Source organism: Podarcis bocagei (assembly GCF_964188305.1).
Source record: "Podarcis bocagei genome assembly, chromosome: 9".
Taxonomy (NCBI): Eukaryota; Metazoa; Chordata; class Lepidosauria; order Squamata; family Lacertidae; genus Podarcis; species Podarcis bocagei.
This window is the reverse complement of record NC_138134.1, coordinates 62,004,085-63,157,517: the sequence shown is the minus strand read 5'-3', so window position 1 is coordinate 63,157,517 and position 1,153,433 is coordinate 62,004,085. Positions and strand designations below refer to the sequence as shown.

At 42.7% G+C, this 1,153,433-nt stretch overlaps 2 protein-coding genes and 2 long non-coding RNA genes across 10 annotated transcripts; 2 read left to right on the top strand and 2 right to left on the bottom strand.

Moving 5' to 3' along the window:
* Positions 1 to 214,549: 214,549 nt before the first annotated feature.
* Positions 214,550 to 1,064,067, top strand: GRID2 (glutamate ionotropic receptor delta type subunit 2). Of its 7 annotated transcripts, XR_014011363.1 has the most exons (18): positions 214,550 to 215,542; positions 391,223 to 391,378; positions 667,654 to 667,938; positions 686,340 to 686,545; positions 750,493 to 750,546; positions 758,146 to 758,319; positions 765,552 to 765,713; positions 773,601 to 773,720; positions 862,269 to 862,370; positions 883,257 to 883,454; positions 900,614 to 900,926; positions 928,417 to 928,555; positions 938,623 to 938,818; positions 964,097 to 964,263; positions 1,052,224 to 1,052,464; positions 1,054,159 to 1,054,213; positions 1,055,697 to 1,055,774; positions 1,061,350 to 1,061,384. XR_014011363.1 is itself a non-coding variant. In XM_081206977.1 (17 exons), the coding sequence occupies exons 1-17, from the start codon at positions 215,455 to 215,457 to the stop codon at positions 1,061,770 to 1,061,772; spliced, it is 3,102 nt and encodes a 1,033-aa protein (XP_081063103.1). In that variant the 5' UTR covers positions 214,550 to 215,454; the 3' UTR covers positions 1,061,773 to 1,064,067. The 7 variants fall into 7 exon arrangements, 4 of the variants coding, with proteins under 4 accessions (XP_081063103.1, XP_081063105.1, XP_081063104.1 ...); XR_014011362.1 differs by lacking the exon at positions 1,055,697 to 1,055,774 and having other exon boundaries at positions 1,054,034 to 1,054,213; positions 1,061,350 to 1,061,399; XR_014011364.1 differs by lacking the exon at positions 1,061,350 to 1,061,384 and having other exon boundaries at positions 1,054,034 to 1,054,213; positions 1,055,697 to 1,055,756.
* Positions 281,364 to 293,694, bottom strand: LOC308594442. Its single transcript, XR_014011483.1, has 3 exons — positions 293,630 to 293,694; positions 291,455 to 291,505; positions 281,364 to 281,492 (listed from the first exon to the last, which is right to left on the bottom strand). It is a non-coding gene; the product is annotated as an uncharacterized lncRNA (long non-coding RNA).
* LOC308594430 lies at positions 975,366 to 981,728 on the bottom strand. Its single transcript, XR_014011472.1, has 3 exons — positions 981,611 to 981,728; positions 978,970 to 979,089; positions 975,366 to 975,513 (listed from the first exon to the last, which is right to left on the bottom strand). It is a non-coding gene; the product is annotated as an uncharacterized lncRNA (long non-coding RNA).
* A 21,469-nt stretch (positions 1,064,068 to 1,085,536) lies between the features above and the next one.
* ATOH1 (atonal bHLH transcription factor 1) lies at positions 1,085,537 to 1,089,147 on the top strand. The gene has a single exon (XM_081208272.1). It carries the CDS (start codon positions 1,085,742 to 1,085,744, stop codon positions 1,086,765 to 1,086,767), a length of 1,026 nt encoding a protein of 341 aa, XP_081064398.1. The 5' UTR covers positions 1,085,537 to 1,085,741; the 3' UTR covers positions 1,086,768 to 1,089,147.
* Positions 1,089,148 to 1,153,433: the final 64,286 nt, after the last annotated feature.

Below are 1,153,433 nucleotides of genomic sequence, written 5' to 3'. Positions count from 1 at the left end.
GACATACTATTTGATGTGGTGAACAGTAACAATGAAACTCAGGCCCCAGGGCAGGTATTAGTTCCAGAACAGACTAAGGAATTTAAGTCTGAGGACAAGGGTGAGAAATCGCCTAGTTCACCCAAGTCTGTAAAGTCAGAATCTTCTAGCTCTAAAAGTTCACCTGTACAGCAAGAGAGACGTGTAAAGTCAGAATCAGAAAGTTCTTCAACTACTAGTGACAAACAGGTGACGACTAGTGATTCTGGGTCAGAGGGGGAAACTGAAGGAACATCACAGGAACTGTTAAGGCGTTCTCAGCGTACCAACAAAGGTAAACCTCCTGAAAGGTACCAAGCTATCAGTGTTTGGGCTGGTTTGGCAAATTGCGAACCTGAAAGTTTTGAGGAGGTTGAGCAATTACCCCAGGAGGAGGCCAGTAGGTGGCGTGAGGCCATGCAAAAGGAGTTGAATTCTATGAAAGAACTGGGTGTGTTTTCCATCACCAAACTGCCAGAAGGTGCCAAGGCAGTAAGTTGTAGGTGGGTGTACAGGATAAAGACAACAGCGATGGGGAAACCAGAGTACAAAGCAAGGCTTGTAGCTCGAGGTTTTACGCAAAGAAAGGGGTTACATTATTCCGAAGTCTATGCACCCACTTCAAGGAGTGAAACCCTACGGGCACTATTAGCAGTTGCTGCTCAGAAAGGGTTCAAAGTGAATCAATTTGATGTCTCTACAGCTTATCTTCATTCAGACTTGGCTGAAGAGCTCTATATGGAGCTACCGCCAGGATTGAAAGTTGGTAAATCAAATCAGGTATGGAAACTACATAAATCTATTTATGGACTCAAGCAATCTGCTCATAATTGGAATGAGTGTTTGAATGACGTTTTGGTAGGCATTGGTTTTAGCAGGAGCAAGGCTGACAATTGCTTATATTTCAGAAATTCAGGAGATGCTCAAGAATCTTTGCTTGTTTATGTAGATGACCTGATTTATACTTCAAAGACACAAGAACAAGTAAAAAAACTAGCCAAAGAGTTAAATAAGCACTTCAAAGTTAAGAATCTTGGTGATGTGAAGGTCTATCTTGGTGTTCAGATAGATAGGACCAAAAATGGCAGTTTTCTACTGAATCAAAAAGGCAAGATATTGCAAATGTTGAAAAAGTTTAACATGACAGAGTGTGCAGGTGTTAGAACACCAATGGAAATGGGTTTTGTAAAAGACAATGAGTTCAAGGATAGTGCTGAATTCAAGCATGCTGAAATTTTTCAGTCAGCACTGGGAAGTTTACTTCATCTTTCGCAATGGAGTAGACCAGATATTGCCTACGCTGTTAACTTACTCAGCAGAGAAGCTTCGAAACCTAGTGTAAATGCATGGAAAGGAATTCAAAGAGTGTTAAGATATTTACAACACACCAAAGATTTTTGCCTTGAATTATCTTCGGAAGGACAAGCACAGATTACTTGTTGGGCAGATAGTGATTGGGCAAATTTAAAGGATAGAAAATCAGTGTCTGGCTGTGTAATAAAATTTGGTAACTCTCTGATTGGGTGGAGATCCAAGAAACAGAACCTGATTACCTTGTCGTCAACAGAAGCTGAGTTCTGTGCCTTATCTGAGTTATGTAGAGATCTAGAATTTTACAAATGCTTGGCACAAGAGATGTATGAAAAGGCCATCACTCCAATCACTGTATGGGGTGATAATCAACCGTGTCTTAAGTTAGCACAAAATGGGCAGTTTAAAGGTCGTACAAAACATTTGGATATCCGCTTTCAAAATGTTTGTCAAACGGTAAAAGCAGGAATTGTTAAATTAAACTACTGTCCCAGTCATGAAAACCAAGCTGATGGTTTTACAAAACCGCTTGGGTTTCAGCGGCATGAAAACTTTTGTGAAGAAATGGGTCTGAAGTAATTTTGTTTTTTGTATTGCCAGCGAGAGGGGGTGTTAGGGTGTGAAACCTAAGACGCTGGCAAGTTAGCAATGTCATGTGACTTTAAGTAGTCAAGCTCGTTAAGTTGTTAAGTTGTTAAGTTGCTCAGTATATAAAGAGTGTTTGTTTTCTCTGTGTGTGGGGCGTGAAGCAAAAATGTCCGAAAGCTCTGGAGGTGTTTCTGTTATCTTTCTGCAATAAACCTGTCTTTGGAAAGACAGGCTTCCCTGTGTCGTTATTTCTTTGCTGCTGAGACTCTGAAGCTTGTACTGCAACAAGAATCTCTGCACTGGACTTAATTAATACTCTGCAAAGAGAGCTGTTGCTGGTGGCACAGCGGAAGCGTTTACTGGACCAGTACACAAACTCTCTTAGATGTTTGTTCCGATTTAGCAGTAAGTCATGGGTTTTCCTGGGGAAAGTAGTGGGACAAAAGAAAAATCTCCAGAACCTGTGCCTAGAAATCACAGGATTAATGGAACTAATTGCGGGACAAAGGGAAGTGTCCTCTGGGTAGCTAATAGCCACCGATTCCTTACCTTCCATGAAACACACAGCACAATCCTATACATGTGTACACAGAATACAGTCCCATTGAGTTTACTGAGACTAATGAATTTATTATGGCAAAAAAATTGGCACAAACATTAATGGACTGGACTTTGTCAGATGAATTATGTGTTAACCCCGTTTTGTTAAAAGCATTTTCTGCCTGCCAAAGTTCTACCTTCACTACTGAAGGTTGAAAAGCAGTGCCTTTCTTTGCATCTGATCACTTTAAACTTTCATACAGGGTACATATAAACAGATAACAGTGATATATGGGTGTTCTGTGTGGTCACTTGGGTATATTATAAGACATTTTAAAGGAGGGGAGTGGAAGGTCAAACAGATTTCTTAAGCTGCATCACAGAATGGTGTGAACAGTATAGGTTCTTTTGAACACTTTGACAACATTACTTCATAATTATTTTCTTTAGAGATTTTTAAAATAAAAGATTTAAGGGTTTTTCAACATGCTTCATTAAGACCACTTCCACAAAAGTAATCTGTGACTGCAGTGTTGCTGTTTTTGAAAAAAACAGCAAGCATCTAAAGTACAGTAAAGTAAAGATAAATTGCTTAAAATTGGCTACCCAAAATGGCTTTACTTTTTTAAAATGGTTTTGCTTTTCTTGATTAACATCACACTTGCCATACCAGTCATGTAAAACTATGCCTGGATTCTCAGGATTGCATAGGATTGCAGCCCTAACATGCAGCGTGGCATGTCTTTGTCCTCTCATTCCATTTTAAAACATTATAGTTCTTAGCTGAATGCTACACAAAAATTAGGAGCTGCTCATTCTATTGACTTTTAGATAGCATGTTCCTGCATGGTCTATTCAGTTCTGCAGTGGGCTAATACTCAGCCAGACTGTTTTCATTTTCAGCATGGCTGTTCTATTGATTTAACTGCGTTTGAGCACTACACACAGCAATGGACTCTCAACTTACTGCTCAGGGGTAGCCAGAAATCTAAGACCTTCAGGATAATACTCTGCAAATACACAATGAAAATATATGACTTTTTGAGAACTCTGAAGTACACTAAGGATTTGAATTGCTAGACAATGACCCACTTTAGATATATAATGCTAGATAATTCTAGTTGTGGTTATTCTACAGACTGAGAAACAAGGATGTGACAGAGGGGACAGAAAGTGCAGACTTGTCCTTCAACCTTACATGATTGCAGTTCTATTAGGGGACAATGCCCAGACAGGACTATTCAGGGTTTGGTTTTTTGTAAACCTCTTTGAAGTTTTCCCCCTACAATCAAGTGGTATATAGATTTCATGAAATAAACAAATGACTATGGCAAATAAAATGCAAATTGCCCAGAGATGGAAAGAAGATAAAGTCACTTCCAGTGAAGAGTGGAAGATTAAATTGATGGATTGTGCCAAAATGGCAAAAATGACCGGAAGAATCAGAAATCAGGAAGGCTGAAATTTCAATAAGGAATGGGGAAATTTTATAATTTATCTTAAAAACCATTGTAAACAGCTAAAATTGTTAGTAGGATTGGAATAACACTTGTAGTTTAAAGGTGATTCTTGGACATAATGGAGAGGTAAAAGATGTGGATTATCATAAAAGATGCAGGAGGAAATTATTAACAATAGGACCCACAAAGGGGAGGAGGGAATTCCAGGAGATTCTTTGGAATCTTGTATTTATGTTGTATGTTGGTTATGTGATTGTAAAACTTTAATCTGAAGAGCAAATAAATAAATTTATAAAAAAAGATGAAGTGCAAATTGCTTAAGGACCCATGGCAGAGGTGGGACTTTAATCAAAGACCAAAAGCCAACATTGCATTTTATAAGGTCTCGAGACCCACTGAAATTTAAGAGACTCTCAAAGATGATAGCCTTGGTCTTATGCATCATGCATTCCACTTCTCTCCTTCCTGTTTGACGCAAGCTGCTCTTCATTATGTAGTTGTGAATGGATGCTTAAATAGGATGACCTGTCTCAAATGGGTATCATGTACCTATCTGCAGATAACTGTACAGTGGTGCCTTGCAAGACGAAAATAATTCGTTCCGCGAGTCTTTTCGTCTTGCGATGTTTTTCGTCTTGCGAAGCACGGTCCGTCGCAACTGCACCTCTTCAAGCAGCTTTAAGAAAAAAGCGCAAGACGTTTTCGTCTTGCAAAGCAAGCCCATAGGGAAATTTGTCTAGCGAAGCAACGCAAAACCGAAAAACCCTTTCGTCTAGTGAGTTTTTCGTCTTGCGAGGCATTCGTCTTGCGGGGCACCACTGTAGTACAGATACACAAATCCACCACCTTCAGTTTCGCATTTTTCTAATATTTAGTTCAGTTCTCCACATTAGTTTGTTGTTGTTTTTGAAGTCCGTACGTAAATTCATTGACACTCCAGTGTGCATTGCTCCTTGTAACATTTTTGTATGAAATTTTGCTTAATATTGACTTTTTCTGCAAGCATTCTTCCCTGTAGAATGCCGCATCATATTATTTTCCCAATCACATGCATTTAATGCCCTTATCCCCCTAATACAGGGATGGCCAACTCCCAAGAGACTGCAATCTACTCAGTTAAAAACTGGCAATGATCTAACCCCTTTTGGGGGTTCAGGTCAAAGTTGTTGTTGAGCTTTTTTTTTAGGAAGGAAAGCCCTGCTTATTGAATTCTTCTTCCGCATCTGAAGAAACAGAAATAAATGAGTTGTTTTAAACTTTTAGTGAAATGATAAACCTCTAATCATGGATTTCTTTCCCTGGCATTATTTTATGGATCATTTAGTTATTATTATTATTAACAGTTGGCATGAACTTGTAAGTAAATGATTATCTGTCAATTATAGTTTATTCATGGTAGGTTTGAGGGGAGAAAACAAAGATGCTATTTCTGGATGTTCAAAAACAAAGTTTCTGTTATGATAATACCTGATTGTCAAGCAGAACTCTGGCATTCATGTATTAAAGGGTGGTTGTTGTCATTTTTCTGTTCTAAATGGGTTTTATTTAGTTATTTTTTCTTTTATCTCAAAATGAAAACTGTTTAATAAAAATTCTGTACTACTTTTGTTTTGCTCTCCTTTCTCTCTTTCAAATAATTGTGATTGCAGAAGCATAGAGTCAATGGATTGAGATCAGAGGCATTGTGTGATGTTTGGTTTTAACTTTCAGCAATAATTAATGAAGGAAAATGAACAATGGACACCGTGGATGATCCCAAAGTCGGCCACTCCAAATGAGGCTGTCCAGCCAGTTGCCCCCCAGACAAAGAAATTCATGAAACATCATAGATAGAACATACAAAAGAATCATCAACAACACAATCTTATCCATGTCTACTCAGAAGTCCCACTGAATTCAATGGGGCTCGGTTCTAGGCAAGTGGGTATAGGATTACATCCTAAGTATAATCAACAAGATACCTCTCTCTCTCTTTGAAATGGCCCTTAATTACTCACAATTGAATGTGTTATCTGACTCCATTTGAAATACTTGTGCCTGCGATGATAACAGGCATATGAAAGTTCTATGCAAGAACTTTACACGTTGTTGTTGTTTAGTCGTTTAGTTGTGTCTGACTCTTCGTGACCCCATGGACCAGAGCACCCCAGGCACTCCTGTCTTCCACTGCCTCCCGCAGTTTGGTCAAACTCATGCTGGTAGCTTCGAGAACACTATCCAACCATCTCATCCTCTGTCGTTCCCTTCTCCTTGTGCCCTCAATCTTTCCCAACATCAGGGTCTTTTCCAGGGAGTCTTCTCTTCTCATGAGGTGGCCAAAGTATTGGAGCCTCAGCTTCAGGATCTGTCCTTCCGCTGAGCACTCAGGGCTGATTTCCTTAAGAATGGATAGGTTTGATCTTCTTGCAGTCCATGGGACTCTCAAGAGTCTCCTCCAGCACCATAATTCAAAAGCATCAATTCTTCAGTGATCAGCCTTCTTTATGGTCCAGCTCTCACTTCCATACATCACTACTGGGAAAACCATAGCTTTAACTATACGGAACTTTGTCGGCAAGGCGATGTCTCTGCTTTTTAAGATGCTGTCTAAGTTTGTCATTGCTTTTCTCCCAAGAAGCAGGCATCTTTTAATTTCGTGACTGCTGTCACCATCTGCAGTGATCATGGAGCCCAAGAAAGTAAAATCTCTCACTGCCTCCATTTCTTCCCCTTCTATTTGCCAGGAGGTGATGGGACCAGTGGCCTTGATCTTCATTTTTTTGATGTTGAGCTTCAGACCATATTTTGCGCTCTCCTCTTTCACCCTCATTAAAAGGTTCTTTAATTCCTCCTCACTTTACACACAGAGAAGGAAAACTGATCCTAAACCTCCAGTGCCTTGTGGCTATACTCATCCATGAGAAAGGCTTTGGGAGTAAAGGCTGAGGAAAAAATTGTGCCTGCTGTCTTGCAGGACATCTTTGGAAGAAGGAAAGGCTAATAACTGAACCCTACACAAATCTGGAGTTGAGCCCCCAAGACGGTTGGATGATACCTTGTATACCACCACTCCTGCAGCCAAGCTGGTGTCCCACATATTGCTCTGCTTTCCTTCAGATCACATCAGCAAGGCCAAGAGTGGGGTCTGGTCATATGGGCAGTGCAGGGCCTTCATACACACTGCCCGGACTTGTGCTTTGGAGAAGTCACTTCAGTACTGCTAATGCAGCGAAAAACAACGTGGGTGACAGCAGTTATGTGTTAGTGGTCTCTGCAGTCACGGCATCTGGTGTGATTCTCCAGCAGTATGACTTCACCCCAGGAGGTGCACTCCATTGTCATTAGAGACAGATGGGTGCCAGTGATGACAAGACCACATGTAAGCCACCATCTCATAAAGCAGTCATAAATCTGCAGGTGTCAACTCAACCTAATTCAACAGGCTTGCCAGACTTGAGATATAGTAGGGGTAGCCAATGTGGTGCCATTCAGATGTTGCTGTGCCTCAACTCACATCAGCCCCAGCTTGCATGATCGGTTGTTGGAAATGATGGGAACTGCCGTCCAACAACAGCTGGAAGGCACCGTATTGATTACCCCGAGAGATTATCTATCCCAATGGTGCATGTATGGAGCTCCACTAAGCAAAGAGCTCCATGTGAGCAGAAGCTGTCCTAGGACTCAGCTATACAGCTGCAAATAAAACATTTTAAGTGTGTTTTAAGTGCAATATACAATGTGACACTAGATGGCGATGGTGAGCCATATGGAAAATTCAATTCAATTCAAAAAACTTTTTCAAAGCGGTGTTTATATGTCTCTAGATTCCACCCTGGTCTTCCTCCTTCAGAACACTGAAGCATATAAAAATGGTTGGGATATTGATTTGTTTTTATGGTTCTCAAGGACAGCACCTTCAATAATCCACCAGTCCTTTTTAATAAAGCAAATATCCAGGCTAGATATTAATCTTCACATTCTGCAGCTGGTAGGCAGCTGTCTAGTAAAGTGACATTTGATTTCAATTAATTGCTATATTTAAGGGAACTTTGGGGAGCCACACTTTTAATATAAAGGGATTTGGGTTGGCTTATTTTCCTCACTTGTTTGTGTTAATCTTCATGGTAGGGTTACAAAACATTGGCTAAGTTTATAAGACAACGTTAATTGGTCTGCCCCCCCTCTCTTTTATTCTCCACTATAAATAACTATGGGTTCATTTACAAGCACTTTCCATCTCTAAGTACTCAATGGAGTGCTGCAAAATGAACCTGCAATTTAAGTGTGAAAATCAGAGCCCACTCAGAAAATAAGGCCTTTAACCTATTGTTATGGTTTCTAATTTAGTTCCCAGTTACACTGTGCTCATTTGAAATGGTTGTGTTGCTGGAAGCACATAAATCATTTGGTCTCACTTGTGAATATTGTTTAAACTAGAGGTGGGAACACGTTTTTCACCCCAAGTGGGTGCATAGGGTGAGAAGCAAAAGCAGGGAGAGCAATGGATGTGGCTCTTATCTTTATACAGTAGAGCACATCCAAACCATGTAGAAATTAGAGGTGTCCTCCCCTCATGTGTCTCCATTCCCCATCCAAGCAGCATTGTATTTCATGCACAGTGTCCAGCTTCATTGAGCAGTACAAAGGACCATCAGAAACCAGGATCAGTAAAAAGTATGGGGTTCTCTTTTAAAGGAGAGTTAAGCCCCACCTTCCCTGGAAGTCTCATGATGACCTGGAGATTTCCAGCGAAAACTGTGAGACCTACAAGCTCTGGATGTCCCCACCATCTGCCCAGGTCTGGCTGTGCAGTTCACACAAGATGTGAGTTATCACAGTTCCAAACTGGCAAAAGCACTTCAGTAGGCAGCTCAATTACTTCTAATGGACTTACGTCACTCGCTTCAAAATGTGGCAATCCAACCATGTGAGGTTTGGTGGCTATTCTGTTGGATGGACAATGGACCACTGCCCTGAAGTCCTGGACTAAGGACACCGCTGTTGGTGGAGGCAAAGTAGCCTTAGAGAAGAATCGGCAAAGGGAAATTGGTAGACGGGAGAAAGGTTAAGCGCCAAAGGGCCTCCAAAGCTACTGTTTTTTTGCATCCATGTGTCTCAAGAGAAATAGGACTTGCAGGGATGAAGTCAAACCACTATGTTAGCAGCACCAAAGTGATCTCCCCAGGGCACAAGCCAGGGCAGTGTGTATAGAGGTCCTAAGCTGCCTGGATGAAACAACCCCATCATGGCCTCACTGATGAGATCCAAAGGAAAGCAGAGCAATACATTTGGCACCAACCTGGCTGCAGGAGTTGCTGGAAGGAGGCATACAAGATGGCATCCAACCGTCTTAGGGTATCCGGTTCCAGATTTGTGTAGGGTTTACTCCTTAGCCTTTTATTTTCCTGAAGATATCCTGCAGGGCAGTGGGGGTTTAGGATCAGAAGGTTGACGAGCCCCATCTGCCCCTTCAAAGCAGCGAGGAGCATGTGAATGGAAGATAAAATAAAAATATAACAAATGCAACGTCAATCAACACAACACAAAAAAGCAAAATCATGAAATACCTGGACGTAGGCTCGTGAGCTGCATTCGAAATCTCAGCACAGATGCAGCTTCCTAGAATTCCACCTCTCACTTGGAAACCAGTTTAACTCTCTCTCTCTTTCTCTCTCATGCTCCAACCTCTCACCTAGGAGCCAATCACTGCTGGGGGAGTTTTGGGGAAACCAGCAAAAAGATCTGTAGTACTGAAACTCCTGCTTCAGTGGGAAGACCACAGTATGACACCAGTCTCCAGGTTACAACCTGACAAGCAAAACTGCAGCTAAAGATTCAGCCATTCCCTCCAACCTGCCATCAGTGGAGCACATGCCCTCAGAGGGGAAGAGGTGGGAAGAGGTGTAGCTCAGTGGTAAAGCATCCCTGGCATCTCCAGGTAGGTCTGGGAATCCTGGAGAGCTGCTTCCAAACCACACTGACCTAAGCTGGACAAATGGCCTGATGCTACAAGTCAGAAGCTTCGTCTGTTCTATAATGTTCATGCCACACAGTTTTCTCAGTACTGGTAATTTTGTCAGTGCTGTTGATTTCATCTGCATAGTCCAGCATCTTACTTCCTCGCGTGAATTACAAATTACAGCATCGTCAGGAGAGAAAGTTAGCAAGCTGGGGACACAGAGGAATATATAACTCTTCCCAGCCCACCCCTCCTCCACACAGACACATCTGTTTTAAAGTTAGTTACCTCTTTTCCCAAGTCGTGCATCTTACAGTCACGCATAGTAATGTCATTTTAACAATAGATGTAAAATTTAATATTACTCTCCTCAAACTGCTTCAGCAAGTGGGCGTCTTTTCTAGAAGGCTCTATAATCACCTTCCTTTTTTGAAGTCTTCTTTTAGCAACTGTAGGACAGTTTGTCTTCTTCCCCATGCACTAGCTGATTTTTTTTTTTGCTTTTTTGCAGTGAAATGTAACTTTCTAAAAAGGCTTCCTGCTGTCCACTGATCCTGTACCAGTTAACAAAGTATAATAATAATAATAATAATAATAATAATAATAATAATAATAATAATAATTTATTTATACTCCACCCATCTGGCTGAGTTTCCCCCGTCACTCTGGGCAGCTTCCAATCAAGTGTTAAAAGCTATACAGCATTAAATATTAAAAACTTCCCTAAACAGGGCTGCCTTCAGATGTCTTTTTTAAAAAAAGATAGCTGTTTATTTCCTTCACATCTGAAGGGAGGGTGTTCCACGGGGCGGGCGCCACTACCGAGAAGGCCCTCTGTCTGGTTCCCTGTAACCTCATTTCTCGCAATGAGGGAACCGCCAGAAGACCCTTGGTGCTGGATCTCAGTGTCCGGGCTGAACGATGGGGGTGAAGACGCTCTTCAGGTATACAGGACCGAGGCCGTTTAGGGCTTTAAAGGTCAGCACCAACACTTTGATTTGTGCTCGGAAACGTACTGGGAGCCAATGCAGATCTCTTAGGACCCGTGTTATGTGGTCCCGGTGGTCACTCCCAGTCACCAATCTAGCTGCCGCATTCTGGATTAATTGCAGTTTCCGGGTCACCTTCAAAGGTAGCCCCACGTAGAACGCACTGCAGTAGTCCAAGCGGGAGATAACTAGAGCATGCACCACTCTGGCAAGACAGTCCGCAGGCAGGTAGGGTCTCAGCCTGCGTACCAGATGGAACTGGTAGACAGCCGCCCTGGACACAGAATTAACCTGCACCTCCATGGACAGCTGTGAGTCTAAAATGACTCCCAGGATGTGCACCTGGTCCTTCAGGGGCACAGTTACCCCATTCAGGACCAGAGAGTCCCCCACCAGGGATGCCACCCTCCAGAAGCATCAGCAGATCTACAAATCTCACAAATGAGGAACCTGTGGCAGGGCCAATGGTCAGAGATGATGGATGCTGCAGTCCTGCAACATCTGGAGGGACACAGATGTTAACACAATTTGCATCTGTCCGGATGCTTTTCCATTGTCCTAAAATGAAACAAGATGCGAGAACATTCTCAGAAAAGTTTGCAGCCTTGACTGCTGTCCAAAGATCAAGGGGGAAAGGAAATGTATGCGTTCCTCAAATCAATTTCTCTAAAGAACCCCGCTAGAGTTTCATAGGATCAGTGAAAGCTCAAGGCAATATGATGCTCAGGACAGCAAACTGTAGTAAAAATAAAAATGAAATAAGGAGCTGTAACCTGAAACTTGGGTTTGTTTTTCCTTGTTTTTATTATTTTGTATTTTTATGCTGTGAACCACCCTGAAATTAAAACTTACTTTACAAAAAACCCCAAACGAAACACCTTTACTTGGAAGTAAGCTTTGTTTCCAGGTAAGGCTGCAGTCCTATGCCTATTTACCGACCTGAACTCAATGGGACTTAACAGCACAATCTTGTACAAGTGTTGTATTTAAAATCACTGCTTTTAAGACAAAGCCAAATGAAAATGAGAACAAGCTCTTACACCTTGAATAGCTGTGTAGCAGCAGAGAAGGAAATTTCTGCAGGTGCAGATTGCAAGACCTGCTAACCTACTGAAATCCCTACATCTCCTGCTGCACAATGACTGAATGTGCAGGAGCCCTGTCCTTGTTTGTATCTGCCCACCTTACATACCTAGGCTTGCCTCCGTTGCCCCTTTTTAAAATAAGTAAGGTGTTCTGCAAAGCTAGCTTTTCAACATGAAAACGACAAGCAAATGCATGATCAGCATCCGTCTCCCAAACGAGAAACATGGCATTTCCAAGTGGCATTTCACATATAAAACTCAACTATATGAAGTGTGATTATTCAGTTAATGACACCAGTCAATATCCCTGCATTGTCGGCATCGTGACTAATTCAGGTGCTTTTCACACAGTATCTGCGTAAAACTTATCAATTTCATTCATTTATTTTATATTAGCTCAACTGAGCTAATTAGCTCAATTGCCAACCTAGCAGTTCAAAAGCACGCAGTGCAAGTAGATAAATAAGTACCACTCCAGATGGAAGGTAAATGGCATATCTGTGCTCTGCTCTGGTTTGCCAGAAGCGGCTTAGTCATGCTGGCCACATGACCCGGAAGCTGTAGGCTGGCTCCCTCAACCAATAAAGCGAGATGAGCGCCACAACCCCAGAGTCGTCCGCAACTGGACCTAAAGGTCAGGGGTCCCTTTACCTTTACCTATTAGCTTAGCTAGCCAAGAGAAATCTTGCCAATGATACAGGTACTTCTTTGAAACTGAGGTTTTTCCCCCACCCCTCCAAATAAAATGATGACCCAGTCAAGATTTGAACATGGATCTCCCCAGTTCTAGTTTGACACTCAGATCTCTTTGCCACTTTCATTCCACAGTCGAGTTGCAGCTAAATACAATCAGATCCTTTTATAAAGTTACACCATTCTCAAGTTTTAGAAATGGAATCTTGGAGTGGCTGTTTTATTCACATGCCTGCTTCAGAAATCAGCTCTCTGCTGAATGCTAAATAAATACGGAGCAATATAAGTGGGGATAGCACCCACGCTTGTCTGTGGACGTTGGACAGTATGCAAATGTCAGTTTCCACATATGCTATTTATATTTCATTCTTTGATGGAAGCAAAAAACAACAACCCCCACACACTACAAAACCTATCAGCTTTTTTCAAATAGCCACCAGTATTCATGTTTTGATTCATAAAGGAGAATGATCTCTTCAAGTTGTGATTACGAAGACTAAAATTCCACTACAATTTCCAAACACACACCCATCCCCCAAGAAGAAAGGACATTAGGGCTTAATACTTCATTTATGTTTCTTATTGGGCCAAGGGGACACAAAAGGCATGTTATCCAAACTCGACTCTCCAATACTAACGTCATAAAATTATTTTTTAAAAAATAAAAATCTTCACAAGTACTGCCTGTCAAACACTCTAAATCAGTGTCATCATTATTGCTAGTGAAAGATGGTTTGGGACAGATTAGAAAACTTCAGCAATTTCTCTAAGACATTAAAGCACTAACAGGATTCGGCAGTCCTAGGGAGAGATGGCCTGAGGGTCGCTATTAGACACATTTCTTTCAAGAAAGCCTGCGAACTGGGAACGTATTCTAAATGCGTAACAGAAGCCCTGGCAGACACGTATGTCTCTGGGCTTAGTTTAGTTGTGTAATGGCTTTTCGTAATGGCATGAGGAGAAAGGGCTATCATCTTTCAGAGAATTACTACAGTTAGTTTCCAGAAGCACCAGCAATTCTTCCGAGCTTTCATCTTTCTCTTAACATAAGCCTTAGATTCCTTGGTGAATTAGTAGCACCGTAATAGAGACTTGAACCTTGGCATAGTAGTCATGGACCCTCCTGTTAGGGCATACCCGGGAGAATACTGAATCTGCAGCCTCAAAGAAAGTCTGTTACTATTTCAGGCATCACAAAAACTAGGTGTGCGAGAGTGCAAGCACTTCCTTGTATTAATTTTAGGAAATAGAAAAGGCTTGGTCTGGGGTCTTCCCCCTATGTACTTGAGGGAAATGTTAAAGATCTTGAACTCATCGTTTGGCAACCTGCTTTTGTTCCTACCAAGTCTCATTGCATGAAGACTTGGAATAGGTAAAAGGTAAAGGACCCCTGGACAGTCAACTCTAGTCAAAGGCAACTATGGGGTTGCAGCGCTCATCTCGCTTTCAGGCCAAGGGAGCCGGCGTTTGTCCACAGACAGCTTTCTGGGTCATGTGGCCAGCAGGACTAAACTGCTTCTGGTGCAATGGAACACTGTGATGAAAGCAAGAGCGCATGGAAACGCCATTTACATTCCCACCACAATGGTACCTATTTATCTACTTGAACTGGTATGCTTTTGAACTGCTAGGTTGGCAGGAGCTGGGACAGAGCAACAGGAGCTCACCCCATCATGGGGATTTGAGCCACCGACCTTCTGATCGGTGAGCCCAAGAGGCTCAGTGGTTTAGACCACAGTGCCACCCGCGGCCATGGGGTGTCATGGATATCTACAACAGTAATAAGTTTCCATCACATGGAAACTTGCTCCCCCAAGCTTTTGGAGATCACATTTAGATGATTTTCATCCTGTAGTGTCCATTTGCATTTTTATTTACATCTCTATTATTTTATTACTTACTTACTATTTTATTGCATCAATATCCCACTTTTTTGTCCAAGGAGCTCAAGGTGGAATACACGAGTCTCCTCTTCCTCATTTAATCCCTACAACAACCCTGAAAGGTAGGCTAGGGTGAGAGGCAGTGATTCATCCAAGGTGACCCAGTGAGCATCATAGACTTGGCCAAGTCAGGATTGGAAATTGCATCTCCCAGGTCATAGTTCACTCTAGTTGACCACTACAGCACACAGGGTTTTATTGCTGCTTTTAAATGTACTTTATAGGTTTTGCAGCTGATATTGTCACTGTCACATGTATCTTTATTTTGACAAAGCCTTGGATTGCTTGGTGAAGTAGGCACCCTGGCACAGAATTAAACCTTAACACTGCAATCATGGCCCGCTCTATTGCAGCAACCTCAGGGGTCTGCCATATGTATATTACTTGGAGAGTACTTGTGATGGAAAGGGTAACAACAGCATCACATTAATAAAGCTGCAAGTAGAACGCAGCTATTGCTAAACGTGTTCCACCTTTTCAAGCTTATATCAAATGAGAAATAAACTAACTCCAGCTACAAAAGCTGAGGCTGTTGAAGAAGCCAAAGACAATCTTGGCTGTGATTCAGGAAGACCTGGGACTCAGCTACATTTGTAAAAAGAACCAAAAACATAAAAAACCCCAAGGTTTTTAATTCATTCTAAACATGCAACACCAGATGGAGCCAGAGAGCAATATATATATGTGTGTGATTTTTACATAGCGCTTTTCTTTTGTTATAGCGATTTAATTTCTGACTTATTTATAGTGTTCTTTCCTATGTGCAAACCCACCCTTGCTCTCTGCCTTGCAGGTCTCCCCCACCCGCATCAGGCCTGGGAGAGTGGGGCCCTGATTGATTCCAGCTACAAAAACTGCTGAAGAAATTCTTAGGCTGGATTATTGTTCAGGGGTTTTCATTGGGGTTTGTTGCTGCTGTTATTAATTTTTGTATTGTTGATATTATATCTTATAATGATTGTGTGGAAATTATGTCAGTTTGGTTGTGTACACTTTAATATGTTTTATTTATTGTTTATGACTTTCGTTATGTTCATAATTATGTAAATCTTGTCATGGTGTAGGCTGCCTTGAGCATGGTTTTAACTATGGGAAGGCAGCATACAAAGAAAATGATGGTGAGGGAGCTCCACGCAATTTGTTTGAAATGCCATTTGCATCTAAGAAATCAGCTTTTATAAGAACTGTGTTTCCACAGTGACCAGGCTTTGATTTATTTTGTCATTATTTTTTTTTTAAAAAATAGAATTATTTTGGGAAACTGGCGGGGGGGGGGGAACTAATTCAAGTATACTTAGAATTAGAAAATGACATCATTTCCTATTGCAGATTTTCTCTTTTTTTAATGCAAGGTAAATGACATTTATATACAACAATTGGAAATGTTTGGAAAATTTGATATTTGCAAATTCCAGTTTGAAATGACCTGATTTGCACTTGTCAAATTCATGTTCTTAATGTTTGATGTTTTCTTATGTTTTTATATGTGTTGAAAGCTGCCCAGAGTGGCTGGGGCAACCCAGCCAGATGGACGGTTTTTAAAAATTAATTAATTAATACTATTATCATCATCATCATCATTATTATTATTGGATTGCAACTTATTGATCCAGTTTTGCTGTCCTTTAAATGGTGCGTCACAGCTTAGAATATATCATACAATCCATAAACATACATTTTGGAAAAGGGCACATTTAAATACATATTGTGTGAGAGGGAAAGTAAACATCTGAATCCAACTGAGAAAATGCACATTTTAATGTGTACTTGCATACATATTTATGTGTGCGCCTGTGTGAATGCATGTGTGTGCATGTTTATATATATATCCCCAAATATTAATGCAGTAGAATTATTGGGGGAAATATGTGAAAGAGAAGCAAACCACAAGCACATAGATTTGTCCATCTCTATTGACAAGACATATTTGCTTTGAAGCTGCAGTTTTATCCAGCAGGGCTCATACCTTTAGAGTGGCACAATATATACGCCCATCTTTCCCTTCCTCTATCATGGCCAATTCCACACAAATTCAGACAGAATAGAACTGACACCTCATCTTCACTAACCCTTTGGCAAGCCTGAGAAAGCTCCGGCAGAACGGCACCAAACTCGCCCTTTTCAACTTTTGTGTTTAAGTTGTGCTTTGTGGGGATTCCTGACTGAAAGCCTTTGATAGCCTAATTCTGACCATTTAATAAGAAAATGCTTTCCTTGGACCCAGCAGGCAAAGCTGGGAAACCCGGCCATCTATCATTCAGAAGGGCCCTCTGTCAGCAACCACAGCCTACGGATTCCACTGCAGTGTGTTCAGTCCTCTTGTGACTTGCATGATAAAGGCTCTATTGCACTTCCTAAACAATATGTAGTTTATCTGAACAAATGTGTTAGCTCTTAACACTGCACTGCCTTTAATCCAGTTTCATATCTTCAGTGAATGTAGGGAACTGGGTATCACTCTGAGCTAGAACACACACTTTTAAGTTCTCTTCAGCGGTGCAATGGGTCAGAGCATCATGCTGTTAACCAGAAGGCTGGTGGTTCAAGTCCGCCCAAGGACGCCTGTGGACAGGATTCCAGCATTGCAAGGGGTTGGACTAGATGACCCTCAAGATCCCTTTCAACTCTACAGTTCTGCGATTCTATGATATGCCACTTGTCCAGGCTATTTTCCCCCCATAGCTCAGGGGGAGAGCATCTGCTTTACATGGCAAAAGTCCTGGGTTCAGTTCCTCGCATCTCCATGTATATCTATGAGAAACTCCCATCTGAAACCCTGAAGAGCCTCAGCCAATCTGTGTAGACAACAGTGGTGTACCAAAGGGGACCACAGGGGCGGTTGCCCTGGGTGCAAAATTGTTAGCGGCACAAAATGTCAACACCCAATGCTGCATCAATACAGCTGTGTGCTTCTGTTGCTGGGCTCAGTTGAAAATGGCTTCTCCATGTGAAACAGGAAGTGACCTTTCCAGACAACAGAATCCAGACAACTCCTTTTCTTATCTCTGTGGCTGCAATTGCCTCCGTGATGCAGAAACCATTAGGCAGTTGAATGCACATGCAGATTCCATCTGTTTCCCTTCCATCTGTGCAGGCCCAGTCACTGGCAACCCACCCTACACCACTGGTAGACAATATGTCACTTCCTACTTTGTGAAGTCAAAAAATAAGGGGGTATCAGATTTGGTTGTAAGTAAGGCAGCTTCTTGGGACGTGGGTGGCACTGTGGGTTAAACCACAGAGCCTAGGACTTGCCGATCAGAAGGTCGGCGGTTCGAATCCCCACAACGGGGTGAGCTCCTGTTGCTCAGTCCCTGCTCCTGCCAACCTAGCAGTCAAAGTGCAAGTAGATAAATAGGTACCGTTCTGGCGGGAAGGTAAACGGCATTTCCGTGCGCTGCTCTGGTTCGCCAGAAGCAGCTTAGTCATGCTGGCCACATGATCCAGAAGCTGCACGCCGGCTCCCTCGGCCAATAAAGCGAGATGAGCGCCGCAACCCCAGAGTCGGTCATGACTAGACCTAATGGTCAGGGGTCCCTTTACCTTTAAGGCAGCTTCTTAGCCCTCTTTTGAATAAATTTAAAACTCCAACAGACAAACCTCTAATTCTCCCCTTTGAAACACCCACCCACACCTGGTCTGAAATGCTCAGAAAGGTTCAGGGAAAATACACGGAGGCTGCAAACTTATACTTGCTTTCCTGGGAGTAAGGCCCAGTGAGCACATTGGGACTTCTGAGTAGACAATGTACATGACTGAACTGTCAGCCTTCCAACATCACAGGCTTGGTTGATGTAATGTGGATGGTGCTGGGCAGGGTGAGAGTTATGGAAACTGAGGTCCTTGAGTACATCTTGAGGAGGCAGAGTAAACTCCAGGATGTAATGCCAGACCCTCCAAGTGTTCCTATTTTCCAGGGATAGCCTGGATTTACAGAAGCCATTCTGGTTTCCATTTTGACCCTGGAATGTCTTGCTTTTCCTAAGGAAGTCCCTATTATTATCGGAGAAATATTGGCAGGCATGGAGTTGTCTGACCCCCAAGTCATCTGAAGGCAGCCCTGTATAGGGAAGGGGTTTTTTATGTTTAATGTTTTATTATGTTTATATGCATATTGGAAGCCGCCCAGAGTGGCTGGGGCAACCCAGCCAGATGGATGGGGTATAAATAGTAAAACAACAACAATTATTATTATTGAATAGATGTCCCTATTTTCATCAGAGAAATGTTGGTGGCTATGCAATACTTGGTTCCCTCTCCTGAACAGAAGACACAATTAACGAGAAGGTAAGCCTGTGGAATTAAGCTCTTGTTAAAAGAAATTGGTAGTCCTTTCAATAAAGCATTATTTGGACTACCAGGGTAGCAGACTGGCAATACAGAGGGTGCTTTTTCTGTATTTATATGTGGGAGATGCTTGCTAATGGCTTCTGAAACCTAAAGCCGCAACTACACAGCACTATTGTAAAAAAACAAAAGAAATCAAAACCTTATTAGCCCTCTATTCTTTCTTCATTAAACTTACTGAGAAAAGGCCTCTTTTTAAAAGTATTTCTTCGGAATCTACACTAAGGCAGTTTGGCATACATTTACCAGGTTCCCATTAGCAAAAAAACAACCCACCCTGATTTCATTCCTCCTCATTAGAGACAGCGAGTTACATTGCAGAATACAGGGAAGGATTAAAGAGTGAAGAGAACTGGAAAGAAATGGAAACTAAAGAAAATTAATGCACTGCTGCAACCGGAGTGATCTAAGAAAAGTCGTTTAAATTGCATTTCCTTACCCATCCTGTCATTTGTTTTTAACTTCACATGACATTTTGAATGGCTAAAGAAAACAAGCAGTAAAATTGGAAAGACAATACAAGGGTTTTTGTGGCAAGCACCAATTAATGGGTTTTAACCACCAATGTCAAACAGCCGTCTGTAGAAAATTGGCACAGCACAAACACAGGGACTGACATCCAACTATGTCATTCTCAAAATAGATCAACGAACTTGAGTTACTTATTAAGTCCATTTATTTCGATGGGGCTACTCTCGAGTATGACTAACATTATAATTTGAGCATAAATTAAGGTTATCAGACGTCCTCGTTTCCCAGGGACAGTCCCTGGATTTACACATCAGTCCCCATACAAAATCCATTGAAGCTGAAAAGTGTCCCTGGATTCATTGAAAAAAATCTGGTAACCTTAGCATAAATACTTAAGTTATTTAATGGTGGTAGTTAGATGGGCAAATCTGTCAATCTGAGTTTCTCTCAGCTTCTTGTTTTTGCCAATCTTATATTCAGTTCTTCACATTTCCTCATCTGTCTGTGGAACTGTTTTTTAAAAAGTCCTCATAAAAGCTCAACTGCATTTTAGTATGAATTTCTCATTAGATGCACATTAGATGTGTTCCCATACATCTGGAATTTCCTGGACTACTGTAGTCAGAAACAGTGTCCAGACAGAAATCGCTGAAATGTTGTATGGCCACCCCTGACAGAAGTCTAGATTTGGGTGAATTTCCTTAAAAATAGCTCAAGATTTTGCAAAAATAAAAAATGCTCAACAGTTGTTGTTGTTTTTTAAAAAAAGCTCAACAACTTTTGTGTCCAGGTTTTCACTTTTTGAAATATGGCAACCCTACCTAGTATTCTCATTTTCCACAAATCTATTTTCCTTACATTATTTTCACAAATATATGTCTTGTAATGCACATTTAATCTATGGAGTATAACATCCATTGATCAGGATACTAAACTGTTGATGCAGCCTAGAATAGCATTAGCTTTTTAAAGCTGCTGCATCACACTGCTGACTCATGTGAAGTTATTTGCCAATAAAGGTTTCAGAATGAGAGAGGCTCATGTTAAGTTTGTGGTTTTGGACCCCTAGATCCTTTTCACATGTACTACTGGCAAGCCAGGTGTCCCCCATCTTGATGCAGCTGGTTCTTCCTGTCTAAGCGCAGAACCTTGCATTTGTTCCTATTGAAATTCATTTCATTAGTTTTGGCTCACTTCACCAATTTGTTAAAGTCATCCTGAATCCCGAGTCTGTCTTCTGCCGCATTAGCATATTGCACTGCATATTGAAATACAAAAGGGACTACAGTATACATTTTAGAAGGAAAAGACTTGCTGTCAATTTAAGTTACAAATATTCTAGCAAGGGAGTTAAGCCACTAATCCAATTTAAAGTCAACTTGAGCCAATGCAACATATCTAAGAGTGACATTTATAGCATTAAAGAACCATTCAATTCGTATCACAAGGTGCACATATGGGAGATTTAAGCGGGGGGCTGTCATGAATAATCCCATTAAGGGGCATTCAAATTATTGACAAAATATAGATTGCGTAGTGTGCGTAAGAATTTCATGTATCAAGTGTGTGAAAGGCAAAAACAGGTTGTATTTGCAGTCAGTTTGTGGGGAATAACCCTCAGGTTAACAAGGGGTACTCTTGTTAAGTCAATTTTAATTGGTTATCAAAGACAGAAGGCAGAGTCCCCTTCCGATTCTCCCTTCTCTGCTCATAAGATGTGGCTTGCATGTTGAGATGCTTTGCGTGTCCAGATTTTGCTGAGCATGTGTGAAGGATTCAAGTATATTCAAAGTGTACATTGTGAGGAGGTACAGTCCCAATCATTAAGAACCCACAGGAACTAGACAGAGGTAGAGAGTTGCCCAAGGATTATTTCATGGTTAGAATTTACCACTTGGCCCACTCACTCTATGGAGGCATGACAGCATTTTTAAAGCCCATGGAAGTTACTGCTGTCATGTTCTCCCACGTCATTTATTTAAGTTATTTTTGAAACTCCCAGTTGTACGTGGAATATGACTCAAAATGAAATCTGACAGCCCTTAAAAATAAATCAAGATCCAATTCATACACAGTGGTGGCACCGTTTTATTAAGGCTTTTTTTTTTTTTTAAGCTGACCCATACTGAAATCCTTTTAACTACAATTTCTTTCTCTTACCAATATTGCTAGAAAAGAGAACGGAGGATGTAATTTAATACCAGAAAGATTTTGGGAAATGCCTCAACCTGAAGAGAGAAGAAAAAAATCTTTTGTAGGGAGGTTAAAATGAGCAAATAGCTGTTGAAGGAGCATAAGGTCAGCTTTCAGTGAGAATCAGAAAAATGCCTCCAACATAAACCGAGTATGTACCAAACCAGCTGGGAAATCAGAGCTATCCACAATAATCAACCAGGATCGCACAGGGGCTCAGCAAACAAAATACTTTTGAATTAAGCCTTGTAACTTCAAGATATATCTCCAGTGCAGCAATAGGCGATAGCTGTGGTGGTCAAAGTAACCACTTTCTTATTTCTTATTTGTATTATTGGCTATTCTCACCTTCAGCTTCATGCATTTGGGAGATGTATGGTGGGGAAGCCAGATCATGTTGGCAGACTCTGCATTAGGCCAGAGATGGGGATGGTTAAGTCCAGTCAAACTTGATTATGGGGAGCAGTGCTCATCTCACTTCAGGCCGTGGTAGCCGGTGTTTGTCCACAGACTGCTTTCTGGGTCATGTGGCCAGCATGACTAAACCACTTCTGGCACAACAGGACACCATGATGAGTGCCAGAGCACATGGAAACCTCATTTACCTTCCCGCTGCAGCAGTACCTATTTATCTCCTACTGCTGGTGTGCTTTTGAATTGGGAGCTGGGATAGATCAAGGGGAGCTTGCCCCATTGCATAGACTCGAACTGCCAACCTTCTGACCAGCAAGCCCAAGAGTGGTTTAGACCACAGCACCACCCTCTCCCTACAGGGATGATAGGCCACCTGGAAATTACACAAAGTCTATAAATTAACAGAGGCCATCTATAAAGTAGTAATTCAGCAACATCAATAGATCACCAAAATCTGGACAGTAGTTCAAAGGAATAAAACATTGAGACTATTCCCCAGTAGTATATTTGATCTAGGGGTGTTAGTAATTTAACATAAGCTTAGCATGAGTCAACAGTGTGATCCAGCAGCAAAAACTGCCCACCCACCAGCGGCAGAGGAAGCCGCTCAGGCGCCTGGGGCGGTGTGCCCAGGGGAGGGGCAAGCCACCTGCACCGCGGGGCCTCTGGGGTCTGCCTGCCTTCTCCCACTTAGCTGTCCTACAGCTGGGGGGAGGCAGCGGGAAGACCATTTGGGCAGCAAGGAGCCTGTACGCGCCTAAGCCACTGTGTCTCTCCCAGGAGAGATGTGTTGCTTGGGCATGCTGCAAGCCCCGCGGTGAGTGCCGCCTGGCATTTTGTCACCCCCCCCCAGGGGTGACACCCGGGTCAGTCCACACCCACCACACCCCCTTCCTCCGCCCCTGCCACTCACCAGGTTCCAAGCAGTTGGAGGGGTTTACAACCCAGCATGCGGCACCGCTATCTCCGAGGCCATGCTGCGTCGGTTTGCTGTTGCTCTGCCCCCTGGGATGACCCAGGGGATGCTGATTTCCCTCCAGAGGCCAGTTTTTGAACTGGTCAACCAGCGTTGGGACAGGGGACAGAGCTTCAGGAGCTGACTGTGCCTGCTAAGGCTTCACTCTGGTCCGCTCCCAGGCCTTAAAGGGGACCCGGAGCCGACAGATATTGACACGCTGAAACATGTGTAGAGGAGGGTAACCAATATGATCAAGGGTCTAGAAACCAAGCCGTATGAGGAATGGTCAAGGGACTTGAATACTTTTAGCCACACAGGAAATATGATTGCCATCTTTAAATATCAAAAGGGCCGTAACATGGAAGATGGAGCACGCTTGTTTTCTCCTTCTTTGGAAGGTAGGGCCTGAACCAATGGCTCCAAGTTACAAGAAAAGAGATTCCAACTAATATCAGGAGGAACATTCTGATAAGAGCTGTTTGACAATGGAATGGACACCCTTGAGAGGTGGTAGCCTCTCTAGTATTGAAGGTTCATCCGTCATGGATGCCTTAGTTGAGATTCCAGCATTGCAAGGGGTTGGAATAAATGACCCTTAGGGTCCACTCCAACCCTAAGATTCTGTAATTCCTCCAAAAGCATCATTTTTATGAGAGCAGGAAGCCTCTAATATTGTAATGAAAAGAATATGTTAGATTCTCAAATTGTATTTTAGCGTACTATGAAAAATCTGTATTACTATTCAATTTTGTACTTCGGTGGACCTGCTTAGTATTTCTGAAAGGTATTATGAAAATAAAAGAAAATGAGGAAAGAAATGCTTTTTTTAAAAAAAAAGTAATAACCCCCGTTTTGCTAAAAATGTGCTATAGTTTTTCAGGTGCTGAATCCACTTTTTGCTTAGCACAAATTAAACATGTCTATCAAATGTGACAGGCCAGCTTGCTGACTCCTGATTAAATGCGACACTTTTTCAATCAGCGACAGTATTCCTTGGAGGGCTAGCATGTCAAGGTCAAGCTCCGAGTCACAGGCTAGTGGCCCAACATGAATTGTTACTGTTGCCTCATAACTTTTGACAGTGAGAAACTACCGGGAAATCTTAGCACCAAGAGCAGCAGCCGACTTGTCATTTTTGCTCCATCCACTGGAGTAGATATAGTCATGGCTGAGGAAGTGACTCTATTGAGTTTGACATTTGTAAAAGTCTGCTTGCCATCAAAACAAGCCTCCAGAAAAGACGGAGATTGCATTAATGCCGCAAGGAAAATTTTGCAAGTAGAAAATCGGCGCAAATATAAACAAAACTAAATCACCAGTAACTATGGATGGTATCTGAGTCAATCATACTGAGCGGGTATGCTCCGGCGTATTTGGAGACCACCCAATATTCTTTTTTAAAAAAGAATCCCAGTTCAGCTAGGAGGTTCCAAGCAACTCTGTCAGCAAGACAACTTCTTCCTGCCAGGGCTGCGGTCAGTGTACTTGGCAGGAGACCCATTGGAAGATAGTGAGGCAGCCTTGACTCATTGACCCCAGTGACTCTTGAGTAGGACTTTACTGGGTGAAGCCCATCCTCATCATTATTGGATTGTAGGCAGTGTTGAGTCCTGCTCGAGAGGAAACCCATTGAAATAGGTGGGTAATAGATGGACAATGAATGGTAATAGTAATAAGAATAATACAGTGGCACCTCGGGTTACATACGCTTCAGGTTACATACGCTTCAGGTTATGTGATTGACATTCCTGTAGTTGTTGTACCAAACAGATAGGTACAGCTAAAATATAAGCTAAAAGGTAAAGGTAAAGGTACCCCTGCCCGTACAGGCCAGTCGTGTCCGACTCTGGGGTTGTGCGCCCATCTCACTTAAGAGGCCGGGGGCCAGCGCTGTCCGAAGACACTTCCGGGTCACATGGCCAGCATGACAAGCTGCATCTGGTGAGCCAGCGCAGCACACGGAAACGCCGTTTACCTTCCCGCTAGTAAGCGGTCCCTATTTATCTACTTGCACCCGGGAGTGCTTTCGAACTGCTAGGTTGGCAGGCACTGGGACCGAACGATGGGAGCGCACCCCGCCGCAGGGATTCGAACCGCCGACCTGACGATCGGCAAGTCCTAGGCGCTGAGGTTTTACCCACAGCACCACCCGCGTCCCAAAAAATATAAGCTATTAGATCCCTATTCAGTATATAAAACCACTAAAAAAAATGTGATACAGTGGTACCTCAGATTACAGATGCTTCAGGTCACAGACTCCGCTAACCCAGAAATAGTGCTTCAGGTTAAGAACTTTGCTGCAGATTGAGAACAGAAATCATGCAGCAGTGGCAACGGGAGGCCCCATTAGCTAAAGTGGTGCTTCAGGTTAAGAACAGTTTCAGGTTAAGTACGGACCTCCGGAACGAATTAAGTACTTAACCCGAGGTACCACTGTAATGGGTAAAGGTAAATGAATATCCAGTGGCGTAGCGTGGGGGGTGCAGGGGGGGCAGCCGCACCGGGCGCAACATCTGGGGGTTAGGGTTAGGGGGCGCAAATCCACGGGTTAGGGGGCGCAAATTACTTGCCTTGCTCCGGGTGCTGACAACCCACGCTACGCCACTGTGAATATCCAAGAGGAGCCCTATTGAAATTGAGGGCTGTGGCTGACTTGGGGGTCACTGGCCTCTAATGAGTCTTCCCTGAGTATGAAAAACCTGCTTATATTAGGTTGTAGCCAGTGTTAATCTTACTCAGTGTAGACTCATTGAATTTGATAGTCATGACTGACCATGACATTGATTTCCAGTGAAGCCAGTTGGGGGTTAGAACAAAGCAAGATGGAGGTCCTCAGCAACCTTCGAATCCAAGTAAGGGGGGGCATCCCAGTGATGCACGCAGTGCCCCAGAATGAAACTCCTGTGTGAGTGGGGATTCCTCTGTATCCCACAGGGGAGCTATAGAAAGAATGTGATTGATCAAGGGAGCCATTGGCTCTAAATGGTTGAAACCCTTTGCTACAAGGACACGAGAGTGACTTGTGAGAGCACTGATTGCCATGTTTCAAGAACTATTTTTGACAAAGTTGTTAAAAGCTTTTTTTAGTTTTGCTCAGTTGAGCTTTTTTTTTTTTTTTGCAAGATCTCAGAAGTTTTTGAAGCAATTTTTCAGGAAATTCACCAAATTCTACGCTTCCAACATGGGTTGTCCTATGCCCAGATTTTCCTGGACATTTCAGTGATTTTCACCCGGACACTGTTTCCAATGGTCAAATCCCCGCTATATCCAGACATATGGCAACCCTAAGCTCAAACCTCTTCACACACAGCTTCTCAGGTAGACTGGAGAAACCACAGGCCCGAGTACTCATTTCTTATCAAGGTAAAGGAAGTGGAAATAGCTAAGCCCAACATAGCTAAGTCTATTGTCTTAATCATACTGCAGAGATTCTATGTCACAGCATTGGGGGAGATTCATAATAATAATGGCTCGTAGGCAACTCCAGCAGCTTGCTACTCAGGGAAGGAATGTAGTTCAGTGGTGGAACACATGCTGTATATACAAAAGGCCCTAGATTTGATCCCTGGGATCTCCCAGTAGGGCTGAGAAAGATTCCTGCCTGAAACCCTGGAGAGCAGCTGCCAGTCAGCATAGGCAATATTGATGTTGATGTGCCAATAGTATGAACTGTAAGTTCCTATGAGTGCTCTGAGAAATGCTACTGAATTAGTGGAGAGGGAACTGAGTTGCTTCTGTCTTTTTTCCACTGCATGGTCTGATGATATAGGAGTGGGGAAATACCACTGGAGCATCAGAACTTCCCAAGAACATCCACAGATCTGGACCTGGTTCCCTACAGACTCTTCAAGCCGATTTCCATGGGAACCTCTTCATTGGTGCTGTATCGTTCTACATAATCAATAGATCACTGCATTCAGCTATTCTGAACACAGAGCCTATATGAACACTGAGAGCAAATGATTTTTCAAAAAGCATGCTTAATGATTATGCTTTTGTAGGAGTAACATAACAAATCATTCACACATTGGTTATTGTGCCGTAGGTAAAAGCGATAGTGGGTACAATACACACTTCAGTTGTTCACGCCTCAGTTGTTGTGTAGGTGTGTGTGATACCATATATTAAAGCTACAACATTTGAAAGGTGGGAATGATTGCTGGAGTTTCTCTCATGCAAAATATTTAAATAAACCAGGCCGTTCTGCTACCAGCATCATCAGACGCTGGTAGCCTTTTCATCTTGCAAGTAGATTTTCATCACCTTGGCAAACCTATTTGCTGTGTCCTGAACGGGTCGGGTTGCAATATGCTCCCTTCCTTGGAAGAACCTTTGCACAGAACCTAGCTTTCCAGCAAGACAAGCAGAATGAAAACAAAAGCCTATACTGCAGGCAGTAATCTATCTGTGAATGTGTAAGACTTTGCGGACTGATGTTAGAAGATCTGTAGGAATAATCCTGACGGGTGAAGAAGCCATTTCAGTGGAGTGGAGAGCATTTTACCCCTGTTATAGATGCTGAATTCTAAACAGTTTAGCCTATAAACTATACATCTGGTTTACTAGGCCAGAATTCAACTTTGAAATAAATGGGGCAAAAAAAGAAGAAGAATGTGTCTGACTCCTGTCCTTGCACTATATAGGGTACAAATAATACGTACCCCAGTGAACTGTGCCAAATTATTTAATAATGCCATCTTCAATATTTAGGGCCAGAGTGAGGCAGCCATCCCAAGCAGCTGATGCTGATGCTGGAGATGTGAGCCAGCAGCAAGGTGCGGAAGGAACTGTATGTGCTCCAAGGCCTGCCGCCCTATGCTATCTAAGGTAGCTTGCTGCCTTCAGGTGTGGTGAGGGATGCTGACCCATTGCCAGTGTTGAACTAAGATTCAACTTCTAGTCCAGCTGAGCTCCATATGTGGTGTGGGGGATGTTTCAAGTGGTGTTAATTATCATTAAAGATCAGGTGGGAGTATTATAAAACAATTATCTTTATTTAAACAAGCTTTCTTTAATTCCCAACTCTCACCGCTCTCTCTGTGCTCATGCAGCCCAAGACTTCTGCATGGAAGTCGTCACTGCTCTTCTCACTTCTAGTACCAGGAGGGGCTTGGAGACAGTGGGGCAGGTGATGGTGGGGATTTGACTGGCTTGCTCCTTGTCTGACTGCTCTGACTCTTTCTCTTCCCTTTGCCTTGGGTCCTGCCTCATGGGTAGCACCAAACTCCATAAATCCCTGGCCCCCTCTCCTGGGTCAGACTCTGCCCCCCTTGTCTCCACCACAGCCCTGCCACTCCCTGCCACCCTTTTGCTTAGTTCCATATACATTGATACAGGGGGTGCCATCTTATCTTCCACCTACAGCAGCAAATATTTCAAACAAATATTTCACGATTTATTATTATACCTGAAGGAGCGTCTCCACCCCCAGTGTGCAGCCCAGACACCGAGGTCCTGCGCTGAGGACCTTTCAGCGGTTCCCTCACTGTGAGGTTACAGGGAACCAAGCAGAGGGCCTTCTTGGTGGTGGTGCCCACCCTGTGCAATGCCCTCCCACCAGAGGTCAAGGAAATAACTACCTGACTTTTAAAAGACATGTGAAGGCAGCCCTGTTTAGGGAAGTTTTTAATGTTTGAAGTTTTATTGTGTTTTTAATATTCTGTTGGGGGCCGCTCAGAGTGGCTGGGGAATCCCAGCCAGATGGGCGGGCTATAAATAATAAATTATAATATTATTAGGGTGGTTCTCAAAGTCATCAGTAAATCACACTGTTCTAAGTTGGAGTTACCGTATTTTTCGCCCCATAGGACGCACCTTTTCCCCTCCAAAAATGAAGGGGAAATGTGTGTGCGTCCTATGGGGCGAATACAGGCTTTTGCTGAAGCCTGTGAGCGATAGGGGTTGGTGCGCACCGACCCCTCTCCCTCTCCAGGCTTCAGAAACCTCGGCGCAGCCCTAGGGAGCCTGGCGTGAAGCTGCACCGGGCTCCCAAAGGTTGCGCAGAGCTGCCTGAGCTCCCAGGCTCCGCGCAACCCCCCAGAGCTTCGTGCTAGGCTCCCGAAGGTTGCGCAAGCTCCCAGAGCGATGCCGAAGCTGCGCTCAGCTTCGGCATTGCTCTGGCTCCTGTTCTGGGGGCTGGGGTCGGGGGAAGCCTGGGTGGGGTGGGGGAATAATATTTTTTCCTTTTATCCCCCCCCCAAATCTAGGTGCGTCCTATGGGCCAGTGCGTCCTATAGGGCGAAAAACACGGTAACTATTAGCAAAAACATTATCTCTACGGATTTGGTTGAGTGTCAGGCCTATTGAGCAGAGTGGCTCATTCCCAGTGGTCTTACTCCATGAAAATCAGCTGTCAAGACTGAAAGTCCCCACCTCCTCAAAGCAGTCTAAGTCCCCTCCTCTCCAGGGCTTTCCCCAAGCAATCGGAGACTGCATCTGTGTGCAACCAACCTCTCTTCTGCCCTTTTCATGCCTCTTCTGGTTCTGGGAGACAAGGTGGGAGGGGAGATTGTCTCAGCAGGAGGGGGGAAACCATGACTCTTCACCAGCCTGACTTCTCTGCCACTTGGCCTCCCTCCGCCACTTCACCTGCTTCAGCTTCTGATTCTGAACTTCCCAGCTCACTAAGCCCTGTTACCGTTTCAGCTTCCGACATCTCCACTTCCCAGTCTCCTCTCTCTTCTCCCTCTGACCACTCATCATTGTCCCACAACCACTCTTCAGGCTCTGAGCCTTCTTTCCTTAGGGGTTCCCCAGCTGGTTGCTCCCACCATTCCTCTGTACCCAACCAGTCCATGACAGGGGAGGGGAGGAGCTCAGCAGACTATGGGAAGTGGGAGAAATCCCAGCAAAACAAGCATTATTCAGGTTTCTTACAAATAGCATCAAACATTGTGACCTTGCACCATTGTTGACCCCTCTAGCTCAGCATTGTCTGACTGACTGGCAGAGACTCTCCAGGGTTACCAGCTATTTTCTTTAACACCCAGTGTGCCAAAACAGGAACTTCTGACATGTCATATTCCAGGAAAATAAGATAGTAACATCCAACCATGGCACCTTGCTTGCCCAGATGTCCACGTAGGAGGGGTCCCATATGTCAACCTTCTAAGGGCCACCAAATCCTGAAGTGACCCTATGTGTAGGTTGGCACCCTTACTGCCCACCCTAGCTAAGTGACAGAATAGAATTTGAAATACTTGAGGCTTCGAAACACCTAAATCTGGCCCTGTGTTTAGCATGAACATTTCCTGTGTTGGAATGACTGTTTCATTCCCCATCCAACCAACCACCGCCCTTTGCAGTGTGCATCCTGCAGAGATTCTTTTATTCCCCCAGATAAATTAGTGGCATTGTTTATCATTGTCTTTTTCATCCGACAGTACATTTTTAAATTTAATAGTCGTTCTTTTATTTTTCCAAGATAATCTTTTAAGAGGATTTTCATGTTTGCAGGACTGACATGAGTTGATTCTCAGTAGAACTTTGATTAATGAGTTTAGTCATGCAGTATTTAGAAAGTAAGATGTTTTCCTACTATATCTTTTACCATTTGACCTGGCAGGGAAGAAAGCAGAGGCACAATTTTACTTAAGTAATCAAAAGAAACTGGCAGTAAATGCCAAAGAACTGATTAGCTGAAGAAAGGCTACCGCCAGTGGTGAAAATAGAAAGCATGTTTCAAGCCGAAGGCAATAATCATTAGTATAGTTATGACAGTGAGGCAAAATTTACAACTCCCGACTGGCAAATGAGTTCGTACTTGGAGTTCTGTAATGTGCTGAGCCAAAATGCCCCCGACTGTGCTACTGAATTCACAGGGAATAAAGTTTAAGAGGATTCTCTGCGTACATGTATGCTGGGGGGGGGGGATGCGGTCTGTGGGCCACATTAGGCATGTCTGGCATCTCAATTTGGCCTCTGAGGCTGTTTTGACCAAGCCAGGCCCACTTAACCTACATCTAATGTCGCAGCACATAGTTAAAGATTTGCCGATACCTTCCAATGTTTTTGTCCCCGAAATCGGGATGTCCGACCCAGTGCTCTGGTGATTGTCAGCAGGGTCACTGTTAGGATATTTCCGTTCCACCTTAAAAGGGAGCAGGCTTTGGGAGGATCAGAGTCTGCGCATGTCCTATTCACAGGATGTTTATGTTCTGATATTCCTTTCGTTTTTGCCAGTTGGACAGAGATGCTGACACAGAACGGTCATGTTTTCTTTTGTTCTGTTAAACGCTAAATAAAGTCTGTAAATATGCTAAATATACTCTTCTGCGGTGCAAGCTTTCACCTGTGTTTCTGCTGATAAACATTGTGCACAAGCCTGGAATGTGGCTAGGAATTTCCAAAGGCTTTGTGCCCCTAACTGTTGGATCTGCGTGACTACGGGAGGCTGATGGACATCCGACACCCGGCTTGGGGGCCATGATGGACGTTATCTCCCTGGCAGTTTCCCAACAACAAGGTTATGGGCCCAGAATTCACGGCACCTACAGGAGAGTAAAGCTGCAACAGACTGCGTTTGAGAGGTATGAAGTGGGAAAAGCGAAAGAAAAGAGGGGCGCTTTTCTGTTTTACCTCGGCAAAGAGTCTTTGATCTCCGGCAAGGCTTAATTGGCTTGGGAGCTGAGCCAAAGAGACTTCGTGATTAATGGCTGCCAAGATAAGGAGTCTCTCAAGTTAAAAAAAGGCTCACGGCTCAAATAAAAGCTGGAATGGAATTTTTCCAAGCTTCTGGAGATGCTCAGTGCCCTAAGTTGGATGGGCAGAATTATGAAACCTGGGCAAAATGGTGTGAGAGTTTGCTGCGTCAGTTTGGGGTGTGGCATGCCGTTTGTGAAGCCCCCCCAGTTCCTCTGACAGAGAGATGGAAATCACATGATTCGAAAGCGATAGACGTAATAGTCTTATCCGTATCTCTTGAGGAAATTAAGACGCTGGCTGGCAACACCACTGCACGTGGGATGTGGAATGCTTTGATGAAAGCTCACAAGGCAAAAATCCCAGCCCAGAGTTTGACTGCATCGGAGGTCCTAGCTGTTTCCCAGAATGCGGGTGATTGCAGGGATGCTGAGGGCACCGGTTGCAAGCTGCAGGGGGAGCTGACCGTCACGTCATCCCAGGCAGCATTCCAGCCTCCAGGGGGAGCCAAGGAGTCGGCAGCTGAGAGCTCTGGTTCTCGTGAGAACCAAGGTCATCGCCTTTGCAGAGGCCGGAAAGGCAAAGGTAAACAGCCGCAGACGTCTGCAGATGGCCAGGAGCAGAGGGAGGGTGAAGAGCCCACGCCAGGGAAAAAGAAAGCGTTGTTTGCTGGCACAGCTTCACCAAAGGCTAAAGGCACGTCTGCTGACCAGAAGCAGGGGGGCAAGCTGCAAAAGCCCACGCCAGTGGAAAGCAAGGTTTTGCTTGCTGGCACAGCTTCACCAAAGGCTAAAGGCATGTCTGCTGACCAGGAGCAGCAGGGGGGCAAGCTGCAAAAGCCCACGCCACTGCAAAACAAGGGTTTGCTTGCTGTAAGGACTGCTCCAACAGCCAAAGGCAGCTTTGTTGTTGATTCAGGCTGTACGCGCCACATCTCGAAGGATCGCCATCTCTTTATCTCCTTCAAGCCTCAGGAAGGTGAGATCCACCTGGCTGATGGAAGGACGTTGCAAATTGCAGGAGAAGGGACTGTGAAACTTGCAAGTCTGCACACTACCATCAGTAATGTACTTTTTGTTCCAGGAGCGGCGAGCAACTTGTTGAGCGTACCACAGCTTACTGGGCGTGGTTTTCAGATTTCCTTCAAGAGGAGCGTCTGTGTCATCAGTAAAGGCAAAGAGGACTATTTGCATGCAAAGTTTATGGATGGTTTGTTCCATATAACTTATGATGACACTGCTGTTGTGAATAATGCTGATTCTTGTTGTGTTGCACAAACTAACAAAGTTCTTCATGCAGGTTGCATTCATGATGCGCATCGAAGATTTGGTCACCTCTCTTGGAAGGCATTGGCCAAGATGCCAGAGGTGGTTGAGGGTTTGAACATCAAACCCTGTAAATTTCACATGAACTGTGTATCTTGTGCAGAGAACAAGGTGAAGGTTGCTCCAAAAGGCAAGGAGTCTAGCAGGCAGGCTTCCAAACCCTACCAGCTAGTGCATGCGGACCTGGTTGGACCACTTGCGCCCTCTATAGGAGGAGCAAGGTACTTCATGATTCTGATTGATTCTTTTTCGAGGTACATTCATGTGTATTTGCTCGAACAGAAATCGCAAGCGTTTCCAAAGTTTAAGGCATTCTGTGCTTGGTTGGAGAATGTGCACGGTAAACGTATTTCTTGTTTTTTTACTGATCGAGGCGGGGAGTTTACTTCTCAGCAGTTTGAAGCTTTCCTGACTGAGAAGGGAATCCAGCATGACATGTCAACGCCCAGATCGCCATGGATGAATGGTCTTGCGGAGAGAGCAAATCAGACATTGCTGCAAGGGATAAAAACCTTGTTGCATGATGCCAATTTCCCTGATAAGTTTTGGGGGGAGGCTCTGGGGAATTTGGTTTACACCGTTAATCGCAGATTGTCATCACCAATTGGCTGTACCCCCTATGAGAAGATGTTTGGCAAGAAACCCAACACCAAACACATGAGAATTTTTGGTTCGGACATGTGGGTACGCACACAACAAACCAACAAGCTTGGGAAGCGTGGGGCACATGGTTTGTTCATGGGGTACGAAAAAGGTGCATACAGGGTATGGATGACTGACTCTAAGTCCATTAAGTTCACAAGGAGTGTTGAGTACAATCCTAAGTGGGGGGAAAATGTGGGAATTTTCCAGAGTTACCCAGAGGAGGATGAAGGTGATGTCAAGCAAGCAGCTAAAGATGAGAAAGCTGCTGCTGATGATGATGAGGATGATGATGATGATGATGATCAGAGTTCGGATTCCAGTTCAGTGGGCGGCGCTGCTGCTGCTGGTGGTGTCAGTGACAGTGATGACACAGCAGACTACAAGAGCGCACAGGCCTCAGTCAGACCATCTGATGCGTCTGACAATGAACTGGAAGAACCACTGTTCACCATTGGTCATTTTTCTCCAAAGAAAGAGGAGATGAGTCCAGAAGACTTGCGTCTAGTACGCAGATCTGAAAGGGCGACCAAGGGCAGACCTCCAAAGAGGTATGCTGATGAGTTTGCTAAGACAGCAACTGCTGTTCTTAGTAGCTCAGAGAAGGTATGGGAACCTTCAAGCTTCAAAGAGGTTCAGGAGTTAACCTCGAAAGATGCTGAGCCTTGGCTTAATGCCATGAAGGCTGAAGTTGATTCCTTGAACAGGAACCAAACTTGGGAACTGGTACCGGTAGTCCCAGGGATGAGACTGGTTGGCAGCAAATGGGTCTTCAAGGCCAAGACAGACCAGAATGGCAAGGTAGTCAGACACAAAGCCAGATTGGTTGCCAGAGGTTTTTCACAGGTACCAGGACAGGATTACCACGAGACCTACTCTCCCACAGTCAAATATGAGAGCATTCGGCTGATGCTCAAGATCGCTGCGGAGGAGAAACTGCATGTTTCCCACCATGACATTAATACAGCTTTTTTGTACGGGATTTTGGGGGAGGAGCTGTACATGCTTCCACCTGATGGGATGGAGATACAGAAGGGAATGGTCTGTAAACTGCGGAAATCCTTATATGGTCTTAAGCAGAGTGCCAGGTGTTGGAACACAAAACTCACTGAGACATTGCTTTCTCTAGGTTTTCACCAGGGCAAAGCTGATCCATGTGTGTTTGTCAAGGAGGAGGGGCAAAACAAACTGTATTGTTTATGTTTTGTTGATGATCTTCTGATGTTTTGGAAGAATCAGGCTTTTTATCAAAGCACCCTAGCTCAGCTGAAGGAGCACTTTGACATGAAGGATCTTGGTGAGGTATCCAACTATCTTTCTCTGCAGGTGGAGAAGGACCAAGCAGGTAATTTTCTGGTACACCAAACACAGAAAATTGCTGATGTGTTAACCAGGTTGAATTTGGTTGATGCAAACCCAGCAGACACACCGATGGTGACAGGTTACCAGGTAGACAGTACTGCTGAAGCGTTTTCTGACACAACGCTGTACAGATGCATTCTAGGCAAGATGAACTTCATTGCCAGATGTTCAAGACCTGACATAGCTGTAAGCTGTAATCTGCTTAGCAGGCACGCCAACAATCCTACGGTTCAGGATTGGAAAGCTCTGAAGCGCATAGCCCGCTATTTGAAAGGGACTATGCACTACAGGCTAAGGTTCACCAGTCAGAAGACTGGAGGTCTTGAAATCTTTGCAGATGCAAGTTTTGGAAGTGACACCACGGATGGTACAAGCACTTCTGGAGTATGCTACATGTACAACCACTGCCTGTTTGACTGGTTGTGCAAAAAGCAAACAACAGTGAGCCTAAGTTCCTGTGAAGCAGAACTCAATGCTCTGTCATTTTCACTCATGGATTGTGAATGGTTGATGCAACTGTTTAAGGACATCAGAGTGTCTGTGAAATGTCCTATACAAGTGTATCAAGACAATAGATCTTGTTTGGCTTTGCTAAACTCGGAGAGTTGCAAGCAGAGAACCAAGTACTTGCAGATTAAGCTACATCGTGCAAGAGAGTGTATTCAGAAAGGACTTATTCAGGTGTCCTACGTGCCAGGAAATGAAATTCCTGCTGATCTGTTGTCGAAGGTTGTTAACAGAGAACAACTTAAGGTTTATGTACAAAGGTTGCAATTGGGTGAACCACAGGTACAACAGGTTACACGGAAAGGGGGAGGATGTTAGGATATTTCCGTTCCACCTTAAAAGGGAGCAGGCTTTGGGAGGATCAGAGTCTGCGCATGTCCTATTCACAGGATGTTTATGTTCTGATATTCCTTTCGTTTTTGCCAGTTGGACAGAGATGCTGACACAGAACGGTCATGTTTTCTTTTGTTCTGTTAAACGCTAAATAAAGTCTGTAAATATGCTAAATATACTCTTCTGCAGTGCAAGCTTTCGCCTGTGTTTCTGCTGATAAACATTGTGCACAAGCCTGGAATGTGGCTAGGAATTTCCAAAGGCTTTGTGCCCCTAACTGTTGGATCTGCGTGACTACGGGAGGCCGATGGACATCCGACACCCGGCTTGGGGGCCATGATGGACGTTATCTCCCTGGCAGTTTCCCAACAGTCACTCCAGAGTGCTGGATGAGAAGACACTTTGGGGAACCCATACCGAGCGTCAAGAGTTCAGCCTACACTCGAGTAGGACCCTGGCAGAGACACATGGCCGACTGGCATGTTCCCTCCCTCCTGGTCGATCGTTCAGGAGTTTCATAAGGTTTCTTCTGCCCGAACATCACAGCGACCAATGTCAACCGACACCGGCACACTTAGGGATCCACAAAGTCTTCGCAACTTGCACGTGACAGACCTCAACAACTCAGCATTTTGGCTAATCTACTTTATTTACATATAAACACACGCGGAGCACTGCAACATGGCTCCCTCTCTTTCTAGCATCAGACAGCAAAGAGGAAAAAAACCAAGGACAATAGTACACGGTACACGGAACACAGTAACACAATATAGTAACACAGATAGTACACAAATAGTACACAAATACAGTAACACAAATAGTACACGGAACACAGTAACACAAACATCCTGTCTCAGTCACTTCCCACTCTGTGGAGTCAAAACATACACCATCATGTGATAGACAACAATCCCATGACTGCAATCATGGATCAGGAATTCTAACACCGAGAATGAGCACCAGACTGGAAGGCCCTCTGGTGCTCAGCAGGATTGTTGGCAGAGCACCTTCTGATTTGGCACAAGGACTCATGCTAGAGCACCAGAACAAAAAATGGGAGATTCCAGAATCCAAACAGAAGCCAGGAATGGCTTTGGTGATCCAGGATGTCCCACTTAAAATGGGACACTTGGAGGTGGGTATGGATTTGTTTCCCCCAAGATGTAGCAATGACCACCAACTCGGATAGATTTAAGACAGGATGAGACAAATTAGATAAGGTTCTCTGTAGCTACTAACCCTTGTGTCTATGTTCTAGCTCTACCGTCAGAGGCATTATGCTGCTTAAAGGCAGGTTGCTGGAAACCAGCCTATAAATTTAATCATATCAAAGCAATTTCCATTTGCTGGGAATGTTCTGCAGCGGCTCCCAGCTTATAGAGTGCTCTCCCCAGGAAGGCTTGCCTGATACCTTCATTACATACTTTAGGGGCCAGGCAAAAATATTCCTCTCCTCCCAGGCCTCTGACTAAAGAAGCTATGGGCTTTTAAACTTTTTTTGGGGGGCGGGCTTTTTTAACATGTTATGCATGTTGGCGTTTTTATATCCTTTAGCACTCTGTGATCCTCAAATGAAGGGCAGTATAGAAATTTAAATTCATATAAATGAATGTTGCTCAGTCCCTGCTCCTGCCAACCTAGCAGTTCGACAGCACGTCAAAGTGGAAGTCGATAAATAGGTACTGCTCTGGCGGGAAGGTAAACGGCGTTTCCGTGCGCTGCTCTGGTTCACCAGAAGCAGCTTAGTCATGCTGGCCACATGACCTGGAAGCTGTATGCAGGCTCCCTTGGCCAATAAAGCGAGATGAGCGCTGCAACCCCAGAGTCGGTCACGACTGGACCTAATGGTCAGGGGTCTCTTTACCTTTTTAAGAAGGGGAGAATGTTCAGGTCCTGTTTTCAGGCTTGTCATAGGCATGTGGGGCAGTAAAAGAAATGGCAGTGCTAAACAGGGTTTCCTCGCCAATCAGTGCCACTAGCAGAATCCAGTGCAAAACATTTTGCAAGTGTGGGCAATCTGCTGTGAAAGAACAGGTATGATGTGTATCAACTGGTACTCGTCACAGCTTCCCACTCTTAGGCACTGTCTCTTCAGGTGTTATTTTGCGGGTGAATTTTATTCCATAATTATAAAATAGAAGATTATAGCTTACAACAATTTTTAAAACATACAATAAAAAAGTAAGAGAAGAATACAGAATATGAATATTAACGGTTGACAGGTGGGAACATCCCAGCCTACCTCTTGTTGGAAGAACATTGAAACACACCAACAGCCATGAATGTGTTTAGGATTAAGTTACCCATTTCATGATAGCCAATCAACCAAAATCAGGAAAATTATGTGGTTTATCGACCAGGCTGGCTGCAATCAGCAGTACATATGTTCGACCTTCTGCAACTGCAGTGCAAAAGTGGAACATCCTATGATTCTAAAATCTCATGTTAAAAGCAAGTTTCTAGCCCCCTGCATCAGAAAAAAAAACTGAGCAGTGCCTCATTAAAATCTCAAGTCTATTAGGGCTGTGGGTTTTAGTGTCTTCCCACATATATGTCTAGCAAAAATTCTGCATATATAGCATGTTTTATTCAGGCTGTAGAACCAGTGCTTCAATAGTGGATATTTTCCCTCATAGACTACACACAAACCCAAATGTTATAAGGGAGCTATCATATGATCCACAGACAGCTTATTCTGAAGTGTCTCAGCCACAGCTTAAGGGGTGCAGTACTGTAGCATTCATGCCTTTAGGATTCGAATGTTCTTGTAAAGCCTATTTACCACAATGGGATTTATTCATAAATAAATCATTTTTCAAGCATGCTTACAAGAAAATGTGTTTAGGATCACAGCCAAACATCATACTAGTATAGAGGGCTTGAAATGTTGGCCTCCTCTGCTTCCCAGAGCCAAGGGGTGATCTTTTATTTTTAATGTAACTAGCAAAGAGACAAGTCAATTTTCCAATATTCAAAAACTGTCTGTTATAGATCATGCAAAATGCTACTTTAACCTCCATTGTAGACTAGCTACTATTACAGTTTCTCAGTGTCAAAGTAAACTGAAGTGATCAGTTAACTACCCTGGCTCTCACCCCAAAACACTCAAGTAGGGTCTCTTACATGGATAAGAAAAGGATGTTTATTCAGGCAAGTAACAGCGCAGGTAACTTCATTTATAAAAATGTTAAGCAACAACAGGCCCAGGACAGAACCCTGCAACACCCCACTTGTCCCTTTTCCCCAGGCATATGATGAAACAATAGTGTGGTCAGTAAACCAGCTACAAAGCCACCTAACAGTTCCCTTGCCTAGTCCACATTTTACCAGCTTTTCTGCAAGAATATCATGGGGGACTTGGTAAAAAGCCTAACTGAAATCAAGATACATTAAACCCTAAGCATTCCTCTGATCCACTAAACTTGTCGCTATAAAGAAATGAGATTTGTCTGGCATTACTTGTTTCTGAGAAGCCCATTGTCCTACCTTGCACCAGTCCAGGATCAATCCACATGTCCAAAGGAAAGCAGTCCTGCAGAGATCCTGGAACACTAAGATGACACAGCACCTCAGCTCTGCTGCCCTTTTATACTTTGCATGCTGATTGAGCAACTGGGCTTGATGAGGCATGTGACCTTCACCTGCTCCAAGCCTACTCCTGCTGAGGAATCACATCTCCTTCCAGAGCTAGCGAGCCCCACCTGGCCAGCTAGTAAGCTGGGCTGTGGGCCCTTGCCTGCCTTAGCCTCCTAGAGCACCCCCACCTGCTACTCTCTACACTTCAGAGCCCACCGTGTTTGTGGAAACAAGGGCTACTCTGGCGATGGGTTGCCCCAGCAGTTTGTCCAAGTTTCAGTTAAGAATAAATGGAAAAAAGAGCTTCTGAAGCACTCCTTGTGGCTGAACTAGAAGATGTTCTTAGCCTCCTGGGAGAGACTGTGCTGATTCTCAAATATCTGAACTATGGTAGAACTTCTGTGGCTCTCCAGATATTGCCAAACTATGGACCATGCTGGCTGGGGCTGATGGGAGCTGACGACCAACAGCATCTGAGCAGCCACCGGTTTTCTACCCCTGGTTTAGGTATTACATCCAAAGCAGCCCCATGTCTGTCTATAGAAGGAAGACAAAGAAAATATGCCCAATGACAGCTTTATCTGTAAATCTGCATCCTTCACATGAGAAAATGCAGTCGAAGATGGACTGTTAGAGCACAGCAGCAGCAACATGACCTCCATGTTCACCTTGCTCACGGATAAACAGTAAGGATCGCCAACAGTTGACCAATATATTTATCAGAGCTAAGCAGAAGGTTACAAAATAGTGGCAATGTTTGGGACTGTCCAAGACTCCTTATCAGGCAAGATGTTGCCCACTAGGCTTGGGGAAGAAGAAATATAAGAATGTAAAAATTAGGCTGGGTAGTGTAGCCTTAAGGTCAGTGTTTAGATTCAGCTCCAAGATCGAGATTTCAGACTGAATTAGTTTCTGCTAGGTGCTACAGACACCAGGTTACACACCTAGGATTCTAGGATAATCATCTGAATGCTGATGCTAATGAGATCAGTTCATAAAACTATTCCAAAATACCTTAAAATGGTAATTTCTAGTCTAAGTCTTAAATATGAAGCAGCACATTATATGTTAACAGATTCAGTTTTAAAATCTCACCGTTCATTTGAGGCAGTTTTATTGGAATTATTTGGTATATTACTGTCAGCCTATTCACCTAAAGATATACCTTTGACAATTACTCTATTGTAATAAAATGCTATGTGTAGGGAATAGCTACAACTTTAGAAGTGCTTTATTGTACTGAGCTACATACCATTTTTATAAGGGAGAGAACAGCCTTTGTGAAAGTTCTATTACGCTTTCAATGAATTCATGGAATAATTCAATGAATAATGTATTGCTAATAGTGACTTGTAAATGGGGAAACATCAGCATTTTTTTATGTTTTACTCACTGTCACTAAGGGGAAAAAAAACATGGTATGCTTTATGGTATTGAATAAACTAAAATACCTAACTCCATCCACTGTTAACCTGAATAAACCCACTTTGCACAATTGTTTCTGTGGGAATGAAACGTGACGTAACCTTCAATATTCTATGTTACACATTAGATTATTACTTGAATATTTCATGAATCAGAAGTTTCTAGTAGAAAAATAAAATACTATTTCAGGTGTTGATTGGATTGCAATGTTTCTGGATTTGCAATCTCTCTTGGCATCAAGCAGTCATATGGCTACATTAAGGCAACTCTTTAGATATGGGTATGGATTCCCATTGGGGCTGATGACTGACACACCCACTCGGGACCATGATTTAAACTTCCCACAATGACCTGCAGCAACACTATGTAGTAATTTTAAAATCACGGCTTGTAGGCTAGCTGCCCATCATTGGCACACGATAAACCCGTGGCCACTGTTTGGGGTAGGCACTGGTGAATTCTCTCATTTCAGTTTCTCTATGTTTCTCATTTTTCCAGTCTTAGAATCAGTTCCCCACATTACCACATCAGTTTGTGTCTTTTTTAAAAAAAACACCCCACAAATTTATCAGCATTTCAGAGTCCGTATCTCTCCTAATATACACATTTTTGCTTGCAAATTTTATTTGCATATTCATCGTTTGTATTTATAAGCACACCCTTAACCAAATGGTCCCAGGGTGGGTTACAAAAATATCACAGTGAAAAGGAGATACAAATCACTTTGATGTCATAAACAGCAGCACAGAGCAGCAGTGCCTAATAGGCATTTCTTTTTCTCTCCCCCCCAAACAATATGCCCTAATGAAATGTGTTTTATGTTATTGTCACAAGTATCTGTACTGTTATGAACACACACACACACACACACACACACACACACACACACACATATATGGTGGAGAGCTGTGTCTCAGAGTTTGGAAATGTGTGAATTTCAAAGGATAGCTGCATTTTGGGTCACACATTTGAAGTGTGAAATAGATCCACATTAAAATGCAAACTGATGTGACTCTCGCCTCCATCCCTGGGAGGCAACAAATATAGGATAAGCTGAAACCCATGGGCATTGCTAGAGAGTAGCGCCAGAGGCCCGGATCACCTACATTAAAAAAAAACCTTTCGTGACCAGGCACATTACAAACCACAGTTCCCGTGAGACCGTAAACATCCACTATCTTAATTTGTCTAGAGGCATCTATACATATAAACGAGCATATGCAAATCCGAATCACCGGCCTCTGCAACTTAGAGTGTGCTGCATCACCTGTTACATCTTCTGAGCAAACAAGCCCAGTGTTTGAGGGGTACCAATTTTGGAAGAACAGGTTTGACAGGGAAGCAGGAACAAATTGATAACTTTCAGAATGATCCAATGGCTCTTGCACCAGGGTAAGTATCACTGAGCTGGGATTTACATGTCAGGAGCTCATCCTACTCTTGAGTAGGACCCTGGCAGAGACACATGCCTGACTGGCATTTTCTCTCCCTCCGGATCGATTGTTCGAGAGCTTCAAAAGCTTTCTTCAGCCCGAACATCACAGCGACCGATGCCAACAGACATTGGCACACTTAGGGATCCGCAGAGTTTGTGCAGTTCGTGTAACAGAACTCAGTAGCTCAGCATTTAGCCAATCTATGTTTATTTACATACAATACACTCGGAGAATTCTGACTTAGCTCCTTCCTCTTTCTCATCAGACAGCAAAGGAGAGAGAACTAAGGACAATAGTCCCACTTCACGGAACACAGTAACACAAATGTCCTGTCTCCATCACTTCCCAATCTGGAGTCAAAACATACACCGCCATGTGCTAGCCAACAATCCGATGACTGCAATCACGGAGCAGGAATCTTAACATTACATGGGTCCAGGATTTACACGGGTGCAAGGGCTACAGGTGCCAATGGAGAAACTCGCACTGATACAGGGTCTAAGCATGCTTTGTGTTCATGTGGCTTTTTTTCTTTCTTTTAACATGGGGTGTCTGATGGGGAATTTATGCATTTAGGGAAAAAACTGTTTCTTTATTTCTATTTAAATTCCTATACTGCCTTTCATTCAAGGATCAGAGGGCAATTTAAAAATTAAAGACACAAAAATGTGTAACATAGTAACAAACGAAAGCAATAACCCCCTTGATTATTCAGGTGGCGCTACATGCACATAGCTCTGTCAATGGACAGAGCAAGAATCACATGCTTTCTTTTTTTAAGCCTGTAATTTACAAAAAAGAAAAAGGACTTTGCATACTTTGCATTAACTATTCCATTTGCTCCCCCAAACAACTTTGTGGGTGGGTGATTACTACTGCAGTGTTACAGATGGCAAACCAAGATCAAGAGAACGTGCATTGCTGAGAGCCAACCAATGAGAGATGGTGATGCAAATATGTCAGCCTTGGAATACATAAGTTCATTCAAACTCCACGATAAGGCAAGACAGGTTTGCATCCCCACAGCAGATGGATTCCTTAATCTGGCCTACATCTTGCAACTGCACTCTTAATGTTAACACATTCCATTTTGAGCGATTCACTTCATTTGTCAAGCTGAGGTTCCGATAGCTTTTAAAATCATTAACGTGTTCATCTCATTTTTATCCTGTCTAAAGTGCATAAAATTCTGCTCAGCCTGTAGTGGAATTATTTCTCCTGCCGCCGCACTCCTAATCAACGCCATCGTCACTGGAAGCATGGCATAAGAAATAGGTTCAGTCTCTTTTTTTGTCACTTAAAAAACACACTTATTAGGTGATCAGACCCATAATAATCTCTCTTATCATTGTCTCCTGAAAAGAAAAGGAAGAGAGAGAAAAACTCCTCTCATGGGCCTGATTTATCCATCACCATGGCAACATCATTGCTGCTCAAAACTCATTTCTTTGTGGCTGGGGCTTCCCACTGCCGCGATCTTTAATGCAACCTGCAGCTATATGGGTCTCCCCATAGTGTTTCCAGCCCCGCAGCTCCAAACAGAGGTTCAGCATTGGTGTGGGGCCTAACCACCCAAATTCAGGTGATCCATATGGCGGCTGTCACCATATATTACTGTTGCGACATGAGGAAGCGAGCTCTGGCTGACACCCGATCACCATGGTAACTTATGGATTAGGGCTTGGGAGCACAGTCACACATTACATTCACAGGAAGACTGTCATGATTTATTACATGAGGAACCTTGTTCTTTTCACATTGCATTGGTGGTAATTCGGAGGGAAACGCATGGCTGAGAGCTCTCGTCGATCTGCAGGGGGAAAGCCGCTGACGCTTGTGATGAGTTAATGTTGTGACTCACTGAGGAGAGAGATGGGGGGGCATTTTGAACAGGTGTATAAAGCACACTGGGATCTAAAGTCAGCACACCTTTGGGCCAGGATGTTTTAGGAGCCATACACTTTTGGGGAGGATGGAGGGTTGAGCTATTATAAATGAGGGAAAGTGTAAATTATATCATGAGAAGAGAAAGATGGTAAGCCTGAGCCAAAATGGTCACTGACTGACCACTCCATTAGAGCTCGTGAACTGGTTTGGGGGCTGTGATTGAACTCTGACCCTGCTTCTGGGAGATGACTTGCTATGGTGACAGATCTCTCTCTCTCTCTCTCTCTCTCTCTCTCTCTCTCTCTCTCTCATTTTTCAGCAAGTTCAGTCAGTGGTTTCTGCGGTGTGGCAACAAGAATAAAGCTCTGCTTTTGAGTTTCACTGCCACATGTAAAACCAAAAATGAAACTGTGGCTTTGCTTTATTTATTTACCTTGGTGGTACCTCGGTTTTCGAATTCCCGAAGAACTTGGAATCTGAACGCTGCAAACCCAGAAATAGGTGTTCCAGTTTTCAAACTTTGCCTCGGAAGCTGAACGTGCTCCTGAGCTTACGTTTTTACTGTTGTGCAGCAAATTTGAGTCCCCCACATAGTAATTAAGGCTTTTTTCCTCCCGTTTAACACTTAAGCAGCAAATTTAAGCCCTCTCCCCCATAGTAATTAAAGGCTTCCATTTCTGATTGCAGTGTTCTGGGGTGATATTTGGTGCTTTTGTTTTTGCTAATTTTTGCGTTTTGTTTGTGTGGCTTTTTCATTTTTGTGTCTGTGGCTTGTTTTTCATTTTATGATTGATTGATTGATTGATTGATTGTGTGACTGCATAAATAGATAGAAGCCCCCCATCCAAACAATGACTATCAACAGTGCAGGTAAGAAAAAAAAATATTTTTAATTTTTATCATCTACAATACCGTCTTTTTTATTTTATAGTACAGTACAGAACATTGATTACTGCTTTCATTGTATGGATCAATGGTCTCGTTAGACAGTAAAATTCATGTTAAATTGCTGTTTCAGGGGTTGTTTTTAAAAGTCTGGAACGGATTGATCCGTTTTGCATTACTTTCTATGGGAAAGTGTGCCTTGATTTTGGAACGCTTTGGTTTTGAAACGGACTTCCAGAACGGATTAAGTTTGAGAACCAAGGTACCACTGTATTGCATTCCCAACTAAACATTAGGAAGAATGTTTTGATGGTAAGAGCTGCTTGACTCCCTTGGAAGTTGGTGGGTGGACTCTCCTTCATTGCAGAGGCTTCATTTAGTACAACAGACCAATACAGTTACTGTTCCGGAAAACAAGTTAATGCAATACTCTTCTGACTTGGGGGGCGGTCAGGCATGGGTTTAAGCAGTTTCCCTCTTGCTCTGCTCCTTTCCCAGGGAAATCCCACTCTTTCCTTTAAATCAGAACAAACAGCAACCATCTGAAAACACAACTGCTGTTTGCGTGCTAAATAGTGTGCTTCCCCAGGAGAAAGCAGCAGCAGGACAACAGGAAATGTGAATAAGCCTTTAAGGATGAAGAATTCACATTTCCTGAAACAATATGTGAACTGAAACACAGCCATTCTTTCAAAATTCACACTTCTTTGAATTTTGCAATGAAGATCACCAAAAAGTAATGTGTACAAGAATGCATATGCTAGGGTAAAGCATGTATAAATATGCATATATTAAAGAATGTAACATACAACATTATGTCAGACAAAGCTGCCTGCAAAAAGTTTGAGAAATCTTCATGAGGATTTCTCATGGGGAGGGTATTACAAAATGGAAATATAGCAAACTAAACATAAGGCAGGGAAAAAGAGAAACTCCCATGCATCAATATCCTGCGACCCTCGGAAGGTTGCACACAAGGGAATGTGCCCCCCACCCATGGGCTGAAAAAGATTTCCCACCCTGGAGTATAGAATGGCAGCCTAAGTTACGCTTTCTTCTTTCCTGTAGAGAAATATCACAATGAAATGGAAGGCAGTGTGGATTCTCCTGCTTCTGTTATTGTTGATTTTAATGAATCCAGGAGTTCACTAGCGGAAATGAAGCAGACTTTAAAACAGATGCACATAAATTTGAGAAGGGTAAATGTGATCTTGATTGCACAATGAGTAAGCTAACATGGCTTTAAGCCGAACAGATTTATTAGACGACATGCTTGCTAACAAAAATATTTCCAAGTCTCATAAAATATCAATGTAATCAAATAATTATTCCTCTTTATTGGAAATGTTAACCTAACAATGTTGTTATCTCCAAGTCTATTTGTCATCCCAGCACAAACATGAGAGCAATAATTAAACGTCTTTATGAGTTTGGTTGAGCACAAAGTCACAGGATAATTCTGAATGATCTATTTATAATTAAGGTTTGTCCTAATTAAATCCTCAATAATATATGCCATTGTCATAATGTTTTATATGTTTGAATCCTGAATTTGAGGTTCTGCTAGAACAAGTGGCTTCTAATAATAATGATAACAATGCAAAGATTAACAAAAGTTATTTCTTTAGCAATGGCTTGGCATTGTGTATTTCTGAAATAAGTTAAGATTGCGTTCTTCAAGTATGTTGCTTTTCAGTGCTGTTATGTTGCTAAATGGGTTTCTAAATTTGAAAATAGAAATGGAGCACTCACTTCATTTGTCACACATTGAGATTTGCACCGGGCAAGAGAGAAGAGTTGGAAGTGCACCACTGTGCAAATTAATTGAAACAAACAATGTAGTTTATTGTACAAATCTCACATATATATGTACAAAATTCACATATACGTACATTAGTAACGGATATGACCTCAGCTATTTTAACACAGCATTTGAACATGGTTTGGCATGGAGTCTACTAGTTTTGAACAGTCACTGTTGATTTTCGGATCCCTGTACCACACTTGAATCAGCACCTGAATGAGCTTCTCCAAAGTCATACAGTCTACAGCACGGAGGCAACTTTTGCATATAGCCCACAAATTCTCAATGGGATTTACAGTATGTCCGGGGAATTCCCTGGCAAATCAAGTACCTGTATTTGCTGCTCTGTCATGAATTTATTCACCACTTTCAATGTGTGACCGGGGGCTAGGTCCTGCTGCAATATCCCAGTACCGTCAGGATACCTCTTTTCCGGCTCTGGAATAACTCTCTTTCATAGAACCTCAATATATTGTGGCGAGAGCATCATTCCTTCTATCTGCTGCAGGCTTCCAACACCATAATGATCAACTGACTTTTCGTGTTTGAGTACAGAATTATGAGTAAGATAAAAAATATGCTTTGTTTCAATTAATTTGCACTAGGGTGTAGGTGTTAAAATACCACCCCAATGCATTTTCTCCTTCATATTTAATTCCTGTTATAAATATAGGTGGTGCAATATGCCACTCAGGGAGGCATTTCCAAGAGCAGAGGCCATGTTGCAAACCAGCTTGTTGTTGTTGTTTAGTCGTTTAGTCGTGTCCGACTCTTCGTGATCCCATGGACTAGAGCACGCCAGGCACTCCTGTCTTCCACTGCCTCCCGCAGTTTGGTCAAACTCATGCTGGTAGCTTCGAGAACACTATCCAACTATCTCGTCCTCTGTCGTCCCCTTCTCCTTGTGCCCTCCATCTTTCCCAACATCAGGGTCTTTTCCAGGGAGTCTTCTCTTCTCATGAGTGGCCAAAGTATTGGAGCCTCAGCTTCAGGATCTGTCCTTCCAGTGAGCTCATTCAGGGCTGATTTCCTTCAGAATGCAGAGGTTTGATCTTCTTGCCGTCCATGGGACTCTCAAGAGTCTCTTCCAACACCATAATTCAAAAGCACTAATTCTTCTGTGATCAGCCTTCTTTATGGTCCAGCTCTCACTTCCATACATCACTACTGGGAAAACCAAAGCTTTAGCTATACGGCCCTTTGTTGGCAAGGTGATGTCTCTGCTTTTTAAGATGCTGTCTAGGTTTGTCATTGTGTTCCTCCCAAGAAGCAGGTGTCTTTTAATTTCGTGACTGCAACTGAACAGCAATAGAAGGTTGCGAAAAAGACGGGGCACAAGGAATTAGTATCATATAGAAACGTGCTATGCTGCTCTCTCCATCAGCCTATGAGATGTTGTAATACCTTTCAGTGTACTAATCCAGGGCTGCGTAACCTCCTCCCTGTGGGCCTAATCAGGCCCACCAAGCCTCCAGATTTGGTCCATCAGGCCATTTTGGCCAAGCCATACCCAGCTGTCTACAGCTAATATCATATATGTCATTTACAGCTAACATTGTATATATGTAATCTTTACCAGAGTAAGCTCCAGCTCGGGGGTAGCTTGGTATGTTGCCTCCTGGTAGCTCCTCTGAATGGATCCAGGAGGCCACCAACAGGTAGCATGTGACTGCCACATTAAATTTGACAGGATCCTCTGGAACAATGCAACTTGGGTGCTCCAAGGCACTGTGAGAATTTTAAAATGGTAGCTTGCAGTGCATGCCAAGGAGGCCCAGGGAAGGCAAGAGTACTTATGGGTTCTGCTGGCACACTAAGGCAATAAATTGATGATTATGATGATGTGCCTAAGGATGCCAGGTGCTAATGATAAGCCTGTTATTGTTAATTCATTCATCGCCTTCTATCAAATTGTCTCAAGGTGATGTCCAATAAAAACAGGGGGAGGGGGGATTAAAAGAGCACACACCAAAACCCCCAGATACATTTAAAACAATACTAAACAAATACTCATGGCAAAGACCAACTGGGAAAGCCTGTCACAATAAAAATGTAATTTAATTGTTTCCGGAAAGTTCAAGTAGTGGGTTCCTGTCATATCTTGACAGGAAAACTAGTCCACAGAACAGGGGCAGACACATTAAAAAGCCCTGCTATGAGTTGTTGTGGAGCAGGTTTCTGATATCTTGATCTCATCCTTGAGGACATAGGAAATATTGGTCCAAGGGAGAAAGTTCTGAGTCACTCACCTAATGCCTGCTGGAGCATTCAGAAGACCAACTGGCTTTCTAAATAGTCAGCTTGAGGTTTATTTATCATGTAATCATCAGTGTTTCTTTTTTTTTTAAAGGCTATGTGATTTGCCCTTGTCAGAATGAATCAAGGAGAATTTCTTCAGTTCACACACAAATCTCCAAAACAATTAAAGACCTTTAAACATGAAAGTATTATTCACTAATGAGAAAAGCTCTGTTAATTTTAACCCTGCTCATGTCATAATAGCATGCTGAATTGTGGTTAATCTTGATTATTTACATGTAAATCATAGGAAATAAAGAAGCAATAAATCTTCTCTAAGGAATTATGGACTAGCAATTATGGAGCACAGGGGGAAGACTAATTAATGAAGTGGTACATCTTTAGAGAAATATAACTACCAGCAGCGTTCCCCCAACTAGTAATTGCATGTATAAATACCACAACCCTCGGCTTGTTAGTCAGTTGTAAAAGACCGTGAGATCTCTCACTAAAAATCAGTTCTATTGTAGGCTATTAGAGGTTAGGAGACTGGTGCAATGATCTGCAAAGCAAGAGAGAGTAACTTCACAATATATTGAAAGAAAAACTGGCATATATATAGAGAGAGAGAGACAGGGAGAGGGACAAGGACTGCCATGTTATGCATAAAGGGTGGGAAATCCATGGCCCTCCAGTTGTCATTGGATTTCAAATCGTTTCTGCTCCAGCCAACATGACCAATAGCTATGGATGATGGGAGCTGGAGTCTCACAACATGGGCCACAGGTTCCCCACCTTTGTGTACACACTTATTTGGGAGTAAGGTCCCCTGATCACAGTGAAGCTTAATTCTGAGTAAGCATGCACTGGGTTGCTCTTGCACTCAACATATGAGGTGGGGGATTTTAAAAATCCAAAGACTCAGTTTTCACTGCTCAAAATCTGAATGTCAAATGTGATTGTTTTTACTCCACATTTTGAAATTTAAGAACTTTCCCAAATTATGTCCTGTGCATTGTTTCCATCTGAGATGATGGACCTTGTGGTCCAGTTGTATCATCTCTGGAGGGAATATATATATTTCTAGAGAAACATGAGGCTGTTTTCCCTGGGGAAAGACAGAGGAGATAGGCTGGGCAGACTGGTCAGCCACTGTGTTATTCAACTGCTACAGTAATAGGAAGTAACATATGACGTTGCCATACTGAACCAGACCATTGGTTGATCTGAGTCACTATTGTCTCCACTGACTAGCAACACTTCTCCAAGACACTAGACAGGGGTCTCTCTCAGACCTACCTGGATGCCTTACCTGGAGGCAAATGCTTGGTGAACCCGCTCTAGGGTTTCTGAACTTTCAGCTGTAATGCTTGATGGATGGAACAGATTTTTGGGACCAGTATATTAGTGTTCCCCGCCCCAAGTCATGTTGCTTACTGCCATTCTAAATAATGGATTGTTGCATATTCAATCTGAAATAGATTTGATGTTGAGATAATGGTGTAGCCAATATGTCAAAATGTATCTCATTCCTTCACAGAAGGGAAAATAAGAAGCCATTTTTCTAATCCCAGCAAGCAGTTTCTTGAAAAATTCAGAAACATTTATCTTTAACAAAAGGAAGAATTCATTGAGGTGTGCAGAAGGGGAAGACATAATTAAACAAAACATTCTGGAATCTATATCTTCAAAAGCAAATTACAATAACTCATTAGAGAGACGTCAGAATGCAGTGGTGGATCAAATAAATGCCAAAGTCTTAAATGATTCTAAGCAGGAATCAATTTCTGACCATGATATGACTCCAGCTAATCAATATATGTAATAAAGAAAAATAAATTAATGCCAAAGAACCAATTAAATTTGTTTTTATTCCCCTCCTAATAAATGAGGCCCTAAGTACATCCACTTTCATATTTACATACATGACCCCCGCCAATATATTCATTTGTGAAAGCCTGCCAGCAACAAATAACATTGTTTAAGGCACCTCTGCTATAACTACAATTTGCTAATCAATCTTTATGTTATTACAGAGTTTTAAAGTCAGTAGTATCTTTGTTCCAGGTGTAATGTAGGTTGTAGATATGCTAGAGGAGTGTTACAGAACTGTATTGTTCCTATGGACTATATCTATGGGGATACACCAGTACCCTGCATATTGTGAAATGTATATGACAGATGGAGAACCTGTAGCCCTCCTCCATCTGGGACGGTCAATGCTAAAGGATGATGGGGTCCAATGACATCTGCAGAGCCACAGAATCCCCAACATCAGGTATATCATTGTCTGTGTACTGGTCCATACTTGTGGACTTAGAGCAATATAGATAATATAGACAATAATTGAGATTTTCCAGATTGCTTTGATCTGATCAAATATTTATTTAATAACCTTTTGGCTCAATTTGGAAGGGCAAACCAAGCTATTTTCTAAGAAAAACTGGGCCTGACTTAATTTTTTGCATGTTAAATTCAGAACACATTGCACTCCCAGTATAGGCCCCAATGCATAGACTGATTACATGAGACCGATTACATGAGACCACCACTTTGTGGAAGCTAAACAGGTCAGTGCCTGCAAGGAAGCTTGCCTGAGAACCACATTACAATGCCTTGTGTTCCATGATGGAACAATACATGAGTGGTGCAGCAATAAAACCGCTAGCACATTTGCAAAGCTAAGCAGGGTCCTGTATGGTTTCAAACTGAATGGGAGACTGCGTGTTGAGATTCCTGCAGTGCAAGAAGTTGAACTAAATGACCTTTGGGAACACTTCCAACTCTACAATTATATGATAATATCATCACTAGGAATGTGATGAGATCCAAATGCTTTCTCCATCCCATCCCCATGCATCCTTGATCAGACTAGTGGGTCATCTACTACAGAATCCTGTTCCCTCAGTGTTTTCTGTCTGATGCTTCTGAGAAACCCACAAGCAAGACCTGAGTACAATAGCACGCTCCTGAAGTTTCCAGCAATGGGTATTCAGAAGCACTACTGCCACAGTTGGAGGCAGAGAATAGGCACAGTAGCTAGTAGCTTTTAATAGTCCCTTTCCCCCATGGATTTGTCTAATCCTCTTTTAAAACCGCCCATCTCTGCCTTGTATCTTCCAATATTCAGCTTAATCAGATGTCAATGAGTTTTAATAATAATAATAATAATAATAATAATAATAATAATAATAATAATAATAAATTTTATTTATATCCTGCCCTCCCCAGCCAAAGTCGGGCTCAGAGCGGCTAACAACAGTAAAACGATAAAACATTCTAAAATCATTTCATTATAAAATTAATTCCAATCAAATTAATGGCAACCATTGGGCTAGAAATTCTGTGAAGATTGCCAAAGGAGGGAGTCAGGCTGTGCCCTGATCAAAGGCCTGGGGGAACAGCTTTGTCTTGCAGGCCCTGCAGAAAGATGTCAAGTCCTGCAGGGCCCTAGTCTCTTGTGACAGAGCGTTCCACCAGACTGGAGCCACAGCGGAAAAGCCCTGGCTCTGGTTGAGGCCAGCCTAACCTCTCTGTGGCCTGGGACCTTCAAGATGTTTTTGTTTGAAGACCATAAGTTCCTCTGTGGGACATACCAGGAGAGGTGGTCCCGTAGGTACGAGGGTCCTAGGCCGTATAGGGCTTTGAAGGTTAAAACCAGCACCTTAAATATGATCCTATACTCCACCGGGAGCCAGTGCAGCTGGTATAGCACCGGGTGAATGTGATCTCGCAGTGAGGACCCCGTAAGGAGTCTCGCCGCGGCATTCTGCACCCGCTAGAGTTTCTGGGTCAGTCTCAGGGGCAGCCCCACGTAGAGCGAGTTACAATAATCCAGTCTGGAGGTGACCATCGCGTGGATCACAGTGGATAGGTCAGGGCAAGTAATAATATTTTAGTAATATGAGAGAGGGAGAAAAGTGTTTCTCTATCCGCTTTCTCCATGCCACGCATAATTTTATAAACTTCTTATCTTGCTCGCTTTAAATTGTGCTATTTGCAATTAATTTAATTCATTTAGACTGCTGTTACATTGCATGGTTTGGGCACAGTCTGTGGATTCGGTCCAATAGGGCAATTAGTGATCACAGAAGATACTTTCCATTATTACCACCTCTTCTGATATTGGTTAGAATTCACAACCATTTCATAGGGCAGACCACATATTGTCTCCAATGAAAGGATGTCTTACACTGCTGTAAATTGTGATCACTGACTTCACACAAATCTCAACATAGTGCCTGCATCTAAGGAATCATGTCTAGGGTCTTAGGAATTCCACTTCCCCTCCTTGCAAATGCCCTCAACCTTGTGTCTCAGAGCTTCGGAGTTTTGCCCTTTAGAAACCTCAAGCAAATGGAGCATAAGGGCATTCAGGACTAAGTGCTCATCAGTGCTTGACATGAACATTCACTTCACTTCCGTGGCATCACAGAGAGATCTGTCATAGTTCAGTGCTGTTTTGAACAATGCAAGAGGCTTATTGTAATTCCATGGATCCTGCTCTTATTTTCTCTTTTTGTATGCTTTTATAAAAAGTGACATTTTACTGAGGCACTTCATAGTTCCTAGGAAACACAAACTTTTCAGCATTGAAAGAGGACAGAAATCAAAATACAACAGAACATTCCTGGGGTGCATACATCAGGTCAGCCAATATTTCAGTCTCGAGCATAGCAGAATCCCAGGGAGTACTGCTCTGTTGCCTTGTGATAGGCTAAGCTGCAACAAAATAATAATTAGTGATGGTGCTGAAATTATTTCCTGCCTTAGAAATATGAATTTGGCCAGCTCATAATGATCATCTCAAATAAGAGGCCTGTATTACAATTCCAAAAGCAGTCTTACCGGCTCTGATTGCAATTTGAGTCAGGGAAAACCTTCAGTCTCCCTTGCTTTGTCCATCGTACCCCCAACACTCCTACCTCTCCCCCCAGGCCTGGATTAAAGCAACTGGATGACCTGGTCTAGGAGACCTTGATAGCAACTGATCATGAAAAACAAAACCTTGTTCTCTTCTTTATCTACTCAATTAAAGTAGAACATTGCTGAAATTTCAGCATCGATAAAAATATTGTTTATAAATTTAATAAGTTTACAAACAGGATTATGGTAGAATCTAAATTGGGCTCACTGTAGACATAGTAATTTTCAAAATTTTAGCAAAATAGCTTAGTTTTCCTGAGCCAGTTCCAAGCCTGGCTGCAGTTCTCCCCACCCCTACTTCTGCTTCAAATAATAATGACGATACCCTGCTTTTCTGTAGAGTTCAAAGTGTTTCAAACGCATTTCCTCATTCAGGCTTAAAACAACTAGTTCCATATTTACGGAAGCCTAGTAAGTAGTGCCTTAAAGTTACCCTATGTGCTCCTGGCAGAGAGGTAATCTGAACCAGAATCTCCTGATTCACAGAATACACTGTTAGCCACTATAGTACACTGCATTGATAAACATTTAGAAGGCCACAGTAAGGTACAAACTTACTCAGCAACTGCAGCAAGCCTGCTGTTTTTCCACTAAAAAAAGAAAGAAAAGAGGATTCTGTATTATTATTTTTTGAGTTATTGTGACAAGGTTTCCATATAAGAGGAAGGCCCTCAAACTTCTGATCAAATTCCAATCAAGTGCAGATGTATTTGTTTTCCTGGCTATGTTATGATTTGGCTACATAAATTACACATGCAGACTGTCTCAAACTGTTTCCCTCTAAGTTTAGGCCTGATATAGGGACTGGGGAGAAATGCAGTTCAGCTTGCATTTAATTTACCAAATTCTCATTTCCCAGAACAATCCATGAACCAAAATATGGCCATCCCTTGAAATCTGCACTTCTCTGAATTCTCCAGTCCAGTAATGTATACAAAAATACATAAACTAGGATAAATTGTCCATAAAATCAATATATTCATTAAATTAATGTACAAAAATGCATTACAGTAAGCCCACAACTGATGCACATTTAACTTGTGTGCATTCAGCTTTACAAGCTTGGCAAAAAATCTAAAAAATTAAAAAGCAGTGGAAAGGGGACGGGCATCCAGGAAAAAAGATTTGTGGCAATCTCACCCGCCATTGAACCCAATGGGTTTTGACTATTTGCAATTTTGGCTTTAGGTGCTATCACCACAATGTAATCCCCATGTAATCCTAACTATGACATATTAGTGAAAAGTGGGATAAATTAACTGATGAATTTTCATGAGAACTTTTGAAGAAATGAATGATTCATGCATTAATGTGGAAATGTGGAGAAGTGAATTTAAGGTTATAAAAAAGAGAAATTGAAATTGACGGATTTGCCCATGGCTATCCTGACACATTAAGGACTATAGTCTGTGAGTCTCCCCCCCCCTCCAAATTAGTAGTCTTTCTGTTTATCTACGTTTTTACCTATTTCTTTAACTTTTCAAAATAAGTGTTCACATAAAAAAGCAAACTTGAATTACAATTAGCTTTCTCAACATTCCCCCATCAGAGTGGCAACATTGTTCTTTTTCCTGCATTGGGTTCCAAATTCATCATGCAGCAAATTTTTAATAACTTGCCTCAGTGAACTTTTGGAGCAGGCTCTTCTATCTGTGAATTTTAGGCTCACAGTACATTGAAGAAGGCATAACGGATGGTTCAAGCTTGGGAATGAAGGCTGAACTCCTCTAAGCAGCCCCAGCAGAGTCGATGCTGCTCAGTGAATATAATCAAAGTCCTGTATTGTTATGACGATGTCAGTATCTTCTGACATATTTCACTTCAAAAGCCCTCCATCACCATTCATCCTGCACAAGCACTGACATCTACTCGTATACACTATTATTCTTCAAACAAAAGAACATAGACTGCAGATATCCAATTGCATAACAGAGTTCAAATAGAGAGAAGCATAGGAATACCTGTAGCTTTCAGTTCTAACAGAACAAAAAGTGGAATGCAGATCCATAGAGTTGGTGCCCCTGAACCATAGCCTGTAAGAAATTATAACAGTTTCTGAATCTAGGCCTGAATGTTGTGGAGAAGTAGGAGGAAGCAAAAGCCTAAAGAATGTCAGAGGCTCTGTTGATCAGGCAAGGACAAAGGCCCAGGCTCCTAGTACAGTGGTGCCTCGCAAGACGAAATTAATCCGTTCCGCGAGTCTCTTCGTCTAGCGGTTTTTTCGTCTTGCGAAGCAACCCTATTAGCGGCTTAGCGGATTAGCGCTATTAGCGGTTTAGCGGTTTAGCGGCTATTAAAGGCTTAGTGGCTTAGTGGCTAAAAGGCTATTAGCGGCTTAGCGGCTTAGAAAAAGGGGGGGGAAGCGAAAAAAATCGCAAGACTCGCAAGACGTTTCCGTCTTGCGAAGCAAGCCCATAGGGAAATTCGTCTTGCGAAGCGCATCGAAAAACGGAAAACCCTTTCGTCTAGCGGGTTTTTCGTCTTGCGAGGCATTCGTCTTGCGGGGCACCACTGTACTTATATCAAACACAGCCATTCCACAGTCTTGATATTACCTGCAAAACACAGCAACTGATATTGTACAACACAGTTCACCCCTATGCAGAAGAGTTGTCTGAATTCATGGCTGGATTATCCCAGGAAGTTTAAAGCTAGGTTCCAACATCATACTACAGAGTTTCCACTTCAAGTCCTGACTCTTGGGATTAAGACTGTTTGAGCCATGGATGCAAGTATATCCCCCTCCCTTCTCCTCCCCCAGTGTGCCCACAAGGAGGAGATGAGAAGCATCTGGTTTCCTGGTTCAAACTAATCATTGTTTCTTGTTACATCCAAACTGGGAACTAGAGTTGGTCTAAACAATGGTTTATTGGAACAGGTCAAGATGAAAAAATCATGGTTTGATCTTGGCTTGCAATCGTAAACTGTAGTTAGTTTAAATCAGGAAGCAGGCGCTTCCAATCTTTACATCATGGTCATGCTGGAGGAGGACAGGGGATAGTGCTCACTCCTAATGTTCATAAAGGATCATTCCCACAGGGTTATTAGGTTTGAACCAGGCCAGAGTAACTGGATTCATTTTGCTGTTCCTACTCCATTATTTCCATTTCTTTCACTACAACCACTGGTCTTAAAGAACAAGGTGTGTATGTTATGGAGTCCTGTAGATGGATGCACATATCTAACTTTGTGAAGTTCCGAAACATTTGGTTTTCATTATGCTGAAGAGACTTCCATTACCTTAATCACCTTGCAGCAGCAAACCAAGACAAAAGGTGTTTCTGTTTTACTGGGAGGCAAAAGCACAGGATGCATGAACTGACGCAGCAACTATGAAGAAGCCTCACATTGGCGATGTTTATCTCCATGCTGCAGGCAAGAGAATATTGATTAATTGATCCGTCATTGTCAAAAATATTCTGTATTCTTCAGTATTATATGCAAGCATACATGCTATGTCAAAACATGCATTAAAATAAACAAGTAAGATCTTCAACAAAATGTTGCCACGTGATGTACTCCTTTTCTGTGCCCTCTTCCAGGCTATGCCATTCCATTATTTCTCCCATCAATCAATCGGCATTTTATGGCCACTGAACACACTCAGCCCTCATTGGGCTATTTGAGGTTTTTATCCTCTTTGGTTTTTATATAAAATACAAATACATACATATGTGTGTGTGGTTTCCCCCCCCGAAAATCTTTGGGTTCCCTGGGCCTTACAACACCTCCCTCTCAATTGAGAGCAATGCCAGTGTAGTTACATAAGCAGCGACACTTGTGCCTGAACGTTTGAAACAGAGGGAACTATTTTAATCACCTCACAAACTTTGCTTTCCAGGATGACACCAAATGTCTGCCTACTGTTCACCGTTCTGTCTCCAACTGCAAGCACCCTGATACCTCTTGGATGCTCACACACAGTGCGTTATGGAGAAAACATGTTGCATCCCTAGCTTCTGGTATACTGCTCTTGAATAGGAAGGCTTCATTTCAGTCAATTGTGGATAAAGCCATTGGTAGACCTAAGCTGTGTAAATTTGTTGAATCCTTTTCACATACTTTGCAGAGGCTCGTGATAAGAGCAGCTAAGGGAACTCATTGGTGGGAACTATAGAGAAAAGTGCTTAAGAAAGGCTGTTTTTGTTTGTTTTCAGTTTAGTGCTGTTTAATTATCTCATTCATAAATGATTTGGAACTGGGATGAACCGTGAGATCCAAATTTGCAAATAATGACAAATAATTCATGCAGGCTCTCTGGGACCCAGGTTACAGGATGGCAGGTGTGATTCAGCGCAGAAATCAGTTAAGGTGCTGCTTTGTCCCAAATTGCAATCAAATCCTGACAGCGAGTGATGTCACTGGAGAAGGATGTCCTACAAATACTTAATCCTTCTTTGTAAATGGTGGGGTAATCTTTTCCTGGCTTTCAAACAGAGCAAAGACATAGCAAGCCTCATTAGACTAAAAGCCGCAAAACATATTTCTACCCAAGCTCTTGGATTAGTGGCTCGATTCATTGTAATAGTGGTGCCCATTAACATGTTTCCAATCCAACAGTCTGGTGCTCAGTTAATTCCGCTGCTGTACAACCTTTTGTACAATGTATGTTCCTTTCACAAAACACTTTGAATATAGAAGTGTGATGGATTTTGTTTCTTCCTTGATTTTATTTTTTTAATGCAAGGCTTATGCATATAATGGTATGGGTGCATGGCTAGCAGACATTGCCTCCTGCATGTTGGTAACGCCTCCACTGGTTGGTACCTGTCGCAGGCAAAATTTAAAGCTGTATGATACCACTTTATACCACAAATAATCCTGGGGACTGCAGTTTTGTTAAGGGTGTTGAGAGTTGTTAGGGGAATAGGTGTCCCCTGACAGCTCTCAGCACTTTTAACAAATGACAGCTCCCAGAATTCCTTGGGGGATGCCATGACTGTTAAAGGTAGTATCACAGTGCTGTAAATATACAGTGTAAATGTGGCTTCTGTGTAGGTTTAAACCATTGTGATTTAAGCTTCAAAATTGAGATGTGGAAAATATGGAAACAACGAGAAGACGCAGGACTGAGATGTGGTACATGCTTCAGGAATCCAGACCGTGGGGACTCCCGAAAAATTAATAATTATAATTTGGTCTTTTTTATTTTAGTTTTTTATTTTAATTGGAGTATTATGATTGGATATATTATTTGGATTTTTTTATTGGAAAATCAATAAAAATGATTTAAAAAAATAAAATAAACCATTGTGATTTTATCTGCTTTAATCGCCTCCACGCTTGGACTGCCTCCATGCATTTCTTTGTCGAAACCCTATTGAAATCCATCCAAGTTGGTATCTGTCAGGGCTGCCACTCAGTCCCAGCTCACATAGGACCACGTTAGCCAGCGTTCAGGTTAAAAGAGTCTTTATTGGATTACAGCTTCCATTTCCAAACTGCAATATGCAGCCCTACTTCTTCTAGGTCAGACCGGCGAAGACCCGTCTGAGTCTCCGCCTCTAGCACACCAGCTTAATACCCTAGCCTTGCTCCACCTCCTGCGCCTTTCCCTCCGTCTCTGGTTCCTTCTGCCCCCCGGGGTCTCCTTTTTCCTACTCTCTTCTGACGCGGACCCCCCTGACCCTTCCGCCTCCTTGCGGCGGGCTTTGGGACCTGGTTCACTCTCTGGGCTGCTTACTGCGCCAGCTTCCGCTACATTTGAACTTGGCGCGCGCGCCCAACTCTCAACCTTCCTCTTGATCGTTTCGTCGCTCCCCGAGGTGGGCGTGACTACTCCTGACTCATGCCCTCCCTCCTTCTGAAAGCCTCCGGAACCCGATATCTGGTCCCCTTTCTCCCCGCTGTTCCCGTCTGGGTACATGGGTCCCGATCTCCAACTGCTGCTCTCTGATTCCTCTCTGGACCCTTCTTCCTGGGGTGTCCCCCTGCTTTCCCCCCTTGCTCTGACTGCTGGCGCTCCCTTCTGGGAATCCTCGGACTCACTGGATAAGCTCGGCGATCTCGGTTCGTCATCCCCACTCATCTTTCCTTCGTATTCCTCCCCCTCGCTCTCTGTCTCCTCCCTTCTCTGCGTCTCTGCTTCTGAACCCCTGACATCCATCCCCCCCTCGAAGCCCCCCTTCCCCCCTCCCCACTTTCAAGGGTGGTTGCAGGGTGCTCCATCATCACAGGAGTGAATGCCGGATACAGTTCGCTCCTCGTTGCTGGCCGCCAACTGAAGACCTCCGAGTCTTCCTCCTCGCGTTCGTCAACGGTGAGCTGCTCCGCCTCCATTTCAGTGCCGCCGTGCTCGAAACCGAGATCCTCCCCGCACACGTCCATGTCAGTCTCTGCGTCGGTCGCTTGACCTGGCATCTCCAGCCACCTCCGGCGCCACTGCTCCTCTGGCCGATCGTCCCACCAATACGAGGTGTCGGACGCCGAACCCTCCGGTGACCCCTCTGGGGAATGTGTGCGCTGTGCGGGCTCCCCGTCCGAGTCGAAGCCATGGAACGTGCTGGAGGAAAGTGTGGGCGTGAACAACCAGTCGTCGAAGAAGCCTGCTGGCATGGGTCTGTGTGGGAAAAGGGCATGAAACTCGTCCTTGAGCAGGGGTTCCTCCAAAGCGTAGTCTGGCACCCAGCTATTAGCACTAGCCCGGGTGCCCTCCCTGGCTAGGAGGTATTCCACTCCGTCTTCCCCCCATCTGGAGTCCAAAATCTCTGTGACTTCGTTGATGGGGTCCTGCTGTGGCAATCTTCCCGCCTCCGACCGCTCCTGAGACGGACTCGGTGCTGTTCCTGGTTCCTGGAACCTGTGAGGTGTCCTGTAGGGAGTGAGCACCGACCTGTGGAACACCGGATGCATCCTGGAACCCTCCGGGAGCACCAGCCTGAAAGCTACTGGGTTGATCTGCGCTTCGACTTGGTATGGACCGAGTTGCTTGTGCCCCAACTTCTTTTTGGCTAACGATCTGGTCGGCACTGCGTGGGCTGCCAACCAGACCCAGTCTCCCACTCGGATCTCTTCGCCAACCCGCCTGTGCTTGTCCGCTTGCACCTTGTATGCGTGCTTCGCTAGCTCCAGCTGCCGTCGGAGTTGATCGTGGACCTCCTGCAACTCAGACGCGAAAGCGTCCGCCGTCTGCGGTTCCCCTTCCCCCACTCTGTCCAGTCCCGGGAAGGTTCTGGAATTCCTCCCATTGTTGGCGAAGAACGGTGTCACCCCTGTGGACACGTGCTTCGTGTTGTTGTAGGCGAACTCGGCGAGCGGCAGGTAATCCACCCACGTCGCAGGCTGTTGATTGGCATAGCATCTCAGGTACTGCTGCATGATGGCATTGACCCTCTCCGCTTGCCCGTTGGTCTGCGGGTGTCTCGCTGATGTCAGGTTGATTTTGACGTTCAGGAAGCCCATCAGCTTCTGCCAGAAATTCGAGATGAACTGGCGACCGCGGTCGGACAGTATAGACCGCGGCAGCCCGTGCACTTTGAACACGTGGTCTATGAACAGTTTGGCTGTTTGTTCTGCCGTGGCCACCTTCGCACACGGTATGAAGTGTGCCATCTTGGTGAACAAGTCCACCACCACTAGTACAGCCGTCTTGCCTCTCGAGCTGGGTAGATCCGTGACAAAGTCCAGGGCCACCCTCTCCCACGGTTCAAACGGTGTTTGCAGCGGTTCGAGCAGTCCCGCCGGTGGTTTGTGCACCGGCTTGGCCCTCTGGCAGGTGTCGCACCTCGCGACGTAGTCCGCGACTTCCCCTCTCAGTCTGGGCCACCAAAAGTCCCTTGCGACTAATTCCACTGTTTTTTCCGTGCCAAAGTGCCCGGCCGTGGGTGCGTCGTGCAACTGCTGCAGTACCTTGGCGCGAAGTTCATCTCCAGGCACGTAGATGGCCCCTTTACGTAAGAGCAAGCCGTCCCGTATCTGGAACTCGTCGCTCTTCACCGTGCCCCTGTGCACCTCTGCCATCTTCGCTTGCGCGAATGAGTCGTCCTGCAACGCCCGCCGCACCGCCTCCAGGTCTACTGTGGCTGAAGCGCACGCCCACGCTGTTGGCGCGAAGATGTGCATGGCTGCCGCTGGCGTCGCCTCTTCGAGGTATTGCGGTTTTCGGGACAGTGCATCCGCCATGATGTTGGTGTCGCCTGGGACGTACTCTATTCGGAAATCGAAGTCAGCAAAGAACTCCGCCCAACGTATCTGCCTCTGGTTCAGGAACTTCGCCGTGCGCCAGTGCTCCAGATTCTTGTGGTCCGTGCAGACCTGCACCGTGTGCTTGGCGCCGATCAGGAAGTGCCTCCATGCTTTGAATGCTGCATGAATGGCAAGCAACTCCCTGTCCCAGATGGTGTAGTTCTGCTCCGACTTGCTGAGCTTTCTGGAGTAGAACGCTCCCGGTCTCCAGACCCCCTGTGGGTCCCTCTGCAGCAGGACAGCTCCCACTGCTCTATCGGACGCGTCTGTCTCTACCCGCATCGGTCTGCTGGGGTCGATATGCAGCAGTTGCTCTTCCGACGCGAAGAGACGCTTGAGTGCCTGAAAGGACTGCTCTGCCTGCTCCGTCCAGATGAATTTCTTTTTCTTGGAGCTTAGCGTGTCCGTAATAGCCGCCGTCTGCATCGCGAACCCTTTGATAAACTTGCGATAGAAGTTGGCGAAGCCGACAAACCGCTGGACCTCCTTCCGGTTGCGCGGGCTCTTCCAATCCAACACCGCTCGCACCTTGGCGCTGTCCATGGCTAGCCCCTTGTCCGACAACTTGTAACCCAAGAAATCCACCTCCGTCGTGTCGAACTGGCACTTCTCCAGTTTGGCGTACAGTCTATGCTGCTGCAACCTCTCCAGCACCTCCCGAACGTCTTGGTCATGCGCTTGCTGCGACTCGGAGAATATCAGGATGTCATCCAGAAAGCAGACGCACTTCTTGTAGAGGAGTCCCGCCAACACATGATGCATGAAAGCTTGAAAACAGTGAGAACCGTTTTGCAATCCAAACGGCATCACTCTGTACTCGTAGGTGCCCAGAGGCGTGAACATGGCTGTCTTCCACTCATCGCCCTCCCTCATGCGGATGAGATTGTACGCCCCTCGCAGGTCCAACTTGGTAAACACGCGTCCCTTGCGCACCGTCGCCAGTAGGTCGTCAATCCTGGGCATGGGGAAATCAGAGGGCTTGGTCATCTTGTTCAAGAGGCGAAAATCCACCACCAGCCTCTTTTGGGGCGTGTCCTTCTTCTTCACAAAGAAAACAGGACTGCCCCCTACTGCCCTGGACTCCCGGATGAAACCGCGCTCCAAATTGTGATCTATGAACTGTTTGAGTTCCTGTAGTTCATCCTCAGACATGGAACACAGCCTCCCCTTCGGTAGCGTCGCCCCTGGTAGGAGGTCAATCTTGCAGTCATATTGCCTGTGCGGTGGTAACTTGTCTGCCTCCTTCTCGCAGAAGACCTCCAGAAAGTCTGCGTATTTGTGGGGGACTGCTTGCAACGTTCCCAACTGCAGTTGTGATTCCTCCTCCTCTCCCTCCTGTCCGGGCAGGATGCAGTGTTCTGCGCAGTAAGAGGAGCCGAAGATCAGCTGTCGCTGGTACCAAGCCAGTGTCGGACTGTGCCTGTCCAGCCAACTCATGCCCAACACAATGGGTGTGTCCGACAGTCGTGTGACGTTAAAACTGATGACTTCCCTGTGGTTGCCAAGGCGCATCACCATTGGCGGCGTTTGCTTCACCACCTGCCCCCCCAGCAACTCTCTGCCATCCACTGTGACGACTTGCAGGGGCAGAGTGGCCGGCAATAGCTGTATAGCGTGCTGCTCCACAAAATCCTGTGCTATAAAGTCTGCGTTGCTTCCAGAATCCACAGAAAGCGGGACTTCGATAGTGACGCCATCGGGCAGCTGGAGAGATGCTGTGAGTTGCACTACTGGTTTGGGTGGGAGGGGGTCTGTGGGTTGCAAGATCGCTGGGGACTGCTTCAGTGATGCGTCTGGCTGGGCCCCAGTGCCTCTGTCTCCAGCCAGACATCGTCGTTTCCCTGCTGGTGTTCGCTGTGTTGCGTGGCCGCTTTCACCGTTGCGGAGGCTGCAGTGTGCTTGGAGCTCCTCTGGGGACACTCTTTCGCCAAGTGTTGAGAGCTGTCGCATATATAACACTTCCTGGTCCCTCTAGGAGGTTTAGTCTTGACTGCCGCCGGTGCAGGGGCTCTGGTAGCTGACTGAGCCCTGGCTCCTCCCACCTCCATAGGTTCCACTCCCCCTCCTGGCGGAGGTGTAGATTGCGCACGCGTAGCGTCCCTGGGAACGAAAGAGAAACTTCTCGCTGCTTCGCGCCCTCCACGTCCTTCGTCTCTGCACCACGGACGTTCTTCCAGCCTCACCCCCACAGTCAGCGCCCTTTGGACCACCTCCTGCGTGCTCCGGGGCCTCTCCCCCCTCGCAATTTCGTCTTTAACAGCACTGCTTAATCCCTCCCAGAAGAGGTCTCTGACTGGGGGCGAATCCCGGTCCCATTCCAAGGCACTGACCAGCGCAAAAAAGTGGGCGTGATACTGGCGTACGCTCGCCCTCCCTTGTTTCAGTCCATGAATCTCCCGTCGGGCAAGATCCACGTCAATGGTAGATAAAAAGCACGCATCCATCGCTTTGATAAAGGCATCTGCATTCTGAAGCGCCGGATCTTTATCCCTCCACAAATTGCGTAGCCACGCTTTAGCATCCCCATGCAAATGGGATAGTATAAACCCCACTTTCTCTTCCTCATCCCTAAAGTCTTTCGCCAGCAGTTGCAGTGCGCACATTACGTCCGCTCGAAAATTGGGGTACTGTTGTAAATTCCCATCGAAGTGAGCCACAAGCCCTCCTGCTCTCCGTGCCAACCCAACCCCCTCCGGTCTGGGTCCTGGCTGCCCATGCTTAACCAATGCTTCAAACCTGGCGTGGAGATCTCTGTAGGCGGCTGCCGCATCCTCCTCCCTTTTCTTGGATGCCTGTACCTCCGCGTTCAATTGGGTCACTGCCTGTTGCAGCGCTGAAATTTTCTCTGCTTCCGTCATCTCTGCCAACCGTTGTGAGCTCGCTCCCAAACACCAATTTCCTCCTCTCGCTGCTTCTGCCTCCGCTGCGAGGTATCAGGTGTCCGAAGCTTAAAAGAGACGGGTCTTACTGTCAGGGCTGCCACTCAGTCCCAGCTCACATAGGACCACGTTAGCCAGCGTTCAGGTTAAAAGAGTCTTTATTGGATTACAGCTTCCATTTCCAAACTGCAATATGCAGCCCTACTTCTTCTAGGTCAGACCGGCGAAGACCCGTCTGAGTCTCCGCCTCTAGCACACCAGCTTAATACCCTAGCCTTGCTCCACCTCCTGCGCCTTTCCCTCCGTCTCTGGGTCCTTCTGCCCCCCGGGGTCTCCTTTTTCCTACTCTCTTCTGACGCGGACCCCCCTGACCCTTCCGCCTCCTTGCGGCGGGCTTTGGGACCTGGTTCACTCTCTGGGCTGCTTACTGCGCCAGCTTCCGCTACATTTGAACTTGGCGCGCGCGCCCAACTCTCAACCTTCCTCTTGATCGTTTCGTCGCTCCCCGAGGTGGGCGTGACTACTCCTGACTCATGCCCTCCCTCCTTCTGAAAGCCTCCGGAACCCGATATCTGGTCCCCTTTCTCCCCGCTGTTCCCGTCTGGGTACATGGGTCCCGATCTCCAACTGCTGCTCTCTGATTCCTCTCTGGACCCTTCTTCCTGGGGTGTCCCCCTGCTTTCCCCCCTTGCTCTGACTGCTGGCGCTCCCTTCTGGGAATCCTCGGACTCACTGGATAAGCTCGGCGATCTCGGTTCGTCATCCCCACTCATCTTTCCTTCGTATTCCTCCCCCTCGCTCTCTGTCTCCTCCCTTCTCTGCGTCTCTGCTTCTGAACCCCTGACAGTATCCATCACTATATCTTATGGGAGCAAAGTTCACTGCTAAACTGTGTGCTGTATGTATAAGAGCTATCCCCCCTCACCCCTCAGTCCTGTACTTTCCAAAATTTAGCAACGTGGGCAAGACAGCAATACATTCAGCCTTCAGACTGACTATGAACAGAAGTGTTTGGGGGTGACAGTGTGGGCAAGGCCTTCTCCATGGCTTCAGTGCACACAGAGTGTGTGCAGGAGACGGGCCCTGTGATTGGTAGGGCCTTGTAGGACTGGGGCGTTCCTGTGTTTGGCCTGGAAGGGCAAGGTGTGGCCGCACAGGTGAGGTGAGGCTTGGCAGAAAACTTGTAGCAACTGGTGGCAAGGGCTGGGAGGGGTAGATAAGGCCAGCATTTCCCTCTGGCTCTTTGCCACGGCAACATGCTGCCCACCTAGCTGTGCTTCGGCTTCCTGACTCCTGGTATCCTGACTCTTGCACCCTTGGCTTCCTGACCGCTGGTTTCCTGACCCTTGGACTCTTGGCTTCCTGACTCCTGGTTTCCTGATTTGTGGACTCTTGGCTTCCTGACCCCTGGACTGCTGACCCTGGACTGCTGATTCCTGCTTCCCAACCTCTACCCCGGTCCCGACGTACCAAGCCGGGACTCCGACTGCCCGTGACACAAGGGTTCATTTCATTAGGCCCTAGTTCAGACGCACTACTGCCTCTGACTCTGGAGGCAAAGCATAGCCATCACGCCTAGTAGAATTTATAGCTTTATCTTCCATTAATTTGTCTAATCCTCTTTTAAAGCCATCCAAGTTGCTTGCCATTGCTGCCTTCTGTGGGAGCGAGTTGCATAGTTAAACAACGAAGACATATTTATATATTTAGTTTGATGGATAGGAATTACAGCCCTAATTCCAGCAGACCATTCTATTCTACAATGCATTATTAGCCTACTTTGATCCCAGTATCAAAATGCTCATGCTCTAGGGTGGCAGACTGGAATTTATCAGCCATCCTTAACTATTAGCTCCAAAATGATATAATATTTGAGTCAATCCCCTGCTATTATTTAATAGGGGAGAAATATCAGCTGTCTATTCATACTTCAGGAATTTTAATAAGTGCCACAGAACAGTTTATTTTATTAGTCCCAACGTGAAGAGAAGTGGCTGCTCTGATGTCAGACCTTCAGATTAATAACAGGCTTTATAAATATGACAGGGTCATACGAATATGCCATCAGAACAAATGAAAGTAATTTATTCTTTGTAATACATTCTTTTTTTACAATTAAAAGGCTGCCAGAGGGCTATCCTTTAACTCATTTATTTTTTTGCAAGGGGAGGAGATGGGATATTCACCACTTTGCATATTTGATGCATATATAATAGTAGATGGGAATACTTATATTTGAATTATTGTTATTATTTCAATGATGTAACTGTATTACAAAGTGGAAATGATGACTGCCCCTTCTTCTGGCATCATACAGTTGCACCCAGAGCAGGGGTAGTCAAAATGGTGCTCTGCAGATGTTGTTGGACTATAGCTACTATCAGCCCCAACCAGTAGTGTCACTGGCCAGTGGAGATAGAAGTTGTAGTCCAACACCTAGAAGACACCAAGTTGTCTACCCCTGATCTAGAAACCCACCAGAGCTTTTGTGTTTTATGTCATGTTCTATGATAGCTTATGCTTCTCTCCATATAAGAAGAGTCACAACACTGGGAGTGGTTTGCATCTTAGTTTTACTTAAGAGTACAGCCAGTGAAATCAATAAGCATGACTAAGTTAGATCCATTAATTTCAGTATGTCTACTGTGAGTAAAGCTTAGCTGAATTATAAATAAATAAATAACACTCTATATAAACTTGCCCACCCAAGAAAATATCTACCACTGATTTATCCTGTCAGGAAAGACCAAGAAATTAGTAGAGTGGAAGCACAAGCTGTTGAGTTTCTCTTCATGGGCTGCCATACAACAGGAAACTGAGATCTCCAGCCTGCTGATCTGCATCTTTTTTTATTAAGTATTTGCATGACTTTGTAGTCCAGTGACAGCACTCACTACCAATGCATGCTTTGTAAGTCTGCCAAAAGTAGTAACTGCTATCTCAATGTGAGCACTGAGTTCCTGTTTGAGTGAAAGATTAAGGGTCACTATGGATTTGAGGTACCAGAGAGTATTAACTACAGTACCTCTAGAGAAAAATTGTTTGTGTAGCATTTTGTCCTATGCCTGTCATTTTCTTAATGCATTGCTAATCATGAAGGAGAAGCGTGTACGCTTCATGGTATAAACTGAAAAAGCAGTTCTTTAACTGATGACCAGACAAGAGATGGGAGAATTGTGGTTACTTTTCTTTCTTTCTTTCTTTCTTTCTTTCTTTCTTTCTTTCTTTCTTTCTTTCTTTCTTTCTTTCTAAAGCAGCTGTGGTCATCCCAGAATTAGAGCAAGAACATAGAGCTGGGGTGTATGTGTGTTAATTATTTGTATTTCTTTCAAAAAACAACCATATATCCCACACTTTGTCAAAAGACCCCAGGCTAACTTACACACACACACACACACACACACACACACACACACACAATAATGGTGCAATGTAACCCAGTTTACTAAAACATCATCCACTTGCCCATAGATTACAATACTGGACAAACCTTAAGATTTAAAGGCTGTTTAAAGATACAGATCTTTAGCTACTCAGGGAGGTATACCCACTGAAATTACTGGAAATAATTAGTGAGGTCCATTGATTTTTAATGAGTATACTCTGAGCAAAGCTTACTAGAATATCACCCAACACTGTTTTGTGGTAGGACTGCCCATATTCTCTGCCATGAAGACAAAGACCTCAAAACACACACACACACAAATAACTATATGGTTGTATACCACTCACTTTTAAGTTTGAAATACATCATATGTATATCATGTGGTCTGCATGTAACACAGAGGAGGAATAGGGTTTCCCTTTATTTCTACACTACACATGAGATGTTGTGGTTGGGCATCTCTTGTACAGATGTGGCAATCACTAAAGATGTCCATATTGATTTTGCAGATGCCTATTATATCCAAAAGAACAGCTTTCATTTTTCTCTTTGGACATTTTTGGGCTTCCATGCTTTACATTGGGAGGTTTGGGGCACACATAAACTTTCCACGTGACAGCTTTATATCCTCCCCCTGAAGGTAAGAAAAAATCTGATTACCAGAGAGCCTTAACCAAGAAAAACAATAACACAGAATACTGTAGAAAGCAAATGATTCTGGGAGCCATAGAGGATTACTTATGAACACAAAGAACCCCAGAGACAGCTTCAAGCCTTGAATTTCCAGATGGAGATTTCGATCTCAGCCATCTCTTGCAACCTTCTAAATTATTGTAGACTGAATTAGTCCACAGTGGTAGCAATATATTTCCTCAGTAAGAGACAGCTCAATGTTGAAGTCGATAGGAGTTCAGCCATTGACTTCAATTGAAACAAGCTCTGCCAAACCTTGAGGCTTTAAAGCCAGATAACTATGAGTTTAGGATGAGTGATTTTCAAGTAAACTAATGGATCAGAAGCAGGGCTTACACAAATTATTTGTTCTGTAACTTAGACAACCGCCCAAGTCCAGCACTTGTGCTGTATGTGAGTGTTGCTTGGCTTGATGAACATTCAGGGATTAATAGTTTGTGTGAAGTGACTGGTTGCTGGATGGAAAAGTTCTCACCCAAACAATATCTTTTTCTGCTTTTAGATTATACCTGCAGGGCAAGGAAAACTCCTGATCAAATTAACAATCATGGTCAATGCAGCAGTCGGTAACATGATGTCATTGTGACTAGGCTATAGATGCAGTACCTTGGATAGCTCCATAACTAGCAACTTGCAGTGTGGAAGGTCAAGGCCAGACTAAGCTCGCACTGAAGCAAATCCTGGCATGTTTCACCTCTCTTGTAATAGGAGGATTGCCTGTACTGAAAACCTTGAACTTCTATGACACTTCAGGACCCTGGTGGGCCCCCAGGCACCTCTGGAGAAATGTTGAGTCATTTCAGTCTCTAGGGCAGATTGCCAGAGAACTCTATTTGACAGCTTGGGGTGAAGGGCTGCTAGGCTTAGCAACTGAGTCAGAAGATGTTGTTAGCCCCCTAGGCTAAGCTAACAAGGCAATGCGCAGCATCTCATCTGCAGAAGGTCCCAGGGTCAATCGCCAGCCTCAACTGATAGACCAATGGTCTGACTCAGTATAACACAGTTTCCTATGTCCCCATGTTCCACTGGTACCCAGGACGAGGTGTCTGCTTTTCTTTGGAGTCCGACTCACTGAGTGTAGAGATGATTGCAAAATGATTCTCCCAAGCCAAAGTCAGATATGGACTTCAGGATCTCATGAAAGGCTGCATCAAATGAGAGAGAACCTCTGTTATTCTTCAGCATGGATCAACATATGGACAGGGAAGAATACCCAGGTTTCTCCCCACACATGTCCACTAGCCCTTGCCCGAGACACCAACAGCCTCTTCACCCTAAAGCACATCCCCTGCCAAGTGGCCGCAGTGTCGGGAACACTTCCTATCCTTTCCTTCCTTCTCCCTTCCCCTGATATGTTGGGTAGCAACCTGCAGGATGCAAAACCCAGGGGAACATGGGAGATGTAATTTCCATACAGCCTCCTGCATTTCTATGTGACAGCTATTAGCAACGATAATTATGCAAAACTCCATGCTCAAAGGCAGCAATCCTTTGAGTACCAGACATTAGGGATAAACAAGAGGACAAGGTATTCATGCCATCATCCCCTGCTAGTATATGTCCGGAGGCATCCAGCTGTCCTACCTGGAAATTAAATGATGGATTCAATGAAACTTGGTCTGATCCAGGAAGATAGTTCTTAGGGTTTAAAGTTAACCTATTGCTGCTTTTTGTGCTGGGCCCATCAGCAGGAGGTACAAATGCCTAGGAGGTGCTTAGGTGTTCCAGATTTTCAAAGGTTTCATGTAGTGTTGGCATAAAAGTTCCATGCATCTAAGAAGCTATTCTTGCTTGTAGCCTGCACTCTGCTATTGATTCACTAATGTAACTGAAAATCCATAATTCTCAGCATGCATCCTTTTTCTGTAAGCAGTGCAGAAAGGTGATTCAGTTAGCAGAATGGCATCAAGTCTTCCAGAATGAAATGGTCCGTCCGAATATTGGAACATCTCCCCACCCCCCAGTGAACTTCTTTCTTTATAAAATGTTTCTGCTGTGTCCGCTGCAAAAGGGCACTCAAAGTGACATTGTGCGTAAAACAATTATGAGAATAAAATAAAGGCAAACAAAACTCAATTATATTAATTAACACAGCTATTAAAAAAAATCAAAATAAAGCCATTAGAGAAAACTACAGCCAACTTCAGGTATGTAATTCTAAACACGTACCTATTGTTAATAAGTATAGGTGCTACAACACTGAAAGCTCAGCTCATCACTGATGCAGATTTTACATTTTATGGGACTTTTAAAAGTGAAAATTCTGCAGATTGAAGCAGTCCAGGAGGTGTGTATGGGGTACGGCAATGAACTTGGTCACAAGCTGTTAAGGGCTTTACATACTAATATTAAAACCTTGAACTTGGCCCAGTAGCACATCAACAGCCATTCCAATCTTTGAGAAGGGGTGTACTATGCTGGTAGGTCCCTTTACTGTCAACAATAATGTTACAGCATTCTGCACAGCCTGCAGTTACTAGATCAGCTGTAAGGAAGCCCCACACAGAGTGCATTGCTATATAATGCTCTGCAATAATCCAGTCTTGAAGTCACCAGTTATGCCTGGACTACTGCGGAGAAGTTATCCCAGTTCAGAAATGACCACAGCCACTGTACCACTGGGCCTCCAAAGACATTATTGATCCAGGAGCAAACTGGTTCATTCAAAGAGGTAAAGACCAATTCCTCAGACACAGGAACAGCTCACAGCAGAGCCTCTGCCATTCCAGGATTTAAATTCCATTTATTCCCCCTCATCCAGCCCACCTCTGCATCCAGCATCAGTCCAGGACCAGCAAAACCTCTTGCAATTCAGATTTATGCAGAAATAGAACCTTCAGCATACTGGTGACACCTTGCCCTGAATTCTACTCGCCACTCCCAATAGCAATTGACTACTGGTATTAAATAGCAGTGGGGGGAAATTAGAGCCCACAGAACCCCAGTGTCCGGGGGGGAGGGAGAGTACTCTCCCAATGCTATTCTTGGGAGTTGGCTGCATAAGTAGGGCTAGAGCCACTGTGACTCAGTGCCGCTGTTACCCATCCCATGGAGCAGGTCCAGTTACCATGGTCAACAGTATCCAAAGCCCCAAAGACATAAGGAAGAAAGAGCAATGCTGCCCTCTCCTTGTCATGTTCTCAATAAAGGTGATTTGTCTAAGCCTGAATCCAGACTGGAATGAGTCTCAGCAGCATCTTGCATTGCCTGCAGTTGAGCCACCGTGCTCCTCTCCACCACATTCCCTAAGAAGGGGTATATGCAACTGGTCTGAATAATAGCCATCCAGCCTGTTTGTCAAAGCCTAGACTCTACAACTTCTCTAGAAAGACTGTTTCATGAAAGAGTGGGTTGTTTTGCAGTGAAGAAGTACCGTAATTTATGCTTTCTCTAATGTGTATGTGCACCACTTAGAAGCTTGAGGAACTGAGTGGTATGTAAGTAGCTAAAGTAAAAATAAATTAAGTGTACGGCTTTGTGTTCAAAGACATGTACACTAGTGTAATGAGTATAACAATCATATTCATTAGAGATTTATGGCATGAATGGAGGAATGAGTATGGGCCTGTTTTTAGGCTGAAGAACACCACTCTAAAATGGAGTCTCCTTAAGATTTGTGGGACTGATAAGGTTGGCAAGCGGAGTGAGGAAGAAGTGCTGAGCTCATGAGACTTGACTTCAAACAGGCCGATAACAAAGGACGGGTGTTGAGAAAGATTGACTAATGAGGATGTAATGAAATACGTAATAAACAACTTTGACAAGGAGCAGATGGCGATGAATCACCAGAGCTGGAATGTCTGACTGAAAGTATATAAAGAAGGGACTTTCCAGTGGAAAGGTGTGCCAGGTTCCCAGCGCTGCAACGCCTGCCACCCATCCTCTTGCCACGGCCTGATCAGCTACTGGTGTAGAGTTGGTGAGTATGATTGAGAATGTGTGTGTTAGGGACTGCAATTTTAATGTGTACAATAAAAATGTTTTGCTCAGTTGCAACTCCCTGGGTCTACTTGTGTTTCTTTCTCCTAAAGAACCAACTAAAAATTTGGATCCAAAAAGAACCTCTTTTTTGTAACACTAATGCAGGGTCCCCAATCACATGGAAGACATTGCATGCACAGATTACACCCAGTGGCTTCTCCTTGCAAACTTCCATGTTATTGCACAGATGTGGGGCGAGGATGGCTGGTGGAATGGCCAATGGCAGGGACAAACTGGCAGGGGCAGCACAGATCTCTTCTGCACACTCTAGTTAGTGGCAGAGCTTGGCATGTCAAATTTCATTGGCTCCCTGCACAATGCCAATATCCAGCACCCCTACCATCTTTTGCCTTCCTTTGGACTTTATAGTTTAATTATATTCATTCATTCATTCATTCCCCACCCACCTGGCTGGGTTTCCCCAGCCACTCTGGGTGCCGTCCAACAGAACATTAAATACAATAACCTATTAAACATTAAAAGCTTCCCTAAACAGGGCTGCCTTCAGATGTCTTCTAAAAGTTTGGTAGTTATTTTTCTCTTTGATATCTGGTGGAAAGGCGTTCCACAGGGTGGGTGCCACTACCGAGAAGGTCCTCTGCCTGGTTCCCTGTAAATTGGCTTCTCGTAGCGAGGGAACTGACAGAAGGCCCTCGATGCTGGACCTCAGTGTCCGGGCAGAACAATGGAGGTAGAGACGCTCCTTCAGGTATACTGGACCGAGGCCATTTAGGGCTTTAAAGGTTAGCACCAGCACTTTGAATTATGATCGGGAACGTAGTTGTGACTCCTGCTGCAGTATCCCAGAAGCTCTGCCCTTGTTGCAACCAAACCAGTCATGCTCCCGTAGATCTGCCTTTGCTCTAGTGCTTGAATGGCAGTGAACGCCCAAATGGGACTTACATTACATTTTAATCCTGCCCTTTCTCCAGCACACACACACTCACAAACCCAACTTAGAGCATCATGCAGAGTTCTCTCCCCTGCTTCCATCATTTTATCCTTCCCACAACCCTGTGAGGTAGATCTGTCTGAGCGAGAGTTCAAAGTCACCCAGTGAGCTTCATGAATGAAACCTGGATGTCTCACTACTCCTCATCTGACACTCCAAGCCCTCCATCTGAACTCCAGAAACAAGCATGTACAGTAATAACGGAGAAAATATACAAATAAATATAACACAAATAAAAATCCACGATCTGTTTTGTATATAACACAAATAAAAATCCACGATCTGTTTTGTATACAAATACTTCCTTCATACATGAATTCTCCTGCTCCAGAGGCCTTAGGATATTAGCACTGCTAAGCTGCAGCTCTTATGAATGCAGTGAATATGCATAGGTATTTTAACTTACACTTTACATATTTATTAAAATATATATTTCAATAAAACACATTATAAAAATAATTGGATACATTTGAGGAAGAGCACCACTATTTATGAAACCTCAAGAGGAAAAGATTAAGCATTTTAATTTCCGAACCGATGAGCAAAAATTCTAAGGGATGTAATGTGATAAATGTTCATGAGACTTTCAGAGCAGATTATTTAGCACATCTATTTATTCATTGATTGGTTTTTTTTTTATAAGATAAAAATGAATCTGTTCTCTGGACCCATTTCGCAAATATGCCTTCATAAAATATGATACACGTGTGTTCTTTTTTAACTTTAAAATGTAGTTCTGCAGATGACTGATTTGCAGAGCATGGCTGAAAGTGGCAAACATTGGAAAACAAGAGCCTTTCTGGATCAGATGAAAGGGCCCACAAGTCAAGAACCAGGGGCCCAGGGGTCACATGCAGGCCTTTGGGATTTCTTCTGTGGCCTCCCATGTGTCTCCCTGCTGCCTCCCTTCCCTCTGTGGATTTTCCTGCACTGTGATGGACACATATGGACACCATAAAGGTAAGGAACGTACCCTCCAGCATTCCTCAGAGTGTTCACTCCCCGCAACGGCTCCTCCTTGACCCCTTCCCCACAGAGCATTTCCATCACCACTACACCAAAAGGACATGGCACACACACCTTCCACTACCCTGAGAAAACCCCTTAATCCCAATTTTATTTTATTTTATTCTTCAGTAGATTCAAAAAAGAAAAAAGACACATCAATACAATAAACCCTATGTCCCTGAGCTCATAATGAAAGAGATGTGGCAGAGCTTAAAATGGCTAATTAACACTTTTAATGTTGTTGTTGTTGTTGTTTAGTCGTGTAGTCGTGTTCAACTCTTCGTGACCCCATGGACCAGAGCACACCAGGCACTCCTGTCTTCCATTGCCTCCCGCAGTTAGGTCAAACTCATGCTGGTAGCTTCGAGAACACTGTCCAACCATCTCATCCTCTGTCGTCCCCTTCTCCTTGTGCCTTCCATCTCTCCCAACATCAGGTTCTTTTCCAGGGAGAATTCTTTTCTCATGAGGTGGCCAAAGTATTGGAGTCTCAGCTTCAGGATCTGTCCTTCCGCTGAGCACTCAGGGCTGATTTCCTTAAGAATGGATAGGTTTGATCTTCTTGCAGTCCATGGGACTCTCAAGAGTCTCCTCCAGCACCATAATTCAAAAGCATCAATTCTTCGGTGATCAGCCTTCTTGATGGTCCAGCTCTCACTTCCATACATCACTACTGGGAAAACCATAGCTTTAGCTATATGGACCTTTGTTGGCAAGGTGATGTCTCTGCTTTTTAAGATGCTGTCTATTGTCATTGCTTTTCTCCCAAGAAGCAGGCGTCTTTTAATTTCATGACCGCTGTCACCATCTGCAGTGATCATGGAGCCCAAGAAAGTAAAATCTCTCACTGCCTCCATTTCTTCCCCTTCTTTAAACACCTTTAATAGATCTACTAAAATACACTTTTGCCTCACATAGCTGCACCTAAGCAAAGGAAGGTTTTTCAGTGACGTCCAATGAAAGTTTTTGACTCACTTCTTTCTGCTGCTCCCGCTGCAGATATGCAGCCTAGCTTTGTCTCTCATGCTTAATGAGACAGGGAGAAAGTCACTTCTAGGTAGGGGATGGGCTCTGTGGACAGAACCAGATAAGGATCCTTCATGGCCTGCATGTTTGGCACTTCCTCTGAAGCTGCTAATTTGCTCATCGCTTGCTGTTTCATTGCAACTGAAGCCAGGTTGTATGATCTCATGCCACACAATATTCAATGGAGACAAGAGGGTAAGAGCAAAGGGGTGTGGGAGGCAAAGGCAAATATGCCGTAGGATGCCAGGCCCCAAGGTTCTGGCACCTAACACTATCTTCACACCCCTCACATGATGGTAATTGCATAGGCAGCAGGGAGAACGAATGAAAGGGGATAAAATTCTGCAAGCATTTAAGAGGAGGTTTCGGCTCTGGTTCATTGCATTTGAGATTTACATTTGTGGACATTTGGCAGCAATTTGTAAACTATTGAAATAATCAGAATGTAAATTGTAACTTGGAATTCTTTGTGCTATTTTATAAGCATAATGGGAGCCCATTACAGCTTAATTTGCTCTCTAATTCAATCTAAATTGTTATGCACATTTCTGCATCCCTCCCTCATCCCTCCCATTGATTTGCCAGCATTTGCGTCCCAGTCCTCAGACCCACCAGCTGTAGCTGCGTAGTTCCCCTGGCTGAAAATGGAAGGAGAGGCGACTAGACCAGCTTTGTCAACCTGGTATCCTCTAGATCAGTGGTTCTCAACCTATGGCTTGCGACCCCTTTGGGAGTCGAACGACCCTTTCACAGGGATTGCCTAAGATCAGAGGTTGGCAAGCTTTTTGGAGGATGGGCTCCTCATCCTCCGACAGCCTCTGCCACTCGCAATGGCAGTCACAGGAGTCGTGCTTAGCAGAGTGGTGATGGCACAGGCGGCAGCAGCATGAGCAACAGCGGCAAACAGCTTGCTCTGATGAGGGACTGCTGGAAATGCGATCGGCCAGCTCAGCCCAGCCCCCTTCCTCCTCTCGGCCATGCGCAGCAGCCGCTCGCCCGGTGGTCAGGGCCTCAGACCAGGACACAAAAGTTGTTGAGCTTTCTTTGGCAAAACTGTTGAGCTTTGTAAAGTTTTGCCCAAATTTGTTGAGCTATGTTTTGGGGGGAAATCGGCAAAAACAACACTGCCGACATGGGTTGCCAGACGTCCAAATTTTTGCCGATTTTCGCCCAGACATTGCTTCCGACTGCAGTATTCCTGTTAAATCTGGGAAAACTTCAGAAAGCATTTCACTTATTTAAATGACCAGTTTGTGGAATTTGGTGTCCATTAGCATAAGTGGATTCAAAAGTGGATAAGGCAAAAAGGCTATCTCCACCTACCACTCATGGTGCTATTTGCAGCCTGCGATGTGCCTCACCATACCAGTTGCTATTGCCTTCATGTCCTGCTTGTGGTCTTCCCAGTAGCACTTGCTTGGTCACTGAGGGAAGCAGGATGTTGTATCCAACTAAGTTTTACTCTGAGTTGACCTGCTGAAGTTACTGAACCTAAGTTAGTCATACCCATCAATTACAGTGGGTATAACATTGGAGACAACTAATAATGTTCAACCTGATGGACCTTTGGGTCCTCTTATGGTAGTGGGATGTGGTTGCGCTGGTCTCACAAGCATCTATTGGATAGTGCTTATGATGTAATTCAAGTCTTCCTTTAAGAAACACAATGTCAAATAAGAGAAAATGCATCATTAAAGAGGACAAAAGAATTTCAAACAGTGAAAATCCAGATGTATGGCAACCCTAGCTAATGTATTTAAATAGATGTCAATTTTAGACATGATTGTTATGATTTAAAATTAATTTTAAAAGAAATACAAGGCATCTCACCAGACTGATGAAGTCTGTGACCAGGTGAGTTGTGTGCTAGCTCAGCCTACTGTTCACAGGTTAACTTCGAAGCTCTCTCTTCTTATGCTTCCAGCTGGTGTTGGACCAGACAGCTCTTCAAATAGCCTTTCAAAATCAAACAGAGAATTGCTTTCTGTAAAATATAACACATGGCCACCTTGTTTTCCTCCCACACCCCTGTCGATTTGCTACATATTACTTCCCAATTATTGCTAAGGAGTGCTCCCTTGCTATAATACTGAAGCGTGGGGGTGCCAATAGAGCCATTTTTAAAAGCTGCAAGTTTGAACGAGGTCATCCTCTCCATAGTTGTGCTATGACACTTTGAGGAACCTTTATACCAATGCCTATATCTTATCTAGCTAGCTATCCATCTATCTCTCTATATCTTTGTCTGCCTGTCTGTCCATTGTTCTTTATATCCTCACACACACACCTTCACCCCTGCTCCTAAAACAGGCAGCCTGCAATTTTATTTGTAAAAATGTGAATGGCTGTGCAATCATATGCATGTTTGTATGAAAGTAAATCTTACTCTGTTCAAACAAGCTTATACCTAAGCAGTGGCAGAGGAAGAGGGCGGGGCGGACCACCCTGGGTGCCATCTCTGAGGGGGGGTGACAAGAAGGCACCCCGCGGGGCTCGTGCCGCCACAGCCACATGTGGAGGATCCCTCCACCGCCACTGCAGCCATGAGCAGAGGATCCCTCCGCCGTCCATATGGTGCACGCATGGCACCACTGTACATAGCAGCGCATGTGCTGTACATAGCGGCACTGCGCATGCGCCACTGGGCAGTTTGCCCCACCCCACTGCAGCTGTGAGCAGAGGATCCCACCGCTGCCGCAAGCAGAGGATCCTGTCACTGCCTGTACGCCGCACATGCGATGGCGCCATACATAAAGGTGCCATACATAGCGGTGCTGCACATGTACCGCCGGGCAGTTTGTCCCGCCCCCGCCCCGCCCCTCAACACCCTGCCTCGGGTACCGGAGAGCCTTCCTTCACCCCTGTATCTAAGGTACATGAAATGAAGGAGTGCTGCAGCATCTAAATCCCATGTGCTCCACAGCAAGCCTGTCCCATTTACTGAAGACAGCTCCCATCCCAAAAGTGACTGCACATGATAAACTAGTAAATATGTATACACGTCACAAGACCATCCCAGAATGGTTGGGACATGCTTAGACTGATAAGACTACATGGGGGCTATCTGTCTCTTTGCCAATTCCACTTCTGAGGGGTGTGCTAAGGGCTAATCTATTCACACCCAGAAAGCCACATGTGTTTGCTTTCAAGCAATTTTCCAGGGGGAGATGAACAGACTCATGATATATTCCCCACCACCACCACCACTCGCTCAAATAAAGCCTCTTTCCCACCCATTCTATCATAGTTTTTAATCCCTGTCTTTCTGACCCCACCCCTCCAGCAGGAAAGAAGAACAGAAAACACCATTGTTGAAGTGTCTGCCTCTCCACAAGCCTGATCCTGCAGTGCTGGCTTCCTAAGGTTAGAAGCAAAAGCTGCTATCTTAACGCACGGCCCCATGTGCATAAGCACATGCGCCTTTCACACATCCTCCAGATCCCTTCAGCTGGAAATGATTGGTTTCCTGTCAGAATACATGGGGAGGATGCATTGTTTACTTTCCAAAGACGACGGCCATTTGACCTTGGGCGATCAGTCCGCCGACAGTTCTGACTGCAAAGCTGACAAAATTAATGCCTCTGGGAGAGCTGAGCTCTAAAATCTAATTGACAGCTGCTTTCTTCTCCCTTCTCCTCCATAAAAAAAAGAAAATAACTCATTTTGAAAACAAACAAACAAATGCAACCCAAAGGATATCAGAGAAACAAGTTTTAATCTAGTCAGAAACTCTAAGTTTATTAATAAGCCATAAAAATGAAAAGACAATCCCCATTGTGTGGAAACACTAAAGAGAAATGTTGGTGGGTGGGGGGTGAGAAAGATGGATCAATAAACAGCACTGCTAATAAAAAGATATGAACTAAAACAAAGGGCGAGAAAATATTTATATCCGTTTCTACACAAGGTATTAAAGGGTAGCCGCATCCTTTGCCTACAAAGTGGGATGGCAGTCTATGGATTGATTCATCAATTCATGAGGGAAAGGAGTGCCACAATGAAGCATCTTCTGTGGGCTACTTGCCTTTTCCAGTACATTTGTACATAGAATGATCATTAGTGTGCTTTGGTTTTCTGTCTTTAGATTTCCCTCTTGGGAGCTCGATCTTGCACACATAAAGTTTACTTACTACCAGATAACGGTAGAAACAAATGGCAGGCAAAGGGGTAAGTGACAACTGGCACACAAACTTGTTTAATGAAGCCCCTCTGGGCCCAACTTTGGCAAAGAGAACAGTATTAGGAGAAGTGGGTGGCTGCTTAACCCTTAACCAGCCATTTTCTCCATTCCAAAGTCTTACAATATCCAAGGAGAGGAGATACCGTATTTTTTGCTCTATAAGACTCACTTTTCCCCTCCTAAAAAGTAAGGGGAAATGTGTGTGCGTCTTATGGAGAGAATGCAGGCTGCGCAGCTATTCCAGAAGCCAGAACAGCAAGAGGGATTGCTGCTTTCGCTGCGCAGGGATCCCTCTTGCTATTCTGGCTTCTGGGATTCAGAATATATATTTTTTTCTTATTTTCCTCCTCCAAAAACTAAGCGTATCTTGTGGTCTTTTGCGTCTTATAGAGCGAAAAATACAGTACATTGCAGGTATTTATTCTGAGCCCCTGTCACCACCCAATCAAATTGACTCTAGCAAAAAAGGTTGGGAGAGATTTAGGGTCATTTCTAGGTCAATTGGAGGCCAGCTTCAGAGAACTGATATATCACTATTGAAAATATCAGGGAGGCCTGAACATTTGGGTTCTCTGGATTTCCTAGATATCAGTCAGAACACATTTTCAGAACTTTCCCAGAGTTATTCTAAGGCTGCAATGCTGTTCAACTCAGGTTAAATCCTATTTAATACACTGGGACTTATTTGCAAGTATATAATACACAGAACTGGGCTGCAGGAATTGCAACCAACAGAGATTTATTTGGTTGTGTGTTGAATGTTATTTTACTTTCTGGACCCCAGTGTGGTTTTGATTTAACATATTCATTCATACACACAGGAAGATCACATCTGACAGGCATTGAAGGCTACAGAGTTGGATGCCCCAGAATTCTTTCTGTGCTGTAAAAGTCACAATCTGATTTAAAAAAAACCCACATGTCAATGGTTACAACAGAATTTAAATTATAACACTATACTTTCATTCATATTTGGAGGTGAACTGGATTTCCTTTATCACAATGTGATGCACGGTAGGTTTAATCTGATGAAACACCAGCAAAATGTCAGTTTCCTCTGAGATAGCAAGGATCATTCAATCACATGGGGGACAGAGAGAGACAGATTGAGATTTTCATCTACAGCTTCTTGGAAGTTGATTTTAATAAGCTTTCTGTTGTCATCCAGAACCTAAATATTTAACTGCTCCTTCTAATATATAATTTAGCTTTGTTTTTAAAGTGTTTTAAGTAATGGACTTTCTGGTTCCTCTCATGATAGCAATTTTAGGTTAAGACCCACTTACACACATATATTATTGAGTGCATGTATACCCCACCTTTCTTCCTTCTTGGAACTCAAGACAGCAAACAGAGAGTTGCTAGGTCTCCCATTCAGCCACTGACCAGACTCAGCTTTACTTAGCACCACCAAGGCATGTGCTTGTGTGTCCTCAGATCATAACCTGGTAGGGATGCCCCAACCTAGAGTAATGTGGTCAGTGGTACAGACATTGCAAGTTGCTCTCACATTGCTCCGAGAACACTGAAAGGGTTCTTTCTATGTAGCTTCACTGATGATCATTTACACTGGGACCAGTCACAGTATGGTAGGGCACATGACAGTGCTGGACAATGCTGGAAGTTTCTACCACAGTTATATAATAATAATAATTTATTATTTATACCCTGCCCATCTGGCTGGGTTTCCCCAGCCACTCTGGGCAGCTTCCAACCAAATATTAAAAACAATACAGCATCAAACATTAAAAACTTCCCTAAACAGGGCCACCTTCAGTTGTCTTTTAAAAGTAAAATAGTTGCTTATTGCCTTGACATCTGCTGGGAGGGCGTTCCACAGGGCAGGCGCCACTACCGAGGAGGCCCCCTGCCTGGTTCCCTGTAACCTCACTTCTCGCAGCAAGGGAAGCTCCAGAAGGCCCTGGGCGCTGGACATCAGTGTCTGGGCTGGACGATGGGGGTGGAGACGTTTATTCAGGTATACTGGACTGAGGCCGTTTAGGGCTTTAAAGGTCAGCACCAACACTTTGAATTGTGCTCGGAAACGTACTGGGAGCCAATAAAGATCTTTTCAGTCACCAGTCTAGCTGCCGCATTCTGGATTAATTGCAGTTTCTGAGTCACCTTCAAAGGTAGCCCCACGTAGAGCGCATTGCAGTAGTCCAAGCGGGAGATAACTAGAGCAAGCACCACTCTGGCAAAGCAGTGGGCAGGTAGGGTCTCAGCTTGCGTACCAGATGGAGCTGGTAGACAGCTGCCCTGGACACAGAATTAACCTGCGCCTCCATGGACAGTTGATGTGGCTCATTGGGAGGGAGGCATCAAGCAGAGTATGCATGTACTGGTCACTGTCATTAACATGGCAGGGCTGGGACATCCCTCAGACCAGCATGGCTGGCACTGTTCAGACCAGTATGACAGAGGCCCTTTACACTCAGGCTAGGTGACAGGAAAGACAAGCCTATCCAGGCTAGAGGCAGAGGTTCAAGTTTATGGAGTCCAAGTTTGGGGTAAAGAGTGCAGAAGCAGTGGAGCTGCATGGGACTGTGCAGAAGCAATGGAGCTGTCCCAGTAGGGTGGCACGCCAACTCACCAAGCTTTTAAAGATGGGGCAAGGTGGGTTTGCTCATGAGACTTTCAGGCTTTGTGAGACTGTGGACCAAGCTCATGGTCTGTTCCCAGTGATGGGAACTGTGCCCTCCACCCCTAGGGGAATAGTTGATACCCTCTCTGGAACCTATTGCTGCACTCTTCTCCCTGCAAGGGAAAAGTGAATGTGTGTGTCCTGCTTCCCCATCCTGAGCTTACCCCATCCTGCCTTTTTGGTGGGCAAGACTGCACTCCTAGAACCATGATTGTTGCTTAATGCCCAGGTTTCCTTAATGGGAAGGAGTACCTATACCTGGCTTCAACTGGTGGATCAACTAAGGCATTAGAGGTGTGTCCCTCACCAACTCTTTTCTCATGCCATTAGATAAGCCATATTTTCCACCCAGCTTTTAGCAGCTAATTGGTTCGGTCATTTTTATGGTGTTTTTAATTATGCTGGTTCTGTAATTTATTATAATTGCTTTAGTGCATTTATTATGTATTCTGTTAACTTATTCTATGCAAAGCACCCCATAACCAATTTTTGGTGGAAAAAGCTGTACATAAATAAATAAATACCCCCCCCCCAAAAAAAAAATACCAATGCTCCATTCAGTGTGCTATGGGCATGGGGTGCAATCACTTTCAATGCCTTCCCTATTCAGTTAATAGGTCCACAAGCAGATTGATCTACAGTGCTAGGATTAAAATGGATTTAGATTTAGACAATTAATCTAGAGAAAGCAGCTTTAATTAAAAGGATCAAGTTTATTTGTCCTTTCTTCTTTCACTCATTATCACAGTCCAAGTCACATTTGAAATATTGTGCTTCAGTTGCCTGGTCCACAAAACAGTTAAGTCAGAACCAAACTACACAATAAATTTATGGTGCATTCCATGGTTGGGTGCCATGGAAGGCTTGAAGGACACACCATCCAGGAACCCCGATGAGAACTTTATTGCCCCTCTCCAGCAAGATCAGAACAGTAATAGAAAGCTCTTGACCTAATCCAGAAACAATGAAATCCAGTTTCGGCTAATGGCTACATCCTACATACAGCGAGATAGCATCCTATGCTCATCAGAGCTCACCTGCAAGGCCTCACTGGAACAGGGAGAAACTATTTCTTTTTTATTGATTTATATTCTGCCTTTCTGCTCAACAAGAGTCCTCACATAAGGGCTCACATAAAAAGCAAAACATACAATATAAAACCTTCTAAACAGTAACATTAAAGGCAACCAATCAACATTAGCAACTATAAAAGGCAGCATAAAACAACTAGTAAAACAACTTTAGAAGGAAAGTAGTAATCAATTTGTCAATGGTTGTGAAGAACCAGTAAAACTGCAAACAGTGGCAGCAAACTAACCCTACAGTACGGAGTGTGGAAGTGGCTTTTGCCTCTCCCCCCCCCCACCTTTTTCCATTTAAAGACAACTTTTCCATTGACCTTTGGTTTTGGTGGCTCCAATCCCAGTCTTCACAAGCCTCCAAATGCCCTTTCACATACCCATGCCCACTGGCAACATATGCATGCCCAGAGAATTTCTTGGCCGTACCAGGGACTCCTCTGGAGATGTCCACTTGTATATATTCCTAAGACCCCTTAATGGTCCAAGGGGTCTAGCTTGCTGGGTGATTGTTTATCTGGTCCAAGACTTGATTCCGTATGTTTTATACTGCTTCTACTGTGTGAGCTGTTCTGAGAATATTTATATGGAAAGGGCAGCATAGACAACGGGCAGCAAAAAAGCAGGGTATGTATATATAGAAGTGTGTTTGGCTATGGTCAGCCAGAAAGCAAAATAACATGACCAAATTCTGCAATAATAAAACTCCTCCACTTCCCCAAATTTGAAACAAAACCTCACTCCTGTATCTCAATAAATTTCTACAAGATCGGCTCAATAAAAATATATCCAATTTCTGCTCTGCAGAGTCTCAGAAGGCCACAAGAGCTGTATATATTTTATTGAATTCTGCCTGAAGCATAGATTTGTAAATGAGAAATTATCTGTTCTTGAAACCCTGCAAGATGGTACCATTTTATCTAGCAAAATATGATGGTCTAGGATGCTCCCCCCTCCCCAGTTGCTGGAATCTGAAGACTAAAAATGGTAGAGATTGCCCTACATGGAGGATCTTAATGGGTAACTAAATGCTGCAGCATACCAATGACAAGCAGTGCAAATGGCTTTTAAGAATGTAGCTTTGCAAGGACGTGGGAGAATATTACTATTTACTATTTTTGCAGCATTAATAGACAAGATTTGGGAACACACATACAAAGAAACTCATATACTACTGTACCATAATCTTGCTTTTCTGTGCTGTTTTCATATGGTAATAACAGAAAAGCTTGTCAGATGATATTGCCATGTTTCGTTTTCAGAATAGCCAAATGGCTGCATTCAGGCTCCTGAAGCTATGCATGAATATCAATGGGAATAATGCTTCATCTATTCCTGGAACAAATAGGTGTTACATATATTTGAAACATACATTGGCTGGAATAGGGATAGGAATACATTCAGCCTGATCTGATTTTAATGTGAATCCACCTAATTTGCACATCCTGAACCAATACGCAAACTGAAACGCTGCCATTCATTGAAATGTGCACTTCTCGAAATTTTGCAATGCAGTTTGCCAATGGGGTGGGGTGGGGTGGCTATATTAAGGGAAAGTGTGTACAAAGTAAATGTGTTTATTAGGAGAAATGTGAGTGAAAACAAATACAAATTTTGTGTGGCTTTTAAAAACAAAAAATTGCAAACTGATGCACCCATAAGATGAACTGAATATTGGGGGATACATAGAAAATGAAAAAAGTTGAAAAGCTGAGGCCAAGATATGATGCTTATCTCATGGCATGCACGATATGTAAATAAACAAGTAAAATTAAAAATAAATAGCATTGGAGCAGTAAGGACAATTGGGACAATGGCATGGGGAGAAATGCCCACTCCATGGTTCCAATCAGCAATGCCTCTACCACATACCTCCTGTCTGCAGTGAGAGAGAAGGTCCCATTAGCACCAGTGGGAATACAGCCAAATGGAAGCCCAAAGTTATTCAGAAGGAGGAAATTAAAAGTAACCCTGCAGTAACTGTGGTTTTGTGGGGAGCATTTGCGTTAGAGATACCTGACCTCTTTGCAAAACTGCAAATCTTGGCTCACAGTCATCATGGCACAACAGGCCTGAAATTACTGTTTGTTGTTATGATTTGTTTAAAATATTTTAGGCACCCTCTTAGTTGGGCACCATTGCTATTGTAATAGAACAAGGGAGATGTTCGTGGTAAGTTCGGAAACCTCTTTTTCTATATTATGCATGTAATAAAATATATTCTTATTAAATATATATCTATAAAAATACAATTAACATAACATAACAACATCTGTGTATCTGAAGAAGTGTGCATGCACACGAAAGCTCATACCAAGAACTAACTTAGTTGGTCTTTAAGGTGCTACTGGAAGGAATTTTTTTTTATTATAACAACATACTTATGGACCCTTGCTTCCTTTTTAATGTGCTGTGTGGAGTAAGAGTACCTGTAATCTCTCCCCCCCCCAGCCTAAGCATCTCAGGTAGAGTAGACTACAAATCCAATAAATAAATAATACATCAAAAAGCAGATTTTTTTTTCATGTGACCTAATGCGATGCAACATTCCACAGCACCCACCCAACTGCTTCATAACTGGGAAAAGCTATACAATAGTACCTTGGGTTAAGTACTGTCAGGGGTACAGGGACAGAGGCACAGGGAAGGCAGGAAATGGAGAGCGATGGAGAGGAATCCCAGGATAGCAAGGAAGAGGATAGCAATGACGCACGGGATTCCATGAGTCTCTCCAGCGAATCAGAGGATTCCCAGAAGGGGGCGCCTGTGGTAAGGGCAAGGGGAGCCCCAGGGGGAAAGTGTCAGGAGCGGGGGGCCAGCAGGGGACCCCAAAGCGGCAGCTGGGAATCAGGGCCAGCCTCCCCACCAGAGCGCAGCGAAGGAGGGGGAGGTTCCAGTGTGTCAGAGGGAGCAGCTCCGGCGACAGAGAAAGGGGAGGGATCAGAGCAAGCCGTTCTCCCGGAAGGGGAGGAGGGCAGTGAGGGGAGTAGCATAACTGTCAAAAGGAAGGTCAGAGGTTGGGCGCGTGCGCCAATTTCAAATGAGGCGCGCGGAAGAACAGGGAGCCCGGAGGAGGAGGAGCCAGGTCCCAAAGCCCGCAGGAGGGGGGAGGAGCAGTCTGGAGACTCCGCTTCAGGAGAAAGCAGGAGGGGAGGAACCCCGGCGGGCAGAAAGACCCTGCGGAAAAGGAAAGAGAGAAAAAGGTGGAGCAGCATTAGCTTATTAAACTGGTGTAGGGGAGGGACCGATTCAGAGGGGACTTCTAACGTCTAAGGCTAAGAGACGCGGGGCTGCGCGCCTCGGTTGTGGAACCAATAATGAACTGCAATAAACATCCTTGTATATAAGAAGAACTTGGTGTTGGTCTTTTGTGAGCTGAGACCTGAGGCAGCCCTGACAAGTACTTAATTCGTTCCAGAGGTCAGTTCTTAACCTGACACTGTTCTTAACCTGAGGCACCACTTTAGCTAATGGGGCCTCCTGCTGCTGTCGCGCCGCCGGAGCACGATTTCTGTTCTCATCCTGAAACAAAGTTCTTAACCTGAGGTACTATTTCTGGGTTAGCAGAGTCTGTAACCTGAAGCATATGTAACCTGAAGCGTATGTAACCTGAAGCGTATGTAACCTGAAGCGTATGTAACCTGAGGTACCACTGTAGATGGAACACAGCAGAGCATAAGAAGAGTTATAGATTGCTACTGCCTATGCTTGCCCCTGTAGCTTTCTCCAAGGGGCTGTAGAACTGAGCCGGCAAGGAAGGGAGAACATATCCAAGTCAGATGATCAGTGGCTCCCTGTGGAAATGTCACTACACCTCCCAGACCAAAACTGCCAGACAGCCACTATCATCAAAGGCATGCCTGTCGACTGATGTTTGTATACTGGAAAAAAAAAAAAAGGCCAAGCACACTTGCAAGCAGGCATACGAGAGAAAATCAAAGAAGTTCAAGGGAAAAGAGATACACAAGGCTGGCTGTTTTGATATCTCTCTTGGAAAGCTTGGAAATGGCCAGAGACAGGACAGTGCTAGCAGCAGCCTTCCAGAACCTGCTCGTATTTTATATATATTCCTAGTTGGCTGTACTATCCTGAAGGCTGGAGGGCGGGGAGCGAGAGTTGACAATTTAAAGTGAGATGATGTAACATGTGCATTGCACATCTGTTCACATGACAGAACTCACACTTGGATGCATTCATGTGAGTCATCTATTGAAAGCAATGCAGCGCAGATCGATAGCTGAGAGACTTTCCTGCCTGAAACCTCAGAGAGCTGCTAGACTAATGTTCTCGGTACAGGACAGCTTTCTATATTCCTATTCTATATTGTAACTAAGTCAAACCCTGCATAATTGAAGTATTCACCTATTCTTCCCTTGTATTTCCTCCCTTCCTTTTTTGTTTCCCTATATCTAATCTAGATAAGCCCCTTGGGGTAGCTTCATGTTATAGCTAATTTTTTTCATGGAAAGCATGGCCTCCATGGGCCTGTCCCTGAATAAGTCTGGCCCAACTCATAGCCGTGGACAAGCCTTAAACCTGGTGTTCACCTCTATGGATGTTGGTGATCTGATACTAAGTAAAAGCGAAACTAAAGAAGTGCCATGGTCAGATTACTTCCTGGTGCAACTGGACTTCTCTGTGACCCTTCCCCTCTGCAGGGAGGTGCGACCGATGCGGATGGTCCACCCCCACCACTTAATGGAACCAAATGGTTTCCAAACAGTGGTAGGGGATGCTTTATCCCATGTTGATGGCTTTTCAGCTGATTCCCTGGTGGCCCGATGGAATGTGGAGTTAACCAGGGATATTGACTGTTTGGCTCCGAAGCGCCCTCTCCGACTGCATAGAGCCCGGACAGCCCCATGGTTTTCCATGGATCTGAGGGCAATGAAACAATTGCTGAGATGGCTAGAGCACCGGTGGCGGATAACTCATTCTGAAGCTGACCGGACACAGGTTAGAGCTACATGTCGAGCCTACCAAGTGGCGATAGCGATGGCGAAGAAGACTTTCTTCACCACCTCTATTCCATCTGCAGAAAACAGCAGCAGGAGACTCTTTCAGGTGGTTCGCAATTTAGTGGAACCACCTGCTCCATCGGGGCCCAGTTAGGGCCACATGATCTCCTGCAATGATTTCGCAAAGTTTCTTGCAGATAAAGTCGCTCAGATTCAGAAAGAGGTAGACTCCACCATGGGAGCAGGGCCAGGGCGGGAGAGTGCTAGAGTCCTATCTAGTCAAGTTGCATGGGATCAATTCCAATCTGTTACCTCCGAGGTTGTGGACAGGCTGCTTGGATGAGTGAAACCAACCATCTGTCTCCTTGATACTTGCCCATCCTGGCTTATAAAAGCTAGCTGGGAAGGGCTGGGTGATGGGCTTTGCAGGGTTGTGAATGCTTCTCTCCATGAGGGAGTCTTCCCAGACCTGCTGAAAGATTAAACCACTTCTTTAAAAACATCTCTAGACCCGGCCAATATGGCCAACTATCACCCAGTCTCAAATATTCCATTCTTGGGCAAGGTGGTTGCTGAACAACTCCAGGCACGTCTGGAAGAAGCAGACCATTTGGATCCCTTCCAGTCGGGATTCAGGCCTCATCATGGGGCTGAAACTGTTGCGCTGGTCGATGATCTCCGGCGGGCTAAGGATAAAGGTGAGAGCTGTTTCCTAGTTCTGCTGGATCTCTCAGTGGCTTTTGATACCATCGACCATAACATCCTTCTGGACTGTCTGGAGCAGTGTTCCCCAACCTTGGGCCTCCAGCTGTTTTTGGATTACAATTCCCATCATCCTTGACCACTGGTCTTGCTAACGAGGGATGATGGGAGTTGTAGTCCATAAACAGCTGGAGGCCCAAGGTTGGGGAACACTGGTCTAGAGGGGCTGGGAGCTGGGGGCACTGTTATACAGTGGTTCTGCTCCTTCCTCCTGGGCCATGTTCAGAATGTGGTGGTAGGGGATGAGTGTCCTGGGCTCTCACTTGTAGGGTGCCTCAGGGTTCTGTCCTCCCCCATGCTTTTCAACATCTACATGCAGCCACTGGGAGAGATCATCAGGGGGTTTAGGTTAGGTGTTCATCAATATGCGGATGATACCCAGGTCTACCTCTCTTTCAAATCAGAACCAGTGAAGGCAGTGAAGGTCCTGTGTGAGTGTCTGGAGGTGGTTGGAGGATGGATGGCGGCTAACAGATTGAGGTTGAATCCTGACAAGACAGAAGTACTGTTTTGGGGGGACAGGAAGTAGGCAGGTGTGGAGGACTCCCTGGTCCTGAATGGGGTAACTGTGCCCCTGAAGGTGCACAGCCTAGGAGCCATTTTGGACTCACAGCTCTCCACGGAGGCACAGGTCATTTCTGTGTCCAGGGCAGCTGTTTACCAGCTCCATCTGGTACGCAGGCTGAGACCCTATCTTCCTGCAGAGTGTCTTACCAGAGTGGTGCATGCTCTAGTTATCTCTCGCTTGGATTACTGCAATGTGCTCTATGTGGGGACTACCTTTGAAGGTGACCCAGAAACTACAACTAATCCAGAATGTGGCAGCTAGACTGGTGACTGGGAGCGGCTGCTGAGACCACATAACACTGGTCTTGAAAGATCTATATTGGCTCCCAGTACGTTTCCGAGCACAATTCAAAGTGTTGGTGCTGACCTTTAAGGCCCAAATGGCCTCAGTCCAGTATACCTGAAGGAGCGTCTCCATCCCCATCGTTCTGTCCGGACACTGAGGTCCAGCACCCAGGGCCTTCTGACGGTTCCCTCACTGCGAGAAGCCAAGTTACAGGGAACCAGGCAGAAGGCCTTCTCAGTAGTGGTACCTGCCCTGCAGAATGCCCTCCCACCAGATGTCAAAGAGAAGAACAACTACCAGACTTTTAGAAGACATCTGAAGGCAGCCCTGTTTAGGGAAGCTTTTAATGTTTAACAGACATTTTAATACTTTGTTGAAAGCCGCCCAGAGTGGCTGGGGAAACCCAGCCAGATGGGCGGGGTATAAATAATAAATTATTATTATTATTATTATTATTATTATTATTATTATTATTATTATTAACATTGCCTCACTGTAATATCATCGTGTACCCTTTTATAACTACAGTTATAAAATAAGAATGAATGATGGTTGCTGTGGGAACTGTAACTCTGATTAAACAAAATGCCGAAGGTTAAAGTTCTTTAAGGTGGTCAGCTCTGAATACTTAACCCTAAATTTGCTTCATTTTTAGTTTCTCTTGGGCATCTAAATGCTTCTATTCTTAGGAATCTGTAGTCCTTGCACATGGGCTTCTATCATACAGTATATAACACGAATGTAATGCAGTCAGTGAGGTCATTGTGATAGATCTTCCTGCTCTAAGATATTATGGTTCTAGAAAGCATGAAAAGAACAAGCCTGCTGTGTCTGCAAGTTAGAATCATCAGTTGTCAAATGCAGCCCCAGAAATGTGTAGATAGGTTTGAGTTGAAATAAAATATCTTGGTGGGTGGGGGAACCAGTAGGATCCCCATTAGCAGAATCTTAATCCTCAGGAACTCCTACTCATCAGAGTTCACTGTGATTTCAAAATATTGTTCCATTGATACAAAATTAAACTGTGTACGTTTTGAGGAACCCTAAATTTCGGAGAAAGACAGGTCATGTGGCTTATTTCATATTACACTTGAACAGAAAGGTCGCAACTTCACCATGCTTGAATCCAAGCAACACAGCAAGATTTGAAGACAGGAAAATTATTCACTCTCCGTAGATCCAATGAGCGAAAAGGCTAGTGGTATTGGCTACACCAAGAGAACGATGGGTCTCAGTCTCATCCCATCCCACCTAGAGAAGAGTCAGGCAAATAATTTTCTCTTTATCTGGGCTTTTGGCACTTAATTTGAATGATAGTATTTTGGCCTCTTAGTGAGGTGGGATCAGTAAGTCGTGATCTGTTTTATCTGTTTATCTGCAATTTTCTATTTTTATTGGATGTTCTTAATTGGTTTTAATGTAGGTAAGTTTGAGTCGTCCTGTAAGAAAAGCAACTAATGAGTATAATAAATAAATAAATCAGCCCATAGTATGTTGAAGTTTCTTCCAAATCAAGTCCATTCTATTTGTCTCATCTTTCCAGGACAACAGGCCCCATCCAGAATTCCATATAATGATGGATGATTCAAGGCAATTTGGAATTGGAATCCAATTCCAAATGGGATTCAACAAAACAAGCTATTTAAAAACAATGTCAGGAAGCATCAGCTTCTCAGCACTGTTCTAAATTTATAACCTCAAGTATAGATTACCATCATTTTCTTTTGCCTGGAACTTTCCTTGAAGTCTACTAAGAACAAAATTAAGCTCTGATACACATTACACTCCCTGTTTTCCCTTCTAGGACCAATTCAAAGTGATCCTTTTAACTTATAAAGTCTTAAACGATTTCCATACCAAAAAGGGGGGTGGGATAGAAAAGAAAAGGGGGGGAAACTGCTTTTTTCCTTTTTCCTTTTTTTCATTTTCTTGTTTTGGCTGAAAAGTGATGCATTGGATTGATAGATCAAATGACACAATAAATTGCTTTCTTTCTCTTTGCCTGGCTTAATTAGTCTATTAAATATTTCAGTAAGAAAGTATCTCATCTGCGGCTTTGTAACTAATTGACAGCAGACTAGAAATTCTCTTTGTAAAGCTTTCTTAAAGAGCAATAAGACTGCTGTGTTTCTTTCAATAAATGTAAGAGGCAGTTTTAAAGTTAGGAGGAGGTGGAACCTGAAATGTGGTGGGAGGCTCACAATACAAAGTTATCCCCACTGAGTCCAACAGGGCGTACCATTTTGTATGTGTGCATAGGATTTTAACTCTAATCATTAAGACTTCTTCTCTGATGCATCACAAGCTAGGTCATGTATCAGGAAGTACAAGCTCCTTCTCCTCTCTCATTTTATTCTCTCTGTAAGCTGTCATGAGACAGACTGAAAAAAGAAGAAAGGAGTATATTTTTAAAGAAATAAATAAACATGCGAGAAAACCATTTCAAAAGCTCTGCTTTCAAAGGTAAGAGAAAAGGGCTTTGGGAAACAGAGTGGCTGGGAAAACCCATTATTATTATTATCTAGAGGTCAATCTGGGATAACACCCCAAAAAAAGGTCCATGCAACTTGTGAAAGGTACTCATTTAAATTTGGTAGGATTCACTGATGAGCCTCCAACTCATTTGCACTTGTTTTGTATAAGAGTTAGACCTCTTATCCCTCCTTTATATGTAAACAGAACAGATATTGGCTTACAATATATGTAAGAATCCCACATGTCTCATTAGTCCCTTGGTATGAAATAGAACCTCCTTGCCTTCAAAGGAACAAGCTCCATACATTTCTGAATAAATCACAGTGGCAACTACAGCTTGTGATTGTAAGATGGCAATTCCTGAGCAATGACTCATGGGGAAATGCAACAGAAATCTTCCTTTAAGGCAGGATTATTTATTACTTATACCGTGCCCATCTAACATGGGTTGCCCCAGCCAATCTGGATGACTTCCAGCAGAATATACAAAAGCGGAACAGAATATCGCACATTAAAAGCTTCCTGATACAGGGCTGCCTTCAGATGTCTATGGAATGTTATAGAAATATCTATCTCCTTGACACCTGATAGGAGGGCATTCTACAGGGTGGGCGCCACTACCGAGAAGGCCCTCTGCCTGGTTCCCTGTAACCTCACTTCTCGCAATGAGGGAACCACCAGAAGGCTTCAGAGCTGGACCTCAGGGTCTGGGCTGAACAATGGGGGTGGGGGTGCTCTTTCAGGTATACAAGGCAGAAGCTGTTAAGGGCTTTAAAGGTCAACAGGAGCGCTTTGAATTGTGCTTGGAAACGTACTAGGAGCCGATGTAGGTCTTTTATCACTGCTGGCTGCTCCGAGTCACCAATCTAGCAGCTGCATTCTGGATTAACTGTAGTTTCCAAGTCACCTTCAACGGTAGCACCACATAGAGCACATTGCAGTAGTCCAAGTGGGAAAGAACCAGAGCATGTACTACTCTGGAGAGACAGTGCACAGAAAGGGACTCAGCCAATGTACCAGATAGAGCTGGTAAACTGCTGCCCTGGACATAGACTGTATAACACAATGCAGTAATGTAACGTAGAGGTTACTACAGCTTAGACAACAGAAGTGATCAATCAAACCAAGGTAAAGATGCACTGGAAACACCCTCATAGAAGATCTGCCTGCTCAGAGAGGGTTCTTCAGTCTTACGGGGGGCTATCAAGGCCACACTACCAGTTTTGTCACAGTGGCACACTGTTTTGGAGCCACTGCTCTCTGACAAATACCTCTCATGTAATGCCTACTCTTGAGGGTATTCTTTGCTAATTTTAATTGCTGCTTTCAATGACTCATGCAGAAACCCCCATTTAGCCGCCACGAAACCATCTCTTTACACATTAACAAGGGAAGGCAAGAATGCAAACCTTAAAGGGCTTCTGGGAGGGAGGGAAAGAAAGAACACACACACACACACACCACACAATGAATATAAAGGGAAGGATAAAATCAAACAAACCACCAGCAAATTGAGAGCAAGTTGGAGAAAGGAGGAGCGCTAGCTGCCAACAATTAGAAGGAATATATTCAACCTCTCACCTCTACCTCACCGCTTTAAAAGCAAGACTGTTAATGAAACAGCAATAATAATGGATACATGGAACACAAGACACAAGTCATTAACTGTATTGGGCTTTGGTGGCACCCAGTGCCGGATTTACGTATAAGCTAAACAAGCTATAGCTTAGGGCCCCACTCTCTTGGGGCCCCCCAAAAATTTCACTATAAAATATACTACTTCTTAATTGTATTTCAGTTCAACAATTACTTTGATAAAATACATATTTTGTCATGTGCAAATGGCTTTAGATACTTATTAGGTCCATAAATTACCATATAGCATATATTCAACACAAAAAAACAGCAACAATTTGTTGTTGACAAAGGACAGCTGGACATATAAAGGGCCCCATTACCTTCAGGAGCTTAAGGCCTCATCAAACCTAAATCTGGCCTTGGTGGCACCATATGGAAACTAATATGCTGGGGGTGGGGAGCGCCTGCATTAAAAGTAAACAGCTTATTAGAGTTGAAACAACAGAAGAGAAGGCAAATGCCAAGCAAGCCAGTGTGGTGTAGGGGTTAAGAGCGGTAGACTCGTAATCTGGTGAACCGGGTTCGCGTCTCCGCTCCTCCACATGCAGCTGCTGGGTGACCTTGGGCCGGTCACACTTCTTTGAAGTCTCTCAGCCCTGCTCACCTCACAGAGTGTTTGTTGTGGGGGAGGAAGGGAAAGGAGATTGTTAGCTGCTTTGAGACTCCTTTCTTCTTCTTTCTTTCCTTCTTCTTCTTCTTCTTCTTCTTCTTCTTCTTCTTCTTCTTCTTCTTCCTCCTCCTCCTCCTCCTCCTCCTCCTCCTCCTCCTCCATGCCTTCTAATGATAGTTATTTCAAAGGCATCCAGCGATGGGGTATGCCAGGGGAAAATGTGTTGACATGATTCTGAGAAATGCCATTCTGGCCTCCCTAAGACTCATGCAAAACTCGTGGTCAGGAAAGCATAATGTACCTTTAAGTCATCCGTTGTGCTGATGATTCAACTTTGGCAGGACATAATGTGGAAGAAGCTCACTTATTTGGCTTGCTATATGCAATGAATAGGCTACTTGCTCAGTCAGTGTCAATACATGTCTTTGTTTTTGTCTACTAAGTCTTGGGGAGCACAATGACTCAGCATTCAGAACTCATAGAAGCAAATGGGGAAGCAGAAAATTCCCAACAGTTTTGACAGTACGCATTTCTGTTGCATAGATGAAAAGTGAAAAAGAACGGGAGGATTGAAGTGGTCAGAAGTTGCTGCAAGGTGAGGCATGGATCTCTCTCTGGGAGCAAGAGTCCATCCAGTTTCTCCCATTCATATTATGGCTGCTTGCCCGAGCCTTCCTAGGGTTTAAGGGTTGCTTACTTTGGTCATATGACAGACATGTTCTCCCTTCAAGTAAAGTTGAATTAACATCTGTCGCATGGGGACACCCTGGAGAGACAGATCATAAGCTTGTTCATCATGGCAGATCTTCTCTGCTACAAACTGCTGCTACTTACCATCTCTGACTTCTCAGATTTCCTCTCCCGCTATGAGAGCTGCAGGTCAAGTTTCCTGCGATGCGTCATCAGGTAGCTTAACTCACTGAAATGGAAGAACACCTGCCTTCTGCTTTCTCCCAAAATGGAACCTCTTGCTTATGGCAAACTTCTCTTTACAGCATTCCAAATGCAACACCTTCAAACTCAGTATTTTATGTACATTAAACTTATAACTTCAACACCCTGTGCTAGAGCATACAAATATATGAGCAGGCCTGCTGGTTCAAGTCATAGGCCATTTAGTTCTGCATTCCTGTCAAACCTGTCAGCAGGGACACCCGCAGTGGAAACAAAACATATCCCCCATGAAATGGTCTAATCCTCTTTTAAAGTCATCTAAATTGGTGGTCATCACTACATCTTGTGGGAAATGAGTGCTATTCTCTATTATGGAAGAGTTGACATTACAGTGGTACCTCTGGTTAAGAACTTAATTCGTTCCGGAGGTCCGTTCTTAACCTGAAACTGTTCTTAACCCGATGTACCACTTTAGCTAATGGGGCCTCCTGCTGCCGCTGCGTGATTTCTGTTCTCATCCTGAAGTAAAGTTCTTAATCCGAGGTACTACTTCCGGGTTAGCAGAGTATGTAACCTGAAGCGTTTGTAACCCAAAGCGTTTGTAACCCAAGGTAGCACTGTAAAGCTAGTGAACATTTTGTGTGGATGTGGGCAATTCTTAAGAATGGCCTTTCAGCAGAAATAGATGGCTAGATTTCATTATCCAAAATCTACTCATGCCCAACTTAAAAACATCCTTCAGCTTGTTTGCTCAAACAAATTATTAATTTGGAAAGGGGGGAAAAACAACCCAACATTTATTGTAACTGGACCAGACGTTTTTAGAAAGGAAAAAAAAAGGCACTTCACAAAACATTTCTTTAGTGGAGAAATGCAATAGGAATCAGAAACAGTGACATTGACAACAGTCTCAGATGTGTTTTCTTCCTGCTTTGGGAATGCTGGAACATGTGGAGGCATAAGGCTTGTGTCACTGGTGAAACATACACTGTTTTAAACCAAGACACGATCCATCTGCTTCAGAAGTGACTGTACGATTATGTGTCTAAATTCACAGACATTCCTTTAGTGTACAGGGATCCATGATGTATTCAAAAACAGCTCAGGATTTCCTTGCATAAAGCAAATAAGGTTACCCCCCTTTTCTTTTACCAGCTCGTTCTCCTAAGCCTTTAGGAACAATTTGACACTAGTAGGTGATGAAGCTCATCTCTGTGCCGTGAGAGTCCAACCAAGTGAAGAAGTGGTAGTGGCACCCGCCCTGTGGAATGCCCTCCCACCAGATGTCAAAGAGAAAAACAACTACCAGACTTTTAGAAGACATCCGAAGGCAGCCTTTTTAGGGAAGCTTTTAATGTTTAATAGGTTATTGTCTTTTAATATTCTGTTGGAAGCTGCCCAGAGTGGCTGGGAAAACCCAGCCAGATGGGCGGGGTATAAATAAATTATTATTATTATTATTATTATTATTATTATTATTATTATTATTATTATTAAGTGGGGTCTTCTGGGAGTCTGCAGCGAAGCTGGTGCTTTGTTACTTGTTCACAAATGATCTGGATTCAGGAGTGAGAATTCAGGTGGCAATGTTTGCAGATGACACCAGCTTATTCAGAGTGGTGGGAACTCTGGAGTAAGAGCAAAGAGTGCCTCCCTTTTAGAAAGAAGTAATAATAATAATGAAAAGTCTAGTAGAGTCTTTCAAAGCCCCTCCTCACCATTTGCTTTTCTCCTTTTGATTTGCAGTCTAGATGTTTAGCAGGGCCCCATGCATGTGTGCTGCTGAGTAATGCCTAAACTCATATTTTACAGTCCAGTGTGTGCCTGTTCAATGATGTAACACTTTTTACCTTATGTTCAGTGCCTAAGGCTGTTGTACTAATCACAGAGCGTTAATCCGGATGAAGGTGACAGCTCACGGCTTTAAAAGTCTTAGGACAGAAAGGTGTAGAGAATGCTAGCAGCAGCAGCAGCAGCAGCTAATGCTTCCTCTCTAGAAATGGAATTTTACCATTTCCCCTCTCAGAGCTGTAAAATAATTTTCTGTTTACTGAACAAACAAATAAAATATAAAATAAATAAAATAAAATAAAAGTAAGTCCCAGGCCCATATAAGATTCAAAGAAAATTCTCAAATCAGGAGGCTGGGATAAAGCAGTTTACAGGAAGAGGGAACACAGCAAGATGAAAATTAGTTACTCAATGCAACCTAGGTAACCCTCCTAGAGTGTGGCAACAACAACAACAACAACAATTTATTATTTATACCCCGTCCATCTGGCTAGGTTTCCTCAGCCTCTCTGGGCAGCTCCCAACAGAATATTAAAAACACAATAAAACATCAAACATTAAAAACTTCCCGATACAGAGCTGCCTTCAGATGTCTTCTAAAAGTCAGATAGTTGTTTATTTCCTTGACATCTGATGGGAGGATGTTCCACAGGGCGGGCACCACTACCAAGAAGGCCCTCTCCCTGGTTCCCTGTAACCTCACTTCTTGCAGTGAGGGAACTGCCAAAAGGCCCTTGGGCTGGACCTCAGTGTCTGGGCTAAATGATGAGGGTGGAGATGCTCCTTCAGGTATACTGGTGATCAGCTACTATTCTGGATCTGTTCTGGGATTTGCCAAGATCTGAAACAGATGCAGAGTATCTGCCTACTTTGAGTCACTAGACCAGGAGTGGGGAACATCTGGCCCTCTGGATGTTGCTGAATTACAACTGCCATCAGCTCCAGCAAGCATGGTCTAAGGACAAGGATGAAAAGAGTTGCAGTTCTGCAACATTTGGAGGGCCGAAAGTTCCCCACACTTGCACTGGGACCCTGGCACATACAGTGCTACATTGGGTTACAAACACCTTGGGTTACAAACACTTCGGGTTACAGTCTCCGCTAACCCAGAAGTAGTACCTTGGGTTAAGAACTTTACGTCAGGATGACAACAGAAATCATGCAGCGGTGGTGCAGCGGCAGTGGGAGGCCCCATTAGCTAAAGTGGTACCTCAGGTTAAGAATGGTTTCAGGTTAAGAACGGACCTCCGGAACAAATTAAGTTTGTAACCAGAGGTACCACTGTACTGATGATGGCCTTGACACAACACAGCTTTTTGAATGAGTTGAGGACTAAATAGCAGAAATCAGGTCCTCACTGCCACTGCTGTATCCCCACATATTTGAATTGTCATATTGTGGGCAGGGGGTGGAGAGAGAGAAAAGGTGCATGTGATTAAATTCCTACCTCTACATACCCTTCAAACTTACAGAAACCCATGAAATGAAAAAGGTACTTAAATGTACTTTTCCCAAGAAACCAGAAGCCTTTCTCTTGGGCATTGTTGGCCAATTGGTGCCAAAGAAAGACAGGACTTTTTTTTATGTATGCTACTACAGCAGCAAGAATTCTCATCACAAAGTATTGGAAGACACAGGATCTACCCACTCTGGAAGAATGGCAGACGAAGGTGATAGACTATATGGGACTGGCTGAAATGACTGGCAGAATCCGAGACCAGGGGAAAGAGACGGCGGAAGAAGATTGGAAGAAATTCAAAATTTATCTTAAGAAATATTGTAAAATTAATGAGTGCTAAAATGTTGAGGTTATAAAAAAAAGGGGACTACAGCTGTAAAAGATTAAGTAAAAGAAAAGAATAAGGGAAAATTAGATAAAATCAAGGGGGGATTTGCTGAAACAAATTTGGAAATTGGGATGCAGAAAGGGGAGGTACGGGGAAGTCGGGGAAGTAAGGTTTAAGAAAAAAGGATTTGAAATTATACATGTTTGTTTATGTGTTTGTTTGTTTGTATTGTGTATTGTTTGTGTTTATATAAATTGTGAAAAACCAATAAAAATTTTATATATAAAAAAACAAACTTACAGAAACCCAATTATGCCTTGTGTTGGGTGATCTTATTGCCAATATGTAGTGCTTTTTTTCTTTAAAAATGTTTAGGGGTACTCTCCTTTTCCTACTCATATTGAAATGCTGCCCTTCAGTGAGGCCCAACTTAGATTCACAAAATGTTTAGGGGTATGCGTACCCCCTGCATCCCCCCAGAAAAAAGCACTGTCAATATGAAGGCACAAAATAAATAATGGAATATTTTCCAGCAATGACAGTTTTGTTGATGAATGGAGGCCCTTTTCAGACAATTTAGAGAAATATTATAGCATGATGAACTCGCAAACAGGATTTGAAATATGAGCAACAGAAGGAAATAGTATTGAAGTAATGCTGTGCAGCAGAGGGGGAGAAGTTAAAACACCATGGAAAATGGGACAGGAAGTTGGAAAAAGATAAATTTATCTATTGAAGTCTATATGTTAAACTTTTGAAAACTTAATAAAAATTTATTTTGGAAAAAACCAAACCAATAATTAGCTAATGCAGTCCTCACAGAGGATTGATATCATTTTCTGTCACCATTTTATTTCATTTTATTTAGGGTCCTGGAAGAGAGAATACCGAAGATCTAGATGAGAAACCGATACTTACCTACTGTTGAACAGGTTGCAATGTCCTTCTCAACCTTCTCAGGTAGCCTGACTAGTTCAAGCCAGAAGGTACAAATGACCAGTTTTTTAAAAGTGAGCATCTTTCAGCAAACTTTTCATAACGGAATGAAACATATATAAATATGCCAAAAGGAACAGATGTTTGGGCTTGCATGTTTCCTTCTTCCTTTGCATCTTTTATAGCTCTTCAGAATATGCAAATGTCTGAGAAACCAACCTGTAGGAGGGCAGTGATTATTCAGGCTTGTTAAACATCTCACTAAAACATTTCTCATAGTAAAATAAATTGTGCAGTGTTAGGAGGAGAGTGGTTCATTTGTAGAAAGATGTGCTACATACCCAAAGCACAACCTCCAATGTTGTCAGTCAATTCTTTAAGTATTAGCCATTTCCCCAATACAGTTGCCCTGATCCAGACTCCTCTGTGTGCTCAAATGTGCATACAGAGTTCCTGCACATGTGGAGAGAGCTGACTCTCAGAATGAAGTGGCCTTCTGCAAAAAGTCTTGAGGTAGACACACTGCTGATAGCAGTAGAAGTTGTGGATAATAGCAACAGTGCTCTGATCAGTGCTGTGGTTTAAATTTCTCATAATGCCCCTGATATAATGCAGGTCCAAGATATTGTGTGAAAACAAAATGGCAGCTCCCAACCCCATCTACCTGGCTCTGACCACAGTGCAGGATTTTTCAGGAAGGGGTTCTGAGGAACTGAAGCAAATAGTAGGGATGAGAAATAATGTTCTAGGCCTAACAGACAAAACAAAAACCAAAAACACCCGACAAATTGCCATGTCTCAATGACACCCGCATGAGAATCCTAGAAATGACAGGCTAGTTAGCTTAATAGCTTTCCCAGGACAACTGGTGGAAAGTATTGTTAAAGATAAAACAACCTAGCAAATGGAAGAACAAGCCTGGCTGAAACCAAACCAACGTTGCTTCTGCAAGGGTAAGCCCTGTGGCTATATGGAAAGACCTCTATCGACATGCTTCAGATTCCAGGCATGTTAATATATCACAAAAGCTACCCTTCCACAACATGGTACAACTCCCATCATCCCTGACCATTGGCCCAGTGGTAGTCCAAAATATCTGGAAGGCAACAGATTCTGTCTGAATCCAACAGCAAGAGTGAGCTAGTCACATTAGATTACATGTCTTCAGATGGGGGTAGGCAGGTGCACACAGAGACAAATCTCAGCTGCCCCCTGACAATACTTAAAGGAAATTTCAAAAACTCTTGCTCTTCTTTTTAACAAAACATATTATCCTTAATAACACATTCTGAAGAGTCGTGTCCCTTCCAGGAAACATCTACTATTGTTCTTTTGATTCAATCTGAGAACACCGTGTGCTCATGAATGTGGAGATACCAGCTCTTTGTGAGTATTTATAGGTTCTCAGAGTCCTCAGACAGGATTATGGGACTGGGAAGCTGAACAACTGGGAAATGTGTATGTATGTCTTAAATCAAACCCATTAGCATTAGCAAGTGGCTTACAGTATTTAGTCATGCTAGAAATGTCTGCCAGTGCAAAGTAAGAAAATTGTCTCAATGAGATTACAAATTAGAATCTTGGGGTCTTGGTAGCAACAGAGGAGAGATTTGTTTAGTTCACACTTCAATGCGAATCTACTTGATTTACATTTTCCAAATCAATACACAAATTCAATACACAAGCTGAAGTGCAGGTGACCCTTCAAAATTCACATGTCCCTGGATTTTGCAATACAGTTATCCAATGAAAACAAAAATGCAGATATTGGGGAAAATGTTACTTCCAGACTCCACTCTATTTTGGTCTAGTCTCTCTTCTTGTTTCAGCCCTTGACACCTTATCCTATGCTGCCCAACCCTCCAGATAAGCTATTTATTGGGTACTGTGGACTGCACGAGACAAGAGGAGATGGGCAAATCTGTGAGTTGTATTCAGTATGGAGCTAAGAATCTTTCCATCAGTGCAAATATTTTTCCTTTCAACATAACTATCTACCCCCTCCACCCTTTGTGTGCTCCCTAAATCTGATCTGAGGTCTTCTCCAACCAATCCAGTGCAGATTTGGGGGCATCATGTGGTGCGCACAATGAGGAGAAGTGGAGAAATCCCTTTGGGCTAGCACTAATCTTTGCACTAGTGCAAAAATGAGTTTCTGAGCATCCAAGTCTCTCTCTCTCTCTCTCTCTCTCTCTCTCTCTCTCTCTGTAATAGGTAAAAAAATTGAGTCCTGGGAACCATGCACAAAAAGAAAATATATTGCTAGGGCTACACAGCACTATAAGAAGTCTGTTCCACAACAGTTCCTAAAGGACTTTGTGAAAGGGGTTGTGCATGCTCTCGTGAAAGCAGATGGATGTTTTCATTTGTTAGTAGACATCCACCTTCAGATCCAGCCCTGTGTATAGAAACCCCTAATATAAATGGATCCCACAGTGTCCAATCAATGATATGAATTCCAACACATTTACAAGTATCCCATGCATTAAGATCAGTAATTATTATAAATGTGATGCTAATTAAACACATGTCTTCAGCAGCAAAAAAACAACAGATTTGTCAAGATGTTTTGAGCAGCCATCTGGTTTCTAATATTAAAACTCTGTCATCTTTGTATAATTAACATTAATATTGTGTGATTGTACTTAAGTCATATGTTTGGTAGTAATGTGAAGAAGCATTGACAAATGCACCAAAAAAACCCCAACCCCACGGATTTTTATAAAAACTGCAGAAATGATAGGAAGTACATCAAGAAAAGATTTCATTAAGAATCTCAGCTTTTGCTTTTTAGTCCTTTAATAATGGGTGGGAAAGGATATATGAATGAGGTTTAATAAAATAGACAGTAAATGAATTCAAAAGTGTATGCCAGTACCTGGATTGGAATGGGTTAAGATAATCAGGTTTCTCCAAAAGTACTTTCAACTGTTGCAGAACAATACAGTGGTAACTCGGGTTAAGTACTTAATTCATTCCAGAGGTCCATTCTTAACCTGAAACTGTTCTTAACCTGAAGCACTACTTTAGCTAATGGGGCATCCTGCTGCCGCCGCGCCACTGGAGCACTAATTCCGTTCTCATCCTGAAGCAAATTTCTTAACCTGAGGTACTATTTCTGGGTTAGCGGCGTCTGTAACCTGAAGCATATGTAACCTGAAGCGTACGTAACCCGAGGTACCACTGTACTCTTGATCACCTACTTGATGAAGGAGGAAATTATTATCAGATGTTAGTTTTCATAACCATTGGGGTCAGAGTGGGCTTCTCCAGGAGTGGTCAGTTCACTGCCACCATGGAACTGGTCACACCTCTGGATGTAAATCCACCTCTGGATGTAGATCAACACCTGAACATCATCACATTCACTTCAGAATCCCTGATTGGCGGGACTGTGACATTTAAAAGCTCTTCTGAAAAAGCAGCAGGTGATCAGGAATCCACTGACTGTGAACAGGCCTAAAAATGCACAAGAGAGTTGCAATAATTGGTTTACAGAAACCCTCCTCCCCCATGGCAACTTTAGCATCCCAAACCAAACCTGATGGAAATTCAGAGCAACGTTTTGAAGATAGACTCTATTGTTGTTCTTTCTTTTTCTCCTCAAACGGGGGAGGTTATAACATTTTTTGGCCCAAGGGCCACCTTCACCCATGGCCACATTCCAGCAGCAGCATAACCATCCTACATGCAGTCTCACACCCCTACACAAACAAGATACACACAGAGAAATAGGGCACAACAAATACACACCGCACACACTGGTGCACAGTCACCTTTACTCAGCTGATCTATGCCGTTCAGCACCCTCCCAGCTCATCAAATGATCAACCTGACAAATGGATAAGAGATGATCTGCACCCTCGCCACTAACCTCTACTCACCCTAGTGCAGTGTCTTCTTCAGCCCTTTTCTTTCTTTTCAGCACCAGTGCCATAAATTAGTTGGGTCTTACAGCTAGAAGAAAATGCTTAAGGGGCTGGTTCAAGCCCCTGGTGTTGAGGATTAGCCACCCCTTTTCTAGAAGCCATAGGCAGCTAATAAATGTATTCCCTTCTGAGATTCATTATCTCTGCATATGGAGGATGGCTTTGGTAAGACTTACAAAAAAGATGGACTATGAAAGCTGTGCCCTTGTTTTGCTTTCCGGTCCTATGCTCAACTATGGTCTGTAACTTCTCCCACCCCAAATATCCAATGGCTTCAGAGGGACTCAAACATCCGTCTCCTACACGACAGGCCAGCAGTCTAGCCACTGCGTCATTGGCTTGCTGATTTATTTATGATGTTTCCATCTCCACCCTTCTCTTCAAGCAGCTCAGGGTAGTATAGAAGGTGATTATCCTATTTTGTCTATCAACTTCATTCTTGACTGATCTCAGCCCTGTATTATTAAAGAAGCATTCCATCTGTAGCAGCACAATGCTTTGAATAGAGATGAACTGAAGTTGTAAAGTTCAGGAGCAACAAGAGTGCTTAGAAAGCTGTTTTGCCTCATGTCATTACAATGATAAATGCCATTCATATAAATCAAGTTTCACTCTAAGAGATGTTAAGATCTGGATTTCAGCTCGGTCCATTAAGTGTAAAAGAAGGTGGGAGGATTCAGAAAGAGAGAATGAGAAGCAAGAGTGATCCTGCCTGAGAAATAATGAGCCCAATAACCTACCCCCCCCAATGGCACTACTGTAAGATACAATAGTAGAAGATATATGGACAAATTTAATCTGCTCAAGAAGCTAGAAAGGCTTCAATAAAAATCTAGGTAACTAAACTATGGCCATGGCGAGTTTCTGCACACTAGGATAACTTGGGCATCTGCATCATCCCACCAAGAGGACAAGATAGTTTGGCCATGCATCCATGGTCAATGTATGATAGAATTTACTTCTTTGTTCCATCTATTTATTAATTGCTAGTTCAAGGTGGAGCCATCACAAAGCAATGCACAGAGAGAAGCAAATTAATAGAAACTCGTGCAGAAACAGGCAAACAGACACATGAAAGATTTGGAATTAGATCACAAGATTCTCTTAAGAAAAGGCAATAGTAATAAACTTAGGTTTAAGGTCCTTTCGGATGCCAGAACTGAAGGGGACAAATGAATATTAACTGGGAGGGGGTTTCACAGCTCTAGTGCCACTACCAAGAGGGCCCTATCTCATGTGCTTGCCAGCTTGACAGATTTCGCAGCTGAGCACACAAGCAGTACTTCAGATACAGACCTTAAATTACAGGTGGGAACATTTGGGTGCAGATGGTTCTTTAGATAATCTGGTCCCAAACTATTTAGGGTCTTAAAGGTTAATACCAGCCCTTTGAACTGGAACTGGAAATGTGTTTTTGATATAGGCTGCTTTCCTTATAGGCTCAGAAAAAGATAGAGAACTGATCATGGTAGATCCACATGTTTCTTTCATGGCCATATCAATATCCATGCAATATCCATAATCTAAAGGCTTGTCCACACTTCTGCTTGTCCCATGCTTTCTAGTGGTTTTACAAACATAGATAAATACATACATAGATAATTTTATTTGCATGCTGTCTTTCCAGTGTTCAAACCATGCTCAAGGAAGCTTACAACATGGGAAAAAAATTACATAATTGCAACATTCTTATTTATCTCCCTTCTTATTTATTCTGGCTCTGGAACCTTTAGCAATCCAAATCCAAGCAGCCACAGACATCAAGGGAGTGGAAATAAAAGGCAGAACCTATAAATTAGGGCTGTTTGCAGATGACCTAATGGTCACAACACCAGACCCCATAAGTACAGCAACCTCCCTAATCAGAGAACTCAACACATTTGCAATGGTCTTGGGCCTACAGGTAAATTTTACAAAGTCAGAAGCTATGTGCTTCAACACCCCTCCTCACACCTAAAAAGAACTCACTAAGGTCACCAAAATAAAATTTTGCCACACCAAGTTCAGATACCATGGGGTACAAATAACCAGAAACCTCAATAAATTGTACCTCCACAACTACAAGCCCCTGTGGTGACAAATTAACAAAGACCTAAAAAGATGGAACAACATGAATTTCACTCTCTCAGACAAAATAACCATGATCAAAATGATCACCCTCCCAAAACTAACCTACCTAATCCAAACGCTCCCAATCTGGATCCCCCTAACCCAACTCCGCAGTTGGCAGAGAAAACTACACTCTTTTATCTTCTCACATAATTGCAACATAACAAAAGCAGTCATAACGAATAAATAAAGCAGAACCCCCCCCCACAATCTTTGCTTTTGCCCTGCCCCTTTCTTCTGTAAAATCCTTTGTCTAGCACTACATATCAGAACAAACAGCAAGAAAACCCAATTGCCGTTTGTTCCAATTCAGCACTAAGCCATGGGGGAAAGCAGCGGGGCAAATGGAAGTGTGGCTCAGCCCTAAGGCTACCATTATAGTTTACCTATTTCCTTTTCTCTTGTGATAGGTTTTTACCATATAAAAGCAAATTATGTTCACTGCTCAGAGACATTACAGCGGCATATCATGTTCCCCACAGAGTATGAATGTTGACTGGTTCATGGCTGAAGTGTGGGTGGAACCTGCAGGAGTTTGTTCTGATCATCCTCAAGTGTCTTCTGTCTCAATAACACAGAGGGTCTGCCTGAGTTCCACACATGGCTGTATTGATTTCATCATCAGATTGTCCTTTAGCCTTGGCTATGAGCAAATACTGAAGTTTACACAGGATGTTGGGTTTTTCACATTGTGAAGCTCAGTGGGGATCTGGTATGCATTGAATAGACAGGCCAGTACCCCACTATTTCAGCGTATCTTTTGTCAATGCCAGGACTGCAGGATTGATCGGATGTCGGTGTACATAGCAAATGTCTCATTAGAACATAGGTTCCCAGCTGGATCCCCTCATGCCCTAATTCAGTGTTTTCTTTGTTATCCCATGAAGGAAAATGTTCTGTGTGATGTTCCATGACAAAACTAGTCCAAACATAACGCCCCCTGCTCGTATTCCTCTTTTTTAAAAACAACAACAACCAACCCAACCACATGCAGGTATGTGAAGTTAATTGACTGGCTGTTCTTCCTCACTCTTTACTCTCTTTGAATTGTTTGAGCTCTCTGTGGTTGCTTTTCTGGACCAACCCATTCTATCTTTCTCTCTCACACACAGACACCCTTTGTGTTCCCCCTTCTATCTCTCTCGTCTGGTCCTGAATTTACTCCTCTGACCCTTGAGTCAAAAGAAAAGCTGCTGGGGAAATAAGAAGAAAGAAGATTGCTGATTTATCTCTTCACCTAAATCCAAACAGGCGAGTCATTAGAGCAACGCAGTGCAGGGACAATAAAATAATAACCTGCTAGGACCATACAATGTATTGGAGGAACTTTTGAGCTAAACAAAATACACACAACTTGTTCTCAAGCTGGTTTCCTTTAAAAAAAATGAAAATGAAGAACTACAAGCAGAAGTATCAAGGATATGGTATCAAGTCCTGTCCGCAGTCAGTTTCATTTTTAAAATGGAGGCATGGAGGAAGCTCTTGTAGATTAATCTGGTTGGGAATTCATGTGGTGCCATAACAGGTAGATTCTCTGGCTATTCTCATATTTCCCTTGTGCAGAAAGTTACACAAGCTGTTGCACAAGCAGAGCAGCATGGGTAACTGTATCAAGTTACCCTAACAGTTTATAGGATGTTCTTCCTCCTTAGACCAAGTTTCATCTTCCAAGATGGTGGGTAGGGGGGATGGTTTTGTTACATTTATGGAATGTCAGATCAACCAGGTGCAATTTTCTAATGAAATTTATGGCATTAATCCTGCAATCTGTGTCAAGGTTTCAACTATAGAGAAGATGTCACAGACAAAATCATATTTTGTCTGGGTGTTTAGGGATTACTTTTTATCCACAATAACCTTTAGAGTGGCAAAGCTGTAAATGATTACCAGTCATATTCGAAAATGAATGAGTCCCTAGTGAGGAAGCAAAGAGGCCAAAGAAGAGGCTATTTCTCATGATCTATCCAGTTTTTTTAAACAAAGAGGATATTTCTCATGATCTGTGCTATTATTATTATTTCTATTTTGAGCCATTTAAAAAGAAAAAAAGGAGAAGAAAAGAAAACATCATTTAAGACTGGGTTGGTAATGTTGTTCAGGAACTATTTGAGCTTGTTAATATTATGCCATATTGGTGCCAAAAGCCATTGTACCAATAAATATTAATTTAACAACTGATGGTGCTGAAAACCAGGGGGGGGGGGTGAAACACACAAAGAAATGCTTAACTTCAGATGACACAGTCACTTCTACAGAAATCCCAATCTTATTAGCAAATTCCCTCCAGCAAGAGAGATTCAACAGGGTTAGGGGCTGCTGTGATCTCCTTAGCCTTATTTGTCAAGGGTTGTTAGGAAGACATATAACTGTGAAAGTGCCTTGTGTCATCATCAGCAGAAGCCCTATGCCTGTCTACTCAGCAGTAAGTTCCACTGAGGCCCCTGAGCCTTCCGCTTGTCCTGCTGTTCCCCCCCAGGGAAAAGCTCCTATTTACCTCTGAATGAAGCAAACGTCCATTGGATTTTCTGTGCGATGACTTTTTGCTCCAATTCAGTGGTAAAGAGAGGATATTCCTGGGGAACTGAACCTAGAAAGAACAGGGGAAGCAGAAAACCTCTTGGCCCCATGCGGAAATGTGGACAGCCCCTTATTCTCAAGTAAGCATGCATAAGATTGCAGCCTAAGCATGACATCGATTAAGGGGAAGGACTTCAGCTCAGTGGTGAAGCATGCAGAAGTTCCCAGATCTAATTCCTGTCAACTCCACTAGGCTGGGAGAGACTCCTGCCTGACACTGTGGGGAGCACCTGCCAGTCAGTGCAGAAGATAATGAACTACATAGACCAATGGTTTGGCTTGGTTTAAGGAAGCTTCCTATATTCAATATTATTTATAATGAACCCAAAGAACAATGTTTCTTTTGTTGGGATGTCCTCCTTCACCCTGTTGCTTCTTACCACAAAGATGGAGCTCTTGACCCACCCCCTCCAGCACCCTTCTTTAAAAATCTGAATCTGACCCACTTTACTGCTCAGAACTCTTGTTAGCTGGCACAAAGTGCCCAAATGAGGTTTCCTGCAGTGAGCATTTTTGTATTCACTGTTACATTTTTCTAAGATACAAAACTAACTGAGCAGGTTCTTGCATTCAAGGTGAATGGCCAAGATTTGGCTGAGCAACTGCACACCTGTCCCACATTTGTTCTCCCTTACCAGCCTTGCCCATGCATGAGTTAATTCACAGAACTATGATTATATAATTCTTCATTGTTTTGGAACGGACTTGACGATTGGCTGTCCCAAGCATCTTCAAAAGGTCCTGCAGGAAACTGTAAAGAGACATGGAGCCTGCCAATGGCCCGTCTAGAAGAAGAAGAGTTTGGATTTGATATCCTGCTTTATCACTACCCTAAGGAGTCTCAAAGCAGCTAACATTCTCCTTTCCATTCCTCGCCCACGACAAACACTCTGTGAGGTGAGTGAGGCTGGGAGACTTCATAGAAGTGTGACTAGCCCAAGGTCACCCAGCAGCTGCATGTAGAGGAGCGGGGACACGAACCCACCAGATTATGAATCCACCGCTCTTAACCACTACACCACACTGGCTCCAGCATCCTGTTTTCACAGTGCCCAAACAGATGCCCGTGGGAAACCGGCAAGCAGGACCCAAGCAGAAGAGCACACTCTTCTCCTGTGGCTTCCAGCAGCTGATATTCAGAAGGATATGTGTGTCCATCCATGGAGAGAGATTGTAGATATGGGATTGGTAGTGGAGATCTGGGTGTACACTCGGCATCACTGCTGCTTACTTCGATGGGGCTGTGGCAGGGCAATGACAGGTCAGGGCTCTGTGGGTATGTGATGGGAGCATGGGATTGGCAGTGAAGGTCTCCACAGCTCTGACATTGCCCAATCCCAGTGCCATCGAGGCAAGCAGCAGCGATGCTGAGAGCAGGAGGGCAGCTCTGCCCCACCAGACATGACACTACTATCATTTGCTGAGAGTTGTTATGAATTCCCTGGGAAGTGGGGTTGTAAGTCTGTGAGGGAAATAGAGGTCTCCTAACAACTCTCAGCATACTTAACAACCTGCAGTTCCCAGGATTCTTTGGAGGTAAGCCATAATTGTTAAAAACTAGTATGATACTGCTTTAAATGTACAGTGCATGAGGCCTAGATTTTTGTGTGGAGTACAGACAAGCTCAAGTTTAGGTATCCCTGATGAAGAGGATTTCCTATAGCAGAGCTTTGTGAATGAGGAAGGCTCATGACTTAGAGCATGGGTACAGACTTTGGCCACCTCATGAGAAGAGAAGACTCCCTGGAAAAGACCCTGATGTTGGGAAAGATGGAGGGCACAAGGAGAAGGGGACGACAGAGGACAAGATGGTTGGATAGTGTTCTCGAAGCTACTAGCATGAGTTTGACCAAACTGCAGGAGGCAGTGGAAGACAGGAGTGCCTGGCGTGCTCTGGTCCATGGGGTCACGAAGAGTCGGACACGACTAAACAGCACATAGGCGCCGACTCCATGGGGTCTGAGGGGGCCCGAGCCCCCTCAAAAATTCGTTTGGGGGGGCTCTGCCCCCCCAATAACCTCAGGCGCCCCTCCAGCAGAGCGCCGCCGCCGATCGCGCGGCTCTGCTCCTCGGCTCAGCCTCCCTCTCGCCTTGACGTCACGGCGCCCAGCTACGGTCTGTCCGCCCCCCCTCTCCACCGACACCACCCCCAAACACACACACTCCTAACGAGCACCCACCTGTCAGCCTCAGTGTGGCTTCTCTGGTTCCTATTATGAATGTGATTTCTGCCTCTCTGTGTATAGAAGGCATCGACAAGGGTGTGTGCCCCCCTTTCTTTCTCTCTCTCTCTCACACACACACCACAGGGAAAGGCGAGTGCTGGGAGGTGGGCGGGGGGGAAGCGGGAGGTGAGGGGAGAGGCGGCAGCAGCAGCAGGGAGTAAGGGAGAATAGCGATATAAAATCAATTGCGGCTGGAGGGTGAGCGAGAGTTTCAGCTGGGCTGTAGGGCGGGCGGTGAGGGGGGGAGAGTGTGAATCTGTGGGGAAGGCGAGAAGGAAGGAGGGAGGGATAGGGGTTGAGATTGAGAGAGGGGGAGGGAGGAGGGGTGGGGGAAGGAAGGAAGGAAGGGTTGGAGGAAAGGAAAGAAATGAATGAAACAGGAAGCAACGAGAAGAAGGAAGGATGGAAAGGGTTGGAGGAAAGGAAGGAAGGAAGGAAGAGAGAGAGGGGTGAGATTGAGGGAGGGGGTGGAAAAGGAAGGAAGGAGGGAGGGAAAGAGAGAGAGGGAAGGAAGAAGGGAAAGAAAGAAAGAGCAGGGAAGGGTTGGAGGAAAGGAAAGGAATGAATGAAACAGGAAGCAATGAGAAGAAAGGAAGGAAGGAAAGGGTTGGAGCAAAGAAAGGAAGAAAGGAAGGAAAAAGGAAGGGAGGGAGGGTAAGATTGAGGGAGGGGGTGGAAAAGGAAGGAAGGAAGGAAGGAAGGAAGGAAAGAGAGGGGGAAAGGAAGGAAATAAGAAGCAATGAGACGAAGGAAGGAAGGAAGGAAGGAAGGAAGGAAGGAAGGAAGGAAGGAAAGAAAATGAATGAAATAAGAAGCAATTAGACGAAGGAAGGAAGGAAGGAAAGAAAAGCAGGGAAGGGTTGCAGGAAAGGAAAGAAAGGAATGAAATAGGAAGGGAGGAAGGAAGGAGCACCGAAGGGTTGGAGGAAAGGAAGAAAATGAATGAAATAAGAAGGAATGAGACGAAGGAAGGAAGGAAGGAAGGAAGGAAGGAAGGAAGGAAGGAAAGAAAGAAAGAAAGAAAGAAAGAAAGAAAGAAAGAGGGGAGCAGTGGAAAGAGGGAGGGAAAAAAACAGGAAGGAAGGAAGGAAGGAGTACTTAGGCTATGTCTCTTGGGACAGGTTAGCTGAGCTCCTGAGCAAGCACCCCGTGCCCCGCCTGCCCTCTTCGCCCCTCAGCCCCGTCTGCCTCCGCCCCCGACTGTATCAGGACCCCCGCCTCCTCCCCACCTGCTCCCTCGCCAGCCAGCCAGCCGCGCGCCCTAGCCAGAGAGCCCCGGCCGTCCCCATCGCGCAATTGGCTGGATCTCCCTTCAGCAGGCCGTGCTCACAACTCGGCCCAGGGACCCCCCAGCAGCGGATCTCCGGCCCAGCTGAAGAATCCGGCAACAAGCCCCCTCCTCCCCAATCGCTCCGCCGAAATACGCTCCAAAACCCCCCAGATAGGCCGCCAGCCGCCAAGTCTCGTGGCGCCCTGAGCGAGGGTCTCTCCCCAACACCGCCACCTCGAACTGCGTTCTCCCGGCTACCCGAGCGAACCAGTGGCAGGACCCCGGTATGGGCCCCCCCAATATTTTTTATAAGTCGGCGCCCCTGAAACAACAACAACAGAACCTGTGGCCCGCTAGGTGTTGTCAACTTCCATCAGCTCCATTAGTCTGGGGTGGTGGCAGCTGCAGTCCAGAAACATCTGGAAGGCCTCAGGATCTGCATCATTGCCTCAGAACAGTGGTTCCCAATTAGCTAAGTACTGCAGAACCCCTGTTTTTCATATGCCAAGCCAGGGACCCCCTACTATTGAAAAAAAATTGATATCTCTATGGTACTTTTTGTTATGTGAATGGTGGCACAGACCCCCTGGCTTGGTTACGCAACAACCTGGGGGTCCATGGACCACCAGTTAGGAACCTCTGCCTTAGAAAACTGCTGCCAGGCAGAATAGACATCATGCAACTAGTTGGACCAATAGCATTAGGCATCTTCATCAGGTCACATCTTGCCTCAGAACTGTTAAGAGTTCCATGTCAATCACTACAGAAACAAAGATTGATTTAAAAAGTTTTAATTAGAAAATAAACCTTGTGATATTAGTAGGGACTTTTTTTAAAAAAACTGGCTTAAGACTAACAGGGTCCTTTTATTACAGCACACTCATTAATAATCCTCTGTGTTAATTTAATTTAATCCTACAAGATGTGCCTGTTACAAGTTTTATTTATTTAGATTTATATCCTGGCCTTTCCTTCCTTCTAAGGTTCTTGACTTCTTTCATAAATATTTCAGTGTTCTGGATACACAAATATACAATGATTAATTAGAAGCCACTCCGTCTTCAGTACACTGGCTTCTAAAAAAAACACACCCTGTGAATTAACACTTCAGCTTTCAGGCAGGCAAGAATAACTGTTCTGAGGGTTTATAGTAACAATTTATTTCAGCATGTGAATTTCATTTGACAAGAGCCAGCAGTATCCAGTGGAAAGAGCATCGGCTGTGATCTGGAGAGAACTCAGTCAAGTGGGGACAGTAGTTTCAAGATGCTATGAATGGACTTGGGGACTGGCTGACAGTAAAGATGTCACTATACACAAGAGTAGATCTCAGTCAAGGCATATGTATGTATCCTCCAAAGCAGACTCCAAAGTGATTTCCATAAAAATGTACATTGGTAATAACTTCTTCTTCTTCTACAACTACTACTACTACTACTACACCACACCACCCATCTGGGCAGCTTATAGCATATATAAAAACATAGTAAAACAAAATAAATAAGACATCAAGAAGATATAATTTAAACATTATAATAATTCCTTAAAATGCATTATCAGCAGTACAAAAAAGAAGCAAGTTGGAAGAAGAAGAAAAATCAGCCTCCAGAGTCTTTTAAGAACAAATGGGCTTTCACCAACCAGCAGAAAGGCACTGACATCACAGTCACTCATGATTCCAAGAGAAAGGAGTTCCACAAAGAAGGTGCTGTTCTGGGTCCCAGTGCAATAAGCAACACTTATTGGCCAAACCACCAGTAGGGCCCTTCAGCTAATCTCTGGACACAGGGTGATTGGTATGGAGAGAGACAGTCCATGGAGCCTCTTGTCTTGCCAGAATTCAAACTACCACTGCATCTAGACACTGGCAGGGGCGGACTTGGGTCTTTCAGATTTCAGCAGTGCCCCGTGTGAGTCCAAAATCTGGCACCCTCCCTCGCCTTCCATTCTACATCACAGCTGTGATGCCCTGCAGCACCCCCTAGGCTCAGTGCCCAGTGTGGTGGAACCAGTGACACTGTCCTATATCCGCTTTTGACACTGCTCCAGGTCCTCCACAGCCGTTTTTGATTCAGTTGCTCCAGAGAAATAGAGTTGGGCATCATCAGTGTACTGATGACTCCTAACTCCAAAACTCCTGATGTTCTCTCCAAATAGTGTTATGCAGGTGTTAATTACCGCTGCATACTGCCCTGTGGGATCCCATTTCTCAAGAGCCAGGGGACTGAGAAGTACTCATCCAATGTTGCCTTACATACTCATCACCCGTAGACAGTCCAGTTTGATACCATGGTTGATGGTATCAAAAGCTGAAATCTAGTAAGAGCAACAGGAACTCCCTCCCCCTGCTATTCCCTCACTCAAAAGAGGTCATCCATCAGATGTCCACCAAAGCAGATTTGCTTTCCAATCCTGGTCTGAACTCAGATTGAAATGGGTATATCAGTGTTTCCCAAACTTGGGTCTCCAGCTGTTTTTGGACTACAATTCCCATCATCCCTGATCACTGGTCCTGCTAGCTAGCGATGATGGGAGTTGTAGTCCAAAAACAGCTGGAGACCCAAGTTTGGGAAACAATGGTATAGATAATCAGTTACCTCCAGGAATGCCTGCAGTTTTGTCACCAAAACCTTCACAAGTACCTTGCCCAAAAAGGGGGCATTTGTTACAGGGAAGTATTTGCTTTTGAGTCCAGGGAGGGTTTTTTCCCCCAGCAGTGGCCAGTCCATAACTTCCTTCAAGGCATCTGGCACCACCCCCTCATCCAAAGGCATGTTCACCAAACCCTGAACCTGCCCAGTTATGCCCCAACAACCCAGGGGGACAAGGGTCATGAGGTTACATCACTGAATGTGTAATCACAAGCACTCTGTCGGCATCATCAAGCTGCAAAAATTAAAGCTGAACCCACGTAACATTACTTGATGTTGTATTGGAAGCATCACTTGGAACTGCATCAATTGTGGCATCCAGGTTGATATAAGAGGAATGACTCTGTCCTGAGGTGTCCAGCAAGTAATTCACAGAGGGTCACTGGGGTGTCCCTAGCTCCATCCAATGATATAGGTGTCAACAGCCTATGAACCATCCTGAAGAAATCTCCTGGACACAATGGAAGCGGCGAATTAGACCCTGGTTTCAGTTCTCGTATTGTTTTGAAAAATGTGAATTAAATAGTTTTGCTGTTAAACGCGACATGAAACAAATTTATCTCCTATCCTTACTCCAGGCTAAACACAGCAATCTACATGTGGGTATGTGTATGAATATGGCTCACCAGCATTGATGAAAACAAAAAGTAGTGCTGTTGCCTTCTGTGCTTCATATCCTATCTTGCAAAGTCCCTCCCCCAATGAAACCACGCTTACTCTATCTTCTTTACAGCTACAAGTCTGAGCTTGTGGTGCTTTGATTACTGGTACTGCTCTCCAATACCCAAAAGCTGCATTTCCCTTTATTGAATTCTGTGCCATCAACTCCTGTTCTCTCTCCTTTAACTTCGCTAAATGATGCCTCTTCTTCCTCTGTCTACTTTAATGTTACACTAAAAGAAACTTACTTGGGTTTCAAATGGAAGTTTTTAGTACGCCTTAAGCTCTCTTTTTCCACACTTTTGAATTTGTACTCAAAATGTTTCCTGAACTCCAGCTTTGGAACTGCTTTCGGCACCCAGCAGGAAGGGAATTAATTCTCATCTCTCGACTCACACAAGAAGGCTGTATTTTACTTTCTTCTAAAACTGGTCTCTGTGAATGCATTCCTACGTGTGTCTGTGTGTGCATGAGAGAGAGAGAGAGAGAGAGAGAGAGAGAGAGAGCTCTCCCTCTCTCACTTCGAATTCTAATGCAGTCCAGAAGTTTTCTAAAGGTCGCATCCAATTTAAAGGTTCTAAAATTAACCAACTTTTAGAAACCTGGAGTCTGGCGCTCCTTAGCATTAGCCTTTTCTGCTTCAGTCCTTCCTCTTCATTTTGAGAACATTTCTTTCCTTCTTCCCTTTAAAGAAAGTGATGTGTCCATCTGGCAGTCTAGCCTGCTCTATAGCTAAGGTTCTACCTAGGTTATGTTTTGAACAATGCGTAATAAAATAGGCCATTAAAAAATCAGACAAAATGAAAATGTGCATGTACAAAAAAGTAAGTCTTAAACTTTAAATCAGGTCACAAAACACACAAATGCGTGCCCACACACACACACACACACAATGAAAACAATTTGAAGAGAAATGCCTCCAAAAATTTATCAGGAATATCTGGCAAGCTTGGGTTTGGGGAAACCCAATGACAGTGCTATTCTCCATCAACACACTCAGTCTTTATAAACTTGGGACATTTAAAACTATACAAAAAGGCACTTTTAGCACTCATTTATCCAGCTTGGAAAGCCTATCAGAGAGAGAAAAGTATCTTCAGTTTTTTTTCCTGAAAGTGGAGATAGTGGGCACCTTGACAGGAGTGCTTTCCCACAGAACAGGGGCAGCCAGCCCACACTAAATAATGACTATAAATAGAAAGCAGACACATCTTATCACAATAGGGAAGACTGCAACTAGATGTGCCTGTTAAGTTTGCTATTCAGGTGACATCTGTTGGTGGGAAAATTCAAGACACTTCTGGCATTTCCTTATCAGAGTTCTTTAACTTCAGACCAATGTTGGACCAGAAGACTTCTTCAAATAGAGGACTCGTGAAGTATGGCATGTGGCCAGCCTGTGAATAACCAAGGAAAGCTGAAATTTTCCATGACGGAAATTCCTCTCCCTGTTTGTATCTTTAGACATGCTGAGCATCACTGCTTCACTCTTGCCTAGGTTCTGTTTTCAGTTGGCTCAACTCCACCTACTGTCAAAATCCAACCAATCATAAGTAAGCAATAAGGCTGCAAGGATCCCAGGATGAAACCTCACAGTGAATCATGATGTTTCTCTTTTGTTTTAACTGCCCACATCAAACACCACTTGAAAAAGGAGGCATAACAGCACACCTTAAACAGACTCCTTAAACAACATAGTGTTTTGTCTCTTTGGCCTCTATAATATGAAGAAGACATTAATAATACAGAAGGCCAGGATAACCCATTTTTCATCTAAGAAGTTGGTTGCTTTATACCCGTTCTGAAAGCTTCCACTAGTATTTAGTGAGTCCAGTGACTCAATATACTCTTCACATTCTACAAAAAACCTAAGGGCAAAAATGCAGGTGCTGTTTAGTTTCTTTTTCCCCTGAGTGTGTTCTTGGATTAGTAAAGGAGTGGCCTGTGGTTTCAAACTGAGGAGAGGTCAGGTGATGGTAGTGGTGGAATTAGCCATTTAACTTTTTGCTTTCTATCTGTTCACTTGAAATATGTGGGCATACACACACAGAGAGACACTTTTCTTTCTGAAAAATAAAACAGTACAGGTCTCCATAGTTCCATGTCTTGTACAGCCCATCAAACTTTAGGTCCTTTGCTTATTCTGATTCAGAAACCACAGAAAGCCACTTCACCCAATAAGAGAAAGCATTGGATATATGTTGTTCTGAAGCAAGAGTCTTCTAGCTTCCTTCTGGAAATAACATCCTAATTACTATAAATTACCAATCTCCTTCCTCCAATACTTCTTGGATTAGGAAGAATGGCTTTCACATATAGCAGAGGTTTTCAACCTTTTTGAGTCCACATCTCCCTTGACCAACTACATTCTTTCTGTGGCACCCCTGTGGAGTTCAGGAGCCCAGTTATGTCACCCCTTCCCTGCAGAGCTGGCAGCTTCTCATCCTTTTTCTGACACCCTTCCTTGTGGAGTGTTCCCTCAACCTCCTCTCCTCTCCCCTCTCCTTGGGAGTCCTCTGGGCAGCCGCTGCTGCCATTCCTGATCTCTGAGCTCCCCCCCCCCGCCTCAAAAAGAGGTGCCTCCTCACACTGCCCCACAGGGGCCTGGGACTTGTCTGTCCTTTCCCAACAGCAAGGGCTGGTGGACTGGCTGGCTAGGCTCCCTCACCCATTTGCTTGTTTACTCAAAGGCTGCCTCAGCTCCTGGCAACCAGCACCCCCTGGCCAGCCCCAGAGGTACCACTCAGCTGTGGAGCTTGTAGACAGGGCTGCTGCCTTGGGGAGGCTGAGATGCAAGAAGGCATGGGGGGGGAGGAGGAAAGAGGCAGGCAAGCCAGTGTTGCTCACAACACCCCTAACCACCATTCAAGGCACCTCAGGGTGCCATGGCACACTAGTGGAAACCACTGGCATATAGTGTTGCTAGCTGACTAGGCTATCATTAGCCACAATGCCTTCTCCCTTTTTTCAATTAAACCACTAGATCAGCCTTTGTAAACCTGTGCTTTCCAGATGTTTTGGAGCACAACTCCCATCAGTCCAGTCACTATGTGCTGGGTAGGGCTGATGGGCATTGTATTTCCAAGGAAACCAAGATCCCTGAAATGTCTTGCTATCGCTCGGCAGAGATTGGGGTGGCCTGTAGCAATATAGACACCTAGCTGAAGTATGTGACACAAATACATTTTGTAGTATCTGTATAATCAGCTTCCTCTATAGAAAAGACTCACAGCTGCATCTTCATCCAGATAGCACAGCTATTGCCCTGCATCCCTACCCTCATTATAATTCCCATGTACCGAGAATATGGAAAGGGAGAGAAGGTTACTCGTTTTTATAGAGCACTGTATCTTTTTGGCAGCAACAAAACCATTTGCACATATTATTGAAATTAGGAAATTAGATCTTAACCTCTAATGTGTTTTTAAACATAGCTAGCATGCAAGTAACCAGCTGGACTGGCTGCAGATCCAAAACAGTGTGGAATAAAAAATGTTTTTAAATCCTTAATTATACCAAGTGTAAAGAGTGATCTTTATGGAAAGGGCAGGCAATATGCAGCCTCTTGTTGCCCTAGGACACTTCTGTGCATCTCATGAAGGTCAGTCTCATCCTGGGAAGTCATAGCTATCTTCTTTTTAAGTAAGAAATAAAGCAAGCAAGGCTCTAGATCTTGTGAATGTGAGAAAATATTCAATTTAATGGTCATAACACTGAAGACAATAAAACAATCAAGGGTGGGTGGGAGAGTGTCCAAACCAGCTTTGTTTGTCATCTTTCATAATTTGGGCAATCAGGATCTCTTAAAGACACATTCATGTTTTTCACATTATAAAAATTATATCACTAGTGCCACATGCTGGAGGAACTGGACATGGAGGAAGCGACTAATTTCCTTGATGAGCACAGATCACCCCATGCATGAGATAAGCCAACAGGCGCAAAGTCAGCCAAGCCAATTGCTATGGTCACAGCCCAGTGCTGACTATATAAGTGATTAAGGCACATCAGCTCAGTGCCAGGTTCTTGTGCTGCGTGTCAGGGTCAGTCAGTGAGTCTTGCAAAGTGAGTCAAAGTCTGTGTTACATTTAAATTGCTGAAGCAGCAGAAATACTTTCTACTTGTATATATCTGCATCTGTATCTGTATCTGCAAAGCCTACAAGCTACCAATGTCCAGAACTGTATTACTGAAGCCTAATCTTCTGCAGCAATAAACAATTTTAGACATGAAGCTGCCTCTGTGTGGTGACTGCAACTGGAGGCAACTTCCATTGTATGTTTATCTCACCTCAGTTTCCCAGCACCGCATCCCTGCCAACTGCATTTTGGGGTCTGCAAACTTGTCCTCCACTTCTAAAATATTACATGTGAATGTTATGCAAATCTTAAGTCATGCCGCAACCACCCCATCCCCAGAACTCCATAGTTCCTCTAACATGGGGTGACTCTCCTGTGGATATGCAGATGTTTGTGGACTTCAACTCCCACAGCACAGCCAATGGTCAGGATGATGGCTGTTGTAGCCACAGGTTAGCCACCCCACTCTGACATGTGCGAAGAGCTTGTATGGGAGACAGCATTGCCATTCACGGAAATGGAGGAGGCTGCTCTACACAACTCTGGTGCCATTTAAGGGAGGGAAATTGGGGGGCTGGTTTCAAACCACATGTGGTCACGTTTCAGATGGGCCTGTCTACGTGGCAGTCTCTACATTCTACATACTTGGCATCTGAATGGTGCACCCCTACTTAATCTGAAACTCCTACCCCAATTTTGGAGGCATGGTTGCAGTGTGTTACAGGGATCCATTTCATAGAATCATAGAATTGGAAGAGCCCTTGAGGGTCATCTAGTCCAACCCCTGCAAGGCAGGAATCTTTTGCCCAACCTGGGGCTTCAACCCATGACCCTGAGATTAAGATTCTCATCATGCTCTACCAACTGAGCTATTTAGATCCCACATCTCCAACCCTAACAAAACCGCATCTCTTTCCAGCATCTTTTTTTTTTTGCAGTGAATTAACTACCCAGACATATTATAGTAGTTAATTCACCACTTATTTTCTCCTTCTTTCCCCCACTCACTTTAAAATCACATTTGAATGCTCCTGGTGTTACTTGCCTTAGGCTGTTGTGACCTCATTGGCTTTTATGCCTCTGAATACCAGTGGTTGGAAGCTGTAGGTGGGCAGAGTATTGTTGCATTCATGTGCGACTTGCTGGCTTCCCAAAGGAATCTGGTTGGCCACTGTGAGAAAAGGATGCTGGACTAGATGGGTCATTGGCCTGATCTAAGAGGCTTGTCCCACCACATCAGTCTTCCCTGTGATGTGTTTGATAGGATAAGGAAAACAGAGGATGGAAGAGAAACTCTTGCAATCTCTCTCTTAAAGGTACAAATCCATATATTGCACAACAGAGACCTCGCAGCTAATTCCCACTTTCCCTAGTGATACATTAGGAAGCTTGTGGGAGACCTTGCTCAACAGCTGTTAAATGAGGGGAGGCAGCTGCTCATTGATGCCTCCGACCCTCGCCTGGAACATGGACTCTTCAATTTAGAAGTCAAGTCCTAGTAGCAGGTTGGGGAGCACCATTTGCACTTACGACTTCAATGCACACCACAAGTGAGCAACCTGCTTCCGAACATTTGTCCCTTAACGCCGTTCTTTTATTACTATGTCTCATCTGAGGAACTCCAAGCCCTTTATTAACAAACATCAATTTAGCCTTACAACTGCTCTGTGAGATCAGCAAATGTTGTTAACTCCATTTCTCTTGACGATAGGAACACATAACTGATGTAAATATTAAAACAAAACAACGCCTACCAGGCACACAAAACAGTACATTGCATATCACATTTTCCTGGTGGATGGAACAAATAGGTTTGGAGGAAGTTTTGCTGCAAATCTTAGTGCACTCCAGTGATGGAATGATAATCCATGGGAGAAATTGATAAAACTAGGAACATGCTGCATAAACATATCCCAGAATTCATTGAAAATAACACTGGGTTATAATTCTAAAGGGGTATAATTAATAAAAGCACCAGCTCCTTGTCCTTGCGTTTAAAATGGCTGTATGCCATTGCGTGTGGAGGTCCCCAAGCCACCCCTCAAAATAATTCACAAATCACACATAATTTTTGTTTAAGGCTTTTAGCATAATTTTGGTCACAACTTTATTAAAATACATAATCTGTGAGTGGTTGCTTAGGCATTGGTTATGACTAGCTGTCCTCCCGCCTGGGACAGAACTGACTTTCCGAACTCCCTCGGAAGCCAGTGAAGGGAAAACAATGTTGGGGATCAGTTGAGCTGAGTGACAGTCCCTCACTGCTCACCCAATCTGCTCCCCAAGGCTTGCCGGCCCTGGTCCCATTTCAGGGATTGGACGAAATCATGGCAAGCCCCAGGATTCCTTTAACGGAATTCCCTTCCACACCACCATTGGAGGGGCAGGCCCAGCCTATCCTGACCCCTCCTCCACCAATTTTTATAACCAATGACTAACCGCAACCTTACAAGTTGTGACGAATTGCTAAGTAGTAGGCAAAAACCAAATGGCACCAGCCAATCAGCCAAATGGACAAAATTCCTACTAGGCCCCTGCCCCAACGGCAGACGACCACATGACAAGCATAGCAAGGTCAACCGGAACACAGGGAGGGCGGGTGGGTGATCCGATGCACTCTGTGAAAGAGAAAGCAAAAGCAGAGTGCCCCCAATATTTAAAGCCTTTGGTCCCACCCACCCAATTTGCAACATGCAATTTGCTCCAGCAACCCGGTCATCCAATCGTTGCTTCAGGCAATAACCATTTAACCTGCCTGGCAACAGAGGGTTGGCCTGGCAGACCCCACCACAACACGTGCTCTCATTTTAGGGAGAACACACTTTATCTTGTTGTTTTCCTGTTATATATATATATATATATATATTTGCTTTCGTAGATTTTCACGGGTACAGGAATGTAGGTTTTGGTGTCTTCGGGTGTCTTCCCGTGTAAGAGTTGGGGTGTCTAGGCGACGTTTCGACGAGGTCTCACTCGTCATCTTCAGGCTGGTGCTTTCGGCTTCTTGTTACTAGAACAGAGCAGGATCTCAGTGTTTGAGTTCCTATAAATACTGTTGAGGGGGTGTGGTGTATAGCCTCCAACGTTCTGGGCAGAGAGGAAGTTCCTAGGTTAATGTGCCTTTTCTTCTTTTGTTCATTAATTACTTGAGGGATATCTTGAGTGATTACTTGAGTGATATTCTGAGTACCACTTAGGAGGGTCATTAGGTGTGGATTAGTTGCTAAAGCTTTCGTGTCTTGACCTCTTGACCTTGTAAAGAGTTTTTCTGAGAAGATGGCTGTACTGCACTTAGTTGTGCTCTGGCTTGGCTTCGTGTATAGGGGCGAGCTGTGGTTTTGTGCCCTGTGCCAGCCAGATCTGTGTAGGGATTGCAGGGGGGTGCAGTATCCGGAGGTGCCACTATGGTTTGGCTACTGGATGGTGTCTGTAATTTATCTGTGGAGAGGGTCTGGGTTTGGGTCTGGTGTGGTTGATTGGAGATGGCGTTCTGTGTGCCTCTGGTTCTGGTGTCGGTTTTTGTGGGGAGGGCTAATTTCCAGATGTCTGGCAGGCGGGACGTGTCGTCACGCTTGTTCATGTTGTGAGGGTGTTTCTCTATCTCGATGGCTTCCATGATTATTCTCTTGTGGTGATGTTCCATGTTAAAGAGCAATTTGGAATCTGCAAAATTAATTTCGTGTCCTGTTTCTTTCATGTGTTGGTAAAGAGAGGAAGTTTTTTCTTCTTTTTTGACGGCATTCTTGTGTTCTGCGATACGTGCATTTATTCGTCTGTTTGTTTGTCCAATGTACGTGGCTGGGCAGACTTTGCAGGGTATTTCATAGACCCCTTGGTTTTCTAACTGGATTTTATCTTTTGGGTTTCTGAGGATATTGGCTATTTTTTGGTTGGTGCAAAAGGCTGTTTTGATATTGTGTTTTCTACAAAGGCTGTTTTGATATTGTGTTTTTCTACAAAAAACCTGATGGCTCCCTAGGACACACTATCTACCGGAAAAAAACACACACCAACCGCTACTTACATGCACAATCACACCACCACCCTGCACAAATAAACTCCGTAGCCAAGACTCTCATCTCCAGAACCAAACGCCTGGCTGACAAAGACCACTTGACAACTGAGTTACAGAATCTCTCAAATGTGTTAATCGCCAACGGATACCAGCAAAACAGGGTTACGAAGCTAATCCAAAAAGAAACACCCCCCAAAAACCAAGACACAGAAGAAAACAATGGCATGGCCCTCCTTCCTTATATCAAGGGCACTACAGATAAAATTAGCAAAATCCTCCATAAACACAATATCAAAACAGCCTTTTGCACCAACCAAAAAATAGCCAATATCCTCAGAAACCCAAAAGATAAAATCCAGTTAGAAAACCAAGGGGTCTATGAAATACCCTGCAAAGTCTGCCCAGCCACGTACATTGGACAAACAAACAGACGAATAAATGCACGTATCGCAGAACACAAGAATGCCGTCAAAAAAGAAGAAAAAACTTCCTCTCTTTACCAACACATGAAAGAAACAGGACACGAAATTAATTTTGCAGATTCCAAATTGCTCTTTAACATGGAACATCACCACAAGAGAATAATCATGGAAGCCATCGAGATAGAGAAACACCCTCACAACATGAACAAGCGTGACGACACGTCCCGCCTGCCAGACATCTGGAAATTAGCCCTCCCCACAAAAACCGACACCAGAACCAGAGGCACACAGAACGCCATCTCCAATCAACCACACCAGACCCAAACCCAGACCCTCTCCACAGATAAATTACAGACACCATCCAGTAGCCAAACCATAGTGGCACCTCCGGATACTGCACCCCCCTGCAATCCCTACACAGATCTGGCTGGCACAGGGCACAAAACCACAGCTCGCCCCTATACACGAAGCCAAGCCAGAGCACAACTAAGTGCAGTACAGCCATCTTCTCAGAAAAACTCTTTACAAGGTCAAGAGGTCAAGACACGAAAGCTTTAGCAACTAATCCACACCTAATGACCCTCCTAAGTGGTACTCAGAATATCACTCAAGTAATCACTCAAGATATCCCTCAAGTAATTAATGAACAAAAGAAGAAAAGGCACATTAACCTAGGAACTTCCTCTCTGCCCAGAACGTTGGAGGCTATACACCACACCCCCTCAACAGTATTTATAGGAACTCAAACACTGAGATCCTGCTCTGTTCTAGTAACAAGAAGCCGAAAGCACCAGCCTGAAGATGACGAGTGAGACCTCGTCGAAACATCGCCTAGACACCCCAACTCTTACACGGGAAGACACCCGAAGACACCAAAACCTACATATATATATATATATATATATATATATATATATATATATATATACACACCTATGAAGTTCAGTCCCTTGCCTCTGTTGTTCCCCACCTTTGAAGCATCTCCAGTTTTGGTTTGCCCAAAACATGCTATGCTCTCACTTCTGTTTATGACACTATGACATGGCTGCTTTTCTGCCATTGAATGCCAAAGACTCCATCAGCAAAAAATAAATAAATATGCATTCAGGTCCAGCAGGAGAGACAGACATGACATAGTGTCATCCATTTTGATCCATAATGGCTGCTCTACTGTGTGCATAAGACATGCCATAACTGCTGGGGATGACATATGTAGGCCTAGCAGTGTCCAGATTAATATCACTGCTGTGAAATTCCCTTTCAAAACTGGCTCAAGTTAACTTTGAACATGGATTTTACCATTGTCAATCGCAAAGGAGGGAAAAGGGAGCGGGGAATGAAATCTCATGCTGGTTATATACCTCCAGTATCAAAGGCAGCATGCCTCTGGGTCCCAGTTATTGGACATCATGAGTGGGAGACAATGCTCATGTCCTCCTTGTGGACTGCAGTGATGGCTACCAGATGAGATGACTTTAAAAGGAAATTTGACCAATTTATGTAGGATAAGGATATCAATGATTCCAAGCTATGCTGGCCAAATCCCATTTTGTACCAGAGGCCAGGCACCTCTAAATAACAGTTACTGAGTGGGAGAGTGTTGTGCACTCATGTTGTGATTGTGGACTTCCCACAGGCATCTAGTTGGCCACTGTGGTAATAGGATGCTGGACATGACAAGCCTTTGGTCTGATCCAGCAGGGCTCTTCTTATGTTCTCAAAAGTGCACACATATGGAAGAATTTATTGGCCCAGCATGTTCAGAAATATATTTCTCTTTAGGAGCACTTAAAAAACACACCATTGTACTCTACGGTACTGTGTAACCATTTTATTGCAAAGCATATATACATTTTTGTGCACCCTTGCAATTCCATCTTCCCACCCCACAACCAAAGATGCTTGCATGCATGTTAGAATTGATGACTTCAATTCTTCCAGTTCTAAAATTCTAGGATTGACTAATTAATTGTTCCAGGTGATTTTTTTACCCTGGGAAAACAGAACACAAGACAAGACAGACCCCAGCAAAGCAATTTTTAGATGCCCCTTCCAGCAAGACAATCCTGTCTATACCTATAATGTTAAATATGGGATATTGTGCAGTTGTTAGTGGAAAGTCACTAGCTGGAGTATAACACCTCCTTTTAGCACTGGCTAAAATGTGCTGGTGGCACTCTTGATGTGTTTGTACAGAAATGTCCTTAGGTGAAATTGTTTTCTTTCCCTAACCTCTGGTTGAAGAAGCGAATGAGTGACTCTCATTTTATACTTCCACACTTTGTGTCATCAGCCGCTGGAAAAAGTATTAAAGGTTAGCTACTTGTTTCTTGGCTTGTGTGCATGAAACATGTAAGCATGATTTAAGGTGACATTGAGCCTTCAACAGAAAGAATTATTGGTGTGAGAAGTTCCATTTTCAACACTCCTCCCTGTTTCTTTATCTGTATACAGACAAGAGTGGTGTGTGGGTGGGGGTGAATTCCTTTTCAGTTATATTATTTCTGATGTGGTGCCGATCCAGCAGTGGTCTTAGTGTAGCAATTCCAGACTTGCATCCTGAAGTTGGGTCCCCACCTTCCACACATTAATCTGGATGCTTAAATTGGGGGTTTGTGCAGACCTCTATAGGAACGTAAGAGGTTGGCTTATACTGAATCAGACCTTGGTCCATCTATCACAGTCTCTCCCAACCCTACCTGGAGATGCTGGGGATTGAACCTGGGACTTTCTGCATGCAAGGCAGGTGCTCTACCACTGGGCTATGGCAGAAGTACCCCTCCACCTACTGCAGTTTCTGGCACCTGGTATTCAGAAGCATGCTGCCTCCAAATTTATGCTTAGACACTACTGGGCATTTTTGGAACCAAGTATTCTATGCTCCTTCATCTCCTTTGGCAAAGCAATTTTTAAGCATGTAAATTGGACTGATTCCCATTCATCTCAGAGTACTGCTAGTCAGTTGGCAACTGTCTTCCCCGTCCTGTGACCTTGGCATCTCTTTTAAATGGATATGATGGGGGACAGAATGGGGGTGGGGGGGCTTTGATATGCAAAGCATGAGATCTAAATGTAGCACGGAGCTACAGTTCCTCCACCAATGCCTCATTTTCGTTTTCAACATGCAAGGCAGCCATCCTGGCACCGGCATAAAATTAGTTTTGCTCAATGGATTCCTTGTCATGCATGCGCACAAAGCTTCATTTGCGTCCAATTTGAATTTTTGTTTTCCTCTGGTGACTCATTTTGGTGCATCTGTGTTTATGCTATAACCTGTGGATAAGGCATGTTTTCCTAGCTGTGAGCTGGCTGAGCTTCTGCTGATAGCTGCCATGTGCTGGATTATTCTTGCATATAACTCTGCTTAGGCTTCCATATCATACTTAGTAACAGAAATCCCACATTTCCCCCCTAAACTGCCCCTTCAGAAACACCCCCAGGGCGAATCCTACTGTTAAACAGAATGATGCGGCTGTCTTAGGTGGCAGGCGCTAGCAGGCAGACAGCAACAGTGAGGTGTTGGAGACCAGAGCTCTGTGTGCGGTGCAGCTGGCTCTACAACTCCTTACATTAGTCTCCTGTCCTCAGGTGTGGTGGAAGATGCTGCCCAGTCATCAAGGCTGAAGTCAGATTCCATTACCAGTCTTGGTGAAAAACCATCTGGTTGGTGGAGTTCATTAGGGTAAGTGAGGTACTGCCCTACTAAGCTCAGGCTGCCGCCAGCCAGCCCCCTGCCTTCTTGCATGCAGTAGTCTAGGGGGTGCAATGCCTGTTAGCTTCTGAGTCTCAGTGTTGTTCTTGTAGAACTCAGCAGGGAGGATGATGGTTGGCCAGTGTGCAAATAGGATGCTGGACTGGACGGACCACTGGCCTGAACCAGCAGGCTCTTCTTATGTTAGGTGGGTTGATGAAAACCTAACACAATCAGCCACAGAGCAGTATGCATACGCAAGGCCAGATTACCTTGAAAAAGCTGAGAGTTTTGAGTGCTTCCCTCCCCCTACTAGAGAATCTTCCTATGTGTTAACTTCCAATTACTTGTAATGCTGAAATGAAATTTCACACACACATTTGAAATTGAGGGTGGAATGGGGAGAGATCACATTCAGTAATGAATGTTTCACTCTGGAAATTCAATTTTAAGGCTACAGTCACATATATCCATTTACCTGCCCACTGAACTCAATGTGGCTCACATCTGAATAGACATGTATGTGATTGGGGTTTTTTGTTTTTGTTTTAAACTTTATGGGGGTATAAAAAGAAAAGAGATGCTGAGACTGTAATTCAATGTGCACTTAAGCGAGGTGATTTTAATTGAATTCAAAAGAACCTATTTCAAGTAAATATTTCACCGGATCATGTTGAAGCATTATAAAGTATCAGACTACCAATTTCAATATTTTTACATATCTTTTTCTAAAATGTCTAAATCCAGCAGCATCTATAATTCACCCTGGGGGAGGTGTAAATTGCTGAGCACTCTGTACAGCATTAAGAAGTTTCAAAACAAAACATAACACAGATCATTGCAGGATTCCTTACCCATAGGCTTCACTTGAGCAACAAGACTTGGTAATTTGGAGAATTTGGGAGAATTTTGCGAGTGTCCTGAATGTTAAGCTTTCAAGAGCTGAAATGGATGGTAGGTAGCAGTCGTTAAGAACGGGATTGTCCTTTAATGTGTGAAATCCCACATAGCAGATGGGCTCTGCTAATGAATTTTAATTGCTCCACAGGAGTCTCTTATTGTGCCACTCTTGGGGTTCAGTCTTCTCTTTAGAGAACCATTTCTCTAATGGTTTCATGCAACTATTATTATGTCAGTAAGTCAACCCTTAGTATCTTTTCTGGGTTTGTTGTTTTGTTGTTTTCCTTTCTTGAATTGCTCTTACGAATGCTGCCAAGCTTTTGCCTTGCCATAACTAGAATAGCTGGCGCAATTCTTAATGTATGCAAGTCAAAATATTGTTACCTTATGCTACCCTGCATTTTTGCAGAACAAAAAGGAGCATTTTGGAAGATCTCTATGTTTTGGGGAGACCCACTAAGGCAACTCTTTTGCAATCATAAAAGGAAGTTCTAAGTAATCATGCAATTTCTTCAAACAGTCTCAAAGTTGTTGCTGATCAGTACCTATTATCAGCTGGGTGACCTATATATATCAAGTGTGAGATCGTATGAGTTATTCCAATGATAATGAACATTTAGTACATCGTCAAAAACCCCCACAAACCCTCCAAAGCTTTGTTTTGTTTACTGAATAAGAAAACCTTTTGGAAATAATCAATAACCCCCCATTGCTACCGCCTGCAGATTTGCCTCTGCTTGAATTATATTTGGGCAACTTATTGTGAGTTTCCTTCACAGAAGGTTGGTGGCGGGGGTGGGGGGGGAAAAAGATAACATTTTTTGAGAATTCTAAATGGGTTTATATTATTTTGGTACATGCACATTCTCACAATGTGCAAACCATAGTGCAGGAGTGGGTAGATGTGTGCACAGCTGTGTGTTGCCTAAACAATTGTGTAAGATTCCTGCTTGTCATGTGTTATGACATTCTGGCCCCTGACTGGTTGCTGGAACATAAAAGAGGAGGAGGCCTCAGCAGCTCTGTTGGCATTGGAGGCAGCAGCAACCAGGATGCTGGCCACGGTCTCACACATCACGTGATAGGCATCTGCTGCCGTGGACCAGATACCTGCTGCATCCATCAGGCAAGGTGTCATCCACCTGCCTTGCCCTGGGACTCCTCATAAGGGAGCTGGTCCTGGAGGAAGAACTGTGAGGGGAGAGACTTCGTCAGGCAAGGCCTCCTTCCACCTGCCTTGCCCCACCCTCTTGTCTTTGCTTATCAATCTGTATTGTATTATTTCATGTACTGTGGCTTGCCATTGTTTTATTGACTATAGTTTAGAAATTATTTATTGTAACTGTTGAGTGGATTTCTGTTTAACTTTTATATGTTATTATTATTATTTAATACTATTCTAATGATGGTTGAATGCTACTTTTTGATGTAGGTTGCCTATTTTAAAGTTATGTTTTATTATTACATTTTTGTATTGCATTAGATTGTTATAAGATGTACATTTTTCGTTTCTTCAACTTGTAAACCGCCTTGAGTATTGTAAGATAGAAAGACGGTATACAAATTAAAAATGATGATGAAATGCTGATAACTTTATTAACCTTACATTTAATCCTTTTTCTATCTTCCAAAGGCATTCTTCTTTCGCATATACTTTATTTTATGTCACCCTGGAAGTATTGCTAAGTCTCCTTGAGACTCTTTTATGCAAGATGATGAGGAAATGAGATTCACAACAAACAACAACAACATTGCAATTTGCCCTTTATTTTCTTACCTCTCCATTCTGTTTCAATTCTAACATTGCTGTATGATAACCACTGTCTGGAATTGCTCCTACACACACACACAGACAGACATACACCCCCCCCCAAAAAAAAACAGGGAGTTCACCACAATCCAAACAGTCTAAAACTACCTCAAAAGTTCAAAAAAACTTGTTCCATGTCTGCACTGATTCTGCATCATGCTTTCTTCTCTCTCTGTACCTTCTCTTTCTTATTTCCCCTCTGTAATTCCCCCCCTTTCTTATAATTTTAAAACTCCATTAAATTGTTTGTAAAAAAAGAAAAGAAATAATTACACAGTATCATGAAAGGTATGGGTCAGGAAAGTCATATGAGCCTATATGGTACCCTAGAAGATAATTAAGTACACATTTGAAGTCAGCATGTTGTCAAAAATGAATAGGGAAATGTATATGTGACCCAAGTTCTGGCAAAAACATAGACACTTTTAAAATTTATTTTCTCCCCTCTCCCTCTCTCTTCTTCTTCCCTCCCCCCCTTTTTTTTGGCCTGGAGGAAAGAGCACATTAAAATATTATAATTTGTTAAATGTAATGAATGAGTAGCTAAAGTGAGTCCTGTGTGTTTTGAAAGAGGATCTTTTGTGCCCTTCTGAAATATGTTTGGAGCTATTTTAGTCTAATCCAAACTGACTTGGAAAGGTTGTGGGGCTTTTACTCATGTTCTCGCAAAGATCTCATTTCCATTTTCTGAAAACATGACTACAGTGTATTTTTCATCAAAAACTCAGCACCTGTGCAGGCAATCCAAAGCCAAAATTGAATCTTTTGAGACTTCCAAGTTATGCCTGACCCACCAATCTATCAGATGGCTTCTTTTCAGGAGGCTCCCATCCCTTCTTTGTGGAAGAAGCTGTATCAACTTAACAGATGTTTTAGACACACTAATGATAATAACGCTTTGTAATGATGATGCTTCTTCCACCCACCAAATGACAATGTATCTTGCAGTTGGATATCATCTTATATCACCCCAAAGAAGTTAAGAATGCTAACCTTTTGTATTCCAACTCTAGAATGGATTAATTTTTAATATGGCACTTGAGACTGTTCCCAAGTATTGCATACTTTCTTTGTGAGCTTTGCTTTCCGGAAAGTCACACTGGATTGCCCAGCAAATACCCCAGTCAAAACCTGCTCATTTTCCTGGAAGCTAAGCAAGCAGGTTTTCAAAAGGTTTTGACCTAATACAGACCTTACTGACTGGCAAGTAGTTTTGTTTTCATTGCAGAAACTTTGCTCTGGGACCAATTAATGTTGGACATATATTGTGTTTGTGGTATGAAATGATACCAACTGATATTTGGCTTAAACTGGCCCTCTGTGGTCACATGTAAGAGGTTTTCACTTCTTGTTTGCTTTAGTATTTCTTACTCATTTTAAAAATGGTTTTCTCATCAGGTTAATTTTATGGCATGTGTGAACCAATGGGAGGCTGAATGACTCAGGAAGTCATACACTTGACCTCGCTGGTGTTGCTATGGTAACCCAGTGCATCTGCCGTTCTTATCTCAGAGCATGCAGGTGTGGGAGATGTGCTCCTCAAGACATGAGACCAAGCACTGTGTCATTGAACCCATTGTTCACATGACACCAACAGTCTCCACCCAACTCAGCTGAAACCTGGTTACTGCCAAATTGACTCAATTCAGTTCAAGATCTGGCCAAATCCAGTGCAGAGCCCTAGCATGACAAACTTCAACAGAAGTCCTTATTTCACTGGCCAGCTGCCTGCAAGGTGGTGTATGACTACAGTGGAAAGGAGCTACTTGGTGGTGGCACCCCAAGTGTGGAATGATCTCAGGAGTCTCACCTAACAGCAACATTGATGTCACATTAGCACCATCCAAGGTCCTTTAAAAAATAATAATAGTCCCTGGCTTTTTCATCCTCCCTGTATTGCTTGTATGCTGCTCGTAAAGGTAAAGGTAAAGATAAGGTAAAGGTAAAGGACCCCTGACAGTTAAACCCAGTCACAGACGACTCTGGGGTTGCAGAGCTCATCTTGCTTTACAGGCCAAGGGAGCCGGCGTTTGTGCACAGGCAGTTTTTCCAGGTCATGTGGCCAGCATGACTGAGCCGCTTCAGGCGCAACGAAACACCGAAACCAGAGCAGAGCACGGAAACCCTGTTTACCTTCCTGCCGAAGCAGTACCTATTTATCTACTTGCGCTTTTTGGCGTGCTTTCAAACTGGTAGGTTGGCAGGAGCTTGGACAGAGCAACGGGAGCGCACCCCATCACGGGGATTCGAACCACTGACCTTCTGATTGGCAAGCCCAAGAGGCTCAGTGGTTTAGACCCCCTGTTTTTAATTCCACCAACTGCTTTCATAGCATCCTTCCATTTTGTTGCATTTCAAGTTTCCTTTTAAAAATTTGTTTTACTGCCATGTTAACTTTTGGTAAGCCACTCTTGGAACCTGTCGAAATGGCAGGGTATACATCAAATGAATAAAAATTGTTTATTTGTTTATTTTTATTTTATGTATCCTGTGCTGCTTCAGCAGCTTCCGAGGTATGAATCATACCAGTGCCTTAAATCCATGAATATTGACTTGCTGTGAAATAGTGTGGAGAATTGTTTCCTCACCTCTCAGGATTTATGCTAGAACAGGTTGTTGGAGCATGGTGGGCTTTTCATTATTATTATTATTATTATTATTATTATTATTATTATTATTATTATTATTATTATTTAGAATACAGGTTTGTGTGTGACAAAGAGACATGCTCCTTCTACTGATATGGGCATGCCAATTTGCAGTGGAAACACAGCAAAGAAAGAGCTCATTGCAGTGCTAAGGTTATTTGAACATCTTTGCTACAAGTGCAGTTGCCTTCACAATTTCACTGTGATTGAAAGTCAATTAATTTTTTTTAATTTAATTCTTTTAAAAGGTCTCATAGAAAGAGCAGGCGCCATTTCTTCACAATCCTTACTCACCCCAAGAAAGAGACTGGGAAGGAAATGTGGGCAGCCTTGGCACCATCCATCAGCTCATCTGGAGGGGGGGCGGGGAATTGCTATTTACAGCAGGCAAAGAATCAAGTGGCAAACCTCTCTGCTAACATTACAAGGTCCAGGGACAAAAGGCAAGGTGCGCTGACTGCCTCAGGTGGCAGAATTCACAGGGGTAGCGGATCCCAATGTAGATCTTTATTCCCCTTTGTTCCTGGCATCAATCTTCACTCCCCCCTTCTTCCCTGCCATTTTGTGGTTCGCCTCAGGTGACAAAATCTTTTAGGCCAGCCCTGCAAAGTCCATTAAAAAAAAATAATCCTGAAGGATGAGACCACTGCTGGCATCTGCATGTGCTTTATATGTGTTTAATATATTTTAACTGTTTTTTAATTTGGAATTTTAAATTGTTGTAACCCATCATGGGAACTGCAGGTGAAGGGCCAGCAATTAATTTATTTTAATTTAATGTAATACTAATGCTAATGCTAATACTAATACAGTGGTACCTCAGGTTAAGAACTTAATTCGTTCTGGAGGTTCGTTCTTAACCTGAAGCACCACTTTAGCTAATGGGGCCTCCCGCTGCTGTCATGCCGTTGCTGAGTGATTTCTGTTCTCATCCTGAAGCAAAGTTCTTAACCCAAGGTACTATTTCTGGGTTAGCGGAGTGTGTAACCTGAAGCGTATGTAACCTGAAGCGTCTGTAACCTGAGGTACCACTGTATGGGACACTTGTTTGATTGCCTAGAACAGATGATTTCCTCCTTCTATCAACTTTTTTTTTTATAAAAAAAAATTTAAATTGAACCAGCATGAATATAGCTGGAAAGTTATATAGCTGCCACTGTGGAGTTTTTGTTTAAAGCAGCGGCTAATTAGGCAACAACACATTTGTGGCTGCAGCCCCAAGATTGGAAATAGCATGCTACCGGATTCTGTGTACAGTGGTACCTTGGGTTAAGAACTTAATTCGTTCTGGAGGTCCGTTCTTAACCTGAAACTGTTCTTAACCTGAGATACCACTTTAGCTAATGGGGCCTCCCGCTGCTGCTGCACCACCGAAGCACGATTTCTGTTCTCATCCTGAAGCAAAGTTCTTAACCAGAGGTACTATTTCTGGGTTAGCGGAGTCTGTAACCTGAAGCATCTGTAACCCAAGGCACCACTGTACTAATACTAATAGTGTAGTTTTGACCTAGGACAGCTGCCCAATGGAAATATCTCAATCATAAAGTTGAACAAGACATATTCTACTTTAACTGTAGTGGCTTTCACCAAAGAATCCTAAGAATTGTAGTTTGGAGAAATGTTGAAATCCTTCCAAAAGAAATACATTTCCCCAGGTTTCCCAAGAAGAGGAAATGATCGTTGATGCCATTTATGTCTGTCGCATAGATCTGCCATTGTTACATTTGATCCCAATAAAATGTTAGATTTATCTCAGGGTGGTTTTTATTTGCCAATTATTGATATCCTCATGAGAGTCTATCCAGCACCTTTTATCTTAATGGTTTTTTGCTGCTTCGCCCCAAGTTGTCATCTCCCCTTTAAGACAGAGAAAGGAAAAGGTGTGGGACTCCCCCCCCCCAAGGCTTTTTATGTGCATAAATGAAGATAAAATAGGTTAGTGTTTCAGGTTAAACTGTGGTATAAAAAATAAAAGGCAGAGAAGTTACGAAGCCGTTGTCAAGTCTTGATTTATTCAACCTGGCGATTTAAATTGACAACCTAATGTTACACTCTCGCTGCATTAACAGCGCCATGCAGGTGTAGGCACAAAAGGCAGGTGCTCATATCCTTTAATTGTGACATTCACTGAAAATTACCCAGGTTTAACAGCAGAAAGGAGGTTTATTTGAGGAGCAATGAAAAAGGAAATTCACCATAAACGGAAGACTGGCAGATGAATGCATTTGGAAGTAGTCATCTCCACCTAAACCCATTCCCGCCTAGCTATTCCCCTTTCATAAGAACATAAGAAGAGCATCCTGGATCAGGCCAGTGGTCCATCTGTTCCTGCATCCTGTTCTCAAAGTGGCCACCCAGATACCTGTGGAAATCCTGCAAGCAGGCGCTCTCCCTTCCTGTGGTTTCTAGCAGCTGGTATTCAGAAGCATCTGAATCTGACTGTGCAGGCAGAGCAATACTCACTATGGCTATTAGCCATTGATAGTCTTTCCCTAAAGCCATCCAGGTTAGTGGTCATCATGGCCTCTTAGGGTAGGGGTAGGGTTTATTTATGTACTGCTTTGCAGCCCAAAGTCCCTCAAAGCAGTGAGTCAAAGGTCTGCTTTAAGGATGAGTAGGTGATTTGAACCCAGGTTTCCCCAACCCTAGTTTGGCACTACAACACAGCCTTTGCCAACCTAGCATCCAGGGCCATCTTTACCCGGGGTGTGTGTGCAAGGGGTGTGGGGCACCCGGGTGCCGAATTCTGGGGGGCACCAAATATATACCTAATCTATACCGGTCCCTCTCAATTGGCGTCAGTGAAAAGCAATGGAGTGAAAGCCCCCGCCCCCTCCTCCGTTGCTCTGTTACTCTGTAGCGTCAAATATTCCCAACGAGTCAGGAAACAAAAGCAGTTATTTCTGCTGTGCTGTTGTTAAAAAGGTCAACAACTTCGGCTTCCCCCCTTCCAGTCGGGATTCAGGCCTCATCATGGGACTGAAACTGCCTTGGTCGCACTGGTTGATGATCTCCGGCGGGCTAGGGACAAAGGTGAGAGCTGTTTCCTAGTTCTGCTGGATCTCTCAGCGGCGTTTGATACCATCGACCATAGCATCCTTCTGGACCGTCTTGAGGGGCTGGGAGCTGGGGGCACTGTCATACAGTGGTTCCGCTCCTTCCTCCTGGGCCGTGTTCAGAAAGTGGTGGTGGGGGATGAGTGTTCAGACCCCTGGGCTCTCACTTGTGGGGTGCCTCAGGGTTCTGTCCTCTCCCCCATGCTTTTCAACATTTACATGCAGCCGCTGGGAGAGATCATCAGGAGGTTTGGGCTGGGTGTTCATCAGTATGCCGATGATACCCAGCTCTACCTCTCTTTTAAATCAGAACCAGTGAAGGCGGTGAAGGTCCTGCGTGAGTGTCTGGAGGCGGTTGGAGGATGGATGGTGGCTAACAGATTGAGGTTGAATCCTGACAAGACAGAAGTACTGTTTTTGGGGGACAGGAGGCGGGCAGGTGTGGAGGATTCCCTGGTCCTGAATGGGGTAACTGTGCCACTGAAGGATCAGGTGCACAGCCTGGGAGTCATTTTGGACTCACAGCTGTCCATGGAGGCACAGGTCAAATCTGTGTCCAGGGCAGCTGTTTACCAGCTCCATCTGGTACGTAGGCTGAGACCCTATCTGCCTGCGGACTGTCTCGCCAGAGTGGTGCATGCTCTGGTTATCTCCCGCTTGGACTACTGCAATGCACTCTACGTGGGGCTACCTTTGAAGGTGACTCGGAAACTACAACTAATCCAGAATGCGGCAGCTAGACTGGTGACTGGGGGCGGCCGCCGAGACCATATAACACCGGTCATGAAATACCTACATTGGCTCCCAGTACGTTTCCGAGCACAATTCAAAGTGTTGGTGCTGACCTTTAAAGCCCTAAACGGCCTCGGTCCAGTATACCTGAAGGAGCGTCTCCACCCCCATCATTCTGCCCGGACACTGAGGTCCAGCGCCGAGGGCCTTCTGGCGGTTCCCTCATTGCGAGAAGCAAAGCTACAGGGAACCAGGCAGAGGGCCTTCTCGGTAGTGGCGCCCGCCCTGTGGAACGCCCTTCCAGCAGATGTCAAAGCGATAAACAACTACCTGAAATTCAGAAGACATCTTAAGGCAGCCCTGTTCAGGGAAGTTTTTAACGTGTGATTTTACTGTATTTTTGGTTTTATGGAAGCCGCCCAGAGTGGCTGGGGAGGCCCAGCCAGATGGGTCGGGTATAAATAATAAATTATTATTATTATTATTATTATTATTATTATTATTATTATTATTATTATTATTATTATTATTATTAAATTTGGGGGTGGCTAAACTAAATTTGGGGGCGCTGGGCGGATATTTGCACCCCAGCATCACATATGCGAAAGATGGCCCTGCTGGCGTCCTCCAGAGATGAACCAGGTTTGCAAAAGCCGATCTGACACTAAACCACACAGCTTTTTTTTTTTTTTGTATTATTACACAGCAACTTGCTATGTAAATGCCACCACTGCAATGCTCATTCTGCACTTAGAAAGGATGATCTGAGATTCTCACAAAACATTGCTGGGGCTTTTTAACGCTATGTGAGGAAAACAGAGCTGAGAAAAAGAACAGAGAAAAAGAACAGCCCCCCCTCCCCAAATCTGGAAAGGCCACCCAAAACCTCTCCTAGCTTCTTGCCCATGGTTTGGAGAGTTGCAAATAGGGGAAAGCCCTGCAGAGGCCATCTCTCCTGGCTATAAAGGTCTATCAGAAACAGCAGGGCTGTTCCTTCATTCTTCTTACTGACCGCAGGAAAGGAGCTGGGAAGCAGAGGCGGGTAGACATAGAGCCTCCTGTCAGCTCATGGGGGGTGGGAGGAATTGCTACTTCCAGCAGGCAAAGAGTCAAGTGACAAGCCTCTGTACTGGCGTGGCAATGGCCATAAAAAATTGATTCCGCAGTTGCTAGATTTTCATTGCAAAGCTCTCTGCCCTCTTTGGCATTGTAAAAGCCACCGTTGTGCAAATGGAATGTGCCTATTGAATGAAAAGTGCCTACCGAACGAGTAGCTAATCTGCTCTCAAACAGCACTTTTCACCGATGCTTAAAAGAGTCATTTTGTCAGACAACCGTTTGTCTCAGGTGCTGCTTCAATGATGGATTCTTTGCTGGTAGTCAGCTACAACCGAACATTGTAAGAACAAGACCTGGTTCACACATAACACCAAACCGTGGTTTTAGTGTTATGTGCGCAAGCCTCAAGGGTTGCAAATTTCCCGCCCCCTCCCTCCTGCTTGGCGCAGCTGCAAGGGCATCCGAAGTGCTAGCTTCTGTTTTCAACTTCCTTGCTATATCCAAAGCCAAAAGGAAACTCAGGGCTCATCCAGGGCAAGCAGAGGTGTGGACAGGGCCGGATTTAGGTTGGATGAGGCCCTAAGCTACTGAAAGTAATGGGGCCCTTTAAATGCCCAGCTGTCCTTTGCCATGCAACCAGTCCATGCAGAATGTAGGCACCCTATATATAGAAATGAGCAAGGGAGCAGGCTAGCAGGCGGGGCCCATTACTTACATCATAGGAGCCTACACAACACAAAACACTGTTGCTGTATGTAGGTTTTATTTTATTTGCTTTTTATCTTATGTTTTGGAAATGTACATCTAGGGTTTTTTTCCCTTTAATTTTTTTGAGGGGCCCCAAGAGAGTGGGACCCTAAACTATAGCTTGTTTAGCTTATATGTAAATCCGGCACTGGGTGTGGAGAATGGGATTTGCAGATACTTGTAAAAAGTGTGGGTCAGATTCACTTAATGTGTCCCAATCAGTAGAACACCTGCAGGAGACCTTCTGCTTGGGCAACAGGGCTTTCCCCCATCAGTCAAAACTGGTGGAGGTGGGCTGGTCTAAATAATCCCTAGAACACTGTGTGGAAGGAGGAGGAGGGGATCAACCTATCCAGTAAACAGCAATGCTTGTGCAGCCCAAACATCTGGAAGGGTTCAAGGTCCAATTCCACTCTATGTTTTATACAGTAGAAGCTGCCCTATTCACATGTTATATAACCTTAGGTACTCTTCCACCCTCTTAATATGTTAAGATAAAAAACGGGGAAATCCAGCTCCTCTTTCAAGTTATTAGGGGCCATAAATTTTAGCTTCAGAATCCACTTTATTTATTTTCTGAGCAAAAGGTTTTTTTCAATTGTAAATCTACATAAATATACCTTTAGAGATAACAGTTAATATGCTCAGAGACAACAGCAATATTTTCTTGAACATGTCAGTGAAACCCTACGGAAGATCAAATGCATGATTGAAGTAAATGTGCTTTGTTCCAATGGTTAATGTGGAAACAACCATTTTCATTGTAACAATTACACCTATTGGCTCAGCTATACAGCTGCAAATAAAACGTTTTGAATGTGTTGTAAAGTGTAATATGCAATTGTGACACTAGATGGCAACTGTGAGCTATAGCAAATTCAGTACATTTTTCAAAACAATTTTAAAAAAAGCATTTTCACAACGTTTTTAACACATGTGTAGATTCCACCTTTGCTTTCCGAATGAGTTCAGAAATAATGTGTTAATTTTGTCATAAATGCATATTTGGGTAAATGAGTTTTCCATTCCTCAACTGTGGAAATCTCTTTTTATCCATTACTTAGCACAAAGAATTCTGGCTCTGCTTATACAACAATTAGTCTATTATTTCTTAGCACAAGGCCATTTCTACCACAAATGGATAGTTCCAATTGCATTTCCAGCAGAGAGGATTGCAAGTACTCATAATTCTGTCTCATTTTGGGAGCAATATATTGCATCTGGGTATCATTTTATAGCACAAAATGTAGAAAGAATGCCACATCTTCAGATATTATTTTCTGAATTTACTTAGTGAAATTTAGAGGTCACTAACTGCCAAGAATACACTCCTCAGTTGCTAAGTCAAGACCGCTAACACAACTAATAAAAAAGTGTACACAATGCCAACTGCAGATTCATACATTCTTCATTCAAACATGGTACAATTAATGCTGACACTATGTGTGATATCTATTTAACTTTATGAAGTCAAATAATGGTATTGATTAAGTCCAGAGTTTTTAGAGGAAAGACTGGAGAAAGACTTCAGTGTAAATAACTTTGAAGGAAGGGTGTAAGGTAAAGGTAAAGGTACCCCTGCCCGTTACGGGCCAGTCTTGCCAGACTCTAGGGTTGTGCGCTCATCTCACTCTATAGGCCGGGAGCCAGCGCTGTCCGCAGACACTTCCGGGTCACGTGGCCAGCGTGACAAGCTGCATCTGGTGAGCCAGCGCAGCACACGGAACGCCGTTTACCTTCCCGCTAGTAAGCGGTTTCTATTTATCTACTTGCACCCGGGGGTGCTTTCGAACTGCTAGGTTGGCAGGCGCTGGGACCGAACAACGGGAGCGCACCCCGCCACGGGGATTCGAACCGCCGACCATGCAATCGGCAAGTCCTAGGCACTGCGGCTTTACCCACAGTGCCACCCGCGTCCCTAAGGAAGGGTGTAGAATACACATAAAGTTGATTACTTATGCTTTATATATTATCACCCAGCAAAGAGGTAAATATTGTTTTGGCATCCACCTAAAATTTGCTATGCTATTACAGTGTGATAATCCTATGCATGTTTACTTGGAAGTGAGTCATTCTGTGTTGTTTTCAATGAGCCTTTGTTGTTGTTGTTTTGTTGTTTAGTCGTGTCCGACTCTTTGTGACCCCATGGACCAGAGCACGCCAGGCACTCCTGTCTTCCACTGCCTCCTGCAGTTTGGTCAAACTCATGCTGGTAGCTTTGAGAACACTATCCAACCATCTCGTCCTCTGTCATGCCCTTCTCCTTGTGCCCTCCATCTTTCCCAACATCAGGGTCTTTTCCAGGGAGTCTTCTCTTCTCATGAGGTGGCCAAAGTATTGGAGCCTCAGCTTCACGATCTGTCCTTCCAGTGAGCACTCAGGGCTGATTTCCTTAAGAATGGATAGGTTTGATCTTCTTGCAGTCCATGGGACTCTCAAGAGTCTCCTCCAGCACCATAATTCAAAAGCATCAATTCTTCGGCGATCAGCCTTCTTTATGGTCCAGCTCTCACTTCCATAAATCACTACTGGGGAAACCATAGCTTTAACTATACTGACCTTTGTCGGCAAGGCGATGTCTCTGCTTTTTAAGATGCTGTCTAGGTTTGTCATTGCTTTTCTCCCAAGAAGCAGGCATCTTTTAATTTCTTACCCCCTTGTAAATTGTTTGAGTTGTTGGGTGTACTGTACATAGATGCTCAATTAAACAGTTAAGGTCACCACAGAAAACAACTGTTTAGCAGAGTTGCCTTTACTATACCAGCACCAACCTACATTACTCTACATAAACACACTATTTACAGATGTTACAAGTAGTCTTCTCTCTCTGAGCCCAGAGAGGGTTCTTTCCTTCAAAGTCCTTGCTGTGTCAAAGTCCTTAGTTCAGTTGCTTGCAAAGTCTTGCAACTGATAGAGTCCTCTGAGTTCTGAAGTCTGGCAATTTTCCAACTCCTTCCTCTGACAATCTTTTCAAAAAGACTTCAGTCATATCCACAGTTCCAAAGATAGCCTTCAACATTTCATGCAATCTCCAAACACAACCCTCACAGTAAGCTGTAACCCGAGCCCTTTTATACACAAAGTTACTTTCGAAATCTGCCCAGTAACACATAAAGTAAGTCACAAGATGCATAGTGGGGTTTGAGCCATCTCTGCTGACTCATGGAGAATTGATGCATTAACTGAATGCCTTCAGGACCTGCTCCAGCTCGACTTTTCCCTACACTAAAAGGGCAATTCTACCATCATTTGCCCTGCAGGAAGGATCTTGATTATATTTTTTTATTAGGAGATGGGGTAGAAATTCTGTTCCCGTTTAAAGTCGAAGCTACCTAGTCTGCACATTTCAAAACAATACAAGAATCCTTTGAAATTTTCACATTTTCAAACTTTGCAACGCAGATCTCTAGCCAGGTTATATGTACAAAATGACATAAATTTGATGAAATGTGCATAAAAATGCATATATGAAAACATGCATTGAATTAGGAAAACTGATTTGCAAACAAGTGCACGTTAGGCAAAATTGCATCCAAAAATGTGTATATTAAGAGAAAGGTGCACTAAAATGCTGACGAATTTTTCATGAGTCTTTTCCTTTTTAAAAAAATAAATAAATACAAAATTGCAATCTTTTATGGAAGTATGGAGAACTGAAAAAGAGAAATTATGAGGAATCAAAACTGACAGATTCACCTGTTGATACATTCTATATATTGATATTACCTGTTATTGTGTAACGGAATGGAAAAATGCATCCAAGTCAACTTGGAAGGACATATCCTGAAAGCTGGGATATAAATAATTGTAATCAATAAGGAAATAATACAAATTTTGCCAGAGCCTTCTGGAAAGAGACTTGCTGCATCTCATTTTCCATTGTGATATGCAAAAGACAGATCAGCACAGGAGGAGATTATTCCTAATTTCAGAAGCACCTCTCTGTAATAAGAGAACATTTGAGAGCTTGATCTGACGATAATCACTGATATCAGTGAAGAGTAAGCCTCTACTGCACTGGAAGGCAAAGGAATGTTCTCTTACTACTTGCATAGATGTGTGTCTGAGTATGTCTTAGTCTAATTTTCCTTTCTGCCCACCTGCCATTGAGCAGCTTAGTTTATTTCGTACACACAATTCAAAGGAAGCAATCATTTCCTAGATGCTGAGATGTGCTGAAGGAAGACATCAAACATTCTGAAGTTTGAACCTTTGATTCCAGGTTGCTCAAAGGCATCAGGCAGCAACTACAGATTTGCTACACATTAGAATAGCCTGGGTTAGGAAATGGGGGTGATTATAAGATAAAGTGCACAAAATTGAAGCCTTCAAGCCAGATCTGTCTCTCAAACTGTATTCAAAAGGACGCCGTGTCACCCTTTCAAGTAAAAGTATTCGGCTATGCTTTTAAAACCATACGCATGGATTCAATTATCATTTATATGGGTATGATTCCTTTCATTCCAAAGAAACAACATGATGCATTGAGGCAACAATGCTCCAAACACCTGCTTGGGGTAGGGTTGGCTGGTCTGGAACATGAAACAGTCCCTGTGCCTTTAAAAGTTTCAGAGATGGAAGATGTTCACCTGATATCAGGTATGAGGTTTCATCACAGTGCTGTAGTAATGGAAGAAGCTACAGCTAATGAAAGCTCTCCTTTTATACAAAGCTTAGTATATTTACAGCACAAACTTACTGTAGTAGGTTTCACCCCAGTTTAACTCTCATAGCTTCCCCCCAAGACTCCAGGGAGTGGTTCTTTGTTGACACTAGTGTGCAATCTCTGCTAAATATTTCTCCTTCTCTCCATAGACTTGGTTCTTTTGGGACAGCCAATGACTTTTAAAGCAGTTGAAGTCTGTAATGTAGACACAGTGTATTAAAGATAGAGGAGCTCTTACAGAGCAGAATATCAATAGGGCAGGGGTGGTACCCAATGTGATGCTCTGCAGATGTTGTTCGACTACAACTCCCATCAGCCCCACCCAGCATAGCCATTGGTTAGGGATGATAGGAATTGTAGTCCAAAACATATGGATGGCACCACATTGGCCACCTGTAACTTATAAGGGATATAACATTATAAACCTGCATTTATTTAGTACCGTGAGTGCCCCACAGAACTACAAATTTATATTTCTTTCTTTATCATTTCATCTTATATGCATATAATATGCATGTACGCACAGGCATACGCAGAGCAAGACTGGTATATGCACACATACAAATTAGGTAATGATAAACAATTAGAAACTATAAAACATGTAACAATAATGTAGACTGTAATGGAATTAGTGAAACAAAAAAGGCCTGGGTGCTTTAATCTAATTGAGATTTTATCCCTGTAATTTTCCTGCTAAAGGAAGTTTTCAGCTTAAAGAAAATTAAAATGCGTGATTACTTTAGAAGCTGATTAAGCTCTTGCATTTGTTCCAAGACAAAGAGAGAGGTTGAGAATGATAAGCTGGTCAGTATCTTGTGTAATAGAAATTGAAGAATAGTCTTGGCAAGAAACAGGATGGTATTTATAAACACTCCAGGGTATTGGGAGCTGAAACAAGTACCCACAGTAGTATAGTTTGAAATTACGTCAGATATTTTCCAAGCATAGGAAGAGAGGAAGTTGTCTTCTACTGAATTAGACATTTTGTCTACTCAGCTCAGCATTCTTGACACTGACAGGCAGCAGCTCCCCAGTGTTTCCCAGTCCTACTTGGGGATGTCAGGAATTGAAGCTGGGACATTTTGCATGCAAAGCAGATGCTCTAGCAGTGTGCTACAACTCTTTCCCAGTGGAAACGTAGAGTAGCAGAGCATAAATAATGTCTGATACTCCATTATGGTTGGCTGCAGGCTGTGCACAGATCTTCAAAGCTGTTGGATTTTGCAGTGCAGTTCTCCAACCAAATTACAAATACATGTGCATAAAAATGCATATGCATATGAAAATAAAATACCAAAATACATTATACTGGCATAAATTGCATAGAAAAATGTGTTTATTGGGAGAAATACCATGCTAAAATGCTTGTTGTCGTGCAGACATTTTTAAAAATTCACAAAATGATGTGCAAATGTGGTATATTGAATAAAGATTGGGAAATTGAGAAACCAAGATAGACAGGTTGATTCACCCTCTGGTGTTTTTTTGTAGCCCAAACAACATCTGTTATACACAAGAGGTATCAGTAGACTGGGGGGGGAGGAGACCCCAATTCATGTAAATGTACCTGTCAGGGGTTTAGGAGCAGAGGCAAGGGCAAGGGAGGAAACAGAGAGCGAAGGGGAGGAGGCAGAAGAAAAGATGAGTGATGACGACGACCCGAGATCTCCGAGTCTTTCCAGTGAATCAGAGGATTCACAGAAAGGAGCACCAGTGGCCAGGGCAAGGGGGGAGTTTAGGGGGGCACCCCAGGAAGATAGAGCCAGAGGGGACTCAGAGGAGAGCAGTTGGAAATCGGGACCAGCGTCACCGCTAGGGAGCAGGGAGGAGGAAGGGAGCCAGGGGGCAAGCGCTGGCAGCTCACGACAGGAGGGAGGGCATGAGTCAGGAGTGGCCACACCTCCATCGGGGAGCGAAGAAACGGTTAAGCGGAAAGTGGAAGGTTGGGCGCGCGCGCCAAGTTCAAATGCAGAGGAAGGCGGCGCAGTAAGCAGCCCGGAAAGGGAGCCAGGTCCTAAAGCCCGGCGCAAGGAGGCAGGAGGGTCCGGGTCAGCGTCAGAAGAATCCCGGAAGGAAGAAACCCCGGGGGGCAGAGGGACCCAGAGGAGAACAGTCAGGCGGAAAAGGTGGAGCAGGGCTAGGATATTAAGTTGGTGCACAAGGGGCGGAGAATCAGACGGAGCTTCGCCGATCTAGCTACTAGACGTAGAGTTGCACGCAGCAGCTTGAGAATGGAAACTGTAACTCAATAAAGACTTTTACTTAATGATCGCTGGCTAGCGTGATCCTCTGTGAGCTAGGATCTTCGAGCAGCTCTGACAGTAAGCTCCGTCTCATCAAGTGTGGGCATCTACAGCCTCGAGGAGGGGAGAGAAGCAGGTGCCTACCAGCGAGCTCACGAACGGCAGCCGACATGACGGCTGAGCAGCAGATAGAGGAACTCAGAAAAGCAGTGTCACAACTGAATGCAGAGGCTCTCGCATCCCGGAAGAGAGAGGAGGAGGCAGCTGCCGCCTGCAGGGATCTCCAAGTCAGGTTAGACGTGCTTACAAAGCAGACACCCAGACAGGAGGGAATTGGGTTGGCGAGACGAACAGGCGGTCTGGTCTCTCACTTCGATGGGAACCTGCAACAGTATCCCAACTTTAGAGCAGATGTACTGTGCGCACTGCAACTGCTGAATAAAGACTTTAGAGATGAGCAAGAGAAGGTGGGATTCATCATGTCCCATTTGCATGGGGATGCTAAAGCATGGCTGCGCAATCTATGGAGAGATAAGAATCCGGCGCTCCAAGATGCGGATGCCTTTATTAAAGCGATGGATGGGTGTTTTTTATCAAGCATTGACGTGGATCTTGCCCGGAAGGAGGTGCATGGACTAAGGCAAGGGAGGGCCAGCGTAAGGCAATATCATGCCCACTTTTTCGCTTTGGTCAGTGCCCTGGAATGGGACAGAGATTCGGCCCCTGTGAGAGACCTCTTTTGGGAGGGGCTGCACAGCTCGATTAAAGATGAAATCGCGAGGGGGGAGAGACCCCGGACCACCCAGGAGGTCATTCAGAGGGCACTGGCAGTGGGGGTGCGGCTGGAAGAACGTCCGTGGAGCAGGGACGAAGGGCGTGGAGGGCGCGAACCAGCCAGGGGCCCCTCCTTCCTTCCCAGAGACACAGCGCGGGCGCAATCCACGCCTCCACCAGGAGGAGGAGCGGAACCTATGGAGGTGGGAGGTGCAAGGGCTCAGTCAGCAACCAGAGCCCTAGCACCGGCAGCAGTGAAAGCGAAGCCTCCTAGAGGGAACAGGAAGTGTTACGTCTGTGAGGAGCCAGGGCACATGGCGAAAGAGTGTCCCCAGAGGCCCCACAAGCTCACTGCAGCCTCAGCAATGGTGACTGCAGCGACGCAGCAAGGTGGACCACAGCAGGGAAACGACGCAGTCTGGCTGGAGGAAGAGGCACTGGGGCCCAGCCAGACGTGTTAGTGACGCAGTCCCCAGAGATTTTACAGCCCGTGAACCCCCTCCCGCCCAAACCAGTAGTGAGGCTCACCGCATCTCTCCAGCTGCCCAATGGAATCACCATGGAAGTGCCAATCACCGTGGACTCGGGCAGCAATGCGGACTTTATAGGGCAGGACTTTGTCGACAAACACGCTATACAGTTGCTGCCGGCCACACTGCCCCTGCAGGTTGTCACGGTGGATGGCAGGGAGCTGCTAGGGGGGCAAGTGGTGAAGCAGACGCCACCGATGGTGATGCGCCTTGGGAATCACAAAGAAGTCATCAGCTTCAATGTCACTCAACTATCGGATACGCCCATTGTATTGGGAATGAGTTGGCTGGACAAGCACAGCCCAACGCTGGCTTGGTACCAGAGGCAGCTGATCTTCGGCTCTTCCTTTTGTGCTAAACACTGCATCGTGCCCCGGCAGGAAGGAGAGGAAGAGGAGTCACAGCTGCTGCTAGGCACGCTGCAAGCGATTCCCCACAAGTACGCAGAATTTTTGGAAGTTTTCTGCGAAAAGGAGGCGGACAGACTACCCCCTCACAGACCATATGACTGCAAAATTGACCTGCTGCCGGGGGCGGCGCTGCCTAAAGGGAAACTGTATTCCATGTCAGAGGACGAACTGCAAGAACTCAAGGAGTTCATAGATCATAATTTGGAGCGCGGTTTCATCCGAGAGTCCAAGGCAGCGGGGGGCAGTCCTGTATTCTTTGTTAAAAAGCGAGACACGCCCCAAAAAAGACTGGTCGTGGACTATCGCATTTTAAACAGTGGGACCAAGCCATCGGACTTCCCCATGCCCCGAATCGACGACCTCCTAGCGAAGGTGCAGAAGGGAAAAGTGTTCACCAAGTTGGACCTGCGAGGGGCGTACAACCTCATTCGCATGCGGGAAGGAGATGAGTGGAAGACGGCCATGTTCACGCCACTGGGGACCTACGAATATAGAGTTATGCCTTTTGGATTGCAAAATGGCTCCCATGTTTTTCAAGCTTTCATGCATCACGTGTTGGCGGGACTTCTCTACAAGACGTGCGTCTGTTTCTTAGATGACATCCTGATCTTTTCGGAATCGCAGCAGGAGCATGACGGGCACGTCAAGGAAGTGCTGAGCAGGCTAAAGCAACATAGGCTCTACGCCAAGCTGGAGAAGTGCCAATTTGACGTGACGGAGGTGGACTTTCTGGGCTACAAGCTGTCTGACAAGGGGCTCGCCATGGACAGCGCCAAGGTTCGAGCGGTGTTGGATTGGAAGAGTCCACGCAACCGGAAGGAGGTCCAACGGTTTGTCGGCTTCGCGAACTTCTATCGCAAGTTTATCAAAGGCTTCGCTATGCAGACAGCGGCCATCACAGACACGCTTAGCTCCAAGAAAAAGAAGTTCGTTTGGACGGAGCAGGCGGAGCAGTCCTTTCAGGCACTCAAGCGTCTCTTCGCGTCGGAAGAGCAGCTGCTTCATGTCAACCCCAGCAGGCCGATGAGGGTGGAGACAGACGCCTCGGACAGAGCCGTGGGGGCGGTCCTGCTGCAGAAGGACCAGCAGGGGGTGTGGCGACCGGGAGCGTTTTACTCCAGGAAGCTCAGCAAGTCCGAGCAGAACTACACCATCTGGGACAGGGAGTTGCTGGCCATTCATGCAGCGTTCAAAGCGTGGAGGCACTTCCTGATCGGCGCCAAGCACACGGTGCAGGTTTGCACGGACCACAAGAATCTGGAGCACTGGCGCACGGCACAGTTCCTAAACCAGAGGCAGATACGTTGGGCTGAGTTCTTTGCGAACTTCGACTTCCGCATAGAGTATGTCCCGGGGGACACTAACATCATGGCGGACGCCCTCTCCCGTAAGCCACAGTATCTGGAGGACGCAACGCCAGCGGCCGCCATGCACATCTTCGCACCAACAGTGTGGGCGTGCGCCGCGGCCACCGTGGACCTGGAGGCGGTGCGACGAGCGTTGCAGGATGACTCCTTCGCGCAAGCAAAGATGGCAGAGGTGCAAAGGGGCAAGGCTGCGGCCGACGGGTTCCAGCTACGAGATGGATTGCTCATCCGTAAAGGGGCCATCTACGTGCCGGGAGACGACCTTCGCGCCAAGGTGCTGCAGCAGCTGCACGACGCGCCCACGGCCGGGCACTTTGGCAAGGAGAAGACGGTGGAATTAGTAGCCAGGGATTTCTGGTGGCCTGGAATGAGAGGGGAGGTCGCAGACTACGTGGCGAGGTGTGAAACCTGCCAGAGGGCCAAGCCAGTGCACAGACCGCCGGCCGGACTGTTGGAACCGCTGCAAACTCCGGTCGAACCTTGGGAAAGGGTGGCTCTGGACTTTGTCACAGATCTGCCCAGCTCGAGAGGCAAGACGGCAGTGCTGGTGGTGGTGGACCTGTTTTCCAAGATGGCACATTTCATTCCGTGTGCGAAGGTGGCCACGGCGGAGCAAACCGCCAAACTGTTCATAGACCACGTGTTCAAGGTTCACGGTCTGCCACGGTCTATTCTGTCCGACCGGGGGCGGCAGTTCAGCTCGAATTTCTGGCAGAAGCTGATGGGCTTCCTGAACGTCAAGATCAACCTGGCGTCGGCGAGACACCCGCAGACCAACGGACAAGCGGAGCGGGTCAATGCCATCATGCAGCAGTACCTGAGATGTTATGCAAATCAACAGCCTGCGACGTGGGTGGATTACCTGCCGCTTGCCGAGTTCGCCTACAACAACACGAAGCACGTGTCCACGGGGGTCACGCCGTTCTTCGCCAACAATGGGAGGCACCCCAGAACCTTCCCGGGACTGGAAAGAATGGGGGAGGGGGAGCCGCAGACAGCAGATGCGTTCGCGTCGGAGCTGCAGGAAGTCCACGATCAGCTGAGGCGCCACCTGGAGCTGGCCAAACACGCATACAAGGTACAAGTGGACAAGCACAGAAGGGTTGGCGAAGAGCTCCACGTGGGAGACTGGGTCTGGTTAGCAGCCCACGCAGTGCCGGCCAGGTCGTTGGCCAAGAAGAAACTAGGGCATAAACGACTGGGGCCCTACCAAGTCGAAGAGCAGGTCAACCCGGTAGCTTTCAGACTGGCACTTCCGGAGGGTTCCAGAATGCATCCGGTGTTCCACAGATCGGTGCTCACTCCCTACAAGGCACCGCACAGGTTCCAGGAACCCGGAACGGCGCCGAGTCCGGTCAGAGACAGAACAGGGCACGCGGGAGTGGCACAGAAGGAGCGCATCAACGAAGTCACGGAGATTTTGGACTCCAGATGGGGGGAAGAGGGGGTAGAATACTTTCTCGCCAAGGAGGGCACCCCGGCCAGTGCGAACAGCTGGGTGCCGGGCTACGCCTTGGACGAACCTCTACTCAAAGACGAGTTTCACGCCCTCTTCCCACATAGACCAATGCCAGCAGACTTTTTCGACGACTGGCTTTTCACGCCCACGCTTTCGGCCAGCACTTTCCGGGGGTTCGACTCGGACGAGGACCCGACACAAGACGTCCGTTCCCCGGAGGGGTCACCCTCGGGATCTGCATCAGAACCCTCGTATTGGTGGGACGATAAACCAGAGGAGCAGTTCCGCAGAAAGTGGCTGGAATGCCCAGGACGAGCAACGCCGCCAGGAGGAAGTGAGGGAGAGACGGACATGGACGTTTTCGGGGACGACCCTGGTTTCGAGCACGGCGGCACAGAGATGGAAGCGGAGGTGACCGTCGTCGACGGGAGCAGGGAGGAAGACCCGGGAGCCTTCAGATGGAGGCCCGCCACGGGAAGTGACCGATATCCGACGTTCGTCCCTTTGCAACAGCAGCACCCAGCTCCAGCACCGGAAGGAGGGGAGGGGGGAATGGGGGGCTTCGAGGGGGGGATGGATGTCAGGGGTTTAGGAGCAGAGGCAAGGGCAAGGGAGGAAACAGAGAGCGAAGGGGAGGAGGCAGAAGAAAAGATGAGTGATGACGACGACCCGAGATCTCCGAGTCTTTCCAGTGAATCAGAGGATTCACAGAAAGGAGCACCAGTGGCCAGGGCAAGGGGGGAGTTTAGGGGGGCACCCCAGGAAGATAGAGCCAGAGGGGACTCAGAGGAGAGCAGTTGGAAATCGGGACCAGCGTCACCGCTAGGGAGCAGGGAGGAGGAAGGGAGCCAGGGGGCAAGCGCTGGCAGCTCACCACAGGAGGGAGGGCATGAGTCAGGAGTGGCCACACCTCCATCGGGGAGCGAAGAAACGGTTAAGCGGAAAGTGGAAGGTTAGGCGCGCGCGCCAAGTTCAAATGCAGAGGAAGGCGGCGCAGTAAGCAGCCTGGAAAGGGAGCCAGGTCCTAAAGCCCGGCGCAAGGAGGCAGGAGGGTCCGGGTCAGCGTCAGAAGAATCCCGGAAGGAAGAAACCCCGGGGGGCAGAGGGACCCAGAGGAGAACAGTCAGGCGGAAAAGGTGGAGCAGGGCTAGGATATTAAGTTGGTGCACAAGGGGCGGAGAATCAGACGGAGCTTCGCCGATCTAGCTACTAGACGTAGAGTTGCACGCAGCAGCTTGAGAATGGAAACTGTAACTCAATAAAGACTTTTACTTAATGATCGCTGGCTAGCGTGATCCTCTGTGAGCTAGGATCTTCGAGCAGCTCTGACAGTACCCAAACAACCTTTAGAAAAATCCTTAAGCTCCCCACAAAAAAGAACCCACTGTTGGGCTGCTGAATGACTACGTATTGTGGCAGTGGTAGGAGGAGGTAGAAAGTCAAAGCAAGAATAGGAAGCACTCCAGCTTCCATCATTTTATTGATGGTCCTACTTGTCATGGCTAATAGTCATTGAGAGACCTCCATGAATGTGTCCATTGGACAACATCCCACCATCATCCTGCAGATAACAGCTGATGACAGCAGAGAGCTTTCTGGCAAAAAAAGGATGCTCTCCAAAGGAGCAATTTCCTCTTCTCACTCCAAAGACAGTGCAGAAAACACCACAAAATTGCTTGAGTTCCTCCTTTCACCATAGGCTGCAGGGGCTCAGCAGTTGCTGATCTCTCCTGCTGTTACACTGGAAACAAAGTGATCACACCTTTCAGCGGCTAGGAAAATATGTGCCAAAGGCAAAGAAAGAGAAGTTCTCCTTTATGCTGCTGATGCCAGTGCTAGGTAAGCAAAATAAACAATATAATGCACGGCTGCTGATGTAGATACAGCAATATCTCATATTCTTGGCAGGCTGGCCAAGTCTCTCCTTCTAGAACGTCTGTCAGATGAAATCCATTTCAGAAGGCTGTGGGCAAACCCTAGCAAGTTTGTCCTAGCTAAATCCAACTGAAATTAATGGGACTTGGGGTTAGGTTAGGTTAGGTTAGGTTAGTGTCTGGGAGCCATGCTACAAACAAAATACAGTACAATTCTGTACTGTAACAAACATCAGGTAGGAAAGGCTTGTGTTTTTGAATTCTCTTTCTTGTTCAACACCCCTCAAGTAGACTAAACAAGAGCATCAGAGAGGTACTTACTACCAGTGGCCAGGCAAATACAATCAAACACATGTGAGAGGAATAGGCATGAATTTATGTGAAAATACTGAAAATAGGTTGCCCTGAGTAAGTTTTCATCCTGTGTCCAGTGTGACAGAGACCACATAAACACTATACATTTAATGTACTCTGGTACCACTTTAAATTGTGATGGCTTCCCCTAAAGAATTCTGAGAGATGTAGTTTAAGGGTGCTGAGAGTTGTTCAGAAACCCCTATCTCCTCTAAGGCCTACATTTCCCAGTGTTCCCTGGGAAGAGGGATTGATAGTTTAACCACTCTGGAAATTATAGCTCTGTGTGCACATATGCACACACGTGTACACACACACACACACACACACACACACACACACACACACACTGCAGCAGAAGGGGACCAGCAGCCTTCACCAACCTGATGCGCACTAGATGTTTTGGATTACAACTCCCATTAGGCAACTGTAGCCCTAAAACATCTGGAGGACACAAGGCTGATAAAGGCTAGCCTACAGGTTGGGGTTTTAAGGCTGCTACTTAAAGCAATAGTTCATTCTGTTTGGAGAGAACCCCTGACAGCCTTCCTTTGCTAGAGTAAGAATGCTAATCAATAGATCATTGACATTAACAAAGGCCTTGTGTCTTGAAGGTTTTCTGTTCTAAAGCAACAACTCAAATAATCCACTAAATGCGTTGAAGAGTAAGAAGTTCCAGGAGATTTGTTGTCAAGCCATTTTACCTGAAACCAATAAATTAGATAACACATTTTTATCGATTCTTAAATGAGGCATACCTAATGCACTCATTTCTCGTGTGCTGTCTAGAAATGCACCATCTACTTTTGCCCCCATATCAGGTAGATCAGAGGTTTCCAAACTGTGTGACACAACACATTAGTGTTTCAGCTGCAGCGGGTAGGTGTGTCACATGATATGTGTCCATATCTCTTATAAGGCGTTAGTTTAACCTCTGGTTTGCTAGTAAAACTGAATTACTGTGTCACAAGATGATGCATGTCTAAAAAGTGTGCCACCAACATGAAACGTTTGGAAAGCACTGAGGTAGACGTTGGCTTCATCCACATCTATACATATATAGCAGAGCTCATTCATTCATACATTCATCGGCTGGTGTTTTTATCTCATTTTTCAGATCATTATTGTCACCCAGAATGATTCACATCAGGAGAGAAAGGGAAGGCAGGAGGGAGTGGGGGGAGAGTGTGTTTGTGTCCTTGCCAATGGGTTTACAATCTATAAAATTGTATTAAAATATTGAGTGAGAGATTAAGGACCCATCAATTTTGGCCTCTCACCGAACAGCAATGATCCAGGCGTTTGTTGCATTTATATTTCTCCCACATAATTTAAAGTTGATTTGTGCAGCAAGTTGCATTTTTTAATATTCCACTTTTCTTCCAAGGGGCAAGAGGTGGTGTACATAGTTCTCACCTTCCCATTTTATTCTAACAACAAGCCTGTGAAGGAGGCTAGGCTCAGAAACAGTGGGTGGCCCAAGATTACCCAGGGAGCTTCATGGTTAAACAGGGATAGGAACACTGGTCTCCTAAGAAGAAGAAGAGTTTGGATTTGATATCCCGCTTTATCATTACCCTAAGGAGTCTCAAAGTGGCTAACATTCTCCTTTCCCTTCCTCCCCCACAACAAACACTCTGTGAGGTGAGTGGGGCTGAGAGACTTCAAAGAAGTGTGACTGGCCCAAGGTCACCCAGCAGCTGCATGTGCAGGAGCGGAGACGTGAACCTGGTTCCCCAGATTACGAGTCTACCACTCTTAACCACTACACCACACTGGCTCTCTAAGCCAACACACTAGTTCCTGCTTTGCTTCCTCTAGGAATCTTGTTGGTCACCTGAGAACAGGATGCTGAACTAGACGGGGATTTTGGCCTGATTCAGCAGGGCTTTTCATATCTTTTCATTTTGTCCTCTTTTTCTTGGTATGTGCTTTATGAGAAAATAAAGGTGGGAGAGAGCAGGAATTTCCAATCAATGTATTATCAGAAGATGTGTGGACATCTAGGGAGGGGCACGGGGAGGAGCCACTAGCAGGGGGAGCCATCCCAGCACCCTTTGTTCAGGGTCCAGTCTGACATAGAGCCAGTACCGATTCAGCTTGGTAGACAAAAATCTGTAAATGGCCACTTTAAAGTCCCTTTTACAACTGAAGCTGCCAAATCACTAAGCAACCATTTGAGCTTGACAGCCTAATGTTATAAACAGAATTTTCAATCATCCTCAAAATTCTAAAATCATTCAAATGAATCTGTCAATTTCCAGAACCCCCTTCTTACAGCAGTATTTCATTTTAAAAGTCCAATTTAATATCCCGGCACTCTTCTGAGAATAATGCCTGCATTTCAGTCAGATGTTCAGGCTTCCATTGTATTTACAACCCAGCCTGCTGGAGGGAGCACACATAATTAGAGAGGCTTCCAGGGCTCTTATCAGCAAAAGAGATCTGAAAGGTGATGAAATTAGATAACCCAGGAAACAGTTTAGACCTTTCTCCAGACAATAGCTGTAATTTATATGACACAGGAGCGATGTGTAAAGCTTTGCTTTGTTAATTCCACATTTACACAGAACACACTTTGATGACTCCCTCCCAGCAGACTGCTTAAAAGCCTGGCCCTGCAAACACAAAGGGTTTTGTTTGTGTCTGGAATTAAATTTGGAAACCACCGCTTGAATAAATGTCACAGCCGTGGATAGACTTTGGAGGTTTGGGGGGTGGGTTGTGTTTTTTCCCCTTATTTCTTTTCTGCTTGGATCATTGTTACTTTGCTGCAGGTTCCTTTTGTTTGTAGTTATGGTAGTAGACTTGGGACAGTTATAAAGGTAAAGGGACCCCTGACCATTAAGTCCAGTCGTGGACGACTCTGGGGTTGCAGCACTCATCTTTCCTTACTGGCTGAGGGAGCTGGCGTTTGTCCTCAGACAGCTTCCAGGTCATGTGGCCAGCATGACTAAGTTGCTTCTGGTGAACCAGAGCAGTGCACGGAAATGCCGTTTACCTTCGAGAACTTTGATGTGCTTTCAAAGTGCTTGGTTGGCAGAAGCAGGGACCTAGCAATGGGAGCTCACCCCGTCGCGGGGATTCGAACTGCCGACCTTCCAATCGGCAAGCCCTAGGCTCTGTGGTTTAAACCACAGCGCCACCCACATTATAGGTAAAGGTAAAGGTAAAGGGACCCCTTACCATTAGGTCCAGTTGTGGCCGACTCTGGGGTTGCGGTGCTCATCTCACTTTATTGGCTGAGGGAGCCAGCGTTTGTCCGCAGACAGCTTCCAGTCATGTGGCCAGCATGACTAAGCTGCTTCTGGTGAACCAGAGCAGCACACAGAAATGCTGTTTACCTTCCCACCGGAGCGGTACCTATTTATCTACTTGCACTTTGATGTGCTTTCGAACTGCTAGGTTGGCAGGAGCAAGGATCAAGCAACGGGAGCTCACCCTGTCATGGGGATTCGAACCGCCAACCTTCTGATCGGCAAGTCCTAGGCTCTGTGGTTTAACCCACAGCGCCACCCACGTCACCCACATTATAGCTGATGTTAATTTAGAAAGTATATATGCAGCAACAAGTCATTTCAGACCCTTGACTGTAGGAAAGGGGGTGGCAGAAATAGACCAGGACACCATGTGAACAGGTAGAAATAAATGTTTGCCCTTGGCATACATGTGAAACCCCAATCTCACATGCAAATCCATAGTAAGCTCTCAAAGAGGGAGGCAGCATTTCTTTTATCTCTGCTCTTAGCGCTGTGGGTCCCACAGTGCTGAGATATGACATAAACCTTTGTTTGCTACCCTTCTAAAAAAACAGGCAGAGACTTTTTGTGCCTGCCTATCTTTCTTCTGCCTGCTGTCTTTGAAAGACGGAGCAGAGGCTTATCTCTGATATTAGCTCTGTAGGTACCACAGTGCTAAGATCAGAGATAAGAGAGCCATCACAGCACTAATACTGAATATAAGACCTCTGATCTTCGCTCTAAGTGCTAAACACTCCACACTGATGTCAGGTGACTGACAGCTGGGCATGATTTGCTCAAAATGGTCTCATGGGCCAAATCCATTAGGCCCACAGGCCCTACTGATGCATTGAGTGTTATGCTATGTTGGATCAAACCAACTGTCTACATTTTTCGACTTTCATTGAGGCATGGCTATGGGAGCTGCCATGATGAGCTCCCATACTTCAAATTTTACCACTAAACCATTGGGCTGCAACCTAACTGTGGGTCACATCAGACAGAAGAAAACCAACAGCTTAGAACAGCCTTTCCATACCGGGTACCATCCAGATATCTTGGACTACGACTCCCAGCTCCAGCCAGCACTGGGAGGGCAACAGGTTGGGAAAGCCTGGTGCAGAAGCCACCAAAACTGACTTTCTAATGCAGGCTTCCTCAGACTCAGCCCTCCAGATGTTTTTGGCCTACAACTCCAATGATCCCTAGCTAGCAGGACCAATGGTCAGGAATGATGGGAATTGTAGTCTCAAAACATCTGGAGGGCCAAGTTTGAGGAAGCCTGTTCTAATGGATGGTTTGAAAATAACCACCATTGTTAAACATTCCACCAATGATGACCTGAAGCAGAAGCTTCATAAGGAGGACTCCAAGACAAGGGCACATTTTACACTGCCAAATGTTCTATCAGCATCATTGGGGGAAAGAAAAGAAGGGAAGTAATTCAATCATATATCCACCAGAGTAAGAGATACAGGAGTAAAACACACACTAATGAGCATTTTCTTGGCAACACAGGAGTCAAAATTGGGGCTTGTGGCAGATGCTTGCAGCAGCTGACCTTTTATTAATGCTGGTCAGTTGCACCATACTTAATTGGCTCCAAGAGGTGGCAATTACTATCTTGCTAGGTTCCAGGTTATAGATTCCCAAACCATTAGGCCAAGAGTAAAAGGGGCTATGGAAAATAAAGAGTGCAAATAATGACTTTTCCTGAGAACATCAGTTGAGAGATTATCGTTATAGAAAGGTGTCATTCATGCACGCCAAAATCTTCCACACAGAGTAGGCCCACTGACTCAGGTACGTGAGAGGGATCAGGCTGGTGGAAGTTGGTACATTGGGGTTAAAGGAGCACTTTTAACTGCTGGCTGAGGACAGCCAGTCATGGGATGGATGAACCTGTCACTGGCTCTGGCTCCACCTACCGCTGGACTCCCTGCCTTTCCAGTGGGTATCAGCCACCACTGTCAAAGACCCATCTAGTCCAGCATCCTATTCCCACCATGCACAACCCAAAAATCCACAAGGAAGACCAGGTGCAACTGTACTCTTCCCTCTTACAATTCCCAGTTACTGATATTCAGAGGCATACTGCCTTTGGCAGTGAAGGTAGAACAGAGCCATCTTGGTTATCAGACAGTGGCAGAAATTTATATGAGTTTGCTGTTGAAAAATCTGTCGCCCTGCTCCTGAACATTGCCTGAGGAACCTCCCAGTGTTATTTCACCGGCTCAGCTCATTAGTTCCTACAGATGGCTGCATTGCATTGTTGGTGCTGCTTCAGGTACAAGATTTTAGAGCATTCAGACTGGTTATGTTTGTACAGAAGTTCTGCAGTCGCACATTACTTCATCTTTTCTACCTTCCATAGTTTAATACTATATATATTCTGTATATGTATCATTTTCTTAAGCCATCCAAAGTAATAATTTCTTTTAACGATCCCTTCATTGAAATATTTAAAGTTCACCTGTAAATGGCACTATAAATTTAAAGCACAGTGCTACATTATCAGGCATTAAATCTAATGTACTGTACAATGTAGCCCACCCTATCTTGTAAACCAAAATCTGTGCTGCTGAATCTGAGCAGGCTGGGTGATGGGTCCTGAGCACCAAGCGATACACTTTAACTTGTATTGTTAAGCTGGTTTAGGAGTTTGCATTTAAAGGTAAGCCAAATTAACGGACATTTCCGAAAACAACACATGCACCGAAACACAGGCTTCCTTCAATATTCACCCTTCTCTGAATTTTGCAATGCAGTTCTCTAGCCATGTACTGGCTGTAAACTGAATAAAAGTGCGTGATATTTGGAGAAGCTGCCTTGCAAAAATGTGCATATTAGGGGAAATTGGAAACAGACACACTTAATTCAAACTAAGTGGTGAATTTTTGCGCTGACTTTCAAAAAAAAAATTAGACTAATTTTAAAATGTGGAGAATTTAAGACTGCAAAATGAAAAACTGAAAGAATCCCACTATACATTTAAAGCACACTTATACCACTTTAAGCAGTCTTGATTTCCCCCAATGACTCCTGGGAACTGCCCTTTGTTAAGTGTGCTGAGAATTGTTAAGGTAAAGGTAAAGGGACCCCTGACCATTAGGTCCAGTTGTGGCCAACTCTGCGGCGCTCATCTCGCTTTATTGGCTGAGGGAGCCAGCGTACAGCTTCCGGGTCATGTAGCCAGCATGACTAAGGCGCTTCTGGCGAACCAGAGCAGCACATGGAAACGCCGTTTACCTTTCCACCGGAAACGTGCTTTCGAACTGCTAGGTTGGCAGGAGCAGGGACCAAGCAATGGGAGCTCACCCCATCATGGAGATTCAAACCACCGACCTTCTGATCGGCAAGTCCTAGGCTCTGTGGTTTAACCCACAGCACCACCCATGAATTGTTAGGATATCCCTATTCCCATCATATAACTACAAATTCCAGAGTAGTTTAACAATCAGTCTCTCTTCCCACAGAACTATGGTAATGGTAGCTCTCTGAGAGGGAGAGAGGACTCAGTTCAGAATCTTTCATATTATTAAGATTATTAAGATATGATGCCACATACAGATAATAACACACCTCTCAAGTGCTCTGACAGGGAGATTCTAAGCTTTAAAAGCACCCAAAACCCAGCTACGTTATCTAGCTCCCATCTTTATGGAGGGAGTCTGTCGCAGAAGCCATGACTATTTAAAGTGGTGTGATACAGTCCTTGCTGGTGTCACATAATGAAAAAGAGATTGTGCTACAAATCACTGTGTGAATCTCACTTCCTCTCTGTGTCTCTGCCTCCACCCCCTCTGGTCATTATGGGGATGAAAATACTGATCAACCTTACCCTACAGGTTTAAATATACATATTAAGTATTTTGAGCACTCTGATGTGCTATATAAATGCTAACATCAAAATCTTATGCCTGTTTACACAAAAGTCCCAGCAACAGGGTTTCAGCCTGAGTTTTGTTACCTCTAGTATTACTATGACTGTGATCTTATGTAGCAACTGTGCTACTTTGTGTGGAGTTTCAGTTGCTACCCATCATTGCCCTCATATGCCAGGAAGCAGTAATGTCAAGGGGAACATCAGTCGGCACTTTGTCACGGGGTGATTACTCCTGTTGAATCCCATGACTGCCAATGAACAGCTGCGAAATATTATGACTTGCTATAGGGTTGATATATCTATTCTACTTCACCCCCCTATGGCAAGTCAGAGATGGACCATGGGCTCAGGAGTAGGGCATCTGTTTTGCATGTAGAAGATCCCAGATCCAATCGCCAACATCTGCAAGCAAGGCTGGAATGATACTTTGCCTGAAATTCCAGAGAGCCACTAACATTCCATGCAGTCAATACTACCCTGGCTGGACTAGTGGTCTGACTCAATTCAAGGCAGCTGCCTATCTTCAGGGTTATTAAGGCATAGGAGTGCTTGCTTACTAAAGTTGCAGCCATATCTTTCTTACTGACTATTCTACAGCTTATCCGACAGGTTCACCCCAATTCCCCAGAGCCAAAATATCAGAGAGCGGAAGGAACCGCACTGCTGTATGTGAAGGGTCACTGGGCAGGACAAACAATGTGTTCAGGGAAAGCACCCCAGATGGCTTGAGCAATAATTAATAGCTATTGTTAATGTTCATAATTACTCACTAAAAATTAAGGACTCCGAGCTGTTTCTTACTGTTCAGGGTAAGGCTAATGGTTGCGAGTCGTTAAGTTGATGGGGCCATGTAAGTGCTGAGACGCAGCGACGTGCCTTCTAACAGAAGCAGCCCTACATTTCTCTTCTTTAAAGCACATCGGTATTTAAAAAATAAATCTCAACTGTCAGGGAATTTCCATTACACCGGACTGAGAATTGAAGGGTTTTTTTATGAGTTCGCTATAATGGATTGTATGTTTCTTAAATTATCACTTTAGTTATTGCAAATACCAAATGCAAAAGGTACTAAGTGACAAAATTACCAATTACGATCATGAAGGTAATTGTTTTCCCTGGAGATCTAAGTCTTCTTTATGGGATTCTGCAACCCAGTTGTGCACTATAGCAGATATGTGTGTATGTGCATGCATTTCCTGCCTCTTCCTTAGTTCTTACCAATAATTCACATTCAGGTCTGGTTCTTTTGTTCTCCTTGAGAACACTGAGCACACCTGTTTCCTTTTCGATCCTAAATTCATGCCAAGTTTTTTCTTTAAAAACAACAACAGTAAGATTCATGGAAATGACTTGCAATGCTTCAGAAATATCCCACTTTTCCTTTAAAGAGGGTATGCTATTCACAGGGCCTTTGGCAAATAAAGTGGGTAAAAGGAACAGATTGCCAGAAGAAAGAGGAAAGAAATTGGTAAAATAAAAGTGTTTTATATCAGCACATTCTGGAATAAATATGGGTATATTTCTGTACTTGTCCTTAAAGCTGTATTTAGGGTGGGCAACCCCACCATGACTACTATTCCTGATTGAACTTGGGCAAATCCCTTGGGGATTTTCCACACATACATTTTATACAGCTCCCAGCCTTTTTTATTTTCTGCAACACTACTTGAAAATTCCCAGTGATATACCACTTTGAAGGGGAGGGGAAACAGGCTGAAGGCTCTTTAAAATATATTGTTCAGACGGACTTCATAATGTTCCTCAGGCAACCATTCTATGAGCTAGGAGAAGGGGAGGTAAAGGCAGAGAGAGAGGGGGAGCTTCCATTCATTGTCTCAGGCTGCAGACCTATACATACTTTTCTAGGAGTAAGTCTTACTGAGCTCAGTGAGACTTATTTCTGAGAAGACATGCATAGGATTGCACTGACCAGGTTGAAGATACCCACAAAAAACTCTGATTAATATTTCATTCATTCGTTTGTTCATTTTCTAATAGATTTTATATATCACTCTCTTGTAAAACATCAGAGTGATGTAAAACATGTAAAGTACTACAAAGCCATCACTAAAGTGATTGGCTACTGAAAGGGCATTTTAAACAATTGCCTAAGGCTGTTGGCATGAAAGATCCTTCAAGAGATGTCTGAAAGTCAAAGGCAAGGATGCCTGCAAAATCTCTGCTGGAAGAGTGTTCCACAACATGGGACCTGTGACTGTAGGAAACTCTCTTATGCTGGTCCAGCTAGCCCAGTGTTGCACACACTGACCCTCACATCGCTGGATCCTCACTGACGGACAGTGGTGGCCCTTCATAGGTTTCTCTGAACTTTGGACAATCCACATTTAGAGTCTGGAAACAATCCTCTTATCCCCCTCCCATTGCCCCTCTTGCCATTTCTATAGGTAAATATATGGGTCTATATTTGTGTAAAGATTTTTATCCCACCAACATGGCTCCATAGAGCTGCCACGGCAGTTTTGACAATTGAATTAAATTAAATCTAAGCAGCACTTTGCTGCCTGCTGGGAAGCACAACACTGTTGGGATACTGCCAGGGAGATAAAGTCCATCATGGCCCCCAAGCCGGCTGCCGGACGATCCATCGACCTCCCGTAGTCACGCAGTATCAGCAATTAGTGACATGAGCTCCAGAAATAGCCCAACATCTAGAGCCAATGCACACTCTCTGTCAGCAGATAATGCACAGCCAGAAGTTGCACTCAGGAGAGCATTATTTACAAGTTTTATTCTGCGTTGATCAGAACAAAGAAAGACATGACTGCCTGCGTCAGTGTCTCCAGCACAGAGAGAAACAAAAGCAATAGCAAACATAAACATCCTGTGAACAGGACATGCGCAGACTCTGACTCACAAACATCCTGCTCCCTTTTAAGGTGGAACGGAAATATCCTAACAAACACAACACCACGTAAACTGCAGCGTTGGTAAGGTGGGCCACCTTACTGTGTTTGGTACAGTGGCTCTCAAGTTATATAGGCTTGTTCTAGAGGAGGGCTACAGATGTGGTCCTCCAGATGTTGTTGAGCTACACTCCTGTCAGACCCAGCCAGTCAGGGATCATGGCAATTGTGGTTCAGGAAGATCTGGAGGGCCACAGGTTCTCATCCCTGTCCTAAAGGAAGCTGCTTGAACTGCACAGACCAGTAAGGAAAAAGTTGATGGGAACATTTTTTGGGGGGGCGGCAGCAAATAAAGTACTTCCCCAAACTAAACATACCCCTGACAGCTCCAGCAGAGTGTCATAACAAATATTTCTCCAGGGCTAAATGTAGCCATTGTCTACAGAGAACCAAATATCAAGCAATTTCCCACAGCAATTCATTGGTCTCTCTTATCTTTAAATGCCAGGTGGCAGAGATTATATTTGCTCATCTCTTTTTTTATTTTTACACTTTCTTCAAAGAGGAGTTGATCTTTTGTTGAAGATCTGATGGAAAACCTGTTCAGCATCTTGCTTTGTATTTTAGCATGGACCCAAGAACACAAAATTGCTACACGGGGGTCTTCCCATTGGTGGTCACTACATTTTGCCTTCTGATAGTAGTAGCCAGACAAGTTCACAAGCTCAGCAGCCCAGTGGTGCTCTTTTTCACATTGTTTGTACAGTGGTACCTCGGGTTACAGACGCTTCAGGTTACAGACTCCAGTAACCCAGAAATAGTACCTCGGATTAAGAACTTTGCTTCAGGATGAGAACAGAAACCGTGCTCCGGCAGCGTGGCAGCAGTGGGAGGCCCCATTAGCTAAAGTGGTACCTCAGGTTGTGAACAGTTTTAGGTTAAGAACGGACCTCCAGAACGAATTAAGTTATTAACCCGAGGTACCACTGTACACAGAATCCAGTAGCATGCTATTTCCAGTCTTGGGGCCGCAGCCACAAACGTGTTGTTGCCTAATTAGCCGCTGCTTTAAACAAAAGCAGCAGCAGCCATATAACTTTCCAGCTATATTCATGCTGGTTCAATTTAATTTTTTTTTTAAAAAAGTTGATAGAAGGAGGAAATCATCTGTTCTAGGCGATCAAACAAGTGTCCCATACAGTGGTACCTTGGTTCTCAAACGCCTTGGTTCCCAAACACTGAAAACCCAGAGGTGTGTGTTCCGGTTTTCAAATGTCTTTTGGAAGCCGAACGTCCAATGCCACAGTCAGCTATTGTTTCCAGGGTGCCTGCACCAATCAGAAGCCGCGCCTTGGTTTTTGAACATTTTGGAAGTCAAACAGACTTCCGGAATGGATTAAGTTCGAGAACCAAGGTACCATTGTATTTGGTGCTTTTGGTTTTGCTATTTATTTTGCATTTTTATTTTTGAGGCTTTTTCAGTTAATTTGTTTTTGTGACTGTGTGGAATCCAGCTGAGCTGATTGATTGATTGATGGATGGATGGATGGATGGATGGATGGATGGATGGACTGACTGATTGTGCGACTGCGGAAATGGATAAAAGTCCCCCCTCCAAACAATGACTATCATCAAAACAAGTAAGATTTTTTTTTTCATCATCTACAATACTGTCTTATTTGTTTTATAGTACAGTACATTGATTATTGCTTTCATTTTACGGATCAGTGGTCTCGTTAGAGCAGTGTTTCCCAAATGTTTTTGGGCAACGGCACACCTGTTAGCCGGAAAAAAATCTCGCGGCACACCACCATTAAAGCCCCGCCCCCGTGACGTCAGCGCGCAGCGTCACGCCGGGAGGGACGCACAGAAATGAAAGTTTTTTCCCTCCCCCTTGCCGGGGTGGGAGGAGGCAGCAGAGCGAGGGCAGCTGAGGCGGCGGCGGCAGCTGAGGCGGCGGCGGCTGCGATAGCGGGCGGAGGAGGAGCCGTCGCCGGGAGTTGCTGCTGCTGCTGTTGCTGCTGCTGCCCGGACATGCCGGCCTCCTCCTCCTCCGCTGTCTCGCGCGCCTCCCTTTTGCGCGCGCTGCCCCGCCGCTCGGCACCACCACCGCGGAGCCGCCCCGGCTCGACGCGGATCCTCGCCGCCGCCGCCGCCTCTCGCCGCCGCCTCTCGCCCGCCTCCCTCCCACGGCACACCAGCCGGTGTCTCACGGCACAGTAGTGTGCCGCGGAACACCGGTTGGGAAACACTGCGTTAGAGAGTAAAATTCATGTTAAATTGCTGTTTTAGAGGTTGTTTTTAAAAGTCTGGAACAGATTAATCCGTTTTGCTTTGCTTTCTATGGGAAAGCGTGCCTTGGTTTTGGAATGCTTTGGTTTTGGAACGGACTTCCGGAACGTATTAAGTTTGAGAACCAAGGTACCACTGTATTACACTGGAATGAAAACAATGCCCCATGTGATGAATGCAATGGGGAAAATAAAACAATGTATTCTTACAGGTCTATGAGGTGGTAAGCACTGCCTTTCTCTCTCTAAAATTTATGTTCTTTAAACTTTTTTAAAATGGCTAATTAAGGGTCATGTCATGACACAACAATGGACATCACTGGATATGTTGCCACCCTTTATGCGCACCCATGCTTCTGTTCCCCCATGATTCACCCATGGCAGGAAATAACTGTATGCAGGACTACCAGTTATGTCATGGGAGCAAGTAGTGGTGTGATCCATGAATATTGCACTGCAAAACTCCCATGGGTTTTCTGGGTTAACGGGGCTGCAAATGGATTTGTATCTGGAAGCAATTAACATGGAAATAAGTGCTGAACTTCCACTAGATTCTACTCGGTTCCCAGAAGCAGCTTTTCCGTTGTATGAGAGAACACATAAAACACGGAAACTATTAGGTAAGGAAATGTTGAGAAAACGGAATAAAGTGCTGTTTGAAAGCAGCCTCATCGTGTCAAGAAAATGTGGTGCAATACACCCAACAAGGAAACACCAGTCTGGAAGGGCAGCAATGTTGGTGCTATTTGTGATTATAACAACATTTTCTTGCACTCCTCTTGTGTAAAAAAAAACCACACACACAGAAAAAACAAAACCTGCCTACTTTTTACCACAATTCCAGAGGAAAGGTATTTCATGCCCTTTCTTCTTGAGATACCATCGCAACTTTAATTACTAGTTTGTCACTGTCCCTCGGGGAGGGGGGAGCATCTCTTGTCATCTTGTCACCAGTTGTGTCCTCTTATCAGTCTTTCCTTGCTTCCTGACCTCCTCCCGAGTATGCCAGATTCATTACAACATCACCACCACATTGCCTATAATTGTTTTTCCCCTTCAGGCTCTACACAACTTGTCTAGATGAGATTTTTGTTTACTCTCCTCCATCAGGGTGGGGGTGGGGATACATCCTGGGCCAAATTCACAGCCATACATAAGCAGGTTGGTTTGGCGGCTGTTCCTCCGCCACACAGACTCTGCACTTACAATGAAGCTATTTTTATGTATATCTCTCAAAACATTTAATCAGCACAAAAACACACCACACCTCCCACTGCAGAAAACAGAAAAGGTTAGTGAAATAAAAGGTGTGAGATCTACAGAGAAAAAAAGAGGAACACTGTTAAGTAAAGGTCAGCAATTTTAAAGGTCATATTAAATAATAATACTGTAAGGGCAAATTTTAACCAACCCTGTTTAACTTTGAATGCACAGGCCAAAGCTCCTTGGTGAGAAGTCTGTAGCTTAGGGAAATATGCGTGAGGGAGTATATCTTGATAGTCTTCAGTGTGTCTTATTTCTCTTCCCCTTAACAGACACTAACCTTTCTATAAGGAAAGCTTCTGCGAGAATACCACCATATAGATACCTCACACTATTGGCTATGAAGGGCAAATGTCAAAGGGTATTCTTTGCACTGAAAATTACAAACGAAACCATGAAATAGAGGGGAATTAATTAAATGCAGTGGTGCCTCGGGTTAAGAACTTAATTTGTTCTGGAGGTCTGTTCTTAACCTGAAACTGTTCTTAACCTGAAGCACCACTTTAGCTAATGGGGCCTCCCGCCGCCGCCGTGCCGCCGCCGCGTGATTTCTGTTCTCATCCTGAAGCAAAGTTCTTAACCTGAGGTACTGTTTCTGGGTTAGCTGATTCTGTTACCTGAAGCATCTGTAACCCGAGGTGCCACTGTATACTCTTATACCTCTTTTTTAAAACCTATTCAGTTTTCTAGTGTAGTACAGTGGGTCCCTCGAGTTACAAACGCCTCAGGTTACAAACTCCGCTAACCTGGAAGAGTTACCTCAAGTTGAGAACTTTGCCCTAGGATGAGAACAGAAATCGTGTGCCGGCAGTGCAGCGGCAGCAAGAGGCCACATTAGCGAAAGCATGCCTCTAGTTAAGAACAGTTTCAGGTTAAGAACGGACTTCCAGAACGAATTAAGTTTGTAACTAGAGATAAGACTGTAGTATTTGATGAACTATCAAAATAGAATCATTGAATTGTAGAGTTGGAAGGGACCCTGAGGGTAATCTAATCCAACACCCCACAATTCAGGAATGACTGTAATTTCACTTCTGTCACTTCTGAATCCTGATAGGAAAAGCCATTTTTTTATACAGTGGTACCTCGGGTTAAGAACTTAATTCGTTCTGGAGGTCTGTTCTTAACCTGAAACTGTTCTTAACCTGAGGTACCACCTTAGCTAATGGGGCCTCCTGCTGCTGCTGCTGCCGCACCACCACCGCACGATTTCTGTTCTCATCTTGAAGCAAAGTTCTTAACCCGAGGTACTATTTCTGGGTTAGTGGAGTCTGTTACCTGAAGCATCTGTAACCTGAGGTACCACTGTATATATAAAAAAATCTATTTTAGTATTTTCATAATAAAACATCCTGTGTGACACTGAAAAGAATACTTCCAAAAATACACAAAACATGGCTATCAACACTTTCAAAAGTAATCCCAGAATGTCCTTCCAGAGAAGATCATGGGATATAGGAGTCATGGGTACACAACCAAAGGTTTGCATGATAATTCCATTATTGTGATATTGTAACCTCTTCTGCACCAAATCCTTTGTATTCTTCTGATTTTTAAAAAACTTTGCAAATCATTAGTGCACTCTTTAAAACTAAAACTTCCTTCTGTTGAGTGTTGCTAATAATACCGGTGGTTTCTGACTAACCTAGTAGCCATCATAATATTGCAATACATAATATCCTTATCCCGGTAGCTTGTATTGGTGCCGATTGTGGCATTAGGAACTATTGTAACTTTGAGCTCAGACACAAAGATGCTCTAGAATAAAAGCTGCCAGACATCCGGAATTTCCTGGACATTGCTGGGATTCAGGAAAATGTCCAGGAAAATCAGGCCGTATGGCTGCTCAAGCCAGATGTGGGTGGTGGCTGCAGCTGCATCGGCAGTGACAGTTCCGTGGCCTCTCCAGTCCTGACTGGACTTTCCCATCTGATGTGGCTTGAGCAGCTGTTGGGGGCTGCTGCCACCACTGGGGAAGGCCGCAGACAGGCCCCAGGAGAGGTCATGGAGCCGCTGAAGCAGCCACCAGCCTTTCAGTTGTTGCCTGGGCCTCCCCCGCAGCAGCAGCAGTAGCAGCAGCCCCAATGGCCACCCATGTCCCCTCTGGTGCGGCTCAAGCAGCCATTGGGGGCCGCCGCTGCTGTTGTGGAAGGGCCAGGCGGGACCAGAGAGGCCGCGAGGTGATGAGCCTCCCTGCCCGGGCCCAATCCCAGGTGTTACCTTGCCAGTGAACACTTGGAGGCTGAGGGCCTGAGACGGGAGAGTCAGCTCCATAGTGGAGCCCACTCCGTGACCCAGAGTCACTCCTGGCACAGCCAAGCAGGAGCCTTATACAAACAGGGTCCCAGCAAGCTGTTGGGATACTGCCAGGGAGACAAAGTCCATCATGGTCCCACGTCGCCTCCGGACGTCCATCGATCTCCCGTAGACACGCAGTATCAGCAATTAGCGACACGAGCTCCAGAAATAGCTTGCCACATTCCAGAGCTTATGCGCACTCTTATCAGCAGATAATGCACAGCGAAAGATGCACGCAGGAGAGCATTATTTATAAGTTTATTCTGTGTTAGTCAGAACAGAGAAAACATGACCGCCTGCTTCAGTGTTGAGGCACCGAGAGAGAAACGAAAGCAACAGAAAAACATAAACTTCCTGTGAACAGGAAATACGCAGACTCTGTGACTCACAAAGCCTGCTCCCTTTTAAGGTGGAACGGAAATATCCTAACACAAGCCACACGGCTGGAGCGGGTGCTGGAAAGGAGTGGGCAGTGCCAGATTTACATATAAGCTAAACAAGCTATAGCTTAGGACCTCACTCTCTTGTGGGTCCCAAAGAAATTTAAAGGGAAAAATACCTGGATGTACATTTCCAAAATGTAAGATAAAAAAGCAAATAAAATTAAACCTACATACAGCAACAGTGTTTTGTGTTGTGTAGGCAACACAAATGGCTTTAGACACCTATTAGGTCCATAAATTACCATATAGTATATATTCAACACAAGAAACAGCAACAATTTGTTGTTGACAAAGGACAACTGGACATATAAAGTGCCCCATTACCTTCAGGAGATTAGGGCTTCATCAAACCTAAATCCGGCCCTGGGAGTGGGGCAACAACAGGAGGAAAAAAACCTCCACTTGGCCTCTGTGTCAAGGGTAGGTCTGTCCGGGAAGACCATTTTCAAAATATGGCAACCCTACTCCAGAGTCTGGGTTCTTTTTAATCTTTAAAAACCAGATGTTGATCTCATGAGTGTGTGTACCATAAGAGGGCCATCAGTTGTGGCCCATGAGGAACAGTAGAGTCGCTGTGACACAAACACATGTGCACACAAATACATGCATGAGTCCTACTTTTAATGGCACCCTGTTTAGTTAAGAGGGTAACATTGTTCTCACGGAACGTTTTCTTTAAATTTAAGGAAGCTGTGTGCCATATACTGGAATCGTCATAGCAGATGGAGACGGGAAAAGAGCAACAGATCTATTGAATTACAAAATTTACATGTGCAATGGCTAGAATTTGAAGGGTAACACAAATTGCAAAAAAATAATAATGAGACTTTCCTGCAATTTAAAAATGCGAGACTAACTCAGCAAAGGTTGCAATTGAGAAAGGTGTTGAGTTCACTGCATAAATTGCTAGCAAAGAAATGTTCACACAGCTGCAGCAATGTTAGAACCCCTCCTTCACAGCTTCTCTTAATTTGAAGACAAGACACAACAACATGTAGCTTGCTCTGAGAAAAAGTAAGAAAGCTCAGCGTAAATGATGCTGTTACTTTTTATTGACACCTTTCATTGGAAATTGTACTACTGTCACAATATATGACTAATCCACAAAATGAAGGCTAACAGCAGGAACTCTTTCTGCCTCCCAAATTAGCAAATTCATTTCCTATCATCCAGTGTTTCAGAGATGAATGTAGGGGCACCCATCTGTGTGCACCCATCACTGCATCAAGGATCACATCCTGAGCCACCCTTCTTAATTATATGATGCTGATGTTTTCAGTACAGAAAATGCCACACTTAGATTTTATCTATATGCTCTGTAAGTGTAATGGAAATGGATTGAGCACATACATTTCCCTCGGAGCTGTCCAATGTCCTTTTCACATTGGGCTTTGCTTTCACTGGATCCCTCCTTTTTCCTCCATGGGCCTCAAATTCCCTCAGAACTTTATATAAGTCTAATGCATGGAGAAGGAGTAGGGCCATTTTTACCACACATGTACACAAACACCACACCACAAGCTCCACCATCCCTGTCTGCAGTGTTTACATATCAATTGTTGGCATTGAGGTCCTAGGTCTCAACATGATCAGGACTTCATGATTGTGTAGAAGCCTACACATGGAGATGTCTAAGTACATGGGCTTCCCCTTTGCAATCAACATGCAGATGTTAGGTCAAGGCCAGCAAGGTGCATGGAATTTGGGACAGGACCAGGAGGTATAGTCCTGCTCCGTGTTACTGTATTCAAAGGACCCTCTAAGATGCTAAATTGCTAACATGTGAACTAGCAGTAATAATACATAAAGCACAACTATATCTGCTTCACTATATGGATAACAAGGTTTTAAGAAAAAAGAGCAATAGAAGAATCCATGAATTTTCTCATCTTGTAACATTTTCCTATGGAAATTGATTGTGCAGTTACCCCCCAAATGTAGGTGGGGAACCTCAAGCCCAGGTCCAAATGTGGCCTCTTAGACCTCTCTGTTTAGCTCCTGGGAATCTCTCCAGTGCACACATCCCACCAACCCTTGTCTATGCCTTCCCCACATACGTTTGCATGGCTGGAATGTGCTCTTGAACTGTAATACTGCCTCTTGCTTGCCTAGATGGAGGATGGAGTGTGTGTGTTGTGTAGAAAACCCAGTATTTTGCATAGCGAGAATGAAGCCTGCAGCACACAGGTAAGAGTTGCAATCACTGCTCCATCCACCTCTGGCCCCCACCTACCCCTGGCATGCAGTGTCTGGAAGGTTTTCCATGTGGAAGCGCAGTCCTTGAACTAAAAACCCTAAACTAAAGGAAAGGAAAACAAATACATTCTCAAAGGCAAATATAGACCTTGTAAGAGGTATGGCTCATTTCATGCTGATGCTGACACTCTCATGCTCAGGAACCTCAGGCCATGAACTAAATGTGATCCAGAGTGGTGTAGTGGTTAAGAGCGGTGGACTCATAATCTGGTGAAGTGGGTTCGCTTCCCCGCTCCTTCATATGCAGCTGCTGGGTGACCTTGGGCTAGCCACACTTCTCTGAAGTCTCTCAGCCTCACAGAGTGTTTCAAGAAAAAGAGTTTGGATTTGATATCCCGCTTTATCTCTACCTTAAGGAGTCTCAAAGCGGCTAACGTTCTCCTTTCCCTTCCTCCCCCACAACAAACACTCTGTGAGGTGAGTGAGGCTGAGAGACTTCAGAGAAGTGTGACTGGCCCAAGGTCACCCAGCAGCTGCATGTAGAGGAGCGGAGACGTGAACCCGCTTCACCAGATTACGAGTCTACCGCTCTTAACCACTACACCACACTGGCTCTCCTGGGGACTTTTTCCAAGCAACACGCCCTTTCTAGCTACACCCCCGGCTGACTCTGCTTTGGAACCTTCTTGGGAGTGTTTTTGCCTGGTTAGAATGTCCCCTTGAATTCTGACAATGCCTCATGTTCACCTGGATGGAGAATGGAGGTGTGTGGGTTGGTGTAGAAACTAGCCTACTGTGCAAATGTTGCATTCATTGCTTACACCCACTTTTGCCTCTGGCTCCGCTCACCAATGGCATGTGGCCCCTGGTAAGCCTACCAGGGAGAGAATGTGGCTCTCAGGCTAGATAAGATTCCCCAGCCACACCACCACCCTTACAACTGATGCCATTGTGTTTCTGTGTAACACTCCTCTATTTTACAGTAGAGTGTATAATATGTTCTGAGCAGGACACTGTTTCTTGTTTGTGCTGCAACACCGAAGTCATGCTGATGGATTAGATTTTTTCAGTTCAAATGAATTTCACATTTAGAGTAAGAGGGCTAATGCTGATATGCTTGACGTTTCCTTTTGTCTTTGATAGGGCAGGATGATCCTATGGTCCCAGTATGCCAGCCAGCTGCTTTGCTAGGGCTAATACCAGCATAGCGTAATCACTCAACAAGAGGCAGAGTCAACAGTAAAATAATAGCTACAGAAACAAATGCAAACATCAAAAAACCAACAGACATGTTCACAGCATCCCTGGAAGAAAAACCATGCCAACCACAACCATAATACCATCTGCTGATAAAGCCCCCGCTTTACCTGTGTATGAAAGGTGTCAATTGCCATACAGCAATGGATGATTGTGTTAGGATATTTCCGTTCCACCTTAAAAGGGAGCAGGATGTTTGTGTCACAGCCTGCGTATTTCCTGTTCACGGGATGTTTCTGTTGTGTCTTTGCTTTCGTTTCTCTCTCTCTGTGCCTGAGACACCGAAGCAGGCAGTCATGTTTTCTTTGTTCTGACCAACGCTAAATAAACTTGTAAATAATGCTCTCCTGCGTGCATCTTTCGCTGTGTGAATTCTGCTGATAGAGCGTGTATCAGCTCTGGAATGTGGTAAGCTATTTCTGGAGCTCGTGTCGCTAATTGCTGATACTGTATCTACGGGAGATCGATGGATCGCAACGGAGACGACGTGGAGTCATGATGGACTTTGTTTCCCTGGCAGTATCCCAAAAGATTGTCCCCCATGACACCATCCTAGGGACACCATCTCCCTGCATACAAGGCAAAACCGGCAGCCTGAAAAAGGAGAGCACCAGCCTCAGGCTTGCACACACTGAATATGCATAAAAAACACAGAGGCTTCCTCCGCAGCAACTAACTCCATAAAATTAAAAGCACATCACATTTGTACTGCTCTCCTTGTGTTGGAGCAAAGCATTGTTCAGGGAAGAAAGCAGCTATGTTTGTACACCCCAAATAATGGAAATTGCATTGCAAGCTCTCAGCAGGCAACACCATGGATAAGAGCAATGCAAAGAGAAATGATGGCAAGATTCCTGGCCAGGATATATATAGGAAAGGATTAGTGAGTGTATTTCCATCCATGTCACTTTTTCACGTGTTCATCTGTATCTTCACTGTCAGTGAAGCCTTTGAATACCAGTTGCTGAGAATCACAAGTTAAGAGAGTGGTGTTGCGTTCAGCTCCTGCTTGTGGACTTCCATAGGCATCTGACTGGCCAGAATGCTGGACTACATGAGAAATTAGGTCTGATCTAGTGCAGCACTTTGTTTGTTCTTAAGACTGTTCTGTCCTGTTCTTGCATTAATCTGCATTTTAAAAAAAATCCATGCAAAACTTTTCACTTAAATAATGTTTTAAAGCATCAATAGTATTTCAAAGTATTGCTTTTTAAAATCCACATAATTGTGGCATTTAAATAGCATATTTAAAGTGTTTTGTGTCAAAATACTGTACACACTTTAGGATGCATATTGGTACTTATTTGAAGCCAAGGACTGTGACAGGACATTTTGGGCAGTACAGAGGTCAATGGATAGCTTAGTGCTGGTTGCACATTAGTCTGAAGGGCGCAGATGAGGTCATTGTATATAAGGATATGCAAAGGTCAAATTTCTTAAGCATCCCTAGGTGTATACTGCCGGGAATGCAGCAGTGGAAGACATGGTCTTCTCCAGGCTCTCCAGTGGGAGAAGATATAGACAGAAAAGAGGCGATCTCATATTAGTTTTCATTGCAATGTTGACATATCCAGTACATGTACTCCTATTTGTAAAACATGTATTTGCAATCCCATACCCACTTACCTAGAAGCAAACCCCAATGAACTCAATGAGGCTTCCTTTTAAGTTGGAATATAAAGAATCATGCTGGTTTCTCAGTTAAAGGTAAAGGTAAAGGGACCCCTGACCATTAGGTCCAGTCATGGCGGACTCTGGGGTTGCGGCGCTCATCTCACTTTATTGGCCGAGGGAGCCGGCGTACAGCTTCCGGGTCATGTGGCCAGCATGACTAAGCCACTTATGGTGAACAAGAGCAGCTCACGGAAAAGCTGTTAACTTTCCCGCCGGAGCGGTACCTATTTATCTGCTTTACCTATTTATCTGCTTTATTTTACATGCTTTCAAACTGCTAGGTTGGCAGGAGCAGGGACCAAGCAATGGTAGCTCACCCCATCATGGGGAGTCAAACCGCCAACCTTCTGATCGGCAAGTCCTAGGCTCTGTAGTTTAACCCACAGCGCCACCCGCGTCCCGGTTTCTCAGTTACTATAAAGTTAATAATATTAATATTAATTTATTTATACCCCACCCACTCTGGGCCGCTTCCAACAAAATATTAAATACAATAAAACATCAGACATTAAAAACTTTATTATAATAATAATAATAATAATAATAATAATAATAATAATAATAATAATAATAATAATTTATTATTACTCAGTCTGAACCTTCAAGATAAGGCTATAAATAAAAATGAATGAATAAATGTGTTCAGAGATGTTGGAAGTCTAACAATAGAAATAGAGGCAACTACCTTTATACAATATGACAGTTTTCTTTAAACATGAGCCTTGTCCTTGAACACTGCGTTGCATAACAGAGAATATTTTTAATTAATAACACTATTTATTAATGCAATATTTTAAATTTAAAACCCTGTGAGTCTTTCATAAGAAACCATTGTACTCAAGTGACTGGATTTTGAACATAGGTGTTATATGATGAGAATGAAAGCTTTGTCACAACTGGCCACATCAGGCCTGTTTAATTTTCAAAGGATGCAGGTGTAACTTATGCCTTGACCTAGTATCACCTGAATGGTCTGGAATGAAGCATCATAAATAGAGATGTAAGGAAGCATTCTTTACATAGTGGGGCGAGAACACGGACTTGTTTGATCTAAGCTGCAGCTCAGATGGAGCGAATGTCGCAGGATTGTGTCTTCTGTGACTTTCAAGTCATAAGTAAGGTGTCAGGAACAGGTCAGTAATAAAGCACCTGGTGTCAGTGAAGTTGACTCTTGATTCAAAGAAACTAAAACAGCCTAGAGATCGCAGCAACTCTTCCCAGTAGGTCTTTCACCAATGAGGACTCCAGTTGTGAGAACTGAAGGTCTCCACCTTCCCACCTCTCTCTAAGATTCCTCCCCAGATCTTTCCCCAGCAACCTGAGGCTCCTTTGCCTAGTCTCTCTTTGCTCCACCTCTTCATTCCTCTGTGTTTGGGAAGACCATGGGAGAGGGGAGCTGGTCACAGCAGCAGGAGGAACTCCCTGGCTTCTTCCACACTCTGCCTCTTGGCTTCCCTCCTCTCCAGCCTCCTCTTATGCCTCCGTTTCTGGACTGCTCTCTGTCAAAGCCTCTTCCTGCTCATTAAACCCTGTTGCCTCTTCAGCTTCTGAACATTCTCCTCTCAGTCAGCTCCCTCTTCTCCCTCTGACCAGTCATTGTTGTCCCACCACCAATGTCCGAGTTCTGAGTCTTCTTACCCTAGGGAGTTCCCCAGCTGGTGCCTCCCACCACTCCTCAGGATCCAGCCAGTCCATGACATAACAGTGGGCAACTCTGTCAACTTCAGTTTGTCTGTTCTTCCACATTTTCACGTCAGTATACTTTAAAAAACAAGTCTTCATAAAAGCTCCTAATATGCAAATTTTATATGCAATTTGCACTAATCTACTCATCACTGCAAAACAATTTCCCATGATATCATTCACTTCTGTATATTGTTTTTACTCATATATGCAGTATCTTTTTCTGTACTTGGCAGGAGAACTGCAATGCAAAATACAGTGAAGGTTGTGTTCCAGTTTGCATGTTGTTTTGGAAAGAAGACATCTGAAGGCAGACCTGTGAAGGTAAATTTTTAATGTTTGATGTCCTACTGTGTTTTAATTTGTTGGAAGCTGCCCAGAGTGGCTGGGGCAACCTAGTCAGATGGGCAGCGTATAAATGATAAAAAATATTATTATTTGTGAATTAGGTAAATTCACCTTGCAATGTGAACTGAATCAAATTTCTTTCCCATCCCTAGTCACATGAGATGCAGACCAGTTTTCCTTCATATGTATTTCATCTATGGTATAATAAGGGAACCAACTGTGCCACCTGCTGATCTCTGGCTATGTTGCCATGCCCTCAGGTGCTGCACACTTTTCCCTTGAGGTCACATGGCTCCCGTCCAGCAAGCCAGCAAACCTCCAACAAATTACTTTACTCACACCCTGTACTATGAGACTGAGGCAAAGGTGCCAAGTGCACTTAGATGGCTGCTCCATTGAAATCTGTAGGCATGCTTCCAGCTATGGAGCACACAGTCCAATGGATAATTATTCAGAGAATAGTTGGACCAATATGCTACTGAAATTTGCCTTTGGATTTCTGAAGTCCCATGATGAACAATCAGATTATGTATGCTGTTCTTCCCTTTTCAGAGCTACATTCTTTTAATGGCAAACTTAAGGAACCACAAGTGATGCTTATGAAGGCTGCATGGTAGATAGAGAGCATGTAAAATGTGTAGGGGTTGGGAAACCACTTGGTCCTTTTGAGTGAAAGCCAACCAAGACACCTTCAACCTTGGGGCTGAATCAAAATGGCCACTCTCTACTACAGCCTTTGCCAACATGGTGCCCTCTAGATGTTTTGGAATCCAACTGCACTTGCAGGGGCTGATGGGAATTGTAGTCCCAAGCATCTGGAAGGCACCAGATTGTCCTCCTGCCATGTCTTACTGCCATGTGGCCTTCGTTATTATTTCACCCAACCTTTATCAACATGAAAAAGAGGCAGTAACCACTGTTGGCTGGGGCCACAGAAAGCACCTGCCTATTTGTCTCTGAGCTTAAAATGATGTTTCCAAGGCTGCTCAGGTTTAGGATTTTCCAGCTGTCTCAGCATGCTCATTGGCATCCCTTCACTGCTGGTTCTACTCCTGCCCCCCGCCAAATGTTAGAAGCACTTTTCTGGTAAAGGCAGTAAGAGGCAAAGAAACCTCTTTTGATTTTTGAGTCTTCCTTTCCAATGCTCAAATAACCTCTCAAAGGGTTATTGCTGCTATTCTGCGAGTGGGATTCAATCACACACTTGCAAATTCAGGCTGCACCACTTGTGCATAAAAAAATAGACTTGTTGCAGTAAAGATAGTGATGGGGAAATTCACCAGATTGTATAACCTCTGCACAAACAAATCTGAATGAATGCTCCATAAGCAGCTTCCGTTCTACAACCTTGTTACAAGCTGTAAACAAATAAGGATGATTGTTCAATAAACAGGATCCCAAAGAATGCTGAAAAGCCCAAGTTGTGTCATTGGGGTAAGGGAGTGGCACATTACTAGGAATTATTGCCTTAATGGCTTTCTCTGTTAGATGTAGTGACTATCCCTTTGCATGGGTTCAGCTTTGCCCTCCACAAAAGAGTAAGGTCCTTCCTGCCCATAATGCTTTGCACTGAACAGACTGCTGGAGTGGGTCATTTGTGTTTAGTATTATAGTGCCAGCTTATTCTTTAGCTGTCTTTTATACAAGTGCCAAGTCAGCTCTTTCTCTGAGCTGGCAAATACCCAACGTCATGAATCAGTCCAGAAAATAAGGGGGAAAATAAGTCACGAAGAAGGGAAAATTCAGACTATAAAATCAAATGCAGGAGGCTCACTAGATAACTTAATACTAAGTTAATGCCATATCCACAGAACTGATACAACAAGAAGTTCTGCATTTTTGCCACTTAATGTAGCTGATTCCAGATGTGAAAGTGTAACACTGCAATTAATTTATTAGCAGTCAGCTCCAAAGGATGCTCCAACAGCAGAATTGATGCAACAAATCCATTTTCTTTGGCGAATGCATCCTCAGATTCCCAATCCCCCCCATTTCCTGAATAATTTTATATCTGTATCTATGCAATAATTACAGAGGTGGTTGCAGTTGGTATAATTCTGATGAGCACCACACCCTGTAACAGCAAACTCAGGTGATGAATACCAACAGAATTGGAACCACGAACCCTGTATGGTGACTTCTGTCAGGAGAGAGACAGGAAAAATAAGTCCCTGTTAATTCTCCTCGACTTCTGAGCGGCTTTTGATGCCATCAGCCATGGTACCCTTTTGGAGCAATTGTCCCAAGTTAGGAGTGGGTGGCACAGCTTTGCACAGAATAATGTCTACCATAGAGTTATGAGATTGTGGATGCCAGACTCCTGTGTTATGAGTTTCAGACTCCCCTGTGTTTCTAAGAGTCTGACACTGAACCTCCGGATTCAGCAAATGTTAAAATATAAGCCAGACCAGTTTCTTGATGAGGGAATTGCCTGCAGAGATGGACCATTAGGAGAACAAAATGAAGATGATGAGCCATTAGGAAAGTGAAAGAGAGGGAGCTCTGTGCCAGATGGCAAATGGGAGGGGCCCCCTCTCAACTCAGAGTTAATTAGAAGACAAAGGCAGAGTTTGAATTAGACTTTTTTGGTTGGTATGCGATCTGAAGGGGAAAGGTTGCAATCTGGTAAAGGCTGCAAGCTAGAGAAAGGGGTGGGGAGCCACGGCTGATGCCTGTTTGAATCCACAGCTGCAGCTATGAGAGAAGCAAGACCCTCTTTGGGTATTAATGCTGTGAACCCCTCCATCATAGGCTCAGGTTGTATGTATGTGTAAATAAATCATATATCATAAAGACACCAGTCTCCGCTGTGCCTCATTCCCAAAAGGAAACACAAAGATGCCTGGGTAGGTAGCTTGCAACAATATTATTGGCACAAGTGCTTCGTTATGTTGTTGACAGCAAAATTAATATCTCTGGCGGTGTTAAATCAAATGATTTCTTCACTATAGCATGGGAATGGTTCAGTGAATGCAGCTCTGTTTTTACAGGTACAATGGGGTAGGCAGGGAAGGTTTTAGTGTGGGATGTTGTATTGTGCTTTTACTATTTTTTGTTGGGACCCACCCAGAGTGGCTGGGGCAACCCAATTAGATGGGCGGCATATACAGTGATACCTCAGGTTACATATGCTTCAGGTTACAGGCTCCGCTAACCCAGAAATAGTGCTTCAGGTTGAGAACTTTGCTTCAGGATGAGAACAGAAATCATGCTCCGGCGGCACGGCAGCAGCAGGAGGCCTCATTAGCTAAAGTGGTGCTTCAGGTTAAGAATAGTTTCAGGTTAAGTACGGACCTCCAGAACGAATTAAGTACTTAACCTGAGCTACCACTGTATATATATATGCTGAATCACACATGAGCATTAATTATCAAAATGCCTGTGGGTCAGAGAGCAAGTCTGTGAAGTGTAAAGAGAATGAATTGGTGCAGGAAAAGTGAACTGGAGGGGAAAAAACATTGAAGCCAAAACAAGTATTGGAAAAGATTCTTGCTGGACAGACCAGCCCCCTAGTCCACAGGCCACCAACGTTGCACCCACAGCTTTTTCCTGCTGAAATCAGATTTGAAAAAGGCATTATACTGTAGCCAATGGAATATGCTGGGGAGTTTGCCCATGACGGTTTCTCCAGTTTGCAAATGTGAGCCGGGGGAAAATATTGAAGATAAAGCAAGCCAAGGATGAGCTGATTTCAGAACTATGTTTCACACAAGACAGAAGGCAGAGATGAACTCAAATGTACTTCTCTCACCCCGCCCATACCACCTGTCCCAGAACACTCGCTAAATCCTTCTGGCAACGAGGGACAAACTAGACAGAGCTAGTGCTGTGCCAAAATCTCTCTTCCAATTTCTCAAAACTTTTCTTCCCCTTCAAGGAAGGCTTCCATTCTGTCTGTCCCACCCATCCCGATTCTATGCATATACAAATATGCACATTAATCTCCTGCACACGAGAGAGACTCCTGTTCCAAAGTCATGCAGAAAAGCATTATGGCCATAGACTCCACCTCCCATCACATACCTGCCAAATATATGGACAGTGCCCCAATTGCCCCATACATTTATAGCACCGCTGATACCACTTTAAACAGTGATGGCTCCCCACAAAGAATTCTGTGAGATGTAGGTTTGTTGAGGTACTGAGAGTTGTTAGAAGGCCCTCTTCCCCTCCTGGAGCTCATACCCTCCAACATTTCCCCAATGAAAATAGGGACGTCCCATTCCTTAATGATAATTTTACTATTTATACCCCCCCCCATCTTGTTGGGTTGCCCCAGTCACTCTGGGCAGCTTCCAACGTATATAAAAACAGAATAAAATATTAAACTTTTTTTAAACTTCTCTATATAGGATTGCCTTCAAACATCTCAGGAGTCAAAAAACTCCATACCCTCCAGCATTTCTCCAGTGAAAATAGGGACATGCTAAGGAAAAGTGGGACATTTTGGGATCAAATGAGAAACCAGGACAGCTTGTCTAAATCAGGGGCATCCCTGGAAAATAGGGACACTTGGAGTGTCTGAGAGCTACAGTTCACAGGCTGCTTTAACAATTAATCTTTCTTCACAAGGAACTCAAATTGTAGCTCTGGGAAGGAAATGGGGGTCTCCTGACAACTCTCAGCACATTAAACAAACTACAGCTCTCATAACTCTTTGGGGAGAGCCATGGCTGTTTAAAGTTGTTTCATAGTGTTTTAAATTTGGCCATGACCATAGCTCATGCCTGTAGTGAGGCTAGCCTCAACAATTCTGTGTCCCTGCTCACATGATCTCTCAACATATGGTGGGTGGTTTGAATTCACTACAACAGAATGCTGAGGAAGTAGACTAGACTATGCCTTTTCAAGCTTCAGAGCATCTTTGAATGCTTTTTCACACACACACACACACACACACACACACACACACACACACACACGAGAAACTCTCCCTGCAAGTACAATCTAGCATGAAGCCGCCAACCTTTTAGGGCCCATAGGCACATTTCAAGCCAGAGAAAATGTTGTGGACAGCACACACACAACAACTAAGTGTACACCACCACCCAGTCTACTGACTATAACATAATGCTTCTTTCAAGCCTACTTCTTTGCCAGGGGCAGCTGGAGTGAACTTACAAGGAAAGCACCTGCAGATGTATGTACATCCATGGGTACCACATTGGCAACCCCAATCTATCACATCAGGCAGAGCCAGTGTGGCATAATGGTTTAAGTGTTGGACTAGGACCTGGGAGAGCAGGAAAAAGAAGGTACTTTTAACCATATGTGGTGGGAATGTAAGAAAGTGAAGGACTTCTGGGAAATGGTTTTTTGTGCGTGTCTTTGGTAAATGAGGCAGAAAGTCGAAAGTCCTTTAGTGAAACAGTAGGTATACATATCGGTAATACCTAGGTATATATATATTTCGTTTTTCTAGCTTGATCAAAATTATTTATTATTTCATAACAGGTAGATAGTTAAGAGCTTAGGCAGTTTCAGAGGCGGATGCCTGGCACCCCCCCAGAATTCGGTGCTCGGGTGCCCCACATCCTTTGCACCCCTGGGTAAAGACGGCCCTGGTGGAGAGGAGGAGGAAGAGGAGCCACCACCAGTGCAACAGAAACATGCGATGTCTCTCTCTCTCACACACACACACCTGTACATAGTACATGTGACATCACACACACTACGTACAGACGTGTAACAGCGCACGTCCACATTGCAGCGGCGGGCACCCACAATCCTGAGGGTGAGATGGCACCCCTGGTAAAGGGAAAGAAAAACTAGATTAAGTCCTCCATATTATAATGGAGTAATGGATTCAAGTGGGTGTTCTGGTTGAGCAAATATAAAACCTTCAGCCGGAAAAGATAAGAATGGCTGGAAATGAACAAGGCATTGCTGGAGTGATTTGATTCATTCAGACAAGTTGCTAAAATGTCTCCAGGGCACCGGATGAGCAGGAGAGAGGATCCTTCACAGGGGTTGGAGGTCAGTATCCCTTGGAGGCAAATTGACCCATAGGAATAAATGAGTGTATCTGTGACCACCCCCTTGCAACTGACAATACTCAACAACACAGACTTTTCCCCAGTCCCATTATGGGAATTTGTGCTGGAACTGCAGCTACATTAATACACCTTTCTTCATTCAACTGGAACACCAGTTGTACACATGCTCAGAGTTTCAGGGAAGCTTTGCTTCCTAGGACTCTCAGATTTGCAATGTCCAATAATTGGAATATTCTGCTGTTACAGTTCACTTTCAAGTGAATAAAACTGGTAAGCTTTTGCTGGTAGAGTATATTACTGCTGATATCATCCATTATTAATATCGAGAATTTACTGTTTACCTGGTGGTAGGGATGGAGGAGAAATTCTCATATATATACACACACATATATATTTTTTTTAATTAGTTTTTGCAAATATTTTAAACATAACATTCAACTTATATATAATGTATAAAACATTTGGCTACAGCAGCCTGAGACTTCCCTCCTACTCGATTAATGGTTTTCCCACTTATTATCTAATGCTGCATTTTGGAATTATAATTATTACTATTAAATCTTAATTGTAAATCAACAATTTTTTAATTATACTTTGCAATAATTGATAAAGTCCACCTTACAAAACTTCTTGCAACTCTACTAGTGAAGTTAGTTGTTTACAGTTGTCTTTGGACAAGAAATTCAGTTCAGTTTGCATTTAAAGCCAAAGCAATCAAATTAGAACTTTCCAAAACAATTTAAACAATTTAAATATAGATATATGGGGAAGTGTGCATTAAAATAAATATGTTAGTGAAAATAGCACTTTGAATCAAGATGGCAGTCTGAACTTTTCAAAACTACACTAATATTTAGGTTTCTTGGAATTCCCAAGCAGTGCCAAGTGTGAGGTTGCTAGCAAGATTGAAATAGAGCACTTTTTCAAACACAACCCAATGAATGGATTGGGCACAAGACAATGAGCTGGTCAATAGGATGAAAGCAATGGAATTTGATAACTCAATTAAATAGATGGGAAAGTGTGACCCTCTACCCATGTTTACTCCATATGATTGACTTGCCTTACTTTCCCCTTATACTGCCTTGTCCCTTACACACCAACCAAATCACTGTGGTCATGTGGAAAAGCCCTCTTGAAATGTCCCACAGTTATGTCATACCCATTTAGCTTCCAAGTACATGAAGACTTTTAGGGGCATCGGTATTTTGGAATGCTGTGCCTATTGGAATCAGACAGGCACCTCCAGTTTGATATTTTGCTGCTTGCTGGAAAGGTTCTTGTTTTGCTTTGCATCCTTAGAGAACTAATTTAATTCAGTGTTGGTCATTTGTTCCGTCTTTCATGATATTATAATGGTGTGATGTTTTAACGACTTTTTAATACCCTGCCATGATATCTTTTATGAGTTGGCAGTTTATAAATATTCTTATAAATAAAATTAAAAATACTTCCCAACTGCAGCCTCAAGCACTTTCTCAGGGTTGTATCCTATATTTGTCTAGCCATCTGTAGCACAACATAACACAATCCATCTATCAGTGCAGATGGAAATGTAGCAAAGCTGTAGATATGCCCACAACCTCTTAAAGCTGGGAACTGTGTGTGTGTGTGTGTGTGTGTGTGTGTGTGTGTGTGTGTGAGAGAGAGAGAGAGAGAGAGAGAGAGAGAGAGAGAGAGATATGTGAAATCATAGTGGGCTATACAAGACTGCATAATTTAGCACTAGGGGCTGAGCCAATTCCCTGGCAAAGCCGTCTCCAGAGTTTCTCTTGTAAGAGTGTGAAGAACACACCATATTCTAGCAACTATGTTCTGTGTTCATTACTAAGCTCAGCTTAGTAATTAAAAATGAACCATGTTGTTATTTTGTGCACACATCTTCATATATATATATATACCAATAAAAATGACCAGCAGTTTTGAAGAATCCTTGACAACAGGGTCAGGGAGCCTGTGACATTCCAGCGGATGTCGAATTACAACCCCCATCGTTCCCAGTCATTGGCCTTGCTATCTGGGCTGAGCCCAACATCTGTAGGGCTTTTTATGAAACCTGGAGGGTTGGGTTGATCTCTTGCAAGATGGCATCTCACCACAGGCTAGGTCTGGATGAACGAAGTATGAGAAGAGGAAAATGTTTAACTGCATAAGGCAATGTTGTGCTATCTAAAGAGCTACTCCACTTACACCCAGTGGAATGTTTGACTGCTGTCCTTTGAGCATTCCACAGACATCCCAAGTCATTTTACAAAGTGCTGTTTAAACCCAGTTTCAAGAAGAAGGTTGCTGGGGACAATAGGGAATTGCTGTTTGAGAAATGCTAGTTACATCTCCCATGGGTGAGTAGGACTAAGCATGTTGTTGTTTGAATCCAGGCCCACAACTGGAACTAGTGCTGTTGTGGAGAGAGAAAATCATTGTCCACTTCCTAGCTAAATTAAAATCCTGTGCTTTTAAATTGAGCGCCAGGAAGAGTTTTGCCTGGGGTGGAATTTCCAGGCACTGTTAAAAGTAGCCACACACTCACAAGACACCAGAGATTGAGGGAGAGAGAGAAAGAAAGAGAGAAAGAGCTTATCAGGTCTACAAAAAAACTCGTTTGGGTTAGGTGTTGGCAATCTTAGCAATTCTGAGTATTTTAATCAATCAATCCATTGATTAATAAGTGAAAGCACCATAGTTAATCAACCAAAAAGCCTTTCAATCTTTGACATTCCTGCTTTTTATGGGGCTCTTAAAAATCATCCTCTAGGTACAGAAATAATGAATCATAAAACAGCTTCATCTATTAATTGTATGTAGTTTCTGGAAGAAGATAAAGGCTAAACACCCACACCAGAGCTTGTGTCCACTCACATGCACATAAACATTCTGTGTAAGAACATTATCTCAGCTCCACTTCTGAAATTACATATATACATATATATAAGTAAGGCTCATTGTCGTAACTATACTGCTTAAGTTAAGGTAGAGTCAAAAGTCAGAGAATTTTGATACTAAAAACATTTGCTTATTTGTTTAAAGTGTTCCTCGTGATGTCATAATGTAGCCAAATCCAATGGCTATGTCAATCCAAATGATTTTATTTACTGACATCATCACATCAGACTTAGTGGCATGACATCATCCCATCCATTTTATTATCCCTGCCTGGGTGAGCTCATCTATGCAATCAATTCAGGAAGTACCAGGAAGCAAAAGCTAGAGAAAGCAATGGTGCTGAACTGTATTGGAAAAAGATGAATAATTCACAAGTGTTTTTCAGCTCCACTGGATTGCTAGTTTCAACTAGAACATCTAAACTGGTGAATAATTGACACAGATACGCAGTGCAGTCTTAGTCATGTTTACTCAGTCCTGATATCTCCATTGACTCCATGCTAGAACACCTGAGCTTCCCATATTTCCATTTGTGTTTGTCTGCAAATGTATATATGCAGCACATGTAAGAACATAAGAGGAGGCCAGTGGCTTATCTAGTCCAGCATGCTGTTCTCCGTGGCCAGCTGGTGCCTGTGAAGTGGAGGTAAAACAATATCCACCAGGGTTAAAGCTTTATCCTTTGTCTAATCCTCTTTTAAAGTTCTCCAAGTTGGTGGCCATCACTGCCTCTTCTGGGAGCAAATTCCACAGTTTAGCAACCCTCTGCAAAAGAAGGCTGATCGCCGAAGAACTGATGCTTTTGAATTATGGTGTTGGAGGAGACTCTTGAGAGTCCCATGGACTGCAAGAAGAACAAACCTATCCATTCTGAAGGAAATCAGCCCTGAGTGCTCACTGGAAGGACAGATCCTGAAGCTGAGGCTCCAATACTTTGGCCACCTCATGAGAAGAGAAGACTCCCTGGAGAAGACCCTGATGTTGGGAAAGATGGAGGGCACAAGGAGAAGGGGGCGACAGAGGACAAGATGGTTGGACAGTGTTCTCGAAGCTACAAGCATGAGTTTGACTAAACTGCGGGAGGCAGTGGAAGACAGGAGTGCTTGGCTGCTCTGGTCCATGGGGTCACGAAGAGTTGGACAAGACTAAACAACAACATGCTGTAACCTTTCTGCATATGTGAGGAGCATGGCCTTTTCTCACTCATCCACGTGAACTTTTGAGAGAATGTCTATTTTCCCTGACCCCAAGTGTGTGGACCGAACACTTCATACCAAAGTAGTCCTATTTCCAATCATAATGATCTAACCCATCCTCCTTCAAATTAAACTGATTTTGGCTATCAATGGGCAGTTGGGAACAGGCATGCCAATTCTAGAGGGGCGGGTGAAGGCACCTCGGCCCCCGTCAATATTTGTTTTATGCGCATCAGGTGCGTGTGATGTCACAAACGCATGTCGCAGGTCCAGTGGGCTGCTCCTCCAGAGCACTCGGCCTCCTGCATCTCACACATGCACAACACACCCAACGTGTGTGATGTTGGGGGCAACCTGATGCCTCTGGTTGCAAGTTTTTTATTCAGCATATTATTGAAAGGGAATTCTCAAAGGGAAATCTGAATATTTCAGTCTAGATATCTTGTTCCCCTTCACTTGGATGGTAGAGACTGAGGCGAGCAAGTGAGTGCTTGCCTACAAGGCACGGAACTTCAAACCATTTTTCTTTAGCTTCTACCTCCCTCTTTCTTTCTTTCTTTTGGGGTGAATTTTGAACTACATTTTCCTGCAACCAAGAACTTGGGCTTCCAGTTGTCTAGATCCACCTCTCTCATGGAACCATCTATACAATTTTCTTCTTCATATTTTTATTAAAGATTTATTGGTTTACAAAAGTATGTGCAATGTCTTTTTTTTCAAGTTACATTTTCTACAGATCAGTTTCAGCACAAAACCTCCGGATAAAAACCTGGCAAACCAAAAGCTTATATCGCCTAACAGACTTCTACAAAAATAACAAACCCTTATCAACACAAGAAATATGAGACAAACTAGGAGACACCATTTTCTTCTTCAGCAGGAGGTTGGACTAGTAATTTCAATTTTATGATTCAAAGTTAAGTGCAAAATTAGTTTGTCCTCAAACCCTCGCCCCTTCCTGCCCAATATTTTCTACTTCTTAATAAAAGCATGTAAACTTTGGTTTCCTTAAATAACCATGTTATTTATATATCTGGGGATAATTTCACACTCAACTGTACTTGAAACTTGTTGAACCTATGCTATTAAAGGGTTTGGACAACTGCTGTGCCAAAATCTGTCCTCCGGTTTTTCGAACATTTTCTTCCCATGAGAAAGAGGTGTCCATTTTCCTGTCTCTTTGTCAATGCACTTTAAAATTTCTTTATAATATTGGCGGGTGCAGGGTTGAGCTTATTTTATTGTTGTAAGGTGGCTATGGGTCTCTCCAGCATTTTGGACAGAATTTACCGTATTTTTCGCTCTATAAGACGCACCAGACCACAAGACGCACCTAGTTTTTGGAGGAGGAAAACAAGAAAAAAAATATTCTGAATCTCAGAAGCCAGAACAGCAAGAGGGATCGCTGCACAGTGAAAGCAGCCATCCTTTTTGCTGTTCTGGCTTCTGGGATAGCTGCGCAGCCTGCATTCGCTCCATAAGACGCACACACATTTCCCCTTACTTTTTAGGAGGGAAAAAGTGAGTCTTATAGAGCAAAAAATACGGTACCTCATGATTCTGGGCAGAATTTACCTCATGATTTCCCTAGAGTCTTAATCAAAGTGTGGGAAGCTAGGGAGGTTGCCTACCAAGCACGTGAGCTTGGTGCAGTCACTATTTTTGATTTCAAATGAAGTCCTGACTTTTTTAAAAAAAGAAAAGAAAATCTGCACCAGTTTCTTTAGGAGTAAAGCAGACTTCACTTTAAACAAAACTGAACGAAAAACAACTGTCAGGCACACAGCAAACAATGTCCAACCCTTTGCAATGCAGGAATCTTTTGCCCAACATGGGGCTCAAACCCAAGACCCTGAGATTAGTCAGTCAGTCAAGTTTATTGCTTATAGCCAAAGGCTGCTGCAATGTATACAATGTCATTCAATAAAATATATATTAAGTAAAGTAAAGGTAAAGGGACCCCTGACTATTAGGTTCAGTCGTGGCCGACTCTGGGGTTGTGGCGCTCATCTCGCTTTATTGGCCGAGGGAGCTGGCGTACAGCTTCCGGGTCATGTGGCCAGCATGACTAAGCCGCTTCTGGCGAACCAGAGCAGCACATGGAAACGCCGTTTACCTTCCCGCCAGAGCAGTACCTATTTATCTATTTGCACTTTGACGTGCGTTCGAATTCTAGGTTGGCAGGAGCGGGGACCGAGCAACAGGAGCTCACCCTGTTGTGGAGATTCGAACCGCCGACCTTCTGATCGGCAAGTCCTAGGCTCTGTGGTTTAACCCACAGTGCCACCCGTGTCCCTAAAATATATGCTAGCTTGATACAAAACTTAAAACATTTGTATTGTCATAACATGACCTAATCTGCACAAAACTATAAGACCCTGAGATTAAGAGTCTCATGTTCTCCCAACCGAACTATCCCAGCAGTGCTTGAAGGCACGATCCCACTCACCCATCAGGTGATGAGGAAGCGGGAATGTGCCTCCAACCCCCAGTTCTCTTTCAAACCTCTGCAGGGGGTGCCTGAAAGCCCTTTGCAAACATCCCTTTGCAAGAATGTTTACAAAAAAAAACCCTGTATGGTATGATTACCAGATTTTTTTTCAATGAATCCGGGGACACTGTGACGTTACCATATGAGAGTGCTTGAGGTGAAATAGTTAAACAGGTTGCCCAGTCAGGACCCAGGGGGTGGAGTCAGTGGGACTATAAAACCAGCTCTGGGAGGGACAAAGGGGAGAGTTTGTTGGGAGTTGGATGGTTGGTTGGAGTGGGAGTGAATTGGGCTAGAGTCTGTGGGTAGGTTGAGTTAGTGTAACGAAATAGGCTGAGTCAGGAACAGTTAGGGGCTAGGCAGACAAGTAAATATCTGAGAGGTGGTTTAGTGAGTGAGAGCAGGTAGCGAAAGTTATAGGACTGGATAGGCACCCCATGAATGTTATTGACTGATACTGTTTGTGAAACCACACCCTTGTTAAACTGCAATAAATAAACAAAAGTTTATGTTTCAATTTAACCCTGACTGGACTCAGTATTGTCCCAGGTAGGGCCTGGGTGGTGGCAGCGAGAAATAAAGTGGTGGCACAGGGATCAATAGACGGTGAAACGTCCAGGGACTCTGTGTGATCGCCACAGACCTTTTTTTTTCTCCTTTTTTTTTTTTTGAAGCTGAGTAGCAACAGGGAGTCAGTAGTGGGGATGGTGAGGCAAAAGACCCTGGGCCCAAGCACACATGCATATTGTATCAAGGTGCAAAGCCCTTCTTTCGCACCCTGTGAAACATAAATGCACAGAGTTTTTTTAAAAAAACTGAGCAACGGCGCGCTGCCTGCCCGTGACTTCTGAACCTTCCCCAATCTCCTTCCCCCTTCCCCCTTTGTTTTGACAGATCAGGGGAGGCTCAGGAATCATGGGCGGGCAGCCGTTGCTCAGGAGGGGCCAGCCTGGTAGTGTAGTTAGCTCTGGCTGGCTTCAGGAGCTGCTGAGGCTGCGGCTGCCACATTTCCCGGGGACAGATTTGCAAATCTGGGGCATTCCGGGGACAGAATTTGTCCAGGGACAGATTCGCAAATCTGGGAACTGTCCCCGGGAAACGGGGACATCTGGTGACCCTACTGTATGGAAGCACCTTATTTGCTTTCAAGTACAGGCAATCAGGGCTTCAAAGGGAAGCATCACCTGATGCCCCCATGTCACGTGGTTGACAGTGGGTGGCCACACTCACCTGTCAACTTAAGCAGAGGTGGGGAGATAATGATCTGGCCCTGCAGCCAGAGAAAGTTCCCTACCTCTGGTCTAAAGGGAATGAGGGAGGGGTTTGGCAAGTGGTAAGTATTGGAGGGGCAGAGTAAGGGGAGGACTGGCTTTGGCTGTAGAGTAGGTGACGTTGGCAAGCAAAACACAGCCAAGTGAGCATGGTGGGAACTCATTTTCTTTCTGATGACTAAAAAAAACAAAACAAAACAAAAAACGAGCAGATAACAGCAAAGGTTGCTAGGTTCATAACAGGGGCAATCAGAATGAGGGCCACTAACTGACTGCTGATTCAGGACTTTAAATTGTGCTTTCATATCAAATTTCCTTTTCTGTGTATACTGAGATGTTTTATTGTTGCTATGGCCATAGGCTAATGCGAATAAAGTTTTATCTATCAAAAAAAGAAAGAAAGAAAGAAAGAAAGAAAGAAAGAAAGAAAGAAAGAAAGAAAGAAAGAAAGAAAATCAGTGAACTATTGTTCAAGCACTGGGCTTGTGTTTTTGTTTGCTTCTTTGTCTTACCACAAAATGCTGATAGATATTGCATTTTGTTTTTCTAATTTTCTTTAATATATATATATATTTAATGCTTTCCCTCTATGTTGCCATGAGAATCCCTTTTGGGGCAGAAGAGAAACTTATGAATTATTAACAGCTCCTAGTTTCAACAGAATTTGTTTCTAAGTACATGCAGTTAGAAATAGGGATGGGGTAGAAATTGAGTTTGGTTTGCAGGTTAATGGAAACCTATCTAATTCACGCTCCCTGAAACTGATAACCTTCCAAATTTGCACTTCTCCAGATTTTTCAATGGTCTTCTCCAACCAAATAATGAGTGTTCAAAAATTCATGTATTGAGGAAAAATAAAAAAATTCCTTCCAGTAGCACCTTAAAGACCAACTAAGAACTAACTTGGTTGGTCTTTAAGGTGCTACTGGAAGGAATTTTTTTATTTTGACTATGGCAGACCAACACGGCTACCTATCTACTACTGGAACCAAGTATTGAGGAAAGTATGCATAAAAATGCAGAAAATAGTGTGTATAGAGGAAAATGCATTATGTTAGGGAAAGTTGCTTGCAAAAATCTGTATGTTACGGGAAATACTGATGAATTTTCATGGGGACTTAAAAAATAATAATCACAAACTGATGCAGAAATGTAGCATACTGAACTCAGCAGTGGGGAATTGAGAAACAGAAAGAAATCAACACTGCCAGACCCATCTATCCATCCCTACTCACAACTGAAGCATTTGCAAACACATACATTCCACCAAGCATCTATTAGTGCACTCACTGTCTCCCACACACAAACCCCCAAACAAACTGCTGCCTTTTAGTACCTCTCAGTAACAGGTAAGTGGTATTAAACTGCACCATTCCAAAATATGGCATGGTATATGTCTGTGGGATTTAGGTTTGGGAAAGTTGGCAGCTTTAGACATATGTCATTTTTAGTGCCGTGCTTTCAAGTACTATTGAAGTGTATGGTTATAAACACACATCAGATCCGTAACATTTTAAGGGACTAAAGCTGTGGTTCTTAAAGTCTCAGACAGGTATCCCTGTGGAGGTTCAGGCAGTTAGCCAATGATCTTACAGTTTCTTTCCTAACCCCTCCTGAATTGGTATTTCATCAGAAAGTTTATTCCACTGATCAAAGAGCACAAAGTGATGTGCACGACCCTCTACCACCTGGTTTTACAAACAGAGCTTCTGTGGCTGAGAACAGATGCCTGTGGTTTAGAAATCCAACAGGCAACATTTGCTGCATTTCTGTGCAGTAAAACAAAAACAAAAAGCACATGCATTAGTGCAACTATTTCTTTATTGCCTGATAGGGTTAGTATCTATTTATGCTGCATTCACCTTTATTGGGCGTCGTTTCCCATGCACCCCCACACCAGCACCAGCAAATCTCTTTTATTAAGATCAAGCAATGGCACTGAAATAAGTACAGGGTAGAGGATGGATTTAATGACAGAAAGAACCGCAACAAGGGAAGTGCACCACAAAATTCAAAGAGAAATAATACAGGAGGATCTAACTGAACAATGATGAACTAGTTAAATGATGGCATCTATTAGGAAGGGTCAGGGCCAGCCCTACTATTAGGCAAGGGGGACATCCTGCCTCAGGTGGCAAGTGCTGGAAGTTGGGGAGTTGCAGTGAGTCGATGGAGGACTGAGATGTAAAAGCCAGGAAGCCTTCCCTGTGCCTCCTAAACCAGGCTTCCTTCAGGAAGAGGTACCCTCATTGCCAATATTGCAGTATGATTTAACTGATAGTCTGGTCAACTTTTGTACATGCAGTGGACAGGAGCTTTGCCTCAAGTTTGCCTTGGGCTGTCCCTGGGAAGAATGGAACCAGTGGTGGTTGGTCCAATGGAGCCAGTGTGGTGTAGTGGTTAAGAGCAGTAGACTCGTAATCTGGTGAACTGGGTTCGCGTCCCCGCTCCTCCACATGCAGCTGCTGGGTGACCTTGGGCTAGTCACACTTCTTTGAAGTCTCTTAGCCCCACTCACCTCACAGAGTGTTTGTTGTGGGGGAGGAAGGGAAAGGAGAATGTTAGCCACTTTGAGACTCCTTTGGGTAGTGATAAAGCGGGATATCAAATCCAAATTCCTCCTCCTCCTCTTCTTCTTCTAATGTGGCACTACCTCACCAACCTCTGTCTTCCTCAGCCAAGCCCCAACTTTCTCCCTTCTTACTAATATTCAGTCCAGCGGATGGCCCTGGCTGCCAGGTTTTCCTCCTTCTTGGTCTCAGTGTTGCCTTTGTAGTGTTCAGCAAGGTGGAGGATGGGAACAAATACAGAATGAGTTGGCTGTGCCAGGCATTAGCTCTGGGGCCACCTGTTGTTGACATCTCTGCCTTCCATCCTAACAGCTCCAATGGGTACCAACTACCACTGAATGCATCATAAAGCCCTCAACTGCAGGGGGCCAGATGACCTTAAGAACCACCTGCACACATACCAAGCTTGTCCAAGCTCAAGATTGGTTCCTCTGACCCACCTTTGCAATGGGCTTCAGGAAAGAGGCATGGCTCAGTGACAGATGGTCCCAGGTTCAATTCCTAGCATCTCAGCTCAAAGCGACTAGATAGCATAAGTTGAGAAAGATCTCTGCCAGAGACCCTGGAGGTCCACTTTGTTAGACACCAATATAGATGTTCAATCTGACCTGGTATTGTCAAGTACTACCTTGTCAATATGGCACCATAACTGTAGTATTTGCTCCTCAGACAGTTATGCCCTGCTCTCTCTTTGTCTGTTTGTAGGCTATCTCTGAAAATAGTTTTCATGTTGCAATCTCATCCTTACTTTCTTGAGCGTAAATCCTACTGAACTCCATGGATCTTACTTTTGCATAGACACATAATGTATGATTTTACTACTGTTTTAAGTAACTCCTGTTTTTTGTGTAGTGTAATAGATTGTTTCATTGATTTTTATATGGTTTCTCTGGTTTTGAGTTTTCAGAGCTGCTTTGCATATTCAGAATGACCTGGAATGTGTGGCTCTTTCATTTGCTGTATCCATTTACTCACAGCAAAAATAATATCCAATTTCCAAAAGCAGTAGTTGAGGAATTCCCATTGCAAAAAGAGGTTCATGTACGCTCACATCAGAGAAATGTGTGAATCCTCATTTCAGAAGCTACAGCAGATGGTAGCTCCCTCTTCCTGTGCTTTTATTGTCCGCATTTTCTGCAAGTAGGATATCAGATGTTTTAAACTCGCCAAAAGGTGAAAAACCATAACACAAGCTATGATCTGCAGCAGCCAGGGTGAGGTTAAAGAAAATAATCACCGGGTTTTGGTAAAGGAAAAGGGGTGTGTGTGTGTGTGTGTGTGTGTGTGTGTGTGTGTGTGTGTGAGAGAGAGAGAGAGAGAGAGAGAGAGAGAGAGAGAGATCAAGCATATTTCCATCACCTCACACATTTGCAGTAAACCACTTAGAGCTTTTGACAATTAAGGGGTATATGCTGTAAATTCTGTTAAAATAATGAATAAGTAAAAAAAAAAATTGCTTAAGAGTTTAAAAGTCAAAACCTGTTTCTGGTGGAGAAATGAGCACCTTATCTTTAATTACACATACAGTGGTACCTCGGGTTACAAACGCTTCAGGTTGCAGACTCTGCTAACCCAGAAATAGTACCTTGAGTTGAGAACTTTGCTTCAGGATGAGAACAGAAATCACACAGCAGCGGTGCAGCAGCGGTGGGAGGCTCCATTAGCTAAAGTGGTACCTCAGGTTAAGAACAGTTTCAGGTTAAGAACAGACCTCCAGAACGAATTAAGTCCTTAATCCGAAGTACCACTGTATGTCTAAAAAGTTCCATAAATAAATAAATTTATTTTAACCCTACTAGAAATAATTGAGAGAACAGTTAGATATATATTCTCCCTGAGCATGCTGTCAGTTTTGCCAGTTCTTTCTTAATTTATGACAGGAATACCATGGTTATAAGGTAAATGTCAGGTATAATGATGCTCTGTCTGCTATGGGTGGAAACCACTGGAAGAAAGAACTTATGTTTAATGCATCAAAGCCAGAAATTTCAAGCAGGTTATCCCAGCTACATCCATTGTATTTTTAACAATTGGGCTCACCCTTCTGAAATGGAAAACCTTGTAACATGCTAATAATAAAGATCATTGCAGCCAACGTTAGTTAAGGACACAATTACACTAAGAGGCAAGGGGAATAAGCCAGAGCAAGTAAAAGACACATTTCTACTGAGAGGAAAGGAATAACCTAGAGCTGGTTCCTGATGCTGTGATGGAAGGGCTCAAAAGCAGGTATGTCTAAATCCCTTGGAATATTGAACACATTACCCTTATTGGCATGAATCAAATTAATGGTTCCTTCACACATACATGCTGCTGGCCACACTTTCATCCTCCTCTTCCTCCAAATCACTTAAGATGGTGTACACAGTTCCACCCTCTTTATCCTCACAACAACTCTAAGAGGTAGGTTAAGTTGAGGGTGGGATAAGATCACCCATTAAGCTTTGTGGCCTAGAAGCAATTTGAAATACATTTTCCCATCATCTAAGGCAGGCATGGCCAAACCTGGCCCTCCAGCTGTTTTGGGACTACAACTCCCATCATCCCTAGCTAACAGTGGTCAGGGATGATGGGAACTGTAGTCCCAAAACAGCTGGAGGGCCAAGTTTGGCCATGCTTGATAAGGCCTGTGCTCTAACCATTATACCACACTAGCTGAGATTTCATAACTGCTGCTTCAAAAGTAGACTAGCATGTGTGAATGACCTGTCACATTTCAAATAACGTACAACCAGTGCTATTTTTCTAGAAAAAAGAGTGGTGTCAGAACTCACCACGAACACTTCCCTTGTTCTCTTATAATGGCAATGGTACCCACCTGAGAGGTGCTGGGACTGAGTTCCAGCTGGAAAAGATGCCCTGTGTACAACATATGGAACTTTCAAATCATCACAAATGCAATGCTTCTTGACTGTGTCTGTTCTTATTTTTCAGTGCCATGTCATCAAGTGTTGACTATTCAAGTAGTGGCACGTATGTGAGAACCTGCTCAAAATTACAACCAGGTTTAGATTTTGCCTAAAAAGACAACCCATTGGAATTTATTTCCCTATAGGTCAGGGATGGGGAAACTGTGCTCTTACGGTAATTTTGTCGCTGGACTAGAACTTCCATCATCCTTTGCCATTGGCATGCTAGTTGGGGCTGATGGCAGTTGGAGCCCAGCAATATTTGAAGGGACACATTAAGTAATAATGAGAGCCAGTGTGGTGTAGTGGTTAAGAGCAGTGGACTTGTAATCTGGTGAACCGGGTTCGCATCTCTGCTCCTCCACATGCAGCTGCTGGGTGACCTTGGGCTAGTCACACTTCTCTGAAGTCTCTCAGCCCCACTCACCTCACAGAGTGTTTGTTGTGGGGGAGGAAGAGAAAGGAGAATGTTAGCCGCTTTGAGACTCCTTTGGGTAGTGCTAAAGCGGGATATCAAATCCAAACTCTTCTTCTTCTTCTTCTAATACAACACAAATAGGTGGGTGTACTTCATTTTAAAGAGATGAGCACTATCCTTCTACAGTAACAGATTACAACCTGCATGTGTCCCTTTAAGACAACCAGATCTCACCCTCCCTGTCCCTTTAAATATTACTGGGCAGCTGCTGAACATTCTGCCCCATTTATACACCTGTTTCCTTAGTTACCCTGAGGACTTCCAGCTTCCATCAGCTACTCCTTTTTACAGCATCTTGATGGACAGCCACTCACAGGTAATCAGGCTTACAGCTAGTCACTTCTGCACAGCAAGTTGCATTCATGAAGACACAAGAGCAGGCTACGGCATTTTCTTTGGTCAGTTGGCAATCCCGTCCAGTTTCTGTCTGCTTTAGCAAATAGAACTTGGCTTTACCCTTTGGTAGACAGAGGAAGGGATAGGCAAAGAAATGGCAGGGAGTGCAGTGGCCTCTCCAGCTACCTCTGAACACCGATGGACAAGCAGGGTATGGGGTTGGCACTGTGGCACAAACAGGCAGTGTTTACTTCGCAGCTCGAGTCACAAAAATGCTGGCCCATTCGCAGTTGTATTTACATCTGCCCCACCGACTTCCCAGCACCAGAAAAGAAAGGTCTCTGTAACATTCTCCCTACACACAACACGCATGGAGTGAGCACAAGCAAAATGAGAAAATGTAAGGAATATTGCCTCTGAGCATAGGGTAAGCACACAGTCCACTCGCACGTACACCCCAAATCTGAAAACAGAGATTAGATTACTGCAACTCACTCTGCCTGGGGCTGCCCTTGAAAACAGTTCCAACCTCAACTGGTACAGCATGCCCTTGCTTGATTACTGGCATGAATAAGCCACTATAAACACAACCACACAGCTTTTAAAACAACACCACTGGCTCCCAGTTTGTTTTTTATGCCCAATTCAAGGTACACCAATGGTCTGAGTTCCCAACTGGGTGGAAAACTGCACCACAGCATTCAGAGAAGTACACTTTTCAAATGCTAGCAGGGTTTTGGTGTTGGTAGTCATTCTGCAAAGAAACAGTAAAGATGTTTGTACCTTTAAGAACTGTTTCTGTGAGCTCTGGGCAGATTGGGTACAGCTGGTCATGACTACAAAAGGAGGAAAAGTTGCAAACCAATCAAATTTGCCTCCTGCCTCCAAAATCCCACATTCTTTTTCTTTCCCAAAACAAAGCTGGAGCAGTTGCCCCCCCCCCTGCACCATGGGCAGGTGGTAGTGGATTGGTGCATTTTGCAAAAATAAAGAATACAGTTCTTTATATGCATATAAAAAGCCACACTAAGTAAGAGCAAGCAGTTGCTCCTTTGGCAGGCTTACAAAAAGAGGGGAGAAATGCTGATTCATATATAATCAGACAAATGATTTCGTCTTAACTCTGAAGAGGGTCAGAAACTCCATATCTGCTATAAGTCTCCATAGGAAAATAAACAGGGGAGGTGACATCCCTCCCCCCCCCCCTTTTAAAAGTATTGTGCAGTGGGGTGGCAGACACCCATAATGTTATAAGTTGTCGCCACTAGGGGGAGCTGCATGGTAGCATCCAAGCTCTCAATGCCGCTGGAAAACCTCTGCAGTTTTCGTTCTCTTCCCCTGCCAGTTTATTCTCACTTTTATCACACACATGGCAGGCAGAAAAATGTGAGTAGGAGGGGTAGGAGAGGAGTTTACCACCTATGCATAGTTAATGTTTCCATACCGCACACGGCATACTCTGTTACTATGTATATATGCCATGGATAACAGGAGTTGTTTTCTTAAGGCTCCAGCACACTCGTTGCATTGAAATGTTAGGATCTGTTTGCTGGCAGGTGGGGAGAGCTCTTGTCCTAGTGGCAAAGTGTGCACAACGGTGCTACGGAGAGTGAAGAGTCATTAAGTGTGAGGGGAGCCATTTGCCTTCTGAGGGCAACAGGGGGAAGATGAATTTCAGGTTGTTGTGGCTGTTGCTGGTAAGATGGCTGACTGCAGTTATATTGAAATAAACAGTTGCTTAAAATAAACAGTTAATAAGCAGCAGTGTCTGCTAAGAACAGGTGTCGCCCCTCGACCCCAACTTGCTGGATTGGAACAACTTGCCGGTTCAGGCCAAAGCACACACAAACCATTTAAAACAACTTGCAATCATAAAAATAAAAGGTAAAGGTACCCCTGCCCATACGGGCCAGTCTTGACAGACTCCAGGGTTGTGCGCTCATCTCACTCTAGAGGCCGGGAGCCAGCAGTGAGTCCTAAAACATGCACCTCAAGTGTCAAAAGCCAGGGTAAAGTCTTCAGTATTCTCTAGAAGTTACAACTAATTCAGAATGCAGCAGCTAGACTGGGACTGGTGACTGGGGGCGGCCGCCGAGACCACATAACACCAGTCTTCAAAGACCTACATTGGCTCCCAGTATGTTTCCGAGCACAATTCAAATTGTTGGTGTTGACCTTTAAAGCCCTAAACAGCCTCGGCCCAGTATACCTGAAGGAGCGTCTCCACGCCGAGGGCCTTCTGGCGGTTCCCTCATTGTGAGAAGCAAAGCTACAGGGAACCAGGCAGAGGGCCTTTTCGGTAGTGGCGCCCGCCCTGTGGAACGCCCTCCCATCAGATGTCAAAGAGAAGAACAACTACCTGACATTTAGAAGACATTTTAAGGCAGCCCTGTTTAGGGAAGTTTTTAATGTGTGACATCTTAGTGTATTTTTGGTCTTTGTGGAAGCTGCCCGGAGTGGCTGGGGAAACCCAGCCAGATGGGCGGGGTACAAATAATAAATTATTATTATTATTATAGAAGCAGTAAAATGAAGGTGTCAGATGCATGCCACCATTCCTGTTCCACCCAGATTCTGAGGGCTCAGGAACTACCAAGAAGGTCCCCTCTGCTGATCTCAGCACCCAAGAGAGTGAAGGAGGCCATCTTTCAGACATTTATCCAGCATCCTGATCTTACAGTGGCCAACCAGATACCTGCCCACATGCAGGACCTAGCACAACAGCACTACATCCCTCCTGCAGTTTCCAGCAACTGGTACTCAGAAGCATACCAACTCTGGCAGTGGAGGTAAGACCTAGCCATTGAACCATTTTGAAGTAAAGGGTTTCCGGCTGTGGTGCCCACATATGTAAGAAATGAAAACAGTAAGAAGATACCCCCCCCCCCAGCATTCAGGGGTCGACATGAGGACCACTGGAGTCTTCCTTCCCTGTTCCATTCCTCAGGTCACTGACCACTGGGGTCTTCCTTCCCTGTTCCATTCCTCAGGTCACTGACCACTGGAGTCTTCCTTCCCTGTTCCATTCCTCAGGTCACTGACCACTGGGGTCTTCCTTCCCTGTTCCATTCCTCAGGTGCCATGCAATAAGATGCACCCTCCCCTTGTGCTTTGACACTGTCACTTGGTCCTGATATCCACCATGTTGGAGAGTGAAAATAGGCAGCAGGGAACTTGCTGTACTTATGCCCTTTGCCAGATCTTAAGTCTGCAGTCCCAAACAATTACTATTCAGTAGGACTTTATTGTAATTATACCTGGATTTTGCTGTTAGAGAGCAAACCTGTGCGAGTCTGCGCAGTACTAAGTGTCACTGAATTCAGTGGTACTTATTTGCAAGTAAGTGTGTAAAGGAATGTAGCCTTAGGGCAGTAAAGGTAAAGGGACCCCTGACCATTAGGTCCAGTCATGACCGACTTTGTGGTTGCGGAGCTCATCTCGCTTTATTGGCCGAGGGAGCCGGCGTACAGCTTCCGGGTCATGTGGCAGCATGACTAAGCTGCTTCTGGTGAACCTGAGCAGCGCACAGAAACGTCGTTCACCTTCCTGCCGGAGTGGTACCTATTTATCTACTTGCACTTTGAAGTGCTTTTGAACTGCCAGGTTGGCAGGAGCAGGGACCGAGCAACAGGAGCTCACCCCGTTGCGGGGATTCGAACCACTGACCTTCTGATTGGCAAGTCCTAGGCTCTGTGGTTTAACCCACAGCGCCACCTGCGTCCTTCCTTGGAGCAGTAGCTCCCCCTAAATATAGGATTATACCTTTCATGTCCTCTCTGCTACCAAAAAGCAGAGCTCACAATAACACGTCCACCAGAAGTTAGTTTGCAAAGTATTTCTTAGCTGTGACCCCACCGAGGGGACTGCATTGCCACTAGGCCAGAAGAACATTCTGGCCTCTTGAAAGCTGGACAAGTAAGCAGCCTGCTCTAAACAGAGCTCTAAACACTAGCACTGAAAGGAAAGCAAAATCCATCACAGCAGTAATCTCCCTAATTTACTCTGATAACACCGATTGCTTTAAGCACAGACTGTACTTCATAACCTCTTTTCAAGTCCTGGTTAGCAAATCTGAAGGACACAGACTCTCAAGTTAGGTATGCAGGCTTGGTAAAGTAAAAATCTGAATGGTTCTTGTTGTGCATCAGACACAAAGTTTTCAACAGAGTAAATACCTCCAAGGGTTGCCATGTATCACCTTTTCTATGTGATAACACTTACAGCCTGTCAGTCTATATTCCAAACTGACAGCAAATCCTTTTGCTGCAATTCCAGTTTTGGATTTACTTGCAGAAACATCAAAGGAGTGCATAGCTCTCTGTTCACACACATGTTTAGGACATTGGGGAACAGATAAGAGGGAAGTCTGATAACAAAAAGTGATATTTAGTATTTCCTCTCTTCAATACATTTTGCTAGAGAACACACCCCTGAAAGTAATATTCCTTCCACCCACTGTTGTCAAACAGAAACTACATGATTTACCAAATGTTTGTCATGAGCTAGCAGGACACCAAGGAAGGGGAAGTAGATCCTGGTGAGGGGTGCAGCCATGAATGGTACACACCAGGACAAGCAAAGATGAGGTGGGAGATGTTGGGGACTTAGGGGGTACTCACAGGACATCAGAGAATATTGCAGGGGCAGCAGACAGTTTACAGGAGCCACAGGAAGGAGCCACATCACCAGAAGAAGAGGTGCCCCTGGACGTGGAAGACTCTGAGGCATCAGAACAGCAGGAAGTGCACTCCAGGCAGGCAAAGGAACACAGCAGAGCTCACTAGTGAACCAGGTGGAGATCATGGGGCTTGTTAGGTCTGGGAGGAGGTTTGTGGCCACTCAGCTGGCTTAAGCTCAGGGCAGGTGAGAACCACAAGCTTCGTCAAGTGGAGAGGCACAGCTGGAGCAAGCTAAGGTGCAGCAATCAAGATTGGGAAGGATAAAGGGGAAACAAGGCAGAAACTTTGAGTTTGCTCAACTTTCTCTGTTGGTGGACCATGGCTTGGCTGCTTTGGGAATGCCACTGGACTGTGACTTTTGGACTGATCCCAGGTGTTCTGACCCAGGATCTTCTGCTGATGTGTGAACCTGACCTTGCAGATGAACTTCACACCTTGCTTGTTGTATTATAAAAGGACTGTCTGACTACTCTCCAGCGTTGACCTTGGGACTGTGGGCACTATCAGGACTTGTCACTGGGTACCCTGGGATTCAGAAAAATGCTGTTGGTGCCCAGAATACTTATAAATAATAAAATAAAATAATAAAAAATAAGTATCTTGTAAAGGAGCATAGAGCTGTATTATGCCATAGGAAGGGACATAGCTTGATGACAGAACACATCTTTTGCATGCAAAAAATCTGAGGTTCAGTTTCCACCATTGCCTTGGGAGGGTTGGGTTCCTGCCTAAAGCCCTGAAGAGGTACTGCCAGTCAGTGCAGTAAACAGTACTGAGCTGGATGGACTGCTGGTCTCTCCAGAATGTTAAGCAGACATCTTTCACCTTATTATTATTATTATTAATTATTATTATTATTATTATTATTATTATTATTATTATTATTATTATTATTTCACCTGCCAAGGATTGAACCTAGGACTTTGTGCATGCAAAGCTTGTTATCTACCATTGAGTTAGTCCTTCCCATCCGTCTCTGCCTTCAAACATCTAGCAGTACCAACCTTACTGCCCCACCTGATTCAGGACTGCATTTACCCATTTCTTGCTGTAAATAAAACCATGCTGTTTTTATTTGCACTGCTATTTTTACTTTTAGCCAATTGTATCTCAAGGACTTGCTGTGTGTAACAATGCTTTAAATGAATTTATATGTAGGAAAGTGTATGTGCCAACAGTTAAATGTACCATTCAGTAATTCTTGCTGTCAAATATAAAATACATATTAAAACTCTCCCTCCTTCCAGTTGAGCTGTAATAAAAACCACCCACAACACCTTTAAAAGGTGTTTCATGCTGGTTGCATATCGTGCTAAGCCAAACCATGGCTTAGTGTGAAAACACAGGCATGCAGGCTCAATGAGAGGAGATTGCGACCACTTTGCTTTTCCCCAGTCATTCTACTCCTGCACTGTGCTGAGCTAAGCCATGGTTTGCTTCAGCATGTCATCCAAACCTGGTCTCCTCCTAACCTTGTGGGTAGCATGAGTGCACCACTGGAGTCAATCTAGTGCTCACACAATGAACCTCACACTTCCACAACTTTGCCCCTGCCCTATCCCCTCAACACTATGCAATGCAATCTGAGTACAGATTTCAGAAAAGTACAAAGCTTAACTGAAAAATTTAGCAGTAGACTTGGTTCAACAATTAATGGAGAAATACCAAGAAAACTCTTGAGTCCCTGATATATATATGTTTGGTTGGTTCTCTGTGATATCTCCCCTGCCCTCCTCCCCAACAAAGTTGAGAATGTTATTCTGTGCAGGGAAAACTGGCACTCAGTTGATGGGAACCCACCATTCTTGGCTTGTTCTGCACAGAGCTGCTTCATTTGCACATTGTCTTCCATTCTTGACATTAGGAGTCCAAGGAGGTTATGGGGAAGTCATTTTACAAATTTCCACATTGTCAGCATCGCTGATCCTTCCTCCAGCATGACAAACCAGACTTGCTTTGCAGTTGACTGTATATCTAAGGATCTACAGACCCCCTTTTCTGTTGCGGCCATCAAAAGGCGAGAGGAAAACTAGCAAAATTATGACTAATTTCCCCCCAGCCATATCTATCCACTTACAAAATGATGCTCAAGGACTCCTAAGAAGAGGGGGCTGTGGTGAAAAATGGAAACAAGACACATTAAAAGTCCAAAAATAGCAGCCAATCTCTAGCAATAATAGGTGGGTCTTTCTGGCAGCTCTCCCGAGTTTAGATGGCATCAATAACAATTTGGGTATGACTGTTCTGCATTAATGATGGATGGGCTCTCTGCTTTTAGGGCTGATCGGTTCTTTGTGATCCCACCCTCCAATGCAAGAATACTGAGCTATTAAAAAGGGTGGGGGGGACTGGGGAGTACATTTTGAATTGAACACAGTAAAGGAAATGCTCTCTCTCTCTCTTTTTTGGTCACCTTATAACGCCAAAATTCATTGCTACAGAAGGTCACTGAGTTAAATGCTGTGGTTGGAGTTTTTCAAAGGCTATGTTCATGACCGTTAACAAGATTTGCAACTGTGCATGCTAAATAAAAATAAGAATGAATCTCTAACTTCTCAGGTGACCTACTGGGATTCATTCCCAATGTGGCAACAAGGTGCTATTGTGTGTGCACATTACAAAGAGAGGTGATAGAGTGTAATGGTGTGAATGTTAAGCAGCAAGACAGGAAGTCTTCAGTTCAACTTTCAGCTCAGCCCACCATCTGTGATATGGTGATAATAATACCTGCCGTCTCTATAGGGCAATTGTACGGATTACCAAGATAATGTATGTGGAGTGCTCGGAATGCTTTAATGCACTATAGGAATGCTGCTTTCAGTATTATTATGTTAAATCTGTCTGCCAGAAGCAGGTAGTCACAGCAATTGAACCAAAGTCCCATCTCTAAAATGAAGCAATCCCGTCTTTCAGTTATGAGCAGGAAAAAATGGAGCTGCCTCCTCACTGGATCAGAACAAAGGGCCACCAAATTCTGGATGCAATAATGACCCTAAGTGTTGTGTTTGTGCATGTGTGTGTGTGCACACGCACTAGGAGCCAATTCTCCAAGCTACATAGCACTTGGCCAAAGCGGAAGCTGTACAAAGACTATGTGAGTTGGGATGCTAGCAGCAGAGCCCTGAATTTTCTTGATCCTTCGAGTAACATGATCCAAGAGGGAAGAGGGACATCATATAAAAAGAGGACTTGCCATGTGTTCTTCAGCTACAATGAGAACCTGGTTTCACAACTGAAATGGCAGATATGCAAAAGTGAATGTTGACTCAGCAGAAAGGCTTAATCCTCTTCACTTCTAGGTTTTTGAAATGGGAGGAGACTGTGTCCCTTCTTTGGGAGTCCTGCACCAAGTGAGATGATTGTCTGCTTCCTCTCCTCAGTAGTGGGGTGTGTGGGGCATAGCAGGCCTGTTCTCAACACTTCATTCTGATCTTCATAGGAATGGAGAAAGAGGAAAGCATCAGGTTTCAAGGTAGCGAAGAAGCAACCCTCCTTTGATCAGAGGCAACTAACTACAGTACAAGGTTTCAATGGAAGGGATAAATTTTTTTTTAAAAGATATTTTATTAAAGTTTCCAAATTATAACAAGACAAATGAAAAAATAAAGAAAAAAACATAGAAAATAAAAACAGTTAAAAACACATTAATTTTCATAACATATCTTCATACACTTATTTCCCCAGACCTCCTCATCCCTCCCTTTTTTGTATTCCAGTTCAATTTGTTAGTTCAGCAAATCCTTACCATCAAGTTTTTACCCTATTCTAATCTTTCATTACATTACCTTACTCTATTCTCCTCATTGTCTTATAAAAAACCTTAACCTAAATCTTATTTTTAATAACTTCTCTTAACCGTTATATTCTTTCCTAATCCCTTAAACTTTTATACCAGAGCCAAGCAATTTCATTTCATGCATCCTTCTAATATTCATCAATTATATAAAACAATGGAAGGGATAAATAGTAAAGATTTTTCTATCAAGGAGGAAGAAGTAAACCTCCTTTGATACTCGACATGTGGCTGCAGGGCATTTCTCCAGCTGGAGGAAGCACAAATAGTGGGTTGGCAAGAGGGTGGAGCAAGGATTCCAGAAGAGCATAAGGCGAGCCCTGCTGGGTCAGACCAGATCTTGTCCAGCATCCTGTTCTCAACCAGCTTCCTAGGGGAAGACCATAAGCAGGAACTGGGTGCAACAGCACACTCCCCACATTCACAGCAACTGGTATTCAGAGAAATACCACTGTTGATAGTGGAGACATGCTGATACATATGCCTGTGCTCACCCCACTCCAGTTGCAAAGCTAGGAGGAAGCCGCAGTAAATTCCCATTTTATATTATGTCTGCCTCCACCCCACAAAAAACAATCCCATGCCCGTCACACTCCCCTAGTCTGACTTAGAAATGTATTGAAGACCTCTGTGCCTCCAGGACAACTGATCGCTCCAGGTGCTTGCCACTTCTTAAGCAGAGTACAGTGGAAACAGCCTATTTCTATTCTTCATCTCCAGTGTAATATATACAGTCGATTTGCGCCTCATCCTCCTCCATACAGTTCTTCAATTACAAGCACTTCCACAACAGAAAACTCCTCATCCTACTGGAACAATAACATATGTTTAAATTAACCCTCATTTATGGAAATGTTAATGTTTACACTAAAAGTTCCACATTACACAGTTATGTTCCAGTGTGCTAATTGCCTCCTAACACGGGAGCCGACAGAAGGTTATAAATGAGAGTTTTATTGCTATGTTCAATTCCTCAGTAACTACAGAAACCAAAGCTCCTCAGATCAAACAAAGCAAGCATTGTGCCACACAAAATACAGAAGTGAGGTGGCTCCCTTGGCTAGCTGCTGCTCCTTTGGGGCAAGCTCTTGAGCCTGCATGGAGTCGCTGCTGTCTTCCATGAGAGGACATCCCTGCAATGGGCCATGGTTCAATTTCATAAGATGGAACCTAGATAGGACTAAAGGTTGGCATTGCTAGAAAGAAACTACCCTCACATCTAAATCCTTTTGATTTGCTAAGCTGAAGGAGATCACAGAATGGCTTGTTCCAAAGAGCAGGGCATTGTTGCTATTATTGGAGGGGAAGCAGGCTGCATCTAAGGTACAGGTTGCAGTTCACGGCTTCCTCAATGCTTTGTGCTGAGTTTATCAACACAGACAGCACAAAAAGTGGCAAAACCACATTACTGGCAGCTCCCAGGCTCTGATTTATGGAGCTGAAATAAGCAACTCTTTCACTTGCTTACGGTAATGTATGAGTTTTTTTTATAAATACTATTCTGCTTGCAGGTGAAGCTTAGATGGGATGCTGTCAAAAGAGCAATCCTGCCCCTAGTCCTCCACCCCACAAATAATGTTTTGCAAAGGAAAAGCATGTTGTGTATTGCCTTCCCACTGCTGCTGCACTCACAGTGGTCTGTTTTAGCTGCTGCCAAAGACTGGAACAGTTTGGGTCAGATTGAACTATGTGGTGCCCTCTAGATGTTGTTAAACTAGAACTCAAATCATCCTCTGCCAACATCTGGAGGATGCTACATTTGTTACTGATGAACTAGAATGACATAGTGATAGTCCTGGGCAAATGTAGGTGCCTGGCACTGGATAGACATCAGAGATGAAGCTGGTTGTGTGCAACATATACCTGCTAAGTAATCCCTCTTTCCAAGCACCACCCACCTAATTCCAGAGAGCAAAGAGACTCAAGGAATGGTCTCTAAAGAAAATCCTTTTTGCATTGCTTCTAGTGGGAAGGTTCAGTCCTCTAGGTATCCAGGTCCTAAGCTGTTCAAGCCTTTAAAGGCAATCACCTGCACTTTGAATTGTGCCTGAAATGCTCATATCCAATGCCAGTTTCCATGGGGAGTCAGCCATGCTAGAAGCTCACTGAAAAGCTTGACTTGCGTATTTCGTCTGCCATAGTACATTGTTTCCCCCCTAAAATGCACCATTTGGTAGTCTACCCATAGGGTACAGTCAGCCCTGAAGTTTCCTAACTTCTACTTTGTGAAGCAGCTCTAAAGTGGGAGAACATTAAGCAGATATGTGAATGAGTTCTTAAAGCATATTCACCTTCTGGACAAAAATGGTATTTTATATGAGTAATGGTGTTTCCCCAAATAATTGTGGGAATGTTCATTGTGGCAGGAGAGGATATATTGTTTATTAATATCCTTCCTAACTTGTGCTAGCAAGTTCCTTTACTTAGCAGAGTGTATTCCCGTTTACACAGCAAAAAACTAGTTGCAAACTCGTGTGAGTTTCTTAAGACAATATGCAATTCAAGCTGGCTTGTCGAGACTGAAATGTGTTCTAATATTTTCCTCGTAAGACCCCTTGAATCCCTCAAAAAAGAATAAAGACACCACAGTCTTATTCATAAGCAATAAAGTTTACTCATGATCAGGCAGAGCACTGTGTGATCCCTGAAGGCAGGCTTTATGCTTAAAGTTACAAATGTATAAAAACAGGTTTACCCCATAAGGGAGATGACCTGAGGGACTGCTTGGCTGGCAGCCAGCAACTTCCAGGAAGTTTGCAGGATGAAAGGAAAATGAAAAAGAGGGAGAGTGGCAGCATGCCTTGGTCTTTTACCAGGTTTGGAAAGGTCACACCCACCCACTAGTCATATGCAAGGAAGGATGCTCCAGACCAGGAGGAACAGGAAGTTTAAGCTGGCTGGACCAAACATTCTCTTGCATGTCCACTCTAGGAAAACAAGGAATGTTGTACTTGACTACTCTCAGTGGATTACATCCCACAAGAATAATGAGAATGGTAAACTGGTGAAAGTGCTAAGGAAACACTGTTAGATGTCCCAACACATACATACACACATACATTCCCCAGGATTCCTTGTGAAACAGGCATGATGTGCTGGTCCGGGATGTGCACGGGAGGTTACCGTGAGGCGTGGTCAGAGTCTGGTCCTGGGTCGAGGGTCTGGAGACTGTCCACCAAGGACTAAGCGGGGTCCAAAGCGAGGAGCCGGGCAAGGTCGGGAACTCTGGAAGAACATGGCTGGGTGCTGGCAGAAACAGGTTTCCAACGATGTTGCTCCCACAACCTGGGACCGGGCTGACTGGCCTTTATCTTCTCTGAGTCCAGGGGCGGTCCCGGCCCACAGGAGACCCGCCTCTCCTGGCCTTAAGGCGAGCACTTCTCCTGAGAGAACCCAGTTCCCTCCGCCTCTCTGCCCTGAGCCTCTGCAGCTCAGGAGAGGCTGGAGGGTTACTGGACCCAGGGGGAGGCTCACCTTCCCCTGACAGGGCTGGGAGAGGCGCACCTGTAGACAATGGGTCCTCAATCACCTCCGGAGCCAGAGTGGATTCATCTGGTGTCTGCTCCTGAGGATCTGGCACAGGTGCAGGCGCTTCAGATTCAAGCCCCTGCCCCAGCTCAGCCGGCCTGGAGGCGGGGACTCCTGTGCAGGCTGGGACTCCTCCGGTTCAGCCTCTGAATCAGATTCCCAGGCCATCACACATGACTGAAATCAGTGAAAGTCTGAGGTGAGTACCAATATGAGTTCTGGATATAGCCACATATAAAAATATACAATAAATCATTTTGAAAGGTTTCACACTGCTTGAAAAAGATATGATGTCATTACACTGAGCCTCTTGGGCTTGCCAATCAGAAGGTCAGCAGTTCGAATCCCTGCGATGGAGTGAGCTCCCGTTGCTCTGTCCCAGTTCCTGCCAACCTAGCAATTTGAAAGCACGCCAGTGCAAGTAGATAAACAGGTACTGCTGTGGTGGGAAGGTAAATGGCATTTCTGTGCACTCTGGTTTCTGTCACAGTGTTCCTTTGTGCCAGAAGCAGTTAAGTCACCCTAGCCACATCACCCGGAAAGCTGTTTGCGGACAAATACTGGCTCACTCGGCCTGAAAGCGAGAGGAGCGCTGCAACCTCCTTGACTGGACGTAACCGTCCAGGGGTCCTTTACCTTTTTTTTACCTAGCATACCTTCCTTTCTCTCTAGGGAGCATAAGGCAGTATGCATGGTTCTCTTTCCTCCTATTTTATCCCCACAACAACCCTGTTGGGGTTAGGGACAGCGACTGGCTCAGGTCACCTAGCTCCTATTTGCAGATTTGAACCTGGGTCTATTCAGTTCTTGCACAGAGCTTTAACAGCTTCACCATTATTGGCTGTCTCTGTTTGCTTTTTAGACATGGAGCATTTTCTATGACAGGGGGAATTCCATCCAGCGGATAATTTTGTGAAAGACGTCCTTTAGTAATGTCTAATCTAGTATGGATTTATCTGGCACTTTAAACCAGCCAGAGGACACAGCTTGCTTTTAGATAAGGCATCAAAGCTCTTAGCATTAAAGTGAGAATTAAAAAGTTATCAGAGTTGACTAAAAGGGTTTCATCACATTTTGTACTCCACCTGCTGTGCATTGTACATAGTTAAAAGAGTACTTCTCCTACATACTCCCCCAAGAACCAAATTAGCATGTTATGTGAACTCTTTTATTTTGTGGAGAAGTCATAATGACTCCAGACAAAAAAAGTTTCTTGGGTATTTATATTTAGTAAAGTTATTGCCCAGTGGATTTTCCTCCTATATACATAAAATGGTAAGGCTGCTCTCATGCTGCAGTTCACATGGCTACCAGTTGGGGGCCATGCCAATTCCAGCATGATGACAAAATGGCAGGTAGGTAGAGCAAGCAGGTGGCCCAAGCAAGTTGTTAAATGAAGGTGGGGAAGCGCCTGAGAGCAATTGGTCAAAGTGCTCTCTGAAGCATCTCTCCCCTCTTTCAGAAGAGGCTGGGGGCAAGCTGTGATGGGAGAGGGTGGGGTGAGCTATGAGGGGATAGGTGATGAGTGGGGTGAGATATAAAAGAAGGAGGTGGTCGGGCTTTTTAGACATTCTTTAGCATTTCTGTGGGTGTGAGATTTTGGTGTGTGCTGGCTGAGAGTGCGGTGGTCCCCTCACCCTTGTTTCCAGTATAAATGTTTCTCTAAAACTGTGCAGCCTCCCCAGCTGCCTGCACTTCCTGGTCTGAGAAAATCTCATGGGAAGAGCTAGCTACCTTATGATGTGTCTTCTGTGCTTTAACAGAAGTGCAAGCACCTGCAATGGTTGCAGAGCACAGACCGCTGGTGAGATGGTTTGTAGAATGAAAGGCGAACACTCCTGGACACCACAAAAGTAAAGTAAGCACACACACAGAGAGAGAGACTAGCATTCCACTATGGCTTGTATTTTTAATATAGGACATCATGTATAATTGCTACTTTTAGTTTTGCTAGGTGTAGTGTTCCAAAGCATGGTCTGAGGGCACACAGCGTAGAAGAAAGGATAAAATGGACCAAATAATTATTAATCTGAAATGTTTAAATACATAATAATGATTCATTATTAAAATAAAGAACTTCTGCCAACATTATTTCCATCTGACTTGAGGTGATTTTAAGGATTTGTCTCAGAAACATGCTCTTCCTGTGCCAGCCAACCCCGCGGTCAACTCAAAGTGTGTGTGTGTGTGTGTGTGTGTGTGTGTGTGTGTGTGTGTGTATGGGCAAAGGGTAGGTAAGACTGTGATTTAAACAAGTAACCATTTTCCATTGGAAAATTCAGGTCACATCTGCAGTAAATTTGGTGGTCTTAGCTAAGTGCCTGCCAAAACTATAATTCTACCATAAAGGTCTCTGAATAAGGAGAGATCAAGGAAAGGACACTGGAAAAACAGGTGCCTGCATGGCACTGGAATGAACTGCACTGCCGTTGTTTGCAAATGTGCTATTTACCCAATCTGTTCAAGGCTTTGTGTGCTGAATTTCTGCTTTGAACAAGGCACTGCCCCTACCAACCATAGCCAGTTCCTACCTGCTTACCAAGGGGTGGTACTGGCTGTCCACTTCTTCCTCAGTAGCCTCAGGGTTCATAGGCTCATAGAATTGTGGGGCTGGAAGGGACCATGAGGGTTGCCTAGTCTAACCCCCTGTAATGCAGGAGTAATCTTTCGCCCAATGTGGGGTTCGAATCCCTGACTCTGAGATTAAGAGTCTCATGCTTTACTCACTAAGCTATCCCAGCAGCTCATCAGGGAAATGGATGGAGGCATAGCTAGAACTAGTTGGCGCTGACTGTCGTTGGCTCTGGTTCCACCTACCATGGGCCTCCTGCTTTCTGCCGTTCCAGTCTCAATGAGAACCAGCCATCACTGGCTTTGGAATGACGAAGCATGCAGAGATCCAGGGTGGCTTCCAGCATTAAAAGTTTTCCTACATAACTCTGTCCAGTTGTTCAGACAAATGAATGCTTATATTAACATGGAGGGAGATAGCTGGGCCACACAAACTGGATCCTCCCCTGCTGCCAGCCCATCCTCCAGGCTGTCCATCAGTTGAGGACAGAGGGGAAGTTTGCCAAACTCATACAAGCTGCCCCCATGAGTTGGAACCCTGAGTGCACCATAAGCAGTCCTTCGTGTTCTTTAGTCCTCCCAATGTACCGACAGGAGTGATGCTACATCATGAATCTATATTTCTCCCCTCTAAGAAGGCAGATGACCTCAGCACACTGCACTGTTCCCATTGTGGCATTTTACAGGTTGAAGAATGGGGAGGGTTGCTTGTTGCAGAAAAGCTCATCCCACATTAAAAAGTGAAGTTTAACTTTTGCCACCTCATCTTAACCATCTCCTAACCCCCACTGAGGGATGTGGGGGGCACTGTGGGTTAAATCACAGAGCCTAGGGCTTCCCAATCAGAAGGTCACTGGTTCGAATCCCTGCGACGGGGTGAGCTCCCGTTGCTCGGTCCCCGCTCCTGCCAACCTAGCAGTTCGAAAGCACGAAGTGCAAGTAGATAAACAGGTACCGCTCTGGCGGGAAGGTAAACAGTGTTTCTGTGCACTGCTCTGGTTCGCCAGAAGCGGCTTAGTCATGCTGACCACATGACCTGGAAGATGTATGCCGGCTCCCTTGGCCAATAAAGCGAAATGAGCACCGCAACCCCAGAGTTGGCCACGACTGGACCTAATGGTCAGGGGTCCCTTTACCTTTACCCCCCCACTGAAGATTACTAAGATTTGGTCTCATCACTTCCCTTCAAGATGTACAGGTCTATGTGTGAAGGATTCCTTAAGGTCCAGAATCCAGAATGATAAATTAGTTCCTGCACATTTTATACAGATCTGTGCCCTTCCCTCCCAGATACATATGTACATTAGATATTGGCTTCTGACACCATGCTGTTGAAACTTATAGGGTATACCAAACTGAAATAAAAACAAGAGCTTTATTAGAATCATAGAATCATAGAATCATAGAGTTGGAAGAGACCACAAGGGCCATCGAGTCCAACCCCCTGCCAAGCAGGAAACACCATCAGAGCACTCCTGACATATGGTTGTCAAGCCTCTGCTTAAAGACCTCCAAAGAAGGAGACTCCACCACACTCCTTGGCAGCAAATTCCACTGTCAAACAGCTCTTACTGTCAGGAAGTTCTTCCTAATGTTTAGGTGGAATCTTCTTTCTTGTAGTTTGGATCCATTGCTCCGTGTCCGCTTCTCTGGAGCAGCAGAAAACAACCTTTCTCCCTCCTCTATGTGACATCCTTTTATATATTTGAACATGGCTATCATATCGCCCCTTAACCTCCTCTTCTCCAGGCTAAACATGCCCAGCTCCCTTAGCCGTTCCTCATAAGGCATCGTTTCCAGGCCTTTGACCATTTTGGTTGCCCTCCTCTGGACACGTTCCAGTTTGTCAATGTCCTTCTTGAATTGTGGTGCCCAGAACTGGACACAGTACTCCAGGTGAGGTCTGACCAGAGCAGAATACAGTGGCACTATTACTTCCCTTGATCTAGATGCTATACTCCTATTGATGCAGCCCAGAATTGCATTGGCTTTTTTAGCTGCTGCGTCACACTGTTGGCTCATGTCAAGTTTGTGGTCAACCAAGACTCCTAGATCCTTTTCACATGTACTGCTCTCAAGCCAGGTGTCCCCCATCTTGTATTTGTGCCTCTCATTTTTTTTGCCCAAGTGCAATACTTTACATTTCTCCCTGTTAAAATTCATCTTGTTTGTTTTTGCCCAGTTCTCTAATCTGTCAAGGTCGTTTTGAAGTGTGATCCTGTCCTCTGGGGTGTTAGCCACCCCTCCCAGTTTGGTGTCATCTGCAAATTTGATCAGGATGCCCTTGAGTCCATCATCCAAGTCGTTGATAAAGATGTTGAATAAGACCGTGCCCAAGACAGAACCCTGTGGCACCCCACTAGTCACTCTTCTATTACCTCTCTTGAAGAACAAGAAACTCCGCCCAGCTACAACTAAGTCTTGTGCCACCTAGTGACTAAGCCATGTAATGACACTGTCCCCATAGGGACTGCTGACATATGGGGGGAATTGTGTTTCTCCCCCTCTTCCCTGCTTTGGAGTCTAAACTAGAAAAGTAGCTTAACTAATACCCTTCCATGTCAGACAAACAGCAGCCAGGCTACCAATTTATGATGGAAAAACCACTGCTTTCCTCCTTTCCCAGAATCACACGACCCCCTTCCTCCCTGGAGTAATTTCCCAGCTTTGAGATTTCAATTGTGAACAAAACCTCATCAAAAACGTCGATAATTAAGCGCATATTAATAGCACGCTGGAGCCTTATTTTTATTCTCCTCCCTTCGGAATCAGCTGTCCTGGATACTTCCCCCTCCTTCCCACCCCGCTCCGGCTCCGCATCTTGAAGCCCTGCCCCTGATTCACTTTCCAAAGACTCCCAACTTGAGCTCTGCGGTGGAAGTTGCAAGGTTAAACGTGTCGAGAGGCGGAAGCCAACGCGCTCTAAACTAGGGCCAAAGAAATGCCCAGGTTCCTTCAGCCCAACCCAAAGAACCCCCCACTTCGGTGCCCTCTCGCCTTCGGACTGAAGTGACCCCCCCCACCTGAAATATGCTTTTCACACCCATTGAAGATCCCTCTCACCGGCCCCCTACCACAGACCAGCTTAGCAGGCGGCGCTGAAGCTGTTTTATCGTTGCTTCTCCCTCATACACCAGATAGGGGGAGAAAGTGGTTGTTAGGAAGCCTGCCTCTCGGTTCTTCCCCTCTATTCCTCCTCTCTGGCTGATAGCACTCTCCTCTCTCTCTCTCCTAGGTGATCCATTTCTAAGCAACGTGCTAGCTAGCGGCGGAGCTGCCAACAGCTAGGGGACTCTCTCTCTCTGCATCCCACCAACCAAGCAAGCTCCTAACCGCCTCCTCGGCTGCTGCTGCTTCTACTGCAGAAGACCATCTTCACAAGTCCCGGGGCTGCCGCTGTTTGGCTTCCTGGCTGCATCCAGCTCTCCGCGGAACTGCTATCTCGGGTGACCACGTTGGAGAGCCGTTTTCGCAGCGGTCGCTCTCTTCACTCCCCGCACCAACCAGCTGCAGGGGGGAAGCAAAAAAAGCGATCAGTTGCTTCTCCCCCTCCCCACCCCCTTTCTTTTGGTGGAGCAGGAAGAAGATCGAGATCTAGTTCTGCATTCGCAGCTGCATTGCCTTGAAGTTCACTTTGGGTGGTTTTGGTTTTTTTAAAAAAAAATCATCGTCATCATTATTATTTTTTGGAGGGAAGCTTGGAGACGAAGAGCGCTCTCCCTCGCCACACACACACACTTTGCAAGGATCTAGTCCCTCGCCTGGGAGATTGGAAAGAAAAGCTGCAGTTATTATATATATTTTAAAATTGTTTTATTCCCCCTCCCTCCTTCTCTCTCGAGCACCGGCTGGCTGGCTGTGGGGGGCACTGGAAGGGTCCGTCGGTTTGCCGGTTGCAAGTTGCCCCACTGGAGTGGCGGTGGGGACCTGGCCTTGCGGATCGCTCCGGAGGAAAACAAGCCTATATATTTAAAAGATATACCGTTGAAACATAACAATAAAAAGGCTGAGGATGGTGTGATCGACACAGGGACACGCCGAACTGCTTCCCGATTGACATCTCTGGCGGCGGCGGTGATGTGCTGGATGGATTTGCTGCAGCAACTCCCCACAACTCTGGTGATGCCCGGCCGCCCCCCGAAGTGACGCGGGGCTCGTTGCGAGAGGCTCCCCAACCAGCCTGGGATCGGCTCCCTCTTGCAGCTTTTTCCTTTCCTCCTTAATTTTTTTTTTCCTTGGAGGATCCAACCGGGATTTATAGGCTCCTCAAACTCTCGTCTCTCTTTTCTTGGGCTTCCTTCGTCCTTGTCGCTGGTGTGATCGCTAGCCTCCTGCCCCCCCTCCTTACTACTACCCCCCGTTTCCCGAACCAACCACTCCTCCCCGCTTGCCCGAAGCGCAGGAGATGGAAGTTTTCCCCCTCGCTTTGCTCGTGTCCGTGTGCTGGACCGGAACCTGGGAAGCGGCGCTGGCAGATTCGATCATCCACATCGGTAAGGCGCGCCGGAGCTGCGACTGCAGCGGGCTTACTTCGCAGCCTTTCCCCGCTTTCCTCGCCAGCTTCCTCCCGCCTCCAGCTGCCCCGGGCAGTATTTCTCTCTCTCCCCCGCTTCCTCTTACTGAACGAAATTATAACCGCCCCCATAATCGGCTACGTTTCGTTTGCTGCATGGGTTTTCTAGATTCGAGCGCGAATATCTGTGTTGGGGAGTTTGCGGGGGGGGGGGGTTATTTTCCAGTCCCCTCTACAAATGAAGGTAAACAACCAGAGTTTGCTTTTTGCATAGTGTGTGTGTGTGTGCAGCTAGCTCGTTCTCTCGAGCAGAAATCCCTCGCCCCAGGCTTCCCGCCGCTGCTAGCGGGGAAAGCCTGAAACGCCCCCCCCCCCAATATGTATTATAAAGCTTGCAAACCTGCACCGCGCACACACGCACACTGGCCCCACGTTGCAACACAACGTACGTCCGCCCCCTTCCCCTCCCCCCCCCGTACGGAGGAACAGGTGGTTTGGCAACGTGCGCTCTTCCATTTGGCCAAGCAGATCTTCGCGAAAGGGGAGGGGACTGAGCGCCGTGGGGCTCAACCTCCCTCCAAACGGGCGGGAGGCAGGAATAGCGTCCAGTGTCTCTCTCTCTCTCCCCCCCCCCCCCCAGCCAGGAAGCCCGCGACGCGGGAGGATCGTGGGCTCTGTAAAGGTTTATACGTTGACAGGGCCTCCCGTGCGCGCCCCATGGCCACCCTCTCCAGTGCTGGATGGATGGTGGTGTCCCCTCTTCCCTTTTAGGAGGGGGGGGGGAGGAAAAAGGCAGCGGGAGAGCCAGCCCCGCTTCGCGTGCCTCTTCTCCAGCGAAGAGATGAAGCACGGCACGGGTTAAAGGAGCCGCGGCTTTTCCCTTTACCCGCGCTCCCCCGAAGCTGCTTTTGGGCCCCACCTATTGGCAGCCGCGTTGATGGCCACACGGGGACTCGAGCGCGCGAGGAGGATGAGGGGCATCGCGGTGCTTCTGATTCACAGAGCTCTTTCTGCAGGGTCCGGGAGAGCAAGCCTGAAGCTCACATTTGCCAACCACTGGAGGGGGTGGGGGGAGAGAGAGAGGGAGGCACAGGAAATAACTCCATCCCTCGCTGGTTCAGAATCCTTGCAAAAAAAGAAAAAGAGAAAAATCATCTGGCTAGGGCTTTCCCCCATCACCATCAAACCGAGAGCATCCTCCAACTCTCTATCCCCATTCCCCTGCTTAAAATTTTTAAAATGCATCCGTGGGGGGTGTTTTGCTTAGGAAAAAAATAAAATTAAAATGTGTTGGAGAGGAGGAAGGAGTCTCTCTGTGCGCGCGCGCGCGTTTGCTGGACTGCTTTGTAAGCAGCGCACGCAGGCAGAGAGAGCATGGAACGAGCGGGCTGCTTTGGCTCGCAAGAAGATAAGCGATCCAAACGTACTGGGGGTGGGGGAAGCCTCAGAGTCCCCCTGCTGGCTGGATGCGGAGCAGGGGGACAGAGAGCAGGCGCGCTCCTTTCAGGTACCAGCAGAGTCGAAAGTCTTGTCTCTCTTCGCTCACACTCCTCCCTCTCTCCCCCGCGCTCCAAAATGTGCACATCCTGTGCTAGAAAGGTACAAATAGAGATCGTTCCCTGCTGTTCTGGGGCTAATGCCAAGCAGTACCCCACCCCCAATAAATAAATAAAAACCACACAACTTGGTGTCTACCGGGGCTTCGTCGTTTGAGAGATGCTCGTTTGTAAACATGTCTGCCAGCCCTTGATTGTAATGCGATGTTTGAGGGAAGAGGATCAAGGTTGAGAAATCCCTGCTTTTGTGTGTGTGTGTGTGTGAGAGAGAGAGAGAGAGAGAGAGAGAGAGAGAGAGACCTCGCCCTATAGGATTTGGGCAGATTCTGGAGTGTAAGTTCGCTTAGAGTTTCTAAGGCAAGAGACCTCTGTAGGAGTCCTTGCTTGAGTCTCTGAAAGGAGGGATTGAAGGTTAGCAGCGTCAGACATCCTTTAGAAAAGAGGCAGAGAATGGTTTGTTCATTGCGTTTAAAAAGAGAAAAAAGTAAATAATTTACTTGAAATGGTGGCTTGGGGGACAAGGGTTTGGGCTTTGTTACAACCAGGTGAAGTTGCAGCCTTCTCTGCCTATGGTGAAAGGTTTTGGAGCCGTTCTTGTGTTCCAGAACAATTATTTTCACCAGTGAATAGTTGGGTTGGGAGGTGTGCTGGGGGGAGAGACTCCCAGAGCAAAGACCCGTTTCTTTCTTCTTTGAGCAAACAGTTCCATGCACTGTTGCACTGTGGTTTTGCATCAAACAGCCCCTTCTCCCCGCCTCTCTTCACATTAATTGCTATTTATGTTTGCTGGATGCCCACTTTAATTATTTATCGCTGGCAAATACAGCACTGTGTAATTTATTTTTATTCCCCCCCCCCTTCTCTCTCTGGCTTTCTTGTAAGTGCCATTGGTGGTTACAAGCAGCAACAAAAGTACATTTGCTTAGAAAGGGGAGGGGGGAATCCAAAGTGGCTTCTCAGACAATTAATTTCACTTGGAAAGACAATTAGTACATTTGACAAGGGGATTAGCTTTTTTTATGGATGGCTTTATGTTGCCATGAAGCTGGCAAATTGATAATTGTCATCCAGAGCTCTCAATCTTTCTCTCCACCCCCTCCCTTCAATTTCCTGCAGGGTATGGAAAATAAGTAGCCAGGAAACAAACAACAATTTCATGTTAAATTGGGTCAGCAGCTAAATGCAGCAATTCTTCCAAAAGTATAGAATTCATCGCTAGTTTCCAGGTCTGAAAATCTTGTGTGCTATGACTCTCGTGTATTATGACCCCCACCCCTTGCACAAACTCCTATCTTACAGAAGAAGCAAGAAAGAGGAACTCTTTTTGTTCATTTTAAATTTCGGGAGAGGGTTTACAGAGAGGGTGAAAATCAATGTTAGAATCACAGTGTTTCCAAATGAGGGTTTGCAAAGACAATGAGGGAAATGAAAGTTAAATATTCCCTTGGGGGAAAAATATTGAAGCAGCAGGTATAACAGATGTTCTGAATTCAACGAGGAAAAGACTGATGATTCCTCAATGTAATCACACTTCTAAAGTGTGCAAAAAAATAATAATTCAGTGTACCATACAGAGAAAAGTGTGTGTGTGTGTGTGTGTGTGAGAGAGAGAGAGAGAGAGAGAGAGAGAGAGAGAGGGTGAAAGTAACTGGGAATTCTCCAATATAAATGTAACTTGCATGTATTTCTCATTCATTTACCCAACTATGTATTTGTATTTATACAGTTATCATGTAGGTTACCTGTTTAGAATAGGTATCTATGATAACAAACTCATCTTTTTGCCAGCCACCAGAATGGAAGCTAAGAGTTAGCTTTGGTAGTAACAGAATATAGATGCTATCTCCCCACCCCTCGCAAACCATACTCCTCTAATTAATATAATTATTCTGGTTATATTGAAGGGAATCCATGTTGCAGGCTCTGTGTTTCTGAGCATTGAGAGGGTTTGTATAGTTGTGTTTCTGCTGACTTGAACATTACAGAGGGGAGCAGGCAGTTCAGGAGGACTACATTAAGCATGCTTATAAAAATGCTAAAAACAATCACCTCCACTGGAGGTTTTTGGGTTTTTTGTGTTTTTTTGTTTGAAGCATGCACACTGAGGAAGAAGGGGTTCACTCTCTCATTTCTGACATTCTGAAACTATGCAGTTCTGCATTATGCTGCTTCCTTGAGCCTATGCATTGATTGAATAATTTCATCAGACTCACATTACTTGATTGCTTAGAAGTTTCCTAATGATCTGTATGCTGTAGGAAGAACTCAAAAGCCGTGAGCGGAATGGCAATGATATTGTGTTTTATGAGGCTATTCAAAAAGTCGCTCTGATTTATGCAGCTCAAAAGCTCTGAAGTCTTTGAGATTAGCCACGCTGCCTGCTATTTTCTTCGTACATTGCTTGTCCTATACTCTTCACTCCCTAAACACAACAGGAGTTGAGAACACTGCTTTAATTAAGCAGGGATTAGCTGGCATTTCCACCCAAGTGCACAATTTATGTATGGCTCATAGCGGGTCTCATGTTCTAGTATATTTAGTGATATGTGAGTGTCCGTTGATTTGACCTCTAAGTCCTCCAATGAGAAGTGTGTGTGTGTGTGTTTCCATATGGGTGAAAAAAGATGAATGCGTTTTCCAGGATAAACATTTTTTTCTTCAGATCAGCAAGTGCTGCAATGGCATGACCTCCACTCAACTGAAAGGGAGATTGTGTGTGAATCTTCTACAAGCCCCATTCCAACAAATGGAGGATACACAGTGGTGGTACATTGTGGGTTGCATTATCTGCCTCTAAACTTCTCATTAGCGTTGTTTGCCTGTAAGATTTACAGCACTCGTCCTGTGCACCTTTACTCCGAGCAAGGTCCCATTGAGATCAATGAGATTTGCTCACAATTGTGTAAAGGATTGCAGAGTTATTACTAAAATACTAGCACATTACTGTACTAGCATAACATTTCAATGCTGTGCATTACTACTAAAATCCCAGGAAAACTAGGATGGCCTTCTCCAACAGAAGTCGTACTAGATGAATATAATTTCTTTCTTGGTGGACAAAGTCCCCAATGATATTCTGATGGAGAAGCTGGTAAAACATGGTCTGGATGAGGTCACTGTTAAGTGGATTGTTTGTTTGTTTGTTTGTTTGTTTGTTTGTTTGTTTGTAACTAGATTTGTAGCTGGTTGACTGACTCACAGCCAAACTAGGACAACTTACTTTCCAAGCCTTACAATTCTGATCTTTGGCTACATTACTATTTACATGCAGTACACATTTCTTGATCCCAAGATGCCCTGGCTAATAGGTAACATGTCTCTTTGGGTCCCAGAAAAAGCAATTTGTGGTCGACTCTAATCATCCTCTGTTCTATTTATGTAATTTGGATTTGCTAGCCCACTTGGTTTGAGGGATCAAGTACATTACTACCCATTTCCTTGCACATGCTTTGTACCTTTAAGTCTTGTTACAAGAGGTTTTCCCTGCAAAGGGAGACAGTCAATGCACAATTTACAGCATAAAGACCCATTTAAGTGAATGACTGATACCTTTGCTGGAAGCCAGTAATTTGCAGGGCTGAACCTGCCATGTAACAAGTTGATGTGACCAGCTTCAGGGAGCATCATGTGGTGTGGGATAGATGAAGGCAGGAATTTATGTCTAGATGGTGCTGCAAGACTTCTTAAAGTGTTGTCCTTAGAATGGGAGGTGGGTATTTGGACTTTGCTTCAAGCAGCAAGAATGTATTGTGCACTGCAGGTAACTGGACTCACATTACTCTTCTTGAAGGTGCTCAGAGTTTAGTGTATCAATAAATCCTCACCAGTTACCTCTATTTTAAATACGTAACATTGCCCATTGAGGGTCCTGGCCTCAGAGTCTGAAGCTGGAACCTAGCCTAGTGAGCTACCATGGACAGCGTAAAACAAGTCATCTGAGTGCTTGTTCAGTACTGAAGGTAATAAAGGCACTCAACATTGAGAGCTGGTGTGGTATAGTGGTTAGAATGTCAGTCTCGGACCTGGGAGACCATGGTTCGAATCACCATTCAGCCATGAAGATCACTGAGTGACCTTGGGCTAATCACTCACTCTCAGCCTAACCTACCTCACAAGGTTGCTGTGAGAATGAAACAGGGATGAGAACGATACATGCACTTAAAAACTGCTTGGAGGAACAGTGGGGCATAAATTAAATAGAAGTCTTTGGATTGGCAAGGCCTGGCACAAATACTAGAAAACTGCCCATTTATTAGTTGTGTTTACACCTCACATTTCTTCCAAGGTAGCACGTGTGGTTTGTCTCCCTCCATTTTGCCCTCAGGACTGTCAAGTGATGGAGGCTAAGCTGAGAGATTGTGACTGGCTAGGTGGAAATTTGACATTACATTCTCTCCAGTTCTGAAACAACACTAGCTTCCAAAGCACTTTGTCTTCTTGATCGCCAGCTTCCAACCTGTGAGCCTGGTAATCCTTCAGGTTACACCATGGCCCTCATGTGGCCCCCTGACATTTCCTTGGTTTCAGTAATGGCTTGTAGACAATCCTTCGGTTGCTATTCTCCCTTATCTTCCACATATTCCTAAGTGATACTGGAAATAGCAACATGCTGAAGAGAGATTTGTCATGTTAATAGTTATTTGAGAGCTAATGGCTGTTGAAGGGAGAACCTGTTGCATTTTATTTGGAGCAGAAACAATAGGTTTCAGTCCGTTCTCAGTTAAATTTATTTCCATGATATTATGCACTACATGACTACGGAACATATGTATAATTTGTTTAAAAAATGGAATAAGCAGACCTGGTTCTCTATAGTGCCATTCTTTGTTCATCATTCCACATCATTGCTCTTTTTGTGATGCTGATAAGTTGTCTTACAGTAGCAAGCCAATCCAATGTCAGCATTAGCTGAAAGATAATCTATTAATTTAATTACAGCCATAACAGAGTGTGCAATTACTCTTCTAGAACAGCTAGAATGGAGTGATTCAGATGTATATTTACAGTATTAACCCAAATTTCTTAAATGACCTTCTAGTGCCAACTTGGAAAGTGGTGTGTGAAAAGACAGGAGATGGTGATGTAAATTAACCAACTTTTTCTTACTCCTTTCATTGCTGAGTGGCTACACTTCTCTGGATGGTTATGAAGTAACCTTGCAAACCCATGGATGTTGTGTAGTGGTAAGAGTGTTGGATTAGGGCAAGGGTCAGCAAACTTTTTCAGCAGGCGGCCTGTCCACTGTCCCTCAGACCTTGTGGGGGGCCAGACTATATTGGGGGGGGGGGAATGAATGAATTCCTATGCCCCACAAATAACCCAGAGATGCATTTTAAATAAAAGGACACATTCTACTCATGTAAAAACATGCTGATTTCCAGACTGTCCGTGGGCTGGATTTAGAAGGTGATTGTGCTGGATCTGGCCCCCAGGCCTTAGTTTGTCTACCCATGGATTAGGTTCTGGGAGACCAACATTCAAGTCCCCACTGCAATTTCAAGTGATAATATGCATGTGTGGATGGACAGATCTAACACCATGGATAGATCTTCCATAACATAGCATTTGAAATACAATGCTTCTCAATGGAGACAATTTGCACATGTAGCTGCCATCGAGAAAATAAGTGGTCTGCACATATGTGTGAACAAAGTCTGGAACTATCTAAATTCTCAGGCACTGACATGATTATGGCATTGCTCTTAATAAAAAGCAAAGAGATGGACGCTTATGAGAGCTAGTGAACCTGGCCACGTGGTTGGCAATGATTGCACTTCTATTTAAATGTCACAGAAGGACCAAAATAGCATCTGAGCCTGGTAGACAAATATAGCTGCAGGCTGTGCCTTTTAGATGATGGATATCAGGAGAGAAACCCCATCATTGTAGTAATGTTCTGCAGTTTTGTCAGGATGAAAATTAGAGAAGTTGAATCCATCTTGTTTATCTTGTCTGAAGTAATAACTAGCTGAAGATGGGCCAATTCATATAAACCAAAACAAACGAACAAAATCTTCACATAACATGCCCTGGGTGTCCTTGGGGGATGCTTTTCGCATAGGGAATGTCATGTGTGACCTGGGCAATTAATCAGTGCAGCCATAGCTTTCTGGTGGTGATTTCTGCAATTGTGACAGCATCTTTTCCAGCTGTGACTATCACAAGAAAGTCTTCTGAGTAGGTGCAGTCAGAACTGTAGATTGCCCAGGTTACAAATATAACATTCTTCATAAGAATATGTTCCTGTGGATAGTTGGGGTAAATGCGTACATATCTTAAATGGTCTTGTGTATCAGTATGTCTGAGATATCAGTGAGGGCAGTTCATTGCTTTGCATTGCTGTTCGAGTTGAGCAGATGTTTTCTCCTTTTTCCATCCTTCTCCATGCATGAGTTCCTTTAATATTTTTGAGGAAGTAACTTGTCAAAGATCCTGGAATTGGTGCAGCTGCATACCAGGGTCTGTGCAGCTGAAGAGATTCTATCTAAGCTCTTGATTTGCAATGCCAGGGTATTTTGTGCTCTGTCCTGCCAAGAAGTGGCTTTCAGACCTTCTACCATTGAATCATTTCCATATCATCTTGTTTGTTAGGAGCCCCAACACATTTTCCAGAGAATTGCAATGTATTGCCAAGGATTCTGCATCATGCTGCATCTAGGACCTCACTGTTGTCTCATCTGAGCTAACAGGATGGCTTAGAACACACCCTGCATTCTCACATGCAGTGGCTGCATACAATAAGGAAGATCAGTAATTAGGGGTCTGCCATGTTTCAGGGACGCGGGTGGCGTTGTGGGTTAAACCACAGAGCCTAGGACTTGCCGATCAGAAGGTTGGCGGTTCAAATCCCTGCGACGGGGTGAGCTTCCGTTGCTCGGTCCCTGCTCCTGCCAACCTAGCAGTTCGAAAGTACATCAAAGTGCAAGTAGATAAATAGGTACCGCTCTGGTGGGAAGGTAAACGGCGTCTCCGTGCGCTGCTCTGGTTCACCAGAAGCAGCTTAGTCATGCTGGCCACATGACACAGAAGCAGCTTAGTCATGTTGGCCACATAGCTGTACGCCGGCTCCCTCAGCCAATAAAGCGTGATGAGCGCCGCAACCCCAGAGTCGGCCATGACTGGACCTAATGGTCAGGGGTCCCTTTACCTTTATGTTTCAGGGATGTTTGCCACTATTACTGATCAAGAACGCTTAATTTGTTTCAGAGAACTGCCAAGTTTGCTCTAAACCAGCGTTTTCCAACTTGGTTCCCTCCAAATGTTGTTGGACTCAAACTCTCAAAGACCCAGCCAGCATGGCACATTGGTCAGGAATGATGGGAGCTGTAGTCCAAAAAGATCTGGAGGGAACCAGATTGGGAGAGGCTGCTTTGGACCATAACTGGAAGAGGAGGAAGCAGTCTTGGGGAGCAAAGACCCTAATGGGTGTGGTGCTACTCATACCCTCCACTTCCATCACAGCACCTGTGCACAACATAGAGTTCTCTCGTGTTTCCCATGTAAACATGCTGGGTATTAGTGTACAGGATCGATGTGGCTCTCAGGTGTCCTTGCACCTTGCATATATTTATGCTGCGGTGCCCCTAACCTCATTGTGAAATGGAAACTGAAGATCCACAAGATATGGTAAACTTTCAAACAGCCAGTGATTAAAAGGACTTGACTAGACTGGAAAGCTTGAATATAGACTGGTTCTTGTTATTCTTATCACATGACTACTCCAGGTATGTGTGAACAGGAAAGCTTCTGCTGTATAGCTTTACATTTACTTTGCTATAGGTTAGATTTTGCTGGATTAGCTATGCGGCAAAAGCACTCCATATCCCAAAAGGCCAACATTTGCGGTTTCAACAAAGATAACATAGCAAATTATTATATTTATATGTGATGCTCAAATTATATTTCAGGGCTGTACTAGGGTGGTAAACACAGTGGTTTCAGCAGTTGTTGTCTGATTGGAATGAGATCTGTGAGAGCAAGGTTAAATTTAAAGTAGGTTTCCTGAGCACACAATGGACTGAGAATTAGAGATGGAGGGAGGAGGAAGATGAAAGGCAAAAAGTTTCTTGAAAGTTGTGCTAGGTTTATCTGACAAGCCATGCTTAAAAAAGAAATTGAAAAGAAAGATGAGGGAGGAAATGAAAGGAGAGGGAGAGAAAAAAAAGATATCAAAAGCAAAAAGTCCCCAGTAGGCAATAAGCTGAAGCTTGCGCTGGGGTATTGTATGGTATTTCTGCTACAGTGGAAAAGATTTAAATCAGAAATCTTACACATAGTATTTAGTAGAAAAATGCTGTGTGCATTTTACCAAGTTAGGCAACACATATAAGATAAATGATAATTATTCCTAATTATTATATATTCCTCGCTCATGAATAAATCAGTCGTGATTAATAAAGCCTGGATTTGAAATGGACTGATAATTCTGAATTTTTATCAGGCAGACTAAACATAACTTAAAGGATCCAACATTTCTTTTTGCTCCCTGCTCTTATTTTACTTCATTGGCCGTTCCTAGGGCTGTCCAGCTTCCCTCAGCCTGGTCAGGAAATAGTCATAGGCTGTGTAGCAAAATTCTCCCAGAACTCCACTGCTAAAGTTAAACATCCCCCCTTTACATCTACCAACCACCCAAGTTGTACATGATGTTGGGATATGAAAAGAAAGATTCCCTCTTCAGGCATTGGCAAACGTGTAGGTTGGGAATGTGTGAAGAGTCAAGGATATCCGCATGAATCCCACCCCTTAATGTTCCCATAATGTGAAGTCACTCTCAGACCACAGGCAAAAAAATTAGGCAGAGCAATGAATGCAGCTCATTGTCCAATTGATTATATTCCACCCATGCAAAACTCAGATGTTTCTGCATGCACAAACATGCACACCTGTCCATCCATACAACGGGCATTGAGGATAAGGCTATCAATGGCCACTAGCTATGATGGCTATGCTCTGCCTTGATGGTTGGCATCAGCAGTAGGTCTGGTTTAACTCGCACAAGTGGGGAGAGCACTTTTGCACTTAGTTCCTACTTTGGTTTTCCCAAACCAAACAGTAGCTGGCCATTGTGAGAGCAGAATGCCACTGGCATCATCAAGCAGGCTCTTTTTATGTTTTTACATTCTCTGCCAATCTCTGCCAAGCAGCTACATGAGGTTCCAGGTGCTTACGGTATACTGGATTGAGTTTCCTTTGGGAAGATTGAGGCTCAGCAGAGGCTAGTGTCTTTAAGAAATATGGTTTATGAGCACATATTTACACCTGGAAGTCTGAAGTAGATGAGGTGCAGAACATTATACCCCAAGAGTGTCTCTTTTTGCCCCTCTCACGGCTTCAGCAAGGTTGGGTCCAAAGTAGCAGTCAGGCATGGCTCCTAGTCTTTTAGTGCAGCTTCCTCCAGCCAGCACCAAGATGGTTTTGCTTTGTCCTCCTTCTCTTTCCCAGCACACCTTTAGCCTCCAAACCCCAAGCCTCCTGTGAACTTTTCCTGGCACCTTCCACACACCCCTTACCTTGGCGCCCTCTGTTTTGCACAGACCTGAGCACCTTCCTTGATGTATAGATAGATGCCCGGGCATTGTTTCATAATGACATATATTTAACCAGCCTGGCCAGGCTAGTTTGCATAGTCTAAACCCAGTAATTTCCTTTAGCGCAGTTCAGGAGAACTACTGTGGCCTGTATCCTTTCTCTTCAATATCCCAAATATTAGCTAGATTCTGACATTTATTGATTTCTTGGGTTTAGTGAGGTCTCTACCCCCCCCCCCTGCAAACTTTTAACAATAGCAAGTGTTTTAGACAATATTGAGGCAACCAGTGTTGCTGTAGGAAGTAACCATGCCAACTAGGTGATTCAAGCGATAGGCGGTTGCAAACATTGTTGCTGACAATGGCAACCTGGTATATTGCCTAGCTAAGATATGAATAGGGATGCCACAAAGATCGTTGATTCCTCCATTCCCTGTATGAAGCCTGAAAACTTGCTGGTGTGAATAAGTGCATGGATAGCAAACATTTTCATTGCATTTGTGAAAAATAAAAGCAAGAGGCTTAACAGTACAAGCTGTTGTGAAATAGAGCAACTGAATATGCCATGCATAACAGTGATTCCGTTCTGCATTAGAGTGCTTAGGAATATTGTGATTTCAAATGGGGAATGATGTGCAATTAGGTCAATTGCATATGTGAGGCATATAAACGGTTCATAAATGATTCCAATCACCCTGATTTTTAATTATGTGAGCAGTTGAGTCTCTGCTCAAACATAGCACAGAACTAAGTGTCAGTTCAGATGCTGACAATTTCTAGAAGAGATGCTGCCAGTTTTTGAACTGTACCAGTTGCAGCTGCTCATGTGTTGGCTTTGTCATTGCAGATGGCCCACACTAATGGATTGGACCTCCATAATCCACTGCCCAGGCTTGGGCCCAAGGGAGGTCACTTTGGTGCTGCTAGCACAGTGGTTTGAGGCGTATTCGGCTGTCTCTCAAGACAGATGGATGCCAAAAGTCTAGCAACCTGCCCAATGCTCAGAGTGGGGCAAGGAGGGCAACCCCACTCCCTATTAATCACGCTGTGCCATTTTCATGTGTGTGCATAATTTCCATTGTTAAAGTGTGTGTTCAAGATTATGTGTATCTGCCACTGTGCTTGGAGGACAGTGCTGGAGGACAATGCACCAATGAATTGATGTGGAAAAGGATGTTCTCTGTGGTGGCACCTATATGATGGAACAGTCTCCGCTTAGAGAGTCACTGGGCACCTTCTGCAATGTGTTTCTGCCAGTAGTCGGAGACATTATTGTTTGCCAAGGCATTTCTGGACTCCACCAATCGCTTTTTGTTATTTATCCTTGGTCTACTGAATCATGCATAATAAATATGCAATTTTGGGAACTTTCATTATTTTGCATTGCTGTACACTGCTTTGACATATTTTGTAAAAAGTGGTATCAAGGTAAAGGTAAAGGGACCCCTGACCATTCGGTCCAGTTAATAATAATAATAATAATAATAATAATAATAATAATAATAATAATAATAATTTATTATTTATACCCCGCCCATCTGGCTGGGCCTCCCCAGCCACTCTGGGCGGCTTCCATAAAAACCAAAAATACAATAAAATATCACACGTTAAAAACTTTCCTGAACAGGGCTGCCTTAAGATGTCTCCTGAATGTCAGGTAGTTGTTTATCGCTTTGACATCTGCTGGAAGGGCGTTCCACAGGGCGGGCGCCACTACCGAGAAGGCCCTCTGCCTGGTTCCCTGTAGCTTTGCTTCTCGCAATGAGGGAACCGCCAGAAGGCCCTCGGCGTTGGGCCTCAGCGTCCGGGCAGAATGATGGGGGTGGAGACGCTCCTTCAGGTATACTGGACTGAGGCCGTTTAGGGCTTTAAAGGTCAGCACCAACACTTTGAATTGTGCTCGGAAACGTACTGGGAGCCAATGCAGGTCTTTCAAGACCGGTGTTATATGGTCTCGGCGGCCGCTCCCAGTCACCAGTCTAGCTGCCGCATTCTGGATTAGTTGTAGTTTCCGAGTCACCTTCAAAGGTAGCCCCACGTAGAGTGCATTGCAGTAGTCCAAGCGGGAGATAACCAGAGCATGCACCACTCTGGCGAGACAGTCCGCAGGCAGATAGGGTCTCAGCCTACGTACCAGATGGAGCTGGTAAACAGCTGCCCTGGACACAGATTTGACCTGTGCCTCCATGGACAGCTGTGAGTCCAAAATGACTCCCAGGCTGCGCACCTGGTCCTTCAGGGGCACAGTTACCCCATTCAGGACCAGGGAATCCTCCACACCTGCCCGCCTCCTGTCCCCCAAAAACAGTACTTCTGTCTTGTCAGGATTCAACCTCAATCTGTTAGCCGCCATCCATCCTCCAACCGCCTCCAGACACTCACACAGGACCTTCACCGCCTTCACTGGTTCTGATTTAAAAGAGAGGTAGAGCTGGGTATCATCCGCATACTGATGAACACCCAGCCCAAACCTCCTGATGATCTCTCCCAGCGGCCGCATGTAGATGTTGAAAAGCATGGGGGAGAGGACAGAACCCTGAGGCACCCCACAAGTGAGACCCCAGGGGTCTGAACACTCATCCCCCCCACCACTTTCTGAACACGGCCCAGGAGGAAGGAGCGGAACCACTGTATAATAGTGCCCCCCCAGTTGTGGACGACTCTGGGGTTGCGACGCTCATCCCTCTTTACTGGCCAAGGGAGCCAGCGTACAGCTTCCTGGTCATGTGGCCAGCATGACTAAGCCACTTCTGGTGAACCAGAGCAGTGCATGGAAATGCCGTTTACCTTCCCGCCAGAGCGGTACCTATTTATCTACTTGCACTTTGATGTGCTTTCGAACTGCTAGGTTGGCAGGAGCAGGGACCGAGCAATGGGAGCTCACCCCGTCGCGGGGATTTGAACCGCCGACCTTCTGATCGGCAAGCCCTAGGCTCTGTGGTTTAGACCACAGTGCCCCCACCCCCCTAAAAAGTGGTATAAAACTCTTTAAATAATTATTCTCATCATCATCCAAGCATGTGTGCTGATAGATGCAGACTTTATCTAATGTTCACTTCTTTGTCTATGTTTTTGGAGACAACATGATTGCAGAAACTAGGTAACTCATGTGTGCCTGCATATGCCTAGGTCTCACATGGCATTAAAGGCACAGTAGGTCAGCCCTTAGAGACTACCCTCAAAGGAGACAAAAATGGCACAGCAAATCCTTTAATGGGGAGCATGGTGGGGTCAAAAGCATTTCCAGAAGCATCGGATCAGAGCTATTTATCAGAATGGGAGGTCACTGACTTTTGAAAGCAATGCACATCCACCTTTTTGGGAGGGGGGTGTCATTGCCTTTAAAAATCACATCTGCATGAAATCTGCTAGGAAGAGGTGTGAATGTATTTCATAATGTAAAGAATGAAGCAGGAAGACAATGCCATAATTTTTGCAATATTATAGAAAGCAAAGCTGTGAAGGAGCTGGAAACAAAAGAGGAAAAGTCACTCTGGTCATTAAATTAGCAGTTGCTGCTCTCTCTTTCCCCCCTCCCCCACAAAAAAAATATTTTTGCATGTTGTTAAGCCTGCCAACTGTTCCTAAGGCTGCAATTAATTGGCTCTTTGTATTGAGGAGAGTGCAACTGTTTTTAGAAAATACTAGGTTCATAGTCTCCTATCAATGCCACAAAGCAGAAAGGCAGCTTCGTGCTTTGTGAACGGTGCTGAGAATGCCGGGATTGTTCACGGTGGTAGCTTTGTATTCCAAGTGCGTTATGGAAATTGACAGTTTGTAAACTTGCGAGCTGTTAAAATAGCTCCTGCAACCTCTCCACTTTTCCTAATTTGGTTTTCAGAAAGTGCTCCCTTCCCTTCCTCTCATCACCTCCGGCATCTGCAATGAAGGAGAAAATATATGCTGTTTAGAGCTAATCCCTTTATGGTTTTTTCAGACAGCCCCACATATTACTGATGTTGCAAAGACTACTTTAGCCAAAGAGAGGCAGACCCACCATGATCTTTTGCTCTTGTTGTTTGATGTCATGCGCTACAGGGAAAAAACGCCCGATAAGTGCATTCTGAAGGGGTGTTCTCTTATCAGTCTGCTACTTATGCTTCCTGAGACCTTGGTTCAGCTGTTCTGGAACACAGGGAAGCACCATCTTTGATGGTTAATTGCTTGCAGATCTTAACGCGGCTGTTCTCAGCTTGCTCCCTCTGGTAAACACAGGCCTGCTGGATCACCATAGGCTACAATTTCTCCCGGTAGTGGATTGTTCAGTAATTGCATGAAGATAGGGAAAGAAAGTACAACCTGAAGTCATAGAAGTGCCAAGGAAACTGATGATGTGAAGGAAATGAAAGCTGTTGGCAAAACTAATAGAGAGGGTAACAGATACAGAACTGAGGGGTCTACTTTCTAAACCCGTCGCTGTCTTTTATAGGCAGTTTTCCATCTGTGTCAAATTTGTCTCTTGAATAGATCCTTTAACCACGGGGAGGGTGTTATCCATTCAAATGCTTCACTTTGGCTCAAGGGAACTGGCTTACTGGAGGACCCAAGTGACGATTGTTGCTTCCTCCCCGCTTCCTGGCTGCCTTCAGCCATCTCTCTCATGGATCCTGTTCTCATATCCGAGGGCTCTGGCAAGGCAGGAGTGCCTCTTGAATCCCCACAATATTTATATACAATCATACCTTGGGTTGCGAACGCTGCGGGTTGTGTGTTTTTGGGTTACGGACGTGCCGAACCCGGAAGTTCAGGAATGGATTACTTCCCGGTTTCGGTGTCCGCTCATGTGCAGAAGCGCTAAATCATGCTTTGCGCATGTGCAGAAGCACCGAATTGCATCACGCGTGTGCGCAGACGCGGCGCTGCAGGTTGCGAACGCTGCGGGTTGCGAATGTGCCTCCTGCACGGATCATGTTCGCAACCCGAGGTTCCGCAGTACATGTGTTAAGGCTTCCAAGATGGATCCCAAATGGAGGAGGGGGTCTGTTGCACAAATATTTTCCTCACTTTTGAAAAGTGATCATCTTTTGTCATGAGAACATACATGTCATCCTTTTTTGGTGTGTGAAAAATATGCATGCAGTGTGGGCACATTCTGTGGATTTTTGTATGGTTTTAATGTAATTTTTTTTCTTCTTGGTGTTTTTAAAACGTTGTAAGTCATTTACAGAGTCTTTACGTGGCAATAAGCGAAGGTATTAAATCGATTAAACAATGATGTTGAGGATGGTGACATGCATTAGCTTGGTTTAACTCCTCAGTTTCAATCAGACACCATTTATAACATACACTGGATGTGCTAGGATCAGTCAGTCATTTTATTTGTATGCCGCCTTTCCAAAGTTAAAGCCATGCCCAAGGCGGATTGCAACATATAAAAAAAAATACATAACTACAAAAATAACAAAAGCAGTCATAAACAATAAACAGCATCAAAAAGTACTCGAACAGATTGAACAATTTCCACATAAATCATAAGATCCCAGATGAAGATACAAAAAAATTAATGGCAACAACCATCTCCCAACAAAGCCCCCTAAACAACGCCCCAGCCCAAGATTCTGTTCAGGAGCCTCAGCTTTCAATACTTTCAACAGTCACGGCCTTCCCCAAAGAATTATGGGTGCTGAGAATTGTTAGGAGACCCCTATTGCCCTCACAGCTACAGTTCTTAGAGTTCTGTGTGAAAAGGGGTTGACTGTTAAACCACACTCAGAACTGTAGCTTTGTAACAACTCTCAGCACACTTAACCAGCTCCCTGCATTCTTGGGGGGATGCAATGACTTTAAAGAGGTGTCATAGTGCTTTAAATATATGGTGTGAATGTGTCTTCAGTCTTATATTTGGACTGTAGTTTATGTGTATGTGTGTGTCAATAACATCCACAGAATTGCAAGCAAATATTGAGGTTACTGTAGTTGTTAGCTGCAAGCGTGTTAATTTCTTGGCAGATGTGCACGTTGGCACCAGTTTACCAGTAGTTTCTCCCACCCCCCCCTGTGCCTACTGCTGTCTTCCAAAATGGAGCTATTAATGTGATTTTAATCAACTGAGCTAGCATGACAGATTTATAATTGATCAAGGGTCAGTAAGCAGGTTTTGAAGATGGAAGAGCAGCAATTGTGAAGGACACTGAAGGTTAACTCATCCCCCCCCACCCGCTAATTTTACACATACCTCATTGAAACATACATGGTGGTAAATTGGAAAAACAATGACTTGAAGGTTATTTTCAGTTCTTTTTGGTAGTTCTGTGTTGCGAACCACATTTTCTCTTAGATCCTGAGAAAATCCTTAGCTGTGTGGGTTTTAAAAACTCGCTTCAGCGGTCCCTAATCCTCTTGGTGGATTTTTAAGAATTTTCTTTGAAATTGTGTTTGTTGGACTTCTTTATTTATTGGCTTACAGTTATTGTAATATTTTGTGCTTGTGTGAGCTCCAGAAAGTTATTTATACATTAAAGAAGCCCACTATGATAAATAAAATAGCAGACATCTGTACTGGAGTGTTTAGGTTTTAAAAAATAATATTGAGGCCTGAACAGTTCCTTTTTAGCTTAAATAGCTCAGCTGCTATGAAATTAAGTATGGCTCAGGAGCTTCTGCACATCACATCAATAGGACTTTGATACCCAACTGTCCTTTGCTACCAGCAAGTAGAAAAATTGGTCAGTTTCATGGAGGAGAGGTCTATCAATTGCTGCTTAAATGAAACCTCCAGATAAAGAGACAGTGTATACATGAGTACCGAATGCTGAGGACAAATGAAAGAGGATGACCATCACCATCAGGGCAGTAGGAACGGTCATAGCTTAGTGGCAGAGCATCTGCTTTGCATGCCTAAGGTTGCAGGATCAATCCCAAGCATCTTCCCATGGAACCTTGGAGAACTGTTTCCAACCACTGTTGACAGTGGACCCCTGATGGACCCCTGGTCTGACTTAGGGCAGCTTTCTATGTTCCTGGCCTGTGTTCCCTTAAATTTCCCAAGATGAGGATGGGATGCTGGAGTAGTTAGACCTGTGGCATAGTTAGACCCCTCATGTGCTTCTCCTTTGATGAAATCTCTCATTGGACTGCAATAATGACTCTTGCTTGTCTAGATGGAGGATGGAGAAAAATGTGTGCCTTCCTGTCTATGCGTAGAAACGCCTGGCTTCTCTGTGGCTGGAATGTAGTTCATTGTTCTGTGCATTTTGGCACCACTGGCATGTGGCTGTTCATGAGGGGATGTGGCCCCAGGCTAAAGAAAGGATCCCCATTCTGGCTGTATGTCTATTGACTGGGAATATTTCTTGCCTTCACCCTGAAAGAGTGGATGTTGTCTTACTCCCCCTTCACAATTGAGATCTGAAAAAAGTAACCCTCTTCAGATTTCTGGGAAACTGCGAGATGTGAGCAGGGCATGTCTTGCTCTTTGAGTCTCTGTGTACATGCTTAATTGTTTTGCTTTATCGAACACTGCTACATTTTGACTGGCTTAGTCCTTCAGAACATATGGGCCCATTTTGTGCAGGAAATAGCTGTCATTGGACATGTCGCTATGGTGGAAACTGCAGAATTGTGTTCTCTGCCTTTGATCTCACTTAAGGGTAAAAAAAATAAAGCCTTTAAAAACCAATACCAAATTAAAGCTCATGGCTGAGAAAGGATAAATGGAGGCCTGTTTTTATGGTGACCTGACCCAGACAGTTTATGTGCTATGCCGTTTGCAGCATGCCACCATCTCTTTGAAGTATTTCATCTATTTAAATGTTGATGTTTTGCCGCTAGCATAATTGGGTGAAGCGATGGTTTAGCAGAAGTGCTGACGAAAAGGTCTTCTGCAAAATGGAATTGCAGATATTGAAAGGGAGGGCGGAAACCCTTTCAGAAATCATGTAATTGCTGAACATTTGACATTACTCCGTCTCACTTTCTGTCCCCTCTACAGATGCATTACTGTCAGGGACTCTTCCAGGATGGTGATGCCTGGCTGAAAGGGTTCAATGGCTAGCTAGCCCTGTCTGTCTGTCTGTCTCTCCTCTCCTTCCTCAAGGGAAAAAAGGACTTACTTTAGAGAAGAGAGTAGCAAGCGGGTGAGGGCCACAGTGCACAAAGGAAAGACCAGATGGCTTGTAATTTCATCATCCCTGAGAAGGAACATCATCCCCCATCAGAGGAGAGGTCTCCTATGTACCCTGGGATCCTCCATCACCTGCTACCCTATCATCTCCAGTATCTGAGTACCATTCTTATGAGTACCTGCTTGGTCACCTGAGAAGTCTTACCCAATAGGGCACTTCTTATGTTCCCTTCCCCAAGGTGTGACTATTTTCTGCTTGTGGGAGGTGAGGATATAAATGTGAAAAGGCTGGTGTTAGCAAAATGTATGACACTGCTTGAAGCGAGCTGTGTCCACCTCAGTTCTGCTCACTGCCATTCATTCAAGCAGGGATAATAGGGTTTGCCCCACCATACCACTTTAAGAGGCTTCCCCTCCAAAATCCCCTCCAAAATCCCAGGAACTGTAGTGTGTTAATGGTGCTGGGTAATGTCAAGAGACCCCAGTTCCCCTCACAATTGCCAGAGTGGTTAAACAATCCCTTTCCCCAGGTAATTCTTCCTTTGTGTCCCCCTCCAGTTCCCAGCTTGCCCACAAAATTACTTCCGGGGGGGTGGTATTTTATTCCACTGAAACTGAACATTCAATAGGTCTGTCTTCTGAGTAAACATAACTATGTCTACTCTGAAGTAAACCCTTTGAATCCAGTGGATCTTACTCCCAAGTAAGTGCAGTTAGTATTGCAGCCTAGATATTGTGTCCATTTCCGAAAATTATTTGGGAACTGTGCTGGGAAGAAAGCAGTCAGTGGAAGAAACGAGCACTTGAGGGAGTGTCGTAGGAAGAAGGGATTAAGGTTTAAGAGTTAGGTTGTCTGGCTGGTTGGAAGTTGTTTGGAAGCCATTAAGTGGTGTGTGCCTTTCAGCATTTCAATTCATCATCCAGGAGGGACTCAGAAGGCTTTAGAAAAATGGTTCAAATGCATTTTGCCACAATAAAAGAGGCAACTTAGCCTCACTGTGTACATTCATACATTTTGGAACATTGCGCATGTGGCTTCATATTAACCTAATTCTCGCAGCAATTCAGCAGTAGCCGAGTAGAATCTCAACTTGTTAAGGGAGGAGGGAGAAGGAAAAAGAAGTACCATTTCAGGAATTATTTGGTTCAACACGTTTTGCTTGATTAGGCTTTCTATCCTGCCATATCCAAGGCTTAGCTTGGGTTATAGCAACCCATATCCAAGGCATTGCTTGGGTTATAACTTGCCTCTTCCTGCGGCAACCAGATTCCGTAAGAACATTAAAACCACCTTTCTGGATCTTACGAAAGGTTCCTGTAGTCCAGTGTATAGGGCTTCCTCTGCCGATACCAGCATCTTGAACCCAGCCCAGTAGCTAATTGCCAACCACTGCAATTCTTCCAGCAGCGGCATAATATCGGTCCTCAAATGGAATATCGCCATGATATTATGCCGCTGCTGGAAGAATTGCAGTGGTTGGCAATTAGCTACTGGGCTGGGTTCAAGATGCTGGTATCGGCAGAGGAAGCCCTATACAGCTTGGGACCAATATACACAAAATGTTGTCTCATCCTCTGCATACCCAACCAATCACTGCATTCTGCAAGAGAGAGCATCCTACAGATACCATCCTATCTGTGGAATTGGGACTGTAGTGTGGCAGCACCTACACTTTGGAACTCCCTCCTGTTGCATATCAGACAGGTGCCTTCTCTATTCTTGATTGCAGAATAGATTAGACTCTCTACAGAGAGGGTTAAGTGGATGGCCTGGGGTGAGGAGTTGTGGAAAAATGCACAGTAAGCACACTAAATGCTATATCAGTTTGTGTCTCTCAGCTACTTGGGCAGGCATGTACAATAGAGTCGGTTACAGTGGTAATAATAATAATAATAATAATAATAATAATAATAATAATAATAATAATAATAATTATTATTATTATTATTATTATTTGTACCCCACCCATCTGGCTGGGTTTCCCCAGCCACTCTGGGCAGCTTCCATAGAAACCAAAAATACAGTAAAATATCACGGATTAAAAACTTCCCTGAACAGGGCTGCCTTCAGATGTCTTCTAAATGTCAGGTAGTTATTTATCGCTTCGACATCTGATGGGAGGGCGTTCCACAGGGCGGGCGCCACTACCGAGAAGACCCTCTGCCTGGTTCCCTGTAGCTTTGCTTCTCGCAATGAGGGAACCGCCAGAAGGCCCTCGGCGCTGGACCTCAGCGTCTGGGCAGAACGATGGGGGTGGAGACGCTCCTTCAGGTATACTGGGCCGAGGCCGTTTAGGGCTTTAAAGGTCAACACCAGCATTTTGAATTGTGCTCAGAAACGTACTGGGAGCCAATGTAGGTGTTATGTGGTCTCGGCGGCCGCCCCCAGTCACCAGTCTAGCTGCCGCATTCTGGATTAGTTGTAGTTTCCGAGTCACCTTCAAAGGTAGCCCCACGTAGAGCGCATTGCAGTAGTCCAAGCGGGAGATAACCAGAGCATGCACCACTCTGGCGAGACAGTCCGCGGGCAGGTAGGGTCTCAGCCTGCGTACCAGGTGGAGTTGGTAGACAGCTGCCCTGGATACAGAATTGACCTGCGCCTCCATGGACAGCTGTGAGTCCAAAATGACTCCCAGGCTGCGCACCTGGTCCTTCAGGTGCACAGTTACCCTATTCAGGACCAGGGAGTACTCCACACCAGCCCGCCCCCTGTCCCCCAAAAACAGTACTTCTGTCTTGTCAGGATTCAACTTCAATCCATTAGCCGCCATCCATCCTCCAACCGCCTCCAGGCACTCACACAGGACCTTCACCGCCTTCACTGGTTCTGATTTGAAAGAGTGGTAGAGCTGGGTATCATCTGCATATTGATGGACACCCAGTCCAAACCCCCTGATGATCTCTCCCAGCGGCTTCATATAGATGTTAAAAAGCATGGGGGAGAGGACGGAACCCTGAGGCACCCCACAAGTGAGGGCCCAGGGGTCTGAACACTCATCCCCCACCACCACTTTCTGAACACTGCCCAGGAGGAAGGAGCGAAACCACTGTATAACAGTGCCCCCAGCTCCCAGCCCCTCAAGACGGTCCAGAAGGATGTTAAGTGTCTTCTTCTCTCCTTCTTAACAGATTGCCCCAGAGTGAGCCATGTGTAGCTGGTGGAGAGTGGACAGCATTGTCCTCTCCACTGTCCTGATTAAACATGTACCATGCAGTTTCAAAATTGCCTTTGGTATTTGTGCTCCTTAGTGCTCTAAGATGTTTTGTTTGTTTCTCCATAAGAGCTATGTTCCATTGTCTATCCCACCATGTCTCTACTGTTAAGTTAGTAGCTGTTTTCCAGTATTGCAATAAAAGTATTTCTAGCTACAGACATGAAAAAAATAGTAGGTCCCTAAACAGTTAATTCTTGTGGTCATCTAAAAGCCAGTTTAAGAAAGCTAGCCTTGAAATCAGGTTGTATTACCTTCCATGTAATAGTAGAACCTTCTTCAAATGCCATTTTCCAATACCATAGCACAGGCTGGCATTCCCACCACACATGGAAATGTGAACCTAACAGTTGACATCCTCGAAACAAAATAAAAAAAATTCCTTCCAGTAGCACCTTAGAGACCAACTAAGTTATTGGTTATTGTTATTGGTATGAGCTTTCGTGTGCATGCATACTTCTGGGCACCCGCATGGCCCCACAGTATGCCAACATCTTCATGGCAGATTTAGAACAACGAACCTCTCTTGTACCTGTGATACAGTGACGATATTTTTATTATCTGGACACATGGTCAACAGACCCTAGATACCTCCCACCAGATGTTCAATGACTTTCACCCCACCATCAACCTAACAATGAACCAATCTATGCAAGAAATACATTTTTTGGACACTGGTGTATCTGAAGACATGTGCATGCACACGAAATCTCATACCAATAACTAAGTTGGTCTCTAAGGTGCTACTGGAAGGAATTTTTTTATTTTGTTTCGACTATGGCAGACCAACATGGCTACCTACCTGTAACTAGTTGACATCCTCTCCAACATAAATGACTTGCACGAGAGCTTAATCTGTGGCATTTTGTGGGTGTGTGACGTCATCTCTGAATTGTTTTAAAACTATCTTCTCTCGTTTTAGCTGGCACTGACTTAAAAGGTCCCCAGGTTTGCCAGGCTGCTTAATCTTAAAGTCATTGGGTGCAGCTGACAGGGAAATTCTCCTACGCATTTGCTAGGACAGTTGCCAGGCGGGTCGTGCCATTTGGCTACTTGTGCTTTATACTGGGTACTCCGCTGGAATACTTCTCTGCAGCTCTTTAGATCTTGGAGAACATGAGGTGTAGCTGAGCATTATTCATGTTTTAGTATCTAAGTTATCTGCTCTTGGTTGAAGACGAGGAAGTTCTCGGGCTGGAAACTGGAGGTGATTTATGTGACTGGCTGGTATCCCCAGTAAGCAGGCGATGTAGAAGAGGGCCCAACACGACAGTGACGGATGTAACAAAGTCGCTGAAAAGAATGAACAGGTACAGGATTCTTTTTTCGTTGCAGTAACTAAAAAATGTATGACACCTTCATCCATTATTAAGCTAAAATTCATTTTCTCCAGTCAGAGGAGAGTTAATATACCTTCAATGATCAGTGTTTCTTTTTTAGTAACTTTAGTAAGTTGAAAAAATATGTGTCACCCACGGTGGCTACTAGCCATGAGGGCTGTGCTTTGCCTCCATGCCTGGAGGCAGCAATCCTTCTGAATTCTGGAAGCCACAGGAGAGGAGAGTTCTGTTGTGTTTTTGTCATGCTAGCAGGTTTCCCATAGGCATCTGGTTGGCCATTGTGATAACAGGATGCCAGACTGAATGGGCCATGGACCTGATCTAGCAGGCTTTTCTTATGTTCTTTGTGGCAAAGAAGGAGAAAAAAGCAGAACTATTGGAGCAACTGTATAGCTAGCATTTGGTCAGAAGTAGCATGTGATGGCCTGGGAATCGGATTCAGAGGCTGAACCTGAGGATTCCCAGCCTGCACAGGATTCCCTGCCTCCAGAACCAGCTGAGCTGGGGCTGGGGCCTGAGCCTGAAGGGTCCTCACCTGTGCTGGATCCTCAGGTGCAGGCACCAGCTGAGTCTGCTCTGGCTCCTGAGGGGATGGAGGACCCATTGCCTGCAGGTGCTCCACCCCCTCAGCCCCGTCAGAGGAAGCTGAGGTTGCTTCTGGGTCTGGTAACCCACAGCCTCTCCTGAGCTGCAGAGGCTCAGGGCAGAGAGGCAGAGGGAACTAAGTTCCCGCAGGAGGAGTGCTCACCCGAGGCCAGGAGAGGCGAGTCACCAGTGGACCGGGGCCGCCCTATGCCTCGGGGCAGGTAAAAGCCAGCCAGCCCCAGTCCCAAGTTGTGGGAGCAACATTGTTGGTAGCCTGTTCCTGCCTGCACCCTGTCCTGCTGTTCTGCCGGAGCTCCTAACCTCACCCAGCTCCCTGCCTTGGACCCAGCTTCAGCTTTGTCGGCCTGCCTTCATAATGTATCCTCAACCTCGGACTGGACTCGGACCTCACCTCTCGGTTAGCCCCCGGGACCAGCACATAGCATTTTATTTTATGCATTGCATTTTAACATGCTGGGCACCACCATATGAGAGGACGGTCAACATAATAATAAAATGATGACGTTGCTGCAGTGGTAACAATTTAATCTGGCCCTCATCTGTGTCTTAGCCGTTCACAAGGTCATAATATTCTTTGCTTCCACTGCTAATGTCCTTGGTTATTTCCCCCCTCCCGCCCAAAAGTTTTAAGACTATCCGAAAACCAATCTCCTTTCAAAGTTTTCTGACTAAGAAACTTGCTGCTCGTGCAGTTTCCATCCTGGTGAACTCTGGACTCTGAATGTCAATATTCAATTGAAGTGGAGGAAGCTGTGTCAGGTAGTGGAAGAAAACAGATTTGGATGTGAACACCCATTAACAAAATCCCTTGAGAATAAGAGGGAAAACGGGTAGAATACCATCTGGGCTCTCATTTCAACAATAGGATGTCTTCAGTTTCTCCTTCTAAAAGTAGGTTTTGGCCTTGGCAGTACTTTGGACTGAAATTAGGCTGGGTTTTTATGGTTGTTTTTTTGCAAACTTTGCAGCCCCACCAGAAGAAGTGAGACACAGGACAGTGTAGGTTGGATAAGATGGGGAATCAGATGATGTAAAATTTTGCATAGTGTGGAGATCATGCATAGGTGACCCTGCCCCCCAATAGTAGAACCTAAGGTTATCTCATGAAGGTGAACGGTGGGAGATTCTGGACAGAGAAGAGGAAGTACATAGTATGGAATTTGCACATAGTATGGAATTTGCTATCACAAGGTGTATTTTTGCCCACCAAATCAGATGGCTTTATAGGTGACAAGGCAAATCCATGAATGCTCAGATTATCAATGGCTACTAGTCATGATGGCAATATTACCTCCTAGATCAGTGACCTATGAATAGATCAGTGACCTATGAATAGATCAGTGACCTATGAGAGCCAGTGTGGTGTAGTGGTTAAGAGCAGTGGACTCGTAATCTGGTGAACCTGGTTCGATTCCCCGCTCCTCCACATGCAGCTGCTGGGTGATCTTGGGCTAATCACACTTCTCTGAAGTCTCTCGGTCTCACTCCCCTCACAGAGTGTTTGTTGTGGGGGAGGAAGGGAAAAGGAGATTGTTAGCCGCTTTGAGACTCCTTAGGGTAGTGATAAAGCGGGATATCAAATCCAAACTCTTCTTCTATTAATACCAGTCACTGGTGAGCAGCAGTGGGAGAGAGTTATTGGCTGGTCATTATGGGATTAGATAGATCTAATGCAACAAGGACCTCCTAAGGTGTGTCTGTGACTTGCAGTACAGCGTGAGCTGGAGGACATGCAAATTTGTCCAGTTTCCTCACCCCAATCCTTGCTGCACTACGAGCTTCAGGCACAAAACTGCCTGCAAAGGAGTAGAAGCAGAATGTGCACACTTCACCCTTGTCCAAAGCCTACCCAGTCCCTGATGAAAGAGGGTCTAGTATTGCAAACCCCCAAAGAGACTGCAAAGTTAGCCTGGGGATTTGGTGACTGGAAGGTGTCTGAAAATATACTACTCATAGCGGATTGTGTATTTGAATGTGATAAAGTGTTCTCTGCAGCAAATTTTCTCATAGCAGAGAGAGAAAAAACTAGTGTAGAAATATTATCCCTGATATGGTGTGGTCCTATCAGCCCAAGGACTGATAGCCAGTGTGGTGTAGTGTAGTCCATTCAGTCCCATTTCCATGCAGGTTTACCACATGAATTCCTTTTAAAAAATTTAAACCTACAAAGTAGAAGGGGAAAGCACTTATGAGATGGGTGGTTATGAGGAGGCCTGAGGGCTGCCTCTCTGTCTCTCTAAAAAAGTAATATTAGCAGCCAAAGGGTTGTTAGCTAATGTGTGGGGCTCCTGGCGCCACACATGTTAAGATCTATGCAGTAAGTCCCAGTGGAAAAAATGGACCTTGATGTCACACAGATGTTCTCTGGGGAATCTTATAGATTTCCCATTCAGTTGTTCCTCAGAGCCTTAGGGGGAACTGCACATAAAACATACATAAAATACATTTCATGTTGGCTACCCTGGTATACAGCAACTTCTGTAAATACTCTGTAGTTCATCCTCACCAAGTGTTTGAGAAACTCACGAAGAATTGAACCACATAAGGAGAGTCACGAACCCTCACATTAAAGGAGCTTGTCGAAACGTTCTTATGCTCTCTTTGGTAGGGGGGAAAAGTACCCATGAAATTGGTTATGTGAGCTTTCCCTTAGATCTCTGGTGATATAGAGTGATGATGGGGGGAAAACTTGTGAGAGCATTTTGTGTTCATCCCCAAAAGCTAGATACAGAATACTCCCTTCTAGACCATCTACTGTAAATAACGGTTCAGTATTTTATTTCTGAACATAAAAAGAGCGGAGTGGAAGTTTATTATAGAAAGATGTCAGCTTGATACCTAAGGGAATACGGAGGCTGCAAGAAGATATTTATTATTTTCTGTAAAAAGAGGGATTTCGGCAGATGAGTTTATGTAAACCTTGTCAGTTTGCTGTGAGCCACATTGATTGGTACGAAACCTATCATAAAGCAGGAAGATTCATTAATGCAAGCTGTTGCACAGCACGAAGGAGTCCACCTACTGTATGTTTTGAAATTACTTACTTGTGAATAAATACCATATGGGCTGTGATTCTAGTTTCAGTCCACTGCTGTCAAAAATGATATGCAAAATTATCTGGTCAATGCTTGGAGATATCTAGATGAAAACTTGCCATGATTCTCAGAACTACGGGCACTACACATATCCAGTTTTCTCACTCCTAGAACACACACACTTGCTTTTAAAGATGAGACCAGCAGACCTGTTAATATCATAAGACAATAAAGAGAGTCCTACTGCATCACGCCAAGGGTCTGTTGAGTCCATTGTGCTGTTTCCAACAGTGGTGAGCCAAATGTTTCTGGGAAGCCCAAAACATCTGTTCATTACCTCTCCACCCCATTCACGAACCATTGTTCTGAAAAACTACAACCTTTTGGATATGGAGGTTTGACTTAGCATCCATTAATAGATCTGACCCATAAATTTGTGTCATCCTATTTTAAAATAGCATGGGATCTCTTGAGGACCCGTGGGGAGCGGCATCCAGAGCCAATGGTATCAGCACTTTTAAATGCTCTAAGAAATAGTTTAAATAGACAGCCTAGCATTATGATAGAGGGATGCAAAGCTTTTCTCTATCCACTTTTTCACATTGCATGTAATTTTGCGCACCCTTTTTCATGTCCCCTCTTAGCTTTTTTTCCTCCTAAACCAAATACTTCCTAATTCATTTATATTTCCCTTTTCCTTCAGAAAGTTTAGATTCTCAAACCACTACCATCACCATCCAGGTCCACACTTGTTTAACTTTTGTTATGCTGCAATCTTATGTGGTTTCAGAGCATTCATTGCACCCTGGGAAGGCATTGTGAGACTGTTATGGAATATGTGGTTGTCTGCAGTCCTGATTTTCTGATTTTTCTCAAGCAGGGAGAAGAGAATTCATTAGTGAGGGTGAGAACTCTCTCTCTCTTCCTTTCCCCATAAAGTTTGAGAAAACTGTTATGCTGATTAATTTCATGGAGTCTGTTAAGCTCTGATGAATCAATTCCAGCCTTTTCTATTATTCTCAGAGAGTGTGTGTGTGAGAGAGCACTAATTTGCAGTGATTGTGCACCATAATGAATCTTTTTTAAAAACGGTGTTAGAAGCCTATGGATGTAATGCTACTAATGGATTTAACGGGATGGTGCATTGTCTACATGCTGAAATTAAGAAGGAGCAGGTACAGTAGTCTTTGCTTGCTCCCACACCCCCTACCCCCCCTTTTAGCTCATTAACTTTCCCTTGCAGAGTGCTGCTGCATACATTTCAAAACACCCCTTGAATAGCTCCCAAGCAGGAGATTTATTCCCTCTTTTCCAGAGCATTTTGCAAATTACAATTAAAAAAATCACAAATCGCATAGCACTGTATATTTGATACTATGAAGAGCATTATGCAATTGGTAGCAGGAGAATTGTGGAAGAGAACTAGTATTCAGTAAAAATGTGGGGAAACTCAGAACTCAGATAAGAAAATCATAATAATAATTTCTGTTTGAAGAAAGATGTGTGATGTGCCATGGGATCAGAGTGACTTTAGTTTGTTTTAGTGTGAATTTGGCAACTTTTGGTGCTTGGACTGTATTCAAGGCCATGCACTGTCCATGGAACAACTAGAGCTAATTGTATTGTTGTTGTGATTATTTATTAAATTTGTATACCACCCTATACCCGCAGGTCTCAGAGTGGTTACAACATAAAATCACAATATAAAAACACAAAATGCACAATAAAAACAAAACCAATCAAATAACCCTACCCCCCAGCAGCCAAAGGCCTGGTTAAAGAGGAATGTTTTCCTCTGGTGCCTAAAGGTGTTTAATGAAGGCACCAGACGAACCTCCCTGGGGAGAGAATTCCGCAAATGGGGAGCCACTGCAGGAAAGTCCCGTTCTCATGTTGCCACCCTCCGGACCTCTTCTGGAGGAGGCACACAAAGAAAGGCCTCAGAAGATGATCTCAGGGTCTGGGGTAGCTTCATATGGAAAGACGTGGCCAGTGAGGTAATGGTATATCTGTCACTGGACCAACCACAAGGGCTGGCACCGCCCCTTCTGCCTCCAACCATCTCACGTTGAGCAGGAGGGTCTGAAGGGAGACTGTAAATATGTTTGGCTGAAGATAGTTACAGGCCTCTTCACAACCAGGAGCCCTGGGTGGATAAGAAAAATAAATCTCTTAAGGAAAAAGAAGGGTTTGTGCTCTCCAATATTACCAGTTCCTGCTGGGTTTAATGTGGTTATTTCACAAGTCATTACTTTTCCTCCAGCATTCTTCTTTGACATTGGAAAAAAAAACCCCAAAACAACCCAACACCATGTTGAGCCATGATCCTACTAAAGACTTGGAGGCTACACGGTATATAGATTCTCTGGCAATTGGCACATGCTGACTAGGGCTGTGGCCCACTTTCACAGATCTCCTGGGTGCCAAATCCCCACCAGGATGTAGGAGCTACAGGTCTCTGCTAGATGTCATCATTTTCCTTCTCAGTACCATGGTAAATTGTTAAGAAGCTTCCAGCTTAAGGATTTCTATATATCACCTGTGTCTCTACATCACAACAGGAAGGTATCTCAGGCTGCAATTGTATACACACTTACGTTAAGCTGTCAGTAGGGGTTATTTCTGGGTAAACTTCTATAGGACTGCACTGACAGCTACCTTTAAGTCTTTTGTGGCAAAATGCAATAAATAAAATTAAATAGGTACTCTGATTTAGGGTTACCAAAGCTATTTGGTGTGATGGTAGGTCTGACTTCCATGCATGTTTGTGATAAGAACAGAGATGACCCATTGCTCCTTCCCCAAAAATGTGGTTTGTCCTGTGATTCAGCCTGCTAATCACATGGATCCATTTGTGTGAATACATCATAAGCAATTGATTGTGGCACAAGTTGACCTAGGCTTCATCATCAGACACATTGAAATGCATGGAAAGGAAAAGGTTTCAGAGGAGGGGACTTTGACCTTTGGGGCCCAATGGCACATTTTGAAATTTAAGGATCTCATGGGCACACTAAACAACTCGTTTCACAGAAGAAAAGCAGTTGGTGCTCAGAACTTACCTAAACAGACAGAATACCACCAGAAACAAATAAAACACAGACAGAAAGTACCAGGCAACACCCCCTAAAGCAAACCAGCCCCGTCAAAAATTAAATGGGTGGAGGCAGGGGGCCTTGCTGGGTGCTAAGAGGGGTGCCTGAGGATGTCATGATATCCACAGACACCATGTTGGAAACCCCCATTTTAGGTCAGTGTTTTAAACAGTTGGCATCTTTGAACAATTTTGTTTTATATGTATGTTTGTATACTTTTGGTGCAACTCAGGGTGGGGAACCACTTACAGGACTCCATTAGCCCCAACCAGCTTGGCTAATGGTAAGGGGTGATGTGAGTTTTGGTCCAACAACACCTAGAGGGACACAGGTTTCCCATCCCTGGCATAAAGCCTACCTGCATGTCCTCTCGAATGAAAGTTTTTAAAAAGAGAGAAAAATATTTGCGGCAGTTGTTTGGAACATGGCTGACCATGCCACTGAAACAAAAACTGAACAGTGGATCACCATGCAAAATTGCAATCTGCTTTTGAAAATCCCTTCGAATTTCAAAAGCAGTTTGCCATATGGTATATGGGGCAGCTGTTCAAGAAACGGAAGCCACTTAACACGCTTTGGACATGCTGAACGAGTTACACCATCCCTTGGACTGAGGCCAAAACTCTGATACACACCCCATAAGGCTCCCTCCCCTTCTTAAATACTACTGTCATGCAAATAGAAGAGCGTTCTTAGAGTGAAATCTCTTTCCAGTCCAATAGAGCAAATAGACCATGGCAGAGATAAAGTGTGAGCAGAGGGTTGGAAGCCAGACATGCAAATTCTAATCTTGGCAGCCAATGCTGATGCCCTGTATTCTCCTGGGCATGTGTCTTAATCTTCCTGCTTTGTTTTATACATGTATAATAACAGGGATAATGCTCAGCTTCCTCTGAGTTTTGCTGAGGTTAATGAGCTGATGTATGTAAATTCCTTTGAAGCTTTGGCATGCAAACGATAAGCAAAGAAGTGGTGTCTTTTGGAATGTGACTGGGAAAAGATGGATGACCGTGCAGCGTAGACATGGGGGAGGAAGGAAAAGTCCAAGCAAAGGGAGAAAAGAAGCAGAGCACAGGCAAGTCACGCAGAAGAAAGATGTCCCCCTTTATCTTCCCTATCCGTGACTTCTGCTTGGCCTCCTCATCTATCAAGTTACTTTCTGTCTCAAAGAAGTAAGAACTGCTTCCCTGGAGTTGGTATGATGCTAAGCTGGGAAGCCTCTAATTAGAAGTCTAATCTCAAGCACAGATGAAGTGGGTGGTAGAAGGCAAGCTCTCCAACCTCTCTGTAGAATAGGGATAATATAGAACTACCTTGATAGGTTATTGCCAGGATTACTGAGGTTATGCACATGAATGATTTGAACAGTCTACAGGCATTATGTTAGCATTTTGGCGAAGGCTGTAGCTCAGTGGAAGAGTATTTGCATTTGCATGCAGAAGGCCCCAGGTTTAATCTATGACATATTCATGTAGAACTGAAACTTTCCCCTGACTGAAACACTGCAGAGCAGCTGCCAGCTAGTCTCAACACTACCAAGCTAGATGGGTGAATGGTCTGATTTGGCTTCTAATGCCCTTTCTTATTGTTACATTTGTTTGTTTGTTTGTTTATTGCTCACCCTTCATCAAATCGTCCCAGGGTCAATTATTTGAAATGAAGGCAGACCTGTTTTAGGTGTGATTGATAGGTGTGCGATTGCGCACACGCGCACAGGGCTGAACCCGGAAGTGACCCAGAAACGTCATCAAAGACATCACTTAAGGAGCAGGATAGGATGGGAGTGAAAGCCAGGGTGGGGCAGAATGAGACAAGGGCAGAATGGGGTGTTTCAATTGCATTCCATTTCACGCAAGTGCACAATGATGCAGAATGCAACCCGGCTGAAAATCAGGTGTTGCCTGTATCACAATACAAAGGCAATAGACATTGAAACAATTAACCCAGAATCACAAAACTAAACAGAATCACAGGTTTGGATGAGGCCAATCCTGCTTGTCTTTAGATGCCTTTTGAAAACTTACTTATTTACCCTGGCTCTTAGCTTTTGATCAAGGAATCGTAGAAACTTAGAGTTGGAGGGAACTCTGAGGATCATCTAGTCCAACTGCCTGCAATGCAAAAATATGCAGCCGTCCCATACGGGCGATCGAACCTGCAACCTTGGCGTTATCGGCACCCTGCTCTTAACCATGCGGAAGTATCTTTCTCCCTCTCTGAAGTGAATATGATTTCGAAGTTTCATTACTGTTGCTGGTTTTAGATTGCTTTTAAAATTATCTTCATATTCTTATATGCCACCCTGGGATTTTGAAGGTGGGGGGACCCCAGCTAAAAGTGCTATAAACAAACAAACAGACAGACAGACAGTGGGGTATCATGGGAGGGAAAACATCCACTCTCCCCAAAGCCTGGGTAGAGAGATGCATCTTGCATGAACTGACACTGAAAACTATACAAGAACTGTGCAAGATCCTTCTTAATCAGCATATAACCCACTCCTTCAACGATGAATTTACTTGACATCCCTCTCTGCCAGTGCTATACCTTGTACTTGCCTATGCTTGCCCAGTGTCTCCTTTGATTCTTTTTAGTTACTTAGAGAGCCAGCACAGACCCCTTCCTGCATTCTATTCTGTCTGCATAATATATATTTTTCAGTGAAGCCCCCTAGGCAGGATTTTCTCCTCCTTTTCATGTTGTACTGTGCCTGGCATATTGCTGCTAAGAAAACATGGCACAGCCATCCTAGGAATATGCAACTTTAAGAATGAAGATGTGTGATTTTGTTGGAATGTCTAAAAGCTCCATGCTTGTAGAAAGGTCGCATGTCAAGGAGGAGGAGTCTAGCCAGCTAAGTCTGTAACCTGCTACTTTTGTATGTGCGCAGAGTTTCTCCACACGGGAGAGCACTGAAATCATACTGTGCTCCCCATTTTGCATTCCAAATTAGTAGGATCCCAGAATTGTTGTACTATGTGATATATCCTGAAATATGCAGCTCAGCTCTTACATTCCAGAATCATTTTATGCAAATAGTTACAACTGTTTCTCAGTAGTATAGTTGTTTCTCCGTCTTCTCATGGTCACAGCTATATTGAAAGAGTAGTACATGCAACAGGATGCTGTCAAATTTTATGCAGTTCAGTTTTGGCAGTGAATGCAGTGAGACAGAACATGTGTGGCAAATATATGAGACACCAACAGAACATGTTTTATATGAATTTAGCTGGGAGCAGAAAGATTACCAAATCAATCTATACTTGTGTCTATTTCACTGGGTTTATTGCAGTGTGAACCCACATGTACTGGGAAGTCAAGGCCCATTGATTATATGTTGGTGGCAGACGTCAGCATTCAATATACAATTTACATTATTTTCTTCCTGTATGTTTGTGAAATCTGGATTGCTTAAAGCAACCCTGATTTGGGGAATCAGGTTGGGTTTTTTTGGTGTTTGTTTTTGCTGCTTCACGTGCAGGAGATTATTTCGGCTAGCTGAACGAACCAAAGGAGCAATTAATAATGTAAAAAGAAAATCACCAACATCAAACCTCAATTTGTTAAATACAGAGAGTTCTATTTGTCACCTGATGACCCAATCATTCCTCTGATGACCTAATCTCATGTTTTACTGGTCATCTTCCTTAACATATGAAGATGGAATATGTCCCCAGAAGTATAATTTTGACTGTTGGGGTGTGTGCGTGCTCAATTACAGATTTCTTAATGCAGGTAGGTAGCCGTGTTGGTCTGATGCAGTCAATATATATAAATATAAATATAAATATAAATATAAATATAAATATAAATATAAATATAAATATAAATATAAATATAAATATAAATATAAATATAAATATAAATATATGGCCAATAGCACCTTAGAGACCAACTAAGTTTGTTCTTGGTATAAGCTTTCGTGTGCATGCACACTTCTTCAGATATACTGAAGATACACAGTGTATCTGAAAAAGTATGCATGCACATGAAAGCTTATACCAAGACTTCTTGATGGATTACAGTGATTTCAGAGGCGAAGGGATTATTTGTGAAGTTTTAGGACAGAAGCCTGCTCAGCTGCAGAGATGCTTTCAGCGCACCTTTATAAGCAAAGATTTTACACTTCCCCTTACCTAAGCTTGCTAATGGGGTACAATTGGGAGAATTGCAAGCAGTTCTGAGTACTTGCTGAAACCATTGAAATTTTGCAAATATTTGAAAAAAATGCTTGCAAAAACCTGATAATTTTTTTACAGCTGATGTATTCACACATCTCTACTTCAGCGGAATCGCAGGATAACCATTGCACTTGAACTATCTTGTGGGGACTTTTAGGATCTGCTTCATCCATTCAATCAATGGGACAAAAGTTAGTTTCCCATTGATTTCATGGGGAAGGAGGGATGAATGCAAAATTAGACTTATTTTACATTTAAAGGTGAACCTATCTAATTTACACTTCCAGAAACAATATGCAAAACACAGACGTCATTTGACATTCACAGCTCTCCAAGTAATGTAGTCCTTCAAGTAATGAGTACAAAAATTAATATACTGGGGTATACTGGTCCTAGGGATGGTGGGGAAAAAGAGAAATGGAGGGAAACCAAAACTGACAGATTCACCCATCCCTAAAGGCAACTAAAGTGTGACAAACGTGGTGTGGACCCAACCCATTATTAGCATTCATTCTGCTTAATGGTGGTGTATTCCTGCAGCACCACACCATTTAATGTTGCTTAATCAGGTATTAAATTACTGTGAAATTTGGAGCAGTGGTTCTATTTGTACACACTGAGGAAGCCTTTGTATCAAAGCTAACCAGGAAGAGAATGGGAACAAATCATATCAGTCCTTGTAGCTCTTGGCTTTTAATTCACTTAAACCATGAATTTCTGATTTTCCTTTTGAACTGAACAGAAAATCTTTCTGTTGACCTAAACTGATTTGGATTAATCCCTTAATTAGGAGGAGTGCTTTAGGAAATCTATGCTGTACCTCCATGTTCTCACAAAACAGTCTTCTCGGTAGCTGCACCTTTAGAGAAGATTTTGTAGCGGCTTTGGCTATCTCTGCTGTAGCAGTTGCAGAAAGGTGATTTTTGGGGTGTCTTCTCAGGGCCCCGGGCAGCTGCTGTCTGTGTTCTGTGGGGAAAGTGTGGCTAAACTCAGCCTCCTCATCCATTGGGCCCCGCATGCCTCTGTGACATTCCATTACATCATATTCGTACGAGGTATGCCTTCTAATCCAAGCAGTATTCACGGGCTTATTATGTTACTGGGTTAAAACTGAGACAAACTGCAGACTCTCCCATTTTATTTTTTAAGAACATCTAGCTTACAATTGTACAGTTGGAAGGGACCACAAGGGTCATCTAGTCCAACCCACTGCAATGCACAACGTGAGGCTTGAACCCACAGCCCTGAGTTTAAGAATCTCATGCTCCACTGGCTGAGCTCTTTCTCTCTCTGGGTTCTGTGTAATGCGAATGCTGATGCATCCACAATATTGCAAATATTGATTGATCCTCATAAAAGGTGTTAACTTACTATCATTTGTGAATTTTGTTCTAATGCCTTTTTATTATTGTTGTCAGAATACCTGCTGGTGCATTGGGAAAGAATCAACCTCCCCTCCATGTGCTGCATTCCCAATCCTGCTTGGAACCCTCATGGCTGATTTTCAGAGGCTAAAAAATGTGCACAGATGCACATTGAATACTCGCGTGCCTTATGTTTGGCATTCAGACTTTATTTTTAAAAAAGAATATGATTTTACACAAATTCTTTAGGTTAATATCTTAAAGAAGAATTATGTCTTTAGGAAAAAAAGGGAAATTAAAAACCCCTCTTTTCCTTGGTCAGTTCCCTGCCCCCCTTTGACATATATGCTGCATATGCATTGTACAGGAATGCATTCATTTGATGTGCTTAATTATCTCATGGGTCTACAGTGACTTCTAAGCTTTCCCTAGTGCATAACTACAAAGTTCCTAGTACCACACAAATAATAATCCCAGGCTTATTAGTTTTACAGTAATACTTGCAGTAAGCAAACTTGTCAAACAGGTAAAAGGAATGACCTAATTATATGAAAAACTAATAGGATGGATGCTGCCATTGAGAAAATATCGATCTTTCTATGTGATTTAAACTATCCCTTAATTCACCAGGATCAGCAGTTCAAGACAAAGGTATATATGAACCTGTCCCAATACAAAGAACAGACCATTTTGGTATGGAGTAGCAAGGCTTTATTCCAACAAACCAATTCCCAGGTTGTGATCAAATTAATTCAGTTGATGTAATTTGGTCTTCTATGGCCTTCCACTTGATGTATATGCGACGGTGTCATTTCTGCATCTCAATTACTTATTGGAAAACTGGAGGCACCCATGCATGACCAATAATTGTTATTGATAGAACACATCAATATGTGATTTTCCTTAGCACAATTTAGACGTTTGTAAAAAAATAAAATGTGTCAAGGAAGAAGTGGGGCCACACATATTAGCCCCACTTCCCAACATCCTTACCCCTACCTGACTTCATCCCCAGAGTTTTACATCAAGGGGAGCCAACGTGGCATCTTCCATAAGTTGTTGGGTTACACATCAACCTGAGTTAGTTTGGCCAATGGTTCAGTGATGATAACAGCAACACCTGGAGAGCACTATGTTAGCTGGCCCTGCTTCACACATTGGGTAGAACAGGCTTTCTCAACCTCGGCCCTCCAACTGTTTTTGGCCTACAACTCCCATGAACCCTAGCTAGCAGGACCAGTGGTCAGGGATGATGGGAATTATAGTCTCAAAACATCTGGAGGGGCGAGGTTGAGGAAGCCTGGGGTAGAAAGTCTGAAGGGGAATTATTTGTGCATTCTGCTGAATATGCTTAGATTCATGCTGCAATTGGGGGTGCTGATTGCACAGGATTTCTGATCACAGGGAAGCTTCTAAATACATCCAGCAGAATTAGCATTCCTCTTCAGATCTTCCCACTCAGCATGGGAAGGTTGAAGTGGAGCTGGCAAGGCCAGTGCACTTGAGGACAATTGTGGTGAACACTGCACATGCAGCCCTGTACGTGCACAGATCTGCTCTGCACATCATTTGGATTTGTTGACAAGGACAACAGAACAAAGGACATTTACCTAATGCAGAAGTTTCACTTTGCAAATGAGACCAGGTAATTTAGAACTCCCGATTTTGGGAGAGAGAAATTGGATAAGCAGAATTTCAGAAGCATCCCAACTTTATATTGCCTGCCTGCACTCGAAGTGCCTGATTAATCAGAGGACTCTGCTAGACTGGTAAAGAAAAAGTGATTTATATGTGTTGCATATGCGATATAACATTGTGTCACCAGATGGCGATGTGGTGTCCCGTTTTTCTCTACTTGTTTTCCCTGTTTAAGTTTACAATGCTTTAAACTGAAACGCATCTTTGATGTGTCTAGATCCAGCCAGAAAGTATCATTCAGGTATGGTTACAGGTATGGGAGAAAGTGCCTCTAAGCATGTGCAGGTTGTCACTGCATTTCAGAAGACTATAATATGAGGTGACAATTTAGTGCTTTAAATCCCAGGCACATGGAGGCTGCTTCATGCCACACCATTTTACCAAAATATTCATGCAACCAACAAAAACTGTTCCGCTAGGATGGTGAAAATCTGCACGGCAAGCTTCCATTCACAGAACATCATCTACAAATGCACTATATGAAGCTTGTTGGCCATATTAAAAACAGATGTTGGATGAGGACCATAGGTCTGATCCAACAGGGCTCTGCTGAGGTTCTTAACTTTAGAAGCTTAATTACGGTACATTGAGTAAGAGGAGCGCAGTATTGTCTACAATGACTGGCCATGGCTATCCAGAGTTGCGGACAGGTGTCTCTCTCCACCCTGTCTGGATATGTCAGGGATTTAACATGGAATCTTTTGCACATATATGCTTTGGAATTGATAGAAACATCTGCATGTATGAACTGGGCATTACTGTCTTGAAATTGCACTGAGATACATTGAAAAAATGGAACATTGGTGGTTTGGGATAATGAAAGATAAGACTGTTCTTCCATGACTGAATGTGAGACAGAAGTGTCTATAGACTTTGGAGTCGTTTCCCTCCCCCGCCTGTATTTATTAAAATGATTGCTTTGAGTCAATGACATTACATTGCCTCCCGAGACAGGTGAAGGTGCTTCCCTTTTAAAAGGAAGCCAAACATTTTCTAGAAGGGGGTATCCATGGAAACAGCTGAGCACATTTGTAAAGAAAGCCATGTGGGACAGGACAGAGGCCAGCAGGAGCATTCATGGCAACAGCAGACATGGTGGGGGAGAGAGAAAGGGGGTCATGGGAGGAATGAGAATGGCAAAGGAAAGAGATGTTGCTTGCCAGAATTCCAATCGGCCATTTTTCAAAGGATATATTTTGGACATGATTCAACTTGATGGGCTGCATTACAAAAGGAAAAGAACTTTCCCCACAAGGCACATTCTGTACCTCCAGTGTGTCACTTTATTTCTGAAAGGACAGATTATTTCTTAATGGCTACTCCAAGTCAAAAGTAATTCTACTAGGACGCTTGTAGTCATTAATTTTTGTGTTGCAAGCCGTGTACATCTTCCAATTGCAGAACTTTAACTGCCGACTTCCTTCTAGAAATAGAAATATATATGCAGTGTATGTATGCATGGGTGGGTGTCAGGGAACCCACACACCCAATTGCCCAACACAATATTTTTTTTTGGGGGGGGGGGAATTCTCCTACCATGTCAGCAGCTGAATACAAAGAACTGTGGGAGTGGATCCAGACCCAGTTCCTTGAGATACTATTCACATAGTGGTGCCCTCCAGATATATTGGATTACAGCTCCTGTCAGTCCCAGACAGCTTGGACAATTGTAGAAGAGTTTGGATTTGATATCCCGCTTTATCACTACCCGAAGGAGTCTCAAAGTGGCTAATATTCTCCTTTCCCTTCCTCCCTCACAACAAACACTTTGTGAGGTAAGTGGGGCTGAGAGACTTCAGAGAAGTGTGACTAGCCCAAGGTCACCCAGCAGCTGCATGTGGAGGAGCGGAGACACGAACCCAGTTCACCAGATTACGAGTCCACCGCTCTTAACCACTACACCACACTGGCTCTGTAAATTGTAATTTACAGGATGTTAATTGTAGTGCAGTAGCATCTGGATGGCACCATGTTGGCTACTTTTGGTGTGAACAATATTAAGCTAGAGGGGCAAAATGGCCTGACTCAGTATAAGGAAGGGATGGAAGAGAGTTTCGAATCCCCGCAATGGGGTGAGCTCCTGTTGCTATGTCCCAGCTCCTGCCAACCTAGCAGTTCGAAAGCACGTCAAAGTGCAAATAGATAAATAGGTACCGCTCTGGCGGGAAGGTAAATTGTGTTTCTGTGCGCTGCTCTTGTTCGCCAGAATCAGCTTAGTCATGCTGGCCACATGACCTGGAAAATCTGTCTGCTGACAAACGTCGGCTCCCTCAGCCCGTAAAGCGAGATGAGCACCACAACCCCAGAGTTGTTCGTGACTGGACTTAACTGTCAGGGTTCCTTTACACACACACACACACACACGAGAAAATGGGGCAAAATAGACCTATGATTGAGCACATGCTAAAGTGACATAGACAGAACCTTCCATCCATAGTAAAAAGCACCTTTCTATGATATTTATCCATCCACCCATCCGTCTATCTGGTCTTAGTACAGGGACTTTCCATCTATCAAATGTGCCCCAGACCAATTGCTTTAAAGCAAACACTATCTTACAGTTCCTAGCAATAAAGTGCCTGCATTTCTTTTTCCACTGGTGTTATACTAGACATTCATTACTAAACCTCAAAAACAACAAACATACTGCTAAATGGATATGCACATTCATAAGACTAAGAATAAATGTTTATTTTCATACTGTCTAAAAAATACATTGTTTGGGGGAACAAACAGTAATATTATATATATCGCCTAGAAAACGGCAAAGTGGTTTTGGAGACTGCATATTAGATGAAGGAAAAATGACACCTTATTACAATGTGAGAAGTCATTGCCTTGAGTTTTGCAGAGACTCCTTAGGGTTCGCATTGCAGCTTCGGATGTTAAAAAAAGCTAAAACAAAAGCTGCTAAGGCTTACATAAGCTATTTGAAAGCATACACAAAGCTTATTTGGGGGCATTATTAATGCAGTCTCCATTTAAATGTGTTTTGTTCAGCTGATCATCAAATTTGTGAATGCCTCCAAAGACAGTGCCTCGAGTTATAAATAAGAAACAGTGTTGTGCTTTCTTTTCCTGCATTTGTTTTCATGTGCCTGTTGGTTTCCCCAAACAATATTTTGCTCATTTCTGCCTGACCCCAAAGTAGGCACGTGTGTGTGCATGTGGGGAGGGTTGCATGTGCTTGGGGAAGAGGCAAGACATGGATGAAGTGTATGGGTGCGTGTTGTCTCCATACACAGGGCCAAAAAAGTCTATAATGCCCATCCTTAACCCTCGTTGGCAATTCATTTTGGCAGTTACCTTCTCACTCATTAGGTAGTGTGGGTGTAACTCTAGAGTGTAGGCTCTAATAGAAAATTATTTGCCTGTTGACTAGATTGTCAAAGGACACAGGTTTCCCCCCACTAAACTAAGTCTCAGGAGAGAAGGATTAGTTTTTATCCTGGACATTGGCAAACAAATGGGTTGGTTACAATGACAACTATCCAATTTGCATTTCTTTAACCAGCATACAAACAGAATCAATAGCAACTATCAAGATTCACACTTCCCTGAATTTTGCAATGCTCTTATCCACCAAAACCTTGTATACAAAATAAATATATTAGGGGAAATAACATGCAAAAGTGCATTATATTAGGTGAAAGTGCTTGTACATGTATTATCTTCACACAATACTGACACATTTTCATGAGGATTTTTTTTATAAAAACAACAACCAACCAATCATAAACTGCTGTGAAAGGAATTTCCACATCCAACATTCAATAATTTGTTTTTTTTGGGGAGGGAGGCATTTATATAAATCCCCTGGGCAAGACACAAATTTTAAAATAATAAAATAGACTGCTGTAATCCAAAGCTAAAACAATCATTACAATAACAGACCCACACAGAAGTCAGCATAAAAACAGTATAAACCATCACGAGACAGAAACAGAACAATAAAATCAGCACTAATGGCCAGCCCAGGAGCAACAAAATAGTTCAGAGAATGAAGAATAATTAATGCAATTTTTTAAAAGGCCTGGTAAATTAAAAAGGCCATCTTCTGGCATCTAAAAGATTCCAACATAGGTGCCAAGTGAGTCTCTCTGAGGAGAATATTCCCCCACTCAGAAGACCCTTTCCCTGGTCACCACCTGCCACTTCTCACTCTGGATGAATCTGAAGAAGGACCTTTGCTGAAGTTCTTAAGGTCGGGCAGCCATATATGAAAAGAGGTGATCCTTCAGGTACGCTATTCCTAAGCCATTTAGAGCTTTGAAGGAGGGAGAGGCAACCTGTTCTTATAATCTCTGACCGTGCACCATGCCAACTGGAGCGAATGGGAGTTGGAATCCAACAACCTCTAGAGGGCCACAGGTTTCCAAACCCTACTTGGAAAGTTAATAATACCAGCACTTTGAACTGGTATTCCAGAAATAGCCTGGAAGACAATCTTTATCTGGTTGGCTGGAGTCAGAACAACCTGGAGAAATTGGGCCTTCAGTATGCTCCACCAAGACTGCTCCCAAGCCCTTATTTGAAAATGGTGTCCAAAATGAGAATATCTCTGCAGGTAGCCAGTTTTTGGCTTGTGAGATTGTGGGGAGTAATTCCAGTTTCAAAAACTTCTGCATTTTCTCTGAGATAATGAAAAGAAACTAATCCTGGACTGGCAACGATATGTATGCTAAAACTGAAATGTTTTCTGGCAACTGTACTGCTCTGTTTTGTTTTGTTTTAACGGAGTAAATGAAAAGAGAACCTTAAGCATTTATCTTTGCACTACTTAACACAGTTCTACATTTATGAGCTCCCAAATCAGGGAGTCCCAAACTAACCCACTTGGAGAATCACTTTTCCCCTTGAAAGAGAGGGGGGAATCATTAACTTTTCTGCTTAACTGAGCACAGGAAAGACTTTCCCTCTGATGCTGTGCTGCACAATTCCCCATATTTTCCTACAAGCAACAGTCTTATTATTAGATGCCTCCGTATATTTTTCTAGCAAGAAAGTTAATAAAAACTCACTGTTTTTTAAAAAATATTTTTTACAGAGTCCATGTCTTCCTGTAGCTCATAAATCAAAGCTGCTCCAGATACTTTGGATCTCATCTCTCTTTTCAGTGCTTTTGAATTACTGAATAGTAATTTCCTTCCTTACTTCTTTTTTTGTTTTGGTTGCACACTCATGAAATGTGTGTCTCAGTGATATCTAATAGCTTTTGGGCAAAGTGAGTGATCTGCTACATCCCAGAAATATTGCTTGACAATGCATGCAAGAAAATCCAGATAAGCTATTCCAAGTCAGATCTTCCTTCTTTAATGGAGAGGCACTCCATCCTTTTTCTAATGTTTGAAATCTTGGCATCTCTGCTAGATGTCAAGCAGGCTTCTAGAGTTTCTCTGTCCAAGGGCCTAGGGCTATTGCTAAGTGTCATGAGGCATGCTTGTTACCTTGCCACATCCCTAAGGTGGAATCTACACACATAAAAAATGCTGTGGGAATGTTTTTTAAAAAACAAAGTTTTGAAAAATATATTGAATTTTCCATAGCTCACCATTGCCATCTAGTGTCACACTTGTATATTGCGCTTTACAAAACACTTAAAACGTTTTATTTGCAGTTGTATAGCTGAGTCCCAAGAAGCCCTTAAAATCAGGGAGAAGCTTCATTTTGACTTTTGGCTGTGGGTCAGGTCCTGATTGGCCAGTATATCATTGTATATGTACCACTGTATCACACTGAATCAAGAGAACTAAGGAGCAGAGAATTGTTGAAACAGCTTATTAAATATTGGGAACTCCATGGAGCTCACTCCCAGGTAAGTGTGAATAGGTTTCCAGCCTAAAAAGAGTTAGAAGAAACAAAATGGAGGCACAGAGAATAAGTAATCTACTGAAGTAGTTTGGAGGCAGAAGGAGAGAAACATAGTGATCATTTGGAAAGAGGTAGGGACCCAAATACAGTGGTACCTCGGGTTAAGTACTTAATTCGTTCCGGAGATCCGTACTTAACCTGAAACTGTTCTTAACCTGAAGCACCACTTTAGCTAATGGGGCCTCCTGCTGCTGCCATGCTGCTGGAGCACGATTTCTGTTCTCATCCTGAAGCAAAGTTCTTAATCTGAAGCACTATTTCTGGGTTAGCGGCGTCTGTAACCTGAAGCGTATGTAACCTAAAGCGTACATAACCCGAGGTACCACTGTAAGTTTTAAAAAAGAATTTTGGAAACAGTTGCATGCTTATAGCCAGAAGAGGGAGAGGGAGATAAAGCGCAGCATCACTTACTTAAAATTGAGAGGGAACTGGATCAGAGGACAACTGAGAAAATGACGGGAAAAAGCAAAACTAATTTGTTACAGTGGAAGAAGTAGACATAGTATTACAATCATGTGGTAGTAATGATGGAGAGACAACAGAATTCTTACCCAAAATATATAGACCAAAGGCATCTGAAGAACTTGTGGAAAGAATGGTCAAAGAAGGAGGTTGAAAAAGAGAATTAAAATAGCAGGCAGATGTGGCCAAGAGAAGAAGAACAGAGAAAAGATTTTAAAATGAAAAAGACCAGGTGGAGGAAAACATGAATGTATAATTAGCAAAACCAGGCATAGTGAGATTTACCACAGGTCTTGTCAGTGGCTCTGACACAAGTATGAAAATAGTGTCAGAAAGAGGAGAACCGCAATGAATATTTTTGACACTTCAATGTGGCTTTGAGTAGCAGCTGCTGGCATTTTTGAATAGAGAGAGCACTGTTGTGCTCAGGCCCTGTCTGCAGGGTTACTCATAGGCATCTGGCTGGCAGCTGTGAGAACAGAACGTTTGACTTGATGGGCCTTTGATCTGACCCTGTAGGGTTCTCCTTATGTTCTTAGAACCAAGGCTAAGACGGAATGGGAAGAAGAAAATCAAATTGGGGGTCTAGGTATATAAAGTATCTGAAAGTAGATGTGGCCTAAAATAACAACAACAACAACAACAACAAAATAACAACAACAACAACAACAACAATATATTAATAATCTATATTGCTTTATATTTTTATGATTTTTTAAAGCAGTTTATAACCCACATTAAAACATCAAATAAAAGAATACAGAAGGAAACATTACTGCAGAAAGTGAAATATAAAGGATATTTTCAAAGCAGCATTTATTAACAGGAAACTAAAACACTATCTTAAAGATTTCAAAAGAAAACATTATGAAGGTGGTCAGCTACAGAATGCACATTTAACACAGCAAAATGAACCCCAAAAAATTATCTTAAAACATTTCAAAAGGAATCATTGCTAAAGGGAAATCTAAAATGCACATTTCAAACAGCATAATTAACAAGAGAATAAAATATTACCACAAGCATAGAACATATTGGCTGCCGTTGCTGCCAATCCTTCCAATGGTGGTTCATGGTGAGTGGTAGCTGTGAAAGCTCAGGCTCTATGACCTGGGCCTTTGCTAAGAGACAGCCAAGATGGTCTCTGGCCTCTTCAGCATCCTCAGCTTTTGTAGCTTGAGCCAGTCAGGGCCCTGCCCTCCCAGGCCAGGTGATAAAGGGCAGGGAGCAGGTTTTACAGGACTACAGAATATGGTCTCATAAAATTATATGTCTCTTCCCTTGCCACTTGCTATATTATACTCACTAATACTTCTTCTCACTCTCATTTCCATGGCACTGACCCATTGTCCTCCCCAGGACAGGAAATCTGTGCTCCTCTAAAGCTAGCGGAAGGAGAAGGGGCAAGAACGCAGAGATCACATGCACTTCTCTGCACTTTATTTCTCTTGTTATCACCAGTTTGGTGGCTCATACATGTGTGCCAAATATATTCATTTCCAGTTTATGTCTGAATATGCTCTGAAAATAAATGGAAATTATTTTGGGAAGTGCATAACAGTATGAAGATAATGAAGTCATCAGGATTTTGTCAGGGGGGGGGGAGAAATGATTCACAAGTTAAATATATGCCTGTATGTGTTTAAAATACTTCTGATTACTTGTGTTACAAACTGAAAGTGAACGTTGAATAGAAGTAAATATAGTACATCAGTATGTGTTTGAGAGATAGTCTGCATGCACAAACTGCAAGAATAATATTTTTGTCTCCTTTAAAAATACTGTGGTGACTGTCAGATGTTATACTAAAACAATTACCCTTAAGACTGTGTACTGGCAGCTTCTGAATAGTTTTTTAATAGATAACACATCACAGAATCATAGAGTTAGAAGGGACCTCCAAAGGTCATCTAACCCTCTGCAATGCAGGAATCTCAACTAAAGCATCCATGACAGACGGCCATCCAACCTCTGCTTAAAAACCTCCAGTGAAGGAGAGTCCACAACCTTCCAAGGGAGGCCATTCCACTGTTGAACAACCCTTACTTCCAGATGTTTAGTTGGAATCTACTTTTTTGTAACTTGAAGCCATTAGTATGTGTCCTATCCTCCAGAGCAGGAGAAGCCCATATTATGTTGTGAACTGCCCTCAGATCTACGGATGAAGGACAGTATGCAAATTAAATAAATAATAATAAAAAGATTATTTTTTGTGTATTAAGATTTCTGAGGTCAAAGAGAACTATGAACCATAAGGTTTCCATTCTTGTCATAACAGTTCATAGATGAGCCCCATGTTCCTGTGGACAGGTAAACTATACAAACTATTTTGTAGCGTTCCTCAAGGAATTCTTCAAATTGTTGTGTCCCGCCCACAGCTTTCTAATTCTATACATCCAGAAAGAGGAAACTGAATCCCTTTTGGAATTTTGTATCTACCATACTCTTTGTCAGAGCCACAAGGCAGCATTGTATTAAGAGTCTTTACAGCATTTGGATAGTATTTCTTGGGTTAGCAAAGATTTGATGAGATTATAGGAGTGGTGTAGCATAAAATGATATTTAAGTTGCACAGAAATACTGATATTGCAATGAACATACTAAAATAGTCATGGATAAAGAATACAGTACAGCAGATTTGACTAAAATCTTGGGGGTTTCAGAAGGGATAGGCTGAGCAGCTAATTTTATCTTGTTTTGGTGTCTTTGGCACTCAGTCATAGGTGTATTGCTTCCTGTTTCATCGTACTGTGTGTGTCACAGCATCTTGTCCCATCTTATTGCATACTGGGATGCCACTGTATGCATTTGTGCACACTTTTTACACAAAATACACACCTATATGTAAAATAATACTTTCCAATGCTGTCCTCAATAAAATGTACATTTTGTATGCATCTTCTTCTGCTAACCACCCCCTTCCTAATTCTGTGTACTCTTTTAGCACCAAAAATGCATTGCAAAATTCAGAGAGGCTTGTGATCCAAATGGGAGTTCTGTTTCAATCTGACAACAAATGTGTGGGCTTTGGATGAGATCAATCTGCTGTGAAACTTGTACTAAATGAATTCTTCTACCTTCCCTAAGATTTCAGGAAGGCTATTGGAATATTCAGGATAATATTCAAAGTTGGTGGATCCATGGTGCTTGAGCCACAATTACTATTGTCCCAAATTTGTTTTTTTTTTTTAAAAAAATCATATTTATTAAAGTTTCCAAAAATATAGAAATACAAAGAAAAAAGAAAAAGAAAAAAATATACTTAGAACCTTACTTTCATTGCCTACTTTCTGGGACTCCCCCCTCCCCCTCCCAACTGTATTCCCCTTTCATTAATTTGGTTCTACAAGCTCTCACTCCCAGTTTGAAACTTAGTTTGTTTAACCCACTATCCAAATTGAATTGTACAAATCTTACCACCATCCCACATCATTAACAAAAAGAAAAAAGATTTTCCCCAAGATCCACCCCAAATCCTTCCACGAATTCCCTTTTTTAAACACGTCCAATCAAAATAAAATGACATACGTAAGTTATATAAAGAAATAGAAAATAAAAGATATAAAAAGATTCAAAAGATGGTTACACAGCCTTTGGATTCCAAATCTCTCCCCCCCCTTCCCCGGTTTGAATTCCCCATGTCCATCAGTCTATATGTTATCAGCCTGGAGATCTCATGTCATGGCCGAATTTCTCCCCAATTCCATCTTGCCGGTTTTCTTCTAATTTATTAATTTTAATAATATTTAACTTCAAACGTCCAATCTAACAGAGGCCTTTAGTTTCCTTGATCTTTACCACTCCTCCCATTGTTCTTTCCGTGTCGTAGTCAGTCCTTTGTTCTTCTTATTCCTCACTTTCTCATGTTTCTTGTCCTGTTCAGCTGCTAAAACGTTCTAATTCAGAAATCTGGTATCTCTACAGAGGTTTGTTGTTCAGGAACAAAAACTTATGTCCAGTCCCTTCCTTTCTTCAATAGAGAATTCTATTGTCTCCTTTAATGTAAACACCTCTGTAGACAAAATACTATTTCAGTTTTGCAGCTTTCCCAGAAGATAACGCGAATCCAGGAGTATTTTTCCACTTACGACCGTTCTTGTAATGTCCCGAAACCCCTCTAGGGGGATTGTAATAACTTTGTATCCTCTAATCCAAAAGTCAAATTGTTGTTCCTTATTTTCCGACAGTTTATATCCATATTGTAGCAAATTGTAACAAAATTAGCCAGCAAAGTCCTCATAACAAAGTCCTCTTTATATTCTCCAGCTTTGACAGCTACTTTGACAGCTGTCAAAGTCTCCGTCTCTCTTCACCAGGCTCTGCGAATCGCCCCGGTTCCCAGAGGGGGGGGTTGCATTTTTCTTCTCACCCTCCACTCTTCTCCTCCAGCACAGTTCTTATAATTTCCCATCGTGGAATTAATGATTTTTATCAAGAGTATACTTCTCTTTCGACCTTGGTTACCCAGTCCTTGTTTTAGAATGTTTACAATAGGGGGGGATTGACTTCCTTTTTAGATCACCCCCGCTCGTGCCAAATCCGAAAAAAATTCCTTTTTTTTCTCCTTTTGAACCCGGTTTCCCAATTACTCACGGGTTGTTGTTAATAGTCCGAATTTCCAATGGAAGAAGTCAGCGCTCTCCGTCGAATGGCATGCGGCTGCGCTCGGCAGGGAAAGCAGAGGACTCAAAGCACCACGCCACTCCCCGGCACCCGATCCGAAGCCTTTAAAAAGGCTCCTTCGCGAGTCGGGAGGGCGCTAATGGTGCCAGCCGAGTCACCCATGTCCACGGGCTCCGTGCCCGTGGTTTTTAAGGGTCCCCGCGTCGCCGGCGCGGTAGGACCCAGCCCCTGCCGAGCAGACTCCCTCCGGAGCTCGGAGGGAGTCCGCCATTCGGCGATGGCGCCAACCCGGAAGTCCACTATTGTCCCAAATTTGATCTCTGAGCAAAACAGTATGGCTTGGTGGCAGAATAACTTTGTATGCAGAACTTGACAGGTTCAGTCCCCAGCAGTAGGGATGGGAAAGAGTCAAAACCCTGGAAAGCTGGTGTTAGTTTTGGTAGACAGTATTGAATGAGAGGGACCAGTGATTTGCCTCAGTTCAAGGCAGCTTCCTATATATGCTTATGTGTCTCTGTTAATATTTTATAAAAGGAGTGATGGTGTATTGGCAGCAAACTCCCCAATGCAATTTCCAAAAGCTCTTTGGGCAAGGTAAGCTGCCATGCACCACAAATCCATGCTTGTGGTGACTTCTTATTTTGGACAAAGTAGACCTACTTACGCCTGTGACACTATTGGCAGATCGGGTCCTCCCTTAAAGAGGACATGTGTTGCGGTGAGACCTGCCTGGCAACCAAACCCTGTGTTGTGGGTGGGTATGATTGGATAGCCACAACACCTAATTGGTAGGTCCCTTGATGCAGGGTTTAATCAGGCCAATGGGATGCAGACTAAATGGATCAAGGGACCTATATATACACCTATGCACGTGAGCTTCCTCTTTCGGCTCGTGCATTGGAACACCTGCCCACCTCTCCCTATTTTTAGGGCTTGTGCGCTTGACCTTGCTATGTCATCGTGTGTCGTCTGTCGTTGGGACAGGGGTGTGGCAGGAATTTCCCCCACTTGGCTGATTGGTTGGTGCCATTTGGGTTTCGCCTGCCGCGCAGCAAATCATCACAACTTGTAAGGTTGCTGATAGGCTCTGGTTCAGGTGATAGGGATGGGAGAACGCTCTCGCCATCACTATGTGAAGGGTATTCCGTTAAAGGAATCGAGGGACTTGATGGTTTGGTCAACCCCTGAGAGGGGGCTCAGGTGATAGGGATGGGAGAACGCTCTCGCCATCCCTATGTGAAGGGTATTCCGTTAAAGGAATCCAGGGACTTGATGGTTTGGTCAACCCCTGAGAGGGGGTTGTGCCCGTGCCTGAGTCCATGGGGGCATTTGGGTGGCAGAGATAGCCTGTTCCTGGCTTTCTGCCCAACCAGGTGTTCGCCCTAGGCTGACCTATGCTGGTGCCCTGGGTCAGTGCTACCTGCAACGGTGCAGGGAGCTAGTCAAACCAGAGCCTATGCAAGCACTCGCTTGCTGTAATCAACAAAGTTGTGGCCTAAATTCTGGCAAAAACCAAACCAAAATTTGAGTCTTGTCTGAATTTATTTACGGGGAAGGTTTAAAGGTCTGAACACACAAGTGCCACTTCATGTGACAATTTCAATTGTGCACATACTGTACACATGACAGAATACAAGTTGTCTAAATTTAAGAACTCTGGCATTAATAGGCATCTTACTTTCATTGCTAAGCTAAACTGTAGCTCAGTTAAAGCCACAGGTATAGTTGGTGATATTCAGGTAACCTATACAGGGATTGGGCCCTAGTTTCCCACTCATTTGAATGGCTGTGGCAATGGAAAGTTAAGCCTTCTGGAATCTTAACAAAGATAAATTGCTCACTGTCACTGGGCATGCATAATTGCACATAAGTTCTCTGCACTTGTTGAAGAGACAACACATTTTATCCAACACTGTTCATGACTTATTAGCCTAGTGTTTTATCGCTTTGCATTGCTGACAATGAATGATACTGCATGCACTCAAACACTGTCTTCATTCATGGGATGAATACTAACAAAACATTAAAAAGTGCTGCCATAATGCACCTGAGTAATTTATTGGTTTCTTGATTGATAGATTCATTTTGGAAAGTATTGTAGTGCCACATTAGATCATTAGTATTCCTTCTTTGGACACCGCTGATGATAAAATTCGGACTCAGAATGTGTTGAAGTTGTCAGGAGTATGCCGAGTTAAAGGATCAAAACCGCAGGTAGCATTAGCTATAATATTTTTCATTACCATTTTAACACACTTGGATGGAGACAATGCTATTATCCAGGTAACCAGAACATTTAAATTTTGGGAGAGTTTTAAATGTGCGCTGAATGACCCTTTTGCTGCCTCTGTTGCCAGGTAAGATGGAGCAGAACAGGCATTATTCAAGAGGCATTAAGTTAAATAGAACAGTCATGTACGGAATGGGCCACTTTACTCTTTGCTGTTTCAAAATGAGCACACAAACTCATGCAGGCAATGCTGTTTACTTCTTTAGCTAGAGAAACTTCTTGAGCATGATCAAAGTCAGTGTTTCAAAGATTTGTTTTCTAGAGGGCTACATTTCTCCAGAAACTACATTTGCCCTTGCATTTTGTTTATTTCCTTGTTTACCCTTCACCCTTTTGAGCTATTCATCTTTTTGGGGGACTTGTTTGGAGTAAAGCTTCGTTAGATGGACATTGACTTGTTCATTTGTCTCCAAGTAAGTAAAAGTACACTGTGTATACAGATACATACTCAATAAGTTGCTCTTAAGTTGTTCCTCCATTCTTGTAAGGCGGCTTTTGCTGAGTTCCTCCTTCATCCTGTAGCCTCCACCATCCTTAATGGCTCCCCAAACACAGGAGCAAGTGGGGGTCGGCTGCAGGGGCTGCAATGGAAATGGGTACCACTTTCTATTCATGGAAAGAATGTTAGAATGCAAACTGTAGTTTTAGAGGGTTGCATGTGCTAGTGGTCTCCCACCAGATTGCCCTGTTTATGGGTTATGTCCATTGTCACAGGAACACAGAAAGCTACTATATACTGAGACGGACCATTGGTCCATATAGTTCATGATAGGCAAAACTGACTGACCTGCTCTCTAGGGTTTCAGCAGGGGACATTCCTAGCCCTGTTGCAGGCAATTCATGTGCTGTACCACTCACTGACCTATGGTGCCATGCGTTCAGTATCTACATTGCAAGAAAGTTCAAAGAAAACATTTTTATACATGAATTTGAATCTTTGCTTTGTCTTTTCTGTCCAGCTTTTTCTTAAGCTTGAAGATACAGAAGTTTATTGCCTTCATTTGCATGGATGTCCACAGATCATATAGTAACTAAGACTGATTAACTAATTGGAACTGTATCGTATTGAAGATTTGCTTTAAATAATAGAAGTAATTTCATCCTCCCATATTTTATTCAGCAACTTGTCTTCAAACTGAAGATTTAAACTTGAAAGATTCATTAATGCCTTCTATAATTATATAAGCTCTCAAAAATTTGTTTTGACTTGATATAATTATCATTTGCATATACTAATTGAAATAAATTTGCTTGTGTAAATCAGAATACCTCTTTGCATATAACCAACTTTTAATAGCCATGTAATTTTGTGAAATTCCATCATCCTCTTAAACTAGATCTTATGCTCTAATTTGTCAGTGCCTAACATGCAAAGTAGGCATATACTTACTATATCTCTTGAAGGTTTCACTTAATTTTAATTACCAGACTTCCTTTCAAGTCACAGAAGTGGGAGGCACCCATTGCCTTTCACTTTGGGCTCACAGAATCATACTTTACGAACGATTACCTAATAAACATGCTACTACTGGAAAAGGCCCTGGCATTATTTAATTACTTAAGAAGGCGAGCTAAAAACACTGTTGCACAGCAGAATCAGCTGGACTTTTATTTGCTTTTTACAAAGCAGCATCCCACAGAGTGTGAGTTAGAGCAATAAGGAGCTGTAAATCCAGTCGGCTCTATGAGCCATGAACTTCTTAACCAACTGGACATTCTCATTAAAAACTTAAAGTTTTATGAGCTGGATAATAACTATTTTGTAAAAGTCGGTAAAATATGGATGCCCGCTCTAAAAATCAGATTGTGTGTGTTTGTAGCTGGCCAGGTATCTTCTTACATATTATACAGTTGCATCTGATTTGATTAGTTGCATCGGAAGTCAAGGTTGGTACAAAGGTTTTTGCTGCCCTAGGTAAATTAAATGCTTTCCACGTATTTTATTGTACATTGAGCATCATAACACAATGGTACATTAAATTAATAAGAATTAACCAGGATATGGTGTACTTGTTTTCAATTCTAGCATAATATGATGTACTTGTTTTCTATTTCAGCATGATGTACTTGTTTTCCATTTTAGTTCATAGGAAGGAGCTTTTGATTCTTTCTCCCCACTCAGTGAACCTTGAATCTTTGTTCTAAAGAGAGTTGAGTGTCCAATCTGCAGTCCATCTTCTAAGGGTTGTCTCTAAAGAGCATATCTTTCTGTTTTGCTTCCTCCCTTGTACTGGCAACTTCCAGATTGGATTGCTGCAATGCTTTCTATGTGGGGCTACCCTTGAAATTGGTTGGGAGGCTGCAGCTGGTGCAGAACATGGTGGCTAGCTTGCTTGTGGGTTTTTTTGTATTGACTGCCATTTTGCTGCAGGGCCACGTTCAAGGTTGTGGTACTAACATATGGGGCCCTATACAGCTCAGACCCAAGTTATTTAAGAGATCGCTTTAACCTTTATATATCTAGTAGGTCACTGTGGTTTACAGGAGAGCTTCTCCTTCAAGTTCGGAAGATCTCAGGAGCCCACTCCACAGTAACTCAAAGCAGGGATTTTAGTATGGCAGTCCAGCATTCTGTTGAGATATGACAGGTGCTCATTATCTGCATTTTCCAAAAACAAACAAAACAAAACAAATGAAGACATTTTTGTTCTAAGCATTCCCAGCTGGATGAATAATCACTGCTGTGGGTGTCTGTTTTGTTCTTGGTTTTTGTTTAAATTTGCTATTTTCTCTGTTGCCTTAAACTGTTTTTCAGCCATTTTTATAGCATTATATACATCATATTGAGATGTGTGTGGAAGGTGATAAATCAATACATAATGCTGTGGCTATGTATGCCATGAGTGGCCACTGCAGACCCAAAAGATGCAGTTGTGTTAATTACAATGCAGGACACATCATCCAGCAGACAAGCTGCTCTACCGCCTCTCTGCCCTTCCATCAAACTTGTAGGTGCAAGATGTTTTCCTCCAACACATTTAATTAGCTGTACCAGGTATCCCTGGAATTTCGGCTTCCCCTGAAGTTGCCTTGTTTGTTTGTCTCCAGAGTTAGGCCAGCCTCACTGAAAGCCATCAAGTTACCAGGTTCTTACCACAGGTAAGGTCCATAGATGCTGGTTATTGACCATAACAATAAGTTTTGATTTGATAGGGCCTGCAACATACACAGTGCTTGGAAATGGTGTTGAAAGTTCAGCTTGGAGAAGCACCTGGATGAATAAAAATGATGCCTTGTTTCCTGGTTATAAATCCCTTGGCAATTCTTTTTCAACTCTGTGCTATTTTTATGGGCTTGTTGGACATTTTTGGCAGCATTGTTAATTAAGCAGACGTTATCCCTGATTAATGTAGTGTGAGCTACTCCTGAAGTACTATAAATAATATGATGATTAATTGCTATATCTGAATTCTGTCGTTCTTTAAATACTTTATAGTGGGACTGGACTGCTTGGATGAGATGTCCCATTCTCATTATGTTCATCAAGTGCAGAGAACTCTCTCTGCCTCTTAAAAGGTTTATTTCCCTTGAGAGAGACCATAGGCAGAGTTCAATTGGAAGCATTTTCTTCCTCCTGACTTGGAGTATATTAAAAACTGAGTGGGGCATCCTTTTGAAGCTGCACTTTGGGAGAAGCTATCTGTAAATTATTACGACGGTTATTGAAACAGGGAACTAATGTTAAGTTTTGACTACTATGTGAGTGAGAAGGGATTCCCCCTGTACCTTTTCTCCTTTTTTCATCAATGATTTTATGGCAAAGGCTGGCTCAAAGTAGACCTTCAGTTCCTATAGCTGTTACCTTTTTCAGTTAATTCATTATATTTTACCGTGAAGCTGTGACAAGGGGAAGAGGTTGAGAGTGCCAGTATCTGAAGGCAAAGTTTCGTGTCGAGCACCACTTTAACAATGGGAGTGCAAACAATTACTCCACACACATAGGCGATGTTTCCAAGACTAACGTTGTGTTTTGATTCCTGCCCTGAATGAGGACAATTATCCTTGCACCTTCAAGACTCCAAGCATGGGGTAGGCGTAGTGGAAGTATAGAAGACCCTTGTCACAGTTCCTTCACAGTTCCTGATAGTCCAGGAGTAGTACGACTGATGGTAAATGGAGTATGCAGATTTGTTCCACCACCTGAATTGGACCTGTTCCTTGCTCATGGATCCATTCAGTTTGAACATAGTCAGGTAGGCATAGGTGTGACTGAATGGGCAGGAAAGTATTTCAGTATGTTTGAGGTGGAGCTTCAGCCCTACAGAAGTTGTGGAATCTGGGAAATAAGGAGCTAGGAACAGGAAGAGAGAGGAGACAGTAGGGGAACATGAATAGAAGAAGGCATCCTATATGCTAAAGATGTCTCTTAGAAAAACCCTTGAAAGATCTGGATTTGCCCTTCTCTTATGCAGCAGCTAGCACCCTCATCTTATATAAGGCAGTGCTATGGGAGATAGTGAGGTTTGGTATGGAAGCTGACTGCTGCAGAAGCAGACATAGAGTGCTAGGGAAGATCAAACAGTTTTGCACCCAGCTAGCAGCTGCATATTGCATGTGGAAAGTAGAAATATCACCCAGGCAATTCCTATGTAGCAACTGAATTTGAAAAATCCATACTGTAGGTGTCTCCTGGGTGGTTTGCAGACTTCCATATGCATACACAGTTTCCGACAGCAGCATCAAGCTTGTGGCTAGAGGTGAAATGTTTTCGCATTGAGCTCTGTACTTGAGGGACTGCTGTATCTGTCTGGTGGCTATAAATGATCTCAAGGAAAGATCCCAATATAAAGTAATCCATATTTATCTGACAGCTGCCTTGGCTGTACAGCCCAGGCTCACAAGATTACTACAAAATGAAGCCACAGTAGCCCCTCTGAAGGCCCATTCTGTGAGTTACACAGCTGCATGAAGATACCGTTTTGAAAGCCTGAGTACAGGTTGCAGGCAAAATTAAAGAACTGAGCTGCTGAATTACATTTGCTTCCTATAAATCGACTATGTTGCTTCATTCATCAAAGGGGCAATATTGTGCTTTCCACAGGGAGACTCGTAGTTTAGGCATGGACAGAGAGTGGGGACATTAATTTAGGAGCAAGATTGCTTTTTATCAGTCAAAGTTATATCTTAATCCATTGTTCCACTAAGAAAAGAAAATTAATATATTTCCATAATTGGATGGGGTAACTCAAGATGTCTGGTGAAAATTAATTGCTGGTGAGCTCTCTTTTATTGGGGATAATATTTCTTCTCTTTATGAGCACAGTTGCATGTTTGCGGATATCTGTGCTACACTCACTGATAACGAAGAAACCGAATCCTAACACATTTATGGATGCAAAAGAAATAAAAATAAAAACATAGCTTTTCTCAGAAGATAACAATCTTGGCGTCAAAAATACAAAAATCCTGTAGTGTGAATGTCAATTAAATTGGCATTTGTAAGGAACATATGAAAGATCCGGTCGAAGTTAAGAGTGTTTTGAAGCCATTCCAATGTACTGGTGATGACCTGAAAGCCCATAACAGTTTTGAACCAGGCTATCTGAAGGACCACCTCTTGAATGCAGCTGCCCACGTGGAAAACACAAGCACATAAGAAGAGCTCTGTCTATCTAGTCCATCATTTTTTTCTCACAGGGGTCAACAAGAAGCCCATGAGAAGCCAACATGAAAGACATGAGAGCACAATAGCAGTCTTCTGCTCAAGATCCCCAGGAACTGGTTTTCAAAGCCAGGCTTCTTCTCATCATGGAGATAGCATATAGCCCTTGTGCCTAGTAGCCATTAAGCCATTGATGGAGTTATCCTCTGTGAATTTGTCTAATCTCCTTTAAAAGGCTGTACAAGCTAGTGTGTGATGGCCTGGGAAACCGATTCAGAGGCTGAACCGGAGGAATCCCAGCCTGCACAGGAGTCCCCACCTCCAGGGCCAGCTGAACTGGGGCAGGGCCTTGATTCTGAAGCGCCTGCACCTGTGCCGGATCCTCAGGAGCAGGCACCAGGTGAATCCACTCTGGCTCCAGAGGTGGTTGAGGACTCAGTGCCTACAGGTGAGTCTCCCCCTGGGTCCAGTAACCCTTCAGCCTCTCCTGAACTGCAGAGGCTCAGGGCAGAGAGGCGAAGGGAACTGGTTTCTCCCAGGAGGAGTGCTCGCCTTAAGGCCAGGAGAGGCGGGTCTCCTGGGGGCCGGGGCCGCCCCTGGCCTCAGAGAAGATAAAGGCCAGTCAGCCCGGTCCCAGGTTGTGGGAGCAACGTCGTTGATGAGCTGTTTCGGTCAGCATCCAGTCCTGTTTTCCCCAGTGTTCCTGTCCCCGCCCGGCTTCCTGCTTCTGACTTCACCTCGCTCCTTGTGAACTGTTTCCAGCCCAGTGACCCAGGACCGGACTTTGACTACGCCAACGGTAACCTTCCCTCCGGGACCAACACATAGTGGCTATTGCCACATTTTGTGGAAGTAAATTCCATAGTTTTTCTATGTGTTGGGCAAAGAAGTACTTCCTAAGATCGCCAACAGAGGATCTCCTGTGGGCCCAAAAGGAACCCCCCCCCCAACCAGCAACACATCCATTTGGAACCAGGATGAGGGCCATTTCAGTAGCCATGCCAGGCTTTGGGGAAGCTCACCTTGGAACCTCATTGATGGCTTTTTCATCACACTAAGAAGGTTTCTTGATAGTGCTTAGTTTTCCTGGAAACCGCTTTAAAGGTTTTTATTAGATATTTACTGATTTAGGTTTATACCTGCCTTATTTACCAATTGTGCTTTTACCTCTTTTTTTAACTTATGCAGTTTTTAATGGCATTGTTTCCTTTTGTTATTTTCACACTGGTTTAAATTGTTTGGCATTAGCTGACCTAAAGTCTTTTAGGGGAATAGTTAGGGTAGGGACACATTCAAATTGCAGTGTTGCTTTTCTGTGCTATACACAGCCTTGTTATATTTCTTATGAGAGCATGGTTTATAAGTATTAAAATAAAATAAATACATTGAAAACACCCTACCATTTAGGTGTAGAACAGGCATAGGCAAACTCGGCCCTCCAGATGTTTTGGAACTACAACTCCCATCATCCCTAGCTAACAGGACCAGTGGTCCTGATGGGAGTTGTAGTCCCAAAACATCTGGAGGGCCGAGTTTGCCTATGCTTGGTGTAGAACTTTCAACTTTTTAAAAGTACTGAGCTTGGACTGGATCATACTCACAGATTGGAAGGGAGTGGTGGTCAATGACAGCAGGTAATAGAAGGTAGCTGTAATGAGTGAACCTGCAACACTTTCCACACAAGGACACACACATCTTGGGTGACTTTTAACATGTAATTGCTGATCAGTACTTGAAGTGGGCTTATTAAATTAAATTGAACCAATGGGTTCAAATTACAAAAAAAGGGGATTTTGACTAAGCATTAGGAAGAACTTTTGGATGGTAAGAGATGTTTGACAGTGGAATGGACTCCTTCAGGAGGTGGTAGATGCTCCTTCACTGGAGGTTTTTAAACAGAGGTTGGATGGCCAATTTAGCTGTGATTTCTGCATCACAAAGGGTTAAACTAGATGATACAAAGCTGGCCCACACATGAGGCAGGGTGAAGCACCCACTTCAGGCAGCGGAAGCACAAGAGGAAGCACTCTGCCCGCCCCACTGCTGCTGCTGCTATCAGAACACCCCACTGTTGTCAGCGAAAGGGAGGCGTTCCAGTGTGCAGCATTCCCACTCATCTTCTCCACCTCTGGGCAGAGAAACAGAGCAGCATGCCTCAGCTCCTGCTGGCGGAAGTGACGAGGAGCAGAAAGGGGACACAGAAGACGCAGGGGGCAGGAGGTGGCAATTCCTGTTTCACCTCAGGTGACAAACGGAATGGGCTGCCCCTGAGATGCTCCTTGGGTTCCCATCCAACTGTACAATACTATGATTCTAAGTTACGGTGCTGACTTACGGAATACTCTGTGTGCACACACATGTACACATAAGAGTAGGCAGCTCCTGCTCAACCAGTAAAGAAAATGTACAATTGCTGTCATTCAGCAGTTCATCTGGGGGTGAGTAGCTATACTCTTCCCTCCTCCATTTCAAGACATACAGTTCTTAGAAGAGAGGGGAGGCACGCAGCCATGTATCAGATCGCCCAGTTGTCAGCAGGAAGACATATAGTTTAATTCATGTTCTGCAGCTCTATCTTTTGGAAGCGGCGGGCTTCTTTTGTAATAATTCTTTCCCATAGGGATCACGAGAACAACAGGGGGAGCAGGGAATAATCCTAAGGGACATGCACCAAAAACTATTTCATTACGTCGAGAAAATGCTCCACAATGCCAATGTTTTTAAAAACCAGACTTCTCAAAGGGAATCTTCTTGATATAACCTTCTTGAAATTTAGAAATCAAGGTCAAATTACAATTGAAATAGAGCTGGAAATAAAACTTTATTGAAATAGCTTTTGGAAAGGTGAGACTTTACGGGAGGCTTTTTAAAAGAATATAAATTATGGATCCCTGGGGGTGTAAAAGTTCTGGTGAGACTCTTCCAGGCCATGATCCACATAAAGTTAGCTGGAACAGATGAGTAAAGTGGATATTCACTGACAAACTCAAGAGCTATTTTTCATCTTTCTTCACCGTTAGTTTTGCAGGCATGCTTTGTACATGTTGCTCCCTGAGTGATCATCAAAAATAAGTTTATATCACATAACATGAACTAAACTGAAACCCAACTTTGCAACTTTTGTCATAATAATAATAAAAAATCACCTAAAAATCCATTTCATTGTAAACCTAATTATACATTAGAAATAAACCTACTTCTAAATAAAGCGCTTCGCACACAAAAAAAATACTTCATCAGAACTTATTTATATAATAAATACTGTGAGTTCTTTTCTTACATGAGGCAAGTTCTTTTGAGGCTATGTATTTTAATACTGAGCTTGTGGATATTAATGTGGTCTGATGATCAAGTTGGTAAACTGATGATGGTTATTTGGAGTTCTTATCTCAGGTTTGTTATCCCATGTTCATGTGATTATCTTTTATCTTCTTTAGTCCTGATCCCCAGAGCAATGATACTATGAAGAAAACTGCAGTGTGTTTTCACATGCCATCTATTTCTTACGAATGCTCCCCATGTAGTTGAGAGCCTGCAGGTTCCCAAATCTTCTGTTTAAACACGCCTGTTCATAATTGGAAGGCTACAGTATTAAGTGCTGCAAATCAAATACAGGTCCATGTTATCACTTGATGCCAACAATGTTTTCCAGTGCAGTCATGCATAAAGTGTTGAATAATCAAGCAATGGAATATCAAGGGATGAGCATGGATGTATGAACCCACCCTCCCACTCAATAAAGTAAATGCTAGCTACTACCAATTGAAATGGCATCTTTCTTATAACATGTGAGGTACACTGATATTTACTGTAAGATTGGAAAGAATGGGTGATATCCACTCCAATCATTCATTAGCGCAAGGATTTTTGCTTGTGCTGTCAGGTAAATATGACTGTCATAAGATTTCCAAAGCTAGTACTCTATTATAAATGTTTTGAAAAGGCACTGGAAGCACACATGGTTTGTTTCCTCTAACAGGGAGAGAGGAAAGCCTACTTGCTGCACACGCTGACATCCATTGTTGGACCAGGGTCAAAATGTCTTGCTCCAAACTTTTCTAAGCCCTGCATCATTTATCCGTTCAATAAATTTTTCATCTCTTGCTCACCTGTGATTAACACTATCATGTAAGCTAAAGGAAAATTTCATGCCCTGAACTCAGTGCCAAATCCTTAATACAGAAAAGGGAACTTGACTTTGATATTCAGTGTTTCCTGTGAGAATAACTCACAGTGACAGTGTGAGGAGAAGAGAACTGCAAAGTGGCAAAGGCAGTTGAAAATGTGCAAGGGGAAATCATCCTTGTTCCTTTAACTTCTCCTGTTTAACTGTACATTACTGAGGTCTGGTAAAATCTCTTAATTAAGATGTAAGGATATTCACTGGAATCTCTATGCATGCATTATTAGTTATTTGTTCTAATAACTTTTGTGGGGAGGAGTTTGGCTGTGCTTGCTAGCCCTCTCCTCATGATTCTGTGTGGAAGGGCAAAGAATGCCCACTTTTGATACAGGAGATCTTTCATTTGCAATAGTGAGGAGCTGGAATTCTTGGCCAGGATCCGGCAATTCATGCACTCCAATCCTTAACAAGTTGCTCTTCCTCCTTGATGCAATCTAACTGATACTGCAAACCGCTGGTACTGTTGTTACAATCGTGTTTGTTTGTTCTGTGCATCTGATCATCACTACTACAGTTATTTTAATAGTTAAGATGATATGAAACTTTAATGTACTCATTTAGGTGAACATTTACCACAAAACAACAGTAGAACCAGGGAAGCCTTCCCTGATTCTCCAGAGTCATTTAAAATCTAAACTAGCATTCTGCTGAAGTACCTGGAACTCTTTTAATTACAGTTTCCAAGTATTCTACTTGAAACTTTCTGTATGCAAAGTATGTGTTATCCGACTGAGCAAGAGCCCCTCCTCTAATTACAATTAGGACCACCAATTGCAGGGAGAGGAGGTTTAATCCTTCTTTCCCCAGCCACGATCCTGATACCTGGGTAACTCTTGTCTGGTATCAGTGGGAGATTTTCAGCCTAAGGCCATTAACCTTCCTTCCCCAACCATGCACACAAGTGCCAGTGAAAATCAGGTGCTCTGTGCCTGACATGGTTGCTAACTATGCAATCAAAGTAACATCTAGTTTAATCAACAGCATGGGAAGGCAAACTAAGGCCCGGGAGCTGGAGCCAGCTCAATTGTCTTCTAAATCCGGCCAGCGGATGATCCGGGAATCAACATGTTTTTACCTGAGCAGAATGTGTGCTTTTATTTAAAATGCATCTCTGGGTTATTTGTGGGGCATAGGAATTCCTTCATAATTTTTTTAGAAAAATATAGTCCGGCCCCCCACAAGGTCTGTGGGACAGTGGACCGGCCTCCTGCTGAAAATGTTTCCTGACCCTTGATCAATAGGATCTAAAGTGACTCACAACCAGACATAATACATTCTGGCCAATTGGTGAAAAGTACACATGCAAATAATTTATTTAGGGTAATGTAATATGCTCCTAAGTACTAGTGTCCATGTTTGTTTGTGTGTGTTTAGACACTTAATGTGCTGTCTTGATCTGAGTCTTTTAAACAGACGCTTACAATTAAGCTATATAGTCTTTAATAATCCTTTAATTTATAATAGCCATTATTCCTCATGATTATTTATATATTCTTCCTAACGTGCAATAATAAATTCTATTAAGCTGTGCACATGTATGATTAAGCTTCAGTGAATCATAAAGGTCTGTGGTTACATTTACCAGTTGTATTTTGCATTTCTAATGCATACTTAAGTTACTTTATATTTAGGTTAATTACAATTTTTAGCAAAGGAGATGACTCATAATAGTTGAGAAAAAAGGGACATCTGGTGTAGAACAATTGCATTAGATATGCAGTTTGGTATGTTGAGGGGGGAATCAGCATTTTAATTGTTAAATCTAATTATATTTTTTTCTAAAAATGCTATCATTTTAAAATAAATATGGATAATGCTCAGTGAATAATCTTTTTTAAAAAAAATTCACTGAAGGGTACGAACATATACTTTCAGGAATATCTACTGTATAATATTTATTTATTTATTTATTTATTTATTCATTCATTCATTCATTTGCCAGTCAGTAACAATGTTCTCTGGGCGGCTGACAGTATCAATAACTCTCTTCGCATTTAAGGGAGCTACACAAGAGTTCAGCTATGAACATGGCTCTGTCAATTTTGAGAAGCAATAACAACAGTTATTGTTATTAATGTTGCTAATGAGTTTCTATATCAAATCAGTTTTCAAACTGACTTCGAACCCTGGTTTAAAATCCTAGTTATTATGGTATCCCTGCTCAATGAGCTGATTCACACAGCTTGCAGCAACTTTGCTCCGCCCTGATCCATTGTTGTTGTTTGCTGCTGCACTGTGCTGAGCTAAAATTAGGTTCAGCATGATGTCCACACTGCGACTTGTGATGAAGCTCTCTCCTCAATAACCACAAGCTACAGGAAAGAACATACCATGCCTAGAGGCCATGGTTAGTGAGGGGAGAGACCCAGTGATGGGAAAAACCCAAAGCGCCTGCAGACTCCTCACTGACAGCTGGCATGTGCGTGCTGTCTCATTAAACCAAGCTTTGGTTCAGTATGTCTTGCTCTAACTAGTGTTAGAGCAGATCTATTTTTTAACCATGGTTAAGGCCGACAAAGAAGGGAAAGGGGAATTCGTGATGGAGAGGAAAGCAAACGCCTGTTTGAACCAGCTGCCTTGAGTCAGGTTAAAGATGCAATCCTACGGTCTCCAGGAGGGAACAGCAGGACCCATAGGATATTATGGAGCTCCCTTCTTGGTGGAAAAGCGGGATATAGATAAATATTAAGTTATATAATTGATCCATCCAGCTCAGTATTATCTGCACTATGGTTAGTCAATGTTGTGCCTTCCAGTTGTTCTTGGACTACAGCTCCCATCTTCCTTGTTCATTGACCAACTTGGCTTGGACTGTTGAAAGTTGTAGGCCAGCAAGGGACCAGGTTGCTGGGAGAGTGATGTTTTGCACATGTCTTGCTTGTAGGTAATTGGTTGGCTACAGTGAGAACAGGGCTAGAAAGGCCTTTGGTCTGATCCAGTAAAAAGGCTCTTACAATGTGCTTACATTGACTTTCATTGGCTCTCCAGGGTTTCAGCCCTGGAGATGCCAGGGGTTGAATTTGGGACCTTCTGCATAGAAAGTATGTGCTCTGCCACTGAGTTATGGCCTCTTCACATACAAAAAAGAAGAAGCTAGAGCAACTCTCCTCCACAGCAGGGTTTGTAATGGAGATAAATCTGTACCCTAAGCAGGACTCCACCTTCTCTTCCACAGAGTTTGTCTGGGCTATGAAGCTGGGACCCTTTGCAACGCACCCCTAGCAAGAGTGATATTTCCCAGCCAACAAACCAAGTATGGAAATTGTTCACACTATGACCTTTCTGACAAGGAACCTCCGTGCCAATGCTACCAGCCACCAGTTGAATGTTCACAGGACATCCATTTAATGACTGCCTTTCAGGTGTTGTGGCATCCACAGGAAAAATTGCTTCTGTGTGCCAGTATTTTCCATATTCTTATCACACGGAGGCTGGATTGCAGTACGTAATCATACTGAATCCCTTTGCACTGAAGCATCTTTGAAGTGGCCAGTATTGCTACAATATCTTTGCATTCATTAAGCACATTGTCAGCAGGACAGAATAAAAGTGCTGTAAATTGGGGAAACAAGGTGATGCCTTGACCCCAATGAAGTTGACAGAACTGGTTATAGCTGGGCTTTCTTTCATGGTAACAGTATGAGGGTACGAATGAAAGAAAGAATGAAAGCATCATCTCATTCCGCAGCTATTTCTAATTTTAAAAATGACTTTCTCCTCTGAAAGCTGAATTACCAGGGATAGTAGGGATATTATTGCAATCTAATGCAGGAAACTGATCATCCATCACATTTAAATTATAACTTGAGCCAAAATTATATTTTATATTGGAACGAGGATTTTTCCCCCTGCCTCTGCTGATGTTCAGCTCCAACTAAGTTTTTATGCACACAAGAATGGAGGGAAATGCCTGGAATTGAATTTCCATAATGAAAAGGAAGCTAAATGGATTTTCAGAGGGGGCTGGGAGAAAAGAATTTCATGTGAATTTCTAAGGTTAATTTTTTATAGAAAGAGAAGGATCAAAAGCGGATTTTATGCTGGATTAATACATTACCAGAGATAACGGAAACTACTTCTGAATGGCAAGGTTCCACGTTACTCACAGTAATGTCTGCAGCGAGGAAATATGAGGCTCGGATAAATTGGGTCATTTCATCTCGCATCAGCATTACACACCTGTTTTAGGGTAACAACCTTTTTATTATTTATTTCCCACTGCTTAATATTCAGAACTTCTAAGTGGTATACATAAAATGTTAAAAACAACAACAATACGAAGAGCAATTAAACTTAATAAAGATGCCCGAAGTATGGAAGTCTGTTGTGCACCTGAAGTTCAGCAGAGAGGAGGCCTGTCAGATTTCAGTCAGAAGGGCTATCCACAGGATTGGGCCTGTACAATACTGAATGTACAGTGGTACCTCAGGTTAAGAACTTAATTCGTTCTGGAGGTCCGTACTTAACCTGAAACTGTTCTTAACCTGAAGCACCACTCTAGCTAATGGGGCCTTCTGCTGCTGCCGCGCCACTGGAGCCCGATTTCTGTTCTCATCCTGATGCAAAGTTCTCAACCTGAAGCACTATTTCTGGGTTAGAGGAGTCTTTAACCTGAAGCGTATGTAACCTGAAGCGTATGTAACCTGAGGTACCACTGTACAGTGGTTGCTACAAGGTGTGCCTCTGATCCATAGGATGGGGCAGTAACAGCAGCTCTCCTGAATATCACATAGATCAGGCAAGAATATAAAGAATCAGCTGTCCCTTAAAGTATCCTAGACCCGAGTTGTAAAGGGCCTTGTAATTTAACACAAGAACTTTGAACCTGGCCCAGGAACATAATAGGGTGTGAAGTAACAATTGAATAGCTATCTCCTTTAAATGTTTCTTCAAAAAAACATCTGGAGCTTTTCAGGATGCAGACACATGCCTGCTGAGTTTATGCAAGGATGGCTTCGCTATGTTACAGTGATCCAAATGGGTGGTTTCCAGATACTGGATGACTGGAGCAGGGCTATCTCTATTCAGGTATGGTCATACAGTAGTTGGCATTTCCCGTGAAGCTGATAAAAAATACACACTTACTGTTTTAGTTGTGAAGCATGTACACTTCTGGCAATGTGCGCTTGCTTTTGTGCTCCTTTAATTCCTATAACAGACTGTAGACCACCATTTTTCTGTGCTCCTCTCCGAAGGAAAATGACTGCCTTGAACTTTGTGCTGTTTAGAGAAGAGGGAAGAATGCAAAATGATACTATATTTGTTATAAAGTAATAATAATAATAATAATAATGAATAGCCAAATGTGGTTGTGAACTCTTGTTGTATTAAGACTTCATTCTCTGTATATGTTTCAGCCTAGCAAAAGTAGTAGTGTGTTAGGAAGAGGCTTAGTGCCACTAAAACTCTGATTAAATTATGCAGGCTATTTCATATTCAATATGAGACTCTAGGTATTTCTGTATTAATCGAGCTGGACATGACCTAAAAATGTCTTTGTCCTAGATTCCCTTGTCTGGGAAATGTTGGTGACTTGTTTATGTGATCAAAGCTGGAAAAAGCAACTCTATATATATATATATATATGATATATATGTGATTATATATATATATATATATATATATATATATATATATATATGTAGTTGTTGTTTTTTTTTTTTTGTGTGTGTGTGCATGCACTGTTTAAACATGTTTATATACTATGTTTAAAATTAAAACTGAATAGCTATTGCTGTCCAAATGCCTGCAAGTCGGTAAGTGGAATTTCTGCATTCAGAATGTTGACTACATTAAATACACAGTGAACATGATTTGAGCAAAAATGCAAAGGACGCGTCCAGATGGGTGTTTTATTGTGGGATGGGTGCTCCTCAGGCAAGCAAATCTTTCACAGCATCCACATATCATTTGACATTAGGGCTGGGCGATGTATGGTTTCCAACGTCATAATATATCACCAGCTAAACATTGCGATATACCAATATATCTTGATGTCTGAAATAAGGATGGACACAAACACACACGTGCACATACAGAAGGGGAGGAGGGAGACATAGACACAAGGAACACAAGGAACACACACAGAGATTGAGAGAGAGAGAAAAGGGGAGAAGGGAGAAAGATGCTTAAACAATAGGGGAAGATTATTATTTTTTATTAACTCAGAAGGAAATAACCCGTTTATTTTCCATGGGACTAGTGGCGGCTTCCAAGTGAGCCCAAGCTGAGGGTAGCAGCTATTCAAAAGGCAGGGCTGGGCAGTAACGGTGTGGGGGAGCTTTTGGAAGGCGAGGCAGAAAGAGCTTCCTGCTGTTGGGAGGGCCCTGGAGCAGTTTGGGTGTTAGGAGGTGTGCAGGCACTGCTGAGAGCCAGATTAAGGTTTGATGAGGCCCTAAACTACTGAAGGTAACGGGGCCCTTTATATGTCCAGCTGTCCTTTCTCAACAATAAGTTGTCGCTGTTTTTTTCTGTTGAGTATATGCTATATGGTAATTTATGGACCTAATAGGTATCTAAAGCTATTTGCACAAAGCAAAATATTTATTTTATCATAGGCACCCTATATATAGAAATGAGCAAACCAGTGATATTTTAGGGAGAAGTCTAGCAGGCGGGGCCCATTACTTACATCATAGGAGCCTGCACAACACAAAATACTGTTGCTGTATGTAGATTTTATTTTATTTGTTTTTTTATCTTATATTTTGGAAATGTACATCCAGTTTTGTTTTCCCTTTAAAAAATTTGGGGGGGCCCAAGGGAGTGGGGCCCTAAGCTATAGCTTGTTTAGCTTATAGGTAAATCCTGCACTGACCCTGCTGATGAAGAGAGCCCAAAGGAGGAGAAAGGAAGGGGGAAAGGAGCTCTCAGCTCAAAGGCTGGAGCCTGCACTTCAGACAAGCTCATGGTGTCTATATTACAGAGGAAAGAGGTTTAGAAAGTGGTTATCATACTTCCCACTTTTACTGCAATATATTGTGCAAATATTGTCTTCCAGGTGACCTGTTTATTTCAAGTATGCAGTTGAATCTGGAGGCACCATTTAATAACATTTGGAGGCACAGGCCTTAAAACATGCTGTCTTTGAAATCTGCTTTAAAACTCAATCTCCAGCACTAGTCAGTGTAAGGTAAAGGTAAAGGTACCCCTGCCCGTACGGGCCAGTCGTTTCCAACTCTAGGGTTGTGCGCCCATCTCACTTAAGAGGCCGGGGGCCAGCGCTGTCCGGAGACACTTCCGGGTCACGTGGTCAGCGTGACGAAGCTGCTCTGGCGAGCCTGCACCAGCGCAGCACACGGAAACACCATTTACCTTCCCGCTATAAAGCGGTACCTATTTATCTACTTGCACTTAGGGGTGCTTTCGAACTGCTAGGTGGGCAGGAGCTGGGACCGAAAGACGGGAGCTCACCCTGCCGCGGGGATTCGAACCGCCGACCATGCGATCAGGAAGCCCTAGGCACTGAGGTTTTACCCACAGCGCCACCCGCGTCCCCGTGTAAGGTAGTTACGCCAAAAAACGAATTGTAAAAGGTGATCTGGGATAGAGTGAGTAGTGTACTGGAAAGCAACTGTGGTCACACTGAGTCACACGTGAAGCTCAGTGGGTGACCTAAGACCAATCACTTTCTCTCGGCCTAACGTATATCACAGGGTTATGATTGCTATAAAATGGGGAGAGAGGGAATATGCTGCCTTGAGCTCCTTTGTGGAAAGGTGGGATATAAATGAAATAATGAACAAAGCGCAACCATGCAGCATTTCAATTACAGACCTCTGTGTCACCACTGAGAATTTCACTGATGTAATCAAGTATAACTGTTTTCTTATGACCAATCACCAATCTCAGTCACTGTCCGTATTTCTGTGTGCTTGGGTTCACTTTTTCACACTTGAATAAACAGCTCTTACTCACAGTTCATTGTACACATGCCCTGAAGGGGTGGGAGAAAGGATAACTGTATGCCAGAGGCATGCCAACTTTTCTCTAAGAGTAAATGATACAGCTGTGTTATGCATTATGCCTTTTAAACTAGGGCTTTCTGGCACATGACATCACTTGCTAGGGAAAGCTGCTTGAAAGAGGATGCCAAGGAGGAGTAAATATAGGCTTGCATCCATAAACCTAACTCCTCTGAAAAGAGCAACAGGTATACATATGCCCACTGATTTATGGCATGCATACCTTGTCAGACACTGCAATGTAGGAACATGCAATGTCAAGAGATAACATGGAGATACTTACTGAACTATTTGGATTATGCACAAAAACACATTTGATTAAGGGGAGGATACAGTAGCAAATGCACCAGTATGGAAGGGAAGTTCCATAACTTTAGAATAAAATAACGAGTGAGAGAGAGAGGGTTCCTTGGAAGTAAGTTCAGGGCTTTTTTCAGCTGGAACTTGCTGGTACTGAGTTCCAGCCCCCTCTGAGCTGGATGCTATTGCCATTCTAAGACAACGAGGGAGGTGTTCATAGTGAGTTCTGACACCCCTTTTTCCAGAAAAATAGCACTGTGTAAGTCCCATTGATTTCAAATACTTTCAAGTATTTACCTACTTGCTTGCTTCCTATATTTATATCCTGTCCTTTTTCCCCCCAAGGAGCTCAATGAATCATACATGGTTCTCTTCCCTCAATTTTGACTCCACAGCATCTCTGTGAGCAAGGTTAGCTTGAGAGACAGTGACTGCCCCAAGGTCACCCAGTGAGCTTCATTGCTGAGTAGGGATTCCAGTCCTGATCTCCCAGGTCCTAAGAACTATGCTGCTCTGGCTCTCTCAGTCAGTGTGCTGAGGACTGTAGTTTCTGTTTCCTTTCTCAAGATGCAAATGGAAACAAGGGTTACCCCAAAAGGATTGCCACCATATTTCAACCCAGAAATTCAGCGATGAAATTTGCAGCAGAATCAGGAGACAAAGCAGCAAGTGGCTTTCTCCACCTCACCACAATCACTCTAGGTCTTTTGACCCCTTTTCCACACTTCACTTGGAATAGTTAGGAGGATGGCAAATATCCCACACTGCATGAATGGGATGGACAGAAGGAAAAGGCTGATGGAAAGTAAGGGTAGATGAGAGAAGCAGCCCTACTTCCTCTTCTGATTCAGCAGGTATATAAAGGAGAAAGAGTTCTGGCTTGGATCCTGAAAATTCTAATCCTAATTGGAGGATGGGAAAGGCAAGATCTCTCCTTTCTATGGAGAATGTAAGTGTGCAACCAATGCCTTTGACAGGGTGGCCAGATATGAACAAGAACACAGCTTCTCTACCTTCCATTGTGTGAAAGAAATGTTGACATGAACAGCTTTTCTAAAGTATCCATGACAATTTCTCACCATTGCACTGCTGGAGAACCATTAAGTCCAGGATTCTATTGTATTTGATCCCTTTCTCCTATAGTGTGCTGGCCCAACTTCCTTCCTTTGCATTGCAACTTTGTTTGATGTGGCACTAAATCCAGTTTGTGGGGCTACAGCAGAACCAGATGTTGGTTTTGAACTGTTAGAAGCATCAGGATTAGGGTTCCATAGGGGAAGAGGTGCAAAGATAGCCAGTCACAGCTAAGGATTCTGGCCACATAGGTTAACAGTTCATATGGTGAAACCAGGTTCTATTGGAGATTCAAGGGACTGGGGTTTGGAGAAGGGAGATAAAAATATGGCAGCATCAGATGACACTAGGTAGGAGGGACAGAAATGGAACTTTAAATGCATAAGCATATACTGTATATACTCAAGTATAAGCTAACCCGAATATAAGCCGAGGCACCTAATTTTATCACAAAAAACTGGGAAAACTTATTAACTCGAGTATAAGCTGGTTCACCACACCACAAACCTGGTGGTGGTGGCAGCGGCGGAGGAAGAACAAGCAGCCCGAAATGGCTGCTTTTGGGCTGCTCGTTCCTCCACCGCCGGCGACAGTGGCAAAGGCATTGGAGGAGGTGGAAGGAGCAGCCCGAAAGGACCCTCACTCGAGTATAAGCCAAGGGGGGCTTTTTCAGCATAAAAAATGTGCTGAAAAAGTCGGCTTATAATTGAGTACCGTATTTTTCGCCCCATAAGACGCACCGGCCCATAAGACGCACCTAGATTTTAGGGGGGGAAATGAAGGAAAAAATTTTTATTTCCCCCCCCCAGGTGCGCTGCGCTACACCAGGAGCTTGGGGCGTGCGGAGCTCAGCGCGCCCCAAGCTTCTGCGTGCCGGCAAGGTCTCCGCTAGCGTGGGAGAGCCGGCGCCTCTCCCAGGGCTAGCGGACCCCTGCGCTAATCCAGAAGCTTGGGGCGTGCTGAGGTCAGCGCGCCCCAAGCTTCTGCATGCCGGCAAGCAGTCCGCTGCCGCCCCAAGCCTTGCGCACCCGGCGGGACCTCCTGCCGGGTGCAGGAGGCTTGGGGCGGCAGCGGACTGCTTGCCGGCATGCAGAAGCTTGGGGCGCGCTGACCTCAGCACGCCCCAAGCTTCTAGGTGCGCGCAAGCAGTCCGCTGCCGCCCCAAGCCTTGCGCACCCAGCGGGACCTCCTGCCGGGTGCGGGAGGCTTGGGGCAGCAGCGGACTGCTTGCCGGCATGCAGAAGCTTGGGGCGCGCTGACCTCAGCACGCCCCAAGCTTCTAGGTGCGCGCAAGCAGTCCGCTGCCGCCCCAAGCCTTGCGCACCCGGCGGGACCTCCTGCCGGGTGCGGGAGGCTTGGGGCGGCAGCGGACTGCTTGCCGGCATGCAGAAGCTTGGGGCGCGCTGACCTCAGCACGCCCCAAGCTTCTAGGTGCGCGCAAGCAGTCCGCTGCCGCCCCAAGCCTTGCGCACCCTGCCTTCAGGGCGCCCGACGCTCCGAGAAGCAGGCTGCTATCCGCAGCCTAGGCAGCCCTGTGGGACCTATCCGCAGCCTAGGCAGCCCTGTGGGACCTCCCACAGGGCTGCCTGGGCTGCGGAATGGTTCCCGAAGCGTCGGGCGCTCTGCCTTCAGGGCGCCCGACGCTCCGAGAAGCAGGCTGCTATCCGCAGCCTAGGCAACCCTGTGTGACCTCCCACAGGGCTGCCTGGGCGGCGGATATCTTCCTGAAGCCTGGAGAGCGAGAGGGGTCGGTGCGCACCGACCCCTCTCGCTCTTCAAGCTTCAGCGAAAGCCTGCATTCGCCCCATAAGACGCACCCAGATTTTCCCTTCATTTTTGGAGGGGAAAAAGTGCGTCTTATGGGGCGAAAAATACGGTATATACGTTTTATCTTTTGTCCACTTTCTAAGTGAAAGAATGATTTTATAATTTCCTGCCATCTGGTTAATACTGAAGAAACAAATGCTTTTCTTGAGAACAAATTATGCCATTATAGTTAATTGTTGATAAAGTCGGAGTAGGGTCAGCCCTTATTAATAGTATTGCATTAGAAAGCACATTCATATTTTTGTTGGTCTGAAAACCTGACCCAATTTGACTGGCATTTTGAAACGCCATTTTCATAATTTGATTGTGCTGTGCCCTTTGTCAGTCACAATCAATCCATGCTGTCTCTTACACACACATGAGTAATATATATATAGACATACACACACACATATACACACGTCTATATAAATACCATATTTTTCCATGTATAAGACTAAGGTTTTCCCCTAAAATATAATGTCAAAAATTAGGGGGCATCTTATACATGGGGGCGTCTTATAGATGGAAAAATACGGTATATAGACAATTGCAGGGCCTGGAGATTGTCAGGCCGTATGCCCATAGCAGTGACCAGAGAAGGAATGACTGCTAGGAGGAGAGCAAAGAGAAGAAACGTCTTGGTGCATCTGCAACAGCATAACTGGACACCTTCATCTGCCTCAGCTGCAACAAACCACGACTCTCCTGTATTCATCTCTACAGCCACAGCAGGCACTGTAACCTTCCAACAGTTTTATTTCACTCGCAAAGGCACATTCCTCCATTGTCTCCCAAGACAGACGGATGCCAACAACATATATTTAAATAAACCCCATGTGTCCATTATTATTTTTCTGACTTTGGTGTTTAGGGAGTAGAATATTTGGGTGTCTGCTATTTTGGAAGCTGTTATTAAAATTATCTTTCCAGTTTTATCACTGCAGATGCTCTTGGCAGCTGCAGAAAATTGATTTTGTTTGCTGCTGACAAACAAATGAGGCAACTGGGCATGGAGTGCATGCTTTGCAGAGAGAGACATCTGATGGGTCTGCACATTGAACATCATGGTTTCAGTGAGGTTTGGGGACCAATGATCACCTCCAAAGCAAATATATTTGCCTGATATTCCTTTTTGCATAACTTGTTTTCATGGCTAGCATTGACATATATACTCACTCTAGGCCAAAACATTTTCCGCTTGGCACATGGACTTCTTGGTTCACAGAATCATAGAATCTTAGAGTTGGAAAGGACCCAACGCCTTGCAATGCAGTAATCTCAGCTAAAGCATCCATGACAGATGGCCATCCAACCATGGTTCGCTTAAATGTTAGGTACAGGTCAGGTTTGAACAGGCTTGGTGTGAACTGGACAGTTATTGTAGGCAAAGGCACTCCATATAAACTGGCCACCCAAATGGCCTCACAAAGGAAGCCAATTTTATAGTTAATATGAGCCCTCTTCACATATTATATGCCCTGTCCCCAAATATATGAAGAGCATAGGCTTCCACATCATTTGGAATGGAGTTGGACAGATGAGTGAAAATATAATAATGCAATATAATACTGTATGATATGATACTATACAATTAAGCTCTGAGCAAGGGCTTTCCTGTGGGCTTATTTTTCTGTCCGGTCTTACTCCTTCATCAGTTGGCTCTGTAGGGATTACCTGGTGGCAGCAACATAGTGTGTAGAAGTACTATGAGCAGTGCTGGGCACCTGGGTCAAGCTGCCATTTTAATTTCCCACAGTATCTCTGACATTGCATTGCTCCAGGGAATGAGAAGCCTATTGCATATGTTCATCCTTCTGATGGTGGGAATATTTACAGAGTAGGGCCTCAACTGTTGATCAACTAGTCCATCTAAAGTGTACAGTATGGAAGACAAGGGAGTTGAATGTGGGGTGTGTGTGTGTGTGTGTTTGTATTTTGCAGGTGAATGCCTTGACCCTAGAGATTTTTTATTTGCTCACCACTGGTACATGGCCCTCGGTCATTTTCTGCTGAGGAAATGTGGCCCTTGGGTGAAGAAACATTCTGGACCCGATATATAGAACATCTGAACTATGCATTTGGTTCACACATGTACCGTATTTTTTGCTCTATAACACGCACCCGACCATAACACGCACATAGTTTTTAGAGGAGGAAAATCCGTAGGCATGCCACCCGTAGGCATTCCCTCCATAACACACACAGACATTTCCCCTTACTTTCTAGGAGGAAAAAAGTGAGTGTTATGGTGCAAAAAATACTGTATTTGGTACACATCACTGATACGTGTGAATGAGTTATCACAGATCACCCAATTTCACAGCCATGCTTCAGATATTACTCATATGAAGTTGCATAGATCCCCTGCCACCCTCACATTTGTATGAACATCTTATATGGTTTCTACATGTGAAGGCTCCTTTGGGTCTCTGAATCTGGGACTCAGAAAAGCCTTTATGCCTAGAAGTCTCTCCACCTTGGATATAAATGGAATTGTACAGATGAGTCTGGGAGGAGCCATAGGTCTTTGGTAGTCATTTCTACTGCCCCTTCTTAGAGCATCACATGCAGGAAGTTACAGATGCAATGCTTTTCACTGGGGTCAATTCACACATTTTGATGAGAGGCATAAGGTGCACAGTATTAAAATAATGTACATGAATGTGGAACTCTGCCTAAATATGCTGGAGTTTGAGCATCCCAAATGAGAAGCATTTGTTAAATTCTATGGAAATGTGCGGTGACCCTTTCAAATAATGGGATATATGCCCATCCTACTCTAGAGCATGCCAGATAAGTTTGCTTCACACTGGATATTGGGTTTTTTTTCCATTTATGAATAATTTCTCATTGACTGGAACCTCAACATTTCATTTCACCGGTAAATCGCAAATTGCCTTGCAAACATATTGTTAACACACACACTTGACACGGTGGGGCTAAACACATTATGCAGAACTAACCACAATAAAATACAAGGGAAGAAGAGCAAAACAAAACAAGAGACTTGACCCACTTTTCAGCAGAAAATACTGTCTCTGCTAATTATGAGAATTTGTAAAGGCCTTGAGATCCACGTACCTGAACTAAGCCCAAGTGTGTGATTCTCTGAGAAAAGATCTAGAAGCATGAAACTGGCTTTGGGAAGCTTAGCTATGTTCTCTGGGGTATTGTGTCCATTTTCAATTTCAGTGGGCTGTGTAATTATCCCACAGAACTAGGGAAATTACCACAGCACAGGCAGTACCTCAGTGCAGAAAAACAGCAGGAAACAGAGACTTCCATTGCCCAGTCTATTTCCTTGTTCTTTTTCTTTTCACAACCAGGGTTGGCTGTACCATTAGGTAAAGCTTCAGAATGGGGATGGAGAAGCCATCTTGTTCTTCACCTCAGGCAGCAAAATATTTCGGGCCAGTCCTGTTCATGAGTAGGGATGCTGGGAAGCTTTCATATTAGAGAAGATCCTAGTTATGTCTCCATGTTGCTAGAGGGACAACCCTCCACAAGCAACCAGCTACACAGTACACAAGGGAGGTGGGAAAATCTGATGGGCATCTCAGATGCCACTGACTGGTACCTTCCATTCCAAATAGCAGCTGAGGGGGCCACCTGTGTGCGATGATTTCATTCCCGCAGGCGTTCTGCAACAGTGATACATGCATACAATGTGAAGTGGTTCTACGGCTGAATCTAAACGGCCCTCTTCTTTCTGCTCATTTGGGGGTGGCGAAATGGGTGGAATCGGAGTTGGAAGGGTCATCTAGTCCAACTCTCTGAAAAATGGAAGAATAGCCGTTGCAATGCAGGAATAAAAAGCAAAATGTCGAAGAAGGGCACTCTTACCACCTTTGAGGGGGGAACCGTGCTCTGTCTCTGAGGGGAGAAATTTTCACAAGGGCAGTCAAGCTCCTTTAAAAAAAGGGGGTGAGACTAAGTTAGTCTTTCTGCATATGTTTGAAATGGAGTCAAATGGAGTCTGCTGAAACCTGAATGCTGTTCGTGTGAGGTGTACTTTCCTTACACAGTATTACTCACATTGCTCCCTGAAGCCACGCAAAAATCCTTCCCCTCAGCATCACCGTCAGGCTGAAAGGTAGGAAAGGATATTTGATTTCTCAGGATAAATGTAAAAGAAACACCCATGTTTTTGTTTCTTTGTGGATTCCTACTTGCTTTTTGACTGAGGTCTTTAAACAGGCTGACAAAATTTATAAACGGTTGAAATTTTAATGTTGAAAACCTTGAAATCATTAGCTGTGTGGGCATGTGGTGGTTTTGAAGTATTCTTAAATGTTTTTAAATGTTCTGGATGTTTTGAGTTGTTTTAAAGATATATTTTTAAAAGTTATTTTTACTTTTAATTGTGCAGTTTGGTTACCTGTTTGACACCCTGGGCTCATTTGGGAGGAACAGTGGCTTATACATTTAATAAATGGAATAAATAATAAGTTAATGCCATACATCGAAAAGAAAACCAGTAATCTGGAACAGGAAACTGATACTGTCTTTGTGTACCTCTGTCTCTCTTCTTGATTCCTTCCCTTCCCACAGTAGTTACCCACTCTATATTGTACAGCAGACATCAAATATTACTTTTATGTGCTAAAAATATTAGTTGACTTTAATGTACAAAAATCTTGTGTGAAAGTGTTCCTTGTGCTGCAAAATTAAACATTTCAGCTGGTGCCTGTTAGCTGGATTCAACCATTTTACCTCACATTTTGCCGCAGAAAGCTATATTTTTATAGAGCCAGTGTGGTGTAGTGGTTAGAGTGTCAGACCAAGACTTGGGAGACCAGGGTTCAATTCCCCACAAGCTCACAGGGCAACCTTGGGCAAGTCACTGCCTCTCAGCCTAGCCCTACCTCACAGGGCTGTTGTGGGGATGACATGAGGAAAGGCAGAACCATGTTTGCCACCTTGAGCGCCTTGGAGATAAAAGTGGGATAGAAATGCAGAAAATATTAATAAACAAATATAATAATAGCTAAGATGGATGATCTGATGAGTATTTTTATGGGTTGCCCAGATTCTCATCTTTTAATTTGTGGTGGTTTTTGCCGGGATTGGGGCTGGTTTTGTAAGGGAGTATTGATTAGGGGAAGACTCAAGAAAGACCCAGAAGAACCTTGTTGTAAAATAAATTAAGGTGGTCAAATGTTGCATTTCATTATATATAAACATCAGTTAGTACACCTAACTGAAAGTGCTCTAGCCTCCGTGTGTACAGTGGTACTTAATTCGTTCTGGAGGTCAGTACTTAACCTGAAACTGTTCTTAACCTGAAGCACCACTTTAGCTGATGGGGCCTCCTGCTGTTGCTGCGCCGCTGGAACACGATTTCTGTTCTCATCCTGAAGCAAAGTTCTTAACCCGAGGTACTATTTCTGGGCTAGCGGAGTCTGTAACCTGAAGCGTATGTAACCTGAAGCATATGTAACCCGAGGTACCACTGTATAGGCCTAATCTATCAGGGAATAACTGACCCCGTGAAGTTATGATCTGTTTAGTAACTGCAGTACCTGTTTAGACAAATCTGCAGTACCCGTCATGAACGGGGAGGGTGGGGTACAAATAAAATTATTATTATTATTATTATTATTATTATTATTATTATTATTATTATTATTATTATTATTATTATTATTCCAAAGCAGCCTTTCCACTGCAAAGCATGCTCAGGGCAGCACACCACTTTAAAAAGTTTATATAATTTGCTAACAGTTGCAAGGCATGGCAAGTTTTAGTTATAAACAACAGGCTAATGAAAATATAACATTGTTCATAAAAAGCAATAAAATTGAACCATCTACTGATCATTTATAATAAGGTCTAACAGTAAAAACAGAAGAATCCCCTAAAACAGCAAAAATAATGCATCTCCAGAACTAAATCTTGACTTCAGCAACAATTTCTAAATGATGATCTCTAGACTCTAAATATCCTCAACAGTAGCAGCCTTTGCAGTGGGAGTCAATCAAGGCCCTGTCCTCCCAGGCCAGATGGAAAGAGGCCAAACCAAGCAAGGAGCAGGTTTTGCAGGGCTCACAGCAAGTTGGGTCAGCAGAAATCCCAGGCCATCCTACTGCATCTTATTCTGAAAGTCCTAGCTTCTCCCCAAAATCAAAGGGCCACTTTGCATGTACATTTGCCAATGTCTTCCCAGCGGTCTGTGCTATATTGCTCGCATCTCTCTGCGTATAAAAATACCTGAAAACCAGACTGCATGGTTAAAAGGCCTTACATATACTAAGACCCTTGTGGGAGCAATGATGAAAACAGAAACAGTCACTTTCATAAAAAGGGGGGGGGTCTAATCTGGGAGGCGCCAATGGGTTGCCTGCCAGGTAGTGCTGGACTACAGCTCCCATCATCCCTGCTAATTAGCCAGGCTGGCTGGGGCTGGTGGGAATTGGAGTCCAACAACAGCAGACGGTTACCAGGTTGGCTACTACTGGTCTAACCTTTGGCCTAACAATTTTATTTGAAAGTGTATTTCATGTAATCTTTTGTAAGTCTCTTTGACAGCTCCTCAGAGCTATAACCTGGGAAATAAGTATTTGGAATAAATAAATAAAGAAGAATACCCTCCACTTTTTATCCAATTCTCAGTGTTGCAAGTTACAAATAAAGGTAAGCATAATGTTCTAACCCAGTGGCAAATTCTATTCTTGTTAAAATAGTGCTATTTTCCTATATTCTCCACCACTGGTTACCAAGTTCTGTAGACAGTCATTTCAGATTAACCAGGCTCTTTACTACACTGTTGCTCTGACATAAATAACATCATCAAGCTTTAGAAATTTATTTTTCCTATTATATTTCCACAACTTCAAGCATTATACTTCATTACATTCCATTACTTCTGCCAGTCAGTGTGTCATTTGTTGAGGCACAGCGGGTGGGAAGAGAGAAGAAATATCTTTGAAATGCTATGTGCAAGCTTCATTATATATACCAAGGTCAGGTAAATAATAACAAAAATTGCTACATGGAAGATCCTTCATTTGTGCTCTCTGAAGAGCTTGTTATCTTTTTCTGTGCATATGAACCACATCATTTACATATTGCTGCACTGTTTGGTGGGACATATTTTACTGCATTGTTACTGTGTCTAGTCACTGCTGGTATCCATCATTCATTTAATTTGCTGCATTAAATATGGAGGTTTGTAATGAAAGCATCGTGTTCTGCAATGTTATTACATTTTTAACCTGGAATGGGATCTACTGTTAACAGCACAAGCCTGGAGCTGCAGAGCAGGGACAACAAAATGCTCTCCCTTCCCGATTACTCATTTGACTCATGGCCTTACATAGATTATTTCAAATTATTGTTGACCTGTTAATCTTCTGTCTGGAACTGGGATGAATTTTATGTTCCTTGTGGGATGGAGCTCCTAAACTAGAAGAACTAGGCCTACATAGGCCAGAAATCAAATTCTTTGAAATACACCAGCCCCAAGTGCCTAGGGTACAAGCAGAAATCCAGAAAAAGTCTGGGGTTTCAGTCAGCAAAATAGTCCCCAACTTTTCCCTAAGTAGTTCAAGATGGCATACACACTCCTGCCCCCCTCTACTTTTCCTTACAACAATTATAAATACTGTAACCAAATAATAAATAAATTTACACATTGGAAGGCCCACATTTGGGTGGATATGTGAAATAAAGCTGGGTCCCTCTTCACACATGCTCACATACTCCACTTTCTTCAAGTATTAGGTCTTGTGTGTCTGTGGAACACCATTCAATGTCATGTAGGATCACCTCTGATCCCCTGCCTTTTGTATTATTTTTACTGCCTTTCCCTTCCAGATTTGCTCAGATGTTCGTCACTGAAAGTAGTAATATATATCAACTTGAGCTTATTCTTATTTTGTTCTGTGAACTGCCCTGAGACCTCTGGGTATAGGGTGGTATATGAATTCAATAAAATACAATAAAATAAATAAAAATAGTGCAGTGATGCAGCTTCACATAGAAGGAGAATATGTACAGATGTATCTGAAGCATAAAGCAAGTTTCTTCCTTACTGTTTGAGTGAACTTCTCATTCAGAGTTAAGGAACAGAATGTATTTTGGGAAAGTTGGCACTCAGGCATGCTTGCCATCTTTTTGAGGGAGGTTGATACTAAGTGAATCTGGAACAGGATGGAGTGAACTTTCAATGAGGTAGAGGACTCCAAGTGGCCATATCTTCTGGGAGCCAAGGATGATCATATAACACTGTGCTGCTGGAAAATGTAGGAAACTCTGGCGATGTGTTAGAATCAGGAAGGCAGAAAACGAATGATTTCCCAAGCAAACTGTAAGCTCACAGTTTTACTCTAGCAGCTTAGCTAGGCAGATTACTTCTTCAAAAAATTACCATAAACTGGCTTTTAGAAGATTTATCTGTCAAAGGGATACAAGGGCACTTGTATCCTTAACTGCTATCACAACCCTTGACACCAGAATCTTTCTCTCCCCTTCTCTCTAGTTTCACGACATTTTAACAAATATGTGCCCACAGAGAAACTTATAACATACACCAGGATGGTGTAGATAGCATGGTACCGTCCAGATGTTATTGGGTTCCAGCTCCCATCGGTCCTGGCCAGCATAACCAATGATCAGAGATAATGGGAGCTGCAATATAACAACATCTGTAGAACATCATATTGGAGATCCCTGCTTTATCCAATTTCTAATAGGTCCTCACTTCTAAATATATTTTCCTCTTCAAGTTTCTATTTTGTTACTTGCCCAAGATGTGTAATTATCAGGAAATTGCTCCACCTTTAGATATATTTTTATTCTTACCAAAAGAGAGTCATAGAGAAATTGTGGTAAAACCATGAAATATCACCAAGTATTTATCTGGAGAATAATTGGCCTGGAGTTCCCTCACCTCCCCAATTTTAGATAAAATAAAATTTGAAAGTGTTCTCAGAAGGGCTGGCATTGTTTTTTTGTGGAGGGGATAAGGAAGAGTTTCTAAAATGGAAGCAACTTTTTCAGGGGAATGAGATATTAAATGCATGAATCTCTCCTGAAAAATCCATTCAGACTTTGCCTACAGTCATTCATATATTCGTGTATTTTTCTATATGTACCGTGGTACCTTGGGTTAAGAACTCAATTCATTGTGGAGGTCCGTTCTTAACCTGAAGCTGTTCTTAACCTGAAACACCACTTTAGCTAATGGGGCCTCCTCCTGCTGTCGCACCGCCAGAGCACGATTTCTGTTCTCATCCTGAAGCAAAGTTCTTAACCCGAGGTACTATTTCTGGGTTAGCAGAGTCTGTAACCTGAAGCATCTGTAACCTGAAGCGTATGTAACCTGAGATACCACTGTACAGTGGTGCCTCGCAAGACGAAATTAATCCGTTCCGCGAGTCTCTTCGTCTTGTGGTCTTTTTGTCTTGCAAAGCACGGCTGTTAGCGGCTGAGCGGCTATTAGCGGCTATTAACGGCTTAGCAGCTATTAACGGCTTAGCGGCTTTAAGAAAAAGGAAACAAACTCGCAAGAACTCGCAAGACGTTTTGTCTTGCGAAGCAAGCCCATAGGGAAATTCGTCTTGCGGAACGACTCAAAAAACGGAAAACTCTTTTGTCTTGCGTGTTTTTCGTCTTGCGAGGCATTCGTCTTGCGAGGTACCACTGTATCTCTATAGAAAAAAGGTGCATTATCAGATTTGGGGCATAAACTGAGGCTGTGTGTGTGTGAGAGAGAAAAAGAAACAGTGTATTTCTGGATCTTGGTTGTGTGTGTGAGGTGTTGAATGGTTAAATATTTGCTACACTGAACCATCACAAAAATATCACATTTTCACTGTTTCAAAAGGCTTCTGACAGAGACTCTTTCTTTTTACATACACTTCAGAAGTCAAGTACAAGCCTTTGCTTAAGAGAACTTCCATGCTGTGCCGATGTCCTAGCTGCAGGTCAGCATAACACAAGTGATAAAGGGATATAGGAGTACTTATATGGGTTCTTAAAGGATTGTGGCTTTAAATAGGTTCCCAACTCTGGAATTAATGCAGAATACTCAGATAAAAGGTTGTCTACAATAGCTTCACTTCAAAGTCCATATGAATAAACTGATAGTGTGAAGATAAAATGCCTTCCCAAGGAAAATTTGTGGTGCTGAGTAAGCAACAACAACAACAAGTCACTGACAATTAACAACCGATGGGTGAGATTCCTTCTTCTCTTTAGACCTCCTTGTTTTACTATACTACAACTATATTGTAGCTGTGCTCCAAGCCTCAAAACCCATCCCCCATGGAAATAAAGACACAGTAGAGACAGAATTTAGTTGAAAGCAAATTTTTGGCCACAACTTTATTAAATACACAAGTGTGACTGGTATTGGCTTAGGCATTGGTATCAAAACTATAACTGGCTCCTGCCCACCCTGCAGGAAGCCTGGAAGGGTAAACAACCAGCAGTGGGTGCTCAATCAATGTATATTGACTGGTGTTCACCCCTGGAGTTCCCGGGGGTCCTGGCATGTCCCTAGCCACTCCCTGCTCGAAGCAAGAGAGGGTCCCCACGTTGCGCTGCTGAATAAATACCCCCAACCTTGCTATGCTGCTGATTGGCTAAAAGCCAGTGGCATAACTGTGGCACCACTGGCTGGAGCGGGGCAAGCCCCACCCACAAGCCGATTGGGGAAGAGTTCCAGGGCCGTGCACAACAGGGACCCTCTGTTAAGAGGATCCAACTTACATTATTCTGGAATTGCAGTTAAGAGTTCTGTGAACATGTAGGGAGCAGTGGGGATGAACATGGCAGCTTCTCCCTCCCTCTGACGTGCCTCTCCAGTCACACTTTAACTGATGGAGGGGAAAGGTAATTTTCTAGGGCTCTAAAACAGTTGAAGAGCCACCATGAGTACAGCAGGTTCCTTGCTTCAGAAGCTGGCTCCCATAATAGACTGGCTCAAAATTAGACAAAACAGTAGGTGGTTCACTGTACATCATATTGGTCATAGGATGTTTTTTACACAATTTGTTTTGGATAGTCACCAGTATCACCACAGATGGTTTCATTATGCTAGCTCTGTTTTTATTAACACACTATAGAGTACAAAGAGTATTGCAAGGGAACTGCCAGCCAGGATAATTAGAAATCTTAGTGGATAAGCCTGTTGAATATTATGTGCTGACTTTCATTAATCACTGGTACACACTAAGCATATCTATTATCTTATTTAGTCCTCTTGCTACATGTAATTTTCTTTTATGTCCCCATCTCTATCACAAAGAGACTCTTCAAAACCACTGACACATTGTCTTGCCCCATTGGCACATGTCAATGGTGCACTGGCACATGTCAAATGGCGCACATGGTGCATTTAGACAAGAAAGATACATTTAACTCACATATTTTTTCGTATGATAACTCAATAGCTAGGGGTGATTATAATTGTTTAGAGACCCTTTAGCTAATACCTTCATATATAAACACTGGGCAACATTTCTGTTTTGTGGATATAAGTGGGACTTTATATAAAAACATAATTATCTCATGTGAACCACAAATATAAATTGTAGAAGGTATGTTTTAATAGGGTTAAGAAAAATGGCCACAAGCATAGTTCATAATGACATTTTGAACTCTTTAAATAGGACAGTCTGCATTAGCCTAATTGAATTCTAAGGGGAAAAAATAGTTAATTGATATTTGTGTGCTGTGCTGAAGCCATTCTACTTACATTTGACATGTCATTCTGGGTTGTCATGGTTGTAAATTATGTGTGAATAGAACAAATAATGAGTTTGGGTAATGCTAATCCAGAGGTCAACCCAATTTATTACTGGTTTGTCATAATGCAAGAGCTTTTAACATTTTTGCAAATGTGGTAATAAACCCCCTTCCACAGAAGAGCAAACTTCATTAGTTACTTACCAATCTTGTTGTGAAAAGCACAATCAAAGGCACACATTGTGGAAAACAGCATTGTTAGCTTTTAACAATAGCTTTTAGTACGATAATTACAAATTAGCAGTTAGTGTATTGTTTTCTGTTGTTTGTGTAGGAGCTTGCTACAAGGTGAGGTAATGAAAAATAAAACTTTATTTCCAGTGAGTCCTGGGAGCCTGCACAGAGTTAGTAACTAAGTCCTCTATCTGGAGCACAACTCACTGCTCTCCAGAAGCTGACCTCCTGGATCATAGCTACTTCTCTTAAAGGGGCCACTTGCCAGATGTTTAGTTGATAATGCATAAGGTATAGTGGGTAATAAATATATTGCAGTCACTTTAAAAGCTCATGCCAAACAATTTTTTGCAATGCCTCTACAATATTTTAGAGAAGTTGAGATACCATTTTACATAAGTAAGCACCTAAACTAAACCTACAGCATCATCATGCCGCTATTCTAGTGCATACTGTACTGTTTGTAAGAATTCAAATTTACAGTGTACTCTTCAGGTCTCTCTATTCAGCCCTCTGAACTCTGCTTAGGCCACAACTCACATTGGTTCTGCTCAGCACCCTCTGCAGGTTCTTTTGCCTGGCTGGGACGTGTCCTTGTGATAATACTGCTTGCTTGCTTGCTTGCTTGCTTGCTTGGATGGAGGGATGGAGAGTTTTGTGTGTATAGAAAATATATGGTGTGTGGTGGAATGTAACCTACTGTACAGAGGTAAGAACCACACTTATTCCTGTGCCTGCTTTTGATTCTGGCCTTCGCCTGAGCATTCTGGGGGTGGGTAGGAAAAAAAACAGAGCTGTGGGGTTTTCTTTTTTTACAACCATCAGTACAGACCAATTGAGTGTCACGCTCACTCTTTCAGTGTAGCACAAGACAGAGATTTACTGTGGAATGATGTTCATGATAAAATACAGCTTGCAAACTGAAGCTGACATGATATTCATGAGTAACAACTTAAGAAATAAAACGAGTAAGGCACTGAACCACACCAGGAAAAAAAATGCCTAGATTTTAGGGACAGTTTTTTAGTTGTTTGGAATAGCCTGCATTGGCTGTCAAACACATCCCAAGAAACAGTTTAACATCACCTTCCTCATCTGCGAGAAAGGCTTATTTTGAAGAAGGAAACCCCAGGTGGTAAATCGGGTAGCTGAAAAATTAAGTTTTCCCTAAGCGCAGTCTCAAAACTTGAATTTCATCCCAATGGAGTAACTGGCTAATATGTCAGTAAATGGCAGATTGGCCTTCTCTGCCCCCCTCTTTTAATGTGATTACCAGGCATTCTCTATCAATTGATTTGAACCTGTCTGTTCTGTAAAATTACACACAACTCATCCAGAAAAAAAAATCTTATTGGTGTGCCTGTGCTTGAGAACAGATTCTGAACGGTGGTTCTGATGGTTGTCAGAAGCAAATGAATAAGAGTCATTAGACAAAGTGCCATACAGGTCCTGAAAAAAATCTTATATAACTGATGCAGACCCTTTCATTTTAGAACCCAGATAGCAGGTCATCATTCTTTCCAATCTTCTCAAGACTTATTGTCATAATTCTGTAAGGCTCTACTATTAGGTGATGCTTGGTACTTTTTCATCAAAATATAGTACTCAGATCAGGGAGAGTGTGATCCAGTTGCCAAGGATGATGGGAGTTCATAGAATCATAGAACTGTAGAGTTGGAAAGGATCATGTAGTCCAAACCACTGCAGTGTAGGAACCTTTTGCCGAATGTGGGGATTGAACCCGTGACTGAAATTAAGAGTCTCATCTTCTGCTGACTGAGCTATGCTGGAGGGCTATCAACGTGTCAAGGGCCATTGTTCATTTTTTTTCTGGGTTAGAGTATTGGTGTAGGACTGAAAAGAAGGTTCAAGATCCCAACCTGCAGTCACTCTTTTTCAGCCATACTTAACTCACAAAGTTGTGAAGATAAATTGGTGGGAAGGGACAGAGTTATGTATTCTACTCTGAACTGCTTGGTGGAAGATTGGAATGCAATTACAATAGCAAGAAGGACCTGAAACCCATTATCCTGAAGAAGAAAAAAAGCACCCAAAATCCAATGCATTGCTTTACTCTGGCTATATAGATGACATCTATTGTTTTGAAACATTCCATTTCTTTGAAGGCTGAATATTGGCCTACCAGTATCTAGTGGAAGTACTAAGAATCCAGTCTCCTTTGCCCAGATAATCATATGGGACAAGACCTCCATGGATTTCAATGTAGGCACTGAACATTTATTTCACCAACCCCAATTATCCAAATCCAATTGGCTGGAATACTGTTGGCTCCAGATTGCAGGAACTGGACATGTTTAGCCTGGAGGAAAGGAAAGGAAAGGGTGGTGGTAGAGGAGAAAAATTGCTGACAGTTTTTAAATATTTAAAAGACAGGGAAAGAGATGGAACAGCTGCTCATCCTATCCACTGAGGACAGAGCATGAAAACAAAGGGTTTAAACTACTGGAACAGAAACTGTTGTTAAGTATTAGGGAACTCTTCTCTCTAAGAGTAATTCAGCAGTACAATAAGTTCCTTTGGGAAATGGCACCAACAATATCTGGAGAACTCTAAGCGAGACAAGTGGAGCCTGTGTACACTGCCCCATGTACACCATTCTGTATAGCTACCACAGCATGTAGTAATGCCTGACCTAGAAGGTCTTGATTGACATTGCCATGACTAGCACTATTCTTCCACTGGGGATGATGTAGTCTTAGTCCTTTTCTCATATAGGAAAAGGAAGCTCCGATGCTTATGCCATGGGCAAGGTTTTGGGGCTCTAATGCAAGCAACAGGGTAACATGGGAAGCTTTACCAAGTCAGACCATTAGTATTGTTCTAGTTACAGATAGGTAGCCGTGTTGGTCTGCCATAGTCAAAATAAAAAAGTTCCTTCCAGTAGCACCTTGGTCTTTAAGGTGCTACTGGAAGGAACTTTTTTATTTTGACATTAGTATTGTGTACTTTACACTGACTGGCAGTAGTTCTTCTGGGTTTCAGGCAGGGGTCTCTCCTAGCCTTGTTTAGAGGTTGAAGGTAGGATCTCCTACATGCAAAAAAAGATGCTTTAAAGAGATGTGGTTTAAGGGAGGTCAGTGATGGTGAGCACTCAAAGGTGATGTAATTCAGAAACTAAACAGGAGCATTCATTTTTTAAATTTTGTTTTGCGGGAGCTGCAAAGTTATCTTGCACGATATTCCGAATGCTGTGAACATTTTTGCGGCACTGCAGTTTACAAAACACACCACTCTCTCATGCTAGAGACTGCCCATCTTGGTCTTCTTCATCCTCAAAGGGTGAACTTTGCACTTCAGTCATTTGTCATTCAATCTAGCTTGGCAATATGTTCTGTAGGACAGTAATTTGGTAGATTCCAAACTGCTGCAGCAAGCTGTTGTTTTCAGGCTGCTGGTGAAAAATCGTTTGTATTTCCTTTTCTACCCGAAATCTGCATTTCCTATCAAATGTGCATGCTTTGTTTGTTTGTTTGTTTACTGCAAAAACATTGCTCAGTTCTAGGACAGGTCATCTGCCATTCTTCCTAGTTACTAATGATCTAAATCCTGCCTGTGGAAAAAGCAGATTTACAGCACTGCAACTTTCAGTCATATTTTAAAAGAGTGAATTTTGTCTCTCATGGTAATTTTTAAATGTATAATTCATACAATTTAAGTCACATAATAGGTGCTGTACAGACAGTCTCCTCCTCAGTTGCACTGATGGCATGTGAAATTCAAAGGAAATGAGACTAAAGGGAAGAAAATCTGTGAAAGGATCTCCTTACAGTCATCCCTTCAGAGCACAGGGAGAGAGTAAGCCCTCTTCTGCACGTGTTAGGGTTGGGAGAAAAAATTGATTCACTTTGCATTTCAAAGTGAACCTGCTGACCAGTTCTTTTCACCATTGCGTCTAGGAATCTGCACTTTTATCGTCATGTCCACACCACAATAGCAGAGACCTAGGAAATATAGTTTTGTCAAGAGACTAGGGATCTCTAACGAAGAATGCTCAGCATTGCACAGAACTTCTGGGGTTCTTGGTGAAAGCCTTTATCGCTTAAACTGTGCAGTGTACTGTACTACTGACAAGGTCCCTCCCAGACTATACACAGCTTGAATAATTATGTTAGTGCTAATATGGCCTACAATACTGTAGTGGTTTCATAAACCCATTATTCCTACACACCTTTCCTTGCAGAAGTATAGGAGCAGATAAGGTCATAAATGGAGAATCTATTATGGTGGAACTGCCAGATCCTGTTCTGAGCTCTGGTGGTCTTGTGCTAGGCAACCTGGAAGGTGGTATGTTTGTTTGGGTGTGTGCGTGCATTTGTGGCTTGAACAAAAAGAAGTAAGACAGTTCCAGTCATGGTACAATTTTCCTACCGTGCAGCAAGCATGTCAAGACAATGGGAGGGTTTTGGATCTAGCAGATCCATAGTCTTCCCTGTTCCTCCATGACACCCTGCTAAAATGCCCTCCTTTTGTCCCCTGTGTTGTCTGAGCAGTAAGGAGCAACAGTGGTGGTGCTCTCAAAGGTATCTAGGAGGATGCTTCCATGAGGCACTTTCCACATCCAGGCAGGAAGATCTGCAAAATGTGTCCACTGGGATGCCCTGACAGTGACCATAAGAGAGCACTCACAAAGAACAATTTCTAGGCAAATCCCCACTTATCTCTACTGTCCTGCAAAGAAGTCATGACACTAGCCCAACTTCATTAACCCTGGCTATTTTGCTTCATCTTACCCATCCACAAATACCACAGACCTTTGTCTTAGCTAGTCCCACCAGAATTAAACAGATCTGAATAACTACACCCTTTCACTCCTGATTAAGCACAAGGTAAATATATAATGTCGCCTTTGACCCACACCACTAATCTTTTAGATCTATGTGTGCAGTGAATTATTTCACTTTGACTTTTAATTTCCATTTTGGGCATGGGATGGTTGTTGGGGCTAGAGCCATCTCCCTGTTTGCATAGAGATTTTAATGTACATAGCAATTTCTGTATCTCCACAGCTCCAATTTATTGAGATACAACTCGCCAAAGAATTTCTAGAAGAGTCCAGTAAAATTTAACCATCTGTGTGATTCTTGCTCTTCATCCAGTGTTGGGACTGTTCTCCTCAGTCTTTATGTGTGAAGCTTTGGCAGAGAACATGTCGTCTGTGCAGCAGATGTGCTGAAGAATTAAATTACTGAATCCTGCTATTCATAATTAACTCTACAAAGATGTTTTAGGTCATACTGAGGGACTTGTCAGTTTAATCTGGAGACCTCCCAGATATGTTTGGTGTAATCATATTAATCTGTCACCAAATTTGGCACTGTCATATCTAGAAGATTTTAAAAACCACATGTCGTATGAAAATTTGGTTGTATTAGATGGGTTGATGTAGACGCAGCTGGCTCAGTCTCTTAACTACAGTTAAAAATTGGAAACAGCCTGGGGGGATTGTGTTCTCTTTCCCTGTGTCCCTTTTTGCTGAAAAAAATGTATTTATTTTTTATTATATATATTATTATAGCACTGCTCAATCATCTCCCAAGGGCAGTATACGTGTGTGTGTGTGTGTGTGTGAATATTTTTAAAGAAAAGAAGATATAAATAAAATGATAAAACAAACTACAAGGGCAACAAGACCTAAATAATAATCAGGCAAGAATAAAACAGTAAAGGATGTAAAAAGCTTGGGGAAATTAAAAAAAAGGGAGTAGGGAAGAACTGTGTTGCAGGAGCTGATCTGTCCTTGCTGCCTGGACACTCTCCAGTTCTGCTCCTGGATCTGAACCTGTGGGGAATAATAAATCTAGGGAGAGAAAGACAGCTAGACTGACACTGATGAGTGAGGAGGGTAACACCATCAAGCCCTCTTTTAAAAATACTGTAGATAAATAAATGGCGTACCATTACTTAGAAGAACTTCTGTTAGTCTTAAACTTCACCTTAGATGGCAGGAAAAACTTGCAGAAGGGCCTACTTTGTAGAACTTAATGTATTGGCAGCTACTGTGGAGATAGGGCCAGAGTCTTATTAAGGACCACCTCCCATAGCCAAGGGTAAGGGCTACATTGCACCTATAGGCTTATCAGTCCATGGCTTAACCAGGGTTTGAATCAGGTTAGCCAACCCTACTGAAATAGGAATCTGGTGATCCATGTTGTTGTTGTTTAGTTGTGTCCAATTCTTCATGATCCCATGGATCAGAGCACGCCAGGCACTCCTCTGTCTTCCGCTGCCTCCTGCAGTTTGGTCAAACTCATGTTGGTAGCTTCGAGAACACTGTCCAACCATCTCGTCCTCTGGTGTCTCCTTCTCCTTGTGCCCTCAATCTTTCCCAACATCAGGGCCTTTTCCAGGGAGTCTTCTCTTCTCATGGGGTGGCCAAAGTATTGGAGCCTCAGCTTCAGGATCTGTCCTTCCAGTGAGCACTCAGGGCTGATTTCCTTAAGAATGGATAGGTTTGATCTTCTTGCAGTCCATAGGACTCTCAAAAGTCTCCTCCAGCACCATAATTCAAAAGCATCAATTCTTCGGTGATCAGCTTTCTTTATGGTCAAGCTTTCACTTCTGTACATTACTACTGGAAAACCATAGCTTTAACTATATGGACCTTTGTCAACAAGGTGATGTCTCTGCTTTTTAAGATGCTGTCTAGCCTTACTTGCTGGTTAGCCTTACGTGTAGTTAATGTTAGTGCTGATACATGTATCTTTTAACTGCAGTTAAATTGGAGGCAAGAAGACCCCTAGCAGTAATTTTGCAGTTAGGAGACCTAATGCGGCACAGAATTATGGTAGAACAGTTGGAACTAAATAAAGGCAGCTTGATATGTTGAACTTTATGTATTTCTTTTAACGTTCTCATGCAAAACTTAGCTTTTTCTTCCAGTCTCTAAAGCTCCTGGCACCCTCAAAAAGGCTCTCTCAAGAGTTGGGGGAGGGCTTTTGAGCAGCTTGGGTCATGGTATATCAGTGTGGGAATCTTGCATTAGCAGAGCTCAATGTGCCAAAGATTCCTTTAACCAATTTGAGACAATTTCCTCCTCCCACCTCAGCTCCATAGGTCACAAACCACATGCTTCCAGGGGGACCGAATCCTTATGGACAGACTTTTTCTGGTTACAAAGGGGGAGAAGGGGGAGGAAAAAGATTGGTTGTGTGAGCTGTCTTATCTTGCAAACCCCTGGGTACGACCCATACAATTTAAAAATAGGTGTCATTGGAATGTCCCTATTTTCATGTGGATTGTTGGAGGGTATCCATATACCGTATTTTTCGCCCTATAGGATGCAATTTTTCCCCTCCAAAAATGAAGGGGAAATCTGTGTGCGTCCTATGGGGCAAATGCAGGCTTTCGCTGAAGCTTGGAGAGCGAGAGGGGTCGGTGCGCACCGACCCCTCTCACTCTCCAGGCTTCAGGAAGCTATCCACAAGCCTGGGGAGCCCTGCGGGAGTTCCCGCAGGGCTCCCTAGGCTGCGGATAGCAGCCTGCTGCCCGGGGCGCACTGAAGCAGAGCACCCCGCGCTTCGGGCAGATATCCACAGCCTTTTTACTTGTTTTTCTCCTCTAAAAACTACGGTAGGTGCGTTTTTAAAAGCTTGGGCTTCCCCCGCCCCAGCCCCGCAGCTGGGGGGGGATATTTTTTTTCTTTATTCCCCCCCCCAAAAAAAACACCACTAGGTGCGTCCTATGGGCCGGTGCATCCTATAGGGCGGAAAAAATGGTACCTTTTGGTTACCTTGATGCCTTTGCCAGGACTCTGACTGTCATAGAAAAGTTTACTGCTTAATCTGGACTCATTTTCTTAGACCTTCACAAGTAAAAGGCTAGAGATTTTTCTTTTTTTTTGGTAGAAGCTGAAACATTGGTGACTCCAAAACAGCTCTGAGAGAGCCAAGCCCCCACAAGCTCACTGGGATACTGAAGTGGAGATTTTATTCCATGGAGCTACGGGAAAGGACTGTGACAGCTGTTTAAGGATCACATTCTCTTAAATGGCAGTTAAGAGACCAGCCTCTTTGCATACTTTGTTGCAAAAGATAAAAGGGGAGGTGAGAAAGGCTTTTTCTCAGTTCTCTAAATGTATAAAGCATTTCAAGAAATCAAAAAGAGAAAAAGAAAAAGAAAAAAGTCCAGTCCAATTGCTTTCATTCCCCATAATTCTTTAAAACAAATTGCCTCTGAAACAAAGTTTCTGTGCTTGATGAGGCTGATATATTAAACTGCAAAGCCTAGACTCAGAATAAATCTGCTAGAAATGCTGACACAAATTTAAACAGTCTTTGTCAGATTGAAATACAGCACTTTTGTTTCCACGAAGCTCCTTTTTAACTAGTGGTGGTGCCTGCATTTATTTTTTATATCAAGTGTGTATGGTCAATTATAAAGACCCTTCTAATCTGTCTTGCTCTGTAAGCGTCTGAACACAGGAGAGGGGAAGGGACCATGAAAGAACTTTGAATAATATGCTGTTGAATATGAAAAGCTGGAGAGGGTTATTTGTTTAACGCTGAAGAGTTGATAAGACTAAACAAAGTCTACTTCCCCACATTGCTTTTCTGGCACAGAAATCAATCTACGCATTGGCAAAGTAGCTCCTGAAGCATATCTTAGGACCATTAAGATAATGTTGGGAATTATTAATTAATGTGGGTGGTGGGGGGGCTATAGAACTGAAGATGTGCTAGCACTTGGCTGATTGACCATTTGGTTTAATTACAACTGGGGTAGAATTTTCAAGAATATTTTGTTTTGTTTTGTTTCACATTCGTAAATCTGCTTTTTTTCCTTTCCTATCCTGCCTTTTCCAACCACCCATGCACATTTTTTATTCTTACAACAACTCTGTGATGTAGGTTAGGCTAAAAATTAGTGACTGGTCCATGACCACTAAGTGAGTTGTATGGCTATATGGAAATTTGAATGTAGGTCCCCACCATTATATAAGTCCCCCATGGGGACTATTTTGCACTTGCTCTCTTAAATATACAGTTGTATTTGCTGATATTCACAAACCATTGTTGCACTTATATATCCCTATGTTGCTTACTTCACAACTGAATTTTTTAAAGTTAATTCTTAATGAGGGGGCCATCTGCTTCCCAACCTTAATTGGGTGGTATTGCTATATAATAATAATTTATATTAAGTTTTGTACTCCTGATAACAGGTCTGGCATTGCCTGTCTATCTACCAGAATATGTGAAACAATTTCCGGATGATTGTTTAGCAAAAGAACTAATAGAGATAATATAGGCCACTTTTTATTCAGTCACCATTTTTTAACATTTTTAAAAATGCAGACAGCCACCATTAATTACAATTATGAATTGCTATGCTGCCAATTTTTCATCCCCAGGACATTGAACTGATTAACTATGCAGAGAACTTTGTTTACACCAGGGTGGGTGGCCTGTGGCTTTCCAGATGTAGTTGGGCTACAATTTCCACCATCCCTGACAAATGGCCATAGTGGCTGATGCTTTTTGGAACTGGTAGGGCAGAAGGCAGGAAGACTGACAGTAAATGGAACCAGAGCCAATGATGGCTGGAGCCAGCCAATTCTAGCCCCCCCCCCCATGCACCTCCCTGCTGCAAGACCAGCACTGAGACCAAGGAGGAGGAAACTTGATGAATGCCACTCCCTAGTGTGGTTGTACAAAAGGCGGCAGGGCAGGTGAGGGCAATTGTTGATGGCAGTAAGAGTTCCCCCCCTCCCCATTTACAGGTTATTTCATACTGAATAAAATTAATCCAGGGGAAATTTCCAAAATTGGAGAAGTTTTGCAAAAGTTTGCTTTCTTTACCTTGATAATAGGTTGATCTAATCACTGTACTAGGTTCTTTTATTTATTTTTAGATTTATAAACCACTTCATAAACAAAATCTTCTAAAGTGGTGTACAATATGATAAAATACAAAAGGTTGTGCACTCAATAAACTAAACTCAAAATCATTTCTATATTCTTAGTAACATGCGTGCACTTGAAACCTAGGCTGCAGTGTAAACATCTGTTTAAACATGCATTTTCTCCAACGAATGATTGGGTGCTCAAAGCTATGCCTCTCTTCCAGCACCTGCTGTGCTTGTGATATTTATAAATTGCCACTAGGTGACTCAATAGTGCTGGTTATAGGGTTAGTGGGTATGTTCATAGCAGGGACAGCCCCCTAGAATAGAGCTTGTCCTTTCATACTCTATGGTAGGGAGCGATAAGCTATTCCTGTTCTAGAGGAAGAGACGGCATTTACTTTACACAAACAAGCAAATACTAATGGAAGCCAAAGCAGATTGCCCACATGAGAGGGCTCTTGGTAAAGAAAGACTGTAGTAATTGTTATGGGAGTCATTTTTTAAAAATAAATTCTGCATGAGCTATAGTACAATTACCTGGGATAAAGATATAAGGTGGAAACCCTATGAGGCTCTTAGATCAAGTTTACTGGCATAATTTGAAGCATAATTCCTTCTATTGACTTTGTTTCATAACTATGTGAGCTAAAATATATAAAGGCATGTACTCAAGTGAAAGTGTTGCCGTGAACCATATTACAGTGGTACTTCAGGTTAAGAACTTAATTTGTTCCAGAGGTCTGTTCTTAACCTGAAACTATTCTTAACCTGAAGCACCACTTTAGCTAATGGGGCCTCCTGCTGCCGCTGCGCCACCGGAGCACGATTTCTGTTCTCACTCTGAAGCAAAGTTCTTAACCCGAGGTACTATTTCTGGGTTAGCAGAGTCTGTAACCTGAAGCGAATGTAATCTGAAGCATATGTAATCCAAGGTACCACTGTACCTAGGTTTACTACAAGATGTTATTTTTTCTTTTTAAATAGCCCACGAAATCCAATATGGGCATTCTTACCTCCAAATAATTAACTCGGTATGGAAAGGGAGCAGGAACACACACAAAACCCTTGACAACAGATCCCCTGCTGGTCCTGCTCCCATGTTCTCCATGCATTGGGGCACATCTGCAGAGGGCAAATCTACTGAAGTGCATAGATTGATTGTTCATGGGTCTAGCTCATAAGCACAACCTAAGCAGATTCAGTGGGGTTCTTTTCTGCAGATGTGCTTCAAACACATGGACACCATGGGGATGAGGCTGGCAGGGGACATGGCAGTGGAAGTGGGGCAACTATACCGTACCCCACTCTCTTTCCACATGATGTTTATCACCAAAGGGTGTGTGCACAAGGATGCCTGGACAGGTCCACAAGCAGACTTGAATTCAAAGGGCAGTTGGCTAAAACTTGTCCCCAATACCTTTGACAAGTCCTGGGACTGCTGACATCAAATAATATTTATTTCCACTATTGTTGTTGTTTAGTCATTTAGTCATGTCCGACTCTTCATGACCCCATGGACCAGAGCACACAAGGCACTCCTGTCTTTCACTGCCTCCCACAGTTTGGTCAAACTCATGCTGGTAGCTTCGAGAACACTGTCCAACCATCTCGTCCTCTGTTGTCTCCTTCTCCTTATGCCCTCAATCTTTCCCAACACCAGGGCCTTTTCCAAGGAGTCTTCTCTTCTCATGAGGTGAGAAGCAATCCATCTTGTCCACAATTTGCAATGTTTGAAATAAAAATAACATTCTAGGCAATACATTCATCTTAATAACAGCAATTCGGCCTAACAAGGAAAGCTTCAAATTTGACCATGTTTCTAGATCTTTTTTTACTTCTGTCCAGCATTTCTCATAGTTATCTTTAAATAGAATCACATGCTTAGATGTCATATTAATCCCCAAGTATTTCACCTTCTTAACCACAGTTAATCCTGTTTCATTCTGGAACCTCTCCCTTTCAATAACTGTTAAATTTTTCTCCAATACCTTAGTTTTTTGTTTGTTCAGCTTAAATCCTGCGACTTGACCAAATTCTTGAATCAATTCTAAAACCCTTTTCGTACTAGTGTCTGGCTCTTGTAAAGTAAGTACCAAGTCATCTGCAAAAGCCCTCAATTTGTACTGTTTAGCTCTGACCTGTACCCCTTTAACCAGCTGGTCCCTTCTAATCATATTTAGCAAAACCTCCAGGACCGATATGAAAAGTAATGGGGAAATTGGGCACCCCTGTTGTGTCCCTTTTTCTATCTTTTCCAGGGAGTCTTCTCTTCTCATGAGGTGGCCAAAGTATTGGAGACTCAGCTTCAGGATCTGTCCTTCCAGTGAGCACTCAGGGCTGATTTCCTTCAGAATGGATAGGTTTGATCTTCTTGCATTTCCACTATAGCCATTGCCATATTGAAGAGCTTTCAGTGACAATGGGCCTTTATGGTAGCTCCCAGAAGATAGTCACTGTGACTATTGTTATCATTACCACATACAGTAGTGGCTCAATTAGAAAAGCAGTTTAAGTTGATGTTGCAACGAAATACTAAGCATCCCTCAAATCTTTCCTAAAACACAAACAAACAAACAAACAAACAAACAAAACACCCCTGAAAAAATAATAATGGAAGAGTTTTCACTCAGCTCTAGAAAGAAAAAAGATAAAAGCAACCCATCCCCCTCTTATCTGGTCCAATGGCAGCATAGGGAAGCAATTCCATAACATGACAGTGCAAAGCATTAAGGTTGGCTCTTGAATCATTTCCCAAGACAAATAAGTAATTAAAAATCTAACTACCAAGCCAACTAGAATATTCATTTGGCTTTTATCCCCTGTAGAGAATAAAGTCTTAAGATGCTTGAATTACTACAGTTGTGGAAGCTTCTAAAGCATTTCATCCTACAAGGATATTGCTCACAGAGACATGCTATCTGATTCCTGCTCCCCTCTGAATGGTCCTGTGAACCAGTTTTGGCTGCATGGTCGTCTCATTTTCTTCCTATACAGATGTGTTCGTACACAACAAAGAAAGAGATTTTGTGGCCTTAAAAGTGGGGTGGAAAACATGTCAAATTTTGAAATGTACATGCCTTTGCTCTGTAACCAGCTGTTCTGCACAAATTCACCAAATGCTTCCAACATGCTTCATAAGCCCTTTTCAGGTGTTTGGCACCTGTGGGCATCAAACATGTGTACAGGCTTCTGAGAAAGTACCTGGTGAGACCCACCTGCTTGAAGCCAACACAGTTGCCCCCTCACCAAGATGTGATTTGAATTCATCTGAAAGGTGCCAATGTGCATGCAGATGTAAGCATTTTTTCTTTCTTCCCAGGGCCTGCTTCCCTATGGAGAGGCTCCCATGCACATACTGCTATATGTCTGTAGGCCCCATTCAGATTGGTCCTGCTCACCCATAAGATGGGGGCATGGTGGGCATTGGCATCCAGGGAATGGGGCTAAGCCATCCATATTCTCATAAGTCCGCTCATGAGCACTGAATGACTGAACACTGCTGTGGTCTTTCAAAATAAATGTGAGGGCCCATAATAATAATGTTATTATTTATATGTGTGGAGAGCAGAAACAATTGAGCCCTGAGCCCACATGATGGCAAAAGGAAGAACTATAACGACAGGTCAGTGGCTCCTCTCTTTGTGTGAAAAAAGCAAACTTGCACCATTTGTGTAGTTATACTTGTATACCTTTAAGAAAGCAGAGCTTTTGAAAGGCTGGCAGTTGCAGGAGATAGAACATAGATATGATAGATACCATTGTAGCCTACAGTGTAGCTCACAGAGTTTAGGGTTTATAAAGATGGCTACAAATTTACTTACAGAAAACTTAAACCAAAGCACTAGCAAATGTGAGAGGGGTTGCATTACTAGGAGATTTTGGCACATTAGTGCATGATTTACACGATTATTTTTACCAGCTCAGCATCACTGCTCTATTAAGAGGGATAAGAGAGCTTATTCCAGAAGTGTAGCAGTGCTATAGTTTCCTTGGGTTTTATTACATATTTGTTCAATATATCAATTTTATTTTAAAATTTTGCACAGCAATACTAGCACAATCATGTAACATTTGTGCAGATTCAGGGTGGGAAACAATCATCAATATATCACAATGCAGCATTCGCAGTCCCCCCCCCCTATGGTGAGGCTTTCACACCATTCAATTTATTCAGCTAATTAACTTGACACTTTAACTGATCAGTAAAATAACTGTATTAAAAGCACACACCAAGAACTACAAAACAGTCTGAGGCTCGTTTCTCCCACAAACTACCACATCTTAGAGCAAGTCCTTATCTCTACTTCTGCAGTTTGGTCTAAAGATAAGAAAAATGATTTAAAGCACAAGGCTGGCCCACTATACCATTATTTGATTGATTCTTGTATACATATTTTGTTTTATCCTTCTGAGTGAATAGTAGCAGCTTACTGGCTCAGGCATTAGAGTATCACTCATTAAAATACTGTAGTCTTCTCCAGTTACAAGTGTAGCTGTTTTGGGACATCCATATAAACATCTATCATGACAATCTATGCAAGCGTTCTCCTCAGTAAGTCCCATTAAGTTACATGAGACTTATCCCCAGGCAATTGTGTATAGGAATGCAGCCTTGGGTTTTAAGATTTGGACTCTACTACTTATAATTTGGAATTGGTGATTATACTCAAAGTTTACCCTGTAAATAGGAATTGTGTCATTGACATTCACACTTGATCACAGCAGCAACATTGTTAGTAGGTTAAACCTAGACCTGCAGCAATGTGATAAAGTATATTGGCCAAGTGTTTTCTTCTTTTTCTTCTTGTCATGAATTAGAGGTGGATGACCTACCTTGTTTCATGAAAATATAGACTGACTATTAAATGCAATTTGTGGGGTGCTGTTTTAAAGAATGTAACTGTCTAAGTGATATCACTTCCATTGATCAACCTAATCACATGACGGGGGTGTTTTCAGGGGTCCGTGTGAAACAACTAGGCTTAGCTTTCTCCTCCCTAAGCACTGTGGCTCTCCCATCAAAAATGTCCCATGCCACAATTAAGTTTTTATTAGAGCTTTGTTAATGTCATGATTGATCCCTGATGTCAGAGGCTGCAGAGGTATTAGCTAAGAAGTCAGACCAGATTCAGGACTCAACATGCTGCTGGAGCATGCTGTTCCACAGAACAACCTCCCATTGAACCAGGCTTTTAGAGCTAGGGCCCTCAAAGGCATCTGAGGTTGAGAAACCGAGGGCTTCCCATGGTATCTTGCCAGCACACACCAGGCAAGAGGCTACAGAGCATAGGAGAAGTGCCTGTATTCAGGCCCTTCAATATCTAGGTTCTCCACAAGTAGGTTGAGTCCGGGGAAGGTAGCGAGGGCCAGAGACGTTAGAACAGTGTTTCCCAAACTTGGGTCTTCAGCTGTTTTTGAACTACAACCCCCATCATTCCTAGCTAGCAAGACCAGTAGTCAGGAATGATGGGAATTGTAGTCCAAAAATAGCTGGAGACCCAAGTTTGGAAAACACTGCTTTCCAAGGTTTAGTTTGGATTCAACTTGTTTCAGCAAGTTGTTCACTTGGAGCCATCCATGGTGCTGCTACTTCTCACCTGCCTTGCTCCATGGAATCCTCTATCAGATCAGAATAGGACAGTTAAGCCTAAATGCAGGGATTTCGGGAGGTCAGTCTACTTTTAGAGTACAGCTGAGGAGGAAATGATGAAGTTCTCAGGAAGATCAATACCCTCTAGGAATTAGCCTTCATTATTATTTTTTCAACCCCAATTGAAGTGGTGGGTGTGAGTGGTATGTGTAGTATGCATACTGTTTGTATGTTGGCAGCCACACCCTTTTTTGTCTTGGCTATGGGCACCATTGGCAGGTGTCCACCCTCTAGACCAAGAAGGAATGTAGTCCTTGGACTGAAAATAAAGTTATCTACCCTTGACTTAAAGCAGGCTCTGTGAGAAAGTCCCTACTAGTCTGAATTAGACAAAGCACATGATACTGGGCTGGCACTTATCAATGCTCTGATTCAATAGAAGGCAACTAAGTATTTTAGTTCGAATATCAGATTTCCACATGTTGTCCTCAAGACAAATTCCAGCATGAATTCCATAGAGAATTTTACATCTAAGTGTTAATTCTTCTATTCCTTCTTCCCCGCCCCATCATTTTTAATCTGCCTTCAGCTGGATATCAGATAGACTGTAAATTCTTCTGCAGTGGCCAGCACCTTCTTTATTAATAGATGTGGAACCGAGGAAAGTACACGGGAAGGGAGATAACAAAAAAAAGGAGCATGTCAATCCTGTAGCAATGACAGAGCTGGAGTGACCAGATCTTAATGAGAGGACTATTTTTAGACTATGATCTAGTCTTGAACTGATTAATCAAAAACATTATGCTGAATTGCCTTTTCAGCCAAGTACTATGTATATTAGGATGCCTCTGAAATACAGCAGTGACCCGAGACAGCTCTGAATCTGTGGTATGCTAATTGATATAGCAGACCCTTCATTATGGTTTCTCTTTTCACTTATTTCATTTTGTTTGTCTTATACTCTCCATACAAGTGCACTTCTAGCTTCTCTCTCTCTCTCTGTGCGGTTATAACAGTGTTTGTTCTTTCTTATCACTCTAATGGAAGGCTTCCTTCCCACAAAACAGGAAGTTTAAGTGCCCGATAAGTAGTACTAGCAAAAGGAGACTGGATAAAATCCAATTAAGCTATGTCTTGGAAGCACTTATAATGTATTACCATAAACACTTGGCTTAGGCTGCTAGTATTTTAGAAAGTAGGCTCACTATTAGCCGACTTTCCTGCTAATATTTGCCATTGACTCTCTCATGTGTTTTCTTCACCCTTTGCCTCATGACTAGGGCCTTGTTATAACCGCCTGGGGACATAGTGGTCCCTTTAATAGCTTGAAAATAATGATCTGAAGGCACTGCCATGCATAGGTGTTTGATGTTCAGTACATGACAGAAAGTGCTAGGGAAGCATCACTTGCCAGTGCATGTTGGAAAGCCAAACTTTGCATAGTGGTGGACATACATGCCCATTTTGCCCTCAAGGTGAAGATTATTCTCAGGTAGCCACTACAAAAACACATCATTGTCTGAAAAGTCCCTTCTTCTGCCCTGCTTTGCAATGTTGTCCCTAAGCAATAGCAGTGCCTACTGAATTTGCACATGTATTCACAACACCATTTTGGAAAATGGCAGAGAAATGTATGTATATGGTATGGTTTTTAAAAACAGTTGTATAAAAATGGATCTGGAGCCAGCACCAGTGCAAGAGAATAAATCAAAGTTTGCCTGGATGCATTTCTGCTTTCCTTTACAGAGGAGCATTGAGGTCACATGTACACATAAACTGTGGCACAGTAGAGTAGGGGTGAGTGGTGGAGATAGGCTAGCCCAGGCATCCCCAACCTGTGGCCCTGCAGATGTTTTGGCCTACAACTCCCATGAACCCTGGCTAACAGGACCAGTGGTCAGGGATGAAGGGAACTGTAGCCCAAAACATCTGGAGGGCCGAAGGTTGGGGATGCCTGGGTTAGCACTATTCAAGCTCTAGTGCAGGCTTCCTCAAACTCGGCCCTCCAGATGTTTGGAGACTACAATTCCCATCATTCCTGACTACTGGTCCTGCTAGCTAGGGATCATGGGAGTTGTAGGCCAAAAACATCTGGAGGGCCAAGGTTGAGGAAGCCTGTTCTAGTGGTTGGATGGTGATTGGACAGCAGCTGCCCATGTTTAGAATTTCAGACTTATCTTTTCCAATCATGCTTGACATTTGGATTAGGCTGACTGTTTCAATGGGGCACACTCACAGTGTGTATAGAATAGCAGTCTAAATCTTTAATGCTTTCTGCCATACCCTCAGTGAAACTGGAGCATTTGCACTTGAAGAGGGAGATGAAAAATGTGTTTGCTTTTATTTTCCAGGAAGAGTGTCAATTAATAACATACATCTTTGTCAAGTTGACAGTGGGAAGACGCAAGGAGAATGTGCTGAGAAAATAAATCCCCTTTTCAGTTTAGGAAATTCGTAATCAATCTGATGCTTTAATGTAGTATATTTACTACCCATTTCCTTTATCCTATCATGAAGGGCCAAATATTTTGAGATTCCATGCTGCACTAAAGGCCTATGGATGACGGGAATAATGATAATTATTATTAAAACAGAAGACTTTAAAAAATAAATATACAAATCTATACACCCTGTATAGGCAGTAGGCGCTAGTAGGGTTTGTAGACTAAAAGGCAGGAAGCTTTTAATAGTTTGAGAAATGTTGGATTAAACCAAAATGTAGCCTATCCAAGAATATACCAGCTAGTTTGTAGCCCATTTGCCACTAAATAGCTTTGTGTACAAGAAAGCATCCCGTTTTTATTGGCAATCATGCTACATGACCACTTGCCATCTTAGCAGATTGACAGCTATAAAAAGAAAACCCATTGGAACATTACGGCACTATTTGTGCACCTGTGGCGTGTTCTTAGCATTACATGATTAACATCTAATGATAAGTACTACCCAGAGAGAACCGGAATTGTTTAAAAAAAATGCAACAAAAAAGCCATAATATTTTATGATTGACCTAACCTCACCTCCAAATAGTTGAGGTCTTCCAAGAACTTGAGTAGTTGGTGTCAAAAGAGTAACTCTGATAATCATGTGAGGCTAGCTGAAGAGTGCAATAAATCTAAGGTTGGTTGGTCTGATCAATTGAAGGGCCAGCCAAAAGTTTAGCGGCTGTATCACCATCTGGTAGAATATTGCAGAATATGTTATGACTTTGAGCTTCCTGGCTGTGTGCTTTGGCTTTAGCTCCATTACATAATGGTGTAACATTAAGGTAATGTTGTGAACCAGTGGGCGGCGAAATCGTGCCACAATATTGTGCAGGCTTTTTATAGTCTACCTGCTGATTGCTCCACATTAATGCAGCGATTCTGCCAATAGGAGTACACACCAATTTCCTGTTCAGGTTGGAATGGAATAGTGCATTCTGCCAGACTTGAAAGCAAGCAGTTTCAAAGCTCCAGCTATTTTTTTTATTAAATAATGCAAAAAAGAAAGAATATAAGTTTCATAGTAGCTTTGGAGTCATGATAAGGATTCTGTGTTGTTCTGATGCATGACTGTGCACTTCTTATAGGGTTGGTAGAGGAAATTAGGTGACATTGTCAGTCCTTGTATTTGGTTCCCACCATTGTCAGCATCAAGATACTGCATAGACATATGACCCAGCTATCCCCACTTACCAGGGCAAGTCCATATTTATTTATTTAAGACTATTTCTGTACTGAAAAGACCTGGAAAAGACCCTGATGTTGGGAAAGATGGAGGTCAGAAGGAGAAGGGGACGACAGAGAACAAGATGGTTGGGCAGTGTTCTCGAAGCTACCAACATGAGTTTGACCAAACTTTGGGAGACAGTGGAAGACAGGAGTGCCTGGCATGCTCTGGTCCATGGGGTCACGAAGAGTCGGACACAACTAAACGACTAAACAACAACATTTCTGTACTGCTTAATATATAAAATATATCTAAGCAGTGTACAGAAAATAAAAAACACTATTACAGAAATAAACAATTAAATCATCAAACTACTAAAAACATCAGTAAAAAGTACATAAGTGCAAGAAAGTGTTATAATTTACAGAAGGCAGCATCCAGTTTTAACTATCTGGAAAAGCCTGGGTGGGAGAAAGTGTGTCTTCACTGTCAAATGCTGACTGAAGCAGGTAGTCAAAGGTAATTATAAAGGCAGCATCGTATTATGATGTATAAACCACTTGTAGTTGCTCAGGTAAGCAGATACAGAAAAAGCAAAGAATCTAGAACCTTTTATAGCTGGGCATAAAATGAAGCAGAGATGGGCAAGAGACAACTTCCTGTGTACATCACCCAATTCCTTTTGGAATTCTGAATAAGTGTGCATGCACACAAAAGCTTATACCCAGAAGAAACTTAGTTGGTCTCTAAGGTGCTACTGGACATTTTTTTATTTTTAAAAATTTATTTTGACTGTGTCAGACCAACACGGCCACCTACCTGAATCCCAATTCTGTTTGGGTCAAAGAGGCAAGGAGTATTAAATCAGAAGGTATAATCTCTGTATTGTCTCTCTCCTAAATTGGGTGTACATATATGAACATTTGAAGCTCTCTTATCCCAAGTAGCTCCTTATTGTCTCTACTGACTGGCAATAGCTCTCCAGGGTTTCAGCCAGGTGTCTTTCCTAGACTTGCCTTGATACTCTTGAAGAAATTGATTTCTATGATTTCCAGTGCAAACTGATCTGATCCTTACTTCCTTTGCTAATGTGTGGATTGGAACATATCGGTAATTATACTTCAGAGTTCACACATCTGAATGTTGTGATGCAGTTCTCAGCTGAAACAAAGGATCAAAATGCCTCGAGAGATGCATATTTTAGGATAAAATACATTTAGAAATGTGAACTTGCAGTCAAATGCTCTTGAAGACTGAGAACAATGTGGAAAAAGCCCCCTGCGTGATTATAGAAATAAGGAATGGTCAAATAAAACAAGATAGTGAGTTATACCAGCGACTGACTGATCGAGAGAGGAGGTTGTCAATATCAGGATTGGAAAATTGTGTAGTAATAAAGAAGAAAGCAGAAAGATAAAGGGTGGACATTTAGCTCTTGAAACACGGAAAGTCCCGTTAAAATCAATTAATTCGGATTATATAATTGGCTATATTGTTTTTTGTTTTTGAATGTGGAAAGATTTGGTTTGATTTGTCATTAATATGAATGGTTTTTTAAAAATTTGGAAAATGAATAAAAATTATTTCCAAAAAAAAAGAAAAAAAGAAATGTGAACTTGAAGATAAAATTGTATTTAAATCCAATTTTTCATGCAATTTTTTCTTTTGTAAAAACTTGCGGATTAATGTGGAAATGGGATGGAATGGATTTATGAATAATATGACCAACAATGCACTGATGTATCCATTCCTACCTGAACATAGAAATCTGCTTCATACCAAGTCAGACAATTGGTCCACCCAGCTAAGTATTGTCTCTACTGACTGGTAGTGGTTTTCCAGGGTTTCAGAAAGGAGTCTTTTTCCAGCCCTACCTAGAGACCCTTATCTGCTGCCTTGGGGAGCATCTTTGGGAAAAGAAAAGGCTAAGGAGTAAATCCCACACAAATTCAGAGTAGAGTCCCTAAGACAGTTGGATAGTGTCTTGTACACCCCTCCCTCTTCCAGCTACTCCTGCAGCCAAGCTGATGCCAAATGTATTGCTCTGTTTTCCTGAGAGGAGGCTGAGAGTGGGGTCTTGTCATCTGGATAGCCTAGGACCACCATACATACTGCCTAGGCTTGCACCCTAAAGAGATCACTTTGGTGCTGCTAACATACCAAAAATAATGCAGGAGGCAGCAGTTATGAGTTACCAGTCTCTGCAGCCATAGCAGGTGCTGTAATTCTCCAGCAGTTTGATTTCACCCCGGGGGGCGCATTCCATTGTCTATCAAGGCAAATGGATGTCAACAATCTGGAGATCCTGGGTATTGAACTGGGGACCCTCTGCGTGCAAAGCATGCACTTTCCAGCTGAACTATGACTCCCTGTATTTCACTTCTACTTCTTGGAAAGCCATTGCTCCTAACTGGGGATTGGGGATGCCTTGATAATATTCAGTTGGTGAGATGTCGTTCCTCAGGGTTTATCTGCAGGGTTCCTCAGACCTGCAGGGTGTCCGAAAGCTAAATATTTGCCAGGGCTGGAAGATGGGCATACATACACTATGTGTCTAGTGTGCATACATGTAAAGGCACACACATGAATACTGAGGCTTCATGCAGTACATAACTTGCCATTCACACCTGACTACGGCTAATTTTGTATAGCAGATTGTAGAGGACAACTGTGCTTTTCTAGCATATCTTTAACTGAAAGTACAAACATCATTTTGGGTTTTAAAACTGCAGGAAAGGCTGTTGAGGAGTAATGAATACAATCTAGAACAGATGGAGAAGAGTTTTAATGGGCGGCACCCAGACACTGATCCTTGGTATTTTAATAGAGGTGCTAAAAGCTTGTAAATATTTTCATCTGAGACATGTTGGTTGCCATTAGAAAAGGTTGCAATATGGTGCATTGTAATGAAATTAACTCTCATAATAATTTTAAAGCCAATTCAAATGGATAACTGTTAGAATGGGTTCTTTTTATATTGATTAAGAGAGATATCTTCTCCTTACTCAGAAGTAAGTCCCACTGGGTTTGCTGGAGCTTACTCTGAGACAGAGATGTAAGGATTAGTGGTGTGCATCAACTCTATTTGGACCCCAAATAATGAAGTGAATCTCTAGTCAGTTCTCACCGTTAACAAGCTATGTCAAGGTGGATTCAAGTACAGATGCCTCTTGCCCCATTCCCTTCCACCCATGAAGTTAAATGTATGGTGGCCCCTTTACCTTTTTGAGAAACAAAGTCAAGCTGACTGGGGAAACCCCAGAGTTTGGGATTGGGGGTGGAGAGAAGAGAGAAGAGGTGTGATGATCTCTCATTTTGACAGACAGGTCTAGATTTTAACCACAGTGAATTATTTCCCCTGTGCACCTCAATGACAATGATTTACAGGAGGAATAAGCAGAGATTATTCACATGGGTTGTCATTTTCCTACAAGCTGTGAGAGCAGGGTGAAATGGCAGAATTAGACTATTAAGGGAACCTGCTTCTTCCCTGGTAATTATTTTTCCTAAGAAATGATTAAAAAGCATAGTTCTATTTCTTCATGGAAGCTAATTCCAAAAAAAGGAGTGGCTTGGCAAGACAAACATGACTTTTCCTGTTTTTTATAGCGAAGGTAAAATCACGCAGCACAGTAACCACTGGATGCAAAAAAGTATTTTTTTCTATGTATAAAGGTTCCCTGCACCAAAACTCATGGATGTATCTGTCTGAAATACGCATTTGAGAAGTTTTGTTGCCTACACATTTCATCCACATGTGAAAATAGAAAAAAAGCTATAGCCATTTTTAGATTTCCCCATTGCATTTAGTGGGGACAGATTTGGACCCAAATCACAAATCAATTCGCAACAACAGAGTGGATGGAAAACAGATGGGGCTGTTTCCATGTACTATAGATACAGAGCTAATTGTGTGGTCACTGCATATTCCTAGTGGGGACCTATTCAAGTACAGTGGTACCTCGGGTTAAGTACTTAATTCGTTCCGGAGGTCCCTTCTTAACCTGAAACTCTTCTTAATATGAAGCATCACTTTAGCTAATGGGGCCTCCTGCTGCTGCCACGCCACTGGAGCACAATTTCTGTTCTCATCCTGAAGCATAGTTCTTAACCTGAAGCATTATTTCTGGGTTAGCGGAGTCTGTAACCTGAAGTGTATGTAACCTGAGGTACCACTGTATTTTCTTTCACCATATTTTCCCTCCCCTCAGATTCTGGAAACTGTTGTTTACCCCTCACAGAAATAAAGTTTCTATCACCCTTAACAAACTACAGTTCCCAGGATTCTTTGTGGGGGTAAGTGTGTTCTAAATGTATGATGAGTGCAGAACCCTTGTTACTGTTACACAACTGTCATGCTCTGAAATGCCCCTGCCCCAGATTGAGACTTGATTGTATTCTTGAGGCAACTGTATTTCAGTGACGGTTTCTGTCTATTACCTTGTGTCTGTGCAATGGCACGTGTAATTTTTTAGGAGACATTTTCTACTTGGAGATAATACCAAGAGAACACAATGGAAAGAGGTACTAAGTGTGGCCTTATAGCAAAGCCCGTGGTGCCAGTCATATGAATAATATCAAAGGAAAGGTTTGCATATTCTGGCATACATGTTTTTAACCTCAAGCAAATTTCTACATTCAATCCCAGGAATTTAGACTTGCTTAATTTAGAGATGTTAGCCAGCCCAGAAGGTAGATAGGTTTGTTACATGGAAAAGGAGTGAAAGGGTTAAACGGTCTAGCCAATTAGAGAGAGTAAGAGAGACAGAGGGTGGCACTGTGGGATAAACCACAGAGCCTAGGGCTTACCGATCAGAAGGTCGGCGGTTCAAATCCCTGTGACAGGATGAGCTCCTGTTGTTTGGTCCCTGCTCCTGCCAACTTAGCAGTTCGAAAGCATGTCAAAGTGCAAGTAGATAAATAGGTACTACTCTGGCGGCATTTCCGGGCGCTGCTGTGGTTTACCAGAAGCAGCTTAGTCATGGTGGTCACATGACCCAGAAGCTGTACGCCGGCTCCCACGGCCAGTAAAGCGAGATGAACACTGCAATCCCAGAGTCGTCTGTGACTGGACCTAATGGTCAGGGGTCCCTTTACCCTTTAAGAGAGACAGATGCCAAGATGTGAAATATCAAGGTGATAATTTTAAAAGAATCACTTAGAAGAGGAACAAGAAAGAGGTAACAATAATATGTGATTGAACAGGAGACTATATAGGGAGCTGGGTGGAAAATAAGGAGATCCAGACAAAAAAGAAATTAGGGGTCTGAAAATAAGCAAGTGTTTCCTCCAAGAATAGATATGTCTAGTAAATGAGATTGTGGTATTCCAATAGCAAACATGTTAGCCAAGTGTGGACATATCAGAAGGCTTCAGGGAACCCCAACATCTGCAAACATGCAAAAAAAGGGGCGGAGGAGGACTTGAAAAGGCTTAGAAATGGAAGGGGTGTGGAAGAATAGAAACAGAAACAAAAAAACCCAGTAGGGCTGAGCATATTCAGTGGGAATGCTAACTGACTGTTGTTATGGTGCCTGGAGAGTAAAAAGGAGGCAGCAAATGGAATGGAATATCCTGAAGAGGAGCACTCTACATGGTAATGTCTTGTTGCAAGTGTCACTTACAGTACATATTTATAAAGAATCTGTCGCCTGTGTCTAATATCTTCCTCCAAATGCCAGTTATCTTGACAAAGTTTCATTATTGCTAAAGTGTTTATACATTACCTGAGAAACAACTAACAGGAATGGGGGGCATATTAGTTTATATTTATCTGCAAAACCCATTTAGCAGATCTTGTTACCTGTTCAACGCTTGTTCCCAAATGGCATGCAGCAGTTATCCAGACCGAATCATAGAATAATATAATTTCATCTGAATGGGACTAGAGAATGACATAGCAAACTTAATCAGAAATAAGGATGAATGAGACTGTATTCACAGTATTATATTTCTATCCAGTTATACTGTGAATTCTAATAACAAAGAGTTTTGGATAATATGATCTGAGTGATGTGGATTTCTACAGTACTTCAGTGGGTAAAATAATAATATCGATAAAGATAAAAGGAATGAGTAAACTGTGGTGCCTCAATACAGCAAGGCATATTTGAAGGAAATATTAAACTTTGCTTGTTGCAGAAGCATTTGGTTGTATCTTGGCTAAAAGCAGCTCATAATTCAGATAAACATAACCTTTTCTGTGATTTCCCAAGGCAGCCAGCCTTTTAACACCTAGTTCTATGCATTTTGCTCATAAAGTGGGCTAGGCTTATCTGCCAATTATGGGTTCTCAACATTTCTATATCAATTTGCTTTTTTTAACTTTCGTTGCACACATGGGATTGTTACGCGTCACATGTCTGTTTACATTCCAGCACAGTTTGCTGGTGTAAGTGGAACTTCCACTGTATTGCTTTTTGTTTTGACTCTCTCTCTGAGAAGACGGCAAGGAGAGATGACATGTTTCTTTGTTCTGATTTAGGTAAAATAAATCCATAGTTTTAGTATGTAACCACAGCCTCAGCCTCTTTTGTTTGTGTGGCTTACACTGCTACGTATAGTGTGCTCAAGTCTGGGAGGCCTGAGCCACTGATTTATGCTGGAGCCAGAGGTCGATGGATCTTCGCAGTGGCACGGCATGTCGACCCAGGATGCCGACAGGTTGTTCATAGCCTTTGCAAATGCTTCATGTTGCCTAGAAAGAGCAAGGTGGTTCGTTTCTAACATTATTAAGTTCAGACCTAGAAAGCGCCCCTGTGTCTTTAAGACTGGTATAGAAGGATCTGTTCTAGCAGGTGTGGCAACTCCTTGCCTCTGTAGGGAGGTCTGTTAGGACCAAGACACACCTGGCAAACATTACTTTCATTTCTTTGTGCAATTCTGAAAGAGATAGGAATTCATCCAGCTGCTATTTGCTTCTGCATCAACGCTGTAAAAAAAGAAAAGAAAAAAAGACAACTGGGTTTGTTTTGCTTCTATGCCCTCAGAATCCTATTTTTTTGTGATGTGTTTCTCTTGGGTAAGTAACCTTTGACCCAACTGTTTTCAAAAGTCTATGAAAACCTTTTGAAAGTTAGGTTCCAGTCCTTGTAGTTGCTGAAAAAAGGCTTGAGAAAACAGTGGTTGGGACAGGACTGTTAGGAAATTTCCAAGGTATTATAATAACTGAAGCACTCTTTTTTTTCTTTTAATGTTTTCAGTGGACTAGTGGTGTGTGTAACGGCTACACTTCCCTTATCTGGGCTCATCCAGCATGCTGTCTGTGCTGCTGTTTCTTCTAAGAAGCTGTGAGGAAAAAGCTACCGTACTTCTAGTACCCTCTAGATACCTCAATTCCACTTTCCTAGTCAACATTGCACAGTCTGGCACTGTAACTGTGTCTTGTTTTTTGTTTTGTTTTTTATCACCTCACATCAGTTTTGAAAAAAAAGATGAGAATACATTATTATTAAATTTCAATACATTGGCAACAGCACTGTCTGGATTTCCTTTTAAAATGGAGCAAGCCCAAAGGGTGACAGAGGGTGGAAAGCAAGTGTGAAAGCAACATGGCTGCAGCTTTTCTTGGCATGGCAGAAAATTCTTACAAACGTCTTTATCTGCTAAACTTCCATTTGTGTCAGGATGCTGTTGAAGCCAAAGGCACAGAACCAGTTAGAGTGAAGCTGATGACACTTTTGCTGAGATCAGTACAGTGGTACCTCTGGTTACGAACTTAATTCGTTCCGGAGGTCCGTTCTTAACCTGAAACCCTTCTTAACCTGAGGTACCACTTTAGCTAATGGAGCCTCCCACTGCGCCACTGCCACACGATTTCTGTTCTCATCCTGAGGTAAAGTTCTTAACCCAAGGTACTACTTCCGGGTTAGCGGAGTTTGTAACCCGAGGTATCACTGTATATGTTCTTCATGACCTGAGAGGTATGAAGTGTAAAATGTTCCCCCCCCCAAAAAAAGTTTTATGGTTTGGCATACTTCATACTTCATTTTATGGTTTGGCATACTTCATACTCTTAAAGGCAAAGGAATAGGGCTAGTAAAATGTAGGTGATATGGTTAATTCTCATGTGAAAAGATGAAAATGGCCCAGTTTAGACATAACACTAATCCAAACCATGGTTTAGCATGAACAAGCAAATGTGTGGGTTCTCAAAGCAAATATCAAAGCCACAGTGCTCCTCAACCAGTCCTGCTGCTGCCATGGTTTGGCTTGACATTATATACTAAACTGGTCTCCCGATTTCTTTGGCTGATGTCTATGAGGAGGTCAGTCTAATGATATGCTAGGCTAGGTTATTACATCTCTTTTGTTGTAGACATTACTGATTTGCAAGAAATGAAGGAATAGAACTCGTAAAAGAGAGTGTCTTCTACTGTTCTACTGGCCCAGTATGCATAACCACAGACCTCCCTCCTCTTTGAGGCTTGCTGAAGCCTGAATAAATTGGCAGCCAGGAAAGAGTTAAACTGATTGTAATTTACAAATTTTCCTATTTATGTGCATGAATTTAAGGACTAAACAAGCTAGAAATGTGAAAATATACATGCTGGCAAAGGAAATATTTGGAGGCTTGTGACAGTTTTGTCTAAATGTATGTGAACTTGTACCAGGAAACCTTTTTGTTGGACTTGAATATACAAAATGAGAGCAGCATGCAATTATATAACTTTTTGACACTTTGGAGAGGCTAATGACTTGGGTGGGAGTATGGCTTAAATGTATTTCAGAATGAGATTTTCATATGACTGCCTCAAATATTTATCCAGAGTTAATCCTGTAATTGGCAGTGGATCTCTGCTTCCAGTCCGCTGGCGGGTGGGAAATCTTTAAGAACATAAGAGCCCTGCTGGATCAAAGCCTATCTGACCAGCATCCTGTTACCCACAGAATCAAACCAGATGCCTATGGGAAGCCCACAAGTAGGACATGAATGCAATAGATCTCTTCTGGTAGTAAATTTCATAATGCAGTGCTTGACGAATTCATTATTTTTGTTTGTCCCAAATCTTCTGCCAATTTGGTATTATTACATAACCCTGAAAGAATACCAACAATCATATTTCAGTTATGTGTGATTATATATATTTATGCTTCTAATATAAAAAAAATGTTCAGATGTTGTAAACCTTCACTATACGAGAGCTGCTCCATTTCCACAGTTGTTTTGGTTGCCCTTTCCTGCACCTTTCCCAGCTCAACAATATCCTTGTTGAGCCGCAGCCACCAAACTATACACAGTAGTTCAAGTGTGGTCACACCATAGATTATTAAGTGTTATCACAGGTTAGTCATAACAAATGGTTCCAAATGTGGGCTTTATTGTAATTTATTTAAATCAGTTTCTCAGAAGAGCCTTTTCAGCTTGCCCTAATTACTCATGAGCTTTCACTGGTCACCTAGCATGGGTTTTTAAGAGAACAAGAAATGTAGCCATTGTAACTTCTTGTTTTTCTTTCAAAATAATAATAATATTTTTTTCTTTGTGGTTAGGAAGAGTATGAACTATTGGCCCTCTTAGGATTTAAGAAATAATGGTTCTCTTCCTAATTTAGCAGCTGCAAGTCTTTCAGTATTTCACAGATGGAAACAGGGGCAAGTGTACTTGGAATACCCCCTTTTCATGGAAAAGCATCATTACCCGAACATGCTATCACATAGGTCAATGGCGTTTTTGTGCACTCTGGCACTTGCTATAGTGTCCCATTGCACCAGAAGCAGTTTAGTCATGCTGGCCACATGACCTGGAAGGCTGTCTGTGGACAAATGCTGGCTCCCTCATCCTGAAGCGAGATGAGTGCCACATCATAGTCAAGTTTGACTGGACTTAACTATCCAGGGGTCCTTTACCTTTACCTTTATTGTAGAAGCTTCTTGTCAGCTTGCTACATGCTATATTAATTTGCTCAGCCCTGTAACACATTGTCATGTTAAAAAGGAACCTTAACCAGCTTCAGTCTCCAAAATGGCAGGCTCTGTTCTAAACTATGCCTTGGTGGCCATGCATACATGTGTATATCTACAAATAGACCAGGGTCAAGATCAAGATGGCAGGAGGAAGGGTTTGAAACCTGAAGAATGACTTTTTCTCCTCCTCAAAGTAAATCCCTTGGGATGGAGAGATTGGAGACGATAAACTCCCCTGAGTTTCTCCAGGTGGACGTACCACAAACTTAAGAGTTATGCTGCTTATAGTCTTGTACTAATCCACTGGAGCGATGAGGTTTAGGAGCAGTGATTTCCTGCTTAGCAGACATAATTTGAGAGAAGGATTGCTGATGTTAACTGTTTATAAAAATAACTAACTCAATGTGTACAAGTTATTAGCTAGCCAAGGATGCATCAGAGTTGGTTTCTGAGATATAATCTTGCTTTTATTATAACGTAACAGCTTGTAAAATAACCTCACCATCATTTCTATATGGCACCCCAGATTTTTCCTTCTGGAGAGGCCAAAGACACTGAAAGTTTTCTTCTAATTGCATTTTTCAATTTCTCAGCAGCCTTGCAAATCAACTAGTGCCAAATACGAGATAAATGATGTTGGGCAAGCTATGGGAGACAATTACCCAAATGTTGTATCCCTCCAAAGCTCAGCTTAATTTCCATTTAGAATTGCCTCCAAATGCTCTCTCTTTCTTCTGGTTAGCACTGAAAAGGGTAGGGTGAAATATTTGGAGATGGAATCAAGTTAGCATTGGGAATCCATGAAGTAGCTGTTACGGTGTTTCTGCTGCTGTAACATATTTGTGGATAGATAATGTGAGACATCTCCAATCAAGTGTATGCCCGCCTGCCAACATAAAATGGGGGAACAAAAGATTAGCACAGAATTGTTAGGATATGTTGGCTTCATGTAGGTTGTTCTGTTGCATTATTCAGGTTTTGTGCTTTTATAGTGATGGGCTTTTGATCTAGCTATTAAATTTAATCTTCTGAAAAGTAATTTGGAGCAGGAAAGAACTTAGCTCTAAGAAATTCTTGATTCTAAACATGCCCAGGAAATGCAGAAATTTGGTTTTAGGTTTGTAAATCAGCATACCTGTGATAAGATAGGAAAACATTATTTGCATCTTGGGGTATGGCCAACATGTGTTAGTATTTTAACTATTTATTTTAAACTATTATTTTTCTTAGTGTTAATGCTGCTGTTTTATCTTTTTTGTAAACCACTTTGTGGTTGTTTTTTTACAATCAAGCATATTATAAATTTTATGAAATAAAATTTGCACAGTTTTAATAGGAACAGTTGAAAAAGCATAGAGAACATTTGACAATTCTGGCTTTCATTTAAAACAAATAGACAAACAAAAACTATTTTCCAGTGAAGATAGGCTAGAGAAATCACATGTGAACAGTATGTATTGAAAAGAACATTAAAAAGTACATTAAAAAGAACATTATGAAGCACAGATGGATAAATATGTCATTTTTTATTCTGTTTCTAATTTCTCCAGTTTTTAGTTCAGTTCACTTGATTTAGAGATACATTTGTGCATAGAAATTTGTATACATTTTTTGTAAGCTTTTTTTCTAATATACACATTTTTGCCTAATACATGTATTTTTGCTAGGAATTGTTGCCTAATAGAATGTACTTTTGTGCACTATTTTTATATAATGCACAGTTTTGTGCCGATTCCTTTGTTGGAGATATTGCACAATTCAGAGTTGTGAGACTTTCAAAGGTGAGTTGCGTTTTGGTTTGTGAAGTGCACATTTGGTGAGTTTGCATTGAAATGCAGACCAAGCAAATTCTTCCTATCCCTAATAAGTACCCTGCTGGATCAGCACAGAGGTCTTTCTAGCCTACCATTTCAATCCCACAGTGGCTAAGAGGAGGCCCCTCGGAAGCCAAGTTATGCAATATATAGAAATGTATGCAGAGTTAGCTAACTAACCTCACAAAGTTATTCAGAGGGGAAAGAAAGTATACACATCACTTTGAGATCCTTCGAGGAGAGGGGAGAGATAAAAGTAAAAATAAAATAAAATTAAATAATTGCTACTGGTGATTGAATTCAGCTTTTGCTTTTTGACCAGAATTTACACAATGTTGGTGCAAAATCTGATTTTCTTAGTTCAGCCCTGGAGAATTACCGGTAAGTGTTTTCAATGAGAAAGCTAGCAACCACTGTTTAGATGTGATTTTGTCCACAGATTTTAAATAATAATGAGATAATAAGATAGGATGCTGTACTAATGGTTTCCTAACCAGTCACTCAAACTAAGATCCAAGTGTGTTAATCCATGAGATATAGTCTGTTGCTTAGAGACTTTCAGAGACATTAGAGACCAAAGTAAAACTCCCCCTGGGGAACAGCTAAAAGGTATGCTGTTGGTTCCTGAGCAAGTACTCCATCAATCAATGTCGCCTGCTTCAGCAGAGGGCAGATAAAGTGCCTTGTATCTGCAAAAGTGCCACAGATTATTGAGGGTAAAACCAGGGCTCAGTGCAATTTCATCTGTTTTTAAATATAGCACTTTCCAACTGGTTAGTTAAATGGAAGAAGCCAAATGAATAAAAGCTACAAAGCTGCTGGGAGTCCAGTACTAAGAAACACATCTAATCTGAGGATTTTGAAGCATTTGAGGTTAAGTAAAACTGACTTTCAGAACAGCCTTATCTATGCAAACCCCTTGCCATACCTTTCTACAGCATTTGAGTTTGCCGTTCTGTATGTGGCTCATTAGTGAACTTTGAAACCATCAGAATGTGAAAGCCGGATGCAATTATTTGTTCAGTCCTGGGGTTTTCTAGAAAATGTTGCAAGTGTAAAGCAGACATTTCGTAACTGGAGGTCTGAGAAGATGCTAAATAGAAGTCAAACTGCCTCTTGGTGAAGAGTTGGTATGGTGTTGTTGGAATCTGTCTGTCTTGGGAGACCATTGAAGAGTGCACCTTTTGGGGGGGGGGGTAAAGTCAAACTGTTGAGAATTACAATGTCTTCTGTGGCTATAGAGACTGATTTAGGAAACACAGAATGATAGAATTGTAGAGTTGAAAGGGACCCCAAGGGTCATCTAGTCCAAATCCTTGCAATGAAGGAATCTCAACTAAAGCATCCATGACAAATGTCCATGCAACTTCTGTTTAAAAATCTCCAGTGAAGGAGAGTCCACAACCTTCCAAGGGACTCTGTTCCATAGTCAAACAGCTCTTACTATCAGAAGGTTCTTCTGATCTCCTCTCTTGTAACTTGGATCCATTGGGATCCATCCAGAGCAGGAGAAAAGAAGCTTACTCCATCCTCCATGTGACAGCCCTTTAGATACGGTATTTGAAGATGTCTATCATATCTCCTCTCAGTCTCCTGTTTTCCAGGCTAAACATACCCAGCTCCTTCAAGCACTCCTCATAAGGCTTAGTTTCCCGACCCTTGATCATCTTGGTTGCCCTCCTCTGCACATGTTCCAGCATGTTAAAACCCTTCTTAAATTGGTGCCTGGAACTGGACACAATGTTCCAGGTGTTATCTGACCAAGGCAGAATAGAGTGATACTATTCCTTCCCTCGATCTGGACACTATACTTCTGTTGATGCAGCCTAGAATAGCATTACCTTTTTTTGCTGCTGATTCACACTATTGACTCATGTTAAGTTTGTGGTCCACTAAGACCCCAGGATCCTTTTTACATGTATGACTGGTAAGCTAGCATTTTTGTGTGAATCTTGCCTAATGTGTGTGTATGTGTGTGCGTATGCAGTTTTGCCTATTACACACATTTTTTGCAAAGCAAATCTCCCTAATATAATGCAATTTTTTGCATTTGAATGTGCATTTATATGCACAGTATACCATAGTATATGATTTTTGTGGACATAACTGGAGAAGTACATTGCAAAATACAGAGAAACTTGAATTTCAAAAACTGGATGTGTTTATGTTCATGTATTGTTTTGAAAAGCGAATTAGATAAGCTAATCAAAATTCTTCTCCCTACCTTGTGCGTAGAGGTTTGCCATTGGGAATAGCCGGAATGAGGCAAAATGAAGGCAGCTTGATGGTCTAGGACATTAATAGGCAATGTGGCATCCTCCAAGTGTTGACTCCAACTCCAAGCCTCCCTGACCATTGGCCATGCTGACTAGGGCTGATGAGAGTTTGAACCCAATAACTCCAGGAGGGCACTGTTTCAGGCTTTGTTAACTATTGTTAAGACTGTTAAGAAAAGAATTTTATTTAAACAAGCTTGCTTTAAACTCCTAACTCTCTCTGATCCTCCTACTCTGTCTCTAGACTGTTTGTGCTAACAGAGGTGCCAAGTTGCACCCAACATTGGAGGAAAGTGTCTAGCATGTGTGATGTTGCATGCACCGCTCTCCCCACAAGCCAATTTGGCTGTCATCCCCCATCCACTTTCTTACCTTTGTCCAGTGCTGCCACCGCGAAGCTAAGGCCACCTGGATGAGGCTGCCTCCTCCCCTTCTGTGAGGCCCACCAAGGCACGTTGGCGTGTTCCTTTGAGATCACCAACACACCTCCCTAGAAGGTGTCCTGGTAATTTCCAAAGGGGTGCGCCAGAGAAAAGGCCCCCTCAGCAGCGCAAACACCCCCCTGGAGTCGGTGTGCCTTGTGCTGAGACACTTCCTGGTAGCTGTTTCCTTAAACTTTGCCTTCCTTCTATGTCTCTTAAGTCTCTCTCCCTGACCCACTTACGTAGTAGTTTCACAAAAATTGATAGAGGCGCCATATTGGCTGCCTGTGCTGTGGCTCCTCTCGCTGGGAATATTCTGCTTTGTAGAAGTGCCTGGTTTTTACCTCCACATATTTGCTTCTACAGGCAAAGCTTGAATATACAGTGGTACCTCGGGTTACATACGCTTCAGGTTACATATGCTTCAGGTTAGAAGAAGAAGAAGAAGAAGAAGAAGAAGAAGAAGAAGAAGAAGAAGAAGAAGAGGAGGAGGAGGAGGAGGAGTTTGGATTTGATATCCCGCCTTTCACTCCCTTTAAGGAGTCTCAAAGCGGCTAACAATCTCCTTTCCCTTCCTCCCCCACAACAAACACTCTGTGAGGTGAGTGGGGCTGAGAGACTTCAGAGAAGTGTGACTGGCCCAAGGTCACCCAGCAGCTGCATGTGGAGGAGCGGAGATGCAAACCCGGTTCCCCAGATTATGAGACTACGGCTCTTAACCACTACACCACACTGGCTCTCACAGACTCCGCTAACCCAGAAATAGTGCTTCAGGTTAAGAACTTTGCTTCAGGATGAGAACAGAAATCATGCTCCGGCGGCGTGGCGGCAGCAGGAGGCCCCATTAGCTAAAGTTGTCTTCAGGTTAAGAACAGTTTCAGGTTAAGAACGGACCTCCGGAACGAATTAAGTACTTAACCTGAGGTACCATTGTATTGTGCTTCAGACCACTGTAATAAAGTGAATATTGCAGTAAAGAGAGTCACAATTTATTTATTTTTTGGTTTCCCAGTGCATATAAAAGTTGTGTTTACACTATACTGTAGTCTATTAACCCCAGCTCCAACCCTAGCTAGCTCCACCATAATGGCTAAAAGAGGGGTGATGGCAGCATCAGCCATGGTAGGGGGCTTCCTTCCCCTGGGAGCAACCTGCCTGCCTGCAACTGCACATGCCTCTTCTTAAAGAGCAATAGCTGTGAAGTGCAATAAAGCAAAGCGCAATAAAGTGAGATGTGCCTGCATATTTGTCATTGTATCTGTTTGTATATGAGGTCCCCCCATACTATTTGCTTTTGAGTCTTTTGTGTTATTTCATCCAAAGAATAGCAAACCCGGTTAGTACGGCTCTGGATTCTATCACTGCTTGGGGCAATTGGGGAGTTTACAACTATATCTTTGAAATCTATTGTGTTGGAGCCCTTCAGCAACAGATACTAAAATATTTTTAGGATCATTTCTAAGGATAAAGGGTGTTAAATACCAAGTATGCAGCAAATAAAGATAGAATTACCTAAGGCCAAAATAGAGCAGATTAATATGAAATATATAACACAATACTGTAGCAGTTGCCATTAGCAACCACCATAACACTGCAGTGCGCATTCACTTACAACTCTGATTTCTGGACCTTCATAGCATAGCAGAACATTCACATTTTCAGCTAGCTAGCTTTTCTCTTTCACAGCCTAATCAGTGCCTCAAGGTGATTGTGTCTTTTTCTTAGCCGAGCATTTCTTTGTTTTAGTTTTTATTGAATTATTGACTTGGTAGGTAGGAAAGTTGGAAGCCAAAACAAGAGGCCATGGTTGCCTGTTCAAGAGCAAGAGGAAAAACATAGAACTGCCACCTGCAATTTAATCTCTCATTGTACAGGAGCAGGCTTATGAATCTTTTCTCTCTCTCCCCACCCCACACACTTACTGCTGAAATCTGAAATGGTAGCCTTGATTCCCCCTGCTTTTCTTTGAAGTTTTCCATGATGCACCCTGGAAAAATGAATCAAAATCCGGTTGGGTACACAGATTAGTTATGTGATTCTGTGGATTATCACTAAGTCCAAAGGTTGTCCTGTCATTTGTGATAGCATTTGGGATAGACCCATGGTTGTCACATTAGATAAATATAGATCAAAAATATCTTTTTCAATGGGCTGAGAGAGAAACTTTCAAGATTTGCTTTGGGGGGAAAGCAGAACCGAAGGAATTTGTCTGGGTTTTGCAGTGAGGAATCCAGTTTCATGTGTTCTTGAATAGAGGCTTTCTTTTTTTAAAGCCTGGTAAACATTTTAAAAGGGTTGGGATGAATAGAGCTCCATTTCTGATCATGTTACAAGTGTATCTTTTCCTTGTCCAGTGCTCAAGTCCCATTCTGGATAGGCCATTTGGGACTCATAGGAGGAAGTCTGGATACCACAGATGTATACCATAGCGTTAAACATGGCTTCTGCCAGCCTCCCCCAACCTGGTGTCTTCCAGATAGAGTCATGGAATCATAGAATTGTAAAGTTGGAAGGTACACCAAGGGTCATCTAGTCCAGCCCCCTGCAATGCAGGAATTTCAGCTAATGCATCAATGACTAGTGGATATCTAACCTCTGATTAAAAACCTCCATGACGGAGATTCCACCACCTTCTGAGGGAGTCTGTTCTATACCCCCTAACATTCCTTGGATGAAAATAGAGACATTCTATTCTACATCAGTATCACTGCTTCAGAATTTCCTCCTGGTTGAGTACAAAAGTTATTAGAGCCAGTGTAGTGTAGTGGTTAAGAGCGGTAGTCTCGTAATCTGGGGAACCGGGTTCGTGTCTCTGCTCCTCCACATGCAGCTGCTGGGTGACCTTGGGCTACTCACACTTCTTTGAAGTCTCTCAGCCCCACTCTCCTCACAGAGTGTTTGTTGTGGGGGAGGAAGGGAAAAGGAGTTTCTTAGCCGCTTTGAGACTCCTTCGGGTAGCGATAAAGCGGGATATCAAATCCAAACTCTTCTTCTTCTAGAGGAAACACACAAAACTATAGCATTCCAAGCACAGAAATCTTTGAATTTATATATTGCATTTAGGAAAACTGGAGGGAAAAAGCAAACCCCAAATCAATAAATACAACTAACTATATGTGTTTGTTTGTGTGGAGACTGTGTGATGTCATCATGCATTTATGAGTATTTTGGAAGCATGATTGTTCCAGCTGTGCAGGTGTATGATATGGGGTATCCCAGTGTTTATTTTGAGGTCCAGGGACATAGAAACTTTTGAGTTCGGGGATACACAAACTTCCCCTTTATAGATGGATCAGCTGCTGGTTTTAAATTCCAACTCCTCTGAGCCCCAACCAGCCAAAGCATCAGGGGGAGACTGGGTTGGGGAACGTTGGTTTCAGCAACAGCTGATAAATTCCAGTTTGATTAAAATGAAGGGCAGGACTATAGCACATGCCTTGCCTTTAACATATTTCTGATTCCAGAATGACAGCTCCAAGTGGGATTGAGAAAGAACCTTGTTTCTTACTCAGCTGGGCCCCTACTGGCAGTTAGTATGCAGCACTGCAACATATAGACCAATATTCAGCATAAAGAAGGTTTTAATTTCCCACAGAAAGCATTAATATAGACTTGTATATACTTAAAAACTGGACTGGTGGAAATCAGTAACTGGACTGTGAAAGAAGGAGGTCAAGGAAGAAAGAAATTACAGTGTTATGGATTATAGAAACTAAGAAGAAGAAGAAGAGTTTGGATTTGATATCCTGCCTTTCACTCCCCTTCAGGAGTCTCAAAGCGGCTAACATTCTCCTTTCCCTTCCTCCCCCACAACAAACACTGTGAGGTGAGTGGGGCTGAGAGACTCAAAGAAGTGTGACTGGCCCAAGGTCACCCAGCAGCTGCATGTGGAGGAGCGGAGACGCGAACCCGGTTCCCCAGATTACGAGACTACCGCTCGTAACCACTACACCACACTGGCTCTCAACATAGGCATCCAAGATACTAAAACAGTTGAAGCATTAAATGAATATTTCCAGATATATTTACAAGAGAGAACATTTCTGAGTATGTATCCTAAATCAGGATCACTGAGGTGAAGGCGAAAGAAAGAAAGAAAGAAAGAAAGAAAGAAAGAAAGAAAGAAAGAAAGAAGGAAAGTGGTAGAACAACTTCAAGCCAGCAAGCCTTCAGGATTAAGGAAATTTGGGGATGTGTTGGCAGGCAAAGAAAATTGAGCAGTTATGACAGCTTAGTTTGGTCAAGAGCCCAAAAGAGCAACAGTGCAGAGCTATTTTGGAAGAAAAAAACACATGCATAAACCCAATCGAGAAAACTTAATGCCTATCAAATTAATATTTGTGAAACACATAAGCCCAAATACATTTTAGGTTCTTGCGTAAATGCTCTTGACTTCTTTCAAACAGGTAAGGGCAAGGTTTATAATGCCAGGAGCTGTGTGGATGAGAGCCTGTTTGCAAAGCTTTGCAGAAGATTTATTAAAAGGAATAAAAAGCTCCCGATAGTATGTACGTGACTTAAAAGTCAATCCAGTAAATTATAAGGCCAAATACAGACACTGCAAAATGTATGAGAGCGATTGTGATCATCAGGGTGAAAAACCTTCCTGAGTTCCATTACTAAGCCAAGCAGGATCCACCAGGCATTAAACCACATCCAGGCCACACATCAGCTGCCTTGCAAATGAAGTCGTATCAGCTTGACTATAAGCAGAGGCAAGGAGGAAATGAGATGTGCTATTGCAAGTGCCTGTTAGGTGACAAGGAACCATTTCATAAAACAACCCAGATACCTCTGAGTGTCCTCCAGGTGACCTATTTGTTGAGCATTCATCCTGACTTGCTTGCATGAAGCTTAAGTGGAAGTTAGACTATGTCCAGTCTTTACTGAACATTTGTTCTTATTTGTTTACAGGGCAGTTATATACCAATGATCATTCAGTCTGATTTGTTGTGGGGTGTTTATACATTGCATTTCATTGCTTCATTCCTAACCTCAAAAAGCCCATTTTCTTTTTTTAAAGTGGATTTGCTGTACTAGGGTGACAAAGCACTTAGATCCACTTCTGCTGCAGAAACCCAAATATCTGATATGTGCTTGAATCCCTCCTGCAAAATAATAAGTCTGAAGGCCAAGTCAAGCAGGTGAGCCACAGAGCAGCCATATACTTTCTCCTTCCTCCACAATACTTAGTAAGACAAAGTGAATGGCTTTTGAAATATAAACTTACACAGAGGTACACAGTTTCTCAAAGTGGTTTATAAGTGCTGTAAGTTCCTCCAACTTTGCTACTGGCAGCCAACGAAGTGGAACACAGTGGAAGAAACCTGCAATGTTGTGGTCGGAATGATGGGACCTGTAGCCCAACAACTTCTGGAAGGTGTTTCACGAGTTCCCTCCAGATGTGCTCTTTATAGTATGGAAAACATTTAAATTTTACTTTTATTTCTATGCCTCTGAGGACAAATGTTGCATCTGTAATTTTATTAATTTATAAATGAAGTAATTTCAGCAAAAAGAAAAAAAATACAAACTTGATAAATATAACTGTAATGATAATCCACTGATGAACAAACCAAACTTCTATAATAGGTTAATGTATATGTTACAGGCCAGTCCCAAAATGTGGACATATCTGGATGTGCCTGAACAAATCTAGGAAAATCCACATCTTTGAGCATGTGTACATGCAGTGACCGGAAAAAACTAAATTTTTGATTGGCCTGAGGTAAATTTCCACGTTCCCAAATAAGCAGTTCTAGAACTGCCTGGTCAAATCCCTAAATATGTTGTGACAGCCATATTCTTTTCCGAGTTTTCTGTGATTTTTTGGGTTGCATCTATACTTGCCCAGGGGGTATCCAGATGTGCCCAAGGTTCAGGATTCATCTGTAACAAAGATGGCCTTTGAATCTTGCCACAGTGCATCTGTGTATATCCACTTGCAATTCTTATTTGGCTGAGATCCAAAGAGCTGCTTTGCTTCTATATATAGGATGTGTGTCAGCCGAGTAGAATTGGGATTTTTTCCCCTTGAAGTGACTCTCCTTACCATATGAATAGCTGTTGACTATCTGTGCTCCATGTCAAAAGCAGTTTGACATGTATACCTGAAGGAGAGTCTCCACCCCCATTGTTCTGCCTGGACACTGAGGTCCAGCACTGAGGGCCTTCTACCGGTTCCCTCATTGTGAGAAGCAAAGTTACAGGGAACCAGGCAGAGGGCCTTCTTGGTAGTGGCACCCACCCTGTAGAACGCCTTCCATCAGATGTCCAAGAAATAAACAACTACAGTGGTACCTCGGGTTACAGATGATTTGTGTTACGGACACTTCAGGTTACAGACTCCGCTAACCCAGAAATATTACCTCGGGTTAAGAACTTTGCTTCAGGATGAGAACAGAAATTGTGCAGCAGTGGCAGCTGGAGGCCCCCTTAGCTAAAGTGGTACCTCAGGTTAAGGACAGTTTCAGGTTAAGAACGGACCTCCAGAACGAATTATGTTCTTAACCCAAGGTACCACTGTATCTGATTTTTAGAAGACATCTGAAGGCAGCCCTGTTTAGGGAAGTTTTTAATATTTGATAAATTATTGTATTTTAATCTTTTGTTGGAAGCCGCCCAGAGTGCCTGGTGAAACCCAGCCAGATGGGCGGGGTATAAATAAATTATTACTGTTGTTGTTGTTTATTTATGGCAGAGTGGGGTGGTGTTTTAAGGTGGTGGTGTGGAGTCTGAAGCCCCTTTGGGCTCCTGGAACTAGTTTCACCGTTCTTTAGACCTTAGCCAAACAATTTACAAACAAGTGGGTTCCTATACTAAAGATAAATGACAGTATGCAATAAAGTGTTTCTGTTGCAAGGATTTTCACTTACACAACGTAACTTCTTCTTCCTTCTCCTTTCCCCCTTGCCACCCCCAAATCTGCCCTAGAGAGTTGCGGGGGAGATTTAGAGGGCATGCAGATTTAGGGGGCATGATGGGGTGTTCATGGAGATACAGGGAGGGAGAGGCTTTGTTGTGGACACAAAGTACTGCTGGTGCTGCTGCTTGCGTGAGTGTTGGGAGGACCGCTCCCTTTCTGCCAACTCCATCTGGCCTAGGGGGCGGGGCCTGCACTCATCGCCACAGCATAAGAGGCCTGGGAGAGGCCTCCGGGACACGACTGCTGGTGCTGCTGCTCGCGTGAGTGTTGGGAGGACCGCTCCCTTTCTGCCAACTCCATCCGGCCTAGGGGGCGGGGCCTGCACTCATCGCCACAGCATAAGAGGCCTGGGAGAGGCCTCCGGGACACGACTGCTGTTGCTGCTTCGTGAGTGCTGGGAGGACCGCTCCCTCTCCTGCCAACTCCATCTGGCCTAGGGGGCGGGGCCTGCACTCATCGCCACAGCATAAGAGGCCTGGGAGAGGCCTCCGGGACACGACTGCTGGTGCTGCTGCTTGCGTGAGTGTTGGGAGGACCGCTCCCTTTCTGCCAACTCCATCTGGCCTAGGGGGCGGGGCCTGCACTCATCGCCACAGCATAAGAGGTCTGGGAGAGGCCTCCGGGACACGACTGCTGTTGCTGCTTCGTGAGTGCTGGGAGGACCGCTCCCTCTCCTGCCAACTCCATCCGGCCTAGGGGGCGGGGCCTGCACTCATCGCCACAGCATAAGAGGTCTGGGAGAGGCCTCCGGGACACGACTGCTGTTGCTGCTTCGTGAGTGTTGGGAGGACCGCTCCCTCTCCTGCCAACTCCATCTGGCCTAGGGGGCGGGGCCTGCACTCATCGCCACAGCATAAGAGGCCTGAGAGAGGCCTCCGGGACACGACTGCTGTTGCTGCTTTGTGAGTGCCGGGAAGACCGCTCCCTCTCCTGCCAACTCCATCCGGCCTAGGGGGCAGGGCCTGCACTACCATCACAGTTTAGAGGACAGAGCAGCTACCGGCAGCAATGGACAAAATAGTTTTAAATGTTTTAATTGCTTTAATTTGCAGCACCTTAAATGGGGGTTGTTGTTTTTTATAATATTATATTATTTCATTATCTGCTGCAAATGTTAAAGATGTTTTTATATATTTTAAGGTGTTTTAAAGGTGCTTTTATTGTTTACTTTGTTGTACCACCGTGAATGGTGGTTTTTATTTATGTATTTTTGTTTGTTCCATTTTGTTTTTTTTTGTTTTTTGGGGGGGTTGGACACTGAGTGGGGCGGGGATTGGTTTTGTTTGGGTATAATTGTTTTGGTTGTTTTGTTTTCTATTTGTAAATGGAGGTTAGTATGAGGCTTGGGATTGCGACCGTGGAGGGGCGAGGGAGGTATGGTGGTGGGGGCAGATGTTATAGGCGAAGGGGATCGAGATATGGATATGCTCGTACCCCTTCCAATCTGCGCCCCATCCCGAGAGACGAGGGTAGGGTGAGCAAGGATTACTCACCTCCTTCACTGGTGTTGTGCAATGCCAGGTCTATAGGCAACAAAACTGCTACCCTGCGAGATTTCTTTATCTCGCAGGGAGTTGACCTGGCTTGTGTGACGGAGACCTGGGTGCGCGAAGGGGTAACTGTTACCTTACGAGAGATGGCGCCCCCGGGTTTCTCCGTCCTCCACCAGTCACGGACTGTGGGCCGGGGGGGAGGGGTGGCAGTATTAATCCGGGAAGATTGTTCTTTCAGGGCTCTACCATCGCCATCGATCCCCGGCATTGAATGTGTTGGCCTAGTGTGGGGCTCCGAGGAGAGCTTGGCTGTCTGGCTGGTGTACCGGCCACCTAGCGCACCAGCAGCCACCCTGTCAGGCCTGCTGGAGGCGGTGGCCGGCTGGGCCTTGGAGTTCCCTAACCTATTGGTATTGGGAGACTTCAACTTCCACGCTGATGCCACTCCCTCCTCACAGGCTCTGGACCTGGTGTCTTCCATGGCGACACTAGGGCTCTCCCAGTTTGTATCGGGCCCCACACATCAAGCAGGCCACACGCTGGATTTGATCTTTGGCGCCGGTATAGATGTGATCATGTCTCCTTCGATGAAGGTGCCATGGTCTGATCACTACGCTCTGAAAGCCAGGATTGACTTTCCACCCCCACCCTGCTTAGGTGGCGAGCCGATTTGGGCTCGCCCGCGGAGGCTGATGGACCCAGATAGATTCCGTCAAGCCTTGCGGGACCATGCTCCCCCTGGCGACTCATTGACTGAGCTTGTTGAGGGCTGGAATACCCAGCTCCTGGCAGCCATCGATGAGATCGCACCTAAGCGCCCTCTGCGACCCCGCAGAAACCGGGCTCCCTGGTTTACCGAGGAGCTTCGGAAAATGAAGCGGGACCTCAGACGGCTAGAGCGAGTATGGCGGGGTGCCCGTGACGGAGCCTCAAGAACATCTTATAGGGTTTTTATGAAAACCTATGAGATGGCAGTGAAGGCTGTCTTACTTCTCGGCCTCCATTGCATCCGCTAGCTCTCGCCCGGCGCAATTATTTAGTATAATTCGGTCTTTAACGTCCCTTGAAGGACAGCCAAATTTAAATAACAATCTGACACACAGCTGTGAGGCATTTGCGAGCTTTTTTGCGGAGAAGGTCCTGTTGCTCCGCCATGACCTCCCTGCCAATTTGGATACAATAAAGGAACTGGAGGCCCCTCGACTGTCCTCGGGTCCAGTATTGGACCACTTTGACCGGATATCTCCAGCCGATGTGGACAGATTCCTCCAAGCTGGAAAGCCCACCACCTGTCCTCTGGACCCGTGCCCGTCATGGCTGATTAGAGCGTGTCCAGACGAGGTGCGGGGCCCCCTGGGGGATATCATCAATTTGTCCCTTGGCACCGGGATATTCCCAGGGGAACTGAAGGAGGCGGTGGTGCGTCCGCTCTTAAAGAAAACATCATTAGATCCCTCAGATCTATCCAATTACCGCCCGGTCTCGAATCTTCCATTCCTGGGTAAGGTGATTGAGAGAGCGGTTGCTGAACAGCTTGGTAGGTTTCTGGATGAAACATCTGCTCTGGACCCATTCCAGTCCGGCTTCCGCGCTGGTCATGGGACCGAGACGGCTCTGGTCGCCCTAACAGATGATCTCCGCAGACAGCTGGATCGAGGCGGGTCGGGGCTGCTGATTCTTCTAGATCTGTCAGCAGCCTTTGACATGGTCGATCACGAACTCCTGGACCACCGCCTTGCCGACGTGGGGATCCAGGGCACAGTCCTTCAATGGCTGCGCTCGTTTCTCTCTGGTCGGGGACAGAGGGTGGCGCTTGGGGGGGAATTGTCATCACGCCACTCCTTGGTGTGTGGAGTGCCTCAGGGTGCAATTCTCTCCCCGATGCTTTTTAACATCTTTATGCGCCCCCTCGCCCAGCTTGTCCGGAGTTTTGGGCTGGGTTGCCATCAGTATGCTGATGACACCCAACTCTATCTGTTGATGGATGGCCATCCTGACTCGGCCCCAGACACACTGACCAGATGTCTGGAAGCTGTGGCTGGATGGTTACGTGGGAGCCGGTTGAAGTTAAATCCTTCGAAGACAGAGGTCCTCTGGCTGGGGCGGGACGATATGGGATCGAGGGGGCAACTCCCATCTCTTGCGGGGGTGCAATTAGTGCCAGCACCGTCCGTTAAGAGTTTGGGTGTAATCTTCGATACCTCCCTCTCTATGGAGTCGCAGATTACAGCTATAACAAAGGCGGCATTTTTTCATCTCCGCCAAGCTAAGCAGTTGGCCCCTTATCTCTCTCGTCCTGACCTAGCCACTGTGATCCATGCGACGGTCACCTCCAGACTGGATTATTGTAACTCGCTCTACGTGGGGCTGCCCTTGAGACTGACCCAGAAACTCCAGCGGGTGCAGAATGCCGCGGCGAGACTCCTTATGGGGTCTTCGCTGCGAGAGCACATTCATCCGGTATTATACCAGCTGCACTGGCTCCCGGTGGAGTACAGGATCAGGTTTAAGGTGCTGGTTTTAACCTTTAAAGCCCTATACGGCCTAGGACCCTCGTACCTACGGGACCGCCTCTCCTGGTATGCCCCACAGAGAAACCTACGGTCTGCAAATAATAACATCCTCAAGGTCCCAGGCCTCAGAGAGGTTAGGCTGGCCTCAACTAGAGCCAGGGCCTTCTCGGCTGCAGCTCCAAACTGGTGGAATGCTCTGTCAAAAGAGACTAGGGCCCTGCGGGACCTGACATCTTTCCGCAGGGCCTGCAAGACAGAGTTGTTCCGCCAGGCCTTTGGTCAGGGCGCAGCCTGACTCCCTCCTCTGGCAACCTGCACATAATTCTACTTAATTGGTTGCCATCAATTTGATTTAATTAATTTTTATAATGAAATATTTTTAGATTGTGTGATTATTTGATTGATTATTTTATTGTTGTTAGCCGCCCTGAGCCCGGCTTTGGCTGGGGAGGGCGGGATATAAATAAAATTTATTATTATTATTATTATTACTTGCACTAGCAGATACCACCCCTCAAAAATTTGAGGGTCTTCAGCTCATTTGAGGACCACATGAGTTCAATCCCTGCCATCTGCAGTTCAATACTGGGTAAGAAGATGAGAGAACCCATTGAACAGACAGTCCTGAATTATTCCAGAGATCTCTCTCCCAATGCTGCTACCCAGTATTGAACTGCAGGTGGCAGGGATTGAACCCGGAACCTGCTACAGGCATTGCAGGGGGTTGGACTAGATGACCCTTGTGATCACTTCCAACTCAACCATTCTATGATTCTGTGAAATGACGTGGTCCTCATTTGAACTAAATAATGTTTTATAATCTGATTAGGTGTAAATCAGTTTCAGATGCTTAACCTGATAATTATGCCTTCCTCCCATGCCCACGACTAGATCTAATGGTCGGGGCACCTTACCTTTACCTTATTTAGCTTTCAGTTTTTCGAAATGTACTCATTGAGCACCTTTACAAAGCAAGCAGCTGTGCATGGAGAAGGATTGAGAGGCACAAGAATGTGAAGAGGGGGAAAATATGCATGTGTAAACAATAGCCTTTGGGATAGGATGGGGCAGAGAAGCCTCTTGCAAAATCAAAGCAAGACCTTCAGCCCTTGATTGCTTTATATGTCAAGGAATTGTCACCCAAATCCATTCATGTGCATTGGAAGTATTGCATATAATATATGCAATTGTTTCTTTTAGCAGCCAAGTGTAATATGCTCTGTGTATCTTTTTGTTTTTAGGTGTGACTAGTGGTAACTATAAATCTCTGTTTCTATCATAATAAAGTTGAACACTTTGTGCTATCAGACAGGGAGCAACAACCTTTTGTTCCTCTGCCTTGACATTTCCAGTGCACTTCAATGTCGCTGCGAGTTACATTGCAATTATAATGTAATGACAGAATGTTAAGATGATGAAATATAGCAAAGCTTCATAAGTCAGCATAATATTTTGTTCACAGATGAACACATCTTATTCTCTTCTTGTATAATTACATAGAATGTGAGAAGCTTCCTCATTTAACATTAAGTCCCTTTGAGCCAGGAAATATGGGCTTGATACAGTGTCTTGATCCTTCTGTTTTCTCTGGTTGTCCTCCAGGAGGTATATTTTAATGGTTGTGAGAAATTAGGCTTTGGAAAACATATGTTTTCTCTATAGTTAAATAAACTACAGAGTGGTGTTTGCAGAAGGATTTTCTGCAGGCAAAAAACCATTTTAAAATCCACAATGCCAGTTGCTGGCTGCAGCACACATGAGGGCACTGGGCCCTAAACCGGTGTCACCAAACACCAGTGGATGCAATTGCAATTTTGAAAAACTGTTGTGGGTGCCAGACACAAATGGCTGCCATATCTAAGTGAGCAGAAAGAGACAGGACCACTGAATGGTGCACCCACCTCCATAAAGGGAAAGTGGGCTCCTGTATCGACCCTGCTATGCTTTGTCATAGAGTACACCTCTTTGCACATGTCCTCCATTGGCAGGGAGAATGGGTGTCTAATTCTGCCATCCATTGAAACATGGGCATACATGGGGGAGGGGTTCCATGCAGGAGAGGCCGAGCCAGCATAAAAAGGAATTGAGCAATCATAATAACCATAATAATTTATTTATACCCTACCCATCTGGCTGGACCTCCCCAGCCACTCTGGGCGGCTTCCAACAAAATATTAAAAATACATTAAAAGTAGTAAGATCAAGCAGTCTCTTGTGCATTGTTAATTACTGAGCGGACACTTACTGAGACCTTGTCACAGGCATCATTGGAGGTACTGGCAGGCGTAGCAGTGCCCATGGGTACAAGCAGTGCTGGCAGCCTTTGGCCTAGTATGCCCTAGGTTGGGAATCAGTTTATTTAATGGATTTCCATGCAAGTCCAGTGTTTGAAACCCCCATTGTTCCAGGCCATTTTGCGACAGGTAATTTCATTAGCACGTGCAGTTTCAGAGCTCTGGGTGCAGTACTGCGCCTAAGATTTCAGATTAAAACTGCAGCGGAGGGGAGGTACTTTTCCTGTTTTTTTCACTGTATGAAATTGGCTTCAGTGCATGCACTGAACTGAAGAACCTCTTAGAATTTCCAAAATTATTTAAAAGTTCCCCCACTCTTTTCTGAACAAACAGGAGCACCATGTGTTTATATGCATGTTGGAAGGAAACAAAATCCAACAGGTATACATGCAGTGGTACCTTGGTTTAAGAACAGCTTAGTTTATGAACAGTTTGGATTAAGAATGCTGCAAACCCGGAAGTAGGTGTTTTGGTTTGTGAACTTTGCCTTGGAAGCAGAAAATGTTCCTCTTCCCGTTGAGTGTGTTCCATTTGTAAATTGAGTCCCCCACTGCTATGGGAAAGCACGCCTTGGTTTAAGAATGCTTTGGTTTAAGAATGGGTTTCCGGAACAGATTAAGTTTGTAAACCAAGGTACTCACTTTCGAGGTGAATTAAAACTCATGTGGGGAGGAATGATTGTAGGAAAGTCATTGTAATCTACCTGGTTCAATTTCTGATGCAGAAATTGTAGTTTCTCTGATGCAAAAAGTATCCCTGATCCAATTCTGTCCCATTTAATTTCTTTTTGGTATGTGTGTGCAAGATTTATTGGCTTCTGGATTTGCAAATCCTTGAGTGTCTTTTTAACAAAATAGACGCAAGAAATTCAACCTCTAACACCTCCTGCAAAGAGCAGTGATGTAACCAACAAGTTATCCCTCATCTCTGCAGAAGGTGAAAATAAACTCCATTAATCTGGAGGTGAAGCTGACAGGATACTTTAAAAACCAATGTTAATTTCACCACTGCAGTAAGGGGGTAGGCTGCATTAGTGGGAAGAAACCTTAATGATTTCAACCTTGCCTCTTGCAGGCTTTCAACTGGGACTAGATAACGCACCGTTAGTGATGAACCAGTACGTGCAACAAATGAGGGCATACGTAAATTAATGTGTTTCCCCCCTGAAATTGTGCTTCAGAAATTATCCATAGATTTTGAAAATACATTGAGACATACCACAGAGGTTTCACAGATAATAAAGGGGCAACTTCCATCAGCCCAGCCTGCATGGCCAAAGGCAAGGGATGATGGGAATTATAGTTCACCAACATGTGGAGGGCCACAGGTTTCCCATCACTCTGGTAAACCCCCTCTTAAATTATTCTAGAAATTCTGAAGGGACAGTATATTTATTATTGATTTCAGCATTTATATGCTGCATTTCAGGGCCAACACTGTCAATGCAGCTTCCAACATATTAAAAATATAGCATTCATAATAAAATCAAATTACAAATGAAATATATTATACCAGCAGCAGTTAGAATAGTCTAAAACAATATACATACATACAAAACAAAGGACAATAACTTGAAATATTAAAGATAGCAGATACATGTGGAAACTTTATTTCATTGACATGTTAAAAGGGTAAAGGGACCCCTGACCATTAGGTCCAGTCGTGACCGACTATGGGTTGTGTGCTCATCTCGCTGTATAGGCCGAGGGAGCCGGCGTTTGTCCTTAGACATCTTCCGGGTCATGTGGCCAGCATAACTAAGCCACTTCTGGCGAACCAGAGCAGCACACGGAAACGTCGTTTACCTTCCCGCCAGAGCGGCCCCTATTTATCTACTTGCACTTTGACGTGCTTTCGAACTGCTAGGTTGGCAGGAGCTGGGACCGAGCAATGGGAGCTCACCCCGTTGCGGGGATTCAAACCGCCGACCTTCTGATCGGCAAATCCTAGACTCCGTGGTTTAACCCACAGCCTGTCATTGACATGTTACATAAATGCAAAATATAAACTGTAGGAAGATGTCATGTTATAATATAATCTGAAAGTCCTAAGTCCGCTATTACTCAATTTTTGAATTTTATAGAGGAATATGTTGGTGGCTGGCCATTTTTTGTGTAGGTTAGAGCTGTTTTCCCCAGCTTCTGAATGTTTTTGACTACAAAACCAATAGCCATACTAGCTGGGGCCATTGGAAGTAGTCCAAAACATCTGGCAGATACCAGTTGGGGAAGACTAGTTTGGAGACTTCCAATCCAAGATTTTTGAGTTACAGCATGGCGGAAGGAGGCATACAGCAGAGATTTCAGATGGGCAGTTGTTGCTCATAAGAATGAAGATTTATTGGGTGACATTCATAGTGCAAAGAGAAATGCAATTTATGGTTCCAAACTGGTTGTATGTCTACCTTGCTCATGGACTTTCATTCTTTTAGAGTTACAGCTTTGCCCTTTGCAGCATGTATCAAAGAGGAGGCATGGCCTCATGAGCTAGAGGATGGTGCTCATTGTAAGGAGACTCCATGTGCCAGATTGAAGTTTTCTGTGAGTTGCTCAGTATGTGGCACTAACTGAAAAGCTTAATCTCTGAAAAATGCTCAGAGCATTTTTTTGCAGCAAGCCAATCTTGCTGAATCATGAGAACCATGTTGCTGGTGTCATGCTTTTTTCAGTCTTGCCATCCTAGGATTTAACTAATATGGGGGAATTAATTTTGATCATTGTGTGTGCCTAGTGTGAGGTACTAAAATGATTAATTCTGGTAGAACTGTGTACCTAGTAACCATTTTCAATACTATCCGTTTTTCAGTGTGATCCATTTTTAATGTGGTGCCACCGGATACATTTCTGTCAGTATTGCAAAGTTATGTCTACCTCTCATTTAGATCACAACCAGTGAAGGTCTGCAGCCTAGGAGTCATTTTGGACTCACAGCTGTCCATGGAGTCACAGGTTAATTCTGTGTCCACGGTGGCTGTCTACTAGGTCCATCTGGTACACTGGCTGAGACCCTACCTGCCTGTGCACTGTCTCACCAAAGTGGTACATGCACTGGTTATCTCCTGCTTGGACTACTGAAATGCGCTCCACGTGGGGCTACCTTTGAAGGTGACTTGGAAACTACAGCTAATCCAGAATGTGGCAGCTAAATTGATGACTGGGAGCAGCTGCTGAGACAATATAACACTGATTCTGAAAGACTCCTAGTATGTTTCTGAGCACAATTCAAAGTGTTGGTGTTGACCTTTAAAGCTGTAAATGGCCTTGGCCCTGTATACCTGAAGGAACATCTCCACACCTCATCATTCAGCCAGATCCCTTTGGGATCCTGCAAGTTGCACAATAGCACTCTGCCTCAGTGGTGTAGCTAAGGGGGGCGGGGAGCGGGTGTACTGGGCGGGACAGTCATTGGGGGCAGCATGGCCAGTGGTAGAGGGCGATTGGAGCCAGAGGGCAGGGTTGAATGACATGAGTGCTCCCTTTCTGTCTCACTCAACAACTTTTTGAGATCTCCCTTAAAAAAGCACCCTTCCTGGGTGTTACCATGGTTCCCTATACCACTGCTCTGCCTACCTATGATTCCCAGCAGCTGGTCTTCAGAGGCATAATGAATCTGACACTGGAGGTAGAACATAGCCATCATACTTAGCAGCCATTCACAGCCTTGCCATCCATGAATTGTTCTAGTCTTCTTTTAAGGTCATCCAAGTGGGTGGCCATCTTTGCCTCCTGCCTTCCCTTGCTTAACTATGCACTGTGTGAAAAAGTACTTTCTTTTATCTTTCCTGGGTCTTGCAGGATTCAGCTTAATTGGATAGCCAAAGTCCTATGTTATGAGGGAGGCAGAAAAACTTTTCCTGTATCTGCTTTCTCGATGCTGTGTATAGTTTTATCAACTTTTGTCACGGAGAGAGTCTGCTGTTCAACAACCAGGGTTGGCTTCCAGTGTTCTGGAATGTGAATAGAAGTTAAACTTTTCTTTTTTAAACAGGTTAAAATAAGGGAAAGGTATGAGTTAGAAATTTACCTTAGTTTGCTCTTCATTTTTGGCACTGGCTCTTAATTATTCATAAGTCGTGGTAGCTTTTTCTCAGCCTTTTTCATGTTCCTGTTTTCTATTTTTGAAACCTGGCACGTTGCTTGGTAACTGTGTGAGACAGTGTAAATAAATTATGTAGCTTTTTATCTGTTTCCACTTCTCTTGTGAAGATTGCTTCTCCACCCTGCCCCCTATTAAATAGGTACAGTGATATTATAGAAGACAGGGACAAGGTCATTTGTTGGAAAGGCAAGATAGTGTATTAGTTTAATAAGTGTGCAAGGAGGCATTCTCAGTATCACATTTCCTCTGATTTCTTCCTCAAAACTTGTTTTAGGACTGCTTTTGTCCTCACAGTCAAGGACTTGGGAGTAGGATTTGATACCCCTCTGTTGCTGGCACTTCAGTAAAATAAATAAATAACTGGTCCTCCTTCTGAATCACATCTGATTCAGCTTACCCTCAATGCTACCTCGTTATGCCTCCCAAGGAAGGAGAATCTGTGCCCATCCAGTTGTTCCTGCACTCCAACTGCCTATTATTCCTGACTATTGGCTATGATAGCTGAGTCTGAGAAGAGCTGAAGTCCAGCAACATCTGGGGCAGGAATCCCGAAAATCGGCCCTCCAAATGTTTTGGGACTACCGTTCCCATCATCCCTGACCACTGGTCCTGTTAGCTAGGGATGATGGGAGTTGTAGTCCCAAAACATCTGGAGGGCCGAGTTTGGGTATGCCTGATCTGGGGCATGGGAGCGCAGTTTATCCATCCCTGACATCCCCAGAGGACTACTTTGGGGAAAACTAGCACGATGAGGAATAGACAAAAGACTTTTGTGGCTAATAACTAAACTGCATGATGGATCGGCCGCTAGGGTGAGAATCACTCCGGCAGGCGACCTCTCAAATCCACTAACCATCAATAGAGGTGTTTGTCAAGGATGGATCCTTGCTCCGACCCTTTTTAATCTATTTATAAGCGATATGAGGGCGCCTCTGATAGATTCTCAGGAAACGATCCAGGCCCCCCGTCTTGCCCAATATCGTTGCCCCCTTCTACTCTACGCAGACGACGCAGTGATCCTATCTTTTTCAAGAGTTGGCCTTAGGAGGGCCTTAAAAATTTTTGATGCTTACTGCAAATCAAATTTTCTTACAATTAATCATGCAAAGTCCAAAGTCCTAATTTTCACCAAGAGTCGAAAAACCTATAATTGGAGAATAGACGGGAAAGCCATAGACCAAGTTTTTAAATTTCAATACTTGGGAGTCCTTCTCCAACACAACATGGGCTGGAAGGTCCATCTTGCATATGTATTAAATAGAGCTAAATCCCTTTCCTTTGCGCTACTGCGTTTTTTCTTTTCAGATGGGGCTTTCCATCAGTGTTAAAAGTTTTCAAGGCAAAGGTGATTGCAACAATAGCATATGCAATCCCAATATGGGGGTCCTTTGTTAATCTAACCCAATTGGAGGTAATCCAAAACCAACTGCTAAGAAGGTTGCTAAAATTACCCAGGTGTGTAGGCAATACTGCTATACGACTCGAACTAAATGTGACATCTCTAGAAACCACACTATGGAAATGCATCCTCTGTTACTGGTTGGCATTATGGCATAAACTCCCAAATCTCCACTTGATACAGTGTCTCTGGAGAGATGACTTCCCTAGCCCTTGGGCAAAAATAATACATGGGAAACTTGTGTCCTTAGGACTATCTCCATCTGAACTACTAAAATTGGATTTAATTTCTGCCAAGAGAATTATAACTCACAAATTAGAGGAGATTGATTTACAATTTAATATTGTGACAGGTGGTGGCACCTGTTCGCCGATAAACCTTGGCTTAACACCACCAACGAAACTTCCATCTTATTTAACTACCTTATCTGTGGTGATGCACAGGTATGCCTTTATAAAGGCTAGATTCAATGTTTTCCCATCAAATGTGTTGGGTAACAGACTCTCCAACGGATAGATCTCACTCCTCTGTGACTGTAAAAGTGGATCTATAGAATCGTTATATCATATAATCTTCTGTTGTCCATTACATTCGGCTTCACGGTCCAAGTTTCTGGCCCCATATTTATCGAGAATTGCTGACAGACCTCAGGAAGCCCAAATAATATACTTATTAAACGACGAAGACTCAAGTAGATCCCTTGCAGTCGCTAGATACCTGATTAATGTCTTATTTCATAAGAGGAGAAATGGATCACTGTATGACTCTGACAGCTTAGCCAAACTTAAGAACCATCAATAAGTGCCAGAACTAAGACGCATATCCCCCAAAATCCGAGGGATTTGAATTGCGGTTGACATAGAGGGAGCTTATTGTATATAGTGTTTACTTAATTGAAGTAAAATTGGTTTTATATGGGTGTTTTAACTTGGAACTGTTTAAATTGTTTGTTTATGGATAAATCTTGATGTATTGTTTTAGATATGGGCCAATGGCCGTAATAAATCAAATCAATCAATCATATCCATCCCTGAGATTGATGTTGGGTTCACCTTTACAGTGGTATCTCAGGTTACATATGCTTCAGGCTACATACGCTTCAAGTTACAGACTCTGCTAACCCAGAAATAGTACCTCAGGTTAAGAACTCTGCTTCAGGATGAGAACAGAAATCATGCTCCGGCGGCGCAGCAGCAGTGGGAGGCCCCATTAGCTAAAGCGGTGCTTCAGGTTAAGAACAGTTTCAGGTTAAGTACGGACCTCCGGAACGAATTAAGTATTTAACCTGAGGTACCACTGTATTGGCTTTTAAACAGGCCTTGAATGCCTCCTTTTTCCAGTCTGCTTTTAGCTGAGTTGGATGAAGTTTTCTTATTTAATTATTTAAACTGCAGCTGATTTCCTTTTTTTAAAAAAATTATGTAGTTCTGTGCTGAGGGCTGTACAATGTTTTTAGGCTGCTGTTTTACTTTCTAGTTGGTAAGTGTAATTAAATGGCTTTGGACGGCTTTAAAAGAGGTTTGGACAAATTCACAGAGGAGAAAGCTATCAGTGGCTACTGGTCATGATGACTGAGCTCTGCCTCCACAGCTGGAGGAAGTATGTTTCTGAATCCCAGTTGCTGAAAACCATAGAAGAGCAGAGGTTTCTTGCGCTCAGGTCCTGCTTAGCGCTTTCCCCAGGCTTCTTCAACCTCGGTCCTCCGGATGTTTTGAGACTACAATTCCCATCATCCCTGACCACTGGTCCTGCTAGCTAGGGATCATGGGAGTTGTAGGCCAAGGTTGAGGAAGCCCGGGTTTCCCATAGGCTTATTGGTGGCCACTGAGACAACAGGATGCTGGACTAGATAGACTAGAAGAAGGATCTTCTTATGCTTTTATGGTTTATTCATATATGTGAGGTTCTTTTGAAGGATTCTGACTGAAAGGGCAACACAGAACTATTTGAAATAAATGGCTCCTCTCAGTGGACACCTTTCCCATTTTTGTTGTTGTTGTTTAGTCGTTTAGTCGTGTCCGACTCTTCGTGACCCCATGGACCAGAGCACGCCAGGCACTTCTGTCTTCCACCGCCTCCTGCAGTTTGGTCAGACTCATGTTTGTAGCTTCGAGAACACTGTCCAACCATCTCGTCCTCTGTCATCCCCTTCTCCCTGTGCCCTCCATCTTTCCCAACATCAGGGTCTTTTCCAGGGAGTCTTCTCTTCTCATGAGGTGGCCAAAGTATTGGAGTCTCAGCTTCACATTTTAATTTTTCCCATTTTAATTTTCTTAAAATGATTAAAAAATTAGAAAATTGTGGTTCATCAGTGATTCATAGTGGTTTGCAACAAGAAATTGACAATAAAATAGTACAGTACAATTTTTTTCCCATCTCTCCCCCCCCCCCACTTCAAGCTTTTCCCAAATCACAAGAAAGGACCAAAGTAGGTTAAATGATTGACAGTGCAATTCTAACCGTGTCTACTCAGAATTAAGTTGCACTGTTCAATGGGGCTTACTTCTAGGTAAGTAGGGTTAGGACTCTGCAGGCCGAGTCCATTGCCTGGGATTTATTTTAGGACAGAGGCAGTGTCACTCCTGTTGTTAGGCAGAGTAAGCCATTTTCATTTATTGGTCCCCTCCCCGCACTTTGGAAACAGCCCAGGAGACTTCAATTCATGGGTGGGCTAGACATTCATTCATTCATTTAGAAATAAATAAATATTAATTTATTTTTAGGATTTGTACCCTTCCTTTACAAGCAAATGCCCTCGAGGCAGCTTTCAACAATCGGTAAAGGAATTAATAACACACACTCAAACAGCAACAGCAAGAATAAAAAGAGCAGAAGCATCAGACTAGTGTTCATGCAATACATGGCAGAATTGTGCTGTTGCCCATAGAGTCTGCTGAAGCACAATGTATTGTTTCTTGGTCTCTATTTTAGGTTTTTCAGCACATAAGGTTGGGAGGAAGTGTAAGCAAAGTCCCAACCAAAGTCAGATGACAGCTGCTATGCTTTTCTCTTGTCATCAAGACCTAATAGGTATTTTTAGTCTCATTAGATATTCTTAGTGACTTTTAAAGTGCCACATCAGTCATGATGATTACAAATTGTCAGAATGAAATGCACTAATATACTGTTTTAAATTTCCAAATCATTTTTAGAACCTGAATGACCTTTACATGATCAAATATATGCTTTCTAGATTTTCATGTGCGAGCTAACATGTAGGTCAAACTCTGGGATTAATGAAAGAAACAAATATCCATCTTTTGGAGGCATGCAGCTGGCAACCTGACATTTCCTTGACCTCTTTTTGAATACAGATGATGGGGCTGTGAACTCTTGTCAACTCAGAACCATTCTTTCTGCAAAGCTCCTTGCAAATTTCTGTTAGGACAATAACACAGAAGCAAATGTTAAACGCATTCTCCCCAAATGCCTAGTTCCTAACCCAGAACACCTGCCCCATGCACTGGTATTTTTAAAAAAGTGCACAATAAGTTGAACTATGGGTTGGATAGTAAGGTCTAATAAGTGGGGTACTTTTTTATCTACCTGTATTTCATGATCATCATCATCAAACCTTTATTGGCATCACTTACAAACATTCAGAATAAATAGTCCAATGCGATCTTGTTGCCATTTCAACAGTACAGTCATTTGCCAAAGGGAAGAAGAGGCGAGCAATCTATTTCACCTCTGTGGGACTCCAGCAAGGGAAGGGTCCTGTAGCGTACTTCGGCGGCAGAAAATCAAATAGAGGAACTTGGCTACTGTCTTGGTGAGCTCCTGGTCTCTCCCCTGTAATAAGAAGCGTATAACCCCTGTCTCTTATTTCCATGTTGGGATACATAGGTGGTCTAAGAATTGTTGGCGGAGATCATCATATATTTTACAATTAAGGGCCATGTGAGCTAGAGTTTCCACCAGGTGGGCATCACATGGGCAGATCTTATCTCCTTCTGCCATACCCGCAAACCTACCCGAAAGAATGTTAGAAGGATTACAATTGAACCTAGCCAGTGAAAAAGCCCTTCTTTATTGCGGGTTAAACAAAAATTGTAAATAATTAAGGTTAAATTCCTGCACCCATGAGAGTCAAAAATAAAGAGGGGAACATGTTTTTCCCCTCAGCTGAGATTAGTTCCTGGCTGTCTATGTCCCACAGTCTAGTTTTTAACATGGCCTTGGCGACTGGAAAAGCCACAGCACCCAGGAGATCCTCTGAAAGCCCAAGTTGCTGTAACTTTGTGCAAAACAGTTGTAGCCCTGGGGAAGGGAAGGGGTCTGACAGAACTTTGTTAAGTAAAGTATCTTTGTCTGCTGCAAAACAAATGTTTAGCCAGTATAAAAGAAAACTCATTCAGGCAACTGTCTCTAGCTTATGCTGACCTCCTTCCAGACTCAAGGCTGTGTAAGGTACACAGCGTGGGACAGCAAAAATCTTAAACAGAAAGGGTGCCTGCAGTTGTTCCTCTGACTGAGTAAACCCTGACATCCAGATTGAAATTCCATAGAGCAGTTGGGCTTTAACTTTAGCATTAAAAACCGTGAGGGCAGAAGGGATGTGCTGGTTACCTCTTGTTGCAAAAGAGTGCAATATGGCCTTCATAGACAGCTTGCTGGTGTTTACCGCGAGGACCACCAGAACCTGTGGTGGAAAGTGATACCCAAATAGTTGAATTCGAATACCTGCTGGATGTGTTTCCCACCAAAAAACCCAACTATATATCTTATGAGAACTCCCGAAGACCATTATTTTGCTTTTATCGAAGTTCATGCTCATTTTCATTTTAGACAAATAGTCAACACAGGCATTTAGCAAACGCTTTAAGCCAATTCTAGTCCGTGAGAGCAGAATCATATCATCTGCATATAGAAGAATGAAAATTTTTGATGCATTGAGTTTTGGGCTGTGAGCATCCACCAGTTTTAGTAATGGGGTGAGGTCATTTAAGAAGAGATTAAAAAGAGAGGGAGCAAGAACACAGCCCTGTTTCACACCTCGATTTATAACAACAGGGTCTGACACCTCGTCCACTGGGTTTATTCTTATATGACAGGTATTATTTGAGTAAAGCTTTTTAATCAGGTAAAGTAACCTAGGATCTAAGCCCAATGACTCCAGTTTGGACCATAACAGCCCCCTGTCGACTGAGTCAAAAGCAGCCTTAAGATCTAAAAAGGCCACATATAGGCCTTCTTTGTGGCACCTATATTTCTTCTAGATTCCTTCTAGATGGTAGAATAAGCTTGCATATTAAATGACTGCTGTTAAAAGAAATAAAAGGGAGGGGAGAACAGTTCCAATAAAAAAAAAGGAACTGCCATAATGTTCCATATGAGATGGTCAGCCAATCTGAGTGGGGGAGTGTTTTGGAGAAGAAGGAAAATAAGAATCACTGCATGCTTTGAACCATTAGAAAATTGTTAGGGGACCTATATAACATGAAGCTCCATCAGATTTAAGATGTAGCTGTGTCAGAGTGAACATCATTTCTAACGCTAAGAGCTTTTTGAGGTCCCAAGGCACATTGGAATTTTCCATTGCAATAATTGTGGCAGGTTTACAACAGGAGAAGTTGGTGTGTTAATAGTAAAAGGAAGCACACCAAATTTAAAAAGCAAGCTCTGTAGAGAAAGATGCTTTGTGTTGTGCTTCCTCACACATTGTGTGTATTATCCGTCACCCAAACCCTCAATTTCTGATTATCTGTGTTGAGGCTTTTGTGAACCACTTGCTTCTGAAACCATAACCCACATTTCTTCAAAAGCATGACTGATACTTGTTTTGTATCTTTGCTTTTGCAGAGGGTGTGTGTAGGGGGCTCACCTCATATATTAAATAATGAGACTTTTGAAATAAGTTGTGTTATTAATGTTAATAAGCATTTCACTTCTGAGAAAAGAGTTGCCACCACTGAATTAAAGTATTCCTCCTCCAGCGAAACATTCTAGACATTTCAAGGGAAGCCAAAAGTCTACATAAGATCCAACCTCACAGGAAAACAAGTTACAGAGAGTGATCTTTCCTTGCAGAAAGCCTACGTGAGTATGGCAGATTCCTTGCATCAAACAGTTGCCCTCTGCTGCATGGATGGTGGCAAAAATGTCCACAGGCAGGCAGAATAACTCCCTCCTTACTTGGAAACTGCATGGGGTCAATCTTCTCTCTCAAAGTGGCTTTTGTTTGTTGTTTGCACAGGCAGAGATGATGATCAGGGTATGGTTGTACTTGTATGCATTTTCATGTAACATTTAGTAAGCTCCAAACTTGTTTGTTTGTTTCATAAATTTTATATACTGCTCAAAGCTCTCAAAGCGGTTTACAAAAGACCTATCTAAACACAATGCTAATGTGTATTCTTCCAGGAAACTAAGCCATAAAGTTGTTTCTCAGTCCTTCTTTTGGTTTGTGACCTTTTACTCTCCCCACTCCCATCTTGGGGTATGGAACTTTGGGAGGAAGAATTGAGCAGGCAGCTTTTAGAGCAGCCCATAAGTTCCTAATATGAGCCAGCAAAACATTTTAAAGATGGTTCTGGTAGATAAAAGTACAGCTATGGGTGAAAAAAACACTGGTTAAGTGAAATTCCCTGCTGCTTCATTACCTCCATCTTGCAAATTTTTGTGCTAAATGCAAGCACCTAGGGATTAAATTAAACTTCAGATATTCACCCTAGTTTGCTAAGTGGATCTTGAGTTGGCTGTTGGGGAAGCTACATGCAAGCATCCGAATAGAACTGGGTTGAAGAGTTCAGTCCTACATTTAAATACAGTGCATTTGACTGTTGACTCCTTTGAATCTAATTTCTGACAACCCTGTATGCCTTTCTGGAATGTAGACGTAAAAACAGAGTGACTGCTTGCTTTTCAAAGTTTCATTGTATGAGACATGAACCCCTTGAGTGATCCACATAGACATAAATATTCAAGGACCAAGCTGGTTTTGTTCCTTGCCATTCATGTGAATGTAAAGTGAAAGTGTGCTCCTCCAAACGTGGATCTCCCTGGGGGCTGCATGGTGCAATGATGCAACACAAGGCAGATGGAAATCCAGGCTAGCTATTAAAAAAGGAAAGAATTATATGGTGTTAAAAGGGGGCTGTTTAACCTAGAACCTATCACTGTGACAGTGTAGCCAGTAACAAGGATGAATACGTGGAAATATAATGCATGATGATGATGATAATGTTGACCTATGAAACTGACTAGGTAACTTCTGCATTGTGATCCATTATGATCATCGCAGTATGCTCAATAGGTGGACTTTGGACCATTTGCTATTTCCATCTAATCCATCTTTGCACCGTAAAGACTGCATTATAATCAGCTATGAATCAACACAACTGCCTCCTGAACAATATCCCTTGTGATTTTTTTTTTAAGGTGCAAGTGATGTATTTTCATTAATTGCTTCACAGATCTGGGCTGGGCAAAGAAGCGATTCAGTTAATCGCATTGTAAACTTCATACAGGGAAATCCCATTGGCGGAAAACAGGACTCCGCAGCACCATCTGGTGTCACAGTGTTATGACGCATATAAAGTGCTTTATCTCGGGAATGTAGCCGAGTCCCTGGTTTGTTTCATGCTGATACTAAGTGGAATAGAAGTATATGTAAAGGTAAAGGTAAAGGGACCCCTTACCATTAGGTCCAGTCATGACCGACTCTGGGGTTGCGGCGCTCATCTCGCTTTATTGGCTGAGGGAGCCGGAGTACAGCTTCCGGGTCATGTGGCCAGCATGACTAAGCCGCTTCTGGTGAACCAGAGCAGCGCACGGAAACGCCGTTTACCTTCCCGCCGGAGCGGTACCTATTTATCTACTTGCACTTTGACATGCTTTTGAACTGCTAGGTTGGCAGGAGCTGGGACAGAGCAACGGGAGCTCTCCCTGTCGCGGGGATTTGAACCGCCGACCTTCTGATCGGCAAGTCCTAGGCTCTGTGGTTTAACCCACAGCACCACCCACGTCCCTAGAAGTATATGTACAAGGTCACAAAATATCTGTAGAGGAGGCACGAGAGTCATTTTTATCCCTGGCATTTCCAGTAAGTAAGGATCAGGTAGCAAGTGACAGAAAAAGACTTGTGCCTTTGACCCTAGAGAACTGCCAGCTAGGGTAGTAAGTACAGGATGATGGTGATAATAGCAGTGTAGGCAGCTTTGATGATTGCTTTATTAGATACAGGCACTATGGGAAGAGTGGTGGTTCAGTGGTGGAGCTTGCAGAAATTTCCTATCATCTCCAGGTAGGGCTGGGAATGCCCCTTGTCTTGAAAAATTGCAGGGCCACCAGCAGTCAGTGTAGACAATACTGAGTTAGATGGAACAGTGATCTGACTCTGGTTTCCTTATGACTTGTCTCTCATGTGACCTGTTACATGTGAGATTGATGAATGGGACTGGCAACTCACTTTACAGCTATTGTTTGCATAGGTAAAAAAATCTCAGAGTATATTTCTTTGCCCTACACTCTTGTCCTGATGTTTTTAATCATTTGTCATAGGTCAATCACTATGTGATTGCAATGATATCTAAACTCATGGCAAGTACATTGCCATGACCGACAAGTTCTGTTATCCATTGGTCAAAGCAAAACAACGAAAGGCTGTCAAGAGTCTTCCAGTTTTTACTTTTATAGCTCTGATTCCAAGATCTCCTTTTATTGTAAACCTCAGCTGCTGCTTCCTGAACAGAACCAATAGACGTTTTAATCTCCTCATCTCTCTCACTCCAGATTGGTGTGAACAGCAGCAGAAACTTTGTCACATAAAAAAAAAATTAGAAACACATGCGTAAGGAAAGGCCTCTTCCAAAATCTCTGTTATTTGCATAGGGAGATGAGTTCAGGAGAGCTTTGCCTGTACTGTGGTTCGTGAGGAGGACAGTCAATGTGTCTCGGTGTGAATCAGATTGTAGGCATTTTGTTCTTTGTTTGATTCACAATGGGCTTTGAGGGGGCTCTCATGGAATTGTTTACTCAACTATCCACTCAACAGCTGAAACACATAGTACAGACAGTTCATTTCTTGTGAAACTGAAGATTTACACAACCTTTTCAGAGATCCCCATGGCCAGCATGGCATTAGCATTCTTTTTCCTTAATTGTTTGCAGAAAAATGTATAGCATAAGTGCTCATTCAACAAACGGTATGTACGTGAGAATGAGTTTAGGGGAACGGCGTGTCTGCTTCCCTGTTCTCAACTAATGATTAATATTGCCAGAGCTGACAGTGAAGAGTTTTAATTTGGGTTCTGTGCATTCATCACACATAGCAGCATGTGCACAACCCACTGCTGTGTGTGAGTATTGGTGGATTATGGCTTGTAATTTCGAGAATATTTACAGCAATGTTTTCCAATAATTTTGACAGCCACCGACAGATTGGTGTTAGTTGAAACAGAATAATGGTAGCCTTGGGCAAAGCATCCATCTTCGCATCTAATGGGTTCTTTGTGATTTATGCGGCTATTGTAAATAATGGGTCAGGAATTAAGCACACTGAGGCTATCGTGTCTAATGTGTTACCTAATTATGTAGTAACATTCAAGAAAATTATTTGCACTAAAGATCATTTCCACCTCAATCCTCTTAATTTCCTTTTCCTTAAAATTTAAAACTTCATGGGTAAGCACTATTGAATTACCCCTGGTATGTTGGTGGCTTTTCAGCTTTCGTGCTCTCTCCAAATTGATGCATGAGAACAAGCCTTTCAACATTTCCCTCCCCTGTGACCCACTGATCCCACCCAATTAAGACAGATAGATATTATCTATCATAGTGGAGGATTATTTCCTTGGATCGCTTATTGTGTCAATTATGACCCATTCCCCTTCTCCGTGCTAATGGTGTAAGGAAAGGAAAATGAGAGTTGGCTGTTGCTTGTATTGTTAAAGTGACTACTCTCTCCCCCGCCCTCTATTCCTCCCCTCTCCCTCCCTCTCCCTCTCCCTCCCTCTCCCTCTCTCTTTTATGGAAGTTTCCACCTTCAGATGTATGTCCTGGCTTTATTAGCAATTACAGAGGTAGCATGATGAGAAAAAAAGCACACACAAAAAACAACTTACCATGGCAGTTGGCTAAACTTTTTCTGTTAAATTTATGATGGCCCAGATGAAGATAGTTTTGAGAGGAAGTAACACACATGAAGATAGTTTTGAGAGGAAGTAACACACACGATGGTTGGATAGTGTTCTTGAAGCTACCAGCATGAGTTTGACCAAACTGCGGGAGGCAGTGGAAGACAGAAGTGCCTGGCGTGCTCTGGTCCAGGGGGTCACGAAGAGTCAGACACGACTAAACAATAACACACATGCACGTTAGTTATTCGTCATTACAGTACTAGCTAATTGTGGCAGGTGCATTAAACAAAATTATTTTACAGCCCCACTAGGTATGTTGATAAACTATTACTTGAGCTCAACATAAGGCTATGCAAGGCACTCTAGATTTTGTTTGGGGTCCAATTCAGCAATTCTAATCAGGCCCTGATCCAACCCAAACTGTTTTGGTCCACAGACCTAACAGGGGGTCTTGCACAACCACTAAATAAAATTTTGGGTTTTATACTGTAATTAAACATGCAGTCAGTGGCACAAGGAGTGGAGGAAGGAGATGATGCTGATGAGAATCTCTGCCAGCATCATCTCTTTCGCCTCTCCTCACTGCCCCCCTTGCTCCATGTGCAACCAGCTCGATTAAGTTCAAGTTGTGCAGCCTTAGATCAATCAATAGCCTCATCCCAGTTGTGCCCAGAAAGAACTGACACTGTTACATCAAATTGATCTATGGGACCAAAATGGGACTCATGTACTCTGGATTTAACTCGAGGTCTCCTATAGCAGGAATAAATCAAGCATGGAAATTGTGCATAAAAACCATGAAATGTGCCACAAATGCAATGCAGAAATGCAAATTGAGGTGGGTGCTGAAGATACACCTTGTCTAGGGTGTCATTTGGTTTTAGGGCCAGACTCCTATCATACATATTCTGTGACTTCTGCACAATGATCTCCAAAATTAGTTAACCTGTCAACAGTTTCTTACATTTGATTAAACATTTAAGCTCTGAGTGATGATTTTACCTAGTCCACCTGTCTTGAAGTGTGGATTTAATTGACTGGTGCAATTAATCACTTTAATTACAAATTTGCATTGTGATTAATAAGTAAAGTTGATAGCAATTATAGTTTTGAAATTTGGACAGCCCTAATGGTGCACGGTCTTCAAAGTGCTGGTTAGTCTGGTAAGTCCTGTCAGGGTCAGCCTGGTTAGACACAGTACTACACCAGACATCTTTGGATTATGTTTTGGGCTCCAAGGGCTCCAATAGGAAGCTGTTCGCCTCCTTTAAAAAGGGAACCTTGATGAGGTTTTGCAGTTAATATGTTTATTTAAATGTAGGCTGAAGTCCTAAACACACATACTGGGCAGTAAGCCCTATTGAACACAGTGGGTCTTACATCTGAGTAAAGAGGCACAGGATTGCACTATTAGATCAGTTAGTAACTTCAAAGCCAAATAGATAATTAACAATCATTAGGTGGCTGGCAGCCCTTCTTAATCAAAAAGACTGTAGTTTTGTAGCTTAAATTCTTCAGCAGGATATGTGTTAGATTTCCCTGATTCATTGGACTGGTGGCCAGTGTTTCTTGCTCTTTACATTCTGTTTTTATTTGTAAAGATACGTGCCCACAACAGCCCAGTTCACTGGAAAATAAGTGGTATTTTCTTCATTTATAAAGGATTGAAGGAGATGAGAAACAGAGATGGCATGAAGAAGCTGGTGTTATCTTAAGAGGGTGTATGCTCGCTTTCATAGCAGAATGATTAGTGGAGTGGATAAAGCTACTTGTTCTGGATAAAGTTACACTCCCTTTGAAGGAGCAGTGGCTTAGCTTGGGAATACTCTTGGATCCAGCATTCTCAGTGGAGACAGAAGTGACCTCAATGGCATGAAATGCCTTCTACCAGCTTTGGCTAGGAGCCCAGCTGTGATCCTATTAGTGGGGTCAACTTTTTTCTCTCTCCACTACTGATCAGATTTTTGCAAGCCTGGAATAATAATAAGCATCCAAGCATGCTGCACAACCAGTTCTGTTTCTGAAACAAACATTGTGGTGGTGGTGGATGGAATATACACTCAATTAAAATAATTATGGGCAGTTCTGATAATGATGGTTTTGCCATGTGCCCTTTTAAGAAGGATATATATCAGTGTTGGAAAGATGATTGGCTAAAAAGAGACTAATTTGACAGTTTCTGTAAATGTTTTAATTTGATCTTCAGAGTTTACCTTGCAGTATTTATGTGACCAAAAAATTACACCGAATGACCTATTCCAGTATGTGGTAATATGAAAATGCATCAAGCATAATTGCTGAGTAGCAAGCCTGGCGTGTTGCAAATGCACTGTATTAGCTCCTCTGGTGCTATTGCACCATGTTGACTTCACCCTTCCTAAGTTAGCCACACCATTCCCTTGCTTCTGCTGCTTCCTCCTTCCCTTCTGGGTCATTATTTTTGTTTCCTCCTATTGAAAGTATAGGAGTCCTGCCTGCTAATGGATTAGGTTGCGTCATAAACCCACTCACCTGGCAGTAAGTGCCATTGAATTGTACAGGACTCACTTCTAAGTTTAAAAAGAACACACAACAACAACAATAGCCCAGAAGCAGTGATACGAATACTGTCATGTTGTGGAGCAGGGGTGGTGGAACTCAGGTGCAATGGCCAAATTCAGCTCTCCAGGCCACACACTCTCCCTAGGCTCTAAATAGCCTTGCCCTCAGTTGCCTTCTGGTGCTTTTGCCTGGCCGGAATGCAAGGACTAAAAAAATTCCCCCACTTTTATTGTGCAGAAACCACAAAGGCTACCTGATAATAGGCCAAAAACAAAACAAACAAAAAATAATAAATGACAAATTGTGAAGAAGGGTTTGATGCAAGCTCACCGTAACTGTCTGTGTAGTTGATCCTCAGTCTAAGTCTGTCCTTCACATATCAGTGCAGTGCTAAATAAACTTCACGGACTGCTCACTGTGCTACTTAATTTCAGCTGTGATACTAGCTGGCCCAGCCCATGAGTATAGCTGTCTTGTTCATAGCATGTCATCCTCAGTAATAGATAGAGTTTGACAGATTTGTACAAAGAACATCAAGAAAACTGATGTTTAACAACCTGGTATACGCTCACTGTGTTGCTGGGAACAGCGCATAAAGAAACACGTTGAAGAAAAATAGCAATGTCAACAAAGTTCAGTTTTTACCTGGCTAGGAATAGGAATTTGCCCAGCTTCTACGGCTCAGCCATAGCCACGTTGCTTGTCATGTCCTGAAAAGTTTTATTTGGTTAATACGTTTATATCTCACCTGTCTTCCATCATGGAATTCAAAGCAGCTTACTCAGGGTTCCTAGAAGATTTCCCACACATGTACTGACCAGACCTAGACATGCATAGGTCCTGCCATGTGGCTGTATGGCGGGCATCCCCAAACTCCGCCCTCCAGAAGTTTTGGGACTACAACTCCCATCATCCCCAGCTAACAGGACCAGTGGTCAGGGATGACAAGAACCGTAGTTCTAAAACATCTGGAGGGCCGAGTTTGAAGATGCCTGCTGTATGGCATGCCTTTGGCCCATCCCCTGGAACAGTGGGATTCATCTAGTCCTGCATCTTGTTCTCAATTTTGCCTGCCCTTTTCTGAACCTTTCCCAATTAGATTATTCAGGACAGATAAAGTACTTCTTTACCCAGTGCATAGTTAAGCTATGGAACTCTCTTTCACCGGAGGCAGTGATGACTACCAACTTAGATGTCTTTTAAAGAGGATGAGACAAATTCCTCACCATGGTCCCTTCTTATGTTCTTTCATTCTATACAATATCCTTCTTGAGCTTTGGCTGTATTCCAAGTGGTATAACATCATAGATTTATGTAAGAATATTAATATAATGATATCTAGAACTTGCTTTTTTAACAGCAGTCCCACAATGGCATGATGTTTCATTGAGCTATCCACCATGACCTCAACATTTCTTTCTTGGTCAGTTATCACCAGTTCAGACCTCATATATGTGAAACTGGCATATTTATTGTTCCAGTGCACATCACTTTACATTTGCTTCGCTTGAATCAAATTTGCCATTTCAAAGTCAAATTGGAAATGTCCCTTTTGAGCTCCTCACAGTATATTTTATTATTAATAATAATTTATTAGCCATTCTTCACTCCAAGGTTCTGGGGGTGGGGGCGATCACAACAATTTAAAATACAACATTGTTAAAATCAGACTACAATCATAACAACAAGGTGGGTCCCAAAATATAGATAGACTCATGAGAATCTAGGTGGATTTTTGGAAGTACCTGTGAGCAGGACTTTTCAAGGTGAAATTTGGTGACAGGTTTTGTAATAGCAAGTTGTAAGCTAGGCAATGCTAATTGGATTAGAAATGGTCTGTTGTTGCTGGAGGCGCCCAATCTGTGTCAACCAGTTGGAGACAAAGTTGGTAAAAAAAGAAAAAGAAAAAAGCAAGGACATACAAGGAAAGTAGATTGAGAGGTATCTTTCTCACCTCTTGAGAGAAGAGCATAATGACATCTTGGCACCCACCTAGTGCTCCATTAGGCTTTTGACTTCGTGCATCATTGAAAGAAACAAAGAAAAATTAAAGGGGCAAGTCCTAATTCTGTTCTGCAGGCATAGATAATGCAATCTTGCACTGAAGTAGTGATAGGCAAAACTCTGTTGTGTAGTTTTATGCCTATTTGGTGTTCCTTGTAAAACAAACATACTGCATATTAATATAAAAATATACAAATTGTGTTTATACACAATGCAATGTTTGCAGTTGCAGGATTTTCTACTGATAAATTGCTCATTGCTCTGCATTTTAAAACTACCTTCCATTGCCATTTGGTTATTCGTTGAAACAGGTTTTGTTGTGCTACTTGCATTCTGACAAACAAAACGGGAAGTCATTTCAGAATGGAACATCATTGAAATAGAGAAACTTCTCCCAAATTATCTTTGTTGTTTAGTTGTGTCCGACTCTTTGTGACTCCATGGACCAGAGCACGCCAGGCACTTCTGTCTTCCACTGCCTCCTGCAGTTTGGTCAAACTCATGCTGGTAGCTTCGCGAACACTGTCCAACCATTTCGTCCTCTGTTGTCCCCTTCTCCTTGTGCCCTCAATCCTTGTGCCCAATTTATCCACCTAGATGTAAATCATGAATTACATTCTCAAGATTTGTATGCTAGTTATTTAAAGATACTATATATACAGTAAACATTTTGAGAGCAGAAGCTTGGGAGAACATATGGAATTTAATCCAATACTGAGTGTTCATAGCGGATGGGCAGTGAATTGTGTAATTGTGTCCTAAACCTTCTGTCAGTGCAAAAGAATGAGTCATCATCATTTCTCATGTCTGTTTGACTGAGGGAAATGGTATCGTTCAGACTGCCATGAGGTCAAAGCCTATTCATTCAGGCAAATGGAACTCCACTTGTCAGCTTTCCAGGTGCTCTGGATTAGCATACAAGTTTGTTTTTTTTAAGTTGGATTGCCTTCTGTGATTTTTAAAAAATCATTTATTTCTGTTTAAGCAGTATCCAATTTTTAACCATTGACTCACAACAGTATGAAGGTTTGGCTGTGGAAGGCTGTGCTGTCCCTAGGACATTTGTTTAATTGTTTATTTTATTAATGCCCAACCCTCCTAGTATGAAGACACTACTCAAGGACAGCTTACAACATACAGAACACTGAATATAAAGCCAGGAGTGGCTTGGCTACTGTAGAGGAGCCACAGTAGTAGGTTTCCGCCAGCAGTGTTGCTGCCACTTAACAGGAGCAGTGACAGCAAGGGCAGGGTTGTGTGGTTGCACCCTTGGAACCAACCTGATGCACCTGCACAGCCTCTGCTTACCCGACTTCTTCCTTTGCAATATGGGGCAGTGAAGCTGCTGTTGGGAGCCTCTTGGTGGGACTTAGTCCCAGAAGGTGAGCCACTCCTGTATAAAACAATAGCAAAATCGAGATAGGTTCAACAATTTAAAAAACCTGTTTTTTTAAAAAATATAAATATCTCTGCCTTGTAATGTAGAAGCCTGCTGGAATACAAAAGGTGTTCAGTAAAAAAAAATAGTGATGGTGGGTAGACAACTGTCCTTCTCAGGGTAATGTCTTCCATAATCTGAGAGCAACCACTGAGATGGTACTCTCTCTTTCTCTCTTGCCCCACCTACCTGTGCTTCTACCCTAGAACTTTGAGCTGTTAGTTGGCAGAAAAGCAGATTGTCAACCTGATTTCCAATCCCTGCTGGATGAGGCTATTCCCCCCCCCCCCAACACACCACACACATATGCAGATGTATGCACACACATCCATGATCCCACACTGCATGAGCTCCTTTCCATATGGTACCATTGCACACCTCTAAGGTGTATGTGTAAATTAAGCAATTGTATGGATGGGTCAAGTACATAGGTCATTTTCACCGGATTAGCAACATCTCTTAGTGGGGTGTTGACCATGGAGGAAAGATACCGGTAACAGTCAGAATACTTAATTTTAACATACTCTCTACTTGTGACCATCACAGATATATGGTGGAAATGTGCCCTTAAATGAGCCCTTGTTAGCTTGTTTCATAGCTCTTTGCATGTTTATTTTTTCTGTAGGTAAACAAACTTTACAAAATGGATTGGCTTATCACCTTTTAAAAAAACACTTGTAGTTCAACATGCAATTGACTTCTCTATTGTTCTATATCATGTGTAGATGCCTGTCTTCTCTCATAAAGCCAAGGGATTAAAGAGTAGTGTGATACACTCAGGGTCATTGATAGTAGAATGGATCCTGTGGCCTTTCCTCTTCTTAGCAGCTGCAGGACTTCGTCATCCCTTGCTTTGATAGTTGCTCCCTTTTGGGTTGTGCAGTTTTGTCTTCGTTCAAGCTGGTATAAGCCAAAATGCTGGTAACTTATCTTTTACTGCCATTTGATTCCAGTAGCAGTGACCTAGATGGAGATGAGAACTCTTTAGCTGTTTCTTTTACAGAGCCACTCCGCAGCTATGAAGTGGCAAGTTACTTGGGAGATTAAACCTGTGGCTTTCCCTGCAGGCAAATGTGAAAAGAATCTGATCTCAGTCAGCTTGGATTTTCCCTGTGTGTTTAAGCTCAGGCCTGTTTGTTTTAAGAAAAGGGGGGGGGGGTGAGGAGAACAAAGCTCCCTGTGGTACAGAACTGATTTAGTTTACCATCGTCTTTGCTTCATTGCATTGGTACATGAACTATGAAGGTCCTCCATGCTTTTGAAACCCACATGCATTTGCTCAGGCCTAAGATTAGGGGGAGAAAAGGGAAGTTACAACACATACCATGTGCTTCCTACTGTGCACAATGCCAAGGCCAGATTAAGGCCATCTGTTTCAGAGGGCACCCCCATGTTCTAGGCCCACCGTCAAAATACACACATAAACATGTGCCAATTATTATAGCACAGTATTCTGTTACTGTCATGTCCTATTAGGTGATCTCTTTTCCATCATTACTCATGTGCACAAGAAGCACAAGAGATTCCATACTTTCCACTGAGAGCCTGCTGGCAGGCATGCCAGATCCTTCTAAATTTGCCATCCCTTAAAACAAAAATCTTTCTTTCCTTCCTCCCTCCCTGTCCCATTTTTCAGTCATATAGGCTTCCCTTAAGCAGTCATCCATGTGGTCATGGACATCAGGGGCAGGACCAGGGAAACCATGTGATGTCACGAATAATATCCACCTGCACTGTTGTTGTACATACCATAGTTTTCTTTGACTGTGTGTGCAAAATTAAAGTGTGTGTGAGAGGTTGGAAGTGCAATGGGAGCCTGCTAGAGGCCACCATGGGCTTAATATGGTTCTGGGTCCATCATGACGTTTCTCTGCCTCTGTAGAAGGAATAGAGACCAGTGCTCTTCAGGGTTACTTTCAATTGCCAAACAATTTCCACCATCACCACTTGTATGGAAGCTTCTCCTGCCCCCTTCCCATCTAGTATTTTCTGTTTGTATCTACCCCTTATAGCAGGTGATGTGCTTCCTTCTATCCCCCACATCTTTCCTTCTCTCAATCCTGTATTTGCTATCACAAGTTTAGATGCCATTCAATTAGATGGCTCTAAAGGGAGATTGGGACGCGGGTGGCGCTGTGGGTTAAACCACAGAGCCTAGGACTTGCCGATCAGAAGGTCGGCGGTTCGAATCCCCGCGACGGGGTGAGCTCCTGTTGCTTGGTCTCTGCTCCTGCCAACCTAGCAGTTCGAAAGCAAAGTGCAAGTAGATAAATAGGTACCGCTCCAGTGGGAAGGTAAACGACGTTTCCGTGCGCTGCTCTGGTTCGCCAGAAGCGGCTTAGTCCTGCTGGCCACATGACCCGGAAGCTGTAAGCCGGCTCCCTCGGCCAATAAAGCGAGATGAGCGCCGCAACCACAGAGTCGGTCACGACTGGACCTAATGGTCAGGGGCCCCTTTACCTTTACCTTTAAAGGGAGATTGGACAAATTTATGGTGAAAGCTGCTGCAAGCTTAAGCCCAGCACTCTTTACTCAACTCCTGCCTATAGCATGCTTTTGGGGACAGTAAGCACATTGGGTACTTCTACAGTTCCTGAATCAGAACAGTGGAATGGGGTATGTATCTAGTAAGCCAGCTGCTGTAGTGGGATTTCTTTCTCCCTCCTTCTCTTCTGCTAAAGCGTGTTCTCCTTCATGGAGAGCACGTGTTGCGGTGGGGTCTGCTGAGCCACCCCTCTGTTACCAGGCAGGGTCTCTAAAGATGGCCTGGGGCAGTGATTGGTTCACTGGGTTGCTGGGGTAAAAGTTATGTTGCAATTTTGGTGGGAGGGGTAAAATGTTTAAATACTCTGCACGCAGCCTGGAGCTTTCTCTTTGCTGCGTGCAATGGATCACTCGCCCACCCGCCCTTGAGTAAGGGGTTGTTGCATTGACCTTGCTATGCCTGTCATGGGGTCGTCTGCTGTTGGGGCAGGGGCCTGGTAGGAATTTTGTCCATCTGGCTGATTGGCTGGGCCATTTGGTTTTTGCCTACTGCGTAGCAAATCGTCACAACTTGTAAGGTTGCGGTTAGGCATTGGTTATAAATTGGTGGAGGAGGGGTTAGGATAGGCTGGGCCTGCCCCTCCATGGTTGCTGCGGAAAGGGAATTCCGTTAAAGGAATCCTGGGGCTTGCCATCTTTTCGTCCAATCCCTGGAATGGGACTAGGGCCGGCAAGCCTTCGGGGAGCATGCGGATGAGAATTGAGGGTCTGTGACTCAGCTCCATTTCTCCCCGACTTGTTTTCCTGCACTGTCTTTTGGTGGTGCCCGGAAGTCAGTTCTGTCCCCAGGCGGGGGGACAGATAGTCTTAACCAATGCCTAAACAACCACTCACGGTTTTGTATTTAAATAAAGTTGTGGCCAAAATTATGCCAAAAACCTTAAACAAAAATTAAATGTGCATTGTGAGTTATTTGGGGGGTGGCTTGGGGACCTCGACACGCAACTACTGTAATTTGTGATGTTTAGCTGAAAAGGGAGCATGTTATGATGACTTAATGGTGGTGTTTGTATGGAATATAAGGTCATTTGCTGTTCTAGGTTATCTTGTCAGGAATATTATTTACAGGGGATAGTACAGCTGCTGCATTCAGCACAGGTAGGACTCATTTAGCTTTGGGCAGCACAATTCAGTGTGGCCAACTTGGAAAGTATTTAGAGAAGTTGAAAGTATTTAGAGACGCCTATGACAATGAGTTTGTTCCATTGCTCTTTCTAGCCTACTGTTGCATTTTCTGACTTGTATTAGTTCTCCAGACTTTGGGCCAGAAGACTTTCCCATCCCTGCCCTGCTACTCAAAATCTTTTTAAACTGTAAATTCTGAGGATTGAAAGGGGGACTTTTATTGTGTGTGCTATAAAGCTGAGTTGCTGTCTCTAAGTTCTCCAGAAGTGACTGCTGTGGCAAAGCATATGCGGAAAGGCTGGAAAGAACCCTATAGGATTTATAGTGAGTCGTATCCAGTGACTATTTGCCTTAATGAAATGCCTTAAAAGAATCCTGTACAAGCTGGGACACCGGATTTCTGTGAATCCCCCGCTTCCCACTGCAGTCCTCTTTACTTTATTACACTCTGTTCTGGAGAATCCCCCAACCAAAACCAGCCATACTTGCATAAATGGAAATATTTCTGCTAAAGCAATGCAATCATTGAATACAGTATACACACATATATATCCAATTTTACTGTGTTCTACCCTCTATGTGTACTTAATCAAATTAGAACACAATGTCATTTCAGAATCATTGATATGATTTAATGTTCAGATTGCACAGCACTGTGTTGCAGTTTGCCTGGAATAGGCTCGAAACAAGTGAAGCACAGTAATTCCACTAATAGCAGTAGCAGTGAAGAATTATTAAAACCTGTTACACAGAATGCAGCACCATACACTTAACTGGACTGTTGATTCATTCAGCTGTTTCTTTTTGAGTCATTTTAATGGTGGGTGGGTGTGCGTTCAATCTACATTTGTAAAGACAAAATGCAGTGGAATGGTGGTAGAATTTGTGTGGTCTGTTTTTTAGAGTGGGCCAGTCAGATTTGCCATTCCCAAACTTGCTTGCTGGTTGGGCCACACAATTTGTAATCATATTATGCTCTGGATTTTATAATGCAGTTTTGATGAACAAAATATGCACAAACATGCATATTTTACAGATGAATACATTGAGGAATGTATATTTTATTTTGATATTTTACATTAAAATGTGGATTTTTTAATTAAAAATCTGCATAAAACAAGGTGGAGCTGAAGTTGGAACAGATCTGTGACTGATATATGCCATATGCGGTTGTGAGGTTACCAAATAAGTTAAATTATTGGAAAAAATATTTTGGAAATTACAGTTTTAAGAAGCCTCTTGATTTCAGCTCTGAAACGCAGCTAAGGATTTTATTTATAAGCTCACAAAATAGGGAGGTCTTTGTGTCTGAATCCAGGAAATTAGAATTATCGAAATCTTACAGCTGCACACTCTGTTGTGGCAATTTGGTTGAGTTCTCTGCTGTTAATCCATGGGGTCTGTATTAACAAGGGCTTTCAGCTACTTCAAAAGCAAGACCATTTTGAAATGACTGCTGTGCTTTCGGTCACATTGCAAGGAGTGGAATATGAAATGTATTGTTGTTATATTTCTAAAGTACTGTACGCAAGTCGAGGGATGAAATCCAAGCCAGCACTTTTCAGGGCACATTTCCAGTTCTGAATGTGAAATAGCACCTTTGGACTTTGAAATGGTTTCTTCTGTTCCTTTCTAAAACAGAATTCCTGCAAAGGACAGCAGGACTTCCAGCTTAGTTACTGAATTCAGTTTGATAGGAAGACTTTGCCAATGGACCTGAATTTTTAAAAAAAGAGATGGAGGAAGGAACATTAAATTTGTTGACAGCGTGTCTGCCCGTTGCAATCCAAGACAATACAATGCATGTTAAGCATGACTGGGTCTATTCATTCACCCATCAGCAGTTGGCATGTTTACCCTGCAACAGCGTCAGAGCTACAGGAAACGGCTCTTATATGAGCACAATATACAGAGAAATTTTCCTTGACCCCAAATCCCCCTTGGCTGATCATCTGAAGGCCTTGAGGGGAGTTGGCAGTTTTCACAGAACTGCCAACTAATTAAGAAGAGTCAAATCATCATCAGCATTATTTATTTTTTTTTGGGGGGGGGAGGGAGATGCAATACTGATTCCCTGTTGCTGTAAACAAATGCTCCATGAGACACTAATGCATGTAGAACATTTGTGCAGCCCTGAATGTAGCTGCCTCCTTGCTGCATTGTACCAGTGCATATAGTACAACATTGTGTGCAGCTGTTTTGAATGCTGTGGTGTTGCTCCAGATCAGTTCTACCGTAATAGTCCTGCCAAATATGATGGCTGATCATCAGCTACTATTTGGTCCCATGCACACACTCTCTCCTGCTGAAATGCTGCCCAAGGCAGAGATTTGCTTTGTTAAGTATGACCTCAGACTTCTCATTTAATCACCTGCCAAGCCCTTTAATTTGGCGACTAATGTGCTTGAAAATGAAACATAAAATGAAAAGCGAAACCCCAATTACTTGACACTTGAGTCGGGCACTCGAGCCTCTCATTGGCATTGTGATGCGAAGTGAGAGCATGTTGACTTCTTAGCTTGTCTGGAGAATGCCTGCATCGCCACCGTAATGCTTCTGGAAATTATAGAAAATCAGAGACATTTTGATATTTAAAAATATAAAAATAAATAAAAATGTTGTGGTTTTTTTGTTTTTTGTTTTGGTAATGTGCCTGCCACATCTCCCTTCATCGCAGTCCCAGCTGCTTCTCCCAGCTGCTCAGTCCCACTCTGACCCCTCCTTGCAATGCTTGCCATTGAAAAGTAAATACATTCTATACAAATAGCTATTTACTGTTATGTTAATGGTCTAATTTAAAACTGATGAAAGCGCAGGGATTCCAAATGAGGGCTGCCAGTACCAGCCTTGCAATCATTAAGTCATTCCTTTGAAACCACAGCGCTGGCTCACTTTGAAGGCATTTCTCCAGTTTTTAGATCATGTCATTCTTTTAAGATTCAGGTTTGGATATCTTCAGCAATTCCCTGAAGCCCCCCTGATACCATATCAATTTGCTCTAAAGATGTGGATTGAGTGGAGTGGAGTGGGGGCAGGCATTAATTCAGACCAGATCAACTTGAAATTCTTCCACAAACTGAGCTATTAAACATGCATATACCTGATCATTTTTACAGGGATCTTACTACAAAAGTAAGCTATCCCTTTAAATGCACTGGCTGCTTGTTCATACAAACAATTCCTATTGTGTTGATGTAATGTTCTTTTAAATGAAGGGAAAAAAATCTGCATTTTTGTACAGCACTCCTGGCTATTTGGTTTACTACTTGTGGGTACATCTCTATCACATACACTTGCATGCATGCATGCCTCCATGTCCACATGCACATACACATCAGATTATAGGGAATAATATATTGGGGAATATATTATAGGGAATAAAATATTGGGGGTGGGGCAGGTAAGCCCCGTCCTACAAAACTGATCACAAGAAGTGCACACACACACACACTATTTGAATGGCAATGCCCATCAACTCTGGAAGGCCTGCCCCCCTCAAATATTTTATTAGCGGGGCCAAGGGCCCTAGGAGTTGGCTCTTATGCCTGTAGGAGAAAAGAGGATGCCTTTAGCAGCACAATCCTATGCTTAATTACTTGGAAAGTCTTGATGGGTTTAGAACTGCAACCTAGGACCTTTACATGCAGAAGATCTCGGGTTCAATCCCTGGCAAGTCTTGAGAATGTTCCATGCCTAAAATTCCAGAGAGCCACTGGCATTCACTGTGCAAAATACTGAGCTAGAAACACCCATGCTTCAGCTTTGTATGAGACAAGTTTCCTAGGTTCCTATGTTTGTTCAGGCATTCAAATAAAGGATGTGTGATGGCATAAGAATGAAGTGGGTGTTGAGTGCAAGTGCCATCCATCTCTGCCTCCAACATTCCTATTGGAGGCACATGCTTCCTTATCACAGGGAGGCCTCTGAGCACATTCACATGTGCTTTCTGTTTAGAATGTGTTTAGAAGCCCTATCCAGTCTCCATTAGTAGAATGCTCTCTTCTCACAGGTTTGTCAGGCGCCATCTTTTTTTGTCATTTTGGTGCCAAGTGAAGACATAGGTGTTTACTCAGGTTTTATAGGTGCTTAATGAATGGCTCTGGACCATAAAGAAGGCTGATCGCTGAAGAATTGATGCTTTTGAATTGTGGTGCTGGAGGAGACTGTTGAGAGTCCCATGGACTGCAAGAAGAACAAACCTATCCATTCTTAAGGAAATCAGCCCTGAGTGCTCACTGGAAGGACAGATCCTGAAGCTGAGGCTCCAATACTTTGGCCACCTCATGAGAAGAGAAGACTCCCTGGAAAAGACCCTGATGTTGGGAAAGATGGAGGGCACAAGGAGAAGGGGACGACAGAGGATGAGATGGTTGGCTAGTGTTCTTGAAGCTACCAGCATGAGTTTGACCAAACTGCGGGAGGCAGTGGAAGACAGACGTGCCTGGCGTGCTCTGGTCCATGGGGTCACGAAGAGTCGGACACGACTAAACGACTAAACAATAAAATGAATGAATGTTTTAGCCTTCTTCTCTGTTTTTGCTGTTATTTATTTATTTAGTTGCATGCCACCCTCCTTCTTGTACATATTGAATAAATTTACTAGGGCTGTGCACTGGATTTGGCTAAAGCCCGAATCCTAAACTGAATTGGGCCAATTCAGGGGATCTGAGCTTTGACCAAATTAGGTAGAGACAGTCTTGGGTTGGGAGCAGTCCAGGTCTGTTGAGGTGAGGCAGCAGTGGGAAAGGAGGAGAAAGACCAGTTTGTCTGCCACAGATGGGGACTTGCAGCAGGGCGCCCTTGTGTGCAAGCCTGCCTCTTTTTATGGATGAACTGAGAATCCTTGGTAACTGGTAGCTATTTCAAAGCAAGCAACAACAACAAAAATCAAAACCAAGCCAAATGGCCTTAGATGTGTGAAAAAATATTTACAGCTGAGCAGGATTCTTTATCTCATTACTGTGGTTGTCACAAAGAAACAATGTCAGGCTCAGAAGCGGCAGCCGAAGCTTCAGATAAGAGAAATCTGTAAGGAAGATTGTTCTTATACTCACAGCCTAGCCACACTTCCTTGGGAATTAGCCCTAATAGTTCTGATGGTTGTGTGCTAACCTTTATTTCCTTAGTCTGCCCATATACAGTGGTACCTCAGGTTACATACGCTTCAGGTTACATACGCTTCAGGTTACAGACTCCGCTAACCCAGAAATAGTGCTTCAGGTTAAGAACTTTGCTTCAGGATGAGAACAGAAATCATGCTCCGGCGGCGCAGCAGCAGCAGGAGGCCCCATTAGCTAAAGTGGTGTTTCAAGTTAAGAACAGTTTCAGGTGAAGTACGGACTTCTGGAATGAATTAAGTACTTAATCCAAGGTACCACTGTACAAATTTGACACCCCACCCACGTTTTGTTTTATTCTTCCCAGCTTTTAATGCAATTAGGCAGAAAAAGCCACTGTCACCACCAGTATGCTTTTCTTTCTTTCTAAACTTAAGATCACTTCAGGGAAAAAAGCAAACAAGCATGGAAATAGAGTGCCTTCAACTTATTCCCAGATGCATCTGGCTGGCCGGAAGATGCAGGTCTGGACGGGACTTTGTTGTTTGTCAACAGTGGGTCTTTTCGTTGTTCTTGTTTTCTCCTGATGTTCTTATATGGACATGTATTATTTGGACAAAATTATACCTTATACAACACATGGGGTTGGCCTTAAAACAATGGCCCTTTGCAAGTTTCCCCACCCTGGTTACATGTAGCAATCAACCTCATTGGTTGTTCCAAGAGTCGGTGAGATAATACACTGATCATGCATTTCATTGCCTATGGTGTTTTAAATCCTAAGATGTCAACTTACGGAGGGTCATTGAAAGTTTTATCCCCCTACCCTCAGAAGGGAGGAATTTTTTTTATCCCCTTACCCCATCTCTCATGTTTCAACAGACTCTCCATAGAGACATTTTTGGTGGCTGCAGAATTGGAATAAGGTATAATAAACTGAAATACTGCAAAGTTATCATGGTAGAATCCAATCCACTATGTCTAGTTTTGCCCTTTGACTGCAATCTTAAGTGTACACATGTGGAGAAAAGAAAACTCACCAGTTTGCTTTATATGTGAATAAACACAGGGCTTGGAAGTCTGGTTTGGAATGGGAAGTATCTGTTTGTTTGTTTTTTTACTATACTCTTTCTTCCCACAAGCAGCACAAAGCATCCTTAACTATGAAGTTAAGTGAGAGAATTTGCACTAGAAATGCAGAATTTAGTGGTCTAAACAACAGCAACAAAATCATTATTCTAGGGCCAGGGTAGGGAACTTATGGCTTGCCATATGTTTGTGGACTATAACTCCTATGATCCCTTATTATTGGTCATGTTGACTGGGATGATGGACGTTCAACAGTATTTGGAGGGCTACAGGTTCCCCAGTCCTTTTTCTAGGGTAAGACTATTGGAAGTAATGCTGTGCTGAAAACAGACACAAGGCAGTAAGAATGCTAGTTGTAATTACATAAGTCGCACAGCAACAACCCCACTGGGTCCCAAATCCCTTGATCAAAACTTTCAGGAATGTTTTTATTCAGCACTTTGTAAAGCTTTGTGTTGCAGAAGGATGTATTTATGGCCAGCTGATAGGCTGTCTGTCAGTCCTTGTGACAGTGTGTAAAACACACAAAGCATTCAATCTACCTGGTGGTGCGCACATGTAGCCCATATCATTTCAAAAGATTGTGTCGCTGCTCACCCTAGTAATAGGGTTGTCAAATTTGCAGATGACACAACCGTGATTGGGCTCATCTCTGAAAGGGAGGGTGAAACGGACTATAGAGATGAGGTGGAGCGGCTGACAGAGTGGTGCAGAGCTAACAACTTGCTCATAAATACAAGGAAGACAAAGGAGCTTGTGGTGGACTTCAGGAGACAGAAGAGCAATGTCCAGCCACTTTTGATTGATGGGGTCTGTGTGGAGAGGGTAACAACGTTCAGATTTTTGGGCATTGAATTACAAGAGGATCTGTCCTGGAGTGTCAACACAAGGGGGCTTGTGAAGAAGGCGCAGCAGAGACTGTACTTTTTGAGAATTCTAAGGAAAAACCATCTTCCGCAGAAACTGCTGCTTGCCTTCTATCACTGTGCCATTGAGAGCGTGCTCACTTATGGCTTATGTGTGTGGTACGGAAGCTGTACTACCCGGGACAGGTTGGGGTTGTGCAGAGTTGTTAAGGCAGCAGAGAGCATTGTTGGCTGCCCACTCTCCACCTTAGAGCAGATTTATGCCACAAGGTGCCATAGGAAGGCACTGGACATAGTAAAAGATCCATCGCATCCTGGTCACTGTCTCTTCGAGCTCCTGCCGTCGGGACGGAGATACAGGACGATGAAGACAAGAACAAGCCGTCTTAAGAACAGCTTCTTCCCCAGAGCGATCTCGGCCCTGAATGGGAAGCCTGGACTTTGAAAGTCATCTAATCTTCCTTGCTGTTTTATACTGTATTGTTTTAATTAGTGTTTTTATAGTTGATTTGATTTTGTGTGGAGTGCCCTACCTGGGTGGATGGAGCAGCCAAGTAATTTCGTTGTCCCCGAGAGGGGGCAATGACAATAAAGATATTATTATTATTATTATTATTATTATTATTATTATTATTATTATTATTAAGATCTACGATAGAAGCTTGACTCAGGTTGTGCCCCACTGATTCTACCCTTTGTATTGTGCTGCACATTCAACTTGATGACCAACATACTCCATATTTATGGCCAGCGGGGGGCTGAATTAATTTTGTTCCCCCACCTGCCCTCTAGATGCATATGTATGAGAAGCAGACAAAATATCCTCATAATTAGTTATAGCAGATTTGGCAGGCAGGTTGGTTTTTTCCACATCAGACAGTCAAACTGATGCAGTTTGGTTCTTGGATGTGACTAGTTATGTTTAATGAAGCAGGAAAGGGACATTACCCTCCTCCCTCTATAGGGAGAAGTCAGTGCTTCTATTTGGTATGACAGGCAGCATGTGATAGTGAAGGAAGTCTGCTAAATGCCCTAAGGTTGTTTGCAAGAAAACATTGGTTCCTGTTACTTTAAACCTGGTGCATTACCTAAAATTAATTTCCAGCCTTGCTGATATAAAGGCTGCCATGTTTTCCCTTCTGCTCTTTATTGCATATGGGACCCATATAATCTGAAAAGTGCTAGTGACAGAACTGAATTATGAACAACTCTGTTGTTCTCAAAGAAGTTCAATTGTACTTTGGGTGGTGGGACTTCAGAGGTGTTTTTCTATGCTAATCTTATACCTGGGTCTTGCCCTGACATGTCTGCTTATGCTAATCTTGTACCAAGGACTTGTCTGGACATGTTTGCCAAGGTTGAACTAGTGTAACCCCTGTCTACCCCTCCCCTTTTGTGACATGTCAGTGATGTATCAATGATGCTGTACGAATTGTATTCTGGGATATGGTGGGAAAGTTTTAAAAGTGAATGTTGCCCCATGCTCGGGGTTCTTACTGCTGTTTGAACCTGTTGTGCTGCAATAAAGGATCTAAGACTACTGACTGCTGTTTTGCTCCAGATTACTTGGCTGGAATTTCCATCTTTTACTGACCGCATGGACCCATGGGGGACTTGTACCCCGACGAGCTGGGCTGTCTCTCAGCCCAGAATTTTCTTTAACGGTTTGTTTGTTTGTTTAAAGAATCTTGTCCAGAAAACCCTCCTCAGGGTTTCCACTGGGCCTATGGCATGATGCCATGGATGGGATCCCACCTGGCCCCAACCTAGACCCCCTGCCCTTGTATTACTCACAATCACCATCATGTATTTTGTTTGCTTATCTATCACTTGTATGCCAAAATGCAAAATGACCACTGCAGCCACTGCAGTCAGTCAGTCACTTACTTCGTCTTGGGCAGGATGTATATTCTGGGCAGGTGGTACCAGCCTTTATGTGCAGTAAGTCCCCCCCCCCCCCAGCCAAGCAGCCTTGTACCCTGTATTGCTTGAGAGTTAGAAGAAACCCCAAAAAATCATTGTAGTTTTGAAATAAGTGGTTAAAATCAGTGCAGTTCTGAAAGTTTCAGTCCATTATATTGAGTCACAGCTGCATCCAGTTCTTTCCAGATATAGACAGAAATCTGCTCCTGGATCTCAGGAACCGTCACGCAAAATTTAGTTGTACTATCTTAAAGATGTCCCAATGCTTGGAAAGCAGCCAACTTTTCAAAATATATAGTAGATACAACATTGGTAGTTTGTTTCTTTAAAAATGCATTGCTTCAGAGCTCCTTACGTGTGAAGTAGTTCATAAACTGAATAAATATTATTATACGCCACCCCTGTCTCTACAGCAGTGCGAGATTCCAGGGGTCCAGGTGCTTACTGATGGCCTGTGTTTCCTTTGGGAATGAGGCACAGTGTTGTCTTTATGGTATATGGTTAATTTACACATATATACAACCTGATGGAGAGAGTGCAGAGCATACACATCCAATAGGGTTCTGTTCCTCCCATTGCTGCAGCCTCAGATTCCAAGAGACCACAAACATCATGTCTGACCCTCTCTGCAGCAGAGAACAGACTGCCTTGCTTGATGGCTTTCATTGATGGGTTAATGACTGGCTATCATCTTCATTTGTCCTCCTAAAGACCCATTCTCAGTGAGCCCAGGGATTTCCATATTTGGCACAGTTTAGTGAAACCTTGATTAAATCTAACTTTTACTGAACCCAATAATTATGAGTGACTTGCACCCACAAACTCTGGCACCCAGAACCTATAACAATGTAAACGCTGTAGTGGACTTGTTTCAGGGCCGAAGTAGACAGGACTTTAATGTGGGTTTGCATTTAGCATGCAGCTTTATTTTAATGTGTGCATGGGTTTGTGTGATATCAGGATTGCAGCAGATGTAGAGGGAGAATTCAAAACCCTTTCATCCCCTGCTGCATTCCAGAGGAAAATAACCAAATAACCACTCTTAAACTGTTGTTTACATTGTGAGGAAATCCCTTGCTGGTGCCAAACAAACTAGTCTGGCTCTCAGGGCTGATTCCAGTGTCACTCCAGCTCAGCTTAAATTACTTGCAGTTTTTATTTTTTATGGAAAGGGAGTTGCGTGTCACTTTACATGTACCTTTTCTTTCTTTTTTATACCTTTTTAAATTTTCTTGTTACAAAATTGTACATACATAAATCATAAAGCATGGCATGATGTGATTAACAAAAGTGGGTCACTAGACATGTACAGACTTCTGAAAAGCAAACTGGGGAGGCACTACAACTATAAGAACACAACACTCCCATGCCACCAAATCAGGCTGTATTGGTGCAAGTTGGCAGTTGCATACAGTCAAAACTGACCATTGTTCTAGCTGAAGTCTGGGCTGAAGACTGAAGAACAGGAATCCTTGACCTGGAAGTACAAATTATGAAGCAATAAAAGCAACATGTAGCTGTTACAGAAAACCAATGTAACTGTCAATAGGGATATATTGATAAACTTTAGAAACTGGCTAGAGCTTAAATCTTGCCTGTTATATGTTGCCATGTTCAGAGACTCTGTCTCTACCCCCACCACACATGTGCATGGAGCCAGTCTGACACTTTTGCCATTTTACACCTGCACAGCACCAAGCACTTGCTCCTTGATCCTCTTCCTCTTGTAAGAGCCAGTGACACGTAGGCTCAGAAACTGGGAGGATAGCAGTGCCCCATCTATGCCACTGCATGGGCCACTGCTGTGGGTCAGTAGGTGTGAATTAAGCTGGTTTGGTTTAAGAATTGGAGCAACCCATCTTCTCCATTGCCAGCCCAAAATCAATCAGATCCATTGCTGAGTTCAAAATTTGGGCTCTTCCTCTTCCAAATGTAATATTCTTCCCTCTTTATTCTCTTAAAAGAATCTGGAAATTATTCTGTCTCTGTGCCTGACAGCAGGAGCTGTTCAGGATTGGTATTATTCACTTCATCAGTCCTGTGCCAGTTAACTATGTGCATTTTCTCTCTCTGTCACATTTGATTAAAACTGGAATTATGAGCACATATGGTAAGCAAGCCCTCATATTATTTATAGGTCTTTGAGGCTGTTATTTCTCCCTCAAATTATATTAGAAGCTAAATCCCTAGGCTTACTGCCCTCAGGCAATGTGTATTTTTCTGTATAAACCATTTATTGCATTATGAGAGAACTAAAGACAGTAATTAATCAAGATGGACAAGTATGGCCCAATCCCATGGCAGAGATCAGTGTGCACATCACTCTTCGGAATTGGGACCCATAAGTGTGACTGTAATGTTCCTAATTTTGTTATATGCTGTATTCAGTAATAAAAAATACAAATAAAGAAACCCAATAAGATGAAAAAAATTAAAATCATGCCAGTTGTCTGCAATAATAACAATCAAAATATCAAACAGTCAATAATTAATCAGATAGCAAAATAAAGTGGTGGTATCCACTCTGCTGATGGAAGGTAGAAGGAGGGAGGGAGACAGATAGTTTTGACCAGTTCCTCCTTCCCTTGCATTCTCCACAATCTTCTTCACCATGTCTCCCAACCTTCCAGAGCAAATTGTTTTAGAGGCCTACAGGAGTGAAGAGGAACTGGCAACAACTGCTTCTCTCCACATTCCAAGCATTGGATACCACCCAACGAATGAAAAAAATGATATTTAGAAACCCTAATTATTATATGAAGTCCAAGAAAAATAAATAAATAGGATGCTGCTTCGTTCTGAGTCACACCACGTTTCCAGCCACACCTACAAAATACATATTTTGTTATGTGCAAATGGCTTTAGATACCTATTAGGTCCATAAATTACCATATAGCATATATTCAACACAAAAAACAACAACAATTGACTGTTGACAAAGGACAGCTGGACATATAAAGGGCCCCATTACCTGCAGTAGTTTAGGGCCTCATCAAACCTAAATCTGGCCCTGGATTTGTGGAAGGTTCCTCCTCAATCTGGATATTTGGCGTTAATCAAGAGGTGCTCCTGAAGCATCATATGCAAATGGGCTGCAATCAATCAGCTGCTGAAAGTACTGGGACTGGTTTTCTGAAAGTATTTGGTTTTCTGAAGTTTGAGAATCCCTATAATAGTCATGAAAGGAAAGGGGGAGGAGGTGCTACTGGATATTTTTTAATTTTTTTATATATTCCGACTGTGTCAGACCAACATGGCTACCTTCCTGAATCTAGAATCCAGGATTTCAGACAGGGTTCTCTCCCACCCCAGGAAGATGCTGGGGATTGAACCAGGTAAAGCCTCCTGCAGGTGAAGCTGATGCTCTGCCACTGAGCTATGGACCCTTAAAAATCTTAATTATTGGTCATAAGCAAAAAAAATCTGAACGTTCATTGGAAAATGTTCACTTAAATGGAAAGGAACCTTTGGCTCTGGTCTTTTGTACCCAAAAGTGGTTCCTGTACGAGGAGTGCGAGGAGGCTTCCTTTCAAATTCATGGAGGGTATCAGAATCCTGTATCAGGCACAATGTGTCTCTGAATACCAGTTTCCGGGGTTCGTGAGTGAGAGAGTGTTATTGTGCTCATGTGCTGCTTGCTGATCCAAGAGGGCCCATTTTACATACTTAGGTTGAAGGCTCACTTTTTACTCTTCTATTTATTAAAGTTCAAATATAACTCTTATCCTGCCCACCCTGCTATTTATAACATTCATTATTGTCAACATTTAAATTTCTCAAAAATAATGGAGTTTTTTTATATATATATACGGGTTGCATTTTCATGACGGCGTCTAACATTCCCTATTTTTTTCCTATTGGGCTGTGGGTGTGGGTGCACTTTTTTGCTTGAGGTGGTTGCTAACAACTGTCTAATGAAATATGATTATGTATCAGCTTTCCCCTCGGTTATAAAGCATCTATAAGTAGGTTACTAATGACCATTATAAGGGCACTTTTTAGTGTGTTCCACTGCAGGGACATTAATAACACTCAGCAGATTTATTGCCATTGCAGTAACTTTCTTTCCGGGGCATTAATAATCATATGACAATAATACCTACCAAACCACCCATTTTTAACAATGAAGGTCCAATTGGGCTGTAATGGATACAGTGGGAAACTGAGGGGCTAGTAATAATCAACAGGTCACTGGCTTATATAATGAATATGTTGCTATTATAGCTCCCCCAAAACTGTTATTTTGACAGCAAAATAACATTAAGAACCTTTATGCGGAATGGCAGGGTGCAGAAAATCTAACTTTATTCTTATGCTATAGAAAAGAGTGCTGTGTTCTTGAGGTTTATATTTATTGGTATTTTACCTCTATATCAAAGTCAGCAGGGATGGGGAGGGTACATATTAGTGTTGCTCCATCAAGTACTATGCAAGCTAACTGAGTAATTCTCAAAGGGGTTGTGTTTAGTGTTGGGCTATAATTTTTTGCTGATTTGGGAAGTGACAAAAAGACTTGAGAAAAATATATTGGGTGATATTCAAGACTAGTCCTACTCAGAGTAGGCCTGTTGAACCTAATGAACATGGCCAGAGATGCCAGGTTGCCTCCCAAAATTGAGGAGACCTGGTGTGCAGTGTGTGTGTATGACGTCATGTGTGTGACATCGCGTCCTCTGGAGGAGACCAAGCATTTTGGCAGAGTCAGGCGCTGAAGCTGCAATGCACATGATGTATGCCAGGCCCTGTCAACACAAATATCAAGGGGGCTGAAGACACATCAGCCCCTTATCGTTGGTGTGCCTGAACATAGCTAATATTAATCATTGTGGGCGTTATAGCATTGTAGTCCAAATCATGTTGTTGCTTTTTAATCTTTGCAACTGAAATGCATTGAATCTGTATCTGCAAAATTGTGTGTGTGTATGTGGGAGAGAAAGAGAGAGAGGTACGCATGTCTCAAACAGTTTGTGTATAAACAGAAGAATTTGGCATTAATCCAGCCTATGAAGGCTTTGGAGGTTCTGTTTCTTCTGCAAATATGAGCACAACTCTCACTGACAGTAATGTGTATCCTCAATGCAATAAGTGAATTAAGGGGAAAGCCTACTTGTCAGTAATACTACAGGAAAAAAAGATTTCTTACTACTTTTTGAAATAATGCAGTCAGTTCAAATAGTGCTGTTCAGTGTCATTGAAGATAGCAGCGTTCTGAAATCCCCTTCTACCTCCCTACATTTTAAGACTGTAATTTTTGTTGTCTTACAAATAATGAGTCTGACAGGCGGCAAGAGCTGATGCTGCAGGTACTGTATGCAAATCCATTCAGGTGAGCTTCTTCCATTACAAGCTGAGTCTTTATTTTCTTTGTCAACATGTCAAGCCACCTTAATACTGCTGAGGCAGGATAGCAGACTCGATAAAAAAGTGTAATAGAGTAAAACATTCTCTTGTAGTCAAATAATTTATAACAATGGGCTTTAGGAACTGACATGCTTGTGATTGGCTTGCAGTAAGATTGGGGGAAAATGAAATAATAAAAAAAAGCCATTTGGCTTCATCAGCAGAAGCAGAAGATTTTATATGCTTAGATGATAAGAGCATCTCTTTTTCCTTCTGCCATGTTTTAAATAGAATTGCCTACAGAATTCTGTCATAGAAAAAAAGCAAATAAATTCAGCTGCATTCAGACACATTTTTGCTAATCCTCCAGATCTTGAGGACTGGGTATGGGTATTGGATTAAGTGTCCTTTTCTTCCCTCTGTCACATGGCTTAATATAACACTTCTTGGATTAATCAAACCATAGTTTGTTCTCATGTCTGAACAGGCGAGCAATGGTGTGAGCGAGCCCTCCAAACCAGTATGTACTAGTAAATTCTTGTAGCAGTAAAAATTGAAGTTCAGTAGTTTCATTGTAACATCCTCACATAGCCATCCCCCCAGTGAAATTGCAAAAATCCAGGTAACTGTTTTGGCCTATTACTTTCAATACTATACAGTCGTACCTTGGAAGTCGAGCAGAATCCATTCCAGAAGTCCGTTCGACTTCCAAAATGTTCGAAAACCAAAGCCAATCGGAAGCCGCAGAAGGCCCGTCGGACGTTTGGCTTCCAAAAGAACGTTTGAAAACCGGAGCAGTCACTTCTGGGTTTCGATCGTTTGGGAGCCAAAACGTTTGAGAACTAGGCTGTTTGACATCCAATATATGACTGTATTTGTATTGTCATAATGATGATGGCCATGAAATGCACATACTCAAGGAAGCAGGAACAGAAGGTGAGAGAAGGGAAGCAGAGGCAGATAGACAGGAGTGTGGACACAGAGTAGGGCAACATGTGCAAGAGTGGCAGCAGGGGTAGGGTGAGCGAGAGCAGAGTGGGAGCAGTGTGGAGAGCAAGGACTGGGTGAGCTGTGCCACATTTATTTAAATATTTAATCCCCAAAACTGATCTGCATAGGGGGAGCAAGGCCTAACTAAACCATGTAGGAGCCAACCTTGCCAAGGGCCAGGGGTCTCTCATCTTTCAGCTCCACCCTGAGAGCCAGTGTGGTGTAGTGGTTAAGAGCGATAGACTCGTAATCTAGGGAACTGGGATCGATTTCCCACTCCTCCACATGCAGCTGCTGGGTGACCTTGGGCCAGTCACACTTCTTTGAAGTCTCTCAGCCCCACTCACCTCACAGAGTGTTTGTTGTGGGGGAGGAGGGGAAAGGAGAATGTTAGCCGCTTTGAGACTCCTTCGGGTAGTGATAAAGCGGGATATCAAATCCAAACTCTTCTTCTTCCAGGTGAGTAGGGAGGTCTTCTTGCTCCACCACTTCCTGGGGCCCCACAACTGAAGACACCAGGAGAAAGGCAGGCTTCAATAGCCCATGCATCAGCCCCACCCTCTCCCCACTGTCATTGTCACATGTGTCTGGTTGCTTGCCAAGCCCCTCCACTGGGAAAATGGTATAGTGGTAAATGTCATGGGCTATTGCAAGCTGCATTAATAACCATATTGTAAAACTCCACCCCCAGGTCTCAGTCATGGGCAGGCATGATGCAGACTCTTGTCAGCAATCAGAAGAGGAAGAAAGAATACCAATAAAGTTTGAATTAACCAGGTTGAAAGTTAATATATACTCAAGGTCCAAAATGGCATTTATTCCAATGATCTAACCTTATTTTAGAAACATTAAACATTCAAGCTTCAGCTTAAATAAAATAGTTTAATTTCACAGATGGGTAAGATGATGCCTTGATGACATTTCTGTAGTCACAGAAACAGTTCATGAATAACTAGGGAACTCTTGTGTTTGTTTTTCTGTCCTGTAACTGAGCCCGCCACGCAAGCATACCTTGTAGCAATATTGGGTCTCATGTATAGGATAATAATGCAATATCAGCAGTTTGGAAACGCAGTGTAATTGGATTCACACACTGGAACGAACTAACAATGTCACTGGGGACAAGGAGCAATCATATTAAGCAATGTTCATTAGAACATAAAATGACTGTGGTTTTTGTTTAAATTATCGAATACTTGTGATATAGTAGAAGAGCTGGTGCTTAGTTGAGATACTCAAGTCTATATTAATCCATTTTGGATTACTCTTGTTTACATGTGCATACAAGAATATTTTCCCATGATATTTGCTTATCCCCCCCTTTTTTTTTTGCAATGCACTCCCTCAGTCTCTGTGATTCTTCCCAACAGAATTTGTTATTTGTAGCTTATTTATTTACTTAAGAACATTTAAAACCCACTTAACTTTAATGGAAAAAAATCCAAGTGGCATACAAAACTCAATAGATAAAAAACATATACAAACGTTAATCCCCACATCTTTATAACAATGGATAAAATGCAAATCAACATTTACAAATATAGGTCCCAGCTTCAAGCAAATTCAGAGGTCACAGCATGGACCAGTTGAAATAAATAAAACAGCAAAATAAATTTCAGCAAAATGGAAATGTTTATACATTATAGAATATAATTTTGTATTTCTGCAAACCATTTATTTACTTATGGAATTGTTTATAAAAATGTTTATATACTGTTGTATCATAAAAATATATTACAGCGGTTTACAACAATATAAAAACATTAAAGCAAACATGCACGTGGCAGGTGCAGTTTTGACTACACAGAACACATTCCCCACACTTGGGGAATAATTATATATATGTACTTTTTATTCATAAGGCATGGTGCAGAACCTTTCGCACTCCCAGTGTTATTAACAAAGTTTGTAGACCACTTGATTGTAAGAAAACCTATACAGTTTACAAAAATATAAAATTGAACATTAAAATTATTGTTAAAACAGTTTAAACATGTAATTAAAGGGATTCAAAAGATGATTAAAATCAACAGTAGCTAGAAAGATAATACAATTAACTCCTACATGTTCGGATAGGCTTGCCTGAACAAAAGCCCTTTAAGCAGGCACTGAAAAGAATACAGCAAAGATTCCTGCCTGGTGTCCTTAGGCAGGAAGTTCCAAAGTGTAGGTGGTCCCACACTGAAAGCAGTTTCTTACAAAAGCAAGATGAATATTGACACCTATAACAGTGTCAGTTTTGCAGATATAAATGGTTGAGAGGGCATATATGGGGTAAGGTGATCCTGCAAGTAAACTGGTTCCAAGCTGTTAAGGACTACGGTATATACTAATAGTAATACCTTGAACTTGACCTGTTAGTTGTTAAACTCCAACTCAAATCAGCCCCAGACAGCATGGCCAATGACCAAGGATAATAGGTTTTGGAGCCCAACAACATCTGGAAAGCCACAGGTTGCCCACCCATCAACTTTTCTCTTTTTTGTCATCTGTCAGGTGGGATTTAAGCAGCAATACTCTATTTTTGCCCAGTGGAAAAGTCCTTCATTAACAACCTTTTTATCAGTGTATGTTGGTCTGTGTTGGCGTGATGAGCATCAGATCTAAGCTCCAAAATACCACTTGGTTCAATGTTCTGGAGCTGAGTCCGTTTAGAAGTGTGAAACACCAAAACCATTTTACCAGGGCTAAGATTAAATGGCTCTCACCTCTAAATAGTGCTTACCAATTGTCTCCACTGGAGACCACTTTTCACAACAGCTGCTGCCAGGAGCCCACAATGCCTTCAAGAAGTTAAGTGAAGCTACTCTGTATGTAAATAACGCTCTGGCAAAATGACAGAGGAATTAAGAAGGAAGGGAGAAAAATGTGCGTGTTTCAGCTGAGATTTGCAAGGAAATGACAGGTCATTGAGATGGAGAGGTATGAAACAGCTGCTCCAGATGGCAGGAGATGCAGAGAAGAAAACTCCTGGGTCAAAGTGGACAAAGTTTTTGTGCAGGGAGCCTGCTGGCACTGAATGAATAGAGCTGGCAGGAAAATTGATGGTGGAGGATACGGAAAGGAGACCATGATAAATTAAGGCAATGAGGTTTTGTTCTTTTTCTAAAACACAGGATGTGTCTGAGAACACATTGCTCTAGGATGTCCTCATAACGTGTTTTGACTGGTGTGTGGAGGACTTACGTTATAATGCAATATCTGTTATATTGTGATGATTAATGCAAGGAAGTAGGAATGTGATTGTCTCTCAGCAATCTGCATTCTGATGTAGAACAGGAGTTTTCACATTTTCCCCACCTTCAGGGCATTGTCCGCTAAGAAAGCCATGGAACCTCTGCTCCTTTAAGAGCAGGGGTAGCTAAACCCTTTTCCAGATTTGGTTGGACATCAACCCCTGTCTTCCTTGTCCATTGACTATGCCGGTATTTGGAGTCCAATAGCACTTGGACAGCCCCAACTATCCAAGTTGTGCATCAAAGTTGTGAACTGGGCTACAAATGCCATTAAATATGAGACATTCCAAAGGGTCTGCTTACACTCACATTGTATCTGTACGTTGCAGAAGATCAGAAGTCAAAGTGTGAATTGTCCTTCAGAGAAACATGTCTTCTGTTCTTGGTTCTTTGGGGTTTCATTGAGGAAACCCCCCAAAAACTTCAAAAAACTCCAACTTTCCCTAGATTACAGTAGGGATTTTTAGTGGTGGCCAGATGCAAAGGAATGAATCACTCCCTATTTTTTTGTAGTTATGTAGAAGGATTTTCTATAGGTTAAACTTTCCTTGGTCCTGTTCCTATCAAGGTTTCTGCTTCGGTACATGGGCTATGTTGTTCTCTGTATCTGGCCACGCTATGGTTCATCATAAAGTGAAATATACTCTGTTGGTTTCAGTGAAATTTGGTAAGGAGTCTTAGGGTCAACCATTGTGATGACAGATTTAGGATCAAAAACATAATGCTGCAACTTTCAAGACGGGTAACACTACTGTACATGGACCTCAGCATTGTACCAGCAGAGCAATGTAGTTCAAGGCTACTATGCTAGCTGCACTCATTGTAATTAAATGTGGTATAATGGTGGATCGCATGTCCACCATCCCCAAAGCAAGGAATTCAGGATCATGATAGGCAGTTACAGTACAACTTAGATGCAGCATAGCAGGTTGGACTTGTAGGATGCTGCTGTAGCTATGCTGTCATTAACCACACTCCCACCTGTTGTTGATCTTGCCAGCTGCTGTATCTTTTATTGCAAATTTATGTTCCCTAATTGTCATTTGCAGGAGCCATCCTAGCTCGCCAATCTGTTATAGTTTGTAAGGTTATTACCTCCGTCTCCTGGCTGCATTCCATTTTGGATTACTTATACCATGCCTACCATAATTTCTGCAAATCATTTTTTGTTGTTGTATGGTCAGACATCCTCCTTATTTTGCCCTAAAGTAGATTGAACCCTTGCCAAGCATCGTTAACAAATTTCTTGGCTTGCTCATAAACAGGTGGCTGTGCTGAACTGCAAACTAAATTCATGCCTTTGAATTATCAGCAAAACGTGTCTTCATGCATTGCATCCTGAATCTCTGCACCGTTCATATGCAGTACTGCTCTTAATTATTCACATGCCTTCTTTCTAGGGGCAATATTTGATGAATCTGCAAAAAAGGATGAGGAGGTATTTCGCATGGCAGTTTCTGATCTCAACCAGAATGATGAAATCCTACAGACGGAGAAAATCACAATTTCTGTGAATTTTGTGGATGGCAACAACCCATTCCAGGCAGTTCAAGAAGGTAGGCTTTCTGATGGTGGAATATTTTACAGCTTGTGTTTTGGTATAGATACATACTTCTGGATTGTGGTCTCCTTAATCATCTGCATTCAAGCCAAACATGTACATTGTTGACTGATGAACTTTTATTTATTTATAAAATAGCAGAGCATGGGAATTGGCTTTGGTTTCGCGATGGCAGGTTGTGAACTGGCCAATGGTTGGATTCCATGCAGCAGGTCAAACTGATAAGGTGTTTCTTGTTGACTAGCGTTAAAATTGTGATGACTGACCTGGAATAGCAAATCTTGTTTTCATTCATGTTAATCAATTAGGGAATGTAGAGGAATATGACAGAATTAGTTCTCTTAGTCTATAGAAATTGGCTTGGTCTTATTGTGAGAAAAAAGATTCCTTTCCCATGTTCTCTTAACATTTATATTGGTCAAATGTTAGCATATATTGATTACCTAAAATATGAATGTAGGACTTACTAAAATGAATGTTTATTTGTACATGTTTTTATATTTTTGTTAGAAGATGTGAAGTTTTAGCTAGTGCTTGAATTACAGAGGGAGGGAGGCAAAGAAGGTTTGTCCCCTTATGTCTTATGATGGTTTTGCTAGCCATTGTTTTAGGAGGTGGTGGGTGTGCTAGTGGGATGCAGGATTGGAACGTACTGCAGACACAGGGTCTCATTAATTCAGTATTTCAGTCACTGGTTTATAATGGATAGACTGATAACTATCCTTCACAAGGGGCAATAGCTAAGGCTGTGATCCATTATGTGGATCATAGTATCTAGCACCCAGGTATTGCTTGAGAGTATCCACCTTTTATAGTTGGTGGAATGTGTTTCCATTAATACATTCAGTATAAGTGTTATTTGCTGTACTTCTGCTTTTGTATGGGCGTGCTCATAGGATGTTTTGCAGATAACACTGGTGGATCACTTTGAAAATCAGTCTACCTGTTCTCAAGTAATTGTTATTAATGTTGTGCTTTGTAGCAATGATTGCTTTCTTATTTCAGCCAGTGGTTTGTATCCAATGCTAGTTGTGCTTGGAGTAGACCCATTGAAGTTAATGCACATTACTAATTTAGGGTAATTAATTTCAATAGGTCTACTCTGAGTAGGATTTAGTAGGCTACAGCCAATACGTTTTATTCACCAACTGATGTTTTGTGAGAAGAGCTCCTTCAAAAACAGCAGTACTGTATGTTTCAAGACTTATTTTCAACAAAATAGGCATATCAGGCAAATGCACTTAAACAGTTCTTCCTAGTAACATTTTTGTTGTTGAGCTTGTATCTTTGTACAGTTATCAGTGGCTGATTATGATTATCATTGCTTTCTTTTGACATCCATTGTTGGTAAGTGTGACAATTTGCCAATTATAGCAAGACTGAAATTGGTACTACATTTGGTTTTCTCAGAATATTGGATTTAGGTTCTTAGGGACCATTATTACATGCTTGAATTATTGTGTTTAAGCATGTATTTCTATGAAAAGGAAGTAGGGGTTAGCTTTGTGACTGGAAGCTGGATAGCTTGTACTTCTCTTTGGATGTTTCTTAGGATTTAAAATTGGAATTCAATAAGCTGTTAAGGAAAGGAAATGTTTGATGGGGTGAAGTCAGACATACCAGCATGCATGGGTGGGAAAACTCCAGTTATTATATTAAGATTGCATTTAAGAAAGTATTTAGTAATACTGAAGCTATTGGGTTCTCTCACTGAGGGGAGCTGATCCAATCTTCTGCTGAAAGCTTCCTAAATCTTACTAAGTTTCTTAAACTGTAATGCCTTTTAATGAGTATTTAGATATCCTTCTTAATCCCCATTGTAGTTGCCTTCTGAATTTCAAAAAGGTGGCACTCTTTCAGATTTGGTTTAGGAGAAGAGAGATTTCAGTAAATATTTCAAACAAGGATTTCACACAGCACAAGACAAACACCTGTTCTTGGGTGTAATCCAGATTAAATGGTGAAATGTGCATTTCCCTGCACACCCAGGAGTGAGATCTCAAGAGACAAGAACCAATATTGGTAAACCAATATGAAACTCACCTACTGCACGCATATTCAAGTTGCATAGACAAAAGGATAAAGACCCTCTGGATCTTTACCTGAGCAAGCCTACCCAGGTTAGATGCCCAGTACCCATCCTTAAACTGATGTGAACCTTTCATTGCTAGCTCATCATGGTGAGTTAAAGGGCACCTGTTTGCCCATCCCACCCAGCTGTTCAGTGTTTGGAAGCATGTGCCCCCAGATTCCAAGGGAATTATACCAATGCAATACTCTTGAACTTGTCAGAAATGTTACCAATGTTGGTTAAATATCTGAGAGTGCCTCAGAGGTGAATGCTCACATTTACTGCCTAGTGACACAGGCAAATATCAAATCACTCAGCTTTGCAGGGGCCGAACAAACTCAACACCAGGGGTAAAGCTCTGGCCATACAAGATTCTGAACGAAGTCACGTAGGTGCAGCCATCATTCTGTTTGTGGAGTTGGGGAACATCTGGAATCTGAAGATTTAGACAGCAGGGACTTTTGTCATGCAAGATCACAGCCCAATATTAGGCCACTTCAGATAAAGCCCTCACTCATTAAAAAGTACCGTATGTGTTGGGGGGAGGCATGCAGAGTAGCCTCACTACTGAGACATATGCTGACCACGTGTTTGGGGTGTGACTACTGATGTACAGGCAAGCCTGCAATGAATAACGATTCCCTTTGCACATATATTCTTTTGCGTTTCACACAGCAACTGAACAGATGGCAAGGGTGGTACTGGTGGGTCAATCCCCTCCACCCAATGTATGAGGGACCTTGGTTTGTATACCTTTTAAAGAGCTTTTGTTGGGGCAAGGAGTTTCATGTTTTCATGACCTTACAGATGCTGAGTTCATACATGAAGCTCAACACATGTGCCTTAAACTAATACCTATGAAGTAGTGGAAATGCAGTGGGACTAAAAGCTTTTAACATACAGTGGGGTGTTTTAACCACATAATATTAGACAAGAAGCCAAAAAATGCTGCAAAAGGGGTGCTGGTAGAACCCACTGCCTGTTGCGGTGTAGTGGTTAAGAGTGGTAGTCTTGTAATCTGGTGAACCGGGTTCGCATCTCCGCTCCTCCACATGCAGCTGCTGGGTGACCTTGGGCTAGTCAGACTTCTTTGAAGTCTCTTAGCCTCACTCACCTCACAGAGTGTTTGTTGTGGGGGAGGAAGGGAAAGGAGAATGTTAGCTGCTTTGAGACTCCGTAGGGTATTGATAAAGTGGGATATCAAATCCAAACTTCTCCTCCTCCTCCTCCTCTTCTTCTTCTCCTCAGTACACATGGTTGCTGGTTGCCATAATAGTTGTTACCAAGCTCAGCTTCTGCCAACAGCAGCAACAAAAAAAGGTTAACCGCATATGCTTCCATAAAAAAGTACTGCTGAAATTCTGTGCAATTCTAATTAATTCCAGTGGGATCTGCAAATGAGATATTGATGGCTTCTACAACATTTCTTACTTTGATAGCAGAAATAAGAACCTTATACCTAATTATAAACTAGTCCTAAGTCACTCGGTATGAAATTTTGTAGGTAAGTGTAATTGTATTTCTCAGACTCCTGTCTCTCTATTTTATCAAGTGGTCATCCTTTTCAATCTCCTTGTATAAATTATTATGGTACCCTGAGGCTTCGTCCATATAGATCTCAGGGTAACTGGCGAATACTTCTCATTTGATTTATGAAACTTCACTTACAAAGGTGAGTCATATTTTTTCCTCCCCAAGACTGGGGAAGAGATATCTTGTAAGTAAGACTAGATGTGGCCTCAGGAGACAACTGCATATATTATAAAGTGATGAAATATAAGATTCAATTGGATTTAATAATAAAAGAATTCCCTTCATAAAATATTATGGAGAAGTCCTGAAGTTAACATGGGTCTGCAGAAGCTGACCCACATGTTCCAAAAATCCACTGATTTTTTTTTTAAAGCTGTTACTTAGGTCTATTAGAAATAGGTGCTGCTGGCAGGAAGATAAAATGTGTTTCTATGCGCTCTGGCTTCCACCACAGTGTTCCGTTGCACCAGAAGCGATTTAGTCATGCTGGACACATGATGTGGAAAACTGTCTATGGACAAACACTGGCTCCCTTGGCCTGAAAAGTGAGATGAGCGCTGCAGCCCCATAGTTCCCCTGACTGGACTTAACTTTCCAGGGTCCTTTATCTTTTTACCTATTAGAATGGATTTCTCTGGTTATGATAGACATAACTATACAAATTCTTTCCCCATAGAAGAACCCAACTTGGAAACACATACAGAACCCACAATCAAACCTTAGGCATACATACATAATTTTATTTTATGTCACCTTTCCACAGTTCCACAGTTCAAACCATGCTCAAGGCAGCTTATGACATGAAAAAATGTATAGCTACAACCTAACAAAAGTAGTCATAAACAATAAATAAAGCATTGAAAAATATACAACCCAACAGAACAGTTTCCACGTAAATCACAACAAAATATAAAAGAAAGATACAAAAAACCAACATCATCAACAACTCCTCAAACAACCCCCCCCAACAACCCCCCTGAGCCCAAGAGTGTGTTCCGCAGTCTCACCTTTTGTATTTTGAATCAGCAAGGAGATGGGGAAAGGCCTGTAAAACAGGCAGCAGGTCTTCTAGGACTGACAGCCAAGGCATGTTTACTTGGAAGTAAGCCACATTTCCCTTAATTACCTAATAAGTCATTTGCTATACCCATGGTTTCTGTTTATTCTGCAGAAATTGTCATTTAGGTTTTCCTAGGAGGAAAGAGGGAGATAGACAGAAACTGATAAATAATCAAATTTCACCTTTTCTGGAACATAGGACCTGCCTCAGCTTGCATCAGACTATTTGTTTGTGTCGCCCAGTATTGTTTCTTGTAATTGGACACAGATCTCCAGGGTTTTCACATCATCAGTTATCTACAGAATGGAAACAATGTAAAACTTTAAAACAATGTAAAAAGTAATTAATTGTGTACCATTGTGGACTTAAAGCCAACAGCAATGATGTGAATTAATACCAATTAAATTTACTTAACTAATTTCCATTCCTGACCACAGAGGAACAGAAATGTCTGCTTCCTTTTTCTATTTCCATTGGAAGTCAACCACACAAAACTGAAGGCAACCCAACAATTTTTCAGGGACCAGTTCCAGCAAACCAAGGATATGGAACCAAGAAAAAGCAGCGTACTTTCTCTTTCCACCTTTGTGAATGTCAGAGGTGATTTGAAGAAGATCTTAAGCCACCCAAGTGGATGCCAGTCTCTTCACAACAGTGTTATTGGTTGTCCCTTTGGTGACAGCACTCCCCCTTCACCCCCGAATCTGGGCTGTCATATATCATTGTCCGTCTTGTTTCTTGCTTCACAGCATCAGTCATGGAGCATCTCTGCAAGGCTTAGTACTGCCTGAGGCATTGCTTACACCTGGATAGCTGTTTGTTCCATTCAGTGGGTTCAGCAAAGAGGCACCCTCTTCGACAGCCTTTGCAAACTCTGGCTTTCAAATCCTTCAGAGTTTCAGCTCTGTCAGCTTGAAGCTCTGATCTCATAAATTGGACTTGCCACACTTGCCTTCTTTGAGCCTTTCAAGGATGCGTCCTGACAGTAAATTTCAGTGCGAGAGTTTTCTGTCATTTATATTGTTGACTTTGAAAAAGTCCTTTTATTTCTGTCTTTATGATGTGCTCCTAAAGAGTTTGGCAAACAAGTATCAGCTTTTTTGATAAATGCATTCAAATACTTGCATAAATAGTTTCCTAAATCTTGGAGAGGTCTTGCAAACACATTTGTATAGGGGCCTTGTTCTTCTCCTTCTCACTCCTTAGCAGGCCTGATCCACACCTCTAAAGGGGGGTGGTGAGTAATCACAGGTGGCAGCAGGCCCTTGCCACTGCCATTCATTTGCTTGTCCACTTGAATGACTGAGAAAGCGGTGATGGTGATAAGGAACAATCCCTCTCTTTAGCAGAAGGGGGACCTGTAACCCTCCAGATATTCTTAGACTTCAACTCCCATCATCTCTCAGCACTGACCAGACTAGTTGCTGTTGGGAGTTGGAGTCCAACAATATCTGTAGGACCACAGGTTCCTCCATCCCTTCTGTTGATGGTATAGCCCCCTCTCAGATTAGAACAAAATGGCAGGTGAGCAAGTTTGGTTGGCTGCTCTCGCCATTCTGCACTTGCCTGTTTGCTTAGGCCTGCAAGCAAATGGTAACTGTACCACCTGCCACCTGAATCTCAGTCTCTGTCAATCAGGTTCTTAACACCCCCCCCCCCCCCGCAAAAAAGCATTTCCACCTCTAAAGTCCTATTAAAGTAACACATAAACAAGACACATAATAGAATTCATAACTGTATTATCTATTCATTAAGATGGACTACATATCAGATCACAGCTGGCTTAGGGTGAAACTGGAGCTGAGTGACAATGGGCTATGGGCTCATGCCCCTAAGGGGCTACCAAGAACTGCTGACCTGAGTCCTCTGTGGTGAGCTGTGTCACGACAGCTTTTTAGTGAAGAACCTTCTGACCTGATTCAGTCCAGGCTGACAGTTGCCTCCTTCTGGTCAAGAAGGAATATAAAAGGGCACTTGGTCTCCGTGAAATTTTGCTTGAACAACAAGGTCGATCTGAACCCTAGCAAGTCTTGCCTTTCTGGTCTTGCTATTCAGTACTGAGTCCTGGCTTGTTCTCCTTCTGGTTTGCCCTCTGATCCTGATAGCTTTTCAATATGGACTCCTAATTCCTTGGTCGTATTTTACAGCCCAGCCCTGATGGTTGTCACACTGACACCATACATTTAATGCACATAAGAGTGCCGGGAATTGCTGCAGTTCCCAGGATTGCTTGAGGGTGTGGATGTGACAGTGACACTGTATTTGGATTCATCTGGAAATCCATGATGTGCTTCTGTTGGAATGCTTTGGATATAGTCAGTTTAATCAAAGTATTTCACAACAAACCAATATGCCAAAACCAATGACCAAGGCCCCTCATACTCATTCTGCAATTTCCTCTGTGTCTCACCTTGCTATAAATAATTGCAAATGTCTTATGCTTGGCAAGTGTGAAGAATAGTGCTGGCCCTATTATAATTTGAGCAGATACTGACTGCATCCTCTGTCAAGTTGGTGTTAAAACACACACACACACACAAAAAGTTGCCTTGGCTAGGGAAGAATAGAAGGCAGTGAGCCATAGCAAAAATATTTTATTTTGGGCACAGAGTAGCAGAGGTTTGATGGGAAGAGGGATATGTGAAGGTTACAGCTGGGATTTCATTGAAGGAAAGTTTTATGTAAAGAAATTATGGCCTGGTGGATACAGCTCCTCCAGTTGTTTGGGCGCTTGAAGTGATGTGATAAGGTTGTCCTTTCCAGTTTTTCTGATTGCCACAGAATCCAGTTCAAAATCCACACAATTCAAAGGCTTGGATTCCATGCCCCCCCCCAATGCTTTTTGAAGCACTGTTTATTAACTGGGGCATGTTCAGGTTGATATTAAACCTTTAAGAGCCAGTGTGGTGCAGTGGTTAAGAGCGGTAGATTCGTAATTTGGTGAACCGGGTTCACGTCTCCGCTCCTCCACATGCAGCTGCTGGGTGACCTTGGGCTAGTCACACTTCTCTGAAGTCTCTCAGCCCCACTCACCTCACAGAATGTTTGTTGTGGGGGAGGAAGGGAAAGAGGAGATTGTTAGCCACTTTGAGACTCCTTCGGGTAGTGATAAAGCAGGATATGAAATCCAAACTACTACTACTACTACTACTACTACTACTCTTCTTCTTCTTCTTCTTCTTCTTCTTCTTCTTCTTCTTCTTCTTCTTCTTCTTCTTCTTCTTCTTCTTCTAGCAGGCATGTCCAACAGGTAGATCACAATCTACTGGTAGATCACGAGGTGTTTCTGGTAGATCCTGGTAGATCTTTGGCCCCTCAGTGATCTCCTCCCCCCCAAAAAAAAACGAAAAAGGCTCAACAACTCTGACTCCCCCAAAAAAGCTCCACAACTTTGGCTTTCCCAAAAAAGGTCAACTACTGTGTTTCATCCAACGACAATGGGTAGATCACTGCCACTGTGAGTAGATCGCCGTCTATTGGGAGTTGGACGTCCCTGCTTTATAGTATCACAGTTCTTCACTGCCTTTCAGTTTCCTTTCAAGTCCACTTTCTCATTCCATAATAAAATGATCTGATGTAAAGTGTTATGTTCATATTTAAACTCAAGGGTGAGGGAATGAAATCAGTTTTGCATTTTGAAACATAAAGCAGCCAGGGTAGGTGAGGATGCGAGAAAGAAATACAGACACATTGTATATTGGCTAATATTTCCTCTGTAGCATGATAACTGGTTATTTTGTTTTATGTCTTAAGTGAATTCTGAGCCAGATAGACCCTCTTTTCACCTACTTATTATTCACACATAATTGCCTCAAACCACAATTTGTGATCTGGAAAGAAAAAAGGGTTCTATGTTTCAGTCTACTATGGGTGCAAAATGGATATCAAACAGAAAATGGCATATTCTGAAACTTACTTAGATAGCTTCGAGCGGTTATTCAGAATAATGTCCCCTGTGAGGCCATTGCTGCACCTGTAGGCTCCCTGTTGCATCTGTACCCCATGGTGGATTTACGTAGTGGTTGCAGCCGTGCTCCATCAATCAGTGTTGTGCTGCTGCCATTTAAAAATTCTCAGAACACCCATTCCTCTAGAGCATTGTGGGAAATGAAAATGGTGGCCCATGATTTTCCACATTGCCCCACAGCAATGCTGTGTTGGGTGTTTTAAGATACTGTGAAAAAAATTTTAATGGTGGCTTGTGATGCAACCCATCCTGCCATCCTGCTGGAGCATTGGAACTTCAACAACCAGGTTCCCACCTCCCCCAGTTTTTCTGGGTTTGTCTTCTTGGATCTACTCCAGGCATGTTCTGATAATTTCACCCACCATATGAAGGACATTTGGCAATATATATATATAAAAGGTAGGTGTTGGCTTTTGTCGGTGAAAAACATTTTAAAACATTCTTGTTTACTTTTGATGGCTGTTCCAGGCAACCCTGAAATCCTTGTTTGAGAGAATGTTGTTAACTGTTTTTTGAATGCTTTAAAAAACCATCATTTTTTAAAAAAGTGTTTTATTTTTATTATTATTGATGTGTTTGTTGCCTTTGAGTCCTTTGGGAGGGAGGGAGGGAGGAATATAAATTGAAATAATAATAATATACTTAAAATATTTCTCTTATGAGTCATATTTGGTGTCTTTGGTAGAATCTCAGGAACACAAAAAGGTGAAGCAAATAAATACTACTCATAATGGACCCGTTTTTCTTCCTTGCTCTCTTCTCATTCCTTCCTTCCCTTCCTCTAACCCCTTAGTTATTTGACTTGTACCCAGTCATGTAAGGTCCCAAAGCTTCCATCTCTCCCTAAAGGAAGATCTAACTGTAGAACTTTACAATATGCTTAAGTCTCATGCCATCACTGGGCTTAAATTGCTTAACTGTGTATTCGATTGTGCCCAAAATCTATTTTCTTTCTGGACTAAAGATATAATGCTTATTAAAAAATTATGCAAGTGCAAATGCTTGTGACGTGTTCAAAATCCTAATTAGTCAAATTAAAAATATAAACTGATCAGTAGGTTTAGATAACTGTTTTCTCCCACCCTGTCTCAATGCAGTTCCATAGGGCACTTCATACTTTGCCCTGTCTAAAATTCTTGGTGGACTGCAATTGCAACCCATTGTTTTGTTTTCAGTGCTGTTTGGTGAGCAGCTGATACTGTTGAAGTCCTAGGACATGGGCATTGTGTGACTAGCACCCCATAAACATTACTCCAGTCGGATCAGTCAGTTGGGTGAACTGTGAAGCAGGTTATTAGCTTTTGAAATGGACTTGAGTTAGAACTGATTGAAGATGATTCAATCTTGGTATGGGATTACAATGTTCTGTTTCTAATGAATGTGATTCTTGATGCCCTTCTATGTGAACAGCTATAGATTCTGGTTAATTGCATTTTCTATTGTTTTGGAAAAAAAATCTAATCCAGGTTGTTTCATCTTTAACTTTTTTTTAACAATTCATCATCTGACATAGCCAACAATTTCCTTTGATAAATTCAAAGCAGTATTATTTTACTTTTCTTTTAAGAAAGCTACATGAATTCAGACCCATCTAAATCATTTCTGTAGTGTGCTGATGGCCACAGACTTTTGCACAGATCTAGAAAAGAAATATTTAAGTGAATGAGTAATGTGGGTTCCCTGATCTCCAAAATTAGTCACCTTGCACTAACACTTTAGTCACCTTGCACTAACTGGTAATCAGTTAAGCTTTGCACAGATTATACACATTGAAATTAATAGACCTAATTTAACCATGTTAATTTCAGTTACAGGTAGGTAGCTCTGTTGGTCTGCCATAGTAAAAAAAAAAAAAAAAATCCTTCCAGTAGCACCTTAGAGACCTACTAAGTTTGTTATTGGTATGTGCTTTCGTGTATCTGAAGAAGTGTGCATACCTGAAGTGTGGTATCTGAAGAGATGCTCATGCACATGAAAGCTCATACCAATAACAAACTTAGTTGGTCTCTAAGGTGCCACTGGAAGGAATGTTAATTTCAGTGGGTCTGCTCTGAGTAAAACTTAGTTGAATACCACCCATAGCCCAAGATCCCTACCTCCCCTCCCCTCGCCCAAAAGAAAAATTGTCTCTGGTAGTCAGAGTGAAGTATTATGTGGGGGCAAATAGCAAGCCCATTATGATTTGTACCTCATTGGTACGAGCTGTGTAATAAGTCTGTTTCCTTGCAATCCACATAGTTTCTGGCAGGCTGATCATTTAGCTTTAATAAATGAACTTTATCTACATCTTTTGCTTATCCAGTTTCATTTCATTTACTCCTGGTAACCCCATATCAAAGTGATGATTAAACTGATATTCCCTGTTATTAATCATTCTGATGGTCCACATTGTGTATTTCAACATTCATTTAGTTAAATGAATTAATATTACAAACAATAAATGAAGACTGCAGTCCTATGAATCCTTTGCTGTAAATAAGCAGTGCCATTGTATTCATAAACATGAATCGGATTGATTACACTACATAAACAGGAAGGCCTTTCATTGGGAAGACCGTTCATTGCCTACAGACAGCCACCCAGTCTTAAACAACTCCTCACCCACAATAATACAACAGTCAGACTTAACATGGACACTGGTACCAGAGCCTGCAATAAACCCAGAGGCCAACTTTGCTGCTGCATACACCCGGACAACACCATTACTGGCCCAACAACATCAAACATACCATCTCAGGACTATTTAATTGCTCATCTTCTAACATTCTGTATGCCATCAAATGCCAACAGTACCCTCCAGCCCTCTAAATAGGCCAAACAGGCCAAACCCTACACCAAAGGATAAATGGACATAAATCTGATATCAGTCATCACAAGACAGAGAAACCAGTAGGAGAACAGTTCAATCTCCAAGGACATTCTATACAAGATCTCAAAGTAGCTGTCTTATTACAAAAGAATTTAAGAAATAGACTGGGAAGAGAAGTTGCTGAATTGCAACTTATTACCAAACTTAAAACCATGGAGAGACCTGGTCTGAATGGATACATTGGATTCTTATCTCAATATACATGATAAAGCTATTTTTAGCCATCTCACCCCTTGCTTTTTCCTGTCAGACCAATTGCAGTCGTTAACAGTCATCAACAGGTTTACCACACCTATAAGCCAGTCACCCATTCTCACCACCCTTCTGAGTAATACCCCTCCCCACCCTCTCACTATATATAAGGTTCTGGTGACTTCTGTTTCAGTGTATCTGAAGAAGTGTGCATGCACACAAAAGCTCATACCAAGAACAAACTTGTTATTGCTGTTTAGTCATGTCCGACTCTTCGTGACCCCATGGACCAGAGCACGCCAGGCACTTCTGTCTTCCACTGCCTCCCGGAGTTTGGTCAAACTCATGCTGGTAGCTTCGAGAACACTGTCCAACCATCTCGTCCTCTGCTGTCCCCTTCTCCTTGTGCCCTCCATCTTTCCCAACATCAGGGTCTTTTCCAGGGAGTCTTCCCTTCTCATGAGGTGGCCAGAGTATTGGAGCCTCAGCTTCACGATCTGTCCTTCCAGTGAGCACTCAGGGCTGATTTCCTTAAGAATGGATACGTTTGATCTTCTTGCAGCCCATGGGAGTCTCAAGAGTCTCCTCCAGCATCATAATTCAAAAATAACAAACTTAGTTGGTCTCTAAGGTGCTACTGGAAGGAATTTTATTTTACTTTGTTTCGACTACGGCAGACCAACATGGCCACCTACCTGCAATAAGAGCATGAGAAGATCCTGCTGGATCAGACCTATGGCCCATCCAGATGCCTTTGGGAAGTCCCCCTAGCAGGATCCAAGCAGAAGAGCACTATCCCCTCCTGTGCTTTTCAGCAACTGGTATTGAGCATTGCTGCCTCCAACCACATGCCTAGGATCAGATTGCTTATATCTATTTCAGTATGACACCTTCATGGATGTATACATAAGGTATCTTTCATACTTACTATTTTGCAATTCATTCACCTTTCCTGTTCTGTTTCTTTCTGATATGGAATATCTTCGACAACCAATATTTTGCCAGCCTTTTGCAATAGTATTGTCCTAAGTCAAAATTCCACTAAAAGTACCAGAGGTCTAATGAAAATTAGAGCCTTTTTGTAATTTTGATCACAACAAATACTATTACTAATGCCGCCTACCTATGTGGTCAGATGTGAAGTGCATGTTGCAGACAACAGCAGCGTGATGTGGCTTAATTCTGTGAATGAGGGGATAATAAACCATAACTCTTCAGAGACAAAGCCCAGAGTGAATTATGAAGGTCATTTCCTTAGGTGTTGAAATTAATTGCATTTTAGCCAGGCTTTCTTTATACAGCACCTTACCAAGAATTTTTTTATTAAATATCAATTTATGAAAGACTTCTCTGAACAAAAGGGAGTAGTTAACAAGGACAAATTTGCAAGACAGGCAAGTGCCTTATTAGAAGACTAATCATATCTTAAAGAACATAACCTGTTGCATTTTAAGGAAACTCCTGCTATTGAATTGCCATTTTAATTGTATAGCTAAATGTCAGTGTGATCTCAGCCCAGGTGATTATTCATCCCTCTGAAGCAATCTTTGATGATTATTATCATATTAAACTAAATGCAGTGGCTTTAAATCCTAATTCTTATAAGATGAACAGGGGGCCTGGACCTTAAGTGTCCACAAGAAATTTCTGCCAGAAAAAGGGGGGATTTTTAATCTCATGCCATCTCCCATACTGCTCCAGAGATTTATCTTAAAACAGATTGTGGGAGTGGGGGAGACAGGTTGCTGCAGATGAAAGGGAGATAGGCTGAAGTTACTCCCCCCTGCTTTTTATGGGAATATCCTATGAACAGAACTCAACTCAGCTCCTAGCAAAAGCCTAGTTAGCACCTAAGCTGTGGCATCTGTGGAGACACAATCAGTTTGTATGGTTATCCATCTTCAGCAACATTTCCATGTTCTGCGTGATGCACTATTAGTGAAAAGTTTCAGTTTCATGCCTTGGCATCATATAAAGCCAAATCAGAGTGGAGGCAATTCTTCTTGCCCTCACTCTGGAGCTTTGTACAGAAAAAAAGAGAGGGATCATCATTCAGTTTCCAGTCCATATCACTTATGTATGTATTTGTTCACTTATAAGTCAATTCTAATCTGTTTCTGCATTAATATGTGCTGCTTCTTTAAACAGCAGTACACATTTAAATATGTATTTTTAACACATTCTCCAAAAATGCACATTTCTAAATGAATTGTAATACTTTTTAAAAGCTGAGAACTGTGTAACAACATTTCTAGAAGTTTGAAACCTAATGGATGAGTTCTGATATGCACATTAGTCTGGGAGCTGCAGATCAGGTCAGTTCATATTGAAGTTCGTAAAGAATAAGTGTTTCAAGTTCCGTACAAAAGACACTGGTGCCTGCCAGCAATTGGGAGCATGAACTTGACGTCTTCTACCTGAATCATGAAACAAAGTGTTGGCAATTGACAGTTTTGTGGAACTTGACACACACCTAACAAGAACCTCCACTTTCTGCTTGGAACTTTCAGTTCCGCTCTAATAATGATACAAAGTTCTTAATTAGCTATTTCTTGCCTCATATACATTATTTCAGTAATCTTTTCTTATAGCTATGTAAAGTAGATCAATATTACAGCCCACACTTTATAACTTGGTGGGTGGAGGCCTGATGGCTTAAAACCACCTATTGGTTTTAGATGTCATTATAAACCATGGTTTACCATGATGTAAGTGAGCCTCTGTGAACCTTCGGCTTGTATTGCTCTCTCGTTCCTGCTCCTCGTTTGGTGCAACCGCAGGGAGGAGTTCAGAAGCTTCTAAAGTTTTTAATTAATTGCAGGTTGTTTCATCTGAATCTGTCATACTGTGGTTAATCTTAACTATGCTTTTAAACAAGCCAAATTAAAACTAAAATTGGCTTGTTTCCAAAAATCAGTTAAGATAAACCACAGGTTCTGTGGTTGATCAAGCAACAGAAACATCTCCCATTTTCAGGTGTGTCAGGGAAAAGTGTGTGAACATGAAAACCTGGTGATCACTGCAGTTCATTCCCATCATGCTATACTAGGCTTCCTCAACCTTGGCCCTCCAGATGTTTTTAGACTACAATTCCCAGCATCCATGATCACTGGTCCTGCTAGCTAGGGATCATGGGAGTTGTAGGCCAAAAACATCTGGAGGGCCAAGGTTGAGGAAGCCTGCACTATACCATGGTTCATTGTGATGTTTAACCACAATTAGCAAGTTCATGGATTGGATAAAAATTAAATCAGTAACTTCTTGGACAGTTGCGCAGTATCTGTTTTGCTGTTATGGTGCTTACTTGGTTATAGGTAAGTTGGCTTTGTTATAGTTAAACAAAGGTACAGGTGTTGAGTTTACTGCAAGTGTAAGAATTCTTCTGTCAAAGTATTTTGCATGAATTTAGTTTAAAGATGGTTAACTTTGAACTTTGTCCATGGAGAAATCAAAAGTGTTTTATTTCTCTGGGTTACCCAGAATTTATAACTCCAGAAGGTTCGGAAATGCTTATGGAGTGAAAAATCCAAGAAGTGTCCCATAGGGAAAGGAAGGGAAATATTTTTATCTAAATCAAAAGTTAACACCTTCTGTGAGCTGACCTTTTAAGCACCTCTTCTAAGCATATGTCAAACCATTCACAGTCTAGAACATTTTGTGTAATGACAGGAGGTCAACCACATGCTACTTCTGTGGAAGGCAAAGTTATCGTAGGGCACTCATTTTAACTTGCCCTTGCCTGCCATGGCAAGATTTAAATCTTCATTAATCACCATCTAAAGGCTAATTACCACAGCGAACACAGCAGCCCATTAAACACTCTTACTGTAGCATGCAGTTCAGCAACGCAGTCTGAGAGCACAGCATTTAAGCATGCAAAATGTATAATTTAGTTTTCAGTTTGGTAAATTTTACCAATTCAATCACATTGATAATGACTTTTTAAAAACAGCAGCAGCAAACGTTTAATTTCTGAAAGCAGTAGGAATAGTCCCTTGGTGACAATGTAATCCTTGTGGTCATTGCCACATAAGATTTGTATGCATATTTTCAGATATTATTAAGGCATTCTTAGACAACCCTCCTTCTTTCACTTAATGTGGTTTACAGCCAGATCCAATGCAGAATAAGAGGAAAGTAGTGGTTAAGAGCGGTAGACTCATAATCTGGTGAACCGGGTTTGTGTCTCTGCTCCTCCGCATGCAGTTGCTGGGTGACCTTGGGCTAGTCACACTTCTTTGAAGTCTCTCTTTTTTTCCCCAAGTGAATTTTTATTGTTTTCCTTACATATTCTTTTCCAACAAATTGTAATAGCACCATACATTCCCTTTGACTCTGCCGAGTCGCGACCCCCCTCCCTCCCCGCAACTGGTATATTTATCCTCTTTCCATCGCGCACATCATTCTCATATTAGTACTATTATACATTGGAGGTATTATGTCAATCCTGCTAGTGTCTTGACCTCTTTACAATTCTTCTTTAAATATTCAATAAATTTACTCCAGTTATTTTGGTATCTTTGATCTCCCTGGTCCCGGATCCTCCCTGACAGTTTGGCAAGTTCTGCATATTCTGTCAGCTTCTCCTGCCACTCCTGAATAGTTGGTATATCTTGTACTTTCCATCTTTGGGCCAGAAGGGTTCTCGCGGCAGCTGTAGCATACATGAACAAATTTTGATCTTCCATTTTAATTTCTGTTCCTATTAAGCCTAATAGACACGCTTCCAGTCTTTTGGGGAAAGTATATCTAAATATTTTTTTGAGTTCATTATAAATTGATTCCCAATTTTTTTTTACCTTATCGCAGGTCCACCACATATGAAAATAGTCCCCATATGCCTTTTTACATTTCCAACATTTTCTTTCTTTTTTCCTATACATTTTAGCTAATTTTACTGGTGTCAAATGCCATCTATACATTTTTAGCAAGTTTTCCTTTAGAGCCATGCATCCTGTAAATCTCAAACCCTCCGTCCATAATCTTTTCCACGCATCCAATTCAATGTTATGCCCAATATCAATTGCCCATTTTATCATTGATTCCTTTACTTCTTCGTATTTTGTATACCATTCTAGCAATAAACTATACATTCTTGATAAAATTTTATCTTTACAGTCTATTAACTCGATTTGGAATTTCATTTTTTTATCTTCGAACCCATTTCTCTTTTTGTCTTCCTTTAATAAGTCACTGATCTGATGGTATTGCAGCCACCCTGTTAACATCTTTTCAATTTGGTCATATGGTTTGAGCTTTATCCCTTGGACTGTTTTCCTAGTAATATCCTCATATGTTACTCTTTCCCCTTCCATGTTTACTTTTTTTGTTGTCAGCACCTCAATTGGTGATATCCACCACAGTGTCTTTCTTTCCAGGAGGTTTTTATTCTGATCCCATACTTCATATAAAGATTTCCTAATCACATGGTTTAGAAAACCTTTATATACCTTTACTTTGTTGTACCATAGGTATGAATGCCAACCCACTGCCTGTTGTGGTATAGTGGTTAAGAGCAGTAGTCTCGTAATCTGATGAACCGGGTTCGCATCTCTGCTCCTTCACATGCAGCTGGGCTAGTCACACTTCTTTGAAGTCTCTCAGCCCCACTCACCTCACAGAGTGTTTGTTGTGGGGGAGGAAGGGAAAGGAGAATGTTAGCCGCTTTGAGACTCCTTCGGGTAGTGATAAAGCGCGATATCAAATCCAAACTCCTCCTCCTCCTCCTCCTCCTTCATTGAGTTACATGAAGCTGCAATCCTATGTACGCATAGTTAGTATTAAGTTCCATTGAACATTTTTTTATTTACTGTATATGCCACCTTTCAGCCTGGAAAGCCCACAAGATGGCTCACAAAGAATAAACATGCAAATGCAAACAGTACAGATGATAAAAATTCAAAACAAAACCTTAACATTTTAAAACAAAACACATCGTTTTTTTCTGCCACAAAGGCAAAGACCATTCCTCACAATCACATTTAGTTCTCCTTGCCCTCTGCAACATCTGTTCAGGCTTAACACCTGAGACCAGCCAAAAATCTGTTTGGATAGGATGGAGGAGAGGAAGGTGGGGGAACTCGAGAAAACACCTAGTGGCTATCACAATATAAAGGAATTTACTTCTTTATGGATGTGATCTTAAGGATTTTTTTCTAAGAAATGAGTCCTGTCGTACTCAGCACAACTTATTTCTGTATGGAGATGCTTAGAATCAGGCTGTAAATGTGGTAGCAGGCTACTGTGGTTTCAGAGTCAGATTTGAATTTGGGGGGAAATTGGAAACTTTGTTCCATTGGTTTTCATAATTCCTCCTCTGCATGCAGGACCTTGTGAACCTCCAACTAATCTAGAGAGTTGGGGGAAATTTCCAGAATAGCATGGACAGTTGTGAGTCTTCATTGGATCGCAGTCCTTTCTGTGAATGGAAAGACCCCTTCTGTTATCGGGGAAGATAAGAGAAACTGAATAATGATTCCATATCAATGCCCCCCCATCTTATTCCACACTGAACTTATTTTTAAGAAACAAGGTTATGCTCATATGAGCTTGACTGTGGTTAAGGCTAGCAGGGTAAGGTCAGGTGAAGTTTTCATCTGAGAAGGAAAAGTTTGGCGGAGGTACAAGACAGTCTCAGTCTGCTCCCAATCTCTTAATCATGGTTTATACGTGCATATGCTGGACCACTATTTTAGCAATTGGTGGAGCTCTTACATAACCATATTCACAGCTGGTAAACTACAAGTCACCACAAAGAAAATAATCTCAAATATTATAGTGACAGTTTGCTTTCAGATGATACAAGTAGCTGCCATCTTTGCTTTTGGATTATTTTCACTGTTACCAACATTTCCCCTCCTCTGTGTTTTATGACTTCATACCATAAGAGACCTTGAGCTATGCCTTCCCATTTCTTTCTGTATATATGATTCCTTGACCCACAGCAATCTGAAGACTGCAAATACATTTTTAAGGATTTATTGGGCAGCCTTGTCTGTGTCACAAAGGAAAAGTAGTACTCATATTTCAAGCAACAAAACACCTTTACCTCCCACCAGATGATCTTTGGGTCAATAAGACATTCTTTAGATAGGTTTCTGGACCTTCAGTGTAGACAGAACACTATCAAGAGCCTCTCATGACAAAATGTGATGTATTGGACTGCGGCAGAGTAGTGTGAGATAAGATAATAAAATACTTTATTTTGCCAAAGCTATTTGTGAAATAAGACAATAGAGCATTGCAAATATGGATCTGCTTTCTTAAAAAGCAGGGGTGTGGAACCTGGGCCCCTTCAGATGTTACTGGACTTTAATTCCCATCAGCCCCAACCAGCAGGGCCAATTCAGGTCAGTGGGGCCATGCTCTGAGCACACACACCCTTATCACAACACAACATGCAAAACAATGCCACTGTTGTTACCATTCCATAAGTGCCAGTGGCACAGGCAGCAAGGCTCTTTCTACTGCCATCCCTGAGCATTCTTTTATGGGGAAATGGGACTCATTATGCTGCTCACAATCACTGATTTGCTGTATGGCCATTACAAAGGAAAGGGGGAGACATCTCCTGGGCAAGAGGCCTGCACTGAGCACAGTTTTCCTAAGACAAGTGCTAAAGATCCACCCATGAGAGCTATGATAGGGAGAGCCAACAAAGAGAACAATGGCCACACGCTGGTAGTGGCAATCTTCTGTGGCTCATGGAAGAGGCAGTTTTAGGAGAGCATGGCCAGATGGGTTGCACTGAGTGTGGAGCTTCAGAGGCACTGCAACCATGGGGTAGAATAGAAGGTGAGAGGTGTGTGTATGCACCAAATTTTGGGATCGCACAGGGCACTGCTGAAATTTGAGACCCTAAGGTCCGCCACTGCTCAGTGGCAGGGGAAGTGGGGAAAATAGTTCATCTTTTGCATCCCTGCCAAAACAGTGAACTAAGAGGCCAGAAGACCTTCGTGACATGATTGCACATTGCAAGCTTCCTAAAAACTCATGCACAGTGGCTGATATGAAGCAGGCACATCATGGGGCATTTGTCCTCCTGCCCTAGGTTCAACACCTAGTTGAAGCTTTTAATGTTTAATAGACTATTGTATTTTAATATTATGTTGAAAGCCACCCAGAGTGGCTGGGGAAACCCAACCAGATGAGCGGGGTAAAAATAAATTATTATTATTATTATTGTAGATGGCAGGAACACAGGAACTGCAGAAAAAAGTCTCATTCACTGGAAGGGATCTTGTTTTACATGCAGGGGAGAATCCAGGGTACAATTAGAAACTCTCAGCCGCAGATAAGCAGAAATTTTCAAAATGACTTTAACAGATTGGAGAACTCGGCAAAAACAAACAAACAAAACAAAACAAAAGGATTAGAATAGGGACAAATGTAGGGTTCTACAGTTATCAGGAATAACCAGTTGCATACTGGGGGGACATTTGGATTATGAATAGTACACGTGAAAAGGATCTAGGGGTCTTAGTTGACCACAAGCTTAACATGGGTCAACAGTGTGATGCAGAAGTAAAAAGAAGAAGCCAAAAGCCAATGCTATTCTAGGTTGCATCAACAGAAGTCCTGCTCAAGGGAAATAATAGTTATGCTTTATTCTGCCTTGGTCAGACAACACCTGGAGTACCTTGCCCAGTTCTGGGCACCACAATTTAAGAAGGATATTGACAAGGACTCTCCTTCCTTGGAGGTTTTTAAGCAGACCACCTGTCTACCTATCATGTATGATCTAGCTGAGATTCCTTCATTGCAAGGGGTTGCACTAGATGACCCGTGGGGTCCCTTCCAACAGTACAATTCTATTATTCTGTGTCCAACTCATTTCCTTTGGCAGCCCATGTGACAAACTCCTCTTGCTATTTGCTCAATAGGCCGGTCCTGCTGGGTAGCATCCTATCAGATCTCATCAGACTGCTCCCTCTTACCATTTCCCCCTCACCTGTATGTGGAGTTTATGTTCTGTTAGTGGTTTGCTGTGATTGGGTGCTGATTTACACTATATCTAGTGCTCTAGGCATGGAGAGGTAGTTTTTAGTATAGAAGCCAGTAAGAGAATTGAAGCTCATATGTAGTTTGGATAGTGTTATATGCAGTTAGTTCTCATTAACTCTCAGCTGAATAAAGTAACTGTATTTCACTGCACTTTGAGTAGAGCAAAATTGAAAGTAAAGAGAGCTTGATTCCTTTTTAACTGGGAGCCTTTGACTGTGGATGAGCTTCAAAAATTGCTTTCTTGCTTTAGAAGCTGTTCAGCAGATATTGTTCATTGCCTGGCAGCTTGCTAAGGCAAATGTGGTATGGCAAATATTTTAAGCTATTAAGCCTAAGGATGTTCCAACCCTTCTAAAGCTAAATAAATGTACAAGTAGCAGGTGCTTTTAAGCCTAGGGGTATTCCAGGTCATCTTAATCCCAATAAACCTAAAAGTTGGAATGTTCCACCTCATTCCAAGTTATGTACTAGTCCATTTATCCTATATACTACAGTGGTACCTCAGGTTACATACGCTTCAGGTTACATACGCTTCAGGTTACAGACTCTGCTAACCCAGAAATAGTGCTTCAGGTTAAGAACTTTGCTTCAGGATGAGAACAGAAATCAGGCTCCGGCAGCGCCGCGGCAGCAGGAGGCCCCATTAGCTAAAGTGTTGCTTCAGGTTAAGAACAGTTTCAGGTTAAGTACGGACCTCCGGAACGAATTAAGTACTTAACCTGAGGTACCACTGTAATAGCAAACTCATTATCCAAATGTGGTTCCTTTTGTAGCCACAACTTTATCATTCAGATACAAGAAGAGAGGTTTTGGGAAATCTCAAGGTTTCCAGAAGTACATAAAGTATTAAGGGAAAGTTTGGGGGGGCTCACAAACAGCCCCTCTCAATGGGCATGAAATCTGACATGGGTGAGAATGGAAAATGGAGGTGAGGGATGGAATGGAGTTTTCTGAAAGAGGGCATGGCTGGCTGGCTGCATCTCTGATACAGCGCTCCGATCTATAACAGTTTGTTGTAGGGTTCTACTTGTTTATTTATTTACTAATTTTATATACTTCTTTTGCCTTTAAAAAAAATCAGAGCTGTTGGCAATCAAATGAAAACACTGGTGCTGTTTGGTAACTTTTCAAAGAATCTCTCAAGTGCTGAACATAAAGCAACCAACCCACCTATGAAAATGGATTCTCCCCTTCCTTAAATGGAGAAACCAGCCTTGTAATTGAGAGAATATAACATAGTAAAGAAGGCTGATTAGGAGAAAAAAAGGTTAGTTAAAGTTATGGGACTGTCTTTCCATACATATTTAAAGCTGTAACTGTTAAGAGTTTGGTGTCCCTTTTGTTGAAAGCCACTGTGGAATAGCAGAAGGGCAAATGTAAAAAGTTCAAGGTGGGTTTATGTTTTTACCCACTGGAATATATTGAGGTGGAGTAAACAAGAGTGTAGACGTTTATTGACTGTAGTACAATAAAAGTACTTATAAGTCATTCTTCACTGCAGTGTCTTCAGATGCTGAATATTAATGCAGGCAGCTTATCGCTTGGGAAGGAATTTAGGATGTAATTCAGATACACTGTTACCGCTACTCAATAGTTCTGCTAGTTTTGTGAAAGGTTCCTCTTTCTCCTGCTGGGAAGGTTTCTCCTGGCTATATTTTGATATTTGCGGGGCTCATGTTCTAAGTCTTGTACAACAGCAAACCATTATGGCTCCTGGAGATCGGATGAACAACTGTGTGATATGAAAGGAGGTTAATGGCATTTCCGTTTAGTGCCTGGAATAAAAGAAAGTGTTGTTTCCTGTTTTCATTCCTCCTTGTGGCCTGTGAATCTCTGGGGAAATATCCACAGAAGTTTACAAAGTGGCTAAGAGAAAGAAATATCCACTGCCTTAGTTACAACCTTTGGCCAGAAGATTGCCCCTGCAATTTTTCACTTCCTTGACTTCACATGCATGCTGCAAAGTGGGAAGGAGTGATGTCTTTAATTCAGGGGCATTTCACACACATTATTTTCTGTACAAAGATAGAAAAAGAAAGATTCTTAACCCAAAGCACAACAGACATGGGCCTTAAGGAAACAATTCTTCAATCACAAATGTAGCATTTCATACAGATAAACTACAAACTGAACTTAAATGCCTAGCAATGGTCCACAAGCAATATATAACAATAATGCACATAATAATACAATGATATAATATGTGCATATAATTTCCCGCCCTAAAAACCAGAAGTGTTTCAGCCAATGCTTTTCTTCTAGAATATATAGCCTGTGCAACCAATCCACATTTGGAAACATAGGGAGAAAATAAGCTGCTGTATACCAAGTCAGACCATTGGTCTATCTAGCTCATTATTGTATGTATATTAACTGGCAGTGGTTCTCCAGAGTTTCAGATAGCGCATCTCCCAGTCCTACCTGGAGATGCTTAGGATTGAACTTGGGGTCTTAATGCATGCAAAACAGATGCCCTGTCATTGAGCTACAGCCCCTTCCCATTTGCAGAACCATGCTAGAATAAATACAATGCCTGAGTTCTGTGGTTACAAGTTACCACAGAAGAGGATCACACCCCTACAAATATCGCTGATAGGCATTTGAAACCATATGTTGACAATATTAACAGAGGGGGATGCTAACCCCATGTTGAATAGATATTACTGAAGCCAAACTTGTGGATAAACATTAAATATCCTAGTGTGGGAGCTTCAATAACCTAGCAAAATATCTGCCCACACATTGACAGGAGGGTTCCAAAAGGCTTCACTCCTTACCATAGGATGAGTTGATTCTAGTTTCTACAATGGTTTATATATTTTTTACATTTATACCCTAATTTCCTCCAAAGAACTCAAGGTTGTGTACATGGTTCAAGCCTTCCAGTGATTTTTTCTCATATTCCAGCTTCTATATGTTTCTAACTGGGTTTTTAAAACCCAGATTATTTGCTACTATATCTGTTCTGGATAGATTTATTTTTATTAGGAAGGCTATATTTTTAAGTTAGGTTTCATACATACCTAAAGGTTTCCATGGAGAAAATGTTTTAGATACAAAATCACAGAAGCTTGCATTTTCTTCTACCACCCAACTCCCCACTTTCACACAAAATTACATGGGAGGTGATCAAGGAATTGAAAGGTGAAAACATTTTTTTTAAACCTTACAGAATTAGGCCACACCATTTTTAACTGCATCAAAGCATCAAGTATGTAAGGCTCCTTAATTCTGTATGAATTATTGTTTAGTTAAAGGTCATGAATCGTAGCCTGCCATCCAGCTAATGGCAAGTAGCCAGTAAACCACTTAAAGAAAATTCCTGCTCGGCTGTGCAGAGTGTAATAGAGTGTAAGTACTTGAATGAAAGGCTTAGCCAGCCATGTATATAGTCTATGCTTGTGTACTGACTGTGGGAAGGCAGAGGGTTGCAAACCTGATTTGTCACCTCCAGATTGCCGGTGTTTTGCTGGAGGGATTCAAGTGCATACCAGAAATTTAGGTTTGTAGAATTAAAGTGGATTAAAGTGCTCTATCACCCTTGTGCAGCAATTTTGTTAAAAAAAATCAGTACTTTCAAGGTTAGAAAAATGATGAGGAAATGCACCAAAAGGTGTGATATGGAGGAATGATTTATAAGAAGATGAATGCAGGATGAATGCTTATTGTCATATAAGCCCTCCACAAACAAACCAGAACAAATGCTTAACGAAGCCCAGACATAGTCTAACCTCCACATAGGTTTTGTGCAGCAAGACCTGCTGTGTTTACTAACAGGTCATCTGGGGCCCTAAGTACTGGACACAGTCCCTGCTTTTTCTTGGTGTTTATGAAGTTTCAATGCAATATTAGCATAGGAGCAACGCATCAATACTGATACATCAAAGAGTGACATACTAGTTGCAGAAGTGTTAATGATGTTTCCAGTGAAACATCTCATCGCCTGTCTCTTATTATTTGGTTCCAGGTCAAGTGGGTGAGGGACACTTACACATTGTCAAAAGGAAAACAAAACAAAACTTAGAACCAGGCAGAGAGCCTTCTCAGTAGTAGCACTCACCCTGTGGAACACCCTCCCATCAGATGTTAAGGAGATGAGTAACTATATAACCTTTGGAAGACCTCTGAAGGCAGCCCTGCATAGGGAAGCTTTTTAATGTGTAATATTTTACTATGCTTTTATATATGTTGGAAGCTGCTCAGGGTGGCTGGGGAAACCCAGTCAGATGGGTGGGGTACAACAACAACAACAACTTATTTAATTGACTAGTTACCAAAAAAGAGGGGCAAACAGGAGGGAGATAGAGACAGATAAACACACACACACACACACACACACACACAGAGAGAGAGAGAGAGAGAGAGAGAGAGAGAGAGAGAGAGAGAACATCTCAGCATAGTGGGAAGGACTGTGACCAGGTTTCCTGTATGCCAACTCAGTCTGCTGTTCAGGTATTAACATTTGATGACCAGCTTCAAAGCCATCTTTAGATTTTACTTGGACAAAACAGCCCTTCAGATGAAGGACTATTCTTTGGAAAATAGGTCACATGGCCCTCTCAAAGACAAAAAAGAAGGGAGGGGGGGCAGACATCCAAAGCTTCCCAATGAACTTCTTGGTGGTGGTGCCAAGACTTTGGAACCCACTCCTCGTAGAGATTTTCCAGTCGCTTTCTCCCAGCTTTAAATTAAAGCTAACTTTTAATTGGCGCCTGCAGTTTTGGATAAGTTCTCACAGAAGGTTTAGTGCTGTTTCATCTTGTAGATAATTTTTAATTTTTTTAAAAAAAATTGAATCTTACTGTTCTGTCTTACTACGTTGAACCATTTTCTATTGTAATACATCTTGGGTTATAATTGTATTAATATGGTAAATGAAATGAAACAAGGAATATGTACAAAAGCACTTTGGCACAGCAGCTCTTCATTCTGTGGGCATAAATCCTTGTCACATATGTTGGCTTCATATGTTGGCTTGTTTACATGTAACACTGAGACACCAGTGCCAGCCAACACCCCTGTGTTATCTAAAGAGGGATTTTTTTTGGAGGTCTCCATTGTGGGGTTGCAATGTTTGAAAACCATTTGGCAAAGCAAGGAGGGCATCAGAGGCTGCTGGTTTTGGATGTAATGAAAGGGGAGCAGATTGCTGGCCCTGCTTAAACACTTTCTGAAAAATGTGCCTAACAGGCACAAACCACCTATTTCTGAGTCAGTCAGTACTTTCGTCCCCACAATGCAAACAGATGGAAAGGGCAAGATGTGGGAAAACACATCTTGAGTAGGATGTGTTTTCCTACTCAAGTAGGAAACTTGAGTAGGAGACTGCAGGGTAGCTGAAGCTGGGTACAGATGATGATGATTAATACCCCACCCATCTGGCTGGGTTTCCCCCAGCCACTCTGGGCAGCTCCCAACAGAATATTTAAAACACGATAAAACATAAAACATTAAAAACTTTCCTAAACAGGAAAGCTGCCTTGTTTATTTCCTTGACATCTGATCACTTAGTCTGGTCTGTCTTGGGTGAAAACGACAGAGACTTGAATTAGATAAGGCATTCCAGGCTCCAAAGATCCGCTTTAATGTGCAGAGAGTGTTAGTTGTAAGGAGCTCTTGGTCCCGGACGTGCTCACTTGTAGGTTTCAGTCACACTGTCCAGAAACAGGTTCATCTGTTTCCTCATTCTGCTGTTTGTGAGAACTAGGCACTTTGTCATATTGCGGTTCCAACAGCAGGTCTCTGATGACCTGCCAGATTTGGCACAGCAGCCAGCTTTGGGGGAGAATCTCAGCTGCTGAATATACATCTCTCCCCAGGGGTGTGTGATACAAAGCTCTTGCAGGGGGGAAAAATTTGTCTGAAGGTTCAGCTCTAGCCTTTGGCCCTACTGAGCCTCCTTGTAGCTTGTGAAGGTGTGAGAAGGGAAAAGAAATACCTGACAGAATGCATGCATACATGTATGAGTGTGCTGAAGTAATTTCTGATATAGGAATATTTTGAAAAGACCTAGGAGGGAGTTGAATGTAGGGATTGGAAACAAATCAAATTCAGTTTGCATTTGAAGGGAAACTTAACTCATTTGCAGTTCCTGAAAGAATAGAAGAACCAATAACACAGCCATCCTTCAAAATCCACACTTCTCCAGATTTTGCAGTGTGGCTTTCCAGCCAAGTAATGTGTACAAGAATGCATGTAAATGCATGCATTACTGAAAATAACATGGAAAAATATATTAAGGGAACCACTTTGCAAAACTGTATGCAAAAATCTTTATACTACTGTAGTAGAGATTTGAACTGCAAGGCTGATAAACTCTCAAATCTGCAATTGCATGAAAGGTTTTGCCATACGGTACAATGTAACTGTGTTTACATTGGAATAATTCTTTATTAACAAGCAAAGTGTCTAAGAGTTTATCTCAATTGGGAGGAGGGACTCAAAATGCTATTAAAGCAGAATGTATTTAATTTAACCATTGTTCCATGTGCCACTCAAAGCACATAATGGAATAAACTTAAACTTTCAGAGTGAAGGGCAAACCCTCTGGAGCATTTGTGTGCATTTTTTTTTAACCAGAGCAACCTGCAAAGCAGCAGGAGGACTTTAGAGTTCATATCGACCACAGCAAAATAGGCAGACGGTGTGATGTGTTTTGTAAGTAGTTGGTTTGGCACTGATGCGAGCCTGTTAAGAAAGACTTTCCTGCCGTGAATCTTTTGAAAGAATCTTTGGAATTGCTGATATGCTTGATAAAAGGATAAGCAGAATCTATTTTATTGGTATAATTGCCCACAGGCCCATTTCACACCTTTCACAGGGCAGCCCCAGGACTGCTGCTGAGCGGGACCAATCCCAGCTCCCTAATGGTCTGTATGCTATACAATGAGCCAAAGTTACTCCCTATGAAAGGGAGAGGGAAATTCTGCTATTGGGAGGTGAGAGGATTTTTTTTAGGAGGGGTGTGTGAAAAGATTTGGACTTACTGAAATGTGGTAGTGTGCACCCCCCACCACCACCACTGTGATTAAATTTTGCAAAAAATAAAAAAATGCCTAGTCAAGCTATCTGCTGAAGATGGACCAGAATGCCATTTGAAACATTCCCATGGGAATTTGGGCAAATAACCAGCATTAACTGTGCCAGGGTCAGGAGATTCCAGTGTGCCTTGTGCCCACTCCAAGCAGGCACATGCAAAACTTTTATATGCCAGGTTTGAGAGCAGGAGAATTAAAGCCCCTTCATTTAAGTAACTTTACCCAAACCTTCCCCCAATTCTCTCATTGAAAACTTCATGGAATTTCTCCTGCCCTCTTTCGATTTTCAAGGCTGGTTTCTCTTGCCACCCTGTTGCCTAAAAAAACATCACCCTGACTGCTTAAATCATCTTAGGAGTACGGCTGAAAATGTAGTGTGCAAATACCTCCAAAAGTGGCTTCAAAGCATAAAAGGGTACATCATCTGCACTATTTTCCAGCACACTCACCTCTGTGTGCATGCTGTGGAGAAAGAGGACAGAGATCAGGTTTTCAATCAGTCTCATCATACTAGGACTTGAGGTCAGTCTAATAAAATTGATCAGTAGAAGCTTCAGGACAGGCAAGAGACAGTCTTATTTCAAACAACATAGATGGCTTGGCATAGAGGATGCCAGATATTAGCCATGATAATAAAATGGAACCTCTAGCTTCATAATCCATTTGAATATTAGTTGCTGGGGAGCAAAAATGAGAGGGGATTATTGCCTTCTAAACCTACTTTTTACCTTTCCAGTGGTGTGCAGTTACCTACTGTGAGTGGCAGGATGCTGCGCTTGATTGGACTTTGATCTGATCCAGCAGAACTTTTTTTATGTGCATGAGCAACTTGGCCTCAAAATGCAGCTAGCAACCATACATAAGCACAAGTTGGTATTTCCCCAGCAAAGGAAGGTGGGAGACAGAAATCATTCACTGATGTGTGTTATTAGTGCTGTGATATCTCTGATAGATTCAAGAAGCTCAATGAAATGGCAGTTTCTTCAGAGTGATCCAGATACCAGTCTCACAGCTTGGGCATGTTAATTTGGACCACCAGTGGAAAAACATGTTGTCTAAAGAAGAAAAACAACAGACTGTGAAGACCAACACTGCCCCCACCCCCATGATATCCACTCTGTTTTTGTGGGGGGAGTTTGCCTTGCCATCTCCTTGAAAGAAATTCCCAACTTCCCATCATATCAGTAAATGTTCCAAATCTCAGTTCAGAATCTATACATACTGGATGTGATCCTTAGGGCATGCAAGTTGACTGTGATGAGTATGATGAATACTGTACCTGATCATCTCTGATACAGAACAGCCCTCTTCCACACCTTTCCTCATATTCAGTGAAGTTATCATTGTACCATGATGGGAAGGAGGGTCAGAAGAGAAAGAGCAGAGGAAGAGCCATGTTGGGCTGGTTGACCTTGCTCCTTGATTCCGCTGCCAAAAGTCCAGGAGTCGGCAAAGCAAAAAGGAGTGCCGGCCTACCAGAGCTCTCTTCCTAGGGATCAAGACTCCTTTGTGTGGGCAGCTCTACATAGACAGGAGCACATTGAAAGGGTAGTTCCTGTCACAAAGGCCTTGCTTTATAAAGAGTTCTCACTTGTATAGATTTTCAGTGAGTGACAGATTGTCCCATAATATTTCACCTAGCCTTGTCACTTTTGAAGCCGTTTTCTTTTCCCTGGAGCCTCTCTTACTTAACCAAAAGGAAAGGGCAGCGTTGGCTGAATCTGATAGGCAAGCACAGGCCCATGCAGTTTATTTCCAGTTGCAATAAAGTCCTAGAGTGCAATTTTGGCAAAAGCGTTTGACAAAACAGCCTGTTCCAGGCACTGTCAGCCACCAGCTCCCAGTATCATGGACTGTCATGACTGTGCAATGTTGTTGTGTTGTATTTTTTATTTTATTTTTAAAAAAACTGTTTAAGGCCCCACACTATGCACCATGATCTGTTTGTCCCTGACATTTATAGTTACTTGTATTTTCCCCCTGCCTGGTAGGTAAGGAGGGGAATGGTAGCTTGGGGATAGTTAACAAAGAGTTAACTATTGTGCTTCTAAAACAGAATGATCCATCACTCACTCCACATATTAATCAATAGTGCTTAATTGCATGGCATCACATTTGCAGTAGAAAGCTCAGGGGTACCTTTTTTTTCTTTGAGGGGTTTATATTCCTCCATATTGGTATTCTACAAGGCGAGAGGTTTCATTTTTTATTCAACTCTTACACTTGGCAGCTTTTACCGTTATGCCTATTAACTTTTATAGATGTCATACATTTTTATGTTAATCCTTCCACACTGTGTATGGTGAGAAGTCTGATCTCTGTTCATCAAACTGGTGTACAATAAAAAAGTATTGCACACCTTCAAAATAGTTAAAAGGGCTCCTTTTTTCTTGTTTGACAATAATTTATTTGCTTGCTTCCTTAAATAATAAAAATCAATTTACAAATGAATTACAGCTAGCATTACATTCATAAAGGAGAGGCATAGTAGTCATGGAAGACTTCAGCTACCCCAATATCTGTTGGAACTCAAATTCTGCCAAGTATGTAAAGTCCAACAAATTCCTCAGTTGCATCATTGACAATTTAATTTCCCAGAAGGTGGAAGAAGCAGCAAGGGGATCATCTATCTTGGACCAGATCCTCACTAACAGAGAGGAAATGATAAATGAAGTGGAAGGCTGGGAGCCTTGGAAGGAAGTGATAATGTCCTTGGATTTCATGATACAAAGGCAAGGACAAGCGGAGTGTAGTCAGACATGCTCTTTGGACTTTAAGAAGGCTGATTTCAAAAAGCTTAAGGAACTACTGGATGTGAGAAACCATGGTGAGAAATACTCAAAGAGAAGTGAGTCGAAGATGGATGGGAGTTTCTTAAAGGTGAAATATTGAAGGCACAAATGCAGGCAGTTCCAACGAAAAAGAAAAGTGGGAGGCAGTGTGGCGGCGTAAGGTGCTTATGGATGAGCTGACTTTTACGAAGAGCTTGTATAAGAAATGGAAGAAAGGGGAAATCGCAAAAGTATATATGATGGAGAAGTGGGCCAAAGCTCAGAATGAGTTCAGGTTTACAAGAAAGGTTAAAAATAATAATAAAGGGGAGTGAAGGAGCTTCCTTGGATCTAGGTGGAAAAGAGAATTAGAGCTGGGTGTCTTCAACATGCTGATGACACCAAACCTTCCCAACACCACCTTCTGTGTCCACTCCTCCAGAAATGAAAAGAGCAGCTGTAAAACATTCTAAGGAAATGTTAATTGCAAAACGATAATGTCAGGGCTGCCTCAGGTCTCAGCTCACAAAAGACCAACGCCAGGTTCTTCTTATATACAAGGATGTTTATTGCAGTTCATTATTGCTTTCACAACCGAGGCGCGCAGCCCCGCGTCTCTTAGCCTAGACGTTTTAAGTCCCCTCTGAATCGGTCCCGCCCCTACACCAGCTTAAGAGGCTTGTGCTAGTCCACCTCTTCCTGTCTTTCCTTTTCCGCAGGGTCTTTCTGCCCCCCTGGGTCCCTTCTCTCCTGCTCTCTCCTGAAGCGGATTCCTCAGATGCCTGTTCCCCCCTCCTTCGTGCTTTGGGGCCAGGCTCCTCCTCCGGGCTCTCTCCATTTCCGCGCGCCTCCACATTTGAACTTGGCGCGCGTTCGCTACCCCTGACCTTCCTCTTGACACTTACACTACTCCCTGTACTACTCTCCGCCTCTTCCGGCAGGACGTTCTGCCCCGATCTCCTTCCCCTGTCTCCTTCCTGCTCTGCTCCGTGTGTCACACTGGGAACTCCACTCTCTTCACTTCGTTCCTGCTGGGAAGCCGGCCCCGATCTCCCACTCCCACTCGGGGTTTCCCTGCTGCTTCCCTGCCCCTGGCATGTCCCCCCTGTGAACCCCCTTGGCCTGACTAGGGGCGCCCCCTTCTGGGAATCCTCCGATTCACTTGAGAGACTCATGGAAGACCTCAAGTCATTGTCCTCCTCTTCCTCACAGTCCTGGGATTCTTCCCCATCGCTCTCCGTCTCCCCCCTCACCTGTGCCTCTGTCCCTGAACCCCTGACAGATAATAAAAGAAAACAGCAACAGAAGTAGCAAAACAATTTCTTTTAGGTATTGTTGGAAATGATATAAAAAGGAAAGACTGTAAGTTGTTTTTGTATGCAGTAACAGCAGCAAGAATATTATTGGCCCAAAAATGGAAGCAAGAACAATTACCAACATTAGAAGAATGGAGGATGAAATTGACGGACTACGCAGAATTAGACAAGCTAACAGGAAGGATCCGAGACCGGTGAGACCAGAGGTTTACCGAAGACTGGACTAAATTTACTGAGTATCTGAAAAGTATTTGCGATGATCAAATTACGTTTGTAGGACTACAAGAAGCTCTGTGAGGAGTAATTTAAGAAATATTGTAAAAATGGAAAGGAAGAAATGATTTGTTAGAAAATGTAAAGGCAATATTAAGTTAAGAATTGCAGGAGAAATAATTAAGACGGAAGGCTATCAGAGATGCTGAAGGAAGTCCAAATAAGGATATATGTATAATAATTTGTGTGGTATGTCTTAAAATTTTTGTATGCTAAAATTAATAAACAATATTACGGGAAAAGAAGTAGCAAAATAAAACATGGTGTATGCAAAACCTAAAGCAACAGTGGGTCAAAATCAAATAGCAGTTCTGATCGACCATGGCCACAATAATCTGTTGTGTGTGTGCATACATGGATACACACACACACACACACACACACGGCAGAACAGGTATTTCTTTTTTTGCACTGTATTAGTGGCTTCCTTTGTGTTCCTATAATGTCCAGCTGAGAATTTCTCAGAGAACCAGCTGAAGCCCCATTACATCTGGCAGAGTAAGATGCTTGATTACAGGCAATGAGTCCATAGCACTAATTAATGTTCACAACCTCTAGTTAGAGAGGGAAGGTGGTGGAGCGTAGCTGGCTATTTCCAGGTTTGTTTCTATTGTATGTTCTCAGCCAGAGTTCTGGCTTACTGACAGAAGGAAATGAAGTGAAATGGATCAAAAAGAGGGCTGGCTGCTTTAGTCTTCTGTAAACAGCTTACAGTGAGATTTTTTTTTAAAAAAGTAGTTGTTTGTTAACGATCAAATAGAAATGGAGGCTGAAATGTGGTTTGAAAAGAAGACGTGTACCTCAGGGAGCAAGAAGGACAGGGGAGGATTATTTCCCCTGGGAAACTTTGCCTCCAACTTCAGTAATAAAACATGGTCTGTACACGGCCCTCTTCTGTCTGACTCTATTTTTCCCCAGAAGAGATGTAAGACAGTGTTTCTGAATCTTTAAATTATGCTTGCATTTATATATTTATTGGATAAAATGTGCACATCTGAACATTGTCATTTGGGTTGCCATTTGTCCTAGTTTACAAAAGACAATCCTCTAGAATTTGAAGCGCTGTCAGATTACAGTCCCCTGTTAACTGAGTCCTCTATTTGATGTCCAAATGAAGTCAGGTTTAAAGATAAGGAGTCATAAGAAGGGAGATTGGAAGAGAGCTTGAAGTTGCCCGTCATCAGGTAGTAGCTGGACAGCAGAAGAAGCAGGTGTACAGATCACCTCACCACAGTCATCCCCACTATTGTGAAATATTCTGTATTTTTTAGCTAAATCACAGTAATGATCTCTGAATTTGCATCTAAATAAATCAGCAGGTGTAAAATTTATGCAAATATGTTTTATCCTTTAGGCATAACACTGGATGAATGGGCACTGTAGCTGCATTTCAAGAGGCCGTGGGCACTTAGAAATTACAAAGATGCATAAGAGAATAAGTGATTGGCAAAGCAAAAGAAGCCAAAATCAGCTCCCACGTACGCAGGTGAATGCAATCCCTTCCAGGTGCTTGTGGCCTCTCTGTTACCTCCTGCTACCAGTAACACCCTTTGGTACCACCACCTACTTGACTAAAATATAATAGAGGTGTGGGAGGAAGGGTACCCTGCTGCCCATAAGGACACAGAAAGAGGATGTACCATCAACATTTTGGAGTGGAAGGATCTATTAGCCTCCTTCCAGATTTATCACCTCATTCTGTTGCATGTGTAGACTAGACCAGAGTGGCAAATCCCCAGGAATTACTAAGACTGTTGTCTCTTGTGCTTTAGTGGTAATGAACATTTTCTTTTTCTTCTTTCAGTTATAGTTAAAGCATTTGATGATTTGGATACTTTATTTATCTAAATGTCTTGCTTAACTGAATTAAGAATAATTTTCTGTATGTGTACTTCTGTTGATTCATTGTACTTTTGCTATTGGCCATAGCATGACCAAAGAACTGCAACTGAGTACAACTGTGATACCTTTTAAGACATAAATTGATATGCAGTTCATCCAGCTGCTCAAAATATAGTAGAATTTCAGAGGCACCGGCTACAGAAAAACCAACCAATCTACTAAAAGCCCCTTATAATCTCATTCACTTATTACGGAGCTGCTGTGCACAAATGCAGGAGGTTATGTGATGGTGTTATTCATGAGGTCATCTTGCTTTTGGCAGGGCAAGAGCTCTCTCTCTCCCTTTGTAGCTTTGGAGCTGATGGGAAAAGAGGAAGGGATGCTGGGAAACTTGTAAGAGGTGGTTTGAGGTCAGCTGCTTATAGCAGCAGAAGAGGGAGTGCAGGAGAAGTAAATTAAAAACATCCCCATTCCTGAGAGGTTCATATCTAATGGGATTTACTGCAATGTAACCTAACACCATAAGCAGCAAATGAAGCCATTGACAAAGAAACAGGAATCCAAACTGGCTATGAGCCTGTTGAAATGGACATTTTGGAGGGTCTGGCTTAATACAGTAAGAACGAATTGGAGTTTGCTTGATTTGGCACCCTTGCACAAACAACCATCACGTAAGGAGAGGTGGTCCTAGCCCCAAAATTGCCCACATCCTCACAGGTGTACACATATTGGAGGGGACCCTACATGCCTAGAACAGGCTCCCATCTACAGATGTGCCCCAACCAAGGCATGGGCAATGTAGTTTGGGCCAGGAGGCATGGCCCTGTTCTCTCCCTCATATGATATGCACCTTAGATGCAGATGAATCTAGAGATGCTTGAGGAATTTGATCTTTGCTGATTCCTATATGTCACAGCTCCTGAGTTCAGCAGCAGTCAAGACTCTCAAGTTTAGGAGATAGGTCAGATGCAGTTCTCTGAGCTTGCTATGGCTTATCAGGAAATTACTAATGGACATTAGTGCTCCCTCTCCAAGAACCTCCCTTGTCTGTAGAGCAAGAGCCCAGACTCTCACAGGTATCTTCCACTGAATCTGAGGAACCAAATGCTTCCCATAAAACATTACCAGTCTACCAGTGCAGGATGCTATGGAATAGAGCAGGAGTGCTCACTTTCATGAGAGAAGCTTAGTCCTTTCAAAATCTAAAGTTAGCCACAAGGGAGCAGAGCCTAGGAGAGGACATCTGGGGGCAGAGGCGTAAAAAAAAGCTCAGTCTGTGTAGACCTTTCTCAGGGCAAGTTGTTCATTTGCACTACCTTGATCCTGCAGCCTCTTACTTGCCTCACTGCTGGCATGACACTATGGGAATTATTATTTTGCACCCCTCAGACTAATTGCAGATTAGATATTAGCTGTCTACCTGATTCTACATTCTCAAAAATGTTATGATAGAGATCTCCAAAGTTTAGGCTACTGCTGACTCAACAATTGTCCTGCTCATTTGCAGGACCATTCTGTCTCTCCCCGCCTCCATGAAAATGTGGGGCAGTTTCTACTGTTTCAGGGGAGGAATTCTCCCAAAGCTTTTGGTGTGATGATGTTTAGTGCAGAAACAGAATGAAGAGGAATGATGGGTCAAAACTTGTGAAAGCAGCCCAGACTGGAAACTGACATATTCTTCCATCACTGTGTGCATATTTAGTTAGCTCAGGAATGCTTCTTTCCTCTTAGGTAAAACAACATAAAAATCTTAACCTGTACAGCAACGATATTCAGTAGGTTAAAAAAAGACTTTGAAACCGTTCTAGCTAGCTAGTGTTTTTGCTTCACCTGCCCATGGGGAATGATTTACCTTCCAGAGTCAGCTTAGGTAGCAGTGGGAAATGACACGCAGGCAGTATTATGGAAAAATCTGTGTGCGCAGAACTTTAGAAATTTCAAAAGATTCCGTTTAATAGAAGTAGCATTTCTGGCAGGCTGAAACTGACTTGCCTGAATACATTTCTAAAGCAACTTGCTTGCCTTTCTAACAGCAACAGCGACAACAAAAACTCATTTCCTTTCTTCTTAGGCCAAGCAGTTGTTGCTAATGTAGTTGGCAAACAGGTCCGTTATCTCAAAGTGCTGACTCCTGTGCTGTTACTTGCTGGGCTGCGAAGTAATTTCCGTCAACAACTCGTCTGTGGGAAATAGTATGGGCTGCTTCATATAATCTTTGGGAGTGATGGGGCCTGCCTACTTAGGATTTAGTCTTTCATTTTATTCTATTTTTTGGCAGACTGGAAGAAATCAGGTGACTGGCAGATGGTATTACAAGAGCCAAGTAAATTTGTTAGCTCTCCTTTTCCTCAAATCAAGGCCAATTGATTAGCATGGCAGCTTTGCAGCCTTTTTATTGGGCAAGCGTCAGCAAATCGGGCTATGGGGCTTGTCCTCTTTCCCATCCTCTAACTGGGTAATAACTCCCAAGAGTCTTGACTCCAAACAGCCCATGTCTGAATTACTGCTGCAATTTTAACCTGTGTGTGCAACTAAATCATTCTAAAAAACGAAAAGTAAGAAGATATTGAGCAGCTTAAGTATTTATGGCCCCCAGTTAAACCGATGCTGGACACTGGGCAAAATAACCTATTTCTACAGGTAGTTGGATTCATACATCACTATTCAAGTATGCGAACACGTTGTAAACTAATGGCACCAAGCTACGCATGGCTGCAGCCATATTGGCAGTATGTATTCCCCACCTTTTTTATTTATTCTGAAGAACATATAGCTCAGGGGGAACATAGGTGACTGTCTTATAACAGATTGGGCTGGTTGTCTGTCTAGGCCAGTGTTCTTTGCTCTGACTGGCAGCAGCTCTCCTGGGTCTCTTGTAGATATCTAATCTTTTTTGTTGCCTGTGAACCTGGGACATTCAATAAGTAAAGTATATACTCTATGGCTAGCAGTAGTTCCTACCATTGACACAATTGGTCCTAAGCGCCCTTCTAACCCCTATTCTTCAAGGCTAGTAAAACCCAGTAGAAGGGGATTGACTGGATAGTTTCTGGGAGTGTTTAATGCCCACCACCTTGAAAGAGAGAGCGGTGGGCCCCTCTTGAAAAAACCTTCCCTGGCTCACCATGGATAGGTTGGATAGCTCTCTTGGTTAGAACATGGTGCTGATAACACCAAGGTTGCAGGTTCAATCCCCATATGGGACAGCTGCATATTCCTGCGTTGCAGGAGGTTGGACTAGATGATCCAACTCTACAATTCTATGATTCTATGGATCTAGAGGGTTTAGAGAACTTAGAACCCAGTCTCTAATATGTGTCTCCTGTGTAAGGTGATTGAGAGGGTGATGGCCAGACAGCTGCAGATATACCTGAAGGAAGCAGATTATCTAGATCTATTCCAATCTGGCTTCAAGCTCAATTTGGAAACGGAAAAGCTTCAGTCACCTTGATTTAGGATATCTATTGGGAGAGACACAAGGGGCATGCAACCCTGTTGGTTCTCCTTAACCTTTCAGCAGCTTTTGACACCGTTGCTTCTCATACCTATGCCACATTGAGTGTCATGGCATATTTTACAGTGCAATCATGTATATGTCAGCTCAGCAATAAGTTACAAGGTTTTCAATGAAGCTTCTAGGTTAGTGTGCATATTTTCAAAATCTTTATCTTATCCTTATAGCAGCCACGTAAGCTGATTGTATCAGTAGACTCATCCTGACTATTAGAATTCAGGTTTAGAGGGCATGACTCACCAATGGTCTACACACCGTTTTTAGATTTGGATCTTCAATCATTTTGTTTGCTCTGACTTCTGTTGTCCTCTTCCTTATTATTGCTTTTTCATTCAGCTTTCACAGTGTTTTGTCCACATAAAGAATAACAGTTAGAGTAGCACCGAAACAGAAAACAGTTAGAAGAAGAATGTTAGGGCAGTTAGATTCATGTTGTTATTTACATGAACATGGATTTAATTGCCATGTTTAGGTGCACATGAATCTAACTGCCCTAACATTCACCTGTGGCAATTAAAAAGTCCTTATTTGCTTGCTAAGAGCAGTTGTAACTAGATTACTGTTCTTTACCCATTTTCCGAAAACCATTTTTATTAAGTTTTCAGGGCAAGAAGATGAACTTTAGTCAGTGGGAAAAGCTTATTCAAAACCTTTAGATGGAGTCATTAAAAATATCTCTATGGGGATTTTTCTTTATTGAGCAGTAAGCAAGAATTTTAAAGAAAGTCAAAATAAGGGAAGGGCTGATTATTCATCCTTTGATTGAGGTGGATTATTGCAGTGTCCCAGTTCTCCTAAAGCACCTAGGAAAAATAAAGCAATAATTTAATCATTAGGACAGGGACTCAAAGTTCATTATGATGATAATTCATTTCTGACAGGCATGCTGTGAGTTATTGAACTTGAGAAGTTTTAAGTCCATGGATGCAATTGCAAGAATCACCTCCTGGGCAAGTCCTACTGCAAGATGGAGGAGTTACACTTATGTCCAAAGTCTGTTTTTCTGTGCAAGCAAACAAGCACTTATTTGTAGCAGCGGGACTGGTAAGTGAGACAGAGCCATAATAACACCCTGCAAGCTGATAATCAAACCATTTCATCATGTTGTAATTGAGTCCATGCAGACTTATTACTGCATTCGTCAGTTCATTTATATATATATATATATATATATATATATATATATATATATATATATATATATATTAAACACGAGGATTCATTTTGAGTGCAATTCTGTAACTTTACAAATAAGGGTCATCATCGTCATCTTCACTGACACCCCCCCCCCGAGGTCAAGCTGCTATTTGAAAAAGAGAAGTAGCAGCTGCTGCCAGTTTGATCCTAGAATGCCTTAGAGCAAGGGCAGCCAGAGGGGTGAGTGCAAAGCTTGGTTCAGTTTGCATTTTAATTCAAAACTTTTTATTTTTAAATTTTTTATTATTATTTATTGTTTGTATACTACTCTTCATCCAAAGAACACAGGGCAGTTTACAACATCAAAATACAAAATGAGGGCACAAAATGCATAATAAAAACAAGAACAAGAACAATCTAACAACCTCCCTCCCACTAACACATTTAAAAGAACATAGAATGTTAATCATCCAAAGGCCTGGTTAAAGAGAAACGTTTTTGCCTGGCGCCTAAAGATATGAAATCGATACTTAATGCATCCTTCCTGAAACAATATGGGAACTGAAATGCAGCTATTTTAAATTCACGCTTATCTGAATTTTGTGATGTTGTACATCCAGATAATGTGTACAGAAATGTGTGTATTAAGTGAAGTACATAAAAACAACATAGAAAAATGCATTATATTAGGGGAAATTACTTGAAAAATGTGTATGTTAGGCAAAATTGCATCTATGTGTATAGTCTGGAAAATGCAGAGTAAAATGCTGATAAATACTGGGAAGAAGATTAATTGTTAAACCACTCTGGGAATTGTAGGTCAGTAAGGAGAATAGGGGTCTCCTAACAGCTCTCAGCACCCTTAACAAACTGTAGTTCCCTAGATTCTTTGGGGGTAAGCCATGACTCTTAAACTGGTATTAAAGCACTTTAAATGTATGGTGTGGATGTGCCCTAGGAAAGATTTTGCAGTAGCTCCTTCTAGTCATTCATGTTTGATGAAATGAATGCACAACATTGGGAACATGATGTTGGCAGGCACTGTCTCTTACCTACACGCATTCATTAGAATCTGTAGACAGCCCTCACTATGTGCAGTTAGCATGAGTAAAATTTGGGTGCCAATCCCATGAAAATTTTAATTTAATATAAACTAAAGGTCTTTGGTGCCATCTTGTAGCTAAACGTGGTGGCCCTCCCATCAACCTCGTTTGCTGAATACACACAGCTTAGATTCTTAAAAGCTCTTTGGAGGTTTCCATGTTCATAGTTCAAACGGGTAAGCAGATCACTTTCTGGACTGTGAAGAAAATTCCTGTCACTGTGTAAAATTGTATCATTATGATATTATGGAGTTAAGGTCACTGAGGGAGAAAAGCATTGCCACACTCCATTTATTGAAATAGCCCTCACTGGTACAGAAGTCACAAAATGAGAACCACAAGGGTATGCTCTTTAGCACCATGACTGCATGAATTCTAAGTCAGTAACACTTTGGCTCTTGAATGCTAATGGGCCAAACTGATCATGATATGAAATATATGTAATGCGGGGTTTGGGGGAGGAGGGAATGGGGCAGAGTTTTAAAGTGCAAATTGCATCAATAGAGAAGGGTTGCGTCTGACAGCAGGCAGAGAGGGGAAAATGTAATCCTTTCATTTCTGAAGGAAATATGTCTTCTGCTATTGGCTTTTGGAAGGAAATCTTCCACGGGCATCACTATAAGACTTTCTCCCAATGCAAATGATAGCACTTTGCAAGTAAGGGTTTTCTCTGTTGCAAGAGAGGAAAGAAGAGTTAGACTCCCTTTCTCTCCCTAGAATCATAGAATCATAGAGTTGGAAGAGACCACAAGGGCCATCGAGTCCAACCCCCTGCCAAGCAGGAAACACCATCAGAGCACTCCTGACATATGGTTGTCAAGCCTCTGCTTAAGGACCTCCAAAGAAGGAGACTCCACCACACTCCTTGGCAGCAAATTCCACTGTCGAACAGCTCTTACTGTCAGGAAGTTCTTCCTAATGTTTAGGTGGAATCTTTTTTCTTGTATTTTGGATCCATTGCTCCGTGTCCGCTTCTCTGGAGCAGCAGAAAACAACCTTTCTCCCTCCTCTATGTGACATCCTTTTATATATTTGAACATGGCTATCATATCACCCCTTAACCTCCTCTTCTCCAGGCTAATCTCCCTCCAGGCTAATCTCTCTCCAGGCTAATCTCCCTGTTATTCTCTTATTAATTATTAGTGCTTTTCTTCTAGGAAAAAAAGGTGCCAGAACTCATTATGAAATTGTTACAGTAAGGGTCACACTTTTAACCAGTGCTTTTCTTCTAGAAAAAGGGTGCTGCCACTGTGTACCTTTGAGTACCCTCAGAAAAAAGCACTGCTGGTTGTTATTATCATTATCATTACCAGGGGCAGAGGAAGGGGGTGCGGTGGGTGCAGGCCTCCCCAGGTGTTCCACTGAGGGCGGCACTCACCGCAGGGCCTGCAGAGCACCCGAGTCCTGGGAGAGACATGGTGGCTTGGGCACATGCAGGCTCCACATTGCCCAAATGGTCCACCCGCTGCCCCCCCCCCCAGCTGTAGGGTGGCTGAGTGGGAGGAGGCAGGCAGGCTCTGGAGGCCCCACGATGCGCCCACCCCTATGGGCGGCTCGTCCAAGGCTCCCAAGCGGCTTCCTCCGCTGCTGATCATTACCATTTAACCATTTTGAAATAACTTCTTAAACGTTGAATTTCCCTTGCTATACTTGAAACTATGTCATTACAGCATTTAGCAAGGCATTGCGATCCCTTCTGATTTGTTCTTCTAGTAAGTCACTCCAGAGGTTCATGGGAGGACAAACTTTTTTTTCCTGTTGAGGTTCACATTCCATAATCTCTTGAGGCCCACATATGGCAGGAAGAGTGAAAGCCAGTGGTGGGTGGAGTAGAATTAAAATGGTCAGGATCTCTCTTTTCCCCTCTCTCCCACCACCTAGAAATACAAATCCTGCCGTTTCCAGCAACTAGTTTGTTCATAAGTTCTGGAGTTATGAGAGAGGGAGAATTTTTTTCTTTTCTTTATCCGCTTTCTTCATACCATGCATAATTTTACACATACACCACCTCTTGCTTGCCTTTTCTCTAAAGTCCCAAATGTTTTATCTCTTTCTGAATACCTCCTTCTAGTATGGTTCAGTTTAGTGCACTGTCCGAGCCTTGAACCGCTTCCTCATCTCTTTCTTCTGTGTATGGAGGCCAAAGCTTTTGGCACAATAAAAAGTAAAAATTCACCCTTATATCCTTTCCAGTTCATTAACAGAGGAAATAATGGCATTTAAGTGAAGTACTTATCATTATGTTAAAAGTCACTGTTTTGTTACTAGATCATAACATATAATAGAAGGTCAATATCCACAGTGTTGAGCAGAATCTGTGCTAATGGAGTAACATAATTAAAATTAATTGAGTATGATTCCACCTATTAAATGCATTAAGATTGATGTGAGTTATTTTCCCTGGCTGCTTTTTGTTAAGGTCCTGCATTGCTCAGAATGCCACCTCCTCTTGCTCTGTTATTGATAGACAAAAACCAGATTAGGATAGAATTGTTCAAAGGATTAAGGGAGTAAATGGATTTAACCACATCATCAAAGTCTCTTGTTGAACACAAGCTGGTTTTTACAAATGCCCTCCTTTCTCCCATATACTGATGATGGGTAGTTCATGATAAGGTCTCTTTTAGATGTTCCCCACAGTGGCACACCTGGAGAACCCCAGGGTCCCCATTCCTGCTGTATGAGTTGGGTTCGCAACAGGTGTATAATAAAGCTGTGATGAAGCCACTGAAAATACTTTTTAACATCTTCTCCCCATGCTAGTCAAGTAGCTGGAGATCTTGCTGAGTTTTCTACTGAAAGGCCAATGAATCATTAGTGCCACAGGAGAGAGTTTTAATAGCCTTTGATTAATCTGTAATCTTACCACCGCTGCAATATCTTTGGTAATGGAATTTTCAATTAGATTGTTATTTGAAACACAATTCATTTTACCTTTCTTTTAAAACAAAAAAGTGCTCTGTGCACAGTTATTTTGTCATTAGGTAATGTTTGGTTCAGAGATAGCAGAAGCCTCAGAATTAACACCTTTTTTCAGTGTTGGCAAAATGCAACTTTTCCCTTTACCCACCACTTATGTCTTGCTAAGCAAACAGAACTATCACCACTGTTGCTAAGATTACGGTAGCTTTTCCCTTACTCAGATACACATTCTCAGTCCCTCCCTTAAGCAGCCTCAGGCAGAACAAAGTCAATGCCTTTCAATGGCAGGTTTGCATCCTTATAGCTGCTTACTCTATTTATCCCAAAGCCTAGCTGGAGGGCTTATCCACACAGCTGAACATGTATATAATGAACAGATATAATGCATTACCAGTAACAATAATATAGTCTTAGTGTGTTTTGAAACAGGGCAAGTGTTAAGGAAGATCTAGGTGTCAAGATAGTGTGCCATGTCTTGCACAGAATTCTAAAAAAATGTGGAGTTGTAATATTTCATTACTATTAATGATAATAATACTCCAGCCATCTGGCTGTGTTTAAATTTCTAGGCTGCCTTTCTGCTATACACAACACTCAAGTCCCCCCCTTTTTCTTTTTCTTTTTTTGCAAAGAAGCTAGTTTGGCACCAGCTTGGCTATAGGAGTTGCCGGAAGGAGGTGTATAAGGCACTATCCAACCATCTTAGGGACTCCATTCCAGATTTATGTAGTGTTTATTCTTTAGCCTTTTCTTCTCCTGAAAGGTAGCAGAGATTTAGGATCACGGCTTTCCTTCTCTTAGATGGGCCGCCTTCCCAGGTTGACGAGCCCCATCTGCCCATATATTAATACTGCATATTGATATAAACAATAACAAACAGAATTCATCAGATATGTGTATTAAGATCAGCCTTGCTTTTGAGAAATGTTTGTGAATGACTTTCAGGTAGGAAAATTTATTAGGATATCACTTTCTTAAAGAGGCGCTGATCTCTCTCTACATAATTATATGCGTTGGCAGTTGCCCTTAATGCACATGGTTTTCACTGCGATTTTCACCACCATATTAACCAGTTGTGCATGGTTATTCTTTCCATGCCTTCCTTAGTTGGTTATATTAATACTTGAAGAATGCTCAGAGTGTGGATCAGTTAAGAACTTAGCTCAGCAAGGTATTTAAAATCATGTCAAAAGTCCTTATGTAGATTTACAGACTACAGTGGTACCTCGGGTTAAGAACTTAATTCATTCTGGAGGTCCGTTCTTAACCTGAAACTGTTCTTAACCTGAGGTACCACTTTAGCTAATGGGGCCTCCTGCTGCTGCCGTGCTGCCACCGCATGATTTCTGTTCTCATCCTGAAGCAAAGTTCTTAACCTGAGGTACTATTTCTGGGTTAGTGGGATCTGTAACCTCAAGTGCCTGTAATCCGAGATACCACTGTATTAAATAACATCCAGTCATGGAAATAAGGCCAAATAATCAGGCTCTTGAAGTCAGTGGCAAATTTTCTATTAATAGTTCTGAGCTGGTTTTTGCTGGTAGTATTATTTAAATAAGGAGGGGAAAGGGGGTAAAGAGAGAAAAACAATAAAAGAGTACAACAAAAACAACACAGCTGTGATCAGTATGATCCAAATTGACATCAACCAAGAAATTATCATCTGTGCTTTTTCTTTAAGTGTCTGTCTAACTTTACCAGGGTGGAATCACAATATGGATGAGGGAAATCAAGTTAATACAGAGAGAAGAGTTCTGCCTCGTGGGAAAGAGTTCAAAAGTTAAATATTTAGCTGCTGGGGGAGAGAGACTGAGAGATGGCCTAATTATTTTTTTCATGTATATATAATGGTATGTTTAGTGCAAAGATATAAAGCATGACCTGTTCTTTATTCTATTTATATGGTACAGACAAATAATTTGTGGTCATAACTGGAAGCAACAGAATGAAAAGACATAGAGGATGTTCAGCTGCTTACCCAAGCAGTGAGATTCTTGATATCATGGGAAAATGTGCACCCACTATTTCCTGTACCAAGCAAACACTATAGATGTGCTTTGCTACAGTGCAATGACATTGCAATGGCATAGCAGTACAGAAGCCCCCCAGCTAAATCCTTGGCATCTCCAGTGAAAAGGATTTTGCCTAGCAAAACCATGCAAAGCCGGAATATACAATACTACATTAGAAACTTCCATTAAAAGCTTCCCTTCAGATGTCTACAAAAGGTCATATAATTGACATCTGATGGGAGAGCATTCCATGGGGTAGGCACAACTACCAAGAAGGCCCTCTACCTAGTTCCTTGTAACTTCCATTCTCACATTGGGGGAACTGCCAGAAGGCCCTCGGAGCTGGAACTCAGTGTCTGGGCTGAACGATGGGGATGGAGATGCTCCTTCAGGTATACAGTGCTGAGGCCATTTAGAGCTTTAAAGATCAGTATCAACACTTGTACTCGGAAATTGTTTCCATGGACTGGGAGCCGATGTAAATCCTTTAGGACAGGTGTTATATGGACCTGACAGCTGCTCCCAGTCACCAATTGAGCTACTGCATTCTGGATTAGTTGTAGCTTCTGAGTCACTTTCAAAGGTAGCCCCAGGTAGAGCACATTGCAGAAGTCCAAATGGGTGATAGCCAGAGCATGTACCACTCTGGCGAGACAGTGCGCGGGCAGGTAGCAGATGGAGCTGGTAGGCAGCTGCTCTGGACACAGAATTAAGTGGCACCTCCATGGACAGGTTTGAGTACAAACTGACCCTCAGGCTGCACACCTGGTCCTTTAAGGACCCAGGATACCTGCCCACCCCCTGTCCCCCAGAAATAGTACTTCTGTTTTGCCTCAATCTGTTGACCACTATCCATCCTCCAACTGCTTCCAGGCACTCACACAAGTGTTGTTGTTTTTCTTTGTAGTAGTTGGTGGTATATTTTCTTCACTTTTTGGGTTATCTGTAATGGTTGAACCTATGTTAGGGTGTAAGATTGATTTTACAGTTTGATTGCCTCATATTGTTCTTCACTTTTAATTATTTTGTTTTTCATCTTTTGAACTGTCTAGTTTACCTTTATTTGTATGTGTCTTTGCAACATTTGTGTAACTGGGACTGTGTAACAGTGACTGAAACTTTCTTAAGTATTAATATTCTATCAGTGCACTATTTTTCTTATCTTCTGACGTGGCATTATCATAAAATCTCAGGCCCATTTTTATACTGTTGTTCTTGCAGTCGTTTCCATGCAGTTGTTCTTGCACCCATAGATGTGTCCACACTGGTCATAGAATATCTAAATGCTTCCTTCCTATGGTTTCTAGGATGACAGAGTTAGCAAACAGGCTAACTTCACATTTGTAGGAACTAGCCCTTTGGCTCAGTAAAACTCCCTTGCATCAGTGAGCCATTGCCAGCACAAACTCATTCTGCTATGGAGTGTGGCTCAATACAACATGTCCCAGTGGAAGAGGAAAACGAAAAAGCAAGTAAATTTTAGTGGCCTTTGTTGTTTACTTATGAATGGTTAGTTTCTAACTCATTTCAAGTGTGGGCTCTTCTTCAGGGGAAAAGGCTAATGAAAGTGATCATAATATAATACAATAAACTTAAAGGAGGAGAAAGTGCTGATTTATAGGAAACATGTAAAGATTCATGTTGGGATACTGACAGACAAAAGTGCACTAAATTGCAATGGCACCACTGGTTTGATTGTACCCTGCTAGCATATTTGCCCTATGTAGGAACAGACTGGCAAAAGTATGTATATATTAGGGGTGTGCAGCAACCGCAAGATTTGCCTTGAGTATGATTCTGTACCATATGGAAGCAGCCTGATCTATTTCAGATCCGCTCTGTGTCATTCTGATTTGAGTCATTATTCACGTCCAGATCTAATTTGTTAAATTCAAAGCACCGTTTCACCCTCATTGACTATTAATGGGTAATCTAAAAACAGCTACAATTTATTTTATTTTCTCAAACCTGCCAAATTTCGGGCAGATCCATCCCAGGGTTTTCATGAAGGGAACCTTTGAATTTTTGTAGTTGTTTTCTTAAGAACAAGTATATTTAAACAAATTTATTTTGTGCCCAAATTTGAAACAAATTGAAGGCATGGTAGTCACTTATCAGGAGATGAAGCCTGCTAAATATTAGAAAGATGGGTGCAGTATTTTTCCTTCAAAGGTAGACTTTACCATGTTGGGGTGGAAGAATTGAATGTGCCATCATTTTAAAAACTGGGGACATGATGGAAAAGAAACCTGCTAAAGTTTTCTTTAAAAAAAAAAGGTCCAAGAGCTATTGTAGTAGAAGATGTTACTATATTTATAAAAACAAACAAACTGCAAGTCTTTTTTAACATTTTATTGCTGTCCTCTCCCATTGTGGAAATATTCTCCCATAAAGGAAAATATAATTTTTAATTGTTTGTTAAGGGAAAAGACAGTTAGGAATGAAGCAGGCCAACCCACTGACTACTTATGTCCAACTCTTATAGCCAAAACTTGGATATGAAAACCCAGCCAAAGAATAACTCTGTTTATTAATTTATTTACTTGTTAATGGCACGCTCCATTAACATTAGATCATGACTCAAAGTACCATGATTCGCTTCATTATTTGGTTTACACACAGAGCCCATTCTGTTTACTCTCCTTGCCACACAGGCCGTTCCCATTGCCATGCAGTTTTATTGAAGTGAATGGAAAGCCTGTGCTCACAGTGGAGCCTAATGAGTGGAATGGAGCTTTAGACCAGGCTGTGTGTGCACCACGAACACATTGTTGGAATCACAATAGAGCAAAGTCGATGTGGCTACATAGAATCATAGAATTCTAGAGTTGGAAGGGGCAACAAGGGTCATCTAGTCCAACCCCCTGCAATGCAGGAATATTTCTCCCAATGCAGGGCTCGAAACCACAACCTTGAGATTCAGAGTTTCATGTACATAATCTTATATGTATGCCACCTTTCCACAGTTCAAAACATTATCAATGTGGCTTACAACATGAAAAAATACATAACTATAACATAACAAAAGTAGTCATAAACAATAAATAAAACATTTGAAAATACACAACTAAGTAGAACAATTTCCCCATACATCACAATATATAAAATAAAGATACAAAACAACAACAGCAACAACAACAACCGCTCTCCAACAAAACATCCTAAACACCCTAGCCCCTCTCATCATCTCTCATCATCCCCATTTGGCATGGTCAACAGATAGGGATTATGGGATTTTTAGACTGACAGTATATGGAGGGCATCATGTAGACTAGCTTTGCATGATGGTATTTTATAAGGCTAGGCCCCTCCCTTTCCAAAAATGTTATTGCCCTTTGGTGACAGGTAAAAAAGTAAGGGGTAAATCTGCAAACCCTTGGCCACTTCATAAATATTATTTTGGGAGGAGTTAATTTGAACAGCTCTAGTATTGACTAGCTTTAAATAAATACCCTGTGCATTAGACTAATTCTTTTTCACAGACCGTAGCAATACTTAATTTGAATTGTTACAAATATACACACTCTTTACCCTCTGTTTCACAGGAAGTTTATTTTGATCCTTTAATGGCCTCTCAGTTGCATGTGAAAGGCCATTTGTCTCTACTCTTCTTTTAAAAAAAGGAGGGGGGGGGGAAGAAAACCGACTAAATAATGAAGCTACCGTACTTACATGAATGGGAATGGGGATCAGATCAAAAAAGGGAAGCACCAAGAGAGCTAACAGCAGAGGCTAGGAATATAAATTGATTCTTTCCTCTGGACTTTTAATTAGAAATGTGTAACTTTGAGGAGGTTAAATTTACTTCTCAGAAATGATTCATCTGTCGAAAGTACACTTTCATGTTTTTTCTCTAATGGTTTGTAACAGCTAAATGCCATCTCCAGCTTAGTTTTCAATAATTCCTGTCTCTCCCCTCCCAGTAGCTGAAGTTCTCCAAAGCCTTATCTTATTTGTTTGTCAGCAGAATTGATTTTGTTCCTTCTTGGGCTTTGTTAATCCTAGCAGACTTGGATCTGTTCTTGGGGAAGGGGTGCAGATGGGAAATGCAGATCTAGATGGTGACAGGCCACGGTCCTGAGGTGTGCGCATACATTTGATTTGCTCCATAGCTGACCTTGGCAACAGCTGCAATATTTGTACAGATCCGTAAGGCTTTGAGCAGTTTACAAATTTAGGAACTTGGACAATATGAATAATTGGCCTATGGGATGCCAATTACAATCACAAGGGTTTCATCATACTTTAATGCTGCACAGTGGCCCTCTGTATGCTTTTGGTCATGGTTATCCATGACCATGGACCATGCTGGCTGTGGATGGATGAGTGTTAGAATACACCAACTTCTGAAGAGTCACAGGTTTCCATCCCTTGTTCTGTTGACAAAGCAAATGGTCTGCAATGCTGTTGAGAAGGGCTAAAGACATGCTTGCCAATGACCTCTATTGTACACCCCCCCAATGACCCCTGATGTAGATCAATAAACACACAACATCCATAATAATAGTGGATTTTCCACCTAGTTCTATGTAGTTGTTTGTGCATAATGCATGTGTTTGAATTGCATGGATTGTGTTTTGTCTTTTACTAGGGAATTTGTTTTTTGTAAAAAGAGATGAGCTTTATACATTATTGACTTAAGATCATCCTGTTGGTGATACTTCTCATATCAACCAAGTTACATCTTTTTGATCACAGCAATTGCGCCAGACACACTGGGAACTGCTGCCATGTTATATTTAGGATACAGAACCTTTGAGCATGTTCTGCTTACTGTCCATCGATGGGATCCAGAGTTTCTGTTGATAGAACTTTGTTCACAGAAAGCTTCCATTGGAGGAAAGGGGCTGATTTTTAGTCAGCGCCTCATTCCTTCATGCAACCTCCTTAAAAACTGTTCCATGGAGTAGGTGGGCCATCTGCAACAGTGTGGGAGGTGATGGATGGGGTGAAAAGAGCAAATGAGTGAGAATCGTCTAGCCACCTCCATCACTGAGCACATCTTCTGGATCCCCATTGCTTTCATTAACTATACAGAAGGGAAACTCTGAATCCAATCCTGTATCTGGGACCTTTTGGACCCATTTTTACTGTGTATCACTCAATCCATGATTTAGTAGTGCTGAACTAAATAACATTTCATGTTATAATTACTGTCCTCCAGTCTTTAAAAACTAGACTGAAAATGTGAACACACTGATGTGTGTTTGAGGCAAATTTCTGCATTTTAATTTCTTAATTACAATACAGAGATGAGTTATTAGTATAATAGCAAACTATCCATCTTAGCTAGCTGGAGGGAATTTCATTTCTGTTTAACTTCTAACATTTGTCAAGTTTCAAGTGGCTAAGAATTAAATTGGGCCCTTGGAGATAACACTTCCCTACCAGTGTTACACTGAGCATGACACTAGCATCCAGGGGTTGCATTTGGAACTACATGATTGGCATGAGTAAAAATCAAGCTAAAAAATATTTCACATTTTCAAAACATGAGGGTTTCTCTTTGCTTATAGGCATTCCTTTTGCTTCTCATTAGAAATTAAAATTGCAACTCAATGCATCAGTATGCTATACTGATACTGCCTAATATTATCAAGTGTCAGGTCTTGCAGAAATCAAAAGAATATTTTGGCCTACGTTGCCTTGACAACACATCTTGGTTTTGGCCTCTATTGTCAACTTGACTTCTTTGGTTCATGAAATTTAATTAAGCTATTTTTATGTCTTGAGTTGCATTTGTTGGGGGCTGCCTTGTAGCTAGAACTGTATGTAAATTAAATAATTGATTTCTAGATGCCTTTGTCTAATGATCTGAACTAGATGTTGAGAGACAAAAGGTTGTTACCTTCTAATGGGTTGGCCTTCCACTGTTTCCTGCGAGCGTAGCTCTTCTCCAGTTGAGATGTTCTTGCTATTTATTTGGCTTCTCAGGCAAACTGATCCTATAGATTGGATACTTGGGCATAAAGATGTAAACTGTTTAAAGAGGGTACGCTGTGGACACTCTTGAGAAAATAACAATTGTTGCCCTCCAACTTAAAATAAGTTGTTAAAAAAGAATTGCCCAAAACTAAGATGTGAAAACCACAATGGAGAAATGTCACAGAGTCTCATACAACTTCGTTAAGCTTCTCTTGCAATTCCTCAAACATGTTGCCTCAGCAGGAACTTTAATAATTGCCTCAATATTTAAGGGTTTTTTTAAAAAAAGTGGAAATTGTTGGCAATCTAAGTGTGCACGAACTGTCCCCACTTTAAAAAGTCTCCTTTATACTCTTTTATTATTATTTTATAATTTCCAAGTACTTGATTTTTTCCATCTAAAAGACAGTTTCTAAAGTAGCTTGCATTTTATTTAAAAAACCCAGCCCGGGACGTATATAAAACATCAACAGTAAAATAGCAATGATAAAGAAACATATGGTTACAAAATGACAATATCAGTCAGCTGTAAAGGTATCTTCAAATGACTTAGCTTCCCACAAAATGCTCTTTAAAAAAAACAACCATACAGAAAATCTTCAATAATGCAGCAATTTAACAAAAACACTTGTATCAAAAGTAACAAAGAAAGTTCAAACATGCCAATTACAGGTGTGCATCCTATTCAAATTTCTACAAAATAAGATTGATTTGAATCTTTTGAACCTATTATGTGCTCTTTCTCTAGCTCCAAGGAAATTAACAAAAGAGAGCCATTTTTTTTAAAGTCTCCAAATACCAAAGGGTTCAAAATTATTTAATCTGTGATTATGTTTTGTACATTACCAGTAACTCCCATATTTTATTAAACCATTTTTGTATAGCTCAGATTTTGACAGATTTGCAATTCATTATGAGAAATATTTTGGCAACCATTATTAGATGCACAGTCAAATCTTTCTAAATACGTAGGATAATACTGATCTTGGGACTTCTCCATGAAATGTGTTTCCCTTGATGTCCGATTGACAGAGCTGAAACTTAGGGTATTGACCTCCGAATTTGCAGCCGAGTCGGAATAGGGTAAGAAAGAAAAATAAGAAACAACTCCAAGGGGCTGTGGGAGCTTCGCCCCCCCCCCAATAGAATATTTGAGAGGGCTGGGGCCCCACAAAGTAAATGGGCATTCCCATTTAACTGGTGTTTACACACTGTGTCATGTGATTGAATATGTGGTGTGGGCCTTACCTGGGCCCCCACAATATTTTATTCAAGTTGGCACCCCTGGAAAAAGGGAAATAACGTGGATTTGGTTAGGTATCCAAGATGATAAATGACAGAGGATGGTTAGCTGTGTTGTTTTAACTTCTAAGTGAGGAACAGTCAGAGCTGAGGATGATCTTAAATTGTCACTGTTGCATCTTGTCTGACTAGGCACATATCAGAAGCAGGATGAGGAACTGAAGCTGCTGTGACTATTTTATTTTTAAGCTTCCTGCCTTTTGCATGAACTTCCAAAGGAGTCCTAGCTCACAAACAATCAGCAACTCCCCAAACCTATAGGTGGGATTTTCAGACAACAACTGGACCAATGTATACACAATCAACTTGCAGATGGCAGTAATGACCCTGATTTCTATATGCATTCACCTTTTGTGCTCTCATTAGTGCACCAAATATTAATATTCATCAATGATAAGCATGCTAACTTGATTGGCCAAGGAATTTCTCCTCCTCTAGTACATTTCTGTTACTTGTAAATGACACATATTGTTTGCCAATTGCCCACTTATTTTCTAGTTTCCATTTTGTTGACCACAGATCCAGCTCAAAGCAGTTGAAAGGTGAAATATTTATTTTACTCATAACATTTCATTATAAGTGTTAATCTGCTTCACTTCATAGAGTTTGGTATATTTGTTTTGACTTCAGCCTGCCCAGCCCTGCCATCTTCCTGTTTTACATGTGGAAATTATTAGATGTAAGCAAGATCAAGTAACACTTCATATCTGGAATATTGTTCTTTAGTGTAAGAAAAAAGGATAAGCTTTGAATGTGGTGGTGCTCTGGACAACACTGTATGTGCTTTACATTTTTTAAATGTTGACTTGCATGTGCAAAATAACAAATATAAATGAATACCAAGTTAATATTGCAATATTTAAAGAGTCTCAAAATGCACATGCAAAGTTCTCTCCTGTGGATTGCTGTACCTTTGTAGTAGATGTCTGTCATCACTCAGAAAACTGACGTTGCACTGATAAATTCTGGCAGGCCTACAGGTGTGCACAGCTTAGAGGTATTTCCAGGTCACAGCTGGTATCCAGTCTGTTTCCAAGATAAAATTAAATCAGAGGAAAGTCTGAGTACTCACAGGTATTATTCTGCTGATATTCAGACCAAGTGTCCATTAACTAGTAAAATAAATTGGGGATGTGGGGGGTGTCCCTGTAAAAACATAAGCAAGGGAATGCATATCTTAATAGTGCAGTTTGTTAACATCACTTGTGCCTTTGTTAATTATCTGATACATTGTGTAAACACATCTATACACTGTGAGTAAATGGACTTAGTTTAGTTCTGAAGGACTGCAAAGATCATCCTCTTATTACATTAACTGAGAAATCCTGTACACCGATTATGATGGTATTGTTGATGTTGGTGAAGTGATATGGCACCACTAGACTGGCAGAATGGTCATCATATTATATACTCATTCAACCTGGGAAGGGAAGGGAAACACATAACATCATACCATATTTGATGCCAATATCTTAAGAGGTGTCTGAGTGCATAGAGAACAGATGGGTGGATAGAAAAATGACATTTGAAGAGGAAGAGGAAGAGGAAGAGGAAGAAGATTTTAAGCACTGCTTGATCTAAAGCTTATATGCAACCAGTACAATTAAGTCTTGTTTTCTGTCACACCGGGGATCCTGGTTAATTCTTGTCCATGTAACTATAGCTGTCTACCCTACAAACTCATTGAGGTGATGCTTTTGTTGCTAGGATCTAAAAGACATTATTAGGGCTTGCCAGTTGCATTATAGGAACAAGTTGGATGTAGTTGCCAGGGAAGAGGACTTTTGCAACAAAAACCATTGATTTCTTTCTTTTAGTGGAAGAAGCTATTAGGCAAATTAGAACCGAATCATATGTTATGGGGCTACCTAAGAGTACTTTAAATGGAAAACTCTGTCAGTCATGTGGTGTACAACTGGAAGCTGCCTTATACTATGTCACACTGTTATTCTGTCTAGCTCAGTATTGCCTCCTCTGACTGACTGGTAGAAGTTTCCCCAAGATGCCTCCTTGTGCTACCTGGATATGCCAAGGCTTGAACCTGGGATTTTCTGCTTGCAGTGCAGATTCTCTATGGTCCTTCCCATAAATCTTATTCACACTTACTTTGTGGTAAGTTCTGTTTCATTGGGAGCGAGTCCCATTGTACTCAGTGTAACATATTTTCAGTACTAACCCTCTTAATTCAAGTTAGTATTTCCCCTTAGTCCTCATCCTCTACTTCAGCTATGACTAAATATGTGTGCCTAACTTGAATATGGATTCTAGATTCAGGTAGGTAGCTGTGTTGGTCTGACGCAGTCAAAATAAATTAAAAAATTGTCCAGTAGCACCTTAGAGACCAACTAAGTTTGTTCTGGGTATAAGCTTTCATGTGCATGTGTATCTGAAGAAGTATGCATGTACACGAAAGCTTATACCCAGAACAAACTTAGTTGGTCTCTAAGGTGCTACTGGACAATTTTTTTAACATGGATTGTTCCTGTTTATTCTCAACTTCACTTCCCTCCCTTTTGTTCCCTTCCTTGTCTCCCCTTATAAAAAGGTAAAGGGACGCCTGACCATTAGGTCCAGTTGCAGATGACTTTGGGGTTGTGGCGCTCATCTCGTTTTATTGGCCGAGGGAGCCGGCGTACAGCTTCCGGGTCATGTGGCCAGCATGACTAAGCCGCTTCTGGAGAACCAGAGCAGCGCACGGAAATGCTGTTTACCTTCCCGCCAGAGCGGTACCTAATTATCTACTTGTACTTTGATGTGCTTTCGAACTGCTAGGTTGGCAGGAGCAGGGACCGAGCAACGGAAGCTCACCCCGTCGTGGGGATTCGAACCACTGACCTTTTGATCAGCATGCCCTAGGCTCTGCGTCTCCCCTTAAACAAGATGGTAAACTCCTTGGGAACAAGAGCTTTTCCTCTTTTTGCTAGTGTGCCATGGTGATGCTATATTAAAAATCAAGAAAGAAACCAAATAAATTAATATTTTTGTCCAAGGACCTCAGGGCACCTTAATTATTTCTCACCACACAATCTTGTGAGGCGGGGCAGGCTGACAGATCAGCGACTCTTCAAGGGCATCTAGTGAGCGCCATGTAAACCTTCAAAAAATAATTTTCTGCTTCCTTGAAATTCCTCCGGCGTTTCTAGTGGCACAAACCTCCACATTCTCTTGAAATGTTGTTTTAGACCAAATTCTGTGTCAACTCTGCTGCTTGGTATTTGGCTTAGCTGCACTATTAATTCAGTGCTTAACATTCAAGACTGGCTCATTAGTGCAAGATGCTGTACTGGCAATGTGGGCATCAGCTTCCCACACTCTGGTGTGTTTGTATAGAAGCATATGGCACAATGGGACTCACAGTAATCACTATATTCTTCCCCTTTAAAACAAGGGCACTGTTACATGCCAATGTATTGGATGTAAATGGTGATAATTTTTGACTAATTGACTTGCGTGAGAAAAATACAAACTGGACCCCTGGTGTCCCATCTGGTCCTGTAAGGAATAAAAATGGATGTCCCACCATGCTGCTGGATTATTCCGTGAATTGTTCTGCATATCGTATGCTGCCAAAGCAATATAATTTAGCAACCTGTCATTAAAATCTACATATCTAACTGTGACATTCAGTGTATTTAAACCTCCATTTAAAAAGTCTTGCAATTTATTTTTCATTTAGTCCATTAAATAAAATAGTAATAATGTGCTTTCAGCTGAAGGTTACAGAAGGAAAATTGCTGGTACTTTTAAAATATATTCCTAAGTTTGCTGTACCATCTATTGCATTTCAAAAGCCATTTAGCCTTTGGAATGTACACTTAAAAGTAAAATTATTGCTTAATTTCTTTTTTTTCCCCTTAATTTTTTTCTGTAGAAACCTTTTTGAATGTTCAGAATCTTTACAGCTAAATAAAAAAGTTATACACTTTACTAATGCCATAGTGGTGTGTAAATTCTATGCTCAGCACATTCTTATTGATAGCTGCCCTTAACTGTGGGCTGTGGAAGGCTTGTTTATATCTGCAGCCTTTGGGGAGACCTTAGCAAGTGACAAAAAAGGATTACGAGAGAGATGAGTTATCTTCTAAGCACTGCTTGATCCTTTGAGTGCAGTGTCGGTTCTTCAGTTCTTATGATAGCATGTCCTGAGGTGTTATGCACCTAAGTGAATTCTCCCATTCCCCCCGCACCTGCCTTATCCAATGTGCTACTATGAACGTGGCAGAATGTGCAGATGTGGTACTTTTTCCAGTAAAGTATGTGTTGCTGGCCTTTTGCATGAACTTTAAAAGACTAGATTACACAAGGAACAATTCCACCATTTGTAATTTCCCAGGAATTTGCAGGGAATTATTCCAATGGAACAATTTCCAAAGGGGAAATTCAGATGATAAATTCTTACCCAAGCAAGGTGAGAGCTTAGCAATCAGTGAGGCCAATATATTTCACTTCTGGCTACCAGCTGCATATAGCAAGCAGAAAGTGCATGTATGTGGAAACTTGCAAATCACCAACTATGACACACACACACACATGCTTCCAACAAAAAAGGCTAGGCAGCTCCCACCACCGAGGACATTATTTTCTCATACATTGCATGTGGCACTGAGAACATTCCTTTCCAATGTAAGCACAATTTTTCAGCCAACTTTATCCAAACAAAGATCTCAAATGAATACAAGAAGTTGTACTTTCAGGCTGGATCTGTTCATGTCTCTGAGTTCAGCTTCTACATGGAGGGAGAGAACAAGAAAAAACAGTGGGTGCTTCAAACCCAATGCACCCCTTTAGGTTAGGCATTTTGTTTTTAACAACTATGAGAAGAAAATTCTCACCTTCCTGCCTTTGTATTTCTGATGACTATTCATTTATTATTAGTATTTATTTTCCTAAATTTGCATCCTTAATGTTTTTTTGCAGCATGGAAACCAAGGTAGGTTGCATACATGTGGTTCCTAGGCAGTTCCCCATCCAAATACATATCTGCTTAGCTTCAGGAAGGTGGTGGCCTCATGTGTCTTCAGACCACACACTCTGGGACTACATATGTAAAGGAGGATGTGGCCCCTGTGCTCCTAATAGTTTAAAGAAAGAGAATTTTGGTAGATGCACCTTTTCATGCAAGGCTAAGAAAAGAGTGTGTGCTGGATTCTCCCTTTTACATAGCCATTAATGTCTCAAGGGAAGCATTATTCCTTGTATTAGGTCACCCTATTGCTGTCAACATCTTTCTCTTAAAAGTAACATGAAAGGGCAATAGCAAAAATGTCGGTGACATGGCCATTGTTGTGAGTTCATCAAGGAGTATGCCATCAGTGAAATGAAAAGCAACCATGCAGGCCTTCCTAATTATGGTAAATCTGTCTAGGATCAAATGCTTTGTGGAACGTGTTGCTCAGACACACATGATTCATTTAAGGGAATGCAGCATTATTTTTTAAAATTCTTAACAAGTGCACTTAGCAGCAAAATGCAAAGTATCACAAATCCATTGAAGTAATTTCTATCAAATATTCTCAGTATCAAGCAAAAAGAGGAGGAAAAAACCCATCTGCCAGACTAGCACACTCCCCCTGGGATGTATAAGTCATGCTGTGCTTACTGCATCATCCCCCATTAATAATGTTTCTGAATGTGCAGTCATGCCCCTGTTGCCCTCACACAACCCCTCAGCTTTCTTTGAGTTATCACAGGTGGAAACTCAGGGCAGCCTAGGCTCAAAGTATGCAAGCAAGAATTGAATCTCTTCTGCTCCCTTAGCTCTGCAGGGCTTGGGATGGGGTAGAAAACATTAAAAGGTACTTTTCACCGCAAAGTGAGCAGCTATGAGTCAATGTACACAGGGAGCAGCTCTCCTGAGTAAAATTTCACCAGTTTCATTCTTTTCAGGGTGATCCAGGGCTTTAAACACTCCATAAACCAGCACACTCTCCAACTTCCCCCTCCCTTTGTGTTTGAAAATGGTACAGTTTCCTTTTGATTTTATTTTTAAAGATACAGCAGCAGGAGAAAGGAACAGGAAAGTGACTGGTACAGAATCACAGACAGGGTCTGGGGAGAGAAGCATCAGTCAGAATATTGGAAATCTTGCTGGAGTTGAGAAAGTTGCAGATTTGATTCTGAGATTTTGGGATTTGTGACATGTCTAGATAAAAGGTAATTACCCCACCAGTGATTTCATTGGGGTTTTTTATGAACATCAGGAAACTTTAGCAGCAAGTTCTATGCAAACTGACAATGCTAAAAATGATACTTTGCAGACTCTGAAGTTTTACATGAATGTATTTGATAAAGGGACATTGGAAGCTCCCTTATACACAATCAGGTCATTGGTCCATCTACCTCTGTATTGCCTATAGTGATTGACTGCAGCTCTCCAGGATTTCAGATGGGTCTTTCTTAGTCCTACTTGGAAATGCTGGGAATTGAACCTGCAACATGCTCTACTGCTGAGCTGCAGACCTGGCTTGGATGGGCACTATGCACTGTGGCTGCTGTGCAGAGTAGTAGTAATATGGAGTCTATTTTAAGTAGTGTCCAAGTGGGTTGTTGTATTATGCAGGCTGGCTTTCCATGTGGGTAAGAGATCCCAGAGGGAAGCATTTTAACAAACAATTTAAAGGTGGGACAATTTAGTTGTTTGATGCAATGTGCAATATTACAGTGAGGCCTCAACTTACACAGGGGTTAGGTTCCTGGGGGTTGTGCGGAAAGCCAAAATCGTGCACCAGAACTGCCCCCACCACCTGAGATCTCGTGACATTGGGGCTCTTCTCTTGTGAGAAGATCTTGCTGAAGCTTCCCAGAGCCCGGTAAGCAGGGTAGAAAGATGTCAGTGGTGGGAAAATCCTTCACAGAAGGATAAATAGATTTTAAGTCCTCTGCCTTGCTTTTTGGGCTCTAAAGGCTCTTGTGAGCCTTCTCTTCTCCTTGACCACTTTCTACTTAATTATTTATTTACTGGTGATCCTCGTGAAGCTGCAATAGTATAAGTAAAATCTGTGTAAGTTTCAGTCCTACTGTATTGAGGTGACTGATATTCTGCTGCATCATCTACTGTAGAATCCTTCATGTAAATACTTTACCAGAGATCCCCAGCCCCAGCCCCCAGCAACGAAAAGAACATAAAACTGGAGACGTATCCACACTGCTTCACTTTTTGATTTCCCTGTGCTTGATTACTAGCACAAATAAAAATCACGGTGTTTGAGTTGATACGATGGGATGTGAAAGTTTTATATGCATGGTTAAAGAGGTCTTGCTTGACATCTGGTTTTGTATTTACCGATGCTGCAATCCTATGCGTGCCTCAGAATAAGCTCCATTGAACACAGTGGGACTTACTTCAGACTAAATATATGGAGAATGATCCTATAAAATGTGGGTGGAGAACCAGATGTTGATACATTACAACTCCCATCATTCCTACCCATTAGTCATGTTGGCTGGGGCTGATGGTAGTAGGAGTCCAGCAACATTTTTTAAAAATTTTGTAGTCCACTTAGAAGCATGCTTGGGCATTATATAAACAAATAAGTAACAAAAACAGCAACTGGAGGGCCACAGGTTCCCTAACCCTGCTATAACACCAGATTCAGCCACACTATGATTCTCACTTGGTTTTTGAGATGGTAAAGTCATCACAATGTGATGACTTTATCATTTTGGCATGGCCAACTCTTTTTTGAAAAAATTAGTGTACACGTGGTCCAGTCTGGCACTGTATAGATGTTCAGTGGAAACTCTCCTGCTGCAAAGGAGGCCTTCCATCCAGGTTTCATCTTCAGTAAGTAGAACATGGCACAGTAAGCTTACTGGATATATGCAAATCTTCTCTAAGCCATCATCCCAATTAACTAAAGATTGCTAAGTGTTAGATGGTTGAGCAACTGTCACTGGCATCTATTGGATAGTTCTCATGAAGTCACTGATGACAGGGAACATGTTTCTCCTAACCTTTCCATTTCACTTGGCACACTGTGGGTGCACTGTCAGAATCTGGGTAGTGGAACCACTATGCAGTGAGGAAGAAGAAATAAGGGAGGCCTTAACTCAGTTGAAAAATATATGTTTTGCATGCAGATGTATCCAGGTTCAGTCCCTGGCACCCCCAGAATAGGACTAGGAAGGAATTTCTTCTCAGACAGTGGAGTAATGGTCTGACTTGGTACAAGACAATTTTCTAGGTTTCTAGGGAAGAAAGACATAGGCAAATGCCACACTCCCTCTTCAGGCATTTTGGACACAAGCTCCTAAGGAAGGCACAAAAGTAGAGTGGGGCTGTGAGGAAGCACTTTTGTTGAACCACTCCAGAATAATAGAACACCTCTGGAACGTCTGTGCATTTACTTCTTCAGTGCAAGGTTTTTGTATCCATGGAGGCTCCTGCTCATGAGAACTCTGGAAGATCAGGATTCCCTTTTGTGTGGGGATACACAAGGCTCTCTGCTACACTATGTCATTCTAAACACATGAGGGAGCCAGATGATCTTGTGACTTGGGCTATCCCAGTCTCTTCCCTTTTCAGGTGATAATACTTGACAAGGCCAACATTGTGTTGACTAGGTGATACTGAAAATGAGAAACTGACCAGTCCAGCTACAGTCTGTAATGAGTCTTATACCATAGAGAAGTCAGAAGATTTACTTGATGATGACACAGCATAAAAGGATACAGGCCTCAAGGAAATCTTTAGAGAAGATGAACTGGAAAGTAGGGTCATGTAGGTGCTGAGAAATGTTGAGGAAATGCTGAGCTCACTGTTACAGTATAGTCAAGCTTTGTATATAACTGTGTGGCAGAGTGGAGATAAGAGAGTCTGAGACCACCCAGAATTCCAACTGCAGAATTACAATGTGACTTGCCATCAATTACTGAGAACACAGTGTGTTCCTTGTTTTGTCCAATTACAACAAGACAATGTTATTGCATTTTGGCAGGACCCAAAGTAGTTCATTCTGTTGTTCGTGAATTATACATGGCCTCCACATAAATGTTTCCACTCTGGTGATGGTGCTATTGCAAACTCAGCAAGTGGAAGCATTTTATTTATTTTAATGAGAACTTCTTGCATGAAGAGCACATGGTTGCTTTTACACACACACACACACACACACACACACACACACACACACAGCTCATTTACTGGAGTGAGGCTGATGAAGTTGGTGCAAATGTGTGAACATCTTCCTAGTTCTAATTATACCTCATGTTGACTTGTAGAGATGGTGACATTTCCAAGAGACTTCAGCAACAAGCGGAAATGGTCATCAGTAGTGCAAAGGTCTGTGCGGTGAGATATAGATTAGTTTACATAGTCAATAGTCAGAATAATACACTCTCTGTTCTCCCTTTATAAGCACACCATTCACGCCCTGTCAGGCACATACATAATAAACCTATTCCTTGCTCCGAGGACTTCCTTGCCTATAAATATTCTTATTGCTCTCTTTCATAAATCTCTCTGTCTCAGAGAGATTTGGTTAGGCTAATATTTATTTTACTGAGTTAGTAGGTATCATAGGAATTGTTTTATTTTATTTTCTCTTTTTTGCTTTCTCCTTTCACAGTGCTTTGTATAAATGAAACATAAGTAGTGGCAAGAGTGAAAGGGAAATAATCTGTAGAGGATGCCAGCTGTTTAATTTATCCAGCTCATAGAAATGGATATCTTAATTGCCTCAGGCCCTCCATTTTTTTTTAACAGAGTCTTTAAAAACAGTTTGCCAGACAAAACTGAATTTATGGTGATGGGTTTCTTTCAAAGTATACAGTACACAGTACAATCTTTTTTTTGAATCTATAGCATGTTTTATTTTGGCATATCTATATCTATCTATTTATTTATTTCTCTGTCTATCATCTATCTATCATCATGAGTGCCTTTTATTGTTTTTGATGTAAGCCACTTTGGGTGCCTCCATGTTAGATGGGGAAAGCAGGGCATGCATAAATAAATAATAATATTTAGATTTGCAGCTGTGGAAATGCTGTTTACTCAGAGCTTTGCTGGAACTAGGCTAGATTTAGAAAACAGGCAGCTCCTAGCCTCTGTAATAATCTGCTCCCACAGTGGCTTCTATGCTACTGTTGTGTCTTCACAATGTCATATGGTGGAGTTTTCCATGGATGGTGAGATGCTTGCTACAGTTTGGTCAATATGATAGGGTATAGCTCTTGGAAATCTATCAACTAGGTTCAAGATACTTTGTGGACAAAATAGCACATGTTTGCTCTGACCTGGACGCTATTGTTGTTTTAGAATCAGAATCAGTTTCCATTAGGATTTTAATGGGATAGTAAAGCACAGAATAACTTTGGCTAGATGGTTTCTTCAAGTCTTTGAAAAGTGAATGCAGAAAAGTGAAATACGTCAATCGGGAGTGCTATCATTGGCCACTGGTTATGGTGATTATATATATGCTGCTTCCATGATAAGAGTCAATATATCACTAAATTCTAGTTGCTGGGAGACAACAGTGGAAGAGGGTTGTTGCTTTCATGTCTAGCTTGTCAACTTCTCAAGCAGGGGTCTGCATACTTTTTCAGCAGGGGGCCAGTCCACTGTCCCTCAGACCTTGTGGGGGGCCGGACTATATTTTGAAGAAGAAAAATGAACTAATTCCTATGCCCCACAAATAACCCAGAGATGCATTTTAAATAAAAGGATACATTGTAATCATGTAAAAACACGCTGTCTACGGGCTGGATTTAGAAGGCGATTGGGCCAGATCCGGCCCCCGGGCCTTAGTTTGCCTACCCATGTTCTCAAGAGAGCTTGGGAAACAAGATGCTGAGCTATGTTGGCCTTTGGTATGATTCAACGGGACTTTTGTTATGTTCTAATGTTGCTGAGTATATGCAAATTTTTGAGCTTCACAGGGGCCAGGAATCATCACCATCTTGTTCTTCACCCTAACATCCCAGGGCAAGTTACAATAATTAAAACACAATTCAAAAAAACAGTTTAAAACAACTTATGATCACAGAAATAAGGTGGGTCCTAAATATAAACATCCCAGGTGCCAAAACCCAGCATTAATAGGTGTGTCTTTAGCATTCACTGGAAACTGTATAATGAAGATACTGGACACACCTCTGTGGGGATGGAGTCCCACAACTTTGGGGCTGCCACAAAGAATACCCTCTCCCAGGCTACCCCCTACACAATCCTTTGAAGGTGGTGGAACAACCAAGAGCCCCCCCTCTGCCATTCTTAACACCCAATAGGGTCTGTAGGGAAGGAAATGATATTTCAGGTAAGCTAGCAAGGGAACAAACCCAATGTGATAACAATTTGTGTGGCATTTTAAGGTGCTTTGTTATAAACTCCTAATTTAAATATTAATCATTTCTAAAATTCCAGAGGAAGATCTAGCTGTGATTAGCGATTTATTACCTTTTATTAAAATTGTTATGCTGCTGCAGTGGTATTATTATCATGAAGTTGCATTTTTATTGCTGTCTTAGTTTCAGAAGCAGATAGTTGCGAAATCCAACTGTGATATTGATTACCATTCTATTAAAGTGTTATGGTTTCATAATTATAGCCAAGTACAATTGCTATTATGTTTCCACAGATGCCTTGCAAACAAAATGATTCTACATGAACATTACTATTTGAAATACTATTGGGAATGACCTAGTGGGTGGACGGGTGGGATTCTGAAGGGAAATTGCAGAGTTGCCTTCCCTACCCTTCCATCATGTTTTTTAAAATATAAATGAAAACTTAAGAGCACTCATTTACGCTAATTGCTGGTTTTTACTACATGACATAATACAGAAATGCCTGGTTTTCACTGCAAACTTACAGGTTCTCAATATTGATTTATTTTTTAAAAAAAGTTCAGCCAAAGGGGGTGGGGAACAATGGGCAAACCTGCAGTCTTCCTTCCTCTATTGCCTCACTTCTTATTTTGCTGTGCTCCCTTGTTATGTTGCCTCATCCATTGAATCACCAAGTTTGGAGCAGAGTAGCCTACCATTTCCTTGGTATGGAATTCCAGACCCACCAAGTGTCCCTATTTTCTAGGAACGTCCCTGATTTAGAGAAGCTGTTCTGGTTTCTGATTTGATCCTGGAATGTCCCACTTTTCCTTAGGATGTCCCTATTTCCATTGGAGAAATGCTGGAGGGTATGGTAGGATGTCCCTATTTTCACTGGAGAAATGGTGAAGTTTATGGAGTTATTCAACCCCCAAACCATCTGAAGGCATAGGGAAGGTTTTGTTTTTTAAATGTCTAATATTTTGTTAAGTTTTTATATATTTTAGAAGCTGCCCAGAGTGGCTGGGACAACCCAGTAAGATGTGTGGGGTATAAATGGCAAAATTATCATTAAGGAATGGTGTGTCCCTATTTTCATAGGAGAAATGTTGGAGGGTGTGGAGTTCTTTGAAAACATGTTCAGGTGAAAGGATAAATAAACTTGCTCCCAATGCCACCCTGCCTGTCCTTTCTTGCTGATCACTACTGGAAGGATGGTCTCTCTGAAACACTGATGGTTTTCATGTGAAAGAGTTAGTAAGAAGTGAACAGGCCATTACTTCTCTCTCTCTCTCCCCCCCCCCTTTACCCCTGTACTAGGACTGCGATGGAAGAGCCAAATCTTTCCCTATTGCTTATTTAAGAAATCCTTCTCTTGTCTACATCTCTAAAGAAGTCACATACCTTCCTAAAGACCCAAGGTGGTGCTTCTCCTTAGATATTCCCACTTGATAGGAAAACACCTGTTTTACCATTTTGTTGGATTACTGTCAAGTGTTGATAAGCATTTCCTTTCTGTGTACATGATGAACCTCAGGTGTCCCAAAGAGAGCTGGGGTTTTTTCTCTGGTTGTTTCTCTTCTTCCCCTTTGATACCCTCTGCTGAATCTCCTTTTACAGAATTCTGTGGTGACACACGTTGTTTGCATGCCAACTGGAGATACACTGCTTTTAAGATACTGGACCCAACTTAGCCAGGTCAGCTAAAGAATACGGCGGTTGGGTCCAGAAAAATGTGTGCATCATGGGACTGATGTGAGCTGCTGCTGAATGATGTGAACTGTGGCAAGACTGGTGAGGAGTATGGGGTGAGGTTGGACAACCAGGCAGAGGCAACCTTCTGACGTTTCATGATCTTGCAGACAGTTATTCCTTTTCCAAACACAGAAAACGTCTCCCCACAGTGTGTAATTTACACTAGAATGCAGGGAAACTGGCATGAGCCACACAATGGAGGGACTAAAGATGCTGCCCTTTTTAAATATCTGTGGCCCTTCATAGCCATAGAACTTGAAGATAGGATATGCTTCCACACAGTGGAGTCCCCACCCAAGTTTCTAGTGCACTAGTAGTTTATAACATGCCTGCCTGATGAAACAATCTAATAACTATATTAGTAAGAAACCATAAGAAATATCTTCATATGCATTTATTCACGCCACTTTGCTACAGATTTTCTTCTAAAAGGTAATGGTTTTTTGTTTGTTTGTTTTTTAACGATCACATTAGAATACACGTAAGGCTGCCGATTTAGACATACTTTCTTACACTTATTTCCAAATAAAGATGTGTAGGATCACTACATGAGCCCCTAATTGCTACAATTTCTGAAAGCTTTTTCTGGAATCACGTAAAACTTCCTTGTCGCCTTTGGTGGACTATTTCACTGCTCAAGTTACCAGGGCAACTAGTTCACTTACCATTTGTAGACCCTTTCATAGAATGTTTCTGAAAACCACAGAAGTCATGATTTGGCTTAAATTGCAGGGAGCCAGGTGGTGGACTTGGTGGATTTCATTGAGGGCCTGTCAATCTCCCTGTCACCCGCCCCATTTTTAGCACTGAATGGTTTTCTGGAAAGCCATAAGAAATACATTGGCCTTCTTTCTTTTTTTGGTTTCACTTCTAAAGGACACAGAGGATCAGCTTACTTGAGTACAAATTTGTTATTCCAGACCCTTACAGGAGAGCCTAAATTATTCAGAAGCTTACATTCTCCATTTATCAAAAGTTGCAAAGAGAAAAGTGAGAGTGAATAATGCATCATGCAAAAAACCAAGTACAGGAATTATCCACATTTTCCTTTGCATTGAATTTTGGTGCAACTGTGTCATGCTAGTGGACAAAATGCAACAGTTCAGCTTCGAGTATACTTCATGTTCTAGCTTAATTGCTAAGCATTTTGCATTAATTTGCCAGCATTCCCCTAAAATGTTTTATTCCCTACAAAAATAGGTAATATGTTTTAGTGCTGTTAGAGAAGGCTTTTAAGTAAAAGTATGAGTGAACCTGATATGGCAGCATATTTTGGGGGGATGCTGATTTAAACCATCATGCTTCATAATCTCCTCATACAAATTACTGTAATTATAATGGTTCACAATGCAAAATACTTTCCACTCTAAAAGTGTAATGTCTTTTTGCTGATACTAATCATATGGTGTGTGTACATAAATTATGAATCTATTAATTAGTTTGTCAATATCTATGTAGTAATTTTGCTATTTCTTTTCCCCTGTAGATTATTACTTTTCAACTAGGAGATTCTGTTTCACACACAGTTTTCCCACACTATGTTTACTGAAAATGGGGAGGCCAGAGTCTAATTGGAAAGTAGGGACAATAGGGATGTGTCGACAGAAGTAAACGAGCTGTGTTTCTTTCTTCCTATCCCTGCTCCCTGACCACTTCCCATAGCCCTTTCCATTCCCTGATATCTTGAATTACCAGACATGGTAATTTGTGATACATAGGATGAGAGTTGGTGACAGTTGATTGAAGCTGAAGTGTTGGCTTCCATATACATTCATTAGGGTATCAATCCTCTTACATGGTGGAATGGGTGCTTACAGTAACATGCAACAAAGATGCATTGGGTGTGGATTACCTTGTGCGGCCCCCGCCTTTGTGATTGGAAATAATTGATAGAGGGACAGTTGTTGTTAAATTTGTATTCCACCCTCCACCATAGTTCTCAGCCAGATGGGTGGGGTATAAATAATAAATTATTATTATTATTATTATTATTATTATTATTAGGTGGTTCACAACATAAAAACCACAAGATACATAATAAAAATAAGAACATCAAAGTTATAATGATCCGTTACAACAATGGATGATAGAAAGTCAAACCTGCTTTGTCTTTTTAATAATACACCTTTTCAAGTATTTGATTGTGCACTGATTCTACTAAAAGAATCAGTTGTTACTGGGGTGTGAGAATGGAGGGGAGAGAGTTGAATAACAAGGTAAAAACCACACTATTTCCTTTGCAGTTCAAGAGTAAAACTCAGCATTACAAACACTGTGCTATTATCTAGTAACCGGATGATCCTGTTAAAGCATCTCCTGCATCTATGAAAAGCCACCTGTTAGAAACATTCTTTTGAAGACTAAGATATAAGAAGCTGAAGGCATCCATTCCATTCCTGGTAGTGCAGGACTATGTGATGGGAGTCCAGGGCTCCATTCAGCGGAATGTGCAGGAGGATTCCCTAAACCCAGCAGGGCTTGCAGGTAATAATATATGTTACAGTTACAGAGCCCCTCTCCCGGTAAGATCATTAAGTCCAAATTACCTGACTTCATTATTTCTTCCATTCTCAGAGATAAACAGTACTTCATGGGAACTGTTCTCTTGCATTGCCATTCGTTTGCAATAGGGCTAACCCGACCCGCAGTATTTGCTTCAACTTTGTGAATTTATTCATTTATTACATTTGTTTATTTTGCTGGCTCTTATCTCTCATGACTCCTGCCATCTACTGTTACAGGGGAAACTTCATTAATGAGTTCAGTTTCACACAGAGAAGAACTTCATCAAGTGAAACACAGGGGACCTGTAAACTCTTCCTGTATGCAACCGTATGAGTATTATTTAGTTACATAGCTGCTCAATACATTCCTAAGTTTGGTCCCCTGTTGTGTAGGATGCATGATAGATCCGAGCACCTCCCTTTTATCACTTTCCTGTAAACTTTCCAGATTTTGGCAGAAGTAGACTCATGATAGGGAGGGTTCCTTCGGGGTTTTCCATGATGCCTAAGTATAATACTGCAACAGCAGCATCCCATTCACACACCCAAACCCGCCACAAATGTTGTTTCCTGGTAGGGATGGGGAAGAATTTTGCTTCTGTTCATATTTAAAGTTGAAGCTAATTAATTCACGTTTCCTGAAAAAGTACACAAACTGAAACAAAGCCACCCTTCAGAACTTGCACTTCTCTGAATTTTGCAAGGCGGTTCTCCAGCTAAGTAATCTGTACAAAAATGCACACACTAGGGTAAAGTGTGCATAAAATGTATAGATTAGTAAAAATAAAATGCAATAATGCTTTCCATTAGGGAAAGCTGCTTTGCAAAAAAGAATATATTAAGCAAATTTGTATACACAAAAAATTGTGCATTAGGAAAAATCCACAGTAAAATGCTTTTAATGTTCATGAGGCCTCTTTTTGTTAACTTGCAAACTGGTATGGAAATGTGGAGAACTGAGCATACCAGTGGAAAAATGAGAAACTAAAATTGACAGATTACCCTTCCCTTCCTAGGTATTAATCTTCCCCCACTGCTTCTGCTTCCAGATGGACAAGTGGAGTTGGATGGTTCCTTGGTATCAAGCCCATTCTGAGCTGGGCACAATCTGTATTTGGCTCAAGAATTCTGAATTGAGGGAGTCTGTTTCTAACCCCCTGCCCATCAAATTAGGCCCTTGAAAAAATCTTCAAATGTCCAGCCTTCTTAGCAACTGAAAACCCGTGGTTGTATAGTTTGATCACTGATTGCAAAATCCTGTGTGTATGTTTCATTTTTTTTTAAAAGCATATTATTGAAAGAACTTAAAGCCTGCACTGTCTCTGGGAAACAGAAGATGGACTATATGCTGTGGTACCTCAAACTTATTTGATAATCGGCCTGTATTTTAAATATACTGTATTATGTGCATGCACAAAAATCTAGAATATGTAATGGTAAATTAATTGAGCTTAGTAAATGTATAGCTCTAAACATGATCAATCTAAAACATAATTAAAATAGTGTTGGTGGTGGTCTGAGCTAAGCTTTCTGGGAATGACAGATTATGTTAGTAAATTTTGCAGTAATCCTTGTTTTAATGAGTGCAGGACTGATTAAATCCTTCTTTCCTCATTTGGATAGCAACTGGGGAATCTTTCAGCTGAAGTTCATGTATAGTGTGTTGGCAGAAAACCATTCACCAGCAAGTAGGGTAAATAAATGACTTCAGTTCCGTAACTAAACTAAATCAGGAGGCATTGGCTTGTATGGTGTTTTTATTTTTTAGAGTGCAGTTGCAGAAATAGAATACAACTGCACTTCATTTGTTTTAGCAGAAACAATGAGGCAATTGCATTCTTGAGCCATATTTTCTCATCTGAGCCTATGTCCCATTTCCATGAAATGTTGCTACTGAGAATTTGTGTTGTCATGTAGCTTCAGATTTGTTCCAGCATATATCATTTGGGCTTGTGATAAATATGAAGTACTTAGCAAAATGAAAGAAACCAGACAAGAAAGTGCCAACTGAACAGTAAGGCAGAAAAGTTGTATGATATACATTTTGAATCTGCATTGGCAGCTTTAAGTAGTATGATCTGCCTTAGGTCCAGCGGCGGAGGAAGCCCAGGGGTGCCGTGAGCAGCCCATAAGGGCAGGATGCCCCGCAGGGCCTCTGGAGTCTGCCTGCCTCCTCCTGCTCAGCCACCCTACAGCTGGGGGGGGGGGAGGCAGCGGGCAGACATTTTGGGCAGCATGGAGCCTGCGTGCGCCCAAGCTACTGCGTCTCTCCCAGGAGAGACATGTGGCTCGGGCGCGCTGCAGGCCCCGCGGTGAGTGCCGCCTAGCATTTTGTCACCTCCCAGTGGTGACACCCAGGGCAGCCTGCACCCACTGCACCCTCCTTCCTCCGCCCCTGCTTAGGTCACACCCACACCATACATTTAAAGCCTTCTTATTCCACTTTAGCAGTAATGACTTCCTCCAAGGAATCCAGGGAACTATAGTTTACCCCCTATAGAACTACAATTATCTGGCTTTCTTGCTTGCTTTGTCTGCATCCTTGCCCCAGATTCGGAGGCAGTGGGGGCGGCAGAATAGAATGTCCCTGTTTCCATCTGAGGAATGTTGGAGGGTATGGACAGTGAGGGTGGGTGTGGTTTGGCTTGCCTTATTACTTTATTACATAACTGGAGATTCTTTCTCTTCCCCCTGCCCCCACACGGCCTTTTCAGTTACAGTTTTCCCAAAACCTTGTAGCAAATGCAATGAGGGTTCTGCTCAAGAAGAACTTGTTGCTGAAGCAAGGCTTTGGATGGAACAGGAAGCTCTCTCATACTGTGGAATAGCCCCAAACTGGTTTTTAAAAGCACAGATAACAAATATATACTTGAGATCATTTTGATCTGACCACCTGACAATTTAGCTACACTTTGTAACTCCCTTCCTATTGGCATCCGTCAGGTGCCTTTACTGTGCTCTTTTCAGCACCTGCTAAAAACATTTTTGTTTAGACAAAAATGTAGAATGGTGATGTGTGCTTTAATCTTTTTTGTTTGTTTTTTGCTGCTTTTATTTTATTTTTAATATTTTAAATAGTTCCTTTTAACTGTTTTTTTTTTACTGACAATATTATTGTTTCGTTGTAAAGCATTTCAAGTTTTTTTTTAAAAAAAACCAATCAAGCTGTGTATAAATTTTAGGAGATAAATAAAATAAGGGCTTTCAGTTCCTCACCAGCACTCCATGTTATTTTGCTATGTTTAGAAGCCTGTTTGTGTAAACTTGCTGTGTGATTATCAGCAGTCTGTAGAATACCAATCACTCCTGTCTTGAGTAAGAATGCTTAACACAGGGATGCAAACATAGTGACAAACAGGAACTGTTCAGGCATTAGTGGAACTGACTATGTGCACACAGTCCTTAGAATGTCTAACATGCCTTCAGCTTCTCATTGGCAAAGGGAAGTCAAATAGAACAGTGTTTCCCAACCACTGTTCCGCGGCACACTAGTGTGCCGCGAGATGTTGCCTGGTGTGCCGCGAGATGTTGCCTGGAGGGAGGCGGGCGAGTCGGGCAGCGAGAGGCGGGGCGGCGGCGGCGAGGAGAGGCCGCCCAGCGCGGGGCTCTCGCCGTCTGCCTGCCTGGCTGCCTGCGAGCTCGGTGGGCAGCGCCTCCGTCCACAGCGCCCGCCTCGCGGCTCTCATTCCCTGCCAAAGCTCACCCAGCCAAGCCGCGCTCTCCTTCCTGCCTCGCTTTGCTGCCTCCTCCCCCCCCCACCCCCAAAGCTTGGAGGTTCCCCGGCAAGGGGGAGGGGAAAAATTGAAACTTACACTTTCGTGCGTCCCTCCCGGCGTGACGCTGCGCGCTGACGTCACGGGGCTGTAATGGTGGTGTGCCTCGAGATTTTTTTCATCAGACAAGTGTGCCTTTGCCCAAAAAGGTTGGGAAACACTGAAATAGAACAACAGCAGGCATTCTGAGTTTGCTTTAGCAATTCAAAGTACTTCAGAAATCAGGGAGGAGGCTGTACTGACTGGGTTTTAGGGATTCTGCACAGCTCCAAAAGGATCATGGCGCAAGTGGATTTTTAACTCCTAAATTGAGGGCAGCCGGGCAGCCTTGTTCTATATACCTTCGTCACAATTCACAACATACTATGTATCATTTCTCTGTGGGATGGCTGGTGCCTTTTTTCCCCCTTGGCCGACGCTGAAACTACTTCTTTTCTGCTCACTTTTGCAATGAGAGCAGATAACATGTTGGCTGTGTCAAGGTCAGTTGTAAAATAAATTGCTGAGATGCAATTGCGGTTGATAGTTTTATCACTGGGACCTGTTAGCGTCAAAAGTGAGCTGAACCAACCTTTTGTCTTCTTTCCTTTATGGTACAAGTTGAAAGAATGTTAAAGGGGTGTGTGTATTTATTTATTTTCTTTTTTCTTTCTTCAAAAAGCAGAAATACTGACTGGGTATCCTGGATCTTCTTTAGCCTTCTAGTACATATGTATTTAAAATACAGAACTAGAAATGCAACTTATGCAAGCAGTTCTCAATGGAATTAAATATTTAAAAACCCTGAAGCTACTTATAATGTTGCAGAGTAAGAAAATAGATAAGAAAGGGGGAGAAGTGTTAAGCATGCAAATTTGGGGCCCACATAATAGGAGTTAGCTGGGAACTAGATTTCTCTCTCTCTCTTCATATTGTGTTTAATCTGGTAAAACAGTACCAGAAATGTTGGATTGTACGAGTGCACAATTGACAAGCAATAGAGGTGAATAGAGTAGCTGCTTATGACAATACATTATCAGAGAAAATAAATTCCTTCCCCCAAATAAATATTTTTTTTCATTAGGAAATGGCTTTATTAAGTGTTGATATTTATATTTTTGCCTTCCTCCAAATTGGTCAGGGCAGTATGCCTGGTTCTTCACTCCCCTCCCCCTCAAATTTGTCCTCATAACAGCCCTATGAGGCAGTTCCGGTTGAGTGAGAGTGACTGACCAAGGTTACCCAGTGAGAGCTTCATGACGGAGTAGTGTTTTGAACTTGTACCTGAGTCTCTCTTAGTTTGCTGTGCTGAACAAAGTCAGGAGCAGCAGAATTAACAGGCATATATGCAGAGTATTTTTTCACCTAGTCCAATGGTTGAGTCAGTGCTGAGGGTTTCAATTGTTTGTGGGCCTGCCTGCTATGAAGAAATTGGAAGAATATTGCTGCCCATCTATCACAATCTCATTGCATGATTTCCTTCCTTATTTCTGGTATAGTTTTGATGACTAAATCAACATTTTCTTTTTGGGGAAAAGGTCATCATTTTTATATAACAGCCCCCTAAACCAGGTTTCTGTCTGCTACCAAATCCAGCACAACCTTTTTGTTCTTAATTTCAAACCCTACATGACCCCCCTACATATTTCCATAACCACCTTCTCCACTGCACCCCATTCCCTGTCTTTCACCTTTGCTTCTTCAGCTATGCTATCCTGTTCAATTCCTCCAGGTCTTCTGCACCCTTTAACATCTCCATATTTTCTACTTAACTCTCTATGTTCCTGGAACTGCCTCTTGTGACAACCACATGGTGCCACCTTTCTCCCTCTCAAGCCCGTCATGTTCTGTAAATTCTTCAGCTCAACCTCTTTTCCTTTTACTCTCCTACTGAAATTAATCTTAAGGATGTGTAAGCAGACCCATTTCTATTGTGAGGCAGCTGCCTTAAGTGGCAAAAGATGAGGAGTATGGAGCGGGCAGATCTGTAATTGTGAAATGGCTTCCCTTAAATCCACTAATCTTGCCTGCTAGGTGCAGTCCCATTTCCAGTGTTCAACTAAGATTCAACTGCCAATGTGATCTGATAGGGAATGGAGGAGAGGTGTCATCTCATCTTCCACCCCATGAAGCAAAAATGTCTTGAGCCAGCTCTGTGTGAAACTGAGCTAAAAACATATTGCCTCCCTGTGTTGCCTCCTACTTTCATAACAATTCACTGTGTGAAGAGATAAGCAGTCCCTTCCTGTGTACGTTTGTGAGAAAGTAAATCCCACTGTGCTCAATGTGTCTTATTGCAAAAGAACTGTGTTTGAGATTTCAACCTACATAAATTTAAAGTAAATAATTAGTGCAGTGGATGAAAATGGATTGCTAACCAGAAAGTATTTGATTCAGATCTCATGTATTCTACAGTCTCAGTAGCCCAGTTCAAACATCATGATCCTGACCTGTTAAACTATAGCTTATCCAACTGGAAATGAGTCACATGCCTGTGTACTCTCTCCTCACTCCTTTCCCCTTGCATGCCCAACTTCAGCAAAACTACATTGGTTTCTTAAATTATGGTTTCCATGATGTCTGAATAAGAAACTATGGTTTAAGTTGTGCCCTCCAAAGCAGAATATGACGCCGGAATCAGATCCTGGTTTCACATAATGGTTTGTTGTAGGGTCTTTAAGCAACAGCTTCCTGCTTTAGAGATCTCTAGAAGGAGCAATCAGATGAGAGAGATCGTGGACAAATGACTCACTCACAGGTCAGAGTCATCACATCTGAAATGGATCACTCTCTCATCTTCTACTTTACATCTGCAGTATGGAAATAATAATACTGACAGGATTGTTGTAAACATTACTTAAGTGATGATTCAATTTGTTAAATTTACTCCTTCCATTGCCAAAGGAGCTCAGGGTAATATATATATGAATGCCTTTGAACACTCCAAATTATAATGTAAAGCTTAAGTGTTCTTGTTTATTGCTTCACATACCACTGTGACTATCTAATCCATGTTGTTTTCCCATTTTCTGTTATCAGTAATAATGAAAAGAAATCCATCCTGCCTGTACAGTATTTACCAACATAAGGTGTGGCATTGTCCTCCCACTTCTTTTGGACCATTTCTGAAAAACTTTGTACTTTCTTCTATGGAGAATGACTTTTCTGCAATAAAGCAATAGTGACCAGATTCTTAAGCGTACAGAGATTCATTACTATCATTTGAATGCATTAGGAATATAAAGTATTTATTTTCTGTAATCTAGTCAACAAATATCAGACTTAAATATTATTATCTCCCTTCAACATTATTGCAATTCAGGTTTAGGTGGGAAGTTCTGCTTTTAATGCAGACTGCACCCTCCCCTTCCACCATTCCTGCAGCTATAGTGATAGTGGGTTAAAACAATGTGTCTGATAGCTGGCTTTGTGGGGTGGGAGGGCCATAGCTCAGTGGTAGAGCATCTGCTTTGCATGCAGAAGGGTCCATGTTCAATCATCAGCACCATCACATAGGGCTGGGAGAAACCCATCTGAAATCTTGGACAGTTGCTACCAGGGTACTGAGCTAGATGAACTAATGATAAGACTCAGCATTAGGCAACTTTCTAGATAATGAGAATCCATGCTATTAGGCAACCCTCATTTTGGACACGACTGATATGTGCACCATTGCTTACACCCGTACAGCACAAAATCCAGAAGTGACCCAGAAATGTCAATGACAAAAGATGTCACTGAAAGGGCGGAGCAGGGGTGGAAAGGGGTGTTTCAATTTCAGGTGGTTTCACGCAAGCGTGCAATGACCTGGAACGCAACCCCCATTCAAATTGGGGGTTGCCTGTATACTGTTGTTCTTGTTTGGTGAATTGTTGCATTTAAAACAAAGAAGAAAGCCTTTTTATCTTTATTTTTGGAAAGGGAAGGGGGGAAGGAAACTTCAAAACCTTCAAGTAATAAGCCAGAGCTTCTGGCTGTTTATTGTTCCCCAGGGTACCCTTGCCGCTGTTCTGCAAAGATTCATTGTTTTAGCTTGGACAGAGAACATCTAATGAGGCTGAAAGGTGGTGATGCTCAGGACCTCAGCTGCTTACATCTTACCCTCAATTGGAGGTTTTCTATGTGCCCTGTTGCCATTACATCCTGCCCTCCTCAAAGTTGTGCTGACCTTACCTTAGAGAAGCAAAGTAACATTTCGCTTAACATCACTCTTAATTTTGTGGTTCCAAAGTCATGAAAGATAACACAATATTTTTTGACTTTTGGAAATAATTTTATATCTCAGATGACCCAATTGTAGAGATGGGAGATTCAATTAAGGGGGAAAGAAATTGATAGTCTCCCCCTTCAGGGCATTTCTGCTTCTCTTGTCCTGAACTTTCAGGCTGACTTTTTAGTATGTCTTAAAAATCATCTGTTAGTGATATAGAGTTAGCCCTTGTGATAAAAATGCAAAAACATCCATTTGTGTTTCCTCTTATGACTGAAGTCTAATAGTTCTTTTATATCCCTTATTTCCAAAATGGTCAGATTATACATGGGGAAGAATTGGACAAAAAGATTGTGGTTGCTTAACTAGGCTTCTACTGCACTAACATACTTCAGAAATACCATAGCAATCAGTAGAAACTGTGCACTATATATAATGCACTAAATCATCAGGCTTTTTAGCATTACATTTAATTTGCACTAATCAGTATGAGGCAGGTGGGGTGTTAATTTCACATGGTATTTTGCAGTAATTATGAGTTTAGAGTAGGTAGATGATGGTAACGTGAATTGAATCACCGTATATCTTCCCATCTGCTTATTTAAAATGAACACTGTGTGTCTTCAACTAACTGTGCTGATTGTACACCAAAAGACAAGCACTCCAAAGTTGAAGCCCCATTTTCACACAGCCATAGTTATTCTCTACTTCAGCGCAGTGCAGGGAATCACATTCCTAGATCTCACACTCCATTCAGCTGCATATTAAAGTCTGAATAGACATGATAGACCAGCCTGTGTAGAAAGTGGGAGTATCATTTCTTTTCCTTTTCCTGATAAGGGACATGCAACTGAGGGGAGTGAAATCATCTGTACTCTCCATTCTTACTTCATTGGGCCCCCAGACTTATAGTGGGCATGCATCCTAATTTATAGAAGATAGTCTTCTATTTGAAGGGTTGCCAGAGGAGAGTTCTCTATTTGAGGGTTTGCCATCCCATCAACTGCTGATATCTCTCACACCAGGGATTATCTTTGTGAGAAAGTCATGTCCAAGCATGCAGTATTATGTTTTCTATGGGAATTTCACCAATGACCCCGGCACCTGAATTTCTCACATGGTTGATTCAGAGGTGTTCTTGCACCTGTAGAAGATTGGAGGTGTCCCCCCGACAATTAATTTTTTTTATTCCCTCTTACTAAGGTAGCCTCCATAGGCTTTCAGAGGACCCCCCCCCCACAACCTTCAGCAGAGGATTTTCAAATGGTCCATACAGATGCAGAAGGTAGAAGCTGAGAATATCCTACGCTGTGAGGAGAGTTCCACTCTCACATCTTCAGTGTCAAATCTATGTACATCTATTATAAATCGATATAGATTTCAGGATAACACCATTGATATACAATCGATGTTTACACGAGCTAAGGACCTGAATAAAAATATCATAAATATGTTGGGCAGAAGCCAACCATAATTAAAAGTACATCTACATTGTACTATGTTGTAGTGCAAGACATAACAAATGAGGGGATATAAAACTCTGTGGTTACAGAGCAATGCAGAAATGGGACACCGGTGTAAATGAAAACAAGACCAATCAATAGAAAGTGAACTTAGAAAGATGCACATGTAGCAAAAAGAAAGAAAGAAAAGAAAAAAGTACACTTATTATCTTTGATGGTTGCAGTCCTAGTTTCTTTCCCATCTTATGCTATCTATTATTTAAGACTATCCATTTCCCTAGTGTAGGGGAATTAGTAGAGGAAAAAATAATGCATCTGGTATAGTAAAAGTAAATAAATAATAAGAATTGTTGTGGCTCTGATATTTAGTCTGCTGAGAAGTCCAGTCCTCTTCCCCCTGCCCCCTGGAGGGTGGGTAAAGTGGGCAGGGTACATCTTAGGAATTACCAATCACTGCTAATGAGTGCCCAAGGCCCTGGTGGAGGAACAGGGGTGCGGAGGGAGTGGGTCGCCCCTGGCACCACTATTCCAGTAAGGTGACATCGCGGCACCCCCCGACACATGCCACGCACCCCCCCCACGTGCCGGGTGCCACGCCCCCAGAACACACGCCACACCCCATAGGGGGCGCCAGCCACACCCCCACCTGCCCTCTGCCCCTGGAAGCAGAGTATGCAGCTTCACCACTGGCCAAAGGAATTATTTTTTTTTTAAGCTGATGTAAAATAAAAACCTGCCTGTATTTGTCGCATTCTCTAGGCCAGCAATGTCCAGTGAAACTCACCCCAACCTCATAAATTATCCCCTCACCAGTGATTGCATGCTATAATAAATTGCCGCTATGTAGAGCTTGATTTGCTTTATTGTATTGTATGTTGCTTTTCAGCCAAATATAACACAAAGCGGCTTAAAAACAAGAAATAACAATAACATAATAAAACATCACAGATAAAGCATATAAAATAATTAAGAAGTAATCAGTGCCACTATACATCTGCCGGTACACTACAAAGAGGTCCAAAATGCACCAAAAAGGTGGCAAAACTCCGTTTCGGTGAGTTCCGTCTGAAAAAAAGCCCTGGCTACAACACTCAAAAATCAGAGTGAAGCTGCATGAAGGTATAGCAGAATATATTTCATGCACAGGGGCCCTTTGGCGGGCATAGCCCCTGACCATAGAGACTAGATTGCTGGTACAGAAGTGCTGCCTTGTAAACATCTGGCACAGGTGCCTCCTCTGACGCCCAAGGTGGACTGGTGGAAGCCTCGCGGTTTTACGATATATCATCTAAAGCTCCTACTTATAACCAAGACATTTGCCAGTACAGTATTGTTGTTGGGAATCAAGCTTGATCTCCGGTTGACCTCCCTGTCTGCATTCCCCGGCAGGATACAGGCTAGGTCGCGATAGGCGATCCTTCTCAGCGTGAGAAGAACACCCCCCCTCTTTCCTGCCCCCCCAGGCAGGGGAAAGAGATAGACAGAAACGTATTTACATGCCTTTATTTCTGTCTTTGCAGCGTTACAGAAAAACGTGACTGCTCTCTTCAAACTCCAACAGCCGAGAGACAAACTCCTCCTGTACTTCCTGTACAGCTCATATTACACTCTGAGCTAATTCCAGTGCTTTGCACTGTGAATAGACTGTCCCTCTGTTTCCCACGGAACAGTCCCAGCATTCCCATTATGTTTTGCTTTCAAGCAACCAGCTCGCGGCCGCATTGCTTCTATATCGTAACAATTGTTACATACTCCTCTTGGTAACTTCCATTGGGGCAGCTCAGCTATTGTTACATACAGTGTTGTTACATACTCCTCTTGGTAACATCCATTGGGGCAGCTCAGCTAGCCCCACCCCTTTTCTGTATTACATCAGCAGTGTGCATATATAGCAGGCACAGGGTGGGACGAACGGACGTGGATATAGAATAGAATCTCCCTATTTTTATCGGAGGATTGTTGAAGGGTATGACATTGTCATTAAGAAAAATATACCCTAAGAAAAGCTGTTTGGCACAATGGATCAGAAATATCTTTTTGAAGATGTTTGCCTGGGAAACAGCAGCAAAGTATTATTTCCTAATAATTTTTGCTCTTTTCGAGCGTTTATTCTCTCATTTACATAAGTTGACCTAACTTTTTGGCACTAGGCAAGTAACATAAACATGATGGTTTACACGACAAGCTGTTGATAATTAATAAACAGAAGGTGGAGAAGGTGCTAATGAAGGGATGGACGAGACATGTGCTTGGTCCACATTTTGAAGTAAACTAGCTTAATTTGCCATTTTCATGTGGCTCAAAACCAACTATCAGGTGGAGTTCATGCTTCCCTGAATTTTGGTGCAGTTATTATTTTAACAATCCACATAAAATGTGAATTTTACCGAGGGAAATGTGTACAAAAATGTGTATTTTATGGAAAGAGAAATTCTAAATAAAACATGTACAATTTAAGCATGGAACAAACTTAGGAGCCACTGCAAAACTGACATGGAATTGAAATAGGCTGATCTGCCCATCTCTAATAAAAGGTTACCCTGTGAATTTTTATTTTAAGCATTAAAATGGAAATCCAAATGCATTTGTGGGTATAATGGTATATCTCAAGAATCTTGAGTGCTTTTGAGTTAGCATTGTACTGTATATCACAGTGAAAATTGGTTTCGTATAGATTCAGCCAAATGGTCCTAAGAGCTTCAGTGGCTTTTCCAGAAGTACAGTGTGTTTTTCTTTCTTTCTTTCCCAGTGACTCATTTTTCAGATTTGTTGAAGACCCATCCTATAATTTATAGAATTTATTTAATTGCTGAAATAAAAGTGTCTCTGCTAATGCATATTTTCCATTTCCTTCAAAGCGCATTTCCCCTCACACTTAATAGTTACTGTTATCTCAGCAGGCAAACCACTTTGTCTTCCAAAGGAAGCATTCCCCCTAATAAAAGCCTAAAAGAATTTTGAAGACACCAGGCTGGCAGGGCTAGAAGTTAGTCGCACAACCAACTGTTCATGGGAGAGTTGCAGTGCAGGATGCACCTCTGAGGAAACCTTCTTGGATAAGGTACCATGGCTAATCACCAGTTTGGAAAACCTTTGGGTGATAAATGAAATGGTGAGGGGTGTGCAAATGACTGCAGAGTTTGCTAATCAGTACCAGTCCTACCATTAGGCAGAGTGAAGCTTCCACCTCAGGTGGCAGATGCTGGGCCTTAGGATAGAAGGGGTGGCAGCCAAGGAGAGCACTGAGTGAACAGTGGCAAGGTGTTGGAGCAGGGTGTTTGTCACATGTCTTGCCCAGTGATCCCTGATCTGCTGCTATCAGGTATTGTAGAGGAGTTACATTGAGGACCTTCTTGACTTGGAGTTGGAGTGTGAGGCTGTAGGCATTCCTTATCCTTCCCTTCAGGCAGCAAAATCTCTTGAGCTAACTGGTTGCTAGTAAGCAGGACTGCAACCATTTTAAAGTTGACATATTTTTTTCATTGACTAAAAAGAATCCCCAATTAATTGGTCACCAAATTAAACGTACAGTGCCCTCTTACCATTGGGACCTCCATTCTTAAAGCCCATGAACAATAGAGCCTTGTAGGTCTCACTTGGAAGGTCATTTCATACCTATGGCATTGCAATTAAGTTCCAGACTAGAACATTATACGGTACAACACACCAAGAGTGTTTTGTTCTTGTTGTTTAACAGAAGAAATATTGGGGTTGGTGGGTTGAGGTATGGCATTTTCTTATAAAAGTGTGTTCTTTTAACATCCATCAAGTAGCAAGAATGCTGGGATTTCTACAGTTCTAAAACTAAAGCCAATATCTATAGTTGCATTTGATAATTCTTACTCTAATCCTTTTTTGCTTTTTGCTCCCTGACTGGACTGGTGGTAAAACAGGCTGAAGTCTTAAGTGTATATGAAAATAGCAGGTTTCCATACAAGTTTTCCACAAAATAAAGTTATCTAAATATTCCCTGCAGGCAAAAGGGGAAAAAAATGCTCCTATCACTGATGTGAGTTTATTACCACCCTCACCCTTTCTGGCATTAACTTTATTCCAGCCTGAATCCTCCATATAAAGATGTTGTAAGCTACCAATGCTATATGACAACAGCCTTTCTTGGCAAGAAAATGGAGAGCATGGAGATAAATTTTTGCAACTCCAGAAAGTCATTTCATAGAACAAGGTCAGAGTCATCAACACAAATGATCTGAGGAAGTTCAGGCATTTTTTTATTAATGGACATGCTGTGCTTGTGCATTATTGTTATTACAAATGTATGCTATTAAAACAACAAAAAACACAGGTGGAAATAGCCATTGATCTCACATAAGAGTAATGCCTGGAACTGAAGGATTTCGACTACAGTCTGCAGGAGGAGCACTCAGTTTACAATTTATCCACTTTCCATTTGTAAATCTTCATGGCAGCAAGGTGAGCTGTGACCTCAGTGCATGATGCTATTATAGTTCCTTCACAGGGCCAAACGGGACACATATTTCCTCTGGGTGCAAATACCAAGCAAAGTCAGGGGGGATTCATACTGGGAAAGCAGTGGGGGCAAATGGTAACGCCCTTCTCCTCCATGCCAGGGGCACAGTCAAGCTTGCCCTCATCCTCATGCCAAGGGCAAACATACACCATGTCTAGTTTGGCTGACAGATTCACTAATGGTGATGCTGATGATTGTGTCCACTGCTGCAATGGTGCTATAACTATATGTGACTTCTTGTTTTTTCTTATTTAAGGGTGGGTCAGGTCCCTGCCCAAAGGAGTGTTCAATCAAAATGCTGTCATGAGAGGAAGTGAAGTGGTAAAAGTAACAGTGAGCAACGAAAGTGGGCAAATGCAATTAGAAGGCTCATATTATCCCGCATCATGTTATCACATGAACACACAAATCCCCACTTGTGCTCCCCAGCATACTGCCTGCAATACGGAACTTAATATATAGCCAATGCTTCATGAATTTGTCTAATCCTCTTTTAAAGCCATCCAACTTGGTGGCTACCATTACATCTTGTTGCAGTGACTTCCATTGTTTAACTATGTGATGAACTGCATAAGAAGAAGACTAAATAAGAACATCAGGCTAATGGCCCATCTAGTCCATATGCCCATGGAAAGCAGTTCCTGAGCACAACAGCACTATCCCTACATGATTCCCAGAGGCATACTATCCCTGAAATGGAGGTAGAACACAGCCATTGTAACTAGTAGCCACTGGCAGCTTTATTTTACGCCCACTCTAGGGAAGAGAAGGTGTGGTAAAATCCTTATTGCTAATTGACAATGTGATACACGTTTGCTTCCCAAACACATTAAAACCAAAGGCTAATCTTACTCAGTACAGTGGTACCTCGGGTTACATACGCTTCAGGTTACATACACTTCAGGTTACAGACTCCGCTAACCCAGAAATAGTGCTTCAGGTTAAGAACTTTGCTTCAGGATAAGAACAGAAATCGTGCTCTGGCGGCGTGGCGGCAGCAGGAGGCCCCATTAGCTAAAGTGGTGCTTCAGGTTAAGAACAGTTTCAGGTTAAGAACGGACCTCCGGAACAAATTAAGTACTTAACCTGAGGTACCACTGTATATAGTTTTCCACAGCGATCATTCAGAACTCACAGGCAGGTCATTTCATGAAGGCAAAAGTAGCCTTCACCTACTGTTGCTCCCAAGCAACTGGTCCTCAGCGGCATGCTGCTTTTGAACATGATGGTCCCATAAAGCTGTGGTGACCAATAACCATTGATGCACTTACCCTTCATTAAACATATGGAGGGCACCATGTTGGCAAACTTGAGTCTACCCCTAGTGGCAGGAACACCCCACAGTCTAAGAAAATAGATCTGAATACTAGTTGCTTAGGATCAGAAGTGGGAGAGTGCTATCGCACTCAGGTCCTGCACATGGGCTTTGTAGAGGCACAGTTTCCCAGTGTGACTAATGCAGGACTAATTGGGTGTTTGGTTTGACCCACCAAGGCTCTTCTTGGGCTCTTAGCTTGCTCTCATTTCTTCTAATGAGATGCTAGTTATTTAGCATGGGGTTCTTCTCTCTGCAAAGCATTTGCCTAGCATTTGAATGTGTGCCACAGAGCTACAACCACAACAGGTAGTTATGGGCCCTCCTTGGCAAGCTGAATGGCCACCTTTCCAGCCATTGTGTTTCCTTGTTTCCTTGTCAGTATGTAACAATGAGGACAGGATCTCCCCACCTAGTCTCTTTGCAAGAAAGTTAAAACCATGTTTTAAGTGCCACTTTTCACCAGCTGAGAAAATAACCCTATTTATTAGTTGAACATGAAAAAGGTTAATGTGATCTGTGAGTACAATTTTCTTACAGTATTATGCACTTTTGCATTGCTCTGCACTTGCCAAACCGATCAATTCTACATGACACAATCTAATTAAATGAGATGTCGGCCAGAGCTGCAGTAAATATGTTTTGAACTAGACTGGCACTGATATCTAATGTATTGCAGTTCTGTAGTAGTTTGGATCTCTTGGGAGGGGATTACCTTTATTGCCTCTGTATAGCTCGATGCAGAATACAGATGACCAGCAAATAATGAGCTGTCCTCACGTTAGCTACTAAGTTCAGTTAATATCCTGCAAGACGAGCTGCTGATTTCAGCACAATTGCTTAAAGAGGCAAAATTGCTTGACAAACAGTGGTAGAACTGAGCTCATAATCCTTAATTATTCTAATTAGGTCAGGGGTTCTCAAATATGGATGCAATAAGTCTTCCTAAGTAATGAGGGTGGGGAGAGAAGTATGTGAACCACACTTAACAAAGGACAGGCAACCTGGCCTAACCTCGAGGATACTCATCCTGCATTCAGTGGAAGGCAGAACAAAGGAAAAGTAAGGAAGTGAGAATGTGGAAATGACTGGCCTCTTTCATGATGGCCACTTACACATCACTAAAAAAGAGGAGAGAGAAAAGTACACATATAAAATGTGTACATGCTAATGTATAGGTCCAGATGCAAATTCAAATTATATCAATTATTTATGAAGAGAAATGCATATCACCATATTTAGGCAAACGCTGACCAGATTATTTGTCTGCTTTCCAGGCTCTAACCCTTGACAGGCAACTTTTCTTCCTTCCTAAGTCTTCTTTCTCTTTGCTGGACATGGTCAAACAGCCCTTCAAGCAGAGGACGCTTATCATGGCTGCTATGCATGTATTTATCTTAGATAAAGTGTATGGCAAAAAACACCCAACCCCATAAGCTGTTTGGTTTGGAGGCATGTGAGGCAGTCAGTTTGTTGAAGCTAAACAGGTCTGGGTCTCAGGGATGCGTAACCTTCCAGAAACCACATGTATACTGCCTTGGATTCCATGATGAAAGAAAAGTGAGATACAAATATTAGGAAATACATCAATACAAAATTTCTCTCTAGATGTCCCTGAGTAAATTTCAGGGGGAACAGGGGGAGGGGGAGGAGGAAAACCCTGTTACACAAACAGAAGCTTCAGTTGATGGCATTCATTAGGTGAATCCCACCTAAAATAAACAACCTGCTCCTTTTATGTTTAAATCAAAACAAAAGGGTTATTCAACTGAGCAGTTCAGCACAGTTTTGTCAAAGAATATGGATACCTCTAAAAGACTTAGATAGGAAAGGCTTTTGGGAAAGCCAATCTTCTGGTTTCTATATCAACCATTTCTTCCTACTTGGTCCACCATTCACTTTTGAAAACAATGTAATTACATATATAAAAGTCATGGAGATGTTTAACTCCAGAAATTGTAAATGCAAATTTCTGTTCTTAAGTATAATTAATAATATAAAATGGGGTAACATATCACATGTTTCTCTTGGCTGTTATTGAAATCTCTTGTTGCAGAGATTATACTGGGCACGAGAAAAGGAGTGTATGTGTCACGAGAGATCTAAAAATCCGGCACTCTTGTTGCACCTACATGGGAGGAAAGTATTTATTGTTCTCAGGATAGCCTCATGGGACCACTTCACATTTTTCTTTAGTGAAAAATATAATTCCAGCAAAGGTGAAATGCCTTTTATGTGTGGCTGTGTCACCACAAAGATCTCTTCTGAACTATACAGGATGTACGTATAGGGTCTAAAAATGCAAGGCTCTTGCATTATTCAAATAATATTTCTTTCAGCTTGTTCCAGGGCCATGGAGTATGGACATGATGTCCTGGTGTGCCAATCCTCCCGTGGCCTTGCACGGTGCCAAGATCTCACTCACAGACATTAAAGGCTTTCTCGGTCATGAAAATTTGTTACATTCCTTGGAGAAAAGAGGGAGTAGGGATAGGGCTGCCAAGTGATTAGAGTTCTTTGAATCAATTAACTGTATTGCTTTTAATCAATGGATGAATTAACAGAATAAAAAAAACCACAGTGCCTCAACACAGGTGCTCAGTGGAGGCCATTTGATTGTGGTTAGTGGTTCTCAGTCTTAACTAAGTAGCATAGATGCATAATTTGCTGTTGGGGACAAACACTTTAACAGCATTGTCTGCATAAAGAGGTACACATTGATTGTTTACAAAGGCTGCCACTGATACTGAATACCCTTTTGCAGGGTGCAACCCTGATTAAATTATTAATCAAAGATTCAGAGTGCAGGTGTTAATCAGTTCATCACACTGATTAATGCTTTCTGCCTAGAGAGTAAGAAACAACGTGGTTTTTAAAGTGCTTTCTTGTCCTGCCAGCCAATTGAGATGAAGACATGGAAATTTGTGCAAAGGGTCCACTTATATAATGGGGAGTGTGAAGGAGATTCTGACCTCGAAACTTTCATTCCCTCACATCTGACACTGTTATCACCTCAGCGGCCTCCATTCTTTTTCATTGACTGCATGGCACAGCGACTCATGCACAGCTTTCCTTCCAAAATGTAGTAAAATCTTGTCACTTCTCTGTGAGCCATATCTGCCCATTGTACAAAGTGTCATCTGCTTATGGCAGTAGCTGACAGAAAACATAAACACTTTGCTGATTGTGGTCTGGATTTCATCTCTGTGTGATCCGAGTCATATACTTTTGCAGGAAATCTCCTTTGACTAAGGATGAATGAAAGCTGAACTGCTTAAAGAAAACACACCTTTATTTGAAGGGTTGTCTGGAACATGTAGGATTTAAAGATTTTTTGAAATAATAATAAAAAAACATAATAAGGTGCACCAGCAACCTCGAAGTCTTCCCCACTATGCATTGCATTTCTATTTAAATTATAGCAATTATTTGTCCCTGTGTGTATGCAAATCTACATCCTCTTTTTGCTGACGTCTTTCTTCTCTTTTGACAAGGTGTAGGTGGCCACTCTATCAGATAGGCAGGTTGACTCCAGAAATTGTTGAAGCACAATGAACAAGCAGGGTTGTCTGTGTGGTATGGTGAGTTAATGAATGTGCATCTGAGTTTCTTCAAATCACATTTTGATTGACATTGAGAAACTGCATCCAGACAACAACCTAAAATAGGCAGGGCTTGCACACTGGAAAGTGTTGGCAAGATTATACCCAGAGACATGTAACAATCAATCCCTCTTCCCGTTGTAACTCAGGCGTGGGGATAGGGCTCTACTAACAACTCTTGGCACCCTTATCTACTTACAGCTCCCAGAATTCTTTGGTGGGCAATCATGCCTGTTTAAAGTGGTACCATAGTGCTTTAAATGTATGGTGTCGATACTGCGATGGTTGAACTGTACCACCTATCTCTGCTGACAAGTGTCATCAACCATGTGAAGGGAAAGTGTGTAGAATTAAATTTCCTTGTGTTGGAGGTGTGCATTAGTCCTCTATGTGATTGGCTGTTTGACCAAAAACCTGTATTTAATTCTAAGCAGAACTGTGCCCCCCCCCCCCGGATATGGATAAAAAGGTTATTGTAGCTGCTGCATTAGGATAATTAATTTTTTAAAAGAAGAAAATAAATGTTCAATTCCCTTGAATATTAAATGAAAATCTAGTAATCTGTGCTGAATTGATGAAACTGTTGTGGTTGGTTAATTGAACCAGTCACGCGTTTCTTGTAAAATCAATATTGATGTGCCTTTATACTGTTATTTCCCAAGTTACTTTGATTTGACTCATTTGTGCATAGGAGTAAAATGAATATTAATTTTTAAGCAATGTTCAGTTAATGAGGTAATTGATATGACTGAAACTGTTTGCTTCTTTTCACATGTTCAGAAAGAAGGGTGTGAGAGATCCCTAAATTAGTGCACAGTAAAATCAACAGCTGTTTTATATTGCTTATGAGAACATCTATATGGCACCTATTGGCCCCTAAACAGTCACAAAGTAATGTCTACTTGCTTGGGTTTTTAACCAGGAAGGGAGAATTTGAGGATGTAAGTCACATCAGACTCCTTATTCCTTTGCCCTTTCTGCAATTCTACAAGCTCCTTCTGTTACCTCATCAGTTCAAACCAGTTGGGGTTATTTTTCTTAGGAACATAAGCAAAACTTAGCATGAATGGGATTTCCTGAGGAGGAACACGGTGGAAGGAAGTGTTCTGCCATGGAAACAGAACCAGAAGCTGCTGGACTCCAGTTCTTCTTTTCTAGTCACCTAAAGAAATATTATTGAGGATGACAATGATAGCAAAATAAATAAATAAAATGATACAGGTTCATTTGGCAAGAATGTGCCTTCATGTATTCACAAACACACATTCCTGATACCCCTGTCCCCTCTTCCATGAGGGTGAACTTTGGAAGAAGGGAGCTGTCTGTGTTCCTAGGATTCTAAATTGTGCAGGGTGCCTCCATGCATATTGGAAGCTCCCTCCTTCAGAGGTTTGAGCTCCAACTTATGGAGGGCAACAAGGATAACAAAGGGTACATAGCTTAGTTTGCTTTCCCCACTCATGTGCTGGCTTTATTGTAAATTGCAACTCTAGAAGCAGATATGAGATGGCAAACAAATTGGCTGTGTGTGAATAAGTGTAGAGTGGATTGCATGGAATGTGTACGTAGAGTATGCCATTCATTCCTTACATGTTTTTTTCCACCAGCCTTCAACCTTGTACAAAACAGTCCAATCAAAAGTACATTCTGCATGGCATCAAAAACAAACAAGCAAACAGACAAACCATAAAATCACGAAAAATGCTCTTAACAAAATACAAATTCCTGCAGCAGATTCATAAGGTCACATCCCCAAATGCCTGTCAGAGAATATGAATCTTCAGTAGATGCCTGAAAGCTGTCAGTGAGTTGGAGGCGCATATCTCCAGTGGTATGTACCGGTAGTTCCACAATGGAGGTGCTGTGACTGAGAAGGGCATGTGTTGCATGCTTGTACCAGAAGCCACAATTGTAGGCTTGACTGTGAGCAAAGCCTTTGCTGCATATTTCAAAGCTCAGGCTAGCAGATATTCAGAAGGACAATTACTCCAATTGTTGTCAGTGAGGCAATTTAATCCATTTATCTGTGATCTACTAAGCATGCTTGAGGAATTATATCTCTGCACATTCTGATATAAATTGACCCGATATAGACCTCCAAGACTAATATGCAAGTGGGAACTTACGTTATCTGCCAGGTTCCACACTTCGTGAATGCAGTGGCACAGTTAATATCTCACAATGCATTTTAAAATGTGTACTTGGAAAAATGTATGTAGGAATGCTGTTTGAAAATGCATATTGAATATGAATTTAAATCCAAATTCGAATACAGAGGTTTGCAGATTAAAGTGGAAATAGTAAATGCTGAACTATATTACATGCAAAAGTGATATGGAGAAGAAATAGGCTGATGGGGGCACTTTTGTATAGAGCTGAACAGTACACTGAAAAAGTTCCAAAAAACTCTTTCAAAGGGTACGAATCCCTGAGGTTTAGTCAGCTGCTGGTGGTTGTGTGATAAGGATAAGATAGATAAGATTTGTGCCACTCTTAAATATAGACCAGAAGCCATTTTAGTTCAGGTTCTTTGGGAGACAAAAAGCAATTGAGGTGAAAAGCAGCAGCATTTTTATCTCATGAAAAACAGAACAGGAAATGTCAACTCAGATAGTGTCTGTGGAATCAAGCAAGTTATATGTAGTTAAAGTCAATCAATCCAGTTTATTTCCACAGCTATCTTGCTTCTTAGATGTGGGATGGCTGAGGTTCTTTCTGTAGTGGGTTACTTTCGTGTGTGCGGGTTCTTCTTGGGGTAGAGTAGTGGACCAACCTTATCAGAAGCTTGTGAACTTGTGGATCAAAATCCAGTTCCCTGTTGTATTACACACTTTGAAGTCTGCAATGCACTTTCAGTGTGCAAAAAATTGTGTAGAAAAATAAATTACATATTATGTTGAAAATGAATTTCAGCTATGCTGAAAATGTCTACAAAGTGCCTAAAATTTAAATGCTGACTTTTTGTACATTCTTTTAAAAAACCTACACAAGATGGGACAGAATGTTGAGCACCAGTGAAGCTGAAACAGGACAGAATTAAACTACTAGGGCCATTCTTAGTTACAAAGAGGTTCCTGTTTCTTCACGCTTTGAGAGGAACATAAAAAATTTCCCAGGCTTTCCTTGAATTTTAATACCCAAAGGTCATTTATAAATGTGCATGCTGGTCTTTTTCCAGGTACAATGCTGTGGAAATTTTAAATGCATGAAGTACTGAGTGTGAATGTTCACAGCTGGATTGTTTAACCTTCCAGCATCTCAATCCTTAAATCACATACATCATTTGTGCTAGCCTTTGCTTTATCTGCATTCCCCATAGGCACAGAAGTCCCTCAAGTATAAAGAGCCTAAGCTGAATTATTAGTGGGCTATTGGAAACAGAACGCAGGCATCTTTTGGAATACTGAATCTGAGTGAAGAGCTTATTTGGCAACAATATGACATGTTTTCTGAAAAAGGCTTGTACACATTTGTAACAAAATTTGGCATACATAAGAAAGGGTATGGCAGGAAACATTTCAACTCCCTGCATAGGCACAATTTGGATGATGTACAAAAAAAAAAGTACCAAAGAGAAAGAAAGAGAAAGAGAAAGGGAGAGAGAGATGAAAGACTTCATGAAAAAAACAGATGGATTTATGAGCTCAAATTGCTAATTATCATATCACTTCATTTCTAACAACAAGCTGTAGGTATCAGTGGGGAACCACATTTGTATTATGACAAATAACTAATACAGTAGAACTCAGGGCGACTTCCAAAATAAATAGGTAGAACCCCAATGGCTTTCATTAGTGGTGTAAGAATAGAAAGCACTTCCTTCCGTGCTTGCAAGATCATTCCAAGGCCATCCTCTGAAACTTGTAACCAACACTGGCAACTACATTTGATCGTTACTAAGGACTTCCTTCAGTACATCCATTTGTTTTTTGTTTTTTTATAAAATATTTTATTAAGTTTTCAAGTACAAAGTAAGAAATGTACACACAAGATCCCTTCACCAAAGAAATAACAAACAAGAAAACCAAAACAATTACACCAACAAACAATATAGAAAAGAAGAAATAAAAAAGAAATAAAAAAAACCCAACCATTCAAAACATTTTTTATATGACTAACTGGACTTCCTCACATCTCCCTTACCCTGCGTTCTTTATAATAAGAATATCAGCAAATTATTACCTTGTTTCTTACCTTATTTTGTACTTTTCAGATGTTATACTTCTAAATTTAAAGTAGTTTTTATCAATTACTTGTACCTTAAATTAAACATAATATTACTTTAAATTTCGACCTTTTCTTACTTATAACTTAATTTTCTATTTCACAAAATCTAATTGCTGGAGCCAAAGTTTTCTGGATCGTGCAAGTTCTTAACATTCATATAACTTATATTGTTTTTGTAAATAGTCCTTAAATTTTTTCCAGTCCTCTTCCATTGCTTCTTCTCCCAAATCTCGGATTCTGCCAGTCATTTCAGCCAGTTCCATATAGTCCATCAGTTGCGTCTGCCACTCTTTCAGTGTGGGCAAATCTTGTGTCTTCCAGTGCTTTGCAATAAGTATTCTTGCTGCTGTAGTCGCATACATAAAAAAAGTTCTGTCCTTCTTTAACACTTTCTGGCCGACAATGCCCAAGAGGAAGGCCTCTGGTTTCTTAACAAAGGTATATTTAAATACCTTTTTTAACTCATTGTAGATCATTTCCCAGAAGGCCCTCACTTTTGGACAAGTCCACCAGAGGTGAAAGAATGTCCCTTCAGCCTCCTTACATTTCCAACATTTATTATCAGACAGGTGATATATTTTTGCAAGCTTGACTGGGGTCATGTACCACCTATATATCATTTTCATAATATTTTCCTTCAGGGCATTCATTACATGCCGTGAATTTCATTCCGGTGCCTTCAGTACATCCATTTGGGCTCATCTCAACAATAAGGCTCTTTCAAATACATATCCAGCCCCTCAGTCTAATGCACTGAATGGTTTAAAAGAGTAGACAAATTCATGAATGATAAGTTATCAGTGGCTACTAACTCTCAAGTTTCAGATTGTTCCTGGCATAATGTAATTTAGATAGATAGATGATGGACAGATAGAGTCCTGTTATCAGGCTATGTGGCAGAGTTGTCTGCATCATCCTAGCTAGGCTAGAAAACAGCATAATGGGGAAACAGAGAGAAGAAATTCATATGAGGACAACTTGGGGTGGTCTGGGGATAGGAAATTTTAAGCTGCTGCTCATACAAGTTAGATTTGAAACTTGAAGAGCAACACACTACTAAATGTTCCAATTTCCTAACAGTAAGCATCAATTTTTTAATTAATAATAAGTGTTCACATTTTGTGCCCTTCAGTATGACAAATATGAGAAACTGAATGCATTAGTATTTCCTGGACCAGAGCACTACAATAACATATAAATTCAACACCAGGCCCTGGAAAGAGAATGAGCCCATCATTGTTGAGCATGAGCAATGACATCATTGGCAAGGCCCAGAATCAAACATTTTACTGGCCTTACACTTTCCAAGTTGATTAGATGTTAGAGATGCATCAGTGGAATTTTAATATAGACAACCTTTCCATTGAGTCTCGGCTTAAATATACTTACTACATTTTGATGAAGTGAATATTACTAGCTTTGCCTCTGCCTCTGCCGTGTGTGTGTGTGTGTGTGTGTGTGCGTGTGTGTGTGCGTGCGCAGTCATTTGCACACCCAAGGACTATTGCTATATGTCATATTAGTCACTGTTATCTTTCTTTAATTTATCAGAGGGAATTATGTTTCCTTTCCTCTGTTTTTAGGTGTAAGAAGTATGCACAAAGAGATATATATATATATAACTAAGGTTGAAATCTTATTCCTACTTCCTGTTGTGCTTTGGTTGGGTCGGTGTGTCAATTGAAAAGAGCGCTTTAGTTGGCAGTTGGCACTGGGCTCTGAGGCATGCTCAATGTCATCAACCATTTGCCTGTGTCATGAGCCCTGTAGAGACATCATTTCAGGTCTGGTCAGAGCGGGAGGAGAAATGGGGAAACGGTGTTGAGTTGGTTGATGGGGAGGGACCAAGCAATACTGAGACTGATGTTCTCAATAGAGGGGCTGAGTAGTTTGCTTGGATGGATTCCAACCTTGCTTGGTCCAGACATTCTAGCAGAGGAGGGAGAGCCATCTAAAACAGCCCCTACCCTGCTTTCTACTGGGAAGGTGCCTGCACCTGGATCAGATAGCGAGCTGACTAGGCAGACCCACCTCCATCTTCAAGGACATGCTGTTGCATGCACTGGCATTAGCAGACCCAGCCTACTTGAAGGAGTGCCCACTTCCTTGCCCAGTCCCACCATTCAGGATCTGAAATGCACAAATGACTGTGCCTGCCCCACACTTCAGAAGGAAGGCAAAGGAGTGTGTTGATACAACATCTTATTGTGCACCTAGCCATGTAACTTTAGAGGTTATTAAGACACGTCATAAAGGCCCACCAAATGACCATATAATTCCCAGGCTCAGCAGTTCTCCTCATCACACACAGATGCTGAGTAAGTTTTTCCATGTCTGCAATATGTACAACTTTTTGAGCCATTATTGTTTGTGAAATTTGAACCATCTTTCCATCCCCAGGCTATAACAAGGCAGACGGCCAGTAGAAGATAACAGAAGTAGTTTTAAAGTTACTGAGGAGTTGTTCCATTTAAATATAGAGGGGAGGCACAAAGCCAGATCTGGCTGGACTAAGGTACCAATATGTTGCTAATTCCCCCCATAACTCAATTTATGCACACTTTGACTAGTGTCTTCATTCTGGAGTGTGAAGAGGCAAGTTAATGTCAAGTTATGATATTCTACAGTTGTGACACTCATTCTTTGGGAGCTGGCTTGCATGGCATCAGTAATTTATACTGGTTTATATGTTCAGAGCATACCTTCCTGTTGATATTGGATCTGCTATCTCCTACCCATGGATGCTGAGATCAAAACAAGTTACCAATGCATTAATGCTGGGGAGAAATATGGAGGTTGTAGAGGGTTTCCCTTTTTCAAATATTCTACAGCTAGTTCTTTCAAGGCAATATGATCAGTTACAAAAGGAAGAAACCCCATTTATTGTTGGGACAGGAATCAAAGTACTCTTGAAACTAAAGGAAAACGTACAAGAGATTGAGTTTTTGGTTCACATTTGTTTTATTGTACTGGATAGGAAAACCTGGCATGCCAACAACAATTTAAGTAGATGCCCTGCAGATGCAGAGAGATCCTTGAGAGAAGCAAAGAGATCTAGGCATTTATCTCTTTATATCAGAGCAACCTGTCAGTCTCAATTATAGCTGTGAAGATTTTCACTGATATTGAGCAAACAAGCACAGAGATCAACCAAAGCATAAAGACATTTTTATGAAAATGACACCAATTAATGCCATATCCAGCCTGCACTTATGACAGCACACAACTGAGAAGGTTTTATGAGATTCATCTGGTATTAATCATTTAATTTTATCGCAAACTATTTATAAGTCTTGTGCTGACACTATTTATAACTATTATTTAAAGGAATATAGTTGATTTATGAATTTCAGGCAAAAACTTTACATGCCAGAATCCAGCCGATGGACCTCCCTCATAACTGAGTGATAATTTGATTCCCCAGTCATGAAATTTAGTGACACTATTCACTATTCAATTAGACAAGGAGTATATCATAAACAGTACCTTTGTGGTCAGTGATCTATCTATCTATCTATCTATCTATCTATCTATCTATCTATCATCTATCTATCTCTATCATCTATCCATCTATCATCCATCTATATCTAAATAGACACTGTCTTGGGTTTCTCTACAATCAACATTGAAACGTGGGAATTACCATGAATTTTAGTTTTGCAGGCGTTATCACTGTATAGTGCCAGACTTTAGGAAGTCCTAGACTGCCAATATCTGATTATAGACCACTTGTAGCTGATTCATCCACTTCAATACCTGGCATTGGTGCGGGTTTTGTACAACGGTAATTGTAGTACAGTACAGGAGAATCCGAACGAAGCTTTTGTCAGTTACCCCAAAATCATCATTAGTTTGCTGTGATTCAGTGTCTCGCCTTCATATTATTACTTATACTTATTTACTGCTACAGTTTCTTAATTATTTCTCATTAACCATTCCCATTTTGCTGTGGCCTGGTTTTGTTAACATATAATATATTCCTTTCCTTATCTGGGGATGAATTAATCCTATTGTCAGTAGTAATTCTTAGCAGTTCGTAAAATAAAATAAAACAGCTTTACCGTCACAAGATCAAATAATAACAAAATAATAAAATATGAACTATGTATAGATAAAAAGTGTGTATTGATAAACTTATTCAGTTTATCAGTCAGTATAAATCAGGGGTAGGAAACCTGCAGCACTCCATATGTTTCTTGACCAGGAGAGCTTGATCACAGCAGTTCAGGCATTGCCTTGTTTGAGCATTTAACCTACCACAGGAGGGTTCTAAGAGGGGCTACAAAATGAGGCTATTTTGATGTTGCATGGTTTCTGTGTTTTATAAATAAAAATAGTGTGCTGCATAGCACATAACTCTATCTTATCATCATCCCCTTCATAGAATCTATATTATTATGATTTCTGCAAAAGTGTACTGAACTGTCAGGGTTTCTTTATATTTAGTCCCCAGGCTGAAAACACTTCCCCACTCCTGAGCCTTGACTACTAATTGGTCCATCGGTTCCAGGTTCTCATCTTCTGGCTCACCTCAGACTGCCGTCCATGCCCATGCCCTGGTGAGATGCAAATAAACTGAAGAACCTGAAAGCTGTGATGCAAGCAAACTGCAGGTTCCGGTTCCAGAGTTTATTTCAGAAATTATTATTCTCCTCATTAACTCAATATTCAAGAGGGAGTGGGATCTAGGTCATGAATTGGAGGAAAGTTGCTTATCCCTAGAATTTATCCTATGCAGGTCAGTATCTTTTAGAATATTTATTAAGGGAGTGTATCAGTTCCTATCTTTTAGCTGTCTTCCCTGCTCTTTTTTCCCACATAAACCTCATTATCTTGAATAGCAATTCCAGTCCCTTTATCAGCTATCTTAATCAAAACGCATCCCCTGCAAAGCTAAATGCTGGGAAAACAATAGAAAGATGGAATTTATTGATACAGTTTGGGGCTTTTAAAGAAGAGCTTTAACATTTAATTTCACTTTTATAATCCTAATACAGCAATAAGGAGAGAAAATAATGTCTTTTGCCATATCAAGGATTGCATTCCCCTCCTTTCTGCTGTTTGTTCCTCCCCACAGTTCTCTCATGTCCTTTGTTCTCTGTCTCTATTGTTATTTTCAGCCAACAGCATGTCACATTTGTTCCCTTTGCATTTCATACTTGTAATTCGCTGTGCAAAGCCTGCTCCTTGACATCTGTGGAGCTTTCCCCCCTTCTTCTGTTGCATTTTATCCCATTCTTAGAAGATGCCATGATATTGATACTATTCTTATTTATGTGGCTCATCAAAATATATTGTTTGGGAATATAGCCCCCTCCAAAGATCTCTTGGGGTTGTTACTCCATGTTAATTGCACAAAATGGCCTGCAGCACCCACCTGTGTTTTGATAAAGCATGGTGGACTTTACAACTGAGATAGGAATGTCTGCCCACACTCCTGTAGCCCACCCCTGCCATTAAGAACCTAAGAAAGGCCTATCTTGTCTGATATTCTGTTCTCATGAACATTAGAATAGGTGCCAGAAAATTACTTTTGCTGGCCAGCCAATAGTTCTGTGCTGGTCTGTTTTTTTGTTTTGCTTTTTAGTGAGCTTGGGAATTGTTTCAGTCTACTTTTCCATGCCAAATGGAAAGGAAGGCTCACCATGGCTTACAGTATTGAAAATCAGTACAAAATGTACAATGAAATCATCTTAAGGGAGTGAGAGCTAAGCAAAGGGGAAAGTTGCATTACCATACTACAATACGTGTTTGTGTGCGGGGTGGGGAATGGCACAGAAGGGATGCTTGTCTTTATTTATTTTAGAAGTTGCTGAATCAGTTCTCTGTCAAAATCCGCCATCCAATTTCTTGAAACTTTTCTTTCCCTGAGAAGGAGGTTTCCGTATTCTGCCTTATTCTTCAGGGCACTTCAGATTTTTTTTATTCTAAAATTAATAATTTAGAACTATCATTTTGTTTGGTGCAAAGCTGAGCATACTCTGTTGCTGTGAGGTGGCTGTGAGGGCATTTTTCTTTCCATGACACATTTCTGCAGTGCTTTGCAGTCCCCCTAGCTGCCTGCACTTCCTGATCTGAAAAAGGCCAATGGGAGGATTTATCTCCTGGTATCTACCCTTGAGCTTTAACTGAAGCATGGAAGCTTGAGAGGCTGGCTACTGAGCACCTGAGATCTGAACATATGAACAATGAAGGAAAGAACAGTCATAAATAACTTTTGGCCAACAGGGAAGTAAGGTAAATTCCACAAAACCCCTGTACCCTATTCATCAGATTTTCACCAAGTTTTTCTTTTCCCTTTGATAGTTTTCAAATGCGATTTCTTATCTCATTAATTACTGGAGAACACTTGCAAAAAAATGTAAAGGGTGATAGAAAACCATCAGAAATAAGGCAAGGAGAATTTCTCAAGGGTTAAGGAATTCCACATTCTGGATGGTGCTTCAAAAGTAGCATATGGAAATCCCTGCCGCAAGAAAGTATCTTTACCACAACTTTGATTGTTTTCTGCCATGTAAAAACAGGGTTTTTTGTTTAATAGGCATTCAGCTTGCCTTCTGCTTGATTTCTCCATCACCACCATATTGCAGTGTGTTCAATAAGTTGTTTTTTTCTTATTGTCTTTCTGTTCTTTCTATGCCAGCCATGTTTCCCCATGACAATGTATTTATCAGACGCAGGCACATGAACAAAATCAGGAAGGATGCCAGTACAGCACCTGCATGTCCTCTTTCTCATTAATTTCACAAAGTGGGCAAGTGGTTTGCAGTTAGCACATAAAGATAACTAATGTCTATTTACTGTGGGTAAAAATCATATTGGAAATTTCATAGAAAGGCTGGATTTTAATAGTGTGGCTTTGTAGGTTATTCTGTGAACAAATGAAACTGGAGACACTATGTTCTTTACTAGGGAGCTTTGATAGTTGTTGTTTCCCTATCTCATTTTCACCCACAATAAGTAATTGCCTGGCCTTCAGACACCTCACTAGAATGAATATCTGTTTAAAGAGAACAACAACAAACTTTGAGCTTTTGACAGAGCTCAGAAGAATCAAAAGACAAATGCATAAAAAGCCCTTGCTTTCCCCTACTGGTTGGACAGTACAGTAATGGGAATTGTGAATAGGGTCATTTGATAGATAGCCTAAAAAAACAAGTGTTTGATCAAGCACATATAATATATGGTTCCCATTTGCTAAGGCAATGCTATGCCTACATTAAACCATCTTGGTTGGGCTGTGACAGATTCCACTGGAGATACTTTGGTGGGTTCCACTTCTGGTGTCTTCTACCTACCTAGATTCATTTATCATGTCCACTACTTTACTGCATTAATGAATTGGCCTGAACAATTCAAACACACACACACACACACACACACACACACACACACACTGTATTTCAAATAACAAAGAAATCTCATTCAATCATCTACTGTCTTTCCCTTGGGAAAGTAGGATCCACTAACTGGGCTAATGTAATTCCATTGTTGTGCTCCTTAGCATTTGAGACATAGGAAACTAATGAGTGCTTCCCTTCCCACAGCCAGAGGGATAGATTCCATCAGATTTATCTACTGGCAGGATTGGGCTGATTTTCAAATGTATGATAGCTTGTTGTTGTTGTTTTAAAAAAGAATGCCTGTACTACATACAACCTTTTGATCCCATCTTTTCAGTGCTGCATGATTTGCACTGCCTAACTATTAGTTTCTGGGGTAACTTCAAGTTGCTGGTATTAAACTTTTATAGTCTGTTGTTACTTATGATATTGGTAACTCAACGACTGCCTTCTTCTGCATTTTCTACCCTGCATGCTCCAATCACCACCTGAGTTTCTGCTCCAGAGCCTGCAAGATTTATCAGGCCTCTTTAATGTGTTCTTTAAGGTGCCTGTTGAAGGCATGGCTTTTTAATAAGACTTTTAGCTGATTGTAAGTATTTTTTTGCAATCGTTGGATTTTGTTGATTTGTGTTTTATTGCATTGGAATGCTTTCTATTGTTTGGAACGCTTTATATTATATTATAATGTAATAATAATGCCTTGCATTTCCCTGGGCAATTAGGTGAGGAAGAAATTTGTAAATGTGAAGTGAAGGGCTGAATGCTTCTGATGTCACAAATGCAAGAATAAGTCAAGCCAATGGCCCACTTAGTCCAAGATGGTCTATTCTAATTGAAAGCAGTACAGTGAATCTGGGAGAGGATTCCTCCTTCCTCTTTTATAGCAATGCTATTCAACAGCTTTTTAACTGGAGAAAGCAAGCACAGTGCCAGCGATCTTTTCATGTAAAGTGTGTGTGCTCTGCCACTAACCTATGGCCAAAAACTTTAGGGGAAAGGAAGTATGAATACAGCTTTGCATAAGTAACCCGTGTGTCCTAATAAATGCTAGAGACAGAACCTAACATCTGAAAGCTTTCATTATTTTCACATGTAATGTGACCATTCCAATGCATACTCGTGACATTGCTTGTTGTAGTAGACTGACTTTTATGCTTGGGTGTGATGTACCCAATTTGACAGCTGTCATTTATTCCTCATGGGACTGTTTGCAGGGTTGTGCCCTCTTGCCTTTTTTCCCTTAGGATCCTTTAAAGTAACCTGGTTTTGAATCTGATCTTTGAACACTTTTGAGTTTCTTATCATCTGTACTACCCCTTCCAAAGTGAGGTAGTACACTCCAAAGATGGGGAACAAGCTGTCATAGGTAGCGGCTGGACTTGGACCTATGTTGTTGTTCCAGCATCTCAGTACATCAACAAGCTTTGCTCTCCCTTCAGCTCTCTCTCTCTCTCTCTCTCTCTCTCTCTCTCTCTCTCTCTTTAATTAAATATTTTATTAGTTTACAAAAACACATGCCTTGTCTATTTTTAAGTTGTACAGTCTTTTCTACAGATCAGTTACATTTGTTATGAGACATTAGTGTTGAGTACGGAATAAGGTCAGGAAGAAGAGGTGGGAAGAGGGGCAGGGTGGTGAAATTTATAATTTTTTGCAGTGTATGTGTGGGGTTTCATTTCAGTATCAACTAGATATGTTCTCTTTCTATTCGTGTGTTATGTTTCCTTGTTAGTGAGAGAGGTTGGGGCCCCAGGGTATGGTTGGTTCTCTGTGGTTGGTTGCAATGGGGTTTGTTTGCCTTCGTGAGTGCGGCGCGGGGGAGAGCTTGTTAGGTCAAGTAAGTCAGATTGATTCATATGCTGTTGGTGGGTTCTTGCTGTTGTCTTGTTGGGTTGTGTATGTGATAAAGGGGAGCTATACTGGGGTGAAGGCATCCTCTTCTATTTGTCCCCGTGTCAGTTTCAGTTTTTAGGCCTACACCGTCTAAAAGTCTTCTACAAAAACAACAAAACCATACCAACACAATAAATACAAGACAAACTAGGGGACACCCAAATACCCTGGCTAACACACCACCAATTACACACCTTCTTAAACAACCCAGCAGTAAAATCAGCAGCCACTAGGCCCCTAACTACCTTCGAAAACCTTGAACTCTCTTTCTGAAGTCTCCATTGATTGATTGGGCATGATTCTGGCACAAGTTGTAGGTATCTTGTGTTCCATCTAAATGTGCCACTTTTACATCATAGGATCGTGCTGCCAAACACTGTCCCTGTACCATTGCCCCTGGTTCTGTCCATCCTACTACTAACACCATGTTTAATGAATGCCAGAATCTGCAGTAGAATAACTCTTTTATTTTCTAAATGTGACTGTACACCAGACCTAATTAACTCACTAATCTTACTTGTGCTTCATCCAAAGTCCTAGTCCTTGTTTTGCTTTCCATGACATATCATATATGCCTGTTCAGGATTGCATTTCACCATAGATGTAACCTGAGGTCTTGTTGTACTAAGCATGATCTAACCTCTGCATGTTAGACACAATTTCAATTGCATCCTAAGACTATGGCCCTCATCACCCATTCCCTTGCTGGGATAGCTCAGTCAGTAATGCATGAGACTGTTAATCTCAGGGTCATGGGTTTGATCTCCATATTAGGTAAAGGATTCCTGCATTTCAGGGTGCTGGACTAGATGGCCCTCATGGGCCCTTTTAATTATATGAGTCTATGTGAGAGGGGAGTGGGATTATGCTTATAGACCATGTCCCTAGCCTTCATGTCCCGAGCTTAAAGCATTATGCACATAAGGCCTCTTTTCATCCATTCAGCTGAACACTTGTGGGTTTTGTGTGTGACCTGCAGACACACTAATATCAAGGGAAAGTCTGTGGACATAGTCATAGAATAGAATCATAGAGTTGGAATAGACCACAAGGGCCATCGAGTCCAACCCCCTGCCAAGCAGTTGTACTCCCCTATCCATGCTTTCAGTGAAAATAATGAATTACAACTTGCATACTGGTCATTTTATCATGTTCAGCAACGTTCTCCTTTATCTTCTTTATTTATTGCTTAACATCTAGCCTGATCAGCACAACATTTGATAAAAACATCCTCACTTCTTTGTGTCACAATTCTAACAAAGATATCATGCACTTTTCTTTATGGATATTCTCAGTGTAGTTCTCTTTTCAGATCACACACAAACACAGCCTTACCCATTATCATTGCCAGGTGTAGAAGGGAAATACTACATTTGCTTAGCTGTGAGTTGCTGTGGGGCTGAGGTTGCAAGGAGGGGGATAATGAAGTTATGAGGAAGCATCATGGCACAAAGAGAGGAAGCAGTATCATTGCTGATATGGGTGTCTGGTTTTTTCAGTTTCAGTTTGCAACAAGTGCATGATTAAAACTGGATTAAGAAGCTGCAATTGGGAATTGAACTGTACTGGGACTGAAACTTGTAGGATCTCAGAAATAACAAAACATTATCAGAGTTTATATTATTGTTCAGGAGATGAAATGCTCATCTCCTGCCAAATCGTTCCATTTTATTTTTTAGAGGTTGCAAAGTTATTAAAACAATATTAGAGAAACAGTTTCTTCCCCACATAAAGTCTTGTTCAGCCATGGTTTTATCCACTGTTGTGAGATTTAAAAAAAACAAAACAATGTTGCAAATGTATTCTTGGATGACTTGACAAAGAATTACTTGCTGTGTTATTCCAAAGACAGCTGAAATGAATCTCAGAATAATGCTTTTGACTACAGGAGGGCAGCTGCAATTATTCATTTCTCTGCTCATGGGAAACACCATTGATTAAATTTAAAAGCCAGTTAACTGCAGTGAGGTTCAGTCTCCTTTTTCTCCCTTTCTTCCTGCATTCAATAGGTGTGTATCAGGACATCTTGACACCAAGCTTGTGTGTGTATGTGTGCATGAAGGCATCTCAAAGAGGGATGGATCTCTGTGAATATTGACTTTGTACATTTTCTCATTTTACCAACTTTATATTCAGTTCGCTCTATTTCCCATCAGTCTGTGAATTTTCCTTTATCTGGATGAAAATTCATATCCATTTCCCCCAAAAAATTCTCCCCATTTATGCATTTTGTACATAAATTTGTCCAGTACATGCATTTCTGCAAACTATTTAACCTAATAAAATGTTGGTTTGTACAGTATATGATTTTACTAATAGGTGCAATTTTGTGTGCGCGACTGTTGGCTGGAGAACTGCATCCCAAAATTTCAGAGGTTTGGGTTGCCTTATTAGCTGAGGATATGTGAATTAGGTAAGTTCACAACATGTGAACCAGACAAATCTCCCTCTCCTAGTTACAAGTTCAGTTACATTCCTTGGCGTTCCAGTTCCAACAAAGAAAGTTATGTATTTATTGGAAATATTTATATGACCCACCTTTCATTGGTACTGATATATCAGTAGGGTTCAGAACACACACACACACAAAACCTTCATTGTATTATACCCTATCAAACAAATAAAACTGGTAAAGCCAGGAATCATTCTTTATAAATTATTATATGAACAGCTCTTACCCACACCTCCTAGACTAAAGTCTGAATTGGAATGCCACCATCCTGTGGATTTTGCACTTCTCTAAATTTTGCAATGCATTTTTTTGTAACAAACAAACAAACAAATATCAGAATGCATATTTTAGGATGAAATATGTCCAGAAATTTGTGCTTACATAAATCATAGAGTTGGAAGGAAACCTGAGGATCATCTAGTCCAGAGCTTTTCAAACTGTTTGTCGCGACACGGTAGTGTGTCTGCTGCAGTGTGTAGGTGTGTTGTGTGAACGCTCCCTGCACTTCTCCCGGGGCTTGAAGGGGGGTAGTTTAACCTCCAGTTTGTTAGTAAAACTGAATTCCTGTGTCACAAGATGCTGTATGTCTAAAAAGTGTGTCACCAACATGAAAAGTTTGGAAAGCTCTGATCTAGTCCAACCCCCTGCAATGCAGAATAGCCAGGTGTCCCATATGAGGATCAAACCTGCAACTTTGGTATTAATAGCAGCACACTATAACCAACTAAGCTATTCCGTCAGTGGCTTTGAGATAAAGTATCTGTGCTTTGAGATAAATTAGAAACATTTATGATAAAACCCCCCTAAAACAATAGCTTTAAATGGAAACCTTTTTGTGCTAGTTACACTTTTAATGTGGAAGCAGACAAAATGCATTTATGAATGAAATTGACAAGAACTAGAAATAGAATGATCTGTCTATTCCTTCATTCATACCTTTGCCAAACAGTCTGGCAGGCATAAGAATAGAAGGACAGTTGGCTTTTAGATCTGCCCTGCTGGGATGTTGTGAGAGAATGTTGTAATCCAGTATGAACTGCTGTTGGCTCCCCAGTCTTTCCTGCAGAACATGAAGGATGAATGAGAAGAAGCTGGAACAATCTTCTGAAGTGGGGCAGAGGAGCATGATTGGCTCATTTAGCCATAAGAATTTGGATTACCTGAAACCTGTAGTGATAAAAAGGCTCCCAAGGGCATAGATATCTCTCAAGAGTTATAAGCAGGTTGGATTTTTCCTTTCCTTTGTACAGTAAAGTGTTATATATAAAAAGGGGAAATAGTTGATAACCAAACCTCATATGGGCAACACAAGACTAATACACTAGTAATGATATCTCTTTATTCTTTCTGCATCTTTGCTTCATTTCACTGATGGAGACGAGGGCAAATTTTCACATTGGCATTTTCCTGATTTAAGGACATTTAGGAGAGGCATAAAAGAGATGTAAATTAGGCTAATGCCGTTAACACACTGTACTAACAAAATGGGCTGAAAGCCTAGAAAGTCAGGACAGTTTTGAGAAGCAATGGCTTATAAAACAAAAGGATGTTAACAGCTCTTTAAGGATGTGTTCATAATTTGGTTGGAGTGATGCTTTCCATTTCTTACTCCAGACACAGGATTTAAGAACTGTCAAAACACACTATGACTACAAGGTATATGAGAGAAATGTTTAATTTCCACCTACTTTATCATGGCCAGAAGCAATAGCTGAAAATGTTTTCACTGGAACACTATTCTGGTTACAGAAATAGCACGCATTTAGATTGAGATTGCATCTCCTCACTCCCACACTGCTCTGACTCTGAGGACACAGGATAAATATTTTCCATCTAATAAGTGGCACACATTATTTCTTTCTTTGGACATGTAATTTACCGCATTCAGCCTTTTCATCTGAGATGCAAACCCAACATGCAGACAAAGACGAGGGGGGGGGGGTATTGAATACGTTCCTTCATTGATATCTGGAACAGAGCTCTCTTCTCTCTCCCTTTTATTTGTACCAGAGTTAACACGGCTATGTGCACTTTTGAGGGTTTGTTTACACTGCAACTAGCCAGCACACACACACACACACACACACACACACACACACACTCCTTTACATGGAGGGGGAGGGTTCCTACTGCTTTTGTATCTGATGACCTACACCTAAATCTCCTGCTGGATTATGAGCACAGCTTCTACATAGCTAAGAGCTATTTTCTGTCTAAAGATAAACTGGTCCAGGGTTGAATTGCTACTTTCTACTATATTGTTGACAAAGATTTTATTGTTTAGGGTTAGTAATCCTAATTCATATAATGAGAGCTGTGTGATTTGCCATGAAATATGTGGCAAATTCCTTTGAAGACAGAAGAAAAGCAAAAGGGAATTGTGTAGAAAATACAGTTGCATAGTTCTCTATTTTAGGGATAGGCAACTGGCAGCAAACATAATCCCATAGACACCCTCTCCACAATGCATCTCAGGTTTTCTACCTTGAAGAAGAGAGACAAGCAAACTTCTTTTTTTAATCTCCCACATCTATGTTGGGAACAGCAACAAAAGGTATATCAGAATTCTCCCCTTCAGTGTCTCATCATACCCTCTTATATTGATTCACATTTGGCTGTGAGCATCTTAAATACTGTTATGAGTTTGTGGGTGCAAAATGTCCTTAATCCTGGATACAACAAGTGTTAGAATTTAATCAATGCTTGGGGTGTTAAATTGGGTGCCAGACCTCTCTACTCCAGAGATCCAGCAAATGTTAAAATCTAATCAAAGCTAATTAAGACAGGGTAGCTGATTACCTGGATGATGGGCCCTTAAGAGAACAAAGGATCAAGGGGGGGTTGTATATGCGTGGGGGACCCTCCCTCAACAGATAGCCAGAGTTTAGAAAGTTTAGGAAGTATGATGTGACAGAGAAGCAAAGCAGCAAGCTGGGCAGCCAGCTTGTGGTTTCAGTTTAATAGTTTTGGTTTTGATCTTTAAAACCCCTCACGGTTTAGTACTAAAAGAATAGCTTAGTACCAAAAGAATAGCTTGTCTACGCATGTACCTGTCTATATACTGATATCTTCAACAGAGATCTGACTATAGGGAAAAGAACTGACTCAATAATGGCATCCTAAGTGTTGAATGCTTTCCATAGAGGTGAAATGTAAAGGTAAAGGAACCCAGGATGGTTAAGTCCAGTCAAAGGCGACTATGGGGTTGCAGCGCTCATCTCACTTTCAGGCCGAGGGAGCCGTTGTTTGTCCACAGAAAGCTTTCCGGGTCATGTGGCCAGCATGACTAATCCGCTTCTTGTGCAATGGAACACCGTGACAGAAACCAGAGTTCACGGAAACACCATTTACCTTCCTGCCACAGCAGTACCTATTTATCTACTTGCACTGGTGTGCTTTCGAACTGCTATGTTGGCAGAAGCTGGAACAGAGCAACAGGAGCTCACCCCATTGCAGGGATTCGAACCACTGACCTTCTGATCAGCAAGCCCAAGAGGCTCAGTAGTTTAGACCACAGCGCCACCCATGTCCACATATCTTTGCAGTGCCGGGCAAATACATTTTTATTTTATCCCAGGGTTTTTAATCCTCTATGTTGCATTCATATGTTTTTCATTTCATTTTCTTCCTTGAAAAGCCCAAGAACTCACAGTAGCCAGTTATGTTTTATAAATGTAAAATACTGAAGTACATCAAGAGCTGAGAGCATGCAGGCACTGATCTCTTAATTAGGAAAGATGACTGCTCACTTAATTTCTACCATTTTACTCACAGAGGGGAAAAATACATAAGTTTGTGGAGAGGCTGGGAAGAACACTGGGGCATTTTAAACTGGAAACTCCTTGGATTAATGAACAGGCCTGTCAGTGTCAGGCATGTAATTACTGTGCATGTCCCATGTGCATAACGAAATGTTAAAGCTATCAATAGCAGCCACAGCACAGGTTCCCACCCTCTATTTAGTAATGCCTGGTGAAGCGTAATGGGTATGTGTGTTTCCAAATATTATGCGATAACCATAAAAAATTGGCTAAAGTGTATTTACAATCAGAAGGGGAGGGGAGGGACATAAGGGATGAAGAGGCAGAGCAACCACACTTTATTTCCTGCAGCAGTGCCCCTTCTCTTGGGAAGTAGAATATGTAATGCAAGAGAGCATGGAAGGAAACTGCATCTGGCCAGGGCTGACCCAATACATTTTGTTTCCTGAGGACAAGAAGGTGCTTTCATCTCTTCGGTGTACAAAAGGCAACCAGACAGGCGGATGTGTCTTAGTGACAGCACATTATCCTCCACTGAGACCAACGGGTTACTTTAGGAAGGCTAGCATGGCAGGTTGCATGGTACACACAGTTCTGCCTTCCAGTGTCTCAGCACTGCTGCCTGCCTCCTAGCATCTGTCACCTGAGGTGGATGGCTCACTCTGTCTAATGAAACGCTGGGCTATGGAAATACCAGTGGTCTAGCAGAGGCTTTATACCCTGCCCAGAAAAGGCAAAATTTCTTTTAACTCCTAAAATACAGTCAATCAGAGCTTCAAACCTACATCAAGGCAATGAAGGAAACTAGCTCGTAGCTGTTCCCATCTCTGTAGGCAGTAATGGCTGTCCACAATAGGAATATATAGGAATGAAGAAAGAAGCTTTGAACTTGCTAGAAAAGGGAGAGAGATAACAGAGAGTCTCGGGAATAGGGAACAACATCAGAGGAAAGTTGTTCTACAGCAAAAACAAGAATGGGTCTTGTAATAACTTGAAGTATATCCCAAAATTAAAACGGCATAAGCTTTCATGGACTAAAGTCTGCCTTTCCAGATGCAAGACTCTTTGCCAGCAAAAGCTTATGCCAGGGACCGGTTTCCAATGGTTGTCCAGATGTTGCTGGACTAAAGCTTCCATCATCCCTGACCATTGACCATGCTGCCTAGGGTTGACAGGAGTTAGGACTCTGACAACATATGGGCAGCCACAGATCCCTTAAACTTCTTGCTCTACAGTAATGGAATCCTGCATAACTGATTTCTGCATTGATTCTAGCTGGACTAGATGACCCTTGAGGTCCCTTCTAGCTCTATGATTTTGTTGTTGTTTAGTCGTTTAGTCGTGTCTGACTCTTTGTGACCCCATCTTGTTCTCTGTCGTCCCCTTCTCCTTGTGCAATGTTTTGGGAACAGCAAGAGAAAGGGATAAGATAAAACGGTAGTGGTTTAGCAAGTAACATATCCAAAGAACAAAAAGAACAAAGTGGAGAACACAGAAAGCTCCCAAGCAGGTGTATGCTGTATGTACATGGGGAATAAGTACATGTGCTGACCTTACCCACGACAAGCTACATGCAAAATTCACACAACGTCTTGCTCGTAACTTGTTTCCATGTATTATTATTTCATAAAGCAGTCTTTATGCATAAATAGAAGTGGAGGAACCCAGCATACATTTTGATGAGAAGAGCATCTGTGGCATAAGGCATGATTGGTTTCCCTAGAGCTTTCACTTGTAATGATACATAGGATTTATTGGGCAGAAAGGCAATTGAACATTAAAGATTTAAAGTAAAGATTAAATCAAGAAAGAAGAGAAATATGATTTTGAACAAATCCAGCCAGATGCTGGAAGGATTTAGTCAATTTTTACCAGAAGATGAGGTCACAGAGGTGGTGGAAAGTACAGCACTGTACTCTTTGTATTTAACAATTTACGTGTCAGATTGTGGATGTATTATGTAAACATTTCAGATACACGATTTAAAGCAATAAGTGCAGGTTTCAATGCTGGAAGTAGATCTCGGGAGAAAATTAGAACACATTGTTTCCAGTAAATTATTTGGAACTTTCACTCAGCAACAGGAGAGGTTGTATTTTCACTGAAGTATTTCATAGTAGCTAAAGCCAAGAGATGGGTTATCAGTGGCCCTCTAGATGTTACTGGATTGCAGCACTCTCAATTTCAGCCAACATGGTCAATGAAAAGTGATGGTGGGAGGTGAAGTCCAACAACATTTGAAGTGCCACAGGTTTCTCATCGCTTAACCAAGGCATTAACCCATAAACTAGAAAGTCCTTCATTCAACTCTTAACTTCTGTCATGAACTCAGTAAATGACCTTAAGTCTCTATTCTCATCTGTGATATGGGCACAAAATTGACTTACCTTACAATGTTATCATAAGCATTGGTGAAAAAAAATCTGTCAAGTGCTTTAAACAATTTACAGCAGAAATGCTAAGTCTTATCTTGGTTGCATTCATGGGATGCACATTATATTGCCATATCTTATTTACATATTCCTTAATTCTTAGCCTGCCTTTCAAAGCGCATTGTCCTCGTAAGGCAGTTTATAGAAAAGAGAAGAAATTCAAACAGCCATATTGAACATTGGCAAATAAATAACAGCAGTTTACCATTTCAGTGTGCTTGAGAACCAGCAACAGCTGAAACTTTTTTTAAAGCATAGCAACCATTATCAGAACACAGATGGAAATAAAAAGTCTTCGTTCAAAAACCAACAGTGACAAGGAAGTGCATAGTTCTGCAGAGAGTGGTTCCAAAGGTTTGGGGCAACCACTGAAAAAGATCTGACGCTAGTATCCACCAATTTATGCATTCTTACATAGCGGCCATATACGCTGATCTTAGCACACATGCAGGCTCATGGAGGTGCAGACAGTTCCTCAGTTAACATGGTCCCAAAGTGTTCAGAGTTTTAAAGGGCAAAACCAGCACCTTCACTTGGGGACTATGCACTCTGAGCATCCAAACATCCATTATGTTTGGTGCAATTTCTCCTATTATAATGCAGTGGATGTGGGAGAAGGCTATACTTTCCTGTACTCCCCTACACAATCCTTGGAGGATCAGATTCATGTTCGCTAAAGGGCATCTTGCCCAGTTGTGTTGGAGCTACCTAAGCTACCGGTAGTCTGTTGCCTTCATAAGTGGTGGAGGATGCTGCATCAACCCCAATGCAATTCCAAGTGCTAGCCCAGTCTGATAGTGTATGTGAAATGGGGTGGGCATTTATTTTCTTGTCCCTTCCCTCAAATAGCTGGCTCTGAAGATAAAATTACCATATTTTCCGGCGTATAAGACGACTGGGCGTATAAGATGACCCCGAACAGTTAAAATATAGAGTTTGGGATATACTCGCCGTATAAGACTACCCCTCTTCCAACGCACACCAAATAATTTTTTTTTAAAAAAACAGTCTCCAGTTCGGCTCGGAAATCCGCTCCACTTCCCAGTGGCTGGGGGTGGGGGGCCTGGTTGGGTCCATTTAAACAGAGGAGCGAGCCGGAGGGCTTCCTCTATCGCTAGGACGTCACTGAACTTCGCTTGGTTATTGCTTTTGTCGGACCTGCTGAAGCATTTTGGGGGGATTTTTTACTGCTTTTGTTGAGCCGCTCTCGTGGAATTTGCTTGGGATGTGGAACAGCTGACAGGCGCCATTTCAACCCAGGATGGCTGGAAAAAAGCCTTTATCAGACGCCCCAATCAATTGGCAGTGGGTGAGTCTATTGCTGTGTGTGGGGAACAGGGCATTTGAGGGGAGTGCTACCTCAATTGCTGCTCTTGCTTTACAACTTTGCCGCCCTCGTGGCAAAAAAGCTTCCGGGTTTCTCCGTTCCCGGCCACCTCCCCCTCTCAGCTTCCTCTGCCTGAACTGCTCCCTTCGTCATTGCCCTCGCGGCTTGATAATCAGCTTCCCCCCCCCCAGCCGTTTTCTACCTTTGCTTGCCCCTTCGGCTGTGCCAGGGTCTGCTGCGCTTAATGCTGTTTTTGGTTCCGTGCCTTTGTTGTGAGCCTTCCCTTTTCTTTTACTGCAGGGGCTGCTTGGGCTGAGGCAGCAGCCATGTGTCTAGTTGCTGGGGCAATGCGAGGCCGCCATTTTGGACCACGTGGTCTACTACCGGGAGTGGTTAGGGTCGTTCTGTTGCTGGTGATTGGGGGGGGGGGGCTTCTGGGGCCAATTTTCAAGCGTACTTCTGCTTCATCTAGAGAGCTTGGTGTCCTCTGATTTAATTTGCTGTTGTTTTGTCCTTTGGTGGGGAGTTGCTGCAGGAGCTGCTGCTGTAGCTGGCGTATAAGACGACCCCCAACTTTTGAGAAGATTCCCCTGGGTTAAAAAGTAGTCTTATACGCCAGAAAATACAGTATTTTTATTTGCCCTGGCTTTCAAAAAGATGCCTATATGGCTAGTTTCTCTCTGAGCCATCCTGGGAGTTCTTCTGAAATGAGGGTGGTTTCATAAATTGCTTGAATAAATAATAAATAACTGATTATACACCAGCAACCGTACCTATATCTCTATGGCTGTTCAGCAGTAATGAATTTTTTTTTTTGCTCTTGAAGGCTTGCAAAAGCCTAGCTCTCATCATTCTGTGAAATAGTTATAAAAACTTTCTTTAGTTTGGGCTGAATTTAAGTAGACAAAAATTGGGTTACTATTGTAGGCAGGCTATGTAGTTTCAGGGTTTTCAATTTGGCTGGGATTTTGTGGGATTAGATTTAGACACTTTATAATGTATACAAATTGTTATTTTTAAAATGTCTGAGCTCCTGTCCTTAGATTAGGCGTATTAAGAATTCTGAATAATCTGAGTATTTGGCCCCTCTTTACTCATCATCCTTGGTCACACAGAGCAGGTTTGAAATTGCAGCATGGGCAGGTCACATGGGGAGATGCATCAGTGATGTTCTCTTCAATTAGGGAACCTGTCAATTTTGGTTTCTCTTAGTTTCTAAAAGCTTTTAAGATTTCCCAATCTAAAATTCAGTCTTGTGTATTTCCACATCAAATTGCACTTTTTTTAAAAAAAAGTCCTGGTGAAAATTCATAGCATTTGTATGTTTGTATTTCTCATAATATACATATTGTGCATGTAATTTTGACTAATATATAGATATTTGCAAAACAATTTCATGCCAGCTGGGATTGATGGGAGTTTGTAGTCCAAACTTCTGCAGGAAACCAATTTGGGGAAAGGCTGCTTTAGATGGTATAAGGGGTGATATCATCAGCTATATGAGTGATATCTCACACTTCCAAAAAAAGAAAAGTGTATGGTGTATTCTACAACGTCTGTACCATCCTAGATTTTGCATGTTATGAAATGCTGCTTGTTTAGTAAACGGCCAGAGAACAGGGGCAATCTTGTTTCCAACTGACAGCGTTGGATGTAGGGTGGTGCAGACCGTTCCCCACAGAGTGCTGAGGCAAGGGGGCACAAAATTGAGAAGATCCGTATTTGAGAAGATCCAATTGGGGTGCCAAATTTTGGCCTCACACAAGGCTCCATATTCCACAATATTACTAAAGTCTGCCCCTGCTATTGATCTTGTGTATGATGCTACTGGAGCCTTTTCAGGAGGATCAAAATCCTTTAAATAAATGTTACAAATGATCACAGAAAGGTTAAAGTTTGTTATTTTTATTTATTTAATTATTTGTCAGCCACTTTATCTTGCCCAGGGCAACCCAAAGCAACTTACAACCAAACAAATAAAGATTACCAAGATACACGCGATTTGTCAATAAAGAAATATATTAAAACAATTATGGGTGTTCCAAGTGTGAATTCTGGATTTTTCCTTTTTTAAAAAAAAGGTTTGGCCCTTGGTGGCCTGCTTTTTTATGATTAAAAACGGGCTGCTTTCAAAATGAGCATTTCACTTCTGTCTTTGCAGTTATTTCCACCTCCTTCTTATTTTTGAATTGTTTGCTTTGATTTGTTTCATTTTTAATGTCCCATCAGCAGAAGACAGCTAAAGAAAGAGGCCTCATAAAATATGCACTGTAAGAAGCCAATGCATATTGCTTCCTGATTCATATTTTGAATATATGTCTCTAGTTCACCCTCATTATGTCTTTCTACAGCTTGTACATCCTCTGTCTTTCTACACAGCCCCTTTTTTCAACTTTTTAATGGCACGCCTTAAAATAACGTCTAGAGCTGAAGTTGCTATACATAGTTATATATCGATAAGCCCTACTTAACAAGGCTGGCCCTACTGTTAGACATAGTGAACCAGTTGTCTCAGATGACAGATACTCAGGTGCAGTGAACCTTGGTGAGGTTCTTGGAGGACAGAGACACATGTGTCAAGTGGTCTGCCCTGTACTCCCCTAATCTAGGCTGCTGTCCTCAGTAGCAATGCAGGGCAGTGCCAGTTTTATCAGCTTCTGTGCATGGAATTTGGAAGTAGGAATGAGAAGGACACCATATTGCCCTTTACTTTGGTCAGCAAAATGTCCTGGGCTAGCCCTGCTATTCAGTAAGAGTTAAAGCCAGGTCCACAATAGAGCTGATGTCAGTTGTGCCCTTACCTGCTTCAATACAAGCAGATGAGGCATGGGCAGACTTGTACAAGTGCAAGCAAAGCACTCTCCCGGTCTGCTCTGGCAAAGCGATGCACCTCTGTTCTCATGAAGCCCTCCCTGTCTATCATAGCCAGGAACAGGAGCCTGTATATATGCAAGGTTCTGTCTCACAGCCCATTTGTCTTGGTCAGTAAAGAGTGATAAGTGATGCTCAGCCTGTTGCCAGGTCTGCTAAGTTAATGCTATATAATTATATTGGGTGGAACTGATACACTTTTGTGGTGCAGATAAGCTCCAGGCCTCTTCTCTCTGGACATGGCGTGCCAGAGATGAAATTAGAAGGAAACTAAGAAGGAAGGGATGAGAATTCAGAATGAAGCTAATCAATAGTATCAAATATATTTCTCCCCTCAAAAAAGCCTTACAACACCTGCATGTTGCAGATAAAGAGGTTAAAGAAGATAAAAATGCAAAGCTAATGGTAAAGTTGTTGCCCAAGGTTATACTACCTGAGGTGAGCAGAACCGCAAAGAGGATTCCAGCAGACCTTGTTTTAAATATCTTCCTCCGATAAAATACTTCCCTTGGCTTTTTGAAATCCCCTTCCATCCTCCTTGTTATCCCAGGAAGCCTTTCATGGGTTTCTTTCAATGAGCCTTTAAGTAACCAGGAGTGCCTTGTTTCTTAAGCACAACAAGATAACTGGTGTTTCTGTGTAAGATGCTGTACCTCATGACAAAGCTCTTTCAGGACTGTACCACTTGAGATGGCATGTGGGGGTGACTAATGTTTGAATGTGTCAAAAACTTCCTGCCTGTAAGATGCTATGTGTCTTTAAAAGAGGTTCTCTGCAGTTGTGTGGGGGTGATCTACTTCTTATGCCACCAGTGATCTGTTTCTATGCCAAGCCTGGTAGAATGAATGCTGCCGAGATTGTAATGTGCAGATGTTGTCTGTCCACAGTGATCCCTGCTCTAGAATCCTTCTGGATAAGGGGGTAAAGGGACTCCTGACCATTAGGTCCAGTCGTGGCCGACTCTGGGGTTGTGGCGCTCATCTTTCTTTACTGGCCGAGGGAGCCAGTGTACAGCTTCTGGGTCATGTGGCCAGCATGACTAAGCCACTACTGGCGAACCAGAGCAGCGCACGGAAACACTGTTTACCTTACCGCTGGAGCAGTACCTATTTATCTACTTGCACTTGACGTGCTTTCGAACTTCTAGGTTGGCAGGAGCAGGGACCGAGCAACGGGAGCTCACCCCGTCGTGGGGATTTGAACCGCCGACCTTCTGATCAGCAAGTCCTAGGCTCTGTGGTTTAACCCACAGCGCCACTCGCATCCATCCTTCTGGATAGATGACTGTAATTCATTATCCAGGGGCTATACTTGAAGACAACTCAGATGCTTCAAATAATGGAGAATTCAGCTGCCAGAATTTTGACTAGTGTAGCCAGATTTGTTCACATTACACAAATCTGAAAAGAACTGCATTGCTTGCCTGTTTGTCTCCAGTCCAGATTCATGGAGCTGGTGATTAACTTTAAAGCTCTAAAAATCTTGAGGCCCAAATATATACAGTAAAAGCTCTTCCCAAACCAGCCCACATGTTTTAAGATCTTCCACTGAGGCCCTAAACCAAAGGGTTTTCTTATTGGAAGTGTGTTATATATAATCACACAGGAAAATATTTTTGCAAGCATGGTCTTGGATTTTGAATGCTCTCCCATAAAAGGTATACCTGGCACCAGCTTTACACTTTTTGGTGCCCGGTGAAAACTTTTTTTTGTTTTTGTTTACTTAGGCATTCTAAATTATATAAATTCATCAGACTGTTTTGTAATTTTTATTTACCATACTCCATTTTATTTTACTTGCTAATTGTATGTACAGTCGAAGACCATTTTCTGCGGGGCTTCCATCCCCAGACTCCACATATGTTGGCAGAGTGCATATAAGTGTGCCCCACCCCATTCTGCCCCATTCTGCCTGGCCCCTATTCCACCCTTCTCGTGGCATTTTGGTGACATTTTTGGTCACTTCTGAGTTCAGCACTGTGCACACATGCGCAATCACACAGCATTCAGACATATGTTAATTAGTCATTGCCTGGTATTTTTTAGTGTACCTTATTTATAATGGCCTGGATTGAACTGACCCAGTAGTACTATTGGAGGCGAGCAGAAGGCTCCTGCTAGCACAATGGAGTTTCTCTCCTCCCTGCTATGTTCCTCTTCCTAATCCACTCTGGAGGTTCAGGAGAACGCTCCCCCCCCACCCCGAACAGCTAGAGTGGGGAGGAGCGGGGGCATCATTTCATCTGGTTAGCAGAAATGCTTGCACTGACAAAATGATCAAAAGAGTGTGATGTTGAATTCCTCCCAATATTTAATTGTATTTATATTAGGTTTTAATTAATGTATTATTTATACTGCTGTGCATCACCCCAAAATCTGCCTGGACAGACAGCAGTATAGAATGCTTTGAGTTAATAAATAACAATACTTCATTTTAACATTTAAACATTCACAGAAGTACAGTGAATGGAGTGCAGTGTCATATACCTCAACAACTGTAAAACACACTACAAGTAAAATGAAAAAATGGCCATTTACAACTTCTTAGTCCTGCATTGCATTGCTTCTGCCTAGACATATGATTAAATGGAAAAGTTAAGTAAAAGAGCTGCAAAGTATGCATTTACAAAAGCTGTAGGCAGAATTCTCTTCTCACTTTCCTGCCCTTGAACAATGGCTTTTCATGGACAATTGTTGAGCTTGTCTGCCTGCTTGCAATAAGGATGGAACTGGGTGTTCTGTTACTCCTTTAAAGTGACCAGTTGCTCATTGTTATTAAAGATCCCAGCTACGTGATCATTTTACGTTCTGATTCATGAAGCAAAGGAGAATACGGTACCCATCACCCATTCCATGCAAAGAAGCTAGTTCAGGAGTGGCTGTTTGGCGCACTTAACAATGTCCTTCAACATCTCACCATGGTTTTCTCCCCCCCACCAGCATTTGTTGTCCAAGGTGCTTGTTTCACTGCCTTATTGTAGAGCTAGCTGTGCCTGGTTGCGTATGTTTTAATCTGTATCGCACTGCATCATGCCTTTTGTAGTATTGAAACTGCATAAATGATTTTGTTCTTGGCATGCATTTCTCCCTCAACATGAGTGAAGATGGCATGGTATGAAAAAGGTTAAAATATAGCAAAAATACAGATGGTTTGGCACAAAATGTTGTACTATCACAAGGATACACAGTACTCATTCATGTCAGCATGACTTACAAGCAGATTGGTTTGAAACATGACAGATTTTGGAATAGTTGCCAGAATATTTGTTTCAGGATGTGGAAGTTCTAGCAGGGCCAGGAAAGTCTTCTTGCCTGTACCATAAAAAGCTTAGTGGAAAGGAGAAGAAACAGCACGACTCCTTTCTATTATCCAGTAGAGCAAGGGATTAAAAATACCTATTTAAACATGCATGCTATCTATGGCTGGGTAAGATTAAATGGAATGTAGCAAAATCTTCTAGTTGACTGTGGGTTGCATGATGCAAACTCTGGTAGCCAACATGGTGCTACCCAGATTTTTTGGACAGCAATTCTCATCAATACTAGCCAGCATAGACAGTGGTCAGGGATGATGGGTAATACTGTATAGTACACAACAATTGGCTAGCACCCCAAGCATACTGTGACAATGGGTTGGATCCAGAGTTCATTCATACCAGTTGGAGCATCTGCTGAGGGGTATTCCACTAAGAGAATATCTTCTCTGAGAACATCTCCTCTGATGGAGTAGAGAGGTGGGGAGAGAGATTACTTTTGGCATTTCCTCTTTCCCTGCAGCTCCAACACCACCTTCCACACTATTAGAGAGCCCTCTGTCTCTCCAGAACAATGTGAGAGGTGGGGCTGCTGGGGGAATCAGGGAACTGGCAACAGTCACCTTTAATCTTCCTCAGCCAGCAGAATCCCTCCACTAGATCAAAACCTTCTGTGGGCGGAATGAGACTTCCGATATGTGGAAGGTGAAGTCTGGATCAACCCCATTTGTTGTTGTGCTGTGCAGATCTCTCATTTCCCCTAAGGCTGCTACCAACCAGAGTAAAGCAGGTGCCTCCATGTCAGTCTTCAAGGATTCAAGAGCAAGTGCCTTTACAGCAGCTTATTTAGGATATGCAAAAGCATTTGTGCCAATGGCATGCACAACCCATATTTCCTTTCTTTTTAAACAACACATATCAGATCCTGAGATAATGAGCTGTACTGTTTTGAAAATCTGTAGTTTTCCTTGCCTTTGAAGAAACTCATTGGCTTCTGCAACCTTTTAAACATGACTATGATCCATCACCATATGGACCTTCATTTCAGAGCAATGGATCTGCTTTTCATTGATTACTTAGAGAGGAAAACATAATTGGCATTCTGCTCCAGCAAACAGTACAACAATCTGCTTGGTGCCTTTTGTTCTTATTATTCAATTGTAGGACAGAGATGGTTATTTCCCCCTCTGCTTAATAGAGCTGGGGCAACAAAAGCATTGCCATATTGTGCATGGTTACGTTTATCGATGCTCAGATGATGTGGGTTCCTCCTCATGCTCGTTCCCATCCACTTTGGCAAGGAACGCCGAGGAAACAAACTTGCTCATGTTGCAGACAGCTGAGAGGGACATTAACGATTTCCCATAATTTCTTTTGTTCCTTTTTATTTTGTATCTTCCCAGGCACTTTTGTAGTTGGCCACTAATCACAGCTATGATCAAAGGCATCACAGTTTAATGGCTCAAGATCAATTTAACTAAATAGATACCTTCTGGTGAGAGAGTCTCTATCTCAGTGAGGATTGTGGTGTGTGTGTGTGTGTTTTGTTTGTTACTTAATTGGGACCCGTTCACTGGAATGTTGTCTCACACAAGTCTGATTGCAGAGGCTTGATTTTTAGCAGTGTTGTTCCTTTTACACTGAGCCAGGAAAAATATGATGTGTTGCCTGGCCTTTTTATTTAGCATATAAGCAGTGCCACTGATTGCAAGCTGTTAATTTAATCAAGTAGGACTCAGATAGAAACATAGGGAGCTGCTTTATAATGAGTCAGACCAGTGGTCCATATAACTCAGTATTGTCTGCACTGATTGGCATCACCTAGCCCTACCCAGCTATGCCTTCTGCAGGCAAAATAGATGCTCTACCATTGGGCTAGCTCCTCTAACTCTTTACAAAGTTCAAACAATATGTAGCCCTAATCCAGTTTTAAATGTTTTTGCATATTTTTAATTGTTCCACCATCCATCCTTGAGGCAATTTGGGTAATATTAAGAAAGCTGCTTTCATTTGTCTTACTGCATCCCTTTATGTTTGCCCTTTAACTTCCTCTTTGGGGCACTTAGCAAAGGACGTGGAAGGAAATTAAACCTGTCTGTGTTTTCTCTAACGGTGGATTTCTGTACTATCACAGGTGCTAAAGGGACTCCAAACAGCTAAGCAATTTGCTTCTATTTAGTTAGGAGAGAAATATTTATTTAATATGTGATAAAGTATTAAAATGAAGGAGAGTATGCAACAGCTCTGTCCCTGGACAAAATAATAATAATAAAAATCTCCAGCTCCATTTGATCTTCTTGGCTCTTCTTGGTGAATATTTATGAGGAAAATTAAGGCTGACTAGCCTTTATATAGAATGCTTGCAAGAAAGTACACAATGACAGTAGGTCAAACTTCAAGACGGTGGAATTAAATGTAATAGTTGTGGTATTGCACTTGTGATGTGGTGTTTCTAGTTTGTACAGGGTGAGAAAAAGAGGTCCAATTGTGTTCTAATGAAAAGCGCACAGCAGGGCCTAGTATCCCCCACCCCGAACACTCTTTTTGTGGACTGCACATTAGAAAATCAATACGTGGCACTAAACAGGATGGGTTGTTCCTGGGGCAGGGCAGAAATAAAATGCGGATTTTTTTTTATTACATTTAGTGTGAAGTCAGAGAAAGGGAGGGGGCTTAAAATATGCAAATAGCACACAGTAGACAGAATAAGGATTTGTTTGTTTTAAACTAACTCAAAGAACGAAGCCTTTCTGCATGAACATGCTTGACAACCCATAATTAATGTCTGTGAAGTGCTGAAAGTAGGGTTGAAGAAAATTCATTAATATTTTTAGGTTCACCAGCAGCAATAACAGGCTTTTGCCTCTTCCAGTCTTCCCTGCAACTAAGTATTGCATTGTTAGAATAAAGGGGAGACAAAACCACCATTGATGGGGCGGGGTCACCCTTTCAGCTACCCAGAATAATTCTCCATTTTTTTTCTAATAGAAAAAGAAATCCATGGGACGGACAATCAGGAAAGTAATGATCATTTCCTGTAATTGCATTGTTTAGCATGAAGTTAGAAGTTCAGGTTACCCTTTGAAGACACATATACTTATAATTTGTAAACTATTCCATGGAGCAAAACAGAGTTGTTAAAACATGTTATATTGACTAAGGATCTGTCCTGATTTCATGATGGCACCTTTCCTAGATCTGAAAGATATCTAAGACAGTCAGATCCATATTCTAAACTACTGCAACTTTAAATGTCCTTTTAAATTTATCTGAAGTCATCTGTCTGTGGAAAATGTTGCTTCAGTGAGACCATTCTCTGCTTCCCGAGATGGATATGGAGAGGGCCTGCCAGTTCCCACAGCACATAAAGTTGTCATTTGATGAGCACCCTGCACAGTATCCTTTGCTATCATCAGCCAGTAGAAGTCCATAATCAAGTGATTGTGGGCAGAATGCAGTTGCACTGATGAAGAGCTTGCCATCTTCCCACAGGCATGTGGGCAGCCACTGTGAAAATAGGAGGCTGGACTAAATGGGCTAGTGGCCTGATCGAGCAGCCTTGTCTTATGTTCTGAACTGCAAAACATTAAATTATCAAATGGGGTGGGAGTGTTTTCTAGGAATCCAAGGCAAATGATTAAAGGAGAAGCAGATACAGTGGTACCTCTGGTTATGAACTTAATTCGTTCCGGAGGTCCGTTCTTAACCTGAAACTGTTCTTAACCTGAGGTACCACTTTAGCTAATGGGGCCTCCTACTGCTGCCGCGCCACTGCAGCACGATTTCTGTTCTCATCCTGGGGCAAAGTTCTTAACCCGAGGTTAATTCAACTTCTGGGTTAGCAGAGTTTGTAATCCGAAGTGTTTGTAACCTGAGGTATTTGTAACCTGAGGAACCACTGTATAGCATCCAGTTTTCCTTCCTCTTTTTGGAGACCAAAGTAGCTTCCCCTTCTCTGTCAAAGTCCACTTAAGGTGTAATGATTAGAGTGGCGGACTATGACCTGGGAGGCCAGGGTTCTAATCTCCACTCAGCTTTCTAATAAAAAACATTCACATCAAGAATCTATAGCTATTTTCCCCCTCTGAAAAACCAACAAACCACCCTCCTGGTAATACTCTTGTACAGACAAATGAGCATTTTGTGGAGCAACTAGGCAGTTCAGGGCAGACATTATAGAATTATTGTATCTTGTCACAAACTTGCTTCAAGTACTGTGAAGATCACAGGCACAACTTTAGCCAGCTAATAGCTTGCAAAGAAGACCAGGTCAACTGTTGCATGCACAATGATCTTGTGCACTCCTTCCTGGCTTCCAGTCAGATCTTGATTCAAGCAGTTGCTTATATGTACTTTCCTTTCCTCCTGCGTAGTCACATGAGAAGTAGTACCATGTCGCTAGCTGAGCCCTACCTGGTGGCTCTGAAATTATCATGTTGGTTGTGATCATGTTGCTTGTACTTTTGTAGCCATGAGGGGTGTTGAGAGAGTGTCTGGGATCCAGCTGGGAACCCTGGGAACTGTCGTGGACTCCTTTAGTACTGTGTCTCGAATGATGGACTTGGCTCAGCAGGAAGAGGGAGTTGCTCTTGATGATGACTTTCACTGGGACTTCCTGTTCCTCATGCTTCTTCTCCACCTCCAAAGAGATTTCCGGTTCAAGCTGAGGACATGGCTGGATCCTGACACTTGGATATGCATCTATCAAACAATATAGTTGACTATGTCTTAGTAAACTCTTACCTTAGACAAGATCCTATACAGAGCAACACATATAAACCCAGCATATTCCTCATTCATTCATCACTGTTTTCATCTGGATGACTTGATTGTGTTTTTGTTTTCATTGTTGCTACTGCTTGATTTGTCATGCCCAGCTGTGAAACTTCTAATATCCCCAACTAAATTGTTTGCAAGTGTGTTGATCAAACAACAGAGCAGAGTAAATATCTTTGTTCTTCAGCAGCATGAAACATTTTCTGAATAATACCTGAAGTCTCGTCAAAAACACACCAACTTGTGTTACTGCACTCGTAAATCAAACCAAGGAACCTCATTAGAATGAGTGAAAGAACATAAGAACAGCTCTTCAAAGGAGCATCAGGAAAGTCTAAATATACACATGCTTGCTTCAAAGGCTCCCAGTTTAACAGCTATTGGATGTCCAGAAATACCACTAGATCTAAGTGATGTCAGGAAAATATTTGAAAGCACAGACTATGAGAACTGAGAGCTTTCTGTCAAGTGGATCACAGCCCAAGTATGCCCTGCATATTTATGAATAATCTAGGCACTGGAGGGGTGGATATGAAAGAGAAAGAAATAAGACAATGACCCCTGAAATTTTGAAGGTGAACTGATTTGTTGCAACTTGAGCTTTCGTAGGCAAGAGGGTGAAGCAGATTTTAGAAATATAAATACACCTAAGATGCAGTATGTATATTACATGCATCTAGACTGTGGGCTGGTTTCCACATGACCCTGTCATGTCTTGCATGCAATGGAATGAAAGTGGGAGTTTGGAGATGGTACTCTGGTATTCAGATAGGTTATTTAATGATAGCTAGAAGGCTGATCGTCGAAGAATTGATGCTTTTGAATTATGGTGCTGGAGGAGACTCTTGAGAGTCCCATGGACTGCAAGAAGATCAAACCTATCCATTCTTAAGGAAATCAGTCCTGAGTGCTCACTGGAAGGACAGATCGTGAAGCTGAGGCTCCAATACTTTGGCCACCTCATGAGAAGAGAAGACTCCCTGGAAAAGACCCTGATGTTGGGAAAGACTGCGGGCACAAGGAGAAGGGGACAACAGAGGACGAGATGGTTGGATAGTGTCTTTGAAGCTGCCAGCATGAGTTTGACCAAACTGCGGGAGGCAGTGAAAGACAGAAGTGCCTGGCGTGCTCTGGTCCATGGGGTCACAAAGAGTCAGACACGACTAAACGACTAAACAACAACAACAACAATGTTCACAGGCCTTGTTCTAAATCTGCCTCTGGCAAATTATTTGTGAGATGTTGACCACTTGCAGGGCCATGGGTTTACCTGGTGAGATGTACACATGACAACAAAAATCTAACACTGATTTCATGTGCACTTCATCCTCTCCTGCTGAGTTTGTGGCACCCTTTCTTTCTTTTTTTAGTAAGTCTGGATATTTTTATGGGGGCTTTTTCTGCTACCACCTCATCTTCCACTCATATGTGAATCAATCTGCAAAAAGTGGTGTAAAGAAAATAAGCAGCAAGTCAGTAAACACCAGACTCAAGCTGATAAATACAGCTCCCGGTCCCTTAACACTTTGCAAGATGTATGCAAATACAATATTATTCATTACTCTTCCACAGGCCCCCATCTTCCTATGGTGTCAGTGATTAATTTGCTTCCATTCACTTCCTTGCTGTGATAGTTCAGTCCCGCAGCTAAGTTTAAATATTAGGCAAACTTTGCAGGTAAAAAAAATCAGGGCAAGAGCTATGCATTTCCAGCCTGGGCTTCCAAATGACGGACTGCATGACTTTGTGTACATTTCCTCAGTTTGCTACTGTAGCAGCTGCATAACTCACCTTATGGGCTAGGGACATTCTCTCCAAGTTCTGAGTAATTATGCAGATGTTGCTGTCAGGAGCCTGTCTTGCTTGCCGGGTTTTTTTTTGTTTTTGTTTTTTAATGTCTGAAGACATGCAGTAAACATCATATGCTCCTTCACAAGCTGCCTATGCAACCACTGGAATGATGGAGTCTGTATAGCTATATTCATTTTTGTGTGCATGGGATGTTGGGAACATACATCTAACCTTTGATTCTGAATGAAATATATCGCATGTTGAAGTATGCCTGTTGTTTATTCCACCACCTTATATATCAGTTATATTCAGTCCTGGGGGTATTTGTTTTGTTTTTATTCCTATTTTCTCACTCCACTGACTGAAAGTGTCTTTTGTACAAGAGGCAGCAAGCAATGCATACAACAAGTTCATATTGTTGTTTTCTAGCTCTAGGCACACTAAGAAAATAATGAAAGTCATGGTAAGAATCATTCCTCAGGTTTGTGGGGAAGGCTGTAGGTCAGAGGTACAGATTTGTATGCAGAAGACATCAGGGTCAACCCCCAGCATCCCCAGGGAGGGATGGAAGTTAAAACAGTCTGAAATCCTGGAAAGCTGCTGCCAGTCAGCATGGCCAAATATGTGCTACATGGACCAGTAGTATGACTCTATATAAGGCAACTCCCCATGTTCTTATGGTTTATTAAGTTATTATTATTAACCCGTACATTGTGGTTGCTCCCAGACTTTGGAACCCCCTTTCTGGAGAAGTTAGACTTTTCTCTCATTTCTGTGTGCCATTTTGAACTTTTTCTATTGCTTATTTCATGGCATTAGTAAAGTTGTCGTGTGTGTGTATATATATACTTCACAGACCTGTTCAATAAAAACATCACAGCACCAGTCTTTTCCTTAAAAGCAAGCAGCCCTAATAGAGAAGGAAGTTCCAAAAGGCTGACTGTGGCAAGCTGCTGATTCTGTAATAGTTGGCATAGCTTGATATAAAAAGAGACCTTCATTGTAACCTGTTTTTATGTTGCTATACATCTTTATCTTAAACATGTCCTGGAACTTTGAATTGGCACACACCATTACACTAGGATAGTCAGAATCAATTGATGGGTGAAAAAAAGCATATTGTTTGAAATGATTCCCAAGTGTGTTTATTTGCATATGTGTGGAACAGGATATGTACAGCCCATTGAAACTGCGATGCTTTCAGCAACAAAAACAGTTATTCCTCCATCGTAACACCTGTTTGTCATAACTATCGAGTTGGATCAGGAAGAAGATCACCCCACTTTTAGATTCTTATGTCTTTGTAAATATATGCAGCTATTCTGAGCTTCATTTAGAAATGAATGGGATTATGCTGCTAAGTCAAAGCACATCACACACCTTTGGGGGGCACTTAACCTTGTTCTAAAAGAGGTGGGCGAATTAATGTCTGTTTCCTTGGAGATGTCATGTGAGGGCCATTCATTAAGTTCTACAACACAAGGTTAGAATCCTGCCATAGCACAATGCAAAGGCAGCATTGGAACTTGTCACTTAAAAAACAACCCAAAGAAAAGCTGAAACATAACTTGTTATTAATATTGCCCCCAGGAGGCTGCTTACATCTGAAAACTTGCTTAAAAGGTCATCACTCAGGAGCCTGTGCTTTTTCTTCAATTTAGAGCTGCACCTGCTGTTCGCATAATAATTTCCCTTCTATGTATGGAGTGCTGTTTTGTTTTGTTTTTCTATAAGGAGAGGCAGACGGAAGACAAAAACCTATTACTCGTTTAAATCTTTAAGAATATTATTCTGTTGTGGTGTTTATAGACTCAGGCAGAATTGTAACGTTCAAGATACTCATCTGAAGCAAACACATAATTATTAAGTCTTGTTGGAATCAGCAACTAGATCCAGGTAGCTAGAATGCATTTTGGGGGGGTTAATAATTGCTCTATTGTTTTTATTTTCTTTTTATGCAATATTTAAAATCCACCTCAATCCAGAGGATTCACCAAGGTGCAGATCACTGCTCTCAAGTATAGCAATACATTTTAAGAGCACCTGTTTTTATTGCTTTAGAACAGTGTTTCCCAACCTTTTTGGGCAAAGGCACACTTGTCTGATGAAAAAAATCTCGAGGCACACCACCATTACAGCCCCGTGACGTCAGCGCGCAGCGTCACGCCGGGAGGGACGCACGAAAGTGTAAGTTTCAATTTTTCCCCTCCCCCTTGCCGGGGAACCTCCAAGCTTTGGGGGTGGGGGGGGGAGGAGGCAGCAAAGCGAGGCAGGAAGGAGAGCGCGGCTTGGCTGGGTGAGCTTTGGCAGGGAATGAGAGCCGCGAGGCGGGCGCTGTGGACGGAGGCGCTGCCCACCGAGCTCGCAGGCAGCCAGGCAGGCAGACGGCGAGAGCCCCGCGCTGGGCGGCCTCTCCTCGCCGCCGCCGCCCCGCCTCTCGCTGCCCGACTCGCCCGCCTCCCTCCAGGCAACATCTCGCGGCACACCAGGCAACATCTCGCGGCACACTAGTGTGCCGCGGAACAGTGGTTGGGAAACACTGCTTTAGAAAATGGTATTCATCGTAACCATCATCAACAACAGTGTTGGCAACAAGGACAATTACCTACCCCTCCTACCTTTCAAAACAAAGGGGCATCTTGGGTGTAGCGAAGGTCAATGGAGCACAATTGTTGAGTATGTCCTCTGCATGTAGAAGGTGGGGCTGAAATAAATGTTACCTGCTCAGAATGCTAAATTTCAAATGAGGGAGGAGGGAAATAGGCAAAAGTTGGCAAGCCCCTTCAGTTTTCGGCGGGGGGGGGGGGCGAAATCTGGACTGGGGAAATGAAACTCATCAACCATGAAATGCTGCTAGTTTGTTGGATGCCATTATTATTATTATTAGTCCAATAACCCTCATACATGACCAGCACTGTGGTCCTATCTGCAGTATACATGTAAAGCTGTATTATACCACAACAACTTTGCACATAGGCTATGTAAAGAATGAGAGTTTACTACCCCCTTTAAACCTTCCCATGCTCTCTCTCCCCACCTCTCTCCTAACCTTATGCTGTCTATACCATTGGTGTCTCACATAGAATATAACTGATCTGTAGAAGGGATTCTGAGAACAGAAAACAGAGACACTATATGTACTTTTGTAACCCAAGAACATCTTCAATAAAAACAATTTTTAAGGGTTCTTTTTAAGTTTTTTTTTTAATTTTTAAGAGTGCTGAGAGTTGGTAGGAGCTACAATTCTCTGAATTCACAGGGAAGAGGGATTGATTCTGAAACCACTCTGGGAGTTGTATGTTTGCGAGAGGAATAGGGTTCTCCTATGTCTCCTTCACAAACTACAGTTCTCAGGAGTCTTTGGGGGAAGCTATAATATTGCTATTAAATGTATGGGGCAGATGGGGCCCATGTGATAATGTAGGGTTGCTCTGATGGGGACTTCTGGACTTTTGAAAAAATGGTGACGGAGCCAGTGCTTGGTTCGCCACATTATTATGTAGCATCATTCTACCAGGTTTCTAGGGGCAAATGATGGCTACTAGGAGAATTGACCCATGGGTTGTTCACCCCCCATACACAGTATTTCCCATTCACCTGAAAGTCCTCCAAATGGCTCACTTTGACCACCTGAAAATGGGGTGATGATTTCAACCCAGTCTTACCATCTTTAGTTTCCAGAATCTCCAAGTAAAAGTATTTAAAGTTACCACAACCAAAGGACCAATGGCCGCAGCAGAATTTTTCTTTACCACACATCAGCACTTGGCACAGAAAATAAACACCCCGCCAGATAGTTACAAAGTACTCTTAATCTCCCCAAGAAGAAAACCTTCAGGTACACTGCAGCTATATGCATCCTATGACAGGACCTCAAATGAAACAGGGCCTCTATTCATCTGGCAGGAGGTCACTTTCAAGTTCTCAGGTTGTTTGGAAAACCGTTAATCTTAGGTTATGATATTTAATGAATAAGTTAATTGTAGTACAGAATATTTAATGATTAACACACGCTATATGTTGAACTAGTTTTAAAATGTGTTATTTAATTCTTTGGATTTCACATTTATACACTTTCTTTATAATATTATTGATCTAATATTTAATAATTCTATCCCATGCCCAATAGTACCAAACAGCAAACATTCCCTGCTAATTATCAATTTAGCATTCTACAATATTTAATACTGTTCCAGTTGAGTTTATAGCGGTGCAAAAACTTGATTATACTTCTTTGGATTGACATAAATGTAAGCTTTGATATATGCATATTTCATGATTAATAACTGATTGATATCATTCATATAATTTCAATTATTATAAGCCCAAAGGGAATTTTTTGATTTAGGAATATCATCTCCAAAGAAGATGAAAAGGATGCTAATAGGGCAAATATTTAATATGACAGATTTTGATGGCATTTACTGTGCTGGCAAAAAGAGAGAGTGTTAGATTAGTTTTGCAGAATGCTACAAAATCTGAATTGAGGTTAATACACAGTGTACACTTTTCTTATGTAAGGTACAATTGTTCTGATCCATGCATGGAAGCAGGTACCTTCAGCTTCATAAATAAGGCTACACATGTATGAAATTGTTTTGCCCGACATTAAATATCTTGGCAGGGGGTGGGGGGACACACACCTGTTTTGCCAACAGTACATGTGAAAATGATCTAGGAGCCTTAGTAGAACACAAGCTTAACATGACACAACAGTGTGACGCAACAGCAGCAAAAAAAGCTAATGTTCTGCATCAACTGAAGTATTGTACTCAATGGAAGTACTAGTACCACTCTTTTCTGCCTTGGTAAGACCACACCTAAAGTATTTTGTTCAGTTCTGGGCACCACAATTTAAGAAAGGTATTGACAAGCTGGAACGTGCACAAAGGAGGGCAACCAAGATGATCAAGGGTCTAGAAACCAATCCTTATGAGGAACAGTTGAGGGAGTTGGGTAGGTTTAGCCTAGAAAAGAGGAGACTGAGAGGAAACATAATAGCCATTTTCAAATGTGCAAAAGATTCCTGCATTGCAGGGGGTCGGACTAGATGACCCTCGTGGCCCCTTCCAACTCTATGATTCAATGAAATACCAAGTTCCGGTGAGTTGTGGCTGAAAATAAAAAGCCCTGACTAGAACTATGGGACATCCAATGAAACTGAATGTTCAGACATGCTCTCTGTGAAAAAGTACTTTCTTTTGTCTGTCTTGAATGTTCCAAATTCATGGAGGATAAGGTTTGACTTGAAGTTTGGCCAAATTCATGGAGAATAAAGCTATATCAATGGCTTCTAGCTGCAATGGCTGTGTATTACTTCTGTTGATGGAGCAGTATGCCTTTGAAAAACTGCAGGTGAGGAAACGGTTGTGTTAAGGTCCCCCTTTCAGATATTGGCATCTAGTTGTCTACCAAAAGAACAGGGTGCTGAAGTAGATTATCCTTTGGCCTGGTACTGCAGGGCTCTTATGTTATATTTGGTTTCATCACAATGCTATGTGATGATGTCAGAGTGAAGGCAGTGCTCCCTTCCTCATTCTAGAGATTTCTGGAGGTAAATGATACACACCAGTTACCAGGACATTCACAAACACCCAGCCCCCACTCATTTTGAAGGATAAAGTTCCTAGGATGCTTTTCAACTTAGTCTTAGTTAGTGAAACTTTTTATTTCATTTTAATTACGTAACTTTTTGTAGTATTCTGCGGAATGAATTGCATGTGCCCTATAAATTGTATATTCCCCTTACATTTCACAGAATGTTACAAAATTGGAATTAAAATCTAGTGCACAGTTTTATTGTGTATTTATCTTATTCTAAAGTTAATTGTCAGGTAATTTTAAAAACCTTCCTGGTAAACAATGTATCAATAGCAATCCATCTGAGTGACAACTGATCTGAGAAAAAATCTTGCACTTTGGCTGTGATTACTTATATTGTGGAAATTGATGCCATTTGGGGGTTGTGATATAGTATTGACATGCTTTGCAGACAGCTTGATTCACAGGCTGAGCCATCGCTTTTCATCTCTGCTTTGCTTACTGTCCTTGGTTATATACCTGTTCTGACCTTGATTGTATACATGAACTTTGTGTAACTTTTACCCATCCCCCCCTCCCAAAAAAGAGGCCTTGTCAGTGTTTAAAACCATGGCTTGTCTTTCACTTCTTCAAAAAAGGTCCCTTGAAACATTCTAGTGGGGATGACATGGCTACCCCCATTGTGGCCATTTTTCTCTATAGTTTCAGCAAAAACATTTGAAAAGACATAAAGGACATCACAACAACATATACCTTAGTTTTAAGGGAACATAGTCAAACCTTAATCAGATTTCATTTGCCTGCTATGCTCCTCTACCCATCTTTCAGATTTAATTTCTTTTATCTTTGAGACCTTTGAAGATGTTTTTCTTCTTCTTTAGGTGAAGAAAATAATTTCCACATTAAAGTATTGATAAATTACTTCCCACCATGCAAATCGTGCCATGGCTTATACAGATCCTCGTTACTTTGAGAAAGCACTGCTGCACCAGAAGCTCTGTCCAGTGTGCTGAAATGACCACCTATAGAATAGTGAAGGATTACACAGCAGAGCGGTCCCCATATGTTTGTTATTAGTGCCAGAATAAATACTTGCCTGTGTATTATATATGCTTCATCACAAATGTGGAGGGGAGAAATCATTTTAATTGCTGTAACTGTGGCAGATGTGAAATCTAGTGCATCCTTCAGGAACTAGATTCGTCCCGGAATTGTGTCTTTCAACTGAGTGAGAAGCATATCTTAAATCAGGTTATCATTTGCCATTCAGATAATTAGCCTTTGAGTAAGAAGTTCTATGGCCACCTGACTCTTAGACTTCATATCCAACTTTTCAGAAGCTGACACCATATAAAACATACTAATTAAGGGCTTTTTTTTTTTTAGCAAAAAGGGAGGAAATGAAACTTGTGATCAGTTTATTACATTGACAGCTGAATATCTGTAGTGACTTGTAAACAAATATATTTTTGAAGATTCTGCTCTGCTTGCTTCCACACCAGTGCAGTGCATTTAAAGGAGTCATGGGACAGAGAACGAGAAGTGTGCGGAGGAAGGAGACCTTATCAATTACCCCATCCTTAGCTTATCCTGTGAGAGTACAATCCACTTTGTCCAAGATACTCAGTGTCAGTTGCACAACTGTCACTCAGACATCTAGCTGATTCCAGGAAAAGTGAGCAAGAAGGGCCCGCCATTTCATCGGTTAAATCCAAAGGGGTAAGCTTCTGCTAAATGATTGAAACTGTGCTTACCATTCCCAATGATGCTGTGAGTGACAGAAGTAGATCCAACACCAGGTTTGATTGTCTCTTCTGCCCCCCCCCCCGTACCTTCTTTGTGGCACCCCCATGACCCTACCCAGGATGTATATGAGGTGATTCAATTCCACCCCTGTGAGCTTCTGTGGATGTCTTGTGCCATTTCCCCTGTGGTGGTCCGGTTCCCCTAACCCTCCTCCATGCCATAGCTGTCTGATTGCCCATATTCTGCCACAAGCCTTATGGCATTTCCCTCCCCAGCAAGCTTATCAGGTTGTATGAAGGGAAGGCAACAGCAGGGAGATGACACTACAGGGCCACCCAGCCTGGCACATCTCATTTCATTTATGAATGAATGACTCACATCCCACTCATACTTCCAAGGCATTGAAAGGACATTTATTTAAAAGCAGCAAGAACAGTGCAAGAACAACAGAGTGTATGTTTAAGAACAACACAGAATGAACACCTAAGGCAGAGACCTTTTCATCTGGCTAGAAAAGCTTGTTGAAACAAACAAAGAAACAAAAAAGTCTTCAGTTGTTTCTGGATAGAATAGATAGTGGTATGCGCCGTATCTCGGCAGGAATACAATTCCATAGAACAGAAGCAGACACACCGAAAGCCCTGCTCCAAGTTACTGTGGAGCAAGTTTTTGATATAATGGGGGCTTTAAAGAGTCAGTCTCCTGCAGAACACTGTGACCTACTGGGTATATAAGGGATAAAGTGGCTTCTCAAATAAACTGTTCCAAAGCTGTACAAGGTATTATATTGTAGTAGCAAAACTTGGTAGCAGATTGGCAACTAGCACAAATCCTGCAAACAAGGTGTTATAGGCTGGTGGAAACTTGCCCCCACAAGCAAGCAAGCCATCTTGTTCTGCACCAGCTGCAGCCTCTGGACTAACCTCAAGGGTACTGGCACGTAGTGCGCATTGTAGTAACTCAACCCTGAGGTTACCTGTGCATGAACAACAGTGGTCAAGCTATCCCAGCCAAGGAATGGCCTGACTGGCAAAAGGTACTCTGTTTTGGCCAGCATTACATTTCTCCCTACCTTTAAGGATATGGCATCACTGAAAAGTGATTTACCCAAATGTCTCTGAGTTTCACTGTAGTGACCAGGGGCATTGGGATGAGATGGCAGCTGCTGCAATTGCTTGGGCCATCATTTACACTTCAGTGCTAGCCTGAGACCTGTAGGCCTCAGCATAAGGGGTTTTGAATCTAGGTTGGGGTAGAGGATTCATGTTCATGTAACCACTGCAAAGTAAAACATAGCTAAGCAAGCTGTCCATTTTCCTCAGATCAGGAAAGCAGTGATTGAATGAGAATTATTGTTTCACTAATGAAACAGCTCAGATTAGGAACATATCTGGAAACTGGAAGATCCCTTGCTTCCTGGCTGACAGTCAGACTCTGATTCAAGCAGGCATTTTCATGCCCTTACCTTTCTCCCATGTAGCTTTATCAGCAGCTAGCTTGGCACTTGGTGGTGGCTTTGGCATTCCTGCCGAACACATAGAATCACTGAATCATAGACTTGGAAGGTACCCCAAGGATCATCTAGTCCAATGCAGAAATCTCAACTAAAGCATCCATGACAAGTGGCCATCTAATTGCTGCTTTTAAGAAAGCCAATGAAGAAAAGTCTGTCACCTTCTGAGATGTTCCACTGTCAAACAGCTCTTACAATCATAAATTTCTTCCTGAAGTTTAGTTGGGATCTCCTTTCTTGTAACTTGTATCCATTGGTTTGGGCCCTACCCTCCAGAGCAGGAAAAAACAAGCTTGCTTCATCTTCCATGTTGACAACCCTTTAGATATTTGAAGATGGCTATCAAAACTCCTCTCAGTGTCCTCTTTTCCAGGCTATCTAACTCCCTCAACCATTCCAGTAACAAATATCATTTCTAAATGTTGCTCTAAAGCAATGGTGAGTAACCTATGACCCTCCCGATATTGTTTCATGTATCAGCTCCAGCCAGCATGGTCAACAGCCAGGGTGATGGGAGTTCCAGTTCATCAATTTCTAGAGGATAAGCCACCCCTGCTCTAAAGGGAAAGACTTCAGCAAAAACAATTTCAAGAATGGAGTTGTAACTTGCGATGATGTTTCCATGGCTGTCTATGAAATAACAGCTTGGTGAGGTATTTTGATTTGGAACCAAGTGAGTCCAACTTTCTAAAATATAGATATCAACAAGACTTGCATTTCCTTGATTAATATGGGGAATCGTATGCTGGAGAAGGATGCTTCCTGCTGTGCGTGACTTTAGCTAAACATAGCTCTATTCTAAATCTGGCACGTGAAGTCTAGTTTTGTAATAGATCCAGATGATAGCAGGGCTAGCAATATTCCATACAGTAGAGGGGATAGAGGAAGCACTTTTTTACACAAGTTTTTTTTTTATAGTAGAAGTGTAGCTGAAACCAGCATGGAGTAGAGGTTGATTTAAAAAAATAAAATAAAATAAAAATTAAATGTTATTTAGGATGCAGGTAGCTATTTTATTTGGCATTTCTTTATTTTCCTTTTTTGGGCAGTGAGTCTAAGCTTGCCTATTTCTTCTGCATTAATTGTGTCACAATTTGTTAACTCTAGTAAATGGAAGTTTGACTAATGTAACAGTAGCATTTGCAGATTAAACCTGAAGTTTGCTGCGATGCATTCTTGGTGGTTCATTAATATTCTGAGCATGGTTGCCTAATCCAAACCCCAAATGAAAACTGACAGGTCTTCACATGGTGTTTCTCAAGAAATTGTCGTTTACCGAACACGGTTGGCCACAAAAAAATCAGGTTATTTAGTTCTTGTTTCTTTTCTTTCATACTGGAACTGAGGTCTGCTGATACAATGCTGGAGAACTGGAAAATGTAATTTTCAAAATTAAAATTTAGACACAAGTGGAGAAGGAATAACTTTATGAACCAGCAGCTTAGGAACATCAGCGAGAGAGAAAATGTACTTACTATTTATTCTGATTTTGATGAAGCCATCTGTCTGTGTCAGAGTACAAGGTACAATCTAAAATTTGACAGAGGGGGCACAACAGAGAAAGTAGGAAAAGTTGAAGGAGAGCAAATATTGAGAAGGTTGTAGCTCAGTAGTAGAGCATCTGCTTTGCATGCAGAAGGTCCCTGGCTCAACCCTCAGCAATTCCAGGTAAAGCTGATGTAGACTGCTAACTGAAGTCCTGGAGAGCTGTTTCCAGGCAGTGTAGAAAATACTGACCTCGATAGACCAATGGTTTGAATCAGCATAAGTTAGCTTCCTGTGTTCCTAGGAAGGTGGCATCATGCAGCTGTTTTAGGAAGTAGTTCCAAGCATAACGGGCAGCAAGGAAGGAATGGCAGAGAAGCAGGAGATCTTGGGATGCTCAAGAGTGATGGAACTGAAAAAGTGAAGGTCACAGGGTGTGAGGTAGCAGGGTATATAAGAGCAGTAAAAAAGTGGGGTAGTTGTTGAGAGGCTTTGAAAATAAGAACAATGAGCTTGTGCTCATAAAAACTCTTTGCATGTATTTTAAAGAGAGGCATCTCCTGATCAGAGTGGCAAAAGGGATGGGTGGAGGTTCGCAGCAGAGCGTTGCATAGATGTGAGAGGATGAAGGTGAGATAACAGAAGAAGACTATTCATTCATTCATTCATTCAAAGCTTCCTCCCTCTCCTAAAAAAAAAGAAAATAAATTTAAAGTGGTTTGAAGCAATGAAATATACAGTGGTACCTTGGTCTACGAACTTAATCCATTCCGGAAGTCTGTTCTTAAACCAAAACCATTCTTAAACTGAGGTGCACTTTCCCCAATGAGGTCTCCCACCGCCGGTGCCCTTCCAGCGTTTGGATTCCGTTCTTAGACCGAGGTAAAGTTCTCAAACCAAGACACTGTTTTCAGTTTTGCAGAGTTTGTAAACCAAATTGTTCTTAAACTGGACTGTTCTTAAACCAAGGTACCACTGTAAATACAATAAGACAAAATCCACAAAACCCACAAAATCCAGTGAACCATTAAGCACAACCAGAAAATATCAACATCATAACAACCAAAATCATGTGGTGATCGAGACAAGATGTGACAAAAGCACCAGTAGTTATAATTGTTTATGCAAATATGCATAGCCTGCAGCTTCTTCATTAGGGGGCTATGATTGGGCTACAGCTTCTTCTGGAGTGTATGCTCTGAAGCAAGTCCAGCTTTGCCTATTCATAGGGTGTGAAGTGGCTCTTAGAGCAGTGGTGATAATGTTCAGTGCATCCACCATCATTCTGACAGCTGTCCAATTAGATTTTTAAAAGGGGCCAATCCATTCACTCAGAATAATGACAGATCATAATCTTATTATATGACCCCCCCAAGGCTGACCTGTCACATGCAAACAAGAAATATTCCCAGACCATATATGGAATTATCAAAGTGATGAATCACTTATTGCTTGCAAGGAAACGTTTTCAACAGGGCTTTAAAAAATCCTTTTGAAAGCATACCAAGCACCACATCCTTTCCTCCCTTTCCAGCTGTGTTGTGCTTTACCTATGGAACAAGGCAGCAGGAAATCAAGCATAGTTGGCTACTGAGGGAGTAGGAAGAAGAATCCCTGTTAATTGATTTTCATATAAAATGACAACTGTGAGGATTAAAAAGTTGGTGAACTACCACACTGCACTTATTACCATCAATGAAGTGAGAGAGATGGTACTATTATTTCCAATGGAGCGGCCTTCATCTGTCCTCTTGATTCATTTCCTGTTGCTGTTGTGTTTTATTTTTTAAAAGGGCATGAATGGGTCCAACCACAAATGCAATGGGGAAGTATCTCACTGAAATTAATGAGCCTTAAACATGTCCAACAATGTTATCTCTTTGGAGCGGGGAGCCTGTTCAACAAGGAGTCCTACAAAATGAACACATCTTTTTACCCCAGATATAATCAATTTTTTCCAAACTTTGTTTAGGGAGGATAAAGTATTTCAGAGGTAAAGTGGGCTAATGCGTGGGCTACAGAATGATGTAAGTAATTGGAAATAACGGGGTGGGGAGGAAAAAGTTCATTCTGCTTATTTTAATGCAAAGCAGCATGCAAGTGATAGATCTGAAGTGAAGCAGGAGTGTGTGTCCTGATCATTGGCGTCATGAAAAAATACAATCCTGCATCATACAGCAGTAACCCTTGAGCTTATAAGGGCACAGCTGCCATAGAATGGAGGATGCTACCATTTTCATTATCAAGCTAGCAGATTGAAAAGGTGAAAATCGATGTATCTTCATCTGTAGAGGTTTGATTTGACCGATCTTTTAGCTAGTTTAGTTGCCTAGGAAACATCTACAAATTGTGCTGTGGTATCAATGTATATATAGTATGGGTTTGGGGGAAGAGAGGAAGGCATGGACGAGCTCTGTTGTGTGTTTTAAAATTGCCTGAGGCTGCAGGGAACAAATGAACTTGTTGCTCTGGAAGCAATTTTTGAATTACAAAATTCCACACATTTTAAAAATCAGATATGCCAATGTCCACTTTCAAAAACATTCCGCTTATTTCTGAAAACTCAGTGCACAGAGATGCATCTTACCAGTGCAGTGGCCATCAGTTGAGGTGAAGGAGCAAGCTTGAATTTTTATTAACCTGAAGCTTATTGTGTGTCAGAAAGAAGAAAACCTCAGGTAAAGTGAATCCATACGTTCTGAAGCATGAGTTACCATCCCATTTAATGGAATATTGAATATTTAACTCAAATAGCTTAGCCCTTTGTCTTGTAAGTCTTGAGAATAATAACCATCTCAAGTGGCAGAAGCACAATTTATCAGTGTAAAGTCACTCAGGGTGAAAAGGCTATTGATTCTTTCTTATCTACAATTAATGGAATGCTTGTTCAGAGGGTTAAATGAAGACGGACAGAATTACATATGCGCTAGACCGGTCCATTCATTGTGATCTCATTCACATGCCCAGAAGTGAATGTGAATAAGGAAATTCTGGTTGGTGAATAATGATTGATTATAGAACTGCAGTGAGCTTGATAATGAGAAGGCAGAGGCTGGGTAATGTTGGCAATTAAATACACTAATGAGAGAGCCCATCCGCCATATGGTGAGATGTGGCAGTTGCCTCAGGGTAGCAGGCTCTGGAAAGCTGGGAGGGGTGCCAGATCCAGCCTCCATGAGCCCAATGTTCTCTATCCATGCTCTAACCCTTAACAAATTGCAATTCCGGGGGAGGGGGATACCGTTTTCTGATTTGCCTCAAGCAGCAGAGTGTCTTGGGCCAGCCCTAAGGAAGTCCAATTATGTATTATTGGGAGATGAGCAGTTCAGTCTAAATTTGGAATCTTCTAGGTGGCAGGGACCTGTCTATGCTGCCATGTAACTTGGTGAGGTGCTACATGAAACTGCCTTGCACAGAATCAGACCAGAACAGTATTGCCTAATCTTGAGTCACATCCACACTAACATTTAAAGCACTCTTATACCAACCTAACAGGCATGGAGAATCCTGGGAACTATAATTTCTTTAGTGTGGATGAGATGGTAGGTCTATGAGGTTAGTTGCACCCTTAACAAGCTACAGTTCCCAGGAATCTTTGGGATACACCACAACTGTTAAAGTGGTATAGGAGTGTTGTATAAATAATAAAAATATTAGTTATTATTAATAAATAATTATTATTATTATTATTATTATTATTATTATTATTATTATTATTATTATGTCATGAACTGAATGGCAGTAACTTCCCAGGCTCAGACAGAGTCATCCCCCCATTACTTACTAGTTGAACTTTTAACCTGAGAAGCTGGAGATTTTATCTGGGACCTTCTGTATGTAAAGTTACAGGCAAGATCCCATATACACAGTGTTAGGTTCCGAGGCACCACACGCATCAATGAGGTACACTGGGGAAACCAGTGGCGGGGAGTTCCAAGGGTGGAACTGAAACAACAGGGGACTGTTATATGTATAACAACTGTTTGTTTTCTTCTCTGGATCGTGTTTTGCCCATTGATGCTTTTCGGGGAGGATGTAAGCAAAAAGCAGCAATGCAAAAGCCAGCTGCAGGTGGCTGGAATGCAAAACAGGATGTTGATGTCTGGAACTGTACTATTGGGAAAAAGGGGCAGTCTATTCTCTGTACTGAGCACCGGATGTTAGCTCAGAGTGTCATCTGACCTGTACTGGAAGTACAGGGGTGGAGTTGTGACTCTACTGCTGGAGACTGGAGAGTGCAGACACGTTTCTCTGTACTGCTGGAATGACAGGAATAAAGACATGTAAATAGACTCCTGTCTGTCTCTTTTCCCCTCCCTGGGGGAAAGCAGGGAGGGAGGGAGGAGGGTGTGTTCTTCTCACGTTTGAGGAGGATCGCCGGTTTGTGGCCTTGCCTGTATCCTGCCGGGAGACGCAGACGGGAAGGTCAACAAGGATCCCAGCCGGTTGCCTGGAGTGAGGCCAGTTACCTCTGACTGCGGCTGAGATACTGACAGTCCCATCCCCTGCCCTAATTCACTCCACTCCTTTCTGTGACTTTTTGGGTTGGGCGCGAAGCACGTGTGCACAATCGCACACATATTGCATATGCATAAACAGGGGCAGAGGTTGCCTGTGTATACTCTAGCTCTGAGCTATTGTCCTAAGAAACAATGTATATTGATATCGTGTAGAAGTAGTAGTTGTGGTAAATTATTATTGCTGTTGCTATTTAAATTATAAACTGCTTACTTGCCCAAACAGCATCTAAGCAGTAAATCACTGATAATAATAATTGCTTGCAATGTAAATTCATTAACGTGCATGCCAATTAATTTCCTAAATGTTTGGATACTCAAAAGCTGTAAAGGAATAGTAAATGAATGAACTGGAATGTAAATAGTAAATGAATTTTCATAACTAGATGTTTTACATATCCCAGATCCTGGTTATGAATTTTGTATTTTTCTGATGTATATAGTATATGTTGAACTTAATTTACTGTATATTATCATGGATAATTTCCCCCCATCCCCCCTCCTTTGGGGAAACTTAGATCACCACAAACAATAGTTCAACTGGAAATATCGATGTGGTACACAGCTGATCATGCTTCCTTTAAAAAAAACAACAACAACTGATCTTTTGGGACTATCTAATTGCCCAAGGAGCTACACAATATGGAATATTTTGTACAGTCTTTCTGCCAGCATAGGGAGCAACTCATCATGGTTACACTGCATTAAATATCCATAACCATTCATTCAGGAACATTTCTGAGACTAAACTGTTGGCCTTTGACCAAATCCATTGTAAAGTTATTGTTTAGGTAGTAGAAGCATAAGATGGCTATTACCATTGTCATTTTTCTCTAAGGAGCACATATTTTCTCTTTAGAGCTTTTGCTCTGTTTTGTGGACACTGAAATTATGATTTCATTGCTATCTTTCACAGAAGTAAGCATTGATTTGCTTTTCAACATCTCAGAAAGCTGTATACTTACTACATTTCAGTTTCTCTAGAATTACAAAATACTGATTTATTGATTTGAAAGAAGTGGTTTCCATTCCCCACCCCCCAAAAGGAAACTGTTCAGTGCAATGTGATTTATATTCAGATCTATTTCATAGCATCCCTCCCCACTTTTAAAATGAGTGCTGTCCTTGCAGTTTAAAAACTACAGTATTCTATTTTTATAGTGACTGTTGCACTGCTTTTCAGCATCAAAGATCTTCCCAAAACAGTTTACATTTAAAAAAACCACATGAAACAATAATGTAACTTTATTAACTTAAAATGAAATCCTAACCCCTCTTACTCAGGAGTAAGCCCTATTGGACTAAGTAGACATGACTGGGATTGCACTGTTAGAGAGCAATCCTAATGGGAGGGGGAATGAATTAGGATATAACTTAATGGCAAAATGATCAAATTCACCCTTTTGAAATCAATTTGAGAACTGAAACACAGTCATCCTTTGAAACTGGGGCTTATCTGAATGCTGCAATGCAATTCTCCAATCAATATTTACAAATATATCTGTCTATCTATTAGGGGAAAGTGTGCATAAAATTAATACATTTTATGAATACAAAACTTTGAAATGGTGTTTCCTGCTTGGCAGGGGGTTGGACTCGATGGCCCTTGTGGTCTCTTCCAACTCTATGATTCTATGAAATGTAGTATATGATCTGGGGAATTCTTTACCCTTGAACAAATGGCACAATGTGTGATCAATAGCTGCCACCACAACTACTTATTTATTTAATTAATTAAACCTGCCTTTTTGCCTCAGACCCCAAGGTGGCATACTTGCTCACCTTTCCTCTCGCCTTTTTTGGATTTGATATCCTGCTTTATCACTACCCGAAGGAGTCTCAAAGCGGCTAACATTCTCCTTTCCCTTCCTCCCCCACAACAAACACTCTGTGAGGTGAGTGGGGCTGAGAGACTTCAGAGAAGTGTGACTAGCCCAAGGTCACCCAGCAACTGCGTGTGGAGGAGCAGAGACGCAAACCCGGTTCCCCAGATTACGAGTCTACCGCTCTTAACCACTACACCACACTGGCTCTCCTTGCAATGGCCTAGCCCTAGTGAGGTAGGTTAGGATGGCAGGTAGTGACTGGCTCAAAGTCATATGGAGAGTCTGAGAGTTGAAGCAGGGATCTAAAATTGGGGCTCACCAGTCCTAGTCTGATACTTTAGTCACTGCACCACATGATGGTGACAATAACTCCAAAGTTTTTTTGTTTAATGAATGAAAAAAAAATCCCATTTCCAAAAAGATGGTTCTTCTTCGTGTCCAAATCAAACTTTTGGACCAAGCATATTTTATTTGTTATTATGATTATTTCTGAAATAATAGAACATAGTCTGCATCCTGCTCCTAAAGCCACATGCTGTTTAAAATTTAACATTTGATTTTAATCCTTGTGCACTTCATATATTCTTTATAAATCTAAGAAAACATAATAGCTAAATATAAATATATAATTAAGCATCTTGACATTGCTGCCACTTAATCACTCCTGAGGAGTTAGGAATCAGATTCTAATTATACTCCACCCCCAGTTTTTAGTTAGCTTTTGAATGCCTAAAATTGCATGTTATTTACAAGCCAATCTTTTGAAATTTCATAAATAACGTGAATAAATACATAATGTATTTTTTGTTACCTTTTGATATTGAAAGTCTTCAATGCGTTTAAGCTTCTGGGGCATGTCACAAAGTGTTCTGAGGGTGGGTCTCTTTTTTCTGCACTTTTTAGAACGTTAAATACCACAATCTTGTTCAGATAATTTATAATCAGTTCTCATGTATGAGTTTCTTTCTTGGTACTCACTTTCTGCAATTCCTAATTCAAATTACTGCATTTAAAATGTGGGTAGTAAATGGCTCAGAAAGAGATGTTTTATGATTTTTTCTTTCCCTTCATTTCATTTTAAATTCTTGTGAAATCATCTACTAATGTTATGAATAATTTCCTAAAAGAATTGTCATAAATAGGGTTGTCAAAAACATCTTAGTATGCACCCTGAGAAAAGTGTCTGGCACGCTATTCTATTCATTTTACTTAGGCTATTTATATATAGAGAGAGAGGAATGTAAAAAATCCAGGTCAGGTAATGTAATTCACAGACCCTTCGTTAATTATGCTTTCTTTAGAGATCAATGTCTGTGTCACTTTAAATGAAACATTTGGGTAATAAAGTGAGCTACTCCAAGACATGGAAAAATAATTACTTTTTTATTTTGTTAAAGTGTTACAACAATGCATTCTAAATTTCTTAATCTGGCAGATTAACAGTATTAGATTAATACCTGGTTACAGTAATTGGATATCAGTAACAGCACCATTAGCAGATAGATCCCATTAACTTGCTTACGGAGCTGTCTTGCATGGCTAATCCAATTTGGAGCTTAGCATTAATTGTAGTCATGCCAAGATGAATGGGTATTGGGAGCAGGACCTTTCCAGACGGAAGGAAGGTACGGTTCAGTGGTGCTGTAGCCATTTAGTTCTTCTTGTAAATTTTGCCATTTATGACCTGATCCTGGCGATATAGAGAAAGAAGGAGATGAATGGAGGGCTCTGAGTTCCAGTGATATTTCCAACTAACTACTAATCTTCCCCAGGGTGTAATAAAAGTTGAGTCAGGGATCATAAATAAGTATGGGTGAGAAGGAAGCCTACTGCCTACAGACATAACTAGGGGACACTTATACTTCCCCTTGTAAGTTTATGAACTTTGCCTAAAGAACCAAAGCATTTGAAAATGGGATTTATTTTTCTTGGGGGTGGGAGTAGGGATTGGGAACTGATCACTGTCTGCTTAGGTAGTGTTGAGAGGATTTTCCCCATTCTGTTTCTTCCTTTTTCTGCAGCTTTGTTCTGAGCTACATGTCTGAATTTCGGTTTAACCAGGATAATTAATTCCAGAATTGAAGCATGCTCAGTTTGATGCTTTTGTATCTTTGCCCCACCACTATGTTACTGCATACTATGTTATAGCACCCATTGATTGAACCACAGCAAAAGGAAAAGGAAAACCTTTATGTCTGATTTTTATGAGGTCTTTTACTTACGTACATATGTACTCCTGAGCACTGAGGAGACATTATCCTCTTGCAGCCCCTGCCACCATCTTCTAGCCTGTTCTGGGTGCTTCACCATGTTTTTTGATGGCATTGCCTTGACATCTGCTGGGAGGGCGTTCCACAGGGTGGGCGCCACTACCGAGAAGGCACTCTGCCTGGTTCTCTGTAACCTCACTTCTTGCAGCGAGTAACCACTAGAAGGCCCTCGGCGTTGGACCTCAGTGTCCGGGCTAGACAGTGGTGGTGGAGACACTCCTCCAGGTATACAGGACCAAGGCCGTTGAGGGCTTTAAAGGTCAGCACCAATACTTTGAATTGTGCTCGGAAACGTACTGGGAGCCAATGAAGAGCTTTCAGGACCAGTGTTATATGATCTCAGCGGCCACTCCCAGTCACCAGTCTAGCTGCCGCATTCTGGATTAATTGCAGTTTCTGAGTCACCTTCAATGGTAGCCCCACGTAGAGCGCATTGCAGTAGTCCAAGCAGGAGATAATTAGAGCATGCACCACTCTGGCAAGACAGTCTGCAGGCAGATAGGGTCTCAGCCTGTGTACCAGATGGAGCTAGTAGACAGCTGCCCTGGACACAGAATTAACCTGTGCCTCCATGGATAGCTGTGAGTCCAAAATGACTCCCAGGCTGCGCACCTGGTCATTCAGGGGCACAGTTCAGGACCAGGGAGTCCTCCACACTAGCCCGCCCCCTGTCCCCCAAGAACAGTACTTCTGTCTTGTCAGGATCCAACCTCAATCCGTTAGCCACCATCCATCCTCCAACCGCCTCCAGACACTCACACAGGACCTTCACCACCTTCACTGGTTCTGATTTAAAAGAGAGGTGGAGCTGGGTATCATCTGCATATTGATATATGCAGTTTGGGGGCAAGCTGAGAAACGGTGGCTGTCTTTCTACCTGCCCAACCTCAATGCTGCTGCTACCTGCTCTGGAGACAAGGCTCCTGTGGGGCTCTCTGAAGTGTTTGCCCCATCCTGAAGTGCTTGCTCCGAGCAAGGGGTGAAGCATTCTAGGCAAGCTGGCTGTAAATATTTAACGAATTTCAAGCAGAATTTCTAGCTGCTGCAGCAAAGCAATGGCAGAGGCACTCTCCTGGGCCACTTCACCTGAGTGCCTTGCTCTGCAGAAGGACCGTTTTCCTCAGAGTAAGGCATAGACTGGTAGTGCTGCCACTGCTAAGGCTGAGACAAAACATTTTGTCCAGGCTTCTGCTATGGGATTTGTTAATTAACAAGAGTGTGTGAGGAAGAGCTAACCATCAGTTTCAGTCCCTGGGTCCCTAGTACTATGAGAGAAGAGAGCAAAACTTTTCCCTACCCACTTTCCCCACATAATGAATAAATAAAATAAGTTGAGTAGATTTATTTTCTTGGAACAGCATACGATAATAGTTTTCAGGTTTCATGCTGCCCATAGGTCTTTTTGAAAAATAAATAATTAATAAATACATTCTCAAAATGCCAAGCTAGGTCTTATATAAGCTTATCTTTCCCACACTGCATTGGTCAACATTAGCTATTTTTCCAAGGGCTCACATGTGTCTTCTCCTCACACGTGCCTGTTGCCTCCCAGCCACTGATCACATTATCTGAGTGAAATGGAAGTGGAATTTAGATGCTTAAAATATGTAACTACTAAATATCTCCATTCATCTTCTCAAGCAATCAGGCTTTATCTCTTTTGCAGCAGACACTACGATATTCTTGGAATTGTATAGCAAACTGGAATGCCACAGATAAGCTTTAATAAAAGATGAACAGTTGAAAAATGGTTTTATTATACAATGTTTATTTGTGAACTGTAGTCTTTCTTACTTGCAACAGGAAGAGAATTTAGAAAAAAGTGGCACTGAATTATATACAACTCCAGTTGCCACTGAACATTTCTATTAATTCTCCTGTACTAAAAAGAAATATTAATTCAACAAAAGTGGGTAGTTCATCCTTTGTAACACACTATAAGGTAGATAAGGCTTTTGCTATGAGAGCAAAAACACCGTATTTACTCAAGCCAAAGTGCCATAGAATCCAGTGCGCACCTCAATTTTCAGAACCTTGAAACCAAAAAAAGTATTTGCTGGAGAATGTAAATGTGCCATTAAATCTAATGCACACCTTAATTTTCATAATGCAATTTGGCCGAAAAAGGTGAGCAATTGATTTGAGTGAATGCAATAGTTTACAAATATGCAAAAGTAACTCCTGGAGCTGATTCAAATGTTTGGTATCCATGCAGTACGATCCCTACTTGTTCTAGCCAGAAAGATACTATGTTCAATGGTACTGAAAGCCCCTGAGATGTCCAGGAGAACCAATAGAGTTGTGTTTCCAATATATATTTCCCAGAGTATGTCATGAGAGACACCAAGGCTGTATCCTTTCCAAAACCAAGCAGGAAGCCAGATTAAAATAGGTCCACATGATCATTCATCTATGACAGCTTTTAGGGAGGCACTTTCTCAAGCTTTTTGAGAGTCCAGCACAGAATGTCTGCAGGATCACCCCAAGCCACATACATGTTAGCACACTCAAATAATTTTAATAAAGCAGGATTTACCTTTGCAGAAGCCATGCAGATCCTTCTTTAACAAGACTTGTCCTTCTGTATACTTTTCTTTATATTGCTATCCATGACCAAGCATTCAAGGCACAGCTATCTGGGACTTCTACACAGTTGTACTTTTCTACAGTGACCAGAATGCACGCTGCCTATGTGAGAGTGATTGAAGTCACACATTGCTACACTTTCTCCTTTGGAAGTGGCCTGATTTAATTACCCATCTCAAGATCACCACGAACATTTTAACCATCAGGGGGTGATAGCAAGTCATCAGTATGAAACTACTATTGGTGCTGGGTATTGCCACCCACAATGATTCAGGGAAGGCGTTTGCCCTACACAGTTGTACACATAAGCATGTCAGACAGAAGGCTGGGATGGAACCCTTTTCTAATTTTCTGTCTTCAGTGCATGTCTTTATATTTCTTTTTTTTAGTACGAAATCATGTGACCTGTTCAGTTACAGCTGGAAGTAGTTCGGTTCAGGCACAGGTTTTTCTACTAATTTACTATTTGTGTGAGAACAGCCCTTCAGTCTTGGAGTGGAAAGGGGGGGAAGCTTAATAAATGTATGGCATAGGTCCAGTTCATGCTTAACTCCTTTTAAAGATTTTAGTGTGTAGGGCTCAGGATGTTGTCTCTACACCATCTAATTGAGCAAGTCCTGAGGAAGAAATTCTTTGGGAGTTGATTATACTGTGAGGTTGCTTTGTGCTCCTTGATTTCTTGCTGAGGAAGAAGACAACATTTTAATGGAACTCCTAAATGTCAGTAAAATTGAATGCCACCTGCAATAGAGAATTCCCTGCCAGACTTTCTGAATGTAAAATGACAGATCGTATCAAAACTAACCTTTTTCTAAAGAGGGTGTATGTGTGTGAAGTGTATGTTCTGTAACCTGCTAAAATGAGCTGCATCAAAATGGAACGGAACAAAACTGGCACTCAGTTGAAACACATTAGCAGCCTTTCCCACCTGTCCATTTTCATTATCCACGCCAAAGTTCCTGAAATATATCTAGTCTGACAGTAAACAAACTGACTTATCTGTCTATTGGGGGGGGGGATATGGGTACTGTAATTCCTTCCCAGCAATGAAAGTTTTGCAGCTTTCAATAGGGAAGAACTATACAGTATATTGTTTGAAATGGTACTGGGCTGATGGCCCCTGGGGCAGCCATCTTCCCCCCGCCTCTTCAGAATGCCCCTGAGATGATGCTATGTGTTCATAAAATAGAGCTATTCCCCATGGACATTCTGTCCCCAGGAATGTGCAAGGTGACTCAGAACAGCTAATCTGCTGCTCAAAGCAATGGCAAAAGGTCCCCCCCCCTTGTAAAAGAAGGAAAATGCCATTTTGAAAGCCATTGAGCACCTCCTTTTAAGGTAAGGCAGCTTCCTGAAAGGTCTTAGAATTTTACTTCCTCCTCCCCCCCCCAAAAAAAATCCCTGTATACCCCTCCATTTTCACCAGTGATGGATGCTCCTACAAGTGGAAAGGTGATATTCAACACCTGTTTAGTTTAAGTCATGTATTAAACCTAATATTGTAATTTTTATATAAGAACATAAAAAGAGCCCTGTTGGATCAGGCCCATCTAGTCCTGCATTCTCTTCGCAGGACCTCAAGGCAGTTGTGATTTACAAGTGTAGTTTTTATCAATTCTATTCATTGAGATTATAAAGAGTTGGTCCCCCTTCCATTATGTCATGTGCTTGACGTCCCTGTGGACAAAATTACAGAATAAAGAACTTGAAGATGGACATCATTCCATGGAAATATTGTGCAATTTTCAAATCATGTATGGGGCATTATCTCCTTTACCGTTATATAATATTTGCCATTTTACCTTTTCAAATGGTTTACAATGTTTTACATATTATCTTATTTAAGTTGTTCTTTCCTTGGGCACCTGATGATGCCAGCATGGGGAGGAGCAATGTCTTTTGACCTAGACATGTGGTTTTTTCCGTACAAGTCTTGCTGAAGCAGCATGAGATCTAGCCACATTAAAACCACCTATCATGATTGACTTTAATCAAGTAGTATCTTAATCCTCAGAGGTAAGTCCCATGTGTTCAAAGGCACTTACTCCCTGAGTGAGTGTAAGATGCAAACCATAGCAGTACATACACAATGCTAGTTGGGGGGACGGACAAAAACCAATAAGGATAAACCTTGCTGTTTCTCAGTCTCAAAACTCTGCATGCCAGTGTTTTAATCTGATAAATTTATAGAGTTTTTGAATTGCATTGGGCAAAATTCTATTGATTGGTTGAACTCACTTCAGAACATCTCTTGACAAGTGAATGTTATAGCTGAAAAAAACTCTTAGTAAATGTACGGTAATTAAACTTTCACACACTATTACAATGTGGTCCCTGCCATGTTTGACCCTAATAACAACCTTCTACTGTAGCAAGCATTATCCCACAAATATGCCAGTGAGAAATAAGTCTTTTTTATTAATTATTATTATTATCATTTATAGGGCCCTTCATCACAAGATCCTAGGGCAGTTCACAGAATAAAATACAAGGTAAAAACACAAGTACAGTCATACCTCATGTTACGGACACTTCAGGTTACTTGTTTTCGGGTTATGGACTGCGGGAAACCCGGCAGTACCGGAACAGGTTACTTCCAAGTTTCGCCGCATGCGCAGAAGCGCTAAATTGTGCTTTGTGCATGCGCAGAAGCGCCAAATCACGCCGGCGCAGATGCAGAGCTTCAGGATGTGGACGCTGTGCATTGCGGACGTGCCTCCGTCATGGATTACGTCCGCAGCCCGAGGTTCCACTGTAAACAATTAAAACAAAAACAGCAAAACCATAACCCCCTCCCCACAGATACATTTAAAAGGCTGTACAATATTAATCCACCAAAGGCCTAGTTGAAGAGGAACGTTTTCACCTGGCACATGCAAATATATTATGAAGGCACCAGACAAGCCTCCCTGGGGAGAGCATTCCACAAACGGGGAGCCAAGTCAAAACAGCCAAATCAAATGTGCTGTTTTGCCTCATCCAGGGTAATAGTTTGAAAACCATGTCCCATCTGTCATGGACACTCAACCCAAGGTCTTGGGTGGAGTCCAAGACCAGGAGATACTTGGTTAAATGGGCCAACTTTTAATTCAAAGAGTTCCGAATTGCTGCAAACAATTAACATCAGTTACCAAGACATATTCCAAACTGCTACCCTAGATTAATCCATTCAGTTCCTCCACTATAGTTGTTGCCTTCAAGTTTTTAGAAGGATCCCTGCTGTATCAGCTGTTGGTCTTTTGGGAGAAGATGCTTTCAATAGTCACATTCTGAAGCTTTTTACTGGAGGAGCAACCAAGTGTAGCCTATTATGATTTTACGATTATGAGTTGTGAGATATATTTATATGGCCAGAGAATTTGAAACTAATCCGAAAAAGAACCGTTTTATTCTAAATATCCTATCGTGAAAGTACATGTCTCTGTATTTTGTAGAAGTTCCTGATCACTGTTAAGAATAATATATAAGTGGTATTGTTCCTTCCTATGCTTCCACTTGATGGATGACAGATTGAAGACCATTCTGTTCCTTTGAAGGTTTTATCCAGGCAATACTTACAGTCTATAATAGACTGTGTCTCTAAGGGACTATGAGTTGTTAAGAATCAACATCTAGCAACAGCTGCCTCAGAAATATGGAAATCATGAGGTGTAATAGATATTGATATTTGTTTTTTCCCTGTATTAATTCATCATTCGTGTCTTTTTCTTTTCTATGTGCAATGTAATGTCTTTGGAAATCCTGTAGGGTGGGGGTGTTATTCATAAAAAGTAAGATTCATGCAAAACAGAATGTTGGTGGTCTATATTGTGGTTCACACAACATAAAAGCAGCTCCAAAGCAACAGTGCACAATTTCCCAAAATGCTGCTGTTTACTTATTTGCAAGTAAGCTCCATTGTGTATCTATTTGCATATATAATTATTCCGTTTATGAATGCAGTTCGGCAATATGTCATAAAATCAAGGCCTCGCTCTGTTTTCTTACATCAGCCCAAGGGTTTCTAGGGAACATAAAAAGCCATCTGGCGACCATTGATTGGTAAAAGGTCAAATCAAGTGTCTAGCACTTAAATGGGCTTTGGCTAAAACATTTGCAGTGTTGCAAGTGTAATATCTATATTCTTGGTGGCAGAGGAGAATTCAATTCTTTTATGCCTTTCCCCAGGTAGCCCTTTAGATTGATGGAGGCTCATTTGCAGCTCATCAATATTTCTGCTCAGTCTGCAGTAAGCTTTGATTACTTAGATAAGTAGCAAACAAGATGCAGACAGAAATGTCATTTTCTAAGCCAAGCCAGGTGTGTTTCATGCAAATTTTAACTGAAAACTATTACTTTCCAGTCCATACGGTAGTCTACATTAATCTTAAAGGCTAGCATTAAAACTGTGCTCCAAGGGGACCATTAGGAACAGTCCCAAAAATGTGAACTTAAAGAGAGATACCAAACTTGGAAGTTGAGGAAGATGGTACACCAGCAAGCAACAAAATTAAAAGTTCTTTCCCCCCACTTCTACACTATATCTTCACTAGACCTGGACAACTAATATGAATGTAAGCTCCTCACCCCCTAAACCAATGCAGTTCTATGAATGGAACAAAATACAAAATTTTACAATAATGAAAAGGAAATGAGATTTTGATATTGCTGATTCTTACATTTTGGCTGCAGTCTGGGTAAAAGGTTTTGTGAGGAGGTGCTCAAACTCTGAAAATGATGAGTTGGATCCAGCCTTAGTCATGCTTAAAGAAGTGGCTTAGTCATTCTTAGATATGGCCTTTCTGATTTCAGTGGGTCTAGAGCCAACCTTGTGCTTCATACAAGACATTGCATGGGCAGGTGATGGGGCTGCCTCTTAGCTCCAGTCAGCTGAGGGTTGCTGAAAGCAATCTGCTTTGAAGGTATGCTGTCAGCACCAAGCAGGAAGAACTGATTACTGGTTGAACTGAGCCAGAGGTATAGAACTTGCTTTCAAGAGCCACGGTTGCAAGAACTGGGTTTGAAATAAAGGGTCACTTGTCCTATATTATCCAGCATGAATATGTTCTACTGTGCCTACTGAAGTGCCTAGACCAGGCACCCCCAACCTGCGGCCCTCCAGATGTTTTGGCCTACAACTCCCATGATCCCTAGCTAACAGGACCAGTGGTCAGGGATGATGGGAATTGTAGTCCAAAACATCTGGAGGGCCGTAGGTTGGGGATGCCTGGCCTAGACTGTATATAGAAAAACAATATAAGTTAACAAATGGCCCCACACTGTGGGAGAGCAGAAAGGGGCCATAACTCAGTGCTAGGTTGGACATGTTTTTCATGCAGAAGACCACAGGCTCAGTCCCTGGCACAATGAATTAAAAGGATCTAAGGCAGCAGATCCCTATCACAAATCATGGAGAGCTGCTGACAGTCTGAGAAGGTGGCAATGGGCTAGATTAGGTTTTCCCAACTTTGTGCCCTCCAACTGTTTTGGCCTACAACTGCCATGCTACCTGACCATTGGTAATGCCAGCTGTGGGGGAGGCTAGGGCTGACTTGGCATAGGTAACTTCATAAAATGGTCCTCTGTGTGACCAACGCTGACCAATGGAGTCTTGGCATTGCCAATGAAATAGTAAAATTTTTCATCACAGAAGAATCACAAAGGGTTTGCATGAAGCAAAATAATTAATGTTGCAGTGTTGTGTAGTGGTTAAGAGCGGTAGACTCGTAATCTGGTGAACCGGGTTCGCGTCTCCACATGCAGCTGCTGGGTGACCTTGGGCTAGTCACATTTCTTTGAAGTCTCTCAGCCCCACTCACCTCACAGAGTGTTTGTTGTGGGGGAGGAAGGGAAAGGAGAATGTTAGCCACTTTGAGACTCCTTAGGGTAGTGATAAAGCGGGATATCAAATCCAAACAACAACTCCTCCTCCTCCTCCTCCTATTCTTCTTCTTCTGAATACAGGGTTGAGTGAAGTGCCTGAAGAATCCACAGGGGCTATTTCTGCAGAAATAAAATCCACTTTCCCCCCAAACCACTGCAGCTGCCTTTGGAAATCTCTGCAGGCCTTTGGGGTTTTGCAGGCTCACTAGGCCTGCAGTGAGCATGAAAGTTTCACAGCTTATATGTACATAAAACACACACACACTATCTGTTTTGAAATGATTTACTGGGGGCACTGATGCTTCAATGGCAACACCTTATCAAAAGCTGCACAGTGGTCACATTGCAGTCGGTTGTGGAAAATCTCATTCTCTTAACAGGCAATATTGTATGCCCTCTCTGAACGGGCATTTCACTGATTTCACTAGGAATGTTCTTTTCAGGGCTTCTGTAGTGCTAACTCTTATTGTCCATCACCACCACCACCACCACCACCCCTTACAAGGTGGGACTGAATTTGCTCTGTTGCCTGATGAGAATTCCCCCCCCCCTTCTCTGTAGGTAAATAAAGGAATGATTGATCGTCTCTGTGATGCAATGCAGGTCTTTATAAAACATGGAAACAGGACAGACATAGTTCTGTCTGCATATAGAATTGAATTGGGTTGGACCATAATGGCTCCATCCATCCCTAATGACACTTCAGTCCAATCCAGAGAAGGCTTTAAGCTGAATGAAGTTCAAGTGTGACCCTGCCAGGTTCTTGAAGATGCTATAGCCTTATATGTTTGCGCTGTTCCTCTTTCCCTTTGCTGCAGCTGCACCTGACAGGGGGAGGAGAAGGCGAGTGAGTGGCAAACTCTCAGTCCATTTTAATATTGTTACTATCACTGTTTATTAAATTTGTATACCACATTTCATCTTAAGAACCCAGGGCGGTTCACAACAGGGGGGAAAATGCCCAATAAGAATACCAAATATATATTTTCCCTATCGCCTTGAAAGTCTTGAAAGCCCAGTGCAAGAAAGCACACCCATCCAGTACCAAGCACCACCAGCCAGTGGACCAATTTCTGTGGAGAACACACAAAGAAACACTTGCCAGTTGATTTAGCTGTACCAAGTAATCTGACACCATGGTATCTGGAGGACCATGTGTCTTGTGCTAGCGCATATCAGTGCTGTGCCAAAAACAAAACAAAAAAACCCCCATACAGTGGTACCTCGGGTTACAGATGCTTCAGGTTACAGATGCTTCAGGATGAGGACAGAAATTGGGCGGCGGCAGTGCAGTGGCAGCAGGAGGCCCCATTAGCTAAAGTGGTACCTCAGGTTAAGAACAGTTTCAGGTTAAGAACGGACCTCCAGAACGAATTAAGTTCTTAACCCGAGGTCCCGCTGTATTTTTTAAAAAATTCTCTAGCAATTAATTAGCACATAGGGGAAAATGATGACTTTCTCATGGGTGGGCTGCAGGGTTGGGGACATACTTATCTTAGGCTGAGGGGGGTTCGTGAATGCCTTTTCTTCCATTCTGCAAACGATCTCACACTCCTCAGCCATCCCAGCTGCCCATGCCTCAATTAAACCCTCTGGGGAAGTCATCATGAAGTCATGCTTGCCATGGGGCTGTTTCAGGTCAGGGAGCACAGGCAGTCAGGGAGGTTGCAGCATGCTGAACCACTGGCAGAAGAAGAGGAGTGTGGGGAAGCGCACTACCCCCGGCAAAGCGATCCCGGTGGGGTGCCATCGTGGCTGCTCCCCTGCACTGGGCGCCATGTCCTCTGGATGCGCGCCACGCCCCTGCGGGCGGCACATCATGCCCCCAGGACGCACACCAGCCCTGCCCCTGCCTGCTCTCTGCCACAGTACTGAACAAATGTGTGCTAACAAGAGAAGCACACACACCATCCCTCACCACAGTTCATGGAAGAAGAAATATCAAAACCCTGCACTTACCAAAACCCTAAAGAAATTTTCAAGTCCCTGAGAATGAAGCAGAAAAAAGGAAGCCTCTCTCACAGAAGAAGAAAAACTTCAAGAAACTAGATGACAATTTTTGTCACAGCATTAGTTCACAAAGCGATACCTTTAGTACAGACGGTTCTCTGGGAAACTTTATCACTGATTCTCTTTTTTTACTGTGCATTCATTTTAGCGATACCTTTAGTACAGACGGTTCTCTGGGAAACTTTATCACTGATTCTCAGCAGGTGGCTACCAGGAAAAGGGCCTTGCCAGTTATGGTGCCCTGAGGCTTAAGGAGGCTTGCCTGGCACTCAGATGCAATTTTGGTGTCAGATGGTTCCTTCGCCCGCCCCTGGCTTTTTAATCTAATCTGTTTTATATCTGTTGCTGCTTTTATGCTACTCACTTAGATTAATATTTTAAATTGATTTAGGGTACTTATATACCACTTACTATTTAGAATTAATATTATTTTTATTCCATTCCTGCTGTGTTTTTGTTTTTTTGCCAGTTGCCTTGGAAACCTTATTGAAGACAACAGTAGGAATCCCCAAAATGAAAACATAAATATGAAACTGAGCGCTCTTTGTCCCTTCAGACTATTTCTAGAAACACACCACAAAGCCTTGTTTTTCTCTAGGCCCATTTTTGCTAGAATTTACTCCTAAGCAGGCTGTTGTCAAAGATTCCATGGCAGCCTCTGTCAAAACTGTTGCTGCATACCTCATCCTTGTGTTAAATTGTTTTGAGGTAAACCTGTCACCCTGGAGTCATTTTGGATAATCATTACCATATTGTATTTTCTGAGAGCACTTGGCTACATGGGTGTACTCCTAGAAGGCAATACAGCTGTAATGGAATTATTAGCCAGGTTCCCATTGTTAAACAATTATCAATTCTCTGCATGCTGTACAAAACAAGAATGAAATCCAGCTGGGTGAAGCCCACACACTCTCTCATCAAACCCTGCAGTCATCACCTGCCTGACTCTTACTACCTGATCCTCTCTTTTACATAATTATGCCATTGCCAAACTGACGATGTTTCACTTGCAGGCAATTAGAAAATTAATTCAACATGAATTCAGTATTCTTTCTGTGTGTGCATGCATGTTTCATTTTCATTAAAAAGACAACCCATCAATGGATGGAAGAGTATTAATGAAGGAAAGAATTTCACCACTAAAAAGAAGACGACAGTTGAAAAACCACTTTTTGTGTACTTTTTTGGTGGATTGTTTTTAGGTTAAAGAATATCATAGGCACAAAAGACAGAAATGTAGTTCAGGATCATAGGTTGTATTCAACTATGTTATACCCAGAGTATACCCATTGAAATTAATGAACCTAAGCTAGTCATGTCCATTCATTTAAATTGGTCTACTCTTAGTAGGAGTGGCATTTTGGACTCACAGCTGTCCATGGAGATGCAAGTCAATTCTGTGTCCATGGCAGCTGTCTACCAGCTCAATCTGGTATGCCGTCTGAGACCCTACCTGCCCACAGACTGTCAAGCCAGGTTGGTACATGCTCTGGTTATCTCCTGCTTTGACTACTGAAATGTGCTCTATGTGCTCTAGTCACCTTTGAGGGTGACTCGGAAACTACAACTAATACAGAATGCAGCAGCTAGACTGGCGACTGGGAGCCAGCCACCGGGACCATATAACACCAGTCCTAAAGGATCTTCACTGGATCCCAGTATGTTTGTGAGCACAATTCAGAGGGTTGGTTGCTGACCTTTAAAGCCCTAAGCAGCCTCAGCCCAGTATACCTAAAGGAGCATCTCCACCCCCATTGCTCAGCATGGACACTGAGGTTCTCCTCTGAGGGTCTTTTGGTGGTTCCCTCACTGTGAGAAGTGAAGTTACAGGAAAGCAGGCAGAGGGTCTTCTCAGCAGTAGTGCCCTCCCTGTGGCATACCCTCCCATCAGATGTCAAGGAGACAAAGAACTATACAACTTTTAGATGACATCTGAAGGCAACCTTGTATGGGGAAGTTTTTAATGTTTGGCATTTTACTGTGTTTTTATATCCACTGTAAAGCCCCCAAAATGGCTGGGGAAACCCAGCCAGATGGTCAGGATATAGATAATAAAATTATTATTATTATTATTATTATTATTATTATTATTACTACTACTACTACTACTACTACTACTACTACTACTACTACATTGGCTAAAACCTTATGCATTTAAATCCCCCCCTTCCTCCAAGAGGAGAGCCAGTGCAGTGTAGTGGTTAAGAGCAGTAGACTCGTAATCTGGGGAACTGGGTTCATGTCTCCGCTCCTCCACATGCAGCTGCTGGGTGACCTTGGGCTAGCCACACTTCTTTGAAGTCTCTAAGCCTCACTCACCTCACAGGGTGTTTGTTGTGGGGGAGGAAGGGAAAGGAGAATGTTAGCTGCTTTGAGACTCCTTCGGTTAGTGATAAAGTGGGATATCAAATCCAAACTCTTCTTCTTCTTCTTCAAGAAGTTCAGAGCAACATTCAAAAGCTGATTTCATTGTTTTTCCAACCAACTGTGGGAAGAAAGAGAGGCAGCAGCCAGGTCTCCCTTTGTTCTGCCTGGGATACAGCTCTTTCCACAATGAACTGGACAATGCTTCCTCTACCTAAAGCTGTAAGGACCAACAGTGGTCCATGGACATTTTGGGAGCTGTATTGGAATCCTCCACCCTAAATTATGTAGAGAACCCACCTGGGTAGAGCAAGCTTTCCCTGCTTCAGATGTTTCTCCTGCAACGTTTGGATGTCAGTGGAGCCAAGGGATTCAAAAGAGGGAGATTCAACCGGGGGATTCAATCGACAGTGAGAGCTCATAAGCATGATCCTGTTCCCCTCCATGTGAGACTAGTCATATGGGGGTACCCCCGAGGCTCCGTGCCCAGTGTGACCAAACCAGTTACACTACCCTAAATCCACCTCTGCTATCATGTTCTTGTAACATTTAAAACCAAATTCTGCCAGTAAAGCTTTTTAAAAAACATGTACAGTATTGTGTTAAATAAGATTTATTTCTACACAAGGGTCAGACTGGAAGCTTTCTGTTGGTGCTATATCTAACAGTAGTGAATTCAGCTTCTCAGGAAGCCATAATGGGACGAGCAAGAATTGTTTCCTAACAGATATTATTCCAGACAATAAGGGAATGTAAGCCAATATGGACAAGGCTTTGTTTGTTTCAGATTTAGCTTTGCTCCACTGAAAATAACTGGCATTCCATGTGGTTGCAGGATGTGTGTGTGTGAGAGAGAGATTGTTAAGATCACTGTATACATGGGTGGAATGTTTCTTAATGTTTAGTCATTTAGTTGTGTCCGACTCTTCGTGACCCCATGGACCAGAGCACACCAGGCACTCCTGTCTTCCACTGTCTCTCGCAGGTTGGTCAAACTCATGCTTGTAGCTTCGAGAACACTGTCCAACCATCTCGTCCTCTGTCGTCCCCTTCTCCTTGTGCCCTCAATTTTTCCCAACGTCAGGGTCTTTTCCAGGGAATCTTCTCTTCTCATGAGGTAGCCAAAGTATTAGAGCCTCAGCTTCACGATCTGTCCTTCCAGTGAGCACTCAGGGCTGATTTCCTTAAGAATGAATAGGTTTGATCTTCTTGCAGTGCTTGGGACTCTCAAGAGTCTCCTCCAGCACCATAATTCAAAAGCATCAATTCTTCGGCGATCAGCCTTCTTTATGGTCCAGCTCTCGCTTCCATACATCATTAGTGGGAAAACCATTGCTTTAACTATACGGACCTTCGTCGGCAAGGTGATGTCTCTGCTTATTAAGATGCTGTCTAGGTTTGTCATTGCTTTTCTCCCAAGAAGCAAGCGTCTTTTAATTTCGTGACTGCTGGGACCGTCTGCAGTGATCATGGAACCCAAGAAAGTAAAATCTCTCACTGCCTCCATTTCTTCCCCTTCTATTTGCCAGGAGGTGATCTATTTGCCAGTGGCCTTGATCTTAGTTTTTTTGATGTTGAGCTTCAGACCATATTTTGCACTCTCCTCTTTCACCCTCATTAAGAGGTTCTTTAATTCCTCCTCACTTTCTGCCATCAAGTTTGTGTCATCAGCATATCTGAGGTTGTTGATATTTCTTCCAGCAATCTTAATTCTGGCTTGGGATTCATCCAGTCAAGCCTTTTGCATGATGAATTCTGCATATAAGTTAAATAAGCAGGGAGACAATATACAGCCTTGTCATACTCCTTTCCCAATTTTGAACCAATCAGTTGTTCCATATCCAGTTCTAACTGTAGCTTTGTGGCGAAAGGGCTTGAATAACTCAGAGAAGCTATGAGCTCTGCCGTGCAGGGCCACCCAAGATGGACAGGTCATAGTGGAGAGTTTTGACTAAACGTGACCCACCTAGAGCAGGAACTGGCAAGCCACTCCAGTATCCCTGCCAGGAAAACTCCATGTTTCTTATATCCAAAAGCAAATATGAAAGAAGTTTTCTGATTTTTAGAGTTCATTTTAACTGTTTCTATCCTTATTGTACACTGTTTAGACACTGTAGTGTTAAGATATATATAAGTTGTCAAAATAAGAATAAAATAAAACTGTAATCCTCTAAAAAGGCACTGTGAAAACAGAATGCTGGACTACATAGGCCTTTGGTCTTATCCAGCAGGATTTTATGTCAGCTGTTATTGGATTTCTGTCTGATTGTTTTGCTAACCCAAAGAGACAATAACATTGTGGACTTGTTAAGACAGTGTATTTTGAATTTAGACTTTCATGTATTGTAGGCAGAGATCAATATTCCAAAATTGTATCAATTCTACCTGTCACTGGATGTTGGCCACCATAAGGTAAATGTAAAGGTAAAGGGACCCCTGATTGTTAAGTCCAGTTGCGGGGGACTCTGGGGTTGCAACACTCATCTCGCTTTATTGGCTGAGGGAGTCGACGTACAGCTTCCGGGTCATGTGGCCAGCATGACTAAGCCACTTCTGGCAAACCAGAGCAGCGCACAGAAACGCTGTTTACCTTCCTGCTGGAGTGGTACCTATTTATCTACTTGCACTTTGACGTGCTTTTGAACTGCTAGGTTGGCAGAAGCTGGGATCAAGCAATGGGAGCTCACCCTGTCGCGGGGATTCGAACCACCGACCTCCTGATTGGCAAGCCCAAGAGGCTCAGTGGTTTAGACCACAGCGCCACCTGCATCCCTGCTGGCCACCATAGATAACAAAATTTGCATGTACAAAGTAAAGAGTACTGTACATAATCATTTTTGTAAGACTGAATTTTGCTGTGCTGCCTCTGTAGTTACATTAGGGTGGTTCAGAAGAATTTCCCTGGAGAAGCAGTGTTGTTTGTGGACAGCCTATGTTGGAAAACCTGAAATATATGGTATTTCAGTGTAATCTGTATAGTTGCCCTAGGCAGAAATTCATAGCAAAGTGGATAGGAAAGGATATAGTGGCATTTTTGCTGACAAATCTACTATCTACCAGGTTTCTAGTTGTGGTTTTATCTCTTTAGAAGGAACGAGCTGATTCCCATGATTGACTGCCAGCATGATTTAGAGTAATGAAGGAATATGAAGAGCACAAGATAGTAGTCTTGAGTTAAATTATAAATGGGAAGGATCCTGTTATAGCCATTTCTGTAATGGTTATTAACATTTTTTTAATTATTATTGTTAAAGATATTGGATACATTTTGAATAGTGTAATGGATTATGCTGTTAGTTTAGATATGATTCAATAATATTTTCAGCAGTGTCACACTTTTATTGAACTGTTGACTGGCAATTACTTTTGGCTGAGGGGAAATGACTCACCTGGTGGGTTGGAGTCACAGTGCTAGCTTCCTGGCAGTGGGGTCGCTGGTTCTTGCCAGGAGATAGGGAGGTAAGGTAAAGTGATGTGGCTGGAGTAGTATGGGCAAGATTGCTGCTGCTTATCGGGAGAAAGACAGGCAGTGCAGAGGTCAGCATAGCAGAATCTTTTCCCCAACTAATGCCCAATCTACATCTACTTTCCTCTATTTCTGTGGCCCTTTAGCCAACATAATCAGAGTTGTGGTCCAAAATAGCTAGAAGGCCAGATGTTCCCCATGCCACATGTAGTTCAAGCTTATTACAGTAAGCACTTGCTATGTTCTCCTGAAGAATCTTTAAATCTTCTTTTACCTGCACTAAACACATTTTGTGTTATTTCCAGTTTTTTTCATAGGATTTAGCTGGTAAACCATGCATTTGTGTGTGTATGTGTGTGTGTGTGTGCTAAATCCTTTCCTGTCTTCTTAAATGCCATATTGAATTTTGGGAGCTTTCTATGGCCCCTGTCTCAGCATCCTTATAATAGTTCCATCCATTTTTTTCTGCCAAAGTAAATTTAATACACTAATACAAAGCTGTTGTTAAAAGAGAGCTCAGATAGGAGTTTTGAACCAAACGTAGCTGCACAGTTGTCCAGTTCTGCTACCTTACTTTCCCTTAGAATGAATGGGTGCTTAGCTCTAGTGAACCAGCTAAAGCCTTGGGATAGCATAGGCTTACAGATCAAAAGCATTCTAGGATATGATAATGTCATGTTACAGATATACAGCATGTCTTAATACAATGTTCCTGTCTAACATCCATCATTATGTCACTGCTTCCAAAATGAGTTTCTGACAAGCAGAATACATAGGAGCTTTGGCTGATAATGGCATTGCTAATTTATAGCTATCTAGGATGTTTGTAATAACAGCAACACAATTTCATCCTAGTCCCTTTCTGGATATTTTGCCAGTGATATATATCACCTTGAAGCAGCATAAGATATATAAATCATTATCCATAATACCTGTGTTATGTGAATGTATTGCATTCTTACTAGATGGAAGAGACTAGTGCCTGGACTTCAGATATTTCTGATAAGACAGATATACAGATTCATGTTTGGATGAACTTTGCAAAATCTGGTTTGAAAACAGATCCATTTTAGGAAACCCTACAATATAACCAGTGTATTAAAACTGAAATGGTCTGGACAACTGGGAACACTTTTGTTTTTATAGATCACAAGTAACAGTTTTTATAGTCATGACATTTGTGACAAGGAAATTAATTCTGTAAAGTTCTTGAATTCAGTGCATGATAGACACGGTTCACAGTAGTTTCCTATTAAACCCCCAATGAATGAATGAATGAATTCTGTATTTCAACTGGAAAACCTGCATGACTGCAGCAGTGCTCTTACACTGTGTGCATTAATGTAGAGCAGGTGTAGCCAATGTAGATATTGTTGGACTCCTACTCCCATCATTCCTAGCCAGCATAGTCAATGGTCGAGGCTGATGATCCACCAACATTTGGAGGCCACCAGAATGGGGCACTTATATAATAGCTTGCCAGCACATTTAAAGTGCTATGTTTCCATTAGTATGAAAGGAAAGGTAATGTTGAACTTACAGGTCTCTTTCACTTTCTTACATATATGCATATGATAAATCCTATAAAATTGTGAAATATAGAAGAATGCAATGTCTACCTCCAGGTGGGTGATGCTGTCAAGAACATGGTCTGGCTTGAATCATTTCTAGAGAGGCTGTTATAGCCCAATTCATTTCTACTGTATAATTTGATGAAGGCAGCCATATATCTGAATCTGCTTTGCTGGTCCACAGATGCCCATATGATTAGCTAATGCCAAACTTAAAAGGACATTTCATAGAATTAATTATGGTTAATTCTTCAACTGTAACTAGAAGCATATGATACACGTGGTGGCATAATATACACTGGTTAAAGGCAAATGGTTTACTTCTCTATCTTCCGTTTTATAGCCCGGACATGAAAAATAGTTAAATTAAAAAAAGAAAGCTATGTTCATTGTCTAAAATTTCAGCTGTAAAGTAGGAGATGGGTATCCAAATGCTCATTCTATTTACATGTTTGTTTGGTTTCTTTTAAGTGAGGAAGGGATAGCATGCAACCCCAAGGCTAGCCAATTAAAAGAATTCTTGCCACAGACCAGCCTTTGCTACAGTCATATGGAATTTTGTGGTTAGCACCAGACAGAAAAAAATTGATTTGAAAATTGTGCAGGCAAAGCCATCTTAACTTGCGGCATTGACACTGGTTGCCCCATAGCTAACCCTTGATTTGAATCCTTCCTCTCTGTAAGCTCCTGTGGTTCACCCTGTTTCTCCTTTGCATGAAATTCCTTTCAGTGCTTTTTAAATCTTGTATTTTACTCCTGAGTTGGATCAATATGTTTTCCTTTGAGACCCTTTCCTGTTGCAGGCTGTTAACCAACGATGAACTAAACAGCAGTTCTGTGGTTGTAGGAGATAAAGTATTTCTAGATCTAGAAAGCTGTCTGGTGCACAGCAGAAAACTGGAGACTGGGTTAGCTAAATGTAATCCTTGAAGAACGGAGGTGAAACTCATACTAATGGGGAAGGTCAACTCTAGTTCTTCATGTAAGGCCTTGTTAACATGATGAATGACAGCCAAGGTTGCTTCAGAGGCTGTTGATTAAGGATAGTTATAGTTAATCAATAGCACTTGTACTTATATGTAGGGAATCTTATGCCATCAGTCAGCCTTGGAGTCTTGCTTCAAAGTGCCTTCAGCTTATCATGGTCTTCACCCAGCCCCACATCACCACAAAAAATTACCATTCTGGTTGGGATCCTAAGATAATTTATTGTAAGGAAGTTAAGAAATAAACTTTCTCTTCCCATTCCTGCCAGTCTCTGGGCTCACTGAGAGACTCTCTAGTCTAGATGGTTAGAACCCCCCTCCCCTAAACAATACCAGGTGGTTTGTTGTGAAGTAGCCAGGGGTGGTATGTGTACTTCTCTTTCCTTTAAGTATTTCTCCATCACTCTGCAGCCTCCCTGGCTGCCTTTACTTCCCAGTCCAAAGAAGCCCCTTAGGAGGTGTTACCTCATGATATTTTCCTCTAGGCTTTAACTGAAGCTTGAGCACATGGGAAGACTGCAGAGCGCAGACCATTGATGAGATGATTTGTTGAATGAAAGAAGGATATGCACCAACATCCCTCAGTCACACCAAAGTGAGTTAAGCACAATTAAAAATCCTGTACCCCACCCATAATAATTCCACCAAGATTTTCCTTTCTCTTCAATAATTTTTGAATGCAATTTCTTTCCCTATTAATTGATGGAGAATGGTGATGTGGGTGGGAAAATTGGTGTGTGTGTGTGTGTGTATCATTATAAAACTATTTGAAATGGTGGCCAAGTTTCGTTTTGTTTGTTGGGAGAAGCAGGGGCAGGGAAAACAACAACACTATGCCACCTTTCCTTTAACGGCAAGATGGACATTGTTAAAATGTCCCTGAAGATATGGGAGATGTTTCTTCCCTGCTGGAGCCAGGGGGAGTTGGTCAGATTAAAGGGTAGTGACATGCCCAAAGCAGTTCAGTAAAGTTCATGGCTGAACAGGGACAGGACTGGCCCTGCCATTAGGTAGAGTGAGGTGTCTGCCTCAGGCCACTGTTTGGGGTGTCATGAAAGGGCAGAAAATGGTTAGTTACTTAATTTATTATTATTGTATTTTTATTACCAGTAGGATGGGGAGATGCTCTTGTAGGACTTTCTGCCTCGGGTGCCAAAATATATTGATCAGGTCTGGGTATTATTATACACCTTCACTGGGGTGGTGAGTAGTATTTGCTGATCAGCCTCAGACAGCAAAATGTATTGGGCCCAGCCATGAACAGGGATTTGCAAATCCATTCCAGTCCTTCTACAAAATTCCATGTAGACCATCTGATTTTGGCTTTTTTCTAGCCTCTGATTAATTCCTTTATCATGAAAACAAAGCAGAAATTGAAACAATATATGAAATGGTGCTCTCATAGGTGATCTTTTTATTTGCTTTGTTTCAGTTCCTGAGTTGGTTATGTTGTTTTTCTATAATCGTGCCTTGCATTTCACCATTACATCACTGCTAATGCTTTTTTAAATAAATAAATAAATAAATAAATTATATGAATATTTGAATATTTGAAGTCAGTACAAATGAAATGGGGGGGGGGGTAATCAGTCACATCAAAACATCTCCCATTTACATTAAAAAAGTTTTTAGCTCACATGATCACAGAAGTACAAGACAATTCAGAATTAGGGATGTTGCTAGGACTTGTTTTCACAAAATGGTGACCTGTAAATCACAATGGAGAAGTAACAAAATGACTGTCATGAACTAAAAAGTAAACAAAGAATAAAATGTATGAGAAACCATAGAGGGAGAATAAAAACACATGTGTTTTTTTAAAGGAAAAAAAATAGAACTAAGCGAAAATGTAACCATACAATTCTAAATGCTATTTTTGGCTGAAAAGGGGTGATGATGAATGTTGCTAAACATGCTTTGGAAAACTCTTATCTGAGAAATTTCAGCTCATGTAATGTTGACTGAAACTCTTTGTTGTTAGTTCATATTGGTGGACAAAGGAATTAGTTTTCTAAGAGAGGAGGACATGAAGGGGAAAGACCAAGCCCATTGCTTCCTTCATCCACCAATATGAGCTAACTACAATATTCAACTGTTGAAACTGTATCCACAGTTGCTTCCCAATTTTTTGCCCTATTCTTAAGTGGCAAAAGTGTGCAAATAGTATGCCAGATACGTTTCCAGGGAGGATTGAAAGTCTCCAACAATTCAGGAGAACAAAAGAAATAATCTTCTTCATCATCAGAAATCCTTTTTTCTGGAAAACTTTGGCTCAGCTCTAAAATAAATTCTTCCTACAGATACAAACAGAAGGCAGCCTCAACATGACTGTGGGTTTATGTGTCAACACAGATGCTCTTCTAAACTTCATTTGTAATCTACTTTTCAAACTACTGAGAGTGTGGTTAGGGTACTATAAACTAGTATATATAAACTAGTAAATTAGAGATATAATTAAAAATAATTAAACATTTCTATACCCATGCAATCCTGCATCCACCACTATCTGAAAGAAATTCAGGAGGGCAAATGTGTAATGTTTATTTCCATTCCCATTTCTGTTGCTTTTTTTCTGTTTGATCATTGCTATGCATAACAGAACTGGCAGTATGAAATCTGTAAGCTAAATACATCTGATTTATGCTGTGCAATCATCTAAAAAGTTTATTCTTGGTTAAGCAAAGATCCATGTTTACTTAGCAATGTCAATATAGCTCATTTCACGCCGAGAGGAAATCAATCATCTGACACCATATATTTGAGAAATGCTGAATATCCATTGTCACCTGGCCTTCATAAAAAGTTCGGGGAAAGGGCTGCAGCTCAGTTGTAGAGAATCTGCTTTGAATTCAGAAGGTCCAGGTTTCGATCCCCAGCATCTCCAGGTACGCCAGACTGCATTTTATTGGCTCTTACCTTAAATTATCATAAGCTAAGGAGAAGGATCAGAGGGGGAGTGCTTTGTTAAAAAAAGAAAAACAGCTCATGAAGGAGTGAGAGATGGATATGGCAGGCTGCATTGAGAGGGAAAGAGAAGAATATTTAATTGCTTAATCAATTGTAGTCTGATGCAATTCTAACTGTGTAGGTTGAAATCCAATGCAGCACGTGGTTTCCACTTGCTCAATGGAACCTCTTCTTCCTCTCCTTCCCTATGTAACTCCATAAAGCTCCAAAATCTGCTCCAAATTGCTGGTGGATATTCTGCAGCAGATTTGAGGGGTGTGGGATTGCTGAAAGTGGGGATGGGACCAGAAGTCCAATTATGCAATCAGATTTCCATTGCACTTGCAGGGGTTCCAGTTTGTTCTCAAGCTTAGCACATTGGATGTATTGGACACCACATGTCCTCTCGTTTTTGCGTATTCGATAGGTATTGAGGCAAGTCTGTATTGTGGTTTTCAGTGAGGTAACAGCCTGGCTACTCCACTGCCATTTGCATGATGGCACATTTGTTCCATGCCCTAAGCATAGAGGAAGACTAAAGTGGGCTTCATTCATTGGGGAGATGGTCAAGTAAGGGCATCATATCACATTTGTAGCCATGGGAAGGCAGGCAGATGCTCCTGTGATGGACAGCAGAGCCAGACCAGAGCCAGAGTGGGGAGGAACAGCACTTTGGGGGGAAGAATAAAAGGAGCAGTTTCTGAGGGAGAGCGTTAGATAAGGCTGGATTTAAGATGAGAGGTGGGGCTGGATTTGAAAAAAAGGGTTAGGATTTGATTTGAGATATTAGATAGGTTTCAGGTTGGGAGATAGGGAGAACTGGTCCTCAGTTCAGTTAAACAGCCACACTGAGGAGACTATCCATAGCAAGAGAACAGAGCCTCGCAGCTTGGATAGGGAGATTGTGTTGAGGGTCTGGGGAAGATATACAGACAGGAGTGTCCTGAGAGGGCTGTGAATGAACCGGGAGATGTTGATTTTGTGGGAGTACAGGCTACCTGGGTGTCAGTATAGCCAGGAGGGAAGAGTTCTTCTAGGTACTGAAGACCAGTAAAACCCAGTAAAAGTCTGTTATACTATTTACAATACCTCAGGTGTTGGATTGTTAAGAGAGTGGGTAACTGAGGAGAAGTGCCCCTCATTCATGAACCAAAGTTTTAACTGTGAAGGAAGTGGTATGGTGTTGAAAGTATTTAATTGTAATGTCTAAGTGACAAAAACTAAGTTGAGCATTTTACCATCTATTCAGGAAACCTGAATATTTATCTACCTGAAGTGTACCAACTGATTTTTAGTAACTGAAGTTTAAGAAGAGTTGTGCCTATAGAATTGTCTTTAAGTCTGAGAAATCTTATAGTTAGTTAAAGTAAATAAGTTAGCTTCTACCTGAAAGAACTCATTTCCTTATCCGCTTAGTCTCATAAACTTATTTTTGTTTAATAAAACTTTTGTTTGTTTGATCAAACTCCTGCCTCAGACTCACACAAGTCCCTCACTAGATAATCTGTGGTAAATTGTAGAAATTTGTGTAATTGCTGTACCGTGAGGTGGGTGCACTATATTTAATTGGGGGCAGTTCGTAGAAGTGGATCCACCGCATTATTAATGGGTGGTATTAATCGGGCGGATTCGCTACATTGCTCCCTTTATAAGGAAAGCACTAGGAGTCCTCTTCCCCAGTTACTTGGCAGCAACCTATGCTGTGAGCAGTGAAGGAGTAGCCAATTGCCTTTGGGCTATGTGTTATGATTGGGGGTAACCCTTATTAGTCTTACACAGTTATTCACTTACTCTGCATCATTCATATTTGTGGTGTGTGTGAATGATTTGGCTCTAATTGGCCTTATCTTACTTTCACAATTTGGTAATTAGGGCGGGCTGGGAATTATTATGGATAGCGGGTAAGCATCTTGAGGCACACTTGGGTGAAGGACATCTGACCAATCACTTCAGAATGTTTGATTAGAGATTATTGGGGCCTGAAGCAACAGTCTTGCTGAATGCTGAACAGTGGGGAAAGGGTGAGGAAGCAAGGGTCCCTTCAACTCATCTTCATGGTGAGTGGGCAAACAGAATGCCACTTAAATTGCGCCGAGGGTTGAGAAAGGTGATATTGCCTGTGATAAGATATAATGACATTTGCATAAACTTTATCCTCTGCGCAGTGCTTTTTTTCCTTAAAAAATGTTTAGGGGTACTCACATTTTGACTCAAGAAAATTACCATTTTATAGTTCAAATAAGGAAAAATAAATACAGTAAATGGACAAAAGTACAAAAATTCACAAAATGTTTCAGGGTATACGTCCCCCTGTGCCCCCCCAAAAAGCACTGCCTCTATGCAAATTACAAGCCCACATGTATTTGTTATTTACAGATCTTTAATAAAAATTGTGATCTTTACATTTCTCATGAATCTTCACTTGAGGGCGTGTGTGAACAATAGGTGGCCATTGCAATTTCTCCATCATAGTGTAAACATTGTAATACATCATTAGAATGTTATGTAAAATTGAATTGAATTTAGGTGCACATACTGTGTACTAGATAACACTCATAATGCAAATAGAAAAAACAAAACACATCCGTAAAAATAAAGAAACCAAAACCTCTGTTAGTTTGGATCTGGGAAATAAATAGGTTTTCATGACAGGAAGAGGCCTAGAATTTATCCAAAATATTTTATTATTTCATTTACTTTATTCATATAAAAAACAAGTCAGTTAAGCTAATGCTCCACTGTTGACACACTGGAGCACTTAGCCATCTAGTATGTTTGGTTAATTCCTTAATAGTTATCTTTTGTGTTCAGTACTCTTTGATTCACAGCTTAGGAAAAAGTATCTTTCATTTTTTATCTCCCTCATGTGCAAGGTTATTTGTTTTGATTTCCATGTCATCTCTTCTCTAGAGATCAGAGCTTGGGGAAAACAATTTCAAAATCTCATCACAATAAAACAACAAACCAATTAAAGTTGTACAATATTAAAAAAAAGAAAAGCTGATTAAGAATGCATTAATCCTGACTGATAAAGGTGAACTTAAACAAGAAGAAAACCATGATTCTAGAAAATGTTTAGGGTTAAGAACATAAGAAGAGCCTGTTGGATCAGACCAATGATCAGACCATCTAGTCCAACATCCTGTTGATGTCAGGAAAAAGCAGCAATGCGAGAGCGAGCTGCAGGTGTCTGGAATGCAAAACAGGATGTTGATGTTTGGGACTGTACCATGGGAACAAAGGGGCAGTCTATTCACTGTACTGAGCACCGGATGTTAGCTCAGAGTGTCATCTGACCTGTACTGGAAGTACAGGGGTGGAGTTTCTCTCTCTACTGTTGGAGTCTGATGAGTACAGACACGTTTCTCTGTACTGCTGCAAGGACAGAAATAAAGACATGTAAATAGATTTCTGTCTGTCTCTTTCCCCTCCCTGGGGGAGGCAGGGAGGAGGGAGGAGTGGTGTGTCCCTCTCACGCTGAGCGGGATCGCCGATAGTGACCTTGCCTGTATCCTGCCGGGAGACGCAGACGGGGAGGTCAACAAGGCTCTTAAGCCGGGTGCCTGGAGAGTGGCCAGTTCCTCTGACTGAGGCTTAAGAATCCGACAGTTCCCACAGTGGGCAACTGGATGGTTGTTGGAAATCTGCAAGCAGGAACAGCACTCTCCTCTCCTGTGGCGTCCAACAACTGCAGAGGCAGAGAACAGCCACCATGGCTAGTAGCCACTGATAGCTTCTACCTCTGTAAATTTGTCTTATCCTCTTTTAAAACCATCAAAGCTGATGGACATCACTTCCTCCTGTGGGAGCAAATTTCATAATGGTTGGGTTCTTACAAATGCCAAAAGCTGCAAGTCCCTTGACACTATTTTTAGCATCTACATCTCCACACTCATTGTGAATGTTGGGGGGGTGGGAGGTACTCCAATAAGAGACATGACAGCTACAACAGCATCACACAATTTCCCCACTCATTACAACCTCCCAGTTTGCCTTCCCTATTTGTTAATAGGAACATGTGATTTGGGATAATTGGGGAAAAAAATTATTGAATCAGTCTTTTCTTGTTGGTTTCACTTTAAAATGTGCTCACCCTGAAGTCCACTGAGTTGTATCAAACAAGTTCTACTCAGAGTAGACCCATTGAAATTATTGGAGTGAAGATCATCATGTGCTTCTATGCCGAGTAGAACTTAGTCAGATACAACTCATTCGGACTGAGTCTGTGATTTTATTGAAATCCACATGGGATATTCACACTTGAATTTCAAATACACATTCTTAAAGGTATTTCCTCCCTCAAAACACACAGTTTAAATGTATTTTGATACAAATAAACTTCTGAAAATCATGTCACAACATTCTAAGAAATGTGAAATCCTGTAGGTAGTTCTGCACCACACTTTAGCAGATCAGGTGTGGATCAGGTTGGTGTAAAGGTAAAGGTAAAGGGACCCCTGACTATCAGGTCCAGTCATGCCCAACTCTGGGGTTGCAGCACTCATCTCGCTTTATTGGCTGAGGGAGCCGGCGTACAGCTTCCAGGTCATGTGGCCGGCATGACTAAATCGCTTCTGGTAAACCAGAGCAGCGCACGGAAGCACCGTTTACCTTCCCGCCGTAGTGGTACCTATTTATCTACTTGCACTTTGACTTGATTTCAAACTGTCAGGTTGGCAGGAGCAGGGACCGAGCATCGGGAGCTCACCCCATCGCAGGGATTCAAACCGCCAACCTTCTGATCGGCAAGTCCTAGGCTCTGTGCTTTAACCCACAGTGCCACCCACGTCCCTTCAGGTCGGTGTGGAGGTGTGGATTAGGTCAGTTTTAATCCCTGATGGACAGGAAACTAGAAGTCAGGGAGAAGGCTTCTATGGCAGTGCCTCCAGTCTGAAGTGGTGCAGTCCTGACACAGGTTTATCACCTCAGTGATAAACTGGAGGCACCACCATGGAAGCCTTCTCCCTGACTTCTAGTTTCCTGTCCATAGGGGATTAAAGAAAGGGAGGGGTGCATTCAAGTCTTCACCTACAGCAGAGATGGAGAACCTATGGCTAGCCAAGACTGATTGGAGTTGGATTGTAGCAACATCTGGAGAGCTAAAGGTTTGCCACCCGTGCACTAGGGAAAATCCTATGAAAGCATATCTCAGGAACCCTGCTAGGGAGATATATATATAAAAACATGTACATAAATCAAGTAGCTGCCAGGACCTTGATGCAATAGTCAGGGTTTCTTGAGAATTTTGCCTCTGCTAACAGGACTTTCTGGCAAGCAACCCATTTTTCCTGTCCTTTTTTCAAAGTTACTTTCCCAAAGGAGTAATTTTTGGCAAGGGATGGACAGATCAGCCTATTTCTGTCCCATTTCAGCCTTGTATGTGTTTCCCACCACCACCCCATTTTTGTTGTTGTTTCTCTCTCTCTCTCTCTCTCTCACACACACACACACACATCTAAACTAAACTGTACACACTTTCCCCCCACACTTTCCCCTGAAATAGACATTTTACACCATAGCTCCCATCACCTGCGATTCTTGACCATGCTGGCTGGGGCTGGTGATAGTTGTGTTTCAACACAGGATGCTGCCTTATACTGAGTCAGACTGTTGGGTCCGTCTAGCTCAGCTGCATCTACAGTGACTGGCAATGGCTCTCCAAGGTTTCAGGCAGGGAGTCTCTTCCAGGCCTACTTGGAGATACCAGGGATTGAACCTTCTACATGTAAGGCAGATGCTCTAATGCTGAGTGGCATCCCTTCCCCAACAACATTTGATGGGTCACAGATTCCCCATCACTTCCCAAAGTAGCTCAGTGAAAACGAGGTCCTACATTCAGTGCAATATATGTACTGTAGCTTATAGTTTCTGTGTGGCTGGGACATTTATAGGAAGAGGAATCTTTCTATTCCCTAATCTTTTTAACCTTAGTCCCTTGTTGGGAAAACACATTGTCTTGGGAATCTGAGGCATGCGGGCCAGGAAAAGACAGAGCAAGCTTCTTTTTTTAAAGGAAGAGAGATGCAACCGTGTCCTACTCCAGCATGAAGTCACGCTTCCCTCAGCTGCACTCATTTCATTTTAGCCTGGAGAAAGGAAAAGTGGCATGACAGAACCTTGGCGCCTTTCTGAGCAGCTACTGCAGCAGACGCCCCCTGCAGAATTTAAAGTCATTCATCATCTCTTCCCACCCAAATCCTCCACCTCTCAGGGTGGAGAAAACACACTGCATGCCTTATTAAAACACATTTTCCCCATATTAGCCTGGCCTTACAGCCATGGGGTGTTCTGTGCTTCCTTGTGTGACGACAGAAATGGTACTAATTTCTAATGTAATGTGTTTTGTTGGGCCATCAGTTTACTTTTTCGGTGTGCTGGAAATTTGCAAGTTAAAATAAGGTGGAGTACATTATTTGCATATACAGAGAGTGAAGTGTTTTGCTATAAGGGATTTGTTGTTGTATAAGTTTTGGTTTTTATAAACCCTCACAGTGCATACTCAGAGTGAATAGTAATGTGCTGAGTGTCAACTTGATGGTATGTATTGCTTCTTGCTTTTCAGAACTCTTCAGAGCAGCTCATTGCTATATTCATTTGCACATTTATTGGAAGGATTCAGGATATAATTTACAATTCTTCTCCAAAATTGAGATAGACGTACTCATTTCCTTCATTGGGTATTATTTGGTTTCTCTAAAGTTCCACTATGTGTACAGACATAAGACTGTCAAATGCATGATGCATTGCAACATATCCATATACAATAATTACTGCTTAAACAATTTAAAACTTCAAAACCATGCTGCAGTGAAGATGCAAAATCTTCCAGGGCTTGTCAGCAAACAATTGTTAAGTAGCAATGGTAGCAGAAGAGCCTACAATTGTAAGGTCAGATGGGAAGTAGTTAAACATGCTGTATAGTAAGATTTACCTGGGGAGATTGTACACCCACTGTGTGGTGGTGTCAAAATTTTTGTTTTAGATGAGGTGGAAGACAGTATAGCTTTGAGAGCACAACAGTGCACACATACCTTCCAAGTAGATATATATTCAACATGATTACATCTCTCTGAAGTAATATTATCATTATAATCATCATTATTACTGTTGTTGGTATTGTTTCTATTTATATAAAGGGACTTCAAGGCAGTTTGCAACTGTATACAAATATTTGAACGCCATTTAAAAATTGAGAGAGAAACAGTTACATAAGTGGGGTATCAATACTGGATTAGCACTCTTAAAATGCTGGTGGAATACAAATGCTTTGGCTGCCTACCTGAAAACAATCAAAGTTGATTTTCTCTCAACAGAGAGTTCCACTACTAGGGTGATGGCACCAAAAAGCCCCTGTATCTCCCTTGGCAGTGGAACAGAGAGCCCACACTTCAGATGATGCATATATTCAGCAGATACTGCTACTGCTACTGCTACTGCTACTGCTACTGCTACACCATCAATGTACAAAGTCCTTTACAGATAAATATAGCACAGCACAGGGAGAGGAAGAAGCCAATGTAGTTACGCACATTTATGATTTATTTTGGTTTTAGATGAATATACTAAGGTTTTGTACAATTCATTTCCATGGAAGTGGCTTTTGATGAGTGTTTTAAAAGAAAGAGAAAGATGACACTGTGCAGATGTACCAGGAAATAAAAAGAAGCATAGTATTATTATTATTATTATTATTATTATTATTATTATTATTATTATTAATACAGTCAGAGTTGTTTTAGGGACTGCTGGGTAGATACAAGACAGATGTGTGTTCAGTCCATTGATCTTCCAACATTATCTGTTAATATAGACGTATTTTACAGGAAATGGAGAATTTATTTGCAATCAAAGCACAAAACTGGGGTTCATGTTAAAGTCATTTAATTGTCTTTTTTGAAGATCCACCTTATGTTATGGGAGCTGCAGCACCAGCACAGAAACAGTATTTGAAATGAGACTGTACAGGGTCACCCTGGTCTTCTTGAGCCTTTTAACATTGAGTTAGTGCTAGGAAGTGGCCGTCTGTCTACAAGCAGGAAGAAAATAAGTAATGACATTAGTAGTGTTGCTTTGAACCTCCAGCTGAGTAGGAGGCCTCGGAGGGCAGAAGGTGACATAATAGTTTCAGATATGTGCGAATGAACTGAAAGAGGGCGAGAGAAAGCAGCCCTCCAGCAAACCAGTCCAGTATTGCCTTGTAAAATGAATTCTTATTTAGAAGAATAGATTCCTTTATCTGAAAACTCAGAATGAAATGTAGACATATCTAAGGGGCAAACGGACTGATGGGTGCATTGTGGCTTTGTTTCTTTTTGAAAAGACTAACTATAGAAACCACCACTATTGTTTGAGTGGACATCACAGAGGCAGTGACTTATTTGTTATTTACATCTTACAATTAATAGGTACCAAAGCCAACAGCAATAATAGTATATTAGTAGAAGTATATTAGTAGAAGGGCTGTAGTTCTGTGGAAAGGCATCTGCTTTGCCTGCAGGAAGTCCCAGGTCCAATCCCAAGTATCCCCAGGTAGGGCTGGGAAAGACTCCCTGTTTGAAACTCTGGCGGTCTCTGCCAGATACTATAGGCTACACTGAGCTAGATAGATCAATGGTCTAATTCAGTATAAGGCAGCTTCCTGTGTTTCAAGGGTATTACTATGTGCTTCCCACTTTCTCAAGTACTAAGAAAGACTATGCCACCTACCACCAGTTTGGGGAAGGCTTTCTATATCAATAACAAAACATGTTTCAAGGCAACACAGGGAGTGCTACCCATGTTAGAAGCAAAATCAAAAGGATTCCAATCCAGTCAGGCTATGACAAGACAAGCCTATGTGTTTGTCAAGCCATTCCCATGTTCTGATGACACTGAGGAATTGGACCTTGAGGTATTGCAGTCCTGAGCCATATAGGACTTTAAACATCAAAACTAGCACTTTGAATTGAGCCCAGCAACTAATTGGTACTTAAAGCAGTCGAACACGTATTTGTGTAATACGACCAGGTCTTCTGATACCCATCAATAATCTGATCACATAATTCTGCACTAGCTGTAGTTTGCAAATTGTCTTCAAAGGCAGCCCCACATAAACTGCACCACAATAATCTAACCTAGAAGTTACCTGAGCATAGGCAACTTGGAGCTATGATATTTCCATCCACATAGGGTTGTGGCTGGGCCACCAGCTGACGCTGAATGTTTAACTATAGGAAAATGTTAAGTGGGGTTATCCAGAGACTAGGAGTATGATGTCATCAATATGCAGATGACACACAGCTATACTTATCTTTTACATCTTTAGGCATGACAGTGGATGTGCTAGATCAGTGTCTAGCTTTGGTAATCAACTGAATGAGATCCAATAAACTGATACTCAAACTGAAGCATTATTAGTGGGCAGTTCCTTAGTCCAGTTCAGCCTGTTCTGGAAGGTGTTGCACTCAGGCAAAGGAACAGGTACACAGGTTGGGAATACTTCTGGAACCACTTTTGTCACTGGTGGCACAGAATGCTTTCCAACATTCATGGGGATAATATAAGCACCTGTGAAACCCCATATTGCAGATTCCATGGGGCTGATTAGCATCCTCTAGCACCACCCTTTGGAGACAGACATCCAAATAAGACTGGAACTATCTCAACACAGTACTACCTGGTCCTAATGCAGACAGCTGTTCCTGGATGGTATCAAAAGCTGCTGAGAAATCAAGGAGAATCAACAGCATCACACTTCCCTTGTTTCTCTCTGGACAGAGGTCATAGTTTGGGATGACCAAGGCCAGGGGTCAGCAACCTTTTTCAGCCATGGGCTGGTCCACTGTCCCTCAGACCATGTGATGGGCCAGACTATATTTTTTTTTGGGGGGGGGGATGAACGAATTCCTATGCCCCACAAATAACCCAGAGGTGCATTTTAAATAAAAGGACACATTCTACTCATGTAAAAACACGCTGATTCCCGGACCGTCCATGGGCCGGATATAGAAAGCAATTGGGCCACATCCGGCCCACAGGCCTTAGGTTGCCTACCCCTGACCAAGGCAGTTTCTGTGCCAAAACCAGGCCAAAACCACAATTCAGATATACTGTATCTAGAAAATCAGTCGCATCTGATTTTGTTGCATGTCATGGGAGTGCCACTTCAAGGGCCAGATCCCGCACTCTTCTGCTTGTGATGCAGAGTCCATATAGAACAGATGCACATCTGTAATAGTTAGAGCATGCAGCAATTATAATGTAACAATCATTATTTCATTTGAGTGCATTGCAAATGTTTCTGTATTGACCCCAGCCCTAGAAAATTTGCAGATATAGGCATGCCAAAGGTCTCCCCTGCTATCTCCTTAGAGTCCCTGCCCCCAGTCATCAGGTTAAATGTACTGAGTTCCAAACAGAATCATGCACCCTCTTGTACATTCACATACAATAGTACCTTGGAAGTCGAACGCCTTGGCTCCCGAACAAATTGGCTCCCGAATGATCAAAACCCAGAAGTGAGCGTTCCTGTTTTTGAACATTATTTTGGAAGCCGAACGTCTGACGGGGCTTCTGAGTCTTCTGTGCTTTGGTTTCTGAACATTTTGGAAGTCGAACGGACTTCCGGAATGGATTCCGTTTGACTTCCAAGGTACGACTACTTGTTTGATTAAATGATTTTGTTCTTCCTTCCTTTGCAATGTGAAATGTCTAATTTATCATATCAGATCCATGCTTTAGTTAAATACTTAAACAGTAATCTTAATGCTATAAATGCAAGTGTGAAAGTATTGTTCCTTTTTCAGTTGTTTCTTTGCTATGACTATGCAGTTATATGGAGTATACTGGTATATTCATCTCAGCTTCTGAATAAAGGGACACAGGGGAAGGTCTGAGCCCGACTCATAAATCTTTTGCACTTTCTCTTTCACCAGGATAGCATTTTCCTTGAACTGATCAATATCTTTGTGATTTTCTGTGGGAGATTCAAGTTAGCTTTAAAAGATACCTCATTGTCAGGGTCATAAAATATAGACTTCATTCCCTTCTCTCACCCACCGTGCAGGAGCAAAGTGAATTGAGATCTTGCTTTAAATGATTTTCAGATCATCGCTCAAAGATTATCACATCAACGATTTCTTCGAATTTACAGAGATAAACATTTTATAACTCTTGGCTGTAAAGCTACTACCTTTCTCCCCCTTCCCCCTAGTTTCCTTTAGGCTGTGATAAGGAAACAGAGACAGTGTTTGTTTTAATTTTATCATACAGTCAGATTTACAGAAAAATAACAGTGTTCTATGTGTGGTAGTTTTCTGCCTAAGGAGTCACATTTATATGCTTTTTATGACAGTGTTGTGATGTTGCGGTTTTGCTTCTCATCCATTTTTAATACATTCTGAGTCAGATCTCTGCTTTCCTCTCTCTATGATATGATAACCTATGGCAGATGTCTGACTCAAGCCGTAAATAGTATGTTTGAGTGGTTAACCCTTAAATTTTCAGCCACTGGGCTTAGGACCCAGTCGTAAATTATACTAGAATGCAGATATTGTAGGATCACTTCTTGTAGGAAAATAAGGAAGAGACGTCAAGATCATTATTGTATGCTGTAAGTACAAGTACAAGGGTAGCCAGTACAGTCCCCTACAGATGTTGTAGGCTTAGTCATGCTGGCCACATGACCCGGAAGCTGTACGCTGGCTCCCTCGGCCAATAAAGTGAGATGAGCGCCACAACCCCAGTCTCGTCTGCGACTGGACCTAATGGTCAGGGGTCCCTTTACCTTTACAGATGTTGTAGAATTCTAACTCCCAATCTTTACTGCATATTGACCATACTGTTGGTATTAAAGGGTTAAGAAGCTCTAATTGAGACGCTCTAATCACTGAGCAGCTGAAGGTCGTTAGGCTTCCAGGAATGTGAGTTTGTATAAATAGTCAACTCACTCCTGTGTTTGCCCCTTCCCCCTTCCCCCTTTCTTTTCGTTTGGGACGTGTTTGCTGAAATGTGTGATTCTTCACCAGGGTTTTTTGTTTTTGTGTAAATAAACCTTTTATTTGAGTTCCAAACTGCTTGCTCCAAGATTCCTTTATTGAAAAGATGCTGACTCTCCAGCCCTTCTTGAGCCGCTGTGCGAAAAGCTCTGCTGTAATGGGACATTGTGGCATCGGAAGCGCACTGGACATTTGCTAACCATTAAACTAATTAAAGTTTAATGGGACAGGTTATGGTTGTTTGTACGTCAAGAAGGAGATAAGGAGTGCAGTTCAGAGTGATTTATGCAAGGACTGGAGCGAAGACAGAAGCGGTTGCCGACAACGAAAGCCTTCAAAGCAGCTTGAGTCCTGCAACGTGCCTAGGAAAAGTTTTAAAGAGGCACTGCGCAGTTTGTACTCGCTGGAAGACGCCTTATTCCTCGAGGAGCCACCTCAGCAGCTGGGAGACGGTCTACAGGTCTGTGAGTATCGTTCCTAAGCCCCAGGGAGGATGGCAGAGTCCCAGGAAAGTTTTACTGTCCCCTTTACGCGACTCAATGGGAAAAATTGGCAAGATTGGAAGGCTAGAGTAAGGGTTTGGTTGCAAGCAAAAGAGTTGTGGAGTTGTACTGAAGCACCGCCTTTACAGGCAGCTGCAGACGCGTCTGCAGAAGACAAAGCAGCAGCGGCAGTTTCTCAGACACGCGACAGGAAAGCCCAAGGTCTACTAGTTTTGGCAGTGGGACCAGAGCAAATGCCTTATGTTTCTGAGTTAAAGAACACGCATGAGGTCTGGACGGTTCTGCAGCGGTTAAATTCCAGAAACACTGCAGGGGCCAAGATCCATGCTACAAGATGTTTGTTTGATTTACGTCTCCAACCGGGAGCGTGTGTGAAAGAACATATTGCCAAAATGGTGTCTGCCTTTAATCAACTAAGACAGCTGGGCATTCCTTTCTCTATGGAGCAGCAGTCATACATTTTGTTGTCTTCTCTTGATAAAAGCTATGAGACTCTAGCTTTAACTTTGGAAGCTATGCCTTCAACTGAATTAACCCTTGAATACATTTCTTCTCGACTTGCTGATGAACAGGATAAAAGGCAAAGAGAAAGAGGTTTGTCTTCAAAGGGGAGTTATGCTGTGCCTAAGAGTGGGGATGCTGAGTTTGAGAACACAGTAAATGCTTTCGCAGCTAGACACTGTTTTCGCTGTGGTTCCTCTTCCCATTTAATCAGGAATTGTACACGTGAACCTGGTCAAGACAGCACCAAGGCCGTTACACCTAGTTACCAGACAAGGAGTTCCAGGGGACGTCGAAGAAGAGGAGGAGGTCGTGGCTACTCCCACAGCACACAGCACATGGCTTCAGCAATGGCGTTGATGCCAAGGCAGCAATCTACGCTGGTTGATCGACAGTGGTGCATCTCACCACCTGGTGGCGCCATCTAGTGTCCGTTTGCAGAATTGCAGACATTTGCAAACCCTTAAAGTTGTGACAATGGCAGATTCAACTAAACGTTCCTTAGAGACTGTAGGCACAGTGTTTTTGAAGTGTTTGCAAACAGAAATTGATGCCTACGTGTTAAAGGGAATGAAGGGGTGTATTTTGTCTGTGTCAGAACTTGATAGAAATGGGTTTAAAACTGTGTTTGAAAATGGGGTTTGCACTATTTCAAAGAATAACGTATCTCTTTTGCAGGTGGAATGCAGAAATGGGTTATATTATTTTGAGACAAGTCCAGATGAAGTTGAACAGGTTCATGCTGGTTGTGTGAACTCGCCTACCCATAATTCTTGTGTTCATTTATGGCATCGCCGTTTGGGACATATTAATTTTCAGTATGTTAAAAGACAACCTGAATTATCAGAAGGGTGCAAATTGAACAAATGTACTAAGTATTTGGATTGTACTGCATGCAAAAGGGCGAAGGTTCATAGATGCAGCTATCCCAGTTCAAATAGGAAATCTGACAAAGTATTCCAACTTGTGCATATGGACCTATGTGGCCCAATGCCTGTTGCTAGCATGGGAGGTTCGAGGTATGCACTGTGTCTCTCAGATGACAAAACAAAGGTTACATGGTTTTTTCCTCTCAAAACAAAAGCAGAAGCTGCAGAAACAGTTAAAAATTGGGTTCATGCAGTAGAACTTGAATTCGGTACTAGAGTTCTTGCTTTTCAGACAGACAGAGGGTCAGAATTTACCGGGTCTGTGTTGCAGAATTTCTTTAAGAAAAAGGGAATTAAGCATCGTCTGTCTACACCTTATTCCCCCCAAGAGGGAGGCGTGGCCGAACGTAAAAACAGGGTTCTGCAAGAGTTGGCAAACTCTATGTTGTTTGATGCTAAACTTCCTCAAAGTTACTGGGCGGAAGCCTGGCAGACGGCTACTCATGTTCTGAACCGAGTATATAATTCGGTAATTGATACTACGCCATATTTTGCTTTATATGGGAAGAAGCCCAAAGTTAATTACTTTCGGGTGTTTGGATCTCAAGCCTATGTACTTATCCCAAAAGCGTTAAGGAAGAAGGGAAGTCCAAGGGCTAGGAAACTCATCTTTTGTGGGTACGAACCACATGCCAAATCTTGGAGGTTTGTGAACCCAGATGGGGATACTACAAGAGTGGTCCTCAGTAGGAGCGCTGAATTTTGTGAGCAATCCGGATGGACTCACTTACATGCTAACCCTGACATTTTGAGAGATGATTTAGGCATTTATGCTGAGAAAGAAAGTCCAGAGGGTGATGAGCCAGAAGGGGATGGTGCACATGGTTCAGATGCAGATTCTGACCAGGCACAAGGTTCTTCTCCTAAGGTAGAAAAGCCAGAATCTAAAAGTGTTCCAACATCGCCAGTCATTAGGCCTAGCAGACAGCAAAAGCGAAGCAGGTCGCCTGCAACACCAAGCCCAAGGGAGGTATCTAAACGGAGGTCTTTATCCCTAGAGGCACGTCCAGACATAAAGTCTGAGACAGATTCTGACAGCCAACGGTCAGAGGGGGCACAAGAGGAGCAATTGCGCAGGTCAAAACGTGCCACAAAGGGCAAGCCGCCAGAGCGGTTTAAGGTGACAAGTGTATACATAAATATGGCACAGTGTGAGCCAGATAGCTATGTAGAGGTACAACAGCTTCCAAACTCAGAAGCCGCAAAGTGGCAGGAAGCAATGGAAAAAGAGATGGCTTCAATGAAGTCTCTCGGTGTGTTTACAAGTACAGAGCTTCCAAAAGGGCAACAAGCTGTAGGTTGTCGATGGGTATATCGTTTAAAGCCCACAACTACTGAGGAGTTGCAATATAAAGCCCGACTAGTTGCAAAAGGGTTTTCACAACGCAAAGAAGTTCACTATTCTCAAATCTATGCCCCTACTTCAAGATCGGAGTCATTAAGAATGCTTTTAGCCTCTTCAGCTAAGAAGGGAAATAAGCTGTTTCATTTTGATGTCAATGTGGCTTATTTAAATGCAGACTTACAGGAGGAAGTCTATATGACGCCACCACCAGGTTTTGAAGGAGACAAGCCAAACCAGGTCTGGCGCTTACACAAATCCATTTATGGGTTGAAACAGTCCGCCCGTAATTGGAATTCCTGCTTAAACGATGCTCTAGAGAGCATGGGGTTCAGAAAGAGCGCAGCAGATGCGTGTCTTTATCTAAAAGGCTCGGGATGTGAACAAGAAGCAGTCTTGATATTTGTTGACGATTTATTATACAGTGGAAAGGACGATAAACTTGCACAACAATTTGCCACAAAGCTTGGAGAAAGGTTTCAGATAAAATCACTAGGCAATGTATCTGTTTATCTAGGAGTTAAAATTCAGCAAGATGAAGATGGGAACTATTGGCTCAGCCAAGAAGCTAAGATCCAGCAGTTGCTGGAAAGGTTTAAAATGGACAACTGTGCTGGTGTTAAAACCCCAATGGAGTTAAGTTACACAAAGGATGCTCAAGCCGAGCAACAGGCAGAGTTCAGTAATCCCGGGGTTTACCAGTCAGCGATAGGCAGTCTACTCCACATTGCACAGTGGACTCGGCCCGATATAACATATGCTGTCAACATGCTGTGTAGACAAGCTGAAAAACCATCAATGCATGCTTGGCAAGGAGTAAAAAGAGTTTTAAGGTATCTCCAAACTACCAAAAGGTTTCGCTTAAAACTATCAGCAGAGGGCAGCACACAACTTGAATGTTGGGCTGACAGCAGTTGGGCAGATGCTGGACCAGATAGAAAATCAGTGTCAGGAATGGCGATAAAATTTGGAAATGCACTAATTGGTTGGAGATCAAGAAAACAATCACTTATAGCTTTAAGTTCAACTGAATCTGAGTTCAATGCATTATCAGATGTATGTAGAGAACTGGAATTTTATAAACAGCTGGTACAAGAATTGTTTGGAGAATGTTCCCTACCTATCAGAGTGTGGGAAGACAATCAACCTTGTATTAAACTAGCTAAATCGGGTCAATTCAAGGCACACACAAAACATTTGGATATCCGTTATCAAAATGTATGCCAAAGTGTAAAACAAGGTTTAATTGAACTAAAGTATTGTCCAAGCCAAGAAAATCTCGCAGACGGTTTTACAAAAGCTTTGAGTCCGCAATCTCATAAATGTTTCTGTTCAGGTTTAAATTTGAATTAAGGTTGGTACAGCTCAGTGTTACGAGCGAGAGGGGGTGTTGGTATTAAAGGGTTAAGAAGCTCTAATCGAGACGCTCTAATCACTGAGCAGCTGAAGGTCGTTAGGCTTCCAGGAATGTGAGTTTGTATAAATAGTCAACTCACTCCTGTGTTTGCCCCTTCCCCCTTCCCCCTTTCTTTTCGTTTGGGATGTGTTTGCTGAAATGTGTGATTCTTCACCAGGGTTTTTTGTTTTTGTGTAAATAAACCTTTTATTTGAGTTCCAAACCGCTTGCTCCAAGATTCCTTTATTGAAAAGATGCTGACTCTCCAGCCCTTCTTGAGCCGCTGTGCGAAAAGCTCTGCTGTAATGGGACATTGTGGCATCGGAAGCGCACTGGACATTTGCTAACCATTAAACTAATTAAAGTTTAATGGGACACATACTAGCAGTGGCTTATGGGAATTGTAGTCCAACAACTTCTGGAGGCCATGAATTTGGCTACTGTTGCATAAGTGAATATAAAGTGAACTTGGAAAGACCAGAAAGAAATGGGCAGCAGTACATGAAGTGGCTAATCCAGGTCCATTAACTATAATATATTATTAACAGCATTTTGTGAGGTAAGTGCCAGCTCCAGGCTTCAGAGTGGGCCCTTGTGGAAGATGCAGAAGCATCCAGATGAAGAGCACAAGGCAAGAAAAAAGAAGCTGCTCCTTCTTAATCTTAATCAGTGCTTCTATGCTCAGAGGTGAAAAGCCAGAGACAGCAAAGGTGAAGAGTAGGAGGAGCAGGAGTAGGAAACCCTAGGGAGACAACAGTGTACCCCACATAGTGCAGTGGGCTTCCATGGGTGCCCATCGATGCTGACCCCTGATACTGGTTTTTCCAAGTCATCCTGAAAATACAAAAAAAAAAAAATAATGGAGAGAGAAGACTTGTCCTCAGGAGTGTGATCTTTATTTCTCTGGGGTTTTTCCTAAACTTTGCATAATCAACCAAGGGTGAGTTCAAATCATAGGGCTTGACACTTTTTAAATACTTATATTTTGCTGAAAATGTTCAGTGAGGAAATAAAGTGAAAAGGACAAAAATACTTGAAATTGTGATACAATGCAAAATATAGGTATGTAAGTAATATAATTATTCCAACAAATGTAAGCTTATTAACAAGTTATCATTTGTATAAATGCATTCCAAATATCATTTTATTTATCCATACACAATCTGTATCTATAAGCTGTGTCTATTCATGTGCTGCAAGAGTTGTCATATATTCTATCCATTGATCAAGGGGGTGGGCATGATATTACATTTCCAATGAATCAGTATTAGTCTTTTGGCAGAAGTTAGGGCATGAAGAGCCGACCTACACTGACCCACTGTGAAACCCCACATAGTTGGTACATAGTTTAAAATAATATTATCATCTGAGAAGTTTATTTTTTTCTCCCAAAGTAGTATTTATACACTAGATGCATTACTGGACACTTGATGTGACCATGTGGAGTCATATGGCATGCTCTTTTGAATGCAGCCACAGTTTTTCTGTGATTTGTGGAAGCATCATAGCAATTTCCACTACTACATGGAGGTGTGTGCTTGTCACATGGAACAGACACAGCACATTGTTGAATATACAGGCAGCCAGTGCATATCTGTAAATTCGCATTAGTTCCCCACTCCCGAGCAAGCAGCATGCAGAAGCAGACAGCAACAAAAAGATGTGTGTCCCCTTTACTGGCTGCTGTTCAACTCCAGATGTATTCTGTCTTTGCACTCTCTCTACCTCTCTCACATACACACACAGGCAGAACACTGCTCTCATTCTATTTACTACAGAAAGACAAGGGCAATATCACAGCGCTTTCACCAGACTATAGTATGGCCACACCTGGAATACTGTATATAGTTATGATCATCACACCTGAAAAAGGATATTCTAGAACTGGAGAAGGTGAATAATATGGTAAGTAGTGTTAGTGGTAATAGTTTATGTGATTTTATGATTCTCCTAGTGTCAGAAAGGCGGTGTTAATTCATGCACCAGGCATGTGACTTACCAGATATTTAACGCCCACAGGCCTGCAATATAATTGGAGTTAGAATACACAAAAGCATGGCAGCTGATTTCACAACATATCCAGATCCTGGTTTGTGTGTAAATCTATTTTCACAGCATGACAATTATGCTTTAGTCATTTTTGAAACCAGCATGTTTAATGGACAGAAAATGCCTAACTGCATATTTGTTTGTAGAAGTTTTGTTCCCCAGTGCATTTTCTTGTTGCTACCATTATGTTGCCACTACTGTTGTTAACATCTTATTGCTGCAATTACACTTATTTTTAAAAGCAGATGCATTAACCTTTCCTTATTGCAAACAGCCTTCAAAGAACAACCTAAGCTGATCCCTACCACAAAATGTACACTGACTTTTAAAAATAGAATATATGAAGGAAAGGAGTCCTTAAAAATGTTTCTGTCTTTATTTTTCTCCTGTTTGAATTCATTTTCATTACTTTACATTTGTACCTGTCCTTTCTTCAAGTGTCAGGTTGGTGTATGGAACACCAGCCTGGTTTTTAAAGATGTTTTGCATGCCAAGATCCCGTGACCCACAGTTCCCTAGTGATTAATAAATACACGGGCACAAGTATTTAGGTTTATGGGTTCAAATAGATCACAACTTTATTGGTTACAGATGTGAGTGGTTTGGCTTAGGCATTAGGTGAAGCCAGGCTATATTTTGACTCCCGCCCATCTTCAGGGAGTCCATCTAAGGGGTAAACCACCAATAGGGGGAGCCCTATGACTAACATCAAATAGGGGCACCCCAAGGGGTCTCTGTTGGCGTCATGGCCCTAGCCTTCGTCCAGCGACCGAACAGGATCCACACACCCCAGATCCCTTTAATAGGATATCCTTAATGAGGAGAGGCAGACAGAGGCTGCAGTCTCCCCTCTAGCCAAACGAAAGCTTTCCCAATGCCTAACATCACAAAGTTGTGATGATTGCTGCAAGGTAGGCGAAAACCAAATGGCTGGTGCCAATTTGCCAAGTGGGAAAAAATCCTACCTGGCCTCAGCAACATGGTGGCTGATATTTGTCCATAGCAAGGTCGTGTCATAGCAAAGCATAAAAAGAGGGTGGGTGGGTGGGTGGGTTGGAAGATCTGGCAAAAGGGCGAGAGAGGAGAGCCCCCTGTAGCCACCGACGCTGATTGGCAGAGGGGTCACATTGGGAGTGGCCCCGTCCAGCACCAGGGACACGATCGGAATGGCACGAGAGGTTGTCAACTCCCCACTCCCATGCCAGATAACCGCAGGGGCCCAGATGCCTGGCTGCAACACCACCCACCGAAAAAGGTGAGCGGACATACAACTCCCCTGACAATATGAAATGAATGGCCTGTGGGTGATATCCAGTGCTGCACGCTGTTCTTGCCTATGGCCCCCAGATCTGGAGCAGATTTGGGAGGTGTAGGGGGAGTAGCACGGGAGGAGAGGAAGAGGAAATCCTGTTGCATAAATGAAAATTTGTTCCACATACAGATGGACACAATCAGCCTACAGGTTGGTCTCAAATGTTTGCTTTTGATAGGGTGAAAACTCATCTGGGTGGGGAAAAGAGAGACTTAGAGTCTTCTCAGTGGCTGTACCCAGCTGAAGAATCGCCTTACTTTGCAAAGTGTGGTTTGCAGCCCCAGTAAACATTCCATTATAAAAATATTTTAATTCTGGCAGGATCTTATGCTACAAAGCAGGCAATATATCTAGTTTGTTTTTTAACCAGTTGACCCTGTCTCTTCTTTTGTAATTGCTTTATGGATTGTAGTGCTCTATAAGTTGTAAACTATCGTGGAGTGGTGTCTTCACCCTAGAAAGGCAGGACATAAATGTTTTAATTAGCAGAAGATAAAGCCAAATTTGGACTTGGAGATTGTTCCACAGGTCCAAGAGTTGAACAAGACAGTTTTGATGATACCAATGACATTTTTTGAGAGAGATCCAGAATGATTAAAATTGCAAATATAAATGAATGGGACTTCTGCAGAACTTCCTGCCTCATATATTCTTTTATTTTGATATTTTACATTAGTCTTTCACACTAAAGAGCAGTTAGGTCTGGATGTGCCAGCAAATATGTATTTAAGAGAAGCTGTACTAACTGATACAGTAGAACATCACAGGGCTGGTGACGGTGGCACAGGAGATCCTTTGATGAAACTGGGTGCGCATTTCAGAACTTTAAAGGTACAGCAGTTTCCAAGAAGATACTAACTTCTAAATCACGTGGGTTCCCATGTCATTGAAAGCCGTGGGCAGGAATGGGGTTGGCATTTTGGCTTGTTCCTAATAAGCAGTAAGAAGCTAAGCTTGTGATAAACACTCTGAAGAAAGCTTCCTCGGATTAGCACTCATTCTTATCTGATTTATAAATGAAACCTTTTGATTCCTTGAAACTGACTCTCCTGAAAATATCCATGGCATATATTACCATTTATAATTTCTGGCAGGACTTTCCTCCCCTTTGTATGAAGAAAGAATAAATTACAAGAAGAAGTTTTAAAAAACAAATACAAAAATAAATAAATATAAAAAAACCCTTAAAAACAACAACAACAGACCACATCCTGGATTAACTAGGGTAACCTCAAAAATTACATTTCCACCCACGCCCTTTGATGAGAAACAAGACACGAAGTGTTAGGGCTATAATTGCAACTACTTTATTAAAATGTCATTAAAGGATCTGCAAATGGGTAAAACTGCTCTTGTAACAGGGTCAGATCCTAGACATAGTAACCTATAACCAAATCACTGAAGTTTGGGATAAGTTCTCTTGACTCTGGGCCTAGAGCAGTTAGTTCCCTACTCCTAGCCCTTCCTTGCTAGCACATGCTAAGGGAATTTTAGCCTCCCCGGCCATGAAGCCTTGAGTGGTTCAGCAGGCTGGTCCTTAAGCAGGGCTCTTGTCTCTGCCTTCCAGCCACAATGCATTGATGGGCAGGTATGAGGAAGCACTATGTTTATTCCTAAAGTCCCAGGGTGGAGGCCCTTTCGTTAGCCTTGAAATTACCGGTATGTAAATGATTTCATCAAAGGAGAAAAATGAAAAGGAAGTTTGGTTCTTGACATTTGTTTCTTTTTTTATTTGCTCTTCCCTTGTTACATATTTTTCTTTCTATTATCTGTATCTCTAACATTCTTTCCATGCTGGGTTGTTGCTTTAAAGAAATTACATCTTTCTTTTTAAAAAAACAACAACTCTTTTTTCTCTGAGGCTATTAACTGCATTCCTGAATTTAAGCATAGCTCATGAGTTATACGGAAAAAGTAATTGCTTCAGGATTCTAGCAGCTTTTTCCTATTTACTAAGCGCACAAAAAATGATTTCATTGTGTAGTTCACCCACTCCATCAATACCAAAAATACTAGTAACATTTAACAAAGAATGAATCCAATTGAACACATTCTCAATACAATGGAGCAGCCAGTTTTGTTTTGTTTTGTATTGTTTTGGTGTGTGTGTGTGTGTGTGTGTGTGTGTGTGTGTGTGTGTGTGTGTGTGTGTGTTTCAGAGACATATCTATCCATGCATACCAAACTGGTCCAAGTTTGAGGCATAGAAGAGTAACTTGAACTGATGATAGACAGCTAGTTATTATCTAGCAATGGTATGATATTCATTTACTTATTTAAAAGCATTTCTAACCCCCTTAATAAAAAGGTAAAGGACCCCTGGACGGTTAAGTCCAGACGAAATCAACTTTGGGGTGTGGTGCTCCCCTGAACTTTCAGGCCAAGGGAGCCGGCATTTGTCCGCAGACAGCTTTCCGGGTCATGTGACCAGCATGACTAAACCGCTTCTGGTGCAACGGGACACCATATGGAAACACCATTTACCTTCCCGCTGCAGCGGTACCTATTTATCTACTCCCGCTGGTATCCTCTCAAACTGCTAGGCTGGCAGGAACTGGGACAAAGCAGCAGGAACTCACTCCGTCTTGCAGATTCGAACTGCCAACATTACGATCAGCAAGCCCAAGAGACTCTGTGGTTTAGACCCCCTTAATATTTAAACATCTAAAGGTAAAGGTAAAGGGACCCCTGACTGTTGGGTCCAGTCACGGATGACTCTGGCATTATGGCGTTCAACTCGCTTTACTGGCTGAGGGAGCCGAAGTACAGCTTCCGGGTCATGTGGCCAGCATGACTTAGCCACTTCTGGTGAACCAGAGCAGCACACGGAAACTCCATTTACCTTCCCACTGGAGCGGTACCTACTTATCTACTTGTACTTTGACATGCTTTCAAACTGCTAGGTTGGCAGGAGCAGGGACTGAGCAACAGGAGCTCACCCCGTGTTGGGGATTCGAACCGCCGACCTTCTGATCAACAAGCCCTAGAAATCTTTTTAGAGGTGAATTCTCTGTGTGTCCTTGCAGGGTGCTAGCTAATTGAAAGTGAAGTGTATTTTAGGTCTTCATTTGGATCGCTCAGCTAGGGGATCTGTCAATATCAGTTTCTCTCTCCCACCCCACAATGTTAACCTTAGTTCACTTTTCTACGGCAATTTGCTTTAAAATAGACATAAATATTATCATGAAAATTTGTCTGCATTTCAGTGTCAGTTTCTGCAAATGCACACTTTTTTGTATGCGGTTTTGACTTACATATAAATTGTTGCAATCAATTTCCCCAATATAATGCATTTTTGTAAGAACTTTTCACCAATATGTGTGTTGTATGCACATTTCCACTTCATACATGCATTTTTGTGTATACACTATTTTGGTGGAGACCTGCCCTGGGACAGTCCTGGAATTATGAAAGCCCTCCCAGCTTCTGATTTCATCCTGGAATGTCCCTATTTTCACTGCCAGTGCTGTCACCGCTGAGCTCACGGTGACAGTGGTGGCTGCACAGGAGCATGTATTTACCTCTCCAGGGCTGCTACTGCCAGGCATCTTGCTTGTGCAGCTCATAGCAGCTGTTGGAGAGCAGATGTGGGGAGGGAGAGCCTGCCACTATTGAGGCCCAGCTTTGCTTGATGCACCAGCTCAGAGGTACAGAGTGGAGTGGCAAGGGGTGTGGATTTTTCTTTTCTGCATTGTGTGTCTGTCTCTAATCTTCCCCTTTTCAAAAAATAAATAAATACAGTGGTACCTCGCGTTAAGAACTTAATTCGTTCTGGAGGTCCGTTCTTAATCTGAAACTGTTCTTAACCTGAAGCACCACTTTAGCTAATGGGGCCTCCTGCTGCCGCCGCGCCACCGGAGCATGATTTCTGTTCTCATCCTGAAGGAAAGTTCTTAACCCGAGGTACTATTTCTGGGTTAGCAGAGTATGTCTCCTGAAGCATCTGTAACCCAGGGTACCACTGTATTGCTATGTGCTTTTCTTCTTGTAAATCTACCAAAGAATCAAATCAAATCAGGATTAAAAGGTTTTCTCAGGATAGTGGACGGTGTGTGTGCTGTGTCCTGTTGGTATAGTGGCTGTGGGACTTGCCCTTCTTCTGATAGGAAATGCTCTGTGAGGGATGACAAAAAATGAGGGTTGAAGAGAGTCCATTAGCGGGGGAGTGAGAAATTTCCCTGTTTTCATTTAAGGAATGTTGGAGGGTAAAATTTGTGTTTTGGTTTGCATATTGGAGAAGTGCTAATTAGGTAGCTTTCCATAAACACAAAACAAAATCAAAAATTTCCCTTATTTCTAAGCTCAGGTCATTACTCTGTTTCTATTTCTATCACTAACTGGGTGCGGAGTACAGAGTAAAGGCCATCCAGTTTTTCACTGTCCCATTTTCCAAAATGATTAAATACATCCCCCTTGAAAGAAAAGTGGGGGGGGGGGGACAATGTGTACAGAATTGAATAATAAAATCCAAAACAGTGAGTCTGCCAGGACTAAACACATTTATCACCATAGCTAAAGACTTGCTAAACACACTGCAAACCTTGGGATAGATTTAATAAGATTACATGACCTCTTCGAAACTGCAGCATTATGGGTAACTTTATGCAAAATGACAAATGCCCTGGATAAAGAGTGTTATAATTATGATTACTCCCTCTCCCTCTTTCTGAAGCAATTTAAATCTTTGGTAGGTCAACCGGGTTAATTTGCAAAGACCAAAAGTAACAGTTCTGGACATGCAGTGGTCAGTATAAAATGGAAGATAAAAGCCGTTAAACTGCAGATTTCGGTGATCAGTACAGATGGTGCTGAAAGGTCCTCTCTGCTTCCCAAAGGTCAAAGAATGCTGGTGTTACAATTAACTATGTTCCAGCATGGTGAGCACTTAGAGCTAATGTGCCTCTGCTGTGATAGGAGAGGGTTTTTGTTTTGTTTTTTAAAACAAACAAACACAAAACCTTAAAAAATAATTGCTGAAGTGATGATACAGTTCAGCTCTGACAGATTCTTTCATGATAAGCTCATTGACCTTTCATTCATAAGCCCAATGCCCTCTGGTACAGGCCTTGTGCACACACTTCATTTCCAGGCCCTCTAGCTTCCTGGCTTTATAGGTAGAGGATCGATAGCCCAATCTGAAACATGTCTGCTAGGAGGTTTCTTGGTTTTTAGTGGGATTTATTTCTTAGGTCACTTCCAGATGACCTGTTTACAGGGCGCAAGTCTTACTTAGTTAGCACAAAGTTCATGGGGGGAGTTTATACAATGTCTGCTGTTTATTGAGAAGTAATTCAATTTGTTTGTGGGGAGTTTATACCACATCACATTGTTATCCTGCACTTTCCAGTATATGTTCCCATCACTTTCCTTACCTCAAAAAATCTGGGTTTTGTTAGGTGAGGGTGGGGGTGGTGTTGCACAATACTGAGGCATCTAATCATAGCCTGCATTTTTATCAAGGCTTATAGTTTGATTAGGGTCTGTATTTTAAAATGAGCTTAAAGATTTTCAAATGTTTTATGCCAAGCAGAAGACCAGCTGCCTAAGTACTTTGGCAAGATGTTTATCCTCCTGGACAAGGGGCCCCCCTGATTTATAGCAGAAAACAATTCTCAAAGTCGTAAAAAGGGAATTACAGGCTGAGACCAAGGTTACACTGACCCTACATAATTAATAGTTGGTAAATAGTAAAATAAAACCATGTGCCTTAAACTTGAGCCATATCTTCCTAAGGTTAAAGGCCAAGAGCAAATGGAAAAGAAAACAACTGGCTGAGAAGGGAAGTGTAAATAGAAGAAGAGGCTTTTATTTTGAGGCTGTAAACTAGTCCTTCCTCTTACTTTGAGAAGGTTTATTCTTCTAAAAAGCTATCTATGATAATGTATGAAATATACTGGCTTAAATGTAATTATGCAAAGGATCTAGAAAGAAAGAAATGTTAAATTCTTATTTCATAGAGTCATATTGCTGTAGGAGACCAGGGGGGCAGATGAGCCCAACCCCCTGCCAGACAGGAGACGCCATCGAGCACTCCTGATATATGGTTGTCAGGCCTTTGTTTAAAGACCTCCAAAAAGGAGATATTTCATTGATGATGCATGGGAATGTGAACCCAAGATCCCTGACATCTGTCTAAGATAAAAATTTAAAACTATTAACCATCTGTTTTGGAGGGCAATAGGGCAAGGAGGGCAAGAGGTGAGCTGGTAATTAAGGTTCCTTGTTGAGACAAATGTAAGATATATGACTACTTATTTGTCATTTATAGATAGAAGAATATATAGCTTTTTGTATCCCATAAAAGGCAATAGGAAATGGGTGTATCTTTTAGGATTGGTTATAGCAATCAGCCAATAGGAAATTCAACCAGGCTGATTGGACAGAGGCAGCCAAAGGAGGGGCAAGGGGGCTGGACTGAGGGAATATAAGTGCTGGCCATAATGACAGGAGACCAGGCCAGAGCTTGGTAACCATATGCCACTGTGCCTCTCATTTATTTGTCTGACAAATAAATTATTATTTTAATTTCTCTATTGCTGCGTTGAATATTTCATTCCAGCTAAGCGTTAACCACAAGCAGGGTGCTACAATACCAAATACACTTCAATTGTACGGTCTGAATTTGCCAATATATGACTGAATCCCACTTGCAAAACAATGACAGATTGAAGGAGTCTTAGTCTGTAAGCTTGGGTGGTTGCCTCAATAATATATGCTGGTTTTCTAGAAATAAGGGGTGCCTTTCCTGCTCCTTTTAGTCACAGTTCAGCTATTATGCTGTACACCTCTCTGGGAGTTTTTTGTTTGTTTGTTTGTTTGGTTGGTTGATTTGTTTTTCAGTAAATCATGATATAAATAAATAAACTCAAACCTAGTTCCCCAAAATCAACCTTTTTATTTCTTCCAATATACATAAAAATGTAAGGCTGTTGTCATGCTGCAGTTCGTGTGGCGATCTGTAGGTGGCCATGCCAACTCTAGCATGATAAATGGCAGGCAGGTGAGCGTGCTAGCTGTGCTGGTGTCAGGTAGCTTAGACAAGCTATTTAATAGAGGCACATCATAGAGTGGTCCAGTAATCTGTTCTCTGAAATGCCCCCCTCTGTTAAGCATAACTGCTTAACAGAGGGGGGAGAGACACTTCACAGAGCAAGCCACTTTGTAAACCACCTCCCCCTCCCCCTCCCTTAAAAGGGATTGGGGATTCAGGCAAGCTGAATCACATTCAGGGAAGGGCGGTTGGCAAAGGGGTTGGTGAGTAGGCAGGTTTGGAAACCAGAGCAAGAAGGGGCAGCAGCCTCTAGTATTTAATAAATTTTGCTAGCCACATTTCAAAACAAAATACTTTCCCAAGGCAGCCTACAATAACTGATTAAATCACTAAAATAATCATGATAATATACTACAGAATCATCTGTAAACAAAATTAAAACATCTATTTCATTAAGTCGTAACAGGCATAGATGAAAACAGGCCACTAAGGTGAAAACAGCACCTAATTCACCTCTTGAGTAAAAGCAACTTGAAAGATAAATGTTTTAAGGCCTGCCAAAATGACAATGAGGGAGCCAACTACAGTCCCAAAAAGAGCTTATTTCACAATTGTGGGGCCACCATTAGAAAGGCCCTGACTCTTGGTGCTTGCCAACATAACTTCCTGCCCTATAAGTCACATGGGAAGATTTTCTGCCTTCATTATGCAAATCATGGATATTCAATGTGGTACCCTCCAGCTGTTGTTGGTCTCCAACTAATTAAAACGTAATTTGTGGTACATGCTCTCAATATATTTTCCCTGTACTTTAAATTATTCATGCTTTGCTTTTGAATCTGATTCTAAATGAACTTACCTTTTAACAAAGTGAATTTCTCCCTTGCCATCCCTAGTGTGTAACAGAGAATGACTAGAACTTTGAGTCAAATCCCTTGACCTTCAAGCTTCGTAACTGATGAATCAACTGGCACAAACCATAATTGCTAGATATATATTTTTTGAATTATCTTACAAGAAAGGGACATTATGAAGCTCAATGCTCCATTAACTATGTATGTGTGTTATGATTTAGCGCATACTCCTATCCCGAAGTCTCAGTGCACATATTCACACACTTACATTTTGAAATTAGAGTCATGCAGGTGATGCGACAAACCTTTCTGGCTGAGACTCTGGATGGTCACTGCCAGTCAGAGTTCAGAGAATACTGGACCCAACTGAATATAGTGTGACCCAAGAATGGTGAGTCTATGACTCTCCAGATGTTTTTGGGATTCCAACTCCCATCAGCCCCAGCCAGAATACCTAGTGGTTAGGGATGATGGAAGTTGGGGTCTTGACAACATGTGGAGAGCCACAAGTTCATCATCTCTGGTTCACACACTGTTAGAAGATGATGAACACATGAATTAGGATCTGTGCATTGGTAACTGGAGGTTCTGCTCAATCCCTGGCAGCTTTTAGGAGTGCTCAGGAGGACACTAGAGGACAAACTCTAGCCCAAGCTTGATCGTTATTGTAAAGGTTATTGGCTACCCACTCAGGAGTGTGGGTCAAGGATACAGCAATAGCAATTCTAACCATCCAGGTGTCTGAAACAAGTGTCACCGCAGGTGCACAAATCACCTCCAGCTGTGTGTCCATGTGCAACCAGCTTACACTTCAGTTCCTCCACATAATTGCTGGCATGCAACTGACTGAGGAGGACAGGCCATGGTTCCCTGCATGGAAGGGGAAATGACTGCAGGAACTGGCCCTGAGGCACAAAGTGATGAAATGTCAAGAGACAAGAACGATGGCCCAGCAGCAGAGTGCCAGCGATCTGGCAGCAGGCATGAATAAAGATAACCAAAGCTTAAACTTTCAAGTTTTCAGACCGTACTTCTGTGCTTTGGAAAACTAATCATGTACTTTGTCAGACTCATCCGATGTAACATCTGAGAGATTTAAAATGAGACTTCTGCCAGCTAGGAAGCGTGCAGTTCCTTAGCTCTGTCTCGCCAGGTGGTCTGGGCCTCCCCCCTCCCAACAACTTCACTTTCCGCTGGATCGCCGCAGGTGTTTGGAGTCTTTCTACCTTGCTTGAGCTGATTATCGGAGCAGTGAAACATCAGGAGTGAATGAAATAAATCATAGGCAACAGAAAGAAGCCTTTCTGCTTGCAAGAACAATATGAATAGCGGTGGAGTTCTATTTGCAAATGATAGATTAGCAGATAATGATAGAATTACTTTGTTTTATGGCTGCTTTTGAACAGGAGAACAATCAGAACACCAAAGGTTAGAATGACAAACAGCATTAACTTGTTTTAGTTATTATGTGCAAAAAGAGGTTATGAAAAATAGAGCTAATCAAATCTGCAGCTTTTGTGCATGTGCAGCTTTTGACTTCATTACCACACCTGCCTATGCATAGTACATCTTTTACTCTATCAAAAAACTGATGGTTATATTTTTTTAAAAAAAATAATCATTGCAGTCTTATTATGCATTGGTGGTTATTTATGCCTACTTATCTGCGTTAACCGTCCTGTATATAGCCTTGCGACCGAGCATTAGACCTTCCTTTGTGATTTCATTACACATGAATTGATTGTAGAACTGCTGGATTCTGTTGGGGTTTTTTAAGTGCTAATGGTTCATTCCCCACCACCCAAATGATTAACAAGCTGAAAAATCCTATCCTTTATTAAACCTTGGTTATCCAAAACTCCTGACTTAATTCTTAGTTGTGAATAATGTATGTAAGTAATAGGGCAACAATTCCAGTAGCTCCATTGATTCTTCATGTGGGTGAGAACTCATCCAGTACCCTGTTCTGAATGCATTGTTTTACTCTGCATGATGGGATACTGTCAAGGGCTTTCCAGTTTGGAATAGTAGTACTGGGGCAAGCATAGGAACCCCACTAATTGTATGCAAGACTGAAGGTGCAAGCACTGCTCTGTTTTTTGTTTTTGTTTTAATTCAAGTATGTATACAGATATTTTAGTACTGTGCTGAAAATTTAGTGTAGATCTGTTCGTGTGTGATCATGGGAAGAGAAAATTGCACTGAAACTTTCATGGATAGGTGGTTTTTTTTGTCAAGTTCACTCTATTTTGGAAGTGGCTGTGTGTGTCTGTGTGTATCCTTTCTTTCATTCTACAAGTCATTTCATCAGTGAGCAACACTCTGCAGCCTTCCAACACTTCCATTAAAACCCAGTGGAAGATATCATTGACTCTTCCAGTGGGGCTTTTATGAAATCAGGAAGTTCAGGCCAATGGGGAGACTGCAGAGTTCTGGAGAGATGTTTACTAGAAAGAAAAATACACACACACACAATTTTCTCCTCCCAGTGAAAAACTAAGCTCAAAACTCCTGGACTGGTGCCTGGTCTTCGTAGTGGGCTGGATGAGGGCCAATTAATTGATTCTGAACCTGGGTAAGATGGAGACACTGTGGGTGGGCAGTTTCCAAATCTGGATATTTAGTCAACTGCCTGCTTTGGATGGGGTTGTCCTCCCCCTGAAAGAGCAGGTTTGTAGTCCAAGTATGCTTTTCTATATGTATAATTTTGTTTAAACTCTGTGTGTGTGTGTGCGTGCGCGCGCACACACACAATATTGTAAATCACTTTGGGATGCTTTATGGGCATGATTCATAAATGAAATAAATAGTAGTAGTAAATAAACCACACTTTGCTTATTCTGTTTTTTTATTCCCTTTTCAATCAGTGCTAGGCCTTATATAAAATATTGACAGCATAATTGCTGGTTAGAATGTTTAAAATGTAACATTTTGTGCTTATGAGAAGGTGAGTTATGTATTACTTTGTTTTAAAATGTATTTACATGGCATTGGCCCTGGAAGCTGTTACCATATTTCACTCCCATTGCTCAACCCACTTGAGGAAATGGTATATTACCAATTATACAACAAGCAGCTGAACAACCTCACCCAAGATTTTAGCCTTTAGTAGTAGGATTCTAATCTGGGCTTAGATGCTAAGGTCTAGATCAAGTGGTGGAACATACAGCTATTTTTTTGTCACCTCTTGACTGTATTGATTGTGTTTTTAAAAGGCACTGCTATTAAATTAACTAACTGCAATATAAAGGCTTGAAACACTAGCATTAATGTTTGATTGCACTTTGTAACCTTGCCAATTATGCTTAATTTGCAATGGATGGTCGGAACAATCATTATATTAAACTGCTCCCCTCTGTTTTGTTTTCCAGCTTAGAAATATGGCACACAAAAGACCAAATGATTTTGTATCATCTAATCCCATCTCATCCCTGCACTAAGGATCTTGGGATAATGTGCATCCTCTGCCCCCTTTATCCTTCCCCAAATCTGTGAAACAGGTTAGATTGCAAGATAGTGAATACATGTCGGAAGCTGCCAGGAGTAGAAGAGAGAACCCACAGTACCATGCACAGGTGCTGCAGGTTGAACCATCTCTTCCAGCCAAGAATGGGAAACTCATGATCCTTCTGGTATTGCTGGACATCCAACTATCCATCAGACTTAGCCAGCTTAGCCAGTGTTTAGTCAGGATGCTAGGTGGAGTTCAACAACATCTGGAGCACCACAGGTTTCTCCTTCTTGCCCACAAAAAATGATTTCTTCCCCTGCATTGAAATATTTCCATCTACCCAAGCTGCCAATTGGTGCTTCTCAACAGGAGATATCATGATAAAGACTCCCTATTCAGGTTGTCTGGGATTTCTCCTATTTATTGGCTCTCAGCTTGCTCTCTCATTCTGATCCTCAGCTTGTTCTCTGATTCTGACTTGAGCCCCTTGCTCTTGCTCTTATCCTCCACTGCTGAATCTGCCTTGACTCCTTGCTCTGATTTCCTGGCTCCCAGCTCTCACTCACTGACTGCCAACATTTCTGACATTAGTCCACACCTTAACATTGTAGGAACTGTGGCAGTGATCAAAAGAACTGCTTGAGTCTTACCCTTACACCCATCCACCATGAACAGTAGACCTCCCTCAAGCCATATTAGAAATGGCTTTTGAAATTTCTCCTTCATTCCAAAAAATGGGAGTTGGTTGCCATGCAGTAGGTGATGGAGGAGGGGATTGCTCTTCTTTGAGAAACGCGATCCAAAGGATGTGGAAACAGCTGTGCAACTCTTCAGCTCTAATGTTCTCCAAGACCCAGATCCTACATGCTTGGACTACATGGTTAGGATTCAAATGAGCCTAACTGAGCTATAATCCTGCACCCAAGTCTGTACTCAGTTAGGTAGCCGTGTTGGTCTGACGCAGTTGAAATAAATAAAACATTGTCCAGTAGCACCTTAGAGACCAACTAAGTTTGTTCTGGGTATAAGCTTTCGTGTGCATGCATACTGGTATCTGAAGAAGTGTGCATGCACACAAAAGCTTATACCCAGAACAAACTTAGTTGGTCTATAAGGTGCTACTGGACAATTTTATTTATTTATTTCCAAGTCTGTACTGTAGAGATGCTAAGTGAAAGCTATCTTCATTTGCTTCCCAGATTTCATTGCCCAACCCCTGTTCCCTCTCACACCCGTCTTTTATTTTATGTCTTTGTGAAGCAAGCTTTTGGAACGCTGCATTTTATCTCTCTGGTGCTGCATCAGTTATGCAATGTCAGTATCTTCTAGCTCCCAGTGGAGCTCTCCTTTCCCTGCCCCCAACACCCCTACACTGCTAAGAAAAGCAAGTGAGTAGCCCCCTTTTGATACTGCAGTCTGTTATATCTTACTTTCCTTCCATCCTCCCTAGAGGTTTAAAAACATTATATCTTTACCTTTTTCGCCATGACTTGTCACCAGCTCTTGCTGCTGCACACCAGCCTCCTGTAGACAGAAATTGTGGAGCCCATGTGGCTGGCCTGCCTTGGCTTTTCTGAAAAGCTTGTTTAACAATGGCATGACTTTAATACAATTTCTAGCAGTGATAGATGTTTTGAAAAATACATCTGTGGCTTGCTCAGGTGTCTGGCTATTTGTCTCGGTACATAAGCATCACCTCTCTTTTCCTTCTTTGTACTAGGAAGATAAATCTTGACCTTTTCCATTTCCTTGGGAAGATGGGCATTTTACATTTCAGTTATGAATTCATATCTGAATTCTTCTTTCTTTTTCTTTTTTTAAGATCTCCACTTTTTATTGCTTATACTTCTAGTCCTCCATTCAATGAATGGTCCTAGGGTGGCTTACCAAAATATATAATGAATATAAATGTAGTTTGCATTAAAATAATAAAAGGAAACCACAGGACAGCCAATAACAAGGTAACAAAACAGGAGGAGAGAACAAAAGTGTGCAGCAATGCAAGGGTTGTACCCAACATAGTTGGCCCCTTAGTGCAAGGATGTCTCCCTGCACAATAGGGTGCCCTGTGGGCACCCTTCAATCTACTCAGGAGGGTTGGGGGAACTCCCAGAACAGATGGGGGGAGAGGGAGAGAGGAAGTCCCATTGCACAGATAGATGCCCTTGCACTAATGGGACTTCATTGGATATAATATAAAGAAACACATTTTACTATAATGCGTACAATGAATATTTCTTCAAGAAAATGGGTTCAAAATCTTTTAAGGGGAAAAAAATGTTCCATATTTATCTCTAGGTTTTATTTAAAGCTATACAGGATGCAAAGTGGTATAGCGATTCCTCAGTTCCACTCAGCCCACTGTGACAGGCCAAATGTCCTTCTAGAAATTAAAAACAGACAAACAAAGCATGGTCTTTGGCAAGTTCAGCAAAATAAGCAGTACTCAGAAATCTCCTGGACATTAAAGCCATGCCCCATGTGTAAGGCAGTCTAGTTGGCGAAAGTAGTTCCTGTGTGTCAGTGGCAGCTGCTGACATTCAATAAATCAGCCCATTAAAATTATTGTTCTGATTTATTGCCCTGCCAAAAGGCAGTCAGTCTACTGGTGTAGAGATGGGCTGAAGTCCTCCTTCCTTGACCGGCTGTTCCAGGCTGAGGGAGTGGAACAGAAATGGGTGCTTGGAATATTGCAGTGCTATAGGATTGACTGCTATACATGGCAGAGTAACTAGGGTGTGCCATGGGCTATACTTTACATTCTCTGCCTTCTATTTGAAGATGTTCTCTTTTTAAGGGACGTCCTGTCCACATCTGGTTTCAAGTTATTGAGCCATCAGAAGGGAGAGGAAGCACGGCCTTGAAGTTGTCCATCAACAGTAAGCACCTTGACCAGCAGACTGAGCAGGCAGCACATGTAGGTCACCTGCTCACAGTCTATAATACAATGTATTATATTTCTGTTCAAATAATTGCAGTCATTTCCAAATTTGCATCTACAGTGGTACCTCGGGTTAAGAACTTAATTCTTTCTGGAGGTCCATTCTTAACCTGAAACTGTTCTTAACCTGAGGTACCACTTTAGCTAATGGGACCTCCTGCTGCCACCACGCAATTTCTGTTCTCATCCTGAAGCAAAGTTCTTAACCTGAAGTACTATTTCTGGGTTAGCAGAGTCTGTAACCTAAAGCATCTGTAACCCAAGGTACCACTGTAAAAATATAAATCAACACAGGGAAACTTTGTGCAAATCTATGTCCTTTCCTCCCCTTTCTTTTGGTGACATGTAAGTGGCCACCATAAGAGTAACACAAAACTGTACTGGGAAGGATGTCTGGCAACATGTAGACCTCTAGTTTTCTGCAAGTTGCAGAAATTCTAGAAGGCTTCCCTCCTTTCTCTGGCCAAGGACAGAGGGGAGGAAGGAAGTACTCCTGTTACACTCAGCTTTAGAAAAGGTACAAGTCCTGCTGCCTGATGCACATCCCAGTGGCCTCCTTAGGCAGCTAATTTGGGGTGTCATGAAAGGGCAGAATATTTTTACTGCCAGGAATGAGGAGAGGCACTTGTGGAATATTACTCTGCAAGTACTGAAATAATTTGCCTGGCTTTGTATATTATGTGCCTTGACATTATGCATACCCCCACACACCCCGCCAGAGTGGCTGTGGCAACCTCGTCAGATGGGCAGCATATAAATAATAAAATAACTGTCGTTTTCGTTGTTGTTGTTGTCGTCGTTGTCAGGGGGTGGGGGGTGGCCAAAAATCAATATTGTGGATTTCAGTATCTATGAATTTAACCTGTTCCATATTACATTCTGTAATTAGTTGGCATAGTCTCAAGCCTAAAGCTTTCCTCCAGTATGAACTTTCATCTTCTTTGGCCTTATTGATAGATTATAACTATGCAGTGGTATAGTGGTAAATGTTGACGTATGAGAGCTCATAGCCACACCTTCAGAGTCCATAGCCATTTCCCTAAGGGGAGCCCCAAAATGCAGGCAGTTGTATTAATCCATATATTTCCAGCCTATGTGGCCGTTCTTCACACCCCTCTCTTGGTACCCTCAGACCCTCAGAGCCCCAATGCTCTCTGGCATTAACTGAGGGGCTCCTGATGAGTCTCTTATTCCTGAATAAGAAGTTTAGGGCTCAATCGTAGGGTTTGTTTGCACATTTATATGACACAAATCCTTGGTATTCACCATAAAGATGTTACAGTTGTTACACTTTTAGCATTTGGAGGGAAAGGTGCCGGTACTGCGTAGCCTTGCGTACCCCCAGAAAAAGAACCCTCATTTTATACTCTCTTTTAATCCCGTTCCCCAAGGTAGGGACTTAGCTCAAATTCCAGGTTTTCAAGTCCCTCTTTCTGTTATACTACAAGCCACTCTTGAGTTCTGAATGCTCTTTGAAGTTGCTGTTTGCCTCTACTGGGCTGAGCTAGCCTTCTCCTGTCTGGTCTCCTTCTATGTGCTACCAAAAAGGAAAGCCTGTGTACCAGTCTGCTGTCAGTGTTCGGTTGCCGACCCTGAACAGCTTGTATTTACTTCTGGTCCACTTAATTTCAATGCAAAATGAAAGCCAGCAGCTCCTACCTAATATGATTTCTCAGAGAGCAAGTGGTACATAGTATAATTCCCATTTTATTAGTGTTAGCGGGCTTGCAAAGGGGTTTGCATGTTGGGCTTTGGCTGGGAGGATCTGGAATTGCATCCCTGATCAGCCATCATCATTATTTACTTAATAAAAATATTTACGGGTAGCATAGCATTTTTTAAAAAGGTAAGCAGTGTGCAATAAAAGGCATACAATGCAGACAACCAAAATAAAAGTGCATAAAATATTGCTCAAATAGATAGATAGATAGATAGATTTATTGTCATTACACTAGTGCAACATTGCACAAGTGCAACGAAATTGGATGCCATCCCTTAAAAACAACAAAAACAAAACAACAACAACAATCAAACAAACCACCTTCCAACCACACCCACCCCCACCCCCAAAAACTCCCAGATCTCACTATCGAGTTACAGCATTCAAAAAGGCCACAGCTCTTGGATAGAAACTGTTTTTCAGTCTATTTGTCCTTGACTTGATGTTTCTATACCTCCTGCCAGAAGGCAGTAGTGCAAACAGACTGTATCCCGGGTGAGATGGATCCTGCAGGATGTTGTTTGCTTTCCTAAGGCAACGGGAACCGTACAGTTCTTCCAAAGGTGGGAGAGGGTGACCAATAATCCTTTGGGCTGTGGTTATGACCTTCTGGAGCACCTTCCTCTCCCTAGCTGTACAACTGGAGAACCAAGCACAAATACAGTATGTAAGTATGCTCTCTATGGAGCCTCGGTAGAAGGACACCAGCAGTCTCTCACTCAGATTGTTCTTTTTTAAAAGTCTGAGGAAATAAATTCTCTGCTGGGCCTTCTTCACCAGAGCAGTGGTATTTGCGCTCCAAGTCATGCCCTGATCCATAGTCACTCCCAAAAACCTGAATTCTGCCACCCTCTCCACCCGTTCCCCGTTGATATACAAGGGCTGAATGTCCGCCTTTTTTTTCCTGTAATCCACCACCAATTCCTTGGTCTTAGCCGTATTAAGAGCCAGATTGTTCTCTCCACACCAAACACAGAGCCGCTCCACCTCGTCCCGATAGGCGGACTCATCCCCTCCTGAAATGAGCCCCACCACCGTAGTGTCATCAGCAAACTTGATGATTTTGTTGCTGGAGTAGATGGCTGTACAGTCATACGTATAGAGAGCATAGAGCAGGGGACTCAACACGCAACCCTGTGGTGAGCCGGTGTTAAGGCTAAGGGCTGTGGACACATGTGACCCTACTCTAACCCTCTGAGAACGTTTTGACAAAAAATCCAAAACCCAGAGACAGGTGGAGTTGGGGAGTCCAATCGTCTCTAGCTTGGACACCAGTCTATGGGGGAGGATAGTGTTAAAAGCAGAGCTAAAATCCACAAACAGCAGCCTCACATAATTCCCCAGCTGCTCCAGATGGGACAGAGCAGCATGGAGAGTGGTGGTGATAGCGTCTTCTGTGGATCTATTTGCCCTGTATGCAAACTGGTAGTTGTCAAAAGTTGATGGAAGACAAGAAATAATATGACGGCGCACCAGTTTCTCAAAACACTTCATGATGATTGGAGTCAGTGCAACTGGTCTGTAGTCATTCAAACTACTGATTGTGGATTTTTTAGGCAGAGGGACAATAGTTGACGACTTCAGGCAGGGTGGGACAATAGACTGGTGTAAGGACTTGTTGAAGATCTTAGTAAATGTCACAGTGTCCGGTAGGGTACAACAAAAATGCATGATCAACTGCTCTAGGAAGACAGTGCCAGAGTAATGTCTATTTTGATAGGGAAAACAATGTTTTGGAGTAAGAAATTTGTCATATAAACATAAGAGGGTGTAAAGGAATACTGTACAATGGAATGTACAGGTAGGTACAGGTGTTTTCGGGTAGGAAACACCCACTAGTTGATAAATTGGTTTGAGATGCCTGTTCTATGCTTATGCATTCTGCCATATTCGAACAGGATATCGATGTACAAGAATGCCAAGAGCAATTTAAGTCTAGAATTAAGGACAGAAGTTTGACCAGTGCAAGCCACCTTTTGAATGAAAAGAGACTGCACAGCAGAATTAATTTAATTAATAATACCTTTATTGTCATTGTACAGCCTGTGCACAATGAAATTAAATGAGCCTCTCTCCTCCCCCCATCCAAACACTCAGTTTTGTTGCACTCTGTGTGCTTATCGAACAACACACAACCTCGCAAGTCAATTTCGCTGTGTTATTTTCCGTTCAACAGCATAACAGTCCATGGTTGGGAGATGGAATCCAATGCTTTTGGCATCGATTGAGATATCTAAATAGACCTGCGGTTATGTAAACATGTACACAGTCATTTAATTCATTTAATGATACCAACTCCCCAGCTACATTTTTTTTTAATGAACTAAGTACTTGATTATCAACTTGGGAGTTGGTATCATTAAGGGGATTAAGTGTTTGTGGCCATGTTTGTATAACTATACTGCCATGAGTTTGTTCATAACTCTTCCTGTGCAGTGCAAAGGCATTGGACACAATCCACTAAGCACTGCTGGTGTTCATCCCCCATTCATTTCAAGGAGGGTGTTGCGTTGGGTTTCTGCTTTTTCAGCTCTGGACTGTAATTTGCTCCCAGTTAACTTGCACATCAGCCTCCTGTCTGGCATTAGTTCTGTGCATTTTTGCTCATACCAGAAGTCCTGGGATACAGCATACAATTGAAAAATGGTCCTCTGGTAAGTTATCCAATAAAGGTTTTTTCAAGAAATGTCACATATCAATAAAGGGCAAAGATCACCTGAATTCTGTGCCAGGTCCTTCTATCATGTTATATTTACTGTCAGAGATTTAGTTCCCCAAGACAGCAGCTCTTTCAAAACACTCCTGATAAAAATAAATAGCACTCAAAATTAGCATTGGCTTGGATTTCATATTCTACCGCAGTCCACCATGGGACAATGGATCAGCTCAGAATTTGTCGCCATAGTCTTCAGTAGATCGAGAAAGCAAGAAGCCTAACTTGCTAGGCAATTCTTGAGACTCAAAACTTCATGAGAGGCTGATTTGCAGTTGCTTGTTGATAGGCTGGGGCAAGAGACACCCCCCCTTTCTCATCTATCAAACTCTGCTTTATTTTATGCATATTAATAGAAAATTACGTTGTTGTTGTTTTAAATATATATATATATATAGATACCACTTCATATTTACAATAAGAAAAATGACTTCTTCCATGTTGACCAATATTCAGCTTTTTCTTCCTACTTGCCTCCAATGAGGTGCTGACTCTGCCTGCCATTTGCCCTGGTTCCACCTACTATTGTCCTCCCTTGTCTTCCGTTCTACCAGTCCCAATGGGCCACTACTGGGCTACTACCAGCCACTACTTCAGGGCATGGTGAGGTTGCTAGGAATAAACAGTAGGTCCACTGGTGGAATGTGTGGCAAACCATTCAGTAGTAATTCTCTCCAATCACTCTAGGATTCATATTCCTTCTTCCTCTTGATTAAGAGCCATGCTGCTTAAAATGTTCAGCAATTATAAATTGGAACTTACAAGCACTGAGTAATTTATGTGGAAGTAATGACTTAAATAGCTCTTCATTACATTGCAATCAGATCTGTGATGCTTCTGTTGATTCAGCATATCTGTTCTCAGCATGCTAGGCTAATGCCCTCTGGAGGTGTGCATTGATGTCAGTGCAGTGGTGCAACTCAGCTGATGGTTGGTGAACTGAAAACATGTTTACTCAGAATGAAGATCCACCCTCCTGGTATATACCCAATGAAGAAAAAAAGAGAGTGTTTGAAACCAACTCTATGTACAGTTTTGAAGAGGAATCCCATGATGACTTGTGTCAGTCAACCACATTGGCAACCTGTCAGAATCCTGATGGCTGCATGTAATTAGCATAGAAGAAACACATCTCTAATCCAGCTGGACAGAAATCCAGAACTGAAGTTGAGAGCTCACTGCTGTGAAATATTTTTGGAGTACCCTCTCTTCCACAACAAGAACAACATTGCACAACATATTTGTACACCTCCCTGGAGCATATAGGTGACTTTACCATTTTGTTTTCTGAAAATATGTCTAGTTGCAGTTCTGAAAAAGTGATAGTTTTTCCTAATTCACTGAGGTTCACTAAAAACCAAGACTATGGATGTGTCATTTAAAAAGGGGTGGGGATTCATAACCCACTCTTCACTGTTAAGTCTCAGAGGAGAAATTACATGTTGCAAGATTCCCAAATAGTAGATCAGAGGCAATTAATTTCATTCAGCAGAGTTTTACTGCTACTGAAGGCAAATTAGCATAATGGTCACAAATCTAATACATTCAGGATTGGCACTGTCCATAAGAAATCCAGTTGCAGCAGACTTTAACTTACAATAACTTACAATAAGATTAAAACCTCAACAATAAGCAGACTATGTACAGAACACCACACCAGAAGGAAGAGAGATAGAAAGTGAAATTTGGGCTCCTTTGGGCCTTTTATTTTAGTCAGCATGACCTTGAGTGAAAGAGATAACAGAACCAGTTCAAACCAGCTATTCAGCTTCTCTGAAGGAATAGCCAAAACATCAGGAACCTTCTACCTGTTTCTAGGCAGAATAGAAGCTTTCACGTCAGCTAGAAACTTCCAACTTGCACCAGCTTGTAGCACACAGAGAAGCTTCCAGAATCCTCTTGAATCAATTAGAATAGGAAACATCAATACTTTCTGTACCAAGAAATACAAACTGCCAGTATCTTCACCAAAGTCACAGAGTTAACAACTCATCCAGCCAAAAGATCCTTTCTGTTCTCTATTTAGACATCAGATGCCCAGCTTATCCCAGCTGGAACTGCTCTCTGACCGTCTTGCTTGTCTGATGGATGTTTCCATCCTTTGGCCTGGGATTAGTGTTTCCTGCTTCACTTTTCACCATTCAGTAGATCAGTTTAGAAGCTGCTGGCTTCTTGCCTAAACCTTGCAGGTCTCACTCCTTGAGGCAATTTTCATGCATTGTTCGGACCACAGCATAACCATTGCCCAAAGAGCATACATTGTGGGCTTGGAGCATAACAGCACTATGGGCATTTAGATATCCCTTAGTGACTATCTGCTGATTTAGTTGCTGCATTTGGGAAACTGTTTGGGGAATACATAGTGCAATCATATTTTTGAGATTTACTCTTTAATGATAGGTGTTAGGAAGCTGATATTAGCTTCAGCTCCATTCTAATCAAATATTGCCGTAAGCTTTCCTTTAGCTGCAGGTGACCAGCCAGCTGGTTTTATTCTGGGCTTCATAAGACTAGGCCACACACCTCTTTTACTTGTTTTACTGCTGATTCGGTAATTTTATTGCTGACTGCTGTTTTACTGATGGTTTTATTGTTTTAAATGTTTATTTGTTTTAGGCCTACCTGCATTTTAGTGGTCTTATATTGCAAGACACCACAGGGGACTGGCATTGGCCATAAAATCAGGATAAAAATAAAGTAATTGGTCCATCTAGTCCATCACTTTGTCTCCAGCAGAGAAGAGGCAGGTGCCCATGAGAAATTCACAAGGTTTTGTGATACTGATAGGTATGGCTCCCAATGCAGATAATCAGAGCTCTATAGCCCATGAATGTGATTGTTCCATTTTTAGGTACTGTGGCTAGTAGTTACCAATGTACCTATCCTCCATGAAGAGACCTAATTCTTTTACCTGAAGATATCAAAGCTAATCTTACAGCATTGAATCGCACAACAGGGAGTTGTCAGAAGCTTCCAAACACCACCCCACAGAACTGCAGACTTGCAATGAAGTGTCAGGGAACTGCAAGCAGATACCGCTTGTGTCAAATCAGTGAACTGATGGTTGCAGCTTTTCTAACTGAACCTTGATTGAACAACACGGTCTAATGGAGCTCCAATGCATCTCTGCTCTTGTTCTTCTGACCCTGGCTTGTTTGTTGGCCCAACCATTTCTGGTTGCTTTCTGGTTGCTCTTTGATCTGGGCTCCTGGTAGCTGAACCGACTCACTCCAGGCTGCTGCCCACCATGCAGTTCTAAAAGAAGCATAGGTACCAGGGGCCTGGAGCCCAGATCAAGGGGGCCAGGTCCCTTTGTCCCCCCCCCCGGCTCCTCCTGTCATTGTTAATCTGGAGGCAACAGAAGTAGGTCATCAACTGGGGGAATGTCCTGTACAGGCTAGTCTCCAGGATTCCGCATTCCTCTCTTCCCTTATATCAGAAGTATAATGGCTAAGCTTTTACATATCCCTCACAGTACACATTTTATATGCATTTCCCCCCTAAATTATGCAGCTTTGTGTGTTTTCCATGTATTTCCTCTAAAATAGGCATTTTGTATATATTTCTTCATAAAATACAGATTGTTGAATCAAAACTGCATCATAAAATGTGCACAATCAAATATTTCGCTGAATTCCAGTCTGTGTATTACTCTAGGATCTGTCAGTTACTTTGGTTTGCTTCAAATGTTGATAGAATAAACTTCTTCATCCCTATTGCTGACTAGGGCTCCAGAATATTTAATGGGTCTGCTACAAATTTGACACAAGCAGAGATGTGAAGCCTGTGCCTGAATGTAAGCAACTACATATTTTTTGTTGGAGGCAGAATACCAGAGTCAAACAAGTAAATCTCAAGGAGACTTGTTTTTTGCCTTCAGGTGTTCCTTGCTAAATTTACATTCTTGGATTTTGCTGTTCTATTTTGTTCTCTTCCATATTATCCACCCCACCCCCACTTCCCACTTTTGAAAGTGAAAGGAAGTTTCATACTTAAAAACTTCTAAGTGAAAAATTGTGGTAAGAATTTATTCAGGTTATTTTTAAACCTGTAACTGAATTATAAATGCATGACAATATTAAAATTAATATGGTATGAGCTTTGAAATTTCTGCCTAGGGTCAGGCTTCAGGGTATAGAAAAAACTACATCGTCAGTTCTAATTGAGCCCCAGCAGAGCCAAATTGGGAAGAAAAAAATAAAATGTGTGTTTCTAAAAGATCCTAAAGTATAATTTAAATTAATTGGAGACCATATTTGAACATTTATGCTGGCTTTTTTATAAGCCTTTTATGGTTGATTTCTCCCCTCCCCAGTTCATTTGGAAATTACCCGTAATTTCTCTTTGATCAGGATTTAGTGAAAATACCGGTACTTCCTCACTGTATACATTATACGAGAGATGTAGCTACCTTTCAAACTTGCAAATTGTTTGCAAATGGCCACCTTAAAATCCAAAATCTGCTTCCAGAAATGTGGTTTTATTTATTTGAAATCAGGAGTCTATTACATAGGAGGAAGGGAGAGAGAATCACATTTTATATGACATATTTAGCAAAAGGGGTAGTTTTTCAGCTCAGTCCTATGCATGCTTACTCAGAAGTAAGTTTTTCTGTGTTCAGTGGAGCTTATTGCCAGATGAATGTGCATAAGATGGCAGCCCTATCAATCAAAATATTGATTTTTCTCCTTAAATATTGATTGAATATTAGTTTTTCTTAAAAACACCAAAGCTTTGATCCAGCATTAGCCCCTAGCAACTAATCACATGCAAGAACTAAGAGGCCCTCAGGTAATACCATCTGTATCAAAAGACACATTAATAAATGAATGTGCCATGATTTGCCATGTAGATGCAGAGGTGTGTGGCTCTCCCAAGGCTTTATAAGGGCATAGATATTCTCTGCCAATCAACACTGCTGTTATACGGCACTTCCAGTTGGATGTTCATTGTGTAAATGGTGCTGCTTATGTAAAACACCAGCCTGTCCTTTTTTCATATTTAATCAGGATTACCTCTCAATGCAGGAAATAACAAAAGGTAAAAACAATATGTTACTACTGGTGCGTACACTTGTTAGGACATTTTTGGAGGGACGGGTGGTCTGTTACCTGTGTAACAGGTGGATGGCCTCAAACAAAATAAAAGTAGCATGCCCATCTCCCCTACATGCTGAAGGCACATCAACATTTCAACAACCCAGTTCAAAGGAACTATTCTCTCTCAAGATCTCTACACAGAACCTGTGAGGGATTATCTTGGAGGCTATAGTTGTAGTATAATTAATACAGAGGTCTAGCACAAGACCTCTTTATCACTCTTGGGAAAGTCTTTTAATTAAAATAATGGAAAAAGCTATGCCTCCCCAACCCCCAACTCCATGATACATGATAACTAAAGCTTTGAGGGGTGGTGGGAATAGTAGTACAAAATATCTGGAAGCACTAGGTTACATAATTGAATAGTACAGGTGATTCGTCTTGTCTTGGTTGGTTCTCTCTGCAGTGATATTTACGTCATTTGGTGACCTGCACCACAATTCGGAAGTCATAGATATCGTAGATGAAGTGGTAGAGAGTAAGAGAGTGTAATATTGCAGGCTTAGTCTGGATCGAAGCCACAGTGTCCACAAAGGAGGGACAAATAATACTAATAATCCTGATTTTACTATGCCCTGTTGTGGTTTGAATTAGCTTTGACTACCTCAGAAAGAGACTACCTCAGAATGAGTAGTTTTGACTACTCTTTAACTGTAAAACTATGGATAAACACGCAAGACCATCCACTGGCCTGCTGCAGACAGAAACAACAAGCAAGCCTAATGATCAAGAAGGTTGCTGTATAAAATCTACAAAAGAAGAAAACTTCAAAATGAGACATAGTTGCTTTCTTCCATATATCCAGGCACAATCTGCTGAGCCTATCCCCCTTCCCGTCTATTTGCTCTCTGAAAGCTTATACATAATGATGGTGATAGAATATCAGGCTTAGATCTTGCATCAAATCTCTGGTAATGAAACTCATTGTTAGTATCCTCTAGGCATTGCCCACCTTATGTTTGCTTTTGGTGCATGCCAGGTCAGTTCAGATCAAAATTCACAAAGATCAAATTTCCTAAACGTCTCTACCCCACAAGTAGGGAGGGGCATGTTTTCCAACCTTGAACTTCAGAAAGGATAGTATAAAATAGGATTTAAAAAGAATATCCCATTTATCAAAATGCAAGCAACTATTCTTATCTGCTGCACAAGCAACCTTGATTCTGTAATTTTGAGAGCTCATGTTGTTCAGTAGCTGGAGTGGGTTTGTCTACGACTCAAGAGACCCAGGTTAAAATCTTAATTCAGCCGCAAACTTTACTATGTAAGCCTGGGCCTCTCATTGTCAGCCTAACCTACTTTGTAGCGTTGTTGTGAAAGAGGGAAAGTACCATTGCCCCACCTTGATTTCTAGAGGAAAAGATGTTTTAGCAGTGTAAGATTTTTTTTAAAAAAAAAATCTTTACAGGGAAGTATAAGGCTGTAATTGCAATGTATGCTTAGAAACTAACAATGTTGGTTTCTGTAAATAGAGTGCATCAATGCAAACTAATTTAAATTGATTTGGATAAATTATAGGCTTAGAGAGTCATAAGTGTAAGACGATGAACATAAGCTGAAACAATCATTATGCATGCTAAGACCAGAGGAGGTGGGGTGGGAAGGGGCTGAACGAGGCAAGATAACAATATGCTGAAAGGCTGATAGTAGATAATAATAATAATAAAATAGTCTGCACAGTTCATTGCATGACAGCAGAAAAAAGCAATTTTTAGTGTTGGATTGCGACTAAAGAAGTCCAAATGTAATTATTATTATTTTTTAAAAAAAATATTCTGTCAGATATGAAAGAAATAATAATATCATATTTTGGATTCAAACGTGCCATTCTGGTGACCTTGTTAAAAGAAGGACATTGCTGGGATTAAATTGCAGCAGAGACAGCTAATTCACAGTCTGAATGATATGAAAGATTAGCTAAATTTGAACAATCAAGCCTGAGGGGGATATAGAATAAAAAGGATGTCATTAAGGTGTATGAGAGGAATAGCTTGATGTAACTATGCTATTATTAGAGATAGGGAAGTTAAACAAGACACTCCTCAGTATCTGTGGGAGTGGAGGTGGGAGGAAACTTCCCCAAGGTGCTCTTGTATATTTGGTGAAGTTGGTGGTGGAAGGAAACACATCCCATCATTTTCAGTCAGTGGTAAGCAAACAGGGTAAATCGATTAGGTTTTGCAAAAGCTTAAGCTACACAGAAACAGAGTTTCCATAATAATAGTTAAAGTACTAATGATGTCCTGGGAGTTTCAACAAACACTGCATACTTAAAGGTGTACTTAAAGGAGCCTGGCTGCAAACAATCGGAGCATGCATTCAGTACAACCTTCTTTAATTCCCTCTTTGTCTGGAACAAATTGTAGCGCAACAAATGGCTTGGGTTAGAGCTGCCACCAAATAATGTCCAAAAGACAATTTTGAGATATGGTTGGTTTTTTTGGGGGGTGGGGTGGGGGTCAATTAATCAGGAGCATCCAAGAAATGCTGTGAAAAGTGTGAAGAGTTTCACTGAGACTAGCAAACATTGTCATTGTGTACTGCCTATAGAAAATCTTAGAGTTTTAGGGTTGCCATACGTCCAGGAAATCCCAGACATGTCCTCTTTGGGGGGACCAACAGGCTCATCTGGGGGGATTTTCGCATTATAAAGGAAATATCTGGAGGTGGTGGTGGTTGGTTTTATTTATTGGTTTTGGAGGGGCTTGGCCACAGGTAGCTTGGGCGCAGACGACTTTCCCTTAGCTTGGGCTGGCAGCAGCTCGGTCTGTCCTCTTTTTTGCTTTTCAAGATATGGCAATCCTAGTTCAATGGGACCTGGTAAGTTATGTAGTACAATCTCCTGCTTGATGCAGGAAATCCAAGCCCCAGCATCTCCAACATTGGGCTGTGCAGACTGTACTTGAAGACCTCCAGCAAAGGGGAGCCCATTAGCTCTAAAGGAACCACAAAGAATGTTAGTGCAATTTGTGGATCCTGCTCTATTTTGAGTGTCCTCTATCTCTTACCTGTACTTGATATCTTGTCGTTGGGAGTCTGTAGTTGATGAACATCGCACACTGGTCAAACATGATACTAGAGTTGCTGTGGCATTCCCCATCACTGCAGCCATTTTAGTATACCAGCTCTCCTTGTCTGTGTTGACTCAAACTGCCTTACCTCATGGTAAGCCAGAAGTGAACAACCAAGATCCAGCATTTGGTGGGACACATCGAAAGCTTAGCTTGGTGTGGTGTACCAAAAATTGAATCTGTTGTAAAGCAAGGAAATCACACGATGCATTCCCCATTGCTAAAGCTGCTGGAGGACAACACAGTAAAGACTCTTCCTGTGGTAAAAATGGGCTGAGGTTGTTTATCATTTAAATGTGCCCATTGGTCTTATGATTTAGAAGCATCAGGTATGTGCAGTGCTAGTGTGTGAACTCTTTGTGCAGCTGGGTCAGTCCCCATGAAAAGCAGCATATGAATGCCATTTTATGCCTGTATTATGTGAGGACTTTTTCCAGCTGACTCAACATAGAGGGCACAGGGTAACTGGCCCATAGTATTTCATGCCATTAAATCAACATTGGGAAAGTCACCCTATATATCTGGTGTTTGTTGTCCTAATTGATTTTCCTATTTCAGTAAATACGCTGCATGTCTGCCAGGTGACTCAGTATTATGTCTGCCAGGTGACTCAGTATTATGATCGGAGAAAGTGGAATTGAAAAGTCTTGAGTAAAAGCCTCCTTGGGACACTGAAGTCTCGGCTATGGCAACCAGCAGCAGGCTTAATCCCACTGAATTCTGAAAACAAGTCATCTAATTAACCAGTGGGAAGTGATGTTTGCATTGCATATTTGACCATGTATGAAATAATAGCTGGCTTGTAAATCTTTCTGACTAGCGTGTGGTGGAACCTAACAGAGTATGTCCATGTGGGATAATCCTGATTTCTATGTTCAACGTTTTAAGGCTAATTTAGACAAATTCATCAAAGATACAACCAGTGCTTATGTTGTTGTTGTGATTTTCTAATGTCATAATGGTCTATAATAAACAATGAATGTCATACCAGTGTAATTTTTGAAGGACCTGCAGTAGCATACTAAACCGTGAGCCAATATGGTAGTCTTCACACAGTATGGTAGACTTCACACAGTCACTCCTCCATGGGTATTCTCCATCTGTGGTGACTACGTATAGTGTGTCACTGTAGGGTGAAAAGAAGGCTCCAAAAGGCATTGTGTAATTTGCTGTTTCCTTAGCATCAACCTTGAAATGCTGGAAATGATAAACATTCCTCCAGTGCTCTGCGGCCTCCCAGGCTGGCCCTACTGGAGGAGTTACTTCATTAGGTCCCCCCTTGAATTTTAATTGAAGCGCAGTCACCCGGAAATGCTACAGAGTACAGACCATCTGGTAAGATGATTTGAAGAATGAAAGGAGACTCACAGACACCAGAGCTGGCCCACCCATGAGGTGGGGCGAAATAATTGGTTCAGGTGGCAGAAACACAAGAGGCAGCACTTTCCCTGCCCCATTGCTTCGCTGCACAGTATTGCTGCTTGATTTCCCCCTCTCCTTGGGCATAGAAGATGAGCACCAAGGGCTTGCAGAACACTCCCCCCTTTGTTGAGTTCAGTGAACACAGAAGTGGTGGGGGGGGCAGGGCGGCCATGGTGGGGGGAGGTGGCACATTTCTTTTTGCCTCAGGTGTTGAAACAGGATGGGCTACCCCTGACAAACACCCACTGATCTCCCCAAAAGTTAAGTATGCATGACTCCCCTGCATGCATGAGAATTTCATCGACATATTTTCCCAGTGAAAATTCTCAAATGCAGTTTATTTTTTCATAAACTAATGGAGAATGGTTGTTGGGGGAGGGGAAAAACATTTTTGGCACAACATTAGCTGGGCTTCCTCTCAGCTGTCAACTCACTCAGATGTCAACTCGCTTAAACATAGTGTTATGAGTCTGTGGGTGTTAGACCTTTCTAACCTCTGGACCCAGGAAATGTTAAAATATAAGCCAAGCTAGCTTCCTGATGAGGTAATTGCCTGGGTGATGGGTCATTAATGGAACAAACAATCTAGAAGCTTATGCAAGACAGCCCCCTCCCTCAACAGATAAAGCCAGAGTTTGGAGAGTTTTGGGGTGTGATGTGAACTAGAAGGAAAGCAGCAAGCAGGGGAGAGATCCATGATGGATCTCTGCTTGAAGCCAACACCGTGACTATGGGAGAAACAAGATCTTTTGGGGTGTTGATACTGTGAACCCATCCATCTTAGCCTCAGGTTTTATATGTGTGTAAATGAACCATATGTCATAAAAACACCACAGTCTCTGCTGTGCCTCGTCCTCAAAAGGAAACATGAACCTTGGATAAGCACCTGGAACCCCTAGAATCTTTCGTCGGTCAGAGATTGGGGTGGCATGCAACAATTCTTAAATCCACTAACTTAAATCCACAAACAGGGTTCTCAACATTTTTTTGCTGCATGTGTGTCTGTATAGTGTGCTGGATTTGTGCAACTCCTCCTCAGGGGAAATCTCTGTGTGTGTGCCTTCCCCTTTTTCAGAAAGTGTGGCTGTGCATCTTCTAGGAGTAATAAAACTCCTGTCTACTTCAATTGAAGATTGCTTTCTATACAAAGCCCACTAGCTTGGTGTGTGGCACATTAGATAAAATAATCAACGCGCTCAGATCTGAGAATTAAATGTTGCATTTGTTTTAGCTAGAGTGGCCTCGTATATGTATACATCCTCCTAGTGATTGTTCTGTTTAGTACATTAGTAAAGATTTCTCTTTTGCATATTAATTTTATTGTGAGTACCAAGTAGTATTGAATTGCATTTATGGACCAAAATGACTTGAGAGAATCAGTTTGTTCACTTAATAAATAAAAGACTATGTGTGAGTAATAGAGAGTAAGCATGACATGTAGGAGAGTGCTGGTTGGAATAAATTATGCTCTACATTGCTGAATAGGTTTCTGTCCTTTCTCTCATTTTATATTAGAAAAATACACAGCTTCTTTGGTCTTTGTGGCTATGAACATGCACATCATCAGTCTTTGTAATTTCTATACAAAGACTGAAGTGCTCAAAGCAGCAGCAGGAATAACAGTTCTGGGAACAAATATATATGCCTTTGATGACCAACTCAACCCACAGACTGTTGTCTAGGAGCCCTTAGTCTTAAATGGGGCAGTCTTGGAGGGGGAATCAAAACGTTTGTCACCTCTAAATCTTTGGAACAGTAGGGCTATATTTTGGGGTCAAAGTTCTCACTCCCTTTCTCATTCATTACTAGGTTCCACTCAAGTTTAGCATATTATTTGTGAGCATATTTTTCCTGGAAGTAAGTAACACAAAAAATAGTGCTACACTTGCATTATTTTTTATTGAAGTGGCTTTTACATTATGTGAAAGCTCAAATCTGATGTGGAAATATGATGTGGTTCAAATATGATGTGGTTAGGGACACTTTGAGGAAATGGAATAAACTGCTGTGTGAATGCAGCCAGCGTTACCATGTGAGGAGGAGCTATGGGAGCAAACATTCTCACTCTGCCTCCTTCCATTGTTGTTTTGCTACCTTTCTGGAAAGCAGTGAACCTTTTCTATCCATGGAAGCTTCCTGTGTAATTTTGAATACTTGGGGACCCTCCAGGGAGTAGACAAATTTGGGATGCACCAAAAATGAAGGAAGCTGGGATGGCTGGCTAAAAGAGGGTGGGGAAACCAAAAAGGAGCCACTTTTTTATTTCTGTTTCTGGCATTTAAGTGATGCAGACTGAAAGAGAAAAAAGCTGGAAGAGCAGGAAAAGAATGTTGGTACCCAGCGTGTTGCAACATTACCCAAGACTTGAGAGTCAAGAGACTTTGAAGGGAATTGGGAGGGTCGCTCTACTGCTTTTGTCTCCTGGGATAAGAAAGGCCTCTTGTGCCTGAGTAAAGACACAGGGCAACAACAGCTGCCACTTTGAGAAAATATTGGAATACACCTATGAGAGATGAAGTGTGAAAGAAATCTGCAACAGTTCTATTTGTATTTCCTACGATTTATTTATTCATGATTCAGCGTAGGCTGGTATATGAGGGCAAATTAGGAACTGTCCCACCAATCTCAGTCTCCCCCCCAGCCAGCCCAAACCTGCCTGTCTTCTTATTTACAACCAGCTGAGTGGGTGGCACTGCCAGTCAGCTTCTTCTCCCTTAGCCTCAACATTGCCCTTGCGTGTCGAGACCCCCATCCACCCCCTCGTTGGAAATAACTCACACAAGGACACAGATATTAGGTTTATGTTATTGGGCAAATTTTGGCCACAACTTTATTGAATTACAGAATGTGAGCGGTATTGGCTTAGGCATTGATTGGACCTAAGGTAACTATATCTGACTCCTGCCCATTGTGCAGGAAGTCCAGGAAGGGTAAACCACCAGTAGGGGGAGCCCTGTCCATGCGAACCAACTCAAGCTCCCCCTAGTGTTGCTGTCGGGGTTGTGTCAAGGCACTAGCCTGCAGCCGGGCTTCGGACTAGATCAACACCCCCGGATTCCTTTAACGGAATACCCTTAAGCATGGAGGGGCAAGTGATGGCCACACACAAGGTCAAACAATACCTAACAAAGCTAGAATTGGATGACTCTGTCTGTCATTGGCTCTGGCTCAGCCTATCTACTATTGGTGGCCCTGTCTTCCGTCCCTACTAATTTTAGTTGCTTTTATAGAAAGCTTATTATAATTTATGTAGATTGAGTCAAGCTTATATTTTTCAGCACTATATGAACTCTTGCACAGCTCTTGTGTGAGCATTTGCAGAAGACCGCACTATTTATTCCACTATAGTTATTTAATTCCAATCCATTATCGAGCTATGATCCTCACCAACCATTCATCTAGCACAGATATGGAATACTTTGTTCATTGTCAATAGCAGGCCGTGTGTCTGTGTGTGAGACAACTGCCAACAGCAGATGTTTGGAATAATCCGAACTTCATTAAGGCTTCTAGTCTCTATAGGACCTAACCAGAGGCTTTTATGATAATAATAAAAACTCATTTCAAAAATGCACCTTCGCTGCTCCATTGCCTCAAACCTTTCTAGCAAAAGGGCAGCAAAATACCTTTGCTAGCGGTTGGATTATCTAAGTGAAGCAAAACTAAGTACAATGGAAAAAGGAGTATGTAACTGTCTTCCATCACATTGTCATCATGGAAGTGCTTTTTTTTTTTTTAATTAGCTAGTGGCAGGTATTGAAGCCTGTATGCACACAGGATATGTTCCAAAGAAGGGGCAAACATGTTTTTGCTTTTGTTGCAGCAGTCCCCACTATTTGCGACTGAATAACTAGCCATTTCCTGCCCTTTAATGGCATTAAAAATCTGTTGCCTGTGTCAGCCTCCTCACTGTGGCTAATGGTGGGGTAGCCCCTATCAGTTGGTATAATTGCTTTTTTAGAGCAAAGTTTAAAGCAAGTTTGGTAGCCCTTTTGTAAAAAATAAATCAATCAATCAAAACTGAAACTGAAACCACAGTTGTAGCTAATACTGGATTACACCATCATGAAACCTGTGTGCTCTGTACAGCTTTGCTGGCTTCTAGACGTCTTCTGAAAGTAGGTTAAGCCCCTAGATCCTATCTTCAAAACAAATTAATTGCCCAAGCTACAGATGGCTGAATTATAGTCTATAATGAAAGTTGCCGTCATTTGTGTTCCCCTGGGATAATACAGATGACAAAAGGACACATAAAAACGAGGCAGCTGAATGAACTTCCAAAGAATAGAAAATTGAGTCCAGGGTCTATGCTCAAAAGGTACTTCAAAAAACTGAAAGAGGAACCCTTTTCCTTTGACAAAGCTGTGTCAGATTAAACAATGTTTTCCCCATCTAAAGCTAGTTTGCTTTCTTGATTTCAGGAGAGGAGTTCTGCAAACTAGCAAATGAGTGTATGGTTCCCAACCAACAATTTAATCAACCAACAGTTTAACCAATCAGTAAGCTAAAGCCATCTAGCAGTTGTGGTATATTGTGGAAGAGGAGTCAGGGACTCTGAGTGTATTTAATTATTGCTTTATATGGAAAGTATTTGGATGCAATGGTAATGTGCAATTATGTTCAAAATAAACAAAAAGAGCTCTCTTGCTTCTCTGTTTCTCCTTAGGAATGGATGGAGTTCTAATAACACGGAAGGCATGTCTTTGTTGTAGTTTACTTTGCCTGGAAAGGGGTATGTGGTTGTTCAGTACTCAAAATATGGGAGAAAATAGGAAGCCTTAATGAAATATAAAAGCCACACCCCCATGACTACCTTCAATTATAGCAATATTATGTCCCTTCCAAAAACAACAGGCTGTCTTAACAGTACAGTCTCCTCTTGTTTCTGTAATAGGTTGGTTTTGCACTTGTTCTGCACTTGTTAGCTGTTCCTGTTAATTTTGCACAATGCAAAAATAGCAAAATAAAACATAACAAACACCAGTAATACTAATATTCTGGCCCGATGGGGAAGGTCACAATGAGCCAATCATTTTGACCTACACTATGGACTACACTATGGGACATGGGTGGCACTGTGGGTTAAACCACAGAGCCTAGGACTTGCCGATCAGAAGGTCGGTGGTTCGAATCCCCGCAATGGGGTGAGCTCCCATTGCTTGGTCCCTGCTCCTGCCAACCTAGCAGTTCGAAAGCATGTCAAAGTGCAAGTAGATAAATAGGTACCACTCCGGCGGGAAGGTAAACGGCATTTCCGTGCGCTGCTCTGGTTTGCCAGAAGTGACTTAGATGACTAAGTCACATGACCTGGAAGCTGTATGCTGGCTCCCTCAGCCAATAAAGTGAGATGAGCGGCGCAACCCCAGAGTCGTCCGCAACTGGACCTAATGGTCAGGGGTCCCTTTACCCTTTTATGGACTACACACAGTGATGAATTTGTTTTTTAGTTTTGTTCTTTGAATAGTTGACCTGGGTTTTGGCCCCCAAATTGAAAGACCCCAGGATGCTTACATAATTTCACAAATAATAATACAGTGACAATTACAGGAAACATAATACCTTAAGGAGATATCCTAAATGCTCTCCATCCTCACTCTCTTTCATTCCCTAGCATCATCATCATCATCATCATCATTATTGAAAATACAGTGGTGCCTCGCAAGACGAAATTAATTCGTTCAACGAATTTTTTCGTCTAGTGAATTTTTCGTCTTGCGAAGCACGGTTTCCCATAGGAATGCATTGAAAATCAATTAATGCGTTCCTATGGTCAAAAATAGTCCAAACAAAGCCAAATTTGGTACAACAAGAGTTTATTAAGTGCTCTTTAAAGTCACACATACTGTAAAGAGCATTTCAAAATTCAAACCCAGAATTTTTTTAAAAAAACAGCAGAGTGGCCTAATGGTCACAGAAAATCATAAAAATGCAGGAAAAAAACCACAAGCTTCCAGATTCTTGCAAACCCCTCCCCAACTGTTCCCTCAGCCACCCAGCACACAGAAATTCAAATCCAGAATTTTTTTAAAAAAACAGCAGAGTGGCCCAATGGTCACAGAAAATCATAAAAATGCAGAAAAAAACCACAAGCTTCCAGATTCTTGCAAACCCCTCCCCAACACCAAGTCCTTGAATTCCAAACACCCCAACCCAAATCCAACCCCCCCCCAAAAAAAAGTTTTAAAAGCTTAACTTACCAAATGGCTGCAAAAGAAGTTTTGGAAAAGCTTCAAAAATCACCAAAGTCTTTAAAAACCTCAAAAAAGGCTACTATGTACACTGCGTTCTATGAGTTGCTCCTTGAAGTCAAGTCGCAACTGTATTAATGGTGTTAAGAAAAAGGAAACAAACTTGCAAGACGTTTTCGTCTTGCAAAGCAAGCCCATAGGGAAATTCATCTTGCGAAGCAGCTCAAAAACGGGAAACCCTTTCGTCTAGCGAGTTTTCCGTCTTGCGAGGCACCACTGTAGTGGGGACTGCAAATTCTGGAAGGGGCAGGGAGAAGAGGGAGATTAATGATCCGACAGTTGGTAGGGAAGGAAGTCTTTAAAAAACAGTGGAAATGGTTGTCTTTACATAGAACAAAATCTTTCTCTGAATCTAATAACTGAACTTGATTGACTAATCCTTTCTAGTCAGTCACAAACTCAAAATCAGTCTTTACACCTGCTGTTCTGGAACATTGCCGGGTGGGGAAGCAAAGGTGGAGACCGAAATTTAATGAATTTAGTTGAAGGTTGGGATATAATAGTATCCCTTAGAGTGGTGAATGGCATGGTTTAGTGGGAAGACACTATTAACAAAGAAATTCCAATGCAAATTTCTGTTACCATATATCTTATATGGCTGCTTTTTTGTATATATTTTAATTTTTTTGTATATGGATGTTTTAATATGGTCTATATCTGTATTGCCTAATAAAGATTTGGAGAAAGAAAGAAAGAAAGAAAGAAAGAAAGAAAGAAAGAAAGAAAGAAAGAAAGAAAATTTCATAATGTATTGTTGTGGGTCTTTGGGGAAATAAAACTTACTTACTTCGCCAAAACTTCATGAGGATTTTCATTGGAGTTTCTTCCTGATAAATAGTGCCATTCATCACTCCAAGAGATACTATTGACCAAACTCAGCCACCCTTGCAGTTACTTCCGGGTTAATGTCAGACAGATAGAATCTGATATTTTCATTGTGCTATGAGGTTAGACTACCCAAAAAGGGGGATAGTGTGTGTTTGCGTAGCTGGTTGTACAATGGACAGTAGAAAAGGATATATTCTACAGAGTCCTGCACATTCAAAGAACATCCGGAATGTCTATCATTTCTGGAGATGTTTAAATATCTGCCCTTGACAAAAGCTGAGGGGAAATGTTCAGTCGGGCTAACATAATGGCCCTGTGTTGGACTGGGAAAATAAAGCAAAAAGAAGAAATGAAGGGAGAGTGTTGATTCCTGATGTGAGGTTCTCTCGGCCACATATACCAGTGTGAATTTGGTTAGCTTCAGTGCTCTGCTGTGCAGAGAAAGCACTAAAGATAAATTGATGAATTCAGATTGTTGTGTGCCACATTTCAAAGATTTGTGTTCAGCTTGGCTTGATGCTAGAAGAGCACCTTTGAGGATGGCTGCAGGAGTAAATAATTAAAATTATGAAATTGGCTTGAAACTCTCTTAATTGTGGTTTGGGTAATTTGGTTGCAGTTGACTAATTGGAGCTCCTACTCATTTGGGAGCTTCTCTCCTCTTCCTCTTGGCCATATCTCTGCATTCTCATTCAGTGGGAGCAACTGTATCATGCTTGGGAAGAGCATATCAAATACAAATCTCAATTTATTTCCTTTTGACATTCCATAATATAATGTAGACCAATGCCTACATGATCCATGAGAGAGAGAGAGAGAGAGAGAGAGAGAGAGAGAGAGAGAGAGAGAGATGGCAAGAGAATCAGAGAGAGCATTAATTACACATTTTGAAAATGCCTAGCATGCTGAAGGCCATTATTCTCTAGAGGTATAATTATGCTAGCTATGGGCATTTCATAAAATACATTCATTAAAATTGACTGGAGATCTGGTATTCATACCCATTTTCAAGACTGTGAAAGAATTCAAGTAAAATCATTTGTCTGCTCATACACTACTAGTGATAAATACAGAACACTGGGAGTACTTCTGAAATCCCTAAAAGTATATTAAAACGCAGGGGAGAAATATTTAATGTGTAAAATTACCAGAGGGATTTCTGTTGCTATTTCTCTTTCCATAGTGCACATGAAACCAGTCAGATTTCAATTTGGCCAGGAAATTCTCACTAGCAATCTATTATTCAGGATGCATATTGCTAGGGGGAAAATGATTATTTAGATCTGAAACCAATTTTTATATCTTAAATACTGGATTTCCATTGAAAATTGTCTGCCTGGAGTTACCTGGCTCAAACTGCACTTCCATAGTTGACCACTTTATTCACCTAGGCAGCAGTGCATGATTTTTTATTATTCCAGTTTGTTTTTATTGTATCATATCTAACAATGCACTTACTAGCAATTACTAGGTTTGTGTGTAAGCTGGGAAAGCCAGTTATAGCTCTCATTCTAAGCATATAGTTAGCATAGGTTACCATAGGTTACGAGATTAATATAATGTGGTTGCAAACGCTAACATAACATTGGGTGTTTGTACTTTGAGTGCCTAGGAAAAGCATTGCTGCACAGACTTAGAACAAGATTTTCTATGCAAGGTATGAAACATCAAGTTGATTAGAGCCTACCCATCACTGGCTTGCTTGTCTGCATTGCTAGACAGGGATTGCAGATATAGGGGGCTGTGATGATCAAGCATGTATTTCAACCTGCTTGACTAGCAACAGTGGAGCATGTTAACAGCTGCTATATCAATGCAATGTATCAACAGCCCCATTGCCATAGGCCTGCACAGCTTGTAATCCACCATGCTGGACATACGGGCCAGCCATGTGCTGTGGTTTGATACAAGCTCGATAAATTTCCTGGAAACAAAACCAAAGGGATTGCAATTGTCACGGCACTTGGGTGGTGGGATGTGTTTCTTTATAGGAAGTTTGAATTGGGCAGGGGATGGACCAGGTGTGCATGCCTGTTATCATGTTGCAATGCTATGGTTGTTGATGTTTCCCACCCATGTTATTTAGGATAAACTTGAACCAGGTTGGTTGGTTGGTTGGTTGGTTTTGCTTTTTTAAAGACACTAAAATAACTCTCCTGGTCTGTGCAAGAGGCATTTTGTGCTTGCTGAACATCCAAGTGATTTTTCTCTAGATTAACTAATCACCCATCTTGGGCCTTTCATTACAATCAGCTGCACTGAGCTTCATTCAGCTCGTTTCCTTCTCGGTCTCATAATTAACTGTTTTATAAATTATGTATGGTAGAAAGGGAGCTAGGAGGGTTTTTTGTGTTTTTTTTAGTTTGAGCTCTCAGAGAGTTACAAATTAGTGGATAGAGGCAAGAGAGGGGAGAAAGCCTATTCACACACTTAGTGTTATTGATGTTAGAATCATATGGGAATTGAGGTCATGACACTCTCTGCTGGAGCTTAGCTTGTATAGTAACACTGATAGGTCTAAAGACTTTACATCCTGGCTGTGTGTGTGATAACATTCCCAACCTTCAAGTATGATGAACACTGACTGTACTTAAACCCATTCTTTCCCCCCTCTCCTTTTGAAAACCTACTCTTTCCTTTTCTTTGAACCAGTGACCCAAAGAATGGTATTTATAAAAAGGAACAAAATAAGGCAATCAGGAAATCAGCAGCATTGGGATACCTTTCCATGTAATCTTCCCCTACCTGATCTCCATGGCAGTCCAAGTTCAGTAAGTGTCAGGAATGAATTATTGTTCTGCAAAATGAATTATCCATTGGTATCTTAAATCATGGCATTTTTTATGACGGCTACTGACCCATTCTCTCCCTGGTTCTGTGCTACTGCAGTCACACTAGTAAGGTGGATGAGAAGTCCAGAGAAGGAGTGAATGGGTGAGCTGCAACTGCTTCGTCTCTGCTGCACTGGGGGATCTAATGGTGCCTTGTGTTGCAAAAGGAGAACCCTATCCTTATGTTCTTTGTCCATAGCTTAGTAGCAGAATATGTGCTTTATATGGGAAATGCCCCATGCTGCCCCCAGCATCTCCACCAGAAAACTTGTAGAGATGTTAGAAAGCTTCTACAGTGCAGGATACATGGTCCAATGATCTGATCTGCTTTGGCTTAATAGATAGTGTGTTGGGCTGGGCTTCCCTAAATTTCCATGGAACAGCTGACATATTTATTTATTCTAGGTTGTGTGTATCCTGACACACTCACAGTTGCATCAATAACCCTTTTCTAGCATTCTGAAACTATAGCAGGTGCATTCCAGTCCCTGGAGCCTTCCCACGTTGACTAGGAAACTCTGAAGGAACATTGCAAGCCTGTTCAGCTGAACACCCAGTACTCTGTGATCAGAAATCCTAAATAATCAGAATCCTCAGTCCTAGGGAGGATTGTAAGCACTTCCGACCTTTCTACTCAAACACAGGAAAATCAGAAGTGGAGGGGGTGGGTTGGCATGAACACAGTTTTAACAGTGAGTGACTGTAAGTGACTGTGGAGGCCAATTCTGGATCCACATGTCCTTCCACAGTAGGGATATAGGCTTCTGGGTGGGAGTTTCTCTTTTTCATCATGAGTTCAAGCGTTGTATCCAAGTGTGAAAAAATAATGTTTTCTATGTCAACTTTTGCCAAACTGATGGTCTCCAGATATTTTGTACTACAGTTTCCCATCATCTGTAATCAAGACAGCCATTCTGGCTGTGACTGATGGGAGTCGTAGTCCGAAATGTCCAAATGGTGTCAGGTTAGTGCAGGCTGATTTAGATGGTAATGAAGTTTTCCAGAATACCAGCTGCTGTTTGAATTGATTGCATTCTCTTCCACCAACATAAAAAAGATAAAACAACTTGGACAAAATTCCTCTAATAAAATGTGGTGTGTTTCACAAGGGTTTTGGAAACTTTGCCACCTTATCCTCTTGATTTGACAGTTTTGTCTGTCCAAATAAGGCTTACATAACCGTATGCTTTTCCAGGGCTTCCAAATGGTTATTGTAGCACATAACTGAGACCTTGCAAAATGTCCCAGGGAAAACAGAAACTGTGTGGCAAGCAAAGCTTTTGCTAGTCCCTTGGGTCTTTATTTCCTTGATGGTTCTTTCTTTCTTTCTTTTCTCTCTCTCTCTCTCTCTCTCTCTCTCTCTCTTCCTTCCTTCCTTCCTTCCTTCCTTCCTTCCTTCCTTCCTTCCTTCCTTCCTTCCTTTCCTTACTCAGCCATTGGGATGCACACCTTGGTCTATGTGACTTGGATTTGTTCATCACCAAGTCCTTTACATGTGGTTTCCACAATAATGCGCAGCTCTTTTTAAAATCTGCATAAAACTGTGTACAGTGGTGCCTCGCAAGACGAAATTAATTCGTTCCGCAAGTCTCTTCGTCTTGCGGTTTTTTCGTCTTGCGATGCACGGTTTCCCATAGGAATGCATTGAAAATCAATTAATGCGTTCCTAGGGAAACCGCCTTCAGACCAGGTCCGGGGACAGTCTGTCCCCCGACCTCTTCTGAAGGCTGGGGGGGGACAAGGGCTTTTCTTCCCACCCCCAGCATTTTAAAAAACCCTGGGACAGCGGAGGACTTCTCCGCTGTCCGGGCGATCTTAAAATGCTGGCGGGCGGCATTTTAAAATCGCCCCGGGACAGCGGAGGACTTCTCCGCTGTCCGGGGCGATTTAAAAGCCCCTGGGAAGGCAGGCAGGGGGGACAAAGACTTTCGCCCCCCGCCCGCCTTCAGAAGGTGTTCCCGCCCCCCCGCCCGGCTTCGCAGCAGCGCTACGAAGCCCGGCGGCTGGGGCAGGTGTTCCCCCCCCCCGCCCGGCTTCGCAGCAGCGCTACGAAGCCCGGCGGCTGGGGCAGGTGTTCCCCCCCCCGCCCGGCTTCGCAGCAGCGCTACGAAGCCAGGCGGCTGGGGCAGGTGTCCCCCCCCCCGCCCGGCTTCGCAGCAGCGCTACGAAGCCAGGCGGCTGGGGCAGGTGTTCCCCCCCCCGCCCGGCTTCGCAGCAGCGCTACGAAGCCCGGCGGCTGGGGCAGGTGTTCCCCCCCCCGCCCGGCTTCGCAGCAGCGCTACGAAGCCCGGCGGCTGGGGCAGGTGTCCCCCCCCCCGCCCGGCTTCGCAGCAGCGCTACGAAGCCCGGCGGCTGGGGCAGGTGTCCCCCCCCCGCCCGGCTTCGCAGCAGCGCTACGAAGCCCGGCGGCTGGGGCAGGTGTCCCGGGGAGATTTTAAAATGCTGGGGGTCGGGAGCGAAGCGTTCGCTGCCGACCCCCAGCATTTTAAAATCTCCCCCTGTCCCGGTGAGTTTTTAAAATGCTGGGGGTCGGGAGCGAAGCGTTCGCTGCCGACCCCCAGCATTTTAAAATCTCACCGGGACAGGGGGAGATTTTAAAATGCTGGGGGTCGGCAGCGAACGCTTCGCTCCCGCCCGCCAGCATTTTAAGATCGCCCGGGGCAGGCGGGGGGAAGGCAGGCGGGGGGGGGGAGCAAAGACTTTTGCCCTCCGCCGGCCTTCAGAAGAGGTCCTCTTCTGAAGGCCGGCTGTGGGCGAAAGTCTTTGCTCCCGACCGCCAGCATTTCCCTATGGGCTTTCGTCTTGTGATGCAAGCCCATAGGGAAATTCGTCTTGCGAAGCGCCTCCAAAACAGAAAACCCTTTCGTCTTGCGGGTTTTCCGTCTTGCGAGGCATTCGTCTTGCGGGGTACCACTGTATTTCCTAATGTATTCTTGAACATATTTTGTCACAAAACACACATTTCTATATGTATTTTCTCTCAAAGTACATGGTAGTATCCAGCTAATGCAGCCCATCAATTCAAGGGTTTATACTTATGCTATGGGGTTTGGCTGTTAAATCTCCTGCAAGAGGGACTCAGGTGGTTTGCCAGACCTGATTGAACCATGTGCCTTGCAATTCAACAGTACTCCCAGTCCCTCACATTAGAATCATTTGTATGTGCCTATAATTACAAACAACAAAAAAGCTCTAACATGGAGTCATTTCCCCCATGAAAAGTGAACATAAGGCCACTTATCTGTTTAGGGGGGGGACTGTAACCCAGGTGAAAGCTTTGAATTCAGTCATATATAATCATGTTCTTCATCTGAAGTGCATGTTTATGTACTTTACTAAATCTTGGCCTTGTTCAGCTGAATAGAGCCAAAGACTGATTTAGGAACACTTGAAATTCATACAGAATATTAAAAGTTCTGGATATGCTAAAATTATTCACAGGTGTTTTTGCTTAAAAGGAGATGTGACTGGAATTCAACATGTAGTTTAGCTTACTATATTTTGGTTTCTAAAATGTGTGACAGCTTGTGTGAACTATGTTTAATGGGGTATATTAATCTTTCCCCAAATTTCTGGTTTTCTTCCATTTTGTGGGGCAAGAATTGCCAATTTTAGGAGGAGCCAAGCCCCCCACCTCCACTAATCTTCCATTTGCAATTGCCCCTGGAATCACCGTTATTTCCATCCTTATTCAAAGCACCTGAAGTTCAAGAGGGGGCCCATGGAGCCTTTGAAATAAGATGTAGACCCTTTCTGCCAAACAGGTTTCTGCTGAGAAGATGAACTTAAGAAATAGACCTCAGCACAGGGCTAGCAGCTGGGTCCAAACTCTGTATTTGTCAGTTGCCACTATGGTGCTAAAGGTAAAGGGACGTGGGTGGCACGGTGGTCTAAACCATTGAACTTCTTGGGCTTACCAATCAGAAGGTCTGCGGTTTGAATCCCGCAGAGGGGTGAGTTCCTGTTGCTCTGTTCCAGCTTCTGCCAACCTAGCAGTTTGAGAGCACACCAGTGCAAGTACTGCTGCAACGGGAAGGTAAACGGTGTTTCCGTGCACTCTTGTTTCCATCACAGTGTTCTATTACGCCAGAAGTGGTTTGGTCATGCTGACCACATGACCTAGAAAGCTGCTGTGGACAAACGCTGGCTCCCTCAGCCTGAAGTGAGATGAGCGCCGCACCTCATGGACTTTGACTGGACTTAATCATCCAGGGGTCCTTTACTATGGGGCTGAACAAACTAGGCCTCCCAAATTTGTTGCTATGTGTGCAAGTGGTGGATTCAGGTGGGAGCATTCTAGAAATTTGTGGGAGGGAATTTTCTTAAAGGGTTTGTGAGGGTGGCGGGACAGTGATAGATTTAAAAAACACAAAATTGATGCTTAATTGCTGCATCTTGAGAAGTACAAATGCCAGGCAATCAAAGAGGGAGTTATAGTAAAGGTAAAGGAATGCTTTGCCTTTGAGGAATAACTTAAAACCAGCTGACAAATCTGGTGGCATGGGAAGGAGCATCATGGAATAACCACAAGATATAGAAAACTAGATAATTCTGGTACAATGTCTTTAGAGCGTTGGGGAGAGAAATCACTGCTTAGTGGTGGAAAACATGTCGAAAGTCCCAGGTTCAATCCTTGTTATTTCAAATAAAAAGGAACAGGTAATAGGTGATATGGAAAGCCTTTCTTTGCCTGAGGCCCTGGATAGCTAACTGCCACTCCAGGTAAACAATACTGAGCTAGACGGATGAACTGTATGACCTGGAATAAGGCAGCTTCTAAGGTTCCTGGTGCAAATACAACTGTCAAGTATGCTTCATATATTGGAAGGACCTAAGTCATTATCTTGGTTCCCCAGAGTCATGATTTGCAATGAAGTTAGCACTCTGAAACTCTCCTGCAGTAGCCCAGGCAGAGGCCTATCTGTATGCTGGAATAAATTCAACAGGCCAGTTACAGGTGATGTACTATTGCATCTCAATTGCTGATTGACCCATTATGTATTTGATTGCATTCCCAATCTGACTTTGAATAGGTTACCTGTGTGAAACATTTTCTTTTCTGCATTACCATTCTCCTGAGGATCTTTGGGGTCGGTATCGGTTCTATGCTAAATGGTAAATCAGCTACTGCTGCTATCAAAAAATTGAATCTATTTTAGTCAAGTGGGTCTCTGTTAAACTGTAAGATAATATTTATAAGTCTTGGGATTCTTATACGTTGTGCCTATTCAAAGGTTTTCCCCAAGGATTAGCCAAGTGTAAATGGAAATTCAAATTGCAGAAATTAATCTTTCCACCAAGGCACCCATATTACAACAGAAACATTTGTGCGATGGGGTGAATGTTGTAATGCCACTTTTTATTTCAGGGCGATATTTCAAGAGTAGAAATTATCATTTTTTTGAATTATAACTTTTAGATGTTCAGATTCTCAAATGATGCCATTTATGTACTAAAAAGTATTAAAATTAATGAAAATAGCTGTATCCTACTGTAGCCAAGAACTATGGGCCACATCATTAAGTACTTTTTCATTTACAGATTATCTTCATAGAATCATAGAGTTGGAATAGACCACAGGGGCCATCGAGTCCGACCCCCTTTCAAGGCCAAAGCTTAGGTAGTGACTGGGGAGAAATTTGATTCAGTTCACATTTAAAGGTTAGGCTGCACAATTTGCATTTTCTGAAACAGGACAAAAACTGAAACATAGTCATCTTTCAAAATTCACACTTCTCAGAATTTTGCAATGCAGTTTTCCAGTAAAGTAGAATGTATCTACAAGGGTAAAGTCTGCATAAAAATGCATGTATTCATGAAAAGTAACATACAAAACACATTATTATATTGGGGAACACTGGCTTGCAATGATGTGTATGTTATTTATTTTATTTCATAAAATTTATACACCACTCAATTGCCAAAAAAAAAAAAAAAACTCCATCAGTTTACAAAAGATATATTAGACAAAATTGCACACAGAAATGTGTATGTTATTTGAAGATGGCTATCATATCTCTTCTCAGTTTCATCTTTTTTAGGCTAAACATGCTCAGCTCACCATTCCTCATAAGGCTTGGGTCTGTCCTGTCTGTGTGAAAATATACCCAGTGATGATTCTCGGTGCTTTCTATGATGATGATGCATTTATTGAGTGCTTTAGAGTACTTAAACCACTTCAAGAAAGCTAAGGGTCAAAAGCAGCCCAGGGGAGAAATTAGACCCTGCCTCTTATGCTGCCTTCACTAATCACACAAAAAAGATAGCTGCAGCAGAAATTAGGATACTTGATTATAAAAATCATATGCTGAAAAAACAACTTGATAAACTGTAATAAATCTGTATCTAATGGATTCTGCAGTACATAACCAATCATTACAATGTTAAAACCCTAAATATTAGTTCCCACATATTTGAAAGATCTCTTCCTTCCATAATAATAATTATACCTTGCATATGGGGTTCTGAAGCGCAGAGAAAATAGCTTGCCTGGGGACCTAACAAAACCGATGTTTGAACTATTGACTTCCTAATTCACAGTTCAGGTTCATAGCCACTGGCTCATGTTTTCAATCCAGGCTTACGCCTGTTTTCTGTACCTGAGATAGCACCATGTTATTGTGCAGCAAATCTGAAGTCAAAAGAATAAGGGAAAACATAACCAGATATAAAAAAAGAATAATAATGAAAGCAAAGAGAAGAAATGCCACAACCCAGAAAAATCTAGCTGCAGTAAAACAAAACCAGCAGGTGGACACACGCAAGAGAAAATCCATAAATGAAATGCAGTACTCAGACAGGGGGAGATTAATAAGAAGCTGTGACTACTTAAGCAGGCAAAGAAAAACAGCAAAGGTACCAGGAGTGCAAATTGTCTATTTTCATCTTGAAGTGGGCGAGGATTGTTGTTTTAGGTGCAGGAGAAGTGGGTGTGAAAGCACACAGAAAAGAATCGGGAATTTATTTTGAATTTGAATCTTGATGCTTCTTTGACCTTTGGGTGTGGGTGGAGATGCACTGAGAGATCAGAAACAGAGAAAGTGTGCAGCTGCATTACCTAAGAGGTGATGGCTTTGTCTACATTTGCACTGGGCAGGGACGTGAAGTATCTATGAGGTTCTCAACCTATTATACTGACTTCTGGTGATGAGGGGCCTATTTTATACAGCCAATTTGTGTGTGTGTGTGTGTGTGTGTGTGTGTGTGTGTGTGTGTGCATGGCTTTTGAAGAGTTCTTTGCCTTCATCATATTTGTGTATGCCCATAGTGAAAATGTTATAGAGCAAGGAAGGAAGGAAAGAAACCTACAGTAAGGCAAAAGCATCAAAGGTACTTTTCTTCATTATATGGTATGCAAAAGTATTTTGTTGGGGGGGGGGAATGGAGCTTTTGACTTATTCCAGTTCTGTAATTTCACTGAATATGGTGCACGCATTCGGGGCACAATCATGTTCGTTCAACCCCCTCTTTATACCCATTTTGAAAAGTATATGGAATGTACAGCATTTGTAAGACCTTTCACAGACTGCTTATGTACCAAAATTGTTCTAAAGTCTTTTTAAATTCTTGCTTGTTGTTAGCCGCCCTAGACTAACAGACTCCTAGACTCCTTTGTGAGGAAAGTTGGGATATTAAATAAGTAGGTAAGTAAGTAAGACAGACAGACAGACAGACAGACAGACAGACAGACATTTCATTATCATGGATATATCCCAAGCATCCACAACAGTGACTACAGGAGGAATAACCACTGGGAGGAGTGCAGAGAGAAGAAATGCCATCGTGCACCTTTAGCATGTCTCTCCCATCTCAGTCTCTACAGCCACAGTAGGTGCTTTCACTCTAGAACAGTTTGACTTTACCCCTGAAGGCACACTGTTCCATTGTCTCTTAAGACAGACTGATGCCAACAACAACAGAAACTTGGATAGCTCTCAAAATCTCTTTTCAAAGGGAGCAAAATTAAGATTTTCTAAGAGTAGACTTATTGAAAGTGATGGACCTAATTTAGTCATGTTCATTCAGTTTAATGGGTCTACTCTGATTAAAACTTAGATGCAAACTGTTTCCGGCCCCCTTTTTTTAGTTCTGCTGCTGTTCTAAAACTCATAACAGTTGAATGTTTCCTGCAGGAGATTTGAAGCCAAGACAGTGAAGGCCACTCATCCATTCATTCTTTAAAAACAGATGGATGTATATATGAGCTCAAGAATACTGCAGAACAATTCCTTGAAAAATATAGTAACAATAAAAATAAATGTTACATACCCCAGGCTTTCCATGGCATAATTGCTACCTTAATTCAGAGAAATAATCTTCCAATTAAAATGTTAGTACAGGTTAGTTAATCCACAGCAGGGTAGTAGCTATCATGCCTGAGGGCTTTTACCTCCTTGCTTCAGATTCTTTGCTGAAAGGAGAAAGCAATCAAGCTTTACAATTTTTGGTATCTGAAAATGAGGCATAGAAAAGGATGCACTTTCTCCATCATTAATCAACAGCCAAGCACAAAAAAATGAAACCATCTTAACAGGAGGCCTTGCTTAACTTGAAGGATGACATTTCATGTGGGAGTCTGGAGTTTACAGAGTACTGCCATGGAACACCTCCCCAAATGTACATCCATAATGAGGACTGCTGAGATCAAGTAATCAGAGCAACCTGCTCACCCAGAGCCTTAGGCTAGCCTACGGAACATTTAATGTGGAAGCCAACGCATACCTAATAGAAGGGAAGATTTTACTGGAAGTGTATGATTAATGTTCCTGAGGCATGTATGTCTTACTGCAATAAGAAATGTCGAATGCCAAACAACTCTGAAATGAATGGCGCTGCCATCCTCTAGAGGCTATACTGGGGGATGTTGTTTACATGTGAATATTTATATATCATCTCTTGCTTCTGGTAAGCTAGTCTTCCCCCTCCTTGCATTCATTCTGCCTCAATTTCACATTGTATAGCTTACCGGAGGGTGGTAGTGGTGGTGGTGGTTTTTGGCTCTTAGATAAACAAGCTGCTGTTTATGTAGATTCTCAAGTACGGCTTTCAATAAATCTAACAGCCACTAACAGGTCATTATGATCCAAATCAGAATGTGTCCTGGGAATAAAATAGCAGTTTGGAAATTAGCAATATGACAAAGGCAAAACTAATGTAACATTTCCCAGATGATAAGCCCGAAAAGGGACTCATAGGAGTATCAAGAGTGTCGCACAGCCGTAAATTAATCAAGCAGAGTCTTCTTCATAAACAGAATGAAACTTTAATGAAGAAAATAAACTTGTTCAGAAACAGCATAGTTAAATAACATACACAGAGTGCTCATAACAGCTTTCTTAGTCTTCACAGAGGCACAGCTCTTAGTTACTGATTAACTGGAGTCCTGGAGCCACTCTGTCTGCAACAACACACTCACATACTGAGCTGAGACTCAGACTCTGAAGACAGACTGAGGCCCAGAGAGATGGCTGGTTACATTTATAGGGAACCCAAGATAAGTCACGAATCACAGTGACGTGGCAGTTTACTGCTAACAGTTACAGCTAGCAGGCTTGAAATGATTGTGTAGGCCTTGCCTTACTGCTTCCGTTCTTAAGAACTTTTGTCTCATGAAAAAGAGTTGGTCACTGGCCATCAGGACTTGCTCCAGGGATGGGAAATCTATGGTCTTTTAGTTGCTGCTGGACTACAACTCACATCATCCCTGTTCATTGGTGATGCTGGCTGGGGCTGATGGTAATTGAAGACCAGTGCAGGTTCCCTTCTGTTCTGTTGCATCTGTATAGGTAGACCCATCATGCTGTATAGGGCCAGGTACTCTGGCTGCCTGATTCTAGTCTCTCAGCAGACTTATGGGTAATCCTAACTGCAACTGGGTAGCAGCAGGGGGCCACAGTAAGACGTAGGTACCACCACATAATATAGAATTGTAGAGTTGGAAGGGACCCCAAGAGTCATCTAGTCCAATCCCCTGCAATACAGAAATCTCAACCAAAACATCCATGACAGATGACTATCCAACCTCCAATGAAGGAGAGAAATCACCTTCCAAGGGAGTCCGTTCCACAGATGAATAGCTCGTACTTTCAGAAAGTTGTTCCTGGTGTTTACTCAGAAATTCCTTTCTTGTAACTTGAAGTTATTGGTTTGGGTCCTACCTTCCAGAGCTGGAGAAAACAAGCTTGCTCCATATGACAACCCTTAATATACAGTATTTAAAGATGGATATCAGATTGGATCTCAGTCTCCTCTTTTCTGGGCTAAACTCAACTGTCCCTCATAAGGCTTGCTTTCCAGACCCTTGATCATAAGGTGGTTTGAAATAGAGGGGTGTCCAAGGTATGTCCCTTTGTCCAACATCTGTTGCGTATTGAATACTTTTAAAGTTTGAGAATCACAAACTTGTGTGCAACCTGTATGTGCCTGCTTCATATTGTTACAAATTTGGGGTACTAAGAGTCTTTTAGTGAATAGTAGAAATAGTAGAAGAAACCAGAACTATTGTCGCTTTCAGACGCTCCTTGTCCTTGGAAACAGTAAGGGAAGAGACAAAGACCTCCCTCTAGGATGGTCTTTTCCATCTCTGTGCATTTCTGCAACTTTTTCCCCATCTCCTCCTGACAATGACTGCCTGGACCCTTCCTCTTCCCCTGGCTTCTGCCTCACAGAACCCCACAAACTGCTGCCCCCTTCCCTGAGTCATTCTCCTACCCCCACCTCCTCTTGGAGTACACCCCTTGGACTCTTGCCTGCCCCTGACATGGTCTAGATGGGCCATTGGCCTGATTCAACATGGTTTTCCTTCTGTTCTTATGCATTAGATTGACAGTATCCTTTCACTTTGTGAAGCCAGCCACATTTTCCTGCTTCTTCCCTTCCCTTCTTCCTCCCTTTCACATAACTCACGAAGGCAGTGATATTTTAGTGATGTGTGTGTTTCCAATGATCTTGGTTACATGTATAGACAGAGCCAAAGACTGATGGTACTGTTTATTCCTAAAGTACTATCTTGCTTGTCATAGAGATTATTCTTAATGTAGCATAAAGCAAATGTTTGTATGGAGAAAATTCACTGTGAATTTGAAACCCAGCTGCACTGGCTGAAATAAATCCTTGCAGATTTATTCTCTAACAGGATTATTGGACACCATGGTAGGATCTATCAATGAAAATCTGTCCATGTGATGAGGTAAAAAAATCCAGCTTTCCATGAAATGTTCTAAGTGATTTGTAAATAATTGTATTTGCTTTTTATGCTTTCATTCTCCCTTCAGTATCTTGCTGAGCACACACACAATATTGTGGTTCAAATGTGTTTATGCACAGAGGAACTTTATCATAGGATTGTAGTCAACTAAGTTTTGCACATAGTACACCCATTGAATTGAATGAACATGACTAAGTTAGCCCCATTAATTTCAATAGGTCTGCTCTGGTTCTTGTGGTGCCATCATTCTAATTTCTGCAGTGCAGTGCATTGCTGGGAATTAAAATGGCAGCTCCATTGGAGTTCCCCTACCCAAAGCTGGTGCCACCGCCAAGTAAGCCCACAGTGGTTTGTAGTCCGCTTGTTTAAGACTGGAGTCCTCCAGAGGCAATTTTGTTGAGGAACCTCTCAACGAAACCTGGAGCCAACTCCAATAACCACTGTTTATCAAAGAACAAGGTGAGGGCAAGGTGAGGCTACTAAGGACAGCATTTTCTCATTAGCCTTGTCAGTTGACCAAGATTTTGCAACCCAGGTTCTCCTCATCTTCAGTTAGTCTTGATCTCTTTTCACATCAATTTGTTTTTCCACATTCAGTTGTACCAGAGGAGCGGCTGCATGGATTTCACTTCTGATTGATTTTTTGCTTTGGGCTACCTATTTGGAGTGAGCCTTTATTGTTTGGCTATTCAGCTGGCCAAGAGCAGCATCGCCTACCCTATTTTTCATGCAGCTTCCGTAAGTATTTTAAATATCACTCTTAGCAACATCCTTTTGTATAAGCCGGCTGCTTGTGAGTCCCTATTTGGATCCATGTTTCCATTAGAGGAGAAAATTCTGACAAATGCCACAGTGGTATTGCCAGAGGGAGAAGTCTGCTTAGTGCCTTGAAATATGAGATGGGCTAATATTGAGGAAAAGAAATGAATTAGAGAAACTGATTTAGAAAGAAAATAAAAGTATACCTCCCTGCTCAGAAGTAAATCAGGCAGGATAGGGCAAAGCAGAAGCATGTTTTATTCATAGAGCAAGCTGCTATTTCACACCAATGCAAATAAAAAAAAAGCAGATGTGAACTAACAGCTGCTCTCAGACATATTGCTGCATATTGCAGGCAGCTCAGGAAGAGCAGCTGGAGGAATGTGCACAACATTTTCAGCTGTAAATCAAATACCCAACGAGTAAAGCATTTAGCCCTGTATGTGCAGCAACATTAGTGTTTACGACAGGGGAACTTTTGTTGCGTGTCACGAAAGGAAATTATGTCAGTCCCTTAAATGAGATATAGTGATTTCAGGTGCCATGAAGTTGGAACTCAATCCTGCAATCGCAACTCTATATGCAAAATAGATCTATGTACACTCTGTGGGATCACTTTTTGTGTGTGTGGAGAGGAAGGAAGCTGAATCATCCCCCACATAGCCAACATAATGTAAAGAATCAGAAAAGAGAGTTTCTAAACAATAACAACTTTGGTTAAGAGTCAGGAATTATAGGAGTTGTACTCCAAAACATCTCCAGGGCACTACATTGGCTGCCTCTGGTTTACAACAATTTCCTAAGTATATGATGTTGCTTTTTTCAGCTGGTTTTTTTAATGGAGTTTTGATATTTTATTGTTACTGTTTCAACTGGTCTTTTCACTTGGTCTGCTGTTTGATCACTGTGATTTTTGAACCTATTGTATTTTATTATTTCTGTTTGTGAGCTGCCTTTCTGTTATATTATATACAAATGTTTATGTTGTGTCTTCCTTAAAGTTAGCAAGTGATAGACAGGCCATTGAGTGCATTCCTGCTAGGTTCACATATATTTGCATAGAGAATGAGTCATCCCAGTGAATGAATGGTTAGTACAGTAGCCAGCAAGTGTAGCTAGATGTGAAGCTATTAGTCTAGCAAGTGCTAGCAGATAAAATTTAATCAGTGTAATTCTGAAATGTACACTGGGGATTTAATGAATAAATTATTGTGCTGTTTTGCTGTTAGCAACCTTGCAAGGTACATGAGCATTGCCACGATCTCATAAATATGGAGCAATGTCTTTGAATGGTGATCTGCTTCATGTTAGGCCATAGTAGCATTTACATCTGGGATGATGACATATAAAAGAGATGCAAATGAGCGTATTGGCACTCTTGTAAAATATAGCAAGGTTCACCAGTGAGAATGCCATTACAAGTATTTATCATGCATAACTACACATATTTTATAGCATTTGTCCAGACATTTTCATAGTGAGAGAAAAAATTCAAAAAGCTTTTAATGTAGTTCTCCATTGTTGAAAGTTTTTTTTTCCTTTTTATGTAAAATAATGGGAATCGCGATTGCAATTTTCTCTGCTATTTCTCTTCAGGGATATAAATGACAAGCATATAGCTAAATTTTGTGAAAAAAAACAGTAACATTCTGCAGCTTTACTACAGTAAAGGTGTTGTTTTCTGATTTCATACTGCAGAGGTGAAGAGTTTTAACTGGCAACCTCCCATAAAGACATGCCTTGTGAATCTACAAATTCTGGGTGGTATTCAGCTCAGCTTTACTCAGAGTAGGCATATTTAAATGGATGGACCTAACTTAGAATAACTGAGTAAAACTGAGTTGAATACCACCTTCCATCTCTTCCTGATATACACATATTTGTTAGCATTCTGATATTTTTGTTTCTTAGATTATTGTAGACTTCCATCCTGTTCTCAAGTTGATCATGGATTCTTATCAGGAAGATAAACGTTTCTGTGACATCATTGATAACACAACCATAGCAGGGGTGGACCACTTGTGGCCTTCCAGATGGTGCTGGAATACAACTCCCATCATCCCTGACCATTGACCATGCCAGCTGATGCTGATGGGAGTTGGAGTCCAACAACATCTGGAGAATCAAATGTTTCCCACCCCAATCCAAAAGGAATCAAAATAAATGTGTATTGTAACTCTTTGTTTTATCACTGACTCCTAAAGATGAATGTTAAATTGTTTTAGCTTTTAAATATGCTCTAGTTGCATTATATATGCCTATAGTCTATTTTTATTTAGTTTTTATTTCTGCATGGAGTTTCTAATACTTTTGCCAAAGGTGCCCCAGGTTACCAACAATAGCAATCAAATCAACCTAAAACCAGTCAACACAACAGTAATAGATGTAATAGAACTTCTTAGGCAGGAAACTGTAGCCCACTTACCTGGAAGTAAGTCCCATTCAATTTAATGTGATCTGCTTTTGGGTAGACATGGTTAGGGATGCACTGGAACCCACCATAAATTTTATTTATTATACAGAATGTGATAGGATTGTGACAGGAACATTTTTAAAACATCAAAAGTTCAGAATTAAAAATAAAAACAGAAAGAGCAGTAATACTATTGCTCCAAGCCTGTAGTCCCATTTAAAACATAAAACCCTTGTTTACACTCCTCTTGGTTGGTGGCTGCCATTTTGTTTTCCCAGAATGCCCTGGGTTTATGCAATATAATGTAATAACATTCTAGGAGATTCTGGGAAAGCTAAAATGGTAGCACTGAGCTAGTAACAACACCAGCAAATTTCAAAATTCGCCCTACCTCAGCTGGAAGCTACAGCAGCTGGCATAATCTTGATTGTATATGTTTCTGCATCCCCATTTTCCATTACCAGTTAATAGAGGTCAACTTGACTAACTTCTGGGCTGCTCTGTGGATTGCACCATTTTGCCTTATTATTTGCACATTGTCCCTTGTAGAATAAGGAATTGGTCTTTTCAACAACAGCAGCAACAAATTGTTACTTGCAGTAAAAACAGTATCTTGTGAAAATAGTGCAGATTGTGTTATTATCTGAAAATAAGGCTGCAATGTGCAAATGCTTTTTATATTAGACACTATTATTTCCTATATATACAAACTTTAAATAAAGAAGCTGACTGTGATGGTGTTTAAGATAGCTATAAAATTGGGCCCTTTGGCAAAAAGAGCATAAAAAAGGTTTAGTCCTTATAAAGAACAAGCCTGTCTTTGAATCAGTCTTATAAAAAGTTGGAGGAGTGCATTTTTCATGTCCATTTAACTATATAAAGAGGGACTCCCCCCTCCCCCGCTTCTATTTTTGCTCGCTTCCACACTACGCTGTAGTTTTCCCTGGAAGTTTAAACCAGGTCAATTGTGTTTTTAGGATACTCAAGGACACTACAGTCATTCCCACTGATTTAAGTGAGCTTGTTAATAATCTAATAAAGATATTATTTAACTGACCTGGAAAAAGATTTGCACTTTCAACTGTTGCCTCAAGAAAAGAACATGAAACAAGATAATCTATATAATTACATTTGGGTCCCATGGCCCCATCAAACGGGAAACATGGGGAACTGCCTTATTCCAAATCAGACCATTCACCCATCTACTCGCCAACATTAACCAGCAGCAGCTCTTTGCTTCAGAATTTCAGACATGAATTTTCCCCAGTCCTGCTGGGGGGTGCCAGAAACTGAACCTGTGATCTTCTGAATGCAGGTGATATGCTGCATCACTGAACTACATCTCTTTGCCACCCCAGCATTTGTAATCTCAGGAACTGGTTACTAAGATTGCCACCTGCCTATCAGTGGTACCAAATACTCAGAACTTAGAAAGCTGCCTTTTACCATAGCAGACCATTGGTCCAGCTAGTTCAATCACAGGCTGGCAGCAGCTCTCCAGTTTTTCCCCCCAGCCCTATCTGGTAAGATTGAACCCGAGACCTTCTGCATTCAAAGCATATGCTCTACCATTAAGTTTTGACCCCCCTCCCTGAAATAAAACACATTTCCTAATCAGGATCACTGTAATAGTGTGCCACTAATATGAAATGCGGCTAGGAACATAGCAAGATGGCTTATATTGAGTCTGACCATGGGTTCATCAAAGGATCTCAGGGCAGTTCAAGCTCAGTGTTCTTCCACCTTGAATCCCAAGATGTTGTTGAACTACAATTCCCATCATCCTCAGCTTGCTTAGCCCATGGTCAGGGATGATTGGAGTTGTAGCCCAAGAACATTTGCGGACTGAAGTTTTAAGAACCCTGATCTAGCTCAGCATTGTCAACACTTACTGATAATGACTCTCTGGGTTTTCAGGCAGAAATCCTTCAGAGTCCTACATAGATATTTCAAGGATCAGCCCTGGAACTTTTTGTATGCAAGGCATATGTTCTGCTTTTGAGCTTAGTCCTTCCCCCTAAAGCTAGCTCATTCACCTTGCCCACCTGGAAAGCAGGCAATTTAGTGTGTGAGTGTGTGTGTTTGGGGGAACTATATGGGGAGATCTACTGTATATGACGGGTTACTGTCATTCTCCAACTGAGGGTGCTTCATTGCAGCACAGCTAGCTATTTTAAAACTGACCTACAGGTGAGGCAGCTTGCATTGACATTTTGGAAGCAGCAGTAACAGTACACTCCTATGCACATCTGTTCAGAAGCAAGTCTGAACAGTGGGAGTTACTGTCAATTTTGTGTGTGTGGGAGATAGAGAGATTTCAGCCTAAAAGAGTTCTACACTGTTCTTCTGAGTCCTTTAGCACATGTATAGGAGCTGACTGGCTTGGAACAACAACTAGACCCAACTGTGGTCAGGGTAGTGTTTGTGGTCTGATGAGGCATGTGTTTATTTGTTCCCCACTGTAGTTTTATATCTTTTTCAGAGATCTGTACATGTCTGTTGTATGGAATTGATATTTGCAATTATTTTGATAGTTATGATTAGTGTTTTCACAAATTGACCTTAGTCTAGGGGTTCCCAAACTTTGGTCTGTGAGTTTCATTCAGGTGGTCCATGATTTGTCTATGGATTTGTGGTTGAAAACAGGTTCTGGCACACCCATCACATTGGATAATCTTAATGATTCTAATTATAAGTTTATTGCTTCTTTTATTATGTTGTATTTTACTCTATATCAATTTGGATTCTGTAGAATACAATTAAAAAAGAAATCAGAGAAGCAATAAGAATATAAGAAAAATTATACAACAACTAGCATGCAATAGGCAGAAAAATCATGAAGTGGTCCACCAAGACCCCCAGCAATTTTCAAGAGGTCTGTGGCAGGAAAATTTGGGAACTATTGTCTTAGACCAACTCCCAAGAGACTGCGATCTACTCACAGTATAAAAAGACCAGCTGTGATCTACCCATTGTCATTGCCAGGACTTGTTGAGCTTTTTTAGGGGAGGATTGACCAAAGTTGTTGAGCTTTATTTGGAGAAAGTTGGCCAAAGTTCTTCAGCCTTTATGGGGGGAGCAGCCACAAAATTAAAAGATGCCTGCTTCTTGGGAGAAAAGCAATGACAAACCTAGACAGCATAATAAAAAGCAGAGACATCACCTTGCCAACAAAGGTCCGTATAGTAAAAGCTATGGTTTTCCCAGTAGTGATGTATGGAAGTAAGAGCTGGATCATAAAGAAGGCTGATCGCCGAAGAACTGATGCTTTTGAATTATGGTGCTGGAGGAGACTCTTGAGAGTCCCATGGACTGCAAGAAGATCAAACCTATCCATTCTGAAGGAAATCAGCCCTGAGTGCTCACTGGAGGGACAGATCCTGAAGCTGAGGCTCTAATACTTTGGCCACCTCATGAGAAAAGAAGACTCCCTGGAGTTGGGAAAGATGGAGGGCACAAGGAGAAGGGGACGACAGAGGATGAGATGGTTGGATAGTGTTCTCGAAGCTACCAGCATGAGTTTAACCAAACTGCGGGAGGCAGTGGAAGACAGGAGTGCCTGGCGTGCTCTGGTCCATGGGGTCACAAAGAGTTGGACACAACTAAACGACTAAACAACAACATAAGGAACACTAAGACAAAGACTCTCCTCCTGGAAGAGAGGGGAGTGGTTGTGGGCGGGAGCCGAGCTCCGCCTCAAGCAGGGGGTGTTAGCCCCCTGCCTCCCACTCACCTGGCTGGCACCCACGCCCACCAGCAGGCACCCAACCAGGTGCCTCCGAGGGGGCGTGTACAGCAGCCTAAATTGCTGCGGCGCCAGCTCCCCCGGCCTCACTCTTCGTCGCCCCGTCGCGAGTTACCCACCCTCCACTCCCTTAGAGCTCAGGGTCTCAGTTTTCTTTGGCCTTGCTATGGACCTTAGGTTGGTTGCCCTGGTTGTCGGGGGGGGGGGGCTGGTAGGAATTTTTCCATTTGGCATTAGGCTTTTTGGTTTTTTCGCCTACCTCCTAGCAATCGTCACAACTTTTGTGGTATTGGTGGGTAGGTTAGGCACTGGAATAATGTGTTGTGGTGTGTCGAAGGGCTAGGTGTGGCCATCGCCTACGCCTTCAATTTTTGGGTATTCCATTAACGGAATCCGGCGGTCGTGTATTCTCTCCGATGCCTGCGTGGCGGGAGGCCATGGCACGACCCTCGGTGACATCAGGGGAGAGCTTATAATTGGATTAGCATCAACAGGCTCCACCTACTGGTGAATAAACCCCCCTGTATTAGACTCACCCCTCTCTGAGGGGGTGGAGTCAGCTGACGTAATCCAATGCCTAAGCCAATATCTTTTCACTTGCTGTAATCAATAAAGTTGTGGCCTTTTCTTGCCCATTAACCTTATATCACGTGTCCTTGTGTATTCATTCCACTTTGCGGGGATTGGGTCCTCGAACCACAATCACTAAACTTGATCAACCTGTTGAACATGCCTGTCTTAGACCAATGATTAAGTTTTGAGCACTTGGATCCCTTATTTATTATAGATACCTATTGTAACTGTGGGTAAATTGGACAACACTTTAGATAGCATAAAATATACTTTGTTACATGACATCATTCTTTTTAGTTTTAAAAACAGACAAATTCCTACATTTTACCTTACTGCCAGTAAAGGTAAAGGTAAAGGTGGTCTTTCTGCAAGAGCATTTCTATATAGAGAAGAATTGGCTTCACTGTATACTGAGTAAGTTACAGCTGTTTATCCCCACTTCCTTTACGCAGAGGAACCCATTGGGAGCTGCTGCATATCAATTGCCTGTCACTTGCCTCCACCATGGATTAAACAAGGTCCAGCTGCTCAGCCCCCTTCACCTCAAAGATCCTCAATGGGCCAGCTACCTTGTGACCCCAGGGGAAACAAAAAAATGAGGGCAAGTAATGATCCTGCATAATCCTGGCATTGTGTTATTTCTGAATCTATGTGCAAGTATTTTTGGATGTGGTTGCATTATTCAAATCTCTTGTAAGGTACTTTGAGAGTCTCTTGGGTCTAGAAAAGCACGATTCAAGTGCTTATAAATTCAAAATTGAATATATGATTCAAACAATGGCTTGACGAGTATGGAAATTACAGCTGAAAGTATTTAAACTTGGAATGCCATCATTTAAACAAATGATATTCAGCTTAATTTAAACATTTATACTGCTTATTTCTCATCTTAGAAGAATTTCCTATAGTTCCATATAGTCCAGAAATGGCTACCACAAAATTGCAAGCTTTACTGTATGCCGTTACTTTTAAGAAGCTGTTCCAAGCAGAAGATTGTTGCTGCTAATGTCCATTTTTTTGAAGCAATTATGCTTTGAATCTATTTTACTGAGTTGCATTCCTATTAGAAAGTTCATAAAATGTCATTATGCAAATGCTGGTGCAGTATAATAATGGAAATGCAGAGAAGTACTTTAGCAGGAGCTTTATTCAGACATCGCCTGAGTGAAGAGGCAACACAAGCACAAATCAGCTGCTTAGCTGTGCCTTCAGCCACACACACCATCATCACAGAACTCATGACCACTTCCTATGACTTTGGGCATAGCTTCTGCAGTGGCAAGCCTTTTAAGCTTGTGAGATCCTGCAGTCCTTTCAACATGCTTTCCTTTTTTAGATGAGAAATACCTTCAAGAGAGGTGGTTTACTTCTGACTTTCTGCCGATTGTGCTCTGGTGTTTCCATACCTAGTGATGTGAGGTGGAAAACTTTATGAAGAATTTAATGGCAGTGAATAGGGATTGAGGGTAGGATGACATGGATTGAGGCCCCTGAGCCAAATCTGATAGCCTCTGACTTTTAGGCCTAAGCCATTTCAGACTTTGGAACTCCCTCCTTGTGCTGGCAGGTGAAGACTTTTGTGTTCTAACGTTCTACGAAAATTTGGGAACTGGCTGGTTTGAGTGAAAGGGCTGGTGCCATGCTGTTTATATTGTAATTATTGGTATGGTTTTAACAGATTTTATATATGTATGTAGTTTCGATTCTTTCAGTATTTAAAGGTTTTCTATTTATTGTTTTTTCTATGTTTTTACCATTTCTTTTTTATCTGTAAACCATATTAAGGCCTGCCAGAGAAAAAGGCAGAGTATAAATAAATATAACAATAATAGATTGTTTTATAAGGTGCAAATTGGAGTCTGAAGCAAATATTGTGACTGCTGTGCACCTCTAATAATTATAGTGCTTTAATAGCAAGAACAATCAATACATAGAATGGAATGACATCCATGAATTAATGATCAATAGGTTTGGGATAATTGTTTATACCTTGAGTTTTGAACAAACTGATTACTTTTTGTATTGATCAGCTTTTTTATTTTGAAATTGCCTTAGTAGTAAATAATGTGAAGGTGGATGTGAAGGAGGGAGACAGTGCTCCTGAAGGTAGGAGCCTATCAATTGATGAAGATGATCATCCAAATGTCATAGACCAAATGGAGCAAACAGCACGCAGACCTAGTGGTGGGAGGAAAAAATCCTTAAATAAGAGACATGGGGGAATGATTAATGGACTTCAATGTCTGTACACTAATGCGCAAAGCATGGGAAATAAACAAGATGAGCTTGAGCTCTTGGTACAGCAAACTAAATATGACATAATAGGCATCACTGAAACCTGGTGGGATAAGTCCCACGATTGGAATGTAATAATGGGGGGATACAATCTATTTCAGAGAAACAGACCAGACAAGAAAGGAGGAGGAGTGGTGTTATATGTCAGGGATGTGTATACCTGTGAAGAGATCCAAGATTTAGAACATCAAAGCCAAAGTGAGAGCATTTGGGTCAAAATTAAGGGAGAGAAGAATAACAGGGACCTCATTGTGGGAGTTTACTATAGATCCCCAAGCCAAACGGAGGACATAGATGATGCCTTCCTGGAACAGATGGCCAAGCATGCAAAAGGAAGGGAGATAGTAGTAATGGGGGACTTCAATTACCCAGATATTTGTTGGATGTCAAACTCAGCCAAGAGTATAAGGTCAAACAGATTCCTCACTGGCCTTGCAGACAACTTCATTGTCCAGAAAGTGGGAGAAGCAACAAGAGGAACAGCCATTTTAGATCTGGTCCTAACCAATGTTGATGACCTGGTTAGTGGGGTAGAAGTGGAAGGATCATTAGGCGCGAGTGATCATGCTCTTCTGAAGTTTACTATACAGCGGAAAGGAGCAGCCAAGCATACTAGGACTCAATTTCTTGACTTTAAGAAAGCCGACTTCATAAAACTTAGGGAAGTGCTGGGTGAGATCCCATGGACAGTAATACTAAAAGGAAAGGGAGTTCATGATGGCTGGGAGTTTGTTAAGAGGGAGATACTAAAAGCACAACGTCAGGCAATACCAATGAGAGGGAAACATGGAAGGTGCCTAAAGAAGCCAGGGTGGCTATCTAAAGAACTTTTAACTGAGTTAAGATTAAAAAAGGATGTGTACAAAAAATGGAAAAGGGGGGAAACCACCAAAGAGGAATTCAAACAAATAGCCAGCACGTGTAGACACAAAGTCAGAAAAGTTAAAGCACAGAATGAACTCAGGCTTGCTAGAGAGGTTAAAAGCAACAAAAAAGGCTTCTATGGGTATGTTCGTAGTAAAAGGAAGAGCAAAGAAACAGTGGGGTCACTCAGAGGAGAAGATGGTGAAATGCAAACAGGGGACACAGAAAGGGCTGAACTCCTCAATGCCTTCTTTGCCTCAGTCTTCTCCGATAAGGAAAACAATGCCCGACCTGAAGAATTTGGAGCAAATGATTCAGCAAAGGAAACACAGCCCAGAATAACTAAGGAGATAGTACAAGAATACTTGGCCAGTTTAGATGTATTCAAGTCTCCAGGGCCAGATGAACTGCATCCAAGAGTATTAAAAGAACTGGCAGATGTGATCTCAGAACCACTGGCAGTCATCTTTGAGAATTCCTGGAGAACAGGCGAAGTCCCGGCAGACTGGAGGAGGGCAAATGTTGTCCCTATTTTCAAAAAGGGGGAAAGAGAGGACCCAAATAATTACCGCCCAGTCAGTCTGACATCAATACCAGGGAAGATTCTGGAGCAGATCATTAAGCAAACAGTCTGTGCGCACCTAGAAAGGAATGCTGTGATCACCAATAGTCAGCATGGATTTCTGAAAAATAAGTCATGTCAGACTAACCTGATCTCGTTTTTTGACAGAATTACAAGCCTGGTAGATGAAGGGAACGCAGTGGATGTAGCCTACCTTGATTTCAGCAAGGCATTTGACAAGGTGCCCCATGATATTCTTGTAAAGAAACTGGTAAAATGTGGTCTTGACTATGCTACCACTCAGTGGATTTGTAACTGGATGACTGACCGAACCCAAAGAGTGCTCATCAATGGTTCCTCTTCATCCTGGAGAAGAGTGACTAGTGGGGTGCCACAGGGTTCTGTCTTGGGCCCGGTCTTATTCAACATCTTTATCAACGACTTGGATGATGGACTCAAGGGCATCCTGATCAAATTTGCAGATGACACCAAACTGGGAGGGGTGGCTAACACCCCAGAGGACAGGATCACACTTCAAAACGACCTTGACAGATTAGAGAACTGGGCAAAAACAAACAAGATGAATTTTAACAGGGAGAAATGTAAAGTATTGCACTTGGGCAAAAAAAATGAGAGGCACAAATACAAGATGGGGGACACCTGGCTTGAGAGCAGTACATGTGAAAAGGATCTAGGAGTCTTGGTTGACCACAAACTTGACATGAGCCAACAGTGTGACGCGGCAGCTAAAAAAGCCAATGCAATTCTGGGCTGCATCAATAGGAGTATAGCATCTAGATCAAGGGAAGTAATAGTGCCACTGTATTCTGCTCTGGTCAGACCTCACCTGGAGTACTGTGTCCAGTTCTGGGCACCACAGTTCAAGAAGGACACTGACAAACTGGAACGTGTCCAGAGGAGGGCAACCAAAATGGTCAAAGGCCTGGAAATGATGCCTTATGAGGAACGGCTAAGGGAGCTGGGCATGTTTAGCCTGGAGAAGAGGAGGTTAAGGGGTGATATGATAGCCATGTTCAAATATATAAAAGGATGTCACATAGAGGAGGGAGAAAGGTTGTTTTCTGCTGCTCCAGAGAAGCGGACACGGAGCAATGGATCCAAACTACAAGAAAGAAGATTCCACCTAAACATTAGGAAGAACTTCCTGACAGTAAGAGCTGTTCGACAGTGGAATTTGCTGCCAAGGAGTGTGGTGGAGTCTCCTACTTTGGAGGTCTTTAAGCAGAGGCTTGACAACCATATGTCAGGAGTGCTCTGATGGTGTTTCCTGCTTGGCAGGGGGTTGGACTCGATGGCCCTTGTGGTCTCTTCCAACTCTAGGATTCTATGATTCTATGATTCTATTCTAATCATATAATTTTAAAAATTAAAATTTAGAAGAGGAAAAGGAGCCGAAGGCTTTCTGAGGGTGGCAGTGCTGGAATAGTGACTAGTAGAATAGTGAATGAAGGTCAAAGACAGGGGTGTAATTACATATAAGATCTGCGAGATAAAGACAGCAGGGCTATGGAGGGCTCTTGAGATCTGGACAACTAGGGATTTAAGGAAGGACATCACATGATCAGAGCAATGACAGCAGTGAATGGTTTTGGCAGCAGCAGAATTATACTGCTAATGTGTACGAGGAGAGGAGTGCTTGGGACATACTGAGTTTGAGATGAAAACAAATTACCTAAGCAGAAATACTAGGGAGTCAGGTGGATGTGAAGGATTAAAGGGAGAGGGGTCCATTCAGAGTTGGAGCTGGGTATCATCTGTATCTAGTTGGTATTGAAAGTCATGGGTTTTTATGAGCTCACCCATGGGTAGTGGGAGACCCCAGCACAGAGAGGGAAAGCAGATGAAGAGTATTATCTTATAAAAATATTGAATGAATGTTTGAACAGGTAGGAACAGCCCTATCCGAGAACTGTATTGAAGACAGCAGAGAGATCAAGAAGTACAAATTGAGTAGAGGCCTTACATACAGACCAAACCTCTTTGCAATTTAATATTCAGGCCATAGCGTGCATCAGTTGGAACCATAAAGGAACTTGACTAAACAAGAATTACAAACCTGAGAGTTGTATAATTAATATATGTTGGCCAATCTACTTGTTCTGTTCATCTAATCAGAATGTGACTGTTCACTTCATCTTAGTTCAGGCTCATGACGAAGAATTTTTAATACTATTGCAACAGTCACCCAACCATTAAATAAAACTTCATGAAATTCTAGTGTCTCTCCTTTTTATTTAATTAAAAGTGTGGAGGAGCATTGATTGAAAGGTCTTTTATCCTCTTATTGCTTAAAAAAATATATCTTTACCTCAGTCCTTTTATACTCTTCCTTAATCATGAATGCAAATGGCATTCAAACAGTAATCAACAGCTGTCTAGGGGAGCTCTTAGCTTTGTTTCCATGGGAACACTCAAGTCAGCCCTTGACCAGAAAAGGAATAACACCTATCCCCTCTTTTATCCCCCTCATCAATTTCAAAACCAATATTTGTCCCCATGGATGTATATTAAGTAGCACAAAATAATCCCCCCATATCAGTGCCAATTAGAGTGTTGTTTGTGTACAAGCTCAGTCTTTATCAAACACCGCAGGTGAGCTAATCTTCCACTGTACTTCTGAAGAAGAGGAGTTTTGCCACTATCCACTATTTGTGTAGCCTGTATTTTAAACAGATGCATGGTAAAGATGTGCAAAACTCTTGAGGAAAACTATAAGGCTACCTATTCTGTATTCCATCCTAAATAATGGCTTGATATGGATAGATCTACAATGTCAAATGATGCACTCTCATTATTTATTGCATTCTCAGACTTAGGGCTCAACCGGACTTCATTTTGTGCTGTGTTTCTAGGCACAGGTCTGGGCTTTAAAGCTGCATGTCTGAGTAGAGGTGTTTTTGTCCCGGCACTTTCCTCAGAAAAACCTGTGCTTTATCACTGAATTGGAGCAAACAACAGTCAGGTTTTCTGTGGATTGACATTTGCCCCAATTCAGTGGCAAAACACAGGGATTCTTGGGGAAAGCTCTGGGACAGAAATTTTTTTTTGCTTGGACATAGAGCTTTACTGGATGTTGCACTGCATAATGGATTCTAGTGTACTGCAGCTTCTGTTTTTCTGATTCAGAGGTGGATTCTGAAGTAATCTTTCATAACTGTGAACTGGTTTTCTTTGTTGGGATATAGGATAGAAACTGAGAATATTAATTGCTGCGGTATTGGGAAACATCTAAACACCAAAACCTTGCTAGATTCACATGTAGTGGGGCATGTTGTTTTTTGAATATTCAAATAAAAACTCACATCTTGGACTAATCTGTGGTTGGAATATAGCTAGCAATCAGATTTTGCCTTTAGCTGACTATTGTGATGCAGTTCTTAGCAGTTTAAGCAGACCAAAATGCATTTAAAAATACACATTTTGTGAGAAGATATGTTTAGACTTCTGTATTTTGAACAAAGACGTCTTTCCCATAGGGCTTAGTGGTGCATTGCGCCAAGGCGCTGGCTTCTCAGGGGCACCCCAGTGAGTGGGGGAACTGCACAGCTTTGCTGGCAGCCTCCCCTTTCCCTGCACGCCCGCCAGCTGTGCCCCGCCAACTATATGGCTGGCGGGTGTGCAGCTTCCCTTCCAAGCCACTGCGGGGATTGCTCTCCTGCAATGGCAAGTGTGCAGCTTCACCCCCCCCCCCAATGTCCGTGGTAATTTGGGGGCGCTGGGCAGATAGTTGCACCCCAGCAGTGCATCTGCTAAAGACTGCCCTGATTTTGAAAGAAAATATGTTTACAAGTAGTATTGCATGTAAATTATAATGAGAAGTGCATTTTCTTTGAGCTGCAGACTGAGGCAAAAGTGGGATAGAATGGGTGTATGCATGCATGAGGACGTGTGAAAGTGATACCAGCCAAAAGTATACTGAATCTTCCATCACTCCATACAGTGGGTATGGGTATGATGGTTTTTATGTGATTTACTGTATTTTTAGAATATTGTAATTTAAACTCATATAACCACAGCATTCAGTTTTCATTTCAAGTACCGGTAGGTTTTTCTTAATAAAGCAATAGTTTCCCCTACAGGTTATGATTTAGTTTCAACCTGTCCATTCTCAAGAAAATTATTCATGCCCAGTATTCTCTCAATGTTGGGCTTATGCCCTTCTCTGCTAAACTGTTCACCCAACCCTTGAAGGTCAACTGCTTCCCACTGCCCAATCCTCTTGCCAATGAATTTTGTCTCCCTGGACAGGTAGTGGGGAGCATGACTGTGATGGGGTGGCTGATGTGTTGGGATGTGAAGTTCAGCCTCCCCATGTGTGTTGTCCCCCAAATGCCTCTCAGATTGTGCAGTCCTGTGCAAGTGTTGTCAACAGGGGAATGTAAACAAATGAGGGGGCAATGGGGTTGACCAAACCAGCTCTGCCTCGTGACTCACCTTTTCTGTAGTAGGGAACCTTTTGCATCTGTGAAGGCTTCCTATCTCATTTTAGAACCCTAATTTTCCATGCAAAGGGAGCCTCCATGGATGGAAAAAAGCTCCCTGGTCCATACAATCACCTTCCACTAGTTGAAAGATGACAAATGCAGCGATGTAGATGGAGCTAACATGTTTATACCCACTCTCCTACATTTATTTTTCTTTCAGTAAAACCGGCATAGGCTCCACCAAGCCACCATCAGCTCAAGCCATGCATACTGACACACAGCCCCAACCATCATTCATCCACCCATCCACACATGGCCCTCAGGATCTTGCTATTGCCAGAGTCATTATGACTGACTTGAGAGTCTTTCTTTTTTTAATCTGTTGTGTTGATTCATTGATCAACAGAAGATGGCAGAAGGAAATGTAAATTGATTGGCAGCTTCTGATTATAATGATAATGAACTTTAATATACTGGAAATCCTAGAAACGTAATTTAATTTAAAATGATAACAAAGTGAGAGCAGAAATATGCAAAAATCAGGAAGTTAGACAAACACTTCTCATAACTGAAATTAAAATCTGCAGAGTCTATTAGTTTTTGATAGGAGCATGCACTCCTGCAATTTATGTTTCTGGTTACTAAATTAAAACTTTGCTCCAACTCCCAACTTCACAGAAAGTGAGGACTGCTGCGGCAAGGAGCAGGACCTTTACATCAATTGTACTGAAGCTTGTGGAAAGAGATATCAATTTCCACTTCTTTACTGGCACTTTACCAGTAGTTGTGTCCAAAACATTTTGATTTGTGTGAAGCATTTGGCCTTTGGTTCAACTGGCTAGTGTTGTTTATGCTTTACTGAAGCTTCTTTGATTGGCTTTCACTGGAAAGATTCCTAATAAATTTATTTAATAGATAAATGGGGTCTGAAGACCTAACACAGTGAAACATAAAAACATAAGAAGAGCCTTCTGCATCAGGCCATCTCTTCCAGCATCCTGTTCTCACAGCAGCCAACCATAAGCCTGTTGGGAAATCTGCAAGCAAGACCTGAGTATAAGAGCACGGTAAATCTCAGTGTTTTAATCGTGCAACTGTTGAAAGCAACAGGGCAATGATGTAAATGATTTGGCATCTTGGGTGGAAAGGAAGTAGCCGACTTTGTTCTGCCCTGCCCCAGTAATGGCCATTTGGAGGTCCTACACTTGCTACCACCAGAAGGAACACAGGTGGAGATAGCTTTCCACCTGTCAAACTCTCTGCATGAACAACACTGCCACCCTTCTCAGACAGGCAAAGGCTGGTGGAGGTCAGTGGATAGATTTGCCACCTTTTCCCTAACCCACTCCAACCACAAAAAACGATGGCAGCCATTTTGCTGTTTCTTATGACACTTATTTTTGCATTTTGACAGAGTTGGTGTGTCTGCTATGAAAAGGAGGGGGGAATCAAACATAAGCTTAAGGAGATTTTCTTCTTAACACTATATTGAGGCAATTATCCTATTTCAAAAATGTGGGAAATAGCAGATGTGGAATGCTTATTTTTAAAGTTTTAATCCCCCCGTATCTTTCACATCGTTTTGTTCTAAATAGGTATATTCACTCTAAATTTCTGGGTTTCTGGGGAAATGAATAGCTTTAACAGATCCTAAATTTGAAAGCTTTGACTAATTACTGTTCTTATTAACAAGCTCTCCATTGACATCTGTGAGCCACTGGCAAAAACCAATCTGGATGATTCCCATACATGATACTTCTCTCCACTCTACAGTTGGCATATGCTAGTAAATACTAGTATTGGAACAGCTTGACTTTAAATCATCTTAGATTGATTGGCGTTTGTGCAAGTCAACAACAACTCTTATTTTTGCTATTTTTAACAAGGAGAGGACAGCACAATTATCACCAACCTCAACCAATTAAAGTGTTTTTGTGCCTGTGCTCTTTCCTAGTTCCCCTCCTTCTAAATACTGCCCTATATGTTTTAAAACTGAACTAGCTGCAAAAAAGTTTGTAAGGAAGATGCCCATGATCTACAGATGGTTACAACTTGATCCCTTGCAGTTGGTAAAGAACTGCATATTGGTACATTTTTTTGCTTTACTGCACAGAGTTAATGCTGCATAAAACAGGGAACCAGCCTGGTACAGTGGTACCTCAGGTTAAGTACTTAATTCGTTCCGGAGGTCCATACTTAACCTGAAACTGTTCTTAACCTGAAGCACCACTTTAGCTAATGGGGCCACCTGCTGCCGCTGTGCCGCTGGAGCACGATTTCTGTTCTCATCTTGAAGCAAAGTTCTTAACCTGAAGCACTATTTCTGGGTTAGCAGAGTCTGTAACCTGAAGCATATGTAACCTGAGGTACCACTGTATAGTGGTTAGCATCAGACTGGGATGCAGGTTTCAAATCCCCACTCAGCCATGAAGCTCATTATGTGACCTTGTGCCAGTCACTGTTTGTTTATTATTATTCATTACTTGCATTTGTAGTTTGCCCTTTTCTCCATGAAGCTCAAGGAGGTTCTCCCCGTCCTCATTTAATCCCCACAACAACCCTGTGAGGTAGGTTAGGTTAAGAGGTAGTGACTGCCAAAGGTTACTCAGTGAGCTTCATTGACTGAGTGGGGATTTGAACCCTAGTCTCCCAGGTCCTAGTCCAAAACGCTAACCATGACACCACATTGGCTCTCAGGCTAACTGATGTCACAGGGTTATTGTGAGGATAAAATGGAGAAGGGGAGAACCACATACATAGTTCTTCAGGATGAGAACTGCATGGCGGCGGCTCGGCGGCAGCGGGAGACCCCATTAGCTAAAGTGGTACCTCAGGTTAAGAACAGTTTCAGGTTAAGAATGGACCTCCAGAACGAATTAAGTTCTTAACCCGAGGTACCACTGTATTAATAATGTTACAATTTTGGATCAGCACAAGTTTAACAGAGGTAATATACTAAAGGCCTCAGTTTGCTTGGCCAAATAATTTGCAAAGGGCTCTGCTCCCAACCTCTAAAATTCTGACTTATCCATCACTCTGTCCTGTAGCATAATGTTGCCTGCACACAACCCTTAGAACTAGAAACTTGCTATTGGGTTTAAATGTAAGCAGAAGTTCTTGAAACTCTGACTTCCCTACCACATTATCTGCTGTTTCTGCAGGGTTGCAGCCTATGCAGCACAATCCAGACCCCTCGCGCAGGGAGAAGCCTTGTGAAGTATTTATCTTTTACAAAATATAAAAGGGATAGGAGCTTTGTTCCTATATGACATTAGACAGACAGTAGTGGAGGCCTTTATTTGTTGTCTGCTGAAAGATATCTGATAGGGAAACTCCTGTGTAATCTCTGGTTTATGATATCAGCTGGCTGCTTGTGTTGTTTGTGAATGAGATGCATTCTGAACCATCAATGCAAATGATATTCTTCATCTTTTTGTGTTCTCCATGGACGAACAAGAAACCTGATTGTGGTTGCTGTAACCTGATTGCCAGGTCTTTGCCAACACGCTGAGAACACGAGGCCATTGCATGTCTATTATACTGTGCCACAAGCATGCCTGGTATGGAATGAAGACAAATAACCTGCTCTTTATTGTTTCCTTATGTCTGTATCTTCCAACCCATCTTGAAATGCTTCTTTTGTGCATTGGCTTACCAGCTTCTCTGTGCCATTCACTGGCAGTCCCCTGAGAAAACATTTAATTAAGCAGTAAGATGCAACAGAGTTTGTGTTCAACCTGTGGATAATCACAATGGAATGATGTATAGCAGAACTTCAAAGTTCATTTTCTTTTCTTTTGCATGTGCTTTCAATAAAGCATATTTAAGACTTGGAAACAGGTACAGTGGAATGAAGAAAGGCCATAAACACTTTCCCTTGCCTTATTAGTAGAATAGAAATTCTGCTAGTATAATTCTACTGCCCAACCTTTCCAGATATTTTGGACTACAGTCCCAGGCAACATGACCAAACTTCATGGATGGTGGAAGTTGTAGTCCAAACCATCTGGAGGGCACTAAGTTGGGGGAACTTTCCCCTGTTCAAGGGGTCATTCCTCATTTTACAAGGTACTATGTGAATCTTGAGCACTTGTCTTCATGTGTCAGAGGTAGAAATTCTGGTGGTGCAAATGTACCCTTAAGTTGACTCAATGGCACCTGTTTAAATGAAACTTAGCTTTATAATGCATTCATTTTTTACCTTTAAAAAGAGCCTTCTTTCCTTCAAGGAGCTCAAGGCGGAATACATGCCCCACCATCACCAAAACAACCTTGTGAAGTAGGGTACGCTGAAAGACAGTGACTGGTCCAAAGGCACCCAGTAAGCTTCATGGATCTGGACCCAGGTCTCCCCTGTCTCATTATACTACACCTTAGCATTTCGAAAGTGTTCTGTGTTTGTTTGTTTTTTAAGAAGATATTTATTAAGAGTTTTTAAGGTATAACAAAAAAGGTGAAAAAAACCAAAAACATACAAAATAAAAATAGTTAAAAACACATTAATTTTCCATAACATAACTTCCTTACACTTATTTGCCCGGACCTCCTCATACCTCCCTTCTTTGTATTCCAGTTCAATTTGTTAGTTCAGCAAATCCTTACCATTAAACTTTTACCCATTTGTAGAACCCTTTTTTTCATAACTCTTAAAGCATTACAGCTGGAAACCACTTAGTTTCTTTCCAACATCCTTCTAACATTCATTAATTTTACAATATTTCTGTAAATAGCCTTTAAATTTCTTCCAGTCTTCTTTCACCGACTCTTCTCCCTGATCTCGGATTCTGCCAGTCATTTCTGCCAATTCCATTCATTTCGAAAGTGTTCTAGCAAGCGCTGCCTCTTTCTCCGCTTTGGGAACATTCTTCCCTGCTCATGCAGCATGCGCCAACACTGTGGTGGTAAAACTGTGTTTTCAAGTAATTCTGAATCGCTGCTAAAGCTCCACCACAACCAAGGGAAGGGATCGTCTCTCTTGCTGTTGCTAGAGCTGTAGCAGCAGTCACGGAGTAAATGGGAAAATGTAAATGAAGCCTGCCTGATAGGAAGGTGATTGGAGGTTAGGAAAGGGTGTGCAACCTGGTTCCACCTTCATTGAATATGTTCCATTGAGGCAAACACACTGGCTTATTCTGAGCCAAACTGAAGAGGATTGTCTTGGGGGTAGGGGCTACCTATCACTATGTATAATGTATAATTTGACCTCGAGGACCTAAATTTGCAGTTAATTTAAAGAAGAAAAGTATAAGTCTGCTAAGCCTAGCTAATAAACCCCAGACGTGTGGCTGGATAATGACAGCGTAAGAGGGGTTAATAAATAATTTCTCATGAGTATTTCTTTAATTTTCTAAAGCCATCTTTTTAGAAAATTAATCAAGTAAAAACCACAACAAATTTGTGATTCAGACTACATCCGAAGTGTCACCATAGGGTTGGGTGTGCGGAGGATGTTTTCATATTGTTGAAAAGGGCAGGTTTTCTTTTTCATCTTTTTTGTGGGATGAAAGTAATAAACAAAGCCTTATGGGATTCAGAGGAAAACCTAATTTGTTCGTGAAATGATTACAATGCTGTGTGCTCCCCCCTTCTCAAAAGGAGGCTGTATAAAGCTCTTCCACTCAATAATCTATGTGACTTTGAAGATTCGAAAAGGCATTAGTGGGACATGCAGCAAAACACTGCAGGATACTCCATTTCACCACCCCCCCATTCCCTTTTAGCAGTGGCAGGGAACTTTTTTCAGACCAAGGGACACACTCCCTCGGTGTATCTGAAGAAGTGTGCATGCACACGAAAGCTCATACCAAGAACTAACTTAGTTGGTCTTTAAGGTGCTACTGGAAGGAATTTTTTTATTTTGACTATGGCAGACCAACACGGCTACCTATCTACTACTCCCTCGTGAGTAAGCTTCTGGCGATTCTGGGGATTGAACACCAGGGGCAGGGTCAAAAGTGGGTTGGAGCAACATGTATGATTCTGACCTTTGTACCATAGGCTACATTCCAGCGATACAAACACCGGAGCTTTCAGCTCTCAGCACACATCTCCATCCTCCATCCGACTTAAGTCGGAAAGAAGTGTCATCATGGAGGATTAAGCTGTCCCTAGCTACAAACTACGATAACTACATTCTGTGTCCACTGTCAGTATGTCTCTGAATACTAGTTGCTGGGAATCACATGTATTTTTAGGTGCTTGTTTCCTAATACTTGTAGTGTTCAACATGATAATTTCATAGTAATGAAAGCTGATGCAAGAGTGTTAGATGGGCCAATTGTCTGACTCAGTATAAGGGAGCTTCCTATGTTTCTCTGGTAAAATTATCCCTGTATGATAGATGGCTGAAAGAAATAATAGCTTACCTACTGCTACATAATGAATTCATAGCTGAGGTGAGATCCAAATCAAGGGCTTGAGTTCATGCACTTAGCCACTGTATACACAGCTGCCAACATTTGTATGTTTGCTGCCATACTGGGATCCCAGAATGACATGGTAGTCTTGCAGACATTCTTGAAGGTAGGATAGGCTGAAAGCGTGTGAGTACCCAAGATTAGCCAGTGAGTTCCCTTGCAGAATGAGAATTTAAATTGAGTTTCCCCAATGACAATCCATTAGCCACCCCAGCACATAGAATATAGGTCTTCTGTTCATTCTTATGCTGTAGTCTTTGGGCTCTTATTCAGAGAGCAAAACAGCCAGGGGGTAGGCTATTATGGACCACCTCTTGCTCTATTGAAATCTCTCCTTCACTTCTCTGGTGTAGTAGAGAAAGAGGGATGGCATGTATTGTCAGACGACAGAGAGTATCATTGGACCTGTTGATTGGTTTCTATTTTGCTTCCATAGTAACTTGGCCTATGAAAATTACAAATGGGGATGGGAGGGGGGGACTGTGAGAGGGAGAGAGCATTGGGAAATACACTCCCAACAGAGCTATTGGATATATGTGCAGAAAGTGTCCGATATTTTAGGATGACATTCATATTCACAAGCAGGTGACATGAGCAGCTCAGAGAGGGAGAGAAAGAGAAGGGAAATCAAATGAAAAGTGGCTTTTTTGCATGCCAGCAGCATTCTGCACTGCTTTTATAATGAATCGAGATAACGAGACTTGTGGAAATTGAAGAATTTCTGTGTATGTATTATAGCATGTACGTGAAGTTTGCCACTGTGTAATCTGTTGGCTCAGCAACAGCGAGTGGTTAGAATGCAAGTGTGACGGGTGTATTCCTATTGATAATGAATATCTGCAGCTCTTAAGGCCTAAATCTCTCCTTTCACACACTGCACTCAAAGGGGTGTTAAGACTGAGTGGCCACCCATATCAATGCAAACAGTGTGCAGTACATTACCTTCATTTTTTATAGCAGGCAGCAGCAAAAATAGTGTCAAGTGATTTACACAGGCTTGCAAATAATTACTTGCCTATTGAATTAAGAAATGCCTCCAGACAACCAGAATAGAAAGCAGGGCATTCTACTGCCTGAAATGAAGAACAAATGTATCTCCTTTCAAATTCCATGTACAGGAGCCAGATTGGCTGTTGATTCTTACATAAACACTGGCTCCATCCACCACACCTAAGGTCACTGGCTAGTTAAAGGAGGTATTGTAGTGAAACAGCTCTGTTCTCCAAATCCTTGAAGACACTTGCTGCGCTCTGGCATTCTTTAATGGTAGAGCTAAGCTTATGCAGACTTGCAATTGTTTGAATCCATTTATTTCCTTTTTGCCAGTAATATGATGAACATGATTAGCATAGGTATGTGGAAGAATGTGGGCCTTTAGTTTTTGTGAACACATCATAAATCATAATCTCAAGCCTGATCCATAGCCAAATCTACCTTGAAGAAGGCAATCAGCGGGCCAACTAATCTAAGAAACTTCCCTTGTGTCTTCATTCCACCATGATAAATGTCACCTGAGATAGATAGATTGATCTACTGATCAATCGATTGATCGATAGATAGATTGATATTCATTTATATTCATTACAACAATTATTTAACCATACGTTTAACATTTTCAATTTTGACTCCCTTCCCCCTCTTTCTGTTGTTCCTTACATTTATTTTCATCCTTTCCTGCATACTCCCAATTGTCTTAACTTATTCTTTTAATTGGGACGCAGGTGGCGCTGTGGGTTAAACCACAGAGACAAGGACTTGCCTATCAGAAGGTTGGCGGTTCGAATCCCCGCGACGGGGTGAGCTCCTGTTGCTTGGTCCTGCTCCTGCCAACCTAGCAGTTCGAAAGCACATCAAAGTGCAAGTAGATAAATAGGTACCGCTCTGGCGGGAAGGTAAACGGCGTTTCCGTGTGCTGCTCTGGTTCGCCAGAAGCGGCTTAGTCATGCTGGCCACATGACCCGGAAGCTGTCTGTGGACAAACGCCGGCTCCCTCGGCTAATAAAGCGAGATGAGCGCTGCAACCCCAGAGTCGGTCACGACTGGACCTTTACCTATTCTTTTAATCATCTATTCTCATATATATATCACACACACACACACACACACACACACACCAATGTCTTAATCTGTTTACAGTTTGTTTGTAGATATTCAATAAACCACTTCCATTCCTTTCTAAAAAGTTTGTTGTCTTGATTTCTTATTCTTCTGGTAAGTTTCGCCTTTTCTGCATACTCCATTAGTTTCTGTATCCAACCTTCTTTTGTCGGGACCTCTTCATCCTTCCACTTTGGGCAAATAACATTATTGCAGCTGAAGTCGCATACATAAATAAATTTCTATACCTTTTGGATAGTTCTAATCCTATAATTGAAGGCAGGAGTGCCTGGCATGCTCTGGTCCATGGGGTCACGAAGAGTCGGGCACGACTAAATGACTAAACAACAACAATCCTATAATTCCCACGAGAAAAGCTTCTGGTTTTTTTATGAATGTTATCTTAAACATCTTTTTCAATTCATTATATATCATTTCTCAGTTTAACCTTATGACAAGAGCAAAACATGTGAAAAAGGTGCCTTCTTTCTCTTTACATTTCCAACACTTATTTGACTTACATTTTTGCCAATCTACTAGATGTTAGGTGCCATCTATATAGCATTTTCATATAATTTTCTCTTAAACCATAACATGTTGTAAATTTTATATCCTTATTCCATAATCGTTCCCATGCTTCCATTTCTATATTTGTCCCATATTCTATACAAATTTTTCCTAATTATATATTTTTTTATATAAAATTTTTTTATTGGTTTTACAACATTTTTATAAACAATACAAACAAATAAAAAGACAAAACAAACATGTATAAATTCATCTCCTTCGTTTCTCTGACTCCCCCAAACCTCCCCTTTCTACATCCCAATTCCAAAAAAAGTTTCAGCAAGTCAAGTCCTAAATTAAATTTTTATCAAATTTAGTTCCTTATTTGTTCTTTTCTTTTACTTAGTCTTTTGTCGCTGTAATCTCCTTTTCTTACTGAGAACCTCAACATTTTAGCATTCATTAATTTTATAATATTTCTTAAGATAAGTTTTGAATTTCTTCCAGTCTTCCTCCGCCGTCCCTTTCCCCTGTTCACGGATTCTGTCGGTCATTTCAGCCAATGTCATATAGTCTATTACCTTCATCTGCCATTCTTCCAAGGTGGGTAGATCTTGGGTCTTCCAATGCTTTGCGACGAGTATTCTTGCTGCTGTAGTAGCGTACATAAAAAAATTTCTATCTTTCTTCGACACCAATTGGTTACTAATGCCCAAGAGGAAGGCCTCTGGTTTCTTAGGGAAGGTACATTTTAGCACCTTTTTCATTTCATTATATATCATTTCCCAGAAAGCCTTAATCTTCGGGCACGTCCACCAAAGGTGGTAGAAAGTACCTTCAGTTTCCTTACACTTCCAGCACTTATTATCAGTCATATGGTAAATTTTTGCTAGCTTGACTGGGGTTATGTACCACCTGTAAATCATTTTCATAATATTTTCCTTTAAGGCATTACATGCCGTAAATTTTATGCCGGTGTTCCACAACCATTCCCAGTCAGCAAACATAATGTTATGACCAATATCCTGTGCCCACTTAATCATGGCCGATTTAACTGTTTCATCTTGTGTATTCCACTTAAGCAACAAGTTATACATTCTTGACAAATTCTTAACATTGGGTTCTAACAGTTCAGTTTCTAGTTTTGATTTCTCCACCTGGAAGCCACTTTTCCTGTCCTGTTTGTATATCTCCATTATTTGAAAATAATGGAGCCAATCTCGTACTTTTGTTTTTAATTTCTCGTGACTCTGTAATTTCAGTTTATCTCCATCTTGTTCCAAAATTTCCCAATACTTTGGCCATTTGACCTCCATATTAAGTTTTTTCACCGCTTTAGCCTCCAAAGGTTAGAACCATCTAGGGGTTTTGTTTCCCAGCAAATCCTTATATCTAATCCAAACATTATATAGTGCTTTTCTAACAATATGATTTTTGAAGGCCCTATGCACTTTAACTTTGTCATACCACAAATATGCATGCCATCCAAATACATTATTAAAACCTTCTAGGTCCAAGATATCTGTATTCTCGAGGAGCATCCACTCTTTCATCCAGCAGAACGCTGCTGCTTCATAGTACAATTTTAAGTCCGGCAGGGCAAATCCCCCTCTTTCTTTAGCATCCGTTAGTATCTTAAATTTTATTCTGGGATTTTTGCCCTGCCAGACAAATTTTGAGATATCTTTCTGCCACCTCTTGAAACAGTCCATCTTGTCAATAATTTGCAATGTTTGAAATAAAAATAACATTCTAGGCAATACATTCATTTTTATAGCTGCAATTCGGCCCAACATTGAGAGCTTCAGGTTTGACCAAATGTCCAAGTCCTTTTTAACCTCTAACCAACATTTCTCATAATTATCTTTAAACAAATTCAAATTCTTTGATGTCATGTAAACCCCTAAATATTTCACCTTCTTAACCACCATCAAACCTGTTTCGGTTTGGAACTTCTCCTTTTCCATGTCTGATAAGTTTTTTTTCCAAAAGCTTGGTCTTTTGTTTATTCAGCTTAAACCCAGCCACTTTTTTTCCTAATTATATGGTTTGTAAAACCTGTATGTACTTTTACCTTTTCATACCATAAATAAGCGTGCCAACCAAAAATATTATCATGACCCAAATCTAAAATATGTGGATTCTTCAATAGCAACCATTCCTTCAACCAGCACAGACAAGATGCTTCATAATATAATCTTTTATCTGGCAGGGAGAAACCTCCTCTCTCTTTGGTGTCTATCAGTATTTTATTTTTTATTCTCAGTTTTTTCCATTGCCATTCACTGGGTGGTCTTGCCACAAAACATCATGAGCCATTTGTTTCAGGTACCAGATTCTCAAAGAACCTCATTTCCTTGTCTCTGACCTCTTTTTCTGTGTGTCATTAAAAATAACAAGCAGAGGAAAAGAGTTATTTTGACTTCTTGCTTCAAATGTGAAAAGGCTAAAACTGAAATAGCCTTTATCGCCTGCTCTCAAAACAGCACTGGTCATTATATGCCTTACTCTACTTCTTCAATGAACATAAGGTTTGGATGTTTTGTCAAGCCCTCTGATGAACACTACACAGAATCGTTTCAGAAAAATCTAAAGGCTTGAGAAAACTTTTGTTGTTTTCATGACAACTAAGCAATAGCACTGAAGTTTGTATTATGGGAAGGAGCCATATATAGAACGAAGATAGTTGTTATACACAGGTTGCGGGTGCACCCAGAGTAGGGTTTTATTATAAGTTCTCCCCCTCTAAGCAGATCCTGCCAAGAGGCATAACATTCAGCTGGAATCTTGTCAGTGACCCTACCTGTCAAGAAAGATTACACAAGACTAAAGGGTCCTTGTTGCCTGTTATCAAAGAGGGGTTCATAACTAGAAATCAGATGACACATAACCCTTCTGAATATATCCCCTCCTTGTCCTTGAAGGGTACAGGATGGTGTCTATGTGATTTTCTCATTCCCATAATCCCTTGGAATGGTTCCTACTTCCACCCTGCTATTTCTACAGCTGAATTGGCCATGCATCCTAAAAATTAGCAAAGGTGGAAGGCACCCTTGGGAAGCCTAGGTTAGACAGCAAAAGTTACCACCAGGATTGGTACTTCTGGGTGAGTACCGAAAGCAGAGCTCTGTGGGAAGATTTTATTTCCATTGTTGTTTTTCTGAGGCTAGGAGCTTGAAGATTAATAAGCGTGCTAGCATGTTTCTTATTCTGCTTTAAAAACAAAAACAACCAAAACCCAGACGGTGCAGATATTCTGAAGTCTCATTTACACAGTGCATTAACTTGGTGGATTTCTGTGTAAGCACTTGGCCCTTTGTGACAAACTGTTCAATGATACCCAGACTCCTTCTGCTGACTGTTTTATATTGCAGAGCTAGGCAGCTTCATGACATTTTGGGAAAAGTCAAGGAAGTGGGTGGGGGAGACTGCACTGCCTGTGCTTTTCCTGACCTAAGTTGCTCGTATTAAAACATAAAGTAATCTCATTAAAAGGTTCCAGTTGGCACCAAACAAGCTCTGCGCCATTCTTCATTCAGAAAAACAACACAATTTAGCCACAAACTCAAGTAGGCTATTTTCAAATTCTAATGCTGCCTGTTCCATCTCTATACAACTGCTGGGTGGTGTTTTGTAGTTCAAGGTGGGAGGGTTAACCAGAGGCCCTCCAAAAGTTGTTGAACTTTTAAATAAACTTTCATGCCACAACTGCCTGGAGATAAAGGTAAAGGGACCCCTGACCATTAGGTCCAGTCGTGGCCAACTCTGGGGTTGCAGCGCTCATCTCACTTTATTGGCCAAGGGAGCCGGCGTACAGCTTCCGGGTCATGTGGCCAGCATGACTAAGCGGCTTCTGGCGAACCAGAGCAGCGCATGGAAACGCCATTTACCTTCCCGCTGGAGTGCTACCTATTTATCTACTTGCACTTTGACGGGCTTTCGAACTGCTAGGTTGGCAGGAGCAGGGGCCGAGCAACGGGAGCTCACCCTGTTGCGGGGATTCGAACCGCCGAGCTTCTGATCGGCAAGCCCTAGGCTCTGTCGTTTAACCCACAGTGCCACCTGCGTCTATAGGGCTGGCTTAATCTGTTGCTTTCAGTTTCTAATTTTTTAAATCTTAAATTCAGTTCTGCAAGTGATTTGCTGCCATTATTATCATTATTATTATTTCTTCTTTCCTGGTTTATCTTTTAAGAAAAATACCCTCAAAGCAGTTTACACCTACATTAAAACATCAAACAATCCAGAACAAAACATTACAGAAGAAAGTCAAATATAAACTATACATTCAAAGCAACATAATTAACAGGAAACTAAAATATTACCTTAAAGATTCAAAATAAAATATTACAAAGGAAGCCAACCACAGAATGTACATTTAATGCAGCAACATTAACAAAAATGTATCTTAAACATTTAAAAAGAAAACATTAGTAAATGAAGTAAAATAGAAAATGCACATTTAAAACAGTGTAATTAATATTTTATGTCCTTGCTATCATAAGCATAGAAAACACATGTTCCTGTTGCTGCCAATTCTGCCAACAGTGCTTCATGGTGGATTAGAGACAACCAAGATTCTCATGAAAATTCATCATACATTTTTGTGTGAATTCCTCAATAAACACATTTCTGACTAGCATACACATTTTTGCATGCAGTTGTCCTTATTATAATGTATTTTTGTATCTTAGTTTCACTAATGTATGTATTTTAATACACATTCTCCTAATATTTTCATTTCTGTGCACATTGTTTGACTGGAGAACAAAATTGCAAAATTTGGATCAAGATGAATTTTGGAGGATAATTGTGCTTTCATTCGTCTATTGGCTCAAAAAGTGTAAATTGGATAGTTTCGAAGAAGAAGAAGAAGAAGAAGAAGAAGAAGAAGAAGAAGAAGAAGAAGAAGAAGAATTTCTTCCCTATCCCCACGTGTTGTTCAAGTAGCTACCACCACTTCTATCCTTGTTAACCTTCACTCTGGTCAGCAGAGAACCCTAGAGCTGTGGAACCCATTAATTGGGCAAGGTAACACACCATCCCGCACCATCTCCACAAGATAGTGATCTGCTTACGTTCCTCAGTTATAGCAGGTGGGCTATCAGTTTTATGATACATAATGGCAGAATGGTACTTAAAAAACCCAATTGAAGATTAACTAGACCATGGGAAACTGTTTGAGCATAAACTAATTACTCACATAGGCAGTTATCACCTGCAAATGCAGTAGTGTTGGATGGTCACTGGTGGGGGACAAAAGATGGCAGTAGCCATATCAGACGCTGATGGTGTCTGTGGCCAAGTGGACTGTGATTGACAAAGTTGCAGTGTGGGGCTCTGGTTGTGTACTCAGTAGGGTAAGCAGAATTGCTCTCATAGAATAGGATGGGGGTGTGGAACTGAGGACATGGTATGTCTCAAAGAAACAGGCTCCAGCAGAGCAGATCTTCTTGACAGAATCCATTTTACAACATCCCCAGCTAGCATGGCTAATAGATGATGGAAGATATAGCCCCAAGTAACTGGAGTCATATGTTCCTCACCTTTGATTTGATTTATTTACAGAATTGGCCATGTCTTACATACTGTACTGCTTTATCTATTTCTCTGGTCTTCATCTTGCCTATCCTTAGTTCAGACTAGGGAAATATACTCCAGTTTATTTACCATGGATTGAAAGACTCTTCATATATTTTAGGTAGCAATCCTGCAGACATTTATCTAGCTGTAAGTCTCACTGAACTCAGTGGGCTATACTTCTGAATATACACAGATAGGATTGCACTGTTAAGTCACTTCTGGATGGCTAACAGGATTTTTGAGAATGCTGAGAACAGATTCCCCACCTTTAGTATAAGCAGAAATTATTTAAATGGGTAAAACATAGTGTGTAATCTATGCTAATAACTGAGGAAATGTGATGGGGTTTGGGAGGTATTCCAGATTGTGAGTATGTGGTGAGGATACTGATGGAGCATTGCTGAGACTGGGCCACAACTTGGTTGCAGAGCAGGTGCATTGATGCAAAAAGTTTCGGGTTCAATCTTTTATTTGCTTAGTGTGCAAAGTCAGGGTAGCAACCTGTTATATTTCTAGCTAGCACCAATTGCAACATCTGTGCTTGACAAATAATTAATAGCAACAGTTATTTGGCTCCTGGGAGTTTCTTGAAGTAGCTGGGCTCTTAATGGATCTTGCATTCTAGCACTCCCGCTGAATTACAAGACTATTCACACCCTTCTATCCTCTGCAGTTAATGTGCTTTCTCCCTGCCGTCTTTTTATCTTTACACAAAACTCTTTTAATGTGCAGTGTCTCCCTCCGTCCACGTACATTAGTTTAAAGGCAGTCTATGGATTTAGTGTTGCTTTATTGTTCCTTCTCTCCTTCTTTCCTCATGTACCATCGAAAAGGCAGGGATGACCTTTCTCACATTGTCTCTTTAGATGTTTATCTCTGAATAGTGCTGCCTGCTCAAAGAGAACTCTAAGGCAGATCTCCCCCGTGAGGGGCCTCTAAACAGCTGCCTGCTACACCCCCCTCCCCAATCTTCTTTCTGGATTGTGTTTTGATAATACAGCTCCTTTCTCTTTCTGGCACATCTCTCCAGCACCTCTGCCTTAATGGGGTAGCACTAGAGACTACCTGTTGAAATATGGACAGGCAGGCTAGAGAATGCAACTGGTAAATTCTAGCAGGTGTGCTGCAGCTGAGTACCTGTGTAACATTTATTGCTAAGATATAAATTAGCAATGCTTGGCTCCCTTTAAATCACATCTCACTAGTTTCTCTTAAATACTTATCATTTTAAAGTTATCATCTGTATTTCTGATATGGTGGGCTTTTCAATAAACGCAGATGAGAGTTGTGTAGCTAAAATGCATTTAATGGCTTGGTGTGTCATTAGGAATGGTTTGGCCTTTGGGAGGAAGAGATCAGTCTATTTCTAAGCCACGTGTTCTGTGTATCTGTTCAGTCATAGGTGTGTCCCATCCCATGCTGAGTAATTCATTTCGTAAAGCACAAAATACATTTACACAATACACATTTCCTCCCTATTATGCACAGTTTTGTATGCATTAGGGACTTTATGGCAGGTAAGAAATCAGTACCACCACCATTTTTATTATTAATGTTGACCAAAAAGTGTGCCACAAAATTACAAGGGGGACACAGCCTGAAAGATAATTGCACTTCAATCTATGTAATCATCTAGGAAGATGACATTCAGGTCACTTTAACATATGGACTAAACTAATGGCCCCGCAGCCATATTTGGCCTTACATAGCAAAGCTTCCTTTACTTCTCTGTCCTCCAGTTACACATGTTACTCATTCAACTGATCCAACGAACAATGATTGTGCTCGTCTTCTAAATTGCTGTTGCAAATCTATAATGGCTTCCAATTCCAGTTTGGTGAGCCAGGCATATAAGGCAGCCAAGATGAGGCTGGTGACTGGGGTATAAGCTGCTGATGTGAAAAATGTAGTCTCTCCACCCCCAAATCAAGGAAAGTTGATTCTACTTGCCTTCATTGTTCTGAGATGAGATTTAGAGAAAGGAGCATTTGAAATGGCTCTCAGTAGGTGAACCATTGCACTTTCACCCAACACAGTCTATTTCTTTACCGCCCGCTCAGCTTTAAGACAACACCTATACTGCCCATGTGTCTAAAAGAGGGGAAATGAGAAGGAAAGAATAACCCCAAAAAGTTTAATGCTACTATTGGGAATTATCATTTTTTATGTGTAGTGGTATTTGCCTTACAAAACACTGCTAGACCAGAAAGTAGCTAATCTGCTTCACATTTAGGCTTGCAAAGCCTCTCCCCCCCCCCCACACACCATTCGCCAGAATGTAGGTACAGGCTGAGAAAACTTAAAATAACTGGCAAGGTATTGTTATATTGCTGTAAAATTTGAATATTGTTAAAGTCATTTTTAAACATTTTTATTCATCAGGTGAATACTTTTTCATAGTTTGGGATATCTGAGGTGACTTTCTTTCAAAACCATTGTGCATTTTGTCCATGAAAAGCCTAATGCAAAGTAAATTCCTTTCCCCTAAACACACATGAATTTGTCCAAGGCACAAATATAATCTACTTGGAAATTATGCATGGATTCAACAATGACCTTATCTGACAGAGCAAGGGGTGAAAGCAAAACCTCTCTCACAGCTTTATCTACATAAGGCCTTCTGAACACCCCAGAGCTGTAGCTAAGAGGATCAAGCATTCCTTGCATTTAAAAGGGGGGAAATGAATTCTGATCAGCCTTAAATTTCACTTCTAGAGCCTGCTCTAGAAGTGAAATTTAAGTCTGATTAGAATAGTGAACCTGTGGTTCTCCAGGTGTTCTTGGACTCCAACTCCCATGAGCCCCAGCCAGCATGGCCAATGGTTATGGAAAATGAGAGTTGGAGTCCATCTGGAGGGCCACAGGTTCACCATCTCAGAGATAAACATGTTAGATGATCTCAGGCAGTAGGGCTAGAAAACGAAACCTTGTAATTCTGCTACCAGTTAAGACTTGGTAGAACTAGTCTAGATGAATAGGGCATTGGTGTAAGGCATTGCTATTGCTTCATATTCTTTCCTCCCACCTTTTGACAGTTTCATAGTAACTCAAACAATACCTTGCTGAGGCAGACTACAATCCACAGCCCAATACACCCAGCAAAGTCATTCTATCATTTCCAGAATAAGGATATCATGGCCCAACTCACTACGCTGACAACATTTATGGGGAGCACCATGAAGGAACCTGGCAAGAGGTGTCTGAATGCTGTTGTGAGATGGCTCTCCACAAGTTAGCACTGCTTTGTGAAGGATACATATCTTATATGGGAAGCATACAGCTTTTGTGTGTGCACATTGTAATGTGAGAAGAATGTGTCTGTGTTTGCTGCCATCTATGTCAATGGGTGGAAATAGATTGGCAGTGTGTTTAGGCTGCAAAATAGATGTTTGTTCCCATTAATGAGAGAGAGGAGTTTGTGGTGATAGCTGTATGTAAAGACCCTTGGTTGGGGGCAGTGGCGTAGCGTGGGGGGTGCAGGGGGGCCGGCTGCACTGGGCGCAACATCTGGGGGTTAGGGTTAGGGAGCGCAAATCCACGGGTTAGGGGGCGCAAATTACTTGCCTTGCCCCGGGTGCTGACAACCCACGCTACGCCACTGGTTGGGAGCATTTGAAAGTGAAAGCTAGGGATGTAGAAAGCAATTTTATCACATTTAGATGGGAGCAGATGGGGCGGGCAATTTTTTTAATATGGTATTGGAATATTATTTTATCAGCAATCTTGATCCCATTGTGTATCAGATTGTGATAACAGTACGCCTCTTCCAAAATGAGACAAGATTCTAATATTCAAATGTCAGTTTTAAAGTTGATCAGGACCACTAGCCTAATTTTAATGTTAGCAGACTTCACATAATGCTGACTTCTGCCATGTCACTCTAAATTTAACTAGCTGCATTTTGAAGTTTCCATTGTGTAAGTGCATCACCTTTTCTTAAATTATGCCTCATCAAGCAAAATTAATCTACTGTTATGCACCTGGTAAAAAGGCATTGCCTTTATGAGTTTGGATGCAGATTCTTCCTGCTGAATGATGGCATCTAGCAGTGACTTTTAAAGGCCTGCCACTGGAGTCATGTTCTAAGCACAATGTGCTTTAAATAACTTCAATCACTGTACGTTATATTGGCCTTACATAAACAACACAGGCACATTGTTTTTAAAACTAGCTGAATCCTAAGGGTTGTCAGTGTTGGGTGGAAAGTTGTAAGTTGGCAGGATTTCTAAAGTCACGAAACAAATTTTCAAGCTGCTTTCAGATCTTCAGATTCAAATCCCCCAAAGTAATGTGCACAGCTATATTGTTCACAAGAACCTTCCTTTTTTCTTAGCCAAAATATCCCAGGCATCATTGATGAACATGATCAGCCACTTTTGAATTGTTACCTTTTCTCACGTCAAGCATCTCCGTCCCTTGTACTCAGTCACTTTTTGATTTTCTTCTAGGGCCAACTGCACAGAGATGGCATAACCAATTTCCCACAAATACACTATGCTAAAAGCATGTCACAGCACTGAGGCCAGTTCAGGTGTAGGTGGGTGAGGATCAAAATAGATGTCACCACAGGTAGTCTGAAGTTCAAGCAATGGATCGGGGAAGTGCAGGTGAAGGGCCAGAGGCACTGAATGCACACTCAGGGCCAGGTAGAAGATGTAGCTGCAAGGCAGGAATAAAGACTCAAAGGTCCAGGTGTGAGGTCAAATGCTGTAACAGCTCATAATCTGAGGCTAAAGTCCAGAAACAGCTGCAGGCGAGTAGGCAGTGTCCTTACACTGAAAACAAGTTGCTAGGACCCTGAATGCAAATTTTTTTTATAGATCCTGGTTAGCTTGGAAAGTCAGCTGACAGTATTCAAACTGCATAGTCTCCTGATCTTTTTTAAGATGGAACTGCAGCCTAGAGATTGCTCTTTCCCCAGTTGCTTAGCCCTGGGGTAGCCAATATGGTACCAGCCAGATATTGTAGACTGCCACTCCCATCAGGCCCAGCTAGCAAGGTCAGTTGACAGGAATGATGAAAGCTGTAGGCCAAACAATCTGCATGGCGCAATGCTGTCTGTCCATGGTTTAGTTTGCCTGACCTCCAGAGAACCCACTGTGTTGGTGGTGCAGGAGGTAAGGTAATGAGAAAGGTAAATTACTTTACAGAAAAGCTTATAATTGCTTATTATAGAAACAGCTTCCCACTGATTACTCCAAGCTTGTTTTATGTTTGTGTTTGAGGGAACAGATGATTGCAATAGGGAAACAGAATGCTGACCAGTGTGTTCCCAAATGATGCTGTAAAGGTAAAGGTAAAGGGACCCCTGACCATTAGGTCCAGTCGCGAACAACTCTGGGGTTGCAACGCTCATCTCACTTTATTGACCGAGGGAGCCGGCGTACAGCTTCCGGGTCATGTGGCCAGCATGACTAAGCCGCTTCTGGTGAGCCAGAGCAGCGCACGGAAACGCTGTTTACCTTCTCGCTGGAGTGGTACCTATTTATCTACTTGCACTTTGAAGTGCTTTCAAACTGCTAGGTTGGCAGGAGCTGGGAACGAGCAATCGGAGCTCACCCCATCGCGGGGATTTGAACCGCCGACCTTCTGATCGGCAAGCCCAAGGCTCAGTGGCTTAGACCACAATGCCACCCTCTCCCTTTTGCCATACAGGTGCTATAAACTATCAGTGTGTTGTGTTCATTGACCCCTGAACACAACGCTACAGACCACCAGCTACAGACCACCCCATCTTTTATACTCCCCATTGAATCACTTTACAAGTGATTCAATCATAGACTGAGCCAAAGAGTGAAAATGTCAAACAGGCCAATTCTCTTTGGGTTGCATCCGGACTTCAGTGTTTCCTTCCCACTGAAGTCAGTGAGGTTTACATCATAAGTTCAGATTGATATCAGTGGGACCCAACTGAGTCTGAATCCATCCTGTTTTCATGTTCCACAATTAGACCTCATCCATCTCTGAACTTCAAATATGATTGGTTATCTAAGGTGTTATTGTTGTTAATAATAATCTATGCTTCGCTCCCACCCATTTTCAATGCTAAATACCAGTTGAACAGAGTCATATGGGTATCAGCAAATATGGACTGTGCCAGGTAAGATGGTCTTGCTAATCCTGCAGTGTTCCATTGGACACAATGGTGCCCTGAACCAGTACGCTGGCATCCAAAAAATCTGTCTAGAAATGTTTTCCCCAAAAGCTCCAGAATGGACCTCTGTCTTTCACAATGCCAAAAAAAAAAAAAGTGTATCCAAATAACATATAGAAATCTTGGACTGTTTTACATTTAGACGGATTTGTTTCTGGATAGAGAAGTAAAGTAAAAATGCTCTGAGTTGTTTGATTCCCCCTTATCTTTTTCAGCCAGAGGTTATTAAAGACCATCATTAGTGTAACCTAATGTACCAAGGAATTTTGCATACATGTGCCTTGCTTCATGGGGGCTCATAGATCTGAAGGATTTGTTTATGATGGGCATAAATTATTCTCCCTGTCCAGGATAAATAAGATTGATATAAGTGCACCTGAGACAATAATGTGACTACCAGTGTGCTTTCCTTCTGTTCATGAATAGATCAAGAAAGAGGTGAAATAAATTCATGCAGAAGTTTAGCCAATAGCATGTGAAGTTACTAAAGGATGCTAGGCACCATTATTTAACTCTTGGCATATTCACACACACAAAAATGAGATGAACATGATATTTAGATAATACTAGCACCAATTATCATTTTAGAATTCATTTTTGCATATGCACCCTGCAAATTCATCTGCAGTGGTTTTTAGATAGTGTTTCAATAAACCATGGGGTTTCTCATAAGCCTATCAATACCGCTACACATTAAAAATGATAGTAAGACTAACAATGGCTTATAAGAGAGCTTGTTGAGAGACTGCCTTTTGTAAAACAGGACATATGCTTACTCTAAAACACATGTCAATTTACTCCAGCACCCTACTTCCTATAACAACCAAACATATGCCTAGAGAAGCCCACAAGTCCTTTTGTTGCTCCGCTGTAATTTCAACATGGGGTTTTGATATTGCCAACATAGCTTGTAGACATTAATAGATTTATCCACCATGATCTTGCATAATTCTCTTTTGAAAGTCAACTAAGCTAATTGTTATCGTCTATTATTATTATTATTATTATTATTATTATTATTATTATTATTAAAATTCTATACCGCCCTTCATCTGAAGATCACAGGCCGGTTTTCATTATAAAAACCCAAAAATGTGAACCACAATAACAAACAGAAACAATCACACACACCAGTTTAAAAGGCCATAGATTGACTAATTAGCCAAAGGCCTGGGGGAAGAGGAATGTTTTTGCGTGGTGCCTAAATATATGTAACGAAGGCACCACACAAGTATCCCTGGGAAGAACTTTCCACAAGCAAAGAATCACTGCAGAAAAGGCCCCTTGTTGTGTTGCCAGTCTTTGTATCTCTTGTGGAGGAGGCACATGGACAAGCGTCTCAGATATGATCGCAGGTTCTGGGTTGGTTCATATGGGGAGAGGTATAACCTGTGGCAGCAAGTGCCAAATATTAATTATGCACTGCATGAAGAAGCACTTCCTTTTGTTTGTCCTAAATCTCTTTCTTTCAGTTTCATTGGATGATCCCAAGTTCTTGGGTAGAGAAAAATGCCTCTGTATCCACTTTCTCCACACTGTGCAAAATTCAAAAAACGTCTTAGTTGTAATTCCTCCCCCACTAAAAACCTCCAATATTGTATGTTTTCCTCATAGAGAAGATGCTGCAGTCCACAGATCATTTTGTTTGTCTCTAGACAGTTTCTTTTGCCTTTGGTGGCTTGTAGATCAGGCTCTTAAATTCACTGTCCATAAACTCTTCTCTGCAAATAGGACATTCAGGTTTCTTCTCGTAACCACAACTGCAGTAAAATTGCTTTCGAATGTATCATTTCATACAGCACCATTTCAAAATGAATTATTTTGTTTTGCTGATGTCAAACTAATGTGGGTTGATCATATTGGCAGTGCATTCAATATAGACTTTGATGTGCAACTTTAAGACAGGATACTTTAAATTTAGTTGCAAAGGGGGAAGATGGTTCTGAAGTCCAATTTTTTTGTTACTCAAATGACACAGTTCAAAGCCATATAGATGGCTATCTTAAATGGGAGCAGATGGAGGGAAATCAAGGTAATTGGCATTGGTTTCTTTTTTTCCCTTTTTTTTTTTTTTTTTTTTTTGAATGGCTAGAATAGGAATTTAGTTCAGACTGGCTTGAAAATGAATTATAAATGTCCTGGTGGATGTTCATGCAAAATTCTCATCTGCTGATGCTGTGAATATATAAGTTGTGTTCACTGCCTTTTTATTTTATTTTAATTTTTTAGGTGGTTTTGAGAAAATTGATTGATGGAGTGTGGTTGGATGCAAACCTATCAAGACAGTCATGTTAGAATCATAGTTATTTTGGGGGGAGTTGGAAGAAACCACGAGAGTCATCTAGTCCAACCCCCTGCAATTCAGGAATCTTTGCCCAACATGGAACATAACATGGCAGTTATTTTGTATGCCTCAATGATAAGGCTGCAATCCTGTACACACTTACCTAGAAGTACGTCCCATTAAATACAGGAGTCCTGTTAAATACAGTGGTGCCTTGGGTTAAGGACTTAATTCGTTCCGGAGGTCTGTTCTTAACCTGAAACTGTTCTTAACCTGAGACATCACTTTAGCTAATGGAGCCTCCTGCTGCCGCCGCGCCGCCAGAGCACGATTTCTGTTCTCATCCTGAAGCAAAGTTCTTAACCTGGGGTACTATTTCTGGGTTAGCGGAGTCTGTAACCTGAAGCATATGTAACCCGAGGTATCACTGTACTGATATGAGACTTACTTCCCTAGGTGACTCATATACAGTACCTGAAAAACCACCTGCTCTATTCACCTGATTGGACAGGCATAATAGATGCCCTTTTTAGAGTACCACAGTTCTCCATGATGTGGTGATTTGTGAGAGGACCTTCTCAGTATTGGCACCCCACCTCTAAGTTGTGAGAAATGCCAATATTGTTGCAGTTTTGATGCTAGCTAAAAACATGTCTATTCTGCCAAGCATTTGGCTAAACTGATGCACCTCGTTTGTCTGAGGCAGTTATGTTAGCATATTGCCTGGTTGTTGTTTTTTTGCATTGAATTGTATTTAAATGAAATATTATGTCATTGTATTTTAATGTTGTTTCTTTTGCTGGGGTTATGTGAACAAAGTAGCGTGGGTTGTAAATAATTTAAATAAAAAACAAAAACAAAATATATAATAAAGAGACCACAAGGTTAGGTTATAAAGCAGATAGTCTTATTATATTTAAAAAAACCACCCAAACCAGGGCTTTATAATATCAAATACTCAGTCTCCTCTGATCTATTTCTAGATCCAGGGTGTGTGTGTGTGTGTGTGTGTGTGTGTGTGTGTAAAATCTGGGATATGGCTGTTCCCAGATGGATTGGCAACCTAGATAATACAAGATTCTCCCCATGAGAATGAGATGGAGGGGATAAATATAAAGAGACTAAAAAGTATAGCCTGCTTCATCTTTTTTGTTTTGTTTTCATTGTCGCGAAGAAGAAATGTAGCCTAGATGTTGAATAATTAACAAGAGCAAGTTAGTGTTAATCAGTTGCTGTAATAAAAATGCAAAATGTAAGAGGGAAGAAAATGAGACACTGTGGTAAATGCCCTGTTCTGGCTTATTTGGGAAAGTGCAATGTTTAGAGTTTGGTGCAATGCCTGTGAATGTGTGTACATGCAGTTATGTGTATATTATTAGAAGTGAAGATGACACTCTTCCCCACCACCACACACAGACCAACAAAGATTGTAGCAAACTGATACCAAAGCAAAACACGGAGGCAAGTTTTTCTGAATAGGAAGATTTTGGCATTCAAGGAAATCGTTACATACATAGTTTCAATTCTGTATTGTTTTCCATACTTGGTTTCAATCAGACTCCATGATTTCATATAAGGCCTTGTCCATATCTGCTAAGATGTCCTGTGCATGTAGCTTGAGTTCCTTGAGCCACCCAACCAATTTATGGGTCATTAGCACAGAGATAGCCAACATGGTGCCCTCCCACTGTTGTTCAACTCTGACTCCAATCAGCCTCAGCCAGCATGGTTAATGCTGGGAGGGATGATGGAAGTTGTAGTCCAACATCAAATGGAGGGTTTCACTTTGGCTACACTGGGAGAAATAACAGGGATATTTTGAGTGGTGTTCAGCTGCGTTTTACTCACAGTAGACCCAATTAAATTAAAAGCCCTAACTAGTTATGTTCACTAAGTTTTAAAATGTCTATTATATTGTGCTTGTAGAAGCCAGTGTAAAGACAATGAGGCATTTCCCGCTGTCCTCCCCCCAACACCTGCCACAAATCCAGCCCATATGTTGAGCCCACACGTTGTCATCACAGAGACAGAACTCAACTAAATGGACCAATGATTTGACAAACTATAAGAAAGCATCATTTGTTCAGATATATTTACCCATGGTGAACAAACAGCCTATACTCCCAAGACAGGCATAGGCAAACTCGGCCTTCCATATTTTTTGGGACTACAGCTCCCATCATCCCTAACTAACAGGACCAGTGGTCAGGGATGATGGGAGTTGTAGTTTGCCTATGCCAGCTCCAGGACATTCCACTTTTAATGCACCTAATGTGCTAGGACTCATTGAACCCCTGGCATAGAAAACTAGTTGCAGGCTTACGCTCCACCTCAGAACAAGTCCTTCCAGGTACAGTATTTGCATACCAACAGCACCTGCTAAAGTTTCTCAAAAATGAGTAATGACATCAAAATATATGCTTGGCCAAAGCAGATATATACATGAAAGCAACAGCTTAAAGTGGCAGTTCATTAGATGTTTAGTTGGCCATACTGAATCTTGAAGCATAGGTCAGCTGCCCATGTTGATGGCCAAGCATAAATTGGGCATGGAAAACCTTGGCTACTGTGTAATTACTTTGAGAAAGTTGCAGTGCTTCCTCACTCGGACTTCTAACTCCATTAGAAAGCCAACATAAACACTTCACCCTCTGCTTATTTCTCACAGGGGTAATGCGTCAAAATTATGGGCTTAATCATTATTAATTCCTTTGATATTTATCAATTGCACTAGCATTAATCATGATAAACACCTCTGGTATTAATGTGGATGTCATTAGTATAGCACTTCAAGTTTTTCTACTGCTGCTCAGCCTTCATTAACTGGACCATTAGTTACAAGGTGTTACCTTTTGCGTAAACAACTCCATGTTTCCTGTGGTGTGTGTGTGTGCATGTGTGTGTGTGTGTGCACGGCATGTGTGTGTGTTTGTATGTGTATTTTAAGCCTTGCAGTTTTTCATGACCTTTATATGATGCAGTAGGGTGGATTGGATATATCACACATATACTGTGAGTTCTCATGGTATCCATGTGAGAGCAATGAGTGAAATTGCTATGCTGAATCTGGAGCAGCTTCTCATGTCAATCTACCACTTGATCGCCATTTTAATGTTTGACATGTGGTTAGTGAAAATATATAGCACCAAATCAATCTCAGAGTGGCCTCAGGGAGAGAGATTACAAGACTCATTCCAGCCACATGGAAATGTTCTTAGTAGAACATTAAAGAGGCAACGAAGGCTTAAGCTGGTGATTTGTTTGGAATGATAGAGGAGTGGTATGAGGAATCATACTACTCCTTTAACATTGCTGAAGTTGTTTTATAGTGAGTGTAGCCATTGGTCCATGGAGTATACTGTTCATTTGCCTGCTTTGAATGGCAGTGGCTCTCTAGACTCTCAAGCAGAGCTTAACTGGAAATGCCCACAACTGAACCTGGAGCTGTCACTTAACTGTGTAACACATGAATTCTCATCCATGCAGGTGGAATACATTGTCATACATAAAGCAGAATCTTGCGACCTCTTGGGATAAGAGGTTTACTTTGATTTATTTTTTTCCATGAGACTAGTGTCCAGTTAATTAGATCAATGTTGTGTTTTCCTTGATTGGGAAATAAGCATATGGGGGGGGGTGAGAGTGGAGAAGCCAAAACTCCACAAAATGCAAAAAGTATAGTCTGTGGCATTTCCATATACAACTCAAATGTATGCAAGACCATTCACAACAGCAAGGGCAATAGAGGGAGAGGAAACTCTGGTCCTGATTGAGGCTGAACCTAATGGAATGGTACCTTTCACATCAACATGAAAATGTCATGGGAGATTGAACTGCTCTCCTTGTTCTTTATGTAGCTGATAAAGTGGCTCTAGTATCCAAAGGCTTTTACCTCAATAAATTGGTTAGGCTTTAGGGCAAGGATGGGAAACCTCCTCCAGTTTGAAGGCCACATTTCCTCATGGGTCACTTCCTGGCAGCCCCCTGTCAATGGAATGCAGGACCAGAGCCAAAAGTGGGCAGAAGAACAGATATGACAGCAGCCAGGCAAAAGCATTTGAGAGAGCAAAGTTGGACTGGGAAGGGTTGCAGCTTAGTAATTAGACATGGCTTGGGTACAATCTTGAGGGCCCTGTAGAGAGGCTTGGAGTGCTGCATTTTGCTCCCAAATCCTGACATTCACCACCCATGCCTTAAGGCAGGCATGGCCAAACTTGTTTTGGGACTACAACTCCCACCATGCCTAGCTAACAGGACCAATGGTCAGGGATGATGGGAATTGTATTCCCAAAACATCTGGAGGGCCAAGTTTGGCCATGCCTGCCTTAAGGTATCACAAGACTGTCTCCCCCCCCCCCCAATTTCCTGTAATGGCAACACTGAATTGTATAATACAGTCTTCCACCTTTACCGTAATACCACCTCTGCAATTCTCAGGATGTCTGAATTATAGAGCAATTTAACTGGCTACTTCATGGCGTCCCACTTAAATGGGCTTATATACCTCTGGCCTGTGAACTGCCCTCTACAGAAGATGAAGGTCTAGATCAAGCACCCTGTCTCTCATTTCCTTTACTGCACCAAAGGAATTCAGCGTTTGGCTCTTTCTGGACAAATATGCATACATAATCTTCCTTTGAAAGCTGACAGCTACTCTGAGCCATTATGCCTTCAAAATCTCTCTGCATGTAATGCAGATATCCTACTCCCAGAGCTTGCATGTTGGACTTTGAGAGGTATTTATCTCCCCAGGAACTCTGTTTAATTTAATATTGGATTCTGTTGCTAATGTCTGTAAGAGTCCTCAGAAGGCTATATTTATAGATGTAGCTCCTTCACTGGCTGTGTCCTGCTTCCAGGCCGTGAGGGATGGGCAGTCATATAGCTCTCATTAACAGTAATATGTTTGGCAGTTTGGAATGAATGGACAAGGCTCATGGCTTTTATGGCACCATGCAGACTCTTGGAATGGGCTGTTTTTAGAGGAGACAAGATTATTGAATTTATGGCAACTCTCTAGCCTCTTCTCACTTGACTGAAGATGTTGCGCGAAGGCCTTCCTTATATATATTTTCAGCAGGATAATTTTTTTTTTTTTAAAAAAGTTGTTTTCTCTGCGTGTACTGGAGCTCTCCTTCTCAACTTGAATATCATTGTTCTTTCTTGCAGGCTGTGATCTCATGAACCATGGCATCCTGGCTCTTGTCAGCTCCATTGGCTGTACGTCAGCAGGATCCCTCCAGTCCTTGGCAGATGCTATGCACATCCCTCACCTCTTCATACAGCGGTCAACAGCTGGGACTCCAAGGAGTGGCTGTGGGACCACCAGGAGCAACAGGAATGATGACTACACACTCTTTGTACGCCCACCTGTCTACATCAATGATGTTATCTTGAGGGTGGTCACAGAATATGCCTGGCAGAAGTTCATCATTTTCTATGATAGCGAGTACGGTAAGTGTTTACTCTGTGTCTCTCTTTGTGTATGTAAGGGGTAATTGTTATCATCAAATCTGTGTAATACTATTAAACGCAATTGCATTAAGATCCTTAAAATCTTCCACTAGATTACATCCCTCTCTAAGCATTTTATGACAGCATTAGCATTTCACATAATCCTTAGAATTAAAAATGTAAAAAAACAAAAACCCACAGCCCTTTGCATTTTCTGAAAGCCATCAACTTTTATGGCTTTCCTTGATAATTCCTTTGATAAGTGCCAAATGGAGTAGCTAAGGGTATTTTTTTTTTTCATATGTGATGCTAAGAAAGCATTTTGGGTGCCTTTTATTTGATTTTCTAACTTAGAAAAATAGCCATCCTGTGTGAATGATTCTGCCTTTGTTTTGGAATATCTACATATTTTGCCCATATGGGTTTATTGTACTCCATCTTCACTGTCTCCATAGCTCAGCCTGTGTTTTGTCTTGAGGTAAGCTTGCAACCAGCTGTAACAGAGATAAATATTCACTTTTTTAGTTTTAACACCTGTATTTCAAAATATAATGATTACATTGAAAAAAATAAGAAGAGCATTCCCCCACTCTTATATCATGTCACGTATGAATGTTGTTCAGACAGGAACAGTCTGCAAGAAAAAATGAATCAACATCCCAGCCAAACCAGGTTATTTTTTAACTTTCCTCTTTAGAGCCAATTTAAAATAAAGTTGACAAAAGTACAAAATGACCCAACTTTCATCTAGCTCCCATCTTTGCAGTATTTATGAAGTGTCTTTGTGTCAGTATGAGGAAATTGACTGTAAAATGTCAATTTAGATGGCAGTATATGTGATGTAAAAGGGATACAGGTGGCGCTGTGGGTTAAACCACAGAGCCTAGGACTTGCCAATCAGAAGGTTGGTAGTTTGAATCCCTGTGATGGTGTGAGCTCCCGTTGCTCGGTCCCTGCTCCTCCCAACCTAGCAGTTTGAAAGCATGTCAAAGTGCAAGTAGATAAATAGGTACCACTCTGGTGGGAAGGTAAATGGCATTTCCGTGCACTGCTCTGGTTTGCCAGAAGCAGCTTAGTCATGCTGGCCACATGACCCAGAAGCTGTACACCGGCTCCCTCGGCCAATAAAGCGAAATGAGCACCGCAACCCCAGAGTCAGTCACGACTGGACCTAATGGACAGGGGTCCCTTTACCCTTTACCTTTATATATGATGTAGTCGGAGATGGGGACTTGTGGCCTTCCAGATGTTATTGGACTACAACATTCATCATCCCCAGCAAGGCTGGCAAATGGTCATAGATGATGGGAGTTGTAGATGAGCAACATCTGGAGAGCAGCAGGTTTGCTGTAGTTGGTTATCTTCAAACTTTGTATTGCTTGAAGCTGGGCAGCAAATCTGCTTCTTGTTATCAATTTGGTGGCTCTTCTAGCATTATCTGATTCCATTAAAAAGATGGAAGAAGAAGATAAAATATAGAAAGGAGCAGGATCCTGCTGTTTTGCTACTTTATATTGTAATTTTAAGCTGGTATAAACTTTGAGAACCATTAAAATTCCTGGTCATGATATTATGTCAGGATACATCAGTCAAGCATGCTGTTCTGTCCTGGCTGCAATTGGTTTTTTATTTTGTTTTTATAATTGTAACTATTTCATCTGTTTTTTATATTTGGACAGTGTATTGTTCTAACCTGACCTGGGTCCTTATGATGAAGGGTGGTTAAGAAATCTTTTGAATAAAATTAATAGGGAGGTAGGAACTGTACATGTGGTTCACTGATTACTTCATACTTAAATTAATACATGTAGGATGTCAGTATATATAAGCAAATCATTGGTGTCACATAGCTAAGCAACAGAGCTCACATATTTTCATCACAAGAATCCAATATTGCTCAACCAATCTACACCGACTCTATCATTTGAAAGGTCTGAGTGGTAGGAATGCTTTGTTTAACAAGACTTACATACCAAGATGGAGTGATGGTAACATTCGAAAGAAATACCTAAAGTAGAAAAAAACACATTCTTGTTCAACTTCTGACATAAGATAAAATAGTCACGTGGAGTCCCCTTGCCACCTATACAACCCATCAATGTCATTCCAGCCAAGCCTGGCTGGATACTGGTCTCCCAGGAGCCTGTCAGTGCCTCTACTCATATTGCTAGGAAGAGAGCCACAGTGAATTCATTGTGAAATGCTTCCCTTCTGAAGATTAAAGCTTGTGGTACTGAAGCTCATTCAGATAATGGAAATAACGATAACAAGTATTATTGAGAATGGACCCTGAGTGTTTTACTGAATAAGGCACAGCTGCCAAGGAGTGTGGTGGAGTCTCCTTCTTTGGAGGTCTTTAAGCAGAGGTTTGACAACCATATGTCAGGAGTGCTCTGATGGTGTTTCCTGCTTGGCAGGGGGTTGGACTCAATGGCCCTTGTGGTCTCTTCCAACTCTATGATTCTATGATTCTATGATTCTAACTCATCAAATGCATAGCTACAATACAGCTCAGGTTACCTCAGGTTACCTCAGGTTACATACGCTTCAGGTTACATACGCTTCAGGTTAAAGACTCCGCTAACCCAGAAATAGTGCTTCAGGTTAAGAAATTTGTTTCAGGATGAGAACAGAAATCCAGCGACATGGCAGCAGCAGGAGGCCCCATTAGCTAAAGTGGTGCTTCAGGTTAAGAAGAGTTTCAGGTTAAGTACGGACCTCCAGAACGAATTAAGTACCTAACCCGAGGTACCACTGTATGTGCACATTGACCCCTGTTGATCTCACTGAACCTCAATTCCAGGTTAAAATAACATTAGGAAGGGACTGTTTGCACAGATTATATTGTAATGGGACTTATTTTTATTTTATTTATATCCCACCTTTCCTCCCAGAAGCCCAAGGTGGCATACTTGGTTCTCCTGTCCAGCTTTCCCCCTCAAAACAACCTTGTAAGATAGGTTAGACTGAAATACAGCAACTGGCCCAAAATCACCCAGTGTGTTTTATGCCTGAGTGGTGAGTTGAACCCTAGACTTCCAGGGACATCATTGGGAAAAGAAAAGGCTAAGGAGTAAACCCTACGCATATCTGGAGTGGAGTCCCCAAAACGGTTGGATGGCGTCTTGTACACCTCTGTCTGGCAATACCTGCAGCCAAGCTGGTTCCAAATGAATTGCTCTGCTTTCCTTTTAGACCACGTCAGCGATGCCAATAGGGGGGGGGGGTCTTGTCATCTGGGCAGTGCAGGGCCTTCATACACACTGCCCAGGCTTGCACCTTGGAGAGATCACTGTGGTGCTACTAATACAGCAAAAACAATGCTGGAGGCAGGAGTTATGAGCTACCAGTCTCTGCAGCAACAGCAGGAACTGTGATTCTCTGGCAGTTTGACTTCAACCCCAGTGGTGCACACCATTGTCTTTTGAGGCAAGTGGTTGCCTACAACAATTTGTTAGTTGAGAGCCAGTGTGGTGTAGTGGTTAAGAGCGATAGACTTGTAATCTGGGGAACCGGGTTCACGTCCCCGCTCCTCCACATGCAGCTGCTGGGTGACCTTGGGCTAGTCACACTTCTCTGAAGTCTCTCAGCCCCACTCACCTCACAGAGTGTTTGTTGTGGGGGAGGAAGGGAAAGGAGAATGTTAGTCGCTTTGAGACTCCTTCGGGTAGTGATAAAGCGGGATATCAAACCCAAACTCTTCTTCTAATACAGGGCAGTTTCTATGTGTCTTACAATCATGTTTACAAACACACACTACTCTTTTTAAAAAAATACGCACACCAATGGCTATCAAAATTTAACAACAAATCGATACCTAAAACAACAGCAGCTGTAACAGAAAGCAAGCAAACAAAAAACTTATCAGCAGCCCTCAGAGACACTGCTATAAAGCCTTAACACAGCTGGATCATATTGGGGGAGGGAATTCTTTTCCTGGCACCAAAAAGATGGCAGTGTTTTGTTTTTAAAGTGAACATTGTTAGACTGAATTACATATTGGTAATAAGAAGACTTGTGTTTACATTTCCTTTATTAGAAATAATGCACCTTCTTTGCTCACGTTATTTAATTTCTCAGTTTTAAAGAAAATACTTAGCTGGCATTACTGAAATTATTCCCAGCAATATTCTTGCTGCATGAGGAAAATAAGCTTTTTGGTGTTTACAGTGAATCTCACTACAATAAAACTGGGCTTGCATCCAGAATAAATATTATGCTCATCCAAATACCTCACATTATACAAAGGTACTGCATTCATTTGCATATCCATTTATCAATGTCATAGGTTTTAAGTTCAATACACTGGAATTGCATTTGACTTTTATCTTGTCTATCAGTGATTGCCTTTCATTAGAGAAGTGATGGGGCCTAATTTATATTTGGAATTATGTATTTCTGCAGTGCAAAGTGTTATTTGCATTCTGTTCTGCTTTGTAAAATAGCAAAAAGTCTGTCTGAATGCAACTGGACCTATTCATTTGATTTATTAAGGGGGCAAAAGAGAACAGTTCTTATTATTTCTGGTTGATAGAAGACTCCAGTCTACTTAAAATTATCTTGCCAGCAAAGAAAATAGAAGCCTTCGAAAGATGCTATTATTTCCATATAAGTCCTAATTAGCTGGCTGAAAGGGAAATGATTCTGAAAGCTCACTTCAGATCCACATATAAGCAATATCGTCCATTGACAGTGCATTTCAAATGAAACGTTAAATTGTGATGAGTATGGGAAACAAATAAAAACATTTGCCTAATAGAAATTGGAGCATCCATTCTAAATAAGTTAGCATAATAGGATAGGGGTCATCATCATATTGGTGGGAAATGTTTAACACATCTAACTTTTCAACAAATGTTTCCAATATAGTCAGCTTCTGTGTCACACATTAGAACAACACTCCCACCAGATAGTGATGGACTCCAACTCCCATCAGTCCCAGTCAGCATGACCAATGGAAAAGGATGATGAGAGTTGTAGCCCAACAACTTCTGGAGGGCACCGATTTGAGAATGGATTTGCTAGCGGCGAACATCACGTTAAAATATAAGGCTTTGCAGACAGAAGCTAGCTTTGTTCTCAGCGTGTCTCGCTTGTGATAGGATTCAGATGGGTGAAAACCTTCCCTTAACTCCAGACACCAATTGATTGGTTCATTTGGTTTTTATTTGTATGCCACTTTTCCACAGAGAGCGGTGCTCAAAGTGGCTTACAACAAACATTGACTTATCAAAATACAAAGCACAGTGATGGGGGTGAGAAGTTAAATAGGGTGAAATTCAAATAGGGCATGTAGGGCTGCTGGAAAACAAGCCTTAACGGGAGGGGCTGGCAGCTCTCCCAGGCTCTCGAGCTTGTTTACTGGTGACCTCCCTGGCTGCAATCCCCGCAAGTCCAGGGTAGATCTCGATAGGCGACATTTCCCAGCGTGGAAAATGCACACCCCTCCCTCCTTGCTTCCCTAGCAGGGAAAGAAGATACAGTGGTGCCTCGCAAGACGAAAATAATCCGTTCCACGAGTCTCTTCGTCTTGTGGTTTTTTCGTCTTGCGAAGCAAGCCCATTAGCGGCTTAGCGGATTAGCGCTATTAGCGGCTTAGCGGGCTTAGCGGATCAGCTGATAAGCGGCTTAGCGGCTTAGCGGATCAGCTGATAAGCGGCTTAGCGGATCAGCTGTTAAGCGGCTTAGCGGATCAGCTGATAAGCAGCTTAGCGGATCAGCTGTTAAGCGGCTTAGCGGCTTAGGATCAGCTGATAAGCGGCTTAGCGGCTTGGGAAAAAAGGGGGGGAGGAAAAAAACCCAGCAGGAACTCGCAAGACATTTTCGTCTTGCGAAGCAAGCCCATAGGAAATTCGTTTTGCGAAGCACCTCCAAAACGGAAAACCCTTTCGTCTAGTGGGTTTTCCGTCTTGCGAGGCATTCGTCTTGCGGGGCACCACTGTAGTCAGAAATCTATTTACATCTCTTTATTTCTGACTTTACAGCACTACAGAAAACATGTCCGATCAGTTCAGACTCCGTCTAGCAAGTCACTCAAACTTCCTTTACAAACGCAACAGGAAGGTCTCATATTACACACAGAGCAAATTCCGGTGAATCGCCCTGTGAACTGACTGTAACATTCTTTCCCACAGTCAGCCACATCATGTGATGTAAACATCGAGCTGGCAGTTTGCAGCTGCGTTGCTCTCATATCGTAACAAGGTTCACTTTCTAAAACCCTGGAGAACCAACCATTGCCAGTTAGTGCATGCAGTTCTGAGCTAGATAGACCAATGATCTGTCACAGCACAAGGCAACCTCCTAAATAAAAGAAAACCCCTTTCTATTTCTTCATAATCATTCTTTTTCTGGAGTGTTTACTTTTAAGCCTGCAAAGCCCTCGGCTGAATTGCCATTCAGCCTCTGAAGCTAACTTTTTTTAAATGAAGATTCTCCACAAATATGATTTTGATGAGTGCACATGCATGCATACACACACTTACACATTTCCATTAGTTTCTGTGTCAAATGGCAGTTTGGTAATTCAGCAACCTCCAAATTTTATTACTAGGATTTCACTTCTAACAGTTTGATAATAGTGTCAAAAAAAAATGCTTTCACCCATATAAAGACATGTTCTTTAACATACCCTTAAGGGCTCGTTTTAAATGCAACAGCTACTCTAAGCAATCTGAGATCCTTTAAAACTGCAATTACTTTCCACACACACAGGGGAGTATAAAGAATGTTAATTATTTTAACTAATCCTTAAAAGAATGATTATAGCACAGCAACCCAGGAAACAACAATATTTTCTGTGACCAATGATTAAAAAATAAAATGATAGAAAAATATTGGTGGTGTGCATATGCAAACATCAAGATATGCGAAAAGGGGTTTAAAAAAATTCTCCAAAGTAGGGAACCTGCGGCCTTGCAGATGTTGTTGAATAACCAACACTGCCTGCCAGTATGTCCAATAATCAGAGTTGCAATCCAGCAATATTTGGAATGCCACAGGTTCCCCATTTATGCATCACATAATCTCAGCTCAGTTCCCTGAATGATGAGACGTTCCAGGGATGCATCCAAGTTTGTATCCAAGTTTGGTTTTCCTTGCCATAAAATGTTTGGTTTAAACCTTGAAATCAAGACCAGTTGATTCCCACCCACCCAGCCCCTTCTCCATGCAGCACATACACACAGAGCCCTAAATTCAGAGATTTCAAACTCTCCAGCAAAATACTTCAGACATCTGCCAACATTTAAATCTCTTACAAAACATATAAGAACAATTGTAAAATGTATCTAAAATAATGTAAGATCTGAAAATGCAGCTCTCTTTAGAATCCATGGCAGCAAAGATTTATTAATACACTTCAATCAACACAAAGCAAATCCACTGGGGCGGGGGAATAATTTACTACTTGGTAATCTGTTTTGGGCCACAGTGAGTAGAATCCATCTTATTCCTGTGCTGCAGATTTTTTCCTGAACACATTTTTTTTAAGGAAGACTGACTTTTTGGTATTTTTCTCTAACAGACTGCTTGCTTTCTGATTATGCTTGGCAAGAACACAGTTGAATTTGTGCCCTTTGCCAGGGGAGTGAATTCATCATGAAGAAACCAATCAATCATATAAAAAAAGCCTTAATTGTGGGGTTTGTGCCATTTTACTGTCTATGCATTCCACAGGCCTCAGATTCAAAGACAGCCATTATCACGGTTTGAAAACATTTATTTTTAATGTTTTATTGGTGCTAAGACAGGCAAAAGTGATCCATGCATTTGTCAAAAGGTGAAAGAGATAAAATATTTTCCAACACAACCTATTTTGTCTCATTTCTCATTTTCTGTTACATCGGCTATGTATTATTTTAAATTCTCCTGCCATTTTCCATGCAACATCAAGGGTAGAAAAACTGTGTTCGTCTGCAGTTTTGCTCCTTTATCCTCTTGCCTTCTCTCTTTGCTTCCGGCTTTGCATTCATAAGGTCCCGTGTTTTATCTCTGGCTTGGAAAGGCCACTATCAGTCAGTGTAGACAATACTGAGCTGCAGTAGATGGACCAACTGCATCCTTTGTTCCTCTCTGAATGCCTGCATTTGGAGACCAGCAATAACTGCTGAATTTCCTTGTTTAGGAGTCTAATTTGCAGGGTAAAAGTTCAGGAAGATTCCCCCTACTAATAAGAGCACCTTGTTGCTTGATGCTTCTGCAGCCTTCCCCAGCCTGATGGCCTCCAAATGTCAATTTGTAACACTTGTACAACTTCTAAACAGCTGTTCAAAAATCACTGGCTGCATGGTTTATCATTATAGGAATGAAACTAGGTGAGCCACAGGCTCATGTGCTCTATTCTCTCCTAGCATGGGATCAGAAGTGTCAAATCCCATTTTTTACTAACCACAGTTTGTCTGAACCTGGACAAACTGTGGTTAGCTTTTACTTGATTGAAGCAAGCCAACTTCAAACAATGGTGAACATAACATATGAAGAGCCCTGTTGGTTAGGATATGAAGATCCATCCAAACCAGGGTTCCCCACAGTGGCGAGTAGGAAGCCCAAAAGCAGGATGTAGCGACCAGAGAGAAGAGACGGTGGAAGAAGATTGGAAGAAGTTTAAAGAATATTTGAAAAAATGTGTTAATATTTAATTCTTAGAATAGCTTTGGAAGTTGATATAGGCTGTAGGGTTAGAAGTAAAAAATCGTGTATTTTAAAATATTGTAGTGTTATTTGTAAATGATAAAATGTGAAGATTTTTATGGTAAAAGTAAGTGTGATAAAAAATGGTTAAAAATTATGATATATGAAACTGCTAAAGATGAGGTAAAATGAAAATCAGATAGGGAGGACTTGGGGAAGCTCACCTAACAATGTTTAGAAAAAATAAGAATAAGACAAGAATTTGTTTGTATTTCTGTTTGTATTGTTTATTTGTGTTATAAAATGAATAAAAAAAATGGGGGAAAAAGCAAGATGTAGATCAGGCATACCCAAGCTCGGCCCTCCAGCTGTTTTGGGACTACAATTCCCATCATCCCTGACCACTGGTTCTGTTAGCTAGGGGATGATGGGAGTTGTAGTCCCAAAACATCTGGAGGGCCGAGTTTGGGGATGTCTGATGTAGATGCAAGAAGCCTTCCCTGTTGATGTGCCATACCAACTGGGAAACAAAGGCATATTGCCTCTATACCTGGAAGTTCATATAGCCATCATATTTCAGATGGCATGTCACAATCATGTTTTTGAATGGATTCTGCTGTTGTACGTCAAAGGCTCTCTGTTATTCTCCATGTAACTTATTCTCCACCTGCAAGCTTGCCCTCCGGGTGATCCAAGTTAAAACAATATAAAACAAATAAACAAGATAGTCTAAAGATGGGAGGATGAGCTGGCCAGTAGTGGAATTGACAAGGAGATTTGGTATCATACACATCTTTAAAAGGTGAAACACAATTTTAATAAAAATCCATAAAGATATCCCATGGCCCTTAATCGTTTGCAAATACTTATAATTTTCCAGGGGCTGTTTGTGGCTGTTTGATGACTGTAATATTCTCTAGGCTGTCTCCAGACTATCTTAAAGCTGTTTATTACTCATTTGGCTTCTTGCCAAGTTCCAACATACTCATTTACTTCACTCTGCCTCCATAAACATATAATTAATACAGTTTATCACTGAACTATTTCCTTGCATTAATTCATATTATTCCACCAAAAAAAATATAGCAAGATGCATATGCATTTTGCATTTTATTTGTTGCTGCTTTGACCTCTGTCACTGTCTTGCATTGTCTTTGGAAAGTGTTTGTTTCTTTTGAAAGAGATGGCTGATCACAGCCAGACTCAGGTTTGGGAGAGCCCTTGGCAAACTCCCCTGCAAAGTTGGCTTCTTTCTGACATGGGTTGACTAGCAATGCTATGATCACCCCTGAATGGAATGATGCGTCCTAAGCCTGCTGTTAATGTCTAGAATGACATTCTAGTCTGGATTCAACATGGTGTTGCCATTGGGTCTGCTAGAATACCATTGATAAACTATGGTTTGTTAGGATGACAATGAGTTCAAATGAGCATTTGAGTCTTGCATTCCTCTCAAGTATGCTTTCTTTAAACAAGCTATGGTTTGAGGTCGGCTTGTTTTCACTAACCACAGTTTAGAGTAACCAAAGCTTGTAGGGTTCAGACAAACTATGGCTATATCAACAATTGAAGCAAAAGCTTCTAAAGGGGTTGCCCTTGCAGTTGTGCCAGAGGGCAAAAGCGGGTTGGGAGATTTTGAAGATTGCCTAGGCTTGTTCTCATCACAGTCTTTGCAAATTGTTGCAGATTCCCACTTGCTTTTATTCAGTTTTATTCAATTTTGCTCCATCTGTAAAGGATATACTGAAGGAGCATCTCCACCCCCATCGTTCTACCTGGACACTGAGGTCCAGTGCTGAGGGCCTTCTGGCGGTTCCCTCACTGTGAGAAGCCAAGTTACAGGGAACCAGGGAGAGGGCCTTCTGGGTAGTGGCACCCGCCCTGTGGAACACCCTCCCACCGGATGTCAAAGAGAACAACAACTACCAGACTTTTAGAAGACATCTGAAGGCAGCCCTGTTTAGGGAAGCTTTTAATGTTTGATGCATTACTGTATTTTAATATTTTGTTGGAAGCTGCCCAGAGTGGCTGGGGAAGCCCAGCCTAATGGTGGGGTATAAATAATTTTATTATTATTATTATTATTATTATTATTATTATTATTATTATTATTATTATTTATTATTATTTTCAGCAATAACAGAAGCCCATAGGAGGCTTACAAGCAGTATCAGTCAGTGGGGCAGGGCAGCGGCACTTACCTGACCTGTCACCAGAAGCACTGTGGCTTGCTAGAAGCTAGAGGGGCAAGGCAGCAGTGATGAGATCAGCATGGTGCAAGCACACTGGTGGAGCCAATCTGGTGTTCTTGCCAGTGCATTTGTATCATGTTGGCATTACCAGTGCCTCACCCCTCTCCTTCCTGGCGAGCTAAAGTATTTTTAATGGGCTTTGTTGTTGTTGTGCTTATACTGCTGTACACTGTCCCGATATAAAAACTTCTATAAATTAGCTGAAGTGAGACCAGTGATGGGAGGTCAGGTAGGCAACACCACCCCATAGTTGTCTGTTGTTTGCAACGAAGAATACTTATAAAGTAAACTTGAGTTTTGTTTCTCAAATTGTATTGCATTCTGATCAGGAAGTTCAAGTGTGTCTTCAAGAGCTAGTGGAATGGCAATACAAATGAGGCATCTCATATTTCAGCAGGGAGGAAATTCCACTGATGCCACCTTCCTTTGCTCAATATACAGTGGTACCTCGGGTTACATACGCTTCAGGTTACATACGCTTCAGGTTACAGACTCTGCTAACCCAGAAATATTACCTCGGGTTAAGAACTTTGCTTCAGGATGAGAACAGAAATCGTGCGGCGATGGCACAGCGGCAGCAGGAGGCCCCATTGGCTAAAGTGGTGCTTCAGGTTAAGAACAGTTTCAGGTTAAGATCAGACCTCCAGAACAAATTAAGTTCTTAACCTGAGGTACCACTGTATATGTAACATGAATCTGACCCCGCAAAGCAAGGAGTGAGAAAGTGTATGTCATATATACAATGAAAACTTTTAGCCATTCCCAAAGACAGCTGGTTAACACAGCGCTGTTAAAATGAATGAACTTGTGTCGGGAGAATTTCTCTGAATCTCTAAGAGTTAAAACCATAAGCAGTAGAAGGTTTTATGGGTTGAATCGACAGTGTTAAAGCTCCACCAATAAAATCTCCCAAGATAAACTAACATTTAAGCACCATACTAAATAAACCCCATTATAAGCCAGCTTTCCCAGGATATAATGCAGAAGATGGTAGCACCATTTCAGAAGAGCTCAAACACATATGGTCTTCTACCAATGCTGCTTTTTGATGACCACATTCAAAATACTTAAGAGTTTGTGAATGTCTATGTGCGTGTTCGGAAGACCTTTGAATGTGTCTGTGTATCCTGCTCTGATTTAGCACCTGGCACCATTTGAAACAGCTCACAGAAATAAAATAAATGTCCATCTGTCTTCTACTAGTAAGGAAGCTAGCTGTTTGAATAAAACAGAAGATGTCAGAGAGTACGTAGTATGTATCCATTGCAGAGTCAAGGGAAATAATTAGCATGAATTTTTTTCAGTGCTGTGTGTGCTCCTTGAGAACTTAAGAAAAGCCCTGCTTGATCAGACCAAAGGCCCATCTAAGTAGCATCCTGTTTTCACAGTGGTAATTAGATCTCTATGGGAAGCCCTGAAGTAGGCCTGAGTGCAACAGTGTTCTCCTTACTTGTGTTCCATCCAATATGTACCATATTTTGGCATATTTGGCATAAAGATATGCCCATGACTGGAAGTTAAGTCAATCTGCCCTTACATAGAATGTGACTATGAATTTGGTATGTGCAAGAAGTAGTGTGTGTGCAGTTGGGACTAAAGATAGCTGCTTTTAGAATATCTCCAGAGACCCAATTCTACCTACAATAGTTTATGTGAGACTTGGTGAGTCTCTGGTGCCTTCAATCTGAAAGTCTGGGACTCCTCTCATCATAAGATATCCTGGCAATATCAAAGTGCATTGCCCTCTTAATCAGCTGTTATTCTTAGATGGAGATGGACAATCTAGGTTTTTTCACCTAGACCCTGTTTACTTAGCTATATTTCTGTTGGTAATGTGTCCAGGGAATCTCCTTCGCTGTCTCTTGCTGTTGCCTCAAAGGTAAATAAATTCTGCTCTGGTAATCAAGTTGCTGCTACTGTTCCTTCCTCTCCCATCCCAGCCTGTCTGAGAATATGCTGGCAGAAGAAGCAGAGGCATCCATCAGCCCCATCTATCACTGGCTGATTCCGTTTCCAGTCAAATTTCCAATCAAACTGGGGCAGGGTGGAGTGGTGTGGTGATTGGGTCTGGCTGACACCAGCTCCTAGCAACAACATTAGATCACCCACATGTGGGTGAACTAAGGTTCAACTTAATCAGGACTCAGGCAGATTGTTCCACCTCCACTGTGTTCTACCTGCACTGTCAGAGGAAGTATGCCCTTTGAATGTCAGTTGTTGGGAATCACAAGTGAGGAGAGGGCAGGTTCCTTTGGTAATGTGTGCTGGGAATCTCCTTCGCTGTCTCTTGCTATTGCCTCAAAGGTCACATCTGGTTGGTCACTGTGAGAACAAGATGCTGGTCAAGATGGGGCATTGGCCTGATATAGCAGGCTCTCCCCTTGTTCTTTTTGGGACCCACTCTGTGGTTTGGTTTCATAGAAGTTTCCTCCAGTGGACACATTTTCAAGTGACTTCCCCTCCACCCTTATGGCAAGAGGCGACCATTTTTGCTCATTATTTTAGCATTTTGTAGTTCTTCATAAAAGTGAGATCCACTTTGGATCACTGCAGCTGAAGGAAGCAATTATTGTTACATTTCATTCTTTTTTTTTAACATACACAGTGCCTAGAGAAATTATTTTATTGGGTGCCTCATAAATATAACGAGTAAATAAAATAAATATACAATTCACAATAAAATTAAATTATGAAACATAATTGCTACTCTGCATGCTGTGGCTGGGAATGGGCCCTCGGTGGCTTGCAGCTGGTGATCAAATTTATAAGTAAACATTCTCATGGAAATATGCACAGCAAGGTCTCCATATTATCTACGGAATTTCTCTGAATCTATTTGAACTATGCCTCCTCAATGTGCAGTTCGGTTCCAGAACGAAGGATCCCTGCTACTGCAGCTATTGCTGTTCAAAGAAGGATGACTGCAGTAGGCTCATAAAGCACTGTTGATAAGAATTTGGACAGCATCATTTGTTAATGCAACAGCTTTCCTCATCAGCAGTGGAAACAAAGGAGTCTTTTGCGTAAATCACCCAGGGAAAATTTTGAAGTGTGTTTCCCTTTAACTGAGTTACATGATATTTTCAGGAGTAGTATGAGAAGGAAAAATATGTCTTATGGTATATAAGGACATTTTCTAAAATGTATACTTTGATGACGGATACTTGAATTACACATGCTCAGTGCGTAACTATGGATTTTCTGTTACTTACAGTTTTTTTGTTTTGTAGTTTCCCATTAGGTTTAGAAAAACCTGAGGAGATTGTGGCTGTGTTTTGTCATCCTTATCAGGGAGCATAGTCCTCCCCAGCCTTTCCTCCAAAGCTGGTCAAGTTCATTGTGAATGTAGACTTATCCATTTGGGAATCATGTACTCATTTTTCTTAAGTTTGGATGAACACATTGCAAGCTCATGGTTGCTCATTTGCTGTCACTGGTGATAGATTGGAAGAAGCCCCAGCTTCCCCTTTGGATGGCTTAGACTTTAAACAGAAAAAGAGCCATATGGAAAAAAGTGATTGATGACTGCCAACACTGTTGCAGTGCAAACACAAGGCCACAATTCACCACAAGATTATCCAGTGCTTGCACATTTAAATAAACTCTTCTTGCACAGCTCTCATTTATTTCAGTGCAGTTTGCATCATAGAATTTTCCAGCAGGTGTGTCCTAGGTTAATTATTATTGGTATCATGACCAGTGATTGATTAGTCCTCCCCTCAACCTTCATAAGTTGCCTCAGAATTAAACACAGAGATTTTCTCCAAAATTCAGAAATAGCTCAAGTTTCTTTTTATGAGTCCATTTGACTCTGGAAGCTAGATTGACATTGTAGCAGCCCTTGGAAAAATTACGACTCCCACGGGCCACTGGGAACTGTCTCTCTTCCATTGGATTGAGTGCTGTTCAGCTGGGCTGCACCAATATTTAATAGGCAGGGGAAAGGAATTTGGAGGACTCGGTGAAGTGGGTGAATGCAAGAATGAGTGGACATTGGGGAATTACCCTGAGCCACAGAATAATTAGGGGACTTGTAAAGCTCATCTGAAAGCCAAAGCAAGATTTACAAGCCCTTTTAGTTTATACTCACGTCACAGTTAGGTAAGCTTCATTGACGTGTCAAGCTAAGCTTTTTCAAACATGTGTGAGACTTTTAATCTCAGAGTTAGTCTCAGGGTCATGGGTTTGAGCCCCACATTGGGCGAAATATTTCTGCACTGCAAGGGGTTGGACTAGGTGACTCTCATTGTCCATTCCAGCTCTATGATTCTATGTCAGGGCTAAATTTTTGGAAGCAAGCGAATGGAACAGCTGGTGGCTCATCAAAGATCAAAGCAGTTTCTAAGCAGTTTGGCATAGGCAGGATGACAAATTACTTAGACAAAGGAGTGAAACTGGATCCAAAAGTTATATAAGACCAGATCAGACCCTATTTGGCTCCTTTGGTCACCTGATCTATTAGGTTGAAAGCAGCAGTTCACCCTTTTTCATACACTGGACATCAAGAATGGTTATAGAGAGGTGCTTCAGCACCTTGGACAGATCCCAAGGAAAAGAGAACTTGTCCCAACAAATATCCAAATCTGTCTGAAACCATATATTGGAATCTGCCCAGCTATATTTCCTAGACATAACCCATTTCTGAGCAGTAAAGAATGTTAAAAGGACTTTTCTGTGGGGCTAAGCACCCACATACTTTTGTCCGTTCTCCCTTGGTGTGTGGATTTTGGGGGAGCATATGACTTCAGGCGGGTGTTGTCTTGGGGGTCCCACCTTGGGGACCGCCAGTTCAATGAGTTACTGGACTGGGCTATAGCTTGGGGTAAGGACTCAGAGCTGGCAGCTCTTCATCTTGCAACATTGACTGGGCTGATTACTCTGCCTCCTTTCTTTTTGTGTTGGTATCCTGATTACTCTTCATGACTAGGATCATGACAGATAGGACTTAATCCTCCTCTTCTCCTAGTAGCATCAGAGAGACGCATAGGCACCAATTATAGGGGGCCCTGGGGCACTTTACATAAATTATTGTAATTCTTAAAATTGTTGTGTTAGAGGAGGTGATAAATATCATACCTATATCACAGATGTGAAGCTAAGATTAAGGCTACCAAGTAAATTCATGGCAGAGGTGAGTTTACACTCACCTCTGTCTGTAACTCTGCCTCTCAGCTACCGTGCTGCACCAATTCTCTTAAACATATTTAATTTACACTGAGTTGCAGCCCTTGAACTTGCTTTTTTGGGGGAGGGGAGGGACATAAATTCTCCATTTGGGATATAGCTACCTAGATCATCATATACCACCTGGAGGTATTAGATAATCACAGTATTTTTACCTGAAAAGTTCTTCCAATATTTCTGATAACTCCTCAGGAGTGCAAGAATAGCCATGTACAGCTATATATTTCAAGGGTTAAAGCAGGAGCATATATTTTTTATGGTGCACTTAAAATCAGGCACATTTGTAGCAGTTCAGATAATTGTGTTGCTTCTTAAATTGGCCTTGAAGTGCCAAAAAGGCCTCTAACAGCACTGATTAGACTGAATTTAATTTCCCTGATTTAGACATTAAATAGGAGCTGCAATTAAGCATCACTATCTTTTGGAAGTATATTTTTAGAATGAGCATGCACTTTAGCAGCATTAAACCATTCTTCAATGTTTTGCACTACTTCAAACTTCCTGAAGTATCTGTGGCTAAATACAGCAATTACATCCCTTGATTCCTAAAGAAAAGTCCACTCTTTCTCTTAGGCTTTAGTTCTTTATATTTTATTTTAACTCAGATATGCAGGTTGCAGAAAATCCATAATTTTCTAAACCCAGCAAGTGGAGTTCAACATTAAGCTCTTCCTATCATTCCATCTGTGGAAGCATTGCCGCTTGCCACATGGAACAATCCCCCTTTTCACCCCCCTGGATGCTGTTCTGTGGGTTCACTGAACCAATGTTGGGGTGTACAGGGGTATAAGGGGAGGTGAAACCCTGATACACAAGCAGGAGTCCTTGTGAGGGCTTCTGCTGATGGGGCTGGTTAGGTGAATCCCACCCATCGTTTTCAAACTTTCCATCTTCAAGGAACCTTATCCAGATCCATTTGTCTTTGGAGGAATTTCAAATTGTGTTCTGGGCAAGTGGTTGCCAGTGTGGTTTATCTATGAGGGTGGCCACAGTACTCACTAAGAAAATATAGCTGTGCCCATGGATTGGTGACTCCTGTTCTAAGGTGTTTACTTCATGCAAGATACTAACCATAATTATGAGGTTTCTCTGTAACCTCATGTCAATTCACCTCCTTCCTGGAGCGCTGGATTGTGTAGATTTGGGGAGGGTATGGGGAGCATGCACAGTTACCTACCGTATTTTTCGCTCTATAAGATGCACCAGACGACAAGACCCACCTAGTTTTTGGAAGAGGAAAACAAGAAAAAAAATATTGTGAATCTCAGAAGCGCAGTCCCTCTTGCTGTTCTGGCTTCTGGGATAGCTGCGCAGCCTGTATTCATTCCATAAGACATATACACATTTCCCCTTACTTTTTAGGAGGGAAAAAGTGTGTCTTATAGAGCAAAAAATACGGTATTTTAATTCAACCCTTGGATGTTTCTGCCCTTTCCCTCCAAGACATTCCTTAGCCCGACGGCTTATGAGGGGTCAACAGACATTGGAGACCCTTTTCCTACTTCTGGAAGTCTTTCCCCCAGAGGCAAGGTCTCTTGGGCAGAAGCTTGCTTTAGATAGCATACTTTCTTTTCTTCTCTCATAGTTAACATATACAGTGGTACCTCGGGTTACATACGCTTCAGGTTACAGACTCTGCTAACCCAGAAATAGTGCTTCAGGTTAAGAACTTTGCTTCAGGATGAGAACAGAAATCGGGCTCCGACGGCACGGCGGCAGCAGGAGGCCCCATTAGCTAAAGGGGTTCTTCAGGTTAAGAACAGTTTCAGGTTAAGAATGGACCTACGGAACGAATTAAGTACTTAACCCGAGATACCACTGTATGCAATTGTTGCTAACTTTTCATCTGAATAAAGTATAGTCTTTTTATTTTAATGGCAGGTGTGTTTTTGTTATAATGAGATTTATAGGCTCAATCCAAATGAAATGAAACCACTTGTAGGTTATTGTTTTTTTAAAAAATAACTTATTGCCCTCTTCTCTGCAGGAGTCACTTAATGAGAAATAGTTTTCAGAGCTCCATAGGGTTAGTCAGAATCTGGAACAATACGATGGGCAAAAGAGGACGGCAACCAGGGATAATTAAATACCCTTTAAAAATGGTTCTTTTCAAAATGAACCAGTGCCTAAAAATTCCTTCACACAAATTAGCACTTTAGGACATGTCACAAGCATAGCTAAGGAACGGTTCCAATGAATATTAAGTTAATGTGGCCTTCAGGGGGTGGTTGCTTGACATGAGGCAGAATACCTTTTTTCCCAGATAAGCCAAAATCGGTTTTGTCGTCTTTCTATATGCTAATTAGCATTTTGATGGGCTTTTGATGTTCCCAGATATCCGAGGAATACAAGAGTTTTTGGACAAAGTATCTCAGCAGGGAATGGATGTAGCACTGCAGAAAGTAGAGAACAACATCAATAAAATGATCACAGGGCTCTTTGCCACCTTGCGGATTGAAGAGCTGAACCGCTACCGGGATACACTGAGACGAGCCATTCTGGTAATGAACCCATCCACAGCCAAGTCTTTCATTGCAGAGGTAAGTGTAAGCACCAGTTGACTTCTATCTTCACCTTTCTTTCTGGAATTATGTTTTGTTTTGATCAATGGCTTCTGTTCTTAGTTTTTGTTTTTGTTTCAAGAAATCTCTTTACACTTTATACTCTCCCCTATATTTTTATTTAGATTTTTTAGCCCTCCATTTTTGGACAGTTTTCCCCAAAGTGGCATTCAGTTGATTGAGTGGCATTAATTAAAAGAGAGTACCATCAGCCTTACAAGACACACAGTATGGAGCAAGGGATAGGGTAGATGAGAGAAAGATAGGGAGGAAGGGAGAGAGATATCTGATCTTTAAGGGTAGAACTAAGTTGTGAGGTATAAGCAGTGCTCCCCCCCCCTGAAAAATAGGTGCCGGTGCACCTGTTGTTTGTAACAACAACAAAAAAGATGTTGGTACTGTGTACCCTGAGTACCCAATGAAAAAGCACTGGGTATAAGTGTGTATTTATATCAAGTTGGGGGCCAGGTGATCTACCTCTGAGCTACAGTGGCAGAACAGCTGCTTTACATGCACAAGTCCCAGCATCTCCAGATAAGGCTGGGAATGTTTCTTGTCTGAAACACTGGAGAGCTGTTGCAAGTCAATGAGGACAATACTGGACTTGATGGACCAGTGATCTGACTTAGCTTCCTATGTTCCTTGCTGATGTTCTTGGATGGGTAGCAGTTAGTAGCTCTTTTTTCTCTGGTCTGCAGGTAGTGTTAGAGTGTTCTCCCCTGATAGAAGCACAGAAACATAGAACTATAGAGTTGGATGGGACTCAAGCATACCTGACAGATGGCCACCCAACATTTCAAGACCCATGTTCTCCTGTGGCAAGAAATCAGAGTGTGCCACCTTCAGTTCTTCAGTCTCTGGCAACTTTCCCCCATTTTCCCCATTTATTATCTAATTCATAATAAGCATAGATTTTTTAAAAGCAACAGTTCTAACACAACACATTATTTTGATGGAGTTTGTGTATGTTGTCATCCACAGGAGAATTTCCTTGTACTCTTAGGAGTAAAATATCCAGAAACTGTAAAATAATTTGCTTCAAAACTCATTAGCATTTATGGTTATTGTTTGGCTAATTACCTGCCTGACTGATTTATTCCTTTACGTTTATTTCACTATTTTTAATTGATTGGCATGTTTCTTTTTTAAATATCCTGGTAAGCTGATATTTTTAAAAAGTGTCCCCTTGAGAGTATGTGTCCACAGTCATCATTGTTTAATGAACCAGGGAGGGGGAGAAACACTAACCCTAGCCTTTTTAATTAGGAATAAAGTATTATGACTGCTGCACCTAACTCCCTCCATCGTTCTTGATGAGTGCGGTCCCATACTGAAAGCTACCTACTGAGGGCCAAAATAGCATTAATGAATCATTAAGGCATTATACATACCAGCATGATGTTCACCAAATGGTGAGGATGTTTGAATTATGCGCTATGGCCCAGTTTGCCACTGTGAGTTTAGAATTTTTGAACATACAAATAAGGATAGGATGACTGCAGTGTCACAACAGCCCTGAACTAGGGTTGTAATATGTCTGGGATTTCCTGGACATATCTGGCATACTGCAGTCGGCAGCAGTGTCCGGGTGGAAATTGGCAAAAAAAAAAAAAAATGTCCGGGGAAATCCAGACATATGCTAGCCCTTGTCAGCAGTGCCGATTTTCCATAGAAAAATCTCAAAAAATGCATTTTTTGACAATTTTTTTGGCAACAACTTTGCCCACCCAAAATTGAAGGAATAATAGTTGCATCTTGGGAAGCAGTATGCAAGCTAGTGAAAGGGGGACAGAGCAGAATGGGGGCCAGCAGTTTGAATCCAATGTAGCAGCCATGGGAGAAACAGGACCTGCTTGGAGTGTAACCCTAGGAGCCCTTCTATCATAGGCTCAGGTTGTATATATGTGTACATATATGTCATAAACGATATGTCATAAACACAGCACAGTCACTGCTGTGCCACATTTCCGAAGCAAACACAAACCCGGAGAAAGTGCCTGGATCCCCAGATCTTGCACTACTATGGAGATTGGACTGTTGTGTAATAATATACTGATGTGCTAGTATATAAAGATATGTGATTCAACTTCTTTTTGTTGTTGTTTTAGAAGTAGAACATTATAAATTGTGTGCATTACATTTTATTATGTGTTATTAGTATTCTATGCAGATAGTTTGTTATTCTAACTACATGAAATATGCCAAACACAATGGAAAATGTAAATACTATAATCCTGCAAAGCATTCTAAATTGTCCCTGATATATGCACGTACACACTACTCCACAAACAAAATGCAAATGTACACTGAAAAATCCATAATTTGGAATGAATTAAGAAAAACTCATTTACCCCGTTTCTGCTTTCACCTGACTGGTTGCTTTTTTTAAAAAAAAAAATCATTCCACCTGAATATTTTACAAGTATATTTATTAAGCAGTTATTCATCTTTGAAGCTTCCGAGAGACTTTGTTTAAATTCTTTAATCTACAGACTGCGGGATCACAGAAAGATAGACACTGAACATTTCAATATTTTGCAAGTTCAAAAGGTGAATGAAACAAAGTGAGAAAACTGTGCATTGTTAATAGTGGCAATGCCAAACCCAGTTATATATCACTTCAATTTCTCTGCTTTGGTACTTAAGAACAAATGAGATTGCCAAGACAAAGGGTAATGCAGTAGAAATCAGCATTCTCACAAATGCGCTGTACAGTTTTTTGTTTTGATCTCAAGCAAGGGGCAAGAGGAGCAGTTTGCATTGGGTCATTTTGGAATCCAGCAATTGTGCTTGCACAAAATATATGCATACCCTCCCAAATGTAACAGATTAAAATGAAGGCACTTGCATATTTATCTCATCTCCATCACCACATTAAGAATCACTGAGTTACTCCACTTATCACACATTGCTAAAGGCTCTTTTCTGCAGTGAATGCTACATTCATTTACTGTGAAGTCGCCTGTCTTGTCATAGCTTGCAAAGCACTGTGCATCAGTAAACTGACCCTAGCAGGTCTGGTGTCAGCACAAGGTTTAGTCCGGCAATTATCTGGAACCTAGCAGGGCCCACCACCACAAATGCTAACCTCCACTGGGCCAGGTAATCACTTTTAAAAAATGCTCCAGTGCTTAGAGGAAGACTGGTAGGTGGCCAAAGCAGGGCTCTGCCTTGTTGATGGCTTCTTTGATGGGTCATGACTTGGTTTGCTTAGTAACTCAGCCATTCAGGCTGGCCTGGACATGGAAAGACTGGTTTGGCCTGTATTTTACTATGCTCAACCCAGTGCCTGGCACCCAGGAATTAGAAGGGGAGTTTTTGCATATGTTGGAAGCCTCCCAAAGTAGTTGGGGCAACCCAGTCAAATGGGCGGGGTACAAATAATAAAATCATTGTTATTATAAGCACCCCACAAACTTATAACAATATTTTACAGCTATTGCATTGGAAGGAAGACCAAACACACTATAATTCCTCCTTCTCTTATAACACAGATTAAAACAAAAAGGCACCTTCTTAACAATTGAGCTCATTTTTTATTTTTACCCTTTCTATTGCAATGCACCCAGAGTGGTGTTGATGACACCTCTGGAAGTGCTTGGCTCAGTTCCCTGCTTATCACACACGGATTGTGCAGTCAGGTTTTAATTGTTTTGATTCTAAAGGTTACCGTCTGCCAGATCCAACAGATGGACAGAATGGGGGTCCAGCAATAAGTCCAGCAGAGGCTTGGAAAATCAGTAACCATAGAGGACTTCCGGTCGGTGCCAGCGCTTAATGGCGGTCCTACCTCCGAGCTCCGGAGAAGGACTGCTCCGCAAGTTCGGGTCTTGCCCGCTACGGCGAGCGGGGGACCCCTAAAATCTCAGGCGCTGAAGCCTGAGAACAAGGAGATTCGGTGGGCACCTTTGCGCCTCCCGGTACTGTGAAAGAGCCTTTTTAAAGGCTCCGGAGCGGCATCGGGAGTGAGCGCGGTGCTGAGAGTCGCTACCCAGCCTGCGGAGTGAAGCCGCGTCGCCATAAGCGGAGAGCGCCGATTCCTTCCTGAAAAGAAAATTTGGACTGAATTCCCGTGAGTAAGAGCAGAAAAGAATTGGGACCCTTTAAAGTTTAAAAATTGGGCTGAAAGCGGGGAGGTTAAAATCAAGGAAGTCTGCCTCCCCCCGACTGCATGAAAGCGAAAGCAACGGAACTTTAAATCTGCATCCGTTAAAACTTTGTTTTTATTTAATTAAACCGGACATTTGGACCTTAGATCTCCCCTCTAGCTAGCAGGGCAGAGGGGAGGTGAAAGAGACTTTGATAACTGCATGAACGATCTAGAAGGAAAATCCTCCGCTGCCTCAGTCATTTAAGAGCATGAAACGGTCTGCCTTTTAGGACAATAGGACACTGAACTGACTTTCTCCTGTAAAAGTTACACTGAGATACAAAGTCTATATATTGTTTGGCTACAGTACATCAGACTAAGATGAAACAGTATCTATTGGAAAACAGTGGCAATCTGTAGCTATAAGCTCCCAGCTATATTTGTTTTAACTGTGTCAATTTCTCTACATCTTTGGATATTCTCCTTTGTCTCTGTATTTGGACATCTCAATTTTGGCCATTTTGATTTGCTCCCCCTAGAGGGTAAGGTAAAGGTTGGCACGGCCTAAGACAGTGGAATTTTCCAACGGGGAACAGCTCCCGTGGGAAACGACCTTGACATGAGTGGCTCACAAGAAGAGATAGTCACAAGAGCCAAGACCAAGCAACAACAACAACAACAGCTGCAGCAGCAACAGACAAAGAAAAGAGGCTCAATCTCAGGCGTAACTGCCGGATTTGCAGGAACAGCAGGACAAGAAAAAGGGACAGCTGTTTCTATGGAAGCTGTGACAGAAGCCCTGCTTAAAATAAACCAATCTCTGGAGTCTCTGACAAAACAGACTTCAGAAAATACACAAAAATTAACAGAAATATCAGTAAGACTAAACCAGAATACAGAATCTATAAATAAATTGGTAGAGGAAAACTCTACCACGCGTAAAATTGCCGAAGAAGCGAAAGCTATTGCTGGAGAGACACAAGAGAATTTAGAGCCGATTGCTAAGAAGGTTTATGAGCATGACGCAACTCTGGCCTTGTGGGAATTACAGAGAAAAGAGAGAAATTTGAAATTAAGACTGATCCCAGAGAATGAAAGAGACAACCTTGTGGAATACCTGACACGGGAGTTTGTTGACTGCTGGGATCTGGAGCAAGACGAATTTAAAATTACAACAGCTTTTAGACTGGGTAAAAAGCAGGACAGAAAGACCCCGAGAGACTGCCTGATTACATTTAGATCTAAGAAGGAAAGAGACAAAATATTAGGACTACATTTTGAAAAGGCCTTGCAAATTGGAAACTCAGCCGTACAGATCTTCAAAGACATCCCAAAATATATTTTGGATTTAAGAAACTTCTACAAGGACTTAGCTCTTCTGTTAAAGAAAAACTCCATCCGCTTCAGGTGGGAATTCCCACAAGGGCTGTCTTTTGATTACAACGGAAAGAAGGTCAAAATAAAGACAATTCAAGACAAAGACAAATTTTTGGGAAGATACCAGGAGGACCTGCAGAAGGGGACTGTAAACCCAATTGCAGAACAAAGGAGAGTATTAGATATTTTGAATCTTTCGCTTGGACAAAAACCACCACCATCAGAAGAAGAGCAACAACTTGGAGCTGTTGGAGGAGTCTCAGAAAAATAACAAGATGGCGCTGCAATTCCTTAGCTGGAATTGTAATGGGCTCAATGGGCCTTTGAGGAGAAGACAAGTATTTCACATTTTGAACAGAGAACAACTGGATTTGATATGTCTACAAGAAACCCACATAACCAGAGCTCACAGGAGATTACTTACAAATAAAAGACTAGGACAAGAATTTATCTCATCAGATAAAGTAAAAAAAAGAGGAGTTGTGATATATGTGAAAGAGAAATGGACTCCAAAAATGATGTTTAAAGATGAACAAGGGAGATATCTGGCAGTAGAGATACAAGTACAAGGAGAAAAACTTTTAGTTGTTGGAATCTATGCACCAAATGAAGGCAAATCTGACTTCTTTAAGAGACTTCATGAAACCCTGACGGACTATTTGGATTATAATATGATAATCATGGGAGACATGAATGGTGTGGTCTCCACTAACATGGACAAGGCACAAAGACTAACAGTTACTAAGGAAGGGAGACTTCCTAGGACCTTTTTTGAAATGACGGAAAACATGGACTTGATAGACATATGGAGAACAAGGAACCCTCTGGAGAGAGAGGGAACCTTTTTCTCCCAAGCAATGATGACCTGGACCAGAATCGACCAAATTTGGATTACTAGTGGTATGGCTCCATTGATTAAGAAGGTGGAAATCTGCCCAAAAACTTGCTCCGACCATAACGCCGTGAAGATGGAGATGAAACTTACAACAACTGGTCAATTTAGATGGAGAATGAATGACACCCTCTTTCGAGATAAGGAGATCCTTATGAAGGCCCAAAAAACTTTAAAAGACTATTTTGAAATAAATTTGAGGGCCGATGTGGAGAAAAGAGTGATCTGGGACGCAAGTAAAGCGGTGATGCGAGGTTTCTTGATTCAACAAAACTCAATAAAGAGGAAAAAACAAAATGAGAAAAAAGAAAAGATTTTGGAAAAGATAAAGGAAGGAGAGAAAAAATTAAGAACAAAACCAAAGTCCCAGGAGATTTTAAGAGAGATTAAGTTATATCAAACACAATATATGGAATTGATGAACCAAGAGATTGAATGGAAGATAAAGCGAATGAAACAAAAGACATTCGAATCAGCAAATAAATGTGGCAAACTTCTGGCATGGCAACTGAAGAAAAGGCAGAAATTAAATACAGTTACAAGCCTAGAAGTGGATGGGAAAAATATATCTAAACCCAATGAAATCAGAAATTGCTTTTTGAGTTATTTCAAAAAACTTTATACTCAAGGCCCGCGAAACGAAGAAGATATAGATAAAATCCTTGATAAATATGGATTACAAAAAATCTCTCATCAAAGTAAGATGGATCTGAACCAGAGAATAACAGAACAAGAGATAGAGGCTGCCATTCAGAATATGCAACTGGGCAAATCTCCAGGACCAGATGGACTGACTTCCAGATACTACAAATCGCTGAAGGAATGGTTGATTCAACCACTAAAAGAAGTTTGCAATGAGATCCTTGAGGGAAAAAAGGCACCTGAATCGTGGAAAGAAGCATATATTTCACTCATACCAAAGACAGAGACTGAAAAGACCCAATTGAAGAACTACCGCCCAATATCACTACTTAATGTGGATTACAAAATTTTTGCAGACATTCTGGCAAAAAGATTTAAAAAAGTGCTGATGGAGAAGATTCATAAGGACCAAGCAGGCTTTCTCCCAAAAAGACACCTAGCAGACAATGTAAGGAATATAATAGATATTTTGGAAAAGCTAGAGGTGAATATAAACACTAAAGCAGTATTGATTTTTGTGGACGCGGAGAAAGCCTTTGACAATATTTCTTGGAGTTTTATGATAAAGAATCTTCATGGGATGGGGGTAGGCCAAGGTTTTGAGAATGGTATGGCGGCAATATACTCTGAACAAAAAGCTAAGTTGATTGTAAATAATGTAATAACTGAGGAACTTAAGATAGAAAAAGGAACACGACAGGGGTGCCCAATTTCCCCATTACTCTTCATTTCAGTTCTGGAGGTGTTGCTGAATATGATTAGAAATGACCAGCAGGTTAAGGGAGTGCAGGTCGGAGCTAAACAGTATAAGTTAAGAGCATTTGCAGATGACCTAGTATTGACTTTGCAAGAGCCAAACACTAGTACGAAAAGGGTCTTAGAAATAATCCAACTGTTTGGCCAGGTGGCTGGATTTAAGTTGAAAAAAAAAAAACCAAAGTTCTAGGAAAAAACTTAACAGATATGGAAAAAGAGGAATTCCAAGAGGAGACAGGGTTGATGGTGGTCAAGAAGGTTAAATACCTAGGGGTTTATTTGACATCCAAAAATGTGAATTTGTATAAGGATAACTATGAAAAATGTTGGTCAGAGATTAAAAAAGATCTAGAAATATGGTCAAATTTGAAATTGTCAATGTTAGGCCGAATTGCAGTGATTAAAATGAATGTATTGCCTAGAATGTTATTTTTGTTCCAGACCTTGCAGATTCTGGATAAGATGGAATGTTTCAAGAGGTGGCAGAAAGATATTTCGAAATTTGTCTGGCAGGGCAAAAAGCCCAGAATCAAATTTAAAATATTGACAGATGCTAAAGAAAGAGGGGGTTTTGCCCTGCCGGACTTGAAATTGTACTATGAGGCAGCAGCATTTTGCTGGCTGAAAGAATGGATGCTCCTCGAAAACACAGACATCTTAGATCTGGAAGGCTTCAACAATGCTTTTGGTTGGCATGCATATCTATGGTATGACAAAATCAATAGTGCCTTTAAAAATCATATTGTTAGAAAAGCATTGTTTAATGTTTGGATAAGATATAAAGATCTGTTGGAAAACAAAACCCCTAGATGGGTGTCACCAGTGGAGGCCAAGGCAGTGAAGAAACTCAATATGGAGGTCAGATGGCCGAAGTATTGGGAAATTTTGGAACAGGATGGAGATAAGTTCAAATTACAAAGTCATGAGAAATTGAAACATAAGGTACAAAATTGGTTTCAATATCATCAAATAATGGAATTTTTCAAACAGGATAGGAAAATTGGCTTCCAGATGGAAAAATCAAAACTAGAAACTGAATTGTTAGAACCCAGTACTAAGAATTTATCTAGAATGTATAACTTGTTGCTGAAATGGAATACACAGGATGAAACAGTCAAATCAGCTATGATTAAGTGGGCACAGGATGTTGGTCATAACATTATGTCAGCTGACTGGGAATGGTTATGGAACACCGGTATCAAATTTACGGCATGTAATGCCTTAAAGGAAAATATTATGAAAATGGTATACAGGTGGTACATGACCCCAGTCAAGCTGGCAAAAATTTATCATTTGCCCGATAACAAATGTTGGAAATGTAAAGAGACTGAAGGTACCTTCTACCACCTTTGGTGGACATGCCCGAAGATTAAGGCTTTCTGGGAAATGATCTATAATGAAATGAAAAAGGTACTTAAATGTACCTTTCCTAAAAAACCAGAGGCCTTTCTCCTGGGCATTGTCGGCCAATTGGTGTCAAAGAGGGATAGAACTTTCTTTATGTACGCTACAACAGCAGCAAGAATACTTATCGCGAAGTATTGGAAGACACAAGATCTACCCACTCTGGAAGAATGGCAGATGAAAGTGATGGACTATATGACATTGGCCGAGATGACAGGCAGAATCCGCGATCAACGAATAGAGACGGTGGAAGAAGAATGGAGAAAATTTAAAAGCTATCTTAAGGACTACTATAAACTTAATGAATGTTAAAGTGTTCTGGTTTTCAGAAACAAAGGGATACAGTGATACAAGGTCAGAATATAGAGAGGACTACGATGACAGAGGCGGAGAGTAACAATAGGGAGTTGCTATAAAATTATGGACACTGGGATGCAGAAAGGGGGGGTATGGGGAAGTCCGAGAAAAGAGGTTTATGAAAATAGGTGATGAAACTATACATGTATGTTTGTTCTTTTAAGTGTTTGTTTGTTGTTTAAAACTTTGTAAAACCAATAAAAAATTTTATAAAAAAAAATAAAAAAAAGGAAAATCAGTAACCATAGATCTCAGAGCAGAGGCCAAGGAAAACAGGAAGAAGGATGTAAGAGAGCCGAATGGAAGCAAGATGTAATGCAGAGCAATGTGGAACATTGCTTGGCTTCTCTTCTCAGCCTTCTAGTATAGCCCACACCAGGACTGAAAACTCCTGAAAAACTTTTGCTTAAAAACATATTGTGCAGTCCAATTACTGTGCCATTCTGAAAACCATGCATCTCCAACAGACTGCTTGTCAGCAATAACTTCCTTTGATGATCCCATATGTTGCATTTTAAATACATGAAGATGGTGGGTGGCCATTGATCTCAGTTACAAGTCAAAAATGTCACTGGAATTCACAGGGCACGCTGCCTCTGACAGTGGAGCCACTACATCGCCATCAGAACTAGTAGCCACTGATAGCTTTATCTGCTATTAATTTATCAAATCCTCTTTTAAAGCCATCCAAATTGGTGCTTCAGGTTAAGAACTTTGCTTCAGGATGAGAACAGAAATCGTGCTCCGGCGGTTCAGCAACAGCAGGAGCCCCCATTAGCTAAAGTGGTGCTTCAGGTTAAGAACAGTTTCAGGTTAAGAATGGACCTCCGGAATGAATTAAGTACTTAACCTGAGGTACCACTGTAGATATATAATTCTAAGCACATATGCTTAGGCTTGCACTGGACAGCTTACTCTAAGTCTAAAGCAATTCCCATTATGTCCTGTAGGGCTTTACTCTTTATGAAGTATAAATGAGAGAGAAACATATATGTCTGTGTTTATGTGTGTATGCAGAAGAGGTAGAGGAGCAGGGAAGAACGGGATTCTCTCTCTCTCTCTCTCTCTCTCTCTCTCTCTCTCTCTCTCTCTTCCCTACCTCCCTCCCGTTTGTGTGTTTGTACATGTGCACACCTTGCCACCTTCCATAGGCCCCTACTTGAATTCATATATTTTTCACATTGATTGTGCTGTGTTCTGCAAAGAAAATTAAACAACCCCAAACACTCACTGAATTAGTGGGATTGCAGCCACACTGGTTTTAAGAAGGCTGAAATCAGATGTTTCCTGCTCACCATTCCACTTCGTTTTTACTTCTCTTTCCTTCCTTAAATCTATTGACATGTTCATCGGGGAAGGATTGAGTTTTCTCATTAACAACACTTACACAACCTTTATACATGTTCTGCTGTACTTCTTTGACAAAGAGTGCTACCCTTTTCAGCAGTGTTCGAAACTCCCATTGTTCTAGGTGCATTTTCCGCCAGGGAATTTCATTAGTGCGCGCAGTTTCTGAGCTCTGGGCTCAGTACTGCGCCTATGATTTCAGATTAAAACTGCAGAGTGGAAGGAAAGGAGAACCTTTTTCTGCCTCCCCAGAACCAGCTACTCTGAAGACTGGAGAAGAGACCCTCTTAAGAATATTATGGAGGTGGGCAGGAGAAGGACTAGACCATGTGAAAGATGAACTTAATATTTTAGCTAAAGTTCATTCATTTTCAGCTTTGTATTCTTGTTATAAAAAAGCATGCCCAGGCATTCTGTTGTTGCGCCCAGAACCTTGGTTTAAGGTGCTATTTAGCACCTAGCTTTCATTTCTCAGTTTCTAACACTGCTTTTCAGAGTCTATTGGCAGCACCAGTAACTTCTTCCAGTATAAGTAATCCAGCGCAATATGCCCTATTATATATTATCTTTGCTAGTAATAAATGAATGTTTTTTATTGGCTGGGTTTTGTGCCTCTGTAAGGAAGTATCCACTCTACTGTCTTCACAAAATCTGCAATTGAGCTTAAGGCTTAAAAGGATCACTTCGCAATATCTTTCAAATTCTTCCTTTAACCACCACACTGAACATGTTGGCACTCCTTGCTTTAAGGAAGCAGGAAAAATCCTCTGTCAAACACTTTCCTATCTGTTGAAAAAATTCTCCTGATCATGGATTTGTATTCTGATCTGTATTTCTTCTTCTGCTCCTTGTATAGTCCAGGCTAAATTCATTGCTGATAAATTGGTTGTTAAGGGCACAGCAGTAGTGATTTGTCACCTTTATGAACCTGCAAGAAAAAACCAAGGACAATTCCCAAATGGTGTGCTGGGCGTTCAGTAAATAATCCCCATGAGCCTAAAACACTGACCTGCACATAAAGCAGAAATAAACTTCGGATTTGAGTCCACCTACCAAGGTGCTATTGTTACAGCAAGCAGTGGATGAGCCTGTCTGGAGAGAGTGTTCCAGAAGTTTCTGAAAGAGGTCCTTCACTGAGGATCTTAATTTACGGGTTGGTCCACATGAAGGCATACGGTTCTTGAATTACCTTGGTCCCAAGCCACAAAGGGCTTTAAAAAATAAAAACAGCACTTTCAATTGAGCCCATAAGCCGATTCAGAGCCACAAATGTAATATGATCAAAATATCCAATCCCAGTTATCTAACAGTTGCACTCTGCACTTACTTCAATTTTCAAACCATCTTCAAAGGCATCTCCAAGTCACATACATTATAGTAGCCTAACTTGGAAATTATCAGAGCATGGCTAATTTAGGACAGGCTAACTCGGTCCTGGTAAGATTTCAGCTTTCACACCAGCCTAATTGTAAATGGCACTTTGTGCCGCGGAAGACATAGCAACACAAATGGAGCAAGGAGTTCCATTAGCCTCAGGCAGCATGGACAGTGATCAAGGATTGTGGGATTTGTAATTCAACAGCATCTGGAGCCACCCCAGTTTTGGAGAGAGTGAAACTTCATCCAGCACAGGATGAACATCACTCCCTTGGGCAGGTGAGCCACCTGTCCACAGTACTTCCATATTGTCTGTATTGAGCTTCACTTTACTGCCCTTCATCAACCCTGATTTATCATGCCTACCACTTCACCTCAATTGGATGAAAAATAGTGTTAGGTGCCATCCATGTGTCAATGTCAACTCAGTCCAAATCTCTGGATTACTTCACCTTAGTGGTTTCGTGTAGATGTAAAATAGTGTGGAGAACAGGGACAAAACAGACCCTATATAATAAATGTCAAAGAAATGTACACAATACCACAAGAATCCTGCTGGATCAAACCCAAGCCTGTCTCATTCAGCATCCTATTCCCCACCAGATGCCTATGGGAAGCTCACTTGAAGGCCATGAGTCAGCACCAGATTTTGGGTAGTGCAGGTGGTTCTGCCACAGAGGACAGCAAGCCGAGGTGCCACAAAATTGAGAAGATCCATAACTGAGAAGATCCATTTTGGGGCACCAAATATTGGCCTTGCATAGGGCACCATATTACAAAATGTTACCAAAGTCCACCCCTGCATGAGTATAGGCTTGCCATACATCAGAAAAAATCCTGATATGTTATGTTTTGGGGGTGTGAAATGGCAAAATGGCGTCAGGAGGAAGTTCCAAAAGCTTAAAATCACTGTTTGGGTTTGTTCCCAATTTTTTTTGTTCCCTAACAATTTTAGAGTCTTCCTTTTTGAAATATGACAACCCAACCATGAGTACAACTATCTCACTTGATTGTTTCTCAGCTATTGCTATTCAGAGGCATTTTGCATCAAATACTGGAGGTAAAATATATAACTATTGTGACTATTAGCATTGATCACTGTATCCTCCATGAATTTATTTAATCCATTTGTAAAATTAAATTGCTGGGCATGTTCAGAAACACGTGTTGCCAACTAACAGAAGCCCACATTCCGTCCAGCTTCCCCCCACACCCTCTTTTTGGAGCTTCTTTTCATTACAACAATTACAGCTCCTGTCCTAAAGCTAAACAAAACAATTAAGTACAGAGACAAGATGTTTGCTTGTAATCCATCACTGGATAAACATCTGGCTAGACATGTTCTTCTGTGCAATATTCTTCTACTTCTGAGATGATTCTGTCCTAGGCCAATCCATGCATTTCATTGCTGCAGTAGAATGGAAAAAGCTTTTTCCATAGATGATGCCAATATTACTTGAAGGCTTAACAGCATTCGCTTGGGAAGGACCTACCTTGTTTGTCGTACCCATGTGGTTCTTTTATCCCTGCTTTATTGGCACAATGTGGGAAACAGCAGTGAGAACTGCCTTGGCAACATATTAATTGAGTTCTAGATTATAATCCTCTTTTGTTCTTTGGTTCTCCATTATTTCTTCCATTGTCCGTAACATCAACACTGTAATGTTTCCTGAAAATCCCCTGGATTAACGTGGAAACTAATGATTCGTCTGTGGGGGAAATGGCAAGAATTAGTTGGGGTGCCCCCCCAACTAATCTGAGAACTGAGAACAATTAATTGAATCTCAGAGCTTTCCGCCTATTTCCTTAGAAGGTTGGCATGTTTAAATTTATTTGTTTAAATGATGCATAGTCAACCCTTCATCAGTGCTGATACTAGATGCATGCATGCATACAAGAGTGCAATATAAAATTGTCTTTTGCAAGTTATCAGTAAAAGAAAAACCAGTTCTCAAAAACATGTGCAAAGACAAATTAAGCCTGCTAAACACAGAAGGCTAAAACAGCCACTCATTAAAAAGCTTAAAAGCCTGGGTAAATATGTGGGCCATCATATGGTGTCAGAATGACAACAATGTCAATACCTGACATACCTGAAGAGGAATGACATTCTACAGAGAGGGTACCTCCACAGAGCCTCCCCTAACAGGTGAATGAGAAGTGCTCTCTCCTCCTATCTTAAAACTTGAGAACACTGATATGGGAGAGGTGCTTCTTCATTTATTCATGTGTGACTGCGGGAAAGACCCTATTAGGATGCCACCCTCCCCACTCCAGATAATCCATAGGAGGTAGCTTTTGATCACCTTCCAATTTTGCCCACACAGGTTCTTTTTCCATGTCTTCATAGGAACTAACCATTCCATCAGTTCCAAAAGACTCTGTGGGGTCAGAATCAGAGGAGAGGCTGAAGGCCACCCAACCTTCCCCACAGAGGTCATCCATGCATTGGGGGGGGGTACTACTCTAAACTAATTTGTGTTCCTAATCACTAACAAATGTTGACTCATTTTATTTCTGAAGTGATTGATCTAGAGCTGTAGTACCATTTAGATGCTTCCTTTGGCAGAACTAAACAAGAGAAACAAGAAAGCATTGATTCTTAGAATCATAGAATCATAGATTCATTTTATAATTCTCAGTATTGGCAAAACATGGAGGGCGTCATCAGGCCACAATTCCCAGGGATATCCACAAGCTCAAAATCCATTGAAAATTGTGTGAGCTGCACTAGAGAGGGGTGGGATGTTGTGATACATCATTCATCCATTTTCAAAAATATGCCTGACTACAGCTTTTTAATACCACTGCTTTTGAGGTGACTTCCAGTGGGAGTTTTAAATAGCTGTTTAAAATCTGTTGGGGCCAAAGTACATTTAATACCAGATATGAGTGACTGATCTCTTTACTTATTTATTATTTTACAAAATACAACTGCCAGGGCAGGTGTGCGGGCACTCCTTTGATCAGTGAAGTAGCAGCCCTTTTCCAAACCATTTCCCCAATCTTAATTCATGTCTGCAATTTCATGTTGTTTAACAAACCAGAAAATATATGCACCAATATATGATGCATGAATTTGCTCTCAAAGAGCCAACATCAGATTGTGGGACAGTTTAGAGCGGGAATTGTGAACAAGTGGCACTCCAGGTATTGCTGGATTCCAACTCCCATCATCTCTAACCATTGGCCATGCCGGCTGGGCCTGATGGAGGGCACCATGTTTGCTACCCATGATTTAGATGATGAAAATGTGTATGTGTGGGATGTTTAAATCCAGCCACCACACTGATTCCTGATTCAGATAACAGCCCTATTCCCTGCAGATACATTTAGGTTGTTGTTGTTTTGTTTTTTAAATAGAAATAATTCACATATATCCTAGTGCAGCTTCTAGTTTAGAAATTAGCCACTACTGCTCACTGTGTGAGAGGTTCATGCTATCTAAAAGATCTGGATCCTTTTGAAAGTTGCATGCAAATGAAGCATTTAAAATGGACTGGTGGGGACACCTGTGGCTTAATTTGCTTTTGAAGCAAATTTGCTTTTGAAGTGCAAGCTGCAGTATTTAGGGGAGGTTGTTAAGCCTAGTGACTTCCAACTCTGTATATATTAGCTCATGCACTAACCACAATCTTTGGTTCACACCCAAATTCATTTCTTTGAAAAACAGCCCACCTTGGTCTGAGGTGCTGCGCACACTGCCTGATTTCACTTGGTATCCATTGAAGCCCACTTCATTTCCACCAATTAATGCTTGGGAAATTTTAAAATGGCCTTAACTCCGCTGCTTTTAACAGAAGTGGATGAAATTTGTAAGCATACTATCTCTTTGAAAGATAATAAAATTGGACAAATGACAGGCGAATGATCCAGGGGCTTTTGAGCTGGGTTCTTTCTTTCTTTCTTTCTTTCTTTCTTTCTTTCTTTCTTTCTTTCTTTCTTTCTTTCTTTCTCTCTCTCTCTCTCTCTTATTTATTTACTTATAAATAAAAGGAAACATCCATAACTTTAAATATATATATATTGGGGCAGATTTGGATAAAATCTGCAGGCAAGGCTCTCTCTGAGGGCATGAATCCTGTCAAATTTCAGAAGGATAGGTTTTCCTACAAGGACAGCCATTAAAGGGTGTGTTTTCTTTAATGAATCACTTAAGTATCCCCTTGTGTTTTGTGGGCAATAGGTCTGAAAATTGGTCTGGGTAAGAAACCTGCCAAATTGTTGGGAAATAGGTCTAAGAACTTTTGCTTCAGGTACTCTTAAAAGTTGATTTTGTTGTTGGATGAACTAAAATGGATTTGCTTTTTGAGTAAAATCATTCCAGTTGATTATATGTTTCAGTCACAAAAAAAGCTCCCCCTCTGCTCTTTTTCGCCATGCTGGTGTTTCCTTTCCTTCCCAATCATCCCACCCTGGTGTTATAACATTATAGTAAGCTTAGGGGCATTACTTTTGCTTTCTGCAGTCACTTATCTGCAGCATTAAAAAAATAAAATAAAAATGTGTGGATCACTATGGCACCACAAAGTGCTTCAGGAACCCAGCTTCAACTTACTCCTATAAACTTACTCCTGCTTTACCTCTGAAAAGCCAGAAATCCCTCTAAGGCACCCTGTTTCACCTGAGAATTTCTTCACATCCAACACACACCCCAATACCTACTTTTAATTCATGTTAGTAGTGTCACACTCTATTGAGGGTGTGATCTGACATTACTCCACATGAGTTTCTCTAAACAAAATTGTCAAGAAGTTAAAGCATTATGACAGGACAATGAAACCTCAAACTGAAATTGAAAAATGTTCAATGCTTTTTTTAAAAAAAGAAAGAAACATAAGGAAACAACCCAAATTCAAGTTTTGTCCAGTTACAATCAGTACGTTGATGAAAGCAACAAGTTCCAATTTAAGCCCAGACTTTCAAAAATAATGTAGTTGGCATTTTGGAGATGCTCAAAGGAATGAAAGCCTTTCATGTGTGACCTCCTTAGTACAAAGTTCATGTTTGAAATGCCCAGATATGTATGAACAAAGAAAGATAATGTATCCCAAGAGTCCATCCAGCTTTCACAACAAGATTTCTCCCTTAAATAAACACTATAGGGCTGACATTTGAAGTAGTGGAAGGTGGGCGTGTCTTAGGTGCAATGGGTTATTGAATACAGAAACACAACTGGTTAAAGCACACAGTGTTGTCCAAAAAGAGTTGAACGGAATTTTAAAACCATGAAATATTGTAAGCAGCTGCAGGGACAAAGAGTGAAGAAGGTTGGGAAGCTGAGGATCACTCAGGTTTTCCATTCTGTCAGCTTGGGTGATATCTGGGTGCCAAACCAACCCGGCATTATTTGCTTCTGTGGCTGGACTGGAGGGCTAAAGCTGGCAGTTCTTCTCTGGCTTGGATTTTCATTCCACCTGAAGAAGAATTTAGGTGTTATGCTTTCCTGTCCATTAAAGTGGGCTTTAACAACAGCCCCTGTGGTTTTTTTCCAAGCTTGGCTTGCAAAAATTTCCTGGCTTCTCTAGAGACCATAGCAAACATGAGCTAGTTAATACATACAGTAGAATTAAGTGCTAAAGCTTAGCATGGTCTGTAACAGATGGCAAGCTGCTGTAAGGTGGGGATGGGGGAGAAAAACAACAACTCTTCACACATATTAAAACTGTGCACTTGGGAGAAAACCAAGCATAACTCTATTCCCTGGCATACTTCTTTATGTTCATGGGGAGTTGTTTGGTGTTTTTCTCCCTTTGTGGTAGGAGAACTTGACCTCCTGCTTGTAACCTGAAATGGTACAGTCCAAGGAAAGCTTTAGCATTTGATCCTGTTGATAGTATGAACTGGCTTTCAGAGGATAAGCAGAACTAAGGATTACAAGCAGTTCTACAGGGGAGGCTTCAATACTATGAACCCTTCATTCCAAATCCATTTCACAACAGTGTTGACCAGAAAGAGAGAAGAATGAAATCTGGAGAGCACCTGGGGTGTAAAACCAATTACCCAGCACAACCTCTGGTCACACCTGAAAAGCATGAATGGAGTTACTGTAAAACATCCTGCTCGCCTCTGCCACTTCCCACAGAGGAGCAAACAGCACCTCACTGATGAAGCATATCAAGGACTGCTAAAATATCCAAAACTCAGCATGGACACCTCACAGCTATCCATTTTCAGGTGGAGCTCATCGGGCAAAAGTAATTGCATTCCTCATGCAGGACCTGGTGAAAGGCAAACCAACAGAGAGTTGAGAACTTAAAGGAGTCTCTGTGTTACCAGAGTGATTTAAACACACACACACACACACACCAAGTTATTTACTGGTGTAGGCCAAAAATAAGAAATAGTTTGTCGGGACCATTCTGAATTCTGGTTTAAGTCTTCTGAATACTCTCCCACTCTTTGCCTTCCGTTATATAAGCAATTCCAACACGGTGAACTGGTAGTGTGGGTGGGTTAATATTTTGTTAGTGGGATCGGGCAGCACGTTCCAGTATGAACAGGGAAATTCCATCGTTGTAATGTCATAACTTTTAAACCACTCATGTAGCCACAGTAGAGAGCAAGACCCACTGAGCACAGTGAAGTTTCTTATGAGTATACATGCGTATTATTCTTCTGCCCATGACTAGTTTAACTCTTTTAATTTCAGAAGAACTTATTTTGGTGCAAAGACCTCAGCTATTGTAGCTTCTGTAGACAATGTCTTTTAAGTGCAGCAGAAATAATAAAGGACAATTATCATTATTAGACAAGTTAATAACAGAAGAACAATAGTATCTCTTGCAGGGTCTAGCTCAGGCTGACAAGTGGGATAGAATCTGAATAACACCAGCAGCAAACAAACACTGCTAAATAACTAAGATCCTCTTTGGAGTTATCTGGAGCCTTCATTTGTTGTTGTCAAATTTCTCTCTATTTCCCTTTGTTCCAACAAGACTAGATTTTGTTAGAATATTTTCAGCCTGAACTTGTAGCATCTTTTCATTTGCTCTGAATCGCTGAGCCTCACTTGAAAACAGAGACCAAAGCTCTTCTGAAATGTTATTTAATGTTATTTCTTTTCAGTGATTTTCTTTTAAGCCCTATAGGCAGTGGAAGTAACTATTAACCTAATAAATCTATTTTAATTTTTTTTTAAATTAGAAAAATACACTATTGTGTTTTGTTTTAAAAACAACTGTGGTGTAAAATAAACTGTGTGAGTCAATTATTATAATCATTTTCACCCGAGACTAATTTCTGAAAATTGAGGAAATGGCCAATGATGACATTACACACATGGTTGCAACTTGGAGATAAGGCAACTATGACTTCTCCCATCCATTTTCACCAGTATTTTTCTCCAACTGCTTGCCTAGTTTGCCCTAAGAAACAAGATATACCACACATCTTGGGAAGGGAGGATGGAGAAAAGGACTGGAGAGAAAAGGTGGGGAATGCCTCATCTCTTGACTCAGCAGCAGTTTTAAAGCTAATGGAAATCTCCTGGTAGCAATCTGGCAATCTGTCCTGTTCTAGCAAGCCTTGAGTTGTGTAGCTAGATTCCCAAGCACACCCATGAGACTGTGCTAAGGTCTAACAAAGCAACAGCAGGTTGCTGCCTGGCAGAATCAGAGAAGAGTAGGAGTTGAATGGAAGGGAGTTGCTGCAACAACAGCAGCCAGGCAGCAACTATATTGTTTTACAACTGCCCCTACTGCCTCACTCCTTTCTGGATCATCAGCAGATGAATTTGCCATAATACACATCAGCCACTGCGTCCTTGTCTCAATTAGAGCTCAGATATAGGAGGCCTTAGTCTGTGCCTTCTAAACTAGGCTTCAGCACTGGTTCATTGTTGACTCTGTTACTAGTGATTTAGGAGAGCCTGGTGTCTGGAGCTGGGCTAGTTATCCAGTCAAGGGGCATTGGTTTCCCGAATTTTGCAGAATCACAGAAATCTGGGGTGGCAGGCTCTCAGTATACTTCTAAATATGTCAGACTCAGCCCAACTTGTTCCTAATATGTGTTAAGGTGCCAGTGTGGTTCTCTTCCTCCTATGAAATCCCATCTTACTCTAGGTCCAGATGCAGAATGGTCCTGACCTCCAGAGAATATCTTGGTAAAGATCTCAATATTCTGATGTGTTATGTTGCTCCTGACATATCCAAGCATGTCTACACTACAAACCTATATGAGTTTTGTGTTGCCACATTAACACCATGTTTTCCCCAAAGAGAGTTGTAGTTTGATGGAGTGCTGATTCCCCCCCCCTTAGGCACCCCTAGCCCCTCTTGCCCTTTTAGTACTGTAGATGCAAAGTCATTTTCCTCTGTTGTCAGCCTTGACAATGTAATTTGTGGACCTGCTTGATGTGCTTGATTGACTTCTATGCTCCCCTAAGTGAGCAGGGGTTGATACTGGCCCGCCTTTTCACCTGCCCTCATGAGGCAGCATAGTAGTGTAGCACAAAGGATAGGCACTTAGTTAAGTAGTCCAAAAATCCTGCAAGGGGCGAAGCTTTCATAGTTTGCCATGGTAGCTGCTTTCTTCTTTTCAGCTACGCCTACATCATTGTTGTTTGGCACATGGCACTCTAAGACACAGGGACCTGGGTAGCTGGCAGACAGCATTAACCCTGTGGAGAAGTGACTTGGGGGACAGATGTGGTAGAAGAAAAATCTTCTACCTATTTCTCCTATGAAGTTATGCTCTTTTGAATCTTTGATAATCTGCAAATTATTTAGAAAATTTGTGAAGGGCAGAAGACTGCCATCTAACTGATTCACCTTGGAAGATGACAGTAGTATGTATTACATTTTTCACTAAGGGAACAGAGATTGTGTTATCACATGATACAGATGGTGTCACAGAGGAGATGTCTGTTAGAACTCAGAGCTGAAGCTAGATTGCTTTAACATATCTTCTAATGTAAGACAGCTTGTCACAGTTTCTGATTTTGCAACAAACCAAAGTACTATGTGTGTGTGCAGGTGTGCACACAGGAACGTGCAGGCGTGCTGTCATTCATCTGAAATCAATGACTTGGCCTATATTTTATCATCATCTCAACACAAAGGTTATAAAATTACTATATCCAGGGCATCCATCTGTATGTTCAGTAACAATGGAGTACTTACAAGTGCTATCATTGTGAGTCACTTCCATAATAGAAAAGCTCTTCCTTAATTTCAGTAAGGAAGCAGAAAGAAAGATTAACATATCAAGCAGGTATTACTTGTCAGAGTGAAGGAGCGAATGGTGGAATTCAATTCTGCAATACAGAATGGCACTGCCTGGAAGGAATGCTTCCCCCTGCTAATGCATAAAAAAAGCTGTACCCACTCTACTGATTTATGCAAACTTCCCCAACCTGGTCCCACCCCCACCCCCGTCGTTCTGATCTACAATATGCATCAGCTCCGGCCAGTGTGGCGAATAGTAAGAGATAATGGGAGTTGTAGCCCCAAATGTCTGAAGGGCACCAGGTTGGGTAAAGCTAATGGGATGGATTATGTTCAGCATTTATAGCAATATATTTTTCAGATGCAGGATGATAACAAAGGCAGCTGGAAACCTCACACAATGAACCGTGTGGGTATGTTTAACAGTGATGCTGATGTTACCACAATAACAATAATGTTTTCTGCTTAACAGCATGATCCCCCTGATTAGATAGTTTGTAGAAGACTGCAGCCTACAAAGATAGAAAATCTGAAGGGGGGAAAACCCAGATCCAGACTTTATATGAACAAAGAACAGCTTCTGAGTTGGCTGTTCGACTATTGAGCAATAGCAGCCTTGAAAACTCTTTGAACAGGAAAGGAGGTGCCATTAATCAGTCTAAAAGCTTATCATCTTGTTGATTGCCAAAATCCCTGTTCTCATCTGCTGTCTTCTAATGGTTAAGAGGCCAGTTGTGTCTTGCTCCACATGCATGTGTATCACACCATTTCACGCAATTTGTTAAATTCATTCACAGATATAGGAAATGTGTGAACCGCTTCCATTGGCAATCTGAATATATCGCCGTGTTAGTTTTCCGATGCTTCATGCGTAAAGGTAAAGGGACCCCTGACCATTAGGTCCAGTCGTTGCCGACTCTGGGGTTGCGGCGCTCATCTCGCTTTATTGGCAGAGGGAGCCTGCATACAGCTTCTGGGTCATGTGGCCAGCATGACTAAGCCGCTTCTGGCGAACCGAAGCAGCACACGGAAACGCTGTTTACCTTCCTGCCGGAGTGGTACCTATTTATCTACTTGCACTTTGACGTGCTTTCGAACTGCTAGGTTGGCAGGAGCAGGGACCTAGCAACAGGAACTCACCCCGTCGCAGGGATTCGAACCGCTGACCTTCTGATCGGCAAGTCCTAGGTTCTGTGGTTTAACCCACAGTGCCACCCACGTCCCAGTAAATACTTAATGTTGCAGTAATGGAGTGATGAGCATGTGTGAACAACACAGCCTTTACAGTAAATGGCAAACATGTATTTTGTCATAAAAGGTCCTTTTGACAAACACACAAACATGCACATACACAGAGCTACTATTGAAGGGAAAGATTAATCAGCACAGTACCTTGATTTTGGCTGTTTGATGTATATTTAAGAGAGTTTTCCAAGTGAAACCACATCTTTTTTCATGTGCAGTGGATTTTAGGTCCTCTTATGGCCTGGTAACTTTGGAATTCCCTTTCACAAAAGGCATTGATGGCTACCATCTTGGATGGCTTTAAAAGAGATTTGGACAAATTCATGGAGAATAAGGCTATCAGTGGCTACTAACCAGAGGTGCTGGGTTGTCCCCAAGATTGGGGAAGCTGGCATGCATGACATCACACAAATCTTCCAATGCCATGCAGGCCAGTGTGACCTTGCGCCAGGCATCTCCTGACACCATGCAGGCTGGTTCAACCTTCTGAAATGTTGTGCTGGGCCCCTTCAACGTGGCGGGGGGGCTGGCCCCCCTTCAAAAAAATGGTAAGGGGTCTTAAAGAACCTCCGCTCCCTAACGTTGGCACATCTGCTTCAAACCCTGATGGCTGTTTCTATCTCCACTGTCGAAGGCAATATGCTTCTGAATATCAGTTACTGGGAAGCACATTAGGGGAGAGTGTTGTTACTCTGGGGCTTCCCAGAGGAATGTGGTTGCCCGCTGTGAGGACAGGGTGCTGGACTAGATGGGCCATTGGCCTGATTCAGCTGGCTCTTATGCAGGGGCGTAGCTAGCTGCTCTGGCCCACAGAGCGGCCGGGGCGGAGCAAGCTGCCCACGGAGTCTGCTTGGCGGACGCAAGCCACACGCTGCTCTTTTGAGCAGCGTGGGCGCCCCAAGCCATCACGTCATTCCCAGGAGAGACACGTGGCTCGGGTGTGCTGCAGGCCAGGCCCCGCTGTAAGTGCCGTGCCGTGCCGCCGCCATCCCCCCCCCCCGGTGGTGTGCCATTTTGTCACCCCCTCAGAGATGACATCCGGGGTGGACCAAACCCCCTGCACCCCCCTTCCTACGCCCTTGCTCTTATGTTTTGAACTGGTTGAACAAACATCCCACATCCCACATAATGTATAGCTCTAGCCTAAGTATCAAGGTGCTCCATAAGTTTCCCCCTCCAGTACCCGATAGTCATTTGCTTTAAGAAGCCAATGTGTTTTCCGCTCTTCTCACTGCACTGAGATTGACTTGCGCTGATGGGCCTAAGCTGTTTGCAAAGTGTGGGAGGAAGAAAGAAAGGCAGTACCTATTCAGAAAAGCTTAGGATGAATCTAAATCAGTTCCAAAGCTTCAGAGAACACAAGCCATGCCCTATAGTTTAAGCCTTGAAAAAATTATAAAGTAGGTAAATTGGATTTTTATGGAAATTTCAGCAAAAGGCTTATATTCCCGAGCACCAATATAATATCTGAATCGTAGTAGAATCCACAAGAGATTTGCTGACTTTAAAAATTCAACACCTTTTTATGCCATTGAGCAAAAAACTAATTTACGTTTTTTTAATCTGTATCGCATAAATAACAAAATTAGATTTTACCCTCTATTGAGTGGCACTACCCTACATTGGCAAAGATGAAGTCACTAGAGAAACATGCCACAGTTGCTGTTCTTCAAGGTAAAGAACCAGCTTTTACAGGCATTGTGCTAAACGGAGATGTTAGAAGCTGGGTAAATGTTGGAAGAAAATACGTAAATATCAGGGATATCTCCTACTCTGAAATGGTTACAGTATTGAACTATGCTACAATCTACACAGTCCATTCTGGACCAGACCAGGGATGCCTCAAGCATCAGAGCCCCTGATCACAAGCAAGGTGAGCAGAACTCATGTTTGCCCCAATCCTGTGAATGACTGTGCTTCCCACTTTGGACAAAAGATGAAGAAAATTATCTCCAAGTGAATGAAGGGGAAAGACCTAGGCTGAAACACCATTGGGTAATGCAATATCCTTTTCTTCCCTGTGCCAGAAATGGATTGGAATCTAATTCCCAGCGTTCCCAGTTGGAAGGAAATGACAGGGCACCATTCCCACTGATGAAGAATGCCCTCAGGTGTCTTCTGTCTCTTTGGGGACAGCACATACAACACCACATATTTCTCCTGGGGATGCTGGTCCTTGTAATCCCAATCTACCCGTATTTTTCGCTCTATAACACGCACCCGACCATAACACACACACAGTTTTTAGAGGAGGAAAACAAGAAAAAAAATATTCTAAATGAAACAGTGGATGTATGATTTTTGTGGTTCATGCTGTGGCCACAGACATGCGATCTGACGGTGAGTTTGAGGTAGCCCAATGCAAAAGTCCTGAGGATCCATGTGGATCCATGCTTTGTAACCACGTTTTTGCACCACTGCGGCCCCAGGCAACAGTGGGTGCGTGATTTTTTTGGTTCAAGCTGTAGCCATGGACATGCTATGTGATCTGATGGTGAAGGGACAAGGAACACGCGTGGGGTGGGTGGAGAAGGATGCTGTTAATAATGCAGAAGAGGGGTATAAGAGGAGAAGCAAGCAGGCTCTGCTTCTCTCCCTCCTCCCCAGCTCGCTGAAAAACTTTGCTGCTATTTAGCCAGCTGAGTGGGGAGGAGAGAGGGACAGAGAGCCTGCTTGCTTTAAAGGAGCCAACCAGACACGAGCCACTTACACTCGTGTAAGCGGCTCCTCTCCTCTCCCGCTTTGCTCCTTTAAAGCAAGCAGGCTCTCTGTCCCTATCTCCTCCCCACTCAGCGGCTCTTCTCCCGCTTTGCTGTTTCAAAGCGAGCCACGGAGGAGGGAAGGAAGGGGAACCATGGATCCTCTGCTCACGACTGCAGCAGATCCCCCCGCCACCCGTAGGCATTCCCTCCATAACACACACAGACATTTCCCCTTACTTTCTAGGAGGAAAAAAGTGAGTGTTATGGTGCAAAAAATACGGTAATCCTTGGTTTGAAAGGCCCTTCAGGGGAATCTGGGGAAATGCAGGTGGAAGGTGGAAGTGGCAGCTGCAAATACTTCTCAAGCTCCTTCAAGGGAGTTGCAAGCATGCTCTTGGAAAGGCGCCTGCTTTTAAGGTTACACACAAGGAGGGAAAGCCCTACTGGATTAGAACCAAAACCAACCCTGTCCAGCATTCTGTTCTCACAGTGACCAGTCACATGTCTTGGAGGACTCCACAAGTAGGATGTGAGTAAAACTACACTCTGCCTAGTAACTAGCATTCAGAGGTATATGCTGCCTTTGTCATAGGAGCTAATATAGCCATCATAACTAGCAGCCATTAATCCAGCAGCAGTATTAGCAGTGGTAGTAATAGCAAGTACAGTGGTACCTTGGGTTAAGAACTTAATTCTTTCTGGAGGTCCGTTCTTAACCTGAAACTGTTCTTAACCTGAGGTACCACTTTAGCTAATGGGGCCTCCTGCTGCCACCGTGCCACCGGAGCACGATTTCTGTTCTCATCCTGAAGCAAAGTTCTTAACCTAAGGTACTATTTCTGGGTTAGTGGAGTCTGTAACCTGAAGCGTCTGTAATCTGTGGTACTACTGTACTATTCTCTAAGAAAGTACATTTTTGTCAACTTTCAGGGGTAAGAGCACTGAATTCTAGTAATGTCCAGGAGGGGCATTAGAATTTGTAAGACAAAGCAGCAGAGACTGCTTATGCTCTGTTTTTCTTTTTAAAAACTTGAAACAGCTTATTTTCCTTTTACCCTAAATGTAATGTTCCTTAGTCATGCCAGAGTGATTCCAAGCAGACACGATCCCAGTACAGTCGTACCTTGGAAGTCGAACAGAATCCGTTCCTCAAGTCCGCTCAACTTCCAAAACGTTTGAAAGTCAAAGCGAAGCTCCTGCAGCCATTTGGAAGCCCCAGAAGCCACGTTGGATGTCTGGCTTCCAAAAATAGTTCGCAAACCAGAACACTTACTTCCGGGTTTGCGGTGTTCAGGTGCCAAAATATTTGAGAACTAAGCTGTTTGAAAACCAAGGTACAACTGTGCACTAAAATTGCTGGGCAAGTTGCCATTAACTTTTAAAAGGCTGTAGACTGCTCCTGTAGTGGTTTCACACACTACACAGCAACAAACCCAGGTTTCCCACTAAGTGTGCACTCAGTGGAAAAATGTATCTAAATCCTGACTTTATGATGAGGTTCACTGTATGATGTGCATGTTTTCAAATACCTGTTTGCCACTTGTACACATTAAATTTGTATGTTTAATTTTAGAAATCTTAGGTATACACTAGGGGGGAAAAATGCATGAGGGGGCCCTAGCACTGTCAAAGAAAAAAGACTATCCTTCAGTCTTGGTTCAGCTCTCTAATAGATATAAACGAAGTGCCTTTTATTTTTTGAAAATTGCAGAAACATTTCCTTTGCACACAAATGCAAATCAAACACAAAGTCAAAAGAATAAAAGTGTCAGAAAACCTGGAGAGAAACTACTATTAAATGTTCTGAAGCAACTACCAGTATGGCAAGGGCACCTGCTGAATTGTAAATATCAAAGTTTATCTCGTAAAACTCGGCAAATTCCTGGTCAAGTTAAATTCTTCACGTTTTTGCACAACATACCATTCGACTACAGCTTTAATAACCTCTCTTAAAAAATACAACTGTGAAAGGAACGTTTTGCCCTCCTGCCATAAGTAGGAAATTTAGGAGGTACAGCTCAGGCACTTAGCTGCACATAATGCGCTTATCCGCAAGGCAATCTTCCTTTCCTTAGGAGTCTGCATACTTAAAAAACTTACATACATCGTAAAAAACCTGGCAATCTTCAACTGCTTCTGCTTCTGCTTCCTTAACATCGTAGTCTGAATCACCAAACACAATTTCAAAATGCTTTTCATACTTAAAATAAAAATCCTAGTTCAGGAATAATGAGACATTTACCTATTGAATCCCTCCTGAGTCAAGTGGGGTCTTTGTTTCCATGTTTATTTTTGGTCAAGACTTGTTAAGAGTATTGATTCAAGCCAGCATCTTTCCAAGTCTTACATCTTTTCCCCTTAACTGAAATAAGTTACCAGTTCTAAATATGTTCATGTTGTGAATATTGGCAGTTATGCCATAGAGGGGGATGTTGAGAGCCTTTTTAATGCTTTCAAAATGGTTCAGAACTGGCAAATCAAAGAAAAGCTGTGTTAATACGACCTGAGCCCTGCAAAGGTTTTTCCGGTTCCTTCAATTGATATGTAAACTTTCACTTTTCTCATCTCTAAACCTTCTGGTCACGTGCTCCTGTCCTCAGCCCATTGTCTGTCATAGAGATGACCAAAATTAACAGATTCATCATTCTCATCTTAAGACCCACTCATACCTGGAACAAGCCCTGGTTCCAGGATTCTCTGAGAAAGAGGAGATACAGTCAGAAACATTGCTGTTGGTATGTCTACTGATCTTTCTGCGGTCATAGCAGCAGCTGCAGTTGGGCGTGCCCCACTCCCACCAGTAAATATATTCTTTGCCAACTGGAACACACCTCTGCCCCATCCGAGCCCCTCTATCGTCAGTGGATCTGAGATTTAAGTCACTCTGTAACTGAAGCCTGCAGACTAGACATGTCCACAAACATAGCCTTATTCAAGCATTCCCCTGAACCTGTGAATGTTGAAAAGGTGGTTGAGGCACCACCCACATCCCCAGGAATGCAGATTCCTCTTTAGACTGTTGTGTGTGTAGCTCAAAGACCTGCAGAGGCTGGACATGCTTGCAAACCTCCCAGCAATTGGAAACCCAGATAAGGCAGAGGTTTCTAAGCCTGTTCAGTAGAACATCCATAGAAACCTTCTGCATACCTGTCATGGTATTGACAGAGAATGAAGAGAGGAGAAGAGACAGGCAGAGGAAGGGGGGCAGGAAGTAGCGGTGGAGGAAAGAAGGGAAAGCCAGGAGGGGGGACAGCTCACAGATGTTGGACCAGAGCCTCAACACCACACAGGAACTTCTGGCACAGACAGTGAGACAATGCCTGTTCCGTCTGCCAAGGAAAGGAGAGTGTTAAAGAGGAGGGGACAGAGACATCACATGAAAATTCCACGCCTTTTCTGTTGGAGAAGGGGCGGGCATAAGGCACTCCCAGAATCTGAGCCGGAGGATTCGGATGCATGATTGCAACGTGCTGCTTGTACATATGTAAAATAAAGACTGTATATATGTATATAGTGAGCAGAAGCATTTCTTGCGGAGAGCATTCACAAGCCATCACAATACCTAACCTGTGCAGGTCTAAATGGCAGTGATGTTGGGGTGGGTCCTGGATGTACTACCTGCCCACGACTCCATTTTTAGCCCTTGTTTGTTCAGTCAAATGACCAAACAGGGTTCTTATCCTGTCCTTTTACTGTTTCCTCTTTCAATCTCCTTATCCAGAAATTGAACATCTACAGTCCCCATCACTGCAAGCCCACAAACAAATTGTATGTCATTTTTGTTTTTAGTCTAGCAGCCATTGCTGCCCTTTCTTTCTTCCTTATAATATTTTGTAGATGGACCTCAATTCCAGTTGCCTTGCAAGTAGGTTATGTGTAAGTTTTATATTATGCCAAGAACCTTAGGAACAGTTTCAGGAGCCCTAGAAAGGCTTTCAATTTTCATAACCCATAAGTGGGTCTTTCCTTCCCACCCATTTGTTTAAGTGCTTTAGCAAAGCACTTCCCAGCTTCCTTTTGTTGCCTTTATTGTAGGTCCTAGGAGTGGTTGAAGAAGTGCTTGAGAATGTGGGAGCCTCTTTGCAGAATTACTTTTTAATGGCCAGTTTCCTTCTACTGCTAAAACACACAGGCTCTGAATTTTTATTTTTCTATTTTTTTGCTTCAACTGATAAATTGTGAAGTGTTAAAATTGTATCAAAAAGTAATTAAAGGCAAACAACTTTTCACATAAGAGGAAAGAAAACACTTGAAGGTTCAATTTGCCTTCACTGTTTTGAGAACAAACCACTCAATTAAAATATGCAGCAACTTTTTCTTCAACAGGTGAAACGTGAAACATGACTGGTTTCACTACAAGCATCACACCTTTCCCTTCCCTAATCCACATTAGGGTGATTTTTTAAATTAAGCAAATCCTGATCTCCTGATAGTCAGTCCCCACTTGACATCCATCATACTGTTTCCCTCACAATACAGGAAGCTGACACAGTGCCTGTTGCATTGTGGGAGAAAGAAAATGGTGTGTCAGAGAGCAGACAGTTGGCAATGCATCTGCAAGCCCATTTTGAACATGTGTGTGGTGGAGGCGGCAGTGTCTGTTGCCTGTAGGAAAAGAGAGATAGAAAATTTAAAGGGAGCTCTTGGGGCACTTCACAGCAAAAACAGTTTTCAAACATGACTTGGCAGCTTCAGAGGAGTGCAGAATCCTGAATGTAACTGTGTTCTGATATGCACCTTAGAGACCAAATAATGTTGGTTCTCTGATATACCAGGGTTCTGAAATGACTGGGAGCTGCATGCTAACAATTTCGTAGAGGAGGATGGCAACAGAGTTGGTGGGGCAAGCACAATCCCCTTTACTTCCTCCTTCACGCAATGTTAACCACATGGAGAAGCAAATGTATGCAGAAAGTTTATGTATCTTTTGAATTGGAGCCTTGGACAGTTCTTTGCTTCCTCCAAAATGAGGCATGCTGTTATTCTGTTGGATTACCGACGTCAGTTTTAATTAAAAATAGGAGTTAAGTAAAAATGCTAACTGCTTTGTTACTCTCGGAAAGGTTTTAATTTATACCGCACTATATTATCAAATTGAAATGAAGGCTATGTGTGCTAGTGTTTTAATTTGACAGTAAAATCCTTGCACAAAAGCCCTGGTATTCAAACTTCCAGCCCACAGGGCATCCTTTCCACTTTGATTTCCTGCCAAGGAACCTATTTGCATTTGCCACAGAATCCCTGTGAATGGCATAGGGCCCTGAGGAATATTTTATGGTGTGTGCCCAGTATGTGTAGAGTTGAGACCAGGCCTGTTGGGTCTACTTCTTGCTCCACAAATGTGCACTCTGGGGTGTGACCAAAAAGGAGCCTCAAGGCCAAACCTGGATGTGGCATTGTGAATAGCAGTCATGGGGGATGTTTCTGACTGACACCATGGTGGGACAAAGGGTTAAAGTCTCCCTCACTCCCCACCATGGTCCTGTTCTGGCTTAAATCTCCCCATAAATCACCAAAGCAATGCCAACTACATGAAACTAACATGCCCAGTTTGAACCTAATTTAATATTTGGAGGGAATTCATCCTGCCACTGATCCTTTTTTATACCTGTAACCAAAATACATGAAGTGACACTATCAAATTCTTGCATTTTCTATCTGAGAAGGGTAATATCTCAGTGCTGGAGCATCTGCTTTTCATGCAGAATTTTCTAATTCCCAGCATCTTTGTGTAGGGGTGGGAATGTTCCCAGTCTGAAACCCTGGAGAACCACTGCCGATCAACTATACCAGTGTTTCCCAAACTTGGGTCTCCATCTGTTTTTGGACTACAGTTCCCATCATCCCTGACTACTGGTCCTGCTAGCTAGAGATGATGGGAGCTGTAGTCCAACAACTACAGCTGGAGACCCAAGTTTAGGAAACACTGGCTTGGACAATACTGAGCTAGATGGCCTCATGGTCTGACTCCATATAAGGCAGGTTCCCATGTTCCTATGCTCCAATCCATTGGTTTCTCTTTGTACCATGCAGAGAAATGCCACGATTTGTCGTGGTATTAATTGCTTCTGCTAAACCTTACCAGGTAGACAAGAGGGGATCACCACAACATCCTATCTCTTAGTGTCTACTAAGTCCCTAAGTAAAGGCCTAACAAAGTCTCTTTCAGGCATCTTGGCTGCTTTTACTGCCTTCTCACTGAGGAACATCTGATAAAATTCCATGGAGCCTCAGAGGTCCCAGGAAAACAATTTTAAAAACAGCACAATAAGGGATTTATTTCAGGAAAGGAGCGTGGAGGAAAGGATTAAATAATGGCAGATGAATCCAACAAGTAACAAACAACTTGTGCTAAAATCTCTGTGTCTTGCTGTGCTTCCCAAACACCCCTACAGTGCTGCTACCATTAATGGCCACAAACGTGAAAGGTGTGCACTCAATTTATTTTACATGCTTTAAGGTGATTTATTGGAACCATTTCCCATGCTAAAGTTAAAAAAAACAACCTGCAGCAATCAATGACTGCACTAAAGAGATTGCTTCTTGCCTTTGAGTTCACATCTGAGTGCAGATCTCAATCTTGTGTTAAATCTCGAATCCTAAACTCATCGAAAGTAATTTATGGGGCTTTTATAAGCATCATCCTCTCCCACTCCAGCATTTTTAATGTTCCTGTTGCAGAGTTCCCAGGTTTGAAAGTTTTGTATATTTTAGCTCTGTGTTTTTCAGGCTGGTATAACAGGGAATTTCTGATTAGGCTGCCAAGAAAGTTCCACTATTCAGGTAATTATGTTGGATTACTGAAGCATGGACTTTCAAGGTCACATCAGCTGATGGTAGAACATACATGCCTGGAACAAGGGATATGGAGACAGGATTGACTGCAAAGTTTCTGTGGTCTATGGCAATTGCCTCCTTTCAGCCATTAATAATGCCCCACATAGGTTCACACAAAAGGTGATATCCATCATTAGTCACATGCAGAATCATAGAATTGTAGTGTTGGAAGGGATCCCAGGGGTCATCTAAATCCATCCGCTGCAGTGCAGAAATCACAGCTAAAATATCCATGACAGGTGGCCATCTAACCTCTGTTTAAAAACCTCCAATGAAGGAGAGTCGGCCACCTTCTGAGGCACTGCGTTCCATTTTTCAATAGCTCTTACTGTCAGAAAGTTGAAATCAATGGTCTCAAGTGACAAAACTCTAGTAATTTCAGTTGCATCTGCTTTAAGGTTGGCTATCAGCCCCCAAGTTTCTATGCAATTGCAGGGTGTGCAAGAACAACCCAATCACACACATTATAACATGCTTTTTTCCTCACTGAAACAACTCCCTCAGCTCTGCTGAGGTAAATACTGTTGTAAAATGGAACAGACTGCCTTGAGATGTGGTGGACTCTCCTTCTCCGAAGGTATCAAGAAAGGGCTGGATCTGTATCAATCAGGGATGCCACAGCTGCATCCTTCACTGCAGATCTTGCATTGAACAGGATCAGATTACCTCTAAAATCCTGTTCTACTCTGTGATTTGATTGATTTGATGTGATTTGATTTGATTATTTAATTTCTATACCACTTAATATGTTTAAAATATATCGAAGTGGTGTACAAAAAAGAAGCAACAACAGCAAATTAAGCAAAATATTACAACAATACAGTTGCATATAAAAATGTTACATTACTACAAAGTTACTGTCAGGGGCTCAGGAACAGAGGTACAGGGGAGAGAGGAAATGGAGAGCGAAGTGGAAGAATCTGAGGGCAGCGTAGGGGAGTATGACAGTGACCCGAGAGATTCCATGAGCTTCTCCAGCGAATCAGAAGATTCCCAGAAGGAGGCGCCGATGGTCAGGGCGAGGGGGGTCCCAGGGGGGACACACCAGAAACAAGGGGCCAGCGGGGACTCCCAAAGCAGCAGCAGGAGATCAGGACCAGCTTCCCCACCAGAGCGTAGTGGGGGGGAAGAGTCCCATGTGTCAGGGCCAGCGTCTCCTCCAGCAGGGAGAGAAGAGGAGTCAGGGCTGACCACGCCTCTATCGGAGAGTGGGGGAACGGAGGGGAGGTCAGGTCCAGCTAGCCTCCCCGAAGGGGGAAGCAGTGACAGGAGCAGTGTAACGGTCAGGAGGAAGGTTGCTGGCTGGGCGCGCGCGCCAAGTTCGAATGTACAGGCGTGTGGGACAGCAGAAAACCTGGATTGGGAACCAGGTCCTAAAGCCCGCCGGAGGCAGGGGGAAGACTCAGGGGACTCAGCATCAGAAGAGTCTAGGAAGGGCGAGACCCCAGCTGACAGGCGGAGCCAGAGGAGGAAAGAGCAAAGGAAGAGGTGGAGCAAGGCTAGAGTCTTAAACTGGTGCCTGGGGGGAGGAGATTCAGACGGAGCTTCGGCGGTCTAGAGTTTCAGACGTAGAGCTGCACGCTGCGGCTGTGAAAGCGAAACTGAACTTCAATAAAGACTTTTGTATATAACAACGAACTGGCGTTGGTCCTTTGTGAGCTGGGACCTCGGGCAGCTCTGACAGTTACACACACACACATACACACAGGTTCTCATCCAGGGTCGGTCCAAAGAGTAGACGTCACCCTAGTTTCTCACTCTAGACTTCCATCTGTACTGGAATGGAAGTGTTATTATTCGTAGTAGTAGTAGTAGTGGTGGTGGTGGTGGTGGTAGTATTTTATTAAATTTGTATACCAGCCTTCATCCAAAGATCACAGGGCAGTTCAAAACATTAAAATACAAAATGAGAACACAAATGACAACAAAAATAAACCAATGACACCCCCACCCACCCACAAACACATTTAAAAGGCCATAGAATGTTTAATCAGCCAAAGGCCTGGTTATAGAGAAACATTTTTTTTAGCATGGTGCCTAAATATATGAAAGGAAGGTGCCAGGGAAGGCTCCCTGCTTTTGGATCCTTTTATTCTGTTCCCCCCCCCCCTATAATTTGTTTTCTGCCCTGGGCTCCTTTGGGAGGAAAGGTAGGATATAAATTTAATAAATAATAGCAGCAACAACAGAATTCATCAAGTCATGCAATATATGAAAAAACAAAAGCCTTCAAAGCAGAATGTATGTGTTCACCAAACATTCTTGCTGTAACTATGCTTTCCTACTGAAAGTGAGTGACTATGGTCCTCCTGCCACATTTGTAAGTGTTAAGAAAATTTGCAAATGCTTGAAAGATTTCTACAGCAAATGTCTTTGGTGTAAAAAAAAACCCTCTCCCCATCTGTCTTTTCATGGCTAGAATATCTCCAGCAGCTGGCCTGCTAATTGTGATGAAAACTGGTACAACATTTGCAACCACTTTTTTCTACATACATTCTGGGTAGCATCCAATGGGAACTTCAGTGTATAAGCTCTGCTGACCTGCACATGAGATGATCTTCTGTATATTGGTTGCGTTTCAGCGTGTCTCATTTTTGAGACGTTGTGAATCCACTCTATACAACAGAAAAAGAACAGAGTGCTCTCACAATGATAGCCTCCTCCCATTTTAAAACGAGCATTTATCCATAAGAAAAAAGCATAAAGACTGAAACAAACCATTTCTATATTCCTACATCCCTAATTGGGAAAAGGGTGGCGCTGTGGGTTAAACCACAGAGTCTAGGACTTGCTGATCCGGCGGGCTAGGGACAAAGGTGAGAGCTGTTTCCTAGTTCTGCTGGATCTCTCAGCGGCGTTTGATACCATCGACCATAACATCCTTCTGGACCGTCTTGAGGGGCTGGGAGCTGGGGGTACTGTCATACAGTGGTTCCGCTCCTTCCTCCTGGGCCGTGTTCAGAAAGGGGTGGTGGGAGATGAGTGTTCAGACCCCTGTGGGGTGCCTCAGGGTTCTGTCCTCCCCCCCATGCTTTTCAACATCTACATGCAGCCGCTGGGAGAGATCATCAGGGGGGTTGGGCTGGGTGTTCATCAGTATGCGGATGATACCCAGCTCTACCTCTCTTTCAAATCAGAACCAGTGAAGGCGGTGACGGTCCTGTGTGAGTGTCTGGAGGCGGTTGGAGGATGGATGGCGGCAAACAGATTGAGATTGAATCCTGACAAGACAGAAGTACTGTTTCTGGGGGACAGGAGGCGGGCAGGTGTGGAGGATTCCCTGGTCCTGAATGGGGTAACTGTGCCTCTGAAGGACCAGGTGCGCATCCTGGGAGTCATTTTGGACTCACAGCTGTCCATGGAGGCACAGGTTAAATCCGTGTCCAGGGCAGCTGTGTACCAGCTCCATCTGGTACGTAGGCTGAGACCCTATCTGCTCGCGGATTGCCTCGCCAGAGTGGTGCATGCTCTGGTTATCTCCCACTTGGACTACTGCAATGCGCTCTACGTGGGGCTACCTTTGAAGGTGACCCGGAAACTAAAACTAATCCAGAATGCAGCAGCCAGACTGGTGACTGGGAGTGGCCGCCGAGACCATATAACACCGGTCTTGAAAGACCTACATTGGCTCCCAGTACGTTTCCGAGCACAATTCAAAGTGTTGGTGCTGACCTTTAAAGCCCTAAACAGCCTCGGTCCAGTATACCTGAAGGAGCGTCTCCACCTCCATTGTTCTACCTGGACACTGAGGTCCAGCACCGAGGGCCTTCTGGCGGTTCCCTCACTGCGAGAAGCCAAGTTACAGGGAACCAGGCAGAGGGCCTTCTCTGTGGAACGCCCTCCCACCAGATGTCAAAGAGAACAACAACTACCAGACTTTTAGAAGACATCTGAAGGCAGCCCTGTTTAGGGAAGCTTTTAATGTTTGATGTATCACCGTATTTTAATATTCTTTTGGAAGCCGCCCAGAGTGGCTGGGGAAACCCAGCCAGATGGGCGGGGTATAAATAATAAATTATTATTATTATTACTGATCAGAAGGTTGGTGGTTCAAATCCCTGCGACGGGGTGAGCTCCCATTGCTCGATCCCTGTTCCTGTCAACCTAGCAATTTGAAAGCATGTCAAAGTGCAAGTAGATAAATAGGTACCACTCCAGTGAGAAGGTAAACGGCGTTTCCGTGCACTGCTCTGGTTTGCCAGAAGCGGCTTAGTCATGCTGGCCACATGACCCGGAAGCTGTACGCCGGCTCCCTCAGCCAATAAAGCGAGATGAGCGCCGCAACCCCAGAGTTGGCCACGACTGGACCTAATGGTCAGGGGTCCCTTTACCTTTACCTTACACCCCTAATTGCATGTAATATTTAATTCAAAACAAAGAGCATAGCCCAACCAAAGTTATGCTACTTTCACTCTCATTAATTCCTATAGGAGAGAGATAATTATATGACCCTATCTCACAGTACTTAATTCAGTGTATTTATATTTAAGGCTGTGCCAAATTTCTCCATCATCATTAATGTGGAATGACTCACTTCCTCTTCTAAAGTGGTTCTGTGTTGTTGTTTTTCTTCCATAGCCTGATATTTCAGTTTCACAATAACAGCTTTCATAGCTTTAGAAAATGGAAAGGTCTTGAATATATAATTAGTGTGAAAAATTGTTCACATCCTCTAACTCTGCAGCTGCAGTCAGGTCAACAGTGGTGCAGAAAGTAAGGCCAAACCGCTGATTGATGACCCTTTGTGCCTGACATCCTATGAGCCCAACTAGATTGGTGTCACCAATAATGTGCAACTTTTTTAATAAAAAAGAGCCCTCTGGCTTAAGGTGTTGGAGCATCAGGACACAAATAGCTTTGTCTTACTTGTATTTATGAAATATACTTGGAGTCAAGTGTGGATTTCATGCTCTTTATTCAGCTCATAGTAGTGAGGAATGAAAGTTCCCCCAAAATATCTGCTTTATATTTACACAATGCTTTATTTGCACAATGGGCCGCAGGTGATTGGCTAATTCCAGGATTCTCCTGTAGGCCAATCAAGTTGCGGATTCACTTCCACCTGCAGCTGGATTGGGTGGCTCCTGCAGACCAGTCATACTGCTGCATTGTTCTAGGACCAATCAGACTGCTGCATTTTGGATTCTATACAACTCAGTACATAACACCTTAGGACTAGCAGAACATAGTAACTCGGTTGGGTTGTCTGTTCTTGTCATATAGAGTTGGATCCAGACTTGCATAAGTGGAAGTCTACTTACACAGTAGGGTTTTCCCTCCCCTCACTCCTCACCATAGCTGTCAACTTTCCCCTTTTTTAAAGGGAAATTCCCTTATTCCGAATAGGATTCCTCACAAGAAAAGGTAAAAGTTGACAGCTATGCTCCTCACTACAACCTCATTGTGCCCCTGAAAAACTACTCCTATGCTGTTTGGCCAACTCTTGACTCAACCCAGAATTCACAGCAATCAATGACAGTTTTATTAAGGTGGTCGATTCCATAGTTCTGATTTTTTAACATAATAACAGCCTGGTTAGCCTTCATGGTGAGTGTATATGTGCAGGACATTGTTGCACATTCTGGAGAAAGATTTATGGGGGGAGTAGTGGAGATATGCTGGATTCATAGTGCATTTGATGATGAGCTAGACGAGGGGTAGCCCGTGTGGTGCCATTCAAATGTTGGAGTATAACTCCTATCATAAGAACTTAAGAAAAGCCTGCTGGATCAGGACAATGGCCCATCTAATCCAGAATCCTGTTCTCACCATGACCAACCAGAGGCCCCTGGTAAGCCTGCAAGCCTGCACAGGAGCACCATGCTGACTGGGCTCGATAGAGATTGTAGTCAAATAAACTGTGGACATTGGCTATCCTTGATCTAGATCAATGCCAGTTCTAAACTGGAACCTTCACCAACCTCACATCTCTCACACAATGAGTCTCAGACTCAGAGACAAGAATGACAATGCTGCAAAAACAGTTGCAGTAGGAATGGTGGGACAGGAACCCCACCACATGCCTCTGGATCTAGTGATAATAACAGTGTAGAGGTAAACAATACAACTATTCTGTTCTTGCATTCTGTCGGTGTTGCCACCAAGGGCCAAAAACAATGGATGTTGGAATTCCCTGTCGGACTTGCTTTCGACAGAACGACTCCTCCGGTCGAGCCTTCTAAATCTCCTCCGACGATGATTAATGACCTGAGCCTTTGATAAGGCTCCAAGCACGTTCCCCATTACGCAGAGTATACAGCAGAATGCGGAAGGACGAGATAGTATGAGCTACATGGCTAAAGAGTTTTATTCCTAATTACGCAGACAGAAAAGAAAATACATCCTCTCCCTGTGAGAGCAGAGAGCAACTGGAACACAAAGGAACAGGAAACCAGTAACATCACATCCGTCTCCTGTCTTCCGTGAGACTTCCAACAGTCTGGAATGTGTGGAATGCAAAACAGAGTCTTGTGACTCCAAAGCACTGCACAGCGGCAACACACAGAAACCTAACATTCCCCAGGGTTCTAAATTTTTGGAAGAGATCAAAATTGACAGATGTGTTGTGGTGTGCAGGTCTGATATGTTTATTCAGTAGTCTGACAAGAAACTGCAAGTCTATACATACTAGGGGAAATGTGTATAAGGTTTCATGCAGAGTATAAAACAACAACAGTAACAACAAAAGCCAAACATATGCGTAAATAGGGTCACCCAAACTTAAGACTTGAAAAATGAGTGGAATTGTGATTGACAGATTTGTCCATCCTTAATCACATTCACGCTTGGTAGTTTTAGAAGTGCTGCGGTATGGAATGGAAATATGATGTAAATATATATAATAAATCTATAGTTTTACAAGAACGAAAAACTATAGCTATTCATCTAAAAGCATGTTATGTGTGAAGAGGCCCTCCTTTGGAAAGAGTTAAATTTTTATACTATGATTATGATTTTCCAACCAGGGCAAGGCAATAAAAAAATCAACTGAAGCATATTGCCCCATTTTCTTAATCCATGAATATATATGTATAGTATAAAACTCAATATAATCACTGGCTTTTACACAAATAGAGATTTAAAAGGATTTGTATCTCCTAAACTCCAAACAATACAAAAGCACTGAATATTATCCAACACAATAAGGAATTCAATAAGTACTTGGCAATTGTGGAACTTGATTGGGGAACGGCCTTTGATCATTTGCAGTGGTGTTTTCTGAACTCAGTACAGAAACAAATAGGCTTTGGGTCTGGATTAGAACTGGCAACAGATCCTTGAGATATAGCATAAGCTATACATGTATATTCAGAAGTAACTTCCACTGAATTCAGAGGTCCTTACTTACTTGGAGTTGCAGCCATAGGAATCCAAAAGCACGGATTTTAATGAATGGCATTCCCTTGGTTTGAATTTAGAAGTGTGGGAGAACCAAACGGACTTCCCACCCCCATCCTCTTTGTTTCCAAAAAGACCAAAAAAATGGGGCGGCATAAGCTTTCAATCAGTTCCTCAGTGACACAGTCTTATTTACTGGAGGAACAATTAAGATCTTCAATTCCTATTAAAGTGTATAGGAGACTCTTAGGATTCAAAGTAAATTATGTGCTGACTATTTTGGCAAGGATACCAAATTTAAATAGGCCCACTTATGAGATATGTGTACCATTGGTACAAATTAGGATGTGCAAGAAAATAAATGTTTCATTCGTCAATTCACTTTATGGCATGTTTTTATTAAAATCACATGCATTTTGCATTTCATTCTGTTTAATTTATCAGTCTCATTCATTTTAGAATCCCATTTATTTTAAGGGAAGATCCAGTCACCCATCTGATACCTGTAACTCTGCTTTTTATAAGTCAGGCTTGCTACTTGTGCTCAAGTGTACCAGACTTGGCAAATTTCAGACACAAGAGGAAAAAGTGCCCCTCTTTTACAAGCAATGGCAAAATGCACATCAGACCCAATAGCCTAAATAGCTTTCATTGGGAGACCCACGTGGTCTTTCTAGATATTCTACTGTTGTCCCCTACCCACAAGGAACTTTGAGCTCAGCATTGTGGTTGGAAAAGTAAAATACAAATATTGAATCAAATAAAATAAAAAATCAAACCGGATCTGCAAAATTTCAGACAGGCAGGAGAAACGTACACATTTTATAAACATATCAGATACAGTTTTATTTCTAAGTGAGCTAACAGAACTCTCAAGCAAATATAAAAAGCTAAAATAGCCATGTTGGTCCATAACAAAATTTATAGTTGGGCAATAGGCATAGCAGATGAGCAACCAAGGAGGCAGAAATGGGTGCTTGGTTTCAGCAGCATCCTTTGGCACCAGGCACGCACAACAAAGGAGCAGGCTAAAAACTCAGACTTAGCATATGAAGAAAGGAGTGAGATGGGAAGAAAATTCATTGCATTCTTTTTTTTAAAAGGGCTTGTGTAACCGTCACCCAAACAGCTCTCCAAGACCTACCACAATAAATAGTGTGCAGTGGGGTGGGGGGTTGAGAGAATAAAGATCAGTCCTAACATGATAATTACAAAGAAGATGGGTGCATGTGATAGGAGGCAAGAACAGATTTAAATGTTAAATGGCACTGTGTAACAGGTACCCAAACAAACCTTGTCATGCTAAAAGCTCTGCCAGATCAGGCCAAAGGCTCACCTAATCCAGTATCCTGTTATCACAGTGGCCACGCAGGTGTGCATGGGAAGCTCTCAAGCCTAACCTAAGTGCAGTGGCTCTAGAATAGATCAACACCATCAAGGGATTGGAGTCCTCCTTGCACGCTGTTGTGTTGAACTATCTAACTCTCTGTGTGTAATTGTCAGGGGTTCAGAAGCAGAGACGCAGAGAAGGGAGGAGACAGAGAGCGAGGGGGAGGAATACGAAGGAAAGATGAGTGGGGATGACGAACCGAGATCGCCGAGCTTATCCAGTGAGTCCGAGGATTCCCAGAAGGGAGCGCCAGCAGTCAGAGCAAGGGGGGAAAGCAGGGGGACACCCCAGGAAGAAGGGTCCAGAGAGGAATCAGAGAGCAGCAGTTGGAGATCGGGACCCACGTACCCAGACGGGAACAGCGGGGAGAAAGGGGACCAGATATCGGGTTCCGGAGGCTTTCAGAAGGAGGGAGGGCATGAGTCAGGAGTAGTCACGCCCACCTCGGGGAGCGACGAAACGATCAAGAGGAAGGTTGAGAGTTGGGCGCGCGCGCCAAGTTCAAATGTAGCGGAAGCTGGCGCAGTAAGCATCCCAGAGAGTGAACCAGGTCCCAAAGCCCGCCGCAAGGAGGCGGAAGGGTCAGGGGGGTCCGCGTCAGAAGAGAGTAGGAAAAAGGAGACCCCGGGGGGCAGAAGGACCCAGAGACGGAGGGAAAGGCGCAGGAGGTGGAGCAAGGCTAGGGTATTAAGCTGGTGTGCTAGAGGCGGAGACTCAGACGGGTCTTCGCCGGTCTGACCTAGAAGAAGTAGGGCTGCATATTGCAGTTTGGAAATGGAAGCTGTAATCCAATAAAGACTCTTTTAACCTGAACGCTGGCTAACGTGGTCCTATGTGAGCTGGGACTGAGTGGCAGCCCTGACAGTAAGACCCGTCTCCTTTAAGCTTCGGACACCTGATACCTCGCAGCGGAGGCAGAAGCAGCGAGAGGAGGAAATTGGTGTTTGGGAGCGAGCTCACAACGGTTGGCAGAGATGACGGAAGCAGAGAAAATTTCAGCGCTGCAACAGGCAGTGACCCAATTGAACGCGGAGGTACAGGCATCCAAGAAAAGGGAGGAGGATGCGGCAGCCGCCTACAGAGATCTCCACGCCAGGTTTGAAGCATTGGTTAAGCATGGGCAGCCAGGACCCAGACCGGAGGGGGTTGGGTTGGCACGGAGAGCAGGAGGGCTTGTGGCTCACTTCGATGGGAATTTACAACAGTACCCCAATTTTCGAGCAGACGTAATGTGCGCACTGCAACTGCTGGCGAAAGACTTTAGGGATGAGGAAGAGAAAGTGGGGTTTATACTATCCCATTTGCATGGGGATGCTAAAGCGTGGCTACGCAATTTGTGGAGGGATAAAGATCCGGCGCTTCAGAATGCAGATGCCTTTATCAAAGCGATGGATGCGTGCTTTTTATCTACCATTGACGTGGATCTTGCCCGACGGGAGATTCATGGACTGAAACAAGGGAGGGCGAGCGTACGCCAGTATCACGCCCGCTTTTTTGCGCTGGTCAGTGCCTTGGAATGGGACCGGGATTCGCCCCCAGTCAGAGACCTCTTCTGGGAGGGATTAAGCAGTGCTGTTAAAGACAAAATTGGATGGGGGGAGAGGCCACGGAGCACGCAGGAGGTGGTCCAAAGGGCGCTGACTGTGGGGGTGAGGCTGGAAGAACGTCCGTGGTGCAGAGACGAAGGACGTGGAGGGCGCGAAGCAGCGAGAAGTTTCTCTTTCGTTCCCAGGGACGCTACGCGTGCGCAATCTACACCTCCGCCAGGAGGGGGAGTGGAACCTATGGAGGTGGGAGGAGCCAGGGCTCAGTCAGCTACCAGAGCCCCTGCACCGGCGGCAGTCAAGACTAAACCTCCTAGAGGGACCAGGAAGTGTTATATATGCGACAGCTCTCAACACTTGGCGAAAGAGTGTCCCCAGAGGAGCTCCAAGCACACTGCAGCCTCCGCAACGGTGAAAGCGGCCACGCAACACAGCGAACACCAGCAGGGAAACGACGATGTCTGGCTGGAGACAGAGGCACTGGGGCCCAGCCAGACGCATCACTGAAACAGTCCCCAGCGATCTTGCAACCCACAGACCCCCTCCCACCCAAACCAGTAGTGCAACTCACAGCATCTCTCCAGCTGCCCGATGGCGTCACTATCGAAGTCCCGCTTTCTGTGGATTCTGGAAGCAACGCAGACTTTATAGCACAGGATTTTGTGGAGCAGCACGCTATACAGCTATTGCCGGCCACTCTGCCCCTGCAAGTCGTCACAGTGGATGGCAGAGAGTTGCTGGGGGGGCAGGTGGTGAAGCAAACGCCGCCAATGGTGATGCGCCTTGGCAACCACAGGGAAGTCATCAGTTTTAACGTCACACGACTGTCGGACACACCCATTGTGTTGGGCATGAGTTGGCTGGACAGGCACAGTCCGACACTGGCTTGGTACCAGCGACAGCTGATCTTCGGCTCCTCTTACTGCGCAGAACACTGCATCCTGCCCGGACAGGAGGGAGAGGAGGAGGAATCACAACTGCAGTTGGGAACGTTGCAAGCAGTCCCCCACAAATACGCAGACTTTCTGGAGGTCTTCTGCGAGAAGGAGGCAGACAAGTTACCACCGCACAGGCAATATGACTGCAAGATTGACCTCCTACCAGGGGCGACGCTACCGAAGGGGAGGCTGTATTCCATGTCTGAGGATGAACTACAGGAACTCAAACAGTTCATAGATCACAATTTGGAGCGCGGTTTCATCCGGGAGTCCAGGGCAGTAGGGGGCAGTCCTGTTTTCTTTGTAAAGAAGAAGGACACGCCCCAAAAGAGGCTGGTGGTGGATTTTCGCCTCTTGAACAAGATGACCAAGCCCTCTGATTTCCCCATGCCCAGGATTGACGACCTACTGGCGACGGTGCGCAAGGGACGCGTGTTTACCAAGTTGGACCTGCGAGGGGCGTACAATCTCATCCGCATGAGGGAGGGCGATGAGTGGAAGACAGCCATGTTCACGCCTCTGGGCACCTACGAGTACAGAGTGATGCCGTTTGGATTGCAAAACGGTTCTCACTGTTTTCAAGCTTTCATGCATCATGTGTTGGCGGGACTCCTCTACAAGAAGTGCGTCTGCTTTCTGGATGACATCCTGATATTCTCCGAGTCGCAGCAAGCGCATGACCAAGACGTTCGGGAGGTGCTGGAGAGGTTGCAGCAGCATAGACTGTACGCCAAACTGGAGAAGTGCCAGTTCGACACGACGGAGGTGGATTTCTTGGGTTACAAGTTGTCGGACAAGGGGCTAGCCATGGACAGCGCCAAGGTGCGAGCGGTGTTGGATTGGAAGAGCCCGCGCAACCGGAAGGAGGTCCAGCGGTTTGTCGGCTTCGCCAACTTCTATCGCAAGTTTATCAAAGGGTTCGCGATGCAGACGGCGGCTATTACGGACACGCTAAGCTCCAAGAAAAAGAAATTCATCTGGACGGAGCAGGCAGAGCAGTCCTTTCAGGCACTCAAGCGTCTCTTCGCGTCGGAAGAGCAACTGCTGCATATCGACCCCAGCAGACCGATGCGGGTAGAGACAGACGCGTCCGATAGAGCAGTGGGAGCTGTCCTGCTGCAGAGGGACCCACAGGGGGTCTGGAGACCGGGAGCGTTCTACTCCAGAAAGCTCAGCAAGTCGGAGCAGAACTACACCATCTGGGACAGGGAGTTGCTTGCCATTCATGCAGCATTCAAAGCATGGAGGCACTTCCTGATCGGCGCCAAGCACACGGTGCAGGTCTGCACGGACCACAAGAATCTGGAGCACTGGCGCACGGCGAAGTTCCTGAACCAGAGGCAGATACGTTGGGCGGAGTTCTTTGCTGACTTCGATTTCCGAATAGAGTACGTCCCAGGCGACACCAACATCATGGCGGATGCACTGTCCCGAAAACCGCAATACCTCGAAGAGGCGACGCCAGCGGCAGCCATGCACATCTTCGCGCCAACAGCGTGGGCGTGCGCTGCAGCCACAGTAGACCTGGAGGCGGTGCGGCGGGCGTTGCAGGATGACTCATTCGCGCAGGCGAAGATGGCCGAGGTGCACAAGGGCACGGCGAAGGGCGACGAGTTCCAGATACGGGACGGCTTGCTCTTACGTAAAGGGGCCATCTACGTGCCTGGAGATGAACTTCGCGCCAAGGTACTGCAGCAGTTGCACGACGCACCCACGGCCGGGCACTTTGGCACGGAAAAAACGGTGGAATTAGTCGCAAGGGACTTTTGGTGGCCCAGACTGAGAGGGGAAGTCGCGGACTACGTCGCGAGGTGCGACACCTGCCAGAGGGCCAAGCCGGTGCACAAACCACCGGCGGGACTGCTCGAACCGCTGCAAACGCCGTTTGAACCGTGGGAGAGGGTGGCCCTGGACTTTGTCACGGATCTACCCAGCTCGAGAGGCAAGACGGCTGTACTAGTGGTGGTGGACTTGTTCACCAAGATGGCACACTTCATACCGTGTGCGAAGGTGGCCACGGCAGAACAAACAGCCAAACTGTTCATAGATCACGTGTTCAAAGTGCACGGGCTGCCGCGGTCTATACTGTCCGACCGCGGTCGCCAGTTCATCTCGAATTTCTGGCAGAAGCTGATGGGCTTCCTGAACGTCAAAATCAACCTGACATCAGCGAGACACCCGCAGACCAACGGGCAAGCGGAGAGGGTCAATGCCATCATGCAGCAGTACCTGAGATGCTATGCCAATCAACAGCCTGCGACGTGGGTGGATTACCTGCCGCTCGCCGAGTTCGCCTACAACAACACGAAGCACGTGTCCACAGGGGTGACACCGTTCTTCGCCAACAATGGGAGGAATCCCAGAACCTTCCCGGGACTGGACAGAGTGGGGGAAGGGGAACCGCAGACGGCGGACGCTTTCGCGTCTGAGTTGCAGGAGGTCCACGATCAACTCCGACGGCAGCTGGAGCTAGCGAAGCACGCATACAAGGTGCAAGCGGACAAGCACAGGCGGGTTGGCGAAGAGATCCGAGCGGGAGACTGGGTCTGGTTGGCAGCCCACGCAGTGCCGACCAGATCGTTAGCCAAAAAGAAGTTGGGGCACAAGCAACTCGGTCCATACCAAGTCGAAGCGCAGATCAACCCAGTAGCTTTCAGGCTGGTGCTCCCGGAGGGTTCCAGGATGCATCCGGTGTTCCACAGGTCGGTGCTCACTCCCTACAGGACACCTCACAGGTTCCAGGAACCAGGAACAGCACCGAGTCCGTCTCAGGAGCGGTCGGAGGCGGGAAGATTGCCACAGCAGGACCCCATCAACGAAGTCACGGAGATTTTGGACTCCAGATGGGGGGAAGACGGAGTGGAATACCTCCTAGCCAGGGAGGGCACCCGGGCTAGTGCTAATAGCTGGGTGCCAGACTACGCTTTGGAGGAACCCCTGCTCAAGGACGAGTTTCATGCCCTTTTCCCACACAGACCCATGCCAGCAGGCTTCTTCGACGACTGGTTGTTCACGCCCACACTTTCCTCCAGCACGTTCCATGGCTTCGACTCGGACGGGGAGCCCGCACAGCGCACACATTCCCCAGAGGGGTCACCGGAGGGTTCGGCGTCCGACACCTCGTATTGGTGGGACGATCGGCCAGAGGAGCAGTGGCGCCGGAGGTGGCTGGAGATGCCAGGTCAAGCGACCGACGCAGAGACTGACATGGACGTGTGGGAGGATCTCGGTTTCGAGCACGGCGGCACTGAAATGGAGGCGGAGCAGCTCACCGTTGACGAACGCGAGGAGGAAGACTCGGAGGTCTTCAGTTGGCGGCCAGCAACGAGGAGCGAACTGTATCCGGCATTCACTCCTGTGATGATGGAGCACCCTGCAACCACCCTTGAAAGTGGGGAGGGGGGAAGGGGGGGCTTCGAGGGGGGATGGATGTCAGGGGTTCAGAAGCAGAGACGCAGAGAAGGGAGGAGACAGAGAGCGAGGGGGAGGAATACGAAGGAAAGATGAGTGGGGATGACGAACCGAGATCGCCGAGCTTATCCAGTGAGTCCGAGGATTCCCAGAAGGGAGCGCCAGCAGTCAGAGCAAGGGGGGAAAGCAGGGGGACACCCCAGGAAGAAGGGTCCAGAGAGGAATCAGAGAGCAGCAGTTGGAGATCGGGACCCACGTACCCAGACGGGAACAGCGGGGAGAAAGGGGACCAGATATCGGGTTCCGGAGGCTTTCAGAAGGAGGGAGGGCATGAGTCAGGAGTAGTCACGCCCACCTCGGGGAGCAACGAAACGATCAAGAGGAAGGTTGAGAGTTGGGCGCGCGCGCCAAGTTCAAATGTAGCGGAAGCTGGCGCAGTAAGCATCCCAGAGAGTGAACCAGGTCCCAAAGCCCGCCGCAAGGAGGCGGAAGGGTCAGGGGGGTCCGCGTCAGAAGAGAGTAGGAAAAAGGAGACCCCGGGGGGCAGAAGGACCCAGAGACGGAGGGAAAGGCGCAGGAGGTGGAGCAAGGCTAGGGTATTAAGCTGGTGTGCTAGAGGCGGAGACTCAGACGGGTCTTCGCCGGTCTGACCTAGAAGAAGTAGGGCTGCATATTGCAGTTTGGAAATGGAAGCTGTAATCCAATAAAGACTCTTTTAACCTGAACGCTGGCTAACGTGGTCCTATGTGAGCTGGGACTGAGTGGCAGCCCTGACAGTAATCTTGAACACTGTTAATTGTGAGCAGCAGTCGGGAGACCAGGGTTAAATCCTCACTCAGCCATGGCCCGTTTGGGCCAGTCACTATCTCGTAACCCAACCTACCTCACAGGGATGTTGTAAGGATAAAATGAAGAGAAGCATGTGTGCCACTAGAGTTCCTTGGAGGAAGGTGGGAAAGAAATGTAACAAAATAACAACAATAAATTAGATGAGTCTCTGTAACATTTGCTGCTACTGAAGGCACTCGCCCTGCTCTTCAGCTGAGATAATTGGTGCAAAATGATGGTGTTCGTGTGTATGTATGTATGTATGTATGTATGTTTACTGCACATGTTGCCTTATTATCCTGCCTCAGATCAGCCTACCACAAACAACATTGGAAAAAAGTATGTATAAAAGCCAATAATAAAATCCACAGACCAGCACATAAGCTCTAAAAAATTCTCTAAATTGACCCTTCCCAGGACCAGATCCTGATCCTTATGTATGACTGTAAAGAGTATTTCTTCTTTTAGTCAATTTTTATATACAACGTTCACATTATAATGATGGAGTATCCCTAAGCTCACATCAACCACTGCTATGTGGTAGTTTTTTTACCTGCAATTTCCATGCATTTAAAAAAGGAAAATAATGTCCATTTATTGTTATAGATACCCAGCACTTCTGATTTGCAAACAAGTAAGATTCTACTGCTTTCCAAAGAAATAGGTTGAAGTTGGTTTTATGACAATAGAAGTTCAAGAATAAAAAGCAGTTTAATGGAGTATTAACAGGCTACAGGCTCAAAAATTGGCCAGCCCCACTCAAAATCCAGGAGCTGAAATCCAATTTCTTTTCTAAGCACTACTTAAAAACGTGTGCTTTAAATAGTGCAATGCTAACTGTGAAAGCTACTCAACTGACCTTTGTTCCTGCTGCTGCTGTTGGCATCAATACTGTGCAAAGCATAATTTGTAGTGAAACTATACCTCTAAAGATACTTGCTTTCAGAAAGACTGTTGGATCGTGCCTTGATCAAAATGTCTGGCTTCCTGTGTGGTGAACCTGGGAAGTGTTTCATTATTATAGAATCATAGAAATTCTAGCTTGTCGATATGCTTCTTAAATTGTGGTGCCCAGTAATGCATATTAGGTCATATTTGCTATCCTGTATTCAGAGCTCAAATTTGTCTTGCTTTTTTCTCATACTCTGTGCATTACTATTTAGTCAACTGAAACCTCAAGTCATTACCTCCAGCTGCTTCCTTCTTGTAGTTTTCCTCCCATTTAGCAGGTTTCTGTAGCACCAAGTCATGTTCCTTTGCAACTTTTGTGTCTGGATTTTCACTTTTTGAAATATGGCAGCCCTAGTAGCTACATGAATCAGAAGGAGGGGGTTGTGATCATTGAGTTTTATAAGACTTGGCAAATTCTCTGTTGCATCATGAATCTTTGCAACTGGAAGGCAGCACACATCCTGGGACATCCTGTTACCTCCACACACTGCTACTTCTATCCCACTCAATACACTGTACCTTCCACAGCCACCTCAGTGTATTCTGAGGTCTGCAACTGTTTCCCTTGCTCCTCTGGCCCCAAATCTGTATATGAATCAGAAGGAGGGGGTTGTGATCATTGAGTTTTATAAGACTTGGGGGGGGGGGGACATGGAATCCATTTTGCAGCTCCAGTGACATTGCATAGCTGCTGATAGTCCTGCTTCTGTGTGTTACATTTCTCCAGGGATTCATCTCCTGAAATGGGTGATCTTCCTCCTCCCTATGGGCACCCCACCTGCATCACTGTTCCAGAACAATCTACTCTGCTCTTTCGAGAAATTCCTCATCTTGCCCAGTAGCTCAAAGTTGGGAAAGTTGGGCATCAAGTTGCTGTACCTTCTCTTCCAGCAAGGCTTGCACTCGCTGCAGGTGTTCTGCACATTCTCAGGCAGGAAGACAAACATGGCAAAGGCGTTACATGTCACTGCAGCAGCTCCCTCACCATCCATGTCTCTTGGTCCTATGTACACCATGGGACAGCACTCTGGGCTTTCCCCTCAAAATGCCCTCACAAATATCCCTGTCTACAAGTCCTAGTCACAAGCTCCCAGAGGCTGCAATCAGCTAAATAGAATTGCTGCTAGCCGCTAACACCTCCCACAACTCACTTTCTTGTTCTGCCTGGCTTCCTCTTGGCAGTAGCCCCTTCCCCTCAGACAGGGCCGGATTTAGGTTTGATGAGGCCCTAATCTACTACAGTGGTACCTTGGGTTACATACGTAATTCATTCTGGAGGTCCGTTCTTAACCTGAAACTGTTCTTAACCTGAAGCACCACTTTAACTAATGGGGCCTCCTTCTGCCACCACGCCACTGCTGCCCAATTTCTGTTCTCATCCTGAAGCAAAGTTCTTAATCCGAGGTACTATTTCTGGGTTGGCAGAGTCTGTAACCTGAAGCGTCTGTAACCCGAGGTACCACTGTAAAGGTAATGGGGTCCTTTATATGTCCAGCTGTCCTTTGTCAACAACAAATTGTTGCTGCTTTTTTGTGTTAAATATATGCTCTATGGTAATTTATGGACCAAATAGGTATCTAAAGACATTTGCACATAACAGGAGGGGCCCATTACTTACATCATAGGAGCCTACACAACACAAAACACTGTTGCTGTAGGTAGGTTTTATTTTATTTGGTTTTTTATCTTATATTTTAGAAATGCACATCCAGTTTTTTCCCTTTAATTTTTTTGGGGGCCCCCAAGAGAGTGATGCCCTAAGCTATAGCTTGTTTAGCTTATATGTAAATCTGGCACTGCCCTCATATCATGTGCTCTAGCCATACCCACAGACAGACTCACAATCAAGACTCCAAGCAGCTCAGATAAGCAACCAGCCTTAATCCAAAAGACACAAGCCCACTCTCTTCAGTCTCCTCCACCAATCCCTCACAAACACCCCTGTTTACAAGTTCCAGTCATGAGCTCTGAGAGGCTGCAATCCGCAGTGTCAAGCTTTGCTTTATGGAGGATTTCATATGATCCCATCACCAACAGAATGAACACATTTAACCTCTTAACTTCATCTTAATAAATATATAGCACTTTGAGCTCGTCCTTCAACCAATTTTACAACTGCACAATAAAGGCTCAACTTCAAGTGACTGGATTGTACTGTCTCAAAGCTGTGGTGGTGCATTCAGTGCCTGAAATGCAATCAGGCATGCTTTATATAGTGCACTTGTTGATATTTGGAGTGAAGGTTGAAACTGCATTATGTGCTTCTGTGCAGGTAGAGTAACTAAATGATTAAGGCACTCAGCTGCATCCACAAACTCCAGGATGACCTTAGGTGCAAAGTACTTTGTAAAGATAGCATGTTTGCTGGTGCATCAAGCAGAATACTCTCTTCCTAGTGCTGTTTTCAGTGTTTGTTTTGGGGATATGATTGGGTGGGGGGAAAAGGTCAAGTAGCATTATGCTATAGGTCTGCAAGGCAGATACTGGTATAGGGCAGGTACCAGACTTCGGGGATCCTGGGCAGAGTACTACTGTTCCCCTTTGTAAGCATGGGAGACCTATCAGAATGATCCGCTTCTGGAGACTGATAGATTGTAGGATTTTCTGTCTGTAGGATTTTCTGTTTGTTGAGAATGGTGCTGCTGTTGAAATCATCATTGCTCTGTGGAATGCAGAGAAGACTTGGACAGTAGACAAGATCACTCGCAAGAGAAGACTTGAACCATTGACAAGGTTACTCCCAAGTGCCCTCTCCTGAGCTGAGCCATTCTGGCTCTTTGGTATGCATTTGAGTTGAGGGCAATGAGGCAGGATAGGAGATGGCTAGAATGCTTGGAAATCCTGTGACAAGTCCAACGGAGCACACACACAAGTTCTTTATAATTGAGTCTATTCTCTGGGAATGAGAAGAAACAATTCTTCCTCTCTGGGCTTGCCCATACAGTGGACCCTCTAGTTACATACCGCTCTGGATACATAACGTTCGGGTTACGAACACGGCAAACCCAAAAGTGTATACTTCTCGGTTTCGCCGCGCATGCATGCGCAGAAGTACTCAATCACGCCACGTGCATGCACAGAAGCAGCACCTCTGCCTACAGACTTTTCGGGTTGTAGGCGGACCCCCGGAACGAATTTAATTCATATCCGGAGGATGCACTGTACTTGTCTCTTGCATAGAAAGCATGGGTCAGAACAGTTTTCTGCTTCTCCTGCACTTTCTAGGCATAAGTCTGAGTGGTTTTGCCTTTGCCCCACCATTTTTTCCTGGAAAATCTGCTCCTTAGTGATAAATTGGAGCAAGCAGAGGTGTGGATAAGCCCTCTGTTGTGCCCTCTCAGTGACAACCAGCAGCGCTTTTCCTTTTTTAAGTTTTTATCTATAATTTTCATTTATGACAAATAAACATTTCAAACAGTAAAAAAGTCATCATTACATGTTAAACCTCGACTCCCCTCTCCCTCTTTCTGAGGTTCCTTAAATTTACTCTCTTTCCCCCTGCATTTCCCAGTTAAATCTATTTATACTTTTCTCCAGTCTAGACAAAGACCTGATTAGTTTCTGCAATTTGGCTGCATCACTTGCCCCAAATAATGCCCAACTTTTAGCCATTTCCCCCCAAAAGGTACCACATTCTATCTGAAAGGAAATGGATTAGTAAAAATAAAAATGAAATGAAAAACATATTGCTGCTATATATAGTAAGAGAAGACAAGCCATTAGGAAGCAGTTATTATTTTGAAAAAGCCTATTTTTTTGGTATATTAAATGTAGCTAAGTACGGTTAAAAAAAAAGCTGTTACTATTATATATTGTAAGAGAAGACAAATCATTATAGATCAGATATTACTTTGAAGAAGCCTAATTTTATGTTTTTCTAAATGTAGTTTCTCTCTCGCTTTCTCTCTTTTTTATTTTTATTTCAAAGCATTTCTAACTATAACTGCTGCCCCCGCCCCCAAATAAGTGTTTACTCTGCCAAGAACCGTATTGAAACCTTTGGAGAAATGTAAGAACAGATACACAGCTAAGTTCCAATCCACATGCTAGTCTAAGAGATGCTGGTCACTTCAGTTTGCATTAGAATCTGCAGGTGCTGAATACCACAAGCATACCTTCTGAAAACATTTGTTCATATATTTAAAGGTTTCTATATCACTTTTCACAAATATGTGCCAAAGATGTATACCACTATTTAGTAAAACTTTACAAAACTGCTTAAGAAATAGACATATTGTTGCGTGCCATTCCAATCTCTGAGCAGTGCAAGCTTCTAGGGGTTCCAGGTGTTTACTCGAGGTTCATGTTTCCTTTTGGAAATGAGGTATAGCAGAGACTGTGGTGTCTTTATGATATGTGGCTTATTTACTCATATATACAACTTGAGCATATGATCACACCAGTGGGCATGGGGAGCTGGATCCAAATCTATATCTCACTCATATCCACTCACTTATTAATCAACTGATGCTACAATGACATCAGGTGCCCTGTTTTCCCATACAACTCTCTCTCTCTCTCTCTCTCTCTCTCTCTCTCTCTCTCTCTCTCTCTGTGTGTGTGTGTGTGTACATACTGTATGTGCCATTAGGCAACAGAGATTAATGATGCACCCAGCCTCCTGCCTGTGGTGACAATAGCTTTATGAGCTTTGGCTTCTGGTGTGCTTTATTAATCTGTAACTGATTTCTCCACTGAGAAGCTCAAGGGCTAGGGGCAAAGACAAAGGACAGGTCCTGCTGTGGCCCCAGCAGGAATCCACTGCAGAGATAGACTGATAACATGGCAGCAGTTTAATAGAATAGCAGCTGGGGGTGGGGGAGAGACTGAGACACACTCTGAGAATTCAGGCACAGGCCCTGCAGGGAACTGGATGTGTCTCTTCCAGCTCTTAACTTTGCATCAAACAATGCATTTTCTTTGTCTTTCCCTCCTGCTTCTTTCCTCTCTCCAAATCAGCTAACACAGCCTTCATCTTTAAGACGCATTCCCTGCTGTTCTCATGCACATTGTCTTTTCCTCCTGCCTTTCAGAGCCCCAGGTGTAGATCTACTTGCTTCTTTTGCCCCTGGGAGATGGGCGAACTTGTGGAGTTGCCTTGTCTTATGATTTGCTAGAGTATGACAGTTGGGATTCTTCTGTCTTATTTTGCCTGTGCTCAGATCTGTTTGACTCGCAGTGATCACATCATTGAACTGATGTCTGGGTCTCATTACTGGCAACTCTTCTATCTGCAGGGAGAGAGGAAGTGCGGGTACATCCAAGTACAGAGCACTGACAATAACCAGCTCCATTGGTCCATGAGATAACATGGATGCCAGTGGTGTTTGATAGCAGTTCTGGATCAAAGGCGTTTAGTGTGCTTCCAGTTGGAAAGGTGGAGCTGGGTTTGTGAGCAGATAGGCACTCACTGTAGCATAGATAGTGGATGTTTAGATAAAGCTATTTCAGCGTTTTTGATCCCAAGGAAACCCACAGAGAGACGCAAATGAGGCGGTCCTGTGACAGTTTGTGTCTCTGCCAGGCAATACTAGCTCTGTGAGTTTATGTGAAGCCTTCAGGTGGTTTTTACTATGCTGAAAACAATTGAAATCACCTCAGAAAGTAAGGGGAGATTGTTCATCCAAACAAGGTTCCAGATCATGTCACACGTTGCTGTAAAGGGCGGGGGGAGAGTATCAGTTGTCATTGTATGCCTCATAGCGTTGTCACAGTTTTGCAATCTGGCCTGTATAAGCACTGCTGTGTTCAATATTTCTGGCATGACAAAAGGATTACATTGCATTTCAGAGGCTTACATTTTTTTAACAGGTTGCTCAGCTGCATGCAGCGAAGTTCTGTTGAACTAGGGTTTGGCAGTTTGGATAGCTTGGGAACAGGGCAAGGGTCACACGTGCAATAGATTGCGATGTAACATTGTTTTACGTACCGTATTTATCTTGGAATGTCAATAGAATCCTCCATGAATGGATCTGAGGATCTGCATAAATGTGAGAATCTGGGATACTAAAAGATGAGCGTGATGTCCCAGAGATTTGCAAAATCTAGACTTAGAAGTCATAGAATCATATAATTGTAGAGTTGAAAGGGACTGGAAGACTCACAGCATCTAATCCCCTGCAATGCAAAAGTCAAAGAAATAGAGTTCAAAAGCAAGATCCTGGAATAATATTAAAGCATTTCAATCTACACATATTTCAGGTTCACCATGAAGGAATTAGAGTCACCTCAGGTTATGGCCAGGAATGGGTCTGTCTACAGTTGTAACTTACTATGTCTTGTAACACACCCACACCCACCTTAGTACACTCCTTGGAGCCTACTAACCAGGATGAGAGACTGGTGACAGTAGGATGTACAACTGGAAAACACTGGCCTGCAAGCGCTGCAGTTGGAGAATAGCCTTTACCAAAGGTGTCATGGGCTTTGAAGACACTCAAACTCAGGACACAAGGGAGAAACGTGCTAAAATGAAGGCATGCTTGGCAAATCCACACCGTAACCAGCTCTCGCCCTGGAATCAATTTCCCCATTCTGGAAGGATGTGTGGATCCAGAATTGGCCTCCACAGTCACTTATGGACTCATTGTTAAAACCGTGTTTATGGGAGACAATCTTACTCGGCTCTGAGTGATCACCAAAGCAGAAGAAGAAGATGGACTTTACTATCCAAGTGAGAAAAGGGAATATGAATTCTTTCTCTGGAAATAATAATTTGATAGAGAGATCAAACTCTTCTGAATGTTTCCTGATTGTCAGATGGGAAAGGGGCGCTTAGACAAAACACCCACCAAGCAGTGCTTCTTTTCTAGAAAAATAGGTGTCAGTACTCACCATGAAGTTGTTACAGTAAATGCCATGCTTTTTAACAACAACAAAATGATGTGCCGGTACTGCGTACCCTTGAATACCCCAGGAGGAAACCACTGCCACCAAGTATACACAGTTCTCTTCCGGCGTATCTGAATTGATGTGGAACGTGACTAAGGAAGAACGATTCTAAAATAAATATAATGTAGATCGGATAAAATATATCATTGACACCAATTTTGGATAGTTCAGGGGAGCAAGCTTGCCCATTTCACAATATTTTGCTCTATTTACCTCCATTTTCACAGCCCTTCTTAGCGGTTTTTCTTTGCTGTCTATGTGATCCAGCCAATCAAAGGGTCATGCAGCAAGCAGAATGAAATGTGATGTGTGATGTCATTTCAAAGCCAAATCGAAAGGAAGGCAATGCCTACTGTTCTCACTCTGAATAGTCAAACGTGTCTGATCCATTTTGCACACACAAACCAATTACCCTGCAAGCAGCAAAGGCACATTTCATGGGGGATACATTTCTCACGCATCACCTTCTATTTTGTCTCAACCCAGTGGAAGGATAAATAAAGCAATGTTTAAGAGACTTAAGGTCAGTAAATGTACTTTTAGCACTTCACCATCACTTAAGTGTTGCCAAGCGGCAGTTGACCATAAATCTATCTGCACAATGGGAGAACACTTTGAGGAAGACTATGGCTCAGTGATAGAGCATATGCTTTTAAGGTAAAAGATCCCATTCTAAAACACTGGTTTCTCCAAGTAGGGCTGGGAAAGGCTCCTTCCTGATACGCTGGAGAGCTGCTGATAATCAGTGTAAGCATCACTGCGTTAGATGGATAAATGGTCAGACTCAATGAAAGGCAGCACCTTACATTCCTAACATTCAAAATTTACAAAGGCTGCCTAAGTGTTTGTTTGTTATTTCAACCTTTTCTAAGCTGCATTTTCTGCCCAAGTGGCACTCAAAGTAAAAATGTGTATTTACACAGCTAGCTGTTCCCTTGGGCTTTGTTGTAGTCCTGGTATTGCAGGCATTTGGTAAAAGCGCTAACTTTGACATACCCTAAAGAGACCTGGGAAAATAGAGCGGAACCACTAGGAGTGACAGCAAAGTGTACAACTTACTTTTTGTATTATTCTGCTAAATTGCTAGGTCTTCATTGCCGCGTAGCGATTTCAAATGCTTGGAGGATTTTATTTATTTATTTACATGTTTTTTCGTTACAAACGAGAGCAGCTTGTAAACTGGCAGCATTGCTGGCTTGTTTGCTTCGGATTGTCTTACATTTAGCCTGTTTGAAGGCTTGAGAGTGAATGACAGAAGAAAACACTGATAAATTGTTAGGCTCTCCCAAACATTCAGAAGTTTTGGAGTTCCTGCCAATGACAGATGGTTTCTCTTCGCTCATCCCTTGTCTTCTTGACAGCATTTTCCTGCACTCTGCAGAATCTCTCCCCGATGTGCATTCTGTGGAAAAATAATAATCTGCTTCCCTGCTCCATCCACTTTTGTGCTCCTTGGTTGAGTGGTGTCCATATCTGATGGAGTGTGAAGTCGTCTTCACAAAGCAGTGTGCCAACCTGGTGTATCCAGTGATTAATCAAAAGCATCACTACTTCCTGGGCTTTTGTTTTTAAGAAATAATGATTTCCATTTCAAATCTGCCATATATTTGGGGTCCTGGTCACAAACAAGTTGGCAGAGGGTTGGCAGGTAAAACCTAACCCACTGGCTTGTGGCTAAGTTGCATTATTATTATTATTATTATTATTATTATTATTATTATTATTATTATTATCTGTCGCTTTTTTTACCGAAGTAACTCAAAGCGACTTACAATATATAAACAAATACATACATTAAAACCAGTGTGAAAGAAAACAAATATAAATATAAAAGACAATCCTAATCTGAAAAGGCAGTATTAAAACACCCCACCCACTCAAGAAGGCAACAAATAATTAAAAGCCAAAGGCCGGGCAAATGCTATTCCTCCACACTCCACACAAACACACACACAGAGAGAGAGAGAGAGAGAGAGAGAGAGAGAGAGAGAGAGAGGGAGGATGGAGAAAGATAAAGCACAGTCTGTTTAACCCAGGCCTCTTCAGCCTCGGCCTTCCAGATGATTTGAGACTACAATTCCCATCATCCCTGACCACTGGTCCTGCTAGCTAGGGATCATGGGAGTTGTAGGCCAAAAACATCTGGAGGGCTGAGGTTGAGGAAGCCTGGTTTAACCTCAACAGTAGAGAGATGAACAGGAGAAAAGGGATCTGATAATGTTTCCTAAAAAAATAAACAGTTCAGATTTTACTTGCTCAAGAGAAATGAGTGCCATAGTTCCCACATGTGTGCATATGCATGCACATGCACATTTCCTTAATGCTGTATTTAGTTCACTGGTGGTGCAACTCAAGAGCCTTGGAGTGACATTGGAACAAAAATATCTGCCTTAATCCAGAACCTTTTCAGTTCAGAGATATTTTCTTCACCACCTTTTTCTGTGGTTCTGATGCTGGCTAATTCTGATTCCAATTTTACAAAGGACATTTGGAGACAAAGAAGTCACTATTTCTTAATAATTTATTTCCTGCAGTTGTGTCCCACTTTTCCTCCAAGGAGCTCAAAAACCACGAAACAACCCTGTGAAGTAGGTTAGGTTGTGAGGCAGTGGCTGTCCCAATGTTGCCTAATGTTGCCCAGTGAGCTTCATAGCTGAGCGGAGAGTTGAACCCTGATGTCCAAGGCCTTAACCCTAAATTCTAACCATTACTCCACACTGGCTTTCATTTTGCTTGAGGCCTTCCAACAAATTCATGGCTGTGCAGGGACTAGTCTCCTAGATCCCTGTCTACTGGACCATCCCAGCTGTTAGAAAAGTAGCAGCAACAGTTGCTCACACGCTCAGCTGGAACAAGTCGCAATCACCCGCCCAACATACCTGCTGCACGCTTGATAAATAATCAGTGTGAGACTGTTAATTTATCAGTTTTGCTCATTACAGGCATGCTCTAAATAATTTCCATCCCTTTATGCAATTAAAAACCAAACCTGAAATCCACAGTAGATCTTCACCTTGGAGGTGCCAATCAGATGTTTGGTAATTAAGTGGATGATTTATTTTTCCTTGCTGCAGAGATTCCAAGCTACTCCTGCTTAGTTTGATATGTCTTAAGGCCTTTTGTTTTAGTTTGAAAGCAAGATGTTTAAGCATGTCTGAAAACTCTTCAGATTTCCATATGGATTTGTGGAAAGGGCTTGCCAGGGGTTAACGTTGCTTCACTTCATATTCTGGGGAAAAGGTTTAGGTCTTATAAGCTTTTCCAGCCCTCATTAGGAATGCATTCTATAGTTTAGCTCCATGGTGTATGTGTTATTTTCCCTGTTCAGCTCAAGATGTGACTTGCATAAACAGCACCATCACAGGATTTTTGTCTCATATGGAAATTTCCAATCTGTCCCTCCTTTTTATATGTGCAGAGCACTACTTACTGTCACGAAGCCAACGATGTAGACAAATGAATTCCAAACATGCACAACCATCTGAGGTGCAGGCCATTAAACTGCTGGATGCCTTTATATGCCCTCTACCAAATGGATTTCTCCATGCTTTGTGTCACAAAAGCTTTTTATTATTGCTCCCCATTGCCTTATGAAGCCGTACGGATCATATAGAAGTGGAGAGAGGGCGGGGGGAGTGGTGACCGCAACTACTTTTGACTCTGGCTCCACCTACATTGGCTCTGGCTCCTGAATGGACCCCCCCCCCACTGCCCTTCATAGGGAAAAAAGAACCAGTGAAAAATTGCCAAACATTCCCACCCACCTTTAAAAAGTGCAACTGCATGGCCTGCCAAGGATCATTTTGTGCCCATTTTGGATTACCATTGGGGTGGAAATGCTAAAGAAAAGAACTCAGGGCTTTGGGATCTGTTCATGCAGTGCAAAATTCAGGAACAATTTGGGCAAAGAGCAGTGGTGTTGGTTATTTTATGTGTACCAGTTGATGGGGGAACGATTCAAAATGGTGCTAAGAAGCTTTCTTCTTGATGCACTTTTATTGAAGATTTGATATGTAAATTTGTATGTTGACAATAGAAGAGTATGCATTTCTTTGGGTTTTTGAAAGGTGGGGTGGTTCTAAGCGTTTGGGAGGATATTTTATGCTAGTGATGCTTTGCGGACCTGCTGGAAATCAGATCTCTATAATAGCTCCCTGCTGCAAAGCTTAATTATATTAAACCTGTTAGATAAAATCCCTGCTCAGCTATGGAACTCACTGAGTGACAATGAGTCTACCATATTTATGTCTAAGCTAGTCCTTATAGTTGTTTTGCAACTCTTGGTTTACCAGAGTAAAGGCAAATTACATATGTAACAAATCCAGTAACCTTACTATTTATTTTATTTACGGTATATCTTGCTGTTCTCTCGGTGCAGGACCCAAAGCGGCTCACTGCATAAATCAAAGCAAAGACAACTAAAAAGACGCAATGAATATTAAACACAATTAAATAAGTAACCCCATTAAATTAAAAACAGCACCTAAAATGCTTAAAACCATTTCAAAGTACACACAAACAGTACAGCATCCACACTCAGAAGACTCTGCCCCAACAGCTAGTAGTGAAAAAGGTCTTTGCCTGCTCACAAAAGGAAATCAGGCAGGGGAAGGGAGTTCCACAATATAGGAACAGCCACTGGCAAGGCCCTCTCTTGTATCATGACCAAACATGTCTGTGAAGGTGGCAGGACTGAGAGAAAGGCCTTCCCAGAAAATCATAAAGCTCAGGCATGCTTATAGAGAGAGAGAGACAGTCATTCAGATAGCCTGGACCCAAGCCATAGAGGGCTTTATAGGTCACCAGCAGGAGTTTGAATTGTGCCTGGAAATGAACTGGTAGGCACTAAAGCCTTTTTCTGCTCTCCCTGTAACTAGCTCTGGTCAGCAATGTGGCCACAGCATCTAAAGGCAGCCCCTTGATGTCACAGTCCAGGTTACAGGCAGTCGGAGTCCAGGCTTGGTACGTCGGGACCGGGGTAGAGGTCAAGAAGCAGGAGTCAGCAGTCCAGGGTTAGCAGTCCAGGGGTCAGGAAGCCAAGGGTACAAGTGTCAGGATACCAGGAGTCAGGTAGCCGAAGCACAGCTAGGTGCGTAACGTGTTGCTGTGGCAAAGAGCCAGAGGGAAATGCTGGTCTTATATACCCCTCCTGGCCCTTGCCACCAGGTGCTACGAGTCTTCTGTCAAGCCTCACCTGTGCGGCTGCGCCTTGCCCTTCCAGGCCAAACTCAGGAAGGCCCCAGTCCTGCGAGGCCCTACTAGTCACAGGGCCTGGCTCCTGCATGCACTCCTGACACTTGTAGAGCACATTATGATAATCCAAATGGGATATAACTAATTTACGGGATGCAAGTAACTATGTTTACCCCTCTCCCGTCCCAAAGCTGACTATAGTCATACATTGGGTTAAATATGCTTTGGGATGAATATTTTCGGGTTGTACTCTGCGGCGACCCAGAAGTAACGGAGCAAGTTACTTCTGGGTTTCACCGCTCGTGCATGCACAGACGCTCAAAATGATGTCATGCCCATGCTCGGAAGCGGCGAATCGCGGGACACACGGACGCGGTTGCGTTCACTTCAGGATGTGAACGGGGCTCTGGAACGGATCCCATTCACATCCAGAGGTACCACTGTACCTTTAAAAAGAGGTAGGCAGCATGCATAAGCACCCTTACTAGTAGGAAGTGCATCTCATTTAAATAACTGTGTACTTTATTTCTGAGTAGTTGTGTCTTAAGATTCCACTGCCGTTTAGGAAGCCATCTCCCAGCCTCGTTCTCCTCTCATCCATCTGCTCTCAGACTTCTAGTGCTGTTTTTAACTGGAACAACAAGCCAAAATCCACAGATTCTAATTTCTTGAAGACCATGTTGCACTTTTTAAAGTAGGGAAAAGTTTTGCAGTTCATCACTAGCTCTTCTCTCTAATATTAGGATGTGTATTAAAACGACGTTTTTAAACTTCTCGTTTAAGAGGGGAGAAGGATTGGCATTATATATAGAAAAGACTTATCCCCTGATTGTGGAACATGTCAGATACCAGACAGGCAGTGAAAGAACACAAATGGGTGGATCCTAGAGAAATCTGCTTTGTTGATGATGGAGACAAAGAGAGTGGAGCAGGAGAGAGCCAAGAAACTAGCCATGGAACCTGAACAGTGTCTGCCAGTCAGAGAAGAAAGTACTGGGTGAAATGAACAACTGATCTTGTATAAGCCAACATTATATGTGCCTTGTTTCTAAATGATGGTGAGACTTGAAAGAGCCTGTAATTTAGTCTGGTAACCTGTCAGTACATAGTAAGAACATAAGAAGAGTCTGCTGGATCAGACCAATGGCCCGTCTAGTCCAGCATCCTGTTCACATAGGTGCCACTTAGATGCCTGTGGGAAGCAGGACCCAAACACAAGAGTCCTCTCCTTTCCTGTGGTTTCCAGCAACTGGTATTCAGAAACATTACTGCCTCTGACCATGAAGGAAGAGCATTGTGCCTCCTCCATGAATGCGTCTAATCTTTTAAAGCCATCCAGGTTGATATCCAGTTGATATCCATCCAGGTTGAGAGCCAGTGTGGTGTAGTGGTTAAGAGCGATAGACTTGTAATCTGGTGAACCGGGTTCGCGTCTCCGCTCCTCCACATGCAGCTGCTGGGTGACCTTGGACTAGTCACACTTCTTTGAAGTTTCTCAGCCTCACTCACCTCACAGAGTGTTGTGGGGGAGGAAGGAAAAGGAGAATGTTAGCCGCTTTGAGACTCCTTTGGGTAGTGATAAAGCGGGATATCAAATCCAAACTCTTAATATCCATCACTGCCTCCTGTGGGAGTAAATTCCATAGTATCTTCTTTTCTCTCTTCTGTAGTAGTGATCATAAGCTGAATGGATGTAAGAGAACTTGGCAGAGTCTCTAATACTGATGGGAACTCTGAACCTCCTCTTTGGGTTTTGCTCGTAGCAGTCAATCAATCAATCAATCAATCAATCAATCAATACCATGAGGAAAATCCGCTCACCTGTTTCATGCCATGCAAATGACTCATGAGAGTTTAGTGAAGTTGATTTCTTTGTTTCTCTAGTGACTATTCATTATCATAATCCCATTTGCTCTCCTGCCTCCTTGATGATGTTGTGGTAGACTAACTCAGTGAAGAATCCTGCAAGCTCAGGGGAAAGACAAGGGCATGGAAGAACATTAGGCCATGAATTTAAAAGGGACACCTTGTCCAAGAAATATATAAATAAATACAGAAAGACTGCTCTACTGACAGATACCATGCATCCATTTTTGCAAACCTAAAAAAATAAAATAAAGCCACATGAAAATTTGCGCTGGAGCTGTATGCACTTTTTATTAAAGAACGCATGGTGTACACATTTTGCATGTTTGCTTGCATTTAAATGCATTTCCTCCCAAAATAAGCTTTTGTGTGCATATTTAAAACTGAAACTGTGTTGCAAAATTCTGAGAAGTGTGTCATCCAATAGCTGTTTCCACACAGAAATCCAGGGCCAGCATATAAAAGTAGGTCAGTTCATTTTAAATTATGGACCAAATTAATCTCACCTCCATCACTAGATTTGTGTGTATGAGGAAGGGAGGGAATGAGAGAGGGAGGAAATGGAAGCACTAAAGAAAAATACTGTAACATTTTTCTGCACCAGACAATGCTGACAAAAATGTGACCAGAACAAATTATCTACAGGCAGCTTCTGTAACCTTAAGAATTATTTAAGCTAGGGCCAGGTTTGAAGGTGCCCTTGGCAAAGTACCTTCCTCCCTTCCTTATTTATTTATTTCATTTTTTAAAAAGTATTATTTTAGCCCCTACCTTTTGTCAGTGGGCCCCTTGGGATAACAGTGGAGCCAAATACACAGAACCAGATTTCCTCGTGCTTGATCTAAGGGAGAATGAACAAAGTACGGCGAGTGAGTACGCTCCCACAGTGGTGCTTAAAAAGCTATGCTAGCTGGGGCTGATGGGAGTTGTAGTCCAAAACATCTGAGGAGCACCAGATTAGGGGAAGCCTGGTTTAAATAGATAGAGGAGACTGTCTGAAGCATGAAACTCTTGCTGTTTTCCTGCTTGCCATCCAGTATTAAAGCTTTAACCATTTGGCCGTTTAAAGAAAGAAAGATTTTGAATGCAAAGGGGCCCATTGTTCTCCGTGGTGCTGGAAATGCACTATAATCCCACATTTGATTAGCAGTGCCTGAAAACAACCAAAATGCTTTGGCAACATTTTGCTCAAATAATCTCTCCCTCCCTCCCTCTCAGCTGAATAGTCAAGGTCTTTTCAGACCCGATGCCTTTATCATTATTTATTTACCGCTCCCCTCCCCCTCCTGCCCCGGCTTGGTCATTTGTGGGAAGCATCTATTTAATAGTCATTGGCTTTCATGTAGAAAAGATGACTGATGGCTGGTTTGTTTTCTATTTCAGGTCGTGGAAGCCAATTTGGTTGCTTTTGACTGTCACTGGATCATTATAAATGAGGTAACTGTCAGCTGAACGTGAATCCTGTTTTTATCCATACTGAGAGCTGGCCTTGACATTGCCAACAAGGAGCAATGTAACAGGAGCAGAGTTCAAGTGTGCTGGTGGGTGGGAATTGTGGTGGTGGTTTTTTATAAAAAAAAAGTAAGGCAGAAATAGAATTGAAAAGACTGCGGAGCTGAATAACATAAATGAAAAGCACTTCCCTGCTGAGTATGTTTAGTTTCTCTCCCCACCCCTACTTCTTTTAGCTGCAGTTCCTATTTTGGGGGATGTTTTAAAATAAAAAAACAACAAATAACAAACCATCCAAAAACCAAAGGCAATCTTCCCTTTGTCTAATGAATCTTTTCAGTGGTGTTTGCTTGTTCTCCTCAACTATCCTTAATTACGTTAAGTGGCTCAGTGCAAGCTGGAGAAAGATATACCTAATGAATTCCCATAAATTTTAGTGGAACTTAGATAAAAGCCTACATCTAGTCAAGGAGGGAGAATTATTTTGAGCCTGCAGGCCAACTTTCCCTGGCCTTGGTAAGCCAGAGTTGTATTTCTAGTGCCCAAAAAACATCTACTCTTATCACTGTTTTGATGTGCATGCCTGGCTCACAAATGATCTAGCATGGGACTGGCTCCTATCAGTCGCATCATACAAGCAGACACCTTTGCCCAAACAAGGAGAAAGTGACTAGGCCTCCACCTCCAAAACTAACCCAGGCCAATGAGTATCTCCCTCTCTTCATTTGGGGAGACAATGGTTGCATTCAGGTGTCACACCAAATCACGGTTTATGAAGTCAAACCAGTGTTTTGTTTTGCGGTCTGAATCTATGTCAACTCACAAACTTTGACTTGAGAGGGAATGTCAAACCAGGATAACAAGACATGATTTGAAGCTGGTTCACCTGCCACAGTTTGCCATTGCATCTGAATTCAGAAACCACTGGCAAGCCACATCTGGAGGCTGTTTGGTCCACCGTAAGAGGCTGCTGCCGTACGGAGCAGCATTTCTCTCCTCTTCACTCCAGCACAGGAGTGGAGAGAGGAGAAATGCTGCTCATTGACTTTCCTCAGAAGGATCCTTGGAAGAGTAAAAAATAAATAAATCAGTGCTTCCTACTCCTCCACACTCCAGTGCCTCCAGCGCTGCAATGGGGTGAGGAAGGACTGCTGCCTCTGACTCTTTCTACTCAGCTGCTGGTTCTGAAAGCTGAAATGCCTTTAACTGCTCTGTATGACTTCCTCAGCTGAAACATTTGCAGCTGTTAGAGCCAGCAACAGTGGAGGAAGCCAACAGTGGTCAAAGCGCTGTCAATGTAGAAGTAAAACTAAAACAATTTTGGGTGAGTTCTTTTAAGAAACAGCTCATAAATGAGCAAAGTTAAGAAGAGGCTACCAACCCAAGACTTGCAGTATTGCAGCAGGGCAACCTACCCACCCAATTAAAATAGCCAGATAAAAAGGTATCTTTTGGAGGAGTCTTTAGGGGCCACATAAAAGCTTTTGGGGAGCTGTACACACTCCATGGTCTGCAGATTAGCCACCCTTGGCTTAGCAGCACATCCGAACTGGCTCACTATGTACTTGTTTGCAAATGCCATAGTGTGCAGTGCAGTTGCTTTCCACATATTTATTTATGTATTTTAAAATCCACTTAGAATGCATAGAAACCACTCAAATTTCCTTTAAAAATCATTTCGTCACTGGCATAGACTATAATATAGAAAATCCTATTCAGTTAGGTTGTTCTAGTATGGTGGAGCATTCACTTGTTGTTTTTTAATTAGTAATTTATTATGTCCACGTTACATGATTTTAATTAAGTGAGGCGGCAATTGGTCCCCAGTGTAAAGTGAATAGCACCTACTCTACCTGTATCTTCCACATCATGTATTGTTTAGAGAAATCATGTGCATATTCCTTGATCTGTTTTTGATTGCCACAGACATCTGCTTTGATGTTTAATTATTAGATTGTCTTAATTGCATCACACTACAATAAATTATCTTAATCAGGGTCTATCTGCTTGTTTCGTTCTTAATTTATATTTCAGCAGGAAATCTGAGCTTTAAAGCAGCCCCCTTCTTTATGATGAGATCATGATTTTAAGCTGCCTATGAGAATAAGGAGTGCAAAATCTAGAAACTGGTTTCTACAACTGCAGATTTCAAATCCTGCAATTGGACAATTTTTCAGCTGTAATGCAATTTGTGCAAATTCATCGGGCTGTTGTTGTTCGTTCTCCTGCATATTTTTCCCATTTATTTAAAACATTTCTATGCTATATTTCATCTGAAATGATAAGTTTAAAAATCTACAAGGCAAATATACATTTTTTTAAAAAATAAAAACCTTAAACTGCAAATTAGAAACACGCCAGCAAGTTAAAAGGTAATTTAAAGGAAAGTCATGTAGGTGCCAGACAACAGCCTAAAAGAACCCATCCCTTTACATTTTTATACTGAAGATCTGGGAAAGAAACTCACTGAATTTCATGGGGAAATGCACTGCAAAGTGATAAGATCTGTAAGAATTTCAGGCAGCGGGGAATAGCTAAGAATTGTGCTAAATAATGAAGTCTAATCTTAGGCTTTTGAAAAGTCTCCCCTAGGCAGCCTCTTCTACAGTAGAATCTGAAATATTGCTTCCATTGGATTCCCAATAATGCCACCAAGGCAAACATAACTTGGTGTATAACAGTAAAGCCCGGAAGCAGAGCTCAACACGCTCTGAAGCTCTGAATTGTCATAATGGGCACATAACTTAGATGAGGTTAGCCTAAGGATGGAAAACTCAATCACTGGATGCGTTTTCCAGATTGGAGGGACCTGAATGTACCTATAGGGCTGGGGGAGTTATGTTGTTGCTGTTTTCTGTATGTTGTGGATTTATACTGTGATATTCAAATGAATGGTGGTATATAAATTTAATAAATAATAAGGAGCATGTTCTCTTTGAAGCACTGATCTCTGACACATAGACACACTCATTCTAATCATATATCTTCTAGAGCTGAGTATTAACAATGAGTAAGATTCTTGTTGGGCAGGGCTGTGGGAAGCCTTTTTTTAAAGAAGGAAGGAGGGATTAAGTGTGGGAGAGGAGGCAACACTCAGGTCTAACAAACAGGAACAGCTCACAGCACTGGTTTCTTGACCAGCTGAGGTGCAGGCCACCAGGTCCAATTTTTTATGTTGTCAGTGATGCCTCCATCTGCCAGTATATTTTCCCATCTAGCCTCTAATGGTCAAAGCATCAAAAATCTCCTGCGGTTGGCATGGATTCAAAAAATCAAGCAACCAAATCAGTTTATCTGTTCCCAAATAAGAGGGAAATTTTAAAGCAGGGAACCCAGAAAAGATGGCCTTACTTCACACTCTGCCCAGATTAACTTCGGGTCCTTTGTGCAAAAGGGCTGTAACTCAGGGGTGGAGCATCTGCTCTGTATGCAGAAGGTTCCAGGTTCAATCCCAGAAATCTCCAGGTAGGTCTGGGAGAGACCCCTTTCTGAAACCCTGGAAGTCACTGCCACTGAGTGTAGACCATTCTGAGTTAGACGGACCAATGGTCTGACTCAGTAGAAGGCTGCTCCCTTCGTTCTTTCCTCTGTCTCCTTCCTGTTTCCAACCACCAACCTTGGGGTTCCTGTGTAAAATTTGTTTTCAAACATTACCTATTCAGTTTTATCTCTGCAAGGTGCATAGGCCAGAAATATAAGACTTGTAGAGTTTCAATAAAACTTCACAGAGCACAGTAGGGACCCTTGGGGCTGAATCTTGCCCATCACACATTTCACATCGCAAGAGACTCTTTTTTTAAAGTAAAACTAAGATTCCCACACATTTGGTGATTTATCAGGTCTAGTTAGAAACTCTGAAGCAGCAATTTTAATGAGAGCTTTTAAACCACAAAAAAGCATTTGATACCACACATTGCCCACTCTTGTTCTATATACTATGAACTTCAGTGCTTTTGTTTGCTCACTTTGAGATGTGAGAATATGTGGAAAATCTTTACTTGACCTGCTATTTTAAGTAATGCAGTGATTCAGTGCTCAGAACTGCAGTATACTGGAAAATAAGGTGCAGCAGTGATTTTTTATTTATTTCTTTAAAAATGTTTCTTTTGTATTAAAGTCTTTGTGTATGCAATTGCTCTGTTTCTTAGCAAGCAATCTTTCACTTTCTAATCCAGATCAATGGAATAGAGAATAGGTTTTTTTGCCCTGCTTACTGGATCTCAAAATGTGTTTTTATTATTAATAGTATTTTAAGTTTTAGACAAGCTCTTGAGTAACAGAAATATGGAGAAATGATTTAGTTCCACCTCTTCAGTGTTCCCTTTCTCCAAAGATTAGTTGCCCCAAGACAGTTTGATGGTACTGGTGAGTAGACCTCCAGGACTGGGAAAGATTAATCATTGATCACAGGGATGTGGAATCATTTTCACCTGAAAGCTATATTACCCAAGTGAAAAGCTGTCAGGGGTCAAATATCAGCACTGGGGCCAGATCTGCATACAAATGTATCTTAACTCTAAGGCTGGAGGAGAAATTCACATCTAAAGGTATACTTACTAACTCACTTTCCACAACAAAACCCAAACTGAAACACAAACCACTCTTCAAAACTTGCATTTCTCTGAATTTTGCAATGCAGTTGTCCAGCCAAATAATGAGTAGAATAATGCATATACTGTACTGAAATAAACCCCACTGGTTTCACATGTACAGTAATGGGATCTGAACCATGAGTTGTCAACCATGAGAACAGAATGCTGGGCTGATTAAACCTTTGGTTTAATCCATCAGGGCTCTTCTTATATTCTTAAGATGTTTTCTCAGTCCTGATTGTCAATCATCTCCACCAAAACCCAGCTTGTTCTTCTTACATCTCTCTGGATCAAAGCTCAGAAGTGATCCCACCCAATCACAATCACACAGTGAGCAGAATGAGGTCACAGAACCAATCATATTTGATTAAACAATGACATAACTGAGAGCGAGCAACTCAGTAGAACCTTTTCATAAGTAGTGCCCCACCCCAAGTGACCTTTTTTTCAGAACTGAAAAAAATGTTTGGGAAAATTAGTAGTATTTTCAGTGGATCTCTTGTCTTAGAGCAGTTGTGTATGTAGAAAGCAACCTAAGAGATTTATTGGCTTATTTTCTTGTATATAGTAACAATTGTTTCTTCACTTCTCACGAATCCTTAAAGAAAACCATGGACAAATCAGAAAAGGTTGCTATAAAAATTCATTAAAGGTGTAAATAAAACAAAAACCATTCAACATAATTTATACTCTACAACGGCACAGTTGTGAATCTGTTCTGTGCTGGGCTTATAATGCCTCACTACAGTGGCAATGCATATATTGCCAATACCACCTTAAGCCTTCTTTTCACTGAATTTTAGTCTCAAGATAGTTCGTAAAATGTACGATGTGTCTTAGGGCCAGCAACTGCCAGAAAGAAAAGGAAGAAAATAAAAAACTGTGAATTCTAATTAAAATGCACAAAAGTGCTGAATACTGAAGAAACAATGCTCTGTGCTTTTGGGGAGAGACATGATAAATGTTTGCACAGCTAAAAGTTAGAAATTCATAGAAAATAGAACTTGGCAGTGGAGCATAGTCATGTGAATATGAAGTTTTGCAGAATGACAGCTTCTCAGTTACTGCAAAGGCAAGCATCCTAGTTCAATCATATTGTACTGCATATCATGGGGCTTTTGTGCATGCAGGACAGCTGTCCCAGACATGACCATTTCTGGACTGGGAAAGCTTGGCCACAGTAGTTCTTGGAATTGTAACTTCTGGATTGGAATTAGTGCAATGTGCTGTATGTGGGGCTCCCTTGTGTTTCAAGTATATGATACATGCACTTGATCTAGAAGCTGTTGTTAGTGCAGAATGCTGACAGGTGTGAGACTCCATCAGCATGTAACACTTCTGCTTAGAGACCGGCACTGGTTGCCTATTTGCTACCAGGCCAAGTTCAAGGTGTTACTGTTACTATAGAAATCCCTTAACGGTGTGGGATCAGTTGGTTTGCATGATCACTTTATTCCATATATGCCCACTCGATAGCTTTGATCTGCAGAACTGGGGGAGGGTTGGAGGAGTGGAAAGGAAGGAATACAATGTAAAGAAGAAGGAGAATGGATCCACTGCTTATCTGCATGCACAAGGTTTTGAACATGTGCAAACTAGGATGATGCAGATGAAGCAGGAAGGCTATTATCCACCTCTGATCTCAGCACTCATGGGATATTTGCTTCTGCACTCATAGCGAAATGGTTATCTGCTTCTTAACACAGGTGCCAAAGGCTACCTGCCATTTATCTCTGTGTCTCTTTTCTGCACCTTCACATGCAGAGCTACTCAGGTGCGTACTGCTTAGTGTGTGAGCATTTCTGGATCATCCTGAGATGTGTAACAAAACAACACAATAATGATTGATTTGCAGTGTGCTTAACCAACTTCCCTCCAGTTGAATTTTTTAAAAAAGTCTTTTAAACCAATGGTGTTATTAAGGTTCTTTAAAACTTCTATCTCTAATTGTATTGCAAGTTTTTAAAGAATTGTTTGCATTTTGCAGCAGATAGCAACTTTTCTTCTCTCTCGTAACTAGTGAAATGATACAGACTACATGATAAGATGGCTTCGTAAGCTGAGAGAAGCCATTATCTATGGTACATTAAGGATTAATCGACCAGAAATGCAGGATATTACACTGGACACAGCTGATGCCAGGTGTTATTTTGTTTGCAGAAAAATCTATATTTCATAAAGAACATAAATAACAGATGGCTTCAAAAATCTATGACAGGCTATGAAGAAGAATATAATAGGTTTAGTGTAGTCAAGAAGATTGATGTTTAAAATTCATGGCTCTCAGCATTTTATTTGTTGAACCATTAAAGAAATAAAATAGAAATAGCAGTGCACCTGACCTAGTTGTTCTGGAAATTTTAAGCGTAGTCATATGTATAACGTATAGCATCACTTAACTTTATGTAGCTTTTCAGAATGTACCATGAACTCGATGCCGGGGCAGTTATATGAAGAACTAATAAATAATGAACAAGCGCTACAACAGTAATAACAACAATATTAATTATTACCAGTGCTTTCCCCCCCTTAAAAAATGTTTAGGGGTACTCTCATTTTGACTCAAGAAAATCACCATTTTATAGTTCAAATCAGGGAAAATAAATACAGTAAATGGACAAAAGTACAAAGATTCACAAAATGCGTACCCCCAGGGGGGAAAAGCATGTTACAATCCATGTTATTTTCAGTGTGGTGTAATGATTAGGGTTTCAGACTAAGACTTGGGAGACCAGGCTTCACACCCCCACTCAACCATGAAGCTCAGTTGGTTCCTTAAGGCTCGTCACTATCTCTCAAGCCAGCCTACTTCACACAGTTTTTTGTGATGGTAAAATGAGGAGTGAGAGAACCATGCATGTCACCTTGAGCTCCTTGGAGAATAAGGTAGTATTTAAATGTAAGAAATAAAATAAAATTACACACACAGATACACTTTATAAAGTTGCGATGCCTTACATTTTGGATGTATTTCCTGTGCCCTATCTTGCAGGAGATCAATGATGCAGATGTGCAGGAACTGGTGAGGAAGTCCATCGGGAGGTTAACGATTATTCGTCAGAGCTTCCCTGTGCCACATAACATCAGCCAGCGTTGCTTTCGTGGGAACCACCGAATATCTTCATCACTGTGTGATCCTAAAGACCCTTTCTCCCAAAATATGGAGGTACTCTCAAATCTTATAAGTTTGGTGCCCAGCAAGCTCTTTTGACCATCCCATTAAAAAAAAAAAAAGTGTTGGCTTTTCCCCTTTGCTGGTGGTGTTTGTCTACATAATAGTGATTGAGGGTTTGTGCATTTTTTTTAGAGGAAGCTCTGAGCATCAACAGTATTTCTTCTGTGAATTTGATATTATTTCTCATATTTCCAAATGTGCCCCCAAGCCCCTAGAGGTTTTTGAATTGTGACATTTTAGGTTTGTATTCTTTTAGGCTTTATAGGACACACACACACACGAGAGAGAGAGAGAGAGAGAGAGAGAGAGAGAGAGAGAGAGAGAGAGAGAGAACACATTTGTGGTCCATGATACAAATAGACCTACACAGTCTGTTTCTGAAGATCACCACTTTTTAAAGGAACTGCTTATCTCCTCATTGATTACAAAGATCTTACCTCAAGCCAGACTTTTTAAGCATAGTTCTAATGTTGGGCTTTTCCATTTGAATTTTCTCAGCGTCTCTGCTTGCAGATGAGGGAATGTTCTATAGCTGTCATTGAATGAATGAATATATACTTGATCATGACCACAGGCAATCACAGAGGGTTTTTTTAAAAAAAAAAAATCTAATCAATAATGATCAAGTCTGAATCAACTGATTCTCTCCCCCCCCCAGTCACTTATGCCATTGTTTTAAAAAATGGTATTTTTTGGTTGTTGCTCTGTTCTTAATGCTGCTTATATTTTGTCTTGCAACTGTGTTAATGCTCTCTTCTCGTGGTTATCAGACCATAAGTTATTTTGAAGAATTGCTTTTAAAAACCAGAACATAAATATCTAAAATAAATAATAAAATAATTTAAGCAGGAAAATAAAATTGAATGATGTTGAGTCAGGTGATCCTCAGGTTATGACACCTATCTTTGCTATATATTAGGGTAGGGAACAGGATATAGCTTTACAGGCCAACTTTGACAGGAGGCTGGGGCCACCACCTGTCAATCACTTGCCTTATTTTTTTTGGATTTCAGACACACATATATGACAGCCTTGTATGTTAGGTCACCTCTAGAAGTTATAGGCTACAACTTCCATCAACCTGTCATTGACCATGCCAGCTGCGACTGATAGGAATTGTAGCCCACAACTTCTAGAGAGTGTCATATGACTATCCTTGCATTGGGTACATCATTTCACCCAGAATCAGAAAACAGATAGGATAAAAATCTTTTTTTTTTAAAAAAATAAAATAATAATTTTTATTAACCGGCCAATCAAATCAAATCAAATCACATCACATAAATTCCAAATTACAAAGCCGAATTTTAAATTTTGTTGAGGGGACCCATATTTCAAGATCCGAAGGGGAATTCTGATCCTCTTCTTGCTACTGTGTTAATGTCCAAATCAGTCCAAACAAAGTTCATAATTCTATCCAGTCTTATCTTGCTGTTTCCACATCACATCTTGTTCATATATTTTCTCTTTTTTCTTTATGATCTCTTCTGATAGTCTCCTTAAGCTGATAAGCACCAATAATAAACCTGTGTGAATTTTTCTGTTCTTCCAATCCTCAAATCGAGATGGTTTCCATATATCATCGCCTTCATAGATAACAGCGCTCTTTCCATCATTAATTACAGAACTGTCGTTCTTAAGTCCCACTGAGGAGTTTCACCCATAATATAAAAACAGCTCTATTTCTCCTCTCAGACTTAAGTCCTCCGACAGAACTTCCCAATATGGCGACGGTATTTTTAACTGCGTCATTCCAAAGCCCTTATACATTCCACGCTCTTCTTAAAACATGCTTTGGTTCGAAAGTTTATCTCCACACAGCCTTAAATCCACAGCTTAAGTCCTTAAAACAACATTTCTGACTTGTGGGGGGGGGAATTCTTGTTTAATCACATAACAGATAGGATAAAAAACATTTAAGATGGAAAGTTCTGCCAATAGGTACAAGCTAAGTCTGTCCCTGGGAACTAAATATAACCAACAATACAGTATGTAATGCATAAGAACTTGTGACTGAAGGCCACAAATTCACAGCATATTCCTGACAAGCATTTTAGCATATTTCCCATGCATATTTTTCACCAGTTTCATTGCTTGAAATCAAAGGGATTGGAAGAGCCTCTTGAACAGCAGAGGATATTAAATCAGTTAAATGTCTCAAAAATTTGGTGAGATTTTTTTATGACTATGCCATGAAGAAAAATATGTATTAGGAAACTAATCCATGTCTGCCTGCATGTTAATCTCTTTAATCCTGTTTTTGATTATCCTCTTTGCCAGATCTGCAGGGCTAGCTTTCATTTCATCAGTGTTCAGTTCATATTTGACACAACCCCATCACAGTTCTTTGCCCAACTGCTCTACACCCCTGTTGACATTTGTTACAGAGAATATTTCTTTGGTGGCTTTTGACTGGTCATTAGCTGCACTTTCAGTCAGTAGGAGTCAGGAGCTCCATGTAATCAAGATTTGAGAATGTTGGCACCAGCATAGCTGTAAGAACACAGTGTGTAGTGTGTAGTTGTGTCCTCTAATTTGATGGGTTACACTAGGCCCCTTTTATCCCTATACAAGAATTGCAGGAGGGGGGAAATCTTCCTATCATTTTTCTTAAAAATGCTGGCATATACAAGCTTCTTCCTCTGAATCATGCAAAGCTTATCACAGCATTTATTTTGAAAGCTTTGAAGCTTGCCATTTCCAAATGGCCTCTTCAGGGTAGGTATCTGTGCAAAACTGGGTACGGTGGTACCTTGGGTTAAGAACTTAATTCATTCTGGAGGTCCGTTCTTAACCCGAAACCGTTCTTAACCTGAGGCGTGCTTTCGCTAATGGGGCCTCCCGCTGCTGCCACCACACGACTTCTGCTCGCATCCCAGGGCAAAATTCGCAACCAGAAACATCTACTTCTGGGTGAAGCACTCATAAGGAGGACAGTACGTAACCTGAGGTTCCACTGTACATAAATGTTCAATTCTTAATCTGTGATCTATCTATTGCTAACCTTTTATGAAGTCTGGACCTTCTGGCTAGCCTTGATTTCAACTTTAATAAAATTTAGGGAGAGGTGTTCTCTTCAGACTCACAATTCCATACCACACCAAACACAGCTAACAATCAGCAATTAAAGGTGAGACATACTAGAAACCTTGTAAATCTCACTTGAGACTCTTAATTCTCTTTTCAAATGAGCTAACCATTGATTCCCATTCTATAATTCAAATCCCCTGCCTTTTGAGGTAAGGGACTCTGACAAGATAGCAGGTATTTCTGGTAAATGTTCTTCCCATGTTCTTCTAGATCAGCCTTCCCCAACCTGCTGCCCTCCAGATGCTGTTTGACTATAACTCCTGTCAATCACTTAAATGTTTTACTACAGTCAAGTGGTATTTACACTGAATAAATACAACAAATAAATCCTAGACACTGTGTGCAATGATGGCAGTTGCAGAGCAACATCTGGGGGAGCACCAGTATGGAGAAAACTGTCGTGAACTGATACTTTCAGACCAGACATGTTAAAGGTGATTACACAGTGTAAACATTTCAACAAAACAATTTTACTCTGATCGTCCAGTCAGTTTTAAGAACCAGCAAGGCCATGAGGTAGACCTTATCGCTTTCCTGCAGCACACTAACCAGACAGACCCTGGGGTGAGGCATGCGTATCCTATGTGGGTTATAGCAGCAATGGAAGTCTCTCCACCAGAGGTGGATTTAGGGCAGTGCAAGTGGTGTCGTTACACCGGGTGTGCAGCTGAGGAGAGCATCTTCTGGTTTTGGGAAGGAGGTATAAGCACTCTGATGGGGTTCTAGAGCCCTCCTTCCTCCTTCCCAAATCTAGGCAAGTGCTTACCAGGCCTTGCGAAGGAGATTGGGGGAATCTAGGACCCTACCAGAGCCTTGCGCCTCCTTCCCAAAGCACGGCTTAAAATGGTGCAATGAGGGCTGGGAGGAGGGCATCAAATGGCCTCACACAGGGCAGCATATTACCAATGTCTGCCCCTACCTCCACTTCTCATGTGCCAGAAGAACATTGTATACCCTAAGCTATCAATTTGTAGGTCCTGAGTGGGATATAGACTCAGTTAAACTTGTGAGTTCATTTTAATTTCTGTTTTCCTTTGTGAATTATTGCATGTTTGAGTCTGATGATTTTTAAAACATCATGGTAAAGCATTTGATTTCAAGAAACCAAGTGGTCATAACTACACGGACTATAAATGTGCACTATTATTTAGGCTGCTTGGAACTGGCTCTCCATATTCCTAGTGTGCTACCTTACTGCCTGTCACTAATCATTTTCTGTCCCACATGGTTTCCTCCAGTCCTTGCCCAGGGTGCCTCTGGCCTGCAGTCAGGGTGGGTCAGTATTTTTCAAATCAAAATAAGTACAGTAACTCTGTACCTGTACTTCATACCACATCTACTTCCTTCCATTCTTTGCTGCTCGCTGTGCCATTCCCCCCTCTCCTCCAGATTATGCTTCGTGAGCACCCTAAGACTGACCATATACATGCTTCTCCTTCCTCCTGAATTTCCCCAAAAATCAAATATTAAAAACTTTATAGTTTTGGTTCTTAGCAAGGTCGTTATTGGTCATGCCATCATTCCCCTCCTGTCCTCATTCCTCCTCAACAAAACACTGCGGCTACTGAGAAATGTGCATTAAATCAGTGCCTTCAGTTGAATTATACAGGCATTAAGAAACCTGTTTTGATTAGGCATGAGAGCAATAAATATATGAAGCAATCTTTCAATAATCACCATATAGCGTGTTCTGGGGTTACCGTGATTAACAGAGCGTTCTTCTGAGGTCACAGGAAAAGAGTTTGGAGATGCAGAAATTAACTTGGATATGAATTATTGGTGACTGAAAATGCCATAAGTACTCACCTGAACTATTGGTAAAGGCTTAAAATATCTGTTTAATGTCTGCTGATCACTGTTCTCTAGAGTCCTATTAACAGTTGATAGATGCACTGCAAAATTGCTCCTAAATTAACAGGTATATACATCAATACAAACTGTGATGGTGTTTCAGTATTCCTCTTATACAAAGTTAAGACACTGCATTTAAAAGGAAAAGGGGGAAAAAGTCAATTTGTTTGGAAATGATGGTGATGGAAGCTGATGTCATTTATATGCCAAGCACAGTCTTATTGCCTTTATGTGTCAATTAGAGCCTTATTGTCTTTGCTTCCTGGAAGTTTTAAACATTTTTTCAAGCCCTGATTTAAGGGATTTATTGCCAAGCCTTTCAAAGACAGATGCCAAAGCTAATTCATAACAAAGCAGGTATTTCAATTGCTCAGGCCATATTTATGACCTTCCCAGCGACAGGTGAGAGGAGCATATGTTAAAAGAGGAAAAATTTCAAATAAATTAAATTGTCAGCTTTAAAATTAATTAAATTATTGCTTTAACCAAAGGATTGCTAATTTTTCCATCTTCAAATAATAGTACTACAAAGTGGCCATTAAAGTGAGGGTAAAGATAGACAATTGGCAGCTGAGAGGCAGTTGCATTATAGACTTGATTTTACTTGTGTGAATCCCTAGCACAAAGAGCCAGTCTTTAGGCTGTACCATGGCAGATGAACTGGTAGAATTCATTTATTATTTTACTTACTAGTTTTAATTTTTTTAACTTACTATATTTATAGCCCACCTTTCTTCAAAGGAACTTAAGACACAATAGATAATTATCCCCCTCCATTTTATCCTCATTGCAACCCTGTGAGGTATTTTAGGCTGACAAATAATGACTGTCCCAAGGTCAGCAAATGAGCTTCAGTGGTGAATAGGGAGTTGAACCTTGGGCTCTCTGGTCCAAGTCTAACACTCTTAAGTACTTACAAAGATATGACTTAGACACCATTTGCACTACATATTTAATGTAGCATCACACTACTTTAAGCAGTCATGACTTCCCCTCAAGAATCCTGGAGGCGCTAGTTGGTTAAGGGAGAACCCTATTCCCCTCACAGAGCTACAATTTGCAGAATGGTTTAATGATCAATCTCTCTTCCCATGGAACTCTGGGAATTCTGTTTTTGTGAGGGGAACAGCATTACCCTAACAACTCTCAGTATCCTTAACCAACTACAGTACCCAGGAATAAGGGAATATGAAATAAAGAGTGGTGTGGTGCCAACATTTCCTCCCACTCCCCCCCCCCCGACCACCCTCCATCAATTAATAAGAAAAGAAATTGCATTTGAAAATTATCATAGGAGAGAGAATATTTTGATGAGATTCACATGGGTGAATCTGGCTTTTGCTGTGCTTACCTCACTTTTGAGGAGGCTCAAGAGCAGGGACGCGGACTTATAAAAAATATTGGGGGGGGGGGCCGGGAAAGCTCATGAATAATAAATAAGCTCATGAATATGCAAATAAAGTGGCGCCGCCTCCTCGTGAGCGATTAGGGGAGAGCGTGCTGCGCCTATTAATCAGCTCCGAAGGAAATTAGGTGGAGCTTTTGCTCGGGAGGGAGGGCAGGAGGCATGCAGCCCGACCCTGTGCATTTTGGGCTGGGGGAGGGGCGGCGATGGCGCTCTGCTGGAGGGGCGCCGGAGATTATTGGGGGGGCGGAGCCCCCCAAACGAATTTTTGAGGGGGCTCGGGCCCCCTCAAGCCCCATGGAGTCGGCACCTATGCTCAAGAGCACTTGTGTCTCTTCTTTCATTTGCTCTCTGCAGCCTTCCCAGGTGCCCACCCTTCAATTAAAGCCCAGGGGAAGACTCTTCCAATGAGACTTTTCCAGATTAGGAAGTACAGGCAATGGAGGAGACTGCAGAATGCTGGAAAAATGTTTACTGTAAGGAAAAACACACCACTCTCAACCACCTAATAACAGCAAGCACAAAATTCAACCCTCTCAGAAATTCTAAAGTACCATGGGTATGAAGAAGAAGAACTGAGACCTCTTTCACAAGGGAAGAACACTTAAGAGAAATCAGGAGACAGTTTATGGCACAGCATTAAACTAGAGGATTTCCAACAGTGGATTGGAACATGTTTATGCTGAAAAATGCAAGCTGAATTAACTCATATGCAGCCTCCTAGACTCAGTCAATTTCCAAGCTGTGAGGCTGCGTTTAAGCTACTGACTGCCTGAGTGGTGACAGCTGGGACAAGCCACAGATGAATTCTGCCTGCATGTGTGTGCTAGCTGCTCACAATTCATTTGTTAATAATAATAATAAATCTCTTTGACAGATTACCAACCTCTACATATATGATACTGTGCTTTTGCTGGCGAACGCTTTCCACAAGAAGCTGGAGGATCGGAAGTGGCACAGCATGGCTAGCTTGACGTGCATTAGGAAGAACTCAAAACCATGGCAAGGAGGGAGATCCATGTTGGATACCATCAAGAAGGTACTTCAGATCCTGCCCTTCTTTGCCTTAAAAAAAAATTGTTTTTCCTATTCGTTGCTATCACATTTTGGTAAACTGTGTCTTCTTCCCCCTCCAACAACTTTGTTCATACAGACAGGGAGAGCTTAATTCATAACTCTTGACACATCCGCTTCTGGGCTTCTAGTGGGTTCATGTTGTTCCCTAAATTGTTGATTTGTTTTTTTTAAAACCACATTCTGTTTGTTGCTCTTCCCTACATTTTGCAGCACTCTGCAGCCTGGTTTTGGAATATGGGTGTGTCACATCAAGGATCTGTCCTCCACATGGTATCTAAAGCAAGACATCTTCCAAGCCCTCTTTCCCCCTCAAGAGCTTTGATTCTTTCGTGGATTCTCAAGACCATGATTTTCACTAAGCGCTCACAGAGATTATGTGGAAACTTGATTTCCATCAAGTGCTGGCCCTCCTTGTGAATGGGTGTTCCAAGACCTATATCCTGGGGAAAGTATTTGCCTATGGGGCGTTTATTACTACATGAATAGCAGAAGCAGCTGGTTGTCCACATCAGCCATATGGTTGTGGACTTGTTAGGCCTGCAGAGATTTTAAAGCACAGAAATGCTTGTGTTATTTTTTGAGAGGCAGGAACCAACAAGTCATTATGACATGCAAGATAATAGTGTTTTATTCCAGGTTAATCAATTTGACTTTCACTAATCCCACCTCCACCAGTAAACAAGCACTGAAATGGTGGGCAGATCTCTCGCCTTTTTTCTAGACAGATACCCATCCTAATCAGAACCACATAACAATTTTGCATACAGGAGCTGCTTCAGATACTTAGAAATGTGTTTCGAACTCTATCTACTTTTATGGTGAAGAAACTTTCTTCGGTCACATCCATAGCACACCTTTAAAGCATACGGCTTTCCCCCAAGAATCCTGGGACCTTTAGTTCACCCCCCCCCACCTATAATTCACAGCATTCTTAGTAAACTACAGTTCCCAAGAGCCATGTGCTTTAGGTGTGCCTTAAGGATGCTGGAGCAGCGGTCACCATTGTTGTTGAATTACAATCGCATGTTGTTGAATTACAACTCCTGTCATCGCTGACCATTGGCCATGTGGGCAGGAGCTGACTAGGTTTTGTCCAGCAACAACTGAAGGCACCACCCTGGCTATCCTTGGCATGGGGTGCCCTTAAATTGACACCAAGTCTGTGCTCTTTGGTAACACTAGGCAGGGGGACAGTCTGAGAGAGCATGTCTAAGAAAGGAATGAGTTGAGAGGGAAAGTCTCAGCAGGACTCTTTTCAAGCAAGGTGTCAGACTGGGAGGAGCCATCAGGACTGGGACTGTCTTGCTGCTTGGTAGCAAGGACAACCTCTGACTCCTCTCTGTCTGAGTCTGTGCTCACACTGTGACTCTCAGCCTCTAACTCTGTGCTGGAAGGCCCTCCTTCTTCTGACCCCCCCCCCTTGATCGCTGACACTTCCTGCTTCTAATGCCTCCCAGCTCGACCCTTCCCCAGGTTGCTCTTCAGTGTCCCACCACCATGATCCAGGGTCTAAGACATCATCTTCTGTGTCCTCCCTGGGGTCTCTTGGGCAAGTGGCACCCACCACCCTTCCTCATCCAGCCCATGCCTGACACTTGTGTGGATACATCTAAAAGCCTGGGAGTAAAAGGAGGTAGCTATTGGCTACATCAGGGATAACCATGGGGGTCAACTAACCGGCCCCCGAGCCACCCCCAAACCGAGCCACCTGCTCAGCGAGTCCCCGCGTGCTACACTAAACTGGCACAGCGCAGCATGGGGACTCACTTCTGTTGCACCGGAAATCGCATCTCCGCAGATGCAGATGCTGGAAATCGGGGGCGCGCACACTCATGTTTGCACGCAATCCGGCCTACAGAGGCATCTCTGCTGGAGTGAACTGGCCCAGGCAAGGTAAACCTTGCCGACCCCTGGGCTACATTCTGTCTGTTTTAAATGCTTTCTTTCTTTCTTTCTTTCTTTCTTTCTGTCAGTGCAACATCAACCCACTTGCACGCATGATAATTTTGCACTCCAGAGTTTATGAAATCCTTTGCCCTGTCAGCCTGGCTAACATTTCCAGTTTGTCTCCTGCTATGTTCTGCCATTTTAAAAAAGGATAATTAATAAAACAAACAAACAAACAAACTCCTCCTTTCACCTTGCAGCAGTCACTCAGAGTAATGATTAATTTGTCTGAGGCAATTCTCCCTTGCCACGCAAAGAGAAATAGCTAGCCAGATACGATGTGAAAGCAGCACCAAATAAGGGCCAGACAAAATGAAAACAACAACACCTTTTTGTATCTGAAGGATGTAGTGAAATCTCTTCAGAACAATTCAAAAGGTATGGAGATTTCAGAACTTACACATTTACATTGCTTTCATTTCCCTTCAGACATATTTAAAATGTGTGTTGTTTTTTTAAGGGCAGGATCTAGAAACCAGCCACAGAATCACAATTTTATAATATGGGATTACAAGTATGAGCTGCAGTATATACCTGACAAAACTACAGAGATATTATTTGACTCATCTCAGACTTGCACTTGATTGTTCTCACAGTATGAAACTTTTTCTATGGTCTACACCAGGCACCCCCAACCTGCGGCCCTCCAGATGTTTTGGCCTACAACTCCCATGATCCCTAGCTAACAGGACCAGTGGTCAGGGATGATGGGAATCGTAGTCCAAAACATCTGGAGGGTCGAAGGTTGGGGGTGCCTGGTCTACACTGACAATTAAAAAAACACATAATTATAAATACCATGAGAAGTCAACAATGCATATAGTTATTTCATACTCCTTTCCCTTGATCATATTATGATTTGTGGGCTGATTCTCATTGGGTAGTAGCAGGTTGATCCTACCTGTCCTCAGTTGGCAAATTTTGAGGTGCCGTTACAACTACGAAGCGTCAATTATTTTGTCTATAATTATGTTTTATCTTTGTTTAATATTACATTTATATCCCACCTTTCCTTCAAGGAGTTCAAAGGGATGTACATTTCTTTCCCCCCCCCCATCTCTGTTTTACCATCACAACAATTCCTGTGAGGTCGGTCAGGCTTGAGAGACTGAGTGGCCCAAGGTCACCAAGTGAGCTTCCTGACTGAGTGGGGAGTTGAATCCTGTTTCTCCCTCCAACCCCCTTGCTGCACTGACTGTCTTTTAACAAACCTGAGGTTTCTATTTGGATTGTCTGTCCCAAACACCAAAATGCCTTAGGGTATCTATGACGGTAGCCCCTAAGCAAGTGCATTTGGAACAGCAGGCTCTTGATGCATTTGTTCTTTGCGGATTTCAAAATGAACTTACCTGCTCTGCGTCTCTTAGTGTAATCTGTACATAGCTTTCTTTTGGACTTCACACTTCTCTGAATTTTGCAATGTACTTGGCTCAAACAAAAAGTATTAAAATGTATTTAAAATATGCATATTTTTAGATAAATGTTTTTGAAGTGTGTCTTTTGAGAGAAGTACATTTAGAAATGCATTCAAATATATGCATTCAAATACACACACACATCTTAAAAAGCAGAGACATCACCTTGCCAACAAAGGTCCGTATAGTTAAAGCTATGGTTTTCCCAGTAGTGATGTATGGAAGTGGGAGCTGGACCATCAAGAAGGCTGATTGCCAAAGAATTGATGCTTTTGAATTATGGTGCTGGAGGAGACTCTTCAGAGTCCCATGGACTGCAAGAAGATCAGACCTATCCATTCTGAAGGAAATCAGCCCTGAGTGCTCACTGGAAGGACAGATCCTGAAGCTGAGGCTCCAATACTTTGGCCACCTCATGAGAAGAGAAGACTCCCTGGAAAATATCCTGATGCTGGGAAAGATGGAGGGCACAAGGAGAAGGGGATGACAGAGGACGAGATGGTTGGACAGTGTTCTCGAAGCTACCAAAATGAGTTTGACCAAACTGCGGGAGGCAGTGGAAGACAGGAGTGCCTGGCGTGCTCTGGTCCATGGGGTCACGAAGATTCAGACACGACTAAACGACTAAACAACAACAACACAAACACACACACACTTATTTAAATGCAGGTTTTCATGCAGATTTTTTAAAATTAAATTAATGTGAAGAGGGGATAGAACAGACTTATGAATGAATGCACGTGAGTGACATGGACCAGAAATGGACTGATCTATCTCTACTTTGAACCAGAACACTTCAATTACCACCTTCTTCCCCATGCCCCAGGATGCCTATTCTTTTTAAAAGAATCTCTTATTCCTCTCCTAAGACAAATTTCCCCACTTGCCTTTCCACAGGAAAAAGTGCTCAGGTGATTAACAGTTTTGTAGTTCTGGAAGGTAACTAGGTCTCACCACACAAATATTAAAAGCACAGATGCTTTCCCCACCCTTAGTATCTGGCAAGGCTCTCCCATTCTTTGGCACCTCCAGTCACTCTTGGCAGACCATCTGTCTATTGAAGGATTTCAGATTTCTTTTAAGCCATTGTATTCGCTACTCCCAGAGAAGCAAAATAATAGCCACACACTTTTATACTTCTCTTTTTCTGTGCCCAGAACACAGGTTACATCAAGCAGAATTCAATTAGGACGAGAAATAAATTGATTTTTTCATAAGGGCAGCATAATCCAAATAAGTCCCCCAACTGACAATATTAGATATGAAATTTGCAGAATATTATATATTGTTCTAATGTGTGTGTGAATCACTTCAAAGAGCTGAGCTGGGGGGAGAGAGATCTACCTGGGGGGATTTTGTCTCTGAAATAAGCTGCAGCAAAATTGTGCTTGATAGATAAAAGTGGCTCTTAAGGTTAGCTCTCCAAGTGTATAAAACTCCAGGTGGCAGCAGTAACGATTCACACATGTTCTTGGCTAGATTCTGGGCTGAGCTTTGGTTGTGGCTCCTTAGTGGGAATAATCAATTTCTAATTTCTTTTCTGGTTTCAAACTATTACCTCTGGGCTTTTGGTTTTTAATGCTTCTCCTTCAATTTTTAGCTTGTGGAAACCCACAGAGTCTGAACCGCATAAACAATAGCAATTGGGCTTTCTAGAGGTTCAGACATAGCTCTTGTTAATGGTGCTGTGGCTAATTTTCCCTCGGCATTTGACAGATAAAGAGTTTACAGTTTAGACATGACCTTTTTGCCTCTTTGTAAAGCACAGCACATAATGTGTGACTCCAGCTGCTAAATCTTTGTTGTGGTTCTGTGTCCTGCCCCCCTCCCCTCTCCATCTTCCAGAGCATCAATCAGGCTACTCAAAATGTGGCTCTTCGCTTGTAGATAAAGAGGTCATCCATTTTCAGTATTAATATAATATTACTGCTTGGTTAAAGGAAGCTACAATTTTCCAAGCAGTTAACTTGTATTAGAGAGTAAGGTGTGATCCAGAATCATTAAAATAGATGGCAGTGCACTGTGTGGACCGTACACTGGGATACTGAGATACTTCATTGACCACATTGCCACATTATCCCTTCTAATTAGCTGATTATGATTCAGTAATTGCAGTTCTACAATTTGATTTATGCAATATAAGGAATCATTGATTTTGATTATCACATTTGGGGTTCTTGGTTTCAAGGGGTTTTGTGATCTGTAAGCCGTGGCTTCTTCATACAGTCAGAGGTACTGAAGCTCACTGTTTCGAATACTGCCAAATTCAGTCCTGGGGTATGGTTGCCACCCATCCCTGTAATAATGTGATCGTCCTTTTTTTGAAGAAAAGTGCACCATGTCCCATTTGGACTTTAAATGGAATGCTTTTTTCACATATTCACGTATATATGCTTTTCTCCTCCCTTGCATGTGATAAATTATTGGAAACATTTTCTATCACTGCAAGCTATTACAAATTCCCATTGTGTGGCTTTTTTCTCCCATGAATAAAGCTGCTTGTGGAAATGGCCAATGCAAATTACATCATCTTTAAATTCGATATGAGCCCAGCAAAATTAGTAAAAGTAATGTTGGTCACAACAACACATGCACATCCAAATATTGTCAGGAACCATAATAAATGCTACAGCATTCTTTTTATATATAAAATTGGAATCCATCAAGATATTTCTTCCTTTTGGGGGCAAAACAACTCTTTCCATTACTCAAACCTCTGACAATTTCCCCATTAGTCAGTAAAGACACTTCAAGAATACGCGAACAGGCTCGTAATATGAAATAATGGCAGTGCTAGAAAAATATCAATTTCCATTTGTAATCTATGTAAATTATTAAAGTAAGGCTGATAGCAACAATACAAGCTAAAGAAAAATGATGCTGCAGTATTGCATTGGGCTGTGTCCCCCACCCCCCCAGGCCTTCCCAGTCACATTTGTTTAGGTTACTGACAAAAAGCAAGTTTTCATGTGCCCTGTGGAAAGGGGAATCACAGAGGCTGTATTCCTAGTGCCTCATGCATCATCCATGGCTCTGACAGCTACATTCTGATTTCAGACTCCTTATTGTCAGTGATGGAGAGTGATGATTTATGAAGCAGAAAAGCCAAGACTTGATTTTTCTGCTAGCCGATTAGGCTTTGGCTTAGAAAAATTGTGTTTTGGGTTGTAGATGCGGCAAATTTGATATGGAAGACACCGATAGAGAATAAATACACAATGCAGTCATTTTGTTTTTGCAGTTTCTATCTTGAGCATGTCTACTTTTCTAAGAGATGGTGAGAGGTTTGGGGAAGGTTAGGGAGAAAATGAGCTGAGGAGGGCAAAAATTCTAACCTTGCGTTTCTGTTCAGTGTCTTATCAAAGTCTGTACTGTGCGATCCTTTCTATACTGCGCTGAAGACATTTAAAGATGTGACAGATCTGATTGATTCAAAAGCGTGTATTACAAACCTCTGGAAACCATCTTTCTTCAAAACGCAGAAGTGTCTGCAAGTTTATATCCACTGGCATGTCTAAGTTCTCTACATGTGGAGAGCTAGTGCACCAGGGAGAAGGGCTCTAGCCTAGTCTTGTCTGTGATGTACTAGTTTTCTATATGTGTGGGGAAGCATTCGAGCATGTGATATCAGCATTCTCAAATGATACAGTCAGTTAAAGCTTCAACAGTTGGTTCTGCCATGTTTGATATAACAGAATGAGTCCTGGGAGGTCTGCATGGACAGGTTTAAGCCTGGGGTTTGGAGTGGAATCGGTTCGACTGAATTCAGGTTTCAAAGTGGTCTTGCCTGAGCCACACTGATCAGGCCCAGGTGCAGATTGGAATCTACAGTCCAAGATTCTACGAAGATGTGGTTTGATAGCAGTGCCTTCCTTTTCCTTTCTAGTTTTTAATGAAGACAGGCCCAGCTGCCTGGAGGAATGGCTAATTTGAAGGCATTGTTTCGGACTGACTAAGCTACTGTTTGCATTACTGGTTCTGTTGGCATTAGCAATGAGAAGAAAGATCTACCAGAAAATGTCACGCCCTAATTCTGCCAAATCTGATTTTCCACTTAGAAACATTTGCATTGCCCAGTGTAAAGATTGTGAGGCTGTGCCCCAAACCATGCTTACCTGGGAATAAACCCCACTGGATTCAATAGGAATGACTTATGGGCAGATATGGTTAGGATTTGCAAAGTGCTTTGCTTTCCTCTAGCAACCTTGGCCTTTGTAAAACCTGGCATTATCTGAGCTGCTACTTTTACAAATGAATTAATAGTAGGTTTTAATTTTGCTAAATATGACTAATAATATCTTACTCCAATTCTGAGCTTTAAAAAGTTCATGCATACATAAAGGGAGGAGCAACAATATTGTGAACCGGGTGGCTAAATTTTGCCATTTTAAACTTTTTCACATTTGCAATCACTGCAAACCTATATTTTGCAGAAATTAATACATGGCTATATCTGAATTTATTCTCATCCTTTTTTGTGCACCCAGGGAGGAGTGAACGGCTTAACAGGAGAACTGGAATTTGCAGAAAATGGTGGGAATCCTAATGTCCTTTTTGAAATCTTGGGTACCAACTATGGAGAAGAACTTAGCAGAGGCATCCGCAAGGTGAGAACAGATTTCCTAATTCTTACTTGTCTGTGTGGTTTCTTTTTGTGTTGAAAAAGTTTAATATTCCTTAAAGAAGAATGTGTAACCTACTATTAATTCAATTTAGCACTAAGGAGATCGTTCTGTCAACACTTCTGCTTCCAAGAAAGAATGATTCCCACCCTGTACAGTTCTGGAGGGTTCTCTTAACCCATTCAAGCAGATTTGTTGAGGGCACCGGGGCAGAGGGAGGAAAAGAGGGGGAGAAGACCCACTGCATTAGTGGGACTCGTTGCACTGACTTTTGCTACTGCAAAAACGTTGTTGAATCCAGCCCCCCCCCCCCGCTGCCATGTAAGTGATAATGCAGGTGATATTGTGTACAAGTGTACAAGTGATACTGTACGGATGGAGATATAGATATATATTACTTTCTGATTTTCAAATAGCATTTTGGAGTTATTTGACTAAAGCTGGGGTGGGGGGAACCTGTGGCTCTTTAGGTGCAATTCTTGTCATCCCTGGCCATTGGCCTTGCTGGCTGGGACAGATGGGTTGTAATCCCAGAATATCTTGGGGAGGGGGCTACAAAAGGGTCTGATTTGATGTTAGGCACTTAGCTTCACTGAAAGCAAAATGTTGTGGTGAATTCAAAGGTGCCCACTTAAGCAAAACATCCAAGGGATTTCAAGGGAATCAAAAAGGGTATTAGTAAGCTTACCAAAATGTCTCAGGGCATCTCCACACATTCCTAGGTCAGCTTCACCCATGCAATAAGGTTGCTGTTCTATAACAGCATTTTCAACCCAGTCTGTTCTGCATTGAAATACATGCAGCAATATCTTGGTGGTTTGCTTGTGATGAGATACTTATATTTTTAGAAGTTGACAATCACAAAAAAAAATCCTCTCAAAATTATGTACAGTGGTACCTCGGGTTACAGACACTTCAGGTTACAGATGCTTCAGGTTACAGACTCCACTAACCCAGAAATAGTGCCTCAGGTTAAGAACTTTGCTTCAGGATGAGAACAGAAATCATGTGGCGGCAGCGGGAGGCCCCATTAGCTAAAGTTGTACTTCAGGTTAAGAACAGTTTCAGGTTAAGAACAGACCTCCAGAATGAATTAAGTTCTTAACCCGAGGTACCACTGTATTCTAGTATGACAGCCTCCCATTTTCTTATGATAGCATTTCTAGAAATGACTCTAATAGAATGGACGTTAGAGGAATGATTTAACAGGAGCCTGAAATTTAGGCTTACCCCTGCCCAAAGACACACATTGCTTCAATCCTGAAAGGAACAACTTAGCTTTACATTTTTCTTCCAAGTTTTTCTATTATACTACAAAGGACAAACAGAATGTACCTTAAGGTTAGTTAAGATGGTATGAAAGATTATAGAGGGGAAACTCCTGTTGAGATGATATTAGTGTTTTCATCTTTAGCAGCTGTTTTTCCAGAGTGATCTGAGGTAGTGCAGAATGTCTAGACACACATTATCTTCCTAGGTCAAAGAAAGACTGATTACATGTTCTTTCTTGGAGCCATCCCTATCCAGCAAGCCAAAGCTAGTAATAGCCAAGCTGAAAAATGATTATTAAAAACAGTGGGATTTCTTTGCATGATGTGCAACAGTGTCGTTTCTCATTCAAGTGTGGTCACACTACATGTTTTATTTTTGGAATACATAGAAATGGGAATGTGGCCTGAGGTGATGGCAAAGTCAATAGAACTCTGCTGTACATCATTAATCTATTTTCATGCCATGGCAGGGGGAAAATAGAGAAAAAGAGGGGGAAAGTGCTGAAAGAGAAATATCCCCGCAGCCTTGAAATACTACTTCTTGTTGTTTCTCTGTAGGTCCAACTGCTGACTTTTAAAATTAATTTTGGTCACATCACATTTTGTGGCATCTTTTTGTTTTTAGCCCTTTTAAAAAGGAAAACAAAATGTAGATAAAGCTCTGGCTCAGAGGTCTCTGTGCACTGCCTTCTCTTAACAAACAAATCCGGAAAAGTCAAGTTGCTATAGTTGTTTGTTGTATTTTAAATGTCACCAGTTGAAAATAAGAGGACTCTTTGGCATGTTATCTAGAAGCAGTGAAAGAAGTGGCATAAGTGACTCATGCTTTCTTTTCCTTTCCTCTTGGGTTTATTTGCATGCCATAGTTCAGTGGTAAAATAACTGCTTTGCAGGTAGGGCTGGGAGAAACCCTTGTGAAATCCCGGAAAGCTGCTGTCAGTCAGTGTAGTCATTACTGAACTCAGTGGACCAGTGGTGTAATCTTCCTGTGTTGCAGCATTCCAGTTTGGGACCTGTGCACTTTCCTAATGTAAGGGCACAGAAGCATGGGAAGAGGAAGTCTGAATCCCTGCATACCTCATACATGAAGTTTCTGCAGAACTTCCAAAGCAGCCCTTGCAAATGGGGCTGGGGGTGTATGTGTTATCTTTCGAGAGTGTGGGTAAGGCTAATAGCATTTGTACCCTTTATGAGTTTACATCCTCTGATATGATAAATTAGGGTCTTCCTAGAAATTGGCATGGAAATAATAAATTACAGCTGAAGACAAATTTAAAGCAAAGTTGGTGTTACCTTTTTTGCTCTTTTATGTATTAATATAATTGTTTGAGTTTCAACAAACTCACGATTTCCTATTATATATGCAGTCATTTAGAAACAATGCAAAAATTATGAGACTTCTCATATTTAATGAAACCACGTCAATACACATTTATCATTTGGAATTACTACTACTACTACTACTGTTGTTGTATTATTATTATTATTATTATTATTATTATTATTATTATTATTATTATTATTATTTTATTTATACCCTGCCCATATAGCTAGGTTTCCCCAGCCACTCTGGGTGGCTCCCAACAGAGGACTAAAAACAGAATAAAACTTCAAACATTAAAACTTCCCTAAATGATTTCTTTAGCATCATTAGATATTAATGACCACAGATAAACTTCTATGTCTTCCAAGATATCAGATATAATATATGTTGTAAATTAGTTAGCAGTCATATGATAGCTGGAATCTCACCACTGCTGTAACCTCTCCATCATCTGCCTCTACCAATTATTTCAGTCTTATGTGGGAGTTGAAGAGGTCAAATAACACTGCAACAGATTCTTGAAGAGAGCAAGTTCTTCCATTAGAGGAAGGATGTTGTTTTTTTCCTTTAGAGGAAAGGATGAAAGACCCCACACACAAATAGAAAGCTGGTACTTTCTGAAATGCTCATAACAATATCCTTACCCCATAACACCACATTTTTCAACATTCCTTTGGATGTAATTGTCATCACATGTTTATTACTGTCACTTTATACTCCTAGTTTATTAATTTATTACTTGAAACAGAAGTCACTGAGTGATGAGCAAGCACCTGTAAATTGGCCTCCACATGCCTGAAAAAAATGCACCTTATGTTTCAAAGCACAAATTCATCTTGGACAACATTGTTTAGTCAATGCTTTGAGGTTCTTAATCACAATTGTCAGTTTTCATATTTTAGAAGCAGTGTATACTCCATTGCTTAAAGTCTGATATATAGTGTCATGGGGATAAGGAAAGATTTTTGGACGTAATAATAAAATACACCAGTACACAAATTCATATAGCTGTACACTAAACACAGACAGACATTTTACAAGAAATATAGCTATATATATAAATTAAGAGTGTGTGTTTTTATATGTTAGAAGCCACGCTCTTATGATTTTGTACCTATACTTCTGAGCATATATCTATCACTTTTATTTAAACTTTTTATATATTTATTTACATTTTTTGTGAAATCTGTTCTATAGTCTTGTTCATCCACCAGTGGATTAGATCACTATCATTTTTACTTTATATAATGTGGAATCTGTGCTGAAAAATAGTATCTTTCCCAAGGCAGAGTCCTTACCTAAGATGCAGTCAGTCACAGTAGTGTTTGTGCCATGTTTGGGGGACATCTCAGCTTAATACCACATTGTGGATCTTACAGAACTGGTCTGTATCATTTTCTGCAGCTGTCATTACAAAAGTAAGCGAAATAACCAGTATCATATCCCATATTCTCTGACATTCTTTCCCCCAACAAATCAATGATGCAGAGTGGCATATATTTCCATGTTGCATTCTCTTCCTGTGACAGGCAGAATCATTTACTCTCAGCTCATTGTGCATTTCCTGTACCCACATTCCACATAAGTGGCTGAAGACAGAATCAGGCCTTCTAGTGCCACACATGATATATAGTTCTCCCGAAGGATAAGCATCAAAAAAGCATTAGTTTAGGGGTAGAGTACAGAACCATTCCATTTGTCTTATTGTTTTTATTATCAAATATCAACCATTTTTCTTGAGAGCCAATTCCCACATCCACTTGGGGAAGGCGTATGGTGAAATGGCCATGTATCGGTTTCTGGGGGGGATTTTGATGTGGAAAACAAAATCGTGAGACTTCTCAAACACATGCTGAGATTGCAAACCAGTGCCAAATGAAGGCATGATCATGTCCACATCCTATTGTTCCCAAGGCACTCAGTGTGTCGTGCAGGAGCTATGAAACACATCATCCTCTACTATCATTCTAACCAGGCTTCCCACAGGTAGCAGATGGTTCCTACACAATAGGCTGCCTATGGCAGGTACTTGGAATGCAAGGAGCTCATCATTGCCAGTTCATGGCTCAGCCTTTGCCAAATGGCTTTTGCGTGTTTCAGCATGAGCTGCAGAGGGATTCTGACTCGCCTTTTCGATATATAATGGTGAGAGTTTATGCAGTAACGAATGCTTGAATGGAGAATGCCATAGTGTTTTGACATCTGTTTGGTTGGCATTTGACATTTGGTTGGTATGTATTTTTTGACATTTACTTTTTGGAGTGGCGTGCTCTCACCCACCCAGTTCCGTACTACTGAAATACAAACTATTATGCCTCTAAATAACAAGACTAACAAGACCCACAAACAAAGGAACAACGGCAACAAAGCGGGTGACCCTCAGGAGTAACCCTTTTGTATGCTAGCGGCGCTGCAGAAAATAAAACAAGAGGAAAGGGAGATAAAATAAATGTACCGGGAGAGGAGGGGGAGAAACCATTCATGTTTCTTTCAGCATTCCTACTCTTGTAAACTAGATGTTGCATGGATGTGTCCAAGCTGCAGTCTCCCATTACACTGTGTGTGTGTGTGTGTGTGTGTGTGTGTGTGTGTGTGTGATTTGCTAGGAAAACGCTAATCACTATCAGTGCTAAACTGGGGGAGGGTTTTGCCCTAACTTCAATAATATCCTCAAATACAGCATTTTACCTTTTCAAGGGGGGGGGGGGAGTGGCATCCATATGGGAAAATTAAAGGAGTGCATCACTAAGGTAGGGACTAATCATGCTCCTTGCCCTTGGTGACATGAAGAGTCAAGACTGATTCAATGTGGATAGCCCTACCCTTTCATTTGCCTAGCCCCACCCCAGGTTCTGCTCCGTGGTCATGTCAGAATGTAGAGAACTACCTTCTTAAACTGTTGTGCATCAGTACGTAAAACACATCCTTTCTTAAGCACTCTTTGGAATAGAGTGCATTATTGCTTATCATATGAATTACTGTAATAATGGGGTGAATGGGCTTGGAAGTCATGAAGTTCCGTGGGGATTTTAATCTAGATTTCCCACATGAGATGTAGGGAAAGAACGCAACTAAAGGGTGCGAAATATGGCTACTATCATGCTTCAAGGGGGAAAAACCGTCTCCGAAAGACACAGTTCAGTGCTCTATGTAAGAACTACTGAGTACTTGACAAGTTAATGACAAAATATATCTTTTTGCTCAACTCTTTGGGAGTGGATGATAAAAAGGATGGTTATGTGTCTCTTCCTCCCTTCCCCCCATTGTCATTGCTTCTCAGTAACAGGGTTTTTTAAATTTATGAGTTTTAATTGTGTTTTAAAATGAACAGCAATAACTGAATACCAAAATAAGGCAATAAAAATCCAAAATCCAATGTTTCTCAAAATCTACTATAGTATAAAATCAGCAGCAGAAGATAAAACGAATACAGCAAAGTTCACCACAGCACCAGAGATTCACAGACATTGAAACTCCAAAACGTACCAAGAAATGTCCAAGGTCAAGCAACAGAGGTAATCTTAGGGTTCATAGCAATTTATGGGAATACTGCAAGAATGTCCTTGTAGCTATTTAAGGACATAAACCTCACGGTTTGAGAACCATGGACCTATTATTTCCACTCTTGCTTGACCTTGCTTGCCAATCCTTAAAAGACATGTTCTGCCATTGTTCTTTGTGTAAAGACTTTTGGATCAGGGATTACGTTGTTGAATGAACTAAAGTGGCTTTGAGATTATTACGCTCCTTGCTGATTGAGGGCACTTCATTAAGCCCTGTTAAAGTGCTTTAGTGCTGTAATTGATTGGTAGTCAATTCTCCTACTGTACAAATGGAAGTGAGTTATATAAAAAAAAGCTTTTAGGAACAAGCAGTAAACACTCATGAAGAAAGGGGAAAGTGGTACTGTTTACTCTTTCAACAGAATCAAAGCGTTGGTGATTAAACAAGGGGAATATTGTCACTATTTTTGGAGACATATGGCACTCAGCAGGTGCCACATTGGCTGGTCTTTGATCACAGTAACCTCATTGCTGAACTTGGATACAACAAATTTTATTAACATGTCTTCATATATGTCTTCTATCAGCAAAAGAGCTTTACTTTTGTGAATACAGAAATGCATACTTTATATGACATCCATACATATTAAATTATGAGCCTGTCTCGTATAACAAAACAAAATATTGATTCTAATGCTTTCAGGTTGTTAATATTATTATTATAACAATTTGTTTGCCACACTTCATCTGTAGATCTCAGAGTGCTTCACAACATAAAAATACAAGATAAAAAACACAAAATGCATAATATAAACAAGAACAAGAACAAACCAGTAAGTCCCCCATACCCCCACTACCTCTCAGAAACACATTTAAAAGGGTACAGGGTGATAATCAGCCAAAGGCCTGGTTGAAGAGGAATGTTTTCTCCTGGCATACACTCAGCTGGATTGTACATTACCTTGCCCTGATTTGGCCCAATCATATGGAAGTGATTGATTGGCACCTACTTTCCTGACCCACCCAGTGTGCCAGTCCCACCTCTGATAGCTTAGAATGGGGTCTTACTGTTCAGTTATGGTCTCTATGTATTTGATCCACACACACACCCATGTTATTTGAACATTTCAGCACAGTGTGGTGACCCAGCATAGATATGCAGTGATAATAATCCACGGCATATGGTCTCTCAGTCTCCTCCATGCAAGTGAGTTGGATTGTGGGAAGATATCATTTAATACAGGGCCATGGTTTTTGTGTGACGCCTACTGAACTGACTGATGGAGTGTACCATTTGACTGTTGTCATATTTGCATTTGTTCCAGAGGGAAATCTGGTACAGAACTGGAAATGTTTATTATTGGAGACAGAACAGATACCATCTGCAAATAATAGGAGGATTGCTAAATTTACAATAATCGAGAGCCTGAGAGTTGGTAGTGGAATGTATATTGACTCATTTATGTGGGCACTGATGTTAGCTGGATTTTCATGGCATCTCTTCTTCAGATAAAGAGTGAATGAAGAACACACTTACCCATCTTCCCAGTGGAAAGTAAGACACTCAACTGTCATTGTCAGAGCATGTGTGACAATTTGGTGAGTGATATTGGAATGAAGTCAAATTAAGTGTAAGGAGCCAGCATTTCATTTCTATCACAGTACTTTAAGTCAGTTGATTTTAATCTGACTGGAAAACTGAGGTTTGTGAATAGAATGACAGTACAGTATGAGACGTGGGGGACATTTCACATGAACTGGGAGTCAAATATGCACTAATGCTTTTCTGTCTGTGGTTGGTGATATGTAGACTTCATTTGTGCAGCAATACTCTAGCGTGCAACACACAGACTTAATCATGTCACCGGATATATCATATAAATTAATATTTAAGACTTCTCTCAAAGAGTGGTAGCTGTCCTGGCTGATGCTGGATAAAGTACCTGGACTCAATTTTCATTTTCTGCTACGAACTGCAATGTTCAAATTATTGCAATACATAAGCAAGGTAAAGGTCACTGGTGCAGAAAGCAAAGATGTTGATCCAACGATTGGCAGGCCCTTGGGCTCCCGTTATAAAGGTGTGGGGTGGTATAATTTCAGTGGGGTAAGTGGGATGCATCACTGGCTGAGCAAGTACAGTGGTGCCCCGCAAGACGAATGCCTCGCAAGACGGAAAACTCGCTAGACGAAAGAGTTTTCCGTTTTGGAGGTGCTTCGCAAAACGAATTTCCCATGGTCTTGCTTCGCAAGACGACAATGTCTTGCGAGTTCCTGCTGGTTTTTTTCCCTCCCCCCCTTTTTCTAAGCTGCTAAGCCGCTTATCAGCTGATCCGATCAGCAGATAAGCCGCTAAAAGCAGCTAAAAGCCGCTAATAGCGCTAATCCGCTAATCCGTCAATGGGCTTGCTTCGCAAGACGAAAAAACCGCTAGACGAAGAGAATCACAGAACGGATTCTTTTCGTCTTGCGAGGCGCCACTGTAAGTGGGAACTACTCATGGTGGGCTGGGCATGAGTGGCATGTTCACATCAGCGCTGGTGTATCTGTGTCTTGGGTGATGGAAGAGTTGACAGCATCGGCTTGGAATCAGACTGGGTAATGGCTGTCTCCTTGATGGGCGGAGGCTTGTTGGCAAAAGCTGGCGGAGGCAAAGGATCCAGTGTAGGTGATTAGTGGAGCCTCCGGTAATTATCCGGTAACAGGATAATAATAATAATAATAATAATAATAATAATAATAATAATAATAATAATAATAATAAATAAATAAACAAACAAATAAATAATTTTTTATTTATATCCCACCCTCCCCAGCTGAAGCCGGGCTCAGGGCGGCTAACAACAATAAAATAATACAACATTCTAAAAGCATGTCATTATAAAATTAATTCAAATCAAATTAATGGCTACTATTGGGCTAGAGTTCTGTGAAGATTGCCAGAGGAGGGAGTCAGGCTGTGCCCTGGCCAAAGGCCTGGTGGAACAGCTCTGTCTTGCAGGCCCTGAGGAAAGATGTCAAGTCCCGCGGGGCCCTAGTCTCTTGTGACAGAGAGTTCCACCAGATTGGAACCACAGCCGAAAAAGCCCTGGCTCTGGTTATGAAGCGTTCGGCAACAGTCCTGTGTCTCAGTGACATATCTGCTCATATGAGTACACAAACAGCACAGTAAACAAAAGCTTGGCTGCGGAAGTACAGTGGTACCTCAGGTTACAGATGCTTCAGGTTACAGACTCCACTAACCCAGAAATAATACCTCGGGATAAGAACTTTGCTTCAGGAGGAGAACAGAAATTGCACGGCGGCAGCAGCAGGCTCCATTAGCTAAAGTGGTACCTCAGGTTAAGAACAGTTTCAGGTTATGAACGTACCTCCAGAATGAATTAAGTTCTTAACCCGAGGTATCACTGTATGCAGGATCGCTTTTTTTATTGCTTTATATCAACTCAAAGCAAATCATAATAAAGAAAATAACAATAGTGCGAGGAGCAGCTCACACAAACATCCTGTCTGTCCAGGAGACAGAACAAAAAGCCACAAAACATAAAAATAAAAATAAAAATAAAATTTTATTTATACCCTGCCCTCCCTGGCCAGAGGTGGGCTCAGGGTGGCTAACACCAGTAAAATTGCAGTAAAAACATAATAGGGGGAAAAAACCCAATTTAAAATACAGGTTAAAATGCAATTTAAAATGCAGCACATAGGATGGAAGTTCAGTGTCTAAGCTTCCATTCTCACACTTCCAGAGGAATGGAATGTAAACAGTGTGGATCACAAGATCCAACAGCAACGGAGAATGAAAAATACTAACAGTGATGCCAGAGCTTGGAGTTGAAACCATGGGTGAGATAGGCATGGGGCAGTGGGGTGACATCCCTCTGGTTCCCTCCATGGGATCAGACTCCTCACCCTCAACGTCTCTCGGGGCTTTGGCATAGCTCACTGTGACCCACCAGAAGTGTCAGATGGCACCTTCTGAGTTCCTTAAACCCCTTGTCCTGATCCAACCAGACCCTCCAGAACTCGTGGCTATACATCCAACACCCCCAGAAATGCCAGGACCTTGGTAGGCCATTTTGATTTTCCCATAGTATCCCTGTGTTTCTCCAGGGAATTATGGGAAATTAAAATGGCTGTCTCCTACTGCTTCCATCAGGTAAGTCCCCAGCATAGGGCACCTTCGTCAAACATGCCTCTGCCCCTGCTTTGTTGCAGAAGTTCTGGCTGCTGTTTTCTTTCTGAAGAATGGCGAACCAAAGGAGGTAGGAATCCAAAATGGTTGACATGACACCATTTACTGGATAGGGTGGCAATTAAGCCTTCCATCTGTTCAAGTGTTTACCTTTCTAAGATAGATCAACATGTGGGATGGGAATGTATGGATGCAGCATGCTCTAAATCTGCACCATCGGGGTCCTATATCTTGAAGGGAGCCTATAGGTATATGGCAGGCTTCCTCTACAGACTTGCAACTTGTGGAGAGCAATGTGGACAGTGATGCTGGGGGTGGAGTTAGCACACTCATCTACACATCCCCCCCTCCCTCGTATGTTGATTTAATCCAGAAGGTGCATGGCTCAGTAGGGCTTAAGCTTTTGAATTATAGAGAATGCTTTTTCATGCAAGACTAGTAGCTAAATCTAGTCCATCCTGAACCACAGTTCATGACAACTTAAATGTTTTCATTCCTTTTCTGGCTGAGGCATTTGGGAGTTGCAGTCCGGGGGAAAAAAGCAAATTTAAAAGCCAAAAGGAACCATTGGGGCAATAGATTTTCTCCAGGTATCATTATATTAAATACATTAACCTGTATGCTGACTGAACTATGTCTTTTAGAAGGGCTCCAGCCTTGAACTGAAGGCTGCCAAGTGATGGAAAATCTCCTCATCCTCTTAGCAATATTTTCCCCAGGCTTGCTGTGATTAATCCACTTTCAAGAATCACCCCAGTAAATCTTACTTCTTCATCTGTGCTCTTTCATCTGCTAACTCCGCTTTTGATAATATTGATATATATAATCTCTATGGCCCCTTTTCAAATTCTTTTTAGCGTGTTTTCCACCTTTGTCCTCCACCACAATCCATTCCTCCTGCTCCCTTGTATTTTCATACTTCCACATATATATATCACTGATAGTTAACTCTGCAGCCTTTCTTGCTGTCACTGCCTTCTCTTTCTTTGAGATGCTCAAGATAAAAGGCATCTTTGCCACTCCCCAGCTTCCGTGATTTCACTAGGCAAATGCTCATACATTTCTCTGTTTTATAAAAGCTGAATTAGGGGGTGAGCAAGTGGCAGCCCTTAAGTGAAATGCCCCACCAAACGCCAATCTAGCAGGCCATTTGGAGAAGTTGTCGTTTTGTCTGCGGTTCAGTACCCCCACATCCTGGCCAAAGTGCCCATCCAGGAAATTTAGCTGGCCAGGAATACAGACATTTGCTTTGGAGGGAAGAAAACTGAAGGTTGAACTAGATGTGATCTTGCACGTGGCATGAACCTCATCATCCAGCCTTTACATGCAATCTTTTTGGTGATAGCAACACAGGATAATTTCATGTCCTGATCCCCACCCTGAGAAAGTTGGAATATCAAAGCAGAAATTTAAGAGGGAATTCAGGCATGGATTCAGATTCAGAAACATGTAGAAATGACTGCTTGCAAGCTTACTGAGGAGCACCTGGGAAGATAAGGAGCTTATACTGAGTTAGATCATTGGTCCATCTAATTCAATATTTCCTACACTGACTGGCAACAGCAATCCAGGATTTCAGGAAGGAAATCCCAGCCCTGCCTGGAGATGCAGAGCATTGAACCAGGGAAAGCAGATGTTCTTATCTCAGAGCTACAACCCTTCCCAATACTACACATCTGCAGAAAGACAGCCAATTGTAGCTTTCAGCCCTATGCTCTGAACTACTGTAACCTCCTGTCTGGATTTCAAAGTGGTGGTGGCTGCATGTAATATGAGGCCTAACTTGTGGTGATAGAACCTCTCCATACAAATAAAATTACTTACATTCTTCCTAATCAAGCTCCCTTTAGAATGCCTTCATTTTGTGTATGATTGGTGACCCACAGGTCACAATGAGTACCTAGAGCAGAGCTTTCCAAATTGTGTGTCATGACACGTTAGTGTTTTGGCTGCAGTGTGTAGCTGTATCACGCAAATGCTCCCTGCGCTCCTCCTGAGGCTGCAAAGGGGTTAGTTATGTCATGAATTCTACTCATATTGATCTGCAGCAGATTCCAACGTATAGTTAGCAAAGTTAAAACTTAAACACGTTGCAGGATTCCCAAAAGATAGACCAGAGGCAATTAACATTTCATCCAGCAAAGCTTTGCTGCTACTAAAGGCAAATGAGTGTAATGGTCGCAAACCCAATACATTCAGGATTGGCACTGTCCATAAGAAATCCAGTTGCAGCAGACTTAACTTAAACTTACAGTAACTTACAATAAGACTAAAACCTCAACACTAAGTAGGCTATGTGCAGAACACCACACCAGAAGGAAGAGAGATAGAAAGTGAAACTCATGCTCCTTCTGGCCTTTTATTATAGTCAGCATGACACTGAGAGAAAGAAATAACAGAACCAGTTTAAGCCAGCTATACTCAGCTTCTTTTGAAAGACTGACCCAAACATCATGAACCTTCTGCTTGTTTGTAGGTGGAATAGAAACTTACTGGTATGTGTCAGCTAAAAACTTCCGGTTGGCACCAGTTTGTTTCACACAGAGAAGCTTCCAGAACACTCTTGAATTAATTAGAATAGGAAAGCATATACTTTCTGTACCAAGAAATGCAAACTGACAAGTTAAACCTCTGATTTGCTAATAAAACTGAATTACTGTGTTGCAAAATGATGCATGTCTAAAAATGAAATGTCACCATTTGAAAAGCTTGGAAAGCTCTGACCTAGAGAGCCTTAAAAAGTGATGTTCAAGTGTGTTTATTAATGTCAGATCCTGTGTCTGGGTTGTACCACTTTAGGCACCAGGTGAGGGTACATGTGGTTTAATAACCCTTCACAAAACCATTCCTTCCATAAAGAAAACTAGCATGTCAGGTGAAGGGTCCTAGGCTAGCCTTCTCCCAATAATAATAATAATAAATAATAATAATAATAATTAATTTATACCCCAGGTACTCTGGGTGGCTTCCAGCATATATAAAAACACAATAAAATACCAGGCATTAAAAACTTCCCAATACAGGGCTGCCTTCAGATGTCTGAGCATAATGTCTACAAACATAAAACTTACCCCCTTTTTAAGGGAGCACACCACCCTGTGTGGCCCCCCAAAAAACTGCATGAAGTGGTACAGCCCAGAGAGAGGAAGAACTAGGGTTGATTTTTGCTCATTAACTCATCTGCAACACATTTATAGTTCAGTTGGTTAGAGCATCGTGCTAATATCATCAAGATTGCAGGTTTAATCCCCATATGGGACAGCTGCATATTTCTATATTGCAGGGGGTTGGACTAGATGACCCTCGGCGTCCCTTCCAACTCTACCATTCTGTGGTCCTATGGAATAACACATTTATCCAATGTTAATTGCCCGAGGCCATTTCGGATAAGTGATGATCTACATGACCTTACAGAATTACTCCCTTATGTATATTGTCAGCTAGTCCCTGGTCCTTTACTCTGCAGCACAGAGGTACCTTGCAGTTGGAAAAAAACAATAATTTATTAATTGAATTATATACCCACTCCCCCTCTCTCTCACTCACGGGATTTTTGTTGGCGAATGACCCCAAGTAAAAGAGTTTCTCATCCGCCCCCCCAACCTGCAAGTCCCAAGGATACTCAGGCTCCCCATTTTCTAATATTTATATTTTAACAATGTACATATAACATTTAGCAAAAGAGGTGGGCCCCACAAAATAAAATACCTTAACTGTCAAGGGCCACAGGGAAGAGGTGTGTTTTCAGCACAGCAGAGAAGCTATGCAGTGAAGATGCAAAGTGCATCTCTGTGGAGAGGGAGTTCCACAATTTAGGATCTGCCACAGAGAAAATCATCCCCCAAGCCACTATTCACTTCTGCGGGTGACGCAGAACTACCAGGATAGCACTGCCTGCAGATCTTATCACCTGAATTTTCTGGAATCCTGCATAGACTAGCTAGTTAGACTAACCCTCCTCCTCAAGATTATGCATGGAGACAGGGTGAAAAAATACTTATGCAGCCTCAAAAAAACAAAAAACAAAACCCAGCACATTTCAATACTTGCATTTATTCAAATCACATTCCTAAGGTATGTTAAAAGCAAAGCCATGAAAAAAACACACTTTATGGTGCCATTGATCTTACAGGGCTGAACAGTAGCCTTAAATCTCTGTTGTGTATAGGTACTCCTATTGGGCCATAAATATTTTATATACATACATTTCTCACTGCTTGAATGCAAGTTGGAAAACCACACCACACAAACATATGTCCCGGAACAAAATTAGAAACATAATGGAAACATAATGCAGGAGTAAGAACCTTTTGCTGACACTGTATCAGAGGATTTGTGTTTACTTTATTGATGTTTTCATTTTCCCTGATGTAAATTCCTTGGAAGAAATGATTTGCCCCAGTAAGTAGCATATTGGAAAGCAAACAGCCTCTAATGACTAATGGGCTGAATGACAGTCTAGACACTGGCAAGCAGGAGAATTTCAAAATAACCTGTGCGGGTTCAAAAACAACAACACCTAGTTGCAAAAGCTAAGCTCAGGAGATATACAACGTGCTGCCTTCTCTCCCGCCACTTTTTATTGTACTAATTGCCTTTTTGTTAATATAGGAAGCTGCCTTATACTGAATCAGACCCTTGGTCCTTCTACCCTGACTTGCAGCAGATTTCCAGGGTTTCAGGCAGGGACTATTCTATAAATATTCAATAAGCACAATCAAAAATAAGAAAACCTCTAGGACTTTTTTTATTCCTCTCCCTTTACACTCGAATTCAAGGTCACCCACTTAAACTGATTGACTATAAATTCATGACTGAAAGTACTTCTTCACACCATGCATACTTAATTTGTGGAACTCACTGCCACAAGTAGTGATGATGGTTGTTGGTTTAGATAGCTTCAAACAAATTTCTGATTTAACATAGGAAGCAGTCTTATCCTGAGTCAACCCACTGGTTCATCTAGGTCAGTACTGTCTACACTGACTGGTAGCTGTTCTCCAGAGTTTCAGATGGGAGTCCTGCCCAGCCCCACCTAGGGATGTCAGGAATTGAACTTGGGATCTTTTGCATGCAAAGCATGTGCTCTTCCAAAATAGGTCCTCCATTAGCTATAAGCGGGTGGCGCTGTGGTCTAAACCACAGAGCCTCTTGGGCTTGCCAGTCAGAAGGTCAGCGGTTTGAATCCCCGAGACAGGGTGAGCTCCCATTGTTCGGTCCCAGCTCCTGCCCACCTAGCAGTTCAAAAGCACATCAAAATGCAAGTAGATAAATAGGTACCTCTCCAGCGGGAAGGTAAATGGTGTTTCCGTGTGCTGTTCTGGTTCGTCAGAAGCGGCTTAGTCATGCTGGCCACATGACCTGGAAGCTGTACGCCGGCTCCCTCGGCCAGTAAAGCAAGATGAGTGCTGCAACCCCAGAGTCGTTCGCGACTGGACCTAATGGTCAGGGTTACCTTTACCTTTATGATGTCTAAATGCAACTTCTAAGTTCAGAGGCAGTAGTATGCCATTCAACACTAGTTGCTAGAAGCAACAATCAATAGGGAAAGGCTTTTGCTTTTACGATCCTCTTGCAGGTGAGAAACGATATCATGAACTGGATGGATCTTTGGTATGTTCTTCTGAAGCTTTTAGCTTCGAAATGATTAAGGAATGGGATAAAATACTTGTGTTTTCAATACTGGTGTTATATAACAATGGTTATGCTACGTATTTGGGAAAGGTGATATCTTAGTAGTAGAGCACATACTTTGCATGCAGAAAGTTCCCGTTCAATCCTTGGCATCTGCAGTTTATTGTGGGCAACGTGCTTGAACTTTACAGAGCTGCAGCAAGTCATTGCAGACAACACTGAACTAGATGGTCTGACCAGATAAAAGACAACTTCCTATTTATACTATTCAACACTTTTCCAAAGTGCAGAAAATACTAAAAATAACAGTAGCCCTGGCAACAAATATGGAACCTTACCAGAGCAGAGGAGCATGGAATTTGCAGTTCCTTCTGCCTCACAACTTGAATCGGAAAACTGGCTGGGTGATGGAGGGAATCAACCCAATTGTGACTGGAATTGTGAAGGGATCTGACTTGCAATGGAGCACAGCTTTGAAAACGGGGGAAGAGGGAATTAGTACTGTATTCCTAACTTCCCCAGTAGAACTTCACTTCTATCATTCCTTAGACAGTTGGTCTGTCTCTAACAGCACAAAACATTGGGGCTAGTATAGGGTTATAGTGATGTGTCAAGATGCTTTTGAGGTAAGGATAAATATTGGCCTAACCAAGTTGCCAATTGATTAGGATAAAGCAGCACACATTTACAGAAACGTAAATTCATTTATTGTGGTAGCTCTACTCTGAAAATGACTTGGGTAATGTAAAGTCCATTATTCACAAAATGAAACTTTTCTTGCTATGCAATGGAAGTCATAATACTAGTCTCATGTTCCTTGATGTCCCATGAGTGACAGACAGAAACAGAAAAAGAAGCATAGAGGCATTTTCAAGGCAATCCATTCTATGAGAAATCCCACTAGTCTCTCAAGACTGAACAAAAGTCCTCTGTTCTCCCAGGGATGCTCAAAGCATTTGTATGCATGCACTCTACTTCACACAGTCTGCTGGAGACTTATCGGGCACTGAACAACATAGAGAGCGGATGCTCAGGTAGGAAGATATTCACCATGTCTATTCTCCAGGTGATGATATAAATGGGGCAGTCAAAACCAAGCAGAGGCCAAGGTTACCTGCAGTCAAGCAAGCAGATCTAAGGATTGCTCACCTAATGCTATGCCTCACAGCACTCAGCATGTTCATTCAGAAATAGATGCATAACCAGAGGAATCAATATATAAATAAATGCATGGATCTTCCCACAGTGTTTCAATAAGCTGCCTCTTCCCTTTATCTGTCATCCTTCCTTCTGAGCCCTTGGATTTGGAGCAGGAATGGGGGGGGCACTGGAGGATGAGGGCTAGGAAGGGGAAGGTGGGTGAGACTATGCAGCATAGCTCACTTGAGGAAGCCTTCCTCTGCCTCCAGATGTGTACAGATGTGAGACCCATGGGATGCCCCTTCTCAGCCTGTGAAGAGCAATGAGGCTCAGAGGTGCAGCCCACTTTGACAGAACAGAAGTGTTCTGTGGAGGTGGCATACACAGAGATTTCTCCCAGAAAGAGGCAGAGAGAAGGGAGGAGGCTCACTCCCTTTGGATAAGTCAGCCTTTCTCAACCTGTGGGTCCCCAGATGTTGTTGAACTACAACTCCCATCACCCCTAGCTAGCAAGGCCAAAGCTCAGGGATGATGGGAGTTGTAGTCCAACAACTTCTGGGGACCCACAGGTTGAGAACCACAGGGATAAGTACTTTCATCCAGGCCAGGAGTGATTGCAGGAATAGGGTTTCTTGTGAGTAAGATGTCATAAACAGGCAGCACTACGGGGAGGAGGAAGAGGATCACAGTGATGGCTGTGGCTGGGAGTGGGACACACCGGGGCAAGTTGGGGTTTGGGAAGGAGAGGTTGGTGTAGAAACTACTCACAGAGTGACAGAGGATGACAAGTGGATCCTGGGCAGTGCATGGGAACCAGAGCCAGAGGGGCCTCTGTCTCCACTAACACAGCGGGCTCTGGGGTGTAGGGAGCAGTGGGTAGGGCAGGCTTGGAGCAGGTGGGGTTCACTTGCCTCATCAATCCCAGATGCTGCAGTTAGCATGCAGAGTATAAAAGGGCAGCAGAGCTGAGTTGCTGTGTCATCTCAACTGCCCACGTTGATGGATTTCAACTTGGGTGTTCCAGGATCTCTGCAGGACTTTGGATATGCAATTGACACTGAACGGGGGAGTTGACATACTGACTTGCTGCCAGGTAGGCCAGGGGTTCAGGATATAACTGATCCTTCCTCCCCTGCTTAAAAGCTTGGTAGGGAGGTGGGGATAGCTGTTGGAGCAACATCACAGCTCCCATGCAACCTTGAAATTCTTGCTATTAATATTGGACTATTAATCTTCTTTCTCAGTATGGATTATTAATAATAATAATAAAGTTTATTTGTACCCCGCCCATCTGACTGGGTTTCCCCAGCAACTCTGGGTGGCTTCCAGCATATTATAAAAAACATAGTAAAACATTAAACCTTAAAAAGCTTCCCTCTACAGGGTTGCCTTCAGATGTTTCCTAAATGTTATATAATTATTCATCTCCTTAACATCTGATGGAAGAGCATGCCACAGGGTGGGTGCCACTACCAAGAAGGCCCTCTGCCTGGTTTTATTGTTGCTATTCATGATTGTAAGAGTACCCAGCCTAAGACTTTCTTAGCTGCTATGTGGTTAGACTGCCAGAATAAAAGCTTACTTCTTTATTTACATGGAAAAGCCTTTGTTGTCTGGTTTGGGGTGGGAGACATGACTTTATCTATTACCTAAACTGAGGATGGGGAACCATTGGCTCTCCAGGTGTTGGACAGATTCCAGCTCCCAGCACCCCCAGCCAGCATGGCCAATAGTCAGGGTTTGTTGAACAGGTTTATATTCTGCCCTTCAGCAAAGCTTCAAGGGAGCTTACAACTTTTAAAAAATAATAAAAACATGCTGCTATTAAATATATTTTATTAAGAAGTGTGGGAGAATTAAAATGTCTGTCAAAATGAAAACCATGCTGAATTAGAGCACCGCCACTAAAAAAAATTCTTTATAGTTTTCACCCGCTTTATTTTTGATCAAAGATGGGAAACAATCCCTCATGCACAACTTTTTACAGGCCATATGCCAGTGGTAGGTGAGCTCAGAAGCAAAAAGTGGGCAGGTAAAGGTAGGTCCATTAGGTCCATTAGGTCCATTAGGTCCAGTCGTGGCCAACTCTGGAGTTGCGGCACTCATCTCACTTTATTAGCCGAGGGAACCGGCATACAGCTTCCGAGTCATGTGGCCAGCATGACTAAGCCGCTTCTGGCGAACCAGAGCAGCGCACAGAAACGCCATTTACCTTCCCGCCGGAGCAGTGCCTATTTATCTACTTGCACTTTGATGTGCTTTCGAACTGCTAGGTTGGCAGGAGCTGGGACAGAGCAACGGGAGCTCCCCCCGTCGTGGGGCTTCAAGCTGCCCACCTTCTGATCGGCAAGTCCTAGGCTCTGTGGTTTAACCCACAGAGCTACCCGCATCCCGTGTTGTTCTTACCTTTATATGAAAGGCAACATTCTACCCACCTAAACTCAGAGTCTTACACTTCCACACACATCTCTCCATTGTTTACCCAGGCAAGCAAGAGATATTATCACTGTTCAAGGTCACATTCCAATCAGGCAAAAGCACTTAAGGATAGTGTGGGGCAGCACTGCTGAGGAGCATGGCTTTGGGATAGTCCCAAGGGCCAGACAGAGGAGTCTGGAGAGAGACATTGGGTCCCCAGCCTTAGATTTGCCCACCTCTGGGGGAAACAATACAGTTTGAGACCCGCCAGTCTGGCATGTCGTCTCTTCTCCAACCATTATTAAAGCCACAGTAATTTCTTTTTCAGACATCCCAAGAGAACAATTCAAAGGGAATGAGCCTATGAATTTACTTTGCTTGACCACCAGCAAATTTCACGACGACCTAAACATTAAATTAGATTTGCATATTATTTATAATTAAAAGACATAAAGATTTTCAGAAGCAGCATGCTTATCATCTACTCTCTTGAAGGCTGATAATTGCTGATGATTTTCCAGATTTGCATGGTACTTATCTTTGCTCCAGCGCAGGAGGGAGGGGGAGGGAAAAGGTGTGAAGCGAGACCCAGAAAAGGAAGCTGATAAAAGCAGAATGGAACCAGCCTGATTTATGTTTTCAAACCAATGGGTAGCAGCCGCTGCTTTATAACTAACAGGCTCTTGACCTGAAGGGAGATGTCAGTTCTCCTGAGGCTGAAAATAACATAACTCCCATAAATCTTTCATGAACAATTTTTGGAGGCTCTCAAATTGAGCCTGACTGATCTAAGCATTGCACTGATGTCTATAGGCTAAAAAAAATAAAATAGATGCCAGTTTCCTGAAACTGGTAGTCTGAAATAAGCCCTGTAGGACTCAAATTCTTTAAAACAAAACAAAGATGCAGTTGTATAGTCTGAGTTTGGCACTTTAAATCACATTAAATCTCTCCCATGTACCCATAACATGTACCCATAACCATTACATGTGAACTGAATCAATTTTCTCCCCATCTCTAACTATTACCTATAGTTAGAGCCGGAAGGCAGGGTGGGAGAAAAGTTTAATAGTTTCTCAGATTAACATGTGGTGCTGGCCTAGGAGGCTCATGGACAACAATTTGACTCATTCACTGTGGCTTATTGATATGTGGGGCTTCCTTGCTGGTTTTCCTTTTGCCAAAATAGGGTAATGATTGCCTGACACCTCCAAGATTGTCAGCTGAAAAACCTACCAAGAGTTGTAGTCCTGACCGTTATGCCATATCTGTCTTGCATCTTGTGTGGACCATATTCCATAAACTGGTACAGGTGAACCCCTTCATGTGTTGATAGCGAATGATAGCAAGAAGAGTTGTGGGTTTATGCCTGCATGTGCATACAAACATGCACACAAAAGGCTCCAGTGAAGAAACAACATGAGTTTTGCAACCCGTTAAGTTAAACAAGATGGCTCCAGAGTCCAGACTTACTCAACCTTTGTAGGCTGAAGCACAATTTGTATGACATTGCATGTAAAATGATGGCATGGCAGCCAATCTCATAGTCAACATCTGGAGGGTTTCTTTGTGCTACCTTTTCTAATCTCTAATCTGTGTCCAGTCTTGAAGGTAAAATAATACTGTATGCCCTATGTTAGAGACGTCCAACTCTCAATAGACTGCAGTCTACTCACAGTATAAAAAAACTGGAAGTGATCTAACCATTGTCGTTGGATGGACCAGAGTTGTTGAGCTATTTTTTAGGAAGCCACAGTTGTTGTTTTCCCCTGGGGGGGGCAATTTCATTGAGGATCTACCAGGATCTACCAGGAACACACCACAATCTGCCAGTACATCGCGATCTACCTATTGGACATGCCTGCCTGTGAACATGCCTGTAAACCAAGGGACATGCCTGTAAACCAAGGGAGGGCACTGGGTTTATGTAAGTTTATTAGTAACAATGCTGTGTCTGCACCGGCTGCTTTTGTGTTTATCTGATGAGGATGATAATGTAAGCAATTGCCTGTGGGCCCTCATGCCTCAGAACAGTCACATAGGCGCCGACTCCATGGGGCTTGAGGGGGCCCGAGCCCCCTCAAAAATTCGTTTGGGGGGGCTCCGCCCCCCCAATAATCTCCGGCGCCCCTCCAGCAGAGCGCCATCGCCGCCGCTCCCCCAGCCCAAAATGCACAGGGTTGGGCTGCATGCCTCCTGCCCTCCCTCCCGAGCAAAAGCTCCACCCAATTTCCTTCGGAGCTGATTAATAGGCGCAGCACGCTCTCCCCTGTTCGCTCACGAGGAGGCGGCGCCACTTTATTTGCATATTCATGAGCTTATTTATTATTCATGAGCTTTCCCGGGCCCCCCCAATATTTTTTATAAGTCCGCGTCCCTGAACAGTCACCACAGCATTTCTAGTCTTCACATGATGTTGTTTCACTGTCTAACTATAGGTCTTTCAACACTTTCATCACCTTCATGGCTTCGTTTGCAGCTCTCCACTGTATTAACATCCTTCATGGAATGTGGTTCCCAAAACAGTGTAGAACTATATAGGATGGCTTATGAATACTGAAGATCCCGAAGGGATTTCATGTGCAATTGTTAATTTCCACTTGAAATCCAAAACCACCAAAGTTGCAGCAACTTTCAGAATATGCGTGCTAGTTCCACAGTGGGAGAAAAGTAATGATTGGATGCAGTGGCGTAGCGTGGGTTGTCAGCACCCGGGGCAAGGCAAGTAATTTGCGCCCCCTAACCCATGGATTTTAGTAGGGGCAGAGAGCTGCTAGTGCGAGCGCGCGCCCCTCCAGATGTTGCACCCGGTGCAGCTGGCCCCCCCTGCACCCCACGCTACGCCACTGATTGGATGCTCAAGGCAATGCTCAGTTCAACCAGTGGTGAATAACAATGTACACTGAATGTGCAGCAATTTTCAGATCTCTGTTAGGCTGCTGAAAGAGAGCCTGAGCTTTTCAATGGGATATATAATGCTCAATGAAGTCAACCGCAGATAATGATAAATGTGTAATGTTCACCCATGACTCATAACTTCATTGTTGAAATCTCATGCCCACCTTTCCACAGAAGTGGCCTGAACACCAATGAGTTGGAAAGTGGAAATACCCACAAAAACAGAGCTTCACACATCCCAGGTTATAGTGTGCTTTGTGTATTCCTGCGCCTGTTATTGCTGTTGTGGTTTGTGAGCTGTTGCATCGCCATCTAGTGGCTAACTTTGCCAAAACAAAACATGATCTCATTTTTAACAGCATTTTCTATCCCACAAGTTATGATTATATCAGCTTGGTGTTGCTGATTTACTTCAGGCAATTCTAAAGAAAGACAACATGTATATAGTGGAGGCAATATACTAGTAGAAATGTTGGTGCAGGCTTGCCAGTTTCTGGAGAATTTGCTTTAAAGCAGAAATTAACCTTCACTTAATACCCTGAATTTATTTTCTCTGAGTGATACAGAATATTACATGTGTGGCATGAACCTGCAACACATGCACTTGTTAGTAGTTTAGTTCTCCAAACTGAGGAGAGACCCGTAAAGACAAGAGCTGTGAAATTTAAGCCGAAATCCTACACGCACTTATGTGGGAGTAAAGTTCCATTGAACTTCTGTCTTTCTCGACATGCATAAGATGTATAAAATATATAAAGATGTAGAGAATGTGCTTGTCTTTAAGGTACCAGAAGACTCCATGCAACACATAACTGTTCCTCTGGATCAGTTTGGATTACTCTTAAAACCAGGACGTTGTTTTTATTGTCATACAGCTGGTTCACCCACCCCGGGGTGAGCACTCCTCAACTTCCCTCAGATATGTGTTCATGTGTAGAGTGTTGCATCTGATATAGGCAGCGGCAATTGGTGAATTCCTACTTCACCAATTTCAGTTATCTATGGATGAGCACACCCAGAGACAGTCTGCACCAATAATGGCTTGTGTCATGAGATGGGGCCACAGAACCGCCTTCTCAACAACAGCATCACTGCAACTTTCCAGGACAGGGCTGGGAAGGAGTAGCAGTGAGACTGGGGTTGTTGTGTGAGTGCCCTGGCAAAGCCAGCACTCCCACTAGTGCAGAAGCATAGACCAGGCTTCCTCAATCTTCGGCCCTCCAGCTGTTTTGAAACTACAGTTCCCATCATCCCTGACCACTGGACCTGCTAGCTAGGGATCATGGGAGTTGTAGACCAAAAACATCTGGAGGGCTGAGGTTGAGGAAGCCTGGCATAGACCCATCCTCCCCTAGACCTGCTCACGAGGGTTAGGAGAACTTCCAGTACAGTGCATGGGGGAAGAGAGGGAAGATTGTTCTGTTAGGCAAGCAGAAATGTTTGCCGTGATGGAACATTACATCCAAACCGTCTTGAATTCCCTTCTTCCTACTGTGGACTTTTCTTACTGAAAAGGTTGTGAGGTTTTGTTTTGTTTTCTAAAGGAGCAGGGCTTGCAGTAGTTTGCTGAAGTGGTACAGTGCATTCTATCACCTCCTCAGGAGAAATATATTTTTAAAAATTAAAAAATTATCCAGTAGAGCCTTAGAGACCAACTAAGCTTGTTCTTGGTATGAGCTTTCGTGTGCATGCACACTTCTTCAGGTACCAAATGAAAGCTCATACCAAGAACAAACAGTTGGTCTCTAAGGTGCTACTGGACTCTCTCTCTCTCTCTCTCTCTCTCTCTCTCTCTATATATATATATATATATATACAGTGGTACCTCGGGTTACATATGCTTCAGGTTACATACGCTTCAGGTTACAGACTCTGCTAACCCAGAAATATTACCTCGGGTTAAGAACTCTGCTTCAGGATGAGAACAGAAATTGTGCTCCGGCGGCGCGGCAGCAGCAGGAGGCCCCATTAGCTAAAGTGGTGCTTCAGGTTAAGAACAGTTTCAGGTTAAGAACGGACCTCCGGAACGAATTAAGTACTTAACCCGAGGTACCACTGTATATATATAATCTGCCTACCTGAATCTCCTCAGGAGGACTCTACCATCTCTTCCCAAATTTATTTTACTAACATAGGCAACTCCAGCAGGGATGTTGAAAAATTCTGAAAAAAGTGGAAATGTCCCTTTTCTTTCCCATGTTTGGAACAGAAATCAATCCAGCGAATATGATTAGCAGTGCCTTTTTGCCCCAGAGGGTACTCAAAGGTACGCAGTGTTGGCACCTCTTTTTTTAATTGTTAAAAAGTGTAGCACTTACTGTAACAACTTTATGGTTAGTACCAGCACCTATTTTTCTGGGGGCAAAGCACTGATGAAATGAGAATTTGCTGTTGTTGCTTTTAATCTCCAAGTGATATCTAAGTGATTACGTAAACACACACACACACACACACACACACACAACCTGCACTGCCTTTCCTTTGCATTGAAATCAATGGGTGGAATGGCGTCATGACAGCAGAAATTACGTTAACGATGTAATTATGTTAGTTACATAATTTTGCCACAGCAGGCAGCAAGATACATAATGTAGCTTTTGGCAGAAGACAAACTGCAGTGGAATAGAAACAGTGTTTCATATGACATACACAAGGCGGACTGGAAAACAAAGCCCTTTTACATTCCTAAACTCCTGCTGAGTTACATTTTCTAAAGTTTCCAAGCCCACTTTGAATTTTCTACTCTGTATCTTGTATTCACTGGAAACACTGAAATTAGACGTTTTCAGTTGAGCATTATCTTGCTTTTGCAGATTATGTTGCTCTTTGTTTTCTGTTTTCCTTGTGATCTGTATCCTGCCTGAGCCTCTTTTTTCCCCTTGCTGCTTATTTGTGAGAAGCTTTCTTTTACCCTTTCTTTCCTTCCCTTTTCTTAGCAGTAATAGCATCATGAGGTCTGAATTTATAATGGATGAAGGTCATTCTTTATAAGAATTCTCTCAGTTTCTCAGTAGTTTAGCCTATCAATCTGTACGGAGGTTCAGAAAATGTCACCTTGCAAAACCGTATGGCGCGCTTTGGCAGGAAATTAGAAGGAGCAAAAACAATTCAAGCAGCAGGTCAAAAGATGGTTATTAATTTTCCGTTTCTGTCTTTGTTGACAGGTAGAACAATTGTATCTTTTTTACGCACAGCGGAAAGAATAGAAACATTTCTTGAAATACAATATGCTTGGTGCAGTTGCCTTTTGTACCCAGTAGCACAGCATCTTGTGGTAGCATTAATCATTATTTTGTGAGAAAAGATGTCTATAAATGTGGTGCAGAAACAGGGGAAAAGATTCAGAGGAATGGGAAAGCTCAAGTTGAAGGAGCGACCGCTAGGGCTCCTAGACCTCTGCTCCCATCATCTCTGACCATAGAAACATAGGCAGCTTTTGTATACAGTCAACCCCTTGGTCCATCTGACTCAATATTGTCTACAACAGCCTTTCTCAACCTGTGGGTCCCCAGATGTTGTTGAACTACAACTCCCATCACCCCTAGCTAGCAAGGCCAGAGCTCAGGGATGATGGGAGTTGTAGTCCAACATCTGGGGACCCACAAGTTGAGAACCACTGGTCTACAATGTCTTGCAGCAGCACCCTAAGGTTTCATATAGGGGTATCTGCTAGTCTTACCTGAAGGTACCAGGGATTAAACCTGGGATCTGCTTACTGCATGCAGAGCAGTTGCTCTGCTGCTGAGCTAAGGCTGTGACCATTAGCCATGCTGGCCGGGGGGGGGTTATGGGAGCCTTGGTCTAGCAACATCTAGAGGGCCACAGGTTCCCCATCCCTGCTAAGAGAAAAGAGGCCAGAAAGAGATGGCTTCAGGTCAGCTGCACTTCTCCTTGGCTATGCTAGAGATTCAATTGCATGCAATGGACCTCAGTCAAGAAACCCACAAGAATAGCTTGCATCTGTACGGTGCATTGATAGGTTAGAGCTGTTGATTAATTGTGAGAGTAATCAGAAAAGATGTTTTATTTTATTATTTATGCCCTGCCCTTTGACTGAGTTGTTCCAGCCACTCTGGGCAGCTTCCAGCATAAATAAAAACATAATAAATCATGAAACATTTTAAAACTTTACCTATATGGGGCTGACTTCAGATTTCCCCCCCTAAGGGTTGTATAGTTACATATCTCCTTGGTTTGGGGGGTTGCATTAACTACATACCCTGCAACATTTCTCCAATGAAAATAGGGACGTCCTAAGGGAAAGCAGGGCATTCCGAGATCAAATCAGAAGCTGGGATGAATTCTGTAAATCCAGGACTGTCCCTGGAAAACAGGGACATTTTGGAGGCCTGGTCTCATTGAGTTAATATAGTCCCATATTCTTTAGCATAAGCATGCACACTGGATGTGCTATCGGTGACTACTACAGTGGTACCTCGAGTTACAAACACCTCAGGTTACAAATGCTTCAGGTTACAAACTCCACTAACCTGGAAGAGTTACCTCAAGTTGAGAACTTTGCCCCAAGATGAGAACAGAAATCGTGTTCTGGCAGTGCAGCAGCAGCAAGAGTGAAAGCATGCCTCTAGTTAAGAACAGTTTCAGGTTAAGAATGGACCTCCAGAACAAATTAAGTTTGTAAGTAGAGGTACCACAGTATTTATGATGCCTATGCTTTACATCCACCATCAGACACCATATGCCTCCGATTACCAGTTGCTGCAAACTGCAGGAGGAGAGAATGCTGTTGTGCTCAGGTCCTGCTTGCAGACATCCAACAGGCCTCCAATGAGCCACACTAAGAGCAGGACGGTGAATGAGATGGCTCTTTGGCCTGATTCAACAGGAGAGCCAGTGTGGTGTAGTGGTTAAGAGCGGTAGTCTCGTAATCTGGGGAACCGGGTTCGCGTCTCCGCTCCTCCACATGCAGCTGCTGGGTGACCTTGGGCTAGTCACACTTCTCTGAAGTCTCTCAGCCTCACTCACCTCACAGAGTGTTTGTTGTGGGGGAGGAAGGGAAAGGAGGATGTTAGCCACTTTGAGACTCCTTCGGGTAGTGATAAAGTGGTATATCAAATCCAAACTCTTCTTCACTTCTTATGTCCTCAGGGTCTTCCCTGCCCCCATTTTATCTTCACAACATTTCTCAACAACCGTGTGAGGGAGCTGAGGTTATAAGAGAGTGACTTCCTCAGGCCCAGTTCCATAGCAGACCAGGAATTGTAATGCAGTCTCTACATTGCAGAGTCTGCATCACTCTACCCCCCCCCCCCATGAGACGCACATCTGTGGGAGCTTGGGAAAGGGCCTTATGAAAGAGATGCCTGGCTTTGGTTGTGAGTCGATGAGGCCAATTATGGTCATTTCAATGCCCCAAGGTGCTACATTTCATATTCCTGATTTGTTTTTCCCACACTGTGCTACTTCCCTGTGTGTACTGTTCTGTTTTTGCCCTTCATGTGTGAATAATAGGATATTTGTTGGATTCAGAGGTGTGTTTCCCCCTGTGGGAAATTGGATTGATTTTTCTATTGGGCTAGATGAATTATTCTCTATGATATATCCCTTTCGCCGCTGTATGTTGTCTTTTATCTTCCTTCAGTGCAGATATAATGGATTCTTTGCTGTGATGTGTTCAAAATGTAGGTGCTTTACAAAAATCCATGCTGAAATATTATGTTTTCCTTCTGTGCAAGAAAATTTGTAGAAAACTGGGAGAAGCTGCATCAGAATATATGTAAATGTTCATACATGAATATTTCTGTCCCATGGAAACCTAGTGGTACTGTCAGAGAGGTAGTAATCTGTGTGTTCAAGGATATATTTCAGGCAGACAAAAAATAGTTGGCAGGGGAAGGGGCAAGGAACCAGGTGGAGATCCAAGGGGGCTTAAAGTTCTACAGGAAATATAATAAACTAGGAGTCTACAACCTTCTTGCCTCCAAAGGCCATGTGATGGTGGAGAGTGAGTTGGTGGGCAGTGAGCTGTTTTAATTTGTTGGCAAGTGCCCAGAGTGGCTGGGGCAACCCAGTCAGATTGGTGGCATATATGTAATAAATGATGGTGATGATGAAAAAAGTAGTAAGCAGGTTCAGTGGCAGGTGGTACCTGGGCTCCCCACCATTTCTCCCCATCTCTCTGAGGAGGGATGGGGAAATCCAATTGAGAACCTCCTTCCCCCAGCTGTTCCCAGCACTTACGAACTTGGCATCAGGGAGGCAGTCAATGAGACCCCAGCAATATTGTTGTGTGTCCCAGCTTCTGATTGGATCCTGGAATGTCCCTTTTCTTTGGCCTGGCACTCCGGTGTGAGTCAGCTGGCCAGCACCAGAGCACTGGACCAAAAGACACTTGGCTTTTGGTTTTGCACGCTCAGGACCAAAAAACGAGTGTCCGGATTTTGATCAGTGGGCGGTTGGAAGGTATACATATACCAAATGTAGAAAGAAGGGCTGGTAATACAGTAGAGGTGGAAAGTGAGCTAAAACCACCACTACATGTGTTTTTCGTATAAATCCTGCTAATTGTGAACAGGTAATATTGTTTAGATAAGAATTGCTTCGCTCAGTGGCCCTGATGAAATGGTTCTCCCCCTCTCCACAACCCCGCCCCCCAGCACCTTTTCTGGCACAGAGCAAATTCTTGCAGGGAAAGAAGGAAGCTTATGAGGAATCCTGACTGGAGTGGGTGTTTGACTGATTCAGCAGGAGCCAAACATGATGCCAAAAGACACCTGAGAGGAAACGATGTAAATTCATTGGTTTCTCACTGAGAATTCTGGGGTGTGTAGTCTCAGTCCTGGTGGGAAATGATGCTTTACCAGGGACTTAGAGAACCCATTTATACCGCATTCCCTTGCCCCAAAGTAGGGTTTTTTTGTGGTGGGGGTCTTGAGTACCCCTATGCAAGCACTCCTCTTTGAATGCTTCCAGAACTTCTAGCTGTAACCATCTTTCAGATGTCTCCCTTTTCACTCACACTGCTTCCTTGCAGCACTATCCTGTACAGTTTCTGCATAACACAATGATACATCTTGGGACATGCATGCATGGTGGGATCCTGTGCTTAGCTGTGATATTCAGATACATATCACAGCTGCATGGGTTCATACCATAAAGAAACAGCTCCTGCATGGTGTGTGGGTTGGGTGGTTTATGTCCTTTTAAAAAACATTCTGCAAAATACAGTGGTACCTCTGATTATGTACTTAATTCGTTCAGGAGGTCCGTTCTTCATCTGAAACTGTTCTTAACTTGAGGTACCATTTTTGCTAAGGGGGCCTCCCGCTGCCACTGTGCCGCCGCCGTGCGATTTCTGTTCTCATCCTGAGGTAAAGTTCTTAACCTGAGGTACTGTAACCCAAAGTGTTTGTACCCCGAGGTGTTTGTAACTCAAGGTACCACTGTACAGTATCTACTAAAATGTTTGGGGGGTGCCCATTTTTGTTCTACTCCTTTCTCAAATGCTATATGCTATTTATCTTTTAATATTTTATTGGGTTTTTCACTTGATCAGGAGGCTATGTCAGAGGTTGTGCTTGCAAAACGGTGTCAGGCTTTGCAGGCATCTCGACACAATAAATGGCCTTGCTGTGCTTGCCCAAACAAGTAATTTATTTTGTTAATTTTTTTATTTGTTTTTCTGAATTTCATTGTTATTTTATGGGCCATTTAAACGCTCGTGGTTATTGAATGAATTCTTTTCTCCAGTTGATTCTTGTAATGCAAGAATGTGATGCCCTTTTGCGGGGTTTGTGTGGGGGGGGGGGAGTAAAATTATGCTGTGTCTCTCAGAGAGGCGATCTGATTGCATTTCCTTTTACAAGGGCTGTCTTCAGGCTGCCTCTATTGATTCACATTAGGGATGCATTGTGCTTACTAGAGATTCCCAGCATGAACTCGCGAACATATCACAGCCCCCCAATCAATCCTATTCTTGTCCTACTGGTGCACTTTAATTTCTAGACAACTTAACACCTGATACAGAGCTATACATTTTTTTAATAAGTGCTTGAGCTGGCTGAATCTTGTAGAATTTATCGGCTTCTGCTTTTTTAATAACAAATTGGAAGTGAAAATGAGCAGTTGTGTACACTTCTTTACATAGAGACTAGATAGTCTTAATTACCATAGTGAAGGACAGCCTTTGTACATAGTGGAAAGACTCGGATAATAATATTCTGCGTGGAACAATTTTTAAAAGTAATTTAAACATTAAAGTGCAGCAGCATACATTTGCAGTACTGGGTACGCATAAAACAACACATACTTTAACACAAGCACACTTCTAATTTAAAGAAAGAGGAGTTCTAAACTGAAAAGAGGAAATAGCGCTGAAGATAGCTGCAAAGATTACCTTCATTACATAAAGGTAGCTAAAGCACTCCTGAAACTGTATGTGTGTGCAGGTGATAAAAGAACCGGGATCCAGGACTTGAGCTCAGGAGTCTTGTCTCAGATGTGATTTTACATCTATATTAGTAAAACAGGATGATGGGCATAAACCCTTTGCCAGACCTTAGGTGTGAAGCCCAGCAGTGGGATGCAAGGAGAAGTTGCTTGGAGACAGTAGAGAAGATCTTCAGAGAGTATTGTGGGTGCTCAGGGAGATATGAGCAATGCTAAAACCTGATCTTATATAGGCTTGTTGTAGGAGATTAAAAGTCTGTCCGGGTATGCTGGGATGATGATCAGATGAGGTCAAAATAAGGGGCTGAAAGGGGATTGCGTAAAATTGTGTGCTTGGGCATGTGGGAATGTTGTGGGTGGCAGGAGAGGATATATTGTTCAATAATATCCTTCCTAACTTGCACTGGGGACACAGGTGGTGTTGTGGGTTAAACCACAGAGCCTAGGACTTGCCGATCAGAAGGTCGGTGGCTCGAATCCCTGCGATGGAGTGAGCTCCCGTTGCTCTGTCCCTGCTCCTGTCAACCTAGCAGTTCAAAAGCACGTCAAAGTGCAAGTAGATAAATAGGTACCTCTCCGGCGGGAAGGTAAATGGCGTTTCCGTGTGTTGCTCTGGTTCGCCAGAAGCGGCTTAGTCATGCTGGCCACATGTCCCGGAAGCTGGACTCTGGCTCCCTCAGCCAGTAAAGCGAGATGAGCGCCGCAACCCCAGAGTCAGTCACGACTGGACCTAATGGTCAGGGGTCCCTTTACCTTTACATTTAACTTGCACTAGCAAGTTTCTTCACTTAGCAGAATGCATTCCCCTTCTTAGGCAGCAGAAAGCTGGTTGCAAACCCATGTGAGTTTAAGACATTAAGCAATTCAATCTGGCTTGTCCAAATTCAGATATGTTCTAATATTCCTGGTAAGAGCCCTTTGGAATCCCTCCTAAAAGAATAAAGGCAACACAGTCTTATTCATAAGTAACAAAAAGTAGTTTTATTCACGATCAGGCAGAGCACAGTGTGATCCCTGAAGGCAGGCTTTAGGCTTAAAGTTACAAATATGTACAAAGAGGTTTACCCCATATGGGAGATAACCTGGGGAACTGCTGTGGCAGCCAGCGGTCCAGTCCAGGTGATGCAGGAAGCAGGCAGGATGAACAGGAAGATTGAAAAGAGGAAGGTAGCAACTTGACTTGGCCTTTTACCAGGTCTGGAAACATCATGCCCACCTACTAGTCACGTACAAGGAAGGATGCTCCAGCCAGGAGGAACAGGAAGTTTCGACTGCCTGGACCAAACATTGCCTTGCATGTCCACTCTAAAAGGAATGTTGTAGTTGACTGCTCCCAGTGGATTACATCCCACAGGACGTAGGAGAGGGGTTTCAGGGTAGAAGACCCCTGTAATGTAATTGTAATGGAGAGAGTTCTAGTAAGAGATAAATTGGGCATGTAAATAAACTAGGATGACTCATCCAATTTTTTCCCCTTGTGGATGGTCCTCCTGAATGGATTTACCTATCAAGAATAACTATGACAAGTGGCTTCCTGGTGAGTCATGCTGCCTTGCCTGCAGAAGCTATTGTTCTATCTGATTTGCATCTGCATTTCTATAGAATTTCTGATCAATGGAGGAAGCTTTTCTCTGGAGCTTGATGCAGAGACTTTTGGATGCAAAAACCTATCTCTGCTGACCTTTTGTTTGCCAGTCAGTTTACCTTCATTACAGCAGTCTAGCTCCCTGGTGAGTCAGTCAATGAACTTTCAAGATTCTCGTGACCTTGCTTTATTTCTGAATCACCCTGAAGTGTGTTCATCATCACTAGACTTGACTCCTGATGTAGCAAGGGAGAAAGCTCATTGGGCTGTTTCTGGGTTCAGGCTCAAGGAAGAAAGGGCAAAGAGATGGGCAAACCCCCCTTCACTTTCATCAGGTTGACTCAGAAATAAGCCAAGTAATCCTGAATTAAGCCCCTTTCACCACCACCCACAAATCTCCTTGTTCACCCACCTGCCCCTGATACTACTCTCCTCCACCCCTTCCCTCCTACCAGACTATGTTGTGGAAGACTGACTCCACCTGTCATGAGCAGTAGAACCTAAGAAGGCCTATCTAATCCAGTATCCTGTTCTCACAGTGGCTAACCAGATGCCTATGGGGAGTCCATAAGCAGGACCTGGATGCAATGACACACTTTCCACTTGTGATTTCTAGCAACTGGTGTTCAGCTGCATACTGCCTCCAGCAGTGGAGGAACACATTGGAGAACATAGCCATTGTAGCAAGCAGTGATGGCAAGCTTCAGGAAGAGAAAAAGGAAAGAAAAGAAGGGAGGTCATTTCCCTCTCCCAACTCCTCCTTCGGTGTCTGGTATGTGAGGCTATAAATAGTTAATAGCTAATTTCCTTGTGAACTGCAAAGGGTTTTTTTCTCCACCCACCCTCCACTCCTTTTCCAGCATAAGTGACAAAAACAAAACTCAGGTCAATATAACCTCTACATCGTGACTTCTTTCTGTTCCTTTGATTAACCACAAGGAAGGTTTCACACTTTTTCTATATTTTGGTACATTTTTACCAGCTGCGGTTGGATGACGAATTAATCATTCTGTTTTTAGAACAAAGGGCTTCAAATCTGGGATGTGTATTAATAAATGAGACTTTGACAGACACTATTATTATATTTCTTCCTCACCATCAATTTGGATGGTGCGGCTTAGGAGTCAGCTACACATCTCCACATTCCGGGTGGCAAAGGACGGCAGAGAAGCCTCCATTATGTTGTCAGGAGTGATGGGCTCTGTAGTTCTGATTTCTCCCGGTACACTTTGTTCATTCAGGAACGATTGAGGGTGGAATGGGGGCTTATTGTGCCAGTATTAAAGCTTGTTACTTTAAATCAATAAACACAGTTTTTTAAAAAGAGGGAACAAAGCTACAGATGCTGGTGTATTGGGCGGTGATGGAGATCTTCCCTACGTGCTTGAAAACTTTTGTTGTGTTTCTTGGAACACAGTGGTGCTTTATGAAATAGTTGCCTCACCGCTGTCTGTTTTTCTGTTCTTGTCTCAAAGTTAAATTTAAGAAAGCGGAGTGTGGAAGAGAGATGTGGAAAGTTGACCTAGGAACTATCCATTTATTTCATTTATATCCCACCTTTCCTCAAAGGAGCTCATGGTGGCATATATACTCCCCTCTTCCTCATTTTATGCTCACCTGGTCCAAGATTACCCAAGTGAGCTTGGTAGATTAGCGGGAATTTCAACCTTGGTCTCCTAGGTCCTAGTCCATCTGTCTAACCCAGGCATGTCCAAAGTCTGTTTTGGGGGCCTAATTTGGCCCGCTAGTCAGTTCAATCCAACCCTGTGGTAGTTTATTTCCTGGGGTAAAATCCTAAAAAAACCTCAACTTCAATCCTAAAAAAGGTCAACAATTTTGGTCGGCCCTCCCAGCCCTTCACTTCATCAAATCTGGCCCTCTTTGAAAAATGTTTGGACACCACTGGTAACCACTTTACCACTCTGGCTCTCAAGCCAAATATTAGAGGGAAATTCTGAATTCATGGAACTTATTTTCAAACCATGGCAATTGAAAATTTTGTACCGCCTCAATAAGTACTCAGTAAGTACTCGGTAAGTAAGGCAGAGATGAAAATATTGATGGGGGACAGAGTCACCAGTGTATAGTGACCAGGATATATCTGTTTATAGTTTCTTTAGTTCTTACTTCTAGATTACTGTTTTCAGAAGTCAGTACACTAGTATTTCCCCCCAACAAAATAATATCTCTTGACAGTGTTTTGGGGCATCTCATTTTCCCCATCAATCCAGCAAAGATTGATCCACATTTTCTATTGCATGTACAAAAGCCTGCTCTGTCAAATCACATGAATGCATCAGCCCAGCTTGCTTATATGGAAGAAGGATATTCAGTCCTATATCTATAATTGCCAACTTATTGTCTCCAGTTGTGGGAGGGAAAATATTGTTGAGGCACTCTGTTTTTACCTCTTGCTGATCCTCTGTTCTGTGGCAGGGAAGGAAATTCCTAAGTCTATTGCTCATGTGCAGTTCCTACATTGATGCGCTCCTTCACAATTGGAGGATTTGGATCACTTAGTATTGCACTGATGTTTAATTGCAGAAAATAAACTTTTATGTTAATAGCCACAAGTTCAAAAAGGTTTATTTTGAACTGTTTCAGTACAGTTGGAAGGTAAACTCCAAGATCCAAGTGGTCGCACCATAGAGTTGTATAATGGCAGTTTTATTTTCAGTTTCTTTCCTAATTATTTCCAGCATGGAATTCACCTTTTTTGCAGCTGGTTCTGTGAAATCCAAAATAGATTGTAGTGAAATATGACTACTTGTTTCTTTTTAAGTTGATCCTGGATCAGATCACTTCAGATCAAAGAGTTCTCTCCACAGATGCTCAGTTCTTAAGCAAAACACTCTCATGTGGAACTTTTTTGTGTAGCACAGAAATAAACAAGCAGAGTGAACCCTAGTACAAATATCTATTTAATATGCCAAACTGTATTTTAGGACTACTAATGGCTTCAGCAACGGATGACAAAAACATGATGGGAACTTTTAAAAATAAGCGAAAACTGCTTTGGGATGATGATGAAGGGAAGAGGAGTGAGAATAGTTATCCAAAACTTTGCTCTTTTTGCATTGGTAGAAAAATGCCATTCTTCAAAGAAATAAAGAGGACTATGAGAACTTTAATTGCAGAAAATACAATTCCTAGTTTTGGCAGCACGTAAGGAAATTTGTAGAGGTTTTCAGTGTAGAAATTAATTATGTTCCCTACCTCCAATTATGAATTGTGGCATAATATTATAGGGAATATAACTGTGACTCTGAAGTGCAACCTGGCTTTGGTCTGTCTTTACTGGAACTTTAATGAGAATCAATATATTGTCCACAATTTAAAAAAAGGGAGCTGAGCATCCAGAAGCTCACTTAATTCTGTTGGGTTGTTTGAATTGCAAAATAAAAATGATAACAAAAACAAGAATATAGCTAATAATTGACAATCCAGATTTGAATAAAGTTGTAGCTGATGAAGTAGCAATCTGTACAGTGGTACCTCGGGTTAAGAACTTAATTCATTCTGGAGGTCTGTTCTTAACCTGAAACTGTTCTTAATCTGAAGCACCACTTTAGCTAATGGGGCCTCCTGCTGCCGCTGTGCCGCCGCTGCATGATTTCTGTTCTCATCCTGAAGCAAAGTTCTTAACCTGAGGTAATATTTCTGGGTTAGAAGAGTCTGTAACCTGAAGTGAATGTAACCCAAGGTACCACTGTATTACAGGCTAGAATACGTGTACAGGGGGGCAGCCAAAATAATAAAGGGTATGGAAACCAAGCCTTATGAGGAATGCTTGAGGGTGTTGGGCATGTTTAGCCTGAAGAAGAGGAGACAAAGAGGAGATATGATCTCCATCTTCAAATACTTGAAGGGATGTCACATGGAAGGTGGAACAAGATTGTTTGCGTGTTGAGTCCCACATGCCACCCCCACCAAAAAACTCACACATCACACATCAATTTTTGTTTAAGGTTTTTGGCAATAATTTTGGCCACAACTTTATTGAATACAAAAAATGTGAGTGGTTGCTTAGGCATTGGTTATGACTATCTGTCCATGCCCAGGGACAGAACTGACTTCCGGATTCCAGCGGTAGCCAGTGTGGGAAACAAGTACAGTGGTGCCCCGCAAGACGAAATTAATTCGTTCCGCAAGTTTTGTCGTCTAGCGAATTTTTCATCTTGCGAATCACGAAATCCCATAGGAATGCATTGAAAATCAATTAATGCGTTACTATGGTCAAAAAAAGTCCAAACAAAGCCAAATTTGGTACAACAACAGTTTATTAACTGCTCTTTAAAGTCACACATACTGTAAAGAGCAGTTCAAAAATTGAAGGGAAAATAAATTAACTTTATAAACAAAACATGTCTTTGTTTTTAGACAAAGGAAACAAAGCCGCGAGACGTTTTCGTCTTGCGAAGCAAGCCCGTAGGGAAATTCGTCTTGCGAGGCAAATCAAAAACAGAAAAACCTTTCGTCTAGCGAGTTTTTTGTCTTGCGAGGCATTCGTCTTGCGAGGTACCACTGTATTGGGGAGAAGATGAAGCTGGGCCTCAGTCCCTCACTTCTCACCCTCATGTTCCAGTGGGGCTTGCACGGCCCAAGTCCGATTCCAGGGACAAGGACGAAAAGAATGGCAAGCCCCTGGATTCCTTTAACGGAATTCCCATTTCCGCACCACCATTGGAGGGGTAGGCACTTACCCCTCCACCAGCCAATTTTAACCAATGCCTAACCGCCAACCTTACAAGTTGTGACGATTTGCTACGCAGTAGGCAAAAACCAAATGGCACAGCCAATCAGCCAAGTGGCAAAATTCCTACCAGGCCCCCGCAGCAAGGCGGACGACCCCGTGACAGGCATAGCAAGGTCAAGCGATCAACCCCCCCCACTTTTAAGGGAGGGTGGGCGGGTGATCCGGTGCAAAAAGGCCAAGAGGACGCCCAGCAATGGCGACCTGTATTTAAAGGCTCCAAACCCCTCCTCCGAATTGGCAACATACAAAACTCCCCAGTAACCCAGTTAACCACTTAAGGCCTGGGTTATCCAACTTGCCCAATCACACCAGGGTGGCCTGTATTCCCCAATAATAATAATAATAATAATTTATTATTTGTACCCCGCCCATCTGGCTGGGTTTCCCCAGCCACTCTGGGCGGCTTCCACAGAAACCAAAAAACACTAAAATATCATACATTAAAAGCTTCCCTGAATAGGGCCGCCTTAAGATGTCTTCTGAATGTCAGGTAGTTGTCCATCACCTTGACATCCGATGGGAGGGCATTCCACAGGGCGGGCGCCACCACCGAAAAGGCCCTCTGTCTGGTTCCCTGTAGCTTCGCTTCTCGCAATGAGGGAACTGCCAGAAGGCCCTCGGCGCTGGACCTCAGTGTCCGGGCAGAACGATGGGGGTGGAGACGCTCCTTCAGGTATACTGGGCCGAAGCCGTTTAGGGCTTTAAAGGTCAACACCAGCACTTTGAATTGTGCTCGGAAACATACTGGGAGCCAATGTAGGTCTTTCAAGACCGGTGTTATGTGGTCTCGGCGGCCGCCCCCAGTCACCAGTCTAGCTGCCGCATTCTGGATTAGCTGTAGTTTCCGAGTCACCTTCAAAGGTAGCCCCACGTAGAGCGCATTGCAGTAGTCCAAGCGGGAGATAACTAGAGCATGCACCACTCTGGCCAGACAGTCCGCGGGCAGGTAGGGTCTCAGCCTGCGTACCAGGTGGAGTTGGTAGACAGCTGCCCTGGATACAGAATTGACCTGCGCCTCCATGGACAGCTGTGAGTCCAAAATGACTCCCAGGCTACGCACCTGGTCCTTCAGGGGCACAGTTACCCTATTCAGGACCAGGGAGTCCTCCACACCAGCCCGCCCCCTGTCCCCCAAAAACAGTACTTCTGTCTTGTCAGGATTCAACTTCAATCCATTAGCCGCCATCCATCCTCCAACCGCCTCCAGGCACTCACACAGGACCTTCACCGCCTTCACTGGTTCTGATTTGAAAGAAAGGTAGAGCTGGGTATCATCTGCATATTGATGGACACCCAGTCCAAACCCCCTGATGATCTCTCCCAGCGGCTTCATATAGATGTTAAAAAGCATGGGGGAGAGGACGGAACCCTGAGGCACCCCACAAGTGAGGGCCCAAGGGTCTGAACACTCATCCCCCACCACCACTTTCTGAACACGGCCCAGGAGGAAGGAGCGAAACCACTGTATAACAGTGCCCCCAGCTCCCAACCCCTCTAGACGGTCCAGAAGGATGTTATGGTCGATTGTATCAAAGGCCGCTGAGAGATCCAGCAGAACTAGGAAGCAACTCTCACCTTTGTCCCTAGCCCGCCGGAGATCATCAACCAGTGCGACCAAGGCAGTTTCAGTCCCATGATGAGGCCTGAACCCTGATTGGAAGGGATCCAAATGGTCCGCATCCTCCAGGCGTGCCTGGAGTTGTTCAGCAACCACACGCTCAATCACCTTGCCCAAGAATGGAAGATTTGAGACTGGGCGATAGTTGGCCATACTGGCCGGGTCTAAAGATGGTTTTTTAAGAAGCGGTTTAATGACCGCCTCTTTCAGCGGATCTGGGAATGTTCCCTCACAGAGGGAAGCATTCACCACCCCGCAGAGCCCATCACCCAGCCCTTCCCGGCTTGCTTTTATTAGCCAGGATGGGCAAGGATCAAGGAGACAGGTGGTTGGTTTCACGCGTCCAAGCAGCCTGTCCACATCCTCGGGGGTAACGGATTGAAATTGATTCCATGCAACTTGACCAGACAGGGCTCTAGCACTCTCCCGCCCCGGCCCTGCTCCCACGGTGGTGTCTAGCTCCTTCCGAATATGAGTGATTTTATCTGCAAAAAACTTTGCAAAATCGTTGCAGGAGATCTTGGGGTCTTTACAAGGCCCCGGTGGTAAAGGTGGTTCCGTTAAATTGCGGACCACCTGAAAGAGTCTCCTGCTACTATTTTCTGCAGATGCAATAGAGGCAGTGAAGAAAGTCTTCTTCGCCGTCGCTACCGCCACTTGGTAGGCTCGACGTTGAGCTCTAACCTGTGTCCGGTCAGATTCGGAGTGAGTTTTCTGCCACCGACGCTCTAGCCGTCTCAGCGATTGTTTCATCGCCCTCAGCTCCGAAGAAAACCACGGGGCTGTCCGGGCTCCATGCAATCGGAGAGGGCGCTTCGGAGCCAGACAGTCGATAGCCCTGGTTAACTCCGCATTCCAGCGGGCCACCAGGGAATCAGCTGAAAGGCCATCAACATGGGATAAAGCATCCCCTACCACTCTCTGGAAACCATTTGGATCCATTAAGTGGCGGGGGCGGACCATCCGAATTGGTCCCACCTCCCTGCAGAGGGGAAGGGTCGCGGAGAAGTCCAGTTGCACCCAACCGCAACACATGCTCTCATTTAGGGAGAACATGCTTTTCTGTTCCTCCAGAGGATAGAATCCAAAGGAATGGATTCAAATTACAAGAAAGGAGATTCTGACTATACAGTAGGAAGAACTTTCCAACAGTGGAACTGACTACTTCAGAATGTGGTGGTTTTTCCTTCATTCCTGCATCAAATGGGCTTGGATTATATGCCCTTGGGACTCTTCCAACCCAACAGTTCTGTGATTCTATTCGATAAGAAACAATCTGCATCAAAGCAAAGACAAAGACTCTTCCTTTATGCAGTGTTAATGAAGGATTTAATTCATACTTATTCACAAAACTGGAGGAGACACAGTTCAGCCATTGCCATTAACTTCCCCACCCATGTTTCTGCATCTTAATGAAAACCTTGTTAATATTTAAAAGTGCATTTAGAACCCCTAGTGTACAGTGACAACTGTGTAGTTTTTAAAAAGCCAGCAATGTTTTATTAAGCACTGCTGTTGGGATGAAAGGGTAGATGTCAAGCTAATAAATGCCAGTGACAAAGTGCTTCGAATTTGCAACTTAATAGAACTTGTGTGTTGTAGTTTGTTAATGCAAGAAGCAAACAGGCAGACCAAAGGGGGAAACACCACACCACAAACAGCAGGGGTGCAGCAGCTGGAAGCAGGCCCTGTAAACAAACAGTTTGCTTGCTTGCTTGGTGTTTGTTTTTTTAGAAAACAGCATTCATTTCTTGGGTTACCTTTACTGGTTAATGGGTAGTTTCATATTATTGATGTAGGTATAAGAATATAAAATATCTAAGAAAATGCCCCAGGTCCTAAAATTCATTGTTCAACTGTTCATTCCTCCAGAACAGATTTTGATGGGGCACTGTTGGGGTGGGGAGATGCAGAGGGAGGGAGATAAGCCAAAATTGCTCCCCATCTCCTTTGTGTGGCGGGGGGGGGGGGAGAGCATCCTTCTGGAGCAGCAGCAGCTTTAGGAGAGCCAATTGAATTCTGCCCCAAATCATTCATTTGTTTTGATTGTGAATCCCTTGGCAGATTTTACAAGTTCAATTTCTCTTTCACATGAAAAGAAGTTTCCAATCCTTAATAAATGTCAATAGTGATTCTTCCAGGGCTTCGACTCTTGCACTGGGCAAGCTTTCTCCAGCCTGGGGGCACCCCATCTCTCTTGGTGCTCAATCTCAGTCAGCTCAGCCCTATCAGGTAGCTCTGCATGTTGTCCTGTTGCTTGAGGTGGGACTAGGCGGGCCTCAAGTTGCTGCTCCTTCTCTTCCAGCAAGACATCCAGCTTGCACTTGCTACAAATGTACTGCTGCTTGCAGAATGACAAACATGGTACAGGTGTTACAGGTCACTGCAGCAGCTCCCTCACTCTCCATGTCTCTGGTCCTATGCACACCAAGAGACAGAATGCTAGACCTCCCTCTCAAACTCCCCCACTAAATGCCCTCTCAAATGACCATTTGTGAGCTTTGGTCGCGAGCTCCCAGGATCTGCACCGAGCTAAGTTTGACTGCTGCTGGTTGATGGGACACTAAAAACCTTGCATGACTTTTTGTAGAGCTGAGGGTCCCATGGATACCACTCAATTTATCCTATGTCAGACGTAGAAAGCACCTTTAAGATAAACAGTGTTTTTCTTTAAATAACAACAACAAATACAACCATTATGTTAGTATTTTCAGTTAAATTAGCACTGTTCCATATAGCAATCAACACATATTTAAGTGTTACCACTGAAACTGCTCAGGCTCGTCAAATGAACATTATGTTGTTGTTTAGTCGTTTAGTCGTGTCCGACTCTTCATGACCCCATGGACCAGAGCACGCCAGGCACTTCTGTCATCCACTGCCTCCCACAGTTTGATCAAACTTATGCTGGTAGCTTCGAGAACACCATCCAACCATCTCATCCTCTGTCGTCCCCTTCTCCTTGTGCCCTCCATCTTTCCCAACATCAGGGTCTTTTCCAGGGAGTCTTCTCTTCTCATGAGGTGGCCAAAGTATTGAAGCCTCAGCTTCATGATCTGTCCTTCCACTGAGCACTCAGGGCTGATTTTCTTCAGAATGGATAGGTTTGATCTTCTTGCAATCCATGGGACTCTCAAGAGTCTCCTCCAGCACCATAATTCAAAAGCATCAATTCTGCGGCGATCAGCCTTCTTTATGGTCCAGCTCTCACTTCCATACATCACTACTGGGAAAACCATGGCTTTTACTATACGGACCTTTGTTGTCAAGGTGATGTCTCTGCTTTTTAAGATGTTGTCTAGGTTTGCCATCACCTTTCTCCCAAGGAGCAGGTGTCTTTTAATTTCGTGACTGCTGTCACCATCTGCAGTGATCATGGAGCCCAAGAAAGTAAAATCTCTCACTGCCTCCATTTCTTCCCCTTCTATTTGCCAGGAGGTGATGGGACCAGTGGCCATGATCTTCGTTTTTTTGATGTTGAGCTTCAGACCATATTTTGCGCTCTCCTCTTTCACCCTCATTAAAAGGTTCTTTAATTCCTCCTCACTTTCTGCCATCAAGGTTGTGTCATCTGCATATCTGAGGTTGTTGATATTTCTTCCGGTGATCTTAATTCCGGCTTGGGATTCATCCAGCCCAGCCTTTCGCATGATGAATTCTGCATATAAGTTAAATAAGCAGGGAGACAATATACAGCCTTGCTGTACTCCTTTCCCAATTTTGAACCAATCAGTTGTTCCATATCCAGTTCTAACTGTAGCTTCTTGTCCCACATAGAGATTTCTCAGGAGACAGATGAGGTGATCAGGCACTCCCATTTCTTTAAGAACTTGCCATAGTTTGCTGTGGTCGACACAGTCAAAGGCTTTTGCATAGTCAATGAAGCAGAAGTCGATGTAGATGAACATTATATAAATATAATGTGGAAGTAGATGAACATTATATAAATATGTAATAAAATCAGTGTCATATCGGTTGGGAATGTCCATGCTTCCATGCAATCAAGCTGCCTCTGTCCCTCACACCACCTTTTTGCATCTCATGGTTACAAAATATTATCTTAATCTTTGCTGATATCAGCAATATTTTCCCTAGTCACCTTTTCTCCCGTGCTAATCAACATGTTTAACATTCCTTGTAAAAAATAATTCTGCAGAGTGCATGTAGTAGGGAATAATTAGAATAATTAGAAAAATTAGAATAATTCTAATAATTAGAAAGGGTCTTAAGCTCAGTGGAGGAGCATCTTTTTGCATATCAAAGGTCTCTGGTTCAACCCTCATAATCTCCAGGTAGGACTGGGGAAAACCCTGGTCTGATACCCTAGGCAGCCTTGTCCACTATGTGCAGACAATACTGAGCTAAATGGACCAATGATCTGACTCAATATAAGGCAGCTTCTTGTGTCCTTAGGGAGAGGCAACTGCAGCTAAGGAGATCAGTTCCACAATGATGTTATTCATTGATGCATCCTGTCTGCTTTCTTCTATGAGAGCTAAGGTTTTATTTTTTTTCTGTTCCTAAAAAAAGATTCTTTGTTGGCCTTCAATGGAGCCTAATTCTTCTCTGTGAGCTGTGCCATGTGTTGCTTTCAACATCAGAGACCTCCTAGGACCCAATAGAAACGGAGAATGGTAACAGGCTGATGGATCCACATTTAGTTTTATGGGTAGAAACACTGAAATCTATGGGAGTTCCATTCATTTCAGTGGATCTGCTCTAAATATAAGTGGAACTAACCTAGTATTTTTTAGTTTTGGCAGAAAATTAAGGTGTGCCTACAAAATGGGGACTAATGCTATCTAATGATATTTCTGGTGTTCATTTTAAGTTCAGAGCTGAGTCATTGGCTGGCTAATAAATAAATATCGTTATACTTTTGTTGTTTTGTTTTTTTGTATTCTGCTGCATTCAGTTGTTCTCATTTGCTTATGTTAATTATTTCATATTGTTAGCTGTTATGGGTTGTCATTACAGAAGACAGGCAGGGATATTATAATAATAATTGTGGTTGGGAGGATTTACCAGGGTTGGCCTCAGATGTAAGAGGGGAGCAAGTTAAAGCCCTCACTATCTTTCTCCTCTCTCTCCAAGCTCTCTGCCACTGCCAGCTCTTCTTCTGTGGCCAGTGCCTGGATGCCTTATGAGCAGCGTGCTATGGGCAAGTCAAGAACCCCGTTCCCTGGTTTGGAGATAGGAGATCTCCAAGTGTCCCCATCATAACAACAACAGAGTCCTGCTTCCTTGTCATCTTACAAGGGAGGCCATGTACTCTGCCTCACAGAGGACAATCTCATACCTTCCAAGACAACACAACCCAAAACTGGGGCACCATCTCCCGGATCCGAAATCCCACTTGAGTCACATGACCCATGTGTGATCATGGACCAAAAAATGCCTTTTTCAGGCATGGCTCCCAAAACTCCTTTTACTGTGCAAGGTTGCAGACCCCTAAACCCCAGAAACCATCCCAACCATTGGCGTTCATCCTGTTTCTTGGCAGGCCATGAGGGTCATCTCCTGCGTGATCATCAGCATAGATTGGAATGTTGGCTCACACCCCTGGCAAGAAAAACATGAAATCCTGCCAGTTATTTTGGATACAAGCAGTCCTTACTGGAGGCAATCTCAAAGCTGCTTTGGAAGGCATTCCTCATGCTTCCTCTTCTCATGTTTCTGGGTCATGTCCATAACTCCTGTGGGTGGTGTGTGTGTGTGTGTGTGTGTGTGTGTGCGCACACACACACGCAAATTGTATCCCCATGTGCTGAGAATAAAACAACCTGGCTGATCGTTGGAGGGCCCACTTTTATGATCCTTGGTGTAATCACCTTTTCTGTTTGGGCAGCTAATATCCCTTCCTAAATAGAGATTAGGGGCTTAATACCTGTGCAAACCGAAGATGAATGATCCATTGAGCACCCTTAACTTTTCTGGATCAGGTTATATCTCGTTAATTGCCTGGGAGAAGTTGCTCAATCTGATGTTTCACACCACAATGACTTTCCAATATGTACTCTCTTATCTCATCTTAAATCATTTTCCCCTTCCTCACTTTCCCCCTCTCTTAGTAATTTTAGTTTATTAACACAACTCTTTTTCCACCTTCTGTAATAGCAGGAATCAATCAGAAGCAGCAGTTTTCACTTCCACCATATCAGAGTCTATTATCAGGCAATCATTTTTGGTATTAATAGTAAGCTCTCAGACAACAATTTATGTGATAGAATGTGCTGATTCTGCACTGCAGGCTTGCATACATTTAGGTTTTCCGTCCCTTCAGCTCAACCAAAAACCAAGTTGGGAAAAACCTGATTTAAAAATCAGTATCTAATGCTTATTCATTTGATTCCCTGGTGTTTATGCTTTGATGACGTTGCCTAGTATTTGTTTTGATAGTCTATTCCCCTTACCCTTCACAGCTAGATGTGAATAGTTATTGATTTCAACCTCTGTTTCTACTGGGGTGATGTTCTGACATTTGTTAAAAATACAGTTCCATGCAAGAGAAAGTAAGTGAAGATTTGATGGGGAACTCTGTGTAGCATTTAAAAATCTGTTTATCACTTACATATTTGAAACTTTTTTTTTATTCTGCCTCTCTGAACAAAAGGCTAACTTAAAAGTGGCTAACAACTTTTTCAAAAAATCAAAGATTTTAGAAAGCAAAAAACCACCTATTTTTATTTATTTATGGAACAATTTCTTAATCACCTTTTGTCCTAATTAAGAGCCGCTCGAGGTGATGTACAAAACCAAATAATAAAAGCAAGTTTAAAGAGTAAGGCAGCAATCCTAACCCCACCTACATGGGAGTAAGCCCCATTGAATTAAATAGGCCTTACTTCTGAATAGACATGGTTAGGATTGCATTGTAATTCATAAAGGATGAACAAATCTATCAACTTCCAGTTCCTCATTCCCACCCCCTAACATTCCCAACATTGTAATTATTCATCCAACAGTTTGGGGTGGGTTGGTCTATAAAATTTAATTAATTAGTGTAATAAGTTAGTTACCGTAATTTTAACTAAATAATGGTTGGAGGCAGTAGTGTCTCTGAATATTAGTTGCTGGAAACTGCAGGAGGGGGAAATTATCTTGTGCTCAGGTCCTGCTTGCAGATTTCCCTCAGGCATTTGGTTGGCCACTGTGTGAATAGGACATGGGTAGGCAAACTAAGGTCCGGGGGCCGGATCCGGCTCAATCTCCTTCGAAATCCAGCCCACGGACGATCCAGGAATCAGCATGTTTTTACATGAGTAGAATGTGTCCTTTTATTTACAATGCATCTCTGGGTTTTTGTGGGGCAAAGGAATTCGTTCATATTTTTTTTCCAAAATATAGTCCGGCCCCCCACAAGGTCTGAGGGACAGTGGACTGGCCCCCTGCTGAAAAAGTTTGCTGATCCCTGGAATAGGATGCTGGACCTATTGGGCCCCCAGAGGCCTATTTTTACATTCTTAATAAAGAAGAAGCTATTCATATTATTTCATCCCCACTTCTATGCCACTACCTGTCCTTGCTTTTCCCCACCTCAGTCTCTGCTCAAGTTTTAAAAGTCTCATTTGTCTGACAGTCTTAATATCATGCAAATAGTAATTCATAATTATCTATGTGCTTCTCCATCCCCAGTAATGTTGGGCGGGGGGTGGGGGGAAGGCAATAGTGTTGATGTGGATATTCACTGTATAAATAAAATAAAATACATAGCTGTCAATAAGGGAATAGCTAAATAACTCTTGCTTTTAATATCCTCCTACAGACGTCTGAGGCACTGTCGTTTAAGCTGGTGTCTCGCATGTTCAGAACAGTTAATTTCCTAAAAGAAATAACAGTTATATAGGAACTAGCTCCTCTTCTACAAGCCTGTTATTAAAATGCTGCAGAATCTATGTGTCTTGCAACACTATGCCTGATACGTTGATCATGGTATAAAGATGCCAAGCTTCTCTGTTAAGTGAAGTGAAAATCTCTCTCTCTCTCTCTCTCTCTCTCTCTCTCTCTCTCTCTCTCTCTCTGTGTGTGTGTGTGTGTGTAGTCCCATGGTAGACAATAGTGTTTGCTTTAAGGGTGAGTAAGAAAGCCCTTCCATTTTTGTTGCCCCATCTGCAGGCTGTGAAAGTAGGGTTCCCATTTGGGTTATATTTTAGGGGGAAGAACTCTCAGACTTTCAATTAGGCTGTTTTCTGGGACCAACAACAGCGTGCCCCTTTTCTATTTTCATTGCATAGGGGCATTGACACTCATCTGCACCTTCTTCCTTGCATTTCTATAAATATTTATTTATATAGTACTCTCTCCGAATTCAGATATAGATATATAGTGGTTTACAGTTTAACTTAAAGCCTCAAATAGAATCTTGTGGAATACCAAAATGCAACTTTACAAGTGAAGGTCAAATGCAAAGCACACATTAATGCTGCACGATTAGCAGGAAAACAAAACATTCTATTAGTTTTAAAAATACAGATAAAAATCAAACATAAAAAAAATACAATAAAAGTTCACAAAACAGAATCATTAGCAACTGAATAAGATTGCTAAAATGGAAACTTCCACACTTCCCTCATCCCTGCAGTAACCTTTACCAAATACATTACAGTGATACCTCGGGTTACAGGTGCTTCAGGTTACAGACTCCGCTAACCCAGAAATAGTACCTTGGGTTAAGAACTTTGCTTCAGGATGAGAACAGAAATTGCACAGAAATTGCACAGTGGCTGTGCGGCGGCAGCAGGAGGCCCCATTAGCTAAAGTGGTGCTTCAGGTTAAGAACAGTTTCAGGTTAAGAACGGACCTCCAGAACAAATTAAGTTCTTAACCCGAGGTACCACTGTATTAGAAATCTTCCACGTACAAACCTCACTCACTAGCATTCCCACCAACCCTACAAATAACACAGTGAATCTCCAGCCAACCATTTCTTGCAAAGAATTTTATCCTCGTAACACGTCTGTGGTGTAGCTTAGGCTGAGAGGTGCTGATTGGCCCCAAGTCACTCAGTGAGCTTCACAGCTGAGTGCGAATTTGAAGCTGCACGTCCTCAGTCGTAGCATAGCACTCTAACCACTACACCATACTCCCTCCCTTATGAGTGATGAATCAGAAAAAGTGCTTTATTGGTTCAACATACCAGCTGCCTTTGTGTAAGCTACAGTACAATCCACAGTGCACATGTTTATGTCCATCACTGCGGGGGGCGGGGCGGAATGCTTGTACTGTTTTGCATTGGCAGAAAAATTAAAATGGGAGTGAGGAGGGAGAGGGAGAGATGGTAGGAGGCTCGTCATCCTCTTCTTATTCTGCAATTAGACAGAAAGGGCATCAGCAGGCAGTACTCTTGAATGCCAAGCTGCGCCATTTGGCTTTCACACAACAGTCTGGGTCTCTCCACTGTAGTGGCGTGCTGTCGATATAGTGCTGGTTTTTTCCTTGACAACCCAACATTGAAACGGATTTTTATCACATTCCCTTAGGCTCCACAAAGACATTTGCCCAGATCATAATTGCATTATTTTATTTCCCCCTCCCTGGATGCAAACATGTTAAGCCATCATCTCTCAGGGCACTGATAATACAGATGGGGAGATTCCCCCCTCCAGGTCAGTGATCTGAGTGCAATCCAGGTGACTGTCATCACCGACTTAGACACTTGCTGACCCTTGTGAGATCTGGAGGTGGTCTTAATGCTTTTATTTGTCTCCTGGAATGTTTTGTATTTGAATAAGTTTGGGGCTCTGACACAGTATAAATAGTCTGTATGGCTATATTTTCTGGAACAGCTTTGCCTGAATATCAATGAGCAGTGAGACTTTGCTTCTTGACCTATTGCAATGCTTAAGAATGATTTTGCTTGCGTAGGAATATCTTGGTGCTTTCTGGTAGAAATGTGTGCATTAAAGCATCATGGATGCATGCTGCTCACATCATGTTTCACCTAGCTCTAGTACAGGAGGGATTTGTGGGCCAGGTATATGCTAATTCTACATACACAGATGCCAGCAACAAGGTTTAATACAGCTCTGGCCAGGTGGAATTGCTTATAGTTTTGATTTTTAAAACACTTGTCTAGTGTCTCATTTAAACTGACTTCTAAATCACTTGCAAATATGTGGATCTATGTCTTCAGTCAAATCATGACTTTGTTCAACCAGAACCTTTAAAATTGGGGTAGATTTTGATGGGTAGAAAGCCTTGACGTCTGCCTAAGGAAAAATAAGAATATAGGACAGGAATGAGGATGAGGAGCCTGTGGTCCTCCAGCTGCTGTTGGACTAAAGCTCCCATTGCCTCTGATCATTGGTCATGATGGCTGGGACAGATCACTACTGGATTCCAACAGCACCTGGAATGCCACAGGTTTCACCAGCCCTAACATATGGCCTGACAAATCATAGCAAAGGTATACAGTCATTGTTGTTTAGTCGTTTAGTCGTGTCCGACTCTTCGTGACCCCATGGACCAGAGCACGCCAGGCACTCCTGTCTTCCACTGCCTCCTGCAGTTTGGTCAGGCTCATGTTTGTGGCTTCGAGAACACTGTCCAACCATCTCGTCCTCTGTCGTCCCCTTCTCCTTGTGCCCTCCATCTTTCCCAACATCAGGGTCTTTTCCAGGGAGTCTTCTCTTCACATGAGGTGGCCAAAGTACTGGAGCCTCAACTTCACGATCTGTCCTTCCAATGAGCACTCAGGGCTGATTTCCTTAAGAATGGATACAGTCATACCTTGGGTTAAATGTGCTTCAGGTCGAGCATTTTCAGGTTTCCGTGTCGACCCAAAAGTAACACAGTGTGTTACTTCCGGGTTTCGCCACTCACGCATGTGCAGACACTCAAAATGACGTCATGCACATGCACAGAAGCGGTGAATCATGACCCGCTCACACGCATACGTGGGTTGCGTTCGCTTCAGGATGCGAACGGGGCTCCGGAATGGATCTCATTCGCATCCAGAGGTACCACTATATCTGGATCATCTTCCCACAGTGGCCAACCAGATGCCTTTAGGGAGCTCACAAGTAGAACAAGACATATTGCAGTGTTTGGGACATTTTAGTTTAGAGGAAAAGTGAGTAAGAGGGGACATGAAATTATGCATGGCATGGGGAAAGTGGCTAGAGAAAAGTTTACCACTAGAACTCATGGACTTCCAACGAAGCTGAATGCTGGTAGATTCAGGACAGATTTTTTTTTAAAAAGTGTGTATTCATGCAGCACATAGTTAAACTATGGAACTTGCTCCCATGGGAGGCAGTGATGGCCACCAACCTGGAGATCTTTTGATGAGGATTGGGGAAATTCATGGGTGACAGTACTATCGATGGCTACTAGCCATGATGCTCTACCTCCACAGTTGCAGGAAGTAATGCTTCTAAAAATCAGGTGCTGGAAACCACAGGGGGAGAGAGTACTCTTGTCTTGAATCCTATTTGTAGGTTTCCCACAGAGATCTGGTTGGTGTTAGAATATTCTGTTCCAGCTTAAAAGGAACAGACATGATTGTTGTGTGTCACATGCCTGTTTACACTCCAGCACAGCACAGCTTGCTGGGAACTTCCGTATAGCTTATCCTTATTTGCTTGGACATGAAGGGGAGCAGACATATTTTTCCTTCGTCCTGATGCTGAATAAAATGCCTGTAAATACGCTTTACACAGCCTCTATCTGCCACTTCTGTCGCGTGTTATTCAAACTGCTGATTAGAGCGTGCTCAAGCTTCTGAAGCGTTCTGAAGCTGTGGGTCACTGTTTCATGCCGTGCCAAGGACCGGAGATCGCCCGGCTACCGGCCGGTGGGCTGGAGCCAGCTGAGGGCCTACAAATTGCCCCCGTTTCCTTGGCCGCATCTCAATAGTTGGCCAGCGTGAGAACAGGATGCTTGACTAGATTGGCCATTGGCCTGATCCAGCAGGCTCTTATGGCCAGTGGTGTAGCATGAGTTGCCAGTGCCCAGGGCTGCGCAGGAGGGTGGGGAGGTCAGACACGGACTCTGAGCATAGGACTTGGCTACACATGAATAGGTCTTTGCCTGAGAAATTGGCACACCTTGAAATCAGGAGCTCACTCACTCGCTCAGGCTCTCCCATGGACATAGGTTTCCCGTTTCCATGACATAATCATCAGGATTGAGAGAGACTCTTGTCCTATAAACTTTAATAAACTAATTACGCAACCCGGGATTTATTTGATACTTACCAAAAGGGTGAAGGGAAGTCAAAGGCTAAGTAGAGCCTAATGTTTATATTATTTTTTTGTATGATTGTACACTTACTTTTTGTATAGCATGAAAATAGGATGAATAATTTATCTTAAAATGTTTATTTTTGTATTTGTTTGTCCTTTTTTCTTTTTTCTTTTACAAATTCTGAATAAAAATTTACTTGCAAAAAAAGAGAGAGAGACTCTTGTCCTAGTTGTCAATGGCCTGCTGTTCTACATATACTTTGTCTTTCTCAACTATCACTTCAGAGACAAATGGGTAAGACATTATTAATTTCTCTTTCCAACTGAAACAAACCTCCCTATTTGCATTAATAAAATCCATTTCCCCTCTCAATTACTCAGATGCTGATTAACAAACAGCAACTTAATTCCTTAGTCTTGACAGTTTTCTAGACTGGGCTCTGAATTCATTTCACCTCGATGCATGAGCAAATCTCATATGTAAATATTTAATTTACTTAGTTACAGTGCAACCCAAAACATTTCTACTCAGGAGTAAAACCTATTGATTTCAGTGGGGTTTACTCACAAGTATGTGGGGTTAGGCTTGCTGTCTAAGCTAATTATATATGTGCTGAGTTGTTATATGCTGGCAGCAATCTGAGGCAGACATTTTCCCCCAGTCGCCAATGATTTCTGTTTAACTGGAGATACTGGGAAATTAATCAGGGGTTTTATTGCATGTAAAGTGTGTTCTCTGTCCACAACTTTTTGTAAGGCTATCGATACAACATTGCATTTGCGTCTTGAGGCCCCAAGCCAGCCCCCCATGAAATAACTACACACAGACACAGAATCAAGGTTGATGGGTAGCAGTAGGCCACAACTTTATTGATTGCAAATTAAATATGAGTGGTATTGGCATAGGCATTGGCTGAAGACTATAACAGACTACTGCTCCAGTTGACAGAGTCTATGTAAGTAAACCCATCGGGGCAGCAACGTTGGGGGTTTGCCCGACAGAAGCTTACCGCAAGGTTCCTGTGATCCTGGCATGGCCTTAGCCAATCAAGCGGACTTCAGATGAGATCCGGGACCTCCAGATTCCTTTAACGGAATACCTTTGATCATTGAGGGGCAGGTGATGGCCACACCTCCCCTCCACACACAAAATTAAGCCAATGCCTAACCGCCAAACCTGGAAAGTTGTGACGATTGCTAAGGGGCTATGCAAAATCCAAGTGGCCAGTGCCTATTTGCCAAATGGATAAAAATTCCTACCCGGCCCCTGTCCCAAGACAGGCGACTTACGCAAAGTCCAAAGCAAGGCCGAGAACCTACACTAAGGGTAGGAGGGTGGGTGTTCAGCAGTGCCAATTAATTGCCTAGGGCATTCTTGCGCTGGTGCTTAACCACTCCCACCCCTTTCCTGATTGGCTGTGACCCATGATGCCTATTTAGAGAAATGAAGCTTAGAACCTAGAAATGAAACCTACTTAGTCAGGGGTGTGTCCCGGGGCCCAGTCGCAAGAAGGACCGCCTTCTGAGCACAATCCCATATGTGAACCTATCTGTAAACCTTAAAAAATGGTTAGATTGATTTTTTTTAATGAGAAAAATACTTTGAGAAGGATGCGGTTAATCATCTTTGAAGATCACACAGAAACCTTCTAGGGAATTCATTATGGTAAATTAAATATTTAATATTTTATAATTATTTCTTGAAACACAGATCATCTGGGATATAACATGCAATGATAGATCATAATCTTTCACAGGAGAATATACTGGAGTCGTGCCAAACAAGAAAAAGCCATAAAAGGGGAAATCTTAAGAAAATTCCCTCTGGCTCCCAGTGACATATAGGGCATTTTAGTATCAAGGACAACTACAGAAGATAACAGCCAGTTAGTTTGTACAGTGGTACCTCGGGTTAAGAACTTAATTCATTCCGGAGGTCCATACTTAACCTGAAACTGTTCTTAACCTGAAGCACCACTTTAGCTAATGGGGCCTCCTGCTGCCGCACTGCCGGAGCACGATTTCTGTTCTCATCCTGAAGCAAAGTTCTTAACCTGAGGTACTATTTCTGGGTTAGCAGAGTCTGTAACCTGAAGCGTATGTAACCTGAAGCATATGTAACCTGAGGTACCACTGTAATGCGATACATATTTGGGTAGTTTTGCCCTGCTATATGCTTAACATAATGTAAGTGTACATAATTTATGTAAAAGTCTCATTGTTAATCCAGTTAAACAGTATGGTCAGTCTGACTGGTTAGAATGGCCAGCAGATGGATTGTATGATATACCTCTCTTGCCATAGAAAGTTGCCATAGATTTAGGGACCATTCCAGCCTGGAAGTCTGTTTCTGGACAGTTAACATTGATCAACAGAAGCCACAGTCTTCCTTAACTACTATGAGAGCTAGCAGGGAAGCAGTTGAAGAAGGAGCAATAAGGGTTTTCTCTTGTGTGTTTGTGTTTCGATCCATCTTTTAGATTTAGAGGAGCTAGTCTCAAACGTTTGTTGGGGGAGACCTAGGTTTTTTTGTGGGGGGAGTTATTTGTACTTTCTTCACGCTTTTTATGATGGAGGACCGCTGTAGCCACCCCCAACGACACATTCTCAAGATGGAGGGGGAGGGAACAGCTGCTGTCGCCTGTGGTTCCTGCGCAATGTTTGCCATCTTGCCAAAGGTTGCAGGCAGCTTTACCTGCAGCAATTGCATGTTGATTGCCCTCTTAAAAGACAAAGTCCAGCAACTGGAGGAACGTGTAGCTACGCTCCAAAGAATTAGAGAGCTGGAGCTCTTCTTGGAAGCAACAGACCACACCGTCTCCATCAAGGAGGAGACAGGGGACTCCCCTGAGAAGGAGGCTAGTTCACCAACACAGGAGCCAGATATATGGAGAAACATGACTCAAAGAAGTAGGAGGCCCAGGGTTCGTTCTGATTGTTTAGAAATACACAATCGCTTTGAGGTCCTCTCCCCTAGCATGGAAGACGAAGAGCAGACTCCATTTGAGGATCTCTCCCTCATTTCAGTCAATCAGGTAAATGAAGATGAGCAGCAAAGTCAGTCCTCAGGGAATGTGCAGGCGACCTTGGAACAGACAGCTCATGGAAGAACCCCAACCAAACCTAAGAGGAGGCGTGTAGTGGTGATAGGGGATTCCCTACTGAGGGGAACAGAAGCAGTGATTTGTGGGCCTGACAAGATGTCTCGGGAAGTGTGCTGTCTCCCCGGGGCTAAGATCCAAGATGTAACTGAACGACTGCAAGGAATCATAAAACCCACTGACAAATACCCCTTGCTCTTGGTTCATGTGGGAACCAATGACACTGCAAGCAATAGCCTCCAGAAGATCAAAAGAGACTACGAGGCTCTCGGCAGGAAGTTGAAGCAACTAAATGCACAAATTGTCATCTCATCTCTCCTCCCAGTTGAACGACGTGGCCCAGGGAGAGAGGGGAAAATAGTGGAAGTGAACAGCTGGCTTCACAGGTGGTGTAAGCAGGAACGGTTTGGATTCTTAGTTCACGGACTGCAGTTTCTTGAAGATGGACTTCTGGCAAGTGATGGGCTGCACCTCACAACGGTTGGGAGAAATGTTTTTGCCAAAAATCTCAGAAACCTCATCAGGAGGGCTTTAAACTGACTAATGTGGGGGAGGGAGACAGTGCTCCTGAAGGTAGGAGCCTATCAATTGATGAAGATGATCATCCAAATGTCATATACCAAATGGAGCAAACAGCACGCAGACCTAGTGGTAGGAGGAAAAAATCCTTAAATAAGGGACACGGGGGAATGATTAATGGACTTCAATGTCTGTACACTAATGCGCAAAGCATGGGAGATAAACAAGATGAGCTTGAGCTCTTGGTACAGCAAACTAAATATGACATAATAGGCATCACTGAAACCTGGTGGGATAAGTCCCACGATTGGAATGTAATAATGGGGGGATACAATCTATTTCAGAGAAACAGACCAGACAAGAAAGGAGGAGGAGTGGTGTTATATGTCAGGGATGTGTATACCTGTGAAGAGATCCAAGATTTAGAACCTCAAAGCCAAAGTGAGAGCATTTGGGTCAAAATTAAGGGGGAGAAGAATAACAGGGACCTCATTGTGGGAGTTTACTATAGATCCCCAAGCCAAACGGAGGACATAGATGATGCCTTCCTGGAACAGATGGCCAAGCACGCAAAAGGAAGGGAGATAGTAGTAATGGGGGACTTCAATTACCCGGATATTTGTTGGATGTCAAACTCAGCCAAGAGCATAAGGTCAAACAGATTCCTCACTGGCCTTGCAGACAACTTCATTGTCCAGAAAGTGGGAGAAGCAACAAGAGGAACAGCCATTTTAGATCTGGTCCTAACCAATGTTGATGATCTGGTTAGTGGGGTAGAAGTGGAAGGATCATTAGGCGCGAGTGATCATGCTCTTCTGAAGTTTACTATACAGCGGAAAGGAGCAGCCAAGCATACTAGGACTCAATTTCTTGACTTTAAGAAAGCCGACTTCATAAAACTTAGGGAAGTGCTGGGTGAGATCCCATGGACAGTAATACTAAAAGGAAAGGGAGTTCATGATGGCTGGGAGTTTGTTAAGAGGGAGATAGTAAAAGCACAACGTCAGGCAATACCAATGAGACAGAAACATGGAAGGTGCCTAAAGAAGCCAGGGTGGCTATCTAAAGAACTTTTAACTGAGTTACGATTAAAAAAGGATGTGTACAAAAAATGGAAAAGGGGGGAAACCACCAAAGAGGAATTCAAAAAAATAGCCAGCACGTGTAGACACAAAGTCAGAAAAGCTAAAGCACAGAATGAACTCAGGCTTGCTAGAGAGGTTAAAAGCAACAAAAAAGGCTTCTATGGGTATGTTCGTAGCAAAAGGAAGAACAAAGAAACAGTGGGGTCACTCAGAGGAGAAGATGGTGAAATGCAAACAGGGGACACAGAAAGGGCTGAACTCCTCAATGCCTTCTTTGCCTCAGTCTTCTCCAATAAGGAAAACAATGCCCGACCTGAAGAATTTGGAGCAAATGATTCAACAAAGGAAACACAGCCCAGAATAACTAAGGAGATAGTACAAGAATACTTGGCCAGTTTAGATGTATTCAAGTCTCCAGGGCCAGATGAACTGCATCCAAGAGTATTAAAAGAACTGGCCGATGTGATCTCAGAACCACTGGCAGTCATCTTTGAGAATTCCTGGAGAACAGGCGAAGTCCCGGCAGACTGGAGGAGGGCAAATGTTGTCCCTATTTTCAAAAAGGGGAAAAGAGAGGACCCAAATAATTACCGCCCAGTCAGTCTGACATCAATACCAGGGAAGATTCTGGAGCAGATCATTAAGCAAACAGTCTGTGTGCACCTAGAAAGGAATGCTGTGATCACCAATAGTCAGCATGGATTTCTGAAAAATAAGTCATGTCAGACTAACCTGATCTCGTTTTTTGACAGAATTACAAACCTGGTAGATGAAGGGAAGGCAGTGGATGTAGCCTACCTTGATTTCAGCAAGGCATTTGACAAGGTGCCCCATGATATTCTTGTAAAGAAGCTGGTAAAATGCGGTCTTGACTATGCTACCACTCAGTGGATTTGTAACTGGCTGACTGACCGAACCCAAAGTGTGCTCATCAATGGTTCCTCTTCATCCTGGAGAAGAGTGACTAGTGGGGTGCCACAGGGTTCTGTCTTGGGCCCGGTCTTATTCAACATCTTTATCAACGACTTGGATGATGGACTCAAGGGCATCCTGATCAAATTTGCAGATGACACCAAACTGGGAGGGGTGGCTAACACCCCAGAGGACAGGATCACACTTCAAAACGACCTTGACAGATTAGAGAACTGGGCCAAAACAAACAAGATGAATTTTAACAGGGAGAAATGTAAAGTATTGCACTTGGGCAAAAAAAATGAGAGGCACAAATACAAGATGGGGGACACCTGGCTTGAGAGCAGTACATGTGAAAAGGATCTAGGAGTCTTGGTTGACCACAAACTTGACATGAGCCAACAGTGTGACGCGGCAGCTAAAAAAGCCAATGCAATTCTGGGCTGCATCAATAGGAGTATAGCATCTAGATCAAGGGAAGTAATAGTGCCACTGTATTCTGCTCTGGTCAGACCTCACCTGGAGTACTGTGTCCAGTTCTGGGCACCACAATTCAAGAAGGACACTGACAAACTGGAACGTGTCCAGAGGAGGGCAACCAAAATGGTCAAAGGCCTGGAAACGATGCCTTATGAGGAACGGCTAAGGGAGCTGGGCATGTTTAGCCTGGAGAAGAGGAGGTTAAGGGGTGATATGATAGCCATGTTCAAATATATAAAAGGATGTCACATAGAGGAGGGAGGAAGGTTGTTTTCTGCTGCTCCAGAGAAGCGGACACGGAGCAATGGATCCAAACTACAAGAAAGAAGATTCCACCTAAACATGAGGAAGAACTTCCTGACAGTACGAGCTGTTCGACAGTGGAATTTGCTGCCAAGGAGTGTGGTGGAGTCTCCTACTTTGGAGGTCTTTAAGCAGAGGCTTGACAACCATATGTCAGGAGTGCTCTGATGGTGTTTCCTGCTTGGCAGGGGGTTGGACTCGATGGCCCTTGTGGTCTCTTCCAACTCTATGATTCTATGATTCTATGATTCTACACTGGACCTGGTCTAAATGCAACAGTTAACCATGGTTTAGTATTATATGCAGAAACCTGAGACCTGTGGGTTCTTTCACCCCTTCTTATCCTCTGTCATGCTTTCTGTTTTCAGTTACTCACAGTTTAGCATTACATTCACACTTTAAACTTTGGTTAATCGTTAACTATGGGTTAGGGAAACATGCCAACTTTATAAGCAGTTTTGAAGTTGACCTGTTTCAATAAACTATACTTAAAAGCCAGTTACCGTTTGTCTATGGTTAGACATAACAATAAACTATAGAAGCAGAAAGACATAACAATAAACAATTACATAAACAATAACATAAACAATAACAATAAACTATACAATTACATAAACAATAACAATAAACTATAGAAGCAATAAACTAAATAGAAGCAGAAGCTCCTGAGACTTGTAAACACAAGACTATATCATAGTCTACTGCTGCATCCAAACAAGGCCTTTGTTAACTTCCCACTTGGTGCAACATGGTTAGCTGAATTATATAAATTCCTACCTGCAATTGGTTGGTTGGCATCTGTCTGACCTGGGAGACAATGGAAGAGTGAGTCTTTGCAGGTGAAGTCAAACCGTTGGAGAGTTACAGCGCCTGCTGTGGCTGTAGAGACTGATACAGGAGAGACATGTTTCGTTGTAGGAGGGGGAGATGAGGGTGTCTGTTTCTCCCTTGCCATATATTTACAAGCAGAACACTGATCTCACTATTCAGTTTTGTTTTGCAGACTGGCTGTTAGGTATTTGGTAGCTGGGATGGACGCGGGTGGCACTGTGGGTTAAACCACAGAGCCTAGGACTTGCCGATCAGAAGGTCAGCGGTTCGAATCCCCACGACAGGGTGAGCTCCTGTTGCTCGGTCCCTGCTCCTGCCAACCTAGCAGTTCAAAAGCACGTCAAAGTGCAAGTAAATAAATAGGTACCGCTCCGGTGGGAAGGTAAACAGCGTTTCCGTGCGCTGCTCTGGTTCACCAGAAGCGGCTTAGTCATGCTGGCCGCATGACCCGGAAGCTGTCTGTGGACAAATGCCGGCTCCCTTGGCCAATAAAGCGAGATGAGTGCCGTAACCCCAGAGTCGGTCACGACTGGACCTAATGGTCAGGGGTCCCTTTACCTTTTTACTAGCCACCAAACATCATGGGCCATTAAAGACTTGGGTAAGCAATCATCTTCTAGCCTCCAGTGCCAATTGAGGAAGTGTTTTCTAACAAACGAAACAAAGGATTAGTGATGGTTGTTCCTTCTTGTCACACAAAAGTGTTCCTGTGTTGTAGCATGTGGGAACTGTGCCACTGGACATGTTTGCATGATCAAATCCTTGTTTAATAACCTAGGATATGTATAGTACCATGCATTCTCATGCCAACATGGTTTAAAGTTGACTTATGGCTCCTGACTTGTTTTAGAAGCAACAGGGAACTATGCTTAACCACAACTTGTTGTCTCACTCTCATGAAGGAAGAAGTGAAAGCAACTGTGTGGGTGCGTGGAGCTCCTGGAAAACATGGTTTATTAAGCCATGATTTGAGCTTGTAAAGCAGGTCAGCACCACAAGTTTAATTATACAGACAGTGACTTGCCCTGCTGTCATTCTTTTCCATCACATGGAAAGGTGAAGGATCCATCTAAAACAGCATCGGATAACTGTATTTAATGCACTGTATGAGCATATCTATGCTTGTCACTCTTCCCCTCTCAAGCACCCCATAAAGTTATTCCCTTAGGAACATACAGTAAATGCCCAGACACTGTGTCCCACATCCTATGTATATCAACAGCAACACTCAAATCAATCTTAATAAATCTGGTTTGCCTCCATCATTTTATCAATGGCCTTTCAGTATTTTTTTTTAATATTATCAATTCTTGAGGTACACCTGAGTATTTCACTACTTAATATCCATCCAGGCATCTTGGGGCTTCAGATGGCCACAGAGATTTAGCTCAATTGCATTTGCTTTACCAGCTTTTTATTATCGTATAGATGACATTAAATGCACAGTTCTCACTAACAGCAAGGGGAATTAAAATTCAAATTCCTTGTGTACAAACTATGGGGGAGAAAATCTGTTCTTATATTAACTCTACAAGCCAATTAACAACCAGTGTTAATAAGACTCCATCTGCCCTATCTGCCAGTTTTTTGTATCTCCACATATAATTATCCAACTGTCTTTCTTTATATTTTGAAAAGAACCAACAAGTGTAAATGCTCAATTAATTCTGCTGTGTTGAGAATGGGAGAAATAAAGCCAACATCAACTGCAATCATTAAGTAATCCTACCCCTTACTTATGCTTATCACAAGAGCATGTAATACTCAATTTCTTTGTGGAAATGTTCATATGAGGAAATATGGATGCTGAAATAACCCACTAAGTTTGATTTCCTACAGAGCCGTAGATAACGGAGGGGCGTATGCAGAAGTTTTAAACCAATTGCACTGGTTGCCAATACATTTCCAGGTCCAATTCAAGGTGCTCACATTAGAGTTTAAAGCCCTGAACCACTCAAATACCTGAAAGATGGCCTCTTTACCTACAGACCTCCTTGGATGTTAAGATCAACAGAGGGGGCCCCTCTTGTTTGTTCTGCTGTCCTCAGAAGCTCATGGGGTAGTGGTCTAGGAGAGGGACTTCTTCCCCACAGAGGTGCATCTTTGATCTTCAGCATACAGCCTTCAGTGAATGCTGAAGATACTCCTCTTTGCCCTCTTTCATACCTGAGATATATACCGTATTTTTTGCACCATAACACTCACTTTTTTTCCTCCTAGAAAGTAAGGGGGAATGTCTGTGCGTGTTATGGAGGAAATGCCTACGGGTGGCATGCTTACGGATTTTCCTCCTCTAAAAACTACGTGCATGTTATGGTCGGGTGCGTGTTATAGAGCGAAAAATACGGTATTTTTAGAACTCTATTTTTTTTAAAAAAATATTGCAAGTTGTTTAAACTGCTTTTAATATTGTGTTTTAATTGTTGTAACCTGCCCTGTCACCTTAGGGTGAAGGGCAGGTAATTATAATTATAATAAAAAGACTAAAAAATTAGAAGCTTAAAACATTCCAAGGTAGGTTGGATCTAATATCCAGGGCTTCCAGATGAATGGAAGTCCTTTCTTGTTATCTTAGTTGCCAACATGTTACTTTCAACTGCCTATATTTTTAAGCAGCTCATTATTTTCCTGGGGTTTTCAAAGGGACAGAATAGTGGGACCAAGGTGAGGAGAAGCCTTAGCATGCTGATAATGGTAAGGTTCCACATCAGGTTTAAAAGAGCCCATACAAAGGTCAACAAAAACGAAAGAGATGATGACAACTAATGAAAGAAACAGGCATTCCACCTCAAACTAATTGGCTTGGAAAACAGCATGAAAACACGCACAAAGGAAAGAGAAAGAAAATAGTATTGCATTTTCAGCTGTTACACTATCCATGTGGTTTGTTTGAAGTGAATAAGCAAAGACCTGGTAGAAGCCCATTTAGTGTCGTAAGAGTGCATGCATATATCTCATAGCAAAATAGCTGCTGCTCACCTCAACGCATCACCCCCAGAGTCCATTGTCGTAGTGTAATACACTGTACGTACTTAAACATTTGTTCCTGTTTGTGACTGTGTGGTATTGCTCTGTCCTGTGGGTCCATACACAAACTGGGGCGTGGGATTAACTGATGCCCTGAAGGACCCAGTTGCAGGGATTCCCCTCCCCAAAATGCACAAACCCTCCAGGGTTATCCATTCTAGTACTTTATTATAGAGATATATCAAGAAACTTACATACAGCAACATACCCTTCGACATTTTTCTGATGAAAATAGGGACGTCCAATTCCATAATAATGGTAATAATGTTGTTATTTATACACCACCCATTAAACATTTAAAAACATCCCTATAGAGGGCTGCCTTCAAATATCTTCTAAAGGTCTGACTGTTACTTATTTCCTTGGCTCAGGGGTCACATAACTCCATACCCTCCAAATTCCTCCAATGGAAATAGGGACATCCTAAGGGAAAGCGGGACATTCTGGGATCAAATCAGAAACCAGGATGGATTCTGCAAATTCGGGACTGTCCTTGGAGGGTCTTGGAGAGTCTACAGCAATGTAATGTAGGATTCCTTGCTGCTACACCACAGGATGTGTGCCAAAGTGGCAAGAACCATGGCTTTGTCCTGTAAGGGGCTAATATGTTAAGCATTACTTACACAAAAAGCAAGCTACGTAAGCTGGCAACAATAGCCCAATTAATCACCTCTGGCTTAGAGACCTCTTTCCGACTCTCATCCATCTCTCAGATGAAGGAGCAGCTGACAGGCAGGCAGGCATGAGAAGCCTCCTGTCTCCCAACTAACTGAACCAAAACTAAGGCTTCAAAGCAAGCAGATAAACATATATGAGCTCATTCTCACAGTACATACCGATTAGTCCTGGGGTTATCTTGACTACCAAGATAGCATTTGTAGGCCTTCAGGGACATTTGCACCATTTGGTTTTACACAGGTATACTATGCTTGCTCTAGACATGTGTCTCTGTACAGTGTGAAACCTAATTTTCTGTGTACAGAAAGCAAACCCTTCTGGAGCATGAATGATGGGGGAAGATTACTCTAGTACTAGGGAACCTCTTCCCCCTGCAAACCTGGCTGCATTATTTTGTTGGAGAAAAGGCTACTGTCAGACCAGTAGAGCTAGAAATCAGCGTGTTTTTATCAAATAGATACGAACACAGCTTGGGTGATGCTAGGGAGCTTTGGTTTACCTGCTGGAGTGTCCTCATAATCCCGTGGGAGGGGTAGCAGAGACTGAACCAGGGACAGAAAAAAAGTTACTGAAAGTTCTCCAAAGAGTGAGGGATATATGAGGTGGCAGGGAGCCAAAGGCAGCTGTGTGGTAATGCTGTAGTGTTTGGGGGATAAAGAAGAGAAAGCACTGGAAGCTGGGAAACTGACAAGAGAAAGGGGGGAGTTAAAGTGAAAAGGAGAGAGATTGATTATACCTATCCTTCCGTTATTATCTGTCAGCAGCACATCAGAGAAAGGGGAAGTAGGTTAAGGCAGGAAGAGGAAGCCTTTTTCATCCCATGGCAGAGCTTTTACCTGGGAAAGACTATGGAATTGTGCAGTGCAGATACAGGCTCTGGGTGTTCCTCAATTGCATGTGTTTGCCAGCCAGCCAGATTTCTCTTGAAGTCGCATTGACTTTGTGGACCCAAGGCCAGTTTTAATCTTGGAAAACAAAAAGCAGGGTAGCGCTGAAAATGGAATTTCAGTGGAGAGCAATGACCTGCACTCTTTTAAATAGAAAGAGACTTGACTCTGGCCAAGCATGTTTTGGTGCTAATTGGAAGAAGCACAAGGACTCAGCCTTTTCAATGAACAATTGATAACTGGAGGATTGATAACTCATACCCTGCACTAGGATATGAGAAAACAGGTTCTCCTTCATGGAGAGCACATGTTGCGGTGGGGGCAACCATGACATCCCCTGTTGCTGGGCGGGTTAGTATGGATGGCCACGAAATTGATTGGGCACCTCCAATTGTTGCTGGGGAGAATTTAATGTTTCAAAATTGTTTGGTTGATGGGGATGCTATTTATTCCCTGTGCACAGCGTTGAGCTTCCTCTTTTCGCTGCTCACATCGGATTACCCGCCCACCCTCCCTATGTTGTTGTTGTTGTTTAGTCGTTTAGTCATGTCCGACTCTTCGTGACCCTGTGGACCAGAGCACGCCAGGCACTCCTGTCTTCCACTGCCTCCCGCAGTTTAGTCAAACTCATGCTGGTAGCTTCGAGAACACTATCCAACAATCTCGTCCTCTGTCGTCCCCTTCTCCTTGTACCCTCCATCTTTCCCAACATCAGGGTCTATATTTAGGGTTTATTCGTGCTGACCTTGCTATGCCTGTCATGGGGCCGTCTGCTTTGGAGCAGGGGCCTGGTAGGAATTTTTACCATTTGGCTGCTTGACTGGTGCCATTTGGTTTTTTGCCTACTGTGTAGCAAATCGTCACAACTTGTAAGGTTGCGGTTAGGCATTGGTTAATTTTGGTTGGTGGAGGGGATGTGGTTGGCTGTGCCTGCCCCTCCAATGCTGCTGCTGCAAGGGTATTCCGGTAAAGGAATCCAGGGGCTTGCCATGCTCTTGTCCGAACCCCTGGCAAGGGGCTAGGGCCACACAAGAGCCTCTGGGAGCATTTGGGGAGAGGTGAGAGCCTGGCGCTCAGCTCTGTTCTCTCCCCAAAAATGTTTACCCTTACTGACTTCCACAGGCTTGCAGTTGTCAGTTCTGTTCCTACTTCTATGTGGGAACAGATAGTCGCTAACCAATGCCTAAGCAACCACTCACATACTGTAATTCAATAAAGTTGTGGCCAAAATTATGCCAAAAACCAAAACAAAAATGTTGTGTGAACTGTGTCTTTATTTGGGGGTGTTCTGGGGGGGCCTTGACCTTGGGCTTGCGCATGTCAAAGAGCTCCTTAGGATAAGACAAATTGAGCTAGGATGCTCACTTGTTCATAGCACATCAATGTCCTACAAATACACTCAGATCTAGATGGGCAGCTAACCGTCACATACAAATTGCATATATACAAATCAGTACATAAAAGGAGACACTTAAAAAACACCTTAAGCACAAGCAGCATAAAATCAATAAAAAGCAGCATAAAACCTGGAAGAAAAAAGAATGATGCAAAAAAATTTAAGAGCACCAAAAATATTTGTCTTTTGCAAGGTAAAAGGTCTGGGAGAATAGAAAAATGCAGGCATGATGCAAATCGTTGGCTAACATAATCTGGAGGGTCACATGCCTGAGTCTTTGCCCATTGCCTGCAGAAGGTCTTTGTCCAGCAAAACCACTTCTGCAAGTACTTTTCTTTTTTTTCCTTCCATGTTCATATTGGAAAGGCTTTTTTCTTATTAGAAATCAAAGAACAGAAAACAGCTTTTCCGTTGCTATGGTGACAACAATTCCTGAATAGCCCAAATGGACTAAATGTAGACAACCTGTCAGTAGGAAACCATCCATCCAATCATTCCACTGAAAATGAACATACTTTCAGAAATTGTGATCAATAAACACATTACCCCCACTAAATGATTATTTCAGTCAGAGATTTGGATTGCTATTCAAAGGAAAAATGAAGAGTGTTAAGTTCTTAGACGTGCTTGGCCGTGCTTTGAATGGGAGTCTATACAGTTGAATAAAGAGAAAGTTGGAAACAATTCAGATATATGTACATTTCCTTCTTAGAACATGTGAAACACTGATTTTAAACAGCTATGTAGATTTCATTCAGCAAGGATGGGGAACTGCTCTTATTGGACTCCAACTCACATCACTCCCAGCCAGCAGTAGCCAGCAGTCAGGGATAAGGGGAGTTATAGTCTAGCCACATCTGGACTACATCTGCAGCCCAATAACATTTCTGGTATGGTGTGGCCAGATTCAAAAGAGGGTGAGGTGCCTGTCCCTTTGTGTAGAAGCACAGTTCTCAGGTAAGCTACATTGGCTGAAATTCCCACTATGATCCCTACCCTCTTTTCTGTGTATGTTGCCACACTGTGTTGGAGAGCTTTGCAAGCAGGGATGTGCACAGAAATATAGTATCCTGCCACATGTGTTTCCTTTTTTTTTTTTTAATGCATTTTTATTGAAGTTATACACAAAAAACAGATATATATGAAAATACAGAGAAAAAATTACAAAGAAAAAAAAGAAAAAAAAACCACACATCCGAAAAAAGAAAGACACACAATCTGAACTTCCCTCCATCCTTTTGATAAGTATCAAATATCTCCTTCCATTACGTATTTGATTTTCAATCTATAGCCTTAAATTCACTCGCTGGTCGTATTGTTCTAACCCCGTCAATTCACTTTAAGCATTTATTCCAATATATTTCCAAAATTTACTCCAATTTTTCAGAAATTTCTGTTCATCCTGATCTCTTATTTTACCTGTTAGTTTGTCAAGCTCAGCATGGTTTACCATTCTAATCTGCCAGTCCTTTATGTTGGGAATGGTTTCCACTTTCCAATATTGTGCCAACATAATTCTCGCTGCTGTGGTGGCGTAGAGGAATATCGTCCTATCTTCCTTTTTAATTTCTTTATCCATCATTCCCAACAGGAAGGCTTCAGGCCTCTTGGGAAAGGTATACTTAAATATTTTTTTAAGTTCATTATAAATTAATTCCCAAAAGCCTTTCACCTTTTTACATGTCCACCATAAATGATATAGGTCACCCTCCACCTCGCCACATTTCCAGCATCTCTTATCCTTTAATCTATACATTTTGGCCAATTTCACAGGGGTGTGGTACCATCTATATAGCATCTTCCAGATATTTTCTCTCAATGCCATACATGCTGTGAACTTTATGTTACAATTCCAAACTTCTATCCACCTTTCAAAATCAATGTTATAACCAAAGTCAATTGCCCATTTAATCATTGCCTCCTTCACCTCCTCATCTTTTGTGTACCACTCTAGTAATATATCATAAATTCTGGACAGGGTTTTATTTTTGCCTTCTATTACTTCTATACTAAATTTTGATTTTTTATCATCAAAACCCGCCTTCCTCTTATCCTCTTTTAACAAATCGTTCACCTGGTGGTATTGCAGCCAACCAGTGAATAAATTTTTTATTTCTTCATAAGGTCTGAGTTTGGGCCCTTGGTCAGTTTTTCTTAACATTTCTTCATAGGTGGCGTTTATCTCCTCCATATTTATTTTCTTAATCGTTAAGGCCTCTATTGGTGAAATCCACCATGGGGTCTTTCTTTCGAGGAGGTTTTTGTTCCTTTCCCATGCTTGATATAATGGTCCCCTAAAAATATGATCTAAGAAACTCTTGTGAACTTTCACTTTCCCATACCAAAGGTACGAATGCCATCCGTACCAATTATTAAAGCCTTCCAGGTCCAGTAGCTCTCTATTCTCCAGTTTTATCCAATCTTTTACCCAATATATACAAGCCGCTTCATAGTATAAACTTAGGTCCGGGAGAGAAAAACCCCCTCTTTCTTTTTTGTCTATCAAAATTTTCATTTTTATCCGTGGCCTTTTCCCCTGCCAAATATACTTTGCCAAGGCTCTCTGCCACTCTTTACATTGTTTTAGGCCTTTAAGTATGGGGATGGTTTGGAATAAAAATAACATTCTAGGCAGAATGTTCATTTTAACAACAGCTATCCTCCCCAAAAAGGAGAGTTTCATCCTCCCCCAAATTTCCATGTCTTTCTTTATACTCCTCCAGGTGGCATCGTAATTATCCTTGTATAAATTTATGTTCTTAGCTGTAACCCAGATCCCAAGATATTTCACTTTCTTAGCTACCACAATTTTGGTCTTTCTTTCTAGATCTATCACTTCTTCCTTTGTTAAATTTTTAACTAACATTTTGGTTTTGTTTTTATTTACCTTAAGTCCTGCCACGGCTCCAAATTCGTCAATTTTTTGTAAAGCTTCTTTTACGCTGTTTTTTGGGTCTTCTAAGGTTAGTACAATGTCATCTGCGAAGGCCTTGATTTTGTATTCCCTCTTTCCTACCCTGACTCCTGTGACTTCTGTTGCCCCCCTCAGTCTCTCGTTTAGTATTTCTAATACTGTTATAAACAATAGAGGGGACAGGGGGCAGCCTTGTCTAGTTCCTTTATATATACTAAAATATTCTGTTGTGGTGTTGTTTATTACCAATTTTGCCTTCTGTTCCTTATATATAGCTTCTATGCCTTTTCTAAATTTCTCTCCCATTCCCATCATTTCCAAACTTTTCTTCAAGAAATCCCACGAGATGTTATCAAACGCTTTCTCAGCATCTATGAATACCAAGGCCGCTTGTCTATCTATACTCATATCCAAATATTCAATAATGTCTATCAAGTTCCTTACATTGTCCCTTAGTTGTCTCCCTGGGAGGAAGCCCGTTTGATCTTTATGTATTCTGTTGTTCAAAACCTTTTTTAGTCTTTCTGCCATTATATCTGCAAATAGCTTGTAATCATTATTTAGTAGTGAAATTGGCCTATAGTTTTTCACTTCCAAAGTATCTGCCTCTTTTTTGGGAATCAAAGTAATATATGCTTCCTTCCAGGTATTCGGGATCCTTCCTTCCTTTAATATATTATTCATCACTTCGCCTAACACTGGGGATATTTGGTTACTTAGTGTTTTATAATATTTGGCTGAGAGCCCATCTGGGCCTGGCACTTTCCCGTTTTTCATCTTTTTAATTGCCTTCTTTATCTCTTCTTGGGTAATTTCCTGGTCTAATATCTCTTTTTCTTCTTTTGGGATTTGTTTTAAATGATGTTCTTGCAAAAACTGCTCTATTTCTTGTTTTGTTTCCTTTCCTCTTTTATATAAGTCCTTATAATATTTTTGAAATATCTTCCTTATTTCTTTTGGCTCTTCCACAATCCTTTCTCCTTCCCTTATCTTACTAATCGTATTTTGTTTTCTTCTTTCTCTTATTTGCCACGCCAAATATTTGCCTATCTTGTTTGCGGATTCAAATGTCCTCTGGTTCATCATTTTAATTTTCCATTCTACCTCTTGATCAATTATTGTAGAAAGTTTAGCTTGTAATATCTTTATATTCTGTTTTGCGATCTCCTCACTGGGGTTGATGGTTAATTTTTTTTCATTTTCCATAATCTGTGTTAGGATCTGTTCCTTCTTTAACTCTTTTTCTTTTCTTACTTGGCTGTTTTTCTGTATTAAAAAGCCCCTCATAACTGCCTTTCCTGCGTCCCACACCGTCTCTATAGCAGTTTCCCCGTTTAGATTCCATTTAAGGTAATCTTCTATTGTCTCTATTGCCTTATTTACAATCTTCTGATCATTAAATAGAAATTCATTCATTCTCCATCTAGTTGTTTTAATATCCTTGCCTTTCAGCTCACTGTAAACCGCATTATGATCAGATATAATTCTTGGGAGAATTTCTGATTTAATTAAATTCTGGGTTAATTCCTTCGAGATCCAAATGCTATCTATTCGCCCCCAGCTCTGATTTGGGTTTGAGAAAAAAGTGTATTGTTTTGTAGTGGGGTTTTTGAGTCTCCATGCATCAATTAATCCCAGATTATTTACCATGTCAAAAAAAGATCGCGGTAATTTACCTTCCTTCTTTTCTTGTTTTTTTGTTAGCTTATCTAAATTTGGAGACACCACCCCATTAAAGTCACCCATTAAAATCATTTTTTGATCCATCCATTCCATCAATTTATCTCTTAATTCAGAATAGAAAGCAGATTTTTTATCGTTTGGAGCATATATTCCAACAACAATTATTTTTTCTCCCTGAAACACCATCTGAACAATGATTACTCTCCCTTGATCATCTTTATATAATAGTTGTGGCTCATATTTTTCCTTAATATATAGTACCACCCCTCTTTTCTTCACTCTATCTGATGTCACAAAGTCTGCTCCCAGTCTCTTATTACATAATAGTCTCTTATGCTTATTTATTATATGCGTCTCTTGGAGGCATATTAAGTCATAATTCTTTTTCAATAATACATGTGTAATCTGGTTCCTTTTGTTTTTATTGTTCAGTCCATTCACATTCCAGTTTAGTATTTTTAACGTCATCTGTTCTGTAATATAAGTTAACTTATCAAACCTATGCGCAATCTACTGTTCTTTGTCTCCTTTCTCTAGTTCTTCTCCTTCTCCTTTTGAGCTCTTCTCTCTTTCTTCTTCTTCACTCCCCCCATTTTCTTCCCCCTGCTGGTTCCCCACCTCCTCCTCTCCCATCATTTTCCCCAGATCCTTCTCATATCTCCTTGCGAATTTTTGTAGTTCTGAGATGGTAGACAGTTTGAACTTTTTTTCTTTGAAATAGAATGAAATGCCTTCCGGAAACTCCCATCTGTACAGGATCCCATTTTTCTTCAATTGATTTGTTAATTTTTTATATGGGTCCCTCCTTCGAAGAAATCTCGAAGGAATCTCTTTATAAATAATAATTGGGTTTCCTCCAATATATAACCTTTTAACATAATTCTGTTTCAAAATTTCATTTCTTATCTCCAATGAATTAAACATGGCTATTACATCTCCTGGCAATTTTTTCCCTCTGGCTTTTGCCGATTTTATTCTTATTCGGAATATGTTTACCAGACCATGGTTTATCTCTTCTTCTTTTCTATCTAACCATATTGCCAGCTCTTTCACCACTTTAGCTCGGATATTCTCATTTAAGTCCTCTGCTATTCCTCTAAATTTTAAGTTAGATTGATTCTGGCGCATCTGTGTCATAGCCATGTTGTCCAACAACTCTTCCTGTGTTGCTCCTATCTCTTTAACTTCTAGTCTAATCCTGTCCATCTCTTTCTTACTGTCTTTCGCGTCCTTTTGCACCCTCTTCACTGAATCCTCCAAACCCTTAGTTCTTACCGAGAGATCCTTAACCTTTCCTGTCAATTCTCCCACCACTTCCCCCAGTTTCTTATCTAGGGTATCTTGAACATGTGTTTCCTGAAACACACAAAGTTTTGCATTTATTTATATATCACTGCATAATCTTTTCCACAGGTCTCTCTGTGACCTTGAATAGCAAGCAATCCCTTAACAAGAATGCCAATGCAAGCACATCATGATTTTACCGTATTTTTCCGCCTATAAGACATCCCCATGTACAAGACGCCCCTATTTTGGGGGACTCACAAATCGCCAATCCACCCTTGGCACTATCAGTGTATAGGACGCCCCCTAATTTTTGACATTGTTTTTAGTGGGGTAAACCTAGTCTTATACACTGAAAAATACAGTACTTTCTTAATATGTATGCTTAGAACTGTAGCCTAAGTGAACTTATGTGAAAGTCAATTATTCTAGCCTTCACATTTTAGTGTCCTCCATCAGAGTTGACTCAAGGGTTTTGAAGGGCAAGCTGTCTAAGGCTGCAATCCTAACTCCACTTACCTAGGAGTATGCCTTACTTTTGAATAGGCATGGCTAGGATTGGACTGTGAGGTTTCCTTTCACGTCATTTTGCCTCTAGAACAGCTGGACAAATATATATATTTGTCAGAATATATCAGAATATCACTCAAGAAATCACTCAAGATATCCCTCAAGTAATTAATGAACAAAAGAAGAAAAGACACACTAACCTGGAACTTCCTCTCTGCCCAGAACGTTGGAGGCTATACACCACACCCCCTCAACAGTATTTATAGGAACTCAAACACTGAGATCCTGCTCTGTTCCAGTAACAAGAAGCCGAAAGCACCAGCCTGAAGATGACGAGTGAGACCTCGTCGAAACGTCGCCTAGACACCCCAACTCTTACACGGGAAGACACCCGAAGACACCAAAACCTGCATTCCTGTACCCGTGAAAATCTACGAAAGCATATATATATATATATATATGCAGGTTTTGGTGTTTTCGGGTATCTTCCCGTGTAAGAGTTGGGGTGTCTAGGCGACGTTTCGACGAGGTCTCACTCGTCATCTTCAGGCTGGTGCTTTCGGCTTCTTGTTACTAGAACAGAGCAGGATCTCAGTGTTTGAGTTCCTATAAATACTGTTGAGGGGGTGTGGTGTATAGCCTCCAACGTTCTGGGCAGAGAGGAAGTTCCCAGGTTATTGTGCCTTTTCTTCTTTTGTTCATTAATTACTTGAGGGATATCTTGAGTGATTTCTTGAGTGATATTCTGAGTACCACTTAGGAGGGTCATTAGGTGTGGATTAGTTGCTAAAGCTTTCGTGTCTTGACCTCTTGAGCTTGTGAAGAGTTTTTCTGAGTTTTTCTGAGAAGAGTTTTTCTGAGAAGATGGCTGTACTGCACTTAGTTGTGCTCTGGCTTGGCTTCGTGTATAGGGGCGAGCTGTGGTTTTGTGCCCTGTGCCAGCCAGATCTGTGTAGGGATTGCAGGGGGGTGCAGCATCCGGAGGTGCCACTATGGTTTGGCTACTGGATGGTGTCTGTAATTTATCTGTGGAGAGGGTCTGGGTTTGGGTCTGGTGTGGTTGATTGGAGATGGCGTTCTGTGTGCCTCTGGTTCTGGTGTCGGTTTTTGTGGGGAGGGCTAATTTCCAGATGTCTGGCAGGCGGGACGTGTCGTCACGCTTGTTCATGTTGTGAGGGTGTTTCTCTATCTCGATGGCTTCCATGATTATTCTCTTGTGGTGATGTTCCATGTTAAAGAGCAATTTGGAATCTGCAAAATTAATTTCGTGTCCTGTTTCTTTCATGTGTTGGTAAAGAGAGGAAGTTTTTTCTTCTTTTTTGACGGCATTCTTGTGTTCTGCGATACGTGCATTTATTCGTCTGTTTGTTTGTCCAATGTACGTGGCTGGGCAGACTTTGCAGGGTATTTCATAGACCCCTTGGTTTTCTAACTGGATTTTATCTTTTGGGTTTCTGAGGATATTGGCTATTTTTTGGTTGGTGCAAAAGGCTGTTTTGATATTGTGTTTATGGAGGATTTTGCTAATTTTATCTGTGGTGCCCTTGATATAAGGAAGGAGGGCCATGCCATTGTTTTCTTCTGTGTCTTGGTTTTTGGGGGGTGTTTCTTTTTGGATTAGCTTCGTAACCCTGTTTTGCTGGTATCCGTTGGCGATTAACACATTTGAGAGATTCTGTAACTCAGTTGTCAAGTGGTCTTCGTCAGCCAGGCGTTTGGTTCTGGAGATGAGAGTCTTGGCTACGGAGTTTATTTGTGCAGGGTGGTGGTGTGATTGTGCATGTAAGTAGCGGTTGGTGTGTGTTTTTTTCGGTAGATAGTGTGTCCTAGGGAGCCATCAGGTTTTTTGTAGATTAGGACGTCAAGGAAGGGAAGTTGGTTGTTGGCTTCTATTTCCATAGTGAATTGTATTTTGGGGTGTAGGCTGTTGAGATGTGTGAGGAAGCTATCTAGTTTTTCCTTCCCGTGTGGCCAAATTACAAAGGTGTCGTCAACATATCTGAGCCAAAGTTTGGGTTTGTGTTCTGACTTGTCTAAAGCATTGGTTTCAAAGTGTTCCATGTACAGATTTGCGATGACCGGTGAGAGGGGTGATCCCATAGGTGCTCCTTCTATCTGTTTGTATCTTTGTCCATTGTGCAGTACAGCCATCTTCTCAGAAAAACTCTTCTCAGAAAAACTCAGAAAAACTCTTCACAAGCTCAAGAGGTCAAGACACGAAAGCTTTAGCAACTAATCCACACCTAATGACCCTCCTAAGTGGTACTCAGAATATCACTCAAGAAATCACTCAAGATATCCCTCAAGTAATTAATGAACAAAAGAAGAAAAGGCACAATAACCTGGGAACTTCCTCTCTGCCCAGAACGTTGGAGGCTATACACCACACCCCCTCAACAGTATTTATAGGAACTCAAACACTGAGATCCTGCTCTGTTCTAGTAACAAGAAGCCGAAAGCACCAGCCTGAAGATGACGAGTGAGACCTCGTCGAAACGTCGCCTAGACACCCCAACTCTTACACGGGAAGATACCCGAAAACACCAAAACCTGCATTCCTGTACCCGTGAAAATCTACGAAAGCATATATATATATATATATATATATATATATATATATATATATATATATATATATATATTCAGAATACTGTTGTTGGCATCTGTTGGTCTTGGGAGACAATGGAGAAGTGTGTCTTGGGGTGAAGCCAAAGTGTTTGAGGGTTGCAGCACCTGCTGTGGCTGTAGAGACCGATACAGGAGAGGCGTGTCTTGTTGCAGCTGGGGCAAATGAAGGCATCCGGTTCTGCTGATGCAGATGCAGCACAGAGTTTCTTCTTTCTGTTCCTCCCAGCAGTCATTTCTCTTTGGGTCATTGGTGTGGGTATATGACCTGACGGACTATCTCCGGGCACTGCAGTTGTCCGCAAGGGATTCCTACAAGCCGCAGCTGATGTTGCCAGCCTTCATGTCACATTTGCAGACATCTTTGTAATGCAGAATTGGTTGGCCAATGGGTATGGTGCTTGAAGCCAGCTCCCCTTGGAGTATGTCCTTGGACATCCTGCCATCTCCCATTCTGTGGATATGGCCGAGCCAGCATAGATGTCCCTGAGACAGCAGTGCTAACACCCTGGGAATGTGGGCTTGGGAGAGCACATCTTTCTTTGAAATTCTGCCATATGATGAAGATAAAGGTAAAGGGACCCCTGACCATTAGGTCCAGTTGTGGCTGACTCTGGGGTTGTGATGCTCATCTCGCTTTATTGGCCGAGAGAGCCGGCGTACAGCTTCCGGGTCATGTGGCCAGCATGACTAAACCACTTCTGGCGAACCAGAGCAGCACATGGAAACTGCGTTTACCTTCCAGCTGGAGCGGTACCTATTTATCTACTTGCACTTTGATGTGCTTTCAAACTGCTAGGTTGGCAGGAGCAGGGACCAAGCAATGGGAGCTTACCCTGTTGCGGGGATTTGAACCGCCAACCTTCTGATCGGCAAGCCCAAGGCTCTGTGGTTTAATCCACAGCGCTTGAAGATACACAGTGATAAATACATAGATAACTGTCCACCACCCAAACGTGCTTAGAAGTCTCTTTCAGTCCATCCCAGACAACATGAAAATGTCAGGAGTGGTGCAGGTGCACTCAGATCGTGTGGGGACTAGGCAAGCAGAAGTGCCCGCATCTCCTTACACACCTTTTCCCTTGTGTGTTCAAGAGGGCTTTTGTGTAATAGAAGTAGCAATTGGGGGGGGGGTATTTGATTTCGTTTTCATTTAAATGCAAAGTTACTCAGTTCACACTTTCCAAAACAATACGCAAACTGAAACACACCTGCCATTCCAAATTTGAAATTCTCTGAATTTTTCAGTGCAATTCTACATCCATGCAGTGTGTAGAAGAATGGATAAAGTGTCCATAGAAATGTTTTTTAAAATCACATAAGTTGTTTTGGAACATTGCTTTGGAAAAATGTGTATATTGGGCAAAATTGCATACAAACATGTGTATAATAAGACAAATTTGAATTTAAGATTTGAAGAATGAGAGACAAAGAGAAACTGAAATTGACAGATTTGCCCATCTCTGGCTAGCAGTGAAGATGGTGGCAGCTGGGGATTAATGGTACACTAGGAATTAAGTTAGTTTGTGGTTAGCGGTAGGGCTGCAGCCAACACCCAGGCCACCCCACCAGGCAACTGGCTGGTCATATAAAAATAACACACATTTATGTGCCACAGTCTAGTTAAAAAAGGCTTCTGGCTACTTCTTGACTGCCTGAACTAATCTATTTTTCTACTCTCTGATAGTTTTTATCTTTTTCTTTCTAAAAAGTGTCTAAATTCAGATGAGGTTTTATATCTAGGTTTAGTTACACAGAAAAGAAAGAAAGAAGACCACAATGCAACACAGAAGCCTCCGATTTTCCAAAACACTGAAGAGGAGATAAATTTAATGTTATTTCCTTGGCATGAACATTCAATCAGTAGCTCTGTACTCTTCACTGTGCCAAATGATATTTGTGGGGTGGTGGAATGTGGAACGGCACTTTTTTATTACCCAACAAGTACCATATTGCAGGCTCTTCAGGGATTCACCTAATAAGACCCGATAAATATTAATATCTTGGCTACAATTAGCTGGCAGATGCCGATCATCTAATCAATCAGAAGCCACTTCACAAAGCCCAAGGTACAGGAATTATAGGCCTTCATCAATATGATTTATGCACTGGAATATTCCCAGAAATTCCTGTGCTGTGCAGTCTTCTCCAGAGAACAAAAGAATTTTATTTTTATTTTTTATCTCTGAGGTTCAGTTCACAGTAATATAAATGCTAAAAAAAAGTAAAGCCATAATCCAGCTGTTTTGTTCTGCAGCCTTATGAATTCTATCCCTCTGTGAGGGGAAATGCAACAAAGCAAGTTTATAATTTATACAGGCTTCAGCAGTATAATCTGTTTGATGGATAGAAGATCAGCTTACTGGAAAATATGGAAACAAGAGTTTTTCAAAGTGTCTTTGAAAAAACACTTAGGGGGTCGCAGTTCCCTTCCAGGATTTAAACTTTGGACAAGAGACTGATAATAGTACTCCAGGCTGCTTTGCCTATAAGTCTTCTATCGGTCTCATTTTAAAAATGTTTAAGCTCTCACCTGCACAAACTAATCTCTGCTCCTGTAGCAAGTTAGCTATCTAGGGGGATGTCCATGTTCAGAGCAGGCTCCTTTTTGAACGCTGGAGACAAATAATGGGAAGGGGTTTCATGTCTTGATCAGGAACTTCTCAAAGGCATCTACATCCCGCACGATGCCTAGGTATAGCTCCAGGTGGGAACCCACTACCTCTAGTTGCCAGCTGCCATTGCTGAGCACACTTATTCATTGTTCTTAAATCCAACTCCATGGCCTTTTGAATTATTGCCTGTCAAACAGGTGCAAAGGTCTATGGAGAATAGAAAGCCAAGGCAGTCTAGCCATACCTGAAAAGGAAGGCAATATCAACATATTCGCATGATTACCACACACACAAGTGTTTTAATAGACTGAGGCATCAGATCACCCAAGGTAGAAGGTGGATCAAGGGAAGTTCAAGGCATAAGGGCTGGGAACAGTACATGGCAGTATGGATAAAAGGTAAAAGGGAGGTCTTGGGGGGGGGGTCTGGGCTGGAAGCATTGTTATTGGCATTCTTCAGGGGTCAAGATGCCAGCTGGCTAGCCCCCAGCTGGATCATGCCCTTCCAACCGTGACGATCCCCCGATCTCTGGCATGACGTAAATCAGCGACTCAGACTTCAAAAGCCTGAGCACGCTATATTAGCAGAGCATACTGCGCAAACAGAACAAGCGTGAGGCTTGTTGAAACATACTAACAGCTAAAGATTTATTAAGCATAAATCAGGACAAAGAAAACATGTTGTCTCCCTTTCTTCTCCTCAGAGAGACAGTGAAAAGCAAAAGCTATACACACAACGGAAGTTCCCAGCAAGCTGTGCTGGAATGTAAACAGACATGTGACATGCAACAGTTCCATGTCTCCAACTAAAGGTGGAATGGGATTTTCCAACAAACATTGCACGTGGATTGTTCTGTAGGTGGAAGCACAATGTTCCTGATTGGTGTGTGAAGCAAGCTGTCTTTAAGATAGTTAAGCATTAAGAAGGATTTGCCGTGAAATGTGGAATATAAGTAATTTGAATCAATCGACCAGAGTATAGAAATCTGCCTTATACTGAGCCTGATGGGTGGTCTAATTTGGTATTGTCTATCCTGAGTGGCAGCTGCATTCAGGCAGGGTTTCAGATAGGGTACTCTCCCAGCTCTATCTGGAGATGGTAGGAATTGAACCTGGGACCTGCATGCAAAGCAGATACTCTAGCACTCTAGAGTAATGGATGGGCAGACATTTGGTCTGATCAACCCAAGGAGTTGTTCAGAACTAAGGCTGTGATTGCTCAACCACCAGATGTGAGACCATAAACCATGGAAGCTCTAATTTAGAACAGGTCATGTGATGCCACATGTTTGCAAAGCCAACCCATTTTATGAAATGGTTTGTTTTCTACTACCCTTCTACCCTTCTACACTACCCTTAAAAATAGATGGTGACATTTTCAGTATCAGCTTTGAGTTAGAAAGAAGTGGTTGCCTCTTTGTTGGGCTCATCTTCAAATTGATTTTCCAATGTTAAATTAGTGCTTATCTGCACCAGATTAGACCTGCAGTTCTTAGTTTTGGTTCAACATCTGTCAGATATTATTGTGTATTAGAAGTGCAATGGCAGTGCAGGCAAAATGAATAATAGATAGGGACTGTCAACACAGTTAATGAAAGCATCTCAAGCAAAAGTGTTTAAATCAGGACTAATGTTAGCAGGCTAATTGCTTTTGCTTATGCTTTATATAAGGAATGTATTCTCTGTCATGTAGCAGGATTCCCAGGTGTTATCTCCCCCACCCCACTTAGATACTTATTGCTTATCTCAATAATGTTAATCTTTTAGAACAGATGGTTGGCCCTTTAAGAAACTAAAGTTAGGGGTCTGGGAGAGGTAGACTGGAGGTCAGAGGCTTAAAAAGGCCCAGCTAGCTCTCAGCCTTCGTTGGAGCAAGCTGCTCACTTGGATTTCTCTGTAGGGCTACAACCTCTGACCTTGTCACCCTCATCAGACCTGAGCACAGCAGCTTTGGAGATGTGCTATTCAGGGGCATTGTGGAAAATTCCAAAGGTGGTTTCCAGTTGCTCAGTGCTGCCACCACCAGATAAAACAGAGTTGCCTAACAGAAGAGCCATAGGTAACGTGAATCAGGAGGAGATCCACTTGAGAGTGGAAGCCCTTCCATTTGGGCAAATGGGGCACTGTCCCACCAGCCTCTGCCATTAAGCCAGCTCCCCCCTGCCCTGCCAGGTGGTGGCAGTGCCTGTCAGCGTCCTCTTCCCTAGGTCTCACTGTTGCCCCATCAGAGCTGACATTGGTGACAAGACTAGAATTAGTTGGTTCTGCTTGTCATGGGCTCTGGCTCAGCCTATCTGTTGGTCTCACTGCCTGCCATTCCTCCAGTTGCCAGGGGGCCACTACAGTTCTGGACCTGGCATGGGATGTACCTGTTGTAGACGACATATAAAAACTAGAAAATGCTCCCCTGGCTGTTTGTTCAATTATCCACTGAACAGCTCCAGCAGGTAGTACAGGCTTTTCCTATGGCATGAATAAATAAAGATTTCCAGGTGCTAGCATGCAAATGTATCATTTTACATGACAGAGTGACAAAACATGCTCTGTGAATGGGCTCTGTAATGAAAAATAAATTATCCTAAAGTCTGGGGCGCCATTTGGTCCAAGCCCAGGGTGCCCCCCTCCCATGAAGTCAAGAGAATACTTACTTTTACCACTAGATGTTTTTAGGGATATAATGATGAAATAAAGCTTTCATCAGTTATCAGAAGTCTGGGAAGCACTGCATTAATATAAATCCAGTGACATATAAATACTAATCCAGATCTGATTAGAGAATATAATGTTCCAAGCAACATGTTTCCTTTCTCTTAAAAGAGAGATTTATAGCACAGCTATAATTTAATCTCAAGGATAAATTGCTAACTTGTTTTTGTGGCAAACCTCAGTGTCATTACTGCAGTGATTTTTCTCCATAATCAAAATGTATTTTACCGATTCAGCTGTTCTGCAGGCTGACAAGAGTTTTCTACTTGTTCATCCCATCATTTAAGGGAATGGCTTACTCTCCCCACCCCCACCCCAGTGCAAGGATTCTTTGTTAGTTGTTTTTATAAAGCTGTCTTGATGCTTACAATGTCCTATCTGCCATTTAGATGATTACAGAAGGTAGGCTTTGGTGACAAGCTTACAGATTGTAATGAAAACCATCACCTTTATTGCATTCAGACCAAAGCCTGTAATGGCTCCAGAATGATTGCCTTAAGATGCTTGCGTGTGTAAACCAAACAAGGCTCCTCCTCCTATCCTTTCAAAACATTCTTTAGTCCACTTGAACAGTAAATAATGTAATAGGAAGAGTAGTGTCATCAGGGATAGTACTTAATGGCAGAAAGCCAGGCTTCATTCAGCAGAGAACATCTCACCTGCAGCCTCAAACTAGGGTTTAAAAATAATCATAAAAATGAGTAGAGTGCTGTTAAACAGGCAGCACCAATGGGGACCCAATGACTCTATGGTGCCAAAAGATTCACAGAACACAGGAACAATTGTTGCACATTACTTTGTGTGTCCGTGGGGCGGGGTGGGGGAGCTGTAGGGTAATTAAATCCATAATTGTTTGACTGCACCACAGAATGCATAAGTGCAAAGTGAATGTGCTCTTGGGTATAACACTAACCCACAAATTATGAAATAATCTGATCCATCAAAACTGAGTGTAGCTAAGCACTGGTGAGTACCTACCAGCCCAAAATGAAGCTTTTGCTGGTTCACAGACTGCTTCATGTGGCATGTTTAGAAATGGTAGGCAATCACCCCTCAAAGACACACATGCCCAATCATCACCAATTTTTCTACTTCTCATGCCTCTAGATAGGCATTTTATGGTGATGGTGTCTAAGTGTTCATATGTGATAGTGGTGTCGAATTCTGCTTTGGGGGCTGAAATACCCAACTGTGCCTATAGCCCTGTTCTGCATTGACTTTGCATTGCACAGCTGTGACTTTGCATTGCACAGCTGCAGGGAATGGCTTGGTGAGTTCAAGGGTGCACTCAAAGTTCAGACAGTGATAGGTCCAACAAGCCTGGCCAGTGCTCCATGTGAATGCATGAAGCGGTGAGGGAGATTCCCCTGCTGGAACCACTAGAGCAGGCCTAGGCAAACTTGACCCTCCAGATGTTTTGGGACTACAACTCCCATCATGCGTAGCTAACAGGACCAGTGGTCAGGGATGATGGGAATTGTAGTCTCAAAACATCTGGAGGGCCGAGTTTGCCTATGCCTGCACTAGAGGATCACCATGTCAAATGACTCCACTCCCTGACTTGTGTTTGTGTGTAAGTTCCTCCACACAATTGGAAGCCCTTTGCAATCAGGGCTCAGAATCGCTTACACACCCTCAGCTTTGCATGCTTAGGTTCCCCTCCAAACCTGCTACTGAGTGCACGGAGATAAGGAGAACAGAGTCAAGGGCACATTGACACTGTGAATGATTTCTGAAGAGGGCTTTGGCTGACAGGTTTTTGTGGAAAGGGTTCCTTGAAGGCAGAAAGCTTGAAAAGCGGCTTTCTAACTGATTGACAAGATTTACATGCATTTCTTGTCCTCTAAGAAAGGTTTGATTAGGCTGGATACATACATTTGCAATTGCAAGTGAAATGGTTAATAGCCTATGTCAAGAGCCTATGGGACCATGTAAACAAATACTACTGTGGAGGCTTTGAGCTAGACCACAGCTATACACTTCCAGCAGGATCACACTATATAATATCCAGCTTTTACTACTAGTATGGAGAGCATTTAGATTACAGCGAAACTGCACAGAAACACTAAAATATTGGTGGAAATGTATGCCTGAGTTTTGTTTTGAAGCCAGGGGTATGTTTATGAAATGATACACCTCTTCCTCCTTGAACATTTTAGCAACATTTTGCAAGCCCTGAAACAGTGTCACTCATTTCCATTAGCGCCCTCATTGTTTTCCATATCCTCATTCCTGCCTGTGACTTTTTGCACTCTGGGTGCCATCAAAGCCCGGCTCATCTCTCATGGACGAGCCAGGATGCATCAAGATTAAAAAGAGAGGGGGAGAAAAAGCCCAAACCATAAATCTACATTTTCTAGGAGAAGCCTGTCTTACTGGTATTAGACAATATGGCTGGCAATAGCCAGTGATTTGCAGCTTCTATAGTACACGTAGGTTAGCCAGATGCCCCATATTTTGAGGGCCATCCTTCATTTTAAAGGGGTTATTTCATATCACAGAACATCATGGTGCTGTGGAATGGATGAGCATTTCAGTGCCTTAGAAACAGAGCCATTTTAGATGTGATGATTGCGGCCGGGAGACTAGGAAGTGCAATTGTCATGTACGTGATCCTTTTGCAGGGTGGAGTTGTGCAAGTTGCTTGTGCATCTTGTCCCTCTCTGTTTTCACCACACTTCCATGGATCTCACACTCCTCTGTACTAACATTTTAATTCTAACCTTGCTGACTTTCAGATAAGTTCCATTGATTTCAGCAGAATTTCTTTCCAATACATAGATGACTGCAGCTCAAAACTCTACAGTGCCCCTTCCTTTGTGAACTGGAAACGCAAATGTTCATCTCTTGAGTCTGGACACTTAAGAGCTGCTGGAAGGTGGTCTTCCAGCTTCAAATTCAAGATGTGGAGTAGGGTGCCATAACTTGGAGTAATGTAAAATGTAGATAGTACTTTCTTCAGTTGTGGAGTGTCATGCTGCTATGAAGTGCCTGCCACATACTGACTCAGACTGGTGAACCAACAGTCCTAGTAACATCAACCCACACTGCTGCTCCTCTCAAGAGTTGTATTTTGCAAGTCTAATTGAGAAGAGTTTTATCCCCAAGCAACAGGCAAAGCAGAAGTGCATGATACATCTAATCTGTGGTGAGATCCACTGACCTCATATGCCTTCTGGACCTGATAGATCTCACCATAGCTGTGAAGGGCAAGAACTCACTTTGCATATTCTGTCAGAAGCAAGGACGGGATTTTCTGAAAATCTTGATTTTGAGTTAATCCACATGGATTTTAAAAAAATCCCTGTTTAGCTTCTAGATCTTGACAAAAAATGAATCATTTCTTTTTACTGGTTCCACTAAAAAGACAAACAATTCTTGCATATTTATATACATTACTCTTAAGTATAAAACTATATGCAACTCTTGATCTTTCAACCTGAGCCTCCTGCTTTCATTACTCTATTATTTTAAATGGGATTATTTTTCTGTGTATTTTAATTGTGGGTGTCCATTTTAATGTTTTAATAGGATAGTTTTAATTGTGTGTTTTAATTCTGGATGTTTATATTTTAATGCTTGTGCAATTTTATACTTGTAAACTGCTTAGACACCTATTTAAGCATTAAGCAGCATATAGATTAAATAATACTAATACTATAAATATCATATCATATCATATCATATATCATATCATATTGTAATAGAATACAGTCCAGCTTTCCTAAATTGAATGGCATATAAACACAAACTTTTTAATGGAAAGGACAGTGCACAAGTGTCTTGACATAAGAGCACACTCAATGAAAGAGATGATCTGATGTGGGCAAAGTAGAATTGGTCTGGAACCATTAAATTATGTGTACAAATCTATTTAAAAGGGGTTTCTCCACCCTAATAAGAAGTAACGAAACTACTGCTGAGAGATGTGCAAACTGGCTCTGAGATCTTTTAAGTGGAGACCTAATTCAGAAGTCCAAATCTGGTTTGTCCTTTCCTGATGAACATATCCCCTTACCTCAGTTTTGCACAGAAAAAGGATTCTGCTAGGGGTCTGTCAATTGCTGCTCCCCCCCCCCATGTGAGACATAATGATCATATTACAAACAAGCACAAAGGGGAACGATGTATGTTTTAAAATTGATCCCCAAATGCAGTCAGCCTTTGCTTTTCCTTTGTCATCACAGGGGCTATAAAAGGAACCCTTTGGCTGTGAAGTACAGATGCAGTGGCTCCATTTGAAGTTATTTGTCTTATTGCTTTAAGTGCATTTGGCAGTAATTTCTGCCTTTCCTTTTTCAATGAATGGTGGACCGCTTTTCCCTCATTGCCTTCTCAAACCATTTTTAAGGCACATCACCATTTACAGCTGTTGAATAAGCTCCCAGCATGGTGGTTTTTTTAAGTGTTTTTCTTTTCTTTTATTGCAAATAGTGGAAAGGAACGCAGACACCCTCCGCCTTTTCCTACCTACCTACCTACCATCTGTCTGTCTGTCTGTCTGTCTATCTATCTATCTATCTATCTATCTATCTATCTATCTATCTATCTCTATCATCTATCTATCTGTCTGTCTGTCTGTCTGTCTGTCTGTCTATCTATCCATTACTGTCTTCTGGGTGCACCTTTTCTTTTCTCGTGTATATCTGAAACACCTATACAAAAAGCAGCTTCAGAGACATTTTCATGGGGACTCCGGCAAGGAAAGAAAGAGTTAAAGTCCCCCTCCCCACCCTAAACAGTCCTGCGGGTGCTCAAGCTCCCCTCTGAGTGCTCTAAAAATGTGCTTTGCTGATTAGATTCATACAATTATTTTGGCCCTTAAGTGGAGAGTTTTAGATGTAGAGACAAAAAGGCAGAAATGTACTAATGACTTTCCTGTTCATGGACCCAAAACAGAAAGAAAGAGGGAAAAGAGTTCTACCCTATACATAATAGAGGTCTAGGTACATGGGACGTGGGTGGCACTGTGGTCTAAACCACCGAGCCTAGGTCTTGCCGATCAGAAGGTTGGCGGTTTGAATCCCTGCAACGGAGTGAGCTCCCGTTGTTCAGTCCCAGCTCCTGCCCACCTAGCAGTTTGAAAGCACGCCAAAGTGCAAGTAGATAAATAGGTACCGCTCCAGCGGGTGTTTCCGTGAGCTGCTCTGGTTTGCCCAGAAGCGGCATAGTCATGTTGGCCACATGACCTGGGAGCTGTCCGTAGACAAACGCCGGCTCCCTCGTCCAACCCCAGAGTTGTCCGCGACTGGACCGCGACTGGTCAGGGGTACCTTTACTTTTACCTTTTAGGTATGAATAGCTTTTATTTCTGTAGGGGCAGGATTGGGGCAAGCTGGACAACCTCAGGAGTGGGACCATGAAGCCGCATGGAGGGGACTAACAGAATACAGCCGTAGCAGGAAGGCAGCCTCTACTGATAGACTGTGTGCTTGGCGATTGTGTGCTGCAAGGGGTGTGAGAGCAGGCTCTTAGTGGTGAAGGAAATATATTCTGCACATGTTCACAGTCACACCCTTCCTGTTTAATCAAAGGGTGTCAAGGACTCATAAAATGGACCTTGGGTCCTGTTGTTATTACTTGGCCCCACCTTTCCCAGGGAGTCCAAGACAGTGCTCATTGTTTTGTGCCCTGCTCATTGTATTTCCACAACAACCCCTTAAGGTAGTTACTAAGACTTCAGTGCTGATATTGACAACTAGTTCAGGGACTGAGTCCACACTCAAATTAAGCCATGCTGTTTATATTAACAGATTTGATAGCTACACTTCTACTAGGCTGAGTTGTTTAAATCATAATCAATAAATGCTTTGATTTAATTAACATGATTAATTGTCATGTACCCCCAGGGAGTTGAAGGTCTGGTGGGGAATCAATGTGATATTTTGTGTGGTGTACAGCCTCACATTTGTTTTAGGCGTGATTGTGCCATGTAAACTGGAGGATTAAATTGAAAACTAAAAGAAGATAATTGAAAAGCAAAATGTACCTTTAAAACAGGGAAATTAGATGCAGGCTAAACTTTTGTTGCCTTAGCTCAATAGTATCATTTAACCAAAAAAAGAAAAGAAAAAGGCGCTGTTAAAATAGACTAAGCTGAAAAGTTAATTATATAAAAAGTACACATTAATGAACATAATTAAAAATGGACTTTTGCTGACCTCCGAAGGGAACAAAGGCTCATTGCAAACTTCACAGGGTTTTACATTTGGCAAGAGCAGTACAGTATCTGTGGTAATTAGACTTTCAACACGTTTGGCTATGCTAATTGGATCTAAGTTCTAATTAGTTTCTTTATGTAACTAAGAATGACACAGTGCTGAATGAATTTAATGTGCTTTTACAGCTCAACCTGGCTGTTGGCATCAGTTTCCATCCCTCTTTTCATTCAGAAGGCTTGCCTTTATTTCATCTGTAAGATGGCTGTGATTAATTTTTACAAGGAAATGCATCTATGGATGTTTTGCGTCTGAACTTTTGACTGGCCTTTGGATATTTGTGTGGATTAGCAAGTGAGTAGTCCACACCATTATGTCAATCACAGAACATGGGAAGCTTGCCTGAGGGCCAAACTAGTTGCTGTGCTAAGGCTGTGACTCATAGTGGCCATAAAGGGCAATCATGTGTCATCAACCCCCCTACACAGTGTCCCAACATCACTTTCTCTTCTTTCATGAATAACTAGAACCTGAGGACATCCAATGAAGCTGAATATTAGAAGATGGTGGGCTGGGGAAAATGAAAGAACGAACAGAGCACAGTTAAACTATGGAGTTCGCTTCCACAAGACGTAGCGATAGCCACTGACATGGATAGCTTTATAATGATTCTGGACACATTCATGATGGATAAGGCTAAAAGCCTCAATGACTATGTTCTACCTTTGCTGTCAGAGGCAGTGTTCCTTAGAAAGGCAGTTGCTGGGAATCGCAAATTGGGGGAGAGCTGTTGTACGTAGGTCCTGCTTCTTGGCTTTTCATGGGCATCTGGTTTGCCACCGTGAGAACAGAATTCTGGACTAGATGGGCTTTTGAATTGATACAACAGGGCCCTTCTCATACAAATTCAGATGGTCAGTGCTGACAACACTGGAGCCAAAAAAGGCACTAAACTGGACAAGACACACACTATTAACAATCATATGAATAGTGTTTTTAAAGAGCAGAAAGGTGGCATTGACACCCCACCAAGTTGAATTGGAGTCTTGGCAGGGGTGGAGGGACTTTAAGCCTTCCCTCTCTGTAGTGGTTCCCATGTGGATCTGAAACCCTGTGCCTGCTATTTGCTTCGAAAGAAAAGCATTTGGTGGTGCTAATCATAGGTTCCCCCTGATGTAGACAGGTAATGTTGTTGGACTACGGTTCCCATGATCCTTGACCTTTGGATATGCTGGCTGGGCCTGATGGAGTTGGAAATCCAACAACATCTTAGGATTCTACTTCAAAAAAATGTCAAAGGAGATCCCACAGGTCTGATGTCTGCCCCCCCCCCCCAATCTATAGAACCATTTTAAAACCAGATTTTATGGCATGGCTTTATTCATTGAACTTTGGGGATCATGCTGTTTCTGAGTGTTGACAATTTCTTGGCGTCAGCTCCCCAGCACATATAACAGAACAACACTTACAAGCTGTGACCTGCCAAGCTCAGCACAGCCCACCAGCCATGCATTGTGGCCTTATTTTTAAGTCTCTCTCTAGGCTGGTTCACACAGCCATGCACATCATTTTATTTTTCTACATTTCCATACCTGCCAACATTTCTCCTATGAAAATAGGAATGTCCTATTCCATGATAATAATTTTATTATTTATGCCCTGCCCATCTTACTGGGTTGCCCCAGACACTCTGGGTGGCTTCCAACATACATAAAAACATCATAAACCATTAAACATTAAAAACCTACCCTATGCAGGGCTGCCTACAGATGTATCAGAGCAAACAACAATCTTCTTAAAACGCAAATTGACATTTGCTCCAATTGCAAAAAGCAGCTTCTCGCAGAGGCAAAACAACAACACCCCACATTCAGAGCTTTTAAGTGCAGCCCTGTGCCTGGAAAGAGCAGGGCAAAAGATAAATGTGGATAAACTCTAATTCTTCAATCTTCTTTTGGAATTTTGTACCTGGCATCTTGTGGGTCTGTCAAACGCCAGACCTCTTGATTAATGACTAAATTGTTTGAGTATACCCTTGAACTTCTTTTAGAGGGCCAGGAAAAAACTTCCTAATTCAGACTCCTATCAATGGAGCTGATTAGAGCTCTAGGCCATTCCTGTGCACCTCATTTGTCCTTCTAATCCCACTTTGAAAGCTTTCTTAGCTCTTGTAGATTATAGACTGACTTCTCCATGCACTCATTTCCTTCAAAGGTTGCTGAAAAGTACCCTACTGTTGCAAACACTGGATAAAGGGGTTTGGCTGCATCTTGTGTTCTGCTAGCCAAGGATGATTAAAATGCAGTTCCATGCATTTCATATACCCTAGTGTCGAAGGCACCTTATATAGAATAAAAATTACATTATTAATACATATGATTTCTTCTGATGATCCTAAGCCAATTAGGAACTCTCCATTAACTTCAGGGAGAGGCTGAACAAGAGCCTGAAAGTGACCTATCTGCAAGAAAACATTAATTTTATTCTTTTAGCAACAAGCCAGCAGTGGATAGCATTTCCCAAAGGATGCTGGAGAAATGGCTTCAACAGAATGGTGAATTCAGTTTAAAGGGATGCGCACTACTCTTTTCTAGAAAAGTTGTTGCTAGAGCAAATGTCAAAGAGTATCTCTGAAAAACGATCTACAAGGGTAGCACTGAAATTCCTCATAGTCTCAACTTTCATACTGAGAAGCCTGGTGGGAAACATTTGGCTCATGGGCCATAACTTCGCCATCCCTATTTTAATGTTCCTCATTGGCTTCAGAGTCCACACTAAATCTCATCTCTGTTATGTGTTTTACTGTTGGTCCCTTACAATATTGACTGATGCTGAGAATAGATAGATAGATAGATAGATAGATAGATAGATAGATAGATAGATGATAGATAGATAGATAGATAGATAGATAGATAGATAGATAGATAGATAGATAGATAGATAGATGATAGATAGATACACACACCTACCTGGATATATCTATGTATGAATCAGTTTTATCCCAGCTTTTACAGAGTCCAAAGAGGCTTTCAAAATAAGCCACAAAATACAATGAAACAATCAGGACAACAACAAGACAGCTAAATACTTGTAAGTAAAAACAACTGTAAACAGCAGTAAAAGACACCAAAAACTTCAGGAAAAAATCAATCAATTTACTCATTCAGAGCTATTAAATTATTTTTTGTTTAACAAACACAACTCAGCTAACATTGCAGTGAAAAGGCCCGCTAGTATTCAGTTTGGCCTCTCAAGGACAAAAGAATTCATAAAAGTATTTAGGCTGTGGTGGAAGAAGTGGTAAGATGGGCAGTGATTTCAAGATTATAGCTGAAGCCAGGGAATAGGTTCTCTCCATTCTGCCAACCTAACATGGCATTAGGATAATTAAGAAATTCTCTAGCGATCAAAGTTATCCAACCTGTTGCTCTACAGACGTTGTAAATTATGACTCCCACCAGCCCCAAGCAGCATAAATAACAGTCAAGGATAAATAAATAACCCAAATCTATGCTGGGAGATGCAGTCTACAATATCTGGAGGACACCATGTTGTCTTTGTCCTCTGTAAATAATTTTTAGACAGGTTCATATAGGAGAAGTACCGGTAATCTTTTCAGTATCCTTTTCTGCTTCACTGATGATAGGAGATGGTTTTTTTGTGTATATAATAACCAAAGCATATTCTCTTTTAATCATGGATGGAAAACTTGTTGAACTACCCTTCCCATCATTCTTGACCATTTGTCATGCCGGCTAGGGTTGATGGAAGTTGGAGTCCAGCTACACTTCAAGGGCGATAGGTTTCCCCATCCCTACTTTAAATAGAAATAACTGCTCATATTTCATGATCAACAGAGTGACACATCTTTTTCTGTGTTTCAGCTGGGCTGCTGGAATCCTGTCACTGGTCTCAACGGCTCATTAACAGACAGAAGGCTGGAGAATAACATGCGTGGGGTGGTCCTACGTGTAGTGACAGTGCTGGTAAGCAGAATCTGATTTTCCTCTTGAAATAAAAAACATAAAAATATATATACTTTCTTTTGGCTCTTCACTTACAGTCCGTTGGCTACTATTTAGAAGAAAAAGCAAAGCAACAAAACTATGACGTTATTCAACAATTTGAGCAAAATAATGTGAAACTTTTCTACTGACTATTGTACCATCAGGCTTATATTTGTCAATTTTTGCCACCCCACAAAATAATTATTTTACCAATAGAGTTAAATTTCAGCATGGAATTAAATGCATTGTTCTGCTTCTTCCATCACCATGTGCTAAGTTATGTGAGCCATGTGCATTAGTTGGAAAGGGCAAAACAAAGTGGGCCCGTTAGCTCAAGCTCTAAATGATGCATAAGAGGCAGTCATCCACCAATTACTGCAGCAAATTGATTGCCGTTTCACACAAATTACTGCACTCAGAAAATATTAAAGATAATCTTAGGGTGAATTACATTAGTTCAGTAAAACAATCGCTACACTCTTGTCAGCCATATTTTGCTTTTGCTTTCTGAGTATTCTGCGTCGTATGCCAGGCACAAAGCAAGGCGTGAAAAAGATTACGATGATTAACAATGATTTGAACAGTTAAAATTTACTATAAGTGCTATACACAGATTAAGAAGACGACAATCCCTGCCCACATACTTACAGTCTGGCAAAGCAATTCAAACCACCTTTGTGGTTTGTGGCTGGGAGGAGGGGATGGATTAGGCAGAGGTGCCCCTCCACACAGCTCTGCTAGAATGCAGCTAGCCACCACCTATGGAGTGATGCCTCTTCCACCTGTTGAACAGTGGGATCTGTGCAAGTGGCAGGCAGTGGAGAGTACCAGAATGGGGCTTACTGGCACAGGGCTGAGCTGCCGTTGGAGCCATTGCCTTCATTTAGCAGCATGATGACAACTCGGCCATACTGAGTCATGTCATTAATCCATCTAATTTAACATTGTCTACTTCGACTGCCAGTAGTTCTCCAGAGTGGAAAATGACAGAGGCCTTTTGCATCTCTACTGAGATGCCAGTGATTGAACCTGAGACCCTCTGCATGCAAAATGTGTGTTCTACCACTTACCTATGGTCCCTTATCTGGCACTGACAGATCACCATTTTTAGAAGACTGACAGAAACTTACTTTGGATGTTATCTGAAGTTCTTTTTAGTGGATCTTTGTTGCAGTTTGCATGTTGTTGTTGTTGTTGTCATCTTCATTTTTGATATTGCACCATCTAATCCCCCAAGTCAGGAGGATTCTCAGCTGCTGTGAATGAGTTCCAGTTTTAATTGTCTGCAGATTCTCCTTCAACCAGAATTAGTAGTGACACAGCAAACAGGTCACAGGGAAACAGTTTCTGACCCACAGGACTCTCAGTTCGAGACCCACAGCAGCAACCCCTTCTTCTTTTCAATGCTTTCTATTTTGTAAACAAGACTCGTACCTTTTCCACTAGACTAAACTAAGTTGGAGTGAGCAACTGCAAAGTGACAAGGCTGTATTATTTGTAGTTTGTGTGTTCCAGCTAATTTGATGTTCACCAAAGTAGCATCACAGTAGCAGAAGCTGGTCTTTGTACTTTGCTTGCTACAGTTTCGAAATGGATTGAACATAATATCCCTGCAATGAAAATGCTCAGTGAATGTTCCCTATCAAACATAATTCAAATTAGTTTCTCGTTGTATTTTCCCCTGCTTCTATAATTTCATCTCTATTTTATCATTTCAGTTAGCTGGCCAGCATGCGTTCTTCTGGCAAACAACTATATTATGAAGATCTGGTGACTTTGATACTTATGTGCATAGGAAAAAGAAATGCACCATTACCCACCCCAATATAGGCTCATATGATCTGAGAGAGAGAGAGATTTAAAGTTCAGGATTTCACACATGACAGATTGGTTATTCCACCTCCATCCTCACACCTGCTGGTGTTCACCCCGCAACAATTTTTGTTTAGAAAACAATGAAAACACATTTCACCTGAATAAAAAATCTATATTTAATATGTGCCCATATGCATGTTCAGTTGTACAACATTATAAAATAAGAAAGCCTGGATTCAGATACCCAGTTCTTTCAACCACCTGGTCTACTGTCCCAATCCCTAGGGCCATCATTTTATAGAACTGTAGAAGTGGAAGAGATTCCAAGGATCATCTAATCTAACAGCCTGCAGTGCAGGAATCTCAGCTAAAGCATCCATGACAGATGGCCATCCAACCTCTGCTTAAAAGCCTCTAGAGAAGGAGTGTCTATCAACTTCTAAGGAAGGACATTCCACTGTCAAACATTCTTCCTGATGCTTAATTGGAATCTCCTTTCTTATACCTTGAATCTACTGGTTAGGGTCCTACCCTCTAGAGCAGCAAAAAACAAGTTTGCTCTGTCTTCCATGTGACAGTCCTTCAGATATTTAAAGAGGACTATCATGTCACCTCTCAATCTCATCTTATCCAGGCTAAACATACCCAACTCCCTCAACCATTCCTCATAAGGCTTGATTTCCAGACCCTTGGTCCTCTTGGTCACCCTTCTCTGAACATGTTCCAGTTTGTCAATATCCTTCTTAAACTGTGGTGCCCAGAACTGGACACAGTACTCCAAGTATGATCTGACCAAGGCAGAATAGAGTGGTACAATATTTCCCTTGATCTGGAAACTAGACTTTGATTGATGCAACCTAGAATAGCATTAGCTTAATTTGCTGCTGTATCATACTGTTGATGCATGTTAAACTTGTGGTCTACTAAGATCCCTAGATCTTTTTCACACATACTACTGGCAAGGCATGTGCCCCCTATCTTATATTTGTGCAGCTAGCTACAATTATTCCTACCTAAGTGTAGAACCTTACATTTGTCTCTATTCAAATTCATTTTGTTAGTTTGGACCTAGTTCTCCAAAGGTTTTTTTGAATCACTATTCTGTATTAGCTACCCCTCCCAGTTATTTGATGAGCATCCCCTCAATTTCTTCACCCAAGTCCAGCATTAGGGCAGTCTTAGAAGGATAATGGGTCTACATTACCCATTTGCTGTGCCAGCAAGAACTTCCTGCTGGAGGAACAGGGTGTGCCTTCCTCTGCACACTTGAAGATTTTAAGTTCAAGTCCTGCTACATGGACTTAATGCCTTTTACCAAGCATGAAATACCACTCTAACTTCCTTAGTCCTTCCCCAACTGTTCCTGTATGTGGATCTGGGGTGTCACTCCTCCGAAAGCAGGAGTATGGCTTCTGTTCTATAATACCCAAATTATTTAGGACAGTGGCGTGAATGCTGTAAAGAAAAGGAAGATAACACTAGGTGAATCTCTCCACTTTAGTGTGTTATCATCTACTTGTGTGCCCACAAAGTTAAGGTGGACTGATAGTATTGCTCTTTCAGCTCTGATGAACTTTGATGACATTACACATTTAGGGCTCAGCAAAAAACAAAACTCGGGTTCTGCTTTCATGATTATGGCTTACTCATCGCGTTGCAATTGTGTGGGATGGAACCTTTATTCAACCTAAGAATAAAAATGCACTTGTCTCTCAACAGATCTAGGCTGGCTTAGGAAGAGAGCATTAGTAGGCACTGGTTGCTAATTTTAGCCTACTGTACCTTTTGTTGTCTCAAATCTTTTAGTTGTCATGATGGATAATGAAGGAGGTAATGAGAAAATGTTATATAAAGTAGGAGGGAAATTTTTTAGTGTATACCATTAATTGGGAACAGTAGTTTGTTATGGGTACTTGGAATTTAGCTCTGTGAGGGGTTTCCTAACAATTCTCAGCATCCATTGACAAATGACAGTTCCCCAAGATTATTTGGGGGAAGTGACAATAGCTAAAATGATATGAGACTGTTTAAAATATATGGTGTGCATGTGACCCAAGTCAGTACATAGATTGTCAGCTTTCTTGCAAGAAGCAGATAGAACTGAGCCAAAACCATGAATCCAATTTTGATTTTGTGTGTGTGTTCACTGACACCCTTGAAAGTATTGCTATTTTCCCTACTCACTCTCTCTCTCTCTCTCTATATATATATATGGGACACTCAAACAGCTTGATTTAGCCAGCAATCTTCCTTCCTCTCTCTCCTCACTCTTTCACTTTGAAGCATAAAGGAGAGGGCTCTCATTCTGGCAAAAGTCTAGTTCTCCGTAGGAATATAGGAAGCTGCCTTCTACTGACTCAGATCATTTATCCATCTAGCTCAGTATTGTCTACACAGGAGGCAGCAGTTCTTCTGGGTTTCAAGCAGAGTGTTCTATCCCACCCTACCTGGAGATGTGGGGAATTGAACCTGGAACCTTCTACCTTGCAAAAGAGATGATCTCTCACTGAGCTACAGCCTTTCCTTGACTTCCTTGAATTTGTAGTCCAGAAGCACCTGGAGGGCCATGCCCTTGAGCTGTGCTGCTCTGGTCACCTTGTGGGAAATTAAAATGACTGTATGTTTCTGCCACAGCCAAGTAAGGCCATGTCTGGGAGCCCAAACATATAGGAGTGATTCCTCTAGAGGCTCCTTTGCCAAAGGCATGCTCAGTCCTTTTGCTGACCCTGAGCATGAATGCCCAGTGGCATAGCATAATAGACAAAATATGGCACATTACAGATTACATGCAAAATCTTAAAGATAGATGGGACATTATAGCTGGAATTTCCATTCCTTACAACTGTAAAATGTGTTTGATAGGGCCACCAGGGGCCAGGGTGAAATTGCTTCAGGTCTATAACTGGCCTAGAGGCAGCCAATTGTCTATACCTGCTTTTGACTGGACTTAACCATCCAGAGGTCCTTTACCTTTACCTTACTACCTGCTTTAAAGAACTGGTGTTCTTTCCAGAACTTAATGTCAACCACTCTACTGACAATTATGTTCTGTTTTCACAGTAATGACATTTCAGTTCTGCCCGCCCTCCTGAAGCCTGTTTATATCATGTTGGTATATTTTCTATTGACGTGCAGCAAATGATCCTATATCCTAGCACACAATCATGAATTCTAACACACATTGCCTATTTCTCTTTGAAAGGAAATATTCATCATAAAGCAAGGGAGGCTCATACAGCCAACCGTAAGAAAGGGGAGATGAAGTATGCAAATATATTCAGATGGCCAATAATGGCGCAGGGTACCATCACACTTGTCTTTTTCTCCAGTATTGATACCATTTGCTTACTCATTTATTTCAAAGCTTTGGTTTTTTTTAAAAAAATAGTATTTCATTTATTTTCTCCAAAAAAAAAAAAAAAAGGCTATTGGGAGGATTCATTAAAAAACAAAAACAGCTCGCTTGTACTCTTTTATATTGTGAATCTTTCCCCATCCCTGCTTCATATGAAGTGCTGGGTTGCTTCAGATTTGCATGGTCTCTTCTATTTATTTTTATAGTGGCAGTCCACCAGTGGGTTTTTACATTTAAAGTAAGTGATCAGTTGACTAATGAATCATCTAGCACTTGCTGGTTCCTGAGACTCTTGCACAGAATGCACTGCTCCAGGAAAGCACTTTGTATGAAAAGTACCTGGTTGGATCAATGCATTGCACATGCACTTCTTTCTGGATCAATCCATTCTTTGCAATTATCCACCAAGTGTCATTTGGAATACTGGAAGTTAGCCTATGTTCTGCTATTAGATCATTGTCTACAGCAGCAGTTCTCAACCTGTGGGTCTCCAGATGTTGTTGGACTACAACTCCCATCATCCGTGAGCTCTGGCCTTGCTAGCTAGGGGTGATGGGAGTTGTAGTTCAACAACATCTGGGGACACATAGGTTGAGAAAGGCTGCCCACATCTTTTTCTTTAAACAAATTGGTGATTTCAGAGAAAGAAGAGGGACTGTGAAGAGGGGTGTACAATATCTGTCCCTATCAGGGGTTGATTGGTGAGTGCTAGAAAAGATAAGAGTCCGGGAATCCAGCCATATTTACAATATTTATTGGTTTCTTGCTGCTATTTACACGGAGCTCTGAGAGTACATCTGCATCATGGAGTGTCAGTTGCAGAGACTGCCGATTTTTTTCTCTTTCTTCCAGCATAGCCACTTCCGGAACCCTCCCCCTTTCCTTCCTCTGTTACGAGAATGGCTGGGCCCCGGAAGCTGCTCCCCCCTCTCCGATTCATTGCTTCCTGACAACCCTTCATCACCCTCCTCCTCCGAGGAAGTACAACTGCTAACTATCGGAGGCTTATCTCTATAGGTCCCCATTCTCTCCCCCTTCTCTGCCTCCAATTCCCTGACAGTCCCCCACCCACTCTCTGTTTCTATTCACTCTTCTCACTAAACAGATCCTAGTCTCCTCTTCCTTCCATCTTGCTTTCTGTGGGACCAATATGGTGCAGTGATTTGGGGAGATTGGACATTTGTACAATAAAACATCTAATCTTGCTTACAAACCCTGTTCAGTGGGATGGCCTTGAACAAGGCATGATCTCACTACCTTTTTCACCTAATAGGCCTGTTGTGTTTATGTGTGTGTTGCATGTGTGTTGTGATTATTCAAAAACAAAGTCCAATTAGGTGCCACTGTGAATTCTCACATTTGTTTCTTGCTACTCTTGTCTCTCCTTCTCTTCCTTCTATTTTAATGTAGTAGTAAGATCCTCGGGACAGATACGGGTCATACTGTTGTTCTGTAAAGTACCATTATGTTCAGGCTGTGAGTGCTGCTATTTATGTTGTCTAAATGGCATCACCCACACAAAAGAAAAAGGGTATCAGCTGGCCCAGTGGACCTCCCCCACCCCCCGGGTTTTGCAGAACTACCAATACAAAATTTTAAGGAAAAACTCTTAGTAGGGAACGCCCCAAGCAGAAATAAATAGGGCACAGTTTCTTCAATTGCCAAAGAATATGGATAGGAAGGTGGATGGAAAGGTGGGAGAGGTGAATTGTGTTGCAGGTCCCATTTCTACAGAAATGATAGTAATGTTCATAACAACAACCAGTACTACCACCACCACCACTACTACTACTACTATTTGGCAAAGCATACAATCAACACATGTTGGAAAAAAGCCTATTTTTGAAATAATTGATGGTTACATTAGGATTTGTTGGGAATCTTTATCTGACAGAAACTGGGTGATGGCAAGGCAACAGAACTTTCTGTTTTGCTTTCTGCTGTTCTCTCTGCTTCACATCTCAGTCAGAAGAAAGGAGAGCAGAACAGCTGTCTCCTAGCAAAAACCTATGAAGAAAAACTGAAATGCTAGTAATTTACAGCCTCCCTGATAAATGGGCTCATTTTATTGTTGGATGAATAAAATCATCATGAAGATTGATGCATGACAGAAGCACTTGGCTATTTGCTATTCTTTCTAGCCACACCAGGCCTTGGATTGGAACCTGTCACTAAAAATGAAATATGCTTTATGAGATTCCTGGGAGGCAGTCATTTTTAATTTAAAACAGATAACATGCAGTAAGTAATATGGGTTTTGAAATTGTTGGCACTTCTAAAAAAATCCTCAGGTAATCCTGTATCTAAACAGATCTAATTGCTTTCAGTGTAGCAGCTAACTGCGGTTAAAAACTTTTTCTAAGGCCATTTTATAGGTTGACAAGGCATTCATGGTTGAATGAATATTCTAATCTTAATCTTATGGAGCACAATCGGTCAGGGAGTTCTAGTTCATACTGGTGCCCAGTGCATGAATTACAGAGGGACAGAGGTGGGGGCTACCTTTTTCCAAGTGCTTAAAAGTAAGTTATTCATTCCTACATTAGAAAGAAAATTGTTTTAGACTGTCAGGATTCCAGAGTCCTGTAGTCACCAAGAACTCAGCTAGATTTGTGAAGAAAAATGTTTTATATGTGTTGTATGTATATGCATTAAAACACTGACACCAGATGTCGATGTGGAGTTCCATTCTTGCCAGTGTGATTTCTCATACAAAGTTTACAATGCTTATTTGATGTGTCTAGATCCAGCCCAGGACACAGAGTCAGAGGTCACAGTGCTGCCGTATAAGGAACCAGGCTAGATTTCTGGCTCCTTGGTGATCAAGAGACCACTGAGGCTGGCATGTAGCAGCCCAGTGAACCAGATGTCACATCTCCAGGACTCACAGGTGCCCTCATAGGCATATTTCTGTTGGTTTGAGGGACCAAGTTCTCCTACAGTCCATTAACAGACGGAGTGCATCTAGAATGCAGGAGAAGTACCCACTATCAGGCCAGATGGTCCACCCTTTAAGAGGCTATAGTTCTCCATGGGGGGGGGGTCTTGGGAGAGATGGGCTAGAGATAGTAGAACATAGGATGGGAGGACTGGAGACCGGGGCTCAAAAGACCTCAGTTCACTTCCAAGCCTTGTCAGAACAAGTTGTGCACTAGGAGCTCTCCGTGGTGCTGAGACAGCCTTGCCATAGGACCAGAAGAGGACACAGACAATGTTTGCCTGGAAAAAGCGTGGGTCCAGAAAGATTAATTTGAGGTGTGGAGTGTTCGACCGAGCTACTCCTCCGGTTGAGTCCTCTGACGGTGATTCACAACCTGAGCCTTTGATGAGGCTCCAGGCATGTTATGCAGAGTATCCAGCAGCAGAAGGATGAGAAATATGAGCTACATTGCAAAGAGTTTTATTTCTAACTACGCAGACAGAAAAGAAATATACATCCGCTCTCTGTGAGAGCAGAGAAGCAACTGGATACAAAGAAACAGGAAACTAGTAATATCAACATCCATCTTCCGTCTCCTGTGAGACTTCCAACAGTCTGGAATCTCTTTGCAATGTAAACAGAGTCTTGTGACTCCAAGCACTGCACAGTGACAAGTAACAGAAACCTATCATGGAGACCATTATTACGGAAACAATAAAGCTAAATATAATGTGACTGAAAGCTGAGAGAGACAATGGCATATAGTTGGAAAAAATATTTTGGGAGAGCACTTACCCTGGGAGTAACTGCTATTCCAGAATATGCACAAGAATCATGCAACTGTCAAGTTTCAGCCTCCGAAGCGTGGAGAGGAGGATCCCAAAGCAGCAACAGTATCTGGGCTGTGGTAATGGGATCTTAGTGGCGAAATCAGGCATAGTGGAGCATCTTTGACCTTCAACTTCTTTTTTCAAAAGCTTCCTCTAGGATAGGTTCCATTAGCAGAGAACTGGGAATGAAAAGCTTGGTTGTCACCAACCGCTGCAATCATCAAATCCCTTTGAGATGTTTGCAGAAAGAGAGATTTTCTCTTATCTTTGGGGATCCTGTACTTGATCCTTGTTCCTGATCCTGAAGCAGAGATTGCTTAAAGTAGCCTTCACCAACCTGGTGCCCTCCGTATGTTTTGGAGTACAATCCCCTTTACTGCTAGACAGCACGGCCATAGTTCAAAAACATACAGAGGACAGCAGTCTCATGGAAAAAGTGCAGTGATGGTAGATAGCCCAATGAGCCAGTGGTCTGCATAAACTTTTCTTTGAGTCTGAAATTCACTGGGACCTGAGAGCCAAGCCAGTAATAAGAAAACTAGGTCCTGAAATACAGTTATCATTCTCATTTACTCTACTCCTTCCTTGTCTAGACATAGCCTTAATATCCACCGTTTCTTAATGGTCTTTCTTGGCCAGCTGCTTATGGGGGAAGATGCTTCATTGTGTGTGTTTGTGTTTTCCCTTTAGCCTATTATCTGTTCAGACTTTTTAAAAAAATCATCTTATTGTTAGCAGTAGAGCTTCTGTAACTAGAATATTAAATGTTTCAATTAAATTTTAGCCATTGATTCCCAACATCAAGGTAATGCATTTTGCTGTTCAATTAAAAATAACAAGCTGCTATGCCATTCTTTGCCCAAGTGTAAACGATGGAACAGTGGTCAATAAAGCAATCAAGAAAATGAAGTATTGGTGCCTCCATATTCTTTCTGAAAGCTTGTGGGGAATAAAGTCCAGAATGATTAACACTGAAACTTGGGGAGCTAAAACTTTGGAGAAGTCAAAGAAGGTAACAAGGGCATGTAAGCTTGAAATTGGCATTTGAACAGTGGTTTGCAGATACTCTGACTTTTCTAAGTACCTCCTTTTTACTGAATGTCTGCTCCTTGTCACCAGAGAGGAAGAAGGGGTGGCAGCTCATCATTCAGTTCTCTGAGCTCACCAACATCCACCATTTTTGAAAAGGGCAAAAATTAATAAATCTTAAAATCAATATGTATTCTTGCAGCTTGTGGGTTTATTTAAAACTTTTTAAATATTAGTTTGAGGCTGCGTTTAGAGCACCACTGGGACAGAGTGCAATTAGAGTGCTCAGAATTCTCCTCTGCTTGTCTTAGGCAAGCAAGGATGGGGAACCTTTCATCCTCTTGATGTTGTTGGGCTCCAGCTGCCACCAGCTCTACCCAGCATGGCCAATGCTTATGGCTGATGGGACTTAGAAAGTATACTTGGAGAGAAGGAACACTTAGGCTGCATTTGGACATCACACTATGGTTCGGAATGCTGAAAATGAGCCTGGTCAAACCTTGGCTCGTGCGCTCTCCATTCCCCTCTCTGCCTCTAGTGTGGCTGTAAGAAAATGTTTGGAAGCTTTCACATCCATTTTAGATTAAACACATTTTGCCACGTAATCTGGGTAATTAAACTGTGGTTAAAGTTAAATATGGTATGCTTGAAATGGGTCGATTCAAACCATAAATTGTGGGGCTGCTTTTTAAAAAACAAACAAACCATGGTTAACATTAACCACAACTTAAGCCTCGGATGACACTCTTGAACAATTGTTTACTGAAAATAAGGCAACAGTTTCCATTCTCACAGGCATGGCATAAGGAGGAAAGGGCAAGCAAGAGCACAATACTTGTCACACTAAACTGTGATTTAGCATGATGGCATACAATCATTGTGGGCTGTTTGATATCTGGTCCACTGGAGTAGCAGAATGAGATCCTCAAGTGAAGTGTCCCATTTAAGACCTGCACTGAGAGATACCATTTGTGAATTGTAGTAGATAGGTAGCCGTGTTGGTCTGCCATAGTCAAAATAAAAAAATTCCTTCCAGTAGCACCTTAAAGACCAACTAAGTTAGTTCTTGGTATGAGCTTTCGTGTGCATGCACACTTCTTCAGATACACTGAAACAGAAGTTGCCAGATCCTTCTATATAGTGAGAAGGTGGGGAGGGGTGTTACTCAGAAGGGTGGTGGGAATGGGAGATAGGCAGATAGCTGAGAGAGCCTCTTGACGACTCTTAACGACTGTAATAGGTCTTACAGGAAAAGGCAAGGGGTGGGAAGGTGAGAAATGGTTTAGTTATGTATAGTGAGATAAGAATCCAATGTCTTTGTTCAGCCCAGGTCTTTTCATGGTTTTAAGTTTGGTAATGAGTTGTAATTCAGCAGCTTCTCTTTCCAGTCTATTTCTGAAATTCCTTTGTAGTAAAACAGCTACTTTGAGATCTTGTATAGAATGTCCTGGGAGATTGAAGTGTTCTCCTACTGGTTTCTCTGTTCTGTGATTCTTGATGTCAGATTTATGTCCGTTTATTCTTTGGCGTAAGGTTTGGCCTGTTTGTCCAATATAGAGAGCTGAAGGACACTGTTGGCATTTGATGGCATACACAATGTTAGACGATGAGCAATTAAATAGTCCCGAGATGGTATGTGTGATGTTGTTGGGGCCAGTAATGGTGTTGTCCGGGTGTATGTGGCAGCAAAGTTGGCATCTGGGTTTATTGCAGGCTCTGGTGCCAGTGTCTGTGTTAAGTCTGGTTGTAGTATTATTGTGGGTTAGGAGTTGTTTAAGATTGGGTGGCTGTCTGTAGGCAATGAAAGGTCTTCCTCCCAGAGCTTGAGAAAGAGAACTGTCATTGTCCAGGAGAGGTTGTAGATCTCTGATGATGCGTTGTACTGTTTTAACTTGGGAGCTGTATGTGATGACTAGAGGTGTTCTGTTATTTTCTTTTTTGGGTCTGTCTTGCAGCAAGTTCTCTCTGGGTATCAGTCTGGCTCTGTTGATCTGTTGTCTAACTTCATCTGCTGGGTATTTTAGTTCTGAGAAGGTTTGCTGTAGAACTAAAATACCCAGCAGATGGAAATGTCAGGGTGAATAGAAAAGTCTTCATCATATTCCAGAAATATAGAACAGAAACCACATGCTTTGTTTCCAAAAGGAGGCTGTTCCACATGGTGGGTTCCATCACATCAGTGGAAGACAGTGTGGTGGGCTGCGCTGTGCTGTTCACCTGACCTCCCTCCAGCTGAGTTGCTGCTGCAGATCAGGATGGACAAGGGAGAGGAACGAGACTGTGCTGAGGCTGGCATGGTGCAAATGTGTGGCAGAGCCAGTACAGTGCTCCTGCTGCTATATTTGTACCATGCTGACCTCATCCGTCCTCCTCCACCCTGGTATGCAGCAACAACACAGCCAGAGGGAGGTCAGGTGAGTGGTGCAGCTCCACCATGCTTTCAGCTACTGCATTACCCAAAAGCTATCCTTTTTCCTTTAAACTGGAAATACCAGGGACTAAACCCTGGGACTTTCTGCATTCAAAACATGTGCTGTACTAATGAGCTCTATCCCTTTTGTGCTCCTCCATTGTGCTTTTTAGAACAATGATGTTAGAAACAATGGCACCCTTGGATGCTGGGGAAATTAGGAAACCTGACTTGAGAGGAAAGTAGTGAAAGGAGCTCAAGGACAACTTTGCTTACAGAAAAGAAGTTTGTTTGCAGATTGATATGCCAATCTTCAGCACAAGCTCTCGAATAAATCAAAGCAAAATCAAAACATGAACAATACAGTCACAAACATAAATGAATGCAGCAGAGCAACAAACATACATTAAAAGCTAGCAAAAATAAAATAAAAGTAACAGATTAAAGCCAGCTAGTTGATGTGGCAAAAGACCTGGGCAAATAGAATGGACTTTTCTTAGTGCTGGAAGGACATTACAGCCCCAACCTTCCTGGGAATGTATTTCATATACATAGTGCTATTTTTTCTAGAAAAGAGGTGCTGGAACCCACCGTAAATGCCTTTCTTGTTCTCTTAGAATGGCAATGGCACCCACCTGAGTGGGGCTGGAACTGTGTTCTGGCTGGAAAAAAGCCCTGCATATATGTACAGGGTGAGACATCTAAGAAGTCAACACCCACATAACTGAGGAGACTTGGAATAGAGCTCAGAAGCTCTTAGCATTAGCCCCCTTCCCTGCCCCATGCTGCTTTGCTCAGTGCTGCTCTGCTAGAGCATCTTGTCTTACAACAGCACATCAAGCACAATGTCAGCCTGGTGGGTGAGAAGAGGTTAAAGCAAGGTTTTCTGAGGTGCTGGATTAAGACCAGCATTACCAGAATGGAAACAGTGCCCCCTTCCATACACACACAATATGTGAATTAGCATTAAGAGAGCTCTTTATTTTGATCAGCAAATGTCTTATGAAACTCTCTTTCCTGAGGCCCTTCCTCTTCATCTCCAGATATATCTTGCAGGGAACAGAGAAGGTGATAACGCCTCTGATTCCTCAGCAGGGAGCCGGTGAACGACAATCAGCAGAAATCACATCTGCACATTCCCTATAATTTGATGAGAGTGTTTGTGAAACCATTTAGCAAACTCATGTTACCCTAACTGAACTCATGCCCTGAGTAATGAAGTGTCAGTATATTCTTGGGTCTCATAAAAGGCCAAAGGGGGGGAAATCCCTCCTCAACTGTCGCTTTGAGTTCTCTTTTCTTTTCCAGCTGTGCGGTCTCACTAGCCATCTCCAGATAGGTTCACTTTTTATTCTGACCATCATCAAACATTAGCTAGAAATAAAATAATTGCCCTTTTATCTCCAGGAGAAAGATGAAAAAGATTTTTGGGTTTCGATCTGCATCTGTTATTTGTTGAAATATACCCCTGGGGATTAACAATTACATCGGATTGCAAATTGTCATAAAGACAGTTTCCATGGTTTCTTTTTTTTTGACATTTAAATTTTTATTAAGTTTTCCACAAAAAGAAACACACTCAACATCTCCGTTTACATATCACATTATTTGTCTTGTTTGGACCTCCCACAACTTTTCTGGCAATCATTCGTAGTTTAAACCTTATCCACACATTCCTTTATAACAATATTTCCATTATATTTTATGTTTTTAGTCTTCTTTACCTTCTGGTGATATTCCCTATTATTCACAAAGCTGTTTTAAAACATACTAGCGTTGTACCTTCCTCACATATGTTTTCCAAATACTCCGTAAATTTTCCCCAGTCCTTTAAGAATCTATGATCTTTCTGATACCTAATTTTCCCCGTTAATTTATCCAGTTCTGCGTACTCAATTAGTTTTGCCCTCCATTCTTCCAGGTTCGGGACCTCTTCCTGTTTCCACCTTTGAGCTATCAGTGTCCTTGCTGCGGTAATCGCATATTGGAACAATTTGCAGTCTCCCTTACTTATATCCCTTCTTGTTATCCCCAGCAGGAAGGTTTCTGGTTTTTTACCAAAGCTATATTTTAGCATTTTCTTTAATTCCTTATATATCATCTCCCAAAACCCCCTTACTTTTCTACAATCCCACCACATATGCATAAATGTGCCTTCTTTCTCCCTGCATCTCCAGCACTTGTTGCAAGTCTTATACATTTTTGATAATTTTGTTGGTGTCATATACCACCTATAGACCATCTTCATTGTATTCTCTCTTAATGTGACACATGCGGTAAACTTCAAATTTTCATTCCAAATTTTTTGCCAATCATCCAAATCTATATTATAACCTAGATCTTTAGCCCACTGAATCATAACTCCCTTCACCTCCTCATCCATTGTATGCCATTCCAGCAAAATTTTGTACATTTTAGAGATTATTTTACAGTCGTTGTTTACAATTTCTGTTTGAAATTTTGAGTCTTTTTCTTTATACCCTTTTTCTTTCTCTTCCTTTTTAAACATTTCGTTTACTTGGCGGTAGTGTAACCAATCGTAGACAAATTCTTTTACTTGTTCATATGGTTTAATCTTCCACTTATCCCCTTCCTTCCTCACCAGATCAGCATAGGTGGCCCAATCGCTTCTCATATTAATTTTCTTAACTCCCATAGCCTCTAACGGGGATCGCCAATGTGGGACCCCTGTTTCCAATATATTTTTGTATCTGTCCCAAACTTCCAGTAACGATTTGCGAAAGATGTGGTTTTCAAATGAGCTGTATCCTTTCTTCCTTTCTTTCCAAAGATGCGCATGCCATCCGGACCTGGCATCGAATCCTTCCAAATCTAGGAGCTTTGTATTCTTTAATTTAATCCATTCTTTTAGCCAGCAGAGGCAAGCTGCTTCGTAATATAGCTTTAGGTCCGGCAGGGCGAAGCCTCCCCTTTCTTTTACATCTGTCAGTAATTTGTGCTTGATTCTCGGCTTTTTGCCCTGCCAGATATATCTAGAGATCATTCTCTGCCATTCTTTAAAAATCGTTACTCCTTTCAAAATTGGTAGCATCTGGAAAAGAAACAACATCTTCGGTAAAACTGACATCTTGATCATTGAGATTCTTCCCCAGAAAGACAATTTAAGCCTATTCCATGTTTCCAGATCCTTCTTAATTCCCTTCCACACCGAAACATAGTTATTTTGGTACAGATCAATATTCTTTGGCGTAAGCCATAATCCCAAGTATTTCACTTTTTTGGCGATTTCTATTCCCGTTTTTTGTTGCAGACGGTCCATCTCTATTTTTTCCATATTTTTAGCCAAGATTTTGGTTTTCTTCCTATTAATTATAAAGCCGGCCACCTCTCCAAATTTTTCAATTTCCTCCAGTATCTCTGTTGCAGTTTCCAGCGGTTCCTCCGCCATCAAGACTAGATCGTCGGCAAAGGCTTTAACTTTATATTGGTTTTGGCCCACTGTCACCCCCTTTATACTTTCTTTCTTTCTAATTGAAACCAATAAGACAGTTTCCATGGTTTCAGTGAGAAGCTAAAATCTCCCGGCTGAGATTTCCAGAGGGGTGGCCGCATTTGCCTGTTGCAGCAAAACCGAGCAAGACTCTTGTGGCAACTTGAAGACTTAACACATTTATTATTGCCATAGGAGTCCTGCTTCCTCAAATGCATGAAGTTTTATTCCCAGGGAAGTGGCAGTAAGCAGTGAGGTCAGATGGAAAGACAGTGCAAAGAAACTAACAAATAAAGGTTCTGACAGATAGATGTATGTATGCAAAATAAGCCTAGTGGTATTAACTCTTCATAACAGAAGTATGTTTTCGTAATCATCAAACATGTTTGACATGTTAATTAAAACCTGTAGTCCAGTTGAGAAGTATTTTCTAGTAGCCCAGTTACTAGGGGCCTCCATTGACAAAATCAAGATGTAATTCTTTCAGTAATTACCGAAGGATAAGAAAGTACTGTTTATGTATGCAACGACAGCAGCAAGAATGTTATTTGCCCAGGGATGGAAAGAGCCCCATCAAAAGAAGAATGGATAATGAAGATGGTGGACTATGCGGAGAAGGCAAGGCTGACCGGGAAGATCAGGCAACAAGAGGTTAACAAATTTAATAGAGAATGGCATAACTTTATAGAATATATTAAAGAACACTGTAAAATTATAAAAATGTTAGGATTTAAAACAACAAGGGATAAAAATGTAGTATAATAATTTGGATAAATGCAATTAGATGCAGTTAAAAAAGGAAGATGAATTTTGGAAGCCAAGTGGTGGAAAGTCCAGGGGTTCAGGGAACCCCATAGGTACTGATATGGACTATGGTTTAATGTAAACAAGTGTGTGTGTATGTAAAAATTCGATTTTTACTTTTTGAAACTTTAAAATATTTTTTAAAAAAGACAAAATCAAGATGCAAAGCTTTTCCCAGGGTAAAACACTGCAGTGATGCCTCAGTCACTTGCCTGAGGCTTTATCCCTGCCACCTTGTTACCTTTTAAAATTCAAGCACCATAGTAGGGGATGAATCATGTGCATCTAGCCCACCAGAGGTTACCCCGTCCCAGCCAGGTATTTATTACTGGCTCCATGTCCAGGTGTCGGTGCTGCTGGAGGCCTGCCAAAGACAAGACCTTAACAGGGAGAAAGGGGACTACTTGGGGGGGAAACATGGTCTGGCACTGAGTTATGTCCCCCTCCATCAACTCATCATTATCACCAGCTCAAGATTCATTGGTGAGTTGAATGCTGATAGAAGTTCTCCACAAAAGTCATGTGGCTTACAAGAACTAGTCATAGTCCAAAGGCTGAAAAAGTCCAAGTATAGCTATTGTTTTCATGCTCAGTAAAAATATTAATATCTTGCAATGTTTGTGAGGTCAGTTAGAATCATGAAATTGTAGAGTAGGAATGGACCCCAAGGGTCCTCTGATCCAACCCTTTGCAATGCATGAATCTCAACTAAAGCATCCCAGAGACATGGCCATCCAACCTCTGCTTAAAAACCTCCAGCTGAGGAGGGTCCACCACCTTCTGAGGGAGTCCCTTCCACTGTAAAACAGCTCTTACTGCCAGAAAGTTTTCCCTTATGTTTAGATGGAATCTCCTTTCTTGTAACTTGAATCCATTGGTTCAGGTCCTACTCTGAAGCAGGAGAAAACTACAGTGGTACCTTGGGTTACAGATGCTTCAGGTTAAAGGCTCCGCTAACCCAGAAATAGTACCTCGGGTTAAGAACTTTGCTTCAGGGTGAGAACAGAAATCATGCTCCGGGGGCACAGCAGCAGTGGGAGGCCCCATTAGCTAAAGTGGTGCTTCAGGTTAAGAACAGTTTCAGGTTAAGAACGGACCTCCGGAACGAATTAAATACTTAACCCGAGGTACCACTGTAGCTTGTTCCATCTTCCATGTGACACCCCTATAGATATTTGAAGATGGCTCTCATATCTCCTATCAGTCTCCTCGTTTCCGGGCTAAACTTACCCAACTCCTTCAACCATTCCATAAAGCTTGGTTTCCAGATCCTCTATCATCTTGGGAACCCTCCTATGCACACAAACCAGCTTGGAATATCCTCCTTAAACGGTGGTACCCAGAACTGGACACAGTACTCCAGGTGTGGTCTGACCAGGGCAGAACAAAGTGGTTCTATGATTTCCATTAATCTCAACACTATACTTCCATTGATGCAGCCCAATGGTCTACTAAGACCCCTAGACCCTTTTCACATGTACTGCTGGCAAGCTATGTGTCTACCTTATGTCAGTGCAGCTGGTTATTTCTGCCTAATTGTAGTACTTGTTAGTTTTGGCCCAGTTCTCCAATCTGTTAAAATAATCTTGAATCCTGATTCTGTCTTCTGTGGCATTAGCTACCCTTCCCAGTTTGGTGTTATCTGCAAATTTGATGAGTCTTGCACCAATTCCTTAATCCAAGTTGTTATTAAAGATGTTGAACAATGGACCCAGTACAGAACCCTGTGGCACCCCATTTGTCACGTTTTTCCAGAATGATGATGAACCATTAGTGAGCACTCCTTAGGCTTGGTCAGTCAACCAGCTACAAATCCACCTATCCAGCCCACATTTTACCAGCTTGTCCATAAGATATCATAAGATATCATAAGATATCATGGAGGACTTTGTCAAAAGCCTTTCTGAAATCAAATTCCTGTTGTCTGTGTCTCACACAATGGAAACCAGTCTGAACTTCCTTACTTGCCAGCTGTTGCACATTCATTAATGAAATCTTAGAATCTAATACAAAGCTGCTTGCATGCTTCAAACTGTCTTATAAATCTGATGAACAATTAGCATGCACTTTTGACTAACAAAATTCTAATTCTGAATTATGAGCCACTATTACCTAATAAACCTGACAACTGATGTGAATAAATCCATCCTAATATATGAAACATTGTCTCTTAAACCACTCATTTTCCCCTTCCAAAGAGATCCAGGAAACACTGCATAATATATTTGGACTGATAAACTACAAAGATGTGTGTGTGTGTAAGATCTCATTTACTCTAGCTGATCAGATTTATTGCATTGGGAATCTGACACCTTAATGGCTATCACTAATTTATTATTTGCTTTTCTTTAATAAGCACACAGGTTTTCAGTGGCGTAATATTTCTGATATTCTTATTTTTGTATGTGGCAGGGAGTAGTCACTGAGGAAAACTGAAATGATTCTCCATTTTCATTTCTAATAACCTATTTTGAGATCATGTTTCATGCGATTATAATAAAACTATGTTGGATGACTATTTAATGTGATCCTTTTGTTGAATAATGTCTACTTTTGGCTGCTGCAGATTGATAGAAGTTTCTTGTTTTAAACCATTGTTGTTATTTTATTTAATTTATGAATTGCTTCCTATGAACTTCTCAAAGCAATTCCACATTACAATAAAATCATATTTAATGAAATTGCTTGTATTAAAACAGTTCAAACAATTTTCAAAAGTTACACATATAAGAGCAGCTGAAACAATTGCAAACATCTAAACAATTTTGAATCCAATAAAAGTATGGGCTGGGATAAAAATCTCCTCTTAAAAGACTTGTTAAAATAGGAAAGTTTGCAACAGTCATTACAAAGACAGTGTAAATTGTGTCTGTCCAAAGGTTAGTTGCCACCACAGGGAAGGCCTGATCATGACACCATGCAGAATGACTGAATAGAATTGTACCTGCAGGATGCCTTGTCCTGCAGAATGCAGTAGTTAGTTGGGTGTATAAAGGAGGAGAAAATATTTTATTTGATAGTTTTTTATTCATTTATCCTAAGCATATGTACAAACTGACACAGAACCATACAAACAATAACAAAACCATACACAGAGCATATTCAATATAAAAACAAATCATAGAGGCTATTATTATTATTATTTAAATTTGTTAGTTGCTTTATCTTGCCCAGGGAAACCCAAAATGACTTAAAACCAAGCAGCCAAACACACAGACAATAAACCATGCATAAAAAGGCAAAGGTAAAGGACCCCTGACCGTTAAGTCCAGTCACAGGCGACTCTGGGGTTGTGGCGCTCATCTCGCTTTACAAGCCGAGGGAGCCGGCGTTTGTCCGCAGTCATGTGGTCAGTGTGAGTAAGCCGCTACTGGTGAACTTTAATAAGCTGAGAGTGCCAATGGAACATGTTGGCTTTGTTGTTACAAACTCCTTGTCCTCATTGTCAGGCTGCATCAAATGAAATGGATCCCATTGTGATGCAGCAAGCATCACATATCATGTTCCATCTTTCATGATACTGCAGCAGTTCATCATGCATGCAATCTATCATAATAATAATAATGATGATGATGATGATGATGATGATGATGATGATAACGATAATAATAATTTATTATTTATACCCCACCCATCTGGCTGGGCCTCCCCAGCCACTCTGGGCGGCTTCCATAAAACCAAAAATACAGTAAAATCACACGTTAAAAACTTCCCTTGTACATGGCAGTACAAGAAAGGTAGGCATGGTCCGATAGAATTTGAACCACTTCCCTGAACTTTGGGGACTAAAACCTAACTTTTAAACATGAAAAATGAATTTTTTAAAGTGCAAAATGCTATGCATACATGGTTCAAAGTTTTTATTCCTTTCCACAGCCAGTCTGGGTGGCAGCTTTCAACGTACAGCTTAGGAACTGAAGTTGAGACATAACAACTTGCCAAAGGCCAGCTAAAGGCAATCTTGAAAGATGGTTTGCCACAAGTAGCTGGATTATCTGCTGTGTTTTTAGCAGGGATCCTCATGATGCTGCTGATAGAAAGTTTGATAGCAATTTGACACTGCCCTGGTTTGAGTGACAAGTGTGGAAGGCTGTTCTGCTATGGAAAGTGGTGCAGTGCTGTAACAATAATTCATAGAATCATAGAAATAACAGAAAACAAGTTTTTGAAAATGTTTCTTTCCATTGCAGTCAGTGCAAAAAGTCATTACATTGCTACAACTTCAGATTCCTCTCTTTCTTCCCTGTTTAGGAGGAGCCATTTGTGATGGTGTCAGAAAATGTTTTGGGGAAACCAAAGAAATACCAGGGCTTTTCCATCGATGTCTTAGAATCCTTATCCACATATCTTGGCTTCACGTATGAAATTTATGTTGCTCCAGATCACAAGTATGGGCGCCCCCTGGAGAATGGGACCTGGAACGGTTTGATAGGGGAACTAGTATTTAAGGTAAGGATGTAGGTAATTATTGCCTTAAAATATATAAGAGACAAATATCTACCTTTTATCTTTGTGTAGTTCCTTCTCATTTACACACCTTGCATTTTGTACTTGTTTTGTTTGCTTGTTTATTAAAAAATACTTGTATAGCACAATTTTATTTTTTAAAAAATCAAAGCTCTTTACAACTATTATATATACGCAATAAGAAAAAACCTCATAAAAATCTAAAACAGATCACTAGCTAACGATTACAGCAGATGTTTATCTTAATTGTCTGCATGAGCCTGGTCATAAAGAAAGGTTTTCAGAAGACTTTAAAGGATAAAACAGAAGAAGCTGCTAAATCTCTACTGGAAGGGCTGGGCCAATGATGCTAAAGGTTCAGTTTTGTGTCTGTGGGCATTTCCATAATTCCTTTTCCCCAGGGAAATGCAGAGAAAAAAAGTAGCTGGGGAATCTAATCCAATGCCAAAAAACTAATACATGTCTAAATTTGAGCTCCCCTCTCCCCAGGCTCCTTTAACAAAGTCTGTGTTAACACAGCATCCACTTGTGGTGCAATCAGATTTGAGAATTTCACTAGGGTTAGTGATGCACCAAACCTCAAACATGTGCTTGTGAGGGTAATTGAGCCCTCTTTGCCCTCACTTGCACCAAGAAGGCAAAGAGAAAGAGCATCAGCAAAAGGAAGCAAGGGCTGCACTTCTAGTATCACTGGTTAATTTGTCAAAACGAGCTATAAGCAAGCAGGGCAAACCATTCTGGGGAGAAAAATATGGCATGAGCTTTAATGGCTAGCACATTACATAAATAATGCAGAGCACTTAGAGAAAAGTATTGATAGCTATGAATAATAACTGAGGTATACGATCAACGGAAAATGTTTTATTGATGCACAATAACATTTACGTTGTGTAGATGTGTGAATTGGGCACATACAGTCTAATCTGTAATTAATAAGCCGTCCATTTCTAATTAATTCTGCATTAAATGTTTACCACAACAAATAAATTAAAGGAAATAAGCATAATATATTCACTGTTCATTTCACATTTGATCCTCGGCATATTTCTCTCCCCTGGACTGAATCTATGCAGAACTCAAGGTTCAACATAAAGCTTGTCATTTCAGGTAATGGAAACTTACCTTGAGGAAGATGGCTTAGGAATCAGCTGTGTCAGAGATGGGGGTACATGTGGAAGTGCCACTTTGAGCATGCCTCAAATATTTCATAGAAGCTTCTCAGAACTTTAGCTACAGTGTCATAGTTATATCATTTTTAAGGGGGGTGTTGTGTGATTCAGTAGGCTGTGATTTCATGGTCAAGTGAAGAAAATATGTTGAAGCTGTCTGCTCACAACAAATGACCTTCTATGTATGTGGGGGGGGGTGTTAGAGGAGGGATAGTTCCTCTGGTAGGGGATATGTTGTGCTATTTCTTGGGTAGCTTTTCCACCTTTGGTCCCCACCCTGCACTCAACTATCACCTGTGGCTCCTAGAAGCTGTCAACGTGTGACAGCAGACATACCCCGGGAATGGCTTAGACTGGCTGAGTAAACCAGGTGAGGGTAGCTGCTGGGTCTCAAACCTTCAGTGAGTTAGGGTCATCCCCTGAATGGGAAGAGAAACTTCAGCAGATTGAGCTGGAAAGACCAGTAGTGGGTCCAATGGTCAAGAAGGTGGTTTCTTCACATGCTGTAGAAGGAAGTGAGGGGCAGATGGGTCTCATAAACTTGGGAATGTAGCCCATCTAGAAGAAGGAAAACTTTAGGCCTAAACTTAGTGTGACGCGGCAGCTAAAAAAGCCAATGCAATTCTGGGCTGCATCAATAGGAGTATAGCATCTAGATCTAGGGAAGTAATAGTGCCACTGTATTCTGCTCTGGTCAGACCTCACCTGGAGTACTGTGTCCAGTTCTGGGCACCACAGTTCAAGAAGGACACTGACAAACTGGAACGTGTCCAGAGGAGGGCAACCAAAATGGTCAAAGGCCTGGAAACGATGCCTTATGAGGAACGGCTAAGGGAGCTGGGCATGTTTAGCCTGGAGAAGAGGAGGTTAAGGGGTGATATGATAGCCATGTTCAAATATATAAAAGGATGTCACATAGAGGAGGGAGAAAGGTTGTTTTCTGCTGCTCCAGAGAAGCGGACACGGAGCAATGGATCCAAACTACAAGAAAGAAGATTCCACCTAAACATTAGGAAGAACTTCCTGACAGTAAGAGCTGTTCGACAGTGGAATTTGCTGCCAAGGAGTGTGGTGGAGTCTCCTCTTTTGGAGGTCTTTAAGCAGAGGCTTGACAACCATATGTCAGGAGTGCTCTGATGGTGTTTCCTGCTTGGCAGGGGGTTGGACTCGATGGCCCTTGTGGTCTCTTCCAACTCTATGATTCTATGATTCTAACTTCCACTGCTTTGTGGAATATCTTTGGGAGAAGAAAAAGCTAAAGACTAATTCCTACACAGATCCAGAGTGGAGTCCCCAAGATGGTTGGATGGCGCCTTGTATGCCTCCTTCCGGCAACTCCTACAGCCAAACTGGTGCCAAATGCATTGCTCTGCTTTCCTTTGGACCACATCAGTAAGGCCAAGAGGACGTCTTGCCTGGGCAGTCCAGGATCTCTATACACACTGCCTGCCCAGGTGTGCACCCTGGGGAGGTAACTTCACTGCTGCTAATGCAGCGGTTTGATTTCACCCCCCGAGACTCACTCCACTGTCTCTTGAGACAGATGGGTGCCCATAACAATGCTCACAGATGTCCATGTGTTGGCCTCGTTCACTTGGCGGAGTAAGCCAAACTATGGCATACTGGAACTGTGCAGATGTGCTGGCTCTCAGGAGAAGCTTGTACCTGCTTTGCTCCTTCCTTGTCCTTTTAGTTCAGTGTGGTGTGGGAATTAAGCCAAGGTTTGGCTCAGTATGTCATCCAGTCCCAAGTTCATGATTAAGCTCTCTCCTCCTTAACCAAGATCTGTAGCCGAAAACAAACCTTGGGTGCAGCTTGTGCTTTAGGAAGATCAAGCTAAACCGTGAAGCCAGGTTCAGATGGCATGCTAAGCCAAACCTTGACTTAGTTGCCATGCTGCATTGACTGAGCTAAAAGCCAGTGACCCAAATAGTCCAGCATCCTGTACTCACAGTGGCCTGAGCACCGGAACACTCTCCTCTCTTGATATTAAGGGAGACAGGTGATCATCACCAGGGAAGGCGTTCCTCAAATGAGGAGCCACCACCAAGTAAGCCTTCTCACCACTCAGTGTATCATTAAATTAAATAACAATTAACTGGTGCTAAAGACAAGAGAGTCCATTGTGTTCATATCATCAGTTCCGCATTGCCCGGCATTGTCTGGCAATGCAAACCAAATCCTAGCCAGGGTGGGGAAGAATGGAGAGGTGGGGCCACCACATCTGCAGCCCTGTAACCAACATTAGCTGTGGTTCTGGCACAGCAGTCAGGCTCGGACCAGAAGCACTTCCGTCCGCACATTCAGTGCATGAAATAAGTAGCTCCATGCTGGTGGAGTGATGCTGGCAGAGCACCTCAGCCCAATCCACCACTGCCCCTACTGTCAGTCCAACATGATTGCAGCTTAACACAGCAGCCAGTTCAACCAATTCTGAGCTGATGTTCCGTCACGCATTGCTTTCTGGGGTGGTGTCTTTGAGCTTGCATGGATCATGGCATTTGAGGATACGCTGAGTCATCAAATTATGCCTGCACACAAATGGTGTGGAAAATAGTAGCATTTGCACAACAGGCTGCTGAGAGCACCTCGCTGAGGGGGCGTGTCAGATTTCAAAGGTGCCACTGCAGGAGCCATACTTCAGGAGGTGGCAGTTGCCATGGCAAGTACAAATTTTCTGCATGAAAATAGAGCAGGGCTTGATGTGTTGCACCTGTGTGGCATTTTCTCCAAGATGTGTGAGAACTCCCACCTTCTAGAGTTCCCAGCGAAACTGAGATGATGCTCCTCTTGTTTATTTAGCCTTATGGTGCAAAGCATTTATCAGTCTGTTGGCCTGTTAAAATTCATCACATTTTCATCATAATTCAGTGATGAATAAGCAACTAAATCAGATATTTTAAAACAGAGCTCTGGCCAACTGGAGGTTTTTTCATATAGATAAATATCATAAATGTTTACAATTGCAGTGCAACTCTTGTAGTGCTAAATTTTTAAACTTGAGCTGGGTTGAGGGTTTTTCCCCAACATGCTATTTGCATGCATTAATGTTATATCGGACAGACCTCTGTTATTCACATTTACCCTCTGAGATGTCAAAACGAATTTCACTTCCCCCACGTCCTGGATTGCAAACACAAGATGGAACTGGGGCTAAAGGTTGCAACATTATGGAATAACAAGGATCTGCAGGGAGCAGGCACCCCTAACTTGAGAAAGAACTGGGAGAACCTCCCATTGTTTGACCATTTGAGCCTTTGTAACTCAGGATCCAGATCAGTAAGCAAAAGATTCTGTGGCTGCTCATATTCAAGATGAGTTGGAGGGTTATCTGTGAGCTGCACTCCTCCAATATCAGCCAGTGTTCAGAGGAATTAAACCTCCAGGGCTCAAAGCAGTAGCTATAAGTGAGGTATGGAGGTGTTGCTTATCTGGCTTTCCTTTTTTTTAAAAAAAAAAAATATGATATTTATTACTTTTTCAACATTTTCAACACAACACTACAAACAAAAAAGAAAAGAGAAAAAACAATACAAATACAATACAAAAACGCTACATGGACTAACAAAACAAAGCAAAAACCAACAAAAACAATTTTAAAACACCTCAAACATTTTCAATATCTTATATTTCATTCACTTATTTACAGCAACCTCCTCACACCTCCCTTTTTGTATTCCACTTCTATTAATTGTTTCAGCAATTCCTTTCCATCTTACTCTGTTTTCTATCCTATAATCATCTTAACACATTCTTGCCTTATTTTTCCTTTAATTTTCTCTTAATCTATTTATACTTAATTCCTTATGACATTTCTACTAAAGCCATATAACTTCATTCCAACATTTTTCTAACATTCCTTAATTTTACAATATTTCTATAAATAGTCTTTAAACTTTTTCCAATCTTCTTCCACCGACTCTTCTCCTTGGTCTCGGATCTTGCCAGTCATTTCCGCCAATTCCATATAGTCCATCAACTTCGTCTGCCATTGTCCAACACTTCAGTGTTTTCAAGAAGCAGCCATTCTCTCAACCAGCAAAAAGCAGATGGTTCACAACGAAATTTAAAGGTCTGGCAGGGCAGGTCCACCTCCTTCTTTGGCATCCATCAATATCTTAAGTTTTACTCGAGGCTTCCTGCCCTGCCAAACAACTCTAAAAACATCCCTCTGCCACCTCCTGAAACAATCCATCCCATCCAAAGCTTGCAATGTTTGAAACAAAAGCAACATCCCCAGCAACACAGCAGCCCTCATCTCCACCACAGTAACTCGGCCCAACAGTAACAACTTCTGATTTGTCCATATTTCCAAATCCCCCTTCTCTTCAATCCAACATCCTTCACAGTTATCCTTAAACAGATTCACATTTTTGGCGGTCATACTAACCCCCAAATACCTCTCTTTCTCAACCGATGTTAGTCCTGTCGCCTCCTGAAACTCTGTCAAGCTTTCCTTTTCCAGTTCAGATAGGGCTCTGGTCCTCAATTTCATCTGTTCTTCTTTAAGTTCAATCATATCGAATGTCAGCTTATGTTCATCAGTTTGTATGGATGGGACTCTCCTCTCCAGTTGTATTGCTTTAAATTCAGCAGCAAGGGTTTTTCCCCTGACTTCATCTGCAGTTTGCGGTATCAGAGTAGATTCCTGTGTCAGTTTCTGGGTGGTTTCTGAATTGGTATTCACCTTTTGTCCCAAGTTATTTAAACTTTCTACGATTAAGTCAATTTCAATATTTGCAGCATCCATTTTCACATTTATCACATCTGTTTTCTTGTGAAGTTGTTCCAGCGAATCGTTTATTTTCCATAATGCAGCCACTAAGGCCTCCTCTGTCGACATCCCGACTGTTTTTTCCTTTCCGTTTGCCATAACACTTAAGAGATTCAAGGTCAATTCCAAAGTCTCACACTTTTTTATCTTGCAGCTGGAAATTCCCCTAGCGCAGCTCCTGTAAAGTAACCAATTTCAAAAGCTTCCACTAGGGGAAAACAGTTTCTATTTGTATCGGTCAGTATGTCCTCTTTTAAACACAGTTTCAATAATCCAAAGTTAGTTTCAATTTTCAGTTACTTTCCTCCTTTTTTTTTTTTTTTTTGAAAACAACCGGAGACAGTAGAAACAATGTATTCTCTTGTTTAGCTTCCTGTCAATGAACGTTCTAAACGCTGTCAATGGATGTTCCAAAAAACATCAATCCTGCTAGCAGCCTGTTTCCAGGGTCAGAGCGGCGGTATTTAAACTCTCTTAACTCTCTCCTACAGGCATATTCAGTCCACCACTCCCCCCCTTCTCCTGTCTCCAAAAAGGGGGGGGTTTAGTTCTTTACCGATGGAAATTTAGTTTTTTACAAAAGGCTTTCCAAGACTTTAGCTTGCAGCCTCCTTGCTTCAGTTTATCTACAAAAGGGGGAGGCGGACTTCCTGTATTGAACCTCCCCGTTTCGATGCCAGATTAAACGTTTAAAAATCCAGTTCTTCCCAATTCAGCTCTACTCACGGGTAATTACTTTAGAGTCAAATTATCCACAGGAAAAAGTCTGGGCTCTCCGACAACAGCTATGCGGCTTCGCTCCGTGGAAGAAGCAGACGATTCGAAGCACCGCGCCACTCACCCCACGTCGGTCCGGATCCCCGAAACTGGGTTTTCCCGCAAGTAGGGGAGGCGCAAAAGGTGCCCGCCGAATCCCACGTTCACAGGTTTCTCCCGTCTGTTATTTTTACGGGTCTCCGCCTTCGCCGTGGCGGTACAGCCCCAAATTCCCACAAGGCAAATTCCTCCCGATCAGAGGAATTCAGCCATTGCCGGAGGCACCAACCTGGAAGTTCACGCTTATCTGCCTTTCCAATGACAGGGTCATTGCAGAAAGCCAGTGTGGTGTAGTGGTTAAGAGCGGTGGACTCATAATCTGGTGAACCGGGTTTGCATCTCCGCTCCTCCACTTGCAGCTGCTGGGTGACCTTGGGCTAGTCACACTTCTTTGAAGTCTCTCAGCCCCACTCACCTCACAGAGTGTTTGTTGTGGGGGAGGAAGGGAAAGGAGAATGTTAGCTGCTTTGAGACTCCTTCGGGTAGTGATAAAGCGGGATATCAAATCCAAACTCTTCTACTTCTTCTTCTACCAAGAGGGGAAGGGTCAAGGCAGAAGAGGGAGGTCTCAGTCTCAGAGGCAGAGCCAATCAAGATACTCCCCCTGCCAGTGGCGTAGCATGGGTTGTCAGCACCAGGGGCAAGGCAAGTAATTTGTGCCCCCTAACCCATGGATTTTAGCACTCGAGTCTCTTCCACTAGATTAGTTAAAGAAACCCTTACCCCCTAAGCACATGTATTGTTTGTTATGAAAATACTGATGTCATTAAAGCAAAATGCATCTAAAAGAAAATTACTTTCTTGCCTTGCTGCACTTTTAGCACCCCTTCATTGTATAACCATTTCTTTACTCTTAACATAATGTTTATTCACCTTCATAACTATTGCCTTACTCTTTCAGCAAAAAAATAAATAAATTAAAGGTTGCTAGACCCACTGGCTTACATCAACTTATGTTGAGCTGGAGCAGCTACATATGGATCGAAATCTGTCTCGTCACTGTTGAACCAACCAAACTTCAATCCATCTGGTCAGCTCAACATGCAGAATGACCAGCGTGCTCCCTTTCAATACAGAGAGACCAGTGTGCCCCCTTTCAATGCAGAGAGACTTACCTGCAGCGGCGACTTCTACTCAGTTCCCGGCGTCTCCTCGAGTCCTCCCGCCTCCTGCTCGGCAGCTCAGCCAATTGCATGCGTTCGCTTTTCGGCCAATGAGGAAGTGGATCCCACTTCCTGATTGGCTAGGAGAAGGACCCGCGTGACAATAGCGAGTTTTTTGCAAAATCTGTTACAGCGCTGAGAGAGAGTGAGTGAGCCAGGTAGGGGCAGAGAGCTGCGAGTGCGAGCGCCCCGCCCCCAGATGTTGTGCCCCGTACAGCCGGGGCCCCCTGCACCCCCACTCTACGCCACTACCCCCTGCTCTGCTTGCACTGTGCCCACCTACCCATTGCCTCAGCCTCCACCTCTCAGTAACCAGCAGCAACCTTAGCATTTTTCTCAAGTTGCAGGTGCCTGCATGAAAGAATCAGGTCAAGGTAACTCACTGCAGATGCTTGTTATTTAAGGACATCACGTAAACTCACTATATGCAGACCTACTTTTGTTAAAATTTGTCACACATATTGAGCAGGTTTTTCCCCATGCCACCTTCAATGTGAGGGGAACTGCTACATGTTTGTAATTTCCACTTTCTAGCCAGTACGTGCAGCAATCTCCCAGTTAAGATCTGGTGTTCCTGTTGCTGAGTGAAGTTTCCGCTGCAGTGGCCCATGACAAGGCCTTCTTGGTGGTGGTGCCCCCATGATGGAATTCCCTCCCTCAGGCAGCTTGGCTTAGCACCTCATTGGTTAGTTTTGGTGGCATTGTGAAGATTTGTGGTTTTATGAAAGCATTAGGAAGTAACTGGATTGGCCAGGCCCTGTTGTACCTCTATTGTTGTTGCAACTCTTGTTAGGTTTTTTAGTGATTTTGATGTTTAATACTGATGCTGTGTTTTTTTATTATTATAGTTGGTTGTATTTTATATGTGGGCACAATATTTGCTGTGTAACTATTGTTCATCACTCTGATATCTTCTCTTGAAGATCAGCCAATAAATCTGATAAATACTAATAATAGTAATGGTGATGATGATGTGGTCCACATATTTTAAAAACTATGCTATCTCTAATTCTTGTTAATTTTCAAGCTAGAAAGTGATCCCTTGCAGTCTATGTTAATAAATTAACTTTATCTTTGATTAATGTTGCATTAAATTTGTTAAGCAAATTGGATGATACGATATGCTAAAAACTGATACTGGGTGATGTTTTCACAGTCACTATAAGAGGCTTGTATGCCCCACTTTATATGTTTATACTTCGAACTGGCACCTTTGCATCTAAATATTGACACAATTGCACATATTTTATCTTCTTTTTTCCCATGGATCACTTAGCAAACCTTGGCTTGTACAAACTGCTGTTTCTCTGATTAATTTTGACAGGATAATGATAGGCATTTTCACATTTCTTCCTTTCCAATTTTGAGCTAATTTGACTTTATTTGCATATCATTAGAAATGCTTCCCTTCAGGAGCTCAGTGATGCCATGGACCACCACTGGAATGATTGGCACAAGTTCTGGGCAGTCACAACATGGTCACCGGGGTGCCACCCCTATCAGAAATCAGGCTAGTTCACCTGGACAGTGATGACTGCTCTCACCTTGACTGTGAAGAGAGACTCACATTTCGCTACTGTTTATTTTCTAACAAATGAAACCTTGTTTTACTCTGTGAACTAATAATGTAAGTGACAAGCAATTAATGTCATTTTGGAAGTGAGCCTCAATACTGGGAAAGTGCTTCTACAAAAACATAAATTGAATATTCATAAATGGATAGTTGCAATTGTTCTACAGCAACCTTCCCCCAACCTAGTGCCCTCCAGATGTTTTGGCCTACAATCCCCATCACCCCTGGAAATTGGCTGTGCTGGTTCGGGCTGATGGGAGTTGTAGTCCAAAAACCTAGAGGGCACCAGGTTGGGATACTCTGTTCTACATCATATTTTTAAATCCATAACATGCTTGAACTCATGTTCTGTTCTCACATATGATAGATTCAGACAATTGCTTTTCAACCAGTAGGAGTTCAGTGTGGCCTTATTCCTGCCTCAATGAAATGTTATGGCAGAGATTAAAAAAGCAGGGGGAGGTATGGTTTGGGCTCCAAAGCAATGCAAGTGCCAATCTCACTTTTTGTTGTCCAGATCACATGGTTGTGCAGATCATATGATTATTTCCTATTGGAATGCCATCCTTCTATTAGCATAGCATAGAACAGTATAGAATAGGAAGCAGCCTTATACAGTGGTGCCCCGCAAGACGAATGCCTCGCAAGACGGAAAACCCGCTAGACGAAAGGGTTTTCCGTTTTTGAGCTGCTTCGCAAGACGAATTTCCCTATGGGCTTGCTTCGCAAGACGAAAACGTCTTGCGAGTGTTCCGATTTTCCCCCGCTTTCCCCCCTTTTTCTAAGCCGCTAAGCCGCTAATAGCGTTTTAGCCGCTAAGCCGCTAAGCCTTTAATAGCCGCTAATCCGCTAAACCGCTAATAGCGCTAATCCGCTAAACCGCTAATAGCGCTAAGCCGCTAAGCCGCTAATAGGGTTGCTTCGCAAGACGAAAAAACCACTAAACGAAGAGACTCGCGGAACGGATTATTTTCGTCTTGCGAGGCACCACTGTACTGAATCCATCTACCTCAGTATTGTCTACACTGACTGGCAGCAGCTCTCCAGAGTTTTTAGTTAGGAGTCTCTCCCAGCCTTATCTGGAGATGCTGGGGATTGAACCTGGACCTTCTCAACTCTCGTGCTAAGCTACATCCCTTTGCCAAATTAGATCTGCAGCAAGGGAGTGGCTAGGTCAGTGGTTGCCACTTGATTACAACACCATAGTGCCATGGTGGTACAACCATCTCAAAAAGTTGAGATTTTTGTTTTGTGAAGGGGCTTTCAGGAACTAAACTACAGGAGAAACTGGTGATTTTCAGGTTTTAGTTCCTGTGAAATCAAGTAGAACTAGGATATCTGAGGGAACCCAATTAATGAAGGTCTCTACTGACTGTTTTAGGGACGCGGGTGGCACTGTGGGTTAAACCACAGAGCCTAGGACTTGCCAATCAGAAGGTTGGCGGTTCGAATCCCCGTGACAGGGTGAGCTCCCGTTGCTCGGTCCCTTTTCCTGCCAACCTAGTAATTCAAAAGCACATAAAAGTGCAAGTAGATAAGTAGGTGGGAAGGTAAACGGCGTTTCCATGTGCTGCTCTGGTTTTCCAGAAGCGGCTTAGTCATGCTGGCCACATGACCTGGAAGCTGTATGCCGGCTCCCTCGGCCAATAAAGCGAGATGAGCACCACAACCCCAGAGTCAGCCACGACTGGACCTAATGGTCAGGGTTCCCTTTACCTTTACTGACTGTTTATTGGACAAAGTATAGTTTTGCAACTTGTCTAGTGAATTGTGGCACTAAAGGCCATTGTTCATTCCTTTATGGCATTTTGTTGCCGGGTAGAGATGTATTTGTTTTTGAGAGAATTTCCAATGGGTTGATCTGGGTTGAGCTGACAGACAGGATATGTATTGCATTTTAAAGTTTTTTGCAGTGCTGCTTCTGATCTGCTGTCTTGTTATAGCTTGGGTTTTCTAAAAATAAATTTTATTTTTGTGCCCCATTTTGATCTCCATGATGATGAATAATAATATTACATATCCTCCAAAATTTCTCAGATGAAAATAGGGATATCCCATTCTACATCAGGAAGCTTCTCCCATGTTTTAACTGGCCAAACATGTAGATGTCATATATACATCTACATCAAGCCAATTACAACCTCTCCACCAATCCTACTTCTCAGGACTGTTGTAAAGGGGAAAAAAAATGTGTGAGGGAAGGCATTGTGTACAATACCTTCCACAGATAAACAGAATGAAATAAAATTTTAGCTGTAAGCTGCCTCGAGTCCCTGTCAGGGGAAAAGGTGGGCTATCAATGGAAACTGTGAGAATGCTATTGAACTCAATGGGTCTTACTTCTGAGTAAAAATGCTTGGGCCTGCAGCGTAAGGCTGCCCAGTCTTTACCCAGTTAACTGGGAATACTGTGGGACTTACTTCTGAGTAGACAATGTAAAGCTCCTTTTACAATAAAGGAATCAACACTCCCTGTGTTTCATAAGAGAAGAATTTAAAGTGGATTGGTGACCTTTCCTTCAAAATTATAGGAAGGACTTCATATGCCAGCATCACTATTCTCTTCATTTAGTGCAGGTATTTTATTATCACAATAGGTTTTTGCACCTATGCAAACACACACAGAGACCACTTCTAATTGTTCTCTGAGACATGGAGGAGAGGAATAAGGAAAACAGGGACAGCTTCTGTAATTCTAGGTCTGTCCCTGAAAAATAGGCACACTTGGAGGGTATGAATTACATTGTTAATTTTATTTATGTTCTTACATGTATAGTTCACCTTTCTTTTGTCAGGGATTTTCAGAATGGTGTGCATGTGGTTCTCAGGCACTCACCTAAGTACAGATCAGAGCCAGGCCAATCAGATTCAGCAAGGTGGTAGCCTCATACATCTTTCCCAAAGCCTATTGGAAATTATGTATATTGTCCAGAAAATGTGCACAGTGCCCTCTTCCTGGAAGGATTATTTGCACATTCTCCATTAGGCCTGGTGAATATGCACAGTGGTCAGTTGTTATGCACATTAACCACTCAACTTAAATTCCCACATATATAGTGAGGCACTTTGATTTTTCTAAAATGAAATCATGGTATATGCAAATGTTTTTATAAATACATGTCAGTCTTCAAGCTGCGGCTTCGAGATTGAATGTTTAAATATTCCTTGTACATGAACAAGTACCATATTCAGACTCACCTTCTCCCTGATATGCTAGGTTAATGTACCAGTATATGTAGTATTTTTCTCATGATAGAAAAATGTTGGTCCCCTCAAGCCGATATGTCCAGGAAAACCTTTAGTGATCAATGGGCCTGAATATATAGAACAGTCAAAGGGGATCCATTCCTCTTTCCTACACAGACCATTCTGTGAGACTTTAGATGCTGGATACATTTCACTTTACAGAGTGGCAAGGAGGATACATTGCCAACATTAGACAGAGATGAAAGAAAATCCCCAATGTTCAATACAGTTGTATGTTGATTGATCAGATCCAACCATTCACGCATTCTTCCTGCCCCCACCTCCACTCTGCTCAGCTTCCAATAAAGGGCCTCACACAGCTTCAATCACAGGCAAAGCTCATTACTTCAAACGAGTAAAAGCTTTTTGAGCATTTAAATATTCTTTTTCATATTTCAAAAAAGGACAGTCAGTCACTTATTCAGTATTTAATTTCCTTAAAAGAAAAAAAAAACACAACACATTAACGTGACTGCCTTAAACACCATCTTTGGCTTTTGCTGCAATTATAATGGCACATGTGAAAAGAAAGTTAAAATAACACCTACTGAAGTTGTGACTGCTGTCTCTTGAGATGTGCTGAGCAGTAAGCTGGTTAGATCAAGGGATGTATTAATAGCCTTCTTCATATCTTAAATGGGTCTGGAAGGAACAAAGGCAGCGTGGTTGTTATGTATAGGACAGGTAGCCATATGGTATAGTAACTTCATTTTCAGGTGCTATTTAACATCTGCCAGGGATGTCGGGAGATGTTCATTTTTCTGAAGTTACTTTGCAACCAGAACATCCGCAAGACAAAGGAAAACCAACAGTATATTGTACTCTTTTGTAATAAATTTGTAATCAAAGTTCTGATTCACTTCAGACAGGATGTGTGGTTCTTTGGATTAAAAAAGGCAGTTCTCCAATTGCAGGCATGCATCAGAGAGCTCTGTTAAAAAAGGAAACTGTAGTTGTGCTAAGCCAGTAATCAGCAGTAAGAGGAGGTATTGCATTCAGGTTCAGCGTAAAATAGTTGTGGAATTAGTGGTGCCTCAGAACAGGGGTAGAAGTCCAGCACTCCATGCAGCAGTAGGGTCTCATACGCTGCAGAGATGGCTTACAAGTGAAGTATTATGCATACTAAAATTGGGAGTGTGTGTGTGAGTGTGATATAACTTAAGTCATCATTGTCGGCATCTGCATCTATCACGAAAGACAATGGAGGTGAAGTCAAACCTCTGTTCCAGTGGCACTGAAGTGGCCTCCCCAGGGCACAAGCCTGGGCAGAGTTTGGAGGTCCAGGGCTGCCCAGATGACAAGAGCCCCCTCTTGGCCTCGCTGATGTGGTCCAAAGGAAAGCAGAACAATACGTTTGGCACCAGCTTGGTTGCAGGAGTTACTGGAAGGAGGCGTACAAGGCACCTCCCAACCATCTTAGGCACTCCTCTCTGGATTTGTGTATGGTTTACTCCAGGCTTCCTCAACCTCGGCCCTCCAGATGTTTTGAGACTACAGTTCTCATCATTCCTGACCACTGGTCCTGCTAGCTAGGGATCATGGGAGTTGTAGGCTGAGGCTGAGGAAGCCTGGTTTACTCCTTAGCCTTTTCTTTTCCTGAAGATATCCTGCAAGGCATTAGAGGTTTAGGATCAGAGTTTTCCTTCTCCTAGATGGGCTTCCTTCCCAGCTGCCCCTCACTTTCCTATGCAGCATGTGCAGAAATTGCCTTCTTGACAGTTGGGCCCACTATTGGTTGAGTCCACTCAATCAGCCAGAGCAATCTGCAGGGGAAGTTCCTAACTTGCCAAGGGTTTGAGACCCATCATCAATATGCCTCTGAATACCAGCTAGATTTTCAGAGTGAGCAATGTCTTTCAGTGTGAGAAGTCTGCCTGGCTGTTGCTTTCTTACCCTAATTTGCTATCTTAAACTTGACACCTGCCCGACCTTAGGCTCATCCACACCCCTGCTTCTCCAATGTATATAGTAGATTCCCCAAACCCTTTTCTGGTGCAGGAGCTTTGGAGCAAGCTGATCCAGTTCAGAAAATGTTGGTGCTGCGGCTGTTTTCACAGCTATTTTTATGTTGGTGCTATTGATTTGTGTTTATTGATCTGGTTTTACGTGTTTTGAATTTTGGTTTCTACTTTTATTATTGAGAACTGCCTTGATGATCTGTGTTGGGTTGAAGGGCAGGAAAGGAGTTCTCTGAAGAAACAGAAGTATAACAAACAACACAACAAAAGGCCTATTGGCATCGTCCATCCACAGTTAAGCACTCTTTTATCACAAATATGTTATTTCACATCAATAGGAGTTTAACACAAAATCTGATAGTACAATAAGGGAGATGAGAACAGTGTTGTTATCTTCTAATTTGGCGATAAAACAAAAATAACCCCCCTCCACTATTCCCCACATCTATTCCTTTAACCAGTCAACATTTCCCAGTAGAATGCATTTAGTTTTCAAAAAAAGGCAGAGTTTTGACATAATGAGAAAATATTAAATTAAAAAGGTCTTTTTTGTGCATGGGTGAAACCTCAGCAAAAGAGTAACATTCAATTAGAAAACAACTCTAGAAAAGGCTGCCAAATTGCGTTAAATTTATCTGATCTCTCTGTCTTACAGTACATGATTCATTTTTTTAATGGAGAAGTCTTAAAGGTCTTCAACCCAATTTTCGATTAGAGGCAAAGGACATGATTACCAGAACTGTAACATAATATGCTTTGCTACAAATGATGCTCTGGCAGTGCAGAGTATAGTAGATTTTTGGAGCTTCCAGATTTCAAGGATGTGTCCCAGAAAAAAGATGTTTAAATGAGAGTTCTGACTTGAAGGACAGGAGTACGTTATTTCTGTCGATGGTATCTTTCTAAAAGGACACAATAGTAGGGCCTTTCCAAATTATACGGATGAGAGTCTCTTGTGAGCCATCATTTCTGCACCACTTATTTTTCAAAATTCTTATATACAAAAGGCTTTTTTGAAGGCCAGTGAATTTCAAGTACAATTTTTTGCTGAATGAGCCTAAGACAACAGATGATATGGTTAATGATTTAATGGCATCCTTCCATTGTTGCATTCTGAATCATGAACCCAATTAGCCCTTAGGTAGTTCATGTTAGGTTTATGGCTATCAGAGACGATCTTATATAAGACATCAAACTCAGTCTAAGAAAAAATGCAAAGCCTTTAAAAGTTTTAGGATTAATTGTTCAGAGGTACCAGTAGTTAGAGCAGCAAACAAACTTATAGAACAATCACAAATGCATTTGATTGAATCAATATTCTGCTCAGTCAGGAAGTGCATAGACTTGGATACAAAACTACAAAAGGGGTTAAAATCATAACTAAAATCATAGCTAAAATTCCAAAAATCAGCCCACTTTTCCCACTGGAGTTGTTTTGTAGAAATGCCACATTAAGTATTTTTCATAAAGATTGCTGTATTTTTCCATGTATAAGACTAGGTTTTTTAACCAAAAAATTAGGTTTAAAATTGGGGCTCATCTTATACACGGGTAGTGCTGAGGGGTGTTTTCTAAATTTGGAGTCCCCCAAAATAGGGGGCATCTTATACACGGAAAAATACGGTAGTTTTGGTAGTTATGTTCTCTCTCACAAACTCACTTTAAATTGTAAATTATTTCTTCAGTATCTCAAAAGGCTATGGCAGCTTGGGCAACATGCAAATGTATTTAAATAAAAGGGAACAGGTGAATCAGTTAAGGCTGCGATCCTAAGCACTAGTGAGTGAGTCCTGTTGAGCAGAGTGGAATTCATTTCTAAGTTGACAGCACAAGACCTTAATTTGACAGAAGTCCTCATCTACTCACAAGGGTTTCCAGTTTGCTTCAGTAGTGACACTAGTGTCCATAAGAAAGACCAAGATAAACATCCAAAAGCAGTTATTTCCCACCCGTCACTTACATTTGAAATATCTGCTTCTTTTTGAACTTTCAGAAATAACCTGATGCCAATAGGCAAAAGAACAATATCCCCCAACTCTCTCCCCCCTCTCTCCTATCCTCTCTCCTTTCCCCCAACTGCAAGATGTCTATGACAAAAATGTCTCTCACAAAATGCAAACAAACTGTGAAAACAACTATGAATTGAAGGTGGAGACAACAGATGTACCTTTCCCTGTTTATCTGTTTGCTTTGTAACACAAAAAACCTCAATAAAACCTAATTTTAAAAAAAGCTTATAGCCAAGTTTGTATCTATTCTGCTCTCTCCCCTTAGCAGAGTTGCTATTTGGATGGATGTATAAGGAATATATTTAAAATAAACAAATCTGGGCAACTGTTTTGCTGAGATAGGGTTGAAGGCTATAAATCAAATGACGGTTTTGAAATTTTTCTATTGCTCATGAAAATGAATGTTCTCCTCTCTCTCACTCTTTCTCCCTCAGAGAGCTGATATAGGCATTTCCGCATTAACCATCACACCAGATCGGGAAAATGTGGTCGATTTTACCACCCGTTACATGGACTATTCAGTGGGTGTGCTGCTTCAGAAGGCTGAAAAGACAATGGACATGTTTGCCTGCTTAGCACCATTTGACCTCTCCCTCTGGGCTTGTATAGCTGGCACTGTATTGCTGGTCGGACTTTTGGTCTACCTTTTAAATTGGCTCAATCCACCACGTCTGCAAATGGGATCAATGACTTCAACGACTCTCTACAACTCTATGTGGTTTGTTTATGGATCCTTCGTGCAGCAAGGTAAGGGGGGGAAATATTACCTTAGCAAATGACAGGGAGGCCAGCTCTTATTATAGGGATACAGGACCTGTGTGACCCTCCAGATGCTGTTGGACTCCAATTACCATCAGTTCCAGCCAACATGGCCAATGGTCAGGGATGATGGGAGTTGTAGTGCAACATCTGGAGGGCTACACATTCCCCAAACCTGGCTATGTGGCAGAGAACATGCTTTTCATGAGTACATGTATGTGCCATTTATTAAGCTCCTAAAAGAGACTGTGCCTTTTAAAGAGTTTGTTTAAAAGAAGTAAAAAGGAAAAAAGAAGACTGCCTACAGGCTTCTATTCTGGGAAGAGACATGACCCATTTTCTTTTAGCTATGCCATGTTTTATGATTTATGTGTGTACAATTTTGTAACAAGGAAAAAAACCGAAGGGCTGTCCGATGGAAAAGGGAGCCAGTTTGTTTTCTTCTGCTCCAGAGGGTAGGAGCTGAACCAATGGGTTCCAAAGAAAAGAAAGGAGATTCTGATGAAACATGAGGAATAGCTTTCTGACACTAAGAACTGTTTGACAGTGGAATGATGCACTCTCCTTCCTTGGAAGTTTTTAAGCAGAGGTTGGATGGCAACCGGTCAGGAATTATTTGGTTGTGATTCCTTCATTGTAGCGGGTTGGACTAGATGGCCCTTGGAGTCCCCTGCAATTCTATGAATCTATGACTCATGATGAAAGTAGATTGGGAAAGAATGAACGGAATAAGAAAACAGTGTAAAAAATGATTGAGTAAAGAGATGAATCCTGAAATGAGGGTGAGAAAGGATAAGCTTAATGAGCAGCTAAGGAAAATGTATCTAAGCAAGATAGATGTGGCAGAGAAATAAGATTAGAGGCAGACAAGCAGAGAAACTGTGGTGGTAGAGAGTGTAAAAGAATAGAAACCTGGCAGTGTCAGGTGATGAACTTGAGGGCAAATGCGTATCCTGAAGTCAATCACATAAAGCCAATCACATAGGCTAAAGGTCAGGGATAATAATAATAATAATTTATTTGTACCCCACCCATCTGGCTGGGTCTCCCCAGCCACTCTGGGCAGCTTCCAACAAAGATTAAAAAGACATTAAAATTTCACACATTAAAAACTTCCCTGAACAGGGCTGCCTTCAGATGTCTTCTAAATGTCAGGTAGTTGTTTATCTCTTTGACATCTGATGGGAGGGTTTTCCACAGGGCAGGCACCACTACCAAGAAGGCCCTCTGCCTGGTTCCCTGTAACCTCACTTCTCACAGCAATGGAACCTCCTGAAGGCCCTCGGCACTGAACCTCAGCGTCCGGGTAGCATGATGGGGGCGGAGACGCTCCTTCAGGTATACTGGGCCGAGGCATGTGCCTGGATTGAAGTAAAAAGAAACATATTCAGGGCTTTAGCGCAACCACTGCTACTTGATTGGTCCTCCAGTGTCATCTGACTTCCCAGAATGGGAGAATGACAGGCTATGTTATTCATTTCTGAGCTAAATTGCCTGCTCTTCTTTCCCCTGGCTAGCACTCCAACAGAACAGAGAGGAGGGAGCCAGCAACTGGTTCATGGGTTCTAGTTTCAGGCTTCTGGCAACTGGAAAGCAATGAGAACTTTTCACCTTTCACCTTTTTTTGGATGCTTCTTTAAAGGACTCCATCCACTTATCTCTGTTCCCCCAAACTTCTACTCTGTGAACAGGATGGGCATGCGTCCCAACAATTCAACTCCTTTTCAAGTCTCCTGCTTCTCTCAGTTTTCCTCACCAAGCCCACAGTTCCCCCTCAGGATTTCTGCTTTATCTCAGCACGCTGAGAGAAGGGGCATGGCCACCAGAACGACCTGCTTCATTGCTGCAGCTTCCTACACAGACTTCCTCCTCATACCTATATGCATTTATCTCCTTCTGCATGGTTAAAATCATGCTTTCCCAGGAGCATGCAGTTGAATACATAAAGACACGCACACAGCTTAAGCTGGACAAGCAAAGAAGCATGGAAGAGGCAACCCTATTCCCCCACCCAGTGTAGTGTGTGAACATCTGTCTATGGGCCCTTCCAGACAGGTGATTCTGCCCATGGGCCCTTCCAGACAGGTTTGTTCTACAACATGTCATTGACATAATAATAGTGCATTAGTCATGGATTTATACTGGATTGTCCACACATAATTCTACTTACTTAGTTATTCTGTCAGGCTTCACAAATTGCCATTTGGAGTGGCACACTTGTGCTATAGCGCAACAAGAGCAGGACAACAACAACTGGATGTTTGTGGTAGGAGAGGTTACAGGATTTCAGCAGGAAGCTACAGGACTGTGAACATAGCAGCATGTCCACCCAAAGACCTTTGAAGCTGCAGAACGTATTGAAAAGGGGATCTTGTATAACCACCCCAATACCATCATGAGCACAAATAAGCACAAAAGCACAACAGGAAAGGACACGAATGGGGAGATTCGGTGGGCTCCTTGGGGACGGTGGACTAGAAATTAAATAAATAATGTGATCAATAATTATTACAGTACCCATCATTGCAATGGGCAGATATGAAACATCAGTAAAGTTTGTTTCAAGCCTGTAGGACTTCCAGTTTATTAAATAACAGTGTAAGAGTAACAGAACACTTCCCCCTCTGCAACTTCGAAACAGTCTCTGTTTCTGTCGGTAGTTTATTCAGTGCATAAAGCAAATACTGTATTCTGGGGCACAGTCGGAGAGAAACCTCTCTGACCTCAGCTTCAGCAGTGCCCTTGGGTCCTGTGGCTGACTTCGCTGACATGCTGCCTGCCCCGTTGGCTCGTTTCGCTTCCGCTCCGTTTGTCTTAGACCTACCAACTCTTCCCTGACCTTCTTGGCTACGTTCCCCATTCCCTCCAGCTTTCAAATCTACCTATATTATTCCCCAGTGTAATCTATCCTCTCCATTTTCTGAGTCAGCCTTCCGACCCATGCTCATTCACATATTCCAAATGGGTCACAGACTGTTGACTCAGCATTGGTGCTCACGTCTGGTGCCAGATTCTTTGGGTTTTGTTTCTTTATGTCTTGGCTGAGGACTTATTGGGTGCAGTGCCATGAATCAGACCAGGGCAACAGGAAGTTTCGAGCTCTGAAAACAGGTAACGCAAAATTAGGACAATACAACTGACTGAGCAACTGGAGCAATAGCCTGTAGCTTGCGTTATTTCCTGCTGTGTTTCATGAGTTAGTGCAGGCATTGCCACACCAGAGATATACCGTGCTTGCTAATTCATATGGCATCTGTTGTACAAGCAACTGACTGAGACTGCAACATAAATTTAGGTGAGATTCCAGGCATTAAAGAGGCTTGATTCTGTTGGCTTTGGCATTACTGTGTGCTAAACTTTAGAAATGGCTTTGCTTTGTACCCTCCCGGTCCTTCAGTTGCAGTTGGTATCTGCCTGTCTTGGGAGACAATGGAAGAGTACTTCTTTGGGGGTAAAGTCAACTCTCACTGGAGAGTTACAATGCCTGCTGTGGCTGTGGAGACTGATACTAGAGAGACATGTTTTATTGCAGGTGGAGCACATGAAGGTGTCTGGTTTTGCTGTTACAGGCGCACTTATCTCTGTGTTCCTCCCAGTGATCATTCCTTCTCTGGTCACTGCTATGAATGCACAACCTGACTGTCTGTCTCCAGACACTGCAATCATCTGCAAGAGGTTCCCATATGACACATTTAATGTTGCCAGCCTTCATTTCACATTTGCAGATACCTTTGTCATGTAGAGTTGGTCTGCCTACAGGCCTAGTGCCTGAAGCCCGATCCCCTGAGAGCACATCCATGGAGATCCTGCCATCTTCCATTCTGTGTACATGATCAAGCCAGCGTAGATGCCGCTGAGACAGAAGTGTGAACATGCTGGGAATGTGGCGTTGGGAGAGCACACCTTTTTTTGAGACTCTGTCCTCTTTCCTGGCAATGCAGGCCTAGGTGGCAGAGCTTAGGAAGTGGTGGTTTCTCTGCCGTGGACTCTACTCAAGGTTTCTCTGTCCATAATATAGAATAATCTTCATCCCCATCCAATCTCCTTGCAGCTTTCAACAGAAAGAAAGTGGGGAAGTTGCTTGGTTATGCAGTTAATATGGTGCCTGCAGTCTGTTTCCCTCTTCTAGAACAGGAAGAGTTCTAGAGCTCTGAGTAATATAATTTGTCCCCCCCCCAGCAAAATATAGAAAGCTCAAATCAGTGGTAAAAGCCACAGTGTAAGTTTTTGTAAATTCCTGAATTTCTAAACATGAATCTTCCTCAAACACAGCAGCAGTAGCTAATTGCTAAAGGCTATGTATATACCCTCCAACATTCCTCAGATGGAAATAGGGACATTTCTCATCCCTCCCCCAAATGACCCTCCTTGATCCCCTTCTCTGCCCCCCGCAGAGCATTTCCTATCAGAAGAAGGGTGAGTGTCACCAGCACAAATGCCCCCCGCCATCCTGAGAAAACCCCTTAATATTGATTTGATTTTATATTATTCTTTGGCAGATTGACAAAAGAAACACACACGCCAATAAATAAATTTTAGAAAGGGACAAGATTAGATGCGGGCACATAAAGCACTTTTAAAAAAAGATCAAGACCTCTTGAATTTCACTCCACTTCAATCCCCCTTTCTTCCCACTCAAGGTGGCCCTGCCCTCTGCCTGCCCCTCAGGGCCAGCGCATCGCACAGTGCGGGGCCTCCGCAGCAGTGGCAACAGCAGCCTCTCCTCCTCCTCTGTTCTCCAGCAGCTGCCACAAGTTGCCCAAGGGAGGAGGCCGGCAGCAGTGGCCATGCAGAGGCAATGGGATGCTCTCTTGCAGCTGCAGCAGCTGCCATTACTTTTGCTTGCGACAATCCTCCTTCCTGAGCTCAGCACTGGCAGGGGAAATCATCAACATCATCATTTATTTGTATGGAGCCTTTCCACAGTTAAAAAACAATGCTCAAGGCTGCTTACAGCATAACAAGATTTACATAATTACAAAAGTCATAAACAATAAATAAACCACATCAAAAAAATACACAACCAAATTGGAAACAATTTCCACATAAATCAAAATTTAAAACTAAGTTTACAGCATTAATATCACAGTTTAAAATTATATAGGTAAAAAATAGCAGCAATGTAAACAAAAAAACCAAACAAAATGGAGCCCTCTCTGCCCAGCAGCGGCGGCGGCAGCAGTCCTTTATAGAGCCCATCAGGCCCCGCCCAGGGCCAGGTGTTGAGTGGCAGGACTGGGGCCCTCAGGCGCTGAGCAGGGGAGTCATTCCTGGATCAAACTGGTAGTCAGTGTGGCTTTTGTAATTCCGGGACTGTCCCTGGAAAATTGGGACACTTGGAGGGTATGTATTAAGAATATAAAAGATTAAAGAGCATCTTTTCAAAAAATATATAGCAGATTTTCTTAAATTCCCACTTTTCTTCCATCATGGAATCCAAGATGGCATGACTGTAGTTTCCAACTGCACAAAAAGTTATGGTTAATTTTGTTTGTTTGTTTCCTTGCCCTTTTTTGACTACATGCTGCTCATGGTAGCTAATGACAATTAAAACCAACCATAAAGTACCATTTTTTGTTTTGTTTTTTTAAAATCAACATAATAAAAGCAGAGACGAGCAGCAGTAGCCAATACAGGCTCATTAGATGTACATCTGATAAAACAAATGCCTGTTTAAACAGGACGGTTGTATTTTTTTGTAAGGTTATGGTTTTGGGGTGGCAAAACATCAGAAAAGAGATGTGAGGTTCTACAGTTTGTGAATGTCCTTTCTGGATTTCTTTTGGAAAAGTTGCATAGAATTCAGCTAGATGCCACCAGCATGACTGCACCACAGCAATGGTTTATACCAGGCTTCCTCAACCTTGGCCCTCCAGATGTTTTTGGCCTACAACTCCCTAGCTAGCAGGACCATTGGTCAGGGATTATGGGATTTGTAGTCTCAAGACATTCGGAGGGCCGAGGTTGAGGAAGCCTGGTTTATACTGTAGTTTGCAACCAAAACTCATATTTACAAACAATTAGGTTTAGCTCAGTCTGTACATTTGGGAACAAGTTTTATTGACCTAAAGGAAGGCCTCCTTCTTCATCATCCTCCATTATGGTGTTTTTTATTTTTGTTTTAACAAGAGAGAGTCTAAAGAGGCATATCTCCTTCAAGCAGGACAAGTTTTAATTTGGTTGAAAAGAAAAGAGCAAAGAATTAAATGGACTTGATATCAAAATACATGAATGTGCAGAATGACTGAATAATAGAGACACTGGAGGCCTGGGAATTCTAGAGCTACAGCTCAGGAGATTCATTTATAATGTCATCCAGCATTTCACATTCAATTTGAATGTAACAAAAACTATGTTAGCAGAAGCTCTATTGTTTACTAACCCCAGTGAATACAGGAGAGAGAGAGAAAGCCGAAAGTAATTCCCAATGACAGATTAACTGGCTACAGTGCTAAGTCTGGCTTCTATATTCACTTCTCATCTGCTTTCCAGGCTGCAAAAAAAGTATGTGGGTCTATTTATTTTAGAAAAGCAAATCTGCTGCCGTTAATTGTGATTGGCAGATCCTAAGCAAGGCAATATGGGACATTTTAAATATTGTCACGTTCACTTAAGAAGGCTCTCTCGTTAGCTGATTTAAAACATGACAAGGTAGTCATTCGTGTTATCAAAAAAAAAGGACAGGCACTGCAACTTCTGTGTCCTGCATTGAAAGGAACAAAGCAGCACGACCCGGAGGCTACTGGTTCTTTGCTGCCTTTGAATTCTTTGTTTTGGGCCGCCAAACATGTCCTGGCCTTGCATCATCCTTATTTTGTATTGACTAAAGGTTCAGAACTGCACGCAGGCTTATTTCTTCCAGCCTTGGCAAAGATGAAAGTAGAAAATAGCGCTTTTGGAATAAAAATATACATGTTAGGATTTAGCAAACAGGGCATGCTGTTTAGATTGGAACAGGAAAGATGTTATTTTCACCTGCTACTTTTTATATTTTGCTCCATCCCATGTGCTGATCATTACACAGCAGCTGTTGAGTTCATGTGTGGGTTTTTTAGAACTAGGATTTTTTTTTGGACCTTTAAGACGGTGTTTATGTTTGTGCTTTTGGAGAGAAGCTCTCAGAGTTGGCCAGGCTTCAGTCTGATTCAAAGGTGAAGTAGGCAGGGCCAAAGTAATATGGCTTACAGGAAGAAGCTGAGCAAAATGTTATGTCAGTTGCTGGCTGGATCTTATTTATAGCATCTTTGAGTTTCCTTTCCAGCAATACACAAAACTTGAATTAGAACAGCTACATCCAAATATAAACAAGGGAGACTTGATTAACAGGAAAATACTGTCAAAGCATCCAGGGAACGATTTTCATCATTAGTAGAAGAACTTTAATTATGATAGCAGGACAGCAAAGTGCATGTTGAATGAATTCACAAGGCAGTTCCATCTGGATTTCTACTGTAAGATCTGTTAAAAAATGCAATTGCCAAACGAAGAGAAAACTAGAAAATCCACAGCATTCGTAATGGATGTTGTGACTCTCTTACAACACATGGGTGGGGGACCTCAGGCCAAGGGGCTAAATATGACCCTCCAAGCCCCTCCCCACAGGACTCTCCTTGGGCCAGACTCCCTCCCCAGCCACACACCCCATTGGCTCTGCCTGGCTAGAATTTGTCCTTGAACTCAGATCGTACTTCTGGCTTCCATGAATGAAGGATAGAGAAGAGGTTGTGTGTGTAGAAACCAGCCCACTGTAGAAAGTTAAACTTTGCATTTGTTGCTCCAGCCACCTTTGTCTCTGGCTTCACCTACCTTTGGAATGTGGCCCTCAGAAGGTTGCATAGTAGATAATATGGCCCTTGGAGTGAAAAAATTCCCCACTCCGGGTTCAAAACGAGCAAACTTCTCTGTGACTAACAGCTGCTCCCTTCACATTTTGAAAAGTAAAGGTCAGCCCCAGAGATCACAGTAGTGGCCTTATGAGATGGACTTTTCTATACATCTCATTCCTAAATTGTCACTTTTGAAACAGGATTAAAAGAGAAGCCTGCCTTCCATTGATGTGTGGACCCTGCATTCTTATCTTTTTTTAAAGGCTTTGCCCTTCCAGAAAGAGTGACTGTGCGTTTAATCCATAACCATGTAATTGCACTGAATTTTCTTCCTTCATAGATATTACCTGTCACTAGGACTGTACTTAGACATGAGTGAGGAGGGGCAGAGCAAAATAATACATGAGGTGTGTGTGTGTGTGTGTGTGTGTGTGTGTGTGTGTATGCAACTGTGTGTGTGGTTATGTGTATTTCAGATTAGGCATATGCATGAAATTCATGTTTTTTGACACTGCTTACAAAATACAACAGAATCCACTATTTTGTGCCTTCACTGGAGTGAGTATACATTAAGCGAGATTCAGAGAGCATTCACAGCATTACAGTGTCCTGGACCATCCTTTCCTGAAATTTACAAAAAAAAAAAAAAAAATTGCTGGGGGGGGGGAATTCAAAAACTTTTTACATAATTGTAAATCCTGCCTTGTTAGCTTCATATTTTCATGATTATGGTAATTAGGTGTTACTGGTCTCTTGTCCCCTGCTCCCTTCCTTCTGTTAAACTGAGTGCCTTAGATTTTCATGAGGGAAGCTGGGGGTGTTCTTTGTCTGGCAGGACAGAGTGTAATCCTAAACAATGGCTCAGTCATTAGCTCAGCTTAACAAACAATGAAGCCTAAGTACAAGTCTGTTGTCTCTGGCAATTGGCATATTTTCTCAGTTGAGCGCTGGGTTTTGTCTCCTCAGCATCAGCATGAATATCATCTGAAAGCCGTGCAGGAAAGCAAAGTTAGTACCAAAATATTGTAAGCATCACAAAGTATTGTGAAACGCTAACAAGCAGCAAGCAGTGTAAAATTTGATTCCCACAGGTGATCGATCCATGTGATGAACGTTCCTCTTCAGGCAGGCCTTTGGCTGATTGACATCCAATGCTGCCCTTTTGTGTTGTGGGAGGGGGATTATTGGTTTGTTTTTGTTCTTATTTTTATTAGGTGGTTTGTGTTTCTTATATTGTAATTCCATGGTGTGAACTGCTCTGAGATCTATGGATGAAGGGTTGTACAAATTTCAGCAGCAGCAACAACAACAACAAAGAAAGGGGTGTTTCTGTTTAAAGGTTACACATAGATGCACTTACATTGTGCACATTCACACTGTAGCACATGCAACACATGTATCATACGTCTGAAATCAGACACCGTAAGTAAAATTACGTAAACCAAAATGTGGTACATATTAGTTACATGGCCGGAATTCATGTTATGAAACACACATCAAAGTTTTCAAAAACAATTACAAAATCTAATGCAGGCAAAGGGCACAGGGGTGAGAGGGCATCAACATTTTGAAAGAGAAAGAGCTGTGAAGGAGGATGGGCTCAATAATTCGTGAAAAATGAACAAAGTGAAATGGCATTTCAAATTGCATCCTACTTCAAACATATGTTCTTTAGTAAAATTGCAAGCTGAGAAAAAGAGAACATTCAGGTGGTTATCCAATTTAACTAATATGAAACATTTAGAAAACCGAGAATCCAGAAATTTACCACTGAGGAAATCAGGAACATCTAAAACCATAAGGACAAAGGGCAGTGCTAACAAGGATTAGACAAAGAACCCCCTCGTCCAGTTGTCATAGGAACCAACCAGTTGACTCTGGGAAGCACAAGAGTAGAAGGTGAAGTCAATAGCCATCTCTTACCGGTCACATCCACATTTTGTAGTTTGTTAGAGGTGCTGGGAATTGTAGCTCTGTGAGTGGTAAACTACTTCCTAGGATTCTCTGGAGAGAACCGGGTTGGTGAACGCTAATTTAAGCTATAAAGCCCCAGACACTTTAGCCTTTCTTCACAGTAAAGATCCTTTTATCCTTTGATCATTTTGTACCACTTTACCAGCTCTATTACATCATTTTGGGACTGGAGAGAACAGCAATGTCTTTTGAGTAGGAACAGCGATTTCTTATATTTTTCTCTCTCCTTAGGCAGAGAAAGGCTTCTTGTTGAGCTCAAGGTATATTACAATGTACTGTGTTGATATGAAACGGCAAGACGGAAGCCCTTGCCTGCCCTTGGGATTGGGAGTCTAGTATTACAGTTAATTAGGGGTCAATCAGGTATTCATAATGTAGAGCCTTTCTGCCAGGCACGCAAATTCATGACACCCATCTCTATCACCCGGACTATTTAATTACCACATTGATTTGCCACAGGGCATGACCAAGGGTCGCAGACAAATCTGGATAGATTGCAACAAAATTCCATTATTACTTTGGGGCTAAGCTTCAACTTGTCTATACGTATTGCTCTTGACCCCCAGGTACCGAGAAAATAAGTATTTGAGGACAAAGCTTCAACAAACACTTCCATGAAAATAGCTCATCTCAGACTGTAATGTGACTTGAAACCCTGTCTCATTCTTCACTGTGCTGCAGAACACAACGTTGGATGTGAGGCTGCCAGCTGAAGGGTCTGGCAGCTCAGTTGCTGTTGTCCTCTCTAGCTCTACCCTAAATACTGGCAAAGGAAAAGCTAAAAGCCCCCTAATGCATTCCCTAATGGAGTTGAAGCTTTCAGTGGGGAGTTGGCAAAAAGGGATGGAAAGGAGATGGAAACACCCATGAGAGCACATCAGAGGGTGTCTGTACTTTCAGTACTACTGGTACTGAAGACCCCCCAGTAAAAACAAGTCAGTCATATCAGAAATCTTTCCTTCACCTACAAAGCTGGTGACAACTAGGCATATTCTATGGCAGGGGTAGCCAATGTGGTACCTTTCAGATGCTGTAAACTGCAGCTCCCATCATGGAGGAATAAGCTAGACCAGTGTTTCCCAACCTTTTTTGGGCAAAGGCACACTTGTTTCATGAAAAAAATCTCGAGGCACACCACCATTACAGCCCCGTGACGTCAGCGCGCAGCGTCACGCCGGGAGGGACGCACGAAAGTGTAAGTTTCAATTTTTCCCCCTCCCCCTTGCCTTCCTTCTGTGCCAACCGCCAAAAAGCCAAGAATCGCGGGACCGCCGGCGGAGGGGGGGAGGGTGAGCGGAGGCAGCGGCGAGCCCCGTTCCTCCCCATCCGCCCCATTTTGTGCAAGGAGCGCGAACAGGTGTGAGAAGGGGGTCAAACCTGCGGGTCGGCGCCGGGGAACCTCCAAGCTTTGGGGGTGGGGGGAGAGGAGGCAGCAAAGCGAGGCAGGAAGGAGAGCGCGGCTTGGCTGGGTGAGCTTTGGCAGGGGCAGGGAATGAGAGCCGCGAGGCGGGCACTGCGGACGGAGGCGCTGCCCGCCAAGCTCGCAGGCAGCCAGGCAGGCAGACGGCGAGAGCCCCGCGCTGGGCGGCCTCTCCTCGCCGCCGCCACCCCGCCTCTCGCCGCCCGACTCGCCCGCCTCCCTCCGGGGACGGCGCCCCAATTGAAAATTTGACTTAAAAAAAATAAAAATCTTTCGAATTTTTTAATTTTTCCCACGGCACACCAGGCAACATCTCGCGGCACACTAGTGTGCCGCGGAACAGTGGTTGAAAAACACTGAGCTAGACCTAAATGACATAATATGCATCCCAGATTAATTGAAAATGTACCATAAAAGCATCCCAGGATGCTTTCCTGACCAGGGAGGCTGGGGTTCCTTGGCACACAAATCAAATCAGCATAGAAATTCCCTGAAGGTGGGAAGTTTGAAATCCACTGCCTTTTAATTGAAAATTATTGTAGCAAGGGACTAGGGTGATGTGGCGCCCTGTGTGAGGCCAAAATTTGACACCCTCTCCAGCCTTTGCCTGCACGTACCTCCTTCCCGAAGTCAGGCAAGTGCTTCCCAGGCTTTGAGAAGGCACCCTCCTTAGCTCTGCACCAAGTCCAGGCGAACCGCAGGCGCTGCCCTAAAACTGCCTCTGCAAGTGACTTAGAGAGGGTTTAAGGACAATTACTCAGAACTGCATGGCGCTCTCTCTCTCTTCTACTTGCCATGTGAAAGAATGATGCTTTTGCTGTTGCAGAAGGCAGCTCTGTGCACATTTTAAAAGATAAAAAAGTGTACAGAAAGGGGATGTTAAGATATTGCATGTTTGACCATGAGCTGTAACGTTGACCCTAGGATGCACAAAGCAGAACTGATGTTTTATTGAAGAAATTGACATATTTTGTTTTGCTTGATTGCTTGCTAACAGGCAAAGATGGGCACCTGATGTGTCCCTAGAGCAGGGCTGGGGAACCGCTAGAGGTGCTCTGAAGAAGAAGAAAAAAGGCTTTTCTGTTTAACTGTCATATGGCACTAAAGGCAGCTAAGGATAAAATACTATTAGTAGTAGTAGTTTCAGTATTATCATTATCATTATTAATTTATATACCACTCTTTATGAAAAGATCCCCGAGTGGTCTTCAGCATTAAGAACACACTTTACAGAACATAAAAATAAAGACATAATAAGAAGTATACCAATAGACAGCATGATAATAAAATAATCATAATAACAGTGTCCCTCCTGCAACCAGCATTAACAGGCCAGATTATTTAATGGCCATAGGCCTTGGGTATATGTTAAATTACAGTCAAAACTTTGAAAAAAAGGGGAGGTTGGTAAAGGTTCAGGGAAACCCTCTTTCTGGCCCTCAAGGGCATAGCTGGATGATGTTTGCAGGCTAGTAAATTGTTTTTATATACAGTAGTTGCGGTGATGTTTCACCGACTCATTTTTTATGTTTTGACCGCTTGTTTGTGTTTTACTGCTAGCTGCCTTGGGACCTTTTGATGGAAAGACGGGATACAATTTTTGATGGATATGCAAATATAGACATGTTCCTTCCCAGAACACTGTACAGATGAAAGCTAGGCAAAATGGTTAATGAAATGCCTCCTGGAACAAAGTCCTGGTGTTATATTGGGGTGGAGATGTCTTCTCAGTGCACAAGGTTCTGGGCAGGTGATTCTGCCTTTCATACTAGGATTGAGTGTCTGGCTGCTTCCCTTCTCCCCCATGGTTTGCAAGAGAACTTAGTGGTACTCTTACAATACCTACTTTGTATCAATCCCTAGAAGCACTCCAGGTAGGGCTGTGGAACTCCTGCATGAAATGCTGCAGAGTGCTGCTGCCAGTCAGCGTAAACAGCACTGAGTTTGAGTGACTAGTGATCTGACTCAGTTTAAGGCAGCTCCCTCTTCTCCCAAGGAAATGGATCCTATAGTAGCCATTCCTGAAACTACCTATCTATCACCCAGAGAAGTAGGCAGCTACATGCATGAAACAATGGAATGGCATATTCCGTGTTTTGGGTGGAAGAATCACTAGATCTTGAATGACTGGTCACATTTAGAACTTAATGGCTCCCGGTGAAATTTCTAGAAGTTCAATGTTAAAGGAATCGATCTGGCTGCTCTGTCTTCAAATTCCATTACATAAGAGCAGTGTGTTATTCAGCATGAGACTGATTCTGGGTGATTATAGCCTTCCCCCCGTTGCTTAAAGCCATTCATTGTTCAGTCTTGTTCCTTATATTTACCACCCAAGACTTGTAATAATCTCCAAAAACGCACTGCCTGGAGTGTACAGTAGCTTAATAAATTGCTCTGTCTTACTTATATTTCTCTTGGCGTATCCCTGCTGGTGGGAAGCGATAATCCTGCAACAACGTTCTTTTCTGTTGACATTTATTCTTAATTAACCGTGCACCAATCTCTGTAGGTTTGTAATTTTCCAGAAGAAAATGTGCGTGACCAAAAATGTTTTGAATAGGAGTCACCCACCGTTACATCTTCACAAAGTATGCTACCTAGCTTGTTGTTGTTTTGCATGGCTGGGAATGGGCAGCCGTAGAATGGCTCAGATTATGAACCACAGGCCTTAAATCCACAAAAATAGCATTTATTGGCCATTCTGTAAAACAGGGGTGTGGAACCGGTGGTCATCCAGATGTTGGTGCAAAACAACCCCCATCACCCTTGAACTAATTGCTATGCCGGCAAGAGCTGATGGGAGTTAAAGTCCAAATGACACCCGAAGGAACACAGATTCCGCCATCATTCTGCAATGCAGCCTATAACACACACATGCAACTGGAGCAATGGACAGCTCTGTTTCTCTCAAGAAAATCTATTCACGTTATTTGTTAAAACCCATTTAAAGGAAGAAACCCTATCAAGATACAATTTACTTTGAGGTTTGGGCTACACTAGTGTACAGATGGCTTACCTTTCCAGTGGTTGAAAAGTGACCATTTAGAGTACTTTAAACATTGATGTGGGGGCAATCTTAGTATCCAAAGAGTAGATAATGACTCTTCATGTCCTATTCAAACTATTTTTCAGAAAGAAAGAAAAAAGAACAGGTCATTCAACTTTGGCTGAGACTTAGTTCTATGCTGTTTTGTTTTGTTTTCATTGATGCATTTGTTGTCATGGCAGACAAGGTGAAGCAACTGCCTCAGGCAGCAGGATCCACCCAGGCAGCAGATCCCAATGCCGACTTTTCTTCCATCCTTGTTCTTGTTGTAGATATTCCCTCCCCCCTCTTCCCTGGCAGAAAGGGAAGCACAATTTTGGGGTCCACCTCAGGTGCCAAAATGTATTGGGCTAGCTCTGTTGGTTGTCATACATATTTGGATTATATTATATTATATTATATTATATTATATTATATTATATTATATTATATTATAATTAATGTTGGAGGGGGAATGAATCCTCCATTGTATAGGTATCTTCTTATTAATTAATCATTCTTGTTGTTTATTTGTTTGTGACTTGGTTATTTTACTCAAACTACCTTTCAGACATTTTTTTTTCTGAACCAGGTTTTGAAATTGAGTCAATGGCAAACTGGACTCAAACAATTGGTCCATCCATATTAGTATATCTGTTACGTGTAGTAATGGGGCTTCAAGGTTTCAGAACCTCCCCCATTCCTGCTTATGTTCTTTAAGTGAAGAAGCTATGGACTCTACTCAGACCCTTCTGCATGCAAAGGATGTACTGTTCTACTGATGTAGGGCCCTTCCCTGTGAGTTTGTGATGATTGCAAATAATTCTCTGAATGGTTATGTAAATTCTGCCTATATGTAGATCTCTAAATATAGCTGATTACCATTCAGACACAAGTTATGGGTAGTGTCAGTATTCATTTTGTGTTTTAACTAAAGAGAGGAAATACACAAGGTGCATTTACATGCAGTCCTGTTAATCTGTAAAGGTAAAGGACCCCTGACAGTTAAGTCCAGTCGTGAACGACTCTGGGGTTGCGGCACTCATCTCGCTTTACTGGCCGAGGGTGCCGGCGTTTGTCTGCAGAGTTTTTCTGGGTTATGTGGCCAGCATGACTAAGCCGCTTCTGGTGAAACCAGAGAAGCACAGAAGCACCGTTTACTTTCCCGCCAGAGCAGTACCTATTTATCTACTTGCATTTTTTCGCGTGCTTTCGAACTGCTAAGTTGGCAGGAGCTGGGACCGAACAACGGGAGCTCACCCCATCGTGGGGATTTGAACCGCCAACCTTCTGATCGGCAAGCCCAAGAGGCTCAGTGGTTTAGACTGCAGCACCACCCGCATCCCACTTCCTGTTCATCTGTACTTGGAAGTAAATCCTATTGTGTGAAATGGATCTTGTTCCCTAATAAGTGCTTTTGGGACTGCAGCCTTGGAGAATATTTCCTCAACCAAATTACTATTATAATACCAGGTTTTTAAATATATCACATGGCACCAGCTACTCTTACGTTTAGGTTGTGTATTATTATCATGACATGCAATATGTTTAAATTGCAACACAGACTGACATCCAATGATGTCCACCCACTTCCACAATGGAAATCTGTTTGTGCAATCTGTTTCTCCTCTCTGTGGTCCCTGAGTGTCCACAGAATCTGCTCCAGGGGTCCCTCAATCCTCCAGAAAAGCTTTGGGGGGAGGGGACAGTGCAGGGAAAGAGGTGCGGAAGGAACACTGGGTGTTCTGCAAGTCAGCTAATTTGCCATTTTTGCATAATTTAATAAATGAAGATAAATCACTTCAGAGTAACCTCTGTGCTAGTTTGCCTTTGAGATTTTCAGATTATGTAGAGCTTCAGCAGGACCAAGCATTTTATTTTTGTGACACATAAATATGTATCTGCCAACACATATGCAAATAAACCTTCTTTCATAGAAAGCAACACATTCATGCTGAGCCACAAAATCTGAATAAAAGAACAACTCTCATTGCATGCAAAATATTAACTTGTTTCCCAAAAACTTTGTTGATGTATAGGGAGCACAAGTGTGACAACTAGTTAATTAGATTACCGCCATTTGTTGTCAGCCATCTTCAATTCCCACTGATAATACGATTTATACTGGACATGTGTGGGCGCAGAAAAAGAATCACATCCACTGGCCCTGGCCCTGATCTCTGCACTTTCATTCAAACATCAGGCTAGAGCAGATGTCTATACAAACTGCAGGCAAGTAAGCACTATATGTGAGATCTGTACCCCATATTTTGCAAATACTGAGCCTACTTTTGGAGAACATGTATGCACCTATGGCCTGCTCATAAGTGTGGACAAATGCATAGAGACCAGGTGGGACCATCAAACATGATCCTGATTCCCTCCTATGTGTTTATTGTGTTTATGCTTAAGAGAGCTACTGTAACAATTTTTCATCCGTAAGAAATTTGTCCATATGTTGCATCTGTGTTGGGAAGATATAAATACAGCATTGCTAATGCATTATGCTAACATTGCTTTAATCAGGTTATTATTAAAGGACTGTTTGATCTTTAAGGATGTTGATTTAATGGGAATTAATTTAATGATTGAATACTGTTTGTGCAGTGTTATCACCGGTAGCGATGCAGAAAATTGGAATCTCAGCTCAGTTAGAAAGAGGTTAGACTTTCCTGTTATCACAGTGGATCCTGATGCTTATGGAGTGAACTTGTTAGACCTCTATTTTATGATTTCAATATATATTTAAATGCATTGGTTTTATCTAAAAGTCACCGAGTATAGGAAGTTGGGTAACTGTTTTTATTATTACGCTGTTCTCATTTTATTTCGTTTTATTCTACTCTTTTTAATCAGTGACCTGAGTTCCTGTCTAAACTAGACTTATGAAAGCTCCTGAATTTTCTATTCTCTCTCCCTAGACACTCACAGAAAAAAAACACTCTTTTTTCTCTCTCTACATTCCTCTCCCCACCCCTGCTAATCAGGCACAGAATAAAGGGAAAGAATGTTTCATATGAAGGTTTGTAAGGCTGAGTGAAAGATAGCTGCCTAAAGAGATCAGCAGCTGGCTAAGCTCATTTGTACTGGATATTATAAAAGAAATATTCTTTCACACATTCTGCTCATGCCTTAAAAGCTCATTCATGTAGCTTGATCAGTTTTGAATTAACAGCAGAGCATGTTGTGGAAATCCAGCGCTGCAAACTCGCAAATATTATGCATATCCCAACATTTGCAGGCCCAGGTCCCATTTAAATTGTTACAATGGCTGATATCATGAGGTTAATTTGACCTATACAAAAATATCTACAACCAAAAAGTAGTTTTCAACATGATAAAACTTGTGACATCTAGCCATTTAAGCTTATACACTTTGGCGCATAAATATGCAAGGAGGCCCAATCTTCTAACAAAGAAGCCTGAGAAGAAATCCCACATAGAGTGAGACCTTGTCCAATGCACTTTGGCAGAGAGATTAATTTCCAAATGCAGGAGGCATTCGATTAGCATTTTCAGTGCAACTTGGCAGGGTGGTCCAGAGTATGATGGTACAAAGTAGCTAACAGCACAATGCTAACCATGTTTACTCAGAACTCAAATTTTGTTGAATGCATTGGGATTTACTTCCAGGTAAATTAGGTTAGGATTGCAGCCTGTATGCTGGGCTACTCTCATCTGTAGCCTAATGCCACAAAAAGAACAGATGACCTATCATCCATCAAACTAAAGGTGCAACACCTGCTTTTCACTGGAAGCTCCACCTCCTTCGAGGTTGTTTTAGGTTTCCTCACAAAGGGCAGATTTGGGGTGTTGCCCTTAAACATGATTTCCAAGCACTGTAAAAATAATAATTAGATTCTGAATCTTTACAAGGTACCCAGTCCTTCCAAGCTCCACGCTGTATAAACTCACTTTTAAAATTTCCCTATTGTGTTGAGTCATTTTGAGGTGGTCCTCAATCTGCTTTATCCTCTATAAATTTGTCTAATCTTCTTTTAAAGCCAAGTTGGTGGCCATCACTACATCTGGTGACAGCAAATTCTGCAGTTTAACTATGCATTTTGTGAAGACATACTTCCTTTTGTCTTCCCCGACCCTTCCAACATTTGGCTTCATTGTATGGCCCTGAGTTATAGAATTATGGGAAAGGAAAGAAACGTATTTTATCTTTCTACTTTCACCATACCATGCATATTTTAGACACTTTCATCATGTATCCCCTTTTCTCTAAACTAAAAAGCCCCAAATGTTTCCTGATAGGCGAGTAGCTCCAACCCATTGAGGTTTAGTTCAATAATACATTCTCTAAACACATCAATATGCATCTTTATTTAGTAATCCCCACATAACAGCTTTGGATCTAGTTTACTGTGTTACAGAAAAACACTCTTGGGTGATCACTAAGCTACTTGCAGTGAGAGTTGGGATCAATGCAAAGACAGCTAAGAAGGATGTCAGAAGTTGAGGTAGATTTCTTGGTGTTGTTTTTAGCAAATTCGCAGTTCCTTATTATCTGGCACTTCATTTATACAAATAAAGGAGTTAAGTGCACCGTGCAACATCTACAGAGAAACCTTGTGACTGGGATTAGTATACAGACAAATTCATACAAATGAAAATTTTGCTTCAAGTACTGAGAAAATGTTTCCCCAGATTAATCTAATAAAAGCCACATGGAACCACAGATGGGGGAGCATTTAGTCTGGAAGCACCATAGCTCAGTGGTAAAGCATCTGCTTTGTATGCAGGATCCAAGTTCAATCCCCAGTATCTCTAGGTAGGGTTGTGAGAGAACCCTGCCTAAAATCTCCCTATCCTTAAACTGCCTGTCCTTTTATACACATAATGTACAAATCACACATTGTACACACATGATTTGTGTGGTGTCATACATGCGTACTCCCAGAGCAGGGCTGAATTTAGATTTGATGAGGCCTGAAGCTACTGGAGGTAATGGGGCCCTTTATATGTCCTGCTGTCCTTTGCCAACAACGAATTGCCACTGTTTTTGCATTGAATATATGCTATATGGTAATTTATGGACCTAATAAGTATCTAAAGCCACTTTATTTGTTTTTTATCTTATATTTTGGAAATGTACATCCAGGTTTTTTTTCCTTTAAATTTTTTTGGGGCCCCCAAGAGAGTGGGACCCTAAGCTATAGCTTGTTTAGCTTATACATAAATCCAGCACTGTCCCAGGGGCAGTCCAGGGTGTCTATAATGTAAAAAAAAATGTTATTATGGGCTAAGTCTTGGATAGTTTGAAAGTACTAATATGACTTGTTTGCTCCAGAAGGATTTTTCTGCAGTTCACCTCCCTCTGAAGGCTGCATTGCATTGCACTATGCCATTGACTAATGAGTGGGACTGTCTTACATTACAGGATTGGATTGCCCTTAAGGTTTCTTTTTGTGGTTATTTGATGTCACTATGTACATTCTCCAGGAACACTCGGAAAGATGTTACCAATAGTATGTCAGCTGCAGAGACAATGATTTCTCAGAGTTTGGCAGATAGTTCACATTTTGTGGATACTCAACCATTTCACATATAAGATTTGCACACATGATTGCTAAGGTCACGCTGCAGGCTACTGCAGAAATCAAGGGATTTTACTCAAAAGTGAATAATTAACAGGTGTAGGAACTAGACTCAGATGAGAAAAGTACTAATTAATATTACTTCTATTATTGCAGGAGAATGCAACAAGCCATCTTTTGCTCCCCTAATCTTCCTCCTCCCCTTCCTTTTTACTAATGTTCATCCATGATGAAAAACGAAATGTCAGCCCCTGAGGCTCATTATCTGTTGTTGTTTTTAAAGCATGCAAAGATCAAGCTGGGGGGGGGTTTAAAAAAAAAAGAACTGCAACACTTGTCTACATTCTGTAAATTTGTTTCAGTGTAGATTGTCCTACAGAAATAATTGGTGTTCTCATTATCTTCCTGCTAGTAACATGAACAGAAACGAAAATTGGGTGGGTTGGTGAAAACTGCAATATTCTGCAGCCTAAGTGGAGAAAATGTTAAAGGATAATACTAATAAGAAACAAATGTGGAATTTTCAAGGCATATATTTCTCCACCAAATTGCTAGTTAGATAAATGGACTTACAGGACTCTGTTTCAGGAATGGAATCTTGCAAGTTTTCTTAGGAAATAATAGTCCTGCCTTGCAAAACTGAATAAAAAGTAGACTTTGAGAGGGCAGGGCAGTTGAACAGATGGATCAGAGTGGAATACCCAACCACATATTACCCATCCATCCTCTTGGTAGCTTCATGACCATGAGGGACTTCAAAAGTCAGGGCTGAATTCAACTAGAGAAAGCCAACTCAAAGGCTCCTGGTAGCCCAGGGAAGAAGACCTTTCATTGCCTACAGACAGCCACCCAATCTTAAACAACTCCTAACCCACAATAATACTACAACCAGACTTAACAAGGACACTGGCACCAGAGCCTGCAATAAACCCAGATGCCAACTTTGCTGCCACATACACCCGGACAACACCATTACTGGCCCCAACAACATCACACATACCATCTCGGGACTATTTAATTGCTCATCGTCTAACATTGTGTATGCCATCAAATGCGAACAGTGTCCTTCAGCTCTCTATATTGGACAAACAGGCCAAACCTTACGCCAAAGAATAAACGGACATAAATCTGACATCAAGAATCACAAAACAGAGAAACCAGTAGGAGAACACTTCAATCTCCCAGGACATTCTATACAAGATCTCAAAGTAGCTGTTTTACTACAAAGGAATTTCAGAAATAGACTGGAAAGAGAAGCTGCTGAATTGCAACTCATTACCAAACTCAAAACCATGGAGAGACCTGGTCTGAACAGAGACATTGGATTCTTATCTCATTATACATGACTAAGCCATTTCTCACCTTCTCGCCCCTTGCCTTTTCCTGTAAGACCTATTGCAGTCGTTAAGAGTCGTCAACAGGCTCATCTCAGCTATCTGCCAATCTCCCATTCCCACCACCCTTCTGAGTAATACCCCTCCCCACCTTCTCACTATATAGAAGGATCTGGCAACTTCTGTTTCAGTGTATCTGAAGAAGTGTGCATGCACACGAAAGCTCATACCAAGAACTAACTTAGTTGGCCTTTAAGGTGCTACTGGAAGGATTTTTTTTATTTTGACTCCTGGTAGCCCAGTGCGACTTTCCATCCTCTCCTCCCCATGTGTCTGCTGCACCTCTCCCAAATCTGTTCTGGGTCAGGAGAACCCAAGGAAAAGTCATGGGAAGGGGGGCCATCCCATCTGGCAAAATAGCAGATAGAGCACTGGACTGGGGAGACCTTGGGAAAGGGACCATATCTCAGTGGGAGAACTCATGCTTTGTGTTTAGTAAGTCCCATGTTCAACCTTTGGCAACCAAGCAGGTTATGGAGAGGAGGGACCCTCTTTGTCTGAGAAATGGGAAGCAACAGTCAGAGTAAATTATAGTGGACTATAAGGGCAAGTTGTCTGACCTAGTATAAGGCAGCTTCCTGTTTTCCTAAAGCTCCACTTACCCATGAAACTCACTAGGTGGTTTTGGGACAGTTACTGTATCTCAGGCTACCTATTGCTATTTATTGGAAGAACAGCACATTGGAAAGATAACAAGTGAAGGGAAAAAACTGATAGAAGCCTGGAAACAGGCTCATGTTAGGGCAGGAATGGGGTCATCTGTGAGGAGTCGGAATCCAACAACATCTGGAAGCCACAGGTTGGCCACCTCTGGTATCTCCATGCTGCTTGAGCTCAGGCTTTCTTTCCCAGGAATCTTGTAGAGGACAGTAATGACTACCTCACATCTGCTTCATGTCAGAAACTGGAATTCAAGATTTCCATAGCTTTTAACATACTATGGCTCAGTTTTCCTACATTGGGATAAAGGATTGTTAAGCAGACACCCCCCTATGGCTTATTATCATTCTGTTTAGCTGGTCCTGATTATACCTTAGCTTTGGACTGATTAAAAAAAGAAATATCATGATCAAATCAGTTTTTGGCCTTGTTTACAGATTCTGGCATTTCATCTCCTTTGGAAAGCAAATTAATATCACAAATGACATCTTACTGAAGCAAGATGGCTGCATTCTAGCTCAATAGTTTGAAAGGCCAACAGTAATTAAGAGTTTAGAAGTAAACACCTGTTAGGTGTTATTAGGGCATTCTGACCTAATAACTTCCATCGGGCTGACGCAACTAGCAAACTACTCCTGAAAAGTGAGAAGGATGAACAAATGAAGCTGCTTCATCCTATCAGACCATGGATTCCTTGAGTATGACACTGTCTGCTCCTGAACATGGATGACCTGAACCTTGTAGTCCATGTCTTGGTAGCCTTGATACTGGATTACTGCAATGCACCCTTTGTGGGGCTGCTTGTGGGCCTGGTTGGGAAGCTCCAGCAGGTGCAGAATGTGGCAGCCAGACTGCTGATGGGGACATATAGCTGGCAACCTGTGACATCATTGTTCAAACATCTGCACTGGCTGCCCATTTGTTACCAAGCTGAGTTCAAGGCTCTTGCATTAACTGCCCAACTTAGTCCCAGAATATTTTAGGGACTGTCTGAAATCTTATATCCCAACTGCTGAGTTGTTGAGGCTCATTTGACATTGACGCAACATCAAGCCATGAGTATCATTGGCCCAACCCAGTGGAGTGCTCTTTCAAGAGATCTTTCCTAGCCCTGTTGCATGAGATAATTTTAACTAAAGATAGGAGGGATTAAACTGAGGACCTCTTCCATGCAAAACATATGCTCTGTGTCTGATATAAAAAACTCCTCTCACTGGGTCTGGTATTACTTGTGAATATTCCACTTGATTAAAATCTTAGCCTGGCGTAACCTCAGCTTGAATCTTTCCGTAGAATTTCATCTGTTTCATTTTCCTGCTTATCCCAGGCTAATACTATTTGCCTTCCTTATCTCTAGTTCCAAAATTAAGAATAAATCAAATTATATTAGAAACATATATGACAACTCTGGGGGGGGGGAAGAATTATTATTTTTTCTTTCAGTTATGTTAGTTGTTTCAGTGAGATATGCGTATTTATTTATTTGTGCACTAATTGAATATTTGGCAGGAGCAAAGGGATATATAAAGGCTGTCTTCTGGGTCCTGTTTCCCACCACACCTGATCTAAATTAGACAGGTAATAATCAGAGAAGCTTCTCTGGTTTTTGTGCCAGTTTTATGGAATGTTCTCCTTGGTGACCTTGCTTGGTATCAACACTGATAACTGTTTGGTGCCAGCTGAGAGCTTTTCAAAAAAGAGTTATTTGCCCAGGTATTCAACATGTGTTATCTCTGGAATGAAATTATGATTTTACCTGTTCTGCTGGGTTGTATTGATCTATATGAGTATTCCTTTGCTGTTACTGTGTTTTGCAAAGGTGTTTTATTGTTTTAATATATGCGCTGACCAGAGAGTCTTGTATTGATGGGTGGTGTAGGAATTTACGAACCAAATAAACACCACAACGCCCACTTTGGTTTCCTGGGGAAGTTTTTTTTAAAATATATATTCTATTAAGGATTTTCTTGTTTTACAGAAGTGTAGTGCCTCGTATTATTATTTTTTTCATGTAACATTTTTACAAATCAGTTTCATTTGTTGAGGCATTAGGGGGAGAAGAAAAGAAAAAAGAAAGGGGGGTGGAGAGAGGGAAGATGGATAGGGGTGGGGTCGGGTGGCGGTGTTTCTATTATGTTTAATGTATGTAGAGTTTGGTGTCAGCGTTGCTTGTGTTGTTCACTTGTGTTCCTTTGGTGGTGAGAGAGGTTGGGGTTGGCCTAGGGTGTGATTGTTTGCTTGTGATTAGCTGTGGTGATCTTTGTTTTCGTGTGTGAGTGAGGTGGGTGGGTGTTTCGGATCAGGTTAGCCATATTGATTTGTATGCTGTTGGTGGATTATTGTCATTGTCCTGTTGGGCTGTGTATGTGGTAAAGGGGAGCCATACCGGGGTGAAGGCGTCTTCTTCTGTTTGTCCCCGTGTCAGTTTCAGTTTATTAGTTAATTTTTCTAGTAGGGCTGTTTCCCATACTATTTGGTACCATTGGTCCATGCTTACTCCTGACAGGTCTCTCCAGTGTCTGGTTATGGTTTCCTGGGGAAGTTAAAGATCTGCAACACACTCACTGTTTGTATGAGTAGGCACTACCTTCCAAAGAAAGACATCTGCATCATAATGCCCAAGGGCATTAGCAAACTGAAAACTCTGGGGCTAGTTCCAGACCAAAGCATGTTTGGAGCAGGCCTATTGAAAACAATGAGACATAATTTAATCATCCCTAGTTTAGGTCCCATTGATTCTGATGGGTTGACTCTAAGTAAGACCAAGACTGCAGCAAATCTATACACAGTAGATACCTGAGATTAAGTCCCATTGAAGCCAAAGGGTCTGAGTAGGACTGCATTATAAGTCTGGAGCCAACACATATCTACACTTAGCTTGTGTGGGACAGAAAACCTACAATGATAGAGCCAGCTCTTCCCCCTTCCTTTCCTTGAATGAATTCCTTACAGGAGAACTTCATCTATGAATGAAAGACATGAGGTTGACTTTCAGTTGTTCCTCTTCTTCCTGCAAATTCACCTCAATTAAAAACAGTGGGAAATGGCACTTAGTTTTATTCATGAGTTTGAAAAATGAGAACACAAATGTTCTTGAGAAATTGCAGGTTTCCCCTTCACCACCCCGCCTGTTTCAATTTAATTCACAGCAAACTACAGAGATTGACACTGGAAGGTTAAAGGGACAATCAGTCCTATTGGGCTCATTTAGTCTGCCTGTCTAAAAAGTTCCATTTGATTGTAATTTGGTTTTTGATTGAAACCATCCAAAAAGCATTACCTTAAAAACCCTGTAAAATGAAAATAACCCATTAAAATATTTCATTTATAGCTATGACATGAGGTTTCTACAAGTTACACTTAAACATTTCATCTTCCCAAAGTCTTAATATTGAATTAGCATCTCTAGATAGAATTAGGAGATTCTAATTTCTGATAATGATACAGTTTCAGAAGTAGGTGGAAATGTATTTCTGGCTACATGAGAGACCAACATTGATCTTATTTACTTAGAGGGTTTTATTTTTAAAGACAAAAGTTCCAGACAACGTTTATAATTAACTCAGATTTCCCCACATTTTATTTCTAAAGAAAGAACAAGCACCTTGGCTCTCTCTGAACTTTTCTAAAGGGCAATTCCATCTTTTTCTCAGTGTACTCCTACCTGATAAAACAGTTATCAAGAGTTTGATAATTGCTAGCTTTAGAAATTCAGAATAATGATAGAACGGGGTGGGGGCATGCTTGATATGGGTGTAAAACCCAGTGATTAATTTATAAATAGTGAGGCCTTTCATGTTAGACACATCCTTTGGTTTGTAAGCATCAGGAAAAACCACTGCAGCTATCCTTCTGACATTTGGAAGGAATCCGCTCCTCAGAAGAACCTCCCAAGCGTGCACAGTTCATCCGGTTCTAGCAAAAACATAAAAAGTTATGAAAAATCACCTTTACTTTTTTAATAAATAAAATCAGACTTCAAAGTGCCTAGCCCAAACACTTTTCTATAGATAAACCATAAGTATTATTATTATTATTATTATTATTATTATTATTATTATTATTATTACTATTACTATTACTATTATCTTGACTGTATTTGATTAAATTTGCAGGCATGCTTGCCCATTCTAAAGAGATGAAGCCTGTAAATTTTCAGCAGCTTTCTTGCAAGGGCAGCTTTACAGTCCTGATGTGGTAAAAAAAAAAGGATTCACTTAAGCTCCTTTGGATTGGGGCACTTCAGAGAGATCCTGCTTTCGCTCTGAAAAGCCCTGAATCGCTCTGAAGTTCCCCACTTCAGTTCAGGGTTCGTCCAATGCAGTGGCGTGCGGTGAAATAGGGGAACAGTTAGAGCCAGAGGCACCATCTTGCGAGGGTGATTGGTGGGGAGACGTTGTGTATGTGACGTTGCGACATCCTGATGTCACAGGAGGGAGCATCATGCCTCCCTCTCCAAGCAGGGCAGAAGCTTCCTGGACTTTGGGAAGGAGGCTCCAGGCTTTAATACTTTAATGCTCTAATTTACAGGGAACATTTAGGAGACTAGCCTAGTCCCCCTAGTCCAGGGATGTACAATTGGTTGAACGAGGAGTGTCCCTGTTTGATCGCGGGACACCCGGATAGCCTCCCCCTCCCAAACAACTTTGCCTGATCCCTCCCAAAAAAAAAGCTCAACAATTTGGTCAATCCAATGGGTAGATCACTGCCAATTTCTTTTACAGTGGGAGTAGATCGCAGTGTCTTGGAAGTTGGACGTTGCTGCCCTAGTCCACTGACAACCTGCCACTGATCCAATGCATACCAATAATGTTCCCAAGCACTGTAAGAGTTTAATTAAGGTCATTGATTAAGATCATATATATGAGGTAGAAATGTTTCAAGTGTTTAAATAGGCTGCTTTTGTTCAGAGTTCACAAAATCTCCTTTTCTCATCTATAGCTATCTATCTAATATATATCTATATTTCACACATATATATACTGCTGAATGAACTCATTGTAGAACTCAGTTGTGCGGACAAACCCTCTCCCTTTATGCTTTTAATGGTCTTCACTTTGCAGGCCTCAATTACAGTCTCCAACCTAGTGCATTTTACTCTAGTGAATAATCCTATTGGTACCAGTGGAGCTGTGATCTTAGAATAAGGAAGTTTGGGACCAGTTTACTTGAAGGATCACCTTGCCCCACATGTGCCCTCTCCACTGCTTTGATCTGCAGAACCAGCTTTTTAGAAGTGCCACATAATGCTTGTTCCACACTTGTGAGGAATCTATCTTTTACTGTGGAAGCCCCTATTCTTTGGAACTCCCTGTCAATTAATATGAGGCTGGTGCCTTCAACATACTGTTTGTGACATCTGCTAAAAAATAATAAAAAAGATTGTTTAGGCAAGCCTGTAGAGATACATAATTTTATTATGCATATCTATATTTTGATCATTTTTGTGTCTGCTAATTGCTGTCAGTTGCTGTCTGTTAATTTCATATCGTTAATAAATATTTTGTTCTATGTTAACGTTAACCACTTATAAGGTTTTTTTTAAACTAAAAGGTATATAAAACTTGCTGAATAAATAAAATGACAAGGAAGCTGCAATTAAGTCTTCTTGCTCTCAATTTCCTACTCCACAGGAGGAGAGGTTCCCTATACAACACTGGCAACTCGGATGATGATGGGTGCCTGGTGGCTCTTTGCCTTGATTGTCATCTCGTCCTACACAGCAAACCTAGCGGCCTTTCTTACCATCACTCGTATTGAGAACTCCATCCAGTAAGTTACTGCAAGTTCCAAAAGGGAGTGGGAAGGGATTATATGTCCCCCAGTATTGCAATTATCCATAATACAGCAAGGCATATTTTGGGGTAAATGCAGCAATGCCCCACCAGCCTCATCCTGGCCTCACCCATCCCTCACCTGTCTGCATTCCTACTTGTCAGTTTCCTCCTTGGTCCCAATTTCCCACTGTGGAACTCAGCAGGGAGGAGGATGGGGGCAAAACTAGCCTATCGTTGGCTGTGGCTGCATCTGTCATTTGCTCTGGCTCCACCTACTGTTGGTCTCCCTACATACCACCCTACCAGTCGCTATGGACACAACCCACCCACTGTGTACATCTCCTCCAGTACTTTTCCTAACAATGTTCATGTTTTTTACTTCCCCACCCAATCAAGGCTACCATTTCATTTTCATGTTCTTCCCTGTGTACCAGTCATTGCGCCCTAGTAAAACCATCCCCCCCAGTTATTTATATCCTGTTTTTAACACTAGCTCCTAAAGCAGATTACATACAAATAGGACGATAAAAATGCACTAAAGCAAATAAAATATAGCAGCCGTGCAACCGATTAAAAACAGGTGGTCTATAAAAACTGCACAATCAGTTAAGAAATGCCGGAGGGGAGGGAGAGACCTCAACACCTGTCTAAAAATTGGGAGGCTAACACATCACATCATCCCAGGCAATGAATTCCACAGCTTATGTGCCACCACTGAGAAAGTGTGGCTCTTTTTACCAGGGCTGGCTCAAGACATTTTGGTGCCTGAGGTCAACCAAAAAATGTCCCTCCCTGCCGGGGACGAAGGGATGAGTGAAGCTCTATGTCACGAACAGGTGGGGAATAAAGATTGACATTGGGAACTGCTGTCCCTGTGGACTTTGCCATCTGAAGTGGTTGCCTCACCTGGCCCCATGGGTGGGTTGGCCCTGCCTTTTACCCACAAATTCAGTATCTGCGAAAACAGGCTGGAGCACAAGACCTCCAATGATGGTCTTAAGGCTTGGGTTCTTTTTAAAAAACAAATAAATAAATACCTTGTTCTTTTTCCATTTCAGCACAATCACTCAAAGGTTGAGTGTTACCCACAGTCCAAAATTTATGTGTAGGGATGCAAGCTTGGATTACCTGCTTATTCTTAAGGGGTTGGCCCAGCCTAACTATTTGATATTATCCTGGAGTCTCAAAGTTTTACTTCTGTTAGGGTCTTGGCATTTATTAGGTCAATAGAAAACAACAGAAATATTTTTTTTAAAAAAACTTTCAGTTTAGTTCCCCCCCCAACCCAATATTAAATACAACATGGTGGCTGTTGATGAATTTCAGCTGTACTTATTGGTTGGTTTCCATCAGTCACTTTCCAATAGTGGTTATTGGTCACCTTCAAATTCCAACTATTCATTATTTTCAGTTGTGGATATTCATTATTTTGAATGGTGGCTATTCATTACTTTCACAGATGCTGCACCAGTGACCCCAAAGCTAGACTATAGCTTTTCACCCTGATGTGCTAGCTTTTTAAAAAGAAATGGGGGGGGGGTATTCAAAAGTGGAGTTCCCAACCATCGATCTTGCATGGTACATTCTGTGGTACAACCTCAGGGTTCTACCAGGATTCTGTTTGGCTGGGGCAACCAGTCAGATGCGTGGGGTACAAATAATAAAATTATTATTATTATTATTATTATTATTATTATTATTATTATTATTATTATTATTACCACCACCACCTCTTTTGCACCTCTTTCTGCTGCAAGTGAAGCCTCAGGCAGAGAAATGAGTAGAGATGAAAGGGAGCAAAGAGGAAGAGTAGAAATGCCCCCACACCCTCAAGTGGAAGAGCTCTATGTGCCTATATTGGTACACACCTAGAGCCCATTCTGATTCATTCCAAAGATGCAGTCAGCAAGTGAATGCCACTGCTGAGTGGTGGAATTGGGAACTACAATCTGCCCTCATGCATTCTTCTGACACAGGGGCGTGTCAACTGAGCACCCTAAGAGGTAAAAAGAGAGAGTATAATACTTGCATTCCCTATAAAATAATAATGATAATGATAATGACAGAATAACCTATAGTATAAAAACGTGCTGTGGTACACATGTATGAAGAATGATACTGCAGTTTCTTTTCCATTTCATTTTCTCATGCCATAATTGAGATCAAACTGAGAATCCCTCATAAGGAAGGCTGAGGAAGGCAATCTACAGTGTTGCTGTTGGAGAGGGCCATTGATGCTTAAATCCAATAAATGTTTCTTTTCAAAGAAAGGGAGAACGCTGTGTTTTCTCCAGTTTGCCAGGTTATGTGGTGTTGGTGTTGTTTGGAGTGGGATTAACCTGATCCATCCAGACCTACCTATAAACAACTGAGATAACACCAGTGGTACTTTCCAATATGCCTGCCTTTGCAGAGCATCAGAGCATTTGCTTTCCTCTGCCCTGTCTCCTTTATTCCTTATAACAAGAGAGAGAGAGAGAGAGAGAGAGAGAGAGAGAGAGAGAGAGAGAGAGAGCTAGAGCTCCATGGGCAAAGCTTTATCTGAATTAGAGCAATAAATAAGTGTGTGCTTCAGAATAAGCAATAAGATGTTTGGCCTCATTATTTAGTGACTAATTGTTCCTGCACAGACAGCTTACAAGACAGTTCTAATAGCAGCCTCATGCTCAGCAGACATGTTGCTGTTTGCTGTGTGGAATCATAAAAATCTGTTTTCTAGTTTGCAACTCCTGTGTAATCAATACCTTCCAATTCTGAAAAGAGTGTTGCTGAGGAATTGCAAAATGTCAGGGCCGAAATTAGTTGTTTTTCATTGTTGTGGTTTTTCGTGGGGGTTTGGGGGGGTGTTTAAAAAAAAGCTAAATATGGGGAGTTGATAAAACCCAGTGTTCTGATCCTGGCTACCGCAACACAAAACTGTGGTTGGCACCATTAGACATAAACTGACTTAGTGATCAGTCAGACTGTCCTTGGAACTGTAATTTTGGGGAAGTGAAGAGGGGGTTAAGGGGGCTTAACCATTTATATACTGCTTAATAGCATAGTTGCTAAGTAGTGTGCAATAATAATACAAGTGCCTTTTACTGCTGGGACTAGGTGTGCTCTTTTCAGTGTTCCCAATCCCAACACAAGGTTTGCCTTCTGCTTGAGCTGACCTATTGGAAATTCTGGATTTGTGTTGACAAAATAGCATAGTCAGTAAGGTTCACAATGAAAGCTGGGGATAGGAATGCAAGTACAGGTGCTGTGGTCATGCTATTTGTCCATATCCTAGTATTTCTACTCTGGCCATCAACAGCTCTGTAGAGCAACCATAGCCAACATGGTGCCCTCCAGATGTTGTAGGACTATAACTTCCATCAGCCCAAAGTAGCATAGCTTTGGGTCAGGTATGATGGGAGTTGTAGTCATCTGGATCCCTTTAACTGGAGAGTCTGGGGTTGAACATGGGACATTCTGCAGGTAAAGGATGTGTTCTCCCATTGAATCATAGAATCATAGAATCATAGAGTTGGAAGAGACCACAAGGGCCATCGAGTCCAACCCCCTGCCAAGCAGGAAACACCATCAGAGTACTCCTGACATATGGTTGTCAAGCCTCTGCTTAAAGACCTCCAAAGAAGGAGACTCCACCACACTCCTTGGCAGCAAATTCCACTGTCGAACAGCTCTTACTGTCAGGAAGTTCTTCCTATTGAGCTACTGTCTTCCCTCTAAATGGAGTTTGTTGGAGGATTTTCTCCTCTGTATCGTAACCTTTCTCTTTATAATCATACTTCCTTTAACTCATTCTCTTATTGTCTCTCTATCAAGCTGTTGGGAAAGGAAACTCATTTATGGCACTGCGTTGGTCTGCCTTTTGAGAGACGAAAGAATAACTCCTAGAGTTTTAAGATGTGCAGGGAAAATATTTTTCCCCACTGCTGTTTCCCAACAGACTGTTCTACAGCATCTGTTGCACCTATCATTTATACTAACAGCAATACATGTAGGGGAAATTGCTGCGCTGGCTGTTATGTTGGGGAATTATATAGCCACACTGAGTCCTGTAAGCAACTGATTAAAATTTGCAAGGTGTTCTCATTAGAAACCGGGGACTTAGGAACTGCTTCCTCCTACCCCATTCCCATAATGCGCACAGCAAGTACCCTGACAATTGCAGGATATTACAATATACGATGTGATGTTGCGGAGAGCGCTGTCAGGAGATGCAGAAGGTTATTAAGAGAAGTGGTGGCAACTTGAAATTAGAAATGGCGGTGTCTTACATTTTTACAGCAACCTTAATCACATTGTTTCAAAGCTTTGACAAACTGAAACATTAAACCTCATTTATAGGAACACAAATGTGCACAGTGCTGTCTGGAACACTGACAGCATCAAGGGAGGGGGGCAGGGACAGCTCAAGACATTTTGCTGCCAAAAGCAAAGAACAAGATGGTACCTCTTCACATTCCACATACAGAAGCCAGCTAGTGGGAATGGGAAGGTATACTTCAGCACAACTGACACCAGCAGGCTAGATTTGGCAGCTGTGGTGCACACAGCTCTTAACATCTTGGCACTGCTTCCTGACCCTCAGTAGCTGCCACTTGAGGCAGCTGCCTCACTCTGTCAAAGGATAGGGTCTGTCCTGAAGAGGGAGAGCTAACAAATCTAGTTTCTAGTGATACTAGTCAATCAGAAACACCATCACAACGTCCAGCATGCACATGTACATAATGACCCTATCTGTTGGAATGCCCTGATCCAGCACAGCATTATTAAATGCCTACATCAGAATTCAGCTGACCATTTTTCCTTCAGCAACGTAAGAAGAGTCAAAGGCCCATCCAATCCAGTATTCTGGTTTGTTCACATGGTGTTCACAAAGTGGCCAAGCTGTTGTCAAGCAGAACACCACAGCACTTCCACCAATCATGTTCTTCAGCAAGCAGTATTCAGAGGCATAATGTAATCCATGGCAATTGTGACTAGTAGTCATTGGTAGTCATTGATAGCCTTATCTATCATGCATTTGTCTAATGCTCATTTAAAGACACCCAAGATGGTATCCAATACTATGTCTTGTGGATATGTCTTATCCATAGTTGTACTATGTTATGTGTGGAGAAGTACTTTCTTTTGTCTGTCATGAATCTGCCAATCTTTATGCATAATCTATTCATCTCTTATCATGTCCCTTCCCCTTACCATTTTTTTATTAACTAAAAAGCCCCAAATGTTGTAACATTTCCTCACAGAAGAATCTGCCCTAGAATACAATGTTTATGTTATGTTTGCATCCAGCACTTAAGCTAACGTACATGAAAATGTTCCGTTTTATATATGCAACAACACTTTGACAAACATTCATCTGAGAGCGAGTGCTTGGTCAAAGGTTACTCTGTGGGTTTTGTGGCTGAGCAGGGAAATGAAACCACTGTCTGTCCACTGCATCCTGTCAGCTCTTTTAGTCTTATGTTCTTTTTCAAAAGCTGTGGATGGGGGGGGGGGGGAGATGCATCCCCTTCTGCACACAGATCAGGCATGTGTATATCAGTGGAAAACAGTCCTATTATATTACTCAACCATTGCCATGGAGCCAGCCAGCAATAAATCACAATTAATAAAGTTAATTCTTTATTAGAAGAAACAAGGCCTGCTCAAGGGTGCCAGGCCTAATGAGCACAGCAGCTCTTCTCAGTAGGTCATGCTCCTATGAGGCAGCTGTGGAGCCTGAAAACCCCCATCTTCCCACAGCTGCCTAAATCGGCTAAGGGAGCTGGGCATGTTTAGCCTGGAGAAGAGGAGGTTAAGGGGTGATATGATAGCCATGTTCAAATATATAAAAGGATGTCACATAGAGGAGGGAGAAAGGTTGTTTTCTGCTGCTCCAGAGAAGCGGACACGGAGCAATGGATCCAAACTACAAGAAAGAAGATTCCACCTAAACATTAGGAAGAACTTCCTGACAGTAAGAGCTGTTCGACAGTGGAATTTGCTGCCAAGGAGTGTGGTGGAGTCTCCTTCTTTGGAGGTCTTTAAGCAGAGGCTTGACAACCATATGTCAGGAGTGCTCTGATGGTGTTTCCTGCTTGGCAGGGGGTTGGACTCGATGGCCCTTGTGGTCTCTTCCAACTCTATGATTCTATGATTCTATAATCCTCCTCCCCCTGGTCATTCTCAAGCAGTCTGAAACTATACCGACGTGCCTGTCTCTGCTTCTCCCTCTTCACACCTCTTCTGGTCCTGGGAGACATAGGGTGAGGGGAGTTGGTCACAGCAGGAGGGATAGATACCTTGGCTTCTTCACTAGACTGACTCATCTCTGCCTCTTGGCCTCCCTCTTCTCCTGCTTCCACCTCTGCTCTCTGCTCCCCCTGCTCACTAAACCCCGTTACCTCTTCAGTTTCCAATACCTCCTTCTCCCAGGCTTTTCCCTCTTCTCTCTCTGATCACTCATCGTTGTCTCACCACCAATCCCTGGGCCTTCATCCCTTGGGGGTTCCCCAGCTGAGGCCTCCCACCATTCCTCTGTTCCATTGTATACTTATCAGACCAGCAGATTGTACCCGAAGACCTTATGTCCTTTGAAACTAATGGCATTCTATAAGTTTGCGTTAACATTTTCCAACATGCTACATGGGCATTAGTAATTTGCTGTTAGCTTTTCAAAAGACTGCACACATCTAGCCCCTTTATCTGTCCTTAAGTGTCATCACTTAGATTTGTGCACTTGCATGAAGCTAATTTGTGCCAGCAAAGCCTTAATGGCTCCTAGGTGTTAGATTGCAGCAGACCTTCAGAAGTCTAATGAATGTCATTAAAAAAATAAAGGCATGGTTAAGTGGTCCACAAGGATGGGTAAATAGAGGGAAATATGTCAGGTCTGCAGACTTTCAGGGACCATCAGGAAACTGATTTGAAACCATTGGTATTTCAGAGCCGTATACTTAAGGATTCTAATTTGCATATGTCCATATAGAAAACAAACCAACAGGGTTGTGTAGAAAACACACTGAGAGCAAGATGAAGAAGTTAGAGGACTGCCACAACAACAAAAAGTTGAGAAAGCTCCAGTTCATTAAAATCAAGTCTTTCTATGAAAAATACAATACAAGTCAGAACCCCATTTTGTTGAATATGGGGGTCTAAATAATAAAGAATTCATCAAAACAATGGGGTTTTTTCTCCTGCATTTCTGAAGGAAGTTTAGCCCTGGATTAGGCAAATGCATACCTTGCAAAGGGGTGATGAATTTTGGTTGTAGTAACAGCTTTTCTCCACCGTGGGTAGACACTGTGCCCAAAATGCCTCACTTTGAGGAAGGACCTGCTTGACCCTTCCTCAAAGTCAAGAAAGGAGGAGGAGATGGAAGGGATAACAGAGATCCTTGCTTCACAGGGTAGGTGAACACAGGAGGACTGGTTACCAATAGTGAACTGACTGCATAGAAAGCTACAGGGCCTGCCCACCACGAGGCAAGGTGAGGCAACAGCCTTGGGCGACAGGATCTACAGAGGCAGCAGAGCCCAATATAGATATTTGTTACCTTGCCTTTTCCCGATGTCGATCTTCACTTCCCCCTTCTTCCCTGTTGGGGAGAGGGCACTCCATTTTGTGGTTCACCTCAGGTGCCAAAATGTCTTGGACAGACCCTGACCCTATGGGTACATGAAGTGGTTCTGTTCCTACTTTCTCTTGGATGCCTGGAGGTCTGGGAGCAGGGGCAATAGATGCTATCTCCACTCTTCTTCTGAATTCTGGATGTTTCCTCAAAAGGTCTTGGGTCTCTGTCACATGAATTCTAGTTTATGCTTTCCTGGTGCAGTACTTTCCGTCAAACTACTATCCAAATATCACATTGCAGAAGTCTCATTTCTTTGTCATTTTTAATATACACAGTTCTTGATGTAGCACCCAGCTTCACAAACAGCAGCATTCAGTAAATGTCTTTCTCCTCCATACTTACTGAGTTGCAAAACCATTCTTTTCCACCATTACAGATAATACATAACAGCTAGGTTGTGTAAAATGTGTTCTCATATAGACCATTCTGCCTATAAAAATGCAATTCCTGGAAAGGAAGGCAATCTTTTCACGAGACATAACATTGTCATTTACCTCTATTTACAATAGTCTTCTTCAAGTGTTTCCAGAGTGAAGTGGCAACCCTAGTACAAGCAGGGCTTTGAGGCTGTGCATTGAGTTTTTAGCCCCTCAGTTTCCACGACTTTTCCCAGCCCATCACGGGATAAGGATGACTTTTGTATGCATGAAGGCTCCCTGCATACTTGAGAACCGTGGCCTAAAGATTCAGCCCTCAGTAACAAGGAAACCCTTTGTTTCATCCTGAAACAGATGCACATTCGTACTATCAAGCAATGAGTCAGGTAAACTTCAGCTTAGAGCCAAAGCATCCCTACCATGCATAGAGGCCATTGTGGGTAGGGCAATGGCATGCATATAACCTGGGCAGGGTGATCACTCAGTGGCAGAGTACATGCACTGCATGCAGAAGGTCCCCAGATCCATCCCTGGTGTTACCAGGCAGGACTCTGGAAACCTGCTGCCAGTCGGTGCAAACAATACTGAACTAGATGGACCAATGGCCTAACTCAGTGTAAGGCAGCTTCCTACGTGCTATGGGTGTGCATCAATCTTTCATGCACTCCTGCAACCAGCCAGAACCATGGGAATATTGAAATCTCAGAATACAGTGTAATCACAATACTTCAAAAAAAAATTTAACAATAGTTTAGTTTCCTAAGACCTTCGACGGGTGGCCAGGGTGCTACTTTCGTGTTTTAGGATTTTACTATGCAGTAAAGTCCTAAAGCATGTGCTTGGTCTGTGATGGTGACTGTTTTGGCAGAGATGTTTATCCACACCTGAGGAGAAAGGCCTTGCCGCCAGTTTGGCAAGTATGGGTGAAATTCAAAAAAATGAGAAAATTATTGTTGTTATTTTTTGATGCTATTTTATATTTTACTTTGCATTCTGTTGCTGCAGCTACCTTAAGCACAATTTGGTAAAAGCTGCAAAACATAAGAAATAAATAATTTGTCTTAGCTCTGGTTCTGTGCTTTGATATTTTACACACACACACATTTTTATGATTGTTAAGTTTTAAAAGAACTTAATCAGGAACTTTTAGCTCTCCCCAGGCCAGACTCCCTCCCCAGCCACACACAGCTATTGGCTTCATGTCCTGCTTGAATGTGTCTTTTAATTCTGATCATACCTCTTGCTTCCCTGAATGGAGGATAGAGTTGAAAGTAGCCTATTGTGCAAGACTGAAATTTAAATTTGTTGCTCCACCCACTTTTGTCTTTGGCATGTGGCCCTTGGAAGTTTTCCCTAAAGGGAATGTGGCCCCACTGGCGGAGGAAGAGGAGGAAGAGGGGGAGCGCACAGTCCCTGGCAGCATGATCCCGGTGGGGTGCCACGCCCCCAGGACACACGCCAGCCCCGCCCCCACTTGCTCTCCGCCCCCCAGGGCCAGAGCATGAAGCTCTTCCACTGTGTGGCCCTCAGTCTGAAAAAGGTTTCCCACCCCTGTTTTAAACCATTTATTGTTGATTAATCATTATTGTTATTATTAGTTATTAAATTTGTATACCGCCTTTCATCTGAAGATCGCTGGGCAGTCCACAACATAAAGATAAAAATGAGAGCACAAACGTACATAATAAAACCAAAACAATGCTTGTGAACCACCTTGGGGAATCTATGAATCCCAGTGGTGGGATATAAATGAAATAAATTACCCCATAAAAAACCTGCTTCCTCCCCTCCTTGTTTTGACCTTTAAAATAAAGCTTGCTAACACTGCTCTGGTTTGTGCAGGTCTTTCTTGTTTTAAAAATCCATTATCTTTCCTTCCCTCTCCTTTCCCCTCTATAGCTTCCCTTGTGGTTTAAACTATAAAGGTAATTCTCTTAGCCTTGCTTTGACTTTTAAGAATAAAACAAAAATGACTTGACAGCTGTCTCATCATACATGTTGCCCTTTGCTTGCCTGTAGCATGAAAATGTGGAGTCATGTCTCTTGTGTTTCTTATCTTTACCAACACTTAAGGTCTCTCCAGGATCTCTCCAGGCAGACTGATATTCCTTATGGCACCGTCCTGGACTCCGCGGTCTATGAGCACGTTCGGGTGAAAGGGATGAATCCGTTCGAGAAGAACAACATGTATTCGAAACTGTGGCAGATGATTAACCGAAGTAACGGGTCAGAGAATAACGTGCAAGAATCCCAAGCAGGCATTCAAAAGGTAAGGGCAGCGGCCGGCCTTTTTCCTTGACAAATGGAAACTCTCTTCCTGCTTGATACTTTTGCAAAGGGTGTTTAGCTTCTGCTGTCTGTAGAATGGGAACATAAAAAACAATGATCGTGTACCGATTCTGGCAGGCAGTTCATATAGTCTGTTCCTACCTAACAAAGGAAATTGAGCGCTTCATTTCCTTCATTATTATTTTTGAAATGGAAAGTTTAAAAACCTCATTCTTCTCTCAAAGAGTAAAACACTTCCCCTTTTTAGTGTGCATATATTTACTTATCTGTTTTGCTCCACAAATAAAGAAGAAAAAGGTCATTCACCATAGGATAAGAACCAGTGGTTTTTCCTCAGAGAAGCAGATTCTTCTTACTCAGTAGGAAGAACAATGTTGTAATATTGCAGCTGGGTGTTGTGCTTTGTAACCTGGAAGGGAACAAATGAGATGGATAATATCAAAATATCTGGCTCTGCTCCAGAGCTTTTGGACAAAGGCCTTTGGGTACAACCTAGCAAAAGTCAATCATCCTTAAGTCATGCTAAAAACCCTCATATTTCAGGTTGCAATGGTGACTCCATTTCCCTGAGAGTAAGTTCCATTGAATTTGATAGGACTTACCTCTGAGAAGAACAAGATTACAATATGGCTGTTGGATGCTTGATTTATAATACTTTAAATAATACTCTGGATTATGTTTTATAGCTAAAATATGAGTATTTGTCTATTCAGCTCAAAACCCATCCTGTTCCCTAATTTGGTTATAGGTTTCTGCAGTTCTGTCAAAACCCACAGATTTCCCCCTCCCCCAATGCTATTGACTTCTTTCCATATTGAAATTCATGTCCTAGAATATTTGATTCATTCTTGATGTTACGAGATTTGATAGAAGTTCAGAAAGGAGAAGCTGGAAACAGAGGAGAAGGAAAAGAGAGGCTGCTCTGAAGCCCTAGCCTTCCATGGATCTCTTGATAACAAAAGAACAGCAAGAGGCAGAGGAGGACTTTCTAGTATCTTTAAAGGAGTCACAGCCCTGTTCGTTATTAATATAGCCCCATCAGCCAAGGTCCACCAGAGACTCAACCATAAAACAGAGGAAAGGGAGAAGAGTACCAAAACACACTAGCAAGACATGTCATGGAATACGTTTGATGTCAACATTTTTAAAGGATGGGAAAGAAAAAGACAGAGTGTAACTGACCAGGGGGAAAGTAGTGTTTGGTAGAGATGTTTCTGTATAAGTTTGCAGGTCTTCTTGTAATATTCCTGATGGAATGGGGGAGAACATGGTCGATTCCCCCCCCCCCCTTCTGGGGATCCAGTGCAATGGAATGGTTAGGTTATGACCTGGGAGACCAGAGTTTGAATCTGCACTCAGCCATGAAGCTCATGGGCACCCTTCAAGCAGTCACTGTCTCTCGATGTTACCTGCCTCATAGGGTTGTTGTGAGAATAAAATGGAGAAGGGGGAACCGTGTACACCGCCTTGAGGAAAGGTGAGATATAAATGTGATAAATATAAATGGGTTTCTGAAAAGAAATAGGAGCCATTGAACATCAAGCAAGGATATGCACTGACTGTTATCCTTTAGCTAAGACAAAGAACCAGCGTACCATGGTAGCAGGTACAGGAATCCTTTCCCTGTTACGTGTGATCAAGTTGCACGTGACCATATATGTCATACCCAGAAAAGACAGGGAAGAGCTGGCAAGTCCTTGTGGCTCGCAAAGAGGCCTTCCCTGCAGTCCAAAGAAGACTTCCCTGCAGTGCAATCGGTGAGGGCAGAGGAAGCCTCAAAGAATCCTTAGGCACAGTGAGACTTTGCTCAGGCTGCTCAGCCTTCCCGGCTAACAGCTGACCCACAGGGTAGCGCAAGCGCCACAGCCACTTTCTCATGCATCTGCCAGCTTCCAGCCAGCCCCAGAGCTACAAATCCAGATATTTTGGTCTGGATTGGGGAGAGAGCAGGAGAGAGAGCTGCGACTGGGAAAAAATGGGCATTGAGAGGCTTTTTAGAGGATACTCCCCTCTTACCTGAATTTCGCTTATGCACACAGGGTCCCAGAACGTAACCCCTGCATATGTGGGGGGCTATTTGTAATTCTAAGTTATTCTAAGTTACTCTTATATGGTTTCCTGAAGACATGGCATTTGGCTATCTTTACCTAAGTTGATTCATTTTGCTTAGCTATGCTTTCTAAGATTAACAAGTGACAACACCAGAGAGCCAAGATTAAGCCTACCTAGGGTGGCCATATGTCCTGCATTACAGAGGACATTCCCCTGTTTGTCAGAGGAAAGCCATGTATTTGAAGCACTCCATTCTCTGAAGGGCTTTCCAGTTCAGCTCTGGTTAAAGAGAAAGAATCATTAGAAGTTGGAGCAGGAGGGCTTTGAAGTAGCCCATCAACAGCTGGCACCTGAACACTAGACTGAGCAGATCGTGGCCACAGTCTAACAACAACAACAACAACACATTACTTATACACCACCCATCTGTCTGGGTTGAGATGCCATGCATTTCTATCTAAAGTATGCTAATATTTTAAAATTTGCATGTATGCATCTAAAGTAGACCATGCAAATTTCATGCAAATCTCTGTGCCCTTTCTGTCCTCTTTTTTGTTGGCGCACAGCTGGCTACTCTAAACATAGCTGTCAGAACTAGTGGAGGGGGTAGTCTGCTGCATCATAACAGCCCCTGAGACACCCTCCAAGGGATCGTGGGATTGTGCCTTAAATTAGTTAATTGAAATCAACAAGACTTAAGTTAATCACAATTAACCTTTCACGCTGATTTCAATGAAACCTAATTCTGAATAACTTAGCCTGGATCCACCCCTCTGTTGTTGCTATTATCATTCTTTGCTGTGCCTTTTGACATCCATCTGTTCCAAATGCCCTTGACCCCATTATATGCCTCTATATAGGGTACAGATGTACAGTGGCCCAGTTTACAGATTTTGGATTTTTACCTCAGTCATTCTGCTGTTAAAAAATCCTTTTCCCAACTGCAGAGGGGGAAGAGGAATCATTATGTGCTTGAATAATACCGCAGTGCATTTAACTCGGTATACAAAATATTTAGCCAGTAGGAAAACTGTGAATTACTGTCAAGTGAAATAAAGCTCTTGGATTCTGCAATAAAAGAAGCTTGTCTTTGTCTCTCAAACCCACGGCATTAATATTCAGACTTCTATGCAGATACAACAAACTACAGCAGAATTGTTTAGCCCTGGGCTTTTCTTTCCCTGCTTTTTCTTATTTTTATTTTATTTATTTGCTGTCGGATTATTCTTTGGCTCTGTTAGTTAACCTGCTTGCATTGACAGGAGAGGGCATCAGTTAAATAACACCACCAATGCTGCTCTGATACAGCTGCCCTGCTAAGGTGTCTCAAAATTGTCTCCCGTAGAGCTTAATTTGATGGATCTCTGTTTTATTTTTTGTTGTTTTTCCAATGCTAATGTAACAATGGAATGGTGTGATGGAAATTGTCACAAAACTATACATATGAGAACATATTGACTCTCAAAAGGCCAAAGTCATTGGGGCAGCCTTCCCCAACCTGGTGCCCTCCATGTTTTACACTACAACTCCCATTATCCCTGACTCGTGACCAAACTTGTTGGGGTGATGGAAGTTGTAATCCACAACATCAGGTTTACAGTGTTAAACAAAATCATCACCAAGAAGTTGGATTGGACTTGTTGGCATCTGTCTGTCTTAAGAGACAATGGAGTGCTCCTTCAGGGGTGAATTCAAACCACTGAAGAATGACAGCATCTGCTATGGCTGCAGACACCCGTAACTCGTAACTGCTGCTTCCCATGTTGTTTTTGCAACATTAGGAGCACCAAAGTGACCTCTCTGGAGTGCAGGTCTGGGCAGTGTGTATGGAGGTCCTGGGCTGTGCAGATGCCAAGACCCCCCCTCTGGCACAGAGCCAATTCGTTTGTTACCCATGCTCAGGCCATTACCTCACCAAGAAGCTGGCCCTGGCTATTCCAGCAATTGAATCCTTATCAGATCCAGAAATTAGAAGGGACTCAGGCATGCAGCCTAACCACACACACCCCAACTCACAACAGTATATTTGCAAGCTTGTATGTATTACAAAGAAACATATTTTTAAAGGCCATTTCCATTGTTAGACAGCAAAAGAGCTTTGATAAACACACTGTGAAAAGACTTGGGTTGTGACCCATTTGCAAATTATCTACTTCTGTCCAGTCTGGGATTTTAAGGAGCAAGGACCGTTGAACAACTCTGGGTTGAATGACTGTGGGTGGATTTTCTTCAGCTGCTTTGTAGCAGATAGTTAACCTGCTTTCAGAATAATACCTGAGCCTGACTCACCCATGAAAGCTTGATAGCAATGGCAGGGACGATGCCTAATCCCCTGTCAGCTTTCCCAGTAGTCACATTTAGTATCTTACAACCTGTCAACACATCAGGGGGTGTCTTGGAAAAGCTGATGCCTAAAAGCCTTGTTGCAAATAGTGTTCAGTTTGTTATCAACCAGCTAGAAGAATAGCCAGCTTGTGTGTGTGTGGGGGGGGGGGAGTTATAATCCTCACTGTTTATTTTATTTTTTACATCTAGAGTATTCTTTCGGAAGAAAATACTTTCAAATCCTCTACATAATCTTGTTGGTCTCTAGTAATTTTCAACCTAACCAGCAATGCTGTCTTATTTCTCTCCATATTTTATCATTTGCAAAATATGTATATTGCTCCTTCAAATGAAATTCTAACTAAATTGTAAAAGTTAAAAAAGTTTGCAGATACTGTATCTTTTTTTTTATTTTGCATATCTGTCTGGCTGCATCAAAAGGAGCAGTGAGAGAGCTAGGCGAAGCTTCCTTCAGCAGCCAGATGCTATTAAAAATATTGTTTATTTCCCTCTTCTCTTCTCTTCCTGCCCCTTTCCCCTTTTGTATCATGCCTTGTAAACCATTAGCAACATAGAAAGCTGCCATACATATCAAATCATTGTTCCATCTAACTTAGTACAGTGGTACCTCAGGTTACAGACGCTTCAGGTTACAGACTCTGCTAACCCAGAAATAGTACCTATAGTACCTCGGGTTAAAAACTTTGCTTCAGGATGAGAACAGAAATCGCGCGCTGGCGGTGTGGCGGCAGCGGGAGGCCCCATTAGCTAAAATGGTACCTCAGGTTAAGAACAGTTTCAGGTTAAGAACGGACCTCCAGAATGAATTAAGTTAAGAGCCAGTGTGGCGTAGTGGTTAAGTGTGGTAGACTCGTAATCTGATGAACTGGGTTCGTGTCTCCGCTCCTCCACATGCAGCTGCTGGGTGAACTTGGGCTAGTCACACTTCTCTGAAGTCTCTCAGCCCCACTCACCTCACAGAGTGTTTGTTGTGGGGGAGGAAGGGAAAGGAGAATGTTAGCTGCTTTGAGACTCCTTTGAGCAGTGATAAAGCGGGATATCAAATCCAAACTACTACTACTACTACTCTTCTCCTTCTCCTCCTCCTCCTCCTCCTCCTCCTCCTCCTCCTCCTCCTCCTCCTCCTTCTTCTTCTTCTTCTTCTTCAGTTCTTAACCTGAGGTACCACTGTATTGTCTAGACTGACTGGCAGTGGCTCTCCAAGGTTTCAAGCAGGATTCTCTCTCAGCCGAACTTGACTATGCTGGTGACTGAACCTGGGACTTTTTGCATGCAAAACAAATGCTGTAGTAAACTACAGTCTTTAGCCCGCTTCAGACTAATGTGAGTCACCTTGAGTGACATTTAAAGGATGTAGAGATGCTCTATTCAGACATTCAAGCAACAAGGGAAGTAGGAATGTGCATCCTGCATGCACCACCCAAATCCCCCTCCCCCCTGTAAGTGGGAAGGTCTGAAGTGAGCTTCTAAATATGTTTGGATGGATGCACTTTGAAGACTCTGCCTGTAATCAGGATCCTGATTGCACAGAGGCTTCAAGCTGAATTAGTCCAAAAGCACTTAGAAGCTCCCTTCAGAGCATCCCTCACAGTGATGTCCTGTGGAGATGGGGTGTTTGAGGGCAAGGTTTGTACACACAACCCCACTCCAGGAGCTCATTTTGAATGTCAGAAGAGAAAGGGAAGGATGAATGGATGGATGGATCTGGACAGACAGGAGGTTACTGACCACTGTTTCATTCCCCTTTGGTTGCTGCTTCAACTCCTCAGAATGTTTTTCATTTTTCTTCCTTGCTTATACTGTCTTCAGCCTCTTCTGCACTTACTGCCTTTTCACCTTGTTGACTGTAGAGGCCCATGTAGTTTGCTCATCACAGGGGTAGCTTTGGAGTGCTGTCTTCGTAAATCCCGCAGAGTCACCAAAATCAAAGAGATTAAATGGCACTGAGAGCCAAAGAGGTCAAGGACTGTGAAGACCTAAAGAACAGGAATGGTGCAGATAAAAACAGCATTTTAGATGTAACTATTGGTGTGAGTTTAGGGGGTCAGCATCAGTGAAACCCTGGGCCCTTTCCTAAAACTTGTGATCCTGTATCTGCAAAGGTAGGATGTAGAAGAGGTAGCCTGCCAAACAAGGGAATGGCTTGGGCTGGCTAGTTAAGTACCACAATTTAGCATATGAAAAGAAGGTGCTCTTTGCCATAGAAACAAATGGGTGAGCCTTCCCCCCAACCCCCTCACCTGGATGGTACTCAGGAGAACAATAGCTTTTTCTAGGAAGCTGGAAGCTAGAGACAGAAACATGTCTTCTTGTATACTGGATCCCTGTGACTAATGGAGGAGAAATACTTGGGGGTGGGGTGGGGGGGGTAATGCTGTTATCCCTTCCGTCCTTTGCTTAGGTTGTATATAAGTGTAAATAAAACCATATATCCTAAAGCACCACAGACTTCCCTGACCTCCTTTCCAAGGAAACTGAGCTCTGTGTAGGCACAGGCACCCCTGGAATTTCTAACCACTTGGAGTTGAATTTATCCCCACTTGGAGTTTGGGGTGGCGCATAAGAATATACTTGTGACATCTGTTCAGCATCAGTGCATGCTATGAGAACGGTGTTTTTCAACAAACATGAAATGTGGCTTATTGTTTTGACTCTCCTCTAGACATCCATATTCAAGTGTTTGGCATCTTTCAGAATTCGATCATGGAGTGTTGAACCATTTTTTCTCCTCTCATCACTTCCACCCTAGTAAATGACTGTTAATAGCAATTATGGATGTGAATGTGATAACTTGAAATTTTACTATGTGGTGGCTGTTTCGGAAGAGCACCACATTATGCTAAAACAATAGGTGAAAGCACCATTTTATTATGATGTTCAAAAGTGATTGCAGAAAATGGGTTTTTCCACTTCTAATGAGTGAGGTCTGTTGTCACAAGAGATAGTTTTGAAGTGTTTTATGAACAGTGAACGCCTTTGTTATTTGTATGTTGGAAAATAGCCCTGCGATGCAAAGAGTTATCAGAGTGATGAAAATATCCCTATGAACAGAAAACAAAACTACTGTATTCGCATTCACCCAGAGGAAAAAGACACACTTAAATATAGGGAGAAATGAAAGGGATCTATATTGGTGTCACAAGCGAAATTAGGGCATGTGCTATCTAAAGGTGGGCCAGTTTTAAAAATACCACTTCCACCCCTTGAATTTGAGATGCTGCCAAATGGCAAGAGAGATGAGAGGGGAGAAGAGCACTCCCAAGGCTACTGCTGTGTGCAGCCATTTAATGACGGTGCAGTTTTATGCGATGATGTCAGGGGTGCCGCTGACATTCCCGCTAGGATGACCTTGATGAGAAAAGAAGCATATTTCAGTAAGAGCTTGTTGGGTGAGTGGCAATAACAGCATACATTCCAGGAATGGTGCCAGCTTTAGAAAGGTTATGTTTTTGCTTTAGAAATTCAGGAACGGCTGTTTAAAAATGTAAGCGATACTGTATGCACATTTCCACAATACCCCAATGGATTGCAGAGATTTTCTGACACTTTTTAAAAAAACAACACACACCCCACCAAATCCCAGTACTAAAAGGCTAACAAATAAAGGCCAAACTTGACATGATGAAACACACATTACCTGAGGATGCAAGTTTGTTGTGGGTTTGGGGTTACTGTTAATAGTACACATGGGAGCACAGTTTTCTTCATCCTGTAGTGTATGCAGAAGGGCAGTTGACCATTTCCTCTGGATGAAATTCTCACCCTGCCGAAGCTACTATTAATCCTGGAGGTGGCAGGGGCCAAGAAAGCCCACATTTCTTCCGGTCAAAGTTTTGCTTATGGGGCTAATCACTGTTCCGAGGTGGGAATTCATAGAGGAAATGGCAGGGGAGGAAAGAGTTAATCTCCACCACCACCCCTTCCATGTGCACCATGTTCCTTAAGAAAATCAAGGACTTCTGTGTCTACTATTAACAGTACAGAGAAAAACAAAGGCGACTGCATTTAGCAGCATGTTTAGTGCTTGCCAAGGTTTGCCATGAGCTATGCAAGGGCAACATGATCCAACACAGAGTTAAGGGACTTGACAATACAAGCTGCAGTTCTGCAGCTGTAGCTAACTACTGTAAATCTAACCTTATGAGCTGCATGGGTGGAAGAGCTCTTTGGAACCATATGCAAATCTCTCTGGGCTACCTGGAGGCAGAAAACATAACAAAACCCTCCCGCAGGGAATCAATTTGCCATTGTGCACCAGTTAGCCATTTATTAGTCTGTTTGTCTCAGACTAACCCCACCCCCTACAAAATTTAGATTTGGGCAATATAGTAGAGAGAGGAAAGGGTGGATATTATGTCAAACAGTTTGGCAGTGACAAGTGCATCAGAAAGGATGCAACTGTCTGCTTTGATGTGCAGCCCCTTGCTGGAAAACGATGCCTTACAGTGAAATCCTGTGCATATATCTACTGAACAGAAGGTAGGGTCGGCCCATGACATTCTGCTGCATGAAGGCCTTCTTTGCAGTGGCACCCCAGTTATGAAATCCTCTTGCTTGAAAAGTGCAAGTGGTGCCAGCACTGTTGACATTTGGGAACCAAGTAAAAACCCACCTGTTTGCACCCTGTTCTTTTCAGGCTGCCACTACTAGTTTCTGCTGTGGTACCAAGTTTGCTAGCTACCTAAGATGTTGTAGGGTTGATCATGCAGTTGATTCTTCTGTTGATCTTAGGTTTATTTTTATCTCTTTTGCTGTCTGGAGTTGCTTTAATTGAGTTAATTGTAGCCTGCCCAGAGATTGTACAATAAAGAGCAGGATAAAAATACTACACATAAACAAATAAATAGACACAGACCACCAAATGCTGCCCTACCTACCACTCATAGTGCACCCACCTGCTGCTTCTGCATGTGATCCTGCTCCTTCTACAGCTTTTGTCACAGTGGTGGCAGTGTGAATGCTGCTGCAAGGGAGATCTTGCCCCCAAACTCCTCACTTGAAGGAAGGACTCTCCCTGTGGCGTAGGGTCCTTGGAACAAAGCACTGGGATGAGAGGCAAGATGATATTATTTATTTATTCATTCATACATACATACATACATACCCCGCTGTAATGGGTATGAGTTACTCGTGCGTAAACTGGTGCCTTTCTCGGTTAATTTGCCTTGTTAAAACTTTCTGACTGCACAGCCCCTTCTCATGGTGGCTGCCTCAGTCACTGGCAGAATCCGTCAGTGGGCGTTTCTTGAACCTCTTCCAACATAAAAGTTGTTTGACACCCAGTCTCCTCCTCCTCTCACTGCGCGGGAGTCTTCTGCGCAGGGAAGGCGTGGGTAGCGGAGGACCTGGGCTCTCCTCACTGATGTCCAGTGAAGAGTCCTGGAGCCCTCTCTCCACTTCCCCCCCGTCTGCCTCCCTTTATCCCTGGTGTTGCGCTGATTGGCTTCCCCCTCTACTGAGCTGTTTCTCCCCCTGCTGCTGGGTCCTTCGCCAGCACCATCTGGGAGCCTCCCCTTCGCCTCTCGCTCCGATGTCAGTTCCCTGACACCCGCCCATCTGGCTGGGCTTCCCCAGCCACTCTGGGTGGCTTCCAACAAAATATTAAAATACAGTAATGCATCAAACATTAAAAGCTTCCCTAAACAGGGCTGCCTTCAGATGTCTTCTAAAAGTCTGATACAGTGGTTCCTGGGGTTACATACGCTTCAGGTTACAGACTCCGCTAACCCAGAAATAGTGCTTCAGGTTAAGAACTTTGCTTCAGGATGAGAACAGAAATCGTGCTCCGGTGGCGTAGCGGCAGCAGGAGGCCCCATTAGCTAAAGTGGTGCTTCAGGTTAAGAACAGTTTCAGGTTAAGAACAGACCTCCGGAGCAAATTAAGTACTTAACCCGAGGTACCACTGTAGTTGTTTTTCTGTTTGACATCTGGTGGGAGGGCGTTCCACAGGGTGGGTGCCAAGAAGGCCCTCTGCCTGGTTCCCTGTAACTTGGCTTCTCGCAGTGAGGGAACCACCAGAAGGCCCTCGGCGCTGGACCTTAGTGTCCAGGCAGAATGATGGGGGAGGAGACGCTCCTTCAGGTATACTGGACCAAGGCTGTTTAGCTCCATAGTGCCTTAGGAGTGATGCCATCCTCTTTCCTGCAACTGCAAAATCATCAACATCATTGAATCAAGGAATTAATAGAGTTGAACAATTCTTACTGTCAGAAAATTCTTCCTGATGTTTAGTCGGAATCTCCTTTCCTTGTACTTTGATTGGAGCAGCAGAAAGCAAGCTTGCTCCATCTTCCATGTGACAGCCCTTCAGATATTTGAAGAGAGCTATCATATCACTTCTCAGTCTTCTCTTCAGGCTAACCATCATCACAACAACAGCAGCAGTAACAAAACACTTTTGTTCAACTTTGAACAGTTTTGTTAAACTTTGCCACAGTGACAAAGCAGCAGCAGTGCTCCCCGGCAGCAGTCATTGGCAGGCGTTCCTAGGTCCCACACTCTCTTAGGGTGGGCAGGCAGATAGCTGCTGCAAGGGATGGACTGGTCCATGGGTTTGCAGGCAGCCCACATGATGGCAGCATGCAGGTAGAAGAACGTCAGCTGTCATTCCTACCAATCTGCCACCTGAGCCAAAGAGCTCACATTGGCTTGTGGAAGAACCAGTCTTTATGGAGGATAAGGCTATCAATTGCTACTAGTCACAATAGCTATCTCTACCCCCTACTGTGGGAGACATTATGTCTATGAAGCGCAAGAGTGGAGAGTGTTGTGCTCAAGCTCTGCTTGTGGGTGTCCCATGAGCATATGTTTGGCCATTGTGAGGACAGAGGGGCCCCTGGCCTGATCCAGCAAGAATTCCAATGAATTCAATGGGACTTCCTCAAGTGTGTGCTTATAGTGTTGCAATCTTCCTATTGCAAAGCATGGTGCTGCTTCTTCACATAGCCTTCTTCATTCCAATTCACTGCATGAAGCAATAATTTCATGCTGCAATGTGGGCCGTTTAAATCGAGAATTCTGCCATTGATAAACATGTCCTAACAGAAATTTCTGCCAGGGATGATAGAAGCCATTTTATTTCCATGACCACTTGAGCTATCCCTTGAAAGCAGGTTTCACTGAGATGCTCTTTATAACCACTGCTGAACCACAGCAGTAATGAAATTTAATGCTGAGTTACCAGTGAAAAGTGTGAAAGCTACTGTGGTCCATTTCTGCCATAAATCTGCTGCTAAATGCTAAGCCCCACCACCCCACCACACAGAAGTGTCATCATATTGCGCTTACATTATAAGAGTGTAGCTAAGGAATAGAAAGATGCTTTTTGTGACTGGGTAGCATGATAATTGCTGAACTGGAGAACAGACGTTACATGCCTCTGATACCAGTTGCTGTAAATTACAGGAAGGGAGAGTGCTGTTGCCCTCCTGTCCACCTTGTAGACTTCCCACAGGCATCTGGTCAGCCATTGTGAGAACAGACTGTTGGACTGCCTGGGTCATTGGCCTGATCCAGCAGGCCCCTCTTCTGTTCTTAAAAGTTAGAGGATGCTATTGCAATTGCTCAGATAGTCATACTGTCTTCCTAATTCAACCAGAAGTTCTATACTAGTTGGTTGTATTATGAGTTTGTGGCTGCCAGATTCCCCTAAATTCCTGGGTCCAGTAGCTGTTAGAATTTAATCGAGGTTTGGTGAGTTAAACAGTATGCCAGACTCCTAATCCCTGAACTCACCTTCCTGTATTCAGAAAACTGCCTGGGAGATGAGCCATTTTTTAAAAAAGGAATGTGATGGCCCATTAAGAACTCCTAGGAGATGGGGCTTTGTGCCAGATGGCAAGGGGGTGGGGCTTCTCCTCCAGTTTCTACAGTGTTAGCTAGGAGACAAAACTAGAGTTTACTTCCCTCCAGACTGGAGAGAGGGTCAGGTTTGGCAACCCTAGTGAGGTGTTACTTCCTTCTGATTATATGTGACCTTTCTATCCTGCACATTTAGCTCCCTGGCCCAGAGTTCCATTGTTAAAAGTAGTATTTCTTTTAAGGCTGATGAGTAATGCCAATGTTCACTCCAGTTTTCATTTTGACTATGTATGTACGGCAGGACACTGAGTAACAGTGTTGGACAGGATGTCCTTGTGACTGCTATTAGAGGCAGGCCTGTTGCCATTCATTTTAAGCTGATGAAAAATTTGAAGGCACATTGAAGGCACAGTGGAACCATAAACTTTTGAGAAACAGCAGGTCTAAATGCAAGGATTCTGGCATGTTGTCACTTGACCTTGTTTATTAAACAGTTGTATTAAATTTATTTGGACCATGATCCATACACACACACTCCTAGAGATCAATAGAGGTCTTCCCTCTGTTTGACCAGTCTTTTAAAGCCTGGAGTAATTTGCAAACCATGACTCAACAGAAGAGAAGGTGGGGCAGATTACTAAGTAGGAGTAAACCTTTGGCCCCCTGTTGTAAGTAAAGGCCAGTCTGCAGTTATCAGCATGTGCATGGCTGATGATGGGGGGGGGGGAGCAGGCCCCTAAACCATCCTGTGGAATGTGGTCCCAACATATTTAATACTTTTACTAAAGAAATTGCAATAGATTGCATGGATTTCTACTTCAAAAATGTGGTGGCTTTATAAATCAATTTCCTTCTAATAGTTGATATATAGTGGGGGGAATGTCTGAAAAAGTGTGTCTGAGAGTATCTTATCTGGGCTGCAATCACACTTTATTTCCTTCACAGCCTGCAGAAGAAGGAGGTCGAGATTAACATCAGGCCTTTCTCAGCTTGATGCCAAAGCATTGGTGGGAGGGAATAGTTTATTGCTTCTTCAGCTTCTACTTTCCTACTACGGGATGGTTGATTGGTGTATGTAAGTTCCTCCCTATCCCCCCAGGAATGCTTTTTAATCAAAGCAAACATACTGTGTGTATTCTATGGAGTATAGCATGGAGTGGCACATAAATAACTGGCAATATATCAAGAAGACTACAAAATACAATGCATCCATAATACAAGCAACAGATAAGCCTCTGTATAATACAAGCCTCTGTACTGCTACCAAGGGGCTTTGGCCTGGACATAAATTAGTGGGCCTGGGCTGTTCACGACTGTGTCCGTAAGATGGAATGTCTTTGCAGTTGTATTTGTAAGTATGTTGTACACATGAATAAAAATAATGCACAGCGCCACAGTTTTCTCATATACACACAGTCTCTCATACTTATATGAGGCCAGAAGCCAGATTGCTAGTGGGAAGCTATGTGTTGCTTGTGTGGGGAAAGCCCCCTCCACATTGCACCAGGGGGGCTGGGAAGGATTCTGTTAAGATACAGGCAACAGGGCAGGTTCTAGGCCAGAGACCTGTGTGAGCAGGAGCACTGGCTGTATAAGCAGGATGTGAGCTAAGAGCTTTCCTTATGGATATGCAACAGTAACTAGGCTCCTGCTGCCTCACTTACTTGTGGGGCTTTAGAGGGCTCTGATCTCCTTTGGAGAAGGTGCCATTGCTGGTATCCAGTTCTAGAGCAGCGCTGATTGAAGGGAGGCCTCAGGCTGCCAAATGGCTCAGGATCCATTGTCCACTCTGCCTTTGAAGTGTGGAGATAACTATGAAGGATCCTGAGATGATGTGTATGTGGGGTCCCCCAGTGTCAGTCTCGGTGGGTATGGTGTCTTGATTATGGCAACCACAACCTGCAGGTTAGACTAACGTAATGTACGTTATTCTTGGTAACATCTGATATCTGAGTATCCAAGACAAGTGAGGGGAACCTCAGGACCAGAGGCAGCAAATACAGCCTTCCAGGCCTTTCTGTCTCGCTCTTGGAAGTCTCCCACACCACATTCCTCATTGGTCTTGCTTTGCTCTCCAACAGTTTTTGCCTGGCTGGAATTCTGTCCTTGAACCCTGATAATGTTCTTGCTTGTCTGGATAGAAGATAGAGAAGGATGTGTTGAGTGTGCGCAGAAACCAGCCTACTGTACAAAGGTTAAACATTTGCATTCAGCGCTCCACCCACTTTTGCTTCCAGCTACACCCACCACAGCCTTTGGAACTTTACCCAGAAAAAAGGAGACCCTGAGGCTGAAAAGTTTTCCCACCTTCATCTAGGATCACAGCTGAAATGCCAAAAGATTTATGTGAGAGTGAATGTGCCCCATAAAGGAAAAAAGAACTTGATGAACAGTTCCACCTTCTTCTGAACATGCCACACTACCGTCCATTGCTTACATCTGTTCTGGTTTCTGTTTCCTAAATCAAACAAGTTCATTGAGATGGAAGTTATAGAACTGAGCAGACTAGCAAGTCTTTTCCCAACTGAAATCAAGTGTCAGCAGGTAGGATGGCATTATACCTTCACATGCACCAAAAAGGGAATTGGGCCATAAGAATTTTTACGCGTGGCCTTTCTTCTTGAGTGAGCTGTAAGGCAAAACTGGGGACCTATTGGGACATAAAATATGGCAAAACATATATAAGAACAAATAAAAGCGCTTACAGAAAAGATGTATGGCACAGCCTGCCAAAATGAAGAACATAGATCACATAATGGATATAAAATGTGTCACATGGTGTAATAAACATCTGCTTGGATATAAATTTCGCCAGGTTTGATAGATAAAGCATGCTGAAATTGGTATAGAGCAGGCGTCATGTAACTGATGGCATAATACAATACATTCTGATCCCAACATCCATCACTAAGGGTATGTTTGATAGAAGAAGGCTCAATTCCAGGAAGCCATATTATCTATTGTTGAGATACTTGTTTTGCCTCTGGTTTACAGCCAGAGATAGAAACAGACATTCCAACGCAGCATCTTAACGACTGGTTTTGAGATATCTCCATACAGACACCGTGATACCAAAGGCCTCACAAAGCTATCAGATTTAAGCCACTGTGCACTGAAAAGGACAGGACAGAGGAAGCTGCCTTATACTAAGCCAGACCCTGGGTCCACCTAGCCACATTGACCGGCTGTGGATCACCAAAGTTTCAGGCAGGGGACTATCCTAGCCCTAGCTGGAGAAGCCAGGAATTGAACTTGGTATCTTTTGCATGCAAAGCAGATGCTCGGTCAGTGATCCACAGCCTTTTTGTCAATAGTTGCTTTCTAGGATCAGGGTCTGGGAGATGCTTACTGAACTGGGGAACAGGTCTTGGCCTGTACAGGTGACATCTGGTTCCCAACGAGTTATTTCAGTCATGCCCTATTGCCACCTCACAACAATACCATATTATAGTTATTGAGTGCTCTGGCCATAGGAAGAGGTCACACAATGTGCTAGGAACATAGGAAGCTGCCTTTTACCATATCAGATCCATTGGTCCATCTAACTCAATATTGTCTGCACTGACCAGCAGTGGCTCTCTAAGGTTTAAGACAGAGGACATTCACAGCCTTACCTGAAGGTGCCAAGAATTAAACCAGGGACTTTTTGCATGCAAAGCGGATCTACAGGTAAGCCTGGGAATGCCCTTTGCCTGAAACCCTGGAGAGTCTGAATGTCACAGGTTTAATCTCTGGTATCTCCTGTTGAAAGGATCAGGCAGCAGGCAGTCAGAAAGACCTCTGTCTGAGAGCTTGGAGAGCTACTGCCAGGTAGAGCAGATAATATTTACTGAGCTAGATGGACAAATAGTTGAAGTGGTCTCATTTGGAAGGAACAGCCTAGCTCCATCACTGGCTAGCAGACCAGCAGCTTCGGGGAGACTGGACCTTAACCTCCTTGCAAGAATATGCATGTGTGGAATGTTTATCAAAATTCTATTTCTGTGAGGTTTGGGAGCTTTTTTTATTTAGTGCATTTAAAAGAAAACACACGAGCCACTTAGCTACAGAGAGATATAGGGGGACATAAATCTAATAAACAGAATAAATAAAATGTTAAGCTCTAGTGTAGAAGCCATCAGAAGTTCCTATGAAATTGCAACCCACTGCCCTGATAGCTTGAGTCCTCCTTCTGAAGGCCAGAAAAACAGGCAGCAGAAGTGAGCAGTGAGGAGGCACCACTGGCTTCCTATCAGCAGTGTTGCTGCACGTACTGAGAGGAGGGAAGCAGTGGGAAGTCCCCCCCACACACACACCTGGTAAGCACAACAATGGCACTGCTGGAAGACCAGGTGTGCAATGACATCCCTGCCTACCAGCCACTGCTGAAAGACTGAGGTTTGAATAGCTGCCTGAGGTTTGAATAGCTCTGGGAAACTTCTGAAGGCCACAAGTACTTCCGGACACTAAACTGAAACTGAACAAGAGTTTGCAGCTCATTCATCACTGTTTAGGGGAAATGCCATACCTCAGGCCTTGTATGCAGAAGGTCGCAGTTTCAGTCCCCAGCATCTCCTGTTAGGGTTGGGGTGGGGGGTGTCTCCTGCCTGAAACCCTGGAGAGCCACTGCCAATCATTGTAGACCACACTGAGCTAGATAGACCAATGGTTTGGCTCAGTATAAGGAAGCTTCCTAAGTTCCTACAGCAAAACATTAAAACTGAACTAAGGTGTGTGTTTTTTTAAAATGGAAATGAGGCTCTAGCTTGAAGGGGAAAAAGTTCTGGCAATTCACAACTGCACAAATCAAGTTTGCCCCATTGCTCTTCTGTTCAAGACCCCAGCAGCTTTGAAGAGTTCCTTTGAAGGGACTGGGAGTGAGTCTCAAGACTTAAGAGGAGAGCGATCTATGTGGGGAAAGCAAGTTGACACATGGGGCTGCTTTCAAGGAAGAAAAAAGGATCTGTACAGAATTTTGAAACTCTTTTGAAGTACACTCAGATAACGCTGAAGATGTCAGACCAGGGAGGTCGATGCAATCTTGGGTTATTTGTTTAATAGAATCTTAACATCTAAATCAGCAATGGCCACAGTCCAGTACAAAGTTATGTTTCTATAACCTCATTGAATTCAAAAGACATAAGAATGCCTAATTCTGTGCTAGATTGTGTCCAGTTACTTTGGTGCAAACCTGGCAGTGTTTACATCAGTTAAGGCTCCCCCTCCCCATAGCAAATAGGGATTTTCCTCAGCACCACAGCTAGATAAGGGCTAAATTTCCCTCTGCACATCAGCTTTTATACCATCATTTTGTAGTAACTGGTAATTATGAAGTTAAATACTGTCTCTTGATGTTATTGTCTCTTAGTTGGAACTAAGACTTCTTGTGGTTACTTTCATTTCCTATGTTGTTAAATAAATTGCACCACAAGTCTCTGTTGGTTTCTCATCCAGGCGAAAGTCTAATTCTGTAAAAACCGCCTTGGGAGCTTTTCAACTCTGTGTGGAACAGCAGGCTACATATAACTATCACAGATAGTACTCAGTGCTAGTCCTACTCAGAGTAGACCCATTAGCATTAATGGAGATCATAGAACTGTAGAGTTGGAAGTGACCATGAGGGTCATCTAGTCCAACCCCCTGCTAATATTTTGCCCAATGTGGGGCTCAAACCCATGGGCCTCAGTTTACGAGTCTCTTGCTCTACTGACTGAGCTACCCCAGCAGGATAGCAAACTTTGGTTAATTAATTTCAATGGTTCTAATCTGAGTATGATTTAGTTGAAAACTATACCATAAATCTATGTGCATATAGACATTCAGTACATTCACTGTTGACGTTATGCATCTGATGAAGAAGTGTGCTTTTTGCCAAAGAAAGCTCATGCCACAGGGCTAGCTGCTGCTGTTGCTGCTGCAACCAACTAACACAACTACTGTTTAAGAATGTGTTCCCGAATTCTTTCTGGAATGCTTAGAAAAGGGAGGGGTTGCTGCATACAAATGTTTCATGGCTGGAAGCTGCTGACATCTAGAATCAGGTAAGTAAAACTGACACATAAAGACCTGATCAGAGGCAAACTCCAGCACTGGGTAAAGCTGGTGTTTGTATGGAGGGAGAGCATTTTCTCTCTCTCTCCGGCATTCACTCATGTGCCTGCCTGGCCTGCAGCTGTGAGCCAAGGTAAAAGAGTATGTCATTCTATATTTCTGCCTGCAAAATGTATCTCTCTGATCTGCCTGTCTAATCTAACAGCATCCCTGAAGCACCACTGCTCTTCTTAACAGCAGTAAACGCTGTTGCAAAACACAAAGTGGTGGAATAGGAGCGCTGTGACTTTTTTCTTCATGGAACGGTTTAAAGCTATGAAAAACCTCTCTTTCATGCACCCGCGACGAATAAACAGAGTGGCCCTTAGTTCATCCAAGTGAATAGCTTGGAATCATGGAGGATAAGGCTAGGCACGATGGCTATGTTGTGCCTCCGCGGTAGGTGGCAACAATGCTTCTGAATACCAGTTGCTGAAAACTGCAGGAGGGGAGAGTGCTGTTGTGATCGGGTCCTACTTGACCTTTTCCCACAAGTATCAGGTTGGCCACCGTGAGAATAGGATGCTGGACTGGGTGGGCCACTGGCCTGATCCAGCAGGCTCTTCTTGTGTTCTTAAGAAGGGGCAGAGCTCCATCATAGGACTGTACACCCATGTACAGCCCATGTCTTCAGTGCCTACCTTCTTTGACCTTCTGATCACAGGAATGCAGGAACAGCAGAGCACAGTGTTCCTCTGGAACAGGTCCTGCTGCAGTGGACTCACAGTTGCTATTGTGAGCACCTCAAAAGCAGCAGAGTAACGGGAACAAAACTGTGGAGGTTTTGTTGCTTACCTAATTTCCCCCCCTACTGATTAAACAAATAAAAGAACATAACAAACATGTACGGGAGAGTCAGCTCTCTCATACTGCCTTCCTGTCTCTAGACAGATCAAAAGAAAACAGGCACAATGCTAGGGACGGAAGTCTGGAAGAGTGGTTTCCACTCCCTCCTTTCTCTGAGACAGAGAGTAAAAGAGACATGATCTGGTGATCTTTGCAATGGGAGGGATGAAAATACTGACACATAGATCACATGTTTTGCAAGCAGAGTAGTCCCAGGTTTAGTTCCAGTGTCAAAAGGTCTCAAGCAGCAAGCCTGGGAAACAGCCCTTTTGACAATCCTGCTGGTAAAAGCAGGCAATGCCGGGCTTCATGGGCTAATGAAATGACAGCACTGAGCGAGCTGGTCAGACTCAGTATCATGCGGCTCTGTGCATTCATATCCTTGGCAGGTTGACTATTAAACCCATGTCTCCAAGCTGTTTACTCTGGTGAACTAAGCTGTATGAATGGGTAAAAATGGAACAGTATTGCACAGCACATCTGAACTGCTAAATAAGCACTGGGAATTGGCTTGGGCTGTTGACCACCCAAGGGAGCAGTGGCAGAAGCTAGTGAAAAAACCATAGGAATGTTGTCACCACTTCTAAAATAAACTCATGTCAAGTTTTATATAAGCTTATATAGTCGGATTTTGGAATTGATTTACAGTCATACCTCATGTTACGTTAGCTTCATGATATGTTTTTTCAGGTTGTGTCCCACGGTGACCCGGAAGTACCGGAAAGGGTTACTTCTGGTTACTTCTGAAGCAGATATGGCGCTTCAGGTTGTGGGCTTTTCATGTTGCAAACGGGCCTCCGGAATGGATCCCATTCGCAACCAGAGGTACCACTGTACTTGTTTGACTTATTTTATTGTAATGGGCAGGTAAGCAAATGTATAAATAAATAGTCATGCATTTCATACTCCCCAAATCTAGTGCAGAGCCTTTGTTCTTGGAACAGCTCCAGCAGAAGTCTGGGATGGGGAATCTGTGGCCTCCAGATGGTGGTGACATTCCCTGGCCAGTGGTCAGCAATGATGGGAAGTGTTCAGCAACATCTAGAGAGCTACAGGTTCCCTATCCCTGCTCTAAGTAGAATCAGCCTGGCTCTGTGTGTGGCAGCTATGTTTCTTAAGTGTAGGGGAGTCCTAGAACATGTCATTGACACCCACTCATTGTGGACATTCTGATGTATCACTAGTGGCGTGCTTAGACATTTCCGTGGGATGCAAATAATGCAAAATAGATCCCATTATAATGGCAACTCCTGCCGAGTTGTCTGAGACAAACAACAACAACGGGGAGTCAATTAATTTGGCTAGATAATCACTGTACTGTCTTCTCTTATGTCCAGTGAACTGGAAAAGCAGAGATGGCCTTTATGAACTCATGCACTCACTCGTTCGGTTTGTGATACGGAATGGGAGATTTTCATCATATTCTCAGACTTTCCATTCCACCCTCCACCCTCCACCCCCACCCCCGTTTTTTCAGCCTCTCCCTGGTGGTAAATGTGTTAATGCTAGCAAAGTGTGGTGGAGAGACAAAGGGTATGGTTTGTAGTGCTAATGCTTTCCATCCTGATTGACTACAAAGTCATGATTCCTGCTGAATGACAATATGCTTCCTTCATGCCGATCTCGCTTTGCTGCTCCTGTGTGCTCGGGAGGTAGCGTGTGCTCCACATTCCAATTTGCTGCCACCCTGAAATGCCATTATCTCCACATGAAATGGCAATATAATGATGTGGAAATGTAGAATTCAGGAATACAAATCTGCCATGAGCAGTGAGTGATATTAGAATGATTGAGTTCCATCTTTAGCAGGTTTCCTTTTCACATGCAGTTGCTAGGTCATACAATAACAGGGCTGACTAAAAGGGAACTTAAAGTTCATCTACTCCAGCCCATTTTACTGAGACACAGTTATAAAAATGCTATAGGTAGCAAGAATAATCTGGGTTTCATTCAGTTGAATATATTTCATTCAGATCTATCCGCAGTATAATTTAACAAAACTTGATCACAGACTTGGAATTTAAACTCTTTGCTTCCCAGTCTTCTATGTGTGGCTACTCAAGGCTGCCTTGTCCCTCCATGACATCAGAGCAACCAGGCCAATAGCAATATCTCAATGATGTGCAGGGAACCTGGGGCCCACCAGATGCTGTTGGACTCCCAACTCCCACCAGCCCCAGCTAGCATGGCCAATGGTCAGAGATCCTTGGAGCTGTAGTTCATCAGCATAGAGGGGTTAGAAGTATATTAATTTGCTAGCTGAAGTCTGGGCAATGGTTTTTACCAGTAGACAAGGACAGGTATAAAGAACAGCTTCAGGCATTGGGTAGCAGCAGCCAGTGTTTCCAATAGAATGGTTTTCACCAGCTGCAGGTCCAGCTGCCCCTTTCATCATAGTTTCAGTCTCAACAATGTACATTCAGTGGTACCTCGGGTTAAGTACTTAATTCGTTCTGGAGGTCTGTTCTTAACCTGAAACTGTTCTTAACCTGAGGCACCACTTTAGCTAATGGGGCCTGCTGCTGCCGCCGCACCACCGGAGCACGATTTCTGTACTCATCCTGAAGCAAAGTTCTTAACCTGAAGCATTATTTCTGGGTTAGCAGAGTCTGTAACCTGAAGCGTATGTAACCTGAAGTGTATGTAACCCGAGGTACCACTGTACACTGTTTTTTTTAATAAAAAAAATGGCCAGTATGATTGAGACCATAATGCTACAAAGTATTTGCACCATGCTCTTGCTAAACATACTCGGAGCACTCATACACTGCATCCCAATAATTCTTGTCATAATCCTTTAAGATACAGGCCGGCTCTGTTGTCTGCCCATTGCAAGTGGGGTTTGAGGATAAGAGGCAATAATTTGCATAAGGCCAAAAATGAGGTGACGTTGGAACCACGGGCTGCTAGCTCATGGCTCCTGTTCTGATTCTGAATTGCCATGCTAGAGATCAAAGCCAACAGTTGTGGGGAAACCAGGTAAGAAAAAAGGGCAGAGGCTGCGTCTAAATCCTTTGTCCAGGACAGCAAAGTATAAGACCGCCATCTTCCAAAATCCATAAACAGTTATTGACTGATTGGCTGTATTTCTAGTCCACCCTTTTCACTAAGGACCCCAGGGTAGCATAGAACATGGTCAAAAGGATAATCAACTAGCCGTCTCGTACCAAGCATTGCTTAGGAATTCTAAGCAACCAAAAAAGCAGTGCAATTTTGAAAGGTTCTATATGCTGTCTTTTGATTCCAAATGATGTCCAGTTGTATCCAAACATAGCTGAAAACCTGCTACTTGATCTCATAAACCATAATGCAAAATGTGGTGATGATAGCTTAAGAGGTGTCCGAAAGCATAGTAAATGGACAAAACACTTTCCAAAATATGGGTATAGGTTATTATATAAACCAATACAAATATTTTAAAACAAAATAATAGCAGTTAAAACAATTTCTAGTATTGAGGAGTGCCAAGACATCAAACCCTCAACCACGATGCTGCAAAGGCCTTGACAAACAAGTGCATCTTCAGTTGATGTCAAAAATTCAGGTAGGTAGCCGTGTTGGTCTGACGCAGTCAAAATAAAAATAATTTAAAAATTAAAAATTGTTCAGTAGCACCTTATAGACCAACTAAGTTTGTTCTGGTATAAGCTTTCATATTCATGCACACTTCTTCAGATACACTGAAGCAGAACTCACCAGACCCTTCTACGTAGTGGGAGGGTGGGGTGGGGTATTTCTCAGAAGGGTAGTAGCAGGTGGGTGATGGTAAACAGTAGCTTCTTGGAGAAAGTGTGTCATAGTTTCTTTGCAAAATCAGTGGGATAAGTGGATTGTAGAGGGTTCTTAATTCTAAGACCCATTTACCATACCCATTGAGCCAATCACACACGAATACACACGGAAGCTTATACCCAGAACAAGCTTAGTTGGTCTATAAGGTGCTACTGGACTCCCCCCCCCCAACTGATGTCAAAAAGATAATGATGTGCAGGACAAACACAGCATTATGGGGAGGGGATTCCACAGTCAGGGTGCCACCACAGAGAAGTACCTACTCCACCTGACTGGGCCATGTTAGTGTCAGAGTTAAGCTTGTTATGAGTCTTTACAGCTCTCCTTATTTCTGCTTCTAAATTTTCTCTCAGAAACACTTCTTCAGCTCTAAAAGGACATGCAGAAAATACAGTTTCTCTCCAGGCTTGCTTTGTTTATTTAAGAAAAGATGTGTTGCTCTTGGGGGTGGGGTGGAGAGTAACACATCCCAAACAAAAGTGTCTCCTGTGTGTTACATCTTAGAAATGAGGAACTGGTCTGAAGAAGCACTTCAGTAACTCCTGTATGTAAACAGATTTTGCAAATATCTATATCGTCAAGCATGATATAATGATACCATGTGATTTATTATTCTATTTAGTCTGTGTATGAGTACTCCCCCCCCCATTCCCTTTTGGTTTGCCTGGCCCCAGACAGCCTGTTTTGTATTGTTTCTTTTATACTTAGCTGTTACATATTTATTCCATGTTGACTTTGTACATTTAATGAGCTTGTTTCCTTTGGGGACAGCGTAATTGGTTGGAGGTATTGAGGAGAAAGTGCTGTGTGGGACTAGGGAGAGAAAGAAACATGACTTCTCCAGGCAGCCAGAGAACAGGCGGTGTGTAGAAAATCAAGCTGGTGCTCTCGATGCTTGACTGACTGGTGGAATCACTTAATGGAAGAGCAGAACTTATATGTACGCCGCTGGGGAATAGCAGGTACAGGGACAATGTGGGGAGATGGTACAGAGTTGACAATCAGCTCATTTCTCATTCTTCCATTGCTTTTCAATAGGAATTTTCATTTTTAGTCTAAGGGCAGAACTAAGGACACAGAGCTCCTACCAAAACTGGAAGTTCTGTGTGAGGTTGGCCTCTACCCCTGCATAGCTCAGAGCATCTGTTCTGCAAGCAGAAGGTCTCTGGTTCAATCCCCAGCATCCCCCGGCAGAGAACCCTGGGGATCCACTGGCAGTCAGTACAGCCAATACAGAACTAGATGGACTAATGGTCTTACTTGGTATCAGGCAGATACTCCCATCATGTCTAGAGTGTGATAAATCTTGGGTATCATTGTCATGTATGCTTTCCCAGGCTTGTCAGTGAAAGCCACAGTTGGAGGCCCTAAACAGAAGGCATAATAAATCATACCCTCCGACATACCACAGAGGAAAATCAAGATGCACGCCTTTCAGGGCTCTTGCAGGAGCATAGTCCCCCCCCCCATAGGCATCTTTGGGAACCATGCTCTTGCAGGAGCCAAAACAGGTTATCCCAGGATCCAACCAGAAGCTGAGATGGCTTCTGTAAATCTGGGATAGCCTGCTCAAAGCAGAACAGCTGAGTGGTATGCTAAATGACTTGGGGCCCAGTATTTAAAGAAACACTAGCTTTCCCAGATCCTTAAATCAGGGGTTGAGTCCCTTCTCATTGTCCCACCACTGGGAAAATACATTGGGTGGCAAAGCCTTCTCAGTGGTGTCCTGGTTGTGGAATTCCCTCTCCCTGCACATATGTCTATTGCTGACATTTTTGGTGCAGAAAACCTATTTGTTTGCTTCTTCATTTATGGGATGTTAGCTGCCATTGCAATTGGGAGCTACAACAACAAAAAATTGTTTTTTACCATGTTGTCACCCACCTTGGAATCATTTAATGATGGACTGGCTAAATATATGTATTTAATAATAAATAAGTACTGGAAGCTACATCCAAGGACCTACGACAATAGTAGTGTTTCTTAATATTGCCCCAAACCATGGTTTGAAGGCACAAGGTACAGCAACCTTCCTGAAGCAGAAGCAGATTTAGATCTGGTCAGTGCCAGGATGGGAGACCTCTTCTGTGGAATCCCTACATGCATAATCTTGAGTTCCATCATGGAAAAAAAGTGGGGTGTAAGTTAGGCAAATAAATAAATATGCTTCTGTATTGCAGGGAACTTCTGACAGGGGTATCTATTCATCTTTTTTTACACTGAAAATGGTGGTGGAGAATATCTGCCCTCGCTCAGCCTGATCAGCTTTCAGAGGGTATCATTTTTACCTTTTCTTGGAGCACTAGAAGTGAAATTTCAGCATTTGCTTTCCTTTTTCTTCTCCCTCAACCAGGTCAAATATGGAAACTATGCCTTTGTGTGGGATGCAGCAGTGTTGGAATATGTTGCTCTGAATGATCCAGATTGTTCCTTCTACACTATTGGAAACACTATTGCGGATCGAGGCTATGGAATTGCCCTTCAACATGGGAGCCCTTACAGAGACGTATTCTCACAAAGGTAAATTGTGTGGGTGGGTGGAATCTGTGATACGCCCATCTTTTTACTGGAAGAGACATGAGGTTAGGCATGAAATTGTGTGTTGTCATGTGTGGCTTTATTTCAGGAGTTTCTGTAAAAAGTGAGGGGAGGGGAGACAGAAGCAGTGCGATTACGTTAGAACTGGGGCTGCATTGCAGAGGTCAGTAACCCTGAAGCTGGCTGATATTACACATCTGGGAAGCAGATCATAACAGCTGCATATAGTCATATTCAGAGACAGGGTTCCTTTTCCTTTTTTCTAGAATGAAATGATTTGTTTTAAGTCATTCTGGTCCAGACTTCGTAGTTGATGTCACCCAGTATGCTGTCTTAATACAGCAAATGCTTTAGAGCTGATGTGGATCATATTCTGTCCTACCAGCTTTTTCAAAAAAAAAAAAAAGTAATAACCTACCTGGGTGTTTGAAGAAAACAAAAGAAGTAGCTTGGCTAAATAACATCCACTTTGGAATAACATGGAGGGACCAACAAATTAAGTAAATGGTGGAGAGTGGGCCACACAAGGCTCACTTCAAATTCCAGATATGACTTCCCTAGAGAAAGTAAAGGGGGGGTAGGGGGGGTAGGTTGCAGCAGGGAGTCTTCTGATGATCTCTAAAAACAACAACACAGTCAGTGTAGGGCATACAACTGCAAATGAAGATGCACATGAATATTGGTAACAGGACTTCCTTCCGTAGAGAGGTTGGATTTCACTTTGGGAACCCATTGGAGAAAGCATAGAACCAAGGGGCATAAATGCAATACTGAACTCACTGTTGGTCACTTCTAGTTTTATGGGTATCTTCAGAAAGAAGACACTCACCATCTTCATTAACTTCTTGCAATTATAAATTTAGGAAGCCAGATTTTGAATGCAGTTCGGCTCTTGTCCATTTTCACACCTTAGCACTAAGCTACAGAATAGATTTGTAGCTGTCGTATCTACTTAGATGTTGCCAACTATTGAGGCTTCTTAAAATCTCATTGTAATAACAGGCAAAAAACGTGGATAAAGTAATACTCCACCTGAAATATACAACACATTGTTTTCATAGAAATCTGATCATGTTCACTCTATGGTCAAGGAGGTGCCAGGTTTGAGCCTCCGTCCCTCCTGGCAAGGTGTTACCTGCTGCACCCCCTTTTGGTGGGTTTGCCCTACCCCCATCTGTGGCTCTCTGAACATGGGCAACCAGGTGGCAGCTCATCCTGCAAAACTGACCATTCTGTTAAGTTCCCACAATGACTTGGCACAACACTCCATTGGGTTCTCTAGAGCTCAGTGGCGAATTTCTCATGGCAGGCAGCTTCCCAAACCCAGCTGCCATCAGAGAAAGTGGGCAGGCAGGAGTGCCAAAGCAGGCATCAGCACCAGTGGACCCTGGTAGGTACATGAAGGTATCAGGTGGTGCCTGTGGTCAGGGTTCAGAATTGCCATGCCTGTGCTTTGGTATTAGGTTATATTTTTTAGACCTTCTGCTTCTTCTTAAGGTATGCATTCTCTGAAGAACTTCCAGGTGCATTTCAAAGGCTCTGAGAGGCCCCCTAACTTCACATTGTCCAAGTGAATCTCATTCAAATTTGTGGAACTACAAATACTATGTTCTGACAGAATCACTGGTCCTATTTCCCCCAGTCATGTTTGGAAATACCTTTATATTTTAATATGGCTTTTTCCATATCCACACAAAACTGTTGCTAAATGTAAGCCCAGTGTGGAGGAATAAATGGGCTATCCCAACCACTGAAGTAAGCTTGAGTAAAGTTCTGACTGAAGAGTTCTGCTGTTATAGCCCTGCTTTCTCTTGTCCTTGTCTTGTTGGGTTTTGGGTTTACAACATCCAGCAGAATTATATATTTGCTTTGCTGAGTTTTCTTTTGCACTGCCTTCATAATGGTTGTGCCTCATTATGTCAAAATGAATATGCCTCATTCTGGCTACAGCCTCTATTTGTATTCACTCTTCTGTGTGCATTCGTCAGAGCTTTGTGCAGCTCTGTCAGACAGCTAGGCAAGAAATAATCAGCACTTCAGCTGTAAGCATCATTCATAGGGTTTGATTTAAATTACGCCTTGCAGAAATGCTTGTGTGCTTGCTCACGAGTCTTTCTGAACAATGGTTATTTTGACTGTGAAGTTTTAAAAGTTTTCATTTAATCCACAGTGGCTCAGTTCACACATCCTGACACAACATGGTTTGGTGGGATGTCTGAATTGACAAAGCACAGTTTAAGATTGGCTTGCAAACCAGAATCAGAAACTGTGATGTGGAAGTATAGAAGCAGCTCCATGCCATGATTATACATTTTTGAAACTCAAATCATGGTTTGGGTTACAATAAACAATAATATTATGCAAGCCATGGTTTGTCATTGTTTCTGAACTGAGCCTTCATAAAGATGAGCATTGGGTAATGAATGGAAAATAGAAAATTCAGACAACGGCAGACTTTGTGCATACAGAAAGATCTAAGGGGTTGAATGTATTTTCAAAGACGGTAGATTACTGACTGCCCTAACAGATTGGTACAATCTTCCTTCTGAGTACAACAAAAGAGATAAATTCAACATAGAATCACCATTGTCCAGGCTTTGATTATCCAGAATTCTTTATTATCTGAATTCATGTCTGTTTATACCCTGCCCTTAGACGTGTGCCTTAGCGTATCTTCTGCAAAGCCAGATTAAGATTTTTGTAATGTCTTCCTCACTTCAGGCATCAGTACACCCCATACTAAGCAATCATTTGTCTTGGCATTAAGGCTGTACAGTAAGTCACTATGAGTCACATAGACTATGCCTGCCTATCTGCTGTGCTGAATAGTGTGGATGTCTCCGGGCCCACTCAGTTTAAATTAGGCTGTACTTTATTTGGTTTTGTTAACATTAATTTCTACAAAATTCATTAAAAACAAGCAAAAGGCATATCTTGCTCTGTAAAAATAAAGGGATCCCTGACCATTAGGTCCAATTGTGGCTGACTCTGGGGTTGCGGCGCTCAGCTCGCTTTATTGGCCGAGGGAGCCGGCGTGTAGCTTCTGGGTCATGTGGCCAGCATGACTAAGCTGCTTCTGGCAAACCAGAGCAGTGCACGGAAACGCCGTTTACCTTCCTGCCGGAGCGGTACCTATTTATCTACTTGCACTTTGACATGCTCATGTTCTGACATAATTTTAAGACTTCTCACCTGTTACTAATATTCCCAGGCATAGTTGTCAACTTTCCCCCTTTTTAAAGGGAAATTCCCTTATTCTGAATAGGATTCCTCGCAAAAAAGGGGGAAAGTTGACAGCTATGTTCCCAAGCTGTCCTGTCCCAAGACTCTTGCATATGAAACAGCCAGTTCTCCTTACCAATCACAGTTCTAATGTTGTTCTGCTACAGAGAAAATAAATGTGATGGGGGCAGATAGTTGCATGCAAAGTGACCCTCTTCAGGGGCTTCGTGTGTGACCTTCTAAGAAGTTCTAGCTAGAAGGACTCCATTACTATGAAACATTTGTGTAATTTTGCCAGGATGATTAACATATTCAGGGCTCTAACCAGGTATGCCTTGGGCAGAAATCCCAGTCATGCTGAAGGAAAACCCATTCCCAAAATCTTAGAGTCAAAAATCACCAATTTGGAGATCACCCAGCCTAACCTTGAATCACATAATGATATTTACATATGATGGCTCCTACAACAGAGATTGGGGGTCACTTTTCCATCTGAGCAACCTTCAGGATGACATTATGGGGGGCATGTTTAAAGGCCCCCTTCCTGTGTAGTGTAGTCTGGAAAGTAATCTAGAGGTTTCCAGTTTGCACCCAGAAGGAATTGTCTTCCAGTGACAAGTTCCACACCTGGATGCACAGATGTTGGGCAGATGCCTAGATTCCCAATTAAAAAATGTTTCTGCACAGGGTCACTGATAAATGGCACCCACGTGTGCAAAACTGTACCTTTTTCTGTTGGGCAAAATACACACAGGAAGAGGCTCATTCCTTTCATGTTCATGGCTCATGTTCTTTGCTTTGTTATTGTAGGCAAGACTTGTGCTTTTTACATGGGTGAGCTATTCAGAAAAAAAGGACGGTATGTTTGTGTGCCTTTTGTTTACTTGGGAACTGGTTAAGTATGAAATATAATGTAGGAAGCAGCTTTTAATCTGGATATTTTGGATTTCCACCCAGTTAGGTTACCCTAGTGGAATGCCTCATATCTGGATGAACAGATGTTTGCAAGATCTCTAGAGGTGAAAGAGACTGAGGAAGAGAGATTTTTGAATTAACGAGAAAATAATTAGATGATCAGTACTGAAGACTGAGTCATAAGGGGAGAAGGGCCATGGATGCAGAGAGGGCCAATAGGAACGTTGCTGATGAGAAACTAGAGAGCAGTTTTTAGCAAGCAGATGCATCAATGGCAAGTGTTCTTATGAGAGAGGTTTTTCAAAGCTCCCTTGGCACAGTTTTCCATGACTGCTCTCATGTGGGTTTTTCAAATCATCCTTCGTCTTTCTGATGGGAAAGTTGAGTTGCTGCATTCTAAGTACCAACGGAGATAAATTTGTGCTGGGTGGAATTAACAAACGCTCACATGAATATTTCAAAATTCTTAATGTGATAGGGAACCCATTTGAAATCTGATGGCATTTCATGCATTCTCTCTCCCTCTCCACCCCTCCACCAAGATAGGGAGAAGGAGAAGAAAGGCAGTGTTTATGGACATATCGGGATTTCATATAGGTAGTCAGCTTTGCAGTGTTAAAACCTGTAGGTGGCAATGGCATGGGACTGCAGCATATACTGAAGTGACAAAGGGATGTTAACTAACTTACACCATGCAAAGAACAGCTTTGCTGACTAGCCCAAAGCCTGAAGTGGTAATGAAGGTCAAAGCAGAGTGAGATCTAGTTGGCTAAGGGAGGTTCTGAGGTCAGTTGGTAGAGCATGAGACTCTTAATCTCAGGGCTGAGGTAGCTGAGGGAAGTAGATAGAACATACAGTGGATTTAGGTGCAGGGTCCTCGTTGCAAAGGAAAAAGGGACAAAGAGTTGAAGAAGGGACAAATAAAAGAGAACACCTGGGCTAGAAGAACACCTTTCAGTGCCTTAGGAATAATGAGTGTATACTGTTGACGTGAGGTAGGGCCTATGCACTGCAGACTGGTCCATTAGGGCAAATGGAGCACTGCTCCATCAATTTCAGTCTGCCTTCCTTCCAAATAATAATAATAATAATAATAATAATAATAATAATAATAATAATAATAATAATTTATTTGTACCCCACCCATCTGGCTGGGTTTTCCCAGCCACTCTGGCCGGCTTCCAACAAAGATTAAAAATACATTAAAATGTCACACATTAAAAACTTCCCTGAACTGGGCTGCCTTCTGATGTCTTCTAAATGTCAGGTAGTTGTTTATCTCTTTGACATTTGATGGGAGGGCGTTCCACAGGGTGGGTGCCACTACCGAGAAGGCCCTCTGCCTGGTTGCCTGTAGCTTTGCTTCTCGCAGTGAGGGAACTGCCAGAAGGCCCTCGGCACTGGACCTTAGAGTCCGGGCAGAATGATGGGGGTGGAGACTCTCCTTCAGGTATACTGGACCAAGGCCGTTTAGGACTTTAAAGGTCAACACCAACACTTTGAATTGTGCTCGGAAATGTACTGGGAGCCAATGTAGGTCTTTCAGGACCGGTGTTATATGGTCTTGGCCCCCAGTCACCAGTCTAGCTGCCGCATTCTGGATGGTACTGCCTACCAGCTTCTTCCTCTTCAGTTTCAGTGTTGCCTTTGTATATCTCAGGAAGGAATAGGATGGGAGCAAAGCTAGAAATAGTTGGCTGTGCCTGCCATTGGCTCTGTCATCACCTACTGCTTGTCCCCCTGCTTTTCATCCTGCCAGTCCCAATGAGCGTCAGCCACCACTGGACCTATGATAGGTAACACATTGTAAAGCTTAGTGAAAAGAGAGCCCTGGAAGTTAGGGTGGGAAGCGAAAGGGGCTTCTGAGATAGCATGGCTAAAGAAAGGAAGATAGAAAAGGCAGCAGGTCTGGAAGAAAATATGGTGAGAGTATTTCAGCAATGGAACCAATGGACAATTGAACCAATAACCTAGCAAGATTATAAACCTCCCCTTGCATTAGGTCTTCAGTCACCCAATGGGGATTGCCGTTTTTGGAGTTCCTGTATTGAGCAAGGGGTTTGACTAAATGACCTGGAAAGCTAGTGTTCTGTGATGAAAGAAGGGGAAAGCAGAGGAACCTGAGTGAGGAAGTAAAGGCAGCAGCTGCTACTGTCTGACTGAGAAGGCCAAATTAGTAAGGACTATCTTAAGCATTGTAGGTTGAGTGGTTGGAGGGAAGGACCAGCTGCCTTATTAGGGACTATGGAAAAACAGGTGAAACCAGATTTTGAGAAACACAGGCAAGCCTGGTAAGGATAGAAATTGTTAGTATGTTATGTTTTTTGCATGTATCTCTTGGACGTGGGTGACGCTGTGGGTTAAACCACAGAGCCTAGGACTTGCCAATCAGAAGGTCGGCAGTTCGAATCCCTGCGATGGGGTGAGCTCCCATTGCTTGGTCCCTGCTCCTGCCAACCTAGCAGTTCGAAAGCACATCAAAGTGCAAGTAGATAAATAGGTACTGCTCCAGCGGGAAGGTAAATGGTGTTTCCGTGCGCTGCTCTGGTTTGCCGGAAGCGGCTTAGTCATGCTGGCCACATGACCTGGAAGCTGTACGCTGGCTCCCTTGGCCAAAAAAGCGAGATGAGCGCCGCAACCCCAGAGTCGGCCACGACTGGACCTAATGGTCAGGGGTCCCTTTACCATTACCTTTACCTTTACCATCTGGTATATGTTGCTGAACCCTAACCTTTACCTTGGTCTGAGCCTTAGAAGCTTTGGCCACTCTTGTCCCAAACTATGGTGGCCTTGATTGTCCTAGCCACACCTCTTTGTGTTAAAGATTCAGTTGGCTATTTGGAAAACAGTCTGCAAATAAATATTTATGATTTTTCAAGTGCGTATCAGCATTTTGGGGGTTACGAAACAAGCACAATAATATGTATTGACAACACAATGGGAACAATTTACAACTTTGGTTATAGGTTTTAAATCATTTTAACCAGTATCATTTACTTTCTTACCACACTTTATGGAGAGTGAGTTTGCTCTCATGACTTCAGTCCAGGATAAAGAGCTGATGGTATCTCTTTTCCTCTGAGGTGTCGCAGTGTTTTTGGTTTTGAGATTACTTAAGCAACATTAGGCCTTGGTTAAATTGCATTAGAATAATGGAAAGAGATGTGAAACTGGGGATAATAATTAATAAAACAATCATACAGGGGAAATACTTTAACTGGATAACTTTTGAGGTGCATTTTGACGAACCGTTGGCACTTCCATTTAAGAAACACCATTAGGCCTAGTACAAATTAGTCTAACTGATAGAGAAAATTAAATGTTTGATTGGGGAGAAGGGAAATGCCAGGAAGACTTTGTGACTCACTGGGAGCCTCTTAAAGAGATCAGAATAATTCACTGAGCAGGCATTTGCCATTAACTCTTCCCCAAAAGGATTTCTTTGCATCTTCTGCCTTTCTGCACAGTTTAGTCAATTACACAGAAGCACATTCTGAGTGCCCAAAAGTTATCATTGTTTCACATTACGTCAGGCAGTGCCAGCAAAAAACATCCAGCTGTTTGAGGCAGCCCAGTAAATGCCTCTCAGTGCTATGATATCCTCTACCTCCTCCCTTATCCTTGAGTTTTCCCTGCCATTGCAGTGAAACAATACTGGTAACCCTATGATGCCTCACGCTGAGGAACAATCCTTTGTCCATAGAGCTCTTCCCCAGACTGAGACATTGAGCAAATTCAGACAAAATGGCTTCAGGGGTCCCAATGGAGTGGCCCAAAAACCATATTAAAGTACTGTTTACCCATGTCATGGGCTGCGTGGCACTGATGTGCATCGCCAAGTGAGTATGGCCAGCAAACACTTCCGTGTGCACACACACTCACCACACAAACTGACCACACATATAAATAGATAGGTAGATACAAAAACACTTGAGGGAGGATGGGTGGCTAAGTGCTGGGCAGGAGGAGAAACTCCTACTCTGTGCTATTATGGTCGGTGAAAACTCTGGGACCCTTTTTATTGCTCTGTGTGTGCCTACCTGTCCCCTTCTGTTATGCATGTCTGCCTACCTGTATATATGTGTGTGGTGAATATGTATTTGCATGCAAGTGTGGATTGTCTGTGCCTACTTTGGCTATGCAAATCAATGTCATGGCCACTCCTTGGGTTTAAAAAGGTTAGCCACCCCCGCTTTAGTAGCAAATCAAGGGCTTCCAGAATCTTTGCTCCCCATTACACCCTTGTGATGGAGAGCCTCTCACTCCACTATTCTCTTGGGAAAAGAAATGCTTTGGTTTTGTTTATTGTTAAAACTCAGTGGAAGGAAACTTTCCTTCAACCTCAGTGTTGTAATGTGGAAGGCCTCCACCCAAACCCAATGTTGTGATGGGGCCTGCAGATTTCATATAGGGCAGAAATTAAAGGAATTGGGAGGCCCTCAAATCTACAGGATCCTAGCACAAAAATCCCTGGGCCAAATTTGTCTGTAATTTGACAGTTGTTATCCATGCAGGAGCAGCTAATATACTTGCTATTTTCATACAATTCTGTCAAGAAATATTGTTATAGCCATTCCAGCCCCACTTGCTCCCCATAATGAATGTGGTTCATTTTTCCACTTAAGATTTGGACTTGGACTGTGAACTGAATTGGACTCCTTCAAATATACTTTGAACCTCCTCCTGTTCTTTTTCTAAGAACGTGGAATCTAAACTATCTTGTGTCAGTGGACACCCCTACTTCTTACTATTGGCAAGCTCCATATCGCCTTCTGGTATGGCACCACTGTTAGAAGTACTTAGAAGAGAGAAAAAACATAGAGGTGCATTCCAGACCATCTAACTATGATGTCCTACCAGAAGCAGAAGTGGTGTTTTTCAAAAGCAAAATGAGCTGCCAAAACCCAAAAGAGGGCAGACACAGATTTGAGACTGTGTCCATCCTGCAAACCATGGGTTTACCATCACTGGCCTAAAGTTTATATATTATTTGCCACCACAAAAAAGCAGCAGCAGTTGAGAATTCTTCATAACCACCATGCCCCACAAAGACCTTGAGGGAGAGCTAGAAGCAGAATAGGTGGGGAAACTGCTGTCAGGTTTTGCAGGGTCGGAATTGAGGTAGCCTCTGACACATAGGCACAACTTCAGCTTAATACATTATAGTTTCTCTTCCATTCTGTTCCCTCACCCCAGGTCCCTAGCAAGTCATATTGCTTAGAATACATTAGAATCCCTTTTCTTTCAAATAATTATAGTGGCATAAAATAAGTTGAATTGTATGGGCGAGTTCTAAGCAAATGTCCCACAGTTCAGTGGGGATCAGCATGCGATGAATATTAAGGTCACTGTTCAGTCCTAAGCCTTAAAAATCAGCAGTGCACTGTGTGAAGTATCAAAAAAAATGGCAGGTTTAATCAGGGCTACATCATGCAAAGGCCTATATTTCCTATAGAGCTGTAGCAATTGTTCATTTCTGTTCATGTCCCATCTACTGTGAGGTCAAGGATAAGGTGACGGAAAAGAATTCTGATCTCATTCACTTCCTTCCACTCTCTATTAACAGGCCAAGGATCTTCTGTTCTGCTTTCTGATCTACACCATAGATGGTCTTAAAGACAGAGAAGAGAAATAAGATAAATTTCATAGATTTCAGAGGTTACTGGCCTTGTAACTGCAAACATAATTGGGAGCTTCCAGTTCTCAGAAGTGTCTGATGTCCAAGTTACTTTAGTTTGGGATATAAATAGAGGGGGGAGTGGGAGAGAGAATGAGACATTCTTCAGATTACCTTTAATTTTATAGTAAAACAAGCAAGTGAAAGTGTGAGTGGATGCACACAATTTAATTGTTTTTCCTACCATTTTGAGATCCTGTTACCTTCAGCTCAACCAGAAATTAATCAACAGAGCTCACATAGAATCATAGAATTGTAGAGTTGGAAGGGACCCTGAGCATCATCTAGTCCAGCCGCCTGCAATGCAGGAATATGCAGCTGTCCCATACAGGGATCGAACCTGTAACCTTAGCATTATCAGCACCATGCTCTAACAGGGCTATTATCACTGTTGTCTAAGACAGGGGTACAGCTTCTCCTATATAAAAGCCTCCTAAAGGCTGTCTTTCATTGTTTGTATTTCACTGCCTGTCTTTTAAATACACATTAGTAGCCATTTATTCATTCACCCCAACAATTGATTGACAACCTTTCCCCACTCTTTAGTCTTGAATGAGGTGGTGGTTCCGTCTTTGTGGAATGACCTCCCTGGTAAGGTACATCTGTCTCCCCCATTATTATCTTTCAGGAGGAACTTAAAAACATTACTATTTATCCAGTATTATTGAATAAGCTGGCGGGGGGGGGGGGGCTTGCCCAGAGCTACCTGTTGAGTTCATGGCAGAGGCAAGATTAGTGCTGTGCCGGGGGGGGGGGATCTGCATTCTTTCCACCATTGTCTGGCAATTAATGAGAAAATGAAAGATGCAGTTAAAAACTATCAAAAGGGAGAGATAATTTCAAGGGAATTCAAATAAATGGGGTACAGGATTTTTGTTGCACTTACCTTAGTATAAATGGGACGCGGGTGGTGCTGTGGTTAAACCACAGAGCCTAGGACTTGCTGATTGGAAGGTCAGCAGTTCGAATCCCCGCGACGGGGTGAGCTCCCATTGCTCTGTCCCTGCTCCTGCCAACCTAGCAGTTCGAAAGCACGTCAAAGTGCAAGTAGATAAATAGGTACCACTCTGGCGGGAAGGTAAACGGCATTTCCGTGTGCTGCTCTGGTTCGCCAGAAGCGGCTTAGTCATGCTGCCCACATGACCCAGAAGCTGTACGCCGGCTCCCTCAGCCAATAAAGTGAGATGAGCGCCGCAACCCCAGAGTCAGCCACGACTGGACCTAATGGTCAGGGGTCCCTTTACCTTTGCCTTTACCTTAGTATAAAGCCTAACAAGGGATGTTTGAGAGAGTCTTTTATTTTCTTGTACAAATCATCTCTCGGTAGTTTGCAATCTGCAAGGTTTCTTTGACCCCATGATTTCCACATCTGGGTGTTGCTGTTGTTCACCATCATCATCAAGTAATTTTAGAATTGCCTGGAAAGAGGAACAAAAAAAGAAACAGAAGCATTTTTCCTAAGGGGATTAAAGATTTTGAGGACATGGTTCAGCACAGGCAAGATTCAAACTAGGGACTTCTTGATTCATAGCTCAGGCTGCAGTCTGTACACACACTGAGCAGAGGATAAGCCTCACTGAACACAGTGCATTAGTTAACATGTATGGGATTCTGCTATCAGTATCTTTGCAGTATGCTACACCAGCTTACTCCAGAAAGCTGCAGCCCTATACATCATCTTGCTCCTATCCTTGTGAGTTAATCTTGCTAAGCTCAGTGGGACTTACTTCTGAGCACTGTATACTGCCTTCTGTATAAACCAGGCAGGGAATCTGTGGCCCTCCTAACTCCAACGCCCATCAGCCTCAGCCAGCATGGCCAATGGTCAGAGCTGTTGAGAGTTGCAGCCCAACAACATTTTCCCCACCCCCGGCACAAGTATTGTCCAACAAGAACGCTAAATTTTCAGGCGCTTCAGATGCTAAATTTATCATGCTTCTCTGAAACATTTTATTTAACTTTCCACCTGAAATAAACCCATAGATCCCAGTATGGCAACACTCCATGGTAGACATATTGATACTGGATACTGAGAGTGTTCTTTTGTGTTTTTCTTGTTACTACCCTCTCCAGTTTTTTATTCTCTTTGTATATGAATCACAAGAACTGCTCAAGAATTACTGTGAATCACTGAAACACAAAAGCATCGAATAACGGGGAGGGGGAAGCTATTTCTGAAGTGGTTGCCTTTCTTTCCTTGGTATTACAGAAAATGTGGCTGTTTAAGGATGAATCTTCTTTTTATAAAAATAATAATAATACAGCCAGCATAGTCCATTTGCAGTGATATTGGAGGGACTGAAATGCTATCTGACCTTTCCAAGGGAATAAGTGTGATGGTGTAATTGGACTCTTCATCCCTAACTGTTGTGACCAAAGACAAGAAAGAGAGGGTGAGAGTAAGCTCTCCAATTTGCTGGGGCTTTGTGATAACTTGTTAATAGAAATTTGTGGCCCTCGGAAGTCTAGCACTTATGCACAGCAAATCATAAACAATTGAACAAAAGAGAAGACAAGCAGAGGTAATCTCTGCAGAGTTCTCCGGTTGCTTCTTGCAGACACAGAACATTGGGGGAAAATAAGTGCTACAGAACGAGGAATTTAGTCTTTGTCACTTCCAGTAAACTTGGGGAAGAAATGCCAGAAATTAGATGGTATTCCCAGAACTACAAACAGGTCAAATCGATATACTGCTAACAGCAGCTTAGCTATGCCAGAGGGTTGAAAGGGAACGCAAGGATGTCAAGTCCAATCTCCTGCCCAGATGGAAAGGCATCTCTTCACCATGCAATGCCCCACTGCGCCTCCCCAGCCCAGGCAGAAATCAGCTTCCACAGACTGTCACATGTACAGAGTGAGTGCTTGCCAAGCCAATAGCAATTAGCAACAGATTACTCAGGCCAGTGGCGTAGCGTGGGTTGTCAGCACCCGGGGCAAGGGAAGTAATTTGTGCCCCCTAACCCGTGGATTTGCGCCCCCTAACCCTAACCCCCAGATGTTGCGCCCGGTGCGGCCGCCCCCCCCCTGCACCCCCCACGCTATGCCACTGCTCAGCCTGCAGAGGCCTCTTCCCAGCCGTGCTTGAAAGGGGCAGGCAGGCACTGCCCCCCACCTCCCCCCAGACAAATAGGACGTTGATTAGTTTTTCAATGGACCTGTTTAAAAGATTTTGTAAATTGTTCTTCTTCCTGAAGGAGCATCTCCACCCCCATTGTTCTGCCTGGACACTGAGGTCCAGCTCCGAGGGCCTTCTGGCGGTCCCCTCATGAGAAGCCAAGTTGCAGGGAACCAGGCAGAGGGCCTTCTTGGTGGTGGCGCCCGCCCTGTGGAACGCCCTCCCACCAGATGTCAAAGAGAAGAACAACTACCAGACTTTTAGAAGACATCAGAAGGCAGCCCTGTTTAGGGAAGCTTTTAATGTTTAATAGGTTATTGTACTTTAACATTCTGTTGGAAGCCACCCAGAGTGGCTGGGTAAACCCAGCCAGATAGGCAGGGCTTAAATAAATTATTATTATTATTATTATTATTATTATTATTATTATTATTATTATTTGTTTTCATTACTTTGCTCCCCACTCTTGGGAGTGGGGAGAATTTGGCTGTAGAGAAGGCTATAGATTCTGTGAATAAGTCAATAATATTTCCCCTCTTTGGCCAGCTGCTGGTCCCTCCATGTGCACCCCTCCATTTGTCAACTCCGAGGAGCCCAGGCTCTGCCTGTCCCTAAGCAGGGGCAGAGGAAGGGGGCGGTGGGGGCGGTCCACACCAGGTGTCATCACTGAGGGGGATGACATTCGGCGCACCGTGACTCCCAGGCCTACCCCGAGCCGTCAGGGGAAGGGGTGGAGATGCGCCGCCTTGCCAGCGGCCTTCCCCACCTTCCCCCTTTGTTTTGACAGCTGGGGGAGGCTTTGGAGTTGTGGGCCGGCGTCGCGCCATTGCCCCTCGCTTCCGGGCTGCTTGGGGGGGGGAGCCTCCCCATAGCTGTTAAAAGGAAGAGGGAAAGGAAGAAGGGCGCTGGCAAAGCGGCATGGCTCCCCACCCCCCAGGAAGCAGCCCAGCATGGACAGCTCGCTCCACCCCCCCATGGGCATCTCTCCCCCTGGGACACTCACCCCATGGCATGTGCACCGCTCCGGGCGCTGGAGCAGCTAGATCTGCCTCTGTCCCTGCCTCTCAGTCCCCCCCCCCCGCCAATCATAGAGTTAGAAGGGACCCTGGGGGTCATCGAGTCCAACCCCCCCTGCAATGCAGGGATAAATATGCAGCCGTCCCAAACGAGGATCAGAGACGCAACCTTGGCGTTCTCATCGCCGCGCTCCAACCAACCGAGGTATCCACACTTCTCCCAAATGCCCCCTTCCCCGAGAGCTGCCCGAGGATTTGCTGTCGATTCCCCGCGTGAAAATGCTTGCCCATTAAAAGGAAGGGAGGCTCCCTCCGCCCCTGCCACGGGGAGCTCAGCCTGCACTTGGGCAGGCCCTTTGCGTCACGTGCGCTTGGCGCGCTGCTCTTTCCAGCTTCCTCCCCTCCGGGCCAGCGGCTCCACCTCTTTTCCTTTGCCTCTTTGAGCCGCTTAATTCCCAGCAAGGAATTAGCAGGCTCGCTCCACCTCCTCCTCCTCCCGACTTTGCAAGGAAATAGCAGGCTCGCTCCTCCTCCTCCCGACTTTGCTGCTGCTGCTGCGCGGCTTTTTTCCTCTACCGACGGCACGCTGTGCCTTGGAGAGGTTCCCACTTCCTCGAGGGGGGCCGGCCAAACGCGCCCCCAAAAATGTTGCGCCCGGTGCGGCCGGCACCCCTGGCACCCCCCACGCTACGCCACTGACTCAGGCAAGCCAAGGCAAATACTATGCATGTCAAAATGCATACCTGTTTGCAGCTTGACATGGCATTTCAATGGAGACATGGTTGCAAGGGCAGCCAGCTGCCGCTTGTTGTTGTTGTTTTATAGAAAAAGGAATTGAGGCGAATGGCAAAGATCTAGCGTGGCTAAAAAGACACAAGAAGCTGAGTCAGGCCATTGGTTCATCGAGCTCAGTATTGCCACTGAGTGGCAGCAAGTATACAAGGTTTCAGATAGCAGCCTTTCCCAGCCTTTCCTGGAGATTTCAGGGATTGAGCCCGGGGGGGGGGGTAGCAGTCAGAGTATTTGCTACACTAGTGAGCTAGCCAAGGTCAGTACAATGATTTTTTTTTCCTACTGAGGTGAAGGGTCTCCTTTTCCTCACCCCCAATTCCACATGCAAAAGCTAACCAGACTGGTAATTGACTCTTACTTAAACAGTGATAAGAGCCTTATGCGTAGTCAAGCCTTATGCGTAGTCCAGCTTGCTTAGTACAGTTTACACAGACTTGACAGCAGCACTCCAAGGTTTTGGGCTGGGAATGTGCCTGGAAATGCCATGGATTGAACCTGGGACCTTCTGCCTGCAAGGCAGATGTTCTACCCCTAAGCCACAACTCTTTCCAGTGGTGATAGCATGGTGCCCTTCACTACATCTGGGGGGTGCAGGTTAGTGTAGGGGCACAAAAATGCATAGCTCCAGAAGAGGGGAATAATAGGAGTGCTATCATTGCACAACCCTAGCATCTGCCATCTAAGGCAAGCTCTTCGCTCTGCCTAATGGTAGGGCTGGCCTTGAAGTGTTTATGATTCCAAGTTACCCGTACTAGGCATGTGTGGCTGCTGGTGATTGGTTATTTGGAAGTAAATGTCACCAGAAACATGGGGGGGGGGGAGGGAATATAAAAGAGTATTTGGGATGATTAGGAAAGAGATTGAAAATAAAACTGCCACTCTAATAATGCCATTAAAGAAATCTATGGTGTGACCACAGTTGGAATACTGTGTACAGTTTTGTTCACCTTACCTTAGAATGGATATTATATAGCCGGAAAAGTTTCAGAAAAGGGCAACCAAAATTATCAAGGCACCAGAACAGCTCCATTATGAGGAAAGGTTACAACATTTAGGGCTTTTTAGTTCAGGAAAATGAGGAATTGGAACAATGATGGAGTTATATAAGGTCATGCATGGTGTGAAGAAAGGAGAGAAAGAGAAGATCTTTCTCCCTTTCATTCTGCTAGAACAATGAAGTCAAATGTTGGAAAATTCAGGATAGACAAAAGGAAGTACAGGGGTACCTCTGGTTACGTACTTAATTCGTTCCAGAGGTCTGTTTTTAACCTGAAACTGTTCTTAACCTGAAGCACCACTTTAGCTAATGGGGCCTCCCACTGCTGCCACCCCGCTGCTGCGTGATTTCTGTTCTCATCCTGAAGCAAAGTTCTTAACCCGAGGTTCTATTTCTGGGTTAGCGGAGTCTGTAACCTGAAGCATATGTAACCTGAAGCATATGTAACCCGAGGTACCACTGTACTTCGTCAAACGGCACATTGTTAAACTATGGAATCTGCTTTCATGGGATGAAGTGATGGCCACCAACTTGGATGAGCTTAACAGGGAGTGAGATAAATTTATGGAAGATAAGCAGTCAACTGCTACTGATCATGATGGCTGTGCAGTACTTTCAGCTTTGGAAGTAGTGTGCCTTTGAATACCAGAAACAGTGCTGCAGTTGCTCTCAGGTCCTGCTTCCAGGCTACCCATAGACATCTGGTTGGCCAGTGTGAGAACAGGACACTAGACAATATGAGCCTTTGGTCTAGTCCACAGTGAATCTTCTTTTGTGCTTCAGAACTCTTTGCTGCCTAGGGAGTGACCTGTAACGCTGGTGCCTCCATACAGAGTTGGAGGCTCCCAGTTCTAGTATATGCATTGTATATGCATTGGTTCCTGATCGGTGGCTATTCTCTCCTATTAGATTCAGGGTCCTCCTCCTGACATCTAAAAGATATATAGGGTAGGTTCCTGTTATAAGGGAAGAAAGTAGTTCTTTCAGCTTTGTTACTCTCCGTGTGTGATTCTGAACACAGTGCTAGTCAAACAAATGCTTTGTACAATTTAGATCAGGTTTGTGTTATGGTAGCTGACCTGCTGAGAATGTAAGATTAGCCTGCTGCTAACGTATTTTCCTCAGACAAGTGCTTCTCTTGGAGGCAAGAAAACCTTTCCTCCATTCTAAAATACAGACAATCATATACTAAAATGGTAACTTAATATGGCAGTCGTGTAATCCCTTGATGAATAAATGGTCTGAATGGTCAGGCAGTAAGGAGAAGCTTACCAATAAGTCATTTGCTTCCCTGGATTTCTGATTCAATGCAGGATTGTGGAGATTTCCTGCACCACTTGGCAGGGCAGCGCAAGGTGATGGCTGGCCAAGTGGTTAAATGCACAGCATGGTAAACTGCCAATTGGTACTCACCCAGTGCCACTTCCATGTTATGAGGGGCCCTTGGACAATATCTTCTCAATGGCGGGCCCTCCCTGAGTATTCCACTGCCTGCTGGCCACCGTCACCTGTCCTTTTTCTCTGGGTGCAGTTTGCACCCACTACCCATGGGGAGAGAGCAAAGCTACTGGATGCTGCTGCTGCTACATACTCACCCAGTGGCACAATGGGTTGGTGCTTCTTGCTGTTAACCAGAAGGTTGGTGGTTCAAGCCCACCCAGGGATGGCTGTGGGCAGGATTCCTGCTATTGCAGGGAGCTGGATCAGATGATCCTTAGGGTCCCTTCCGACTCTACGGTTCTAGGAATCTGTGGTATGAAAGAGGACAGGTGAACTCAACCTGGGGTGGTACGTCCCATTTCACTGCTTGAGGCAAAAGGGGAAGTGCCACCTCGCTCTGCTCCACACTCCACCTGCACCACCAGTACCACCGCTGTGCCCAGCCTCCACTACTGCCCACCATGTTGCCTCTTCCAGCAGCAGAGAAGCAGCACCAATTTACAGTGAGATCTCACCAAAATCTTGTGAGATCTTGCCATATTTCAGCAAGGTGGCAGGGCAGGTGGAGCACCCACGGGCCTTGCCACCTCAGGGGATATCGCCACCTAAGACGGCTGCTTCACCACACTTCATGGATGGGCCAGCCCTGAATGCAACAGAGATATAGCAAAGAAGAGCAGTAAAAAGACTCCAGTGGTTGGCAGTGAGCCTTCTGCAATGGAGTGGACTGGTCTCCTGTATTCACTCCTGTTTCCTTAATAAGATCTGTATCATCATTGTATTTATTAATCACCTTTCTGTCCACAAGGGCCCTAAGGCGATGCTGCTGCTGCTATTTATATACGACTTCAGACTGATGTATCTAAGCAGTGTGCAATTAAATTCAGTACATAAAATACAGAATACATTAAAATGCAAACCACTAATTCCAACTGCAGCAACACCATATGGATATATAACATCAAGGGCAATGTGTGAAGGGGTAAAAAAAATAATACAATGAAGCATTCATCATAAAAAGCTTGGGTAAAAAGAGAGCTTTTCTATAAATATGTACAATATTGTGTGTAAAGAACAATACAGACAGAACACCAGTTCCAAAAGAACTAAAGAGATATTGTTAAAATCCACCCTCATTCTTTTCCTTGCCTACCAGACAGCTTGCTTAGCAGTCACACCTTGACGTTCCAGTTCCTTAATGTCTTCACAGAACTTACGGTGTCCAGTGCTACAAGATTTTCTACTGTGTTCGTTTGTATGGCTGGTGTGGCACACTCAATGTAAAGGTTCCTATGAGTGAAGTGCTATGCTTTCGGCTCAGAGCTGTGTGTGTGTGTGTGTTGTGTACTGCTTGAACACATTTGTAGCTTTGAGTGCAATAACTCCACATCTAAAGCTGCCCTTAAGGAGCTGGCGGTCCTCCACATGTGGCTGAACTGCAGCCCCCATCACCACTGACCATCGGTCAAGCTGGCTGTGGCTGATGGGAGTTGGGAAACCAGCAACATCTAGGAGGCCACAGGTTCCCTACCCCCATGTTAATTCTTTGAAATGTTGCTTTAAGCCTGCATATTTTAAGCTGCTTATCCACTAGGAGTGAGGCGAGTCTTTTTGAATATTTTAAATAAATACAATCATAAATGGTCAGGAGACAAAAGAATATTTTGTTGAGCTACATTAGTTCTGTGCAGATGGCAACCCTTCCTGGGTTCCCCTCTCCTTTTGTTATTAAAAATTCAACAGAGACCTATAACAAAAAAGTGGTATGAAATGCAGTGGAAACGTGTGAGCATCTTCTTGATTTAACATATAAATTACCCCATGGAAGCTTTTTTTCAAAGAAGTTAACAGCCAGCCTATATAACAAAGGAAACATCACACTGAGACACATCAGGGTATCCTGAATTCATGCAGAATGTAACTGTAGGAGGCCAGTGACAGGTGAGTCACAACTCCACTTCACCGTCTGCCATGGTTTGTAGCTCAAGCAGCACGTGCAGAAATAATGGTTTAGAGCTGAATTGCAATTAGACAGTTTCTACCAAAGAATTCAAAACCTACTTCACACCTGCTTATGCCAAAGGGGATGGGGCCATAGTTTGATGGTAGAACACATGCATTGCATGCAGGAGGCCCGAGGCCCATAGCAGGCTGGTGCGCCAGATCTGCGGAGTGACCCTCCTGACACTGGTGTCTCTGCACCTTACATGTTCAGGGTGCAGCAGGGAGCAGGAAAGTAGAGGCTGCACATAGATGTACTGGTGGAACCTGTTAAGTTGTGGGTGAACATATCAGACGACACAGCGATTCTTCAAACAGCTCTTGTTTATTCACAGGCCAGAACAGAACTGAACTGAAGGGTTCAGCCAGCCTGCTTATATAGAGCTCCACTAGAACGCAACAGTAACCATTTTCTGTAACTATCCAATCACTGAACGTCACTTCCAATCCCTTATTTGCATATGTGGACCTGAACTATCTACAGTATCCCCCTGCTGGCCCAGTGCTCCCAGTGGTGTGCACTCGCATCCCCGATCCCATCACCATCCTGCCCTGTCCCAGTGCTGCAGTGGCACCACTCTCAGAAGGATGGCTTTGCAGTTCTGTCCCACCACACTGGACACTACTGCCCCAGGTTCAGTCCCAGGCACCTCCAGTTTAAAGGTTCAGGTAACGGGTGATCCTGGAGAGTGGCTGCCAGTCAGAGTAGACAACAGTGGGCTTGATTGAGAGATAGCCCGACCTGGTGCAAGGAAGCTTCATGTTCTTCTAAAAGTGAGGGTTTGTGACCAGGGGCATAGCTAGTTGCGCCGGCACCCAAAGCGGCGGGGGTGGAGTGATCTGCCCATGGGTGCAGGGTGATCCACGCACCAGGGCACCACAGCGATCTGCACACAGCCCCACGGTAAGTGCCACCCCCCCGGTGGTGTGCCATTTTGGCACCCTCCCTCAAGGATGACACCGGGGCGGACCACACCCCCCACACCCCCCTTCCTACACCCTCTGTTTGTGACTTTGGTTAAAGACAAACCATGCAGGAGCTGCTTCACACTAAAGCACTTCTCATGTGGCAACATTTCCAGTAGCTGCAAAATCTGTAGGGGTAGGGGGAGCCTTTTTAGCCAGAGGGCTAAAATTACCACAAAGGTAATTTTCCAGGGGCCACATTGCAAGTGGGTGGGGCAAAAGTAGGCAAAACAACAGGTGTGATTCTTCACTTTCATAGAACAAGCCACAATCCAGCCACAGCCAGGCAAAAGCACCCAGGGAAGTTGTGGGTCAGGGTGGGAAGGGGTGTTGCCTGAGAAGAAAGGCCATAGATTGGGGACAGTTCTGAAGGCCTGGAGGGCTGCATTAAGCTTCCAGGCCAGATAAATAGTTATACGAATTGTATGCTACTGCCGAGCCTATTAGTCAGATTTTTAGGAACTCCGTACTAAACTTAGTTACACATTTTTTAAAAAGATGAATTGAAGGGAAAGAAAGCAGGTTAGGTAGATTAGCCCCCCACTGGTTAGAGCTGAAGTACTGCAGGGAACTGACCTCTTATGTATGTGCTAAAACTGCCAATGTGCATTACCCTGAAAGAAAGAAAAAGTGAGTTTCTTGCTAATTTAACTAGTTAGCTGCTTCGTCTGCCTAAGGCTATACAAGCCTCGCCATGTTAAAGGTTGGATTTTGCCCCCAAAGGAACATGGTGTTGTCAGTGAATCAAAGGAATGATGTTCCAAGTGGATGGAAATAAAGTATGTTGTGTATTTGAGGGTGGCAGGAAGGTGGGAGCCCAGCTCAGCTGTGAAGCATATGCATTTTGGTGATTTGTACTACTGCAAAAGACCTCGGAGGGTAAAAGAAGAGGGAAGCAGAAGCTTAAGCTGGTAGATTTTGGATTGAATGATCCTTCTTCATCTCAGAGTAGAGATGCAGACTAAGGGACATTGATCTCTGAGCCCTGTGGGGTAGCCTTGATCTCTTCTATTTTACCTTGCCAGGTTGCAATCTGGGATATACTTCAAAATACTGATACAGAGGGATACAAGGCAGTTGTAGCTTCTCTTGCTTGTTCTATCACTGGTCTTGGTATCAATGCCTGCCTACTGTATACAGCGCCTAGAAAGCTACCTTGTACAGACTCAAACCACTGGTCCATTTAGTCCATTGTTGTGTACACTCAGGGACACCTGATGCCCTGTTTGCTGCGAAGAATAGAAAGGGGGCAGATAACAGGGAGTGGCAGCTGCGGTGCAGGAATCTAAAAGTATATGCTTTTGGTTACTGCAGCCTATCAATCCCCTTATCTGTCTGAATTACTATGCATTAGAATTCTATCATCTGGGGATCATAGGGATCAAAATAATGCTGACATAAGAATATGAGCAAACTCAATGCTTCGAAACAGACCAAGGGATTTGTTAAACCCTCTTGAACCTTACCTTAAACTGAAAGGTGTTTGTGCCGGGGAGAGTCGCAGATTTTGAACGTTCCCATGGAAATCTTCATCAAGATGGAAATTTCAGCTCTCCGGCTGTTGCCGGATTTTGTTTCATCTCTGATTTAAACCCAGCTTCACTCATCTAGTTCTATCCCCCAGTGGAAACTGGTGTCTCGGCCTCGTTGTCATTGACTTTTGTGTTTTATTAAAACTGAGCACTTCTCAGTTCTTCCGTCTTTTTGCTTGAAGCTATATTCATTCTGAATTCCAGGGAGTTGTGGGGAGGGGAGAGAGACAGAGGGAGAGACATGGGATGGAAGTGAGGGGAGGGAGAATCTATGCATGCTGCTTTATTCATAAAAACACTTTAGCGAGTGCATTTAGTAATTTGCCACTGTAAGCACTCACACACAGCGATTTCAGTGCAGGCCTCTGACACTGTATTTAGTTCATACTTTGGCGACACAGCTAAAACTTCCATTTGTATGCATTTATTCGGCTTTGCACATTATGTTATCAGTCAGTTTCAATATTTCAAAGTCACAGCAGTCTTTTTCTGACACGCATTTGTTAGAATGAACTGCCTTGATTGCTGTTATTACATTCCATGGCTCCTGAGTAAGGGAAAAGTCTTATGCTAGGCCCAGATTACTGAAATTGACTGATAAAACAATATATTAAACAGTATAAAAGCAGAATAAATTAATATCCATGGATACTGTAAATGGACAGAGGAAGAGGAACCCACTACAATTATAAAGCCAGCTTAGAAACTGAGAAACATATAGAGAAAGAGATAATTACATTTTGAAAAAAAGAAAAGATTGTGTGCATTGTACTGGAAATTCATCCGTCCTAACTGATGCGTTAGCATGCAAGGGAGTCCTGTTACTTACCGTTCTTGGTAATCTAGATATCTAAAGGATACTGTCTTGGGAAAGAGCAGGAATGGTAATTAATCCAATGTAGATTCACATGACTGGAGGCTGGGTGTTCAGATTCAGTTCAATTCATACATCACTTATGGTTCAATTACACATCACATTAACACATTTTAAAGGGTGAAATTTTGGCTTGAGCACATCTTAAGACAGTAAGAGTGGAATGTTAAAATGGAGGTCGTAATACATATCAAGTCAGAACTCACTAAACTGTGTTCACTGATGTATAACTAAATTGATTAGCTTTCCAGTATTTTGGACTGGAGTTGAACTTTGCAAAAAGAAGAGCCCAGAGTTAAATGTCAAGCTCTACTGCAACAAAAAGAATGGTTAGATTTTTCCTACCTCTTAGGGTCCCAAGTTAAGCAAGATATAACAAGCTAGATGTTCTGTAATGTCCTTAACCCCATGTAGCTCGGGAACAGACTCTGTTCACTCCCCAGATGCTCCCCTGGACTCAGGCATGGGCACAACCCCCTCTCAGGGATTGACCAAACCAAGTTGAGTCCCTGGATTCCTTTAACGGAATACCCTTCACATAGGGATGGCAAGACCATTCTCCCACCCCTATCACATGAACCAGTGCCTCTCCACAACCTTACAAGTTGTGACAATTTGCTACGCGGCAGGAGAAACCCAAATGGCAACAGTCAATCAGCCAAGTGGGAAAAATTTCTGCCGTGTCCCTGTCCCAAGAACAGACGACACACAACAGCATAGCAAGGTCAATCACAAAAGTAGGGAGAGGTGGGCAGGTGTTCCGAATGCACGAGCCGAAAGAGGAAGCTCTGGGTCACGTGCATAGGTATATATAGGTCCCGCAATCCGTTTAGATTGCACCCCATTGGCCAGATTAAACCCAGCAACGAGGGACCTACCAATCGGGTGTTGTGGCTGTCCAATATACCCACCCACAACCAGGAGGTCAGTCTCCAGGTCTCACCGCAACACGTGCCCTCTTTTAGGGAGGACACGATTAATGTAAAACCAAGACTGTGACAAGCCATAAAAACAATGATATTCCTTCACAGAATTAAACCTCTTAAATCCTACTGTCCCATGAGCCAGGCAACAGGACAGCATTACACTTGTTTAGTGTCCTTGTGATTTAGCATTAAAGACTCTTCTCTCAAATGTGGATTTTATTGCTGTTGAGAGGGCTGGCTCTTGTAGCTCTTCAAAGGTGGAAGTAAATCCAGGACATACTATTGTATATGCCTGTGGGCATGCGTGTATTGCAAATAGCCTGATTGGTTCAAGTCATTTTGTTCTGTTTAATATTTCCCATCCCTTTTTTTCTCAGCCCAAATGTTAGATAAACATACAAGGCAGCTGTGCTGTGGCTACCCTGGAGGATAGCATACGCCTCAGTAATCCCAAAAGATGATAGCCATATTCAGTGGGGCTTTTTTAAACAGCCCCTCTATCCCTGGCCTTCCTGGTCTGAAGGGGAGTTGCAAATGCATTTTGCTGGCTATAGCTGCATTCTTCCCTGGAATCAGGAACGCAGTGCAACCAGAGTTCCCAATCATGGTGAGGATTGTAACTACATCCAGCTAAAAGCACAAACCATCCCACTGAAGATCTTCCTGCTGAAGATCAGTGGTAGAGGGAGGGAGGCCAATACACAATTTATGAACTCTCAATAAAAGTAGATGTTATTTCAGAAGGCACTTCCATTGTTGAGGAACTGTTGTTTCCCAGCACATCCTAGACTTCTTCAACTTGGTACCCTGCAGATCTTTTACTCTCTAACTCCCAATAGCCCCAGCCAGCATGGCCTATGGTGCAGGATAATGAGATGTATAGACCAAAATATCTGGAAGGCACCGGTTTTGTAGAAGGCTGACTGAAAACAGTAAATGAATTTGCTGAGGATCAGCAATTCTTGACTCAGGTTGTGCAGATATATACTGTATTTTTCGCTCTATAAGACGCACCAGACCACAAGACGCACCTAGTTTTTGGAGGAGGAAAACAAGGGGGGAAAAATTCTGAATCTTAGAAGCCAAAACAGCAAGAGGGATCGCTGCGCAGTGAAAGCAGCAATCCCTCTTGCTGTTCTGACTTCTGGGATAGCTGCACAGCCTGCATTCACTCCATAAGACGCACACACATTTCCCCTTACTTTTCAGGAGGGAAAAAGTGAGTCTTATAGAGCAAAAAATACGGTAACTCATATTTTACTGCTTTAGTAGCTGTTGCACTTGTGTGATGGGCACCTATTGGATTACTGCAAACTTTTTCAGCAAGGGGCTGGTCCACTGTCCCTCAGACCTTGTGGGGGGCCAGACTATATTTTGGAAAGGAAAGGGGAAAAAGAATGAATTCCACAAATAACCCAGAGATACATTTTAAATAAAAGGACACATTCTACTCATGTAAAAACACGCTGATTCCTGGACTGTCCGCGGTCGGATTTAGAAGACGATTGGGCCAGATCCGGCCCCTGGGCCTTAGTTTGCCTACCCATGCATTACTGCAAGGCATATTAAAAATCCCCCAAAACTTAGCAGCACAATTTTGAATGCATACTATTTGAAACTCATCACACACTCCTTAATTTTGGAGAGCAGAAAACTGCATTCCCCTTTCACTGCATTTGAGCACATGTCACGACCTCCAGCAATAAGGTTAATTCTGCTCTCTTCCATTGCATAGGGGAATATTAATGAATAAACTGTGAGGCAGAGAATCGTTACTTTTATATAGTGATTTTATTGGTATTGTGGTCGTAACATGCACTACCTCAGAAGGATTTTGCTCGGAAAGGCAGTATATACATATTTGTAATGAATAAAGGTCAGCTTTTGACAGCCCTCATGGCTCCCTAGAAACACAGTTTGACAAGTACTGACTTAGCAGACTCAAATGTGTTGCTTTTTTCCTAAAGCATTTCTCATTTCTCAGTCTAGCCTAGTACAAATAACTGTTTGGCTCTTGGATGCTAGCTTCAAGAGTGGTAATGGGAGGTTTCTCCCCACCCTCCCCTCACACACATTCTTTCTTTTTAAGAAAGGGGCTATGAAAACACTTCTTTGTTAATTCTTATTTTACAGCATTATAGTAAGTGTGGTGTTCTCCACTGCTGTCTGAGATAAAGGTTGACATCTGCTGGCAGAGGAGGTAAAGTTACAGGAGATGCAGCTTAGGTTTCCACTAGTCACATTTTTCTGCAGGAGCTGGATTCAAACTGCTTTTTTTTTACATGCTGGAGTTGTTCTGATATGCTTATCATGTATAAGCTATTCTCTCAATGATGGGCAGCTCTTGAACAAGTTAAATGATAAAGTCATTTATGATGAATGACATGTGATGGAAGTTCCATATTTATTTGTCACATTTGTATTCCAAACATTCCTCTAGGAATCCTGAAGAGTTTATGTAAGATGGTTTCCTTTTATCCACACAAGATTAAGCTGTGATTTGTGGAGACATGCTGCAGACCACCTAGTGAGTTTTATGGCTCTCGGTGGACTTGCGCCGCACTGGCTCTCCTTGTTCTTACATAACAGAGAAGTGATTGCATGATCACTGTCCTCAAGACAGAAGCAAGTAAATTAGGATAAGGCATGTGTGTGTGAAGATAAAGAGTGAGACAGGCAGGTAAGATAACTTCCTTAATGGGTGTGTCAACAGTTCTTGTCCTTGGAAGTTTATACTGTTTGTTAAGAGGCAGCTTCTGAATTATTTAAAGAACATTCCTAAGTTGTTTAAATAATAAGAACATAAAAGAGCCCTGCTGTATCAGACCACAGGCCAATCTGGTCAGTTCAGATATCTAAAGAATATAGGAAGTTGCATTATACTGAGACCATTTGTCCAATTAACTCCATACTGTCTGCACTAAATGGCAGTGACTCTCCAGAGTTTCAGACAAGGGATGCCCCAGCCCTACCTGAAGATGCCAGGGACTGAACCTAGTCCATTCCAGAGTGGAGGTGGGCAATGTTGTCCCCATCTTCAAAAAGGAGGGAGGGGAGAAGACCCATATAACTGCCAACTGCTCAGCTTGATGTTGATACCAGGGAAGTCCTAGAACATATAATTACCTTAGTTGGTCTTTAAGGTGCTACTGGAAGGATTTTTTTTATATAATTAAATAGTCGGCCTGTGGTCACTTAGAAAAGGATGCTGTGATTAGTAAGACCCAGCATGGGTTTCTCAAAAACAAGTCATGTCAGGCGAATCTCATTTCATATTTTTGACATTGTTACAAGCTTAGTGGATTAGGGGAATGCTGTGGACATAGTGTATCTTGATTCCTGTAAGGCTTTTGACAAAGTCCCCCATGATACTTTTGCGTAGAAGCAGGTAAAACGTAGGCTGGATGAGGTAACTGTTTATAGCTGGTTGAGTGACCGAACCGAAAGTGTATGGAATGGACTCCCTCAGAAGGTGGTGAACTCTCCTTCAATGGAGGATTTTAAGCAGAGGTTGGATGGTCATCTGTCAGGGATGCTTTAGTTATATCTGCATTGCAGGGGGACTAGATGACCCTCGGGATCCCTTCCAACTCTTCAGTTCTATGATTCTGTGATTCTACTGCATGTAAAACAACTGTTCTACCACTGAGCTGTGGCCCTTAGGTTTTAATATTTTATTCAACAACCTCAAGCCCTTGTTTCTGCATTCCTCCCTCATCTGAAAGCCAGAACAACAGACAAAGCTGAAACTCACAAAGCAGGCAAGCTCAACAGCAGTTGCCAGTACATATTACAGTGGCATTAAAGCTAGGTGCATCCTAATGGACACAAACACACTCTCTAGCTTTTCTTGGTATTATTTTCTTCTTGTTTTCAGCAATTTGGCACAGACTGTTCTCTTAAGCTTCTCCAGATTGCTTTAAAAATAGGATCTGGGTGCAGGTGACAGGGAAAGAGGAAGGCCTCTTGATTATTGATTTCTTAAAGTCTGTGTAACATTTCCTGCATTTTCTATTATAGTTCCTCCCTTTGAAAAGGAGAGCAAAGCTTGCACAATAGCTGCCAGAGGCATATCTTGTCTTTACAAAGCTGATAGGTAGGGTTAACTTTCACAGTCACCTCTCCCAAGTGGAACCAGAGCAAATGACTAGGACAACAGCAAGGGCTATTGTCGTAGGCTTGGCAGTCCTTCCAATAAACAGGGTATCAGAACCGATTCTTGTGGGTTTTCAGAGACTGTGACATTAGGTCTTCTGCTATTTGGCAGTTGACCCAGCAGAAAGAAGTGTAAATGAAATGTATGCAGCTCAACAAGATAGAAGCAAGGTCAATGGACAGTAGACTTTATTCCTAGATAGTTGGACAAACAAATAAATAGGTATGCAGCATTCATCTAAAACAGAAAAATCTGGAGATGTATGCTGTGGACCTATCCTATGAATTTGCCACATGGGTTGTGAGAGCAAAATAAATGATGTCATTCTAGCTATTGCTCTGAGAATATCTGGTTAAATTAATGTTAAAATTAGAATCACAGAATTGTAGAGTTGGAAGTGAATATAAAAGTAATTTGTCATACAGAGTCAGAAAGAAATCAATGGAAGAATTTGATTTGAAATGCACCATAAATTAGAATTAGCTAAATTCAAAACTAAACACCAGCATCCCCAAAAATTATGTTTCAGACAGACTTAAGCACCTCTAAGTCCAGTTGATTTCAGCAGGTGAGTTAGGAGTGTCCTTTATCCTCTTCCATAGTCATCCCCCTCGAGCCTTAGTTTCCCTCTTAAGATCAGAGTCTGACTTCATGGTTATAATTTATATGTATCAGGTAATGGGGGTGAGGGGATCCCACAACAAATCGTCTGATCTCTTCATACTGCAAGGAAGATTTCAAGTTGTTTCACATAAATTGTCACAGTTCTGATAGGTATGGAGCACTGTATTTCATTGGCATATGTTTAAATAACACATAGATCCTGGCCCAAGAACTAGGAGAGAGTTAAAAGCTGTTTGACTGCTGTGACAGTCAAAATAAAAACAGCATTTCAAGGACTTTCTTTATGTGGGGGCACTAGTGTGTATTTTTATAGACTTAGCAGATCTTCAGCTGTGGATGGTAATGTGATTGAATTTCTATCATAAAACTGAAAGGTGCCATCATGTTGTATATAATGGATTGGCACAGATAGTAAGCAGCGAAGTTGATTCAGTGGACCAGTACTATTTCTACCTCCCAGCTAACACTTTCCATATTGACACGTCTGCTAAGTCATATAGGGTTGTTGTTGTTGTTATTGTTGTTAAAAAAGCCTTCTTTTCTAAATTTTCTTCTTTGATAGCTATTTTTGACTCACTGTCATATGGGCAACATTTCTGTCTGATTCTAGCCTGCTACATGCATCCTCCACATAAATATCAATATGTAAGCTATTTTCTCATTTTGCTCTTTCAACTGCTTCGGCCTATTGGCTACTGTGTATTCGGGTCTGCTTGCCCAAGACACCAAGATCATTTGCACAGTGATCACACCAAATGCAACTACTGGTAATATCACCTGATTCTGGAAAAATCATTACCCATTGGATTATTTTATCTGTAGGTAGAAAAACCAGTCTTTGCCTACAAAAGTTGTTTTCTCCTAAGCCCATCCTCTCTCTGAGTCAGTCAGGTGAAAATGTGACCTCTGTATGTGAACATTTTAAAGATGTCTCAGTAATTTTTCCTAGAACCTAGTCCTTCCCTTGCCCTGCTGGACAGCTCCTCTATTTGCCTCTTAAGACGAAGCACAATGTTGATGGTAACAGGATATCTACAAATTATCTGAGAAAGATAAAAAATATGCCATGCATATCTGTACATATCTGTTTCTCAGAGAAGTTGTGTTTAGGACAACTATTGTCAGGATAGGTCAGCAATAAAACACCTGGTGTCAGAGAAGTTAACTCTGGCCTAGTGACCACAGCAAGTCTTCCAGTAGGTCTTGCCCCAATGACGCAGTTGCGAGGACCACTTCCTACCGCTCTCTAAGGCTTCTTCCCCAGTTCCTTCCCAAGCAACCTGAGGCTCCTTCACCTTGTCTCTTTTCATAGAATCATAGTATCATAGAACTGTAGTGTCGGAAGGGACCCAAGGGTCATCTAGTCTAACCTCCTGCAACGCAGGAATCTCAGCTAAAGCATCCGTGAGAGACTGCCGTCCAACCTCTGCTGAAAAACCTCCAAGGAAGCAGAGCCCACAACCTCATGACAAAGACCATTCCACTGTCAAACAGCTCTTACTGTCAGAAAGTTCTTCCTGGTGTTTAGTCGGAATCTCCGTTCTTGTAACTTGAAGCCATTGGTTCAGGTCCTTTGGAGTCCTTTCTCCTGCCCTTTGGAGCAGGAGAAAACATGCTTGCTCCATCTTCCATGTGACAGACATTTGAAGTTGGCTACCATAACTCCTCTCAGTCTCCTCTTTTCCAGGCTGAACATACCCAACTCCCTCAATCATTCCTCATAAAGCTTGGTTTCCAGACCCTTGATTATCTTGGTTGCCCTCCTCTGCATGTTCCAACTTGTCAATACCCTTCTTAAATTGTGGTGTATTCCAGGTAGGGTCTGACCAAGGCAGAATAGAGTAGTACGGTTACTTTACTTCTGTTGCTGCAACCTAAAATAGCATTAGCTTTCTTTGCTGCTGCATCACACTATTGACCCATGTTAAGCTTGTGATCCATGAAGGCCCTTAGATCCTTTTCACATGTACTACTGGCAGATATGGTGTCCCCATTTTATATTTGTGCTGCTGGTTATTCCTCCCTAAGTGTAGAACCTTACATTTGTCCCTACTGAAATTCATTTTGTTAGTTAGGGCCCAGTTCTCCAATCTGTTATGGCCATTTTGAACCCTGCTTCTGTCTTCTGTGGCACTGGCTACCCCTCCCAGTTTGGCATGATCTGCATATTTGATGAGCATCCCTCAATTCCTTGGATGAAGTCATTTATGAAGACATTGACAGCAACAGGCCCAGCACACAACCCTGTGTATGTGTGATTATAAACTATATGAGGAAAGCTGCTAAATCAGTCAAATTAGTTCCTTAATATGATAAAGCCCTGAGCTGGCCTGTTAAGTACTACCATTTACATATCCAACAAGGCTGCACCATTGCTATAGAGACAAATGGGCCTTTTCCCACCTCACCAGGCTAGGTGCCACGCCATCCTAGAATAGAGAAAAACAGGTGAAGGGAGGCTGTGTGAAAGAGAATTTTCACTGCTTCTGGAAGCTAGCTTGCTGTGTACTGAACCCAAAGTGGTGGTTTGGGGCTTTCCTGGAAATCTAATGGAAAAGCAATATCTCTTGTAGTGTTAAAGCTTTGAACCCCTCCATCCTACATTCAGCTTGCATATATGTGTGAATAAAAGTACGGTATATATCTGAAAGACACCACAGGTTCCATGGACCTTCATTCCATGGAAACTGAGCCCTGGGAATGCATCAGCACCTATCAAGTCTTTTTGCTTGGAGATTGTGGAACGCATAGTGCAGGGAATAAGCATGTAGAACTTGGAAGAAACTCTGGCATTTCTTCTAATTCTGGCAATTCTTCTAACAATAGTGAGACACATAATATTGTTACACAATTTCATGGCTGCTTCTATAACACACTCTGGTTGGATGCCTGCATCTGATAGATCTCAAACAGCTTTTCACCATGACTCACAGCATGCACATTAAAAAAAGAACAGAAAATTGTTGATCAAAAGTAGAAAATGTAAAACCAGATAGTTGGAAAGTTGTTTCATTTACAATCCACATTACTTTTTTAAAAGCCAAGAAAGTTACAAACTCACCTTCTGGTCCCTTTTGAGCTCAAATGATAAAACGAAATAGGAAGCAATTCGGCTAACAAAGGCACCCGTGCTCAGATCAATGGGGAAGGCTTAAATCAATAGGCATGGAATCAGTGAAAGTATAAAGTCAGCCTTGCCATCTACAGCTGTCTTCTCATCAAACTAAAGAAGATCCTTTGGTGGACCCAAGGAAATAAAAATAGGCAGCATTCCCTCCACTGTGTTCCCAGAAAAAGGGGGAGGGGGAAGAGGAAGAAATAGCTTGTTTTTATAATAGAAAGGGTCCGGTTCCTTTTTTTATCTCATACATTATTTTTTGAAATAACATAGTGGAAGGACCACAGTGCTGAACAGTGGGAACACACACACACACACACACACACACACACACACACACACACACAGCCTACTGGGGGAGGAGGGAGAGAGAGACTACTGAATAATTATTTAAATATTTTAAAATCTCGTTCATCAGATAGAAAAAGGGCTTCCAGAGCAGTTTACAGATCATAAGAAGCAAGATAGCTCCTGCCCTTAGGTTTACAATCTTTTAAAAAGGCAGGAGGAAATAAGCAAACCTAGGTGTAAGTTCCTCTAAAGACCAGCTGGGGTGGAAAAGTTAAAAAAGAGGAAGTTCCAAAAGTTGCTGGCTCGTCGTCCATGCTGATGGAGTATATGGCATATGTTTTTATGGGTGGGTTCATAGCTCTTCCTTTTGGAACAGTTTGTCCGAAACAACTAATACTTGCAGCTATTAACATGGAATGGAATCATTAGAAGAATGGGAGAAACCCATAGCACAGATCAAGGTGGAGGAGGAGAGGTCTCCCATTTCCCCAGCCCAAAGGAAACTATAATGAAATGCTGAATTTCAGTCAATCAATAAAGTAGGAGGCAAAGCTCTATCTTAAATCCTTCTCCTGCCCTGAACACTTAAATGCAAGTTGTGTTCATTCCAAAGACTGAGAGAAACTGCTGCGGACGACTGTATTAATTCAGTAGAGATTTACCTTTGTTCCTTTCCTCCCATTGTCACCTTTGGAGGTGAATCTATGCAGATTACATCAGAAAACGCGGTTCAGTATAATGGCACAAATTCCAGGTGCTGATTATCTATTGTAATCAGTGAGTTACAGAAAATTTCGATTTATCTGTGCACTCAGTGTGCATTCTATATCAGTCCATATATTCCACTTGAGAAAACACTGTGATGCTTGGAAGAAAGTAAAGTCTGATTAGCTTTTTCATTATTTAAGTGAAAGTGGAGCGGGTGGGGTGGGGTAGAGAGGTTCTGCCTTTAAAAAAAATGATTAGTTCTGACTATCCTAGCAATTCAGTCTTTAAAGTTTGTCCAGAGGACGCAAAGGATAGAAAACAGGTACAGCAGTAATTTTTTTTTGGACTAGCTTCAGTTGCTGACAAAGCACAAAGGCTGATCAGAACAGGCAAGGGGTGCTTAAGAAATGGGATAATTTTTGAATTCCCATATGAACTAATCTAATGCAATCTCAATTGATGTGTGGCTCTAAACTTAGTTATCCACCACCTTTACACTTTCCCAAATGTTACAACACAGTTCTTAGCTCAAAAGACTTATTAAGATGTCAGTCTGGATGATGCCCTGAGTTCCTTCCAGTTTTTAGGATACTGTGCCCAGTGAGGGTTAGAATCTAAGAGAGGAGGTTGCTGAACTGGTCAGACAAGTTTCTTTGTAAGACAATGACCTTAGCTGGCCACTTAAGTGCCTTCATCAGCATCACAAAAGAATGAGCTTGGTTGCGAGAGCTACAACTAAGTGATGGTTCTCTTCCGGTTAATGGATGGGCCTTTCCTCCGCCCCCCTCACCTAGCTGCTAGGTAGGCGAAGAACAGCCAGATTGGTGTGTGAGACCTGAGCCGGAAACAGGCTGGAAGCTCAATAAAAAGAGCTGTACTGGATCCAAAGCTGTGACTAATAGAAAAGCAAGAGCTGTTGGAGTGTTAATGCTGTGAGTCCCTCTATCTTGTGCTCAGGTTATATATGTGTATATAAAACTATATATCCTAAAGACACCACAGTCTCCACTGACCTTCGTTGCAAGGAAACTGAACCCTGGGTAAGCATCTAGAGCAGGGTTAGTCAACCTTTTAATATCTACCGCCCACTAATGCATCTTTTTTGATGGTAAAATTTCCTTACCACCCACCAGTGCTCAGTGGAAGGAGAATTCAGCTTGTGCCATAGAACACCCAGCCGCCCACGTAGAATCCACTAGTGGGTGGTAGGGACCAGGTGGACAATCTAGAGTCTCTCTCTCTGCTCAGATTGGGATGGCATGTAACTGTACATTTCAAAATAAGTATCTTGAGAGAAAATGTGCTTTAAAATACATATTTAAATGCTCGTTCGAATATGGATTTGCTTGCAAATGTTTTAAAAAATGCAATTCAGCACAAAAATGCAATGGAACAGACACATGCGAAAATTATTCCAACCGAAATAGACAGATTTGCGCATCTCCCCCGTACAGGCGCAATACTACTTGTTTTGAAATTCTACCAATGCCTTGAATCCAGTGGGACTTACTACCTTCATTTCAAGGACTTAAAAAATAGCCATGTGAAAAAACATAAAACATTCAATTCAAAGGTGAAAAAAACAAATCCAGGGCTTTCTGTTTCAGTCTGCAATCCTGTACTAAAGAAAGGCATTGCTAGATGCGGCAGACGGGTCAAGGATATGTTTCATCTCCTCTGTGCTTACTGATGCAGGAGTTTTTGTTGTGTCCCTTTTGCTCTATTGATTCTAGGAGAAATGAATTTCTTGGTGGGATATACAGGAAAAATAGAAAGAATTAAAGAAACTGAGGTCATCCGGCCCGTCTCCTGAATCCATTTGGCATCTTGCACTTGAGTACTTGCTATTAACTTTAAAACACAGTTTATGATCCAAGAGTTATTAGGTGTTCCTCATTTGGGGGAATAATTTATTTTCCTAATATACTGGCCTCTCACACACATGTGAAATGTACATAAATACCCCTGAATAACTTAAGTCCCAGTGAACCTAATGGGTCTACTTCAAGTATGACTAAGGCTGCAACCTCAGAAGTAAGTGTCTGCTCAGAAGTAAATCTCACTGAATTCAATAGCGCTTACTTCCAGGTAAATGGGTTTAGGACTACAGCCTAAATCTGGATCCATCACCATATATGCATTTAATAGCATTAATCCATCAGAACCTAAATGGGATAAGGAAGAACTATAGAATATACCATACAAAATTCCAATTAAAATAGTTATATATACTATGTTATAGTGCACTAAATGATGTTCAAAGCAGTCCCATTGAAAAGTGAGGAACGTAATCATATTTCCCAATCTAGTAGGTACTAATACTGAACGGGGTTTTTTTTTCTACATAGAGATTACCTCCATTATGATTTTTTTCCTTATAAATTATTTATTATTAATATTGTTTCAATTAATCACCCTCCCTTCAGCCTAAGGTCCCGGGGTGGGTTACAACCATTTAAAATGCAACATTAAAAACTGGTTAAAAATTTACAAATGCATTTACACACAAAAATAGCTTGAGTATTGAAAATATACATTTCACGTGTCAGAGGCCAGGGTAAATTAGCTAGCTATTTAAAAAGACTGTTATAACTGGAATACTCCATTCTGTAAGTAGTGTATGGTCCAATGCTTAAAAAGAGAGGGAAAAGAATCAAGCATGAACAGCACAGGTGATTTGCCTACCAAGGTGTGAAATAACTTGATTAGGGCAGCATGGTACACTCAAACCAGTGGTGTTTAAAATGTTAACTTTCTGTGATGCTGATTCTATTACACATGGCCGGTTTATATGAGATGCTTACTACAAGTGTGATGTGATAAACAGGTGTTTCTATCTGTTAGTGAAATGGAATCAAAATTATTTTATTTCCCATAAATTTTCTAGAATCAATAAATCCATAATTTGCTTTAAAAGTGGGGAATTAAAACAAAACAGTGCCCCCCTATACTTTAGTCTATATTGAATGTAGCCTCCCTGGCACAACACCAACCTGCAGTGCTATCCTATGTGGGTCTGCCAGAAATAAGTCCCTTTGAGTTCAGTCAGACTTACTCCCAGGTAAATGTGGTTAGCACTGCAGTCTTAGCTACAAATTTGCACACCCTTACACAGAAGAAAGCCGTGTTGAACTCAAAATTACTTACTTCTGAGTAGGCAACGTGCACAGGACTGCCCTGTTAGGCTGCAATCCTATAGACACTTCCCTGGAAGTAAATATCACTAAACTCAAAGGAATTTATTTCTTAGACCCACATAAGATTGTGTGGCTAGACTCGCTCAGGAGTTAGGCCGAAAATCTGTGTTTAAAAAATTGTATAGCCCTGTCAATAGACCAAGTAACCCTTAACAAACATTGTCCATTAAAGACTTTAACCATAATTTTTCTTAATTTGAAAAAAGAATTGTTCCTTTTATGGAAGCTGTTGTTTCCCAAGTTGTTTTAAAAAATCATGTAGGAATCCAGTGCTCTTTGTGGGGCAGTGTCCATTGCAGGGCTTCATATTGGCACAGTTCCCCATTTGTTAAATCATGGCCAGTAACTACCAGCCAGTTTACAGAGATGGATAAATTTCTAGCGGTTGAACATTTTGCTCAGGCAAATTTTACACACTCGATTTCTCATCACACTGATGAGAATAAAAGGATTCTTGGACGAGCATCTTCCACTAAGCATCATTTTTACTCCCCACATACCGCCTCCATAAAAGAAAGTTAGATGTTTCAAGCCCTTGATAGAATAGAAACTTCTATTGCATTTTACTTCTTCATCTTCCATGACTGGCTTGTTATTCAGATAAATTGGGCAATTCCACAATAGCAGGGAACATCATGGACAATAGCCAGATTCCTCAAAGTAATAATCACTTACAAAATTTTCTCTCGCTAACTCATATTTCAGCTGAATTCTTGACAGTTTTCGTTATTTTTATTTTTTGTGCTGCCTGTTCTTGAGCTCTGATTACTGGGAAGTAATTCAAGCTGAGAGGTGACTTTTCAAAGAAATAAATGCATATTATTTGTCCTAATCTAATGCTTAAGACTGATATAATGGTATTATTCCAACAGTTTTCTGCAACACGTACAAGTTTCACCTTCAGTTACACACACCATTGCCATTTGAATGCATGAACATGAAATAATGCAAGACAGGTGTTTGAGGCACTCCTGTCTGCATGTGGATTGTTATACAGTATTCCTCCACCACACAGAAATATGGACTGTCAAATTTCACCACACAAAATGCATGTGTGAACAAGGCCCTGCTCTTTCTAGTAACACACTTTCTAGAACTACAAAACTGAAACACAGCCTAGATTATGACTATTCTATTTCATACAGCACCACAATCCATATACAAGACACTTTACAGACAATGAGATGGCTAGTCCCTGCCTGATGGGCTTATGATCTAGGTGGAAACACAAGGGAGAAGACAGAGCAAAGGGAGGGAAAAGGGAGAGTAGGGATAAACAAGTAAAGCATACTTAAGCTACAATAACGCCTTGGTGTCTAGAGGCAGTGATGGACTACATAAGGGCAATAAACTGAAATTCTGGTAAAACTGAAGCACTATGGATAGCTGGCTTTGAGGACTGAGAATTAGGGAGATAACCTTTTCTGGGCTGGATAGCAATCTCCATAAAGGAACAGGAGTCTAGCCTAGTACACTCTGACACTGGAGGCCCGGGTGGGCAGAGTGGCAAGGAGTGCCTAATATCCCATTTTGACTGGTGCACCATCTATGGCTATACTTTGATGAGATGATCTGGCTACAGTAGTCCATGCTCTGATACCTGGGTTGCTACAATGTGCTTCATGTAGGGCTACCCTTGGAGATAGTCCAGAAGCTGCAGCTAATACTGTTTACTATATATGTGTGTGCAATTTCTTGATGTGAGCTGCAATCAGCTATGATCACATTTACATAGCTTTTATCTAACACAAGCTCTCAACCCCAAGCTATAAAAGGACATGATAAAAATTGACAGGGGTGGAGGAAAGATGCATGTAGGAGAGAAAATATAAGTGCTCCAAATTCATAACTGGGCTATGACAGTTTAGACCACTTACAGTTACTTGAAATATGTATTTAGGTTACACATAAATGTGGGGTGCTTGTAAAGCAAGCAAACTCAATTTAATGCTAACTGCCTCTGCAGACTTTGAAGTGTTACCAAAAGCAAATTATTAATTACTCTGTAAAACTTGCCCGTCTTCATTGTTTTGGCCGCAGCTGTTACTTACCTCAGGGCAGAGTAAACGACTTCAAATGTTGGTAACTTCTGCATTTATTTCTTGACATGTGTGCAGTTTACAATTGGCCTGACTGAAGTGCTTGTTCCCCATTCTGAAAATACAACATGTATTTGTTTTCATGGCGTGAAGTGAATTTAAAACTGGGAAAGGGAGAATTAGTCGATTTGGATTAGCCAAGTTCTGCAACCAGGGCAAAATATTAGCCCATTCCCCCTCCCCCATATTGGACGGGGGGGGGGGGAGAAAAATCAGGGAAGCATTCAAAGAGGCCCATGTTCACATACCAAGCACTTACCCACAAGAAGTATGGCAGTCAAGGAATTGTAAGTGAAGCAATTGCCTGTTCTTTCCATGACTCCCCACACTTTTGCTTCTCTCCTTCTGTTTCCCTGTGTCTGTTTTACACTGGAAGCAGGGACTTAGAATAGAATCATAGAATCATAGAGTTGGAAGAGACCACAAGGGCCATCGAGTCCAACCCCCTGCCAAGCAGGAAACACCATCAGAGCACTCCTGACATATGGTTGTCAAGCCTCTGCTTAAAGACCTCCAAAGTAGGAGACTCCACCACACTCCTTGGCAGCAAATTCCACTGTCGAACAGCTCTTACTGTCAGGAAGTTCTTCCTAATGTTTAGGTGGAATCTTCTTTCTTGTAGTTTGGATCCATTGCTCCGTGTCCGCTTCTCTGGAGCAGCAGAAAACAACCTTTCTCCCTCCTCTATGTGACATCCTTTTATATATTTGAACATGGCTATCATATCACCCCTTAACCTCCTCTTCTCCAGGCTAAACATGCCCAGCTCCCTTAGCCGTTCCTCATAAGGCATCGTTTCCAGGCCTTTGACCATTTTGGTTGCCCTCTTCTGGACACGTTCCAGTTTGTCAGTGTCCTTCTTGAATTGTGGTGCCCAGAACTGGACACAGTACTCCAGGTGAGGTCTGACCAGAGCAGAATACAGTGGCACTATTACTTCCCTTGATCTAGATGCTATACTCCTATTGATGAGGCCCTGAATTGCATTGGCTTTTTTAGCTGCCGCGTCACACTGTTGGCTCATGTCAAGTTTGTGGTCAACCAAGACTCCTAGATCCTTTTCACATGTACTGCTCTCAAGCCAGGTGTCACCCATCTTGTATTTGTGCCTCTCATTTTTTTTGCCCAAGTGCAATACTTTACATTTCTCCCTGTTAAAATTCATCTTGTTTGTTTTGGCCCAGTTTTCTAATCTGTCAAGGTCGTTTTGAAGTGTGTTCCTGTCCTCTGGGGTGTTAGCCACCCCTCCCAGTTTAGTGTCATCTGCAAATTTGATCAGGATGCCCTTGAGTCCATCATCCAAGTCGTTGATAAAGATGTTGAATAAGACCGGGCCCAAGACAGAACCCTGTGGCACCCCACTAGTCACTCTTCTCCAGGATGAAGAGGAACCATTGATGAGCACCCTTTGGGTTCGGTCAGTCAGCCAGTTACAAATCCACTGAGTGGTAGCATAGTCAAGACCGCATTTTACCAGCTTCTTTACAAGAATATCATGGGGCACCTTGTCAAATGCCTTACTGAAATCAAGGTAGGCTATATCCACTGAGTTCCCTTCATCTACCAGGCTTGTAATTCTGTCAAAAAACGAGATCAGGTTAGTCTGACATGACTTATTTTTCAGAAATCCATGCTGACTATTGGTGATCACAGCATTCCTTTCTAGGTGCTCACAGACTGTTTTCTTAATGATCTGCTCCAGAATCTTCCCTGGTATTGATGTCAGACTGACTGGGCGGTAATTATTTGGGTCCTCTCTTTTCCCCTTTTTGAAAATAGGGACAACATTTGCCCTCCTCCAGTCTGCCGGGACTTCCCCTGTTCTCCAGGAATTCTCAAAGATGACTGCCAGTGGTTCTGAGATCACATCTGCCAGTTCTTTTAATACTCTTGGATGCAGTTCATCTGGCCCTGGAGACTTGAATACATCTAAACTAGCCAAGTATTCTTGTACTATCTCCTTAGTTATTCTGGGCTGTGTTTCCTTTGCTGAATCATTTGCTCCAAATTCTTCAGGTCGGGCATTGTTTTCTTTATCGGAGAAGACTGAGGCAAAGAAGGCATTGAGGAGTTCAGCCCTTTCTGTGTCCCCTGTTTGCATTTCACCATCTTCTCCTCTGAGTGACCCCACTGTTTCTTTGTTCTTCCTTTTGCTACGAACATACCCATAAAAGCCTTTTTTGTTGCTTTTAACCTCTCTAGCAAGCCTGAGTTCATTCTGTGCTTTAGCTTTTCTGACTTTGTGTCTACACGTGCTGGCTATTTGTTTGAATTCCTCTTTGGTGGTTTCCCCCATTTTCCATTTTTTGTACACATCCTTTTTTAATCTTAACTCAGTTAAAAGTTCTTTAGATAGCCACCCTGGCTTCTTTAGGCACCTTCCATGTTTCCGTCTCATTGGTATTGCCTGACGTTGTGCTTTTACTATCTCCCTCTTAACAAACTCCCAGCCATCATGAACTCCCTTTCCTTGTCATTTGTTTTCTTTGTGTTAAGGATCATGCACCTAGATGGTGATGCTGCTATGGCGAAATATTAATGAGGTCTAAATTGAGATATCTTAAAGACGATTCTGATGGGACCCAGACGATACTAGTTAGCTATTCTACTAGCAGAATTCAATGAAATTGCCCTCTATTTTCCTTCTTCATTATTTCTACTGCCAGCAAATTAATGGCACCATTCCCTTAACACCAATTTGCTGCTTTTATCAATTAAAATGTTGTACCTGGCTTTAAGCTTGAATCTCTTTGGAAACTGAGGGGGAGAGGGAAGAAATCCCCAATTAAAATTGAAACAGAATCACCAAACCTGTGGAGAGTTGTTAACATTATTCTTAATGTCAGCATGTTGCCCACTTGGGCTGGAAATGTACAGCTGAAATTAAAATGTCATCTTGGATTGTCAGCACAAATATGTTTTTTTCCTGTTTTTTTTTCCTTTCGGGAATTTAATTGATGTTTTTGAACAATCAGAAAAACAGGAGCCATCACTTAATTTTGACAAGCAATGGGCTGATGAGAGCTTACTTTTCACAGTCTTCAGTGAGAAATAATTACAACTTGATTGTTTGTTTTTTTCAAACCCCTCCAAGGAGCTGCTGTTTTCTCCACTGGACTTTAAACAATTGTGCCATTATATTGACAAAATGACAGGGGATGCTTTCAAAATCTTACTTTAGATAATTCTCGGATTTGCAAACAAGTGAAGGAAGTGTCCGATTGTATAATTGATTCAGAGAGCTCAAGCTAAAAAGGAGCTCTACTAGTCACTGGGATCTCTTGGTTAGAGTGAACTGGTATTATCCAAATGTCAATCTCTATGGTGGACATTATGGGGGAAAGTTGGTTGGGATCATTATGATGGGTAGGGGTGTACTAAGCCAGATTTTGCTGCTGAAGAGTATCTTCTTACCTCGAGAATTGAATTGGCTCCCAAACCAAATTCTACTCTACAAATTTAGGTCATGCACACCAGCTGCATTCTGAATAACCCAGTACTTGCAGGACATAAATTGAGCTGTAGTCCAATCTCACTGTCAGTGAGATATGCTTTTAAATAAACACTGTAGGCCTGCTACTGTGCATCCAATAATATTTGATTTCAGTACTGCAAGTTTGACAGCATTTGCTAACTGACTTGCTCTGGTTTCCAGCAACTGGTATTCAGAAACATACTTCCTCTAAGAGTAAGGGGAGACCCTAGCCATTGTAACTAATAGGGGTTGAGAGCCTCACCCTCCATGAATTTGTCTAATCTACTTTTAAAGCCCTTTTTTCTCATTTCATTTCTATATCACTTTATATTTTTAGGGAGGGGAATCTCAGAGCAGTTTATAAGACATTAAAACATCAAATAAAAGAATTCAGAATAAAACATTACCGAAGAAAGTCAAACATAAACTATACATTCAAAGCAACATAATTAATAGAAAACTAAAATAGTATCTTGGAGATTTCAAAATAAAGCATTGCTAAGGAAGGCAACTACAGAAAGCACATTTCACACACAAAGTTAACAATTAAAAAAAAATTAAAAAAGAAATATTACTAAAGGAAGTCTAATATAGAATGCACATTTAAAACAGCACAATTAACAAGGCATTTGACAAGGTGCCCCATGATATTCTTGTAAAGAAGCTGGTAAAATGCGGTCTTGACTATGCTACCACTCAGTGGATTTGTAACTAGCTGACTGACGGAACCCAAAGGGTGCTCATCAATGGTTCCTCTTCATCCTGGAGAAGAGTGACTAGTGGGGTGCCACAGGTTCTGTCTTGGGCCCGGTCTTATTCAACATCTTTATCAACGACTTGGATGATGGACTCAAGGGCATCCTGATCAAATTTGCAGATGACACCAAACTGGGAGGGGTGGCTAACACCCCAGAGGACAGGATCACACTTCAAAACGACCTTGACAGATTAGAGAACTGGGCCAAAACAAACAAGATGAATTTTAACAGGGAGAAATGCAAAGTATTGCACTTGGGCAAAAAAAAATGAGAGGCACAAATACAAGATGGGTGACACCTGGCTTGAGAGCAGTACACGTGAAAAGGATCTAGGAGTCTTGGTTGACCACAAACTTGACATGAGCCAACAGTGTGACGTGGCAGCTAAAAAAGCCAATGCAATTCTGGGCTTCATCAATAGGAGTATAGCATCTAGATCAAGGGAAGTAATAGTGCCACTGTATTCTGCTCTGGTCAGACCTCACCTGGAGTACTGTGTCCAGTTCTGGGCACCACAATTCAAGAAGGACACTGACAAACTGGAACGTGTCCAGAGGAGGGCAACCAAAATGGTCAAAGGCCTGGAAACGATGCCTTATGAGGAACGGCTAAGGGAGCTGGGCATGTTTAGCCTGGAGAAGAGGAGGTTAAGGGGTGATATGATAGCCATGTTCAAATATATAAAAGGATGTCACATAGAGGAGGGAGAAAGGTTGTTTTCTGCTGCTCCAGAGAAGCGGACACGGAGCAATGGATCCAAACTACAAGAAAGAAGATTCCACCTAAACATTAGGAAGAACTTCCTGACAGTAAGAGCTGTTCAACAGTGGAATTTGCTGCCAAGGAGTGTGGTGGAGTCTCCTTCTTTGAAGGTCTTTAAGCAGAGGCTTGACAACCATATGTCAGGAGTGCTCTGATGGTGTTTCCTGCTTGGCAGAGGGTTGGACTCGATGGCCCTTGTGGTCTATACCAACTCTATGATTCTATGATTCTATGAACAAGAGAATAAAATATTATAATAACCAAAGCACATATCTGCTGCTGTTGCTGCCAGTCCTGCCAATAGTGGTTCATGGCAGGCAGTGACTGTGGAAACTTGCGCTTGATGACTTGGGTCTGCACTAAGACACAGCCAAGATCCATGTTGGTGGTCATTAGTGCCTCTTGTGAGAGTGCATTGCATAGTAAAACTATGTGCTGTGTGAAGAAGTACAGTCGTATCTTGGAAGTCTCAAGGAATCCATTCTGGAAGTCCATTCAAAAGTTGACTTCAGAACATTTGGAAACCAAGGTGCAGCTTCCAATTGGCTGCAGGAAGCTCCTGCAGACAGTCGGAAGCTGCGAACTCTGCCGTGGATATTTGGGTTTCAAAGAACGTTCGCAAACCAGAACAGTCACTTCCGGGTTTGTGGCATTTGGGAGCCAAAACTCTAGACTCTCAAGGCATTCTACTTCCAAGGTATGACTGTACTTTCTTTTATGTATCCTGAATCTTCCAGCATTCAGTGCCATTGGATGTCCACAAGTTCTAGTTTATTTGTACCATGTATAATTTTATGCAGTTCTGTCCTGTCACCTCTAACCTGCTTTTTCTCTAAGCTAAAAAGCCCCATTCCTCATGGAGGTGTTGCTCCATCCAGGTGATCATTTTGGCTGCTCTTCTCTGTACCTTTTCAAACTCCACCATGTGCTTTTTGAGGAGAGGCAACCAGAACTATACACAGTATTCAATGTAATCAGTTTACATATCCGGCTCGCAATACCTTTATTTCGCCAGACGATGTTTGTTTTATCTTGATGCTATGGTGACCTAATCATCATTTTTACCAGTGAAAATATCAAAAATTATTTAAACATTCAGGAAGTGTACAGGAAAGATCTTGGGAGAACTCTGGCCTCTCTACCTCTGCTGAGGATAGGACGAGAGAGCACAATGTAATCTTATTTGGTTACTGCTGGAATTCCTAATCTATCTGTATTTACTCAGCTCTCTATCATGCTGAAGCAGTCGGGGTGTTTGCTTGACATCCGCCTCAGTGGTTGGGGGGCCTGCACATTTCATCTTCTAACACAAGAAGACAGATATAAAACTGTTTGGTATAAATGGAAATTGGTCAAAGAATTATGCCCTGCAGGCTGAATAACCCTGCTAGACTTTCTTGTCCATTTCTTCTTTTATTCATATTGCTAAGCTATTGTTCTATTTCTGCTATTTTCTACATCTACCATGACAATGATGATGAAGAAGTAAATTGGGAGAGCAGTCGTAATCATTATTTTACTCTGTTATTAGGTTTGCTGAATTGTTTGATGAGTTCCCTGTCAGAATATAAGTGCTGGGGCAGTGAATTGTAGGCACAATCCTATAGGTCTCACTGAGTTCAGTGGGGCTTTTTCCCCAGGAATAGGATTGCAGACTGCAAAGGTCTGAAAAGGAAACCCCATGCATGAGAACATTGGGACAGGGCATGCATGTGCACTCCCACTCTGTCACCATTTTAGACCCTTGCAATAGGGCTGGTATCATATGACATTGAGCCATGAGAGAAAGAATGGGAACATGTGAGGTGGGTGACTGTGTAGAAGGCTTCCTATATGTAAGGACTAAGAGCATGAAGTTTAGAAAATGAATGGGAGCCTGATGCAAGGGCTCATATCAAGGGGACCATGGAGATAATCTAAGCAGCTTGGTCATGCATCATCCTACCGAGTGGCAAGGAGAATTTTGCCAACACATAACAAACTACGCATTGAGTGTAAGATTAAATGATCATCTGTATGAGCACAGCAAAGAGAGATGAAGTTGACAGATTCATTTAGTGCGTTTACATTCATCTGCTCAGACAGTCCTGTCCTTATCTTGGAATGCAAAGCATCAGTTGTAATCAGTTTCCAAGCTCCTATGTTTAACCAAATGATTTCACATCACAAATGTTCTCCCCCTGCCTCATTCCACCTACATGATGTGTGCGCGCTCGTTTCTTTATGTTTATCCATCTCACTAATATAACATTATACTCTTTAACGGTAATGAGGCATCTATATTTAAAATGATGGGGACTGACAAAGTTAATGCTGTATATGTTATTTCTGGTTGCATTATAGCAATCATCTATTTTTCTTGATTGCAAGTGCTGGAGGAATGGTAAAGTATAGAGGAAAGTGAATTAAGTGTAAGGAGAGTGAAGGAGTTATTAACCCAGATTAAACGTTTGTAAGACTAAGCCCTCTAGGGCCCAGTGAATGATCTGTGAGCACCTAATGCTGTAGGGCTGCTGAAGCTAAGCAGGTGGGAAACTTAGTCAGTCTCCTGGAAAAATTAAAACACTAATAGCCCAATGTTATGCATGTTAACTCAGTGAGCTAAATGGGACTCCCAGATAAGTGGGTAGAGGATACATACTTCCTTAAGAGTAACCACCATGCTGAGTGACTGTGTGCCCTACTTTACAGAGGACATGACTCTTTTCGAAGCCTTCTATTTGAAAGAATTTTCTCTGTGCAGGTCTGCCCAGTCCAAATATGGTTTAAAGATAAGACTCCATAAACAGGGGCAGTAGGAGGGGTCTTCAGAATTTGCCGTCCATAGCTAGTACCTGGCAGGGGTGTAGGAAGGGGTCGGACCACCCTGTGTGCCCTAACTGAGGAAGGTGATATTTGGCGTGCCGCCTGCAACTCCCAAGTCTACCCCTGAGCTGTCTGGGTAATGGGGGAGCTGCGCCACTTTGCCAGCGGCATTCCTCCCTTCCCCCTTCATTTTGACAGTTTGGGGGAGTCGTGGGCGGGCAGTGCGCCAAATGTCTGCCATGGGCAGCTCGCCCCAACCCCTGGCTGCAGGCTTGTGTGCCACTCTGGGCACCCGAGCGGCTATCCCACACCTAGGAGGGCACCCTCCGTGCCACCCCCCCCTCGGGATAGAGAGCGCCCTGGGCAGTGCGGGCATATGCTCCGCCACTGGTACCTGGACAGCGAATTGAGCAAGAACAAAGGCCATCTGATCATAGCCTTCCCCACCATAATGAGATGCATTGGATTCCTGTTTAAATCATAGTTATTAATCCTAAATTTGCACCTATGCATACAAATTAGTATGTGCCCATTTTATGCAAATCTGTGTACTCTTTATTTGGTGATCCATTTCCTCTTTCTTGACAATGCATAAGTGGTCACCCTAGATCCACCAAACACAAGGCAGCTTACTTCCAAGTAACCATGCTTGGATGTCAATCCTTACAAGCTGAAGCCCTATGCAGACATCCAAATCCTATGTACTTCTGGGGATCAGAATAGCCTTGGCCAAACCCCTATTTTGCATCTACCCCTCTCCTACCTTGCATGTATGTGTTGGACTTCATGTTTATATGATGGGCTTAAATTACAGGGTCCAATATGCATATTTGTCTCGCAGAGTTCCAGATGCATTTCTACAAACACTTGTTTGGATCTCAAGAGAAGAGGTGTGGCCTGGGGGAGTGTTGCTGAAAGAAAACAGCTGGCAAGGGAAGAGTTAAGCAACCCCTCACTGCTTCTTCACTGAGAAATGCCTCAGCAGAAGCTGCTTTTCACTAGAAGAAGCAGACATCCTCACTGTCATAACATACACATTTGCATAAAATGTGTAGTTTGACCCTGTAGTGCTTTGTTTTTCTTCAATGGGTTCATTCATTTATTGAACTCAGGAAATTTCCTTTGCCTCTCCTTCAACCAGTGGGCCCCTATTGACTTTGATTTCTTCAATGTTTATCAGGAATTTCAACTGACAGCTCATCAGTTCACTCAATTAGGACAAGTACTGTACTGTACATGATAAACTTGCTTATAATGACATTAAAGCAGACGGAAAACAACAGGTTGTCTCAGCACTCACAAGCGTTTAATAAATTGTGGTTATCCACAGTTCCTGTGAAAAAAGAGATGGAGGCCTGCACCCCACTCTGTATGGAGTAATCAGTTGAATGATTCCATTAAACAAAGCATTTTCATTAACAGGAAGCTGATAAATGGCTTCAACTTCATTTCCCCTCCTCCACTACCCATTTTATTTATTCTCTTGAAAAACAAGCCCGACAGCATTTAGGTACATGGCAAGAGGCAAAGGAAAGGACCATAAAATAAGGGCATTTTAATGGTTTCTTGCTGTTTCCAGCCAGGTTTCAGCTGCTTTCCCAGGCTTATAACTTGGAAAATAACTTGTTCTATCACTTCTACTGGGGGGGACGGGACCCTGTACTTCATAATTGTTAAGTTGTGGGCGAACATATCAGACGACACAGCGATTCTTCAAACTGCTCTTCTTTATTCAGAGGCCAGAACAGAACTGAACTGAAGGGCTCAGTCAGCCTGCTTATATAGAGCTCCAGTACCTTGTTACTGTAACAACTTTCTAAAACTACCCAATCACTGAACGTCACTTTCGATCCTTCATTTGCATACAAACTATCCAATCACTGAACGTCACTTTCGATTCTTCATTTGCATAACTATCTACAGTATCCCCCTGCTGGCCCAGGGTGAGAACTTCAGTACATAACAATAATATTTTTTAATAGCATCAGGTATGTTACAGTATTGATTTTAAAAATAGCTCTTAGAAGCCATGGAAAGTGTTGGCATTCAGACATGTTTTTAATGGTTTAGATTTCATTTTAAAGGTGGATGCATTTGAAATAGATTTTAGATTTGAACTTCCTTTTACACTAGGTGCCAGTTCAGATGTACTGCATGGTTTAGCTTTTACAGGAATCAGCTCCCCTTCTGTTCTCCTTTGCATACAACTTGAGGAAGCGGAAAGCTTCCATTTCCTCTTTTGAATTAATCACAGTAACTCATGATATAAAAACTTGAAATACTGTGGTTTATTTCAGCTCTTCTAACAGCCAGGTTATATCAAATCATGGTTGGATCCTAGCTAACTTCAGTATGTTCAGGACATTAGTCCATCTAGCCCAGTATTGTCTGAAAGGAGTGGCTCTATAGGATTTCAGAAAGAGGTCTTTACCAGCCCTACCTAGAAAGGCCAGAGATGGAATCTGGGACTTCTTGCATGCAACTTTTAGATGTTCAAAAACTAAATACAAAATATCTGAAATAAGACCCATGGAGAGACTCCTGTCTTTGACACTAACTATTCCCTGCACACAACTCCCTCAGTCACAGGCTCATGTACATCACAAGTATATCACATATGCATCACATGTACATCAGGGATACATTGCATGAATTCATGACTTGGCTTGTGAACTTCAGTTGCAGGAACTGATCAGCCTCCTCGAGCCAACGACCACCTCTTGCTAGCAGGATAGGTAAATTCCTACCATTCTGTTACAGATACTCACAGATTTATACTGTTACTTTCTTTTCATCACTACCCAGAAGTGTGAAAGTATATCCTTTGGTCTAACACTAGTCATTGTATGGACTTTTAAGAGCCAGCTAGATTTCTCTTCCTTTCCCCCTCCCCTACTTTTTATTGAGTGTTCATAAATTTTGGGATGGATGGCACCTAACAAGACCAGGTGTGGGACAGCTGGTAATTTTCAGAACACATAAAAAGAAGCTTTTACCCATAAGAAACCTACATAAAAGTCATACAAATCAGAAAACACTGGCAGTTTTAGTTTGTTGGGAGAACTTTTTTATTTTTGTATATATAGTTAAATAAATAAAAATAAGGATAAGACTTGATATAAATGCACTTCATTATTTACAAGTGTAAGGATATAAAACTGGGTGTAAACGTGAACTTCTAAATGGGAAAATAGCTGCTCAGTTAGATTCATGTGCAATAACGGAATGTGGCCTATAAAATACACCACAGTTTGCTCTAGTATATTTACTTGGGGGTCGCATTTTAAGTGAATTGAATAAGTCCTTTGATGGATAGCAACATACTTGGTAGCTCTGAATACTGCAGAACTGGTTTTGCTTGAGTTTTGCCTGCCAGAAGGGCCAAATTCTTTCTATTACCTCCTATATCAATCCCATCCCACAAGAGTAGGGATGGGTGAATATGCTGATTTCTGTTTTTCACAGCTTCTCATTTTTCTCTCACATAGAAATGAAAACATCAGTATGCCTTTTTAAAAAAAAAAAAGCCCTTATATAAATTGATGAGCATTTCTCCCAATACAGATGTTGGGACTCCCAACTCGACAGCCAGCATGGCCAATGGTCAGGGATGCTGGGAATGGCTGTTCACCAGTGTCTAGAGTCCCACAGGTCCCCTCCCCCCTGGTTTTGTTGGTTACTACTATATTTTTACCACCACAGTATACGAGGGGACAGGGGTTTGAAGGAGACGACATTAATTTGGATCGTTTGCCTCAGATGCCATAACAGACCAACTCTGTTTAGACATTGACTGCAGACGTTTTGTTGCAGCTGTGGCATGTGATCAGGAAGAGAGACAAATACATTTGCTTAGGCAGATGAAGGCATTTTCTACTGCCAAGGACTCTCTTGGGAGAGCTGTGTTCACACACACATACCACACGGGTGATGGCATCTGACCGATGCTTGCAATTTGGAGGGGTCTGATAATGAAATCTGCTTAATCTCTGAATAGCACCAGATGCCTTTGCAAGCTCCTGTTTCCCCTCTTGCCTTCCTGAACGTCAGAACGAATCGATCCCTAGCTGCTGCTGGGTGCTCTTGACACCTCTAAATATGAAGGTGCCATTCTAAAATGAACCATGGCAACATCCTTAATAAACCCCTTTCTCGGCACATTATACTCCGCGACATTCCTTTATTGACTTATCCCTCATGCAGAAAGCCTCGTTTGTTTCGTGCATGCTAAAAAGCAATGAGGAAAAAGAAAGCCATTCTATGGCTGTTGAGCATTTCTCATGCTTTTTCCCGTTAAGAAGCCACAAGCACACAGGACAGGGAATTTCTGTGCAGGTCCCATGCAAACGGGATTGCTTCCGTAAATCTTATGCGGGTTTCATTCATTTCAGCGGGGCTAGGCTATGACGAGTTTCGCATGGATTATGCCATATATTGTAACTACAGCTATTTATTTATTTTCTTACATTTGTATCTTGCTTTTTCTCCCAAACACTCTCTCACACACAAACTTCTGGCATCAGAGTGTGGGAACAGTCAGTAAAAGAAGTGAATGCATTTTAATTTGTTTATTGCTTTATAAAAGGAGAAATGCAGGGGGTTAGATTGCCACAGAAAACATTTTGGCATCGCAGTATCAAGGCAGGGAAGCTATGGGCGCAGTTAATAAGAAAAAACTATTATTATTATTATTATTAATTATTATTATTATTATTATTATTATTATTATTATTATTATTATTATTTTATTACACAAAATAGGAAAAAATTTAAATGGAGGAAATGAGGGGCCACAAGCCTTTGGCATTGTAGCATCCTAGTGGCAAATATGGCCACAAAAAACCTTGGGTGAGTGGATGTAGCTCACAGGCCACAAATTAACCACTCCTGCCAAAGGTACAGCATATTTTTGCCCATTGGATTCCCAATGTATATTCAAAATCCCTCCATAATACCTTTTCTATCCTTCATTTGCCCTCCTAGCTGGTTTATTCAATTTAAAACATTTTTATACTACTTTAACAGTCATGGCTCCCCACAAAGAATCCTGGGAACCGTAGTCTGTTAAGGGTACTGAGAGTTGTTAGGAGACCCCACACAGAGCTATAATTCCCACCACCCTTAACAAACTACGAAAGATGATTTGGGGGAAGCCATGACTGTTAAAATAGTCTAAGTCTGCTTTAAATGTATGGTGTGGATGTGGGGGAGGGGGGAGAATCCATTTAACATAATACAGTGTAACTTCATCAATAGCTTTCACATTTGAGGGCAGGGCAGGATTGCCTTAAGAGCAATCCAGGTTTTCAGCTCTAAAATTCCATTTACTTTTGTCATTACAGTTCAGTTCTTGGCTTGTTTTCTGGTGACAAGGGGAGGTAAGCAAATCTCATAATGAGAAGAGAGAGAAAGGGAAAAGAGAAGTGCCTTATAATTATTGCCCTGAGGACAATGCAGTGATGGAAATGATCTTGTGAAGAAAAAGTGAAAAGAAAGAAAGAGAAAGATGTAGTGGAATGCCTTGAAATATCATATTGTCATGATTCGTGTTGTTCTGTTATGCATGGCGGTGGGGGTGGGTCTCCTGGGCTTGGCTTGGCCTGTTCGGTGGTAGGATGGCAGCAGGTAATAGCAAGCACTTTGCAGTTCCAAGCACTTGGAATGTATGTCACATTCTCCTGCACTAGGAGTCAGTTTGTGAAGCTGAAACAAATTATTCTTGAATAAGCATCTGGGGAACTGAAAAGCAGTAGTTTGCTGCCAAAGTAGCTTATTTGGAAGGGAAACAAGGCTGGTGTTGCTTTCAGACTGGTGCAGTTTGGCTAGGTCATTGCTTCTACATCCTCGCAATGCTTGCTCTGCCTGTAAATGTCATTTTCCAGCCTACCTACCACTGAGCTTAGATTCCCTTTCCTTCTGGGAGAATTTTTTTTTGGGGGGTGGTATTTATTGCTGAAAGTGTTCATATACTAATTAGTGTGACTGAACAGGTTGATTGCAGATTAAAGTGAATTTTTAATCAGAACTATCAATTCTGCAAAGTGTTTAATGTTAACAATTTGCACACATTTCTTCACTCCGGCGGTGTGTAACTTTTCCCAACAATAAATCATTTGACTGTGCTGTCTAGTTGAGAGAGAAAATGTTATCTCTTTTTAAATATCTTCAAAATGTCACCCATATATTGAAAGACAGCAATTTTTATTTTAATTGATTCATTAGACAATCAGCCAACAGTTAATTGACTGTTATCAATAATTAATAGACCACTTTTAAATAGCATGCCAAGAACTTCTAATCATATTGAAACTCATTTGTGCCAGGTATAAAGACTTGGGGAAAGCCAAACAATTAATTCCCCCAAGTTTCTTACATGGAGCAATCAACTGGAACAAGTTTAGGACCCAGTGAAGATAAATAATCCTGGCTAAATCACCTGCAAAGCTTGAGAAGGAATTTTGCTGGAGAAGGAATTAGCAAAAGGAGAAAAGATAAAGGAAGAAACAAAAGGAGAGGGAGTCAGATATTACGTTTGGCATTAAGGCAGAGAAGGAAAGTATAGTTTAATATGAAAAGTACTGTCCAGTTCTAAAATGTCACTATTTTGTCTATATAATTCAGACATATACTTGAAAATTAAGGTGGATTTGGCACTCTTGTGGGGGGAGGGACCCACTTCAAAAAGAGAGAGGTATTTGTAGTAAGAAAATGCACTGGAATGTGTGGAGGAAAAGCAATGTTGGGCTGTTAAACTTACGCAAACAAATCAGAATGTGTGCTCCATAAACAATGATGTTCTTAACCCCCTTGCAAATTATGCACACAAATCAGAATGAATCCTCAGTACATCACTCATCTGAACAACCCCTTACAGCGCTTTGTGAACATTGATATTGGGGTGCATGCTATTCAAATCCATTTTGTGTGGGTTCCACTGGTCATTACCAGTGGTCATTTACCAACAGACCATTTATTTCAGGAGCAATGAAAACAAATTCTCATGCTCACTTATCTTACAGTCTGAGATGATGACACAGAGAGCAAGGCTTCCAGATCTGATTTCAGAGTCTGACTAGGTTTATATATGGGAATAATGAAGACTTAAACAGCTGACAATGTTAATTACATCTAACCCAAATCTCCAGTTTTTGCTCTCACCACATACATAGCATGTAGTGTGAAAGTGATTGTACCCCTTATCTATGAAGATCAACATTTTTGTTTTAAAAAACATTTTTATTGAATTTTCGTTGCATTCAGAAACATGCAGACACCCAAAAAGTTGCAAAGATAAAGGAAAACAGTAATACAGAGTTGCAAAATGAAATAGCAACAAACCAATTACAATCATACTTGACTGATTTTTAACTGATAATGAAATGACAGCTCACCAGCAGCATACTATGACTGCTGAGTTAAAATACGTGCCATTTGTCAGGTGGTTTCTTTGAACACTGCAATGTTTAAAACAAGCTGTTTATCGTTAATTCAGGAGTGCAAAATTGTGGCTCTCCTTTGGATGAACCAAGAGCGGAAATGAGTATTAACCTTTCAAATCTGTCTACCCAGTGCAGGCAGATAAAGAAGCAGTCTTTGGCTTTGCATATATTGATTTCAAGGCAGCGATCTATCCTTTAAACTAGCAGAGAAAATTCAGGTTCACTTTGGGGCTCCTTGCTACAAAACGGAGAATGAATGAATGCTTATGCACTACCATTAAATAATACATACATAGCAAAGAGCTCCTGCTAGTTGTGGGCTCAGGGAAAAAAAATATCCATGAATATTCACTTTGTATAAGAAGCTTACAAATGCAGCCAGAAGGTGCATTAGCCATTCTAAGTGTGCTGCAGCTAAGAAAATGGTAAAGATTTCTACTCTAGCATTCCTAAACAATGTAAAACGGACTCCAGTTAGTAATATATTGCCCTGTGCAGAAGTTCCTTTTAATCTTTTCCTATGCACATTTACCAGTTGTTGTTGATTTTTTCAAATATAGGCATTTTATTAGCTCTCCAAAAGTAAATTGTTTACAAACGACAGAACACCCCACAGAGTCCGAGCATAATAAGAAGCATATGTTATGTGCTCTCACTGGTTTAAGCATAGAGAAGAGGCCTGCTGGCTTAAAAGCAATCTGGGATGAGAGGTTCCCACACTGCTTCAAGCTTCTCAGGTGCCGTTCAGACTCTATGCATGGCCCTAAGACGAACCTGCACCCCGACCCACTACCATGCTGAGCTGCTTCATGAATGTACCTTGGGTTACATACGCTTCAGGTTACAGACTCCGCTAACCCAGAAATCACAAAACAGAGAAACCAGTAGGAGAACACTTCAATCTCCCAGGACATTCTATACAAGATCTCAAAGTAGCTGTTTTACTACAAAGGAATTTCAGAAATAGACTGGAAAGAGAAGCTGCTGAATTGCAACTCATTACCAAACTTAAAACCATGGAGAGACCTGGTCTGAACAAAGACATTGGATTCTTATCCCATTATACATGACTAAGCCATTTCTCACCTTCTCACCCCTTGCCTTTTCCTGTAAGACCTATTGCAGTCGTTAAGAATCATCAACAGGCTCATCTCAGCTATCTGCCAATCTCCCATTCCCACCACCCTTCTGAGTAATACCCTTCCCCACCTTCTCACTATATAGAAGGATCTGGCAACTTCTGTTTCAGTGTATCTGAAGAAGTGTGCATGCACACGAAAGCTCATACCAAGAACTAACTTAGTTGGTCTTTAAGGTGCTACTGGAAGGAATTTTTTTATCCAGAAATAGTGCTTCAGGTTAAGAACTTTGCTTCAGGATGAGAACAGAAATCGTGCTCCGGCGGCACGGCGACAGCAGGAGGCCCCATTAGCTAAAGTGGTGCTTCAGGTTAAGAACGGTTTCAGGTTAAGAATGGACCTCCAGAACGAATTAAGTACTTAACAAGGTACTACTGTACTTGCTTTCTGTGTTGGTGATCTCCAGTCCTTCAGCCTTTAACTGACATGGGGCGTAGTGGAGGGGGCAGGGGCGCCGTTGGTCCGGGCTTACAATTTTGAGGGAGTGCAAACCAGGCACCCCCTTGCAGGGATCCCTGTCCTGCTCTGCCTTCTGCCGGGGGTCTCTTGGTCCCGGGGCCCAGCCTCGCCTCACTGCCACACCCCCACCTTCCTCACTGAATTACCACCTGGCCAAATAGATGAACTATTTGAAAAGTAATTGTAATGAACAGATTATGCTAGTAGGATTGCGAGAAGTTTTGTAAGGAGGGTTATTTGAAATATTGCAAAAAAAAGATTATGAAGAAAATTATTAGTTAATGATAATTAAGAGTAATAGAAAAATTAGGAAATGCAGAATAAGTGATAAAAATGGAAAATCGCTAGAGGAACTGACAGAAGACCGAAAATATTGTATAAGATAAGAAATTATGTTATAGGAATGTTGGAAATGATTTGTTAAAAAAATTAATAAATTTTCTAATAATAATAAAAAAGGATTACCGCCTGGCCAGCATTGGGGGGGGGGGATTCGCCTGCCAAGGGCCGCATCACTAGGTGGGCTTCCCCCATGCAGGCAGGCAGGCAGCACAGCACAGTCTCATTTTGCTCCCATGGCGAGGACTAAGCTGGCGTGGCAGGTTCTGTTCACCCTCTGGACCCCTGCCCAGCACGCATGCACCAGCAAACAATACAATTCCACTGTCACCGACAGCTAGCTTTGTGCCCAGTCCTGAGCTGGAATCATTGTTATATGATTCTGAACAGCTGGATCATTTAATAGTGTGGAAGCTGTGTTTTGCCCTAATTGCAGCTTCTAGACCATCTTCAAGAGGAGTGGGAGAAGAGTGCAGGTCCTGTGTGTGGACTTCTGATGGGCATCTGGTTGGTCACTGTAAAAGCATGTGGATGGGTCACTAGTCTGATCAAGCAGACCCTTATTATGTAATTATAAGAGCACATGGCAGTGGTCCAATAGGATGGTGACCAGAGGATGTATTGCCATGGCAAGGCAATCTACATCCAGGAATGGACAGAGCTGGCAAACCAGCTCAGGCTGGCAAAAGGCACTCTCTGCCACTGAAGCCACCTGGGTCTCCAGTGACAATGCTGGAGTCAAAGGTACCTCTTCAGTCCTTCCCAGGACAGGCTGCTTACCTAACTCCCAGACCCAAGAACCACCATTCCGCAAGGCCTCCATCTTCAATGTTCTTCTAAATTTTTATTTCTTCAAATGTTTTCAATACCCTACAGACAACTGGAGCCATACTAGAGTTAACATTGACAGGTCTGCTTTGAAGAGGCCAGGTCCTCCTTCAACTCTAGCACTAACAATCCAAGAGCATTACTCTGGATAATGGGCTGCTTTATTTCTGTTACGTTTTCCTCTTTGTGCAACATTGGGGTGAGAATATAGCCAAATTACCACCTTAAACTTTCTACTTAAATTCTGCTTTAACGGATTTTGTACTTTCATGACTGCATGATCCTGAAAAGCAGGATTGTCCAGATATGCAGAAGGGTTAATTAGAGACGACACACTGCCTTTAATACAAAAAGCCCAGGTCTTGTTTGGGTTATGCTGTGCCAGGCACGGAGGGATTGTGTTGTAATAGAGAGGCAACAGTAGCTGAACTCAAGTCAATTGGAAGGATTATTTCACTCCATAAAGATGAAATGTATTGAATTATCCAGAGACTCACTCTCACTCTGGGTAAAGTAGAATTTGTTTTATGCATGTATTACAATTCTATGGAGAGTTCCTTTGACTTTACAGAAGCAGCTCTACTCCTAGTTGAAATAGTTCTGCTTTTTCAAATGAGAACATTCAGACTTGCGTATGAAGTTATATATATATATATGAAAATCTACGAAAGCAAATATATATATATATATATATATATATATATATATATATATATGCTTTCGTAGATTTTCACGGGTACAGGAATGCAGGTTTTGGTGTTTTCGGGTATCTTCCCGTGTAAGAGTTGGGGTGTCTAGGCGACGTTTCGACGAGGTCTCACTCGTCATCTTCAGGCTGGTGCTTTCGGCTTCTTGTTACTAGAACAGAGCAGGATCTCAGTGTTTGAGTTCCTATAAATACTGTTGAGGGGGTGTGGTGTATAGCCTCCAACGTTCTGGGCAGAGAGGAAGTTCCCAGGTTATTGTGCCTTTTCTTCTTTTGTTCATTAATTACTTGAGGGATATCTTGAGTGATTTCTTGAGTGATATTCTGAGTACCACTTAGGAGGGTCATTAGGTGTGGATTAGTTTAACATGGAACATCACCACAAGAGAATAATCATGGAAGCCATCGAGATAGAGAAACACCCTCACAACATGAACAAGCGTGACGACACGTCCCGCCTGCCAGACATCTGGAAATTAGCCCTCCCCACAAAAACCGACACCAGAACCAGAGGCACACAGAACGCCATCTCCAATCAACCACACCAGACCCAAACCCAGACCCTCTCCACAGATAAATTACAGATACCATCCAGTAGCCAAACCATAGTGGCACCTCCGGATGCTGCACCCCCCTGCAATCCCTACACAGATCTGGCTGGCACAGGGCACAAAACCACAGCTCGCCCCTATACACGAAGCCAAGCCAGAGCACAACTAAGTGCAGTACAGCCATCTTCTCAGAAAAACTCTTCTCAGAAAAACTCAGAAAAACTCTTCACAAGCTCAAGAGGTCAAGACACGAAAGCTTTAGCAACTAATCCACACCTAATGACCCTCCTAAGTGGTACTCAGAATATCACTCAAGAAATCACTCAAGATATCCCTCAAGTAATTAATGAACAAAAGAAGAAAAGGCACAATAACCTGGGAACTTCCTCTCTGCCCAGAACGTTGGAGGCTATACACCACACCCCCTCAACAGTATTTATAGGAACTCAAACACTGAGATCCTGCTCTGTTCTAGTAACAAGAAGCCGAAAGCACCAGCCTGAAGATGACGAGTGAGACCTCGTCGAAACGTCGCCTAGACACCCCAACTCTTACACGGGAAGATACCCGAAAACACCAAAACCTGCATATATATATATATATACACCTGTCAAGGCCTGACCCAAGCAGGAAGTTTCAGAACATGGGAAGCTGCCTAATACAAGATCAAATTATGTGTCCATTCATACTAACCCTCCCAAGCCTGGTGGTCTCCAACTGTTTGGAACTCCAACCCCCATAATCCTTGTCCATTGGGCTATGCTGACTGGGGCTGGTGGGAGTTGTAGTCCAAAACGTCTGGAGGACATGACTATGGGGAAGGCTGATCTTTCTCTGACTGAGAGTCAAGAGCCCAGGCCATTCCCATCATCTCTTACCTGACCCTGGAGATGCCAGGGATTGGACATACGATCTTCTGCATGCAATGTATTTTCTCTGCCACAGAGCTATTAACCCTTTCATATATGACCGGAAAGCATATTTGGGAACAAGAGGTTGTTGGTTTGATTACCTCTTAGTCCCAAACTATCTGTCAAGACATGTTAGTGTGTCGGCTGCAGTGTGTAGGTGTGTCACGCAAACACCTCCCATGCTCCTCCTGGGGCTGGAAAGGGGTTAGTTTAGCCTCCGGTTTGCTAGTAAAACTGAATTACTGTGTCGCAAAATTATGCATTTCCAAAAAGTGTGTCACCAACATGAAGAGTTGGAAAGCTCTGGTTTAAGCAGATACACGTAAGAGCAAATCAAAGTAAGCAGAGATAAACAGATCCAGCTAGACAGGTTCTAGACAGTTTCTCTAATAAAGTCAATATTTTTCTATTAGCATCCTTCAGATCAGCTTCTGCATTCCTTTTCAGCTTTCTCCTTGCTCCTTTCTGCTATAGTAACCCAATTTTGCTCTCCAATACTTCGCAGTGTTCCAGCTCTCTTAAAGCATTTCATCCCATTTTCCCTCTTGGACATGTTCAGTTCTTAAAATCTATTGTCTCCATAACTTTTGCTCACTTCAACTAACTAGTTCAGGAGTGGCTAACTGGTGACCCGCCACTACAATTCCCATCATCCTTAACCATTGGCAATGATGGCTGAAGCACAAGGGCGTTAGAACCCAACAACATCTGGAGGGACACAGTTTAGCCATTCTATTTTAGTCAATCAGATGGAGAAAAGGCTCCACGTTAAGTTTCTCTCCCCACACTTAATTGCTAGGTTCCTAGGCTAAACTGCTATTCTTCTGTGCAAAACTTCCTAAACATAATATCCCCTTGAGCTTTTAATATTCCTGTGAAATTCTGACACTCCTATTCATAAGAATCTCTGAAGCAAAGGGTAACCGTTTTATAATAACCAAGCAAAGCACAAAGTGGTGGAAGAATTTCATTCCTTCACACAGCCCAATTTCCATCTGCCACTGAAGAGGTCTTTGTGGTTGTGTATACACAGACCACATTGACTCACAAGGTTAGATCTTAGCCCCATTCCTTGAAGCTCTCCAAAGGCTTTGCTGGTTGTCTAAACAAAGTGTGACAGAATACTGACCTACTAAATAGCAAAAAGCCCCCCCCCCCCGCTTTCCTAGTGTCATAGCATTCTCTGATAAATGCCTACCTTTCTTGCCAACTCAACCTTTCCCCTGTGGCTGCAGCATTGCATCAATCCCAAAATCTAACCAGCCTGTTCATTCAAAATCTGCATGTTCTTGCATATCTTAAAAGCAAACTTGTTTCAGCACCATGCATTCTCCAGAGGTGGGATAAGAGGTCACCAAGACACACTAGTCTTGCCAGCAATTACAGTGCAGGAAGCACTGGGAACCACTGTTGAAGGTGAGCCAGTGTGGTGTAGTGGTTAAGAGTGGTAGTCTCATAATCTGGTGAACCGGGTTCGCGTCTCCGCTCCTCCACATGCAGCTGCTGAGTGACCTTGGGCCAGTCACACTTCTCTGAAGTCTCTCAGCCCCACTCACCTCACAGAGTGTTTGTTGTGGGGAAGGAAGGGAAAGGAGAATGTTAGCCGCTTTGAGACTCCTTAGGGTAGTGATAAAGCGGGATATCAAATCCAAACACTTCTTCTTCTTCTTCTTTCCCAAGTTGCTTGTTGAGGGGCACAAAACCCACTTTCAGAGGGCAGAACCTAATACAGTCATACCTTGTGTTGCATTTGCTTCAGGTTGAGTGTTTTCAGGTTGCGTCCCATGGCGACCCGGAAGTACCAGAAAGGGTTACTTCTGGGTTTCGCCGCGCATGCATGTGCAGATGCTAAAAATGAAGTCACACACATGCACAGAAGTGGCAAATCATGAACCGTGCATGCGCAGACGCGGGTTGCATTCTGCTCATGTTGCGAACGGGGCTCTGGAATGGATCCCGTTCGCAACCAGAGGTACCACTGTAAAACCCTCTGCACATGGAACCTCAGTGCTTAATTTTTAGAACAAGAAATGTTGTGGCTCAATTTTGCAGGGAAACAGATTTTTTTTGACAGTACAGTGATACCTCAGGTTAATTACTTAATTCGTTCCAGAGGTCCGTTCTTAACCTGAAACTGTTCTTAACCTGAAGCACCACTGTAGCTAATGGGGCCTCCTGCTGCTGCCGCGCCACCGGAGCCCGATTTCTGTTCTTATCCTGAAGCAAAGTTCTTAACCTGAAGCACTATTTCTGGGTTAGCGGAGTGCGTAACCTGAAGCGTATGTAACCTGAAGCGTATGTAACCCAAGGTACCACTGTATTTTGGCTTTATCCCTGATGTGTATGAATTCTCTGGTTATTCAGTGATGAAGGAAATGCTCTCTGCACTTGCTCAGGGGCATTGTCATCTATTCTTACTTCATCAGTTCAAACACTGAGCCTTGGCATTAAAAACACATGCAAAGGCAGAGCTCTGTAAGCTGTGATAAAAATTAAGCTCCTTCACATCCGTTTGGATCTTGGCCACTGTGTTTCAGTTTTACCCTGCTCGTTTGCATGTAAGCTCCATTACCTGTTAGGTTCTCAGAGCTCCCTGCAGAACAGCCTAGGAAGCTTGAAAGTTTTGCATAAACAAAGTGTCACAAATCCACCAACAGACATCCATGCAATAAAAGATGTCACCTTCCTCTACTTTGTGTCTTTGAATATAAAGCCCTTCAGAAGTTCAGGGGGATCAGCATCAGATTGGCGGGCAGAGAAATGGGCTGTTTATGAAAAGCCTTTGGAATTGTTAAAAAGTCACACATATATATATATCCTAAAATATTTGTTTAGGATCCTAAACAAATATTTTCAATATGAGTTTTATCTGACAGATTTATTTACAGTGTCTGAATCAAATAGTCCTCTTGATAGTTTTATGTCACCCCCCCTTTCTTTTACAATGGCTATGGTTTTACAAGCCATATCTATTTTTATAGACACTGTAGGCATTGTTCTCCATGTACATAGACCAGAGGATGTTTCATTGGATGCCATTTTTATATCATGAGATTTGCCAGTAAGACAACTTCATATTGTTTATTATTACCAATTTCTCATTCTCCAGATTTTCTTTATCTCTTTTGGGAAGGACATTTTGTTATTAATGCAGCTTAGAACTGAGGTTTCATATATCCTTTTCGTTTCATACTTGTGCTGTTCTCAATGTCCTTTAAAGCTGAGACTATTTCTCTCTTAATTCCCTCAATCCGATGCTTTCCCAAAGTCTAATTTAAAGTAAAACTACATCAGCCTACTGATTGAATGTTCAGTCTTATCACCATTCTGTTTAAACAGGCTGATCATATCAAATAAAATCATAAATACAGGAAACCTCAATGTATTACTGGTTCAGTCTTCAGTTGATCTAAATACTGTGCTAAATCCGTTGATCACAGTTGAAGGCAATATTGCCTCACTTGACATTATGGAGACAATTCAAAATTTGCACACACACACACACAGTCAATAAACATTTTTCTGCAGGTGCTCCATGCAGAAGTTATAATATTTGAACACATCTTACTATGTGGTTTGTCCTGATGACACAAAGCATCTTAATGTCAACACTGACACCAGTCTGGGAAGGGCAGCATTGACATGGAGAAACGTCATATGATCAGCCTCCCTCCACACCACCACTTAGTTGCACAGTGGTAAAGTCAAACTGCTAGAGAGTTACAGTGCCTGCTGTGGCTGTAGAGAATGATACAGAAGAGAGATGTTTTGTTGCAGCTGGGGCAGGGGCAGGGGGCAGGCCACCCCAGGTGTCCCCCTGAGGGGGGTGACAGAATGGTGGGCGGCCAAAGGCTACACTCACTGTAGGGCAGCCAAGGGAGCATGCGAGCCATCTTTATGGGCGCCACGTATGCACTGTCCATATCGGTGCCGCTCGAGCACCATTCATATCGGCACCACGCGTGCGTTGTCCATATCAGCACCGCGCATGCTCTGCCGGGTGGTTTGCCCCACCCCTTGACACCCCACACCAGGTGCCAGAGAGCCTTCCTTTGCCACTGAGCTGGGGCACATGAAGGTGCCTGGTTGTGCTGCAGCAGATGCACCACGGTATTTCTTCTCTCTGTGTCCCCCCTCCCCAGTGGTCATTCCTCCTCTGCTTACTGCTGTGGACACATGACCTGACTGTCTCCAGGCACTGTGATCATCTGCAAGGGATTCCTATACAGTGGGGAATCCCTTTTGCAGATGGAGGGACAGAGATATGCATATAAGTACTAAGCTCTCAATGGTTCCCACTAATCCTATGATTCAAACTAAATAGGCTGCTGACCCTAGTGATGTGCCCAGATGCAACTTTAGCTTTCTCACATGGAAAGTTAATAGTTAACGTTCAGTCCTGGAGGGACAGAAGAAGTGCCAAAAGGTCAATCTACTCCAGCATCTTCCTTATTTGTTTATCATGTTCTACCTCCATGGGCATGATAACATAACATTCCCTCCCTCTGTTTAATCTTCACAGCAATCCTGTGAGTTAGGTAAGACAGAGAGATCATAGCTGAATAGCAGTTTAAGTGCAGAGTTCCCTAAACCAAGTCCTAATCTCTAACTAGTGTACTTCTAGGAAGCCTAGAAGGCAAGTCATGAAGGCAGACATCCCACTCCACTCTTTTCCCCCTCCCTTAACTGGTGGTCTCCTGATCTCTCAAATGACAGCCATTCCTGCCACTTCTATGGCCAGACCAGTTTCGCAGAACCCCTGGCATGATGCCACATCTTCCTTTCAATCCCTTCTCAAAATGTACCTTACCCGTGAAGCCTTTTCCCACCTTCCCCTAGTTATCATATCCTGCTGTAACCAAGCCTTGGCATAAGGTACAGGGACCACTGACCATTAGGTCCAGTCATGACCGACTCTGGGGTTGTGGCGCTCATCTCGCTTTATTGGCCGAGGGAGCTGGCGTATAGCTTCTGGGTCATGTGGCCAGCATGACTAAGCCGCTTCTGGAGAACCAGAGCAGAGCACGGAAACGCCGTTTACCTTCCCGCCGGAGCAGTACCTATTTATCTACTTGTACTTTGACGTGCTTTTGAACTGCTAGGTTGGCAGGAGCAGGGACTGAGCAATGGGAGCTCACCCCGTCGTGGGGATTCGAACTGCCGACCTTCTGATCAGCAAGTCCTAGGCTCTGTGGTTTAGCCCACAGTGCCACCCGCGTCCCTAGCCTTGGCACATTTAGCTGCAATAATAATTCTTCCTCTATTGATATCTGTGTGCGTTTCCCTCTCCTTCCTCTATTGCCTCCACTGTGTCAGATTTTAGACTGTAAACTCTTTGGGGCAAGGACCTGACTTATTTTACCCTAATGCACATTGGTGGTGTATCGTAACTACTACTACTTATTGTTATAGCAACAGTAGTATCACCATAACTATGTGGTGAAATCTACACTCCATCCTGATATTAAGTGGTTTTGCTTTTAGCAGTTAGGGATCCTATGCAGGGTAGAGTGGGGCACAGGGAGTCTGGGCACAGAGGACTGCCTCCATTATACAGGCTATCCCTGCAAACACATACCACCCATCATAAGGATGGATATTCTGCTACTGTATTGATACAAGGCATATCATAGTGTTCTGCATGTCTTTTGAACAAATCATTTTCTGTGGAAAGCATCCGGATTGTAGAACTCAGCCTTTCTTGTAGTATAAAGGCAGAAGCTTCCTCACTCTCATTTCCACCATCACCGTCAAAAGCTGATGATAAAAGATTTCTTCCTCCCACAGAAAGCCCCTAACAACCATGGCAACTCCATCAACAGCTAATGCCTGGGCTTAGGGAGGAAATGGTTTTCGAGGGTCATTATTAAAAGGCTTTTCATGCTCAGATGTAAAGATGGTACAAATGTGATTTTTCTTCTCATCCTGTATGAAACAACGGGCCTAAAAACACACACCATTTTTTTGTTGTTTTAGATGAACATGCAAGAGTGTTTTTTTAAAAAAAATTTAGGGAAAATGCCAAGAGGAAGGGAAAGCAGATAGAATATGAACTGATGAAGATAAGCAATTTGTGGGCACAGCAGTAAAGTTCTGAAAGTAACTGGTGGCCCTGTGGTATTAGCAAAATTGCTGCGACCGTCTTCCTATCCGGAATCAATATTGTTATTGCTCTTTCTGTACCTGAGAAGCTTTTATTGCATTTGCTTCTCTTTTTAAAAAGTAATAACCAGGCTTTGGTGTGTTTTTTTCTCCTGCAGTGTTTGCAGTAAGCATCATAGCTGTTGTCTCTCACAGTAAATTGTGTGATAAGATGTTTGGGTTTACAGGGCAGGTCGATTGCTCTTAGTCTTCTTCCTCTGTAAATTGTAACTCAACTCTAAAGATTGACTGTAAGAATGACACTAGGAGGGTCTGTGTTTATTGAGTCTGAGGCATTCCCATGTCAAGTGGATCAAGCTGGAGACAGCTGCTTTCATAACATTTATCCCTTGCCTCATTGACTTGGGCCTTCTTTAATGACTCTGCTATTAGCAAAGGCTCCAGAAACCCAACATCACCATTCACAAGCTACAAGGAAGTGACTCAATGGGCCATACCTTGTCCCTTCCTAAACCTCATCCAGCCCAAGAAAGTGATGAAAATCCAACCATTCAGCACAAAGATTTGGGTTTTATGTTGTTGGCTGCTGCAAGGCTGGACATTGCCCAGCAGTGGAAATCCTCAGAGGCTCCATCTCATGAGGTTTAGTTTAATAACATATGGGACTTAACCCTTTCTACCCAGCATTGCCAAGTAGTTTGGAGAGTCCTTGATAAAGTTTGGTCTGTTTAAATATGTCAGTGAAGGGTCTCCCATCAACTTTAAGCACCCCAAACATCACTGTGGCTTGGGTTATTTGAACACTACTTGTCTTATTTGGGCACCATGTTCTATAACTACCTTGTGATCAGTTGTGCCGCGCATTTATGTGCATTACTGTTATATTTGTTTATTTGTACCATTTTTCATTTCAGGCTCTTGTTTGTATGATGAAAAACTAATAAAAAATTATATGGGAAGGGCAAACAAAGCAATAACTAATTCTGTTTTGGACCAGGAGAGGCATATGTTGCATTCTTTAGTCCAATTGCCTAGTGTATGTTTTGTAGGCTGGTTGCATTATTATTTTTTACTATTACATGGTTACATATCCATTGATCAGAAACATTTCTTTCACACAAACTTCTCTAAAAGCTCTTATGACCCTGGAGAAGTAAATCTCTTATTATTTCCTCTTGATTATTTCCTCTTGGTTGGCTATCCCTAAGAGCCAAACTTGTAGCTTTGCATAGTTCCACTGGTTATTGGTTCCAAAGGCTACTATAGAAAATCTGAAATCAGGCCAACTTTATTTCCCCCTGAGCAATGCTGATTTTAAGAGTCATGCTACTATGACTCTTCCTCCTTGGCAACCTAGATATTACCACCTCCACATCTTGATTTCTATCAGCAGGTGAACTTGCTTCCTACTAGAATGCTACACTTCAGCACAGCTGCAATTAAATACTTCCCAAATGATCTAGGGTTGTTGTTTTTTCCCTTGTATGAAGTCCAACCACCTTCCCTTGAAGTTACTCATCTATTATGGGGATGTGTATTTTTTCCAGCATTGTATTCACTGCTTGCATGATTTCCACCTAGGATGGGGCAGACAAGCAACACCATTATCCCTCACCAATGCCCACTTGATTTTGTGAGACATATTCTAAGCAACCTGGTGCACTTTCGTCAGCCTCAACCAGTCAATGGTCAGAGATGATGCAGTTGCAGTCTAAAACAGTTAGAGGGCACCAGGTTTCAGTAGCTCTTTTAGAGACACTGTGCTACTCCAGCATCCTTTGAAAAGCTTTAGACACCAGCAAGGCTGTCTCTCCCACTATAGCAGTGCCGTGCCATTTTGTGATCTAGTATGTGTGTAGTAAATACTGTGTTGGAGCGGGGGGGGGGGTGTTTAATTGAGGGAATTGCCAGAATACTGATGTATTGCATTTGTATTCTACCCTTCTTCCAAGGAGCACAGCTTAATTTATCCTCAGATCATCCCTAAGAGATAGCAGCTGGCTCAAGGTCATTCAGTAAGTGTTGCAACCCTAAGCAGATCTCAACACAACTCCTCTCACTCAGTCCAAGTTTAACACTCTGTCAAACTCTCACAATGGCTGAAATGAAGTTGGAGCAAACTTTAATTTGATCATGCAGAAAGGCCCTCTGTGTTCTTGATGCCTGACATTCAACATTCTGGGCTTTTTCCACACATGCATTTATTCACCAGTCTATACAATTAGCTGTCAGGGATGTCTACAGCCCAGATGGCTGGCTTCCTCCCTGGAAGTTTGGAAGGAGGGGGAAAGCAGTTCAGCTATAGTCCCAACCCAAAAAATGTTGGGTGCTAGACCCTGGGTAATACCTGAGATACATATTCATCTGTGTCGTGTCTTTAGACATGAGAGTGACTTTCTGAAGCCTTCCTGTTTAGTTATTACATAAAAAGGGAAGGATGCCCTAACTCCAAGCTGTAGCAGTTATTTCTGATGCCATTATTTAAATCCAGTAAGAAGAGCCTCTGATAAGTGCAGTTAATCTGTTGAGATGCTGCAAAGACTACAGTGCCCATGCCTAACAAACAGCAGACATACTCAAGGATTGCTTCTGAACCGGCTGACTAGCCTTGTCAGAAAGATACATGAAGATTTTGGTTGACAGCATTGTGATTGACAACTAAACACTCTCTTGTCACTTTGTGGAAGTGTCCTGCATGGTGAGAGTAAAACATGTCAAAGAGAAGGGCATGCAACAGTCGTATGCAGAAGCCAAGGCTAGAGTAAAATATACCCTCCACCCGAATACAGATTTTCTGTCAAACGTTTCCCACAGAAAGCTGCATTTGAAATCCCATAATTTTCAGTGATTTCTGTGCACTGCAGTGTCTCTGAAGAGCTGTATCAAGCTTCATCCACACAAATGAAAATTGTCCTTTTCCTTTCTTTTATTGGTTTCTGTTTCTATATGTATCTTTATCCTAGGAGGCAATATTTATAAAAAATAAAAATCATAATATACTAACTAGAATTGTTATGGGGTTACGTGTATTCTGATGGATGTGCATAAGAGATGGGACCTTTTCTGTCATGGCCCCTGTTTGCAATGAATGCAGTCCCCCTAGGAAGCTCAATCAGCCATCTTCTTTGTTTGGTTTCCCATCACTTAGGAAAGCTTATTTGGAACTGATTATTAGTCGGTCTTATTGCTGTTTTAGTTTTGACTTTCTTACAGTCTCTCTCTCTGTGTGTAAGATGTGATATTATTTCAAATTTATTTATTTGGTCATTTTACCTAGAATTATATATTAGTAGCTTTAATTTTTATTATCTGAATAAATATTTATTTATGTGGTATTTATAACATTAACGTTACTCATATTAGTTAAGCAATAGTCATTTTGTGCAGGCTTCCCTGCATTGAAAAATGGAGTACAGTGGTTAAGAACTTAATTCATTCTGGAGATCCGTTCTTAACCTGAAACTGTTCTTAACCTGAGGTACCACTTTAGCTAATGGGGCCTCTCACTGCCACTGTGCCGCCGCCGTGCGATTTCTGTTCTCATCCTGAAGCAAAGTTCTTAACCAGAGGTACTATTTCTGGGTTAGCAGAGTCTGTTACCTGAAGCGTCTGTAACCTGAAGCATCTGTAAACCAAGGTACCGCTGTATATAAACACCTACTAATGAAACCAGGAGTAACCAACAAGATGCTCTACAGATGTTGTTGTATTCCAACTTCCATCAGCCTCAGCCAACCATCAGGGATGATGGGAGTTATAGTCTAACAACATCTGAGGGGGCACTACATTTCCTATCCTTGTATGTACTAAATAAATATTCTAGAGTCCATACATTGATCAGATCCAATTCCAAGTGCAGCCCAGGGATGGGATCATTCACTAAAACTAAGGCCTCAATCTGGAGATCAAAGCAAGAGGAAGCAGAAGAGAAAACATTAGAAACCTAATGTAAAACTGTATAGTATTCCAGAGTTGTAAAATGGCCAAAATGACCACATCTTCAACAATGACCACATACCCGATTTCAAGGATGTTCTATAAGTGGTAACCAGTATGTTGGACTCCCAGTTCTCACTGCATGTCCACCTGCATCCCACCAGTCACTGCTTCCACCACCATCCGACTCATAGCAGATGGCTGTCTGAAGTGAGGAGACTTCTATGCTCCTGGTAGTTCCCCATCTGTTCCAGAGCCCTGGTTTTCCAGAGTTCTGTAATGAGCAAGGAACCTCACTGCGTACAGGGGCTGTACATGTCAGTCAATCACCCTCCAAACAGTAAGGGCAATACAAGGGTAGAGTCAGAACACTCATCTTTGCTGCCTCGCCTCACATGTTTTCTTTCTACTTTATCATGATGCCTGATTCTGCAGGCAGCTCTCCAGTGGAAGAGAGCTAGAGGCATCACTCATGCAATCGAAAGTGCCAAACACTTAAATCAGCCCCAGTTTATAAAAGGGGCAGCAGCAGCCAAGAATGTAAGCATAATGGCAAGCTATAAATGCGACAGAATGGATGGGTAAAGGACTTTCCTTTTCACAAATTGCAACAATCCAACTGAGGGAAAAGTTAGCCCAGAATGTATGTCTTCTCATAGATTGCAAACTCTGCTTATTAGCAGATTCATAAAGACAGGACCTGTCCAAGACTTTTTGTTGCCTGCGGGTAAGGACAGGACGTCTAACTTCAGATGTCTTACTTTACAACAAGACATAGTGGCTTGGGGAAAAACATTCAGAGAAATAACTGAATCTGAGGGATTCACTGGGGAGGGTATTTCATTAGCAGCTCTTCACTGGTATGAAGAGGTGTTGCACACTTCAGCACGCTACTGCCATAGATAACATTTGTGGAACACCAGACTGCTGGTTCAAGAGTCAAGACCTACCCGGGCCACTGTTCCTGGCAAAACGTTGATTAAACACACATTTTCCAGGAAAGGGTCTTCTTAGTGATGAGCAATGCTCTGGAAGAGTGGAAGGCACAAGACCTTTTAGGCCTTGAATATAGCTGGTCAGCGGTTGATAGCAAACACTATTATGGCAGCTGTAAATGGTGAGTACATATATAAAAGTGATAAAAAGTAAGAGCACAATTACTACTTGTGTGCTATATAAAGACTTGAGCTGCATATTGCTATGGATACCACGTCCTTGCATGGAAAGATCAGCCCACCAAGCACGAGGAAAGGCAAAATAGCACTTCAGCGATCCATTAACTTTATAATATATAAGCTGGAAGGACACCTTAATTAATCTGACTATATTGCTTCACACTGACGTTAATGACGCTGCAGATTAAAAGGGGGAACAGTACTGGCCTAACACAGATGCTGGAAGGATTAGAAGCAAAGGACTTCCAAAGGATTTGGCTACAATTTGAAAAAGAGACCATGTAGGTGATAATAAAAGGACTCTACCCCCCCCCCCAAAAAAAAAAAAATATTGTGATGCAAATAGAACAAATCTGGAACTGGTGTAAATTACTTCCTTTCCAGCAGGATGCAGCTAACAGCCATGTATGGGGGTGAGCCAAGGGCTCCATAAGCCTCTTGTTTTTTGCCAGCTTGCTATCTGAAACATGGGAGGGAAAGGGTCAGTGTTTGCCAAGCGCTTTCAGGACACAATCCATAGAATGTATCTGGCTTAAGTTTCACAGTACATATGTCCATAGAACCAGAGCTGACTCCAGAGAAACCAATTGTGTGGGTGGGGGGGTTGTGAAGATGTGGCAAAGACAAGGTCCATGGGGAATCGAGAACTGGAAGACAAGGCCTGAATTCTGTCTCCTGGTGGCTACTATTTCTTTTTTGGCATTCTGAATGTTCATTCGTGAGCACTGCCTGCCACAGCCCATAAGCAAATTACTTAACCCTTCCAGTCTCAGTTTGCCCTCCTTGTTCAAAGGAGGAATTATATTCAGAAGCAAGGAGAGGATTTAACAGGTCTCTTAAAACAGTTAGCAAAGTTGTGGCTTTCTTAGGGGTTTATTTTTTCTTATCGCTGAGGAAAGAGGGGAAAGGGTTGTAACTGGTCTGTGACACTGATCGTAAATAAAGTTCCTCTGCTGTTGCAGCATGGGCTGCTATATTCCTTCTCGCTTTCCCATACCAACATGCCTCCTGGTCCAGCCTCCAGCAGTTTCAGGCAGCTGCTGATTCCAAGGGTGAGACTCCCCTTGGAATTATTTATTGCAGCTCTCAAAGGAAGGACAGTGATTTACTGGACGTTTTCTGCAGCAGCTGTGAATTTGCAGCCCAGTGACAGGCCATTCTGTGCAATCCTAATTTTCATCCCGACACAAAAATTAAGGAGCAGTAAGCGGTCCAGGTGAAATGAATGGCTCTCTCACAAAATGCTACCCAAGAAGACCCCCTATCTCAGAGGAACTCAAAGGCTACTTAGGACCCCTTACCTTTGCTGTATGCCATGTAGTCTGTATGCAGAAAATCCCAGTTCAGCCCCAATATCTCCCAATAAAAGGGCTTCTTGCTGACAGGATCACTGCCTAATGCATGATAAAGAACACTGGTGGGTATTATTTTTCCCCTCTTTCTGAGAGAGTATAACCTACCTCACAGGGTTGTTGTGTGGATAAGATAGGGAGAGGGGGAACCAAGCTTGATCTCCTTGGTTGAAAGATGGGACAGAAATGTATGCAAAGTAATGTATGTAAAGAAGTATGGATAACCTGTTAGACTGCCTCATTCTGGTTCAGCTAGCCTTGTATTGCCTGGTTTGAATGTTAGAGACTCTTTAAGATGCTGGTGGGGGAAGAATGTGAGGTGAATAATTAATGGACAGAATAGCAACACTTCTCTGATGAAAATAGGGATGTTCCATTCCATAATTTTACTATTTTACTACATAATTTTACTATTATTACCCACACATCTTACTGAGTTGCCCCAGCCACTCTGCACTGCTTCCAACATATATAAAAACATAATAAAAACATTAAACAATTTTTTTTTTTAAATTCCCTATAGAGGATTGCCTTCAGACGGCTTGGGGGCCAGATAACTCCATAACCTGCAACATTTCTCCAATTTAAATAGGGACATTCTAAGGAAATGTGGGACATTCCGGGATCAAATCATAAACTGGAATGGCTTCTCTAAATCAGGGACATCCCTGGAAAATAGAGACACTTGGAGAGTCTGGAATAGAGGCTTAATCCTTTTCCCACTTGCCAATTTCCCCCTGGAAATACTTCCCATTTTCATCCAAATCATGGCTCTGAGTGTTGGGAATTTCAGCCTAGGAGACAATTGTGTGCCCTTGAGTACCCCCAGAAAAAAGCACTGGATATCAGGGATATTAATAACTGCACCAGCAATAAAGCTGCTTATGAAATGTATGAATATCACGGAGATGGACAAATTGACAGATTCTCTTTGAATAAAATACAGATTTCCAACCTCCAAATGACTCCCATTTCTTAGTTACTGGAGCATACACTGTCATTTCATTTCACAGAACAGGAATAAGTTTTGGAAATATTCCATATATTGCATTTTTTTAAAAAAAAACAACACCCTCAAACATAAGGAATGTTCAGGATCATTGTCCACACTAGCAAAACAACATCTATGTCAGAAATCAAAGGGGACAGATTACTGCAGTACTTCTGATTAGAAATATTGTATGTCTGTCTTGCTAGAGTAAAGGAACTACGGCACCCCAGTAAACCATGAGGTTGCATTAACAATTAGAAAATGAAGATCTTCTAAGGAGGCTGAACACATCCCAGTGAATTAAAAATAGCAAATCTCTTACTACATGCAACACACAACCTTTAAGCTCCGCATGGTTGAATTAAATTATATTAGAGTGTGGTGCGGATAACACCAAGGCTGCAGGTTCAATTCCCATATGGGACAGCTGCATATTCTTGCATTTCTAGGGGTTGAACTATATTATCCTAAGGGTCCTTTCCAACTCTAAAAAAATTCTATGATTCTGTGATTATAAGAATATGAAAGGGGCTTGTTTATGATCTAGGGAGGCTCAATTTACAGGGCACATAAGGATTGTGACAAACTGAGCCTGTGGCCATGGAATATACTCTCATCAGAGTTCTTCTCCCAGAAGATGGCTGTGGAATTGCAAACGTCAGTGGCTAAGTGCTCTCAGGATATAGAATATAAGCAGCAGCACATATTCTTCAGTGTTGTACAACATTGTTTTCTCCAGGGAGAGCCTGTACTCCTCACTGGACAATAATTTATGTGGAAGGGCTCTGGAAGTCAAAACCAAAACCATGCCCTCCAACAAGCCACAGAAGAAAATCAAGGCGCACGTCTTTGGGGGCTACACTCTCGCAGGAGCCAAAACAAGACGTCTCAGGATCCAATCAGAAGCCATGATGGCTTCTGTAATTCTGGGATATCTCGCTTGAAGCAGGACTGTTGAGGGGTATGCAAAACCCAAGAACAAGTGAACAAGCATTCTGAACTGCTAACTGCAAAATATTGGTTCACTGTTATCATTAGAGCCCCATTCAGGCATTCATCTTCTAGGTTAAATTAACATGCAAGAAGGGAGAGTTGTAGCTCCTCCTCACTCCCCTGTTCTCAGCAGCAGAATCATAAAAATGGAGGATCGTCTGACACAGCGGGTCACTGTCTGACAAGCTGACCCCGGGGGTACCAAATGGAGTCATTCCTTTGGAGTTATCATTTCAGGGTTGAAATGTGTGTGAGGGCACCAGCCTACTATGGTTTGGTGTTTTGCTTGCTTGCTTGCTTGCTTTTCTTTTCTTTTTATCCCATGGTGATCTCCAAAGTGGTAACCCCCAAAGGGACAACCTTGACATATACTTATGACTATGGAACAAGGGTGTTTTTTGTAGATGGGGGCATTCAATTTTATGTGATTTTCCCCACTTTCAGTCTGAAGTCTAGGAATGTTTTTGCCTTGTTCATTATGTCTGAGGAAGAGTAGAAGGAATTAATTTCATAGCGTTTGTAAAGACCAGGAAGGAAAATAACCCCAGCGTTGACAGTCTACTTCAGCTCTTACATACACTATATTGCCAGAGGGATTTGATTATCAACAGATGGGACTCAGGGTCCTTCTACAGATTGTTATCAGTATTGAATGGCACTCAATTGTTATGAAGCTGCTTCTCAGTGTTATTGAAACTTACAGTAGTGTCATTCACTGAGTAAATATTTCAGCGTGAACGGCTTGGTGCAAAGTAACTCATGGCTCTTGATGCATGATATCAGGATCAAATCGTCCAATGAGGCATCTCACATTATGCTTAGAACTGTAAGGTCAGGGGTACTAAGCAGCCATTTTTACCCCTGACTTTTACAATTGATGGTCCTGTCAGCTTCAACTCTCATGGAAAAACTCCTTAAAATTGCTTAGAACCTCTGGTGTGTTCAAGTGAATAAATGCACAGCTAATGGTAACAAATGGGACGCGGGTGGCGCTGTGGGTTAAACCACAGAGCCTAGGACTTGCCGATCAGAAGGTCGGCAGTTTGAATCCCTGCGACGGGGTGAGCTCCCGTTGCTCGGTCCCTGCTCCTGCCAACCTAGCAGTTCGAAAGCACATCAAAGTGCAAGTAGATAAATAGGGACCGCTCCGGCGGGAAGGTAAATGGCATTTCCATGCGCTGCTCTGGTTCGCCAGAAGCGGCTTAGTCATGCTGACCACATGACCCGGAAGCTGTACGCCGGCTCCCTCGGCCAATAAAGCGAGATGAGCGCCACAGCCCCAGAGTCTGTAACGACTGGACTTAATGGTCAGGGGTCCCTTTACCTTTTTAATGGTAACAAATAACCTACCATTTAGAGGCACACTGGCGTAGTGCTCTGCTGATCATTTCTCATGAATTTTTTTGACCATTCTCTATGAGTTAATGAGAAAAGAAATCACATTCAAAAATTACCAAAGGGGAAGGAGAAATTTGATGAAGATAAAGGTTTTTTATTATCTAACTTTTTGTGACCTCTGCAAACCATCTCACCAGCAGTCTGTACTCCACAGCCTTCTTAGGTGTCCATGATTCAGTCAAAACGCAGGGGAAGGCATCATGAGATATCTCTTTCCCTGGAGATTTTTCAGATCAAGACGCATATGGGCAGCCAGGGAGGCTGCAAAGAGCTGGAAAAATGTTTACCAAGTGGCCCTTTGCCACTTGGAATGATAAGGCAATGTCAAAACCCCCACATGAACTGAAATTCTCAAGCGTTCCGATAATGAGGCAGAAAAATGAAAGCCTCTTTTGCAAAGGATGAAAACTTTCAAGAAAGTGGAGGCCAGATTTTGTCATCAGACTCGTTTTAAGTCCTCTATGTTCTTTGTAGACCACCTGCACAGTTTCAGTAGCATGAGAGCAAATGCCACCAACTGAGTCCTGTCCCTTAATCTTTACATAGACTTAAAAGGATTACAGAATCATTTTCCTGATCTTCAAAACCCTCTTCCCTTATTATTCATTCTGTTGCTACCCTGCACCTTTGGTATGATATAAGTTTATAGGTTTAGCACTCATAGGCTATATGAACAAAGTTCTAGTAACACGGAATATATTTTACAGAGCAGGGGGGGTGGGAGAAATTGAAAATGTTTTCTGATGGAACATTGATTTTGTTTTCCTACCGCCTCTGGAAAGTTGTCATTAAAACAACAGATTTCAGAGCTGATGCATATTATTAGAGACGTAATTTCTGAATGTAAGGGACTGTCATGAATTTCTTGGACATTTATAGAGAGGTTGGAGTTTCAGCTCATGAAAGCATAGCATTTATATTCTGTCTTCAATTTCACCTAGGAAGGATATGATCTTCCCGCTGGAGCCTCTGTAACAGCTCTGTTGACGATAGCAAGATAACTCCAAAATAAGTACTTGTATGAGAACCTTTATAAGCTTTGGGCTTTATTCTTAGTAGCCACATAATAGGTTTTGCAGGAAACTGTAAAATAATAAAAAATCTGCAAAAATGTGGTTTCTTTTTCCTTCCCTGCACTTTTTTTCATTTATATTTAATGTGATTGAAATTGATTTTTAAGAAGCAGGCTGTGTATGATGGGGCCTTTTGACCTTGTAAATGTCATTGTTTACAAGCTTAAAGAGTAATTGAAACCACAGTCCTTGGGTTTATGCAGAAGTTGTCATGTGTAGCTTTTACTACCCTGTAATCCACTTTATTTATTTTTAAAATAATAATTTCTGGATCACATCAACTCCCTAGCCTGTACTGCTGCCTTATTTCCTTTTGATCCCTCAACTTTCTGTTGAATCGATCTGTGGTCTCTTGCTTTTTATTTTGATTAGTTTATTTTCTTGGAACAGTGCCCTATTAGTATGTATTCAGTGTATGCCCAGTACAATAGCATGCTGAGACCTCAGAATTTGGATCTCTTTGGTCACCTATAGCAGTCAAACATTATGTATGCAGAATTGTATGACTCTATGGGAGGGGTCAGGAGCAATCCAGCAATAAATCACACCAAGTAAGTGAAGTTAACTATTTATCAGAAGAAACAGGATCTGCTCAGGAATGCCAGGCCTAATGAGAACAGCAACTCTTCTTTGGTAGGTCTTGACCCTATGAGGCAGTTACAGAGACTGAAGGTTCCCATCTTCCCACAACTGCCTAAGACTCTTCCTCTCTTGGGTTCTTCCCAAGCAGTCTGAGACTGTGCCTGTGTGGCTGCCTTTGCTCCCCCCACTTCATGCCTCTCCAGGTTCTGGGAGACCAGTGTGGAGGGGAGCTTGTCATAGCAGGAAGGAGAGACACCTGTGCCTCTTCACCAGCCAGACTCATCTCTGCCTCTTGGTCTCCCTCATCCCACTCTCCTGCTTCGGCTTCTAGCTCTGACTCTTGGCTGATCTCTGCCACAGACTTCCCCCTCTCACTAAGCCCTCTTCAGCTTCCAACACCTTCTCCCAGTCTTCTCCCTCTGACCACTCATCGTCATTCCACCACCAATCCCTGGGCTCTGAGCGTTCTCCCCTTGAGGGTTCCCAACTGCTTCCTTGCATTATTCCTCTACGTCCAACCAGTCCCTGACAAAAAAACTTCAGGGATGTGGTCCTCCAACTGCTGAGCTACAGATTTGTTCCCACCCCTACCTGCAATTTGGATTGAGGAAAGCCTCCCATTACAGCCTCCCTAAACCTCACATCAGTGGTGCCACACCAGCAATTTGCTGCATTTCTGCTCTGGCTGAAGAAAAGTCCCTCCACATTCAGCATAGAAGCTGAGAAGAAGTGGCTCCACAGGTCAGATCTGGTACAGGACTAAGGACCTCCATCCCTCCTGTCTCTAATTCAGGTTAATAATGTCTCCAGCCTACCAAATCAGCCTGGCTCTGTGCTCAGTCAGTTAGGTCTGATGCTGTTGCTCTAAATTATGGCTCCAATATTGGATGTCTGAACAGCTGTGTAAGAGCAAGCACCAACATTGCCTGAAGCATCACTCCAAGGCTGAGATGATTGTTTCCAGATTCTCACAATTAAAAAGAATGATCTTTCTCCTCTTCTTCCCTCCTTAACTTTTAACCTAAATATCACATCGGGCTAAAGAATTATGATGGCATTTAAAAAAAAGAAAATCACTCCTAGTGTTTCCCTTTTCCATTTGCCATTATGGCTTCTGCCTCCACAGGAACCATTACTGAATCCTTCCCAACAGCCCTATATATTTCTTAGCTCGGTTTCATAATGCCTATTATCTGTTCATTTGGAGCACAGCTACCATATTAGGAAATATCATGCCTGCCAGTTCTGTAATGAGTGCTTGACTTTTGCAACTTTAGCATAAACATATAACACATATAAAAATATTAAAGTTCACTAGTCAGCATAACTCTTAAGAGCCACTGAGATGCTAATTGGATTTTCCTTCTCAATGGTAAAGGAATGGTTTTGCACATTGCTTCAAAAGCAGGTCAAAGATCCTGGATCCCTCACTTATTGATTTTCTTTTCTGGAAGAAAAATGATGATGTTCAAGCAGAACCCATTAATTAAAAGCCTATCTACCAGTTTGATTTTTCCATGTAACTTGCCTCTAAGTAAAAAGGGCAGGGGCAAAGTCCTACTGTACAGCTTTCTGATCCAAAATCCAATTGACCATAATGAGTAGACTCTTCCTCCCTTATTCTCACTGATTAAAGAGAGCTCATGTGTTGCCATAGAAATATTGTTGGACTTGGACTAGAGAGCTATGGGTTCAAAGCAACAGTCAGCAGTGCTATTTGTTGGATTACCTTGGACCAGTTCCCATCTCTCAGCCTTAACTATCTCACAGCTTTGTTAAATAAACAACAAAATATTATAGTAGGAATAATACTGAAATTAAGTACTCTTTAAGTCCACTAATTTCAGTAAAAGGAAATTAAGCATGTGTTTTTAAACCCTACCATTGATATAACTGAGACTTAAAGATGCTTAATTTTGGCTGGATCACACCAATGTTTGGCAGAGTCCTGTTCCAGCCTTTTGAGCCAGACTAGGGAGTTGTTCAGTAGTGTCAGCGATTCAACAGGCTTAGGTAGGAGAGGAGCTATGCTCTCTTGGTGGACTAGGAGCAAGTCTTGCATTAATAACTTCCAGGCAGAAACTGAGGATTTAATCATTCAACCTGGATGCCCTACTCTTCCTAGAGGACTTGTGCAGTCCTGATCCTGGTCCTTCTGGGTAGGACTCTGACAGAGGATGCTTCGTGCTGCAAAGCAAGCACTGAATCAGTGGGACCAAACTTAGGACTTATCTCACTGCTTTCACTGTTCTTGGTGGGCATAGGGCATGTCTGTAGGGCATAGGATCAAGATTTAGGGGATGAGTCCAGTTGGATCACATTAAGTCATCTTCTGCAGTTTCATGAATGGAATGCTGTATTTGGATATATGATCTCAGGAGCTTCCTCTTATATCCCACTTTATAGCCCTGAGAGACTCTCAAAGCAGCTTACAAAAATATATGATAGTAAAAATGATATCCCTGTTGTAAGCAGGATTACACAGAGGGCATTTCCTGCTCTCCACACTTAACTTTTGACCTGCTCTTTCAAGGCACAGGTCTGCGCTTAAGAGCTCTGCTTTCAAGCATGGGGGGGGGGGTTGCCCCAGAGCTTTCTCCATGAAAACCCACTCTTTACTGCTCAATGTCAATTTGGGTTTTAAGCAGATTGCCATTTGCTCCAATTGAGCTTTAAAGAGCAGGTTTTTGTGGGGAAAACGCTGGAGGAAAAAAAAGGACACAGACACAGAGCTTGAATGCATGGACTGTGCCTGGAAAGAGTGGATAAATAGTAAGTGTATCTTGCCATTGTCCTTTGAAGCAAAGGAGGATGTTATTGAGCCCTTGATGGAGGCAACTCTTTGCCAGGCAACAGCACCCAGTGAGATATTCTGAGGAGGGTCTGAGCAGTTGGATCTCATGCTGGACCCCATGTTGGAGTCCTCCTCTGATGGGGTCCTCCTCTGATTAACTAGGACTCTGGTTAATTCTAGCTCCAGGAGAGGCAGATTCTCAGTGGCAGAGCTGTTTTGCATGCAGCAGGTTCCAGGTTCGATCCCTGGCATCTCCAGGTAGGGTTAGGAAAGACTCCCTCTCTGAAACCCTGGAGAGTTGCTGCCAGTGAGTGTAGAGGCAATACTGAGTTAGGTGAACCAATGGTCTGACTCAGTATAAGGCAACTTCCTACACTCATCAGATCATTGTTTACATACACTGTGATGCAGGTCCATTAAAAGCAATGGGACTTAGTAACTGATCCTATTAAGATGTGGCATATACAGATCACTCTGGGATGGGATTCTGAATTTTGTTTACTTGGAGAAAATTGAAAGGATCTTTGTTTGTTTGCAAACGGCCCACCTTTCAGACTGAAAGCTGACACAGAAAGCTGGCTCATATCATTGATTGCTCTGGTATTAGCAATCACAGGGCCTGGTACTGAACAGCAAAAGAGATGCCCGGAAGACTGGGCCATAAAACAAGTCTATGGTGGTGGTTGCATCTGTAGCTTCCAGGAAGGTGGATCAAGTAGCAGCATCTCACCAGGCTCTCAGGCTCAGAGTGGTATTTCCCATCACTGGCTACCTTGCCTTATAAATAAGAGATGCTGTGGATTGTATTCAGTTAAGAGCCCTAAATCAACGTCCAATTGGAATCAAATATCCAAACTGGACAGGCCCTGCACACAGGCTTGCAATCTTTAAAAAGGAGAGAGCCACAGGTGGAGGGGAAATGAGGAAAGGGGCACAACTATGGAAGGGATAAAGGAAGTTAATCATATTTTGATGGATAGAGAAAGTAAGGTGATGGGAAGGGCAAAATGTGGCATGAGAAGCCACCCCTAAATTGCTTCTACCAAAGCACGTATTCTTTAATAATAATAATAATAATAATAATAATAATAATAATAATAATAATAATAATTTATTTATACCCGCCCATGTGGCTGGGCTTCCCCAGCCACTCTGGTCAGCATCCAACAAAATATTAAAATACAGTAATGCATCAAACACATTAAAAGCTTCCGTAAACAGGGCTGCCTTCAGATGCCTTCTAAAAGTCTGGTAGTTGTTGTTCTCTTTGACATCTGGTGAACTAAAACCCCAATGATGTCAGTGCTAATAGGGATGGCATTGTGAACCAGAGCAAAAAAACTGTAAGCATATTAGAGAGCCCCCAGTTGCCTTTCTAAAACTGGTCAGAACCTATTCTAATCCCTTGTTCTGGTAACACTGGCAATGCACATTCATGACTCAATGTAATGAAGTCATTTGATGTTTACTATAAGAGCCCTGAGCTTAATGAATTTATAATATTTATGTGAGTCCCTTGGGAATAAGTGCTGGGATAATATGTAGGATTGGTAAATGGACATTCACATTTCTATTCTCATTTTCCTCTGGGCAGCCAATAAATGAAGAGACCTTCCGTGCATCCTTTTCATATTAAAAGTACGCAGAAGATCTTGATTATCAAATTTTCTCCAACTTTTAGAAATGAAGTACTCAGCAGAATAACAAAGCAAGTTTAAGAAACTAGCATTACATTTAAGAATTCCCTCCAGTGCTTATTCCAACAATAAACATAATGAATATCTCATTTCATATTAATGTGCACACTCTTCATTATAGTTTAATGTTGTGTATTCATCTTTTTTTAGACAAGAAGAAAAGTCCAGTTCTTCAGCTAGTGCTGAGCCAAAGTGTGGAAGGTGTTTTTCACAAATTCATTATCCTCCCATCCCATAACAAGCACCCTCCCTTTCAGCAAGTTTTGTACCCGTTCATGAACGATTAAGAAAGTGCTAACAAAGCGACAGGTATTCCTGTTGCTCACAATCCAGCCACACACAGTGAATTAACTATGGCAGAATATAGATGCCGGTGTGCACCCAGATGTCCAGACTGTATGGTCTAATGCTTGTCCCCATTCACATCCTGTGACAATTTGTCATGAATGACTATGTGCAACTAGAACTGGACTGGGGTAAAAATCTTGCTCGGCGACTCTGTTAAGCAATGAAACTACCAACAAGAATAGTTTACGCCATGTATCTCCCCCATTATTTATTATTTTCTTTACACAAGTATTTATATACAGTAACACCAATTCAAACAATATAGCATGCTGGTACACAGCAGTATATAGACACTAAAACATGAGCACCATAAAATGATTAAAATGACTATTAAAAAAAACCCAAATTGAACAGTTGCATAAGCCTGTATGCATAAAAAGTGAAGCCTGAAAATGAAAAGTGAGAGTGCCTGCTAAATCTCTGCTAGAAGGTTGTTCTACAGCATGAGACTGGCAACACTAAACTCCTGACTTCTGGTGGAAGCCAGTCTGTAACATGGGGGACAACTAGCAGTGCTCCTCCAGATGATCTCAGTGATCAAGCTGGGATATAAGGGCTCAGGTGGTGCTTATATAAGGGATGCGGGTGGCGCTGTGGTCTAAACAACTGAGCCTCTTGGGCTTGCCAATTGGAAGGTTGGCGATTTGAACTGCCAACCTAGCAATTTGAAAGCACACCAGTACAATTAAATAAATAGGTACCTCTGCAGCAGGGAGGTAAACGGTGTTTCCGTGCCCTCTGGCACTTGTCCTGTTGTACCAGAAGCAGTTTAGCCATGCTGGCCACATGGCCCAGAAAGCTGTCTGTGGACAAACTCTGGCTCCCTCGGCCTGAAAAGCGAGATGAGCAGTGCACCCTATAGTCGCCTTTGACTAAATATCCAGAGGCTTAGGCAGTCCTTAAAGAATCCCTATACCCAAATTGTTTAGGCTTTTATATAACAGCCTGGAACTTATTCCGCAGCATATGTTACAGCCAATGCAGATGTCACATTTAGCAAAGGTGTTACAACGCCATCCGCCCCCATCCACAGCTTAGCCACTGCATTTGGCACTAGCCAGGGCTTCCAGAGCAGCCTCATGGGCAGCCCCACAAAAAGTGCATTGTAGTAATCCGGTCTCAGTGTTATCAATGCATGGATTACAGTGGCCAGATTATCTCAATCCAGATATGGCTATAGCTGGTGTACCAGACGAAGCTGATAAAGGGCATTCCAAGCCACAGAGGTCACTTCAGCCTCTAGTAGCAAATATGTATCCTGGAGTGCCCCAGCTCCTTTGTATAAAGTGCAACCCTATCCAGAACACGCAAATGCCTATCTTCCAGGCAGTTCTGTATATATTAGAAGGGCATACAGACATTTGCCACAACTCTTGAGAAGTTGGGTAATGAATTGGGGTGGGTGGAGAATTGTATAAATAAAAACTACCAAAACAATTTCGCTGAAAAAATGATATGGTTGTCATCAGCACTCTAATTGCTTAGAAACATCATTTCTCATATTCTGTCAGTACGGATGTCACTCTGATAACTGAATGACTTATGATAATTTATTGGGAATTGCTATAGCCTTGTAGTGTAAGGAAGAATTATTATTCCAGCTTTACACCCAGATGATTGAGAGCCATTAGAAGCCAACCGTGCAAAAGAAGGGAGTTTTTTAATACAAAAATAAAAATATCCTATGGCTTCGTATTTTAAGTTTTTAAAGAGAGCTTCTTAAGCACTCATCTTGGACTAAAATGTGAACCATTAAGGTTCAAATGTTTGGGGAGTGAAACATGACCCTATATGACTTTCCCAGTGCAGTGTACGGTGTTCAGCCCACGTAGCTTTAAGTAACAAGCAATACCTGTATTAATCACCAAGAATTGAAAATCAAGTAGAACTAGTGATCTATTGACCATACCTAGGACCATGCCTGGTGAAAGTAAGCAAATAACATTACATTTGAAAGTGTAACAGAGTGAGGCAAAGAAACAAAAGCCAAGGAATTGAATTCACTACCTCCCCTAACCCAGAATATGGTGTCTCATATGTTCCACTCCAGAGACTATGTATATTTAAATGAGCATCCCATATTTGGGTGGATCCAGACTACCTGTGCTTAGGTTTCATTGAAAATAATACGGAAAATTAGTTCATTACTTTCCTGATTGATTTCATTTGGGAACCACGTTCAACTAACATTAGTTCCAACCCACTGTAAACAACATGCTTACAGGTATAATGGTCATGTAAACCTATATTCAGTTCTACTTAAGACCCAGTACTGTCAATTGTCATTAGGGGCAGAAATTGCATGAATGCAACACTACTGGGTTACAGCTCAAGGCCAAATTACTAACACAACCATCCCCATCCCCATCCTCTCCCCACAGTGTTGCAGCAACTAGTTCATGGTTTGTTAATGGGAAGCCCTCTCCATGTGAAGTCAAATTATTCCCATGTCATTTTCCAGAAGCTTGACTTCTCGCACTTCCTCTCTCATCATTGGTTTTCAATGAGGAAAAGCAAGCAGCTGAAATAATGTCTTTCAGCTGACATGCCCTGGTACAAGGAATTGGCACGCCACCTCAAGCCATCTGTGAAAAGAGCTTGTGGTCCCTCTATGAATGTGGCATAAAGCCTCTCTGAATCTCAGTAATGTATGACCTGGATTACTAGAAAAAGAAATGCTAGTGTATATTCACAGAGGTGCTGTTTGCTGGAATAGCACTTGCATTCCTAATAATGTCACTTCTTGTCTGAATACTAGCAACCATTAATTGGCACACTGTGCCCAAATAAATGCACATGCCTTAGTTATGGTATAAACATGGGCAAGGCAAGCTTGATGTGCTGGTATTGTCATAGTGCAACTGTTTTACGTTCTAGCCTCTTGGAACTCAGTTATACAGCTGTAAATAAAACAATTTAAATGTATTATAAAGTGGAAAATACAATGTGACACTAGATGGAGACAGTGAGCTATGCCAAATTCAATGTATTTTTCAAAACGTGTTTTTTTTTTTAAAAGCATTTTCACATCGGTTTTTTATATGTGTGTAGATTCCACCTTGGAACCCAACCTGTGTTGGACTATGCTTCTGATTCTGGTCCAAAGGGACTCACACATAGCTTTCCTTCCCCACTCCCTCTATTTTTTGGATCAGACCAACTGGAGCCTCACCCTTGCTAAGGCCCAACAGTTGTGCCACTATGATATCCATTTCCCAGGGCCAAACGTCACACACCATACCGGCCAGCAACCATGTATTTAATCTAGGGGATCTCTCCTTAGAATAGTTTCACATTGTATGCAGTCTAGGGAAATGGAAAAACACTACAGACCCGCATGCCCATACACCTATCGCACGCATAACATTTTATACAAACCAATCACAGTGTATATACATTAGGCTGAATACATCCAGCCCATGCAAACTGCCCACCACAAAAAAAATGATGAACAGCATTATAATTGTGTATTTGTGCATGCACTTAGAACTTAGGTTATGTGAAGGAATTTGTGTGGGCCTGATGTTCCTGTTTGTTGCATTCCCCTGGCACACACATGCTAGAATTCAGCGTGATGTGACTCTTATAGAGATCTTGTTGAAGTAAATAACATACAGGAGTGTGCCTCTGCTCAGTGGCTTTCTATGATGACAGTTCCTATCCTCCTTTATTATTACTTGTGTTGACTGGGGCTGATAGGAGTTAGAGTCTAAGTACATTTGGAGGACCACAGGTTCTCCACCTCTGTTCTATGGTACAGGAGAATTATAATGGGTGTCTGCTCAGAAGGAAATCCCAGTGTGTTCAATCAGTGGCGGAGCTTCATGCTCCAGCACCGGGGCTGGGATGGCGTGCGTCCCGGGGATGTGGGTGCGCCGCCCGCAGGGGCATGATGTGCATCCTGTGGGCGTGGCACACCGCCTGTGGGGGCGTGGTGCCCAACGCAGGTGGGGGAACAGCCGCAATGGCACCCCACTGGGATAGCGCTGCCGGGGGCAGTGCGCTCCCCCCGCAGTCCTCTTCCTCCACCAGTGTGATCAATAGAACTTACTCCTGGGAAAGTGTACATAGTATTGCAGCTTTAGGATGCAATCCAAATCCCTAAACCCCTTGGTGGAGCAGAAGCAGTAGAAGGGGACAGGGCAACTTTGCACAGCCCCTGCATCAACTCCAGGTTGCCATTAGGTTAAGGCAGCAAGAGCAGCTCAGGATGCAGCAAATCTCTGGCCAGCTCATACCCACCCACTCCCTGCCCTCGGAAAACCCTGCTTGGGGACTTTCTGCTAGCAGGGATACCTCCAAGCTTCTCACCCACCAGACATTTGGCAGACAGAAGGAGGAGATTGGTGATGGGTGGTGGGAGGCCTGTTCAATCCACACACATATATATATACACACACACACACACACACACACACCCCATAGCCAGGAACAGGGAGGGAGTTTGATTGCTCTTCCAGACTCTTTCCAAGTCTTTCATCTCAGGAGTAAGTGCTAATGAAGTAGATCACATATGAATGAAGCACAAGGTTCTGAAACATCAACAGAGCAAGCCATGAAGAATTTTGTATCCCATACCCCATTCTTTATGTCAAGAATGTTCATGATGTCTTGACTGAACAGATCCAGTTGCAATGGGGATCACTTGAGTACCACTTCCCCATCTCTGTGACTGCATCTTAACTGTGGCAGTGAATATTCAGAGCACTGATCCAGCCCTGAAACATCCATGTCCCATTATTTGATGTATGCTGTTGATGTCCCCAGCTTTTGGGCTGATTGGACAACTCTCCATCCCCCCACAGTGTACCTCTGCCCTGCTCCTTGTTCCTTTGGTTTCCTTATCCCTGGACTAAAGCTTGCAAAGTCTGAGCAGCTAGTTTTGTGGTGTTGTTTTTTACTGGGGCAAGGAGAAGGGTTTACAGTTCCAAAGTCTGAGGGAACCTGGTATACTTGATAGCTCAGAAAAAAACAAGTGTTAGCATGTTCAAGTGATGATGCGCAGGTTTGCTGCTTAGCTGAGAAACATGTACTTACTCTTCACGAGTGCTGGAGCAGTGAGCATTGTTTTTTATGTAGAGGCTGCCATCTTGTGGGACATTTGCACATTGCAAAAAAAGTAAGTTCTTAGCTGTCAAATTAAGGCTGACATTGCCTTAGGTCTCTCTTTAAAACACTGCTCTCAGTGACTAATATTATCCTCCAAAGCATCCTCCATTATTCTCTCAAACAAACTGCGCTGAAAATTAGTAGAGTTTGTACAGCAGAAAGGTCTGGAGGTAGATTTCTCTTAAGCTCACAAACCTCAGCACAAATTAGTTCCTCTTATTAAATGACTGAAATAACATCCACTGATTTTGTGAAGGGCAAATCAGATATTACTTTTGGTATCACAGAACAGATAGACAGACTCGTTACCTTTATTCTACTGTAATTTCCCTTGATACATCATTTCCCTAAATGAAGGTTATAATCGCCTCTTTCCATATCTACAACTCCTCTGCTTAGTTATGAAATCTTTATCTCTGAATTGTGCATATTTTTGATATCTGGAAAGAGATCTTTCCCATCCATTAACATCCATTAGTGGGCATACAATTAGACATAATTCTGTTTCAAAGAGCAACTTAATGTTCAAGTATCATACACATAAAAGTCTCTCCTACAGAAAAGATGTCTTGTGTCATCAGGAATTATACAGGCAAATGGAACAGCTTTTTAGTAATGAGAATGGAGCAATTATTCTGTAACTGAATGTATAAAAAGAGAAAGGACCAATGCATTGGTCTAAGACAAAATGCACATATTCAAGGCCAAAAAGAAAAGACTTTCATGCCACCGTTAATGTGATTTTTTTCCTAACAAGACAATTTGGAAAAATGAAGATTACACGTGAAAAAATCCTTAGTTGGTTGTTCTTTAGAACACAGGAGCAAGTGGCTAGAACAGAGACTGTATATTGAGCTAAATTTAAATTGCATTTAAGCTCAGTTGATTTCAATGAGAGAAATTTAAGCAGGTGCTTAAAATCAATAAAAGTGCTTTTTAAAGCATGGCCTAGTTTGAGCACATTGAGACTGCAATTGACTGTATTCCAGGTGTTTCGCTGTAGCTGGGAAAATGGGAGTCAGGGCAGGGAAAGGCTTCCTTCCCATAAACTCCTGATGCCACTGAAGTGAGCAAGCCTCCATCCCCATTAGCCATGTGGGATGCATGGCAACCTGTAAGACTAGCTCAGCTGAATGAGTGGTCGAGGGTCAGCTCAAGGCAGTTGTCCCCCATGCACTCTTGCTTAGTCAAGCTAAGGATATGCTCTGAAGTAGTGTTGAAACAGTGCTCTTCCATATCAAACCATTTGTGCTTTGGGGGCTGCCTACAACACACTTCACACTCGCATTTCCTGCTGCATCATTAAAGTGACTTAAAACCTGGTCCTAAACACATTTTCTCATAGCCAGCTCAGAGTTAGTTATGCTTAAGTATCAGCAACTTCGATGGGGTGCATGCATATTATAGTACAGTGGATTGTGGCCGTCATACGGAAGTCGTTTCCATGGATTCAGATGGAGCTTACATCCCATAATATCTTCAGGAGTGGATTATGAAAGCACACAACTGCTTTCTACATGGCAGTTGCACATTTTTAGCATCAGCCTGGCCATCTGAAACTGGTTGTGATGGCTATCTTCTACCTCCACTGTCAGAGGTATCGTGTGTATGTGCCTTTTGGTGAACTGAGTGGAAGACAATGAGTGACGCGGGTGGGGAGAGATAGCATGTGCTTGGTTTGTTTTTGATATTTTGTTAATGTTGCCTATATATATATATATGGATTATGAGTGCTGTCATGCTTTGTGAGTTTTATAAGATGACTTTTCTTGTGGTTGTGCTGTATAGCCTTTTTTAAAAGTTGTTTTGTTAATAGTGTTTTACAGAAAGTGGTTGTTTTACTGAGGATTTGTTAATTATTTCATATGGTTTATGTTGCAATTGTGGTGTTCTGTTTTCTTGCTTATTGTTTTTAAGCCACTTTGTGACTCGTGTGAGTGAAAAGAAGCACAGAAATATAATGAATGAAAATGAATAAAATGAATACCACTTGCTGGGAACCACAAGAGGTGGCATGGAGTGCTGCAGTGCTCATGTTTGACTTGCAGGCTTCCAATGGACTGTGGACTAGATGGACCATTGGTGTGACCCAGCAGGCTTCTCTTACATTCTAGACAGATGTCATGGGACAGCCATAGATGCAGCCCTCTAATATAGTGGTACCTCCAGTTGCGGGCAGGATCCGTTCCAGAGCTCCGATCAGATCCCAAGCTTTCCACAACTGGAGGGACCGTTTCTGCACATGTGCACACTTCCAGGGGTGCCACTTTCACAACCTGAAGTTTATGTTACCCAAGGGTAACGTAAACCGAGGTGCTACTTTAATTTGTCAGCAGCACTTGTTAGTGAGACTGCTTCAAGTCATATGAGCTGGATATCAGAATGCATGCTTGGCCAGCCACTTCAGGGATATTTTTGCTTTCACGCATATGAGATCTTTTGAGCAGCATAAGTTTCATCTTGGGAAAGTCTGGGCTTGGGCTGTACAGCTGTGTAAGGAATTCTTCATTATTGCCAATGAGATTTTGAATGACTCTTGTAATTTCTCCCCAAGGATTCTAGAACTTCAGCAGAATGGACACATGGACCTACTGAAGCATAAGTGGTGGCCAAAGAATGGCCAGTGTGACCTGTACTCCTCCGTGGACCCTAAATATAAAGGAGGAGCTTTGGACATAAAGAGCTTTGCAGGTGTATTTTGCATACTGGCTGCTGGGATTGTTCTCTCCTGTTTAATTGCAATGTTGGAAACATGGTGGAATAAAAGAAAAGGCTCGCGGGTTCCTTCAAAAGAGGTATGAGACCCTTCCATTTCATCATAGCACTAGAGGTGAGAAGGAAAATGTGTATTCTGAAATGTTTTACTATAGCCTTCTAGCAGTATATCCCTCTTAATCACCAACATGTGGGGGGGAAATTGCCTGCGGGCCAGAAGTTCCTCACTACTGATCTAAAAGAACTGGGTTTTTTTTTCATTTTTTGTAATGGGGGAGAGAGCCAAAGGCTACTTTATGTGTGCTTGGATATGCCCAGTGGGGTTTGTTTTACTTCTACCCCTTTGGATAGTAGACCTCAATATCATACCTCAAATGGCTTCTGAAACCCCTTCTGTTTCAAAAGAAGTTTTCAATTTGGAAGGAAAGGCTGCTATTGAGAAACACCAGCCCCAGGGCCACCTTGGCCATATGGTGGTTTCATTGTATCCAAGCCACTGGGTTCAAATTTGGTTCTTGTTACCAGCCCTTGGTGATTTTAATCATTGCAAGAAAAAAAAAATTCTCATTTGCTTTCATATTCTTAACACCGTCTAAGGGCCACTTCACAATTACATGTTCGGATGTACACCTGAACTGTTTTAAGTGTACATCTAAAAATGTAACATGCAAATGCAATGAACATGTGTTGGCAGACACATGTATCATCCAGGTACACTAATCAGTGAAGTGTATTGGCTGCTGCTCCTAATTGAGCACACTAGGTGTTGCAAACCCAAGTTTGTTTCTGCATAATGTGTGGAATGGCCCTAATAGGCATTCATTTGCTTTGCAAAAGTCCATCTGTGCATCTCACTCAAAAGAATGGTGTGCATCTATAAACCTCACCATCATCTAAGAATCAAATGTAAACTAGAGCTTGATTAACCAGCACTGAAATGTTTAAGTCTATTTCCTAGGCTGTTTGGGTGTAGTGTCTCTCCACTTTTGAATCATTCTTTTTAAGGAGGCTTGCCGTTTATCAAGGCACATGTGTGTCTTTACTTTTAAGTAAGAGTACAGAAAAATGGAGAATGTAGCAGCACCAGCAAGCATAGGGTCTGATTAATCAGTCTACTATTTAGAAGGAACTTGAACATTATCCTTGTGACTTACTTCTGAATAAAAAGGGGTGGACCATTTAGGTATTTCAGATGTTGCAACATTTCAGCTTGGGTGTGGTGGCAAGTAAACACTTGCTGTAAAGTGGTCCCTTGGTCCTTTATATCATGATTTGCTGGCTTGCAACTTGAGTCTTAAAAGAGTTCACATTATACAGTGAAGTTTTATGTAAATTAGAACTTCACATGGAAATTTGTGCTGAATATCCCCTCTATCCAAGGTACAGGGTTCATTCAGTGCTGCAACAGTTATGAACCAATGCTAACAATCATTTTATCATCCATTCAGTCCATTGGCTGAAGGGCAATGAGAAGGGCAGCAGAACCCAAAATTGGAAGTCATATTGGGCTGCTGTCTTGTGCTCCAGAATGCAAGCTTCTTCTTTTTTTAAAAAAATAATGTACTGAAAATTTACCTTATGGTTGTGAATATAACTTTCCAGCTGTGAACCAAAATAACCCACGCAGTCATGTCTGCTTGTGTCTGCAGACAGCCTTAAACAATAGCTCTGAGAGAAGTGTGACCTGTCCCCATTAATCTCAATGGGATGTAATCTCTGAAGCCTGGTGATAATTTAAATGTCTGCATTGTTGAATATTTCACTGTTGATCAAGGCACACGTGAAAGAAGAGGAGCAATCATTTTATGGAGCTATGCACAAACCATCCTGTGAGTGGTGTCTCATTTTGATGTCTTGAGAGGGTGGAGTGTGGGTCATTGGGTGGCGTTTGGGCAAATATCACCCCTAAGTCTTTCCCCTTGTTTTCATTCTGACATCAGCTGAGATAATGTATCATTCTGTAATGTCACAGACTCAGCAGTGACACTGAAGAAAATCACAAAATACCAAATTTGAATAAAATGAAGGCGTGACTCTATCAAGTAAGGGAATTTAATGTTAGAAATTAGTATTCAGGCATCATACAAACCAAGGGGAGATAAGATGGTGCCCAATGTTCAGAGATGATGGGAGTTGTAATCCACAACATCTGGAGGCCACCACGCTGTCTACTCCTAGCATAAACAGTAATGTCTCTGAGCTCAATAGGACCTCTGGAGCTCATAGGTACCACTTCAGTTGAGCCATTCTTGGGATGTAATAGAATCAGAAGCCTAGTCAGGGAGTCCATGCCCTAGTACTGATTTAATGCCACAATTGTCGTTGACTGTGTGCAAATGGTCTCTCAAAATTCTCCATCCTATTTGTGGGCAGGGAAATTGGGGTGGGGGGCTATTTCACTGTATTTTTCAAGAGGCAGAGAAGAACTTCTCCAAAAGTTTCTTGGGGATGGGTCTCCCCATTAGCAAAACCAGTAGCACAGCTTATTTTCTTCTTTTTTTCCTACCACTGCAAGCAACCATGGCACCAGCTGTCTTGCCAGTCTAGGCACCATTTTGCATCACCCACAATGCCCCTGACCTAGTGTCAATCCAGCACATTAGTACAGGGCACTGTGGGGAGGGCAGCAGACATTTAGAAACAAATGGGTTTTTGCAAGGCTTGCCCATAAATCAAATGAAACAAATAGGCAATGTTGAGTCACCTTTATATTAAAATGGCCCACTTTCTAGCTTCCATCACAACATTCAAAACGGGTAGTTGTAGGGAGGAAGGGTGTTCTTAGCAACACTTGTGAAAATGCTACAGGTCCAACATTGAAACTACAATGAAAAATGAAGGTGGCAATATTCTAATTTTATACAATTTGCTTAACTGGACCATTATTTGGACTGTTTTCCTCTTACCTGCTTCTGGTCTTAGCTCATGGCTGTTTTGCATTTTACAGGGCAGTCTTCCCCAACCTGATGCCCTTCAGATATTGTCAGATTGCAGCTCCCATCTATTACTAGCCAGCATGGTCGATGGTCGGTGATAAAGGGAACTGTAATCCAAAACATCTAGAGGGCATGAGACTGAGTAGGCTGTCATAGAGTAACTCCTTTTAAGGCAGATCTCTTATCACTTATCAGACTTAGAGCCTATCTTACTTTGTTACCTCTATCACTATTGCTGCTAAGTCTCGAGACATCTCTGCCATCACAGAATGATACATGTTGAGACATCAGTAATGGCCAAAATAAAAAAGTGGATTTCACCATGACTAGTGTAAGTATTGAGAGTGTCACTGTAAATTTATTTCTATGCTGAAAGATTAACAGCGTGACAAAGGATGAAGGGGATCTTCAGTGCATATTTCCAGACGAAATACAATTTTGGAGTCAAAATCTGGTCAGTCTTGAGTTAATTCATCTATTGTTGGACCAACTAATTGTTTTAAATGTTGCAAGCTTTCAAACGTAGGCCCACATTTCTTGTACTAGTGCAGTGTGGTTCCCACCAAGACAAGAATTTTATGGCTGCCATATTGTATGGCATGTTGTTTGTGTGAAGTGGACCCCTTGTGATGCAGGCTAATTTTAAATATGCTGATGCAGCACACACAAAGAGACTGGAAATGAAGGGTTGCACTGATGTGGTTAATACTGGCCTGACCCACATTTGATACTGCTACACACAAGCAGCATACCACATGGTACGGCACTCATATGATTTGTCACCATCGGAAGACCAGCCACGTTGATAATGCATCAACCACATTCTTTTTCACATATGGAAATTCAGAACAAAATAGTACAAATATGTATATATTTGTCTATATATTCAGACTGACAGTTACGTGATGATGGGATTTTAAACTCTTATCATAAAGGTGGTGAATATAGGTGAATCACACATGAAGGTTCCAATGCATACTAGGAGTTCAATCTTCTCAAATTATCTCACCAGAGGGGCAATCTCCTATGTACAGAGGATACATGTGCAGAGTTGCCGTTTGTGTAAGTTAATGAGGACGCCTGCACATACAGGAGCTCCATGCACACAACACTGGGCACATGAGGCTCTAAATTTGTAAATGAATTAGTATGTGCAGTTAGGTTTCCCGTGGATAAATACCTGGAGGATCTGGTTTCTTTAAGTTTAACCACTTCAAAGATGTGGTAGGAAATGGGGAAATAATGCAGCTAGTGAAAAAAATAGTAACTAGAGAACAAGGCCCCTGGTGCTCTCTGGCCCCTTTCATGTGCTACTCACCTGAAGTGTGTAGAAAAGTATGTAGAAAGAGACTGTGGAACTACACTTCTGGTTCTGATTGTACATGGCTTCTCCTCTGCCATCCACACTAATATTACCATGGATGTCTGAGGCAGGGAAACCTTCATGAATGCACACACCTTTACAATCGGGGCTCCTGGATCCAGAGAACCCTACATGTCTTGAGGCAAGGGGATCCATGCATAATCATGGATGAAACAGAGCCCTGGCTCCATATTACCGTTCTCCATCCTTTGCCCATTTGAACAAGTAACACAGAAGGGGGCTTTTGATTTTCACCTTTCTGAAAAAGGTTATATTAGCAAAGCTGAATATTAATTTGGAAAGCGCACACCGTACAGAGTCAATACGTGTTCAGTGCATATTATTTATAATTACTTCATCCTTCTGTTTACTTTTCTACATGTTACTAGTCAGTGATTAGTGGAGTTAACATACAGGTGTTTATACTGAATTTTGCAGGGATTTTGCAGAAATTTTTGCTTTGAAAACAAAACAAGGAAAAATATGAGCAAGTCATCATATTTTAGAGTAACTTCAGTGGAATCACTGCAGTCCTGCTTTTGGCCAAGTGAATAACAGAATCTCTGACATATTGACTACCAGAAAATATTAAATAGGGTAACATGTTGTTTCTTCCAAAGTATTCAATTAAGCATATACATGTACTAAATAAGTACTAAATATTTAGTACTGTTGGTACTAAATAAGCATGTTTTGCTACTAAATGAACCAACTACTATAATTAGGCATCTAGCATTACTTACAAAAATATTAAATCAAAAATTAGTTTTAACATGAGTCACATTTTATTTCAAAATATAAGAGCTTTTCCATTTAAATTAGAGCTCAGGAACTTGTGGCCTTCCAGGTGTTGTTGGACTACGGTTCCCATCATGCCTGACCATTGACCATGCTGGTTGGAGCTTATGGAAGCAGGAATCAAACAACCTCCAGAGGGCCACAGGTTTCCCACCCCTACTGAAAATTCAGCAAAAAACACCAATAGGTGCTGCTTTGAGTTGTTGTTATTCAGACAACACGATTCAAAGGAGCAGCAAACTAGAGCACAGCAGGCAAAGATCTTGCTAGTTTGTTCCAGTCAATATGTGAAATTCAGCATGTGATCTCAAGGGCTCACAATTTTTCCTTATTTCTCCATGACCATTCTACACAAAGCACACAGTACTTCCTGTCTCTAATAGTCTTTTGTGCAGTTCCCCCCTCCACAATTTCCCCATGATCTTTGTCTCCATTTCCCCGTATTTTTCCTGTACTGTTTGCCTTGTGTCTCTTGCACTCAGCCTTCCGCCCCACCCTAAACAGAACACGGCCTTGAGGGAAATTACATGGACCACGCAAATGCGAAATTAAAACACAGTGATTACACACATAATCCTGGTCGTGCTGAAAGGCCCTAAGAGGAAGAACAGGGACAAGCCTACTGCTAGTGATACTTGGGATACTTCCAGGTATCAGCTTTCCCAGAGACCCCATTATACACAGGCAATAACTCACAGAAGAGATACCTCTCATCGTGGTGGTTTGGATCTGCCACTGCTGGCTGTTTGATTGTTACTGCACATTTAAACTAGCAGCAATCATCACAGTTAACATCTAGAAAGCCACTTGGGCCATGCCAAACTCTGCTGTTCTGCTAGCAGAGCACACTTCCACTTGTGCAACAGAACTTTTCCCTGGAGTCCCCTGCACACCCTTAAAATCTGCTCCAGGGGGCTGGAGGACCCTCTGGAGAATATTTTGAGGGCACTCAAGGAGAGGAAATAAAGGGAAACTCCATCATGGGTGTAGCCCAGGAGCAGCTGTCCCCTCCCGATCAAGTAAAACAATAGAAATACCGAACTAACTGACCAATCACATCAGTTCAGCCCCCTCTATCAAAGTCCTACCCCCACTAACAAATATCCTGGCTACACCCATGCACCCCATTGCATGAGTGGAACTTCCCTCGTGCAGCTCTGGATGCAACCCAAAATATGGAAATGCTCCATAAAAAGTCACAGAAGCTTTATGATGATGAAATAGGGGGGAAAGAATTAGCAGTCTTGGTATTTTCAAAGTAGAGTCGTATTCCATTTAACACCTAGAAGGAAAGTCTGGCTGCCTTGAAGCTCTTAGGCCGAGCTGCTGGCAACTCCATCAACCTTACTCAAATTCATTGTTTATTCTAAAAAATTTCTTCCACCAAACCAGCTTGCGAACTGGTTGTCATAAAGTCAAACAGGGTGGAAGATGTGTTGCCAAAGCTATTTTCTACAAATCCACATTTGTTTGTGGATATGGCATATTAGAAGTTTTGTGGGGGATTCAGCTAACCAGCCTCAACAGCAGAAGCCCTGCACAAGGAGTTCAGCTCACGCAATGGGGCTTTCCCTGCTCTCTCTCCCCCCCACACACACATTCCTGCCCCCCTCAAAACTGACTCAAGGTGGGAGGTGGGGAAACCTCCAGAACAGCTCACCAAAGTGGATTATGAGAAGAGTGGGATTGTTCCATCAGGATGATTCGAAGAGCACAGCATTGAATTCCACCCAATATACCGTATTTTTCGCTCCATAAGACATACTTTTTCTCTCCTAAAAAGTAAGGGGAAGCTAATTATGGAGCGAATGCAGGCGGGAAAAGCCCCCAAGAGCCGCACACACGCTCCACGCGGCTCTTGCGGGCTTTTCCCCGAGGAGGGAGAAGGAACTGACTGGCCACGTATTTATATTCCTGAAATATTTAAACTTCTAGCTGATAAATTTAAGTCTCTCATATTTAATAAAGCTACTGAGAATTCTATGGAATGTAAAGAGGGATGGAGAAAAAGTATGAGATTCTGGTTTTCTACAGAAATAAATTTTGTTGCTGACATTTCCAAATTTTCATTTAATTTATATATATATTTTTCTTGGTGGGGGAACAAGCTTGATTGCAAAGCTAGCTATAATTCTGTTGAACATTTCTATTGCATCGAAGCTAAAAATTCCCAAGAGAATGATTCAGTTCTTTAGAGTATCTAAGCACTGAAAAGATTACGATGCCCTAGCCATATGTACTTCAAAATAAAAACAATACTTTTAAGTTGTAAAAGAAAATTCTATTTTTCAAAATGGCACAAAATTTGCATGTGTGCTGAAACATACATGCATGTATCTCATGTGCAACACATGACAGTGTCTGGTTTCCTCACGTTGTTTCTATCTGCATTAGGATGACACCTCCTGGTTGAGGTGGGATAAGTAATAAAAAGAGAACAGTAAAATGAGTAAAGAGTTTGGAGTGGAGTGTAAGGAAGTCTAACAAAGTTCTGATATTTCCCACAATGACTACTTCAACACTCCAATGTTTTTTTGGGGGGAATATTTAACATCATTTTTTTAAAAAATAGTCTCTTTTGGAGTGGGGTGCCCCTATTTTGCTGTGCCCTGAGCATGCAGTTAGGGACGTGGGTGGCACTGTGGGTTAAACCACAGAGCCTAAGACTTGCCGATCAGAAGGTCAGGGGTTTGAATCCCCGTGACGGGGTGAGCTCCCGTTGCTCGGTCCCTGCTCCTGCCAACCTAGCAGTTCGAAAGCACATCAAAGTGCAAGTAGATAAATAGGTACCACTCCAGTGGGAAGGTAAACGGCATTTGTGTGTACTGCTCTGGTTCTCCAGAAGCAGCTTAGCCATGCTGGCCACATGACCCGGAAGCTGTACGCCGGCTCCCTCGGCCAATAAAGCGAGATGAGCGCCGCAACCCTAGAGTCGGTCACGACTGGACCTAATGGTCAGGGGTCCCTTTACCTTTAAGCATGCAGTTAGTCTGCCTATTGGGTAATCTAGCACCGCCAGTACCAATAACTTATTCTGAGCCAATCTGGTTTTGACCCTAACCTTGGTTGCTGTTATTTTTGTGGATCAATAGCTAAATACCCATCACAGTAATGGATGGGAAGCTAAGGGTGATTGGATGGACATGGGCCTTGTGATGTCAGATAGCAGCACTGCTTAGAACTTATGTCCTCTCACTTCCAATACCTTCCCAGAGCCGGCAAAGAGTTGAAAGGAGTCAAAGGCAATTGCCTAAACTGTCATACTATAGCACTGCCCTTCCAACGCGAAACAAAAGAGTACATCACACTGGAACTGCAATGTGTGGTCGACAGCCAGCAGCTCTCACAATCTTCTCCAGTCATTCAACACTTCACTGTGTTTCATCTTCATTACACAAAAGTTATTCTCATCCATGTAACATTGGTCTAAGTCATGAGCATCCTACTTCCAAATCCTCATCTTCCAACAAGCATTTCTCTGCAGCATCTGCAGCCAGATGTTCAAGAAGCTAAATTGTCAAGATGAACGCTTTGGAAAGGGAGAGTGCACTTGTATGCCATCCAAATCACACAACTCACCCTGTAAGAAAGATTTACCACATTATTTGCATTCTGCCTTGGCGGTTGTAAAGTCAGGCACCATTTTTGCCAGTTTTGCTTAAACTAGTGAGATGGTTCAGCAAAGGACTTGTTGAGCCTCTCTTATTTTTAACCGATGTGCAGCAAGCCTAGTTTTCTTTATTTGAATAGTTCTGATTATTATTCTGTGGAAAATCTTTCTGGGTGTTTTTGTTTCTTTTGTTTTTGTCTAGAAAAAGGTGGCAATGAATGATCTGCTGTTGTTGTTTTTCCTCTTTTTGCCTTACAGGATGACAAGGAAATTGATCTGGAGCACCTCCATAGACGTGTGAACAGCCTCTGCACAGATGACGAGAGCCCCCATAAACAGTTTTCCACCTCATCTATAGACTTGACTCCCCTGGACATTGATACTTTGCCCACGCGTCAAGCACTAGAGCAGATCAGTGACTTCAGGAACACTCATATCACTACCACAACCTTCATACCAGAACAGATCCAGACTCTTAGTCGTACGCTTTCAGCTAAAGCTGCTTCTGGATTCTCTTTTGGCAGTGTGCCTGAACACCGAACTGGCCCTTTCAGGCACAGGGCTCCGAATGGGGGCTTTTTCAGAAGTCCCATCAAAACGATGTCCTCAATTCCCTATCAACCAACTCCGACCTTAGGGCTCAATATCGGTAACGACCCAGACCGAGGCACCTCCATATAAAGCTTCAGACATTGTTTTGTCACTGTTTCTTTCTAGGACTCCCTTTGCGAGGAGCAGCTGTGATATTTGTGGGACTAACATGGATGTAACTTTTTAAAAAGAAATCAGGAGTATTAGTAACAACTCACTATCCTTCCCCTCCTCTTTTTCGCTTTCTCTCTACTTGAGGCCATGGTTTTCAGTCCAGCTCCTCTAGAGTAGCTCCATTAGCTCAACTGGTGTGTCTCTGGAATAAGCGCTTTCTAGAATGTATTATGGCCCCAACTCTGTAAACCATCAAATCAACTCATTCTGGCCAGTGGGATTACTCTGAAGTAACTTCAACTGAGCCACCATTAAAAAAACCAACAGGTCTGCCACTTCCCTAACATTCTACTAGTACAGCATTTCATAAACTTGAAGACAAGGAAAGAGACACTGAACCTATATCAAATATATGGGGTTATTTCACTGAAATACCTTTGTATTGTTTTGCCTTTGAGTTTTTATACAATTGCAATAACTTCAGTCTTTTCTCTGTGTTCTGCTGCATCCATTCCAGTGCTTCACTGCTGTTCTGTGTCCTGTTAACTGTGGACCAAAGGCAAACCTTGCAGTATTTACAGTTTGGGGCGGGGTGGTGAGAGAAAGGGGAAAGAGAAGGGAGAGACCATTCAGGCCACCTAATATGAGAATGCAATTTTGTAGGATTTCAAGAAGCCATTGCTATGCCAGTAAAGACTACAGTTAAATCTCCTTTTTGCACTGCAACAGTGCATATGACCTTTATGTGATTGTACAGTGTTTCAAAGGTTTTCTTTTCCTTATGTACAGTAAACTGTATCATATGGCAGAATCCTCTGTTCTGTTAAATAAATTAGTAGCTCATACATAGATATATATATACACATATACCTTGGTATATGTATATATATATGTACTCATGTATATATCTAATAAAATGGAAGCTGATGCTATTGCAATTTGTCTAATAAAGCTTTAGTTAAAAAAAAGTGTTGTATACTGGAAAGATGTACAGGACAGGGGGTTTTCCGCAAAGAAAAGGAAGGGTGGTTTAATGTTATTTGCATTGTTTGATATTTAATGCCTTTTATTTTATTAGAACATCCAGGGCAATGTAACATTTGTACCTAGATGTGTAACTCATTCATTTAGGTTTTTGCATTGGCTATTCAGCTGTGTTTAAGGGTAACCTTAATCATCTATTACTTTGGAATTACTTTTGACAAAATGGGAAAAACTGGTAGGTAAAAACACACACACATATACATCGAGGGACAGTTGATTTTCAGTTCCCAAGGGCTTGAAAAACAGATCAAGGAAGGTTAATAAATGCTCTTCGAAATCAATACTATCCATCATTGCAAGTGTGGTGTGAGAGTTTGAGGACGGCAGCGGTCGAGAAATATTGGTGTGGCCTTAATTGCAATCCTGTGTTACTCCAAGAATATAAAGGAGAGGGGAGGAAAACAAAAGAATGATCTCTTGTTTAAATCTTTATTACATATTCAATTATAGATGTATTTTTGACGTGAGTGCCAATTGTATAGAACGATAAACTGATGACGGCGAAAACAGTGCCTCCTTTGGCACGGCGGCATTTTTGAAGCTAACACTCTTACCTGTTTAGATCTGTAAAATGAGCTTTCAGTTGTAATCCTTAAAAACTAAAATGCGATTAAGTAGAAAGCGAGCCAACTTATCCCGTGTTTTATTTTTAATTTGTTTTAATACTTATTTTAACCTAACTCCATTATGTGACTAGGCCTTGATTATAGGAAGCAACTTAGGTGATCTGCTTTAGGAGAAATTTCAAGATATATTCTTCAGATCTATTCTATTTTGATGCTTAATTCTGTTCTGGGAAAGCATCTTGTACTGTCACTGTTTTTTGTATGAAATCTTCATAATATTGTCTACTGTGTAAGGCAGAACAATTTTCTTATCATGCAAAAGGCCATTTTGTTTCTAGGGTACAAGTGTTTAAAAGCATGCACAACTTGTTTCCCCTTGTAACATTCATGAGCTCCTACACAACTGACTTTTTCGAAGAAGAAGAAGAAGAAGAAGAAGAAGAAGAAGAAGAAGAAGAAGAAGAACAGAAAGAAATTTCTTTACAACAAACTAGAGGGATATACCAGATGTTGCAGTGATTTTAGTGATAAACCAATTATTTCAATGTGTTGCCTATTATACTGATACACAAAACACATTTTGGAGGCCTCAGTTACAAGTGGCAGAGCTTTCTGTGTATAATTTGTCTAAATAATTTGTCTAATAAAATTGTTTTCTAAACTTGCCTCTCTGCTTGTTTCCACTACCCTGTATGCGAGAAGAAACCACGGCCACCAAGCATACCCTCTGCAAGGTTCCAGTGCATGTATACCTGGAGCCAGGTAGGGGTGGAGCCAGGTGTAAGGTTATCAAATGCATGGCTCTAGTCCGTTGTTTGCCAAGGCAACACAAATGCAATGCCAAGGGATCATTTGCAGGGTAAGCTTAAAAGGTGTGTAGAGAAGGAGGTACTCAATGCCTTACACCACCTGTTGATTATTCCACTAAAAATTCCTGCTCTCTAAGGCTGATTTACTTTTCAGCAGAGTCGGTTTTAGAGTAGTGCAACCAGCGCAGCTATACTGGGCACCATGCTGTTGGGAGCACCCAAAATGGGGCATGAGAGATGGGGGGGCACCAAATTTTAGCATTGCCTAGGATGCCACTGTAATTTGAGAGTCCCAAGTCCGCCACTTGTTTTCAGGTTCACTTCCCGTTTCAAAGCTCAGGGAGATTTGCGATTTGCAGCCTTCTGATCTTCCCCCACAACCTCTATAATAGAATCGCAATGGTTGAGAACCCCACGTTTCTCAAGCCACCTTGCCTAGTTTGGCCCTAATCATATTAAAATAGAAGGAAATAGTTTCCAAGTCCATTCCTTTTGTGCAGTAGGACTTTCCCGTTGGATTCGCGCTATTTCTGGTGAATGAATCCAGTGAATTCTTAGCTTGCTGTATTGTGAACTTCCTTATTTCTAGGGATAGCTACAGGTTAAAATGCTTTATTAATATTTAATAAAGAATGTTTTTTTTATAATAATAAAAAAAACATGTCTATTAATACCTTGGGTTTTTTTAATTAATATTTACAATCAAGGTGCCTTTAGAAAAAGCTAATGAGCTGTGCTCTCAACTGGGTTAGTTCCCAACAAAATACTTGTGGTAAAATAAAATCTTCATGAGATGATCCATTAAACCAGTAACTCTTGCATTATGTGTGGCAAGAAGGGCTGGGATGTGCCATGAAAAATCAAGCTGCCCTGTTGAATACAGTGGTACCTCGCAAGACGAATGCCTCGCAAGACGAAAAACGCGCAAGACGAAAGAGTTTTCCGTTTTTTGAGTCGTTCCGCAAGACGAATTTCCCTATGGCCTTGCTTCGCAAGATGAAATGTCTTGCAAGTTCTTGCGAGTTTGTTTCCTTTTTCTTAAAGCCGCTAAGCCGCTAAGCCGTTAATAGCCGCTAAGCCGCTAATAGCCGTGCTGCGCAAGACGAAAAAACCGCAAGACGAAGAGACTCGCGGAACGGATTAATTTCGTCTTGCGAGGCACCACTGTACCACCACTGCGCAACACCTACTGGAGTAGAGAGATCCTATAAAAATAATAATAATCTCCCCCCTCCTCCATTTTCTGCCAATATGGATAGCAACTGCATCTCAGCAGACAGAGCAAGGATGCACTGCGATTCCCTGATCCAGCATGCGCTAGAAGTGGAATGCCCAGAATAACTGTGACTTTAAGGATGAATGGGAACCTTTCACAAAGTATTTGAAGACGCAACAAAGTGAACTGGACTCCTTGGCAGGTTTTGAATAAACATCCACAATTTTTTACTGATAATAATTAGCTAAACAGTTGGAGGATCTATACAACTCTGTAACATGCAGAAAATAGCATTATTGGAGAAACCAAAGACTGGAACTGAGGGAAGTCAGGGGGTGGGGGATGGGTTTTGTGGGGGTGGGGGGAGGAAAAATGGGGGGGAATAAGGATATGTTTTTGGAAAATATGTTTTGTTATAACTTTGAATAAAAAAATAAATAAAAAATAGAAGTGGAATGCCCAGAATAATCTCATAATAATAGCTTTAGTAGTAGTTCTAGGTTGATTTATCTATCATTTTTCAGCCCCAAGGTCCCTAAGTGGTGAACGGTATATTAACACAACAAAAGAGACAAGGTAAGTTCAATAACATGCAATGAAACAGGATAGCAAAATCACAGCATAAGAGAAGAAGAATGAAACAAAGTCTTCCCAGACTAAACAATTAAAGAAGGTTCTCCCTGACCCTACCAGAGCAAGAAACCTGAACGAGATAGACTAAAATAAAAGGCTACCCAAACTAGAATAATTGAGAGTAGACAAACAACCCGATTCTAACTACTCAAGTGTTCAGGGTGAACAAGCAAAACAAACTTTTTGCCTACAGAACAGATTTGTTGTGGGTTTTGAAATAAATCAGAGCACATCCAATATTAATAGCTGCAACAAAAGGAGGAAATCCAACACTTCCTCCTATAAACCTTGGGGCTACCATGAATCAGCTGGTGTGTGTCTCTTGTGCGTGACTAATGGTGTTTCGGCTAACATTTCCATGAGCCCATGATGAATCGAAGCAGGAAAATGGCAGCAGTTTCAGACCATCAGCAGAGTGACTTCAGTTCAAGTGTTCACATGCTGCCCAAGCTGGATAATTTAGAAGACCAAGAAAGAACACCAGTGTTACTATAGCCCCTAGTCTTTGATTCAATGTTCAGATGCAGCAGTTGTGGTGACTGAGGACTTTTGCTTGGGTCAGAGTGGATTTTCCCCTTGCCCCTGCTCCTTTCCTAGGGAAAACACACTCTTCAGTGCAGTAGTCCAGAGAACATCCAAATTGCTGTTTCTTCCTGCTGAGTGCAAAAGAGCGGCTTTCCCTGGGGGAAAGCAGTGGGACAAGAGGAAGTGTTGATGAGCATCTAATTTGCATAGGGAAGGTGTTGCCTGTTCTTCCCTGGACTGGATTAAGCAGCTGATCTATTGTACTGGGCTGCTGTTCAGCCTTGGACATTAATGAAAGCACGGCTGACTACCCAGCAGGCCTCCAGATGATGAACTCCAACTCCTATCAGCCCCGGAAAGCATGGCCAATGGTCAGGTGAAATGGGAGTTGCACTCCCAACAACATGTGGAGGACCACTGGCCCTCACCCTTGAACTAAATAATTAACGGTGCAATCCTTTGCATGCCTACTCAGAAGTAATTCCCATTGAGTTCAGTGGTACTTGCTCCAATGTAAATGTGTTTGAAACCTAAAACTGGCTTAAAGCCAAGGAATCTATCTTAACTGACTGTAGATCAGGTTGCTTATTCAGTAGCAAAACACTCTACCCAAGAGAATTGTTTCCTTTAAAGTAAAGCTGTTTGGACTATGTTGGTTGGTTTGTATTATCTTGCTTTCTGTTATGTTAACTGTATCAGAGTAGCGTTCTTTCGCAGAAAAGCAGGAGAAAAATAAGTCTAAGAAAACTGCTTTATATCAAACGCAACCGTGGTTGTGTGCAAGGCTGGACTGCGTTGCTTGGCTGCCACCACAGAAAGGCCTTCCAAGAGAGAGAATAAGTTTCACAGGAATGCAACATGGAGGTGGGAGATTGGCAAGATGGGGCAAGGCAGGCTCTGTTGTGGTACAGCTGCCCAGCAAATTTTTGAAATCAGTGCAGGCATAAATCAGTAATACCATTAAAGGTAAAGGGACCCCTGACTATTAGGTCCAGTCGTGACCGACTCTGGGGTTGCGCCACTCATCTCACTTTATTGGCCGAGGGAGCCGGCGTACTAAGACCTGGGTGGCGCTGTGGGTTAAACCGCGACGGGATGAGCTCCCATTGCTCGGTCCCAGCTCCTGCCCACCTAGCAGTTCAAAAGCACGTCAAAGTGCAAGTAGATAAATAGGTACCGCTCTGGCAGGAAGGTAAACAGTGTTTCTGTGCGCTGCTCTGGTTCGCCAGAAGCAGCTTAGTCGTGCTGGCCACATGACCCGGAAGCTGTACGCCGGCTCCCTTGGCCAATAAAGCGAGATGAGCACAGCCCTAATTCTCTTAAGTGCATACATACATACACACAAAAATCATTTATTCCTCAGTACCTGATGACTCACAGCTAAATGTGTGAACAGACTACATAGGAAGGGAGGGCATGTTTGGGACTGCAGTGATATTTGTGGTACTTGACCTGTGATTGCTTTTTAGCACATGCAAGTAGCCATTTGAGGCTGCAGCCATTAAATGTGAATGTATATGTGTGAACAAGCTTAGGGGTTAGCAACAAGAGAGCAGAAGCAGTTGCAGAAAAAAACCAATGTCCTTCTATTCTGTGCAGGAAAAACAACAACAGCAATATCCTTTATTCCCAATGCACTTCAGATAGACTTTTTCTGCTTTTGCTAGTGTGTATTTTTAGGTGGGCTGAACAGATCCATTACCTGGATTTCGGAGAAGGTGGTCAGGTTTGATACATTACTTAGCCATATTCCCTTGATAAAGAGTTTGCCTAGAAATATGTGAGGAATAAAGGATACTTTTGCTGCTCAGATGCTGTGCTTTCCCCCCTAAATATCTCTTGCATGTTTAATCCCCCTTGTTGTTTTGATGCATACAATTAGCCCTACATCTTCACTATGAACAGAGAGGGGACTGCACAAACTGTGAATAGAACAACAAGCCTTGCAATATTCACGGGTGCTATAAAGATATTGTTGCATGCCACCCCAATCTCCAGATAGTGAGATTCCAGAAGTTCTTTTTGGAAATGAGGCACAGCAGAGACTGTGGTGTCATAGAATCTTAGAGTTGGAAGGGACCCCAGGGTCATCTAGTCCAGCCGCCTGCAATGCAGGAATCTCAGCTGAAGCATCCATGACAAATGGCCATCCAACCTCTGCTTATAAACCTGCAAGGCAGGAGAGTCCTCTTGTGGCAGTCTGTTCCGCTTCAGCCTTTCTCAACCTGTGGGTCCCCAGATGTTGTTGAACTACAACTCCCATCACCCCTAGCTAGCAAGGCTCAGAGCTCAGGGATGATGGGAGCTGTAGTCCAACAACATCTGGGGACCCACAGCGGTTGAGAACCGCTGCACTATATGATATATAGCTTCTTTACACATGTCTACAGCCTGAGCCTACAATGGAGAGGTTCACAGCATTAACACCCAAAAATGGTCTTGTTTCTCCCAAAGCTACAGCTGTGGATTCAAACAGAAATCAACCACTGTGCTTGGACCCTCTTCTCCAGATTGCTGCCTTTACCAGCTTGCAAACTTTATTCCTCTAGGTCACAGCCAACTCTAATGACTCTAATTCAAACTCTGGCTTTGTCTTCTAACTCACTCTGAGCTAGAGGAGGGGCCCCACCCATCCTGTGACTGATGGACCTCAGTGGGCCATAGGAAAGAAAGTTTGAGAACTCCTGCTCTATGAGCACAGCAGAGAACCAGTTGTTTGCTGTTACTATTGGTTAGAATCAATGTCCACGTGAAACATAATTTATAGAAAGCAAACCAGAAGATGTATGATTTCTCTCTGGCTCTTTCAGGAAAACCGGGGGGGGGGGGTGTAAGGGGAATCCTTAACAAAGATGTTTGCAATCTGCTGCATCTTCTGCAGCCAGTAGGTGGCACTTCAGCACTATGCTTACCAGCTTTCAATTTTAAATAAGTTTCTAAATCTCTGGCTATCAGCACAGAGCACTTCCAGACTGCCACTGTTTTACAAGCAGGATTAAGCCGCTTCTCAGCAGATTCAGGTTGTGCAGTTAAAGTGGATCTGGCATCCTTGCACAACATACCCACTTCCAGAAAAACCACCCTTACTTTTTGCAGTAAGGAAAGTAAATGTGGGAAATTGTACTGGAAAATGTGGGGTGGCAATTCCTTTGAAATGGTATTGTTTAGCTTCCTCACAAATCAAATCAGAATGAAGGCACAATAAACCGTCAATGTCATATAACCTTCCCGCAGTCTTTGTGCAAGCAAATCAAGATGAATGCCTAACACATAGGCCATCTAGAAGCATTTCAACTTAATTTTGTTAGAGATCACGTGTGTTAACATTTGCAGCTCACTCCAGAATTATAACTCAGTTCTCTAAGTCTAATATTTTAATTAGTAAAATGGGATAGTCTGATGCTCAAACCTTTTTTTTACCCAAGATATATGGTTTTGAGGTGGGATTAGACACATTCATGGAGAATGCATCTATCAGCGGCCATTAGCTATCAGGGTCAAATGGAATAGGCATTGTTTTGAGGCAGTATAGTGGTACCTCTGGTTGCAAACGGGATCTGTTCCGGAGGCCCGTTCACAACATGAGCAGAACGCAACCCGCATCTGCACGTGCGCAGGTCGCAATTTGCCGCTTCTGTGATGTCATTTTGAGCGTCTGCGCATGCGTGAGCAGCAAAACCCGGTACTGCGGGACGCAACCTGAAAACGTGCAACCTAAAGCAAACGTAACATCAGGTATAACTGTATACTGCTGAATACCAGTTGCTAAGAGGAGCATGACAGCAGGGAAGAAATAGTTAAACGGGTTTTGGGGGGTGGGCGATCATTCTGGATTATACCTGTGGGTCCCTTCCAAACCTGTGAGCCGGTGTATGTGGGGCTAGAATATGTGGAACCTGCTGAACAAGCCAGATTTGTTTCTTTGTAAGATAATGGCCCGAGCTGGCCGGTTAGGCACTGCCATTTACATGTCCAAAGAGGTTTCACTGTTGCCATAGAAACAAATGAGTGAGCCTTTTCCCACCTCACCTGGCTGGATGCTGCATCATCCAAGGATGGAGAATAACAGGCCAAGAGGGGGTTGTGAGCATGTAAGTTTTGGCTGGTGCTAGAAGCTGGAAACACAAAGGCTGACCTTGCTATGTGCTGGACCCAGGGTTAGATATTAGGATCTACTAATGGGAACTTAATAAGGAGCCAAGATCTGTTGAAGTGTTAATACTCTGAGCTCCCCCAACCCATGCTCAAGTTGTTGTACATGTGTGTAAGTAAAACCATATATCCTAAAGACACCATAGTCTCCACTGACCTTCATTCAAAGGAAACTAAACTCTGGATAGGCCCAGGCATTCCTGAAGCCTCTTGCTTCTTGGAGATTGGGGTATATACAGCAATGCCCTGCCTTTGGGTTTCTCAGAAACATCCAGCCATAGTGGAAAGCATAATTCTGGATTTGATGGAACTTCAGTCTATCAAAGATTCATCTGATCTAGAAATTCCCTTCACTGATCCCAAATATGTAGCAGCGATTATGTAAGCAAGTTAAACTTAGGCACTCTATGCATGCTTGGGGGTCCTTAAAAAAACCAAAAACCTACCGGTATGTGTAGAAAGATAATGCATGCTATCGTGCTTGCAAATTCCAGTAAGGGGAAGGTGGGTGGCTCTGTTTCAAAGCTGTGGCTTGAAATCATGTCCTGGATGCAGTGACTGTGAAAAGAGAGAGAGAGACCTCAATGCCAATGTAGCTTTGACAGGGTAGTAACATCTGACAAGTCCTTTAGTGCAATCTATTTAAAGAATAAAGTTGCCAGCTCAAGTAGATTTCAGAATTGCAGCAATAGGTTTCTCTTCTCCTTTTGCAACATTTCCTTTCGGCAGTGAGCCTGAGAAGGCATTTTCATTGGGGGTAGGGATTCCACTGAAATCAATGGGATTTACAAGCAGGCCTGTTTATAGCGTTGCCACCTTTTAACTTAGAAAGCACTGCAAATAACAAGGCCTTAGAAAGCACTGCAAATAACAAGGCCAGTGGAAGTGATAGTATTCCAGCTGAACAATTTAAAATTTTAAAAGATGATGCTGTTAAGGTGCTACACTCAATATGCCAGCAAGTTTGGAAAACTCAGCAGTGGCCAGAGGATTGGAGAAGATCAGTCTACATCCCAATCCCAAAGAAGGGCAGTGCTAAAGAATGCTCCAACTACCGCACAATTGCACTCATTTCACACGCTAGCAAGGTTATGCTTAAAATTCTACAAGGAAGGCTCAAGCAGTATGTGGACAGAGAACTCCCAGAAGTGCAAGCTGCATTTAGAAGAGGCAGAGGAACCAGAGACCAAATTGCAAACATGCGCTGGATTATAGAGAAAGCTAGAGAGTTCCAGAAAGACATCTACTTCTGCTTCATTGACTATGCAAAAGCCTTTGACTGTGTTGACCACAGCAAACTATGGCAAGTTCTTAAAGAAATGGGAGTGCCTGATCACTTCATCTGTCTCCTGAGAAATCTCTATGTGGGACAAGAAGCTACAGTTAGAACTGGATATGGAACAACTGATTGGTTCAAAATTGGGAAAGGAGTACGACAAGGTTGTATTTTGTCTCCCTGGTTATTTAACTTATATGCAGAATTCATCATGCGAAAGGCTGGGCTGGATGAATCCCCAGCCGGAATTAAGATTGCTGGAAGAAATATCAACAACCTCAGATATGCAGATGACACAACCTTGATGGCAGAAAGTGAGGAGGAATTAAAGAACCTTTTATTGAAGGTGAAAGAGGAGAGCGCAAAATATGGTCTGGAGCTCAACATCAAAAAAACAAAGATCATGGCCACTGGGCCCATCACCTCCTGGCAAATAGAAGGGGAAGAAATGGAGGCAGTGAGAGATTTCACTTTCTTGGGCTCCATGATCACTGCAGATGGTGACAGCAGCCACGAAATTAAGAGACGCCTGCTTCTTGGGAGGAAAGCAATGACAAACCTAGACAGCATCTTAAAAAGTAGAGACATCACCTTGCCAACAAAGGTCCGTATAGTAAAATCTATGGTTTTCCCAGTAGTGATGTATGGAAGTGAGAGCTGGACCATAAAGAAGGCTGATCGCCGAAGAATTGATGCTTTTGAATTATGGTGCTGGAGGAGACTCTTGAGAGTCCCATGGACTGCAAGATGATCAAACCTATCCATTCTGAAGGAAATCAGCCCTGAGTGCTCACTGGAAGGACAGATCGTGAAGCTGAGGCTCCAATACTTTGGCCACCTCATGAGAAGAGAAGACTCCCTGGAAAAGACCCTGATGTTGGGAAAGATGGAGGGCACAAGGAGAAGGGGACGACAGAGGACAAGATGGTTGGATAGTGTCTTCGAAGCTACCAGCATGAGTTTGACCAAACTGCGGGAGGCAGTGGAAGACAGAAGTGCCTGGCGTGCTCTGGTCCATGGGGTCACGAAGAGTCGGACACGACTAAACGACTAAACAACAACAACTTAGTAAATTGTGGACACTCCAGCTGTTCATTGTATTGACAGGGTGGGAGGGGGAGGAAGCAAAGCAGAACCTCAAGGGATTTGTTGAAGCTGTTATAAATCAAGTGTTGTTATTATTATTATTATTCTCATTCATAAATAGGACATGTTGAAAGCTTACCAGTGCCTGCTGTTGCAATCCTTTACTCTCTGGAGGGCTTCTTTTAAAAGCAGAAAGATGGGTTTAAATGTCTTTTTAAAAAGAAAGAATCAAAAGTGGTGTTCACATTTACTAGGCATTATATTTCTACAAAACAAATTCTCATTATTATTATTATTATTTTAAAGTTAAAGCATGTTTGCTGCTGTTTCAGCACTTTTACCTCACAGTTTTATCCTAAACTAAAACATGCCTGCTTAGCCCCACTGTGCTCCATGCGGGTCTTACTTCCAGGGGAAAGTTCAGAGTTGGACCCAGTCCTATCTTTGCAGATGGAAAACTGACATATATTTGTCGGACATTCATTCTAAATGGAGGGGATTGACAAACTCCAGGTCCGGGATATGTGTTCTCCTTTTACTGTGGGAAGAGATTTCCCAAAGGTAAACCATCCATAAAAAAAATTATGAATGGGTGGCGACGTGGCAAGCCTACACAGCTCTTATTATCAGGGCTCGTCGCCACTGTCTCCATGCGGCTCGCAAGCCTTTGGTGTCTCCAACCTTTCAGGCGTCTATATTATTATTAATATGCATCCTATACCCCTCCGCCTCGACCGCATCGCCCTGCGTCTCCATCCGCGCGGCGAGATTTCCAGGGCGACAGGGCAGGCGCTGCTGCTATGCAGACTCCCTCACGCTGGAAGCCAAGCCCGCGTCCCATGTTGCGCGCCCTTTTCCAAAGAGGAAGCCGAGCGTGGCGAATGGGACACAGACTGCCATTGTCCCCGCGACATTTTAATAACCCGCACCTACAATATTCAACCTGTTGTTTGCACAGGGGACAACCCTGCGACACAAAAAGAACCCACCCAATGGGGGCCGGCAGGCAAAGCGCCTGGGCAGAGAGACTCGGCGCTCCCAGGCGCCACGGTCCTCAGCCGAGGGGACTCCCGCGCGGCGTGGGCGAGGAGGAGGAGGAGGAGGAGGCGGCCGCCGCACCCGCGGTTTCCCTCAACAACCGCCTGGGCGTTTTGCCCGAGAGGCACGCCGAGGGCGCCTGACTGCCCTTCCACGTGAGAAGGACCAGGCTCGCCGCTCCTCCTTTAAAAAAGGGGAAACGGCGAGAGGTTTCTTGGAAGACGCGTTTGTTCTGCTGCCTCCACTCTGGGAGGCTCGCGCGTTTGAAATCCAAATGGCGTCGTGCCAGCTGCTGGGAATCGCACTTGTTGGGGATGCTCCCCTTGCTGCAGCCTTCCCACGTGCATCTAGTTGGCCACTGAGATGCTGGATTTCATGAGCCACCACCGGGCTGATCCAGCAGCTGCTCCTCTTGTGTTGACTGCGGAACACATAGCAGCTGGTGCATGGACCAGCCCAGTGCTGGTGGATGGCATTTTCCTCCACTTGCATCTGAAGCACAGTGGTGTAAAAAGCCTGGGCAGAACCATGGAGCGGATGCCATCTTACACTGGCCCTTTTATGGTAGGGCCTGTGGAATCCAGTGGGACTTGCTCTATAGGGAACCTGTAAAGGTAAAGGGACCCCTGACCATTAGGTCCAGTCGTGGCCGACTCGGGTTGCGGCGCTCATCTCGCTTTATTGGCCGAGGGAGCCGGCGTACGGCTTCCGGGTCATGTGGCCAGCATGACTAAGCCACTTCTGGCGAACCAGAGCAGCGCACAGAAATGCCATTTACCTTCCCGCCAGAGTGGTACCTATTTATCTACTTGCACTTTGACGTGCTTTCAAACTGCTAAGTTGGCAGGAGCAGAGATCAAGCAACGGGAGCTCACCCCATCGTGGGGATTCGAACCGCCGACCTTCTTCTCAGCAAGTCCTAGGCTCTGTGGTTTAACCCACAGCGCCATCCGCGTCCCCAGGGAACCTGTGTAAGGTTGCAATTTGCAACTTAAACTGGTGCCAAAGATGTCACAGCGGCATTTGAAAGCACCATTTTAGAATGAAGCCCCTTTCACAGCCAGTCTGAACAAACTTTTTGCGACATCAACAAAAAGTATTATTATTATTTAAGCACTTGGCTAAACATGGACGAGAAACAATATTTTAGAAAGGAAACCTCTGCATTGTTTTTAAATAATACTAATGCATTCCCAGCACAGCAGTAATAGTGAGAAGTAAGGTCCATTGAGTTCAGTGAGATTTATGCTCCCAGGTGAGTTTAGGATTGCAGTCTCAGCGGCAAAACCCATTTTAAACAAATATGTCCGAACAACAGACTCCAAAGCATTGCACTAGGAGTTGAGCTAATGCTCTACAAGCCCAGCCCACCCCCCAAAAAAAAACCTAGATATAAAATAGTTGGAGAGATCTTTATAGGCAAAAGCAACCTGTTGGTTGGAGCTACTATGGAGATAGACACTAGGGATGGATCTACACTCATCTGTTTAACATTATTAGAATGATAGGTGTGTGGTTCCTAAAGGTCACAGGGCATACTTGTAAAATAAAGCATTTCTTACCTCTTTTTTTTTTCAAAAGGGCTATCTCCCTACTGCTGGTTGCTGGTTGCTTTGCAGCACCTTCTGGTGTCACATTTTAATAATCCACTATGAACATTAAAAGCTGGATGTCATGTGTCCATCTACGTTAAGAAAACCATTTCTTAACCCTTCCTTAACGTTAAAAACCAGGAATGTAGATCTGCCCTAGCCAAATGTCCTGAAAGTTGTGACTGTTAGCAATGTAATTAATTGTAATCTCTTTCAGTCTTGCTTAGCAGTAGTAGAATTTTGATCTGTCTTTAAATCCAGGTGTTTCCACATCAACAGATTGTGTATCAAGCTACAAAATGAGCAAGTGGCCTACAGATGTGGGCAGAATATGGCATTACATTATGAAAAAAGGAAGTTTTTTGTTTTTCTCAACTTGAGTTACAAATTCAGCATCCAGAAAATTAAGCAAAATACTTATTATAAATGCACCATGAAAAGCTCTTAGCAAAACTGAAGAGCAAGTGATTCTGACACTGTGTGAATTCTCTTTATAGCTTTGGACCTTTTTGATTCTGAGCAAACTTCCAGATCTTTCCTCTGTTTCTAAACTGAATGGGTGCTGACCTTTAAAGCCCTTAACAGCCTTGGTCCTATATACCTGAAGGAGTGTCTCCACCCCCATCATTCAGCCCAGACACTGAGATCCAGCGCCGACGGCTTTCTGGCGGTTCCCTCATTGCAAAAAGTGAGGTTACAAGGAACCAGACAGAGGGCCTTCTCGGTAGTAGTGCCTGCCCTGTGGAACGCCCTCCCATCAGATGTCAAGGAAATAAGTAGCTATCCTATTTTTAAAAGACATCTGAAGGCAGCCCTGTTTAGGGAAGTTTTTAATATTTAATGCTGTATTGTTTTTAACAATCGATTGGGAGCCACCCACAGTGGCTGGGGAAACTCAGCCGGATGGGCGGGGTATAAATAATAAAGTATTATTATTATTATTATTATTATTATTATTATTATTATTATTATTATTATAACTTTGCTTGATTCTCAGCCTGATCCTAAACATGTTTTAACTCGGCAATAGGTCTCGCTGATTTGAGTGGTAGAGGCTTCCAAGTAAACACGTTTAGAAGCAAACACTAAGAAACTGAACAGTTTTGATTGATTTTTCCCCCCTGCTTCTGGCCCCCTTGATGATCTTTGATTCACCTTGATTCTGTGGAAAATACATGTTCAAGCCTTCAGACATTCCTGCTGCTATACAGTGACTCTTCCTGAGCAGTGCGTTGCTTATATTTCCGATTCCTGTGAAGTTCTCTCTGCAGCAGGGCGTACCCTGACTCACATCAAAGGGACCAAGTCCAACAAAAGAGAAAAGAAACTCAAGTAGGCTTGAACATACAAAGAGAGCCGGTAATAGGAGAGAAAAGAGCCAGGCAGTGTTGAATACCAAATGAATTCAGCCAACCCCAGGAGTTCTTCAACACTTACATTTATCTTATTCTCAGAGAGGCAGAGCTAAACGCAACCCCACAAGGAGCCACCTACTGCCTTTGACATTGACTCTCCGCATGTATGTGTAGTTGCAAAGGGTATGTGTTGCAAAGGACACGGACAGTGTCAGGAGTTTCAATAGATGACTGGATTTACTCCAGGAAGAGATGCCTATAAGAGTAGTCAGTGGGATGAATAAAAGATAAAGAAAACAAGTCTATGTAAGTCAGTTAAGTCTTGAGTATTTGGATTTAAGGGATTTTTAAATTTTATTTTTCCTTCCTCTCATTGAAGTCAGTGGAACTGACCGTGCAAACCTACAGGCACTAAAAAAAAACAAAAAAAAACTACAAGGCTCAAATCACTTACTTTATATTCATGTTGAAAACAAAATAATTCCCTTTAGGATCACAGACTGGCACCCTGCTGTTAATCCTATCTACGTGATAATAGAAAGTGTTTGTTTCAGTTAACCTTACTTCTAACTGGCTTGTGGGTAACAGTACAGTTCCATTATTCCTCCTTCAAAAGCAGAGCAACCACATCCAGAGTATGAGGTTTCAGGTTTGCAGTCAGCATTATTTAACATGTTACACACAAAACAAATGTTTGATTTTAGATTTTCTTTTGTGGCACAGTACAGAATAACAGCTTAGTGCTTTCAAAATGAGGATTTTCTTAGTGTTACTTTTTTATTTAAATAAAATATCTTCATGGTCAATAGGATGCACTTGGGTAGATTAAACCCTGCACTCATTTAATACCAATGTATGTAAGTTTATATAATCAGAGAATAGAATTGTAGAGTTGGAAGGGACCACAAGAGTCCCCTAGTCTAACCTACTGCAATGCATGAGTTTATTTTTGTGGGAATGTTCAGGAATGCAGGAGAGGATATATTGTTTGATCATATCATTTCCAACTTGTGTTAACAAGTTCTACAATTTAGCAGAGTAACATTCCCCTATTTTAAACTTGCACAGCGGATACGTTTGCTCAGGCTCTCTAAAGCCCCTAAAATAAGTTACCTGGTATTTTCCCCTTTAGTCCCCACGACACAGAAGAAGAGAAGAGTTTGGATTTGATATCCCGCTTTATCACTACCCAAAGGAGTCTCAAAGCGGCTAACATTCTCCTTTCCCTTCCTCCCCCACAACAAACACTCTGTGAAGTGAGTGGGGCTGAGAGACTTCAGAGAAGTGTGACTGGCCCAAGGTCACCCAGCAGCTGCATGTGGAGGAGCGGAGACGCGAACCCAGTTCACCAGATTATGAGTCTACCACTCTTAACCACTACACCACACTGGCTCTTCTATAAAAGTATAAAAGGAGTTTACTCACTCATATTCTGTTCACCGATGGATCCCAGAAGTCAGGCTTAAGTGACAAAAGTAATATACCTGGAAACTAAGCAGATGTTGCTTCTTCGACAAATGTTGTCAGAGACAGAGAGATGGAGGCCAGTCCTATGCTTTTGTTACCTGCACAGGTGAGGCCACACCCACCTCTGGTTACATGTAGAGGAAGTCTGTCCCCGTTTAGGAGGAAACAGGAAGTTATGACTGGCTAGTCCAGACATCCCCTTTTTATGTCCACTCTAGGGATGTTGTACTTGACTGCTCTGTGTTTCAAAAAAGTGCCACCCAGCAGCTGCATGTGGAGGAGCAGAGAATTGAACACAGTTCACCAGATTACGAGTCTACCACTCTTAACCACTACACCACACTGGAGGAATGGTGGAGACCACCTCCCCAGCCTGATCCTTCCAGAGAAGAAGGCAGTTCAGAATTACAACAGGGAGGTCACAGCTCAGAGGCAGATGAGGGGGAAAGCTGGGAATTAATGGGAGGGGGAGGAAGAGGAAGGATCAGGAGGGCAACAGCTGATGGACACAGTGTCTTAGAAAGCATTCCCTTCTCCCATAACCCAGTGAGCCTTGAAAGTAGTACAGCAAAGGGCTCAGAAGCAAAGGGCCCTCAGCGCCACTCATAAGGGAGATGATGGCAATGACAAATGAGGAAGTGGGAGGAAAAGGGGGTGGAGAGTCACTCAGGACAATGCCACTCCAAGAGGCTGCGTTCCAAGCCTCTCTCTGTAAATATTGAATAAAAAGCAGGTGGTAAGAACTTTTCCTTGTCTTATACATTCCTGGCAACCCGCCATGGGAGTTGCTTCCTCTGCAGCCTGACACAGCCTGAGAGTGATTTCTTTGTGAAGAAAAAAGCATAGAAGAGGGGAAATAGATCCTAGTCTGCCTAAGTATCCTTGGATATCATAATCATTATAGAAGGTTATGCAACCTTGTCTCTAACAGCTTCTAGAGACAAGCTGCACACTGATGGTAAATTTACTCCGCTGAAATAGGTATTTGCAATCTTACACAAGTAAGAAGAGGAAGGATGAATAATAAATAAAATATCCTCTCCTACTCATCTAAATCCATCTGACAAAAAGTACATAAGAATTGCCTTGCCGGGCTCAAGCTGACTGTACCTTTAAGTACATTTGTTGTTGTTGTTTAGTCGTTTAGTCATGTCCGACTCTTCGTGACCCCACGGACCAGAGCACGCCAGGCACTCCTGTCTTCCACTGCCTCCCGCAGTTTGGTCAAACTCATGCTGGTAGCTTCGAGAACACTGTCCAACCATCTCGTCCTCCGTCGTCCCCTTCTCCTTGTGCCCTCAATCTTCCCCAACATCATAGTACATAGAATCATAGAACTGTACAGTTGGAAGGTACCACAAGGGTCATCTAATCCAACCCCCTGCAATGCAGGAATCTTACTGCCCAACAATTAAGGATCTCATGCTCTACTAACTGAGCTACCCCAGCTGCTGAATCACAAGTGAGCCCCTTCACCTTTTCCTCCAGCCTTCTTAGATACTGTTTCTAGATCGCTACAGAGGGACACTGTTTGACTAAAATTAGAGGGAGTCAGAGGATGGAGTTGCTTTTGCCCCATGATTTGATCACTGCCTCTAGTCCATCATAACCAGATGGATCCATTTCCATTGGGGTTTAGGCCTGGTTTTGGCACAGAAACTGCTTTGGTCGCCCTATATGATGACCTCTGTCGAGAGAGAGAGAAAGGAAACATGTCCCTGTTAATTTGTCTCGCCCTCTCAGTGGCTTTCAATACCATCAGCCATGGTATCCTTCTGGAGCAATTCTCTGAACTATGGGTAGGTGGCACTGCTTTGTGGTGATTCCAGTCTTACTTGGATGGTTGTTCCCAGACGGTGTTACTTGGGGAATGCTTTTCAGTCCCGTGGAACCTTCAATGTAGGGTTCCACAGGGCTCAATCCTATCCCCTACGTTGTTTAACATCTACATAAAAATGCTAGGTGGGGTTATCCGGAGGTTTGGAGTACATTGTCGGCAGTATGCTGATGACACTCAGCTCTGTTTCTCCTTTACATCTGCAGGTGAGGCAGTGGAAGTGCTGGACCAGTGTCTTGCCTCTACAGTGGTACCTCAGGTTACAGACACTTCAGGTTACAGGCGCTTCAGGTTGCAGACTCCGCTAACCTCAGGTTAAGAACTTTGCTTCAGGATGAGAACAGAAATTGCGCAGCAGCGGTGCAACGGCAGCGGGAGGTGCCATTAGCTAAAGTGGTACCTCAGGTTAAGAACAGTTTCAGGTTAAGAACGGACCTCTAGAATGAATTAAGTTCTTAACCGGAGGTACCACTGTATAATGGACTGGATGAAAGCCAACAAACTGAAGCTCAACCCAGATAGGACTGAGGGCGAGGCACTGTTAGTGGATGGTTCCGTAGACCAGATGGGTGGGAAATCATATGCTTTTGATGGGATTACACTTCCACTGGAGGAGCAGGTTTGTAGCTTAACTCCTGAATCCTTTGCTGTTGTTCAAGGCTCAGGTGGCCTCAGTGGCACAGAGTGCCTTCTGTCAGCTTCAGCTGGTGGCCCAGCTACACTCCTATCTGGACAACTACTGTTGTCTATGGTCTTGTAACCTCAAGGTTAGATTACTGCAATGTGTTATACGTAGGGCTGCCTCTGAAGATGATTCACCAGAGCAACATATTACACCGATCCTGGTCCAACTGCACTGGCTACCAATTAGTTTCCAGGCCCAATTCAAAGTGCTGGTTTTGACCTATAAAGTCCTAAACGGCTCAGGACTGCAATACCTCAAGGACTGCCTCTTTCCATATGAACCTACTTAGCTCCTGAGATCATCTTCTGAGGCCCTCCTTCGTGTGCCTCCTCCTCAAGAGGTCCGAAGGGTGGCAACACAAGAACGGGCCTTCTCTGCAGTGGCTCCCCATCTGTGGAATGATCTCCCCAGGGAAGTTCGCCTGCCACCTTCATTTATACACCTTTAGGTGCCAGGTAAAAATGTTCCTTTTTAACCAGGCCTTTGATTTGATTGACATCCTATGACCTTTTAAAATGTGGTTCTTTTTTGGGGGGGGGAGTTATTGGGTTGTTGATTTTATTTTGAATATATATATTGTGGTTTTAGATGTTGATCTTGTTTTGTGAACCACCCTGAGACCTCCGGGTATAGGGTGGTATACAAAACAAACAAACAAACAAACAAACAAAGGTGTCACTGAAGTCCATTATTACTTGGTTCAAAATGAATCTCTGCAGCTGTGTATTCTGCAGGTGTATTCCAAACTGAGCACCATTTACCCAATAAATCATTTTCCAAATTTGAATATAAAATAGAATCCCAGTCATGCTCTGTTAGTATCCATTAGGCTGGGCACCGAATGAAAGAAGTGCAAATAGTTCTCTAATGGTAAACCCCTTATTTTCACTTAAATTCCCATGGATTGCTGTTAGTTAAATAAATAGACTGCTCAACCATGCAATCTTTCATTTGGCGAGTATCTCTTATATTTGAGCCAGTGCTCATGTTCTTGGCAAATACCTCATGGGATTGTTTGGTCCCATTCCCTTCTAAAATTCTCTCTTTTTGCTGGTTGTATAGTGGCTCCATGCCAGAGCTAATGCTGGGAACTGTAGGGGCAATACAATATGGGGGGGGGGCGGCACTATCTGCATCCATGTGCCAATATTAAGAACCAGCAGAAAACTTGTGTGAAATGATTAAGGGTTTTTTTTTCCTGAACTCTCACCAAGAAAGCTTGTAATTACCAAGCCAATTCTAAATCAAGCCAAGGTAAATTCACCTATCACTGGTTCAGCATTCCTAAGCAGCCAACAGAGATGTTGCTAGGTCCTTAAAAAGAATTCAGGGCACTGAACCATGACACAAGATTGCAGGTACTATTTATATGTACTCAAATCTATGCTGATTTTCAGAAGGAAAGCCATCATCTTGTAAGCAAAGTAAAAACATCTTGTAAGCAAAGTAAAAAGGGTTTTTAAAGGGGGGGGAGCAGAAGACCCAGGACCCAGAGTAAAAGAGAGCATTCTATAAGAGCAGGAAGGAAAAGGAGGGTTAACAGATGAGTTCAAAATAAGCACTATTGCAAATACATTATCTGGTAGTAAATACAGAAGTAATGTCTTCCCTGTGTTAATAATTATGTAAACGTAGCCCTCAGGTCTGTGAACTTCTGAACTGAGAATTGTGAACTATTGCACTGAGGCTTCCATCCAACATTAGGCCTGTGCTTCAGGAAGTTGTAGCTAGACAATATCACTGTCAGCTACTGTACAGTGGTGCCTCGGGTTACATATGCTTCAGGTTACATACGCTTCAGGTTACAGACTCTACTAACCCAGAAATAGTACCTCGGGTTAAGAACTTTGCTTCAGGATGAGAACAAAAATTTTGCTCTGGCAGCACGGCAGCAACAGGAGGCCCCATTAGCTAAAGTGGTGCTTCAGGTTAGGAACAGTTTCAGGTTAAGAACGGACCTCTGGAACGAATTGAGTACTTAACCCGAGGTACCATTGTACTGGTATAGCATTTCTCTGGAATGTGAAACACAGAGCAGTCAAATACAACATTCCTAGAGTGGACATGTTTGGACCAGCCAGTCAGAACTTCCTGTTTCCTCCTAGGCTAGGACAAACTTTCTCTTCCCACAATTTACAATCTTAGCATGCTGTTAGGCACTTCACAATCTTGGGGTGGATTTGAAATCAACTCCAGGAGGTACCATAGAAGATGAATGCAGGACCATGGATGCAAGCATTCTCCCATCCTCACTTCTGCTGGAGTTGAGAGGCCCTCTATTGAAGTAATCACAAGACAAGTTGGAAAATAGTTCAAATGGTGGATACCTGGAACTTCTTCAGTGGGCTGCAACCAGTCTACCCTACAAGCCTTATGTTGTGCAGACCCGACCTTGCATGTGCTAATTGCTGGTATTCTTGTAAGCAATGCTGACATGCATGGGCCTTCTGATATATCAAGATAATTAAGCAGGAGTGCATCCCAGTGTAATGAAAAGCCAGTGCTCCACTCTCCTGAACTACTCATTTCTGCCAAGGACTATAATCTCCTAAGAGGAACACAAATAGCTACTGCATTTGTGTATGTTTCCCTGTGCCAGACATACAAAGGTTTTTTTATCCTGTCTGGAGGGGAAACCCTAGAGGGTACTTTGGTTCAAACCTTTTGCCTCACCTTGATGGCTCAGTTGACAGAGGCTGATAGGTGCATGAGATGGGTTGCAGGTATTACCTCAAGCAGGGTTTACTCCCTCAGGTGGTTGGATCCTGACACTCTCTCCCCAACTCACCCCTCTTGGAAGATAATAATTTAAAAATAGCATTGATTTGGGGAATAAAGACATCTCCACTGACCCAGAGCACACCCACAGAGCCAAAATACTACCTCAATACTACAAATTATCTAAACTCCCAAATGCCGAAGATGTTAATACTACTGATTTCGACGGGATCTTTATAAGTTTAGAATCCGTTCGTGTACATCCCTCTTGTTCGATGTCCCCTTGAGGGAGCACCCTGGGTTATGCTGGTGCTTAGCAGACCTCTAAAGTACAAGCATTCAGAGCTGTAGACACTCGGCAGTGTTCCGTGTGGGCCAACAGTGCACCATAAACCTCTGCGTGTTTACTGAGAAGTAAGCCCCACTGTAACCAATTGCGCTTTCTAAGCGCGCGCAAAATGCCTTGGTGACCCCGCGCAGAGGCGAGCCAGGAGGACCTTCTTCTATCTCTGTGTGGGCTGAGCTTCAGGGCCATCTCGACCTCGGTTTCCACTCTCGATTTGCGCGTCTAGCGAGCTCCGCCGCTTGCCCAAGCCAGCTGGCCGCCGAGATGCCCAGAGAGCTCGATTTAGTCCCCGGGGGGCGCTCAGTTTCCCGCACGCGCCTCGGCTCCGTCCTGCAAAGCGCAGCCTTTCCCGAGGGCGCACCACGCGCGCGCTGCCCGGCGAAGAAGCCGCCACCAGCTGCCTCCGAGCCGAAGGCTTCTTTCTGGCAAAGCCGACTCTGCGCTTGCGAGGAAGTTTTTCCTCACACCTTCAGAGGCTGGACCAATCCGGCGCCAAAAGAAAAAAAAACCCAACAGGATCTACCCATGTAAATCCTCTCAAAGAAAGGGCGTCTCGAGTTGAACGTGACTCGCCCACCTTTCTTGACTGCAATTCCAATGCCTTTGAAGGGGGTTTCGAGGGGTATCCCCCCTTCTCCCCTTGAAGGTAATGGGAGAAGCGCCGCTTCAATGGCGTTGCAAAACCAAACGCAGCTCCTGGTTTCGGAGAGCTCTGAGGTGCAGGGTCCCCAGCGGGCGTCCAAAAACCACCTCCCAGCCAGTTTAGGCGACCCAGGAAATCTGCGCTCGCACGGACCCCTTTCTAGGCACGCGCCCTCCCGCTTGCCTTTCCCTTCCTCACAAGTTGGCACACTTTTACCTCACACACACTCCCGGGGTGCCGCGTGACTGCAGGTATATGTAACTCCTGCTCAGCCATTCCCTCAGTTTCTCCCTCACACGCACGCACAAGCAATACCCTGCCTGCTATAAAAACGCGCGCCTTATTGTTGGCGGGACAGCAACTGTTACTTAGAGACACTCAGGTATTCCGTCCTTTGTATATCAACTTTTTGTTTCCTTCTGTCTCTCCGTCCTCGTCCTCCTCCTGCTCCCTTGCCCGCGCCTTCTACTCCGGCGCTGGCCAAAAGAAAGAAAGACAGAAAGAAAGCCCAAACAAACACCCAACCTTCACGCTTTAGCCCATTGGCTGCCCGCACGCGACAAGGCCCCGCGCGCTCCAATGGCTGAGCCGACACGCGACTGGCGCGAGGAGGGCGGGAGGTGGAGGGTGGGGCGCCGAGGAGGGGTGTGTGCGGGGAAGGAGGAGGTGGAGAGGGTGGGGGACCCCGGCGCGTGCCGCTTTTTAAAGGGGGCGCAGCGCCCTCCGCAACCGGAGAAGCCTAGTTGTTGGCGGGCCGTGTGTCTGTATATGTGTGCTTTATTATTATTATTATTATTTTCCTCCCTCCTCCCTTATGTATGAGCGCGCGTCGCAGGGTTAGACAGGGCTCCTGAAGCACTTGCTGTTCGTCCCGGGCTGAGGGGGAGAGCGCAAAGGGCGCGTGCAGCAGGTCAGACGGCGGCGACTTCTCGCGCTGAGGTAACCCTCGCAGACGCTATGAGCCACCTGCGCGCCGTGGCTGCGCCCAGCGAGTGGGGCGAAGGCGGCAGGGATTTGGGCTCCCAGCAGCAGCCATTGGAAGACAGCCTTCTGCTGGGACAGGAGGCGACGGCGACAAGTCGCGGCTTCTCCTCAGCCTGGCTGGGCATCTGCTGCCCAGGCCGGGTCACCTCGTCGCCCAGGTACCTGCTCTCAGGAGCAGCTGAGGGGGACGATGAGGAAGAAGACGACGAGGAGGACGACGAGGACGACGAGGAGCTTTTGGAGGCAGGCGCGGCCGAGCACTTGGGCGGCGGCAGCCGGAGCCGGAGCGGCGGGTCGGGGAAGCTGTGCGCGCTGCAGGAGCACCACCGTCGCCACCACCACCACCACCAGGCAGGCGGCACCCCTGGCGACGCGGAGGCGACGCGGCCCCGCGCGCCCTGCCCCGTCGGCGGCGGGGGTCTGCTCCGCCAGGGCCCTCAGGTGAGCGGCGTGCAGAAGCAGAGGCGCCTGGCGGCCAACGCCCGCGAGCGGCGGCGGATGCACGGGCTGAACCACGCCTTCGACCAGCTGCGCAATGTCATCCCCTCCTTCAACAACGACAAGAAGCTCTCCAAGTACGAGACGCTGCAGATGGCGCAGATCTACATCAGCGCGCTGGCCGAGCTGCTGCACAGCCCACCTCCAGCCGACGGCGCCCCCGCCAGCCAGACTTACGAGCGGGCGCCCTGCACCCCGCCTGTAGGGGGCGCTCTGCAGCAACAGCCAAGGTCCCAGGCCTCGGGACACTGCCGGACGCGTTTCCCCCAAGAGCAGCCGGCTGGGGGCGGGGCAGGAGGAGGAGGCTTCTCGGTGCAACTGGACCCGCTGCATTTCCCCTCGTTCACAGAGTTGGGGCAGAAAGCCCCCTCGCCGGCGCAGCTCCTGCCGCCGTCGGGCCAGCCCCAGCAGGAGCGCAGGAAACCCTCGCCGCCGGCCCATCGCAGCGATGGGGAGTTCTCGCCCCGATCCCATTACAGTGACTCTGACGAGGCCAGCTAGGCGCGCGTCAGTCGGGCAGGGAGGGATAGGTGAGATCGGCGGCTGCCAGTCAAGCCGACCCTGAAGCTGACCGGGGATGCGGGGGGAGGACTGCTTGTCAGACGGCTTGTGAAAGACGTTGCTGGCGTGAACAGGGCAGGATCCTGGGCATGTGGGGGCAAACAGACGCGTGTCGCAGGCTCTGACGGACTCACCTCGCCAGCCTTAGAAAGCTTTGGAAACCTGCGGGGGGAACTCTCCTTAACTTCTCTTTCTAGAAGTAGCCATTTACCCTGCGCAGGTCTAGAACGGTAGGGAAAGCTTTTGAACCATGATTTCTCTTGAACTCTATTCGTAAAGCACTGTGGTTGCTGTTCTCGCAAGCAAGCAAAGGGGGCTTTCTTCCAAGCAACTGTGCTTCGAATCTTAGCTTTTAAGCGATTGTCTAGAAGCCGATATTGGTACTGAATGTAACCTGGTTTGTTTTTCTAGTTTTAAAATTTTGCTTCCCCTTTCCTGCTGGAATCAGTTGCATATACTTCACCAGAGAGAGTAAAACAGATTCCGGATTGCAGATTCTGGGACAATGGACTGTACCCATCCTAAATTAAGCACTGCTTTTGGGGACAGCTCCTCGAGGGTTCCTCGCATGTAAACTCCAAAGCGTTCACTTGGGATCGCTCTCTAGTAAGTTTCGGTCTCCAGCTGACATTCACGTCACCCAGAAATAGTATCTCGGGTTAATAACTTTGCTTCAGGATGAGAACAGAAATCGCGCGGTGGCAGCGGGAGGCCCCATTAGCTAAAGTCAGGTTAAGGACAGTTTCAGCTTAAGAACGGACCTCCAGAACGAATTAAGTTCTTAACCCGAGGTACCACTGTACGTGGAAGTAAAGCCCGTTGACCTCAACGACGCTTACTTCCAAGTAGACATAGTCTGTAACGTTACAGCAACTTGCCTGAGAATAATCCAAAATGAACTCAGCGGGGTTTATTTCTCAGTAGTAATGCAGAGGAATGAGCTGTCCCATTTGAAAGCCTAACCATCGTTTCTTGGAAGCATATTAACTGAGATCAACTAAACAATTCCAGGTAAATGCATTTAGGGTCGGAGCTGCGAGAACTCTGTCCTTTGACGTTTGGATATAGATCTCATTCAGCTTCATTCTAAGCACAATTGCTCGGAGGTACATGTTAATTGTTCTTTTTAATACTGCCACGAAGTGTGCTTGTGACTCTCATTACAATCAACAAGGCTCCATTCAGTTTCATTGCAACCCTTCATCTGAACTAGACGGCAAATTAGCCTTTCGCTTTGAAGTGACTTCAGCTGATAGAATAGGGCACAGTTTCGAGGTTGTAGTCCTCGCTGCATCCGTCCCACAAGCTTCCCTGGGGATCCTGAAGATTGTGGCTATACTAGTGGTCTGAGTTTGGTTGTCGGTTCTTTTGGGTCCACCGACTTTGTGTGCGCTCCTCCGCCTTCCCAAACGCAGGGCTGTTTTGTCCTCGCTACATGTACTTGCAAGGAATCCCCCTTGATGTAAATCAATCTACTTCCGCGCTTAGTTACATAAGCAGTCCCTCAGCGTGTTCAGTGGGGCTCCTGTGCGCTCATGACTGCAGCCTTCCTTCCAATAGAGTTCGCTTGGGATCAAGCGCCCTCCTTGGAATTCCTCCGGAGCGAGGGGTCCCCAGGCGGACCTGCCTTCTAGCCATCCGCCCCGGTGTCCCGGTCAGCCCAAGGGGTGTTTGGCTTTTGCTAGCGAAAAGGCAAGTACCTTTCCTTGCAACCTGGCCGCTTGCAAAGCATCCGGAATACAGAGTCGCTGTACAAATTCTGAGTGCAAACGAGGAGGACCGGTGGAGAGGGCAGGGTTAGTGGGTATCCCTTTCTTCCCGGGCTGTAAATAGGGGGAGCGGATTTTTGTTTGTATCCTGCTTAGCTTTTCCTCAACGTTCATCCAAACCGAATGTTGGCGTCTTCTGTAGGTGGGATTTGGCGCAAGCACTTTATAAGCCGCCGGGAGTGGAGACTGAGAGACGCGGCTCCAAAAGAAAATCGACTCACTGCCAATTGGATTAATATACCAAGGTCGAACTCAGCCATGTCTCTAATCGTCATTATTAAACTCATTTGCAAACAGCATGGGGTGGGGGGAGGGGAACGCGGGAAACTACCATTTTTGTTTGTTGTGTCAAACATTTATGTCCATTTCATTTGCTTTTGTGATGTTTTAGCGACAGGTTGTTTATTTATTACTGGATGTTTGCTACTGGTTCTGTTTTATCTTTTTTTAAACCAAACGACTTTTTACACGATCCGTTTATTTTTTAACAAATTCAGCTGCCATTGTTTATGTAACTTTTTTGAGAGAGAGAGAAAGAACAAATAAAAAAAGTTTTAAAAGCAACAATTTTTGTTGAGGTGCGTCTTTACAGGAAACGGTATAACGTGCGGGTAAGTCTCGAGGAGACTTGCTTCAGGGAATGATTTGCCCCTCAGCAGGATCCCTCCGCTTGCCAAATAATAAAGCGCGTCTGCACCGATGGTTCGCTATTAATAATAAGTATTGATAATACGAGGTCAGCGCAATTCCTCGCAAATGCCTCGGTCTGAAATACATCAGCACAGACATTTCAGGAACACGTTTACTAAGGGGTTTCTCACACCTTCTACTCCAGAAATGCCATTACATTGTACATTGCAGAGTAATCGAGAAAGGGTAATATATTAGTTTCAGATCACATACATTGTCCTAGGTTCAGCTCTCGGCATCTTCCGGTAAGGTGGGAATGCCCCCTGTTTGAGAGCCGCTGCCGGTTAGTGCAGACAATATTGAGCTACAATATCGAGCTAGACAGACCAATGACCTGCTTGCTAGGTGAAAGTTCATTAAATCGAGAAGCTCCTTTTTGCAACCCTATTGTTCTATGACATCACAACAGGACTACTTCACAATTCACGCACCTGCTGAACGGGAGCAGTCGCGTTCAAACCGGTGATGACCTTAGTCCCAGTCATATTAATCCTCTATATATCCCACTGGTTTCGCCCTCGCTGACTCTCACGATGCTCTTTTACTTTAACCTAGTAGAGTTATGTATATGCAGTGTAAGCCATTTATGCACAGCTGAGTCCTATGCACATCTACTCATAAGTCCCCAAGTAGGTAGATGCAGAATTGAAGCCTTACTTGTTTGGAAACAAATTCCACTGGGCTGATTCATTGGCCTGTTCAACACTGGGTTTCATCAGTCACTGAGCCTCAGCAGAACGCGTGAACCATTTCCAACAGACGACTTACCAGCTGATGACCGTGCAGACGGGAGCTCGCTCCTTTACTTCCAAGAAAAAAGTTTTTAGGACAACTGGGGCTATGTTTGGAGACGTGAATGCGTTTGCTCGGGAAGGGGAGGGAAATGCGTGGATTCGAACTGCGCTTATTATGCCAGATGACTGGTTCTTGTTACATTCATAGCTAGCCTTTCCTCCGCTCCTGTGAGATCAAAGCAACTATACCTGGCTGGTTCTCTCTGCCCTTCCCACATTTAGCGAAATATGAATCGCAAAATAAATTGAACGCCCCGAACTATAAACACGTTGAGCGTCTTATGTCCCGATAGGAAGGTATGCTGAACTCCGGAATCCGGAGCAAAATAATTTAAACTTTAGATATAGCCCGGGCGATACCCTTCGAGCGTACATTTTTCCAAGACCTGATTGGCCTCTTCCGGCTACGCTATGGAAGAGGACGCGACAATGCAGCTCCCTGTCTAGCTAGCCTCAACCTAAACTCCCGCATTTATTACTGAAAAGAGATTATTTGGGAAGCCTTAAGCCAACAGAGGTGCAACGTGGTCATCCCAGAACTTTACTAGTTGCCCGATCCCGCTTAGTCTAGACTGCTGTGGGAAGGCTTAACGTGAGCCTCACAAAGCAAGGCTGAGCCTCTTAACCAGATTCCAGCGCCAGAACTTCAGTTCTGAAGCATTCGAAATAATTATTAAGTCAGGAGTGCCTCTGAGGGTGCGCAGAGTACAGCCGCCTGCACTCTGCGTAACTGCAAACAGGGAAGTAATTCCAGGACAGAGAAGGACGTAAGCGCTTAAGAACACGTTATATAACACGTCGTTTTATAGCCTCTCACACACGAAGGGATGTCCCTTTGCCCTTATGTCACTAGGTGACTAGAGGCAAACCACTTTCTCTCAGCCGCAATGGGAAATGGTGGTGGCAATAATACTTGCGGGGTTGTGATAATCATGGCAACTCGATCATGCTCGCGAAGCGCTTGGAACGCTTAAAAGCTCTACACAAACGTTAAATATTATTAGGAGTATAATACATTTCGTACCCTAGTACTAGACACTTCATACTTTCCTTACCGACATGAATCTAGCAATAATCTCAAGGAAGTGTGTCAGGGATCGCCAGTAGCGATGGAGCATTTATCTTAAACCAATTCAGCATCTAGATACCCTAAAATACTTCCCCTTCAGTAGTTTGTGGGATCCCATTCTTCACCGATACCCATTACAATCCCACGAGGGGCAAATGTTGTTGTTGGTTTAAGCCAGGGGTATATTTATATTGTTTCCATGAATGTTTTTATTTTGAAACTGGACTTCATTCTTGAGTAAGGTGGTGTATAATTTCTCAACAGGAGAGACTTGCTGGCTGACAGCTGGGGGCGGGGGCATTTATCCAACCCTCTTCTTCCGACAGCGGTCAAATAAAAGCTTCCAATGAGCGCACCGGCAGGCTATGAAGGCAAGAGCCCTTTCTCTCTCCCAAATTGCCCCTTGTAACTTGGAATACTCTTATAGAATTCTGGTCGCCTCAACTCAAAAAGGCTATTGTTGCAAAAGGTTCAGAAAAGGGCAACCCGAACGATCAAGGGGGTGGAGAGGCTCTCCTTTAAGAAGAGGAGTAAGAGGCGACGTGATAGAAGCGCACAAAATTACGCATGGCATAGAAAGTGGATATTCTATCTCCACTGTCTGAGGCAGTATAACTCTGAATGCCAGTTGCTAGGAACCACATGCGTGGTGAATGTTGTTCTGCTCAGATTCGGTTTGGAGAGATTCGGGTCTCTCCAATCTAACGTGAGTTTTCCGCAGCAGATTCAGCGCAAATCACTAGCGCAGGTTTACTCGGAAGGAAGTCCCGCTGGAGAGGACAGCAGCTTTTGCGAAATACCCCCCCCCATCCCGCCCACTTCCCTCGCCTGCCAGTCTCTCCTTTCTCGGGCTGCTCGTTTCTCCTGCCCCCTCCCCCCCCCGGGAGCCGGCAGCTCTGGACAAGGAGCGGAGCAGCTCCTGGGGGGCTCGCCTCGTGGCTCCTGGTCCTGATAGGCGGCCGCGGCAGCCCGCGCAGGAAGCGAGCAGGTGAGAGTGTCACTTTCCCTCCGCGTAACAAAGCACCTGCCCCCTTGATAACCTTTCGCGCGGCCGCCTTCGCCGGGGCCGAGATAAACATCGGCCATCTTCGGGTTACTTGGAACCCCGGAGCTGCTGCCGGTGAGCGGCGAGCCACTCTCGCCCGGCAGCTCCCGGGGGTTGTTGACGGAGCGGGTGACACCGTCCCTGGGCAAGGTGAAAAGTTCAGCGAGGACCGCCAGGTCGCCCGGCTGGGCTTGCCTCGCTGCTTCTCCCGGACAAAACACCTCCTGCACCGAGTCTAAACACAGGCTGCGATCCTAGGCACGCTTGGCAGCGGGTGTGCGTGTCATGGAACCCGGGGGACGGGACTTACTTCTGAGTAAGCCTGTATAGGTACGATCCGGCTGCAGATCCCTTTGAACTTACTTTTGAGTAAGCATGCCTGGGATCGGACTATCAATCCCTTAGAATTTACTTCTGAGTGAACATGCCTAGGATCGGGCTGCAAATATCTTTGAACTCAGTAGGACTTGCTTCTGAGTAGACAGGCATAGGCTCAGGATGCAAATCCCTTTGAACTCAGTAGGACTTGTTTCTGAGTAGATGTCCATAGGATCGGGCTTTGTAAGCCCATAGAACTCTATAGCGGTGTTTTTAAAAGCAACCAAATCCCAAAGTGGATCTCACTTGGAACCTTCCCAAGCATCCTCTCGCGTTGGGAGTGAGGGAGACAGATGACCCTGATATCAATTAAATCATTCCAACTCACGTTTATTTCAATGGGAGCCTTAAGCACACAAATCCTTGACTAGAAAGTTCATATTGACTCAGTGGAAAGCTCCATTTTATCCCGTTAAGTGTGTCTAGGATCGCAGGCTTAGCTGTACTGAAGTGGCCCCTGCTTTAAGTCTGGCAGGAGGAAGGTTAGGTTTAAAACAAGCAAATAAACAAATACCGCCCCCATAAACGAGCCCAATGCATACTTTCCCCGAAGTAAGCTCTACTGAACATAACGGGGTTGTTGTTTGTTTGTTTTAAGGGTAAAAGCCCTCAGGATTGCAAGGATAAAGGCGTAAGCTCCTTAAACCGGGCTTTGCTTCCATTGGAGCAAGAACATTTTAAGCTTGGACTTGGAAAGGTCTTCGTCCTGGTTCCCAACACGCTAGTCAGTTTGCGCTCGACGACACTGAACAAATACATGCTAACTGAGTGTGGTGCAGTGGTTAGAGCATTGGACTAGCATCTGGGAGACCTGGGTCTAAATTTCCACTCAGCCATGAAGGTGACCCCGGCCAGTGAGTGACTGCCTTTCGTGGGGTGCAAATAAGGAAGGGGAGAACCATATAGGTTATCTTGACCTCCATGGAGGGCGGGGGGAGGAATGTAAGTGGACTAAATAAAGAAATACGTAATAAAATAAAGTTATGAGGCTAGGATCACAATTTAGGATCGCAGGATCTAGGATTATAGCGGCTGGTCGTCAACGAGGTTTTTCTCACAGCTGACCCTGCCCATATAAAAGAATGACCCTAGCTTAGTCATGTCTGTTACTTTCAATGGGTCTACTCTGAGTAAAAGCTTAGTTGAAGAGCACGCACGTCAGGCTCGCTGAGTTACTTGGCACCTGTCAGCCTTACGGACCTCACGGAATTGTTGCAAAGATGCATCGCTCCCTGGTTGCGGGAGCGGGGGAGTTCATTACATTTAATTCTCTTAATTATATCTTTAAACGGGCACTGGGTGTAAGGGAAAACCAACACACATTTTCCACTCTGAGGTTCTGTTCCGGCCTTTGCATAACAAGCCTTTGTCACTCCCCCTCTCCTCCCCCTGCCCCCCGCTTGTTCCCCCATTTACAAGCTGTAACGCGTAGCTGCAGGTTGCTCTAATCTCATTAATATTTTGGAAACGTGAATATTGAGCGTTGGAGGCCGTTCATTCGCCATATGCCGGACCACTCCCGCGATGCTGGCTGGTTCCTTTCTCTCCATTATTAGCAATTAGCTTCTACCTTCCCAAGTCAGCCCCCTAGTATCCAAGAGACTGGGCGCAAAGGAATTAGTTATGCGCCCGCGCCAAGCATGCTTAATAGCGCCTCGGAGCGAAACAAAGGCGAGGGCACGGTGTGGCTTTAATAAGTCATTGGCACCTCCTCCCAAATACATCAGCTGGGAAGCAGCTCCTTGGAAATCAATGGGGTTTGGGGTTGGGAAGCGCCTCCAAGGACCCCGGCGGGGCGGGGGCGGAGAGCGTTAGAAAGAAAGTTACCGCACCGCGATGCGGGCGAAGTTCTCCGGAAGTGGGGAGGCAGAGCGCGCGTTTCGCTCTCCTCTCCGGAGTCGTCAGTGGGATTTGCAGTCCTGGTCGTGTTTTCTCAAAATAAGTCCCATTCTTTTTGATGCAATTTACTCCCAAGTAAGAAACTGCAGCGTCGGTGTGCTTAAAGATCATGGCGATATTAAAACAAATACTAATATTAATAATAAAACCAAAACTTTAAGCGTATTGGCGCTGCAGTCCTAAATCATTGCATTTCTATTCTTTTTCATTTGAAACTTAATGCCAAAATACTCAGACGTCTCGCCGAGCTCAGTTGTCTCTCAAGTAAATTACGCACGGGATATTGAAGGTTTTGTTGGGTTTTGGTTTGGGTTAGTTTTGGGGCTTGAAATTAGGACAGGCTTCCTCGAGGGAAGGACCAAATAGCTCAATGGTCGGGCATGTGCTTCGCATGCGGAAAATCATAGGTTCGATTCTAGGCACTTATAGGCATGAGCGTAGCCAGGATTTATTGTAGTGGGGGCAGGTTTTTTTTTGGGGGGGAGAACCGAAATATCTGTGATGCAGTTGGTCACTTAGTTAAGTATTTTATTTATTTACTTGATTGGGGGGGCAGCTGCCCCCACCCTTGGCCACGCCCATGCCTATAGGCAGCATTGGGAAAGACCCTTTGCCTGGAGAGCTACTGCCAGTCAGTGCAGACAACGCTGGCTAGGGTGCCTAATGGTCGGACTCGGTATAAGTCAGTTTCTTATGTTATTTATGACGCTGCAGTCTTATGCACACTTGCTTGGAAAGCGAACCCCTCTGAGGCTTGTTTGGTTCAGAGAAAAGCCGAGTGAGAAGTGCCTGGATAGAAGTGTATCAAATTCTACACGTTAGGGAGAAAGCGGATGGAGACAGTTTCCCCTCCCTCTCTCCTAACACTCCGAACTCAGGCACGTGATCTGATGCAGCTGAACGTTGCATGATGAAAGAAAGTACTTCCTCACGCATCGCATGTGGAACTCGCTGCCACAAGATGCAGAGATGACCACCAACTTGGATGGCTTTCAAGGAGGAGTGGGCAATTTCGTGGAGGGTGAGGCTGCTAGCCACGGTTACGAGCCACGGTGGTCATGCTCCGGGGTCAGAGAGACAGCCATGTTTCTGAATACCAGTTGCTGGAAACCACAGGAATCCAGAGCACTATTGTGCTCCGGATCCTCTTTGAGGACAACTGGGTGGCCACTGTGAGAACCAGATGCTGGACTTCCTGCACCATCGTACGTTTCTATGTTCTCCCCACTGCACCCCGCTTGCCTGATTAAGAGTTCCGGGTGACTCAAACGTTTGCTCGTTACTTTCGTGACATTGCTTGGTCATCATGAAATGACCCCCCCCCCCGAAATAAGAGCGACAGCTTAACCCTTAACCTTCCATGATCTCCCTCTTCCTCTGCTTAACGTATTTGGTGGATGACTGAGAAAAGCGCATTCATCCGATATGCAGATAATGGACCAATGGCGCCCCGAGAGACAACACTATGCCCCCTACTGTGACATCAGAGGTGGTACTTTCCCTCCTTCCACTTACACGAGTAAGCGTGCATATAGGATCGGGGATTCCAGTTTGACACGAACAGTGCAGTCTTATGCTTGACTACCCATAAATATTTCCCAGTGAGTTCGACGGAGCTTACTCCTATGTAAGGGTGCATAGACTTGCGGCCCCCAAAGTGCTTGTGTGCGCCTTCTCTCACTGCGGACCGCAGCGGTACCTAAAGGATGGATTCCTGTTTCGTTTTTAAAGTGGTGTCTCACTTTTCAATCGATGAGGCAGAGCGTGTTGGGGGGCGGGGGGTGTTAACACTTGGCCGAGCGGAACTTACGCATGGGAGTGTGAAATGAGTTGGGGGAAGCTTTGTATTGGCGTGAAACTCAGGGTGGGTTTATCGATCGGAGCACGTTTCTGCGGTTTGTACTAGCCGAGAGGGAAGTTTATGATCTTAGTGGGCGGGGAAGGCTTAACTTAAAAGGTAGGACTCCCTGGTGGAATTTTCCAGCGTTTATATTCTATCCATTAACACGGCAATCCGATACACAGTCACCTAATAGAAAGCCCAATTGATCTCAGTGGGTCTCAGATCTGAGTTGACATAACTACGCTGGTTTATTTTGTTTTGTTTTAGAAATCTAGCCGGTAATCCGAAAGGTTAATTTAAATAGGATGACTTGTATGCTGGCAGGGGTGCCAAGTTGAATGAATATTTTTGTGGAGGGCAGATCAGCCCCGCCCCACATAATCGATCACAAGACACGGCCGCACACACCATTTGAATGGCAATGCCCATCAACTTTGTTGGGGGGAGGGTCTGTCCCCTCAAATTTTTTATTGGGGTGGGGCTGAAGGGTCCTCGGACCCTAGCAGTTGGCTCCTATGTGTGGAAGAGTTCGATTCACGGTACTCCAAGCCTCTCAAATATTAAGAAATACGAACCAAAGTGTATTCTAACTAAAGCAGAAATGTTTTGGAAGTGGTTTTCACACTAAGCCTATTTATTTTCAAGCAAGACGGTTGTTAATTCACATTCTTCCCCCTCCCTCCCAAGAATTCTAGGTACTGTAGTTTGCTAAGGATATTGGGCACTGCAGGTCTGTGAGGGGTAAACTACACTTCCCATAATTATTTGCAGGAGGGATGTGCTTGGAATGTGCTTTAAAGGTATACCGAGTACGAGGTCTAGGGTCCTATTCCGCAGAATGAGCACGTGGGGCCCCGAACACAGCAGGGCTGGCTGAGCATATTATGAAGTAGCACTTATAACTAATGAAATGGGGAAACCTGCGGCTCTCAGGAAGTTGTTGGACTACAAATCCCACCAACTCCATCCCCAGTGAGGCCGCTGGAAAGGCAGAGACTGAATCTGTGCGCGATTGCCCAAGAGTGGCTTCCACTGACTTAAAGGCGCTTGTTGTTGTTTAGTCGTGTCCGACTCTTCGTGACCCCATGGACTAGAGCACGCCAGGCACTCCTGTATTCCACTGCCTCCCGCAGTTTGGTCAAACTCATGTTGGTAGCTTCGAGAACACTGTCCAACCATCTCGTCCTCTGCCGTCCCCTTCTCCTTGTGCCCTCCATGTTTCCCAACATCAGGGTCTTTTCCAGGGAGTCTTCTCTTCTCATGAGGTAGCCAAAGTATTGGAACCTCAGCTGCAGGATCTGTCCTTCCCAGTGGCGTAGCGTGGGGGGTGCAGGGGGGCCCGGCCGCACTGGGCGCAACATCTGGGGGTTAGGGTTAGGGGGCGCAAATCCACGGATTAGGGGGCGCAAAGTACTTGCCTTGCCCCGGGTGCTGACAACCCACGCTACGCCACTGGTCCTTCCAGTGAGCACTCAGGGCTGATCTCCTTCAGAATGGATAGGTTTGATCTTGTTGCAGTCCATGGGACTCTCAAGAGTCTCCTCTAGCACCATAATTCAACAACATCAATTCTTCAGCTATAAGCCTTCTTTATGGTCCAGCTCTCACTTCCATACATCACTACTCCCTGGTAAGTGTGCAAACCACTTCTATCTAGTTGGTTGATCTACCGCATGTAGCCTCGAAAGGCAGTCTGACGTCAATCCAGCTTTCCTCCTAAGCCCCACTAAACACTTCTGAGAAAACATGCAGCAGATCAGGCTTTAGGGCTCTTGCCAGCCCTCCTTAGGAGTAATAAGTTCAGGCACGTATTTGCATCAAAGCGCAGAGCGCAAGAAAGCCAGCCTTCAGGTGTCGCTTTGCCACCTGTTTTGCAATCCTCTCCACGCTTCTTGGGGCGTAAATGCATTAGATTCAATGGGACTTACTACCCATTGACTGCAAGCAGGAGCCTAAGCATATTTAAAGCTATTCATTAACTCTCCTTGTTTTCATTGGGGCTTGCTACCGTGTAAAAGGTCGCAGCCTCACTCTTGCTATCGAACTAATTAATGGGGATCTTTAACTACCATTAATTACCTTTTTTTAAAAAAAGAGGAACAGCAGCTAATTAGCTGGGTGAAAACCCATTAGAGGGGAGATGGGCACCCCAGATGATGTTGAATTCCAACTCCCATCAGCCCCTGTCAGCCTGTCAATGGTCTGAGATGGTGGGAACTGGAGTTCAACAACATCTGGCCGGCCATGGGTTAGCCACCTAGTCTAGCCTTGCAGCTCCAACAAGAACAGATTTTAAACCACTGTAACTTTCATATGTAATAAAATGGCCCTCCGGCTCCGCTCAGCAAACAGCCGTGTGGTTTTTGTTTGGTTGGTAGGTTTCTGCAGTTTGCAGACGTGGATTATTTCCTCAGTTGCTTAAATAAGCTTCTTATCATTCCATAAAATCAATTTCATATATTGTATATGAATGGAATGAAATGGAGAGTAAGATCTCAAGAAATGTGGATAAGGAAGAAGTTATATTCCGGATCGTAATGCACAATCCTCATAGCCCCTGCTCCTGTGAACACCACGTGGGACTTCATGCCGGTTTAAACATGCATATAGGATTGGGGCTGCGCAAAAGCCCCGCAGCGGACTCGCTTTTCTTTTCTTCACCCAAGTTTTCAGTCGGTTGGCAGCAGCCCTCGAAAAATGTTCTCCACCTGTAACTAAGGCTCGTCTCCGGCGTCCTTGGCTCCCTTCCCCATGCAAGGGGGTCTGGAGGGATGGTGAAAAAGGAATGGGTTAAGCAGAAGGGGAACAAGCGGGAGGGTCGCCACTTCGCCAGCGCTTCTTAATTAGGGCTGCCCAGATGACAAGGGGAGCGAGGGGAAGAGGAAGGCGAGCGCGCGCCTGCCTGCCTGGTCGCGCGCGGGTTTGCAGGGCTGGCTGGCTGGCTGGCGGCGTCTCTTGGCCGCCGAGGCCGGGTGTCTGGAGCGGAGCACGCGCTGTCAGCTGGTGAGCGGAGGGGCCATTCAGGCTGCCCCTCAGGGAGCTGCGGCGGCGCATTGAACGTCCTCGCCATCATCCTCTTCATCATCACCTTCCCCCGCGGCCCAGCGGAGCACAACAGCCAGCATTAGTCAAGCCCTCCAGGGCGCGCACAGCAGCGAGGCAGAGGCTCGCCTCCCGAGGAGTTGGCAGCACGCGAGGGCACCACGAGGCGGGAAAGAGGGATGGGGGGCCGGTGGCGTGGAGGTGGGGTGGGGTCCACGGTTTGCTCATTCCTCAAAAGACTTTCTTTTCCATGGAACTGCCCCCCCCCATTTCCCCACACAAACAAAACAAGAGCTCACAAATCCAGGTAGAACACCGATATAGATGCGGACAGCAACCGAATAGGAATGATAACCCGCAGTACGAATGAAAAAAGGCACATGCAAGAAGATGGAAACAAAGTCTGTGGCACCAGCAAGCAAAAAACTCCATTGGTTGAACTGCCCTTCTTACCAATGATTCCCAAGTGGAGCAACCCATAAATACATTTTTTAAAAAAAAAAATACACAGAGAAGAGAGATAAAGGCAAGGAATAGGAGGCAGACTGGAAATGTAAAGCTTAAGTAAGGTGAAATGCCAACTCAAATCTTAAATGTCTGGGAGAATGTGGTGATCTTGAGCTGAGGCCTCAAAAACTGTAACGTCGGTGTCAGGTGTGCATTACTGGGGAAAGGATTTCAGAGTCAGGGCGCCACAACTTCAAAGGCCCTGTCCTTTGTGGAGATGTAATGTGTTTCTGCTAAACAGGGTACAGTGGTACCTCGGGTTAAGAACTTAATTCATTCCGGAGGTCCGTTCTTAACCTGAAACTGTTCTTAACCTGAAGCACCACTTTAGCTAATGGGGCCTCACACTGCCGCCACGCCGCCAGAGCATGATTTCTGTTCTCATTCTGAAGCAAAGTTATTAACCCGGTGTACTATTTCTGGGTTAGCGGAGTCTGTAACCTGAAACATATGTAACCCGAGGTACCACTGTACTTGGAGAAGCTCCGCAGTAGAGCTTAGCCTTTTCTTATCGTCTTTCCTCAGGACACACAGGTCTTGAGGAGCACCTGGGAAGGTGAGTGTGGGGCAGCCCTAACAGTTATATCAGGCTGTGGATGGTCCCTTCAGGAGCTGGTGGTTATGTAGTTTCTGGTCTGGGCTTTCTTGCTTCCCATTATGAGTGAAAAATAATGGTTAAGAGACAATTAATTCTCTTAAGTACTTTGCACAGCTGCCTTAGGCAAAGTTGCCCAAGACAAGCTGATATGCACCTTCTAAAACTTGTGCATGCTTGCATTAATAGAATGATTATTGTGAGAATCAGGGAATCCTTCCAGTATGTACTGGATACACGCATTATAATCTTACACTGTCATAGCAGGATTGCTCTAAGTATAAGCAGTTGGTGCTGGAGCCAGAGAAGAGGACCTCCCCCTTTTGTTTTGATGTTCCAGCAACAGCAGAAGCAGCACAACAAAAACACATTGCATTCAGGTCACTTTTAAAACTAGCTGAACTGTTGAGTCATCTGCAGATATGCGTCCTTACTGTTCCACTTGAAGCCTTCAAGATGTTATTAGGAAAAAGCACCACCACCACATGGTCCCACTGAATAGTCCTTTGCCAGAAGCTAGGATGCATCTAATCCATCTATGTCCTGGCACTGTGTGGACTGCTTTATCAGTTTATCCAAGTGAACTTGCCCAAGTCCTACATCAAGGATTCCCATGTTGTGGTCTGTGGACCACCAGTGGTCCACAAGCTTCCTTGTGATGGTCCATGGTGTATTTGTGGTTGAAGATGGGAGATGGCACATCCATCACGCTAAATATTCCTATTGATTTTTAGTTGTATTTTATCGCTCCTTCTATTTCTTACATCATATTTTATTGCATTGCCATTCGAATTTTATGGCGTTCAAATGGCAATGCAATAAAATTCAATATATAAAATCCAATACAATAAAATCCAATATATAATAAATAAAATAAGCCATAAAAATGCAATTAAAACCATTCAGCATCTAGCATAGCACATTACAATGGCTGCAAAGGCAGAAAAATAAATAAGTGATCTGCAAAGTCCCTCAGCAGTTTTCAAGTGGTTTGGGGGCAGGAAGTTGGGAAACCACTGTTCTACATTCACTGTCAGAGACCCTGCTCTCTGGCCTCATCCCTACCCAACAGGGCCAGCTTGAAACATTTTGCTGCCTGAGGCAAAGGTTAACGGCACATTTCACCATTCCACAAGGGTCTGTCTGGTGTAGTGGTTAGAATGTCAGACTAGGAGCTGGGAAATGAGGGTTAATATCCCTGCTGGGTCATGAAACTCACAGGGTGGCCTTGAGCCAGTCATTGCCCAAGGGATTTCCATGAGGAAGTGGAGAGACAAGTGGAAACTGCTCAGACCCATGGCTTCTAGGCATGGGAAAGGTGGAAGTGGAGATGAGCCCTTACTCTCAGACTTCTTACCTTTTGCATCTGGGTCTTTTTAGTGTTGAGAAAAAGCAAGTAAGAGGCAACACAATAAAAGTTTATAAAATTATACATGACATGGAAAAAGTAGATTGGACCATCACGGACATCCAATAAAACAGAACATAAGAGGATTCAGGACAGATAAAAGAAAGTGCTTCTTTATCCAATGCATAGTTAAGCCATGGAACTTATTCCCAGTGACGACCACCAACTTGGACCACTTTAAAAGACAAATTCATGGAGGAATAAGCCACCTGATTTTTTCGGTTGCATAGACATTAACAGGCGATGACGTAACCAAAACTTCAGGTTAGGCAAAATCAGTTTTTAAAAGCATAATTTAATCAATACATTTAAATCAGTTTCTGTCTAAGCACTTTAGAGGCTGCTAATATGTGTGTGCACATATACATGTGTGCATGTGTGTAGGCGAAGGCTTTTATTGGCAGTTATTCGGCTGCAAATCATTGAGACTGGGCATCATCCCATCTGGCTGATCTATCTATATTCAAGAGCGGGGAGCTCTGTTTGAAGTCAGAATTCTTCCCCTGGAGATCATGCTGTGTAATTTAGCCTCTTTCAAAATATACACACAGATAACACAATGGACTTTAAAGCTCATCTGAAGGATTATTTTAATGAATCTAGCTAAGTGTTTTAACAGTTCAACAATGCTAATTCCTCTTGTAAAATAATAATTAGAAAAAGTCAAACGCTTCTATTTTCTCTCTGCCCTTTTAAACAGTTGGGTGGGAGAAGAACAAATAGGATAGGATGAACCACTGGAATTGAGTGTGGAACAAGTAAGGGTGCAGTTGGGATCAGTTTATCTGGAATATAAACTGTGTTTCCTTGTTGTATATGCTAGGGTGGAAGGAGAAGAGAAAAATACACAACCATTCTGTCAGCTGCCCTGTTTGTTTGTTTGTTTGTTTGTTTGTTTGTTTGTTTTTAAGGGTGGGGTATAAATTTATATCATTTGTATGATTGTTTCAAGCTCTGGTTCCTTTGTTTTCCCATTCCATCCTGCATTGATGTTAATTCAAAGCATGCACAATGTCCTTGCAGAAGCCTAGTCTGGTACCTATTAACTCCCACCCCAGTGCAGTCCTCCAGGACCTTATCTATGGTCAATATTTTTTACACTGAGGGATGAGGAATTGAGCTCCCTCCCTGCTCCAAGGGAGGGAACCACATAAAGCAATTAGATAAGGCATCCTTGGCAAATAAACGTAATCATGGAGGAAAGGCAATAACTCCCTGAAGTTTGTATGAGCTGATTCTTTGCCCAGTGTTTATTGATCCCAGAGGCAGAGCCTTCTATATTCAAATGTTTTGAGAGGGTATCCTTGCCCATGATATGGTGGGCCAAGAAGGAAATGTTTGTCCTACTCTCTGCATTTACACATAATAACCTTTCTCAAACTTGGTCCCCAGATGATGTTGGACTACAACTTCCATCATTCTTGACCACTAGTCCTGGTAGCTAGAGTTGATGGGAGTTGTAGTTTAACAACATTTGTTCAACAACATTTGGGATCCCAAGTTTGAGAAAGGCTGACATACAGTATATACCTAATATTATTTATAGCTTTTCATTGAATATACCATGCATAGAGTGGCCTTTTTTCTGCAGTAGCTGCAAAACTATATATAAAGTGTTTAATAAGGTGGCTGTTAACTATAGAGTTAATTCTATAGTTCTGATTATAACATTGTATGATATTTAATAGCCTTTCCTGCCATTGACAGTGTCAGTGCTTTGACTAAATACAATAAAATGACTCAAATACTTGTCTGGATTGTTGAAAGCACAACAGCAGAGATAATTCTCTGCATCATTCAAGGGTTAATTCAAGGGTTATCAGTATGTCAGCTAACCAAGAGGGTGTTGGTGGAGGTGTTGTTTAGCAACCAGATAGGGTGGCATGGTCTTTAGTGAGAGAGCACATGATCTGATTGGCTGTGTAGTTCTGAGGGAGTTTTTATGGCATGTTTCGCTTTATGTCTCCCTGCTATGTACAAAGACGAAACCTCCGTTCCTTTCTCCTCAGAGTAAGTGGTACCTCTGGTTAAGAACTTGATTCATTCCGGAGGTCCGTTCTTAACCTGAAACTGTTCTTAACCTGAAGCACTACTTTAGCTAATGGGGCTTCCTGCTGCCTCCGCACCACCGGAGCACGATTTCTGTTCTCATCCTGAAGCAACGTTCTTAACCTGAGGTACTATTTCTGGGTTAGCAGAGTCTGTAACCTGAAACTTCTGTAACCTGAAGCATCTGTAACCATAGGTACCAGTGTATACACTGTTTTCGCTGAGTTTCCTCAGTAAAAAATTATCAAGACTTTTCTCTCTGGACTCCATCTGCGTGAAGTGACTTTGCTAACATTGATAAAGAAAGTCAAGTAATGAAGCAGGATTAGTTTGTACTAATTTCTCTTTTCCACTTGTCAAGCAATATATATTTGGCAGAGAAGAACAGACCAGCTGAGTCAGACAAAAGGACTATCTAGCCCAGCAATCCTGTTTTCTGGCCAAGCAATTGGAAGCTCACAGGCAGGCTCTGAGAGCCATGGGCCTCGCAAAATGCTGTTTTCCAGTTCAAGGTAATACAGGGCTTTGCTTTAGGGTTCATGCTGAAGACCAAGGCATGAAGAACTAAAGTGTGCTGTTAAAACAGTAAAGCACACACTCTGTTGTGTGTTCCCCATTCATTATTTTTCAGTGCAGCAGCTATAATTTGAGAGTGAACCTGGCTAAGTCCTCAACAATGGATTTGATGAAATATAAACGAAGTTTATATGTAAATGTTGCCTGATGGCTTGTAGCCACAGATAAACTTTTCCTCCATAGATTTATCTGCTACGCTACACTAATAATTTAGTCAGATTGCAAAATTGTTTATTAAATTCTTACTTCAATAATTTTAACTGAACTGCTCGGAGCAGAGTCTGCTGCTACTTTCAGACAATTTTTTCCTTTCCCCTCACCTTAAAAACAAAACAAAAATGAACCAAGTCCGCCTGCAGTATTGTCCCTGCTGTGCTCCTGCGATTAATTCAAATTTTAGTTTTATGCACCCTGCCATAAACATTTTATGGCAACTGCACCTCATAGCATTTACTCTTACCTAATAATAATTCGTTAACAACTCAAGAGGCAGGTGTTCTCAAGGATGTGATGCATCAACAAGGTGAAAATCTAAACTGATTTAGGAATTGTCATAAAAAGAGAGAGAGAGGGTAGAACAGAGCTAATAAAACTGCTGGCTTCATGCTCATTAAGCTGCTTGAATTTCTGGTTTGTAGAATTATACCTGGTGAAGCCATAAAGAGTATTGCAAACAGTAACACTCAACTGAATATTGCATCTGCACAGGTACCCATGTAAAGGTTCATTCTTATGCATTCATGCACATAAAGACTTTGCTTTGATGGTCTTCTGAGATGGTCTTTTGAAGTTAAGAGACTCTTTTCAGTTGCATGGGCAATTCTATATGTCATTTCTAAAGCTACGTGGTGGTTACTATATTACTAGTCACATACAGTATTTATTTAGAGTGTGCCTGGTCATATATGGAAACTTTTGCTCACTGCAACACAGGGATTAATTCAATAGTAGTCAACCGCTAGTTGAATTGACAATCAAATTACTTGGTAGCTGGACTGAAGTACTTAATAGGAGTATAGTAGGGCAATTAATCTTACCATTCTAGGTTTTGGTGGAGATTTCAGTATGTGTGGCATAAAAGGTAAGACTTCCAGCAGACTTCCAGCTTAAATTGCACAAAATGTTTTAAAAGCATTTGTTGTATTTACTTTTTAAATGCATCATCATAATTAGAGACAGACATTAGAAAAATTCATGGAAGATACAGTAATTAATTGCAACTAGCAATGACAGCTGTTGTGCTATCTTCAGGTTCAGAGTCAATATGCCTTAGATTGAGAAAAATGAATTAATTCTCCCACTTAAATCAATGGGACTAAAAAGTGCTTAATTTTGGCTTTACAGTTGTACCTTGGAAGTTGAATGGAATCCGTTCTGGAAGTCCGTTCGACTTCCAAAATGTTTGGAAACCAAGTGCGGCTTCTGATTGGCTACAGGAAGCTCCTGCAGCCAATTGGAAGCTGTGGAAGTCATGCTGGATGTTCAGCTTCCAAAAATTGTTCAAAAACCGGAACACTCATTTCCAGTTTTTGATCGTTTGGGAGCCGAAATGTAAGAGTTCCAAGGCATTCAGCAACCAAGGCACGACTCTATTATGCAATCCAAAAACTTCATCATGAACTCTAGTTCCTCCATGAACCCTGAACCCAAGTATATTCTAGCAATGTGCAAAGATAAGTAGGGCTCTGTGACTATTGCTGTGGAATTTGAAAATGGTCAGATCATCCCTGCATGTTTTTTAAGTCCACATGGTTTTTGCAGATTAGATATTCTCTATTCCTTCAAATATGTCTTTATGACTTGGAGATATGTAAAACCAAGGCAACTTGTATTGGGTCACTGCCCTTGTTAGTGTTGCTAGGTAAGTTATATGTGACAATATATGCAATGATGCCCTTAAAACATTCTTTGTCATAATTGACACAGTAGCAAGTAAAACAGTCTTTGGGGGGACCACACCCGTGTCAATACATTAAACACTATATGTATATAAGTTTGAACAAACTCTAGGAGAGTGTTAGATGCTATGATTTCTTTGCATTATGGACACACCATAATTTCTTTACAGTATGGACATATCATCTGAACATCTTGCAACAGTTTTCACCCAGAGCAGTTCTGATTGATTGAATTTATATCTCACCTTTCTCCCCCAAGGAGCCCAAGGCAGATACACAACTGAAAAGCAAAAACAGGTGAAACATTGTGAAAACAATCACAGTTAAAAACATTCTTCCATCCAATGATCTTGGGGTTGCCAGGAGCAGTATTCTTCAGCCACCAAATACCCAGGTAAACAACAATTTTTTCAAATTCCTCATGCAGACTTAAAACCACATCTTCCAAAAAGCTTGGATGGATAACAAAAAAGAAAAATGAAACCATGTAAAAAGCTAAACATAACACCATTTCATCAAATAATTAACAAGTCTCCCATGTTTCCCAGTTTATGTCTAAGCCCATCCTGGCTCATTTTTCTAAAAGCTTCCTAAAGTTGCTATCACTGGATCAGTAGGTGGGACATGTGGGATTCAACGTGCCTGTAGTTTTTATTGTCTTTGGAACTGCCATTGGAATGAATAAAGAAGGTCCATGCATAATACACCATAGCTAAGACTGACCACAGTGAAATGTTCAGATGCTGAACTGTAGTTAATTGAAAATGGAAGCAAAGACTGCTGACCTCTTCACAGGCACACTTCAAGAGGGGAGAGAGGAACACATAAACCCAAGGCTCATGCATGTAACAACAAGCCATCATGTCTGAACTGGACCAGTGAGATGCACAGCTTCTTTGTAAACATGGGATTGGGCTGCATGTCAGTTTAAATCCAAGAACTCTTACTGAAATTATTTGCTGAAATGTTTGTCCCCTTGGTTACACACTCTTCAGACACTTCTGGGAAGCACCTGTGGGCTTAAAGAGGGGAGAGGGTGGAGGCACACAGACAAGCCATGCCCCTACCATGTTCACATGTGCCAGCTCCACTTCAGACCTTCCTGGCCTGAAGAGAAAAGACCAGAAGTTTTGTTTTTAGTATGTTTGGGTGCATGCACATCCTAGCAGCTGGGAACTCTGAGAAGCCTGTTACCAATCATGGGACAGAGTCTCACTGTATTAATGACAGCATGCTAAGAATCTTCTGGCGCATGGGTAGGCAAACTAAGGCCCGGGGGCCGCATCTGGCCCAATCACCTTCTAAATCTGGCCCGGGATTCAGCATGTTCTTACATGAGTAGAATGTGTGCTTTTATTTAAAATGCATCTCTGGGTTATTTGTGGGGCATAGGAATTCTTCTTCTTCTTCTTCTCCTCCTCCTCCTCCTCCTCCTTCTTCTTCTTCAAAATAAAGTCAGGCCCCCCCCACAAGGTCTGAGGGACAGTGGACCGGCCCCCTGCTGACCCCTGTTCTAGTGTGATCAGGTCTGAAGTGGAGCTGATGCGCTGGTGGAGACTGAAGGTAAGATTAACACATGCTTCTCTTTCCCCCTTCCTCACTTTTAGCCCCTATGCAATCAGGCACAAGCTGATTCCAGCTTCTGTTATTCATATACAGTATATACATATATATACATATGCAGGTTTTGGTGTCTTCGGGTGTCTTCCCGTGTAAGAGTTGGGGTGTCTAGGCGACGTTTGGGGTGTCTAGGCGACCCCAACTCTTACACGGGAAGACACCCGAAGACACCAAAACCTGCATTCCTGTACCCGTGAAAATCTACGAAAGCATATATACATATACATATACATATTTGGTGTAGCGTTAGTTTTTCATCTAAAATTCATTAAGTTTGTATTTCATCAAATCCATTGTTCATCAGGTTCACTTTCAAATTACAGTTGCAACTCTGGAAAATAATAAATGGGAAACACACGACAGGGTGTGTGCTTTTACTGCTTTAACATCATGCCTCGGTTCTTCACCATGAAGCCTAAAGCCAAGTCCTATTAAAGTGTTATAAAACACATCCTGTAGCAAGTCACTAGTACTATAAAACAACTTTTTATGGCTGTTGTAAAATGTGTACACCGTCCTTTGCAAGCTTGGTTTAAAAATGCCAAATAGTTTACTCGCTGTTAATCAAAGTTTCGCAAGTAATATGATTTCTTGTTCATATTAAGGTCTTGCTTCTTATAAGATTCTGACAATATAATACTAACAAAGAATCAAAGCTAAAATGACATGCCAATTTAGCTGCAAATTATAAAATGCTTTTCAAGGAAGGCAGCAGACACTTTATTGTCTGAATGCATGATTTAAATAGTACTTTTCAGATACAGAGTGCATTACAGCCATACCTCAAATCCATTTCTTTTCTTTGCCTTCTTCATTTTACTTTATGTCAGAGGGTCCCCTGGGTTGACCCCAGCCAACCAGCTGTTCCCACTCTCTGAGCACCTAAAGATCAAAAGCCATCAAATGCACTTTTGCATTTTTTGCTGTGTACCATTTTATTGTGAGGATTGGCTTGTCAATGATCTATAAGGCTAAGGTACTTTTCACTTTTAGCTATATCTCTGCATACGCTTGGCATTTTACAAGTGGAGCAGGAGCTGCAGTTGCATTTATAAGTCACATAAAACTAGATGAACTTTAAGGGCATGTCCTGTTGACTTTTCTAAAACATCAACAAAACCAATTGTGAGTGTTCTTGATGGTTTGCTTCATAAAATCATAATGCTGCAAACATGACTCGAGGTGTGCGAAATGTTCAAGATTCTCCAAGACCAGCTGGTCAGTTCTGGCCCTAAAACTTGCCAGATATAGAGAAGTAGGAATTTAGACATTGGCCTGCACTTGTGCTACTAATTCCTTCCAACTGTGTAAGTGATACCAGGGCATGGATCAAATCTGCTGGAGTGGGTGGGGGGTGGGTGGATGAGGAGAGAAGCCTCTAAAATGGGATTGCAAGTGAGACAGGCAGGTGAAAGTGGGATGGGCAGAGCTACAACTGCAAGTTATCAGTCATCCATTATTCATTCTGTAAACAATGAAGGAGTGTGGAAGCAGCCAAACTTTCGTTAGGAAAGGATTAGGTTGTTGGATAAGAAAGACGTGGAAAATGAAATAAAACAAAATCGGACATTATTCCGACAGAGGCTCTGCTAAAATGAATAAAAAGGCAGTAAATTATTCATCACTTTCATTAAGTTAATTGGAGCACTGGGCTTGGGTAGACTTTCACATGGCTTGCATGGTGCAAGTTTTTCCTGAAATTGAAATACTTTATTGTCACTTGTACAACTTGTATACAGTGAGATTACACAAGCACCCCCCACTCGGCTCTCTTAGTCTTAATTCCCCTTGTTTACTGACCCACCAAACCCTGAAATGTTCTCCTTCCAAACCTGCACGCAGCAAAAGCTTTAAAATGAACTCATTTTTTGAAATAACCGCAAGCCCTGAACTTCAGTTCTGCTGACCAGAAGTATGTCTAAGCATGTCCCTCAGTGGAGGTGAGAGTGGATTGAGTTTTCTTGTCCCAGTAAGATACATATCAGAGCCACTTCCTGCTCACTAAACCCTGTTGCTTCTTCAGCTTCCAATACCTTGTCTTCCCAACCTGCTCCTTCTTTTCTCTCTGACCACACAGTGTTTTCCCACCACCAATCCCCAGGCTCTGACCTGTCTTCCCTTGGGGGTTCCCTTTGGTATTCCCCAACTGGTGCCTCCCACCACTCTTCTGCATCCATCCAGACAATGACAGCTCCCTAGATTGCCTGAAAAAATCCGTGTGATTCATTGTTATAATCAGTAAGTGGCAATGCTGGTTGCTTTGATCTGTGGGAGTTGTACTAGGTAAAGGTAAAGGGACCCTGACCATTAGGTCCAGTCGTGGCTGACTCTGGGGTTGCGGCACTCATCTCGCTTTATTGGCCGAGGGAGCCTGCGTACAGCTTCTGGGTCATGTGGCCAGCATGACTAAGCCACTTCTGGCAAACCAGAGCAGCACACGGAAACGCTGTTTACCTTCCCGCTGGAGTGGTACCTATTTATCTGCTTGCACTTTGATGTGCTTTCGAACTGCTAGGTTGGCAGGAGCAGGGACCGAGCAACGGGAGCTCACCCCGTCGCGGGGATTTGAACCGCTGACCTTCTGATCAGCAAGTCCTAGGCTCTGTGGTTTAACCCACAGCGCCACCCGCGTCCCATAGTTGTGCTAGACAGTGTGTATCACTCCGTAGCCTCCAGAATGACACGTGCTCCTTCTAAACACTGCACAGCCTTCTGCCAAATACAGGGGGCAGAGCCATAGTTCAGTGGTAGAGAACATGCTTTGCATGCAGAAGGTCCCAGCTCTAGGAGGCAAGGTTAAGGAAGACTCATGTTTGAAACCTAGGGGAATCTCTGCTCATGGGAATATACCAGGGTGCCCTTCAGATGTTGTGGACTACAACTTCCATCAGCCACAGTGAGAATGGCCTTTGATCATGAATGATGGGAGTTATAGTCCATAACATTGGCCAACCCTTGTACAGATAATGCTAAGCTGATGAGCTAATCGTCTTATTCACCAAAAGGCAGTTTCTTAGGCTTCTGTTATATCTTTCCTCTTATTTCAGCAGCAAAGTAATCAAATCAAGCTAATGTATATGTGACATACATACATATCCCTTCCAGTAAAAAGTTCAGTCATTTGATTGTTAAACTGGTAAAGGGTCCTAGCTGAAATGGGGCAATCCAATTCATTTTCAATCATACCATGTAGTAGATACCATCTATCTAATAATGGACTGATCATCTAAAGCGTTGCTTTCCAGTTGTGTAAGGGAATAAACTTGGTTAGCCTACCTCAATGTATTGTTTATAGCTATTTCCTGTTAACAAGTATTAATCATACTGTTTGTGATATTGCCATTATCAGTCTAATTTGCAGCTGGGCACAATTTCAAGAGCTATAAGCTCTGTGTAGAAATGTCAGAAGTAGGTTAATTTTTATGAGGCAAGAATGTTCTTCCATCAGAAGTTTCTTATCTATGTTTCTTTGGCAAATAAGCCATTCCTATCTACAGCAGCTTCCAAAGCAGGTAGTCCCATGGAAAACAATCAGTCTACTCTGAAACACTCTGAGGACAGCAGGCACAAGCTAATAAGCCCTAATCTTGCCATTGTTTAACAAAGGCAGAGTTTTATGTGCCTGTAAAATATAAAGTAATAAATGAAATAGGCAGCAATTTATGGTCAAGATAAGGCAGGGGAAAACACAAGATATTAGTTCCCGGATGGGTTGAAATAATGTTTGAGTCCTGTACAAATCTGATGGAAATAATATTCTCCTTCTCACATAAAACAAGAACTTGGGGTCTCCCAATTAAGCCAACTGGTAATAGATTCAGAACTAGCATAACTGCTCAACATGTAATGAGGAGACATCCATAACTTGGTGGTTTTCATGCAACAGGTTCAGTCCTCAGTATCCCCATGTGGGGCTGGGAAATACTTCTGGTTGGTAACCTGAACAGCTGCTGCCAGTCAGTGTAGAACCAGCGGTGGGAAATGTGTGGCCCTCCAGATGCTGTTGGACTACAACTCCCATCATCCAATATGCTAGGTGGCTGAAGCATTAGCATGAGAGGAACAGGAATGCAATAGAGCAGTGGTTCCCAGTTAGCTATGCACTGCAGACTCCCTGGCCACAACCAGCCTACTTTTGAAAAATTTGATATCTCTATGGTAGTTTTTGTTATGCGAATGGTGCCACCGCCCCACTGGGTGGGTTACACAGACCCCCTGGTGTCTACAGACCACCAGTTGGGAACTACTGAAATAGAGTGCCCTGTTTAAACTGAATTGGTGCAACACAAAGTGGCCAAAACCTAATGTTGGTTCTCAGTGGCCTGACTGTACCTGACAAATACCGAACCAGCTCCTCCTTCTGCTTTCAGAACTGCTGAGTACTGCAGCTATACTTGGAATGTTTCCAAACCATCATGTTGCAGTGAGAGATGAATCCACAGACAACCCCCAGCTTGGTTCTGTCCTTTGCTTTCTAGCATACATTTGTATCTGCATCACTTACAGACCCTTAAGATGGTCTTTCCATTTGCTTGCAATGTGATGCACTGTAATATGCATTGTGGTGTGTAGAATGTCTGACTCGGGCTATGGGCCTTATTTAGATTCCTGACAGTAAGTCCTTATCATACATTTAGAACAGAAGAAAAGCCCTGATGGAGGCCCTTCTAGTCCAGCAACCTGTTTTCAAAGTGGTCAACCTATGGGAAGCACCCTATCAGGATATGAGAAGAAGAAGAAGAAGAAGAAGAAGAAGAAGAAGAAGAAGAAGAAGAAGAGGAGGAGGAGGAGGAGGAGGAGGAGGAGGAGGAGGAGGAGGAGGAGGAGTTTGGATTTGCTATCCCGCTTTATCACTACCTGAAGGAGTCTCAAAGCGGCTAACATTCTCCTTTCCCTTCTGCCCCCACAACAAACACTCTGTGAGGTGAGTGAGGCTGAGAGACTTCAGAGAAGTGTGACGAGCCCAAGGTCACCCAGCAGCTGCATGTGGAGGAGCGGAGACGCGAACCCGGTTCCCCAGATTACAAGACTACCGCTCTTAACCACTACACCACACTGGCTCTCTGAGTGCAGTTGAACCCCAGGCATCTTCAACTAAAAAGATTAGGCAGGGAGTATGTGATGGGAAAGACTTCTGCTTGAAACTTCTGAGAATTACCGCCATGCTGAGTGCACTCTCATGAGTGCAATACTTCTCTGTCCCCACTTGGCATTCAGAAGCAGGCTAACTCTGACAGTGGAAGTAGAACATAACCATCATGGTTAGTAGCCACTGATAGTCTTAACCTCCAAAAATGAGTCCAATCCTCATTTAATGCTATCCAAGTTGGTGGCCATTGTTACATTTTTTGAGAGTGAATTCCATAGTTCTAACGATTGCAGAAGCCATGCTGGTTTTACTTGTTCTTGTTCTTATATATGCTTTGCAATTCTCCATGCTTTGTAATTCTGTCTTTAGTAATGCCATCCACATTTCCCCCCAGAACAGTTGTTAAGCTAATAGGATTGTAACTTCTCAGATCTATTCCACAGAAAATTCCAGAATCCACAGAGCAGTACAGTGGTACCTCAGGTTAAGAACTTAATTCGTTCTGGAGGTCTGTTCTTAACCTGAAACTGTTCTTAACCTGAAGCACCACTTTAGCTAATGGGGCCTCCCGCTGCTGCGCGATTTCTGTTCTCATCCTGAAGCAAAGTTCTTAACCCGAGGTAATATTTCTGGGTTAGTGGAGTCTGTAACCTGAAGCGTATGTAACCCAAGGTACCACTGTACTAGCAACATGAAAGCATATACAGTGAGCTATAACATAGGGTAATTTGTAATATGATGTAGCATTTATTATTATTAACTATACAGTTCAAAATACTTCTCATAACATAATCTCAGTGTTCAGGACCAAAAGAAGATATTGGACTTCTTGTCCATCAAACCAAATAGTATCTACTTGGCATGGTGGTAATTCTCAGAAGTTTCAAGCAGAAGTCTTTCCCATCACATACACCCTGCCTAATCTTTTTAGTTGAAGATGCCCGGGGTTAATCAGAGTTATGATCCCTGCCCAAGGGAAGGAATGTTGCAAGCATATGTAAGTCTTACCATGTACAGTAAGCTAGTACTACTGCTATACTGCACATTCGGGGGGGGGCACTCAGGTTGAGATGCAGAACCTTGATGGAAGGTCATTTTGTGCGCTTGTGGCAGATGCAAGTATTGAACTGGAGATTTCTGTGCTCACTGTTCAGCTAGGCTAATCTGTAAGGGCACTTGATGTGGTCACTTTCCTAAGCAGCTGTGGATCAGGTCAGTGCCTGGATGGGAGACCTTCAGGAAAGCCCATTTATGCCACCTTGAGTTCCATCAAGGGAAGAAAGGTGGGCTATAAGAAATGTACCAAACAAATAAAATTAGCAACTGTGCTACAGTGAAGTAAAGATGATAGTCTTGGTGCAGCTTCATGTTCATGCAATGAAGAGTTGCAAAGCTTCTCTTTGAAACTTTCTGTGGCAATGGTTTTGTTTTCTAGAAGCAGTATGGATTCTGCTTGCAGATCTTTGACTCGCATTCTTCACTGCACCATTGAATAGAGCTTGTTCAAAGAAAAGTCTCTCCCTTTACAATGTGAGTCCACATGAATCCATTCTTTCTGTTTCCCTGCGTGTGTGTTGGTGGGGGTGGGGAGTGCTGCATCCTTCTGTTATTCTCGCAAGCTAACATCAATTTTGCCCCATGAATCGTCCTCCGTGTGGTGTTTGTATAAATGTTTTGCTGCGCGAGCTCTCTCAGTGCCCTCCGCTATCAGAAAGGTCGGCTGGATAATGTGACACGCATTTTACTTTCAGCAAGCTTGTTATAGCAGCTCTGAATTTTTCATGAGTGCTTCAGTAACCTGTAGCCGAAGCGCTGGGGGTTTCCACCACAAAGAGGTGGATCAGCTTAGCTCTCACTTCCCATCTGGCACTGGGTGACAGGGACAGTCAAGAGGCTGCAAGAAACCTGAAGAACAAGGGGGGGGGAATTGATGTGGGGCATCCATTGTGATGCATGAAAAGCTAAACATGTGCTTCTTGTATGGGCATGGATTTTGAGACACTTGTTTATGGTTTTTACTCAATTCACTAGAGTCATCAGAACAGCTGTCTCTTCTGCAGATAATACAGCATATAGGCACCGACACCCTCTTTTGCCAAGCCTGAAGACTCAGGATTCTCTTTGAAGTTAGTACTTGAAATTCTTCACCCCTTTGCTGTTTCAAGCAACATTTACTGAGTTGCTTTTGCAACTGGCACCAGAGCATTGCATGCTCACAGTTGGATTGAGGAGGGGAGAAGTAACAGAAAGGACCAAGATCTAACTACCATGATATTATGCAATGATGTTTAAATTTTAATCATTTGATATACCGTATTTTTTGCACCATAACACTCACTTTTTTCCTCCTAGAAAGTAAGGGAAAATGTCTGTGCATGTTATGGAGGGAATGCCTACGGGTGGCATGCCTACGGATTTTCCTCCTCTAAAAACTACGTGCGTGTTATGGTCGGGTGCGTGTTATAGAGCGAAAAATACGGTAAATGCATATTAGTGTAACTCGCAACCAGTGAAAAACGATCCCCTCTTGCCTGCGGGTTTCCTAACCATGCAATGCTTATTTTATTAGCCAATCATAATGCTCTCTACAAAACAAATGTATTTCTAGTAGTTCATGCTCATAAGTGCTTTTCCAATAAATGATAAATCGAGAGCCAAACAAGGCTTGATGTTAAGCGGTGCCTTTGCATTTAATTGCAGTTTTAAAAATACAAATAGCTGCTCAGGGAGGCTGGTACTTAGCATGATCTCAGCAGGTAAGGAGAGCCATTTAACCCTTTCATCCACTGCTAGCTCTCGATTAAAACCTGTAGTCTAAAGCACCAGCATGGAGCTTTCCTCCCAATATAAATAGCAGCCAAACCAGTTGCGCAGCCTCTGTGCACACCACTTTCAATCCACTGGATGAAAGATGGGACATTTGCTCAGATGCTGTTGCACAAAAGGCTCCTGGCTATTCATGTCCACAGTCACATGGCTGCTTCGAATGAATGCCTGGTTTCCCACAGACATCTAGTTGATCATGGTGAGAACAGATGCAGGACTGCTAGATGGGCTACTGGCCTGATACATAAGGCTCTTCTTTCCTGGCTCCTCCACTGGCCATGTTCAGCGGCTGAAAGTGCAGAACTCTACTAGGCTGCATGAAGATACAAAGTTGTTGAGAAACTGCATTGTAACTGTATTGTACCTGTGTTTTCCCTCCAGTGCAGCTAATAGCAGTTTTCAGGAGGCAATTTTGATTTACTTATTAACAATTATATGCTGCTTGGTTGGTTTTTGGTTTTTTTAAATCTCAGAGTGGTTGGTGGGTAAAAGGTGGAGGGGGAAAGGGTCAAAACCCTCTCCTTCCAATTCTGTGTCCCCAACTCCCGCTGCTCCAGTGATTGCTTTTAAGAATGAGAAGGAGGAGATACTTGGAAATTCCATCATGGATCTCCAATGTCTTGTCCAGTTTAGTTGTAAGGCTATAATCCTATGCAGCCCAAAAGTAAGCCTAAATGAAAATAATGCGAGAAAGAAAAAGAAAGAAAGAAAGAAAGAAAGAAAGAAAGAAAGAAAGAAAGAAAGAAAGAAAGAAAAGCCTGCATAGAAGCAGGTTGGAATCTCGTTCTGTACATAGAGCAAAGATGCTGATTCATTTTCTACTATTCTCATTATGACTCAAAATAGATTTTTCAAGAAGTAGATAAACCTGTATCCTAATAAGTACCTTCCCTTTAAGTAAACTATAGCATGGGACATAATTTCATTTAGAAAAGCCAATTAATTTTTTTTAAAAAAGAGTACAAAGGTGAAATGTAAGACACCCACTCTATTACTTCAAGCCATTCACTCCTGTGGTGACCCCATTGTGTAATTTCTTTGCAGTTAAGGTGCTAAGTTTAAACAATCAAGGCCAAGTTTGGGCTTTGTCTCCTAAGGTCAGCAGACACCAACTATGTGCCATAAATTCGGTTTTTATGGGGCAGCAGTTGATCTGCCTACAGACGTACATGGGATAGCTGCTGTTGAACTTTGGCAAACTTAGATGGGAGGAACTGTTCATAGAGCAAACTTTGGCCTGTGTCAAGGCACAGAGCATAAAACAGTACGTGGCTCTTTTGCTTCCAGCAGGTGTGACTTGTTCGCATAAGTACACACTTAGGACTGTAAAGGAGTCAAACTGAGGACTCATCCACACTTACCTTTTGCCCAATGCTTTCTAGATACAGGTCTACGCTTGCCTCCTCCATGTCTGAGCAATTTTATTTCTAGTGTTGTTTTTGCCCTGCCACTTCCCCCAGGAAAACTCACTTTTTAATGCTGAATTGAAACAAACAGATTTTCATATTCCTGTTTGCTCTGATTCAGCGGTCAACAGTGGGCTTTTGCAGGGAATAGTGCCAGGTCAAAAAGAAAAGCTCTCAGACATGGACCTGGAAAACTCAGAGCAAAGCTAAGTGTGGATGAGCCCCTTAATGTGACTGGATCTGCTGACATTTCCCCCCTAGTTAAAAAGTAGCCATGGATTTGGGTGGCACAATGCCATTGCTCTAAAGTCAGGAAGGTCACTCCTGCCCTTAATACCACCTGTTAAAGAGGAAAGACTGGGATTTGATCTACGGAACCATATTCATTCCTAGTTTTGCACTTTTCTCAACTCGTGGGCTTGGCAACCTCCTGGGCTGACTCCTGGATCCCGCTCCAAAGATCCCACTCTGACGCACACATCAATCTTGCAGGCTGATCTCCAGAATGCTGTTTTCAAGCATTCTACTTTCAGAGAACCTTTTCCATACTGACTTAGAACTCTTGCACATGCCATGGCATCCCTGCTCATTAGAGCACCCAGGAGCATATTCTGGGATGGATCATCAGTTCACACAGAGTGCAGTCAGGCCTTATTCAGCCTCTTGGTCAATCTAACCCCAACACTACTTAACAGTCTCCTCTAAAGCAGAGGAAGGAAGACCTTCAGGCTTGCAGGATCTAGTTTATTGTTTACCAGATCTCCATCCTACCCAAGATCTACCAACCAGTTCCAAGTGCAAAATAGTAGCTGGAGGGGCAAATATAGAATTCCTCTGAGAAAGGAGTTATGGGCTCCTTTTATGTACTAAGCTGGACCTGCAGCAAAATGTTGAGGTATATCCTCACCTCTTAATAATACTGTTCTTGTTCAAGGTCCCAGACAGATGGCCATCCTACACACACAAACACACACAGTTTCCTCTTTTTCTTTTCCAGCTCCATACTCCTTCCATGGCTACTGAATTTCTTCATTCTGCATTCGACTTTTTGGAGAGCGGGCGACACACTTTACAGTTTTTCTTTTAAATAAATATTTGCATTTCTGAAAACTTTGGGGTTCCCATGAAATACTAATACCTCTTTTTTCTTTCTCAGTGGCCTTGTTTTGGATCCACTTTTGTTGGCTCTCACAACCTAAGTTTGCTATTAAACATTCTTAGAAATCATTGGAAACGCACACCTCATATAGGTATTTGTATTAAAACGATAGATTTAAAGAAACCAGTTGCTTCCCATCTGAACCTGCTAAGTTCAGGTTCCCAAACTCTTCTAAGTCAGATTTTATGTAACCACAGGCAGAGAGCGGATGGATGTTTTCCTACGGAGCTGATACTAGGTGCCAGATGCATATTTAATGTGGTTTCATTATTTCCTATAAATGTTGGCATTAGAATCATCTCCCCAGGGTATTCTGTGAATAAGAGGAGAAAATTATGAACAAACATAGCACACATCAACACAACTTCATGATAAAAGCCAGCATTTCTCCGTACAACACCTGTTGCTGGAGCCAGGTTAATTACTCTTCATTGTCATCAACTGCCTGAAATATTTATTGCCCTGCCCGTTTATTTCCCTGAAATCTGAAAAGCAACACCCACAAAAACAACAAACTCCTTTAGCTTCTGTTGGATGGTAGTTTTACCTCCCCCTCCAAATTTCAGTTCCTGAATTTACTTTTAAGATAAGCCTTTGGGGCATTTTCTTTCACAACAGAAATTCAGGTGGGTCAGTTTAAAAGCTCTGCTGGAAAATGACGGTCTTTACTGGAAAAAGAAATCAATAATTTATATTACTGTATACATTGCTATGCAAGGTCAGATGAAAAGATACTGGGCCTCATTCTATATTCCTGGGCCCCAAATGTGGCTGCCTGTCATATGGTATGGTTGGGATTTTTCCAAGTGCTGGGGTTGACCTTTGAAACCAACATGGTTTGGGTACGGCCACGGGCCACTGCAGGGGTGGGGAACCTCAGGCCTGGAGGCCAAATGTGGCCAAGTGTGGTTTCTCTAGTTAGCCTATGGAACTCTCCCCAGGCCACACCCCTCTCCTTAAGGCACACCCCTCACTTACCTTGCTTTGCAGTCTTCTAAAGTGTTTTCGTTGGGCTGGAATGCATCCTTGAACTCTGACAATGCCTCTTGCTTGCCCAAATGCAGGATAGTTTAAGTGTGGAATTTGCGCCCATGAGAGGCAGTGGTGGTCAACAACATTGATGGCTTTAAAAGAGGATTAGACAAATTCGCAGAGAAGAGGGCTATTGATGGCTACCCTCCCTGGAAAAGACCCTGATGTTAGGAAAGATTGAGGGCACAAGGAGAAGGGGACGACAGAGGACGAGATGGTTGGACAGTGTTCTCGAAGCTACCAGCATGAGTTTGACTAAACTGCGGGAGGCAGTGGAAGACAGAAGTGCCTGGTGTGCTCTGGTCCATGGGGTCACAAAGAGTTGGACATGACTAAACAACAAACAAGCCATGATGGCTATGCTCTGCCTCCATGATCAGAGGCAGTAATGCTTCTGAATACCAGTTGCTGGAAACCACAGATGGGAAGAGGACTCTTGTGCGTGGGTTCTGCTTGAGGGCTTCTGGGTGGCCATTGTGAAACCAGGATGCTGGACTAGATGGGACACTGGTCTGATCCAGCAGGCTCTTCTGATATTTTTAGGATAGAAAGTAGTGTGTGAATGTTTGTGTGGAAACTAGCCTCCTTCACAAAGGTTGCCCAGAAGGGAATGTGGTCTTTGAGCTGAAAAAGGTTAGATTCAGGAGTCATCATCCTCAGGCATCTGGCCAGGCCTGCACTTCAGATGGGGGCAGAAAGCCCACTGCCAATTCAAATGTCCCAAGGGTTGGTCCAAGGCATTTTGCTACCTGAGGCAAAGGACAAAGTTCCTCTCTTCCCCGTTTCATGAATCCTACTTCATCACTGGTGACATAACAGCATCCTTCTTTGCACCTGAGGACATCAAAGATAGCTTAGGGCAGGGGTCTGCAACCTTTAAAACAAAAAGAGCCACTTGGACCTGTTTCTGAAGGAAAAAAACTGGGAGCCGCAAAACCATTGCAACATTTAAAACAAATATATCTCCGGAGCCGCGATCTGACAGCGGGCGGGAAGGTGACGTCGGGGCGGTGCATGACTAACGCACGTACCGCCCCCATGCGACGTCACAGCCAGTACAGCACCCACCACAGTGGAGAGTGTCGGGGTGCACAATACGCCTCCTCCCCTCGCTAGTATCCGCCCCGGAGCCGCAGCAAAGGTGTAAAAGAGCCACATGCGGCTCCGGAGCCGCGGGTTGCAGACCCCTGGCTTAGGGGATGCAAGGCAGTCCACATGGAACATACACCTCCAACAGAGAACAATAGCCAGGTAAGCTCAGGATGAACAGTTGGGTGCAATGGCCTCCACAGTTTGGAGAATTCTCTAAGTCTGCTCTTTGGGAGGACTGGCCCTGCCAGCCTTCTCTGAGTACACAAGCAGTAACAAGAGGGATAGGTGGGACTACCTGCCTCCATTTGCCTTTGCCTGTTCCTCAGACCCTTACACAGCCCAAGTATCATCTGCTGGCTCTGACCATAGCATGCCAGCTACAAATGTGGCTTTGCTACTGAACTGGCAAATTCCACCACAGACACCTGAGTTCTAGCAAATGCTGGTTGCTGAATATAGGTTTGAAGTATACAGATCAGCTTGTGTGGTAGCTGTTTTGACAAGAATAAGCAGTGGGTGTTGGTGGGTGTTGAAGGGACCAAGAAGACCTCAGTCACACAATTAGTCTCATCTCTGGAACCTTAAGGGATGTTTAAAATAGGCAAGGAAGAATCTCAAAGGGAGGGAGAGAGGGTGGGTGGGTGAGACCCACTGAAACTCATAACAAACAGAGGACTTACTCGAATCTGGGCAAACTGGGAGCAGAACATTTTTGCCCAGTGGAAGTTCCTCAAGCCTAGCCCTATCTATTCACTTGTCTAGCTCAGCCCATGTAAGAGCATCATGACCTCACACGCCCTCTCATGTCTCCCAATTCAGCAGAGCATTGCAATGGCCGAGGAACAGTGGAAGGATAAGAGTATGTTGGCTTTTGTTTGTTGCTTTCTATATTACATATCCCATTACCTCACAAAGCTGCTGATTAAAGCCGGCATATGTTAGTTTATCAATCAAACTTTGATTTTATTGCGGTTGAAATCTTAAGCACACTTACTAGAAGGTTAGTCCCCAGTAACTTACTTCTGAGTAAAGATGCATAGGATTGAACTGTAACATTGTAGTCCATGTGTGTGCATGCACACTTTTGTATGTTTGAAGCATACCATGCATACATAGCAAAATCTAAAATTGTGCTGATCTTTATGTAGTTATTTGATGTAGCGCTTAATGTTCCTCACATCATAGTGTATATATTCGATGAAAGGACAAACAAAACTTAAGAGGGGTTTTAGTTGCATGTTTTATGTAAACATGTCTCTTGACATGTTGGGCTGTGGCACCAAACATCAAAGTTGTCCATTTATATTGCTGCGTGTGTGCCTAAAAAAAAAAAAAAAGTTCCATTGTAAGCCTGCCAGTGAGCCTCTGACCTCTGTCCCCTCTGTCACAAACTCTACTGTCAATCAAATTCTCATTAGACATAGATATGACATAGTTCTATGAATAACTATCTAGCTGATTGACATCTCATCAACAATGAATTTTTAAAAAAATCATCTTGTTTTTAAAGACTAGAACAATAAAGCTACCCACGGTGCTCTTTGCAACTCACTCTACACAAACATTTAACCCACTCTTTACCTGTCAACTTCTTTATCTCCGTGATCTCATTTTCGTGACAATTCCATAAAATGCTTTTCAACCATGAGCTAGCATGATTTTGACAGCAAATGAAAGATTTGTCAATAAGAGCTTAATAGTCCCTTTAAAATTTCAGGTTCACACCAGTTGTTTTAAAAAGAAGCACTACAACGCATAACCAGCAAACCTAGTTGTGAGGTTGGGAGCATCCCAGACCCCGAGATTTCAGGGTCAAAACCTGAGACTTAGAGGTGGCCCCCCCAGTGATGTCACAGGGTGGGCCCTGAAGATGGAGATTAACTGAGAGAGGGAAGAGGTAGACCCCCTGGGGTGTTTATGCTATACAGTGGTACCTCGGGTTAAGAACTTAATTCGTTCTGGAGGTCTGTTCTTAACCTGAAACTGTTCTTAACCTGAGGTACCACTTTAGCTAATGGGGCCTCCTGCTGCTGCCATGCCGCCGCCGCACGATTTCTGTTCTCATCCTGAAGCAACGTTCTTAACCTGAGGTACTATTTCTGGGTTAGCGGAGTCTGTAACCTGAAGCGTCTGTAACCTGAAGTGTCTGTAACCCGAGGTACCACTGTAATTGGCAGCAGCCTCTGCCTCTTCTTCTTCTTCTTCTTCTTCTTCTTCTTCTTCTTCTTCTTCTTCTTCTTCTTCCTCCTCCTCCTCCTCCTCCTCCTCCTCCTCCTCCTCCTCCTCCTCCCAATTGGAGATTTAAGCCCTCCACCTGCCACTTGGAGGGCACCGGGCAAGCCTGGAGACTTCAGGTCAGACTTGAAGGTCTGGCAACCCTATTGCTGGTTAAGACAGTTGTAGCTGGATTTCCCTTCATCTTGGGCAGTATCAAGCCTCTCAGTTGCAGTGCCTGTACTTTTACATGAAAATAGCCTCACTTTCTTTCCCTCCCTTCCCCCTGTCCAGTCCACAAACCTCAGAAGAGACAAGAGTGGGAGAAGCGTCACAAAGCACTTCTTGTATTGAAGAGTCTTTGCTTGTCATTTGTGCATTGCACTTTGGTGTTCAGCGGTATTAGTTTCCTTGCCTTTTGTTTTTTCAAAGGGCTGCACTGTCAGCAAGTGTTACCCCCGTATACTGCACTAAGTTTTGCTATCTCTAACTAAGGATTTGTGCATTGGCCAAGCAGGGAGATAATATTAAACAGGGGGCCTTGGTGGCCGTGGGCCTTGTTCTTTTCAAAGAGGCTGGCTCCATGGCAACCGAAGCCTATTAGGGAGCAGCAATCTTGTCACCACAACTTTAAGCCCTAATAATTCAACCCAAAAAGATAAAACGGAATGTGGCAACTTTATCTTGCTCAATCTTTTACATAAAGTAATTTCTCAGAAACATGATCAGCGTTAGAGACAACAAGCATTTAAAACGAGAGAAGCTTCGGGAGGGGGAAACCGTCCTATTCACCGTTGAGTTTTGAAAGATGAGTGAAAGAGGGAAGAAAACATGATATTTCAGCAACCTTCTAAATTCCCCGCACCCCAGCATCATGAACAATCGAGCCAAAGATTAGAATTTTGAGATTTAGATTAGTAGCAGTGATTGGCGAACTGAAATATGTCCCTTATTTTTTGTTTGGAAAAAAGGAGAGAGAATGCTGTTCAATGGCTGAGGCTAGAGTGGTCTGCCATCATGGCAGATAAAGCGAGACATTCTCTCACAGATGAAGTCATTTATGGGCTGATTGGGCTGGAGGGGGGCAGGTGCGCTAAGGGTCAGGAGTAGAAAACCAGCATATATTGAGAAGTGCATGCAGGAGGGCATAAGGTGGGTGACTGGTTTGGCTCTCAATGCTCCTGCAAATAAAATTGAAGTCACGGAAGGACAAATCTAATGGGCTGCTTTCTGGCTTGCAGACCACTATGTTCAGTAGCGACAGCATGTACTGTGGGGCTGTGTGTGGTGCTAAGGGTGCCATTTTGACTAGCGCAGGCCTGTTCAACATGCCTGACTACAGAGAAAGGAAAAGACAAAAGTAACGCATAGCCCTCAGTACTTGTGCCCATGTGAAAATGACACTTTGAACAGGGGCAATTCCTCTACCCCAGCCTTCCTGAACCTAGTGACCTCTAGATCATGGGTATACAAACGAAGGCCCGGGGGTTGGATCTGGCCCAATCGCCTTCTAAATCTGGCCTGCAGATGGTCTAGGAATCAGCATGTTTTTACATGAGTGGAATGTGTCCTTTTATTTAAAATGCATCTCTGAGTTATTTGTGGGGCCTGCCTGGTTTTTTTACATGAGTAGAATGTATGCTTTTATTTAAAATGCATCTCTGGGTTATTTGTGGAGCATAGGAATTCATTCATTTCCCCCAAAAAATATAGTCTGTCCGCCACAAGGTCTGAGGGACCGTGGACCAGTCCCCTGCTGAAAAAGTTTGCTGACCCCTGCTCTAGATGTTTTGCATTACAACTCCTACCAGACCCAGGTAGCATGGTTGGAGCTGATGGGATCTTTAATCCAAAACATCTCATGCCCTCCAACTTTCATCAGATGAATTTTCATCAGACATTTCTCCCCCCCCCGGACCCTCCTCGAGCCCCCAATTTTTGTGTTGTCCCCCCTGCACAGAGCAACTCCTATCAGAATAAGGGAGGGTTCCACCACCATTACACCGACAGGATACAGCACACACACCCTCCACCCTCCCAAGAAAATCCCTTGTTCCCCATTTTATTTTATTGTTTGTGTTGGAATCAAGCCTTTATCAGGAGAAACTGGCCACTCTCCAGGCACCCGGCTTGATCTCCGGTTGACCTCCCTGTCTGCATTTCCCGGCAGGATACAGGCTAGGTCGCGATCGGCGATCCTCCTCAGCGCTCAGCGTGAGAAGAACACACCACTCTTTCCTGCCCCCCCCCCGTGGGCAGGGGAAAGAGATAGACAGAAACGTATTTACATGCCTTTATTTCTGTCTTTGCAGCGTTACAGAAAACACGTCTGCTCTCTTCAAACTCCAGCAGCCGAGAGACAAACTCCTCCTGTACTTCCTGTACAGCTCATATTACACTCTGAGCTAATTCTGGTGCTTCGCACTGTGAATAGACTGTCCCTCTGTTTCCCACGGAACAGTCCCAACATTCCCATTTATGTTTTGCTTTCAAGCTAGCAGCTCGCTGCCGCATTGCTTCTATATAGTAACAGTTTGGTAGCTTTACAAAAAGAAAATCACACACACCAATAAATAAATTTTAGAGAGGGGCAAAATTAGACGTGGACAAACAAAGTATTTTTTTATTTTTTTTAAATCTAGACTCCTTGTGGTCTGCTCCCCATTTCTTCCCACTCAGGGCAGTTTCGGGATGCTCCCCTTGATAGCGGACTGCCGTATAAACATCAACACACATCCAGAAAGATATGTGCACGCAGAATCAGCAGAAGCAGAGTTGTGTTGGAATTGTAGCATCAAGCATTTTTATTTACAGCAAAGAAATAAATGCAACTGTTGAGTGAGCTGCTTCCTCACACATCCTCTCTGTTGGAGAGAAAGAACAAAGAGTGGAAGTTTATCAGCCTGACTTCCATTCACAGAGACATTCATAACAAATGAAATCATCCAGTCATGTGACCTCTGCGATAGTAGCAGTGAAAAATACTGACAGGCGGCCCTGACCTCAGCCTGCACCTCAGAGCCGGCGCATCGCATGAAGCTGGGCCTTGGTGGTGGCAGCCTCTTCTGCTCCTCACCCACTACAAGCTGCCCAAGGGAGGAGGCTGGAAGCGACAGCCATAGAGAGGCAAAGGGATGCTCCCTTGCAGCCTTTGGAGCTGCCACTTGTCGTAACAAGCGCTGGCTCATCCTCCTCCCCGAGCTTAGCAGCAGCGGCTCTGGTGGGGGAAATAGGGACATTCCAGGGTCAAATAAGTGTTGGGATGCACCCAAGGAGACGGGGGCAATTTGCAAGCCCCCAGCTGGCCCCAGCCCACTGGCTGGTAAGCCGGGTGATCTCCAGTCCTTGGAGCAGTGTCAGCGACCCCAGCTTCAGAAGCTGGAGCACGCTCTAATCAGCAGAGTAAACACTACGCAACAGAAGTGGCAGGAGAGGTTGTGTCAGCATATTTGTTGTTGTTGTTTAGTCATTTAGTCGTGTCCGACTCTTCGTGACCCCATGGACCAGAGCACGCCAGGCATATTTACAAGCAGTTTATTCAGCATACAACAGGACAAGAGGGAAAACATGTCTTCTCCCTTTCATGTCCAAGCAAGCAGCATAAGCAATAGCTATACACAAAACGGAAGTTCCCAGAAAGCTGTGCTGGAGTGTAAACAGACATGTAACATACAACAATCATGCCTGTTCCTCTTAAGGTGGAACGGAATATCCTAACAATAAGAAGCTGAGATGGCTTTCATACTTCCAGGTCCGTCCCCTGGAGAATCAGGAAACTTTTTTCCCCCTTTCAAATAATGTTTATTAACCGGCCAATCAAATCAAATTAAATCACATCACATAAGTTCTGAATTACAAAGCCGAATTTTAAATTTTGTTGGGGGGACCCATATTTCAAGATCCGAAGGGGGATTCTGATCATCTTCTTGCTACTGCATTATTGTCCAAATCAGACCAAATCAGTCCAAACAGAGTTCATAATTCTATCCAGTCTTATTTTGCTGTTTCCACATCACATCTTGTTCATATATTTTCTCTTTTTTCTTTATGATCTCTTCTGATAGTCTCCTTAAGCCAATAAACACCAATATTAATCCTGTGTGCATTTTTCCGTTCTTCCAATCCTCAAATCGAGATGGTTTTCATATATCACACACATAAATTTTATTGCATTAGCCGTGCGGCCATAGCATGATATACATTAAAATAACAACATAAAATGGGGGTGGGGAGGTAAGGGTAGATATCGTCCTGGGCAAATACTTAAAGAGAAAAAAACACACACACACAAAAAGAAAAAAACTACTGAGGCTGGAGGAGGACCGTTAAAGGGTCCTTCAGCTCCTCAGATTTGTCCTAACTCCATTGTCCTTGTACAATAGGGCTACTTGGGACTTCGTTTGATTGTGTGGCGTATCGACTGCAGCTGTGGTGTTAAGGAAGAAGTTAGTGCCGCTTTCCTCTTCATCACACTAAGCAGGAAGTTAGCTGTCATCTCAGTAATCCAACAATCAGAATCCTGCAAAAAAAGGGACACTATCCAAGGCTGGATTGGGAGATGAAGCTTGTTCACGAGAGGGGTTAAAAACCGAGATCTTTCATCTGTCCAATTAGGACAGAAGAGCATTACATGTTCCATAGTCTCCAGGGTCGTGTCATTACAGGTGCATGTTCTATTTGCGATGGGAACTCTGGAATAACGACCCGACAGAACTGCTGTAGGAAAACAGTTGAGACGGGCACAGGTAAAGGCCCTTCGCTTAGCCTCCGAAGAAATTGTGAAGCAATATAGAGGGATCCCTTCAGGGGGTGGAATAGCTAGGGCTAGGCCTGAACACGGCCCTCTTGCATAGGAAGCTGTATTAGAGAAGTCAAGTTGCTCTAGTTTCTTTTTCTGGTTTTCATATATCATCACCTTCATAGATAACATCGCTCTTTCCATCATTATCTCGCAAAACTGTCGCTCTTAAGTCCCTATGAGGAGTTTCACCCACAATATAAAAGCAGCTCTATTTCTCTATTTCTCCTCCCAGACTCAAGACCTCCGTCAGAACTTCCCAATATGGTGACGGCAATTTTAACTGTGTCATTCCAGAGCTCTTGTACATTCCACGCTCTTCTTAAAACATGCTTTGGTTCGAAAGTTTATCTCCACATAGTCTTAAATCCACAGCTTAAGTCCTTAAAATGACATTTATGACTCATGAGGGGAGGGGATTCTTGTTTAATCACATAAGGAAAGAAAGGAAAGTTTTCCCCCCCTCCCCCATCAGTCATTTGCCATACCGTATCTTGGTGTATCTTCTCATGATTAATTCTTGTCTTGTTTTATCAGAGATCTCTTCTGTTAGCAGTCTTTACTCCCCCTTCTTCGTTGAAATATGTGCAATTAGCTTCATCCAAATTGTTTCTTTTGAAGTTCTTGCAGCTAGTGGCGCGGATCAGGGACGGCGTCCAGGAGTGCCGGAATCCCACAGGAGGGCTTTGTGCCTAGTGCCCCCACCCCCACAAATTCGGGGGTGGTGTAGGACACAGCAGGCAAGGGCAGTCCCCCCCATCCTCGGGGGGGGGGGTAAGGAGGCTAATTACCCCCATCATAGCCTCCAAATTACCTCATGTGGGTTGGAGAGATGTTATTCTCAGCCATCTTCCGATGCACCCCCTAGTGGCCCCAAGAATCAGGAAACTTGGAGGGTATGACATCTGGAGAGCGCCAGGTTAGGGAAGGCTGCTCTGCTCTCTTCAGCCTGTTGGGCAATTCCTACTGGTTACACCCAAATGGAGTGGTTCTCATCTTCCTGCGTGTGTATTATTTTAACAAATAAAATAAGTTTCATCCTATTAAATTGGTGTGTTCAGCACTCTCTGTCCACCCAATGTCCCTGAAGTTACATTTTTCATAGCTATCAAAGAAAAGATGTGGAGAGCCACATTGCTGGCTTTTCTCTTCAGTGTTTTCTTGCTTGGTCATTAACATGCGGGGCAAGTTGGTCTGCCATAGGATCTTCTTTCAAAGATAAGCATGGAGCAATTTGTTTCCTTTCACTCGAATATCGGCAAAGACATTCTTTGCCACAATCAGATCCTACCGTCCTCTTTGTTGAGGGCATTAAATTAGAGACTGGCCATTTCTGTATTTTAAATGTATATTAACCATGAAAACAAAGAAAATTTGATTGATGCATTATGAGCATCAGTGGTGGCCAATGATGGAATAAAAGAGAACCAAAAACAAACACAAGGGGACATCTAGATACTGTAAACCTTTTGTTCCTCTTGCTGTAGCGTGGAGGGAAATCTGCTTATGAAAGGGCTGTTTCAAGAAACAGGCAACATGAGGCAGAATGGTTTTGGAGCTGCTTTAACTGGGGGTGCTTCCAGTTGTGAGTATTTATGTTGTAAATGGGACATTGAGATCTTGCAAATGGATTCCCCACCCACCCACCCACCCACCCACCCAGAAAACATAAAATTGGATTAAATAGGGGAAAATATAGGCTGACATTGTGGGTTAGCCAGTTATGCACTGCCAGGTCAAAGAACACGCATCACCCATAAGACCATAAGAAGAGTTTGCTGGATCAGGCCAATGGTTCATCTCGTCCAGCATCCTGTGATCTCACAGTGGCCAGTCAAGATATCTGTGGGAGACCAGCAAGCAAAACTGAAAGCACAAGAGCACTTTCCCCTCCTGTGACTTCCAGCAACTGGGCGGACACAGGACGTGGGTGGCGTTGTGGTCTAAACCACCGAGCCTCTTGAGCTTGCTGATTGTAAGGTTAGCAGTTTGAATCTGATCAATGGGGTGAACTCCTGCCACTTTGTCCCAGCTCCTGCCAACCTAGCAGTTTGAAAGCATACCAGAGCAAGTAGATAAATAGGTACTGCTGTGGCAGGAATATAAACAGCATTTCTGTGTGCTCTGGCTTCTATCACGGTGTCCGTTGCACCAGAAGCAGTTCAGTCATGCTAGCCACATGACCCGGAAAGCTGTCTGCAGACAAATGCTGGCTCCCTCAGCCTGAAAGGGGAGATGAGAGCCGCACGCCACAGTCAAATTCAACTGGACTTAACCGTCTTGGGGTTCTTTACCTTTTCCTTTCTTTTACCTTATTCAGAAGCATGACTGCCTCCAACCATAAAGACACAAATTTTCAAATATTTGTTTATTTGCACAGGTGCAACTTTTGAAATAATTACATCCCGCCATAGGGAGCAAACAAGACTGTGCCCAGGTGAGCTATGTGCCTCTTCCATCTGCTGTTCAGATGCTGCAACTTATAGGGTCTTCCTGTTCTCCATTGTAAGGATTCTTTGTCTTAAAACCACGCTTGGGCTAGGCAGCCCTTCAAATAAGAGACACTTTCAAATGAAGGGCTGTCCTCTGCACGAAAGCCATGTGACCATGTTATAGCAATGACTCTAACTCCCATCAGCCCCAGCCCCGGCCAATGGACATGGGGCTGTAATGAAACAACATCTGGAAGATCACAAGTTCCCCATCCTTGCCATAAATAGACCTCATACGTGGGGTCATTGTGGTGTGGTAATTAGAGTGCTGGACTAGGACATGCAAGATCAGGGTTTAAGTCCCGACTCAGCCACAAGCTCACTGGGTGACCTTGGCCCAGTCACTGCCCCTCAGCCTAACCTACCTCACAGGATAAAATGAAGAACCACCTTGTGAACTTCTTGGTGGAAATTGTATAAATACAATTAATTAAATGTATTAGTCACTTCTTTTACCCCAGCAACTCAAAGTGACTTACAGTATTTTAAGCAAAAAACAGAACACATAATACATACTGTACATTAAAACCAGAGTGGGAAACCTACATTAAAACATTCTACCCATGCAAAAAAGGCCATACTGTATATAGTTAAAAGCCAAAGGCTTGGCTAAAAAAAGCATGCTTTTGCCTGGCACCTGAAAATTTGTAATGATGGTACCAGTTGGGTCTCCTCAGGGAGAGCATTCCACAGGTAGGGAGCTACCACTGAAAAGGCCCGCTCTCATGTTGCCACCATCCAGACCTCCTGTGGAGGGGGCACAAGACAAAGGCCCTCATATATTAATATAATAACAACTAAACAAAGTCTAAAGGGGGGTAAGGAGAGTCTTACCAGCAGTAAATTTGGGACAATGCGTTAATCAGTCTCTTCACATTGTTATTGTGTAAACATGACCTAAGAGGCAATGGTACTACCTACCCCTGAGAATAACAGTTACCACTAACTGGTTTCACAAGTCTCCTGTGCATGTCAATTTTCACGTGATTCCTCTCAGCTGCGGCAAGCTAAGGAAAGGAACAATATCCCTCTATGCAAGGCAGATCCTGCCATTGTTCCATGCATAGCCTGCTGATGAACGTGAGATGGCAAAGTCATCTTCATTAGACGGAATTTAATAGTGAATCAAAGTTCTAGAGAGAATAGGCTGATCTAAACTTTAGCCTCCCTCGAGCCTTGCTGAAAGATTAGAGAGAAGGAGAAGGGCCCTGCTATGTTGAATGTATCAGATTGTTTTACACTAATAGTTACTTTTGTTATAAGCCCCTGAGTGCCACCCAGTTTTAACCCTTTGGGAGGGACAGGTTGAAGCTGAGAATAAAACATAACATCACCTGGGTTAGCAAGAGAGTACTGACCAGTTTCTTAACTCGTAATAAGCTTTGACTGAGTTTGAGATACTGAAATTAGCCATCTCCTTGGAGTTTTTCAGTTACAGGGCAATTTGCAAGGGGTGGTGGTGGGTATTCAAGTAGTGTGTTAAGTCTAGCAAAACAAGCAATTGTCAATTTAAAAAGTAAATGTTCCAAAGGAATCAGACAAAAACAATCCAAAATATGGGTGATATCTAATGTCCATCATACTCAGAGTACACTTGCTGAAAGGAATAGATTCAAGAAACATACATTCATTAATTTCAGTGGGTCTACTTGAATATGACTTCATGAGATCTTACTCATAATCTCCAGATCACAAATATGAAACCAGAGAAAAAGACAAAGTTAGCAGTAACAGTTCCATGTAATTTATTTGTTTTCTGTATTTTCTAGGCACCCGATTGTTGTCACTCTTTAGCAATTATACTAGCAAATAGAAAAGCAAGATAACATCACAGCCTCAACCTGCAGCCCCAAAATACAATATAAAAGCAACATGAAACAATTATAAAAGTGGAGAGAGCAGCCATAAAAAGCAAACAAATACAATGTTCAAATTGTAGTTACAATGGGACTTACCTCTGAGTATAGTCTTGCACATAGAGTTTCTTATTATATTTAAACAATTTCTATTATGCCCTTCAGAAAGACTTATCCAGGACAGTTTCTTTTACAACACATAAAAGCAAAACATATTCCATAAAATGCAACAATATCAAAATTATTAATAAGCAGCATGCAATGATAAACAGTGTGGTAAACAACATACAAAAGCAGCATAAAACCAATTTCACCTGAGGGAAATAAAATGGTATTTGCCTGCTGCCAAAAAGGTAACAAAGTAGGTCCCAGGTAAATTTCTCTGGGGAGAGCATTTTGTAGCGGAGGTGCCACCACAGAGAAGGCCTCCCTTCTCAACTCAATTCAACTCAAATGGGAGAGGCCCTCAGAGAAGGGCCTCTGGAGAAGATATTAGGACACATGTAGGCAGGCAATATTTCAGGTAGAGCAGTTTCAAGAAGCAGATCAGGGATGGGAAACGTGTTTCCCTCCAAGTGCAGTTGGACTCCAACTCCCAACTGTCCCAGCTAACATGGCCAATGTTCAGGAATGATGGGACAAGTAGTCCAACGACTTCTGGAGGGTCATAGGCTTCCCAACCCAGCTCCAAGTTTCTCTTTTGATTGGAAAGCTCTTTTAAAAAAGCATTGATGGACTAATGCAGCCTTTTGTCTATAAATGCTTTGTCTATTAAAACCAAACATTAAATTGTGCTGTAAATAGACTTCCATCTTAAAAGATGAGCAGAAAACAAGAGTAGAAAACTGCTACTTGAGGTTTGCAGTAAGTCCTTGACCATTTTTTTAATGTTCTTTATTTTACAGACCTTCAAAAGGGGGAAAGAGAGTCTTTTTTTGCTTTGAATGGTAAAATATACTGCAAAACAGGGGTGTCGTTGGAACATTTTCAAACCAGCACCTACACGGCAGCATCTGACACAGTTAGCATACACACAAAAAGGAAAGCAAAATGTGTTAGGTGATCTTTCTAATCAGATGCTGCCTCTGTACGGCTACCCACTATTTGCCTTTTATTCAAGCTTTCTTTGAATGAGTTCACCCATTGAAAGCAGACGATGGGGGATCAGCATATCAAAGCTTCATTATCACTATCAGTTGGGTTGTGCGAGCATCTTTATTCTTTTGTTGATGCCTGAAAGTGTGTTATGCAGCAGTGATAAAATTGTGACAAAGAAGCTTAAACATAAGCTGCATATGTCTCCTTTAGCGATGGGCGAGATCTCCCCATTCTCAATTTGTAATTTGGTCTTTCAAAGGTTTCTCAGATAATTTGGAGGGGGAAGGCCAATAGCTCGGTGGCAGAGTATCTGATTTGCATGCAGAAGGTCTCAGGTTCACTCCCTGGCATCTTCAGGTAGGGCTGGGAAAGGTGTCCTCTTTGAAACTCTGGAAAATCATGGACTATTCCAGGTTTCTTTAAATTATGAAGACAAAAATCACCTAGCACAACCACCCCTGGACCTATTTGCCTGAAATTTGGTAAGTTTCTTATACTTCCCTCACGCTTCTAGTTTTAAGACTGATTGTCCACAAAAAACTGGGGAGGGGAGCATGATTTCTATTTTCCCACCCCAAAATAGTGAAGTCAGGCCTTGTAGAAGTGTCACACCCATCTTTCAAAATTTTGACTTAATAAACTCTAGAGGGGCCCCTTTGCCTGCAAATTTCATCCACTTATGTAAAGAAGAAGTAAAAGTATAGCCTTTATACACACTGGGAATGAAACAGAGCTTCAGACTTAACAGGTAGATTAGGACCAGAATAACAAATTGAATCAGAAAGACACAGAGTGAATCCAAATCTAACCAGGCTGCTTCTAAACTCCATGGCTACAGATGCAAGGTGAATCTAGCATAAGTGCACTGGATGCTTCTGCACATGTACATTGTCCCTTGGAAATTGTAGTGTGGTTTCTGGCTTCCTTTCTTTGGTTCAGACACAGTTTTCCACACAGGAGGGATGTGGGTGAGGTGAAAGGAGGAAGACAAGCAAGGGAAAGAGAGAGCAACTACAATGGTGTATATGTTCTTCCTTAGGTTCCTGAACCCAACACCAAAAATCAGCGATGTTCTGGAAGTCTGTTTTAGCCTAGCTTGCAAATGAGCTTCTATGATTCATAAAATGTAGCCTCCAAACTGTGGAGCCATCAGACAGGATTTCGGAGAAGTCCAGAGCCCCTCTCAGCAGATTGAGCAGGAAGGTCCTCAAATCCAGCAGAGTTGGGTAACCTTCAGACTGATGGTCACATTCCCTCTGTGCAATCTTTCCAGGGGGAGCACATGCAGGTGGTCAGGGCCAGAAGCAAAAACATATTGGGGAAAAGAATGTAAATCTTGTCTTTGTACAGCCAGCTAGTTTCTACAACACTCTCATGCACCCCTCTCTAGGGGCATGATCAGAGTTCAAGGATACATTCCACCCAGGCAAAAATACCCAAGGTGGATGCAATGTAGGGTCAATGGCAAATGTGGCAGGTGAAGCAAAGTGGTCTGAGAGTCTTGAGGACCAAAAAGAGAGGCCTGGAGAACCACATGTGACCACTAGGCCTGAAGTTCCTCTCCACTGAGTGGAAGCACCTGCAGGACCATCAAGTCTAGATTCTAAAACCACCTAATTGCATCAAAGAGATGAGCCCAAGCCTACTTGGAAACAAATGTATGGAATACTTAAAGGATTGCTCCCAAGGAGAGGCTTTGAAGGCTTCCTGTCCCTGGCCTGGAGAAGGGCTTCTAGCCTTTCTATCTCTCTTGTTCCTGTTGGGACTTATCACTGCAGAGCATGTCAGGAGTCTAGTAGATGAGTAGGACAAAGGATACAACTTCCATCTCTCCACTCTCATGGATGATGTTGCTTCTACCTTCCCTACCATCCCTTGAAAGGTAAAAGGTAAAGGGACCCCTGACCATTAGGTCCAGTTGTGGACGACTCTGGGGTTGCGGCGCTCATCTTGTTTTACTGGCTGAGGGAGCTTCCGGGTCATGTGGCCAGCATGACTAAGCCGCTTCTGGCGAACCAGAGCAGTGCACGGAAAAGCCGTTTACCTTCCCGCTGGAGTAGTACCCATTTATCTACTTGCACTTTTGAACTGCTAGGTTGGCACGAGCTGGGACCAAGCAATGGGAGCTCACCCCGTCACAGGGATTCCAACCGCCGACCTTCTGATCGGCAAGCCCAAGAGGTTCAGTGGTTTAGACCACAGCGCCACCCGCGTCCTTTGAAGGAGTCCTAGTTGGAATTTAAAGATCAAAGAGCCATAAGAAGGGAGAGCAGGGAGGGGCCTTAAGCTGCCTATCAACAGTTAGCAGGCTGTACAGACACAAAGGTCACCTCAACACAGTCTCCCCCTCTATGATGAGATGTTTTATGTTTCAATTTCAATTAGAGGAGGCATTTCTAAAATTGCATTTATATATATCTTGTACCATATGCAGATTTTATGTAAATTGATGAACAGCAGCCATTTTGGACACGGTACTCTCGCACAATTTCATGCCATGACCCGCCCCTCAAAAAAGGGTTTTGTCAGAGCCACAATCTCACATGGCATCCCAAGACACATGTTTATTAATTATGCACAGATGTGTTAATATGACCTGAGAAATGTTTTCGGGTTAATGCAGCAGGTGGAAAGAATATACCAACTATTCTCATTATGAATTATGCACACTTAAAGACGGTTTATCAGGTCCCTAGTAATCTTTTCCGTTTAATGGAACAGGAGGAAAGCACAAAGTGCATTAATCTTGAGAATTTACAAGCTGGGGGTCTTATTTGAATTTGCTTCTCATGAACACATACTTTATTCCAGGTTAGAATTTCAGCCAAACTGCTCAAGGAAACCAATACTAATTAGCCTGAAACACATCAGTAAACACAGGTTTTCTGGCCTAGAGTCATGTAGTGTGAGAAGCCAATGGACTCAGAAAGTCATTGTAAAGCCAGGCTTTAGTCGAGTCCCCTGGGTCTACCTTTCAAAAGTATAAGAAGTCAGCAAGACAGAGTGGTCTTGATCAGAACTCAAAGTCGTTCCACTTATGGATAGGATGGCTGATTTGCAAGCTTTCTGCCTACTACTGTCCCAATTGTTCCAGGTACCCTCTGCATGCTGGTGCTCTCATTCCAATTGTTCCCAGCCTGCGCTCTTATTCCAAAAGGTTTGGCTCAATCTCCCCCACTCCCCGCTGAGTGTGCATTTTGACTCTGTGTAAGTTAAAGGTCTTTTTGTGAGATGTAACTTTGTCTACGAGAACATGATCGCCTTTCCATCCCTTGACCTTTTAACAAGGCACTTTGGCTAAATTCATCCTTGAACTTGGCACAATGAGTCAAAAGGAGGTGAAGGGGAGGGACATGGCTATTGGCCAACTTTACCTCTCTCTTACTCTGGGGCCACTTGAAACCTCAACAAAATAATAGTGGCGGCCTTGGGAATCATCCCTTTTTGTATGGATCCAATTTTATATGCCAATGCGTGTGAGTCCTGTCAATTGCCAGGCATCACTTTAAAAAAGAAGAAGACGAACCTTTGATAGCAAAGGTGTGAAAGGAGCAGAAAAATATCTAGAAATGGGTGAGTGTCTGCAGTGTGGATGGGGGAATATGCCAAAGCTGTCCTGGATTTTGTTGAGTCCCTCCTCCCAAATGGGAAAAATCCAGAAAATGTCCAGAGCCATTATGAGCAGATCAAATAGTCACCCACATCCCCTGCCCATCTGTGCACCCTGTTGCCTCCCTCAACCATGCCTGCAAGGAGGAGAGTGATTTGGTTTGCATTTAAGGGCGAACCTAATTAAACATAGCCTTCAAAACTTGCAATTCTCCAGAATGCCATTCGCCAGCTGAGTAATGTGTACAAAAATGCAAGTGCTAGAGTAAAGTTTGCGTAAAGATACATATCTTGGTGAAAATATCAGACAAAGATACATTATTTTAGAGGAAGCTGCTTTGTAACATTGCAAAATTCACACTAAGATGCCAGTGAATTTTTGTGATTAGTATTTGATTTTTTAAAAAGAAAGCCACAAACACAAGCTGATGCAAAAACCTAGAGAATTTAATTGTGAGAAAGCAAAATTGACAGATTAGCACATCCCTACGCGGCTGGTGCTGTGGTCTAAACCACAGAGCCCAGGGCTTGCCAATCAGAAGGTCAGTGGTTCAAATCCCCGCGACAGGGTGAGCTCCCGTTGATTGGTCGCTGCTCCTGCCAACCTAGCAGTTCGAAAGCATGTCAAAGTGCAAGTAGATAAATAGGTACCGCTCCAGCGGGAAGGTAAATAGTGTTTCCGTGCACTGTTCTGGTTTCGCCAGAAGCGGCTTAGTCATGCTGGCCACATGACCCGAAAAAACTGTCTGCGGACAAACCTTGGCTCCCTTGGCCAGTAAAGCGAGATGAGCGCCGCAACCCCAGAGTCATTCGCGACTGGACTTAACTGTCAGGGGTCCTTTACCTTTACCTTTTAGGACTCCTTCAGAAGTAGGACGCTGTAAAGTTGGACACATGACCACCCTTCTAGAGATTTGAACCTGGCTTTGTTACATTGAAGTCTAACACTCAAGACTTCTATAACTTTTTCACCCAGTGATTGCTCAACCGTGCTTGACCTGAATGAGTTTGCTCTCTTTCCATAGCTCAATGTGAGTAATAATATTGTTCAGTGCCTTCTGGAATGTAATAAACCTCATGCAATATTAATTTATAAAACGCCAACAGTGTGCAGAGGATGATTTCCAAAGCCTCTACCTATGCCACAAGAGCTCTGGGCTCATGGAATGTGCATGTAAACACCTTCCGTCTCAGTTTCAGAACAAGGAATGAAAAATAAAATAAAATAAAAGGGTAAAAATGAAAATTTGTCCTGTTTGTTGCAGTGAAACCAGAGAGTTATAAAGGACCCCTGAACAATATTGAGTTTAGGGCAGCACAATCACATCACAAAAGATTTACCTTCACTCTGCAAATTCAATCTTGGGCAATAACAGCCTATTACAAGTGGAGCAATACAACGTCAAAGGAATATTTAAAAGAATGAGACAGAACCTTTACATCAAAGCAATTGAGTTAGCCTCCCCCAAAGAAAGCACTCATGGGACAACTCCTGGTTTCTTTTTCCCAGAGTGACACTAACCTCACGAAAAGTTATATTTAAAATGTGCTTTAATGTATACTCCAACAGCCCTACTGAAATAAATGGGGACAACAGAGGTTTACACAGGAGAGCTCCATGGGCTGCATCCAAACTAAGTCTGTCCAACTTAGGCTACATTGCAAAAAATTGGACAGGTTAGAAGACATTTCTATTGCTCCACAGATTTCAATGGGGACTACCAATGAAGTGAAATTCTAAGATAGCCCTTGAATGGATGTAATATAATGCTATGAGTTTGTGGGGTGCAAGACACTCTAAATTCCTCAGTCCAATCAAAGTTAGAATTAATCAAAGTTTGGGGAGTTAAACGGTGCCAAATATTGAATCCGTGGATTCAGCTTGTGTTAAAAATACAAGCCAGGCCTGCCTGGTGACAGCAGAACAGAGATAGGAGAACAGAGTAATGACCTGGGAGGTGAGCCATTAAACCAGAACATTAACAGGCAAAGACTATACCAGCCACCAAATGGTTAGAGCCCCACCCTGAGCTGAGAGATAGTTAGCAGAGACAAAAACACAGTTTCATTGCAGTTGGCGATGAGGCAAGCTGAAAAAAAAATAGTTTGTTTTGCAAACAGTTTGCAAGCTGGAAGAAAGCAGGGGGTCATAGCATGATGTGGGCTGACAGTTTGAATCCAATGTGGCAGTCATGGGAGAAGCAGGACCCACTTGGAGTGTAATCCTGGGAGCCCCTCCATCATAGGCTCAGGTTGTATATATGTGTGAATTGTGGGAATGTTAAGGACAGTAGGAGCGGATATATTGATTAAATATTATCCTTCCTTCACTCATGCTAGTGGGTCATGTAGCAGAGAAGATTCCCCTCAATACAGCAGGAAGCTAGTTTGCAGATTCGTTTGAATCTCTTTCATTAAGCAATCCAGTCTGGCTTGCCCAGTGTGCTGGTCCAGGGGGGAGGTTACCATGGGGCAAGGCCCAGGACCTGAGTCAAGGGTCGGCAGACAGTCCTCCACGGGTGAAGCGGGGACCACAGCAAGGAGCCGGGCAAGGACAGGAACTCTGGGGGAACCAGACTGGGTGCTGGCCAAAACAGCTCTTCAACGACGTTGCTCCCGCAACCTGGGACCGGGCTGACTGGCCTTTATCTTCTCTGAGGCCAGGGGCGGTCCCGGCCCCCAGGAGACCCGCCTCTCCTGGCCTTAAGGCGAGCACTCCTCCTGGGAGAAACAGTTCCCTCTGCCTCTCTGCCCTGAGCCTCTGCAGTTCAGGAGAGGCTGAAGGGTTACTGGACCCAGGAGGAGACTCACCTGTAGGCACTGAGTCCTCAACCACCTCCGAAGCCAGTGTGGATTCACCTGGTGCCTGCTCCTGAAGATCCGGCACAGGTGCAGGCGCTTCAGAATCAAGGCCCTGCCCCAGTTCAGCCGGCCCTGGAGGTGGGGACTCCTGTGCAGCCTGGGATTCCTCCGGTTCAGCCTCTGAATTGGATTCCTAGGCCATCACACCCAGACTGGATTATTCCTGGTGTCCCCTTTGATCCCTCTTAAAAGAATAAAGACACAAAAGTCTTTCCTTAAAAGTAACAAGAAGTTTACTCACATTCAGTTCACAGTATGATCCCTGAAGACAGGTTTTAGCTAGTAGTTACAGAACAAAGTATGAGTTCATGCCATATGGGAATTGAGTCCATGTGCTGCTGGCTGAGAGCAAAATACATTAATAGAATAGCATCAAGAGAAGAAAATGGCACCAAGATGGCTGCGTGACTCGGCTATTTTATGGAATCAGCCAGCGTTGAGTCCATCTGCCTTGTCACACGTAAGGGGAGGACACTCCAGACCAGTGGAACAGGAAGTTATACTGGCTGGAGTAACATTCTCCTGCGTGTGTCCACTCTAGGGAAACAAGGAATGTTGTATTTGACTGCTCCAATGGATTACATCCCACATAAATAAACTGAATATCATAAAGACACCACAGTCTCCGCTGTGCCTCATTTCCAAAGAAATCTTGCGCAGCTTCAGACATAACAAAGGGGGAATTGCAGCAGAACATGGGTAAAACGCTATGTTCTCTCAGTAAATCAAAGCATTTCTGCAACATGTATGCAACAGTATGCTTGCAGCAATGCCCACAGAATAAAAATACTCAGTCCAGCAAATGATATTTAGGAAGAAAAACCCCCAAAGGAAATTAAAAATAAAAATCCAACACCTTTTTCACCTACTGCTCACAGGCACCATTGTAGTATGGTATAACAGAGTATGTCTTAAGCCATTATGAGGCAAAATGGGAATTATTGTATAGCCACATTTCAGGTGAATTTGATGCCAATTAATGGCATAGGCTGCCTTTGGTTGTTAACTGTCTTAAAATCAAAGGCAATGCAGTGCAGGCCATGGGATTGGGTTAACTACAAAATGGCTCTTGCTTAAATCCCTGGGTGATACCTGACACATCCAAGCACTAACTTTGCTGACTTAATACAGCAGATAAGCAAAGAGTTGTACAGTGGTCCCTTTGCATTTGGCCAGAGCAGTAAGTTTAAAAGCACAAGCAGACTGTCCTGCGCGGCAGGTGAAATGCTTAAATGTCAGATCAGTATTGTTAAGACTCTATCTGTATGCATAGCAACTATCATGTGTACAGCCAAGAATAGGTTTCATGAAGAGAAACCAGGAATAATAGACAGGATACTGTTTTACCCATTCCCAGCTGACTTTGTAAAAAAAAACCAAAAGCCCTTTAGCAATTAAAATGTTATTGACATTTGCTGACCTGCGTGTCGGGTCTCAAGATCAAGCATAAATATACAAAATGTTTGGGGGAAATATCTACATTTTTGGTGCAAGTGTCCAGTAGCTGAAACCTCCTCCTTTTCCAGATTTGATCCCAAACTTTCACTTGTATTTGAAAGCATCACTGAGGGAGGTACATATATTTCAATTTTCCACTTATTTTTTCCATGGCATTTTCTTGTAAGACTATGGAACTCTCTTTGCCTCACAGCATTTCTGTAGGAGCCCTGGAAGGGGTTGATCTGAACACATGTGCACACATCTGCTTTTCTAAGAAAATGCCCCAAAAGGCTTACAGAGAATTCAAAACAATAAGATCACAGCAACAGTCTCACAAGGGATGGACAAGACAGGAAAGAACACTGAAAAGAGTAATGTAGAACTTGTGGTTCTCCAAATCCCATCAGCCTCCGTGAATGATCAGGGATGGTGGGAGGTGTGGTCCAGCAATTTCTGGAGGACTACAGATTCCCTATCCCAGGACACACATATACTGCACATTGTTAGCATCTGTCTGTCTTGAGAGACAATGGAGTGTGCCTCCAGGGGTGAAGCCAAACCACTGTGTTGGCAGCACCAAAGTTACCTCATTGGGATTCAAGCCTAGGCTTTGTGTGCAGAGGTTCTGGGCTGCCCAGATGGCAAAATGCCCCTCTCAGCCTTGCTGATGTGATCCAAAGGAAAGCAGAGCAAGACGTTTGGCATCAGCTTGGCTGCAGGAGTTGCTGGAAGGAGGTGTACAAGGCGCTATCCAACTGTCTTAGGAGCACCACCCTGGATTTGTGCAGGTTAACTCCTTAACCTCTTCTTCTCCCGAACATATCCCACAAGGCAGTGGAGGTTTAGGATCAGAGTTTTTCTTCTCCTAGATAGGCTACCTTCTCAGGTTCACAAGTCCCACCTGCCCCTCACGTCCCTCTATAGCACATGCAGAAACTGCCTTCTTGACCATTGGACCCACTATTGGTCTTGCCACTCTGGTCTGCCGTAGCCTGTCTTTGTATGCAAGGGAAGCCCCTAACTTACCAAGACTTTGAGACCCATTGGTTACCCTCACCTGGTTTAGCCTCCCCAGTTGAAGTCATTCCTGGGGTGTGGCCGCTGTTGCATGCTGACAGCTTCTATAAGCCACAGGTGAGAGCTGAGTGCAGGGTGGGGATGTGTCCCCCACCAGAGGTACTACCCCTTCCCTAACATCCCAAACACCCTACAGGTACATATATAAAAAAAGTCAGTGACAAATTTGAACATTTCATGCAGAGCAGCTTCACACACACACAATGCCTGGGAGGATTAGATAGAATCAGAATGAAAGCAACTCCTGTCCACTGGAAAAGAAAGGTCTTAATCTTGACTACCAATCAAGGACTACTACTCATGATGGCTTTCTATTATCTCCAATCTCAAAGGCACCAACTTGATGCTACCATAGTGGTAGTGATGGCCACCAACTTGGATAGCTTTAAAAGAGGATTATATAAATTCATGGAGGATAATGGTAAAGCATGAGTCCAATAGACCTTGCATGCTCACATTCTCCAGCTACTGGTATTCAAAAGGTATTCTGCTTAAAAACATAAAGAGAGCCTGCTGAATTAGACCAAGGGACCATCTAGTCCAGACCTCTGTTCTCACAGTGGCCAGGCAGATGCCCCCAGGAAGTGCACAAGCACTTGACCTGAGAACAGCAGAATCCTCCCCACTCTGGGCACCGACAGTGCAGATTTCATCTGAGGGAGATCCACCAGTGTTCATCCTTTTTCTATCTCAGGGAAAGGCATTTGTTTGCCTACCAGTTTTTCTGCCTTTTAAATGATATAGGTTTATCACTGTTCATTATTATAGCATTATGCTTCTGTTTTATTGTTCTTATAAACATTAGTTTTACTTCTTTACTGTTTTGATAGTTTTCATGTTGTAAACTGCCTTGGCTACAAATTAGAAGGGTAGGTATGGACTCTGTGCGTTGCATATTAGAAGGTAGATGCTCAATTTCTCTTAAAGGCTTAAGTCTGATATAGTAGGTTCACTTCCTAAGTTGTTTTATTGCTACCTTGATGGGGGTGGAGGGGATGAACAAAGATATAGCCACTACCTTACCAATGGTCTCTAATAAGCAGGTAGTCATCTTGAGATTGGGGCTGATAAGGGGCTACTTTAGAGAATCTTAGAAGCTACTGGGGGGGGGAACCCTAACAGGCCCCATTAGATTTTCTGTCATGCATATGATGAGAAAAACACACCAGCAGAAAATCCACTTGATTGTCTTACTGTGAAAGCAGCAGCTATTGTGCCATGCAGCTTTTTGGACAGTAGTTCCACCTTGGTGTTTATGCTCTGCTGGCCAGTAGAAGTTTCAGGGACAAGTTCCAGACAGAAAGGGCTTTGTGATAGGCTGTTGCAGTACAATATGCGCCTCAGTGGTTTGACAAGACAGGGGGGAAGTTTCAATAAAAGGAGTCTGACCTGGCCCAGTTTCACATTTCAGCTTTAAGCATTCACGGCCCCCACACCAAGAGCAGTCCAAAGGGCTGGTGCAGAAATTATATTTTTAGCCTGTTTGCAGTTAGCACTGGAACCAGCTTCCAAGGAAGTGTAGAATTGCTAGTAGATTAGCTTGTGTTCAGCTGCACCTTAAACCACCTGCATCTCCTTTAGGGACAGGGAAACTGGTGATGCTCTGGATGGTACTGGTAATGACTAAAATAGGTCACCACAATATGTGATGGCCACCAGCTTAGAAAGGAAAAATGATAGCTACTAGTCATGTTGGCTAGTTGCAACCTCCAGGTTCAGGAGGTGATACACCACTGAATCACACTGCTCAAATTGTGAAAGTTCAATTTGTGAGGTTACCTCTGGGTCATCAGATGACAAATATGAAGGAGTGAACAGGTCCTGGGCCCCTTTCACAGACTACTTAGAAGTAAATTCTACTTAGTTCAAAGAGAGGTGTAGTAAGTGTGCACAGCATTGCATGAAGTTTTGTAGAGGGCTTTCATCTTCCTTTCATAGAAAAAAAGCAGAATGTTAGGTGGAAGACCCCAATGAAACCCCAATGAAACCCAGTGACAAAATCATTAGTAGACTTTGATAGTGATTGGGTTTTATCATGTTATTATGATCCCCCCCCCGATTGCTTTACTGACTTGTATTATTATTCTATGCAAATTATGTTTTTAATGTTGTACGCTGCCCTGGGATCTTTGGTTAATGGGTGGTATATAAATTGAATAATGATGATAATAAGAATATATTTGATTATTCGGTCGTCTTATAAAATGGAATGATCCTACCAACACAGCTTTTGTAGTTTATTTGTTTATGTGGGTGTTGTGTACGAGTAGAGAGATATAGCTACATACCCATACACTTAAAAAAAACCTAACAATATTTATAAAAATAACTTTTAAGCCTAGAACTAAATAAAAATGCTGTGCAGGCTGTGTGTGTCTTCATATACTACTGCAGTAAGTAGATCTCGTAAAATCGTTACGTTTTATGGCAGACAACATGCCAAATGCAGTTTACATTTCTCAGCCAGTAATTATATTTTCGTGCAAGTGGCTTTGAAGAGACAGACACAACAAATAATAACTGGCTTTATCTGAAAAGGAAAAAAACAAGCATTTTTATCAAGATGAAAGGGGTGCAATGACTTTAGGAGACCTCACATACAGCTGTAATACAATAAATTAGGAGGATTAATGGAATTGCGGGCTACAGTGGTAACATGCACTGGTAGAGAGCCTGTTTTAGGGAAGATGATAATACAGTTTATCATGGACTCCATGGGAATTCCCACAATATATTAGTTGTGGTGCAACAATAAACGGCACACAGTGAGGGGTATGTCTCTTTTGACACACATTCTCTTCCCACACTTATTTTACCAGGGAAACAACTCTGGTGCAGTTTAATTAAACTCTACTGCAATGAATTAGTCCAGGTCCTAGCCCCGTGACAGCTAGGAGCTTGGCAATACCGCAGGGGGCTGTCCTTCGGTGACACCACAGACTGCAGAAGACTTGGGGTTGGGAACGAAAGGTCTCTCAGATGACATTGTCACCAGGGAAGTCTAGAGCTGTCAATCACAAAGCTGAAGAACACTCCCAATCTGGTTTCCAGTAGACTTCTTCAAGCTGCATTTATACACGTGAATGCCTTAGGGTTAGAAGAGGTGAGGTTTTTGGTTTTTTTTAAAGGCCTGCCAATGAAGACTATAAAACCTCTCAATGTGTTCATGTTTCCAACTGCCTGGTTTAGTACAAGGAAATTGGTTTGAACATAACTGGTACAAAACCGGAATGCTTGGGAGTTTGAGCAGTTTAGTCCTACAAGACTTTGACCCCCTCACCCAGTAATCATGTGGTTTGTCTGTAGACGCCATCAGCTAAATCCATAAACAGGTCCCTACTGCATGCAATGGCATTTGCTATCTTGCAAGCATTTTGGAATGGCAGCTTATCTAATTAGACCAGCCTTCCCCAACCTGGTGCCCTTCAGATGTTGTTGGACTACAGCTCCCACCATACCTGACAATTGCTCATGCTAGCTAGGGCTGATCAGAGCTGTGGTAAAAAAAAAATCTGGAACTTCAAAATGAAACTTAAACATAAATATAAAAACAGAATAAAAACAGGCAAAATACAGTTTACACCAAAGACATAAAACTGTCTACAGTCATTTTCTCTTCATAAACCCTGGGAACTGAAGAGGAGTGACTATTACCTGCAAGTAAATCCCACTGAACTTTGTGAGACTTATTTCGGAGCAAACCGCCATAGCATCCCTCTGCAACTCGCAGAGTTTGCAAGGGGGACTTACTTTACTTCTGAATAAATTTAAAGTGCCCTCAGCTGTGTTTGGAACAAAGTCCCGCTGAGTCCCACAGGCCCTTATTTATTTATTCAAATCATTCACAATGGGGTGTACAAGATTGTGGCCTTAGTCTCAGGAGTCTGTGGAGCAGACGTACAGAGGGAGATAAACCCATTTGTCGTTGTTGTTTAGTCGTTTAGTCGTGTCCGACTCTTCATGACCCCATGGACCAGAGCACGCCAGGCACTCCTGTCTTCCACTGCCTCCCGCAGTTTGGTCAGACTCATGTTTGTAGCTTCGAGAACACTGTCCAACCATCTCATTCTCTGTCTTCCCCTCCTTCTTGTGCCCTCCATCTTTCCCAACATCAGGGTCTTTTCCAAGGAGTCTTCTCTTCTCATGAGGTGGCCAAAGTATTGGAGCCTCAGCTGCAGGATCTGTCCTTCCAGTGAGCACTCAGGGCTGATTTCCTTAAGAATGGATAGGTTTGATATTCTTGCAGTCCATGGGACTCTCAAGAGTCTCCTCCAGCACCATAATTCAAAAGCATCAATTCTTCGGCGATCAGCCTTCTTTATGGTCCAGCTCTCACTTCCATACATCACTACTGGGAAAACCATGGCTTTAACTAAACGGACTTTTGTTGGCAAGGTGAGGTCTCTGCTTTTGAGAATATGATAAACCCATATTCATTGGTAATTTCATATACAGGGTTACATACACTTCAGGTTACATACGCTGCAGGTTACAGACTCCACTAACCCAGAAATAGTACCTCGGGTTAAGAACTTTGCTTCAGGATGAGAACAGAAATCGTGCTCCGGCGACACAGTGGCAGCAGGAGGCCCCATTAGCTAAAGTGGTGCTTCAGGTTAAGAACAGTTTCAGGTTAAGAACGGACCTCCGGAACAAATTAAGTTCTTAACCCGAGGTACCACTGTATGAGAATGTAAGAGGAGCCCTGCTTGATCAGGATCTCATCCAGCATCTTGTTCTCACAGTGCTCAACTAGATGCCCACGAGAAGCCCCAAAGCGTGACTTGAGTGGATTAACATTCTACCCATCTGGGATTCCCAGCAATACAGCCTCTGTCAGTAGAGGCAGAACATAGCCATTGTGGCTGGTAGGAACTGATAGACTTATCTTCCATGAATTTGACTAATTCTCTTTAAAAACCCAGCCGAGTTGATGGCCATCACTGCCTCCTAGGAAAGTGAATTCCATTGTTTAACTATGCACTGTGTGAAAAAGTACTTCCTTTTGCCTGTCCTAAATCTCCCACCATCCTGCTTCACTGAATGCCCCAGAGTTCTAGTGCTATGAGAGAGGGAGAATATATTTCCTCCATGTCTCTTCCCTAAACAGGAGCTCAGTTTAAGAATCATTTTTTTTTTTTTTGTAACTGAAGTCACCTCAAGGCTTAATTTTTTTTTTTTTTTTACAGCAACATAATTTGACCAAAGCGCAAACATGTACCCTCACATGCAGTTTTGAAATGTTCATTAAGCAAAGCGGGGCACAGGATGACTGACAGATGCTTTAAGAAATGTTTGCATGAGCTGTATGTAGGAGGACAGATTTTTAAACAGTCAATACACTTACTGTTCCCTAGAGCAGGGCCTTAGCATTCTACCCCTACCAAATATTCTCCAATAAAAGAATATTGTGCCTTCCATTATTCATAGATATAACTATCAGATGCCTTTGATTAATACATGAGAATTTGCAGCATTATCAAATGAAGCTATTGGGAAGCAATTGCACTGCAGTCAACTAGCTGGTGCCCGACAGTATTCTTACTGTTTGAACATGACTCTCTCTCTCTCCCCTCTCTCTCACACACACACTCTCTCTCTCACATGCGCGTGCGCGCGCACACACACACACACACACACAGACAGTAACATAAAAGAATTAATGAGACAATGGCAATTAGATGTGAACTCATTTTGCCCTGCTGGATTTAACCCACTCAATTGAGATGCCAGACATGATACCTTAGTGACTGGAAGGTCCTGTCGCCACCTCCCCATTGGCCAACGAGCCTGAGAAATGACAGTCCCATTAGGTGTCGTGTAAAGCATGTGACCTTGCTCTCCCAGCACTTGATCTTTGCACTTCAGCTGACCATTTGTCACTATCCTATGGACACAGTACTCAGGTGGCTTAGTGTGAGACCCTGCTGTCCCCCCTCCCTGTGCCCCAGACTAAGCAAAGAGCATTCTCAACAAGCAACCAAGCAACCCCCTTTTTCCCTTCTCTCAAAGGAGAGAAGATGCAATGGATTTGACAGTCAGTGGGCAGGTTAATGTAGTCGGTGACTCCTGCAGCTAAAGATAGAGTGGGGATGGAGAGAGAGAGAGCAATTGCCTTTGAAATCAGAAGACTAAAAAGGACCTGTAGTTGGATCCCAAAGGGCCCACTCACCTATTCTAATTCTAATTCCCCATGTCTATAGCTGTCTTGCAAGTAAAGGGAGAATCTTGTGTCAATGTATTTCCACTGCTCTATTCTTCTGCTTACACAGGTAATGCAGAGGTCAGACATTTTCAGGTGGAATAAACAGATCAAGTATCAGCAACCATAGCTACTGATCACAGGTACAATGGTTCTCTCAACTGCAGAAGGGTGGGGGGGAAGGGAAGGAAAGGAAAAACTGCTTGAATCAGGCAACATATGTGAGGAAGAACGACTATTTGTGGAGCACTGTAAAATGTCCATAACAACATATTTATGTTTAGAATTAGACCCACTGTGATGCCAGTGACATAAACCGATACAATCAAAAGCACTATATTAGGTAGCAATCTAGGGTTGCCACCTGTCCTATATAATACAGGATTGTACCGTAGTTCAATGTAAACTGCTACGCCCTGTACTGATACAATTTTGTCCTGTATTTCAGATCTTCTCTCTCTCCCCCCCCCCCCAAATTAGGGATCCTCTTCAAATGCATGTGTTGAAAGGGTGTGTAAAAGGCCATGTATTTAAGCTCTGGTTAGCCAAGCACAGACAGATTTACAAATGTGTGTGTGTGTGGGGGGGGGCAAATTCCAGAGGACCCATCCTGTTAGGATGTAATGGATTGCTTTGAAGTCATTTCAGCGCCAGATGGAAAAAAAAGAATCGCCCCCCAACCGCCCTGCCCCGTCCTGTCCTGTATTTGGCCAGAACAAAGGTGGCAAGCCTACAATCCCTCCTCCCCCCAGTTATTCATAGGGAAGCCCATGGATTCACTGGGGCCTACCATGCATAATTGCATGCTAGACTTGCATCCTTGAGTTTTAGGTTGGTCCATGGTCACAAAGTCCAGGCTGCTGCCAATGATGATTATGCGTGTGTGCACGCACGTGCGCTAACTATATTAGTTGAAGCCCCAGTCTACTGCACTACAAGTGCAACATACATTTTCCACAAACTGGATAGGCCACACTATGGAGATAGTGTAAGTGGCAAGTGAGGGTACATGAGTTCTGCTGTGCTTGAATGCTGTAAGCCCACACTAGGTGAGCTTCACTGGTAAAGAAGTTCACTAAACTGCAATTCAAGTAGCAGGATTGACTCCAGAAAAAAAACTAGTTTGGGACCACTAGTATTGATTCCTATCCTGTGCATACCCTCCAAGTGTCGTGATTTTCCAGGGACAGTCCCAGAATCACAAAAGCCACCCCAGCTTCTGATTTGATCCCAGAAAATCCCTATTTCCTCCATCAATGCTGTCACTGCTGAACTCGGGGAGGATGATGAGCTGGCACTTGTCCTGAGCTGTTGCTGCTCCATGGCATTTCTAAGGCCGCTGCTGACAGCCTCCTCCTTTGGACTATTCGTAGTGGCTGCTGGAGAGCAGGGAAGGCAGCCACCACCAAGGCCCAGCTCTGTGTAACTCACTGGCTCTGTGGGGCAGGGCAACCCCAGGCAAGAAGAAAGGGGGAGCAGGGGGGAGCACAAGGAGTCTTGATTTTTTTTAAAAAAAGTGGAAAAAAAGAAAAAAAGAAAAGCTTTGTGCATCCACATCTAATCTTGCCCCTTTCTAAAAAAAGAAAAATGTTTTATGGGCTTGTGTTTTTCTTTTGTAAATCTATCGTTATAAAATACAATAAAACTGGAATCAAGGGGTTTTTCTCAGGATGGTGGAGGGCATGTGTACTGTGTCCCATTGGTTTAGAGGTGGGGCACTTGCCCTTTATCTGATAGGAAATGTTCTGTGGGAGGGTGGGGGACCAAAATGGGAAGTCAAGGAGGGTCTGTTGGGAGGGGAGTAAGAAATGTCCCTTCAGTCAAACCTTGGTTCCCAAACGGTTTAGTTGCCAAACAAATTGGCTCCCGAACGCCGCAAACCCAGAAGTAAGTGTTCCAGTTTGTGAACGTTTTTCGGCAGCCAAATATCTGACGCAGCTTCCGCTTGATTGCAGGAAGCTCCTGCAGCCAATCGGAAGCCATGCCTTGGCTTTTGAATGGTTTCGGGAGTCGAACGGACTCTTGGAACGGATTAAGTTTGAGAACCAAGGGACCACTGTATTTTCATCTGGGAAATGCTCTGAGGAAGGTCAGATGGGCACCAGTCTTGAACAGGTTCCACCAGGTGTGTGGGTGTGTTTATGTGTTTACACAAGCATGTTCTTGAATATTTATCTGGTTTCTGGGGTTGATCCTATGATTTTTTTCCTGGTTTTGATTTGAATTGATTAATTAATTGGATTTTACTGTAAGGGGCATTGCTTGGTTTTATTTTGTGAACGACTCTGATAGTTCTTAAGAGAAGTGAAAAGTGATATATAAGTTTTATAATAAATAAACAAACACTAGCCTTCTCAAAGAAAATGCATACTATATTCTGGTTTGCAAGCAAGCAGGCATGGACTTCTATGTTCTATTTGTTTTTAAGCTGGTAGATGAAGGGAACCCCTGCTGCTACTCTTTTTTATCGTCAATTTTCTGGTGGCAAGAGTACTTTCACTTTCAATAACCCAGTTATTGCCATTGTGAACCTGACTGTGGGATAATTGGTTGTATTGTGAGTTATGTTCCCTGAGCCAAAGGTGAGAGTCAAGGTCTCTCTCAGCTGCGACCACAACAAAGAGGGCTATTGTGGTTAGTCAAACCCTACTACAAAGGCCCAAGTACCTTAGCTTTGAGTGGAAAGCCTGCTTTATTATTTGATTTATAACTCTCTCCTCTTTCCTATCTAGCCTTCATCACTCTTCTTATTAATAAAGTTGGTATCCTTTGCATGGACACACTGGGCGGGAAATGGACAGTCACTAGCAACTTACAGACAGGAATCTTACCTGGAACTGCTGATAACAGAACCAAGGGACTTTTCCTTGCAAGGCATTATGTACTTTACCACTGAGCTGCAGTCCTTCATGCTGTCTTTCTTTCTGAGATATAAAAGTGGCATGAAGCACCCCTAAAAATACACAAAAAAACAGCCTCACAGAATAAGGAAAGGTATTACACTCTCTCTCAAGCCAACCCCTGGAGCTGACTGTACATGCTCAGAAGGTCACCAGTTTGAATCCCTGTGGCGGGGTGAGCTCCTGATGCTCTTTCCCAGCTCCTGCCAACTTAGCAGTTCAAAAGCATGCCAGTATAAGTAGATAAATAGGTACTGCTGTGGCGGAAAGGTAAACTGCATTTCCACATGTCAATTTCTAGTAATACCTGCAGCATGTAAGAAACAAAATGGTTTAATTGATGCTGGTTTTATAGTTTGTATTTTACTAATGATTTAACTATTACTGATTTTTTTCTTTTTATCTGAAATGCTTTTTAATGTTGTTTTTGTCAATTGTGATAGACAGATAGATGATAGATAGATAGATGATAGATAGATAGATAGATAGATGATAGATAGATAGATATAGACAGATCTATCAGTGATAGATAATTATTTCTATCTATACCAGCTTCCTTTCCAATTCATGAGCAACATCATAGGAGGGTTGTTTCTAGGACTAAGGTGAAACTGTGAAGCTTCCTTGTTATTTTTGTTATTGGATGCTGCATGTTGTTTAAGTAATCTTGTTATATTTATAGTTTTGAAATGTGGTTTTTTTGGTACGTTATTATATTCGTTATATAGTTTTTCTATGTTATTAAGAAATTGTTCTTGTAGTGTTTGTTTGAAACGTATCCCTGTTTTTCTTGTTGTAAGTCACTTTGAGTATGATTTTTGTGTGTGGAAAACTGACATACAAATAAAATGAATGAATGAATGAGTTCTCAGGATGGTCTTCAGTATCGTTAAAATACAGTCCACTCACAAAATGTTACGCAAGTGGAGATACCAATAGGAAACTCCCTACCGCCACTACACCCTAACTTAATTCATCCTGAGGTGCCACCACCAAGAAGGATATGACTCGTGTAATCTTCCCATGAGCCACTGCTATTGGTGGGACCACAAGCAACAGCTGGATGCTCACAGGTCCACCATCCCTGATGTAACTTAATTCACAAACCTCAGTTGCAACTGGAAAAAGAGAATCTTGAATCGTGATCATATCACACATTACATCTCTTACATGAATAAATGAGCAGCAAACACAAGTCCAAGGTAACATGTGAGGTAGTTTCATAAAGTATAACCAAAATCCAAACATTTGAACCCTGAACTGCAAAAGGCAGCTTGCCAATGTCTTCAAAAGAAAGAAATCTGCTGCCTCTGTTAAACAGACACACATACACATACTCACACAGCAGAATAGATTGCATTTATCAGCACAGCATAGGAGGTGCTTTCAGTGCAACCTTGCTGAAAGGGATGGAGAAAAGGTTTAAGAAAATCAAATGCATTAGGTTACCATTACCATGACAAAGTACCCAGAGATCTAAGGTGCATTTAGACTGGACATTTTTGTGATGAGACAATAAAGAAGTATACAGTTTCTAACTTCACTTTGCAAAATTATCTTTGGTCTTGCTTGTCTAACCAGAAGCTAGCTATGAACATATATGCACCTCTCTCCCCCTCGCTGTTCCACGGCAGTGATGCTGGTGGGGAAATTATATAGAAACCAGAAGTGGAATGCTATGGAGCAAGTCCCATTAAATTCAACAAGACTTGCTACCTCGTAAGTGTCTAACAATGCAGCCTTGATCAAACTCTTCTTTAAATGCTTGAACTCCTTGAATATCAGCATTTATAATCTGCATTCACACCAACAACTTTGCTGTCTTTATTTTCATCTGGTTCGACACATGAATCGTACACATCTCTCTCTCTCTCTCTGCATTTCACACTGAAATAACTATCTGTACATTGTGTGCATTGCACAGTTTCTCACCTGTGTCAATAACATACACACCTGCATGCAAATACAGATGAGAGCCATAAATGTGTTTTTATTGTCGTGAGCAGAAAGGACCATCCTGTGAGTTAAGTCTCCGTATGAGAGGAAGGAACGAAGAGTCTCGGTTGCCTGCCTGCAACAAGATGGTGGCGCTGATGTTACTAGTTAATCTGAATCTTTAAAAGCTTTTAAAATCCAGGTCTCTGATCCATCAGCTTCCGTGTACAGCCAAGGGTTCCGATGTGGATCTGCAAAACATAGTAGGTCTCTCTCACTGAAGTGACAGGGAAAGTTCCCTTATGTGGCTCATTTCAGTTGTTCAGTGTGCATCTGA

Bases quoted from the DNA above. Each gene is read 5' to 3' on its own strand.
- GRID2 (XM_081206977.1), top strand. From the start codon at position 215,455: ATGGAAGTTTTCCCCCTCGCTTTGCTCGTGTCCGTGTGCTGGACCGGA. The intron at 215,543-391,222 runs GTAAGGCGCGCC...CCTTCTTTCTAG, and splicing joins AGATTCGATCATCCACATCG to GGGCAATATTTGATGAATCT. The intron at 900,927-928,416 runs GTAAGGGGGGGA...CCTACTCCACAG, and splicing joins TGGATCCTTCGTGCAGCAAG to GAGGAGAGGTTCCCTATACA.
- ATOH1 (XM_081208272.1), top strand. From the start codon at position 1,085,742: ATGAGCCACCTGCGCGCCGTGGCTGCGCCCAGCGAGTGGGGCGAAGGC.